General features: G+C 41.4%; 2 protein-coding genes and 1 non-coding gene across 19 annotated transcripts; 1 reads left to right on the top strand and 2 right to left on the bottom strand.

Annotated features, from left to right (window-relative positions):
• Window positions 1-39,380: 39,380 nt before the first annotated feature.
• On the bottom strand, window positions 39,381-39,484 carry LOC142864699 (small nucleolar RNA U13). The gene has a single exon (XR_012915047.1). It is a non-coding gene; the product is annotated as a small nucleolar RNA U13 (small nucleolar RNA).
• Window positions 39,485-249,625: 210,141 nt separating this feature from the next.
• Window positions 249,626-974,524, top strand: CELF2 (CUGBP Elav-like family member 2). Of its 16 annotated transcripts, none has more exons than XM_075997471.1 (15): window positions 249,626-249,718; window positions 416,698-416,736; window positions 602,336-602,371; window positions 816,023-816,219; window positions 864,410-864,492; window positions 894,510-894,558; window positions 903,382-903,516; window positions 911,902-911,981; window positions 916,045-916,203; window positions 919,474-919,537; window positions 931,603-931,737; window positions 954,669-954,788; window positions 961,866-962,063; window positions 966,903-967,046; window positions 970,031-972,640. In XM_075997471.1, the coding sequence occupies exons 4-15, from the start codon at window positions 816,042-816,044 to the stop codon at window positions 970,156-970,158; spliced, it is 1,473 nt and encodes a 490-aa protein (XP_075853586.1). In that variant the 5' UTR covers window positions 249,626-249,718; window positions 416,698-416,736; window positions 602,336-602,371; window positions 816,023-816,041; the 3' UTR covers window positions 970,159-972,640. The 16 variants fall into 16 exon arrangements, with proteins under 16 accessions (XP_075853586.1, XP_075853583.1, XP_012595775.1 ...); XM_075997468.1 differs by lacking the exons at window positions 249,626-249,718; window positions 416,698-416,736 and adding exons at window positions 500,483-501,800; window positions 973,566-974,524 and having other exon boundaries at window positions 970,031-970,202; XM_012740322.3 differs by lacking the exons at window positions 249,626-249,718; window positions 416,698-416,736 and adding an exon at window positions 500,484-501,800 and having other exon boundaries at window positions 970,031-970,202; window positions 971,573-972,640.
• A 67,934-nt stretch (window positions 974,525-1,042,458) lies between these two features.
• USP6NL (USP6 N-terminal like) lies at window positions 1,042,459-1,133,551 on the bottom strand. 2 transcript variants are annotated; one of them, XM_020284057.2, is made up of 14 exons: window positions 1,132,167-1,133,551; window positions 1,101,106-1,101,173; window positions 1,098,639-1,098,721; window positions 1,092,349-1,092,388; window positions 1,084,371-1,084,451; window positions 1,080,181-1,080,288; window positions 1,073,898-1,074,007; window positions 1,071,396-1,071,444; window positions 1,069,592-1,069,712; window positions 1,066,218-1,066,312; window positions 1,065,503-1,065,568; window positions 1,065,305-1,065,404; window positions 1,061,925-1,062,077; window positions 1,042,459-1,049,537 (listed from the first exon to the last, which is right to left on the bottom strand). In XM_020284057.2, exons 1-14 carry the CDS (start codon window positions 1,132,237-1,132,239, stop codon window positions 1,048,186-1,048,188), a joined length of 2,499 nt encoding a protein of 832 aa, XP_020139646.2. In that variant the 5' UTR covers window positions 1,132,240-1,133,551; the 3' UTR covers window positions 1,042,459-1,048,185. The 2 variants fall into 2 exon arrangements, with proteins under 2 accessions (XP_020139646.2, XP_012595798.2); XM_012740344.3 differs by lacking the exon at window positions 1,132,167-1,133,551 and adding an exon at window positions 1,105,181-1,110,721.
• Window positions 1,133,552-1,153,433: the final 19,882 nt, after the last annotated feature.

Here is a 1,153,433-nt window from a genome sequence, read left to right as displayed (position 1 = left end):
TTCAAAGCATCTTAGTCGACAACCACCTCAGAGCAGACAGGACACAATATTTCCAAGCATTTTGACAATCTCATATAATAAATCAATAAAAAATAGATCCATATTAAGCATACGAGCTCTTGTTTGCTCCTGCCCTATCTACTGTTCATTCTTGTCTTTTTGCTATATTTATAAATAATATATATTTGCTACTGATATATGTGTGTATATATATATACATACATGCATAATAATTTATAGTGAATATTTCCAGGAACTAAGTAAAAATATATCACAATAAAAATGTAGACATTTAGAGCCATAGCTCTGACAATTATGATCATCATCTTATTTATTTAAGAATCATTAGGCAGAGTGTGGTGGCTCACGCTTGTAATCCTAGCACTCTGGGAGGCTGAGGCGGGAGGATTGCTCAAGGTCAGGAGTTCAAAACCAGCCTGAGCAAGAGTGAGACCCCGTCTCTACTAAAACTAGAAAGATATTAATTGGCCAACTAAAATATATATATAGAAAAAATTAGGCGGGCATGGTGACGCATGCCTGTAGTCCCAGCTACTCAGGAGGCCAAGGCAGGAGGATCGCTTGAGCCCAGGAGGATCACTTGAGCCCAAGAGTTGGAGGTTGCTGTGAGCTAGGCTGGCGCCACGGCACTCATTCTAGCCTGGGCAACAGAGTGAGACTCTGTCTCACAAAAAAAAAAAAAAAAAAAGAATCATTTACATTCGTTTTGTAAGCTATAAAATAAAACTAATAGTTCCACTCAGAAGTGCCTTTAAGGAGGCTATACTGCTTCTGTAGTCAGTTGCTCGTATGTTGAGCACAACAAACATGCAGAAGTAATAAATAACATTGGAAGCATGAATCTCCAACTCCTGGAGATTGTTCCCCATAATTATAGGATATAGTTCCCCCTTGAATTCTGTGACTTTGCTCTTTTGAGGACAACAGAAAGGTTTACAGCAAATAAAAGTCTGCACTACACAGTGATCAAAAAATACCTATGTAAAAGTCTTTCAATACCAAACTATTTTAAGATTTGGAGGTGTTTACTATGAGTAACAATTACATTAAAGTCCAAAATTAAATGTGCAAAAGGGCATGGTTTATTCTTTCCATATTGAAGAAAACATTTCCTTTGACTATTATGAGAATACTTTCTTATTTTCATTACCCAGAAATAGATTGCATAACAGAGACTCTCTGGAGTTGGCAGCCTAAAGATTGCCTGATGTTGGCTGGTTGTTCAAACAAGTGGATTTAGTATTGATTAGAAAGGGCCTTGCAATGAAAGAATTGTTTCCGATGCTCATGTGTAGTACTTTGGCTTGGATAAGATTCCAGAAAACATAGTCCACAACACTGACAGGGAAGACATAGATATGAGGTATGGAATACTATAGATCCTAGATATCATTTTATTACTACATCTCAGTGTTTTCTAGATTTTAAAATACCTTACTCCGACTGAAATTTTCTATACTAATCTTTCTGATAATTGTATTTTTCCATTTATTGTCATTTTCCCAGATTCTATAATATGACCTTTCCCTAAATACAAATTCTGTGGTTTTTTCCAACTGAGTGACTCTTTACATATACCAGCTCATAGAAGGATAAGAGAAAATGAACATGTGAACTTCTCTCCCAGAATTCAAAGAACATGATTATTCTGGGGGTTGGGGAGGGGGTTCTGGAAAGAGGCAGGCCCTCCAAGTCCAAATTAATTATTTTTCCTTGTTTTCTTCTAAAACTATAATATTAGTAGGAATATGCTTAAGATTCAACTTTTATTTTATTCTCCCCATGCTTAACCATTTTTTATTATTCAAATACCTACTTGGTATTAATATATTGTAAAAAGCAATGCTAATAGGAAGAACAAAGATATTTTTTAGAAACTGTATGTGACCACTAAGTTTTACAAATGTTGTATTTGTTTTGTTTTGTAGGACGTATTTAATGTTAGGTTTAAGCATGACTTTATTCAAAATCTGTAGAGCTGATGAAAGTAAAGACACTAATACTCAACATATAGAAGACTCATTTGCTAATTCAACGATTATTTTCAGAGTACTAGCAAACCACACTAAATATCATCCAATGTAAGATCTACTAGAACCATCTCCTCTAGATTATATCAATTTGTTATATGTACTTAGTGTTTCTAATATAATTCATGCCTTTTATCCATACTGTGAAGTATGAAGTACTTTTCATAAATAAAGCAAGAAAAGTAAGTACAATTTCTAATCTTTAAAAAAAAAAATCTTTCACATTTAGTCTGCTTCCTCTCAAATTTTTATTTCTTTCCATGTTTCCCACCATACCTTTTTAACTTGTTGTGGTTTCTTTCTGAAAGAGAAATCTACCCAGTGCTGAATGATAATCTCCCTGCAGATTTAAGTACCTAGAGAAAAGAAGATGAACCAAAAGTCATGAGTCAAATAATAACAAAAATAACTCTTACCCTTTATAGAAAGCACTAAATCTAAGCAGAGATATTATCATATGAGCAATATGTTATTTCTAGTAAAATCAATCCTGGCACATTAAAGAGTATAGAGTAGTTGGCTTGCCAAGAGTTTCTTTACAGCCAATATTCATGTGACAGGAAGTGAGATTTAAGCCAAGTCTTTTTCTTACCCTGTAATTCCACCATTAGCCCACATGGCCAAAGGCTTAACCTATTTCATATCATTTAAAAAAACATTACTATAATATTATACAGTTTCTAAGCAACATTACTGGCCTGATTGATTTATTGATTGGATTAATTTGATAGTTATAAAAATATTCTCATCATTCAAACATCATAAAATGACATTAAAACTCCAAGACTTTAGAAATTATTGTATAATAATATAATAACCATGCAGGAGGAAATTTCATAATCGAAAATGAAGTCTGTCACTAGGCTGTCCCACTGGAGTAGGCTGATTTTTTTTCTTTAAAAAAAAGGTATTTTACAGCTCCCTGAAGAGCTATGAATCCTGGATCTGCCAAAATAGATTAGGCAGTTGGTTCTCGAGATAAGAGCTCTACAGGGAAAACATTTAGGGTCCAATTAAGTTTGGATGTCGGCAAAACTAAGGGGAAAGAAGGTCCATGATGCCAGCCTACTGGGTAGGATTTAGAGTGACTGAAGATTGCTTGATAAGTACTAAAATTGCAGGTCATCTCTAAGCCTGCTTCATCTCCAAGCTGAGCAGCCATTCAATTGCCCTTTAAGTATCACACAATTATTTCCATGGATTCTTAGAGTCTAACCAGGTCACCTCACTATCTTTCTTACAAATTCTAGAATGCCCTCTAAATATCCCCCACAAAAAATGTCTAACTCGCCTTTGTTTAAACTTTCAGTGACGGAGAGCTCACTACTTCACAAGGCAAATACTATTTTTAATTGTTTTTTTAAGAGTTCTACTACTTTATATTGAACTGGTTCTACATGTGCCTTATACAGAACTGGTTACATCTTAGATGTTAGAGTTCTAATTAAACCCCTTTAAACACAAACTAAGGTAATACAGCCACCACACACGAAGCTTTCAAACTTTTGAAAACATGTGAAGGGTTGCATTTTAGCTTCTCTGCTTACTAGCTATGTGAACTTGGGTAATTTTTGAGATTTCTCCGTCTTCATGTCCTCACCTCTACAATGGGAATATTTTATAGGGCCAGTTGGAGATTTAAATGCCTGACACCATAGTGAGTGTTCAGGTAAGCATGTGCTTAACCTTCCAATAGACTCCTCCTCCTCCTAATATCTGGTGCTGGAGAAACAATGTTGAAAAAGTCCTATTATTTTAGGGAGTTTCCTTCTTAAGGAGAAAGACAAAAAAATGAAATATGCACTATGGAATGGTTTTACAGTGATGTCTAATGCATGAAAACTCCCCATGGGTGGCTCACCTTGGCACCCCAGAAGGGGGCGTTGCAATGCTCTGTGCTAATGTGGTATCTCGGGGTACTTCTCTGCCACCCAGTGGTCCACAGCTGCACCCCCTCTCAGAGGAGGGCTGTACCTGAGCCCTGGAGTAGCAGAACAGGTGAGGGCTTCTTGCAGATTGGTCCCTTCCTGCCTGAGTCCTAGAAATAATGATTGTTTCCTACATCTTCTGTTCCTGTATCCCTAAGATTTTTCTTTATGCCCATGTTACTATTTCTTTATAGTTAATATTTCTTCATATTAAACTTTTCCTGTTTAAAATGAATGGTTTTTCATTAATAAGGATTGAATTCTGCCTGCTAATCCAAAGGCCCAGCTGAAATCTTCCTACTTCCAGTGAGACTATATTCCTATTTCCTCTGTGTGCCTAGGACACTTAGCTAACATCTGTTATGCAACTTTAGAGAAAACTTTTATTTTTATTATTAATATTATTATTCATAATGTCTATCTTGCCCATCACATGATGAACTTTTTAAGAAATAGACTGTTACTATTTGGCTCAGATTTTTTTCCACTGCATTCCAATAGTAGGTACCCAACAGAGCTACATTCATAGTGATATCCTCAATAAATACATGTCAATGCAATAAATAAATGATCCCAAAATGTATATACATCACAATGGTCAAATAGATAGCATCTGTGAGAACAGAACATACCATTTCTAGTATTGGGACATGCCCAATGCTTAACCATTCTGGCTTTACACATCGCATAATATACTGGCTATACACATCCCCCAGACTCATTCCCTTCACTCCTGAATCCCTCCAATGTCTTCCTATAATAATACAGAAATTGAGGGACATTCACACATACAAAATCCATTCCATGCTTGGATTGGGGCCATTAAATGGAATGTTGCCAATTGACCATTGGGAACTGCCTGATGATTGCTCTGCAGAGTCATCTGACACTGACTTCCAAATGCTCAGGAGTAAATTTAATAAAAGCAAAAATTCACCAGTCAAATAAATGTCTCAAGGGACCTGAGAAGGAAGGGCAGCTTTCTGACAAGGTGGAGGATGCCTTTTTTGGCATCTATAATCTGGATTATGGCAGATTTCCAAAGTCAATGATTTTGGCCTTTAGGAAATTTCCAGGCTTATTTGCAGAGGAAGAATGACAATCTTGGAAAATGTCAACATAGATGCTTCCTTTTGTGCCAAGAGGGCCTCTAAACTTCAGATAGAAGGCTCTTACTGTGTACACATGTCTTGTCACCCCACAACTTGTTGAGGAGCAGGTACATAGGATGCTTCCTCTTCATTCACCCTATGTTAAGAAAAGTGAATATAATGATTATTCCCAAGACCCTCTTGAGGATATTTAGAAACTATCTGTAAAACAATCAAAGGTTCTTGGAGTTGGGAATAGAGCATGATTTTTTTTTTTTTTACCCTGACTGATCTTCAGATATTCAACCTAACCCTAACCCATTTTATCGTCAGATGGAACCATACTGTGTGCTTCAAATTTTTACTTTGAATTTCGTTAATTTCATGCTCACGGGTTGCATAAATTCATCTAAAAATTTATAGATCAGGGATCCTTCATATCCATGCACCTATATGGAGGAATCAGCCACTAATTAGCAAAAGAGATATTATAGGCTGACGAATGTCTCTAAGATCTGCCCCAATCCGCCTATCCCCTATTCCCCACCACATATTAGATTGTTAGCTTCTTGAGGTTAGGAACCATCTCATAGTCATCTATTATACTTAGCAGCCAGAATGGAGCATGTCCAACATTCAGTTAATTGAGTATTGGATGGGTTGGGTCATTCTTTAGCTATTTATTGATCTTAACAGCGCAGGGCATCTTTCAGAGAATAGAAAGAGGTGTCAAATCCTAAAACAATCAATTCAATTATTTGTGCACATGATCTTCATTTTTAACATAATAAACTCTCCTCTTAAACCTTTTTCTGGGGAGAGCTATTAACATATTACATTTGAATAGGATGGAAAATACACAAAGTATAGTTTTCCCATTGAGCTACCTACATAGGAGCCATCTTTGAGGACAGACAGAATTTAAAACATTCTTTAGCAGAAATACCCTTTTACATCTTCAACTTGAGCTTCTTCCTGTTGTTCTCTGCTTCAGAATATTTTTCCCCTGATATATCAGCTCATATTTTCCAAATTGGACCTCATTTGTTATGTCCTGCACATTTTTCAATTCCCTCTAGGCCTGAAAAGAATTATTATTTTGCCTTAATCCTGACTGGTGTTTATAACACCCACCCTTACATATCATCTGCAAATGTAATAATATTTGGCTTTTACTCACTCTTGGATCATTTGAGAAGACATTGCATTCAAACAGACCTCACACCAGTCCTTAGAGTCTCTCTGGACTTATCCTCCCTGCTTGAAATGATGTCATATCATTTATCATTTTTCTTTGTCCTGAATGCCTTGCCAATTCTAACTCAAGAAGCAATGTTCATAGCTAAACAAATGTGAACTCTCAATACCTCAATAATTTCTAGACTCAGGTCCTTTTTGTGTTCTAATACTAAAATAATGTCTCTGCAATATCCCTTCCCATATCTCTGCCTTGGCACCATTAAATTCTTATCTATTTATTTGGAAACACAAACTCCCCAAACCCCAGATTGCTGACTATCAGAAATCTTTCTTTCTTTCTTTCCTTCTTTCTTTCCTTCTTTCTTTCTTTCTTTCTTTCTTTCTTTCTTTCTTTCTTTCTTTCTTTCTTTCTTTCTTTCTTTCTTTCTTTCTTTCTTTCTTTCTTTCTTTCTTTCCTTCCTTCCTTCCTTCTTTCCTTCCTTCCTTCCTTCCTTCCTTCCTTCCTTCCTTCCTTCCTTCCTTCCTTCCTTCCTTCCTTCCTTCCTTCCTTCCTTCTTTCTTTCTTTCTATTTCAGAATAAACTAAGTGGTAAAAAGTTTTTCTTTGTTTCTTTTTAATCAAAGATTAAAGTTGAACTAACTAGCCAATGAGCTTATGGATTACTGCTCTTGTACTTTCTGAATACCAGAAATAAAATTGCTTCAATTTTTTTAATAGTCCTTCAACATATCACCTTCCCAGTTCTAGAAGACTTTTCAAAAATAATTGCCAGTGTTCCAGTAAGTTCATTAGCTAATTCCTTAACACCCTCGTGAATATGTCATCCAGAGATGCAGAAATGATACAACTCAGCAATTTGGGAAGAAATTGGGGTCAGATTCTTTGCAGCATTTTCAAATGACTTTATTTTTTTCTTCCTTTGCTATTTTCAACAAGTTCTAGTATTTTTCCACTTTCTTTTCAACTCCACACAGAAGTTTTATACTTTTATTTTTCTCTCAATTTGTTTTCTCACACTTTCAACACTTTTGGACTTAGATCTAACACCCACCCCTTCTCCCACTAATTAAGTAAACAGTTTCACCTTTTCAGCCTCTACCATGTTATCAGTAAGGAAGATATATTGATGTGTCAAGTTATTCTGAAAAACTTCTGACTTTTTGGTCAATAGCATAGCTGAAATTTTCCCTGGATGAGAAGGGAAATGAAATATTTATTTTCACTATTAGACCATGTAAATATAATGTGATTGCTCATGCAGTAACCTTTTAAATATTACTCCCTCAGTGTTATATTTTCCTGCTGGCATGTTTTTCGAAGTTTTATACCTATAACTATGAATTAATTTTTGCAATATTTCAATAATAAAAAAATCAAACAGTTAAAAAGTAGCACAAATCTCTCTTTACTATTTGAACATTTTAAAAATCATACTATTTTAATGTATATCATAAAATTATAATGGATGTACAACTGTAAGCAGGGTCATGTGAATATACATACTTTAAAGAAGTTGTGAATCTACCAGGCACTAGAATATGTTCTTTAATACTAAAACAATGTATCCACAATATCCCTTCCCATATCTCTGCCTTGGCACCATTAATTCTTAAAGTATTTGTTTTAAAATTTTGCTTTGAAGCTCTCTGTTACCCAATCCTATTTAAGCTCTAGGAAAAGAACTATTTGCTCTAGGGAATTATTTGTTGATAATTTTAACTAATTCCTCTCATTCAATGTAAATATAACCCAGATAGAACTGTTGGAACGACTACAACAATAACTAGTGTTTAAAACTCGAAAAATATAAAATGTGGATTCCTAAGACCTTCATTCAATGATTTTTATTTAGCATAACATCAAAACCCTGGCATGTTTCTTAAAGGTGTATAATAAGAATAAAAGCACCTACTCTCTAAGAGAAATATAAATGGAATTCAAACAAGAAAAATTTATGGATTTTCATAAATTTGCCAAGTAACCTTTACAATGCTATGTAACAGCAGTAATGTAGATGTGGATAGTCTTGTGTTGCAATCTCGTAATTGTTATCTGTCCTTTAGGCCAATTGGAGAAATTTGATTCCATTTTGTTGTGGTTTATTATTCCCAGTCCTTCAAATCTGGATAAGTAATACTTAGATCGTATGATATTCATAACAAAATTCAATTTATGGGTTGAAGGCTATTTTTATGATGAGTGGCTTTTTTTTTTTTTTTTAGAAATAACATATGTTTCTTTTAAGAAAAGATTTTGAAGATACAAAGATTTCAACCGAAGGAATTAGTTCCACCACTAATGGCAATAATTTTAGGTGACAGAACAGCTTTAAAAAAAAAACACAAAAAACCCAAACACTATTTATTTAAAGCAGTTTTCAGTTCATAGCAAAATTGAACAGAATAGAGTTCCCGTATACCCCTTGTCTGCACATAGCCACAATCTCCGTCACTATTAATACACCACGTCAGAGGGATACATTTGTTACAATCAATGAAACTACATCAACACAACATTATCACCCAAAGCCCGTAGTTTACATTAGAGTTCACTCTCAGTGTTGTATTTTCTGTGTTTGACAAATGTGTGATGACACATATCTAACATTATAGTATCGTACAGAATAGTTTTATTGCCCTAAAAATCCTCAGTGATCTACCTATACATCTTTCCCACCCCTCAACCCCTGGCAACCACTAATCACTTTTACAGTCTCCATTTTTCCTTTTCCAAAATGTCTTATAACTAAAATTATATAGTATGTGGCCTTTTGGGATTGATTTATTTCACTTAAGTTTTAAAATATATATAGACAGCTAAAGGAGAAAAAAATGACAGAAAAGGAATGGAGACAGCTTAAGGAATTTATGGAAAAACATTAAAAGAGTAAATATTCAAGTTATAAGAGTTCAAGAAAGAGAAAAGAGAGACAAAGGAGAAGAAAGTTTATTTAAAGAAATAAAAGCATAAAACTTCCCAAATCTGGAGAAAAATATAAATATCCAGGTACAGGAAGGTCAAAGGTTTCCAAATACATTCAATACAAACAAGACTACATCAAAATATAGTGTAATCACACTGTCAAAAATTAAAGACAAAGAAAGGATCCTGAAAGCTGCAAAAGAAGAAAATCACATATAAGGGAGTTTCGATAAGGCTGTCAGAAGATTTCTTAGAAGACACCTTACAGGCCAGTAGAAAGCGGGAGATTATTTTCAATGGGCTGAAGGAAAAATTAAAAATGTCAATTAAAACTACTGTACCTAGCAAGTCTGTCCTTCAGAAATGAAAGAAAGGTAAACACTTTCCAAGAGAAATAAAAAGCTAAGAGAATTTATCATCACTAGATCTGTCTTCTAAAGAAATGCTACAAGTTCTTCAAGCAGAAAGAAAAGAACCCTAACTGGTAACTCAAAGGCATATAGAAGTGTAAAACTCATTGGTAAAAGTAACTGCATCCAACAATGGATGAATAAAGAAAAATGTCGTTTTCGTGTGTGTGTGTGTGTGTGTGTATACACAACTGAATACCATTCAACCTTACAAAAAGAAGGAAATCCTGTCATTTGAAACAACTTGGATGAATCTGGAGGACGTTATGTTAAATGAAATAAGCCAGGCACAGAAAGGCAAATACTGCATGATCTCACTCATATGTGGAATGTAAAAATCTTGAACTTACAGAAGCAGAGAGAAGAATGGTGGTTACCAGGGACTAGCTCTGTATGGGAAGGGTTGGGAAGATGTTGGTCAAAGAATGCAAAGTTTCAATTAGACAGGAGAAGTAAGTTCAAGAGGTCTACTGTACAACATGATGACTCTAGTTCACAATGTATTTATATTCTTAAAAATCGCTGAGAGTAGGTTTTAACGGTTCTCACCCCAAAAATGAAAAGTATGTGAGCTCATGTACAAGTTAATTTGCTCAAATTAGCTATTCCACAACGTATACATATTTTAAAACATCATGATGTTCAAGAAAAATATATTATTTTATTAAATAAAATAATTTTATCTATGGTATAGATAAAATAATAAATCAAAAAAAAAAAAAGAAAGTTGAATATGGCGTCCAGTGCAAAAGAAACTTTGATAAGTAGGTCTTTCCTGACGTGCCCATAAGGTGTGCAATGGTGTCTCACAGCACTGGCATTAATTAGGTCTCGGGTCTCTGTGAGCCTGTGCCTCACACTGTCAACCTCAAAAGTGTGTCTCAGGTCCTTCCCCTTTGGTGGCACAGGATGGCTGCAATGGCCTGGAGTTGGGCATTTCCCTCCCCTCAAGGGCAGTTAGACTCTCATAAAACCCCAGCAGGTCAGGCTCCTTAACTAGTTTCTAACTAGTTTCCCCTGAGGGCAGACTTCATTAAGAAGAGGATGCTCAGGTGTGTTTCAAGATGGCGCCTTTCCCCTGCCCCTGAGGGCTGTTTTCTCTGATATTCACGGTGAGAAGCTGGTCTAGGTCCTGGAGGTAAAACTCACAACACTGTGAAAGCCTCCCTGTGTCTGGGTTCCCCTGGAGTGTTTTCCCTTCTGACTTGTCCACCCTGTGTCTCTAGCACTTCCTCAATCACAGTCCTGTTTTCAGCCCTGGCTCTGGTTCCCGTGGAGGTTTCTGCTCCTGGCTTCCTGCTTAGGTAAGTTGTGATTCTCTGCGTCCTCCCATCTGTTTTTTTCAGTTTTGGGGGCATTGCCTGGTGTCCTTACTTCTTTGACAGATCTGAGAAGGGTTGAGAATTTGTCCGTTTGCTTAGCTTTTTCCTTGTTAGGATGAAGTGAACACTTCTAAGCTCCTTACAGGTCAGACTAGAAGCCAGAAGCCAGAACAGGTTTTTAATGCAGCTCTTTAAATACTCTAAAAACCCTAAACCTTCATTCTAGACATCCTTGTCGAGAAGACCCCCGGTAATCGCTTTCTAGAGTATACTTAATGGGAAAAAATTACAGTGGCATTTTAAAAAATGCAATGTCAATATCAAATATTGTTTAATAATCAATTTGAAAACAAAAATAAGGATGATTATAATTAAACCTACCAACATGCATTGAGAACTTTTCCTGTGCCTAGCTCTGGGCTGCATTAATTAAATGATGGTTATTAAGGGTATAAAGTATAAAATGTATATTATCTGATGAGCAAACAGATTTGTTAGCAACCAGAAGACTTACACCCACTCCTGAGATATTCTTCTGAACACTGAGCTAAAAAGCTCCCTAATTACCCATACTTTGTTAGAATTCCAGGGAAGCAGGTGAAGGCAGTATTATATTTTTCCCACTAATAGAGAACATTCACTGTATACATAGCGCTATGCTACACTGCTCTGCGGAATATAAGGAAATATAAGGTACAATATTAACTCAGGGATTTACATTTAAGTAGGGAGACTGGAGATGAACTTAAATATCTGTAACCCAGAATAAAACAAGTGTCAAGGGACATAGAAGAAATGAATAGAAGGCACGATCTCCCTTTTCTGAGGAACTGGAGAGGAAGGCATTCCAGAGACCACTGAGAGGGAGTCAAACTTTGAGAAAGGACAGCTGGTGAATGGGAGCATCCACTCCAGGAGAAGGCAATGGCCGGAGAGCAAAGGCATGAGGACCCACGAGTTCAGCTGCACTTAGCAGCAAGTTACTCTCGTGGATTGCAGTCTTGGTTGTATTGTAGAAAAATGTGGCTCTTAGGGTGAGTCAGTAGACTGGGAGAATATGATGGAGGGTTTTGAATGCCAGGCTGTGGCATTTAGACCTAGCTTATTTTGCACCGCAGGGCCCCTGGAGGTTCAGCCAAAGTTTAGCAAGGTCCAGACATCTTTAATGTTCGCAGAGACTTAACTGATACCTAGTGTACAATATATCACATTTGGAGAATCTGAGAGTGAGAGATTAACTAACATGCCCAAATTGCCCATATTAAGAGCAAGAGGATATTAAATTGTGAGGATGTACAATTCTAAGTTTAAAACTTTCAGGAGTAAGTAATCCCAAAGACTTTAATCACAAGCGGATAGGCTGCAGTAGAGGAGCCGATCTCTCAGCTATTTAATGGTATGTCTAACCAACCCTTTCCAGCACCTTTCTCCCTCCCAACAAAGCTGATGGTCCCATTTAGTTTTCGTAATGATTCTGGAAGATCTGCATTACTGTTTCCACTGAGTAGCTGAGAACAGCATCTTCTGTAGTGACATGTGTGCATTTGGGTATCAAGGAAGATCTTGAGTTAAATCTCCGGTGAATGTCAGGGAAATACTTTTATAAGTTTTCAGGTCTCACTGTTATCTTTCAGGCCTCTTTGGTGAAAATTTCTCCTTCTGTGTGACCCATTGTCCCGTTAATTCCTCAGCAGCATGGGGTGAATCAGGTTGCAGGATGAGAGACAGGAAAACAGGATTTCGATGCAGCGTGTGCTCTGACAAACAGCCACACCTGCACTCATGCTGTTCCCTTCACTTGGAATGCTCTTCCAGCTGAATGTGCCAAACACACTCTTGTTCATTAAATGTGACTTTCTCCGAATCTTTTAGACTTGACTCTCTCCTCTTAAACATTTTTTTTTTTAACTGCGGGATTCCCCCAAGGCAGGCACTGAAATAGAGATTCAAGAAAAGTTACTTTCTATGAAGTATATGAAGGGTGTAAGGAATTCCATTGGGGGAGCGGAGAAGTAAATGAAGAAGAAGGCAGCCAATAAACGATCTATCCTTAAGTTTAAGCAACAGGTGCTGCTGACCCCTCAGAATCATGTTACCTGAGGGGTGTGTGGAGTGGAGTTTTATGCAGCAGTTCCCATGGGTCATTGATTGAGGGCTGCCCCCAGGGTGTTAGCTCCCTGGCACCTCTGGCCGGTGGTGCATGCTGGCAGAATGACTTACAGTGCTGGAAAAATTATCTCAGACACAGAGATGCAGAGATGGCAGCTCCACATGAGCCAGAGTACGCTGCCTTGGTAGGGGCGCCGACAACATCTGCTATTCTGTACAATCAGCTGTGGTTATTAGTAAGCAGCCAGATACCAAAATGCAAGAGACTGTGGAGTTGGGCCACTTGTCCTCTGCCCGAGGACAGGCAATGAGTTCTGTGCCTCTGCTGAGGTGTCAGGCTCCAGCAGAGAGAGCCCCATGCAGAATACTGAAACGAGAAACGCCGACTTTTTTGTACAGAAGAGATTCTTCTGACCTACTTGTCAGCAGGACAAAGGCGTTGGGTTGTTTTTAACAGTGGTGATGGTAGGTTTGTGTCAACCCAGGCAAGCTCTGTGACCTCGCATTGGACAGTTTGATTAATTGTGAACAAATGTTCACAGAGACGTCAAACTGAAACGAAAGGAAAGAGAAAAAGCTAATGAGCCATAAGAGATCCCGAAATAACCTGCAAATGAGTCTGATGCTCCTCTTTTCTTTAAATAATCATCATTTGCAATGATCAGGAATTTCTGCTCATTTGGATTGTTACAATGCAGGGTGGTGCCTTCTTCCTGCTCCTAGAAGCCTCCACCATAGTCACCTGAGTTCAATCTCACAAATATTTTTTTCAGCCACCTGTGATTATTAAACCAAGGAAAGGAAATCTACTTGTCAGTTATAATTCTTAGCTTTGTTAAGCAGTGGTTTAGAATCTTAACTTTGATTTCAAACAGACTTAGGTTTCCATTCCTGATCCACCATTAACTCACTCACTTGCTGTGTAAGGTTGAGTAAATAGCTCATCCTCTCTAAATCACAATTTCCTCATCTGTAAAATGGGCCTGTAGGATGATGCCTAGCCCAGAGGCTCTAGAGGATTAAAAGAAATAATACAGTGGAAAGCTTATTGCCTGAGATATAGTAAAGCTCAATGGAGTCAACTCCAGTGTTTACATTGTTGCTGAAGTTGAAATGGTGATAGTTGCAGTTGTATTAATTGTGGCATTATAGCATGCTGCTCCGTGCAATGGAAAGAATGTGGATTTTGGAGAGAGAGAATTCTGAGTTTCATTCTACCACTGAAAGCAGCTGTGTGCATGTTTGGGTGTTTGTAAAAATTGGGTTTGGAAATGCTTACGAAACATCAAGAAGTATTTGGAACTGAATAAAGCCCAAAAGCTCAATAAATATGAGTTCCCTTTTCCTCATTCCCTCTTCATTCCAGCTTATGTATATCCAAAGGGGGCTTATTCTTAGAGCATATTTATAAAAGCATTTCTAAAATGTATTACAAATTATTCTTTAAAAAACCCCTTGGTGATTCTAGCATGAAAGAAGCATTTAAAACTTTGCATCTATTCTGTAAACCAATGGACCATGCCACTGAGCCAGTCTTTTAAATCCAGTTGCAGTTCACTCACAAAAATAATTTTAGTCTCAGAAATGTGACAGGAGAACAAATGTGTGAGTCTGCAAAGTAGGTCATGACCCAAAGTTTAAAAATTTAATAGATCATCACACATTACTATAGGAAATTAAAAAAGGTAAATACACATAAACTGTTATTACATCTCTGGGTAAGCGCAGAACATTTCAGGTCTGAAACCATTAACACAACATGAAACATGTTTTTTTTAAATTTTTTTCCCCAAATATCAAACTCTTTGGGTAGGGGAGCAGCTTTTGACCCTCTGTTGTCACTTCATGAAACAAACTGTTTAATTGTTTGTGAAGAAAAGCTGGGAGTGGACAATTGTTCTATTCAGAATCCCAGAGGTGGGTAATGCTTTGTCTGTGAAGGAAAAGACTTTAACAACTCATTTGGTGATGGAAACTTCCATTCAGTTGAGTCCAGTACTTTGAGTACTTTGGAATTCTGACGTGTCTTTTATATGCTGTGATAAAAGTTATCCTGATAACGTTTATGGTAGAAGTTGCTACCGGTATACAATTACAACTCCGTGTCTTCTGAGAGATTGTTTATTGTTACACATTTTTGATACATACTGTATTACATAAAAATATTTTATTTTGTAAAAATATATTGTTCATGTTTCCTGATTTTACGATGTGTTTTATAGTAAACATTTAGTTATATGTTATTGACATTGTTTCATATGTTAGGATGAGATCTTGAACTACTTAAAAGCAAAGATAAGCCTCAAAGATGAACAGTCAGGCTGGTATAGCTCTGATCTCTGCCCTGTATCTCTCAAACAGTTTGTAGCCTTTTGTTTCTTTCTTTCTTTTTGGTTGTTTTTTGTTTGTTTTGAGGCAGAACCTTGCTCTGTTGCCTGGGCTAGAGTGTAGTGGCATCATCACAGCTCACTGCAACCTACAACTGTTAGGCTCAAGTGATCCTCCTCCCTCAGCCTCCCAGTAGCTGGGACTAGAGGTGTGTGCCACCACACCCAGCTAATTTTTCTACATTTTGTAAAGACGGGGTCTTGCTCTTGCTCTTGCTCAGGGTGGTCTCAAACTCCTAACCCCAAGCAATCCTCCCATCTTAAAAGTGCTAACATTACAGGCGTGAGCGACCACACCCAACCCTGTAGCCACTTTTTAATGTGCATGTGTCTGCTTTAGTTTTCCCATCAATAAAATGGGAACTTTTTTTTTCAATACATGAAATGTCAATATATGAAAGCTACCTATCACTCTGAAAAACTAGAATTAAAATTGAGGACAGTTTTTCCCTAAAGTCAGTGCTCTTTCACCCATACTAGGCAAATGAAGGGAATAGTCACTTTTTCAAAGAGTTTCAGTGTATGTATTTTTGGGGGGGAAAGCAGTCTAGGTAATATTCACAATTAGGATCATATCTCAGTTACGTATGTTAACATAGAAAAACATATTCACAGAGCCTAAATGCCTCCCCTCTGTGGAAGGCAAACACTGAATTAAGGCAGCTTATTATTATTTTTTTTAATGATGAATACCTCTGGGTTTTGACAAATCACAATTATGTGACATGGCAGATACTACAACCATGTCCTGCTGGTTTACGTCTTCCGGGTATGCTGCATATTTTTACTTACACATACTCTTCTATATCCTGACCTTGGAATTAGGCATAGCCATGGGACTAGTTTTGCCCAAAAAAAAAAAAAGTGAGTGGAAATAATGTGTTTCACTTTGGGGCAGAGCATTTCATTAACCACAACTCTCCCCTTCTCCTCTCCTGCCATGGCTACCGTGAACGTTCATGGTGGTGTGGAAAAGTTACCTTGAACCATCACATGGAAGACAACTGTCTCACTGAGTAGCCTTGGCCCCCAGCAAGCTTGGCATGTACAAGTAATTAACTACCATTGTTTTGAGGTCTGGAGATTTGGGAATTCATTATTAGTATAGGCTAACTCAGCCTGTCCTGACTAATGAATATGGTCATGAGACATGATGCCATTTGTCCCCAAAGTTGCTCTTAGAGTACACAGGTACAGCCTCAGTGTTCAAGCATTGCAATCAAGGAAAAAGGTCAAGTTCCATAATTTTGAGATCACTTACACAATTTTCTTCTTCAGGCAGTACTCTGACCAGTAGAAATATGAAGGAATATAAACTCATGATTAGATTTTCTCCTCTCTAAGTGGAAGGTCAAACCTCATAATCCCATTATCAAAAGAGAAATAAAAATAATGAGTGTCTCGGAGGACTCTAAATAGATGAAAGCCATTTTTCAATTACAAACTTTTTTTTTTTTTTTTACATCATGATAAATAAAAGCTTCTATCATATCCTTGGGATTTTAGAGTGAGTTTCTCCAAACATTCAAAGTCCCATTTCATTTCCAACATACAAATAATGTTTTCATCAGCAAAAAGAAACTTCTGAATATTTGCTTATTACCATATCAGATTGAAATGATAGTTCTTTTTTTTTATCCTCGTGGAAAGTTGTGTTTGGAATATTCTGCCTCAAATTATAGATTATATGATATACTTAAAATTCACATGTAAGGTTCTCCTAGCATCTCAAAGACACAGGCAGTTTCCCCTTGAGCAGATGAAATAGGGTACAATGAGTAGCCCTTCCTGTTGCCAAGACATATTAAAACACCATGGACAGAAAACACAATAGTAATTGCAAATAAATGTTCCATGTCAAAAGTCAGAAGAGCAAATGCACCAACTTACAGGTGTCATAGTATAAGTCTAGCTTTACTATTAAGATATTTTTCACATAGGTCACTGTATGAAGCCTGCTCCAGGGTTTATTACAGCAAAGACTGATTTATATCATTACTAAGCATTCCTATTTGACAATGCTAAATAGGATAGTTAGATCATTATATGAAATAGAAAAATTCTCAGTCCTTGACTCTTTTTTCATCTATGACTAATTTTTTCTTCCATCTAGTATAAATATAGTTCATAACCTTTCATTTCTAGTCATAAGATTGTGAAACCTTAAGAATTCAAAATTACTCTTTTTTTTTTTTTTTACTTCTTAAAGGAGTGAATTTGGAAGAAACACTCCTTTTATATGATTTAATAATTTTACTTATTACAAAAGCAAAGCATACTTAATTTAGAAAATTTGGAAATTTATCAAAGGAAAGTTTAAAATGTTAATAAAAATAATAATAGCCAAGACAAACTGGGAACTTAATCCTAATAAAATCACCTAATTGACATTTCCCTTCAGTTCTATTTTCTATGAGGTTGATCTTAATTTCTATATTGATTTCTACTCTGCAGTCTTTATTCTGAAGACAAATTCATGCATTTATTCTTTGAAATCATAACTTTGAAAGATATGTAATATTCTATCATTTACTTATTCCTGCAATGATTTATGCATTTCTTTTTCTGTTCTTATATAGTCTTATGTTTAAAAATAATTCAATAGTTAATAATCTCATATGTTTTGTCTTTGAAGTAATAAAGAAATCCACTGATAAGATTCTGAAAAGTGTGATCCATGGACTTGAAAACTCTAAGGATCATGAAATAAATTGCCAATTTTGAGGAAAGATTTTAACAACTTACTTACTCACTATTCATTAATTTATCTATTATCCATTGTATCCATAGTGTTGTAAACATTGAGGGTACAATGGAAAATAAGGTGGGAGTAATGATGCAACAAAAGTTGACTTCAGGTGATATTTGCCCAAATGCTGTTATTTGTCTTTGGTTTGTCCTTAGAGTGTTGAATCTGAATGCACTCTGAAGTGTCATTTCTAGCACTCCCAAACTTTAGTGGGGTCAGTGATTATGTCCTGTATAAATAACTACTTATATGTAGTCAGCTTAACATCAGTAAGGTGGGCAAATACATCATTTGTGTTTATAAATATAAATAGACCTCCACAATACAAGTTGGAGTGAAAAATTCTTCTATAATTCATATAATGAATTAGATCAGAAATCAGCAGAATGGTAAACAACAAAAAAAAGGTAAAATAGATAAAACTATTAATAACAGCTGGTTCTTAGAAAAGATAAAATTGCTGAACTTTCAGCCATGCTAAGAATAAAAAAAGAAACAAATTTATAAATCAGAAATGAAAAAGATACATCACTATTGATCCCATGAAAAATAAAAGGACAATAAAGGAATACGATAAACACTCTACAGCTACAAATTTAAAAACTTATATAACATAGACTGATTCCTTCAATGATACAAGCTACCAAAAGCCACACAAAAAGAAGAGATAACCTGAATGCCATAAATCTATTCTAAAAATTGAATGAATAATTGATGATCTTTCAAAAAGACAACACAAGGCCCAGAAAGCTTCACTGGTGAGTTCTATCAAATGTTTAAAGAGGAAACAATTGATTTCAATTCTCTACAATCTCTTTAAGAAAACATAAGAGCAGGGAGCATTTCCTAATTCTCTGTGTGAGGCTAGCATTACCCTAATAATAAAGCCAGACAAAGACATTAAAAGAATGGAAAACTATAGACCAGTATCCCTCATGAACATACATGCAAAAATCCTCAACAAAATATTAGCAAATTAATCAAACATTGGATAAAAATCATTATATTCACTACCTGGTAGAATTTATTTCACATATGGAATGATGGTTCAAAATTCAAAAATCAATTAATGTTATACACCACACAGGAACAGGCTAAAGTAGAAAAATCCTATGAAGATATCAACTCAAATAAAACATTTTAGAAAATCTGGCAACCATTCATTACGATTACTCTCAGCAAAATAGGAATAGAAGTGAACTTCCTCAACTTGATGAAGAACGCCTTTAAAAACCTGCAGGTAGTGTCTTGCTAATGGTAAGAATTTGGATACTCTCTTCCTAAGATTCGGAAAAGGCAAGGATGTTCCCTGTCACCACTCCTATACAACATCATAATGGAAGTCCTAGTTAATGCAATTAAGTTAAGTTAAATGAGTACCCAAGTCACTGTCAGTAACGTCCTGGAACTCCAAACAGCGTGAGTATATTGGTGAGGCCTTATATTTGGCTTTAGAATATGTAGAGACACATGTGACTTTTATTTACATTTGGGATGTCTGTGAGGCAAGAGATTCCCAGAGTTCTTTCCCCAAAGGGGGAGAGTTTTAGACAAGAAATTGTCATGGCTACCACTGGCCAATGAGTATGTAAAAAAGTGCAGATGGGGCAAATTGTTGGCCAGGGCATCGAGTACTGTGTTAATTGCCTGAAGTTAGGAGGGTCGCGCTGACCCTTGGGTTTCATTCTGTATTAGGGACATCTTGGGGGCACAATGTCCTTCCCTCGAGAACTTTATTGAACAGGGGCCAAGGTCTGGTAGGGACACACCACCCGAGATAAGATGCTTTGCCTGAGCCTGGCTGTACATAAGTTGGGTTTCATTCTTGCTACAACCAGGGAGACCATGCAACATGAGACAGCCTGAGGCATTTCAACAGGAAGGTGAGAGATAGGACTTTAACAATTTGGGCTTTGTGTAGGGGATTTTGGTGAAGATTCAAGGAAGCAGGGATTTTCTCTGGATTGGGTGATATCAGAAAGCAGGGGATAATTCTATGAAAGGGCGTGTTGATAAACCTTCTCCAGAAAAAGGACCAGTGAGAGGGAGGTTGAAACCATAACTGAAAAAGAAGCAGCCGTCGTTCATGCAAGTCAGGAAGTGGGGGATGCTGGGTACTTTGTAGGGTGCTGTGACCTTGTTTTTGTCTGTCATTAGACAAAAGTATTAAGTGGACTTTATTTTGCTCCCATTTCATGGCCACACATTGATTGGCATTATCAGATGTTTTGCGGGATCGTTTATGTTCAACAAGAGGCAGCAAGTCCTCGCTATGAGTGAAATGTACAATACGAATGAAATGTATGTTTACATATACACACACATAATGCATGTATCTCACAATAGACAAATCTCATTTTGAAAAGCAAGCAAGTATAATTTATAAGTAAAAAGATACATCGGCAAAAAACCTGGGTGCTGGAAATTCCTTCTCTTTAGTACCCATATGCAAACTCTTTGGCTTACCTTGCCTTCACAGTAAGAGTGAGTTTATAATTTATTGATTTCATTTTTTTCACTGAAAGAGAGAAATAAAAATCATTATAGGGCCATATTGGGAAATTATAAAAGGCCGTGGTAAGAAATTTGCATATCTTTCCAAAAGCAAATAAGGGAAAGTTAAAGGATTTTAATAGGTGGATGAAAGAAAATAAGTTTTAGTTGAGAAATACCGCTGTGTAGGGAGAAGGGTGGGTTGGAATGGAACAAAACCAGAAACAAAGTCATGATAGGAGGCTAGACATAATGCACTGCCCATGCGGACAGAGGTGAGAGCTTTAGTAGGTAGAGATAAAAGGCATGGCAGATGATTAACACTAAGGGGTGAGAAAGAGAAAGGACTTAATGATATTCCCATTGTAACAGGGATCCTCCATTAATATAACTCAATTCAAATAGGTTATCATAATGGCAAAGGTGTAAGAAGGCCAGTGTCAGGTCTTGCTTGAAGACAGTCTTGTCATTACATCTCGTCCTCACTTCCTCTCTGTCATGAGTATTGCTCCCTTCACATTGTGACCAGTAAGTCATTTAAATTCCCCTGTACAGCGCAGAGAGCTGCTACCTATTCATTTCGATTCGTGGATTAGACCGACCATTGTTCTACTTGTGGGCTGAAGGTGTGCAGTGTTCTTCTCATTGAAACTGGTCGTCCTCCAGTGCTGGTATTTCATGTTAAGTAAATAGATTATCATCCAAACCTGAGGACAGCCCTGCCCTAATGTTCATCCCCCAAAGCAAATGCCTTGCCTTTTAGTAGTGTGTTCAATGAGCCTCAATTTGCCTGTTCTTTGTGATTCATGCTGGAGCGAAAGGACATAAGTAAAAGTAAATAAATGTGCTCTTGAATAGCTCCCCTTGAAAATATCCAATCAATTCCTGGAAGTGTTAAACCATCCCTGCCTATGACAATACGATTCTGTGACTTTCTCGAACACCCGAGCACTCCGTTTAGGAGAGTAAGCTTTCAATTGAAGACCTAGGAAATAAGAAAGCAGTTTGAAAATCATATTCCCACCCTCAGAATTGTATTAAATAAACAGCAGAGAAAGTAGCACCACTAAAATAAATTATGGAAAACCCTCCAAAACTGCCTAATAGAGTAATGAAATTGTATGTGTGTCCTGGGACAAAAAAAAAAAAAAATCACCAAAGAAACAAAGTGCTATTTATCATTGTCCCAGACTGATTTAGTACTTTGAAAGTTAGCTTCCTATGAGTGGTCGTTTATTAAGATATTGAATGAAGAGGAAAAGCAGCTTCACAAGTCTAAGAGAGGAAGCCTTATTTGTCATTTGCAAATGTTAGCAATAACAATAAAAATAACAGTAGCATGTACGATGTGTTGGACTCTGTGGAAGGCCTTTCGTAGATGTTATAATTTGCAGGACAATCATGTAGGATTTTATAGGTGATAAAACTGGGAGAGGTTAAGTAAATTGTTCAATGTAAAAGCTACATACCCGGTAAATGATGTTCCTAACTGATATATTTAATTATGGACTTAGTCCTAATTTACACTAGTGTATTGGTATTCAGATAGATTTGGACTAGAATGGTTACTTAATAAATATTTATTAAGCATGAAATGTATGCTTAGCACAAGTCACTAAATGAAAAGTATGGTGAACAAACTAGTTTCAATAAAATTAAGTAATTGGGGTGACTGCAGTCAGGTGAAATGATTTATGAAAAGATACCAAAGATATGTCAAATCTGGACCAGAGTTTAGAAGAGAGGGCTTGGCTAATTTTTTGTCCAAGGTTTATATTCTATTTTCTTTTCATTGTGACTCAGCTGAGAGACAGCAGAATTCATACCTTTGAGAGATTCTCTTTAGAAGATAACGTTGAAGCCTGCAGAGGAAAACCTTTTAATAAGCTAGAGTGGACCCAGGACACAATGTGTTAAAAGTGTTACTTTTTCCCACCCCTAATTTGCTACAAATAACAATGCTCATTTATTGCTTTAATAAAACAAAAATTTGCATGAATAAGCATATTCATGTACTGGAAATATTATTGAGTGGCATTCCTGTGTCAGTTGGGATTAGGTTTCCCGGCTGCTCAATGCACCAATTCATTGTGCAAGTGGCTTAGGCAGGGCTGGGATTCCTGACATCCTTTCTATTAACACTACTGGTGCTGAAAAACAGTTTTGTGAGATTCAAATATCAGTCTTTCCACATCACTGCTTTCCCATTTTTGATCACAGAAACCTCAGAAGGCAGCTCTCCTGATTCTCAGAGAAGAGCTCACCTCTTCTGATCTGGCACTTTAAAGAGAAAGAGATATTCCTTCATTTTTCTAGTTTATTTCAAGATGTAGCATTTATATTCTAATAGTGAAGGGCTACAGAGCTCTGATGCGAATACTCTTCCCTCCTTGGGAAGAGTATTCTTTTTATTGCTGGTCTCCGTCATTCCTTTTCCTTTACTTATATAATAAAAACAAAGCACCACCTGCCCCCACACCCCCACCCCTGCAAAAAAGAATGAGATTTGAATGACTATATGCTCAAAATGTTTCTTTAACACTTATTTCTTTTTCTACTTTAATCAATTTAGAAGCTGCTAAAATTGAAAGCTTTGATTTTTTTTAGAGTGCCATCTTCAAAAGCCAATTTCTGACATTAAATGGAAATCGTATCCAGCATAATGGCTGGCTTAATACAACCTATTATGTTTATAGACATCTCTACTTTTATTTCAGCAGTCTATTCTGTGTGCACGAAATATACACAGCATTTGAAACAATTTTTAAATTCCAAGTTACTAATTCTTAAAGTAAAAATGGTCATTTTACTTTTGCTACTTTGGTCACGCTTTGTTATAAAATTATAACTATGAAAACATACTGACTTGTTAGTATGTTCTTCATACTATGGTTAGATTTCACTGCAAACATCATAAAGGTAATGTTTTAGAATGAACCATAATCATGTTCATAAATGGGCACATTACTCAATTTCTTTAATTTGTTCTTTTGTTTTTGTGGTTTACATTATTGGATTAGCTATATTTTAACCTTGATTTATTTTGAAGGACATTATAATACTTGTTTTCATGGTATCAGAAATTCTAAATTTCTTCTTTTAGTTTGAATGATATTATATTTTATTAATAAGAGTTATTTTCATTTCAGAATCTGAAATAAAATACAAAATTCAATTCAGTTCAACACATGCTTAGTAAAAATACTATTTAAGTTTCATAAATGCCTTGAAGACAAAGAAATAAAAAATATTTTCTGCTTTTATAGCCTTATAATTTTGTGGCAACATATAATATATACATATAAGTGATATATGTGAGTGCATTGGTTAAGTTCCTGGGATGCCAGCAGTAGAAACTCACTCAGGGTAAAATGAGCACATAGGTTACAGTTTGGGAATGATTTTCATTATCAATTAAGGCAATAAACCTCAATCGCAAGACCTTAGAATTCACTGGAATGAGCTGGTTATTTTGAGTAACGTAACTGAGTCATCATTTCAGGCAGCTGATAGGCTCAACCTTTCTTTAAACTTTTTAATATGCTGGTCAAATTTGTGGTGCATCACAGACTTTCCTGAAAGCAGCAGCTTCCTTTTCTTCTCCAGGGCATTAGACTGAGAACTTTTGGCAATTTTTCCTATCTTCTGGCTACATCTTTGTAGATCTTCAATCAGCCAGCTCTTCCCATATTTGCATAAACATTTTTCCCCTTATTAATTCCCTTATCCCCATAATACGTTTTAGTAAATACTCTTGGTGACCCACTGAGATCCCCTTTACTGGGCTAATGCACTCGTCCCCAGCTGCTGTGACTATAGGCTGCTAATAGCACATGGCTCTCTCTTCTCTGAAGAACTGCCAACCTATAGATGTATGCCACCTCACCCAAAAATTCCTCAGGTGGCCTTCTCCCAGTGACTGACTGTGGGGACAAAATCCTGGCTGCCTTGCCTTGCAGTGGGGCAATTGCACGGTGCCATTCATGCTCAAGAACTCACCATGGTCTTAAACTGAGGCTAGACTTCACCTAAAGTAGCACCTTTGCTTGTCCACCTACCCCCAGTCCTGTCTTTCTTCTCTTCCTTCTTAGCAGTTTATTCTGAGTACAGTCTTAATCGCTTGCAAGGGAATCCTTGTTTCAGAGTCTGACTCTATGGAATTCAGTCTAAAACATATGTGTAGTAGTTCTGTTTTTCAGATCAAACCCAGATTGATAAAGGATTTGGTCATGGAAGTGCTCCCAGGATAACATAGTGTTAAGGATGAGAATTTGAGCTGATTCTCCAAACTGTTTCGCCTCCATTTCTAGTGGTAAATGGAACACTGGCAGTGGTGGCATACAGTGTCAAAACACCTGCTCAGGTTGTCACCTGTAAGAGTCAAGTGACCAAAGAAAGCTTTGGATGATCAGGTAGCTACTACAATGAAACATTATGGTGGGGATAAAGATTATAAAGACTGTGGGGTTGCCTCGTTTCTTCGGATGGTACTCAAAAACTTATAGAAAGATGATGACTTCAGGGCTCAAAGCTCCCAACTCAAGGGCTAGGTAAGGAGCCAGAAAGTTTGCATGATTGTTCTGAAAGAAACCCTTATCCCTCTTATCCCTGTAGCTACAGGGATAAGAACTCTGAAAAACAACCCAAAATTTAATCTTGCAAGTGGCTGAATTTCAACACATACTGAATTCACATTTTCACCCTTGTGGGGTCTCTTCAAATATAGTTATAAGCAATCATTGAAAAAATGTGATCCGAACATCTGGAGCAGACTCTGTGCACTACCTCTAATCTACTCACCTCCCACTGGCAGTAAAGACAAACCATTAGCACTTTTTGAGAATGGTCATAGTTTGCATAAAAATACAAATTTTTCTTAAGCTTCCCCTGTATCACCATTTATATCAGTAAATTTGTCTCATCCCAACATTATATTCTATCTGCCTGAGAGTCCATTTCCATGCATATTCTTTAGATTTCTGTGCATATTAGTTGGCAAAAACTTGTGATTATTTTATGTGCCTATAATATGCTTTTAAACACTTGGTATCTGTATCCATACTGTCTGCTGGGATTTCAGGCTAGTTGTAAATCTAGAAGCAATGAGTGGTGATTGGTGGTAGAAACAAATTTTGAATAGATGCTGAAGGCGATGTATCGGGAAGACCTCCAACTACGGGGAAGTTAATTGAGCAAAGGCTTCCACTGCTGTGCTTCGAAGTCCATTCCTGGGTTGGAACCATGGCCTTGCTTCCTGCAGGTGGCCTACAGCCAGTGACAGCAAAGCCTCCAATATGCTAGCCACTTGTTGCCTGTCCTGTCCAATTGGCCTGATTTCAACAATGAAGCGAAAAATATGATGTTCTGCAGGAGTCCATATATCATAGAGCTATATTATGACAGAGGGAAGGAGAGTTAACATAGACCTGAGGCAAAACTATAAATGAATATTACCTATCCCATGTGAATTAAAAATGCGTCTGATCCTTTGTTCTAATTGGAATGGAAAAAATGCATTCATCAAATCCATGGCTGCATGAACATGAGGGCTGAGTGCTTATGAACATGCCCTAGAAATGATATCACATCTGGCGCAGCAGCTGCAACAAGGGCTACTATGTGATCAAGTTTAAAATAGTAAAGAGGTATTGTCCCGGGTCCAGACGGTTTCTGGAGAAGTCAGACAGGTGCATCAAATGGGCACTGTAGGAGTCACCCCACCTGCCTCCTTTGTGTGCTCTGCCCTTACATAAGCTCTGCATTCCAGCATGTCTGCTGCATTAGGATCTTCCAGAGAAACAAAACCAAGAGGACAGGTATACACATAAAGAGATCTAATTGTAAGGAATTTTCTCATGTCATTATGAAGACTGAGAAGTCCAGACCCAGGAGAGCCAATGACACGGTTCCAGTCTGAGTCCAAGTGCCTGAGAAGCAGGAGAGCTGATGGTGTCTCTTCTGGTCCAAGTTCAAAGGCAGGAGAAGACCAACATCCCAGCTCAGAGGCAATCAGTCAGAGAATTCTTTCTTACTCAGCCTTTATTCTACTGAAGCCTTCAACAGATTGGATGAGGCCCACCCATGCTGGTGCGGGGTTGGAAATCTACCAAATCAGATGTTAATCTCATCCAGAAGTACCCTCCTGGACACACCCAGAAATAATGTTTAAGCAAATATCTGGGAATCCTATGACCCAGTTAAATTGACATATAAAATTAACTATCACATCCATATCCTTTAGACCAGCGATCCCTAAGTTTTTTGGCACCAGGGACTGGTTTTATGGTTTTATTCCATGGAGGGATGGGGGGAGGCAGAGTTCAGGCAGTGACATGAGCTATGGGGAGTGGCTGTAAATACAAAGGAAGCTTCCTTTGCTCACCTGCTGTTCATCTCCCGCTGTGCACCTAGTTCCTAAGTTTCATGGAAGACAATTTTTCCAGGGTGGGGATGGGATGGGGCAGAGCTCAGATGGTGATACACAACCCAGTTGCTAACAGGCCACGGACAGGTACAGGGCTGCAGTGGGTGGCTGGGGACCACAGCTTTAGATTCTTCATTCCTCCTCTACTATCTTCTGGGCCAATTCAGGCATTTGCACTTTATTGAAAGTTGACCGTTGTTTCTTCCAGGCTTCTAAGTAAGAGCCACCCCAGCAGCAAATGTGTCCCATCCCCTAGTGTCCTTGCAGGTGTTAAATCCTGCGTCATGAGGAAGGACCCTAAGTCAGTACATTTTTGCTTATCCAGCCTCAAAGTCTAGCCTTTTGTTGAGACGCCCTGAAATCCGACCAGAGCACTCCCCTCACTCCTGCTGGTACGTGCCATCTGATTCTTGCATTTCTTTATTTAAATCATCTCTTTTTAGGCCCAGCATGTGGGGGAGGGCAGCTCATGCTGGGATTTAAACCTCAGTACCAGCCTGGCATCTAAGATAGAAGGGGGGCAGCTCCCAAGAGGGCCACCTGTCACCTGTGGGGGAGAGACTCCTGCAATATGTTGCAGTGCAGTGTGAGTGCTAGCCATTACTAGGGAAGGCTGGGCCCCCTACACATGTCCAGAAATTCCAGGGGGGATGGCAGAGTCAACCCTCTCAGGGATGTTTGTCTGGATGGCCTCATCCAAGTTTTTAGGATTCCAGGTTTCCTCTCCCAGGCCCTTACCTTCCCTTCACCTCACAGATCTGCCTCGGGTAAGAATTCAAGCATCTGTGGAGTTCTGCTCTTGCAATTAAGTCTTCAACCTGCTGTTCATCTGTGTCTGCCCTTCCAGGGAAGGTGATGAGGGCCTCGCCACTGGGGCTCTCTGGCACTCACACTTAGCTTTTGCCATCTGCTTGCTCAGACCCCCAGTCTCTCATTATCCTCCTTCAGGGAGTCAACATGACTTGGCAGGAACCAGCCAACTCTGCTCTATTTGTAGGCTTGGTCACCCCATCTATCTCAAATGAGCCTGCAGCAGCATCCCTGCTCCACTGGGGTCATTTCCCAGGTCACCACTTGTGAAATCATTAATAATCCAGTTGCTACTTGATGCTACCTGTATCCAAGCTCCATCCCTCCATTGAGCCAATACCAAATGCCCATCTCCCTTCCTGTTTTCTCAGGCCACTCTTGGAACCGTTTGTGTTAGTCCAGGTCCTCTAAAAAGCGGATTTCAAGATGGGATTAAAGATGTGCATATTTTCTCAGAGAAAAATGCCTTTGTGAGGGGGGTGTAGGGAAGGAGCCAGAGAAATCTGGAAGAGCTGTCAGGCTACAATGCAATTCTGATGCTGACCTGCAGGGAAGGAGAGAGGTGTGAAAAGTTTGCAGGGAAGCATTCTAGGTGGTTGCAGGCATTCTCGGGAATGGTGGACAAAGAGGAAGGGCAGGAGAGGCTTCAAGCCTAAGTGGGCTGTCAGGAGTCCTGTGTCTACCTTAGTGTTTCTGTGACCCTCAGCCATTGACTAGGAGCAGCCTATGGGAAGTGTGGCCTTGTTGCAAACAATGATGGGGTCTATTAAATATGTAGCAATGCAGGCCAGTAGGGGTAAGGATGGTTTTAGCAATAAATGATGCTGGATAACTGGGGTCTTCATATGGCAAAGGTAATTTTCACCTCCACCTCATTGCACACAAAATATTCAATTCCAGATACATCTGAACGTGAAAGATAAATACTAAAGCACCTAGAGGGAAAACATTAGCCTGAAGGAGAAAATATCACAGAATAAAACCCTGACTATGAAAAACAAAGGTCCTACTTTAAATTTTAAAAAATTCTGTTCATAAAACACCCCCATGAGGAGAGAAAAATGCAAGCTGCATTGTGGGAATAGGTTTTTGTACACATATTTTAAAAGAATTTGTATTCAGAATATGCAAAAAATCTTACAAAATCTGTAAGAAACTGGACAAAATATTTTTTTTAAATGTGCAAAAGACTTAACTAGTTTCTTCACAAAAATAAGGATATCCAAATGAACTATATAGTATAGAAAGGTGTTTACTTCATTAGGCACCATGGAAATAAAAATTAAAATCACAGTGAGGTAACACTTCATACCCACAGAATAGTTGACATTGACCCTGATGGTGACAAAGGTTTGGAACAGCTGGAACTCCCACATGCCTCTGGTGGAAATATAAATTTGCCAGACCAATTTGGGAAACTATTTGGTTTTATCTATTCCCAAAGCACTCCTCTGTTTTGGAATTTTATTTCCTCCTTTAAGAAAAGAAATATATATTTTTAAGCCTATCTTTGTAGGTGACTAGTGAGAATAAAGCCATTAATTTGATTTATAATTAAGAAATACATTTAAATAAGCCTCTGTTTCCTACAAACCCTGAAGTTCAAGGCTAAAGAAATTTTTAACATTAATAGCGCTATTTATGACTGCTAAATATTGGTATTGATAATCATGTTGGAGTAACACATTACCAGCAGCCATGTAGGGGTTTGTAAGCGGTTTTAAGAATCTTGAATTCTTCATTTGTATTTTATTAATCAACAAACCAGCTCATTATTAGGAAAAACAGACTTTATTGACTATTGAGACACACAAGAGGAAATCTCATATTAATCATCTGCAATAAGTAGACATTATTTTCTTATCTAGACTTCCAAATCATTGTGACTGAAGGGCTAATTAAAACATTATTTTAAAATCCACCATTTGAATAAATTTGCCTCTATTTGCCAGTCTCCCATGAAATATGTGTCCTTTGAAATACACCCTCCTTAAATATTTCAAAAAATTTTATGCCAACAGCATGCAGTTTTAATTACAATTTACAGGCTTGCGTTTAAATTGCATTTTAAACTAATTTGGTTTGTTCTTAGAGTTAATTAACTAATTGAGAGAATGTTTCTTGGTGCAATTGAGAGAGCAGATGTGGAGATTTATTGGCATCTCTTGGAAGCATCCCAAACTTAGATATTTTTTCTTTGTCATGCTTAACTAACCTTTAAAACTATGTTCCTTCTCAAAGGGGGGAGATATCATTCATGTACATTTATAGTGGGGACTCAGTAAAAGCCAGGTAAGCTACTGTGAGTTTCTTACCTTCAGACTTTTATGTTTGAGTGGCTGTCTTCCTAAAGTCTATTGTGAGAGGTTAGTATTATTCAAGTAAATGGAGGATGTGGGGGTTATAGTCTTGTTTTAATGACATGAATTATTTATTTCTTTTGTAAATTTACTATTGCATTCAATTGCTTAATCCTGTTTCTATCAAGCAATATGAGTCTATGAAAAACCGGTTCCTGAATAAAAACCATGAGTCCCAATCCGAGGACCATAACAGCCTTGCATTTGACAACTTCCCTACACAGAATTCAAACTTACTCTTTCCTTTTTCATTTATTCCCATGGCATCTCAGTGAGGCACACAGGAGCGACTTTTCTACTATACATGTTCCTCGTTACCAAAAATTTAGTAAGTACCTGTTTACTGTAGGTTGGCTTTGTAGCAGTTATTTCACAAGGTGCTTTATGTGTATAATCGTATTTAACTCTCCTAACAATGCATTGTACTTTCAATGCTAGCTTCTTTTTCACAGTTGAAGAAACTGTTGAAGCCCAGGAAAGATAATTTGTCCAAGAACCTACAGAGAGTAAATGTGCAACCCAGATTCACATCTAAGTAACCCAAATTCAGAGCCTGTATAATGGTTTAAAAAAAAAATTGGGCACGTCACTTAAAATGGAACAAACATTCTTCAAATTTCCATAGTATGTATAAGAATAATATTAATAGATGTGTAAGAGTTTACCTGGTTTACATATCTTAATCGATTAAATAAATTCCCCTATTATTGGATATTAGAGGTGTGTGTGTGTGTGTGTGTGTGTGTATGCCTAGAATAAGAATACATGATGTATGTGTAAATATATGTATACACACATACATATAGTCTTCATTATATATATATAAGTATCTTCATACAAATGAGGTTTTGCTTAGGCCAATCCGTTTTCCAAAAATCCTTAGCAGTGGAATTATGAGCATAAAGGTATGGATATTTTTATGGATCCTGTCATATGTTCTATATTTTTCAACTGAAGAGACAGGCAAAGAGTGATCAAATGGCTCATGTAAGTGGGTGGAAAGCCATCTGCTTAAGAGCAAGGTATTTCCACTCAACTCACTCGTGCAGATGATGTAATTCAGTATTTCAGTAATGATTCTCGGAGAGTTCACCCACCAAGCAGGAACAAATGCAGCTATAACACAGGAGGAATCGCATAAATTTCCCAGACCCTCTGCAGCCTAAGGATTTATCTCAGGCTTTTTTTTTAGGCACTGACAGTATATTCCCGACACTGCCGAGATCATTATTGAACTGTTTGAATATTTGTTGATCCAAAGTCCAGATAAATAAATGCTAATAATATTTTAATGTTGGTAGTTATAAGCACATGTAGAGAATAATTAACCTCTTACAATGCTAATATTAGGCAAAAAGGATAATGTTCATTATCTTGCCGGTTGACTGTGTTACAGCAGATTTTTTATATGGACACTTGTTGTGGTTCAGGGGAAGTAGTTTGAGCTTCAGAAAAAAATAGACACATTTTAATGCTGTAGGATAACTGAATGCTATATTTCACTTGTGTCTTAATGTATGCTATGTTAGTTATTGAATACCTAACAATGATATGAAAATGAAGAGCAATTTCATTCCATACCTATAACATAACTATTTTCCTACCAGCACTACCTGTTATCACATAATACTGTTTTTAGCTACTAATACGAAAGGATTCTTTCCTGTACGTTAATTAAAGGATTCCATAAAGTTAAGTATTCTATGCTTTACTGTAAACTACTGAACATAAAGCATATAAAGCATTTAGCTTATACCTATAAAGATCAACACCATGGGCAGCCTGGCTCTTTGGAGGACTGCATTATAAAGATGACTAACCATTTCACAGAATGCTCCTAAGCTCAGGCCATTTAGGTGCTGAATGGCCATCATAACCAATTCATGAGAGCTGGCAGAGACTAGGTACACAAAAACAAGCCACTTGTGAGATAATTGTGACCATTTAAATGAGTGATACCTTTTTGTCAGATGTAATGCAAGCTCCCTCTCATGTCTCAGCTCAATTATTTCGTTTGCCTTACCCAGTAGGTGTGGGTCAGTACCTTAAAGGTCATTTGTGCTACAGTCCAAGTTTCAAGGAGTAGATCAGAGTTAGCTCGTGGTCCTGTTGTTGCAGCGGAAGCAAGCTTGCCAGTGGTTTGAGAGCATGCTTTGATACCCCTGTACTCTTGTTGCATTGACATACACAAGGCTGACATCCAGAGACACTGTTCTTGGGCATTCATGTGTGTCAGGTTTGGTGCTTTCCCTGTCAGGTTGATAGACCCACTAAATGCCTGTGCATTGATCCAGAAGCAACCATTCTTCATTCTCTGCAATTTGTTGGAGGATTTATGCATGCTATATTGGGTGACAGCTATTTTCTTTTTGGGGGCAATGATGATACTCAAATTTAAATGTCTTTGTACTCTCTTCTCCATCAGCTAACAAATTTTGTTGTTGTTTTTCCCCCTTCTCTCAAAATATTGAATTCTAATCACATACAAAAAGGTTTTCCTTATATATCGTTCTTATAACCATTAGGTGAAATTTACTTGCCTAGAGCGTGGGGGTGTGTGCATGTGTGCACAATCAGTCATATGAAACAAGCAGGTGGAGATAGTGACAAAAACTTAACTCTATCTTATGAACTCTGCATAAAGTCACTGTTTTCATGTCTGTCTGAATGCGTTTTTGTCTTCCGACACTGTCAAGAATATTTTGGCATAATATGTTCACGTTACCCATGGTTAGCATTTTATGATTAATTCTCTTTTTTCTGTCTATCTTCCCCATGCCTGTTTAGTCCATCCTTTGACATCAAATCCCTTTGCAAGCTGCCAGATTAGTTTACACATGTTTGGGGACCGTGTTAGCTCAAAATGAATCATACACTAATCAATTACAAATTGTCCACTAAGGCTCTTTCCCCCACTAAATAATGAATCATTATAATTGTGTAGGTATATGGACCCAGTGTTGTTGTTCTTTTGAGTCTTAACCACTTCGGGACCATGCTCACTGGCCACAAAGCCTTGCCCACAGCTGGCTCTCATAATCCACACGGTAGTCTGTGCTGTGCTTTGACGACAAGTCCGTTTTGCTCTTGTGTGATGAGGAAAGCTTTAAAGCACTGAAAGCTTGTTTTACTTTACAGGCAGCTTTACTTGTAAGGTAAATCAGAATAGGGAACATATACATATATGTTTTCATTACATTATTTTTACAATTTTATGTTGATAAATGAAAAATTAGAAAAGTCATTTCACAGCTGTTGGCTAAAGTCGCTGTGCGCGTTCATCTGTGGCAATTGACTATAGTGGACGCTGGTACCTAAGTGGTTAAAAGAGAAAAGTCTCCCATGATATCACTCTGGAAATTTTCTGAAGCCTTACCCCAGATTTAGAAGACAACATATCTCTCTGAATGAATGGGGCCAGACATTGGTAAAAAAAAAAAAAAAAAAAAAAAAAAAAAAAAAAAAAAAACTATCAAATTATATTCAAGTTTCTTCTTCCTGATTGTATGTCATGTATTATTGTAAAATAGATCTATGGAAGCAGATCTGACCAACGGCAATATAGTATATTACCCTAGGAGCATTGGATTTGAATGTAACAGTCTGGAGAAATCACTTAACCCATAAACAGTTTAATTTGCTTATATATGTACACAGTAATAGTGCCTAGCTCGTGTTCTTTTGAGAATTAAATGAGCTAATACAATACAGTGCATATCACCATACTAGTTACATAGTTATTGCTGGTAAGTGGAAATAATAATAATAAGCAGAGACACAATCATTCTCAGATAGTCCAGAACATTGTGTGGTACTATAAAAACAATTTGCTGAATCTGGTGGCATCCACTCCCTTGAGATTCAATGCATATTTAAATGAATCCAAAACTGGGCCATTATAAAATGGATTGAGTGGCCATCACATAGAAAACATATCTGAACTCTTAAGGGCATATTTAAGTAAAGACAAAACTGGGCGATTGTAAGATGAATTGATTAGCTGATGGGAAAACAGATCCAACTCTGTGGTACCCCCAGTTAGAGTTGCGACCATCATACTCCAGAGATCGTTAGTCGTTAGGAGGGAAAAATAGCCTAGTTTAGAGAAACAGACCAAATAGTTTCATGAGACAAAGATATATAAATAGAAAAGGCATACTTAATAACTTTTTTCCTATGGATTTGAGTCCATGAGTATTTTTATACCAACTAAATACATGAGATAATTATTCAGCAACTTTAGAAATCTGACCTGACAGTTCAGTCTCACATCCCATGAGAGCTGCTTATCAGGCTTTGTTATGGTGTGATTATGATATCATTTAGCCACTAAGTACATATGTGAAGCAAAAAAAACTACATTTTATAGGATCATTATTACAAGCTTGAGGGGGGAAAATGCATAGAGTTATCTTCTGGGAATTCGGAATGTTATTAAAAAACAAACAAACAAACAAATGAGTGAGCAGTGACAGCATGCTCATTTTCAGTAGGAAAAAATATTCTCGAACCTTAGTTTTTGCTCACATGAAAAACCAGTTCATTCCACTGAATCCTTTTGGTCCATCAATCCTAGAGATAATGTAGTAGACATGGGAGTACTTATTGTTTTAAGAGAAGATGGGTTCAATTAGCTCTCATTGTTAATGAGGTCATAAAAGAGAAGAATAAGACAAAACACAGAGGAATGAAATGAGCATTTTTGGGGGGATTAGGAACCTAAAAAGACTATCATTGAGCCCCTCAGGGTAATTTCATTAAAGGTAAACATGAGAAATCATTAAGCCCCTTTCCACAAACCATTGCCAGGCATTCTTATATTCCCTTCCCTAATCCAAAATCCATTCACAAATAAAAGCAAAGACTTAAACTAGTAGTATTCAATGAGTTTTTACTTCCTTACCTTTAGAAATCTGTCATGACAATGGAAGACTTTAAAATAATTCAAGTCTGTTGTACAGAGTTGATCTTATACAAGGACTTAGGTATTGACTTGTAGAAGTTTTTCTGCTCATGGAAATATTCTATGCCAGCTATGCTTTCCTCCTGATAATCCTATTCTTAGGATTATTTTATTGTAGATAGGTTAAATCATTGTGACTCTAGGAGTCACATAAAGGATAAAGGATAGAAAGGATAGAAAAAAAAATACTACACTAACACTGCTCAAAAGAAAGTTGGAGGGACTGTATTAATATTCAGAGAATATAGATTTCAGAGCAAAAAAGAGGAAATGCAAAAGAAAATGAAAATGAAAATGAATTCAGTTCAAATGTATTTTGAACTGAATTATAACAAAGGTAAAACAAAATTTGTGGGATGAAGCTACAGAAATGGTGAGGTGGAAATTTATAACATCAAAGGCCTATAGTAGAAAGAAAAAGGTCCAACTCAATGACCTCACTTTCTAGCTTAGAAAAAAATAAAAAAAACTACAAAAGGATTGCAAGAATGAAAATAATGAAAATTAGAGGATAAATCAATGAAATGGAAAAATAGAAAACTATTGAAAACATAAAACAAAAACCTCGTTCTTTGGACAAGTAAAAATCGATGAACCTCTTGCCAGATGAATCAAGACAATAAAAGAGAAAAAACAAATTATTAATATCAAGAATTAGCTGACATGACAAAATGGTAAGAAATATTATGAATACCTTCATGGCAACACATTCTACAACTTAGATGAAGTGAATAAATTCCTTCAAAGATATGAACTACTCACAGAAGAAAAAATAGCTGATTAGCCTTTCTTCATTAGAGGAAGTTGAACTTGTTTTTAAAACCCTTCCCTTAGCAATAACTCTAGGCTTACAGGATATCATCAATGGTAAGTTCTGGGAAACTTTTAAGGAAGAAATACTAATTTTACACAAAGTCTTTCAGAAAATTGAAGAGGAAGTAGTATTTCCCAACTCATTTTATGATGTCTGTATGGCTATGAACCCAAAATGAGACAAAGACTTTTATAAGAAGAAGCAAACTACAGGCCAATATCCCTCATGAACATAGATAGAAAACTTCTTAACAATTTTAACAAGTAAAGCCCAACAGTATACAAAAAATACATTATTAATAAGTGTAGTTTCTTCTAGAAGTACAAGGTTTAAGGTTTAAAAAAATCAATATAACCATAGTAAGAAATTAAAAAGGAAAAAAAAACATGAGAGTCTCAAAAGGAGTAGTAAAACCATCTGATAAAATCCAACATTAATTCCTAATAAAACCTCTCCATAAACTAGGAATAGAAAGGAACTTAGCCTGATAAAAGACATCCCACAAGAAACCTGCAGCTAAAAAACATACTTTATGTCCAAAGAATGAATGTTTTCCTCCTAGAACAAGGAGATGTCTCTCCTACCACCTCTACTCAACACTTCAGTAAGTTTCTCATATGTACCATAAGGCAAGAAGAAATAAAAGTCATTCAGATTGGAAAGGAACAAGTAAACTTGTCTTTCCCAATAGGCATATGATCATCTCCGTAGGAAATCTTATGTAACCTAGAAAAATAATAGCTGAGCTAGTTAGGGTTTAAAAGGTTACAGGATTCGAGGTCAGTATACAAAAAACAATTGCCTTCTATATACCAGTATGAACAATTGGAAGTTGAATTTAAAAACATTACCACATGTATAAGACTAGATCTCATGTTAAGTGTTCTTACCCCTTGTCTATAGGAAAGAGGGAGAGGAGTGCATCTGCCTGTCTACTTCCTTTCTTCTGTTGGTTTATTTGTCTATGTTTACACCACAAAGGGCTAACTGCCCTGAACATGGGTTTACATCTCCAGCCCCTCATCAATGTCTCAGGAAGCCATATTCCATGCTCCATTGTATAGTATATTATCCCAGTTAAACAAACAAACAAAAAAGACAAACTGGTGAGGGGAGGGTGCCAGTCATCGAATCAAGACAGAAAGAAAGGAAAGGCCATTTTGAGAAGGCAAACAAGTTGATGTCCAATGCACCTATACGCAAAGTCACCTTCTATGTTTGGATCTAATTCTGAGTCCACTATTCTATTCCAATAGTCTGTCTATTCCTGGGGCATTGCCAAATTGTTCTAATTACCATAGATTTGCAGTAAGTCAAATGTCTGGCAAGTCATAATAAGCCTTACTTTTTTTATGGGTCAATCTTTGACATATATTTTTATATCAGTTTTTCAAGTTCCAGAAAAGTAAGACTCTTTAATATTAATTGGTATTGCATCCTATTTCTAAATTTTGAAAGAATCAATATCTTTATGAGATAAAATCTTTATGTCCTTGAACATAATGTTTTGAGTGTTATTTGTAAACATCTAAAATATTTCGGTCAGATTTATGCTTTGTGAGCTTTGTTGCAGTTGGGAAGGAGATTCCTTAAATTCCATTTTTAAATTGCTTGTGCTGATGTTTGGTGCATTACTGATTTGCATAAGCTGATCTTTACCCAGCAAGCTTGAGAAACCCTTATTACGTCTTCTGTATTTTACACATATTCTTTCGAATTTCCTATCTAGACAATCCTCTGTGGATAACAGTTCAGAGTCTTCCTTTTAAATCCTTCAGCCTTTTACACCCTTCACTTTTTTCTTTAATTGTTCTGTCTGAAACCTTCAGTGTGCTGTTGAATAAATGTACTGATAGGAATAATCTTTACCTCATTTCCGTATTCATTTGTTCTGATGACTTCTATTGTTTCACAATGAAGGGTGATTTTGATAGATATATTCTATCAGGGTAAGGCAGTTCCCTTTTATTCTATTGTACTATGAGTCTGATTTGCATGAATTGATTATGAATTTTATCAAACGATCTTTCTGTATCTGTTAACATGATCAGATATTTCCCATTTGACCTGTTAATGTGGTGAATTACATTATATAGTTTTTCTAATATTTGAGTGCTTTTCTGTAAGAAAGTCTACATTTTCATGTTGATTTGAAGAAAATAGTTTTGCTGCATTCATTTGTGGAAAAAAATCTCATCCCTTTGCATGTTAACTATATACTCTTTCTGTTTATCAGAACAAACAGCCTTCTTATTCTATCTTGCCTGCTTCTTAATTTCTTAAGCATGTTTGTATGTTTTCCATTCCTTACTATTTCTATGCTTATTCTCATTGAGTTACTTACTCTGTCACCAAGTTTGCTAATGTTTTCTTCAGCTATATAAATCTGCTTTTCAAGTAATCCATTTATTTTAAAACTTCATTGACTACTTTCCATTTCTTGAAGCCAGTGACTATATCAGAGGGACCGGCGCCTACCCCTTCCTGGCCGCACTGGACTCCTCTCAGGAGCCATCTTTGTTCAAGGGCTCTCACTGGCATGGCTGAAACTTTTTCCAAAGGGCACTGCAGTCTGAGACTTCCCTCTGCCAAAACGCGTATCAGGGCTGCATCATAGTCTGCAGGCCTTCCCCACCCAGTTCCTCTGTCTCTGTCCTTTGTCCTTTACAAATGTCTCCACCAGTCTCTCCCTTCCACTTTCAAATTCCAACTGGCATATGCTTCCCAAGGGATCCCAACTAAGCCCTCACTGCAGCCTCTTTTTCAAATGAGGAAACCGGGGCTCTAAAAGATTAAGAGACATGTCAAATGCCCCGAAACAGTCCAGATTTGAACCCAGTTTTGTGTGACTACAAAGCCTACGTATTTTACCACTCCCTGGAGGAACACAAAAACAATACTTCATGGAAAGTGATGTCTTGCCATCTGTAGATGTTCCAGGATCTCCCCGTGACATGATATTATTCCTGCAGGTCCCCCACTTGTAGTATTTCCTATTCCAAAGGGGCAAATATCCAGGTGTGTATCAGGAGGCAGATATTGAAGCTCTACATTCCCTTACTTGAGAAGAAGCAAAAGGGTAACATTTGCTTCGGGTAGCCACAAGAAACCCATAAGGAACATGAGAATCTTTCAGTTGCAGCATCCATGACTCTGTTGATCAAGTCTGATACCGTGCATCCAAATGAAGACGGGAACACTGAAAGATGGGAAGTGGTTGCGTATGCGCCACAATAGATGGATCTAGAAATGTTTCATTTGGAATATTCTCAGACTGATTCTACTGCATAGGTTTAAGGCCTGGATATCTGATTTTCTTTTCTTTTTTTTTCTTTTTCTTTTTTCCACAACAGGTGGATAATGTGCCCACATCATAACAAGGTTTGAGGGAGGTACACGTCACAAATGCACTTGAAGTCCCAATCATCACACTTGTGAGCCACAAAGGAATCTGGATATCTGATTTTCTATACCACTCTCAGATTCCTCTGTCTTTATGCTTATTATATTGAATTCGAGCTTTTTGTCCATATAGCTGCCTCTACCTCCCCAAACACATTGGCCCAACCTGAACTCCCCCACACAAACCTTGAACTCCATTCACATCCACACATTCTAAAGGCTTTACACACTTGGGCGACAGGGACAAAATTCTTCATTATTGTATGCCTGCTTCCTACTATGGAGCCCTGAAGTAGTGAGCACCCAATAAATACTTGTTAAATGCTTTGAATAAATAGATTTTATAGCTCTTATAAAATATTTAAAAGGCCGTACAGTATAAGGTAATAAGTCTCTTTGTGGCTATTACAAGGTGACTGCAGTATTAGTTGGGGTACCAGCTAAATTGCTGTAACAAAAGCAACATATAAAACACAGTAGAAGGAATAAGATAGAAGTTTATTCTTCTACCACCCCTAAGTAAAGGCTGCTGGACTGAAGGAGCAGCCCTGCCACTTTGAATACATGGCTTCAATCCCAGAGTCAAATGGTTCCTTCAGTTCTAGACAGCTCCAGCCAGCAGTAAGGAAAAATGGTACAGGACACTGTACACTCAATTGTTTTAATGGCAAGACATGGACCTGGTGCACATCACTTATTCTTCCTGCACTCGCCTAGGACATGGTCACGTGGCCAGCCTTGCTGACTGAGGAATGCAGTCTTCAGCTGAACCACCACGTGTCAGTTAAGTCTCTGATCCTGTGAAATTAGAGGAGAGTGGCTATGCAGGCAAACAAGTCTGCTGTAACTATACAATATAACAAAGTATCTACTAACTGGGAGAACTGAATTAGAAACAAACAGGTCAGCCTCAAATTATCAGGCTACCTGTTAATATATTTAAGCAGAAACATAATTACCATTTACAAAGGAAAATTCTAAGATCGATAATTTTTCTCCCGCTGGAAGGTTCAAAGAGATGAGCAGTAAAGCCCCCATGATATGATTTTATGGTTATGTTTTATTTTTTACACATTGTAGGATGTAACTGTATACAAAGGGTGCCGAGGTGGCCTGCTTTTTCCCATGCTGTAAACTCCTTAAGAGTAAGAACAGTGTCTATTTTGAAGTCAGCCAGACTTAGAAAAATACATGGTAGAGAGTAAACAAATAATAGGTAAATATTTAGTTGTTGAATAAATGAATTAATGACTATTATTAGTCTTCCAGTCTAAAAAGACTAGCAAGCTAAAAGACTAGGAAATACATCTCTGTTGCAGTGGAAGTTTGAATTGACATTTAATACTTAAAATGCTCAGTAGCAAAATATTTTACTACATCCACAAAAGATATTGCATAAACATGAAACACACATATATGTTGAGTGTATTTTTTGACATTTCTCAAAAGCTGATAGCAGTTCTTTCTCTTCTGGAATTGTAGAAAGGATGATTTCTTTCTTTTTTTTTTTTAAGATATAAAATGACTGAAAACTCATTGTTTTACATTAGTACACCCCACATGAATTTGAATCTCTGTTTAGCTTATAAATTCAGACAGTTGTTATTTGAATTAAAAGAGGTCCCAAAGTAAATAACTTAAAATGTCAGTGTCTCCGGAGGAGGACATTTTCAGCTTTCTCTGTGCACCTCAGTTTCTGGTAATTAAGATTCTCTAAGACTCACGCTGGGAATTGGGTGGCAGAAGACAAATATTACCAATTGCATATTCCCTCTCTCCCTCCCATTCCCTCCCTCCTGCAACCATGCTCTCTCTTCATCTCCCCCACCCTTCATTCTCTCTACCCCTATCACACCCCTTCCATTCATGTTTCTATGCTCTATCCAAATCTTTCCTGGGACTATCACCCATATTTTTATTTATTCCTCAAGCCTGGACTGTTCAAGTACACTCTATCCCTGAATGCAGCACTAACAGGATAGACAGGCTATAGAAATCATGTGGAGAAGTGAGGAGAAGATGCAATAGAGATAAAGGAAATAATATCAATTCTTTCTATATTTAATAACTGATCCGGTCATCCATAAACTATGTCCTTGGGTAGATTTCTTTTTCTTTTTTATTCTTTTTTTTTTTTCTCACTCATCCTTATTTCTCATTTGCTTGGATCAGGTTTTTAAAGAACAGGTGGTTAAATTTTGATTAAGCATATTATAGTGTACCATACACTCATAAATTAATACATGTGTGGTTATTATATCCGCTATAACTTGTGTGCTCTCTATTATTCCGGGGATGATGAAAACCAACTCCATTCTGTGATATTTTATGAAAAATGCATTCTCTACACAAGTAATAATATCAAAGACTCAGATATATCCCAAAGCAGCAATTCTGGTTTTTACAGCAGAATCTATTTAAGATTTTTAAATGACTTGTCTCTTCCAGAAGAATAGGGTATTTGCTCGTATGTGAGTGATACTGAATAGTTTTCGCAGAGGTCTCTTGTGAAAAGCTAGGGGCTTACTTTGATGTCAGTACCATTTTGAGAAGTAGATGGAATCAGAGAGCAGAACCTATCACTCTGTGATAGATGGGGAGGCTACCCATGGCCTACTGAGTAGATAAATTGGTTATGTCACTTCATGTGCACCACTGATGTCCTAAGTCACTGTTCAGAGAGCCCTATTTTTCACCATGCTAACTTGACTCTTTTGCTTATTTAATATTACCCTATCAAGACCAACACTTTACTTTTGTCAGACGTGACCCATTAATTTGATAATTCCCAGATACATCAATGGCGGAGGCACATACATCACGAGGATTCACTCTCACATATAATCTGCAAGAACAGCTTGCAACATCTTGCTGCCCATCCATGTGTTTTATCTGCCACAGCAGTGAAACATTTCCTAGGGCTACAGCTTGGCCTTACACATCCAGCTGTCAAATAGCTCGTGTGACCTTAGCTATAAATTATTTTCCTGAGATCTTGCCTTCCTCTATGAAAAGAGGGAGTTAAAACAAATGATCTCAAAAGTTTCTTCCAGCTGTTCCTTTCCTGAAAGGAAACCGCCCCCCATACCAAGGACCATGAATCAGGTCACTTGTGACACAGCCTCATTATTGCCGGCAGTCACGTTTGTTTCTGATGAATGGAATAAGAATTAGAAGCATATTCTTCTCTGGTGGACAATTCTCCTGCAGTCTCCAATAATGATTGCCATGCAGCATTGTGTAGAAATGCAACAAAGGCAGCCGTCTCAGACTTAGCCCAGGGTGGAGTGCAGCTCCCTACCCTGGAATTCTCTAAGGCTGTGGGCCAACTCCATCCTGCTCCTCCCTTTTCATTAAGATGTCCCACCTCTCCACTCCCAAGCCACCTGTCCCTTGTTCTTGGCATCCGTCACATTGCAGAGTAATTTCTGTGTGTTTTTCTTCCTTCTGGATCAGACTGTGAACTCATTGCAAACAGGAAACATGTTTTTTGTGGACTTTTCCCCAATGTGAATAAATTCTGCTGCCTATATTCCCACGACCTCTTTAATGACTGACTTTGAGTCACGAGTCATCAACAATGACCTAGTGGGGCCAGACAACGCACAGCTCCTAATCTGTCCTCTCTGAGTTCCCATTTCTGAAGAAGAGAATTCAATTAGCATGATTTAGTTTTTCAAATCAGAGTACCCAAAGCACTGGTATATTTGACGCTTCTGGCCAGCTGTCTGTTATTCCTGGTCCAATTAGCTATGTTGGAGATGGGGATTGCCTTCATTCATTTGAAACAGTATTTTTTGTTTGTTTGCTGTTTTTGTTTTTGTTTTTTTTTTTTGCAGTTATTAATAGAAGGAATAATGAGGTTAAGTCACATGTGACCTACTTTGGGATGGTGGGTCCTTTAAAAACAGGAAATGATAAGTATGGGGATTAAAATGATAAGGAAACTACATACATGGCCTGCCCTCGGGTAGTATATAGTCCAGCTTTACATTTAGTCATTGATTGCCCACTTATTAGTTTTAAGAGAAAGGATTCTTCCAGAGGGTAGAGAAGGGTCAGAGACATGCTGAATTATTTCTAGATCAACAAGAGCTTGGGTTGTTTTGGAGACGTTTTCCCCCCTAAAGACATCTAAAAGTGGGCTAGATTTAAGATTCCCAGCTGGAAAATTACCAACCAGTTTCCAGCATTGTGGCACTTGAAGCAGGCTGAATTACCTGCAAGCCTGGTGTGAAAAGGATTCAGTCTCATGGAATAGCATCAACGAGAGTCTGACACTGAACCACCACTTGTAAAGCACAACTATTTAAGAGAACATTGGAGGTAAGAAACAGCTCTCAACAGGACATGTAACTCAAAATCATAGAAAGTGAGAACCAAAAGAAACTGCTAGTTTATTTAGAAATGCTTCAAAGTTGGAGGGAGGCCAAGAGGTATTGTAGGTAGGTCTTTCATTGGGGCTTTCCTCAGACTTCCTGGGTGTTCATACATATTGGGCACCTATTTTGTTTCATAACAGGTTTGCACTACAAAATTCTTCCTTTTTTAATCACTTGTAAATTAATTCACTTTGTAGTTAAAGAAAAACTAAGGGACACAGAAGTAAAGGAAAATATGAAATATCCAAGTCATTATGCCAACTTGCATTGAGAATGAGATCAAAATTCTGTGTTGTTTCCACTACAGTACTATGTCCTGTTTATTTTCTGATAATCCAAGGTGGGGGGGGGGATCCTTTTTCAAATTATTTGCTTAACAGTTAGACCTATAATCACAGTAGGAGACACAATATTCATAGCATTCCTTGGAGTTAAGAAACCAAGCACTTTTTATTTTATATTTCTGGGCAGGCAGTTCATTTTCATGGGAGAATTCTAAAATCAAATTCCATCTAAAATATTATTGACTTACCAATTGGTTCTGTGAAACATGTTTTTAAGCAGTTTGACTTGAGAGCATGTTCTGTTGGCAGAGTGCTGACCTCCTGACCCAAGGTGGTCCCCTGCTCAAATTCCTGGTGCCCACAAGCTAAGGCACATGCTCTAGTCTGGTTTATTTTGAGCTCATGTTTTTACCATGCCTTGGGTTGCAAAAATTGAGTGTTTTATTCTCAGCAACTTGACCCGTTAAATGAAATTCTGAAAGTCTTTTATTTTTATTTTTCTTACACAAATTCTTCCTTTGCTCTTGTTAGTTTTGTCCATCTCTGACATCATGCTTCCTTGGGCTCTCTTTCTACCATCATAGGAACCAAAGAGAGAGATTCTTGCAAAGCTGAATTCGTGCATACATTGGAATGGTGCACTGGTACAATGGTACGCTGGTGCAATGGTATATTCCCTCTCATACTAACCCCAGATGTGAAGTACACAAGTATTTTTCTTAACATTTGTCAAAAACTAATCCAATGTGGAAATATCAGATAATATGTGTGTGGAGAAAATGATTAAAATTCCAATGATAGCTTAAATAGTATAAATAAATTCAAATTTATGGTCATATTACACTTAGTGAGCTATCTAAATATATACCTGGTTTGAATCTGGAAGGAAGAAAGATTTCAACAATTCTTCCTTTCATGAAAGAAGCCTTCCTGTTGCCTTTTTACACTCCATAATGAAACTCATTAGGCATAGCTTATATCCCAGCGTCTTTTAAAATATGCTGGCAGTCCACACTCTTAAACTATCAACTCCTGTCTCTCTTAAATGGGCTTAAGGTCATGAAGAAGGATCTACAGGAGGTATCAGGTGCCAAAAGTGGTCAGAAAAGTTTTCTGCTTTTAATCTACCTATAAATCATCCTGAACTTCGGATAATAGCAATAAAAGAAATCAGCCTCAATCTTTGGGACAACCTTTTTAATCCCCCACATCTGGTAAGCACCCATTCATTTAAGGAAGAATGATAAAAGGATGTAAACATTTCTCCTCAGCTGTGCCACAGAATGAGTAAAAAGCCAACAGCAAAATAGAACTACCAGAAACCTATGAAAAAAGTGTCCTTGACATAGAAACTGTAACTTTCATGCTATACTCAGGAACAAGAAAAGGATGCCTGTTTTCATCATGATTACTGCATATTTTACTTAAAATTACACAAAATGTTATAAGGCATAAAATGGTATTTTAAATTATAATTTTAGAAATGAAACTGGCATTTCTATGATTGTATACACATAGACAGTTCACTACTGGACAAACCTTTGCAGAGAGATTTCAGTGAGGTGAATAAACACAAGATCAATATAAAATAACTAATAGCTTTCTATATTCCAGTAAATTAATTTAAAATATGATAGTAAAAAATATTCATAACAGTAAAAAACATTATAAAATACATAAGAATAATCACATCCAGAAATGTGCCAGACCTTTATTTACATACCCATATAATACAATCTGAGGATATAAAAGAATACTGAATACATAGAAAAAAAAGAATACTCATAGTTTGAATGATTGTTTAAAAGACGTTAATCTTCTCAAATTTTACTAGAAATGCTATGCAATTCAATTTAAAAGTTTCAAAAATTTTTCGTAAACCCAGTAAGTAAAAAGTGCGTATGGACTAGTAAATGTGACAAATTAGCCAAGAAGAGTTTGAAAAAGTAAAACATGGAGTCAGTGCTTGTTCTACCAGATATGAAAATGCATAATAAAATTATAAGACTAGAACAGTGTAGTATTTGTACAGAAGTAGACAAATACATCACTGGACCAAGACAAATAGTCCATTGGAAGGTACAATATATTTCAGACTTTGGAATATAAAAATGATGGCATTTCAAATTACTAAGGGAGAAAGTGTATTAAGAAAATTGACCATTTGGTATGAGAAAATGGTATAATTTTACATTGTTTTTCCAAAGGTAAAACTAAATTTCAATTAGACATAAATGTAAAATGAAGAGGAAAAATGAAACGACTATGAAATTATTAGAAGAAAATATGGGATATGCACATCATGGAATCCATAAAGAAGGGACTGATGCATTTTTTTTATTTCTTGTCATCCCTAATCAATTTAATACATTTAATGGTATCAAAATATAAACATCTTTGTAACAAAATATGCCATAATTAATATTGAAATATAAGGCATAAAGCTGCAAAAATGGAGAAGTGAAGTTGTGGAAGTTAATCTACATTTTGAAATTCCATGCAGCAGCTTTAAGGAGTGGAGTAACTCTACATACTCAGATGTAAAAAGATTTCAAAGACAAATAATTTAATCCCTAAAAGGTCAGATCCAATATATTCTGGGTGAGATTTTTTTTTTCCTACTACATATTATACTAGCAATACAAACAAAACCACGCTGGAGCTCAAAGGAGGGATTTTACGTTGAGAGGATGGCAGGTGTGGTCATATATAGCAATTCCTAAAATACGGATGAATATTTGACAGACAAAAAAGTAGTGAATAGGTCTTCTAGGAAGAGGCCATAGTCTGATCCAAACTCCTTCTAATCCCTTCCCCAGTCTTTCCTGTTCTCCCCACCAGTTCATCTATGATCAGTCTCCAACCCCCTTTCACTTAGGTAGTGTCTCTAATCCCTTGCTGAGCCTCCTGTCAATCTGTTTCTCTCAACTGTACTCCTCCCAGTCTCCTCCCAATGTCGCCCTTCCTGTTTGCCTGGCTGATTTTTCTTTTAGCCTTAGCTAGGTACACCCCATTCTTCATAAAGCCTTTCCTAATCTTCATCTTACCTCTCCGCACTTTGTTATATCCTCATTTTCCCTCCCCATAGAATCTTTTGTACTGTTCGAGATTCAGAATCCAAATGGATTCAAAAACCTGATTTTTAAAAATAAAGCCAGTAAAATATTGATAATATAAAATTAAACACCGCATGGCACGTGTGTTTCAGTGAACAAATGTGAAAAGTAAAATTCCCAGTGAAAGAACCTGAAAAATTATGTAAGATACATGTTCATCATGCAGATGGATGATGCCATGTCCAAATTGGCATAGGAACCGTACCACCTAACTTGTCTCCTGTAGATGAAGTGACTCCACGCAATGGGACATTGCCTTGTTGTACAGACATCAAAGTATGAAGATTTTTTTTTTCCTTTTTCTGGAAATCCTGGGAGATACCTCTTTCTCTTGTTATATTTACAAATGTCAAAATAAGTTTATATTATAAAACTTAGAGATTTACAATGTCAAGCACAACCATTTGAAACATGCTGCCATTCCCCATTGGACATTTGATGGCAAAATTGATGCTGAACATGTCCCACAAGTTTAAAATAAATGACAGGCAGAATCAGTACATTTTTTCCTTCTGTTATAAAGACTTGAAGAAAAATCTGTTGTTGAATTTAAAAAAAAAATCAATATAACTTTGATCAGCAGCTAAGAAAATGTTAGTCATATTTAATAATATACGTAAGATATCTAGTATAGTTATTACAGCATTATATTACAAATTAGGGATATTTTATCCAAGCAAAGGGATTTCAGAGCCCAAGTGAATAGGTACTATGAGTAGACAAGGCAAACAAGAAAACTATATTACATAAGAGAAAGAAAAAGAAAACATGAATATATTTGAATAGCTTACTTATTCCAGACTTTATCGGTCACTTTCAGTTACCTTATATAATTTAATCGAGGTTGAGATTTATGTTACTGAAACACAAATACAATCTATGTAGAATGGGACCACTGTCATCATTTAAGGCTTTGGGTGGATCTGATACCTAAACTCTGTAAATCCAATAATACCTCCCTATTCTCTCATGACCTTTTTACAAGAAATAGAATAAAACTCATATCCTCAATTGACAAGAAATAGCCACCAGTTGCTGAAGCACAACATTACCTACATTTAGACAATAATTGCTGCAAACAAGTCATATTTCGGGTCTGTGATGTAATATACCTCAAGGCACTTTTGTTTTGTTTGCTCAATGTGTTGAAGGTTTTAGGGTCCCCTTTAGGTACTTCCATTAACATATCACTGGCATAGAAACCTTTCAGTCCAGATGGACAGGAAATAAACTTGCTGTTACATGAACTACATCCATGGTTTAGCAAAACGAAACAAAAAACAATAGCAACAATTCTGAAACAGTGATTTGAGAGAGTTATATATTGATTACTGTTGTTAAATGTGGATTTCAATGTACAAAATACTAACAACAAAAATCAATAACTCCTTTCACTTGACTGTGTGCCTTTAAAACATCATTCAGTTTTTCAAACGTTGGTCATTGAATTCAGAACACGTTCCTCACAGTTGCTGCCTTAGTTAAGAGTACACAGTACAAGTCGGCAGAATAAAGAGGGGATGGTCTAACTAACTGACGTTTGTGCGTTGCGATTTCCACTCGTTAAGCTTCTCCTAACAGTGAAGGAATAAATGAAGATTACTGAAAGCCAACGTTGCCTTCCACTCCCAAGCTCCAAGCCATGTGAAAGCATCAACCCTTAATAAGAAATAAATGACAATTTGAGCTTCATTATTTTTGGGGGGGGACTAAAATGCCCATAAAACAAATGGGTGGGCTTTATTATTTGGCCATTAAGAGACCAGAGAATTCAGTAGCCATGTCTCACTAAGAATGCCACCATGTTATGAAACAGCTTAGCACCCTACCTGGTTCTGTTTTTGTCAGTCAAAGAAAGATACCAATCACCTGTCATGGGATACAATAGAATGAAACAAAGTAATGCTTTTTATAAAGCCATTTTCCCCATAACAAAAGGCATTATGAAAATATGACTTATTAATAAAGTGCTGTAACGTCACTCACAATTATGTTTATACATTATCAGAAATGGTTATTTTACATTTCTGAAATGTTAAGTACTACATAGGAAACATAATTGAGAATGTTTATTTTCAGTATTCAAGAAATAAAACAAATCCCCTTTTTAAAAAAATTGTCCCAAGTTTCACAGATATGAAAATACATAGTTTTGGATTTGAGGGTTTTTTTAATTTATTTTTTGCCAACTCTGGTAGCTTTCCTTAAAGAATTAAAAAGGACAATCTAATCACCCCTAGAGGAACCGTGTTTTATTTTTATCTACTCTACAATTTAAAAATTCTTTCAATTTTTCTCCTGCAAGGAAAGTTTAATGAGGCATATTTGTTTGTTTCCATGGTATTTCAAAGGAGGATTACTAGCTGAAGCCAAGAAGATGTATACAAAAAAAAAAAAAAAAAAAAAAAACAGAATAAATAACCACACTTTCAATAAGAAACTTTGCTTTTCAAATAAATTCCACAGGTTAGTAGTTATTTATAATCTGTAAAGCAATGCCAATCATTTTTCATGTTATTTAAAGAGCAGTTTTCCCTGGCTGGGGGGAGGGAAGAATAGTAACAATAGTTCTATCTTATGAATGTTTGTCACTGCAAGTGCAAAAATACCCCATCATGGTAATGGACCAAAATTCAATTCCCTGTAAGACTACTAAATCCAAGGAGAAAACAAGGATGGAGTCCAGCTTGCCTTGTCTTTGATCTGATTACAGTATGCTGAGTTTTTCTGTGTGTGTGTGTTACAGAGAGAGTCAGTATGTTCTGTTACCTCTGAACTCTGACACTTGCAAATCCAATCACACTTGAGGGGGATTTTCTTAGAGGCAATCAGTCAGCATGTACCCAGGTGTGTCCAGAAGGCATCCAGCCAGGCAATATGAAAAAGGGAGACATTTACTGAAGAAGATACAAGATACAAGAAACATTGTACCTAGGACAATGACACCTCAGTCCCATTCAAAGTAGGCACGTTGGGACCTCCCACAGTTCTCCCAGCATCTTCTGCACTGTTCAAAACACTCTGCAAAATCCTGCATTGGAGTCACCATCAGCTGCCTCATCCTAGTTTCCTGAATCACCTCGTTGTTCACAAATCTCTTCCCTTTCAAAGGTGATTTTAGTTTTGTCAAAAGCCAGAAGTCACAGGATGCCAAATCTGGACTGTAGAGGATGCTGAGTCACCTGGGTGATTTGATGTTTCACCAAAAAACTCTGCAGGAGACATGATGCACGGGTGGGTGCCTTGTCACGATGAAGCTGCCAATCACTCGTTGCCCACAGCTTTGGCCGATTTCATCATATTGCACCTCTCAACCTACAAAGAACATTGAGATAGACCTTCTCATTGTTTGGCCCGGAGGAGCATACCCAGGATAGACAACACCTTCCCAATCAAAAAAAAACACTGTTAATATGGTCTTGATCTTGCTGCAATTTCGTCACACCTTCCTCAGGTGTGAAGAACCAGGTGACTCTCGTTGGGACCACTGGGCCTTCGTTTCCTGATCATAGCCTTCGACCCATGATTAATTTCCGGTTATGATGTTCTTGAGGAAATCTGGTTCGTTGGTAGCGGTTTGAAGCAAGTCTTTAGCAAATGCAGCACGATATTCCCACTTGTCTAGTAGCAGAAGCCACGGGACGCATATTTGCCATGACAAGTTTGTGCCAAGGTCCTGCGTCAAAATCTCAGACACAGTAGTTTGTTTTTTTTTAATCTCCAGATCAGCTTCTAGTTCTCGGGTTGTCGGTCGCTGATCTCTGTTGATTGCAGCCCGCACCTGTTCAACATCCTCAGGTGTTCTGCATGTTGCAGGCCTTCCAGAACGTGGATCACTTTTAACAGATGCCCAACCCACCTTTGAAGCGTTTGTGCCACACTTTCATTTACACTGCACTCATTGCATCATCCAGAAAGCCTTCTGAATCATCCGAATAGTTTCCCCAGAGGATTATTCAAGCTTAATGCAAAATTTGATGCAGACTCATTGCTCTAGTTGCTCAGTTAATTTGAATGCGATGGCCACACAGCACGCATGCTCACTCTAGCACCCCTCTGACTAGTACAGTGAAGGCACCACTCTTCACGCATGCACCTCCCAGTCCATCTCTTTCCCTGCCAACCCGTTCTCCTTATATCAGCAATGGCTGATGCTTTCGGAACAGACCTCGTATCGTGTTGCTCAGAATTTCTTTCATCTCCGAAGTATAAATTGATGATTTTTTAAAAATTTCATTTAATAGATGTCTTGATGAGATCTGAAGTTTAAAAATGCAAAGCAGCTAAATCAAAGATTTCTACAGTGACCCATGCAGGAGCATTGCAACATCACACTTATCACTTGTGATGATAATCATATGCTATTCTGTTCATGCTCCCAATCTGTCTTTTACATATCTAAGACTGAGGTCACATGTAACTGGGAGAGCAAGTCCTGAAGTCCCATGTGTCTGCCATCATAGGTCCTATTCTAGCATCTCTAGAAAAGGAATATCAAGGATGATAAATGTTACCTTGTTAAAGGGAATTCAGTACATTGACAATGCATACAAAATCAACAAAACAAAAAAAGAGTAGAAATCTTTAGAAAATGTAGACTTTATGAGGTGATGTGTTCTAGCAGAAAGAACCCTTGAATTGAAATTTAGAGGAACTGGTTTCTAATCTTAAAATTGCTGTTCAGTAGAAATACAAAGTCCTGAGCCTCGGTTTCCTCTTTTGTCAAATGTTGGTGGGCTAGGTGATATCTTAATTACCTTTAAGTTCAGGTTAACATAAATCATGGGGGACGTGGTTGAGGGAATCTTTCTCTGGTCTTTGAGTAACTTTAACTCAAAGGTCATGAAAGATAAAGAGCCAGGAAAAGAAGGGTTAAACAGAGAGAGTGGGCTATTAAACTTTGACCTTTTCCTTGTGTGTGTGGAAGTGAGGGGGAAATTTCCCCTGAAAGTTCCCTGAAAGATCAATTCCCAATTAAGGCAGGTTAATAAGAGGAAGAGATTTATTTAGCATATGTACTGGGAGAATCACAGGGTGATTACCCAGTATCCCAGTGGGATCCAGATATTTTTATACCCTCCTTTTAGAGGGGAGTGGGAGATGAGGAAATACAGGTAATTCTGTTTAAGGGCAGTAAGTGATTGCTAGGGAGGATGAATGACAGGTTGACTTGTAAGTGATTCTCTTTGCAAATTAACCTTGAGAGACAGGTATCGTATTTTAAATGATTTGGGCCAGGTCTGATTGCATTCTTGGTCTTCTTTTCCTGAAATATATTGAGATAACAGGGAGGGGAAGTGAAGTCAATTTTTTTTTTAAATGGGTCTTGTTTTTATGAAGAAAGGGAGAAAGCTTCTTCCAAGGCCTGTTGATCTTTAGGGCCTTTATTTCAAAATACTCTTTATGCCAAGGAGTTATATTTTGGCCTGAAATTTCCTGAGTTCCTTCAATAGTTATACACAGCAAATGCATAGCTGTACATTTCAGTATTTTTTTTTTTTCTAGCAGAGGTAACACACTGTTTGTGAGCTTTAAAGCTCTGTGGATGATACACATTTAAACAAATACCCTCATCAAAAATTCAGGTTCCAGAAGCTCTCTGCAAAGAAAACCAGGGCCTATTTGAATATTTCATAGATTTTATTTTAAAAATTGGCTAAGATTTCCTTGCCTGGTTGAAGAATGTTCTGAAGAATAAAGAAAGAAAAAATCTTATTCAATGAAAGTGTTAAATGTTCTCCAATATCTAGAGCTAGCAACTTCTCAGCATGGGTTGAGCTGAATTTCAAAGCCATTGTCATTCCTAAGACAACCTGTAGTTTTAAATGACTAGGTTGTCAGCCTTTAAGTTCTCAGCATTTGCCTTTTCTGCTTTAGTGAATAGTAACAATTACATTGCAAACAGCATGTTATTTCCAACTGTTTTTTTGACAGAAATCTTTGTGTTACAAATATTGCAAACTTGAGTTAGTTTGCATGATTCATTTTTTATGTAAATCTTAAGGGTGGAGTTTTTTTTTTTTCCTTAAGACATCAGTAAATTTGGTCTTTAAAATAGTATTGACTTATCTTTCTCACACAGGCACAAAAATACTTGATAAGCAAAATAGGTAAGAAGGGTTTGTATAGATTTGGAAACAATTTTTTACAAGCAGTTGTTAGTTCAGATGGCAAGACTTTTTAATGGTTGGAATTCATCGATTAGGGGAAGTGGTGCATTTTGGAAAAGGGAACCAGGGAATATATATATTCTTTTTTTATTCAAAGAACATGTTGCAACGCCCTCGTTCTAAAAAGGAATAGATTTATTTGTCTTAGATGTAACCAACTACAAATATAATTTTTGGCTTAAGAAAGACAGAATTTTTTGTGTTATACAATGCAATGGGCTTGGCGATAGCACTGGGATGACCTAGACCCTTGAAGACATTTATCTTTCAAGCTAATTTAAACATTTAGCAGCTACTGAGCCTTCAAAGATCTAAGGAAAAAACAGTAGAATCAAAGCCTATGCTCCGATTTTTTAAAAATACCTTTAGATATCTAAAACAGCCTTTTCTTAGCACAAAGGCATTGCTTACAAATTATCATACCTAATTTTTGTAGAATATGTATACTGATTCATCTACAGCAATTTATAATCTATCTGTAGATATGTTTACTGAGCACTAGATATGCAGGAGTCATTGGTCTTTGCAAAGGGAAATAAGTGATGGTGGATCCAAACCTTTCAGCCCTTGATCAAGGGACCTTCCCCTTAGATTGACTAAACTTGAGACAGGTTATATGCCATGACTACAGGTCCCTGATCTCCCTTGTTTGCAGAGCATTTGCTTTAGAAAACTCTAATTGTAATTTCTTTCTCTGCCCCTTTGAAATGCAAATCTTCTGGTGGTCTCTTTCTGTTTTACTACCCAGAAATGTCTTATTTCAGGACCTGGGAGCCATTTCTTTGAAATGTAATTCCTGGAAGAGATAGAGTCCTTGTCTCCCTGTGTTTGTGGGAGGGTAGGAGCCTAACTTTCATAAGTGACCATTAGCAAATAGGTGGCCAAGTCACATTGACCAGCCTCCCTCATCTTCCTCCAGCACTTTTCCACTAATTCATCCTAGTGCTTAAAAAGCCTCCAGCCCTTTGTTTGCTCAGCAGAGTCTAATTCAGTCTCTATCCTTTATTGCAATAGTTTCGAATAAAGTCTTCCTTGCCTGCTTAAATCTATTTAGTCCAGCTTTTCTTTGATATCCTCGAAGAATACAAAATCTAGGGGAGTAGAAGTCATGCTTAATACAAGGCAACTCTTGAATTAGTGTAGGAAAAGTCACCCAGGCATTTGCAAACGAGGGATTTCACTTTGTGATCACAAATACAAACACTTTAAAATGAACATATAACCAATGCAATTAATTTGAATTTTAATGTATCCCAATTCATTTACTTTTATTGCATCATATGTACCTACTTTGTTTCCAACACAATTTGACTTGACTATGATGTATTTGCAATTAGTGAGTATACATAGAATTCTAAAGAGTTAATAATTTTATCTGAACTTAATAACATTTAAATGAACACATTTGTCCTCAATGCTTATTGTGAACTTTTTACCTTCAAATTATGATTCTATTAATACAATTAAATTGAGCTGTTTTCAAATATCAATCTTGAGATCATCCTAACTTGCCCTTTTTATTTTACCTATATATAATTGGTTGCCTAATCTTACTGTTCCTCAGGTAATCTTTCCTTTCCTTAACCATGCTACCACTGACCCAAACCACCTGCAACTATAAAGTTTACTGTCAACATTAACGGGATATATACTTCCAACTGCCTGCATCAATATACCTTTATTATTACTCAGATAGATAAAGTTGCAAATAATTTTGTTTACAGATCTTCCCAAATCCATTTATCCAAGCATTGAATGACTCTAAGAAGCCCTTAGGCGAATAGATCTCTTAACTAAGATTATCAGAAACTTTTCCTGTTCAAGATTGCTTTAAAGCCCCCACCTGAACTCATCCATCAATTCCATACTATGTCATAAACTATATTCAAGCCCTATCAGTCCCCCCATCCAGCCACTTAAAGGCCCACCTTTGCTAGACTCCACCCTCCCCACCCCCCAGGACAATCCATCAATATCCTGCCTTCTCTCCTAACAGAGGAAATAGCCTGGAAAAAAAAATGGCAGAGAGATTTTCTGTCTCCTTAAAATTTCCCCCACTCTTTTTGGGAACTGCATTCTGGCATCCATCCCCGAGGCAGGTTAAGTCTTTTGTTAAAACTCCCAGGTGGCACCAGCCCCCCCCCAGGTCAGTGGCTGATGGAGTTCACAGTCTTTGTCTTTGAAGGAGATGGGATGATTAGAATAGTTAACCACAGTAATTGCCTGAAGCCTCCCTTTAAAAGCTCTGTATTTCTCCCTATATTCAAGAAATTTGGATTTTGAGAGGAGAAGGTTTACCAATTTTCCTCCTTTGTTGGCAAAGTAAACTCTCTTTCCTTCCTCCCCAAACCACTTGTCCTTATTCTTCTGACGTGGCCTCATGGACAAGTGGCCAAGCTTTCGGTAACACTAAGATGCTACTGTTTGCCATGAATATATTTTCTGTGATGAGGTGTGTGTTCAGCTCTTTTGCTCAAATAATTTCCCCTTATCTATGGCTTATCTTCTCATTCTTTTGGTACATTCTCTTTAAAAGAGATTTAATAATCATAAATATAGTCATTTATATTTACCAATGTAATTACCAACACTGGTGCTCTTAATTTCTTTGTATAGACCAATTATTTTCATCTTATATCATTTTCCTTCTACCTTTAACCTCTCATACGTGTACCTTGGCTGGTATTGAATTCTTTGAGCTTTTTTATGTCCAAGTACTTAGTCTGCCTTCATTTCCGAAAGATGTATGTATTAGTTTTAGAAATCTTTTCCAAGCTGACAGGTTTTTTTTGTTTGTTTCAATCCCTTCAGTAAATTGATTTTGTTGCTGTACTTTCTGGCATGCGTCGTTTCTGATGAAAAGTCTTCTGTCATTCTGATTTTTGTTATTTGGATTATAGAGATTTTGAATCTGTGAGGTGATTGTTTTCATTTAATGTGAAAATTTGGGACAATATTTCTTCAAATATTTTCCCTTTGGCTCCATTTCCTTTACAGACTCTAGTTAAGCCGCTTAAAGTTGTCTCACAGATCATAACATTTGTTTTCTTTGTTAGTCTTTTTTTTTCTCTATTTCATTTTGCACAGTTTTTATTGCTATATATACTCAAGTTTCCTAATCTTATCAACTACCATGCATAATATACTCTTCTTCCTACATTTTCTTTTATCTCAGGCATTGTAGGTTTTGTCTGTAGGAGTCAAACTTGGGTCTTCCTTCATCTTTTGTGCCTCCACGTAACTTCCTAAATCATTCACCTAGTTTCTTGGCCATATTAAATAAAGTTATAATAACTATTTTAATGTACTCATCTACTTAATCTATGGTCAGTCTTTTTTTGAGTTCGTTTCAATGGAGTGCTGTTTCTGTTAATTATAAAAATTATGTTTCTGCTTTTTTGCATGTCAAGTAGTTTTTGCTGGGTTTTACTCATTATATGCTGGATATCTTTGTATTATTATAAATGTTTTTAAGCATTTTGAGGGTGATTCAGTTAAGTTACTGGGAAAATGATCCTTCCAGGTCTTGCTTTTTCATGTTTGTTAGGTGCGGGACCAGAGAGCACTGTTTAGTTAAGGTTGATTTTGCCCCACCAGTAAGCTACGGCTCTTCCAAGTACTCTGTGTGTCATTCTGTGAGTCACGAGGTGTCCCACTCTAGATGGGGGGAAAGGAATTATTCTCAGCCACAGTTAAGCCCCTTCTAGTCCTTTTAATGTTATTTTTCTCGGCCTCAGATCATGTTCCCTAACATGTGCACTCATCAGTGCTCAGCTAAAGACTTTGGCGGGGACCATCTGCAGATCTTCAGATGCCACTGTCTCTGTGCAGCACACGTCATTCTGTCTTGCGAATGTTAGATGTTTTTCATAACCAGAATTCCAGACTTATCTCAGAGAACTCTGGAGACGACAGTGGTTTTTCTTCTCATGCCGCAGCCAGAAAACCCTGGCTTGGCAATAACTCAAAGAATCTGAGGACTCTTCCCATTTGTTTCTTGTCTCTTACGAATCGTTGACTTTTGTTGCCTGATGTCCAGTGTCTTTAAAAATAACTTTTATTATATGTTGATTGTGTTGCTTTTTAGTTGTTTCTGTTGTGAAGTCAAATTCCGGCTTGTGACACCATCTGAGTTGAAAGCATAAATGCCTCCCTTTTAGTTTTAAAGCCAATTTATCTTGTATCTCTGACAATCTCTAGTGTTGTCGAAAGTGCGAGGGAGTCTCAGTCCTGGTGAAGTTGCTCATCACACAAAGATCCAATTGTGGAGACAATGAGGGTTGCCAAGGAAGAAAGGAATATTAATGCAAAATGGATTTTGTTAGAAGAACGGCAGAAGCTGCCTCAAATCCATCTCTCAGACTAACAGAGATCCTGGGCTTTTAAAGGGGGCACATGCCTTGGGGCAGGGCTTGGTGTAACTAATAAGGGGCTACTTGAGTTGGGGCAGGTTTGGGGGGATGGCGAATCTTGGCTCAAGAAGTCTTCCCAAAGCCTTCAGAATCTCAGCTCCTTTGTCTTGCAGAATCCACCATTTCTGGGAAACAACTCAAGTCAAGTAGTTAAGAGAGAGGATTATAGAAAAACATGTAGGGATCATTGAAATGTGTACATATAGCCTGATACAATAGTAACCACCTTGTTAAGTATTTTATTGAGTTTAGATATTGATATAAAGAAAAAATATTAAAATTCTAAAAATGGATTAACATCCGAGCATATGTTCAGATTTATAATAGCCACTGTCCAGTCACTTGTTCTTTTTTAAATGAGCCTTTATACGTATATGGAAAAAAGAAAGTAAGTAAAATTCAAGCACTTGTTTTTCTCCTTTTAAATGTAATACTAACAAAAGTAATTTCCCAATAGGGTTGTGTGGCATGCTATGTTTTTCTGAAGGATATGTTAGTTGCCCTTTCTTTGGGTGAGACAGCTTTGATAAAGGCCCCCTCTCAAGGCAAAGTAATAATTTGTGAGGCCCTTCTGGGATTTTTCACAGTCTATAATACTAAAATTCACCTTTCTTGCTGATTTTTATCATGTTACACCACACATAAATTCTCTTTGCTGTAATAATCCTAATACATTTTTAAGTTTTGTCTAGGTGTATATGAAACAATAATTTCAAAATTTTATCCTCATAAATTGTTAAATGTCTCTGCCAATATTTATTTTTGGGACTTACAAATATCATAAAGATAGAAAAGGAGAGTTCGGTAACCAGAAAGTAAATGCCCAGAAATATTTCTCAGTAATTAAAAAGTAAAAAACAACCTCAGACTCTCTTTCCATTTAATGGATACCATATTAATTATGAAATAACAATCAACCCTTAAGAATACTTTGATTGCAAAGCTGCTCCACTTCCAACCAGATCAGCTTCACTGATTCATTATTTTCCCAACCTCTATCCTTCCCTCCGTCCCTTCCTTCCTCCCTTTCTCCCTTCCTCCCTTTCTCCCTTCCTCCCTTTCTCTCTTCCTCCTTTCTTCCTTCCTCCCTTCCTTCCTTCCTTTTTCTCTTTCTTGCTTGATTGCTTACTTGCTTTCATAATATTATTTGGGAAGCACTGAGATGACGCAGTTGAATTATGATGATGTATGATAATGATAAAGTGGTAGCTAGTATCTTTGCATTCTAAGGAAAATATAAGTGGTATAAAACATTCAGAGATTTACTTTGGGTTCTTTGCTCCCTTTTCCCTCAACTGATAGTGTGAGGAATACTTGGATTTCTGCAGGTATAGGTCCCAGAAGCATGTACACGATGAAAACAATCAAAGAAATTATTTAGATACCTGAGATCTTAAAATGCCTTCTTTCGTCTAACATTTTGAGATCACAAAAAAATAGTTTCAAAAACTGTTTTTGCTTCAATAATCTAGATATGGCCTCATCTGCACTTTGCTTTTTTTTGCAGACAAGTATATCTTGATTATGTCTTAGGTCCTTTTTCACCCCAGTCAGGTTAAAGTTATTTAATTGATGTGACTGATAATCTCACATCTATACTCACCTGTTTACATCCAATCCATTTTCAGATGATATAATGAACTTTGACAAATTATAAATAAGAAAACTTTTCTCTCTTGGATAGTGGCTGAGCAGAAACAGACTTGTGGATTTAATCAGCCTTAAAATTAGTATGAGTGTGTGTGCGTGTGTCTGTGTGTGCTGAGATATCTATTTAGAGAGTCTCCAGCCTTAGACTTTTGTCAAGTTTTCATCCACCAAGCAGCTTTATGAAACAGATGCTGTTTATCAGGTCTTTGCCTTCTCCAAGTGGATGTTAATTTTAGAAGTCAATGAGAAGCATTAACTCTAAAAGCTAAAATGCTTTGTCAAATTAAATGTGGCAAAGAAGATATCAGAATATTAAAATGTATGGAAATGTATCTGCTTATCCGATCTTGTATGGTCTTCCTGCTGCAGAGATCTGTATTTATGCATGTTCCTTGTTTGCTTCTTTAGAAATCTATAAATTATATCTATATCTACCAGTCTGACAAATGTATTATCTTATACCAGGAGTCCTCAAACTATGGCCCTCGGGCCGCATGCGGCCCACTGAGGACATTTATCCGGCCTGTTGGGTGTTTTTTGCCACCACTGCCTGTCCTGCTTAGCAGCCGGCTCGTCCTGGCCCACAGTGCGCATGTGTGGAATGTGCACTGCACTCTCCAACGGCCCTCCAACGGTCTGAGGGATGGTGAACTGGCCCATCCCTCAGTTTGAGGACCCCTCCCTTATACACTGATGGAGAATTTTATCAGGAGGATTTTAATAGCCTGTAGCTATTGAACATAGCTGGTAACAAACTATTTCTTCTCTTATTGACCACAGCCTTAAAACAGCTTTCAAAACAGCATTCAAGCAAACCAGAAAATTGGGTACAATGTGCATCTTTCATTCAAATAAGTTACTGTTTATACAACAAAAATGTACATGTTCTCAGCTTTATAATTGAATTCAAACTGCGATTAATTAACAAATGCCATATTTATTCCATCTGACCCTCTGAAGAAATCCTTAAGCATTGAAAAAAGATGTTATAAAATTATACCAGTCAGGGAAATAGAAATTAAAGAACTCTCATTCCTAACCCTTCACATTAAAAAGTACAGCTATAATTTCAAAGTTTTTCAAATTTTTTTCCTTTACTGTGTGTCTAGTACTTTAATATGTAAGTTAATCTTTGCCCAAAAAATTCCGAGGTAGGTAATCTATCACTGTTTTACTGATAAGAAAGCTAAAACTTGGGTAGAATGAATATATTGGCCAAATGTACACAGATGACCTTTGAACTAGTACTTTTCTACTAAAAATGTTGGCTTTTCGTTATATATTGTTTTAATTACAAAATATGCTTTCAGTTAAGTAGTAGAGGGTGATCATATAAATGGGACTATAATTTGGTAAATTGTTCAGGAAGAAACAGGGATTCAGAAATTCCCTGGTATATCTATTCTTTCTCCTTTCACCATTTTTTTGCTCTGTAGTATTTAATAGTGTGTCATTCTAAGAAAATAAAACTAATGTAAAAGTTCATAATAATGTTCTTCAAGCACCCTATGTAGCAAAAGTCATAAACTCAATTTATTTCAGAGCAATTTTCAAACCACTATGTTTGACAAATTGCCATGCATTTTCAAAATGAATAGCTAACAGACTTTGCTTACAGATTTTTTGTTTCTTGTTTTTTATGGGAAGAAATGCCGTTTAATTCCCACCATCAATTGCAACATTGCACTGAGGTTTTAGTAAAATAATTTGCTTTTACTTTCTATTATATTCTTTAGAGTGTCTTAATTGGAATCCCATGATTGCCTTCTCCTTGAATTTTGGTGCAAGCTAGACCATAAAGGCAGGTAACTGCATTAATAAGAAGTACTTTTACTATTTCAAAATTGCAACTCTATTGCAGATGGTTATTTTTGTGTCTTGAATATGAAGATTAGATACTATTCCTTCTAAGAAAAGAAAAAAAAATGCAGTGATTTCTTTTATTCTTTAGAATCTTATGACTCTATGATTCTTTTCTCTCTCTTTTTTTTTATTTCGGCATATTATGGGGGTACAGATTTTAAGGTTTCAATAAATGCCCATTTCCCCCCTCCCCCCACAAGTCTGAGTCTCCATCATGACCATCCCCCGATTCTTTTCTCTTTTAATAAAATAAATATCTCATGAATAATGACTTCTTTTAAATATGAATTAATTATAAAATTTATTTGCTCAGGCCTGTCTTATTCTACCATTTCCAACCTTACAACTAGGTTTTTGTTCATTTACTCATTCATTTATAAAATACTATTGAAAACCTACTGTATGCCACTTCTGGTGCTAGTTTCTAAGAATACAGTAGTGGAACCCAACAGACCCAGTCTTAGTGGTGTGTTGTAGTGTGTTGGCCCAGAAGTTATTAACCAAATAATCATAGAACTGTATGATGATAAATTATGTCAAGTGCTCTGAAAGAAAGGTGCAGGGTCTTCTAGAAACATGGAGCCTCTAGCTGATCTGGAGTGGTGGGGGGAGGAAGTCAGCATGGGAAGTCTTCCCTCAAAATAATGTTAAAGTAGAATATTTTTTTAAAATGATGTTTAAGAATGAATTAAGCAGCAAAGAAGGGAAACAGTAATTCAGATTAAGAAACAGCACAAGCAGAAGCTAAGAATGAGCATTGCCGGTTTAGAGAGGAAGAAAGAGATGAGATGAGGTGAAATGAGCTAGAAGAGGCAGTGGCCAGCTGGATTATGTTAGAGTACCCGGAGTCTGTTCTGTTTTGAAATCTCAAGAATCCCAAGAGCTCTGGGAAACCACTGAAGGATTATATCTAACTGATGTTAAATAAATATTCCGACTTTTTTTTTTTAGTTGTAAAATGAACCTCCTTACAAACTAAAAGAAGGAATGTTCCATTTGGCTGTAAATTTTAAAAGTTGAGCACAGTAGACCATATTTCCCATTTTGGAGTACAGTGCTATCTTTCTATGAGTACATAATGATTTAGTGATTTAGGACCCCGATAAAGAGCCATCACAATATTCACAGTTTGCTAGAATATGGCTTGGTGAATCTTACTGTAGAATGGCTCCATGATGGCTGTTGAATGTACACCTTCTAAATTCTACACATAATTAATTGACTATTCACCATTACTACCTTGAGAAATCTGATGCTCAGAGAAGTTAGGATAGAGAGGCTAATTCAATTCTGAAAGGATGTTGGGAACCTGCCATCTGCAAATACTTAGGCTTGTCTATCCTCTTCCCTGCCAAGTTATCCTCCATTTATCTAGTACATCTTCAAATCATGTTGTCCTAATTCTTTTCCTCTTAAATTATATTTCCTGGGTTTTTTTTAATTTTTTATGATTTTTGACTTCTTATTTCACTAATTTTTCATTTTAAGTTTACTTTTGTCAAAGTATTACATGCAAATGTAATATTAAAGAAATCTTGTCATTTAGCACCAAAATGTTATAGTAGAAAACCAAATTAGACTCTTATTTTCACCTTCTTATCTCATCATACCATTTCCCAAATACAAGAACTTTTAACTCATTAAGTGTTTTCTGGAAAAAAAACAACTGCCAAATTTCTAAGTAATATATATACTGATACGGCAAAATCAATATTTAATAATTACCCATCTACTTTCTGTTATGGAAATATTTTAAGTAGCCTATCCTGTGTTCTTTCTGTATTATGCTACTTATATAATTATCGTTTTTACTGTAATAAATATTAATAATTGCCTCATTTTTGCAATTTGTTAATTTTTATTACTAAACCTTTTCATATATTTGAATGGTTTTGTAAAATACCTTTAAATAACTTTTTCACAATATCAAACATCAATATGAGCTTCGTTTTTTATTTTGTTTTTATTGTTGTTTTTTGCAGATTTCCTGCATAGAGCTATGCAACTTCTTGATTCATTCCAGGTGGCTGCTCTAATGGTTTTATTACAAAGTTTTTTCCCTGAAATTTTTCTTTTCAGTCATATAGAAATTTGTCTCCTCTAAAATCTATATTGGGTTCTTGATTTTTGCAACACATCTTTTTCTTATTTTTATACTATGGTTGCTTTGTGAGAGAGTGCATGTGAGATAAAGCATTTGAGACTTGAAATCAGAAAGTTTCTTTTTTGCTACCATCACAGTTGATTGATAGTTTTGCTAGGTATAGAAGTCTAGGCTTAAAATTATTTCCTTTCACTCAAAAATAAAGCATTATTTGCACCAGGAATTAAAGCATTATGCATGATTTACTGCTTGCCAGTGATATATTTTAAAAGCACAATTCCATTTTTATCACCGATTCTGTTCATAAGGCCTTTTCTCCTTTTCTAAAGGATTTTGGGATTTTCTCTTATTATAGGTTTCTGATATATCAAATGATATGCTCAGAAGTATAACTTTTCAGTTTTTTTTTCCTTAACAAAATATTACAAAGTAATAGTTTCAAGCCAAATTACAATGAAAGATTATAAACTCATCTTTCCCTCTCTCATTCCTCACAGGTGATCATTTACAACATCCCTTGCTTCCTTTGAAAGTACCTTCCTTATTTCTAAATAATGTACATGTGACCATGTCTCTTGATCTGTCATGATTTTCAGTTCTGAATACATTGTTATGTTAATTTTTCATAATTTTCTCCTTTGTTTTCTGTGTACTTTTTAAAAATTTCTATTAAGCCAATGTTAAACCATTTATATCGATTTCTTATTTTTCTATTTTTCTTCTATTGCTTTTTAATTTGTCTTTTTCTTCTATGTTTCAGAAGACAACTTCTTCTACTTTGTCTTATGACCTTGCCTTCAAATGTATTCAGTTGGGCTGGACTTTAGTTATTATTCCTTTTAAGTTCTCTTCTGCTTAGTGGAGTTCTTTTATTCTGGAACTTTTTTCTTCAGGTCTTTGGGGTTTGAAGCATTCCTCTAAGGTTTGATGATCCTTGCATATCCTTTAATATCTAAGACTGAACCACTAAAGGCTTCTATTTCTAGAAGTGATGTTTTGCTTGGGATACAAGTAGAAACTCAGGGAACTTACTGTTACTTATACAGACTTTCATTTTCTTCTTTTTAGCTTCCCAATTCACCTCACTACGTTCAAATTTTTCAATTTTCTGAGTGATAATATCTCATTTTGGTTTTGATTTGCATTTCCCTGATGATGAGTGATGTTGAGTTTTTATATACCTTTTGCCATTTGTATGTCTTCTTTTGAGAAATGTCTATTAAGGCCTTTTGCTCATTTTTTAATCAGGTTGTTTGGGTTTCTTTGTTGGTTGGTTTTTGTGAGTTTCTTTCTTTCTTTCTTTCTTTCTTTCTTTCTTTCTTTCTTTCTTTCTTTCTTTCTTTTTTTGCTATTAAATTCCTTATGTATTCTGACTCTTAACTCCTTGTCAGATGTATATTTGGCAAATATTTTCTCCCATTCTGTAGATTGCCTCTTCACTCTGTTAATTGTTTTCTTCGCTGTGCAAAAGATTTTAGTTAGATGTGATCCCCTTTGTCTATTTTTGCTTTTGTTGCCTGTGCTTTTGAGATTTTATCTAGAAATCCTTGCCAAGTCCAATGTCATGAAGAATTTCCTCAATGTTTTATTCTAGTAATCTTATGGTTTCAGGCCTTTTTTTCTTTCTTCCACAGATTCCTTAATTCTTGGTGATAAAATGTTTCTCAACCTTTACTTCTCATCTAGACCAAATATACATAAATAGAATTATTGGATTATTGAATTCAAATCTAGAAGTATCTGTAACAATTACCCTCAGTTTGGAACTGAAGAGAGTGAATCCAGAAATCCCACAATTTGCCTGAGTTGTGGCCAGAATTCCCAGTAGAAATATTGAATTTTTTAGCTCTCAGATTCATCATATTTTTAGCCACATGCATGGAATATATACAGTTTTATTTATTTCTACAACAATAAAAGAAACAACAAACTTTTAATAATTATAGAACATAAAAACAAAACTTCTGTCACTTGGCTAAAATGTCACTAATTCAGATATTTCAGTCCTAGAATCTTTGCCTAGCTGGCATTTGGTAACCCCGTCCACTTACATGTCTGTGTTTTGTTGTTGTTTTTAATACTTATTCATTACATGTTAGGCCTTGGTTGGTTTTAGTCTCTCTGTTGGTGTTGGTGATTATTTGTAAATTACTTCAAAACAAAATTAAATTTCTTTGCTCTCTGGCAATTTACAGTACTTTACTACTACAAAAACTTCTGTTGATTTAATTCTCTCCTTTCTTTCACATTTTGATTTATTTCCTCCCCTGGACCACAATCCTTGGGAGGAATCATATAAACAGGGTCCCAGAATTAGAAGAAATAAATGGATTTTAGTGTACAGTGGTATCATAGATCAGGAATAGCAGCATGTAGCCTCACCATTCACAATGCATACTTGCCTATATATGTATATGCATGTATGTATACACACCTGTATATACACACATGTGTACATACCTCCTATGTATATATGTGCTTATAGGTTTGTATATGTATATATTCACACATATGCATGTGTATATATGCTAACTCAGTGCTTCTTCAACTGCACAAAGAATTCCAAAGGGCTGTCCGTTTATACCCGCCATATGGTCCAATATGCCCTACGATGGTCTTTCCATTAGAATGAATTTTTATAAAAAATTGATTTAACTAGAAATATTTCTCCCAATATAGTTATAAAGTCAAATATCTAAACCTTATGGACTAAGAGCTCCCCCTCTCACTTTTATATCAGGAAAGAAACTTCTGCACAAACAAAGAAAATCCAGTTCAGAATGCTTGTCTTTACAGAAGAAACGTATTATGTCTGTAATTTATCATGATTTCAGTTGTAAAACAGGTTTGGGTTGTTTTTTTTTCCCCTCTTATTCTTTTCCCACCTTTGCTTAAACTCCCCTTTCTTTGGTTGCTTTTGACATATTTTAACGGATATCTTTCTGGTCATAGGAGACGCTGTGATATTCACATCAGACCCACTATCTGCCATTCTGGAGTGATTCATCAAAGTGTCAAAACAGTGTAGGAAGAAATAAAAACACAGCCTATCACAGCCTATGCAATCTGGTAGCTCAGAACTTCTAATTTCCACCAATCTTCCACCCAGAAAGAACCCCAGAAGGGTTTTGCTTAAGTTTTTTTTTTTTTTTTTTTTTTTTTTTTATTCTGGCAGTGTACCCTTAATGATACTGCATTGATTTTGTAATGTTTAATTTAAAAGGGCGGTCAGGCTAGTACATAATCTTGTGTTGAGTAACAACAGGGTTATTTATATGGCGAAGTACCAGATGAAATGTAAAAGTTCCAATTGACTAACAAGTACATAATTCAAGCCAAATCCCATTAGGGGAGTGTGCATAGACGTCAGCACAAAAGCATCCCTGGGGACGGTGGCTCAGACTCTCTGTGGCAATCAAACCCACACAAATGGTACAGAGTTCTTAGAGTTGGGGTTTTCCTAAGAACCTACCTGCTGTGGGAATTCATGCTTGCCTCTGCCTGGTGCAGAAGCTACTCTGCCATGCTTTCTGACACTCTAACAGTCACTTATTTTAAAATTTTGAAGTGGTATCAATAAAGCCTTTATCATAGGGTAACTGAGTCTTCATGCAATGGTACACAAAGTGCTTAGCATATCACCTGACACATCATGACATTTAATAGACGGTTGTTATTCTTTGTCTTCTCCTTTATTCATTCATTCAGCAGATAATTATTGAGTGTCTACTTACTGCTAGGTGTTGGGTGCCAGGCAAACAACATTGACTACAACCAACAAAGTCCATCCTCCAGGTGGGAAAAGGGCAGGTAGCCCTACACAAAATAAATAAGTAAATACACACACACACACACACACACACACACACACACACATATACACACACATATATATAAAATATGTCAAGTGGTGAAAATATTGTGACAACAGTGACCAAAAAAACCTAAGACGGTTGTAAAGGAAGCAGGATGATGGGTGATGGTAGGAGGGTGCGTTGCTGTTTTTACAGGGTGGTTAGACAAGTCCTCTCCATGACAATGACATGAGAGCAGGAACCAAAAGGACAGGAGGGGGAGGGGGCCCTGCAGATGTCTGGAGAAGGGCTGTTCAGGCAGCCAGGAGAGTAGTTGCAAAGGCCCTGCGGCTGGCCAGTGGTTTCTTGTTTGGCGTTCAAGTCAAAGTCATATATAAGACAAAAGAAAGGAAGAAAGAGGAGGAAAGGGAAATGGAGGATTTTGATTTAATGAACATTGAATTCTAAGTAGCTGTAACATGCTGAGCACTTATTATAGGTACTCACTTGCTTTAGAATAGGTGCTCAATAGACATTTGTTGAATGAATTTATAAACAGCTACAATATGTTGAGTACTTTACTATATGCTAAATACAGTTCTAAACATATTGTATGTAACAGCACATATAATCTCCCCTGCAAACTATAGATGGGTGTGCAACAGTCACATCATCTGTAAAATGTGAAGCTAAATTTTTAAACAGATAGATTGTGAATATTTATGAAATAGCCGATAGTCTAACGATGTGTTTACTTACATGAAATGCAAGCACTTCTTCCTATTTTTGGTAGTCACTAAATAATTAAGTCTTGGCGTTGCAGAAGATACCATGATCTCAGCCGTATATTTGCGAAAGACTCTCATGTCACCCTGCTTTCATCAGTCCAACAAGTCAGGGCATCTTTTCCCCAATGAACAGGTTGAATTAGAGCTATTAAGAAAGAATGGAATTAGATTCCACAAATCTAAAATGAAATCCTCTACTTTCTCTCTAAGCACTCTCCCTGTATAGCTTTTGTGATTTGTATTAATGAAAGAAAGAATAAAAAAGAGGCCTAATTTCTCAGGTGGCCACAATCCTCGCTGTAGTGTTACTTACAATTCTTCCCTCTTTACTCCCAGGTAAATTTCAGCATGCCCAGTGCCTTGGTTCTCACTTTATCTCTTTGAGATGGCTTTTCCTTACCACGTGGAGCTGGCTATATTTTTACTTAGCCATCCAAAACTACTTCTATTTTTACCTTTTAAACCATCACACTTGAGACCTCTAAAAGCAAACACGTTCTAATTCATTAATAATCTTTTCAATAAAACATAACAGCTCCCAGTTTTCTATTGCATTGTATCCGAACTCTGTCCACCCATTACTCAGTCAGCAAGGTGTGCTAATTTTGTATGCGGCATTGTTCCATGTTGAGGAGTAGTTACAAAGATAAAGGTTTTATACAAGGGTATGACGTAAAGAGCTTCGATTCTTAGGTTTATAACTGATAGCAGGATGCACATTAGGTAGGTACAGGGAGAGCTAGAGCAGGAGGAGGAGTTAGGATGCTCTTGGAGAAGTTCTAGAATCAAGTGAGATTTTCCAATTTAATAAACACATGGTTCTTGAGCACCTTTTGCATGGCTCACAGTTTACTTGCTGCAGCTTTGATAGGCTCCAATGGGCAAGTTTGGAGCCCTTGCCTTGAAATTTACATTTTTGTTCCCCTCAATACTGGTCACAATACTATGCTTACTTACCACATGCATTTAGTAAATAGATAGTTTTATCTGTCACTAATTAAGTTTGTAACCTCAAGGAAATATTTTAAGCTATTGTACCCTGGTTGGATTAGATCTTTTCTAAATTCCCATGCAGCTGTAAAAGCCTATGGTCAAACATTAATTGGATAATCTGGAAATTCCCCTGTGCACAAAATATTTTCTCAACAGGATTGTTCAAAAGATCAAACATTAAATGTACAAGAATAGAAGATCAGTTAAATAATTATAGCATATTATTATGATGGAATAAATGTTATTTTTAGTGACTGTTAGTCTGTTAGTATCTATTAACTGCCATTCATTGTTGAATGCACAGTTTACAAATCATATGTAGCATGACCTCATTTATAATATACTGCATATTTGTGGGAGGATATTAACAGAGGAAATTTCAATAATCCCTGGAAGGAATAATTTCAGGCAAATTCTCTTTCTCTCTTGATATTTTCTTCATTGTTTGATTATTTTCACAATGTTCCTGGATCATTTTTTAATTCAGGTAAGAAAGCCGAATAAATATTGAAAAAATAAGATTGACTATAGCAGATTATCAAAATAAACATAAAATATAACCCTCTGGTTATGTAAATGAATCTGCTATCCCTCTAGGTATTGCAGAGCTTCCTCAACTGATCTATAATCAGAACCAAAAACCCCATTTCATTCAAATATTAGAACATTCTAATGGCAAAAGGAAATGCAAATGTTAAAGTCTGCTATGACGATTATAGCCTCCTTGTCTGAATTTTAAAAACAATGCAGTCATTTTCTGAGGCAATGTAGTAAGTCAATGAAGAAAAATCTGATTCTCAATACACTGGCCTCTCACTTCTTTTTATTTATTGGTCATAACAGGCAATTAAGCCATTAAAAAGATTTCCCTTCAGTTACTTGTATGAAAATGTGAACTGCTTTATTTCTTCTTCCTGCCATATGATGTAAAAGCCGCAAAAGAATCATTGCCACCTGAATCCAATTGGCATAGCCGTTTGCAGTCTGCAAGCGGAACGGCTTAGTGGTTCAGTCCCCGTTGCTTGAAATATTCTGCATTCCCAATTTAGAGTGTCAAAAAGCTATGGCTAATTATTCTCATAGCAATGATAATAACACCAATTATGATTCTTTAAAGAAGGAAGAAGAAAGTACAGATAAGCCTCTTAAAGACAAGACAAGTTAGAGAAAAAAAGAGTGATTTCAAACGCTTCAAACCTGAACCTGCATAGTCTTTTCCTTTTGGAAAGAATAACAATTAAAAATGCATGAGAGGATCACGTTATCCCTATGAAATCAATCGGAGGCGGGTGAGCCTGTCACAAATGCACTAGTGCCATCCTGTTATTCCCACACCCAGGGGCCACTGCCAACTTCCTGTTTGCAGCTGTCAAAACCCCATCTTCTGCCCACTCGAAATTTGTCAAAGAAAATGATTAGCGACAACTCTAAGGGAATGAAAGTTATAGAAGGAAATATTTTACTCAATCAAGAAAGTTACTGTTCAGGTGACTTAATGGGAATTAGTAAAAGTTACAGGGAAACCATGAGTTATAGGTAATACCCTTTATCCACACATGTGCACATACATAAATACATTTCTTTTACTTCTAAACACAGGGAAAACTTGTATCATGCTACATTTCTAAGAGTAACACAAGTAAAATCATCTAGACCATACTTTAAATCCATACCTCAAATATTTTTGATAAGTCAGTAAGAGATAGATTTCATTTTAAAAGTTGCACATCATGTTTTGGATCATGTCAATTGCCGTGATCAAAACAGGGTTGGATTTAATTTACAACGTAGCGAGCCTGCAAAAAAGATGCATATGCAATCAGTGTTGTGCTAGAATGTAAATGATAGGTAGGATCACAGGAAATAGGAAGACTCTAAACTTGTTGAAACAGTGGAATATATTATCAGAATAGAAAGTCTTTTTTTTTTCTTGTCCTTTGTTCTTTATTCCTACAGAAAGACAACTTATTTTCTCAGATAGTTTGAGGAAACTGCCGTGCTAGAAATTGTTTGTTAGAGAAGGTGAGTTATGTAAAAAGCAGTCGAAATTCGTATCTCTTTGTCTTACTGCATTCGTGCTGCTATAATAGAGTACCATAGACTCAGTGGCTTTTAAACAACAGAAATTTATTCCTCACAGTTCTGGAGACTGGAAGTGTCAGATTAGGGTGATAGCATGGTCAGGTTCTGATAAGGACCCTATTCCAGGTTGCAGATGGCTGACTGATCCTTGTGTTCTTGCGCTCTCTGCCCTCCTCTTCTTAAGGCACTGAGCCCGTTCATGAGGGCTCCACCTTCATGACCTAATCACCATCCAAGAGCCCCACCTCCTAATAGGATCACATTGGGGGTTAGGTTTCAACACATGAAGTTTGGGGGAGACACAGAATTGCATTCCATAACACCCTTGGAATTAGGTAAGAAATAAATGACTAAATGAATGAGTTAGAACTTGCTGCCTCCAAAAAAGAACTCAGAGTATGGGTTGCAGTGAATGTAGGGTGAAAGGTGCCCAGCACCCTTGGTTAAACATCCCTGTAAGAGAACTACATATGGAGTTGATGTAAGGAGAAATCAAGTGACCTCTCTGCTAGGTGAGCTGCAATGATTTCATCCCATTTTCTACGAATGCTCTAGATGCCTTCTGAAAATAATGCCAGGGGCTGCCATATGCCTGAGACGCAGGCCTTTCTGAAAGTGTCACACAGAGGGGTTCTCTGAGGACTCACAGCCATGTGCAGATCCCTTTTTTCCTCTCTGCCTGCTCCTTCCCTCCCCCGCATGCCCACCCTCCTTCCACTCTTCCCTCAAATGTTCTGTAGCTGTCAGGTTTCTTTTATAGAAATAAGTGAAATTATAATGAGACAAGAGTTAGACGTGCTGGAGATGAAAAGAAAGACTTTAAGGAAATAAAAAAAGGACTTGCCGCACCATTTGAAAGCTTTAAGGAGGAGGAAGGAGGGTAGATGAAGGGTGTTACCCTGCTCAGGAAGCTCTCTGCTTGCACATTTGACTTTCAAAAATGTTTCTGATCGTTTCCCAGGGAGCCGGTGGTGCTGAATTCAGTTGGATCCAAACAAAACTTTCATAGCTGGGGCTGCAAAAAGTTGAGACCTAAGGAGTCTCTCCTTCTGGCCTTGAATGGCCAGAGCCTCTTATCCGGAAATGGCTATGTGTGACCTCTTCACTAAATTTGACATTTTTAAGAGCAGATGCATTCCAACTTCCTGATTTTTATAACATCGCAGTTGTCTGTGGTATTCAGAGAGGACATTCTGTTCAGAATTCATAACTGAGCTTGCTGTTCTTCTTACTCATAGAACCAGAGTGTGAGAGTTTAAGACTTACTCATCACCATAGCAAGCAAACGTTTGTATAGAGCTTTACACTTTGCAAAATGCATCATGGCCTTTATAGCCTTGGTTTTTGGGGTTCCCCTGCCCACCCACCAAAAAAAAAAAAAAACTCTTATAAATATTGTGTCCTCCTTAATACCATTTCACTGATGAAAAAATAATGGTTAAAGTTACATGGTTTTTAAGCGGTTGAGCCACGTCTCAAATACAGGCCTTTTCTCTTAAAATATCTCATTTTATAGGTGATACAATTTGCATCCAAGAATGTTAAGCGACTTGCACAAGATCTCACTCCTAAATTTAGAAGCCAGGCAGGCATCGAAATCCTGGGCTTCCTGATCGAGAACAGGCAGCAAAATGCCTCCCTGTGTTTTGGCTGAAGAAACTGTTGTGGTGAGAATATGCATAGTGTTTGCTGAGATAAGGCAGATTTGGAGTGGAGTGCTTTAATTTGACATGTCACGAGGTCGAGCTGTCTACCGTGGAGCTAAATGGAAATCCTTTAGGTAGATGAACTAGTGCTCATGGGGAGATACCTGGACAGAAGATACACACTTCAAACTCATGAGAGCCAGATAGAAATTTAATCCCGAGGAATGGATACAAATACCCAAGAGGAGGGTATTGAGTTAGGAGAGAAATGGACTTACAATTCCATCCAGGAAAATGGCAGCATTTAAGCCATAGGCAAAAGGTAATATTTAGAGCAAAGATGAAAAGAAATAACCAGATAATTGGGTAAATTGGAAAAGAGTTTTTATCTACAATCATAAAATTGAAATTAAAACTCTGCAAATAAAGTTATAGTAACTCATTTGGCAGCAAAGCCTGAACTGAAGGGACCATGAGGCATGCATACTAAATCCAGGGATTTCCTTGATTTATTGTAATAAAGAGACATATCTGGAAAACACTTGAGATTGGAATCATGATCTCATTGAGTGAATCACAATTCTATTTATCTTCTGCACCAACAAAACTAGGTTGCTACTTGGGCATGGTAAATAATGCTGCAATAAACATGGGTATGTAGATATCTCTTTGACGCACTGGTTTCCTTTCTTTTGGATATATATTCAGAAGTAAGATTGCTGGATTATATGGTAGCTCTGTTTTTTGTCTTTTTTGAAAAACTTTCATACTGTTTTCCAAAATGGTTGTATTAATACTAGTTTATATTCCACCAAGAGTATAACAAGTTTCCCTTTTCCCCACATCCTCACTAACATTTGTTATCTGAAGAGATCGTCCTTTCCCAATTGTGTGTTCTTGGCACCTTTGTCAAAAATCCATTGACTGTAAATGTGTAGGTTTATTTTTGGGCTTTCTTTCCTGTTGCATTGGCCCATGCATCTGTTTTTATGCGAATACCATGCTGTTTTGATTACTGTAGCTTTGTAATGTATGTTGAAATCAGGAAATGTGATGCCTAAAAGCCAATTGCCCTGGCTATCCCAGGTCTTTTGTTATTTCATATGAATTTGAGGATTTATTTTTTCTATTTCTATGAAAATATGGCATTACAATTGTGAAAAGGATTGCATTGAATCTACAGATAGCTTTGGATAGTATGGACATTTTAACAATGTCCATACTATCCAAATATTAGAAGAATACTAATTCTTCTAATATATGATCATGGGGTATCTTTCCATTTGTGTTATATTAAATTTCTTTCACCAAAGTTTTGTAGTTTTCAGAATATAGATCTTTTATTTCATAGGTTAAATTTACTCCTAAGTATTTTATCTTTAATGCTATTTTAAATGAGATTTTTGGATAGTTGATTGTTGGTAAACAGAAATATTACTGACTTTTGTATGTTGATTTTGTATCTTGTGACTTTACTGAATTTATTTAGCAGTTTTAACTGGGTTTGGGTGGAGTCTAAGGTTTTCTATATATAAAATAATATTATCAACAAAGACAATTTCACTTCATCCTTTTCTGTTTGAATGCCTTTTACTTATTTTTCTCGCCTAATTATTCTGGCTAGTACTTCTAGTGCTTTGTTGAACAGCAGTGGTGAGAGTGGGCATCCTTGTCTTGTTTCTGAACTTAGAGGAAGCTTTCAGCTTTTCATCATTGTGTATGATGTCAGCTATGGGCTTGTTGTATATGGACTTTGTTGAGTAGAGTTACTTCCTTCTACACCTGACCTGGTGAGAGTTTTATCATAAAAAGATGTTGAATTTTGTCAGATGACTTCTCTGTATCTGTTGAGATAATGATGCGGTTTTTGTCTTTCATTTTGTTAATATGGTATATCACATTTATTGATTTGCATATGTTGAACCATCTGTGCACTCCAGGGATATGGACTTGCTTTTAAAACATGTGAGGCCGGGCGCGGTGGCTCACGCCTGTAATCCTAGCTCTCTGGGAGGCCGAGGTGGGCGGATTGCTCAAGGTCAGGAGTTCGAAACCAGCCTGAGCAAGAGCGAGACCCCGTCTCTACTATAAATAGAAAGAAATTAATTGGCCAACTAATATATATATATACAAAAAATTAGCCGGGCATGGTGGCGAATGCCTGTAGTCCCAGCTACTTGGGAGGCTGAGGCAGGAGGATTGCTTGAGCCAGGAGTTTGAGGTTGCTGTGAGCTAGACTGACGCCACGGCACTCACTCTAACCTGGGCAATAAAGTGAGACTCTGTCTCAAAAAAAAAAAAAAAAACAAAAACATGTGTATATAGATGAATCTGCATCTATCAGGGAGTGACTATATTCCTGGGGGTGCTCAGAATTAAATTTCTAGGTAAAATACAATGTTTATTAAAGAATATAAGTAAAGTATGCTAATTTAAAGCTTATATATTATTGAAATAAAACAGTAGCAATTGTTTAGAACTTAGACCTGCAAAAGATTTTATTAGATAGGAACATTTTACCACTGACACTGTTTAGAGTAGATGATAAATTATGACAATATAAAAAACCCACCTATTAGTAATTTTATTTTTGTTCATAATTTTCTTAATGCATCTCTTTATTGCTCAAAACTAGTTGGACTATCCCCACCATGCTGCTCCTAATATGTCAGAGGTTAAGCAAGAATTCCATTGCAAGGAAAGCCTGTGTAAACTTTTAAGCATTAGGAATATAACTTATCATTTGCTATTTTTCTTAATTGATATAGCTAGATTGTGAGTACCATGGTGAAAATGAGTAGAATTCTAGTCTTAAATGGTTAATTACTAGCCTAGGTAGGAAGTATGGAGGTCCACCCTGATCCAACACTTGCAAAAATATAAATACATCTCCCAAGTCTGGGGTTCCATATTAGAAAGCCTAATAGAGTTAAAATTGTGTTTTCCTCAGGGTCTCTATCAGTAGGCCACTTACCTGGACAGGTGATATTTTTGTCTCTATCTTTACCCTTTGTTTCCTTTTTATCCTAAACTGGCCAGGGAATCCAGACTTATGGACAGGGGGGCCTTCAGAAACACAACCACTCTTAAGTCCAGATTCCGTTCAACTAACCATGCCAAAACCATGCAAAAAATAGGTAGAATCAGCTGTACCTATTTCACTTAGCGTGCCCAGTCAAGAACCTCTGGTCAGTATACCTGTATTGGTAAATTCAACCTGATCCAACATAATACTTACCCCTTCCTTTGTTTCAGTCTCCTTCCACACATATTCCCCTAGATTTTTGTGGGAATAAAAAAATAAAAGTTTTACAATTTGAGGGCTTTGTCAGCTTTCTGCTCCCCAAGGTGAAGTTTGCAGGGTGGGATCTGGTTCTAATCTTAAGTCTTCAAACAGCGAAGGTTGATGTTAGACCATGAGAAGAAGAATTGGCTTCCCCTCATAGGGACTCCATGGACAAAGTCATTTCTAGGTTTTTGGAAGTTAAGTAAGTTAAGTTAGTCGTTAAGTAAGTAAGTAAGTCGTTCTGGATAAGAGAAGCGAGGCCACTTCATTGGACAAAAAAGATTAATGAGTATTTGGGTGCTGTAAAGGGTAGGGACAAGCATAGTACAGGAAATTCTGAATTATTCCAGTTTAGGATATCTTTCCAGTTTTCAAGGTCATCTACTTTCCTAGTAAAAGTCTTAATTTCTATAGAAGACTTTGTGAGGCTATACATTTAAGTGGGAATATAATCATAGAGCCCATCAGATCAGCCTGTTTAAAGCAGCAAGGAGAAACACATCTCAGCTTCCATGCTGCAAGAAAGGTGAGATTCTTTTAACACAACCATTAAAAAAATGCCTTTAACACAGTCACAGACAACAGTCTATAACTTAATTGGAAATTTTAGAAACTTCGGCTTGGCAGTCCTTTTCCTTTAGCTTCCCGGTGTGGTTGGGAACAGTCTCCCAAATCTATAATCCTTGAATTCAGCCCTCTCTTCACGGCTAAGTCCACATTGCTCTCCAATGCTTTGCTTTCAGTGGGCACTGCCCTTCAGGTGACCACAGGTGATAATTAAATTAGTGTCTTCTCCACTGCTTGCTATAAAGTGCCAGGGTCACATTCCCTAAACCTGGCCCATCTGGATCACCCTTCCCTCTAACTGATTCCAGATTGCTCCATGACGATTTGTTATGTGCATCCACTCCTGGAACCAATTTTCATGTCAATCCCAAAAAAGGGTTTTAGTTGCTGGCAAAGGAACTGACTCTGGATGGTTCAGGCAGCAAGTGAAAGTTTTGAAAGAGCTGTTAGTATGTTCATAAACTTACTGGGAATTCTGAAGAACAGAGATAACTGGTAATTCTGAAGGCAGAGAACTGGACAAAACAGAGCAACTCCTGCTGAAAATAACGTGTGGGCCTTGTAGGAACATATGTGTTGCATCCCTAAGCACAGAAAACCAGCGCGTGCTGTGTAGACACCCCTAGGTTAACCCCTAGTGGCCTCTGCTGGCAGCCAAGCCATGACACAGTCTTGTTGTCTTACATTTGTAGCTCCAAATTCAAGGTATGTCCAATTGGTCTGGCCTAGGACAGGCCCGTGACCTTCTGTGCACCACCCTCTTTGGCATCGACACAGAGAAGCTGCAAAAGCAAGAAGTTTGAGTTATTAGTTTCTATAGCAGGAGGCAAATTCTGCTTCCCACCAGACCATGTAAGGTGAGAAATTCTCTAAACATTAGGAAGAGGGCCACCAAAAACCAGCCGACGGTTGCCACAGCCTTGTGTTCAGCATGTTGGCCACCTTCTTTCCTTCCCTGGGAGATTCCAAGCTCCTTCTCTTTTTAAGACCCTCATTGGGAACTCTCTTCCCCAGATCTTTGTGTATGGCTGGCTTTTCCTCATCATATGGGTCCCACTGGAAATGTCATCTCCTTAACGTGGCCTTCTTCAGCTCCTCTATCTAAAGAAAAGTTGCTGCCTTCTCCCATCTCCAGCAATCACACTTTATCCTGTTACTAAGATTTCTTTCTTTACGTTATTCATCACTCTCTGAAATGGTCCCAGTCAGGTGTTTAAATGCTTATTGCCTGCTCTTCCCACCTAGAATATAAGCATCATGAGGTCAAAGACCTTGTCTACGACCTCTTTGTTTTGCTTGCACCATTGAATCTGCAGCATCAAGAATAGTGACTGGTGCATATCAGAGTTCAATTGGCATTTAAGGAATAAATAAATTAATCAAGGTCCAAGTCTGGGGTGGGCAGAGACCCCGGTACAATTGGACGCCTGGATGGAGCTGGGATGCAGGACCTCCCTGAACTCAAGCGTGTATTACTGTTGGCTTGCATTCCTCCTCAGCATGGGGTGTCAGCTCTGGAGCTCAGCCTGAATCTAAATAATGCATGACTGTGAGAGGCTTTGAAAATATAAAAGACCATATCAATTCTAAGTCTAATTTTCAATGCCCGGGGATTGTTCTGCAGGCACCACTTTCTGGCCAATCAGACCACACATTTTATGTGATATCGAGGTCCTACCGAGTAAATCATCATTGCAGCATATCCTGATTTATGGCAGTTTTTGTTGAAATGATGAACTCTGCGTGCTTCCATAGTATGTGAATTTAATATGCACTGGGCAGTGTTACAAATGGCCCTGTCTGGGGTTTTTATCATTTGCCTTAGGGAAATCTAGGACATTTCCTGATGTTTATTTGAAAGGGTCAAAAAAAACCAAAAAACAAAAAACAAAAAAAAACAAAACAAGAAAACATCCTAAAAGGTGAGCCCTAGGGATTCTAAAACACCAGGCAAAGTTTTCAGGAGAATCTAAAGAGGGTAATTCTTACATCCTGGGTCTAAAATGGCATAAAATGCGGTTTATACACACATCACTAAGTAAATGACAATTTCTGCTTGAAACAATTATATCCTGGCTTTGGATTGTCAATCAGACCAGAAGGTGGAAGTAAACTGTTCAAACACCCAGCGCTGAAATTTTAAAACATAGAGACATCACATTTCTGCCATTACCTAAATGTATGACCTTGGGAAAGTCACTTTATCGTTTTGAACTACAGAATATTGTATAAAATATTAACAATCTCTAAGGTCATTGTACTCATATTCCTGCTATTCAAGCTCCAGGAAGTGCCTGCTATATTGTCTAAGAGGCGAGGTTGAGATGAAGTTTACTGATGATGAACTTCATGTCTAAACCCTGGGGTTTTTTGTGTGTGTTTTTTTAATTCATCCCCTTTCCTGGTAACGTTTTTCTAGAAGGTTTTTCCCCTCTCAGGGAAGTATTGCCTATTCTCTAAAACCAGGTAGGTATGTTAGACTCCCATTCTGGGACTGTCTTTGCCAGTTTGTAGGTAGCCGGCATCAGGAACACAGGCTGTGACTTTGGAAAGTTGCTTTTGATCACTGCCTTATTTAGCTTTGGTATGGGGGAGACTTTCCATCCTCTTTAAAAATCCCTTCTCTTTTTATTTTTTTTTATTTTTTTTTTGAGACAGAGTCTCGCTTTGTTGCCCAAGCTAGAGTGAGTGCCATGGCGTCAGCCTAGCTCACAGTAACCTCAAACTCCTGGGCTCAAGCGATCCTCCTGCCTCAGCCTCCCAAGTAGCTGGGACTACAGGCATGCACCACCATGCCCGGCTAATTTTTTCTATATATATATCAGTTGGCCAATTAATTGCTTTCTAGTTATAGTAGAGACGGGAGTCTCGCTCTTGCTCAGGCTGGTTTCGAACTCCTGACCTTGAGCAATCCGCCCGCCTCGGCCTCCCAGAGAGTTAGGATAACAGGCGTGAGCCACCACGCCCGGCCAGAAATCCCTTCTCTTTTTGTGAGCTCTGCAGAAAGTCATCTGCATTCTCATTGCTGTGCTTTACCCGTGATTGCAACGTAAGGCCCCATGTCACTGGCACAAGCTCCTTATGCGCTGTGTCTGACGGGCTTCCGTGAGAGGGGGGAGGAGGCAACGGCAGCAGCTGAGGTCGTGCTCTAAGGCAGAGGCAGCTGGGACTCAGCTGTCAGGTTGATAAGGAGCAGGGAGAGCAGTGCAGCATCCAAGCAGAAAACTCAAAGTCTCAAAAATCACCAAGGCAGAGAAAGGCGTAAGACACATGCGGCTGGGTTCTCAGCATATGTGCTCAGGCCAGGGGAGAACATTTAAGGGAAAGTACTGCTTTCCTGAGCCAATTAGGCATCCTTATATCATTCATTTGACAGGCAAACCTCTATCACTTGAGATTTCAAAAAGACAACATGTCTCTCACATATGGTGTAGGATATTTCTATCCCCAAACTCACATTATCTCAGAAGGGAAATTATAAAGATAGAACCGTAGCAGCATTTCTGGGGTAAATATCAGTCATTCTGAGACCAAATCTTCCTTCTCTCTCTCCTTACCCCACTCCCCATTCACTCCACTGAGACCAGAGACCGGTATCTGCTCTTGGTATTTAACATTATTTAATTAAAATCATCAAATTCACCGCACATGCATCAAATGTCCATTTTGGCAGGGCGAGAAAGGAAAGCATTGTTGAAGCTAATTTGCATACCGAAAAGTTTTTCAAAATGGTGAAGCCCAGAGATGCTGTAAATTTCTACCACATGCTGTTATTGTAAAAATAAAAATAAAAATTTAAAAAACGTAAATGAACATAAAAAGATACATTGTCCCTCCAGGCATGGACTCTTTATGATGAAGCTGTTCAACTTGAAGCTAAGGTCACTTCCAGCATTAGTAGTCTATGATTATATATCTTTTCCACCAAACAAATGGCAATTTAAAAATCTATTCAACTTGCTGCAGAAACACAAACAAAATTCTGCCTTCTTGGTGTCACCCACACTCTCACGGTAGATTCTTCAAGAAGACGGTGACTTATCTGGGCTAGTTTGCCCCCTGTGACTGACACAGTACTTAGACACAGCCATAGCCACCCTGGAAGCCTCTGAGCATCTTGTTCTATGTATTTTTAAGTCACTGTTTCTCTGATATTTATCTGAATTTTCCCCAGCGGGCTGATAAAAAGCATGCTCCTCTGGGTTGGGGATAGTAGAGTCTCTTCTGCATTTGCTGAGTTTGGGGAGCAGAATGAGATGGTGCCTTGAGGGCAGAGGAGCTAAAGGGCTGGCAGCTTTTGTGGTGTGGTGGCTGGGAGGCAGGGCACCTGTCCTGCGTCCCATTAAGCTAAGGGATAAGTGGCATATAGTGCAGCAGGTGAGCACGTGGTGGTACTACTGGACACCCCGATTGAGTTTAGCTCTGCTCCTCACTAGCTTAGGCAGCTCGCTTGAACTCTTCGTGTTGCAATTTTCTAAAGGGCAAAATGGAGACGACGGTAATAGAACCTGCCTCTAAGTTGTAGTGAGGATTTAGTGGGTCAAAAGATGAAGCTGTTAGAACCATGCCCACCATGTGGTAAGCCCTATGTATGAGTTTGCTATTATTATTATTATTATTACGCGATATAGCCACATGTCACTTGAGTAATTTTTAGGGGTAGAAGTGACTTTTAAATTAATACTTTAAGCAGCGTCTATCATGAATAGGCATTTCGCTCCATTCGTACTGCAACTCTGGAAGGTTAGTAGGAAAGATCATTTTGCCCCATTTTGTCAGTGAAAATCTTGACATTCCTTGCTATGAACTATGAAGTTAGAAAGAAGGGGGAGGATTATACCAATATTCAATAGAATTTAGTGCCTACAATTGATCAGACATAGTTACTAGTCCAACGAACATAGGAGACAGAGCTATTTTCAAGTTTATGCCCTTAAGAATTTTATATTTGAATAAGAACACATATAGTGAGCAGATATTTGATTAAACTCCATGTGATATAATAGCTGTTTATGATAGCTGTGGTGGTAAATAGCATAGAAGGAGAAAAGACTTTTGCTGGCTTCATGGTGAAGGTGATATTTTCTAGATGACCTTTGAAGGAAAGGTCAGATTTCTGTAGGAGAAGGAAGGAACAATGGCATTCCAAAAGGATATGTCTGGTGACGTATAGCTTGATTTCCTCTCCCAGGTAGTCTGTCTTCATCAGCTGATGAACAATGCCTGTCACCTTGCAAAATGTTGAGACCTTGACCCAGCCAAACACACACTCAGGGCTTGTTCTTTTAGTTCTCCAGTTACAATATTTTGAGGGCTCCATGAAAACACTAGGGTTGTGGTTCTCCAAGGCTGGGAGTTCAGACTTTGGGGTCCAATGTACATGACTTTCCATTTCTAATCCAACAATGGTGAGTTATTCAAGGTCCTCCACAATCAGTTCACAACATACCTTTGTGGACTTACCTGTCCCCAGTAATGAATATCCCATTCACTAGATACTTCTCTAAATCTTCCTAAATACATATTCTCCTCCTCCACACCCTCAATTGTACCTTTCCCTCTGTCTGGAATGCTTTGCCTCCTTCATGGAGCTGTTGAAAACCAGCCTCTCTTCCCAAAGCCAGGTGATTTGTTGGACTTTCCTTGTCACATTCTCTGATCCTTCTCCAGCCAAAAGTGAACCTTCCTTCACTGAGCTCTTTTGGTCATGTGCAAGTTTTATTGAGACCCAGGTGTAAGTAGCAAGCATTATGCTAGGTATTAGGAATTGAAAGATGAGTAAGAAGGAGTCTTTCCCATATCGCATATCTTCTTCCAAGATCTGTGGAAGAGACAGAAAAAGACAATGTAAATATAAAATGTCACTTAGCTCAATCTTGAAGGATCAACCTTTGAGAAGGTGATGACTGAAATAAAACAGAGTAACCAGGTGAAGAAGCAGACAAAGTCATTCCAGGAAAAAAAGAGTATGAGCAAAAGCCAAGAAACCAGAAATACTATTCTAGGTTTAATGGACTATAAGCAGTGCACTGTCACTCAAGTTTCCTTTCATTCAATTCCCAAATTTTATAGAGATAAGTGGCAATTCAATGGACTAACATGCTCTCAAATTTGATGGCCAAACTGGTGTCAACACACTTTTATAATAGTACAATCTTCCTATGACTGGCCCATTAGTAATGCTTTGTTTTTTTTTAAAAAGGAAAATAAACACAAAATGACCAGTGCATCTAACTTGAAGAAAATGTCAGTCTCTCTTATTACTTGTACCCTTCCTCTGAATTCCCTATGGAATACAGTCACTGGTTGTTGTTTGTCACAAGATTAATCTCTAGTTACTAAACTGTAAAGTGATATAATATATTTGTATTATAATGAAGAGATCATATGGTTTAATTCTTACACTATCATGTGAACTTGTTTTTGAGAAATCACTATTAATGGATCACTACTAGCTGTAACAGATAAGATCTAAAATCTCAGTTGTTTAGCACAATGAAAATCTGTTTCTAGCTTATTTAACAAGCCAATGAGAGCCTTTTTACTTGAACAATTCTCCCAAGTAAGAGTTTGGAGACCCTTCTCACTCCATATGGTAGTTCAATCTTCTTTAGCATGTGACTTTTAGGTTCACCTTGTCATGACTCTAGCTGGTTGGAAAATACAAAGGGCCTATCAAATCTTGTGTAGGTGGTCACATCTACACACTACATCATTTCTGTTCACGTTGCCTGTTTGAAACTCTCTACTTGCAAGGGAAGTTTGGGAATATAGTTGGTTGTGGGCTCTAGAAAAATAGAAAGTGAGTTTGGTGATCACTAAAACCGCCCAAGCCATATGGGACAATTAACAAGTAAATTAATTTATCTCAGTAGACATGTGATAACTCTAAAATTTAAGTGATTATCATATTGGATTAGAAGAATGAACCTATATGTAATAATTGTATCCCTTTTGTCCATTAAAATATTCGATTTTGTTCATTTATTTGATTTACTCATTAATTTCAGCAAGCAGCCGAGCACTTAACATAAGCTAGATATAATATTTTGAGTGACTAAAAGAGACACATATCAAAGATACTTATAGAGAATAATTTGTCTCCCCATCTGATAGAGTGGTTGTCCCAAAGTAGATGCTCACTAAGCATTTGTTGAATTAATTACTCAATAAATGAGCAATTCAACATTGCAGAATGCTGCAATAACTCTCAGAGAGGTGATAGGACTAACAATATTTTGTATTGGACTATCTGAATTCCAAAAAGCTGCCCTGGGTATATTCTGGCTATTTCTTAGAGAGATAAAAACCTCATGTACTGATTTGTTTCCACTGTTCATTAATTCCTTAGCTAAATACTAAAACACCTAGAACAGTGCCAAATACCAAAGGAACACTCAATTATGTGCTATTTAATGAGGGTTATGACAATAAAAGTTACAAGTCTGGAAAATGAATAGCAATGCTGTGATCCCATTTTAACAAGCTGGATGGGTCTTCAAAATTGCTACATTTGGGAATTTGAGCTTTTTTTTAATCCCTTTATTTTTCTCTCCCTCTTTCTCTTTTTCTCCTTTTTTTTTTAAGAATGTGTCTTAAAAGAAACAGACAGTTGTTGCCATGTAGTATGGCAATTACAATTCTTTTATTTGATAATAGATTTTTTTCTGAAAGATGATACATTTTTTCCGGGTGTTAGTGAGATGACCTTAAAAAGGGAAATCTGTGAATTTGTGCCAAGGGAGTTGAGATTGGTCAATTTATCAGATCACAAAATTTTTAGAGGTAGGTAATACTGTGAAATTAATGAATCAGCAAGAAATATATTTTATAAACATAGCACAATAATCATATGCTTTGGCATAACCTTTCCTATGCTATAAACATAGAACAACAATAGATATAATCTGAATGAGATAGTCAATAGGATATCTGTGGCCTCATAAACAAGATAAACATTCCTCTTTGCATTTGTAAAGAGTAAAGAAAATTGAAATTTACAAGAAAGTCAGGCTGTGGCAGCTATTAATAGGAACTTGGTTCCTGCCAGTGTTTCATATAAAATGGGCTAATAAGAGGGATGTAGGCCTATACGTAAAGCCAGGGGTTAAGCTGGTCTTTAACAGCATACAAAAAATCTGGGATAACTAAAACTGCAAGAGTCCATGACTTCATGGAAAACTCTGGACCTAGGTAAATCAGAAGAAAAAGACAAAGACAAATTCTGATGACAAGAAACTGGGACAAACTAGCATCTACTCATGAATAGATGTATAAATATCCCAGTGTCATTGCAGAGCAGGATTCCAAAACCTATTAATAGTTCTTAACTGTGGCTACAAGCAATCAGGTGGCAGAAATATCAAAATTTTTAGATGAGGAAGGGGATAATGAAACAAACAAAATGGCAAAACATAAATTTCTTATTTCATAAAATAAGTCTTTAAAGCATACTTTCAAATATATGGAAAAAATATACTAAGAACACCAGATAATTGATTACGGGTATTGATTTAATTTCATATGTAGTATTTTATTTATAGAATTTGAAAAAACTTCAACATTTCTATGTTGGAATCCGAAACCCATTGTTATGGTGTTAGGAGATGGGGTCTTTGGGAGGTGATTGGGCCATGAGAATGGAGCCCTCTGGAATTAGTTCCTTATGAAAGGGACACCAGAGATCTCTCTTGTCCTCTTTCCACCACGTGAAGATACTGTGAGAAGTTGGCCCTCTACCACCCTGAAGAGAGCTCTCTCCAGAACCTGACTGTGCTTCGTACCTTGAGCTCAGACTTCCAACCTCCAGAACTGTGAGAAATAAATTTCTGTGGTTCATATGCCACCTACTCTATGTGCATTGTTACAATATCCTGAACTAATAAGGGCATTATGCCACTATAATTTTCTTTTTTTAATTTCAAAATATTGACAGAGCACAAATGTTCTTGTTGCATAGATAGCTTTTATAATGCTTAAGTCAGGGCTATCAGTGTGCCCATCACCTGAACAGTGTTCACTGTATCTGTTAGGTAGGTTTTTACCCTTTTTACTATATATTTTTTCAACATTGATCTACCCTTGCATTTCTCACATGAAGCCCACTTCATTGTGGACTATTTCTCGTTAAAATGTACTGTTGGATTTTACTTGCTAAGATTTTAGTTCATGGTAAATTCCTTAATTCAATAGATATTGATTACATTCTCTCCTTTCACTAGAAGGGCTAAACTTGAGCTTCGGGTATGTAGGAGGGAGAATCAACTAACATTTATGTTAGGATATGAGGCTTAGGAATAAATATCTTCGTGCTCAGTGCCAAAGTGAGGAGAACTTAAACTGGAACCTGTTGCTACATCACCAAGAAATCTGTTTCTCCTGACAATAGTGTTCTCTGGTGAGCAGGTAAGTTCTTCAGATTTTTCCTGGGGCAAACATGCTTGATCTCTTCCTAACCTTCCTCAGGGATGAAGATGGGAGATGGGATAGTAATACTAGCCATTAAGTGATCAAACCTTCAATTACTTATTTGGACTGCTAAATACTGGGGCACATTTGCAGACTCTGTCCTACAAGAACAGGTTTATCCTATCCTCTTGCTGGGCTATGGTCTCTTCTTACATGATCTCTTCCTTAGTGTGGTCCCATTCACTTTAAATTTTCAGAAATTATTAAAATAGTTTACCTGTTAATCTTCCTCCTTCTCATTCTCAGCACTGATGTCAATTTGTTACGTTGTGTATTTCTTGGCTATGATTTTAATGGGATTTTTATGAGGGAGAGTAGAAAATTGTGGGTACCTATTCTGGTGCCTTGGTAGGATGCTTCTCAACCTGTATTTTAAATGACTGTCATTTAAATGTTTTAGATCTTATTTTTCACAAATTTTCTCTATATAAATGGCAGTTTAGAGACTAGACTATAACATGTTGCATAGACATTGTTTCTTATGTTCAGGAGATAAAAACATTTACAGAATTACATTTGACTTCTTTTTAGATACCATCTAAGTAATAAAAGAGTAGGGTGAGATATTTAAAGTGTTGGAAGAAAGAGCAGTCCACAAACCTAAAATTCTGTATCCAGCAAAATTGTCCTTCAAAAGGGAAGGAGTACTAAAGACTTTCTCAGAAAAACAAAAATTTGTATTTTATAAACTGTTAACAATTTATATTACTATAAAATTATATTTGATTTCTAGATTTTTCTATTTTCTTTGACTTTCCCTAATATATACATATATAAGGGGGGAGCAATAGGTTATGTTTTTGTTGTAATCTGATCTCAAAACACGAATTCAGATCTCATTTTAGAAAGCATAGTCCAAAACGCATACACAATAATTTAAAAGAATTCCTCAATTCATTCTTTTTTCTTGAAAGATATTAAAGGATTCCAAGTCATAACCCCTAATAATGTTTCTCTCATCCCTTTTGTCTTACATTCATATCCTGTGGACACTCTGACTCAGCAAATTCTCGAAGCGTTCTTCCCAATCAACTGCATTGCACTGTGTCCTTAGGCACAAAATACTCCACCCACCATGATTTCTGGAGTCCTAACTGTGCTTCATTAGGGAGTATTCTTCTTTCTGTGTCATCTTTTCTCTTTTGAGACTTTCTCCTGGGTGTCTTTGGTTTACCCTACCACTCTTCATCAAGTTCTGTGTCTTCTGAGGAGAAGGGATCTAGGTATGGAAAATGAAGCCATTCCCACGTGGCCCACTTTCAAAATGATGCCCCTGTGAAAGAAACAAATATGACAATCACAAAACAACTTCAAATGAACTTACTGAATTTCACGTCCTTTGAGACATACATCTCCCACGTTTGTACATCTCTTGAAATCGATTAGTAGTATGTCATAGTTCAAAGAGCAGCATTTACTTTTTGTGAGGATCTATAATGTTCTATCTTTTAATCTACGGCCACTTAGATTTGATGAAACTGAGTAAATGCCTTGATCATGTTTTTCAAACACTCAGAAGATATTATGTAACCAGAGCAGTCATCCCAAACTCTCTCTCCTTGTATTTCAGTTGTCTCTTGTAACTCCCTGAAATCCTCCTTCCCCAGGCCCATCCCACAGACCTCAAATGCTTTCCCTCTTCCCTTTTCTGCAGCTCACAAGCCCAGAGAGCATGACTTGTGGGAAAGGAGAAGAAATCAAAACATCTGAGTTCAGTTTGGAAGGGCAGAGGAAAGAGAAAGGCTTTCAAACTTCCTCTCATTCACTTTTACCATATTACATTTACAATAATAGGAATTTATGAAGCAAGACATCTAATATTGCTGTATTTATTTTTGAACTTATACTAACATAATTCACAAAGTTCATTGTAATATCACTGTTTAATTTCTCTGAATTCCTGAAATCAAGAGAATGGATAACTGACTTGTGCTAATACTGAGGGACATGGCATAACTCTGGCTCCCTTGGAGGTTGGGGAGTGGGAAGTTGGGGTGTTTGCTTTTAACTAAAACCTTCCTCAGACACTAGATTCAGTTTTAAGTTTTGCCATGAAAGTTACGAGTGTTCTGAGAAAAATTATGAACTTTTGGTCAGTATCTTTTGGGAAATGCTTACTGAATCCTAAGGAAACAAGTGAAAACAGAAGAACGTATACCAATGTATGTCTCAGTGAACAGCCTCCAAAGGAGAACATATTTACCTCAGATTTACAACAAATAACTTATATCCTTTTTTATTCCATAAGGCTGTGAGGCTTTACCTCTGGGTAATTTGTAATTTATGCTATCGAAGTAAAGAATGATGTTTTCATTTTCATGGGTTTATTTTCTTCCTTTAAAATAAAGAAATTATAGTAGCAATGTGAGATTTGCTATTTCACCATAACTGCCAGTATGATAAATAAGAACGCACATATTTTCTCTGTGTATTGGTATAGAAAATTAAACAGCATTATGCTAACATACACTAATATGGCCATTTGCTAAATTGTATATTCATGAATACATCCTCCAAGATGTTAAGACTGAGAGGCCTTACAAGTTATTTCCTGGGTTGAATAATGACCCCAAGTCCTAAAAAAATTGGTCTTTTCCCTTTTATGTTATTCTCTTTTTCCTCAGCTCTTGTCTCTATCCAGAATCTCAGTTATATATATAATTAAAATTGGAGTGACAATTGATAATTAAGCAGATATCTCCTCAGGTTAAACATACTTCAAGAACTTAACATCACTGTCTGATAGTTTTAGATTTAATATTTTCGGTGTCTTAGCACCGTATGCTGAAAAATTTACTCTAGAGCTGGGGCCATTTGAGGATGTAAATACTTATTATGTTGCCACTAAATGTTCCACGGTTTTGATGAATAGAAGCATTCCTCCTGTTCATTCAGTAAATTCTACATTTTTTCCTCTGTGTTCTGGAACTTGGTTACTATACGTATTCCAGATAATTTCATCTGATGTATTTTTTTACTTCATTAATTTTTTTCAATATTTTAAATCTGTTATATAACTATCCATTGAGGTTTTAATTTACTTGACTAAAATTTTCATTTCTATGTGTCTATTTGTTCTTCTCTGAAATAATTTTGGTCTTTTGATACATGGATTGTTTTTCCTCATATTTTAATACTTTATATTATGCCAGATTAACATTTATTTATAATCTTTATGCAGTGATCACAGTATGTGGGGTTCTTGAGTTATAATCTTGTTATTTCTTACAAGAGATCAATTTTAACTAACTGTGAGGCCTGGATTGAATGTTTTTCCCTCATGAAAAGGTTATTTTGCTTCTACCAATTAATCCAGAGGTGTTGTCAGACTGGTACCACTTTTTAATGTTAATTTCTAGCCCTGGGTTTTCTGTAACTTGCAGGTAGTGTGCATCAGAACACTAAACCTTTTTAATAGCACATCTGAGACCACAGATCTTCAAGACAGACCATATGATTCTACCCAGACAGTAGGCTGGGAGGTAGTGAGCAGGTTTCCTAGTCTACCTGTTCATTGAGCATGTAGCCATCAAAATCCTGACTCTTTGTGGGAAGTCTAGACGTCAACTCTGTACCTTGTCTAGAAACAAGTACCAACCATCTGTTCCCTGTGGCCCTCCCTGTCACCAAGACCTGGAATAGTTCCATTAAAATCTCTCTGTCCACTCATTTTGCTACTCTGCTTTCATTTTTTCATCCCATAATATTTTCCTTAATTTCATAAGAGCATAAATCTGCATCTTAATAAATGTTTTTTTATAATTTATTCAGAATTCTTTGTATTGGCATTTTATAAGATTATCTAGTATATCACATTATCATCAACAAATGTTCTCTATATCATTTTTTATATTTATCTTCTCATAGCCTGATATTGTCATTCATTTTCTCATCTCATACATCTTTCTGGCTCCAAGAACTATGTACACCATTATTCACAATGGTGGATTTTTTTTCTTCTTTTATACCCCCTAGTTAATTTCTGCTCCATTAAAAATGTATTCATGGATACCATAGCTGCATCCATCCATAGATGTACCAAAAGGAGCATGATTGTACTACACACATAATTAAAATTGAACTTACTCGGTAACATACTACATGAGAATGATTGTAAATTTTGCAACTGCCTGGTTTAAAACCTTTTACTTACTTTATGTTTAAAATTTTTAAAGTATACTTATAGAACAGTATGTCTCTTGGCATTTTTTAGAAATGCCACCCAAACTATTAATAATGTTCAGTATATTGTTGCCAAGGGAAAAGTTAATATGGTGACTATTAAGATCCTGATGTTCTAAATAATATGACATAGGCTATTTTTCATAATTGCTGTTGAAACAAAATTGGTCAAATAATTTATTCAGAGACTGTTATTTTTTTTCAGTTTCTGGTCATATTTCATAATCATACCAGCTATTATCACAGCTATTTGATGAGAGTTAGATGTGCCAAATTAATGATTATTTTGATTCAGGTACAAAAAAAAAGCCCACTCAGACTAACAGAGCATGCAATGCTATAAAAATAATATTAGCAGCAAAGAGGAGAACAAAGTATGGTGTGAGAAGAATGTGAGCGAAGAAAACAGGTGGGGGCTCAGTAGGTATATCTGAGCTTAGAGTTTAATAATAATGCCAATAATTAACTGTCCTTATATTGCACAGAGACAGTCAAGAGTTAGCAATATATTGAGATCCAGCTCAGATTTCAGATTTAAAATTTCAAAAAGGTGGCTGGGCGTGGTGGCTCACACCTGTAATCCTAGCACTCTGGGAGGCCAAGGTGGTCGGATTGCTCAAGGTCAGGAGTTTGAAACCAGCCTGAGCAAGAGTGAGTCCCCGTCTCTAGTATAAATAGAAAGAAATTAATTGGCCAACTAATAAATACAGAAAAAATTAGCCGAGCATGGTGGCTCATGCCTATAGTCCCAGCTACTCAGGAGGCTGAGGCAACAGGATTGCTTGAGCCCAGGAGTTTGAGGTTGCTGTGAGCTAGGCTGACACCATGGCACTCACTCTAGCCTGGGCAACAAAGCGAGACTCTGTCTCAAAAAAAAAAAAAAAAAAAATTTCAAAAAGACTACAGAAATAGGCAACAAACAATAATATTACTTCTAGGTCATCATTATCACTTGTAAAGAAATCAGAAAAGTATTCAGTAAAAGTCAGAACATAATGACCCAAGTATTGATGCTTGGAGTAAGTCCAGGCAAAATCCTCATTAAGAATTTTGGTAGACAGTTCCCTACTTTTAAAATCTTTCTGTTCCCTTGATCAAGGGCCATATTGATAACAAAAACTAGGAAAAATCTGCATCATTAGGTGTTTTCCAACAGATATGGAAAGAGAAAGAGACATAAAGCAGAGCTATATAAATACAGATGAATAACTTAGAAGGACTTGAGGAATTTAACCAGACAACCTAATGAGTTAGCAGACTTTGGCAGTATTGTTAGATTTATCCATAATCATAATGAACATTTCCACACATGTGGTTTTAATATTAAATCAGCTCATTCAGTTTTCTTTCACTTAGAAGAGGAAATTTTTAGCCATCCATTTTCATGATAATTGTGAGAAAGCAGCTACTGTAGATGAATTTGTTTATACAGTAAAATATGCTTTTGATAATGGCCCCAGCTAGTTCTAATATGCTGAAGAAAAATACAGTTAGGATATATTAGATAATATAGTCTTATTAAATGGAGTGTATTTTCATTAACATTTCCTCAAGTTTCTTAATTAGTATCCTATTTATGGAGCCTGGTTTTATGTTTCATGCATAAATGTTACATGCAGTTCATTTTTTTTTTACAATATATAGTATAATTTATGCTTTTCAAAATTCTGCCACAGTTATCTTTGCTTCTTATAATCATTTTAAATTATTAGATGAATGTAAAGTTGTATAAGAGAGCTTCAGTTTGAAAAATTGTATCTAGAGTTTTCTAGAAAGTCTTGCATCCTACAGATGGAAGTAAACAATTATGTCTTAGTCCATTTCCTGCTGCTGTAACAGAATACTGCAGACTAGGTAATTTATAAAGAACAGAAGTTTATATGGTTATGGAGGCTGGGAAGTCCAAGAGCATGATGCTGGTATCTGCTTAGCATCTCATAAGGGACTTCCTGCTGCTTCATAACATGGGGGAAATGTTAACCACTAATCATTGCTGCCTCTGTGCCAGAGCATAGAAAGGTGGGGGAAAGATTAAAGAGCCTGCAGGAGGGCAAGAGAGGGAAAAGGGACCAAACTCCTATGATAACTGACTCACTGCAGGGATAAAAGGCATCAGTCTATTCACAAGTGCAGAGCCCTCATGATATAATCACCTCTTAATATCATTACAATGGCACTTAAATTATAACATGAGTTTTGGCAAGGATGTTCAACCCATAGCAAATTAATAATCAAATTCTAAAAGAAATGGAGGTATCAAGTCTACATTAATTTGAATAACAAGTTTTCTGCATTGTATACCCAATGTGTCATTCTCAATGGGAAACAGAAATCTCCTTATCTGCATGAACCATTGTTCTACTTTTTTTTTCCTTTTCCCCAATTAATTGTGAGCTGAAATTAGCATGTGGATTCTATTAATAATAGTCTCAGAGGATATTGTCATTTATATTAATAGTCAAAAGCTCATTTTTTATTTAAAATGTTTCTTGCTGGGAGAGGCAAATCTATGAAAGGCTCAAAACTTGAGAATAAAAATTCCCTGAATTCTTTTTTGACTTGGCCTGCACATTCAGAGTGTCAAACACCATTGTCTGCCAGGCTTTTGGCTACCTTTTGGCTCCTTTTCTGTCTATTCAAAGGTTTTACTGTTCTGTCTTGGTAAATGATTCTGTGGCTCACACTAAGACCATTTATATCTTTAAAAAAATTATTTATGACATTGGACTTTTAGTGTCACAAATCCAGTATCTATATCAAACCTTAATTATTTTTCACATTTAGTAGAGATAGAAGATGTGTATAAAATGCCAAAAAAAAAATAATAATAATTGTGCCCCGCATGGTATTTCTATTTAGTTTTAGAGTCTGTTATTTGTTGGTTTTAACATCAAAAGATAATAATGGATAATTGCATTATTCTTCCTAATTATTTTCTGTGAAGGAAATCTATGACAGTGACCATTGCTGCAGACCTGGCAGTGCCTCTGTGCCACGGCATAGACATCAGGTTGGGCCAGGTGACTTGCTTTGCCCAGTTGAATATGAATGACAGCAATGCAAGTCTTGCCGAAGCACCATATGTGGCAGGGAGGAGACAGGCTAGGCATGGCCACTTACCTTTCTTGCTTTAATATTGACAGTTCTTTCAGCCTGAATTCAAGTATAAAGAAGAATGTGGGACACAATAGAAAAGACTATTCCATCTACCCCAAACATTGGCATTGCAGCATGTTTTCTCAGGTCATCGGGAAGCCACTAAGGCTGAGTAAGGGGAGAATTAAGAAATGTTTCATGAAAATTTTGCAGAAGACTTTAAATAGGGAGATTTCTGCTTTTAACCACTGCCCTCTTTTCCTCATGTTCCTCAACATCAGGGCTAGTAATTTTGCTAAATAGTGCCAACCTAAGAACTTAGTCACAGTTGAAAACAAGGTGTGTTTGTTTTTATAAGATAATTTATTATAATTTGGAGCCTAATGCTCAAAATTAGTTTTAGAATCCAACTTTGTAAGTTGAAAGACTGCCTTTTCCTATTTATATTATTGTCGAAGAATAAGTCCAGCAGAATAAGGATTAAATTGTCTTTGGACTTTGATATAAGCTATTATACTTCAACTGAATTGTTTGAGGCACAGTGAGTTAAGTGTTATAAAAGTTGTCACATCCTCAGTGTACACGTAATGGGTGTGCAAGAACATTATGGTGAAGGGCAAGTTTATATTAGAAACAACAGGCTTTTCTTCCCTCTGCAATTTGAATTACATTTCAATCATTATGGTGAAAATAAAAAATGCCAGAAAGAATTCTTGTGCTTAGCTTGGAAGGTTGGTGTTCTAGAAACCTGGGGACCGATTAGCAGAATCTCTTTCTTCCTCAAGAACGTCACATTCCAATATGTGTTGTCTATAAAATGCATGCATTTCTTCTCCTCTTCAACCTCTCCACCCCCGAGAAGGCAGGGAGGGGTAGGTGAGCAGAGTCAAATGTAATTAGATCTTCCTGGAAAGCTCTCTTTTGGAAGATCTGGTATAATCTTCCTCGGATGAGATTTAATTCTGAGGGTCAAGGCTAACTGCTCTCAGATATTTTAGTAAATTTTCAATATGAACCCAAACAAGTAAAATACCCTACTCACAAAGGAATGATGCTTGAATGTTCTTTAATAAGTACTACTCTTTAAAATTTAAGCCATGAGAGTGAGACTTAGCTGCTCGTAACCTTAGAATGAGGATCCAGACCTTTCAGGAGGATATTTGCAAAGTCCCTATTTGCCATTCCCAGCCTCACTCAGCATAACCTTATTACAACGAGACATTTTAAGAGGAGAAGAAGGGAAGAACTGTTTTCTTTCTGACTTGCAAGATTTTTTGAGCAGAAACTTATTTCTGTTCATCCCTTGGCCCTAAAATATTCATGCAAAATTGCTGTGCTTTATGAAGATTCTACTTCTCTCTATGGATTACTTTCTTTTGTGGGCTTCCAACCATGTATGAGAAGTTTGGAAGGGGTTTCTGCATATAGTTATTGATATAACCACCTATATTAATGAGCATATAAGTAGTGGAGAATTATAAGTGACTTTTAGCCATCAAAATGGCATTGCTAATTAGGGCTAATGAATAACTATAAACACTTGAGTAAAGGCCCCAGCATCACATTTATCTATATTACCCAAACCAAAATTTTTCATCTTTGAGAAGGAAGGTATAGATGGGTCAACATTTTTCCTTTTGCTCTTCCAGACCCTCTAAAATATGGCCTATTTCACTTATTCTTCCTTCCTTTTTCCCTTGCTACCTTGCTTCTTGAATTTAGCAAATATTGTTCAGGTAGCTAATAATATAAAACACCATTGTTGGCATTAAAAGTAATATAAAAAATATAAAAGGTACATGTCCTGTAATAATTTATATTCTTGTGATGAGGAAAAGACATACATATACACACATACATACAACTGAAACACAACATGTATGAGTATCATTAAATGAGATTGAATTAGGTCACCATCCATTGGAGAGCCATTTATGTGAGCTCTTTTCTCTGCATGATGAAAAACAATCTCGGTTACCCAACTTGTTTGGTTATCTCGTATTTGACCTATGACAAATGCCAAAGTCTATCCATGCATTTGTCATTCATGATCCCCAGAAAGGACCTAAACTTGTCCTATTTCTTCAAGTGCCACCTCAAATCTCACCATCTCTGCTGGGCTTTTCTTTTTGAGCTCAATCATAATGATCTCTTCCTCTTTTCAATAAAACTCAATTGTGTTTGGCATTACTCTGTTCTGCATGATTCTGTTTTTTAATGTATGGGCTCTATCTTTACAAATTGATTATTAATTACTTACTAGAGAAAGTCATACCTGTGCTTCTCTGTAACCCCAACTTTTGGCTTGCAAATTTGTAATAGCAGAAGGGAATTTAACAACAGAATGTGAAACCCAAGGATGCAAAAAAGATGTCATGCAAAATCATGCTCCATTTCCCCTCATGTTCCATTGGTAACAGAGACGCCTTATCCAGAGAGTTCAGAGAGTTGTCATATCTGTCTGTGATGCTGCTGTGCAGTTTTATATACAGTTTTGTGACTGAATGCTTAATAAACAAACCCAAAATTTTAGCGATCTGTCACCAGGTGGTGACAAAGTCACAGTGGTACTAAGTCTGAGCAATCCCAAATGGCAAATCATAAATATATACTAATGCACAATAATATTACATTATATGCATAGAATTTCAGATTCCTTTTTAGCTACCTTCTGTTTTAAATTTTGGAAGTATACAAAAGATCTTAAACTCTGGTTTGAAGAGCGACTCTTTTATATTCCTAGAAATCTACTTTTGTTTAAGTTCTCCTTCTGTGGCTCCGGGCCAGTTGCAGGTGCACCATTCATACATATGCTGGGTCTCTCTGACTGCTCAGTTCTCAGAGGGACCTGAATATGTCAAAAAAGTCGGCGTCTATTTTCCCTCCAAGTTAAAAATTACTGACACTCACTTTCTTGGTTTTTGTTAAAACATTCCTTTCTGTCTTCAAATGCCAGATTAAAAAGAAAGATTTAAAGCAAGAGCCTTCATTCACATTTTCAAATTATTTTAAACCCCATAGTTGTTGTATACCAATTAGAAGGAAAAATTTGTTCTCTCATTCAAAGTGCTTTCCACTGTGGTTTTATTGTATCTTTTCAAACTTTCCTCCCACACTGCACTGGATGTGCCAATGAAGTAGGGCTCTAGTCACTCTCCTCTGAACATACTTCATATTTTCAGTCGGTGCCTTTATCATCCCTGTACACTCCATGCTCTTCCTGCCTGTCCTAATTGTACCATCATTTCAGTACAGCCCAGATGTTACCACTACATAAAAATCTTCCCCGATGCTCCCTGCTGTTTGAGATTCTTCCCTCTCCTACATGCTTATATGTATTTGTTTATTTCTTCAGGGCACTTACTACCCAGTATTGTATTTATTTTTATAGTCTTTTATGTGAAATGAAAAGCATCTTATAGCATAAAGTCTAATTATCTATTTGTCCTCTGTTTCTGTAAAACTCCAGTACATCCTGTTTCTTCCTGTTTCTCAAACAAGAACCTGTTGAGCTCATATGAATAGAATGTATTGTATGACTGCAATAAGATTTAGCTATTGAATTGCTTGGGTTACAGCCACGAGATTGCTAAGGAAGCAGAATTAACACTTAGAGAGTAAGGAGAGAAGTCCTTATTAGGCACATGGACACACACAGTGTTAAACTAAATCTGTTCAGATACAAGGAGATACACTTTTGGACAATGATTTTTTACATTTTTTTAAATGCCTGATAGTAAGCATGATAACACAGGGAGGAAAAGGATCTTTTTTTTTTTTTTTTTTCAGATTTTAGGCTAATAAGGGTTTTATTCATTTGGGGGGTATGGAATTTAGAAGATAGTGTTTGCATAAGCAAGGACACACAAAAAGGGACGTAAAGGGACATTTGAGGGGAAAAAGTATGGCTGCACTAAATGCCATAGACTAGAAGGGACGGAAAAACAGCGTATAGAAATCAATATTAATGAGTGAAGTTAACTGCTAAGGGTAGGCTTATGAAGCTGTGTTTAAGTGGAATGATTCAAAGATAAAAATTATAAACTGCTTGGGAGACATCTGTGATTTTACAGTAAAGCATTTTTAAATACAACAGAATGAAAGGAGAAAAAAAATCATATCCAGCTTTAAAAAAATTTCTTTAATAAAAACGTGAATAATCACACATAGAAAATGCCTCATTTCGGAATGAAGGGTGACCCTCACATCTCTGAGAATCAGCTCAGTCTGTTGACCTTTGAAGATTGAAGAACAAATAGGAAATGCCCACAGGGCATCCACAATCAGCACTAAGGGAGGTGAAGATATTGTAAGAGCCACAGATTTCAGCTACTATTGTGCAAAACCCCTTTAAAACGAAAGAACCACAGGGCTAGGAAAACAAGATTCTGGGAACAATTTTTAAAATAGCTAAAGTTACATTCATCTCCATTGTGAAAATGCTTCAAGGCTTCCTGGGACCAAAGAATACGTATGTCAAATATCAGTATTTTAAAAGTTTTTATTTGCTAAAAATTGTATTCAAGAATTTATTTTAGAAATCATGTATTTACGTTTATATATTAGAATCAGACTACTCTTTGTTTCATTCAAAACTTAGTCAATGCCGGTCTTTGTGATTTGGGGCAAATACTTAAACTTACCTACTTTTATGTTATTTGCTGGTAATAATAATAGTGATATCTACTTGGAGGTAGGAGGGACTTGGAGAATCAGTCACGTGGTGAAACAGGGATTATTGAGCACAGAGCCCATCAAAAAATAAGCCTTCAATAAATTCTATTATACATTATAGGGCTTCCTAATTAACATTTAACTCATGCTTTGGAAAGATAGTTTTACTAAATATTTAACAATGTGTTAATTCCCAAATACGTAAAATCAGTTCGATTGACTTTCTCTAGGATTTCTCTAATTCAGCTGAAGTTCAGAGATTAAGCCTCACACAAATGTAAAGCCGGTTTTTTTTTTTAAGCAATCTATTCCATTTCATACAAATATTTTTATTCACACTCCATCACAGCCTCCATCACTACCAGCCCCCTAACATTTCCACTAGTTAGTCAAGAACTCAGAGAGATTTTACTGTTCACAAACAAGGTGGTGCTGATCGCCTAATGAAAAACCCATCCAGGATACAAAGTTAACAAGCCAAAATAAAGCATAAAGAAATCAACAAGGAAAATTTTTGGCTTTCTGAGTCCATATGTAAAATGTTGCACCACAATGAATGACTGCTTCTTGAAAACCTTTGGGGTGTGTATGTGTTTGAACTTCTATAAAAGAAAAAAAAAAATAAAGCCATTACATAAAAGTTAAGTGTGTAAAGCTTTGTCATGCAGCCCCACAAATGTATACAAATGAGACTGATAAAATGCTCTGTGGTTTCTGTAGTTTCTAGTGAGGCCCAATCATTTTAGCCCATTAGAATGACATTTGTTGAAGCAAAATTTATCAGCTGAGATGTCACCTTATATATGCCTCAGTGATTCCATAAACACTATTTACCTCCCTTTAGCTTCATTTATTCAAAATATTCTTTTTTTTCCTATCTGGCATATAGTAGATACTTTACACTGTAGTTATGTAAGATAAAGACTAGGAACCAGCAGAGCTTGAAAAATCATTTTGAAATTTATGTGCTATTTCAGAGATTTGAAATAATTTGAATACAAATGGATTTAATTCATTAAATTCCTTTGATATCCATTATTTGTGAGACATTCTCATAGATATGATGTATGCAGAGATAAGAATGTTGAAGTTGTTACAGCAATGTGCAAAGAATAAAAATGGTATAACTAGATACAGTTCATCAAAGGACTGCAGTAAGGGTTTAATACTAAGAAACTGCAGATGTAAAACTCTAGGATCATTTTGATGCATGCAGATAAAACTTGCCTCTTGTGTTAAAATTTCTTAGTAAATACAAAATGGAAAGGAATTACTTAAATAACTTAAATGACCAATACCCCAAATATAGAACAAGCGTCTTATTTACTAGTGAAATAGTAAAAACATTCTCTTTATGAACTAGAAAAGACAAAGATACCTGCTATTACTACTGTTGAGGAGGCAAAATTAGAAGTTCAGGGAGGCTAAGAAAGAGATTGCAAGGCATATTCGCAAAGAGGAGAGAACTGCAGAAAGAGCTCCAGAGATGTGTGGAAGCCCGGCCTGAGTGTTTAGTAGTGATCAGTGCAAGGAAACTGTCTTAGAATGGGATAAGAACCACCTGAAAGTAGTAGGCATCCACAAAAGAGCTCATACCGGATCACAAGCAAGAGTAAAACGTTGCATCACACACAGGGCATCAGGTAAAGTACTTTAAAGTAGGGACTCAGAAGTGGGACAAAATTAGCCCTAGGCTAAAATCTGCTCTGGTTCACCTGACCAAGCTTAAAAGCAAGCAAACAAAAGGATTGCTATAATTTGGGTATTTGTTCCTCCATCCTCAAGTTGAAATTGGGTCCCCAGTGTTGGACGTGGAGCCTTACGGGAGGTGATTGGGTCATGGGGATGGATCCCTCCTGAATAGATTAATGCCCTCCCTCAGGGGTGAGAGAATCCTCACTCCTCTGGTTCACTGGAGCAATGGTTGTTAGAAAGAGCCTGGCACCTGGCCCATCTGTGGCTGGCTTCCCTTCTCACCATGAGATCTCTGCACACACCAGCTCCCCCTGGCTGCCATGAGTGGAAGAAGCCTGAGGCCCTCACTGGATGCATTTGCTGATGCCAGGCTTCTCGTACAGTCTGTAGAACCATGAGGCAGATAAATCTTTTTTTGTTATAAATTACTCAGACTCAGGTCTTCCTTCATAGCAACACAGAACAGACTAAGGTAAGTTATCATGCTGTTTTCAAGGACTTACCCATGTTACAGGATAAAGTTCAAGAATTTTTTTTTTTTCTGAATATATGATTATATGTTCAAAGGAAAAGAACCAAACCAAGCTCCTTTAGGATTTTCTTAAAATTTAAGCAAATCTAGTCCCCCCACCCCACACACATATGTAAAGGACTTTCTGACTAAGTGGGGTTTGTTCTGAGATTTCATGGTGGCTTAACGTTGAAATTCATAATGTAATTCACCATATCAAAAGTATAATAAAAATATCACTTTAATAGATACAAAAAAATAATTTGAAAAAATTCGTTATTTATTCATGATAGCAATTCTCCGCAAACATAACCCTCTGACCTTGTATCAGATTAAATATCCTGCTCTCTGTTTTCATAGCTTCCTATTACTTTTCCTAACATAAAATTCCTCATACTTTTTTCCTTTTGTTGTTTAATTGCCTTTTTAGTTACTCTAATTCCTAGTAAGATTTCTTATGTATAACTAATTCTCAATTGATAAACTGCTAATGAAGGATTGACATTTGGCTCTTGGTTAACTGGGAGACTTGTTATCATTTTTTAACATAATGGGAATTTAAAACAGCTAGTTGTTCATGGGTATTTTGATGTGCCAGACAGAGTGCTAAGTGACTTCCATATAAAAATGTATTGTTCTACCACTATGACATAAGATAGGCCTTATTATTATAATTCCAGTTTTATAGATGAGGACATAAAGGAACAGAAAAGGTCAGCAATGTACCCAAGGTCACACACGGTAAATAGTAAAGCTGGGCTTGATCCCAAACGATCTGATTCTGGAGTCTGTGCCTTCAACCCCATCCTCACTGCGTCTGGAGCAGAGGAAAGTGCTGACATGGGAAAGGTTACAGAGGAACGAGGATGTGTTTAACCCTGGCCATAAGAAATTTAAACTTCTACATAAGACATTCAACCAGCTGCTAGGTGTACAGAGAACATAACTTTGCCATAGCATTTGCCCTCAATAAGACCAGAGGAAGTATACAAATGCAGTGATTAACAAACATGCATTAACAACTTTTTTTCTGCTTCAACTAGACTAGGTGGCAGTTCCCAAGAGGAATAAAACAAAATCTCTGTTTTTGAAAATCTCACAATCAATACAAAACCTGACAAATTAAAAAGTGTTTTTCTACCCCTCATTCTTCCTGTATTATGACCTTATTTCTGTTTTAAATTTGTAGACATTAAGGTGATAATAAGAAAAAAAAATACTGTTTTAGTTCTAGTTTTTCCCCAGTAAATTAAAAAAAAAAAAAAAAGTTTGTTTTTCTTTTGGAAGTTGTGATAATTGAAATGTTTCAATGTGAGAAGGATTTAGATTGAAATAAATAAAAAGCACTGGCAGTTAGATATAGATCTTGTGACAATCACATCATATCCCTGACCTTTACTGAAAAAAAAAAAATCTGAAAACTATACCTCTGTTTAAAATCCTACACGTCTGCTAAAACTGACATCCTCAGTTCAACCACGTTACTTGGTCAGACCGATAGGATTCCGTTGGCCAGTAATTTCTTATATTAATGATATCCCATGGACTAGTTGAAAATGAGATGGCTTTTTCTAATGCTGCCCTTTCTAAGAGGCTTATGTTTCTGAGACTATATTATAGAGAACAGACCTGAGAAAATGACTTGGGATACCAAGAAACCCAAACACACTGAATTACCTCCCCATTTTGAGGCAATGGGATTATGTAGGTCAATGCCCACACTGGTATGTTACATTTTACTTCTGTCAAATGAGTCAGTTGAGATGATGGTGCTAATTTATTTGATCAGAGGCATACCAGCGTAATCAGGTAAAAAGGTGCCCTCATTGTCACTACATGACACAAAAATATCTGTGTGGATGTTGAATGACGGATGGTGCTGTGAGATATTTTTTAATAGCACAAACAACAGAACAGGCGAAACTGCAGTGTCTATCACAAAGCCTTGAAAAGTTTTCTTATATTTTTGTGTAAACGTTTTACTGTTTTGTTTTTTATCTTTCACACTTAGCTCTGTCTTCCACTTGGAATTGATTATGTGTCTGGTCAGGATGGGGTCAAAATTCATTCTTTTACATATAGATAGATGGTCAATGGCCTCAGTAATAATTATTGCAAAGAATATCCCTCATTGTATTGAAGGGTCACCTGTGTGTAAATCACTTAGCTTTGTATGTATGGATTTCTGTCTAGACTTTTTTTCCCCTCAAGTCTATTTTTTCCAATGTCAAATCTTGGTGTATTTTTAAGTACTTTTAACATGACAATTATACCCATCATAGGTACTTCAAATAATGCTCATATTTCAGTTGAAGTGATGATAGTATGAATGTATTAGTTACACATTGCCACATAACAAATTACCCCTCCTAAGTTAGTGCCTTAAAACAGCACATATCTATTATTTAAAAAAAATTGGGGGAGTACAGTAATTTTTTTTAATTTCAGAATATTATGGGGGTACAAATATTTTCGTTACATAAATTGCTTTTGTATCACTTGAGTCAAAGTTATAAGTGTGTTGTGTTCCATGATTTGTCTATTCTTGCAACGTTATCACAATGGACAATAATAGTACTTTATAGTAGGTTTTTCTGTCTGATTTTATGCATCCTACAATCCTGACAAATTCTTTAAAATTACCTTGCCTGATTGTTGGTCTTTGGCATTTGCATATATATGTTAAAGTCAGTAGGTTAATTTTTATTTAGTCTTTTTGAATCTTTCTTCTGAAAGAGATTGGTATTTAATTTTCCTAGCTTGTAATGCATTTGTCTGATTTTAGTTATCAGTATTTTATGCTGTCTTTGTGAAATGCTTTAAAAATATTCCCTTAAATTCTATTGTCAGCAGCCTTGAAGGAATGCTACTCAAATTTTCCTTTTAGAAACTCTGTCCTGTGGAGCATAGTTGGATGACACCCGCTGAGTACCACACCTTTCTATTCATCCTGCATTTCTGCCAAGGCCACGTTCTGTCTCATCTGCTTCCAGAAAGTGAATGACTGATCACAGGAGGGGCATTATGGCTAAGCCATCCCTGTAGGAGGTGGGACTCCTCTAATTTTGCTCAAAGAAAGCCCATCCACCTGGCCAAGACTTTTTCAGAATTTCTCAGCAATCCTGAAGTTCTTGTTATCTAATATTCCTTCCTGCCTGCCTCCTTTTTCACAGGGATCCATCCCTTTTCCCAGTCTGAAGCCTCTCCCAGCCTATTTCTCTTTTCCCCTGCTCTATCCCTCACCAAGAATTTTCCAAGTACATTTCATACACATCTAATACTATCTTAACATCAGCTTTTTATGGGGTCCAAACTGACACATCTATTCTCCAGAAGAGTTGGGATGAGAATTGGGCTTACCTTTTCTTTAAATACGTGGGAAGAATTGATGGGTGAAGTCAGCTAGGCTTGGAATTCCCATTATGGAAAGATTTTTAGGTAATAGATCCCATTTCTCTAATAGATTTTGTAGTATTCAGAATTTCAGTTTCTTCTTATTTCAGCTATAAGAAGTTGTATTGGTAGAGGAAATTTTTAAATTTTATCTAAAATTTCAAATGAATTGACATCATGTTGTTTATAATTCCATCTGTTTCTTGTCTGATGACATAATGCCCAGGTTCTCATTCTTGTCTTTTTTTTTTTTTTTTTCCTGGGCATCATGAATCTATCTTCTCACCTGCTGCTTATCATTGTTAGAATATTATTGATTTTCTCTTTATATTTTCCAACAACTAACTTTTTGCTTTGTTGGTTTTTGCTATTATACAATTATTTCCTATTTCTTTAATTTCCCCCCATATTTCTTCTACTTTCTTTTGTGCTGATTTACTGAAAATCTAGTGTCTTAAGTAGAAACATAGACCATTCATTTTTCATTGTTTCTAATATACGAATACAAGACTATAGTTTGTCTTATCATTCAGTTCAAAATAGTTCTGAATTTTTCTTGTAATTTTCCCCTTAATCCATGAGTTATTTAGAAGTGCCTTGCATCATTTCCAAGAAATAGGGAGTTGTCTAATATTCACTCATTCTTTCTTTCATTCTTTTGTTAAAAATTTCCAGCTCACTTCCCCTAGAGCCAGACAATGGAATCTGGAATTTTGTGTCTTTTAACATTTGTTGAAGTTTGCTTTATGGCCCAGCATGTCATTCATTTTAATAAATATTTCATAAATGGAATGTTCCATAATGTTGACTAGGTAAATCTTTGAATTATATTTGTTAGGTCTTTTCTGCTCCTTTTGATATTTTCCTCTTTGTTCTCTTCGCCCTCGAAGAAGGTATATTCAAATCTCTGTGGTCTGGAGATTTGTTTGATTATGAGTTTGTCTGTTTCTCCATTTAAAAGCATCAAACGTTTGCTTAATATGTTTTACAGATTATTATTTGTGAATTATGGTTTTCAGTTTTGAAATATTCCTTGTAGGTTGACCTCATTATCATTGTAAAAAGTCCATATTTATATCTATTAATAATATTTTCTTCTTTTATGGCCTGAACATTTATTATATTTTATAGTATTACTATAAATATATATATAGCAGCTTTGTTTGGGTTAGTTTTTATGGCATATCAATTTCTTTTACTTTCAATATTTCTGTGTTTTGTATGTAAGATTGGTTTATTGTTTGCAACATATAATTTGATTTTGATTTTCAATTTAGTTTAAAAATATTGGTCATTTGCTTGAAAAATATTGGTCATTTTGTCCATTTTTAATGCAATTATTGCACAGTTGAGCTTCTATATACCATCCTACTGTTTATTTTGGCCCATTAGCTTTCCATTAATTTTTATCTTTTTTCTTTACTTTTTGGGGGCCAATGAAACATTTAAAATTATTTTGTTTTCCCTCATTACATATTTCTGCATAATTTTTAAAAGAACTATTAGAACTGCTTCTGTCTGTATGTCTATATGTCTACGTGTCTATATATGTCATTAGTATGTGATACTTCACTACCAGAATGTACAAAAGAGCTCTAATTGATTAGCTTTAAAAATAATCACTTAAATATTTTAGCAAAAAGATAGAAATGAGCTCAAATGCTTTTTAGTTTATGTGATTTTAAAACTACAGTAACTGACCTCTGCTCTACTTTCTTTTCTATTCTGTTTACTCTGATTCATGATTTTGCTTTACCTTCACCTGCAGAGGGAGATAGCGAACGTGGACCTGAATACCCCGGAGATAATGTAAATCTCCTCCACTGTTCTCTCACATTCTCTAAGCTGATTTAGACACTATCACCTTTACTCAGAGACCCACTCTCGTTCATGCTTGTTCAGCATGTCGATGATCTTTTCTCTGTAAACAGACTCTTCCCTGTGTTCTCTGACACTCTTTCTCTTAAAGACTCCGGCTGGATGAGGCCATAAAGCCTCTGGGTCTGAACTGTAGTTGGTCTCGACAACTGCTACTTACTTAGGACATGAGATATCTCAGAGCGCTCAAGAGCTCATCCCAAAATGCCTTGAGTCAATGTAGTTATAGCCCTCACTGGAGCTTACACGTGGGCGGAAGGAAAAGCTGCCATGATTTACACGGCTCCGAATATGGCTTCAGCATCGGCCATACAGTTGACACAATTTAAAAATCTCATTTCTTAATTTCTACTGACACTTGTATTGGCCATGGACCTATAACACCAAATACATTGTATAGAAGGTCAGACAGGGTTTCTGTGACCCATTTTAGCTTTTTAACTTACACTTCTCTCCCATCACATGAGACATATGTACAAATGAGGGATAACTTAACATACATACACACACACACACACACAGTTGGTGCAGCCTGGGATGTACTATTATTACTTCCCAGTACACTGTTTATACAGCTCACCAAATCTCTGGAGAAAACTGGTCCCCCAAAGGCCCAGACTATCCTTTTGTGGCACTTCAAATTGTTTTTAAAAATTTACCTCCAGCAGTAGGCTTTTCTCACTGTTTGCCTATTGTTTATATGATTAGCGGATGGACTGAATGCTGCCCAACTGGGTGTGCTCACGCTACAGCAGTGGCAAAGAAATCAGTAACTAAGCTTATTCCTCATTTTGCTGTTCCTTTATGGATTGAGTCAGATCAAGGGACTCCCTTTAAACCACTCACTTACAAGGGCTCTGGGGCGCTCGTTAAAATTTCATACCTCGTATCGTTCCCAATCCTCAGGGCAGGTGGAACATAAAAATCTAGAAATAAAAAAGGACTTTGAGAAAAGTCTGTCAAGACACTGAACTTAAATGGCCAGAAACATTACCTTTGGCCCTTATAAAAATCCGGAATGCTCCAATTAGGAGGCGCGGTTTAACCCCTTACTAACACCTGTAAACCTTCTATTCCTGGATTGACTTTGGAGTTTTAAGTCACACTGTGGCACTTTAAGTGAACCATCGGATACCATGGCCAGCGACATTCAGGTGCCATGCTTGAGCATTACCATCGACAGGTGCAAGGGCCTTGCTGTCCTGTTTGAGCAAGAGATCCTGCGTACGTCAAAGTTTTAGAAGGAGACACGTGCCATCACCTCACTGGGAAGACCCTTGTAAAGTCCTGTTAACTATCTACGCTGCCATACAAATAAAAGAAAAATCCTCCTGGCTTCCCGTGAGCCACACCAAACTACACCGAGACAATTAGAGGATGACTCGTACAGGTGACCTGGAAGTAAACCCTGAAGCAGATGTCTTCATGAAATAGACAGCTTTTTCCCAAGATCGTGGATCAAGAAAACCCATTTTTCATCTATAAATTCCTTATTGGCTTTGAGCCGCCTCTGCGCATGGACCTTTTTAAATACTTCATTTAAAACTCACCCTTCGAGGATTGCACGTTGGAAGCGGAGTGGAAACTGCCTCAACCTATCCCATTCTCCTTTAGTCTTGCACCATGACTCTTCTTTCAAACTACGCCTTGCTCTTTCTAACCTTACTGTTTTTCCAGCAGGTCAGGCACAGACCCAGCTTCCTTTTGCACCAGGCTTTCAAACGCCGGCCACACCGACTGATCAGTCTAATGGCTGGTTATGCCAACGCCTAGAGATCATGCAAAGGAACCTGGACTCATTCTCCTTTCTGCCAATGTGAGTGCCTGGTGGAAGCAGTCCAGAAGATGGAAGCATGACAAGATGTGGCATCCACAATCAGAGAAGAAATGTCTTGCTGCTTCTCCTGTTGGTGAGTCAGCTGGACACAGAAACCCTCTGTGAAAGCTCAAGAATTGTCTCTTGCTCAGGTAAAGTCACTAGAAGGAAATTTTTCCCTCTACACTGAAAATAGGGATGAAACTGCACCTTTTCTGGGTGACAGACCAGGGCAATATTGTGATCGAACCCCATGGTTTGATTCCATAGGTGGCATTCTTACATCCTGAGATGTTACTGGCACTGGCCCTCATCGCGTCAACGCTTGTCAAGCCAACAGATGTGATGGACGGCTCATAAGCCAGGCCTGTGCAACTTGGGGTAGTTCACTTTCTCCCCTTGTTAAGTTGCCAGATGCTAAAAATTACATAGGGACAGACCAAAAGTCTGGACTGACTTGGTTGAGAGATAAAACCAAACCTTGTAATTGCCAGAACCAGACCAAAGGCCTTTAACATCAGATATTTCATAACCTGTTCTGTTCGCATAGACTGGCAGGGACACAGGGACACTGAAAACGTGGAGGTCCCAACAAGAAAGAAGAGGGACAGTAGACTCCAGACTGAGAGGTCACAGGCTCCAACCTGACCCTATGTGTAAATTACACCAGTCTTTTTATCTTGTGTGGTGGTGAAAGGTACAAGTGGTTCCCACTGACATGGTCAGGATGTTGTGGACTTGGCTGTCTGACACCCTCTGTGACCAGATACTCCACTGTAAATGCCAGCCACATTACAAACGAGGCTCTTTAGTTCATAAAGTGGTACCAGGCAAACGGACTAGACAGGATACCACAATACTGAGTTCTTTTTGCTGTGCAGGACTCTTTGCCTGGCATTTGGAACTCAGGAGATTGAAAAGACAGTTTTGAATCTGTCCATGGTAATAGAACTAGAGTTCAGTACCATCATGGAAATATTGGAGCACTTCAATTCAAAGCCAACAGCCCAGCCTCTGTTGCATTTGAAAACAGCTGCATCCTGGATGCCCCGACAGCCCGAGAGGGAGGAGGAGCTCGCATGATTACTGGTGAAAATGCTTTCCACTCAGGGCCAGTAAAGACTGTGATCCATGCTTCTTAAAGGACAAGATAAATATTCTCCGTCAGATTAATGAAGACCCATTTCCAGGAATGGGAGACTGATTAATGAGGTGTGGGGACATGTGCTTAGATCTGTTCTTTTCTACTTACTTATTCTCATTCTAATCTAAGTTTTTGCCTCCCTTTTCAAATCGCTTGTTACTAGACTACTAACCTGACCCCTCTCTGCACAGCTACCGACTCAGCTCTTAATGTGAGTAACTTGTAGGGAAGTTCCAAACGGGGGGAATGAAGGAGCTCTGGAAATTTTACCCCAAAATATGACACCTTGGTATACAGAATATTTTGAATTAAAGGCCATTTGAGATCCAAAATCACTGGAGTGGCCTTTCCCTTCTATCTGCATAAACTGAACTGACCTGATCAAAAGATCAAATAGAGCAGTTGACTTCCCCTCCTCTCCCTGTTATCTCAATATATTACAGCAAAGAAGATCAAGAACGCAATCAGAACTGGCCCAAATGATTGTAATACAATTCCTGTCTCTCAGGTTAACGTAATTTACAAAGAAATCCATTTACAAGTTAATCTTTCTCCCCATCTATTTGTCACCCCTAAACAGAATTGCCTGTACTCCTCATCTCCCCTCCTTCCCTTCCAAAAAAGGCAGGTATAAAAATATCCTGAATTTCACTGAGATATTGGATAATCGCTCTGTGATTCTCCCCATGAGCATGGTATTGATAAATAAACATTTTTTTAATTAATCTGCCTTGTGAGTTGATCTTTTAGTGAACTTTCGGGAAAAGGACCAGTTTCCCCTCACCCCTAGGGCACCTAAAATTAGTAGAAATATGCTACTACAAAGCTCATGTACATCATCATCTCTTCCTTGATTAAAATGAGGTGCTACTTGCTGTGGATAGTGTAAAAACATATGAAATGCCACTTTGGGAACAAAGGCATGCATTCCTGGATAAGCTTCCTGATTTCTAACAGCAGGACTTTTAAGACTGTCTCCTCTTTGCCCAGACAGTTCCCCTCACTGATACTTGAAATTCTTTTGACTACCATAATTTTTATTTCATTTTACTATTTTTGGGAAAACGTACACTTAAAGGAATGCGTCAACTATGTATTTGCAAAGTGCCCCTATGTTATTCATGGGCCATGTTGTAAATACTGATATCAAGTGAGGAGCAGGATTAACTTCCAGGTATTCAGGAACTTACCTGTGCACAGGATGCATTTGTAACTCAGACATTTGTCTGCCCTGTGTTTTTAGGGGTTGGGGGAGGGGAGGAGGATGCAGGGTCCTCAACCCATTGCTTTAGTAATAAACGTCTGAATTACTCATGTTGCAAAACCCAATATATCCAGTATATTGAAGTATATTTTTTTCGAGTTGACAGGTCAATTAGAAAGCAATATCTTCCCTCAGATGAATTTAATCAAGAAATAGGATTGGATTAATCAAGGAAAGAATTATCTAGAAGAAAAATCTAGTGAGATTACCAAGACAAATTACTGAATAATGGATGCTAAACAAGGAAATGTTTATATGGGAATGAGTTGGAAGTGTACATGAGTCTAATGTGAGGGTCTGACAGCCAGAAACCAGGACCTAAGTGGTGGGGAAGGCTCTTGAGGGTAAGAATCTAAGAGCAGCACCAAGGATTTACCTAAAAGAGTTTATGCTATCTAAGTGGACACACAGGTGCTACAGTAATAGGGTATTGGGGAGGTGGGAGGGGGGAGGGGGGCGGGTATATACATACATAATGAGTGAGATGTGCACCATCTGGGGGATGGTCATGATGGAGACTCAGACTTTTGGGGGGAGGGGGGGAAATGGGCATTTATTGAAACCTTAAAATCTGTACCCCCATAATATGCCAAAATAAAAAAAAAAAAAGAGTTTATGCTAAAACCAATGTATACTATTTTTTAAAAATCTAAGAATGGAACATTCTCTCTCTCTCCCCCCTCCCTCCCTTCTTTCTCCCTCCCACTCTCTCCCTCTCTCTCCTTTTCCCTCTCTCTCCTCTCAACAAAGTTATTTAAAAACTTTGTTCTCTCAGTATTGGAGACTACAGCTTTACCCACCAGAGGGGCTAGAGCTTGGATAATGCAATATTCTTGTCATAGTCTGTTAGGCCTATTAAAAAATACCATAGACTTGGGGGGCTTATAAATAACAGAAATGTATCTCTCCCAGTTCTAGAGGCTGGTAGTCTGAGACCAGCATGGTCAGGTTCTAGTGAGGACCCTCTCCCAAGTTGTAAATTGTAACTTTTCGTTGTGTCATCACATGGTGGAAGAGGCTAGGGGTCTCTCTTGGGTTCCCTTTTAAGAGAACACTAATAACAACAGGAAAAATCCACCTTGACTACCTAATCACCTCCCAAAGGCCAAATCCAAATCACCTCCTTAAACCATCATTTTGGGGTCAGAATTTCAACATTTGACTTGGGGGTGGGGGAGACACAAACACTCAGACCATAGCAATTTTCTTGGCATTTTGTGTTCTCTCTGGTTGGTTCCAGATTCCCCAATAAGCTTTACCTTAGTGGTTTTCTCATAATGATATTAGTTTTCATATCCCTCATTTTATCCTCAAGCACCACGTTAGATCCAATCTTAGGTCACTCTTTTTGTCATAGGAAGAAGCTTTAGAAAATATTCTAATCATTTTCATGACCAGAAATCCAATTATACAATAACTTAAATATCTTAAACTTTGCTTAATATGACCAAAACCCTAGAGCTACGGAGTTCATATTTTTAAGTCAAAAATATTGTGCACTCATCCAATAAATCTTTGTATTTTAGAACCTATTATGTAATAATGCAGTAGGGAAATACAGAATGAATAATATTACACTGAATGCTCATCTTACAACAGATTTATAGTCTAGGGGAATATGTATATAAGATGCAAACAAGAGAGTGAATTTTACCGTCAGTGCTAGAAGATTATAAAAGTTTAGTGAAGTGAGAGATTTTATCTGGTTTGAGATGAGGGAGAAAGAATCTATGGGAAGGTAGTATTTGACTTGAGTTTTGAAACATGTGCAAGATCTTGGAAAGTAGACAAGTCGAACATAATCTAAGTAGATAAGTTGGGATGGGACTATAGGATCATGCCATATTAACATAATGGTGTCTAGTCTGTAGATAAAGGATGAAGGAGAGTAAATAACATTAGTTTTTGCAGCAAATTCCAAAACTCTGTGGCTCAACAAATGAAATTTTAGTTTTCATAGTAACTTTAAGAATTATTCTGCAGGGGCTATTACACTTGATACCTGAATTCCTTCATGTGGACATCCTCTTCTAGGGTCTCCTCAAGAGTTCAGCTGGCTTACAGTCGGACAGATTGAGGTAAAAAGGATATCATGCAAAAGGCTTTGGAGGGCAGGCAGGAATGGACTGTGTGTCATTTCTGAGCACATTCTATTGACCAGAACTTGGCACGTGGCACTACCTAGATGCCAGGAGGTACAGAAAATGTAGTCTTCCTGAATGCCCAGGAGTAAAAGCCAATGGTGTGTTGAACACATAAGGACGTCTCCGCCACCGGAAATAACATGTAAGAGTTAGGAAAGGAGGATGTGTTGAAATCATAGAAGACCTTGAATGCCAAGTCTGAGTAGTTTTTGCTAATATTTCTGTGTTTGCCACTTCACATAGATTCTACACATCACGCAACATTGTTCTCTAAAATCAGTATTTAATGATAGCAAGTTTGCTGGAAAAATTTTATATAGCAACCAAGCCTAAGAAAGAACAATATGTGAAGCATATGAATAAGTAAGGCAAATTATCTCTTCTTTGAAGAGAAATCCAAATCCATCAATAAAGGTATTAAAGTCACTGTCACTCAGGAATGATTCTCTTCATGTCACCTTAGCTTATAATGATTTCTCTCTTCCTTCTCCACATCTCAGCAGAAATTTCTAACATTTACATAGTTCTAATGCACAAATGGATTACAATTATGTCTATGCCTTATCATTGCTGTGATATCAAATACTCTCTTAAGATAGAGCCCTTAATAATCATTTTATTCTCTTCCAGATTTAAGCCCAGTGCATTGAAGATAGCAGCCCCACCATAGGTTCTCTTAATGAGTAAACAACTTCATAATAGTTGTCTAACATATCAAACATATCAGAACCTCCTATCTTAGTATTATAATATTTTTTAATACTGCCTTTGTGACAATTATGGAAAGGGCAAAAACAATGCTAAATTTGTTGAAGTAGCAAGCGCTTAATGAGCACTTCATATATGTCAGGTACTATAATGGGACTTAGGAAACTAAAATAGGAGAAAATTAAAATTAAGACAAGGAATGATGACATATATATTTAAAAAATGCCCATGATATTTCAGGCCAAAGTTATAATCCAGGAAGTTCCAAATACTCAATTTCTTTTTCCCAGGATTTCTATAAGTTCTATAGATTCCCCTGTCTGAAATGTATTAACTCATTTTTTTTTTTCAAGACACCATCACTAGAGAAAGAATTGAGTGTGTCTTATTACTTCCAGTTAGGAGGAGTGATCCATGACTAAGAGGTTTTGGCTGTGGCCGTGCTGATAATAACCTATGGATATTGGAACAGGAACAAAAAAATGAAAAAGAAATTGGTTATATAGACTTCAGCTTCCAGAAACCAAGCAAGGTTGCCTTCCCTTACATCTTTCAAAACTTTGATTACAAAACGGCATCTGTGTTTTTTTTGTTTTGTTTTGTTTTCCATTTCATTCTTTGACGTTCATGCCAGCCATTCTTTAATTGGATAAAAGCCATTTTCTTGCAGAGAAATGCTTAGTATAGTAGCTTGAATAACGTTCAAGTTCACGGTTGCTGACTCTGCTGCAATTTAAATAAGTCTTTAGTGGTGTTACTTCCCTTTCTTTGTATGGATATTGTGATCTACTGGCAATTCATATTTCATATAGTACTATAAAGTCAGATAGTCATGTACTTTGTCAAGATTGTTACAATATATGTTTTAATGCTTAGAATGGTACTGAAGAATAAATATGACAAAAGATAAGGTTCCTAGAAATAAAACGAAAGATTTGGCTAGTTTTTAAGCTTATGTCATTTGAGAAGATGGATGTTTGGGGAATATTTACTAATCAGAGAGCTCTTTCATGAGAAATTTAAAAGATAGACTAAAACTTAAGGAGTACGCAGGACAGTATGAGGCTATAAAGGAACTCAGACCTAAAAGAATTAGCATTAGGAAGGCTAGAGACTAGACTATTGAAGCTTTGAGGAGGGGGCAGAGAAAGTATTATTTAGAGGAAGAAGATACCAAAGTAGTTAAATATTGTCTCTGCCAAATCCCAAACTGAAGCTAAAATTCAGTGTCAGCAATAGCTCCCTCGTTTCCCTTACCTGCAGATTACTTAATTAATCATTAGTTTTTTCCAGCCTCAAAAAAAGTGTTTTTCTTCCTCTTTTAAAACCATGCTGTAATAGCCGGGCATGGTGGCTCATGCCTGTAATCCCAGCTACTGGGGAGGCTGAGGCAGAAGTCTCGCTTGAGCCCAGGAGTTTGAGGTTGCTGTGAGCCAGGCTGATGCCACGGCACTCACTCTAGCCTGGGCAACAAAGCGAGACTCTGTCTCAAAAATGAATAAATAAATAAAACCATGCTGTCACTGTCACGTTCTCATACCCATATCAGCATCGTCTGATGCACCATAGTAATGGGAATTTCTCATCGCCCACCCCACTAACCTCATGGCTTCTGAACTGGCCCCCTTCTTGTTTCCAAATGCATTTCTTTAAAACCTAAATCCAGGGTATGCTTTCCTCCACTTAAAATATTGATAGCTTTTCTCCTTATTTTTTATCTTCTCCTTCACCTTCCCATGTGCCTACTCCTCCGTTCTTGGAAACTCACCCCAAAAGCCACTAGGCGGGACCAAGTGAGGTGAAGACACATGGTTGGAGGAGAGCGCTCAGGAGAGGGAACCATGGGGCGTAACGGGGCGTTGAAGGCTGAGCAGGCGAGGACAGTGTTGACCCTGCAGGGCCGCTGGTCACAGGTGTCACAGCCCAAACAGGATGAGGGGGGGCATCTGCCTACCCAAGGGGTGGAGGGATGATGGGGCAGGGTGAGAGGTGGGAGCCCCAGCACAGCAAGGAGGGTGTCTGTGCAGGGCTGGGGTGAGAGGGGCTCCTGTGTACAGTGTTGGGACAAGGCTAGAAAGACCACCCTGCGGAAGGAAGGCTGCCCACCACAGAGGAAGCCCAAGAGGAGTGACAGAGGCCTCCTTCACGAGGGCCCAGCTTGGCCCAGCGTGCTTGAGCACGGCAGGGTGAGAAGGGCCCAACACTCAGAGCAGATGAGGGTGGTCCATGCCGGCTGTGGGAGCCAGAGGAGGGTAGAAGAGGACGTTGGTGGTGGCAGGCTTGATGGTGGCAAAAAAAAAAAAAAAAAAATTGGTATTAACACACATAGGACGATTAATCAAATATGTAAATAAGAATAATGGGATTCATGTGTCTTAATGTCAGACAAAAGAATTACAAATAGAGATGGGGGAAATGAGCCCTTTGGTGCTGAATTGGAATGAGAGATGTTAGTGTGAACTCGGCATATATGGGTAGATACAGGACAGTGGAAATGCACAAGTATGTGTATGCGTGTATGTATATATACACACAGACGTATTCACATACATGTTCCCTAGCTCTGTCCACTGAAAAGGCCTGGGAAAAGAGACACCCCAATGGCAATGAGCAGATCTAGTGCTCAGATTTTGGTTAACAAATAACATTCTCCCATAAGAGGAGCCAGGTTGGGTTGATCCCAGGTATGAGGCAGGGAAATTGTAAGATAACCTCGGAATATCTCATGTCTGTAATAGAGGAGGTGGGTGCTCAAAGAATGGCAGGAAAGAGGGAACATGCATAGGGGCAGCACAGAGATGCTCCCACAGGCCAACTATAGGACAATTTGAGCATCAAAATTAATGACAATAACAAATTATAACTCACTGGATAAAACTGCATAAAATAGGACTCCAGGAATGAGTTTAGTTTTTACAAGGAATGAGAAACATACATGTCTGCAGACACATCTTCCTACCAAATATCTCCTAGTTACATAGACATGAAAGAGTAACGTGACAGTGGAAAAGCCTGAGCTCTCAAGTTTACACGGCGAGCTTGGGGACAAGTCAAAATCATGTGAACCCCTCTATGAGATGGAATGAGAAACACCCACATAATTTCAATGGAATTCTTATCAAAGATGCATCGTCTGACTGTAATCGTGGGAGATGTGAGAATCCCAGTGAGGAGCACTCCACATAGTCTCACTGGCCTGTGCTCTTCAAGAGTGTTAAAGTCAAGGAAAGGAAGAAGAGACTAAGGAACCAGATTGAAAAAGTCTAAGCAGAAGATGCCGCACATGATCCTGGACGTGGTCCGTTTGCTATAAACATCATTGGCAAAAATTGAATGGGGTCGGAGGATTGGATGATAAATAGGTATAAATAGCCATTAATTTCCTGATTTTTCTCGTCCCACTTTCAGGAGAATGTCCTTATTTGTAGAAAATGCAACTGAAGTATTCAGATTTTTTTTTTTAAATGATGGTCTCCATGACTGTAAAGCAGGTGTTAGACACACATACTGGCCCAGTTTACTTTTTTAAACTTACTTTCCTCACACATGGAAATTTTCATTCTGTTGATCTTTTGTCTTCCTTACAGATCTTCGGCACACTTTCATTCCAGCCTGCTGCATTTTCATGTCTTTTACCTGTATAGTTTTAAGCAGAAGAGGACTTTACCATATCAGAGAAAGTAAAAATATAAAGGCAACACTAATATAATAAAGCTAACAAACAGTGTGCAGGTTATTAAGTCCTTAAGAAGCAACAGACACAGTAGTAAATTGCACTGGAGTCTGTTTACCATCACAAAAGGTAGAGAGAGAGCTGGTGTTTAACCAAATGGAAGAAAAGTTCCAATTGACTCCATTCCGCGAAAGCTCCAATTTTTGTTGCCTTGACAATTGGACCTCCTTACCCTCTAAGCAGTGAAATAGCCAAGTGACGATTATGATCAGGCTAATATAGAAGGAAAATGTAAGTAAAGTAGACAGTATCAAGAGACTGAACAACATGTTGTCTAAAGCTCCTTTGTGGCATTTTTTTTTAAATGTGTCAACTTGGCTAAGCTATAATCGCCGGTTACTTAATCACACGCTAATCTAGGTGTTGCTGCAGATATAATTAAAACCCTGAATCAATTGACTTTAAGTAAGTGAGATTGTCCTGGATGTTCTAGGTGGGCCTCCTTCAGTCAGTTAAAACACCTTCAAAGCAAGGCTGAGGCTTCCCTAAGAAGAAAATATTCTACCTGTGGACCGTAGCTTTTACTCACGGCCGTGAGTTCCAGCCTACCAGGACTAACCCTCGTTCCTTCCCCGACGGCCTTTCCCATAGATTTCAGACTCTCAAATTGTTCTGTAAGCAAATTTCTTGTAATAATATCTGTGTGTATGTGTGTGTCTCCCTCATATACACGTGTACGTGTCTATATATGTATTGCACGTTATATATATATATATATATATATTTTATATGGATATATATTTTAAGCATAGAAAACTGGTCAGGGTTCTATATTAGTCAGAACATATATTGCTGAATATGCATACAGGGTTAGGGTTAAGGTCAGCATCAGAATATATACTGACTGCTATTTACACACTAATATATAAGTTATATTAAATATATTAATATAACTATAGTAATATATTAATAGTGATATTAATATATATTGGTGTGTTAGTGTATTTTATATATTAGTGTATGTATCGTATATTCATATATTAGTATACATTATATATTAGTGTGTATACTAATATATATTAGTGTGTATCTATACTAATAGCATATGTGTGTGTGTGTGTGTACACTTCTCTGGTTGGACTCTGACTGATTTACCCATGTAAAGAGATATTGGAAGGAGATATTTTTGGTGTTTGGTTAGGTTTTAGGAGGAAGCAGGGCTGGTTGTCCTGAAGATACTAGTTGGGATTATGAAGGGAAAAGTTAGGATTAATAATGAAAGGATTAAATTATACCTGCGCTCGCAGGAGTTTCTTAGGGACTGCGTTTATTCTTTCTCCTCTGCCTTTGCAATTGCCACATCTACACATCAGCCGGCCTGCGTTACACGAAATCATGCTTTGCAGGGAACAGAGCAATTAACATTATTAATGCAACACACAACTGCTTGTTTTAAATGGTAACACATCATGAAATAACTTTCATTCGGCTATAGGAAAAACTTCTAGTCTTGTTGCTATAAATAATATGGAAAATGACAGTCCCTTGATAGATTTTCCTATGAGCCATCTATGAAACTATTTGACTTGTTGATGATCATGTATTTAGGTTCGTTAACCTAAAATTTCATTCATGACGCATAGTGGAATGAGCTCTAAAATTGTATGTTAGTGAGTTTGTATAACTCATTAGTTTTCAGAAGTTATTTAGAAACCCCCAGAAGGTTCCATGAAGCCCACACTCCAGCCATATTCTGTGAGCAGTGAGTAGAGACCAAGCAGTTCACTTCTATTTATGTAACTTAGAGGTTTGGGGTCAGAGTCGAGTTTGAAGTCCAGCTCTGATGTTTATTGCTAGAGTGGACCAGTTGGAAAAACTCTGTGCCACATTATAGCTATCTGCAAAAATGCATGATACGTTGCTCAAGATTGAAGTGCTGTATAGATTAAACATGAGAATAGAGGCTAGGCTTTAAGATAGGTGAAATCTGTCCCTTGTGTTATTTTATAGGATTTCTATAAGCTTTTCTTTGCTACTGAAAAACCTTTCCTTCTGATTGTAAAGTTACATTCATCAAAATATTTCCCGTGTTTGTCTTTTTCTGATGATCCTCTAGTGGGTACTTGAATCACATGTATACTGCCCCAAAGAGTTACAGTGATGCATCCCAAGACATTTTTTAGGCTTGCCCAAACTCTTGAGAGAAGACTAAAAACAAGAGGGGGCAAGGAATTGCAGGAGGTGGGATGGGGGGCGGGAGAGTGAGAGTAAGAGAGAGAGAGAGAGAATATCATGTTGTGGATTTTGAGAAGTTTTAGGTAAATTAGTGATATAATAATCAATTGTTTTCTGACTCCCAGAAATCAAAGAGAACCCCATTTCTGGGTTATTATCAGGGTCCTGATGAATAATTTTTATCCATATTCCAGAAGATAGAGGTCCCATTCCCTCTTGGAAACTAACTTCATAGGTTGACATCCCACGGCTTTGCTTGATCTACATAATAGAAAACATTATTTCCAAGTCTGTTTTTTTTAAAGCTATTTCTCTAAGGCAAAGGATAGATATCCCTTAAAATAACTACTTATGCTGCCTTAAGACACAGCAACTACAACAGCACAAACTGATTTGCTCTTGCTCTCCCGTGTCATGAATAGATATTTTTTGCCCACTCCCAGGCATTTCTCCATATTAACACATGCACACACAATCTCTGAAGCAAGAAAAGAGAAATATGGAGAATTAGTCACCACTTCCCACATTTCACGGTGAATACAAAAGTCACCTGGCCTCTTAACCTCAAGGGATCACAGAAGGACAATCTTTTGTGCCCACAAAGAAAGACCAGCAAACTTGCTGAATAGCACTAATGACTACCATTGTCATCTAACCCATTTGCGTCTTCAGTGTCAACATAGACTCGTAGAATAGGCTGTGTGCTCTTTAGATAAACCTGTTATTTTTCATAAAGTGCAATACAGCCATGCATCACTTAATGAAGGTGACACGTTCTGAGAAATGCATCATTAGGCAATTTCATCATTGTGTAAACACCATAGAGTGCACTCACACTGACCCAGAGTGTAGAGCCTGCTACACAGCCAGGCTGTGTGGTATTAATATATCCTATTGATCCTGGGCTGCAAACCCATAGAGCGTGTTACCGTACTCAACACTGTAGGCACTTATAACACAATAATAAGTATGTGTGCATCTAAACATAGAAAAGGCACAGTAAGAATATGATATAAAGGATAAACAATGATACACTTGCATGGGGCGCTTGCCATGAATGGAGCTTGCAGGACTGGAAGTAGGTCTGGGGGAGTTAGTGAGTGAGTGGTGACTGAAGGTGAAGGCTCAGGACATTACTGGACACTGCTGAAGACTTTATGAATACCTCATGCTTAGGCTGCCCTAACTTTATAATATTTTCTTCCATAATAAACTTAGTTTACTGTAACTTTTTTACTTTATATGCTTCTTAACTTTTTTTTAACTTTTTGACTCTTTTGTAATAATACAGCTTAAAAGACAGACACATTGTACAGCTGTACAAAAGGACACATAGGTACTACAGTAATAGGGTATTGGGCAGGTGGGAGGGGGGGCGGGTATATACATACATAATGAGTGAGATGTGCACCATCTGGGGGATGGTCATGCTGGAGACTCAGACTTGTGGGGGGAAGGGGGAAAGGGCATTTATTAAAACCTTAAAATCTGTACCCCCATAATATGCTGAAATAAAAAAATAAATAAATAAATAAAAGTCAAAAAAATATTTCCTTCTTTATATCCTTATTCTATAATTCTGTTTATTTTTTTTTCATTTTTAACTTTTTAAACCTTTCTGTTAAAAACTAAGACACAAATGCATACATTAGTCCCACACAGGGTCATCTGTATGACTGCTTTCCATCTACACATCTTGTCCCGGTAAAAGGTCTTCAGGGGCAGTAACAGGCATGGCGCTGTCATCTCCTGTGCTGGCATCTCCAATGCCTTCTTCTGGACACCTCCTGAGGAAGGCGGACACCTTCTGGACATTCCTGAGGCTGTTTTACAGGTAATTTTTTTTTTTTTACAAGTAGAAGGACTATTCCCTAAAATGATACAAAAAATAGTATAGTAAACACATGAGCCAGTAACATAGTCATTTATCATCAACTATGTACCAATGTAATTGTATGTGCCATGTTGTATGTTTGGCAGTGCTATAGGTGTGCTTATGCCAGCGTCACCACAAACACATATGTTACGTGATGCGCCATAATGTTGCAATGGCTAAAATTGTCACCACGCATTAGGAATTTTTCAGTTCCATTATTATCTTTTGAGACCACCCTCATTTATATGGTCCACATATCACTGAATGAAATGATGTTGTGCAGTGTGCGTGACTGTATTTAACACTTTATCTCCATGTGCGGTTTCAATTGAAGTAATACTTACTTTCATCCAACAGTAACCTCTCAGCAAAACTATAATACTATTTACCTTTTTTTTTCCCGGCAGTCTTGTGAACAAAATCTTTAAACTTCATAAAGCCCAATTAAATTATTCTAAATTTAAATCTTACTGTGTTTGTTTCATACTTGAATGTTGTTCAGTTTCAACTCAAAATCGCTGTGTAATGAAACACACAGAAAGCACATTGGACATTTTTTTCCATGATAGAAAAAAAAAAATGCCCTAATCAGTTCAGTCACCACTCTTCGACAGGACAGTTATGAAACATCAAAAATCAACAAAGCATATTCTAATTGTAAGATATTCTTTGGACAATAATAAGAATCACCTTACACTTACAAAAAGAATTACCACAACTTATACGGATCAACTCAATTGACAGAAATATAGTTCAGATAAGTGTTTCTGAAGAGGAGGCTGCATATTTTGTTACTTAAAATATCATCATCATGCAGAGAACAAAAGTAAGTCACACACTTATTTGAATCAATATAAACATTTGAAGCAATAACAAAATTATCTCCTCCTGGCTGTTTAACCATATAGTATATACAACTATAGACTTTAGGAAGAAATATAAAATCTGGTTGATTGATTGAGCTGCACATTTGTTTTTAAGGAGTATAGCATCAAAGCCCGTATGGGCCAAGCATGGTCCTCTTTCTCACAAAATCAAATAAAAACACTTGGTTCTAGCGTCAGTTTTCTTAATCATCAGCAATATGTGTGATGAAGAGAGCCCTGAGAGTAATAAAGATCACATCTGGCCCAGGCGTGGTAGCTCACGCCTGTAATCCTAGCACTCTGGGAGGCCAAGGCAGGCAGATCGCTTAAGGTTGTGAGTTCGAAACCAGCAGGACCAAGAGTGAGACCCCGTCTCTACTAAAAATAGAAATTAATCGGCCAACTAAAAAAATACAGAAAAAATGAGCCGGGCATGGTGGCGCATGCCTGTTGTCTGAGCTACTCGGGAGGCTGAGGCAGGAGGATCGCTTGAGCCCAGGAGTCTGAGGTTGCTGTGTGCTTGGCTGATCCCACTGCACTCTACCCTGAGCAGAAGAGTGAGACTTTGACTTAAAAAATAAAAAAATATCACATCTGCTTCAGGTGAGAGAGTGGAAACTAAGAGACAATGGTCTGACTTACCCAGTGAACTTCTGGGTGTGCAGGGCTAATGGCTGCGTCCTTTTGAAAATTCTGACCCTGGGGATGGAGTGCTAATTGTAAACCTAGGAAAGCCACATGACCGATTGCTAATATTCTTTATTCTTCATTCTGTGAATGAAATCCATATTTCTAGAATGTCAGAGGCAAGAGATGAACACTACCTGAATATTTGCCAAATATACTTTAATATGTTAAAAAAATAATTATATATACCAGTGCTATTGTTTTCATGCTAATCTCTTCTTTTTTCCAATGCATAAGTCACATTCAGTCTCCATTACATAAAAACCTACCGAATCATGGGTGTGTCTATTTGGAGAGGAAACTTGCCCATGCACTCAGGGTAGGTGTGCAAATCAGATCAGAAATCTTACATTTTGTTTTTGAAACCAGCTTTATCTTCATGCTCTGCCAAGGCTAGAAGTGGATCTCGTTGCATAGTCTTTCAAGGATGTGAGAACAGGGTGCGACAGCTTGCGGGAGTGGTGGTAACAAGATTAATTAGGAAGGCACCGTTGCTTCTTTGTCTAGACACAATCTATTTTCCAAAGTCATCCCACGCTGCAAACACATTTCTAAGTCTTTGTCCACTTATTCACAGAGGCACCATGGCTCAGTAGTTTGAAATAACAGGCTTGAAGATCAAGGACTGTGAGTTTCTGATGTTCTATATATATTTTTTTAAAAAGCAATAAGGTTGCTTGAGCTTTTCAGATACCTTTAAAATGCTTCTTTAATATTGAGTTCCATTTATTCTTTCTTTTTTTAAATATCGCTCAGGTAGCATCTATCATATGGGTCATGGATACAAAAGTAAAAGTCAAGGCTGTCCCAGTGACTAAAAGACACCATGGTAACATATAAGGTTGGAATTGGTAGAGGCAGTGGCTTCCTCCTGGTTTGATTAGCACCTGGAAGGTTTTTCATAATAGTTGAAAAGTATGCACTGATTTAATAGAGGCGACTGGATGGGGAAAAAAAAAAAGACTCAGAAATCTATGGTAAAACGTAGTGGGTTTTTACAAAATTAAAACTATGGGGATGTTTATTTAATACTAATTTAAAATGGGGCATGAGGTTATGCCCTAATGGAGATGTACATTTTCTTCTGCATGTCTCTCAAACTGTCAGAATGAGTCATTCAAATATCAAATATGTTTTTCAGATCATATGCAAATTTTAGTGTGTTTTACTGAGTTAACCTGTAATCAAAGCCTAATTTTTTTTTCATTTGTGTTTGATGCGTGCTTTCAACACTCTTAAATTTCGTGAAATATTGTAGAGCAGAACAATGCTTTATAGAAATGGGCTTCAGTGGTTTCTGGTAGATCAGATTTGTGAAACTACCATAATTCATAAGGCAAGGCCAGAGCCCTCTCTCTGGCTGACGATTCCTCCAGATAGCGGGTATCCTACTGATATCCTCCAGATATCCTCCAGATAGTAGGAATTGTTGACAAAACCATGATATATATCTTGTGAGATACCAAGGCAGCGTCCTTCACACCTGGGTTGGGAGCTCAAGGAAGAGAAGAGTTCCAACTGATTATCACATCGAAGTTTTAAAAATGGCTCTCTCTCTCCTCTCCTCTCTCTCCTCCTCTCCTCTCCTCTCCTCTCCCTCTCCCTCTCCCCTCTCCCTCTCCCCTCTCTCTCTCCCCTCTCTCTCTCCCCTCTCTCTCTCTTTCTCTCCTTTTCTGTGCAGTCTTCAGTCATCCAAAATCTAACACCCCTGCTTTGGGGAGAGTGCAGATCCAAAGAGAAGTATGCTCCGTGTTTTATTTTTGTTAGGCCAGGTCTTCAGCTCATTGCATCTGCGTGATTGCCAGAGCCTCCGAGGACGCTAATTTCGCATCCTGTTCTTCACAGTGAAATGTGCTTAAGGAGGAAAACGGCTGCCCAGCCAGGGGGGAAATGTCAGGGAACCAGGGAAGCCACAAGTGTTGACGTTTCTTTAACAAAGTTGCCACTATCTTCTGTGAAGTGTCAACATCTTGGTCTTTTTTTTTTTTTTTACTATTAGTATTCCTGCCCAAATTGTGCACGGATGTGACTCCAGCTTTCTTTACAAGGGGTGTCGTGACCCCCAGGGGGCCTCCATCTGTCTGCCTGGAGCAGGTGGTCTCCTCGGCGGCGCAGTTCACGGTGGTTAGGGCTCGTTAGAAGACGCGCTGACATTGATTAAGGCCTCTACATTCAATTATTTTCTGCAAGCTTGTTTCCCTATTGAGCGGGTCTGGGGTATAATAAAGAAATTTCCTGTGCTTTAAGATGCTCTAATACAAAAACGTAAACCAGGGCGAGTGGCCCAGGGGTATCAGATGGTTTGATTCCTGACGCTACACTCAAATAGGGAACAAGTCTATTTGAAACATTTCTTTAATACAAAAATATTCAGCTGACCTTGAGTTCGACCACTCGCCGTCTCTCCCCCTCCACCCAAATAAATAGATGAGTATTTGGATATTCTTCAAACTATTACAAGTTGAATATTTTTTTTTGTCTGAATCTGAAAGTCCATATTTTTTTTAGTCGCATGTGATTCAAAAAAAAAAAATGACTAGAAATAGCATGAGGACTGACATACTGGGAAATTTGAATTCCTAAAACTTCCAGCTGGAAACTCAGCAAAAACTGTTCTCCTGGCACTTGCCGAGCCTCGGCGCAGGTTTTGAAACAGGAGGCGAGCAGAGATTCCGGGCCCCACCGCCACCAGCAAAGCGACAGTAACAAAAAGCAGCTACTGAGATGTTTTGATACGGAAGGTTCGGCTTTTATTTTTATTTTGTTAAGTTGCAGCAGGGGAACTGTCTCAGCTCCTGAGACTGAAGATGGATAAAAACAGATTTCAGGAAAGGTGGAAAGTTTCTTACTCTCTCTGGTTAGAGGACCAGCACCGGAGGGAGCGTTTCACATGGCCCTAAAGCCTTTAATGCCCTGCCCCTGCCTCTTGGAGTCGGTGGCATCCGGCTCCTCCACACAGTGTCGCCTCCTCCCCGAAACACCCCTCTGGGGAAAGCTCGAGGGATCCGTTCACAGCTCCAACGAGCTCTTATCCCAGCCTCCCTGTCGGCCGGCTCTTCCCCGCGCCCTGACAGCCACAGCAGGGAGCTGGATTTTCTAAGAAGAATCCAGGTTTCTAGGGCTCTGTCCTCATTATTCAAAACCGCCTTTTATACATGGTATAGCACGAGTCCTGGCTTTTCTTTTTTAAAAACAAAGAATTGCAATCATAACCTTCACACCCAGTTCCTTGCCTGCTTCCAATGCTTGAGAAAACTTTTAGGTGTCATTTTGCTCTGTAAGTTCACTTCTGTAGTGTCATCCTGCCTGTGCTATTTTGAATTGGATTTGAGTCTGAGCTGTGTGTGTGTGTGTGTGTGTGAATGAGTGGGTGCTTGTCTGTGTGCGTGTTTGTGTGTCTCTGTGTGAGTGGGCTGTGCATGTGTGTGCATTTGTGTGTGAGTGGGGGTGTGTGCATGTCTGTGTGTGAGCAGGCAAGTGGGTGCATGTGTGTGTGTGTAAGTGGGCGTATGTGAAGTGTGTGCACGCAAGTGGATGGATGTGTGTGTGCATGTGTGTGTGCGTGTGTGTATGCATGTGTGTGCATGTGTGTATGCGTGTGTGCATGTGTGTGCATGTGTGTGCACGTGTGCACATGTGTGCATGCATGTGTGTGCATGTGTGTGCATGTGTGTATGCATGTGTGCATATGTGTATGCATGTGTGTGCATGTGTGTCCATGTGTGTATGCATGTGTATGTGCGTGTGTTATGCATGTGTGTGTGCGCGTGCACGTGCAGCAGGGAATGGGGAGCTTGGACCGAGGGTGAGCACTGGAGACTCACACACACGGAGCTGTCACAGGGGTGTTCGATGTGATTGCCTGGTGAACGGAAATGTCACTAGAGCTCCCAAAAGAGAGATTCTTCTCCAGCCAAACACATAAAGAAATTGCTCAGCAAGGGCCTATTTCCTCAGTGTAGAGAAGGGGTAACGTTTCCCAGTGGGGTAAATCGTCATGGATCCTATGACAGTACAGCACAGAGGCTTTCTTGAGAGGAAATGCTGTGGATTCTGTAAAGCACAGCGCCTTCCATCCTCTGCCCTCGAAGGGCTAGGAACTCTGCGTGTGCACGCGCTGCGGGGAGTCTCCGGTCGCATTTCCCCAATGTGGCAACGCCGCCACTCGCGTGGGCTCCGGGAGCGCAGGGCTAACTGCACGGTGCCGGGCGGTAGGTGTGTGGCTGGAGAGAGTGTGAGAGGCACATCAGGGCCGCCTTCCGCAGCACAGTGGGCGCTGTGCTGGCTGCCGTGGGCTGCTTGCTGCCGGCTCTGGGGCCAGCTCCAGCCGCAGGAACACGCACGAGCGCCTGTGCAGACGGTGGCCAAAGCTCCAGTGTTTTTTTTCCATGGGGAATTTGGTCCTGTGTGTACTGGGGGGAGGCTGGGAATTGCAGAACAACTCCTCGGGCCTCCTTGCCGCACCCAACCCCTGCAGGGGGCGATGCTGCACTTGTGCAGGGTCCTGGGAGTGCAGCGCCTCCTGTTTCCAGGCTGGGCTGCATGTAAACTACCCAAAGCGTCCAACAAACACACGTGCAAAGCAGGGCTGCAGAGCCTGGCTGTGGCTGCTGACGGCGTGTCCTGCCCCCCAGCGTTGTTCATTCCCCCTGCCAGTGTGGACCCAGCGCGGCAGTGGCCCGGGCTGCGGTTCCTCCTCTTGCGTCCCTTACAGGTTGCCCGTGGTGGACGCCAGTGCTCCCTTTGTACACTGTCATGGTTTTGTCTCTTGTGTTTCTGAGTCACACCCTGCTTTCCATGTCCAGGGTTACACCCCGAAACCCATGAGGCCCCCACCCCCTCATGCCGGGATTCCAGGCCACGGAAATCCACTAAACCAGGAGTTACAACTGCCAGGGCCTTAAGCAGCAGGTGTGGGATCTGCCCCGCCTGTTTCAGGCTGTCTGGCAACTTCCCACTCCCGTCCACCTTCCCCAGACAGAGCTGCTAATGCTGAGAGCTGGGCGTTTTTCTCCCTGGGCGCGTGGTTTGCTTGCTTTCCATCTTGTACCTTTGTCCCTTGTTTCTCTGTCCCTTCCCTGAAATGGGAACACACACACACTGCCGGTGGGACTGCAAACTGGTACTACCTCTATGGGAATTAATATGGAGATCCCTCAAAGAACTCAAAGCAGAATGACCATTTGATCCAGCAATCCCACTACTGGGTAAATTTACCCAAGGGGGAAAAAAAGAAAAAAAAAAAAAAACATTCTACACTTAGATGTTCATAGCAGCATGATTCACAATCGCAAAGATGTGGAAACAAGCCAAGTGCCCACCAGTACATGAGTGGATTAATAAAATGTTAAAATGTGGTATGTGCATACCATGGAGTACTACTCAGCCACAAGAAGCAATGGTGAACTAACACATCTTGTATTCTCCTGGATGAAGCTGGAGCCCATTCTACTAAGTGAAGTATCCCACGAATGGAAAAACAAGCACCACAGGTACTCGCCATTAAACTGGTACTCATTGTCAACACTTATGTGCACATAAGTAACATACATAGGGCGTCAGTGAGGTGGGAAAGGGAGGAAGGGATGAGTAAATTCACACCTGATGGGAACGGTGCATGATGTCTGGGGGTTGGACATGCTTTTAGCTCTGACTTGGGCAGTGCAAAGGCAATATATGCAACCAAAACGTTTGTACTCCTGTAATATTCTGAAATTAAGGGGAAAAAAAAGATTTGTCTCACTTAAATTTGTCCCTCCTGCTGGCTGCATCCTTGGAGACTCTCAAGTGGCCCAAGGGCTACGAAGAAAGTCCCTGCCCACAGCTAAGGGCAGGTCAGGATCCTGGGTTTATGTTCCACTCTGTGCCTGAGCCTTCTTGCCCATAATACAGACGAGACTTCACAGCTAGAAGTGAAAGGGTTCAGGGATAACTTAAATACAAAGTCTGGCACTTGGTGGGCAGTCAAGAAATGGGGTACTAAGGACTACTGTTTTTAGTGTTGAACTTTTGTCTACTTATCCAAGTGTTTACAGCATCTCTGTGCATGCTTCTACTTTATTGTTATTCCTTAATGGGTTATTTACCTATGGAGATTTCTTTCAGACCCGGTGGCCAGATCATAAATCCTCATCCTTTCTCTGTTTCCCACACCTGCCTCTCGATCACTTAGCATTCAACTATTCACAGGGTCAACATTCTATATATATTATAACTCTTGCGTGTGTGTGGCTGGCATTAAGAATTCACAAATAGAAAATCATGCTCTATTACTTTGTTTATTCAAGAAGAATTTTTTTTTTTTTTTTGCTCATACTGTTTTCATCTTATCTCCTTTTACCCAGAGCCTATACAAATTATGGGAAAGAGACTATCTGTTTATGTTTTATAAATTCAAATGTTCAATATAAAAATAAGCCAGATTTCTTTCTCTTTTTTTCTTTTACAACCTTTTTTTTTAACACATCTCTAAGATTGGAATAAAGGTAAGTAAACTTCAAAAAAATGTATCTAAACCATAGATTATAAATCAGTCCTTATATGTTGTTTATTGCTTTTTATATCTCACATTAGTTATAAGTGACAATATCATAATATTCACTATGATATCAGGTTTTCTGAAGTTGTACGTGCTTTTCTGAATCTTGAATGTGTGCTCTTGGCTGACCCCAAGGTTGCTGTTTTACCACTATGCTTAGGGTATCTCCTATTTTATAAATAAAAATAATACAAATAATAATAGCCCATATGCAGCAAACACTTCCTCTGTGCTAAATTGTTAAGATGGAATTAGCCACGGAAGAGTTTTATTGAGAAAAACTGAACAGCTGAGAAGGATAAAGGAGAGGAAATGAAAGAAAGCAGGGCGAACTTTCAGACAGCTATACAGGAGGTTGGGTAGGAAGAGGCTCAGGCTGTGGAGTAGTTCTAAGAAAATTCCAGCCAGAATGAGGGTTCAAGTTCAAGTTCAAGCCAAAGTCGTTCATTAAAGATGTTCCTCCTCTTGCAGGAACTGGGCCCACATTAGTGCCTTTGTTGACCATGGGGGTGGATCCAGAGAGTCAGCAGCTGGAGTCATCAGTCAAGTCTGTTCCCTGCAGTGGGAGATTGGGGCTGCCACGTGCAGGCACTCATTTCCTCTCCCAACGTATGAAAACCAGAGCGCTTATGCAACTTGAACCAAGGCATGCCACTAATAAGAGGCACAACTGGATTTTAGCACTGGCACTCTGGTTTCAGAGCCCGTAACAGGTAGATAAGTGGGTGGATAGACAGATACGTGGATAGATAGGGGGAATATGTAAAGATATAACAGATATAGTACATATAATATGCAAATATTGAATCCAAAATTTAATTGATTTTATTCCTTTTTATAAATGTCATAAATCATTTTTAATTCCCCAAATTTGTCATGGAAAGTCATGGTCATTACCTTCTGGGGAATGCCTTGAGCTTTATACCAACTGGTAAGATATTTGGGAAGATAATAAACTTCAATTACTTCTTTTTCTTTACTTTTTAAAATCAGCCACTTGCCTGCATGATAAATGCTAATATTTCATTTTTCAAATCAATGAACAGCATGAGGATCTTCGGAAATGGTGCTATATTTTATCAACTAATTTTCTTCTGAGAAATTTCTCTTTCTATGTCATGGTTGATCCTTCATGAATACTAATAATTCCTGAGTTTGTTGTTGTTGTCATTGTTTTCTGTCTTCATTGCTACTTTATATACTTCATTGGCCACTTTTACTAGTTAGGATAAGCTAGGGTGAAACAACAGATACCCAAACGTGGAAGTAGACAGGTCAACAGAAGGTTCTCTGTGCAATCTTACAGATATCTAAGGTCCTTACAACTTGTGGCTATGGTGACTCCTATGGAAAAAATTCATGATATTCTAACATCAGGAGTTTTAATGGACCAGACCTAGATGTGGCACAGGCCATTTTTGTTTCCATCTCATTTGAACATCCTAATTCTCATATGGCCACACATAACTGCGTGGAAGGCTTAAAGATATAGTCTAGCTTTAGTCCTAAAAAAGGTGTTGATGATTTTTGGCTAGCCAGTTTGTAATTTCTGCCAACTCATATATAATGTTGTTATAATCTCATCAATACTCCAAGTTTTCTAAACTGAGATTCCTTTCCATCTTAAACTTCCCAGTGTTAGACAGATTCCAGATGCCTTTTTGCACATCTGTGACACCTCATTTAAACATCTGGGTTCTGAAGTCAGGACCAACTAAAATCATTGCTTTCATACTTCCCTTGACCAACTGTTAGCTCGGTGTGTTCATGTTACCCCACAAAATCTGGTTTATTCAGACGTAATACCCATTTTTAAATGTTCAAAATAGACCATCGGGGAAAAAGCCTTGTCTCTCCCTTATGATATTTGCCATTTGTATTCTTAAGTGTACTTTAAACATGAAGGTATATTTTTTAAAAAAAATATATGGCACTGGCTCCTTCGAGATGAAGATTCTTTGTCTCCTTAGCATCCCCTTAACTCCTTGAACGTCATAGTTATTATAAGTGATTGGGCAGAATGCATGCTAGATTGGAAGTTAGGGAAGAGTGGAGCACATTTCAGATCTGCTGTTTATTTGTCACGGAAACACACAAAAAAAGTGATTGATCTCTCTTAGTTTCTGTCCCCTTATCTGTAAATGGAAACCTGGCCGCTTCCGTTTCATAAGAGTCATGACCGGGGAAGCATGAACATGCCCCCAAAACCTAGGGTCGGTTGCCGAGATGTGGCCATCCTTGTTACGGTCACCACAGAAGATAACAAGGCAACCTTTGTGGGGCTCCCAATTTGTTCGGGGTCTGCGCCAGGCACCATAGAGCGATAAACATAGTTAGGAGCCATCCGTTAAGTGCCAAAGATAAAAGAAACAGCCGCAAAAATATGATAAAAGATAAAAGATAGAGGCTCAAAGAAAATATGAAAGCAGTTGCAAACTAAAACAGCATGGCAGAGCGGAGAGGGTACTGGGGATAATCTTTTGATCAGCCCGGTGCAGAATGAATCAGGAGACCCTCCCTGATCACTGCGGTATGGGCCATGCCTGAAAGTACCCACGCTGCCAGGGCTGCAGATACCACATCAGATTCTTTGTGCGTGTCCCTTGGGTTTCTCAAGGTCAGCAAGGGTGTGTTTTTGCTTTAAAGAGTCTAGACCCAGGATCCTCAGGGAGTATCATGAAGGCAGGAGGGATGCAAACTTACAATATGAAAACCATAGGTTTGTTGTAACTGAGTTCTTACATGTACAGCAATATATTTTAAGACATCCATTGAGTTGCAGAGGTTATGTGGCATTGTCCTAGGTGGATACAGCCGGCTTTCATATGAGTTAAGAGACAGTTCACATGGTCACTAGAATGTGCAGCCGTGTGGCACGTGAGCAAATAGGGAAACAAGATCAGAGCTGTAGCCAGGACGACACAAATAACTACACAGGGTTCAAGGCTGACCAACAGTGCGATGACGGCATGATTTATAGATGCTGGGACATTGTTAAACTGCAGGAGCAATTGCACTATAATTATTGCTACTTAGTACTTTTTTCAAGTCCTTTCATTTTTTAAGTGTGAAACCAAAGTTTCTACTATTTAAAAGTGTGCTGCCAACACAGATAGAAAGAAAATCACCATAGATATTGGAAGAAAATGATATTGGCTAACATTGAATAATATTTACTAGTATAATATTTACTAGTAATAATATTGACTAGTATCTGTTAAGGGTATGCTAGCTGCAGGACCAGATAAGCTAAAAATGTCAATGAATTAACACAATGGTGGTTTACTTGGTAGCAGGATGGAATAGGGTCTATGTTCCATGCAGTCATTCAGGTACCCAGGGTGTTGAAGGCTCTGCCATGTTTTCATTATACAGTTTCCAAAGTAACATTGGGTACCAACCAGCTAACAGAGAAAGACACTTGTGTGGGATGTTTTTATGAGTTATACCAGGAAGTACTGTCTGGCACTTTCTACCCATTCCATCGGCCATAGCTCAGCCAGATGGCCACACCAAATGGCAAAGGATGCTTTGAAATACAACATATTTGTGCACTTAAAAGGAATATCAGCTGTTTTGAAGGCGAAGGACCTAGAGTTTGTTTGACGCAGGAACTTACATTTGTATAGTTCTTGTACCGTTATAGATCTCTTTCATCTGCTTTGACTCATCCGATGATAAACCACCCTGTGGATCATTCGAGCTGTCATCCTTATTTTCGGAAATAGAAGCAGAGGTTCAGTGGTTGCGTGAGTTGCCCCCAATCGTGTACCTGGTAATTTGGGGATCTAGTGCTCAACTTCAAATCCTGTCGTGTCAAAGCCCATTTTCTTTCTTTATACTGTCCTGTGCAGTCCCTTTGCCACATGCTTTAATGGAAAAGAAAGAAACGCAAGAACTAAAGGATCCCGCCTTAATGTTGCCCACAAGAAAGTGGAGAAACAAAGCTAATGAGGAATAGTTACAGAGCAGTGTACAGGCAAACACAGCCTGATATAGTAAAAGGCCAAAAGCAATAAGATTTGGTGGAATAATCCATCTAAGGCTAACACACATATAGTATTTACTTAGTCTGAAACCTGCCATTTCTATCTGTTTTCAATAAGCTTTCTTGGAATCAGAGGATGTTCTAAACATAGCTCAGGGAACTATTTCTCATCCCGATCCTAAAAATGGGTTCCACCAAAAATTGACTCCGTTCCTGAGATTTCATATATTTTCAAGCAGTGATTCATGGGGCATACTAAAAGAAGAACAGTTTTGGAGGAGAAAAACAGACAAACAAACAAACATATGAACAAGCTAAGAAAAAAAAGTAAGTGTAATAGTTTTAGATTCAGCCAACGTATATGGAGTACCTAATAGAAACTAGATCCTGCAGACGAATTCACACATATTATTTCGTTTGTTCAAATGCAATTACACAGAAGCAAAATTGGATTTGTATTGTCTGGAGATATAAATTATTTATGTTATCCTTGGATCTCTTTAGTATGAATAAGTGATATTTGGCTTTCATATTTTTTTGCAGGTTATTGCAAACTTTCTGAAAATTTGCTTTATTTTTTAATGAAAACATAGATCTTACAGCAGGAGGAGATATCAAAAGCACATCTGGTTTGCCCCACTGCCTTCTGGAAACAGGTGTTGTTTCCCTTCTCACTGGCCACATAACCATGAGCAACTCACTTTTCTAAGACTCAGGGTCCTCATATAGTAATAATAATATGCCTTCCCTGGCCCCGTGCTGATAGCTATAAGCTTCCAATGTTGTGCTTTCTAACCCATAAAGCAGTATGGGCAGTATATATATATCAGATGGTAATTGATCATTATGTAACAGGTGCCATGACTGAAGCTCATAGTGGCAAATGGGACTTCCTAGGTAGGGGCCACAGAGCCAGGTAGGGGGATATGGAAACCTAGATTCACAACTTCCAGGACCACCTTTCTTTTGACCTGTACTTTAATTGCTTTATATTCGAAGGACTTGCACAGAATTTTCAGTCTCATTTGATCTTTCCCAAGATTAAAGTGGGTAAAATATCAGTCTAGAAGCATTTTGTTCAGTGGATAAAAGAGGCGGAACAGCAGCCTCCCCTGATATTACAGTGAGTGGCTCGAGGAACTACTGTTTGTGCATTTAAACCACGAAGATCTCAAGGGGCCCCGAGTACGCTGTTTGGTAAGTGCTTGAACAGGACACGAACACACACTTTAGGAAATTGAAGCCCTTTCGTTTTTTTCCTGGTGATTGGTAGGGTGGCACCAATTTGCATGGGGAGTGCGGTTCTTTGGGCCTCTATGATTTTTGCCCTGTAAGAATAAATATTAACTCTTCCTATTTTCACCACTCTTAGTGTAAGAAATCCATGTCTGAGGGTCAACGTTGGGAGTTTATTTTATGTTCTGGTAGGATCAAGAGCCAGTAACAATTTGGAACACAGAATTTTTGGGTAAATGAATAGAGACTCGAGGCAAGCTTTTTAAATATTTGGGAGGTGGTTGGTACTTGTGTGCCCAGAGTCATTGTGGCATTAGGAGCATTTTGATCCACTAAAATAACAAAGTAATTAGCACCTGCTGTGTGTTACAGCAGGGAATGAGGGAAATTGCCATCCTCTTGGAAGTTTCTGCCTTCCACAAAGTGAAGATCAATGTGCTCGAATGCAGATCTCTTGCCAGAAAGGAGAGGCCCGCAGAACATGTTTACAAATTTAAATAGACTTATCTGTCTATACTCGCACCCTTCCAAGAAGATTCTGGTCTCTACAAGGATGATATTTAAAGGCTAGGCCAAATACTACTTAGCTCTTCCGGACAGCATCTTTTCTCTCCGATGTAGTATTTTTAGCCATTTCAAACAAAAGTTTCTCAAAAACTTGATGTTACTTGCTATGTTGTATCCCCTTAAAATTCTTATGCTGAAGTTCTGAGCCCCAGGATCTTAGAATATGACCATATTTGCAGATCATTTGTGTACACACACACACACACACACACACACACACACACACACACACACATACATTAAGTTAGAATGAGGGTATTAGAGTGGGCCCTGATCCAATAGGACTGGTGTCTTTATAAAGAGAGATTACAACGTAGACACACACAGAGCAGAGACCACGCGAGGACACAGAGAAGGTGGTGGTCTGCAAGCTAAGCAGAGAGACCTCGGAAGAAACTAGTTCTGCTGGCAATTTGATCTCAGGCTTAATTGTGAGAGTCTGTTTCTGCGGTTTAAGCTGCCCAGTCTGTGGTGCTTTGTTATGGCAGTCCTAGCACACTCAGGCATCTGAATTCCCCCAAATAACACCAGCTCTGAAGCTGTGATTTGGCATGGCTGAAATGATTGACATTCTTTGAAAGATTCCTCTGTGTTAGGGATGCAGGTCAGTGCTCTGGTAGACAAGTGGAAAGACATTTTCTTGCTACCAGGAAGTTGGCAGGTAACCAAAGTCTCCCTGCCAAAGAGGGGGAAAAAACAAATAAATATATTTAAGAGCCCATTATTAAAAAAAAATACTAGAATTGTGGGATAAGAAGAGAAATGAAAAAAAAACATAAGAAATTATCAATTTTATTAATAAGCAAGAGACTGGATTTTGCACTATGGTTGAAAAAACAAAATTTTTTGAATCAGAAAAGCCAATTGTTTGCCCAGAGTCCAGTATTATAAAATTTCTATGTCTTAGATAAATTCTATCATCTCTTTAGACTCAAATTTTCTCTCATACCCTTTAAACAATGATTGTCTCCAATGTCTGACTTTACGTTTTTACAAGTGCATATTGTCTTAATGATAAGGGTTGGGTTTGTACACTATTCTACTACTGCTTATGTGCTAGTCGATTGGAAGAGTGTATTTTCCTCCAGCTTATAACAATACATATTCTTTGAAGTAAAGGTGAAATTATTTGAAGGAGAGACACAGAAAAGTTACCAATGCTATCAACTTTCCAGGTAAAAAAGATACAGTATGTTGAGCTGTTTTCTATGTTTAAGTGCAGGTGCACATCTCTTTCTTATTATTGATATCATAATTGTTTTATAACTTGGTTTCCAATGAATATCATATTAACCATATTTTCCATATGGTGACCAATCATTGGTGCTGCTTGCCAAATAGTGCTAGTTCTTCTAAATTCAGGGACATGGTGGGATACCCAGCCCCAGAGGGTTTGGATGGGGCCATGACTGTAGTTTGGCCAGTGACGTGTAAGTGGAACTAACTTGTGTCACTTCCGCGGAAGAGCATTTATTTCTGGTGTTTTCCTTTCTGCCGCGGAACTAGCAAAGATGGGGAGAGTGGCTGTTCCCATTAGCCTGTGTGTTCGTTTCTCAAGGCAACTGTAACAAATCACCACAAACCCGACGGCTTTAAACAAAGCAAATTTGCTGTCCTACAGTTCTGGAGGCAAGAAGTTCCAAATGTTGCTCACTCTGGGGGGTGCAAGGAGGAACGTGTTCCATTTTCCAACATCTGGAGTTGCATTTCTTGCAACCATGTTGACTCATGGTCTCTTCCTCCATCTTCAAAGCCACCAGGAAAAAAATCTTCTGTCTCTCACTCTGCTCCCCTCTGCTGCTGTTTTGTGGCTTCCTTCTCTTCTGCCTGTAGTCAAATATCTCTCTCTACTACCTCCTGTAAAGATACTTTTGATTATAGTTAGGACTCACCTGGATAACCCAAGGATAATCTCCCTGTCTCAAGCTCCTGAACGTCATCACACCTGCAAAAGCCTTCTCCCCATAAGGTACCATTCACAGGTTCCAGGGATTTGGACCTGGGCATTTTTGGGTGTCATTATTGAGCCGCCCACAGCCCACAGTGAGGAGTGGAGAAAAATTCCCCATCAGCCCCCCGTGGACATGTGATGTGAGCAGCGTATAAACCTTTATTTCTATAAGCCGCTGGGATTTGAGAGGTCGTGGTGGTGGTTATCACAGAATGACTTAGAACATACCAATAATGGTATAATTTAATATTTTTTCTGCAATTTTACTTTTAAATGGCTGCATCTTTTTTTTTAAAGCTCTCATATCACTATACTCTATCAAAGTTAATTTGATAAATATCTTATTGGAATTTAAATTATGTGCAATGTTTCAATGAATACCCTAATAGAGAAATCACTGAGCGTATCTCTGCTTGCCCTCTCATAGAAAATTTCTAATGAATTACTGGATCAAAGGGTATATACACTTCTGAGGATGTTTCACCCGTGGTTGAAGGAGTTCCGGAAATGTTATGCCTATTGACACCTCAATGGTAGCATTTGAGCAGAATCATTGATTTTTAACCCTCTCTCAGGGAAGGCTTTGGAGAAAGAAAAGCCAGTAGCCTGTAGAAGTTTTAACTCGTTCAATAAGATAAACTTGGGATGTCGAACTGATCAATCCTGTGCAAAGTTTCCCAGTCATTTCATGGATTCTACTAAATGAGGCAGAGAGGTTCTAGTTCATAGCTCTATTTCTAAAATGACCTAGCCTGATAACATTTCGTGTATATAGATATGCGAAGAGCATTAGGATGTGGGGTAAAGAAAGGGTGAATTGGCCGGGCGCGGTGGCTCATGCCTGTAATCCTAGCACTCTGGGAGGCCGAGGCCGGAGGATTGCTTGAGCTCAGGAGTTCAAGACCAGCCTGAGCAAGAGCAAGACCCTGTCTCTACTATAAATAGAAAGAAGTTAGCCAAACAACTAAAGATAGAAAAAATTAGCCGGGCATGGTGGCGCATGCCTGTAACCCCAGCTACTCGGGAAGCTGAGGCAGGAGGGTCGCTTGAGCCCAGGAGATTGAGGTTGCTGTGAACTAGGCTGAGGCAGGAGGGTCGCTTGAGCCCAGGAGATTGAGGTTGCTGTGAGCTAGGCTGACGGCACGGCACTCTAGCCTGGGCAACAGAGTGAGACTCTGTCTCAAAAAAATAGAAAGGGTGAATGCAGAAAAGAAATTGGTGAATAAATAACCTTGCTTGGGGGGAGAGGGAGCGGTTCAAGGGGAAAGCAGAGAGAATCAGCATCTATTGATCACTTTTTATAGGGGAGGTCCTAACGTTGCAAAGTATTACGTCTGTTTTCAGTAGCTTCTCTTCTTTCCCCAACCCCTTTGTAAACTCTTGAATGCTGTCCACTTTTGTTTAGGAGAACTGGCTCTCTGTTTGGAGGGAGGGGACTCATGGGGGCAGTGAAGTGGTGGCTTTCCCACTACCCGGTGGCTCATCGGGGTGGAGTAGGTGGCAAGGCACAGTGACTCAGCCTCTGCCCGGCAGGAGGTCAGTGTTTCATCTGCCCCAAGCACCTGATCTCCCCTTGCCAGGGCTGAGATAACCCAAGAGCGTGCTAGGAAGACAGATGTCATAGGGACACGCTGCCAGGCAGAGGCGGCAATCATTTCTCTGCAAATTGACTATTGCTGCTCCTGCCCGCCTCCCCCCTCCCTTTCACTTCCCAGTACCATCTCGAACAGGCATCTCAGCCTTCATCTGTCTGCTCGCCTGTCTTCTTTGTCAGACCCGGGGAGCCGTTTGGCTGCGATGGCATGGCCATCTGTGCTGTTAGAAAGAGACTCTTTTCTCATCAACTACCTGTCTCCCTCATTCCAGAGATTCTTGGCTTAGGCGAGTCAGGTGCCTCACTTTTCTGGGCGTGTTGCCACCACCTGGGTAAGTTTCAAATCTTGGGCTGGTCGTTCCAGGTAGGAGACTCCACCGGGGACTGTGTTTTCTTGGCAATTTTTCCCCCCATCCTCAGAGCGCTGAAATTTATGTGCCTGTCCCCAGTGGCTCGCTCTGTGGAACCTTCTACAGGAAGCAACTGACTCTTACCATAATAGCCTGTTTGCCAACGCAAATGAGGCTCAGCATAACCCGAATGGTGGGGAATGATGAATGGGCGGTTCTCCATGTCTTGGGGGAAAAAAAATATAAATCCATGCCGAGGAGTGGAATTCAGATTATTGGACAGGGTTTTCTGGTTTCTAAAATGCCTTTAACAGATACTCAGGCCTGTAGGAATAGCCTCGATTGAGTGGGTGCTGCTCACACTGTTGTAGGCTTTCTTGGGTCATGTATGCTTTCACTTTAAATAAAAAGCAAGCTTGGAAAACCAAAGTCCTTCACTTTTGGACCAACTAGAGTGGGGCAGAGGGGCTGTTTTATAAAAATATACCTCCTGGAAAAAAATGAGCCTCCTAGAACCCAGAAACGACATGAGTTCAGTGGTTTTCTACTATGGTTTAATTTTCTCTTTGAAACTATCGGCAAAGATCAGTACAATTAGTGACTAAATTGGAATATCTTAATGTCTACAGGTTATGTGATGGGAGAACAGCATGAAAACCACCTTTGCAGGGCAAAGCACAGCAACCTGCACTGGAAACAGGGTGCATGACATGTCTGCATCTCACGGCTACTCTTGACAGATTACTCAAACTGCCTCCCTCTTTCATTATTTATACTTGGGGAAAGTACTGGTTCTCTCCTCCCTAGCTTATAGCAATATCATAATCACAAACATAATTAATGGTCATGAAGACCTTGGAAATGTTTGTGGTATCATAAAAATGAAAGGAAAACAGATTATAATAAACCCTCATTCATGGAAGCAGTTTTAATTTAGAATTCCATGCAGTATAGACAGACACACTTCTGAAGTTTACATTCGTGCCATATGGGAAGAAGTAGTTTGCTAAGCAAATTGAAAGGATAAACAGAATTTTTAGATGTGTGTATATCATATACATGTAATTAAAAGCTCTTGAATAATTATTTAAAAATAAGAGATGATAGACCTCTAAATTAACCATCTATTGACACAACCATGTCTTAAAAAGATAACACTTTAAATGAAATCAATTAAATAAGATATCATATTAGTCTCAGGCATTTATTATGGTTTTTTAATCCCTTTTCCTCATCTCTATTTTAGAACTTGGCTATAACATAACCCCCAAATTACATTTTTATTTTTCATTAAAGTATAAAGGAGTCCTGGCTCACATCTTAATGAATTATGGCTACCTGTAAAGATTTCGTGAATGTTGTTGTAAAACAACACGCTATGGTAATATTGGAAAAGGAGCATTTGATTCCCATAAGTGACCTTTGAGTTGGGCTTTACAAACAAATAGAATTTCAGTAGCAGAGATAGAAAAAGAGCAGTCATGGGACATAGAATAAAAAGAAAGTATGCAAGTATATGATGTATTCAAACACTGCCAAATAGTTCACTCTTGTTGGATAATAGTGAACAAAAAAGTAAATAACCAGAGACAACTTCGAAAACAACAAAGCGTGACATGGACCTGCCTTTGGGTACCATGTTACAGAGTTTTAAATTTGTTCCAAAGAAAACAGGAACATCTGGATGTATTTAAGAAGAAGGATGATATAACAAGATACACAATTTTGGAAGAGTTTCAGTATAAGATCTGAGAATGGCCCCAACATGGAGAAAGATTTTGGGTTAAGACTAGGTCAGGGGTGGGAAGTCACACAAATAACTGGCACACACTTAGTTTGATAAGGTTTCCAGGCTGCGTTAAAGGAGAGCTAATATGAAGCCATTCATCAAAACAATAACATACAGCTTTCATGAGTTCTGTATTAAGGCACTGAGAAATCACTGAGAACTTGTCCATGGAGATATAAAGGGGCTAAAAATAGACCTTGTGGTCAATAAACTGAAGACTTTCATGGAGGCCCCAGAAGTGTGTAGAATCAGAAGATGGAAGGGTCGAGAACACACTGGAAAAGCTTACAGGAAATGGGAGGTAAAGGAGAGTCAGCGAAGAAACCCAAGGAGGAAGCTTCAGAGGGAAATTAAAAACACAAGGTGTCAGGAATGCTACTGAAGCCAAGGAAAAAGAGAATTCTGGAGAAAAAAACAACACTTTTGAAACTGCCAGAGGCCACAGAGTCTGAATCAAATGAGGGTTAGGCCATTTACAGTTGATAAATACAAAAGCACTAATGACCTTTGAAAGCACAGTTTTCCAGAGGAAATAATGAGATGACAAAACAGATGACATGCAGCAGAGAAAAACGTTCATATACGTATAAAGAATAAATTTTAAAAAATCAGGTTGCACGCAATGGCTCATGCCTATAATTCCAGCGTTTTAGGAGGCTGAGGTAGGAGGATCACTGGAGACCAGCCTGGGCAACATAGCAAGACCCCGTATCTACAAAAAAAAAATTTAAAAATTAGCCGGTGTTGTGGCCAACACCTGTAGTCCCAGCTGCTTGGGAAGCTGAGTTCAAAGGATGGCTTGAACCTAGGAGTTCGAGGTTACAGTGAGCTATGATCACACCACTGCACTCTAGCCTGAGCAACAGAGCAAGACCCTCACAAATAAATAAATAACAAAAGAGAAGAAGAAAAGATCAGTGGAGAGGGTAGGACTGAGGAATGAACAGATCAAAGAGATGGTGCATAAAGTCAAATCCTACTGTAAGAGCCAATGGTTTTTAGTGCTCAAGGGCAGGTGTAGATCTTGGGGGAAAAATTGCTTTGAATTTCTTGGAGATAGGAAAAAAATATATTGCTGCTGACACTATGAAGTTCTGAAGTAATGGCAAAAGAAGTTAGAGGAATTCATGTCACTAGAATATGCCCTTCTTCATTGAAATCAGAGCTCCATCAGTGGAAAAGGGTAAGAGGAGGGTTGTGTGGGCACACCAGCAGGGTTGGAAGGTGCACAGACAGCGGAATGGGCTAGGGAGTTAACCATGGATGGGTTAAATATTGGCATCTAGGGCAAGGCCGATGCTGAATCACACACTTCATTGTGTTTTATTATCCATATTGATTGTTTTCTTCTTATGAAAGTAAGACAGGTTCAGCATGAAAATGCAGAAAGGATTATAATGCGAAGGAGAAGAGTGTTCAGCTACAATAATACCAACTAAAGATCAAGAAACATAGGGGAAGTATCCCAGGACTAGTCACGGGTTGGGCTGGGAGGCCTGAGAGAGCAGAGGGGAGAGGTTTAGTAAAACTTAGTCAGATGCACAGCTTCAGAGAGAGGGCTACTCAACAGGATCTAAGGCTGCTGGTAGTTGCAACCTTTGCCTCTGCAGGAATGGAGCTGAGGATGTGGGATTCTAGCTGACCTCTCCTCCTGCCCTCCCATCTACTGCTGGTGCCTCATCGTAGTGGCTGAATCCAAGGAGAGGCCCAAGGGCAAGCGAGACAGGTGATGCCATCCCTGGAGGGATGTCCAGCAGGGCAGAGATGGGTAGGGTGGGTCCGGAGGGGCCAGTGGATGGACAAGAAGTGCAGTATGTTTTGCAGAATTCCAATGCAGCATCCCTGAGGCAGAAGCAAAGAAATCGATGGTTGAGTTCACCTAGCATCTTAAATCAGGAAAAAAAACAAAGCAGGATTTTTTTCAGGGAGAGACAAGGAAATTTAAAGTAGCATGAGATCAGCTTTAGTAATGTAGATTATGGCTCCATGTTGCTCCAAAGGCAATTCTGAAAGACCAGCATTTTTTTTTTTCCTTTATCATTGAGTAGGGAGGAGCAATAACCTACTTGGACTTAGAAGCTCTTTTACCGGACTGGAGAATTTTCAGGATTATTTGGAACAAACATTAAAGATAGTACTGGTATGAAGTCATTAAAGTATCCCAGACAGAATGGACATGAGACCCTGGGTATTACTGCAGATGCACTATTTTTTTCATATTTTTACTTTTCTGAATCCAGATGTGTCTTAAAATAAAAATCATGTTTCTTTTTCTGCCATTTCCAAAAAAAAAAAAAGGATTTTATATTTAGATTAACTCTTATAACCAAAGATATTTGAGCATCTAGGAACTATAGTGGTGGAGAAGTTATGAAAAATAAGAACCAGAGAGACTGAGGTTGACATGATAATTACTAAAACAAACTTTCAATCAGAATGCTTCTGAACACTCTCTTGGCAGGTACTTATTGATGCAAATTGAATGGAAGATGAAGTAAGCAGATTGCCATTTAAATCTTAATTAAATTATGACTTAAACATCAGTCCAATCTTTTAGAGTTCTCCATAAACAGGGGACAAAACTAAGCAAGATCAGAAAGAAAAAAAAAATACATTAAGAAGCCGCTCCACTTAATTCTCAGTTTATCACTTACAGCCCAAATGAGGATATGAGGGAAAGCGTATGAAGAAGTGTGCTCTAAAGAGGCCCTGGTGGCCTCTGTGCAGTTGCATCCGTTATGTTTCTGTCACCACCATGCCCTGCTCTGTCATCCACACCAACGTGACCCCACAGTTTACAGGAAACTCCCTGCTACTCTGCCAGGCATCTGTTAGGAATGCAAACCAATCTTTCTAAGAGAACTCAATGCAAACAGACGTTATTGGAATTGATACATACCGTGTTTCCCCGAAAATAAGACAGGGTCTTATATTTATTTTTCCTCAAGAAGACACCCTAAGGCTTATTTTCAGGGGATCTGTTATTTTTTTTTTAAGTATAGTACAACAATCTACATTTATTCAAATAGAGTTAATTCGTTGTTTTCTGGAACATCATCATCACTCTCCAAACCCCGAATTCCATCCTGAATTTCTTGTGGCTCTGTTTCCTTTAGAACCATCGGCCCTAGTCTCTCATGTGGAGCAACAGAGCTCTCACGGGGCAGATGAGAAGGGCTGCTCGTCTTCTTTCCCGCTCCGCGACGACACGCATGGGTTGTGCAGATGCGCTGTGTAGCCACACCCATCACTAGGTCTTATTTTTGGGGTAGGGCTTATATTGTGCAAATGCTTAGAAATCCTGCTAGGACTTATTTTAGGCATAGGTCTTATTTTCGGGGAAACACTGTATGTTGGGGACAGATATGTTGCTTGGAAGTCTGTTAGGAGTGAAGGGCTAGGTGTCATAATTCTAGTCTCTTTACTTAGGTTTCCTCATCCTATTCCAAATACCAGGAAACTAGTGGGTTTTATGGTTGCCTTACTTAAAATTTGCTGTAGTTCATCCAATATGGTGGTTCTGTGATAGACCCTTCATAGCCTTAGATGTTATCTGGGTCGATCTCTAACAGCCAAAGTTTAAATGACTTATGATTAATATAATATATTGTACACACTATAAACACTTGTATGCAAGGGCTCTAGGGTTACAAAGATGAAATACACAGTGTCTCACTGTCACAGAATTTACATTCTGTTATTAGAAGCAGTTATGTAAATAAATAAATGTCACACAGTGTAGCACATGCTACAATTCCCGCAGAGTTCAAAGTACTCCAGGAGGGAAGCAAAGCAGGAAGTGTCTGACTTTATCTAGAATTAATTGTGGAAGCTTCTTAAAGGAGTTGACACAAGTTGAGTCCTTAGGAACTCAAGCAAAGTATGGTTTTTAGTCTCTGTTTATTTCCAAATATGTGTTGGATTTTCTTGTTTGTCATGTGCACTGGTAAAAATTTTTACTCAGAATTTTTTTTTAAATGATGTCAGAAAATTACTCCAAAAGCATTTTGATATATATATATATATATATATATATATATATATATATATTTCATAATATTATTATTTATTTTAAAACCATTTCTAATACAAATAACCTAGGCACAGGTGTACTAAAAACTGAAAATGGAGACATCTTGAGAAAACTTAAAAGTTGATGTTATTAAATTACCTGTAACATATCTGAACTGGAAGTTTATGTGTTAAAATCCTATATTAGGACTCGTGAATGTATATAAAGACCCAAAGACAAAGACCTTGACCCTGGGGTGCTTTACATTTGAGCAAAGGAGACATACACACCTAGGAATAAAGTCTGTATCCAAAACAGTCTGCGGGAACAGTTACATGTAGGTCCAAAAGAGCTCTAATCTGGTGACAGGAAGAGAGAGAATTCTATGATGGAGAACCTCAAAAGTTTCTTGGAAGAAATGAGCGTTTCTGTTGACATACTTTGAATTGTTTTCTCAACCCTAGTGACAAGATAGTCCTGCAGATAAATCGTTCCGATCTGCGTGTGTCCGGGATCGACTGTGAGAGATCACACATCTGTCACTGGGGGGCGGCCGTGGCCATGTGTGTAGCTTATAAGAAATGCAATGGTGGGATGGTCTCATGCCGGGATCAACATGCCCTTGACCTCATTGTCCCATTTCACCATGGTGCAAGCCACACCAGTGAGTCAGAACCATTGGGGAGAGGGGGGAAGGAGAGAGCCACATCTCTGTGAGTTATGCACAATTCGCAAAATATTTTATCTACTAAGAAACTTCTACTAGTCTGTCACCACTGATAGGCATGCCTCTGCCAGGAGATAATGACTTTTTGTATTCCAAGCCAATATCAAGTGAAGAGAAAAGGGTTGAGAATGATGGATACTAATTGGCCAAACTAAAGAAAGTCTGGGGTCCGAGGCTTATATTTTCCACCCAAGCCTATTTACCAACACTGGCAGAAAATGCAGAGGCCTCACATCTCAGACGACTGGATTTACTAGACGAAGTGTTGGGATCCATGTCACGCTATGGACATGTCAAATCTCAACAGCATCTTCAATGTTACCATGGGTCCAGTTGACCTGCCAAAGCTGATGGAGTAGATTTAAAAAATGTCTGAATAGAGTGATTTTTAAAAACAGCAAATGGAAAGTGGCATATAATGCTAAATAATCGTATTAAATTTCAAGAGACTGTGGCAAGAGGCACCGGATAAATGCCGAATAGATTAGGGCCTATTTGATTTGCATTTAACTTCAAGAAAATACCGTTTTTGGAGTAATTTTGTTTTTATACACTATACCTTCTAAAGAGCCATAAATCTTGTTTGTGTCTCTGAGGCTCTGTGAAACTCTTGATTGAAATGAAATTTATCATATCTGGCTTCTGTGTTGATTTTGCATTTGCAAAGAAAGAGAGCGAGTAGATTCTGTAGAATGCAAAGTCATAGGAGATATAGTTGCACTTTTGGGAATGCAAAATTCCATTGCCTATTGCCATACAAATTTAAGTGTCCATTCTTGTAAAAACTGAGGAGGGTTTCTTTCTGATGTCTAGAATGGAAAACACAACTATAACAGGTGTGACCTAAATTCTATTACTGAGTATTGTACACTTGACCTAGTTTACCAGTATAGAGACAGTGAAAATGTGTTCAAATGCAAGACTCTCAAATATATACAATCTCTATTCTAATAATGACTTTATGGATTGCCTTTGTGTACATTTTTTAAGTAGTAAGTGTAGTTGTCAAACAAAGGACACTTGCCCTGGAGTATCACCTGTAACTAGAGCAGTTATAGGTGAGAAAATAGTCTTTTTTATATTAAACCATTGAATTGTAGGAGATGTTTGTTTCTATAGCATAACCCTGCCTATACTGGCTAATATATCACAACTAAACTAATTTTTTCTTCTTGTTAGAAAATAACGAAATGAACAGATATTAATGACCTAAAGAAGGCACGTAATTTTTTTTTCTTGAACATTCCAAGAAGATTTAAACAAGGAAAGAAAAGTTAAACTCTGGAAAGTTTTTTTTCCAATTAATCCTTACTCATTTTTGGAAATTTTTCTTGCTTCTTTATGTTTCTGTAAAGCCCGAGTTTTAAATGGTGGCCCAACCTGGTCAAAACTATAGGGATTGCTGTACGGAATGGGAAATTCTGGCATTTACCTTCCTAAGGACAACTGAGGCATCCCATCTTCAGGCAGAGACAGAAATGACACAGGCAGAGCCAGGTTCATGGGGGTGTTATCTGCACAAACACGCAGGGTCCTGCACTTAGAGGAGTCCCATGAATAATTTAATATTCTGCCTTCGTCATTATGAAATTCTCAGTAATTTGCAAACAAGAAGCCCTGAACTTTCAATTTGCAATAGGATCCAAAAATTACGTGGCTGGTATTTGGGACAGTACGTTGTATTGGTTGGCAGTGCATTTTCTATGGCATATAGGGGCGGGTGGTCCCCAACCTTTTTGGCACAGGGACGGGTTTCATGGAAGACAATTTTTCCACTGACAGGAGGGGGTGGGACGAGGGGAGGCAGAGCTGAGGCGGTGATGCCAGTGATGGGGACCAGCTGTAAATACAGACTAAGTTTCACTCACTCACCCACCGCTCACCTCCTGCTATGTGGCCCAGTTCCCAACAGGCCACGGACTGTTACTGGTCTGTAGCCCAGGGATTGGAGACCACAGGCATGTAGGACATGTTAAAACCTTTGACAGATCTCTGTCTTTTGGTATCCAGAAATGTTGGCTGCATTTTGATACAAGGAAGCAAATTATGATCTGCTTCGAAAAGGGCTGGGACCCTCAGGTTTAATAGGTCCCATATAAGCGGCCTTCATTTTTATTATTTCCAACCTCCAGAGGAAAGGAGGTACTAAAATTTGCCTTGCATTTGGAATTGCCAAGGCCTAGAAATGCAGCTACTAATGGTTTTCAGGGACTCCAAAATTACATGGTTTATTTAAGTCCTACAGTTAGTATGAGTACGGTATCACTCCTCTCTGTGTTCCTCAGCACATCAAGCTACCAACTAACTCAGAAGCCTCACGTTGGGACCCACTAGTAATCAATAGAGCTCATTGTAAAATAACAAGAGTGAATTAAATAATCATCGTAAATAAGAAAATAATGAAAGTTTTACTATACTGAAAGCATTTAAAGTATGAAAGGGCACAGTCAATGGAGTGAAAAAGCAACATACAGAATGGGAGGAAATATTTGCAATCATATATCTAATAAGGGGGGTTAATGTTCAGAATATAAAAAGAATTCCTACAACTAAAAAAAAAAAAAAACAGAAAGAAAAAAACAAAAACAAATCACTCAATCAAAAAAATGGGCAAAGGATTTGAATAGATATTTCCCCAAAGATGATATACAAATGGACACTGAGCAATGAAAAGATGTTCAACATCATTAATCCTTATGAAAATGCACATCAAAACCACAATGAGATGTCACTTTGCACCCATTCAGATGGCTATTACCCAAACAAAACACAGCAGATAATAAGTATTGGCCAGGATGTGGAGAAAAAGGAACGCTCTGCACTGCTGGGGGGAATGTAAAATGGCACAGCTACTATGGAAAACAGCATGGTGATTCCTCAAAAATTAAAAATAGAATCGCCATATCACCATATGATCCAGCAAATTCACTTCTGCATATATACTGAAAAAAAAATTGAAAGCAGGGACTTGTAGAGATATTTGTACCCTCATATTCATAGTAGCATTATTTACAATAGCCAAAAGGTAGAAGTAGCCCAGTATCCATCAATAGGAGAATGGATAAACAAAATGTGCTCTGTGCATACAGTAGAATATTATTCAGTTTTATAAAGGAAGAAAATTCTGACACATGCATGAATGAACCTTTAAGACATTGTAATAAGTGTAATAAGCCAATTACAGAAAGATAAAATACAGTATGAATTATATGAAGTATCTAGAGTGATCAGTCTTATTAACAGTAAGGGACATGCAAAATAAAACCACAATGTAATATTGCTACACACCTACAGGAATGACTAAAATTGAAAAGGCTGATAATGTCAAATGTTAGCAAGGATGAAGAGCAACCGTAACTCTCATATGTTGCTGGTTGAGTGTAAAATGGCATAGCCCTTACGAAAAGCATTGGGAGTTTTCTAGAAAAGTTGAACAGACGCCTATTCTACGACGCAGAAATTCCACTACTAGGCCTGTGTACCCAAGAGAAATGAGTTTATGTGTACAGAAAAGGATTTGTACAAGAAAGGTGTACAGCAGCTTTACATAAAATAAACAAAAACTAGAAGGAAACCAACACCCATCAACAAAAAATGGGAAATGCATTGTGTTATATTCATAAAATGGAATATTATGTAGCATCAAAGGGACAAAATATTGATACATTCAGTGGCATGGGGAGAGCTACAAGACATCATGCTGGTCAAAAGAGTGAGGACTGCATATTTCCGTTTACATGAAATGCAAAGACAGGTAAACCTAGTGTTTGGTGATAGAAATCATAATAGTGGTTGTTGGTGTACAGAACTTGATGAAAAACAACCTGAAAAATCTCCCCCAGGTGATGGAAATGTTGAATCTCTAGATTTGGGATAATGTCACCTGATGTATGCATTTGGCAAAATTCATATAACTGTAACCTTTAGATTTGTGCAATTTACAATATATGAATTATACCTAAATTTTTTAAAAAAAAAACTCCAAGAAACAAAGCATTCCTCATAATGAAAAAAATATAAAAAAAACCCCAGCATACTATCTAAGCAAATATTTCTGAGTGCCAAGCAGTGCCAAAGCTCTGAGGTCACGGGTTGAACGAAAGTGGCAGACCTGCCGTAGGGGGAAGGAAGCACTGCCTGCACCATGACCTGAGGTCTGGAAGGACAATCCGCAGTGCCGTGTTAGGTCAGGGTCCATCTGGTGTGAGATTGTGTCTTACAGAGCCATAAGGGACACTTTCTGGGTTTTGTGTGAGTGTGTGTGTGTGTATTCAGATGTCAGGGACACATGCTTTTGATCTCTGTTTTCGTACAGCATGTGTCTCTCATCTACTAATAAAAATCAACCTTGCCTAGAAGATTTTTGTGGTCTCTGGCATTACATACTCCTGCTTGGGGAATTATACATCACGTACAGTGACTAAAATAATACAATACATTCCATTATGAATGCCCAAAATACTTTGTTCTATCTTCAAGCCATGATCATAAGAGCTCCCATGTACTAAGAAAGTCTGTTAATCTTCGGTTCATGCCCTTTTGACTTAAACTCAGGTTATGTCAGAAAAACTTCAAAGGATATCAGGCCCTGGAACGACTCTGACTAAACATTGTCCTTTGCTTACACTTTGGAAAAGCTGAACAATTTTCTTTTACAAACACAGCTAATGAACATTGTACATTTTAGTCAGTTATATCTGAATTAAAGACTCTGTGGAGGAAGGGTGGATGACACAGCCAACATTCACCCTAATCCATACGCTTAAAATTAAACTACCCTTAAACCTACCACTACCCATAACCCTAACCCCTATTCCTAACCATAACCCTATCCCTAGCCCTAACCCTACTCCTACCCCTAACCCTATCCCTACCACTACCTCTAACCCTACCTCTACCCCTACCCCTGTTCTCCACCTCCCTTTCCCTACTCCCAGCTCTTCCCATGTGCCCCAGACCACCTCATGTATAATCGTGGAGGTGAAAAGGTTTAATTTTTTAAAAAACTTAATATTTTAACTTTCAAAACAAAAAAGGTGTAGCCAAACAATCACCTCCTCTGTCATTGATTACTAATTGTAAAAAAAAAACTGATATCAGCTGAAAAACATAAACCCAGCACTTAGAACAATAAATGTATGCCTCCCCTCCTCCAAAAAAATAATACTTTAACATAGCATTGCTTTTGACATCAGTGCCAGGGATTGGGGAGTGAATTTTCAACTTGTCCAGTCCTGTGTGTGTTTCAACTTGCCATGTAATGATGCTCTATGTGATATAATTGTAAATAGCAAAAGTTCTTCTTGCCCTCTCATTACTGGGATTCTGAACATTTTTGTATGTTCTTGCACATCTTTACATTTTTCAAATATAACATCACACGTTATTTTTTTGTTCAGAGATAGTACGTAAGGATGGATTCATAATTGGAATATTTCATGACAGAATTTGTTAAACTAGGTCTCAACTCTCTATTGTATCATGCAAACCCAACTTGAAAGAAATCACATTTGGTTTTCTTCAATGTGAAGAGAAATTGAAAAAAAAAAAAAAAACCACATTGTTGTTGATGAGAGCATTTTAATTATATTTAGAAAAATCAGTGTCACTCTACTGCTTCACTTGTTCCAAATTCAAAATGTTTAATGTGAGCTCAGCTTCCCTCCTGTTAAAAATTTGTACAAGATGGAGGAAGACAGCAAGACCCAGAGGAGCAGGAAGCTTCCCCCTCCCAATCAACCTTACAATTATAACTTTCTAGGTGCCCTGAAAGTTACGTAACCCAGTTAATCATGCTATAATAAGATTTGGTATGGGTGAAGGGTATGGTTTCCTTTTGAAACGAAGAAGAAAGGTGATTGTGAACACAGTTGAACACAGATTTTGAACATTTTCAGGCAGTTTTAGAAAAGAAGATGTGTCTGGAAATTAATGAGGGCATTATGCCACTTGCCAATTCTGTCTTTTCCAACTGCACATTCAAAAGTGGAAAATGAACTCCAGATAAATTTATGGATCCACTGGGTACACCAGGCAACAGAGTCTGGCCAGAAACCTATTTATCACCCAACCCTCCTATGTCCCCACCTTGATTCATAGACTTTAGGGTGACTTGACTCGCTCAGGATTAATGCCAGCTCAGCACCGGGACCCAGAAATCCCAAATAGCCCTGCTTCCCTTTCTGAAAGGCACAGTTACCCTAGCTAATGGTTCCAAGTCCTTTTGAGGAGGACAAGAGGAGGACTGACTACCCATTCTTGACAGCAAAGCAGGTGTCTCCTCAATAGAACCCTGCATCATCTCATCCTGCAGAGGGTATCTCCAGAGCTCTCCAAAGACAGTGGTGTTCCCCGCCCCCAAGGTCATGCTCCATGCCCCTGTGGAAAGACTGTCCCGTGAGCCCTCCCAGGACACACAATGAGGAGGTGGGTGAGTCAGTCACACATCATAAATCTACTCCAACATTCCTTTCTCCCTAAACCTTTTCATCTGTGCTTCTGCATCATTGCAAGGAAATTTCACATCTCAGCCTCCTTTGATGTAAACGAATGTTGAGTCTGGGTTTTAGTCAATGAGGTGAGCAAATTATGAGAGCTCAAGCGAGCATGTGGAATCCAGAATTTCTTGTAAGTACACCCACATTGATACATTTGCCTATTCCAAAGTTCTTTTCCTTCCACCATGGGCAAATGCACTTATATTCTATTTTTGCTTGTGTATCTTGACTTCTGCTAGCATAAGTTCACCACATTTTGCAGTTCTTTTAGTGTGCAAGGTGACTCTGCTGAGGTTATACTTGGCACTCATTTCCCTTGGTGAGATTGGACCTGACTCTAGTGTGGGTCTGGAGACCATGAGGGAGGGTGGGGGTGGATCTTTTGCAGATAAGCATCTTATACAGTGGAAGGTCATCATAGTATCCTCAACCTGGGAGAAGCTAGCTTCCTCCGAAAGGGGACAGGGAGAAGCATCTGCTAGTGAGAACCGTTTAAAGGAATTTCAAGGAAAGTCAAGATAACTCGGATTCATTTGAATTCACCCCAAATTTCTTCATTCCAATTTTCAAGGAATCGTTCTTTTTCTATCAGTGGTTTAATATTCACATAAGAAATTCGATGCAAATGAGAATCATAACTTGGGTTTAAAGAGATGCTTTTATGATAATCATAGAATTCCCTTTCCCGGTGCTCTTAACTGAACTCGGAGGTGTTTATTTTCATTCTACCACTTCTCCAGTGTGATCGAAGATGGCTAGCACACTTCACAGGACTGATGGTAACATTACCATCACAACAGTCTTTCGAAGCAGCCACTTTGTTCCCCAAACTCTTCTCTTTGGCAGGCACATTATTCCAGGTAACATTTGGGACTTAAGACTTTTTTAAAAAAAACAGTCCCCACTGTGGATACTGTGGTAGGGTTTGGTGGATAATAAAAGTAATTTAAGTAAATGGAAGTGTTCAATCCATCATCTCTACCCAGTATCTCAGTATGTTGGGTTTTGAAGGAAAATGTTTTTGCTTAGACACTCTGCTTCAAATCAGGGTTTTGCCACCAATCAGTAAGCATTCAGCTTCGGAGAGGCTCAATGTCAAGTCTTTGACTAAGTGTGACTATCAGAGAAATCCCAAGTTCCTTATGTGCCGTTAGTAATGCGTTAATTAAAAATACGCTGCCACTTTTAAAGCCAAGTCACAATTACATAGCAGAAAAGGGGAGTTTAAGCCAATACAACTTGTGTCTTTATTATCATCCTCAGGGATCATCCAAGACTTCCTTGCAGTGTTCTCTGAGCTCTGAGCTTTCTGACCTCGTCTGCTTTGATTTACTCCACCAAGTTCTTCTTTCTTTTTCTGGCTGATTTAAAGCTTCAAAAGATTATAAACAGTGCATTTTTACTAGAAAGGAGACATTAATTTGCATCCTTGGATTTCTAATTATCTCCAGAGTCATTCTCCACTCGTATTTGGCAAGGGTTGTAAGAAGGGTTGATTTTCTGCTTCCAGTTGCTTTCTCCTATACTCCATTTCTGTTTTCTTTCTACTCCCCAGTGAGAAAAAAAGTTGCTGTGTTTCTAGTAGGAAAGTAGAGAAATATATAATTGTGTCTGGAGACTTGATTTCCTCGTGGTGATCTACTGCAATCAGTGGACAATTCTCTCGGGAAACATGTTTGCTAAGGAAGCCATTTTGTGTAACTCTAGGCTCTCATCAATACCACTTTTGCATAGACTTCTGAAAAAAAAAAAGTATTCTCTATTATCTCCAAGTAGTTTTATTCTATCAACCAGGTTTCCGGCCAAACGTCAAAGCTAATTGTCTCACTTAAATATTTTTAAAGGAATTAAAAATAAAAGATCTCATAAACAAGGTTATAGAATTGCTTTATTAAAATGGAAAATATACAAAACATTGAGATAGGATTGTACTAAGAAAAATCTAGTGCAGACTTGCTGTCAATAAGCCATTATTACTGTAGTACTATCTTGAATGATAAAGGAACAGTTTTAAGGATCTCATGATCTAGGATATGACGGTTCAATCAAAATTTATATTAACCTAGTCTTAGAGGTAAAATCATAAAACATCCTGGTATATTCATAAACACAGTCTTTAAAATAAGATGTTGCAAAGTAAAGTATCACAAGAATGGAAAAACAAGCACTATATGTACTCACCATCAAATTGGTGCTAATTGATCAACACTTATGTGCACATATGATAATAACATTCATTGGGATTCAGGCAGGTAAGGGGTTGGAGGTATGGGTATATTCACACCTAATGGGTGTGGTGTGCACCTCCCGGGGGATGGACATTCTTATAGCTCTGACTTGGGTGTGGCAAAGACAATATATGTAACCTAAACATTTGTACCCCTACAATTATCTGAAATAAAAAATAGGATGGTGCACATAAGTTAAAAAAATAAAATCCCCACTAGTTAATTTTTTACTGCCATGTACTTGCCAAACCTTCGTTATCTTTGCAAATACCTTGCAAAGTGTGGTTTAAATGAGCCTGGAGTTTTAAATTTTTTCCTACATATTTTCTGTGTTTAATTGGCATTCGGTAAAGTCCTTCACTATTTAAGAGTGGTTTGGTTCTGGGATGTATGTTACCTCCTTCCAAATCCAGGGATATAAAACTGTCTTTAAATATATTTAAATAAAATTTAAATGCTTTAAAAATTGCAGCCCAAAGTGTATGTTTTTAAGAGCTGTGTAAGTAATTTAAGAGGCTTACTGTGGCTTTGTCTTCAACAGATGCTTGAGAACAATCTCAAAGGGAACACATCCACCAGTGAAGCCGTGGCTGATGAAATTATGTATGTATTTATAGTACTTATATTGTTCACTAGCTGTTTCTATAACTACCTTTCACTTTGGGATTTTTTTTACCGTGGTATACGTTGTGATCTTTATCTGTTTGCTTTTCTTTTCTTTGGGTACAATGAGTTATTTAGTATCTTTTTAAAAATCTGTTTAGGGGTGTGCCTTTCAGCAGCCTTTTCTAGTTGCAGTATTTGTTTGATTTCCTCCTTGTAACATCTCTACCTTATAAAGTGAACAAAGAAAACAATTTGGGGTTTAGGTCTAGGAGAGGGAATCTTGTGATATGAATGAGTATGGAATAAACTGGGAGAAGTTTTAAGTGTAGTAGATGGGTTTTACCAGAAATTCTTATTTGGGTTTTTGTTTGTTTATTTGTTTGTTTGTTTATGAGGGGAATGATTTATCATAAGATGAATAATATTAATCATTACTAATAGAAACTATAATTTATTATAAGCTTTTGCTTTGAAAGTAAAGGTACTATTCTCAGGGTTTTACATACATTTACATTCATACTGTTGTATTTAATTCTCATAGATTAAATACTCAGAAAGCAGGGATATTTGTTCCCTTTTTACAGAGGAAGAAACTGAGACACAGAAAGGCTAAAGGTGTTTCCATAATCACCTGGTTAGAGCATGAAAGATCTGAGAAAATGGACTATTTCTTTACAACTGAAAACCCAGAGCAATTAATGACACTCAGAGCAGTGAGCCAGAGATATAAGGATTAGTCTATGTTTTATAAGGGCTGAAAGTGAAAAAGGAAACAATTGTGAAAGTATTAATATTAAGAGAAGTAATAACAATAATAACCACTATGATATTAGCATTTAGGACCATTTATGGGCCAAGAATTAAACTAGGGACTTGACATAAAGTATATTTATCTTCCTAACCACCCTAAGGAGTGGTATTATTATTCCCATTCTAAGACCACAAAATTAAAGTCAGGAAAATTAGATACTTCACTCAAAGTCACACAGCTAGTACATTATAGATACAGGAGTCTAACTGTGTTCTAAAATCTACACTTAATCTTCTACCCCCTCGTAAGCTACACTTCTTCTATGCCTGTGATTTTATCTCAGAAAATCATCCAGGTGGAACATCTTTTTTTTTTTTTTAAATACTAATATAATGTGACATTTATACAGCACAATGATTGGAAGTTTTATATTTACAGACCTATTCATCTCATTCTTTTCAGTTAAAAAAAAAACCTTTCTGAAAATGGTGGAGAAAAGCTGGCCACAGGTATGGAAACCCTCCAGGTAAGCCAAAAATCTCTAAGCAAATGATAATATTCTCATTGGACAAGGACAGGACAGTATAATGTTAGATCATCAAAATTCTGGGACTTCTTATAATACCAAAGAAAATAGGGCAAAAGAAATGTAAGGTTATCATAGGAAAGCAAGATTCAATATGAAGAGTAACATGCAGGCTAAATTATTTGGTGGCAACCTAGAAATATTACCCTTGGAGCTACCAACGGTCAGACTCTGAATCAGGAAGATACAGATCTTTTTTTCTAAAGTTTTCTTAGAGGTCTGAAGGAGTTGTAGTATGAAATGTTTGGATTAAAATTCTTTAGTTGCATTTGTGAACCTTTCATTTTGGGTCAATGAAAAAGAGTATATGTATTTTTGTGTATGCATACTGTATTAATCTACTCAGGCTGCCATGACAAAATATTATAGTCTAGATGGCTTAAGCAACAGAAATGTATTTTTCACAATTCTGGAGGCTGGAAGTCCAAGGCCAGGGTGAGTGTGGTCAGGTTCTCAAGAGGGCTTTTTCCTAGCTTGCAGGCAGCCACCTACTTCCTTTTTGCTCACATGGACAGTGAGACAGGGTAGGCTCTATGATGTCTGTTCTCATAAGGGCACTAATCCCATCAGACCAGGGCCCTGCACTGCTGACCTCATCTAATTCTAATCACCTCTGCAAGGTCCATCTCCAAATACTATCACAGTGTGTGGGGGGGTATGATTTAAATATATGAACTTTGGGTAGACACACACTTCAGTCCATATACATACATACACACACATATACACATGTGTTGATAGATAAATATAGACTGATAGATATTAGAATATAGAATATTATAATTGCATATTTTGTTAGCTATAGATGCAAAAATAGCTTCAGTAGAATAAAGTACAAAAATAGAAGTGATGACATCTCCTTTCACTCTTTACTTATATATAGCACATGAACTGTTTTTGAAACAGCTGGCAGAAGTGTTACTTTTTCTTCTTAGTGTAAAACTTAGCATGGTGAGATCAGTCAGTAATTCCTAATCAGCATTACAGACAGGCTGACAACAGAAACACCCAGAATTCAGTCCCCTGTGTGTCTTTAGAGGAGACAAAGCACCATCCCATAGCATTATCTTAAACTCTGACAGCCACTGGCCACTATAGCAGCAATCCTTCCTAAAATTTATTCATGATGTTTTTTTAAAAAAAAGATATTACATAGTAATTTTGTTTCCGGCAAGAGCCTATGAAAATATTGTGGATTTGTGAAAATATATTAATATTATCTCTACGTATGTCTACTCTATCGTTGTTTACATTAGTAAAACTGTTGTGGTGTCGAAAGGTAGGGAATTTTTAATCCATGGTTCAGCCATATTTTTATAAATGTTATGGAGTCATTAAAGTGATCATTCATTTAAACACAAGAGAGAACAGAAATAGAAAAAAGTCAGAAGATGGGATTGGGAAAAGGTGGTAAAGTGGTCACAAGCAGCTTACCTTACCTTCACACCAAAGACTCTGCTTAATGTCAGATTAATTAAAAAAAAAATAAAGTAATAACTGCACTGGAAAACAAGGACAGCTATCAATGGAGAACAATTTCTAAGGACTTTGTAAGAAGTAGAAATGAAGAGGGATAAGAGTCACAGAGAAGCATAAATGAAGAAAACCAAAACCCAAAACTCTCTCAGGAAGAACTTCACAGCAGTTTCAGGGATGCTCAAAGCTCAGACCTGGAGCAGGGGCAGGAGGGAGCCATCTGGAAATTAAAGAAAAAAATGCAGCTGGACAATAACCCACTGACTCATCCAACCTCAGCCTGTCTATGTTGAGCATGGAGTAATGCCAGCTTGTCTACATGTGGCCAAGCACAAGCTGTGCTCTTGGGTCACTCGGGGCCCCAATAAGGGAGGAGAAGTCACCAAGCCCAAGGCAGGCCTTCCATTCTAACACACAAGCTCTTGTAGTCAGAATCAATCACCGCTCAACCTGGTGAGGCAGATTCTGACAAATAAAAATGACCTGGTAGCCAAGAATCAAAAAAATCAAATACCACTAAAGAGAGGTAACAAATTTGGCACCCAAGGTAATGATGCCTTTATTTCAACATAAGTTGAAATATTTCAACATAAGTTGAGCAAAAATCCTTCTGAGATTTGAATGAAATATGGGAATTTAAACATGTTTTCAAACAAAAAAACTCAGTTGAGTTGAATTGCTGAAAAGGAACATCAATAAAACCAACTAATTAATGAATTAGAATATCAAAAAATATTTTCCCATAGTGTAGCATATTTCCTATAAATTAAATATAAAGTATAAAAGAACTGAGCAGATACATAGAATGCATCCAGAAATTCAAACAACCCTTCAGAAGCAGACTATTTTGAAAATCAACATTTATATAGTTAAAGACATGAGAGGCTTGAAATGTGACACTGGAAAAAATGGAATCTAAAAAAGATTATGAAAATATTTTTTAAAAACTAAATGAAGCATTCAGGAATAAAATGTAAACCCTCAGTGGTTGGACCAAATATCAGATAACTACATATGTCAAAAGAGTTAGTAAACTAAAGGTTATAGCCCAAAAGGAGCATGCCATGAAAAGTCTAGGAAGATAAAGAGATAGAAAAATTAAAAAAAAAAAAAGAGGTTAAAAGACAAGAAAGACAGGGTGCATAAAAGGTTAATGAATATCTAAATCAGGGTTCCAGAAAGAAATTTAAAAGGCAATGGGGACAAAGCAATATTTAAAATATAATAGCTAAGAATTTACTTATAATTGTTGGTATTCACAAATCTTCAAATCCTGGAATCCCAACAAAACCCAAGCATAGTTGAAAGAATAAAAAAGGAAAAGAAAAGAAGACAGTATAAATGTTTATACCTAATTGCATGCCAGTGAAGCTGCAGGACATCAATGCAGAGAAAGTGAAGCAGTCTCACAGATACAGCTAATCCACCTACAAAGGAGCCACGCCCGACTGACAGATGACTACACAACTGCAACAGTGGAAGCTGGAGGACAATTGAATAATATCTTCAATGAGTAAAGAGAAAATGATAGTTAATTTTGATTTCTACATCCATCCAAAATATCTTTCAGTTATGAGAGTGAAAAAAAAATGTATTTCAAACAAAAACTGAGAGATATTTACTACCAACAGGACATTAACTTCACCAAAGAAATTATGAAGGAAATATTTCAGATGCAAAGAAAATCATTTCAGATGGAAAGTCTAAGACAGGGATCCCCAACCTATGGTGAGCTGTATAATTATTTCATTACATATCACAATGCAATAATAATATAAATAAAGTGCACAATAAATGTAATGCACTTGAATCATCCCGAAACCATCCCTCCCTGCTCCCCAGTCAGTGGAAAAATTGTCTTCCATGAAAATGGTCCCTGGTGTCAAAAAGGTTGGAGACCACTGGTCTAAGACACAAAAAAGAATTATGAACAAAGATGTTGGAAAATTTGTAGGGAAATCAAAATGCACCTTGACTGTATCCAACAATAAAAATTTAGAAGTAGTAACCCAGGATAGAACTAAAATACTAGACCACAATATCATATAAATTGGAAAGAGGGTCAGTTGGAGACAAAGCTTTCCAAGGTCTTTCTATACCAGTTGGAAATGAAGAAAAGATACTACTCATCAAATGTCGATTTTGTTAAAAATTGTACAAAATCATAGTCTCTAACTTCCAAATATGTAGAAGAAAGGGAAATGAAACAAGAATATTTTTATAATCAACATGGAAAGAAATAAAGGTGAAACTATTATACAATAGAGTGACTACAGTTAAACTGTAACATATTTTATATTTCAAAATGGCTAGAAGAGGTTTGAAATTGTTCTCACCATAAATAAATGATAAATGTTTTAGGTGATGGATTTGCTAATTTCACTGATATTATTATACAGTGTATACATGCATTGAAACATCATATTTTACACCTTAAGTATGTACATCCATTATGTGTCAGCTAAAAATAAAACTTAAGAAAAACGTGAGAAAAAGGAACAGGAGAAGAAAAATATTCAATCAGAAGAGAATGCAAGAAAGAAAGAGCCAAAAATAACGGGGGAAATCAGGGCAATTAGGAGATATTTAATACAATTGTAGAAATAAATCAGTAGTAAAATAAAATGAAATGAAATAAATGTTCTAGGTAAAAGATTTGCTGATAAAATTTAAAAATAACTAGTGGATATTTCAAAATATACATTGCTGGATTTGACTTGCTAATATTTATTTATATTACAATTTATTTAGGGTTTTTCAAATCTATGTTCATAAGTGATATTACTAGAATGTAATTTTCTTTTTTAATACTCTGGCTACATGATTTTGCCAACAAAATTATATTCGTAAAATGGAATGAGGATATGCTCCTTCCTTTTTTTCTACTCTAGGAAGTTTGTATACTATTAGAATAATATCGTTCTTAAATGTTTGCTAAAAAAATGCCTCAAATGTCCTATGGGCCTGAAATGCTTTTATTTATTTTTTTGTTGGGGGTAGTAATTTTATAAGTATGGATTGAACCACTTTAATCTATTAGGTTCTCTATTTCTTTTTCAGTATGCTTTGGTAAATTACATTTTCTTAGCAATAACTATTTGTGTCTATTTTCAAATTTTTGCCATATGGGTTTTTTTTTAATTTTCTCTTGTAACATTTAAAACTTCTACTCTAGCTATAATTAATCCTCCTTTACATTCTAATATTCTTTATCTGTACTGTCTTTTGATCTTTGATTCGTCACGCCAGAGATTTATCTACTTTATTAGTCTTTGCAAGGATCAGCTTTCTTCTTGTTGATCCTTCTGTTATATCTTTATTTTCAGTGTAATTAATTTTAGCTTGTATCTTTCTAATTCCCTCTCCTCAACTTTTATTGGCTTTACTTTAATCTTTTACTAAGGGGAACAAAAAACTTAGTAAGGATAGGAAAACATAATCTAGTTGAAGCTCTGCCATTCTGCTACTCATGTTATTGCTGGGAAAATTGTGTAATTCTTTAGGACCTTGGTGTTTTTGTTGCATAGAAGAGGTTGCCATCTCATTTTTCTCTGTCATCATATTTAGACGGGACAAAACAAAAATATTATGAACTTTTCTGGAATTAAGAGTTGCCACTTTAAAACACTAAGTTTGGGAAGCCAATTTGAGTGGTATAAATTTTGAAATCACGGCATAAAAAAGCTCACTTACAGAAATGATCAACTTCAAACTAAACTTTAATACTGCTTAAAGCTGAAAAAAACAGTTCTTTTAGTACTAATTTCAAAATTAATTATTTTATGAATTATACATTCAAAGAATTTCTATTAATTCCTTTTTACTAAAATACAGGATTATATTAACTCCGCAAGGGAGTTATATCAAGCTATATAAACATAAAAGGAATAGTCCATTTCCATTCCATAAAAGAAAATTAAATGTCTGGTTGGTAAGCCAAGTTACTGGCATGATGTTTTTGCAAAGATTCCTTGAAAGACATTATAATATTAAAACACCATACAAATTAAATTCTTAAATTAACATTGCTACCCCTTCCTTAAGGGAAGCATATTTAAAATTAAATTTGTGTGTGATTACCTCAAACATAGCCTTATTAACAGCCACCTAGATGTTTGTGGGTTCTCATGCATTAAATTTTTGTTCCAGATTATTCACGGTTTGTTAATTGGTGTGATACTTGATGAATATTGATGGTGCATATTGTGGAAATAATTTTCCATATGAAAGGGGCAATAGTATCTCCTGCCCAGGCAAAACTCTGAAAATAAGAATAAAAGAATTCTGAAAGCCTGAGTTTAGAACATGAGTTGACCCTCATATTTATTTAACAGTTAAAGAGCCTCTATAACCAGCCATCCCAAACGTACATATTCCAGATTATAGCTGAGCACTTTAATGATGTCCAAAACAAATTAGGAATTTAATTTATTCATTAGGGCCCTTCTAAAAGTCTAATGTGGAGCTTAAATGTTTGTTTTATTTAAATGAGATGTTGGGGCTTTAGAAAAAATCTAAGAGATTTAACTTCTACTTCTAAAATGCCATGTTCTCACAATGTTTATTTTTCTCATTTGACAACAGAGACATAGACTCAACTAACACGTCTGTATAGGGAAGACCTTAGTCAACTCGCAGAATCTTCTTTCGCTAGTACATAATTATTACTGATCAAGCTGACGAAACCCACAGATTACTGAATTTGAAATCAGTAGTTTTGTAAATTTAATGAAATTGGAGTCTGTTCAATGTCTCTGTTATAATAGAGCCACACACTGAGGGCTCAATAAATACTTGTTTTGAATTGCTTTCTTCAACATTTTTTAAAAACACTTGGACACTGTAGTAGATGCCATTTAGAAATTATCTTATTTAATCTCCACCAACTTCACCGTAAAAGCATTGTAAACCGAACATTGCATGTGATGAAACTAAGACTTGAAAAATTAAATTGTTCCTTGTTTTAGTTCTAGGATCTTCTTATTTAGATAATCATGACCTTCTTGGCATTATAAGTGGAACATAGGATTTGAGATATTTTATAGGTATTTCAGGTATTTTATCTTTCAGACCTATAAAAACAAGGAAGCAGATTATGGGATAGCACGCAGGCTCAGCAACCTCTTTCTCTAAAGTTGAATTATACTTTCTGAGGTCCTATTCTTATGAATACACTACTTATAATCTCATATTAATTTTATACACCCAATTACTCCATAACACGCATGGAAGAGAGGGTTGCTAGCAAATGGAAAAAGGAATCAGAGAAAAAAAGAATGTGTATTGCAATACTTCCCTAAATCTTGCATGTGTTTTGGCTTCAAGACACCCCCCATTGCAGAGATACGCTTGGTTTATGGTCAATTTGCATTGTTTACCTTTGCTTTTTCTACTATACAGCTTCCCATCAGTTCAGGTGTCTTTTTATTTTTGAGTCATATACCAGTTCCTTGCCATCGAGTGTTCTTATCTGCTTTTTCCTTTAACTGCTAAAAATTAATCAACCCCATGAATTATACCCAACACAGCTACTAAGTAGTTGCTCCGGGACTCAATCTTCAAGTATAATTCTCTTCTCAAAAACAGATATTCTCTTGAGATATTTAGTCCTTTGGAGTCTAACCATATGCATTATTCTTGATGAAAATATCACTTAATTGTGTTGTTTAAAAATAGGCTATTAACACAAGCAAGAGGACTAGTGCATTACTAGCTATCTTGAAACCATTTGAAATACGTTAGTCACTCCATACAATTTTCTGAGCTCCAAATATATACTTCCCTGTCCCCACTGGTTGGCAGCGAAGTCATTTACGTCTTGAAAACCAACCTTTTGCCAGCCTCCTCTGTCCTTGCCCCATGGGCTCATGAACAACGTGGTCATTGTAGTAGGCAAACCCAGCAAAATGGACTTTCATTCATCAAAACCGACCGGGTTAGAACCACTTCTGGGTGTCTGTAACTTGCCAACTGCAGGGACTAAAGCTGAACCTCCAATATGGTACCATTCTCTGAAGTCACCAGGTAGCCACCTAAGCAGGCTGGTTACTTAGGGCTACCTCCATCATGAAAGGGCAAATGCTTTGCTCTCACTAGAATAATCACTTACTCTAGATAGGGATTTGCCTTACCTGCTAGATATATATATATATTTTTTTTTTGCCAAAATCACCATCTGTGGATTTACAGAATGTCTTAATCATTGTCATAGTATTCCTTGCTCCTAACAAGGTACTTCTGTGGCTGCCTAACAAACAACTTAAAAATTTAGTGGCTTAACAAAACAATCATTTTATTATCTTCCATGATTATGTGGTTGACTGTTCGGTTGTGTAATTCTTTTCTGTTCCATGTGATATCAGTTTGTATTTCAGTGCTTGGGCATCTCAACAAGGCTGAAATATCTAAGATATGTGTTGCTTTGGGGGTGGATGTCTTGAAAGCTAAAGTCAGATAGCATGGCTGGGCTTCTGTCTCTCCATGTAGTTTCAGATTCCTGCCTCTTCCTTTAGCCTTTCCATGTGGTCTCTTCTGAAAGGTAGCCAGACTTCTGAGATAACAGATCAACACTCCCAAAGCCACAGAAAGAAAAACTTGCCAGGTTTCCTTAATGTTTAGACCCAGAACTGCCTGAGGATGCTTGAAGTAGTTCCATGATCAGCACGGTTTCAACAAGAGGGAAAATAAATTCTGCCTGTAGAAAAAGGAGTAAAGAGGGGAAAAAATGGTGACATCTTGAATCCACCCCAGTGAGAAAAACATCCAAGGTAGAACCAAGAGCATTTGCCTAAATTCCAAGGAAGAAAGCAACACAGTGTGTTTGAGAGCTGGGGTACAAAGAACAGCATGAGATGAGGCGAGCCCAGAAAAATAAATGGTTGTACAGGCCTAACTGAGGCAGTGGGACCGTATTATAAATGATATGGAAGGAGCCATTCAGTGACTTTTAGATAGGGCAATACAATGAATAGATTTTTTACTTTTTGGCAGGTCATGCTGGCTGGAATAGAAAATGGTTTGGCAGGGAGCAGCAGTGGGGACAGAAAGATGATGGAGCAAACTGCTATAATAACATGGGAAGTAGGCGGTAGTTTCTTAGAATTGGGTGGGAAAGTGGAACCAGAGGAAATCAGGGAGTTTCAAATGATGTTTAAGAGAGAGAATCAACAGAAGGTTAAGCTTGATTAAATGTGGGTATACCCATCTCTGACTTAAATCACTAGGAAGATGATAATGCCGATTACAAAGAGGGGAAACCTGCAGAAGTCGGTTTTGGGGGTGGAGAGTAATCATTAACTCTGTTTTGGATATATTCAGTTTTAGTTCCTGAGAGATTTCCAGCTGAAAATGTTAAGCAGTAAGTGACTTGGCCGTGGCACCCCAAAGAGGGGTCTGGGGGGTACAGAGTTGGTAAAATCGTGAATCACGGTGATCATTATTACACCAAAGGTTGTGGGTGAGGCCACTTTCTATAGGGAGAATGCAGGGTAAAAAGAAAAGAGGGTTTACTACCTATACCCTAAGAACCTAATCCATTTAAAGTTTGGGTGGGGGAGGAATTTGCACAGACACTTGAAGAGTGAAACCCTTGGAAATAAAAGAAATCTCCAAGGGAAGGTGATGCCACAAATACTAAGGAAGATAGTAACTTAAGAATATGAGTCTTAGAAAATCCAAAGAAAGGTTTTGGGGAAAGGACTGGGTCATGAGAGCAAATGTACAGACAATTACTAGCTGATCAGTGGGTCAGTAACTGCTAGTAAGAATGTCAAGAACTTCACAGGGTGTGAGATTTTATCTTCCATGTGCACTAATGAGTTCACCACCTCCAGTGGTTCCATGGATGCAGACAGAAGACAGGAGACTCTTAGGCAAAGATGGCACCATGACCATCACACAGTTACGTCAGTTCCCCAAGCCCAAGCCCCAGTCCTCGCAGGTCAATGAGATGAGGTCCCGGTGACACTCCAGTCCCGGTGATTTTGGTTGTAGGAAAAAAGCCCTGAGTTTGGGTTTGACTACCCCTCTGCCTTCCTCATATTGCCACCAGCGGGAGGAGTCTGAGGCCCATGGGATGGGTAAGAAGACCAGAACCATCTTCTTAAGGAAGATCTGCCCTTCATCTGTCACTGCTTAAGGCCACACAGAGAGAGCACAATGTCATCACATTGATTGTGGGCAAGAGAACATATAGGCAGGGAGGGCCCGTTAGAATTTTGGATCAGCAGTTTAGGTCTCAGATGCCCTTGGAGGAGATTGGCATGGCCAACTCTGGAGGACGCCATGACATGCAGAGCCCAGAGAGGGGAGGAGTGACCACTGTGGGTGCCAGCAGTGGGGGAAAGGACAGCTGAGTGTGGCACACAGTGTAAAGGATGAGTTCTATCACCCTATCACCTTGGAGAGTCTCCCTGAATTAGTGTGTCAACACCTGGTGACCCAATCTCATGGTGCCTGGGCCCATAGGCCCTGGAGAGACACAAAGGCATGAGTACTAGAGCTCCCTAGGGCAACTGGTCAACCTCAACGCAAGGTAGAGGGACAGAAAGCACCCCCAGAAAAAGAAATGAGAAGTGGAATCCATGTAGGTCTCAGGCCTCCAACCTTGATATTACTGCCAACTTGGGGGTCCCAGGCACACCAGGGGACTTGGGACATTGCAAGGAAGGCACTGCACTCCAAAGCACAGCATTGCCTCAAGTCTGGGTCCCTGGACAGAAGCGCCTGTGCCTATGTGCTCCGGCTGCAGCCCAGAATGTCTGGAAATTTAGAATAAGGATATTGTTGCCCTCCAAAGTCCAAACCACCCACCCCCTCTCATTTTATTGATTTCACCTGCTTTATGTATTGCTTGTCTCTGATGTGCTTGCTGGAAACGTTGCTCACCAAGGCTGCGAGGTAGAATGAGAGAAAGAGACTTTCTGTTCTAAAATTAGCCATGCTGTCTTGCTTCTTCATACATAAGCATTCTAAATTTTTACCCAGCCTCTCTGGGTATTTCAAGAGCTACTATAATTATTTTGCCAGCGTTTTTCAAATTTGCATTCGTTCTGTTGTTTGATTTTTTTTTTCTTTATGTGTGAAATGTAACCAGAAAAAAAAAATCAGGAAAATAGGGGGGAAAAAAAAAAGACTAACATGGCCTGTGGTTCCTTATACATGAGTGAGATGTCCACGTTCGGTTTGCTCTTGGGTTCAGTTCCCTTACAGGGAAGGGCATGTCTGGTGGTGGACTCCGCAGAGATTCTGTTTCAGAGAAAATAAAGGAAACTTTTGGTTGAGAAAGATAATAGGACTTCCTGTCCCTACGCATGTCCAGTGAAAGACGACCTACAAAAAATACGTGTAATTTGCAACTTCTGGATTGTCTTCTTGCAACCTATCCTTGCCCCAACAAATGAAAGCCTTCCTGTCACCCAAATGAAGCGGAGGAGGGGCCTTGCTCACAGCCACACGTGTGAACAGCCGGAACAGGCGAGCTGAGAGCCGATCGCTGGAAATCTCGGCGTGACTCTTCCCAAGAAAACGTAGCCCTGGCCGGGGGCTGCTGTTAGGACAAGAACCTTTTCATTCCAATCCCTCATGTCTCCTGTCCCTAAAACTTTTGTCTTATAGCTAAAAATGGATGCATTTAGAAATATTCTTTCAGTCCTTTTAAAATTAGAGTTTCCCTGCTAAAAGGCAGGTGACATAAAATTTCAATAAGCTCCCTAAAAGTATATCAGAATTGCCTCATAACTTGTTTCCCCCGGGGAGCAGCAGGCACTTTGGAGAGACAACTGTGGATGGCAGAAACAACAATCGTTTTGTACAGAAATGTACTGCCATAAATTGCAATGTGGCTGCTTACGAGTTGTATAGATGCATTTTTTAAACCCTATGTGACTCTCCACATCTACAAAAATGCAAGTCGTAATGTCTATGTCCCTCAACACTTAGCACAGTACCGGGCACATGGTAGGGTATTTCGCTGTTGTTTTGCTTTCTTCTTTGCCACTGTTCTTCCTGACTTAGCACCTACTAGTTGAAGCCTTCATTCCTGTTGACACAAAGCTTATCTAAACTACTCATGATTCAGTTCCTTACCTTCTCCTCTCTCCTCATCTTTTTAAATAAACCCCTTATTTGTTACTTTTGGGGATGAGGGCATAGAATAAAGAGAATGAGTATTCAGCATGAATAATTTTTAAGAGAGTCATAGATACTGTCAAAGGGGTACCATAAGAATCATACAAGTTATTTCACAATACACAAGTTGAAATAATACAATATTCCTTTTCTTTTCTTTCTTTTTTTTTTTCTTTCCCTACCAAATTTAATCTACTATGAGCCTCTATCTTTCTGGTTGAGAAAAAGTTCAGCCTCTGTGATTATCAAGCTGCCTTCATTCCTTTCATTGTGCGATACAAGATGCATGGGCTTATGTGGCCAGGGGAGGGCTTGGGTCCTGCCTGTACAACATTATGCATCCTCACCCACTGTCGGGCAGACGTTGGTACTGAGTGAGAATGGCAGAATCTCCCCATCCTGCTCTCAAGGCCTCAGTGATGTGTGCAAAACTGAAGACTTTCCCACCTTCTTGGGCACTCACAGCACCTGCTACAGTAGGTATGAACTGAGCCTCGGCAAGGAGGGATGCTCCCTGTATTCTCTTCCTGGGGTTGGTCTCCCACATGTCTTTTACTGTTTAGACTTTTCTCAGCAACAAAACTCTGGATGGAGGTTGTCTTCTGGGTAACTGCCAATCTGTCTTTGGCCGGCTGGACACAAGTCGATAATAACTATTTGAGGCTAAGATCTCATATCTACAAAAACTAAACACGGCTACCTTTTGGGAGGCAGAAGAGGGAAAAATACTTCCAATTCCTTCTAACCTCTTAAGCAAAGAGACAGTGCATCATCTCCTAATATTTTCTCATAACTGCTTTAGTGTGGTGATCTGCTGGTATACAAGTAGATTTTCATGCATTATCTCTGATAATTTTATCAAACTCCCTTATAGTATCCTCTTTCTAAAAAGTTTCAAGTTGAGAAAATGGAAGTTCTGAGACTTGCAGTGACTGATCCAAGTTCACTAAACTAGTAAATGATGGGGCAAGAATTTAAACTCATGAGTATCTGGTTTTAAAAGCTCTGTTCTTTCAACTACATTGTGGTATATCCCTGTCATAGAACCATGGTGCCCATTGTACTAGTCAGGGTTCTTCAGAGAAATAGAACCAATAAGATACATACACACACACACACACACACACATACACATGCATACACACACTCATATATCACATATATATATATATATATATATGAAGTGATATTTATTACAAAGGATTGGTTTAAATGATTATAGTAGCTAGTAAGTTTCACAATCTGACATCTGCAAGGTGGAGATACCCAGGAAAAGTCACTGGTGTAAATTCTAATCCCAGTTTGAAGGCCTGAGAAATAGGAGTGCTAATAGGTTAGGTCTGAGTCCAAGGGCAGAAGACTGGTATCTCAGCTCAGCAGTCAGGTAGAAAAAAAATTCAGTCTTCCTCTGCTTGTTGGTCTTTGTTCTATTCAGGCCCTCGGTAGGTTGGATGGTGCCCACCCACATTAATTTACTCAATCCAAGAATTCAAATGCTAATATCTTCTGGAAACACACAAGCACACCCAGAAATCACATTTAACCAGATTTCTGGGTACCCTGTGGCCGAGTCAGGTTGACACATAAGATTAACCATCAGACCCAATGGAAGAAAATTCCAGGTTACCTCAAACTTGAGTCTCTCAGATTCCTTTTGACTGAAATTCACAGTCAGAACCTTGAAAATACATCTTCATTAGTTTTTGCAGTTGTCACTTTAAAGCAATCTGAATAATCAATTAGATGGCAGTATAATCAAAAGAAAGAAAAAAATAGTTTCTTTATTCTGAAATAATTTCTCAACATGTTTCAAGGAGTGGCAAAATCATTCCCAAATAGAAGACCTTTGTGTCTACACCCTAAGTGTGTCCCATTGCCATTTGATGGAATGGCCACTTACAATATATTCTTGCAGGACTGCTGCCGCTGTCACTCGTGTCTTGGCGTGGTTTGCCCTGGTGCCATGTTGGTGTGTTGCTATGTTGATCTGGTCCCTGATGAGCATGTGCTCAGTCATCCAGATTTTTGTCCATGCAGAGTTCTGTGAGCACCCTAGTTGGTAGGACTTAAGGATAGTGTAGGATTTACTAGTTACGAGTTCGTGCACTGGGATTTGGTTGCCTGTGTTGTAGTCCTGGTTCAGCTTTCTCTACCTGTGCAACTTGGGTAAATGACTAAGCATTTTTAAGCCTCCACTTCCTAATCTCTAAAGTGATGGTAATAATAGCATCAACTCCGGACGGTTGTGTGAGGGTCAGCTGGGGCCATGAACATAATTTATCCAGGTCACTATGATCATTATGTGTTTGCTATAGGGAAAGAAAAGAACAAAACACATATTATTACTGCTGGTGCATCTGAGCCCCACACTCCTGTAGCAGTTTGCCTGGTCAGGGATTTTCTCTTCTTTAGGCCCATGCCCTTGGTTTAAGATCAGCTTCCTGCAAATAGCAGTAGCTCTCCCTCCGAGCTCTACCTAGAAGTAGCTTGTTGGCTTCTCAAAGATCATGCGTAAGAGGAAAACCTGTTTTCACTACAAAGGTGGCATCTTGTCCCTCCTGGGGTGAGCTCTGTGCAATTCCTAATCTTCGTGTCACTGGCTTGCTCTTTCCTGCCACTTTATATTATCCTCAAGCTCTGATTAGAAGATTATAAAGGGATTTTCCTTACCCCCCACCCACCAAAAAAAGAAAGAACCAATTTTTTTGGCTCTCTTGGAATCATCAGATTTTTCCTTAGTTCTTAGATCACGCCAGGGAGGCATTGGGGCTTATTATGCAAATTAAAATGACTTATGCATAACCCAAATCACCTTAGGTTGTACTAACGAGTTCCAGATAAGAAAGAATGAACACCAAATCGCATCAAGGGTATTTAGGAATAACTGCCCAACTAAAAGAATAATGAGGTAAATTGTAAAGGGAAGCTATGGAGAGATTTTTAAGATAATATTTCACACCTTCAATCGTTTTAAAAAATACCTTCACCTGCTGATGTGCAGTGCACCTGGATTTATGCATGAGCAAGAAACCTTTCTGAATGCTGAGCAATAATGGTGAGCTTGCTAAGGTGGATTCTTGAATAGAAAGGGACATCTGAGCTTCTTCAACACCAGTCTTGAGGGGCAGAGGGCCCCATTCTACCCCCAAACTTGCAACTTGAGTGACAAGAGATGCCAGTGAAGTGATATTTCACTGTAGCTCACAGGCATGAAAACCACTGGAAACATTGACTTTTCCAGCAATGAACAACCCCTCACCAACGCCCCGGGGCCCACCCCAGCCTTATGGGAATTCAACCTACACAAAGCTGCCCAGGACTCGACACAGCAGAAGGTGCATGTGCTGAATCTACAATCAAAGAACATAGAGGAGTATCCGACCCCTGTCCGGTCAGGAATTCTCAGTTTGGGCAGCTGCTGCAATACCCTTCATGGAGCATGCTGGGAAGGGTTCAAATCTATTTTAGATAGTTTAAGCAGAAAGAAATTTATCACTGAATGAAGTTTGAGCAGAAATGGTATTCAACGATTTAAAACTAGTTCGAGGTACAGAGTAAAGAAGAAACAAACTCTAGGCTTGAGTTTCCAGGAATGATTCCCAAAACCACATTGCAGAACTGAGTCACCAAATGGGCTACTCATGCTTGTACCATAGTCAGACAGCTGTGGCATCAGTGAAATGTCACAGAAACTGCTAGCTCTGGGACAACAGTGTCCCTGCCTCAGTCCCCTCTAAATGCATGCCCAAATCCTGCCTCTCCTTTCATTTGGTCCCCTCAAATACATCATTCGAAGGAGCGAATGTGATTGACTAGACCTAATGTACACCTGGAACCCCAGCTGGAAGCGAGTGTCCAAAGTGGAGATTTTAGCTTTTCGGGCTCTGCATGCCAGAGGCCCTCTGAGCGCCTATGGAATGAGCAAGTTCATAGGATTTGCCAAACCGTCATTGCAAGTCCCAGCTGGCCCCGATCTTGGGGAGAAAGGTTCAAAGAAAGGAGTATAAGAAGAAAACGAAACCAACATCTCTTGAGGGAAGTGAATGGTACGGCAGCAGCAAAAGAACCCCATCCACACAGGAAGGGAAGGTGTCTCTCCAGATGCACATGGGTGCAGAGGTACAGGCATCACCCTTTCTGTTTTCCTTGCCTGCTTTTTCTCTGGGCCTGTCCTGCTAGCAATTTCATGGTGGTGTGGGGTGTTCGTCATGGCTGAGAAGAATGAAATTACCTGCCATCCTTCCTAGTAATGGCCTTCTTGGTATGGCAATACAGAGAAAGTGGTCTTTATAAGAAGGTTCTTTTTTCTTTCTTTCTTTCTTTCTTTCTTTCTTTCTTTCTTTCTTTCTTTCTTTCTTTCTTTCTTTCTTTCTTTCTTTCTTTCTTTTTTTTTGAGATATTTGCAGAAAAGTGCATCTGGACACAGGGAGAGGAGGTACTGAGGGGGGTGTTATTAAGAATGAGCATTTTTGGGGGGGAGGGGGGGAAATGGGCATTTATTGAAACCTTAAAATCTGTACCCCCATAATATGCCAAAATAAAAAAAAATTAATTAAAAAAAAAAAAGAATGAGCATTTTAACCACATGACTTTCTCTATCCATTTTAATATTAAATATAAATTAATCAACTTTATAATATAAACCAAGAACTAAAGAGCATCAAATAAGCTTGGTGATTATAATAAGAATAGCTAACATCTGAAACAACAGGAAGGAAACATTTTACGTGGTGGTTTCATTCTCAAGTTAGCTCATAAAGTAAAAATTCTGTGTAGTCAAATTAACCTTGAAAATTTCCAAATCACCCATAAAATTTAGTTTGGCATGTGGTGTATTTGTTTATATGCAAGCCTAGAGTGTAATTCTTATGGATCCTAAGATTAAAATCCACTCAGCTAGAACAAAATAAGAAACAAAAGGAAAGGTTATACTCTGATACCCGGGCATTCAAACTAGTGTCCTTTGGGAAAACTATCACATTCTAAGAAGTGAATGGGAGTTAGATGGAGAACTTAAAAATATTTCCGCTTACATTTTGGTTTTTATTAACATTAATTGCAATATATGTTACTGTTTGCAATTATGAAGACTAACCAATATAACAGAGTTAACTCTTAAAAGGGATGTAGAGTCAGCTCTAACATTATCATGTGATTATGGAAGGACACAACTATATGTAGAATGCAGGATGGAATGTAAAAATTTTGGATATTCTTCCTGATTCTGTCATTAATAAAACACCTTAGAGTAAAACCTTCTGTTTACTTTTCCGTATTGTAGTTTCTCTTCTGAGAAACCAAGATTATAGCCATAGCTTCCATCTCCTAATAGGTTTTTTGGGTGAAGGTTCTAACCCTCTTGCAAGGGTCTTGCAAGACCTTCCTCATCCTTCACCACTTAGCCCAATACCCTCTTGGTCAGTTGACCTCCTGTTTGGACTCATGATATAAGACAGACTGTGATTACCTCTGTTAATGTTTAAACTATTTATCCAAACTGTTCACTTGTTTATCTTCAGTCTAGAAAGTTCCTTGTGAATACTAGCTGTTTTCTCACTTCCTGGTACAATGCTTGTTTTATTGTTAATGTAAGTGTTCAATAAATGTATGCTCAAGGAACAGAAAAGAGAACAGTAGTACCTTAGAAACAGAGGGAGGTAATTTTTAAATTTCAAATCCAATGTTGGAATATTCTCTATTTTTAGTAGCACCAGGATCTCGCTCTTGCTCAGGCTGGTCTCAAACTCCTGTCCTCAAGCGATCCTCCTGCCTCGGCCTCCCAGAGTCACAGTATTTTTTTAAAAAACCCTAACTCCTTATTCCTATATCATGTTCATGTGTAGGTCTATTTTTATAGACTAGTTTTTCTCTTTATATATCTTCATATTAAAAAATATGGACTATATATTGTTGAGACTCTGTATTCTATTATCTTTCTTCAAGAAATGAAAAGTTTTATTCTAGTGAGCAATGAAATTACTACATATCAGCTTGAACTGGTAGATGCTTGGTTTCAAGCTTTGGAAACGTATGTCTATTTTGGTTTTGCCCTTAATTCTAATGTGAATCCCATAGTCTTTGGGCAGAGTACTCCTAATCTTTTGGGGGATTCATTGAAAAGCCCAAAATATCAACCAAGCCCCTCTAACCCAAGGGGACCTGAATTCCTAATTCAGTCTCCAGTGTGGTGGGAAGATGCTGAAATGTCTTTCATCTGTCTCAGCTTTGCACCGCTCTTTTTTCCTGAGTCCCTTGGTGCCTCATCTCACAAATACACCATTCAAGGTTTGAAGTATCTGAAGGGCAATAGTGTCAAAAATATCTACATATATTTCAATGTTGTAATTAAGGACTAAATGAGTTGTCTGATGAGAAAGAATGTTCCACAGTATCATGTAGTAGAACCTCTATAGGCAGCGTACAGATGAATGGATCAGATCAGAGAGCCAGACTCCCAAAGTCACTCTTGCTTAGACATACGTTTCTGCCATGATTTTTTTTCTTTTTCTAGAAAAACAAAACAAACAAACAAAATAAGACTCTAATGTCTGTACTAAAGAATTGCTTTTTGTTCAATATATAATTGTCCTACGAGATACAGAGATGTCACTAAAGTTATTTTAACATGTTATGTTTTTTCCATAAACAAGGTAACATTATTCCATTTCTGAGTTTTAAAGGGAAGGCTGAACACAAACTGCCACAAAAGATATTTTTGGAAGGATGTGTTCGTAGAGCACAAGAGATAGCTAACAGTTATTAGTGTTCAAGTCCTAAACGAAGTCCCAGGTGGTAAAACAATACATGACCTAATTCATCCATCCATCCCTTTGATCAATGCACTGGAAGATTTAGCAGCAATGTTCACTTTAGATGACCTCACAGAGACTGAATCCGCTTGCCTCCTCCCTTCTGTAGCTACAGTTTATTGACCCAAACAAGCTTATCCACATAACCTCACGGAATTCTGTCAGCAGTCCCCTAAGGCTGGTCCTATTGTTTCTTCTCCACAGGGGAGGCAGCTGAGGTTCAGTAAGTTTTCCCCAAGTCGCAGGACTAGCAAGGGGTAAAGCTAGACTCAGAATCAGGTGCTTACCCATCAAAGCTGCACTGTTGGATACACACTCCCCAAGTGGGACCGTCACGAGAATTTCTGTGGTCGGTTTCTCTCTTGCATAGAGAGATCAGAGAAACACATGTTGTTATTTTTCTAACTGTCCCACTCTGGCGCTTTCAAAGTTTTATGAGTTGGAGGTATGTGACGCTGAAGACCCAGGGAGTCTTTGAGTGAGAAAGTCAGCGGCAAGGTGACAGGCTTGGAGGTGTGTGTGTGTGTGTGTGTGTGTGTGTGTGTGCGTGCGCGCGAGCACGTGTGTGCTCATCTGTGGGTCAGGAGGGTTTCCAGCTACTGACTTTGCCCATGCTCATTGCTTGCGAGATAATTATGTGTCTATACCGATCTCAGATACTTCTGTTTCTGTAGCAGCAGTTAGATGGAAACCACATACTCCCTGTTCCCTGACTCCTTTTCCCTCATTTGCTACCTGAACTCATTGACTAAAATCTCTGAGTCTGTGCCCAGCCTAGCGTCACAGTGGCAGCAGCATGGAGGTCCCCAAAGCACAGGTCTGAGAGCATCTCCTGGACACACACTCAACAGGGAAAGGTTTTGTCCATGTCACTAAACAAATGGTTTCATAGAAAGACTATTTTTTCTACAGGCAATTAAATGATCAGGATAGATAAGTTTTTCAGCTGAAAGAGAGATTTCAGTCTGAATGCTGGGAAAATTCTATGTAAATAGGTATAAGGTTGCATGCTCAGAGAACTTTCTAGCAGGTATATTTCCCCATACTTTGCAACCCTCCTATATTGAAATTTTCATGTTGTCTAATGCAATTGTTTTAAAAACCAAAGTAATACTGGACACCCCCATAAAGTTAATTGGCACAAAGTAGATTATCATAAAAGAAGATGGGAAGGATGAAATGAGACATTATCAAAGACCTCTCAGAATAACCGTGAAGGGAATAAGTGAAGGTATTTCTGGTTAATGGTTTATTTGGTGCAGTGATCCAGTTTCATTTTTCTGTGGCTCAATACATATTTTTGGAGAGATAAAATAGTGGATAAAATTATATAGTTTTGCCCTCTTAAAATGAATAGGCAAGTAAATAGGCAATTAAAATGCTGTAGGATGTGAACTTCAGTAATACAAAATACTTGGAGGACTCGCTGTACTTGATTGAGTTTTGTGATAGAATCTAAACATAGAGAGTCGGGTTATGGCAGAAAACGTGGAATATAGAAGCCCACTCATGCGCACAGACAACCTTCCTTCTTTCCTTCCTGTTTTATTAAAGAAATACCCTTTCTCCTCCCTCTAGCCCATAAGAGGGGCTCCTGACTCAAGAAGGACCATGGTGGCTTTCTTGATGGTGTTGGCGATGAAAATGGACCTAAAGGTTGAGCAGGGAATTTGCTGAGAAGGAACCGATGGGAAGAAACACTGTGAGGAGAAGAAAGTGAGCTCAGCTCTGCACATGCTGCCTGGAAGATGTCTCAGATACATGCTAATAATAGCTAACATTTCCACCGAGCACTGCTAATGTGTCAGACGAGTTTTAAATGTTGTCTCTAGTGCTCTCAGCAGCCTGAGGAGGTGGATATTTTTTATCACCCTTTTTACAATGAAGGGGAAATAAATATTTGTGAGTTGTTAGCTTATGGATGGCAATGGAAGCCATTGCAGGAGGTGGGGGAGGTTTGAGGTTGCCCTAGGGAGGTGCAAAGTGGAAGAAGAGAAGGGTTTATGGAAGATGCTGAGAAATAGCACCAAGTAGACAGAGGATGGACTACTGAAAAGATGGAATAAAAGCCGGGATAATGCCATGCAGTGGAAACAAGGAAACAGTTGGCAAAGAGCAAGGAGGTGTAGCCTGCAAAGAGAAGTCGGTGACTCTAAAGAATGGGTGTGGGTGCAGAGAGGGGACCTCTTCCAGGGGCCTGAACTGAGAGCAGGCAGGAAGGAAGGAGAGACAAAGAACAAAATGCATTCAAAGGCCAGTCCAAAAGGAAGGGAGAGAGAGGGCAGAGGACGAAAGCATGGGAGGGAGGGTCTTGGTTGGTTTGGATTTTGAAGGCTGGAAGAGGCCAAAGCATGTTGAAATGCTCATAGCAGTCAGGGAGAGGTTCAAACAGGAAAAGGAGAGAAAGTGATGGTACCCGTAGGAAGTTGTCCGATAGGGCAGGAGGAAGTGGGAACCAAAAGCAGATAGGGCCTTAGCTTGGGCTGGGAGGAGGGGGAAGGAGATTTTTTTTAATAAAGCAGGAAGGAGGGAGAAGAATGAGTTTCCTTCAGCTTCAATTGCTCTCCTCCGAAAGTTTTTATTTAGCTTAATAGAAGAAAGCACAGTTTCTAGACCAAAGAGGAGAAAAATAAGACAAGGCGAGGCGAGTAAGGAAAAGACATTTTAGCTCTGACTTTTATCAAAAAAGAAATATCTGTGTGTGTGTGTGTCTGTCTGTCTGTCTGCCTCTCTCTCTCTGTGTGTGTGTTTGTGTGTGTGTCTCTCTGTGTGTGTGTCTGTCTGTCTCTCTCTCAAGTTTATTTGGATTTTTGCCAACAATCAAATTGCCATATATATCATAAAGCATCAGTATAATAGTAGGTTTCTGCAGTCTACATTTTCTACGTAACCCCTACTCCTCACATAAGTCATATTACAAAATTCAGCCAAGTACAGCACGTCCTTGAATAACAAACATCCTTTCATTCAACATTATTTCATTATAATGTTGATGAGGAAAATAATAGATTCCTGGCTGGGGCCACTGTGTGTGGAGTTTGCACAGTCTCCCCAAGTCTGAGTGGGTTTTTCCTGGTGACTCTGGTTTCCTCACATATTTCAAAGATGTGCACCTTCGGCTGAGGGGTGCGTCTATGTGTTTCCAGTGTGGTTGACCACGGCTGTGTGTAGGACCGTACCCCACAATGGGATGGCATCCTTCCCACGTAGATTCTGAACTGGAATAATTGGACAATAATCATCTTCCTTGTCTTTATTAATCTTTCTTAAATGTATAGCTCACATTTATTTCACTGTTTAGTTTCCATCTTTATTTAAAAGTTTGGTAACATTGTTGTAACCAGAAATATACTGTCTGAATGTAGTTCTTGAGTATTCTCAATTAGCCTATGGAAAAATTTGTTTCATTACGTGTTGTTTCCCTTAAAGTTGCAGTTTCCAAGAACCTACCGATGACATTAAATGAGTCGTCCTGCAATGAATTAGTTGACCATAACTACCCCAATGACATTGAAGTTCACACGTTAAGCTGTGTTCATTTGCTTCTTGTTTAGTCAGTTCCATACCAGCTAGTAGTTGCTAACTAATTGCAAAGAGCATTTTTTTAAAAAAATTAAAAGTGAGCATAAAATTAACATATCCTACCACCTCATTTATTTGTGTTTATGATTCGGTCAGCCCTCTTAAACATCAGAAAATATTGTCAGGATTTCCCACCTGCGTTAATATTTCAAAATCAGGGCGGTTGAAGAAGTTTGGAGGCCAGGCACAGCTTTGAAACAAACACGTCTACACCATCTCGGTTCCTGTGTTGGAATCCTTTTTGTTCTGCGTCGCCGCCAAAGTTATTTTCAGAACATCATATGGATTTTTCATTGAAACATCTGTGTTAACTTTTATTATCCCTGGTCTGCTTTGTAATTTTGGAAACAGATATAAAGAACGAGCGACCGAAAGCACAGTAATATAGTGGGAAGCATCCTTCATAAGTCAATTGAGGAATTTAATAATCTCTTTAGAAATAAGCTCTGCAGCTATGAGAAAAATGTGTGGGTTAAAGGCCTTCCAATTAAGAAAGGTTTCTCTGTGGATTTATAGGCTGGTGGTTCACTCTTCCTGTTCGTGTTTCCATAGCAACTGTCAGGTAGATTTTCTGCTACTTGCTAGGAAGTTGGAAATGTTGAGTCTGGTTGAGCTTTTTCAATTCAGTGGAGCTTAAGTGAAATTCTTTGCAAGGAACTGGCATTTAGCCTGGGTCATTTATTCATATCTAGAAGGGAAAAAAATCAATTATAGTAATCAAATGTGCAAATTTTTTATTGGGATTATTTTTGGTACATATTTTGTGCTGTAATCTATTTTTAATGGCAGGGTACTAAAGGTTTGAAGGGCTGCAGCTGGCCTCCTCGCTATGTGACGGCTTGTGGCTTTAATTACAGCCCAAGACATAGGAAGGCATGCCTTTTTCTGGTCTCCTTTTGCAAGTTATAATCACCCCCGGTGATGTTCTAAAGCAAACTAGGATCCAAGAGACTCATTAGGTTGCGGCACCTCTACCGCAGGAAATACAATGTACACCCTTTTGTTCTTTTCTTTTATTTTATTTTCCTGTCCTGTTGGTTATTGGAATTAAAGCCTGGAGAAATAAATAATGTACGTGCCATTATTTAAACTTCTCAGGAGTGCATTGTCTTCATTTTCCCATTTTCCCTTCAGACGAAGCCCACATGGGCGTCGCTCACTGCGGTTCATTTCAACCCACGTTGACTGATGCCTGACAGCTCCATGTAGGATGGTCTCCTTTCATGCTCCAAAAAAAAAAAATCAAGCATGTAGGTGGCAAAGTGAGCTCCTTACATAACGTACAACACATGCCACAAAAAGGACAGACATCTAAGGGGCATTGCTTACTGCATTCTTTTGTTAGCATCTTTGCTCACTGGCACAGAAACAGAAGCTTCTACAGAAAATGTCACAGCCCTTATTTCCCACGGTGGCGCTATTTTTATCTGCCCCGCTCCCCCGTGGCCATTTCTTATAAGATATATTATTTACAACAATGGCTCCGGATGCATATTTCAGTTCATTTTGTTCCATTCCTCTCTCCTTTTCTCTTGTCATCTATGTGCCACGCCTTTGCCTACTACACTGATGTTTTATAATATGTACAGCAATTGATTGTTAATAAAAATCCAAATAAAACAGAGAGAGAGAGAGATTTCTTTTTTTTTTATAAAAGTCAGAGCTAAAATGTCTTTTCCTTACTCGCCTCGCCTTGTCTTATTTTTTTCCTCTTTGGTCTAGAAACTGTGCTTTCTTCTATTAAGCTAAATAAAAACTTTCGGAAGAGAGCAATTGAAGCTGAAGGAAGCTCCCTCTTCAGTCGCTATACCAGGAAGTGGAAATGAAGTCGCTCGGCTCTGCTCTCAACTTTATTTACTCTAAAAGGTGGGCAATTTTCTCTTAAAAGAAATTGTACTGGGAGCTGCATGGCTCGGTCCGCGCAAGATGTATCTACACCCAGGAGCCCAGAGACAGAGACAAGTGACATTCCCAGTTTGTCGGGATCCAAAGAGCTGGAGGGGGACTGGCCTTGCTTAGCTGCAGAAATGCATTCGAATATGCAGATGCATGGATGGATAAATCCTTTGGCCACTGCAATCACTCTGACTCAGGCTTTGACACTGGTGAACAGACCCAGTGTGGGTACAGTAATGCAGTGCAAACCTCTCGCTTTGGGGAAGCAGAAAGGCTTGGATTTAGGCCACCACTCCTAGGGGGAGAAACACCAGGCCCCCTCTCTGCTGCTGACCTGTATACACCAGGTCGGACCCTCCTCTCCTGCACCTGCTCCTCCATCCAAGCAGGTGCCTGCCCCGCCCCCAGCACACTTAGGTCCTGCATATGGTCAGGCTGGTGCCCCATTGTCTTCAGGACCACCCCGGGGGACGGAGGAGGAAGTGTGGAGAGGCCACTCGCTCTGCCCCATGCTACTCCTTAGCTCAGTGTGGGTTTAATTCAGTAAAGGGTCCGGTGTCCTTGACTTCCAGGCCCTCACAGTCCCCAGTTCCTGATGCTACAGCTCCTGCTGTGTGGACTCCCAGCTTCCAGGCACACCTGAGCTCTCTTTTTCCAGATGTCAGTTCCTGGAAAAATGCGATCTGCCCTGAACGGGCCTCAGATCGAGGGCCTTGGCTTCATAGTGAGAGGACTTCCCCAGGGCCGTGTCCTGTGCCTGCCCAGCTCGCGCCTGGCCTCTGGCTGCCGGCAGGTGTCTTGCTGAGGGCTGCTGAGCTGAGCTGAGCCACAAAGGGGCCGGGGGCAACTCTTCCCTCCTCCTCGCCTCTCCTCTTCCCCACCTTCGCCCTCCTTATCCTGGCCCGCTTGTTCTCTCTGCCTTTATTTAAGGCTGTGTGTGTCCCCAGGGCCTCTGCCCTGGCTAAGCTCATCCTTCATTTCCTCCGTGCCGACATGACAGAGACAGGAGTCCCAACACTGGTCAGCGTCCGTTCCCTGCAGCTCAGATCAGCCCTTCCCCTTGCACCACTCCCTGATACCCACCCACACCAAGGCTTTGCTTAAACACCAACTTTAGACATAAGCGGCTCCCTCCAGCCCTGGCAGCCCTCCCTTGAATGTGTCTCGCATCAGAGCTCCAACAGTTATTAGCAAGTTACTTAACTTCTCTTTGCCTCGGTTTCTGCATCCATCCAGTGGGTACAACTGCGCCTAAATCATACTGCCGTGACGGTGAGATTTGTTGACACGCATAAAAACTGTGCACCGAGAACGTGCCTGATAAATGCTAGCTTTAATTATTGTACTTTGTGGCATTCTTGGTCCCAAAGAGCTCAAGCTTTGAAGTCATATAAATAAGTGTTTAAATCTCTTCTCTGCCATTTACTGTCTGTGTGCCCTGGAGTAAGTTTTAAACATTCACTGCGCTCTTTGTTTTGTAGTAAAATGAGGGACATCACCCCTGCTTCCTAGGGACGATGGGGACATTGAGTGAATGCATTTGTGGCAGACAGCACCACGCACACCCCACAGCAATAACTGTTTCCTATCCTGCCCCCTTAGCAGGTTGTTTTTGTTTTTGTTTTTTTTTTTTAACTTGCATTATTATTTCTATCTTTAACTCCCCATTGTGTGCCTACAACACTTATTCATTATCTTCCTCCATCTTGCTACTTCCTTTCTTAAAAATGATTTGTCTTTGATCCTCAGGGAAAGCTGTTTCTTCCATGCCACAAACCTTAGAATTCCAGAAGGCAAGAGACCACTCTTCAGTGCCTTTCCCCTTGCTAAGCTGGGTGTTTTTTGTTTGTTTGTTTTTGAAACAGAGTCTCACTCTGTCATCCAGGCTAGAGTGCCGTGGCATCAGCCTAGCTCACACCAACCTCCAACTCCTGGGCTCAAGTGATCCTCCTGCCTCAGCCTCCCAAGTAGCTGGGACCACAGATGGGTGCCACCATGCCTGGCTAATTTTTTCTATTTTTTTTTTTTTTTTTTGTAGAGACGGGGTCTCACTCTTGCTCAGGCTGGTCTTGAACTCCTGAGCTCAAGTGATCTTCCCGCCACAGCCTCCCAGAGTGCTAGGATTACATGTGTGAGCCACCATACCTGGCCAACAAAGCTGGGTGAATATTTTTAAGAGGCTGGTTCTAAAAGCAAAGGAGTGTCTCCACTCACCGAGTTGGGATGCCACATTGCGAACAGGGCATGCTTTACCACGGTTCAGGGAGTAGTAATTAAAAGGCATGTCTCCCAAGTATTCCTAACCCCAAGGAGCCCACTTCTGACACCAATATTGATGTCATCCGACTGGTAGAGGTGTGTGAAGCACTGGGGATGTCCTATGTCCAATTTCTCCTATCCTCATCCCAGTTTCTCATTTAGATTTTTTTTTTTTTAGTTTATAAATCCCGGACATGGTCCTCATTCCCTTGTTATGCTTGCAAAGTCTCTGCAAGTGCAAAAATGTGGAATTATTCTTGTCAAATCTGCCCCTTCCAGATTGGCTAACTTGAAGATCAGAGCTTTCTGCAGAAGAAAAGACTTCCTGGCTCAATGTGTCAGCTCCTTTTCATGTAGCTAGATCTTTCAATTTGTAGCATAACCCCTGCAGCACTAGAGAGAAAAGATGATATGTCTGAAACGCTGAACTGCGGTCACCCCTGTCTACCATTATGTTTCCACAGGCATTTCTATAAAAAGCTGCAAAACCAAGGGGTCTGAGATCTGACACCTGAAATGGCTGCAGTCACACAAAGGCACCCCTTTTCCTGTCTCTTGCTGATTGACCTACCCATCCTGCCTTTCAGTACACAGCCCATAAGTCTGTATTTAGGGCGATGGCCAGCTGTATACCGTACACACACTCAAAACACTCCTCTCTCTGCTCTTGGACAGCTTCCCCTGTGAGTTTGGTATTAGAACTCAGGACTGTATTCCTGTCTTTCCTCTGCCATTATCCTATCTGTAGGATATTGTATACTTTCTGGGACCTTTCTGATGTTTCTTGCTCTATAAAATACTCAACAATAATGGCAGCTAATATTGAGTACTTGCTGTCTGCCAGATATTATTCTAAGTGTTCTCTGTGTAGATGCATCAATTCTTTTAAAACCTCACCACAATCTTACAAAGGAGGTATTTTTGCAAGAGAGGAAATGGAAGCAAAATTTCTCCCCGGTGGTAAACGGTTCAATGGACTTGAACTCAGAGCCTACATGCTTAACCATAAACGACTCTGATTTCTCTGAATATGTGGTTTGTAACATATGCCAGTACAATCAATTCTCATTATTTGCAGTAGTCGCGTTCTGTAAAGTCATTGCAAACACTGAAACAGCGAATACGGAACCATTGCTCCCAGGGGAAATAAGGAGTTAGGTTCCTAAGAGCCTCTGGTGACATCTTTTTTTGTCAACCAATCAATACATGACTGGTTTTAACGTGTGTTTCTGTTTAAAGACATCTATGTAATATATATTGTTGATTCATTAATATGGAACTCCTGGCCAACAGCACTGCAACTCGTGCCTGAAGCAAGCTTTCCTAACCTATTTGCTCCATAAGTTTCCTTGCACTTAGGAACACTAGGCAGGGCTTCCACATGCCTCCAGGGGGCCTTTTTAAACAGCAAAATCACTGGCAAAAACCACAAAAACATGAAAAACATGGCACTCAATAGACCATGAAAAAGACACGTGTTTCCAGTATCAGAGCTGAAACAAGGCGACAGAGAACCACCTTGGTCCACCTCACCTGGGAATGCACGTTGGGCAACTCAAATGTTTTGCTGTTCTGTACATCCGCCAATGACTCCAGAAGCAATCATGAGCATTGATTTGGGGGTTACAAGTAAATTTCAGAGGGTAGGAGAATTCACAGATATGGAATCTGTGAATAATGAAGATCTACTGCACACAATAGTTGGAGGAAAATCTCAGGAGATCTTAAAACAAGAGTAGAACTAGAAGTTGGGTTGAGGGGAGCACAGCTCAGGCAGGGACACTCTTAGGGGCAAAAGCACTGAGCTGTCCCACTGTCTTCCTGAATTAAAGAAAGAAAATGAAACATTCCGGTCACTCCACATGGCCAGCGAGGTTCCATATCTCAGAAATACCTGTATATGTTGACCCCTCATCTTGGATTTTAGAAAGATGTTTTCATTCATAAATACATGACTTCTATGTCTACAACTTATATTTCTCGTTCTCTGCAATGGATTAGAATGGCATTTGCGTAGCAGGTATTAAATCATATTTTCTTTAGGGAGAAAGTAAACAATTGGTGGGGAAAAAAACAGTGGAGATTCATCCATTCCTGCACCCACGCTCTAGCTCCTGTGGTTTGTAAGCTGAGGAGTAGAGCTGTCTGAGTGGCCGGTGGGGGCCAATCCGGGTTTCTGGCGAGCTTCTTCATAATCAGGCAACTCAGAGACAGTCTGTGGACCCACAGCATTGGCATTACCTGGGAGTTTGTTACAAAGCCAGACACGGCCCCCGCCCCAAAGCTGCTGAAATTGAATCTGCATGTTAACGAGATCCAAATGTGCTTCCCGTATAAATTAAAGTGAGAGAAGTAGACCTTTGCAAAACCAGGCACCGATCCTAGCATCGCCTCGCAATACCAAGCACCTGTTAATTCTCTTCTGCCCCCTGTAATCATAACTCTCACCACAGCTTTTGCATAATGCGAAGGTCGCTGGAACCCCGCTGCAAAGCTCCAAAAGGCTCTTGCACCTACCAGGTCACCACTGCGCATGCTCACTCAGCAGCTGCTTGTGTTTATTACCCATGACCAATACCTGGGCTGAAATGTTTACCTTTCAATATAGCTCACTCAGCCCTCTTGGTCAACCGTATCGTATTTCCCCTCGTCATAGATGCTAGATGTCAAATTTTTACTTTCTTAGCTAACTGAGTAGAATATATGCATGAGAATTTTTAATAGTTCACACTTTTTTTTTTTTCAGCAAAGCTTTGGCCCCCAATTGTTGCCTAACTCACAGGCCCATGACTCTCAAAACTAGACAATGCAAATTCTCGACATTTTCTGCACAATTTCTCTTTCCTATGGTTTTCCAATCTGTAAGATAATTGGGAGATAACAGGCTGTCTCGCTATTTCACAGAGGCTTTATAAAGATCAAATTAGAAAGTGAGAAAGTGCTTTTTAAAAAGTATTATGCACATGCAAATTATTTTTATTACTGTTATTAATAAGGATAACTCACAGTATTAATGCTCCTTAACAAATCAGCAATTTGTGAATACACAGGAGAATATAAATGTATGTATTCATTTTCAAACACAAATATCTTTCGGTATATTTGGTGCTAGAGTTCAAGAATCGCCAGGAGTTGAAGTCTACAGATTAATTGGATCACATCTTGTAGCCATGTGAATATTGCCTTTGACAGTGACTGCTGGACGAGGGCAGACAGACAGATGGACAGACAGACGGCTTCTTTTTCTGTAGTCTGAGGTTCTTAAAATGCAATGAAAGTATTTGGACCATTTTTAATGGAGATGCCATCCTTGATATTTTAGGAGACCATTGGAGACCAGAAAACTCTCAAAAAAACCCTTTTTTTGTGTCGCCCTTGCAAAGCACGGATGCTTGTCACATTTATACCCCATCGTGGAGTCCTTCCCTGCACACAACATATTTTTCAAGCAAGCATACGGACGGCTTTAATGGATAACCTTAACTCCTCCACAAACTCAGAATCTGGGCGCCCCTCAGCTTTCAAAGGTTAAGTAAGATGCGTGTCATTTGGGAAGCCTTTGTCTGAATAGCTGCTGAACATCTCAAAAGCAGTGCCCATACAAGCCCTTAACTCGTGTGGGTTAATGAAGAGTTGTCCCCAGTGCCTAAGTCCCTTCCTCGTGGCAACCAAGGTGTCTGGTGGGGCGCACTTATTCGTCTGTGCCATTAGAATTCAATTTAGTGCCATTCTGCTTCTAGAGCGTACTATCACCAGCACATCTGGCCAAGTCTGCTCCAACACTCAGTGGGGTGCCCAGTGGATGGGAGGAGTGACAGAAAGCACATCCCAGAGCTGGGAGCAGGCTGGCAGGCCCTGAGTTCATCCCTGGAGTTAACAGAACCTAAAAGGTTTGGGTTTATTTTTCCCTCTTCCCTTAGTTCTCAGGAGTACTGTTTTCCAGTTAATGCCATCCGGTCTAGGGGCTCAGCGTCCCCCCCCCAGCATGTCACTCCTGTGCGAGCCCAGGAACAATATCCTGAAACGGCTCAGCTCTGTTCTGCAAGGAACAGGTGACAGCTGCTTCTGATGGCATTCTTCCTGTCTTTTTAAAACTTGACACCACTTTCATTCCGGCATTCTGTTCGTTTTGCTTTTAAGTTTGGTTCAAAATGAAATGTCTGATGAGAACTTTTGGAAGAAAAAAAAAAAAAATCCCTCATTGAAAAAGAGTCTGCAATTACCCCAGAAGTAATAACATCATATTAATAGATCACCTTAAATTACACTACCTGATCTTTAGGCCTGTTAACAGCTTGGCCTTCTCTCTTTAGAGCAGGCATCCTCGAACTATGGCCCGCGGGTGTTTTTGCCCATTTGTTTTTTTTTTTTTTTACTTCAAAATAAGATATGTGCAGTGTGCATAGGAATTTGTTCATAGCTTTTTTAAAACTATAGTCCGGTAGCCCCCGGTTTAAAAAGTTTGAGGACCCCTGCTTCAGAGAGTGGGGCCTGGCACGGAGGATGCAAAGGTGGGAAAGAGCTGATCCCCACCCCAGGATGGTGACTGTAAAGACAAAAGAGTAGGCAAGGCTGGGTGGCTCATGCCTGTAATCCTAGCACTCTGGGAGGCCGAGGCTGGAGGATTGATCAAGGTCAGGAGTTCGAAACCAGCCTGAGCAAGAGCGAGACCCCGTCTTCTACTATAAATAGAAAGAAATTAATTGGCCAACTAATATATATAGAAAAAAAAATTAGCCAGGCGTGGTGGCGCATGCCTGTAGTCCCAGCTGCTAGGCTGACGCCACGGCACTCACTCTAACCTGGGCAACAAAGTGAGACTCTGTCTCAAAAAAAAAAAAAAAAAACAACACAAAAGAGTAGACTCCATAGTGTGACGTGGATGCCATGGTAACGGTTAGTAACAATGGCCAGGAAACAGAGAAAGGGAACCAGCCCCGGGGCTTCCTGGAGGCCTCTTGGAAGAGGTTTCCCTGTGTGTTAATATCATGAGTGAGAATAACTTAGATGCAGGATGGGGGAAGGAAGTCCCAGGACAGAGTAATTACATGCGCAAATGTACAAAGGTGAGAAAAAAAACCTTCTAGGATGGCCAATGGGGAGCAGCTCGCGATGACCAGAGGACGAGACCTGGAGGAATGTGCGGGTGGAGCGGTGGGCAGATGCCAGGTGCATGACAGGTGAAGGAGTTTTCAGAGAAGATGGAGCAACAGATTCGGGAAATAATTAGGAGGCCGTTTATTGGACGGCTCTAAGGGGGCGCGGAGGGGTCCTGAGGTTTCTGGTTTAAATTCCTGGGCGGGCGGTGCTGCCATTTATGGAAATAGGGAAGCCAGGCGAGAGAACAGGTGGAGACGGTTGTGGGTTACACCTTCAGCTTGGAGCCTACAGAACCCGTAAAACATCCAAATATGGCCTAGCATGCGGATGCAGTAATCCGTCTAAAGCTCAAAGGAAAAGCATAGAATACAAGTTTAGGACTTTTTTTTTTAAAAAAAGGAAAAATATTATCGCTTGGTGACTCTCCTAATTGATTATCTGAATGTTTCAATTCCATATTTTTAAAACCAACTTCTATTCTACATCCTAACCAATGTGATAGTGGTATGGTTTTCATTTCAATAGCAACAATTCTTGTATTTCCTTGAGGGTTTCTTTGTTACTTTCTTCGACGGTTCATATTTTCTACAATGAAGTCCATTATGGTCATTGGTTTCTTATCTATTTAAAAACATAAAATATGCTCATTGGTGATTGAACATCATGCATAAAAAAAAGGAAAGCATTCACCATTTAAAGGGTAATAGTCATATCTCTAAGTTTCAGGTATTGTTGCCTTAAAATAAATCTGGCCCCATTTCATATCCAAATAGCAAAAACAAAATATTATTTGCCCTACACCGGAAGGTTTCATATTATTTGCAAATACATGTCACTTGATGATTTTTTTGTGTGTGAATAGTTCAATGACTTTTTATTAAGAAGGAACCTTCAATTCCCATTTAAACATATTCTTTCAAATATCTTAGATGATCACCAAAATATTCTTCTAGACATCAATGGAAAAGTTTATGATAACATATTTCAGCTTCTGCTTATTTTTCTTATAATAAAAAGAGAATAAGCGAATCTATATCACTTGTTGCTATGGTAACTAACATATTTCTATATTGGGAAAGAACATGAAATTTTTCTAAATGCATTCTCTATCCTTATGATATATGTTTCTGTATCGACAAGACCGTATACCTTGGGTGACTTTAGGTCCAACTATCTTCCCCACATCGAGACAGATGCCATTGGACCTAATTCTTGGTAATCAATTGGTACACATATGCTGTACACATTGTGCAAGAAGGAAATTGATCACTGTTATTTTTTTTAAATTGGAAATTATTTCTGAGTATTTATGCTTTAACTTTTAAAAAGTTCTATAAATATCTCAGTTTTTAAAAGCAATTTTAAATCTGAAATTCACTGGTAAATCATCGATCTGCCTGCGTCCCAGTCTAGGTTGGCTCTGAATAAGCATGTTGCACATACGTTCACTTACGAAGAAATATTTATGACAACTAAATTTAGAATCTGTGCTAGATTTATAATCTAGAAGGAGGTGACAGTCGCAAAACAGATAATTATACAAAATATGGGTAAAGCTACATGCCAGGATGGGAGTAACAACAGTTATCCTAGGAACACAAAAAGGTTATCTAACTTAGCCTGAAGGCATGAAGGAGAATTTGGAGGGGAAAAAGGGAAAAGGGAGAGAAATCAAGAAAGATGATGCCCAAATTAAGTCTTGATGAATGAGGCTTACCTTACAGGACATCTTTGTCTTAAAAAAATAAGAAATAAGAGTAATTACATTTGTAATCAGTGTGAGGAAATAACTATCTCTGTTTTTTCCTTTATCATTCTGTCTTTTGTTGTTATTATTAGAGACTCAACAGAAAACATAGTATCTACAGAGGTAAATAAGTTCTACTGAACTGAAAAACAAATTAAAAGTAAGAACCATTGAACTAGAAGTTAAGAAACTGACCTTGGAACTATTTCTTTCCCTGCTATTTTATTCAGTTGCAATCTGGCCTTGGACAGTTCCCTAACGCCATGCTCTGGACTGAGTTTTTGTGTCCCCCAAAAATTCCTTTGGAAACCTAATTCCTAATGTTGTGCTATTAAGACGTGGGGACTTTAGGAGCTGATTTTGTCATGACAGCTCCACCCTTATGAATGCAATTAGTTGCCTTCTAAAAAGGACTTGAAGGAGACTTCTGCCTCTTCCTCATGAGAAAGCAGCAAGAAGTCACCATCTTTCAAGCAGAGAGTCCTCACTAGCCCTGAATCTGCTAGTGCCTCGATCTTGGACTTTCCAACCTCCAGATCTGTGGGCAATACATTTCTATTGTTTAACTGATTGAGCCCCATAAAATCAGAGGTTCCCACAAGGTACCAGTTCTAAGCCAGGCACATGGGAATCAGGGAGGGGTAAGCCTGGGTACTTGACCTTAAAACACTAACAGTCTAGAGATAATAGGAAGATTAAAAATTGCAATGAGGTTGCTGTGGAACACAGAGAAAGAGAACTTAAACCCAGCCTTTGTGTCTCCATTTCTTGATACCAGATGAGTGATATATGAGCAATACCCCATAGGAGCAATGAGATAATTTGACCTGGAACCCACAGACTCATTTTAGAATTATATCCACAACCAAAAAATTAAAACAAAGTGGATTGGTATAAAAAGTTATGCTTACATATTTACAATATCTAAAAGGGTATAGCAACACAGAAACATCAGTGGAACAAATTGAAAGTATAAAGCATTCCCCAAGTGGTGCTATTATCATAAGTTAAAAGTAGCATTTCAATTCATTAAGGAAATAAAATAATATTTAATAAATATTGCTAATCAACCACACAGCCACTTGGTTCAATTAAACATTTAAACATGAGCACGAAAACAACAAATTCCAGAATGTAAAAATACAATGTGAAAGATGTTCTAAAATGACACCTACACCAGAGAACGGAAGAGAAAAAAAGAAATGGCAAACGGAATACTCGAGTCTGTGAAATTTTTTAAAGCTTCTGCAACATAAGAAGTCATAAAATTTAAAGAGATTTCACAAACTGAGAAAATAATTGGAAAATGTATATTAGGAAAAAATTTAATGCTCTTAATAATTTTTAGTGTATACCATCTTTTACAAATTTGCTTTGCAGTTAAAAAAGTATTTTTCAATTGCTAATATGCAGCATTGGTTTGCCTGTGAAGAAACTGTTTTATACAGTATTCTAAGAGGTAAAAATTCTTCCATAGGGTAATTTTGGAATATCAACAAATAGCCTTTATAACACGCAAAACTTTCCATGCAGCATCCTCAGCATTAAGAATATATTCTAAGTAAATAAATAAGCACATCTGTGTACAAACAATGAGTCATCAGGATTTTCAACCAAGTGCTATTAGTAAAGGTGAATAAACGCCATTACCCAAAATGTCCAAAAATAGATGATCGATTCAATAAATTAGAGCATATGCTGTGCATTTGTTGCTATGGGATAATAATTTTACTTATTACGTAGTTATTAAATAAATATTGATAATATTTCTTTTCATGGAGATGTTTTCGTTAAAAAGTTTTAGTGACCACACCAGTCCACAGAACAATAGTTATGCCTACATTTTTGGATTTCTTAAGTTATCTGCTACTCTGATATAATCACCAATGAGTACCTATATTGTGTTTTTTTATTGCATTTTGTGTCTAAAACTGAAGCGTAATATAAAGGCCAAAGAACACGGACAAAAAGAGAATGGAAAACATTTGAACATGAGACATGCTAGAGAAGAAAGATTTAACAATGAGCCAGTAGTCCTCTGAAAAAGAGTTTTGTTTCCAAGTGATTGTTATGGAGCAAAACAAAGGAAGGTGCGAGTTGGAAATAAATTACAGGTAAAAAAAATAAGAATAAACTTGCACATGGTCTAAGAAAACGCGGCAGGAGTAGGCAAAGGAGAGGAGATGAAGCCCAAGGAGAATAATACATTGATTATTAATCTAATACTCCGGCTTTGGAAGTCAGTCCCAAGACAGAAAAATTAATCAGGAAAAAAAAGATGGCATCTGAGGCAGAACAGGAAAAAGACTTTCTGAGGGAGAAAACATAGAATGTTTCAGGAGCCTTAGTGCAAGGGTTCGCAAACTGTCACCAACCTGTTTTTGTACAAGGTATGAGCTAAAGATTTTTAAATGGTTTAAAAAAAAAAATCAAAAGAATAATGTTTCTTGACATGTGAAAACTGTATGTGATGCAAAAAAATCACAGTGTCTATAAATAAAGTTTTATTGGAACAATACCACATGCTCATTTGCTTTTGTGTTGCCATGGCTGCTTTAGCACCCCAAGGTAGAGTTGAGCACTGCAGTTGCAACAAGTCTCTTAAAGCACTGGGGAAGAAAATAAGATGCCTCCTCCCTGGCCATCGATTGGCTGCGTAGGCAAGCACGCGTGCGCCTCTGAGCCAATCAGTGTGGCCAAGTGGGGAGGGACAAACCCCCTTAGAACTTCCTAGAGCCGGAAGTGGGGGGAAGCCATGTTAACCAAGGAGAAAAGATGGTAAAGTGTATCCGACCCGTGCGTGTGTCGACCTTTCCTTCCAACTTCCGCTCCAGCCACCTCCTCTGAGAAGCCCACAGACTGATTTATGGTGACTTGTGGGCCCTTTCTCTGTAATTCCAGGGCATTTTGGTTGTACCTCCAAAATGGTAAATGCTTTGAGGGTAAAGCTGAGTAAATGCATTGAGGGTAAAGTTTCTTCACCTTTATCGTGTGGGTCTTCCCCACATTTCCAGCACATATTAACGTGTTCAGTAAATATTCGTTGAAACAGTTAATATACAAATGGATAACAAGCCCCTTATGGGATCAAACACAAGCAAGGTTCAAACAACGTGATAAAATACTCAGCATCCCTATCCATCAGGAAATTGCAAACCAAAACCACCATGAGATATCATCATCTCGCCCCAGTTAATAGGGCTGCTAAACAAAAAAATAACACAGTTGGCAAGGATGTGGAGCAAAGGAAACGCATATAACGTGGTAGGTGGGAATGTAATCTAGTCCAGCCACTGTGGAGAAGAGTATGGAGGTTCCTCAAAAAAACTACGAATAGAACTATATACCGTATAACCCAACAATCGCACCACTGGGTATATATCCAAGGGAAATGGTATCAGTATGTCGAAGAGATATCTGCACACCCATGTCTATTGCAGCGCTATTCACAATAGCCAAGATGTGGAATCAACCTAAGTGTCCATCAACAGATGAATGGATAAAGAAAATGTGGTACATATACCCAGTGGAATACTATTCAGCCATAAAAAATGAAACCCTGTCATTCACAAGCAACATGAATGAGCTTGGAGGACTTTGTATGTTAAGTGAAATAAGCTGAGAACAGAAAGATAAATACCACGTGTTCTCACTTATATCTGGAAGCTAAAAATGTTGATCTTGTAGAAGTAAAGAGTAGAGTGGTGGTCTGAGAAAGGTGAGGGGAGCTGAGGATGGAGACAGGTTGGTTAAAGGATACAAAATTACAGCTCAATATGAGGAATAAGTTCCAGTATTCTGTAGCACACTGTAGGATGACTATAGTTCAAAATAATTTATTATATATTTTCATATAACTAGAAGAGAGAATTTTAAATGTTTCTAATACAAAAAAATAAATGTTTGAGGTGATGGATATGCTAATTACCTTGATTTGATAACTATACAGTGTATCAAAACATAACTATGTACCAAACAAATATGTACAATTATGCGTCAATTAAAAAATGAGTTAATATTTTAAAAAACAAAGATAAGGTTGATTGGGTAGATGAAAGGTAGGGCTAGATATTTTTATGAATTTTCAAATTAATTTAATTTAATTGAACTATCATTTATAAATCCAAAATATATGTATGTTTTATATATATGTATCTATAAGTGTACATATGTGTGTGTATAGGTATCCCAATTTTAGGAAAAAAATTAAAGTTACTGATGACATAAACAATTTTCATGAGTTAAAATTGTTCCATTGGGAATACAAGGCTGGTTCAACATTCAAAATTCAATCAATGTAATTTACTGTAATAACATACTTAAGAAGAAAACAAATCATCGCAATAGGTTCTAAAAACATGAATTCATGATAAAAAACAAAAATTCCTAGAAAACTAGGAATACAGTGGTGCTTCTTTTAGCTGATAAAGGGCATCTATTAAAAAAAAAAACTATAGCTAAATATGCTCAATGGGAAAAAACTGCATAATTTCCCTTAAGATCAGGAACAAGGCAAAGTGTCCTCTTAAACCTCTTATTCAATATTATACTGGGAGCCTTAGATAGTATAATAAGCCATATGAAAAACTTCTCAAAGAATCTATAAAAATTCTCTGAGAAATAGTAAGTGATTTGTAGAAAAGTCATAAAAAAACTGGAAATCAGAAAATGTTTTAAGTTACATTTATGATAATACCAAAACACAGCAATACCTAAGTATAAAAATATCTTTAAAAATGTGTAGGATCTGTATGCTAAAACTACAAAATACCAATTAAAGAAATCAAAGAAGATCCAAGTAAATGGAGATATACACTATGTTTAAGGAATAGAAGACTCAATATTGTTCAGATGTCAGTTCTTCTGAAATTGAGCAATAGGTTTAATTCAGTCCCAGACAAAATCCCATCAGGATTTTGTTTTCTTTTGCAAATATCACCAGCAATTCTGAAATCTATATAGAAAGGTAAAGGAATTAGAATAGTGAAAACAATTTCTGACAAATTTCTGACTTGTATCCAGAATACATAAAGAACCCCCAATATTCAACAAGAAAGCATTAAACAGGCAAACAAACTCACCAATTTTGAAAATGGCAAAATATTTGTGCAGATACTTCACCAAAGAAGATATACAGATGGCAAATGAGAACATAAACAGATGCTGAAAATTATTAGGCATTAGGGAATAGCAAATTAAAACCACAATAAGATACCATTATACACGTATTAGAATGACTATTATCAAAAAAAACACTGGCAATACCAAATCCAGACAAAGATTTGGAGCAAGTGAAATTTTCATATACTATTGGTAGGAATACTAAATGGTATAGCAACTGCAGAAAACAGTTCGGCTATTTCTTATAAAACTAAACTTACCCTTACCATAAAACCCAGCTATCCTACTCCACAATATTTACCCTAACACTTACTTTCACATAAACACCCGTGCACAGTTATAACAACTTTATTCATAATTACCAAGAACTGGAAACAATCCAAATGTCCTTCAACCAAAGACAAGATTATGAATAGAATATGAATATTTTACATACATATGATGGAATACTATGAAGCAATAAAAAATGATCTGTTGATTCATGTCACAACATGAATAAATCTTAAATGTATTTTGCTGAGTTAAAGAAACATGACCCAAAAGGCTAACTATTGTATGATTTTTAATGTATAACATTCAGGGAAATGCAAAAATATAGTGGTTGTCAGGATTTCATGGGGACTCTGGGGTGGATGAATGGATTGACCATATAGGGGTAGCACAAAGGGAATTTTAGGGTGATAGATTATTCTGTATTGAACTGTGGCAATGATTACATGACTATATATCTGGAAAAACCCATAGACCTGTACACCACAAAGAATGAATTTCACTGTAGGTAAATAATGCTTTAAATTTTTTTGGATTGGTCAAGATAGGGGAAAAAAAGTAAAAAAAAAATTATATAAATAAATAACTTGTGTTATATAAATATATGATTCAAATGGAATCAGTCTTAGTGTGAGGTCATTATCTCTCAGTGTATCATAATTGATCAGTGTTTAATTTTTTTTTTTTTTTTTTGAGATGGGGCCTCACTCTGTCGCCCAGGCTAGAGTTCAGTGGTATGATCATAGCTCACACCTCACACTCCTGGGTTCAAGCCATCCTTCCAACTCAGCTTTCCAAGTAGCTGGGACTACAGGCATGTGCCACACCACCTGGCTAATTTTTTAATTTTTTTTTTTTTTTTTTTTAGAGACAGGGACTCACTATGTTGCCCAGCCTGGTCTCGAACTCCTGACCTCAATCAGTCCTCTCATCTCAGCCTCCCAAAGTGCTGGGACAGACGTGAACCACCACACCCAGCCCAATATTTAAATTTGATCAGAAAAAGTAAATAAAGCAAATATATACAGAGTTAACTGAAAGGAAAAATATTTGACTACAATCTTCCTTAAAAAATAAACCTGTGTGAATGTATACAATCTAGCAAAAACAAAGTGAATCTGGTTTGGCCCAGTCATTTAGATAAATATCATTAGTAGAATTGAATCTAATTAAATTAAAAATTCCCAGCCTTTCACATCAGATACATCATAAAATAGTGAGAAAAGTCTACCACATATTTCAGGAACATATTGGCAAAGAGTTTGGCCATTGTCATAGCAATATGCACTGATTGAAACATTTTTGGCCCTACCAATAACACAGTGCATCATTCTAAAGGGTTTGTGAATGCTTTGAACTGTACCCAACTGGCTTCTGCAGAACAGAGTATGTTGCACCTGCTAGTAACCTCAGGAGGTTGCTACAGTGGTTTGCTTTATAGATTATCAGTCTGTTGTACTGCCATTAGGGTTGACAAGGCTAATATCCTACCGTGGGTTCTTTCTCTGACCTCCAGAGATTATAAAATGACATTCAGCAGATTTTAGATGTTTAAAACATGCTGGTACTGTTAACACTATTTTTGCTTCCAGTTGCAAAGCTCACTGGGTAAAAATTCCAAAGACCCTGCCCAGGTTCCTATAAAGCAGTAAAATGGGAATTTGCTGCTTTCTTTTTTCCATCTAATGTTCTTCTCCTCTTTAATGGCAAAAAAGGATCCTGCTCACTATTTCTCTATTTATAGCGCAGACAATTCAACTCCAGGCAGGCGGTTCTATTGAAAGATAAACAAACTTGTAAGGGACCCCCACTGGGTTGTAAATGGCCAACTGTGCTGACATGGCTGGGGGCAGGTGACCGAGCCCCATCCTGGGATGTTGGTCATTTGCTACAGAGCCGGAGACCCACAGCGTTTTGGGCTAAGGGACAGCTGGTGCCTTCAGCATTTTTATCTCTTAACAAAAAGTCAGAACCAGTAGCCATACAAACTGGTTAAAGATATCGGTTAGGTTTTCATCTAATAGACCAAACCCCAAAATATCACCTTTACTTCCTTTGACTAAATGGGCTTACTGATCTCTGAGGATCCTTTAGAGGACTGTGTTGAAAATTCTTGTCTTTGAAAAGATGATTTGGGCCAGTTGAAGCAACTTCTGGTCTGTCAGAGCCACGTGACTTCCTCTCCCATGTTCCTTGCGTGTATCTTCTCACCACTGGGGCGGGATTTTGTACTTTCTTATATAAAAGGAGAAGATAGAGAAAGATAAGAATTCCTATCCCCGGAGTGGATTTCTGCATCTCTTTTTCCATTTTTCATTCTAATCCACATTTCCTTGGATACTCATATCACCTAGTTAGTAAACTCATTGGATCTTCTTGTCTCCTAATTAATTAAACCCACTACTGTGCTATGAGGCAGTTCTTTTGCTCACAAATCCATCCCTCACAATTGTATTTTGACCGCCTCCCATCCAAGGCTTCTTCTCTGGTTTCACTACATGTCAAGAATGCCTACTGGCAAACTAACATTTTTCCAAAGTGTGGCCCAATCCAGGGCACAGACAGTTATTGTTCATCCGGGAATGGAGAACTTGCCCCAAGGGAGATGGGGGTATTACAATTAATTGTCATTAATTGTGATTAATTAAATGACAATTAATTAATTACAATGGAGTTAGCATGTCTGGATATGGTACTGAAATACTTTGCGTATTGAGAATATTTTTAGACCAAAAGGGAAGAGTAAAGCATGGCAGAATATGAAGCTGGCAAGGTATGTTAGGGTCAAAACACAGGGGAATTCACAGTATAATGGGAGTCCCTCAAAGTTTATAGCAGAAAGCTAGCATCTTCAGATTTCCATTTGAGTACACTCTGGAAGCACAAAGGCTGGGCATGAGACAGATAAGACTCTGGACCATACAGTTAGCTACAGGGTTGCTGCCATAATTCAGGAGAGAGAACATACCTAGAGCATTGGATGTAGAAAGAAGTACCTGAACGCTTTTAAGAAGTGAGTTTTAAGCCAGGCACGGTGGCTCACGCCTGTAATCCTAGCACGCTGGGAGGCCGAGGCGGGAGCAGATGATCTGGCTGCTCTTCCATCCATCTCACGCCTTGGACCCCCACAGTCTGGTGGCCATCAGCACGGACCTCTGAGAACCGAGACCCCCAGGAGCCATTCTGGCTTTGCTCCACCTGACAGTGATGATGGACACCCAGCCTCTGACGGTTAAACGTTGCCACTTGGCCTTGAATATTCTAGAATCCTCTCATCCCACAGACACTAGGAAGCCCAGTTTCAAAGCAGCCTCTGCCACTATTAAGCCTGACTATGCAGTGCCATCACCACTGGGCTTTCTCCATCAATAAAAGGAGATTGGAGACAAAAGGAAGTATGTCACTGGCCGATTTTTGTTTGACAAAGACAAGATCCAAACACTTGTCTGAGTGTGAAGAAAGCACTTCCTTGTCTATTACAAAACGAGAGTGCTTCTGATCCATACCTGGAAAGGTTCTTAACATACCCCTCCCCGCCGAAACCTTGAAGAAGTTAGTGCCCACTATCTATCTCTCTTCATTTGCTAGCCGAAGGATGGCCTTTTTTCTTTTCCAAGTAGCATCTAACTGGCAGCATACATGGTGATGAAATTGGTTAGGTATGGAGGATGAAGGCAATTTTAATACTGAAATTTCTTGAGTCCAGAACATTTCTTTTTGTACGTGGAAGTGTAACTTAAACAAATCGATTCCGTCTGATTAAACTCACTTTACATGGTCAATGTACCGTACTGTTTCTACCCGGGCGCTTTCCCCCCAAGATCACAGGAAGAGCATTTAGACGTTCGTTTTGCGAGTCACCCTGATGCACAGCAAATCCAGTCGATTCAAAAGGAAACATTGCATTAAATTAATTCAGCTTCAAGTTCAAAGGCTCTTCATGTATGATAAACAACACTGAAGGAAATGATAAGCTACAGTGTCACATTTCATTTAATATCTAAATCCAGTGGCGGCGAGGTTATATTTAACTCACAATAGCCTTGCTATATACGCATACAGCATAGCTCCTTAGAGGAAGGAAAAAAAAAAAAAACTCAAAGAACCTGGAGTTGGCAACTATAATGTGAAGTTATAAATGATTTAGAGCAGTGGTTCTCAACGTTGGCTACACTTTATAATCACCCGGGGAGCTAGTAAAATTCCCAATTCTCTGGCCTCACCTGAGACTAATTAATTCAGAATGGCTGGGGTGAAGACCCAGGCATCAATAGTTTTTAAATCTCCCCAGGTAATTCCGATGTATGAGCAAGGTTGCGATCCTCTGATTTAGAGAGTGGTTCTCAGAGGCTCAAAGCACCTGGAGGGCTTGTAAAAACTCCGATTACTGGATCCCACCCCCAGAATGGCTAAATCAATAGGTCTAGAAATTGCATTTCAGACAAGGTTTCAGGACCACTTCGAGAGTGACTGCTTTAGAAGAACCCAGTAAACCTCAGATAGGATGAAAATCCTATGGGATTATCATTGATAGGGCCAAACAAGGCTAACAAAAGATGCTTCTCAGTAATTTTATGGGAAAAGAAACCAAAGCAAAACATCTACGACATGTCAGTTCTGTAGACGCATAAGCTGGTCTAAATAAACAAATGGCCCAGTTATAGAAACCTGACATCTAAGAGAAGGAAAAATTCAACAAGCCTGAGAATCTAAATATGAGTGTGTGGCTGAAAGAATAGAAGAAGATGTTTGTGATTTGAAGGATTTTGGCCAAGTAAGAAAAGAAGAAAAATCTAAAATGTTCATTAGTTAGGTGATCTCAGGAACAATTTTATAGGTGTCTTTTATTATCAGCATTAAGGGAACAAAACGAACTAGAAAATACATCTCTAATAATGACAGCGATGATGATCAATTTAAATCCATCTTAAAATATATTTCACAAGCTTATATTTGGCTGCTCAAATATTCATGTTCTGCAGACTTGAAATCTTTTGTAAAGTATAACCAAGCCTCTGGCCGGCCACGGTGGCTCACGCCTGTCATCCTAGCACTCTGGGAGGCCGAGGCAGGTGGATTGCTCGAGGTCAGGCGTTCGAAACCAGCCTGAGCAAGAGCGAGACCCTGTCTCTACTATAAATAGAAAGAAATTAATTGGCCAACTAATATATATAGAAATAATTAGCCGGGCATGGTTGTGCATGCCTGTAGTCCCAGCTACTCGGGAGGCTGAGGCAGGAGGATCGCTTGAGCCCAGGGGTTGGAGGTTGCTGTGAGCTAGGCTGACGCCACGGCATTCACTCTAGCCTGGGCAATAAAGAGAGACTCTGTCTCAAAAAAATAAAATAAAAAATAAAAAAGTATAACCAAGCCTCAAACAGAAGATGACCCGTGTTCATTTCTTCCCCTGTCTTATGCTCATACCAAGACTGAATAGCATCATCAGTACGATGCCTACCACAAAGCGAGCCCAGGGAGGGGATTCAGGAAGCAAAGGCTGATGGAGATGAGGTCCTGGGTAGGAACAGCTGTTTTCATCCTGAGATTTTTATCAGTCGGTCGGTTGGTTGGTTAGTTCATCAGTTGGTTTGCTGGCACACATTATGGATGTGACATGCGTTAGTTCAGGGAACTCTAAACTGGTTCTCAAATGAAGGCTCCCCCGACTTCTGGTCTCTGTCTTCTGGTCCCTGATGTCATCGAGGTTAATCGGGAAAGCACAAGAGGACAGAGACGACCTACAGAGAAGCGGCTGAGACCAGACAGGTGGTGAACTCTCTGCAGTGGGGGAAATTCTCCATGCATCTCTGCACTTCCGCACATCTTGTAAACAAGACACACTGACAGATTTCATTCCAGGCTGTCTTTTCTTCCAGACTATCCAGGTGCCGGCATCATGAACACAGACTGTCTCTCCCCAGGACAGAAGGTATGTGTGTTGCTGACCATATAATACGGACAATGCCTCCTCCTGATGCAGAGATTGGGCAGCCTTGTTTGTAGCCGCTTTAAAAGATCAGGATTTCCTAAGCTTGGGGCTCCTGGATTCTGCCGCAAACCCACCTCGTGGGCAGAATCTGCCTGGTCCTACCTCAGTATCACTGTGGGATGTCAGGGGAAAGGGGGAGTGATGTGAACATGAAGCTCTGGCTGCCGTCTGTGTCATGAGTGATAAAATCCTTTGTGTCCGATGTAGGAGTTTGGGGCCCATGAAACTGTGTCAGGCTAACTTGCTGGCTTTCAAGTATGGCAAAATTCCAGACCTTTCACAGTGCTAAAAAATATCAAAGTTGGCCGGGCGAGGTGGCTCACGCCTGTAATCCTAGCACTCTGGGAGGCCGAGGCGGGCGGATTGCTCGAGGTCGGGAGTTCGAAACCAGCCTGAGCAAGAGCGGGACCCCATCTCTACTAAAAATAGAAAGAAATTAATTGACCAACTAAAAGTATATATACAAAAAATTAGTCCGGCATGGTGGCGCATGTCTGTAGTCCCAGCTACTTGGGAGGCCGAGGCAGGAGGATTGCTTGAGCCCAGGAGTTTGAGGTTGCTGTGAGCTAGGCTGACACCACGGCACTCACTCTAGCCAGGACAACAAAAGTGAGACTCTGTCTCAAAAAAAAAAAATATCAAAGTTACAAATGCATCTGTACGTGCATGGTTAACGTGACTCTGTTTTAACAAGAGAAAAGTATAAAGAACCAAACTATTAATGGGGGGGAAGTTGTTAAAGAAATTATGGTACATTCCTGCAATGCACCCTTAAAGGAAGAGTGTTATGGATATCTGTGAACCAACATGGAAAGAAATCAAGATATTTTGTTAGCAAATACATTATATATTATTATATATTATATACCTTATGTATTATATAGATACAAAATTGAAAACCCCAAACTATTGCCAATGCTTCTTTATGGGGAAGAATTTTAGAAAAAAATTTGCCTTCTATTTTTTATATTTTGCAGTTATTCCATTGTTTACTACATAACATTTTAACTTTTACATTGCAAATATAATGAACATAACTTTTAAGAATATGTTTTAAAGTGATACAAAGGATAAGGATAAACTGAAAACACAGTTACCAGAAATAAATACTGTATTTCCCACCATCCCTCCCCCTAGCAAGGAATTATCATGTGATCAAGTTCCTGTCAAAGAAATATAAGCAGATGTATCTTGTGTGCCTTCCACTGAGTATCTTTAAAGAGACAGAGCATTTCTTTCTTTATATCTTCCTTCTCCCAGGAATGCATACTTGATGGCTAGAGCAACAGCAATTAACTGTGACCATGAAGCAAAAGGCACACGTTGAAGATGGTGAACATGTAGAAGATCAAAAGAGCCTGGGCTCCTAAGACCACACGGTACTATGCCAGTCCAGTATTCCTAAAATCCAGACTTCCAGGAGATGAGAGAAAAATGAACTTCAATTGCTTTTAGCTATTGCTATTTTGGATTTTGTGTGGCACTAAGCTGTACCATATCCTAAAATTTACAAAGGCAAGGAATCAGGTCTGTATTTCAAGCCTTGGTTACTAAGAAAATGTTGGCACTATGAACATAAATCCAGCAAGAAAGAATATCATAACTAGCATGTGATTTCAGAAGGAGAAAGTAAATACTGTATGGTAATTTCTGAAGTCCTGGCAGAACTCTGAGTATTCTATTACTGTTTACAGAAAACTAATAACCTGCTGATATCATGACAGGCTACGTTGAAAAGACTCCTTTTGAAGCTGTCTTCCAGAATGTCGGAAGTGAATCACACCTCTCTCTTCAATAAACAAGTTGCATTAACTTCCCAAAAGACCAGAAAATTAACACAGAATGGAGAAACCTACTTCCCAGTGAAAGGACATTTAATTAGTAGAACTATAAAAGTTACTCTCCTAGCTTTAGTTTTCAATTTGGAACTTTTCTGAATAGCTATTACACCATCGTTGACAAGAATGTACAGAAAAATCAATAAGCTGAAAAGTTCAAGGTGGTATAATATGACTAAACTTGGAAATATTGTGCAATATGGTATTATACTGAGCTAATCCTACTAGATTTTTTTCTTGTTGCTACAATCCCTCTTAATGCATTGTAGTCCTCAGGTAATGTGCTTTTGTTTTAAGGCAAAGCCATTTCTGTGCAGCAGGGACTGATCCCTTGGGGAAATTTGATCTCAAGTCTTTTTTTTTTTTTTTTAAAGCAAAGTGAATGTTAAATTATCGAGATAACCCCTGAAAAGTCAGAACTCATTCACAGTGAATTCTTGGTGTGTAAAATCAAGAATTAGTGAATTCATGAAATAATAAATGCAGCAGGGTTCTTTCCAGATCAGTAAATAGAGCATAGGTTAAGCCATGATAGGAGTTGGATCATTCTGGAGCACAACAATATATATGTTTCCTATGTCTTTGAAAAGACAGATCGACTCTTCATTTTTTAGGGGGAGAGGAGGGGGAGTTCTTTGTATTCTTTGAATTTTTCCTTCAAAAAGCTTGATTCTGGCAAAGAGAACCAAAGGAGTCAATGTGCAGAATGCAAAATATGCAGGTATTTTCACATCAGAGTCATTGCTGGGGGTGTCCAGATGTATGGGTCAAGTGCTTGAAGATCAGGGGTAGTTTTCCCAGGACCTGCAAAGTAGACTGAAAAGACTGAAAAGGCAAGACAGCCAAGGGGTAGGAGCCAGAGGGTCTCAGGCAGATTATCAGAGAGAGACTCTGAGATGCTCATTTGAACCCAGGTGATACAAGTCAAAGAATTCTGCTCCAGATACCCCAGCATCAAAATTGAGGCTCCCTTTGGTTAGGAAACAATGAAGGACCCTGGTGGAAAATGAATCCTGAGATTGGGACTAAATATGAAAACTTGATGAATATAATGAGCCCTAAAAAAAAATAAAAGTAAGAAGAAAACCAAGAACAAGAAGAACAAAAAAGTAGAAGAGAGAGAAGGCAAAGAGGAGGAGGTGTAGGAGGAAGGGAGAGGAAGAGAAGGAGAAATATTTAATAATTTTTTTATTATTATATGCAAGAAACTGTTATAGCTAGTTTCTCTATATTTTCTGACGGAGTCCTTCCAACTCCATTGTAGGGGGTTAAATGGCGGTCCCCAAAGAGATACATCATGTCCTAATCCGCAAAACCTCTGGGAAGAAAAGATCTTTGCAGATGTCATTAAATTGAGGATCTTGAGATCATCCTAGGTTACCCAGTGGGCCCTAAATCCAATGACAAGTGTCCTTTTAAGGGACACACAGAGGAGACTGACAGTAGAGGAGGAAGCAAAGCAACCATGGAGGCAGAGATTGGAGAGACGCAGCCACAAGCCAAGGAATGCCAACAACCACTAGAAGCTGGAAGAGGCAAGCAATGGAAAGGAATTTCCCCCTAGAGCCCGTGGAGGGAGGGAGGGTGTTGCTGCTGGCCCCTGGATTTTGGATTTCTGGCCTCCAGAACTGTGAGAGAAGAATATATTTCGTTTGTCTTAAGCCACCAGGTTCATGGTCCTTAGTTACAGCAGCCACAGAAAACTAACACACCTGTGACGTAGATAGCACCATTATCTATGTTTTGCAGCTAAGGAAACAAAACCTCAGAAAGGTTGAAAGAGATGCCCGAGTTTACTTAGCTGTCAGATTGCAGAAGGATTGGGATGAATCCAAGCAATCTGGGTCCGGAGCCCCCAGCCCCATCCCCTGCACTATCTCCTAGATTCGCAAAACTGGGAGTTATTCGGTGTGTCATTCCATTCCATAAAGAGGAAGCTGGAGCTGTTTGCTGGCTTCCATCAAAGGTCAGAAAACACGGCAGGCTGGAACTTGCAAGTTATCAGTGCTTCTTGCTGCAAAAAAAAAACTGGAGAAAGAGATGAAGATACTATGTAGGCGAGCAGACAACTGCTCCAATAATGCAACACCCGTTAGGTGCTCCTTGTTATCCTATTTGGCTAACACAGAGGATTTAAACCAGTAAGCATGATTTTCAGAATGTGTTATGAAGCCAGAAAATGATTTAAAAACATAAATCCAATAGAAATATTTTAATGCAGAAAATAATGTGATTATAGAGATTTATCATCCCCTTTGTCAGAAATACAGATAATCTCAACATTACTGAGTAGACTCAAGGAGGTATAAAAATATCCGTGTGACTTTGGTACCCAAAATAGAAGATGAGAAAGAAGATGTTATACTAGAACCGGAGCAGCCAGGCTTGGATTTGTGGGGCAACAACAGCACCGACATCAAACCTTGAGTTAGGATTCAGGACCCACGGGAGGAAGAGGAGGGTGAGATCCTGACCCCACGTGTCACTAAGCTCTCATCAGAGGATAGCGGGTCCCTCAAGATGTTTTTTCTTCTGATTTCTTCCTCGACGTGCCCTGGGCCACCTAACTTCCCTCCTCAGCACTTGAGATCCACAGGCATAGACAGGGAAGTGGCTGTTGGTTACTGACAAATATTGAAAAATGTGGTTCCCCACAACCAAAAAACGTGATTTATAGTGTTTGCCAATGTCCACAGTGTAAACACGCCCACTGGGGCGACTGTCATGCCATTATTGGATCTGCAGTAGGAAAGAGATGTACGATCGCCCCCATTACATTGTATTTCCACCACACAGATGCTTTCTAGATATATAACCTCAAGAGTGCAGAAAATAAAATAATTAGGAAGTGATGTTTTGAGTATTTATTACATCTGTTTTTTCATATAATTTAATTATGCTTATATAATTTAATTTTTAATGAAAGCTCCGTGTTTAACAACAGACTTACAAAATTCCTGAACGTTTTAATTTTTAACAACAGATTTGCAGAAGTCCTGAAAGTGTAACAATTAAAACTCGTGGGCCAGAATTCGCAAAAGTTAGATATCCGGCCAGCCTGACGGTTGCATTTTCTCTCTGACCACCTGTCTCCACAGAATTCTTCTCTTTCATTCACTAATTGCTTCCCTGGTTTTTCTCCCTATTTATTTATGACACAAGGTATATGTGTCAGCACTTGCTCCAAGTCACCTTCCAAATCAGTCTCCACGAGCCTCAAACTTTCATGTCAAAAAGGAGCTGGTCAAAGTTTTGGTTTTGTCTGTTCGTTTCCACAGAAATTGTGCTCAGCCTAAAAGGAATCCGGGCCGGGTGCGGTGGCTCATGCCTGTAATCCTAGCACTCTGTGAGGCTGAGGCAGGCGGATCCTTTGAGGTCAGGAGTTCGAGACCAGCCTGAGCAAGAGCGAGACCCCCCCCCCCCGTCTCTACTAAAAATAGGAAGAAATTAGCTGGCCAACTAAAAAATATATATAGAAAAATTTAGCCGGGCACGTTGGCACGTGCCTGTAGTCCCAGCTACTCGGGAGGCTGAGGCAGGAGGATCGCTTGAGCCCAGGAGTTGGAGGTTGCTGTGAGTGAGGCTGACGCCACGGCTCTCTAGCCTGGGCAACAGAGTGAGACTCTGTCTCAAAAGAAAAAATAAATAAATAAAAGGAATCCAGAGCTCTTTGGCAAACGCATGTTGGCATGTTGGCAGCACTCACCACGTCAGCAAGCACACTAATGCCATTAGTTGGTTTAGTGTAGGTGCAGCCTCAGCCCCCATTTCCAGGGCTGACGTGGATGTTTGAAGGCCAGCTGTACTCTGTCACCTGGGTGCAGTTAAAGCTCCCCCCCCCACCTGTTCCTCCTCTCACCGACCCCAAGCCCGCACACCCCTCAGCTGCTGACCATGAGAAACCTCAGGGTCAAAACCTGAGTCACATAAATAAGTCGCCCACTTTGCACGTGTTTGCTTTAAAGCAACTAATCCGCAGCCCGTGGGAAAGCCAGGGGATCGCGTCCACACACCTTAATAAAAGCCTAGTCCCACGGTTCCTCCCTGTTCCCGCTGGTCCACTGCCTGAGGTCCCCGCTGCTTCTGGATGTCCCCTGGCCACCCCAGCCGCTCTGGAAACCGTAAGTAATCGATTTTTTTCTGTTTCATGTGTTTTGGTTTCACCATCTTGTTCTGTCTCACCCAAGTGACACACCCAACCCGCCCAGGGTGCCCTCCTACGGAGTGGCTGTCTTGGCTGTGGTCACTCTCAACAGGGAGACCACAAAACTGAATTGCAGAGACACTATACCAGTAAAACTCACAACAGATAAGGAACACATTACTATGCAAAACCAGGACAAAGGAGTCCGTCAGAAACCTTGATGGACACCACAGGAGTTTGATAAACACAACAGACACGTTCCAGGGCGTAACAGAAGGTAGTTGAGTTTATGTCGCATCCAGAAGTCCATAGGGTGACCACGGAACAGAGCCAAGATTCTCACCCAGGAAGGCACTTGTGATACGCTTTCTACTAAGACAGAAACCATCATGAAACAAGGGCATCCCACGCCTACAGTTAAGTCAAAACAAATGACCAAAAGGAGAGAGAAGTGTATAATGTCTGAAAACAGAAACTGATAACCTGTCTCTACCTATTAAGTGATTTTAGGAGCCCAGTGTAGCATTATTTTTTTTTCTTTCCTTGAGACAGAATCTCACTCTGTTGCCCGGGCTAGAGTGCCATGGCATCAGCCTCGCTCACAGCAACCTCAAACTCCTGGGCTCAAGCGATCCTCCTGCCTCAGCCTTCCGAGTAGCTGGGACTACAGGCGTGTGCCACCATCCCTGGCTAATATATATATAATTTTTTTTTACTCAATTAATTTCTTTCTATTTATAGTAGAGATGGGATCTTCCTCTTGCTCAGGCTGGTCTTGAACTCCTGACCTTGAGCAATCCACCTGCCTCAGCCTCCCAGAATGCTAGGATTGCGTGAGCCACTGCTCCCGGATGTGTTGTGTTATCTTTTCATCAACCACACTACTTAGTAGAGATTGTCTAATAACGTCGTACTTTAATTTGTAGGGAGAGTAACTAGAGCTCACGTTCAGAACAGCCGTACACCTGCAGGCGCTTGCACTGCCCAACTTCAGGTGGTGCTGTTTAGAGCCAGCGGGGGTGCTGGCATGCCACCATTCCTTACGTTAAAAAGGTACAAAGCCAAAAATTCACGACACGTGTAACTTCAATTTCCCTTCCCATAACAAGTAACTGTGTGGTATTTCAGATGTGCGAGTATAAGAAACCTAGAATAATCCTATACTGTATTAAAGTAGCCCATTCCTTATGACTTACCCCAAATTCATGTTTTCTGTATTACAATTACAGACGTGCTCATCTTATGCCATTGAGATAGCGCCAATTTTATACCAAAAAAGTATTAGTAGTCCTTAAGACGTGTGCATGTACGTTTGTGTAATTGCAGAATATTACAAAACACATGCGTATTACCTCACTTCTCTGAAAATGGTCTCGTCTTACTGTATTACATCTAAGAAGAAAATGCTACATTGAACATGGCATAATAGTCAAATTAGTTTGAAATCTATTTCAGGTAAAAATCTCGTTTTACTAAGGTTGAGTGGATATCAAAATTGCTACAGTGTAGTCAAGTATCAAAATAAGACTTTATTTCTATAGCATACACGGGACTCTGTTGTTTACTGGGTCTTATTTGTTTATATAAAGTGGATGTTTAGTGCATACTCATCATACAAATAATACCTAACCCACCTTTTGCATTGTTACATCAAGAAGAACATGTTATGTGGACTTTGAAGCTGTTTCTTGGAGTAAAAAATACATTTGCATCTCTATGGGTCTGATTTTTCTCGGTGTGCATTTGAATTTAAGTATGAGAGATTCTTAATGAAATTTAATGTTATCTAAAATGGCTTCTTGGTGATAAATGTGTTCAATATGTGCCCATTATTTGAATGTGTTCTTCTAAAGCATGCTTTTCCAAATTTGGCTCGAGGTTGTGGGCTGCTTGAGGGCAAGAATACGTCTTATTTAATTTTTGTGTCCATGCAGATCTAGACAATTAATAGATGCTCATAAATATTTACTGAATGAACAGGAATTGCAACAGGTCTGCATGTGTGACCAAATGCCAGAGTTATTTAGTAGGAAACTGAAAATCTGATAGGGTTACAAGATCAAAGTCAACAGCTGAATTAAGAATATTGGTAGAAGGAAAAAGACTAAAGGAATTTAGCAGTGGGCTTTTGGATAGAAAATCTCAGAGCAGGAGGACTCCCAAGTGGAGTGATGTTTTGTTTGTTTTTTCTAGCATATTATGGGGGTACAAATGTTTAGGTTGCATATATTGCCTTTGCCCCACCCGAGTCAGAGCTTCAAATGTGTCCATCCCCCAGACAGTGCACACTGCACCAATTAGGTGTGTATATACCCGTCCCCTCCTCCCCCTCCCACCTGCCCAACACCTGATGAATGTTACCACTGTATCACTTAAGTGTTTGTCAATGAAGTCAGTTAATACCAATTTGGTGAGTGCATGTGGTGCTTGTTTTTCCATTCTTGTGATACTTCACTTAGTAGATGGGCTCTAGCTCTACCCAGGACAATACAAGAGGTGCTAGATCACCATTGTTTTTTGTGGCTGAGTAGAACTCCATGGTATACATATACCACATTTTATTAATCCACTCATACATTGATGGGCACTCATATATTGATTCCACATCTTTGCAATTGTGAATTGTGCTGCTATAAACATTTGAGTGCAGGTGTCTTTTTTGTAGAGTGTCTTTTGTTCCTTTGGGTAGATGCCCAGTAGTGGGATTGCTGGATCAAATGGTAGATCTACTTGTAGCTCTTTGAGGTATCTCCATATTGCTTTCCACAGAGGCTGTACTAGTTCGCAGTCCCACCAGCAGTGTAGGAGTGTTCCTATCTCTCTGCATCCACACCATCATTTATTATTTTGGGACTTTTTGATAAAAGCCATTCTCACTGGAGTGATGTTATGAGCTTGCCACTCTCCCTGATAGAAGCAAGTCAAGTAGACCAGGTTGGGGGGGTGGGGGTGTAGAGGGGGTTGTGACTTCTCTCTGGTTTTTAACATTTAATCTGACTCCAGGGCTGGTCTCCATAATCCCATTTCTCCCCAGACCTCCCAGTGATGTTCTTATGTGTCCTAAACATCTTATCTTGAGTCTTCTGATACCCAAGTCCTAACCTCCCTCATTGCTTTCTCACACATATTTTCTGCCCACTATTCCCATAATATCTTGTAACTCTCAAATAATTAAGTGAAAATGCAAATACCAACACAGACACCAACTTGTGAATCAGATTATTTCTATGGGACAAACTCCTTTTCAAAAGGAGAAGGAAGAAGAAATTTTTATTTTATTCCTCCTAAAAGATTAAAGTTTGGAAAACTCAAACTTTTTCTTACATTTTATAGATGAGAACACACATAAAGTATATATGCAAATAATACAGGAAAAGGGAATCTTAAATTTGTTCTCTGCGTAATGACCAGGGGTTTGTGAACACATTTATCAAACAGAATTTTTATTACATCTTATGACATGTCATCACTTTAGAAATTGAATGCTGATAATTGTCTCTCAGGTATGCCCACAGTTGAGGTCACTAAAACGAAATTGAGTGGCAGTTACAGGATCAAGCCTGAGTTATCACATATCCTCTAAAGCATGGGTAATTAAGCACAAGATTTTTAAATTCCTAAACATATCACTCACTTAAATGTAAGCAAATATGTTTTATATCTTTGATTTTTTTTTTTTTTTTGAAAAATTGCAATTTTTATTTATGGGGTAGATTCAGCAATTTCTTTAATTACAAACCTAAAATGTAGATTGTCTTGAGACCTCAATCTTCAATTACATGTCCCATGCATCCATACTATTTAATTCATTCCATATATATTTGTTGAAATACTGTGTTCCAGGCAGTGAGCTCAGCATGGGGCTACACAGATAAAAGATGTGGTTCCTGTCTTGGATGAGTCTATAGTATTGGGGTGGGGGAAGAAGAAAAAGGCAAAAGACAGAAATCAGGGGACATGTCTTGGAAGAGAGGACATTGGGATAACTTGGTGGGGGGCAGGTTAGGGGGAGCATGGGTAAGGCAACAAAGAAAATCCTTATGTTACGTTGTAAGGTTATCATCACTTGACCTATCTTCAAAGGGGAATCACTTCTCCACATTTGTCCTGTAGAGTGGAATGAATTTGAGGCAAGCAAGGGTAGAGTAAAGAGGACCAGTTGGGACAATGTTGCAGTGATCTGAAAACTGTAAGGCTCTGAATTGTATCAGTAGCAGCAGGAATGGAAGGAATTGGCTTCAAGAAAGATCTTGATCAGCTGAGAGCAGTGGGGTTAGCTCATTTCCTCTAGCTGCGGTGTCTTTGGGGGTCTGCTGTTGCGTTTGAATTGAGACCACCCCTCCCAGGCAGCGGCGAGCTAGTGACAGCACCTGGCCACCTCACCAGGCCATTGTTGCCAAACTTGTTCTCTACGTGGCCAGTCTGAGTCCTGAGATTCCAGTTGGGTTGACTTGGACTCTGTAAGGTCTGCCTGGTTGTTGGAAACTCCCTGCCCAATCCTCTTGCTTTCCCTCCTCTGAGATGTCAGATCTGCAACATGATTTGAAGGTTCTCCCTGTCCAGTGCTTTGTTTTTCCCTTTCACAGGTGTTAGCCGTGAATAAACTTGGAGTCATATCCTCCATCTCAACTTCTTGCTGGGAAACACTTAGCACAGGAATGGAGCTCTTCCACTCATTCGTTGTACAAACTCGGGTAACATTTTTTTTAACAATCCAAACTGGGGTAACATTTTTGTGCCGATTTCCTTGGTTTCCTTGATTTTTTGTTGTTGTTGTTGTTTGTTTGTTTTTGTTTTTTTTTTTTACAATGGGATCAAAATAGTACTAACCTCAGGTTTCCTGTAAAGATTAAATGAGAAAATAGATACACCTGTACCACAGTACCTAGAACATAGTTATTGTTATAAAAGCTGTTATATTCCTTTATATTTCATACAGTGCCAGCAGGGTGTTTTGTTTTGTTTTTTAACACTATTCACATGTAACATGGACTTGTCCAGTGAATTAATGGATGCAAGTTAAGTGAAAAGAAAAATCAAAATTTCCTACTTTCATGGCTGTCATACCCTAAAAAACAAGATTGACTTGTAAAGGTCAAAATCTCCCCTGGTTGAACTCCAAGCCGTTCTCTGCCATCCCTGTCCTCGGTTTTCTAGAATTCATAGTGAGGAAGGCGGAAAGGTAGGAAATCCTTCCAGTCTTTGCCTAAAAACGTCAGGATCAATCTGTTCCCTCCTTCCTTTCTGCCTTAGAAGTTTCCAATCACCTACTCCAGCACACTCTGTCTGGAATCTCAGGCTTCCGGGGAAATACAAGGTTGGACTCTGTCCCTTAATAGACTAATAGTGACATTCGTATGGGAACAATGAATGATGCACTATCGGCTCAACAAAACACCATTTAATCTGTTTCTATTTCTGTCACAACTACTTAACTATACCTGAGTATTTTTTTGCAAATCGACTATAAAGCCTTAATCTTCACTCTACATCCCATCATAGGGAACCTAATTCTAATGCCAAGAAGGTTCATGTATTTGCCTCTTTCTCCCTGTCTACACAACATGATGCAGTCACTGATAATGAGATTATACTTTCTAAACCTTCTGTTAGAACATATAACCTGATAACAATATTTTGTTCCATTTAAAAGTGCCTGGAAATGGTATATACACTTTTCTAGGTGAACACGTTGGAGTTTTGTCATATCCCAATCTTTAATGGAATAAGATAGGGTATTTGAATCAAAGCCTATCCCAGAAATTGTAGAGTAGCTGTTTGTCCTAACTATGCGATCTATTCACTAATAACAATGCCACAACACTAAGTCATTTTATGTGAATGAACTTGTAGCCTAAGTAATAACTTAGAGGTAAGAATTCATATAAAAACCCCAGTGACTAATGTATTTAAACACTAGTGGAAAATAAACACTGGAATGTTCATCTTGAATACCCTCTCCAGGTTAGTTCTACATTTATTCATATACTAACCCTATGCTGATTATTTTTTTAGTGTGTATAATATTTGGACTGTAACTTAGCATTAGCAACCCCCATTTTGCTTTATTTCAGACAACAGAAGCATTACAGGTTCAAATGCAAAGTTGCATATTCTAAATGAAATACTATATCGGTTTAGAAACTCAATTTATACAATATTGACGATTGCTATATTCTGTTTTAGATTAGAGTTTGTTTCCTTCCCAAAACCAGAGCTATGAAGTTCATTCTATAAGTAATTTTAGGTCAACACAGGCTGCTTAATTAGCAACTAGTTGAACTAGGAGAATTGCAGAGCAATTTCATTCTGATAGTTTTAACAGTCATAATAGTTCATACAAAGTTGGCTCACAGAAATGATTACTGACAGTATCAGGCTCAACCTTGCACCCAATGCAAAAAGTAAAATTGGCCATTCAGCTTCCACTTCCCTTCAGTGATGGGGACCTTACTACCTGATGAGGTGGTACATTTTATGATTTGACAGCTTCTGATTTTAGACATCCTGTAGCATTTAAACATTCAAAGTTCAGCATATTTCTCGGCAATTTAATACTACAGCAGAAGTAAAATCTCTAAAACTTTATATTCTTTCTACCTACAGAGGTTATTCAAGGGAGAACACAGGTTATATTCATAGAGGTTAACCTCTGTCTTGTTCAGAAGGGCATGGCAGCAATAACTGTGCCCAGAATTGAGACTAACGCACACTGCCCTCACTACCCTTTTCCAAGCATCCATGCTTAAAATCTCAACACTTTCAGCCTCTAATTTCCTGCTTTTGCCCCAACCACCTAAACTGTTTGCCACTATTTTGATAACTGAATTGCCTCGCCCCAAATCGTCACCCTCAGTTTGGTGATATAAACTCATTTTTGAATTGCCTCTATTTCACAATTAAAATTTGCAATTCTTGACACTACAGTGTATCCAGGTTTAGATTGGCCCGACTCCTAGCTCTATACAAGAAGCTCGAGGTCTTTTACTGACTGCTTGTATGGGTAGTCTGTTAATGGCTGCAGAGACAAACAGAATGTGACTTCAGAGAAATACTCAGAAGATCTGGGGGCAACAGGAGAAGGGATGGAAGGGTTAAATCAGCTGCCTGAGCCATGGCCAAAGACGAGTGACAGTGGAGAGCCCAATAGCACTCTTTCCATTTCAACTTTGCCCTTTTCTCCTTAAATGAAGGAACTTCAGGTTAAAATTATGTAAAAGAAAACAGTAGTACATAGGGAAGGTGATTCGTGCCTCTCATGCTAAGTAGACAGCTCTCGATATTTCTTGGCCAGAACTTCAGTTCCAGACATAAAGATCAAGCACACGCCACATCCCAACGTGTCCCACTGAGGAATGTCTGCACCTGGAGCAGGCCGGAGTCTCGGGAGATCATTATCTGGCTGCATGTTCTTTAAGAAGCATGTCTGTGGCAGAGATCTAAGGAGCTCACAAAATTCAAAGCCGGGCGTTTGGATCTCTAGTCGGAAAACGATGACAAATGCCGCAAGGTGCACACGCGGGAATTACAAAGGTCCCGATTCTCAGCTTCACCTGCGCCCTCCCCCCTGCAAAGCACCCACGGGTTTCAAAGACTTTCCAGGCTTGGATCAGCTCTGTGGGGCGTGAAGTGGGGCAAGGAATGGTCCAGACAGGAAAAGAAAAGGGCTGAACAAGGAAAAAGTTCTGGGCGAGAATTTTGATACAAAAGAATGTGCCTTTCTTCTAAGCCACGTGAGTACTGATGCAGCTGATGGGAGCATCCATCACATACAAAACAGAGAAGCTACGGAAGGTACACATGGTCATGTAACACACGAACAAATGCATGTCCTCCTTCAGAAAAAATTAAAACTGAGGGAAACACGAGTAGAAGCAGGATATTAAAAAGGGCCAACATGAATCCATTTTTAAAGTGTTTTGTCTCTTACCAATTTATCACTGATGACTGTTTTTCATTCAAGAGACCATAGTGAGGGAGAGCACATTATCCAAATCTGTTTACAGCCTAAATAATAAGGGCACAGAAAGTGAGATTTTCCGGGGGAAAAATGGATTTGTGAGATGAGTTCAGAGAATAGGAATCTTTCTTAAATATTAATTTTCCTATTGAGGTTTATTTGATCGATGTGGCATTTATTCTTATGTACACTGTGGCATAAGAATCTACTTTAATTTTCATTATATGAATAGTCATTTATCCCATATTTAAGTGGCCTCTCCCTATGACTGCACAATAGCGCTCATTTAAGGTCTTCATATGTGCTTGGGTCCTTTTCTGGCCTATCCACTCGCTACGTGTCATTTGTCTATTTCCCTAGGCCTTTGCTAATACCAAACTATCTTAATTGGTATAGGTATAAGTGTTGATACATGGTAGTAACCCTCACACACCTTTTTTGTTCATCAAAATTGGCTTGCATTGGTTTCCTTAAGCAAATTTGGGATCCGATGGTCAAATTCTACTAAAACACCCATAGGGATTTTTAAATACATTCCAATTATAGAATCACTTGGAGTGAGTTTACATCTTGACAATATTTGTTTTTCCTATCAATTCATGCAGAACCAGGAGCAAATTTCCAAAGACTCCAAGTAGCATATCTACTGAGCTACCAATGTTGGCACCAGTGTACTCCAAATGTTGCTATAATGACTGTGTATGTTCCCTTGTGAAGCCAGGCTTGCATTTTTTGCATTGTTTTCCCATCTTTTGCCTTGTCCAGAACAGCTCTCTAGCAATTTGTCTTCTGTCTGATAAAAATCTGATAGACTTTTCCACCTATCAGATTGTTCCCATCAGCATGCAAACATGCTATTTGTGCCACATTAAAAAATGTGGCACAAATTCCTGACTTATTCCTCCAGCTACCACTCCAGTTCTTTATTTCCCTAGGCCACAAAATTATTCAAAACATTGTTTTTACCCTATTTCCTCTCCTTATAATCTCCACTAAACTCTGCTGAATCAGGATTTCTCACTGTTGCGATAAAATTGCTCTTGTTCATATGACCGAAGACCTTCACATTGGGAAAAACTGAATTGACGTTGTTTCTCTGGGAAAAATATTTGATCTACTAAATTTTCAAGTGCATTGTTGAATAATCATGTATCATATAATCTTATAATCTTTTCAATGTTTCCAACATCTGTAGGGAATGATTATGACTTCTACCTTTTTGGGTTTTTTGGTTTTTTTCCCTCCTCAAACAACCATTTTTCTTTGATCAGCTTCAACTCCATTCTCAGTTTTCATCTGTATCAGATTCTCATCAGTATATAAATACTATGCTATCTCTGCCATTTTTGATGCACTTGATTTTATGAGGCCAGCAAAACCACGGTAGAGGCAGCGGCCTAGTGTCTGCTTGGCTGGTCGGGGATTTCCTCCTCCTTGACTTCATTGCTTGCAGCTAACAGTTCTCAGTTGGGTCCCTCTATGGAAATTTCTAACAGCAAAAAAGACCTACATTCCCCAAGGTCGTACTGCCCCAGAGCAACCTGATCCAGAGATACTCAAGGTATAAAGGCCCAGCCTCTGGTGTTAAGGAAACGCAGTTGAGGGGCTAGCCTGGCTCATGCACATCTTGGGGTTATCTGTGGAATCTGTTGCCACTACAGCAAAGTGTGAAATGTCTCCTCCTCCCCCTACCCCAGGTCCTACTCTTTCTACTCCCTGGAGTTGTTCACCTGCATGCGAATCTGTCTTCTCTTTGGGGAATCAATCGAAAACAGTCTTGATACCAAAGCCTGGAAGTGACATAAGAAGTAACACAAGCCATCTCTCAGGAGCACAGATGCAAACATCCCGAGTAAGATGTTAAGAAATCAATTCCAGCAATATGTAAAGATAACACATCTAGATGAAGTGGGGCTTATTGCAAAAACTAAGTCAGTTGACAGTTGAAAATAAGTGAATGTAATGTTCACCACATTCACAGAAGAAGAAAAAAATTTCAGTAGATGAGAAAAGGTATTGATAAAAGTTAACATTTGGTTAGGGCAAAAGCTCTTAGCCACGAGCAATAGAAGCTGAGGTTGTTAACCCGATGGGAAAAATCTACAAAAGGCCTGTGGCAAACAGAATTAATAGAAGAATGGGGAGGAAGTTTCCTTGTGTTTGGGAAAGAGATAAAGATGGTGTTTTTCCTAGTTTTATTCATCCTTACCCTCTAGACCTATCTTGGCAAGTGCAATAAGGCAGAAATAGAAGGATGAGGAAAGGGGGAATATATTTTATGGATCATAAATTTGTACATGCACAAAACAGATCTATAAGTATTAGAATTAGTAAGTTAAATTGGCAAGATTACTGGGTACAAGGCCAATATATAAGAACTAACTATAGTTTTATGTAACAACAAAACACAAGAGAATTTTAAAAAATATACCATTTATAATAACTTCCAAAAAAATCAGCACAAGACATGCAAGAATTTGCCACTAAAATTGCAAAGCATTACTGAGAAGAAGGATCTACGTAAGCACCCACAGTGCCACGTTTGTAGATTGAAAGACTCTATCTCAACTTCTTCCCAAACTCAATCTGTAGACTCCATGCAATTCCAGTTAGTTCCACAGTATGTTTATTTCATTTTTTTTTTAAACGTGGAAATTTATAAGCTTATTCTAAAACCTATCTAGAAGGGTCCAGGTCCAAGCATAGTTGAGACAATCTTAGAAGAAAGGTAAATGCAAGAGTTTTATTACTAATAGTCGTGTTAACAGTTGACAGCCAATTGACTAAAAAAACTGTCCTAGGGTACCATGTTACTACCTGATAAAAATGTCTAATTCGGAGAAGTCAGTTAATTTTTCGCCAATAAGGGCAACCTCTTTGAGAAACGATTGAACGTTTCAAGCAATATGAGTTAATTTTCTCATGTTTATCTCAATAGACGGATGCGTCCATTTCAGCACATATAAACAAATTACGTTATTGGAAGGTTTAGATTTTGAATGGGATGGCTTTCTGGTTGTCTAGAACAGAGAAAATAAACTGAACAGCTGATCCAGTGCTTGAGGGGAAAACGTGACCTTCAGTTGGTGATAATGTTTAAGGTGATGTTTTTCCCCCCTCGGTGCTGGGAGAATACTGCTGTCCTATGCCCTGGGGGCAGCTGTTTCTTCAAAGCAACAGCTGGAACTGTGGTACCCTGTGGGCAGCATCTGATAGCTTCCTGGACCCTATGGTTTCCCAGGAGAGACTAGTAACCTCCTGCTGCAAACAAAGAACACATCAAAGGAAGTGACAAACAGAGAAAGCGAGTGATTGAGTGAAGCCATCCAAATTATTTTGGGCCAAGGCCTAAGAAGGAGGAAAACAAAAAAACAAAACAAAACAAAACAACAAAAAAAACCACTCAGGCTTACCTAAACAGCGTCAGATGCTGATAAAGTATACATCTGATCAAGGATTCATCATCACGAGCGCCGTAATTACTGCTTTCATCAAAAACCTAGAGAGAACGGCTGCAGAGCCAGGGCCTGGTGACAGGCTGGGGGACGCACAGAGGGTGAGATGCACACCCCACCTTCTTCCTTGTTCCCTTAATGGCTCTTCTTCACTCCCAACGGCCACCACCTTAGTCATTTCTTAGTCATCTTCTAGTGGGTTCTCGACACTTGACCTACTACCGTGTTTCCCCGAAAATAAGACAGGGTCTTTTATTTGTGTTTTTTCCTCAAGAAGACACCCTAGGGCTTATTTTCAGGGGATGTGTTATTTTTCCCCCTCGAAGCCTCAGCTTGCAGCACGCACGGGATGGCCGGGACCTGATTGGGGGAGCTGACCTTGTTGGTGGGGCTGCCCGCACTTTTCTGGTCACCTCTGGGACAGCAGCTGTCACGGTGGGGCAGATGAGAAGGGCTGCTCGTGGCTCTTTACCGCTCCGTGACCACATGCGCAGGATGTGCAGATGCTCTGCGCAGCCACACCCGTCTCTAGGGCTTATTTTGGGGGTAGGGCTTCTATTGCACAAATGCTTAGAAATCCTCCTCGGGTTTATTTCATGGGTAGGTCTTATTTTCGGGGAAACACAGTAATAACAGTAAGTCTGTTGCTAACGGATGCAAACCATTGCATAACTTCCCAATGGCCTTAGGGTAAAACCCAGGCCTTTGAATATAATATACAAAACCCTTTCGATGTCTGCATCCAAGCGTCACCTCCTGCTGCTGCTCTGCTATTTTAACCGTTGTGCTCCATTGGTGCTGAACTACTTTCATTTCCCTAAATGGTCAAATGCCACATGTTCCTGTCCTTTCTTTGCACTCGTTTCCTTTGTGCCTGAAATACAATTCCCCTTCCCCACCCCTGCGTAAAGGACTTGGACTCCCCCCTGAGCCTGGCTCGGGTGTCACCTCTCCAAGGACCATTTCCTGATACCTTGCCCTCAACCCTGTACATTTCCTGCCCTGCTCCCTGTCACTTCAGCCACCTTTCTGTGGTTGCATTTATGCCACTACACTCGGGTCTCGTGCCAGTCTGCTCACCTGTACGTAAAACTGTTTTCTAGAAGCCGGGAGGGATCATGTCTTGTCTTCTGGTTATCGCCAGTACTTGGCACAGTCCCTGACACGTAATAGGTACAGAATAAATATTTTAAACCTAGTGGGGTTGAATGGGGCCGAGTTACAATCCGGCTGCTGAGGGTGTGTGTGCAAATAAAAAGATTCCGGTACCAAGTGCCAAATGAGCACTTAACAGCTGCTCGGAAGAGAGCAGTTACTCTGGGCTGGGGAGAGTTGGATGAGGCGGAACACGGGATAGAATCACTGTCGTGTCTCGTGGGCTTTTGTGTTCATCTCAATCTTCACGGAGACCCAGTAAATGGGGAAGGGGCCGAATCACAGCTACCAGGATGGTGGCAGCAGGCTCCTTTCCCGGTGCCGAATGGCGTTCCTGAAAGCCCTTGGGATGCCCCAAGAATAGAAGTCTCTAGATACATTTCCACGTATGGGGAAACGAGAGTGGTGATCCCATTTCCACAAAGGTAGAAAACTAAAATAGTCTCCTCTCACTGATTTTTATTTATTTTTTAATGCTGTTGTGATAACCACTCCTCAATTCCCACCAGGTACCAGACCTTTACATGGGGAAACAAAGTAATTTCCCAGTCCGGAGCGTTTTCCTTTGGCTCGCTTTGCCGGTAACCATAGTAAGTAGGTGCTCGTCTTGCATCGTTCAGCCATAAGGGTCTACCGAAATAACTGCCCCGAGACCCGAGATCCCCCCTGCAAGGCAGATGGTCTCTTCTGTCCATGGACTGTTACGACACACTCGTCTGCCAGTTTTGGGGAAACCATCAAGTCCTTTCCAGCCTTTGAGCTTTCGGTGATGCCGAGTTCCAACTTCAGAGCATCCTTCTAGAAAGTAACTTTTTTAATTGACAAGGTTGTCTATACTTACGGTATAAAAACTGCTTTAAGACACGCATACAGCATGGCATGACTACGTTGAGCTAGTTAACATGCATTACCTCGCATGCATACTTTTTGTGTTGAACACTCGAAATCTTAGCGATGTTCAAGGATATAGTACATTGTTGTTAACTGCAGTCACTATGTTGTACAGTCTCTTAAAGTTATTCCTCCTAACTGAAACTTTGTATTCTTGGACCAGCGTCTTGCTGTGTCTGTCCCTTCATCCTAGTGTCAGCCCCTGGTGTAACCATCCTCCTACTCTCAGCTTCTGAGTTCAACTTGTTTAGATTCCAGACACTAGTGAGATGATGAGGTATTTGTCTTTCTGTGCCTGGATAATCAATATCCCCTAGATTCATTTATGGTGTCACAAATGACAGGATTTCCTTTCTGAAGGCTGAATAGTGTTTCATTATGTGTCTATGCCGCATTTTCTTGATCCATATTCATCTATCAAGGGACACTTGGGTTGATTCTGCCTTGTGGCTATTGTGAATAGTATTGTGATGACCTGCAAGTACAGACAGATGCTTCCTTGACATATGAATTTCAGTTTCTTTGAATGTGCCCAATAGTAAGATTGCAAGTGATTCTGTTATTAATACTGTGAGAGACCTCCTTACCGTTCGCATGATGGCTGTACTAACATTTATACCAACAGCGCCGTGCAAGGGTTCTCTTTGCGTCTCTGCCAAGACTTGTTATCTTGTCTTTTTGATAATGGCCATTATAACAGGTGTGCAGTGATACCTTATTGTGGTCTTAATTTGTATTTGCCTGGTTAGTGGTGTTGACCATTTTTTCATGTTTGCCATCTTTTAAGAAATGTCTACTTAAGTCCTTCGCATGTTCTTTAATCAGATTATCTTACTACTGTTGAGTCATCTGAGTTCTTCACATATTTCGAATATTTAGCCCCTTACCAAACAGTTTGCAAATATTTTTCTCTCATTTCGTGGGTTGTCTCTTTGTTGATTGTATTCTTCGCTGTACAGAAGTGTTCAGTTTCATGTCATCCCATTTGTATATTTTTGTTTCGTTGTCTGTGCTGTTGGAGTCCTGCTGAAATCCTTGCCCAGACCAATATCATGGAGCTTTTTCCTCTGTTTTCTTCTAGTGGTTACTGGACTGCCTCATGCCAATTTTGATACCTAGAAATCCACAATGATGGTTCATTCGGGGACTGTCTCTCTTTAACCCAGGCAGCCATTCAGCCAAATGAAAGTGTCACAGATGTCAGCCAGACAAAAGAGTCTGTTCCCAGCTGTCCCAGGACACTGCCAGTTCTGAACCTCTTGCACTGGTCCAAAGCTCTTCCCACACCTGATGGCTTCAAAGCTTTATACTTGGCCCAGGAAGCTCACTAGTTCTCACTGGTTCCTGAAGTAGAATGGGGAAAGAGGTCTGTCCTTCTGCATCACAATGACTCAGTAGCTGACTGGGGTCATAATTGGCCGAAACCCCTTTGATCCTCTAGAATACACAAACTTGTGGTTTTCTAAGTAAAGGTCCCCTAGCTGGCTTCTTGTCCCCAGTGCAGGGCTGTGTTCTACCTCAGCAGGGAGAGGAAGTAGGAGAATGTGAACATTAAACAAGGAGAAAGGATGTTGCTTCCGATCATCAGAGAAGATGGTAGAGCATGCCTACTTCTGATTCAGAAAGGTCCAGCCCTCATAAGTTTGGATTAGGGACTCTTACACTTTAGAGGGGGAGAATGAAGGCCAGATCATGCCCCCCCCTTTGTCCCTAGGGACCCCACAAATCCAGAACGGCCAGTAGCAGGCAATGTAGAATACTGTATTTGAATTAGATCTCAAAATGCTAACCTGGAGTATGTTGGAAATCATAAATATGTACAATGGTGTGTTTAAAAAAGAGGCTATCACAGGAAAATTTAGGGTGATTGCCACAGGCCACTGCTGTCCACACATCTTCCCCATGAAATTCTGCATGGTGTTTTCTGTGGGAAGGGTCCCAAACTTTGATCAAAATCTCAAAAGAGGTACAAATCCTAAAAATGTTCAGGAAAAGCCTTCTGGCATAGATCATATTCTGGGAATAATGAGAAATTCAAGATGTTGAGTAGGTGATGAACATTTTACCCTAAGACAGTTAGGGTATAGAGTTATCAAACAGTAAGGCAAAAAGGAAATGGTTTCAACCGCTGCCTTTTTAAAGGGGCTCTGAGAAGCAGAAGGTCTTGATCAAATCACTGAACTCGTTGCTGGATACAGCTAAAGCTAATTTTTAGAAAGTCTTTCTTAAAAATATGTGAGGAGTTGGGTTTTATTTACTAGGCAGTAGGGAGTCATTAAATCCTCTTGTACAAGGAGCACATAGAGGCTGTGTCTGGCAGAACTGCTGGTTGGATTGGAGAAAAACTCTGAGGAAGGCCAGTTGGAATTTATTGTAATGGCTCAAGTCAGAATTAAAGATGGTCTAAATCAGAAATGATGGTAGGAAAAATGAAATGGAAGTATAGATAGAACATCCCTCATCCAAAATACTTGGGACCAGAAATGTTTCAGATTTTGGAATCTTTGCATTATATTCACTGCAACCTGAACCTGGAAGTCTGAAATCCAAGTCCAAAATGTTCCAAGGAGCATTTACTTTTGAGCATCCTGTGACTACTCAAAGTTTCAGATTTTAGAGCATTTTGGAATTTAATTTTTGGATTAGGAATACTCAACCGTTGATGTATTCAAAAAGCTTGATGAAGGCGAAAGCCACAGGATTCAGGATGGAATAGATATGAATGGTAAAGAAAGGCAGCTGTCAAAGATGACTCACAGATTTCAAGTCTTAGAAACCATGAGGTTAGGCTGGGCACAGTGGCTCATGTCTGTAGTCCTAGAACTCTGGGAGGCCGAGGTGGGTGGATCACTCAAGGTCAGGAATTGGAGACCAGCCTGAGCAAGAGCAACACCCCATCTCTACTAAAAATAGAAAGAAATTAATTGGCCAACTAAAAACATAGCCGGGCATGGTGGCACATGCCTGTAGTTCCAACTACTTGGGAGGCTGAGGCAGGAGGATCGTTTGAGCCCAGGAGTTTGAGGTTGCTGTGACCTAGGCTGACACCACGGCACTCTAGCCCAGGCAACAGAGTGAGACTCTGTCTCAAAAAAAGAGAAATCATGAGGTTACTGCTGAAATAGGTAACTCACACGGGAAACCGGTTTCAGGAAGGAAGTGATGTTTGCTTTTGTATATGGATAGTTTGGTTGACAAAATCAATTATGCCAACTTTCTTAGAAATTTTATGGCTTTACAGTTTTCAAGGGAAACTTGGCATCGGTCCAATGACGATTTTATGATCTGAGCCGACATCTATTTATTCTGGTACTGACTCCCACCTGGTACACGCACACTATGTGCAAGCTAGGAAAGTACAGTTGAGGCTCTGATATTTATATAGGATAGTAAATATGGGGAAAAAAAACAAGAATAACTCTTGTCCATAGATTTATGAATATTTATTACTGTAGTACCATCAGTCGATGCTACCGACGCAAATATTGCATTAGCTACTGCAATATATAAGTAACTGTTGCAGGTACTTCCTGGGGGAGGATGCAAAAGGAAAATAAGACATAGTCCTGAATTTATAAGCAACTGGCAATTTAGAGTTGTCAGACATAAATACAACCGCCTCTTTCCCATTGACACTACAGAGTTCAAGCCTAAAATGCTAGAGGCCTTGTAAAATATGCATACCCTCTTTGTGCTTTCCTTAAAAATAGTTTTACTCTGTTAGAATTGCGAGGATGGTACGGATCAGCTGGAATTTGAAGCACAAACCTCTCACCGTAGGATACGAAGAAACACTTGCACACACGTTCCTTCGGCTTCTGCAGTTCTTCTGTGGGAAAGGAGTGGTAGCGTCCGGCTGCCGGAGTGGAAAGTCCGATTTCGGCCTTACTGGGCGCCTGTGCTGAGTGTCAACAATTGTTCGATATGGACTGTTCTAGCATCTGCTTATTCTTAGACCTGTGTCTCTGCAGATACATGAGACCTGCAAAGGTCACCCCTTAAACACTAATTTTTGTCCTGTGTAAGAGGCAAATTTCTTCAATATTCTAGAATTTCTGCTTGACCTTCTATCATTCTTCATTCGTTCAAACTTTTGCCCCTTCTTATCCTGTTGGTTATAAATGTTTTCAGTTAGATTTTTTTTTAACGTCAGAGCGAAACTAAACAATTGAAAATGGAAAGATAAAACCAGGGGGTGGTGTGTCAGTTACTGAGAACTCTCTTCCCACTGTGCCTTTTGTCCCCCTCCAAGCCGCTGGCCCCTCTGAAGAGGTTCCAACCTCTGCTTGAAAGCCCAGGGCTCTGGACCCAGGACTTGGTGTGTGCCGCAATTACTTTAGAGGGGGACTATTCTGAGAGCCTCCAGAGATGATGAGATGCGCCTGAAAAAATTTGTCATCAGCACGTCTCAGAGATTGAGATCAAGGTTTGCCCCTCCTAATTCTAAAGTGTTAAATATGTTCATGGCACGGCCCCAATGAGAATAGAATACTCTTAGCGCAAGTGCGAAGGGGCAGTTGTAGACAGCTGGAAGAACGTTGGAATTGTGAGTATATGTACTGCCATCCTCGGCAGACAGAGATGGTGGGGGGAGGAGCGTGAAGGACCACGCCCTGATGGCAGAAGTGAGAATGGAGTGATATTTTGGGGGGGGGAAGGAATGAGAGCAGCTTCAGATGTGACTCAGACCCGAGACTGTGCCGATCAACCCGTTCATTTCAACACCCATCTTCAGAAAGCGTTTCCGGTAGAGCTGTAAGTGGTTAAGGCTTTGCTCCATGGAAGCAGCTGTCCCCAGTGGGAGGCAGTAGGATGCAATCACTAAGAAAGTCCCCTGGGGTAAGGTGGTTTGACCTTGAATTAAATTTCCCTTGCTGCCACTTACTAGTTGTGTGACCTTATGTATTAATCTGTTTAAGCCAAAACTGGTCCTTATCTGTAAAATAGGGGGTAACGGTCAGCCCGACTTTGAGGTTTTTGTGCCGATTAAATGAGATGCTATGTTTCAATTGCTCAGTAGAACACCTGGCTCTCAGAAAGCACTCAATGTTGTGACTATTATTCAGCCTAAATTTGTCATAGGCTATTCAGCCACCTATTCTTGAAATCTCTCATCTGGCAATTCAGCTAAGTAACCCCACTACACACTGATGAAAATTCCTTGCCCAAGAAGCTGCTTCCGTGTGTCTAGCCCAAGGCACCTCACCCCTGCCTGAATCCTGCTAGAATGACCGTGTGGCATATAATCTATGGCTGACTTGCTCATCTTCCTCCACTTCTGGGAGTTGGAGAATACACAGAAAAGATAGGTGTAACCCTCACCACCTTCCGAATAAGAATCAACGTGAATATATGCTTCACCTGCAATAGGAATTCTATTCTATTCTATGCCACTCTGCTCTATTACGTTGAAATCAGCTAAAGAAATTCAATTAGACTTTAAGAAACATAATTAGCTAAGTCAATGGTCTACGAAGACAATACGTTAGAACATACGTGATTTTTATTTAAGTTAAGGGCGTAATTAGCTATTTTAGACTTACAGTAGGAAAAAAATTCCCATTATAATGATTCCCACTGTTTAAAAAAAAAAAGTATGCACTCAAATCAATGACTATGTTCCCTAAAAGTAGATCATTATCCAGGAAGTTGGATCGTGGAAATAAGTTTGTTAATCCGTTTGCAGATATGGATTTTGCTCTAGGAAGTTTACAGTCCAGTAGGAGAAATCGTGTGTATGTAAGCACTGTAATGTAAAGTAGAAAATTGGTTATAAAAGATGTTCAGATAAAGTGCTATGGGAGCTCTGAGAACAAATTTTCCAATACAGAATTAAGATCAGCTTCTTAGAGGATGAGCTGAGTCTGGAAGGATTTAGATATGCAATTGTAGCTCAACAAGTATTTATTGAATGCATTGCAAAAAGGGTAGTATATACAGTCAGTAGGCTGATTTGTCGTTTGCCGTTAAACTCCCTTTAATCCTGTCATGCAATAGTTACTTTATTTTCATCTTTCTACTCCAAATGTTCCTAAAACAACTCATGATAGCCTAAATTTTTGGTAGCCACCTTTGGTCTAAAACAAATGTCACCAAGCTCTAGGCGCCATGGGATCTCTGTTACAACTACTCACCTCTGCTGTTACAGCGTGACCGTAGCCATAGCCGGCAGGTAAACGGTGAGTGTGGCTCTGTTCACATAAAACTTTGTTTACAAAAAGAGGCAGCAGGCCGGATTGGGCCCTACAGATGGCAGTTCACCAATCTCTGGGCTATATAGCATGGGTTTACTGACATATTGATCCAAAGAAAATACTTCTGCTACCCGATATTCATAGAAACGGTACTATTAACAGATAGTGGATTTAGGATTCCTACCAGGCCAAGCACCCAGCTGTCCAGAACAGTAAAGGATCTGAGATTTTAACCTACTTGAAAGCAAATAAGTTAGCCTGACAGTCTCAAGGCTGTACATGTGTATGTGTTTGTGTATATATAGAAAGGTGTCCCTTGTATTCTTATCAGAGATCACAGGGAAAAGAAAAGGGGAGAAAACTGATACTGAACTAAAAATAGAGATGCCTCCAATCTTAAACTGACCAAATTTTCAGATACCTTTGTGATTATTCACTATTCTAGAATTTTTAGAGTTTCCCAACGCTCAAATGATCTATAACGACCCTTACATGGTAAGAGACGGCCCATGCTGTTCGCAGTATGCAACTCTTGGAAATAGAGGTAGGTGCCCTTAGACTTATTTGATCAAGGTCAGCAGGCAGAGTTGAAACAACAAAGTCCTAATTTTAAATATTTTTCTTCCAAATAAGAGCTCATGTATTTATTAAACCGACCTACTAGCAAAGAAGCCTAAAAACAGGAGTCTTGATTTTTTTGTGTGTGTGTGTTTTGTTTTTTTCCCCCAATAAAACCTGTCCTGCCGTCTAGATAGTGCTGACTCTTTGACCCTGATGTGGTAGGATGCTGGTGACCTTAGTGTTGCATCAGCACATGAGCCACCTCCTGTGCAAGTCCTTGCGGTCCCCGTTGGTTCTTCTCCGATGTCGCCTCTTGGCGCTGCACCTGACCTTCCTACCAGTTTCCATTCAAACCCAGGAGAGAATGGAACAATTACGCTTCTGTTTCCTAGAGCTTTAGCTTTTGCACCTGAGGCCTTAGCTTAAGGACCAAGATATTGAAGTGAAAAATGTATTTCCTTTCCTTGAAGCACGGTTTTTGAACATATACATGGGAGATACATACATTTTCACATGCGTACAATGTGTAATGATGAAGTCGGGGTATTTAGGGTATCTAGCCACCTCGATTAGAGTTAACAACAATATGTTGTGTATTTCAAAAGTGTGTTACTCTGCTCTGGAGTCACTTTTGGGGCTTTCATATGTTGCTATGGCAGTGTGGTAGGGTGTATGGAGAAAACAGGATCACGATCAGTCCTTGCAAAGGAGCTGCACCAACAGCAGGGGCATCCGCTGCACCATACCCTCGTATGAGCAGGATACGTGAACTTGAGAGTAGTCTGGTCCATGGCGTGCAGAACACTAATGGCTAAGAGCTGAAGGTGTCCTGTGCCACCTAGCTCCTTCTAAGAGCACGTTTGCACCTGTTGTAAACACTTACTGCATGCAAACAGAAAGGTGCATGGGTGTGAATGGCCGATGCATGACACAGTGCGTGTTTTCACTTCAAAAGACTTTTTCTTCCATTCTACCACACTAACCCCTTTGGAATCATCTACCTATAACTGTATCACTTGAGTCATTTTTAAACTTAGGACCTTTTGGAACTAAAGACTGCTGATTCATTTGACAGATGACGAACGTGTCCCTGACTGTGTACAGACATTTTCCAAGCATGCCCCTGTTCATACATATGGGCATCAAGATTCCTGGAAAATGCTATGGGTACATTTCTCTCCTGCCTCGTGCAAGTGCTAGAGATGATTTGGCAGTGAGAAAACAAATCTGTGGCAGGCACCAGGTCTTAAGTTTTATTTTCACCACGCCTGTACTTTGTTCCGCTTTTAGCAGCAGCCTGATGTCAGTCACATTTAAATCAGATGAAAACCTGAATTTTTCATATTAATTAAAGTTCAATGGATTTCTTATAAAGAATACATGAAAAGATAAGCCGTGATGGGGGTGAGGGGGAGAAGTCGCGTGGGGTGGATTTTCTGCAGATTAACTGTGGTTGAGTTGAGCTTCCCTCCCGGGTTTTCTGGACAGATTCCAAATTTAGGAAAGAGATTGACAAACAAGGTTACCTTCTCCTGCATGGATGTTTTTTCTCTTAGGCAGAGGAGCACAAATGACAGAGAATAAATGTTTGCAATGAGTGTCATAGACAAGTTCACATGTGTGTACGAATGCACACGTGTGTGTTTACTGTGGTTCTCCCATGCAATAACACAAATTTGTGCAAAAAAAAATGGACTAACCAAGCTGCTCTGTGTACACGTATCTCTGGCGGTGTAGGACAGGAGGCATTAAAGTCTATATGATCAAAGTCTCTATTCCAGCTATAACGGGTATCTGTGATTGGAGGTCTGAAAATGCGATCCAAGCAGTTCTGCTAAGTTACTAGATCATCACCATGTTACTGGTGGGATCCATCTGAGTTCAATTATTTTTAAACTCCTAAGTGGAGATTTTAAGGCAGAGGTCCTCAAACTTTTTAAACGGAGCCAGCTCACTGTCCCTCAGGCTGTTGGAGAGTGTGGTGCACATTCCATACATGCGCACTGTGGGCCCGGGATGAGTAGGCTGCTAAGCAGGACAGGCAGCATGCGGCAAAAACACCCTGTGGGTCGCATGTGGCTTGAGGGCCGTAGTTTGAGGATGCCTGTTTTAAGGTATTGGCAAACAAAGACATAGATGAGGAAAAAAATCAACACCATGGAGCCCACGTACAATCTTACTGAAAAAGTAAATTTGGACTCAAAAGAAATTCGTAGCAACAAATCTCATTGAACCGCCTGTTATGCATTCTGACAGTTTGTAAAATCTACCACCCTGAGTAGGGGAGAGAGACGGTCTTTGTCCTTGATCTGGTCTCCTCCGGTTTTCTTCCCAGAGGGTTTCCCAGAGAGTCACCGACTACAGGACGTACCCAGTGTCCCTGCGGCTTGGGACGCGTCCGTTGACGAGTGCCTAGAGCTTCCTGCTTTGACAAATGCTGCTATCAGTTACTGCTTATTTTATTGGTAGCAATATGCCTGCTTTATCCGTCTCTGTCTCTTTATGCTTGAACTGCTGATGAGGAGACAATTACCTCGAGTTAGAAGAACCTAAATTAATCTTTCACACTGCGCTTTTGGTGCAGTGCTTCCGTCTGCAAAAGACCCATTTCCCCACATGGAGTGTGAGCTTTCATGGTCTCCTTTCCCGAGGTTTTGCTTGCTTATTTGATCACTGGGTCTCACCATTGTGGACTTAAATTGTGGACGTTAAATTCTTAAGACCCAGTGTGGCACTTGACGGCGAGTCTCTAATGCTGGCACCCAAACTGGTGGTAGCACACATAAGGGAAATGTAGGACAGAATGTACATTGCCATTATCGAAGCATTAACAAAAACATAAATAGGATCATGTTAGTGTTTTGTTTTGTTTTTGGTTTTTTTACCACTATCACAGTGGGATTTAAGATTCTTTGATGCAGCGACTGACATAAAACCAGTAAACGTTAAGAATCACAGCTGTGGTCACTGAGCAATGTGGTTTCGCTAGAAGCCACCAGCCTTCCTTGTCACGACCATTCTTACCCTCACATTTCAGTTGTGACTCTACTGTCCTTATACCAGGAGGAATGACTTGCCCTGTCCCTGTGCTTTTGATAAGACTCAGCACGGTCTGAGGACAGCGACTCCGAAGTGCTTCTCTCCTGGAAACCACATACACTCACCGGCGCTGATTTCGGTCACTTTTCAAATGCCCCAAACCTGCATGCATTGGGGCAAAGGGTAAAATGGCCATGTCAATATGCATATGCGAAAAGGGCTCAAAGTAACAAACATTACCTTTTGAAATGTTTTACCTTTTTGATGCTTCCATGTTGAGTTACGATAACACACTGTAGAATTTTTTTTTTTTTTTTTTTTTTTTTTTACACAGTTCAGAAGTATTTATTTAGAACAAGAACCAAAAGACTCCCACCACCCCTCTCCTGGGGGGTGGAGGCTCATCCACTCATTTCCAGGTCAGCCTGGCCCTGAGTAGAGCAAGGCACAGACACCCCTGGCCCCAGAGGACAAGGCGAGGAGCCAGGCGGGGCTCCCCACGCAGCCCTCTGTGCGGATGCTGGCCCTCGGGCCAGGGCCCGGCCACACCCACACGCACGGGAGTGGGTGAGCATTTTCGGTTGTCACAGGGTAAGCCTGAATCGGGATCCAGGGTGGCTGCCAAAGCTACAAGTCCTGAGCAGAGGCAACCCTTAAAGGTGTTTGGGCAGAAGGCACACAGACAAGGCCCCCCCACCCCGCCCTTGTCTTTGAACTCCAGCCCTTGGAGTGTCAGTGGCCTTGAGCCCCCTCCCCCTCAATGGAAGAGCCTGGCCTGCAAGCCACCTAGCCCCCTTCCCAAGCAGGCACAGAGGAAGCGCTGGTCCCTTCCTTCCCCCAGGACTCACCCACACCCTGATGAAACAAGCAAGCCCTTGAGTTCCCTCCACCCTGCCCGGGGTGTGGCTGCAGGACCAGCTGAGCCCTCGGGCCGCTGCCACCACTGCCCTCCTGGGCCTGGGCCCCAACTGGTGTTAAAACCTGTACATACTCCTGTTCACTTGACCAGCAAGAGCCAGGCTGTCTTACGCCCCAAGTCTTGCTCCCCAACGCAGCAGTAAGAAGCTGTCCCACTTAAAAAGGAGGGGTGCCAAGGCCCCCTCACCCCCCTCCGCCAACTTGTTCTTGGCTAGGGAGCTGCTCTTGGTGACAGTGTCTGCGTGGGTCTGGTACCCAGTGATGGTCTTTGCGGAGAGGCCCAAGTGCTCTTTGTATACACGCCTGCTTGGCCAGGCTGACCAGCCAGCGGCCACCCCGCCTATTCCTGCCGTCTTCCCACCTGGGCCCCATGCCATCCTGGAACAGGGCGTAGTCACAGCCGGAAGAGAGCTTGCTGTGGCCAGCTTCATCCACAGCGGATAAAGTAGTCAACTCCTGGTAAGATTTCATGGAGCACGTGTTAATATTCCCACGTTCTCTAAATTGCTGAGAGGGTTTCCTTAAAAACAATAAATGTCCCCCCATAATACGCCGAAATAAAAAATAATAATAAAATAATAATAATTATGTGATTTAACATTGTATAAGTAAAAGACACCAGAAAGAAGGAAGGGAGAGTGTAATGAAGTAGGGAAATAGCTTAGCAGGGTATATAAGGAAAAAAGGAGTGGCATAGGAATTGTATAACCATGCAACTTGGTTGAGGTTATAATTTTAAAAAATCCAATAAATGATTGGATTTAATAAAATGCAATATGTTAAATGGGTAGAAAAATATAAGTTTCATAGTGTTTTATCACCGGTGCATATTACTTGAGAAATGATTTGCAAACCCCTTCGTACTTTCCCCTCTCTCGGTTACATCTAACTTTTGTACACAGCCTTCCTGATTAGAATTGACTAAAACAATCATAACTGAACCAACTGATGAATTCTGTAGAGATGAGACCTGTTCTCAAATACTGAAGGTCAAAATACACATTCCTAATACAAAAATAAATTTAAGTCGAACAATTTTGAGTACTTACTATGTATCTGTCACCGAATCAGCTAGGCTAATGCTCTCTTAGTACGCAAAATAAAGGTTGACTTCCCAAGGAATAGTAAAATTAAAATGTGTAGGATGAATATGAATTTAAGCCTTTAAAAAATCATGGTGGTTGTTTGTACTGATTTATGCTATAATAGCAAGTGTTCGAATGCTCAGTGATAAATTTGAATAAACCCTCCCCTCATGAATCTGCTAAACTTGCTATGAATCACAAGGAACAGGACACCAATGCCTTCCTTGACTTTAATAGTGAAAGACATGACTCAAATGGTTTATTTGATAATAATTGAAAACCTTGGTATTGAGCAAATTTATTTTCTACCATGAGAGATGTTTTATGGAACAAATGCAATACGTTTTCTAATCCATCATTCAAAGGCAATTTTCATTCATCAATTTGGAATGTACTTTTCTTCCTAACATTGCTCTTCTTTTTGTTAGAAAAAGAGTAGAGAAAAATCTTTAAAATTGCATATGTATTTTCCTACTTTCTGATAGACATAAAAATATCATTTTCATTTGGTCATTTTTTTTTTCTTTCGGGAGGGGAAAGCTAACTGCTTCTATATGGTTTCCTTAATATCTGTGTGGTGATGGAAGGTCAGATACATATAATAAATGGGACAGGTCAACTTGGCTGACAAGGAATGTTGTTAAAATGAAACCAGGTATTTGCAGCCAAGAAAACAATGATGGGGAGATTTCTTGTTTAAACTTTATTCAGCATCACAGCTATAAACAGAGTTCCCTCTCTTTGTACCCTCTTCTGGTTGCAGTAGGAACAATGCTCTGAGGAGTGAGGAATGGAACGAGCCACTTCATTCCTGAAAACATCTATAAAAGCCAAACGGGATTCTTACTCTGGTTGAGGATGCTAGTTGGGCGTTGATAGCCACCCTTTATTTTCTGCCTACTGTGTATCCGCCTCATTTTAGTTCTGTAGTCCCCTCTCACTTTTAGTTTTACTGTCCCGTTAGAGATGATCAAAGGAGGATTCAGACAGGTTTAAATGATACACCCCCACGAAAAATGATCAGTAACTTCTGAAGGATTCTAGCAGATGGCTCCATCCCAAAGGATGAAGACAGACCATGTTCTCCTATTGCCGCCTTAGTGGATGGAGTCTTGGGTTAGCCCACCTGGGAAAGGTCGTGTTCCCTAAAATGACTCTATAATTTAGAGCGGGGCCAATTTAATGAAACAAAAACAGGAAGAAAAATGTCACATTATCAGGTTCCCAAAAACTGTGGTCCCCAACCCCTGGATGGCAGACTCGTGCTGGCTGGTGGCCTTGTGGGCTCCGCCTCCTGTCAGGTCAGCGGGGTCATTGGATGCTCCTAGGCGCGGACCCTATTGTGGACTGCACATGCGAGGGATCTAGGTGCTGTGCCACTTAGACTCTGGTGCCTGATGCTCTTGGGTGTAGCCACGATAGTGGCGCCAGGGAGTGCAGGTTGTCACTGGGAGACAGGTTTGACTGCTCATTGAATGTGGTGTGCTACGGTCATCCTTGGACCCCACCCACCCCCCGGTCAGTGGGAAGATTGTCTTCCATGAAGCCGGTGTCTCCTGCCAAAAAGGTTGGGGACCGTTGCTCTAAAACATATATTGGCAGTGTTGGGGGAAAAAAAAAATCACTGTCAAGAGTTAGTAAGAAAACAACGGATGGAGGTGTATTGGCATCTTATTTGAAGCTCGCTTTTTCTAGATACTGATAACAAAGATAATGGTAATATTCTAACTTTTTGAAAAGATATGCTGTATATATGTTTTAAAAAATGCCATCGGTAATATAATGTAAATATTTTGTTTTTGGTGCTAAAACCCAGGTGTGTGTGAGAAAAATCAGAAATGATACCTGCCTCTTTGGCAATCTTCACCATAGTTTGAACAAATTGAATAAAGGCATTAAAAAATCACTAGGCTTCATTTTAAGGATATTTCTCAAGATTGTGTTTGTTCTTCATGCTGTGTTTTGTGGTGAGTTTTTCTGTTACATGAATGAGAACTATGGACTTGTAAAGATTCTTTTAAGGAAGTCTGATACTAAAAAAAAAAATACTCGATCTTTTATTCAATTAAATGTCAAAAGTCTTCTTTAAAGATGTAAATATTTTATAGGATTAACCCTTCAAAATAGGGATCTATAGGAAGCATAGACCCTGTTTCTCTGACGGGGAAACTCGGAAAACTGCCATTAGAATGACTTTTAATTGAGAGCAAACCTACCAAAAGATAAAAATCTCATTTTTTAGTCTGAATTGTTTGCCAACAATTGAGTTAAGCCTCATATCAATTGGGAAGATACTGAATCTTATTTTCTTCCCTGTATGTATCAATTAATAGCTTGCAAGTGGCATAACTTAAGCAAAAAAGCCAGAATTTATTTTTAAAACAGTCTTTCTCTTGGAATTTGAGGGGGAAAAAATAGGACCGACTAGGCTCAAAAAATTGAAGCAGGTTAACAAAAAACAGAATCCTGTCTTCATCTCAACACTCAGCTGCTCTGTTTTTCCTCTTCATACCCTCCCCATGCTCCCTCCCATCCCCCATCTCAGTGAAGTCATGCGACCTTTCTGTGGTCCGTGTGAGAAGACTCGTGACCTGTAACACTCAAGCTATTTCTCTGCTACAGTGACTTGAGAAACACCATGTTGACATTGAGTCCTAAATCCAGCTTCCTTCTAGGATACAAGGGCTGAGCTCGAAGCCAGTGTGAGTCAGAGGCTGCTTCTGAACTGATCAACCTATCAAGAAGTGCGTAAGGTCATGTGTACAAAAAGGATCCCATTCTCCTCCATGTGGCTATCCAGTTTTCCCAGCACTGTTTATTGTATAGGGCTGCTTTTCCCCAGAGTGTATTCTTGTCTGCTTAGTCAAAGATCGGTTGACTGTATGTGGATGGTTCTATACCTGAGTTCTCCATTCTGTTCTACTGGTCTATGTAACCTTTATTTGTGTCTCTGCCATGCTGTTTTGGTTACTGTAGCCTTGTAGCATAGTTTGAAGCCTGGTAATGTGATGCATCCAGATTTGTTCTTTTTGCTTAAGATTGCTTTGACTATTGGGGCTCTTTTCTGGTTCCAAACAGAGTGTAGAATTATTTTTTCTAGATCTTTGAAATATGACATAAGTGGGCAAAAGACATGAACAGAAGCTTTTCAAAATAAGATAGACAAGCGGCCAGTAAACATACGAAAAAATGCTCAATGTCACTATCAGGCAAATGCAAGCTAAAACATGAGATACCGCTTTACCCCAGTTAAAATGGCTTATGTTAAAAATTTCAAAAGCAATACATGCTGGTGTGATGCGCAGAGAGAAAATCCTTTACACACTCTTGGTGGGACTACAGCCGCTATGGAAAAATGTATGGCAATTCCTCAACTAAAAATAGACCTACCATTTGATTTAGCAATTCCACCACTAGGTATTTACCCAAAAGAAAAGTCATTTTATCAAAAAATGGATGCACACCCAAACGTATATTGCAGCACAATTCACAATTACAAAGATGTGGAATCAACCCAAGTGCCCATCAATTCATGAATGGATTAACAAAATGTTAATCTAAATATATATAGCATGGAGTACTACTCAGCCATGAAGAAGGATGAATTAAGGCCTTTTGCAACAATCTAGATGGAACTGGAGACCATTATTCTAAGTGAAGTATCTAAAGAATGGAAAAGCAAACACCATATGTACTCACTGCTAAACCGAACTGAGGAGCACTTGTAAGCACAGAGAGAAGTAAAACTCAGTGGAAATCAAGCTTGGAAGAAGGGGGTGAAAAATCTACCTAATGGGTACAACAACACTATCTGGGTGATAGGTGTACTTACAACCCAGACTGAAGCGTAACAAAATTGATCAATGCAACCAAAAACATTTGTTACCCCTGTAATATTTTGAAATTTAAAAAAAAGGAAAAAATCACACTAGTATGTCTGAATAGAGATCATTATAATTCCCCAAATTGGGGAGTAGACGTCAGGGGGGAAAGTCCCCAGATCGTGACTATTGTGTGAATTTAAATGACTTCCATTGTCAACCATGGATACTTGCCACACTGACATGCCCTCCCTTCCCTCCACACCTTAAGGTGTATAGGCCAGTGCTGTTGACTTGCCACAAATCAACCGATTTAAGATGAACTCTGCTTGGTTCAGTTGTTTTCGGAGTTTGGATCCACAGAGCATTCCAACTGTACTTGGCGGGAGTCACTGAGTACACTTAGGGAAGCTGCCAAAATGTGCAGAGTGTCTTTGGCAGAAGAAAAAAACCAGATGGTCCCATCAAATGGATCGTGTTTCATGGGCACTAAATTAGATGCAGAAGGAAGAGAGCGGTCTCTACCTGGGGGAATATGTTTTAAAAGGTTGGAGAGCTCGGATATCGTAAGCTAGGGCTTGAAGTTTCAAGAAACTGATTAGGAGCTTGAACACACAGGCCACGTGCCAGACGTTGACATAGTGGCACAAAAAGATGCATCCCGAAGACTCCAGAGCGTGATCGGAAACTGCGGAGCTGCTGGGGGTTAGGAAGCGATGACAAGTTGACAGATCACACTGACAAAGAGTATCAGACATGAGCATAGTTGATGTGGGTAAAGATATCAGTGTGTGTGACTGCAAGACTTCCAAGGGCCAAATGCATGCCAGAAACACGGGTTTCCATCCAACTCTTTAGAGATCGGAGCATGAAGACCAATTCCAGAGTGTGCAGTCCAAACTCATTTTGCAGGTGAGGAAGGTAGAGGTCAGAAGAGGTAAGCATCGAGTGTCAGGTCACCTAACACTGAGAAGGGTGCTCTTCTGCTCCTCATTAAACAAAGACTTTGAGTTAATAGTGACTGCCTTCAAATCATCCAGGACTGTTTTTATCTAATAACCACTTTGCTCCTGGCATCCTTTCTATTTTAGTAATGAATGTAATGAGTCTCATTCAGAAGTCATCGATGAAGGAGTGCTGTTGTCAATCCTGGGACAGAACTCGGCCAAAAATTCAATTTATGGCTTAATGAAGTTGGTTAAAAACTCATGCGTGGGTAGTCGCATAATAAAAAACAGCGGCTTTCTGATTAAAGGACAGGTCTAATGCATATCTGCTGACGCTGATATGTACGATGTCGCAGAGACAGCCGTTTGAAATCCATGCTTTCCTTGTGCTTTAGTGTAGAAACACCCTGGAAAGGAACTGCCCAGCCAGGGACTGTTTCCCTACTGCCCTTGCTGTTGTGACAAGAGTGACAATGGTAGACCCACTCTACAAAAAAATACACCTGCACTCAAATGTTTATAGCAGCACAATTCATAATTGCAAAGCTGTGGAAACAACCGACGTGCCCATCGATCCAAGAGTGGATTAATAAAATGTGGTCTATGTATACCATGGAGTTCTATTCAGCTCTAAGAAACAACGGTGATACAGCACCTCTTGTATTATCCTGGATAGAGCTGGAACCCATTCTACTAAGTGAAGTATCCCAAGAATGGAAAAGCAAGCACCACATGTGCTCACCAGCAAACTGGTATTAACTGAGCAGCATCTAAGTGGACACATAGGAACTACAGTAATTGGGTATTGGGCAGGTGGGAGGGGAAGGGAGGTGGGTATATACATACTGAGTGAGATGTGCACTGTCTGGGGGATGATCATGCTGGAAACTCAGACTTGGGGGGGCAGGGGGGAAGGACATTAATTAAAACCTTAAAATTTATACCCCCATAATATGCTGAAATAAAAAAAATAAAAAATTAAAGAATGACAATGAAAGTGTTATGTGTGCTGCCTGCAACCCAGGGTGCTTAAGAAGCATTGTGCTTTCTCCATACTCCTTATCCGCTATCTATTGGCTAGAAGCAAAGAACTCCAAGACCCTGAAAGCATGATGGAGCACAAGTGGGTAGTAGAAGCACAGGTTTTTGTATCATAGCTGGGAAGAAAGTGTTCCCAAGTTCATGAATGTCCACGTTACACATTGTTACTTGAGCAAAAAAAAAAAAAAAGACAAGACGGGCTACTGAAAGTTCAGGGGGTGGTTAAAGAAGTTAAAATTACCCTAGCTAATACAATAAGCTGTTTCCTTGTATTGATGTAGATGCTGTATTGGATATGTCTAAAAATGCATGATACTAATAGTAAGCTACGCTTCTCAACGGATGTATTGGAAAGAAGAAGGCCTATGAGAAATGCAAAGTGCACAGAAATCATGGCCAGGCCTGAGCATCATTGTAGTTCCACCAGCATTGTTTCAGCACTTCACACATGATCCATCTCTTTGTATATCAGAAGACCAAGTTAGATGCTAAAATACTGACCTATAATTGGATACTGTGTCTTGAGTCAAAAAATACTATTGGAGTGAGATTTCCAAAGAACTGCTGGGAATTACATAAGCTGCTATTTTCAGCATACTTCTCCATCATATCCATTAGGACAAATGCAACCTAATTTGTTGGTGTCAACAGGAAAAATCCCAAAGATGAACCAAAACTCTGAAATATCTCAACAGGTAGAAGACAGTCTCAAGGGGTACTATTATACTAAAAGGCCCGCGGGATATCAGATCGGGAGAGAGGGCCATAACAACCGTAACAAGATCTAATCATCTTGCTTGCCTCTATTTTACGTAAGAGAAAACTGGGCTTAATTTTTTTTTATTTCAGTATATCATGGGGGTACAAATGTTAAGGTTACATATATTTTTGATGTCACTCAGCTAACAAATAACTTAAAAATTCCAGAGATGCCTGACTTTTAGTCTACAGTGTCTTTTCCCTAAGAAACACTGTATTCAATTTGAATGCATCACTAATCCATACTTTCTTAGTGATCTGTTTGCGTCTCAAACTGTATCATATACTGACTTAAGTATACGGGACTGTGAGGCACACCCAACGGAGAGAACTTGTCTAAGGCTATGAGATTTGTAAAACAAAGTCCACTACTTAGTCCTGAGAACTATCACAGGGAAGTATAACTGTCCTTGCCACCAAATATGGCTGTGAATAACAAAAACCCATGATGTTACTTGCCATATTTTAATCAAGAAAAAAAACACAAGAATGTTGGAGAAACTTTGGACAGTTCCTTCGGGTACACACGCTGAGAAAAGACACACCTTGGTCAAGAGATTCTCCAGTGGTGGCTTGCTGTAACACCCAGCGTTCTTTAGTTGAGTAGAATTTTGAATTCTGGGACTCCAGGTACCTGTAATCTAACATCACTCAGTAGGTGGTTAAATAAGGTTATGTTGGAGAATCAATATCATCTTTCCCATTGAAGGCTCATAATTGTCTAGAAAAAAAAAAATTCAACAGTCAAAATTTTCAACTTGAAAGATACCAAGTTACTAACACGATCTCGAGAAGAATTATGCCTTCATCCTGATAGCTTTTCCAATCGTTTCTTTAACTATGACCACAGTGCTAATGTGCTAAAATCTAGAGAATTTTTCTTTTTTTAATAAAAATACTTTTTCAAGGAAAAAAATCTGCAGTGAATTGTATACTAGATATTTGGACTGAACAGAGACTGCATGGCACCCCTTAGGGCATGACTACTTACACGGCAGAAATAAATTCCTCCATTAGGATATTGCTGGGAAAAACTTAAAGTTTATAATCTGTTACCAATTACTAAAATAACTGAGTCTTTTTCTGCTAAAGAGAGTAGTTAAAGGGGGAGAGTAGCTGGCAGAAGAGAAAAGAAACCCTCAATAAGGAGAATGACAAAAGATACAATCAAGTTGTCTTTATCTTCCATGCAAATAAAGGAGCAAAGATAATATTTAGGCAGAAGGAATAATTCTCACTACCAACCATGGAATCTGAGTTACCCAAGAGAGAAGGAAAAAAAACCTTTAGACATAGAGTTCAGGGTAGATGAAACCACATTACACCAAAAACTTTTACAGCTGTGTGTATGTGTATGATGTATCATGATTCTTAATGTAAGTTTAAAAATGGTTAGATGACTTGTTACATTATGAAAATCATTTAGGATTGTGCATACAAAATACAATGGAATATTAGCCTCTGAAAGGAGATACTGCCATTTGCAAGAAGGTGGATGAACCCAGAGGACATCTTGCTAAATGAAATAAGCTAGACATAGAAAAATACTATGAGTTCATGTAGAATCTAAAAGCTATTAACAGTTGCTGAATAAATAGAAACAGAAGAATGGTGGTTACCAGGGAAAGAGGGGAAGGAAATCAAATGTGGGTCAAAGCTCAGAAATTTGCAGTTATGAGGAATAAGTCTGTAGATCTAGCATACAACATGAAGAGTATAGTAAACATTGTGTACTGAAAATTGTATACTAAATATTTGCTAAGAGTAGCTCTTCGCAAACTATGCCAAGCAAAAGGTAACTGTAGGAGGTTGGTGGATATGCTGATTTGTTTGTACTAATTTCACAATGAGTATATCACAATCTTATTGTAAACCTTAAATATACACAATAAAAAGTAATGAGAAAATGATGCTCTAAATAGCAAGGTTAGAGACCAAGGAAAAAGTTATAATAACATTATCTAACGATACAAATCAAGACTATTATGCGTCACCTGAAGAACTCTGATTTTATGAATACTGCTTCTAAAACTTGCTAAATACTCAACGTAAGATGTATTCAAAACTCCATTTTTACCAAAAAGTGGAGAAAAATATGCAATAACATGAAAAATGCAGACATCAGTGATTAGTGCCCTGGTAAGGTACATGATATGGCAGAGGGCACACGTGTACCCTATAAGATTTGGGCACCTGGCGCTTTCATGATGTTCGTAAGATTCCATTAATCTGGGACATGCTGTGATATTCCACTAAGGGCAAATGCTACTTACTGAAACACATGCTCTTTACCAGTGAGAGAAATACCACCACAGACTTAGCAGTTTTCTTTGTATTGTGAAGGCAGCATCTACCATATTTGTGCAAAGTGCCCTGATCCATTTACTGAGTGACTCAAAGTCTTAAGTGCCCAGAAGGAGAGAGAACTTGGACTGAGGTGTGCAGATCATGACCTGGCAGATCCACTGGGGCTAGAGGTCTCCGTGGTAGATACAGTACTGTGCGAAGTCTCCAGTGATCTCCACTAAGTGAGTCGTGGCAGAGAACGCTGAGGCTCTGATCAGGGTGCTGTGTAACGTTGGAAAAGTCAATCTCTGGCATGTGACTGGCCCTAGTGGGCAGTGAGTGCCTAACCCTAACCGTGGGATGATACACATAATGAGTTGGGTAGGTGACATTCACCAAAGCACAAAGTTGGACAGGGACAGTCACAATCCATCCTCCAATGGAAATTACACATTCAGAGTTTGTCCCGGGTGGGTCCAGGTGGGCCCCAAAATTGTAAGAACAGGTGCCTCCGATACCCATATTGCCAACACCTGCTACCCCGATGGGTCCCCCTAACGCACAAGTACAGTCTCCTGGGACGTTCTTTAGCCAGCTCACAACCAAAAAGAAAACAATTTAGTTTTATTCCAAAAATAGCGTGTTAGCTCAACATGTTAGTAAAAGCAGAAAGGTCTGATACTGCATGACAGTCCTACTCGGGAAGGACCTGAAAGAACCACGATGAAAAAATCTTGTATTTGTAAAGCTAGGAGCAGTAGACACTCCTGGTCATTCCTTTTGCATGGATGGATGCGTAACCATCTGAGGTGAGATGATACCAGGTAGGAAAGGCTCAGGCACATGAACACAGCATATTCTTAGAAATGGCTGGCAAATTTTGAACTTTGAGTATTCCATATAAATTTGAGAATGAGCTTATAAAATGCCACATAATGTCTTTTTGGAAATTTGATTTCGTGTTTCCTTGTTAATCATTTCTGAGAGAAGAGCCAAAATCTCCAACTGTAACTTTGAATTTATCCTATTTTTTTTTCTTCTTCAGTTCTGCTGGTCTTGCTTTATAGTTTTTAAGGCGGTTATTAGTCACATATATAGGATTAAGTTTTCCTGTTGATTTTATTTTAGCAGAATGAAATGTCCCCTTTTATCTCTGCTAGTATTTCTTACCTTGAAATACACTTAGTTTTATATAAATTCATCCTTTACTTTCACGTGCTTCATGACTGTCATTTGCTTAAGCAGCAGTCCTCAAACTACAGCCCGTGGGACACATGCGACCCGCCTAGGACATTTATCCAGCCCACCGGGTGTTTTTTTTGCCTCCGCTGCCTGTCCTGCTTAGCAGCCAACTTGTCCTGGGCCCACAGTGCGCACTCTCCAAGGGTCTGAGGGACAGTGAACTGGTCCCCTGTTTAAAAAGTTTGAGGACCCCTGGGCCTTAATGTGTACACAGTATACTTTGGTCATCTTTGTCCTTTATACTTAGTTATACTTAGTTAATCTTTATATCTGCTTCTAAAAAATTTTTGTGTATAATAGATGTACATGTATTTTCAGAGTACATGTGATAATTCGATACATTGCTTGTACATGGTGGTTTCTGTATGTTTTACCTAGTTTTACATTTCCAGGTAGGAAGGAAAATCCCATAATGTTTTAATGTGCATGGCTAGAAGTTGAAGCCTCTGCAAAAAAAAGTTCCCTCTTCATGTCTCCTTGTAGAATTCTTTTTATTCCTTTTCTTTGGGATATGCTATGCTTCCTGAAGCTATGGCTTCAAAGTTGCTATGAAATAGCTGGGAAATTTTCATATATTGTCCCACCAAATATTCTATTTTATAGAGCAGGCTTAGTGTACATCCAAGCTATGAATTTTGGATCCAGACTCCATGAGTACCAATGTGTCATACTTTGATTAAAATTACTTTGCATTTATAGGCTAATTTGAAGAAAATTGGCCTCTGTGTAACTCATATATTCATATCCTGTTACATATTTCAATAAGATTTTACAACTTTTTCCAAAAATATTTTAAATCTTTTGTTAAATTTATTTCTCAAGGTTTCATATTTTATTCCCAGAGTCTCTGGTTTTCTACTATATTTTATATTTATTGCTAAGGTACAGGAATATTCTTGACCTATATTTATTCTGTATCAGTAACTTTAATGATCTGCGAATTATAACTGTTTATGTAGAGAGTCTTTTTAATTTTCTATATAAGTGAGCATATTATCTGAACAAGTTGAGTCTTTCTTTTCAAAATATATAGTTGTTTCTAGCTATTGTCTCCAAAAAAAATACTGAATAATGAGGATAATAACAGAAAGCACTGTTTCTGACTCAAATGGAAATGCTTCTGGGTCTCAACATTAAATATGAGGCTTGTTGTAAGTTTTGAGCAGATGATATTGGTTGTATTAAGCAACTGTTACGTTATCGGTATTTACGAAGCAGTATTTATGAATTGGTTTAAAGTGGATATAGATTATTCTATGCACTAGAGATACAACTGTTAATTCATTGGATGAAAATTGCTCACTTCTTCCTTTTGAGTGTTGAATCTTTCATCTATCCTCTGCCCTCTCTTCAAGATGGTACACAGATGTCACTTCTCCTTGGACCTCCATCTCTGGGACCTCAAGTCTCAATTGGGAATGTCCTCTACCTCCACATAACGTGTCATATACTTGTCACTGTTGCAGATGTCGGTTCACCTGTCCCTGTCTCCACTAGTCTGAGAGCAAATACCGAGTCTTGTTTCGAATTGTATCTCGAGTGACAAGGACAGGGCCTGGAACAAATCAGGTGCTGAATATTAATTGATTAGTTAACTGTTGACTGTGCTTTAGTGCTTCTAGGGCTGAGCTGAGGCATTTGATTAACTTTCAATCTAAAATTAGAATCACCTTGAGCTTTGATATAAGAAGTTGGGCCCATTTATGGCCACGATCAATAGAAATTTTATGTTGAGAAAAGTTGTTTAACGTGCCATTCTGGGACCCCTTTGTGAAAATCTCGGAGAGAAATTCCTCTGTAAATTCTCATGCCAAAGAGCTGTACTTCTCCTAAACAGGTGGTTTGTTTTTATCTTACGGACACTATGACACATACAGCTGATGGTATTTTTATTTCACATGGTTTGAGAAGCTTAGAACCAAAGTGCGGCTTTACCGCTACCAAGGGTATGTAATGTTATATAGTATCATTTTGTACATTAATTCCTGGTTTTCTTCATTTCTATCCTTATTGTTTCCCTGTTCCCCAAAAGATATTTCATATTGTCAAATTATATTTCCCTGTAAACTAATGTATACCCCTTTTTTTTATCCAAACAAGGTAAAATATATTCAAGGTAACATGTTATTGAGGTATTTCTCACCATTTCAATCGATTTTATTTACTTTATTAAGAGACAGTCTTGTTTTGTCACCCAGGTTGGAGTGTGTTGGGATAATCGTATTTTGCTGTAACCTCCAACTCCTGGGTTCAAGCAATCTTCCTGCCTCAGCTTCCCAAATAGTTGAGACTATAGACATGCACTGACATGCCTAGCTAGTTTTCTGGGGTTTTTTTTTGTTTGTTTGTTTGTTTTGTTGTTGTTGTTCTTCTTCTTACTTTTTTGAAGAGACAGACTCTTAATTTGCCCAGGCTGGTCTTGAACTCCTGTCCTCAAGCAATCCTCCCAATTCCAGCTTCCCAAAGTGCTGGGATTACAGGCCTGAGCTACCACACCTGGCTCAATCTATTTTGAATGCTAATGGCAGGTTTGTCTTTCAAGAATGCACATGTAATTACATCATGCTCCTGCTTAAAATACTTCAGTGGCTTCCCATTGCTTCTAGGGCAAAACAAAAACTCCTTAGGAAGTTGCACATGGCTCTTTATGGCAATTTTTTTAGCACCTTTTCTGCATATGATACTGACATGTCCATTTAAGCATATCAAGTCTGTAGTTTGACTGATCCATTTAGAAAATAAAAATAAATTCCTATGGCAATATACTGGCTTGCCTTGTCATCAAAATTCTAGAGTGAAACACTTTATTTTCACAATAGTGAGTATGGGAAGGGTTAGTTTTCTTTTGCTTTTTTTCCCCACAGTGATATGTATTGAATTCAATTTGGCAAGATAGAAATGCTAGAAAGTTTATGTCATATTGTAGAAAATGGGGAGAGAGAGAGCAAGAGAGCATAAAGATTTAACTATCAATTGTTCAACTTTTGTCTAAATAAAAAGTTTTTTAACATAGTATGTAACATAAGCCACTAACTAGATGACAAAGTTAACTTGGAGTCCAGAAGAATAGTGCCTGTAATCCCTGTGTTTGAAGTGGCTTTAAATTAAATGAAAGTGGTAATTATTTCAATGAAAAAAAAAAATGAAAGAATATTTTCAGGATTCAAATCTAATCTTACCCCACCTATCAATCTCTTGTTCTCGCTAGACCTAAAAGAGAGAGATTAGGTTAATTACGGTAAGTACACAAAAATCAGGGTTCGAGGGGGAAAAAAACTCTATTTGAAAAAGGACTTTCTCACCAATAGCTAGAAAAAAAAATCCCGAGTTCTAGAATGAAATGCTGTCTTCTTCGGCTAAAGTGCCAAAATAGCAAGTCATTTAATTCTGCCTTACTGACATCAGCAGGCAGAAGCTTTGTCAATGAACATTGTACAGTGCATCTGTTGGGCTAAGGAGGGCTGAGCTTCCTTATAAATGGTAAATATTCTAATTTGAGAAAACTGATAAGCAACAACTAACAGTAAGGTCCTGAAACAGGACAGAATTCTGCCAGTTCACATCACTATTGACAATTACAAAGAGTACCACCACTTGAAGGACATTGGGCATTTACACGTGTCTGTCTTCTGAGAGGTTTAAGGCACATTTAAGTGCACTTTAGAATCACTCACTTAGTTATCCACCAAGCATTTCCTCCACTTACTAGGTTTGCCATAAAAATCTTGCCCTTTGAAATTATATGCACGTGTTGTCCCTGCCAAAGTGCTAAGAGATCGTTATGTGTCACACACAGGTGCATTTGATGTCCTCCCCATCATGCCCCAGTTTTCTCTGCAGAAAGTCTTCTGATATGAAGCTTAAAATCCAATTGTATATATTCCAAATAGATGGTCAACTCCTTGACTAAGAAGCTGAAGCCTGTATTTTATCCCTCATGACTGATAACCTAAATTAAACTAAACCACGTTGCTATATAGGACCACAATAAGATGGTTAATAAGTTCTAGTTAAACGTACTTACCTTGTGATTAACACCATGAAATTCTACCTTTTGCAAAATTCTACCCTTTGCAGTTCACTTTTTCACCAATGCTATCGGGCAACTGAGCCCACTACTACAATAGAGTCTCTTTACTAGTAGCCTTCAATTTGCTAATCCCTATGGATATTTTCTAATCTTTCCTAGTCCAGGTGATAAATATTGAAAAGCTTCGCAGGATTTGATGCTCTGGTCTACTCCAAATCATTTTTTGCTTGAGTTTCTTTCATCCCATCCACCTTCCTTCCTTCCTTCCTCCTGTCACTGCTCAATCACTTGAGCTTCCTTCTGCGGCATTCCAAAAATAATTCTCTTATTTGCTGATACTCTCTTGAAAAGCTCAGCATTGTGTGGTTTACTAATGGTGCTCACCATCCTACTTTTCTATTGATATATTTCCTAAGAGCTGGGCCCAGATACTGCCCATCTCCTCTGCTTTGTCTGGCAGAGTTGGCAAATGCACTTGCTCCAAACTCAGTACTGGTTATCACCCACTACTCCCAAACAGCACCTTCCCTACAGCTCGCACACGACCTGCCTTACCACCGGCTTTGTTCACCCCTACTTTGTAGGGGTGAGGCGTCACCTCTACTTTGGAACACCGAATGTTTTCGATGGATCCTGTTCTCTGTAAGCCCTGTGTCGTTCTCGTCTCACCTCAGTCAGGATAGCAGTTGGTTATTTCCTTGGGCTCTCATCTTTGCTTCAACGTTCTCAAAACTCAATCTCTTACCAACCGATTTGTAAGGGAACTTTGCTTCTTGGCAGTATGTACTGCAAAAAAATACCAACAGCCATTTTTGCCAGGTAGTGGGCATTTCTGTAAAATGCTCTAGTTCTTTGTGTGTTTCTAAGTTGGGGTTCTCGGTCTCTATTTTCCATTTGGCTCGCAGCATCCTCTGCTCACATCTTGCATGTTCGTTGTGCCCTTCAGAGGAACCATGTGTGATTCTGGTCTAGAAATAGAAATTAATAAAATACCATGAAACTTCGTGGGTCACATATACCTGGCACCAAGAGTACAGAGACGTGATGTTTATATATTTGACCCACTCTTTTGTGGGCTAGCTTATAACTGAGAATCGAATTCAATCTAAAAGCATAGTTCATTTGTGGCATGTTTTCTTGTCTGTGTAAGAATATGGCAGCAACGTAGAAATGGCCTACCCAAGACATAAAGCATCCCTCGTGGTCTCTATTCTATCCTAGGCCAAATATCAGTTTGTTTCAATTCCCTTATAATCTAAATGCCCAGAGTGAAATTGTCTACAATTTGATATCCACTTGATCCCAAAGAAATGACTGTGAAAATTTCCCTAAAATCATGAATTGTGTCCCTTTTGTATATGTTTTAAAAAATCAAACTCATCAAAAATTTAATATTGATTGAACGATGGGAGACATGGTTGAAAATAACCAAAAAGTGACAGATCATTTTTGTGGTAACAGCGCTGAAAAAATATTTTCTAGTTAGTGAGGTTGAAAAGGGTTAATTATGATAGCTAAGTGGTGCAATAACAGTGAACAATTTCTCTGAATTCTGTTAAAATAAAAATATGCATTGGCTATTACAGTCAATCAGACATCAGGGTTATAAGACTATTCACTAGGCAGTGTTCCACTGCTCAAAGGAGAAAACAGTAAAATTGCAGTGGAGATAGTTGAGTAAGAATAAGGGTGCCATTTACCTCAAAAAGTAATAACTTTAATATATGCAAGAAGTTTGAAAATGATATGTCGATTATAACTAGGAAGATAAAAAAAAATACTCAATAGATTTTTAAAAATGAATTAGCACTTCCCATCCTGCATTAAGGTACTCTCAGAATGAAAATTTACATACTGTATGACAATACACCTATTCTAAGTTCTTTTAAATGTCTCCAAAGAACTTGTTCAGTATACTTCTTTAAAACACATTTCCATGATTTGAATGTCACCTTAAATGTATATCACAACACAGAATGCCCTAACAGTTCAGTACACATTTATTTTTGAATTGGTTTGTTTGCCAGTAGGGCTATGAGATATGCAATGTAGTACTTGATCTCCCCAACACCAAGTAAAAGCTTCTGACATAAGATTAAATGTTTAGTAGAAGCACATTTGCTAAAATGTAGTTGAACTCATCCCAACAAAAATGTTCCTCCTTTAAAGTTCAATGTCAAAATTATTTTATTAAGACTAATATTCTGCTAATTGAACTCAATAAGCATTGATGACCATAACAATATTCTTCTTCACTGAAAACAGACATTCAGAATATAAACCAGTATGTGCTACCATGTATGTTTGCATATTACCTAACATGTTCTCTGTATGTTAGGTTATTCACAATTATTAAGTAATATTGATATATTAGTCTTAAATATTTGTAATCACAAAGTAAGATACCACTTTCTTTTTAAAAGCCATTATCACTGGTTTTTTTCCAGCTTTACATATATCTTGTTTTTTCTGTAGAGAACTCTTCTAACAAAAGGAAAAGGGTTGAATAAAAGCCACTTTGAAATTACAGAACGCTTCAGGAAAATAAAATCTCTCTTCAATTAAATCTCTTCAAAAAAAAAAATCTATGCATAACATTATCCAAGCCAAGGCATGGGTTGTTTTATTGCATTTTATGCTGTGACAAAGTACTATAATTAGCACATTGGTGTAATTTACCGCTGTTTCATTAAAGCTGATTGACTAACTATTGGGGATTTTAACATGGTTTCTTGAGGACTTGACCTGGTGTACTTTCCTATGCTATAGCAAGAATTGAGCAAGGACGTTCATTGTAAACAGTAATAGAAAAATAATCCTGATAAAGGTCATAATACAAGGAAAATGTGTAGTTTTGCTCTTTGCTTCCTCAGAACGTTCTATTTTTAATTGGTTTGGTTTTATGATACGATCTCAAATAAAAAAAATCTGACATTCAGCTAAATTTTTACCAATTGAAAAACCTAAATCATGTTTGTTTAATTTATATTGTTGTTCATGGTTCTTTTGAAAGTCTGTTTTTTAAAAGCAAAGTGCATTAAAACAGCCCATTCTTGACTTTAAGGGATTCTACATACAAGATGTGCAGAAATGGAAAAATCCATTTAAATGGCTTGAGGTAGGGATAAGGGAAACATGGTTTTGAAAAAAAAAAATACAAAACTGTCACACAAAAGTAGATTAAACACTGTCATATCAAGAATAACTGTATTCTGTGTCTTCAGCCAATGGCAAGGAACCAAGTATAATTATATATTTAGCTCCTTAACAACCCCACCCCCAACCATGTGACATGACATATCAATCATCACTGTACTCCTATGTCAGAATAGCAGGTTGATCAAAGAAAAGTCCATACTTTCATGGGAGGATCAATGCTATATACCATTATAAAAGCAATGCGTCTGATCAAGAGGCCACCTTGTAAATGGTCCCAACTGCGTGCAGGCTTGTTGATAGCTTCAATACCAAAGTAGTCTCCAACGCCCTCATCTGCACAGAACATTTAGAAAGGAACAAGAATGCATGTTGAAAATTCTGCATAAGCAATTTACATTCTGACAGGAGGAGGATGGGTTTTTATTATGTTTCATAATTCCTCTGCCACAGACTAGCAGTATGCTGCACGTTAAGTAACAGGTTGGTGTGGTTGCTAAAATTAAACTGGTTTTCTATAGGAGACACCTTAGCTTAAATTGACGCTGTGCTTCAAGTTTATTCCTGTTTAATCTAGTTACTTGCCTAGGACATAAATATTAAACTTGCTGAATTTGGTTGCATGTTCTTTTTAATATTTCATCCTCCTTAGAAGTTTCTGGTGTTTATGGGAACTTCTTACTATGTCTTCCGTCCTTTGAATTATTCTCAGCATCATATATGCTTCCCCCAGCCCACCCCAAAAAATACAGTCAAAAGAGAAGTGGGAAGCCAAGGGCTCTGCTAATCTTTGTAATACCACCTCTTTTATTTCTAGAAACTTCAGCATTTGTGAGTTAAAGGAAAGGATAGGAGAGAATGTGTTTTGGAGCTGAGGGACAGGTACAGTGAAGAATGCAGACGATGGCACTAAATAATAGTAAAAATGTTATTAGTACTAATAGTTAGTCTTACAGATATTCAGAACAAGAAACGAATGAAAGGAAAAAGAAAACCTGAAACAGTAATGAAACCCCAACATCAAGAACTATGGTGCATCAATTAAAATGGAAGGGAATGGCATGCACATATACCTGCAGTGGAAAATGAAGGAATATCCTTGCACTGAGGAGTTCTAGTTGTCAGGCCAAGTGAGACCCACACAGGAGACAGGATGAGAATGGTCCCACCATGCCTGTTGCCTTTTTTTTTTTGTTTGCACAGTAGCTGTCAGTTCCAGGCTTTTGCAGGTAGTGGAGCCCAGCGGGAAAAAGGGGCGGGACCCAGCGATGCAGCCTGAACTGAGAGCAAATTTAAATTACTGAGCCTTTTTTTTTTTTTTTCCATTTTTATTTTTCTACTCTGCGACAAACTGAAAAGATTCCAGCACGCTAATTTAACCACCCTGCTGCTGCTTCTTTGCCTTTTTTTTTTTCTTTTTCTTTTTTTTTTTTTTGGTCTCCCTGCTTCTAGGATAATTAAAAGAGAAACCTGTAAAGGCAACATTCCTGTGAGCGAGTTGGTGCTGCAACGTGTTGGTAAGAAAAATAATTTATTTTTTTATCTTTTTTTTTTTTTTTTTTTTTGCTTTTCCTTTAAAAAAAAAAAAAAGCTGGAGGCTTTGTCTAATGCAGTCATAAGCGTGGCTTCCCTGCCGTGAGGGGTTAGCGTGTAATGAAAAGGTGTAATTGCCTGATAGATGACCTTCACGTCATACTTATACCGGGTAATGACAGCATTCCTGTCTACCCCGATGAGCCTTCTCTCTGCAGATTGACTGTTTGCCCAGTTGCAACAGGGCTGAGATTGTTGCACTATGACAATGAGTTGTCGATCGTTCGGAGTTTCAGTGTCCTGTCACTGAGAATTCCTTGACTTTCTCCAAGTGACTCCCTTAGCCAGGGGGATTATGAGTTTTAATAGGTACCTTGCAGACCGGGTTTGCTGTTTACTCATCAAACAGGAAGTACAATGATGAAACTTTTTTTTTTTTTTTAAGGAACACGAATTATCATAGACTTCCTTAGTGCAGATATTGAAAGAAACTGAAGTGAGTGCTCCATAGAGTTATTTTAATCCCTTTCATCTGTAACTACTCAGGAGTTCATTAGACAACTGTGAAGAACCTTCATCATTTAAGGACCTTGTACTTGAGATGCCAACTTTATTCTTTAAAAGAACAAATTTTAATTCAACCCAATTAAATTCAACAAGTATTTCTATATATACTCGGTCTGGAACTGCTACCGAGAAATGTCCTTGCTGGGTACTCTGTTGTGCGGAGAAACTGAAACAGGATATTGTAGATACACAGCAAGCAGCTTTTCTTACTACTTTTGGAACTGACCAGATCATTTAAGATATTTCAAAATGCAAGACTGTTGGCTATAGGGTCTCAAGGTTAAACCTCCTATATCAATGTGTTTATATTCCTTCAATGCATGTAAATTTTGCTAATGTCCATTTGCAACTGTGGCCAGTGTTGTTTAGACTGCATTTTAATACTATAAAGAAGAGTGGAAAAAAAAAAAACCCAGAAAGCTTCTCTTTTCTGTATATCAAGTATGTCATCTGAATGTATATCCATGAGACAAACTTAGAGCTTATCCAGATTCTAACCTCAGAAACTGGAAGATGCCTGGGGAGATTTAGGCTTGTCAGTGAGTCTGCTTGGATTTGTGTCAAGAAACTTAGGAATAAGAATTTTCCTTTCTGTTTTCCCTTTAAAAGCACATACAAAAAAGCAAGGAATATACTTTGTGCTTTTCCATTGTTCTTTGTAAACTAGATTAGTTTTTGTTTGGTGCTTTTGTTTGTTGGAAAATCTTTATTTCAATAGATTTAGGGGTACAAGTGGTTTTTGGCTACATGGAGTAACTGTATAGCGATGATGTATAGTGATGTTTTTAGCGTACCCATCATTTGAACAGGGTGCATGGCACATGAAAAGTATTTTGTCTTCCCTTGCCACTCACCCAGCCCTCCTCCTTTCTGAATCTCCAAGGTCCAGTGTACCTCTCTGTATGCTGCTTTTGTTTTTTTTTTTAAAATATATAAGTAGAAATACAACAGGACTGTTGCCAAAAAGAGAATGTAGTTAGCAAATATGATTAAAATTTTTCTAAAGAAAAATTCTATGGATGTCTGAAGGTTGTATGCCATTTGCTTCTTACAGAGAATGTGGCATCCCATACACTGGTTGACATTTGGTCCCTGGTCTCTGTAGCTATTCCATCTAATTGTGTCACTTCTACGTTTAACAGCTCTGAACCACGCCACCCTTGGGTCCTCACCCATGCCCCCAGATCGCTTGAAATGTCTAAAAAGACCCCAGAACGTTAGAAAATGTCAATTATTGGAATAATTTCTGCCTCTTTACAACAAGAGAAAATGCTGTGGATTTAATAGTACATTTTTAAAATCTGTTCTTATCCACCAGTAACTGTCTATTAGCAACATTTCAGTTATAATTGGAATAAATTGTTGCCCAGTAACAAGCACCTAACTGCTTAGCGACTTTCCATAGAATCAGTGACTAGAAATAGCTACAAAGGGCTAAATACAAGTTGAACCACAGCACTTGTATTTCTTAATTTTGGAAAAAAAAAAAAAAAGATTCATTTCTTTCTAATTTTACCTAATTTTACCATGTCATGTACATTCCCCAACGCTCAAATTGAGGTGCCTCTTCTTTGCAAATTTCCAATTGACCAAAAATCTCACAGGTGCAAAATAAAGGCCAGTAGATCTTTAAAAAAAATGTTCTTTCTGGCTCAAAATAAGAATGAGAGGATAGATAAGCACAACCTCTCAGACTATGAGTGTTAACAAGATTCTGGGTTAGCAACACCATTATATGTGAAGAACTGCTATCATCTCTTGCGGAATGTAATGTAAAATTATGGGTTTCATTGTAGGACTCTGTCATTTGAACTACTAATCAGTCCGTAATTCTATAGATTGCTGTAGTTAAAATGATGCTTTCCCCCATTAATAAAATATGGAATAACGCTGCACTTACATTAGTTAGATTTCACCCTATTCATTTTTTCAATAGATAAAGAACCAGTACTAGCCCCAAATCCTGATATCTCTGTGTACGTAATATCAGAATGTCTTGTCTTCTTCCCTTGCTTAAAGTGCTATGACATTAGAATTTCAAGACTAAAATTCTTAAACAAGAGTTCAGCATTTGTCATTAGCTCTTGTGGCATTTGGGAATAGTTTTCGCCTTATAATTGCCCAGGTGTTAAAATAGAAAATATCTTAAAGAAAGTACACGTGGTTATTTTACATGCAGATGTATGAACAAAAACTATGATGCCAGAATGAAAATATGAGGTGACATGAAAGTATAAGTATTGCTTTCTGAACAGATGATACCTGACATTTGTTCTGTTATGAACGCTCGTTGAGTATCAACTATGCAACAGGAAGTATGTCAAAATCTATGGGAAACAGAGAAATGAAAAAGCCACATCTTAGTCATCACAGGAATTATAAGGTAGTAGAGTTTCAATAGGTAGACTAGAAAATATAATTTGATTAATTAGCTTGTGATGAACCTAGCATTATGTTAGGCTGTTGAGATCAAAAAAATTGTAACACTACTTCTGAGTGCCTGGAGTTGGTGTATAGATGATTTCCCTCATTTGCTCTGGTTCTTTCTCTGTAGACATGTATATGTTTTCTATTCCCATTATTTAAAAAAAAAAAATGAGTGTTGACAGTGTTAACATCTGTAATTTTTGTTCTTACTATAAAAGAAAAGCAACACTCAACTGGATATCAGGAAATATCACATCTCATCTCTAATCTCACTCTGATTTTGTCACTTAATCTGTTTAAGCCTTTGTCTCCTCATCTTTACAAAGTGGAAGTCACCCCATCCAGTATAATTTTTTTGATGCCATTTTGGTGGAAGATGGGTAACGTGTAAGAGAAAAGAGTCATGGCGGGCCTTGTGCACCAGTGGTTTAAACAAATTCCAAGAGAATTACCACGCGTGTGCTGAGTCGATAGGTGCCTATGTCTGTCCCTTGATTTCATACCTTCTTTTTCTCTTCACGGACGTGGTAATGCCCACAGGACTATAGAGAAAGATTGAAACAGAACAGGAAGTGTATATAAAGAATGCTGTACTACCATCTGTTGGGATGCTTCTTCCATATGACCCAAGATAACTAAGAGAATGTCTCTGTCCTTAAACCACATCGTATAATCTGACATTTTCTGTGTACTTTTAAAGTAGCAGTTGAGCAATTTGAGTTCTCATTGGTGTATACACCTGTGAGGCCACCCCAGCAACCAAAATGTAGAAAATTTCCATCCTTAAGAAATATTTTTGTGTCCTCGTGCAGTTTGACCCTTTCATCCACACCTAGGCTGCAGGCAGCCCCTTGATTTGCTTTTTGTCACTATAGATTACATTTTGTGAAATGTTACATGGATGGAATCATGCAATATGTACTGTTTTACATCTGGCTTCTTGCACTTAGCGTAGCGCCTTTGAGATTCATACGTATCATTGTATCGGTTTTTATTGCTGAGTGATATTTCATTGTACAGCTAGACAACATTCTGTTCATCTCTTGACCTGTGGGTGAGCATTTGGATAGTTTCCATTTGGGAACTATTACGACCAAAGCTGTGTTAAGCATTCATGTTTAAGTCTTTTTGTGGGCATAGGTGTTGGTCTCGGGTGAATAGCTAGAAGTGACAATGTTGGGTCATATGGTAGATGTATTTTGAGACGGATAAGGAAAAACCAAGCAGTTTTCCAAAGTGTTAGTACAATTTTGTGTTTCCTCCAGCAATATAAGAGTTCTAGTTGCTGGACATGTTTGCTGACAGTTGATACTCCCTATCTTGTTTTTATTTTAGCCATTCTAGTGAGTATGTGGTGGTATCCAACTGTGTTTTTATTCATCATTTGCTGAGAATGAGTGATGATGAGTTTCTGTTGAAACCTTTTGTCCAGTTTTTGTGCTCTGTGTGTCATCTTAATACTGAGTTTGTGAGAGTTGTTTCTTATTCTAGATGGAAGTCTCTTTTTAGATACCTGTGTGGAAAATGTTTTCACCCAGTACATGACTTTTCTTCCCTTTTTTTTTTTTTTTTTTTTCAAATGGTGTCTTTCAAGGGAAACATTTTTTATTTGGATTAATAAATCCAAGTAACCAATATACCATATAACCAATATAAAAATATGTGTTCTTTATTCATATTTTTATATAGACAAAGAAATATTTGTCTGCCTGAAGACAACTCAGATTTTTCTCCTGTTTCTCTATTAGTTTCATAATTTCAGTTTTCACATACAGATCTATGGTACATTTTGGGTTACTATGTTTGGTATAAGATGAAAATTAAGGTTCAGTTTTTTGTCCTGTGGATAGCCAATTGCTCCAGCAACATTACTAAAAAGACTACTCCTTGCACCATTTAATTACCTTAGTCGATTTTTCAAAAATCAGGACAGTATATATGTTGGTGTTTTCTGGAGCTCTCTTCTGTACCATCTATTTATATACTTATTCTTTCACTAATTCTATACCATATTGATTAGCTTTATAGTAAGTCTTGAAACAGGTGGCGTAACTTCACCAACTTTGTTTTTCTTTAAAAAAACTACTTTGGCTATTCTAAGTACTAATTTTTATATAAACGTTAGAATTAGCTTGTAAATTTTCACCCTAATAAAAAATACCTCCTGAAATTCTTTTTAGAATTTCATTGAATATAAAGTTCAATGCGCAGAACTGACATTTAAACTATATTGAGTCTTCAAACCATAGTGCTTTAGTTTTCCAGTTTCTTTGAGCAGCAGATTGTATTTCACAATTTTTGTTAAATTTATCCCATCATGCAAGTATACTTCTATGATGTTTTGGGGTCTTACTTAAGTAGCCCCCAATTTTAAGTATTTTTTATTCCCTTTTCCGAGTGTTTGTGGCTATTATACATAAATTATATTGACTTTTGTAAATTGATCTATTATAAGGCTATCTTGACAAATTTCCTTATTGGTTATAGTAGATATTTTTAAATATATATTAGGATTTCCTAAATATATCATGAACATATTGATCAAAACACCTTACCCTTTCTAATCTGTATGTCTTTTATCCTTAACTGTTTGAAATATCCAGGACTTCCAATGAAATGTTACATAGAAATTATGAAAGTGAATGTCTTTGACATATTCCCAGTCTTCAGGGAAAAACATTTAGTGTCTCGTCATAGAGTATGAGGGTTTTTTATGCATATCCTTTACCACACAAACAAGTCCCTTTCTATTGCTGCTATGCTGAGGTTTGATTTGCTAATATTTCATTAAGGAGTTTTGTGTCTATATTCATAAGGGATACTGGTTGGTGCCTTTTGTTGTCTCAGTGACTTTGGAGTTGAGTAAACTTAGTCTCATAAAATAGGTTGGGAAGTATTCCTTCCTCCTCGATGTTATGAAAGATTTTTGTACAGGAGTCGTAGTTTCTTCCTTCTTTAAATGTTGGATGGAATTTACCAGTAAGGCATCTGGGCCTGGAGGTAATTTTTGTGGAAAGACTTTTAAATACAGATTCAATTTCATTACAGAATATGGGGTTGCTTAAGTTTTCTATTTCCTCTTATGCCAGCTTTGGTTGTTTATGTTCAAAGAATTTGTATATTTCATCTGAGTGATCACAAGTACATGTTGAGTATCTCCCTGATCTGAAAATCCTAGATCTGAAACATTTTGAGCACCAACAATGGCACTCAACGGAAGTGCTCATTGGAGCATTTTGGATTTCAGATTTTCAGACTGGGGAATGGTGAACCACTAAGAAAACATTCCAAAATTAGAGAAAATCCAAATCGCTTCTTGTCCCAAGTATTTATCCAAGGGCTCAAGCAATCCTGCTGCCTCAGCCTCCCAAGTAGCTGGGACTACAGGCATGCACCACCATGCCTGGCTAATTTTTATATATATATTTTAGTCAGCCAATTTCTTTCTATTTACAGTGGAGACGGGGTCTTGCTCTTGCTCGGGCTGGTTTTGAACTCCTGACCTTGAGGAATCCACCCGCCGCCGGGCCTCCCAGAGTTCTAGGATTACAGGCGTGAGCCACCACACCCGGCCCGATACTCAATCTTTATCGCAATAAAATTCTCTTACTCTTTTTTTTCTCTTAAATGTTACAGGATCTGTAGTAGTATCTCCTTTATTAGGATTGGTAGTTCATGTCTTCTTTTTAAATCGGTCTATTAGTCTTATATTTCTGCCATAACAAATGGCCACAAACTTTTTTTTTTTTTTTTTTTTTTTAGAAAGGTAGCAGGCTACATAAGGCCACAAACTTTGTGGTTTAAACAACACAAGTTTATTATAATTCTGTGAATCAGAAGTGTGACACATGTGTCACCAGACTAAAATCAAAGTGTTGGCAGGGCTGCATTCCTTTTGGCAGACCGTAGGGAAGCATCTATTTCTGTGCAGTTGTAGGACTGAGATCTTGTGACCAGCTGAGGACCATGCCCAGCTTCTCGAAATCACTCACATCCTTGACTTGTACTCTGCCTCCCAGTATTTGGTGCCAGCAACGGTGGGTCAGGTGCTTCTCATACTTCCAATTTCCCTTCCTTGTCCTTCTGACTCATACCCTTAATCCAACTTGACAAGGTTCTGCACTTTTAAGAACCTATGTGATTATACTGGACCCACCCAGATAGTGGAGAATAATCTCCCTATCTCAAGGTTGATGCCACTAATCACATCAGCAAAGTTTCTTTTGCCATCTAAGGTTGCATATCTAAAGGACTCAGTGATTAATGCATTGACATCTCTGGGGACCCACCTGTCTGCCTTCTGCAGTAGAAGATTATGTAATTCATTTTAGCCCTTTCTTCTTTGTCTAATATAGGCCTTTAAATATATACATTTTTCCCCAACCCTTACTTCAGTTTTATCTAACAAATTTCAATTTAGTCTACGCAAAATAATTTCTAATTTCTTTTGTGATTGCTTGTTTTTTCTCATTGATTCTTCAGAAGTGTATTATTTAACTTTTAGATAGTTGGGGCTTTTCTAGAGGTTTTGCTATTGCTGATTTTTTAAGTTAATTCCATTGTGTTCAGAAAACATACTCAATAAGGTCTTTTGATTTATGTCCCAACATATGGCTTGGTGACAAAATAATGTGTATTCCAGTTACTCCACTACTGGTGTAGTGTTCTATAATTTCCATTTAGGTTGGTACTGTCCCTATGAATCCTGTTTCCTACTGTTTTTTGTTGTTTGTTTGTTTTTTCCTTTTGTCTCTCTTCTAGAGGTTAATGAGAGTGGTATAAATTCTCCTTTCATGATTATAGATTTCTCCCCCTAAGTCCTCTCAAATTTTGTTCCATGTATTTTTAAGCTATGTTTATGAGGTATATATACATTTATAATTATTACCTATTATTGTCTTATTGACCTTTTTTTCACAATAAAGTTCCTGTTGAGTAGCATCCTATTTTGGTTGTGTTTTTCTTCTTTTGTATTGATCAAATGTTACAAAATTCCATTTTTATTTCTTTTTTTTTTCCTAATTACATCTCCCTACGTTATTTTTTCATGATCGTTGGAAATTACAATATGCATTTTAAACTTATTCCAATCTTTTCAGAGGTAATAGCATAGCATTAACTTTCCAAAAGTGTATTTATATTTACCTTTGGTTTTTGACCTACTGTTGTCTTATGTATTACAGCCACATGTAGCTTGGTTTTACTGTAAACAATCCTTTCTCTGTTAAAGTATTTAAGAGGAAGAAATATGTTTATATAGCCTCAACACCTTTTACATTACATGGAATTCAGTTCTCCTGATAATAAATTTTCTCATGTTCTGTTTATCTGAAAATGATTTAATTTAATCTTTATTTCTATGGTAGCTTCACTAAACAGAATTCATTACTGAGCACTTATTTTGTTTTTCCTCACTTTTATTTTCTCATTCCAATATCATCTGGCCACCATAATTTCTTATGATGTCAGTAGTCAATCATAGCATTCTTCCCCTGTAATGAGCATGTATGTTTTTTCTAAATGAGTTCAAGATTTTGTTTGACACCCTTGGGTTTCAGCAGTTTAACTATAATGTGTTTAGGAATTGTTTTCTTCATTTTAATCCTGCTTGCGGTTCATTAATTTTCCTGAGTCTAAATTTTATGTTTTCCACCAAATTGGGAGGAAATTCTGCCATTACTGATTTTTGTAAAAGTTTTCTATGCTTGTTTCTTTTTCCTTTGTCAACTCGAATTATGTGTTTGATAGCCTGACTGATATTGTCACACAGGCCTCTCAAGCTCTCATTTTTTTAACCTATTTCCTATTAACCAATGAATACAAATTGAGTAATTTGCTATTGCTGATTTTTTAAGTTAATTCCATTGTGTTCAGAAAACATACTCAATAAGGTCTTTTGATTTATGTCCCAACATATGGCTTGCTGACAAAATAATGTGTATTCCAGTTACTGGAATAACTGGAATACAAAATAATGTGTATTCCGGTTACTCCACTACTGGTGTAGTGTTCTATAATTTCCATTTAGGTTGGTACTGTCCCTATGAATCCTGTTTCCTACTGTTTCCTACTCAATTACAAATTGAGTAATTTGTATTCATTGATCTTCAAGTTTAAAGATACTTCAGTCTGCCATCTCCAATCTGTTGTTAAGTCCACCTAGTAAATTTTTTCAAGTTCTCAAATTTTCAATTTTTCTCTGTAGGTTGCTCTTGAGATTTTGTTAACTTTTCACTCGCTACATCATACTTTTTAAAAATTCTTTAAATATATTTATAATTGCAGTTGTCAAGTTTTGTCTGCTAAATCCAACATCTGGGACCATTGGAAGTCAGTTTCTATCTGTCGTTGCTCCTATTTATGGGTTACACTTTCCTACTGTTCTGTATGTCTAGCAATTTTTGGTTGTAAGTTGGACATTTAGGATAATACATGGTCATGACAATGGATTCTGTAATGGTCTAAGAATTGTTGTTCTTTTATTATATTCAATTAACTTAACCTGGATATGACTGCAGTGTTTGTATTCTGTCATGTGCAGCTACTGATATTTCTGCTCTATTCTTATAGCCTATGAATGCTGCTTGCATTAGCCTGGCCTCCTGGGGGTCCTCTTCTATGCCTGTGTGCTTTGGCAACTGGGAATTTGGATAAAGATTTTACTGGTATTAGTTTTCTTCTAAATCTAGATGCTATAGATTTATTCTCAGGATCTCACTGCTGATACTGCAAACACTTCAAGGTTTCAGCTTTTTGCTGCCTGTATTTTGGATGCTATTTTGGGTTGAATTATTCCTCCTTCCCACCAAAAAGAAAACATTGAAGTTCTAATCTATACATATTATCACACAATGTGAACTTATTTGGAAATAGGGTTGTTGCTGACATAATTAAGATGAAATCATACTGGAGTGAGGTGGGCCCCTAATCTGATCTGACTGGTGTTCTAAAGATGATAGCCATGCAAAGACGAACGAACACAGGGAGATGCCTGTGACAGTGAAGGCAGAGGCCATGGTTATGTGCAGCTGCTCGCCAAGGAAGGCCAGAGATCATTGGCAAACCACCAGAGTAGGAAAAGGGAACAAGGGCTTCCTTACAGGTTTCAAAAGGAGCATGCTGTGCCAACACTTTCATTGTGAACTTCTAGCCTCCAGAACTGTGATACAATGAATTTCTGTTGTTTTAAATCACCCAGTTTGTGGTGTCAACAGTCTTGGGAAACTAATACAAGTACTGTTCATATATTTGTGTGTGTGTGTATACACACACTTAGCAAGTTTTTTGTAAAGACAGCCATGACTTAGGAAAGTTTGAGATTTAAGAATGAATAATGAAATTCTGGTGAGGATGATATAAGCTTAATATGTTGTGAGGATGTTGGTTCTTGGTATTTTCATCAATTGATGTGTTTAATGATTATGCCTATGGTTAACAATCATATTTATTCAGATCTAGGAGAATAACCATTAAGTCATTGAAGGGAAAACTGAGGCTGCATTATGCTCAATCGTTTGTTCAGAGTCCCATGCTAAGTTCTTGGAAGAGCTGTGAATACAAGAGAAGCATGTCATTTTCTACTGCTAGTTTGTCCTCTGAATGATATCTGAGCCATTGATATTTGAACTCACGCAAAGCAGGAATTGCATCTTAGAAACAAACTCCTTGTGTGCTATTCTTACTTTGAAAACAGCACTAATTTCTGTAAGGTCAAGGAAGACCTCTCTGAGAAAGGTAATAATTAAATTCTAGAGTAATGTGAGGGAGGATAATCCTGGAATATTCAGGGAAATAGCATCCAAGGGCTAGAGGAAACAGCATATAAAAGAGCACTGGAGGGGAGAGCAAGCTAGACAGAGGAAGTTAGCATGGCTGCAGCAGAGCAGCGATGAGACCAATGGTAGGAAAGATAGTGGCCACACCTTGAGGGCAGATATTATTCTGTAAGACAAACTTACTCTGTAAAGAGCCAGGGAGTGAACATTTTAGGCTTTGCAGACCATAATGCCTATAGGGCCACAACTCAATTCTGTGTTACAGTGTGAATGAATGTAGCTGTACATAATACATAAATGAGTAAATCACGGCTGTGTTGCCATAAAACTTTATTGATGGATGTTGAAATTTGCATTTTAGTTTTCATGTGGCAAATAGTTAAGAATAAAAAAAATTCTTGATTCACAGGCCATACAGAAAATGTCATTGGTTGCCCCCTGCCGAGGGCTTTGTAAAACCTAGTGAGGACTTAGGATATGATTCTTTGCATAAGAGGCAGTCATCAGGAGAGTTTTGAACTGAGGACCCCATGGCTGCTCTCTGGGGAGTGGGCTTACGGAGAAAAACAGGTGGCAATAAGGAGAACATTTAGGTTACTCCTCCTAGTTAAAGGATTGGGATGCCTGGGCTAAGATGTTAGCCTGGGAAAGCAATGCGAAGAGGGCAGCCTTTGAACATACTTCAGAAGTAGATCAGAAAGATTTCACTGGTGGTGGATTAGGAATGATGTTCCCAACACAGAGGCCAAATAGGATCACGTTTTATTTAGGAAAGAGGGTAGACTGAGAATATTTCAAGGTCAGAATGTCCAAAGTATTCCAAGAAGCATTTAAGGAGTTTGCTTATTGGAAAGGATCCCTTTCAAGCCATACTTTGGAGAAGTCCCTAAATTTATATTTCTAGAGCACTTTTTCTGGTGAACATGTGCGATGACTTCCCTGTGCATTTCTCAGTACATTTCTGATTTTGTTAGGGCAGTTACGATATGCCCACTCTGAAAATGAAGCAGATGGGCGCAGAAAGATTACAGAACTTGCTCCTCAGGAGCATGCAATGGATTCTTGATGGTCTGTTCCCACATTCCATGTTGTCTGACACTTTGAGCCAGTCATTCCACCACACTGGTCTGCTTCTGCGTCACTCACATGGAGGTGCATGTGTACAACTGGTGATGGTATTGAACTATCAACATCGCAAATCGATTAGCAGCAACATAGTTGGAGCTCTTGTGCTTGGCCACTCAAAGAAGAAAACAATAGAAAAGCAGTTTCCTCTTTCTGCTTCCAGATCAACTTCTCAGGGTAGCATTATTTAGGAAGAAAGGGAATTCAGTTACATAATTTTGAGGGCCTCTTTCTGGCTAACAAATATAATCAATCCATTGGTAGGAGGAGAACAAAGAACACATTGTGCTGTAATGAAAACATATTTCCCCCTAACTTACACTCGGTATAGGTAGTCCTCATAGGTATTGTAATTGGAGGCTAACAAGAAGTACTCCTGGTTACTTGTTAACACTTTGTTCAGACTCCTTGTATTTTTTTTTTATGCATAAAAGGTTTGACTTTTAAATAATAAACCCTTAAGCTCCCAACTGTGAGCAATTAAGATCATGGGAGTGCATTTTTCTGTGAGTGGGCAGACATTTTCTTCCTTTTATTCTTTTGTATATTCTACTTTTAAGCTGTTCTGGCTCTTTCTTTTGTAATGGTTGTTGACAATTCCTTTTTATTTTGTATACCATCCCTTCTGTGAGTCACTTTGGCACCTGGCTCTGCTAAAGTTAACCATAGATCGCTGCTTTCCTCCAACTGCCACGGCTGGGTTTTTGTTCTCTTGAAAACCCATTCCAGAGAGTTGGTGAGTACCGATTAGCAAGGAGAAATTGACAAACAAGCTTGGGAAATTGCCTCCAACTGAAGAATACGGTGCGCAAAAATCACATGGTTTCAACTTGTTTCAATACCATGCCGTTTATGTTCCCACGGAAGATTATTTATCTTCCTGGAACTCTGCTTTCTGATTTAACGTTGATGGTACAGTCTTCCCTCTGCTTCACCCCAAGAAGGTCTAGTCACATAGTATGAATGATTTCACTGTACATTTATTGTGAAGATGTTTCAGAAGTAAGTTTTGATGCAAAGGCAAAGAGCTCACTGAATGTAAGGGCTGCCTTTTATTACCAAGCTGAGAATGTTAACATTGTTCTCATGTCTACTAACATCTGCTGGGGAAAAGGGGATTAGCTCCAAAAACCAGAAAGGGTGGTGTTAGAGTAATCCCATCTGGCTACGACTCCAGCATCCATATTTGAATGGGTATCCTATTCTCAAGTATCTGTAACCCAAAGAATTTTATGGTGAGTAAAAATCTGCACTAAATATACTTGCTTGGCATGCAAGTTTAAAAAAAAAGTATCAAATATTCCAGAAGACATACAACTTCCTGGTGGGGAATATAAAAAAATGTATTCCTCATCTGGCATTAACAAATTAAAAAATACTTACTAAAATAAGAATCATTGCATTTTCTTCAATCACACTATTTTGATTTTTCTTTTGTCTTTTTCAGAGCTATTGATTTTTATGTTTCCCATGTTCATTCTTAGAGGGTTAGTAAACCGTCATTGCTCTCCCCATTTTGGCCTTAAATGGGTCAGGTTCAAGGATCTTACGTGTTAGTTCTTTTGGATGCCTCATTTGATAACCATTACTTTTTGTTGGTGGTGGTTTTTTAAAGCATTCCTTTAGTAAATCTGATATTGTGAGGACAAAGTAATATGATTGAAATTATTCTCGCCTAAAAAAAACAAAAGTTCCAGATTTCTTGGTTACTTAAATACATTATTTTTTATTTTCATAACAGCCAACTTTAAATATCTGTTTAAATGCAGGAGGAGGGAGACAGATCATTTAAAATAGTCGACATATAGACATCATTTCGGTTGTACTTTCAAATGAAGAACTACACCATGAGTCAAACCATGGGGCTAAAATCAACAACCACTCCACATTGCTAGGTTGGCCCCTAACTGGAAAGTTAAGCTGCATATCCTCAGCACAACCCATAAGATGAAGGGGGGGAAAAAAAGCATAAATTTACCGTGTGTTAAAATAAGGTGGTTGGAAATAATGGAGAACTGAAAATGCAACCCCACTAATGGCACTGCCTGTGAATCCAGTGTTTTGCGTGACAGCTGGAATACAATGGGCAGACCCAGAAATGTTTCATTGCTCTGCTTTGCCCAAGTCATAGTCACAGCTAAGCAGGCAGAGAAAATAGAAACACCTGGTGGGCATTCAGACATCCAAAATTTTGAAGCTAATCCTCTCTTAATTATAAACCTCATCAATCACATTTGCATTCTCACCATGTCTAATCTTTTTGACTCAGCAGTTTTCTGGGCTGAGCCCTGTTATTACAGAATTCCCCAGAAAGGTGAATTAGGATTAATAGGCCCGCACTTTTAAGAGGGAAAGGTGGGGAGGAAAAGAGAGAGTAAATATGACATAGAAACTGTGTGAGGCCTGCAACACCCAAAATAGTTACTATCTGGCCCTTTATAGAAAGAGTTTGCTAACCCCTGAGATAGAATTCATGGTATTTTTAAGCTCTGTAGCATAGCAACCTTTACATTCCTGATATTATTTTACTAAGAATAACTGTTTCCAGAGGAAAATAGATCCTCGCATAATGTGACAATTTATTATTTTTGTGCTCAGAGTGTCTGTAATACAATTTAATGCTGTAGACATAAGATTCATTCTGAGATTGTTTTGATTTTCCCTTCTCACTGTTGAATCATTGTCGAACATCAATTAAAAATGTTACCCGATACCAGACTCTATATAAGCAGGTCTTTTTTTTTTTTTACATGCCCTTTAAGGAAAAAGATGGTCATCAACTTTCCTCTTCTGTCCGATAGAAGATTATTTTGTGTAGCACATAAATTGATTTTTGTCAACAGGTAAAGCCAGGACTTGGACAGGAAAAACCATAGACCCCAATGTTGTTTAGTTCTGAAATACATTTTTAGTTTCTACCCATCAAAAGTTGGAATCGGGCCAATGATAAGCTGTTTTTATTTATCGAAGTTTACAACCCCAGGTGTACATTTTAATCATGAAATATATTTTACATTCTGTATTTTTGATTTGTGCCTACTGAGAGTCAAACATTTACCAGAAAATTCCTATTTCAGAAGTAAGGACCTCATGTGCACAATTCTCTTTGTAGCATCTAATACAAGTGAGGCGTTGTCACTATATCTAATTTTAGATTGGATAAAGAATCAGTTACAGAAGATAAAGCCCTCTCTAAATATGCCCAAATCTAAAAATACATTTACATACTCATTAGAAGAAAATCATACTTCAGTTTTATTTGGGTTCACCATGAATATACAGCACACAAGAGAAATCCAAATTACGTCAGAATGACCAGTATAGATGCCCATTCAGGGATGGTACCTGTAAGAAATCTATAACTACTGGACACACTGGAACAGGCTTTCCTTTTCTTTGGCCCCTGATGTTTCTGGAAACAGACCTGCCTCATTTCTGGCTGGGACGATTTCAGCTTTAAAAGCATTCACATCAAAGTGTAAATCAGTGGTAACAACTGAGTATCTCACCTGGTTTGGGAGCAACAATCCACAAAAAACAGGTAGCAGCATTTGGTTTGTTATGGCTTGGTGACATTGGAAGGGTTTCTTAGTCTTTCATTCATTGGTGCTCCCTGCACACCCCTCCCTCGTGACTTCATTGACAAGTCACGTGTCTGCCTGGAGTGTTCCATTGCTTCCTGTCCACTCAAGGCAGGACTGCTCTTAAAATCTAAGAGATGGCAAATAAAGAGGGACCTTCTTAATCCATTTCCTCAGCTGTTGTTAGAGATGCTTCATCTAGAGTCACTTGCAAACTACACAAAAGTTACAATGGGAATGAGGTAGATACCGCTACTCTTTCAGCAACTTTTCTGTTTCCCACCACTGGAAACAGGCCGAGAGCCCTGCTTGTTCCAACGTATGGTTTGGTTGGCAGCAGCGCTTAAGGCTAGGCGCTGTGCAAATCACACAGACCTCGGTTTAGGTTTTAGATCTACCAGGTGGTAACCTTGAGCAAGTTAATATTTCCAAATTCAAATTTATTCACTTAGCAAATGGGAATATTAACATCTTCGTGATTCATTATGCGGAATAAATTCTATAAAGGTGCAGATCTGAAAGTGAATGGTTCCTTAATAAATTATGGAAATTATTGTTACCGATAGTCACAATTTTACCCTGTGCAATTTTTTTTTTGTATGCAAAGAAAACATAACCTCATTAAATGTCTTAACCGAGCATGAGCAGCAAGCTTGACTGATAGTTGGACTCCCAGGACTTTATGATCTGTGGTGCTTGCAATCTCATATATTAATCTGGGCCTCGCCCAGTCTATGGAAATACAGTTCCTAGTTCCTTCTCCACCACATAGCTCAGTTGTGTTATTTAAAAGCAGAATCTTTTCACTACCAAATTAATCAATGTAATCTTACATAAAACAGTCAAAGAAGAGTCACTCTATGAAGATGTGGGAGCCCAAAGCCTCACCCAATGACAGGCCTCTGAGTAATATTGAGGGACCCAAGACCTCCCTTTAATCTCTTTGCAAAACCTCTGGCATAGTGAGTCCCCCTTAGCTTAGCTCAAGTGTCCAAGTTTATTAGAGAACCTGCTCCTCCCTGTCTAATGGATCTCCTTTCCCTGAATGCAGCCGGCCTAACAGGTTGCTCTTTCAAGTTGAGGATAAATCAGAGCAATACACGAGATAATCTTTCAGTAGAAGCTCAGGATTCCTGAGCACTGAGATGCAGTCCCTGTTAGAGTCACCGTTGGTATGGATGAGGTATTTGTATCTTCGCTAGTTTCCCCAACTGGGCAAGAGGCAACCTAATTTGAGAATCACTGCTATAAACAACAAGATGGTCCCAAATTAGGGAAACAGACTCACTCTGTACAGACCTTAAGCATTTGAAGATGAGAATAACTGCTTTGTAAAAGGAGAATTAGATTTCCTGATTAGTTTCATAATATCCTGAAACTTATATTGTAAAGAGAACTCGAGTGGGAATCCCAACAAGTCATTCTTGGGAGAACTGATCTCTAAACATCCATCAGCTTATTTTCCCCAGTCTCCAAACAGTTGATTTTTTTTTTTTCTAAAATCATTGTTTATGCCTCAGTATCATTCAAACAATAAAGAGTCTTTCCCAGTGTTTATATTTGAGAAAGATTCAAGCAGGATGTTCTTCTCTAGCCCTTTCTTACTATTCAGTCTCAACAATTGCCTCCTTAGCAGCCATTAAATCTAGAGTAGCTCCCAAGTCATTTGCTATCATGTCAAAGCATTTGCTGTAGATCATTTATTTCTATATATTTTCGTGTTTATTTGCATGTTGTCTCTGCTTCAGAATTTGTTCCATTGCAAAGAGACTTTCTCTGTCTTCCATCACATACCTTGTGCCTTTTGACCTGTAATATCTATTGAATAGATGACCTAATGCAGTGAGCCCTCACTTTCATCCACCATAAAAAGACTTCTTTAGGGTAAGAAAGGCATGACAAAGGAAAAATTCTCTCAATTATAATTGAACACCAAAGTCATGAACTTGCCCATTCTCCATTTCCCCCATTTATAAGCTGCATCATTTTAGACTTGAAGATAGCATCCCGGTCACACATAGTCTACAAGGACTAAAAGTTTTGCCAGTACCCTGCCCATTTGGGTGACTTTATGACCCTATTGGGAAACTTATAATTGGGTTGGAAAGATTTGGGAAAGAGAAGAGACAGACAAATAATATCTTTTTCTTTGTTTTTAGATCTCAAGATTTTGTGATATTTTTCCCCTCTTAATTGTAAATTGTCGACTCAATTCTGTAGTGTGAAGTAAATCATGCAAATGTTATGCTTCATTTTCCTCCTAATAACTCAAAATAATTATTCACTGGCAGAAACACAGACTTAGCAGTACATGAAATGATACAGAATGAGGTCTCATTGCATATGTAGAAGGTCCAATTTAGGCAAAAGTTACATCTTAGCAATGCCTGATTCTGAATCCTCAATGGCTACGTTTTGGATGTTCTTAACCTTATTAAGAATCATTGTCCTAACTTTTTAAGCAGATATGAGTTGGCACGATAGGAATTGCTATAAGTAGGTGAACAATACTGATTTGCACATAAGCTTGGTATCTTTGAGAAAGAATGGCTTGCATAGTAAATGCCTTTGAAAAGATTCCATTTTGGAAGTTGTTCACTATATATTCATGATTTTCATTGCATGGGGAAAGATTGTTAGGAGAAGACTGGTTCCAAAATATCCTAATGCATGTGTTATCTTTTTTGGAACATGAGAAATTACTCTCAATGCATAAAGTATATGGAATATATTGTGCTTAATGTTCAACAGTAGATCTATAAAACTCACCCAATTTAAAATATGAGAAAAGTTGGCTAAGGAAAGCATTTAACAAATGGTGGTTTCATGACATTAATGTTCTACTGAATGTTAATAGGTGTTGGTTGCAAATGGTCAAATCAACACAAACTCTGGGTTAAACAGTGTTAAAAAGGTTCCTTTACTGTAGGGCTTCTATGAGACCTTCAATATGCTAATAGACATTGTGAATATTTAGGCCAAGCATAAAGTTGGCAGCATTTACCAAACTTATACCAAAGATAATTTTGTTTTTCAAACAGTGTATTCATCATGCTTATTTTCTGTATGTTTATGATACTTGGACATTTTGGAGCATCTTGCTAATCCTGAAAAGGTGGCCCCTTTCGAAATTGATTTTGAAAGATTGTAAACAACTTGCCCATGAACAGAACTTTCATGCACAAACCAACCAATCCAAAGCCCATGAACCCAACCTTTATCTAACTCACCCAGCAAGGGAATATTTCCCTGCCCTAAATAGCCCTAGTGCCAGGTACTGGATACCTAGGTAGGGACACCTCTCCCTGACCCCTGGCCTCTTCCTATCCAAGAAAAACACAAGAAAAGCTCAGGGCCCTGTTCTTCCCTCCCTCCCTCACTCTGCCTCCTCTGTAGACCTGGTGCTGCCCTGTGGTGGTGTCCCTGTGAGGAATAAAAACTCTTCCTGGCTTTGGCCTCTACATAGCTCTCAGCCACTTTAATTTTATAAGTTAAAATCCCACTGGTAGAATCTAGACAAATAGTTTGGTAAATAGTTCGGTTACTAATAGTAGAATTAAAAAAAAAAAAACTTGGGAGGCAAACTTGGGTTCAAATCTGACTGTTACTACCTAAACTGTCTTAGGATCACCTCTCCCAATGTCTGTGTTTTCATTGATCCAATGGGGAGAATAGTAATTTCTCAGGCAGCACTTTGAAGATTTAATAAGTTAGGATAAGGCCAACACGGTTTCTGGTAACACGTGGGAGTTAAGTGCATATGTAACATATATCTTCCATATATAAAGAGGAATGTACATGCCTGGAGTGAGTGAAGTTTTATATTAGCCATCTATGATCCTCAAGATCTGAAAAAGTTGCCTTTCTTTCCCCATAAATGAAATCAACCAGTTGAAGACAATTTTAAGATTATTATCTGTGTCTCGAGTTTTGCTTAACTTTAGTTTGGCAGTAAAATACAGAAATAAAGTGAGGTCTCCCTACAATTGATGTCATTTTTGTAAACTTCTCATTCATTAGGCGATTGCCCAGACTTGGGTTTATCCAATGAAAAGGAAGACTCTGAAAAACTGCAGCAAATGAAGCAATTCAAAGCATTCTATAAAGAAAACAAATTTCCTTAACAAGTCACAATATTTTATTCCTCTTAGAGATAGCCTTTTAACTAATGGACTTGTGATCTTCTGCTAGGTTAGGAATACAAACTTCTCCTGGGTCTATCTGCAGCTGGCCATGTTTGCAGATTTTAATAACCAAAATTGCTAACTCAACTTCTAACAGGTGATGAACCTAAAAATTAAATATACCAAATATAATGCTGTCATAAACCATAAAATGCCATGCTTAATTAGTACAACTAACAATTAGGCACTATCTGCTTTCTTGGATATGGGCTTTGTTTTTTAAAATTCTGCATTCCAAATCTTCCCTGAGAAGGAAGGTATTTCCCAATGAAAATATCACTTTTGCTGAATTTCTCTGCACATAGCTTCTCGATAATGCTTTAAGAGCAGCCTGTACCCTCTCTCTCTCTCTCTTTATGTACTCTTCTGATGCTACCAAGAATTGCCCTCTAGGGATGCTCTGACATTTCACTGGGGCATTCCAAGTAATATTTTTTTACATGGTCTGCCAAGGGGATTGGCCTTACATAAGAGTCAACTCTTTATTCAGTCATTGATAATACATTTAATTACATTGCCTGCCATTTCTGAGCCTTATTGCTAAAATGATAAAATTCATGTTGTTGCAATATAATCTTGACTTAAAATGTTTCAAGCGATGGTGAGTAATGCCAAGGACCTGCATTTATAAGATGTGAATGTGCAGAGGTAACACGTGTTCATTTCGTTCAACAGATGCTGTTCTCCAATAAACAAGTCTATGCGTGTTCATTTCAGTAGACCATATTAAGCTTTTCCAGTTGTGTTTCCAGTGCCAGGCACCCGTACACGTGTGAACTTGGGAGCTCAGGTTATCATTTTTCTTCCAAATGAGTCTTTAGGTCACCTGTGTGAGTGATAAGACACATGCATACAGGCTGGCATTCGCAAAGCAATCGGAGGGATAATTCCTCCTAAGAAATGGGGGGGGGGGAAATGTAGTCATTCCTCAAGCAGAGAGAAGAAATCATCTCTGTTCCACTCGTAGCACTAGCAGCTTTATGTTAACAATGTTCACAGCGCACCCACCTCGCGCGATGTTACAAAGATGAATACGACCAGTTTTGCAGGATGCTTTGTGTTAATGTAGCACCTCTTCCCAGAATACTCCCAGGAGTGTGGGAGTGATTGTCACTGGCGTTCACGGTCTCTGTCGTAACTGTTTCTAAAATAGGCACGAAAGTGCAAAGCAGAGCCCCAGAACCGCATCACAATCGGGATACATAGGAAGCTTGCTTGTGTAGAAAATAGGAAGTCTGACGATTCCGATGAGGAGGTGAAAACAGGGGAGCAAGTGAAATTACCCCTGTAATCATCAGCGTTTATGATCAGAAACAAGGATTAGAATCTCTACCTGGCAGTCAGGTCAAGACAGACACCATTTTAAAATGAGTTAATTGCATTCATTAGAGCATGGAGTAGAATCGGAATCACAGAAATGTAGAATAACAGCATCTTGAGATGGAAGAAACTTTATAGCTTCTTTGGAATTGCCCTTTTCATTACAGGCGTGAGCCACCACACCTGGACAGGTCCTAAGGCTCTTGCTAGTAAATTTGGACTAGACAAAGCACTGAGGAAAACAATGAACAGATAACATTAGCACAGAAGTAGAGAACTCCAACCATTTTTTTCTCATTGATCAATTAAACATATGTGGACACAAAAGAACATGTGCAGATGCACATAGAAAAGCTTACTGCCCTTATTCTTAGTGTCATGATTTTGTGATCTATAGACAGCCACTGTTAAACACCAGAGCTCAGATGAATCTTCCATAATAACTTCTATTTTTTGTCTTCTGTACAAGAGTAATTGACACCATTGCATACTATTTACTTTGCATTATTTTGTATTACAGGGTAAATATCCATCATCCAAAATGCTTGGGACCAAAAGGGTTTTGGACTTTGGATTTTTTTTTTTCAAACTTTGGAATGTGTTTGCATTATATTTACCTGGTTCAACATCCCAAATCTGAAACACAAAATACAAAATGCTCCAATGAGTATTTCCTTTGAGTGTCATGTTGGTGGTACTCAAAAAATGTCAAACTGTGAAGCATTTTGGATTTATGTATTAAAAAAAAATAATCTAGGTGTAAACATCCTTAGGTTTCTTGTCTTAGGGGTTTGTATCTTAATTTAGGAAGCTGTTGACAGGAGGTCGAAAGCAGAAAGATCCAACAATGATGGGAAACAATCTGTCAGCTAAAGGTCAGTAGATGGAAAAAGGGAACAGAAGAATTACTAGTATTATAAAAAGCTCAAAGCAACAAGTTGATATTTGGGTTGACAATATTTTTCCTGCCCATCTTCTCATTCTCCTAAAAAAAAAAAAAAAAAAAAAATCTAAATTTCCATTTCCATAGAGAATGTGTCTGGGAAAGTGTTTCATTTGACCAGAGACTATAAAAGCATTTCCCAGGGAAAGCCATCAGGGCAAATAGACAAGTTTCAGAAATTGAGATTGTCTTGCTGGGTTCCTGTGATTTCTGGAATGGCTCTCAGAGCAATGTGGGATGCTGCAGTGTTGTCTTTTGTCCTTTCAAGAGAGCTCTTCTTGGTTCATATATTTGACTTTATCAGACATGATTTGGCAATGTTTTACATACTGCACCAACGTAAAATTTAAATTGTAGAATGGCCAAGTGACCATGTGAGAAGTCAGAGCAACATGAAGGACTCCGTGGTTATTTAAAGTCAAAAGTTTCCCTCTCTTTAAGTTATGTCTCAGCTATTTAAAAAGTCCAAATGACAGCCGGGTTGGTTTGGTCTTACATGGAGTAGGCTAGTTCTGAAGCTTTCTAGAAATTTCAAATCAAAATACACTAATCGTACCTCTTGTGTTATTAACTGTGGGTAGTTTGACTGGATTTTTCATGACTTCTTTGGTGTCCCATCTTTCCACTGAGTATTATGATTTCCCCTCTGATAAAAATGAAAATGCTTTCATTCCTTTCCTAACTTTGGATGTTTCATAAACAAAACATACTTTGTGTGTTTGAAAAGATACTGAAAAATAATAGATGATTCAACTGACAAATTATAATGAAATAATTAACACACCACACTACATCCATATTTATACCTAATACATCATGATTAAAGGTTTTATAATGAATACCAAATAAATTAGTAATGATGGTCTTTATGCATGACCCTTTAAATTACACAAAGGTATCTTTGCATCAAATAGCTCACCATAAGAATGAGAAAATAAAGTTAGTATTTGTGACATAAAGATTGTAAACTTCATAATAATTTTAGGAGGGTCTACATTTGATACTTTTTCAATGCGTGACTTCTATGTAACAATGAAAGCCAATGTACTAATTGAATGAGTAATTCCAATAAATAGTTGGCAGAAAAACAAATACCACACAGTAGAAATAAAACCTCTTATGTTCTACCACTATGAAATGTTAATTTTGATAAATGAAATTTTATCAACTTGATTTATTTCTGAAAAGTATTTGCTAAAAGTATATCCTTATTGTATTGCCTGTCAATGCAATTTATTCTGAAAGAATCATCAAAAAATCAAAACCAACGAAAACAATTAACTTACACTACTGAAATAGTTGAACATGTGAGCTGTAGTTTATTTTACTTCCCTTTATGTCCGTTTCCTCATCTGCAAGAAAGTAGCTTAGTTGCCCTATAGACTTGTGTTCAGGAACAGATGAGATGATCTGTGGAGAATGTTTAGCATGGTACCTCACTGCATCGAATTTTTATTGACTATCTAGCCATATGTTATGGGCTACATGCATCACATGTATTTTCTCATTTAATCATGTAGTTACTAACATCTTTCCCATTTTAGACAAGAAACTGAAGCACAAAAAGATGACTTAATAAATGGCAGGTATTATTGTATTTCTACATTTTTATTATCTTCTCCACTGTTTCTCAACCTAGAGATTTATCTCTATGAGAACATACTCTAAAGCAGGGGTCCTCAAACAGGGGGCCAGTTCACTGTCCCTCAGGCCGTTGGAGGGCCGGACTATAGTTTTAAAAAAAACTATGAACAAATTCCTATGCACACTGCACATATCTTATTTTGCAGTAAAAAAACAAACGAGCAAAAACACCCGCATGTGGCCCGCGGGCCAAAGTTTGAGGATGCCTGTTATAAAGAAACACAATAGCTAATATTCATAGGAATAGGTCATATTGAAATAGTAAATTCATGTAGATGTTAAACTACAGATTATGTTCAATGCCAAATCTTTCCAAGATGCAGAAAGTTGACCCAAATTGCCCTGGGGGATGAATAAAGAAAACCTACTTGAGATAGAAGACACACTTTGATCCAAATGGAACAGTTTTATAACCAAAGAGATTTCACCTCTAAGAGGTGACCTCCCAAACTGACAATGAGAAGGTCACATAAAATTGTTTGCTCCCTGGTGACTATTGTAAGAAAACTAGTACTATTTAAGTGTCTGTGGGGAACAGGCTGAGGGAAATGAAATCTTATCATAGCTAGAAAACAGATCTCCCCCCACCCCCCGTGTGAGGCAGCTTAGTTTTCTCAAGGTCAAGGTTAGATGAAGTTGCTTGGCAAGGAACCTTCCCCAGCCCAGCAAACAAATGAGAGGGGTGCTCCAATCCAGCCCCTTTCACTGACATTAAAATCTATTCAATATATTTTATTCAGTGTTTTTCAAAAACTTCATACACAGTCAATAGATGCAGAATTGTCTTGCACAGAAATTATGCTTGTTAGCATAGCATATCCATTCTAAAATATGACTAAATGAGGTTTCCTGCAGTGTCTGCACTAGAAATAGTTTTGAATTCATCTGGTGCTCCTTTGCTCTTGCTCTTCATTATGCTCAGGAAGATAATCTTCATTCTAACCACTCTTAAAAACATAAGCGTGACGGCCCTATGTTGCCCTAAATATGGGCAGTCATAGGACTGTATATCTAATCCTGGGATCTTCTCAGCTAGACTGCAAGAAGCCTATGGTCCCAAACTGTTCGTGTTGATTTTCTTACTTTGATGATGGAGTATTGATGAATCCTTTTGGAAGGTGAATTCATACCTCTAATCTGTGAAACAAAAATTTGTATTACCTTCACGCACACAACCAGTGAGGTCTTTTGGCTCAGTTAAACAGGCAATTCAGTGAAGCCCCAATGATAAAAGTGGTTGAACTAGCTGTGCCTCTGCTAGCAACTGCCTCAGTCTCATTGGGGAAACATTTGCATTTCTTTAGACTCAAGAACGTCTTAATAATTTTCTTAAAAAAAAATGTTCGCCTGTTGCATGTAAGCCTTGTGTGATTTTTTTTTTTTTTAATAAACATAGACTGAGGATAATTTTCATCTTTTTTTTCCCTTTCTTCCTTGGATTCCTCATCCTTCTCGTCCTCCTCTCTATCCCCCTCTCCTTTCCTCTCACTTGTGCTATTCTTCACTCCTTCCCTAGTAACTGACTTACCATTGAGTTTATTCCTCCCTTAATCTCCTCCCTTGGCAGAAACTGGTTGATCAGTGATTCTCTTGCCTCTAAGTTCGTGAAGCTCTTCGCTGTACTGCTCTTCAAAATGTCTGCAGTGTGCCCCTGTTCTCATCCACAAGGGGGACAGCCTCGGCTCACATCATCTTCATCTGTAATCTGGTTATATAACAGCCCAACTCCAACCTGGTCTCCTCTCATCCATTCTCCACAGAGCAGGCGGTGAGCTCTCTAAATCAAACTGGTCAGTCTTTCACCACTTAAAACCCTTTAAACATCAAACCTTGCCTGGAATGTGAAAATCAGCGTGGCGGCTCCTTAAAAACATAAACTGGAGGACTCCCATATGATCCAGCAAACATACTTCTGGGTGTATATCCAAGAGAATTGAAAGCAGGGACTTGAAAAGATTTTTTTTTTACACCTGTGTTCATAGTAGAATTATGCACAATAGCAAAAAAGCAGAAGCAACCCAAGTATCCGCCATAAACAAAATACACCCAGTGGAATATTAGTCACCCTTAAAAAGGAAGGAAATTCTTACAGTACAACAGGGGTGGGGAACCTTTTATGCTGGAAGGGTAATTTAGCTGTAATCCAGTAAGGCTACATTCAAGAAACCTCAACTGGATATATTTTTAAATGTTCATTATTTTGTAAAAATCTAAGTACTATGTATTCAATTTCAAAAGTGAAAATTATTTGTTAACTTTAAAGGAAACTAACCTTGTAAAGATTTTGTTGTATCTGCTTTTTGTTGCAAAGTGTTTGAAGATTGGTTGCAGCATGGAGATCCACAGTTTCTGTTGATCCTGTAGATGGGTGTTACTTCATTTGTAACCTGAAATGCCTCTTGCTTTGGGTTAAGTAGGAGAATGTAGATGCACAGCAATGAGTGCCTGAAAAGCAAGAAAGCATTTTGGAGGCATGTTGCCAAAGGCATGGGTTTTCTACTGCATTTTTCCTTATTTGAATTGGATCTTCCTTAGCATCAGTGGCTTTAAAATGTCATCTACTGAGAGCTCAATCAATTCCATCCATAGTTCTTTAGGTGCCTTGGTGATATCAACTAGGTTGTTAATTTGAGTGTGATGTTTTGATTGTAAAAGTCAGTGAACCTTTCTCCAGTTAATAGGTCCATGGCAGCTGTGTATTCTTCAAATGATTTGCATATATTGTCCTACTCATGAGTGGCCTTTGCTAACTGGGGAAAACATTCATCCAAAATTTCATCTTGAAGATGTGGTTTGAAAAAAAGACAGCTTTCTTCAAAATGGTTGGATTTTTTTGCCACCTACCATATATAGACTTAGTTTTACCTTGCAAAGAAACATTCCAGTCATTTTGATTTGACATGGCATCACACAGAAATGCTGCATACCTATAGGAATGTTCTTTAATTCACATTGATGATTGTGTTTCCTGTAAAATTGAAATATCTGTTCTTGCAGAGATAAAATTTTGGCTAACACCTGTACCTGCAACAGCCAACACACTTAAAATGATACAGCCAATCCACACTGAATAACTCATCATTCAACTTTGGCCTGTTACAAAACTGACGGTGCCATGTTGCGTTTACGTGGATATAGAAAACAACACTTATAACTTGTTGCAAAGCCTCATTTGCAATAGTAGCTTCAGCAGACATTTTGCTGAGGCAAGATACAATGAAAAGAGAACATTTGGATCTGTAAATACATTTTTTTAAATCTGTACAATAAACCCTTGATGTTTTCCTGTCATGGAAGGTGCACCGAGTGCCCAAAGTGAGTAACTCTTTGTACCAAAAAAATCTGTTATGACCCGAATGAAGTATAAAACCTGAGTCGAGTCAGTAGTATCAATTGATTCATCCAAAGTGATTAAATAATGTATATTTTCCTTTTAAAGTATTTCATGTCGTTCTGTTAAGTTGAAGGCTAATTCATACTGCTGAACAATTAAGGTTCTCCTGGAAAGAGGCAGTCGTTTGCACTTTGAAATGTTAGTGGGGCCTAAGCATCCTATAAACTTGAGAATGCATTCTTTGACAATTTTTACATCACTGAATGGCTTTTCTTTTTCCCCCCAAGTTTATAAGCTACTTTATAAGTTGTTTCAGTGGCATTATTTCCAGTTCTTACTGCTTGAAAGAATTGTTTGCTTTTCATCTTTGAATTTCTGCAATACAACTTTTCCTGCCTTTCCCTCTAACTTAAAATATTTGTGGTCCTTATGAGTGTCATAATGCTGATGAGCATTGAATTTCTTTAATGTTGATATGGAAGGTACCGCAAAGCAAGCAAATCACCTTATCTTTAGCAGAAATAAGATAATACTGTAGTTCCCGATCCTCATTAAAAAATGTTTTCTTTCTTCGGCATTCTCTTGGTCTTTTGACATGATGGATCCTTAGGCAGACAGGATTGAAAATATCGTTGAGCTGTGCAACTATTCGCAAATTCCACTTCAAACAGAGACAGTGCACCAGTGTCAGAAGCTGATAACAGGCTTGCGTACTCTACCCCCATAAACTCTCGCCAACCAGCCTCCTACGGCAGGGGTGCCAGTCGGGGGAAGTTAGAACTAAATCATGAGTATACCAGCTATTAATTTAACCCTATGGCTTACTAATGTTCTAATTATGCCAGTAAATCTGGGAGGATTATTTCATTGGAACTTGTTTTATTCTTTGGTATTTTAAATACGTTCATTGTTAAGGTAAAATAAAACTACAAAAGACAAAAATGTATTAATAAAAATAAAAGGATTTGTTCTCTAACATTTTGGATTCAGTCAAAAGGCCACACTTAAGGACCTAGAGAAGCCACATGTAGCCTTACGGCCACAGGTTCCCCTCCCTGTGTTACTACATGAATGAAACTTGAGGACATTACTGTAAGTGAAATAAGTCAATTACAAAAACAAAACAAAACAAAACAAACAAACACTGTCTGATTGCACTTACATGAGGTACTAGAGTATAGAATAGTTCAACTCATAGGGATAGAAAGTAGAATGCTGGTTGCCAGGGGCTGGGGAAGGGGGGAATGGAGAGCTATTGTTTAGCTGAGTACAAGGTTTTAGTTTTGCAAGGTAGAAAAAATTCTGGAGGTAGATGATGGTAACGGTTCTACAACAGTGTGAATGTTCTTAATGCCACTAAACTGCACATTTAAAAATGGTTAAAATGGTAAATTTTGTGTTACGTTTATCAAATAAAATCAAGCCTGACTGCCTTGAGCAGTAGAACTCAAATCCTCTAACAAGCTGTAGGCTGTTCTGTGCCCCCCCCTTCCCCCAAGTCCTGATCATAATAATCTTCTCTGCCTAGAAGGTGCCATTCTGCTACCCTACCTGTAACGTTTCCCTAACTGTCCAAAGCAGAAGATACGCTGTCTCCTTTGGGGGGGACGTGATGGCTCTGTGTTCTCAGGGGTGTTACAGCATTTCCATGGTGAAATCTCTGAGAAGTTTACACTAATCTCTCTCCCTAGAGAGGGTGAATGCCTCAGAGTAGAGCAGTCTTTGCCTGGCACGGAAATGATGCTTCATAAACACTGAATTAATGAATAAATTTCAGCCTGTACCATGTAGACCATGCTGCGGGAATCACTGTATTTCCAATTGACTATTAATATTTCCCCTTTCAAAGGAAGGAGTTAAAAGGTAGCTGCCTCGAGATAAATGAAGCAGGGTTTTGAAATACGGGAGTTCAGAATGTTTTCCTGTAAAGTTGAATTTCTGGCACGTGGACGTTTTCTTTCAGTAAATTTTGTTACTGAATGGTAGAGGAACTGAACAGGTTAGTAATCCAACATCTTTGACCATTCTGAGAAACTGGAGTACAGTCTAAGTGCTTTTGATATTGGAGCCATTTTTGATAACTTTCATCTTACAATACATATAAATTTTGATGGATTCATCCTTAACATAAAAGGAAAGTAATAGGTATACAGTTGGGAGGTGTAACATTTTCTTCTTCAGCCCATTAGTGTACACACATGTCAAACATCCTAAACATGATTGTCTGTAGTGAAGTTCTTCAACACTAGACTAATTAAGGAGGGATTGTTGAGCACCCATTATGTGTTCAATGTATTTGATCTCAAAGTGTTTATCATCTAAATGTCAGTCACTTTCAAAGGCATTTACAAAATATGATTAAAGTATGGGGGGCTTTTGATACCTCAGATGAACATTAACATGAATCTAGGCACGCAACATTAACATGAATCTAAAGACACAAATTTAGCAGAGCAACAGAGAAAATCGAGCTAGGTTGCATTAGGATACCACCTGCTTAGATTACTTCAAGTTAACATTATCCTATAAAGCCTTTTATATCCACACCCACTTCCCTCCTCCTCCCCTTGCCCTCCTTAAGCCATGGCAATCAGCAATCTGTTCTCCACTTCTGTAATTCTGTCATTTTTAAGAATCTTACATAAATGAAATCACATGGTGTGTAAGCTTTTAGGATACATAACTCTCTGCCTAATTTTCCGGAGAGTCTTTGAACTTGTTGCATGTATCAATAGTTCATCACTTTTTATTGCTGGGATAGCATCCCATGGTACAGATATATCCCCATTTGTTTAACCATTTAAACCATTTACCCTCTGAGGAATACCCAAGCTATTTCTAGTTTGGGGAGCTATCATGAATAAAGCTGCCCTCAACATTCCTGTACAAGTTTTTATGTGAGTATAGTCTTCATTTATCTGGAATAATGCCCAGGAGTGCAACTGCTGAGTCCTATGGTATTTGCATGTTTAGTTTTTTTCAAGAAATAGTTTAGTTTTCCAGACTAGCTATATCATTTTATATTATTATGGTAATGTATGAGTGATCTAGTTTCTTTGCATCATTGCCAGCATTGGAATTTGTCACTATTTTTTATCTTAATCATTCTGATAGGTGTGTAGTGATAGCTCCTTGCAGTTTTAATTTGCATTTTCCTGCTGACAAATGATGATGAACATTTTTTCATGTACTTATTTGGTATCTTTGGATCCTTTTCCATGAAATGTCTCATGCTTTTGCTCATTTTATAATTATATATTGTTTTGAGGTTTTGCTTTTTTTTTTTTTTTTTTTTTTTTGGTTTTGGGGTTTTTTTACTGTTGCATTTTGAGAGTTCTTTCTACATTCTGAATACTAGTTCTTTGGATATGTGGTTTGTGAAGATTTTCTACCAATTTGTAACTCGTGTCTTTTCATCCTCTTGACAGTGTCTTTTACGAAACAAAAGTTTTCAATTCCAGTGAAGTCCAATTTATCAATTTTCCCTTTCCCAAATTCTGCTTTCGGTGTCAAATCTAGGAATTCTTTTTCTAGCTCTAGATCCTTATTCTTCAGCATTGTGTATTTTTCAGTATGTAAATCCTGTACATGTTTTGTTAGATCTATACCTGAGTATCCAAAGAGGTTTTTTTTTTAGCAATTAAAAATGGCATTGTATCTTCCATTTTGGTTTCCATACATTTCATTGTTAATGTACATCGATGCAAACACAGTTGATTTTTTTCCTATGTGTATCTTACATCCTGCAACTTTGCTGAACTCACTAGTTTTCGGAGTTTCTTGACAGATTCCTTAGGGTTTTGTACGTAGGCAACAGTGTCATTGGCAAATAGTACACTTCGATTTCTTCTCTTCTGATCTGTGTGACTTTATTTCCTTTACTTGACCTAATAAACTGCCTAGAACACCTACCATTATATTAAGGATGGTGAGAGCAGACACTTTTGCCTCATCTCTGGTCTTAAGGCAAAGAGCATTCAGTATTTCATGACTACGTATAATGTTGCTGTAAGGTTTTTTGTAATGCTCTTCAGCAAAGAAGTTACCCTCCATTGCTGTTTTATCAAGAGTGTTTATCACAAATGATTGGCAAATGCTTTTTCTGCATAAATGGTATTATCAATCAGTTTTTCTTCTTTACCCTGCTAAGATGGTGAGTGATATTAATTGATTTTGAAATATTGAATCAAGTTGATATCCTTGTAATCAATGCTACTTGGCCTTGGTTTATAATTCTTTGTACATACTGAATTCTATCTGGTAATGTTTTATTAAGGACTTTTGTGTCTACGTTCTTGAAGGATATTGGTTTGCAGTTTTCCTTTCTGTCAATGTGTTGGTTTGGTATTAGTATCTTGGTAATACTAGCTTCATAAAAGGAATTGGAAAGTGTTTCCTTGTGTTCTGTTTTGAAAGAGATTGTGTAGAATGGATTTTAACTCCTTTTTATTTATTTAGAGACTTGGTGTTGGTACCAGGGTCCCCAATTCTCCAAAGAAAGCATCTGGGCCTGGATATTTCTCTTTTGAGAGTTTTTAAATTATGAGTTCATTTCCCTAATAGTTACAGGGCTATTCAAACTTTATTTATTGATTGAATTGTGATAGTTTGAGTTTTGTGAGAAAGTGGGTCCATTTGATCAAAGATGTCAAATACCGCAGTACAGTGTTTCCTTATTGTATTTTAGATGTCTGCAGAGTCTGTAGTAACGTACTCTGTTTTATTCCTGATATTGGCAATTCGTATACTCTTGTTTTGCTGGATGCTTGTCATCTTTACAATTTTTAAGACAGCTCCATTATTGCTTTATTTCCAATTTTAATCCTTTCTACTCCTTATTTTTTTCCTGTTGTGGGTTTATTTTGCTCTGCTATTTGTAGGTTCTTGAGATGAGAAATTAGATGATTGATTTGAGACTTTTCTCCCTTTCCAATGCATTTAGTGCTATAAATTTCCCTCTCAAAACAGCTTTAGCTGTGTCCCACAAAATTTTAATATATTGTATATTCATTATTCAGTTTAATATTTTGTATTTCTCTTGAAACTTCCTTTTGAACCCATGGATTATGTAGAAGTGGGGTTTTAATAAGTTGGAGTATTTTCCTATCATTCTGAAATTAGTTTTATTTTGATTATTATACATTTTAGTTGGAGAACACACTATGATTTCAATTCTCTTAAGTTTATTGAGTTTTTAAATCCATGAGGGGTGAACCATTTTGGTGTATGTTCCATCTGCACCTGAAAATAATTTGTATTCTGTTTGGTGAAATGTTATTTAAATATCTGTTACATCCTGTTGGTTGTTAGTGTTGAGTTCTTCTATTAAGATATCTTTGCTAATTTTCTGCCTAGTTCTATCAATTGTTGAAAGAGGCATGTTAAATAAGCTGGGGAAAAGCCAATAAACTCTGGCACAGGCTTCCTGGGTGCCTTCTTGGGAGAGATTGCTCTCAGAGTACCAATAGGTAAGATGCAGATGCAAAACACATAGTCCAGAGGACATAGTATGGCTTAGCATACTATGTAGTAACTATGTAACTACATCCCATGTAGCTAACTAGCAAGTAGGGAGGAAGTGGAGGTACAAATACTGCCAAATATAAGTGCATCCCCAAATCTGCATTGGAAATTTATGGCCAACAGAGAGAGACCAGGCTAGGAAAGAGGAGAATTAGTGGGAGAAAGAGGGTGTGAAAATACATGTGAAATTTTTCTGAATGTCTTTGAATTCAATTTTCTTCCATCCAAATGAAGGCTGACATTATAAAATAGCACTTTGAGGAGAAGGGACGAAGGGGAGGAGAAGCACGCTAAAAAGTAGCACATTCTAAGAGATCGGATGTGATCTTTAAAATTTTGAGCCCTCAAATTTAGTAGAAGTTGGAAGGAGTCAAGCTCTATTTTTCCAGAGCTAGCATATAATTTATTCTACATCTTTACAGTAGATAAACTAGTTTCCTGTAGCGTTTACCTTTGGTTTCTGTGTGTCACATAAGGCAGCAGAGGAAAGAGCATTAGCAAAAAGTAAAAATGAGAATGAATAAGCACAGAGCAATTTGGGAAGACTATGTAAGTCTTGAACTGGTCTGAACTGGAAACCCCTAGGAGGTCTATGCTGTCTCAAAAAAGAAAAATCATAAATTCATGCACTTTGCAAATAAGCAGCCAAATTGTGCATCCTGCCTCCAGCAGATAAGCCTTCACAGCCGTACAGGGCTGTCTAGCAGGTAAAAGGAAAACCACTGACCCCACTGAGCAACTCGCCATACTACTCAAACATGAAAATACCAGATGGATCGAAAGTGACAGACCTAATAAGCAACTTCCAGAATCTGCATGAATCTAATTGCAGAAAATCCTTGGTGCAGCTGCTTCTATTTGCTTCCTCAAATCCTCAAGCCAAACAACCTAGATCAGAGAGTTTCGGCTCCTGAAATGCCCGAGCCATCTGAAACATACTGTCGGGTTTAGCAGAACCATGGCTCCAACTGGGAATCACTCAGGGAAGTTCCCCAATACCCCACAGGGAGGAACGTCAGGTAGGGATAGTGGTTGTGCTTGTGACTTCCTGCTTCTGTTTTCAATACTTCCCTTGCACGGTTGCCTTAAAAGAAATAGATACTTATTTGCAAGGAATGAAGTAATAATGATAAAATGTCTTGAATCCTAAGGTGGTGATATGGGTTGGGTAAAGCTAAAACATACTTGCACTGAAAAACGTGTAGTTGCTCTGAATTAAATGCAACCTGGGATTGGAGGCTCTGTTGAACTTCCTTTCCCACCCTGTTGCCTGCATGTTTAATTCTCTTGCAGGTACTGAATCAGTAGGTGGTGGTTGTAAGATGGAAAGGACTGGATATCCCTCTGTCGTGTTTGAGTAAACTGCCCTGGTTCCATGGCGCTTGCTGTGACATTTGCTATAGACTGAATGTTTACATTCCCCACAAAATCATATGTTGAATTCCTAACCACCCAAAATTATGGTATTGGGAAATTCGGCCTTTGGGTAGTGATTAGGTCATGATTGTGGGGCCTTTATAAATGAGATTAGCATCTTTATAAAAGAAACCCCTTGAGAGCTCAATTTGCCCCTCTACTAAGTGAGATTGTAGTGAGAAGAGAGCTTTGTATGAACCAGAAATGTGACCCTCACCAGACACCAAGTCTACCAGCATCTTAATCTTGGATTTCCCAGCCTCCAGAACTGCAGGGTACAAATTTCTGTTGCTTGTAAGCCACCTGGTCTGTGGTATTTTTGTTACAGCAGCCCAAGTGTGGACCAAGACAACATTAAAATACAGAATAACTCCCAGCCTGCCCCAGGAAGAAAACCTTCTCTGTAGAACAGGCATCCTCAAACTACAGCCCGCAGGCCACATGTGGCCCGCCGAGGACATTTACCTGCCCGGCCCAGTGTTTTTGCCCCTGCTGCCTGTCCGTCCTGCTTAGCAGCCGACTTGTCCTGGGCCCACAGTGCGCATGTGTGGAATGTGCACCGCGCTCTCCAACGGCCCTCGAATAGTCTGAGGGACAGTGAACTGGCTCCCTGTTTAAGAAGTTTGAGGACCCCTGCTCTAGAAAATAATCTGAGACTCCTCTTCTGTTCTGTGTCAGAGGCACTTTGAGATTAGCCACACGCCCTGCAAGGCCACAACTGCAGCGTTGGTGCCGTCTCGGAAAACTGGAAAAGTGACCGCTGTAGTCCCATTGCAGAAAACTCTGTGACACCTTGAGAATAAATTTGTAGAGCGTTTAAAGAATTGGGTGGTGTTTCCAGTTTCCCCATCATCAGGCACAACTGTGAGTTAGGGGTGGGGGGACACCTGTGACCCTACGTTGATCTTGCCGGTGACCTTGGTTGGTGCTCTTCCTACCAGCAAGGCCTGGCATCTGCGCAGGCATTTCTGCACTTGCAAGAGGAATCCCGGCTTCTCTGTTCTTGACTGTGCATTGCATTGCTCCTCTTTCCCAGGAAAGGAGATTACACTTTACCCAAACCATAATTGGCTTTAATATCGAGTTGTTAGATCTTTCTTGGTGGAGGCTTCGTGTTAGTGACAATCACTTTGGATGGGCATTTTACCTTGATACTCACTGCCTATTCAGAAACCTCTAAGTGCTGTTATCCTGAATGAAAATTCGACATTTTCACTAATGAAAAGTCATCCTTTAATACTTGATTCAGAATGCCAGTGGCTTCTAGCCTCTTGCACAACCAGCTGCCTGGTTAAAAGAAGCTTCGGGCGAGACTTTCTATAGGCTGTGCTGTTTTATACGGTCATGGTTAGTAATCCAAAGCCCAGAAGGCATGGGGATGAGAGGACAGATGGCATAACATAGCCATAACGGTTTGCATTTATTTTCTCATTGCTTCGTCTATGTAATGTTTCATCAACGTATTCATTCATTCATCAAATACTTGCATGGATCACGTGCCAGACCATGTGCTTGTCACTGGGGTTACGGCAGTGAACAGAAAGGGTAAAGCCTCTGCTCTCCTGGAGTTTCTATTCTAATGGCAGGAACGACAACAGACACCTTAGTCATGAGTTGTCAGGGAGTGACAAGTGTCTTAGAGAAAATACCGCAGACAGGGTGTGGGAGTGCTGGGCAGTGGAACGACCACTGAAGGTGATGTCCACAGAGGTGGTGTCTGAGCAGAGGTCTGAATTGGGAAGGGAGGGAGCCCTGCAAACATTTGGGGTGACAGCCTTCTAGACAAGAACAGCACATGCAAAAGGTTTGATGGGAGAATGAGCGATGGGTGTTCCCAGAATACAAAGGCCAAACGGCACTAAAGGGAGATGGATAAGAGAAAGAAGAGCTCAGAGGGGCAGGACATGGGGGACCTAGAGGCCTGCCAGGGAGTCCGCTTAGGTTCTGTTTTGCAAGAGGTGGAAACAATGCCAGGGTTTTGAGCCAGAGAGTAATATGATCTGTTATACCGGGGGGTGGGGGAGAGAGAATATATGTGTGTGTGTGTCTGTACATGTGACTCTGACTGCTGTTTGGAAAATAAACTCTAAAGGACAAAGAGTGGAAACAAGAGCAAAGACTGTGATGATTAGGTAAATAAACTCAGTACTTGAAAAGCTTGGAGCTGTTGTCCGGGAGGCAGTGTGTGTGGTTTGTACCAGCGAAGATTCCACCGCTGACCTCCAAGCTTGCATGCTGCCTCCACTGTGAGATCCTAGAGAGGTTATTTCAGCCCATCCGTGCCTCAGTTTCCTCAGCTGTAAAAGGCAGATGATAATATCAGCTAGTTCAAGAGTAGTTGTAAGAATCGGATAAGTAAACATACAGCAGCCACTTGTGACAGGTGACAGCCCAGTGAGAATGGGTACAAAGGCTCGTTGTTACTGTTTTCTTTACTGAGGCTCATGATTTGTACTCACAGTTCCCCTTTTCAAACAGGTTAAAAGATTTCAAAATGCAAGAACCATATCATCTTCTTCCTACTAGTTAAAGAGCCAGTGTAAGATTGCAAATGTCAGACCTTCCATAGATATCTGTTGAGTGATTGTAAAGCCACAACACGGGAATATCAAAATCGGTATATTCCAGAAAGACCATGGCAATCTGGCAAGGTACTCTTACTTTTCTTGTTACTGTATTTTCATCAACCAACCAGCTCCCTGCTCCAGGGTATAAATGAAACCAGCAATTGAAGAATTTCTTGTGATCAAACAGCATGCTGCCTCCTTACTCTCTATCCTATGGTAGGAACTCAGTAGATACTTGTGCTGCTCTTGACAACATCCGCAGTGCCAGGATTTGGAATGCGTTTGCCACGTGTCAGTAGAACCATATCATGGCAATAGAGAAGAATGGGTTCTCTTCTGTCTGTGCACATTTAACATAAGATCTTGGTCCTTCTGAAAAGCCCAGTCTGGACACTTCTGCTATTTCGGTGGTTCCTCCCCTCCTGCTGCAGTGCAGTCATCCCTTTAGTTGCTCGTTTGACTTTCCTTCAGCACCAGAAGATTGAAAGATTAGCAATTAGTCTTGGTTGGATGGTCGAATCAGCACTCTGGCCTTCATCCCAGGCTTAAAAGAAATACTCTTGTGATGGTTTTAGCTTTTGCAAGAAGCTACCTGTTGCCTCAAGTCCAGAGTCCTGCAGTTCGATGATTTCTCTAACACCAGAAGAAAGGTGTGAAAGGTTTGCTGAAGATGCAGAAAGCCATTCGGGCCACCCTGTTTCCTTTACTGTTCTGAGTTACATGCAGTGAAAACAATCAGTGTCATTAAAGGATTCCAGTTAAGCATTAATAATGGGCCAAATTCTGTGTACGTTAGTTCATCAGACACTGGGAATATTTGTCCCTGTTGTATCTTTTTTCGTTGTTATGTTTCATTTTTTTCATTGCTATGAATGTGCTGTGACACACTTAGGAAATCATATCACTGTATCAAACCTAGTAGTCAAAGGGCGACAGATGTCACAACCAGATGATCATCACGTCCTGTCCTGTTGGACCTGACTTGTTGAAAGAGAAGCACTTCCTTTATCCTGATGAGATCAGCACACGAGGACCAGAAGATTTTCTTCTTTTACTTTCTATTTCAAAGCTCTTTTAAAAGGAAAATGAAGCCTGTCAATCTATAGGAGCCACTACTTCTGTCCAATTAAATGAAATCCTCCTCCTCAGGTATAAATACAAGGGAAAAAAAAACATAAACACCAAAAATAAGTGACCGGGACATCTCATTTTATCACAGGACTACAAGAGTTTTTTTCTTTAGCAGAGCTGCCCACATGTAGTAAAAAGTTGAAATTACAGTAAAATAGCCAAGATGATAGTATCACTTAATCCAAAAGCTGTCTCCTAAAACATTGACTTTCTTTAAAGCCTTTTAATTTTAAAAATACATACTCTCAGATTTCACTTGGCTACTAGAGCCTACCCCATTCAGCGTTGGATCCAAAGAAGGGACAGAAGTAATGCAGGTAAACAAAGCCTAGATCCTGTCCCAACCGAGGCCATCCCTTCTCTTGCCCACCGTTCTCCCACCTGCCGTCACTCAAACACCCAGGGCCATCCACTCGTGATGGGTGGCTGGCAGGTTTATTCACATTCTTTGCCAAGGCACAGGGAACTCCTGAGGGCTTTCTAAGATGTGACGCCTGGATCCTTGGGGAATGTATGCAAATATGAATTCTTGACTTCTCATATTCCAGAACGAGCAGTGGTATGACTCAGTTGATAATAATGTAAATGCGGTAGTTGGCAGAGAGAATTGGCCCTAGACTGTAGCTATTGGTCCTAACCGATCCATGCATAGAAGTTGTTTTCAGTGGGCTTTGCAAGTACATAACTGACCTACTGATGGACCCACAGGATCATATATATATATATATATATATATATATATATATATATACTCTTTGGGATATGAGTTAGTAGTTGCTGAGAAGCATCTGTGGGCTCTGCATAATTGAGGTGAGGTAGAAAAAAAATAAAAAATAGAAGACACTGTCCCAGCTCACTGGGAACTTACTGAAAGAACCTTAGCACATGATGCCACAAGTACAAGGCAGAATGTGATGAAGTGTGGAAACTTCCTGGCCAGGAAAGCTTCCACAGGGAGTGCTATGAGCCCTGGGCAGGAGAAAGGTGGTGAATTCAGCCCATGGTCATGAGAATGATTTTGTTAGAGCAGCTAGTGTACTTGGGGATGGTCAGGGGTTGCGGGCACATTGACAACAGAGATGCTTTCTGGAGGCTTCCTTTGAGGAAGAAAAAACATCTAGAGATAGTTGAACCCACAAGTTTAAATAGAGGATGAATGGATCCAAGATCATGAGTGCTAATTCTTGAAACTGCTGTTGTATCACCATGTGGCATGATTTCAAATGGTTGCTCCCAAACCAATCTTAACCTTCATTTCCTCGTCAGCAAATCCGGGGTAACCTCTGGATGCCTTGCAGAGCACAGCTAATTAACTTCTACGACAAGCAAGGCGTTACATAACAGGTTATGCGTAACAGCAAGGACTCAAATGCCTTCCCTGTGGCACTTGGACTTGGAAGGAGATCTGACAATAGAAAAAATGAAAAATATAACAATCCGCCAAGTATGGTAAGAGCTACTAAAGACAGGATACTGAGCAGGTGCTACACCCTCGGAAATATCTGTAGGAACACAGAACTCTCTACAGTGGCATCTGATCACATTTTATAAACATGGTGCCACGTTCTCACAATGGATCCTAGGTTTGTAATGAAGCTGGCGTACACTAGCCGTGTCAGCTCATGAAATCACACAATTCTGATTGGAACTAAGACGAGTCACATTCATACAATGACATCTTCCTGCATTCTCCATTGGCCGCCTGCCGTCACCTGTCATTTTGATTGCTCGACTAACGGCCATACATCTGAGCCGAAATCTCTTCCACTCTACAGTTTTCAAACACTGATACCTAGTAGGTTGAACATTTATATTTAACAATTGGGCAAAAAGGAGCTAGATTCCTTCTGGTGGAAGAGAAATCAAGTGACCTTGAGGGAGCAGAAAGGATCATTTGAATTCAGAGACTCCCTTTTTATTAATAGCTCAGGCGTCCCACTGTGTCTCGCTAATACTCTGTCATTATCACCCGTTAACTTCACTGGAAACAAAGGAGAAAAATACAGCACCGACAGGATTGTGACTCCACAAGGTCACCAGGCTAGAAAAACTAAGTTGGAAAGATCTAAAGTCAGAAATAAGAGACTTGTGTATCCTGTTTTTGGCCACTTAGCAGCCGTGTGAGCTTTATCTGTCACTAAACCAGTTGCTTCTGAAAAATGGAGGTATTAATATTTCATGGATGCTAAGATGGACTTTTTTTTTTCTCATTGAGCATCTCTAAAATGGGGAAAACATACTAACACTGGATGGTGTAGTTTAATTGACCATATGTTTTTTGTTTTTTGTTTTTTTTTTTTCTGGCTTAGGCATAAGTGAAATAACGGTGTGTTTAAAATCCACCGATCTTGGTTGCGATAGGAGATGTCGTAATAACCAGGTCTGATGAGAATGTCAGTGTGCTATGAACTTGGAAAAGACATGCATGTGGATTATTAGACTGGCAAAGTCACTTCAACCTAGGAAACTGATTCTATGACTTGAATTTGTTAGACAAAAAGTTACCTTTAAAAAAAAAAAAAAACTTACGATTTGGTCTTGTCCTGACTTTTGGAATGCATGACTATTAAATCTGACAATCTTAAACTACCCAGCCAGGAGTAGGGAAGAGGCATGGCTTGGTCAGTGCAAACAAAACAACCAGAAGTTTCATGGAATGTACCTGAGAAGTCTATTATTTAAATCTGAATGCCACATTAGCTTGTCAACTTGATATTTTTGACAAGTGCATGCAAGGATTTTTGACACTGAGGAAGTTTCCAATATACTTTTACTCTATAAAAAAAATGTAAAATACATAACTGTGTGGCTAAATTGCTACTGTTTATTTTAAGAAATAAAACATTCATCATCTGAAAATCCTGCACTTCTGTACACTGATTGCTGTGTGGTAAGGGTTGAGGGTAGCAGGAAATTATAGTCAATTCGGCAGCACAGATAAACTGCAGCTGCTTTTAGTTCTGTTTCTTGCAACATCCATGGTGGAATTCGGAATGCACTGAGAGCTGGCTTTGCTCATTTTACTGGCAAAGGAATCGCTGGCTTAATTACCCTCGGGGGTCCTGTGTAAATTATGTCCATAGATCTGGAGAGAGAAGATGTCAGAAAATAATCAGCATCGTTAAAAAAAAAAATGCAAAAATCACCTTAACAGAGTTTGTGTTCTCTGTCCCCACCCCTTTGTCCTGGGAAGTTTGGAAAGGAGGCAAGTCCCCTCCAACTGGCATCTTCATCCCCCCTCTATCCCCCTACTGTGGCATTTTGAGAGAACCCCGGGATCTCACACGTCACCCCCACTCATTACTGAACGTGGAAGCTACTGGCAGAGAGGCCTGGAAACAGCCATAGGTGAATTCATTAATTATTTTTCCCACGAAACAAGGGCCAGTAACATAATGATATCTAACATTTACGGAGACTTTACACCATGCCATTTATCTCCTTGAGGCCCCTCACAGGTGCTGTAATCGTAGCTTTATTTAGGAGCATTCTGAGTTCAGCAACTATGGCTTGCAAAGGGTTGGGCTTCAATAAAGAGGTTTCCCAGGCTGGGTGAGGACTGGCCCAGGTGCCATCTAGACCCGCCAGGCTCTCTGACCCTGGAGCACACACTTGTAACCCGTTCCCTGGTGTTTGCCTTGCTGGTATGAGAGTTCTGGGCGTACAAGCCAGGAAGGGAAAACATAGTAAGAAAAACTGGAAGGTTGTCAACCCTTCACCACCCTGACCTTGGTCAGCCCAGCTAGTATAATAAGAAATAGGATGTTTCTACCTGTCTCTCTCTCTCTCCTGGACTGTAGGATGATGCTCAGAGCCCGTATTGTACATTCGCAGCCTGGATCCTTTAGTCAAGTACATTGAAGACATGGGCCCTGGCTAGTGGCCGTTTTTTAGGAAGCAATTTCCATTGGCAGCGTGCAAAAGGTGGGTGAAGACAGGAGCGATCGGGGTGTGGTCTCACTAGGTGCGGAAATGCCTGCCACCCTCTCTAAAAGAACATGGAAGCTTTTCCAAAAGAGATCCCACTCTTGCAATGACATGGGGGGTGGAGGGGGGCAGGGAGGTTTGCTCTTTGCAAGGAGCTGGCAATCCTGCTGGGGAATTGTGTGGTTAATGTGCTAGAAAAATCTTTTATAAAATGGAACTTCCTTTTCCGGCTTTGCAGCCTCCCACGCCCGGGGGTTTGCCAGTTTCTTGTTCGAGTGCAGTGGCCTCCCTGCCACTGCTGGGTTTCGTTCCCATTGAAAAGGTGACAAACCGTGTCATTACCGCCCACCATCTCCTGAAAGCTCAGCGAGCAGCCAGGACGCCTCCGTCAGGTTTAACATGTCCCTCGTGTCACCGAGAGACCGGGCAGCTTCTACAGTCTGCTGTCAAGTGATGCTTCCTCTTGGTACAGCTTTCTAATCTTTCTAACCTAATTGCAACTGTTGTGAGCAGTTGTGAGAGTGATTCTTTTCCTTGGCCCAGCGCTATTCCTAAACAATGGCCCTATGAGACATGCTAGGCTTCATCCAATCCCAGCTCCATGGAGTTGTATGTTGGCATGCTGTGTGTGTGAGAAACTGAAACAGATAAAAAAAAAATCTACAGTTGATGGCAGGAGATTGTATTTAGTCTTTCTGGTCTGCTGCTGTGTGACATTGAACAAGTTACTTAACCTGTCTGGGCTCCAGGGACCTGTCCTCAGGGACAGTGGGATGATGGGTTCCTTCGGTATCATGATTCTGTAATTTCAAACTCTACAGGGGTAGGAATTCGCCCTTGCCATCTTGACCTGTAAAGTATGAGCTCTGACACATAGCAAAATTCTTAACGTAATGCGAAGTGCTCACGCACAGAATATGAAAGACGCTGATGATCTCGGCTAGTGTCAGCACCTGTTTTTTTTATGGTAGATATCAGAGTAGGTACGGCACGCCACAAAACAGTAAGAAACAAATGGCTTCCGTGTTGCAAAGAGAAGGGGCCTCTTGTAAGGACCGTCCTATTGGTGAACCGGCCGCCTCCTGAGACAAAGTCTCCACGTGGTTGGGGTAGGGCGTTGTGGGGAGCTCAGGTGGGCCCAGGAGAGCTTTCCATGTGGGTGAAAATTAGTCAGGAGTCAAGTCCAAAAAGAGTCAGGAAGGGAATGAGTAAGAGTCAGGTTTGTTTTCTTTTTTGTTTTTTTTTTTTTTGTTTTTTTTTTTTGAGACAGAGTCTCGTTTTGTTGCCCGGGCTAGAGTGAGTGCCCTGGCATCAGCCTAGCTCACAGCAACCTCAGACTCCTGGGCTCAAGCGATCCTCCTGCCTCAGCCTCCCGAGTAGCTGGGACTACAGGCATGCGCCACCATGCCCGGCTCATTTTTTCTATATATATTAGTTGGCCAATTAATTTCTTTCTATTTATAGTAGAGATGGGGTCTCGCTCTTGCTCAGGCTGGTTTCGAACTCCTGAGCTCAAACAATTGCCCGCCTCGGCCTCTCAGAGTGCTAGGATTACAGGCGTGAGCCACTGTACCCAGCCAAGAGTCAGGTTTTAGGAGAAATAAACATATTACTGAATCAATCAAAAAAAAAAAATGTAGCGTGATAGGAGACTCAATATGAACACCAATCACCGAGCAGCCTGGCATGGATGTGGGGAAAAGTGGGCCAATCAGCAAGCCAAGAAAAGAATTTAGGAAAATGGGATTTGCTCAAGTGTCAGAGTAAGAGTTGGGCAAGATATGTGGGGGCAAGTTCTGCACATTCTTGGAGCAAAGCCTAAGCTGCTCTCTGAAAACAAATGTTTTTCAAAGGGTCAGGCTCATGGAGTCCTTTATAATAGGGTCATATAAGTACTTTGAATAAATCTTTCATGAAAATGAATGTAGCTTAATATTAAGCTAAATCAAAAAGTGAATTCAGAGAGTCATCAAGTCAGAATTATTTAAAAAATGAAGTGACCCACGACATTACTTTGGATAGTTTCCGTTGTGGTACGCAGACGCGTCTGTATAACTAACATTTAGGGTAACATCACAGGAGCTTCGGAACTTTCCAAGTCAACAGCTCCCTTGACTTCGTAGTGGTAGAGAAAGAAAAGAAAAATAGTCCTGACAGATGTATCCCATGAAAGCCAAGTGCTGAAAATTAAACAATGCCTGCAATGTTCCTGTCAGGTTGCATTCTCCTCAAGAAAGCCTTCTTAAGAGATGAACAATTTCAAGTGGTTGCGTTTATATTAAAAAAAAAAAAAAAAAAAAAAAAAAAAAGGAAGAAAAAAAACACCTCCCAGATGCTGAGCTGGGCTGGACCAACAAGGCTGGTCACAGGTTCAAAGACTAATGAGAATGGTGAGTTGGACCCGGTGAAAGTTGTTTTTCACTTGTGTTTACTATGAAACCAGCCGACACTGAGTCCAAGAGGCACACATGGGACATGGGTGAGTGAGTGAAGCTCTCTGTCTCCTACTTACCCAAAGACAGCCAGAGGTAGTCTCATAGTCCATGGGCAGTAGGGTGTCCTTTTGTGCAGGTGAGCCCAGAACTTCTGGCAGGTGACTGCATGTAACAGAGTTTAGCAGGGGAGGCTCTTACTATCAGCCTAAGAAACCTGCCCCATGTTACTGACTTCAGTGTTCCATTTTGTTCTTCATACCTGGGTCTACCTTTTTTTTTTTTTTTTTTTTTTTTTTGAGACAGAGTCTTGCTTTGTTGCCCAGGCTAGAGTGAGTGCTGTCGTATCAGCCTAGCTCACAGCAACCTCAAACTCCTGGGCTCAACCAATCCTCCTGCCTCAGCCTCCCAAGTAGCTGGGACTACAGGCATGCGCCACCATGCCCAGCTAATTTTTTCTATATATATTAGTTGGCCAATTAATTTCTTTCTATTTATAGTAGAGACGGGGTCTCGCTCTTGCTCAGGCTGGTTTTGAACTCCTGACCTCGAGTGATCCGCCCGCCTTGGCCTCCCAGAGTGCTAGGATTACAGGTGTGACCCATCACGCCCAGCCTACCTGGGTCTACTTAAATCAGTGTGCCAGGCTAGCAGTGGACTACCACGGAAGAATGAAACCTGCTTCCCATTTTTAAAATGACTGTGACATTAGACTGTCCCCGGGAAACTTCATGAGCATTTATTTGAGGACTGATGGAGAACCCTGAAATTTTGATAATTTCTTAAGAGAGCAAAAAAAGGACAAGAAGAGCTGGTAGGGAAGACCCTTTCATACCTGACCCTTGTCCAATGTTCACGGATGTCAACTAGGGGATACCACTGCATACCTGAGAATATCTAGACCGTGACCCACCACCATGGCAAGCTTTCCAGCCCGCAGAGTGGTGGGAATTAGAACTTTCCAGAAAATACTGGGATGTTTTAAATTTTTGTGCTAAGCACCAGATACCAGAAGAGCCGAATGTTCCTATTGTCCCAGTGCTTAAGAGCATGTCCCCGAGCTCTCACCCAGCCAGTGATGCTATGGAGAGCAAAACCCACGCTGAGCTTGGAGCTGCCAGAATGCAATGACATGAGAATGGAAATGAGGACATGCCCCTGAGGGCAAGAAGACTAGAACAGGGCACATATAATATGGGAACAGCAGCCAGAAAGCCAGAGCACGATCTGAGACGCAACTAGCTGGAGAAACAAAGGGCAGCTGGACGATATTTCACCAATACATTAGGAACAAGACAAAGGAGAATGTAGACCCGCCAATTAGTAGGGACGGAAAACAAACAGCAGATGCATCAGAAGGCTTGAGCTTTTAATACCTATTATGCTCCAGGCTTTGCAAAAATGGTGAGCTATCATCAGAAGCTGAATATAAACTGAAGTAATGAGCACGTGGAAGGGGGGAAAAAAGGGAAGTTTAAATGGAAACCAAACAGATTAGTAACTACTTAGTCAAGCTGGATGACTTTGAATCAGGAGCTGACAAGAGTCCCAGTGCTATGGTAACGAAACTAGCTTATGCGATTCGAGTCCCTGTTAAAATTTCTGTTACATTAAAAGAGCCGGAGGATTTCAGGTGGCTGAGTTTGAGGCAACTGCAGGGTCAGCATTGAGAAGGGGGGAAAAGGAGGTGGCTGGAAACAAGAGTGTTGACCACCAGAGCAGGAGCACAGGTGAGCCCTGCTAAGTGACAGCCAAGGCGAGTTGAGAATCTAAGACAGTCATCCACTGCAGACCAAAAGCAGAGGTACAGAAGACTCAACGAGCGAGGGCCCCACAGGTGGGCAAGAGCTTGTGATGAGGTTCTGGAAGTGCGACGTTCCAAACAAGAGGCACTGTGTCTTGATAAAAATCTCAGACACTTGACCAAAGAAGGAAAAATCGGGAGTCTAGGATGGCCTGGGAAACTGAGGCACAGTGCTGGGAAGCTGGGTCACGGTTCTCTGCCTTTAGTTTTCAGATTGATGATACGGTGATACTATTGCAGGTTAATAATAACCTGAAACAGTTTTCATCCCGACCCTGTGACATGTCCTATGCTAGGTACTTTATATGCATTCTTCGTTTTAATTTTTTCAGTAAGATAGGTATTATTATTATTATCTACGTTCTATAAGCTGTGTACCCATAGACTGAACTTCTTAGCTTTCTGATAACTTCTTGGGTTCTTCTGGTCACCTTTAATTGTTGCTGTTTAATAAACTTCCTTCTGTCATCGTTTGCCTGGGTGACCTCATATACAGCAGATACTGAGAACTTCTGAACCAGCCTTTAGGTCCAAATGTGTGTCCCCACTGCCTGCAGGCCATTCCCACGTGGATGACCAAGAGGCACCCCAAACGCTGCATGTCTGCTCTGAGCTCATCACCTGCCAACCCCACCCTCTGCCACTGCCAGCTCTTCTTCATCTGACACATGTCAAATAAACAAATGAATAAATGATCCTCAGTAAGTTCTACAGAAGGAATGTCATGCAGAAGGTAAGTCTCATCATACAGAAAGAAATGCTTAAGATGGGTGCATCCTTTCTAAGTAGAGTTGGTCCTTCTGCTCTTCCAGAAGTCAAAGACGAGACAGGTGCTCCAGAGCTGGACTTCGGGGCATCTGAGCAGAGAAGCAAGTCCTAGCCTTGGACCCAAGAAGGCTGCATGAAATTGACCACAGTTGTTTATAAGTCATCTGTAGAACTTTATTAACCATCCAAGCAAAATGTTATGGTTTCATTACAAGCGAAAAAGACATCCAGATGTGTCTCTCTGCATACACATGTGCATAAAAGGAAAACAAGTGGGTTTATGTTCGCTGAACATCTTCCGCCCCTGCGGTACTCAAAAGACGTGCCCTGTTTGAAGCCGTGAATCTGACCTGCTCTTAATTAACCAGGCTACGTGTCAACGCATGATGTTGCTTTTAAAAAATAATACGCATCATGGAATGTGTTCCGCCGTTCCGAATGACTGCAGTGCTTGAGTTCTTCCGAATGATGCTTGTGTGTCTGTTAGAGGTCCTTAACTTCTCATATGGCCAGAACCCCAGAGAATATTCTGGCTAACATCCAAGGAGTCTCTAATAGTGATTGAGGGAACCATTCATTGCTTCTAATGAGTGGCAAGAGTTCTTTGCAGGGAGAGAAGGACCATTGCTGACATAGGTGTTCTCCTCTGGGACTTTGCACAGGGCCAAGCTTATCGGAGGGGGTCCCTAGAGAGTGCTAAGAGGTGGACACTCCTCTCCCTTGTCCCTGTCACCCTCACTCAAGAGAAGCTTTCTTTCCGGAGAAGGTAGCAGATTGACTCACATTTACACAGGGCTTTTTCCTTCGGTTTTAAAAGGGCTTTTCCGTACATCATCTCACTCAGTTCTCTGGGAAGTGAAACAACTTACACGAGAGCACACAGTAACTGAACGCTCTCCCACTTGAGCCCAGGCCTTCGGGGGTCTAGCTTGTTCCTGCAACACGCCGAACCAAACCAGCTCACAGAATTCGATTGCAATTCACAGATGCCTGAATATCCACAGTGTGGGCTGTGTTATCCCTGTTTTGTTTAATCCTAACAAAGCAAATGCAGCAGGATGGAATAAGTAAATTCTCCCAGCTTTCTGGGAGTGGAAAATGATGAGCCGGAAGACACGAAGAACAAAAGGCACGGATTGCCTGGAGGGCAGGAAGAAGGTGAAGGTGCTCAAGGCTTAGAAAGGTGATTCTGGGGCAGCAGACACTTGGCCTTCCTCAGTACCACTCTGGCAGCTCGTTGACAGTGACATTTAATTTTTATTGTGGAAGTCTTCCCGCAAATCAAACAGTATCTGCATAACAAAAGGGAAGTCAAAGCTTAGAGCTGTGACTGTTGGACCTAAGATACTATTAATATGCTAATCTACTCCCCATAAATGAGCTGGCAACTTTGGGGGTGAAGAGTCCCACCGCATGTCCCCACCCCGTTCAGGAGTCTGTCTGCAACGCTGACCTCAGTTACGGCTATGTTGAAGCCCATCCCAACCTTGTGACAACCCCTCCCCTTGTGTTTGTTGAAGGGTGACAGTTACTTCTGCGCTCACACCCCTGGAAAGAGTTGTGTTCATGTGCGCAGCAATATTTGTCTAAGATCCTTTCTCAACCAATCTTTCACCGTGACTCATTGCCACAAAAGGGACTTAAAGAAAAAAGTCTATTTTGATCTTAAAAGGAGCATTATTTTGCCCTCAAAAAAACCTTTATCATTACTATGATTAGTTTCATTTTGACACCAGCACAGCCGAGAATGGTAATTGAATGAAGGGTTGATTTGTATTTTAGCTAATAAAAAGCATATTTTATTATTTTTTTTCCCCAAATGACCCCGAATTGCATTTTTGTGGAGAATGTCCTATCAGCCTGAACGGGACAGAAGTAAGGTAGACGGACAGTAGCACTTCCTTGTTTATGACTTACATTTGTATGCTCATTAATGGCGACGTGAGTTAAGGTTATAGCAACTGTGGTCCGTACCACTGTCCTAGGCAGAGTCTAGCACTGCGGAGGTGTGTGTTTCTGCTCTGTAACATTCAGAGGTGCCTAAACAGAGGGCGTGCTCTTTCTGGCGGGTGGAGATTTATTCTTTTCACACCACAGCTTGGCTCATAAAGTACTAAGCAGCCATCATGCTTTGTGTCATACAGCAGCAGCTCTTAAAGATTGGGAGACTATCTGCTAGCCACATTCTGGGGACCGCTTATTTTTAGGAACACGTCTTCCAGCCACCTTCACATCTGCTCCTCGGTGGATGGCTACGGAAAACAAGATCCACCCCTGCCACAGTGAGAACACTAAAGGATTCCCATGGAAGGACGACAGAGATGCGCTATCTCAGGACACAGATCGCTGGCTCTGAACAGAGGCCAAGGCGGTGCCAGTATCCCCAAGCCGTGGTTTAGCTAGCGTGTGATGCCCATGTCTTGTAGGAGCCAAATGCTTTCTAGAGTTGCTCGGATGCTTAGATGGGAGATGAGAGGGATGTTTAGGGCCTTTCTGGACTTGCCACCTTCCTGCCCACCCCCTCCCCCCCCATACACATATAAATTCCAGGAGGTCTCTTTCTTTGGGTGTCTGGGAACCCCCATAGCTCTCCAGATTGAGATACAGGGAGGGCAAGGGCAGAGGGGGAGGGAATCGTTCTCAGTTGCTACACAACTGTCACTTGCTGATACCTGGTTACCTACAAAGTTGTTTGGAAACACTGAGTGCTGAGATGGGTCTATTGAAAGAGGAAAGGTTTCTGAAGCGGCCAATGCAAGCATGCTATTCACTAATGCTTACTAAAAACTATTTTTAGTGTGGAATTGGTACTGTTCTTTTATTTCAGATGCAGAATGGAATGATCTTTTTAATGTTGTGTCTTCAAATTACATAGGAGTAAACCAGAGGGTGGACCTACACCTGCAGCTGGTGCCTGTTCCCAGTATTTATAATGCAAAATAGCTAATTAAGAGGATGGCCAAGTGGTGGTTTTCTGCTGATATTAGCACGGAAAATCATGGGTATGTCCCAGTGTGCTTTTGTCGTGTTACAGTATCAGCAAGCTGAAAACCAGGGCTTCAACACCAGATCTTTCAAAAATTAGCCACATCTTCTAAAGCGATACGTTTGAATTGGCTTTCACTTACGGTCATGCATCATGTCACTTGGTCAAGCGGGCCCCAGTGACCACGTACATCAGAATCAACTTCACACATTTCTTGAGATACTGATAGCTTGGATCTCACTCTGGACCTACTGTTCAGACCTAGGTTCCAGGAATCTGCATTTTAACAGTGTTTCCCTTTTTCCCCAGCTCATTTTATCCAAAATTTAAGAATCATTCTCTAAAACAGAATACAGTAACTTGACCCAAGGTATAATAGTATCTTTAGGATGATCAAATAAGCAATTATTAAATCATTCATAGGACAAACATTAAATCATTCATAGGACAAACAGTTCTAGCAAAGTGAAGTAATACTTACCAGACTTGGATATCTCTGCCACATGCTCCAGACCCTGACCTCACGTCCCATCTCAAATCATTCTTTCTGGACTCCAGCATCCTGAGTCACTCCTGCATCTGTACCCCCTGAGCTAGCTCTGCCCGGACCACAGAGTATTAGGCAAGATAGGCGCTTCACTTAGTGTTGAGATGTCCTTACCTGTGAATTCTGCAGGACTAGGAGGCTGGTGATGAAGCCCCCAAGTTTAAGTTCTTTCCTCACCTCTGTTTATAAATTTTGAGTAAAAATCAATCATCTATACTTGAGTTTCCTTTTAGACATGGTTTCACTGGAAATTCATCGCTTCTAGAAAGAAAATGAGGTATGAACCCTGTTGATCATTAACACTCTTTGGTCCCATGGCCAGTCGGGGGCAAATGGTGTTCCCAAGAGACCCCAGCATGTTGTGGCACTCCAGCCCCTCCCACCGTGACTGCAGGTGCATTAATGGCACGTCTACTCTAACTCAGGAGGAAGCCAGGTAAACAGAGAGTTGACTGGGTGTTCAGAGAGCCTTGAATAAAAAGATGGCCGAGAGTGAAGAAATGACACATTTTAAGCCCTTAAGTATTGCGAATTTGCTTAATGCCAATGCAGTGAGTGGTACTTGAGTTCTTGTAAAAACAGGCCACATCTTTGCAACCTTTACTGTCACCACTGTGTTTTGACAAGTGGTCCAGTGGACGAAGCCTTCTCAGCAAAATCCAGTTGACGCTCCTGTCAAACTCCTTAGCCACAAATTTTCAAAATTTGTTCCAATGATTTAATTAAAATTTAAGCCACACATCTGTTTGAAAACATATCAGCGGAGATGGAGACGCTTGTTCCTGGGATGATGATTGACAGGGAGGAACAGATTGACTTGGCATATATGTAGAACTCATTAATCTCCTTCAAGTACGTTCTGGGGAAACATGGAGTTCTCTCAACAAGCTGTTACCAAAACAGCACTTCCATTTGCACAGTTGGAATTCTAACAGTTGAAGAGGAAGTCACAAGTTAGGGGAAAGGAGGTATACTTTATTGCAGGCATCCTCTAACTATGGCCCGCGGGCCACATGTGGCCTGCTGAGGACATTTATCCGGCCTGCCGGGTGTTTTTGCTGCCACTACCTGTCCTGCTTAGCAACCAAGTTGTCCTAGGCCCACAGTGCACATGCGTGGAATGTGCGCCACACTCTCCAACGGCCCTCCAACGATCTGAGGGACAGTGAACTGGCCCCCTGTTTAAAAAGTTTGAGGATCCCTGCTATATTGTGATAAATTATTCTGTGATGATACAATTTAATACTGAGAGCAGCAAAACATTAGTTAAAAAATAACAGGCTTGCTCCAGTTCCTACAGTCTTAATATCTAAATAGGATATAGTCAACTCTAAGGTCAGTCTTAAATAGCATTTGGTAAATGTTGAGCTTTATCTGTTTGTGAATTTTACATCCCCTTTATGCATTATGTCTTCGTATTTCACAAGGAAAGCTAATTTACTCACTAGAGATCTGGAAACCTTCTGAGCTATCTTGGTATATCATTGGAAGATTAGATACTGCAATAATACAAGAGAAAAAGAAAGAAAGATGGAGCTATTTTCTTGAAGAAAGATGAGTCAAAATAAGACATGCATTTAGAGCAGCCACCTTCAAGAAGATACTCTTCAAATATTGGCGGGAGATCTGGGCTGCGGGGAATTTTCATGAACTTAGCATTTCTGGCTCCGTTCTTTCTCTGAACGCTGTCTCTGCACATTTAAATCCATCTTGTTTCAGAATGCTGGGTTTGTAATGGAGAAGAAATAGTGCAGATGGCTAAATTATCCTCACTTGTTCGAAACCATGACAATTTACCATAATATGACTTTAAACACCTGAAATTAATTAGAGAAGAGTGCATTTAAATTCAGAGAGTATGATTTACAGTATGGGCTTAAATACCAGAGATGTGTTTTGATTTCAGGTTGTCACTTATTATTTTACCTATACATGTTGATCAAACAGATTTTGTGCTTTAATGAAGAGTATTTTTTAGGGACAGTGGTAGGAGGAACATAGTGCCCAATATGCAGAGCATACCCATTTTGGAAGAACCAGAATAAAATTTTCTTACGATACAAATATTTAGTGATCATGATGGGGGGGTAGGAAGATGCACTAACAGTTTTTAAGCATCTGCTATGGGCCATTAATTTTTTTTACAATACCTGCTGGACTTTATCACAAGTCCTTTAAGAGCTGAAACTAGGTCTTTATTTATTTATTTATTTTTTTACTTCGGTGTAACTTACAAAGGAAAAAGGTAAGTGTAGTGAAATCAGACAAACCATGGCTTAAATCTTGACCCCACCACTCACGAGCTATAGGACTCAAATGTGGTCAAATGGCTTAACCACTCTGACATGGAGTGGTCACAAATGAGGGAGAAATGACATCAGAGCTAAAGAACAAAGACTGTGCCCAGACAGGGAGACCTCTTTGGGAGAACAAATAAGTTTAGGATCAAGGTATGTTAAATCTGAGATGCCAGTGGGCCATCTGGGAAAAGATACGTGGGCAGATAGTAGAGAATTGGGATCCAGGAGAAAGCCGGATATAGACTTGGAAGTCACTGGCAGATGACGTATCAATCTGTGAAAGTAAATGAGATACCAAAGAAAAAAGAGTATAAAGACAACAAAATAGGCCGGGCGCAGTGGCTCAAGCCTGTAATCCTAGCACTCTGGGAGGCCGAGGCGGGCGGATTGCTCGAGGTCAGGAGTTCGAAACCAGCAAGAGCAAGACCCCGTCTCTACTATAAATAGAAAGAAATTAATTGGCCAACTAATATATATATGTAAAATTAGCCGGGCATGGTGGCGCATGCCTGTAGTCCCAGCTACTCGGGAGGCTGAGGCAGAAGGATTGCTTGAGCCCAGGAGTTTGAGGTTGCTGTGGGCTAGGCTGACGCCACGGCACTCACTCTAGCCTGGGCAACAAGCGAGACTCTGTCTCAAAAAAAAAAAAAAAAAAAAACAAAATAACTCTCTAAGTATATCCTTGGAAAACTTAAAGATCAATCGGCAATGGAAGAAACCAAGAAAGGACCTGTTTCCAAAAATACAGTAGGAAGAAAATCAAGGTACGACCACATCATAGAGTATTTTGAATAGAAGAATGTAGATGGCAAGATCAAAAGCTTTGGAGTGATCCAAAAGAAAATAAGGACTGGAAAAATAAAAGGCAAATTGTATTTGACTCTTTGGGGGCACAATGAGTGAAATGGTAGAGACAGAAGCCAGGTTCGAAGAGGTTCAGTCTAAGTATAGTGAAGAAAAGCAGGCACTAAATATAGAAACACCACAATGAAGTTTAGGCTAAGGGAGAGGTAAAAAATAGCACAGTGATTTGAGAACCTCTTTGAAAGGTGGGAGATGAGAGTGTGTGTGTTGATGAGGACAGAGAGGGAGAGAGAGAAATTGAGTGAATTCTCGTTGAACCTAGGAGGAGATAAGATGAGGCTTACCAGAGTCAGGCTAACCTTGGAAAAAAAGAGAACCTTCTTCTGAGCCAGACAGAAAAGGATAAAAGGAAATACAGATAAATTTTATGATGGTTTACTAAATTGAAAATATGGACCTCATGCTCCAGCTCAATTTCTCTTCCCTTACTTATCTATAGTTCTGGGCCTGTCTCCTCTTGCTTACCAGATCAAGTAAAATCTTATCTTGGAGAAGAAAAGAAGGTGTTCGTTTTTGAGAAATAGTTAACTTCAGGCCACTGAGATGTTTCTTACAAAGAATCAAGAGGTCATCTTGATATATCTATCATTAGGGTCTGAAAGAATTTGAAAAAGAAGGCAGCTTGATTCTTCCCCCAGCAGGATTAGGCATAATGTAAAATACTTGAAGAGGGATCTTCTTTATAAACAGGATAATGTTAAGAATAAATCTGTGCCTATGTATGCAAATATAATGAATTAGATTCACACCACAGAACTCCTTAATAAGAACAGTTTTCAAGAGAAGAAAAATATCTGTATATATTATCAAATATATTATTAAATTTCTGTATATATTATCAAAATATATACTTTCCGTATATATATCCCATTATATCAGTATGTTTGGAGAGGCCCTATCTTACCTACTGTCTTAATCACCTCTGTTTGCACCATTGGGAAGAGTCCCCAACCCTGTTTATGATAATGTTGGAACACACGACACCCACTGCCAGACACCAGCAGAAGTCAACAGCAGTTTATTAGCCACATGGACTCAGCGTGGGAGAAGAAAGCACTACAAATCTACAGGGCCACCTAGCGCAGTTGTACTTGGGAATAAGAGTGAGCAGCTATAGCTGTGGAAGTCAGACCTTATAGCATCAAAAGGGCAGGATCCCCCCCCTACTTCCCACAGGAAGATGTGATTGGCTTGTCTGAATAACTCTGCTTGTCAGGAAACTGAAACTGTACCTGTTGCCTTTGACGAGGAGGTAGCTTGACTAGGGGGACTTCATCCACAGGAGCAGAATGAGGAGAGGAGCCTGTGGCCAGGCCATTAGAGACCCTCCCGGTTTTACCAAATGCCAAGGCAGTGCATAGTAGTAAGCCTTCATTTCATTTCATTTATTTATTTATTTTAATTTATTTTTTTGAGACAGTCTCACTTTGTTGTCCAGGCCTAGAGTGAGTGCCATGGCATCAGCCTAGCTCACAGCAACCTCAGTCTCCTGGGCTTAAGCGATCCTCCTGCCTCAGCCTCCCGAGTAGCTAAGACTACAGGCATGCACCACCATGCCCGGCTAATTTTTTCTATATATATTAGTTGGCCAATTAATTTCTTTCTATTTATAGTAGAGACGGGGTCTCGCTCTTGCTCAGGCTGGTTTCGAACTCCTGACCTGGAGCAATCCTCCCGCCATGGCCTCCCAGAGTGCTAGGATTACAGGCGTGAGCCACCGTGCCCGGCCCTTCATTTCAGACTTTACATCAAATGCAAACCATGAGCAAACCTGCATGATAAGTGATGATGGGATTGTGTTGTCATTTGTGGTCGCATAAGCACATTGCTCAGCCTCTGGTCTCAGCAGGATGGAGCAGGGTGGAGAGCAAACAGCGCACTGGTGTGGTGGCGTCTGTCTCTTCTCTGCCCCTTCCTTCTCCTGCCTGATCTCCAAGTGTCTGTGGTTAAATGTCCCGCAACTCTCTTTCCACCTACCTGCTGGTTTTGCTTGCATCCATCCTTTGTCACCTGAGCCTTCTAGTGACACCTTCACGTGCCCTCCCACCACCCAAAAAAGCAGCCTGTTCTTCCTATAGCAAGGTACCAAACTGCCAGCCCAGAACAGACGACAGAGTAGAAGAGAAATGAATATCGGTTTGGTATTGAGACTGGATAATCTCGAGTCAGCAGTGTGTGCTCAGCATGGGGGTTACTGAAGAAGAGTGTCCAGGGAAGGAGGTTGTCATGCCAACCACGTACCACTGCCCTTTGTGACCCTCCCACCCCCACCTGGGTCGTAGGAGCCTTGGTCTCTCGGCCTTCCTACTAGTTCTCATTCTCATGAGTGTTTTCTTTTTATTTTTCCTGTCTGAATGACATCATTTGTGGAATCTTGCCCAAATTCTCTTAAGAAAGAAGGCAGGACATAAATATAATAAATATATATATATAACAAATAGCAGGAAGGTGAAAGTGATACAGCACAAAGCTTCTCCAGTGGTCCGATGACCACTCGCAGAAGAAATGTCTAGATGCTTCTTTTATAAAATGCTGGTTTCTCGGTTCAGTCCTAACGTACTTCTAGAGCAGGGATCCTCAAACTTTTTAAACAGGGGGCCAATTCACTGTCCCTCAGACCGTTGGAGGGCCAGACTAGAGTTTAAAAAAAAAAAAAAAAAACTATGAACAAATTCCTATGCACACTGCCCATATCTTATTTTGAAGTAAAAAAAAAACTAACGGGCAAAAACACCCGCATGTGGCCTGCGGGCCGTAGTTTGAGGACGCCTGTTAGAATCGCTGGGGAACTGGTTATAGAGTATGGATCCTAGAGCTGTAGAGATTTAAAGGATTCTTAACCTCTCTGAGATGTATTTTCTCATCTACACAAAGAAAAATAACAGCACCTATTCTACAAGCTTTCGGGATGTACCAGAAGACTTAATATAGGTCAGAGGACTCATGATAATCCTTATCTATCGCCATTTGGAACAAGCGTTTGGTTTTTGCGCTGGGTCTTTATGGAGTTGGCCTTTTGCTTAACTGACCTTAGAATCTCAATGGCTTCTAAAGACACCCCCCCCAACCCCCGTGCTACTTTGGGAACTTACTCACCCATGAGGGTTTCACCCGTCACAATTGCAGCTCACCCCAGTCTACGGATGGCAAGAGCAAGGCAGAGGGGGACACACTCCCCGAACCAGGTTCCTGGGATCCTTGGTTGCTAAAATGAAGCAGGAAATGCTGGAACTGCCGCTCCTGGGAGGTCATTCGTGAGCGGTATTGCTGCTGCCTTTGCTCAGCTTGCACTGAGAACGCCTCCAGGTTAGCAATGATCTCACCAGGCACTAAAACCATGAGCAAAGTCTCATGGTTGAAAAAGGCTGAGGCATAATAGAACCCATTTGAAGCAATGTAGCAAATTCCTGTGTTCAGTTGCAGAGGCTGTCAGGGTAAATGGCTCGGCTGCTTGAAACAGAAAGTAAGGAAATAAGCAGGGCTAAGTAAGGGGATCTTTTCTAGATGTGTGTATCTTCCCCCCTGGGTGCTCAGGGAAGAGTGCCAGATGTCGTTCTAGTAAACTTGGGTGAACAGATTATTTCGATAGAGGTAAGGGGGGAGAGTTGCACTTTTCCAATTTGCTTATTTAAAAAAAAAAGGGGGGAGGGAGGCGTGTAGATTCCAGCTCCTTGCAAAGAAAAACCACTGGAGGTAGCTAATGATGTCTCCGACTCCAATGACTGGATTCGGGGTTGGCATTAAGAAAACTTTGCAATTTCTGTTGCTGGAGGCAACCTTTTTCAGTGGAGTGAAAAGAGACTTCAAGGTGAAGCTTGAACTCCTTGTCACAGAGGAGCAGGTTTTCTCATGGCAAAGTCTAGAAGGATGCAAGTCACCCATGCGGCATCACACATTACCCCCAGACCAAACCCGAAACCTGAGAAATAATAGGTTCACCCTCATGTGAGATGGAGGACCTTACTCCTGGTGTCTTGCACCCCCATTGTCCTTATCTGCTGCACACAGTCCTGGGCTCAAAGCTCCAAAATGCAGATCCCATCAAGAACTTTTTGCTTTGGGGGCTGTCCACAGTCGTGGAGAGAAATCTCATGGCTAGCCAATTTTCCGGCAAAATATCTCAGCCAGGTTTGCCTGTTGACAGAGCAAAGGGGCATTTTTAATTCCTAAATTCCGGAAGCCCTACCTACCCACGCAGTGGTTCGTGACTAAGCAGGAGGCTGCGGAACAGCAGGGAGGGAAAGGTTGATCCTTTCAGTCCAAACTGGCAAATGTTGCAAGTGATGAACTCATCAGCTAACTTCCTCATGTGCAGAAATAGAAAAATCTGCGCAGGGAGCCCTGGATTCTTGCAGGGAAAGGGGACCTGTCTACTTCCACCAATAATTAAGACATAAAAGACTGAGAGGACTGTATCCACCATGGCAATTTTGGGCTCTTGTAAGAGCATGCCTTTGTGGAAGTTGTGTTCTCCATGCTCATGCACCCTTCTCCATAACTGCACACGAGCTCAGTTTCCTGGAATGTTCTAGCGCCTTCAGCGTATATCCTATGCCTGGCCTTTTCCCTGTTGCCCATCGAAGTTCCAGCCACGTCACCACCCAGGAAGACCCACAGGTATAAAGCCTTTGTCAAAGCCTGCTAAAGTCAGATTTTGATCTGCTTGCTCCGGGAGACTGGGGTCCTTGTCAGAGCCTGGTGACCTGCGCAGAGTCTTACAAACTTTTATTAAACTTAGAGAAGTTTCTGTTCTTAAGAGGACCCAGGGACATCACAGAGAAACTCGCATATACACAGCCCAGCTAACCGATCAGTGTTTGCCGAGTCCCAGTTCTGCGCTCCTTATGATGAAAGCATTAGACTATAACGCCCCCTGCCTTCAAAGGGTCGGACGCTTTTTGTGTGAGATGCTGGTTTTCATTGACTTGGAATGATAAACAAATTCCGCACTAAGCATTCAGTGAATTTTGCCCTGAGAAATGCACGAGCCCCTAATAAGATCTGGCTCCCGCTGTGATTTCATTGCCTCTTTTTAACGTGCAGTTAATACGAAAGTGCTTGCTTTTGAGGGACCCGAATCAATTGCATACATGCAATTTTAGGTGCATGTTCTAAAGATGTTAAAAGAGTAGAATGCTGGATTAAAGGGACGCCAGCATTGTATCTGCGAGAACCTGCTGATATAACAAAAGGTGGTGGCCAGTATTGAAATTGGAATCTAATACAAAATGAAACAATGTCTCCTTCCCTGACTTCTGTGTTGGTGCAAACCCAGAAGCAGATTCTCCTCCAGCGGTGCAGGTGAGCGCTGATGAAGGCATGGAGTGTTTTGACCAAAGAGGACATCTCGGTCACCCCAGCAGGGAGCAATAGGGGGGACCAGAGAAAGAGTCACAGGACAGCAGACAGATAGGGGGATGTCTCATTACCACACAGCAAGGATTGTGTGCAGTTGGATGAACCTGGGTTCTAACTGGCTCCGTTACTGCCATGTTTCCCCCAAAATAAGACAGGTCTTATATTTATCTTTCCTCAAGAAGACACCCTTAGGCTTATTTTCAGGGGATGTGTTATTTTTTTTTTTTTATGTACAGTACAACAATCTACATTTATTCAAATAGAGTTAAGTCATCTTCTTCTGGAACATCATCATCACTCTCCAAACCCCAAATTCCATCCTGAATGTCTTGCAACTCTGTTTCCTTTAGAACCATTGGCCCCAATCTCTCATGTCAAGCAATAGAGCTTTCATGGGGCAGATGAGAAGGGCTGCTCGTCTTCTTTCCCGCTCCGCGATGACATGCATGGGTTGTGCAGACGCGCTGCGCAGCCACGCCCGTCACTAGGGCTTATTTTCAGGGTAGGGCTTCTATTGAGCACATGCTTAGAAATCCTGCTAGGGCTTATCTTATGAGGAGGTCTTATTTTCAAGGAAACATGGTACTTAGAGGAATGACTTTGAGCAAATGGCTCCTTTCTCTGTGTTTCCCTGGAAATAGTACCAGACAGATCCACCTAGGTAATAAATGTGTGATATTTTTGTACAGATGTGTATAGACATACACAACTGTTTTAAAGTAAAACATATTCCAAGTATAAAGCTACTGGTGTAATACTACTAGTGTTACATACTCAAATGATGGCTGAATATAAGAAAAATAAGGGGAAAACTAAGAAAAGAATCAGCATAACATTTGGTGAGTTAACTTCTCAGCACAAACTATGGAGGAAGAGATCATAGGAAGTCAAAAATGTAACAGAAAAGGGAGTGTAAGAGATTTCTCACCAACAAGAATTGAAGGTCCCATCTGAACATCACTCCCAATAGCCTTTGTAAAATCATATCCTAATTTGATATTCTAATTGGTGAAAAGCGGCAAAATGAACTTGGTCTTTCTGGGACCCTTGAATGAATGTCTAGGTTTCTACGCCTAAAAGAAAAAATTTTGTCTAAAGTCATCTTTAAGATTCTTAAGCCTGAATTCCTAATCACAGTAATGCCCACATCTCAATGGATTTTCTGTTTCTCTTTGATACACACACGGAATGAAGCAATCAGCCCATGCAACTCCTAGGCTCTTCTCGAACGCATGGTAAGAGACCACAATAAAACCTGCAAGACGATGCTTTCTATTTTTAACCTAAGGATGCTCATTTCTATGTTTTAAGCATCCTATTGTGATGTATTTTGAAAGCAAGATAGGATCTATGGAGGTGCATGTAGGCAGTTGTGCTTTATGTGTGCAAAGAAATGCCATTGCACACCCCCACTCAGGTTAGAGCGGTTATTCTTAGCTCCAAACATTCCATTTAACTTAGTATGGCTAGTAATCCCATTACTGGATTAACTGGATTTCTGCCTATAATCAAAAGAAACCCAAATAAGCCCCGCTCCAAAAGAGGTGGCACCAAATACATTCCCCTAAGCAAGGAAGAGGATGTTTTAATTAATGAAAAAGAATACCGCTGCATCTTAACAATCAGTTGATCACTCACTGCATTGTGTAAAACAGTCAAACACACACACAGAGCCACAAATAAATGATGCTATGTGCTATGATTACATTTCTTGACTTTTAATATTTTATCATAATATTTTATTGGGTTGCTATCCTCAGAATGTTTATATATATGTATGTGTATATATATATGTATGTGTGTGTATATATATATATGTCATCTGTTAAGAAAGTTAACTTTCAAATAGGTGATTTTTTTAAAAAGGAACAAAGAAGTTTAACACTTTCAGGACATGGCAGGTAGCAGAGCCACTAGAAAGACATTTTGCAGTGCACTGAGAAATAATAGTTGCAATGCATGAGTTCTGGCAGAAATGGCCTTTAAATGAAGAGCATCTCAAAATAAGGCCACATCTATGCTTAAAAGCCCCAAGGTGAGTGGGGCTACCTCCTCCTCAGCGTGGTTAATTTTGGCTGCATTCCTGGAGAAAAGGGAGCCATCAGGGAGAGGTTCAGAGAACAACCTTGTGCTGAAACCCCTCGGGATATAGGACAACACTGATAACAACCAGGGAGAAGGGATTTGACAAGAGCTTTTAAAAAATTATTCCTGTCTAAGACATCTGGCACCGAGAATCCATTCAAAATAGCTTTAGAAGCACTAAGGCTATATATCCTCAGTTATCTGCCATAAATGCTAGAATAATTCCTACCGATGGCCATGAAGTGGGTGTTATGCTAATTCAAAGTGCAGGATAATGTGACAGTCATTATTAGATAATCTCTATATTGCTAATTAAACCCACCAAGTTCTGATAACATACCTTTAAATAGCTTAAAAAATGTGGTTTTTTTTGTTCAGAGTTCAAGTTCATCTTTTCAGAAGCTCATTCTAGTTTTGGTTAATTTGGACTGGCCAGTGCAGATTTCAGGGGGAGATTTTCATAGTCATTGGTGGTTTTAAGTCTGGGAGAGTGAGGTAGACAAACTCCATATCTTTAATGGTAAACTGAACACATGCTAAGTAAAGTGGTTATAACTGCTTTAGTGAGTCAAAGTACAGACGACCCCTACTTTGCCTGGGTTTGTATAGAGTGGTAGTGAGCCAGCTCATTTAGACAATTGCAGGTCATAATTACTCTCTAGTCAAGAACAGGATACTTCAGAATGGATTTATATGTTGTAGGTGAATTATTTTCCTGACTTTGCTCGTAAAACAATACTCACCACAATTCTTGCAAAAAAAAAAAGGTGAGGGGGAGAGAGAAACCAAGGAGCAAATCGACATGGTTTTTTTCTTAATTGTTCCTTGAACTTGACATCGAAGGCAGCACCTATGAATAAAAATTGCGTAGGTCGGTGGGGATCTTAGGGAGAAAACTGTTGTGAATTCTGGCCCTACCCAAATACTTGTGTGTCAGGAAATACCATGACAAGTTCCTCACTGTCTCCCCAAACTGTAGCCTCACGTGGGGGTTACCTGGCCAGCCGAGCTGTGTGCAGGGTCACCACACCATGGTCATTCCTAAATAATCTCTATATTGCTAATGATACCCACCACATTTTGATAAAGGATCTATAAATAGCTTAACAAATACTTTTTTGTTCAGAGGTCGGGTTGATCTTTTCAGAAGAAGCTCATTCTAATGTTCTACAACTGTCAGAAATATGGCTTGGACAGAAGGGTTTTATTCCCACTGGCTTTTCCAATGAAAGAGTGAATAAGAGGTTAATATTGGAAATGGGTATCACAGGACCTGCAAAAACAGAACACAAAAGTTAGAATTCCTAAGCCAGTGTTGTCTTTGAATGCACTTGATCACGCTCGTACAAAGCAGTTGCCTCTTTTGGAACCAGAGGTCACTTAGTTAGGTGTGACCCATTTGGTCTCTGTGGAAATAGCACCCATGCCTGTTCCCTTTTCCTCGAAATATCGCTGCCTTTGTTCTTAGGACACCAAAGAGTGCATGTAGCTTCATAGAGCGGTGATGTTTTTATCAACCGCCTCAGCACTAAGTTTCTCTAATGGCCATTTTTCTGAAGACTTGACTCATCAAATAGGTAAAGTTATTGGGCTTGTTACTCTCTAACTTTTGTTGTTGAGCACATTTTTCTCTGCTCTCCAGAAAACATTTCCAATCCCACCTCCTAAGAGCTACCGTTTTATGGGGGCGTGGAATACAAGCTTAGTGCAACCAGTAACCCCATTGATATCATGCAGAGATGAGCACTATTCAAAAAAAAAAAGGAATGATTCTTTTTGAAAATTATGTTCAGATTTCATTTGATTTGGTTGCCTTTTTTAAGTTCAGCTTCTATAGAAGAATATGCAGCAAGTCATAGAGCTGGGAGAACCCTGAATGAGCAGCATGGGGGGGGGGCATTTGTCCCAGTCCTAGCTGCAGCACTAAGGACCACATGACTTGGGGACACATTCTTTAATCTTCCCGGGCCCTGGTTCCCTAATCTGCTAATGAGAGGGGGTTCAGCAGGGAATCTATTTGGTCCCTCCCAGTTCTAATAGATATCCCTAAATCGTTCGTTGTCCACCTCCCTACTTAAAATTACTATAGCAAGTGTGCATTTTGTTGTGTTGTTCCCTCCTAGAGAATGTATCATCATCGTGGCTTTAGATATAAAACCTTATGCTCTGTAAACGTAAGGATATCCATTCAGAATACAGAGTGATGAATGTTACAGAGGTAGGCCTTTAAGCCATTCTAATAAGAGGTTTTTTTTTGTTCTAATTACGAATACATTCTAATATCACAGGAGTAGAAATTATTCAATATGTTTGACGTTTTTTGAATTTTGAAGACTCACACTGAAGTGATTATTTTGTGATTATGGGAATCTCAGTATTTTGCAAAGTTAAACACAATAGTTTTATCTTCCAGGGTGGATCAATAATTTTTGCCTTGGCTAAGATTAGATCATGAGTTCATATTTCTTAGAGAATACATCAAGGGTTTACTTAATCTTTCAAGTTTGGTTTTAAGTTGTTATAGTTTTCATAAGTAAATAGGTATTTTCCATCTCATAATTAGTTTTTATATGTATTAATATATTGCCTTGAGTTTTAAAAGTGTGTTTGAGATGGGAAGAATATATGCTATTTGTAATGATGAGCAGAGCAAATAAATAGTTTGTGGCCAATTAGGAGGAGCCTTTTTTTCTAAACAGGTTCAATGATATTCAGTGTTAATTCCATTCTGTAGTGAGGGTTCATGGTGGCTGCAAAGGGCTGAACAAGCAGCAATATCAAGTTCAGATTTCATTTTCTGTAACAAAAAGACATGAGCTTGGGATCATATTTTTTTTTTCCTTGCTAGCTCTGTGACCTTAGGCAAATTACTCAACCTCTCTGACCCTCAGGCGCTCATTTGTAAAATGAATAGAGATGGGCGGCTGGAGAAGGTGTCTTAAGTGGTATATTTTCTTATAGTTCTGGAGGCTAGAGGTCTGAGATCAAGATGTTTGCTGGGTTGGCTTCTTCTGAGGCCTCTCTCCTTGGCCTGCAGGTGGTCTCCTCTCTGTGCACGTGTCTGTCCTTATCCCCTTCTCTTAAGGGAACACAAGTCATGTTGCATTAGGGCCCGCCCTAAAGACCTCATTTTAGTCATCGCCTCTCTGAAGACCTTATCTCCAAATGCAGTCACAGTACTCGGAGGTCCTGAGGGTTAAGACTTCTACATGTGAATTTTGAAGGGACCTACTCCAGCCCATAACAGGTAGGTTCCCCAGGAAACGGATTCTGGGCTGGGTATCTGCATGCAGGAGATTGAGTGTAGGGTGGAAGGAGAGGTCTCAAAAACAAAACCAGTGTAAAGGAGTGAGGGAAACAGGACTGAGCATGAGAGAAGTTGAACCATAATACATAGTTGGAACTTGAACAATGTGGGATTTGGGGCACTGGCCACCCCCCCAACCCCATGTACTGAAATAGCCATATATAACATTTGACTCCCCCAAAACTTAACTACTAATAGCCTACTATTGAGCCAGAATCGTTACTGATAACATAAACAGTCAATGAACACACACGTTATATGTATTATATGCTGTATTCTTAAAATAACATAAGCTAGGAAAAAAAAACTAAAATCATATGGAAGAGAAAACATAACTACTATTCATTAAGTGGGAGTGGGACATCATGAAGGTCTTCATCCTTGTCTTTGCATTGCGTAGACAGAGGAGGAGGAAGAGGAGGCAGAGAAGGGTTGGTCTTGCTGTCTCTGGGGTGGCAGAGGCGTTAAAAAATCCATGTGTAAAAATGGACCTGTGCAGTTCAAATCCGTGTTGTGTTCGAGGATCAACTGTAGGCTTGAAAGAGGCCTCCTGTGGTGGCATAGCAAGCTCTGGGGCTAGGCTGACCCCTTCGAGTTGCCCCACATTGAGACACGGGGCTGCGTTGTTGCACCCCAGTGCCGATCACACGCCCCCCAGGCACGCTTTGGAGCCAAGGGACTTCCCACAGCTGAAGGGGGACCCCCAACCTGCTTGTCCTGAAGGGGGGAGAACAGGGTAGCACCCCTCACCCCAGAATCCACTGGAGAAGTCCATGCCGGTGTCGCCGTTTTATAGGGTTAAAATTGATAAAGACTGGAACAATCCAACGTGCTATATCACTTAGAGCGTGCAGTGCAGTCGGAGCTCTGTTGACTTCCGTTCCCTCCTGTAGCTCCAGTCTGCACATGTCCACAAGAGCCTTTGTTATGGCAGCATCCTTAGGCCTTGGGCCATCCTGGCTTCCGCCACCACTTCACTGGATGTATTTCTTCTGAACAAGCTTGAGGGGGGACCAGGAGAGCTGATGTTTCAGGTGCTTTCCACGTTGATACGTAACTTCCCTCCCCTCCCATCCCTTCCCTTCCCCTCTCATTCAGATCGCTCTAACCCCCAACACACAAACCATCTGAACTCTTGATAAGCAAGAGTTCTTTAGGGAGCTCCATGCTGCTTAACGACAAAGCTCTGTAATTTTCAGGGTGTTTTTTTTTTTTTTCTTCTTCTTCTTTTTTTTTTTCATTATTATTATTCCTTATTATTTTTAAACACCCTGCATTTAGAGTTTCACATCTGCAGAGCGGCAGAGAAGAAGAGCACACGGAACATGACGCACAGCGAGCCGTGGGTGGAAAGAAAAGAGGAGTGGGTGGTTTCAGACAAAAGCGGTTGCCTTGTATCCCTGACACGAGGCTTTTGCTGCTGCTGTGGATCAGTGTGAATGCAAGTCCATTGGGGAGGGCCAGGTGCCTCTCCAACCTATTAAAAAAAAAAAAAAAAGAAAAGAAAATACTTCATAGTGGTGAGTCCTTGGGTTGAGGAACAGCTAGGCTTAGAGGAGAGAAATTAAATAGCAGCCCATTGTTACAGAGGAAAATAAATGGAACATAGCAATGAATGGATGGGGAGAAAGAATTTTAAATAAAGGAAGGCAGTGTGTGCGAGGGAAAGAAGTACACAGTATCCCCCTTGTCTGCGGCTTTTCCTCATGGAGGCGAGCAGAAAATAAACAGGGGTTTGCCTGATGCATTGTTTGCCCAAGGACAAAACCTCAGGTGGCTTGTCCTTGACTACCTCCTGTGGGTGGATCCTTCTTCCAGGTATAAACTCACACCACCGTGCTAAGAAAGGATAAAGAGGCAAATTGCTTCTGGGCCATGACATGAAACAGTTTATTCTGACCTCAAATGAGCCTTGGAGAGGTGTTTTATGGGTGGCATGAAACAGATTCACACCCTGCCTGATGGGTGGAGAGGAGGAAAGGTGTTCCGTGGTAAGTGGGTCAGGGATCAGAGACACCCCAAGAGGGGCTTTGGACGCGTGGGGCTGCCATTTCCCTTCTGACGTCATTCATTCCTAAATTCTTTCTTTGCCGAGCAACTTGTGTCTTCGCTTGGGAAGCCATAACAAAAGGCCACGGACTGGGTGGTACAAGCAGCAGACATTTGTTTGTCACAGTCCTAGAGGTGGGAATGCTAGCCAAGATCCCGGGTGCCGCCCATCCGGTTCCCAGTGAGGGCTCTCTTCTTGGCTTACAAATGGCCGCCTTCTTGCTGCGTCCTCATGTGGGGGTTGGGGATGGGGGAGAGGCAGGAGGGCTCTCTGGTGTCTCTTCTTATGGGGGCACTTACCCCGTCATGCGGACTTGTCCTTCAGAACCTCATGTAAACCCAATCACCTCCCAGAGGCCCCATCTCCAAATGCCATCACACGAGGGGTTAGGGTTTGAGCATGTGAATTTGGGGGGAGGCAGATCAGTCCATAGCGCCTTCTGTATCAGAGACAAACACAGACAAGATCTGGTATCTGCCTCCCAGAATATCAGGGCGACCTAGCCAAGGAAGTCCTTCCTGCACAAGTAATGGCTGAACCGGGATCTGAGTTACGAGCTGAACTCAGCTAAAAAACAACATGCAAGGTGGGGGGTGGGGCGTGGGGCAATGTGAGCAGAGGCCTGAGAGCAGGCAGCAGACAGGACAAATTGGAAGCCTTGACACCGTTCCTGTGCTGGAACGGAACAAGCTCAGGGAGGCATGGCGGTCCCCACTGGTGGAGAGGGGGTGGCGGGGGCCCAGGCCGGGGAAGGGCCTCGCCAGTGTCATGAGAAGCTGTCCTTACACGCAGCACAACGTGAAGCTCTGCGGGATTTCTACCAGCTGGCAGCTTGATGATCTTGACAATTTGAGAAGAGCGTCCTGGCCCTGGGTTGAAGAGCAGGCTAGAACGTGGGGCGAACAGCTGCAGGTAGACAGCTGGGGGTCGTCGTCCGGTAATCCAAGCAGGAGGTGGCCGCGGGTTGGATTAAGAGCTGAGGGCGGGAATGGTGCCTGAGCTGACCCTTGAGTTAGGAGGAGGAGGAGAGTCAGCAGGAGTTGGCAGCAGGTTAGATACTGGGGGAGAACAGAGAAGAAATGAGCGAGTCCTGTCATCCTCAGCAATGAGAGCAGCATCCGCCCAGATGTGCGCACGGCACGTTTCAGGTCTGGCACCCCTCGCTCTTCACGCGGGCCACCCAGGGTGCACCTCCCTGTCGGCACCTGTTGCTCATGGCCTTGGTGGGTCCTTGGCCTGTTTGTTCTCAGATGTAGTCCTGTCCTGATGTAATGACAGGGGTTGACCCCTGCCGGCTCCCAGCTGTATTTGGCCATAGGGAGTCACTGGTAAGAAAGTAAAAGACAGGAGAAAGGGAAAACAAGGCCTTTCTCTGTCCCGGGCAGAATCCAGCAGTGGCTCTGTCCTCTGGGGTGACAGTTGGCCTTTGCTTCCAGCTTCCTTCCAGTGACCCCAGCTAATGCTTCCGGGTGCACCTCTTCTCCCTGTTATCTGTCAACCCCTGGCTTATCTCACTACACCCTATTTGGCTTCCCAGCTTTTGCATCATGTATGTAAATATTTCCCTGTATTAAGTTCCCTGTGTTTGCCTGGCTTGACCTTGTCTCCTACAGTTCTCAAAGTCACCAAGTCCAGAAATAACATCCCTACCAACCGCTTAGCAATGTCTGAAATCTGCTTGTTTCCCTCCACGATGAAAGATGAGGTTTCAGATGCAGATGATCCTAGGAGAATTCACAGATTAAATCGTATAATGTGTATGATATGTTTCCCCCCATAGAGTAGAATATTATGTATTTGGTATGAGAAAAGAATAGGGTGCTGTGGGGTGTGGGGGTCCAGGAGCCCTAAAGAGAGTTGGAAAGATAAAGTCAAGTCCTGCAGGGGTTACCAAAAGAAAGGGAAACACATTGAAGATGGACTTGCTATGGAAATTGGCCAAGGGCAAGCCACTGGGTGACACCACTGTTCTCACAGATACCTGAAAGAATGCTGCCCAGAAGTTAGGTAAGTCACACCAAAGGGCTATTAACAAGTTAGACAACTAAAAGTAGAATCTCAGGAGGAAAAATTGTGAAGGTGCATTAGCAGAGAGAAACCTGGGAGGCCAGAAAGTCTGTTCTCTAATTTTTACTGTATCCATGCTAAAGTTAAAATAATTCCTTCCTGAAGTCTATGCCAAGCTATGAGAGCTATTTAGGCTCCATTCTATATTGAATGCCATCTACAAATAGAGTCTGTGTAATCTGCATATTATTGGTAAAAAACACTCCTAACATACTGGAACAGGAAGGCAAAGGAGTTGGCAAGGCCAAGTTAGGTTTGTTCAGAGCTGGGACCCTTTTTATTACATACTCCTGGGGATACGTTTCATATAAAACAAAATCGAATTTGCTCTGTTGTGAATATAACCTATACAATTTGTGCTGTGAATGACCCAGATTGTGACTTTTATAAGCATCCTACTTTTTTTTTTTTTTTTTTTTTTGCTATATAGCATACCCTGTACCATTTAGTACATTGAATAGGTTGAAGTCTGCAGCCCTTCCAATTCCTCGTATGCTGTGTGACAAACACACACATGTGCACCCACAAACTCCTACCTCTGTCTTGCAAACACTCTTAATTCAAGATTTTACAAGCGAAGCTCAGAAAACTGCAACAAATACGTTGCACACCAGAGCGAGAACCCCGACCTGGCTCTTCACAGCTGCCTGAGCCCTGGTGGTTCCATTTTCCAGACTTTCCACAATTCTCCTCTCTTGAAAGAGATATATAGGAACTATGTGCATGTTGCTATTTGTATATGTAGTTGACTGGATTTCAGTAAGGATAGTGCTTAAATGAGCCAGATAAAAGGCCTTGATCTTTAGAAGTTTCCCTCCACCCTTGGATCACATCATTAATCATGTAAGTTTCCATATCTTGTTTATTGGTTTGCACTTTCATTCATTCGTACGGAAACTAGGCATACGCCAGACATGGACCAGGAACCCAACATGTTGTGCTAGTGCAAGTCCTCACGCTACGACATTTAGGGTCTATTCCATGCTGCCCAAGACAGTTGTCACTGGGCACACGTGGTGATCGAGCATGTTAAATGTGGCAAGTCTGAATTGAGATGCTCTGTGAGTCTGAAATGCCCACTGAATTTCCAAGACTGAGTACAAAATCAATAGGAAAGATGTCATTAATAATTTTGGTATTGATTATACAGAAGTGGTAATATTTTAGAGATATTAAACAGCCAGAATTCTAAAAATTAATTTTAACTGTTTCTTTTTAACGTGGCTATGGGAAAATTTAAAAATACATATGTTGCTGGCATTTGTGGTTTTCGTGGATGGCACAGGGTGGGAAGGTTTAATCACCTGTCTCACAACAAACGATGGTAAGTGGAATGAAATTCACATCTCCTTCTACCACCAATACTAAGCATGTCTCACCCCTGTCACTGGTGACTTTGGGAATTCAGTGATTGCTCCAGAGTCATGAAGTGTAGCAAAACAAAATGAAATTGGTAACCAGAGAAGACTGGTTTTGAATCTAGTGTTTGCTAGCCATGTGGCTGTGGGCAAGTTATTAAACTATGAGTCTTAATTTCCTCATCACTACTGATACTTCATTCTATACTGATACCATTTACAAGGAACAAAAAAACACCTCAATAAGGATTGAGGATAATGACCATAAAGTACCTATGACAGTGTTTGACATATACTAGTTCAAAAATAATGGCTATTCGTTCAGGCCAGGCGCGGTGGCTCACACCTGTAATCCTAGCACTCTGGGAGACCGAGGCAGGAGGATCACTCAGGAGTTCAGGAGGTTTAGAAGTTCGAATCCAGCCTGAGCAAGAGTGAGACCCTGTCTCTACTAAAAATAGAAATTAATTAGCCAACTAAAAATATATAGAAAAAATTAGCTGGGTATGGTGGCACATGCCTGTAGTCCCAGCTACTTGGGAGGCTGAGGCAGGAGGATCGCTTGAGCCCAGGAGTTGGAGGTTGCTGTGAGCTAGGCTGACACCACGGGACTCTAGCCTGGGCAGCACAGTGAGACTCTGACTAAAAAAAAAAAAAAAAAAAAAAAAATGGCTATTTTGTTTTATTGTCATCCTGTATGCAGGAGGAGGGCAGATAGGGAAAACAAGACTGATTTTGCTGTGATTTTGACTCATGCATCATCAGTGATCATAGTACACAGTAGACATTAATATACCAATGCCAAAGGAAGGAAGGGTTTTATTATTTGGTGAAGGCTCTTAACCCTTGCTTAATTATAGGTGGTAAACATCTGCAACCCATTGAAATGGCTTGAGAATTCCAAGGTAGCATTTACACCAGGAACAAAGTCAGTAAGGCCTCTCCCATGTGGACTGCCCCCTACTGCCCACTGCTTTCTGCTCATGTGACTGTGGCCTCTACAGCCTTAGCCGTCATCTTTGGTAAGCAGCTCTAGGCGTATAAAGATTTGCACTGAAATAGTTACGGAATGCCAATTCATTGTTTGATGAAGCATTAAAAGTCTCAGACCCCCCTCTCCCCTTCTGTAACAGTCCACCGCAAAGCCGGGCATGTGGGGCTCTAGGCTGTCTTCCCAACCAATTAGACCAAGTACAATAGGAAACCTTGAATGCAAGTTCAGTGTCATGAAATCTTCAATCGGCTTTGTATCTGTTACGACGCTACACAGGCTGCCCAAGACTCTGTTCAGCTTCCCAAGAATAGCTGGTCACTTAATAGTAAGTAGCCTAAAGCCAACTCCAAAGAGAATTTTATTCTGAATTCATCCCCTCTCAAGTGTGTTGGCCCCCTCTTCCTTTTTCTTTCCCAAAGGGAAAGACAGGTAAGCACAAGTCGAATGTAGGCGTACTAAAACACGTAGGCTTATTGTTGTTTGAAACGTAGAATTCACATTTCCATGTTGCCACCGTATTGTGTATGGCCCTTGAAACGCAATGAACTATTACAGATCGCCTAATCCTCTCATGTTTCCATGGGAAAAGGAATCTAAAATCTGACTTTTTTCCAGCTCTTTGCCAAGGTTGGCTTGGGATTGAGGGGCTCTAACCCACTGTAACTCCTCATTAAGTCTCTGACTTATTCCCCACTTGTAAAGGATTTTTCAGGGTCTGCTCCTTCTGCCAGACCCATGAAGACCACCTCTCTCCCCACCCAGCCACACTCTGACCCTACCCCAGTGGAAGACTAGCTCAGGTGACTGGAGGGCCTTCTGGGACACTTACTGGCCTGGGCTTGCTGGTTGCATGCACACAGGCATGCCCCACGTCCTTCCTTCATTCAACAAAGACAGGCTGAGCACCTTCTCTGTTCCAGGCACTCTTTGAGTCACTGAGTCAGAGCAGTGAACAAAACAGATTAAAATCTTCGTCCATGGAATTGACAGTCTAATCCTGAGCGATCAGTAAGCAAGATAATTAAAACATGGAGTATCTCAGAAGATAAGTAGCTAAGGAAAGAACCAAAGCAGAGAAACTGGATAGGTAGGATCTGTGGATGTTCTACTTGACAGCAGGACAGATGGGTTTGGACGTCACTGGGGAGGTGGCATTGTGGCTTAGGGTCTGGCTACAGGGGCGGTCACCTTGCTCTCCCTCTCCTCTCTCTTGAGGCCGGCTGGAGTGTAGTGTGAACTCAAGATTAAGTTCTGCAGGAGAAAACCTAAGCAGTGTGCTCCAACTGCACCATTGACCAGAAGGCTCCAGACCTACCAACACGACCAGTCAACCCTGTTCATCGCCTAGAATCCCCTTGGGAACGTCCCCAGATGGAGAGGTTCTTAGCAGTGCAGGATTTTAGAACTGCCAGACCTCCAGCTGTAATAGTTGTCGAATAGAAACAACACCCCCCCCCACACACACACACCCCACATCACTTTTCTCTCCTCCTCCCCTAATCCCCTTGTGGGGAGGGGAGGGTTGGGCACCTTCCTGGTGTAAGACTGGGAACAATGACGTCTGCAGGCAGGTCTGGGTTTCCGGCTCAGTGAAGAACCGATAGGGATAGTTCTGCACAATTAGAGATGAATAATCCTAATCACTTACTTCTATTGATCGTTTGCTGTGTCTTTCGGCTTCGCTAAGAAATTTGCACGTCTTATTAATCTTCACAATAATTCCACTGCATATGTGCGTAATTATCTGCTTTTGACATACGAGCAAGCTGGAGCATGGAGAGCCTAGGTCACTCCCCGTGAGTGACAGCAGAGTCCACACAGGGCAGTCTGGCTCCAAGTGCCTCCATTCCAGTGACCCCGTGGTGTCTCTACTCCAGAACGCTGGGATATGGGGCCTGGGAAGAAAGGTTCTCATCCCTTAAGCTGCCCCCACACAAGCTGTGATTCCTCAGGGCTCCCATTGCGTCATTCTCTTCCCTTCCCTTCCCTCCCTCCCTTTTATTTCCTTCCTTTCCCAGGTGAGAGATGGAGCTCACATCTCTGTCCTCTGTGGCCATCATGTCCCTTCAGCTACTTCCCAAGACAGCACAGAACCTTTGGGAAGTCTAAGGCTTTACGTAGAAGGTAGGAACAAAGATAATAGGATGGACTTCCTTGGGACATTCCTCCTGCCACCTTCTCTTTCCTCTGTTTAAATCAGTAGAGGAAGTATAAGGTTGCCACGGATGTTCGAGAAGCCGCTTCCATCCCAAAGCCCAGGTGTGTCTCTGGAGGACAGGGAAGAGCCAGTCTCTTGGTCCCTGGGGGAGAGAAAGGCTCCCTTTTTCCAACTCCTGGTACTGCCCAAGCAGGTTCATTGCCCGCTGCCCAGGAGGAAGCCAATACACGCAGCAGGTGCTACAGCAGAGAAAAGGTTTAATTCCACGTAGTGCTAAGCAGGGAGATGGGAGGAATTTCTCAAATCTGCCTCTCCTAAAATGTGGGAGAAAGGGTTGTTAAAGACAGTTTGGCAGGCAAAAGAATAGGCAATTGGGTCTGCTAATTGGCTGGGTTTGGGGCTGAACCGTAGGGATGTAGACATTGTCGTCTTTGCTGATCAGGTTCTTGGGGGGAGGTCACAGGACCCAGCTGACTCAGTTCCTCTGGTCCGGGTGGGTCAGCCGTTCCACCAGAATGCAGGACCTGGAAGATACCTGAGAAACGACCCCCAGGTTTGAAAAAGGTGATGTTGTCTATGCAGAAAGCTAAGAATCTTCATGACCACTAGCTGTGTGGCTCCAGCGTGGCAATTAGAGAGAGGCAAACAGGGGGACAGTGACTAATTATGAAGCAAACGAGAGGGCAGTGGATTATTAATATTGTTAGCTAGGCTTGTGCCTTCAGAGTTTTGGGTCCCTTGCCCCAGTTCTCACCTGGCACCCCTTTATTGGTTTGTAAAGGGTGGTTTCACTTGGGCTTCTCTGTCTTTTATCTCTTTGAATGCCATTGTCACCCCCACCACCCTGCCTGGAAGGCACCCAGCCAGGAGTGGTCTTGGGTGAGGTGTAGGGGGTGGGGGGTCACAGGTGCATGAGAAAGACATGAAGAGGAGGCCTAAGCATTGCTGATGGCAGGGTGCGATTCCTGCAGTCCCTAGCCCTTCCCACATCACCCTTCAAAAGGGAGAGTGGGTTCTACGAACCTGGAGTCACGCAAAGGCAACAAAAGTCAGCCCCTACCGTGAGGGATCTCACAGTCTAGACGAGCCTCAGAACAAATGGCCTTAAAAATACTTAACCTTCACGCTTGTTGAGGGTTGTAAGGATGGAGGTGTCGGTTTAGGTGGAAATGTCTCCAAGTTCCGCTGGCAAGAACGTTGCTCAAAGCTTGGGGGCTCAGTGCTTATCCATCTTTGGTGTTTTCTGTTTGTTTCCATTACAAAGTGCAAGTAGAAGTGTAACATAACCGGCAGGTTATCTTACTTGCATTAAAAATTAAAAAACAAAACCCAAAAAACCAATGTCCTCTCTCCAGTCCTGTGCCCTTACTTTTAGTCTCCAATGCCTCTGTGTGAAAGTATGAGCCACTTCCAAGCAAGTTACACTTGAAGACCTACTTGGTTTCTCAGGCTCATTACCAAGGATTTAAAACCTCTCTATTCATTCGACAACAATGGTTTCCATGGCAATTACTGCGACACATGACATCCCCTGCAGCTCAGCTTTAAAATGTACCAGCAGAAATGGCGACACATCCACACATTCGCCAGGAAAAAGCCAGGCGGGTCTCCCTCACAGGGCCTCGGCCTGAGGAATTTAACAAAAAAAAAAAAAAAAAAAAGTCGATCGTTTTGATTTTTGTGCAATATTGATTTTTCTCCTCTTTGTATTTCAACCCATCATACCTAGGAAGATGTAATTCTTTGTAGCAAATTGCTGGAATTTCATTTATGCAAAAGTGGCCAGGGAGAAACAAAAAGTGTTGTTGATCATCATTTGCCTCACCTCTCTACCCCTTTCATCTCTTTCTGACTCTTCATTACGCTCTGCCCTTTCCCCTCCTAAGACCAATATATTTTTTTTTGTTAATAGAATACATACACACTCATTTTCCCCATGAAGAGAGATAGAAAGTGCCAAAGTACAAACCCAGGCCAGACTCCATGTGGCTCTATACAATCTCTCTGTCCCTCCTACCTTCCACCAAGAAAAGCAAAAGGAAGGTACACTTAACCTATTCCCACAAAAAGCCATCAGTCAAATAAACACACAAAGGAGGGAGGGTCCCTTTTGTACAGCAGACTGCGGTGTGCCGGGCAGCCCGGTGGGAGCTCAGCATTCATCATTTCATCTGGATCCCTGGAGACCAGGATTGTCACCCTTGTACAAATTAAGAAATCCATTCTCAGAAAAAGAAATCTGCCCAGGATCATACGGCCCAAACGTGTCAGAATCGGGATTTTTTTTAACCTAAATGGGCCTGACCCGGAGAGCCCATGTTCTTTAATTAATAATTGATGTTCATAAAGGGGCTAATTTTCTCACTCAGCTTTGAGAGAAGGTAGGGTGGGGAGAGGGGTTTAGTCAAGTGGCCCCAGCTATTATCTGAGCACCTGAAGTCCCTGGGACAATCCTCAACAAGTGCCCCACAGGCTTTTGTTCCTTTCCCCCGGGAAATGTTAAGAGCGATAGTGACCCGCTTCCCGTGTCATGTGACAGGAGACTGAGGATAAACGGGTGAGAGTTCTGAGCCACCTGCCGGGGTTGAAGGTGATCCTAGACCAGGAGTCCTCAGACTTTTTAAACAGGGGGCCAGCTCACTGTCCCTCAGACCGTTGGAGAGCGCGCACCGTGGGCCCGGGACGAGTCGGCTGTTAAGCAGGACAAGCAGCGATGGCAGCAAAAACACCCGGAGGGCCGGATAAATGTGCTGGGCGGCCCATATGTGGCCCGAGGGCCATTGTTTGAGGACACCTGTCCTAGGCCCACAGTGCTAGACACATGCAGAGGGAGGACAGACGGAAACATGCACAATGACAGTGGTTTAAAACGAATAGGGAGAGGGGCGTGCCTAACAAAGAATGAACGGAATAATCCAATTAGCCTCATTCTGTCCAGCTCTAAGCAAATGCGTTTGATGAGAAACATAGCTTCTGATTCTAACTTCTGTAAGGTCTCACTCTAGAAGCGCAAAAGGCCCCCTGAAAGGACTATCTGGGTCATTCCTGGATGTTTCTGATATATGGATATATAAGACCTGGAAGACTTTATATGCACGTGTGTTAATTCCTCTGCAAGGAAGAATTTTGGGCTTCCAGGTTTCCTTTTAATAAGCATGGTCCTAATGCAAATATCAGTTAGCTTCATCCTGGGAGCCTATTTGTGTAATCATTAAATAAGGAGCTACATTAGCTTCATATTAAGGTAATAGCTATGCTTATCTAATTTTGCATTCACTTTACTTAGGCCCCGTCCTTAATGATGTATGATACCTTTAATTAAGGGTCGGCAATTAATGAGGCAGTCGAGGTTACCGTGCTTGACTTCATGGTTTAGTTAGCAGAAATTAAACACGGTTGTAACTTTGCACCATTTTCTGCTTTTCCTGCAGTTGAGCAGCTAAGTAAAAGAGAACTTTGGAAATAGCACAGAACTTTGTTTCAGCCCATTCCCGTCCGTAGTATATTTATTTATATGACAAGCGTTATTTAGCACCTGAGGATACAAACAGAATCATGGATGGTTTCTTCAAATAAATCGGAACGTAGGGATAACTACACTAGGTTTTAATAGATATCATTTAAAAAGAAGGCCCCAGGGAAAATGCGAGCAAATAATCTGTGTAGACGTGCTCAAACCGAGGCCCAAGGATCCGAGCATTCTGCAGAGCTTGTCATTCACTTACACAGCAAACATGCAGGAAAACTGTGTCCCAGCCACCAATGACTGTGCTGTTCTAGGTCCTCATAAGGACCTACCTTGATGGTACAACAGAAAGGCACTTAGAGATTTTAACTGTCAGAGAAAGATCAAGCAACTGCATTTTGCAAACCTTCAGGTCGCCATCTTGTGTTCATGCTGTGTATAAATGGATTAGAACTGAATTCTGTCTCGAGTCCAGAGGACTTCAGATTTTCCAAGGCTATTTTTTTGCAAGGTTATAAAAATGCTCCTGGAACTTGTTTTAGCTTCTTGGAAGGTAGTAACTCTCCTAGAAGAATGGGCCTTTTACACCTGTCTCTACTTAAATTTTCAGATTTTCTCTGATTATACAAGCTATAACTAAAGAAAATAAGTGGCATTTTGGCTTTCAGGTGTGTGTATATTTAGCTATACCTATGCATAAATACATAGATACATATGGGTCACATCTGCTACTAAGATAAAAGTGAAGTGAATCATTATACAAAAAAAATTCCCATGTTCATTAAGAAAAGATAGTCTGAATGAAGTATGAAAGAGTAAAATTTCTAGATCGATTTGGTTTAAGTAACAGATACAAGGAGATTCGGTGAGTAAACTAAATATTCACTCTTTCCTTGTCAGCTTTAGTGGTAGAGAGAACTGAAGAAGGAAAAGAGAAGGGACTTGATTTAAAACTAGGGAGTCGTGTGATACTTCCAACAAACAGACCAGGGAAAGTGCGTTGATGGGAAAATTCAGTAGAAATGGCTTGAATCCTAAGCTGCCATTTATAGATCAATTAAACTTCAGCAAGCGTCACAGGTTGGGCTCAGTTTTCTAGTATTTTCTAGTATTCAGTTTTCTAGTACCTTGTTGGGGATTTTTGCATCAATGTTCATAAGAGCGACTGGTCTGTACTTTTCTTTGTTGTATCCTTTCTTCGCTTTTGTATCAGGGTGATACTGGCTTCATAAAATGAGTTAGGGAGGATTCCTTCCTTCTCTAAATTATGAAATAATTTCTGTAGGCTAGGTGCCAGTTCTTTGTAGGTCTGGTGGAATTTGGCTGTTAATCAGTCTGCTCCAAGGCTATTTTTTATTGGGAGACTTTATATAACCGCCTCAGTCTTAACTGTTCACTACTGGTCTGTTCAGGATTTCTATTTCTTCCTGATTGAGTCTTGGGAGGTGGTTTGTTTCCAGATATGTATCCATTTCCTCTAGGTTTTCTAGTTGGCTTGTGTAGACATTTTTTGCAGTATTCAAGGATGATATTTTGTATTCCTATGGTATCACTTGTAATGTCTCCTTTTTCACTTCTGATTGAGGTTAGTTGAGTCTTTCTCTTCTATTTGTGGTTAATTGGGCTAGCAGTCTATCAATTTTCTTTAACTTTTCAAAGAACCATTTTTGTTTCATTGATCCTTTGTATTGTTTTATCGGTTTCCATTTCTTTTAGTTCTGCTCTGAGCTATGGTAGTTCTTTTCTTCTGCTGGCTTTGGGTTTGGTTTGTTCTTCTTCTGTGACATTACGTGTTAATTTGTGATCTTTCTGTCTTTTTGATGTAAGCATATGAGGCTATGAACTTTCCACTTAACACTGCTTTTTCTGTATCCCATAGATTTTGAAAGCTTATGTCCCCTTTGTTGTTCAGTTCAAAGAATCTTTTGATTTCCATCTTAATTTCAACATTGACCCAAGGATCATTCAGCAGCAGGTTGTTTAATTTCCATGACTTTGTGGGGATTTGAGAGTTTCTGTTGAATTTGATTTCTAGTTTTATTCCACTGTGATCTGAGAAGATATGCTATGATTTCAATTTTTCTGAATTTGGTGAGACTTGTTTTGCAGCCTGAAATATGATCAATCTTGGAAAATGTCCCATGTGCTGATAAAATGAATGTATATTCTATAGTTTTTTGGTAGAGTGTTCTATAGATGTCTGTTAGGTTCATTTGTTCTAGCGTCTTGTTGAAGTCCAGTGTTTCTTTGTTGATTTTTCTGTCTTGATAATCTATTCAGTTTTGTCAGTGGGCTGTGGAATTTCTCACGATTATGATGCTACTGCTTATCTCTTTGCTTAGATCTAGTAGAATTTGTTTTATGAATCTGGGAGCTCCTGTATTATATGCGTATATATTTAGGATTGTTATATCTTCTTGCTTAATTGCTCCCATTATCATTATATAATGACCAACTTTGCCCTTTTTACCATTTTTTTTGTGTGTGTTATGTCAATTTTATCTTAAGATGGCTATGTCAGCTTGCTTTTGGTTTCCATGTCCATGAAATATATATATTTTTTTTATCTCTTACCTTGAATCTGTTCAATTCCTTGTGAGTTAAATAGGTTTCTTGGAGAAAGCACATAATTGGATTGTGATTTTTCATCCATTCAGACTGTTTTAAGTGGAGCATCAAGATCATTCACATTCAATGTTAGTATTGGTATGTGGGATTTTGTTCTGTTCATCATACTGCATGATACCTTGTTTTGTTTTCTCTCTTAAATTACTGTTTTATAAGAGCTGTGAGTTTTAACTTCCTGGTGATTTATACTGGTGGGTATTGGTTGCTCTGTTCCACGTATAGTACGTTTTTGAGCATTTACTGTAGGGTAAGTCTACAAATTCTCTAAGTGTTTGTCTGGAAAAAATATTTATGTCTTCATCAGTTATGAAACTTGGTGTTATAGTATGCAAAAGTTTTGGCTGGAGGTTGTTATTTTTAAGACTAAAAACAGAACCCCAGTCTCTTCTAGCTTGTAATGTCTTTCTTGGCCGAGAAGTCTGCTGTTAGCCTGATAGGTTTTCCTTTGTAGGTTAGTTATTGCTTTCATCTTAAAGCTTGCACAATTTTCTCCTTAATTTTGACTTTGGCCTGGCTGATGACTGTGTGTCCTGGGAATGTCCTCTTTGCTATGATTCTTCCCACTGCTTGATGACCATCTTATATATCTGGATATCTGAATCTCTGATGATACCATGGAAGTTTTTTTCAATAATTCTCTCAAATAGGTTTTCCATGCTTTTTACTTTTTCTTCTCCCTTGGGGACACCTATAATTCATATACAGGCTCATTTTACATAGTCCCATATTTCTTTGGGTGATTGTTCATCTTTATTCTTCTGCATCTTGATGAGCTGGGTTAGTTTGAAACTTTTGTTTTTAAACTCTGAGATTCTTTCTTTGGCTTGATCTAGGCTGTTGAAGCTTTCTGCTATATTTTGAAATTTGCTAAATGACTCTTTCATTTAAGTTCTGTTGTGTCTTTTCTTAGATTGTCTGTCTCTTTAGCAACTTTTGTATTTATTTTTATTCATGTCCTGAAATATTTTTTTTGGCTTCATTGGATTGGTTTTCAGCTTTCTCTTTAATCCCATTTATCTTACTTGCCATCCATATTCTGAATTCCCTTTCTGACATTTCAGTGGTTTCCTTTTGGTTGGGGTCCATTTCTGTACATCTGTTGTGATCCTTTCAGAGTGTTGAACTAGTTTTTTTTTTTTTCCATGTTGCCAGTGCTCTTGTGCTTATTTCTTCTCATCTGAAACCTGTTCTCTCAGCTCAGAGAAGATAGGTTTGCAGTGCACCTGTTCTCCTTTGCAGAGAACCCTCCTACTTAGAAGAAGTAGTCCCTAGGTAGCACGTTTGTATCCTATTCCAGAAGATTGATCCAGCAGCAAAGGGGCAGATGCACTAAGAGCCTGTAATGCAGCTGTTGTGCATTGTCCCATTCCCTGTGGTTGTCAAAATTCAAGCCAGTAGTGGGGGCTATTTGTAGTGGTGGGTTGGTCCACAGGTCACTATTGGAAGCTCAGGCAGGGGACTGGGTGAATCCTTCTCCATGGAGGGGGTGTTGCTCTACCTAGGTTTCCCTGTGGTGGTCACAGTTGCTACCAGATGAGGCTATCTAGGCAGCGGCCATGACTGTCATGGCTGTGGGCGTTCATCCAGGTCAAGGTATAATGGCGGCACATAGCAAGGGGCAGCTTGTGGCTAGCAGGCATGTGGCAGAGCACTTAGACCACAGGTGTGGCACCACATGGGTCTGTGAGGATGTGGTCCACCAGCAGCATATGAGGCTGCAGCAGTGTGGTCTGCTGGGCAGCTGGATCCATCTCCCCATGCAAGTCTCCCTAAGGCTGTTCCCATGGGACTTCTTAAGTGGCATCAGCACCTGCTCTGCTTGAATTCTCTGGTGGTGTGGGGGGGGGGAAGTTCTCAACTCCCAGGTGTAAGATACTGGGTTATAAGGACAATGGACACCTTCCAGCTTCTGTTTACTGCTTGTTTGCTAACCACTAGGCATTATGAGTACATTATGGGATACAGAGGAAAAAGACAAAGAACACGGAAACCGGAGTCTCTCAGCTAGGACCCAGAACAGGTTAGAGCCTACCAGGGGCAGGATGAAGTAAGAATCACTGTGTAGGGGCGGATGCATGACCAGTGTGTAAACAACTGAGTTATAAAAAGGGAACTAACACACAAAGGAGAGTCCCTGCCCAGAGAAGAGGCCACTGCCCTGGCACTCTGGTGACTTGGACCCTAGCTCGAGCTAGACGATAAAATGCCTTTTGATAATTACAGCCTCGGTGACTCTGTCTCTCTGTCCTGCGGGCCTTGTGAATCTCGAATATAACATAGGCATGGGGTAAACAAGAGCATCTGTTCTCCTTCCTCCCTCCATGGCCCAGAAGGGGCTATGCAGAGACAGTTGCAGCAAAGCCAATGCCTGTGTAGACCTGGCACTCCGGACTTGAGAGCTCAGAGTGGAGTCAGTTGTAGCAACCCAGGAACCAGAAGCCACTGGATCCATGCTGAGCCCACTGAACAGTCAGTCTCCAAACGGGTCACTGATCAGTACGGAGTCTGGAAATAGGGGTGGGGCCCCCTCACAGCTGGAGTCACGGTGTCTGCAGGGGGAGGGGAGCATGGAATCCCAGGTTTCTCTCTTCTGAGCTTTCTTCACATGTAGGGGCCTCCCCCAGGTACCTTCTGATGTTGATGAGTGGATCCTCCCCATCTCCCTCTCCTACACTCTTACGGTCTCCCATTGCTTCCCCGATGGTTTACAATGCCCTCTGCAAGAAGGTCCATCTATAGCTGGGCATCTACCTGCACCTTTCAGTTCTCTCCTTAAGAGCGGCACGTGTGGGTTGTTTCTAGTCCATCAGCTCACCTCCTACCCTCAGAAATCCTACTCGAAGTAGAGCTCTTCTAAATAGAAAGGATTGAAGAATGAGTAAAGAAGTAGAGAGAGAACAAAAGCAAATAATTCATCTGAAAACATTTATTACAAGGTGAAGGAGAGACAGAAATGGGATGGTAGCTGCAGGAGGACATGGTTCAAAAAAAGATCCTTGATAATGAAGATAGTTTTTGCAAAGCAGATGAGTCAGGAGAAAAAGTACAACTGAAAAAGTGTTTCAAATCCTGGATCGGCAATCCAGTGCATCTGTTTTGTAAATGGAGTTTTACTGGAACGCAGGCACAGCTACTTGGTTACTTCTTGTCTGTTCCTGCTGTCATGCTACAACTGCTGCAGACTTGAGTAGTTGTAACAAAGAGCCTAAAATAGCCACTGTCTAGACCTTTAAAAAACAAAGAGTTTGTTGGCCCACAGTTCAGAGGAGGCGGCAAGATGGAGTGAATCGGGTGCAGATCTGAAGGGGTCGTCTTTGAATAGAGCAAGTACCCGTAATGCCCTTCTCGGATATAACAGGAGGAAAATCTGGAAAAGATCTGTACAGAGGCAGGCAGGTTTGTAGATTTGGTAAAAGGAAAGAAAGAAGTTCTATTGTGATGGCTTTTACTTTCTTAGTGACAAACGAGAGTGTGAGGAAAAGGGTTGGGAGGATTTGAAAAGAAAACAGGTTTCAGAAGTCTTGATTTAGAGAATTAAAAAAAAGCTAATTTACTAGGGAAGTGTGGTAGAATTCAAACAGGTGGCCTTGAGTAGCTATTGGAGCCTGTGCCCATAAATGTAAGTAAACTTAAAAGAAGAGACGACTAGTTACGATATTGTAATAAATTTATACATGGGCACCGTTCTTTCTCCTCCAACCTGTAGCAGTGAGAAATAAAATATAAAAGAAAAAAAAAAGTGAGTTGAACTCAGAATAATCATCTCCTTGTACTCAAAACTGCAGAAAACGAGGACACTTGAAGCTAGGGGGTGCCTCTGATAACTGGTCGAGAATCAGACATTGATTGATGTCTGGGGATTTTGATTCCTCAGGGTAAGGGATAAAAAATATATTTCATTCCCAAGCTCACTTTTGAAGCTGGGTTAGCATGTGTGTATCAGCCAGTTTCAGCAGAAGAAACAAAAAGCACTCTAGAAACTTGAAACAGAGAGGAATTGAATGCGAAGAATTGCACTCTTACAAAGTCATTGGAAGGGGTGAATAAGCAGGTTCTAGGCTGGACTCTTTGGAATGACTCCTGTAAGTACCGTGAATCAGACATTAGGGAGCTACAGTGCCAGTGGCCTCAGGAGCTATGCTATGTCTTAGACTGACAGCTGCTGCCACAGCTACAGCATTCTGGACAGCAGAAGAATGTTGACCCAGAAGCTGCTTCAGGAAAACTGTGATCTACTGTCCAGCAGAGACAAACCAAAGCTTCAGGAAGATGGCTGCTAGGCTGATATGTCACTTACTTCTAAATCTAGCACGAACGTACTTCCTTGGAAGTATCTGAATCAAGTCTGAAAAAGAGTTTATGGCTTCCCAACCCTTCTAGATAAAGGGAAGAAGAACTGGTGGGTGAGAAACCAATCTAGTGCCTACCACAATATGAAATGGTTGCTCACCTGAAACTTGGGTCTTGCATTCTAGAAAGCTGTGCGTCTGTTGGGGGTAGTGATGGGGTTGGGAGGAAGAGCAGCAAAGCCTTGGGGCTAGAAACTGAGTCAAATTCCCTCCTGGATCAGTGAATGGCCTGGTGGATACTGTTACAAGATTTGGTTCTAAATTGTCCATCCAAGACAGCAGGGTAGAATCAAGTACTGGATTGGAACTAGTGAAAAGAAAACGAAAGAGAAAATGGAAAACCTCAACTCACTCACCATGAACCTAGCACCCTAAGTTTATTCTGAGAATGTTAGCAACTAAATCAGTAAGCAGAACACATATTCACTCCAGGTGAAATAAAGTTTACATAAGTGCATAAATAAATATATATACATAAAAGTGTATAGTATGTTCAAAGAGATAAAAGAATAACATCAATTTTTCGAAAGATTAACAAAATGTGAAGAAAAACTGGCTGAAATAGGTGAATATAAAGAGATCCACTTCATAACTGTATGAATTAAAATATAGTTACTAAAATTTAAAAATACATCAATAGATACCATGATACAAGTTAGCGTAGTTAAGAGAATTAGTAAATTGGAAGATAATACTGAGATTTCACCTGGAACACTTGTCTGTGTTGCCTTACAATTCCACTGAGGTTTCATGGGACTGTATATTATTCTTTGAGGTGATAATCTATACCAAAGAGATACAGAATTCTCTTAAGAACTCTCCAGTCTGATGCAATAAGAGCAGGAAAATAGATCCTTTTGTGAGTACAGGCACGTGCATGTTTTGTTGCTTGTATTGTCTACATATTGGTTATAAATGTGCAAACATCCTGTAGCAGAAAGATAAGATCTATTTATATAAATTTAAATCTGAAAGGCTCAGATTAAAGAAACAGTAGTTTGGTTGATCAAGTATTTTAGGTTTCACATGATCACTAATAGTCAAGCAAAGATATTCATTGAGACCCTGGTACAGTTAGGGTGAAGTTTCCAGTGTCATGGATCAGATAAAGAAGTATAAGACAAAGCCCTTCCTTTCCAGACCTTTAGTTTATATATTGTTATTTATATAATATACATACTGTAAGAACCAATAGATATTAAATGCAAAAAAAGAAGTATTACTCAGATTTCTAGAAATTCCTCTGTGTGTTCAGAGTAGAAAACAATCAGACCTGATCTGGCCAAAGAGGACCTCAGAGAGTTTCCGTATTTTAAAGAAAAGTTGAAAAGTTAAAAATGGCTTGAATATGAGTTTGAAATGCAGAAGACAATTTTCATAGAATGAACTCTCTTAAATAAAGGGGGTTTATATAGGAGTAATGGGAAAATAAAGATGAGATGAAGAATTTTGAATGCCAAGGTCATTATCCCATAGGCATGGTGGGCCAATGGCCAATGGAAGGCTTTTGAGCAGTTCAGTGAGATAATGAAGGCATCTCTGTAGGATGAACTGATGACAAGGTAGAAAAAGGATTATATGAGAGAGGCACTGCAGATGTGAAACTGTGAGTGATGGTGTGCAGTGCTGGACACCCAGAGATAAAGGTCTTCTTCAAAGGTTAAGGAGTAAAGGATTAAAGGATGAATAAGAAAGCTATCATGATCTTTGTTACTAATCACTAGACATGAGCTCCCAACAAGAGAGAAATCAGGAACTCAAAAGGATCTAACGAGATTTCCATTTAATGAAGAATATTATGGAATTTCTCATGGAAATCATGGACCACAGGAAAGCAAGCTGTGTTAGCTCATACTAAGTGTTCTTGTATTTTTGTGAAGAATAAAATGTACAAACAACCCCCAAATTAGTAGCTGGCAGGAAGTATGTTAATGTTTTATCTCAAGCAAATGACTTTTTATTTAGTTGGCCTTATCGAAAATGTTAAGTACACCTAATAACTTAAAGGGGGAAAAAAACAGCTTTCACAATGGAAGAATAAATATATGCACAATTGATCACCATCCCAGGCACATGGTGTGTTTCATGGAGCCAGTTGCTCCCAATAATAGCAACCAAAACATGAATAAACAAACTCAAAAGTACATGTTACTCATTAACCCATCCTTGATGGGCGTTAGATACTGAGTAAATGAGAATTTATTTAAAAATTTTAAAACCCCAGTATAGAATACAGTCCAAATCATGAAAGGAACCTTAGCTAACCCATGCTTTGTGTTTAACTCATACTTTTTTTTTTTTTTTTTGCTTTATTAACAAAAGTTGGCCTTGGTTAATTGGTGGTTCATGTAAAGTACTGATAAAACTTGCTCCATGTTGGAGATTGATTCTAAGGAACATATAGAGAAAATTTCATTTGTAAAATATACCTGATTGAGACAGGTTTTTTCGTTGTTGTTAAGTGTGTTTTATGCAACATGTCAGAATTTCTTTTTCTAATGCAGAATCCATTCCACCATCACGAAAAAGGAATACTCTGACCCCATGTGGTTTATCTGTCAGACCTAACATCAAATAGGTGCTGTCTGTTACAAGAAAGAATTGAAAGCCTAGCTTTCCTCTGGCTACTAAGGTCGTGTGTTTAAATTTGTAGGTCAATACATCCAATTAAAACCAGTTCAGTACAGAATAGACAATAAAATGTGGCAGCCTTATAAAGGATGAGATATTCACTTAAGTTACTTATAATGAGGGGGAAAAAATGAACATTGACCATTGTTTTGTAAGGAGAGTGTTAGGAGCTCTAGGTAAAATTCAACCACTCAAAAAAAAAAAAAAAAAAAAAAAACATTTTTCAAGATCACATCAGAGGAATCCTTGACCCCTGGCAAGGTCCTGAATCATGAACAGGTATTATCTTTGGATTTGGAGGAGTAAATCATATCAAAGTAGATTTTAAATCAAATCAAAGTAGACATTGTATCAGTTTCATGGACTAACATAAAAGGTTTTGCGATTTGGAATCCTTTGCAAAAACTGTAAAGGACAACGTTTCAGGCATGTGGCTGCTTCTCTGTCTGGCTGGGCCTTTAGCCCCAGCATTTTTCTGCGTCTCACGTGGCTAAAACTCCAAGGGCCCCGCCTCAGAGGGAGTTAGAGACCAAACATGGGGGATTCAGGTGGATGAAAAATTGGAGGATTTGGAGGGGTCATAGGACTGGGTAGAGCCAACTGCAAGTCTCCTGCCCATTGCCCCTTGTCTAAAGTGGTAATTACTATGGAATAAGAGACAGTGTGAATTCGTTTTGGGTTGGTTGTTTAGCAAGATGCAGCATGATGAGCGTATGCAGTAGGTTTCTCAGGCACATATTTTGACATTTGATGCACTGGTGAAAGAAGTAGACTCCAGAAATGGCTTCCGATTTTCCTAATTTGCTAGTGAGTGTGTGAAGTTCACTTCCCGGTGGCTGGGTAGGGAAGCTAGTATGTCTTCAAAGAAAGCACATGGTCTCTCTTGGAGTCAGACTACCTGGGTTTGCTGCTTATGAGTGTATGTACTTGAACAAATTGTTTAAACTCCCTAAGTCTTAGTTCCTCATCTGTACAATATAACTGTAAGAACAGCGCCCACTCTGACGAGTTGTGAAAATGCAATGAGCTAATACACATCATGTGTTTATCCCACTGGTTCTCTCCTCCATAAACGTCAGCTGCAATTATGTGGTTACTCTGTGAGCCTACAGTTCCTTCCAATGAAAGCTTGATAGTGTCACAATAATGTTCTACGTCCCTACAATTGCCTCGAGTTTTCTGGGCTGTACCTTCTCACCATTGTACCTTTACCCATGCTCTTTCCCTTATTTCCAATATCCATTAACCATCTCTCCACCAAACCATAAAATTCATTTCATTAGCACAAAATGCATCTGCTTCGAGGTGCTCTCCCTGCTTCACCCAATTCTATCTGCTCTGAGCTTTGTCTTGTTCTTCACCCACTTACTGTTTACTCGTACAGTGTGTGGTACATTATCCTGAATAACCTACATAAAGTCAATAAGCCAACCCTGGAGTTACTCTTGCAGGTGGGGTGTTTGTGTCATACTGATGCATATGTGAGACAGAGATCCATTTGCATTTTGGAAACCAAGCAGGAAGAAGCTATTCCATCCCCAAAGGGGTTTACAACCCCCCCCCCCAATCACCATGGCAAGAAGGAAAACACTAATCACACCAGGAGAAGGTACCCATCAAAGCAGAGGTCTCTGCTGTGGCCAAGAAACTCAGAGGCAGAATACTTTATTTAGAGCAAGTACATAAGCAAAGGCTAACATAGGAGCCCTGAAGCAAGAAGCAAACTTTTTGCCTATGGCCAAAAGTAAGTGATGAGAATATTGCAGGACAAACAGAAGTATGTCCAGACTGAGCCTTCACGGCTGTGGGTTATTTGTTCCTTGGTAGAGAGGAAGTGGAGGTTGAGAAATTGCTTTATCCTCCTCCTCAGTGGCTTCTGGTAAGGGTGAAAATCTGTGTGTTGATACTGTGGAATTGGGTTCAGTTCTCATCAAATCTTTTTATCAACTTTAATGAGGTCCTCAGTTATCGCACATCAAAGAAATAATCTAATGTAAAAGCCAAATATTCGGAATTTGTTCCACAAGACTATTTGCATTGGAATATTGATCTCCAAAGTGGGAAAAGGTCCGTGCAGGCACAGTCCAACCCCAAAATGTAGTTATCCTAACTGAAGATGCTTTTGTCTAGGCATTCTGCTTTTATTCCATTTGTACTGTTCAATGGGATGACTTAGTTGCTGTATTTCTTGTGTATATTTCTCGCATGAGTCCGAACACTCTTTAGAAAATCAAATCTTGATATTTTTCCTAAAAAAGCCAAAACCAATCTCATTGATAGATACTGATCATTCCAAGAGGAATGAAATGTTTTTTAGGTTGTTAATGCTGATATTAACTGGTGTCTCTGTTATCTTCTGCATGCTGTGCCTCTTCAACTACAATCTCCAGGTCTAAGACATGGAAACTATATTTCCCACTTTTGAAAACTCCCAAAGCCTGATAGTTCTCTACACATAGTAGAGCATACATTTTTGTTAAATAAATGAAAGGAAAAAAAAGTATGAAATAACAAATGCTGTAAAAGATTAACAAGGTTTTTCCAAGTTCTGATTTCTTAAAATCTCCAAATGGAAACTCAGGAAAATTCAAACCCCAACGAAATGCTTTAGGGGAGTGTTAATGGATTTTGGCCTCAGGGTTTAAGAAGGCTAAAAATGTGTGATTGACACTCAGAGGGAAACATGTGTGTGAATTGCATTACTGTCTTTCCGTGCTCTTCCCAGCACTCATTGCCTTTCTCCATGGGATGGATGTTCTGTGCTAAATAGGAACTGGATGCCTTATTTTGGCCTGGTCTGGGTAGATCCTCAAGAATTAGTTTAGGTTGATAGGTCATTATTTAAGATAAATTTTTCAAGGAGTTGCATTCATTATTGGCCTTAGAATCTCTGGCTATTGGATAGCTTTGGAGTTAGGAGATACATATATTTTATTCTAGGCTATGGGTGTGTGTGTGGGGGGGGGCTAGAATAAACTGTTCCCTCCACCTTGAAGAGGGGGCATCTTTAAGAGTGAGTAAACATGGTCTCTTCACAGAGGCAATGACGCCCCAGAATAGTAAGAATATTCATCTTTGGTGCCATTTTGTTCCCATCAGGATACACTGAAGAAATTTTTAATCTCCTCTGGGAAACATTAACTATATGATATGACAGAATACTTGAAAGTTCCAAATATCTGGAAAAGAAATAAAATTGTTTTTGAGCGAGAGCTTCAAAGTAAAAAAACATATACACACACACAGACACACATACACATACACTAACACCACCCCAAAACGCAATGAGCTGTTGATGGAATAGCTTATAAATAGAATGCCAATGAGGGGAAAAGAGATTTGAGTTACAGGAACAGAAAGAGCATAAGATCTGGACTGACACATGAGAGAAGTCAAGAACACATCAAAAAAAGATTACCGTAAGTGATGCCCTCCTTCTGCACAGCAATACTCGTTGCCACACAAGGAAAATGTATTGCAATAAAGTTTCTTCCCTTAAAGCATCACAAAACATGTTTTGATGCAAACTTTAAAATGAATGAGCGGGCAAGGTCCAACCATTTGGGAAGCTGATGGTCTCTCTTAGGGCAACATGAAGGAGGAGAAGGGAGGGAGTGAGGGAGGAGGGTCTGTCCTTTTCCCAGACTCACTGGCACACTTTGCAAAGCTTAGTTTATTTAATTTCGCTATTAATCTCTTAACCATACTGGAATCTAGACGTGTTTATTGACAAGAAAACTCCAGGTCCTATTTCTTCCTTGGATTCATTCAGAAATGACCACAGGGAATTCTTCTTTTAATCCGCAAAGCTCATAACTTGTTCCCATGTAAAAATTATTTGCTTTTCGTGCCCTTAACTGGAAGTGCGGTTTACCAAGAAGCCCACGGGCTAGACATTCTCACCCTGTCACTAGCCAACTGTGTGAGCTTGAACAAGCTCCTTAACTTTTCTAGGCCTCAGTTTCTTCATATTGAAGACACAGTGATTGAAACTGACAACTTTTAAATTTCCTGGCAATTCTTTAATTATGATTTTAATATGTTAATACTTGGCACAGATTATAAACCATTCGAGAAAATAGAATCTAGATCATCGTATTTCTGTTTGAAGCTTTCTCCTCTTGGCAGAAGATGGCTTAACAAACTGTATTACATCGGATCAATAAATATTTACTGTATGATTGAGTCAACGGGAGAATTGATCTCATAGTGACTGTACCAATCCTAAAGAAGCCAAGAGAATTGCCTGAAAATATAGTGTGAGTGGCAGGGAATGAGTTCCATTTACAAATTTTGTTGTCTTGTTGGTGAAAAGTTTACAATTTTAGAGAAGTGGATTTATTCAGATTATAATTACATTTCCATAGGTATAACTCTCTTGGTCCTCTAAGCCTTAGTGCAGTCAGTATTTGCCTGTATGTGAGGGATAATGTGTTTTTATGTTTTAAGTGTTGGTGAATTCGACATATTTTGAATCTCCTGGCAAAGATAAACTGTCAGTATTTGCACATGATAATTGTTGTGAAAGATACGTGTTGTGTACAAGCTAACAAATGGGTGACAGTCACAACTCGAACAAAAGATGTGGCCCTGTTCATTCAACTTGCTAGTAGTTGCTCCCCAGGCATTAGTTTAATTTTAATCTGTAGATACAATTGGCATATTTTTAATAGTTTTAGAAGTAGCCAGTTATTTGAGTCAAGAAGCAACGTGTGAAAAGTTAAGTTGACAACAGTGCCATTTTCAATCCATTCTACTTTCAAGTGGGTATCTTCATGGGGAAGTCCAGAGTGCTGGAACTTGGATTAACCATTGCAAATTGGAGGTGACAGTCAAGATGAGAGATGAGTAGGAGACGTCGGCAGGGGTGGAAATTGTGTCAATAGGACTCAGAAAAGCTGACACCCTGACGTGAGTAACAGAAAAAGATCACTCTGCCTCCCTCCCACTTCCAGGAAAACAGGGACAGTCCCATGAGACTTCACGAAGGATTGAGCTAGAAACAGAGACTGATTCTACAAAGCCATCTCCAAATCCTTTTGAAAATCAAGAAAATAACTTACCTGGTGACATGTTAATGACTAAGATATGCATATATACTCACATTAAGGATGAAGGTCTCTCATGTAGTCTAACCAGTAGGAGCAAGATCTTGTCAAGCCCATGAACAGGGCTCAATTCTCTACAGATCGTATTGCATTTCCGCTTGACCCAATTTCCTTGTGTACTGCTCTGCACCTGCTAATCCTATCTTGGGTACTAAAGATACTTACCTAGTTGATGTAACCATTTCCGCAGCGAGTCCCTTAAAAGATTTTAAAGATTGTATCAGCATCTAAATACATTGATGAAACCCGTTGTTAGATGTCTTTGGCCGTGGGTCTTCCCCAAGGCTCTCAAGCTTTCCTAGGTAACCAGGGTATCAGAATAGCTGGTGACTTTTTGGTTAATGCCTGAGATAGTTTTTTGAGATTATATTTTTTTCATAGAAACATACACATTGAGAATAGGCAGGAAATCTAGCAATTACAGAGTTTATAAAGCCACACACTTTATAAATGAACAAACTAAAACTCCTCATTACCTAGAATTTTCTTTTTAACCAACCAACTTTCCTAATCCTTTCCAATTCCAGTTAACAACTGTGTTATTGCATTTATTTTATAATTTCCTCCATTGTGCATATTCTCTTATACTTTCACATCAATCAATAAGCGTTGTTGTTGAGTACTCTTCATACTCTCCAAGCTGTGCCAGCTGATAAGGAACTACTTGTCTCATGGCATTCTCCCTAAAAGCATGAAAATCTGGTAACAATAAGGTAAAATACAGGAAAGAATGGGAGCTACTGGGTCACAAGCATCTTCCTGTATTTTTCAGTCTCCGCTTTCAATGAAAAGTGGTGAAATTGCAGATTGGTGGTAATAGAAGTGCTGTATAGGAATTTGGAAAGAAGTGATGGTTTTGTTCTATTTAGGGGTGATCAAACCACAGCTGGAATAAAACATTCAGTCCTGGGCTCCCCAATTTAAGAGGAGTTAGATAAGCTGGAATGTGTGTTTGGAGGATAATGAACAATTCCAAGGCCGTCTGGCATAAAGACTGAAGAATAGCATAGATTTTAAGCTAAAAAAGAAAAGATATAAAGGGGATAATGGAAGCTGTCTTCAAATATTTTCAGTGCAATTGTGGGAAATAGGATTATGATAGACGTGTAACTAGGTATCTCTAAAATCACCAAACTGAGGGTACAAATGAAGTCCCATTGATATCTAGAATTTACTTATCTGCCCCTCCCCGATTTTATATCTGTAGGATTTGGCCCCTACCTTCCAGATTCATCGCTGTGTATCTTTGGGCTATTTTCTAGCTGCTTCGATTTATCCCTGGTGTTTTTTCCTGCTCTCACCCCATTCCCCATGAGCTGGATGAGGAAGGTGTTTCAGGCTTACCCACGCTGCTGTTGGAAACGCTATTTTACTACGCACGAAGTATTGTCTCAGTGCTCCTAAGCTTCAAAACCATTTCCGTGGAAGAATCTCTGGGTCCTCTAGGCTTAGCAGAGGTTCCTGCCTGTGTTTTGCTCTAACTGGGGAAACAACCCTCCCTCCCAGTCAAGCCTGAGAGCAATTTCCCTCCCATCACACACAAGGCAACTCACTAAAAGTTGTTCTCCTCCCAACACCCTTTCCTTCTGGAAAATACATTCATAGAACATGGCACCTGGGATGGAGGGTGGCGTGGGACTGGGGCTTTTACAAGGTCAGTGTGCAACCTCCAGAGTTCTTCCCCATTGCTGTTGCTGTTCAAGTATATACTCCACGATCAGTTGGTTGGAAAGTGGTTGACAGAACAGCAAATGAGTGTTTGGACTAGATAACTTCAAAGAATCCTTCCAACCCAAGACTGTAGGAGTCTAATGATAATTGTTGTGAAAGATATGTGCTGTGTACAAGCTAACAAATAAGTGACAGTCATAACTTGAACAAAAGATGTGGCCCTATTCATTCAACTTGCTAGTAGTTGCTCCCCAGGCATTAGTTTAATTTTAATCTGTAGATACAATTGGCATATTTTTAATAGTTTTAGAAGTAGCCAGTTATTTGAGTCAAGAAGCAATGTATGAAAAGTTAAGTTGACAACAATGCCATTTTCAATCCATTCTACTTTCAAGTGGGTATCTTCATGGGGAAGTCCAGAGTGCTGGAACTTGGATTAACCATTGCAAATTGGAGGTGACAGTCAAGATGAGAGATGAGTAGGAGACGTTGGCAGGGGTGGAAATTGTGTCAATAGGACACGATTGTGTCTACTCACCCAGGACAGTGAGGCAGGACGTCAGTAATGGAGAGTGGTCAACACGGTGGTAATAACACAACACGGTCATCGCCACACGCCTGGAAATAACAGGTCAGGGTGTCTGTAGCTCTTCTTCTACGTGTAGGCCTTAGCCCTGTTTCTCTAAGTGTGCTGTGTAGACGCTCTGCATCAGAATCGCTTGGGGAGCTTATTAAAGATTGACATTTTTGGGAACGAGAGCTTTGGAACCACTGCCTTTAAAGCCACACTATCTAATAGAACTTCCTGGGGTGATGGGGATATTTCCTCTCTGTGAACTTTGGAGTTCAGTTGATTTTAATTCATTCAGATTTAAATAGCCCCACGTGGCTGGCTGGGGGCTGCTCCATGGAGCCATCTCAGGTCTAAAGTCTGAGAAGGAAGAGGCTTCGAGAAAAGGAAGTTTGAGATGCTTAGGAGGGAAGGGTGGACCCACTGAAGCAAAAGCATGAGATGGGAGCAAGGAACACAGCAAGAATTAAAGAGAATTATAACAGGAAGGGACCTGTGGGGTCATCTAGTGCAATGGCTCATGGCCTCTCTGAGGTTTGGACACCCTTTGAGAATTGTCGAGAGCAATGGAAATTCCCAGTAATATTCTCCTATTGATTCACAGGATAAATTTATACATGTTTTGGGGCAGGATGGTTAGAAAATCCCTAAAACTCCTCTGCTGTCCCCTCTCCAAGCTGCAAATGGGAATTTTCCCGATAGAAGGAAACACCCTGTGGTCTATAGACAAGAAAACTAAAACAGAAGAGTTTCGGGATTGGCCCGAAGCCATGCATTTATCACTAAACCTGGCTTCTGCTCCCTCCTGCTCCTGTCCTCTGTAGATCTTTTTTTATGTTGGGTCATATACACCCCGTGATGTACACACATAGTAGAACGAGCTGAGATTTATATGCAAAAGTTGGGGATTTCAGCTGAGTGTGTTCCAATGAACATTCTTGGATTTGTAAGTGTGGTGTTTTTGCAACACGTAACGTTGCTCTGGTTTTTTTTTTTTTTTTTTCCTCAAAATGAAGGTGGTGGGAGCTCCATATTTCAAGTGCAAGAAGAATAACAAAGTGTTTTTTGACCATCCTTCTTTTGTCTTCGTAAGAATCAAAATGTGGCTTAAACAAGTCAATAATGAGAAGTCCCTGTCTTTGGCGTTTGATTAGGGCAGGGGTCCTCAAACATTTTAAACAGGGGGCCAGTTCACTGTCCCTCGGACCGTGGGAGGGCCAGACTATAGTTAAAAAAAAAAAAAAAAACTATGAACAAATTCCTATGCACACTGCACATATCTTATTTTGAAGTAAAAAAACAAACCGGCAAAAACACCCACATGTGGCCCTCACCCAGTTTGAGGCCGCCTGGATTAGGGGATTCTTGATGTAGTTGATTCTTCCAAGCTCTTAGTCCCATTACAGAAAGGTCCCAATACGTTTCAGGAGTGTTAACTGTTAAAATATGGTTTTCAGTTGCTGGGTAAATACCAATTTGCAGCAACTGGGAAAAAAATGTAGCATGACTGTTTACATACATTGTAGAGAGAATATTAACATCACCTTGAGATAACTGTTGTTTGCTTGTATGTGTGAAGAGAGAAAAGCCCAGGCTTAATATCCAACACTCTCGGAACTCACATTTACTATTGTATATTCATAAATATTAATCTGGGCAGATAATTAGCTCTATAAATTTTAAAATTAGCCTTTCAGAAGAGAAGTGCATGCTAACAAAAATAAGGCACGCCTTTAAGCTTCTCTACTGTGAATGTTTTCACTCTCCAACATCTCTGAGGCAGGGCCTGTCTTTAATATTTTCCTGAAATAGGCATGCTCAGCGCTTATTCCATTTCCCCCTTGCGACTATAACCTTGCAACAGGGAAAATACGTTTCCTATTTTTAAAATCTGGTTACCATCTATTTTTAACATTGTTTTTTTCTTTTCTTTTTTTTTTTTTTTTTTTATCTTTTTCTCTCTGGAATACCCTGGGATAACAGAAAGGCCAAAGTTGACCTAGGAGATGGCTCCAATTTAGGCCAAGTGAAATGTATGTATTTCAGGTGTTGCCCCAGTGAAATCAAGATGTTTTTTATGTGCTCTTCTGCATGTATTGATGTTAAGCAACACCCCGGTCCTTAAATCTGAAGGTTAAATCCTACAATTTGATGTCATTCGAAAATCGGGGAGATGTTGACCTCACAGAGTCAGTACCCCCTTTTAGGCTTCTCGCTCTGGAAAGTTCGAGAGATCCTATGCAGTACAGTGGGACAGCTATTGGTAGTCAGCTGTGCCGAGTTCTAGTCTAATGGACACTAACTAGCTGTGTGGACTTGGGTGCATCCTATACTTTCTTTTCCTTGAAATTGGAGGGTTTCATTTGATCAGTGGATTCCTAATCTGACCGTGCGTTGGAATCTGTGTTTTTAACAAGTTCCCCTAGCTATCTTTATAGTCAAGAGGAACCAAGTGGATTGGGTGTGACACCTAGTGAAGTTAGTGGCCTTGACTGTTCCTTCCTGTTCTAAATGTCTCCAGCAACAAAAGGGATCAAGAAAAAAATTGGTTATTTGAAATCCACAGATAATCTCCAACACTCCATTTTAGCCATCCTTTTTTTTTTTTTCTTTACCATTTCACAGACTTGCTTATGAGCAACCAACCGTCTAAAACTCACCCTGGAGCAAGAAAAACCAGGAACCAGAGCAGTTCACAAACCAAAATTATCAGTCCCCCACTGGGGGAGTAAGTCGTATAATAAAAAGCAGAATTTTCAGCCCCAAAATGAGAGTAAGTGGTATAATCAAAGGTGGACTCGTGCTACCATGTTTTTCATTTCTGATTCCGTTTTGGTGACTTTCTTGCCCTGTGACTACCACAACCCTGAAGAAGCCCAACACCTTCATGTTCCACCTTCAACCCCTCTTTATACCCCACCTGGGCAGCCCGACAGACCTGCCTTCCTGGCAACACTCTGTCTTAGATGTTGCTAGCCCAGTCTCGGGTTAGATCTACCTGCAGAGTTTTTGGGAAACGCCAAGGTCTGGCCCTTCCGACACCAGTGAAGTCAGAATATTTATAAATTCCTCAGCTGATTCTTGGATTAAAATCTGGGGTGTGGGCATTTCTTTCTTTCCTGCCTTTTTCCAACAAAACTTACTTGTCTATGTCTGATTCTTTCAAAGCCTATTCCGTTCTAGGGCAAAATGAGCACATTCAATTGCTGTAGTAGACAAATAAAATTGCTTATCCCTACTAAGCGCAAGAGAAATGAAGATAAGTACGCAGACCTTTTCACTTATCACATTGACAATATTTAAAAATATTTAACTCCTAGCAGCCACCAGAATATGGTAAAACATACCGTTTTATATACCATTGAGTGGGAATAAACTGATACATAATTTCTAAAAAAAAAAAAAAACAGAAATTTCATCATCTATGTTAAGATGTAAAAGAGCTCAAACCCCTTGGCCCAGACATTTCATTTATTTGAGTTTATTCAAAGGAAATGGTAAAAGATTTGCAGAAAAATTAATTATAGGAACATTCAGTATTGCATTATTTATAATGCCAAAAGTGAGTTTTTAAAATGAAACATTTAATAATAATAGGACTGTTAAAGCTATAACAGTCTACCCACACTAGGGAATAATATTTGATGATTAAATGTTACCTTTGCAAAGATAAGATGTGGATATGCTTCAGTTTATTAACATTAGTAAAAAAGCAAAATACAAAGTTGTGCATATAATGAAGATATGCATGTGTGTATATATATATATATATAAATTTAAAGAAAATATGTGAAATTTTGAGAGATTATCTCTGGGTGGTGGGATTATAGGTACTTTTAGTATTAGTGTTTTTTACCCTTGGATTTACCATTAGAAACGGTAATGGTTCTGACCCAAACCAAAAATATTACTTTTTATAATCAGAAGAAACAAAAAATGCATATTTTTATGGAAAATTGCTACAGAAATGGTGGTTTGGTCTGTTTTTCTTGCCAGATAACATAGTTACACTTTTTTTTTTTTTCTTTTTTTGGAACCTGGCTTTCATTGGGACAAAGATTTGCCATGAGAAGAAATCTGTGGGAATTCAGATAAAGAAAATGACTCTGCCGACAGGGCAGTTCCCAGCCACTCAACCCCCACTGCTAGGAGCCACTTTGCAACTCTGCTGTTCTGCTTTTCTGTTGTGCTTAAATTCCACGTGCATTTAGAGCACCGGGTCTCCCCTGCACTCACCGTGAGGCACGTCATCCTGGCTCGGTGTATGTTTGCTACCTGTGTGCCCGTGTGTGTTCTCACACACCCCTGGTCTTGTAATTGGATATGTATTTGTTTCATTAAATCCACTCAGTCAGCAGTTTCTGCACTAAACAGTCCCTGAGGCCAAAAGGAAAAAAAAAAAACACACACACACACACACACACAGAGTAATCAACATACTACTTTCAAGTACAGAGTACCGACCTATTTATAAAAGGAAATTAAGTAAAACCGGTAATTATAACTAGCGTACAACCTTTCAACATAGTCAATGAGAAATTCAATTTGCTTAAAATAATGAGATACTCTGGCAGGAACAATCTGTTCATATGCTGTTCCCAAGGGCCTCGGGATGGAAACGAAGCCCTGCCTGGCATTTGATGCTATCTGTCAGTTTATCAACTCTGTCTCAGGGTGATTTTTACAACGGGCTCTAGGAGGTTTGGGATGGAAAAAGGAAAGAGAAAAATCTCTTCTTCTTTTTCCTACCCAGTTATAGGAAACCTATTAGAAAAGGGCAGAATAAAATAGATTTCTGTGCTGCAAACCCAAGCAAGTAAAATCCTATTTTCTATGGGTTTCATTTAGAATCTTCCATTCCTCTGCACTGTTGGCCAAACCAAATGGTGGAAGGAAGTCTCTGAGACACCTGCTTTGGTGGCTGATCACAACTTCCTTTGTCTAAAGCTCATCTGCCTTTTTCTTGCAGAGTTCAGATGTTGTATATGACAAACATATATGGAAGTTGAATTAAAAAGCATCATAACAAACCAATATCTATTGATTTCAGTGGGGGGGAGGTCTTTCCCTAGCTAGTTACAGATAACCTCTTCCTGGTTTCATTCATTCATTTATATATTCATTTGCTCAAATTTTATTGGATACCACTGAGCACAATTCCCTGTGCTAGAGGTTGGAGTGGGGAAGAGAACAAAGTATAGGGATATTAGGGTATCTTCAAAACCCCCCGATTCTACCAGGCAAGTAGATCCATGGACAGACTGTTAAAACCATTTGGGAGCATGGTGACTGGGATTTTTGAGAATATTTAGAAGGGCTACCTACCTAATCCAGCCTGGAGCATTCATAAGAAAGGGTTAGAAGAGAAACATCAAAGAAATAATCAAAAGATAAAACCTAAACTAAGTAGCAAAGGGATGGGTCAGAGTTAACCGGGCTGAGGGGAAGGGCATTTCCAGCATACGGCTCAGCATAAGCAAAGGCAAAGAGGCTGGAATCAGAGCCAGGTGGGATGCCGTCGTCAGGAAGTGAGGTGGTAAGAGATGGAAGTGGAAGGGCAGAAGGTGTGTTAGTTGCCTTTTGCTGTGTAACCTCGCCAAGACTCGGTGGCCTAAAATAACAACCATTTCATTTATTCATGATTCTGTTGGGTGGTCTGGACAGCTCTTTCAGTCTGTGCTCGTTTGGCTAGAGACAGATGGTCCAGGATGGGCTTTCTCACACATCTGAGGCTCTACTGGGGTGACTGGAGTGACTTCATGTGGTCCTCTCGTCCTGGAGAAAGTTAGCCTTGTATTCTTCATATGGAGGCCAGAGATGTCCAGAGAGCAGAAAAGAGTGCAAACCCCAGTGCCCAAGCATCTTTCGAGCCTTGACTTGTGTTGCACTTTCTAATGTCCCTGTTGGCCAAAGCCATCAGGTGGCCAAGCCCACCAGGTGGGAGAAGACCTCATGGATACTGGGAGATGTGATACACAACAGGCAGGCCTTTAGCAATCGTCCATAAAAGGGGGGAGGAGATGGTAGAGATGATGTAGGACTTTTATACAGAGGAAATTTGTATTTTAAATGGGCCATCCAGGCAACTATGATTTCAGAGAAATCATGGGCTCTAGGATAAAAACTCATTCTCTGAAAACAGAACTGGATTTGAGTCTTGGTTCCACCACATTCTAAATATGACCCTTTGAACAAGTCTATGGACTTCCATAAGCCTCAGTTTTCCAATCTGTCAAGTGGAGACAATAGCACCAAATGCACACCCCACAGAGGTGTATAGAGTGTGATAAGGCACGTAAAACACAGTAGCCTAGTCCAAAGCTTGTGATCAGCACGCGAAGAGCATTATGACTTTATTGTTGTTGCTTTGGATTTGCAGGTGATAGGCTGGGAGCAGTGAGGACCCAGGTACAGAAGTCCAAGTGAGAGATCATAGAGACCCGAAATGGGCAACAGTAGTTGAGGCAGGGAAGAGAGGACGGGTTTGAGAAATATTTAGGGATTTACTTCGGCAGGACAATGATATTGGTTGCATGTGGAACTCTAAGAACAAGGAAGACTCAACAGAAATCTCTGGATTTTCTAGCTTAGGTGATGGGGTGGACTGTTTCCTTCTAAGTGATAGTTAATATGGGAGAACAAAATGCTTATTTAGAAGGGAAATGATGATTTCTATGTGTAGGAAGATTGAAATATCTGTACGAGTGTAGGGTTATGGGCATCCATCGCATGGACACTTTGAGTTAGTTCAAGCCAACCATGCCCCAAGACATGAGATGGTACAATGTGAAAAGAAACTCTGGTCATCCCATAAGAGGCCTTCTTCAAAAGGGTCTAAGCTCAGAGAAATGCCTGGAAGCAGAGGGAGAGAAGAAACCAAGGGAGGCAGAAACCTGAAGACAGAGGGAGAGGAATTTGTTTCTTCTAGGAACAAGCACCCACTCCAGACTGATCCACACAAGGGTACCTCAGATTCCCAGTCAGATGGTAAGAGCGAAGGGTCAGCAGGCAGGAGGAAGAGAGACACGAGAATTTTGCTCGAGAACTACAGAACCATGACCAGGGGAGCGTGTGGTACCAAGTCAGTTCTTCTAGGAATTGTTCCAACTCTTAATTCTCAGGAATCTGGGGGAACTGGAAGAATCCACATCTCCCTCCAGAAGAGTCCAGAAAGTCTTCCAGGCAAAGGAGATCTCAGAGGGTGGGCTGGTTGCTCAAGCTAGGACATTTGAGGGACCAATTCTAGAAGCATCATCATGGCTAAAACCTCTGGCCTTGAGTGTAGCACAGACAGAACAGCTTCCAGCCAAACTAGTGCACAGGGCAAAGAATACTGAAATATTGACCCACTAGGTCATTAATTCTTAAACTGATGCAACCCATGGACCATCTTGCCATGCAAATACTTGGTACGTGAAATTACCCCTACAATTTAAGGATGTGCACAAGACTTGCAAAGGCTTTCCATGGGAAATATAAAGGTCTGAGGACCCAAAGCTAAGAACCTAATATAGAAAAGGGGTGGCAGGAAGCACAATGGTCATGGGCCATTGAATCGTCACTCTGGAGAATTGTGCTGGGACCAGGTTAGGGCCACGGTATACAGCATGGCTTAACCATGAGGTCAGCCAAAATGACTCCGAGATGGGTTAAGAACGCGTTGAAAGTAGTTGAGAAAAAACCACCATTCCTGTTCCATTTTGGTGTGGTACTGTGGTTCCATTTGGTGGGTACTGAGGCAGAGAGGACTGAGCCTGGCAAAAATGTGGGGGCTTCGGGAATTTGAGAGAATGAAGGATTCTCATTTCTACCTGTTTACAGAAAAAAAAGGCAATACTAAATTCAAGTGTTCCTTATAAGATTCACTTTGAAAGAGGGACTTAAGAAATTTAATTTTCACTTTGCTGGGTTTAGAGTCTAGTGGCAGGGGCAGTCCACCCACGCTCTGCTTTGTCTCGAAATGGCACGTGGGGCTTGGTGTCCTTACAGAGGTCGCTGTGTGTGAGGCTTGGGTCTGTTTTGCAGCGATGGGCAGGCAGCCATCTGTGCAGGGGACCCAGTTGCTACTGCGGAAAGCATAGGTTTCCCAGGAGTAGTAGACGGTTCTGTGGTGCAATGCATACAGGCACGTAGAGGATGGAGTTTGGGGTCCTCTCGAGCCACTGAACTACTTCCTGTTCTAAGATGCAGGAGGTCCTCAGGTGTGCGTCCCCACCGAGCACCTGGGGTCTGTGCATCCGTCATCTTATTCTTCACCCAGTTCTCCAGGGTGGGAGGAAAGCCATAGCCTCGGCTGTCCTCCTACCGTACCTCCTCTTGAGCATGTCCCACCTTTTCCTCTCTTTGGGATCCATATGCATGTAGTTAGGAAGCCGTGCCTATCTGTGCAAATTATTGTGAACACGTGTGTATTCAGAGCATGCTATTTAGATCTGACAACTGAAACGCAGCATGGACAGATGTGGGGAGACGGGACGTTTGGGGGTGCTGGTTTTCAGCCTCATGGGGACTAGCTGTTCCCGCGGTAACCCCCTAACTTCTCCTTGGAGTCCTCCCCCTGGTATTTCTTCCTCCTCAGCCCCCTGAGTCCCAGCGGTTCCTCAGTGTTCATTCAAGAGACCAACGTTTCTCATCAACCAACCACTAGCAAAGCACCAACACTATGCATGAGCCTTCTAAGCTACAATCACTAGTTTGGTTGACAGAGTACATCCTCTGTTCGGATGAGGGATGTGACAAACCAAACTCAGCCTCACGCCAGATCAGAGTTGTTTGCATATGTCAATGAGGGAGGGAAAGAGACACATCCCTGGTGACTTAAGGAGACAGATGATTTGACCCAAGAGACTAAGAAGCCAAATAAGTGGGAGAACTTGCTTGTGCAAATTCAGCAATGTTGTGTCACCAAGCCGCCTTGAACTCTGAATGCTAGCACATTGGAAATACCATTCTGGAAAATCAGAATGCTTGCAAAATAAGCCTAGAGAATATAGTTTGTTTTTTGTGAAATACACCAAAAGTTTGCAGAGAGTACGAACAGCACACTGGTGCGCGGATGTGGGCAGAGTACTCAGTGCTCTGTGTTGATTGAATAATAATGACGGACCAGCCTTCCAAATCTTTCCCAGGCAGGCACAAATGTGGCACAGAACAAAAACAACTCTAATGACCAAAAAGAACATTTTGTTATAATAACCTTTTGATATTACACAGTAATTATAATTAACTTTAAAGGACCGGCGTGTGATGCATTGTCCTCTAAAAAAAAAAAAAAAAAATCCTCATGGATTCCAAGTTAACGCTAAGATTGGACAAGTGAATGCAACGGAGCAGAGCAACAGTGACAAAATCACGTTTCAACTGCCCTGATCCCTGGGTCTCTCCTGCCACATGCTCGAGGCTTTACAATCTTTCTCTAGTGCTTGTTGTAATGACCCTGATACTTGACTAGTGACAAAGCAACACATTTGCCCAATTAAATGTTTTCTCTTAAATATTCAGTGCATCCCAAAAGACAATGGTGTCTAGGATTAGCACATATTATTCCTCCACAAAATCCACTCATGAGCCATTTGTTTTCATGAATCCGCTCTAAGGAGACCACCTTTTTGTGCAAAGGGGGACATCTATCAATACGGTGTTTTCTAGTTGAAAAGGAACCTTTTGGTACCTGTATGAAAAAGCATTTCAAATATTATGTGAATGGTTGGAAACCTGTGTCCAGAGAGTTGGGATCTAAAAGAAAGCCCCCATCTATAGCATTTAATTTCAAATCTTATATTCCACCCAAATACTGAGGCTGATATGGCCAAAATCGTGTTCTGGAACCTCGGGCAAGAATGAAATATGAACACGTTTATTACATGTGGTATCAGTGCCTCCTCAGGAAAAGCCATTTATAGATTTATGTCACTCATCATTCTTGCAAAAGAGGCTTTTTTCAACTTTTACTGCAGTTCTTCAGGGACTTGGCAATGGGTTATGTACAAGGGCCGTGATTCATGGTGAGTGGTTATAAAAAATCAACATCGAAACACAAAACCCCAACAAACCTCACCTCGTGCCATGGGGTGTGGTGGAGTGGCCAGGATTTCTGCCTTCATAGCACCTTGGTTACGGGCCACCTGGCCCCAGGTACAGAGATGCGATACATGTGCCTGTAGTTAAGAAGCTACCCATATCACTAAGCTGTGCCTATCTGTGCAAATTATTGTGAACACATGTGCATTCAGAGTGTGCTTATAAAACTAAACAACTGAAACTAAAGACCTCAGTCACATTGGACAATCTGTGGGATTTTGTCAGCTTTTGAGAAATCAAGGGTTGGTGTTCTAATTTGTGAATAATTCAGCATTCTGCTTCTTTCTTTCCTTATGCCTATTTTTGGCCCTGATTGTTAACTGTGAGGATGAGAATTCTTAACCGTGAATAGTATACATGGGAAGAACACTAGAGGAAGGTCATTAAGAGCAATGGCTTCTGAAGAAACTCACGTTGAAGTTTTTAGCTCCTCCTCTTACAAACTGTGACCAGAGCTTGTCACTTCACTTGTCTGAGAGTCAAGTTCCCTCCCCTGTAAAATGGTGATAAAAGGAGGCATATTCCTCTAGGTGTACAGAGGAGATTAAATGACATGATGAGCCCAAAGCAATTATTAGCACAGTGCTTGGCTCAGAATATGCATTTAAAAATATTAATCTTTATGTTTACTCGCAATAGACAAAGTCATATTGTAAAGAATAGATACTCTTCCTGAAATCCAGTTGATAGCATTAAGGTACCCATCAGGACTGTAAAAATATGGGGAGTTAATAGAGAAAGCTTGGAAACTGATGGGTATCCAAAGGAGAAAATGGAAGAGACGCCTTAAAAGGGTGAAAAGATTTCACCCTTTGCTCTTTGCTGCCAAACCACCTGTGACAGGTTGTTTTGTATTTCTGTTGTCGTTGTTCGTATTGTTTAGTCTCTGCCCAGTTTCTTTGAATGCCTTAACGCTGACCACCTGTGGAAATGCCCCTCCTCCATTTTTACCAATTGCTACCAACCATGGTGGCAGGAGCTAAGGAAATACCCACGACTCTGTCACCAGGAAGATGCAGAGTAATTGATCCCAGGAGGGGATGCTTAGAAAGAGGAAGCTGCTTTATCGCTGGAGTGAATTGGATTTTGCAAACTTGCATTTAAAAGTTATTTTCTCATTTGGCGTTGGTAAGTGGGAAGTCAATTACCAACATCTATTTTTAAAATTTCTTCATAGGGGCCTGGTCTGGCTCTGAAGTTGTTTCCAAGATCACAGGACTGTTTGTACCACGTGCAGTTGCTGTTCTGCTGTTTGTTCTTTTAATTGGGAGGATTAAAATGATTTTAGTTTATAAATACTTTTAAGAGGTATGATTTGGATAAAAACGGAGACATGGAAGTTCTCTGCACGGTGGTGGTATTTGTAGCCACGGAAGTAAACAAAATGCCAAAGCGAGAGAGGAAGCATGAAATTTGGGTGCAGAATTTGGGGGAAAAGTTTTTGTTCAGATGAATGGATACAAAGACAGGAGACTAAATAGTCTGAGATGTGGAGAAACCACTACATTCATTTGACACATAAAACCAGGCTGACAGTGGGGGGGCGAGGAGTTGAGCAAAGATTTTCAAACTTACTTTAGACACAGATTCTTCTCCTCCAAGGATTTTATGTCAAGTTCAATACATAAACTAACAAGTGCAAACCGGTGGAACATGCGATGCGGGCACCACTTTAAGCATTCCACATACAGTTGTGCATTTCAATCTCATGCAACCTTGTGCATCAGGTACCGTTTATTACTCCCATTTTACAGGTGGGTAAACTGAAGCACAGAGAGGTGTGGAGTAACCTGCCCAAGGTGTAGAGCGAACGTTAGGATTCAGAAAGTCTGACCCCAGGGATAGGAAGCTCCAGGAGGACTTCCTGGAGGAGGAGGAATGGGCATCTGGTCTTCCCCAGCCCACAGCAGCAGCCAGACCAGGAGAAAAGGAGGAGAACCATAGTTATCCCACAGTTAGAGTGATCTCTTTGCTCCAAGACATTCAGCCAACATCTAGCTTTTTAGAACTCCCTCTCTCCTTCTTTCGCTGCAACCAAATGGCATTTTAATTTCCCTCTAAAATTTCACGAAAGATAATTTCAGCCTCTCCATAGTACTTCAACCCAAATCTCAAAAAAAAAAAAAGTTCAAAGGAAGAATGAAGGAATAGAAAGAAGTCACTTAAAGTTATTGCTGCATTGGCAGAGAGAGCAGGAATGGGCAACAGCAGAAAGAGCTTAGGGGAAGATTTTCATGGAGCTATAAAAATTGTGGTACGTCTCCAGTGGGGGTTATAGAATCTAATCGGGAGTCATAAAGAACTTTTGATAACCCAAGCTCTGCACAGACCAAAGATACATACATACATGGTTAAGTGTATATGTAACACCACTCCTATAACTTCAGGCTGGGAAAGCTTGTACCAAAAAGAGGCACATTGAAACCGCAGTTGTTTTTTTTCTTCAAAACATTCTGTCTCTAACTTTTTAAAGGTCTGATTTATTGCATTATAAATTTAAGGAATGGCCCATCTGTGTCCTGTTCTGTCTTACAAACAAAAAACAAACTTAGCTCCTAGATTTGCATTCGCTCAGTAGCAGTTGAAAGCATTTGGTGTCTGTCTTCCTAGGAGTGAGTGGCAGCTGCACCCACGGAGACAGGTGTGCCTGGAACTTGCATGACTGTCTCAAGCCCTTGCTGAACTTGTACGGTTTTATAAAGTCACCAAACCCTGGCTTGGAGTCCTAAAACACCAAGGCTCACTCTTATTTGCGTCTATTCACAATAAACAATAACACTTCCTGTACGCTGTAGGAACTCGGTCACTTTTTTTTTTTTTTTTTTTACTTTTGCTTTTTTGAATTTCAGAATATTTGGGGTACAAATGTTTTGGTTACATAAATTGCTTTTGTACTGTTCGAGTCAAAGTTGTAAGTGTGCCCTGTCACCCAGATGGTGTGCATTGTACCCATTAGGTGTGAATTTACCCATCCCCGCCTCCCCCTCCCACCTGCTTGATTTCCAATGAGTGTTATTTCCATATGTGCACGTGAGTGTTGGTGGATTAGTTCCAATTTAATGGTGAATACATGTAGTGTTTGTTTTTCCATTCTTGTGATATTTCAGTTACGTGAATAGTCTCCACTTCCAACCAGGTTAACACAAGAGATATTCTTTATTTTTTTTCCCATGGCTGAGCAATCATTTAACTGAATTGCTTGAAATAGTATTATGGTCTGGACAAGCCAAAAGCAGCAGATACTGTGGCTTGACAATTCTTTATATTTAGGTAAATCCATTTCCATTTCACAAGTATTTAGACTTGGTGGTGAAATTTCAAAAACTGGTAACTATATTATAATTCTGGCAATTTTGGCTTCTCCCTCTAATACTAGAGGGAGATATTTGCATTTTGTTTCCTAACAAAATCTGTAGCTATTTTTTAATCAACAGACACTTGGTGAGCATGCATACGTTTCTAAAAAGTAGGTAGGTGCCTCAGAACTACACCTGAGAAGCAATAGGAGCGGGCCTTTTGTTTTCAACAACTTGTCACAAGTGAACCACAAAACGGATAAAGCATGAGTGGATAATTCACAGGTGCCTTTTTCTGTCTTTTCCTAACTCGTACTCTTTGGGGGATTTGGAGTGGTCTCCCAAACATGGTCCTGTGCCTATCAGGAGTCCTCAAACTTTTTAAACAGGGGGCCAGTTCACTGTCCCTCAGACCGCTGGAGAGTGCGCACTGTGAGCCCAGGCTGCTAAGCAGGACAGGCAGCGGTGGCAAAAACACCCAGCGGGCTGGATAAATGTCCTAGGCGGGCGGCATGTGGCCCGCAGGCTGTAGTTTGAGGACGCCTGGCGTATATCAAGGACCTAGGAAGGCACAAAGACAGAATATACGTTTATGTTTAGCAACATTTTTGATTTCATTCGCATCTTTGCCAAGTAGCCCTAAAGCTGTCCTTATTACCGGTGTTTTCATCAAATCACACTGTCACCGTAAATCTCCAATTTCATTTTCTGCTGTTTCTGACCAAAAGAAGAGTCAGATAAATGTGTGCATATTGAAACACCTGGTAGAGTTTTCACAGCGCACTGCTCTGTTGGATGGGGAATTAGAAATCCAGTGTGGTAGGAGGACTGAAATCTGTGCTATGGCAATGTTAAGTATACTGAGAAAAGCCCAAAATAGCTCCATGCAGTTTCAAAATGAGGAAAATAGCCGAGAGGACAATGAACTGGAGGTAGAATTATTTTCCATATATTTTTGCAAATCTAGGCAATGCATTCTCCATTCAAGCCACAAAACGAGTGAACAGCGGGCAAAGAGGCTCAAGATGAAAACTCACGTGCCTTTTACCTTAGGGCCTCTGACTTCTGCCTCTTGGGCTGCATTTCAATCTAAACTCTCTTATTTCGGGAGAGTAGGAAGGAAAGGGCCTAATTATCACAAAAGTAGAATTCATCACTAATCTCATTACCAGAACTAACATACGTGAAAACTTCACATATTTTACTTTTTTGAAAAAAATCCATTCTGTCTCTGAATGACATAAGGGTAAATGCTTTTTCTCTAATAGTCTGCCAGTGAGCTCTGGTCTTTAGTGTTACTACATAAAGTGCTTATATTTCTCAATGCCTAAACACAGACATCATTAGGAAGAGATTTCTGGAATATTTTACACACACACATTGTCCTTAAATAAACTTTAACTTACAAGGTTAATATTCATGATGTAATGATACAAAGGTTGGAATGCTTCAGAGAAAAAGAATATTAAAACATTGTTTTTAGAAGACTTACAAATAACTAACTCCCATAAGGTGAAACAAATTAGCATAAGGTAGTATATATGTAGTATGTGAATTAATGAATCAAATGTTCTGGTCAAAAAGAGGTCTGATGGCTACAAAGCCTTGACCAAAAGGATAAAACATGTTGAAATTACCAGATTCAGTGGGTTTACCTACTGGATACAGTAAAATGCCCTCTAAGTTTTCTCATTGTGTAGTAGTAGTAGTAGTAATAATAATTCTCAGAATCATTACGTAATTTATGTTGAGTAAGCCAAGAAACAAACACGAGTACTTAGGAAACGAACACGTGTTGCATTTACTTAGCTGCTTTTTCTACAAAGAGCTACTTCTATAGATTTTGCTAGAAATACCTACCAGTTCTAGCCAGAATCCAATCGGTTAGCAAAATAGACGTCCTGATTAGATACTGGGGGAAAAAGAAGTCATATGAGCATGTCTGACTTCCCTGTTAATGCAAACATTTTGTTCAAATTAATAATTATTAATGTGGATAACTTTACCCTGCTATTAAAAAATCGAAATATTCTTGATGTCCATTCTTCGAATATGTGTGTTTTATGTTGCTATTCTATTCCTGTCCTCCTAAAAATAACGTTACAAATAAAAATATGTAACTTCCACTGTAGAAGGAAGCTATAGATTTTCCATATGGTGAGGAAAACCTCTGTTTTCACAGCTGAATCACCACTAATACGATTATTCTTTTGGCTGACGTATTGGTCAAATCGGAGTCTGTGGTTGATTCTGTGGTTTACCACGTAGTCAAACATGAGCTTGTGACATTGAATGGGCCGTGCCCTGCCCAATTTGGTCCCACTGTTCGTGCACGCTGAGACAGAGCAGCGTCCAGGAAATGAAGATCATGTGTGTTTGCACAAATAGTCTGTAAAACCGTGCTAGAACACAGGGTCACGTGACTTACGTGAGAAACAGCAAAGTCATATCCTGAGTGGAAGCCATGCTTCTGGAATCCTTCTTTTAATCAATCCAAGGACCTTGCTTCAGAAAGCAAATACAACAAATTGTTTGGCACCGCAGGGCAGCCTAGGAAATTACTAGCCTGTAATCGTGAGCCAAAAACCATTTGCATCATGTGCCTAAAATGCGTGGTCTAGGCTGAAAATTCTGCCAACGTTTTCAGGGCTATAAGTCATTTTACAACCCCAAATGTTGGAGAGTGCTGGTGTTTTGTTCTTTGTTGCTTCACATTCCTTTCTGTCCCAACCCTTCTGTCTCTTTTAAACCAAGGAAATATGGCCTTGGTTTTCAGAGGTAAACAAAGAGGCTGCCAGGTGTCGGTGGCTGTGTTGAGTACTGCACTTGAGGACACATTTATTTAATGGAATATCCACAGCGCTAAGATATCTGTGTTCTACTCAGAAAAATATGACCGAGGAGGAGGCTTGACCAATTTCACTCCGCCAGGAGTCCTTAGAAGAATTGAGGCTATCATGGAAAATTCACTGGACAAAGGAACAAAAGAGACCAGTCCTGAAACTAAAGACCCTTGCGTAAACTCTTTGAGGATGAACGTCTTTGTAAATTACCATGGTACGACTGACCCATGGTTAGTTGAAGATGGGCTTTGAGTAGGCTGTGGTTTTTCTAGTGATCAATGAAGAGGCAGGTACCACTGCTGCTTGTTGGAGCCTTTAGCACATATTTTCACAAGTTGTGGGTGGCTGTTACGGTCACGGAACAGGAAATTAACAAGCATTGTGTGTGGTGCAAATTGGCAAACTTGGTTCCTTGTAACATGTTCTAACCGCCTGAGGACTTTCGTGAAATATATTGGTCACTTTTTGGAGGGGTGTCTTAAAGCTCCCTGGAGTTCCTAGAGTCAAATTAGAATATTGAAATAATAACTTACTGGATAAAACTGGGATGGGCCAACCAGGATAAAGCAATTTCTTTAAGGGACTGAGCCTATTCATTTATCTAGAAAAGATAGATGGTTTTCTGGGATGATGTCATGACTGGAAGGGAGAAGATGATGGTTTAAATCTAGGCCAGTTAAGAACAAACTATATAACCTGGGATAAGGTTACCCTCACCTTTTTCTGAGGTTATTTCTAGTCCTAGAAGTCCATGACTATTTTAATTCAAGGGGAAACCGAGGAAAACTATCACTGAGATCGTCTTTAAACACCCCTGTGGTATTACAAGCTCTCCATAAATATTCAAAAGCTGTTTAATGCAGGAAGTTGATCCCTGACCAAGAGCAATTTTATTCCCTCACTCTGTTTATATATAACCTTAGTAATATTCCTGACGCTGAAATATTGAACGAAGATTCCACGTCAGCCAACCACTTGAAATGAATAATGGAACTGCTCTTTGGGGCACCTCATCATGTGTTTTTGTTTAGGTATGTCATTTTTCAGTGTTACATTTTATTTATGTAAAGAGGAAGTTAAAAAAAAAAAAAGGAAATGTTAGCAAAATGAGCTCCCTGACAGCCTAACAAAATGCCTGCCATAGGGACTGTAAGTCCCATTTGTAACTCGTAGGTTCGAATCATAAGTAGTGAAATTACAGGTTTATTCTTTGATAGATCTCAAAGCCACGTGTGTGTAGAAGCCCATTCTGAAACTCAGCAGGTGTTTTTCATTCATCCCAATTTCCCCCAAAACACAGGGGTATCAAAAGAAAAACATTGTAAGGAAGGGGGCGAGGGGGAACATTTTCTCTTGTTTTTAGAACAAGGCCATTAGGTAAATTTTCTTCCTCAGATGCAAGACTTCAGGAGAGAGGTATAGAAGGAGGTGGAATCTTTCGAAACTAGCAAGTAAATCACTTTCAATGAGGTTCAGCTACTTGCCCAAGAAAAAATGGGAGGAAAAGGCATTTAAAAGAAAACAAGATTCTGGTTTTGTGGGTCCCAGCAATGGAAATTTCTAAATATCAGTTGAGTCAAGCCAAGCATTTGTTACAACCGTGGTTACCTTCTCGAAAGGCATGGAATCACACGGGAGATACTTGCTTTGGGGATTTCCAGCTTCAAGTAGCTGCTTGATTTAGATGAAAGCATTTGTGAGCACCAGATGTGTTTGCCTCAAGACAACCAGATTAATACTGGTCCAGGGACCCAGAATCATTCATCCTTCGTGACTGCTCATTCCTTCAGGCAAAATAACATCCTGGACTTAGCCCATCCCACAGGATACTTAATTAACTCCAAAGACAAAATTGGACTCTGCGGATGCCTCTGTTGTTTCATCTTAGGGTTGGTGGGGTTGGATGGCTCTAGGAGCTGGACCATTTTATCATCTTTAAAGGGTGTGTTTTAAGGAGAGATTTCAAACTCTTTCCAGGTTCAGTTAGAGGCAAGGGGGGAAGATCTGGATGAAATAAAAGCAAATGAGGGCTGACTTCAGACACAGCACTGCACTTGTGTCCTAGTATCAATACTTTTCCAGCTCCCCCATTCTACGTCAAGCCCAACCACTTGCCGCATGGCAAGGTCTAGCCTCACGCTGAGACCAAATAGATGGGGTGATTTAAGGAGTCTCTGGAAAGTTCCTAGTCTGCCAGATACCTTCCCCTGTTGTCCAGAATTCCTCAGTAAATAGCAAGGGTTCTTCTCTAGAACCAGATGTCTTGACTAGAACTACCTAGAACTGGAAGAACCTGTCAAAATAAAGCATGATGAGGACCCCCTGAATCAGCAAGGCTTAGTATTTGAAACTATAGATACTCCGGAGGTGGGGGTGGCTGGGATTTATGCCCAGGGTTGGGAACATCAGCCTCCTCACAAATGTCATCATCCTGGAGAGAACCATTTGCTCCTTCCTGCCTTAATTGTAACTTCAGTCACATTCTCCTGTCGTTTCAGCATCAGTACAGTCGTGATGTGGGTTCATCCAGTCTACTGTGCCCTGCCTATATTCTAGGTGAGAGGACTAAGTCCAGAGAGAGATTGTAGGTATTCCCCAAGGTCACAAAGGTTTGCTGGTAATAGCTAAAGCCCAAATCCCATTGTTTCTGATCCAGTAAACATTCTGTGACACTTTGCCGCCACCGGTACCACCAGCATTTGTTGGCTGCTTTAGCGTCTGATTGCACAGATAATCTGAAATAGCTTCCCAGCCTACTTAAGTTGTAGGGAGGCTGAAATGAGAAAACGGTGCAAAGTATCCAAAGCTCTGTTTCCGTATAGAAAATGGTTCACAAACATTCAAAGCACATGCCCTTCTTTAACCCCGCCCCTGTGGAGTCTCCCAGCAGAAGTCTTTGAACAACCATGAGAATGTCGTGGTTGGAAGCAAAGAGGAGGAACAAGAGGCTGGGGGCGGGGGGGGGGGCGGGTAAGAGTCAGAAGTACAGGGGTGCAGCAGTCAAGGCAAACTTTGCAGGGACCAGCTCTGTCCCTGCTAATAGAGTGAATAGATTCTTCTAACAAAGGAACAGATAATTGGCTCCCAAAATCTCCTTAAGGAACAGATGGGATGTAGGAGTTGAGAACTCTATTCAGGGAGTGCAGTAATCACATTAGATGCTACGGTTTTAGCCAACTCACCCAACTGGCTTGTGACTCAGTTCTCTCCATCTGCTAATGTGCTAAAATAATGGGCTGCACCGATCCTTCTGCACCGACTTGCCTTGCAGACAGGCTTTGAGGGGCGGTATACAAAGCCCCTAAGATTTTCAGCATCGATTCAAAACTACTCGAGGTACAAGGAACTCACTAATCACTATGGTTAAGGAGAGATTAATTTTAACCGTTGGACTCCATGCATTTCCGAGGCCCTTTCTAAACGTAAACATTATTTTTCAAAGGAACAATTGATCTGGAACCTATTTATGTGGATCAATATATTTTGCTGTGCATCGTATCAATTACGATAACTAGTGGAGGCCGAAACACCCTCTGATATTTTGACCAAAACCAAAAGGTAGCGACACAGTGAACCTCGCTTCCCTGCCGTCAGTTAAATAAGATCTTTCAAAATGAATTCGCTACCAGCTTGATGGAATGGGCCACAACCCCCAGCATTACTAATGAGAACTGTATCTTTAAGGTATCCATCATTTAAAGAACTAAAATATTCTTCCTCCACAAGCAAAAATACAGTCTTCACTTTCTCTCTCCCTCAAGGCTTCCTTAAAATGATGCCAACTCTGAACAACACAATTTTTCATTCTAAATTTTAGAACATGTGTGAAAATTATCTTATTCTGTGAGTGGCTTTGGAAAGTTTATGTAAGTTACAATTTGAGGGTGGTATTTTTTTTTAGCAATGACATTTTTGATGGTTGGTTTAAAATGATTGTTGCTTCAAGATGCTTTCGCTAATGTGAGAGAACTTAAAAATCTTAAATTTAGCTTTCGAGAGACTTCCATGTTCTTTGAGTTTAAAAGTTGGGAGTTTGGAGAAAGTAGTTTTTCCTTGAGTCAACTGCACTTACAGGAAACCATTCTTTCATGCTAATAAATATTTTTGTCTGTATAATGCCCCAAAAGTTAACAGATTCAGCAAGATCAATAAAAATAGCACAACTTCTTTGGTAGATAGATAGGAAGCAACCAAGTTACTTGGCTCTGTTTCTCACTTTTATACCAGTTCTGGTGTTTGGGGTGAGAGGGGATGGAGGAATTCAGAGTTGAGAAAAGAGACAAAGCTGGTTAACAGAGTCAAAATACACATTTTTGCAAATCCCTGTTGTATAAATAAAGGAGCTAGAAGCAACATGATCACACACACACAGGTCCTTAGGACGGCATTACTTATTGTCTTTTAGAAATGGAAGAGCGTTGGTAGGTGATGAGTTTGGAGGAGGTAGTTCAGATGTTCTACTGTGATCTGACTGTGATGTGAGCTGCAGAAGAGACATGAGAGGAATATCCTGTAGTGGGCCAATGCAGGTCTGTTACTATGTATCCCCTGAGTTGCTACATGGGTGAAAAGGGACTGTTGCTGACCTCGTGTAGACGTGGCTAGAGTCAAGAAGGCAACCAGAATCAACTGCGTCCACCACCCTGACTCTCTGGGGTGACTTGGAGAATATTTCTGTAGCAGGTGAGCCTTTCTAGGGGTCTAATCCCATCGTGGGACAAAAAGACCCAATCGAGAGACAGCACAACAGGTGGCTTTCCTCACCCTAACTTCCATCACTATGCCGTGCCCACCTCTCTCTCTCATCTCATTTGACTTCTTCTTTTGTGAGCTGCAAAGATGCCACCTCCAATAAATCCACCTCTGCAAGGCACTTGAAAGAGTGGTACCGTCGTCGCCTTGGTAATGCCTTTTAGAACCCATAAGTCAAAAACACTTGAAATGATGACACAGTTGTAATAAGCCATATTTGTAGCAAAACATAACTGAGATCACTTCAAATTACTGCCAACAACCCCTAAAAATCCAATGTGATTGAAAAGCTCCTTCCCTGAAAAGTCAATGTTATCTCTGTCCTTGTCTAACTTGATTTGCTGGGTTAGCGAGAGATCGATGACAGTGAGTCTAGAGACACAGGAAGCCTGGTAATTATGTACAAACACTCGAGTACACACACACGCCCCTCTCTAGATACATAGACAGACAGACAGATAGATACAGATGTATAAAATCTTTTTGCCTTTTCATGTCATAACAAGCTAAGACAAGCTATTTGTCAAAAGGCAGACTAGGCTGCAGGGATTTTGCATGGCCCACCATAGCTGGGGAGAGGGAGGAGGCGGAGATTCTCCACTCATCCATAGCATTATCTAAACATTTAATAAGACTCCAAGGAGATCTATGATTTCAGCCTCATAGGTAGTTAATCTTAGGAGAAAAGGAATCACCCGATCTACTTGTCATGGCATGACGTAGCAGAAACGAACGGGTTGGCAGAATGAAAATTTCCCTTCAAGTCAACTTGTTGCAGTATTAGGTAGACCCACCCAGAGAAGTGTGACAGTGGCTTTTATCCAAACTATGGTCAGTGGTGTTTTCATTTAAAAAAAAAAAAAAAAAAAAAAAAAAAAGCTAATTTGCTTTATGGGTAAATCAAATCCAATCATATATTCCATCATTAATTTTTGGACATTTTCCCCAGGACATGGTGAAATTATAAGCTTTTCTGTAGAGTATATGATGAGGAAGAGGCATGACATAAGGGTGAACCACACACATAAATGTGAGTTCTAATCTCAGATCTGTCACTAATTAGCTGGGACATTAAGCGCCCTTTCACCAAATAATAAGAATTCTATGTGCTGAGAACTCTGCTAGATGCAAGCACACATAGACCAGAGAGAGAACATAATTATGCTGATTAACAGAGACAAATGTCTGGAGGAACAGGTGGTGGCGTACTCTTTCTGGACGGAGGGGGCAGAGGTAGAGAAATTCTGCAGCAGGAGATATTAACACGAAGATAGAAGGAGATTGAGTCACAGCCGGAGGTAGCCTCTTAATGCCTCCAGCCATCCCATCTTTGAAGTTAATGGGCTTGTTGCATCAGATGCCTTCTTTCTGCTAATACCGTGATGCTATGTTATTTTCCTTTGGGGAGACACATGCTCCCATTTGGGGGCCACCACATCTGACCAATTTGCAGGTACCTCCAAAGCCAGATTCTTGTATCAGATCTTCCTGACTTAGCTAAAGTGACCGGTCCCTTCGTCCCTATGAAAAGCCCAGTTTTCTGCAAATAAAAGGGAGGATGATATATAGTAAGAGAGGTTTTGTTGCTGTCTGAATTTGTAGCTGGACATTCTAATCCATGGGAAGTTGAGTGCAAATTGTTTTAATCATCCAGTTAGCATAAAGTGACAGATTGCAAAATGAGAGAATAAAGCTAATCCCAGAAGAAGTAAAGCAGTGTAAGGAAACCGAGAGCAGATACCTATGCAAGGTATGAGCAATGGAAATCTAAACCTTCAGAGCATATAAACTCTTAGCTCAGTCACTTTTAAAAAGGAGATTTTTTTTCAATATTTTCTTCTCCACAAATCATGAAATAAATGTCAAGTGGAATTACGAAGGGGGTGCTCTTTCTTGATACTGAAATTTGAGGGTGGGCTTTGTGGGGGAAATGGGATATTACTGTTGCTTGACAACATTATGCTCAGAAAATATCAAAAAGCAGAGTTTAAAATGGGTATTTACATATAATATCCATGCATATTTACATTTAATATCATATTGGATTTAATTTTATTACTTTCCGGAAGGCAATTGGGAGAAAAATAAACACAGTGGAATGTTACCTCATTGGCATGCAGAATCAATATGATAATCACATGGCTGATATAAACTCATAAGAAAATGCTTCTGACATTTCATCAGAGCTTCTTAATTTAGTATTTACAATGTCTGTGTGAAATGATATAGTAGTCTTATTCTTTAATTATGGAGATGGCAAAATGTAACAGATCCCTGACTTTTTTCCTTAATTACTATTAGCTTGGCTCTCAAACTGTTGAATGCAGGTATGTTAATATATAAAGTTGGTCCCCTGTTAGACTTGCCATTGCTTGTATTTAAAATAACTTCTAATCCTTCCTGAAAAATGCTTCAAAAGAAAAAGCTTTTCCTCTCCAATATGTGGACTTTTATTATGAGCTGTAATGTAACACAGGGGTATGATTATGGTGAGATAATCATGGTGCAAAATAGAAATGATGCTTTGGAGTCCTATAACCTCCCCCAAATTATTATTCATCCCGCCGATGTCCCTTAGATATATTGCTCCTTCCTGTAAGGTGATAAGCACTTCTGGAAACAAGGGCTGAATTTTTTTTTTTTTATCATTGCACTCAATGCCTGCAATTTTAAAATGGCATTATTTGGACTAGCAAGTGTATAATAGACAGTAAGTCAGAATGGGGGTAAACAGATGCTTTGGCCATCTCCCCAGCCAGTGGAGAATTCATGTGAGTGGGCTATCGCCCAGAGTCACGATGGTGGAAAGAAAACTGGGCTTGGGTTTCTAGCGCAATTTGGATTTGAGGATCTGGGTTAAGCAATCGCCAGCGTTGATTAGGTTGACCAGATGTCTCCTTCCTCCTCCATTTTTCCTTTTGGTGATGTTAATGATTTTTACTATGCTCTTGGATGCAACACCAATTAGATGTCTGTTAGCATCACGACTCTACCAGACTGGTAGACAAATGTGCCCCCTCTCCCCCACTCCCATTTCCCCCCAAGTAAGTGAGTCCCCCAATCCCTGGGACCCAGGCCCCTGCTTGGAAGAGAGCTGGTGTGAAACGTAAGGCCAGCAACATCCATAAAGCAGTTCTCTGCAGACGTTGTTTTTCCCACTTTAAAGGCAGATTTATCTTACGGCAAATGGTTCCGTTTAAACAAAACAAAGACAAAAGTTATAAAATCCCACTGTCTCCAGACCCGATCGTGAGTGATTAACATTCCCCACAACTTCCCAGAGGCCGCCACGAGGAACTCAGCAAGGGAGAATTGATTGAGTCACTTATTCACGAGTAAAAATGAACAGGGTGCCAGGCCTGTTGACAGGGAGAGAGATGAGTCCAGCCTTATCTTCATGTTACTGGCCTTGCCAGCTGCTATCATGCTATTAAGATAAGGCAGGTTACCCAGGTTTATAAAGCCACCGATCGGAAGCTGGATAGGGAATTCAGAATTTTCTCTCTGCAAGTATTGGTGAGAGCCCAGACAGAGGTAAGTTGGTAAATAAAATTTAAAAATCCACTCTTTAGGAAACAGACATACATAAGGAGCAGACCAAAGCACTTATGTAGCAAGACAGAGCTTTTCTACACATGATGCTTTTCCCATAAGATGATGGGCAGTGATAAAGGGCTAGGAACCGATGCAGAGGCAAGCTCCGAATAACTTGATGGTATTGATAAGTTCAGATCAATAAAGACAGCATGGCTCCTGGCCCCCCACCCTGGGAGCCAATTTCCTATCAATTAATGGGTCTACTGAGCTCTCGTTCCTGGTATATGACTATGTGACCTATTCATTCTTCGCTGCTTTAATTTATAGAGACCCAAAACACTTCATCCAGTTTTGGGGAAGATAAGATGTATAAAAGGACAGTCCGTTTTCACTGTTCATGGATTCCCTAATTATCAATTCACCTGCTCATTAAAATGTGTGTGTAACCCCCAAATCAAGACTTGCGGCCCTTGAGCAAGTCATTCCTGAACCAGGCACAAAGGAGTGGGAAACCTGAGTCACCTGATGGTCCAACGAGACCACACTGTGCCTTCTTGCTCCAGCCCCGGCAAACAAGTGTCCTGTCCATGGACTGTTTCGTGCCACGTTTTCCACTTGTTTGTGCTTTTTGTTAATGATTCTGCTGTATAAAATGGCTCCCAAGAGTGGTGTTGAAGGAAGCCTAATTGGCATAAGAGCAAGAAACCTGTGATACACCTTACCGAGAAAACCTGTGTGTCAGATAAGCTTTCTTTAAGCATGTGTCAATTGTGCTGTTGGCCGTAAGTTCAATGTTAATGAACCAGCCATACATATTAAATGAGGTGTATTTGAACAGAAACACAATACGATTAGGTATTGAACGATTGATGGAAAATGCTGTGATCAGAAGCTCACTGGCATCTAACCCTGTTTTTCCCCTGGGAGCAATGATTCAGTGTCCCTTAGTTGAGTGTCTGCGGTCACTTTTATAGAACACGGCTGCCACCAATAACAATCGTAGACACTATTCTAGAAAGTGATAAGCCCCGCCATAGATGCGAAGGTTTTATTTTGGTTTGGCTCGTTTTGTTCTGCTTTTTCATTATATAAAAGTTTCCCGAAGCAAATTCAGAACCTATTGCTTGGAGGAAGTGGAAAGATGCCATGGAAATAATTCTCAATCTGTCTAGGCACTGCTTGGTGTAGAGAATAAAGGGGTTCTATAAAGGTTGCTTCCAGGTGTCAGGTTCTGTAGAAAATGCTTAATATTTGTCGGATGAATTAATGAGATCCTGTCAAAACTGTAACGGGAGAAATCCTGCTAGGATGGTGGTTTCATTATGCAGCCAACCCACTTGAGGCAGAAAGGGGCTGTTTATGGACCCAGTGCCCCCCTCCCCCCAAAAATGAGAGCAATTACCGCTTCCTCCTCTCTCTACTTCTCTTTTTGAACTGGAACGATTCCTAGCTGGGCCAATTTCAATTCACATACATCGAGTAGCTTCTCAGATCCCTGGCGGATACATCTGAAAGAATGAGAGTTTTGGTGGTGACTCAGGGAATGTGGGTTTGCAAAATGGTGCTCAGGGAAAGTTCGGTTTCTATGGAATGCCAGAGTAACAGCTCGTGTTTATGGAGTCACCCTGGGCTAGGCACTGTCCTAAATGGTAAGTCATTTACTACAACTCCACCATGACTGTAAACCCCATTTTAAAGTAAAGCAAGACAGGGGCAAAGAGGTTGAGTCACTTGCCAAAGACCACACGGCTGATAAGTGCTAACCTGGGCTTGGACAGAGCCTGTCTGACTGCAGATTGCTGGCTTTGACCACGAGATGCAGCTGCCCAACCAAGTTTCCTCTAAGGGACATGAATAAACCAAAGAATCCACAGTGCGTTGGGCTTTGGAAAGGAGTAGTGGGAGAGGGAACAAAGTATAGGAGAGGGAGGCCAGAGAGAACTAAAGCACAGAGGTTTGCTGGGACTCAGTAACCATGAAACCAGAGTTCAGGAGCATTGCCAGAAAGGGGGTGCATCTAATGTACATGAATATTCCAATCCCATGACACCCCATTTCTTTCCTGATTGGTACTGGATTTCCGTGCTGAAAGCAGAAAGCACAAGGCTCAGACAGAACCCTGCATATAACTCTTGACTCCTTCCCTTCTCTCACTCCTTCCCTAAATCAAAGCAATCTTGCAGCTGCCTTAATACTTCTTGAGTGTGAACAGCGCGCTCAACCCTCAGGGCTGTGACCTTCATTTAGCCCACAGTCATCCCATGCCTGGATTGCTGCCACATAGTACTTTTTGGTTTCTCAGCCTGCCTCTTTGCAATCCATTATCTATAATCCAGCTTGAAGGATCTTTTCAAAGTATAAAATTTAATACTGTCACTCCCCTGCTTAAAACCAGCTGACAGCTCCAGAATGCCTCAGGAGTGAACCCATTTCCAGGCGCATGACGATCTGGCTCCTTCCTCCTACCCAGCCCCTCCCCTTGCTTGCTACTCTCTCACTTCATCTCAACACTCGGCACCTTTCCTTGAAAGAGGCTGCCTCCTCTCCACCCCAGGGCCTTTGCACTTGCTAGACCCTCAGTGTGAAATTTTTCTGATGACAACTTGCTTGTTTTTAGAGAATCAGCATCATCGTGTCATGCAAGAGGCCAATCCCCACTCATAGGATTGCATTCAATGATCCCACCAACGCACCTGCCAATCACCCCATCCAGTCCCCATGGTGGCACCTGTCAGCAGTCTGTGGAGATGGTTTCTCCTGTGTCTCTTTCCCCCATGGGACTGTGAGGTCCCTGAGGATAGGAACAGTGCCTTGTCTCTCGGGGATCCCCAAAACCTAGAGTGGGCGTGCAGTAAACAGTATTTCGATAAGCATTTGTGAAAGGGCTCTGCCATTTGCAAGCTGTGGGGAAACCACTCAGACCTTGGGTGTCAACTTCAAATGTGTAGAAACAGGACCTATGAATGAGTGGTTGCAGAACAGCTTGCACCCTGGGACTCACGGGGCTGATTTTGGTCCATAGGGTTGTTTTGTTTCTGACGGTTGACCCGAAGGTCTTCAGGTATACCCTGCCTCTTCAGCCTGTTTCGGGTGTCCCATGCCCTCTGGTGTCACCCACCTGGCCACCTGCCCGGCCTGGAAGGCATCAGAGTTTGTGACCACTGATTTACAGGGTTGTTGCGTGGTGGTAGGAATTTAATGAGGCAGAGAATGATGCTGTTACATAAGCAGTTAGTGCCAGAATCCTCACAACAGAAGAACTTTGTTTGTAAAAACATTTTCACATGGAGTTTGGGATAGAAGTGGGGACCCCAGGGGCTCAGCACTCATCTGGTGTCAGGTTTGGGGAAAAAGGACAGTGTGGGCTTGTGTATGGAAAGAGAGGGTTTGGGGTTTGTTGGAGATGACAGGGATACAGACAGGGTTGAAGAAGAGACACACAGAGGAAGGGGGAGAGAAGCCACAAGGTATCAGAGCGACTACCCGAGGGCAAGGTTGCCAGTCTTGGACCCACAGGCCAAACACGACCGCCACCTGTTTTGGTAAATACAATGTTATGGGACTACGGCCACACTCATTTGTTTATGTGTCCTATACAGCTGCTTTCACAGTATAAGAGTGGAGTTTGGTAGGGTTACCAGAAACCACGTGGTCCATGAAGTCTGAAATCCTTCCTATCTGGCTCCTCTGTGCAGAGGGATTTTGCTGAGCCCTGATGGAGGGGAAGGGCCAGTAGGCGACACGCCTCCCTTGTTGGACTGACTCAGCAGAGCTGTTCGGATCAAAAAAGCCCAGAGTGCAGTTTAACGTGCTGTGAAATTGTCACCTCCTCCTTCAGTCTTGGGGAGCAGCTCGTTGGCTCATGAAGCTTTTTTTTTTTTTTTTCTTTTGCGTTTATTTGTTTGGAGCGAGCACTCTCTGTGACCCGTGCAAAGGACCACGAGTTTCACATCCAGGACAAAGCAGCGGCCCAGGGCCACGGAAGTGGGACTTCGCCAGGCCCCGAGAGCCTGGGAACGCCCAGAAATCCTCGAGAGGAACCCGTCAAGCTCTAGATTCGAGTTGAGAAGTGCTGAGCCCTAACACAACCCCTTTCTGAGGCTACAAACATAACCCACCTAGCGCAAGGGGCCCGGCAGATGGTGGCCGTTCACGACACGGGAATGACTGCCATTACCCGTTTCCATTTTCCACTTGGGGTAGTTGAGAAAACGGAGGCACAGAGACAGAAAGCAACTCCGCCAAGAATCTGAGGATGCCCCCAAGGGGATCTGTGACGCATACATTAATTCAGAGATGCCACAGTCAAATCAAAAAAGAGGATGGAAGATACTTGCCATGAGAGTTAAAGTGGCTTGTGTGGTGGAACCTTATACCCGGCGTAAGGACGCTTAAGGAAAAGTAGGGTGCATTTGCCTCAGTCTGCCTAGCGGGGACAAGAAAGCAAAGGGAATCATCAGAAAGGAACGTTCCCCCACCCTGGATTCAGAAAGGAGTTTCCCAATATTATAGGGTCTTGAGAATATTTGCAGTGGAGAAATAAACAGGAGTGGCTCGCTGCCTGCATGCATTGGACAGGCTGTGGGGTTTGCTATGAGCTCAGTCCTAGGCCCTGCGCCCCCCTCTGCCAGGCACCCCCTAAAAACACCACAGCAGGCCGGGCGTGGCGGCTCATGCCTGTAATCCTAGCACTCTGTGAGGCCGAGGTGGGCGAGATCGCTCAAGGTCAGGAGTTCGAGACCAGCCTGAGCAAGAGGAAGACCCCGTCTCTACTAAAAAATAGAAAGAAATTAAGTGGCTAACTAAAAATATACAGAAACAATTAGCCGGGCATGGTGGCGCATGCCTGTAGTCCCAGCTACTAGAGAGGCTGAGACAAGAGGATCGCTTGAGCCCAGGAGTCTGAGGTTGCTGTGAGCTAGGCTGACGCCACGGCACTCACTCTAGCCTGGGCAACAGAGTGAGACTCTGCCTCAAAAAAAAAAAAAAACACCACAGGTGATTCTGTGGCATGGCGGGGGGCTGAGAACCACCAGGGCAGTTGCATTCGTTATTGTGAGTCATTTTAGAAGCAGATCACAAATGGATATTTAATAAAATACTCATTTGCAGCAGATTACCCGAGTGTGGCCCCTCAAGCGAATCCAAACTTTATTAAAAGGATTTGTTCTGTAAAATTTGGATTCCGTCACAAGGCCACACTCAAGGATCCAGGAGGCCACGTGTGGCCCCGAGGCTGCAGGCTGTTCCCCACCCCCTGCAAGATTTCCAACAGACAATTCAGTGAAGGGTTTGTCACCTGCAAGGGTGGAGTGGCTCTTTAGAAATGCCAAGGTTATTGTCATAGATCCGGGGAAGGAACTGAACATTTCGATGTCGGGACGAAGATCGGAGATGTGGTTTGGGCAGCAAGTGTGTTTGCACACCTGCCTTCGGGAGCAGGTGCGGGGGGACCTTGCTGTGAACACCGCGAGTGCGTGCAAAGCTCTCTCTGCTCGGGAGACGCCGCCTATGGAATTCGCTCCTGTGAGTGACTGTCCTGCTGTCTCTGTTTGCCACGACAGGGACCTGTCTGCAGAGAGCACCCGGAGGAGGCTCTGCTTCCTATCCAGAGGGCAGTAATTGTGGGTAATCTGCGTAATGAGCGCGCATCAGAAAAGAGCTCCATATTTTCCTAAAAGTAAAAGGGCAGTTTGCAAGTGGATTGCAGAGTAATCATTTAATTTGCTCTGAGTTATCTCCACTAATACTAATATTCTGACTCTGCAGAGATGCTAATCTCAGCAGTGGGAATTGTGTCATGCTGGCGGTGTTTTGTTTTGTCTTTTTTATTCCAGCATATTATGGGGGTACAGATTTTAAGGTTTCAATAAATTCCCTTTCCCCCTCTCCCCCCACAAATCTGAGTCTCCAGCATGACCATCCCCCAGACGGTGCACATCTCACTCAATATGCATATACCCGCCCCCCCTGTCCCCTCCTCCCACCTGCCCAATACCCTATTACTGTAGTTCCTATGTGTCCACTTAGGTGCTGCTCAGTTAACACCAGTTTGCTGGTGAGTATATGTGGTGCTTGTTTCTCCATTCTTGGGATACTTCACTTAGTAGTATGGGTTCCAGCACTAACCAGGAAAATATAAGATGTGCTATGTCACTGTTGTTTCTTAGAGCTGAATAGTACTCCATGGTATATACAGACCACATTTTATTAATCCATTCTTGGATGGATGGGCACTTGGGCTGTTTCCACAGCCTTGCAATTATGAATTGTGCTGCTATAAACATTCGAGTGCAGGTGTCTTTTTTGTAGAGTGTCATTGGATCTTTTGGGTAGATGCCCAGCAATGGGATTGCTGGATCAAATGGTAGATCCACTTGTATCGCTTTAAGGTATCTCCATATTGCTTTCCACAGAGGTTGAACTAGTTTGCAGTCCCACCAGCAGTGTAGAAGGGTTCCTCTCTCTCCACAAAAATGGCTGGCAGTGTTTTAATGGCACGACGCCTCTTCCCCTGAGCCAGAGGGGACTGTCACTCCATTTTCCCTGGCCACAGCAGTCACCCAAAGCCACCACCACAAGAGCTACACTTGGGAACAGCATGTCAGCACCAGAAGCTTCCGGGACATAGGGAGGAGCCCGGAAGCACAGCTGACCTTAGAGGTTAAGAAGCAGGAGGACCCTACACGGTCCGGAGACAGTGACAGGAAAGACGTTCTGAAATAACGACAGTGACAAGGGTGGAAAAAGAGCTCACATGTGCTGAGCATTTGCAGTGTTCCATTCACTGCACTAAGAGCCTTACGTCATTTTTTTCTCATTGAATTCTCACCACACATCCATGAGGTGGGGTCTATTATACTCAATTTACTGATCAGTAAGACGAGAGGCAGAGGTTAAGTGAACTGCCCGGCGTCAGCCAATAAGCTAAATTGGAAAGCCTGGCCCAGGACCGAGCGGACCTAACTGTGGAGCTGGGGTGCTTAACCCGGTACTGTAGCAGGTGGAGAGCCCAGCTGATGGAACTCTCATGAAACCAGGCTCGGCAAGTCTTTCTGGATTGACTCTGATACTCTTGTCCCTTCATTCCCGTTGATTATTTATACTATTACTTGGGTTTTGTTTGCTTTTTGGCTTGGAATGAGAAAAAACAAGATATACTGAATAAATAGGCAACAGTCACTAGGATGAATATTTCCAAGAGTGACAAACGGACCCTTGTTCTGTGGCCTTGGCTTCATTTTCATCATCTACTCTGCTTTAGGGACAGCTCACCTGGATCAGAGCTGAGCTTACCTACAAATTTCTACAATTCGCACCGGAAGTCTGCTCTGGATCAATTTTTATGTTTCTCAACCAGAAATACCTTTCCACGTCTTTAGCCTTTCACCTTGGTTCCAGAACACCTGAGCCATAGTCAGAAATCACCGTCATGTTCCTCGTGCATTTTCCTGGTCACTTAAAAAATTCAGTGTGCACATTCACCATCCAAATGGTTTGGGTTTTCAGTACAATCGGTCAATCTGTGACTACCTTAATCAGCTCAGGTAACATTTGGCTACTTTGGTCAGTCGATACATAATGAGTTGTAACAATGACCCAAAAGAACGTTGCACCATGTTTTCAGGATAGAAATCTAGTCCTGGTGCTATTATGTATGTTGATTGCAGAAAGCCCCAGAGGATACCATCTCAAATCCCAGTAGAACTAGAAATCTCTACATAGCATAGTATATTCAGTTGCTTTCCTGTAATTGGACAAATTAAGACAGTCATCCTGGGCTCCAGAATGTTTGAGAGAAATTGTGCGCTGCTGAAATAACTCATGGATAATCACCTCCCTCCAGAGAATGAGGGGACAAAAGGCAGATGGCAGGAGGAAAAGTCCTGGCTCTGCCACTTTAGTTAATAATAAAATAAGATGTCACATGTATTTAGCCTGCTCATTTGCCAACAGCATCCTTGTGAAGTCTAGGTGGGAATATTTCTTCAAGTTTACCAAAAAAATAAAGTAAGAGTAATATAAAACAAACTAAAAAATTCAGTCTTCGCACTGTCCTTTTATGACTTCTTTTTCTCGTAAAGTTTCCCCTGACTCGTTCTCAGTTTAATTAGATGGCAAGTAAACAAAAACGTAGGGAAGGCGAGAGATTTTTTCCTGACCTTGTAGCTGTAGTATTGATAGATAAATGAAAGATTTCCCCACTCGGCCTTTGATCCACTTACTGTATTATCCAAGGGCAATTCTAACTATGGAAATGTGGCCATAATCACCGCAGAAACGGTAGCAATGACATTCACTGACCTTGTGCTCTGGGCAGCTGCCATTACGTATTAATGCACTTGATGCTCGTGGCAACCTTTTATAAGACGCTTTAGTGGGTACTGATATTAATCCCATTTCACACAGGAGGCAACGTTGCGAATCTCAGAAGCGCAGTAATAATGCCATATATTTTTGTAGAACAAAAGCATCCTGCTTTGCTGGATCAGCTGGGGATGTAGGGAAGTTTCAAAACTTCGAATCTCGAAGCCTTGAACAGCAAGGTTTTCCCCGTAATGAAATAGCCTCGGGGCGGAAGTGAAAACTCCTTACTTGATCATTGGTAGCTCAGGCTGGGTTTAGAAAGCATCCTTGTAGGGCCAGCCTCCTAGAGCTTGCCTTTCTTCTCTGTATCCTCCTCCTTCAATCCTGAGCCCCGGCCTCTCCATTCCGGTTGCTTCTCCGTCCCTCGTTGGAGACGTGCAAAAGGTGCAAGGCACACACGGTGTCATCCTGAGCCCCAGAGGGACAGGGTGGAGCTGAGTGTTTGGGATCTTGCAGAGGCAGCACGAGTTTTTCGTTCTGTCCAGTTCATGTCTTTGAAATCTCTGGTCATTGCAGCTATTTCAGGAGATGATCTTTTTTTTTCCTCCTAAAAGTACCAAGTTGGCTGCTAACAAGAGTCAGACCTAGCGCGGTGCAGTGGGGTGTAACAAACAACACGACAGCCAGTTCCACCTGCCCCTGCAGACTTACAAGGTGAAAGATTCTGCTTTTTGCCCAGAAAGAGAAAGACACTTTGGATTTTGCTCCCAACTTGATCCAAAACAAAAGCTAGTGTAGACTTTTTTTTTTTTTTTTTTTTTTTTTTTGCCCCACCTTGAATTGACTCTCACTATTAAGCTCGTGCTCTGGTGTGCCTACACCCAACCGGGAAGCGTCTTAGTTGCTCTATTGATTTATAAGACATTGCAGATTGGGAGCTTCAGGATTACAGATTCTCCAAATAACTGGGAGCTACACCAGGGTCCTCATTCGACAGGAAAGGGTTATTTTCAAGTCAAGACCTCTTCATGTATTCCTTGTTAGAAGGACCTGGTATTAGTGATCGGTATATCTTAAATGAGATAAGACTGATTGAGAGTCGTAAATCTGCCCGACCGAAATGAGTTTCATATGCAGTTAACAGCGTGCAAATTTCCTAAACGTGATTAACAGCTTCATGCATGTGAGACTCATATCAGCTGCTGACAAAGCCGCCATAAGGGAAAGAAAAAAACATGACTACAAATAAACAGATTTTCTTGAATTCTCCCCCTAGGGTTTAGTCTTTTTGCTATAGATTTTGATTCTTTTTTTTTTTTCTCATTTTAGAACTTGATATTTAATGCTTTTAAGGGTCCCTATATTATTGAGTTGAAACGGAATAATTCTTCGGCCGCTTGCTCTGATCACAGGCAGGCAATATGTTTTCTATTTGGTGTACTTCATTGACAGCTTATTAAAATGAGCTTTCTTTCTGTATATTAATTTTGGAGGCCTCAAATCCTGAAAATCAATCCTTACTCACGTGTTTACAATAGAATTTTAAGATGCTGAGTGTTTTCCTATTAGCACACCCAACAGTATGTGAAATGTCACAGGGCCCAAAGGACTTTTTTATATTTTCCCGTCATTTCTTAAACTCTAGCACCAGGTAGGCTGTGGGGCTTTTTTTTTTTATTTCAGTATATTATGGGGGTACAAATGTTAAGGTTACGTATATTGCCCTTGCCCCCTCTCCCCCCTCGAGTCGGAGCTTCAAGCATGTCCATCCCCCAGTTGGTGCACATCGCATTTGATATATATATATATATATATACACCTATCCCCCCCCACCTGCCCGACATCCGATAAATGTTAATCCTATATGTCCAGTTAAGTGTTGATCAGTTAATACCAATTTGCTGGTGAGTACATGTGGTGCTGGTTTTTCCATTCTTGAGATACTTCACTTAGTAGAATGGGTTCCAGCTCTGTTCAGGAAAATACAAGAGATGCTAGATCACCATTGCTTCTTACAGCTGAATAGAACTCCGTGGTACACATATACCACATTTTATTAATCCACTCATGAATTGATGGGCACTTGGGTTGTTTCCACAACTTTGCAATGTGTGAATTGTGCTGCTATAAATATTCGAGTGCAGGTGCCTTTTTTATAGAGTGTCTTTTGTTCTTTTGGGTAGATGCCTAGTGATGGGATTGCTGGATCAAATGGTAGATCTACTTGTATCGCTTTAAGGCATCTCCATGTTGCTTTCCAGAGAGGTTGCACTAGTTTGTAGTCCCACCAGCAGCGTAGGGGTGTTCCTATCTCTCCGCATCCACGCCAACATTTATTGTTTGGGGACTTTTTGATAAAGGTGATTCTCACTGGAGATAAGTGATATCTCATTGCAGTTTTTATTTGCATTTCCCTGATGATTAGATATGTTTAGCATTTTTTCATATGTTCGTTGGCCATTCTTCTGTCTTCTTTTGAAAAGTTTCTGTTCATGTCCTTTGCCCGGTTGTGGGGCTTTTTTGAAACACGAACACATTGTTGGAGAGTTCCTGTAATTCCAAACACTAGGTCTCTGGCACTTACGAAACAATAGCCTGAGTGGCTATCATACCTGAATAAGGAATTTGTAAAAGGAGCCAAAGTTCTCAGACCACCCAATAAAAAATGTGTAGAGAGGCCCCTTGTACTGTGAAACCCTCTGAAATACCTTCATTTTATTCCTAAAAGGTGGTGAGCAAACTTCAGGCAGATTCATGGGACTTCATGTCTCAGGGCTTGATACTTTCCACTGAAACCTCTGAATAAATGCATCAAGCCTCAGAAGGAAAGGGGTAAACTGCGGAGTTTTTGGCTCTCTATGAGACTTAAGGTGGTTACGTTCCAGTGTTAATGACATTTTTAGCTGCTTCTCAGCTCATATGCAATGAGCAAGTTGTCTCCAGTCTGCTTCCCGGTGTCCTCATTGTACCTGCTAAGATGACATCTGAGAGCTGGGCGGGGAGAGGGACCCCTGGAGGTCAGCTCCCCAGGGTGCAGAGAGGTTAAGGCAAAACCCTGAGAACTAGAAGCCAATACAACTGTCACTATAGATGCCAAAGCTCTTTTATAGGTGTGTTTTCATTGGTGTTGAAGCAGCTGACACGAGGCAACTGATGATCTCATTGGAGCATCACTCATGGGATAGAACAGGCATCCTCATATTACAGCCTGCAAGTCACGTGCGGGTGTTTTTGCCTGTTTGTTTTTTCACTTCAAAATAAGATATGTGCAGTGTGCATAGGATTTGTTCATAGATTTTTTTTTAAACTATAATCTGGCCCTCCCATGGTCTGGGGACAGTGAACTGGCCCCCTGTTTAAAAAGTTTGAGGACCCCTGGCGTAGAATATCAAAGTGCACCCCACACAGGAGGAGAGGGACTTTTGTGGTCTGAGATGCCACCCTGAACCCAACAGGACCCGCTTGGGTCTTTTGAGCTCTCAGAACCCTTCAGCTTCTGTGATTTTAATTAAACTGTCTACATAGCCTCTTACAAATGAAATTCTTTTTCACTTTCTAGCAGAATACAAGCTCCGTGAGAATAGAGCCATGCTGTCTTCCTAGTATTTAACGTATTCTCTGGGATCTTGCAGATGACTCACTCTCATCTGACCTTCTTCAAAACAGCAAACTCTGCACAGCACTGTCAAAAACAAAAAAAAAAAAGTTATCAGGATCCTTGTGTCTACAGAACCAAATGTTTGATTATCAGATGGACTAAGCCGCTCCCATTGCAAAACAGGAGACAGAAGGAAGGGTGGGAGAGAAACTCATTTATGGAGACCTAGCATATGACAGCCACTCCACCAGATCTGGGCTGTGTGTGTCACCGGTCCACCCCCAGGATTTACAAAGTAGGAGCCTGCTCTGCATTTTGGAGATGCATAAATCCAACCTCAAGATGTTGAGTTGCTTATCTCCAGTCACTGGGCTAAAAGTGGCTGCACGTGTACTCACATATCTGACTGTGAAACTTTCTTCTTTATCAGGCGGCCTTCCCATGCAAGTGTGGCTAGAGAGAAGAGGATTTGTAGCACGGGATTATGACTATAAATAAGAGACACCTTCTCGTTTTAAGAGCCCAAAGCTTCTGAAGAGCAGAGGGGTCCCATGTTGTTAATCGAATTGCATTGGTAGGCTGTGATTCGAAGGCAAGGTTTTCCATTCTCCCCAGAGAGTTAGTATGTGCGGACTCCTGGGCATTAGTGGGTAATTGCCCCCAACTTCTCCCACACCCTAACTTTGGGCCTCTGGTCTGAACATTCTTTGGCTCTCGCCTTCTCTGTCCTTTCACCCAGGTTCGTTTTCCTATCCCCTGAAAATAGATTGAAGTCAAGAATTTCCCCCTGTGGGTTTACAAGAGAGTTGTGCTCACAAAAAGCACTCCTGTTCTTGAAACCTGGCTTACAAATTATCAGATGAATGGATGCATTTGCTTTTTCATGCTAGGGCCCTTCTATTCTGTAGAAAATCTGTGACCTGTTTTTAACCTCCTTTTAAAAAATTTTACCTCCTTAAATTAAGTCTCCCTTTATGTCCTATCAGCTAAATGTCTCAACTGTCATGCTTTCTGCCACATAAGCTGTAAAATCATTGTTACTTGAGCTACATTCTTTTTAGATTACATAAACTAAGTTACTTTGGGAATAACAGTCTCTCTGACAAAAGATGCAGTGTGTTTAAAGATAGCAGAACTCTTCCAAAGAACTGTTGCCCAGCGAGAATGTTGGCGGGCCCTAGTGTACTCCACTTTGAAATACTAATTGGAGGCGTTTGTTTTAGGAATCTGGACACATTGCACACGATATCATGTTATGCAGTAGTTCTTTGCATAAACGAACCATTGCAAAGCATGAGTGAGACAAAAAAAAAAAAAATATCAAGCTTTTGCAAAGCTATTAAACAATAGCCTACTAGTTGTCTTTTCCCTGAAGGAGTTTTACCTGATGTTTTATTACTGACAAACCTGTACCTACTATTATTCCAACGTGTTCCCATTTCAGAAGTTAGATAATAACAGAATAATAGAATAATGCCTTGCCAAGCAAAGACACTCCATCTGCTTTTGTTTGTTGTTTATTTTTTTTTCCCCAACCCATCGCCCACTTTCCCCAAATGCTGCCTCTAGTGCAATAATTTTCTTTTAACACAGACCTGTGATTTTAATCAGCCCATCTGTGTGGCTCCATATGGGGGAAGGGATTGAGGAATCAATGTTTGTTCAGTTGGCATTTTCAATGGAAGGGCATTCGCAAGCGGAGTCACTTTCTGAAACTTGGAGGGTAGCAATGGTGAAGGACCCCACCCAGCAATATGCAATCTTCAGTGACTTTTTTTTTTTTTTTCCAGCTGGGGCTGTGCTAAATCTTAGGCAATGACGTGTGAGCTGTCTGGAGGGAGAGGTAATCTTTACCCCCACTGTCGAGTGGCGGCCACTCGGATCTGTGTTCAGTAGTGACTGGCCCCCTCGCTGTAGAAAGACAGAAGCCAACGTCACAATGCACCTTTCCTCACTAAAGTAACAGGACGCTAGTGACTGTAGTCAAAACCAGATCCACTAGGTATTGAGATTGTCACTCGATGCTGTAAAGCATTTTGTAGCCACCAAACCAACAGCCCATAAAATGAATGAGATTTGGACAAGCATAAACATAGAACCTGTTGTTAGCTCCAGAAATTCTTAGGGATTGGACGAGAAATTAATGGGAGTGGGGCAGATGCCATAAGGGAAAGAACTGACTTGTATCTTTGTAGCGCTTGCAGCATAAGCAATGCCTTAGAATTACTGAATTATGAGAGCTACAGAAAATACAGCTGCAGATAAAAAAAAAAAGTTTCACTGCAGAAGTGAAACATTACAGCTAAGGTTTCAAAGAGATGGCTCCCAATCTCCCCTTAACTCTCATTCACCTAACACGTGAAGGAGCCCTGCAGTGCACAATGCACGTTTTTATGCCTCGTTAGATAAAACGTGATGTCACAGAGTGACAGTTGCCAAGGGAGCTCTCATTTGGAATAGCCGGTGTTACGCACCTCAAGATTCTCAACTATGGTGCAGCGTTAAAACTCTTCTCCCCGAATTTTTAATAATAATAAAAAAAAATGCAGCTGTGAAATTCATGCTGATCTTGCTTTATTCCCATGAGCAATCACTTCCAGACTCAGCCTGACATTTAGAACTCTGTTTTCAAATGGAAGACTTTAGAATTAACAAAGGCACCTCTCCTCATTAGAAACAAAGCCAAGCTCATGGCGAGTTGAACAAACTAAACTAGGGCTACAGGAAACTCTGGTTCAAAAGCACACACACGTATTTGGAAATTGCAATTGGGACCTGATTACTCTTCTGTGTGTGCACAATGGTGACCTGAAGGGCTTGGGACTCGCCTGCCATCTCCAACCCAGAAACCATACTTCAGTTGTCTCTGGAGGTCATGACTGTCCAATGAATGTCCGCTTGAGAAAACTCCAGAAGCTCTCAAAAAGCAAAAATAAAGAACATGTCATCCCGGTGCCAGCCATTGTATTGAGAAATGACATAAAAACTTGAGAATAACATTACTTAAGGTGCTTTTAAAAAATAGGAAACATAAAATGTTATTTTCTTCGAGGAAGATGGAGAAGCTGCAGTTCTCTGAATGTGAACCCGAGTGTGGATTTTAGTGAATCACCCACTACACTTTCTCTTGTTTGGAAGAGCATCTGCATTTGACTTTTAGTGCCTCTTTTGAGTTCGTGGCATGAAAATTTTCCCTAGCACGAGTGAACTACTACTCAGGAAAAATGATGTTCTACAAAATGGGAAATGAAGAAAGTGGGGAGGAATTGAGCAAAGATGTCAAATAATGGCCTAACCTCTGGTGCCACGCAAATGACGAGAAGTAGGTGGGCAACTTGGTTCACCTCTTACCAGCTACAAGGCTGCACTTGCTCTGAGTCTTGGCTTCTTAAAGCATAAAATGGAATTAATAATACATACTTCTTAGCGTTGTCACGAAGAATAAATGAAAACACTCTGAAATGCTTAGCACGGCGCCCAGCACCCAGCAGGTGTTTCTGTTTGTTCTTTCTGCTCCCACAAACCAATCCATCTTCATCCTAGCTCTCTCCTTCCACTTTATTTCCAAATGCCAACATGCTTTAGGCTATATTCTCATCACTGAAAACAAACTGGGGAAGCTATTATTTCTGAATTCCTTTCAGAAATAAATCCAATCCGAAACTTCCACCCACTGGAGCGAGGGAGGTGGCGCATTCTTCCTTCTTAGAGATACCCATAAGAAGGGTGGGGGCGCCGGTCAGGAGGGGCAGAATGGGGGTTACATCCATCTCCTTGTCTTGTAAGTGATCAGCCAACTCCACCAGCGAAGCCCCCCATGGTAGCAGGCATAACTCCATTGCCAACTTCTCTTGTGCACACATGCACAAAAAGTACAAGTTTCTATATGGAAGAGTAGATAATCCAGACCAACTGGGTAAAAGGGAAAGCAGAACAGAAGTGCTCTATTGTCTGACAATTAAATCTTTGTGAATAGTCAACCCTCAAGGGCCATTTTTCTGTTAGAATTCTATTAGAATTGCTAGCACCCCGAGTGAAGCAGGACTCTACATGAAAGTGCTAAAGTGCCTTTTGTCTGTGTGTTTGCTAGTCTTTCTTTTGGAAAATTTGTAGATTATTTTAGTAGATGGTAAAAACACATAGTATGAAATTCATAGGGTAGAAAGATGTAAGTCCTCTTCCTACCTATGAACTTAGTACTCCATTTTCTATCCCTAGAGGCAACCATTATTGCCAAGGCTCTAGGGTCCTCCTCCCAAATAATAACTATGCACACACAAAGGTATAAACACATACACCAATATTAGCATAAGATACACACTGTTCTGCACCTGAACTTTGTGTTTCACACTTAACAATATACCTCGTGGTTCATTCCACATTAGTGCATATAGAGATACCTTATTTCTTATGAAGGATGCGTAGTATTCCATTGTGTGGATGTGTACCATACTTTTCTTGAATATAGCACTTTCCTTCTGGGCATCAAAGCTATTTTTCACAACCATAATTATTATTTTTTATCATGGAAACTGATTTTTAGACTATACGTAGACCTAACTCATTTCACGGTTGTGTGAGTATATCTGTAAGACAAATTTACGGAAGTTAAACTAATAGTTTGAAGAATATGGGCATTTAAAAACTTACTACACAAGCATTGCCAAATTGTTCCTATGCAGGTTTTATGTGTTATACTAGCAGAAATGCAAGCAAGTTCCAATTCCTGTACATCCTCATCAGCATTGTTTCTGAGCTACGGCTTTGATCTTTGCTAGTCTATGGAAATATTTCAGTATATTGTTTTCTTGAATTTCTCTTGCTTGGTATCTTTGTGTTTTTATTGACTTACCTATGAACTGTTCATATCCATTGCTCATGTTTCTATTGGATTGTTGGTATTTATATTGATTTATAGATCTTTTTATATTAAGGATAGCTTAGTCATATGAGTTGCAAATATCTTTATAGTTTGTTATTTACCTTTTGATTTTGTGTGTTTTTTGTCACCTAGAAAATGTCTATTTTTATGTGACTAAAATTTTTCATCTTTTACATTTTCCGAGCTTAATGTCACACTAGAAAGACCTTTTCTACTCTGAGACTATTGGTTTTTCTAGTATTTTAATGACTTTTTTTTAACTTTCAGAAATTTGACCCATTTACCGTTTATATTAGTGTAAGGAGGGAGAGAGAGATGTGATATTTTTCATGATGATTATCCATTTGTTAGTTAATGAATGTTACATCTTTTCTCACTGGCTTAAAATACCATTTTTATTATATATTAACTCCTCGCATATATTTGGGTTTATTGCTAAATTTCTGTTCTGCGTATCACCAGTGTTTAATTGTCATAGCTTTATAATATATTTTAGTAAGTATTAGGGCTAACCTATTTCCCAATACTGTTTCCTAGAATTTTCCTGGAATTCTTGATTTTTATTTTACCATACCTTCTCTAGACTGAGCTTGTCTTCATATTTTGAGTTAAACGAAATTTATAAATTCACATAAAATTCTTAAATCTTTATGATGCTCTGTCTTCCTAACCAGGAACATAATAGGTTTTTAATTTTGTTCCAGTTTTCTTTTGAGTTCTTTATTGCCTTAGAATTTTCTTCATATATATTATGTACATGTCTCATTAATTTTACTACTAGGTATATTCTCAATTTGAGAGTGTGAGCATAAAATAGGCTTTTTTCTTCTATCATATCTTTATGCTTATTGTTTTTTGTATATATGAAGGCTATTTATTTTGTATATTTATTTTGCACCAGGCAAGCTATTGAATTATACCATTTTTAGTAGTTTTTCAGCTGATCCTCCTGTGCTTTGAAAGTAAATAACACACCAATTGCAAATATTGCTTGTTTTTTAATTAATTTTTAATTGACAAATAGTGTGTATACTTATGGTGTACGACATAAATATTTCTTTGTGATTTGGTTATTAGTTTGTGTTAATCAGGGTAAGCTAGGTTACATGGCAGTACTAAACATCCCCAAATTCTTAGAGATTTAACACAACTAAAGTTCATTTCTTACAGAAGTCTCAGCCCTCCAGGTTGCATGACCAATATAGCAACCTCAGGTTTACTCGGTTTCTCCAAAGGCCAAGCAGCAGAAGAGGTGGACAAGGGTGGCCACGCAGCAGCCACATCCCACACGTAGCATGCATCACTTCTGCTTAAGTATCATTGATCAGAGCAAGTGACAGAGGTACCAGCAAGTTCAAGGAGCAGGGACAGGGAACTCTACCGCAGCTCTGGAAGTAGTAGTGATTCAGATGCCATGCAAGTGCCTTTTCCCTGAATTCCTTTGACCAAGTCAGCGAATCATTTGACCAGTTGCCCCCTCAAAGAATTAGCTCTTTATTATCCTGCAACTTTAAAAATCTTACATGGAAATGATCGGAAAAGTCATCTCAAATCTTGCAAAAAAAAAAAAAAAGAAATCCTTAACTAAAGTCCGGTTCTCAAATATGTTCAAGGTATAGGTCCAAGCCTGCTTTCCTTTCTCTGTGGAAAGTTCTATGACCCAGTTTATCAATGGTTTTTTTCCAGGAGGCCATTCCACATTCTAATGATATCCCCATTGTATGGGTAGCCCCTTGAATTTGTCTTTCTTGTTTTATTCCTTTAAATCTTTGTGATTAAAAGATATGTGTAGAAGGGGAATGAATGGTTACAAATGTGTCTTTACTTTCTCTGTCAGCTCTCCTCAAAAACCCCATCAAAAATAGGCATATTCAAGCTGTCTCTAAATAATTATAAAAATTGAAAATGTTGCCATATGAGAGGAGTGATACTGCATGCTTATGAAAAGATATTTAGGCATAATTTCAAATTCTACCCCAAAACAAGGTAATCCATTGTTAAAAAGATACTGATCATGTGAGATCTTCCAATGCCTCCTCCTTAGTGCTTGGCATGGTAACTGTGACAATATGATTTCTGACGACTCATATTTTCTTAACAGTGCCTATTATATGTTTAGAAAAATCCTTCTTCCCTTGAACCTGTTTGAGTCTATCTAAACATAAACATATGTGATGTATATCATGAAGGAAAGATTACTGGGTAGAAATGTTTTCCACATCAGAAATATATCAAAGAACCGAAATGAATGAATTTTTAACACTTCTTCAAAATACCATTTTTAATGACCAATTAGTCAAACTTTTTATTTGAATTATTCCCTGCTGATCAATAACATATACAAAAGAAAATACCTGTTTTAAAGAATTCTCCACACGATCAAAACAATATACAATTGCTACTTCACTTGACTGACTTTGTAACAGAGCTAATACTTAGTTTTTCAACCTGCAATAAATACCTTCCTCTGTATTCTCTTCTGATTGTGCTGTCTTTAACACCAGGGAAGCACAGGTTTAACTGTATATGACAGATATTTATTTAAAATACCTTCTGCTGCATATATTAACATTTTTCTTTCTGCTTGTTAAAGTAGCCTTGAGTTCAGCAATAGAATCAGATTCACATTGCTGTTATGTTAATAGCCCCATGCTAGAGCAGAATATATCATTTCAGAGGAAGTCAGTGAGCTACATCACGATAATTGTGTGTTTACTGCATTGGGCTGTTGAAATGGAGAAAATACTATGGAAATACATGACAGCTTCAGTCTCCCCAACCATCCTCAGGTACAAACATAGTAAGTCACATCCAAGTCAACTATCAATAATCCATCCCATGGGGTGGGTGCCCAATCGTTCCTCTCTAATTTCTGAGAAAATGGAAATTCTCATTGCTTCAGAATCTTTACCTGACATCACAGGATCAATAACACAAACATTTCTACTGTCAGTAAGGTCTTCCACGTGAAGATAATCTGTAAAAGACGTTATGAAGGGGAGGGTTTCACCAAATTGTGGAAACCAAGAATTATGAGATATTTGCAAGTGAGACAATGAAATTAAGACACACACGAAAACAAATGTTATTTTCATATTAGGATATAAGTTTTAAATGGATCTCTTCCTGGGGATTCTATAGATAGAACACATAAATAAAATCAGTAAACCACAAGAGTTTCAAGGTGGAAAGTGCTTTAGATATTACGAAAATTATATAAATGAGGGAACCTGGGTTTGGTGAGTTCCCACGGTCACACAGCTCTTGGGTAGTTGTGCTTTGATTAGAACACAGTGTTCTGGCCCACTGAGACTTTTTTCCATTCTACCATATGAGTAATGAACTCTGGTACATTATTAAGGGAAAGCTAGAAATGTTGGAATAAAATCCTTAAGTGTTTTGCAGTCTGCATCCTACGTATGCAAATAATAATGGAATATAGGGGTTTACTGTAGCCTCACAAAATGCACATTAGTGTCCAGGACTCTTAGGCATGGAGACATTCAGCTGAAGGTAACATATTTGTCTGATAGTAGGTTTGAGACCAGAACTCCACTCTTCCTAGATGTCAAGCCATTGCAATTTCCCCATGCACTCTACTGTCGTCCTTAGCACTATAGAAAGAATCCATCCTACAGCCAGCATTTTTGAGCTTGTGTTCTGCTCAGAGACAGGGAAAACATTTCTCATTAAGCCCTGGCTCTGATAACAGGTGGTCAGGGAAGAGCCTTGTAGCCATCGCTCAAAAATGAGATACATCATTGCGTCAATACTTTTCCAAGTGGGACATGTCCAGCCAATATGACTGTGACAAACCCATACTCATCCTCAGTGGGCACGGGATCCCAACAGTCATCCAAATAATTCCAAACTCACCTTTTTATGTAGCACTGAGTCTCCAATGACTTGAACTTGTAGCGTCTCTGCTCTGCTCAAATTAACATGAGCAGAACACGCCTGGCCCCTTTTTGGTCCTTCCCAACAATAGCTCCCTTGTTGCAGCTGCACTAAATTCCACATCTGAATAGGGGTTAAGTAGAATGTCTGAGGTTCTTCCAAATAAGCATCATATTTACAGGATTCAATAATAGTTTAAAATTGTACTTCTGTAACAGGAGAGAAAAGAAAAATCATAAGGTTATTATGCATGGTTTTCCCTTCTGTTCAGTGGATGAATAGTTCATCAAAAAGGAATCCTGTGAAATACTCAGTTTAATTAGGGGCACTGACATGGACAGAGTGGAGTGTCATTAAGTATTATAAGCAACGTAGCCAGTGTCTTTTGGATACAAAAATTGAACAGCACCGACCATGCTTGCTTTTTTCCATATAAGCCAATGTGCCTAGACGAATATCATTGATACTCTTAATTATTGTAGGGCCCAGGCTTATATAAATTCATGAATCCTTTTGGTTTCTGCATCCAAAATTCTACTGAAGTATCCTCTGCTCCAAGCCCGTAGTTAACCTTACCATGAAATATTTCAGTCATTGATGAATTCCTATGAACCCATTCATTCACTCATCCAACCATCCATTCATTCATTTCTGAATGGTGGGAAAATGATCATATTGTGGAATCAACAGAGCTTAGAATTCTGAACTATTCTGTACAGTATCTGCTGGAGGATCATGACCATCATGAATCAATGAGTTTCAGAATCTTTGTCTGAAACATTGGTGGAAAGGAAACAGACATCTATGTGGAGATGAGTCATCACGTTACATAACTCATTTTGGAGAGCATCTGTTGTTAGCATGAAACAGAATGTTCCAGAAGTGGGTGCTCACTAAAGGAGCTGCTCTTACAAGTGTATGAGGAGCACAGATAATTAACCACAGGTGCCTAAATTTTGTTATCTGACTCAGGGCAAGTCAAGAGCTATTGGCCAAGGACCAAAGTCTCCCTTGTTTCAGGACCAAATATTTCTTTCAAATGCAGGACTCTCTTCAAGACCATGAAGAGTCGGTTCCTATGTGGATTCAAGTGAAATGTCACCTTCTTGTCAACTTTTCAACCCCACCCTGACTATCAAAGTAGAAATCCCATTATAAAATTCAACAAAAACAGAGTTTTAGTAGATCCACAATCAGAGAAGCTCCCCAATGTCCAGATTTCCTGTTTAATTACCACAAGAGTTTGGACTGTCACTTGTATTTAATTAACACTACCTCTTCTGTGACTCAATTTTGTTGGTTTTGCTCTTTGTTTAAAAAAAGAAGCCTTTAATATAATTTTAATATAAGACTCTAGCTACCAATATATGATCATAATGGAATATGTCATAGCAAAATGTGCAACTGTTCTGATTGTGTGATTGGCATTGGCATGGTGAGATTCTTTCTAAGCAATTAAATACCCGAAGTGTCCTGAGTATTTTTAATAGCTGATATTACTGTAAGCTTAAGGCTTACAGTTCTATTAATTATGACAAAAGAAATTATTTTTCAATCTGGATTATACTGCAAACTGCAGTGTAGCTCTTGAGATTTCCCTCTTTGAATACTGAAATAGTGATTGCAACTTAACAGGACTTGTGCCTCTTTGAAAATATTTCTACCTTTTAAAATATTAACTATAAAAATAAAGAAAGTGAGAAATAGTATAAATGTTGGAGGAGATATCTATTCTCATAAATCTGATGCAAATATTAAATTCACTTTTTTTTTAGCCATCTCAACTTGGACTTTGTTCAAACTATATTTTATAAAAGGCTTTGGAATAAATGAATTTTAATTGCCCTGATATATATCTTTAAAATCCTTCAAAAAACATTATTGAAATGATGAAAGAGCACTGGGAATCCCCAATCAACATCTGATAATGTTTTTATGTTTAGTGTAGTTTCTTGTTGGAGCAGATAATTACCCAATTTCAAAATAAATGTGTCTTATTTTGGCAATTAATTTTCCAGGGATGTGAGGCCCTTCCTGCCATCTCTGCCAAGCAAACAAGATTTGCTAAGGGCAGGCGATGAAAATGGGAGTTCTAGGGAGATGGAATCCACATGCCAGGCTCAATTCTCTCACTTTCCCTAGAGCCTATGTTCCAGCCCCCAGGAATGGCCTCTATTCCTGGACGAGGTCACCTCTCCCTGTCATTGTCATCTTCTCACTACTTGTTACACCTTCCTCCAATACTGTCTGTTGACACAATCTGGCTCACGGTTCAAGCCCCATGTAAAATGTTGTCATCTACAAAAAGCATTCCCCAATCCCTGTATCTGTCACCTTTTCTTCTGCACTCTGAGTGTGCTACTTCCACTCCTACTTGACACTATTTTCTTTATGGCTTTAATGATTTCTGTACCTGTCTCACCAATGAGATACTAAACATGCCAAGGATGAAAACCTGATGCTATCTGTGCATCTTTGTGCCCCTTAGGATGTTTTGACAATGTTAGATGTTAAGCAAAGACTTGTTGTGAATCGGTCTTGCAGTTCTGTGAAAATATCATTCTCTTTTTCATCTGTTGAACTTTGTCCACACTGCCGTCCCCTGTGCCCAGGCTACCTTCTCCCAAGGATTTCTTCCTTGTCCACCTACATCCCTCGCTCATGCCTCAAGACATTCCTGGTTGGGTGCCCCTACAGTGACCCTTCTCCAATCATCCCTTTCCACCCACCACCAGGTGAGATCTGGGTTTCTCCTCTGTACTTCCTTTGAAATCCCCACCTTCAGTCATGGCCTGACTTCATAATGACCTCCTTACACAGTGGTCCTGCTCTGTAGTTTTGTGAGTTCCTCAAGGACAGGAATCATTTCCTGTGTCTCTGAATTGCTAAGAGCAGCATAGTAGGCATTCAGTAAATACTTGCTAGATGAATAGATGGATAGATGGTAAAATGAAATTTGGTGAATAAATCAGTGCATGTTGCTATCTTTCTTGGACTGGAAAGTAAAGGGAAGGAAGGAGAAAGGGGAAAAAAAATACATGACTTAACATATTACAAAACCCTTGGCCTCATCTTCCTTCTACCTCTGCTATCCCTCAGGTAGGTAGGTTTATGGCCCAGTTAGGGCCATGGGTAGACCTTCCATCAGCCGTCTTTGTTTTCCTCCAGACTGCCTGTCACTTGCCTCTCAATCTCATCTGCTTGGCTTTCAGAAGCAAACAGATTCTGACTGTAAGTCAATTAATTACATGAGAATGCTATATCATCTTTTAAAGAAGAAGAAAAGTTTACAAAACTCTGAACAGAATAAAAACTATGCTGTTGAGAACCTGTACTATGTCAATCCTAGTCCTGTCTGTCTGGCCACTCTGGATAAATATAAAATTTCACCAACTTCCCATGGTCTGAGCTCATCAGCAACAATAATGATATTTTTAATTGACAGGCAACATAGAATAATGGAAATAATTATAGACTTCAGAAACAGGCAGACTGCATTTTAAATTCTATAACTCTACTTCGTCATGTGACTTTAGGCAGGTTACTTGTGACTTTAGTCATGTGACTTTAGTCTAAGTTTCTTTACTTGTAAGGTGGAAATAATGTCCTTTGTCACATTGTCCTCTGAAAGGAAACTCCTTAATACATGGCCATACTTGGCACTCTGTCTAGAACGTACTGAGCATTCTTTTTTTCTGCTCCTTTTAGTACTAAAAAGGTTGCAAAACATTTCCATGGATAAACTCAGCTTGCTCTCTCACCTTTCTCACCTTAACCCCCAGCATTATTTTTAGTTAAAAGCGGGTTAAAATAAAACTCACCATGTAAGCAGGTATCCTTTAGGTTGTGTGAGGTCCCCCTCCTTTTTCTCCCAACATACCCTGTATATCTTGCTATAATATCAGTTTTCATGCTGTTTGTTTTAATAAGCTTCCGAACTGGATCGTGAACCCCATGAGAGGAAGGGTACTGCTTTTATTTCTGATGCTGGGTGCCTAGTAAAGACCTGATGGTAGATAGTCAGTGAATCAATCCTTCCTCCCTCCCTCCCTCCCTCCCTCCCTCCCTCCCTCCCTTCCTTCCTTCCTTCCCTCCCTCCCTCCCTCCCTCCCTCCCTCCCTCATTTAATCAAGACTATCCTGGAAGAAGAGAAAGGAAAACGGGAAGCCTGCTAGATAAAGACTGAAAAGCAGAGAGGGGCCATTCCCTTTACCATGGTGAGGGTGTTTATAAAATCCCCAAGATTATTTGTTCTTCTATTTTTTTATAGAAGTTCTTCTCCCCTTCATATGATCATTGCTCCATAGCTTGTCACTGTAGCAGTGGAGCAAAAGGGATTCCGATGGGTCACACCAGCCATCCTACTCTCTGAGTCATTTCTCCAGCAAAGTCCCAAAACCAGGCTGGTTAGCTTAAAACTCCCCTAACCCAACAGACATAGAGCGTTTTGCATGGTCTTTTGCATGGTCGCAGGCTTTAAATAGTGATGTCACAGCCTGACAGAGGAGCAAGGAGCAAGAGGAAAAATGAAGCAACCAGAGAGAGGAAATGTTTATTGAAATGCAAATGAATCTTTTATGCCTGTGCTTTAGCTCTTTTGAAATAGAAAATCTGTAAGAAGATACCAGCCTTCGCCTTGCCCCCTCCTCTCCTTGCTTATCTCTGCAATGTCATGGGGCACTCATGATATGAAAATATGTAAGAATTCTGGAGAGGAAATACTTATTTTTAAAATGCGTACGTCCCCTAAAAAAAACAAAATAGCAAAAAGGAATAGTAAAAATTTCCAGAAGAATCAGTTAAATGTTGGCTCAAAATGATCGTTTTTCCCAATGGGTCTGCGGCCAGCAGGGTCCCAGGAAGCCCTCCCTGCTCCGTGGCTCACACTGGAAGCCAGTGGTGGAGGATGCTGGTGAGATCTGCAGGCCTGTCCTGGCATCTGTCCCTGTGCTGTCACCCCACACATGTTGCCGCTCAGCCAGAGAACAAGGACATTTCCTCATCTGCATCTTCGGTAAACAGCAGTTGGCAGAATTGGAACCGGCTCAGCCCTTTGAGTTCTGCAGATAAGAAGTTTCTCTTGAAATGTAAAATATTTCTAAATGTTTTAACCATCACACAGCTTTTACGCTACCTGCCATGCTGAACGGGCCTAGGAAAGGACATATATGCATTTAAACATCTTGTTGCAGGGTGAGATGACTGCGTGATGTCGTTCTTATCAAGGTACATTCTTGAAGAGCTGGGCCACACAGTTTTAAATATTCTCCTGGTTTAGATCAGGTGTTTTTGTTTAATGCTCCTTTATTCATATGGATCTTATGGAACAACATGTAAATATTGACACCCCCCCCAAAAAAAAGTCCCTTCTTCTAGGGAGGAAAATTATAGAGTTTCCTATAAACCTACCCAACCTCCTCCTAGACCTGAACGTGAACATCACTGTTTTACTTTGTGTCTTAACGTCAGCTCTGAAAATTCTAAATTGCATCAGTCTTAAGTGGCAATTTCTTAACCTGCATTTGCATTTTGAACCTTTGACCACAGGTACAATTTAATGGGTTACGAATGGTAACCCCATTGAATTAGTCAATCAGAAATAATCTCTTTCTCCCCTGTCTGGCAAAAGGTGTATTTCCTGGATACTGTCTTAGCCCTAAGGTAAAAATGTGACATGATGGACATCCTCCCCTCCCGCCCACCAAATCCAAGCCTCTGTTTTCTAACAGGTGACCAAAGAGGTTTACATGTGGCTGAAAACAGGCTGCGATCGAGGCTCTCTTTGCAGAATCTCGTCTCCTCTCCACTCCTCTGTGATAAATAGAATCTGCACCGCCTGACACTGGGGAACAATGGGCGAAATGGATATTAGAAAAATCTCATTTATTTTCAGCTTTATTTCTTGATAGGGGTCCTTGTCACTAAGACTATTGTGTGACCGGCTCTGCAAAGGGCATCTCATTAGTTTTTCTTATCAAGATAGCAAGGTCCTTCTAAACAGCAAAGCACTTACATTTTAGATTCAATTAGGAAACTGCAAGGCGCGTGTCTGTGTGTGTGTGTGTGTGTGTGTGTGTGTGTGTGCGCTTCTGAGCTTCTGTTGGCGACAGAACCTTGTCAGCTTGGCCCATACAGGTTGGGCTTTTAACACACCTGGACCCAGTGCGCACATGGCGACCCAGCCTGGGGTCCAGTGTGCTTCCTCATGCCGGCAGCTGGCATACTCATCCTCACTTGGGCCCATGACTTTGTCTGAGGTAGGATCAGTCTAGGCAAGGGACAGGAAGCAGGCAGCCACCTGTGTCGTGAGGGATGTTCATGGATCATCTCTTTTTGCAGGTGGTTTGTTTCAAAAACCGAACAGAGACCATTTTTTTTTTTTTGAGACAGAGTCTCACTCTGTTGCCCAGGCTAGAGTGCCGTGGCATCATCCTCGCTCACAGCAACCTCAGACTCCTGGGCTCAAGCAATCCTCCTGCGTCAGCCTCCCCAGTAGCTGGGACTACAGGCATGCACCACCACGCCCGGCTAATTTTTTCTATACATTTTTAATTGTCCAATTAATTTCTTTCTATTTTTAGTAGAGATGGAGTCTTGCTCTTGCTCAGGCTGGTTTCGAACTCCTGACCTCGAGCCATCCTCCCTCCTCAGCCTCCCAGAGTGCTAAGATTACAGCCATGAGCCACCACGCCCGGCCAAAGACCATTTTTTAAGCCACACGAAGTTTCCAAAGGGCTCCCTGCCCTCGGTTTCCTGGGCTCCCGTGCACGCCGCGGGCTCTTGTGACAAGTGCGCTTTGGGGTGACTCATGGTTGCCACCCAGACAACCGGGAGAATGTCAACAAATCGGCAGTGATTTAGGACACGTCAGATGGAATTCAACTTTTTCACGTCATCTCAAAAGATCCCAGTGACAAGGCGGGTGAAGTGCGACCATTCAGCGTCAGGCCACCGATAAGGAAAAGGAGCTGATGCAGTAAGAGGAAGCTCCGCTCTCCCAGCAGCTGTGAAAACAAACCCAAAATGGAAATACCCTGCAAGGGTTGGGAATGATCTCCCAGGGAAACTGGCTGCTTTTGAAAGCACAAGGATGGTTTCGGGACAGTAGGGCGCGGGCAGCTGGCTGGTTCTGGGGACAGGAGATGCTGTTGTCTGGCAGGAGCGCACCCCCCTTTTTGCGTGCCTTGGAACCCCCCTGTGGAATGAGTGTTTCAGAGGGAGGAGCCATTACCTTTCAGATTTTCGTTGCATTCTTGGCACTTTTGCACTTCACCCTGTTTACGTAGGCCAGCTTGGGGGGAGAGAGCCACAAATTACCTTCAAACACTTGTCGCGATTGTGATTAAGAAAAGTATTCGCTTGATAGCAGACGATCACCTTGCAGAGCGCAGGAACAGCGCCCTGTCCACTGTGTATCTCCTGTATCCAGCAGATGTCTCGTGAAAAACAGGCATCAGTAATTTTTTTTCTTGAATGACAAATGATTGAGTGCAAAGAAGACATCCGTGTCTAAAATCCTCTTCCCTGTATAGAAGCAACTGCAGTTTGAGATTCCGTGACAGCATGGCTTAGGGTAACTGGGTCCCGGCTCTCGTTTTGCACCTTGCTGGCCAGAACTGACATCAGGACACTAACCTCTTGGGTCCTAAATTTACTCTCAAGCAATGGAGGGGTGTGAAGTACAATCTTTCCGGATACACTAATCTTCATCTCCTGGGTTAGGATTCTAGAGAACTCTCATTCCTCTTTGAATATGCGAATTCTCAGATAAGGGCTAACGCAGGTGGTGGCTAACAAGTGAGTATTGGGCATTTGTTAGTCTTTTTTTTCCCTATGACACAGGGCATCTGAGGCCACCTAAATGTTCTGAGCGCCTGCAGATAAAGGGCTGCAAAGAGTCGGGGTCTGGAATGAAGGCAGAAAGGAAAGTTAGGAAACCATCAAAACCCGAATTCACCCGTTTCACAATTTCACCAAGTGCCAATCAGTATCTGTCCATCAACAAAGGTAGAGCATGTTCCTAAGACACGTGCAAATCAACAAACTCATGCCAGCAAAAGCCACATCTAACTGCTACTCATCCACGATTCTCCCACGAAACAGTGGTCTGCCGTGCGTCACGCCCACAAAGCATTGCTTAGTTTCTTGCAAATCCTCTCCAGGGTCCCTGCCTTGCTCCCTCACTTTTTAACCAAGTTTCGTTCCGTGGCTACACCCCTCGATAGCGTTAAATGTGACCTCCGTTGCATCCGCCTTCACGCATAATTAGCAAATGATTCGATGTTTTGAAAATGAAAATCGCTGCTGCCACTTCCGAGGCTAGAAAAATTATCCAAATCCAGTATTACTTCCTGAGTTTTGTTTCATGGAATATTTATGACAAGCTGTGATAAAAGATTGATCCGGGACGTTCTGCCTAAGAAACAGGCGTCATGGAGGTGCCACGTCGTCAGGTGGAAATTGCATGGCGCTTTGTTTGCCAAGGGCCTCGCGCTAATACTTCAGCTCTGCTCTGCATTAACTCTGTCAGCTTTGCGATTTTGCCCTAAGAGCAAAGAAACAAAATGCAGGAGGGGAAGTGGTTCCCCACCCTGCAGTGACAGTCACACCTTAGCCAGCCCCGCAATCCCACTCCCCTGCAAGCCTTCCCATTGGTGTGAAGGATGCTGAAGAATGCATTGCATTCCTGCCATCTGTGCCTTTATAAATAGGGTCACCAGGACACGTTTGACTACCTCCTCCTCCTTGGATTTAATCCTCATGCACCACCTCACAGCAATGGAAAGAAATGACACACTGCCCAGGCATAGTACCGACACCCTGTGTGTCCACGTCTAGCATCTGATCTAGAAGCCTGGGACCCTCATCAGCGTCCCTGGATAGTCACGTATAGTAGCTTCCTGAAGCACTTTGTTTCCATTGTCATTATCACATGTCTGTCTCTACTAGGCTATAAAGCCCGTGAGCATAGAGACTCCCTTTTGTATATCTTAGTGTATATACTGGACTCAGTTCAGCGTCTAGCCTATCAGAAATGCTCTTCCATGCATATTGATCATATGAATGAACAAATGAAGTAGCTCATTAGTTTCTTGCAGGTGGGCAGGGAGGGTTGGAGCGAATTTTTTAAAAAGCACCATTTCCCTATCAGCCAAAGCCGAAGAGTAACTGTAAGAACCGCCACGTGAGATCGTGTTGAACCATGCGAGTCTGTAGCCTTTCTTCTCTGCTGTGTGTAATGACAGATGGCGTTCTGGAAGTAACGGTCTCTAGCTTAAAGGGGTCAGGTGTGTGTGCATTTTGATTTCCTCTTACTGCTTGTTGAAAAATATTTTACGGCTTTGCAATTTTGTTTCTTAAGATCCGAGATGATTGAGTGTGGTACCCAGCAGCCTGAAGGAAGACATCCTTAAATGTCATGATTATCTCAAAATATTAAAACAATCTTACTCGAAATTTGATCTGCTCCAAAGTATGACTGTAGCCACGTTCCGTTTGGTTCAGTGACTGAAACACAGACAGGGACGTGCTGTTTATAGACCACGCTCCTACCTATTCCCGCATCCCTCTCCTCCTGAGAGCCACTGAATTGAAATGTAGCACGCTCCTCACTTTCCTTATGATATATTGTAACTTCTCAAGGCTAAAGATTTCAATCCCAGCTTTTTCAGCTGCTGGGCTCAAACTGATTTTCTCGTCTGTTCCTCTTTGAAAGAGGGTACTGTGTCTAAAGAAGCCATTATCCGCTGATACTTTCATGCTGGTGAAAAGCATGGGTTCTCGTAGATAACACAACACACGGTTACGTACTCCTCATAGCCAGAAATGGACAGGCTTCTGTCTTCTAAACGACTTAATAAATAAAAGACAACCACGTTTTCTGAATATCCTCATCTTGACTATCTTATAGTGAAAAAAGTTACTCTATTGGGGAAGTTGGAAGCTGTTGTAAAGATAATATATGGTAGGAGGATGTATTTTCTCCTTATATACACTCAGATCAATATTACCAACTATTTTCCCTAAAACTAAAAGGTGAGTTTGGGTCATGCCCCAAAATTGTTTTCATGTGTTTCACATACAGATACATGCTATGAGAGGCATATGGCACCAGAAACCACACAGCTTATCTTAGACAACAATTTAAATTTGCAAACATGACCTCTCTGTAATAACAGATTTTGCACTGCAGATTTTATTTTGAATCTGGAAGTGTGATGATTTTCTCATGTCTCTAGAAGAGACTAGCAAATTTGCATAAGCCCAGGTATCTGCGGAGTTTCCCAAAACACTGGATCCTGGTTATAACCTTCTCGGTACTGTAAAAGGACCCAGCACGTGGTGTGGGTAAACTGAAAATCCCGTATTGTGCCTCTTGCTTTGGAGGATATTGCCATGCCTGATGGCCTGTATTCAGATCTCTCCAGATCATGACTGTCCTTCTGCTTGCCTTTGACACCTCCACGTCAGTCCCTGCAGGGGGATGACTTAAGTGGCCATTTAGATCGATACCTGAGACAGCCCAACAAAGAGATCTACTCCACCATAATCTGCTCATTCTGTAGGGAGAGACACAAGCTTAGCTCCAAGAATGCCAGTCACGTTGTAATCGGCTGCAAACTTTCAGACTACTTAGTGCCCTATAATAAATGCTCTTCCCACATCCATGGAGAAATAAAGAACAATCCAAAGTACACCTTTGTTCTTCAGTAGTAGCTTATTAAAGCCCGAAGTTGAGAAAACCGAAGGAAATTGAAAACAAAAATAAAACAGACAAAGCAAAACAAAGAGGCCGCTGTCTTGAGCCTCCAGTCAAAGCATTGACGTGGGTAGAAATGGTACGAAAAGCCTAACTATCTCAGTGAGAGAATCATTTTGTTTTCATTGAGCACATTTAAACTTTTGCCCTCCATCTTTCTTCCAAAGCATTAAGTCTGCTTATTTTACTCAAAGTCATAGTTAAAAAATAAGTACCATATTTTTTGTAAAATTGAAGAAATACATATTCTATAAACCTGAAATTGCAATCCTAAATATATATCCTAAAGAGAGCTATGTACAAAATGTACATACAGAATTATTTATAAAAGCAAAAAAAAAAATTGAAACTACCTAAGTATTCATGAACAGGAGAATTATTTTCCCCAAATGAAATACTATCTAGCATTAAAAAGTAAAATAGTGCTACAATGGGCTACCACTTCATACTTGCTAGGATGGCTATCATGACAAAGACAGAAAATAATACATATTGGCAAGGATTTGGAGAAATTAGAACCCTCATACATTGCTTATAGAAGTATAAAATGGTGCAGCCGCTTTGGAAAACAGTGTGGGCATCCTTCTAAATGTTTAACACGGAGTTACCATCTGACCCAGCAATTATTCTACTCATAAGCATACACCCAGGAGAAATGGAAATATATATCCACACACACAAAAAAAATTCATACATGAATGGTCACAGCAGCATTAGTCATAATAGCCAAAAAGTGGAAACCACCCAAATTGTCCATCACCTGATGAATGGATAAGTAAAATGTCGTATATCCATAAAATGGAATATTATTTAGCAGTGAAAAGGAACGAAGTCCTAATACAGGCTGAACCTTGACAACATTAGGTTAAGTGAAAGGAGCCAGACACAAAAGGCTAAATAATATATGTCTGTTTATTGGAAATGTCCAGAATATACAAGTGTATACAGACAAAAAAAAGTCGAAGAGTGGTTGCCCGTGGCTTGGTAGGGAGGAGAGGCCATGAAGAGTGATTGCTGATGAGTCCAGGGTTTCTTTTAGGGAGGAATGAAAGTGTTCTAGATTGTGGTGATGATTGCACAACCCTACGAGTATACTAAAAAAATTGCACAATTTAAATGGGTGAATTGTATGGTATATGAATTATATCTCAGTACAGCTGTCTTTAAAAAATTACAAAGGGGCCGGGCGTGGTGGCTCACGCCTGTAATCCTAGCACTTTGGGAGGCCGAGGCGGGCGGATTGCTCAAGGTCAGGTGTTTGAAACCAGCCTGAGCGAGACCCCGTCTCTACCAAAAAACAGAAAGAAATTAATTGACCAACTAAAAATATATATACAAAAAATTAGCCGGGCATGGTGGCGCATGCCTGTAGTCCCAGCTACTCTGGAGACTGAGGCAGGAGGATTGCTTGAGCCCAGGAGTTGGAGGTTGCTGTGAGCTAGGCTGACACCATGGCACTCCCTCTAGCCTGGGCGACAAAGGGAGACTCTGTCTCAAAAAAAAAAAAAAAAAAAATTACAAAGGAAAAAATGAAATAGAGGCAAAGTTATCAACATGATTAATTCCTACAACAGAAAGTTGAATAAGAGAAAAAAAAGGATGCCTGTTATATGAATCTAATTATATAAAATTTAAGAATATACCGAGGAATACTACACAGGATTAAGGGTCTATATGCATATACAATAAAGCACAGGCAAGTGGAGGGAAGGGGCCGTATGCTCCAGGGGAGCCCTGCAAGATTTTCCGTCGTATTTGTAATACTTAATTTCTAAAGTTCAGTTGGGGATATAAGATACTCATTATAATACTGTTTTGTGTCTTTATAATTCATTGAGCTATTTTGTAATAAAAAATAATAACAATTTCCAAAAAGTATATTCATCCAGAAGGGTCAGCTGAATTTTATTAGGGCATTTTTTAATCTCCCAGCCTAAAACACAGAGCAAATTAGCATATACATTCCTGCACTTGCCGCATAAAATGTCAAAGCTTTAAGTTAGTGCACTATTGTCCTGTTAAGAGGGGTTAGGGTTAGAAATTTCTGATGTCTTTTCTAATATCCCAATATTGGGTCTTTTAAAAAACTAATACATGGTTAGCTTGTGGACCACTAGGATCATTGTAGCCTCTTCCTGCTAATTTACTTATCCCGGTCTTCTAATATTTGGGGCTTTAGGAGTATTGAAATATTTATTCTTAAATCATCACAGAATCACTTAATCATTTCTCTTTTGACTATATCTCCACTTACTGAGACTATCTTAGCCCTTTGCACTCACTTGCTTTTTTCTTGATTCCTTTATTCTACTCAGGATTTAATTTTTTAAATACCCCAGATATTACAAAGCACGGCAGTAGAATAAAAAACTGGAGTTTCTTTTCATACAAACTTATTTATTTGGATTTTTTTATATTTCAAATTATTGATACATTCAAAGAGTAATTTTAATCTCTATAACTTTTGCTAACCGTGTCGAGTCACACTCGACATCCGAGTGCGAAGGGTTAAACTTCAAATCTAGACTCATTAAAATTGACATTTTTATAAGTACTATCATTCAGTAAGCAATGTAATGAGTATGCTTTGTTTTAAAGATAAATCAATATGAATCTATCCATGTTGGACCTAGGACCAGATAGATCTTCAGACTTGCTAGACAAAACTTTTTGCATCCATCTAAGGAGAAACCAAAATCTATGCTTGTTGGCCAATTTTTATACATTTTTATCATCAAAGTGCTTGAGAACTGTTTTTCTCCTTATTTTTTTCAAATTTTCTGGAGAAGAAAAAGTCATATTCATAGTTTAGCCTTATAAAATGCATCCTATATTGTTAAAGATTCTGAACATATATTTTACATGAATTCTTTCTGCTGCTTTTCCAAGTCAAGTATTTAACATCTTAACTGGTCTGATAGAATTTACTCTTCACGCAGTCTTGATGGTTAGTATCCAGAACGTACGTTCTAGGAATTTGTCATCTGGCCTGGATAATACAAAGAAAATGCCAAGGTCTTTTTGAGAATCATAGAATCATATGAGAGATGAAGGACATTTCTCTCTGTTTGTACAAGAGCATCTTAGCCACTCATAAACCAATCTGCATAACTGTTTGGGGTGCTTAAAGTAGTTAATGTTCCCCAGAAAAATGCTTAACAATTATGTTTGACTTCTGATTATGAGAAAGCTCAAACAGAAGTGACCTAGACCCTTGTCCTAAAAATGCTGTTCCAAGTTTGTTGTTGAGTATCGAGCCACCTCAAGTCCATGATGATAAAGGGTTTTGTTTCTTTCATTTTTCTTAACCCAACTAATCCCTCAATTCATAAAGAAACAGGAACATAGTAAAGAAACTGTGCCCTGTGTACAGATAACTTGTCACTGCTTTTTCATAATGAGGAGAATCTTCGTCCGATGAGGTTAGTGAGTGAATTGTTTGCTCTTTAATAAAATATTTATGTTTCCAAGTCTAAAATGCCCTCCATGTTGCAATATTTAAGAGCATTTCAAAGTGAGTGATTACAAGTGAGTCTCATGTAAGTTATTTCCCTTTAGCATTTGTCTACTTTGTCAGAACTCTCTGAAAACGAGAAATCCTTGTTCTTCCTCCCCTCCTTCCTTCCTTTCTTCCTCTTCTTCCTTCAGATAGATCCCCTCTCTCCTTGCAGTGGTTGAGGATAGAACCCAGCTCGGGCAGGTTGCTGAACTTCCCAGTTCCCATCTTAGCCGGCCCACTGCAGTGGCTTGCAGGGTTCTGGCCTCGCTCCAATCCCAGACCCTTCCCACCACCCTCACCCCTAACCAGAACTGGCTCTCGGAGGCCCAGATCTCAGCCTGCCGGTGTGAGAGCTCTGCAGCCTTCCCTTCCAGCTCCCTCAGTGACAGGCAAGACTTTTCCCTGGCCTCTTTTGAGACTCATCTCTATGGTTGTGTGTATGAGTAGTTCATTTTCCTTATGGCTGAGTTGGATTCCGTTTTAGGAACCCACCAGAGTTTTTATTTCCATGCTCCTACTTGAGAGACTCATCTGGGTGGCTTCCAGGTTTTGGCTTTTATGAGTAAGTGTGCTGTGAGTATTTTTGTCCAAGGCTTTCTGGGGACATGCATGTTCTTTTATCTTGGGTAAGTATCTAGGAGCGGAATTGCTGATTCACATCATAAACACATATCTGCACTTTTTTTTTTTTTTTTTGAGACAGAGTCTCGCTTTGTTGTCCAAGCTAGAGTGAGTGCTGTGGCCTCAGCCTAGCTCACAGCCACCTCAATCTCCTGGGCTCAAGCAATCCTGCTGTCTCAGCCTCCCAAGTAGCTGGAACTATAGGCACGCGCCACCATGCCCGGTTAATTTTTTTCTATATATATTAGTTGGCAAATTAATTTCTTTCTGTTTATAGTCGAGATGGGGTCTCACTCTTGCCCAGGCTGGTTTCGAACTCCTGACCTCGAGCAATCCGCCCACCTCGGCCTCCCAGAGTGCTAGGATTACAGGAGTGAGCCACCGCGCCCGGCCTTTATCTGCACTTTTAACAGATGAATTATGAACATCTCTGTTTCTGAATGTTAAGCAAATACAGCGATGTCATAATTGTCCTGCGAGAGAGACAGAATAGCAGTTGATTCAGTGAGCGTGTGTCCAGAGTCATGTTCGCTTGAAGCAGAAGCTGAGACGGACACTTATAGACTGAATTTGAGGGAGAGAGGGAAGCAGGGGCAGGCAGGGAAGAAGTAAGCAGAGGTGTGGTTTTAGGGGAAGCTCAGCCCTATCCTTATCTCACAGAAAGTTCTAGAGCACCTCATCTTCAGGTACAAAAACTGGACCTTGGTATCTAAACATTGGGCAGTCATTAGCTGAGGACAGCCCTACTTCGGGGCCATGGAGTTTGCATATAGGAAGTAACCTTGCAGGCATCTCTGGGGTAATGTGGCTCCTTTGGGGACCAGGTGAAGGGACATTCACTGGGGAGGAGAACAGCCAGAATGCAGCACTGGCATGGTGCACCCACTGGTGACAGAGACCTGAGATGACCTCCAACAGCTTTGTCTGCTGTACTCAGCCCTGTTGCCAGGAGACACAAATTGTCCACATGCCACAATTCACCTGCACGTGTTCAGGGTAGAACAATCCATGTAAAGAAACTGCACTTAGACATGTTCACCCTTCATAGCCCAGATCTGAAGACTCCAGTTGATACAATACATGCCGTGGCTTAGGGTCAGCCTACAACGTGCATGACGTCTCAGGGCATAAAGAGCCAGCAGTGGCTGCTGCCCTTGAACTTCTGCTTTGTGACCTTGCACTGCGGGGACAGCATGGCTGTTAGCTGAGACCTTTCAGCGCTGACCTCGTTCCCAGTGGTGGCCGCCCACACTGTGTCCTGATGGGTCAGTCACGACTTGTCACAGAGATTTTGCACGCGTGGCAGACAGATGAGGACCCACGTGACTCAGGACCTGAGTAGAATGCAAGTGCCTAAGACGACTCACTTCCCCACAGAACCTGGCCTTTGGAGCAAGTGATGTCTTACTTTGAGGGACATTTTAATCCTCAATGGACAAAAATCTGTGGCCAAACCAGCAATGGTGGGGAGAGTGATAAGATTCTTGGGAAGCTACCGGATGATCTTTTGACACGGTAGCTTTGCTTTCTGATGTGCTAATTGGAGTGCACAGTAACCACTTGCTGAAAAAATAAGGAAGTGTCTCTACAGCATCAAATGCGTCCATGGCAACTTAATGTCAAGATGTCTTTCCATGACCTTTGCGGCCCTTTGCGGGCACAAAGCCCCATTCCAGCGTCTTGGTCTGAACTCTGCAGTGCTGGAGGGTCTCATTCAAGGCAAGATAAGGAGCTGTTGTTCCACTTCTAAGAAATAAGACGGTGGTGGAAATCAGAGCTGTTATTGCAGACTCATGATACTTTATTATTTCCATCAGAGAAAGAGACGAAGTCCTCAGGCTGGCTTAGCTGAAATATTACAAGGGCTAAGAGGTGAACTTGGAAAAACCCTTCATTTTAAGCGTGCAGTCGCTGCTGTGTACACTCAAAATACTGTAAGGGAGAACTGGTCCAAGAACAACCACCGTGAAATTGAGCAACGTTTATTAATCTCTGGTTATTTCTCGGTGGTTGTTCCAAAGCAAGAGGCCACAAGTTAATATTTAGGAGCGTTCAAGGGGAGTTGTCTCAGAAATTGCAATTCCTCCTCAGTTTCCCCAAAAGAATAAAAACACAAGAAAAAAAAAATCCAGGGTACTCGTATGCTGCTAAAAAGAGAGTGAGCTTCAGGAATTCTTAACTCTTAACATGTCGGTTGTTCTCAAACAATTATGACATTGATTTTTGGCTGCAAAAACTATTTAACCCACTTGCTAAAGAAGCCCAAGGAATGTCAATTTCAGTAGCTGAACGAGGCCCAAAACAGACAGGAAGAAATGCCAAACATTCATTATTCCTCACGTAATATCCAGTGATCACAAAAAAAAAAAAAGAATAAGACTGTGGATATTGGAAATGACATGGTAAGATGACAGGAAAAGCCTCAGTTAGCCACTAGCCCGTTGGAAAATATGCTAAGGCTGACTTTTGGTTTGTAGTTACTTTTTACTGACAGCTTCTCACGTCCTTGGCCCTGAATTACCTACCCTTTCTCTTGAAGATCAATCACAGCATGTAACAGACATATTACTATATTTCTAAGTCAACAGTAGCCACATGTGATACAATTAGAGCATAAATAGATTCTTCAGCATGTCATCTTCAGTTTACTACCAGTAGTTAGCCTATTGGAGCAGAAGAAATCCATTTTGTTGGAAGTGACATGCTGAAAGAGAAGTTGACTTTGAAAACATATTTATTTAGCCTTCTAGAACTTATCTCCAAGAACTTTGAACTCCTGAAACAAATTAGTTTTAAGAATATGAACCACTGAAAATAGATGTGTATTAACATGCTTAAAGTCAAAACATTAGAAGCCTCTTGAAAATCTGGGTAAAAGATAGGTAAGCAAAAGTGGTAGTCCTAGCAGATCGCAAGCTAAAGATAGGTTTTTAGCAACTAAAAATAATGGGCATGGTGATAGAATGATGGCAACAACATTTATCTCTTTAGAGTAATGTGAGATGAGGGAAGAAGTGAAACCACTACTCATTTCAGATATTCGTTGTTAGCATTCTTTGGGGCTCAGGTTTTAAAAAATGAATATAGAAATATAAACACAAAGTGATGCAAAACAGGCTGTGGGCTAAAAAATGAATGATAATACAGGTGTTTTAACCTGGAAAAATGAAGCTAAAAAAATACCTTCATAGCCACGCTTGGGTATTTGAAGCAATATGACAAAGGTGATACCAAGTGTGTTTTCTCTACATTTGCAAAGAAACAAGCAAAAGAGAAAATGTCAAAGCAGAGTTTGGCTAGAAATTACGTATGTACTTTTTTATTTTAACAATGGAGTGGGCTATCAAGGAAGAATGTAGAATCCCAGAGATCTTTAAAAATAGCTAGATAGAAAACAAACCAGGCTAGAAAACCATTTGTACCATCTGCCTTCCATTGTGCTAAACATACAATAAACTGAAGGGAATATTTTGTGTTTGCCTTCACATGGGGGCTCCAGGTGTGTGGTTTAGATGAACCTGTCTTCATAGGCAGATCTTGCATTCTTTGTCTCACAAAGGCGGAAATGAATAGTTTAAAAATTATTGAACCAGGGAAGACATTTTTGCAGTTGCAGAGAGAGATGCCCATTAACTGCATGAACTCAAATCATCACCATTCCAACGCTTCGAATACAACCAAGGAAAATAACAATACCAACAAATGAAGCCAGTGTGACGCCACTCAGCACTGTGGTACTGGATTAATCCTGTTGCTCTTGGAGAATTTAAAGCTTTTAATCATGTAGTGCTGCCTTCTTTGGTTAAAATTTGTGAGCACTTTACAGGTTTATTTTGGCCCCTGGGACCCCTTTATTGTTCACTAAGTATAATGAAAACCTGTTCAGAATAAAGAATAAAAGTTAATGTCAAACTGAATAAAGGAGTTGGAAAGGTGAAAATTTGCTCCCAGGATCAGAGAATGTGCCCACACAAGGAAAAGCCAATGGAAATCAAAATTAAGTGTAGAGCTTATACCCATGAATTTGTAGAAGTAGCAAAATTGTCTGCAAATTGAGTTTCCAAGGGTTCTGCATCACGAATACATAATATGCAAAAAAATATATAATGGATATATGTAAATGTATGTATAAGCAAGAAACATCTTTTTCTTGTAATCTAAACATTTTATATTATATATTGAATTATTTATCATCAAAATGATGGGGAATAGCTCTCTCAGAAGGTTCATTGTCTAACCCACACATATCATAGAAATTTATCAGCAAGTATTAAAATCTTACTATCTAATGAGCCACCCATTTTGCAGATGAAAATAAACTTAATACACTACTAATATAATAAAATATAATTCATTTATTTAGTCCCAATTTCAGTGCATCATAAGTTCATGTTAAAAGAAGGGTGATGCTGTGATTTTGCAAGTCGGTTATTAATAAACCCTAGGATTTAGGATCTTTTAGGGAGGCAGTGGTGAATACATCAAAATCCTGCAAACTATTCTTAATGTTAAGGTCCACAAAGAACTCACTTGGTAGAGCACATAGAATCTTCAGGAAAAAGACGAAGAAGTTCTGCAAAAACGACTATGCGAGTATATCCTATACAGTCACCTGCAAGGTCCGGGAAGGAAGCTAAGGTCCATGAAACCTGTAACAGGGTTCCACCCACCCTGCCAGGGATGGGTGATACTGACCATCAGGGCCTTTCTGAGCAGGCTTCTCCCTTCTCTCTGCTTGCAAAGCAAGGAAAACCTTCAGCTGGCTCTGTTGCAGCCCTGGATAGGTTTCTAGGTGTCTTAATTAGCCTTTCTTTCATACTCATTGACTTGGTTTCCAAATCTACTCAACTTGAGAATGCAAATGTCATTCTTTCTATTCAATGCCCCCTACAACTTTGACCTTTCCCTAGAGGTCGAAGAGCCTGTGTTGGCTCCCTGTCTCTTGAGAGAAGGTAAGTCAGGGGAGGTGGGTCGCAAGTGAGTGCCTGGCACGGCACCAGGCAGCCAACGCTGGGAGCAGCTCCGCCTGCAACCAATAAACGATCTCATGTGATTCACACCATTTCTGCCCCTTGAGCCTAGTTGAAACAAAGATGAGAGTCAACTTGGTGATGGGAATAGAAAATAAGAAGGGTAGGAAGGAAGGCTCTGAACTAAGCAATCTCAGAGAAACAGCCAAGAAATTGGCAAGTAACTTGCAAGAAAGAGGCTGGTTTAACATTTAGCCTATTTTGGGGGTTGGGTTAGGTTGGGTTGGGTTTGGTTTTGCACATACCTGAGCACACATACACCAAGGCATACATGGACAAGCCAAAGGCCTTCTAAAATAAGTCAGATTGAGAGCGTGATGAAGGGGGGTGAATAATAGAAGATAAAATGAATATATATAATAGCCAATCAAAAAGGTCCCTGTTTATTTGGAAATATTTCAAGATGTTCACATGACACCACGCTCTTTGAATAAACGAGTTGATCTATTGGCATTATAGCTATGGCAGCTCTAGTTATTATGACTCAAACAGCTGCCTTTTCCGCTTTAATTGTGCAAGAGAATCGGGGAATAATATTTGATAATTCAACTTCCTCTTTCACTGACTGTATCAGTCCATGTTGGGAAAATGGACCAAGCATTTGTTTTGGAAAAAATAATAATCCATTCCAAATGCATTCCTGCATTTAGCTCCTTCCAAACAAGTGAAAGCACGTGTGTTAGTGACTGTGCAAGAGTGCTCTCGGGTGTCAGCACATAGAAATGGAGATGTTTTTAAGCACAAAAGGCCACAGGGATGGTTGCCAGGCTGGTCACAATTGTAAATCAGTGTTGAAATTTTTCCTGGAACTTAAAGAGCGTATGAGCTGGAGTGATTGCACAGGTTCCCCAGATTTCAAAGAGCCTCTTTTTATTTTTATCTGCAGAAGCAATATTGTGCCTATTGATGGATCTTTGAACTCTCCAATGTGTGGGCTTATGCAAATTAGATTTTTCAAAGGTGCCTCTGTGCACTCACGTGCGTCAGCCCCCGATCCTCTGCAACGTGGGAATGAAAACCCAACGTAGAATCAGAAGCAGATCAGATTGAAATAAAACAGAGCCTTTCTGCTCATTAGGGACCCAGCCCACCCCATTTCCAGCCGGGAGTATCCTCAGCATCTTAGGATGACAACGCGCTGTAGCTCTTTACCCTCCAAATGAACCCCATGATTCTTTGCCATCCTCACCCCTAGCACAATCCTGTTCAGGAAATTGACTGTTCAAATTATAAACCCCAAAAGAGGCACAGATTCAAACAAGGAGCCGTGCCAGCCCCGTTGTCTTCTGTACGGCTGCAGAGGATAAAATGGGAAATTCAGGCAAAACACCCGCCTGGAGCGACAGGCTGAGATATCTAGAAATTGACAATGAGCATCCCTGTAGTTCTACGAATTGCTTTCGCCATTGACATGTTTAACAGTTTTATGGCAATATAATTGGCAGTCAATAAACTGTGCATATTTAAAATGTACAATTCAGTAAGTTTTAGCATGTGTAATCATCCATGAATTCATCACCACAATCAAGATATCACCCCCAATCCTCCTTAAGTCCCTTTGATATCCTCCTTTCCCACCACCCTCTACATTCCTACGATTTATCAAACTGATCTGGCAACCAGACCCAGCATGTCACCCTGCCAGAATGTCCGAACTTCTAGATTTTACTAGATGTTTCTTTCTGGTACCATTTAGCCTATTCTTCTCTCTCTCTCGTGTGTCCTGTAAAATGGAAGATATATTTTCATGACTTGAATTCCTCATGCACTTAACGTTAAATGCTTTTGGCTAAGTACAGCATATGGGTTTCATGTTGCATCCGATCAAAGACACCTAATATCTGGTGGACTCAACTGTTCCTATTTTAGCACCTCTGATACTGGGATTTGTTGTTTTGTTCTTTGCTTTTGATTTATATTTTTCTTAAAAGTTACACGTGAAAACATCGAGCTACTTGCACAGGAATATTGGTTCCGTTGTAGTTAAGGGAGTTTTAACTTTGCCTCTATTATCAAGTGTTTTTATAGCCACTCCTATTTACTCCTCACTGTGGAGCTAGACAGCTTAATAGTGGCTGGGTGGCGGTGGAAGTGGATTTGAATTGTGACTCTCAAATCCAGCTGTGTGACCTTGAATAATTTACTTTTCTTCTCTGAGCTTCAGTTTCCTTACCTACAAAATTAGAATTAAAATGTCAGCCCAAAATACCTGAAAGGTTGGTTGTATCAATCAAAGAGATAATATATGGGTTGATGTTTTAGAGAGAGAGGGTGACTTCACAAAACTGGGAAATAGGCTTGGCCTCCCACCACACTGCAGTGTAAAAGCTAAATGGCATTATTTTATCTCCAAATTAATTATGACATATTCTTCCTAGACAGGATGTGTAAATTCTGATCCTAATTTGTGATTAGCCGTGCCTCCCTGGGAGCCAGGACCCAAATACATAAGAGGATAAAAGTCTACAGATCTGTCGTCCGCTGTCCCTCACTAAATACTATCTACAGTCTATCCCAGCTGGATCACTTACCTTCACAACACATCCTATGATTTACTGCCATTGCTAACGCTGCCTCTTTCGTGACATCTTCATCTATATTCACATGATATTATTTCCTTCCCCTCTGAATCCTGGAGAATTTAACCTGAACTCCTCTTAGAGATCTTACACATTTCTCCCAATGTTGTTGCTACTTGTGTCAGATTGCCTGCCTCTTCCCAGCAAGTACTACTGAGTCTTACATATACTTTAAACACACTGTATGTTCAACATACACTTGTTGCATTAAATTAAACTGATTTTCAAGCCCAGTCTGAGTTTCCAAGGAGAGGTGTTAGCACCTTTATCGATTGTTCAGAGCAGCAGTGACCATCAGACAAAATATACCAGTTACCAGTCAATAAAATTCTGTTTAAAAGTTGATTAAAAAAAAATAAAATATGTAGTTTATAGTTTAACAATCAGAGGTTTTTTTTTTTTTAAGACTTCATTTTTTTTAAGAGAAGTTGTAGGGTCACAGCAAAATTGAAAGAAATGTACAAAGGATTCCCATAAACCCCTGTCCCCAGGCATCCAAAGCTTCCCTGTTACCAACATCTCCAACAGGGTCGACTGTTGGTCTTGTACATTCTATGAGTTTGGGAGCTTGTATAGTGTGACATGTATCTACCATCATAGTAGCACATGGAGTTGTTTCAGTGACCAAAAAATCCCCTGGGCTGTGTCAGTCCATCCCTCCTTCCCCACTAACCTCTGGCAGCCGCTGCCTTCTATAGTGTTGCCTTTTTCATGATGTCCTATAGTTGGGATCCTGCATACGTAGCTCTTCAGATTGGCTTCTTTCACTTAGTCAATGGACTTAAGTTTTCTCCAGGTCTTCTTATGGCTTGATAGAGCTCATTTCTTTTTAGTACTAAAGAATAATCCATTATCTGGATGTCTCACAGGTTATTTATCCATTCACCTACTAAAGGGCATCTTCATTGCTCCCAATTTCTGGCAAATATGAATAAAGATGTTATAAACGTCCGTGGCAGGTTTCTGTGTGGACATACGTTTTCAACGCGTTGAAATACCAAGGCGTAAATAGCAAAAAGGATGATAGCTAGATCATGCGGTCAGAGTATGTTTAGTTTTATAGGAAACCACCAACAAATGTCTTCCAGAAAGGCTGAACCAATTTGCGTACCCCTCACCAGCAATGAATGAGCATTCCCATCACTCTATGTCTTCTTCACCAGCACTCGATATTGTCAGCGTTCTAGATTTGGGACATTTTAATAGGTATGTCGTGGCATCTAGTTTTTGTTTTAATTTACATTTCCCTGACAACATATGATGCGGTGCATCTTTTCAAATGCTTATTTGACTTATCATAATCTAGGAATGCCAAGTTTAAATTTCGAGAATTATATCGAACCTTTCTCTATAATCAGTGATTATTTGAAGGGATGGATGAGCTAAATACTTAAACTTTAATTGCCTCCATTTATTAATAATATAAAGTCTTTTAATATAGTTCCCAAAAAGGCAGACCAGTTCAGCCTGGCGGCTCGTGGTTTTATTTGACAACTGTTAGGTACCGATGGCTCTAGCAGCATACGGTCTGGGGAGAGAACTCTACCGAGATTATTCTCTGGGGACCTGAGAGTATACAGTTATAGGACAATAAAATGCTTTGGAGGGTCACATCATTTATGTCCTCAAAATTACATAGAAACCAAGTGAGGACCATTTCTACACCGGCCAAATGAGTCCTGTGGCTTGTGGATAGAGCCATTGGCTGCAATTTTTTCTACTGGGCCATTGAATATGTAGCCACTAAAAGGTCCTGGCATAAACACATGAATTACAGGGTGAGAGTAGAAACCACCTGCTCCTTTTGGAAGCCAAAAGCAGTTCTGAATGCTGAGGTTTGGGCTACAAGGCAAAAAGAAAGCTGTGTACTTTTCTAAGTGTCTCTGAGACCATCAATACAAGAATCACTTAGGTACTTAATGAAAATACTCATCCCTGGGACCCCAATGCAGAATATTGAATCAGTATCTCTGGAGTAGAAGGCAAGAATCAGAGTTTCTGCAAGTTGCACTGAAGGATTAATACACAACAAGGTTTGAGAACCTCCCTTGGTGTGTCCAAGCTCTCTTTGAAACCACATGCGGTAGGGCTGGCCTGTAGTCTGCTCTCCACAGTCATGTTCTTTGCTTGTTCATTGATTTAAATGGCTCAGATATGGCTGAGTCAGGCTTTGGGGGATTCCTAACTGCTACCTGCTAAGCAATGAAACAAGTTGCCACAGGGTCAATTCAATTGAGTTGTTCAGTTGGCCAGAACAAGCCACTAATCAATGAGACTGGCCTGATTATTTAGGGCCATATGAACAATGAAATCAGATGAAGCCAGGTAATGCAATTGCCAGGAATTGACTTGTGACAGTCGATCTGGGTGACTTTTAAAAGACAGTCACTTTATAAAATGACCTAGTAAGTTACTGTCTTGAGTCTATACATACCGCTCTGAGCAGACCACTGCTACAGGCCTATAAGAAAACGCTGCTATTTTTGGTATACTTTGTTCTACTCAGGAGTTATCAGACACCTTTATAATCTTTTTATTGCCTGTAATATTATTTTATAAGAGATATATATGAGCCCAACATCTCGCAAAAATATTGTTTCCAAACTGTGTAGATTTTTAGGTTTTTTCTTAAGTCAACAAATTATATCTGATATTTTAAGAAGTTAAAATAAATATTTAAAATTGCTTAGCCTTACTATGACCATATTATAGCATCTTTATTTCGGTATACTCATATTTGTATACCAGATGCTAAGCACTAGCAGCTGCTAAAGAAGTTTGATGATCTGGCTGTAAAGAAGCATGTGCTATTTTGGAGCTATTCTTTCCTACATGGAAGATGATGATGATGATGATGATGATGGTCTATGTGACAATATACTATGTGCTATGTAGACATACAGCGACTGCATAAAGCCCAGAAACTGGGCCTGAATGCATTTCTGTGACTGCAGGAGACTGTTGATAGGTTTGCATTTTCCTTGTGATCAATCAGTTAAAAACTATTTACCTAGACACACAGTATTCCCAGAACTGGGGCAAGTGTTCCAATGGGGAGAGAAATCCCAGTTCCTGTTCATGGAGACCCTCTTAGCATCACATATGGGTCTCCTGGTGAGCTGAGATTTTAAAGTGATTTAAGCTGATCTATACAGATGGGGTCCACACTGCTACAGTTAAGTCAAAACAAAACAAATACTCCATTCCAAGATATGCCTGTTAAGTAGAGGAACAGAATTTTTAAGGTTCCTGCGAACAGCAAATAAAAATCAACATCAGTATTTCCTCACATGACCATGAGAATTTTGATTATGATCCTTTAACAATTAAGCTAAAGTAAAGAGATACCAGGAGACGTTTTGTTTATTCCCCCTCCCTCCTTAAGCATATTGTTGTAAACAGCTAAAATCATACTTGTTTGTTCGTAAAATAGTAGCTATATTTATTAAGAGAATGGTGGGAAGTAGGGGCAAGAGGGCACGTCTACAATTCGAATGGCTCTTAGTGAGTGTTTTCTTCATGAAAAACAGGTAATAGCCCTAAAGACATAAGAATGGGGGATGATAATCTTTTCTGTAACTGAATGCTTTAGTCGCTGCACTGATGTGTGTGTGCTCATAACCTGCTCAGAGGAGAGTTTTTTTTTCCCTTGATGTTGAGCTATTCCACATACAGAAGTGTATATAAAATGTACAGGTACAGTTCTAAGAATATGTTCAGCCCACCGACAGATCAAGAAATACATTTTTAGCATCCTAGAATCCACATGTCATTCTGCCTACACACACACACACACACACACACACACGCACACACACACACACACAGAGAGAACCCTGGCAATGACTAGTATGATCTTTGTCAGATGTGTGTACGTATACATGCAAATAAAAATAAACACACACACACGCATATATACACATATATACATACACACACACACACACTTCAGAGTTTGGGGGTCCCCAAGACCATGCTCACTTCTGGCACCAGTTGCAAGTTCAGAGGTCCCCAAAACCATCTTCAGATTTGATAATTTTCTAGAAGGATCACGGAACTCACGAAAGTGCTTATCCTCCACGCTCACTGTAGTGAAAGGATACAGATTAAAGTCAGCCAAGGGAAGAGGCCCATAGGGCCGGATCCAGGACAGTTCCAAGTGCAGGGCTTTCTGTGATCGTCTCTCCCGGTGGAGTTTTGCAGACCATGCTTGCTTCTCTTAGAAATGATGTGTGACAATACATACGCAGTACTGCCAACCGTGGAAGCCCACCAAACTTCCCGCCCAGAGTTTTTTGTTAGGGCTCGTAAACATGGCTGGTGGTGTGCAAGGCTGACCTTTGCCCTCAGTCCCGCCAAAGGTCAGTTGCATAGTGCGTGGCCCAACCCCCATGCCCAACCGTGAATCACAGTGTTAGCACAGACTATTGGATGCAGTCCAAGGGCCTCTAGTAAACAATGACACTCATATGAAACAGGATATTCTAAGGACTTAGAGATTATTTTCCAGGGGCCAAGCACAAAGGCCAGAACCTTCTTTGGGCAAAATTAATCCTTTACTGCACATATATTATGATGTTTCTGTGAATATCTTTTCATTAAAAATGTACTTCGGTTGCATCTATTTTTGAATCTCATAAATGCTTAAGTATTATGTATACATCATAGGAATATGTAAAGTTTTTGACCTTCATATAAATTCTTCATGCAAATAATTTTATATATATACTTAAATGTTTTGCTGCTTTCAAGGATTATTTTTATTCCATATGGAGTTAATGTTCTAGATATTCTTATCAAATATTAAGGATAGTCTTAAAGTCTTATTATCAGGTGAAAAGTAGTTGTATAAATATCCATAGTACAGCAATGAATCCAGTCTAGAACTTCTAGCACAGACAGCTAAGGACTCCGTTTTTTCACATGTATACCTCACATTACTTGCTGAGAGTGACCTAGAGCACCCCAGATAGAAAAAAAATATATCATTTTTATTTTAATTGATCTGAAACACTAGCACTCACCTATGTTACTGATCCAGTTGCATTTATTAAGATCTCCCCCATATCCCAAAGATGAAATCAATTGCAACTTTTCTTTATTAAACTTCTTAAAGAACCAGATAGTAAATCTTTCTTTTATTTATTTTTTTTTTTTGAGCCAGGATCTCACTCTATTACCCAGGCCAGAGTACACTGGCATCATCATAGCTCACTGCAGCCTTGAATTCCTGGCCTCAAGTGATCCTCCCGCTTTAGCCTCCCAAAGTGCTGGGATTACGGGCACAAGCCACTGTGTCAGGCCCAGATACTAAATATTTTAAGATGTACAGCCTGTACCCTCTCTGGTCCAACTGTAGCAGGAAAGCAGCTACAGACAATATGTAATCAAATGTGTTCCTGTGCTCCAATAACACTTTATTGTACGCACTGAAATGTGAATTTCACATAATTTTCGCATGCCATAAAATTTCTTCAAACCGTTTAAACAGGTAAGAAGCATTCTTAGCTTACAAGTCGGATGAAAACAGGTAGCAGTCTGGGCTGGGCCCTTGGGCTACAGTTTGCCAACCCCTGGACTATGCCATTAAGTTCAGGGGTTCCAGAATTAACTTCAGATTTTTCATTTATAATAGAATATTTATTTGCCACTGTTCCTAATTCATTAATCTTATACTATTGACGGTCACGGAAATGAATTGTGTGTAACTGATCTAAAGCACTTTAGAACTCAGTTTGTATTGCTTGGCTAAAAAATGTTACATGCAGTAAATGGATTTCAGTAAACATTCGTCCAGAACAACTGGCTAATGTTCAAGATTTTACCACTTAAATAAAGCAGACTGAGAGATTCCCATAATAATCCTCTGACGTTAGATAAAATTTCCATGACAGAAGGGCATTAATTTTCTTCCTTCCCCCCCAATTCAATGCGTATGAGTCAAATAAAAGGTAGCCCTCGGGTATCAAAATCCCCACGGTACTATAGACAGATCATAGTAAAATCTTACTTGCATGGATATAGTAGAAATAGAAATCAATTAATGCAGTAATGCCATTTTATTCTGATAAGGACGAGCATGTCCCCCGTGACAAAACTTCACTTCTGCATTCACTCAATGTCAGAAAGCACAAGGAACGATCTGCAAGAACAAATAACTCAAAATTAATCTTACTTGCTTAATTGTTGTACATTGCTTTACTCCAATTTTTTTCTTTAAAATACTTTTTTAAAAAAATTACATGTTAGCATAAAATACCTTTCTTAAACTGAAGGGCTGTACTTCATTATTTTTATTTTTATTTTTTCATATTTAGGTCTGCAGAGCTACAGAAGGGAGTGATCCACTCAATCGGGTAAGAGCCTGTTTCTTGTGCAGACTGCAGATGGCCCTACTTCAAGAGTTACCTGCTTGGAGAGGTGGCGAATGGGGGTTTATTCACGTGGTTTAGCTTTTTTTGCTTTTTACGCTTCCTGGGATATAAACATTTCTGTTGCTTCTCTTTGGATTTTTCTCTTCTGGATTCTGTTTACTGTCGAGTCTGATCCGTGGTCTCTTTGAATGACACTTCCACCCGGGCCTATCTGTTGTTGGATATTGGGGTTCGTGTATGACTATTCGATTTCACGTTCCTGTATTACGATTGCTTTTGGTTTATTGCTAGGTGTTTTATTGTGTTTGCCCAAAATGTCAGCTGCTTTTTAAGTAGTATTTTGAGTAGGGATATTAGAAGAATATTCAGAAAATGAGTTCCATGGGTCTGTTTTACAAACAGAAGCCATCAGCGATATGAATTGACGATGACACTGTAGATCCACGGTGACATACACATGCCACCTGTTCACACCACTTGGCAAGACTCTGTGAAGAGCAATCAAAGTTGCTTTCTCTTTTCTGTGATTTCAAGTATCAAAATAGTATCCCATTTAAAAGAATAATTAGTTCTCGCTCTTAAATAATTCAACACAGGGAGTTTTCCCTACTGTTGTATTTCACTATCTAGACATAGGGGAGATTTACGCACTGCCCAGATTTCAAGGCAGCCCAGAAGATACCCAGAAACGAATCATCCATTTGCAAGCCATCCTCAGAGAAAGACTGTTCAGAAATCCTTTTTGTCCTCCTTAAACATCATTGCAATTGAATATCGAGGACCACAAACTCTGGGGCATTGTTACTGATAAATGATTCTTATTAGTAGCAATTCCATTCATTAGAGCTTTGTAGTTCGTTTTGGTTTTGTTGATTGTCATGCTTGTGTTTTCCATTTTTTTCCCCAATGCGTCCCATTTTTCTGTTTCTTTGAGATGTTTTAATCCAATTACCGGCGCCGTAAACAAGCGTTTGCCACATCTACAGTGGGTGCATTGAGCTGTGAGTGGAAGTGATTTTTGATTACAGACAGGCTAATTTTCAAGGGACCTGGAGGATCGACATGCAGTGAACTGAATAAAAGAATCATGGAAGATACCTTGTTAGGTGACATATGGTGCAGATTTAGAGCACAGATGGGAAATAAAAAAAGTTACTTAATCCTAAAATACATATACATCTCATGGAGAGCGAGTTGTGATGTGGGTCATGTATGATAGGCTTGGTTGTGGGAGGGGAAAAAAATGTCTCGCACGTTTCATTGCGCAGGAGTGTTCATTAATAACGGGATTAGCCTCTCTAGTTGAGAGAGTGACAAAAAGCAATTTAGACTCTGTTAAAGGCCCTAGAGTTTTTGTCAACAGGGACAAAGGCAAAAGTCATTAGGCAAGAGTATCTGCACAATTCCTGGATTTTCGGTTTCTTGTTCATTTCCGTATTTATTGGTTCCTTTTCAGTCTACCCCATTTCAGAACTACCATCATGGCCCCTGACTCCCAAAACAAAGCAAAAAAAAAAAAAAAAAGAAAAAAAAAAACAACTCACGTACTTTTTGCACTCTGAGGTCTGATTAATCCCCTTGGGGAATTACCTGTGTCTTCAGCCTTTGCAGGTTGCCTGGGATTCGAACCTTGGGATGAAGGGGAGAGGCTCATGGTTGTTTGAATAGGAGCCAGTGGGTAGGCAAACATTCTCGGGGGCAGTGAGACCTTCACAGATGGCCTGAAGCCAAGGGATGGCACCACAGATGGGGTCAACTGGAGGCTCCCTACAAGTGTCTCTGTGGGTGGAGTCCAAACCAAGTGAGGCTGGAAACCAGACGCTGCTGGTTTAAGTTCCCCTTTCTTGCCTGCTACTGTGAGCAATGGCTGTCAGGGGCAGCACATGGAAAGCCACTCCCATTGGCAGAAGGTTTGGGTAAGACAAAGTTTAAAACCTCAAAAAATAACAAAGACAGCTCTGTCAAATTAGGACAACTCCCATCAGGAGAATAGAACGTCCTGTTTCAAATCCCCTACATCTGACACACAAAGTGCACAGGCTCTAGAATCTTTGGGAAACCCATGGGACACATACCGTGTTTCCCCGAAAATAAGACAGGGTCTTATATTTATTTTTCCTCAAGAAGACACCCTAGGGCTTATTTTCAGGGGATGTGCTATTTTTTTTAAGTACGGTACAGCAATCTGCATTTATTCAAATAGAGTGAAGTCGTCTTGTTCTGGAACATCATCATCACTCTCCAAACCCTGAATTCCAACCTGAGTTTCTTGCGACTCTATTTCCTTTAGAACCATTGGCCCCGATCCTTCATGTCGAGCACCAGAGCTCTCATGGGGCAGATGAGAAGGGCTGCTCGTCTTTTTTCCCGCTCCGAGACGACATGCATGGGTTGTGCAGATGCGCTGCATAGCCATACCCATCACTAGGTCTTATTTTCGGGGTAGGGCTTCTATTGCACAAATGCTTAGAAATCCTGCTAGGGCTTATTTTATGGGCAGGTCTTATTTTCAGGGAAACACGGCAGTATTCACAGCGCTGGAAGCTCTTGCATTGAGCCTTTAACCGCAGAGCGTGAGGACTTCCCACATCATGGTGCAGTTCTCTTTGGTCACAGCAAAGCCAACAAAGACAGGGAGCTAAGCACAAACGACCCGAGAGACCAAAATATCAATTTCTTAGGAGTAATGAAGAGCTTTACAGGGTTTTAAGGGCAAGCTAAATGCAGCGATGAGAAAGTGGGTAAATTCTTCATTCGCTCTGCGCACAGCGTGCTTTTGATGAGCCTCTGGGAGCGAGGAATCCAGAAGTGTGTATAGATCAGCTCAGATCCGGGCCCTTCTCCAAGGCCAGAGAAAACTGAACTAATATTTGCTGCCTCGTGGTTTTATGCAGCGCAGTTCGGCTGCACTTACTAACGGAGCTTTCCCCATTTCTTTCGGCTCTTTAGGCAAACATTAAATCATAAAACCTTCCACAGTATTTAAGAGACATTTAGCTGCCAAATGATGAATAAAAATGTGTGATTTAAACACTGAAATTCAAGGTTTAATGTCACTTTTATCATTTCATTTCATTATATATTATAAAATAGAGAGCTGTAACTTACAATGACAGTGACAATCGCGTACGATAGAGTCTGTAGATTCACATGTATTTTAGACGAACTCTAAAGTTCATATACAGCTAACACAGAGGGATTTTTGACTTTGGTTTTGAAGCTTTTGTAGGGTGTCTCAGGGGACAAGCCCTAAAATAATAGAAGACGTTCATGTGAATCGGTCTTTAATATGAAGCTGACTGCATAGCCCAGGACAACTCTTAAGAAAGAGGGAGGTTACTTCTCTGTTGTGGGTTGAGACTGGTACAAAAGAGTCTGCTTCCTAAGTTAGACCAACAGTGCTTTCGTGAGCTAGGGAAGTAGAATAAACACAAATAAGGCTGTTTGTAAATGCAAACTGACATTGAGAAGGTGGATAATCTAGTTTGGTTTTCTGCATTGATGAAATTCACTGAATAATTGCTTCCTAGTCCTCTTCCTTTGCGGAAAGAGCCAGAGGAAAAAGGCCTGCACAGAATCCTCACAGTGGGCCCGGGAGTGGATCTGCCCTCTTTGGTCTTTTTCTTTCTCGCCCACAGCTATCACAGCAGTCTATGCAAACAAACCACAGCTAATTTTTCAGGCTCCTGCTGCATAATGTGATGGGGGAATTTTATTTACATTCCAACAGTGTCAATGTGGTGGCAGTATTGTGAGAAGGTGATTTCATTGTTGGTTCTTTCCATTTGTCAATAAGATTGGGAGAGTGTTGCATTTTACGGGGCCCTAAAAAAAAGTTTGACGTTATCACCCTAGAAGTCTAAATCAGATAGCTCTATCAGGAAACTTAACTGTTGAAAAACTTTAATTTTCTGTGGTTTGGTTTTTGATTTGGGTTTTATTTTCCCCCCACCGCCTCCAGTCAAGCAGGGCAAATTCCCCATCTCATAGGCAGGATGGGGTCCACCATGACCCTGAGATCTTTTCCTTCCTGGAGCAGGAAGTCAATTTTGTGCCAGAACAGACTCATGCTGCCATACTGGGATGACCGTCCCGTTCCCAGTCTTAATGTCCTGTATTGGGGTCTCTGAGCCTGCCCTGATTTCACATTCTTAACTGAATCTTACATGGTGGTTTTCTTACCTAAACTCCCAACCTTTGGCTCCTTAACCATTGTTTCAGGAACCTCTAGCACTTGCCTCTCATCTATTTGGTTCCTCTGTCCATACACCTAGATTCTGAGGTCCCTTTTCCCTTTCAGTACTGCACAGAAGAGTCTCTTATGTTATAGAATTGCTGCACAGGTAGGCACAGGCAACACACTGATACTGTGGTCTAAGTTGTTTTTAAGAGTTGCCCATACCCTGTCCCTAAATGGACTTCCCAAGAAATGCTAAAGGTTAACTTTCTCCACTTCAGATTTGCTGCTGAAATTAACTGAGCTCATTTGAGAGATGAATTTGCTCTTTAAAAATTTATTTCCTCTGCATTTTCTTTTCCTATAAATGGGAACCTGGGATCTCATAAAACTGAATTAAAATTATCAAATACTATTGAACCAACCTAATGAAAATTTTAACCAAAAGTCATTGCAAATTAGGCATGTGCTATACTGAGAACACAAGCCTTTGTAAAGCAGATATTGTTCCTATGTAAACTCATGAATGGAGACGTTCTTGAATAAATTACTTCTTAATAACATCAGAGAGTCATTGGCTGGGTAAATATCTCCCTAGGGCACTCGCTGAGATTCCTGAATTTAAATGTTCAATAGAACTTCACATTTGTCACCTTTACTAACGAGTTTTTCTTTATAAAATCATTATTAGCAAGAAAAAGTTAAATTTTGTATCTAATTTCTAGAATTAATGCTGTTTAAAAGACCTCAAGGGGTTGAAAGTTTTCTTGCTAGAATGCAACATTTACATAATTTCTATTGCCCCAACATTTTTACTTCCCAACCTACTGCCAGTTTGCTACCTGAGGCAGGAGAAAGAAAAATGATCAGAACAGCAAGAATGACTGGGAATTTCTGCAAAGAAGAACAATGGGCCTTCTCAGAGGACCAGATAGCAAAATCATTTCTGCTCTTCTGACTTGTGATTCCAGCATATAAACCAGACATCCTCAAACTATAGCCTGAGGGCCACATGCAGCCCGCCCAGGACATTTATCTGGCCTGCTGGGTGTTTTTTGCCACCGCTGCCTGTCCTGCTTAGCAGCAGGCTCATCCGGGGCTCACAGTGCGCATGTGTGGAATGTGTGCCACACTCTCCAACGGCCCTCCAACGGTCTGAGGGACGGTGAACTGGCCCCCTGTTTACAAAGTTTGAGGACCCCTGGTACAAAGCCTTTACTATTCTTTCTGAAGCTCATATATCGGCAAGGGCTACTGCTGCTGCTCCATGTATAATATTCGTTTGAGTTTATCACAGTGGTTAAATGATTCCCTGAGTGGGAGTCTGGTTTGTTATAGTCATTCTGGAGGTTTTATTTTTGGATTTAGGATTTTACCTTCATTCCTTTTATTTCAATGTGGCAGTGGATGGACTGAGTTCTCTCTTACCAAGCCAAGAATGGCAGGGCTGTAAGTTCACCTTGGAACTAGCAATGGCACCCCATGCTGCAGAACCTGTTAAAGTAGACAACAGTGCTTGTTTATAAGGAGGTCTGGATGGCATTTCCACATATGGAACGGTGAAGCAATGCCCTAGCACTTCAAAGATGACAGACCCATGAACACATTCAGAAAGAGGCAAATAGATTACAATCTGTGTTGCCCCGTGTTGCCCAGACCCTATGCTGGTTCTTCCTGGTGGTGGTTAATTAGACTCTCAAGTTGACAGGTAGCTTTATAGCATGATAGGGTAACCCAGTGGACATGTCCGGTACTGAGAACGTCCCAGGTGGCACACAGGGACCTGAGTGCACTGCTGCTTGAGTACTAAGTGTTCACGGCACCTTTACAAGATTCATAGCATTTAGCATCCCTAAAAATTGAATCAGTGCTTTAAGATCAATCCACGATGATATAATTGGTTGTATGAAAATGAATCGTACCATTTTTGAGCCATACAGTTTTTTATTACCTTTGCGTTATGTCAGGTCAAAACAGTGTGGAGAACAAAACCATAACATGAAAAATTAAAACCAGTATTTGAAGACGTTTTGTAATACATGGCAAAGAGTTATTCAATGATGGTTTATGGCAGTGAATTTACTCCTAAGCAAACATGAGAGAAGGAATTCAAATAGCCACGGAACAAAACAGATTTGCCAAAGAACGTGGATTAGCAAATATCTGAGAGTACATAACAACCTCCTCGAAGAAAGCCCTGTATTCAGCCAAAGATTTTAAACAGAAGTGAGTCTGTTTCACATTATGCTCTAAATTCATTGACAAACATATATGCTAACAAGATTCTTTATCCATATATAACATTTTCCTACTGAATTTCATCAGGAAATCAAATATGAAATCCCATGGAAAATATCTCCCAGGCCAGTTCATTCAACAAGGATAGCTTGAGAACATTCCAAGCACTAGATCTATGAGCGCTGGCTCTATTGGCAGGGATCAGTGTGGACCAGACTGAGAATGAGATTTAAATACTGACCGTCTCTGCAGAATATGAGCCATAATATGCACACACAGGCATTGGGAGGTACTGTCTCCAATACCGTGGTTTCTCTTTGTATCACTTTTCCAAATTCTGAACTCTCTCTTCTTCACTGCATTCCAAGACTATAAGCCTTGCATCCCTGGCAGAAGGTTCTTTAACCTCACATTGAAAATTCCCAGAACTTTGTATCTTTTCCTTTTTTGATCGGTTCATTACAATACCTGAGTTGCAGGTGTCACTCTCCAGAGTTTGATGTGCTCCAGACTGACAGTCCCTTGTGTTTGACGCTTGAGTTATGCAAAACAAAACATGTTTCCTAATCTCAGTAAGAGTTAACTGTGTGTGTATATAAACGATACATTATATATGATATGCTGAGTGCCAAAATAAAAATAGAAAACAAAGGCAAAAATGCCCACCTGCTGCCACCTAACATCACACCAGTACACACCGATGGCAACAGTGCAGGCCCAGAAGACAGATCACACCAGAGGCAGAAATCTCAGCTCAACCTCCATCAAGCTGTGTGTTCTTGGGGAACTTAATTTCCTTTTGCTGTCTCAGTTTGCTTTTCAGAAAAATGAAAAATCGCAATATTCTTATCTCATAGTGTGGTTCTATGGATTAGCTAATAAGATGTATTTAACGTCCTGCTTCAGAATGGGGGGGAGGGGGAGTAGTTGTCCACCTGCAGCAAGCATCTAACCTGAGCTGAGTCTGGGATACACTGAGCATGAAGCCTGAGTGTAGAGGACCATAAATGACCAGATGGGGACCTCAACAAGGTGTGGGAATCACCAGCATGGTGGTGGTTTTTTTGCAGGACATTTGCAACTGGGACTGGGAAGTAGGGAATTGGTCATGCATTAGAAGAGCAGCTCTTGAATGGCAAGTTGTCTATCGTAAATAGGAAGATCACAGAAAACCTATTTCACTGCAGTGCTTGCTGCAGGAGTAAGCTATGTAGAGACCAGATCCATGGGCATCAGTGAGGGTTGATGTCTTAGTCTATTCAGGCTGCTATAACAAAATATACTGGGCTGGGTGGCTTATAGACAACAGGCATTGATTTCTCACAGTTCTAGAAGCTGCATAGTTCAAGATCAAGGTGACAGTAGATGCAGTGTCTGGTGAGGAACCCATTTCAGGTTGCGGACTACTGTTTCTAGCTGTGTCCTCAGACTGCAAAAGGGGACTAGCTAGCTCCCTGGGGTCCCTTCTATAAGGACATTAATCCTATTCAGGAAGGTTCCACTGTTATAACTTAATTGCCTCCCAAAGTCTCTACCCCCTTATACTATCACCTTGGTGATTAGGTTTTAACATATGACTTGGGGGCTGGGGGACATTCAGACCCTAGCAGTGGGTGTGGCAACATCAAGTCCTGGCAGGATAGTAGTCATTTCATTTCATAGATCCTACAAACTATGTAGGATAGTAGGACAGTAAAATCTATGGTAGAATATTCAATTTCATGATAAAATGGCTCCAGGGGAAGACCTTGAGCCAGTGGAATTGATTGAGCTCGGATTGGTAGAACCGTTCCACACATCGGGCTACTCCTGTGACATTACGCGACCTCACTGACTTTGATTTGTGCTTCGATTCTCCATCCAGAACATGGAAAATCATAAAACCTACATCTCTCAGGATGCGAGCAGGATCAAATAAGAACAACGAAGCCTGTGAAAGTGCTCAGCAAAATACTCAGTGCAAAATGAATGACACACGTGTATATCTTTCTCTTCTCTGTTCTTCCTGATTTCGTCTACTTTAAAAAGCAGAAACTCTTATGCTCTCTCAAAACTACATATCCGTTTTCAGACTAACCCATGCTAACCTTGGAACAGCCGCCTTCTCAGCAAACTTTGGGATCTGGGTAGGGCTCGTGGCTAACAGCACGTTCGTGCAGCGCACACGTGTTGGACTCAGCTCCTTCCCGGCTGACTGCTGTTCTCTCTCACTTCACAGAAAAATCAGCAACGAAAGACGTGTCACAGCAGACATCAATTCGTTATCCTAAGCAAACAGCAGAAGACAGTGCAAAAATTATAAGAGCCATTTTTACACGCCAACACAAAAGGAAGGCTGTCTGGAGGCAGTCCTTTCAACAACACCCACGTAGAGCCATCAGCATCTTAATCATCACTCTTGATTATAAAACTCCATAATGAATTCCGTCTTTGCAACTAGCCTGCAGTGTGGCTTTCAGTAAATACATGCTAGTAAATGTGTCTATATCATTATAATTTATAATATGCTATTATAGTAAATTAGTGAATATAAAAATACTGGTGTATAGATATTCTATAGATGCATAGGTATATAATTATGTAATATAGTATGCAGCATATATGTACATTATATCTTAATTTCTTCACGATAAAATGTTTTACTTTTCTCACACAGATTTTTTTCTGACCAACAAATACAGTAGATGCAAAAGATGCTTTGAAAAATTAAATATTCCAATTATGCTGCACATTGGTATACACATATATATGTACATATACATATCCAACTTAACAAAGGAAATCATACATGTTTTTGAGGACAGCTCTGTTTAAGTCTCTTTCCGATTGGTAAAGTAACTATCATGATGATAATTGTTCGATCAGGATTTTAATATAATTTCAGTCCCAAAGATAAACTGATTGCCACTATAAGAACTTCTCTTTGCACCTCCTGTGACACTCACTGCAGAAGAGATGGGGACATCACTGGTGTGATGCATCCTCCTCGTAGAGCCGGATACTTACACGGTTAGCAAATAATGGCTCAAATAGATGTATAATTGCAAATTGTCTCAGTGCTATCATGAATAAGGACAGAGCAAATACTGAGGAGAAGGGACCCAATTATCAAGGCATTCCAGGAGGAAGTGACATTTGATCTCCTGCCTGCTGGGTGATTTGCAGTTATGCAAAGAAGCACCTTCCAGGGACCACCTCGCTAGGCTTCCTGGTTTGGAGGGAGGGGTCACCTAACCTAGCACATGCAGATTTCACAGCCTTTTGCCTCCACTTTGGGCTGCCTCTATAGAGGCAGCAGAGACTAAAGACTTTAATGCCAACGTTTTAATAATGCCAGAGAATTCCAGCCTGGCCTCCACCTTAAGCTGAGGGTCTCACCTGCACTAGATACCTGCAGTTCCTAGAGAAAAGGTGCATTCCTTTGGCTTTGGGTCTTGTCCCTGTTAAAATGCTAAACACGCTCCAAGAAGTAGCACGGAAAGTCTATCCTTCCATTAAACCTCAGATTGGGTAAATCACTGAATCATTGCACAGGAAGAGGCAGGAGAAGAGACCCAATACAAGAAGGCTGACGGGTGACTTCCCAGCACCAGGGAGGAGGATGGGAGGAGGGGAGGCCAGGAGCAAGTGCACCGAGTCCACACTTACTCTAATCTAAGATCGTTTGCATGAAGCCCCTGAAGGAGTGAAGGTCCTGCCATCCCAAAGTAGGTGGGATTGGTATACTGATTGAGTTAAAAACACTGGAGAAATTGTAGTTTTAAAAAATGGCTAGCTGACGTGTCCTGTTTTGCATGCGGCTAAGCCATGAAGATTTCTCCGGGCAGGGTGCCCTCCTGGTAGGTGCTAAGGTGAGAAAACAGCCTATATCACAAGAGACTGGGACTTGAGTGCTGCCAGGGACCTGAAGTAAACATACTCACCAAGTCACCCTTGTCTGACGCTAGTTTCACACCCTCGTGTATCTGCTAGTAAATCCCCTAGAAAATGTATTGCCCTCATCAGATTTTCTTTTTCCTGTCGTTCCTTCTCAGATTTATTTCTTGGTCTAAAAAGTCTAAAAGCATCTTGCTTTGGCCATAGCTTTGTACCTCACTGTCTTGTGAAGATCTCCATGCACATGTAGAATAAGATTTGCGTGCTCTCCTCTTGCTAGTCTCCTTGGTGTCAGTTTGTTTCTAGATCCAGCCAAAGCACCCACCTAAGAACTTAAGGTGGGTTCGAATGGATCTCTGACTTCCTTGCACCCCAAATTACCAAGTTCTGGCTTCGTCACTCCTTCTGCTGTACCCTAACTCAAGAACCCAATCTTGACATCTCTGTTTCCCGCTATAATAAATTCTAACAGTAAAACCTAAACCTTAGATTCATCAGTGGCCCCAGGTATAGCAACTCACAAAAGCTATACAAACACGAGGCTCCAGGCTCAAAGGCCAAGCCAGGGACAGTGCAAGATGCAGGAAGCCGGGAGGGAAGAGGCTCGTGGGCTTCTCAGCCCCCTCAGAAGGATGAGACAGAAAACCCCAAACACAGAAAGAGATGCAAATATCCCCAGGAACTGGGACAAGGATGAGCCTTGGCTCCAAATGTCAATTACTGGAAGTCTCCAGAGCCTGGTTAAAAATAGGTATGCAGGTTTCTTTGTTCACTTGTCAGAAAGGGTCATCCCATCACATCAGATTGCCATCACTCTTTTATCACCCAATAGCTGAGTTGTCAACCATTTGCAACTGGAAAGTCTTGGTTGCAACTGCTGTCACAGGGTCCACATTAGCATGTGTCCTTTCAATTTCTTCCAAATACCAGAGGCTCCAGGATTTTGCAGGATAATGCATGATATGGTATGCACATAAACATAATATTTGTATGCATCGCTATAATTAGGCTTTTCCCTGCTCTTCGTGTGTTTGTGCAAAGAGAAAGAGAGGGAGGCGGACAGAGCAGTCACAAGTGGCCTGCAGGCAAGTTCAGCCAACGTAGAATCAGTGCAGGGTGGGGCAGAGGAAAGCTACCTCCCATTTTCCATTTATGCTGTCACTCATTTGCAGACCTTTAGAAAGTCCCTCATGTGGCGGTTTTCCTCTTCCTTGTTCTTAGGCGAATGCTTAGCTACCCACCTTTGCCCAAGAAATACTGTACAAATGAATTAGATTTAGTCTGACTATCTCATGAACTTCGCCTGCTAAAAGTGCTTAAATTTGCAGTCAACTCCTCCAAATTAGACTTGGTAATTGAAGGAGCGGCAGTACAGATACTCCCAAATAACAGACAATCTAAAAGTCATTTTGACTTCATTCTGGTATGCAGTGTTTGATTTTTGAGGGGAGCCGCGGATTTGCTTCCCTAATTAGCTTTGGCTTAAGCCGGTATTAAACTTGTATTCTATTCTCTGAGCCCTGCCTGGCTTGAAACAAAAACAGGTGGAACAGAGCAGAGATGCCCACTGTGTAAATGTTGCCACTAAAAAAACGGGGTGAAGGGGAAATTGCCACAAAATGAACAATTTGCAAATTTTTAGTAAATCTGGATTTAACTTTAGAGGAAAGAATGGTGGAAGTTTTTTTTTTTTTAATATTTTACTTCTCGCCAGAAATTTCCTTTTCACATGACTGACCCCGTTTATATCTCACACACCTATGAGCTTTGACATTTAACCTTGCTAGAGAGTCCCCTCCTTGTCTCTAGTCCAAAGGAATCACTATAGTTGTATCAATCTTTGGAACATCTTAACCAAGCTTACTGCATCGCTGCATAGTCCCTTCCAGGCCGGGCGTGGTTGCTCACATCTGTAATCCTAGCACTCTGGGAGGCTGAAGCAGGAGGATCGGTTAAGCTCGGGAGTTCGAGGCCAGCCTGAGCAAAAGAGAGACCCCCATCTCTACTAAAAATGGAAAGAAATTAATTGGTCGACTAAAAATGTATAGAAAAAATGAACTGGGCATGATGGTGCATCCCTGTAGTCCCAGCTACTCGGGAGGCTGAGGCAGGAGGATCACTTGAGCCCAGGAGTTTGAGGTTGCTGTGAGCTGGGCTGATGCCCCGGCACTCTAGCCCGGGCAACAGAGTGAGACTCTGTCCTCTGTCTCAAAAAGAAAAAAAAAAGTCCGTTCCACAAATAAGCAAGTGTTTTAAGAGTTACTCCTCTCTCTAAAAACTATTCCAGGTCCACTTTTGGCGACAAACAGAATTGTATGAGAGCCTAGGTATACCTGTCTTTAAATAAAAGCAGCTTTGTTTCTCAGGCCCTTTCTGAATCTAAGTTTTCTTCCCCAAAATAGGTACAAAAATCAAAGATCTCATAAAAATGACTCAGTTTAAAACAATTAGTAGGGGTTGCCCCAAAGGGCCATCCTGTTCTTCCTCCCAGCGCTCAGTAGTTCTCCTGCCTCCTGCAGAGCCCAGCCTGATCTTCTCAGAACCTACAGGCATTGTAAAGCAGCACCCTCTGTCTCCTGCCCTTAACCTGCAGACTCTGCAAGATGACAACTGACAATGTTGCGTTTCTTACCATGTGCCAAGACTGGTTCTCAACATTTCATGTATATTAACTCATATAATGAATTCTGGCTCTATAGATAGGTACTGTTAGTGACTGTTAACTGCTTTTTACAGATGAGGAGACCTGAGTGGGGAGCAATTAAGTACATTTCAGAATAAGAGAATGTCTGGAGATGCAGGATGATGTGTTTAAATAGCTCCCTGGGTGGTTCTAATGTACAGCCAGGCTTGAGAACCATTCATCAACATGAATAGGAGGGAGAGGAGGAGATAATATAAAATGATGGGTCATAAAAAAAATTGAGGTATGTTGGGTTCTGCCTCCCAACATTACCCCTGAGGCTGAGTCCCATTCTGCACGTAAAATTGTGTAGCCTTTCCTCTGACAAGGGACCATTGCATGTAATTAAGTTAGGCTTCTTTTGTTCCTGGAAGGGAGCATTGCATTATAAAAACCTAATCAATGCCCAAGTGCCACAGACTAGAAGACTGGGTAAGAGAACGTACAGGAGATCTCTTCTGCCTCGAATGATCTGTGATTGCAAAGACAAAATATAATAATGCTAAATGGCAACCATAAAATGGATTAAAATGTGCTCTGTTTTTCACCTTGCATTGACAGTAGAACTTATGTAGTTCTCACTTGGGTACTCTGTGAGCCAGATAATTATTTGAAACCCCCGCAGTCCCAATGCCATCTCTGAGCAAAGATTCAATATCTGAGTCCTAGAGTGAGATTTCTGATTACCCAGGACTTCATTATCTTTACGAAACAAGAGACAATGCATTTTCTGATGTACAGGCAAGTTTTCTCATCAACTGTTAAGTCTGAGCCACCATTGTCAAAACAAATGGAGGAAACATATTGTGTGTTTTAACTTCCTTGATTTCTTCCCTGTCTGTTTGCGTGCCCACTCATCTGCAAAATCTGGTAATTCACAATGGGGCTCTCTATCATTAGTCTAAATTAGGAAGTTTCTACTGTATTTTAGAAATCAAATTGAAGTCCTCAGGAGGTTGAAAGGCTTGAAATTATCTAAATGATTTTCATTATGGTAGCTCAGATTTTTTATTAAACATGTTATTACTTTTCAGAAATAATGAACAATAATATAATAATTAATAATCAAACATACATCAAGGGGTACTTCATTTCAAACGACAAAATTAAAAGGCTGATAATCAGCATCCCTGGGAGTGGAATAGAGTCTTTGGTTGCTCTAAGGGACTCTTTAGCCGGACAGTTCGGGCTCAGTCAACTCACAGACAGGCACAGTGCTTTGTCTTCTATCTCATTATCTTGTGCATCATGTCTATTGGTTTATGTGCATGTTTTTAAACAGGAGGTAGAAGTTTTAAATACGTTCATAATATTTAATGGCAAGAGAATGCCAGCCTCCAATCCCAAGGAAATTGTCCACCCACTCTGATCAGATCTCTCGTGCTAGACTCGTAGCATGTGGAGGGGGTGCTAGATACTGACCATCGGCAACCTCATGGTCTCTATAGATAGGATGTCTGAGGTTACCATCATATAAGGCTTTTGTTTAAGAATTAATTTGCATCCCTAAGGCTCTTATAGATAGAATCTCTGATGTTAGAATCATTAGGTTTTTGTTTCCAACCCTTTTAAAGACCCTGCCCCCAAACCCCCCTCACCCCCAGAGGAACTGAGTCAGCTCAAGTATGTAGTCTCTTCATGTCCTGCTCCCATGACTTCACCCCGCTCCAAACCCCTTAAAAGCCCTAGTCCCAGACTCCACAGAGAGACAGATTTGAGGTTTTCTCCCATCTCCTTGTTTGCTGGCCTTATGATTAAATCTCTTTCTCTGATACAAGCCGGCGTCTGGGAGTATTGACTTGCTGTCTTAGCAGGCAAATGAGCCTATTAAGGTTATGTCACCATTGAGCACGAATGGGTCTTAGTGATGCTCAACTAGATCCCTTCAGATTTGGTATGAGGACACTGAGCTCCAAAGAACTCAAGGGAATTGTCAAAAGTCGCAGTGGAGTCAGGAATAGTACTCAGCTTTCCCGACACTCAGTCCAGGGACCTTTCTTTACCTGAATTTTACAACATTAAACACTATTGTTTAAACTTTAGGCAGATAGATTTAACAAAGCTCAGAGAGCCTTTAATTTTACAAGTACGAAAGAGACTGGCCTACTACTCAGGTTTTATCTTCTAGAAATCATCCCAATCCTGGGAGTTTTGCAATCGTGGGAGTCAGTGGTAGACCCCTGAGCTCTGGTCTTGGGGAGTTAACCAGTTTTTCTCCAAGTGATCAATCTGGGTTCAGTATTCAAATTCATTTGACATGCTGGCTCTGTGAGTGCCAGTACTGTAGTAAAAATGTAAATAATGATTTTAGGGTGCTGTTTACGGACTTCAGATTTTGTAATCAGTATGCAGTTCGATTTAGAAATTCCCCAGTGGGCTGTATACCCTCCATCTCCAGACAGTTTCTTAAAAGTCAGCAAAAAGCCGAGGTACCTGATATTACCAGAAAGTAGATTTCTTTCCCTATTTGGGGGTAAGAAAAATTGTTCAACCAGATGAAGTCAGTGCCAGATAGGGGTGAAATGGTAATAGTTGTCATTAAATATGAGAACACTGATGATGTTAGATATATTCCTTAATAATCTAGATGGCAAAATTAGAACAATTGGGTGAAGTACAGGGAAACAAGATAGGTTTTTGGTTCGTGTGAAGGAAACAGTCCCTCACCATCAGAGCTGGACAACAATAAGATGTCCTGGCACAAGAATCTGGGAGCAACCTGTCACTGCTGAAGCAGCAGCAGAGCAGATGACCATCTGCCAAGGATGGTGACATGGGGTACCCCTGCATGGGGGAGTAAGGTTGAACAAAACGATCTGCTTTTCAATAATCTCCTTCTTACAGTAAATGTTGTACTACTCAGATTCTGTACATTGATTTTAATAAGGTTTGGATTATTAGTTTAAATAAACTTATACTAAACCTTTAAAGTCACATGTTGCTAGGCCCTGTACAGAGAGAACTTCAAGGACATGGACCTAATCCTTACAAACCTAAATACATACAGACAAAAAAGGGAACAGGTAGGACTTGACATTTTAGGCATTAGAGACACTCTTTAATGTATATTATGAATGCAAGTTTAAATGGAACTAATTCAGAGAGGAGTAATATTTCAACAATTATGAGCACATTGGTATCTTCAAATAAATGAAGGCCTTAGAGCTGATTTGGGGGAGGAAAGTCATAAAAAACCCCGAGTATTTGAGGCAAGGAGCAAAATCAAAGGGCATAAAAGAGGGAACATCCATGCGTTGTTAAATAAATTTTTCCTGCTGTACGGTATTTCATAGCACAAGCCGAGAAACACAGGATCATGTTGAGATACTGTCAGGGATGTATGTCTTAAGTAAATGTGTAAAATCTCAGAACCAGAAGACATTCTCAAATCCTACCATGTTGTTTTACAGATGAGGAATTGGAGACCCAACAAGATCAGTGGCTTCTCTGTAGCTCATGAGGTTATCATGGTGCTAAAGGACATTGATACTGTTTCTAGGGACACTAATTAATTTATGTAAGGGTTGGTACCTTGGGACACAGGACAGTGACACTAAATGGCCCTGATGAAATCAATGCAAATAAATTACTTGGCATATATAAAATACCTCCAAGTTAAAACATGACAAAAATAATGTCAGTGTGCAAAATTAACGGAAAGGAAGATAATATAGTGTTAGAATGCTTCGTGATAAGAAAAGCCATTGACTCAAGAAAGAAGAAGAAATCACGGGAAAAGGATTATAGATTATTCTATTTTAGAGCTATTTCTCTTCTTTTCCTTGACTCTATCTCATCATGAGATCTCTTCTTAGGGTCTGGAGTAAATGGTAGGTAGTATTGAGGAAAGGACGAGGTCTATGTATGTTATTGAAATAATATAGTAAGAATGGTTGAAAATTATATTTAAGAAATAATAATCCTGTTAGCGTGTTGTCACTCACCTCGATGCTTCCAAACACGCACACAAATAGGCTCAAATTTTATCTAAAAACCCTGACCCTTCCAAACACATGCAAATAGGCTAAACTTTTATATAAAATACAAAGGCATCATTACACACTCTGCATATAGGCAAAGGCTATTTCTGGCCTGTGGTCTTTAAGCTGCCTGCCCTTGCAAGGTGTTATGTATGCAATATGCGCTTAATAAATACTCCTATATGGAAAGGATGATGATGATAACAACCTTTGCCAAATGCCAATTACAGGACATCCAGTCAAGGCTTCATGGGTCAATACATCAGCAGAAAGGAAGCAGCAAATGGAATTAAAATAATGTATCTGTTTGTTCATTGTTAATGGCTGCTATGAATTTGAATTAGGTCAGTAATTGCTTCCCTGATATGAGAGCAAAATGCCAAGGTAAAGACTGTAATTAACATTCAGAGGGGGAACGTAGGCCCAGAGTACGGGGACTTCTTTCAAAAGAATTCTCCAGTTTTCTTGTTCCTCTTCCAAATCTCTTTGGAACTTCATAGCATGCTTTTATTTCAAAATTCTGGGGATTTTTTTTTTTTAATCTCCCTCCTTCCTTTCACAGCCCCCAAGGCTGCCGCCACTTTGCTTTCGACTCTTATTCCCAGTTTTGAATCTAACAAAATTCCTGTATTCTAAGAATGATGCTGCTTTTCCATAAAAAGTCGGAGACTAGGAAGTAACTGCCCAACCAGCCATAATGGAATTCTTGATAAGGAAAATGTGTAAAGGCCTATGAGATACAAAATTTTTCAAATAAGATTTATTTTCCAGGCGACTCAGTGTCCAAGGGGAAGTGAAAAGTTTCCTTTTGTTAATTTCTGATCATTGTTTAACAGGAAAAGGAAAAGATGATGGTCTAACGTGTCCAGAGGAAACCAACTGACTCAGTTTTACCCATTAAGAAATGAAAAATAGTAATTATGATAAATTTTAAAAATCAAACACTCAGAGTTTTTTTTGATTCTCATCAGTTGGTATTTCAATTAGTGATCTCTTCTTTTTCTGGCTTGGTATGTGTTTGCTTGGTGTGCATTAGACAGTCCTAAATTTCTCCACCATGTAACACTATTGTAGAGGGAAGATCCGTCTCCCCCAGGGGAGTGGATGGCTTGTTGTGTTGGTGAATAACACAGCTAAGAATATATATGTTTTGTCCAGTCCTTCCTTGGTAACTGCAAACTCTGTGCTGGATTCCACAATACCAGAAACCTGTTTTAACTGAGGATTCCACAGTTCAACAGTCACAAAAACTTACCTGACAGCCACTTTGCAAGAACTCGAAGTCACCCTAAGTTACATGTTGCCCTGAACACATGACACTAAAAGAATGTTTTAAATAGCAATCGAAAAACAGCTTTCTTAGCTGGGGTATGGGGCACATTAACAGTGTACTTTGAAACATAATAGAGGGAGGAAAAATGCATTTCTCAAATTAAAATGTCCCAGCAGGTTGTTGCTATCATCATAAAGTGGGAGTGAAGAAATGGATTTAAAATCAGAGACCCCATTGTCTGGGGATGGTCAGTGTCCAGGCAAAAATTTCCTACCCAGGATTTCATATCTCTAAGTAGGAATAATTAATTACAGGGACACAGGAAACAGCTTAATCAGTGGGTGTCACTTATTGAAAAAGCATGTATTAATAATAAGCATATGCTCCACCTACAGCACCATTTTATAAGCATAACAGAATGTAGCAGAACTGTGTTTTTGATCTGGTAATATGATTAAGGAACGAAAAAGTTTGGTTGAAAATCAATTGTACTGGCTGCCTACTACCTGGTGAGCTTAAAATCTGATTTTTTTTTTTTTTTCATTTTTGTTTCTCTCTTAGAATGACCTTAAAATGTCACATTTTGTCTCAGGAGCAGTAGGGGTTCCATCTGCAGTGCCACGCAGAAACTTCACAAGAAATGCTAAAATACATTAATGGAAGCAGTAGAAAGCTATGGGTATTTTTGTGTACGTCTAATGCAAAACCTTTCTCATTTTCTTTTTCAAAAGTGAAGCAGCACATGGCATAAATCCGAGACATCGATACTTGGTTCTGTAATGGCGTAGCGGTCAGAAAAATGAACTAACCAGATGGTACTCTCAACCCATTCTGAAACTACGAAAAATGCTAAGAATTAACTAAAATTTGTTTGTAGGGTTTTCTTTATGTCAGAGTGTCTTAACCTGGACATTGTTGACATTTTGGGCCAGAGAATTCTGTTTGGGGGAGGGGGGAGTTTGCTGTCCTGGATGTTATGGAATGAATGAATATCAGGGTCCTTGGTCTCTACCTACTAAAGGTGTTAAAAGCAAAGATCTTTCTGTCTCAAGACATTGTCAAATGTCTCCTGGGAGACAAAGTCATTGAAAACCATGGCTTTATATTGACGCTTAAGAGACAGCAAATGATGTGGGTTGTTGTTGCTCGTAAGTGCAAATCTGGAATTTGGTACATTGCAGTCACTGTAAGTTAAGCCAAGGAATCTCATAGGCCAGGCGCTATGACATTATGGAATTCACATTTTTTTTTTTTTTTTTTTTTGAGACAGAGTCTCGCTTTGTTGTCCAGGCTAGAGTAAGTGCCGTGGCGTCAGCCTAGCTCACAGCAACCTCAAACTCCTGGGCTCGAGTGATCCTTCTGCCTCAGCCTCCCGAGTAGCTGGGACTACAGGCATGCGCCACCATGCCCGGCTAATTTTTTTTTTATATATATATCAGTTGGCCAATTAATTTCTTTCTATTTATAGTAGAGACGGGGTCTCGCTCTTGCTCAGGCTGGTTTTGAACTCCTGACCTTGAGCAATCCGCCCGCCTCGGCCTCCCAAGAGCTAGGATTACAGGCGTGAGCCACAGCGCCCAGCCTGGAATTCACATTTTTATTGTATGTCTCATGGGTTTCTTCTCTTAAGGAAAAGATAAAAGGCCTCAAAGGGGCTTTGCTGATCATGATCGTGATCATATGTTTGCTGCCTGATATTCGTGGTCCATTCTTCACCATCACAGAGCGACGGTAACCCCAATTTGCACATCTGGGGGTTAATTATAACGATTAACCACGTGCACCATGAAAATACAATGGGGAGAAAGTGAATGTGTTTACCATGAAAATAGAGTGGGGAGAAAGTGAATGTGTTTATTTTCCTACCAGATCATTTCAGGGGAGGATAGCAAACTGTTTACCTCTGGACTTGGAAGGCTAAGGGTAGGTAGGTGCTCTATGTTCAGGCAATTCTCACCTTCTCGAGGCCATCCTTTTCCCATGGATGAGACAGTTTGGAGGCAGTTTTTTTCTCTGACTTTCCTTGTCCCAAGACAAGAGACGTTAGCCTGTCTGTGCAAGTTAATTGCATGAAGTTCCTTAGAGATTGGTAGAATATAAACACATAAAAACTGGGCTGTATCAGGTCAGGGGCGAGTTCAGTGTCTTTGAAAGGCAGGTGGGCTGCAGCTCACCTGATAGATAGATCACACTCAAGTCCAGACGCTAGAGAAGCTTTCCACGCCCACGGAGTACGCGGCTTTTCAGTGTGTGTGGTTCTTCAACTCAACACTTCATAGCACCTGTCATGATGGACTACACACTTCTTCTCTATTCACTGTATTCTCTTGACTTCCACAATCCACATTTGCCTGGTTTTCCTACTACATGAGGGGTCCAGGGGCCACTTATTTTTTCCTAAGCCCCTTTCCTGGATCCTTTCTCTACAAAAGCTGTAAATATCACAGGGTTTCCAGGGCCCTGTCCTCAGCCCTCCCCTCCTACCCTCTCCTGCTACATGATATCATCCTTCCCATCATTTCAAACAGAACCCAAATGTCAGTGATATATTTGCACAGCCTGGACCACGTGCCACCAAGTCCTGGAATCAGAGATATCCTACTCCAACTTGGCATCTGCATCTGGAAAACTCAATGGGCATCTCAGACTTGAACAGCTTTCGATTCTCCATGTTCACATCTGTCCACTCGCACCCAAGTCCTCTCCCAAATCTACAAGGGATATGTTCTTTGCTCTGCATTCATATCCAGCTCTGCAAAATATATTCCGAATCCAGCCAACATTCACCTTCTCCACTCTTACGCCTCAGTGTGTGTCTCTCTCCCGGTATCTCTCACGGGTATCTCTCTCCTGGATGAATGTAGTAGTCGGCTAACTGTTGCTCTGTTGACAAATCTTTCTAAAGTTTTAATTCCTCTGCTCCCATTATACTTGGGCTGGATTCCAGCCCGTGCAAAAATCTACAAGGCTTCCAAAACCTGGTGCTCACCCCCTACCTTCCCTTTCCTTGCTCACGACACATCAAGTTTGTTCCCACCGGAAGGCCTTTCTACAATTGGAAACTCCTTTTGTTTGTGACACTCTTTCCCCAAATCCCTGCCCCAACCCCACCAGTCTTTACTCAGAAGGCCTTCGTATCTTGCTAGAGCAGCCCCATTTTCTGTCATTCTGGTAGAACATTAACCTCTTTTCTCTTATTCTCATGTTCCCGAAAGTATTTATTTCAGATCTCTGTCTGTTCTCATGACTAGAGGTGTGACCTTACACGCAGTGACTGTCTTGCGTTCTTGTGTTCCTTGCTGTGGGCCTAGAGCCTGGGACAGTGCCTGACACATAGAACAGCTCAGTGACCACTTGGGGCTGACTGTCCAGATGCCATTGGAACAAATGGAGAAAGCCCATCCTAAGTCACATGCTGCCTAGGGAGCCACCTGCTGGGCTCTGTCACGCACCTGTCCACCACTAGAGTGCGTATGTCCACCTTGAGAATGGCAGGTAATCACCTACTGCCCTTCAGTGATGTCAATACATGAACTGATCGGGTGAATGCCTGTCTTCACATAGCTTCACATTCTGGTGTGTCATGCATTTTTGCTTTCACATTTTTGGTTGCCTCTAAGATCCAGCGATGCCAGCATTCATATGCAATTGAACAAAGGGCAGGATAAGTTACAATGAATGAATTGAATTAGCACCAAAAGAAAATATGGGTATAGATGCTTTGAGAGCAATGAAATCAATACTAACACTCTACTTCCACAAAATGTTTAGATGGTGATTAAGAATGTAGTCTGCCAAAAATGTCAAATAATCTTTCGGACTCTAGAAAATATGAAATTTCCTTCAGCAAAAGCCTTTCCATGGGGGCAACTTCCTGGAGCTCATTTTTTTTTTTTTTTTTTGCATTTATACCACCCTTATTTTGTCTATAATTGCTTTGTTGTTGCCAACATCATCAGCGTTATCCTTGGTAAAAGACATTTTCGTCGGGAAAAGTAAAGAAAGAATGCAGCACAATTACTAATATTGACCTGGAATAGAAAACGGGAGGGTAGCTGAATTATAACTAATTAGAGACTCGCCATCAGAATTAAGGAGCTCTGCCGACTAGACATGTTCAGCTTCAAGAGGAAAAGAAAGTGTGAACTAGGAAAAAAAAAAATCACAGACTCTACTCTTCATCTTTCCACGGTTAGGCAATTAAATGAGATTCACACCAATTGAGATCAAGGGTGCTTGTAGGCTGCCACGATAAAAGGAGGTTATATGTGCCCCTACGACATGTTGACAGAATCACAATCATCTCAGTGCCAGGAGGACAGGAGAAATTTTTGATGAATTCTTTACAAGGGATATCTTTTAATCATAGAGAAAATAACTTCTTCCAAATACAAAAAGTGGGCGTGTTTAAATGCTTCTTTTAGAATCTACCTGCTTGAATTTTAATCGACAAATAATTAGACTGGCTGAGATCTACTCATGCACCCTCTGTCTTCTCATCCCCACCCCAAACAAATGCACGCAGTTAAGAAACCCTATGTTCAAAAAATAAAATCTAATTTATTGGAAATAGTTCCTGTGACAAAGGGTTTAATTTCAGCCACACAGAAGATTCATCACAGAATGACTTTGTAAAGAGCTCTCCTGTGTTTTTAAGAGTTTCCTTAGAGATTATTATTGGACCAGGTGACAGAAAGGAGGAGATTGAATGTTCAGATTCTAGAAGCCATAACCGATTGAAGAGCTCCCAGAAGTAAAAATAAAGCATCACTGAAATCATTGAGTGAGTCCATAGGAAAGTTAAGTTAATGTTTTAAGAACATCATGGATTATTTTAAAGAATAAAACTGTGATATAAAACAGGACATTGGTAGCTAATACAGTTCATCAAAAGCCATCAAGGGGAGAAAATGAACCCTTTGTTTCGTCAGTAACTGGAAAAGAAAAATTCCTTGTTGCATACTATCTTCATAGAATTTTCAACAGTCTAGTCTCCAACTCCTAAGCTAGGCAATTAAGATGCTTACCCAAAATAAGTTTAAATCCTAGCCCCTTTGCTCAATATTTAGTGTGTTTACTTTGAAGTTGCTGAATCTTTGGTCAAAGATTATTTTCCATTCTTTGAGGATAGCATCTTTTTCACTATTGACTGTTTACTACCTTTATAATCTAAAGAAAAGGCTTAAATCGCAATTCCTTTTACTAATCTATGTTGCATAAATGTTGTAGATTCAGATTATGAGTATAAATCACTGTAGTATTGTTCTGTGAAACCAAACATACCTGAATCATTACCCCAAACCTCTTTTTTGTTATTTTAATTCATCTGCGTCCTCTCCCCATCTTGGTTCCAAAATCTCTTTGGTAGAATGTTCCTCCTTTACCTGCTTGCCTTATAGGGTTGCTATAAGGATGACATAAGTTATGTACAAACTCTCTGCGAAGCATAAATAGCTATGCACAAAGCTGCTAGACATGCTGATATTTAATGCTGGTGTATCCTTTGCATTTATAAAAGCAACACATGATCAGGAAGTTATTCCATGGTGCCCATGAACTATTGAAACTTTTGGCATGTCCCCATTTTGGGGGACCTGTTACTTTGACATCAGCCAGAGTTGATGTAGTCCTGAGAGTGTTCTCTTGGTATTTTAAAAAGAAACTTCATTCCTCATTAGTTAGAAAATTCTTATTTGATCAGCAACAGAAACGATGATGATGGAAAGAAAAGAAGGATGTATACGGCTCATTTTCCTAGGTGACCATGCGTGTGATTGTGCATGGAAATTCTAACACCATCAGCACCCAAGAGCAATTTTGATCAATGATGCTCTTCTACTACTAATATTCAAAAGGTACACTTCAAATAGTTGATAAAAGTTCAAAAATATAATGTAGCATTATTCTAACACAATACAGATTTATTATTTGTAAAACTCATTGAGACTGATCATTTAAAAACAATTTTTTTTTTCTGGAAGTATAAACATAAAATCGAGTCACTTAATGCTCATTTCAGTTCATGATCATGCTCTTTTCCTTGTTTTCATTCTAACTCCATGTGCACACCATGTCTGAGTACGAGAAGCCAAAGTGGTCAGTTTCAGCCGAAGCACAGGCAGAGGTCACCCGCTGTCATTGGAACATTTCTACTCACTGCAACGTGTTTTGCTATTTTTGCTTTTATTACTGTGCCCAAAGTTAGCGCCTAAATTTCCTGACCCAGGTGCTTTAATTATGCCACATAGAACTAATCAATACCAGTGAAATCCTCCCATAATTTAATAGAGCAGACAAAGCCAAGATACCTAACAGTTAAGCATAAATCATGCGGGCACGTGAATCCCAGTTTTTATCAGGGACTCAGTGGGATCGTAATGTATTCTTTCAATCTGTACCAAAGGTAGTAGCAGGAAGCTATTTTATAGATTTCTTGGTAATCTGAGCTGATGTTATACCTGTTACAGGACTTTTCCAATAAAATAGAAACACAGCAGGATAAAAAAAAGATACAAATGGTGATTTTATAACAGTCAATAAAAGCATGACTCTATAGTAATGGAAAATTTGTTCATGAATTGTGGAGAATCACTGGCTCAGTTGGTGTGGTAATAAAATAATTTGTGTCCTGCCATTGGAACTTGTTTTTTAACGTGCTAGCACGTACCTTTAATTCACTAGTTTTCTTCTTTCCTTTGAGGAGAAGAGTCACCAAAGGCAATGAAACTTATTAAGAAAATAATGTATCTTAGTCAAAGACAGACACCTAATCAAAACAGCCTCTCGAATGGCTTTTTAAACTACTTTATAGGCCATTACTTTTATTCGTGAAGGAAAATTTCAGCCCATTATGTGAAAAATAAATTTATATTTAGTTGTCTCCTTTCGTGTAAATGGAAATGAAACATTTTATGTATAAAATAGTTAACCTTGTGCCTCCTGAATGAAGAGATACAGCTTCTTACTACTTTTCGAGTCACATGGTGACCTATAGGAAATATTAATAAAATGCAGAAAGAATGTATCACTATTTTATATGATAATTTAAAGGAATAAAAAAAAAGCAGAGAAAAGGGTAGTTTGGAAGAAGAGAGCAGGAATAATAATAGGATATTCCAGCAAAATTTGTCTTGTCCAGAAAATTTCTCCACACTTCTTCAAAAGTTTCTGTTAGCATCTTTGCAGATACTAATTTTCTAGGAAAACTTTCTTCACTCCCACCTTACCCCTGAGTTCCTAAATTACTACAAATAATTAAAGTACTGGCAGAATCCTGTTTGCTAGTGAGGTTATACTATCCAATTCATGAACTGTAATTTTTTTTTTTCACTCCAATGACAATGCATTCACTTAAATTATGTGACTTCATGTTTGGTGTTAAAAACAAAGAGAAAATAGTTATATCTGGAACATGGAAAGTCAAATCTTGAAAGAAGATGCTATCTACAAATGCTTTCTTGCCCAACAAACCAATCCAATTTTCTTTAAATGTCTAAGATTTTAAATAAGCAGATCTGAGAGATCTGTTTGAAAGCGGGTGCTATCTTGTTCTTAACAGGAAGCCCAAAGCACTTCTAAATATGAAAGATGTATCTATTCCTTTGCCTTGTGGGTGACTTCTGTACATTCCCTACATACCAGTCTAGGACTTCTTCCCGTTTTTATATTATGGGAAAACTTGCAACACAGATCATGAAGATACCATGTTTCCCCAAAAATAAGACCTACCCATAAGATAAGCCCTAGCAGGATTTCTAAGCATTTGTGCAATAGAAGCCCTGCCCTGAAAATAAGGACTAGTGATGGGTGTGACTATGCAGCACATCTGCACAACCCATGCATTTCGTCCAGGAGCGGTAAAGATGAGAAGCAGCCCTTCTCATCTGCCCCATCGTCACAGCTGCCATCCCAGAGGTGACCGGAATGTGCAGGCAGCCCCACCAACAAGGTCGGCTCCCCCTGTCAGGTCCTGGCCATCCTGTGCGTGCTGCAAGCTGAGGCTTTGAGGGGAAAATAACACATCCCCTGAAAATAAGCCCTAGGGTGTCTTCTTGAGGAAAAATAAATATAAAGACCCTGTCTTATTTTCGGGGAAACACGGTACTCTCCAAAAAGGAGCATTATGTTGTACGGTGCTAATCAATATCACATTCCTGTTCAATTGTTCTGCTTATCTCAGTTGTGATTGGCATGTCTTCCTCTTTGGCAGGGCTGGTTTGCAGAGTGGGGTTCACCCCTGAGAACCAGCCCTGCCAAGTGGACAGGAAACAACATCAGAATCCCTGTCCTCCAGCTGGTAGTGTTTGCGCCCCTCCCCACCCCCATCCCCCCCACCCACCCCCCACCGCCGCAGTAGAGCAGGAGCCTCTCTGCTTTTCCTGCGTTTGCGCACTTAACACAGCGTGAAATGTACAAGCAGAGCTGCAGTGTGAACGGCACATGGGCACAACTGTTGTCACACAAGAACTCAGTGGTTCCTTGCTCAAGGGGACAGTTGGGTTTGTTTTTTTTTCCTCCCTCAATTTATAAGAAAAAAAAAAAAAAAACAGCTCACCAAGCTCCTACTGAAAAGTTTGGCTGAAACCTAAGGTGTCACTAGGAGGTTTCCTCTGCAAAGTAGAGCAAAGTCAGGCCACCGAGCGCCACGCCCTGCCCGGCTACTGCTGCTGCGTCCTCTGTACACCTAGGGGAAGAGTGAGACCAGCAGGGCTCCCATAAATGAGGAGTGAATGTGTCACCCTGTGATAATGAACCGGATTATCCCGCACACCAATTCTCTGAGCTTCCTAAGCCCAAACATTCTAAGTAGCAAAGATAAATAATTAAGTAATCCTGTTGGTCCTAAGGAAGCCGGAGGAACTTTTTCCCCCCAAATAATTAATTACTGGAAGCTTTATGTTGCTTTTATATGCTGTACGACAGCGTAGCCAAGCACTCTGCTCAGTTCTCTGAACTACGTCATAGCATTAGAGCCAGACGATCTGGTCCCCGTCCCCAACCCCACCACTTACGACCTAGCGGTGTGACATTAGCTCACGTGATCTGCAAAGTAGGAACAGGAGTCGTGTATATCTCATGGGGGTCATTATCATTTAAGGCTCAATAGAGGCGAGCCATTAGAATAGCCTCTGGCACCTGGTGAGCACTCGATTAATGTTAGCTACTGATTTTGATTTGGGTGCTGGGGAAGAGAGCAATTCATAAACCCATGTGGAAGAAACAGAAGCAGTTGTTTTCGGGGCAAGGACAGCCATCCGTTTAGTCGCAGGTTACAGGCTTGTGATTAACCACTTCATCCTACTGAATTGCATCATTGCTTGCTCTCTCCGAGGTCCTAAGTGAGTATAACTTCGCCCAGTCCAGTAGATCTAGGGAGGCTCCTTCCCATAGGAGAGGCAGGATGGTGAGCTGAGTCACCCTCAGACGCTCTGGGGCTCTAGCCTGGCCTTTGCCACTGATGACGAGTACGAATAACTCATTTAGAACAAGAGATAATAATTCTACTTACTTCATAGGTTTGTTGCAGTAGACAAGTTTTTAAGACACGATTATACGAACTATGGAGTGCCAGGCAAGTGGAAGGGCTGTTGTCATCTTCAAAGCATGCTCCCTGTCCACCATCATAAGCTGCAGACATAAAAGTAGCAGCGCGATAAGACCCTGGAGTCTTCTCCACTTGCAGAGAGATAGACCCATTTCCCCCCAGGAAATGTACTTTCACTTTCTCTTGTTCTGCTGGAAAGCCCTCAGTTAAAAGCTGCTTGTGAGGAAGTGCTAAGCATCTGTCATTGCTCTGTGACACCAGCCCTGCTTGTGATTTCTCCAAGCAAGGAGCCAAAGAGCCGGGACAACGCCCTCCAGAAATCAACCCTGACCCCATCAACTTGTGTCCTTCCCTCTTGCTTCCGAAGCTGCCTGGAGACAGCTGTCATTGCTAGCACCTCCTTTTGGAAACCCCACTAAATGACAGTGTCAGTGGTGACATGAGATCACTTATGCAAAGCAGATAAGAAACAACAGGACAGCTTCTCTCCATATCAGGCCCCTTCCCTAATTCATTTCTCTGCCTACACCTGTTCCCCTGTGTCAGGAGGCCCAACGATACAGTATGTGGGAAGCAAGGATTTTGATAAGAAAGGGGCGCAGTGCCAAGGATTCGATCCTTGTAGCATGTGGCAAATGTTCACTGGATGTGTTCTGTTTTTAAAAAAAGAAACAGAGAAATTTGGAGATAATATGAGAGTCTAAAGAGTCCCATTGAGGTCTGCCCATCTAAACCTCTTTATCCAAAGTTACCCTTGTTAATCGTGAGCCCAGCTATTTGATTTGGATTCAAGTAATCTTTTTTTTTTCTTTTTTTTTTTTTTTGATAAATAACAAAAATGTATTTCTTACACTTCTGGAGGCTGGGAAGTCCAAGATCAAGGCACCCGAAGATTTGGGGTTTGGTGAGGGCCTGTTTTCTTGGTTTGCACACAGCTGTCTTTTCACTGTAGCCTCACCTGGTAGGACAGACAATCGCCCTTCTTCTATAAGGGCACTAATTCTATTCATGGGGGTTGCGCCCTCATGACCTAATCACTCCCAAAGGCCCCGCCTCCTAATACCATCACCTTGGCGTGAGGGTGAGATTTCAACACAGAAATTTGGGGCCGGGGGACCCAAACATTCGGACCATAGCACCTGACAACAGAGTAGGATGGAGTGGGGCAGCGGAGAGAATAGGATCAGGGAAAATGATCAGAAAATGATTTAAGCAATTAAATGAGAGAATAAAGTCTCACATGAGATGAGGGTCAAGAAAGAAGAGGTGGTGCATGGAAACATTCTGGAGGAATTGCAAAGGCCTGGGAGCCAAAAGAGACAATGATGACAACCTCAAGTCTTTGAGACTACATCAGGAGGCCACTGGAGGAGAGGGAACTGTCTGATTTGGTTTCACTTCCACGCATGATGACTTTGAAGTGCTGGTGAACCATGTAGGCAGAAGTATCCAGCCACCAGTTGGAAAATGCAACTGGGTCTCAAGAAAGAGTTTTCATCACACAGAGTATTAAAAAGATGAGTTCTTTTAAAAAAGGTCATGATTTAATAACATTTTTAGTGCTTCATCAAGGACATTCTTCAGTGAATTATCTTTGACACAAGCACATGGCAAGTGAAGAAGACTACAGCAACTAGTGTACCCAGGGCCCTTGCCTTGATGTGCATTAACTTAAGGTGCCAGAAGTTTCACTAACTGCTTTTGTACCATCAGTGCTAATGTCTGCAACCATGGCAATGGAAGTACCTTCTTAATATTATTATAAATACAATTAATTAACATTATTATATTTCTATTATATTTATAATATTACAAATATAATATAATATTATAAATATATTATTATAATATAGAGTTTGACCTCACAAACCCTTGAGAGGATCTTAGGCAACCTAGAAGTCCACAGCCCCTGCTTTGAGTACCTCTGCATTAAGCCTGTAATTGTATTAAATTTCCCCTTTGCTTACAAATAGGTTAAAATCCTGGCCACACCCCCCCTCACCCTCATAACTGATCTCTCATCTTCCCTTATCTGCTCTGTTGCCACAAGCATACAGCTAGTGTTACAGCTCTTGACCTGGAAAGAATTCACGTGAAGAGTTGGAGGACAGTCTTTATTCTTCCAGCAGGCTCAACCCAGCAAGCGTTACAGCTTTCTTCTCATCTTCTGACCCCATCCCCTTCCTTGTTCTCCTCCTGCTTTTATACCCGTGGTAGGACTCAAAAAGCATCCAATCAGCTACAAGCTTTAACATCCAATCAGCAACAAGCTTTAACATCCAATCAGCAACAAGCTCTAACATCCAATCAACAACAAGCTTTAACATCCAAATGGTAACAGTGGGATCCAAAAGTACCCAATCAGGATTGCGCAGCCAGCTCAGACAGAGCGACAGTTTTCCATATCAGCTCAGCTTCTTGGGGTTAAAGAAAGTGTCCTCACTAATTTCTTTTCTGGGTCACACCTGTAACTCCAACTCATACACCTTCATAGCTCTCCTACAACAGCCTTGTTACGCACACTGATTTTTTTTTCCTTTTCTTTCTTTACAGCACACCTCTACTTTTGACCTTCCTGTAGATTAATGACCTTGCAAACACTCTGTCCTGTAAGGAGAATGTGGCAACTGTCTGAGAGACATTCCCAGGGAACAGCCATGCTTAACCAGTGTGCTGTGGTCTTGTGTCTTCTCCTGCCCTCTTGCTAATGCTGTTTGCACCTTAGTCACAGTTCATAAGTGAAAAAGTAAAGCTTCTCGGTGACCTTTACTCTTATCTAACTCCTCTTGTCTGATTCAAGTAATCTTGATGAGCAACTGTTGCATGCAACCTCGCAGGGCTTGTGCGTGAGGTCAGGTTGCAAACCTGTTTTTCCCTCCCCTTCCACAATTCAGTTCAGCATATAGTGCACCATAAAGTAAGCAGAAATAAAATCTCAGCAAAGCCAGTTGGGAAGAAAAAAAAAACCGAATGCAAATCCTAGAACTATCATTTAAAACCCCACTGGATGTAAAACACAATGTTCTGCCTGTTAACACAGATTAATAAAATAATTAAGAAGTGTTAGACAGGTAATGTTTTAGTCGATTTAGTGTGGGTAAAGTTTCCTCGCACAGATTGCGGCTTCTGCTCAGAGACTATAAACATTTGCATTTTATGAGTTTTTAAAAGCATATCTTATTTTAAATGCACAACCTTAATGTCACGTACAGCTACATTTGATGAAAAGTTATTCCTGCACCATTTGGGGGAGAGGAGCCGAGTACTGGGTTTGGACAGAGGTTTAGAAGTAGGCTGAGGTCAGTCTTTAAAAGTAGCTGAGTAGATCTAGCTTGAAATATTAATCATTTGTTTACCCAAACTTAATGCATTTTATCCATGTTAATCCACATTGAAATATCACTTGGAATTTAACAGCCATCTATACCCAACCATCAAATATTTAGTGTCTGTTTAGGAAAAGTAATTGGTAAAACTCAAAGCTACTATTTGTTCTCTCTGATTAATGTTTACCAAGTGGAAGTTTTGGAACAAAATAATACTCCGGTGTTCAGCAAGAACCAGGGCTTCCTCTCCTCATCCATACCTTAGTTCTTTTTTTTAATCTTCCTTGATACCATCTTTTGCAGGTGGAGAGCAATGAATATTTTCTTGAATTAACTTTTAATTTTTATAAAGAATTTGCATTTCACCTAAACCACAGATGTATCACCTTTTTAAAATTCCTTCTAGGTAGGCGAATGGTATATCCACTTCCCACTGTGGAGCTATCTTCTCTTCAGAATCAATAACCACAGTGAGTCATAGCAAACTAGGGGGCCAATGAGCCACATTGCTCCCCACTTCAGTTCCTGCTGATCACAGGACTTAAGGGGAAAGCTTTAGTCTCTGGGTAGAGCCCAGTCCCTAGCGGTGTGGGGCAGGTCCAAGGTTTCAGGAATGAATGAATGAACGAACATCTTCATCAGTAATCTGAGGGTCATGACACCTGTCTTGCCAACTTACCTGGCTGTTTCAGTGGTTCCACAAGGCGCAGTTCATGAAAGCATTTTAAAAATAGTAGAATGGTGGCTAAACATACCATCTTATTAAAATCGCAGGCTTCTGAATAGTGCACGTTAAAAAATATTTGAAAGAATTGTGAGAGGGTGGCCCAGAAGAATTTGCATAGCTTAAATCACCTTGTTCCCTAAAAGAAATGAAATCAGCTCAGTTTCCTTAAAGGCTGACTCGGAAAATTGAAAACCCAGCCATGTCCCGTTCTCCTTTCAACTCGTTGACTCAGAGCCAAGCCCTTCTAACAAAATTATTTTTATAATTAGAAATTTCTGCTTTTTTTTTTTTTTTTCAAGAATAGAACTTTCACAGCTTAATGCTTTGAGAAGGCAGCAACACACAGATTTCGACAGGGAAAGACACTGCTGTGTATGAGCCAGCAGTGACATCCGATCTACTCTGACCGGCCATCCATGGTGACAGGAAAAATTAAGAATAACTTGTATGAGTGAATTGAAGGTTCTCACTGTATTTCCAGAAGGAGGCTTTAGCATTTCCTTTTAGAATGACCGTCTTGATTATCTTGGCTTGGGCAAAGTGACAGCACGACTGAGGTTTGGGGACTGATGGGGCAGACCAAGAGATGCTAAAGCAAGGCCCCCTCCCCATGGTGACAGGGAAATGGGGCCTCGCTTCCTTCATCTTGGATGCTGATATTAATCTTATTTTGATTAAAAGGAAATGCTAAAGTCTTAACTGCAAAATTAATTCCTTCTTCATAAATCTTGTACTATAATATTCACATGTTTTGTCTTTTCTCTGAGTTTTAATTCAGTGGTATCTATGAAGATGTGAGGATTTTTGACCCACTTGTAGTCAATTGGAAATAGGAAACATCACCTAAATTCATCTTTATTATTATTATTATTATGTGCCTATGGTCGTGCTTTCTTCAGGGAGGTTGTTCTCAGTGTTTTAATGGGAAACATTGTACTATGGGTGTATAAAGATGAGTATAGCTCTCTCAAATAAAGGTCAAATATTTCTTGACTTTTGGTAAGCTGCGATGGAACTTCTTTTAGTCTGAATGGTTTTCTAAGCAACATTTCCAGCATCCTGGAAAGGAAATTCTCTGTGGCTGCTAAAACAGATCCTTTAAAAGAGAGATGCTCTGTCAGCATCTCTCTTTGGTAAAGACTGGTAAAGATGTCTCATCAATTTACAAATATGTTTTCAGCTCTTCATTAATTTGAGGAGTTTGAGTTGCTAAAAGGTCTTCCAGAAATCCCAACCAGTGGACCAACTAGCATTCACCTTAAAAAGTGATTCAGCTTCTTGAAACTTAACCAAAACTTCTAAGGTGCCTGCATATATGGCCCTTCATTTTTTTAAAGCTCAAAACCACACTGTGTATATGAAAAAGAGAGCTGGTAATGTTCTAGGAGAAAGAAATAAAGAATAGAGAATTTCTGGAAGCACCTTAGTGCCACCCTGGTAGGAAAAGGAAGGGAATTTTGGAGGAAGTGAGAATTCAAAGCAGCAATATATGTTCCAGGAATAGCCAATGCATTTTGAAAATGATTCATGAGGTTTATTTTAAATCACATCTCACTGACAACATTTTGCACCTCTTGGGCGGTTAGATGCTCTAAATATCACTGTAAGGGTAGCAAGAAGACTAAGGTCTTTTAAAAATACAACATGATTATTTGATCTTCAGAGAACCAGGAACATCACATATCAACCTGTTAAATCAAAGCAATCTAGAATCAATATACTGACATTCAATACATGAAAATTCGAGTTCTTCACACTTGTGTCCCAAACCAGGTTGACTTCAAGATGCAGAGAAATTAAGGCCCCACCCTTCAAATTTGCAACCACTGTAAATCCCTTCACCCATGTGCATTTTCCATAAAAATTCTATTCCTTTTATTGCGAAAAATGAAAAATGAAAAAAATGAAAACTTAGGAATAACAACCATGATATGTTTTTGTCCCAGGGCCTTCTCTTCGAGCATGTATGAAATTGGGAGATTCATTTCTCCTCCCTGGGCCTCAGTTTCCTCAGTGATAAAGTGAAGGCCTCGTGGATTGTTTGAATCCTTTGTTTTCAAAGTTCAAGGTCATATACAAATTCATTATGTGGGTTTGGTTGGTTACACTCTTCACCTTGGCGTTTGTACCCAGAAGGCACTAACTATTCATATCTTTCTCTCAAATCCTTGCCTCCTTCCTATACATGCTTCTAGCCCTGAATTTCATTATAAATGGCTTGAAAATGGTTTTATGGACTCAATTTAATGATTCTGTCCGTTGGGATATCTCTAAGTGATGATTTTGACACAAATTTAGAAGGCTCTGAAAAGGGTATGATTTTTAGTTTAGTCCTAAAACCTAGAAGTTGGCAGCTCTCCTTAAAACATTTCATCCTGATTAATACATCCCACTTTCAACCCCCGTTTTATGCTGTTTTGGAAATGCGTTCCATGTCAGCATTAACTTCCGTCAATTATTTTTGGGTTTACGTTTGCTTTTGCCAGAATTCCAATCTTCAGCTCCGTTATCGACTAGCATTTCCCTAAGGGTGGCTTTCTTTCTGTATTACTGACAAATCAATTTTTTGTTTCTGGATATGAATTGAAAAGTGACTCTAATTAGCTGAAACTAACAGGAATAATAATAGTAACTACACCGGCAAGTGCTTACGTTTATATCGGATATTCTTTGTATCAAAGGAAGATGGAATACTTCTCCAGTGTGACAGGGTGATAAACAAACTGAATCCAAGTGATCGATTCAGTCACCTGGTGTGAAATGTAGTAGCTATTAAATAGTCCACAGCGGTACAGGATTTGTGAAGGGTGAAGAACAAAAACAATTTCTTTATTGCCTTATGTAATGTACACTCACCGCCGGTGGTCCTCCCTAGACTGCAGGAGCAAATCCCACCTTGCTTGTCTCACCTCCAGTGACTTGTGTTTCCATCGTGGATGCGACATTAAAGCTAGGTGTTGAAATGGAACAGGTGTGCGCTTAGAACCCAAGGGACCCGTTTCCTAACCCCCTTTCTTCCACACATGAGCTTATCAACTCAGCCCAATGGTATAATCTCTGTGAGCAGCATTTTTTCCACGTGGTAAACACAGGGCGTGATGAGGACACTCTTGGCAAGATGTCATGATCATTGAGTGAAGTACAAGATTCAGGTTACCCGGCGTGTGCTTTAGTACTTTGCTCCAATACTCTACACATGACAGTTTCCCAGGAAGTAGAGTACAGGGTTGGCATCAAGGCTTTGAGGGTGGCATGGTGTCTTCCCATTGCATTTGGCTGGTGTAGGGTGGTTATTGTCCCCAAGTTTTCTGTCTGGCTAGTTGGCCTCTTTCCTGTCTCTTTAGCTACAGAGAGCGGGTTTCTCTTCTGACATATTTGGTCTGCTCTCATTGAAGTTTCTAGGTTATCAGCTCCTAGAATTCCCAATCAGGGATGTTTAAACCAAAAAGAAATCCCAGGGGCCTTACCGCTGTCATTCATCAAGTCCCAAGGCATCTAGCCAATCTGTCTCTGTTCTCCACCTTTTAGGGTCTTCCTATGTTTGTTCCATGCATAAAAAACATCCAGAGTGTTGAGCTGTACTGACTAAGCAGGAAAAATAGGGAGAAATATGTCTACCCCATCTTGGTTACAAACCGGGACTTAGATTTTCTGTATTAACGTTTATTTTGGAAGGAAAAATTTAAGTATTTTTCTTGCTTTCTACCTTTAGAAGCACCTACATAAAATAATTCAATCTTTCAGGATTAAGAATAATGCTATGTTTATTATCATAGCCGTGTAGGAGAGTAAACGTATACACTGTAAGGGTACTAGCCTCCGTTATCAGTCAAATTCTAGAAATTTCTTTTGGGGGGGGATAAGATCCCTATAATAGTTTAATGTATTTGCCTTCATTTTCCTACACTAGTTTTCTTTTCTTGCTCAGCCACCTGTCCTAACTTTATTAGAGACTTCTGTAAGTCCTTCCTGATATTTTCCACGTCGTTTCTAAACCAATCCAGTATTGGTATCGAACTAAACTCCTCGCTGGCTTTATAAATCATCATCTGCAACCCCAGAGAGCTCCTGGCCTTGATGGCTTGATAAAGAAAAACAGGGTGCCGTCTTAAAGATTCCTTCACGGCATACAGTAACTTTGCCACGTAGAAAATATTTTACGTTTAATCCAATTCATTTTTATTGAGCACCGCAATAAACCAGGCATGGGGCTGCAAGGGACACAAAGATGAATACGATTCTCCCCCGAGATGCTCATGGGAGAGTGAAGAGGAGGTCACGTTCACTAACTAGGGTGGCGATGTCATGACTCATGGGGACTCAGGCTGGGAGAAGGGAGTCGGGGCCACCTGTCAGTAGACGTGACCTTTGGGCTGCACCTTGAAAACTGAGGACTTTTTTTTTTCCAGGTAAGTATGGGGTATAGTGGAAAATTCAAAAGCAAGAACACAGGGACATGGAAGCACCCAGAAAAGCCTTGTGTTTGGCACAGTGCCTGCTGTCCTGGAGGTTCTCGGAAAATGCGTTTGCAGAGCTGTTGGTTAAAGTTGCAGGGTGAACAGGCGAGAGTTGGAGAAAGCTGTAATGCACTTCTCCTTTGTCATTTGCTATTTTACTAAACGCCTTTACTGTTACATTTCTTTTCACCTGTCTCTGGCATATAGCGATAATGTATGCACATCGTAAACCCCACACAGTGAGAATTTATTCTCTTAAAAGAAAGCACACCCAAAGTTAGGTGTCTTTCTCTTTTTTTATTTTTTGAACCACAAGAACGTGAACTGGTTAAATGATTCTCCCTGCCTCTCAATGTGGAATATCGCCGAGTTCTGGAAGGGAAAAGAATTGATTGCCATAACAAGGTCTACTGCTAAACGGAACATATGTTGCTCATAATGTCACTTTCTAAATCAATGAAATTATCATTATAGAACATGTCGACAAATTAGACATGTAAAGTGCTGGCTGTATGTGGGAGAGATGTAATTTGGCTCCATAAAAAGAAAATTAAACAATAAAATATCAATGACAGATGTAGTTAGCTAAAGGTTTTGAGGTTTAAATACCAATTTGTGGGGAGAAAAATTATGCAGACGAACAGAGGGGACCGGATAAAAATACCAGTCTTCGCGGGAGAGGAAGATTCAGTCTTTTTGACCAGATGTTCTAAGACCTTAACTGTGAGCCCTTTATTTAACAGAGAAATATAGTGACAAGTTCTTAACTTTCTCAGATTCAAACAAAGTAGGTTAGTGATAGTGAAAATAATACAGTCAAGTCCAATATTCATTTCTCTGATTGAAAGAGTATAGTAGATCAGGCTAGAATTGATAAAGCCATGTTCACCCCTCACTAGGTCAGCTTCAAGTAGAATTTGTCTTGTGTTTCTCTCCTCAGAAAGTAACATGTCAAAAAGCCACAAATTCCAAGATATTCCCAGTTGTGGTTAATTATTCCTAATAATAATAACCTCATGGAATTAAATGAGACTTAGAGATGAGTGTGAAAAATAACACAATTATTAACAAGTGTATTATTCTTACAATGAAATTTGAATATGACTACTTAGATATAAATACATGAAAGTTAATCTTCTTTTATACCCTCACTATACCAGTTATTCCTACTAGATGTCAAGGAATAACTGGTGAAGAAGAAAACAAGTGCTGATGTCCTTTATAAACCTTTAGTATCACCTACTGATTATGATTGAGAAAATGACACAATACCAAGATTACAGGAATACTGTAACATCTCAACATCAGGAAGATTTACTGAGGACTCTTCCAATCTCTCGTAAATCTGCTTTTTTTCCTCCACTATAGCCATTGATCTTGGGAACAAAAAGTGGATCTTTTCATCATTCTGTCTCCTATCACTTAGCCTAGTAGCTTGCACATGCTAGTAACTCAATAAATGCATGTTGATAGAGTCCACAGATGGAAAGATGCAGACATGACAGAAGAAAAGTTCCAATTTTGCCTTGTAGAAACCATTCATCTTGTTCTACGTTTACAGCTTCTAGGGACATGGGAGGGTTGTCCTTTTAGGCTCCGTGTAGCTACCTGGTGCCACATGAGCAGCACTTCTACCAATGAGCTGGAAGGGGAAGTACCCAGGTCACCTCTAGGCTGGCCCGTCTCACTGCGGGTGGGACACCCAGCAGAGCATTGGTCCCCACTCTCGGTGTTCATGCCAGCTGCTCTGTCAGCCTGAGTCCCAAGTTGATCCTAAGGAGAGAGTCTACTGCCAACCTATGACAGAATGCATGCATGAGAAACAACCTGCTGTTGTTCTAAGTCCCCAGTGCTATCCTGAGGGGTACAGGAGGCAAAAATAGAGCAGCTACTAATATTCCCCGGGAAACGTTGCTTTGCCTATTAGAATGCTACATGGTAAACATCGTCACGATTATATTAACCTCTCTCACAATCTCCATCCCTTTCCCAAAGTGGCAACTTTGAACATTACATATTACAGTAGTACAGATTTTCCTCCAGTGGAAAACCTCTTTCCAAAAGGGACTTAACTTGCTAAGGAGACAAAGATAACTCAGCAGAAAATTAGACACACACACACACACACACACACACACACACACACACACCCCTCTAAGTAATTTTATCCATTGCCCACTTAGCCAATATAGAAAAACATGATTTGGTATGAGTGGTTGGATTGCCATGGTCACCCAGGTAAGGTATTATTTTCTTGAGTTTCCATGTCTAATGTTATTGAATCGATGGTTCCATTATACTGCACACAACACAATTAACAGAAAGAAATGACACAGTTATATAAAATGGGAAGAAACAAGAGTCTAAATTAAATGACATTCCCTTCTGAAAGTTGCGGATAGCAAACTTCTTCAGCATCTGCTGTGGAAATATGGAAAGTGGTATTTTTAAATGCAGTGTGAAATGTAAAATAAGAGATGAAATGTGGTTAGTCCATATTTGAGGATCCTCGCTTGTCAAAATGACATTTGCAGAAAGAAAATCATTTAGAGAGGGCACCACTCCAAATACTGCTGCTTTCAAGAAATGGAATATTTAGGATATCTGTGCAGTGTTCAACACTACAAACCTGCACCCCTGAGATCACCCAATAGGAATGTGCGGCTTCCAGGATGGGAAGTCCCATAACACACAGGTAACCTCCGGTCTGTGGGCAAGGACCAAATGTCAGCAGGAAGGCTGGCATTTGGGATGCTTACCCCCAAACTCCTCTTAAAGAGAAATAAGTTACGGTGGGCGTTGCTACTAACAGCTGCTCATGTGAGCTTAGATGGAAGTGAAGAACATAGCATAGGTTGGAAAAGTTACCTCCTGGAGGTGACTGTGAGACCATTTTCTTTGCTTAAAAAAGCATAGAACACCATCTATTCACAACCAATCAGCAATGGAGACGTGCCCCTGGAGGAGGAGGAGGAGGAGAGCGCTTCCTAACGCTCGTTTTAGGGCCACATTCTACCCGTGGAGACAAGTAGGGAATGCGCCTGCGCCACCAAAGATGGCTACCCTGCTGTCAGTTTCTTAAGAGATTTGCCATTCTTGTTTGGATCTGTGTGCAGCAGATCCATAATCAATGCATGATTTCAATTTTTTTTCTTCAAACTTTCCATTCTTCCAGCCACCAACAGAGATAAGTGTTCAGTTGTCAAAGAGACAAACTTTAAGCACACAGGGAGTGGCAAGTGTGCTTAAGAGAACACAGCCTGAGGTATCAGCCTCACCTGAGACCTTACAGCCATCTAGTGACAGTCCCAGGTTTTCTGAGGCCTCAAACTTAACTTTTTAGCAGACAGATCCTCTTTAAGAATAATACACAGTTACAAACTCAAAATTGGGTTAAAAGTGAATGCTTATTTAAAATGAGAAATTACAGGAAATTATACATTTTATAAAACTTCTAAAATGCCAAAAACTAGCATACATGTATTTATTAATAATCGTTTGACATACATCCATAATACTCTTTCTCCTATGTGGTGTTTGTCTGCATAGTCTCTGGTCACCTTTTGATAAGACAACAATCTTATGTTCTTTTTATGTAAAAAATGGAAAAGTAATTCAATCTTCCAGAATGATTGACCAGAAATGGATGGTGGTTATTATTACAAACTGGTCATAACAATAATAGTAATAATAACATGGTTATTATTGCTGTGAGCTCTTCCAACTTCACACCTTCCTACTGGTACTAGCATATACCTAGTTAGGACTGCTGTTAAATTTTGTAAAACCTTTTCCTGTTTCTCTCATTGATGGGCTGTGAGATTTATAAGAACTTTCTACAGCAGAACTTCTTAATCCATATGTTTCATGTCCTGTTATCTCTCCACTATCCACACACTTCCGGTGCAGGCTTCTACTAGGACTTTTATTTAACCTCATGTCACAGTGCTAGATGGGTTTGCCATATGGGCAAAGGAGCCATCCTTGAATTCCTTCCTAACCTAGCACGGCTGGCACACATTCAACCGTGGACACATAACTGCGAACCACATAAACATATCCAGCTAATCAGAGCTCAGCCTCCCCTAAGCTAGAAGCCAAAAACCTGCGGGGCTGTTCCAGTAACCCAAAAGGAGATAAGACAAAGGGGAAGGAGACATGAACTGAAAGAAAGCAGCTGTCTTAGTCTCTTGTGGTCATATTATAACATCTCACTTTTTAAATTTTTGGCGAGCATGTGCTTCTTTGTAATCGGCTGGCTAGTTAACCCAGTTTGTCCAGGGCAGTCCCAGCTTTCTCTCTTTCTCTCTCTTTATCGCATTCCGGTAAATCGCTAAGTGCCAGGCCACATGGGACAGTTGGTCATGCAACCCTGTAAATACACCTTCTAGGGCACCTGCCAGGGCCTGAAGCTCACACTTCACCAGCCTCACGGTAAAGCTAACTCTGATTCCACATTGTCCTGCCGGTAATTATGGTGGCATTTTGGGCAATTTCCTTTATCTTCTGAGCTTCCTTTTTCTTTTAACAGGTATAAAATAGGGTCACTTGAGAGGATTATGTAAATTTCTAAGTGCAAAATATTTTACACAAAGTGGGAATTCAACCCTTGGAGATTAGTATTACAGACTATTATTAACATAAGGACTCCAACGATTTTCTTGGGTACGTGGCTTCAGTATTTGAACGTGAAGTCAGTGATAAAAATTCCAAACAGCTAAATGCTGAATTTAACTTTACAGTCAGCTTGTAAGAATCCCATCCCTGCCATATTTCACAGGCTATTTCTAGCAGGCGGTATGTTGTGAAAATAATCTCAGCATAAACTCAGAAGCACAACAGCTAAAGTAAGTTTTTATTAAGTTCAGCATCTAGGAGAAGTCAAAAATGATATGCTTTGTACCCAAATCAACATTGGATTTTAAACTTTTGGGATCAGTCGTTTAAAACAGAACCTCATGAAAAGCAAAAGGAATGGCTTGGGAGAAGCTAAAGTTGAAGACTGATGAGTATCTATTTCATTTTATATTATCACCACATTCCTTCAATAATTTCAATGTTTCATTGCCATGACATCAAAGAAGTTGTTTGTTATTTTTAACTGAATGATGAATGTAATACGGGACTATTTTTTTCTTGTTTACAACCCTATGGTAATAATAAGTAAATGGCATCTTCATAGAATATTCCATATACTTGTGAATAATTATTCTTCCTTAGCCCTTCCCAGTGTCAGTTAATAATATCCTGTCTGTTTGGTATTACTAGAGAAGCAGTGTGATATTCTGAATGTGAGCTTCCCAACAGCTTACTTGCCACTGTATCTTCTGTACCTGAACAGCTGCTAAATGAATAAACCTGCCACTAACGTGAGGTGTGAATTTGGCTAAGTCACCAAACCTCAATGGTCTTAATTCTTCCCATCTTTAAATTAAGGAAATCAGATTTTATTGAGTGCCTAGTTCTGTACTGAAAATTCTGCCATCTTAGAATCTATTTTTAAATTCATTGTCCTTGATTCTTTCTGGACAGCCAAAACAAGATGCAAAACCCTAAAAAAGACCTGGTCCAATATACTAGCAAGTCTTTATTCTTGCCTCTTTTGTTATTTTTTTTTTTAATAATCCAATAAAGCCATCTTGCTTTTAAAATGTGCTGAGAATATGATTGACTGTCAGCTCAGGGTTTTGTTTTTCTTTTCTTTTTCTCCTATTTTGTTTTGCATACCTGATTACACAGAGTATCAAACATGTCAAATTGTTAAAATATTGACTATCCATGGAGCAACATCTCTTAAAATACCTATATGTAGTGAGGAATGAATGATACAACTTCAGTAAAACATATTTGAGTCTTTGTTTGCTTGCTTGCTTGTTTGGTTGTTTTGGTTCACAAAACAGTGCCTGTATGGCAAGATGATTGAGTTAGAAAGAAAAACAAATTAAAAAGAAAAACTCCAGTACCAGGGTTTTCAGCCTTCATAGTGGCTGAAACGTGTTGACCATCAATTTTGCAGGATTCAGACACTAAAATGTTCTAATCATAAAAAAAAAAAAAAAAGTGAGAACATCAAGACCAATCTGTGTAAGATGTTGCCTATGACTATTGACTAATTAGTTGGGATCACAATGATGTGGTACCTCACATGCAAGTTTCTAATACTCCTGGGATTGGTCAAGAATCAATATGCCTTGCAAATGGCACAACTTAATCTCACGGAGAAAATTACTCAACTGGGATGAGCTGGCCCTATCTGTGTAATTATAAATTATAAATAAGTAGTTAAAGATTAATTCAGAATCTCAGTAGGCTCTATGATAGATGGGCCATCTACTTGTTCCTGAGATGTTTAAAGAACTTTGGTACTTACATATCCCAATCAATGGCCTTTCAGAGAGAAAGCATGGAAAGCTTTAGCATTTTCCACTTTAGCATTTCTATTGGCTCCATCTAACTATTCCCTAGACACTTAAAAACGTTATCTGATGGGTCTGTTGAATGGCTCACATCCTGTTCCTATAATTCTCTTTCATCCTCATATTTGAAAAGCTATGAAGATTTAGGAGATTCTGGTATTTGATATCCGCCTTTTGTCATCCCACCTGTGATAAACATCTTTGCATGAAGAATTGCTAAGTCACACCAAAAGATAGATCTAGTATCTCTCAGAGAATTATCTCCGAACAGCTCTTTCCTGGGCCACTTTATGTTCTCTTCATCCTGAGCAATATTTTTTTTTTCCAGGATTCAAAACTAGCAGAAAACTGTCAAGGAGTCGTGAGTTTTATCTCTGTTTTGCTCCTCAAGTCAGTTCCTCACACTAGATACAGCAGACAAGGTGGAATTGGTTGGCAGAGTCCTTTGGCATTTTTGAAGAGTATTCATGGGTTGTTTTCTAGTATGTTCCTCATTTGGAGTTCGTTTAATATTCTTCCCAAATGAGTCAGGACTATGCATTTTGGCAAGAATACCACAGAAATGATGTTGCCCATCTTTGTGCCTTACATCAGAGGGTCCATGAGGCTAGTTTGCCTTATTACCTGCGAAGGTAACTTTGGTCTCTTCATTAAGGTGTTGTCCACACAGTATTTCTGCTTGTAAAAGTTACTTTTCTTCTCTTGATGTTACTTAGCTTAGGGAAGATACTTTGAGACTAGGCACATACCCTCATTCCTCCTCACACGTTTCCCTCCAATTTTAGCATCCATTTTCTTGCTCTTGTCTGAGACAATTATTACTGTGTTGTCCAATGTTCATTCTTTCTGTATTTATTAATTGGAATTCTTAAGGAGGAGATGTTCCTTCTCCCATATTTATGTGTTTATTTCATTATGAACTGAATATTTCATTATTCTTTGGGTTATTATCTAATGCTATTATTTATTTTATTGCTCACATTGTTCCAGTCTTTACCATCAGGAACTCACCACCTTGAGGTTGACTTCTTTATTTCTTTATCATGCCCATTATTTATAGGGTTTTTGGGGGGTTTTTTGTAGAATTTTTTTTTGCCATAGTTATAGCATTTAACTGTATTAAATGCATTTTTTTTTGCTATAGTTATAGCATTTAACTATATTGAATGCTATACAGTAAGACCTCAGTTAAGGCCATTAAAAACTGTGACGTTAAGTGAAACCACAGCAAGTTAGAATAACATCATTTTGTTCAATGTCATTTCACTATAATGTGGGTGAGGGGGCAAAATGGTTTCTTCATACTTAATTTCACTAGAAGTCACAGTTCCCGAGAATCTGTGGAGGACCTTAAGGTGTGGACTCACTGCGTCGTCAAATTCATCCAACTTTTATTATCTTGGAATTTCAAGACATAACTAGAAAGCTTTTCCCTACCCCAGGGTTAAAGAGCTATTCTCCTATGTTTTCTTTAAATGCTTGTGTGGTTTCATTTCTCACATTTAGACGCTTAATTAAGTTGGATTTTATCCCTGTGTATGGCCACACATATATCCCTCTCTTTGTAAGGATATTTTCACTGTAGTGAAATCAACTCAGGATAAATCAGGTTAGAGGGAAGGCACAGTATTGGGTTAGCCATGGAGACAGATAAGAGTTTTTGTCTTGAAATTGTCAGAGACAACGCCAGTGCTCACTGTGGCTTACAGCACAGCTGGGTCTCTGCCTGACTTGCTAACCTCATCTTTCGACAATCAGGGCAATTTTCTCTACCCTGGCCAGGACCTTGTGCATCAGCGTGCATTGAGAGAGCATTTATGATCTCTGTTAGCAAAAGAGGAGGGTGGCAGCTTCATGCCAAGAAGGGATTCAAGTTACATTCTGTGACCTAAGCTTGGAATCTCAACTTTACGGAGAAACATTCTGGAAGTTACATCACAGGGACTTCTGTCTCTGCTCTCCTGGTATTTTGTCACTACGTTCATGCATTCGTAGACTTATAACAACAAAGACTTCATAAGCACCTGCTGTGTGCCCAAGATTGTTTCCATTTCTGGGAAAATGGTGAAGAAAATGGTCTTGGGGCCCATAGAGTTTACCTCCTTGTACAGAAGTTATTTCCCTAGTTCAGATAGTCCTCTGATCCCACAGTAGGGTTAGTCTTTACCCAAAAAAGTCCCTCTGATCTTGGAAAGCATCCAGGGACCCCCACTGACACTGAGTGCATGAATGCAGCTGGTGGTTTCCACTGGAGTGAGAGGCGGTCTTTAGAGGCAAAGCAAGTTTCTTTGGACTGGAATAGATTGGAACATTTTTGACCAAAAAAAAATGACAAGTTATAGGTGCCCACAATAATATAGTTTTTCTGGAAAGTGTTTCATGCTATGCAGCTAGATCGAGACAAAAGGCTGCCCTTTGAGAGACTTAGAATGGCTCTAATCTATAAATGGCTGCATGTGGTTGGGCCATTATCACCCCCGATGAGAAGATGCCATCTGCCCAAACTCACACTGGAGGATTCCCTCACTGCCAGGCAACTTCTCAGTACAACAAATTTTTAATAGGAAAACACTGATGTTCTGTTTTGTCGATTTCCCACTCATTTGTTCAATGCACAAGCAGCATCTTCGTCTTGCTGGTATTTCATTTTTGTTGCTTATTCCACATGTGAAATCATAATCCTCTTGGTGGTATCTTCACCCCAAAGTGGTTGCTATGGAAATGATTAGGATCTCCCACACAAAGGATGATTACCTTTACTTGGGCACCATCCAGACTGTTTGAACTCTTAAAAACACAACTTTAGGCAAATGTTCCAAGGAGAAATTGGGCAGAAAATAGACTCCTGGAAGCACATATTGGTGTCAGTAAAATGATTCAACTTAACCATTCTGGTCCAATATCCGTGTTCATCTCTGATCACCCCAGGATGTAAAATACAAGGTAAAATTTTCTTAGTAATATTTTTTCCTTCTTCACATTAATTGTGCCCTACTCAGATTTATTTTTTTACTATCAAATTGTTTATAAGTGGATTATTTTTCTCCCCACAAAACCCCAGATAATATGTTTTATAAAGATCTGAGACAGTGCAAATGATCCAAAGCTACTCACAAAAACCCTAAAATCTCAAGCCCATATCTGTAAGTACAAATGTTACCAGCTCACTCTACCACACATATACTGGGAATAGCATTAGAAGTCACAGTTTCTTCTAAACACATATTTTTTCTTCTGTGAATTTAAAAAACTATCTGTGTTGTTTAGCATCCTAAATCATTTTAATGCATGTAATTTCAGTGCCTGGAGATATTAGGTGTAATTATTCACATTTGCAAGAAGCAAGAAGAAATCTTTTGGTCATAAATTAGCAGTAATGGTACGTGTAATTTAGTGCTTATTTCTAGCGCGTTTCCGAAGTGTTTAAAGAGTACCTTTATAAGCAATTTTCTAACATCTAATTGTTCCCAAGTAAGGATAAGTTGGCACAAGTAATTCTTCCTATGCCACACTGGCCACTGCTGGCCACTCTAGGTACTACACATGCCTAAGCCCATCCATCCCTGCATGCCTTGCCCCTGTCAATTGCCAAAGGCCTATGAAATGTGAATGCATTGTGTTTTTTTTTTATTGATCTGAAACATGCATTTATATCTGTGCCTATTCTAGCAAAAAATAATTCTGCTCTTTTTTTTTCAGCATGCATTCATTGAGTATGTGCTATGTTGAATTGGTCAATAGTTGTCATTAGTTTTGTTTTTCCTTCAGACTCTGACTACAGGATCAAAGTTTCCAAGTTAGAGACAAGCTCTTTGTAAGGAAGAGGCATTGTTTCCTACTTAATGTGTTTCCCCCCAAAAAAGACCCACCCATAAAATAAGCCCTAGCAGGATTTCTAAGCATTTGCACAGTAGAAGCCCTACCCGGAAAACAAGACCTAGTGACGGGCGTGGCTACACAGCGCATCTGCACAACCCGTGCACGTCGTCGTGGAGTGGCAAAGAACACAAGCAGCCCTTCTCATCTGCCCCATGAGAGCTCTATGGCTCAACATGAGAGATTGGGGCCAATGGTTCTAAAGGAAATAGAGTCACAAGACATTCAGGATGGAATTCGGGATTTGGAGAGTTAGGATGATGTTCCAGAAGAAAATGACTTAACTCTATTTGAATAAATGTAGATTGTTGTACCGTACTTAAAAAAAGTAACACATTCCCTGAAAATAAGCCCTAAGGTGTCTTCTTGAGGAAAAATAAATATAAGACCCTGTCTTATTTTGGGGGAAACACGGTAACTTCCCTCTCCGCCGAAATTAGAAGCCAATTACCAACTTCCCTGTTTCCATTTACCAACCTTTCCTGTCATGTGGGGTTTTGATGTGGAATTCTCGAAACAGCACACGAATAGCCAGACGCACAGAACACAACCCAGGACATCAAGGCTCAGAAAAGCTGTGTGAGAGGCATGAATATTGGTTTATTCCTATGAGAAAAGCTTCTTCCATGAAAGCTATGCAGACTGGAGCTGCTGTCAAATCCATCAAAATCAGACCATGTAAAGCTATAGGGGGGATGGAAAAAGCAACTATGATACAAAACGAAGAGACATTTGCAAAGAGGCCCGTTTTACAGGCATGGCCTGCTTGTGATTTGCTTTTTTTTTTTTTTGCATCATCACTCAGCAAGCTAGCAGAAAAGTTGCAGAGCTGGGTTTCAACCTCGTGCGAAATCACACTTACTTATTGGCCACAGCTGCCGCTTCCTCACCTTGATTTCTTACTAAATTATTTTCCTTTCGTTACTCATCTCTCTTTTTATAGTCTTCAAGGCAATTTTCTAGTCCATGTGAATTTGTTCAATCTCTCCTGCTCGGTGCACGTAAACATGTTCGCATATTCATCCAAATTCTTGCTCTTCTTCCGCACCCCTACTGAGCTCTCTTTGAAGTAGAGAACTTGGCTGATCCTTCCCCACAAAGCAGCATCCCTCCTCCTGGGGCTCCGGTTATGTGTTGTGTTTAACCTCCTCCCAACTGGCCTGCTTGCCAAGAGATAGTATAATTTTAAACCAGTTCCATTCCCCCTCCCAGTGGGTCTGTCTTTCCCCACAAAGACCACCTACCTTGGTTCTGCCTCACTCTTTATGGATTTTTTCCCTGCTGGTCTCTGCCTGATGCAGAGTGACCCCTCTGAAAAGCTCATGGAACTGGCCGATCATCGACGCTCACTCCACCTCTAATCTTGCCACGGGTATCTTTGGGTAAGTCGCGTCACCCCCGGTAATGCCTCGGTACTTCTGTACTTGAGCAAGGACGATAATTCGGACTTCCCATCATCCGTTTGGTACTATGGGAGACCAACAGTGTTTCCTGCATCATGTTGATATTTTTTTCCTGCCTGTCATTTGGTTCAGATGGCGTGGGGCTAGCAATGAACGTTCTCAAATACAGCGTCCTTATTTTGCATTTTTTGTCTGATTATTAATATCCCGAACTGCTTAGCTTCTGCTGCCTGTGGCATTTCTCATTTTAATTAGATGGTTAGTCCAGGACATGAATCCTCGTGTCACTGAGATCTTAACCATCCATCTAACGCAAATCAGCCACCTGGCCTCCTCGCTCCTCACTGCTTCCGTTGACTGTCTTTTGCTTTTAAATCTTGCAGCAGGATCCATTATGATGAGAAGGGAATATAGTCTGTATTCTTCAAGAGCAACAAGTAAAGTCTTGCAGAAAACTAGAATAACAGACAACGTGGATGGTATGGACACAGACTTTGAAAAGCAGACGTTTAGTATGCACTGATGCATTTATTGGCCAAAAATGCATTTTATGATCATTCCGTTTCCTTACAGAGAGTGTAAGGACTTCACTAGCGCTCACGGTCTCTTGGAAAGATTCTGTGTCAGACGAGCTTTTCCAAAAAAGGAAGAGATCCAGATATTGGACTGATTACCCATCTTACATAGAGTAAGATTCAGAAACTTTAGAAGTTAAAGCAAATTATTTTTACTTTAACTTCTGAACGAGGCCAAACCTGAAAATTAAGTTTCAGCGCAGGTTGCAAAAGAATTCTCATTATCCTTTTGACCTCTCTCTGCTTAACACTGAGCAGAAACCAATAATCATCATGAAGCAGTTTCTTGATTTTTTTTTCTGAAAAAAAAAAAAACAAACCTGTTACTAGTCTCTTAGACCTAAAATTGGAGATTTTGATGGTATTGGTTTCAGAGTTGCTGTTCTTAATAAGAATTAATAAAATAAATCATGATATTTTTAAATTATCAAACTAGTAATTTAAAAATCTCAAATACACCAAAAATAGGTGACCGCCACATCACCACTGAATCATATTTCTTAACACCCTTTGCTCTGTGATGTCAATCACCATGTGTCAGACAAGCACGAGAGATACAAATGGTCACATTAATGCCACTCAGCTCTCGCTTGGAAATTAGAGTGTTGCACCGCTATAGGTTCTGGAAGTGCTTAAAAAATATTTGTTGAATTTAATAAACAAACATCTAGAGTTTCTCAAGTATAGGATGCTCTCGGGGAACTTTGAAAAAAATATCAAAATTGAGCCCACTGTTGCCCAGATACGAGAAGATTCATCCTTTCAAAGTCAGGTAGCTGGCGGATGTGGAGATACGGAGGCCATTCTGAATTGTCCCTATGTACTTTGGGGTGACGGAATCTAAGGTCTCTTTTAGTAAATGTTTCTCAAGGGTCTCCTATGTGCCAAGCATTTTGTGAGACACTGCGTACAACGCGATAAATCAAAAAGAGAACATGGCCCTTGCTCCCTTGGAGTTTTCATCCTAAAGATGGAAACAGATAATGAGCCAATAAATAAATGTGTTTGCAAATTGTAGTGAGAGCAGGGAAGGAAAAAGGGGAAAGGCATGTGGACAGTAGTGTCTGGAGGCTGAGCAGAAGGTACCCAGACCTGGGGTGTATGAAGGACTTAGTTTTATGAAGAGCAACTGAAGGAAGGGGGTGTGTCCAGGACTCAGAGCTCAAAAGGACATGGCTGGATGCTCGCAGAATGAAACACCCTGGTGTCGTCACAGGGCTTACAAAAGGGTTGGTCGCAAGGGACGGTCACAGAGCCCCTGGTAAGCCGTGCCAAGGAGTCTGGGTTTGTATCTTATTAAAAGTGCTAAGAGGACAGCAAGACAAATGTCGCAGGTTCTCACTCAGAGCTGGCAGCCAACACAGCTCATCTCATGGAGGTGTAGAGAGTAGAATAAGAGTCACCAGAGACCGGGAAGGGTGTGAGGGTGACGGGGTGGGTGGCAAAGAGAGGCTGGTTAATGGTACAAACATACAGATAAAAGGGATTAGTTCTAATGTTCCATAGCAGAGTGGGGTGACTGTAGTAAGCAACAATGTATTGTGTATTTCAAAATAGCTTGAAGAGGACTTGGAAATGTTCCCGACACATAGAAATGACAAAACTCAAGGTTGTAGACACTGCAGGTACCCTGACTTGATCATTACATAGCCTGTGCATGGAAGAAAATGTCATATGCACCGCATTAATATGTGCAAATGTCACGTATCCATGAAAATATAAAATTAAGAAAGGCTAAGTGCAAAAGCAGTGTTGTATTGTTTTCAAGAGAGGAGGGGCATGATGCTGCGTGCGTGTTAAAGAAGTCTCTGGATGAGGTGGGTTGTGGGAACAGGGAGGCCAGAAAGAAGGACTCGTGGTGAGCTGATGGTGGCTTGGGCCAGGTGGTGGCTGCAGCAATGAAAAGAAGGGGATGGACTGGAAGCAGAGCCTAGAAAGGAAACCTCAGGGCCTGCTGTGTTAGGTGAGGGAGATAAGAGTCTCAAATATGATTCCTAGCTTTTAGATTTGCCAAATGAGTGTGAATTTTGATACAGTTACTGAGATGTGAGAAGAAGGGAAAGAGCCAGTGAGGTTTTCATTTGTTTTATGGGAAATCATAGCAGGAATTAGGAGTTCAATGTATGAATGTGTTAAGTCTGAAATGCCTATAAAACAACAAAGACAAATGTCAAATAGACACTGGGATATTTAATATGTACTATGTGTCACATACTGTTTTATAGAAAACTTGTGATTCTGGATCCAAGGGAAGTTTGGGCTGGGTATAAAATGAACTTACAGCTGCTCTGGGCACTGGCTTCACTACAGAAGGTGTGTCACTGTCTACTGCCACTGTGATGGGCCGTGTCATGAGGATGGTGTCTTTTGCCTTTTTCTTCTACAGTTCCTCTAAATAAAACTTCGTGCTGAGGAGGCAATTTATTGCACTCAGTCTCAATATTGATCCATCAAGTCACTTTGTTTTTACGGCTGTGAATTTCATGACTAAGCTTTGTTAATTGCTATCCCCTGGTTGCAAAAGAGTAAGGTGAAGATATAGATGGGTTGGCACAGATCTTGTGTTGCTTTTGAAAGAATAAGCTTAATATTATGATTTAATGAGTTTGAATGTGTTTGTAAAATGCATCATCTCTCCAATTAGTGAATGGAAAATATTTTTAACTGAGAGATTAGACGATCAAATGTGGCTTCTAGTACTAACAGAGTCTTTTGTTGCATAGCTCTCCAGACCTTGTCTTCTCTGATTAAAGTTTAAAACACACCCACAAATCTAATAGACTGATGAAATCAAATCTTTGTGCTGAGAAAAGATGGGTTAGTGATAACAAACGATGACTTACTTAGGTCAATTAATTGACAAAGGGAAAGTTTTGCCTAATCCACTGGTGCGCTGTGAAAATATTCAAGAGGATGCAGACAGGTGTTGTTTCTCAGCATTCCCAACAACAGGGCATGTGCCACATCTAAATCCTGGTTCCATTTGACTTGCACTTCTCCTGGGAGAGAGTCTGGCCTCAGATCCAGCAGGTGGACACTCCCTGGAGGTGTTCTGTCACTGTGTCACTGTTAACCATTGCTAGTCTGTCCATCATGTGTGGAATGTCTAAGATGCTACTCGGAGCATGTGGAGACCTCTAGCTTTTAAATAAAGTTGGCTCTAGAAATACGATAGAGCACTGTGGCATGGCAGGGTGTGGTGTTTCTTTATATTTCAAGATATTCCTGGAGATCTAAAAGAATTCATGATGAATAATTTACTGATACTATCCATGGGGGGGGGGGCAGGGAAGTGCTCGTAGTATTAATTTAAAAAATTCCACCATGATCGACACTGAAAGTAGAATATCTGAGTCTCTCAATTATTCCATTGCTAATCCTTGGTTTAGAAGAATCCTAATCCAAATATTCACAAACCAGTATTATCCATGTTTAGGCCCATGACAGTAGTTTACAAACATTACGTGATGTACCTAAAGATAGTGTTTTTCACCCCTTAGTGAGTTCTGAAATCAGTGTTGTGGGTTGTAATGTCGCTTTTTTGTTTTTAAATGAAAGACGTTCTAGCATAAACAAGTTTCTGCATGCATCTCATGTTAAAAAGGTAATTATTGCTGAGTGAAATATTTATTTTAGTCTATATTTGGTGGGTTTGTATCTTAGGTCATAATATGAAATAAAAAGTAAGGCTGATATCATAGGAAGTTTATATCTCTTTCATGGTAAAGGGTCCCACTTTTTAAAATTCCGCTCTAAGAATCAACTCTGATTTCCAAAGCTGTGTGTGTGTGTGTGTGTGTGTGTGTGTGTGTGTGTGTGTGTTCATGTGTGATTCTGCAACAGAAAGAGTGATTCACAAATAGTAGATATTTTAGCTCAGAGTTGCAGTAACCTCCACCGACACTTCCAATCCTGTCCACTCAGAGGGAGTAGAACATGTCCTGCTCTTGCCCACTGGTGTCATTACGGAAGTGAAAGGTGTCTTATGAAAAGTGAGCCCACTCCCAGAAAAGAAATGTTGTCAAGGATTGGGAAACACACTACCCTGCTAATCAATTGCTTATGGAATTTTATTCTTGGGCAACTAAACTAGAGTAGCATTTCTTTTTCGTTTGGTAGATTTTCATTTCAATAGATTTAGGGGGCACAATTGTTTTTTGTTACATGGCTGACTTGTATAATGGTGAAGTGAAGGCTTTTAGTATACCTGTCACCAGAATAATGTAGGTTGTACCTATGCAATTTTGGATCCTTCACCCCTCCTCCAAACCCCCCCTTTTGTTAGTTTCTAATGTCCATTATACTACTTTATGACTATATGTACACATTGCTTAGCTCCCACTTGTAAGTGAGAACATGGGGTATTTGTTTTTCCATTCCTGAGATACTTCACTTAGGATAGTGGGCTCCAGTTCATCCAAGTTGCTACAAAAGACATTATTTCATTATTTTTTATGGCTGAGTAGTATTCCATGGTATATATACCACATTTTTTCTTGATCCACCCATCTGTTGATGGGCACTTACGTCAATTCCATATCTTTACAATTGTGAATTGTGCTGTGATAAACATCCGGGTGCAGGTGTCTTTTTGATATAATGATTTATTTTGCTTTGGGTAGATACCCAGTAGTGGGATTGCTGGATAGAATGGTAGAGCTACTTTTTGTTCTTTGAGGAATTTCCATACTGTTTTCCATGAGGTTATACTAATTTACATTCCCCCCAACAGTGTATAAGTGTTCCCTTTTCACTACATACATGCCAATATCTTTTTTCCCCCCCACTTTTTAAATAATGGCCATTCTGACAGGGGTGAGGTAGTATCTTATTGTGGTTTTAATTTGCATTATCCTGGTTATTAGTGACATTGAGCATTTTTCGTATGATTGTTGGCCTCTCTTTTTTATATATAGAAAATCACTAGTCTTTTGAGAGAATTCATAGGATGAGCAGTAGGCTTTTGAAACTCTTAAATTCTTTGAAATTTCCCCACCTTGGAGATACAGTCACATTTCCCCTGTCCTCTCAAACTAAAATTAAAGTTTAACTTCAGTTAAACACACTTAACTATGCAAAAGTCATAACTCCTTCCTGAGGTTATAAAAACAATTCCAGAGCAAAATTCCTGACATCCAGAAAGTAGGCCACGTTGCTTAACATGGATGGTTCATTTGTATTTTCATTGTGTATTCAGAGGTGAGGGTTTATTATGAACAGGATGTTCAACAGATCAAATGCATTGATGTAATTAAATTCCTGCTTGTTGAGACATGTTTTATAGCTCTTATTAGGAGTAAATATAAACAAAGATTATTTGGAGATACATGCATTCTGAGTTGTTTCTAGTGAGACAACTAGAAATGCTTTAACCCTTTGCACTTGGATGTCGAGTGTGGATAACGTCGGGTGGATAATGAGAAAAAAAGCAAGCGAGTGCAAAGGGTTAACATTTCACTAGAAAAGCAATTGAAATTAACCGTTTAAAAATAATGAAGCAGAAGCACTCATATTCATGTTCTTTAAGATACTAGAAGAGACTTGACACACTAGACCAGCTTAAGTGATGAGTATAAAGAAGGATGATCATAAAGAAATGCCTTCTGTCTTAATATTTGATGACTTAAGGATGTTTAGTCCCAGGTCTACTTTTGTTGTTCATCGTTTAAGTCCATATTTATTTCATCTCTTTTCTTAGGCTTCAGCTATTTTTGCCAAGCTTATATACCAGTAATATTGTAACTTAAATGCCATTAGTGTCCTGCTAAGTTTCCAGCCTCACTCCACTTTTACAGATGTGAGTTCTGCTTATTCTCCAAAGCCCAAAACAAGTCTCTCTGATGCTCCAAAGCCTGTCCTGGTTACCAAAGCCTTATGTGATAACACTTTTTTTATGATAACACCTTCATCAATTTCTCAGCCACGAATTATCTGCATCGATCAACTGACAATAAGAATGAGCTTTGTGAATTAGGTTAGTTATTATTGCTTTTTAAAACTTAGATGCTTTGTTTCCTCAACCAATAGATTTTTTGCTTCCTGTGGGTAGAGACCATCTCCACTGGCTTCCAAGATGACACTAGTCAGTAACTTTAAATTTACTCCAAGGTCATGGTTACCAAAGACAAATACCAAGGATGCAAATTTTAAAAGAGAAAGGAAGAAAAAATAAGTGGTAAACTATGGGCTTCTAATCTCGAAATTTCACAGAAGTCTTTATATTAGGAGATATGAAGAATTAATAGGTGATTAACAGATCACTGATACAACCTTGTATTATTTTATACCAGATATTTGGAGTTACAGAGTGAGAACATGAGATTTTCCTTTCTCATACTTATATTGCTGCTTCTTCACATTGCACTAAAATTGGTATTGTTCAGGATGCTTTGGTTGCAAGGAACAGAAAACCGAGCTCAAATTGACTTCGACGATAAGGGCGTTCAGTGGCCTAAAACACAGGAAATCCAGGGACGGGACAGGCTTCAGGTTGGTCTTAATCCAATGGTGACAATCCGTTTTCCCACCATTCGACTCTGCCTTCCTGTGTTCCCAGCTTCCTCCTCCAGCTGGTCTTGAAAACACAGCAATAGCTCCACGCACAACATGTGCACGGGACAAATGTTCCAAAGGGAAAAGAGAGAGGGACGCTTTGGTAACCTTTCCCAGATCAGCGGGGAAAACGTTTCCTGAAATGACAGTGCACGTGATGTTCGTGTCCCAGCCCGTCAAGTTATATCACGTGACCCTTCTTAGGAACTTGACCAGACCAGTTGTGTCCACCCTGGAACAGCGGGTGGGACCAGCTTCCCATGGGAGCCCGAGCTGAGTGGCAAACCAGTAGGCACTTTAACAAAATTTGGGTTTCCTTGGGGAAAAAAGAAATAAGACAATAAATGCTACCTAGGTAACCAACAGCAGCCCCTACTCCAACTTGCCAAAAAAATCCTTTCTTCCTGAGTAGAACCAAAATACACCGTCCTAGTGACCATCTCTCTGTTGTTCAGTGTTAATGTACATTGGCTTGGTTAACTATAAAATGCTCCCTGGGAAGAGTCTATGTTTTTCACTGTAATTTCATAGGTACATGATTAGGGGAAAACTCATAAATATTTAGTTATCTTGAAAGAATCCATTTCATACAAGATCAAGAATAATTTTCTTCTGTATTTTCTGTATACTTGAAAATAGTACAAGGGACACAGGGACTTACCAGAAATACTGATGCTATTTCTTTCGATTTCTGTGTATTTTCTTTTGGGAAATGGCTGTACTTTTCAGGTCATTTAATATTGGCGTATGGCAGAGCTTTCAAAAGTTCTGTCTGTATTTAAAAGTATTAAAGAAAATGTATCTCACTGATTACTAGTAATGATAGCTCCCACTCTTGCCATGATAAGGTTCGGAAGTAAGGAAATTTCATTTTTATCATTTTATTCCTGAGTAAATGATAAATACGAAGATATCTCTCCTTATAAGCATTAGCCCATAGTATCTAATAGTCCCACTACTAAATATCTGGAGTCTCAGTATTAAATATTTGGAGTAGGGTCCTTAAGTTTAAGACAGGGTTGGGATTATTTTTTTCCTGAAAATATAAGCATTCTCATAGTTTTCAACTAAAGAATTTATTTTCACTTCTCCCTAAGTAAAATTGTATTAAATCTTGATTTATAAAATCTGTGCAACATCACATAAGTTTATTTTATATTTGTTGAGTAAATTTTCACTGAACATTGTGGACCCCTTAGGCAGAGAAAGCAGATTCCTATTGAAAAAGTCTCTGATGTGTTGACTTAAAATGACTCAGTTTTATTGATTTAATTAAATTTAACTCTTGATCATAACGGCATTTTTATCGATTCCTTCATTTTTATTTTCTTGGACTTGCACTTTATCATACTCATTTGTGATTAGTAATTTCCTAGGAACTATAATCCTAGAACGATGTGAATATCAAGACTCTAAACATCAGCTTGACTTCCAGAATCGATCATTTTTGTTATTCTGTGGACAAAAGGTCAACATCCCTAATAAAAAAATTTCTATTAATTCGTTGACTTCAACAACAGCCACAAATACACACACACACACACACGTGAAGGCTGTCCAGAAATTATCCAGCCATTGTTAATACAACAAAAATGTTTACCTGGCTAGATACTTTCCGGACTGCCCTCGTCTGTAGATATGTATGCATATGAAATGACATACAATCTCATAAGCCAGTGACTGAAAAGGAAAAAATATTCAGAAACACATGAAAAGATATTCAACAGCCTAGATATAAAAAGAAATATAAATGATAGTCCACTGCAAACTATTTCCTAAAAATATAAGATTGAGCTGTTTGTCTTTAGATGCATAGTTTGAGCAGGTTAAATACACACCTGTGATTTAAAACAATAGTACATTATAGCAAACACTCCCCCTTTCTGTCGCATGAAATAAAAGCAATGTAGAGGCAAAAATAAGGTGCTGTTCTTGCCCCTGTTATTCCTGCCACCGAATTTGTTATAGTATGGTTACATTTCATTGCAGTTTAAAACTCGGAAAGAATTCCAATAAGGAAAAGGCAGAGTTTGTAAACAAGGCCCCTTGTTAGGACCGAATTATTCGAGCCTAAGGACTTTGCTCTCCATTTAGGGATGGGTTCGGAGGCCTGCCCTCTCTCCACGGGTACCCCAGATAAAGTAGTGTTGGCAGGGGGACGACATCGACAGAGCTATCAGCCATCTGCAGCTTTTCATTTCAAACCATGGCATTGTGAGATAAGTTGAAGCAGAAATAATACCTCCGTGTTGAAAGATTTCAAATTCTTTCTATCAATAGGTGAAATGCAAGGCTTAGATGTAAGTGGAGGATGCTTTGAGGGGCAGAAATAGCAACTGCACTGTCGGCTGCAGTCATGGAAGGGCACGCCGAGAGGTGGGAAAAGAACCCAGTGGTTCTCCGCCCTGTTGGGTATATATTAAGCTTCCATTTAACCTGGGCTCTTTATCTGTTTGTCATTGGTTTGACATTGGTTTGACTCTATGGTTTGTCATTGGTTTGACTCCTATGCTTTATTTCCTTTAGAATTCTGTAAGAAATCACCAGCACCACCACTCTTTGGCAATACTTGGTGGGTCAGTGCAATGATATCTTCGCACCCGGTACAATGATGGCATTCGTCATCATTTAAGTAGACACGTGACACTGCATGACAAAACCTCAGCCGTGAATCACGCCACGATTACAGAGCCACTGCTGTCCCGGTGGCTCTCAAGGCTGGGTACTGAGAGCCCTACTAGAACTTGAAGGAAAATGAATGCACTAAATCAGTTGGTTAATTATCTGTATCATTGACCTTGGTGCCTTAATGGGAAAATACAGTTCAGACACCGTGTGGCTGTAAACAGAGAATTATCGTTGGCACCCATTGCATAATTGACAGATCTGAGTGCGTTGAGGAGGTGTGGAGTGAAATAAGTCACCCCGTCCTTTTTCTTTATTACGTACATTTCTCGTTTCCCTGACATGCGCCTCGCTCAGTTTCCCGGAGATCAATACGCCGTGTCTTCTAACTTCATTTGTCTTCTGATTAAAGCTGCCTTGTTGAGCAAAGCCACTTGGGGAGCTTTGCCTAGCACCTAATTGTCACGCCTCTCCATTTTTTTTTTTTTTAACCTTGCAAAAAGCTGAAGTTCAGCTTAGATGGCACAGAGCCCTGCTTCCTAGCAAATAGGAGAGATCTAATTGTTGATTGCTTGACAACACGGTTTTGCTGTCCGTTCTGGGGGCCTGAGCGTGACATGCAAATTCATCATCAAGGCCACATCCCAAAGACGACATACTATATTGCAACGAAGGCAAAATAGAAACACATAGGTGGAGATGCCAAGTCTAACTCACCCGCCCTGCTTAAAGTGGGCATCGCGAGTACTGGCCCAATCCACAGGGTGTCAGTGACAGCCAACGATGGCTCGCCCGAGACCCCAACCTCACAGCCCTAACAACACCTAAGAGAACAACCATGGACATAGAAGTTTCTTCCAGTAATTTTATGAGTCCAAATGCTATCTTCCCCTTCCTACCCAAAACTAAAGGAGCCAGACTCCAAGTTTTTCCTGGATGTGTATAGTATGCCCGTTTGCAAAATCATGCAGAGAAGACAAATTGCATTCTTGAAAATGAGAGTATTATTCCTAATAGAAATAGTGCTGACATAGCCAGGTATTTTTATCATTGTTACCACTGTTGTCCTGACTCTTACTTTCCTGACCTGATACATCTAGACCTCCTCTTTGTTCTACCCCGGGTGACCCTTTTTATGCCTGTGTGTGTGTGTGTGTGTGTGTGTGTGTGTGTGTGTGTGTGTGTGTGTGTGTGTGAGAGAGAGAGAGAGAGAGAGAGAGAGAGAGAGAGAGACTCTAGGGGACTTCTGCTGCTGTTCTGTGGTTCACCACATGACCTAGACTGGCATTTGGAGGGGGAAAGGATTCTGCTGCCATTACGTGGTTTTGGAATCTGATTGATGCACCCAAGTCAGAGGGATAAAATTTACAGTCTAATATGGGAGACGGGCATGAAATATAATTGCAAAAGCAGGGAGTGAGTGCTATCTCTGATTAGAGCTGCCATGGAGAAGATGAGCATGCAATGAGAGCACATACGCTTCGTGGGGACCTCAAGGAGATTTCGAGATTTCCCAGAAGAAATGACATTGTGCACTGAGTCCTGGAGGCTGTACAGAATGCAGCCAGGTAAAGGAGGAAAAAGGCCAAGAGTGTTGCTAGCAGAAAGAACAGGATTTGTAAAAGTGTTGAGGAAGGAAAGAGCTCTGTGTGGAAGGAATTGAGCAAAAACCCCTGGGGGAGGGGGGAGTGGCTCAGGGAATGAGAAAGATCTAGAAGATAAAGCTAATGATATGTCAGCAAAGGTCACACCATGCAAGGCTTTGTTGGGCTTGCTAGGGAGTTTTAGCCTTTGTCTTGAGAGCAATGGGAGGTCATACAAAAATTGTAAGCTGGATGGTATAAAAACATGATATAATGGGTGTTTTAAAAGATCACTCCACGCTTTAGAGAGCATGGATTTGAGTGGTGGGAATCAGAAGCCTACGGTTTGGTCAACAGCGCTGACTGTTGATTGATGACCTGAATTATGTAACAATAAAAACAGAAGGAAGTTGACAACTTCAACCAACACCTGAGGACGGGAGTTAGCTGGAGTTGCTGATGTAGGGGAAAGTGAGAGAGAGGAGTGTGGACCATGTCTTCCAGGTTGTCACACAAGCAGTGGGGTGGGTTGTGATGTCATTTTACAGTTTTCAGAAATACTTGAGGGAGGAATAAATTTGAAGAAAATGATTATATGATACATTTTTGACAGGTTAAATTTGAAGGTCCTTTGAGAAATCAAAGTAGACGTGATGTATAGGTAAGTTAGAGGTATAAGTCTCCGAAAAGGTAATACAGTTAATGTGTTATGTGTCAACTTGACTTGGCCCCAAGGTACCCAGATGTCAGGTCAGACATGATTCTGGGTGGTTTTCCATGGGAGTGTTTTTGGATGCATTAATGTGTGAATCAAGAGACTGAAGAAAGCAGATTTCGCTCCTGAAAGTGGGTGGGCCTTGTTCGGTCAGTTGAAGGCTAAAATAGAACAAAATGGCTGACCATCTCATAGGAAGAGGAGACTCCTCCTGCCTGGCTGATTGACTGGTGACATTGTTTTTTTGTTTTTTGTTTTTTTTTTTCCTACCTTCAAACTTGAACAGAAACATCATTAGCTCTTCCTGGGTCTTGCACCTGTCAGCTTGCAGACTAGAGTTTGCACCCTCAGCTCTCTGGTTCTCAGGCCTTTGGACTTGGACTTGGGCTGGGACACACCATGAGTTTGCTCATTTAAAAATGTCTATGCGATGACACTCACCTAGTAGAACACAGAGCATAGGCATGGAAATCAAATGAGATGATGCATGTGACAAGATGTCGCCAAGTGCAAAATGCTGGCAAAATTTGCATTTACAGAGCAGCTGCTCTTCTCTCATGAAAATGAAGTCATTTGAGAGGTCCCAACATTAGGCAAAAGCTTTTTAACTGCGTATTAACAGCACACAAGAGCAACCCACCCCCCCTTGTAGTGTGAGCCCTGTGAAGTTGCTTGCGAGATAAATTTGATCAATGGACTTGGAAATCGAGATCTCTAAGGGTCTGTGGTCTGTAATTACGAGAGGCAGGCCCTCCGGCTCACACTACCTGGGCACACTGCCCAGGTCAGGAAAACCTACCCTGGACTGGCATAGACTAAAAAGCCCTTTGGAATTAAAACAAAATCCATCCTCTCTAGAACTGCCCTGAGTATGGGAGCAGGGAGGGGAAAGAAAGATACATACTGGCAGGCGAAACTGAAACATACAAACCATTTCTCTTTCCTGCTTTGTTTTCACAATTGTGTGGGTTATTCCAACCTCAGAGCTGATTTCAACAGAAAGAGGCATGAGCGTGGGAACAGAGGTCCAATATATTTCCACTAGACAAAAATATTCAATATCAAATCCAGCTGGAAAGAAAATGCTGGAACATGGAAAAAAGGAAGGAGATGATGAAAACTGCAAAACCAGGAAAAAATAAAAAGCCTTCTATGATATTTGTTTGTGACAGGTAAAGCAGTTCATCAGATCACCTGAACCATGGAGAATTGTGCTATTGTATTAATTACTCTCTTTAGTGACTCTCTGAGCTCTGGACTATTTAAATTCCAGGATGAGAAAGTGCTAATGGATATGGTATTGTCGATGGAGTGAATTAGTATTTCACGCTGTGCTGCTGTCTGAAAGAGTTTTTAATGGTAACCCACAGACTAGCGGCGCTCCATGCTTTTAGTGTGCATCCAGCCATTTGTTCCTATTAGTAACAGAGCAACTCTGGGGTCATGCAAAAATTCAAACAGGAAGAAAAAGGAAAGTAGGTGTCGGTGGGACACTTTGGGAAGATTCACGTGTTTTGCTGTGAGGCTGTTTATGACACGCTTTATTGTCTGCACTGACAATAAAACCCCACTAGCTCACATTCGAAAGGAAAATCGTGAGTCCTTTCAAAAAATTCCAAATCAAAGCCACTTTGAATGGAGTTGTTTTTTTTTTTTTTCCTCCCCCCAAAAAAGAATACTTTTCACAAAAATTCCATTTGGCAACCTGGCCCCAATCCCACGCTGTGCATTCACCCCTAGCTATTTTTTACCTGCCTAATATCTACAAGAAGTATAAGCACATCTGCTTACGACAGAACACTCCAGAGTTCTAGGACTTAATCACACGAGAGCAGGGGCACTGCACACTGCACCAGGTGTCTTCTGGGAAGTGACAGGGCCATGTTCCCCAAGAGGGATGAGGCTGGAGGATCAGTGTGTCTGGACAAGAAAGCACCAGGCCAGGTGCTAATGTCACATACAAAGCACACACACAAAAGGATCACCTTCTGACCCTGTCGTATCTCATCATCTTACTTTCCTATTCGTCCTCTTGTCTTTTTAATAATCTTATCAATCATCATGCCAATACTTGACTTTGACAACTGGGGGTAGTAACACAGTCAAGATGAAAAACATTCTTCCCTGCACTTTGCAGGCGCTGGCACCTGACATCCACTGCCTCCTAAGCACCTGCTTCTAAGTCTTCCATAGCAGCCGAATCGCCCTACTTCAGATCTCTGCTTTCTTCCCTGAATTCTGCCTTGGCTGCGCTCCCCAGGAAGCCAAGCCTGGAGCAAAAGCTGTGTGCAGTATTTTATTAGGGGAAGTGACAGCTGGCACAAGGGCAGGCTACTCGTGCCAAGGCGGCCACCTTTGGGGATTAAGAGTCACCAATTGCTGGATCTTGCAGGACGGACATCCAAGGAGCCGTGCGAACAACGGTGACTTCAGACAGTGTGTCCGACAGAGGAGGAACTTCTCTGCCAGCTCCCGCTGGTCAAAGTTCACTCTGTAGCATAACTGCCCCACACTTCTGACTTGCGCAAGTGTGGCCGGTCCCAAGGCGTCTCGTGCTTCGGATCTTACAAAAATAGAAGGCCCAGGGCACGAGGTGAGAGGTGCTCGGTGAGGCGAGAGAGGTGCACAGCACAGTGACATGAGGCACTGTCAAGTTGTGCCTGCGTGACGTTGGCTGGGACCGGAGCAGAGCCCGTTGTCACACAGCGGGGACTAGGCAGGGGCAAGCGGCCCTGGGGCCGGAGATAGGCCAGGCTTAGGGGACTTGGAGATCCATCTGCCAAACCCATCTGTACCCTTGCGTTGCACCGCCTCCCCCACTGCAACCTGGGCTTCGCGGCTGCGAGAACATGACGCCCTAAGAGAGGATGCAAAGCCAGTCAGCCACAGAGTACCCTTCAAATGGAGGAGAAATGTAAAAGGTGGGTGCGGCAACCTTCTGCATTGGATCTTGAGGTCATGAGTGATATGCATCCTCCTCTACCCATTCTAGATTTCCCTCCCGCTCAGCCAGCGCTGTGGCTTGTCCGTGCTGGTCCCTGCAGAGCCAACCTAGACCTTCACTCCTGAGCCACTGGTTGTCTCTCCTCTGTTGGGCTGCGGTTGGCGCAGTGGCCCACTTGTCATCGTCATCACTCAACAGAGAAGCACCAAGAGACACCATGGTGAACCCCGGGACCCCAGACACGTTTTCCCTGCCCCGCTATAGAGCCTGTACGAGAGTCAGGATGGAGCTACCCATTTACAATAACCACCGTATCAACCTGGGATTGAGAATACAAGAAGAGGTATATATGTAGGCTTGGGGAAAACGATGATATAATCAGCTCTGGGTATCTCAACATGGACATGCTCATGGAACATTCCAGTGGATGTCTAGAAGGAATCCAGGGCTGGAAATATTGGGGAATGAAGAACATAGATTTGGTGGTTAAAAACCTAAGAATACGTGAGGTCACCCAAAGTAATCATCTAAGGAGAGGAGACGAGTGGGCAGTGAATATATTCTTAACTAGATCCACGTGTAAGGAGCAGGCAGACAAAGGGTACCCCACGAACCCCAAGAAAGAGAAGGAATAAGGAAAGAGAAAAAACAGGAACTGAACTAAGGAACTGTTCTAGAGGTTAGGAGAGAACAGAGATGCTGCCATGAACAAGAACACTTCATTCTCCTGGAGTGAAGATAAAGAGAAACATAAGACTCAAAGTCTAGATGTAGATGAATTTGACATCAGAGTTGACCGGCTTGATGGCCCCAGTTTTATCAGTGAGAGGTACATGAGGGACCCGAGGACTGAGTGGGCAGCTTGGGCAGGGCAGGGCAGGGCAGACACAGCCCGATCTCTGATGATCGGAGAGTGAGGAGGTAGCGAGATAAAGAAGCCTAGGGACATCAAGCTGATGTTGGGCACCTTGATGTTGGAGTGTCGCATACAACTTCAACGACAGTGAACCGTGGCTGACCAGCAGGAGGGAAGAGGTCTGGAGGGGTTGGGGAACAGGATACTGGGGTTACGGGGTAGTTGAAGCAGCTGTGTGCTCCAGGCTGGGAATGTAGGACAAACCAGGGAATCATGAACTATTAGAAGTATGAGTCTAAAGAGAAATTACAGTGGGAAAGAGGAAGCCAGAGGGCTGGAATCGTGGCTTGTGGCCAGAAGATGGAATCTGGGGTTCAGATCCTTCTAAACTGCACAGAGCCTCCCTGCAATGCTGTCCCACCCCAGGCCCCATTAGTGCCAGTCCTAATTGCTCTTTTCTTCTCCATCAAATCGTATTCGTCCTAGATCTCATGATTCTGAAATCCAGCTAATTTGGCTAATCAGTTGAACTAATTCATGATAAGATATTGATGGCTGATGGATGCCTGACGCGTGTTATCCATCCCAGAAAATAGGCTCCTGGTGATAATGACTTCAAACAGAACTTATCTAGGGATGTATCGGAGTCACCTGCGGTGCTGTTGAGATACTAAGCCACCCCTGGGCTCCACCCTGAGAAATCCTGATTTGGTGGCTTTGGGATGAACTTGGGGCATCTGAAATTTTATAAATTCCCACCATGAAAGAGGCAGGTCAACAGGAGAGAGATGGGGGCGGGGGGGAGTAGATGAACCCTCCTCCAGCTCCTCAAATCAACAAATTCCATACGTAATTGACTTTGGCAGTTGCTGCTTCCGTCTGACCATGAATGAAGCTTTTCTGTCTCCCATTGTCTTGTTTTATATCCAAGCTGTATCCCAGCTTGCAGTAACCCTAGACAACCTCAGTGCCCTTTTTCTCTGGACATGTGACCTAAGCAGGGTCAATGGGAGACTTTCTCTGAGATTCAGAAATAGATTTGGAAACCACAGTGTACAGTGTTACCGCGAATGGGGTAAAAATCTCAGGCCACTGGTGCCATCTCCCCAGGTGTTGGCAGAAGTCTGTCTGCAGAACAAAGCCAAGCAGAGGTGAGCAAAAAAATGGCATGAGTCCCTCTTTCACTCCCTGTTCCTGATTCTGCTTCCTGAAGGTCGTCCTTCCATCCTGCACACTGCCCCAGTATCCCTCCCAGCTGTGGGAGGCAACAACATCAATTTCAGTCGCTTGCAACTGAAAAAGTCTTAATTAATCCTTACATGGAAGGCAAAGCCTTTCTGAGTACATCAACCATCATTCATTTCCCTCGGTTCATTACTCGGCATGGGTAGGAGAGCCACTTACAATTGCATCTTATACTGTAGCGGAGTAAAGTTAGAACTTCGTTACTGTGCCTATTCAACAGGAAGACCAGTTTGAATTAGGGGAAAAGGTCTAGATTGTAGAACGTATCTTACCAGAAGTAGTAGTATACTCAAGAACAAAAGCAACTGAAACTAGTATAAGAGCGTTCCAAGCACCAGGTTTTAACAGAAGGGTTCAGAAGGTAGTTTCACATGGCAAGGAAACTTTTTATTTTTTTTTGAGATAGGGTCTCACTCTGTTGCCCAGGCTAGAGTGCAGTGGCATCATAATAGCCTACTGCAACCTCAAATTCGTAGGCTCAGTCCTCCTGCCTCAGCCTCCCGAGTGGCTAGGATCACAAGTGCAAGCCATCAAACCTGGCTAATTTTTCTTTTTCATAGAGATGGGGGTCTCGCTCTTGCTCAGGGTGGTCTAGAACTCCTGACCTCCAGTGATCCTCTTGCCTCGGCCTCCCAGACTGCTAAGATTACAGGCGTGAGCTGCAGCACCCAGCAGGCTTGCCTTCTGATCTCGGTTTTACCAGTATCCACCTGATGATCTTCAGGTGAATCTTTTGAGCTCTCTAAATTTAGTTTCAACTGTAAAATGCAAATTGCATGATCCTAGACTTTTAAAACCCAGCTTTAAATGATTAAATATATATGGATACTTTTTTTAAACGTTTCAAGTTACATAAAGTTGGTGCGTCTCAATTTAAATACTCTTTTATCTTTTTATAATTTTTAATTTGCTAAGCAAACCTTGGTGATGAGCACACCATATACTGCAGCCTCTTTCCAATCTGTATGTTCGCATATCAGGATCTGAATCAATGAACTTGGGATATGCCCAAGTGAACAGGTGGGCTTAGTATTATCACAGAGGGAACTGGGAGAAATCTCTATCAACAGCCAAAATCTGTAAACTCACCATGGCTGCTTAGACCTCCTTAAGGCACAGCTATAGAGGAGAAGCTTTGAATTTCCCTTTAAATTGTCCCCATGAGATAATTAAATACAGATCCTTTCTTTCCTAGGAAGGCTCCCATATGGGTAAAAGATGTGAAAGATCAAGGCAACATATGTGAAAATGTGTCAAGTAAAAAGAAAACTCACTTATTTGAACATCTTTAAAAAAAAAATCAAGATAAAAAAGACCGTACCATGGGAGTCATAAAAGTTAGCTCTAGGCCAGAGAAATGTTGCTTTTAATTTCTATACAGTAGAGGAAAATTCAGTGCTTGGATAACGTTTCATTATAATGTATACCTTTAAAGATTTATATTATCAAGTTTGAATGAGGGAGACGGCAGAAGGTAGTTTATACTGACAAGCTGATTTTGCATTTATTCAGTAAACAGGATCTGCCACTTGGTGTAAAAATACATAGGACATCTCTTTAAACACAATTATGGTGTCAACTTCCAAGGAATATAAAACAAGAGAGGGAAAAATAATCCCCTATCCTTTATATTTGCCCACTTATTTTTTAAGATTTTCAGGGAGCTCGTGGTCTATGTGCCTGAGCGAAGCTAAGATCTCATCACTATGCCTCAGTATATATAAAAAGGCATAAAAACTGAAAGTGAGACATTCTCCTTTAAAGTAAAAGGCAACTGAAAGCCTTTTACTTTATTTTGTGGTTCCGGCTCCAACATTACTTGTGGTGGTTTGATTTAATTATGGCATTCAAAATTCCTATAGGCATTTATACATATAGAGGCATATTCCTTTGATTTAAAGCTTAGCATGTTGCAGCAATAAAAATAAGCCACCGGAAAAAAACATACGGCTCACTATTTGACAAGCATGCTGAGCTTCCACTGGGTTCCTCTGACTACATTTATTCTTTGACTTGAGTGGTTTTTTTCAACCCTGGCTGTATATTAGAATTACCAGGGGGATGAAAAACAGTATGAAGATTTCTCAAAAAAAAAAAAAAAAACAAACTAAAAATAGAGCTGCCATGCAATCCAGAAATCCCACTGCAAGGTATTTATCCAAAGGAAAAGAAATCAGTACATCAAATGAATACCTGCACTTGGACAGTCATCATGGAGTTACTCACAACAGCAAAGATATGGAATCAACTTACGCGTTCATCAGTGGATGAATAGATAAAGAAAACATTTCATGCATAATGGAATACTACTTGGCCATAAAAAAGAATCAAATCATGCCATTTGCAGCAACACTGATAGAACTGGAGGTCATTATGGTAGGTAAAGTAAGCCAGACACAGAAAGACAAATGTCACATGCTCTCACTCACGGATGGGAGCTAAGAAAGTTGATCTCATGGACACAGAGAAGAGAATGCTAAAAACCAGAGACTGGGAAGTGTGAGAGAGGGATGGAGAGAGTTGGTTAATGCAGTGGTCCCCAACTTTATTGGCACCAGCAACTAGTCACATGGATGACAATTTTTCCACAGACCAATCAGGGCAGGGGGATGGTTTTGGGGATGATTCAAGTGCATTACATTTATTATGCACTTTATTTTCTATTATGATCACGTTGTAATATATAATGGAATAATCACACAACTCACCATAATGTAGCCTCTAATGCCGCTGCTGATCTGACAGGAGGCGGAGCTCAGACGGTGATGCGGGTGGTGGGGAGTGGCTGTAAATACAGATGAAGCTTCTCTCACTGACCTGCTGCTGACGTTATGCCGTGGGGCCCAGTTCCTAACAGTCCATGGACCGGTGCTGACCCACAGCTCAGGGGTTGGGGACCGCAGTATTAATGGGTACAATCATACAGTTAGATAGAACATCTAACATTCTAACGTTTGAGCAGACTAAGGTGACTCCACTTAGCAACAATTAATTCGTATATTTCAAAGTAACTAAAAGAGCACTTGTAATGACATCAACACATGGATATGAAAAATACTTAATGTAAAGTATACCCCAAGTTACCCTAACTTGATCATTACACAGTCTATGCATGTAATCAACACATGTATCCCACGAATATGTAAAAGATTATGTATCAATAAAATTGAATGAAATAAAAAACAACTTAAAAAGAGTTGCCTGGGGACTGGGCAGGGTGGCTCATGCCTGTAATCCCAGCACTCTGGGAGGCCTAGGTGGGCGGATCCTTTGAGCTCAGGAGTCCCAGACCAGCCTGAGCAAGAGCGAGACCCCGCCTCTACTAAAAATGGAAAGAAATTAATTGTCCAACTAAAAACATATAGAAAAAATTAGCCGGGCATGGTGGCACGTGCCTGTAGTCCCAGCTACTCGGGAGGCTGAGGCAGGAGGATCGCTTCAACCCAGGAGTTGGAGGTTGCCGTGAGCTAGGCTGACGCTACGGGGCACGCTAGCCCAGGCAACAGAGTGAGACTGTCTCAAAAAAAAAAAAAAAAAAAGAGTTGCCTGGGAAACTTTTCTGTAAATGCAAATACTCTATTTTTTAATTTAGGGGATACAAGTACAGTTTTGTGACATGGCTATAGAGCATAACAGTGAAGTCTGGGCTTTTAGTGTAGCCATCACCTGAATGATGTAAATTTTACCTATTAAGCAATTTTGCATCCCTTACTCCCCTCCCATCCTTCCCACTCTAATGATGACTATTCTACTCTCTCTGTCTGGATGTATGCATTATTCAGCTTCCACATATAAGTGTGAACATGTGGTATTTGACTTCATGTTTCTGAGTAATTTCACTTAAGATAATGGTCTCCAGTTCCATTCATATTGCTGCAAAAGACAAAACTTCATGCTTTGGTATAGCTGAGTAGTATTTTGTGGTATAGGTATACCAGATTTTCATTATCCAACCATCCAACCTCAGTGATGGACACTAAGGTTGATTCCATATATTTGTTATTTTGAGTAGTGCTGTAATGACCTATGAGTGCAACTGTTTTTTTGATACAATGATTTCTTCTGGGTCAACACCCACCAGTGGGATTGCTGGATCTAATGGTAGCTGTATTTCTTTGGGAACTCCCCATACTAATCTCCATAGAGGCTGCACTAAATTATATTCCCACCAACAGTATATAAAAGTTCCCTTTTCTCCATGTCCTCACCAACATCTGCTCTGTTTTGACTTTTGAACAATAGCCATTCTGACTAGTGTACGATGGTGTCTCATTGTAGTTCTAATTTGTAAAAAATGCAAATACTTTAGACCAACTAAATTGGAAATTCTGGGGGTATTGTTCAAAGCCCAAACCCCAATCTTCTGCAGTTCTGGGACTCCGCAGTCTCTTGACTTTGACCTTCTCTGTGAATGTTGTCTCTTTCCTTCCTTCCTGGCATGACCCAGACCCCAATGCCCACCTTTTCTGTCATCATCATCCCCATATTCACAACAAAATGGAAACCAGTCCAGTTCCGCACTCCACAGTCTCTGTGCTCATGGAGAGAATTGGCCAAAGCTATTACTACTAGAAACCCATAGTCCCAAATCTGAACACAGCGCTTCATACTGCCTGATAACATTTTTAAAGGATTTTCTGTGTGTGCCACTTCTGCTTTTCAGTCGGCCAAGAAATATTTATTGAACACCTTAGGTACTGGAAATACAATTTCAAGCATGGTAGATGGGGCCCCTGACTTCAAGGAGCCTATATCAATGGAAGGAAACACACAGCAGCTATAGACAAATTAATGAACACACGTGTAGAGAAGACATTGGAGCTCAGATGTGAAGATAGACAATAGATCTTCATAGCCAGTTGGATCCCACATCAAGTCTAGCTAACAGATTTGTCTACACACTGTCTCCATGAGGGGTCACTACCAAAAAAGAACAAAGATCAGCAAGGGCACTGCATGGGGACCCTAGTATGAGGCATTTACAAGAAACCTAACAGGTCACGAGCATTTCACCAGGTGCCTTTTTGCACCTCCCTACACTGCATCCTTTCTCCATGACTGAACATCTGTAGGATGGATTACAGTTGGCAAACTCAGTTGGACCCAGGTACTAAGGTTTTGCAGGCAGGAGAAGAACCTGGTGCTTGAGCTGTCCTTCCCTGAATGCATTTGCTTATTCAGTTGACCCTCATGTGTCGTAGAGTATTTCTAAGCTTAAAGGAATTGATTTAAAACTCAGGTGCCTGGGCATTTATTGAAACCTTAAAATCTGTACCCCCATAATATGCCGAAATAAAAAAAAAATAAATAAAAAAAATAAAAAATAAATAAATAAAACTCAGGTGCCAGAAATTTCCAGTTAGTTTTGCCTTTTCTCTGCCATAGCCTTTTTCTACACAGTCAAAGGTGGTTAGCATGGAGTAAGGACTAAAAATGACAGCCCCTCACTTTGCAAACGTAATATCCTTTCTCTGGCATTTGCAAGGGTTTACATTTGACACCCTTTTCTAGAATCCTACACATCAACACAACTTTAATTAGTTTAACATGCCAATGTGCCAATGTGTATTGAGTTGGGGTGATCACAGACTCTGAGTAACTACTTCACTTGGGGCTCAGTAGGCTTCAAAAAGCAACATGCCTTGTTGCTAAAACATTTTCTTCTTCTTGAATCATCACAAAACACTAACAAGGCAAATAATTGCACAAAGAAAGCATTTCGTGAAAATGAATCCACTTACCAAAAAAAAAGAGGTGGTCTTCCATGTTTGTATCAGTCATCGTTCTCCAGAGAAACAGAACCAAAAGTATACATAAGTATACATCAGACAGCATTTCCGTCAATGATGGACTATGTATACATATGACAGTGGTCCCATAAAATTATAATGCCATATTTTGACTGTATCTTTTCTCTGTTTAAATGTGTTTAGATACACAAAAACTTAATCACTGTTACAATTGTCTACAATATTTGGTACAGTCACATGCTATACAGGTACGTAGGATATACCATGTAGCTTGCATGTGTAGTAGGCTCTGCCTTCTAGGTTTGTGTGAATGGATTCTATGATGTTAGCACAGTGATGAAGTCACCTGACAACACAGATCTCATAATGTATTCCCATCATTAATCAATGCCTGTCTGTATAGTTGGTCTTTTATGTCCATGGGTTCTACAACTGCAGGTTCAACCAACCATGGATGGAAGAAATTTGAAAAAATTAAAAATAAGTAACAATACAAGAATAAAAAATACATACTTTAAAAATCAATATAACAATTGTTTGCATCGTATTTACATTGTATTTGATATTCTAAGGACTCCAGAGACGATTTAAAGTACATGGGAGGATGTGTGTAGGTTATATGCAAATACTGTGCCATTTTATGTAAAGGACTTGAGCATCCTTGGGTTTTGGTATCTGTGGGTGTCCTGGAGCCAATTCCTCATGGATACTGAGAGACAACTATATAGAGGAAAGAGATTTATTATGACAAATTGGTTCACACAGTTACAGAGGCTGAGAAGTCCCCAAACCTGCCATCTGCTAGCTGGCAGCCCAGGAACACCAGTTTGAATCCGAAGGTGGGAGAATCAGAGAGAGCTGGTGGTATAAATCCCAGTCTGAGGACAGGAGGAGATGAGATGGCCCAGTGCAATCAGTGAGGCAGACAGATTCCTTCGTCCTCCGTTCTATTCAGGCCTTCAACAGATTGGATGACACCCGCCCACACTGGGGAGGGCAATCTGCTTTACTGACTGAACCCACCGATTCAAATGCTCATCTCATCCAGAAACACCCTCACAGATGCATCCCAAAGCAGTGTTTAATCTGGGCACCCTGTAGCCCAATCAGCTGACACAAAATTAACCATCACTGTGTCCTCTTTTGCCTGGCCCATGAACAGTGTTTATGGGAAGCCCATAAAGTGGTAGTATTGTGGTTTCTTTTTTTCCTCAGTGTGTCTTTCCAAATGCTCCACTCTCCCAAATGCTCCAAGATGACCATCTACATGCCAAGGAACACCTGAGGCTACCAGGTGCTAAAAGAGAGGCATGGAACAGGGTCTCCCTTGCAGGTTGAGAAGGAACCAACCCTGCTGACACCCAATCTCAGACTTCCAGCCCCCAGAACTAGGAGACAATAAATGTCTGTTTTTAAGCCACTCAGTTTGTGGTACTTTGTTATGGCAGCCCTAGGAAATTAATATAGTATTATTTCAAAAGGCCAGAATGCTCTGTGGTTCTAAGTTGAAGCAACAGTATTTTCAGTCTCCAACTAGGGCTGTTCTCAAGAACTGGAGGTCCCTAGCACTCTGGGAGGCCAAGGCAGGCGGACTGCTCGAGGTCAGGAGCTCGAAACCAGCCTGAGCAAGAGCGAGACCCCATCTCTACTATAAATAGAAAGAAATTAATTGGCCAGCTAATATATATAGAAAAAACTAGCCAGGCATGGTGGCTCATGCCTGTAGTCCCAGCTACGAGGGAGGCTGAGGCAGCAGGATTGCTTGAGCCCAGGAATTTGAGGCTGCTGTGAGCTAGGCTGATGCCATGGCACTCACTCTAGCCTGGGCAATAAAGCAAGACTCTGTCTCAAAAAAAAAAAAAAAAAAAAAAAAAGAACTGGAGGTCACTATCTCAAACTTGCTACCTTTGGGTCAATGTCTTTGGGCTGAGATGGCTTGAGATATTTCGCTAACCACACTGCAACGCATCTCACCTGTACGGAGGCTGATCATGTGTTAGGTACATGCCCTCCACATTCCCTCACCTCTCCTGCCAATTTCGTACAGGCAGGCTTGGATCTGTGAATACCTCCACCCAGAAGTACTTCATTACAATTGAAAGCACTACAATGGAAAGTGCTTAATTATATAGTTTTAAGTGTTCTAAGTCAAATTCCCCTGCATTTGCATGATAAAACCACGATGGATGACTATCAGATACAAAGCAGAAAATTCATAAAACTGCCATATGCACTTGACTCCAGCTTGAGTTCTAGCCAGTCCTCATCTTGACCTTTCATGGTGACAAGTAGAGAAGTCTGTGTAGTGCCGTGGTGCCCGGCACTCCCTGTGTGTTACCGTCACCTGGAAGTTTTAAAGAACACTCATGTCTGGGTGCCACCCTCAGAGATTCTATTTCAGCTCCACTTAGAAGGTGTCTTGGACATTGGGATTTTTAAAAGCTCCCAGCCAGAACAGAACTACGATATGATCCAGCAATGCTCCTACTGGTTCTGTATCCAAAGGGAAGGGAATGGGTATGTTGAGAAGATAGGGACAGCCCCATGCTCGTTACAGCGCTGTTCACAATAGCCAAGATACAGAATCACTGTGAGTGTTCATCAGCAGGTGGATGGATAAAGAAAATGTGTGTGTATGTGTACAGGAATATTAATTCGGCCTTAAAAAAACAAATTCATCTGTGACAATGTGGATGAACTTAGAGGACGTTGTGTTAAGTCAAATGAGCTAGGGACAGGAAGACAAACACCACATGTCTGTCCTTAAATGTAGGCTCTAAAAAAGAAGATGTCACAGATGCAGAGAGTAGAATGGTATTTACCAGAGCACGAGGGGTGGCGGAGGGAATTGGAGAGATGTTGGTCAAAAGACGCAAAACTTGAGTTAGCCAGGAGAAACAAGTTCAAACGATCCATGGTGACCATAGTTCATTACAATGTATTGGATACTTGAAAATTTCTAAGACAGTAGATTTTGTGTTCTTGCCGCAAAAAGAAAAAAAAAAAGAAAAAGAAAATGATAAATATGTGAAGTAATAGATTCATGAATTGGCTTGAGTTAGCCCTTTCACAAGGCATGCGTATATCAAAACGCCAGGGTGTACACCCTAAATATACACAATTACTGTTTGTCAATTAGAAAAAATTAAAAAAAAATTTTTCTCCAAGCAAAGCCTCCAAAATTGGGGGGGGAAATGAATTAAATTTAAGCTTCTAGCCAAGGTTAAAAACCTCCAGGCTCTGCAGTCAGTTGAACGTGAGCTGGAACCGCCATTGCACGTCCCATGGCAGACCTACTGTGACTGTGACTCTATTTCCTCATTGGTGACAAGAGGACAATAATAATACGCACAGCGTAGTGTTTATTGTGAGCATTACACGAGATACTGCCCATATGGTTATCATGAATAAAACTTTCCTTTGGACTGTCTACCTACAGATTTTTGGTCTTGGATGTTTCCAGGAGACAATGAAAAGGACCCTAAGCTACCACATCAAGAAGGCACACATTGGCCAATCATAACATAGATCTGGGTGATGAGCGAAGTCTTCACACCTTGCCATCCATCTGGAAAAAAAAAAAATCCCTATAAAGGGTTCATTCTTTAAAAAAAAAAAAAAAAAAGGTAGCATAGGGCAGAAACCCTTGAAATATTTCTATATTTTTCAATCTGCTCTTACAAGTCTTCTACACTTGGTCATTCAACTCAAAGAAAGGAAATCAAATTAATAGGGGGAACAAATGGCTTCGCCTTATTTGCAGGAGATCACCGGGAAGGGAGGAGAGGGACGGGGGAATAAAAAGTAAATTGTCACCCTGATCAGGGGGTCCTCCTGTCCTTGCTCTTGGGAGGTGTTGGAGGGATAAGACGTGTTGTATAATTAAAGTGAAAATCGTACACATAGTAAATGCAATCACTATCTATGTATACAGAAAATATTTACTATCTGCTCATTTCGATCTTTATTTGCCTATAAAGTTTGTTATTAAAACAAACACACACACACAGACACCCAGTAAAGGAAAAGCTATAGAGTAGTTGGCCAGACCCCTTTTTTCCACAGTGAACTCGTCATCTCAGAAAACTATTTTCCGTTTTCAAGGGAATGATTTGAGATGCCTCCTTTGAAGAGAGAAGACCTACGCAGACTCAGACAAGCATTCTGTGGTTCCAGTTAGAACTTTAATATGTGTTAAATATTCAGTTATAAAAAGTTCCCCCCTTATATTTGTAATTACAAACTGACATATTCATTTAAACATTGTCAACTAGAAATCAGAATTCTCACTTTGTAATGCTTCAGTGAGAAGAAAGGTTTGATATCACACACTTTTTTTTTAAAAGAAAAAAAAAAAGCATTTCTCATTTTAAAGGTTATATCAAGCAGTTATTTGAAAATGAATTTGAATGTCTTCTGGTCCGGTAATGCTAGCCTAATGGCTGGGATGCAGTTGTTTTTAATGCTATCATCCTTTGAACAACTTTCATTTTCTCTTCTCATTTAATACTTTTGATATACAACCAAGCGAGTAAGATGTGCAACGTTTGGGGGATGGACACGCTTGAAGCTCTTACTCGAGGGGGAAGGGGGTGCATGGGCAATATATATAACCTTAACACTTTTGTACCCCCATAATACGCTAAAATAAAAGAAATAAAAATAAAAAAAAATAAAGTATACCATAACTTAAAAAAAAAACACAAAAAACAGAACATACTTGGAGTAAAATAGAGAAATTAGGAAAAACAATGGCTGGTTAAAAATGAAGTCCAGATTTTTCCCATCTGTTTTTCCAGTTTTTTGTAAAATACGAGCTTTATAAACAGGGGAGAGAAATGGTCATACAGGCTGGTTTCCCATGAAGCCTTACCCTTTAAACAGAATACACCCAAGGGAGAGGTGTGTAAAGATTATTGTATGTGTACAGCAGCAATTCTGTAATTAATTTATTTTGAGCTTTGTGAAAAGCATTCTTTGTCCCTACATAAAGAGATGGCTTCGTAGTTTTCCCCAGTTATTTTATCATTACCCTCAATCAGCTGAACCTGTTACATTCTTTTATTCCTAGATCGAGCACTGTGCTAGCTGGCTACATTCCTTTTTCTTTCTTTTTTTTTTTTTAATCCCCTTTTGTAAGGTGACGATCCAGAGAAGCGTGTGTCCGAGAGATGGCATTGCAGTGCTAGCTTAAACCTTAAAGCTTTCTTTTCTGTTTCCAAAGCCATGCTTGTCCAAACAATGATGGGATGTCCTAATATTTTATAGAATAAAAGACACTTTGGCCAGTGAACTGCCAAAATTGTAAGCACCAGTGGAATCTACCAGCAGATTACAAAATGACTTAACATCCCCTAGCTGTAATTGAGCAGGGTAGATATGACTTAAAAAAGAAGAGAAAAAAAATGCAACAGAATTTAGGCCAAAAATGATTAGGGTAAACCATAAGGGAGGAAACATCAGACGCAGTTTTGAAGCCCTGCTTTTCAAAGAAGCTTCTGACGGCTTACAAAATAGTGATTCCACAAATAATGACATGATCTCTAAGAATGTAGCTGGGTGGATACATTTAAAAATAGAAGGTCAGAGACAAATTTCAAAATAGGAAGTTTTTTTTAAAAAACTTCTTTGTATCTCCTTAAAGGACTGCTAAATAAATATGATAAGAGGAGGTCCGAGTTTTCTGATAATAAAAAGAAATACATGGAGAGAACTTAGAAAAAGTGTTAAGAAAGTACAATTAAGTGGTTGAAAGGATGTCAATAATTGTATCATTTTTGCGTATTTCTTTCCAGTCTTTTTTCCATTTACACATCTAAGTGTGAATGTTGGAAACCATACACTTGAAGCCCCTCCATGAGTTTTATTTGGATATATATATATTATATATTAATTAAGTCAATAATTAAAAATCAAAATTTGCATAAAAATAGGATTTTTGTCATCCCTGAATAAAGCGCAAGAACTAGCAACCTTTGGGCTCCAGTTAGTCGTGTTAAGAGCAGGTGAGAACTGGGCAGGCCTGCTGTCTTCAGATAGCTCCTCTCCCTAGCTCGCCACACCCCTACTCTGCTCGCCACACCCCAACTCTGCTCGGGGTTCCTTGATCCTGATGAGGTTCCTTGTCAGTTACACCTTCCTGCACTACAGATCTATATATCTATGTGTCTGGTCTTCCATAAGAGTGGGGAAAAAAGAAATATCTATAGTTTGGGGAGGACAGATAATTGTAAAAGAGCAAGCTAAACCAAGAAGGCTAATGTTTGCAGAAACACAAGAGAAAGAGAGATTGTTCTTCCTTTAATAGGCAATTTCCCTGTCACCATCACCAGTTAGGGTACCCCTGTGTGTATGGTGGGCACTTGAGCTTGCAACCATTGGTAGCAATATGAAACACCGATAAATCACTCAATGTAACATGTTATATACTGTGTTGATCAGTTATTATATTTTGAAAGTCTTTCAAAGTTATTCCACCAAAGCATGTTTTAATGGTTTCACAATATCCCATTTTATAGATATAACATTGTATGCGTATATTTAATGCATCTTAGATTATTAGGCATTTATGTTGCCTCTAATACCTCATTAATAAAATTAGCAACGCTATGACTATCCCGTTACACATATCTTTAAAAATAAAACTTAGCAATACAATTTCTGGATCAAATAATAAGAACACTAACAAAAATTGCTGCCTATTACCAAATTGCTTTCTGAACAGTTTAAACACTCACCAGCCATATACGAATGGGACCATTTCGTTATACCTCATTCTGCCATTATATATAACCACTCAAAGGTGTTTACCAATTTGATGGGTAAAATGCTGTATCTCATTTTTTAACTTACAATTTTTTGATTCCTAGTTTTTATATGCATGCTTCCATTTGAACTGCTTCTCCTGTACATCTTTTGGTTTTGGCAATTACATACATTTTTACTATTGTATCGAGAGAATTTTGTTCTTTTATAGATGTACATACGCTTAATTTGTCTTTCATATTTTAATGTTACATATGATTTGATAAATGGATTTTTATGAACTCAAACTTGTAAAACTTTATATTTTTAATAATTTTTATTTAAAATTTGTCTTTATAATTTTTTTCTTAAAAGCGAAAGAAATTATCAAGACAGAGACTTGCCTTCCCTATATTTTTCTCTAATTTTCTGTAGTTTCACTTTTTACATCCATCTCTTCTATCTGCTATTTATTTTGGTTTCTAATATGAATTGAGAGTCTAATATTTTTACCTCTACTGAGTTCTCACAATTTTTTATTTGACATTACTTGAATGTTTATTCTAGTTCCTGGTTTTTCTTTAATCGTCTATTATTCTATTTAAGGAATAGTATAGATACTCATATTCTGTTTGAGTGATCTATTTGTTAAATTTTGTGCCAGTAGAACCCTACTATGAATTATTTCTGTCCAGATATGTCTTTTTTGTTCCCTTGAAAATGTCTTCTTCATAATAGTGCGTACACGCATGTAGGTTTGTATTTATATAATAATATAAATACAAATAATAATTTTCTTCTGGATGCTGAAAGTGCTTGCATGGTTGCTGTTGTGTACACTCAGAACACCTTTGATCCTTCTGTAAATCCTGGTAGAGTATACAACGAGGTCTGTCCAGAAAGTGTCCAGCCACGTACTACGAAACATAGAGACATCGATTGAACAAGATACAAGAAACATTGTACGTAGGACAATGACGACTCAGTCCCCTTCAAAGTAGACACCCTGGGACCTCACACAGCTCTCCCGGCATCTCTCGGTCTGCACACGTTGTTCAGCATTCTCAGGTGTTCTGCCAGCCGCAGGCCTTCCAGAACGAGGGTCCACACTTCAACACTTTGAAGTGTTTGTGCCACACTTGAATTCGCACTGAACTCATGGCATCCTCGCCGAAAGCCTTCTGAATCATCCGAATAGTTTCCATGGAAGAATGTTCAAGCTTAACACAAAATTGGATGCACAGTCCTTGCTGTGCTGGCTCAGTCATTTTGAACGTGATGGCCACACGGTGCACGTGCTCACTCACTGGCATCTCGCACCCCACTGCACTAGTACAGTGGCATCGTCATAGTTCACGCATGCGCATACCCGCCCGCTCTCCTTGGCTACCGGCCCACGCTGATGTCGTGCAAACCATTCCAGTCATGTTAACAATGGCTGGATACTTTCCAGACGGACCTCGTCTCTGTACATGATACTTCCATAAGGCTTGAAGTTATTTTCTCCCATAAAGGACTAATGAGGGATGGATGTTTTTACAAAGGAAAGTCTGAAAGCAAGCAGGTGGCATTATATTACTATAGTCACCTTGCTCTGAATGGACACAGTGTTGGGTAAGGCATAACATCCAAATCAGCCCCCAACGAAGATTAAAACAGAGTTTAGCTCATTGGTTGTTATGAGAGTTTAGCGAGTTAATTTTTGCAAAGCCTTTAGAACAGGGCCTGATACATAGTAAACGCTATGTGTTTGTTCAAGCAATACAATTCTCCTGTATTTTCATTTTTAGATCCTTCTACTTCCAATGGTGTCTCAATTGGTCAGTGATCTAAAACATGTTTTTTTAAGTACACTAGCAGAAATTAAATATGTCAGGAACCCTCCAAAATATTTTATAATCTACATGACCTGTTGGGAGCCGGACATTCAGATTTTCATACAGTGCGAGGTTCCTTAAATTACTGATAGCTGAGTTTTGTTTTCCTCTCTTTCTAATGGAGAATAAAATAGGAATTAGAGAAACCCATTGAAGTTGGGGCACAGGGACCTTTCTCCAGCTTTGCCAGTCAACAAAGACATGTTCTCAATGAAGTCACGCCCCAACATTTAAGCCATTCCTCGAATTAGAAATGTTTGAAAAAACTTCTCATTAAATTATGACTGTGGAAATGTTTGGCATCAGGTGGCTATAGAGATCATTAATTTAAACTTTTCAATTTTTACTCGAATAGTTGAGTATATTTTTCTCTTTTCATTAGCAAAATAAATGGATATAGTTTCTATTCCTCTGAGAATCTATATGAACTAGGCTCTGTAATCTAAAACTCTGTAATCTAAACTCTGTAATCTAAAACTATTCTTTAAAAGTCCCTATAAATTGCTTTCTTGTCATTGGTGAATACTTTTTATCAGGGCTCCCAGAGTGTGGAAGCCAAACCAATGCTGGTCTGTGGATAGTTAGTTTACAGTAATCAGGAGTAAGAGTTTGCAAATACATAGCAATTTGACAGAGAAATTTTATAGCTATTATTCCAATAGTTTTTTTTTTAAAGAAATAGGGTTTATATTTTGCATAAAATTATTTTTCCAATAATTCTGTTTTACTGTATTTTACAAGAGTATTGGTCTGCAATGAGTTGGACATTTTCAAATGAAAGGAAGGAGGGAGGGAGGGATAAAAGATAGTCCTTCACCACAGTGGGAAGTACTGCTAGACAAATAGGAAAATGTTTTGGCATGCTAAATGGGTCGTTTGATTGCTAAATAAACCCTTCATACAATCAGTCAATCACCAATCAATATTTTTGTTTGTTGTGGTTACCACCTTGAATTTTAATTTGTTGCACACTTTAATTCCACTTAAGTCTGCTGGGTTTTTTTCTTGGGGGTTAATAAGGGAAGGCTTACCTTTTTCCTGTAGCCATTCAAGAGCAGTGTTGAAGTCCTTCTACAGAAGCAGATACATAATAACATTGTTTCACTGACTGGCAACTTGGCAATTGTGTTTGGCTTTCCTCTGAAACTTACATTTCTCTCTTAAAAACAGGTGAGAAGTTTTGTTTGTAAGCACACAACATTCGGAATAATCTACAGCTGCCATGTAAAGAAAACACAAAGATTGTAAGATCAGTGTTTCAGATTTTATTCGCTGGCCTATGATACAGAGACTATCGGTGCAATACATTTTTCCTTTGGGCATTTTTTGTGAGCCATAAATGCTAAAGGCAAACAGGAAATGCAAGAGTTAAAATTTTTGCTTCCCCCCCCCCCTACTGTATGTACCAAATTTGGCCTGCCATTCCTTTGAATGGCATGTAAAGCAGCCCCCGGCTGGGTGTAAATCTCCTTCCTCTCTCTTCCTTTCTGACTTTAAAATATGCCTGGCAAGGGTCCAACATTCCCCTTCTCCTGGCTTTAATCCATTTTACCCTCCTGTTCAGCTGACCAAAATTCAGAATGAAAAAAGCAGCCGTTCCCTATATATAACCACTCAGAAGGCCCTTAGCACGGTTGGAAAATACATGCTACATATATTGACCCTCATTAGCACACTGGATCTTTTGCTTACACGTTGCAGGTTTTGAAACTGTCTCTTTAGAGACCCTTTAGAATTTATTTATTTATTTATTTTTTTGAGTTTATGAAGTATCCCACAATAGCAATTCTCAAGTCATTGATGAAGGACCAAAACACATAGCTTTGTTCATGGGCTTTGCATTGTATCAGGTGTTGAGAGCCGAACCTGAAAAGGCACTTGAAATTCCATTAAAGTTGCATTCATTTATCTAAAAAAGCAAAAGCAAAAGAAGCCATCTTCTTTGGAAGTTTGTCTCCATAGGCATCATTAAAGGGAGGATGTGTTCGATGCCTGTTTTATGTCACTAAAGATGAATGGTTAACTATTCAGGTGCAGATTTCTTACAGGGGGAGCTGATGCTTGGTAGGGGGAAGGAAAAAAAAAAAAAAAACAAGAAAACACAGCAGCTACATTAACTGCCCAGTCACTTGGAGTAAAATAAATATAGAGATGCCCCCATATGTTACAAAACATCAGCTTTGGTGCTTCTCAATATATCAGCATTGCAAACACTTAAAAATCAGTTCCGCTATCCCATCTTAGGACAAGACTATGTGGAAGTCTCTAAATTCCAATATTTAATGATAATGCATATTTTAATCCTGACACTGCTTTGTTCAAAAAGCAACCTCGGAATGGGCCTTTTTATGTTTAACTTCTAACAACCAATACAATAAAAGCTTTAAGAACAAATATATTTTGATGCCTAGCTAGTAGCATCACGGGTACTGTTATCACTGTCCACGAATAAAAAAGAAATCATCCCAGGATATTGGGATTTTTATTTAAAACTCTAGCTCAGGGTTGCCAGACTGAGCAAATAAAAAGACAGAAGATACACAGTCGAAGTTGAATTTCAGATAAAAAGCAAATATTTTTTTTTTAGTATAAGTATAACCCATGCAATATGTAGGGACATACTTATACTAAAAAAAATTATTTGCTTTTTATCTGAAGTCCAGCTTTAACTGAGTGTGCTGTACATCATCCGGCGATGCTTGTCTGTCTTTGTTGCCATGCTAGGATTTGCTATGGAAAGCACAGAAAGCTAGGTCCCATTTCCAGGGTCAAAAACAAGTGCCGGAGTTTCTTGTCTCACTCCATCTGCCAGCTTTAAAATGTTGGTGCATCAACAAGACCAGCAAACTTCCTCTGCCGCAGTAGAATGCATTTCCAATTAGTCATTTCACTTTCTCAAATGCAGACAGAGACCCTACCCACTTAAGGAGAAGATAAGAACTGATAAATCAAAAGGGGGAAAACAAAAAGTTGGCACAACCAGAAAGGGAAAGAATCTTTATCAAGAAGTAACAGAATTAGGAGTAAGTTTGAAGCAAGCCTTTTCTAAAACGACAACAAAAATGTTTAGAATAGTGAGATGCCTCGGAAGAAACTGCACTTCATCCGAAATAGAGGCACGCACCATAGAAGGATAGAGTGAGGGGGAAAAAGACAAAACTTTGTATTTATTCGCTAGCAAAGCGATTTTTGGATAAAAATTCCTATAAGAAAGTTACATGTTTTGTGGAAGATGGATTTACCAAGACATCACACCTGTCTTTCAGGAGCCTCACTAAATCGTTCTTGTAACTTACAGCAGGTGGTGAATGTTTTTTTTTCTTATTTTGGCTAAGTCAAGCTTCCAGGTGCTTTCTATGATATTCCTCCACTAAAATATGAAGGGCTTCCAGAGATTTCCACTTTGGCTTCAGTGATCTCATCCACAAGCACTCGAAAGCCCACCTGGGCTGCTGTGTAACCAGGCAAACGTTCTGCCAGGTGGCTCTGCCCTCCCATATCAGCAGTCCCCAGGGTGCCCTCTGCCCATCTACCCCCAGGGGGTCCGTGCAGAATCCTGGGCCACTACAGCCTGGCACTGTGCATTTCCACGTGCTTCCCTGGTGACTCTAATCCCAGTGCACGTGGAAACCCCAGCACACGGGGGGTTCTGTTTGTTTGATGGAGAAGCTACATGCAGTGGGCTTCCTTTGTGTTTGGAACTGGGTTGTGATTTTGGCTTGTCTAGGAAAGAAACCAAGGAGAGAGATCACAGAAATGCTATTTGTATAAAAAGGAGCATGACAGCTAGGCATGGTGGTTCTCACCTCTAATCCTAGCACTCTGGGGAGCTGAGACAGGAGGATCACTTGAGGCTGGGAGTTCAAGACCAGCCTGAGCAAGACTCCATCTCTACAAAAAATAGAAAAATTAGGCAGGTGGGGTGGCACATGCCTGTAGTCCCAGCTACTTGGGAGACTGAGGCAGGTGGATCGCTTGAGCTCAGGAGTTTGAGGGTACAGTGAGCTGTGAGGATGCCACTGCTAGCCTGGGAGACAGAGTGAGACTCTGTCTCAAAAAAATAAATAAATAAAAATTTCAAAAGGAGCATGATGAGTCTTGTTGCTGGTAAGAGGACAATCATGAATGTTGCTAGCTTCTTTTTTAAGAGATAGGGAACTCTAAGGAGAGCAGCCTATTTAAGAATCATTATAAACAACAAAATAATTTTATGTTAAGGGGTGAATTTATCAAAATTGTGGAAGAATAGGTAAAGTAAACAAAATCTTGTAAGTACATAGTGACAAGGAGGAAAATTATATTTTTGACCCAGGTTTCTCAATGCCAAACCTAACTTTTTATTTTTATAAATAGGAAGTTCATCGTTGCCCTTTCTGTGTTAAAGAGTCGGCCCATTTTTTGAACAAGGCAAAATTTTTGTTTATTTTTAGTAAGCAACCTCATAATTGAAGATGAATTAATAATTTCGATGGCCTATTAGTAGGAAATGGATCCATTCGGTGTGCGAACCACTGGAATTAGCAGTGAAATACTTAAAGGGGAAAAGGATTTGTAGAATGTAAAAGCATGGAATTCCTCTTCAGTGTATGTAAAAAGAAACACTTGGACCTCAGAATTAAGGAAGAGCGGAGCAAAATATTCACCACTTGTTGGACTGAGTCCATCCTTTAAAAGATAATTCCTCTCTCTTATCACCAAATACTTTCAGGAAGTGGATTTTGAATGATGTCCTAAACTCTAGGGTTTTCCTCCGGTGCCTTAGGAGTGGAAGGTATGACTCATGCAACCCCCCTCACGCACCCCTAATCCGATGCCAACCCCTCATCACTCTCTGCTACAGGCAGGGAGGGTCGTGCAGTGGTTGCCATGGAAACCTACCAAGTTCAATGTCCTGAGAGCTCAGGCCAGTTGTTTAATTACTCCATGCCTAAATATCCTCATTTACATGAACAACATGCGAGTGCTTCTGATAACCTCGTAAACAAGTTAGTTTGGACGAGTGGATGAGTTGACATACCTAAAGAAATTAGAACACTTCCTAGTACCTGGTAATGAACTTTAGCTATTACTTTATCTGTTTCTGTACTGGGGCTTGGTGCAAGAGGTTTTATTTGGAGGAAAAGTTCTACTTGACTGCCTTTTTAAAAGTTTTTGAAAAGACTACAGCTTTAAGACATTATTTCATCGTTGAAGAGCATGGGTTTGTCCTTTGGCCAACAGCCAAGTCCCTTCCCCCTTTCACCCATTAACCCTGAACTCTAAGTGTTAAGCACTCGGTTCCCTCCCTTCCTCGGACCTAACTGAGGATGATGTCATTGGAGTTGCAGAAACTATTTCATGATCATCTTTTGTTTTTCTCTCTCCCTCACTTTCTAAAGGAGAAAAAGATTTTATTAATTATCTAAGCCCTCGGAGGCCCTTTGGAGGTGCTTTCTCTATACAGAGCTATTATCATCACCCACATTTAGTGAGGTACTTGGGGATTAAAAGTGTTGTGTAAATGTTTACACATGATTACGCGGTGGCCCAAGATTCACAGTGGGACAACACAGACAGCCCAGGAAGAAGCATGAAGTCCCAGAGAGGCAATGATTTTTGCACGAGGTATGAAATTCTCTTTTAATTTTAGCATAAAGATAGCTGCACTTCTGAAGGGAGTCATTCACAGCCATTAAGGCAGCGACATGTGACTGCTAAAGAGAAAATGAATCTAAACAGAGGGTGTGCTGCATATTTTAAGACCCATGGAGTCCGTGGAGAAAACGGGGTGGGCGGGAAAGGATCTAAAATGCTGGGAGAGGCGTTTGGACTGACTGGATCTTCCTGACGACAAAGGCAGCTTGCTTCCGAAAGCTGTCGCCATATCTACCCACCCCACCCCACACCCCGCCCCCCATCTCTGGAAAGAACAGAGATTCTCTTTCTTGGTAGGTTCTGCCTAAAGGCATGAAATTGGGACCTTCCCTCCTGGGTGATGATTTTAAGCAGTTGGGACATGACAAAACATTGAATCACACCCCTGTCCTCTTTAAATCTTCTTTCTTCATTCAGAGGGAAGTCTCCTCTTGGGCTGCTGTAGGTAGGTGTGTCCTTAAAACCCCTAATACTCCCTAAAATATCTTTACAACAAAGAGGAAAAAAAAGACCTAAATCAGAGCCTTCAGCTGGTCCGTGTTTCTAGCTATAATACTTGTTTCATTTTAGTTGTTCCCTGATGTTGCCTTCTACCAAAGACCCAGGGAAGCTCATTTTCCTTTTATGGTAATGATCTCAAAATTTTCCTTTAGAAATAAGTGCAAGAAAACGGGGGATTTGATATAGAGAAAAAATATCTAAGAAAGTTCCCGTGGCATGCAGCTATCACCAAAATCTTGAATGCCTGGGCAACCACGGTCTGGAAGCCACTGGACCAAATGACTTCAAGGTCTTGGCTAACGTGCAGGACTTTGTTAGGACAGGAGGAAGAGCTTCACTTGTAAAGGTTTTAGCCGGAAGCAGCAACCTCCTGGGAAAACAGAAACCCATGCTTAAGAGGCAGTGCTTAGGAAAATCAGAAATCTGTACATTCACAGAGAACCCATGAGGGTGGAGAGGGACAGAGAGAGGGACTGTGGCCAGCAGGACCACCACACTGCCCTGGAGATTTTTAAGCATGTGTTATGCACAATTTCAGACACTCCTTGAGCGAATATTTGGTTTTAAATAAAGAACAAAAGAGACACAAGTTGAGGAGGGGGGAGAAAGCCCACGCCCTTTTCTCTAATATTTTGAGAGATTCTGCATTTCCCTCTGCATGTTTATTTAGAAACACAAGAGAGAAAGAAAAGAGGGTGGGAGACGCCGTGTAGCAAAAATCTCTGCCAGAAAACATACAGTAAATTCTTGCTTGTTAGCAGCCCGGTTCCAAATGATTTTTTTTTTTTAAAAAAAGAAACAAATCCTAACAGTAATGTAGTTGCAGCCTCTGAGGGAAGCTCTAAGCCCAATGTCAGTATCCCAGAAAGCAAGCCACAAAAAAAAAAAAAAAAAAAAAAAAAAACAACCAAGGAAGAAAGAAACCCACCCAGCCTTCTGACGGGAATATGAAAGTGGGATCTCCGAGGCAGGAGAATATACCCCAGAGGAGGAGAAGACTGCAGCTTGCAGTAATCTGTAAATGATTGCTCGTAAAGTCGGGAGGCTTCAGGCTTGATCTGTGTTTGTTCCAAAAGAAAGCCGAGGAGGACGGTGTTAATAAAGAGAGATTTAACTGAGAGCTGTGCTTGGAATAAAGCGGGCTACAAAAAGGTCAAATGTGATCAGTTGGAGCAGATTACCGGGGCTTTCAAAGGTGGTGGGAAAGCAGGGAGTGCCAGGTCGCTGCAGGAGTGGGGAGAAGTCAGGACGAGTGTGCCTGTCAGCCCTGGAAGGAGGGGGGCCTGCGCTGGGCGCCTGTTTGCACCCCTGCACCCCTCCCCTCCCTTCCTCCTCTCCGGATGCACCCTGGGCAGCTCTCAGACCATGGTCTCCTTAATCTCTGACTCGGAGCCCCTGAAAGACTGGAAAGTTCTAAGGTAGGCCTGCTTTGCTTTCTCTTGCAACCCTGTTCCAGTTCAAGGCCAAGTTGCTGCCCCCCCCCCCCGCCCCCCAGTGAGAAAGAGTGCCAGGCTCTTTGCAACGCCTGTCCTGGGCTTCAGTGACAGGAAGATCTGGCTGCGGGGAATCTTGCAGTTTGGTACAGAAACAGCTTCGAGCAGATGTAGCAGGACAGGCATGCAAACCAACGGGAGGGAAATAAGGGGTGCTTTTCTAATGAGAGCGCACGGGCTTATTTAAATCGTTCCTGACACCAGCTGACTGTGCTTGTATTTAATTACTGGTTTCACTGGTTGCACTGAAGAGATGAGACAGAAGGTGGCAAAACTTTTGGGGACTTAGGGTTTTTCCGGAGGAGTTGGCTTTTGTATTCTATTACAGGGCCTCCTCGGAGAGAATCAGGTGAAACTTGTTCTTTGCCCCGTGACCTGTCCCCACCCCCAGGTCTAATTTGGCCAAGTGAGTCACCTAAAGACCTCAGCTGACGTTGATACAATGAGTAGAATTTATGAAATGAAGTCTTCCTCTGAATGCTCCGGAAAAAAGGTGAACTCTGACCACTTCATCTCTCTGAGGTCCAGAAAATTTAGAAACAGGGGAGCGAAAAGTGACAGAGTAGATGTGTCATCTCTAGTTGCGTCTAAGCTGATGCTTTTGGTAGAGTTCACGATGAATTAGTAGGTTTAACTTAACTCTAAATGGTATTTCCTAGAGAAAGCGTTTTTGGCAATTTTTTAAAATATAAAAATGTTGAATGGAGGGATTTTTATTAAAAGTGGTTCTCTGCGATGTCATGGTTTCCTAATATTTAACCCAAAACATGGTTTCATAGGAGCTAGTCCAGAACTCAGATAAGGAATGCAGATGAGTAGAAGCATGTGTGCTCCTGGTACTTCTTTTTCCTGACATTTATATTAATTAGCTAATTTCTCACTTCCCATTCTTGAGTTCTGCCTTAGTGTTCGTCTAATTTTATTATTTTTAAAAGCAACATTGTAGAAAAGAGTAAATAAAAAAATTGCTAGTATCCATCTTTATTTTCTTTTTAAAAGTTATGGCATCTTTCTAGAACCTTCCATGTATGCATTTTGTACACCATGTAATACATATTAGTTTATAATCTTTTTCCAGTTAATGTGTCAAATGTTTTTCCATGTTTCTGCTTACATTTCATAACCATAATTTTAATGACTAAATAAAACACTAGAATGTTGATGTACATTGCTAAATTATCTGTGTTGAAAATTTAGATTTCTTCTAGTTCTTGATTTATATTAGCAACACAGTGAACATCATTGTCTATATAACTTTTTACATTCATTAAACAGTTCCCATAATTTCTAAATGAAAAACTACAAACATTTTCATGGGTCCTTTGGTAATATTTTTTTTCTGTTTGCATGTTTAAACTTTACCTTTAATTGAGAAATGGTAAAGTACTTTGGTAATGTGGTTATGATACAACTATTAGAATATATTTCCTTCTCCTTTTCTTTAACTGGATTACTGACCTATCTCTTAAACTGAAATAATTCTTGAGTGCTTTCAAAAATTTTTTTCCAGGTAATTAACTTAATATTATTGCACAAGTGGATAGGGTAGGCTGTAGCACTAAGAATGTGACTACAATTGCAAATTTTGGAAATGTAGTCTTCCAAAGGCGTGTTTAAATAATGATCCAAGTCTTAACCCATTTAAAAAATTTAAAAATCAGTGAGAATGTTGTCATTCCCCTAGGTACGTTCCTAATTTAATTTTAGTTTATGGCTAGAGCAAGTAAAGCTTCACAAACTTGAACTCGGGAAACCTGAGAAAGATAAACATTTTTACAATGACTACTTTGGCTACACCAAGTTCATTCTGTCCACACCTCTTCTTGGCAAGCATTATTCCATCAGCTTTTTAACTGTGTGTGATCCTTTCCTGAGGTTAGGAATTACAAAGGGGTAGAGTTTATGAATTGCATCTTAAACTCCTTAATTGTTTTAAATGAGGCATGCTTGTGGCTAATTCTGATTCATTGAACTGTTGACGCACCAATAAGTCTCTGCCTATAACATGTGGGAGACGCAAAGAAATACCACCACCTTTTAAGTGGATGATCTAGCAGGAGAATGAGGAGTGTATGTTAATGCCATACACAGTTGTCTGTGCTGTGAGTTATGTCAATGAAACCCTTTAGAAATCTAGAGAAATGGGGTGAGAGGCCCCATTCAAGTCAAGAAAAAGAGTAGATAATATCCTTGTGTGAGTAACAAATGGGTAGAATGTTTGGTATATAAAGCATACTAAAAGACAAGCTTTAAAACCCATGTAATGTAGACTGGGTTCAGGTGTTTGGTCCAGGAATTCTGCCTGCAGTTCTTCCACACCTGTTGCTCCTTAGAAGTGATCACAAAGCACAACTGTGAAATCTGCACATGCCACAATTTATTGTCTTAGGATATGTATGCTTGGAGGATACAACTGCAGGATAAATCCTTCTCAAGAACTGTATATTTGAAATCACTCCACCCTGGTTCCCTTCGTCACATGAAAAATCAAGGGAGAGAATAGCTCTATGGGCTGTGTTTTAAGTCCTGTCTACCTCAAGGGACATGACAGAAACCTAAGCTCCAGCAAAAGACAAGCCAACCACGGTCAATGTTGAAGTCTCCCCTTTTGACCGTTGGCAGAGTACAAACACTACAGCTTCATTCAAAGAAAAAAATTCAAAATAAGCTGTATCCATGCAAAGTATTCTTAGTACACAGAAGAAAGGAAAGTAGACACTGTGGTAGACCTATGATGGAAAGAACAAAACACTTGGTAGTATGATTAGTGCAAGATTTGATGTTCATAGATACCACGTGAGTGAAGAAAGATTGATAGAATTAAGCAGGGGCAAGGCCTGCATTCCTGGCCTCTGTGCTCAAGTCCCTACATCCCCTCTGTGGGAGGATCCAGAAACCCCAGTCTCGTTTAACTCCCCCACTTAGAGTTGAGGGAGTTGAGCCAAGAGATGTAGCGATGAGATGAAGTCACAGAACTCATGAAAGGTATAAGCAATTCGTCACCGATTCCCCAGTTCTTCTAGCTCTATTCTGTCTCCTGAGAGATTGTTTTCACCACCTTTCACTTCTATTCCCATCTCTCCTCCCAGGCTTTAAGACTGCTCCACCCAGAGCTCTCCCCAGCAGAGCCTGTTGTATGTCCCAGAGATGTCTCAAGCCCAGCAGGCTGCAAACCATATCCATAATGTGGGCCAAGACCCCTTTGGTTTCTAGCTCTAGTGGGCTCAGGAAGCACACAGCTAAACAGCCAGGTCCCCGGATTGGAAAGCGAGGCAGCCTCCTTAAGGCCTCATTTTCCCTCTGAATTTACATCCCAACTACCGCCAGCTCCTGATGATTTCAACTCCCAAACACTCGTGGACTCTACATTCCTCCCCCTTCCGTTGCTGACATCTCGGTTTGCTCAGAACCCCACCCTGCCTCCTAACTGGCCTCCTGGCTTCAGCTCTTGCACTCTGTCTTCTTTTTTGTGTACAAGAATGAAAACATTTCGAAAGCTCTAAATTAGATCCTGTGACGTTCCTACTTAAGACCTTCCCCTTTCCTCTTGGAATGAAAGCCGGTATCCTCCTCCCAACCTCCAAAGCCCCGTTGGACGCAGCCCATTGCTGCCTCTCCAGTTGCATCTTCCTGTCTTTGTTCAGAGCTCACCTTGCCTTTCTTCTCCTCCAATAAGCAGCCAAGCCATGTTGGCTTTATTTGCATTGGCTATGCCCTGCTGTCTCCCTGCTTGGAGACCTTTTGTCGCTATTGGCCGTGCAGGATGCTGCTTGTCATTCAAGTCTTACCTCCTGTGTCCTCTTCTTCCGGGGGAGGCCTTCCCACACCTCCCATCTCAAGGTCATCCAAAAGTCACTCTCTAGAACATCTCCCTCATTGGCTGAACCCTAGGAAGTTGCCAGTATTCAGCTATTTGGTAACGTAGAAAAACATTCATTTGATATGTTTCAACTATTATTCTCATAGCATTGCCGGTGCCTGCCATTTTCATACATATCTGTGAACGGCTGTCTCCCTCCCCCATGAGAACGTATGGTTTATGTGTTTGGCTGGTGCAGACCCAGTATCTAAAATACCTTCTGTCATGTGACAGATGAATAAATGAATGAAGAATGAATGAATGCTTGACCTGGTTGCTGTTTGTCTCTCACATCCTACTTTACACTCCACGGGGCCAGAGGAGTGTAATTTTATGCACGCCCCGACTCTAGTATTTACCACCATGTTATTGCGCAGTGTTGTGTGGGATGATTTTGTAACGTGGAAAATTAGAAAATCCTCTCTGAGAAGCTGATGCATAGCTATTACCCAAGTGGAATTCATTCTTTCTAGATAAGAGACTGAGCTAGAGCAGATGTTGACAGGTTTAAGGGTAAATACTTCAGGATCTGCCAGCCATACGATCTCTGTCGCAACTACACAACACGGTAGGACAAGAGCAGCTACGCAGTGTGTAAACAACTTGGCTTGGCCGGGACCCAATAGAACTTTCTTTACAAAAACAGGCGGTAGACAACCAGATACAGACACCCATGGACCTTCATCTGCCTCTTGTCTATTATCTAGATTAATGATTTGACCAACAAGAGACTAGAATTTGCTTTGACAGATAGTTGGAGAGCTGTTTTCAAATCTCACATGACAAAGCAAATATCATAAACTCGCCTCGTTATTGGGAACAAAATTAGGAGGAGCCTTGGTGATATTTCAAAGCTCAGGGATGTTTTCTAGGCCAGGAGCCCTCGATCTCATAAAGATGATTACAGTCTGGAGGAAATTTACGGTTGACCACATCGCTTGAATGTCTGGATGAGCCTGAAAGCTGTAATCAGAATATGGTTTTGCCCGTTCCCTTTCGGAGTATATGAGAAATTCCCATTAATGAGAGGAGCACATGTTGATGGAGAAAAAAAAAAAATAGACCAGACTCTGGCATGTTTTAAGTCCCTGCTTGGCCTCAGTCCTGTCTTTTTCATTGCTTTCCCTAGTTCCTTTAGTATATATTTCCCTTTCACATGCCTGATAAATGTCCTACAATGAATTCCAAGTTCATGGAGGAAAGCATGCCGTGTGACTTTGAAGGAATGCCATGTGCAGATACTCTTCGGTTCTTGTTACATGACATCTCTAAGGTACACAGAGCGGGGAGAGGTTGCCTGGAAGCACTGTAGGTATTCGTGGAGGGTGGGCTGGGCTGGCCATTTGAAGATGTGGAATTCATCTTCTTAGAGGATAATATGTAAGAATTATTAATGCTTTCTCCATGCCAGGCGTCATGCTAAGTGCTTCACATATAACATCTCATTTTATCTTTGCAATAACACTGTGAAGTAGGTGGCGGTACTTTTGCTCCCATTTTGAGAAAAAGCAAGACTTGGAAAGGTTTCATAACTTACCCAAACACACACACACACACACACACACACACAGAATGGCTGTGGAGCCCCAGTGGAGACTTCGATCCTGTTAGCTTTGAGCCGGAACACTTAAAAAATGATGCCACATACTGTCCTGACCTAGGTAATATCTTCTCTTGATAAACTGATAAATAGGACACAATGTGTTGTCTTAACGACACCTCAGATGGGGAAAATTGCACAGCGTGATTCTTGCTTTTCCCTTAGGAATGTTTGGAGAATCGTGACTCAGTTTTCAAAAACCTTTGCAGAGCAGTGGGAAGAGGGCTATAAAAATAAAGAGAACATCTAGTAAAAATTCTCTAGATATGCCAAATGATCCATTTGGGAAAGTGAATACAAGACCTGGGCTTTTTAAATAATTTATTATATTGCAAAATAATATATTTTTTACAAAGCATGACTAATGTAGCACAATGGCATAACTAATAATGACAAAGGTGGCTATAAGATCACATAAAAATGTACAGTAGAAAAATTCACTTACCTATAGGCTGAGCTGCTACTGTCATTTCATTTTCATCACATTTTAGCATTAAAAAAACAATTCATCAGTTTCTTTCACTCCACAGACACTAATAATCAGTAGAAAAATATTCACTGTGACATTATTTTTTTTTCATTCCCAAAGGGGTCTGTTTTCCTTATGGGTGGAATCAGCAATATATGAAGGATGAAACAAAAAAAGTTTACCCTTTCAATAGGAAAGGAGGCCCAGCATGAAGCGAACTCACTTTGGACTTGTACACAGGTCACTGGGCATTTTAAAGGGAGAATGGGGAGGGGTAGGGGGCAGGAAGCCAGAGCTCAGTAGAATCAGGAAGTGGAAAATTAAAAAGGGCAGGTGAGTGTACCTATAGGCTGGGCCAATATGGCTGCTGGCAGGCCACCGTGTTCCCAAGAAGATGCCGTGTTCCCAAGAAGACTGGGACACTGGGGTCTTGTGCTTCCTGAGGACTGCATTTTAAAGGAATGGCTTTCAGGTCCTGGGAAAGGACAGTCCTGGCTTGTAGGAAACACATACACATCCCAAAGGGACAGGGAAGGAGTCACAGTTGTAGGCTCTTCTTAGTCAGGTCTCTAAGAAAGACAGGCAGGGGCTGGGGCAGGTGTTGGCTGGCTCAAACAGCAGGTTCCTGTGGCAGCTGTCATGAGCTTCCTCAGGCAGGCCCTGCAGGACGGCTGGGGTCATCCCAGGGGTGTGGGCTTGAGCTTTTAGAAACTATGATAATGGTCATTCAGATCTTTTAATGTGTTGGGAAGACAGGCAATGAAATTATTCACGTTGAATCTATAGATTCTGTAGGCTGAACTTGGGGCCTAGTTGAGAGGAGGGCTCTGAGGGGGCCTGGCTAGAGTTTGGTCAAAGAGAGTCTGGTCAGGAAGCAGAAGGCAGCATGTGTCACTGTTCCCCCCAAACATGTGCAGGCTACAAGTCCCAGAATCCTAGCATCCTGTGCTGCAGAGCATATCATTATCTCCATAGCATTGGCATTGTATTGGGTATTGTAAGTAAGCTAGTGGTGATTTAAAGCGGTGGTCCCCAACCTTTTTGACACCAGGGACTGGTTTCCTGGAAGACGACTTTTCCCTGGATGGGGGGGTGGAGTGGGGGACGGTTTTGCGGTGATTCGCATGCATTGCATTTCTTGTGCAGTCAGACCTCTGTGCTGATGGTAATCTGTATTTGCAGCCGCTCCCCAGCCCTGGCATCACCACCTCCACCCCACTTCAGATCATCAGGCATCAGATTCCCACAAGAAGTGCCCAACTCGGATCCCTCGAGTGCTCAGTTTTTGGTGGGGTTCGAGCTCCTGTGAGGATCTATTGCCGCTAATGATCTGACCGGCGGGGGAGCTCGAGCGGTGATACTAGCCATGGGGAGCGTCTGTAAATACAGACGAAGCTTTGCTCGCCTGCCCACCGCTCACCTCCTTCCGTGAGTGGCCTGGTTCCTCGAACAGGCCACAGACCAGACCGGTGCCCACCGCAGCCTGGGGTTCGGGGCCAGCAGCTGTAGGGTACACTGTGCAGGCATTCAGCAAGGCACACGTTCCTCTGTGTTCCCGTGCACTGTGTTTTTTTTTCCCCTCCGCTATTAGTCACTCTCCTTTCTTCAAGTCTCTGTTAAAAGGGAAAAAAAAAAAAATTCTCCACTCCTGAAACACCGTGCTATTTATTTACGAGGACGGGAACTTTGTGTGTGCTCAGCAATGCATGCATCCTCAGCGGCACCTGCTCCCACGTTCAGGACTCAAGTCTCATGCTCATTTCACCCGAGAACTTCTGCTAAAACTTCCTTCCCACCCGCCTGCCCCAGCCAGAAGAAAGTAGGACTTTCTTCTTTTGATTGCTCACAGCACCGAGTCTAAACCTCAGAACCGCAAATGCACATTTTCTGCCTTGTAGTGCTCGGGTAGATCTTAATTCCACGAAGGGGGCATAAACTCCTAGAAGATGGATGGGGTCAAGGTCTGATTCATCTTCGTGCCTATTTGCATGTCTCATGTCACAAGACACCAAGCATTTTGCTGAGCCGGTGTTTGGCTGGAAGACCACATATTTCTCACTTCTGTGATGAGATGCTGAGCTACCTTATGATGAAGGATCCCCCCGTCTATAAAATCACACGATGGATGTCATCGAGAATCGCCTTCCCAAGGGATCCTGAGTCCCACCTCTGAGGGACACGATGCATCCGTTTCCAGAGCTGCCAAGTTCCTCTCGTGGCAGAGCAATTCTCTTTCTATCGATCCTTATTTTCTTTCAAGTCTCTTTTATTCCCAGTCCGTCTGCGCAGTGATAGACAGCACTACAAATCTGTTTTCGGATGCTCTGTCTCTGAGCGAGAGGCATGATGTAAATCAGCTGTTCTGGGGATGAGCTGGGTGACCCGTCCTGACATTTAGCGATCAGATGACCAGTCCTGCAGGGCTGGATTTTGCAATCAATCCGGCTGCAGGTGTTTCGCTTAACCCGGCCAGAAAACTGCATTTTTTTTTTTTTGTCACGCTAGTTTTTCATTCTTACAGAGACACAAATGTCTAAACCAGAAAGCATTGTTAGGGGCCGGTGGAAACAGCAGTGTTATTATCTATTTTGTCATGTTTCCTGGTGGGCAAAGGGAAAGATTTTTGCAAACAGGAAAAATGTCGCCCTTGCTTAAGTTTGTTGTTTACAAATGGTACCTAATGTTTCTGCTGAGCCTTTGTGTGTCTTTCCTTTCCTGCCGCTGTTATTACCACCCTCATTTGACACGTTGAGTTCCCAAAAACTGGAATTCTCTTCCCCTTCTTCTACTTTAAAGCACATGTATTTATTTTAAAAGGTTTATTCCACCCAAAGGTCCGAAATGTAACTTTTCCTGAACCTTATCCAGGCAGTCCACTCCCCTCATCAGAACTTCCAACACTTAGTGATCACCTCTACAAAAAGATACGGTTTAAATAATCATGTGAAATGTAATTTTTTGTTTACTTAGTTATTCCTTTGCATTGCGTAATGGATTAATCCCCATGAGAGCAGAAACCACGTTCCCACTAGTAGAGGCCCACTATGATGGGTGTTTTTGAAACGTGCACATGTGAAGAACGTGACACAGGCAGTTCTTTTGCGCCCAGATAAGGAATGAGATTGGGTGCTATTGAATGGCATTGTGCTTAAAAAAAACCCAGGAATATTTGGGTCACCCCTCACTCACACGTTTCCGGAAAAACCAAGGAGTCTCTCAGTTTCTCAACGGAAGATTCTAAAAATCATTTGTTTGGGACTCTGTCTGGCAGCTGGAACATTCTATGCTATTTGGCCAACCTACATATTGCCATTTCTGCCAAATGTGGGACCCTCGTGGCCTGACAGAAACAGTGACAAATTGAAGCAGTGTCATAATTTATAATTACATGTAGCTTTGGCTCAAAAACCCCAATATACATAAATCTAATGAGTTGTGCTGGGCTATGTGAAATGTCAGTTTCTCTAATCTAAATAGTCCAGAATAACCCCAGACCATGCAGCTGACTCTGTCTCTCGCTGAAACCTCGGTCCCCATCAGTCAGGAATGTTTTAGCTGCAGGTAACCAAATGCTGTTTTTCAGCTGCATTCTACAGTGGTCTACACCAGAAAAGGGTCAGCAGCCTTTTTCCGGGAAAAGGCCGAGAAGTAGATATTTTCAGTATTGCTGCCCAGCCATACTGCCTGTCGCAGCCACTGGACCTCGCCATTGTTTTACAAAAACAACCAGAGACAGTGTGTCGTGCATGAGTGTGGCCGAACTCCGATGAAACTCTGTTCATAGAAACAGCGAGGGGGCTGCATCGGCCCACGGGCCATAGTGATGCGTAAAATGTCAGGCGCCGGGACGCGGCCACTTGCCACCTCCCCATCGCTCCACGTCTCTGTGGGCCAGCGCTGCGTGTGGCCGGTGGGAGGGCATGCTGCTGGGGCCAGGCCCCGCATGCTGGAATGCCACCCGGCCGCGTGCTTTGGCCCGTTTTTGGCCACGCTGCTTGCGTGATCCTGATTGGGTAATTTTTGAATCCCACTGTTGCTGATTGGATGTTAAAGCTTGATGCTGATTGGATGTTAAAGCTTGATGCTGATTGGATGTTAAAGCTTGTAGTTGATTGGACACTTTTTGAGCCCTACCGAGGGTATAAAAGCAGGAGGAGAACAAGGAAGTGGGGTTCAGAAGATCGGAAGACGGGAAGAGAGCTGTATAACACTAGCTGTGCTGAGCCTGCTGTGGAGGAATAAAGGCTGTTCTCCAACTCTTCGTGTGCCACTGGGTTCTTTCTTCCGGTCAAGAGCTGTAACACTAGCTGTACACTTGCCATAACAATAGTTTGCCGATTCCAGGGTTAACCAATGGGCCCTACGTGCTCCCCTGAGTTTTAGACCTTTCAGGTCTACTGCAGCCTGGACAGCAGCAGAGACTTTGAACCAGAGAAAGCGCGTGCTATGTGTTTAGCCAGCCTACGCTGTCCTGGCCCTTTGCTCCTGGGAAAAAGACAGAGTGTGCAAGGGAGGCCTAGCTGGACTTTCTCACACCCGGAATCACCTTTCCTTTGGCTATATTGAGGCAAAACAAAAAAAAACAAAAAACAAAAAAACCCCCACAAAGCACACATTACCTTTTAAGGAAGTCCCAGCACTTCTGCTCTTTAGCACATGTTCTTTTCAAGGACCCAGAATCTTATCAATCCCTCTAAGAACTCAGCCCTTTGTGCAAGAGGGACAGATTGTGAAACGAGGCCAAGAGGGGGAAGACAAGAAAAGATTCTCGAAAAACCTGCCCTAAAAGGATTTCAGGACTCTGGGAAGAAAAGCAACCCTAGGATCCTTTATTGTCCCCAAGGAGCCAGAAAATGACATCGGGGGAAGTGTAACTTGACTTTTGGTGCCTGAGGTCTGTATCCAAAATTGCTGTCTTTGTCACTACCAAATCCACTCCTCCTTTTGGATGGGACCACACATTTTATTCTTAAAAATAAGGTTCATCCGTGAATGTAATCCCAGATCGAAGGCATGCATGATCGTGCCACGTGGGGGGATTTAGCATCTCTGAACCCACATTTCCTGCTTCGAAAGGGGCTTCTTTGGCCCCTCCACGTTGGGTCACTAGTCACAATCAGTAAAGAACAAAAACAGTGTTTTTGAAGAGATTTAAGATTCAGAGCCAGCTGCATGCCAAGTGAGGTACCGGGGCCCTCCCAGTGCCCTCCTGGGGGGTTGAGGCTCTCCAGAGGGATGGGTGGGTCACAGCTTACCCTGGATTTAAATCCAGGCACTGTGATGTCAGGGAATTTACACTCTGCAACTCGTTTTCAATTATGCGACATGGGGTGGGAATGGGGACAGAGAGCAGGAGCTAGAGGTTCAGGGAGGCTTTCTGCATCCCTAAAAGCAAACCTGGTGGGCTCCGTCTTCTAGAATACCCGAGGGCGGGCTGAGTCCCTTCCTGGTTATGACAGCTCTCTCCACTCTTGAATCTTCCTTAATAAATCACCACTTCACCAGAAATTGCCCCTAAATGACTAGATTGAAAGTGTCCACCTGCCTTGTAGAAGAACTAGAAATTACACTAAATGGGGCTTCGAGGAGATCGCTGGGGAAGGGACGTGGTTTGAGGCAGAGTTTCTGTTAAAGACGTTAATTTCATTTTTGACTTCTTCCCAGTGGGGTGAGAAACCCTCAGGAACTCCTGCCCTGGCCCAGATTCTAATCAGGTTTCCTCCGGGCTTGTCGCCTGTGTGTTCCGTTTTCTCCTCTCTCCCCTTGCGGAGCAGGTGGCAGATTTTACCTTTGGGCCGCTGGCCTTGTGGCTGAGGGTGGCCGGACAGAACAGCGCCGCGCAAGGCTTAATTTGCTCAATTAACATTTCTGGAGGAAAGGAGGGAAAGTGTCGTCATTTTCATCTTTGAAAGAGGGGACAGTGTGTTTGAGAAAAACAGCTCCTGAGAACTCAGGTTTGGTTTCTTTAAAAACGAGTGACCAAGATAGAGAATAAAACCCGCTTGCTTGACTGGTTTGGGGACCAGAGTTTGCTCTTCTGTCCTCGCTCCTTACAGAAGACAGGCGGCAAATGTGGTTTTCCACATATGGAACGTGTCTTGGGCAAAGCCCTTCTAAGGGAACTAGTTGGTTGTGCTTTTGAATCCCAGTTTTAAGCTCTGTCTGCAGTCAAGCAGAACTCTCCAGAGCATAAAGCTATACTAAGCTTTAATTCCCTAGTTAATTTTTTTTTTGTAGCCATAAAATTAGCTTCCTTGTCTTTTGCTCGCTCTCTGTGGATTGCCACTAATAAATCAGCAGACCCAGGGCACTCTGAACCAGCCAGTTGGTTAGTTAGATGGGGAACAGACCTAAACATTTTGCATATAAACTTTAAACACCACAAAGTAGAGAAAGCGTAAGAGGATTTGGAGTCCTTGATTCTGTGTTTCATAGGTGGAGGTTTTTGCTCTGTAAATTGGTCCAGATCCCTCTTGATCATCATTTCTTATTTTTTGGCCGTGTTTTCTTCCTTCTAAAAATAATGAATGTTTTCTAACGCGTGGAAACGCCGTTCTCCCACATAGATTTTTTTTTACTTTCACTGACCCCTACCATCGTATTTGCTCTCGACTTTAATCTCCAAACCATAAAATGAAAGTTTAAATCACATCTTGAGGCTCTAAGTTTCTGTGTTTGTTATTACACAGGAGATTTTGTTAATGAGAGTTCAGACAAGAAACAAACCCATTCTGGAAAGTGACTGAAGGTGCCCTAATATCTCATAAATCCATTGGTTTATATTTTGATTTGTCTTTATGTCTGTTTTGTTTTTTTAAAAAAAGAAATAGAGGTAAATTCAGTTAATTGTGTGTTATAAGGTGATCCTAAGAGCTGCCTCTTTGCTTCTGACTTTAGATAAACCTCTATTTAAAAAAGAATTTGCTGGAAACCTAATCTACCTGATTATAGCAATCAAGATGTTTCGGGTATATTGAGTGTATTTTGCTAATGCATGGTTTAATTATGACATTCTCTGTGTCCCTTTTCCTATAATTATTTTTCTCTGCATTATGCACAGACTGAATAGCCAAACAGCTGTCTGTAAGAGGAAAGATGAATAAGTAGAAAATTAAATGTCCAGTTAACTAGAGACATGCTTCTGTGCAGATATGGAAAACAAGTCATATCTTAAAAATACAGTCCATTCTTCTGAGAGGCCTAGGATAAACAAACTTAGTATTACTCCAGCTAATCATAGGGTACTAATTTGCTGCCTTGCTTTTCCATTAAACTCTCCGTAGGTGACTCCATATAACAATTGAGTTTAGTATATTCCAGATCCAGGTAATGGATAAAAGTTAAGCAGATATTCTTTTTTTGAAAAAAAAAAAAAAAAACCAGCATGTAACCATAGGCTGTCCTGGAGTTTTCAATATGAAAACCTGTAGTATATGAAAGATAAGATATGCTAATCAGCCCGGACTCTGACCCTTCCTTAAGGAAGGAAATTGGGAGTTGGAAAAGGAAATTGGGAACCCAAAGGCCAGAGTTACAGGGTGTCAGCAATTCAGGCAGGTGACTTAGAAGCTGGAGCCAGAAGTTTCCGGATAGTATACAACACACAGCAAGGGTGGGAGGATGTGAGAAGGGAATTGAGGCTTCATCTGGAAACAGAGGGAGAAGAGAAGGAATGGACACATCTGTCTGCATTGGGCTTTCGCTGTCCTGAATTTGGGCATTGCCACTATTATGCAGTAAGATCACAAGGCTAGTGACCTTGCTCCCTTGTTCAGTGTTGCTTGTTCTAATTAGTTTCTGGTGCCTAACATGTGGTAGGACAATGGGCTTCTGGATAACACAGACCTGAATTCAAATCTATCTGCTGGTTCCTTGCTGTAGGACCTTAGAGAGAAGTATTGAATCCAGCAGACAGCCTGCCTGGCAGGGGTGCTGCTAACCTTAACAGGCCATCTTCATACACCCCTGGCACGTGGACTCACCACCTCACTAAACAAGCTGGTGTCGCCGTGACTATCACTTGTCCATAAGACCAAAGCTTTCTGATCATACAGGGTGTTTCACTGGGGTAAATAAAATTATTTAGGCACTGTCTCTTCAGAAACTATATTTTGAGGCTGTAATTTTGAAGCGGTAATGATACGCCCATTAGCTTGGTGTTAATAAGCATTCAGGAGACCTAAAGGAGCACCTTTAGTGGTCCTCACATCTGTTCTGCCAGAAGGAGACAGCTCTGCGGCTGGCATGGGCATAGCAATTATACGTACCAGATGCCAGTAGCAGAGGACTCGAGCAGACCCAGCTACCCAAGCCACTGAAGTGGTAAACCCAGAAGAGATGTTTTCTCATTAGAGATGAAGCTCATCTTCCATTAGAGACGTGATCGTAGTTACAGATGCTAGTAACGTGGCCTCACTTAAAGAAGCTGGTAAGGAAAACGCAGACAGCCTCATTCCTGGAGACCGAAGAAGGCCCCAGCCTGAGATGTCTCCAACAAGCATCAGGGCTTCTTCCACATGGCAATTGGAGCTTCTGACACCTTTGCTTGCTGTGTGTGTGTATTTCCTGCAGTAGAGGTGTGCTCAGCTGATATTGCAAACAGCACGTCATCAGGAAATAAACTAACCAGCAAACTCCCAGCACGGCAGCATGGGAGGACCCCAGATTCAGGCTGATTGGGATTGGGGCATTTGCCTGGTGGTTAATCTTGGCTAAATCCTTGGACCTCCCTGAGTTACTGTGTTCTCATCTATGAAATGGGCATAATGGCGTTCAAGGTGTTTATGCATTTGAACAATGATAATATGAAGCATGTAAAAATTACGCTTGCTTTGATTTAGTTTTAGGGATGTTTTAAACTTTAGTTCAATTTAAAAAAATAACACTAAAGGAGAATGTGAGATATGGTATCTGTGGGTGTCAAAAGGGAACCTGAGTTAACTAAGGTCAGGCAACACCGCTCTGGGGTAACCCTATTTGAAGAGCAAGTGTCGAAATCGACCTGGCTCAAGAGCTGGAAACCATGAGTTTTAACATGAGTTGAGCTTCAAACTGTTTTTGCTAAGGTTGCTGATGCCAAATCTTAATAGCCAAATCTAATGGCCTAATTTTAATCCTCATTGCACTTGAACTCTCTGAAGCATTAACGTTGTTGTTGACTCATCCCTCTCTCTTCGAGAAGCTTCCTCTGTTGCCTTCCAGGAGGCTGTACTCCACTGCTTCTCCCCTACTTCTGGGCTTATTATTTCTTCATCTCCTTTGCTGGCTCCTCCTCTGCATATGTGGAGATTTGTCTTTGACCTTCTCTTCCCTCGCTCTCCAAGATGTCAAACAGCCCTCCAAGAGCACCCAGTGGAACTCACCGAGAAGAAGCATTTTGCTGATAGGATGTTTTGTTTCTGTCTGATGATTTTCCATGCCTTGGAGCACTGTGTGCACACTTGGTGGACTCCCATACACAACCACCGTGTCTCGTATTAATACTTCACCATTTCACAGCCTGCCTTACTGTGCCTTATCTGGGTGGTCCCTATAGCATTTGAGCTTGCAACCCTTCCCTGCACCCTTCTCTATGGATATCCTACAGAAATCATTTAAAAAAAAAAAATCTGTAACTTGTCCTGCACTGAATCACCTCTCTACATTGCCCAACTCTATTCTCAACTTTGGTCAGTGACTTTTTCCATCTCCCTTTTCCTCCTACATTAGAAACCAGGGATTTGTTCTTGTATTCATTTAGTCTGTTTTATTGAAATACTTGTTGAGTATCTAATAGGCGCCAGGCTTTGTGTTAGAGGAGGGGAATTCAGTGGTGAGTGCAGACATCGACTCTGCCTCGTGGAGTTTACTGTCTAGTCAAAGAGAAAAATGTTAATGCAATGGCGCAAAAATAAACCCAACACCATGCCTGTGCTGAGGGGCAGATAGAGAGGTACGTCACGCTATGAGAGTTACAGGTGGGTCTCTGACCTATACCAGTTAGGGAAGTGGGGAAAGGGGCTCACGAGGACCACGTAGGAAACTGCACACAGAGCAGGAGAAAGAGTATTCAGACATAGGCCACAAGGCCACGTTGCCAGGAGGTCAGCTCGGGTCCCTCCCCACATGTGTTTCATTGTCATTAAATTCTTTCCTTCCATCCTTGGAAGCACCTCCCGAGCTGAGGTCCTTCTTGTGCTCTTGCTCCTGCCTGGCTTGTGGCCTCAAACCTCCCATGGAAATGCTGTGACACCTTCTAACAGGGTCCCCGACACTCCCTGCCCAGCTCCAGGGCTTCCTGCAGTTGGGGTCGGGGGAACCTTCTTGCAAGACAAGCATGATCTTGTTTCCTTGCTCCTGGAAAGCTGCTGGTGCTTCTGGTTGCCTGCCGGAGAAAGTGGAACCCTGCAGATGACACAGGGGAACCACTCTTTCCTTGTCCCCTCTCTCGTGACAAACCGTTTATGTGGCCACCTGGCAGGTGTCACATCGAGCTGTGGCTGCTTATTCCATACTCTGCATATCTGTCCCAGCTGAACCAAAGGAGGCTGGACTTCTCCACCTCTGAGCCTCCACAGCCTGGAAGGGCAGGGGGCACGCAGGGTCTGTTCCATCCTGTGAACTCTTTGGTTGTTTGGCCTTGACCGATTCCTGGTTCTTTCTTCTGGCTCCCTTTCCTTCTCTGCACAGCAGATATGCAAAGTCAGCGCCTCTTACTAGACTAAGTCGGGTGTGTTTTGCCAAGAGGGAAGGGATTTCCCTGCCCCAAGCAGAGGAGTTCTTGTAAACAATGCTTAGAAATAATAGTAACATGCATGGGTTGTTAAGTCAATAGTCAAAGCTGCTTCACTAGTTGAGGCATGATAGTATTTTTACCCAAAATAAAGGGCCCTCAGAACCCATTGGATTACATTCCACAGATTATGTGTTCAGTCAGAAAAAGTTCAAACTTCGATTTGAAGAACCTCAGGGGAAAAGATGTCTTTTTAAGCAATTAACTATCTGTACTTTTTATAATTTACTATTTTGTTCCAGTTTAAGTTCTTTGAGTACTCTCTTTCCATATCTTGGGGTGCGGGGAAGAGAGGGACAGAGAGAACATGATTTTGAATAAGTTTTGAAACCTAGTCATTTGGAGTCAAGAAAATGAGATTATTTACTTAAAGATTTTTATCTTTCATCTTGATTGGAAAACAGCTGGCTCTAGCCGCTTGCCCAGGACTGATGCATTCCAAAGAATCTACTTATAAAGAAAATTTCCATACGGTTCTAGAATTTTCAGTTGTGAGGCAATGCTATAAGCTGATAAGTTCAAAAATGGAATTTTTAGAAATTATTTACTTATTTTATTGAGTGACTAGATCTTTGGGGCCTTTGGAGAAGAGACTATTTTCTTGAGATAAAGCAAAAAGGTGCTTAAAAATGGCATATGTGGTTTTATTCTTCTGCAGTTTCCTTGAAACACACACACACACACATACATAATCAGAAAGCACTTTTTTAAAGTGTTCTTTTTGGGAGGGGCATAGAAAGAAAATAGGAAAAAATATAGGTATGGCCTGGACCCTCTAGCACTCTGGTTAAATATAAATGTATAGTGAGTCTGTAGTTCAGTATTACATATTATTAAGCAAAAATTCACTGTCTCAAAGCATTTTAATTGAACTTGCTCTGCATTTGCAGACCTTCCCAGCACAGGGTATGAGCAGGAAAAAGAAAAGATTTTAGCACTTGCAGGAATGGAAATTGGGATCTGGTTGTAGCAATGGTGATTCATCAGCTGCCATGACCTTACAAGTTTAAGGGTCCCCTCTTATCTGCACATAATGCTTTTTAAACGATAGGCCAGAGAAATAAAAGTACCAGATTTTGTTATCTGAGCTGTGTGTGTGTGTGTGTTTTCCTACAGACAAGAAAATGGAATTATGTTAAATACATGTAAAAATCATCAAAACAATTTTATTCATTTACAAATACTAAACTCAGTGTGGCACAGAAAATAGCATTAGTAATAAATCTTTTATAAGTATGATCTTCCTTTGCCATTTAAATGATCATCACAAGCCGAGCCCTGTTCTGAACATTTGACATCTCTGATCTCATTTAATTCTTGCAATAGCATTGTAAAGTAGATACTCTTACTGTCCTCCTACAATAGATGAGAAAAGCAAAACACAGAACTTGCTGAAACACACTATTAGTGTGTATGATTATTTGAGATCCTTTGACAAATGAACAGCAACTACACTAAGCAAAAAAAATATAGAGAGAAATATAAAATATGGGTGTGTATGTAGATAAATAGATAATTTTATGGCCAATGGAATGGAAGGTTACCACAACCTAGAGATAAAAGTTCATTTTCCCTTATAACGGTACCATTTGGAATTTGTTCCTATTATATGAATAATTTTAGTTATTAAAGTTTAAAAGTGGAAAAGTCTGGTATATTAAAATCTAGGCAAGAACTTTCCGAAAACCCTTAGTTTTCGGATCTGAATGATGAGCTCTGTTACTGGAGCCGAACACAAGAAAGAATGCTATTAATAGCATGTGACTATATGTATTTATTTACCAGCAAAGACAGAGTTTCTTAGAACTTTCCACGCATCTCATCTCCTAGTATTTCTCACCTCTCCCTTTTATCCACAAACCCTCCCACCCCCAAACCGAAATGCATATTTGGAACCTGACATCTTCAACCACAGCTCTGCAGGGAAAAGGATAAACAAAACTCGGAGAAATTTAAAATCCTCGGCACACATCTCAGGCATTCTCTTTTTATTGGGGTCCACATGGCTCTCGGATAATAATTATCATGCACAGTCTCCAACGGGAGCGTTAGCGCTATCAATGTTGAGCTGTGCTTTTTAGTAAGAATGCAAAGTATAAACCTACTTCCAGCGACTACTTTCTTAAGCAGTGTCAGAAATACTTAGTGTCTGTTGCGGAGCAGACTGTGGGCAACTGCAGCCAAGGGAGGTCAGCTCAGATATGCGCTTGCACGTTCGAGCTGCCAAAAACCATAAGAACATGTTTAGAACAATGACTTGTAAAGTTGAAGTTTCTAACTTGCATGGAAAGTTAGCTCTCCCGAACTCACTCACTCGCACCTCTTTTAGCTTTGATTAAGAAAAGAAAAAAAAAAAAAAAAAAAACAAAAAACAAGGGAGGAACATGAAACTGGGCTACCCTCATGGAAATATTTCATCAGGCAGTGACCTTTGTGTTTGTCACTGTTTGTCCTTCCTACTTTGCGGGGCATGCTGTTTTAATAAGCATTTGTAGTTTTAATCTGCACAAGCATCTTAATAGTTTCCAAAGATACTTGGATGCTGGTCTGAGCCGTTTCACAATCGGAAATTGGCTTTTATTTGGAGACGACTCTAGGAGGATCGTTAGCCCCAACCTTCCTGGTGTTCCCCTGTGTGATCTGAGTAGGGTTTTGGAGGGGAAAGTGCCAGCGTTTTAAGTGCCCGGTGATGACAGTAAGATTTCCTTGTTCCCATAAACTTTCATAATGGTAAAGTTAATATTTGCATTGTGGTTAACTATGCGTGGCATTTTTGCTTTGCAGGGGTAAATCTCTCATGGGTTATGTTATCTATGTAGGTATCTAGAGTGTTGGTGTACTTCTCTGCAAAATATTACCCTGATAGCACAACGGCAGGGAGTACTAAGCATTCCGGGACTTGGAGTAAAACTACTTAATCTCTCTGGTCCTCAGTTTCCTTATCTGTAAAATCAGAGAATCAGGCCAGGTCATATGTCTAATCTGAAGCTCTGATTAGGTGATACTTAGAAAGCCATCTCCAAATAATATCTTCAAGAATAAGTTATCCGTACATAGATCTTTTAAGAATAATGACAAACATTATCGATAGCCAATGAGTATGTACCTTGCGCCAGCAGCTGTACTGAGAATTTGAAGTACATATAATACAATCTCTAATGTTAATCCTTACAGCAGTACTATGAGCAGTCAGATTAAGGGGCTGTGTAGCCAAACAAGTGCCAGGATAATCAAACCATAAGAGGTTTGATTTCTGATGCATGAAAATCTCTCATTTGGTCATTAATTGTGCATTAAAACAGCTTATTCCTACTTTAAATGAATTTCATGCACATATTTAGCTACCAATGATTAGAGATGGGGAAAAAATTCCTTAGCCTTTCCAGGATGCCCATGTATCTTAATCTTGCCCTCCTTCAAGGAAGATGATGATTATTCACGTTCAAACTCGAGGAACACAGAGGTTGTGTAATTTGGCTGGTGGTTATACATCCACCTGTGGCCAAGATGGGCTTCAAACCCACATTTCCCAGTTTCCAGGACTCGTGCTCTGAGATATTGTGGTCTGTGGTCTTCCTAGTTTAAGGATCCCCTCTTACCTGAATATAATGCTTTTTAAACCGTAGGCAAGGGAAATGGAGTGAGGGGATTTTGTTAACTGAGCCACACATGTATGTGCGTGCATGTTTACAAATAACACACAAAATTTATCAAATAAAAATACAAGACATCCCATTAAATTTGAATTTCAGATAAGCAATAAATAATTCTTCAGGGTAAGTATGTCTCGGGCTCTATACTTACACTAAAAAATTATTTGTCATTTATTTGCAACTCACATGAAACCAGGCATCCTGTAATTGTGTCTGGCAGTCCTCCCAAAGACAGAAGACGGTGGTGGAATCTGATCTCAGTGCTTTGGTAGATACCATGGAGTGAGCAGGAGGTGCTATCTCTGAGAAGTTTGAAATTCAGATAATGAAATTGAAACAATTAGATAGAAGGAGCATCTGAGTTTCTTTAGAACATAAATAATGCTTTGCTCTTCTAGGGGCCCTGTTTTGGATTTTTACCTCTAGGGTCCAGAATTTGCAGTGTTATTTGTATAAGGTCATCAAGCAAAGCAGAATCATAGACTTTCCATGTTGGGCAGTGGGTAGACTTTAGAATCCACAGGCTCAAATCCTTTATTTTACAGATAAGGACACGAAATATACACAGAGAGATAACTGGTTAGACGACAGTGTAGTGACTCACTTCCTTCTAAGGGATATTTCAGGGAAGGAAGAGTGAAGGGATGGTCCAGGGAGGGTAGGACTAACAGGGAGGACTAAATGTTTTTGTGTCTTCCCGGAAATATAATTGAGATCAAACTGTTCTTGTAGGTAGTTAAGTAGGGGATTCTACGATTTTGACCCACATCCCTGGGGGACATGTTCTTGTGCATTTTATAAATATTTTGCTATTCCCATGATACTGTCTGCCTCAGACTATACAGGAGCTAAACATCTGAAAGATGGGTTACTCGGGAATTTTTGCCTCTTCCCTCATATTACAATGTTAACTCTGTAAGAATTATTTTATTACTAACACTCTAACTTCTCAGTCATGTCTGCTTCTGAGGATAGGTAGGGGAAAAAGAAAAAAACATAAAACGTAAATCATTTATCTTTGTAACCTGAGAACAAACCACTTTGGAAAGCATCAGGGAAGAAGAAAATGTTTAAAGAAATAGCTAAACAGGGTATACCCATAGATTTTAGTGATTTACCATATTCTTGACCCTAGCTACCAAGAAAGATCTAGCTACCAACCATGTATACAGTAGACTGTATACATTAGTCCCTCTTCTAGATGTGGAAAGTATTTGTGTTCCCTAGGGTGTCACAGAGGAGCCAGGCTATGCGTGTGATTCATAGTTTAAAACACTTCTAAGAAGTACTCATGTGTCATGCCTGGCATTGACTTCATTTTTGTGTATGCAGAAAATATTGTTAGACAAAATGTGTGTGTGAATGCATGTGTATGTTTCATTACAAAGATAAAATAATAACAGCAAAGGATATAAATCATGAGTGGAGAAGTGTAAGCTATAAATTCCATTTTTCACTTGTGTAAATATCTCCCCAGAGTAGCATAAAATACCTTCTTTAAAAATAAAACTAACCGGGATTAGGGAAATGCATATCAAAACCACAAGATTCCACCTCACACCTGTTAGGATTGGCTAGTATTTAAAAAACAACAATAAAAAAAAAGAGAAAAAAACATAAGTATTGGTGAGGATGTGCAGAAATCGGAACCTTTGTGCATTGTTGGTGAGATTATAAAACAGTGCAGTCACTATATAAAACAGTATTATGGCTTCTCAAGAAATCAAAAATAGAATCACCATGTGATCCAGCCATTCCACATCTGGGTATATACTTAAAAGAATTGAAAGCAGGCTCTCAAAAAGATATTTGCACACTTGTGTTCGTAGCAGCATTATTCACAATAGCCAAAAGTCAGAAGCAACCCAAGTGCCCATCAGCAGTGAATGGCTAAAGAAAACGTGGTCCGTTATAAAGCAGAATATCGTTCAGCCTTAGAAAGAAAGGAGGTTCTGACACATGTTACGATGTGGATGACCTTGTGGACTTTTTATGCTAGGTGAAACAAGCCAGTCACATGTGATTCTGCTAGCAGGGGATATCTAGGATGGTCAGATTCACAGAGACAGAAAGTTAGGAGGGTGGTGACCAGAGGCTGGTGGGAGGAGAGAAGGGGGAATTCCTCAGTAGGGGTGCACAGGTTCAGCTTTGCAGGGCAAAAAGGGTTCTGGAGGTGGATGGTGGTGGTGATTGCATAGCAGTGCAAATGCACTTAGTGCTACTGAACTGTATGCTTACAGTGGTCAAGATGGTCAGTTTTATGTTGTGTTTATTTTAACCATAATCAAAAATAAATGAGCAGGTAAAAACTAATCTGCTCATTTTACTCATTTATTAAACCAATATTTGTGTTCCAAACAGTATGTCCAGGGCTAGCACTGACATATTCCAAGGTACTTTGGTAGGCATTCAAAACATATTTGTGGAAGGAAATGAATGAATTAAATAAGGAAGGAAGAAAGGTACGATCTCACTGAAAGTGGCTCTGAGCCTGCTCAGTAATGTTTGTCACGGGCATGAGGAAGAGTAGCAGCACTATCTACGTATTTGTTTTCCATCGTTATCCACTGAGACACAGAATGAAAAGTAGCACGTGCCTCCAAGAAACCCAGAGTTTACAAGAGGGGATAAAAATGGAAAGAAGAAAGTTGTAATGTAGATGTTTAAGTTATAATGCCCAGAATAAACCCATATAGATGACCCCTTGTGAGTTGAGAGATGGTTAATTGTCACATCTCATCTTCTCCCCATTGTTACGTATGCAGCACGGACTGATATTATCTCGGGTATTGACTCACAAGCCTGCCCTATTCTCCACTTTTGGTCCATTTTTGATAAAGACTGAAACAAGCAGACAAAGAGTCATAGGATGGCATAAAGCCAGTCATAATTATTCACTTATAAAGAACAGAATAGTTTAAAAAGTGTTTTTAATTAGAAATCAATTTCTAATCCAGGTAACAGGAGACCTGCATCTTTATCCCAAGCTGATCATTAACAAGCTGTAGACCTTATTTGGATATATCGCCTCCTCCCTGGGACTCCTTTAAAGATCTATTATGTGTCTAGACTTCTGGAAGATTCTTTCCAGAGATGACTTACTACAAATGTATAAGTAAGACATTTTGATCGATTCTACTCAATTTGCATAGGATGTATATATATATGTTTCACATATATATGTATATGTGTGTGTATATATATGTAACATATATACATATTTAAATCCTTAGTCATTTTATGGAATTCAGACTTGAAATAACTTAAGGCAAGGAATAAATACATTTAAGAGAATTGCTCTATCAGATGTATAGGCACAGCAGGCTTTGGGGTGTAAGGTGCAAGGATTTCTCCTGGGTGCTTTTAAAATGTACCCGTGCCCCTAGGCTCCAAGACAGCCACCATCCCCAGAGATAAGAAGCAAAAAGAGAGGCCAGGGTGACTGGGACACAGTGGCTTTGGCAGAGCTTAGGTGGTGGCTGTCAGTCCTTGCAGAGGCCGATCTCTGTGTTATGCAATGCCCTAAGTTCTAACGGAGTTCCTCAGCATTGCAAGCAGTTCGCCCACCTTTGGAACTGATGGCATTTTTAACGTACACCTGCATTTTCTAAAGTCCAAACAGGAGCAACCTGTAACCCAGTAGCCAAGATCTCTCTGTTTCCCCACCACCATTTCTTAGGTCCTCTGCTGTGTTTCTCTCTTTGCCAACCTGGCCCCAGTGTATCAGTGTAAAAAGGTCATTGGACTATGGCCCCCTGAGCATTAAGATACTGCAATGTCTGTTGAGAACTTTTGTAAGACTCTTGTCTTTAAAATGCCTGGGTGGTATGCAGTTATGGAAGTCTCCCCACTTGGATATATTAAAAGTAATTGTTCAGCCTAGGCTGTGAAAAGATTTCCAAAGGGCAATATAAATTGTGGGCTATTAAATGCCATGGATTAAAAAAAAAAAAAAAAAAAAGACCAACAGGAAGACATTGTGGAATTACAGTAATAATACAAACAGTATTTATGGCAGATTATTGGAATCTGAGTTACAGTGTAATCATAGCTATTTTGTAGCAATAGTCTTTACCTTAATGCCAGTTTTTTTCCTGAAAGCTTTAAAAAAAAAAAAAAAGTAACATAGTTCATATAATATGTCACCCCATAATGAAGCCAAGATTGATTCTTCATTTTATGTTATTCTTCCTTAGGTCCTTGAAGGATGTGTTTTTGAAAGAAAAAAAAAAATTTAATAGCTTCCAATTCACTCCCTTCTTTTCTTTTTAAAGAACTTCCCACTCCTTGCACCCTGTGGAAAAGACAAAGGAAAGAAAATAAAACAACTGTGGGAGAGAAGTCTCTCAACAACAAGCCCTCTAAACTCAAGGGGCTTTATTTCTTTTAATTTTTTTTTTCTTTTACACAGAGAGCATTCACATGAAGAAAATAAGAGATTTGTAATTCCCATAATTTGGCTGGAAGAAGCGTACAACTACATAACTTCCTGTGCGTTAGTCATTTTTGGTTGCTTAGCTGCAAAACACAAATATATTGCAAAACTGGGTTTTTATCACAGTTGTACACATCTGTCAATGAATCAACTCCTCTCACTTTTTATTTAACGAGTTAAAAACGGCAGACGTCACCATATCACATTCCAAATTTCTGATTCCTCCGGCTTTGCTCAAGTCTACAGTGGATCTTCAAACGAGCTCTTCCGTGTTGAGCTTGTCTCCCAGGCTGGTGGAGAGAGAATTGCCTTAAAATAAACCAGAAAGTGCTTGGAGAAATGGGTAGCAGTGGGTATCCCAGAAGAACTTTTCTTTTTCTTTTCCTGAAGCCTGTAGCATAAAGAAAGGAATGTTCTCGTATTCTGAAATGAATTAAATCGACGATTGCAGATTTCAAGTATGTGAGCATTGTTCTACAACAAATCGTCCCAGTGTTGACTTCGGATGGTGTCATCAGTCTTCCGAGACACTTGAACGTGATCCCTGAGTTTCTGCTGTTAACCCCCACGGGGTCAGCCGAGGGTCACGGCTGACATAAGGGACAGCTAAGGGGCTGCTGGAACAGTATTCCCGGGGCCACATCCATCTACCCTACGCCACACTGTTGGCACGGATTGATACACGTCAGCTTCCTAGGAAAGAACGCAGCCTGAAGAGGTCATTCCATAGATTCCAAAGGAAAGTGTTGAAAAGCAGGGAGAGAGAGTGTGATCACAAGCTCAGCGTCCCCGGACTTGCCCAGTCCACAGGGCGGGAATACGAGGTGACTCTTTAGGCCACCTTGCACAAGGGAAGCCCTGACATTGCACTCGAAGCCTGACTTCTACCTGGGCGACTGTCCCGTGCCAAGATTCCCCTAAGGGAAACTAGGGCAGTGCCTGCCTCCTCGTAGGCATTTAATAAATACTTGCTGAGGGAAGAACAATTTTTGAAAACTTTGCAGACATAGGCTTGGGCTCAGGTGTTCTAGAACTAGCCACAGTTAGGTCTGAATATCCAAGGGGCCTCTCCTGAGATCCCAGACACACAATCGAGTAGGATCATCCCATGGCACAAGAATCATTTGCAAAAGCCAGAAAATGCATTTGACACTCGACCAGAACTTCCAGACAAATGCCTTTCTTACAGGAGAGGATTATCCTTTCTAGCAGTGATTACAGCTCTGTGAAGGGGTTGCACAGGTAAATTAGTTCAATAAAACAGTGGTGATCAGTCGGTTGACTAAATAGTTCAGAGAGGAGGACCCGTTCTGCATCCATTTCCGGACTTTCTCCCTGGGGTTCTGAATAAGCATCTCAAAGTTGCCTCTCCCCTTTCCAAGTGTCTTGTTTTTAAAGTGGAAATACTTGAATCATCAACCCCTGAGAACGTGAATTCATTGAGCTGGACTCGAAGGGGAGAGAAGATAAAATGCAAAATCGGCCTGTTGATACAGTCAAAAATCAAATGCCTTCATTATGAACACTGGCGTTCTCAAATACTTGGGAATCCCCCAGATCATTTTGGAGTTACCCATGCCAGGAGTATTCACTGGCAACTTTTGGAGTTTTTAAGCCTCATGAAGACACAGAAAGGTGTGTGTGTGTGTGTGTGTGTGTGTGTGTGTGTGTACTTATTGTGAGTTCTGTGAAGAAAAACATTGTAGTACAGAGAAAAAATGAAGCCTTTTCTCGCCCTTCCTACTTTAGAGTATCCCTTCTGATGCATAAAACTTTGTGTCAATTCCTTATGTTTGTGGTTTATCTCCTCTCTGAAGAGCTTGAATGCTTTCAGAATGATGGCCTGTAGCCCATTCTAATCAACCTGGCTAATGTAAATGAAGCTATCGCAGGCACAGTTCAAAACCACAAATAATTTTCAAAGACATTTATACTTGATTTTCGAATGTGCGTCATATTTTTCTTTACCAAGTGTGTCCATCAGACCAACATTTCCTGCGAGCTCCTTTTTCGTAGCACGTACCAACTGTCAGTGCAGGGAAGCTGCCCTGATGTCTCCTGGGGTCTCTGCAAGGCCAGACCAAGAGTAAGAACTTGCTGCAAATAAGCTATGACATGGATAATCGGTATTATCTCCTGTGTTTCCACATTGTCCCTTGGAAGTAGGTAGGATTATAATCAAGGGTTTGGAGTCGCGAAGATGAAGGAAGGTGTGGCCCTATTTTAGATGGAACGAGCAATGAGTTGGGCTGTGCAACACCATGTGGCAGATGCCACGCCCAGACCAGGTCATGGGTCTTCTCTAATTTTAGTTCTCACAACCGCGTGAAGCGGTGATCCCGTTTTCCAGAAGATTCCAAGGGTCAGAGAGACGAATTAACATGCCAAGGGCACACACCTTAGGGAGGGGCCACGCTGGAAGTCAGACCCAATTTTATACCTGACCCCAAAGCCTTTTCTTTTCCCCATAACAACTACAAAGCTCACCAGGAACCTTAAATATCCTATGGCAGACAAGACTTAGGTTTGATTTGACATGTAATAAAATCACAGACTTAATGAACAGGGCGAAAGTATTCCATTATCGGGGTGTACTGCAATTTATCCATTCACCTATTGAAGGACATCTGGTTACTTTCAGTTTTGAGCAATCTTGAGCAATTTCCCATAAACATTCATGCAGAGTTTTTGTGTGGGCATAAGTTGCCAGATTAGTGTGGTATACACCTAAGAGCCTGATTGCTAAGGGATCGTAAGTGAAGACTGTGTTTAGTTTTGTAAGAAAATGGAAAACTGTCTCCCAAAGTGGCTGCACCATTTTGCATTCCCTCCAACAGTGAATGAGAGTTTCTGTAGTTCCATTTGACATTGTTGGGTTTGGGGAGTTTAGTCATTCTGATAGGGATTTAGTGGTATCTCATTGTTTTAATTGGCATTTCCTACATGACAAATGATATTGGGCATCTTTTCTTATAGTTACTTGTCATGTATACCTCTTTTGATGAGGTATCCAAGTATTTTAAAAATTGGATCGATTTACTGATACATTTTAATAATTTTTGGTATGTTTTGGATATGAGTCCTTAATCAGATATGAGCTTTGCAAATTTTTTCCTAGCCAATGGCTTCTCTTTTCATTCTCTTAACAGTGACTTTCTCAAAGTAGAAGATTTTAATTATAACAAAGCTCAAATGATTGATGTCTTTCGTAGATTGTGGTTTTGATTTTGTATATCAAAAAAATTCTTTATCACCAAATCCAAAGTCACAGAGATTTTCTTCTATATTTGTTCCTAGAAGTTTCATAGCTTTATATTTCAGCTAATTTTTATGGAAGATACAGGTCTGTGTCTAGGTTCATTTTTGTGTGCCTGGATACCCAGTTGTTACATTTGTTGAAAAGACTGTTCTTTCTCCATTGAGTTGCCTCTGCATCTTTTTAAAAATCTATTGACTATATTTGTGTTGGTCTTCGGGATTTCTGTTCTGGTCCTTTGATCTATGTGCATATGTGTATTTTCTTTACCAATACCACACTGTCTTAATTAATTAGCATGAGTATAGCTTAATGGTAAGTCTTAAAATTGGGTAGTATAAATCTTCCAACTTTGTTTTTCTTCTTTAGTATTGTTTGGACTATTCTAGGTCTTTTGTCTTCACATCTAAACTTCAGAACCACTTTGCTGATATTCATAAAATAACTTGCTGGGATTCTAATCGAGGTTGTGTTTAATCTACAAATCATTTTTCATTTCAAATTCCAATTATTCATTGCTGTATATGGGGGAAAACTAACTTTTGTATGTTGACTTTGTATCCTGCAATCTTGCTATACTTACTGATCAGTTCCAGGAGATTTTTGTAGATTTTTGTGATTTTCTGCATAAACAATCTTGTCATCTGAGAATAAAGACAGTTTTGTTTCTTTCTTCCGATCTATATAGCCTTTTATTTCTTTTTCTTGTCTTTTTCTATGAACCAGGATGTCCAGCCTGGTGCTTTTTGGGAGAGTGGGAGATAAATTATTAAGTTTCTTTAATAGATACAGAGTTATTCAGGTTCTCTGCTTCTTTTGTGAGTTTTGTTGCTTTATATCTTTCAAAGAGCCAGTCCATTTCATCTCTGTAATCTAATTTGTAGTCAGAGTTGTTCATAATATTCCCATTATCCTTTTTAATGTCACAGGATCAGTACTGATGCTCCATGTTTCATTTTTGATATTGGCAATTTGTGTCTCCTCTTATTCTTATTCTTACCTGCCTAGAGGTTTATCAACTTTATTGCTCTTTTTAAAGAATGAGCTTTTGTTTTCATTGATTTTCCTTATTGTTTTCCTCTTTTCAATCATTGGCTTCTCTTCTAATTTTTTTATCTCTTTCCTTCTGCTTGCTTTAGACTTAAATGACTCTTGAATTTCATGAGGTGGAAACAGGTTATTGCTTTCTTCTTTTCTAACATATGCATTTCATGCTATATGTTTCCCTCAAAGCACTGCTTTTGCTGCATATCACAAACTTTTCCAGCTGTCTTTCTGTTACTGATTCATAATTTAATTTTGTGTGGTCTGAGAACATACTTTGTATGACTTATATTTGTCTAAATTTTTAAAGGTGTGTTTTATGGTCTGTCTTGATGAATGCTCCATATGAGCTTGAGAAGAATATATATATTCTGCTCTTGATGGATGGAGTGTTCTGTGAATGTCAGTTAGGTAAGGTTGATTGGTAATGCTATTCATATCATCTGTATCCTTGATGATTTTCTGCCTATGTGATCTATCAACTACTGACAGAGGGGCATTGAAGCAGTGACCATGTTTTGATCTTTGAAACAAAATCACCCCCAGCACTGTAGATCCGAGTTTCCTCTGCATCTGTCTCAGCTGTCTGGTTGTGAATTATGAAAATGGGGTAGCCTTAAGAAATGATGGTAGTAGTTACTAAGAAACTATTTTCATCAGAGGTATGAAAAAAATGGTCTGAACTACCAATTGTGTAAGATATTGTGGAAGGGAACCATAAACCAGGCAATAATGAATTAATTAGGTGATTTCCAAGATCCTTTCCACTCTGGGACCCGGTCATACCTTGGGTGCCTCTGGATTCTCCTGAAGATAATTTTTACTTGACTTTTCTACATCCGCACTTTTCTCCCAGAAAAAGGAAGAATCTGGGGAAAGTGACAAATGGTTCTTTTGTGACATCTGTAAATCAGTCATGTAAATTAGTATTGGCCTCATACTAAAGATATTTCCTAAGCTTTTCCTCTCGAGTTGGTCTTTGTTGAGTTTTCTTGGGATTCTCTGACTTTATGAAATTTTAATTTGTTTTAGGACCATAGGGAAGGGCATTTTGATTGGGATTAGCAGAAATATCTGGCACTAAGATTGATATATGCCCTGACCAAGGGACAGAAAATTTGGAATCAGAGTTATCATGGAAAATCAGAAAAGTGTAGCTGCTATATCTATTTGTTTGTTTGTTTGTTTATTTGTTTGTTTGTTTTTGCTCACCTCTTTCACAAGGACTTCCTTTTAAGAAAGAATTTTGTGACCGTTCATTAGCTCTCGAAGCTTCATGTTAGATGGATGAATGGCCAGAATTTTCATTTCATTTTTGTAGACAAGTGTGAGAAACAGCAAGGTTTTAATTATTTGCTCAAGGACAAGACTTGTCTTCTAATTCCAGTTCCTATTCACTGCCTAAGCGGTTTCATAGCCTGTAATATTTAAATTACTGCTTAAATGTTTTATTTAATGATGAATGGCTTTTGCCATCAGAGATGGGAAATAGCTTTGGCCATTTGCTTGCTTGAGTTCAAAACCGGTATCTCTGAGACATCGTTTATTCTTCAAGGGCCTTGAATGAGAGGTCTGTTTTAAACATGTTTCCAAATGCAAATTAGCCTTCTTTTAAGGCAAGCAAGAAAGAAAACACAATCTCACTTTCCTGTTCATTAGCCGTCAGCTCATTGCTCCAAAGAAATTGGGAGCTGTTTTTGCAAATAACCCTGTGTTATTGTGATGATATCTGTAGGGTTTCCCGGAAATTTTAAAACAAAACATAATAAAACAATAAAACAGAACACATACATATACCCCGCAAGGAGTCCTAGCTAGAAGCCTGCCAGGCATTTCTGAGCTAACTCTTCCAAGAGAAAGACAGCACTTTGGGGAAAATGGGGCCAAGAGAGATTCTAACAGCAGAAGAAAAAGCTCAGTATTATCCTGGTATATTTAATTAGCTCGATTTAATCATTCCACTATATATGTATCAAAACATCACATTGTGTATCCTACGTGTATATGTAGTTTTTATCTGGCAATTATAGCTTATTAAAGCTGAAAAACAAAAACAACTGAGTATTATCTAACCATTTGGTTCCACGATGAGCAAAGTATTAATCTGACACGGTCAGTCAAGATGTGAGTGCAACTTGGTGCCTCAGTTTTCCCATCTGTGAAATGACTCATCGACCCATGAGCCCCCTTTTATTGTGGGCTATTGTGACTTGAACACATCTTCTGTCCTCAAGTTCAAGCAGGAGCATTTCCCTTGACAATGTTGGGGAGCCTCGCTATTCACAGTCGGGAAAATCTGTTCCTTCCCCCTCTTCTGCTGAGACTTGGCATCTTCATGATTAATTATATGTAGTACGGCTTCCCTCTATGCAAGATTTTCAGCGCCGTTTCCTGGCTTCGTTACGCTTCCCAGGACCTGGTTGTTCCTAAAGCTTTTTTTTTTTTTTTTTTTTTTTTTTTTTTGCTGACAATGAGATCTTTCCACTCACTGCCCAGAATCTTCCACAGATGTTCCCTGTATCAACAGAGCCGCAGCTGCTGCCCGGTCAGTGAGAGCTGGAGGAATCTGCTGGTGTCTTTTCTTCTTGGCAAATATCATTCAGATAAGCAAATAGCTTTCCAAAAATCCCAGAAGAATCTATGCATGGGATCTTTTCCCTGTCACTTTCTTTTCAGGAACGTGTCTGCATTTGGATGCTTTTTTTTTTTTTTTTTATCACCAGGGATAAAGATTTAGAAGAGCTCCGTAAATTGCAATAGGATGCAGTGATTGCCTTCCGAGTTGAGCGCCACATGCAAAGCCAGTGTGAGACAGAACGGGCCAGCTCTGTAAGGGACACTTTCTACCTCGAGTTCACATTTAACACCGAGCAGAAAGACCCCCTCGTAGGCAAACCTGCAAGCAGAGTGCAGTCTATGTGAACCTTGAGCTCAAGCTCTATTTTGCTGAAATGAGGTTAGAAAACAATCTAAGGGAAAGTTATGTTTTCCTAAAAGCAAAATTGAGTTTTGGCACCAAACTATCGTCCATGCTGTTTAAATAAGATTTCTGCACTTTCCTCTGATTGCAGGTTTTGGTTTTCTGTTTGTAATTCCCTCTTGCAATTTCCCCGAACCAGCTGGCCTAAGGTTAAGAAAGATAGATATATATGATGTGATTTCTTTTATTACCTACATACTTGATATACAATTTTGATGGCTGAGTCGATTGTTAACCTTGAAGAGGGCACTCTAAAAAAAAAAAAAAAGTTAAACAGTAGCTTAATATTTTTATTTGCAGGAGATATATATACACACACAAAGTGGAGGATATAATAATATATATTTATATTATACATGAATATGTAGTATATATGTAGGTTACACACATATGTATAAACAGAAGTAGAGGATGAAATTCCCTGGATTAGGTGCAAAGAAAACCTGTATTGTAGTCCTGCCACAAAGATGATTTTAAAATGTCAGTTCGTTTCTCTCCGTTTCCTCATCAATCTGTAAAATAGTGATGATATCATCTGACCTACTTACCTTTATAGACTGCAATGAGAAAATGTTCTAGGAAGAAAAATTTACACGTGTGATCCGGAAGGCCTTCCTGCATTACACGTGTGTGCAGAAACACACATTCATGCTGCCGTGGACGCCTCTCTCTGTCAACATTCCCATGAAGCAAATACAGTATCTGAAAACTCAGATCCACATTTCTAAAAGGGAGGATGGCTTTTTTGCTTAAAAAGCATCATTAGGGAGTGACTTGCAGTAACGAGTTCTAGAGGATTTTAAAAGGTTTCCATTTTTCAGTGCATGTTTATTGCACAAAGCAGGGCGTGTATTTTGCAGCCTTGGTACTCGGCACTGACTGCTCAGCAGAATCACCTGGCCCCTGCCCTGGAGCATTCGATTCATTTGGTCTGAGACGAAGCTTAGCCCGTGGCTTAGTTTGGGGCTCCCTGGGGATTTTAGGGTGCAGCCAGATTTTATAGCATCATCTATGATATAATAATTTAACACATGCACAGCAAGGTGACTATATTAAAATGACTACATCCAAGTATATACTGTAAGCATTTAAGTTTAACCATACAGGAAATTATCAAAGCACATATACAAGATGGTCTCTCTCTCTCTCTTTTTCTTTTTCCTTTTTTCCTCCATCCCTCTCTTCTTTCTCTTCCCCTCAAGGTATACAAGCCCATCAGATGACTGGAGATGACAATTTCCTGATATAGTGTGTATATCGGTTCAGATTAAATCCTCTGGAGGAAATTTCATTTCCTTTTCCTATATGAAATTGCCCTTTTAAACAAGTACATTTTAGGTAAAAGCTTTTCTATTTGATGTATTCAGTACCTCTTTATTGCAATAAAAAAAAAAATCGCATGGTCCTGAGTAAGTGTGAATGCTCTTGACTTAGGGAATAAAACTGTTTAGTGCATCTAACGTTCATGCTGCCTCTTCTGCCAGGTCTGTACTTCAGCCTTTAAAGTTAGCAACATTTTCTTGAGTATGGAGGTGGAATCGTTTCACGTGTTGCATTCTCTAAAAGCATGGCACGTGGAACTTAAAAACTGCTGAAGATTAGGAATGATGTTGCCTTTGACCAGAAGATGCTTCAAGGGAAATTAAAGTTGGGCTCAAGTTTATGAATGGGATTTAAGACAGAAGCCTTGTAATTAAAGTAGTTCTGAGCTACCCATAACAGAAGACTAGTGGTGCCAAGAGTTCTGTTTTCTCCCCCTGGAAGGCTCTCATGGGTTTGTGGGGTTTTGCTGCTCTCTTCCCTTTTGGGGTCAGAGGGGAAGTGTTTGTTTTGGTCTTAGTGTGGGCCTGGTTCACGCTTTCAGGCCAGTGGAGGAGAAGGAAAAGGGAAATCAACAGAGAAGTTTCCTAGTCTTGCCTCTGTCCATCAAATAAGGTGAGGAAGGCATTTCGCTGATCTCTACTGAGAATGAAGATAGATCAACCATCTAGCAAGTGGAGATCACAGCACAGGGTTGGGGGGGGGGTCTGCTAGGGGATGCCTCCCTCCTCCCTTCCACCCTGTCCCCTCCCCTCCATTTCCCCTTCCCCCTCCCCCTCTCCCCCCCCACCTCTCTCTGCCCTCCGTCCCCCTCCCTGGACTCCCAGACTCTTCTTCTGAATCAACAGCCTTCTTAATTGCAAGTCAACACATCTACTTTAGCTGATCTATTTTTAATCTTTTATTTTTTGTAATAATTTCAAACTTGCAGAAAAATTTCAAGAACAGTACAGAGGATACCATATACTCTTTCCCCAGATTTCCCATTTCTCAACATTTTTGCCACGTTTGCTTGATCATTCTTTCCATACATATTTGTGATTTGTTTGAGAATAAGTTACAAACCAGATGCCCCTTTATGCCTTAGTTCTTCAGTGTATATTTCCTAAAGTCAAGGATGTTCTCTTACAGAGCCACAGTACAATTATCAAAATCAGGAAATTAACACGGTACAACATTATGACACAATATGGCTCTTTTCAGATTTCTCTAATTGTCCCAATAATGTCATATATACATATATGGCTAAAAGTATATTCTGTATGTGTGCATGTGTATACATAGGTAGATTAAAAAAAATTACCTATTTAAGACATACACAATTTCTTTACAAATTGGCTAATTTAAGTGGCAAGGGAAATTATTAAATAATCTCCAGAAAGGCCAGGTAGCAACACTCTGACGCTACACGACTAGGAAAAGAAGCCGAGACATGTGGCAAGATTGTCTCCAGTAAGAAGACAATTTCTATCACTGCTCAGTACCTGTGTCACTTGGGAATGAATCCTAAAACTGTGCTATTGCTGAGTTTAGAAGAGCTCTTTAGAAGAATGAGTTGCTGGTACATGATCATCTCCTACCGTTGATCATTTCTGAATCCAGGGCTTTTGGAGCTATGCTGATTGCTAGGATTCTAGGTCACATGCCTCCACTCTAGCTGCAAGGGAATCCAGGAATGCGAGTTTTCCAGCTTCCTCCTTGGATTTATAATGTTGGAAATTGTCAAAATGCAGGGAAGGGTGTTTGAAGATGTCACAGAACTACAAAACATACTACCTGCAACACCAGTTGCAAAGAATAACAGCTTACATTTATTAATGGTGCCTTACACGTCAGGCATTATTTTCAATACTTTGCTTTTATTAATGCATTTAATCCTCACAGCAACCCAATAAGGTGGGCAATATTATTGTCCCTAATTTCTAAGTAAGGAAACTGAGGCATAGTTATTTAGTAAGTTGCTCAAGATTACTAACAGGGAAGAAGCAGAGGTAGAATTCATACAAGTTCTTAACTTTCATAACTTTCTTATTCAAAACACATACTAGAAAATAGTTCGGCCACTTCTTATAAAGTTAAGCAATTGAATTCTTGGGAATTTATCCCAGAAGAATGAAAACTTAAGTTCTCACAACAAATGTTCATAGCAGCTTTTTGGTACCAGACTTGCTCTCCCACCATAAACAACAAATGATGATGGAACAATTAGACACCCATGTGCAAAAATATTAAGTTTGATTCTCACGCCGTGTTTTAAAAATTAACATGATCACAGATCTAAATATAAAACTTTTAAAACTGTATAAATTCTAAAAGAGAAGCATCAGAGAAAACCTCTGTGACCTTGGGTAGGCAAAGATTCCTTATAAATGCAGTACTGTGATCCAAAAGTTGGTATATTGGACCTCCTTAAAACAAAATATAACAAAAGAAAATGAAAAAATGTGTTTTCTCTTTGGAAGACATCAATAAGAGAATGAAAAGACAAGCCACAGACTGGTAGAAAAATGCTTATGAATAATATCTCTGATGAATGAATTATATCCAGAATATATAAAGAACTCTCAAAACTCAACAATAAGAAAGCATACGACCCAGTTTTTTAAAAAAAAATGGGCAAAAGATTTGAACAGGCACATCACTGAAGAAGATATGTAGATAACCAGTAAACACATAAAAAGATTGCCAGTAGCGTAAGTCATTAGAGAAATGCAATTTGAAACTGCAGTGAGCTATTCTTGCACGCCTATTAGAATGGCTACAATTAAAAGACTGACTGTATCAAGTGTTGGCAAGGATGTGGAGGAACTGGAATGCTTCATACATTGCTGGTGTGAATGTAAAATGGTACAGTCGCATTAGAAAACAGTTTAGTAGTCTACCACATGATATAACCATTTTACTCTTTGGTGCTTACTCGAGACAGAGGAATTTTTATTTCCAACAAAGATGTGTATATGACTGTCCACATAGTTTTATCTGTAGCAGCCAAAAGTGGAAGAAACTCAGATGTCCTTCGACAGGTGAATGGTAAAACCAACTCAACTGTGGTACAAGTGTACAATGGACTACTATTAATACTACTTGCAACAAAAATAAACTGTTGATTTATGCAGCAACTTAGATGGAGCTCAGATGAATTATATTGCGTGCAGAAAGCTGATTCTTAAAGGTTGTATGCCATGTGATTGCATTTGTATGAGATTATTGGAATGACAAAATTACTTGAACAAGTGGAGAATAGATTAGTGGTTGCTGGACTTAGGGGAGGGAAGGGGCACGAGAGAGAGGCATGTGGCTGTAAAGGGACATCATGAGGAATCCATGTGCTGATAGAATTGTTGTGTATCTTGACTGGGCGGTGGACACAACCCTACACACGTGATAAAATTGCATAGAACTCAACACACACATACACACCACTGAGTGCATTACAATACTGGGTAGATCTGCATAAGATCTATAGATTGAATCAACGTCAATACCATGGTTGTGATATTGCACTGAAAGAAACATCTCTCCAAGATGTTACCATTCAGGAAAACGGCCAAAGGGTATGCAGGATATCTCTATTTCTTACAAGTGGATGTGAAGCTATAATTTTCACAAAAGAAAAGGTTAATTTAAACACACACACAAACACACAAACCAAGACAACAGCATGAAAGGAGAGGAGATGCATTTATCCAGAGTTTTGGTTTTCAGAAACTGACTTCTGAGGCAGAAGAGGAGAATCATAGTTTACTTTTATGTATCCTTCTTAGAACACAGGCTTAACATTTCGATTTTCCTTGAGCACAGAGGATTTGTGTATATCTTATACAGCTACATTAATCATTATTTTAACTTTATCTCGTCCAAGTTTATCTGTCCAGGGTTCTTGGTTGCTATCATAACTGGCTTAATTATCAGGCAACTGTAAGCAAAAAAAAAAAAAAGTATTTAGTGAAAAGATCTGGGGAGTTCAGAGAATCCACTGGAAGGTTGCAGAGCCAGTTTTAGAAGTGAGCAGGAACACGAGCAGCAGTTCTGGAGGTCTAGGAGGCGAAACACGTGAGCAGAATGGTCTGGTAGGACCAGGTGGCTGGGAATGATGGGCTCTGACCATTTTTCGGCTATAACGTGACTTGCTCATGGGTTGAAATCCAGCAGAAAAAGGCCTCTCGTGGGAAGACGTGTAGGTCACATGACTTCCCCTTGGCCACGTGGAGAGGAGGAGAACAAGGATAAGGCCATTTTGGTAATCTCAGGGGAAAGGCAGACGCCAGATCGTAACGTTGCACGAAATCACCCACAGCGTGGGAGGCATGGCTCCCACACCGAGCAACCAACTCTACAGATGGCTCCTTCTGGATGGCTCTTTACTCTAAAAACAGGTTTATAGGCATCATTCAGCTAAAAGACCACAGGACAAAGACATTGTTTCTATTCAAACACAACCCTCAGAGCACAGTCCAGGATCCAAACTTAATTACTGGTAAAAAGGATTCCAGCTTTATTGGCATTTCCTAAAAAACAGATTAAATGACCTGTGTTCTATTCATAACCCCCAATGTGCCCCCAAATCCCTCTTTCCCTCTTCCTGTACCCTCTGCCTCTCCACTACACAGCAAACCTGCCCCTCCCTCTCCCTTCCTCCAACTTCGGCTCTCAATCCAAGACCCATTCTCTCTCCTTTCTGCCAACTGATTGTTTTTTTTTTTTCACTTTCACGTGTAAATATTAAAATATCTGAATGCAGGTCTCCCTCTCTAAGTCACCACTGCTTTCTCAGCCCTTCTCCTCCTCCCCTGGCTGGGTTAACGGTGGCAGGACTGAATCCTGCCTGAGCAGGTAGAAAGTGGGTTCCAGGTGGGGACAATGAGAGACAGGGTCCTGCCATCAAGCCGGAATGAGCAAGTTCACGTTCCCAACGCAGGGAGGGTATAGCTCTGCCCAAAGACAAATGTCGGGCAGAGTCAGCCTTCACCTGCTGGGGGACTTCATCTGTGGGTCACCACCAAGCCTAGGTCCACCTGCCACTCCGGTTCCTGCATCGTTACCGCTTTGTGCCGCTGGGTTCCAGTCACAGTGGGTGTCCACGCAGGATGCACGAGCTCTGTCAAGTTCACGGGCGCTCACGTCGAGGGCTCCTCAGGCCCGCTCTGCACGCCAAGATGTCCATCTGGCACCTGTCCCCCCCAGTCGCTCCCTCCAGCCTTGTGCCTCCGAGCTGCTCTTGGCATTCCCATCCGCAAGTGTGATCAGGTGTAAAAGAAGATGTGCCACCAAAGTGACACTGCTGTCACCTAGGATGGGCTTCCTGCGGCCGACACGTGTACTGACAACGGCTCAGCCCAGCCTGCTCGGCTGAATCCGTTGGCGCTGGCGTCAAAGCCACGGACTCTGGGGGCTCCAGTAACAGGAAACACAGTGTCCTGTCACTGAAGGCCGGCGGAGCGGGGGGACATTTAATCCTTTTACTGTCGCTGGCACATAAAGCCTGCACAGATTGTGACTTCAAAAGGCTTAGCCACCAGCCTTAAGATACAGCCTCATTTCTGACATACAAAGAAAGGGGTTCCCATTCATTTTGTGCTACTGAAGTTCTCAACAGCGAGGAAAAGATCGGGGTGGTTAACTTATTTTCCTCGACAGTGGTTCCCAAAATTCGTTCCATGGACTTCTAGGATCTCTGGATCCTATTTACAGGCACTAACATTCACTTACTGGATATTTACTATGTGCAAGGCACGAATCTAGGCCCCCAGGAGATCCAGCCGTGAAGGAAAGAGATGAACAGCAGGACAGGTGGTAAAGAGATCTCAATTTGGGAGAACTGGTTCTAAGAGTAATTCTAGGGAAAGTATTTTGGGAGAAAAAGAACTCGATTCACCATACTGCTTTTGTGGATGATACCTCATATTGTCTGCCTAGTTAATCTTTTTAGAGAACTTAAAATTTTTAAATGCAGGACAGAACTGCATGAGCCAGGGCTTCTGAGACTTGGGAAGGAGGAGATAAGGAACTTGGTATTTCAGTGACAGCTGTGGTTGGCATATTAACTATATTTAATTTTAATGCTAATACTAACCCTGCTGTGTAGTATTTTATTACAAGTGTATTCTTTCCCTAAGTACAAAACAATAGAATGCAAATGAGTTTTTTTTTTTGTCTTTTTTTTTAATAGAGACAGGGTCTCCCTCTGTCGCCCAGGTTGGAGTGTGATGGTACAGTCATAATTCACGGCAGCCTCGAATTCCTGGGCTCAAGCGATCCTCCTGCCTTAGCCTCCCAGGTAGCTAGTACTACAGCCCCACACCGCCATTCCTAGCTAATATTTTTTTTTTTTTTTTTTTTTAGAGATAGGGTCTTGCCATGTTTCCCAAGCTGGTCTCAAACTCCTGGCCTCAAACAATCCTCCCCACTCAGCCTCCCAAAGCCCTGGAATTATAAGTATAAACCACCATGTCTGGCCCAAATGCTTAATTTTTAAAAATAAAACCTTGACCAGCGCCAAAACTCAGAATTTGTCGACAAGTCACTCACATGTAGCATTTTTTAAAAAACCTTTTATTTGATCTCTCTGGGTATAGAGATCCTCAAAATAATGTATCTTCAACGTGAAACAAAGAGATTAAATACTTAAAGGCTTATAATTTTGGAGGAAAAAAAATTACTCCATTTTGACCAATGATAAGGAACAAATGCTTTATTATATTTGCTCTTCTGCTGAAATCATTTGATCAGATAATAAATAATAGAAACAATCTTCCCATTACATAATAATTTTTACCTTATTATTCTGACTTTATTAGCATCTTTCTTAAATGCTGAGTCAATAGACACAATGCCCATTCTCCTTATTAAGGCCAGCTCTTCTACTCGTGTGCTGACTTACACCATTCTCATCTTCTCAAAGGATTTCCTTCTGAAATATCATTTCTGCCATCTTCACATAAAGAAATAACAGTCCTCTGAACTTTCTCTTCCATACCTGATGGAGTACTTAGTACTAGACTTTGATACCCACCATAAACAACTGGAATATCAGACACAATATATAAAAACAAGTTTGGACATTTGGCAACAAGCAGCATAGGATCCTAATCCCTTAGAGAAGGGAAAAAAAAATAAAGGAAGCCCCACAATCACCCTGGCTCTCTGCCTGGTGGCACTTTCTGGACTCTATAGCACAGGAAAGAGGAACCCAAGCAGAGAATGGCAGTCTCAGTCAGCTGAGTAGACCAGTATTTCAGTTTGGAGAAGTTGTAACAGCTTTGCAGAGAAAGAGCTCCAGAAATTCATGAAATTGCCATGGGCATGGGGTGAACTTTAAGCTTCTAATGCATTGGGTGGATCTCCCAAAGTGCTATACAATCAAAGGTCCTATAAGCTAAAAAGCTTTTAGAGCTCTCAGACACACATTTGCAATCCAACCAGCTGGAGTGGAGGGACCTTGTTGAATAGCCAGCCCAGTCAGTAGAGACTCCAAAAGGGTTACTACTTAGTAGCAGGACTAAACGAGCCCTAGAGTAAAGACTACTGTGGAATCACCCTAACAAAACTGAAAAACAAATCTCAGAAGGATCAAGCTCCCCCTCCAAAGCACTCTATATAGGAATATAACAGTGAAATATTTAAAATGTCAAACATTCAGTCAAAAATTACTAGATGTACAAAGAAGCAGGAAAATGTAATTCATGCCAAAATAAAAACCAGTCAATAAAAAAAGACCCAAAAATGACAAGGATGATGAAATTAGTAGAAAAGGACTTTAAAACAGCTGTTATCAATATGCTCAAGCATAAAGGAAAACAAGAACACAATAAAGGAAGTAATAGAATATATAAAACACAAAACCAAAGGAAATTTATAAAATGGAAAAAAAACACACATTTTTTTTAGTCACTCACTGGGGTTAATAGTAGGTTAGAAACTACAGAAAAAAGATCAAGTGATAGAAATTATCCAAAGTCAGAAAGAAACTCAGAGATGATCAAGGCTGAAAAAGAAATAAGCAGAGCCCCACTGGGATGTGGACTAATTTTAAGTGGCTTTGGATGTCATCTGGAGTCCCAGAAGGATATAAGGGCGGAATAAATAGTTGGTAGAGTTGGCAGAATAATGACTAAATTTTCTCAGAATACGATGAAAACTACAAACCCACAGATCCAAGAATTTCACAAATCCCAAGCGTGGATGGAAATGGATGCCTGCGGCCTCTCTCCATCCAACCTCTCATCTTCCAGATGGCTAGACCCAGCTTATGTACATGGTGGAAGGAGTAGCAAGAGTGAGAGAGAGAATACCCCAGTGTCCAAGTACTTTTAATGACTCTGCTTACATCCCATTTTCTAATGTCCTTTGGGCATGGCAAGTCACATGACCTGGGTCAGATTCAAAGGATAGATAGATGAACTCTACTTTTTGATAGGAGAAACAGCAAAGTCACATTTCCAAGATACAGACACAATGACATAGAAAGAATGTGTGCCCATTGGCAGTCTACCCAATCACTCCATCAGAGAAGCCTTCTTGATCATCCTATCTAAATATCCCTTTCCAGATCTCACCACACTCTGCATTCTTGTTCTGTTTTTCTGCCTTCCATCTATGCATCCTTGAATTATATTAAGTATGAATTGTATCTCCTCCATTAGATTATAAACTCTATGAAATTATCTATTTCCCAGTTCATTATCCAGTGCAGGCACATAGTACTTGGTCAATAAATAGTTGTCGAATGAATGAAAATATGCAGGAATAGATATATTTTCTAAAAAGTACATCGGGTATGTAGTCTATACTTTTCAGTAGGATGTTTAAATAACATTATCCCTTTAATTTACTTAGAATATCCAGACTGCCAGAAGAGTTTATAAAGGGAAGAGGAATGTAATTTTGTCTTGCAATTCTTGATAAAGCACTATGTACACAGGTATAATTTAATATTAGGACAATGTAGTCTCTTAATCTTTTGTACAATTTTTATGAACTCAAAAGTGGCTCAGTAACTCTAGCTGGTGATGACAAGTAAATATTTATTTTTCCTTAAAGGACGGACTTTCAGAGAACAAAATTATAAGTAGATACTGTAAGAACTGAACTTTTTTTCAGGAAGTCTATTAAAGTTTTTTCATGTGTTTTTTTCCCTTTTTCTGGCCATACTTTCTTATTTTTGGCTAAAAATGTGATTGTAAGGACCTGAAAGCAAGTCATTTAACAACAAACACAAATTGCACATTCACTTAAGACATAATAATGAGACCAGGGCTTAGTTGAAGGCTCAGGTTGGTCAGGATAGTTAATTTTTATTATCCTAATTAGAATCTCATTTCAGGACTTGTTAATCAAAAGTGATTCATTATTCCCCATTTTGTTGGTTAAGAAGCAAGAGGCTAAATGAAGTGAGTCTTAATCCTTGGGAACAGAAGGGTCTGACCATTTCTCATATTACTCACTTTCCTAAGCAAACTAGGAAACTGTGAATAGCTACCACGGTGTGACTCTGTTGTCTGGTCTGAAAGAGAAGAGTAGAGAGATTTAAGTAGGAATGACCTAACTTTTCAATGAATAGTATTTTATATACAACATTTTCCCTATTAGTCTGCCATTTTATTAAATAATCATACACACAAAGCATTTTACGGTAGCCAGAGTCTTAGACTATATTTTCTGTTTTCTGACTCTCACTAGAATTTTTGAGATTTGGAGGAAAATAGATGTATTAGAAGCTTAAGTTTTCAATTTACCTAACAGCACTAGCTTAGGTCAGTATAAATGATAAAGTTATCATTGGTAAAATAATTTTCATTTCCTCAGATAAATTCCTAACCCAGCAGTTCCTAAACATTTTGGTCTCAGTCTTTCTTTACATTTTTTTTAAAAATTTGAAAATCTCAAAAAGTGGTTTGTTCATATGCATTCTATCTATCCATTTTACCTTAGAAATTAAAACTGATAAAAATTTTAAATATGTATTCACTAGATATAATAAATCCACTACATTAACATTTTTATAAAAATGTATCTATTGTTAATAGTTACGTAAAATAGCTATATTTTATAAAAATAGAAAATAGCATTATTTTACATTTTTGTAAACTATTTTAATATCTTATATAATAAGACAACTGAGTTGTCATGTGTATACTTCTGTATTTGTTCTGTTGCGATATCACATACCATCCACCCTCTAGAAAACCTCTAGAAAGTACACTTGTAAGATAATGAGATGAAAAATGGCAAATATATATCAACATTATTGTGAAAATTGTTTTGAGGTCATAGACCCCCTTAAAAATGTCTCTGGGACCCACAGGTGTTCCCAGGCCACATCTTGAGAATGCCTGTCCTAACTAGTTTGAAGAATTCTCTCTAACTGGAATCTCCTGATGGAAATTCTATAACTCATTTCAAAAAGGAATGACCAGTTACCAAAAGTATAAGAGAAAAAAGTAAATTTTGTTGCTTTGTTTTCTGTGGCAAAACTTGCTTTTGATTCAGTTGATAAATTTTATATGATAAGATCTGGTACCATTAAAAGAAAAACATTAGACAAATTAAACATAGGGAAGTTTATCTGATCAAAGAATGAATCATGGATTGGGCAGCACTCAGAACCAGGAGAGGTTTAGAGAGCTCCAACCAGCAATGTGGGCAGGCAGGTAAGTATTTAGACAGAAAAAGGAAGGAACATGCACAAGCAATTTGATTACAGCTCAGTCTTTGCCTTGTTTGGGTAGATGTGGTGAGACACTTGCCTTATATGGACATGGTCTTGTCAGTTGGTAGACTGTGATTGGCTAGAGAATGGCTGCTATGATTGGCTGAGGCTCAGCTACTTGATACAAAAATACAAGGGCTGTCTGGAAATGTATCCGGCCACATTTTATACATTTTTCATATTACATGGCTGGATACTTTCCGGATAGCCCTCAAATACTTCTTTTTAGAGATGGGAGTCTCGCTATGGTTCTGAGGCTGGAGGGAAGCGATTCTTCACAGGCATGATCATTGCACAGTGCAGCCTCGAAACCCTGAGCTCAAGCAATTCTCCTACCTCAGCCTCCTGAGTAGCCCGGTCTATAGGTGTGTGCCATGATACCTTGGTTAAGAATATACTCTTAGATTGCAGTTGGTTTATATACCAAGTTAGGTTTCATTTTGCTACATAGGAATCAAAATATGAAGGCAGCCTCAAGCCAAATTAGTTTAATAGTACAGTTTTATTAAAAAAAAATATATATATATATATATTTGAATGGTCTTATAGAAGTTAATGATCTCTAGAACACCTCTCAGCTATGAAAAAGGTGTTTTAGGTAAGTCCACCAGAAGAGTTAGCTTCTGACTACTTTAACCAGCACTCAACAACTCTATGCCTTCTCAACCCCCCTCCTAACCTGTGAATTTCTGATATCTTGCAAGAATTGGATCTTCCTATTGTAGAAATCATCTAAAAATGTTTTCTTCCTAAGTGAAATTGTTCAAGGTTTCTGTTTAAAATTCTGATTCTCCTAGAAGACACGAGACATAATCAAGGCAGATAAAAATTATTCACATCCTTGTGTTTGTGAAACTAAGATGAAAGATAATTAATATGCTCAAAGTTAGACAAAGGCCCTTGACTTTCTAACCATTATATAATTAGAAGTAATCTTTTAAAAACAATAAGCCTAATGAAAGAAATTAGCAGAGTCAACCTATCTTCTTTTGTATGCCTATTGTGTCCAGCTCTCCAAAGTGCTTACAGACAAGATTCTTGGGGCATTTAAACGGAAATGAAGCTAGCTCTTCATATTAACATAGGACTGTTATCTGCGGAAGTAGACTTCTTTGGAAATATTAATACGTCATTTGCGAGTCTGTAAATTATATCAAATGCAATGAATAGAGGACATTAAAGTATGGTAAAGGCTCTAATGTCCATGTCTTCTGGTTACTAGCTATGTGACAACTTGCCACCAAGACTGTTGGCTTAAAACACCCCTTTTACTTTGCTCACAGTTTTGTAGATCAGGCATTCAAGACAGACTTGGCTAAGCAGTAGTCACTTGGGATGGCTCATGCAGCTACAGGCAGATGCTGGCCAGGCCACAATGATCCGAAGGCTCTACTAGGGTGTGTATCCAATTTGGCGCCCTTACCTATGTGGGTGGCAGGTGATGCTAGTTGTCAGCTGGGCTGTCAATCAAAATTCCTATATGTAGTCTTTCCAATGTGACCGTTCCAAGCTGCTTAGGTGGTGCCTGGTTGCTTTACCCCAGAATAAGCATTATAACAGAATTTGGCAGAAGCTTCTTGACCATTTCCGAGCCAGCCTCAGACGACATTCAACATCACTTCTATTGTACTCATTCTATTGGCTCCAAGTGTGTCACATGGCCAGCCCAGATTCAAGACAAGAGCGCACGGACCCTGCCTTCCAATGGAAGGCATGTTTGATAATTTGTAGACATGCTTTAAAATCAACATATCTTGTAAGGTTGAGAGTCTCTGCTTTAATATTTTCAAATTAAGAAAAATATTTCCCATCAAGAGTACATAATGTCAGTAAAATTCATTATATATCTTTGTTCAAGTTAAAAATATGTATGATCCTATGAAAACAGTTTAAATTTGGAATCACTGTTTTACTTCTGTTGGAAGTGTTCTAGTCTGGGTGGGGTGGGGGTGCAAGCAGCGTATTGACTGAGGAGAGATCTGCAGAGCCAGGGGTTAGATGTCTCGTCTATGCAGACAGTACAGTTGCTCAAAACAACGGCAGTTGGGTACCAAGGAATGATGGTGCCAGGGGTGGTGGTGGGCTGGTGTAGCTAGACGCTGTGAGCCTCAGACGAGCAGAGGTTTTGCAGGGGTCTGGAGAAAGCATGGGGGTGAGCAAGGAGGACCCCACCCCTCCTCCCAGCTAGGCTGCCCCAGGTAAGAGAGATACGCATCCTTATTAGAGTCCCTGGGAGCTTTTCTTCCATTATCACATTCACCCTCACATCATTCCTATCGGGAAGATATTATTAAAATTGTACAACTTGTGTATTTTCATATGTACATAGCGTGTGATAAAGTACTTTGGAAGCTACTGATCAGCACCTGTTTACAATTTAACCTCTTCCAAGTGCTTTTATATTTCTTACTTTCCAAAAACATTGGCATTTCACGTATCTGGCTTTGAAACCCAGCTCTGACCTTTGTTGGTTATGTGACCTTGGGCAATTTAGCAAATCTCACAAAAACCACAGTTTTCTCATCTACTGAATAGGGCTACAGTGTTGTGAGGTTAAAATAATTCCTGGAAGTGCTTTTAAAGTAAATTAAAAAAGAGCCCAGGCCTAAAGAATCCCTGAGCAGGCAAAGCCAGTGAGGCCTCATAAGTGACCTAAACCTTGCTTGATTTGCAAACAGAGGTAAAACTTAAATTGAGCTATTTCTTACAAATGCCTGTATTAAAGAAAAACAGAACTGAAGCTCATGCAATCGGGCACAGCCAACTAACTTATGTAACTAGGGACATTCCAGCAAAATGGGCCAAATAAGGCAACTTTGTAACTGTAAGCAGTCAAATATTTTCTTTCTATTACTTCCGAGTTTGCTCTACAAAAGCTGTCCCTTAATGCTAGTTTAACAGCCTAGACCATTTCTAGTTTGCAGCTGCCCGGTTCATGAATTGCTGGTTGTTCAAATAAACTCTTTGAAATTTATCATGCCTCAGTTTATGCTTATGGCGGAAGTTAGCATATAGTAAGATCTCAGTGACAATCCCTAGTGAATGGGGGAAAAACGTATTAAACACACACAGACAAAAAAAATCTCAGTTAATATTCTGCCTTGGCCACCAACCAATTTTTGACCCTGGTTAAATCACCTTAATACCTAGGCACAGTTTCTTCATGTCTTCGCCTGTTAACTCTCAGAGAAAAACTAGATCTTTTCTCCAGTGCATTGCATTAGCAACCCATGCATATCTCAGTGGTAATACTTACTGAGGTCACTTGTCAATTTCTTTGTCCCTCTAGACTGAGTTCTTTGAGAGCAGGGACTACATATTAGGTTGGGCTGCCATAACAAAACATCATAGGCTGAATGGCTTAAGCAGCAGACATTTATTTCTCACAGTTCTGGAGGATGGAAGTCCAGGAACAACATGTCAGCCAACTCAGTTCCTGGTGAGGGCTCTCTTCCTGTCTTGCAGACGGCCACCCTCTGGCTGCGTCCTCACATCGGTTGGGTAGGGTGCTTGGCTTAGGACTCTCTTCTTATAAGGGCACTAATCTCATCATAAGAACCTAGAGTTCATGACCTCATCCAAGCCTAATTAGCTCCCAAAGACCCCACCTCTAGATACTATTGTGTTAGCGATCAGATCATTAACACATGAATTTTGAGGAGACTGCAAACATTCAGTTGATAATAGACCAGCTTTAATCTCCACGTTCACAGTACTTCCATGTGTCATGTTTCCCTCAGGGAAAACTTGTTGAAATTTTAAAGCCCCTTCTTGTCTCCCCACATTCTATCACCCAGAAGTAATGAAAAAAATATATATATCCACAATATCGTAGTTTCCCCTCACATAAAATAAAATAATCTTGGGTGTTTCCAAAATCTTAGAGTGTGTGGCTGTTTGGGTATAGCTAGCTTAATTTACTGTATCATTGCATATTCATTTGAAAAATCCATTTTAATTAGTGCCCTTGGAAGGAAAAATGAGGAAAGTTATTTTTTCCTGTTAGATAATTTTCATTCACTAAACAGAATCACCATTAAACAGAATTCGCTATGTGCCTCACTTTTCATCTGTTCTCAGTAGGAGATAGGGTCTGATTCTTACTGTATTCAAGGGAAAATATGGAAAGAAACCATCTAGTGACTAACATGAACACCTGCAAATGTCTAATGGGATTATCACGAAAGCTATCAATAAAGCTACCTGAATAAAGAATGTCACAGAACAGAATTCAAGTGGTGTGGAGGTTTTGTTAGTGCGTTTTTCTTCTCTCTAAAAATTATCTCCCTGCATTTCAATGCTAGTTAATACATATTCTAATTCTCCACAAAATAAAATATATTAATGTGTTCCTGTTTAATAGAAATAGAACAAGCTAATATGCCTCTAATTTTAATGAAACCTTTCAAGTCTATAGTGCAATTCTGAGAGTGACTCACAAAGAGCTTTATTGCCCTTATAGTCCCATCCAAGTCGTTCTCAATCAGTTTTTATTGCATGAATGGGAAAAATATTAATACAGTTTAGTATACTAAGTAACAGCTCAAAATTCTCAGGTTTGCCCTACCTAGCAGATAACATTTTTTGTGCCTTATTTCAAACCCATGAGGTTGAAATCCTCTAAGGATTATGTTTTATGTTGTCATTCATATTCCCAATAACCTTTTCATTCTGTGAGGCTAATTCATTCATTTTTGTTACTATCCTAAGGCAAAATGAGAGAGAGAAAAAGAGAGAGAGAGAGAGAGAAGAGAAGAATGCAGACACTATTTGAAAAATAAACTGCAAACAAAAAAAAATTTTTTTTTAACCTGGAGGATAAGCCTGTTTTGACACTAGATTTTATTGTACCAGCTACACCACTGGGCAAATTGGGTAGGTTAAATAATGGTTTTTTTAAGTGGTCAATTTTTTTACCATTCTTGTCAGTGCCAATGTTATAGTGTTTGGAAACCAAAGGCAGAAGGGAGGTGAATGTTAGGAATGTTAGGAAAACCCTGTGCCTGGCTTCAGTTGCTTTTTGTAGCACAAGCTCAGTGAGGAGCCAGGTCAAAGTGCACCCGTTTTTCCCTCTTAAAATAATCATTTCAGAGCTAATCCTTTCTTAGGTTCCATACGTGCGGTTGGGGCCCACATTGTCATGTGACTAAGCTTTGCTCACTTCCTCTTATTTAGTTGTCTGTTTCCTTCAGTCTCAGAATGTTCTGGCGTAAGGAAGGGGAGGGAGCTGTGAGTCTGTACAAGTAAATAAATCACTGTGAATCCAACCACTGGGCTTCATGGGGCTAGTAAAAGTATGGTGGAATAGTCTTCCACTCATGTATTTGGGGTACAGTTATGCAGAGTAAAGCATAAATTAATAGATCTACGTTGATAAGACATGGACAACATTAAATTCTCTTTCTTGTGCCAACTAGAGTATGAGGAGGAAGGTATCGGTACTGGTGTGCTGGCAAAGTTTTAACAACCTACTCTCTGGGAAACAAAAACCCTGATTTGCAGTATCTGCAAATTTCTGTGGTGTCAGTATTTCCACCATGGCTAATGTCAAGCTACCCACATGACGTCCCTGAATGCAGACGTGGAAAGAGGTGGAAAGAGGTGCACACAGCTGGCGCTCACAAATAGATGTGAACCAGCTCCAGCACGCCTCTGGGTGTGGGCAGGGAAATCCTCAGTCTGACCCTCCCTTGCTAACCATCTTCCAAATCAGTGGCCTTACCAATTATAATAGTAACTGAAATATTAACTGGTATTGTAAATTAGTCTTTACATATTTATAAGTAGAACTCTTAATGACCAGTGATCTTATAAAAAAAAAAAAAAAGAATACAGACGCATCAAAGGATTCAATAATATTCTACTTTTAGGTCATAACCTCTCTATCCAGCTGTCTCATTCTCTTTCCTCATATAGATAATCTTACTGACCTCAAATTTCTGCAACTTCCTTTCTTTCGTTGCTATTATAAAGGCTCTCCCAGCTTCATTTTCTTTTCCTGCACAGGCTAGAATCTACGGACCTTTGCTTCAAGTCCTACCTACTGAAACCCAGCTGCCTCGCTCTCTCTTCCTTCCTTTCCTGCTCTCTTTAAACCTGTTAATGCAATCCGAGATCAATGCAGTCATCCGCCTTCTCTTCTCCTGACCTGAATAGCTGAGCACAGATGGAGAAAATCCCCACCCCAGGCAGATGGTATTCTTCAAATTTATAGCCTACAACATGAGCCTGGCCTTCAAGTATGTCAGTGACCCTGTTGCTGGCTTCTGTCTACAGTTCTGCATATCTGATACTCCAAATATTTATCCCTTTCTTAAACCCACTATCCCATTTTTTTTTTCCTTTCTTACCCAATGATACTGCTTCCAAATTCTCACCTCTACTTTCCCACCCATTCAGTCTGAAAACATATGTAGACTCTCATTTATGCTTGTATCTTTTCTGCCTTCCTCCTGTCAAAGCTAAGTTTCTATGTCTGTGTGTGTTCTGGTACCTGTCCCAGTTGTCTGTTCCTGGTTAACATATCACTCCCAAAATTAGTGGCTTTAGAACAATTTATTATTGTCACTTATGGTTAGCTGGGTATTTCTCACTAGGATCTCTCAAGCAGTTGAAGGGAGATGTTGGCTGGAGCTTCAGTCTTTTGAGGTCTTGATCTGGCTGGATATCCAAGATGGCGCACTTGCATGGTGGGCAGTTGATACTGGCTGGTAGCTCAGCTGGGGTGTGACCAGAAAACCTACACGTGGCCCATCTGTGTGTCTTGGGCTTCTTGAAGTCTGGCACGTGGCTTCTCAGAAAGCGTACCAACAGCAAATGTTCTAAAAGGCAGGAAGGAACTACCAAGGCAATCAAAGTTTTGTGCCCCAAAGTGGCAAAGTCTGCTATAGTCTAATGATCAAAGCAGTCACAGAGTACACCCAGATGCCAGTGGGTAAAGAAATAAGGTCTAGCTTTTGATGGGCGAGTAGAAAGGTCACAGTGCAAAAGAGCAGATGGATTGGAAGACACTGCAGCCGTCTTGGGGACCTGTGATCAGCCACAGTGCTAACACTCGCCTGGTTTTCATCTACTTCCTTCCTACTGACTCCTCTCCTGCCTTAACCTATGGACAAGTTCGTGTCCCCACGTTGTGAAAAGAAAAGGCTACAGAGATCAATGCATTTATCACTTATATATACTTTTTTCTATGTATACTGTACTTCAATAAAAAAAAATGTAAACATGGTAGAAAAAGAGGAGATTTTGTGGCTCAGTGCTGACAAATGTGTAGGTCTCCATAGAACATATTGTTGATACTAACTTAAATGGTAGGTATCACCCCAAACCTGGCACTTCCCTTTCTAGATGAGAGAAGTACTTAACCCATACCACACATATAATAAAAAATTTTATAGTAATGCATGCTAATATTAGGACAAACAGAACTACTGCCTATATCTATAATCTGCCTATTTAGAAATCACAAGCTTTCAACATTTTTGTGCCTTAATTTTAATAGTAAAATGATGTAAGGAACTGGCTTGTTCCTTTGGATATTGGAAGGATTACATAAGATCTACAAAAGGTTTTGTGGTCTGGAAGAGAGAAAGTTCATGGAAGTATAACGCATTTGATTTCTGTTATTGTTGCAATGAAGTTAGGTTAAATAATATCCCTTAGAAATTGAAACAGAGATGATCTTGTATGTGCATTTTAGATCGGAATTCCTGCTCTGTTCAGGCGACTATGACAGACCATTTTCTAAGCCCTGGTTTTAGGAAAAATCACAAAATAATCTTTTGTAACCTCCATCTTTCGTTCCCTGTAGTGTTCATGTTCTCATTGTGCCTCTGCCATATTGTATTATTTTACCGAAGCCTTACTGACATGATAGATCTTTTAGAAAACTGGCTATGAGTCATTGAGATAATTTTACCCTGACATGTACATGTGGTGCCTTTTTCATAGCAAATGTGTTTAAATCTCTACAATTATACAGTACTTTTATATTTTCTACGTTATAGCAACTGGGTGTCAGAAACCAATGGGTCGGTCTTCATGAGAAAGACTCGCCCTAATAGAAACACCGCTGAGGCTCTCTAGGTGACTTTGTGCTTTGGTGACTTCCAAAGTACCAATAAATAACTGAGAAACTTTAAGGAACTCATCCCTGACCAGCCCTATGAAAACCAAAGTCACGTCTTCTGATTCTCAACACCAAAGCTGCCATGACATTGAGTCTGGAAACTAAAACCAAAAGCGGGAAACATGTGTTCCCAATCCATAAAATCCCTACTTGACAAATTCTTGAGTTTCTTCTTCCTTCCACTTTCAAAACTTCAGCTTTAAATCCACGTGGTCCATTCCGAACCACCTGCCCCGCCATTCCCAGCCAGGCGTCAGCGTACATTATTCACATCCCGGGCAGCGCCAGAGCACGATAGCAGTCGTGCTGGTCTAAGTGCAATCTCCAAACGGTGGAAAGTGATTTACTGGCGCTTTTTTGTTAATATATCTTGGTTGCCTCCAGCCTTGTTATTTTCTCTAGACATTACAGGACTCACTAACACAGTAGCCTGGAGTTGACAAGAGGCAGAATCCACTCCCACCCTCACCCCCGGCTTGCAGAGAAGAGCAACTTCCCCGCTATTGCACCATAAATAATTGAACAATCTCTTCCAGGCAACTCAGTCAAGATGCAGATTTAATTTCTTCCCTGGGAGGACTGAAGGTGGCTGTGCAGACCCAGTTCACAGTCAAGCTGGGCTGGGGACACCAGGACTTTCAGAAATGTGTCAAACTTACAGAGCGTGTGTGCCCTTGGGTCTAGTGTCAACCGCCGTTGCAAAGAAAAGTTGTTTTCTTTTTCACTTTGTGTTGTTTTCCTGAGTGCTCATTATTAGGAAAAAAGAAACTTTATTCCACAACAGAAAAGGAAATGATTCTGATGTAACTAGCTGGCCTTCTGCCTGTCTCTAAATTTATAGAAAAATGTGTGCACCAATTCTGATGTCATGGCTTGGTGATGGCTTTCCCTTGCATACCTTCTTTGGATTTCTTTCTTCAAACCCACCTGTGACTTGATGTCTGGAGCTGTTTTACATGACACAGCCTGAAAGTGACACCACACCAAGGAGAAACTTCTTTGCGTATTTTAGACTCTTAGCAGGAAAAAGAAAGGACTAAGGGGAGGAAGGATGTGGGAAGGAAGGAAGGAAGTAAAAGAAGTCCCAACTTAAGTGCTTCTAGAAACTTCTAATGAAGGACTCTTGGGTTGGGAACTAGGGGATATAAAGGAACCCCAGACCAGCAGCAGGAGGCCCCCAGAAAAAGGAGAAGATAGTGTTTCCAGAGGCCAGCGTTAGGTGAAGCTGCAGAAGAGAGAAAGTAATAGAAAGAGGAGAAGTTTGCCAAAAACTTGATAATTCAGCCCAAACCAATACATGCTGAAACCCAGATATATGCCCAGGTCCCTAAGTGTGCTATTACAGTAGCTGCAATATTGTGTAAGTTGATATTCACATATTACCTTTCATGGCCTCTTGTTTAAAAACTGCTATTTTGCATTTCAAAGAAGCCTATGTTTTAAAGAAGTTCTAGTCCGCCTTTTAATTGCTCCATTCTAGAAAATGCTTAATGGAAGTCTTTCATTTGGAAAGTGTCCCTCCTCCCCTCCTCTCTCTCCCTCACTTCTCACTTTACGTGGGCATTGGCAAACTGTGTCAAGTATGGCTGGAATCTTTTTTGACATGTGTTTAGCAAGACTCGAGCTTTGTTTTCAAGTCTGCAGTTGCTATGATCCTATCCCTAAGGAAGTGTGTTAAGTTTGGGGAAGACTGTGTATCTCAGAGGCCCCAGCCTCTGACCGGGAGGTGCTTTAGGAAATGACTTAAAACAGATTAACTTCTCGATTGTTCCTAAATGACTTTGAGATACAGAGGGAGAGAAAAACAAAAAGTCGCTGTAGTAGTTCAAACTCATGATTCCTGCTGAGTGCTTCACAGATTTTTAAGTGGAGGTTTCCAAATGACAGAAGAACATTCCAGACAATGGTGTTGTGTGATTCCCTGCACACGGCTGTCAGCTGAATCCAAACATTTATGCCTCCTACTAAGAGCGTGGAGAAACCAGATGAGGGTCACGTCTGGTCCATCTAGACTGATAACAGTCCAATGCTGTGCAGACTCTAATGTAAACATGTAGGATTAAACCAAAGAAAAAAGCAAAACAATGACAGGCAAAACCTACCAAAATGTTAAAGTCTCCCCGGTTGGCTGGTGGTCTTTATTGGTTTTCTGGAGTGCATGGGACAAGGAAAGAGGAGAATTTTGTCCTTCTGGTGAAACCTTTTGCCACAGAGGACTTGTAATATGTAAAATGACATTATTTTTGGAGCAATGCTTTGCTCTTTGCTTTCCACATACAGACTTTGGGGATTGGGCATAGTTTGAAGTCCCCTCTCACATCACTCAGCGTACTTGTTCCAAGAGTTTTGGGGTGACACTTCTTGGTGGTTAAAATAAAGCACAAACTTACACCAATTCACATTTCTCCCCTTCTCCCTTTGTGACAGTTCTCCTAACCCAGGACACATTTGGGTAAATGTACACACATCTACTCATTGGCTTATGTACACACATATATTGTACCAAGCTGGCCAATGCAATATTTATGTTTGTACTTTGGGCTGCCTAAGATTTTGTCATAAAATCCAAGGCTGCTGTAGGGAAGAGAGTGCATAAAACTTTCATGACTGGTATAAAAAATACAAAATGTTATCATTAATATTTAATAAAATTTGCAGCAGTCAATGAGCAAAATCAATGTTTTTTAATTAAGTTATTCATTTGTAATACGAGCTGTACCTTGTGCATTAGGATGGAATTTAGTATGTTGGACTTAAAATAAATAAACCTAATTTTAGCCCTCAGGGTGATGGTATTAGTAATAAAACTATTAATTGGTTGCCTTTTCTTGGATAAGCAAACAGGGTTTCTTCGGTGACAACATCTCTTATCCCAAGGTCTTTTATGATTTTGAAGCTGGCTCCTGTCCGAGGTGTTTAGCAAGATGAATTGCAGTTCATACTGTTTGTAACAGGTACATCAGTGCTTCTAGAATATTGTCTGTTTTTACAGGTCACTTATATCAGGCATGGAGGCCATTAGGGGGTGGACGTTTATACAACTCCAGTGAGTTTTTGAGCAAGACTTTAGAGTCATCCTACATTAAAGAAATTAGCAGTAAACCAAAGGCTTGTTCCTCTGTGTACCTCCTCTCTGCTCTGAAATTCATTTTTCTAACTTGTGTTCCCCATCCAGTTTCCCCTTTCATTTCCTCGAGTCCACCTTGTTGGTTTTCGGGCCCTTGCTCCCTGCCCAGCTTGCTTTGTGAGGGCCTGGAGAAGATAGTTTCCCATAAGCAGAGCTGACCTGTGAAGGTGGCACAGTGTCTTTCATTGTGACATTTACAAATACAAGTTTCATTGGTATGACGCCCGCCTGGTCCCTGTACTTTCTGTAAATCTAGTTGATCTAAATAATACGGTGAAACTCTGTATTAAAATCTATTCCACAGTGGATGCTTCATTTAGATTGCAGGGAAAAGAAAAAAGCCTCAGCTACACTATACAACGGTGTGTCCCGTACTATTAATAGTTGGTAACCATGCGTTATAAAACATAAGAAGAACCCTAAGGACCTCTGACACAAAATTTTTAAAGTTTCCAAGAGAACAAAACAAAGGACACATTTCCCAATGACTATAATTATAAAAGAAACACAAGTTACTGGTGTGATTTCTAATTACAAAAAATGTAAGCACATTTTATTGCCTATATTGCTGTTGGTTAAATTTACCTAATGGGGGGGAGTCATGAAATCCCTGAACACTCAACTCAAACAAAGTGACTTAAAATGAATAAAAAATAATAGATGTTGGTAAGATGTGGTATGTAGAATCCAGGATTAACCTGGTAACTTCTAAGGAATAAGCAAAATGAGACAAGCATCTCAATTAATGTTCTATATTCATTAATAACATGAAGGTGTGAGAGATACAGTAGATTTAGCAGGGTGTCCACATAAAAGGGATTTAATTTTTATCTGTTTTAATAATCTCTAAAAATAATATCAAATGTAAACTGGGTTTAATTAAAATAGATCAAAGATCATTTCCTTATTAGGATTATTATCAAGAATAATTAGTGTAGACCCGTTGGGGGTTTAGGAGAGTGTACAAAGAAATTGTGCTAGCTCATATTATGCTCAGATTTTTAGTTGTTTATTGAAATGTGTCAACTTTATTGCTAATATTTCACTGATGGTTTGTGCTTCATTTCTTCGATATAGAATTCAATTTAAAGTCAAATCTGATATTCTGTCTGAAAATTTCAATTCCCACCAGAAGTATAATTCAATTAAGTTCCAAATATTTCTCTTAAAAATATAAAATAAAATCATTCTCTCTACATATGCTATTTTCTGCTCAGTTCCAAAAGGATGAAAAACTGCATTTGTTTAGTTTTGGTTCATCTATCACTTTGTACATTTTTATGGATTTTTATGTGTAATCACATTTTCAGAGGGGATTGTTATATAGTCTGCTCCATTTCTGCGGAGTTATTATCTTTCAGCCTTAAAATTATAAAAATTGATACACAATCTCTGCTTTCTCTCTCCCTGGGAAAGTGATAGGTGACCATTCATCATTCACTGTGACAAGCTAAACTCGCTTTGTGTTCTGTAGTGAAAGATGACTGTGATTCTTGTATCTTTTCTGTTCCTTTCCTTACTAACAATGGGGTGGTGATCATAGTTGGCTTTCAAGCGTGTGTTGGGGTGGGAGGTTGGGGGACAGGCACCCTATTTCTAAGCCTGGGAAAGAATATGCATTTTTCTTGTAAAAGCTTGATAAAGCACGAGATGTTATTTAAAAGGAAGTTATAAAAGAATTGAGACTTCCATCTGCCTTTCTTATTGAGGTCTCTCTCCATACGTCACTTCCCCCTGTCTCTTTGCACCAATTTGTTGTTTGTGAGATGACTGCTCTGTCAGACATAAAATGCTGCCTTTTCACTTAACTATGCAACAGCCACTCTGCGTACTTCTAGGGCAGCCTTAATGGTGCATTTATATTCCATTCAAACTTGGAGCACAGCAAGAGCAGACCTACCTACGGGGATGCTAAGTACTGATGGCATTTGCAGGGATCTGAAAGCCTTGCAGATGGCATTCTATTTACCTGAGCCCTTCCAAAGTGTTAGCATTAAAACACAGTCATGCTTTACAGGTGTCAGCTGGGCAAAGGTGAAGTTTAGAATCATTTTTATGCTCCTTCCCTGTCGTTTATGTTGAGGCTCATTTTAATCTCTGGATTTGCACAAAGGACCCTATAAAAAAGCTACACGCACGTCAGTCTCTTCGAAGCAAACCCAATGTCAGCTTCTGTTTGAGTACCAACTGGAGAAGCATCTTCTCCTAGAAACGTGGTAGGAGGCACGGGAGGTGGGAGGGATCAGCTTATGCTGTCTTTGGACAAGGGTCCTTCCTCCTCATGTGCCAGGCTCTTGGCCCTCCCAGCTAATTGCTCAGAGACAAAGAGTACCCAGATTGCACAAAAATGCCACTGATCCAAATGCACGATCCTCTTTCTTCCCACACAGCAGAGACTCATGCACACTTGGACTGCACGAGGCTGATCAGTCCTAATGCAGTGTGGGGGCTCAAACTTTTTGATGGTCACAATACAAATTTGTGAAATGTGGAAATGGCTTTTCACAGATCCCCGCCCGACCTGGATAGCTGTGTGTTCCTACTCTCTGGAATGCTCCTGCATTTATAGGATTTCTTCTCTTACATTCTCCTCCTCTTTTTTCCTGCTTTAAAACCTGTAGCCTGGAAAAAAAAAATCATCATGCACTCCTTCATATAAGAGGAACATTTCAGATATAAATGAAGACAGGCTTTTTAAAACATGGTAATTAATGTCAGTCGGGGTGTGTGTTTGTTTGTGTGTGTTTGTGTTTATATGTGCACGTGTGGTTTTTATGCAGGACAGGAATTGAGGTCCGTATTTGAAACTCCCAAACTCAAATTTCCTTAGCTGAATAGCATCTGGAAGGCTTCCTTACACTACTCTTGTCTATTAGCAGTGTTAAATTCCTTTTAAAAGAATCCTAACCTAGCGTACATTTAATAATATAGCTCCATAAAGGTGAGTGACTAATGTAGGCTCTGAATAGGCAAAGTAGAGGCCACTTTGGTGATCTGAACAAGCAGTAATCCAACTGTCTTTCACCTTAAACTTCAAGGCAGGATGACTAAAAACATTTTGCATGGATAGAAGATTCTCTTAGCTACCTGACATTTGCAGAAGAGTTGTTAAGCTGGGAGACAATGAGTATGAGATGGAAGGGGTTGCGTGAGAGGGAATCATTTTATTGCTATCCTTAGCGGAGGTTGAATAGGTTATTGCTGTCATTCCCTCGTTCCCTTCATTCATTCATTCATTCATTCATTCTACTTCATGCCTATTATATTCAATGGTCTTGGCACAGCCTCTGGTCTCTGGTAGTTGACAGCATGCCTCTCTTTTATCCATTCAACGAGAAAGTATCTAATTTTCTAGCAGCCTAAACCAGGTCAAGTCAAAGAAGATGGGCTCTTTCCAAGATGGAAAACTCGCAGACCAGGGGAGATGGCTGACACAGGGAAGACCAACCAGGAGGACGAACTGGGCCTCCCTGCCTACACAGGAAGCTTATGCAACCAGGAAGCTTGAGACTGCTGGCATTCCAAGAGGAACTTGCCAGCTAGACATGAGGAATGACTGTCACCCCCTTCACCTTCCAATGCGAGGAGCCGCCAGGTCCCCAGTGTGACCACAGTGGAACCTTTCACCCTGAACTGGAAGGAAGGCTACGACGCCAAGAGCAACCCGCCTGGGTCCAGGGGCTGCTCTTCCCTTGGTCACATTGAGTGGTCATCCTCCTGGGCTCACCTGGTGACCAACACGGATGAGGTACAAGCCACACACCTTTCTGTGCGTGTGTGAGCGTATTATGGGTTACCTTCCTGGAAGCAAGAGGGAGAAGGAAACGCCGGGCAAACAATTGCTTTGTGTGTGAACAAGTCCCTTTAACGGAACTTTGAATGTCACCTGCACTGCTTTGCCGTCCCACCTTTGCTCACCTGAAGCCTGAGATTTGGGGCTTCTGTCCCCTCTTCAAATATGATGGTACAAAAAGATCTCCACACACACACACACGTCCAAGTGGGCAGGTCTAGACAAGCATCGTACAAATTCCCTTGACTTCTGCCCCAGTTCTCTCGAGATGGTGATTTGGGCTGAGGGGACACCCCTCGGCTTGGGTGAGGGACAGCACACCTGTACTCGTGGAGGAGATGGGGTTGGTTCCACGTCAAATCGAGATCACATCGTTGTTATGGCAGACAGCACGGTTTTCTTTTCCACGAACACACAGAGGAAAGCAGCTGTACATATGACACCATCCTCTTGCCGCGCCACACTCCGGGGGGACAGGAGGGTCCGGGAAGCACATGGCAGTGACAGCTTTGCGGTGGGCTCCCTGCCACCTCCTGCAAGCGCATGGTCTGCAAAAACAAACCACGCTTTTCTCCTTTACGTCTCACACTCCTGACTCCCAGGGCCCTTCCAGTTCCTTTTTTGTTTTTGCCACGACCGCACCAGGGGACCATTAATTACTTGTCTCTGAGTGTCTGGGAGGACGGCTGGGATGATGGTGCTCACGGCCCAGGGAGGAATCTTTTAGGTAACCAAACGAAGGCAGTTCATTCCGAGCCTGCACGGTGAGCCACTGCCTCATAATAGAAAGTAAACACCACGTCACCTTCATGGTGCATTTAAAGAGGCCTGGTGCGTACAACTGCGCCCATCTGACAGGGACAGAAAACGATGCCGGCTGCTCCTCTTTCTCCCCAAGCATCCGCCACCGCTGGACTCCTCTCCCATGTCTACAAGAAGCAGTGCCACACACTGGCTCATGTTTTTATTTTTTTTTTATTTTTTAATTTTTTTTTGAGACAGAGTCTCACTGTGTTGCCCAGGCTAGAGTGCCGTGGCGTCAGCCTAGCTCACAGCAACCTCCAACTCCTGGGCTCAAGCGATCCTCCTGCCTTAACCCCCCCGAGTAGCTGGGACTACAGGCATGCGCCACCATGCCTGGCTAATTTTATATATATATATATATATATATTTTTTTTTTTTTTTAGTTGGCCAGTTAATTTTTTTCTATTTATAGTAGAGATGGGGTCTTGCTCTTGCTCAGGCTGGTTTCGAACTCCTGACCTCGAGCAATCCTCCTGCCTCAGCCTCCCAGAGTGCTAGGATTACAGGCGTGAGCCACCATGCCCGGCCAGTGGCTCCTGTTTTTAAATGCAACCCGTGAAACCCAGGCTAGAAACCTGACTTGGAACTTGACCTTGGCCTGTGGATTTAAAAAGAAAATTAATTTGTTTAGATGCAAAATCAAGTTGTTGCAAAGCTCCTTCTTGATGTCGTTCGTACCACAGAGTCTCAGAATTACATGTGAAATATGGCGTTGAGTTTGCGAACACCCTCCCAGGAAGCCCTGTGTTTTGAACCATTCAGGATGGATAGATGGCAGTTCTATCTTCCAAGCTCTCCAGGAAAAGAGTCTATATAGGGCAACTGTCTAAATAATTTAGCACTTCCTTCAGCCCAATCTGAATTCTTCCCCATCAAATACAATCCCATGATCTCGTGTCTGTCACACCTTCTACGTGGAAATAAATGCTACATCTCTCCAACTCACTTTTATAACCCGCAATCCTGTTCTTAAGCCTTCTCTTCACCAGGTTGAATTAATTCCAGTGTTTCCAGATAGTTTTGCCATCCCCACCCCCACCCTGTCCCCACCAGTCCCCACACACACTTTCCGGACCCTGTCATCTTGGTCTGACAGTAATGGCACCACAGAGGTGACCGTCTTCCTAATTATAAAACCCGACATCTAACCCATTGAGTAATCTGACACAGGGTGAGCTCAAGCAGTTCAATTTTCATCTTTAAATCCATTTAGCAAATATTTATTCAGCCTGCTAAGTAGGAAAAAAAAAAAAACTGTGCTCTATCTAATGGGAGTCAGGAGGGGTAAGATAAGGTTCCTATCTTCAAGGACCATAAATCTTAAGTCTGTGAATAGCTAAATAAAAGAAGATGATAATGATTCCAGGGATAGCGCAAGGGCAGACTGTTCCTTATTCTTCGACAAAGGATTGGTTCCTGCAAGTTCGACAGAGACGGTGAGGGGATGTGAACACCAGGGAACATAAACATGGGATTTGGGCTCAGGAAAAGTTAGATTTCCATCCTCACCTACTGTTCGTGGGACACACGTTATAGTTTCTGCTTTCTTTGAACTTCCGAGTGGCTGAGAAGATAAGTGTACAAGCATTTTAGCCCTGAATTCTGAGCAGAGAGATCACAGGGGTAATAAATGAAATCTTGAAATTCTCTGGCCTCATTTCTTAGGGTGAAAAAATAAACAAGGATGCTACACAGTGTAACTCTTTAACCGAATCCTTTTAGGACTGTGACTCTAACCTGAGGGTCCTTCCAGTGGGACTTGGGGTTAAAAAGATACTACTGGCTGCAGCCTCTGCAACTAAACTAGGCGGGGCTTGGGGATTTTACAGGAGAGCATAATTTCAGAAGCTTAAGATGCAGACTGGGGGCCAGGGGCAGTGGCTCATGCCTGTAATCCTAGCACTCTGGGAGGCTGAGGCGGGAGGATCGCTCAAGGTCAGGAGTTCGAAACCAGCCTGAGCAAGAGCGAGACCCTGTGTCTACTGAAAATAGAAAGAAATTAATTGGACAACTAATATATATAGAAAAAATTAGCCGGGCATGGTGGCGCATGCCTGTAGTCCCAGGTATTTGGAAAGCTGAGGCAGGAGGATCGCTTGAGCCCAGGAGTTTGAGGTCGCTGTGAGTTAGGCTGATGCCACGGCACTGTGTAGACATGGGGGTGTGGCAGCAACTGCAGAGGAAGAGGAGGAAAATGGCATTTGCTCCCAACCCCTGAATGCAAGTCTGAATGATCCTCCTGGCCAGACAGTAACTGCTAGGCAAGAAATGTGGACACAGAGGCCTGCCCTCCGGGCCTGAAAGGGTGAATGATTTTAGATGAAGGACGAACTTTCGACACCATACTCATTTTAACTGCAGTGCTTCTGAGACCTTTGCCTGCAATGGCTAACAATCATTGATTTATATATAATAAGATACATAGATGTTTTTCATCATATTAAGAAAGATTACTTTGGATCCCATTTTATCCACTGCTTTTTTTAATACTGTTTATGTAACCTGTAGATTGCCTAATGCAGGGGTCCTCAAACTTTTTAAACAGGGGGCCAGCTCACTGTCCCTCAGACCGTTGGAGAGTGCGCACTGTGGGCCCGGGACGAGTCGGCTGCTAAGCAGGACAGGCAGCGGTGGCAAAAACACCCAGAGGGCCGGATGAATGTTCTAGGCAGCCTGCATGTGGGCCTCGGGCCCTAGTTTGAGGATGCCTGGCCTAATGTGTAGACATTGTACCTCTTGGTGGCAAAAACCTATGAATTCTTAACTTGTGATTCTTTTAATATATATTAAATGGGGTTTGTGAAGATTATGCTTAGAACACTTTCACATCTATATTCATACGGAGATTTTTGTTACTTTAATATTTTCCTTCTTTTTTAGGTTTTGATGGATGGTAGAGTTTCTATCAAACTGCTGTTACCAAACAGCTTAGCGTTTGGTATTTTCCTGGGATCTGGAACAAATCATATAGCAGAGACTGATCAGTTTCTAAAAGTTTGTTGTTTTTAAAGGGTGTGGGGTTTGAGGAAAAATAATCCTCACCAGTAAAACAGATACAGGAGCCTTTAGGAAGGCCATCTTTCCCTACTTCATTTTGGTTTTTGTTTTCTTCATTTAATTTACTTTGTTCTCCTGAAATAATCAGTTCATGGATTTATTTCTGAATTAATTTTTGTTTCTCTTTTTATAATTTCCCCTATCATCTTTTATATCCTTTTGTTATTTTCTCATCTTTTTCTTACTGTCATGAACATGATGCTTAATTTCTTTTCATTGATTATTTAATAAATCCACACCATCTGTAAATTTTGATATGCTATATATTAATACTTCTATTCTGTAATAGTTTATGAAATTTTTAAATTTTTCTCTTTAAGAGTTATTTCACAGAGGTTTAGTTCCTGTGGGTTTTTTTTTTTTTTTAAGATTTCTAATAATTGGGTATGTTTGCTTAAATTTTCATTATTATGCTCTGGTTTTATTCCATCATAGTCAGAACCTATGGCCTTTGCAGTTCCTTTTTAAGGAATTTGTTAAATTTTAATAGCCTATTATTGAATCAAGGTTTTTGTGACCATTCCATGATAGCTGCTTTGTACAATAGAAAGTTGGATCTGTGTATATTTTTTTCAATTCTATCCCTGTTATGATATTCTTACCTTTTATTCTCTTATTTTTTAAATCTGTCAAAGACTGAAAGCAATGTAATTCTCACATTTTTTTTTTGTCCATTTCTCTTGTAAGTTTTTTTTTTTTTTTCTTTTGAAACAGAGTTTCATTCTGTTGCCCAGGCTAGAGTGCCGTGGCGTCAGCCTAGCTCATAACAACCTCAAACTCCTGGGCTCAAGCGATCCTCCTCCCTCAGCCTCCCAAGTAGCTGGGACTACAGGCATGCGCCACCATGCCCGGCTAATTTTTTCTATATATTTTTAGTTGGTCAATTAATTTCTGTCTATTTTTAGTAGAGACGAGGTCTCGCTCTTGCTCAGGCTTGTCTCGAACTACTGACCTACTGACCTTGAGCAATCCTCCTGCCTCGGCCTCCCAGAGTGCTAGGATTACAGGCGGGAGCCACCACGCCAGGCCTCTTATAAGTTTTTGACTTATCTATTGAATTGCTCCCTGATTTGTCACCTAAATGTTTGATAATTTCTTTATCGAGGATTTTAACTTTTAATAATGAAAAGAATATTCCTTTTCATTCAACATTTTTTGTCCTGAGTTCAAATTTACCCTAAATTATTTTTGTCATCTCTGTTTTCTTTTTATCTGTGGGTGCCTGGTAAATACAGTTCATCCTTCTTTTTATCTTTTTTTTTTTTTTAAGTTTTGGACATTGATGTCCTTTTGTTTCTCTTAAAAACAGCTTATAGCTGGATTGTGTTTTTAACGAATTCTTAGAGTCTTCGTGAACATTGTATTAAAACAGTTAATATTCAAATGTTAATTTTCTATCTTAACCCAAATGGTTAGACTAACTTCGTCCTATTTTATACTTTCCATATTTATGTGCTTTCCTGTTTCCATAAGTCTCTGTCTTTTCTGCTTTTATTTTTTCCGGTGCTGAGGAAGGTACATTTTTGGAAGGTAGAAAAGCTATTATCTACTCTAATGACGTAATTCAAGAATCATTATTTTTTATTCTGTCTTATGTATTATGAAAAATTTAGTGCGTTTTACTTCTCCTTGCCCACGGTGTGGCTAATCTTTTGTGTAATGTAGAATTCCAGACCCTGATTATTGCTACTTTGTGATTTTATTACTAAATTTTCAATTGTTACAGTAAATAGATCACCTTTCAAAAATTACCCTGACTTTTGTGCTTCAGTTCTTGCCTTTGATTTATCTCACTTATCCCTGGAATAAATTAACATGAATTTTCCAAACTGGTATATGGATGATGTATTTCCAGAGACCTTGCATGTCCAAACAAGACTAACTGTTGCCTTAAAATCAGAAAGCCATCTGGCTGCCTACAGAATTCATGAGTAACCACCTATTTTCTTCAGGAAAAAAAAAATGTAAGACTTTATTTTTTTCTGGAGTTTACAGTTGAGAAAGAGAAGTCTGGCAGGAAAGGCCAGCTCTTACTAAAATACGAGATATTTCAAACTTATGCCACTGTTCAAAGATCAGTAAAATTAGGCAATGGTAAACCCACCATCCAGATTTAACATAATAAAACATTTTTTTCATAAATACCTCAAATCTCTTTTCTTTTTTTAAGGAAATGCTAAGAATTAGCTAAGTTCCAAATCTGATTTTCAATGAGAATATTTTACCTTAGGCTTGACATTTTAAAAGTCTCAATATGTATGTAAGTATGCATCTTGTTCCTTCTGGAACATAGATGAAACTTTTTCTATTGATTCATTTTTCTTAGATCAGGAATGTACTGAATTTTTTTTTCTATTTTAACGTCATTAATTGTAATATACACCATTGATTTAATCGCATGTGCATTATGTATATATGTATATACACATGTATACATGTATACATGTGTATATACAAATACATGTTCTGTATATATCATACCTAGGTATAGATACTATATATTTTTTATGCATACAAAATCTGTCCAGAAATTATCCAGCCATGTAATATGTTCTCATTATATTAACAGTGGCTGGATACTTTCTTTACAGCCTCATATATGTATTATATATACAAATGTATACAAATAAAACATATAAATATTTTATGTATATATGTGTATATACATACATATATATAGTGCACACACATATATAAAATAAAAATCAATGAGAAGATAACCTCCTGTTCTAGTAACTATTAAATCTTCAAGCAAGAGGAGAGACACTCCTAGCACCATGAAGATTGGTATTATGTAACTATTTTGGTTTTTCCTTCCTTTCTGGTTTCTTTCTAGGGAACATGAGTTTGCTTGCAAACATGAGTTTGCAAACTTATGGGAACATGAGTTTGCTATAGATGAGATTACCAGGTTTTTTTCTTTGATCATTTTCACTTAATTGTTGTTTTCTTCTGTTTTTCTGTAAATGAGCTGTACTTTTTTTCCACATCAGCATGCTTTCCTATGTATTGTCGAGTCTGGGTTTTTATTGCCTTGAATACACGTTTTCATTCACTCTGGTGTTTGTGTTTGTTTTCTCATATGAGTTTCTTCTCTGACCACTCCCTTCTCACACCTTGGTCACACCCTTCCCTATCTCAGTTTTTTGTCTCCTATTTCATGAAATCCATGCTTCTTTGACGTTTAAAAGAGCACAGAGTTTCATAGTCTGTGGTTTCACAGTGCAGTTCACAGTGGGGTTCTTGCTCCTATGAGAGTCTAATGCTGCTGCTGATCTGACAGGAGGGGGAGTTAGGTGCCATGAGGTGAGTGACAGGGAGCAGCTGTCAGTACACATGAAGCTTGGCTCACCCACCACTCACCTCCTGCTGTGCAGCCCATTTCCTAACAGGCCACGGACCAGTACCAGTCCACAGCCCAGGACTGTTGGGGACCTCAGATTTAAAGTATACAGAGGATGGGCATAGATCATATGCAAATACGACACCATTTTATATAAGGGACGAGTGTTCATGGATTTGGGTTTCCGCAGGGGAACCGGAACCTATCCCACCCAGAACCAAGAAACCACTGAACTTGTTTTCTCATCTGTGGGACAATAGATCCTTTCTTGCTTGCTAGTTTTATTAAATTTTGTTGTGGTAACAATTTATGTGAGATCTACCCTCTTAATGGATTTTTAAGTGTACAATGCAGTATTTGCCTATAGTTATGGTGCTGCAGAGCAGATCTCTAGAGCTTGCTCGTCTTGCATAACTCAAATTGCATACCCACTAATTTAGGAGGAAATCCTGCAACATGCAATGACAGGGCCAAACCTGGAGGACTTTATGCTAAATGAAATAAATCAGTCACAGAAGGACAAATGCTGTGTGATTCCACATATATGAGGTGCTAATGTTTTTGTTCACAGACCCCACAGTAGATTAGTTTTTATTTATTTATTTATTTTTTTTTATCGCATTCTGGAACAAAGACTTTTCTATACCCAGTGTTTGTCTATTGACAGACTCATCTCCTCTCAGAGACTACCTGGTACTGGTGGAATCCCTTTCTCACATCCATATCTTGAGAGGCTTATTGAGATTCCAAAATCTGGGAATGATTAGGTATTAGTTCATCTTCAATAGGATCCACCTGTTTTTGCAGTTAGGGGTAATTTCTCATGAAAATTTATAATGTTTTCAAGTGATAGCTTTCTTATTACACTTTTGCATCTGTTGGTGTGTTTTCTAAGGACATTGCAGGAGAAATAGGCAGGGAGCAGATCTGGTATAGCCAGCAGATCACCATCCTAATTCCAAAGAGTGCAACTGTTAACCGTACCAGTTGATGTGCCTCGTTTTCCCATTCACCCCAGAAAGGTCATCAGTGTTGTTTAGATTGCCACTGGCTTGCATCTCATTACTCACAGTTTTAGCCTTGTCTTAGAAAATGAACCAATTAGCAAGAAAAGTGAAGTTGAAAAACCTCAATGAGGAAGGGAGGTGAATAAAGAGGAAGAAGTCAGTGCAAAATCCAGGGAGTGACCTCTGGTCTGGCTTAAATTGCCATCGAATAGCAGAACTGAAATGTGGGTTCCCCCATAGTTTGTTTTCTTAAATTCATCTCCACTCTGTCATTACTTGACCACAAAGGGAAAGTGTTCTGTTGTCAGTAAATAACTTGCCTGAACAGGGAAGGAAGTTTATATTGGTTTAATCCTCATTCATAGCTATGAAAATGCACCCTCTCTTTCTCCTGAAACTCAATTCATTATTGGAAAATCCCACTGCTAACAGGAACAAATTGAATTAGTCCATTGGGTTTTATTGCTCTAAAAAGCAATTTCTTCATTGTTGAGAGAAACTATAATCTATTAAGAGAGGAAAAATAAGATAACATAATTACAAGGATACCCCATGTAAATTTTCTCCCTGAAGATTGTCTTGTAATTTGATTCTTTGATAAATAAAGTGCATTTTATTATTCTGTTATACCAAATTTTAAAATTTTGAAGGAAAACCACGTTCTGGATAGAACACTAAGATTTGGACCCTATGCTTGCCGCTGAGGCTAAATATCTTCTGTTACATGTTCTTGTCATGACTAAGTAGTAAAGTTCATTTTTTCTTCTAGTTTATAAGCTCTGGGCATTAGAGGATGGCAAAAGTGCTTACTGTCATTCTTCTTGTCTCTTGACATGGTAGTTCCATACTTTTTTAATTAAGATAAGATAGCACTGGGAGTAAAAATAAGAGTTTACTTAATTTTTTATTATATTTTAACAGGTCAGCAATACTTTGCCATTTTGCTGACCTAGTAACAGGCTCACTCCCTCTTTCACATGTAGCATGAGTATCTATCTTACTTTTCAAGAAAAATATCTTCATAAAGCTCGGCAAATTAAAATGCAGAGTAGAGGAGCAAATATATGCATATTTAAAAACCTGCAGAGCAATAACGAGACAAAGTGTGAACTGGGCTTCCTCGTATTTATCTCTAGCTTGAAAATTCCTCACCGAAAGTGAGCATTTAGGAAATAAGATTTGAGAAGCGCAGCATTTTTTGTGTTCCAAAATTCCATATCATGCATTATAAGGGAAAAAAAATGTTTTATTCAAGCTGTCATGTTGCGATTCCATAACCTCTCCAACAGATTCCTCATTTACATGTATGTTCCCTACATACATGTGCCCTCTTTGTTCTTTCTCTGTGTGTTCCCAGCCGCCATCTTAGGTGCTGCCACCAGGTGTAGCGTTGTTTAGGCTCTACGGAGAGTAGCTGTGTGGTCCTCGTGTTGTGTCATGCAGAGTCCCTCATAGGCCACCGTGACACTGTGAGAGGCAAAGGTTAATGTTGTCATTGGACACATCTGCTATGCTGAGATGATGCACAGGCCTGAGGTGTTGAGGACTAACTCGTTTCAAGGGTGGGAAGTGTGGAGGAGAAGGATGGGCTCAGCCCTATCTGCTAATGTTTGAACATTTATTACCCGTAAGTGTGGCTGTTTCATAGGGTTTAGCCTAATACATTCCTCTTCTGCTGCTAATATTGAAGAGATGCTTCAGGGTAGGGACTCTCATTAGGGTTTTTCTTCTCTTCCTACCTTCTTCCTCCTCCCTCCCTCCCTCCCTCCTTCCTTCCTTCCTTCCTTCCTTCCTTCCTTCCTTCCTTCCTTCCTTCCTCCTTTCCTTCCTCCTCCTTTCCTTCCTCTTCCTTCCCTTCCTCTTCCTTCCCTTCCTCCTCCCTCCCTTCCTCCTCCTTCCCTTCCTCCTCCTTCCCTTCTTCTTCCTTTCTTTCCTCTTCCTTCCCTTCCTCCCCATTCCCTTCCTCCTCCTTCCCTTCCTCTTCTTTCCCTTCTTCCTACTCCTCCTTGTCAGGAGCTGTTTGGGAATATGATTTAGAAATCTGCAAGGAACCTCACAATCAACTTTCTCACTCTTACTTTTTCCATTATAACTTAAAAAAAAAAAAAGAACAGCAACACTGACAAAACAGGAAAGGATGAGTCACCAGTCATCTCAAAGGTCCTATTCCAGTTTCAGAGCTCTGTAACAAGGACTCCACGAAGAATCATTCCAACTGAATCAGATATTACTGAGTGCTGGAGCTGTGAATTTCCCAGTGGCTGGCTTTGGGAAAGTGGAACTGTGTGTGCCAGCCACTAGCAGAAGTGGTTTGGGCTGGTCGATCTGGAAGGTGAGGTGTGATGTTTCTCACCCCACTCACCCCAATTCTGAACTTACCCATTGCCCACTGCTAACACTGCAGTGCTTTTAAAAGTCGAAGGTCAAGATCTCAGTTCACACAAACCTAAATGACATTGTGCTCTCAGACTTCCCTAATTTTTTATCTCATTATGTACAAAATAAATTCCACATTCTTTAGTATGGCATTTAAGGCTATGAACAGAGCTGATTCTACCCTTTCTGTCTTTTGTATGTTATTACTATTCTGCCTGCCTGTACTTTGAAGACACATGCACATTCACACAGTGTGCTTGAACCATCCTTGACTTCTTGCCATTTCTAGAACATGTCTTGTCCTTTTATATAACCACAACCCCTTACTCATATTGTTTTCTTGAACTTGAGAAAACCTATACAAACTAGGGCCCGGATGAAGTTCTGTCTTCTTTGTGAAATCTTTCCCAATAAAAATCAGCTCTCTAAGCCTTTGTACTTTTATACAGTACCACTGTGTCTGACTTTGGGCCCCTTGTCCTTTTTGTGCCAAGTGGCTATCTGTGTTATATGCAGGTATCTTTAGCTCATACATTGTTGCATTCTTTGCCCATGGAACATACCTAGTACGTGGTAAGTGTAAGTAAATGATTTTTAACATTGAATGATAGGCCTTTGCAGACGATATGTATCTGCTTCATGCTAAATAATATGCTGAAGGAAAAATGCTTTCTAGAGGTGCTAAAACATAAAGCAAAATCCAAAGTCAGCAATGGTAGATGGTTGTTCTTAAAAATTATATGAGGGATATCATAAGTGCCATTCTAGTGTGAATCTAGAATCTAGCCTTTGGATTGGCAGGAAACAAGCAGAAAGCAAGAATTTTGTTACAGTGAACTATATAATGAATCCCATCTGACTTCTTGAAATTTATAAATATAATTTACATAAAAGAAGCAAATCAAAAGAACTTTTTTCGTAAAAAAAAATCACAGAAGTGTTTCCATAAGCTTTTGGTAAGAAAAATGTAAATCTTGTGTATTACTTCCCTATTACTGCTGTAACAAACTGCCACAAACTTAGGAGCTTGAAAAAAACATAAATGTATTATCTTACAGTTCTGGAGATCAGAATTCCTTTGTAGAGTTTCTAAAGGAGGACCCACTGCCTTGCCTCTTCCAACTTCAAGAGAACCTGCATTCATTTGCTCTGGCCCTTCTTTCTTCAAAGCCAGCAGTGTAGCATCTTCAGATCTCTGTTTCCCTCCCTCCCTCTCTCCCTCTCTCCCCTTCCTATATCACATCTCCTGCTCTGACTTGCCTTCCTCTTTCTCTTGTAAAGTCCCTGTGCTGACATTGGGCTCCCCTGGCTAATCCAGGCTACTATCCCCACCCCAGAGTCCTTCATCACATCTGCAAAGTCTCTTTTGCCATGTAAAGTGACATCTTCACCAGTTCTGGGGATTAGGATGTGGATATTTTGGGAGGACCGTTATTCTGCCTGGCACGGCTCATGAGACCAGAAAGAACTCAGCCTTCCCCAGGTATTCTAATGATCTGGACAGGTAGTCTTTTATATTTTAAAATTAATGATGTATTCAGGGTCATCTTCCTTCCCCTATTTTTGGGGGGTAATTATCAAGTCTCTGCAGAGTTTGGGGCACTGTCTTTAGCCTAAGTTAGTTGTACCAACAGAAGTCACTTGGCCCAACCATCACCTTTTTAACTATAGCTTCAAAGCTATCGGGATAAGACTGTCACCCAAAATCCTTTCATAATATATATAATAGCCTTTCATAACCAAGTTTGAGCATCATTTCAGAACACTTGAACATCCAGAACATAGGCAAAGTGCCAACAGTGAGTCTGCCTTCTGGATACTTACACTTTTTGACAGGTAGGACTGCTGCAAAGAGATGCACAGAGAAGAATCTAACAGCTAAACAAGTACTGAACAGGGATGTGCATTAAAAAAGCAAATGTAATGGCCGACATTATTTATAAGCTATTTGTGGTGTACCCAGCAAGGGACTGTCACAGGAATTGCATTTCGAGACAGGGTGGGATTTGGGGAGTGGGGGTGGGAGGGGAAGGAGACAGATTTTTGTCTGGGTGTCACAGCTTCCTGAATTTGCAGTTTCGAATGGATGCCTTGGCAGCCTCTCTGACGCATTCTAGTCTCCGTCGCCAGGTCCAAAATAACCGGGGACTGGCAGAAGCCTAGAGCTATTCCCTTCCAGATTCGTGGCATTGTTATTATTTTTTTTTTTTCTTAAACTCCACTTGTGGAATGTTGCATGCCATTCCAACTCGCAGAGCCATCTGATACGCGCACATCATCCCGTAAGCATTTGTGACAGCCGGTGTCACTATGCATCTTTTTTATCACCCTCCTTTTTACAAGGTATCACAGATAGCGCACGGAGTTCAACTGTGATTAATAGGACTCTCTCACCATTGACTTCGCTCGGCCCCAGCCTAGTGAGAAAAATGTGGCGGCTGATAAATCTCTTGCGATAAGAGCTGTTATGCAAGCAGCTTGGGCAGGCGTTCCGGCGCATATTATTATGACAGGGTGGCGGTTTGCAAAGTTCAATCGCATCGACTGGGCCTTTTGTCCCATTGATTTTGCTTCCGTAGAGCGAGGAAAACAAATACCGAGAGTACAGAAACCCGTGTTCGCATGGTAGAGATTATCTGGCTGCTGAGATATTTTTTTGTAACCACTTTCCAAATGTTCCACATCCTTTGCAAAGATTTTTCTAGTTGTCCTTGTGTTTTGTTTTTTCCTTTAGAAATGAACACATCAAAGCTGCTGGTGGACCATGACAACAAAAATTAAAAATGGGGTCTAGGCAAGTCCTTGGAGGAAAGGTGGAAGTACAGTTGTCGTGTGTCAAATTTCAGTGCTCCAGTTGCATGTTAGGGTATGGGTTAGCCTGTCACGTTGTGTACGTGCATGAGATTTATGGAGAAAATGGGAAATGATTTACGTTACTAAATTTCTAAACGACAGGAGATGTCATTGGTGAAAAATGACCTTGGTTTAGTTGGGAACACAAAGAACATAGGTGCTTACTGGAAACATTCCAAAGGACATTTAATTGTGCTCGCAGGGTATTAAGGGGCATTGAGCAGGCTTCCCTGCGAATTGAATCCTCTTAGGGGAAGAGTTGGGGGAGCAGTTTCATCTCACACTGTTTAACTTTCAGCACAGCTAAAAACTGCCATGTGCTTATAGGGCGGCATGCGACTGTAAGGACCAGCGAGATGGATGGATTCCCATCTTTGCGCACGTAACAGTGAGGCAGCAGAGACTTGTACTACGTTTTACGTGAAAGGTTATTTTATGGATGAAGAAAAAAGCAAAGCCCACCTTGTGCAACCTCCTTTCGTAGCGCTTTTGTGTGTTCCCTGAACTTAGAGCTGACGCCTCGCTGGAAATTCTGTACCCCCCCAAACGTAGAGAATGTTTCCACGACTTCATACGTTTGCCTGAGCTGTTTCCTCTGCCTGAAACACTCTATTTTCTGGTGACCTTCTGCTTATCCTGCAAGACCCAGAACAAATAGTCAGTACCATGTCTCACCGAAATCGGTGAGTAACTCTTTTCTGAAGCACCATTGCATTTTGTATTATTTCTTTCATCGCCAATTCATTATTTAGCTACAACATGCTCTATCTCCCCCAGTAGATGGTGGGTGTCTTGGGGCAAGCCCCATGTCCCTTTGATCTCTGTATTCCTGTCCTGCCCACGCAAATCTGAGACCCTCAGTAAGCGCTTGTTAAATAATAGGATGAATTTGTGCCTGTAGATGGAACACCAGCCAAAGGAACAGCCCATCACCCTCTTTCTGTATTCCTTATCTAGTCAAAAAATGTAAAACTCTTAATACAAAGCCTTCTCTGATGAAGAAAGCAGAAAAAGGTTGTGAAACTTAAAATCCTCTAATATAAAATGTTCATGTGGGTAGATCCAACAGAGAAGAAACTAAGCCTGGGGGATTTTCACTCTGAAATCCGTGGATTTGCTTTCTTGTTGTTCTCACCTCTTCCCCGTAATGCCGTGTGATGGAGGCATTTCGCGAGGGTTAATCTACACGTAATGAGGTTTCAAAGAAATCATATACTGTACTCTACTTAGGGGGCTCTGGGGTTTTTCTTTTCTAGGCAGCATGATACAAAGCAGTGATAAATAAGCCGATCTTTATCATGGCAGATAATACTTTTTTTTTGCCATCCCTAAGCAAGTATGTATTGTCACGAGTGGTTTCTTCATTAAAATCAGAGCTTTCGCACATGCTCTGGGAATGTCTGCTAATCAGAAACATGCAAGATTCAGGTGATGTTTGAGTTTTGAAAGAACTGCAGTGATCTCTCTGGCTGACGTCAGTCTGATCATTACTTTCTAATCAAAGTCATGGGCGAAGGTAGCCTGGGCTCAGGCACTGATCTTAGGAACTCACTTCGGCCACCTCCAGCCACGCACCTGCAGGCCAAGAAAACATAAAGCATCTCCCTTCCTCCCAGGGGGTGGCCACGGAAGAGTGTCACTCACATTAGGAGAGTCTTGCAAAGTAACACAGCTTAAACTCTGGTTCTGATTCTAAGAAAAGTAAATAGCTCATCTGAAATCTTCAAAAACCACTTCTCTTCCTAGAATAGTATAGTCTTTTCCTGTACGTGATAAACATGGGAGAGTTACGCTAGGAAAGTCCTAGAAAAATGTGGATCGACTTTAAACTTAATCTTGTAGCCTAAAATCAAAGGTGTACAGATTCCTGAGATGTAAACAATGGGGTCAAAGTCATGATGATGAGGGATTTTTGCCCCACCCCAAACCCAAACTTGATAAATTTTAACGACATATGGATGTGGTTAGTTCTCACATTTTCTTTTTTTACTTTCAAGTTCAAAATGAGAGTAAAAGGCATGGCCAAAGAGAATGAGAATAGTGACATACCATGTTTGAAGATCAACATGACAATTGTCCAGATTTCTGGAGATCAGTGGTATTTCCACACAGCATCAGATCTAGGCCTGGATTGCTCAGGGGCGAATTGTCCACACCATGGACAGCGGGGTATGGAGGAAACACCACGGAGTCAGAGTTCATGGACATAGGGGTGCCTGTTCCCCCTGCCCCCACCAGCTATGTTATCTTAGCCAACACACAAGACTGGCTGAGTTTCGCAGAATGTCATGGAAAAAATGCTTTGTCAACTAAAAAGCTTAATATAAAATTCAGTTGTTCATTACAACAATTATCCTTGACCTAGCACTCTGGGAGGCCTAGGCGGGCGCATTGCTCAAGGTCAGGAGTTCAAAACCAGCCTGAGAAAGAGTGAGACCCTGTCTCTACTAAAAATAGAAAGAAATTAATTGACTAAAAAAAAAATACATAGAAAAAATTAGCAGGGCATGGTGGTGCATGCCTGCAGTCCCAGCTACTTGGGAGGCTGAGGCAGAAAGATAGCTTGAGCCCAGGAGTTTGAGGTTGCTGTGAGCTAGGCTGACGCCACGGCACTCTAGCCAGGGCTACAGAGTGAGACTCTGTCTCAAAAAAAAAAAAAAAAAAAAAATTATCCTTGAAACTGTTGCTTTATAACTTTACTGATTTTCCACCCAGTCCAATTAACGTGGATGACAGTTTAGTGTGTGTGTGTGTGTTCATGATACATCCATTTGTAGAGAGAAAACTCTTCTTGAAGCACTAAGCACTCCTCCAGCTTGGAAGGTGGCCTGTTTGCTGAGAGAGGTGAACTCTGGTTTGGGTCACTGTCCACATCAGTGTGGAAGCTTCTGTCTTCCCTTTTCCACAGCAGAGAAGAGAAAGGAAAGTGATTAAAACAGAGGAATGTAGTGGGGAAGTTTAACATTCATTGTGGGTTGTTTTTTTTTTTTCTCATGTGTTTAAAGTTATTTCTAGAAGATTAGAGATACATACTTTAAGTAAGAACAAATGTAAGTAATTTTTGGACTATCTGTTTAGGATTATTCACACTGCTTTTCTCATACGTTAGCGTGAGCAACTGGGAGTAGACTGTGCTGTTAACCCTCTCTGAAATGAGTCCTTAGCCAAAGAAGGTCACCTAAGGGCCACGGAGTATTTAACCAATCCTGATAGTCAAACTCCATGGAAGAATTGCTGTTCCAGGTCTGAAAGAATAGCTGTTAGTGCTGGACATGACGGAATCCTAAAGATGTCTCTTTCATCATCAATAATGGTGAAACTAATAATAACAGGCACATTTAACTAAATGTATTTTGTGTGCCAGGTGCAGTACTAGCTGCTTACATATATTAGCTCATGTAATGGCATCCTTATGACAACCTGAAAGGCATTTGTCCTAGTTCCTAGTTTTCAAATGAACAAACAGCAGCTCAGATAGTTGGCATATGTTGGACAGCACTTAGAAGGCAGAGCTGGGCTTCAACCCAGATCTGACTCCAGGCCTCAGTTCACTCCACTCCTCAGCTGCTGCTTCCATGTTTATTAGCTGCACAAGCAGCAGACTGGATGGGTTTACAGAACACCAGGCCTGCGGGTCACGTCACCTCTGGCTTCAAATCTCAATTCTGTCACTTATTACCTCTGTGATCTTAGAAGAGTCTGTTCATCACTCCAAGCCTGTTGTTTCGTCTGTAAAGTGTTGTTAATATCGGGCCATCAATCCTCACGGATTGTTGGGGACGCCAAACGATACCATGTATACTGAGTACTGGAACACAGAACGCCTTTAATGACCATCGAGTGGCATTGTTCGCAAAACTTATTCTTTAAATCATGCTTGTCTTAAAGTTTTGTATTATTTTAAGACTAGGGGCATTGATCAAGTAGCACAAGCACTGATACCTAGTGAAACCTTTATTTAATTAGTGCCCAAATAAATAGGAACTCTTAATTATCTGCACTTTTTTTTTTTTTATTTATTGCTTTCTTGAACTCTGCTTTCAAGAGCAAGACACAATTAGTATGAAAAGAAGAAAATAGCATGTGTGAGTTTGCTCAAAATCCAAACAGCTTCTAGAATATTTTTAGGGTCACAATAAGAGACTGTTTGAGCAGGAAGCTTCCCTGGGGACCACAGATGGCCAGTCACTTGTTCAAGGTCACTTACACAGCTAGAAGCCGGGCCCCAGCCCTGTGGTCTTTCTACCTCACCCCTGTTCCTCTGTGTACAATCCTTACCTCCTGGGCTCACTGCTGAGCACACACTTATGCTCAGAGTGACAGTTCCTCATGTCCCCTCCATCCTGTTTGGTTCCTGTAGACAGTGACCACTCAGAGTGAATTGCTTCACTTTTAAGAGCATTTCAAACCATAAAGAAATAGAAGTTTCAATTTATTTCAGTTTATTTCAGATGTTCCATTCCCCCAAACAGTCTCATTAATGGTTTTGTTTTTCGTTTTTTGGTGTTTTTTTTTTTTTTTTATCATTGTCATTTGCCTTATATAGCAATGGCAAAATAAGTTGCCATTGTGACTTGAACTATCTGGGACACACAGTGAACTTGGACAACGGGTCACTCCCCTGATCTGTCATCAGGTTCTACACATTGCTTCATTTCACTAGAAAATTGCCAGTCTCCTACGTTTCGTGGATCCATGCTGGAGGAAGGCGTTGGGTATCAATTTAGAAGATAAAAATCATGCAAAGATGACTTTTTTTGTTACAGTGGAAGGCTAATGCAAGACAACGTTGTGTTTGTCAAGGAGGGTTAAGTCTGGCTTATTTATTCCTTACTTTTGCATGGAGGTAACAGGACTTGAAAGTAGAGCAAAGAAAGTGCCAAAGAGGATAAGGTTCCCCTGTTTTTTTGTGACTGTTTCCTCTTCACCGTGTCCTTTCTAACGCTGGCTCCTTTAGTTCACCCTGGCTAGCGTTGTATTCCAACACTCTTAACATTTTGCTTTGAAGCGAGATTTAGAATTAACTGCCCTTTAAATACAGCAGCAAATGAAGCCAGCCCAAATCCCAACGAGGGAGGTCAGTAAAATTCTTATTTCGCAGATGCAGGGCGTTTCACGCAGAGACGCGAGAGAGGGTAAATTACCCCCTCAGGGCCACACAGCAAGTTACTGAGCGGCGTGGAAGCAATTACACATATAGAAGGATCTTAATTACTCGAGCCCCAAGATGACAGGAGTGTCATGATACGGGAGGCCTCCTACCGTCACTTTGCGGTCCATGCTGGTTTCTTTATCAGCTGTCACGAGGTTGGGAACAAAAGCTTAAACCCAGGAGTCAGGCGGGAATAGAATGCAGGATTAATAGGGGACAGACAGAGCTGCCACCGTGTTCTTGTACAGGGATGAAGGACCTGAAGGCGTGGCCTTGGTCTGCGACACAGGTGTCCCAGGGCAAGCCCAGTCTAGGAAGGTGAGCCCAGGGCTCTTTCACAGTTTCTGGACGAGAATGACTGTGTTAGCCATCACAGGAGTGAGTGCGAGTTAGAACCTTAAAGATAGTTTTAGCAAAAAAAGTGTTTTTAACCTGATTCTTACAGGGCCAAGAAAGTCCAAGAGATAGATTTTTCATTTTGGGCAAAAAAGAATTGGAAGTAATCTCAGAAGTTTACCACTTCGGGCCAGAGGCCAACACTTGAAGCACAGGGAAGAAAAAAGAATGTGAGCTTTAAAATGGATTAGGAAGAGCCAAATAGAATAAAATCGGGGTCTGAGTATAAGAGTTGGTAACGTGCTACTGGATTTCCTGTGATGAATCATCTAACCAGTTCAAGAGCACCAACATGATGGTTTTAATGTAATGTCTAAAATTGCCAGGCTTTGATATTGTAAGTAGCCTGACCACATAGTGAGATTCTGAGTAACTCGATTTTTCTGCTATTGTTCTGAAGTGGGTCTCTTTTATCAAAGCCACAAATACATGGGGCAGTTTAAGAGATAATGTGACAATTCCTTTAGCATAGAGACTTCACAGGTACTGGTTTTTGTCACTTTCAGTCAGACCAACAGGTCTGAATTTTAGGCAGTTGATAATGAAGGTATCTCTGAACTTAGGAAGTATACAGTTAATTAAAAAGAGTAAGTTACTGTGATCAGCTATAAAATGTACTGTCTGAAAAAAAAGAATTTGTATTGAACACAGGTAGCTTGTTGGGCATAGTGTAAATGGCCCTAAGCCAGTTCACAAACTTACTCTGCACAGCAGTAAGTTCCTACTTTATGTTGAATTCACTCTGATGATGGATCCCCTAGAAATCTAATATTATTTCATACTCTGTTTGTAAGTTGGAAAATGTCCATTTAGAAACCCAGAGCTGTATTTTTAAGGAATTTCTTCCACTTTGCTCCACCTGTAATCTCTAGGCAGCATTGCAAAGTAGAAGTCATACCAAGTGTCAATATCGATTGAGAATTGAATGTGCAAGTTGCTACCTGCCTGGCACTATGCTGTGATAGCACGTTAAATCCTCGCAAGAGTCCATATTTAACTACATTTTACAGATGAGACACTGTACAGGTATAAAGGTGGTGCAACATGCCTGAAGTCACACAGCTGATAGGTTGTAGAATAAGGACTTGAACCTTGAACTTGAACCTCCTTGAACTTAAAGGAGGTCAGATTCCCGAGCCCACAGTTCTCTGCTGTCTCCTTGTGGTCTCCATGGACTTATCCTCTAAGAAGACTTTCCCAAGAAAGAAATATTAGCCTTCTGCTTGTGAATTTGACAGTGTTATGCACTCTACACATTTTTAGCCTTACCTTGAATTGTAATTGAAATTGAAAACATATTTTCCAGTTCAAGAAAATTTAGCTGGGGGATTTCTACTTGTGACCAAAAGGAAGAGACAGGGACTTAACTGTTACATTACAAAATATATTCAAAATATATATGTGTGTGTGTATATATATATATATTTTTTTAATAAGCTTTTAAAATATATATACATATATTAAAGTATACATTTAATATACTTTTTGAAATACATAAAATAAATTATATTTTCAGAAAAAATAGTTAGCAAGGCACTAGACACAAGACAGTGAAGGACAGTGATCCTTCAGAACCCAATGAGGTAAGCTCTACGTTGTCCCCGGTGACTGCCTTGAGAGAGTTTCCAGGTCATGGCTCCAGGCATGGAGGTAGGAAGGAGGAGCCTGGGGAATTCCCTGAGTTGAGGAAAGTTGAGAGTCTAAGAAGACCAAGATGGCTGGAACTCATAAGACAGTGCTGCAGAGCTGAGGGCTGTATAGAGTAGACATGCCTGGGATCCGCAGAAAGTCCCTCTTGAGTACTCAGCTTAGTACAGGTCAGTGTATGCATATAAAGAAACTACTGGAGAACCCTCTTAAAGGATTAAAGGACACAGTGACTGCCACTCACACAGGGCTTAAAATAGCACCCATTCCCACTAGCCAAACAGGAACACCTCCAGATTTACAGAACAAATGGGTACAGTACATAAAGGCTCTTGCCTCAACAGTGGGGAATAATAAGCTATAAATTAAGCAGACCCAACTATATGCAGCTTTCAAGAAATGTATTGCTAATATAAAAATATAATAAATAGCTTAAAAGTGAAATGATGAAAAAGGATAGAACATGTGTGTTGGATTGAATAGCATCTACCCAAAATGTATGGCTACTTACAATCTCAAAATACAACCTTATTTGGAAATGGATCCCTGAAGATGTAATTAGTTAAGATGAGGGCATAGTGGATTAGGGTGGGCCTCAAATCTAGTATGACTGGTGTTCTTAAAAGAAGAGGAGACACGGACACATATAGAGAAGGACATGTGACAACAGAGGCAGAAAGTAGAGTGATGCACCTGCAAGCCAAGGCATGCCAAAGCTTGTTAGCAAACACCAGAAGTTAGGAAGAGGTGAGAGGTTCTTCCCTAGAGTTTTCAGACAGAGCATGGCCCTGCCAACACCTTGATCTCAGACTTCCATCTTCCACAACTGTGAGAGAATAAATCTTTATTGTTTTAAGCCATTTAGTTTCTGGTACAGATGTTCCTCAACTTACAGTAGGGTCACATCCTGATAAACACATTGTAAAGTTAAACAATCGTAAGTCAGACAGTTATGGGAGCACTAAGAAATTAATATAGATTCTGGTACTGGGAAATGGCATACTGTTGTCAAAATACCTAATAATGTGGAAGTGGTTGTGGAATTGGGGAGTGGATAGAAGCTGAGAGAATTTTCAGGCACTTGATAGAAAAAGACTAGATTGCCTTTGAAGAGATTATTGGTAGAAATATGGGCATTAAAGATGCTTCTGGTGGGGGTTCAGAAGGAAGTGAGCATCATGGTAGAGAATGCTTCTTTCATCGTAGAGAATGCATATGTCGTCATGAACAAAATGTTGGCAGATATATGAACAGTGCTGGTGTTTCTGACCAGGTCTCAGAAGAAACGTGTGGAGGAAAGGCCCTCCTTTTTAGAAAGTGGCAGAAAACCTGGCTGAACTGCGTGCTAATGTTTGGCGGAGAGTAGAACTTGTAAGCAATGAACTTGGATATTAGCTGAAGAGATTTCCAAACAGAATATGGAAAGTGTGGCGTGGTTTCTCCTTGTTGCTTATAGTAAAATGAGTAAGACAAGAGATGAATTGAGGAAGGAACTATTGAGCAAAAAAGAATCTGCACTTGATGATTTGGAAAATCCTCAGTCTATCCAAATAGTATGCTCTGGAGACAGGGCCAAGGGTGTGGCTGGACAGACATTGGGGGATAAATCAGGCATGTGGCTGGTGGATCCAAGCAGCCATCTCTGAGGAAGCTGGGAATAGAGGTGAGTCATCGAGGAAGGATCCATGGAGAATCCTCTTGTGTCATGGCATGGGTCCCAAGGCATACATGGATCAACAAGGTTTCTGAAAACATTTTATCAGCAGAGACAGTGACAGCTTGTACCAGAAGGAACAGAGACAGGATGAAATGAAAGAAGGCTGTTGGGCTTCTAGGGTCCCACAGGGAGGAAACAGGCTGATGGAACTACTCAACGACAAACATGATGTACTTTCAAGAAAAAGAAAGAATGGCTTCTAAAGGCAGAGCAGCAGAGGCAGAAACCAGAGGGGCAGACTCAGGGGAGGGTTAATGTGGGCTCCACAGGCCCAGAGGCAGGAGCTAGCTCAGTCTCTGTGGGCTCAGAGGGTAGAATGATCCACAAAGAATTATTCTGAGGCCCTGAAAACTAATGGAACTTTCCCCGCTGGGTTGCAAACTTACTTTAGACCAGTAAGCCCTCTATTTCCTAAATGTTCTTCTTCTTGGAACGGGAATACATATCCTATCCTTGACCCACCATTGTACTTTGGAAGCAGGATGACTTGTTTTCTAGTATCACAGGTCCAACAGATGGACAGAAATTGTCCCAGATTGGCTCCTACCCAGAATCTCACCCATACCTAATGTAGATGATTTATAGAATACTTGGAACTTTCTGAATTAATGCTCTTCAGAGACCATGACCATGGTGACACCTTGATTTTGGACTTCCAGCCTCCATAACTGTGAAGAATAAATTTCCATTATTTTAAGCTACTTATTTCCTGTCACGGTTTTCTATTTTCTTACAGCAGCACTAAGAAACTAATACATTCATCAAAAGAAAGTTGGAGTGGCTCTATTTAGAGTAGATAAAGAAAATTTCAGGGCAAAGACTACTACCGGGAATAACTAGAGTCATTTCATAATGATAAGGTGGTCAGTTCATAAGTTTATCAAGAGGATATAGCAATCCTAAACTTTCATGCATCTAATAACAGATTCAAAATACATAAAGCAAAAACGAATAGAAGAAATAGACAAACCCACAAGAGTCAGAGATTTCAACGTTCTTTCCTCAATAACTGATGGGACAAGTAGACAGGAAATCAGTAAGAATATAAAAGAATTGAACAACACTTAAAACAATTTGATCTACTTGACATTTGTAGAACATTGCACCTAATAACAGAATGCACATTCTTTTCAAGTGCATGTAGACCAATTAATACAGGAGACCACAGTCTGGGCCATGAAACAAGTCTCAGTGACTTTTAAAGTATACAAGTGATACAAAGTAGGTAAATGACAAAAATTAATTAATTAGAAATCGCCAGGTATTTGAAACTTAGATAATATATTTCTAAATAATCAATGGGCCAAATAAATGGGAATTAGAAAATATTGTGATCTGAATAAAAATCAGAAACACAATACATGAAAACTTGTAGGATAGCACTAAAGCAATATTATGCAGGACCTTTTAGCACTAAACCCCTCTGTTAGAAACAGGAAAGTTCCAAATCAGTGACTTCAGCTTCCACACTAAGAAACTACAAAAAGAAGAGCTGATTAAACACAAAATAAGTTGAAGAAAGGAAGTAATAAAGGTCACAGAGGAATAGAAAACAGAAAACTGCCCAAAAAAATGGATGAAATTAAATGCTGGTTCTTTGAGAAGATCAAAAAAATTGCTAAATCTCTAGCTACACTAATGGACAGGAAAGAGACAGCACAATTTATAAATACCAAAAATGAAAGATGTGACATGAAAATTAGAGATTCTACAGATATTTAAAGGATGATCTCAGATATTATGAACAACTTTATGCCAATGAATTTGACAACTTAGATCAAGATCAGCAAACTTTTTCTGTAGAGAGCCAGATTGTAAATATTTAGACTGTAATGGCCATGCATGGTCTATGCCACATTTCTTTTTCAGCCTTTAAAAATTTAAAAACATCCTTAGCTTGCAGGCTATGGGTCTACCCCTGACTTAAATGAAATGGATAAATTTCTTGCAAGGCAGAAATTTTCAAAGCTCACTCAACAGGAAATAGATAACCTCTGAAGAGCCCCATATCTAATAAGAAATTGAATTTTAAATTTTCTCACAAAGTAAACTCCAGACGAGAGCACTCCACTGGTAAATTCTACCAAATATTTAAGGAAGAAATAATAGCAATTCTATGCAAACTCTTCCAGAAAATTGAATGAGAGGGATACTTCTCGACTCATTGTATAATATGAGACCAGTATCACTCCATTAGCACAAGCAAAGATGCAAGAAGAATAAAAAAGGTACAGGTCAGTATCCCTTGTGAACATAGATGTAAAAATTCCAAATAATATTTTAACAAATTGAATCTAACAATTAATAAAAGGAACATTCATCATGACCATACTGGATTAATACCAGGAAGGCAAACTTTTTGAAACATTCAAAAGTCAATTTATATAATTCATCATACAAATAAAAGAGAAAAACTATATAATCTCTCAGAGAGAGAAAAGGATTTGACAAAATTCCACATCTATTCCTAATAAAAAAATTCTCAGCAAACTAGGAATAGAAGGGAATTTCCTCAGTCTGAAACTTCCTCACTTAACAGTAGAAAAATATACTGTTGATACCACATTTAATGGTGAAAGACTGAATGTTTTTTCCCTAAGATCAAGAACAAGACATTGATGTCTGCCCCTTCCTTATTCAACATTGTACTGGAGGTTTTAGGCAGTACAAGCAGGAAGAACGCATTATAAAATTGCGACATAAAAGGCACTTATATTGAAAAGACAGAAATCAAACTTTTTGCAGACAACATGATTGTGTAGAAAATTGGATGGAATCTTAATTAAAAAAGCTATTAGAACTAATAAGTTTCACTGGTTGGCAAGATACAAAATGTATACATGAAAATAAACTGTATTTCTATTAATGTATACTACACCAGTTTTGATTCCATCAAAAAGTATGAAGTACTTGGGAATAAATCTGGTAAAAAGAGGTGAAAATCTGTACCCTGTAAACGTAAAACATGGTGGAGAAAATTAAAGACCTAAATAAATGGCCACACTGGATTTATGGGTCAGAAGGCTCAATGTTGTTAACATATCAGTTCTCTCCAAAGGGATCTATAGATTTAATGCAATACCCAACAAAATCCCAGCAGCTTTTTGGGTAGAAATCAACTAAAATTCATACGGAAATGCAAAGGACCTAAAAGAACCAAATAACTTTGACAAAGAAGAATGCAGTTGGAAAGCTAACACTGTGATTGCAAAATATTATTAAGCTGTGGTAATCAAAACAGTGTGGTCTTGACACAAAGATGGATTGATCAAGGCCACAGAATAGGGAACGTGCATATGAAGGAAAAAGACCTATACATACATGAACAAATGATTTCCAACAAATATGCAAAGGCAATTCAGTGAAAAAATAGCAATTTCAATATATGGTACTAGACCAGTTCGACGTCTATACACAAATAAAGAGACAGACTTTGATCCTTGTACCATATTGAGACTAACTCAGACCTAAGTATAAAAGTTCAAACTATAAAACTTCTAGAAGAAAACATTAGAGAAAATTTTTGTGATTTTGGGTAGACAGTGACTTCTTAGATCCCATTCTAAAAGCATGATCCCAAAGCTGGTAAATTGTACTTTATCAAAAGAAGAAGAAGAAAAAAAACTGTTAGTCATCAATAAGAGAGTGAAATGACAAGTCACAGATGAGCATGCAACTAGTAAAATTATATACCTGATGAAGAAATTATATCCAAAATATATTAAAAAAAACTGAAAATTCAACAATAAATAAACAAGCAACCAAAGAACATATGAATTAAGCACAGTAAAAGATGCCCAATATCATCAGTTATTAGGGAACACAAATTAAATGTACAGTGAGCTACCACTACTCACCTATTAGAATGGCTAAATTAAAAGACTGACCTTACCAAATCATGGTGAAAGGGAGAGTCCTGGAGCTCTCATGCACTCTCAGACACTGCTAGTTAGGAAAATAAAATGGTACAATCGCTTTAGAAAACAGTTTGGCAGTTTCTTAAAAAGTTAAATGTACATCGACCATTTGCTGCAGTTATTCCATTCCTAGATATTTACCCAGGAGCAAGGAAATTGTACAATGTTGATACAAAGATGTGTACATGAATGTTCATGGCGCTGTGTTTGTAATACTGAAAAATGGAAACAAGCCACGTGCCCATCAAGAAGAGAATGGATAAACAAACCATCTTGTCTTCATACAATGATGTGCTACTCAGCCATAAAAGGGAATGAACTATTGATACGGGCTGCAACACGTATGAATCTCAAAATAATTATGCTGAGTAAAAGAAGCTAGACCAAACAAAGTACATACTGTATGATTCTATTTATAAAAAATTCTGGGAGTGGCAGGAAGCAGATCAGTGGCTACTTGGGGACAGGAGAGAGATAGGAAGGATTACAAAGGGGCAGGAAGAAACTTTGATGGTTGATGGTACCTTCATTATTTGTATTGTGGCAATAGTTTCACAGGGGTAAATTTACCAAATCCTACACTTTAAGTGTAATCTGTTTTTTTATGTCAGTTATTTCTTTAGCCAAGAGAGAGACCGAGACCGAGATACAGAAAGAAAGGAGGGAAGGGAGGGGTGGGTAGTTGGAGAGGAAAGGAGGGAGAGAGGAAGAAGGGAGGAGGGAGGAAAAGAGAGCAGGGAGGGAAGGAGGGTAGGAAGCTATCAGGGAAGTGGTCTGGGATGTTAAATTAGTGAAAGTGAGAATTTCTTCAAAGCTCCTCAAAATCATTTCCTAATCCCAATGAGACTGGCCCTGACCAGGCATACAAGCTAAGTGGCAGATTCCACAGGAATGTTTGCTCAGATTGTTCCATTTGCACTTATTTTTTACAACTTCTCTGTGATATCTGTGGGACATGAAGTGTCTGCCAGTCCACCATCTCAGAGAAAGCCAACCTTTCTACTCCCAGGATGTCAGATGAAGCAGTGAACAGCCACAAACACAACCCAGGTGGCATTTGTCATCTAGGACTTAGTTTTAATCTGTAGAAGCACCTCCTTCCTTCCTACTCACCTCTTACTGTGGAGAATCCCCTTGACGATGAAACATTCCAGTAACCCAATTTATGAAAATACAAATTGATAAAGCAAATAAAGAAGAGATTGATCACATTCCTTAACAGACAGAGTCCCTGAAGGGCTACTATATAAAGGAAAGCTTCTTGAGGGAGTCTCAATATGAGTCAGCATGTCAAACTTGGTGGTGAGCACATTTCAGGGATCCAGCTACATGCTAGTCAGCCCACATGAGCAAGAGCAATGAGTTTTGTATAAACTGCCCTTGTGTTTGGAAGGGCCTCCAAGGTGTTGGGTGTCTGCTCTACACCCTAGCCCCCCAGCCTCCTCCAGGTGGCCTTTGTGAAGGGCATCTGGGGCAGTGGAGTGGAGCTGTGTCATGGGGGGATAGAGAGCCACCTGCACAGGGGCTCTTCTGTAGCTCCCCTAGAGGACAGGAGGCCCAAGTGCAGCTGTTGGAGAGGCCACCCGGCTCATGCCCACTTGGCCATCATGAGTGACCCGGTGGTGCTGTGGCTGGACCTGGTCCAGGTAGGGGTGTGGTAATTCAGGAGCGGCCATGGTGCCGGGTGCCTCGGGTGGGAGGCAGGAAGCAGAGTGCCAGGCACTCTGTCCCTAGCTGTCCCCCTCTCTGCAGAGCCCACCACTGATCAGGCAGTTAGGCTTCCTCTGGGGACTAGTGCTGTCCACGTGCAGACTCCAGGGTCCCCAGGGAATATCTCGTTCCTCTGTGGGTTCTTTTAGTTTTAAACAGAAATATCCTTAGACTGAACTGTATCATTCTGCAACGTATTCTTTTTATCACTCAACATGCCTTGTAATTCTATCCATTTCAGAACATTGACACCTACCTGATGCTTTCTAACCACAGATTGTCTGCAAGATCCACAGCACGGTTGATTTCACCGTCACCTTGTCTGTGGGCAGTGAGGTGGTTTCTCTTGCAGACTGTGCTGTGACGAGGGTCTGTGTCTCTTACACTCCTGATAAATAACCATGTCACCTCCACAGCTGCACTCAAAACTTCTGACACATACTGAGCTTCCTCCTAGAGAGTGTCTATGTCTGAGAACCCGAGAGGTAAATGCTTAAAGATCTATAAGTAACGGTGAGGAGGGAAACTTTTTCTTCAATTCCTGTTTCTCTCATTTCTGCTTTTAGGTGGCTATAGATGGAAGTCCACCTGTCATCCTGGTGTCTTTTGACTATAATTAGCTACGTTTTGTTCCATTTTCTTTTTGTAATCATGATCTTAAACTTGGACGGGCCTGGATTCCAACTTCTGTGAGCCTCAGTTTGCTTGTCTGAAAAACAGACGCAATGATTAATAACCATCTAACAGTGTCGCAGAAAGTAAAAGGGATCATGTATGTAAAATGCTAACCAAAGTGATTAAGACATAGTAAACATGGTAATTAGTGGCCATTGTGGAATAAATGATAAACTTTACAATGTAAATTGCATCCAAGAGTTTGTCAGTGTATTGAATATTGAGGGTATTTTTAGTAATACCAATTTTTCAATGTATTAGTATCTTTGTCACTCACGGTCTGTCTTGGGAATGGGACCACTATTTATCCACCCACACACAACTGCACGTGCCCTTTTTAACCTCATGCTAATTGCCATTCAGGTTTGGGCTAAGTTCGATAAGCTATTGATAATCTCAAAGTTGCAACGGATCTGAGAAGATTATCTCTTCCAACTTCCTCCTTCCCCAGGTACATAGCCTTTGTCTGACAATTCATTTCCCACGACTGCTAATTTAGCTGGGTAAGTGGTGAAAATATCCTTAATTTCCAGAGTTGTGTTACCTAATTGTCTTCTATCTTCAAAGTCATTCAGGTGATTAATTTCCAATTATTCCCTACATAAATGAGAAAGACCTAAAAAAAAAAAAAAAAAAAAAAAAGACCTCTTCATTGATGCAACACATTCAAAGTATCGGGCACTTTGGGCCAGCCACTCTTGTGTTCTGAACGTTGGTGACAGAGATGTTACAAAAGCAATCAAGTCCCTCCTGGAATGTACAGACTAGCCTGAGGACCAAGAAGATGAAGCCAGCTGAGCTGGAGTCTGGGTTTATGAGAAGGTAGCATGTCACTGGTCCTGATTAAGCTGATGCTGACCAGGTTACTAAACTGAGAGACAGACTTGTCACAATCAGAGAATTCTTAATTTTGGCACTGCATGAATTCACAGTAAGTAAAGAGGACTGTGTTCTATAATATACAAAGTAGAGAACATAGCTTTCTAACATAAGCAGTTTTTTTCCAAAAATTTTGATCACAAAAACATACTCTACAAATATACCATTTCTTTTTTTGCTCAAAGACACACACACACATAACTAAAAGGGAAAATATTCTTATAGCTTTCAGCAGCCCCTAGAGAATTAAATACCGAAAACTTTCATTTGTACCCATAATTCATATACAGCTATATGGGGTGAAAAAGGTTAATGATGGAATTTTTTTTAAGCATGTTCCATGGACTATAAATGGCAGATCTGACAGTTAAAATGAAAATTGTTCCAGAAGAAACTTTAGTCAAACTAATTATTCGAGACGTTATAAGGATGTATAATTATATTCTTCACCTTTAAAAAAAAAAGTTTTATTACAAATGTGCTTTTAAAGAACAAGTAGAGAAATAAAAGCTGTAATTGTTCTTAATTATAGCTAACTGTAATTGCACTCAATTGCAATATGCTGAATATCACCAGTGGCTAAAGAAATCCTGGCATACAGACAGCACACCCACATTCATGAGATGAGGTATAGTTTTATGAATATTCTGTTATCTATAATTTAGCTCTTTCACTGTCGATTCTGTTTCTGTTGGTTTTATTTATTTATTTATTTTTCGTGATTGTAGCGACATAATTGTCATCTGTAAATGTGTTGAAGGTTGTAGATTTCGTCTGGGGTTGGTTCAAAATTCCCATTGCCACAAAAAAAAAAAAAAAGACGTGTTGGAGATTGTTAAATGAAGAGATTTGGACGTGACCCATCGTGGTTGAATACATTGAATAAGCAGATCTGAATTTTCAGAGGTAATGATGAATACCACGTTTAATTTACCCAGCAGGGGCCAAGAAGCAACCTGGAAAATGTGAAGGCTGTAAAATAGCATTACCTACCCCCTCTGCAGATAGCTCTCAGAGCAGTGTGATTTCAAATGGGTGAAAATGCCCCACGAATGGGAAAGTTTTCATCTCTCTCTCGCCTTAACCCTTTGCACTCAGATGTGGAGTGTGGATAATGTCGAGTGGATAACGAGAAAAAAGCAAGCGAGTGCAAAGGGTTAATTCTCAGGACTCAAGGCAAGTTCTGTTTCTGTACATCCTGCTGAGGCCAGGCCTGCCTGTGTGGTATGATGGGCTGAATCTGAGCCCTCCAAGCTGATTGCTGACACTCGTGTAGCCTCATTCTACTGTTCTATGAAATGGGAGCTCATAGTGCCAAGCCTGTTCCTCCTTGAAGACTGTATGTGGGTAGATTTTAAAAAATAAAGGATGGGCATAGTGACTCATACCTGCCATCTCAGCACTCTGGGAGACCAAGGTGGGAGGATTTCTTGGCCTGGGCAGCATAGTGAGACCCCATTTCTTAAAAAAAAAAAAAAAAAGTTTGTTTTTAAATTAGCCAGGTGTGGTGGTGCATAGACCTGAAGCCTCAGGTACTTGGGAGGCTGAGGTGCGAGGATCCCTTGAGCCCAGGAGTTCGAGGCTGCAGTGCGCTATGATCTCGCCACTGCACTCCAGCATGGATGACAGATCGAGACAACTTTAGTTGATATATACATACATACACACGCTATTGGATAAAAGTGGGTTCTTTAGCTTCGGGAGAAAAGAGCATTTTATTATGTGTTAATTAAAAAATAAAACAATAACAGCCCAAAAAAATAAAAATAAAAAACCAAGATTCCCCCAAATCATATCAGAATCACCTTTTGTTTCTTTTCTGTCTCCCTGGATAGCTGCTAAAAGCTTTCAACCACCTCGCCAGAGACAGCTTCGGCATAACCTGTGTTGTATTTCTTGATGACAAAAAAAATCTCTTCCACTGAGCCCGAGTCCCTGAATGCAGGTTGGAGCTGGCCCAGGTAGAGAAAAGTCCCCTGAGGGGCGTCCTTTTGACAGAGGTCCCCACGGCTACACTAGTCTCCAAACATGAGCGTCTCTGCCCCTTAATGCAGGGTAGGGGCAAGCGAGGCCAAGCATCTTCACTTCTGGTTTGTGTTCCTCAAAGCCCTACACGGTCCACAGCAGGAGGAAGTAGTATGAGTCAGGTAATCACGAATATACCAGAAGCTCAGGAGCTGGTGTGGCCCATCTCTTCATTAGTGTCATTAAATCACTTCCTCCGGCCGGGCGCGGTGGCTCACGCCTGTAATCCGAGCACTTTGGGAGGCCGAGGCGGGCGGATTGCTCAAGGTCAGGAGTTCGAAACCAGCCTGAGCGAGACCCCGTCTCTACTAAAAATAGAAAGAAATTAATTGACCAACTAAATATATATACAAAAAAAAAATTAGCCGGGCATGGTGGCGCATGCCTGTAGTCCCAGCTACTCGGGAGGCTGAGGCAGTAGGATCGCTGAGCCCCGGAGATGGAGGTTGCTGTGAGCCAGGCTGACGCCATGGCACTCACTCTAGCCTGGACAACAAAGTGAGACTCTGTCTCAAAAAAAAAAAAAAATCACTTCCTCTGAGATGGAGTCTGACTATGGCTGTCTGAAGCCTCCTCTTCCTCCTCCTCCTCCCCCTTCCTCTCTCCTCCCCTCCCCCCAACCCCCCATTTCAGGTGTCTCCCTACCTCACAACCCCCCAAGTGTCTTCTGCCCTCTGCATTCTTCCCCGTGCCAGACCCCAGCCCAGAACTGCAGGTGCTCGAGGTCCTGACCGTTCTCATATGTCACCCAGAGTCTTCTCCTAAGACAGTGGCACTTGCATTTTCGATCCTTGGCAAAGGGAGCGTCTCTAAAACATGTCCTTTCTCTTGCTAATATATCTGCTTTATCGGTCACAAATACTGGCATTGATTGTTCTGCTAATGACGTCTGTTGGTATTTGTTTCAGCAAAAACTCCCTTCCTTCCCTCCCAAGAAGGGGACCGACCCATGAGATGGGGCGGACAAAATCTCACCCTGTCACTTGTCACTGTGCATTCATTGGTGCAAGAATCTGTGACCACATCTTCCCCACTAGGTAGTCGAGTGCATGCAGGAGGAAAGAAGTCTATGTTTGTTTAGTTGCCTGCTCCATCTTGAGCACAAAGAGACCGACACATAGTAGGAGCTGTGGAAATACGTGTTGAACGAATGCATAAATGTTAACGAATGCAGCACCGATACTTGTTGGTTGATGGATTAGGCCATTAGTCAAACATTACAATGCAGGCTGGTATTTGCAAGTTTCTCTTTGATCCAGAAATGATCAGGAGTAGGGATGATTTTCTCTAATTAAGAGGGCTTATGGGTGGTAGTAGGTCCCTGGGAACTAATAGAGAAAAATTAGGCCTTATTGCAAAATGGGCATCCTTTTAAACTGATTTATCAAATAAAAATTTTATTTTTGATTACAAAGTATGTGGATACATTTTCTCTTAAGAAGCCCACGTCTGACTTGTAGGACAGCTTAGAGCACAGTAATTCAGCAATATTCACTGCAGAGTTCTTTTAATAAACAGGTCCTCTCCCCACTGCAGAAGCATAGCATTTGGAGAAAATATACCTGTTTGTTTGTTCGGAAGAGATGTCAATTTGTTTAAAAAAAAAAAAAAAGCCTTAAAGAAACACACGTACATACAGCCGTACCTGTGTTTTGTCTGTTTTGTGTGTGCGTGTGTGTTTGTTTTCACTTTTGCTTTTCATTTTTGCAAGGAGAAGTTGGTAATTGAAACTTCCTATGCCATTTCTAGGTTCTGTGACTGTCTTCCAGGGCTGGTTATATTTGCCACTGCTGAGGTCTAAACAAGTGAGTTTTAATGAGCAGGAATTGTTACTAATGGCCGATTCAGGTACTTAGTGGCTACTAATTGTGGTCAAATCACAAAGCATAGAGTGTGTGATGATTCATACACAAACCCAAGTGTGCACAGAGACTCACTTCTCATAATGCATGCCTTCTCTTTGGTGGATTTCTGAGCTGAGTGTCAAGATGACATCTTCGAAAGAAAAGAAACCAAAAGCCCTCTGCGCTATCTCGAAATGATGGAAGGGACACCAGTGTCAATTGAACAGTGGCCTGCGTTACAGAAGACAGCCAGGGCCAGATGGGCTCCTTTGTAGAGTTTATTAAGAGAAACCTTCGGCAATTTGATGTTCAAGGCACTTCTGCCCAAGGACACACATGAAGGCACATGCTCCTTGCTGTTTTATATGAAGAATACTAAAATAATATGAATAAATCTTGAGCCAAATAAAATCTTAGCAAGGACGCGGAACAGGACTTCCCAGAGGAAAATGAAAGACTGTCAGAAAGAGGCCGGATGGGTCAGTGATTAGATTCAATTAATGTCTACTCTCAGATGTGAGTCGCTAGTTCCAAACACCTCCCAGTACGTTCCTGAGTGTCAAGGAAGGGGTGTGTGGACGGAAGGCCAGACTTCCCTGGTGTCACCTCCCAGCAGGCTGGGACCTGGGGCCGGTCTGGACCTTCATCAGACAGTTAAATACCAAAAGCGTATTGAGCGATATAGAGAGAAACTCCATGTCTGTAGACTTTGCAGTTCAACCTAAGAGGTGCTGGCTGGCCGAATGACCTAGAATGGTCTCTCCTGTGCAGGTATCGGAAGGCAGGACCACATCCGTGAGCGTGGCTGGCTAATACCGCCTTCGCTGCCGCCCACGAGTGGCTTTGAGAGACTGGCCTCTGTAGCGATGTCAAGTGTCTCTTGGGGAAACCTACAGTTTTGCAAGTGACTTGTTGAGTTTACATAAGGGTCTTGTGTGAGTTTGAAGGTCCAGAGGCAGACCGCCTGTCTTTTGTCTTAAACCACAGCAACACCTGGGCACCTGGTATCTTCTGCTGCATGCAGTAGGTGCTCAATGTATCATCCCTGCAAAAAGAGGAGGGGAATACAGTGGTGCCAAGGAAAGAGACAGGCACAAGGGGGTGGCAGTGGCTGCCTTCAATGCAAGTCATATAATCACATGGTTCCCTTACTGGAAGCTTCCAGGACCCCCCTGCATGAAATCAGATTCCCTCTTGGCCTCTACTTTTACATCCCACACGCCTCCTTGCTCCACCCTTCTTCATGACATAGGCTAGGTAAGGTAGTAGCAAATACTCATTGGCTTGTTTGGTTTTGTTGTCTGTCTCTTCCTTCTAGAATGTAAAGTTCCTGATAGCGGGGCCAGTGCTCTGGTTGCTCACTGCTAATACACAGGACGCTGAACAAATGAAGGAACATATAATAGAGATGACAAACCTGCATGCTTGTGCACGCTAACTGCAGCCTAACATCCATGACACCACAATGAACAGCGTGGGCTGCAAATCCTGCCTCTCCCTATCCCAAGTGTGTCCTTGGGAAGTGACTTAACATTTTTCTGTCTCGTTTTCCATGTCGCTGTCATGGTTCAATAACAACAACCACATTATGAGGCTTTTATAGGGCTTGAGTGAGGGAATACCTGTAAATGGCCTAGAATAGAGGTTGGCGTTAAATAAGACCCCCATCAACGTGAGCAGATTGCATGCCCGTGCGTGTGTATGATCGTGGATTGCCCCACGTGAGAATAATTGCTTTGTATTTGTATTAACACACAGACACACACCCATTTTGATGTTTTAATCATGTGAGTGAAAATTGAGGAAGGATAAAAGTAGGGGAGAAGAAATAAGGAACAAAATAAAGAAAATATGGAGATAAATGGCCAGAGGGAGATTTGGAGCAAAATAAAAGAACAGTGTCTTTAGGCTTCCTATGACAGAAAGGGAACTTTAATCTCTAAGGTGTTTGGGGCCGGGCGAGGTGGCTCACGCCTGTAATCCTAGCCCTCCGGGAGGCCGAGATGGGAGGATCGCTTGAGCTCAGGAGTTCGAGATCAGCCTGAGCCAAGAGCAAGACTCCATCTTTACAAAAACTAGAAAAATTAGCTGGGGGGGCGGGGGGGGGATTCCTAAAGTCCTAGCTACTAGAGAGGCAGAGGTAGTAGGATCATTTGAGCCTAGGAGGTTGCAGTGAGCTACGATGACACCACTGCACTTGAGACGGGGCAACACAGCAAGACTCCATCCAATGAATGCATGCAGGTGGAAGGTAGAAGGAAGGGGTGGGTGAAATAACACCTAACAGGTACAGTGTACATTATCTGGGTGATAGGTACACTTATAACTTTGTCTCAAACAGTACAAAAGCAATACATGGTACCAAAACGTGTATACCCCTATAAATATTTTGAAATGAAAAAGAAAAGAAACAAAAAATAATAAGGTGTTTGGGATTTTCCAGAGTTGAGGTTCACCACACAAGAAAAAAAGTTAACTATTCCGAATTAATATATGGATTTGAAATGACGCCTTTAAGCTAATTTCTTTTGTGCATATTATTTGGAAATGGATCCAGTTTTAAAGGCCCACAGTTTCCCTCAAGCTGGGTGACCAAAAATCAAACAAAGAGAAAGAAAAAGGAGGAGGAAAAAAATTTGCTTGATGGTAATACTTTCACCCTTAATTAAAATAAAGAAACATCACTCTTTCTTTAACCAGAACATTCAATCATTTGCAGTACAGGCAACAAAAATAAAGTGTATTTTACCATTTTTAAAAAAGTCTCTGTACTTGTAGAAAAACCAAACCAAAGTTACCATTGGAGAGAAATATTCCAGGTCTTAAAAATATTTATCGTGCTGACACTCGTCCTCTGTTTTAGAGTTGTCGGCTAATTTTGGAAACTGGCAAACTGCACAGAAATAGATGGTGTACTCTTGCTTCAACACTTCCTAAAAAAAGAACTGTTTGCATAGTTCAGGAATGGGGAAGGACAGGAGATGACTGGGAAAGCGTTATTTCAGACAGCTGATAAAAGCTGGCCTTGGTCTGTACCCTGAAGAATGTTTTACACATTTAAAATTAAAGGGTTTGTTTTTGTTTTTTAAAGGAATGACAGATAATCCGCTGAAACTGTGTGATATGCAAGGGACACTTGAATGCTATCTCTTCTGGAGTTTTTCCTTTGACACAGTTGAATTTATAGCACAAGTTCAAATGAGTAGAGAGCTTTCCTGGTTGTACATGTTTGATGATCACATCAGCAACCTTAGATTACAGGGCAGCATTATTATTCTTATAATCTGGGGCATAGAGATTCTCAGGAGGTCAAAGGAATCACCCATCAGACACAAATACCTTCCATCATCTCAGTCTACTCCTTAGTCCCTGAGACAGTTCTTTTACTCGAATCACATCACTTCATTTTGTCATTTTTTTGTGATTGTTTTCATTCGTTTTTTGTTGTTGTTGTTGTTAGCGTGTTCTGCTCTCTTCTTGCAATCACATTATCTTGGTTATGATAATCTTGGGAATCAGTGCAGTTAAACTCAGAATAGTGCTATAGCTACATCAGGCACTTTTAAAAATCAATTCAAGAGAGTGGAATTACCTGCAAGTAGAAAACGTTTCATGGTCCTATGGCACTCGTATTTATTGAGTGTCTGCTGTATGCCAGCCACCAAGTATTCAAAATTTTGAATAAGATGTCATCTTTGGGGTAGAGGAGCTTTCAAGAGTGGAAACATAAGAAGTATCCATCACTTTGTACCTTCTATAATATCCTTTACTGGAGTGTAAACACTTGGCAAGGAAGATCAAGATCTAAATTCACGTTGGTGCCTCTCAGAGTACCCAGCGTGGCCTGTGCGTTGAGCATTAAGTGCTCAGTGGCTGTGTTGGATGAATAAATATTAGTGGATGAAGATGACTTAAGCACAGGAAGCAATGCTAATCATGGACATTGCGAGCTATAAAAATTCAATGAAAAATGCATGGTCTCTATGCCACCTGCTTGAAGTCCCTACAGTTGTGTTAGGGAGGGATGATATCTAAAAAAACCATAGCACATTCTGCCAACTTTATTTTCCTCAAGGGTTTCTTTATAAATGGTATAAATTTGTGAGAATTTGAATAATTCAGATAATTTTTTTCTAGCCATAGAAAATAGGTAAAAAAAAAAATGAACAAATCATGCTTTTGAAAGCTCTAGTGTTTGCTGATTTGCAGATCTCAAAACTGGCAATGGTTGGTGAGTCCTAGCTACCAAGCAATACTTGCTGCTGTCAAATACAGTGGTTCTTTCTTTGTTTTTGTTTTGGCTTTTTAAATCTTGGAGCTACATGCTCCAACACCGTCTTCAGGTTTTTAGTAATTATTGACATCAAGTAATATCTGTAATTCTAACATAAACTTCTGAGTTTATAGCCATCTAATGCATAATGATAATAAAATAAACATATAAAGGTACTTCTGTTAGGATAAACACTACAAAGGAAGACTAAAAAGAGGGGTGCTAGCCCGGGCAACAGAGTGAAACTCTGTCTCAGAATAAATAAATAAATAAAAATAAAAAGAGGGGTGCTTCTGAGCTGGGGTACCCACCATTCCCAATTCTGTTGGGAAAGAGAAACTTCTTAGGCAGCCACTCGGTTCTTCAAAAAAGATGAATGTGTGTGATGCATTCAGCCGTGTAGCGGAAAGTGCCTTCAACTGTGGTTTTGCACGAAGGATGGAAACTTTCTCCCTAAAGCCATTACTATGGTAATAAAATCTGAAGGTTTAATATCATATAATTACTTAGGAAAGAGCATTTCTATGGGTGCTAAACTTATAATCATTATTTTTTTTTAAGGAAGTATAGCTCTGTGGGAAGTACCACTTCCCCAAGGTACCCAGGCATGATCACAGACAGTAACTAGGAGGAGAAAGTTCTAGAAGCTGGGGAAGGTCAGGGAACGTTCAAAGAGGAGGTCGTCCTTTATATGAATTGACAAAATGGGGACAGAAAATGTTAAAGCTGAGACTCCTAACCAGGATTGACACATTAGCTTTAGGAAGTCCCTGAACCATCTACGTTTGTCTACCATGTTGTGTGTGCACGTGCATATTGTTATTTTTTCTGCATGAGGTGTTTATGTCTTTCATGAGATTCTTAACAGGGTTATTTGACCCTAAGAAGATTATGTACTGCTCCTAAGAATTATACCTTTAATCCCTCAGTCTAAAGTTGAACCCTTCTCTGCTTTTAAAATACCTTTGTATAAATCTCCTCCTCATACTCAATTGCTCCCCTTTCTTTCCAAGAATAAATCTCTCATAGACAAAATATGGCAGTGCAGAAAAAGTTAGTTTTGAAATTTGTCTCTGGTCAATTGCCATTAATATGCTATAGAGTCATTCATTAATGGTTTTTCATTAGTAACGTTTGAATTATCATAGCATCTGCCTGACACAGTCCCAAATGGTGGGACATTGTAAGAAAAAAATGAAAAACAGCAACTTACCAGTGAAAGAATTACATTTTGTGCTGTTTATGGGTCCTTTGTAAACCTCAGGTTACAACGAGTAACATGAGGAAACATCCCCAAAGGAATTTGTTCCTAAATGATTCTTGGAAAGAGATCGTAGGTATTTTGTTTAACTGGAAAAATGTATAAACGGTGGTTTGGGAATTTTTTTCTTCTGTTTCTCTGTATCTTGTATATTTTTAAATTTTAATGTTTTGAACTCAGTTACGTTCGTTCTACCACTAGAAAGCAAAGCCAGATATTTTGCATGTGTGTAAAATTTCCTTTGAAAGTAACCATTGAAAGGTTTAATGGGAATTAATCAGAAATGTGATTAGTCAATTTTAAATTTCTAAACACCTGCATATACAGTGTCTTCTTCACACATGATACTGTAATACCTATTATGCAATTAAACAAATTTTTATAATTTACCTAAATAAGCTTAATCATACTTATCTTCTTTTTCTCCTACAGAGAGACTGCTACCGAGTTAGCTGGAAGTCTACCAAGGTGAGCAAGCCGGCTTTGCTTACTCTGTAATGGTTTCTGAAACGTTCAGAAAGTATAGCACTGTGTTCTCTATAACAAGTCTTCTCTTCCTCATGTCAGATTTTAAGACCTCGCGTATATCATTATGCAAATGACAAAAACGATGCACGAGTTACATATATGTGATGTCCCCAAGAAGTAATGAGGCTCATGTTCATACGTGACTCAGAGAAATAATTCTCATTCCTTTGGAGTTATACACTATATTTGGAGATGTATATATGAGCAATATTTGCCACAGAAATCAACGATGTTGTTTCCTTTATTATATTCATGGGAATTGGCAATCGAAAAACATAATGAATTGGGTTATTTCTTTTTTTTTTTTTTTTTTTTTTGAGACAGAGTCTCCCTTTGTTGCCCAGGCTAGAGTGAGCGCCGTGGCGTCAGCCTGGCTCACAGCAACCTCAAACTCCTGGGCTCAAGCGATCCTCCTGCCTCAGCCTCCCAAGTAGCTGGGACTACAGGCATGCGCCACCATGCCCGGCTAATTTTTTGTATATATATTTTTAATTGGTCAATTAATTTATTTCTATTTTTGGTAGAGACGGGGTCTCGCTCAGGCTGGTTTCGAACTCCTGACCTTGAGCAATCCACCCGCCTCGGCCTCCCAAAGTGCTAGGATTACAGGCGTGAGCCACCACGCCCGGCTGGGTTATTTCTTTAAGGTATTCATTATTATTGTTATTTTCAGGAATTTTTAGATTTATAAAAGAATCCTGAGCTTCCCCTAAAGAACTTACATCTTAGTTTTGATGATATAAATGCATCTTAATTCTTATTGTCATTTAAATAAATATGTGGTAATATTATACCAGGAAAAGAAATCGATATGTAATTGATCGATGTATTTTATATGTTTTTGATATTTTATGTCTATGCATATAAAGTAAGGTATGATTAACAGAATGTAAGATCTAGATAACTAGCCATTAAGAAACGGCCGGGCACGGTGGTTCACACCTGTAATCTTAGCACTCTAGGAGGCCAGGGTGGGGGGGTAGATTGAGGTCAGGAGTTCGAGACCAGCCTGTGCGAGAGCAGGACCCCGTCTCTACTAAAAATAGAAAAAATTAGCCAGGCGTGGTGGTGCACACCTGTAGTCCCAGCTACTGGGGAGGCTGAGTCAGGAGGATCGTTTGAGCCCAAGAGTTTGAGGTTGCTGTGAGCTAGGCTGATGCCACGGCACTCTAGCCCAGGCAACAGAGTGAGACTCTGTCTCAAAAAAAAAAAAAAAGAGAGAGAGAGAGAATGATTATCACTATTTAATGGAAGGAAAGGAGGGAGGGAGGAAGGAGTGACATTTTAAGAGGTACCAAACTGGGCATTGTGTATCTAGAATGTACCCTTAAGATACCTATGAGCATGCCTTAGTCTCTGAGGGTGCTCAGTAACCATTTGTGAATCAATCAGGAGGTCACAGGGTGTTGCCTGGAAACTGTTGGAAATCAAGAGAATAGGAAGGACAGGAAAGAGAAGAGTGAGGGAATGTGATCTCCATGACTGGCACCAGAGAATAGGGGCGAGTGCAAATCATGGCCATCTGTTCTAGACGATAAGCAATTCGGTTGCTTTTTTTGTATGTAAAGAAAATCTTTGCTTATAGGATCATGATTCATTTCGCCAAAAAAACTGTTTACTGTGATCCAAATATTTAAATTACTGTAAGTTCTCACTTTTTGGCCAACGTCCTAAAGAAACATTTCAGCCGTGCGCCCGTTTACGGAGTTAAACCCACACGTGTGTGTTCTGGTGTCCCTGTATCCCCTGGCTGAGTTTCTTTGTCCTTGTCCTTCCACTCGAGAATAAGTCCCCTCGGTGAAGACCTGAGGATGCCGTCATTTGCAGGGGAGAAGTGAGGGTTGTGTGTCTGCCCGTGTTTGTGGTGAAGAAGTTAGTCCTAAAATTATGGAATGAGAAATGACTTTAAAACTTTTATACAACAGCTAAGGGGCAGAGCACCTCTGTTTGGTGGGAAGAGACTCACACCATGCTGTGATCATGCAGATGAAAATGACTTAGATGTCTGGGAAAATCAGAAGCAGCACCCTGAATTCTATTAAGTGCTGCTGTATTGCAAATACTAAGCAGCAACTCACAAGTTCCCCAGGAGAAGGATCCGCTGTGGCTGGTTTAGCACCTGAGGGAAACCCTGCTCCCTTCTTGAGTTTGGTGGGTGGTATTTTGGTAATGAGCCTCCTTATTTTTTTCCCCCATGAATTTTAGTTACTCTAATGTTGAATCATGTTGCAAACAAACAACGCACCGACAGTCCCGTTCTAACTGCAATTGGATGTCGTTGTAATGTATAACAAAAAGGACGTGAGTTATTTCTCAATTACGCTTCCAATGTAGTAGCCTCAGGTGTTCGTTGGACTTTCTTGGGGACCATTTGGGATGTTTCTGCTGACAAGTATTTCCCTTCCTCACATTAACATAAAATAATGCGATTATCCAATGATGACTTCTTCCCTGGGTGTCTGGAATATTCCTTCTGCGAGTGTGTGCGTGTGTTTGCACAACCTTGTAGAATTCCATTGCTTGTTTACGTTTTCAGCCTTTTTTTTATTATTATTATTTTTTCTTCAGCCTGTCATCAGGAAAAAGTGCAAATGAGCCCTGAAATACCTCGGTGCTATTGAGAACAAGGCACCTGTGGTTATTTTGTTTGTTTGTCGGCTAATGATTAGTGGAACATGACACTTTGAGTTCTTTATCCTTTTAGTCATAAAAGCATGCTCACGCTGTGACATCTCGGAAAAAAAAAATGGAAAATGGCAATGCAGGCAACTGCTAACTGGTGGTATGTGGCTGAGAAGGAAGACGGTGGCATTTTTAGAAAAGTTGTATGGTGTGGTTTTCATTGGCTTTCACTGTCTGGAAATTTTCCCAAAGGCCATTTACGACAGTTGGGTGAGGGTAGAGTATTTCCACTTTCATTGCCTTACGTGGCATTTCTTTAAAGTAGCTGGCCACTGGTTGGTAGTATTCTGTGAAAATGTGCCAATCACATAGCAGCAGATTGGGTGTGGGTAGTTAAAACTGTTCTCAAAGTTGAAACGAGATATGCACACAAGGTATGTGAACAGGCGCCAGGTTTGTTTTTCATTACTAATGATAACCTAAATGTGTGTTTGAATTCTTGCCATGGCTGAAAATAAAGCTTGGTAATAATATGTCACCAGAAAAAAAAAAAATTGGAGTATATGAGCAACATGCACTAAGCATTATAATTATATTATGAATATTAAAGCCAATGATCTTGTCGGGATTAAAACAAATATTTAAACTGGCTACATGGACCACTCCTGCTGATCTCTTTATCTTGATATGTCTTGGAGAAGGGTGTGTACGGTTCCATGTCTTGAACTATGAAAAATGATCATTTTCGATCTTACGTAGGACTTCTTGCTTTTATTTTTGCTGGCAGCCCAGGACAATTTAGCAATCTGAACTTTTTTTCCCCCCCCATTACAGTAATGTTTTTCAATATCTGATTTTTATAGGGAAGGGTGTTGTGTTTAGGTAAGACGTGTTTTAATTAAGTCATGATGAAACCCCAATTATTCAGATGGAACGGAGGCACGAAATGAATTGTAATAAGCTGGAGTATTAATATAAATGGTGCCTACAAAGAGATAAAATTTTATTTTGGGTAGCAGAGCAAAGATATAAACAAGGTTTATATGAACAGAGGTTTTATTGTAATCATGCACTATTAGCTGCTGTTTTTGAAAAAGAGAGCACATTTTAATTCCTTGTTAACATAGTCCTCTGTTACTCAACATAAATTAAACAGTTTGGAAAATACAGAGATATAATAGGACTTAGTAGAAATATCTTAAGTATTATTGCAGAGATGCACATGCTGGTTCTTATATACAACATCCAGAAGTTGGTACCCTTCTTGAGAACCATGAAATATGGGTAAATGAAGCTTAAAGTAATTAAACATATAAATCAGATGTCATCTTCTACTAGATCTTTAGCATAAACCACTGGAAGCAGGGGCCAAAGGTTAAAGTTATGAAAGAAAAACTGAGACTTCTCTCTTGCATTTTAATCCAGTAAGTTGATCTTTTTTTTCAAGTAAGTAATAGAACTCCCAAATCCTAGACCTGCATTGTATATACCATAGGATTATTGAGAGCATCTACCAAGAACACACAACTGCTTGGTTTGTGTGACTATCAAAAATAAGTCACTCGATTGCAGTTTTACATATGGAATTTTGGTATTAAATTGGGGTCTGTCCTTTCTGAAATTGGAACTGAACAAGTTTCATTTAGTGGAAGGGTGTAGTTGTCTGTATTTCTGAGTCGTGAATGTGACCAGTCAGGCAGCAACAGATGGAAAAGGTGAGACAGAGAATAAAGTTGAGCTCTGGCAGCTCAACTTCCTACCTGTGGCTCTAGAAGGGTTTAGAGTTAGACCTTCCGGTCCCTGCGGAGGGCTTTGGTAGATTACAGTTCCTCCTATTTCTCCTTGTCCTCAGTGTAAAATGCCATCTTCAGAAAGGCTTTTAGAAATTGGAAGATAGGCCAGTCGGGGTGACTTACGCCTGTAATCCTAGCACTCTGGGAGGCTGAGGTGGGAGGATCGCTTGAGCTCAGGAGTTCGAGACCAACCTGAGCAAGAGTGAGACCCTGTCTTTACTAAAACCAGAAAAAGTAGCCGGGCATGGTGGCACATGCCTGTAGTCCCAGCTACTTGGTAAACTGAGGCAGGAAGATTGCGTGAGCTCAGGAATTTGAGGTTGCAATGAGTTATGATGATGCCATGGCACTCTAGCCTGGGTGACAGAGCGAGAGTCTGTCTCAAAAAAAAGAAAAAGGAAATTAGAAGATAAACATGTTGGTACTTCCAGTCCAACCTCTTACTAAGTGACCTAGAGCCTAAGGCCTTATTCTGTCTTCTTTGTAATCCCTAAGAAACAGCTACTCCCCTAGGCCTCCTGGGACCCACGTCTGGTGCTGTTCAGTATTGACAGAATTCACCCTCTGTTCACTCATTCAGCAAAGGTACATCGAGCGCTAGACATATGCCAGGTGCAGTTGCAGGCTCCATAGGAACAGAGTACCGTCTCTTCCCTGCAGTAGTTTAGTGGAGAAAGTCTGGATAATCCCAGTGCTAGAGCGAAGTGTTTAATGCCATAGAAGCAGCAGAAAAACATCTCAGCTAATGAAAGGTGCTGCAGGATTTCAGCCCCAAGATGAGCTACTTGTGGTTGGAGGCAGCCAGGGACAGCATGCTGAGCTTGACCCTCTGAGCGGGACTGGAGTGGGTGGGTCAGGTGTGAGCACGTGGCAGTGGGTAAACCCATGGCATCCAGAGGCCTTGCAATTCCTGGAAACTTCCTCTTTCAGATTCACTGTAAAAAGCTCACTGGCCTGAGTGCCTGGTTTGCACACCTTACACAGCCCAGTTTTCTACTTCCTGCACTCAACCATCCTACTGCCCCCTGACCGTGACGTCTCAGCTGCGCTTCTGTCCCAGAACCATGTCCCCCTTGCCTGTCTGATTTATTCCTCCATGTATAAGACCAAGAACAGGTCTGACAGTCAGTGAATGAATGTTGAATAACTGTTGAATGAGCCCCCATTTTAGAGATGAGCAAACTGATACCTTGCCTCCCAGTCATTGCACTCGTTCCTGCTTTGACTTGGAAGCCCCCCTTGTTGTGTCCCTTCTCTTCTCTGCCCTCCCAAACTCTCTCTCTCTCTCTCACTTGTTCTTCTAGACCAGGGTTGGCAAACTATAGCCCACAGACCAAATCCAGCCCACAGCCTATGCTTATAAATAATTTTGGGGGGAAGCACAGCCACACATATCCATTTTCCTATTGTCTGTGCCTGTTCTTGTGCTACAGCGTCAGACTTGAGTAGTTGTGGCAGAGATGATATGGCCTGGCAACCTGGAGATATTTACTAGACTTTAATCCAAAGGTTCTCTGTCCTCTGTCCTAGACACATCTTAGGTGTCATTGCCTGAATGCCCTCTCTTCCCTGAAGGGTTTTCCCCTCCTCCTGCGAGTTCCCAAAGCCCTCAGTGCGAACTCCTACCCTGGCATCGGTGTCACTTGATAGTGACGTTTCTTGGAGGGCTTTGTACCTTCTCCGCTAAGTAGGAAACATTCGGAAACCCCCATTGTCATTCAGTGCTTGTCTTCATCGCCTAGTGGTGCCTGGAACATAGTAGGCAATGAATAAATATTTGCATAAGTGTCGTGGGAGTTTGACCGTCTGAATAGATGTTCAGATGAATTAATACATGTTTGAATGAATGAATGAAGGTTTGAGTTGGGAAGGGAGGGAGGAAGGATTGAGGAAGCCTTTTCCCAAAGAACCAGTGGTAGACCCCATCTATGATTCCTTCCTTCTGTCACCCTTCCCACTCTGCTCACTGCCTTGTGGTCTTTGGCACCTAGAAAAATTCGTCCAACTGGCTGGAACGTCATTGACCTAAATGTGACAGTCACCGAGCTGTGCAGAGCTTTTGCTGTTGAGGGTGTGGCATCGTTTGAGCTCAGACATTCTTGACACCTGTGTCTGCTATTGCCTAACCATGTGACCTTGAGCAAGTTAGTTAATATCTCTGCCTCCGTTTTGCATTTATAGATGTGGAATAATTATAACACGCATCTCCTAGTGTGGCCATGAGGAGGTAATCCACACAAGGAGTGTTTAGCCCAGTGCCTGAACACAGCAGGCAGGCATTCAATACACAGTAGCGGTGAGTGTGGGTCATTCAAAGACAGTTTCATGCTAATCACTTTTACCAAGATGCAGGGGTCATATTCTTGTCACAGAGAAGACACCATATTGCATCATAAACTTGCATCTAGAACAAAACTCCAGCCTGTGTTCAAATCCCAATTTGGTCACTTACCTGGTTCTGTGACCTTGTGTCAGTTCTGTCACCTCTCAGTGCCTCATTTTCTTCATCTGTAAAAGAAGGTGAGGATAGGATTGATCATTCTGAGAATCAAGTGAAGTGATCTGTGTAAAGTACTTAAAAGAGCACTTACTCTGTTATTATAAGAAAATTCAAGTTGCACGTTCGTTGAAATCTGAAGTAGAGCATTCAGAAATACCAAGCCATCGGCCACATGAACCTCTAATTTAGATTTTAATTATTCACTGCTATAGTGCTGCCTTGCTGGGAATGATGATTGATGATTAAAACAAAATAACCAAAGCATTAAATGTGAAATTCCCTTGACCTTGCTATGACACGTGTAAACGAGGCTGACCCAAAGAAAGTCTATATGCAGACACCACCCATGGGGACTGTGGTTTTCATTTATTCTCCAAATCACCTAAATCAAAACAATTTCATTCTTTATATATGTGTGTAAGAGTCTGTAGTGACTGAATTAAATTACACTTGTTTTATAATATAGTGCTCTGATGTGTAACAGACTATCAAAGGAATGATCTTTACAAGGAAAACTTTAGAATATTAAGTTACTCGCTGCATGACCTATTTAGACGGCTCAGATTCTTCTAGTTGTAGACCGCATAATTAAATTTTAAATGGAACATGATAAAGAAATTATACTGGTGATCTCCAGAGATTTCGATACCCTATTTGGCTCTTTATAAGAGTATAGCAAAGACATACTTTAAAATTTAATAAAGGCCTGCCCTAATTTTTTTTTTCCCTTTTAGATTTTCCTTATCTGCTCCACAATTCAGAGCTATGTGATAGGAGCCACAAATGCTACCTGCAATAAATGGTCAAAATAAAAATTCTTAGAAGCACAATTTATTCTAATTTGAGAATTCTATTACTTGTGTGTGAGGGCCTTTGTGTAGCAGTGGAACGCCTTTAAGATTAAAAACCTGCCATTTCCTGAATTTGTCACCGTAGAGAATTAGAGCTTTATTCATTCTGTTTGTGGAAGCATTCATAGCTTCAGAGTTTACAGAGCAAAGGGGCAGAAAATGATTTCCATGTAGGGTATCGTTTTGCAATTAGAATTCCTTATTTGCTGTGTAAAAGTTGCACTTCTATAGAGGATTAAGGGGAAAATACACACACGTACACAACACACACACACAACCAGAGCCAATGAGAAACAAAGGAGAATGCCTAGCTTGAGCATCCTAAGAGCCATTGCAGCCCCTTGGGTTAATAATTTGGTTTCATAACCTTTTGTCATTGATTTTCTTTTGTATTTAAAGGGATACTGCCAAGATAAAATTATATGTCGAATGCAGCTTTCTCATATTTATGTAATAGCCTTTTGTAATGTGAAAAAGCACACCCATGTTAGGTGAAAAGCCTTCTTGTACCCTGGAGGGATTCAGATTTTGCTATCTGCGTAGCTTTGACAAAAAAAAAAAAAAAAAAAATCAGGTGGTAGAGTTTCTCTGCCCGCCCAAGGTTGGTTTGTATTTTATACCCTCTTAAACATTGAGCTCTATTGATGTTTGGAATTGTCAAGCTACCAAGAGCACATAAATTAATAAAGAATGTATTCTCGTGTAGACATGGGTAGTCTTAAACCTTGTAAACCCTTCTTTTCAGATTAGGTTTTGTAAATGTTTCTATTACGTATTTTCCTTTCCCTTCTTTCTGGCAAATATACAGTTTTCCTTTTGGGCCCAAACCACTCAAGCAGCCTGTGTTGTTTTCATTTTTCAAATAAGCAACATTAAACTCACAAAACGCCACATAAAAACCGAGCAGAGGCAGCGACACAAGCCAACAGAGAAAATAAATGCGCTGTTCAGCCTGACTATTCATCCTTAAACCTCTGCTCGTCATGCTTTGAGGGGGTGTGACTTTAAGGAGTAGCGCTGAGCTACATAAAGGATTCCAAAGAGAAACTCGGGGTTGGGAACATAATTACCCGGTGAATAAGTGGAAATTCCACTTTCCCAGCACAATACAGCATTTGCGACCCTCCCTCACTCAGAGCCAGAGGGCTATGGCTAGCATCTACAATGGTGACACCTGGTGGCTCCTAATGCCCAGGAGGGAAGGCCCCAAGACCCCTTCCAAAGTAAAGGAAAGTCATTTCCGAATTAGGCTTACGATGAAGTCTTAAGATGAAACCCTTACATCTACAGGTTTCTGTAGATGGTTTACAATTTTTTTAAGTATTTGATTAATAATGAAGATGCAGCCCGGCGTGGTGGCTCACGCCTGTAATCCCAGCACTCTGGGAGGCCGAGGCAGGCAGATCAAGGTCAGGAGTTTGAAACCAGCCTGAGCTAGAGTGAGATCCCCGTCTCTACTAAAAATAGAAAGAAGTAAATTGGACAACTAAAAACATATAGAACAAGTTAGCCGGGCGTGGTTGTGCATGCCTGTAGTCCCAGCTACTCGGGAGGCTGAGGCAGGAGGATCACCTGAGCCCAGGAGTTCGAGGTTGCTGTGAGCTAGGCTGACACCACGGCACTCTATCCAGGGCTACAGAGTGAGACCCTGTCTCAAAACAAAAAAAAAAAAAAGATGTTTATGAACACAGTAACGAAACATAAAAATGCATCTACTGACATTAGCAATATTAATACTAGTGACAGCATGGTGCACCTAAATGAGGAAGGGAATATATGAGGTCCCACAGTGGGGTACAAGGTACAATGACCCCTGCCTTTGAGAACCAAAGGATTCTACTTAAAAAAAGTAGTACTCATAGAGACAGAGGATAGCATGGTAGTTACCAGGGGCTGGAGGTGGTAGTATGATAGGAAATGGGCTGATGTTAGTCAAAGGGTATGGAATTTCAGTTTGATACGAGCAATAACTTGGAGAGATCTATAATATACCATAGGGACTAGCATTAGCATGCATGTATTGTATACTGGAAAATTGCTAAGAGGGTAGATTTTGAATGTTCTCATCCCCAAAAAAGCTCAGGATGTGAGGTGATGGAGATGTTAATTAACTTGATTTCATCATTCCAAGGTCAAAACATAGATCAAAACATCACATTGATCACATTATACCCCATAGGTACCATGTTTTACTCTGTCAAATAAACATGAACTAAAGAACTAAAAGATCCTAAAAGTAGAAATCCGAATTATAGTAGGAGAAAGTATGTTCTTTCTTACCACAAATTCTGTCACGTGATATGTTGAGTACCATATAAATGTACCCCACAGTTCAGTGCGGAGAAGAGAGAGAACATGATTTGTGTGGCAATTAGAAAAACATCACTCTGGAGGGCATTTGTCTTCTGGGAACAGAATGGGCAGTAACAAAGAGCAAGGGATGCAGAGTTTCCCAAGATGGAGATTTCAGCCAGCTGGTTTCACTCTGATGGTTGGTTGAGAGAATAATGAAATATGGAATTAGAAAAGTAGGTAGAGGCCATATTGTAAAGCTTTAGAATGTTAGAGGCATTTGACTTTTTTTAATAGACACGTAATATTCATACATATGTTTAGGGTACACTGTGATGTCTGGATACACATATGCATTGTGTAAAAATCAAATGAGGGTATATATCAATAGCATGTCCATCACTTCATCCATTCATCATTTCTTTATGGGGAGAACATTTAAAATCCCCTCTTCTAGCTATTTTGAAATGTACAATACCGTATTGTGACCATAGTCACCCTACTGTGCCATTGGACATCAGAGTTTATTCCTCATAACCAACCTGTAACTTTGTACCCATTGACCAATCTGTCCCTCTGTCTCCCTCTCCCCTTTTTCTTCCCAGTCCCTGGAAACCACCATTCTACTCCCTACTTCTATCAAATCAATTTCTTTAGATGCCACGTATGAGTGAGATCGTGCAGTATTTGTCTTTCTCTGCCTGGTTTATTTCACTTAAAATGATGTCCTCCAGGTTCACCCATGTTGTCACAAATGGCAGGACTTCATTCTTTATTATTGCTGAATAGTACTCCATTGCATGTATATGCCACATTTTCTTTATCCATTCATCTGTTGACAGACACTTAGATTGATTTCAAATCTTGGCTGTTGTGAATAGTGTAGCAATAATCACAGGATGCAGGTATCTCTTTGACCTACTAATTTCACTTCCTTTTGTATATATACCCAGTAGTTGAATTGCTGCATCAAATGATAATTCTATTTTTAATTTTTTTGAGTAGCCTCCACAGTTTGCCATCCCGGCTGTACTAATTTACATTCCCACCAACAGTGTGTAAGAATTCCCTTTCTCCACATCAGCACCAGCATTGGTTATTTTTTTTTTTCTGTCTTCTTTGTCAACAGCCAGTTTAATTGGGGTGAACTGTCTCACTGTAGTTTTGATTTGCGTTTCTTTGATGATTAGCATTTTGCTTTTGATTTTCTTTGTACTCAGGAAGCCAGCCATTCAGGGCATTTGAGCAAGGTAAAAATGTGATTCAAAGAGCACGTTGGCAAGATTAATCTCATGGTGTCCTGCAAAATCTGTCATGGCGGGGAGAGCCACGAGCCTGTAAATTCCTCGAGGACTGGACCCAAATCTACTCTGCTTGCCTTTCTGTGCTCAGCACCTAGCCCAGGGCCTTTAGCACACAGTAGGTGCTCAAATACACATCACATGAACTAATGAGTAAATGGGAGATCGGGATTTTTTTGTGCATGGTTCCAGTGAGGATGATCAGTGCTGGAACTAGACTGCTCATTGCAGAAATAAAAAAGAAACAGTTGATGACAGAAAACATTGGGAAAAAATGAATCACTATTACTTACAGAAACCCGAGCAATGAAGGAGAGAGCCGTTGGGAAGTGTCGCAGCATCTAACAAAAACCACGCAAGTCTGGGGGAAGAGCCTCTAGAAACTCGCAGGGCTGGAAGGAGGGTTGTTTTGTGCTGAATTTGAGACAAAGGCTAGAGGGTGGGAGCGGAGGAGCTGTTCTCAGCGTGGGACTGGAAGCCTGGACTTTCAGTGATTAAGCGTCTTGGGCACTGTTTGCCCAGAGATTTAGTTGAGACCGTTTTGTACACACACGTGGGTTTTGCAGTTGTCTCTTCCTGGTGACGTTCCTTGCCAAGTTAGCCAAGATGCAAATCTGATAGAGATTCTTCAGGGACACATAATGTTCCTGCAGAGATAAATGCAATGCTCAGAAGGATTCTAATTCATTCTGGCAATTTCTGAGCAGGGAAAAAAAAAAAAAAGACTTCTCTAGGGTGACATCCTCATAGACTGTGCTTGTCCTTTGACTGCCCACCTCAGCTGCCATCTCCTTCCTGACATCCACCATGGAAATGTGGCACATGACACTGTTAGGGGACATCTGTTGGCAACAGAAGTGTGTACTCTGCTTGTTCTCATTTGGCCTTTCTCATCTTGGCTGGGTGTTTCTTAGCTTATTTCATCACCTCTGAGGTTTCATCTTTTCTGCCTTCTTGCCTGGAGCCCTGGCAGTTGACAACACTGAGTTGAGAAAGTCCTGTCCAAGTTCAACTTCCATGATGCAAGAGTGTCTTTAACCGGGGTGACTTGAAACCCAAGGTTAGTGTGACATTTTAGCTATTCATTGTGTCACCTTGCTCCTGTATTGCCTAAATATTATAAATTAAGATTTCCTATAAAAGAGCAGAGGTTATTTTGGGGGTGCTTTGGGACAACCATAGGTATACTAGGTAAGGGGAAATAGATCACAAAGTGGCTGCCTGGTAGCTGACTTGGCATGTCATCCCAGGGGCTGCTGAGCCATGGGGATTTGAGATACAGGGACGCTTGTGGCCACTCAGACATCATGCAGAGATGCTGGGAAGGTTGCAAAAGACATGCTCCTCTTCCTAGCAGTAGCAAAGGATGACTGTACTTTATAAATGAGACACAAAGTCCTGCAAAAGGAACAAACCCTTGGAAAGCAAAGTAGAGTCATGGTGGTTGTCAGGAATTCTCCTAACCCAGGGGTTCTGCAAAGTTTTCTTATACTCTTCACTCTTTTCCTCTTCCTCTCTCTCGTTACACCTTCTGCCTTCTCTGATACACATGTGCCTTGTAGTTGGCTTTTGTAAAGTAGAAAAAAGCAATGAGACCATCAGAGGGGAAAAAAAAAAGGTAAAGAAATGCTTATTGTCAGTGGAGCACTAATCACATTTTAACTAAAAGATTGTCCCTGAGAAGATCACAAAGTAGTATGTGTGAAATTTGTGCAAATAGTCTCATGTTACATGACTGTTCTCCCTGCAGTATACACTCAGCCTGTTATTTTTTGCGTCTAGAAGTATAGAGTCTTAGAGCTACTTGGAACTTGTTTTGTGTTGTTTCCTTGTGCTACAGATGAGTAGACTGAAAATCAGGGAGTCTGAAGCAGGACATTGTATTGATGACCACACTACTTGGGCTCACTTGACAAGGCAGTATGTTCTTGGTGTGGAGGGAACCCTACTTATTTCAGTGCCTGTTCTCAGAGTGATAGAGCCAGGAGCCTTTTTAACTGTTTTCTGTTTGTACCTTTCTTCCCCTCATTCTTTGATAACTCATTTCTCCCACCCCTGGGGATAAAAACCTCGTTTCTGCTATTTTCCACCATAGCCTTGCTGTATCGGAATAAAAGCAAAGTGTTGAAACAAGCGTGGATGGTAGTTACCAATATGTGGTATAGAACAGCGGTTCTCAAATTTTGATATCCATGAAAGTCACCTGAGGACTTTGCTTAAATGCATATTCTGATTGAGTTGTTCTGGAGTGAAATCTGAAATTCTGCGTTTCTAACAAGCTCTCATGGGGTTCCAATAATTCTAGCCCTTAAACCATCCTATGAGTAGCCAAGAAATGCAGAAACACCAGTTACATCTTGTTTGAAAGAAGTAGCAGTCTCTTTCCAAGGCCCACATCCAGACCTTTAAGAATACGATGCTTTTATTTATGATTCTACCTTCTATCTGATTGACTTGTTTTTATTTACTTTTCGAGGAGACGCTACAAAGCATTTTGGAACCTGCCACTGCGGGAGTAATTTCTTTTTCAAACTCTGAGTTACTATTAATATAAAACCACGGTAGAATCCTGTAGATTGGAAAGAGCTGTATAAAGGCAATATCATGTTATTGAGCCCATATGAGTTCAGAATACAATATCAATCAAGATTTGACTTTCAATTCTGAGTTTATGATGAGGAGCTAGAATTAAGGGACCGACCAGAAGTTTTTATATTAGAAAGTTTTTAGGTCACAAATGTGAAGTATTATTTGTGTCAAGTAATTGAGTTCCCAGATAGTCTCATTCTGTAGCGGTAACTGTGGGTAGTACGAGTGTATAAGTGGTATGACAAGTATGAATATATATATATATATATATATACATATATATATTTATTTATGAGAGAGTGAAGGTCTATGAATTAACTATAGTTTTGAGGCTGATTTCTGGAAACTGACATTTATTGACTGCACAGATGTTAAAATTGTCTTTGCTTTATTTATTCCATATGGAACTGAAAAGTATTATAGAAGCAATATTATTTGTCTCCTTTTACGTGCATTCCCATTCATTCTATCATCTCTACTAATGTAAACTTGGATATAGCAATCTAATTTGGAATGACTCAAGAGAGATAGGGAGAGATAGGTAGTGCTGAATATTCAGGATTCAATAATAAAAAATAATCACTTTAGTGAAAAGCCAGCTGTTCTTTGTTTTCTAATAGGCATGTGATGTTGATGAAAACTAGCATTCCAGCAAAGTTTACCAAGTAGAATTGGTTTGATTCAAGGAATTATACTATTTTGCAGAATAGGAAATGTTATTTACGTTGAACAGAAAGCCGAACAGAATGCCCCGGTCCAAAGACCCAAATACCAAAGGATTATCTTCAAATTTAGAGAATGAAAAATGCTAGTGCATTATATTTAAGGCACCACATGATAATTCTTTCAGAGAATATGCCTGTGTTTTCTGTGTCCTTCAAATTTCATTTGAACGAACGCTTTATGGATTTTTGTGATGCTTTAGGGATATGTTAAAATACCATTGCAAACAGACCAGGCAACTTAGCTTTGGATGATCCTTGACTCAAATTATTTGAGCATCCTGCTATTTGAGTTACTTGGGGGAAAAAATAGGAGTTTCTTGATAATTCAGAGATCCTTTTGTGGTGTCTGTCCAGTGAGTTTGTAGGGTGAGCGAATTTCCCCCAAAGAAGACCCTATGATGAGGATTTGAGTCTAAGTACATGAAGGGAGGGAGACATGAGACAAAAAGGCAGCCAGCCAGCATGTGTGTTGCCCACGTTACTGCCTGGGCCACTGGGACTAACCCGCTGGGGACTGTGAAGCAATGACCCACCAAGGGGCCAGGAAGCTGCCGTATTTGTCCATCTGCCCTGGCTAGTTGAAGTCACTCCAAGGTTATCTGCTCTTGGTTACATGTGTCCTTCCCTGTGCCTTAGACCAAGCAGTCTCAGGGCACAAGGAGGCAGGAATCCATGGGCCTGTCAGGGAAGGATCTGCAGGTGACCCTGTACTGGCTACAGTTGTCTTCTCAGCCCCTGTTATAGTGCCTGGCACCTAGCAGATGCTTCATAAGTACTTATCCAACCAAGAAAGGGGGTGGAAAGAATGACTCAAAGAGAACTGGAAAAGCCAGAATTGGCAACATGTCGGGCAGCAACGTAGATAGATCAACGATTAAAGATAGTTTTTGAAAATAGCATTCTACTTCTGATTTAGGTCCCCAAGCTAATATCTAAATTTTACACTTGCCATATTTAGTATGTGCGAGATGATGGGAAAAGAAAAGGAAGTGTAGGAGAGAGAGAGAGAGAGAGATTGCTCATAGCTCTGTGTGCCGACAGCCTTAACTCTAAAGGATGGTACTTATGGGACTGAGACTTTTAACTTCAGTAGTTATAGTACACCCACTTAAGTATTTTTACAAGATTAATAGTATGTTTGTTTATGGTTTTTCAGGATATGTGAGTTCCCAGTATTGCAGGCAGTTCACGGTTCTCAGTGAATCATTGAAGGGCTGTGTGGATTATCCGTGCTGAGTCCCAGACCAGCTAACAGGAAAACTAACTTGCTCCTTGGTCACGGGGTAGTTAAGGAGTGGGGTAGACTAGGGGAAATGCAGGTTTGAAGTAAAGGCGGACAATGCCCAGCATCCAGACAAAAATGAAAACATTGCTTTCGTCACTTGCACGTTTGCAGATACTAAGACATTCAGTAAAACAAAAAATGGCTTTGTTTACATTCTCCTAACATATTTGAAAGAAGAGTACAAAATTCAGTAGCTCATACAGACATTTTTAAGTACATGCCACTAAGCATAGAAACATCTAGAAATAGCACATGATCGCTTGCATTTATTCCTCTGATAGTTCTTATTGTATAGATAGCTAGTTATAACCTGAGAGTGTGTCCCTTTGGCCAGGCGTGGATCTGAGTGAGTTCATAGGTATAGTATATGTGTGTGGTGGAGGTGAGGCACAGGGAAGGATTATGGAGAGGGAAGGGATTCCTTCCAAAAATATGTATTTTTTTGGCATATTTGCTGGTTTCAATCATCTGTAACTTTTGTAGCAGTCACGATTGCTGCATGACTCCATGAATTTCCATGCATTGCTAATGGAAAACCTCAAAAGGCTCCTTCTCTATTGAACATCCCTCTTTAATTATGGCCAACTGTGTCAGCCTTATAATGCACAGCCAGGGTGCTCTTTTGTCCTCTTTGCTGGGTCCCGAGTTGTTCTAGAGAAATGACATCATGGCCAAAGGGGCACACGGAAAAGCAACATTGAGCATGCAGAATTTGAAAGTACTGTTAAAGGGTTAATGAGTTAGAAATACTTACTCCTTGCCAGATACAAGAGCAGAAGGAGCTTGGCAACGATTCTTTTTTTTTTTTTCGTGGAGGAGTGGAGAAATGTGTTACGGAGACACCAGGGCCAACTTGGACCCAGAGTGCCCGAAGAAGTGTTTTCCCGCCCCCAGGGCCTGATGCCGGCTCTCTAGCTGGGCCTCCCATGACCCTGGGACTGGATGGCAGGCCAGCCACAGAGGGGTGTTGGGAATTCAATCCATATACACTTGCTCTCTTCTAGCAGGGACCCCTAGCTGCTCTTGACAATTCCCTCATACTGATTTATTGATTTAATTTTTGGTTGGCAATGGTGGTAGTTATAAAACAAATTTACCCCAGGAAAACAGGATATCTGGGGAATTCATTAATGCTAACACTGCACTTGGATCCTAGACCCACTTTCCATCTGCCCAAATCAGCCACAGAAAACAACAACCGTGTGACACAGAGCGAGGAACAACGACTTGTCTCTTCCATTTCCTCCCTGTCGGGAAGGAATAGAAGGACGTGAGTGGTACTGTCCTCTTAATCGTTAACCTTAGAAATCAAAAGTCGGTAACTTTCACTAACACTGTGTTTCTCATCATGCTTGAGTTTTGGCAGTGTTGTTTTCTTTCTTCAATTTACGCCTGGAGGTGGGGGATATTATCTTGAATGTTTCTCTTCTATTCTTGAATGAAGCAAAAGTGTTGGCTTAGATGCCGTAATGGTTGTCTGTTTCTCTACAAAAAAAATTATTCCAAAATGTAGCTGCTTAAAGCAATGCACATGTGTTATCTCAGTTCCCCTGGGTCAGGAAACTGAGCCTGGCTAACCTGGGGACTTGTGCTTCAAGGTCTCTCACAAGACGGCAGTCACAGTTTGGGGTGGGGCTGCAGTCTCACATGAAAACCTGACTGTGGAAAGGTCTGCTTTCGGGCTCACATGCACGGTTGTTGGAAGGATTCAGTTGCATGTGGGTTGTTGAACTCAGTGCCTTAGCTCGTCCTAGGTTTCTGTTGTCTGGGGTCTCCCTCCTGTTCTTATAACCTAACCTCCTGACATCTCCTCACTGTTACTGCGTCCTCTTCATTATAAATGAGCCACAAAGTCCAGCCCAGGCTCAGAGGAGCGATGAATACCAAGGACATGAATACCAGGAGGTGTAGAGATCACTGAGGATCCCTTGAGATGCTCCTTACACAGATGTGGTTTCAGATTGCGATACGATGCAGAGCTGGGTTCCCTGCAGCAACTGCTGTACTGCAGGACACAGTCTCAACTATGTGTGGTGATGTGGATTAGGACCTTGAGAGTCACAGGGCCAAGAACGCATGATGATTAGATTAACTCTGTCTTTGCTAATTGGAAAGTTGTCCCATTATGGCCAAGAAGGAACCAGAGTTCGAGCCAAGGGGAGGCCCAGGGAGGAACCCCAAGCATCACTAACGCATGACTTCCTGTGGGGGCCAGAAATCCCACGTGGGCTGAAGGAAGAGTCAGTTGAGCTCTGAAAGGAGAAGGGCCTGTGGACCTGAAACCTAGAAAAAAGAAGGGAAAGGCAGAAACTCAAGTGTACAGTTCTTACGAGAATGAGCAGATCATGACAGGGAACAAGAGTCCTGTGATCTAGGACTAGATTCGGAAAGATTGGGATGCTCTAGACGAAGTCTAGAGCCCTGGGAAAAACACTGTTCTTAACAATCCAGTTATATGGCTCACCCAAGATCGCTCCTTTATGGGTTGACTCAAAGAGTAGCTGTCTGCCTTCACAAGAGCAGGCAAGCGTGGGCCACACTCACTATAAACAGCATACTCAGTGTGTCTTGGCACCTGTTGAACTGGAAGTCAAGAGTCCCTGTTCTAGTACTGGATCTGTCTAGGCATGTGACTTTGAGCCTCATAAGTCACTTGACTCATTGGGTTTAGGTAACTGATCTGCAAAATGAGAGATTCTGTCCCTGCCCCACCACAAAAACCTGACAACAAAAAATTGTCAGTGACCTGTGTACAGGTGAGTCCAGTAGACACGGCAGTGCATGTAGTACCCAGTCTCTTGGCAGTGTTTGGCTTAACCAGTTCTTTAACCAGTTCTTCCTCCTTGAAACACTTCTTCCCTTGGCTGTGGATATAATTTGGGGAGTTACCGGCAAATAAATTTGACTTGGAAAAAGAAAGGCATTTTGCACGAGAGGAACACAGGACCCGGACTAGCTCCCGTGGTAGTCACGTGCCCTGAGGATTGGGGAACAGGTGTACCTAGAAGAAGAGTTGGCCTGAGAGATAAGAAGGAAGCCAGACAGGAGCAGATTGAGAAGTGAGTTGGAAGTGATCAGTGTAGGGAATTCACTGAAGAAGCTCAGCTTGGGGGAGGGGACGAGAGAGGTGGCAGTAAACGAGGGGGAATGAGGGGCTTGCAGGTAGGGTGTATCTCAAAGAGAAGATGACTTACTGGTGTTTAAATGCAGAGAAGGAGTGGGCAGGGGTGGAGGGGGATGTCTCTGGAAAGGCAGGAGGGCCCTGGCTCAAGAGTACAGGGGGATTAGTCCGAGAGGAGCCCCAGGGCTTCTGTTTAAGCAAGGGTGGAAGTGAGGAAAGGTATGTGCAGGTTCAGAACAGCATGTGGGACTGGGGGCGTCCATGAATCAATCTCCTAGACATTCAACCCAAGGCAAAGGGGAGCAGCAGGAGCCTGGGGCTGGAGAGCCACCAAGGAGCCAGCATGAAGGAGGCAAGAAGAACAAGGGTGGGGGTGGCTACCAGCATTTCCCTCCCTGGATTCATGGAGAAGTCTTGGGCCTTGGGGGGACGCACAGGCCTCAGGTGTTCAGCGGAGGGAGGGAAACAGGTAACACAATTGAGGACCTGCTCTCAACCAGACACTGGCACGTGTCACCTGTCGGCATTAAAGCCTTTTGCTGGCAAAGTGACGAGCCTTGCCTGCAGTCTTTGGGCTGGCCAGGGGAAGAGCCAGGCCCTGCATCTGCAGGACCCCGGGTGGGCCCTGGGGGCTCCCTGGGCCTGACTAGGGTGGTCTTGCCAGCATGGCTTTGACACCGGCGAAATCCACACTTACCTGTCTAGACAGCATCTGGGAGCCTGGGGGTGTCTCTGGGGCTAATTGGAAGTGGCCAGAGCCCTGGGAGCCCCCTCTATGCATATGCAAGTGGCGCGCGGTGTTGGTGGCTATCCCTGGCATTAGACAGACCCACAGCACTGTCGATCCGCACACCTAACGTTCTGGCGGAGTTGACAGCAAGGATCTGTCGGCAGCTGCTCCAGGACAGAAGCCCAGGGATGGTGGCAGTTAACGCTGCTGCCCAGATTTCCCACCGGGCTGTTCCAGTACGTTCGTGTGCATTCTCGGACAGTGTGTTTCCGTCTTCCCCTCTCTCCCCCTGCTGACGCGGATCTTGCAGCGGGAGGGGGTTGGGGTAGACGCAAGGGGAGCCCCCTTGGGGAGGAGTTCACCTTTTCACACTGGAGGGGAACAGGTGCTCTGGAACTGGCGTGGGACCGCGGGAGGGTGGGGACGGCGTTCCTGAAGGGAAAGGTTACTCAGATTAACAGCACTCTGCTGAGCATGATGGCATCCCGGCTCTGTCATTAAAACAGGTGGCTGTCATTATGGCTGCGTGCTCATAATGGGAAGATGATACAGGCGGAGAGAGATTTATGCTGAAGATGGAATTGCATATAAAGGGGGAAAGGAGGCATTAAGAGGGCCGGTGTGGGGAATCGGCTCCCCACAAGGAGTGCACGTGATACTCGTTAATGGTGTAGGATTCTGTCACTGTATCCAAAGGGTTAAATCGCCTACAGAACTTTCATTTATTCAGGTTTATTCAAGTGTCCTTTGGGAAGGATTCTTTTTTCCTCCTCTTTGGATGCGTGCCTTCTGTTTAAAGGAGTAGTGAGTACAAAAATTTACCATATGCAGCAAAACTTACCCCCTTTTCTTCCCCACTAATGGTGTTTGCTGCCCAGGAGCAGATTGTTGGAAATCAAATAATCACGAGGTCGTGGGTTCCCGGGCCCTGCGAGGTTGCTGACGGGTCTGTGTGCCCAATGCTTCTTTTCCTAAACAGGTGAAGTTTTAAATGTTTGTTTTTTTTTTTAATTTAATAAACACTTATATGGCTGGGCGCGGTGGCTCACGCCTATAATCGTAGCACTCTGGGAGGCCGAGGTGGGTGGATTGCTCGAGGTCAGGAGTTCGAAACCAGCCTGAGCAAGAGTGAGACCCCATCTATACTATAAATAGAAAGAAATCAATTGGCCAACTAAAAAAATATATAGAAAAAATCAGCCGGGCATGGTGGCGCATGCCTATAGTCCCAGCTACTCGGGAGGCTGAGGCAGGAGGATCACTTGAGCCCAGGAGTTTGAGGTTGCTGTGAGGTAGGCTGATGCCAAGGCACTCACCCTAGCCTGGGCAACAAAGCGAGACTGTCTCAAAAAAAATAAAAAAATAAAAAAATTAACACTTATATGGTGCCAATCATTGCCAGACAGTATTCTATGTATAATATCTTGCAAATATTAATTTATTTAATACAATAATACTTCTAAGGTAAGTACTTTTGCTGTCTGCATTTGGAGGTGTGAGGTGTAGGGGGGATTAGTAAACCTCTTCGCTTGTCCAAGTTTATCCAGCTAGTACCTGGTGCAGTCTTGAGGCTCCAACCCAAGCAGTCTCGCCGCAGAGACTGCTCTTAACTGTTCAGCACTCCAACTACACTGTGCACATTTTGTCCATTCTCACTTCTGGGGAGCATTTAAATTACTTTTCGTTCCATCTTTGAGCTTCTCTTCTGGGGAGAACACGTTTTAAAGTCTCAGCCTGTTCGAAGCTGTTGCATTAAGGGTCGGTAAGCTAGAAGGACGGCTCTCACGCCGGAGCAGACAGTGATGGTTTCCGTCGCACGGGGCATCTTTAGAGAGAGGAAGAGGCGTCCTGTCATCTCCAGGACACCAGATGCTTCGTGTGCTCACAGATGCCGCCTCCGTCTGATGCAAGCTCTGGGGTTGGCCGGCAGGCTTCGGGCACCTTGGGCTCCACTATGTGGTCCGAGAGAGGCAGGGGGTGCAGAGCAAAGGGGGTGCAGAGCAAAGGGGGTGCAGATGGCAGCCAGGGTGAGCACAGCATTCAGTGCCCCGCAGGGCCTGCCCCGGGTCACGGGAATGCCAGGCTTCAGAGCTGTTCTGCAGTCATCCCAGGAGCGTCTCTTTGGACAGTTTCAAACGTGAGACAATAGCAACAAGGAATTACCATGCCAGAATCACTGTCTGGGTTGTACGTTCCGAGTAAAGGGCCATGTCATAACAAACTCTTAATCCTTCCCCGAAGGATTGAAGTTCTGCACCTGTTATGCACTTTGCTCATCACTGCTGTGAGATCCAGACCAATTGGAAGAGCCAAACATTCATCCCTTCAAAAAATGGGGCGCTGGACCAAACTCCAAAAACAGGAGCCGCAGTTGCACGTGGCTTCAGTGTTGGAGGAAGACAGGGATGAAGGCTTCCAGCCACTGGACTGAGGGGAGAAAGTTCACAGGGAATAAACACCTGGGGTCTGGCTTTTCCCAGACTGTCCTAGAGTTTCCGCATAGCATTTCCATCTCTCTATAAATCACATCTGTCTATATCAATGTCTCTGTCTGTCTACATCTATTTATTTATAAAGAACCAATGAGTATGAAATGGTGCAGAAAAAAAAAAAGAGGCAGTGGATTATAGTTACTTAAATGGCTACTTTAAAGTTATTTTTAATCAGGCATTTGTATAAGGTAATTATGGCCTCCAGCTTTATGGGAGAAAAACACAGTTGAAGAAAAAATTAAGCCAAGATAGAGTCGATAAATGATGCCCTGATTGTGGTTCGCCATTTGGTCCATATGTAATTAATTTTCTTCATTCCTCCCGTCTCATCAGGCTTCCAGAATTATCTCCCCATTTTTAAAGGGCTCAGGTTTGGTAGTAGCAAAAGACGATGCCAGAGGACAACAGATTGGGGAGTTGGTTCAGATGTCTACATAATAGGAACACAGTCGTAAAAACGCCATCACCTTCTCATTGTAAGAAGATAAAATGCGACGCTCATCACGCATGAATGGTTCGTCTCGTTGTATCCTCGAGCCACAATCAATTGTACATCATTAACGAGACACAAAATCTTTACTAATTAGCTTTTATGATTATATTGTTATTGCATTGAGGCTTTTAAAGTCTTGGAAGCCAAGGAGACAGGACGCTCATGGAAGAGAATCATGTGGAAAGCATGGAACGTAAAACCCATCACTCACGTCATCTTCAGAAATTCTCACCCGGTGTCACCATCTATAATTTTTAATTCAATTCACTGTGAAGATTAATATTTTTAGGAAATGAGTGACAACTGTTAAAAAGAGGGAAAAAAGAATGTTGAGTGTGCTTTCAAACTAGGAAAACTGTAAGAAATTCAGCTGTTAGAGTGATCTAACAAGAATAATTGTTCAGTTTCTCTTTGCTTGAAATCTTCAAGGCTGGTAGTGGTTTTTCAGTTTTTGTTTTTGTTTTTTTACCCTACACGTACTTTTTAATATATTGTTCTTCTCTAAATGTAACATGTAGAATTCATTCAGTTAAAAAGAATTGAAATCCATACATTACACCAGGATACATTTCAAATGGATCAGAGGTTTAAATGCAAAATAGAAAATAATAAACTTATAAGAAGACACCAAGGGAGAATTCTTTTACAATAGCAAAGTGGGGAAGCATTTTTGAAATCATTATATAAAACCCAAAAGCCTTAACCCTTTGCACTCAGATGTCAAGTGTGACTTGACATGGTTAGCAAAAATTATAGAGATTAAAATTACTCTTTGAATGTATCAATAATTTGAAATATAAAAAAATCCAAATAAATAAGTTTGTATGAAAAGAAACTCCAGTTTTTTATTCTACTGCTGCGCTTTGTAAAATCTGGGGTATTTAAAAAATTAAATCCCAAGTAGAATAAAGGAATCAAGAAAAAAAGCAAGCAAGTGCAAAGGGTTAAAAGAAAAATTCAATAAATTCAACTACGTTAAAAAAATCTGCATGGCAAACTAATAGACAGAACAAAAGTGCCATAAGAAAAGTAAAAAAAAAAAGTTACAAACTAGAAAAAAAATTTGCAATTTATATCACAGGCCAAGCCCTGCTACTGAAAATACGTTAAGAGTTTCTATAAATCAAAATGACAAAGTCCAGCAAACCAATAGAGAAACAGGCAAAGGATGGGAATAATCGTTTTCTGGAAAAGGGTGTTCACATTTTTCTAAAACATGAAAAGGTGCCCAACACACTCATAAAAAGGGAAATGCGAATTAAACTACATTGAGATACCACTTTTTTGATTATCATATTGGCAAAAGTCAGAAAATTTGACGACAGATTTCATTAATGACGGAGTGAGAAGCAGGCTGCCCTCTCCCATTGCTGATGGAAGTATAAATTGCTACAAAATCTACGGAGGAAAATTCAGCAATTTGTAACAAAATGACAAATATACAACCCCTCTGATCCAGCAATTACACTTGTAGGAATTTATCCTCCAGATTTGTTTGGAAAGACTTATGTAAAAGTCATCCAATGGCCTGGTGTGGTGGCTCACGCCTGTCATCCTAGCACTCCGGGAAGCTGAGAGGTGGTAGGATCGCTTAAGGTCAGGAGTTCGAGACCAGCCAGAACAAGAGCAAGACCCCATCTCTACTGAAAATAGAAATAATGAGCCAGGTGTGTTGATGGTACCTGTCATCCCAGCTACTTGGGAGGATGAGGCAGGAGGATCACTTGAGCCCAGGAGTTTGAGGTTGCAGTGAGCTATGATGATGCCCAACTGTATTCTACCTGGGGTGACTGAGCAAGAGTGTGTCTCAAAAAATAATAATAATAATACTTTGCCCATACCATACAGTTAGGAAGTGGCTGAGATTTAAGGGAGTTTAAGTTAGGGAGGAGCTGAGATTTAAGACCAGATTTATTCTGGCTGCAGAGCATGCTATATTCTTAGCCACACCCTCTGCTCATACTCAGTAATTTCCAGAATAAGAAACAGGCACTGGGTTATTGTGGTAGGGACTTCTGTGTTCATGCAGGCTGAAGTCAGAAGGATTGCAGGGTCCCTTCCTAGGACTCATGAGGAAACCAGAGCTCAGAGAGGCAAGGCTACTTGCTGTTGCCCCGTGAGCGACCACGACAGTTTAAACACTCCACCTATACTACCATATGCCATTGGTAAAAAAAAAAAAAAAAAAAAAAAAAAAAAAAAAAAAATAAACACTCCACCGAGCTCCCCTGCTTCCCGCCAGGTCCATTGCTGCAAATCAAGCTATCATTTGGAATGGCCCAGACCTGAGTTAGGAAAGATTACACTTGTTAGAAAGAAATGGGGAAGAAAGGGCAACTGAGAACCCATTTGTTCCGGCTTTTAAAGTTGTCTTCTGTGGATGGATCCGTTTACAGATATTTTTATAGCGACATCCTTCTTCCTTTTTCCCCTCCCTGTTTGACGGGGAGCTTACCGAACATCGATACCGAGTTATTTTCCTTTATTGCTACCGCAAAACTGCCCTTAATAAGAAGTGAAAGGAGGAAGAATGGAAGTTGATGGTGTCTCCACTCTATTTCTTCAAGAGAACCCCATCGCCAAAGTCTCGGGGCTTTAAAATTCTTCTTAGAGAAATGCTTTCCTGTCTCGGGTGGCAGACGCACCTGTCCGCAGGTGCTGTACTGGCTTGCGGATTTCTCTCCCTTTTGAGCAGTTACTTTGCCCTTCGTGGCGGCCAGCAAGTGGGCACCAACTTGGGAGCAGCTCAGATTTGGATCTAATCCTATTTCTGCTGCTTCTAGCTAAGCAGTGTTGCGAGAAGCACTAACTTTCTTAACTTCTCTGATCATCATAGTTGAGGTCCCTGCCATGGTGTTCAATGGTATCTAGTCGACAGGCCTTGGAGGCGATGCAGTGAACGGCCATGTGTGAAGGTACCCACAGAAGTGGTTTGTGCACAGACCCTCACATCTTCTTCTAATGAGCTCTGCCTCCCGTGACTTCAGTGTGCCCTAGGTTTGTCCTCTGGGCACTTCACGATCACCTGTGGAATCTTCCACCTTAAGAGTGGTTAAAAGCTGCCACTTTCTCCCCCACGCCCCATCCTCTTTTTGCTACAGCACTCTGGCGTTCTCGACTCTTCCACATGTGAGAGTCCATAGTCTCTCTACCATTTAACCAGTTTTCCATGCATTTATTCAAACTGATGTATGTATCTAGATAGAACCTAAGGTGCTGGTAAATGTATTGAAAGAAGTGTATTACAGATAATGCTACATTAGTGCTGCGATGGAATTAACATTCTTTTTGTGTGTATGTATCCTCTGGTATTCATTGGCTCTCTCTGAAGGATGATCCCGGATGCCTTTTGTTTGAATGTGAGAGAATGAATGGATTTACCTGTGAGGCAGTGTGAGTTAGAGCTGTAAGAAAGCAGACTGAGTTAACCAGGGTGGTCTTTAAATAACCAGACATTAGCTTAGTGGAATGTCCTATAGAGTTTCTCTCTTTCTCTCTCCCTCTCCCCCCACCCCCCGATGCCCCTCTCTCTTTCTCAGAGAGGTCAAAGTCCCTGGGCAACCTCCTACCTAGAGAACCCTTCTCTTCCCCTCATCTCATTGTAAAATGTCTCATACCTGGCCAAGTTTCCAGCTTCTCGTGTTTCATAAGATTTGAAAAGAGTTGGCAGCTGGCGGACAGAAACGATCTGGAGGTCAGGACAAACACAAGCCTTGTAACTCACATACTACATTTCCCCTACCTTCCTGCTTGGGACCATACCCTCTGCCATGCCTCCTTGCCATGCCACAGTGAGATGACACAAGACTAAACATTTGGATCCCTGCAAATTGTGCAGGAGAAACTCATCTTGCGTTGCTATTCTCATTGTCTGTTTCAGGGGAGTGTTAGGGCTTAAGGAATATTTACAGAGTGTGAAGAAGGCTGGGGCGAGGTGGACAGATTAAATGTGGATGGTGCTTTAGGAGCAAGTCATTAAGCCTGGCTGAAAGCTGCACTTCATCAAGAAATGTTCAGGCCAAAATAAGCAAACGTCTGTCTCTTTGTGTCTCCATCCATACATCTGTCTATAGAGGAGGATGGATGGGGGGGAATTTGATAAGTTTCAACAAGACAGAAAAATTTGTTCGAGCATGAGCTAGATGTTTTGCTGAAATCTGTGCCTGGTTTCTTCCCGGAGATACCACTTCTCCTGGGCTGTGCAGCTGATTTCTCAGGGCTCTATCTTCAGAAGTTCTACGTGGACCGATTCTTCTGCTTTTAGAATGAACCACATTTTAAAAGGGGAAAATAGAACACACTGCAGAGTTAGGGAGATGGAAATGAGAAATACAGCCATTTGCCCGAGATACTTTGCACCCCAGCCTGGGGTTCTCCAGAGCAGGCCACGTGGAATGTGGCCCATCCTGGGTCTCAGATTTGGAAAAGCCACTGCCCTGCCCCCATTTTGAGGCATCACCTCATGATCTGCCTCTCAAATATGTTAGAAAACGAAGAATAGGGCCAAAACACTACTACAATGTATTTGTTTACAGTGCCTCGGTTGGAGTGTTACAAGACTAGGCTAACACATTTTTTTCCAGTCCCAAGAAGTCTCAGATCCATTTTAACACCTTGGGTGGCACTTCGCATTAGGCATCTCTGCAAAGCAGGTACAATTTTATCACGGCCCACGGTTTCTATATGGCATTTTACCTCTGATGGGAAACTGTCATTATCTTTCATAAGTATTTACTCAGCATTTAAAATACTTGGAGTTCAGCTCAGAAGAAAACAAAAATATATATTTTTTTAAATTGTGACATGCATTTTACAAAAGAGAATGATGAGATTCCAACTGGGTGACCCATCCAACGTAGAGAACCAAGCTGGGATTGCAGGAATGTTCCTCAGTCCCTAGCCTGTTACTCAATGCAGCTCTACCTGCTTCCTAAGATGGGATATTCCATTTTTTTTCTCTGTGGATCTTCCTGGTCCATCAGCAGAAGGTGCTGTCATAGCATAAGTATTGCCTGGCCTCTTCAGAGACACAGAATGACCCCTCCTTACCCCAGGGGAAGTTACCTTAGATGATTTCCCTTTGTGAAAAAAAAAATATTTTTCAATCTTCTGGATGAAAAAGCACGAGATAGGAGCAAACTGTTACAATATCGAATTATCGTTTTTCTTTTCAATTAGCACCTGTCGCTGTCACCTTGTGTGACCGAAACTGAAAGAGGATTAGCATCAACATGTTTTTATTCCATTAGGGTGGTTATCGCCATAAGTGTGAATTGTCAGGATGCCTAAACTCTGCAGCCACTTGGAGTGTTGCTGTACTGCAGTGGGGATGTTAGAGCCAAGTAGTTGACTTCTTAGCCGGCCATGTAGCCGTGGCAGACTCCTCCCTGGGGGCACCCGGAGCTCTGCAGCCATGAGCTGGTGACACTGGGAAGCTTTGTGTTGGATGTGCTGCAAGAACAATGGTGGAGTCACTGACGTGACTTGGGCTTCTCTCTCCATTCCCAGCCATCCTAATGGCCTGTCTTCTTTATTATTCAAACCACTTAAAGACAGCACCCTTCGTAAGGCACTACACTAAAACTACTGCTACCCAATGCAAAAAAAAAAAAAAAAAATCTACCTGATTGGTATTCATGTTTTCTGTCCAGTACCCATCCAATGGAAATATTATACTGTTAAAGCTAGTTGTTAAAACATTCCATCAAATGGAAACCTCTATTAATTGATATAACCATGCTTCACTGGGCAGAGTGAAAATTGAGGTTCATGAGGGTGACCTGGAGTCAATGAAAAATTCCGAAATGCCTTGAATCGCCGGAGAAAGATTAAAATATGTTCAGTGTTGTTTTAGTGTTAAGTATATTTTATTGTATTCCATATCTTGCAAATGGGTCATGCCTACCTGGTATTTTTTTTTTTTATATAATACTCTATTAAACACAGTGTTTGATTTGCCGAGACATCCCATTTCCTAGCGGAGCAGGATGTTATAGCTGGCTGGTTGTTCTGCTCAAGGCAGAGTTTAGGTCATTCTTATTTTTTATAGCAAACCTAATGGGTATGAGTTAGGATCTGCCTCCTTTTTCTTTTTAATTGGGCATTAGCTTTATAGATTTAAATACGCCAGGCGCATTTTAGAGGGAGGTACTGTCTTGCTCCTAGCCAGAGGGACTCTCTGCTCCTAAATTTCTCAAAGTGCAGCATTCTCTTTGGCTAATGGGATTAAAGAGGACATACCGGATGGGGGTGGCTGTCTCTGCTCGAATATCTCTACCTGTTTCTTCAGCACAGCCCCCAGCTATTCAATATACTTTGAATTCTGATATGATCTTACAAGCACATTTTTTTTTTTTAGGCCCAAAGAAGGCCAGAGAGTTAATTTGGAATCGAAGGGCTTTTGTATTTCTTTTCCCTAAAAAAGGGGAAGAGGTAAATTCTTTAAGTAGGTGAGGGGATTTGGAAAAGGAAGATACAGTAATGATTTCAAGTTTTAAAGGAGACCCAAAGGAAAGCTGACCTCATTTCATTGGCAGAAGATTACACTGTGTATTTATAGTTTGTGATACTGGCTTCCTAAAGAGAAAAACTAAAAATACATTGTGAAATGTTACCATCTTAAAGGAGGAGGAGGGAATGGCATTCCTGTCCGGGTGAATTTCTTGGTTTGACTTAATTAAACAGCCGTGCCAGTGACACTGAAGATTTTGTTTAAAAAAAAAAAAAAGATGTTTGAAATCTTTTCCACGTTATTTAATTTTGTCTTCTGACGTTAATCTTTCATTGCCTTCCTGGGTATACTTTTTCTCTTTTCCTTCCCTTGGATCTTTTGTTCCCAATCTAAGTACAGATGAAAAAACAAAAGGCTAAAATTAAAATTAGAAAAGGGTCCCCTCTCCTCTTTCTAACCCACAAGCATCCTGGTACCATATGGTAGAGCTTCCCACGGTCATTCGTAAAAGCCTCAAAGATCTCTTGGAACCACCATTTGCTGTAGGATAAGATCATAATTCTGCCATCAGAGGTTTCTGTGCTTGAAGTAACAGAGAAAGTTACGAACCAAGAAATCTCTTTTTCAACAACTGAAGTGAGGAAATGAAAGGAGATGGGGAGATTGATAGGTAAAATTAGGAGAAGAAAAAAATTAATATTTCTCCCAAGTCCCCCAAAAGTCACCCAAACCCCTTGGCTAATGCTGAAGTAGCTTTCATTTTGGCATATGGTCATCTGATGCCTGTGTTCCAAGTGTCATGTTTTGATCAAATGTGGAATGGCACATTGGTAAATCAAATGAGTTATGGCGTCAGCCTAGCTCACAGCAACCTCATACTCCTGGGCTCGAGCGATCCTCCTGCCTCAGCCTCCCGAGTAGCTGGGACTACAGGCATGCGCCACCATGCCCGGCTAATTTTGTTTTTATATATATATCAGTTGGCCAATTAATTTCTTTCTATTTATAGTAGAGACGGGGTCTCGCTCTTGCTCAGGCTGGTTTTGAACTCCTGACCTTGAGCAATCCGCCCGCCTCGGCCTCCCAGAGAGCTAGGATTACAGGCATGAGCCACTGCGCCCGGCATGGCTGTCATTTTTAACCTCATCTGCTGAGTTGGGGTCTTTAGCATCTCTCACCATCGAAGGTTAGAGTTTTTCCTTGAAATTTGTCACACATGCTCATCCAAGCAAACCAGGAAGCTAAAACCTGGAGAAATGTGTGTGAAGAATTGGAGAGTGCACACTGGCTAGCTTTTGCCTGACAGTGTGAAATCTCTATGTAGTTTCTCTAAGTGTGGACCTCTGTTTATAAGTCCATCATACCCTGTATATTTTTTTTAACCATGAATTATTGCTCTTTGGAAAGCTTTTAGTCATTGGTTTATTGGAAAACGATAAAGTAGCTCGTTAACTGGGTTTGATTTATGGCTTTTGAGTAAGAGTACCAAATTGAAGCTAAAGCCATCATGAATAGGTAGAGGTGCCCATCTAAGGTGAAGAAGGGGGGTTTTCCTCCTGAAATTGTTACTATGGCCACGTCGATCCAAGTCTAAACGCAGCAATGAATTCTCAGCCTTTCTCGTCCTAGTACATACATCTGTCCACTTTCTGGAAATACCTATAAACGTATTTACTGAGTTCCCTCCATATGCAATGCTGTCTGAAAAGATTCAGAAAGATTTTTTCCTAGACCGAAATCTAAATTCTAACACCATGTGCTCCCACTCAGCCTGAAAGCATAAATCAGAATCAGAGATATTAAAGTAGACATCTTTATTAGCATTATAAAGCATGACCAATAAAAAAAGGAAAAGCAGCATTCAGATAGTATTCTTTTGCAATTACTGGACAAATTTGTAATTAAAATCTTCTTTGGTAACCCAGGGTATTCCTATATCTTACAAGGGAGGTTCCAAAATCTTTTTCTCAGACTCCCCTCCCCCACCCCCAACTGTGATGTTAAGAGTGAATTTGACAATGTCTATAAAAGTGTTTTATGTTTATCAGAATCTAGCACTAGAGAAATTGAAGCTATTTGGACTGATGTTATCAGTGGTTAAGGAGTAAACTGACCACTTTGTAGAGGTCATTTAACACTTTTCAGACCTTTAAGATGTCATTCAATGCCTTCGAAAAGGTAATTTACCAAATGATACTTTTGTAACTTAGAATTAATGACTCCCAAACGTGAGCGAATTATTCCCTTTTTAGTTTCAGGGTCGGGCCTATAGAATTACAAGTGAGGCCGTCCACCTTTCAAAGGGATTTGGTTTTCTGTCATTTCAGCAACTTAAAAAGTATCATCTTGAGAGCAAAAGAAACTCGCCTGGGGCTTTTGATTTGTCTGTTGTACGTTTTCACACACATCCACAGAAGGAATAAGAAAACAGATCTTCTGAAAGTTCTGAACTGAACGTGCAACTTTGCACATTGCCATTTTGGAATCAACAAAATCATTAAACCTCTCGTGCGGAAGCAATGCCACTCCCTTTAAATCAAACAATAATAATAATTATTATAGCAAATATCTAACTTTTATATGACATTTTAAACTTTGCAAGATGCTTTTACATCCCACTGTCTCTCGGTGCCAGTTATGAATTAGCTATGAGGTGCTTTTTTTTCCTGGCCAATGAGCAGAGTTTTCAGCCGGGCATGAAAAAACTCTTAGGCCTCACAGTGATGGTACTGGCAGGGTTTAATGAGAAAAACCATGAAGTCATTGTCTCTGATGATTAAAATAGCATATTTAGCAATACGATTCTGTTTACCCCAACCCAATTCTTAGAGTCTAGGGGGTAAAAAAAAAAAAAAAAAGACTTTACCCTCTTCTCTCTCATTTACTAGAAGAACATCTTGCCTTTCCACCCATATTAATTACATATTTGTAAGGCAAATGTTTAATCGTATCCAAATTGACGGAATATAGTCTTCTGTCTCCAGTATCCTGTGGTGCAGTTTGATTTGCACACGTTTATTCATGTATTGTCCTATCAGTTGTCTGTTAATTCCATGTGTGTGAGTTTTCCCAACTTGATTGAAAACTCTTAAAGACGGAATTCATTCTTGCAGCTGTTTTTGTATTCTCTACAGGGGTGATCACATATCGGACACTTAAAATAGTTTTAATTCATCCGTGATTGGTAATAATTCTTGGTCTAAAGATAGTAGATACCTTAGATCCCACACTTAAGCATGGACTAGAATCACTTGGAGGGCTCGTTATACTAAAATGCTGTTCTGGGCCCCATCCCCAGAGTTTCTGATGTCCTAGTTATGGGGTTTGGCTGATAATCTGCTTTTCTCATGAGTTCCCAGGAGATGCTGACCCCCTGCTCCTAAGACCATGCTTTGAGAATCATTGCATTGAAGCAATGTTTCAAGTCTCCTCCAAATTTTTTTTGATGATATTGAAGATTTATGCCCATTTTAAATTAGGACTTAAAGGCACAAAATGATACTTATTCATAGAAACAAATATAATCAAGGAGCTTCATGCTAAACCCACAAAGTTAAAAGACCTGAAAGAAATCAAGCTGAGCTCCAAATATATCAGACTGCAAATGAATAACTCTAACTGATTAATGATGATACTAATAATTTTCTAAATGAGGCTGGTTCCCACATCATTAGCACAATTATTACCCAACTCACGGATGGATCATATTCCACAGTTTATTTGGAATCTGTTGGTTGGACCTCAAAATGTGTTTTTCCATACAAGAATTGTGATAAGTAATGATAACAAAGGTCTTACTAACACCAGATGGTTCTAGTAGGGCCATGGGTCCTAATACTGAGTTTCTAAAGGGCAAAAACTTTAGGATTTACAGCTGTCTATCACCCCCAACTCGAATAGGGTACCTGGATAGAAGAGCAGGGAGGCAGTAGGTGGTAAGTTCTGCTTTGGACATCTTATGTTTGAGTTTTCTTTGGCCCCTCCAGCCAACGTCAGTTGTGCAGAATTACGGGGTTACAGGGATACCCCACCCATACCCCATCTCCACCAGAGCTGACTCACAGGTTCCCTGTGCCCTCTCCTTTGTTAGCCAGTTGTCAGGAAGACTCTGATGGGTCAGTGAGTGTATTATGTAGTACTGGGAGGGCCAAAGAGTTCAGAGAGAGCTGCACATCTTGTGCTGTAAATTACTGAAGATATTTTTTTAATTAAATAGAAAAATCCAGAAATAAAGGTGAGGATATTTTTTATTTCCTTTTTTACAACCCCTTTCACTGCCCTGAATGCTCAGCCATGGACTGCTTGGATACCTTAGCCCTCAACACCTACAGTTTCGCTTCCTCTCCCACCTTCTCCTCTGGGCTTCCTGCATACCCAGACCCTTCTGTGTCCCTTCTCTTAGTTCAGATTTGCACAGGACTTAAAGCTGATAAAGATGGTGTTTGGGATACCCAGTCGCCTATGTTTCAAGGGAAAACCCAAATGCTTGGAGCTGAGCAGGTGCACCATGCTGAGAAAGAGAAGGATGTCCAGGGATAGAGAATCAGGGAAATGGGCAGAGGTCAGGACCAGGAAACCAGAGGTTGGGCCAGAGAAGCTGTGATGGCTCAGTGAGCAACCAGCAGTCTTGCAGCCCTGTGACTGCAGGAACCACCCCCGGGCCAGCACTGGAGCCCAGGTGACAGGTGGTGTCTCTGTCATTCTGGGGTAAGGGAAAGGAGTGGAAGAAAGCAATCATTACTGGCAAATCAGAAAGAAAAATTAATTCCTGTAGCTACCTAGCTGGTACTGTTTAGGGTGAACCAGAATAGCTATTCCAAGTTGGCCATTTGCAAAGTGGGGAATTCCTAAGTAAACATACACACACGTGTGCACATACACACTGTGAAGTGCATGAACGGCTTCCTTCAATTACCAATCCATACCTTCCTACGCCTTATGTTCAGATAGAATGATAGACCGTGTTAGTGCCGGTACCTCTAGCAACAGGGGCAAAAGCATGGAGAGGTTTTATTAGGGCAAAGGCCTGTAAAAGGAAATGGGGCAGGAGCCAGAAGAAGTGAGCAGAGAGATCAGGCCATGATACACATCTGACCCCAAGTGAAAGAAGGCCAGGTGGAAGCCTCCCAGTCCCCAGTGTAGTCAGAGAAAGATCGAGCAAGGCTGCTGGAGTGGCCTTGGGCTAAACAGACCTCCAGATTCCTCCTGTGTCTCCCAGGAACAGGTCTGCCTCAGTATTCCTGCTGGGCTCAATCCGTGGTTGGAACCAGCCAGTGGGAAGCACAGCCTTGGGGCAGTTTCAGAGGCCAGCAGCTGGGGCCTGGGGTCAGTCCTGCCTCCTGCAGCTGGAATTCTGCACAGAGACCACTAGCCAAAGGGTCCTGGGTTACATGTAATCCTGATAGTTGTGCTTTGCAGTGGGGATGCTGGAATGTGGGTTGTTAAACACACACACGAACCCCATTGTATTACCTTTAGTACTTAGAAAGTTGAGAGTGTAGGTCATTAAAAACTACCATGGTCTGAAATTTTTACTTTAGGCCTACAGTGTCACTATATGCCCCCCTCGGAAGAGGGACTCGATGAACAGCCTAGGCCTCACCTTTTGGAAGGGGCGACAACACAGCATAGGGTTGGCAGCCTGAGGGCTGGGGAACACTGGCACGGAGCCCCAATTTAATAACTGCTGCTAGATAATCAAGAATTGACAGCACATCTTTTTTTTTTTTATGATTGCCAACATTTTCATTCTTTTGACCCCCCCCAAAAAAAATTCTTGGCTTTACAATTTGGAGCACCTAGTTTTTCATTTTATATAAACAATCTGTGCTCCGTTCCGCTGGGTAGAATGCATGATGGTGTTTAGAATACCAGCTGCCACCTAGCGATGTTCCCAAAGGTAAATATGCATACATCACGCTGTATTTTAAATTACGTAAATAATTCGCTTTCTGTTTCTTCTCATGTCAAAATGGAGAAGTGAGGAGTTATTTCCAAGAACCCAATGGGTATTGTGTTTTTTATTGCTGTGTGTGAGAGGTGGGAGTATACAGGGAACAGGATTTCTTTTAGATGACTTTTTTTTTTCCAGCATATTATGGGGGGTACAAATGTTAAGGTTATGCATATTTCCCTTGCCCCTCTCCCCCCTCGAATCAGAGCTTCAAGAGTGTCCATCCCCCAGTTGGTGCACATCATGCTCATTATGTATGCACCCATTCTTAGATGGACTTTTGAAAAGCATAACTAATGCAAAGGTACCACTTACGATGATGACACTATCTTCCAATTGTAGCACACTTCACTCTGTTCTTCTAGCTCGAAATAATGTACAACAAGGACAACAACAGATTAATGTAATTTTATTTAAAAAGTGATTTTAAAAATTCAGTTTTGAGGAGTGGGACCGTTGCTTAATATTCAATATGATAACATTTTTCTTGGTACAGAATACATAGACTAAAGGTCAAACCATTATGGTTAACTGAGAAAAGTTGTGATTCATGATGCTTAAGGAGGTAAACTTCTAAGAGTTGGAGTTAAAATTAATAATAAGATATAATGACTCTGAGAATATAAAAGGCCTTTTTGTCTTGTTCAAGATGAAAATGCATTAACTAGTTCTAATAACATGCAAATGAGATTTGCAAAGACCTTGGTTTTTTTTCTGATAAGGGAGAACAGCTAACATCATGATCGTGGTGATGATTATGACAAGCATAGCCAAGGACAGCTTCAAAGTATAGGACTTGGGCAAACCCCAAAAGGGATGGAGTGAGCTCAGTGAATTGCAGGCCAGGGGTGAAGGAAAACGTCAGGGGTGAGGGGTCTCTAAGAACTGAGACCAAAAGGGGTACCCAGTATTTGGAGAAGGCAGATTTTCTCATATGAAATGGAGATTTCGCCCTTAAACAGAACAATGAATTGTCTGTAGATTAGTCAATAGCTTTAGTTTACATGCTAATAATGAACCAAGTACAAACTATTTTGCTATATACACAAAGATACATACAATATGGCTCTCTCTCTGTCTCTCTTTGTACCAAATACAGATACATTCCCTAAAATAATCAACCCAAGTGGTGTTACTTGATATCTATTTCCATATAAGCCTTTCTCAGATAAATGAAGATACTTACCCCTTGTGTCTGTGGCAATTAAAGATATGTATATTTAATGGTCCTGCTCTATCAGTAAGTTGTTGGCTGACGCTGGTGTCATAGGTTACCAATTTACTACCTAATAATTGTTGCTTAAATCCTTGCTTGGGATGGGAAGCAACTTTCTCTGGGCTAACAATGATGCTTTATCAAGTCATTGAGTGGGGCAGGCTTCTAATTAAAACAACTACAATAGCATCTTTAGAACTGGGTAATTTCCACTTCCATTATTATTTTTTAATATGACTGACTAAAGAATTAAAATGCAACGTTACAGAGGAAAACAGCTGAAAAGCTTGAGTTTATGCGGTCTGCTTAGAACAAGACGTGTTGTAGAATGTCTCCCAAAGGCATCCAAACCTCAGTATTTACACCGCCTCCAAAAACAAGAGATAGCTAATCAGTTCTTGCTCTGAATTTTACAGGCATGCAAAAACTTGTAAAATAATTCTTTTAAAAATATTACCACCAAAAATACTGATAATTTTGTATCTGTATGTGGTAAACAGTAATCATCAATAACAAAGCCCATTTTCTTGTCTAGGAAAGGGTGTCATTCCAACAATGTAGAAAATATAATCTTGTTCAGATCTACTACACACTTTTTTTTTTTTCCAGATTCTGGTCTTTCATAGATCCTTGATTCATCTCTTCATCCCATACTAGCAAAATGAGCAATGTGTCATTTTTCACTCATGAGATCTGGGTTTATTCCGACTTGTCTAATTACATTCTTCAATTCGCCAAAAGTAAACTGTGTGTTTTCTTGCTCTTCTTTTTCATAGAAAATTTTGTCTGTGAAACTTCAGATGCCAGAATTCAAATAATTAAAAAATTATTTTTAAATTACCAAAAAAAAAAAAAAAGAAATGAAGGATCTCATAGTCAATTAGACATTCTATCCCATGGATCCAATGATGTTCCATGAGAAGTGTTGGAATTCTAATCCCAAATGTCCTTCCTTGGGTACGCTCTGTTCTGTAGCATCTCAACACCTTTTCTCCTGACTCCTGTCCCTTTGGAGTGCCTTCCGTGTCCTGTATACCTCTCTTCTCTGCCTCTCTGCCTGCTCACTCCCGGTCCAGGTCAGAGGATGCCTCTTGGAAGGAGCCTGCCTTACTCCTCCCAACTAGTGTCAAGCTCTTGCCCCTCTGTATCCTCCAAGATGGCGACTTTGTTTGTATGTGAGTACTTACCATGTTCCATCTTACGGCTGGTTCTTCTCCATGTCTTCAGTACTTCAGTCCAGCACCTACCCTTCCGCCCCCCCTCACCTGACATATTTTTAGCATCTCTCTCTCTCTCTCTCTCTCTCTCTTGCTTTTTCGATCCAGCCTATGAATTTGCACAGAGTTCTACTATCCTGAAATGTCCACTTAGTGCCACATCTTCCCTTATGTGTCTGTCTGTCCTTCTTCTCAAACCCAAGTTTCTTAAAAGAGCAAACCACATGCACTGGTTTTACGTCCTCATTTCTTTCTTCTTTATTGAGGTGTAAGTGACAAATAAAAATTGCATTTATGTAAAGTGTCCAACTTGACATCGTGATACATGGATACCATCCTCACTTCGTAGGGAATCCTTTACTGCCTTTTTTCTGCTCTTACTACTCCACTAAAACTGCTTTGATACAGGTAATCAGTGACTTGGCAATTGTCAAAATGTAGCTTTTATGGGGTCTTCATCACACTGGACTTCTCGGTGGCACTGATATCACAGACACTTTGTTGTTCAGGGAATTGGGGATGTGTTATTTTTTTTAAGTACGGTACAACAATCTACCTTTATTCAAATATAGTTAAGTCGTTGTCTTCTGGAACATCATCATCACTCTCCAAACCCCAGATTCCATCCTGAGTTTCTTGTGACTCTATTTCCTTTAGAACCATTGGCCCCAGTCTCTCCTGTTGAACACTAGAGCTCTCATAGAGCAGATGAGAAGGGCTGCTCGTCATCTTTCCCGCTCCGCGACGAAGTGCATGGGTTGTGTGGATGCCCTGCGTAGCCACGCCCGTCACTACTAGGCCTTATTTTCAGGGTAGGACTTCTATTGCTCAAATGCTTAGACATCCTGCTAGGGCTTATTTTATGGGTAGGTCTTATTTTCGGGGAAACACGGCATTCCCAAGTGGGGATGTGACTCCCGGGTCCCTAGCTCCCCGTGCATGACATGCCACTTCAGCAGAGTGAAGATTGCACTAAAGGGAAGAACTTTGCCTGTGACATTTGCAAAGAGTATCATACCCTCACACCCACCCCCGCCAGGCTCTTCTGGAGACTGTGCCCAAGAGCCTACTCAGCATGGAGATGCGACATGGCGTGCGTGGGAAGGCCACCCCCCAGCTGCTCAGAGACAGCCTTGGTACAACGTTGTGACAGTGTGACCCGGCTTCTCTCCTTGTGCCCCACGGTCCTGCTGCCTTCCCGATTTGGGCTTTCACGTTACAGCTCCGTTTGGGGAACCTTTCCCACACTTCATTTTTATTTTTCTAATTAATCATACAATAATGTTAAGGAAGCATAGAGAATTGGAATGTCGTGGGCTTTGGGGGCAGACACACCTGTGTTTAAATCCCAGCTTTCCCGCTTTGCCTGGTGTGACTTTGGGCAGGGCATTTAGAATTCTCTGTGAACTGGATATAGAAAGATTTACTCGCTACCCTACAAGTGAGCTAGGAGGATTGAATGAGCTAATTCACCCTGAGTGCTGAGCACACGGTGGTCATTCCATTAAAAAAAAAATGGTGGTTAATGTCATTTGTTACGTTGCATTTGTCTTTGTGGCCTGGGCCCATTCTTTCACCAGTGCGGGCAGATCACATATGAAAACGATGCAGTGCATGATTCCACCAAAATAGACTCATCTTAATTAAAAGTTTTCGCACAATTTCCTCTCTGACTATGGCGAAGGTGTTAGAGACAGTAAGCCTGAAATTCAATACTTAGATAAATAAAAAGTACAAGGTATTTAGAGTCTCTGTAAGATAGACTGGATTTGGGTTATAAAGCCTTATTTGAGACTCTTACATAATAAAAAAAAATCTATGAAATGTAATTGATCAAACTCAAGGAGATGAAGAGTCATACACAGGCTCTGCTGGGATTAGAACTTGAGGTTTTAAACAGCCTAGGCTAGCAAACCTGGAGCTTACTGCACTAAGCTATCCCCTCTGGCTATGTGATTATGTACAGCAATTTACTATCAGTGAAAGGAGAAGAAAAGCTCGCTAGCTATATTGCTATTTTCCCCAGCCCCACCTCTCAAGTGTAGTAACTAAATTGCATATAGCATCGTAAAGACACATGGAGCCCTGCCTGGTCAAATTCTCATGAACCAAGACTAAAATTACTTTTCAGTTCATGATGGAGAGGTGAGCTTCTGTTGTTACTATCAAGGCAAAGCATATAGTGATTTTACAGTGCTGTGACTCAAAAATTTATCTTCTCCTGTTGACAGAACACCATTTTGATATTTATCTGCAAATGAGTGATAGTCACTTGCGTTCAGCAGTAGGAAGAGGGTGAAGAAGAATGCTAGCAATTTTTAGTTTTCGCAGGTGTGGCATAAAGAACACATTTTTTAGAATTGGATAGTCCCGGTGTCAAATGCTGTCTCTCATCCTCTTTTTAACTGTGTAGCTTGGGGCATGTTATTTAAATGATTTATTTTCCCCAATGAAGGATTCAGGGATCAGAAGTTCAAAGACCTCATTTCTAATGTCAGGTCCACAGACTAACCATTCAGTTTCAATTTTCCTTATGTATAGAGTGAGAACAACATCTGGTTCATAGAGATCTTAGGACTGGAATTTGTAATATTCACAGATATTTGTAGGTGATCGATTAAGAAGAATCAATCATTTTAAGCTGACGTTTTTGCCTGGCTCCTGAGTGCCAAGCGATACCATAAATGCATTCACATATATCAAAGAAGGCAGAGCCTAGTAGTCTTATTTTGCAGATAAGGAAACTTGGGCTGGGGTACCTTAAATGACATTGCTGGAGTCACACAGTTGGTAACTCATTGAGCCAAATCTGGAACGTGGATCTTCTGGCTGCAATCAAACGCTTCCTCCCAGAACCACAGGGCTCTGCTGTAGACAGAGCTAGGGCCTGAATATATCTTCATGAAATTAACAGCTTTCATCTCAGGTCCGGCTTTACCTTAAGCTGTTTGATCCTACTACTTTTCCATATTTTCAGTTTCAGGGAGGAGACTTTAAGATCACCTTTCATTGTGCTCCTTTCTTCTTCTCTTCCCTTTCCTGGGTTTCAAGGCCTGGGTCCACTTCCGATTCTCAGGTTCCTGATCAGTTAAACGATACAGTGCGCCCAAACAGGCCCTGCAAATTGCAAAATGCTTGCAGATAGAAGGTATTGATCACCATCATCATAGTTATGCCTAAGCTTGCAATTCAAACCGCACTTCCGTGTTCATTCATAATTAATGTCATTTCCCTCACCTCTTAGGATCTTCCTTCTTGAATACAGAAGTAATTCAAAATGCCACTCATTTGCAACACTGGGTCTTTCTGTTGGTCCCTGCCACGTGTCAGTTCTCATCAATCATGGTGCATTTTCCAGATAATCATTCTGCTGCCTGATTGGCCCGGCCACAGACTTTTCTGCTGCTCCCAACATTGATTTGTTTTTGAGTGCAGATTCATCTATATGCCTCTGTGTCCCAGAAAGAAATCCTGACACCTAAGACAGTTCCTGCCAGTTCGTATCCTTCTGTCAAGAGCTGTGCCCTGATTTAGACCAGTCCCTGACAGCTTCCCACCAGCAAACACCTGCAGAAACCTGCCGGTAGCCACGGATGGATTCCAGGACCCAAAGTTGATCTGAGCATGAGAACTCATGGATTCTTCCTGAAATTGTTGTGTAAAGGTAAAGGGTAAACATCAGCTCCCCACAAGCCATTTTGTTACTCAAGGAGAACAACAAGAACCCAGAACATCTGCTGTTTGAGAGGTGTTTACCTAGACACTGAGCCATGCGGCAGGTCCAATGGTGTTTGTGGGTTATTTCCAAATACTGTATCGGCAAGAAGTATTTTTAGTCTTTGGAGGATATTGTACATGGCAGACACATTGTTGACATCTGGCAGGTTCATATGCAACCACTGAGATCTTTCAAAACAAAACTGTTGCAAAGGATATTTAAACCCAGAATGTCAGTTGGGAATAAAATGTTCCCTTCTTCTTGACTGTCTTTCCTGGTGTGAAATGTACAAATTGTAAAGATGAGGAATGAGTCAACTTCGATATTCTGAAACATGGAAATGGAACGAAAGCCTTGTTGTGAATGTCATCCCCTCCTAAAATTATGGGGGAAAAGCTTTGCAATTTTTTAAGGAAAATGGGAGAATTGTTGCACATTTTACTTACTGGCCTCGTTTGGGCACATAATGGCCTGCCTAGCATTTCACTGTTATGTGCCCTGGAATTGGATTAGGCTCAAATTCTGATTCCAGGGTGTCATAGCTATGTGGCCTCAAGCCCTGTATTTAATAATTCAGGGCTCAGGGGCTTCTTCTGTAAAATGAGGATATTAACAGTCCCATGTCCTAAGAATTTTGTGAGGAATATATATCATTACCTACAAAGGGTTAAAACCAGTGCCTGGTGCAGTGAATGCTTGCTAAGGGTTAGCTGCTATTTTGCTAATACATGGAAGTTAACATACTAAGGAAGGTATAAGGATTTGTGGCTCGGTTTGTTTTGTTTTTTACAGAGAAAGGCGGTTACCATGAGATTCTTTTGAGAAGTTACTAATAGATGTACAAAAATGTGCCTATGATTTTACTGTGCTTGACTCACGTTGAAATTATGTGATTCAAAAATCAAAGCAGAGCCCAACTGCTCTTGAAACATTTCGAGACTTCCCAAGACACAGGTTTTATACATTGTTCAGTTATTCAGAAAATGAACATCCAATTTTAGCCTAGTGCTTTGTGTTATAAAATCCATCTCTGTAGCTTAACCATTTCACTGCCTTTTTGCAATACTAATAATGTCAGTCTTGGTAGGGGAGAGAAAATGATTCAAATGGGAATCAAACATAATTTTCTTCTTTGTAAAAAACTGTGTTAAAAACTAACAAGATTTTTTGTTTATACATACGTTTTTATTGATGACTTTGGTAGCAAGTGAAGATGGCAAGAACCAAAGCATTCCTCATCACACTTAGGTCTTTGAGGTGGTTTGTGTATTTTAACGACATAAAGGTGATAGGAAATTGACAATTACATGTTAATTAGTGTCCAGAACAATTGGCTGAATTAGAACTCAAAAGTTGTACCGTGCATGCCAAAGAATGCAGTGAAAACAATTGAAAATATTATAGTAGCTTGTGAATGAAATACAAGAGCCTTATCTAGCAATTACTAAAGAAGAGGATTGGGGGGAAGAGGAAGAAACTGGCAAGACTGAGAAGCTACTGATTAAGTTGTAGGCAAGTACCCTAAGTATGGAAACTGAATATGGAAAGAGAAGAACAGAAGTTACAAAAACAGAAGAGGGGGAGTTTTTAAAGCCCAATATACAAACAATATCAGCACTACTGATGAACATTGGGAAAATTAACAAAACTATTCATAAGAATAGGGAGAGTTTTATGGAAGCATATTTCATGCCTTTTTTTGAAGTCAATAGCCGGACAGTTTGGGCTCCTTGGCAAGACTCAGTTCTGTGTCTACGTTGTAGCCCATTTTCCGGATTCCAGGTTTCTTATTTCCAAAACTGAGAAAAGCACTCTCCAACCTTTTGGTTCCAGAGCCAGTTCTCTGCCTTTGAAGTCTCTCCCCTCACTCTCGGGCCCCAGGTTTGGCCACTATTGTCCGGGCGAGAAAGAGAGAGAAACTTTCTGCAGCCTGAGACCAGAGAAAGAGGGAGAGGAGTGTACCTGGGGTCCACCTGCCCATGTGCATTTTATATCATGAGTGGTGTCATTTCTGTTCTCTCAGGGACAGGCACGTGACTTCCAACCATGCAGCTAGACAGAGGCCAAGAGAGCCACTCGTCGTCTAGCTTCAGGTTATAAATCGAAGAAGGAATGAGAAGGGAGAGTGGTGGAAATGTTTTTAAATGATCATCACTGATAACAATTCTACTAAAAATCACATTGGATTAAACCTTTATGATTTACAAACCTTTATGATTTACTCCAGCTAAAGAGCAGATCAAAGTGTGGGCAGTGTGTACAATAATAGCAGGACTAAATCAGAACGTATTTGGTAAATAGCATCTGAAATTTCGGGGTCATGAAATATTGGTAACGATGAAGTGAAAGATAAAAATCCGTCATTGCAAAGGTTATAATTACTATTTTTCCTGTCTCTTTGTGATAAAAAGAGATCCTTTTTTTTTTTATACTTTTTTCTTGGTTGGCATGTTTGTTTTAAGAAAGTCAAAGGCATTGTTGTTAGGGAAAACGTTGACAATGTGTGTAACGTAGGCAGTGGGAGGTCAGTACCTATCATTCAACTAAAAGACGTCTGACTTTTTTCAGCCCCTTAAAAAGTTGCCAAAGACAGAAGAAAGAGAGAAGAATTCAAGGAGCAAGAAAGAGAAATTGCAATGACTTAATGACTTTTAAACGTCGAAGAACAATAAAGACGTAAGAGCAGTCCCACGTGGGCAGCCAGCCTGGGCTCAGTTTTATTTTCTCATTTCTCTAGCATTTCCACTGGCACGCTGTCTTATCATGGTCAGTTTCTCTTCCCAAGTCATAGAATTATATCTTTACAGATGTGCCTGTTTATTTAGAAGAAGTTAGGTCTTTTCTCTTTTTCCTCCCAAGGTGGTACCATTGTACGTTAGAAGGACTGTTACCTCCAAGGTCTTCTTGGTTCTCGAGCTCTGCTATGTCTCTATTAATGTCTTGACCATGTCCTGCGGAAGTCCACGTTCTCTGTGGCCTCCTTCTCTCCCTCCTTCCGAGTCTGCTTAGTTCTCTCTGCTTCAGCGGGGCTGGCCTTCTTGGTCAGAAACCTCCGACTTGATCCTGCCTTTCATCAATCTTTACACTTGCTCTTGCAAGTGTTTTTCTGATGGTGCGCACGCCCTCCTCACTCTCCCCTGCCCCTCGCTCTGTCTGACACACAGGTGCATGCAGGTGGGCAGAGGTTGTGTCCAAGTGTCTGCTCTGACACCCCCTCCTCAGAAAGGCCTTCTGTTACCGGCATATATGAGATATCTGCCAGGCGCCGTGGCTCACACCTGTAATCCCAGCACTTTGGGAAGCTGAGCTGGGAGGATCGCTTTGGGGCCAGGAGTTCAAGACCAGCCTGGGCAACATAAGGAGACCATGTCTCTACCCCCCCAAAAAAATTGTTTTTTAAATTATCCAGGCATAGTGGCACATGCCTGTCGTCCCAGCCACTTGGGAGGCTGAGCCAGGAGGATCTCTGGAGCCCAGGAGATAGCAATCAACATTCTCTGGTATCTGGAGTCATGTAGAAATTGAAAGGTAGAGGTGAAGGAGGTCTCAGAATGACCTAAAACCCCCCAAATGCATGCCCCTAATGGTATGTCGCTAAACGGACAAAAAGCAAACCAGCATTCAGAGTAACATGAGAAATGAATTCTTAGCTGCTACAGTAACTTAGGAATCTGGCAACCCCAGGGGCACCAGTGAGCCCTGGCTGCAGGATCCAGAGGAAGGAGGAGAGCCCAAATCAAGTAAGAACCAGGTCTAGGACAGCGCCCCCCTCCCCAAATCCCAGGATGCTCACGAAAGTATATCTAACGTTTTCTTATTACTCTGGACTTTCAGCTGTGATCTAAAGAGAGGAAGTTGGTTCCCTTCTAGATTGGATAGATTTGTTTTAGGACCTAAGGCATATTTATTCAGGCAACTTGAGTACTCCATTTTTCCCATGGCTACTTTGAAGCTAATGAGTAAGCACTTGCCAGTTTTCCCGTTCTTGTCCAGAACTACCTCCAAACCTTCAATTTCTAAAGTGATTTTGGTTTTGAAGTTACTTTGATTTCATATAGTTGACTGGAGCATTCCTGGTTTTTTTCACATTTGAAATTTTGTGGGAATGTTGGGCTTCTAGAGTCATTCATTTTTTTTTTTTTATTTATTTTTATTTTTTAACAAATACATAAACCGTTGTAATACACAATTACATGTGTCTGTCTTTTTTTTTTTTTTAAGATAGAGTCTCACTTTGTTGCCTAGGCTAGAGTGTCGTGGTGTCAACCTAGCTCACAGCAATCCCAAACTCCTAGGCTCAAGCAATCCTATTGCCTCAGCCTGTCAAGCAGCTGGAACCATAGGCATGTACCACCATGCCCAGCCAACTTTTTTCATATATATTAGTTGGCCAATTAATTTCTTTCCATTTATAGTAGAGATGGGTCTCACTCTTGCTCAGGCTGGTTTTGAACTCCTGACCTCGAGCATTCTGCCTGCCTCTGCCTCCCAGAGTGCTAGGATTACAGGCGTGAACCACCACCTGGCCTAGAGTCATTCATTTTAATTGTCCAAAAGTGAGTAGTCAAAATTCTGTGGTAAGGAAGCCTGTCATCCTAGCAGTTTTGCTGACTTGAAGGCTGCATCTTCTCAACCCAGTAGGTTAGCTGAGATTACAGTAGGTAATCTTTAAAAAATAATTTGAGCTCTTTTTTCATTATATATATATATATTTTTTTTCAATTTTTCAGAAGGTATATTCAGACACATGGGTTTGTATAAGATGAAAATATTAAATAAAATTAGTGATACATCTGAATTATGTATTTTAATAAACATTTTTACTTAAATGCCACATATTTCCACATAGCAATATTGATGCACATTATAGTAAAAGAAACTCAGGGTATTTGGAGGAAAGTATTCAGGGAGTAACCTGTACCTAAGTTGACACATCTTCCTTAACCTGTTTACTTGGTTGACTTGATTAAGAACTGTTAAAAAAAAAGAAATTAGCCTTGAGAAGCAAACAGCAACACATACGTAGCAGGGTTTTTTTACTGGACTCAATTCAATCTAGAATTTTTATTGATTGCTACGAAGGCCCTATGCTGTGCTAGGTGCTACTGAAGATGTATCTGTTTTTAATGTAGGTTTCGATTCTTGCCCTCAAGGATTTCAAAGCCGGCATTTCAATTTGCATGTAACCTCTTGAGTTCAGTTACTGAACTATTAAGTTGAGAATGGAAGACTCATATGTGAATTTGCTGACTTTTTTTTAAGACCTCTGGGTTGAAAAGATCATAAAGAATAGTAGCTAGCACTTATTAAGTATCTATTACGTGTCAGGTTCTTGACATCTGTTCATTTATTTTATTTTTGCAACGTTCCTTCGTGTAAGGATTGCATTATCCCCACTTCACAGATGAGGAAATAGCTTCCCATAAGAAACTTACTGAAGGACAGAGAAGGTCATCGTGCCAGCGTTGGGCTCTGAGCCATATCTTACTCTAAAATCCATCTTCTTCCCTCTTGACATCCTGTCGTAACATATGATATTAAATGAAGTTTTGACGGTTGTTTGATGGGATCGATGCAGGTGGCCAAGTAGAATAATTAAGAATCTAAAGTAGCTGTTTGACTTGGACTATTTGGCTTATTTAACTGTCTACAGTTACCAGCTAGATGAATAATTGTAAAGGCTCTCAATTACTGTAGGTTATGTGGACAAAAGCCTGATGCTGTTTGATTCTGACTCTAATGATTTCTCATTCACAGTCCTAATAGCTCCTTGGCTAGTGGGCATCCTACAGGACAGGGAAAGGTACACTGTGAGGATGACTTCGGTTGTGTACATTGCAGTAGTTTTCAGTAGAACGCACGTGCCCCACTTAAAGAAACTCAATGCACAAAAGTCAGGCTAACAGATACACTGGGAAACAATGGTTTGATTACAGAACCACTCTTCTCTTTTAAAGGGATTTGCAACAAATTTTGTTTCATTAGTAAGAACCACTGCTAGTATATTTCAAATGTTGTTTTAATATATAAATGTGAATTACACCTCTTTTTAGAGAAGCACATTAGTACCTTGATACTTTGATTAAATGCTTGTTTGTATAGAGAACACAAAATACTCCCATTCATTCCTTTAACAATTTTAAGCAAACAGAGAACAGGGCCAAAATGAGAGAAATGGGGGTGTGCTTGTGGCCACCCGAGTCTGGTCTACTGCCTAGTGTGTCAAATCTTCCAGGACTTTTTGAGGAAATGTCATGATACATTGCCCTCACTTGCTTTCCAACTTCTGAAGGAGAATTTTGCCTGGGAATTGGGAAGAATTTATTCTGTATATAATATATAAGAGGTTGTTTAAACTGTAATTGCATGTAATTTGAAGGAAATGTTCTTTCAGTGGAATGGAGAATTGACCTACTCAGGAATATCACAATGTAGAGGGGTTCACATTTTTGTGATGATATTTTATCATTTTGAAAACTTGTTCTTAATAGACCCCCACATTACATTTCAGTAAAGTGGTTTCATTTTCTTTAACAACCATTAATAGCTATTAGACGTAAAAAAAAAAAAAATAAGGCTTTATATAGATCATTAAAGTACACTTAAGTAATGTGTAATTGACAATTAAATCAGCTTCGCAATGCATTATCATAAGTTTGATAGATCTGCCTTTCTTAAAGTATTGAGAAGAAAGGACCCTTTTGTAAGGCACCCCTCTGCAGACTTTCCTTGCATTTTAAATTGATCACAAAGCGTGCATTGTCTCGATGTAAGTGCTTGGTAATCATCTTCTACAAGTTTCCTTTTGTGAGGATTTGGATGCTGCGGGGGAGTGTGGTGCATGCTAGAAACAGTGTCTTCAGTGAGATGTGGAATGAGCCAGTTAAACCTTTGCCCTTGCCCTCCTCTATGAAATGGAGTTAAAGCTTTGCACTTTGAGGGCCCACATTCCTTGTTCTTTCTTTCCCTCTCCTCTTGCTTCTCTCTGAAGGTCCATGGACATGTGCTCACAGAGCTGGGTCTAAATGTTGCATGATGACAGCCACGTTGAGGATGGTCCCCCATTCTGGCCTTACCCTGTCCAACCACATAAGAGGCATGTGGGCTATGTTTATTTGTAAAATGTGGACTTTCTTTTTTTCCCCCTAGGAAATCTGTGGACCTACCCTATAGAAATTCTGTTTAAAATGGTTATATGTTGAGATCAAAATACAGAAACATTACTGAAATTGAGAGGGAATTCTAATCATTCGTGTGTGTGTGTATATATATATATATTTGTCTCATAAGGAACTTCTAAAAATTCATTGGTAATTAATTTCCACTTTTATTCACTTCCTTACACCACACAGGAACAATGGAACTTACCCATGCAGTGTAAACCTTAAAAAAGAGTATGTTCTCTATATGTCAAACTATTAAGAAAGCAAAAAAATTCAAAAGATTAATTTTCATATAATTTTCTAGAATCTGAGGTGGGTCAAAGTCCCAATAGAGTTTTTCCCCTCTGCTCTTATCTAATAAGATATTTTATAACATGGATATCATTAAATTTTCTGTGAATATGATTCATCTCATAAAGATTTATCTGCTTTGCTAAGTTTTCCTACTATTATTTAATATAGATTTTATGGAGTTTTAAAAAATTTTTTTTTGAGACAGAGTCTCATTCTGTTGGCCGGGCTAGCCTAGCTCACAGCAACCTCAAACTCCTGGGCTCAAGCGATCCTTTTGCCTCAGCCTCCCGAGTAGCTGGGACTACAGGCATGTGCCACCATGCCTGGCTAATTTTTTCTATAAATTTTTAGTTGTCCAGATAATTTCTTTCTGTTTTTAGTTAGAAACGGGGTCTCGCTCTTGCTCGGGCTGGTTTCGAACTTCTGAGCTCAAACGATTCACCCGCCTTGGCCTCCCAGAGTGCTAGGATTATAGGCATGAGTCACTGCGCCCGGCCAGATCTTATGGGTTTTTATGTGACATTAAATGTGTTACATTAAAGGTGAAAAACTATGGTAATTTTTAAGAAGTTTTAAAATATTGGAAGTTGTTTAGGTATTGATCCCCAATTAGTAGATATTAAATTTTTAGTCCATCTAGGAAGGAGAATCGTTATAATCTATGTTTACACTGTAGTGTAGTTCCATTCACATGACAGTTAGCTAGTGACTTTTTTAAATTAAATTGAATTAATTCAAGGGGTTCAAACCACACTTAGAGTGACGATGGTACAACTGTAGTAGTTCAGTGATCTCTCCACGTCTAACTCATTGCAGGGTGGCCAGACCCAGTGGGCGGGGGGTGTGGAATTCAACCTCAACAATCTGATCACAAGTCAGATCATCTGTCGCCGTACCTAATGGGTTTATGTGAGTGTAGAAAAGGAAAAGAGAGGGTCCCCAGCCCTGAGGACCCTCAGTGGTGGCAGGAGGGCACAACCCAAGGAGTAACTGATAAAAATGTTAAGAGAATATGCTGTAGAAGTGTGTATAAATGTTTTATTTTATGGGATGAAACTAAAAGTCACCGAGAGATTTTTCTAAAGGTCAGCCGTGGACAGAGGACTTGGCAGCGGTGATCTTTTAATTTTAGTCTCGCCCTCTCAGTTTGATTCTGTCGCTTGAAACACGTCTCAAGGTATTAATGAAAGAAATTAAGATTGGCGAGGCAGCGGGCACCCTTGCTTTGAAAACTCAAGCAGCAAAATGATTGATAATTTTAAAGTATCTACCGTGTTTCCTCGAAAATAAGACCTCCCCCTAAAATAAGCCCTAGCAGGATGTCTAAGCATTTGCACAATAGAAGCCCCACCCCGAAAATAAGACCTAGGGATGGATGTGGCCACGCATCGCATCTGCACAACCCATGCATTTCGTGGAAGGAAGACGAGCAGCCCTTCTCATCTGCCCCACGAGAGCTCTGGTGCTCCACCTGAGAGATTGGGGCCAATGGTTCTAAAGGAAATAGAGTCGCAAGACATTCAGGATGGAATTCGGGGTTTGGAGAGTTATGATGATGATCCACAAGAAGATGACTTAACTCTATTTGAATAAATGTGGATTGTCATACCATACTTAAAAAAAATAACACACACCCCCGAAAATAAGCCCTGGGTTGTCTTCTTGAGGAAAAATAAATACAAGACCCTGTCTTATTTTGGGGGAAACACGGTAGTGAGTCAGTAGTGAAAACATTACAGCAGCTCTGCAGAGATATTTCTTTTTCCATTTCTGGAAGTGCACTGAAACCTCGCTGCTTTGGAACAGTCTTTTCTAAAATTGGAGAATTTCCCAAATGTAAACATTTTTTGTAAATATTATAATAAACTGAGGTGTACATATACTACTTAGTTGAATGGAGTATGTTACATGAAAACAAGTATGTCACAACAGGGCTGTATTAAATGTGTTTACTAAACTTTCAAGTATCTAGTTACATCATTTACTTTAACATTTTTTACTCCGAAAAAAGGTTACATAGTCTTTGGGATTTCTAGTTAAAATCATATTTTGATGTAGGGTCCTTGATATAATGCAAAGATAGAGTACATTAAAAGAATCACACTCTAGAACCAATTATGGTTTGTTTAAGAATAAAAAGGTGTTGTATAGTATACAATATATCATCTTAGTAGGGCAATAATAAAAAAAATAATCACAATAAGTACTCAATAAAATTAAGTCTTTATTCCTAAGGGGTTAAAAAAAAGTCTTAGAAAACCAGGAAGATAAAGGATCTTTAAAATTTTTTTAAAGATGGGTATCTTAAATCAATCATCAAGTAACAGATGAGCAACTGTGGATATTATCATCATTCATTAAATAATGTTCTAGAAGGTTCAGTCGTAGCTATAAGACAAAATAACAGACATGCTAATTAGAAGCACACACATAAAAATTTTATTCCACACATGGTGGCTCACACCTGTGGTCCCAGCTATTCAGGAGACTGAGGCAGAAGAATCGCTTGAGCCCTGGAGTTCCAAACCAGCCTGGACAACATAGCAAGATCCTACCTTTAAAAAAAATTGTCATTTGCCAAAAAAAATGAATATAAACATAAAAAGTTAAAAAAAAATTAAAAATCTGTAAGAAGTTAAGGAGAATGTAATGGAAAAAAATATTTTTAAATCAACAATACGACCTTCAATTGGTAGTAACAGATGTAGAAGCTATTTGAAGATTAAGTCCTCCCTGAGAGAGAAAACATTAAGATTTTAGTAAATTTACAGTTAATCCATGCTTCTATATGGAAAAAGTAAGTATTATAAAGATGTTAAATTTTCCCAAATAAATCCAAGGGTTCAAAACAAATACCAGTTAAATACCAGTCCCTGTAGAATTTTTTTTTTAATGGACAAGATTATCCTAAACCTTAACTTGAAGTTGTCTTTGAAAGAAAAGAGTCATGATTAAGATAACTTGCCATACCACATGTTATAAAACATAGTTACCAATTTTTCATAATTAAACCAATGTGGTACCAACATGCAAGGAATCTGATACACAAATACATATATATCTCACCCCCAAAACCCATGGGTATCATCCATGGTTTGGGGAAAGGCTCATGTGATAAATGGTGCTGGTAAAATTTCCTATGTGGGAAAGATGAAAAATTCAGGTTGGACCCTTACCTTACACCATGCACTAAAATAAATTCTAGACGAATCAAATGGGAAAACAAAAAACCAACAAAACACAAATCTACTTTCAGGATGAGCAAGATTTTTATGTAGAAAATAAAATAATGAGGGAAATTAGCAAAATGTTTGGCTATATAAGAATTTTAAAATTCAGCACCAAAAGCATTTTTTTAGTCACCAAAAGTAAATGGCTGAGCATAGTGGCTCATGCCTTAATCTTAGCACTTTGGGAGGCCGAGGTGGGAGGATTGCTCGAGGCCAGGAGTTCAAGACCAGCTGGGGCAACATAGTAGGACCCTGTCTCTACAAAAAATTACAAAAATTAGCCAGGCATGATGGCATGTGCCTGTAGTCTAGTTGGGAGGCTGAGGCAGGAGGATCTCTTGAGCTCAGGAGTTTGAGGTTGCTGTGAGCTATGATTACACTACTGCACTCTAGCCTGGGTGACAGACTGAGGCGCTGTCTCAAAAAGAAAAAGAAAAAAAAAAAAGAGTAATTGATGAATTAGAAAAAAATTTTAATCCTTTTTTTAAGACTTAAAATACAGAAATAAATATAAAACTGCTTCAACTCAATTTAAAAAAAAACCCAGTTTATGACTAATGCACATAAATTGACCATAAAAGTAGATGAATGACAATAAACACTGGGGGAAATATTTATCTTCATTAGTACTTGAAGACAAATAAAACAGTGAAGTAACATGTTATTACCCATCACATTTACAAATTTAAAATTAAATAATAGTACATGTGAGACTGACAAGTCCTGTGCTCTTCTCATAAGTAGAAGAATGTCAACAATTGCAAATATTCTGAAAAGCAATTTTGTTTAATATATGTTAAGACATCAAATAATTCTCTTCTCTCAGAAGATAATCAGAAATGCCCACAAAAATTCATCTTTAAGAATTTGTATCTCAATGCTATATATATAAAAGTTAAAATTTATAAGCACCTTTAATATCTAACCTTAGGGAAATGGTTAAATAAATTATGAAACATCAGTAAAATGAAACAATATGCAATCCTGGGAATATAAATTCAAAAATCATTACTTATGTGAGAAGAATGCCTGGTGTTTGCATAAAAAAGGATTAAACACTGATCAATACGACAGCAATTTTATATAAAAAGATAAAGTATTTGCACTGAAAATGACTAAAAGGAAATATACTAAAAGTTAATCAATTATTTTTTTCTAGTCAGATTTAGGTGATGATAATTTTCCTTTTTTTTCTGTATTTCTGAGCATGAGTTGCTTTTATAATCATTAAAAATGTTATATTTAAGAGAGTCACATTCTACATCCAAATTATCTGTAAATCTGAGTTAATGGCATCTAAATTAAGAACATTTTAATGGTAAAGTTTTAGTAGAGTTACATGCTCAGTGGGAATTCAGTATATTATACTGATAAGTTTCCTTTGTACCAAGATGCTAAATATAGGCTACAAAAGGAAACGATCTTCCAGAGATTTCTGAATAAATAATTGTTATAAAGCAAGTTTTGTTTGAGCCTGAGGATAGCCTTAGAAGTAAGATTCCGTGAGTTGCCGAGAAATGCACCAGCTGACATTTTTCTGCTTATGTCAACATAGTTTGGGCATTATTTGGAGCAGTTTGTGTTCTCACTGGCTTTGCACAACCCTAATAATGATTTTGCAGGTGTTCTGGCATCGGGCCTTCATGTATAAAAATGAGAATGAAATGCATTCCGGTGCTTTCAGCATTTTTTTTCAGGTGTGTGTGTGTGTGTGTGTGTGTGTGTGTGTGTGCATAGTCGAGTGCGTATGTTGTTTTGTGTGCAGTTTTTTTCCCCCCTCTCAAGTATTCCTTTTGAAGTTCAGAGCTTAGGCAGAGAAAGGCTGAGTTTGGCGGGTGTAACTTTTGAATGCATAAAACGGCAGCTTTAATCTCAGGTTATGATTGACACCAAACAAAATGCAGGCTCTCTTCTGTTCCACAAAACATAGTGGAATGCATGTGAGTATCTGCGGTGCTGGGTGTGCATGTGTGCACACACGCGTGTGTGCGTGTGTGTGTGTGTGTGCTGTTTGTCTCACGAAAGGAAAAGGTTTGCAGCGTCAACAGCAGATGGCTAATGAATTTGGCATCTCTCAAGCCGTCTCCGAAAGAGCAATTCTGATGACAGGCCCACGGCACCCATGCTAAGGGGATGTGACAAGAGTCTCAGCTGGCACGGCCGCCGCTAAGAAGACTGAGGAGGATGGGCAGCAGAGACCTCTGGTGACCGGGCTAAGAGCCCAGAGAGTTTCAGGCGTGGTGTCACACCTGCCTGTCGCAAACAAAAACCGTCAGTGGGTCCAGGGAGTGACAAGCTGCCTGTGTCATGGTAGATGATTACACTGAGACAGGGTTACCTGAGGAGGACAGGAAAATTGCACTTCTCAGAAATTTTGTTTTATTAAGTATTTTGGAGAAGGTTTGAGGCTTTTCATCTGTTGTCAGTTTCCCTAATATTACACATGGCTAATGACAGGCACTGTAGCTGCCCCCAAAGATGGCAGAGAGTGGAAGAAATGCTCTCCAAAGATTACTAGAGTCACACCGAGCCCCTGTGGCCTCCTGAACCTTTGACCATCTGAAAACAAAAGGCAGATAACTTTTTATCCCACAATTGTGCGTGGATTCCATTACGCTTCCTACTTCGTTCCAGACTCCTTCCTCTTTTTCCATCCTGTACTCCTCTGTCAGTTTCTCCCTCCTAAAACATTCCTTTGCTGTGCCTTTCTTCACTGTGGTTCTTTGATCATTTGTTCTATTATGCAACAAACATTTATGGAGCACCTACTGTGTACCAGGCACTTTATGAGGCATTGGGGATATGGAAATTCTCACCGTGGTCCATGATCCATGAGCCCAAGGAGCCAGCACTCTAATGGGGGCACAGAGAAGAAAATGAATTTATGAGTCAGTTGCTACAATAAGGCCACATACAAATTAACCCACCATGCAATGGCTTGTGACAATAGACATGTATTCTTACGCTTGGGAGTCTATAGATCAACAGTGGTTTAGCACATCCAGGCTGGGTGGCTCTTTCTCAGGCTGTGAGTCACCTGGGCTTGACTCTAGCCTGTGAGTTGGACTCCGATCATTTCCACGTTTGTTCATTCTGGGCCCCAGGTGGAAAGTGCAGCAGATTCCCCGGGGCATACTTTTCTCATGACAGGTCACCATGCAGAAGAACCTAAACCAAACTGCGCAAGCACATTTCACAGGATGCCTGCTAACATTTTAATTGCTAAAGCAAGCCTCATTATCAAGCCCATCGTCAATGGAGCAGGGATGTCTATTCCTTTCATTCTAGTGTATTATAAGGTCACATGATGGAGGAAGGGCATGAAGAATTGGAAAAATAATTCAATCTACCATACCAATGATGATAGTAAAGTATGAGAAATGATACAAGAGAAGTATATTCAAGGTTTAGAGTAAGTGCAGAGAAATATTTCAGAGGGGGATTATATCAGGGTTCAACCAGAGAAATAGAACTAATAGAATTAATGGATAGATGATAGTTAGCTAGAGTACAGATAATATTAATAGATACATTAGGTAGGTGGTAGATACTTGTTACAGAGTTGATTTGACTTTACACAATTGTGGCAGTAGGTTAGACAGCCTCTATAAGGTTTTTTTCTCTGCATCTGATGCTTGACCTTGAAGTCCATCGGCCAAATGGTCAAGAAGGGAAGATGCTAAAGTGGGGGAGATAAAGGGTGGTTGGAACCCACAAACACAAGCTAGAACTCCTTGCAGATGGACTGAAACTCTTGTAAGTTCTTACTGCCTCTGTCTCGGTCAGGTTCCGTGATCCTGGTGATAGAGCTAAACACACACGTGGCCCAGAAATCAGAGAAGCTCAGGGAGGATCCCAGGGAGGGCAGAGCAGTTGCAAAACCAGCCACTGTGGCCAGGCGCGGTGGCTCACGCATGTAATCTTAGCACTCTAGGAGGCCGAGGCGGGAGGATCACTCAAGGTCAGGAGTTCGAAAACAGCCTGAGCAAGAGCGAGATCCCGTCTCTACTAAAAATAGGAAGAAATTAATTGGCCAACTAAACACACACACACACACACACACACACACACACATATATATATATATATATATATATATATATATAAAACGGTTCCTTCCCTTTCTGTCCTTCTCATCTCCTAAGAGTCTTCCTTATGGCTCCCCCCACTTAGAAATATTTTTTAAATTGAATTTTGGGAAATGTAGTTCAACCTAGGCAAGTTAACACATTACAGAGGCATCAAAAGAGGCATCTAATGCAAGAGTAAATTAGGAAATGCTTTCAGGGCAGGTGATAGTTGAACTGAACCTTTAAAGATGAGCAGGAGTTAACCAGGAAGGGGAAATGCCAATTGAGGCAGACACACAGCGTGAGAAGCTGAGCCCCAGGAATATAGGAGATCCTGGTATAGAAGCCCAACAGTCAAAGCCACTAGGACCACACCGGTAGCCAGAGTGAGGTTTATTTAACTTGCTGCAGCAATTGAGGTCATGATGGGGCATCTTAGGAACAGGGAGTTGGCAGGGGCTACTTGTAGAAGCAGGGTTAGGGCTCATGCTGCATGATTCTAAGGAGGTTTTAAGGAAGTGGAGAGCAGCCCTGGATTGGGTGTTTTCAGGAAGTGTTGGGTATTGTTATAGATTGAATTATGTCCTCCCTGAAATTTATAGGTGGATGTTCTAAACCCCAATACCTGAGAATGCAACTATATTTGGAGATAGGGCCTTTAAGGAGGTAATTAAGGTTAATGAGGTCATAAGCATGGGACTCCAGTCCAACAGGACTGGTGTCCCTAAAATAAGAGGAAAAGACACTAGGGATGTGCAGGCCTAGAGAAAAGGCCACCAGTGGGCCAAGGAGAGAGGCCTCACGAGAAACCATCCCTGCTGGCACCTCAATCTTGACTTCCAGCCTCCAGAACCATGAGAAATGCATTTCCATTGTGTAAGCCCCATAGTCTGTGGCATATTTGTGTGGCAGCCCCAGCTGACTCACACACCTGTCTTGCTGGTTATTTTCTAGATGGCAGAAAGATCAAAGATGAGCTAGAGTTGTCACTAGTAAAGAAGCAGTCGGGAGAAGGGGATATTTCATTATTTTTGTAGTTGCACAGTGTCCTTTTCTTTCTCTCATTCCTGCAGGATCTCACATTCTAATGATTTTTTTTATTCTGTGAGGGTTGTTCATGTTTAGTCAGGAGCACTGTGGTCTACCTGTCAGCTGCCAGCTGTTAAAACTGTGTGTCCCTTTGTCATTGGCATATTCAGAGAGGATTCTCATTTGCTGATCTAGAAATGACATGGAATTTTCTGGATTTACTATGTTGAATGCAGATTTTTTTTTTTGTCAGGTTTGCAGGATCCTCAGTCCGGCTTCCTTTTTCCTTTTGTATTTCCTTTTGTATTTCTACACCTTTGTCAATCGTTGCTCTTTTGTTCACGCTTTCACCATCTTCCGCGTAAACTTAGCCTCACTCTGGTCTCCTCGGCATGGGACAGCCCACACTTTCCCTCCATGTGCTATGCACATGAAGGCACGCCCTTCAAGGTTCTCCCAAGTCCCATCTCTCCATGAAAGTCTCTCTGGTTACCCAGCCAACTCCTCCCGGCTCTTCCTTGGAGCTCTTATGGCTCCTAGTGTCCCACAGCAGTAGACATTATATATTTCTTTCTTTCACAGATGTAAGTTGTATCTTTTCTAACTTGAGTATAACTTCCTTGAGGGCAAACACCATGTCTGGTGCCTCTTTGGAATCCGCCATAGTGGAATTCAGTTTCAGAGAACTAACACTTCTGTGTCTCAAAAAAAAAGTAAATAAACTTGCAGCTTATTTGGTTCTTACTTAGTGCATCACAATTTTTTTTCCAACCGGGAGCGCATTATGACATCTTTGTATTATTATTATTATTTTTTTTTTTTTTTGCTACTGAGATGATGTCCTTGACTTATTCATATATTCAGCCAGCCAGTATTTCTGAGCACCTATTTTTGTGCTCAGCGCTTTGATATTTCAGCTGAGCCCTGAAGGATACACAGAAATAAACCGAGTGAGCAGGTGGAGACAGTTAGAGAGTTGTACATGGGTAGGAAACAGCATGAACAAAAGCACAGAGGGAAGAGAACCGTGTAGTTGAAGAATTGGAAGCAGTTCAGGGTGCAAAGTGCATAGGGCACCAGGTGAGAAAACCTAAGAAGTGAGCTAGGCATGAAGGTGGCACTCGGGAGGCATACTGTGTCACTTTGACTTCATGTTAAGGGCAGGCAGAAACCTTCATTGCGTTCTAAGCAGGAGACAGCTGTGACCATATTTTAATATTAAATAACACTGGCTGAAATGTGTCACGTGGATCAGAGTCACAGAGTCTAGAGACAGGGAAATTCTTAATAAGGAGGTCTGGTGGCCTGAACTAGGATAGTAGAGGAAGTAAGTAAGTTCTAGAGAAATATTGGCCTACAGCCTCTCATTGTCTCTCTGGCAATTTTTACACACGGCCTTCTAGTTCCTATATACGTGTTCATTAAATTACGCTTTGCTTATGGAATTAAAAAGGGACATAAGGTTGTATCGGTCTGGGTGCTGATTTCATGGGAATGTTCAGTCTGTGAATATTCCGTGAGCTAAACACTTATGTGTACTTTTCTGTAAGTACATAATACTTAGAAAGCTCGAAATAATTGATCCAGGAGTTGTACCCAAGTCCAGAACGTATGACTTCGTGTAACTTTTGCAATCCTTATCTGGCACAAATTCACAGCCACCTTCAAAAATCTACTCTTTCCATTGCTTTTTTTTTGAAATATCAGATCCAGCCAGCAGATTGGAAGCATGTGAGTTTGTTCCACGCTGTTGCTTTCCCATCCTGAAAGCTAGATGCAGTCCCCCAGCTCCGGTAATTTTTTTTTTAGTTATACATTAGAGGAGATGGTGATAGGAGGAGATGGAAATCACAGAAGTCAGAATGAGCAGCTGCGTGTTTGGCTACAGCCAGTGTGAGCGAGGATTTGATATGACCTCCAGGATCTACCTCTGCCCCTTGCCCCCACCTTCTTTCTGAGCGAGAGTGCAGGGGCGGAAGTGGCCTGCTTGCTTTTAAAACTAGGCTGCCTTCTAGGGTTACTGCCCCACTTCCCCAACTGGTTTCTGAAACTTTCTGAATGTTCTCGCATCTTATTTGGACTGCCCTGCTTTTCCGTTTAGCATCCAGATAAATAATTCATGATGTCACATATGGCAAGGTAACTCACCACTTTGTATGTCTAGATTCTCTCACTCCCGCTGGGGTTAAAAACCCTTTTTGTAACGTGTTCGGCCCCTCTCTTTGGTTGGAGCATCTTCCTTTGCCTGGGCCTCAATTTTTGATTTGCTGTGGGGTTCTGGTCTTGGCCCAATTCTAGTGTTTTTGTCCTCAACCACCTGCTCCGCTGCAAGATTTCTCACTGCCTCGTCTCCTCTGAGGATCTGCCTGTGGGTGTTTCCAGCCCTGCTTGCTCGAAGCAGAATAAGTTCTCTTTCCCAACTATCCTGTTTTACTGTTTCGGTCACCTTCTCAGTTAACGGTATCATTCGCCAAATTGTCTGTGTGGGAAACATCAGAATTACCTTCAACTCCTCAGTTTTCTTCATTCTACCCATTCAGTTGTCTGCATGACGATTCTCCCACTAAAATGTCTTCTCACCCCTCTGCTCTGTGTCTCCAGCTGCTGCCCAGGCAACGTGGAACAGGGAGAGGAGCTAGACCTGCTGCCCGTGTCTGCCATTGACCTTGAACTTGGCCTTTCTGAATCTCCCAGTTCCTCAGTTTTCTCGAGTGTGTAATGTCAGGGGTTAACGTGGGTGTACTGGACGGCTCTGATGATCAAGTGATTCAATCTTAGGCGGAGCGTCTCCCACAAGCCCAACTGGTAGGCAGTGGTCAGTGGGTAAAAGAAGAAGCCACCGCACCTTTTACCTGTGTGGTGGCTTCACCACGGCTCACCTTCCCTGCCTGCAGACTCTTTTCCCCTTCTCAGTCCATGTGCCATTACCAAACCCAGAGTTGTTAGTATCTTTCTAGAGCCCCAGACCTTTCGTGCCTTCCTGCTGCCAAAGTCTCTAGTGTGCAATACAGTGTCCTTCCTCATGTGGCCCCACGTGACTCTCTGTCTTGTCTCTGTTATCCCCTTTAGCCTTTAGACACCTGCCAGGAACTGTCTTTTGAAGATCATGACTTAGTGCTTTGAGCATCTGGCATATATATACACAATATGACAACGTATGACAACACTAACAGATGTAATAAGAATAAGGAAGTCAAAGTAAGGCTGCCTGCCTATCACCATCGTGTAAAACAAAATCAAATTTAATGCACTTTAAAAAGTGAGGGGCCAGGCACGGTGGCTCACGCCTGTCATCCTAGCACTCTGGGAGGCCGAGGCGAGCGGATTGCTCAAGGTCAGGAGTTCGAAACCAGCCTGAGCAAGAGCGAGACCCTGTCTCTACTACAAATAGAAAGAAATTAATTGGCCAATTAATATATAGAGAAAAAATTAGCCAGGCGTGGTGGCACATGCCTGTAGTCCCAGCTACTTGAGAGGCTGAGGCAGAAGGATTGCTTGAGTCCAGGAGTTTGAGGTTGCCGTGAGCTACGCTGACGCCACGGCACTCACTCTAGCCAGGGCAACAAAGTGAGACACTGCCTCAAAAAAAAAACAAAACTGATGCCAGGACTCATTAGGAACCGATTCAAGGAAATGCGTGTGGCGTTTGACAGCTTTTACACTGCTTTGTTTTTTAATAGCAGACAGAGGACGGCACTAGTGAGAGTGTACCTCGCTGGGGGTGTCACTGAGGTGGGAGGGAAGTGGGGTGCAGGCTGACTTGGGTGGAAATGAGGTGACACCAGCTCTTGGTGCTGTGACTCAGTCAACTAAAGCGTTAAGTACATTAGGTAGGACCTAGTCCTGAAAGTGAATGAAGTGAAAATTAGACCGACCTCTGACCTTGTTAGACCTTGTTAGACCTCTGACCTTAGACCTTGTTCCTTGCCCACCAGGACACTTGCTTTTTCTAAGACACCTTCTTGCTACCATTGCCCCTAATTCTGAAAGTCCTGTCTACCCATCTCATCTTTCAACGCCCAGTCCTACCTGCCTGCAATGTTATCAACTTCCAGACCTCAGCATGTGTGGAAAATAAGGAAGGAAATACATAGTTTTCTCATTTTATTTTCTATGCACCCATAGAAATGGTGCTTTAAAATTCAAAAGACATTATGAAAACGACAAGTTTATCGTTCTATCTCAAGGAATGTAGAAAGTCCTTGAAGTTAAGAATAGAACCTTCTTGATCTTTCTGTCCCTCCGAGTTCTAGCCTAATGACTTAATGACTGGTCCTTGTTCAGCTTGGTATTTTACAAATTGTGTGATTCAGCTGTAAGCCACTGGGACCAGCTGACTTAACAAGAAGAATGCTTCACAAAGAAATCCCTCTGTTGAACAAATGTTTAATAAGATTCTGTCATAAACCATACATTGTTCTAAAGTGGGGATAAAATGTAGACAGTCCATGTTTTCATCCAACTTAGGTTCTAATGGCAGAAACAGATAGCAAGCAAGTAAATAACTTGATTTCAGATAGTGATATATAAGGAAATGAAAGGACCTGAAAGGGCCTCAGTATTCTATAAGAGAGATGGTTGTGTTACCGTAGTTTCAAAATCGTCTTTCCTAGACCATCTGGGTTTCTCTCTCCTTTGGATGTCACCTTCCAGAAAGGACTCCTGATCTCTTCCACCATGGTCTTTGTTAAGGTGGTGCTGTTGACTTCATAGGATTCCCCGAGATCAAAACCACTAGGAAATAGAGAGCCCCGAGTGCACCAAGCCCCACGCTGGCATTGCAGGTGCATGGACGGTGGTCAAGGTCCATACGTAGCTGCTCTGACATGGCACTCTGAGCAGGCAGAAAAGAGGGTGCTTATGCATATGACTCCTTTAAAAATAGCAAGAATAAACTTAGTGCATTTTCCATGCAAGTGTTAATGCCTGACTTATGCACGTTCACCTGTGGTCTTCTCAACTTTCCCATCTGCCTGAAAGGTAGTTAGCGTTTGGCAGGACATTAGCCCAAAAGGCAAAAAACGACCACACCAGTCAGTTTTGAACGTGGTGTTTGCTAAGTCGTAAAGAGTTTACAAACTAAAGCTACTTTATCCAGCAGGTTATTTGTGGTAGTCTATTTTAATGGGAAATCCTTTCATTTCTTCTTTTTTGTCTTCCGGGGACCTTTCTCTGCCTACACAGACATGGTTCTCTAAAGCCAGTTCTTGGTGTCTGCTTTCAGTGACAGCAAGCAGTCATCATTACTTGTTAGAATAATACCTCTTAAATTTATCTAGTACCTATTTTCAAGTGGCTTCTTGGAGTTCTAAGTACTTTATGGTTTATTATTTACACCTACTTATTGATAAATATGACACTTTATCATTTTAAGGGGCTTTGCAGTTATTCTTGCTAATTAGTCGTCTCTGTGCCCTACTCATCCTAGTAAACATCTCCACTTTGAACACGAGCAAGTAGTCCCACAGCTTGTGGAAGGAATGTCCGTTTGGAATTTCGGGCCCTTGGCTTTGTCACTGGGATGGCTGCCTCCTGCTTCGAAAGTGTGGCTTGCAGGTAATCTTCGGGTGCTCCCGGGAAAGGAGCGCATCTTACAGAGTTCCTCACGTTACTGTCCCACCTCTTCTTTACCACTGCTCCTGGGGTTTTGCTTAAACCCACTGTCAGTTTTATGTTTCAAGTAGTGATTTGTGATACCTGTGTTCTTTTGGCTTTGGGGGTTTTCACCCCAAGTCAGGAGGGGGACGCAGGGGGCTGGAAGAACAGGATGATACCGTCTTCCGATAGTTCTCGTCTCCTGTCCTCAGTGCAGACTTCACTGCTTTGCCTCCATTGCATCCATGGAGACCCTGCCTCTGAGGTTGACAAATCTAGGTCACAAGAACTCTGTGTCTTACGCGCCATATCAGCGGAATGGAAGAAAATCGATTCATTCACACATGCAGTGATCAACTTCAGTGAGCACCTACTATGTGTCCATTCACACATGCAGTGATCCATTCACATATGCAGTGTTCAACTTCAGTGAGCACCTACTATGTGTCCATTCACACATGCAGTGATCAACTTCAGTGAGCACCTACTATGTGTCCATTCACACATGCAGTGACCCATTCACACATGCAGTGATCAACTTCAGTGAGCACCTACTATGTGTCCATTCACACATGCAGTGACTCATTCACACATGCAGTGATCAACTTCAGTGAGCACCTACTGTATGTCCATTCACACATGCAGTGATCAACTTCAGTGAGCACCTACTATGTGCCCCACACTTAGGATGCTGAAAATCCATTTCCTTTAAACCTTGGTCATTGCTTCCTACTTTTCATAAATTGTCCATGCATTCTTTCCATCTTCCATAGCAATATGGTATGTTTCTTAATTAAACTTGGCATCTGAAACTACCAGCTAAATATATTTAATGTCCTTGGTGCCTCTACCTTCCAGGATTGTTCTTTCAGAAGCAGGCTAGATTGTTGTAGCACCCCATCCTCATCAAAGAATCTGTTCTGCCTGGCCCTTAGCACATTTCTATTATACACTTCCACTGAAAGGGTACTTTCTATTATTTTCATAATATAAATGACAAAATGCAAAGACAAAGCACAGAAGGCAGAAAAATCTTGGCGTCGTTACTGTTGCATTTGGAAATTTAGCTCTTTATTCTAGAGATTACCTATAACGGAAATAAACACACATATAATTTACCTTTTTAAAGATTTTTAGGATGTGCAAATCTAGAAAAGTCAAAAAGCTGGCTGATTCTTAGCTCACTATCAGGATTCTCGCATGACAGCACTTTTTCATGTTTTCCCTCACTAAGTTTGCATTATTAGTTAAAAATTTAATTTCTATAGTTAAAAAAATATTTTTTTGGATATAGAGGGCATCGAAACAAATGCTGTTGTTGTTCTTTGTTAATTACTGCTATTGATGCTTTGGAAAAAATTTCCCCCTACAACCCAAATTTAGTAATAATCAAGATTGTTTAAAAAAATTAACTCCGATTGCAGATGACCTCAAAAATAATAATAATAATAATAATTTGTCTCCAAAAGTTGTTAGTCTGACTAGTCTGAAATCCATCTTTAATTGGGATAAAGTTTGAAAGGAATTCATATGATACTGGTATCCAAGACATAACCTTTGAAGCAATTTTTCATTAACTTTCTATCTCCTAAGGTTATTGCTGTCACATCAGGTAGGAAGGTGTAAGATGCATTGTACCAAACACCATGCCTTGCCCCAGGGTGTGTCTGGGAACCTCTGCACACGGTAGGGGATTTGGGTTGGATGCAGTGCAGTGGGAAAAGGGCAGTTCCCAAGCTCGGTCATCATTGCATCTTCCGCGGGAAAGCACTTGAACTTCTGCAGCTGAGCATGTAAAGGAACCTGCTCTGCCTGCCCCACTGTGTTGTTTTAGGGACTAAATGAATTGCTACATGTGATAAGGTCTTGAAATTTAAAACACAGTAGCATGAAAGGAATTTCTCAGCGTTGTCATCTGTGCCAGCCAATGCCTGAATTAGAATAAACAGCATTTGGGTTGCTTTCATTTTTTTTTCACATACATGTTAAGGAAATGACATTAAAATTCTTTTGAAAGTAAAATGGTTCTCTCTTCAGCGTTCCAGTGGTTAAAAATAAATTCATTCCTGTATTTAACAAATAGTTATTAATTACCAGCTAAGTGAAAGATATTCTATTGGGTGCATTAATAACTGCAAAGATTAATTCACCATGGATTTGGGGGGGAGGCAGAGACTTACTATGCAATATGTAAATGTTATAAACAACATGCCTTCTTCCTACTTATGTTTATAACCCCAAGTTCGGCTCATGCAACTGGTGTATGTGAAGCCCTCAATATGTCATCTTACTGGAGTTTGGACAAGCACTAAACTCTTACCTCAATACCTTTCTCATTATTTAGGTCCCTAGACTAAAAAGGAAGTGGAGAGAATATAAAATATTTAATGTTTGGTTCAGTTCCAGTCATTACTACTATAGATCCATAATTTATTTCAATGTAGGAATAGCCCCGTATACAGCAGCATAAGCTTACAATGCTAAGAATCTATTTATGGATAAGCAAATGCCTTATTGTTATATCTTAGTACCTGTCTCATGGTTTAGTTCCCATTAGAAATTATTAACATATGGAAGTATGCAGAAATGGGCTTTATGTCTAAGCAGCATATTTTTTGCCTTTCTTTAATAGATAAAACCCATGGCAGTGGTTAGTCTAGTCATTCTACTTTTTTTTTTTTTAATATTTCCATTGACAGAACACACCCAATTTGAGTATAATCTCTTCACGTGCTTTAAAACAAATCAGCATTCGTTGCCCCCAAAGAGAGACACAGAGAGGTTAAGCGACTTCAGCCCCAGCGCTCAGCGCAAGTCACAGGGGAATAGGCTCAGACTCTCTCTCCCTAAAATCTTTCTGGTTCTAAGCTCATTTGCATGTTGCTTTTCTTACTTCAAAAGAACATCTTAGATTTTCAGATGATATCATTCCTTGGCAAGGTTATTCATTTTTATATATTCACCCTGTCACTTTCAAATGTTATAATGAAGCAAGGATATGTAAAAATGGGGTTGTTTTAGGGACAAGGCTCTCGTTTCATGATTTTTATCTTTGTCAAGTGATTCATCAACCTTCTCATTGCCATCTAGAAACATGCATGGTGACTGCTCTCCTTTGCTTATTTGCCTTAATCCAATTGATACACCATGCAAAATTGCTGCACAGATGAGACTTAAAAAAAACCTTCATCTCCACCGCCCCCAAAAACATCTCCGTTTCCCTAGATGTGGACTAAGACCAAGTTCAGAGGTTAGAGGTCTTAGCAAGAAATTGGAGTGTGTTCCAGATCTTCAATAGGTGGGAAAAAACAGAGTCCACCATTATGTTCCGTATTCTGTTATTCCCACTAATGCTTTGAGTCCAGGTAGTTACAAAGGTGTGCATGGTTGTGCTGAGAGAGAATGGAAGTGAGACCAATATTCCGTGACCCAGGTCTGTTTGGGGCTGTTCTGTGTCGTTCCATCCCAGCCGAGAGCATTCTTGGCTTCAGGTCGGCACACACCTCTTGGAATGATACCTGAGCTTGCACTTTTGACAACCGTTCTGTCTCTAGCAAGCATCTCGTCTTTTCTGTCTGTGTGTGTTTCACTTGCTATTTTACTTGGCTTCTCTGCATGTGAATTCTTCTAATTCCAATAAAAAGAAGTACAATGCACATTTCCCCGGTAACTGCAGATGCAAAGCCCAGTGAGGATAATAAAGTCAGATTTTTCTTATTTTGGAAAAGAGAAACTCATTGGTCTTTGGGTGATGATGCTCCTTTGTCGGTGAGGGCTTCAGTGTGACCAAATGATCGGCATCACCCACCTCCTTTACTTCCCCTGCTTCAGGTGAATTATGCTCTGATTTATAAGAACTCTGGTGCTCACGGAGTTAAAATAGTTCCAAGTCCCCCCCCCCACCCCCTGGTCTCTGTCCTCTGTGTCTATAACCCAGGGTGGGGCTGAGGGTCTTGACCTTGTCACTCTTCCGGAGGACAAGAGGAGAGGAACAGATGACTCCAACTGTGCATGCAGTGTCCCAGAAAAGAGAGGCAAAAAAAAATCCTTTTTAGCCCACACTGACCTATCCAGATCTTTCGTTCCTCCTCTACGTTGCCTGCTGGTAGTTGGCGGCCAAAGGAAACCGTGAAATTGGTTTTTGCTATTAAATGTATAAGAAAAAGGTAAATGAGTTGCTTATGTTTCTTTCCCTTTTTTTTTTTTTTTTTTTTTTTTTTTGGTAAAGATGGTAATTAGGAGAACTCACACCAGCCAGGCTTGAGAGAATGCAAACAAGACCCCTATAGGCAGCACAGTGTATTAGTGTAAAAATATGCATAGACAACATAACTTGTCAGAGAGGATTATTTCTACTTAGTGAATCTGCAGGAGTCCCTTTGCTCTGCTATTCACCATTTGAGTAGAGAAGAGAGGGGGGAGAGAGAGAGAGAGAGGGAGAGAGAGAGAGATAGAAATAGGAGGAGAGAGGGCGCATTAGTGAACAGCGACTGTGGCATTGATGTTTGAGCGTACTTCTGAACTGGCTTTTGTTGAGACTATCAGTGTAGAAAGCATGCGCTGTCCCAAATCCGCTGTTACTATGAGAAATGAGGAGCTGCTTTTAAGGTATGTTGTGGGGTCTCCTTTGTTTTGAATGTATGCTTTCCTGGTCTCTAGAGCTGGCGGAGGCAACAATCATGCTCCCAATCAAGTAGCTCGCTTAGCTTAGAAGAGAAAAGGAAGAAAAGGCAGCTAAAGAGAGAGAGAGAGAGGGAGATGAAACCGAGACCAAGAGATTGGGAGAAAGAGAGCGAGGAGGCAGCGAGAGAAGGCTGTGAGGACTGCTGTGAGTTCTGTGTGTTCCCAGTTGCCTTTTGAAAGCCTAGCATGTATTTGCTCGCTGCTATTTGTGAGTGGCCAGTGGATAATTTTAAGGGCTCCGAATCTGGCTCTTGGTTCGTCTTTCCCTTTGCAATGTCTAAGCCTCTTTCATTATTATGCACCCTGCATGGAATATTCACCGAAAAAGGAGCTGAGGAGACTCCATATTAGACTTGCGTTCCAAATACCGCTCTAATCTGGACTTAGCCTACCTAAATAGTCCTCCCGTGTTGCCAGGTTTGGATCACTTTATCCTGTTTGCCAAAATGTGTACCTGTTTGGGGACCTCCGTTCATGCATGGCGTCCTGGGGCCCCATGGATTGGAAGCAAATATTTGTTTCTTGCAATCTGCGTTGGGGTTCCATCACATACCAAGAAGGAGGCACCACTGACTGACCTTTCGGGAAGCAGAGGGAGAATTATGATAGAATTGGCATCCTGCTTTGAAAAATGTAGTCTTTTGTTTATTTGCTAGCGGACCGTTGTAGCACTGAATGCATCTTTGGATCTGACAATGGGACCGGTTGAACAATGGAGCTGTCAAACTAGCTTAATGCATGTTTTGGGGCTTTATTTATTTATTTATTTTTCTTTCTCAACACCCTTTTTATCTTCTATAATCTTGTTTGTTAGAGGCTATACAGAATGAAGAGCTTTTGGAACTGCTTGTTTGTGGTTTTGTGCTTTTAGAAAATTTAGTATCTACCGTTCATAGAGCTTTTTTGCATTTTGCCGCTGCGTTTGGTTGGATTAAGTTAGAGATTTATTGCTTTACCTCTCCGTTAACTACTGAAAGAAAACTTATTGATTGAGAATGCTTGTAATGCCATTATCATTCTGGCAAATGCCTTGTGATCAGACCTGTCTCTACGGTGTTTAATACTTGGGGATTTTAAAATTGCAGATTTGGTGGACTTATGGAACATGGCATGCAAGAGAAGTTAAGAGGAATATTTTTAATGTTTACGTAAATTATAATTTCTAGTGTCTACTTCCACTTTTGGCATCCATGTAGATAAACACTTTTAGAAATTCAAGGACAAGTGAGAACTTTTACCCTCACAATTTTGGTCACAAACTATTATTATACAGCCTATTAAGTTGTTAAGTTCAAGGTCTCTATGGAATATATTGATGTTTGATTTATGCTTATGTCCTCATAAAAATGAATTTCTGTGCAGGGCTAACATTTCTCACATTTTTAAATATCTTTCAGTTTATAAGACAAGCATTGGCTTCTAGGGTGAGAATAGTGAGAGACTTTAGAAATAGAAAATGGGAAAATCTGTTTCAAACTTCTCAAATATCAAAACCATTTTTATTCCCACATGAGATACAAAGGAACTGGTCCCAGAATAGTAAATGACAATTGATTTACGTGAAAATCATTTTACTAAGGCTGATTTCCATGAAAAACATATCTTATCTAACATTCTAGTGTTTTGCTTAATTAGCTGTTTGTGCCGGAGCAATATCTCAAAATGTATTTAGTGGATTTATAGACAAAGATCAAGAACCTAATTTTTAAAGATAGAAGAGAAATTGTTTTAAAGGGTAAATTTTTTTTAAAGAATTATGAATATTTTCTCTTGGATTATATTTTGGTTCAAATTAGTGATGTTCTTGGTAAATAAGGAACAAAATGTAATACTTATGAAAACATAGTTTTGAAACATCAGCTGTTTTTTAGAGTTTGGACATGAATTTCAATTTTTTAACTTAAGTGGAAATGTTATGGACTATTTAATGCAGAATTATTAAAATAAATATTACCAGCTAAGTAGAATGCCTTCTCCAGCAGAGATTTTTCTCTCAACTACGTTTTCAGAGCCTAGGTGTACCCAATGCATATATACGCAGTATAATAATATTTTTAAAGTTATCTGTTGTAAATAGAGTGGATTTTAAAGGCACACTTATTATGTTCTCTTACTTCCAATGGGATCTGAACTGCTCATTCCGTCGGGTATACCAATAATTGCTTTTAGGATGAGCTCATAAAATGTAATTGGTGAAGCTTTATCTCTGAGGCTGGCAGGCTGTTACCAGCACACCCAGATTCTGCTTTCATGGGAAATTTTTTTTTTTCTTTCCAAACAAAGGTTGCAAGTCAATTTTTTGTGGTTTGGGAGGAAAATCGTCTCCTCTGCTCCCCAGCTGCTTGTCAGCAGCTCACTTACGTAAAGAAACCACTTGGAAACCTCCATGTTGAATTTCTGACCTAAATTACCCATTCTTTAACTGTGGTCTATTCACTTTCATTCCTGGGTGGTCACAGTTAGGTCCAGAAACAAGGGAAATCCCTGCTCAACTTGTTTGCTTTTCCAGTGGTTTGGATCCATTACCAGTTTCCAGAATTTGGAGACTGCCCCATTCCAGCATCCGACACACGGATGTCTTTTCCTTTAACCCGATAGGGGTGGTGTGAGCGTGGCCCGAAGCTGCAAACTTCTCTGCATGTATTTCCGAAGCAGTAACAGGATACATCATCTGTATCCTTCCATGAGCTTCTGTGTGTCATGAATCCTCGGGGATAGTGACCTAAACAAATGTTGATATCAAATTTAACTCGAAGCCCAGACCTGCAGAAAAGGAATAGGAAAAGATTCAAACTGGGGAAATGGTTTCTTGCAATAGAGAGTAATGATTGCACCCTAAGCCCCTTCCCCGGGAGCCCTGGGAATGTTCCCATAGACGTGTTCAGCAGACCACAGACGGAGATCTGTAACCCCGGTGTACTAATATTCCTCTGTTTGTTACAACGAAACCTGACAGTTTTTTTTTTTTTCTTTTTGAAAACATGAGTGTATACAATTGCACCATACGCTTTGGGAGCCGAAAAACAAAAGACAGCATTCGATTAATATTCATATTTAGAACTTTATAGCAAGTGCAGACTGTGTTCGGATACCTAGGAAGTCATTCAAAGAGTGAATCAATACTAATTATTGTAATCAGGGGGGTTAATTAGGTGAAAATGTGGCTGATGGAAAGTTCATTGCTCACAGCCCTGGAAAACACTCGGGTTGATGAAAAGAAAGTAAAATGCAAAAAGGAAGAGCGTTATGTAGGAACGATCTCTCTGTATTTAAGGTGTCAGAATTTGTAGGGGAAAAACATAAGGTTGCTTTTGTATAATTGAGGTGGTGAGGAAATTAGAAATACCCAGCTTAGTTTCTTGTATAGAGATTTCTGTAAAAGTCACGAACAGAAGGCAGTTTGTTTAGCGGCATCTTCCTCGCCAGAGCATTTAGCTAGCTGCACTTCTCCGAACAGTAACGAGTACAAGTCCATTCAGTGGCAGCAAAGCCTCTTTAGGTCACCTTTATTAGCCTGCACTGAACTGCTGTCTGCATTTTGGTAATTCCTGGGAAATTTGTGTGTGTTGGAAGGGAAGGGTGTTCTCATTTCATAAAACTATTGATTGCTTCTCTAATGGTTACTGGATCTGGGAGTTTTTCTGAACTAATAGTTGACTTTTACTCTGTAGGGAAGAGGAGGCAGTGGTTTGGGGAAGATTGCAATTCGTGGCATTTGACTCAGCTGATGTTAGAAAGAGGGCGTCAGAGGAGGGTAGGCACATGGGAGGTTGGAATGTTCTAGCCCATTCAGTATCCCAGAGATGAAGCACCTTTTGGATTAATGTGGCATCAATTTATAGAGATTGGACTAAGATGGAAGCAACATGTGAGTGTGTGTGTGTGTGTGTGTGTGTGTGTGTGTGTGTGTGTGAGAGTTGTGTGTGCACACGTGTGTTTGAACCTCCACTCAACTCACAGATGCTGCTGGCTAACCCTAATTTGCAATCAGGTACCCTTTGTTGCCAAACACACCTTTCTGCTTCATGGAATGTCATCAGCAATTAGCACGTACGAGTGTGTTTACCTTTGCCGCAGCTTTCTCCTGACTGTGTGACCCATCCCAGCACATTTTCTTATGTGTCAAGACCGTCAGAGTTAACAGGGAATGGCATCTGTGGAGAGAGGGTGACACCAGCCCAGAGTGACATGTATTACCAGGGCAGATTGAGCTCTGGCCACCTCCATCCATTCCAGGTTGACCCGCCCATGATTGGCTGCTGACGATGGTGATGAATCACTCGAATTTATGAAGCACGCTTGTCAGCATGCCCTCAGAGAGAAATCAAAACCCGAATTCCCCTGTAAGATTATTCAGTGCAACAAACTTTGTTGTCATGGGAAGGGAGAGCTTGAGGTTCAACGTTACCCTGCTGGCTCTCCTCCAGCATCTGTGGGTTTTTCATCCCCTGCTTGAGAAAGCTTGCAGCTGCAATCAGCAAAAACTCCGTGGAAATTTATGGGCAGCGTGGCTGGCTTCTAGCAGGTGCGCGAACTGGTCCAGCTTGGGTACAGTTGTGGCTTTATGCAAAAAATCGATAGGATGCTTTTCACCTTCCTGTAAGGCTTTTGGACTCTGTCCTACAAGGGTGACAGGCCCCTGCCATGCTGATCATGCCTGGGTTTTTTAATATCTTGGTCTGGGACTTTGGCCCTCTCTGAGAGCGAGCTCACCTGGTCATTCAGACCTGCTTTAGGAGTCATGTCTGTAAATGAAACTCAGAGTTGGTGTTGGGCAGCGTGACCTCCTGGTGACGGTGGTGGCAGTGAAGATTCATTTTGACCTTCTCTTTGAAAATTGACTTGATAAAAAACACTGGATACCTCATTCCAAGTTTCAGAATGCTCAGTGCCTCTTTTCCATCAACCATAGCCTTCCTCTTCCCTCTCAGTTTGGCTTCAGGCCTGAGAAGTAAGAGTGAAAACCTTAATGCTAAGAGAACAGCAGCATTAAGACTGGCTTTCTCTCTTCCTGGCCAACTAGCTGCCAGTTCTAGGTTTCAGCAAAGGCTTGGGGATGTGGGGATATTATTATAGAAGTAAGGAATAAAACTAAAATTTATTAACGGTCTGTTCTGTGCCTGGCACTGCACTCAGCAGTTACTTTCACCTTGTACAATTTAATCCTCACAGATATCCCAGAGTTATTGTTCCCATTTTAAAGATGGAAAAAACTGAGCCCAAGAAAAATAAAGTAATAGGCCCATGGACACAGAGTTTATGGGGGGAAGGGATTGTAACTCAGGACTCAGCCAAACTCCTTCCCTAGGCAACTTGAAAGTGTAAGTATGTGATGTTTTGACATTTTAAAGACATTTCTGCCTCTGGTGCTGCATTTCCACGGTAGACTGTGATGTGTGCACGCCTCCTTGTCTTAGCAGTGAGGAAGCTGTCCAATCCAGCAAGGAGCCATCACGTAGGATCCAAGGTGAAAACACTGGTCACTGTTTATGGTTTCAGCTTCTCAGCCCTCCCTAAACTGCAGTTATTTTAAACTTGGCTCGTCTTCCAGTGCCAATTTCGGGAAGAGTGTAGGACTTACGAAATGGAGCATGGTGAATAAAGGAGAAAGCATCACAGGAATGAGAAAGGAAACTTCTTCTTTTTCGGAAGCTGCAGTTTTTGCTTCTGAGTGGCGACAACTCCCATCTCTGTCTTCGCTTGCTCACCTTATAGTTCAGGAGGTCTCTGAATGAAAGCATCCTAAGGCCTCAGTTTCTTTGGGCTTTAATCTGTAGAATGGGAACAGATGTTGGAAGGAAGAATAGAGAAATGGGAAAGCATTATGAAATTAAAATGTGAATTTGTATGTGTCTAAGGTGCCAAAATAGGTCACACTGCGATCAGAGCCAGTCAAGTGACAAATACATGTCTATATATGGTGCTCAATAAAAGACATCGTCTGGGCCTTCAAGCAGCTCACAGCATTCATGGAACAAAGAGAAAACAGTGGATGAGGAGGGGTGAGGTAGTGCCATGCAGAGAAAGGGGAGGTGAGCTGGGTTTTAAAAGATGAGCAGGTGGAGGTGAGAAGGATGGGAAGTGTCATTAGGACGCCCTGCCTTTATCTCTGTGATTAAAACAAAGCAAAACACGGTCCTTAGCTTAATCACCTTCTTCAGACTCCCAAAGTCATCTACATCTGTCTTTCTAACCTTGTCATATTCCTATGAAATAAGGCGATGTGTAGCTAGTAATATTAAGAGAAAAACCAAGAGATGAAGTGATGAGGTCACACAAAGCTTTGGCAATAGGACAAGACAGAATACATTCCACTCAGCTTGGGTAGATAGATAGGCCACTTTTCCACAAAGAGTTTGGGTAGATTTTTTTTAAGACAAAGGAAAAGCCTCCTCCCCTCTCCCCCCAATGGACTTCATGGGAATTAGCATCAAAAGCAAATTTAAATAAAAAGTCACTGGGGATTTTGAAAAACCTCCATCCTCGGCTAAAAATGGCTAGAGATGTGAACCATATTATAGGGAAAAAATAAATTTCCTGTGCTCAAAACCTTAATGTATTTTCAACCTACATGTCACTTTAATAGCTTGGTTATATAATCGCGGTGGTAATAATTAGGTTGAGACATTGTTCTTCTTATCTGAGGATCATGGTAGGTTTGGATTTTTTTCAGCCATTCATCCCTTCTTGGAAGTAAGGAATGGCCAAGGGTAAGACAAAAGTGACAAATCCGAAAATTAAATGATTTGTCCCCAGTGTCAGTCAACTCTTTGACACAATGAAATGTTGAATCCAACAGGTTTGGGGTTGTAAGTGTCATAATTCTTTCACTTGGTTTGAAAGTAGCATTTGCCCTAAGGAGTGTAATCTGCATGTGCTGGATCAGATATCGTCTGATCCCAGTGACCAAAAGCTCTTGGGTGGGATCAGTTATCACAGGGAGTAAAGAGTCATGTGCTTTGTGTTACAGAAACCCAGGCTTCTGGTCTCTTAATCCTTACCCTGCTTGAAGATGTATTTGTTCAGAAAAAGGAGAGACGTTCAGGCAAATGGGGGGTGTCATGCCCCCAGAGAGTCCCTCTTTAAGTTGAGATTTTGATTCCTGCCAAGATCCGTCCCAGACGACCCTAAAGCTCACAATGTCCGTGTGTCTTTTTCTTTCTTCCCCACCTGTTGCTGCTTTCTCCGGGACCCCAAGGTCACGCCCTGCAACTGTGTCCTCCCAGCTGTTGCAGCTCAGCTGTTGTATTTTGTCAAGCAGTCGTTTCTCCTTTTTTTTAAATTTAACAACACGTGACAGTAAGATAAGAACTTCTGGGCCGACTGTGTCGGGCCGGGGGTATGGAAGGGTGGATTGTGGAGGAATTAAAAACCTCATTCTGATAAGTGTAAATTCTGTTCCTGCCGCCAGGCTGGCACCAGATAAGGGCACCTGGTATAGTCTGACAAATCTCGGCATCTTCAAGAGGGCACTGGAACATTCCTGCAAAGGATTTCTTTTCTGAGTGCCTGCCACGTGCAAATCACGGTGCTAGACAGGGAAGCCTTTTTCTTCTCCCCTCCCTTCGCCCCAGACTTCTCCGTCCCAAGTTTCACATCTTATTTACTCACTTCGTGGTGCGCTCACAGTTTTGCATCCTCTCCCCTCCTCTCCCTGGTAATGTCTGTAAAGGAATCCCAGCGTGCAGGGCAGAGACAGCTGTTCCTAGTTGAGAAGTCAGCCCTGGTCAAGGCAAGTCAAACTCGATTTCTCTCGCAGATAAGCAACCCACCACTGCTGTCTTCACTCCGGTAGTCAGTCACCTCCTCAGACAGGCAGCTGAAGAGGAAAGCTTCTGCCATTATCTGTCTCCCATTTGAGAAAAAGACAGAGTGGGGAAGAGAAAGAGAAAGCTGAGAAAGGGGAGGGTGGGGTGGAAAACCAGGCTGCAGCCTTGGTACAATGGAGAGAGGGGAAAGAGGGAAGGGGAATTTAGAGAGAGAAGTAATGAGATGGTTGGGTTCGGGGTCTGAGAGATCCCCAGTAGTAACATTTCATCCCCTTGGAATGGAAGCTTCTGGAAACTTCAGAGGGGCGTCTCACTTGGGAGTGCTCAGGTATGTATCCCAAGAACCATCGTTGGTGGGAGGGCCTCTTAAATTCACCACGGTGTATTTGGGCTCTGTTAAAAACAGATGCAGAAAAACACAAGATTGCAAAAAGCCAGTTGAAGCTATTCTCAAGGGAGAGTGACTACTTAATATGCTTTTTTTTTCCAAAAAAAAGTAAAATTTATTGACATTTAATTGTTCTTAATTTGTTTTGGGACTATGACAATGTTGCTGTTCCAGAAGCTTTCAAAATAGGAAAAAAAAAAGTGATCATTTTAAGCTTAGGATTGTGATGGAAATATTTATTTTTAAAGCTATACCTTTATGGAACCTAGAAAAGATATATTTACAATGTATCACTTAAGGATTTGTTTGGGTGTTTTTTTTTTAAGCACATTGAAAAAATTGTTTGTTTTTGCAAGTTGCTAATGAAACTGGAGTAAGCCAAGAACAAACACATGGTCACAAAGTCAGATACTCTCTCAGGTAGTTAAAATTCATGTGGATTTCAAATTTATTGCCTGGAAATGATGGGGAGTCCCCTTCTACAGCCTGTATGTCTTGCTCCAAATGGCTCTGAGCACACTGGGCTTGTTTTTTGTTTCTTTGTTGGTGTTTGTGTGTGTGTGTGTGTGTTTTTAAAACTGAAACAGCTATGCTAATAAAATTTGAATTTGCAAATGTGATAGGGGAAAGATGTTTTGGATTCTGGTTTGTAATGCCTAGCCAAAAGCCAGGGGGAAAGAAATCTTTCAGTAAAGACGGCTATATTTGAGTCAGCTGAACAGTGCTGGTCCATCTTTGTTCTCTTGCAGTGCTGAGAGCTTCTTTCTGCTTCTACAGAGATTGCTATGTGGGCAGTTATGTAGAGGAATAATAAAAAATGGAAATTTGTCATAAAAGATACAGGGTTGTCTATAGGCGAAGAAAATTAACTCTTTGGTTATACACATTAATCTCCATATATGAGGCACTAGTTTCAAAATTATAGTATGAACTTTGTGCAAAAATGTTGAAAGATCTATGGTCCATGGGCTGTGTTCTGGTTCATTGATTGAGTGGGCTGGCAGGAAAAGGATTCTTCCAATTTAAGCAGTGTGTGCTATGTACAAATGCATTTTGTTAGCACTGTTTCTATTGAGAGTTTTTTTTTTTTTTTTTTTTTTTTTAATGCTAGTGATAATTCAGTGCTCAAACAATGGCCATTGGACGAAACTCAGAATGAGATGAGGGGACGAAGAGGGAAGTGGGAACTGAAACTGCAAATGCGCTCCCTTGCCTTGGAAGGCCTCATATGAAATGAGGTCATTCAGAAACTTTCCCTTGAAGTGCTTCCAATTCTTGAATTGCCTTTTGTTTGGGAAATGAATAGCAAGTTGATTAAAAAAAGGAGACAATTAGGGAAGGTAGGGGGATGGGGCTAGAGACGAGCTTATGGTTTTTCTACAATGGAGCTAAAACTACCAGGAAACTTCATTGTTCCAGACAGTCTGGTCCCCAGTGATGTCAGCACGGGGTGGTGTCACCAACCAGTTCATGTCCACGAGGGGGGGGCACCAATGGCCTCATCCCCGTCACTGCTGTCGAGAAGATCTTTGGCTATAAAATAGTTTCATTGAACCCCGAGCATTCAACAGCGGCCCAGTGGAGCTGTCTGCCAAATAACTCCAACTGCCAAAACATGATACCTGATGGCTCATTACTGCATGAAAATTTTAAAAAGGGGCCCCATTGAGTTGTTTTTAGATTGTTTCTTCTCTCTACCAAAGCAGTAAAATGAGAAATGTAAAGCTTTTCATCAGGTGGTATTTGGTTGGGTGTTTCTGTTTTGTTTTCTCAAGAGCTTTGGAATTTCGTATTTTTTTTTTTTTTAAAAAAACAATGGCTCTTGTGTGTGTGCTGTGATCATGGAAACAGCAGATATTAGAAGTGAAAGCTACAATTGGAAGACTGTTGTGAATAACCTTATAGGGGTGTGTGCGTGTATGTGAGTATTTTGTTTCCCTCTGGCACCTCTATCAAGTGCCTATGCAATCACATTATTTATGTTATTTGGCAGCCAAAGTATTTAAATTCAGCTACGCTCCATAAGCTTTTCTTGGTTCACATCACTGTATCCCATGTAGAGTGAGTTTTCTTTTATATTTGACCCTGGTTTTGCTTCTAAGTTGAAATGGCAAAAGCAAATGTGCTTTGAAAACTATGTTACACAGTAGTTGTTAAATAAGGCAATAACCTATGCACTTGTAATTCTCTCTCCATGACCTACTTACATACTACTTCACCCTCCTTATAGTATGATTAAAAGCTGCTTTGAATCCACTATTGCCTCAAGGGATTTGAGGCTAGAATTTAACAAACTGCTGAGAAGGCTTAAGTCCTTAAGAGGGCTTCCCTATAGCTTCTTCTAATTCACATGCAATTAAGGAGAAAATAAATATTTCAGCAGTATACGTGTTAATGAAGCATTTTCTACCTTATAGAATGTAGATATATATGGAGCTTTAGTGCATAGCTTATTTGAAAATATTTTTCTTTTTGATTAATGCAGTTGTGTTTTGCTTCTGCTTTGGAGACCGGTTCTGTGTGTTCTTTCTTAAATTTGTTACATAGTCAGCTGACTGTAGACATTAGGGATTTATGTAAATAATATAGGGAAAACCAGGAACTATCAGGCTTGTCTTCATTTATCCAGCTAATTACTTTATTAAGATAATTGAAAGACCAACTAAGATCTTCTAATTTGAAAGGCAGCCAGCAGTAGCTGGGGTTGGGAAGAAATGTAGCTGAGTAGTATTGGGACAAGGTTGGGCTTTTGGGGGCATAAGAATTCATTTTATTGCAGCTCTTTCTCAATTCCTTATGAGCCTAAACCTAGCTTCTCAAGAAAGGCAATATTTTTAAAATGAAGGTTAGTTTAGCCCTACATCTAACTATCTTGGAATTAGAAGGTCAAAAGCCAGATATATTGTTCAGCTGAAAAAGGAAACCAAGTCAATTAAGTATGTGTGGGCTTAATTGAATATTCCAGGCCTGTTGTTCCATACTGCTCAATCTAGCAAGCCTGGATTTAAAATTGATATGTGAATTTAGAGTTAATATGTAAAGATCTGTTTCCCTTCATAACCTCTAAAGATAGTCAGCTCTCATTATCACACAAGAAATTGGTGAGAAAAATATGAAAACAATCTTTTCTCCATATTGTGTCTGATACATTTAACTACTGGTGACTTGGTGGTTTAACCTTCTGGCTAGTGTTGGCTGTATCCTCAGCCAGGCCTTAATTTGTGAGAAGTAAGACTAGCTTCCCAACACAATGACCTGATTTTTTTTTTTTTTAACAATCTAGAGTGGAAATCAGATTTTTCAGACAAAATCATAGTAAGTGTGTGTGTATATATAGGCATATATATGCGTATACATACACACTTAAATTTATACATACATTACCTTCAAGTTTAAGATATGCTATTACAAAATACAATAAAGTGTTGATTACCATAAGAGGGAATGCACTTCTGGTATGTAATTTGCGATGATGTTGATTTAGAGCGTAAAATATGCCATGAAGTCCTACACACTTGTGACTACATTGTGAAAAGGTCACTTTAACCCAAATGACCAAACAGCCAAACGACAAAGAGAAAAATAAATCAGAATATCACCTTACACACTACTTATTTTCCAGGAATGTACACAAATCACCTGGAGAAATTAAACTCACCTGTTTTTCTGTTCAGGTGTAATAAGCATTCTGCCTTTTTTTTTCTCAATTCCTATTAGTGAATCAGTCACAAGTCTTAAATGGGTATTTAAGCTTCGTGGCCTAATACTCATGAAGTCACTCTGTTGGTTTTTTTGATCGTTGTGTTAAATACTAGGAAATGGCAGGTTCGTGATTTATCAGTTTAAAAGACAACATGATGTATGACTGTTTCTTATTTTCAGTCTCTTACACTTGTTAGTGTTTTCAAGATGACACCAAAGGGAAGTACAGTTGGGCAGGCACGGATTCCTCGTCTTAGTGCGTAAGGTGACATTCTGATTTATTGTTCTCCTTGTCGTTTGGCTGTTTGGTTATCTGGGTTAAAGTGAACTTTTCACAGCGTAGCCACAGGCGTGCAGGACTTCATGGCATATTTTACGTTGTAAATCGACATCATCCCGAATTACATACCAGTAACTGGGATAAGTCCCTCAATGCCATTTGGGCCATACAGCCCGGCATTTACTTTGCCTGAACCACGGATTACCATTTCTGTGATCGTTAGTCCTGGCTGGCGTATCACGCCCAGGAACGTTGAGACAAAACCTCGTGGAGACTCGGTCTCCTGCGGCTCGGGTCTGGGAGCGAGGATCCGGCGTGGAAGCGGATCCGGCTCCGGCACGACAGTGGGTGGCACTAACCCCACGACAAGTGGCCGCCGCGGCCTCGCGCCAGGTGCTGTGGGCACGGGGGGCCGAGAGGAGCGGGGCAGAGCCGGCGTGCGCGGCGGGAGGCTCGCGGGGGCCCGGGAAGTCTGGCAGCGTTGGGGCACGCCGCGCTCCGCCTGCCCGGGTCCCTCCGCGCGCCGCGGGCCGGGCCGGGGCGGGGACCGGGGCGGGCCCGCAGGGGTTAAGCGGCGGCGGCGGCGGGCGCCCGGGGAGCTCCGCCCCGCCCGCCCGCCGCACCTGGCGCTGGGCAGCCGGCCGCCTCGGCGCTGGATTTCGGAGGGGATTGGCGGAGAGCGCGAGGGGGAGAATGTGACAAGTGCCGGCTCGGCGGCCGCCGGGGGAGGCCGCGCGCACCTGTCCCTGCCCGTCTCGCGCCGCCCGCGGCCGCTCGGACGCGCGCAGAGCCGCCCCCCGCCCGAGCGCCGCCGCCGCCGCCGCGTGCGCCCGAGAACATGACTTCTGCCTTCAAGCTGGATTTCCTCCCGGACATGATGGTCGAGGGCCGCCTGCTCGTTCCTGACAGAATGTGAGTGGAGCCGGCGGCCCGCCGCGCCGCGCCGCGCCCGAGGGCCGCGCGGCCGAGCTCCCCTCAGAGCCGGCAGGCGCCGCGCTGCGCCCGGGCGCGACTTGGCCGCTCCGGAGCCCGCCGCCTCCCGGGGCTTGCGGAGGGCGGCGCGGGACGCGGGGACGAGGGAGAGTGTCGGGAGGCGCAGCGCGGAGCAGTGCGGGGACCCGCGAGCGGGGTCCGAGGTCAGGGTGAGGACCGGCGAGCGGGGCGCGGCGTCCCCGGGTCCCGGTGTGGCGAGCGGGGCGCGGCGTCCCGGGCACCGGGCGGGGTCTCCGAGGGTCAGGGTGAGAGGACCGGCGAGCGGCGTCCCGGGCACCGGGCGGGGTCTCCGAGGGTCAGGGTGAGAGGACCGGCGAGCGGCGTCCCGGGCACCGGGTAGGGTCTCCCAGGGTCAGGGTGAGGACCGGCGAGCGGGGCGCGGCGTCCCGGGCACCGGGCGGGGACCGGCGAGCGGGGCGCGGGGTCCGGGGCGGGGTGCGCGCGTGCGAGTGTGCACGCTCGTGGCATTTGCAGTGCCGAGCTGATGGAGCCCTCCGTGGCCCGTTTGCAGATCTGTTCTTACCGAATTTCCCCGCTCGTCTGACTTTCCATTTGCAAAGATTCCTTTCTCAAAGTGGGAGAAGGGAAGGAGAGAAGAAGAGGTGCGAGGGTGGGGGGGGTGTGTGGTAAAAAGCAAAGGAATAATTAGAAAGCGTTAAACTAGCCAGGTGTACTCTGTTGCAGAAATTAGAGGTAATTTTTACGTAATCACGATGGTTTGTCTGATGTGCAGCCTGTAATTTAATAATTAATGCGGTTCTGCTTGTTTCACATGTCGTCAAACTAGGGTAGAGCGTTTATTGGAAGAAGTAGAGAGCTGGGATTCCTGAGGAAAGGAAAGCATGTCTAATTTTTATCTGGCTGGTTAGTCTTGATAGGAAAGTTTCTCTTAACTAGCTCAGGGGCTGTCGATTCAAGGATCTGCTTGGATTTCAGGCATGTTATGAAAAGGAAACCTAGAGAGAGAAAAAGGATTGTGAGAGTGGGACCGAAAGGTCTGTGTCCTTTTTTAGACAGGGCGTATGTAAGATTCTCTCTGATCAGGCGAGAAATTTCACAGTGCATCTAGGCTGCAGTTAATCCAGTGGAAAAAAAAAAAAGAACACATAGCATAAGAGTACATATAGGATGTTTCCTGTTCTATCCGAGGTACGACTTCACATCCATTCTCTTGCACCGTAGGGTATATCCTGCAATGTTCAGGCCATTGCAAGCTTTATGATCCATTTCCATAGCACCTAAGTTCCCCCCTACCATGCTTGATTCTTTTTCTACTATGTTAAAGTGTTAAGAGTTGAGAGATTTTTGAGAAACTCCGCAGTGGCCAATTATTTGAGTTGCTAAGGACCAAAAAAAAAAAAAGTGGGGGAGGGGAATGATAGAATCTGTTACATGTGAGTTGTCTTTTCAGTCGATATGCAGAATGTTAACTTGCTAATATGCATTGAGGTTCCATTGTCTCAACTGAGATAATCAGATAACATAAATTAATATTGAATTCCTTTTGGTAGTTTTGTCGGAGGAATTAATCTTGATTAGTAACATTTCCATATTTGTTTTAGGAGATCTCTGTCCTGGCCCCCCTTAAAATAGATCTCTATATAGAAACGTAATGTTTGTGTATGAGCTGGTTTGGAAGTTTTGTGTGTTTTCTCCTCTATAGGCTCGAGTGTCTGGGCTGAAGCAAAGAATTAGCTTGATCATGATTTTGAATTTATGGTCACCTGCTACTTAAGTGACCATAATATATCTAGCTAATGAATGCTCTATGAATTTAAAGTGGTAATGGCCTCTGAAAGATGCAGTCTCTTGTCAATTAAATTATGAATTATGAAAATTTAATTTGTCCATTTCATTTGGTGAATGAATGTGGCTTATTCAGACTATTGGCTCTGAACAGAACCTTGGTATCTTACCCAGGGAGTCTCCTGTACAAATCCTTCTGTGACTTCTACCTCATTTCTCTTGCAAATGTTAGTTATTTCCCTTAGGAATCAAACCCAAATTGTTTTCAGCATTTGTCAACTATTGCTTAATTGAACTAAAGGAAAAAAGGGGATTTGTAGATGATAATTTTATTTGTTTCTAAGATAACTGTTGTGTGTCCCCACAGCCCCGAAAACACTAGCATGTTTTCTAAAATAGGTTGTAATTAACTCCTCTTAGAGACTGTATTCGAGTGATAGAGGTGTGTGGGAGGGAATATACCAAGTTGAAAATGTCTGAAGCCCACCTGGGCAGCATCTTTTATTGCCATATTCATAGACTTGAGAAGATAGCTGTGCAGATTTATTGTTTCCGGGACTGATTGTCATGTGTGGTATATTGCCATTTGGACTAAATTGCGGACTGCTAGATATTGGCAAATTCCTGAAAGGAACTTAAATAAAGCATGGGGGCTTTTCTGGTGTTGATTTTTCTAAAGCAGCAGAACATTTTCTATGGCGTTTTCCCACAAGAATATATTAGATAAGTTTGCAAGATGTAATATGTTTGAGTCCTCAAGGCAGATGAACAAATAGCTTTTGAGATGAATTATTACGCTCGATGGCCCCACAAGCCATCCAGGGTTTAAAGAGCCCAGCTCATTTAAGGCTCTGTAGTGGTATAGAATTGCTCCAACATACGCTTCAAGGTTTTGGGGTTTTAAACATTCAGTATCAGAATGTAATGGAAATGGACATTTTAAATAATGTTGACTATTAAAGTTTCGTTGCCTTTGTGCTGTTATAGAATACCATTTGCAACAAAGCATAATGAAAATAGGAACTGATTTTTTAATTCTATTAAACTGGGGCAGCTGGTTTTCCATGGGGTGGGGATGAGTGTTTCTTTGTTTCACCTTTTAATGATGTACATAAATGGGTTTCTAAATGTTTTTGTATTTTTAAACAAAACCGAGAAATAATGTCTTTGAAGTAAAAGGTTATGAGTAGAAAAATTTATAAATGCAGCTTTAAAAGTATTGGTTCAGGTTTTTGATATTAAAATAAGATATTGAGAGGAGGCTACCAGTAAATTAAAATGAAATCTTAGTATTTTTTTCACCTTTGGTTGTTAACCTTACTGAAAAGGAGGAAAGCTATCCAGACTGTAAATTCGTCAGCTTGATGAGTTAGACTTTTTGTTGAGAGTAAGTCCTCCCAAGTTAAAATAACTGGCAAAATACCGGTGTGTCATTAAACTCAAAGGAGATCCTAAGGCCATCACTGTGAAAGTTGAAAGGGGCTTTGAAGACCATATCATCAGGCCTCATTTTATAGATTAAGAAACAATTATAGGGGCAGTGTTTTAGGGAGGTACAGTAAGTACTGCTTCCCCCAAATGACAAAATAAGAGTCTTTAGTTGAATACCTACTATGTGCTAGAATATTTTATTGATATCATCTCTGATCCTGATGGTATTGTCCCTATTTTATGGATGATGATTAAAGAGGTTACCTGCTTGCCCACACCCATAGGCAGCAAATGGTAAAGCTGTGGTTTTCAAGTGTGTGCACATGTGCAGTGGTACATGTTGAGGGAGAGAGAAGAGAGAACTGTGAATTAAAGTATATGACATAGATTTTCATCAGAAAACCAAAATTGTGTCACATGGGAATGATCGAGCATTGTAAGAAATAAATAACATATCAGCTATTTAGGATTAATGTATGTGAAGCATCATTTTATACTCAGATTTGATTCAAATTCAGTTATTCCATATATTCATTAACTTAATATATTTTAATTAAAATGTTTTGGTTTATGAGGTAGCAGCAAGATGAGAATCAAAAGCAGTCGACCCCTTTTCTCCCCCTCATAGGCATTTAAAGTATATTTGGAAAATGCAGTTATTAATATAAATAATTAAATACTGAGATAACTGACATTTATTACCTGGTTCCATGATGGTTATGAAAGGAAATTAAAGAGAAAACTCTAAAGGATGGGCTTTGCATATGGTTCTTTAAGGAAAAATTTAAAAATACATTTTCAGGTGGTATTTCTCAGTTAATAGTATGTATTTTAGTATCAGCTACTTTCTGAAGCCAAGAATTCATCCCACAGTAGCTTTTTAGAGCACTAATGTTATCTTTGATCTGGGCAGAGGCAGTATTTTAATTGTTAAATCTTGCTATTTAATTGTAATTTACTGGATTGAGATTATTGGTGATGAGATGTAGTAAACTGGGGAAACAAGACCCTTGAAAGACAAGATAAAAAGTAGATAGGATTTTCAGACACGAACCTAGTAATTAAGATTTCATGGGATCATTTAGGATGTTTTCCACCTCACAGTGTTGTTTTTTTCCCTCCCCCTAACAGCTATAATAACACTGTATTTGGCCTGTGATAAAAGACTGCAATCTCCTTCCTTTTTTATTTTTTTTTTAACATAAATCCCAAACTTTTCATTTCTCTTTACCCCTTGTTTTTGTTTCTTACAAATGAAACACTCACTCAGTTCTCATAAAAAGACAGGTAACGTTTTGGCATGCAAAATGATCTGGTACACTTGAGTCGAATACAACCAGCACATGATTATATGATACAGCTATTGTGCAGAAATTCAGGATAGTGTTCACTGTGGAGACTTTATGTGTAGACTCAGGAGACACAATATAATGGAAATCTGATGTCATTGTGGAATTTATTTTTAAAAACAACAAAACTGAAACAGACTTTCACAAATGTTAACCAATACTGTAAGCACCCTTTATCTTATTTGCATCTGGATGGAAAATGTTATATTTTCAAAGTTTCAAGGAGCAAAATTGACAAGTCATGGATGTTGTTTATGTTCAGTACTGAATCTCTACTTCATAGTACTACTGTTGGATGGTTTTGTTTTTCCAGGGGAGGGTCACATTGTTGCTTTTTGGTTTTGGATTAGGAAATGCCTAACCTACAAAGAGTTGGGTATTTCTCAGTGTAATATTTGTTTTTACAAAACTGCAGAAGGGAGGGTTTGGAAACCGCTAATGATTTCCAGTTCATTGGCACCTACAGGTTCTCATGCCGTCCTGTTTGTTTCCTCTATCAAGGAGGAGGGTACCGAGGAATATAATGAACCCAGCATCAGTGGCGTGCTACTTGTGTAGCCGTGCAGAAAATGTATTTTTATTTTTCCTTAAGAAAAAGCTCTGGGTAAACGTAAGAGAAATGGAGCTGCACGTTCCTGGGAAAACCCTATGTGGGAAACAAAAACTAATTAGAGCAGTAAATGTGATGCTCTCAGGTAATTGTAAAATAATTATTCCTCTTCAGCACCATCACTGTTTAATTGCACCATCCAGTATCCTCATGCACTCACTCTAGATGGGAAGAGATGGAAACTTCCTTCTCCTCCTGGGAGTGTCTTTTTCATTTAGTGTGAGCTTTATGCTCTTCCTAAAGGGCTTTTCAAAGAAAGGGGGGAAAACACTTAGGGAGATTTCGAACAGCTTCGCTTTCCTCATTTGTTCTAACTCCATGACAGAAAGTGATTACTGGAACTATTTTTATAGAAATACAATTCCAGTTATGTGGTTGAAATGCCTGGTGAGCATGTTTGAGATTTACTCTTTCGAAGTGCCAACACGGAGTTTTATGAACGGTCTCTTTTATGAACTGCAGATTGTATATTATGTTCAGATACTGAGAGGGATGTTTTAAAAATCTGTTGATAATTTAAAATGTAATGCTAATAAATATGTAATCATACGGCTTTCAAAATGACATATGAGTGCAAATTCAGGTTTTGGTTAAATTTTAATTACTCCATTTGAATGAATGCCTCAGAGCCAACTTACCAGCAAATTATTAGACCTATTTTTTTTTTCACCTAAAGATTTATGTAAATAAATCTTAGGCTATATTTAGACTAAAATATTTCAGTTTCTTATTTTATAGTTTCCTACCAGGCTTATGTGGCCTTTCACTTGAGGTCATATTTTAAATAAATCTATTCTGAACAGGTCTAGGTTTAAATAATCTATGCTTCATTTAGGTCAGCAGCAGGGAAGAGTCACCCAGATGGATGACCAATTGACCAGGCTTCCTTTCACAGTAATAGTGCTTTAAAAGTGGTATGCATTTAGTGTTTCGATTTTAAGTCTTGATCATTGAAGAAGTCCAAGAGGTTTGTCTGCTCAGTGAGACTGGGTATGGCTGGCTGTCATAACCGTGGAAATCAAGCTCCCCCGGCCCAACAGCTGCTTTGTCTGACATTTACAAGCTCAAATAAGACTGAATATTTCCTACTTTCACAGATGAAGGTGGTGACTCACTACCCAGAGAGAATGCAATTAACTTTAGCTGATTTATTTGACATTTTGACATCACTTTTGGACAGCTTAAAATTTTTAGTGCCATGGCAGTATACTTCTGAGTACTTCACCTGACATAGTAAGTCTCAAATTCTATGATTGTTTTTGCTAAGAGGCTTGATTTCCATGCTTTTTCTAATGAAAGTTCATAGGTTAGATTAAACTCACTACATTTTCAGGTGGTATTCTATATCCTTTTCTGTGAGTTATGTCTTCATTTCTCATAGTCTTCCTCTGTAGCAGGAAAGTTGAACCTCATTTATTTGCCACAAAGAAAATCAGTTGGTCTTTCAGGCTAAAAGAGCAAAATATTTTTTAGTTTACCTGGCTGTGGTCAGTAGGCATAAGATATGTGTGTGTATGTATGTATGTATATGTGTGAATATAAATATGTATTTATTGAAACTTACATTGAGCGTAATTCTTCACTTTCTCCAAATATCTGCTGTTAAATGGCGTATGGTTTTAGAAGTTATGAAATTGTTGCACAACGTAACACGTCTCTACATATTACTACCATCATAACTAAAAAATTTGAGGTTCAGGAAGGTTTCACGTTTGACCGAAGTTGTACTGCGAAGTAGGGATACTGCTAGAGAAAGGTCTCAGGACTGTGTTTTGAGTCTTTGGCTGAAAGCCTCATGTTCACTTCTGTTAAAGGCGAAAAATAATCCACTCTGGTCATCTTGCCATGTCTTGCTGGGTTGAAAGCTGAGACCCTTCCCAGTTTAGTGGTCTCATCTCTCCCTGCAGCAGAATCCTTGGATTTGGGGACCTCTCTGTTTCTCAGTTGCAGTTGAGATGTTGCTACTCTGAAGGTCTTTTAGAGTAAGAGTAGGGAAATAAAGAAAGATTCTTCACAGAAAAATCAGGGTCCTAAAATGGATGTTTCCTTGTTGTGTGGATGCGTCTGGTGCCAGCCAGACCGAATTCCTTACCTCGTGCTGCTTTGCTGCCACCGTTGTATGTGATTGGTGTCCTTGTCCCATGGCCCCCTGTTGCTGTTGAAAGGAGTCCTTGAAATTTTGATTGTCTAATGGGAGTCCAGCCCAAGTAAACTGACAATCTTAAAAAGGTGAGTTGTTCAGAGGATATTTATAAGGCTAAATGGGGTAAATTGGTATAAACCAACTTACACACACACACACACACACACACTCTCTCTCCCTCTCTCTCTCTCTCTCTCTCTCTCTCTCTCTCTCTCGTTTTCTCTTTGGAACTAAGAGGAAGGCATTGAGTGCCCAGAAAGTGAAACATGTACAAGTTGAAATCTGACGCTTCATTTTGTCCTTGAAAAAATCTTTGGGGAATAATAGAAGGGAAAGATGGTATGAAAAAGCAGAAAGGGAAAGCATTTGGTAGAGGGCTAGTGTGGATGTAGTTAGTTGTACTTACTTGTTTTACTCTTCACTCCTGGTTCTTTCTGTGTATCCCTGTCTAGATTCAACAAGGTCACCGACAGTACAGCTTTTTCTGAAGTTTTCTTTTACTTTTATGTTTTCCTGATTTATAGCTTTTTAAAACATCTCCTCTAAAGCCCATTTTATTATCCTTTTCCCTGAGCGGTTTCCTAAGTTTCAAGAGAAGGGGCCGTCTCTGTCCATGGCGTGGCTCTCAGCATTGGAGCCTTGAGAGAGAACAGCATTATCAAAGCACCTAGATCATCACTTACTGCACATTCCAGCAGAGCAGCTGCACGTTTCTGTGCATAAAACTGTATTTTGACTTCCTGCATTACAGAAGGGGTGTTGAGTTTTTGGGTTGAGCATAAGGGGAGCATATTTCAGAATGATTAACTTTATGGATGTCATTGTCTTGGCCAGCTATATTTGGCTGTGCTGCAGCTGTGTTTGCTTTCTCAAAATTGTCACCAGGAGGCCTCCAACTGCAGTGATTCACTTCAGTCCATGCTGGTAACATCTTTCCTCATGACTCTCATTGTCCACTCAGCCATCTTGTCTTGTGTTAGGATTTAGAGAGAACATGCACGAGTCCTTTGAGAAGTCCGAGTGTTGTCTGATGCTGCTGGCAGCTCCATCTCAAAGCAGTTCCTAAATATTCAATCTGTCCTAATGTTGCATCATAAGGCTTCCTGTCACGATTCTTCTTTCTTTTCCATAACAAACCCATATTTTCCTGACTCCTTGTTTATCCTTTTTGTTCATTTTTACACTTAGGTGTCTAAAAGTTGCTACCAACATCTGATGGGTGGTGGTCTTCCTCTTCTGTATTCCTAGGGCCCTTTGGGAGGGGATTTTACTTGTAGTATCTTAGAGGCCCTTTACACAAACAGCTGTGTTGGAGGAGAAACTAAGAGGCAAGTTGTTTCTTTGCCCTGACTCAGCACTGGCCACAGAATTTACCTTTTAGGAAGAGTTTAGGGAACCATTTTTCTTAATACAGAGACCATTTTAATTCCATTGGCTATGCATGTGTCTTAATTTTTAATAGATAGAACTTACTCTTGGATTGTTCTTGATTGTCAGGGATCCTTGCTCTATGTGTCATGGAATGGAAATCACTGGGGACGTTGCTTTAGGATCTCTCCAAGTGACAGGGTGGAAGGGTCTTCTGCAAGGCCAGGCGTCCTTTACTAAGCAGGCTTCTCATGAGAATTCCTGGCTTGTCTTCTGGTCTGTTCCATGCCTACTTGAGGTCTCAGTTGACTTGTCAAGATTCCTCATCTAGAAAATCAGGATAATAAAATATGCTTCTTACCTGTCCCACAGTCTATTATTGTCAGACTAATGTTGGGAAAGAAATGACAACCTAAATATTTTATAGCTTCCTGGTACTTAAAACTGACCACAAATTCACCTATGTGTCCTGGGAGAATTGAATAGAGTGGAACTTGTTACAACTGAACAGTTAATGTTTTCTTCCTCAGAACATTCGTGCCTTCTACCCAGGCAAAGACCCATAAAGCAGTGTTGCTCCCATGTGAACTTTCAGAAAATACTCAGTCCCCAGAACACTTTCATAAAGGCTAGTTTTTTTTTTCTCTCCTTCGTGCATGATTGAGAAATAAAATATGGTTCATGTTCCAACTGTGAACTTGTGGTCAGACCTTCCATCCTGGGATGAATTGAAGCAAAGGCAGTATCTCCATCTAGTATCTCCACCTATGCATTCTGAAAAGCTCATCTGTGTGCCCCATGAAGTAGATCCTGATTTTCTTATGGGAAGAGGACCAGCTGCACAATATGAAGGCTAGTTCTGACATAATGGGAGTCCTAACCCTAGAGGAAACTGGCCATTAAGGAAGCACTTTTGATGGCAGGAGTATTGGGAGGGTGGTGCATTGTAGACCTTATAGCCTGACTAATGGCCTCTCAGGTGCTCAGGACACCCGTAGAGCATAGGTGCATCTCCATAGGTAGAAACTTCCTGGACAAGGAATCAGATTTTTGTCTTACAAGGTGCATAGGGTTAAGACAAGGGGTATAGTGTGTGTGGTGTGCCCAGCTGCAGGGTGCATCCTAGTTATTCTGTTTTTGTGGTTAATAAACAAGCACTTCTTTCTCCTCACATAGCTTATGGCATCCTTGGAGTCCTAAGAGGTCAGAGCTGCCCTATAGTTTGAGAATTTGCTCCTAATGTTGTAAGTCACTTGATTGTCTTAGATCAGACACGACCAGATGCAGTGTGGATCCATTGGTTGAGGAGTATCCTCCGTGGCTGGCCAGGGGAATACAGGGCATCTGCTGTGGCTGAGAGTGTGATACTGACTGTGCAGGCATTCTCCAGGCTGTGAACGTGACCTCCAGGATGCAGAATGTCTTGCCTCACATAACAGGGCACTTGGCATTGGGGTGAACCAGGGGTCATTGGTGGGGAGTGGGGCGGTGACTTTGGCAATATCAGAGATTACTGCTGTTTCCAAGAGAGTTGTGAAAGGAAAACTAGGTCTGTGTCCGAAAGCTGGCAAAATCTTCGGAGGATGGGGCCAGACATACTACAAATGTTTATATACAAACTAATTGGTACTTTGTAATCAGCACATTTTATTGTATTGGTGTCAAATTAACTTTATAGGCCGACTTTGGTTGGGCCAACAGTTTATGGCCAGGTATTGTAAAAAGTGACCCAAATTGGACTTTTGTTAGCCAAAGAAGCCATGTGATGGCCGTGCCTTTATCTTGCTTCTGTCTTGTTTTAAAGGTCTCCTAAGGATATGCAACTTTTGATCTAAATTTATTTCTAGTTCTCTGTTCAATATAATAATAGTGCAGATTCAGAAGCCAAGAAATATTTTCTAGTGTAAACCAAACTAATTCCTTGACAACCATATGCTGCTTTTTGGTGGTGTGTTTCTTTTAATTCTGATTATTTTAAGGGACGCTGCCTTCCTGTGGTTACATTTTCTGCCATATTGTACGATATTAGTTCTTGATTTAGGATATACCAGGAGCTGGCCATCAGGCTAAGGACTTTATATGTTATCAGTAATCTTTAGAAAAATTTTGCAGGGTAGTTTGTGTCATTGCCATTTTACAAGTGAAGATGCTGGGGTGTTCTGTAAAGTGGTGGTGCCGAAAACCCGAGCATATGTTGGCCTGTGTCATTTCCAAAGCTTGAGGTCTTTCTGTTGCTTTGCCTAGAAGTTTGGCCCTGGTGGTTGCTTGTAAGTCTTTTGAGGGATTCTTAGATATAAACAGGTTGAAAAGTTAGATAGGTTGGCAGCTTGGCAGCTGAGTATGTAGGCTTTGAGTGTGAAATGGAGGTTTTGAGCTGTGACCCAACAATCTTCTGCTTTTTATGTGCTCTTTCGTGTCAGTTGCTCTTTGTTGGTGTTATTTCACAGCCAGACCAATATCTGAGTCTAGAAGGCAAGAGTGTTGTAAGAGATGACTCAGTGGAAAGGGGCCCCAAGATCTCTAAATGCCTGAGGCGGAGTCTTACTTGCTACTGAGATGAGGAAGCCATTAACATTGAATGTCGAGGTGGATACTTATTCTTCATTGATGATAATGGTATATTTTATGAAGATGTTTCTTTTGAGGATTTCATTAGATACCTGGCATTTTCTCCCATTTACTTCCAATTTTTAAATTTTTGTCTCTGATTTAGATGAACACTTGGCCTTTCTCATGGTCTTTTGCAGCCCTTACTATGCCTTCTTATGAATTAGAAAAATGGCTCTCAGGTGGTGTTTGGTCCCCTTGTCCCTCTGGTTTGGTGACTTTATGCTGTATCCTTTCTACACTTATATCCATTTTTACCCCCTTCTTCGTAAGGGGCCACGTAAGTAGGTGATAGAATAAGTGAGTCTCCAAGCAAGATGTTGATGGATTTTAGATACTTCACAGTTGTGACCAACTCCCATGTAGTACCAGGTCCCTTTCAAGTGCCCTACACTTTCAGCCTCTCCACAGCTTTGTGTTCAAGTGCGTAAACATTGGATAGGATTCTGAGCTTTGAGCAAGTCGTAAATTTCTGTCTCGTGTGCAGAATACCCAGCGTGAAGGAAGGGATAATGGTAAAGTTAGAGTAGAATTCGTGCCTGGGTTGGTCTAACCCACAAGCCATTCCATACCGAATATTAGCTTGTCGAAATGCCTTTACTCTTGGCAGGCATAACCTAAGAGGATGTGATTTGAGTGGAGTTTTCATGCCCTGTGTGCTTATTGTATTCTTGCTACTGATGCAAACATTATCTATAATTACATTTTCAAGTGACTGAAAATTGCAGGCTTTGTTGAACAAAAATACAGCCAAAGAATGGAATGTATATCCACTCCACCCTCATTATAAGGCTTTCAGAAGTCAGACTATAAGGCCCAATACCATGGCTCTCAACTGCATGATACCAACTCCATTCGCCCGATGTTTGAACATTTTGTCAAAACGCTGGGTTCCCAGCGATCACGTAACGGGAGGGAAATGCTATTACTGTTAGCGCTTTGTTGACTCCATTGTCGACTGGATCACATTGGCGCCTCCTCCCACCAGTCCTCCATTTCCAGGATGTAAGGCAAGAAACCACAGTTTGGTTTAGAGCCAAGTGCGATGGGCAAGGTCGAGAGAGTTGGTTGAGGGACACATGCTGCTGCTTCCTGGGGCAGGTTGCGACTGCATCCCTGTGACGTGATGTCATCTTCACATCCCCCAACCCCTACCTTGTGCTCAGTAAAAAACATGTGCTTCTCCGGTGGAGGTGGGGACTGCTTCGTTGCCCTTAGAACCCGGCATGGTACCAGAAAACCACCCTGGCCAGTTTCACTCTTCTAGACACGTGATTAAGACTCCATCTGTAATTTTGGAACCATTTGGCATTTTTAAAAAGAAGTAGCATGTGGATAGCTTAGTGTTTTGCTCATTGTTGAGTAACATTGTAAAATCCAGGGGGAGCTATTTAATGTCATAGATGTTCCTTGGTTTTGGATGGAAAACTGAGAGGAGGAAGAAGTGATGATAACATCATTGGGGTTTTTTTTTGTTTCTTTAACATACCAGATTTGTAATCTGTGTGGTGTTACATAATGTTGGAAGTCACCTTCCAGGCCATAGCAGAGTCCAAGCTCTTTGAAAACCTAGAGAAAAATTTCTCTGATTCTTTTATCCAAAATAGAAGCAGAACAAATAGTTGACTAAGTTTGCTCAGGAAACCCGTAGACTGTTCCTGATTCTCTTGTGTCTGACAGGTAGGACAAACATGTTATCAAAGAAATGTTTATTAGGTCATAACTGTGAACAGTTAACGTCTACCTAGTGAGTTGGATGTTCCCTAATGTGTGTTGTCACCTTTTCTAAAATAAATAATAAATTCAGATGTATGTTGGGTTCGGACAGATCATTTAACACTGTAATATGTGAAGGTTGCCAATTCATTATTTTTAGCATTCGTGGGGCAGAAATAAGATAACTTTGGGATTTTAGTAAAGAACCTTCCAATGTAGTACAAGACACCAAGAAGACTTTTTTTTTTTTTTTCATTTTTCTAGTTAAATGAATTGTTGCAGCTTTTGAGGCAATGCCCTTATAGTGAAAATTCTGAGACATAGACAGTCTCCGTCCTATAAAATAATTGCCCGATTGTAAGGTACAAATGAGGGCAATTCGATTTGTGTATTTCACGAGTTGTTTCTGTGAATTACAAATATTCTCTCATGTTCAGGCACTTATTTTTTGACAGGTTATGTGTTTATGCCTCTAAGTGCCTGGGCTTTTGATAGCTTGGATTCTTAGCCAATCAGCAAAACTAACTTTAAGAAATGTAATTAGCCTAGAACCAAAGTAAATTAGCTTTTAAAGTTATCTAATTCTCAGGGTTTCTTGTGGGCCTCTGCAGCAGCAAATCGATCCCTCTGAGGTAGTGTAAATACAGTGTAAGTCAGAGAATGTCACAGCTGTACAGTTTGTACTGCAGTCAAACAAGTTAAAATTAAGTTGGACAATTGAGGAATTTAGGATTTGAGTCACCACTACCCTATTATTTGGCCGAACTGATCAGTTGTGGTGTCGTCATGCGGAAACAACCTAAGCATTTTCTGTACTAAAGTCTGTTCTTATGTTTTTTTTCCCCGTTCATCTAAAATGTCTGCCAGTGAATAAGAGTCAGAGTTTATCTTCAGCATCATTCTTAACACAAATATTCAGTCTCAGAGTCCCATATAATGTGCTGGATGGTTGCTGGCTGTTCTAGGTATTACAAAATTTTATAAAGTGCAATGACAAGGGTTACATATTTGGTTACTTCTGAGTTTTTGTCTGTCCTGTTGACTTTATTTGTTCTTCAGGGAAATAGTCACTAGTTTAAAATAAAGGATCTTTACTTTTGTGTTGTTTGAAGGTATGTTGGATTTAAAAAGGACCTTCTTGTTGGGTCACAAGAATTTCACTGTTCCAACTTTCTGAAGACCTTCATTCTTCACCCTGTAGATCAGATTAAGTAAATAGTATAACACTGCCTCATCTTTTCCTCTTACTTTCTTTCTGTCTTTCTATTTTTTTGCTACATTTATCTCTCTCCTAGATTCCTTAAAAATGTTTCATGAGTTCTTTATTACTAAGCACACAGGAAGAAACAGTCTTTTGGTGGAAACGTGCATATACATTAGTACTTTGGTGATCTTGGCCTTTTGCATTGAATGCAATTAGCTTGCGATGGGGGGAAAATCTAACATTTATCCAGACTGGTAATGTTACAGTTCCTTCCCCATCTGAAAAAGCTATAGTGGTGGTAGGTAGTAGCCCTACTCCATTAGGTCAGATTGGGTCTGGTACGATCTACAGAATGATTTGTGCAAGCAGTGGAAATCTGTATTTTTATCTAGTCCATCCTGAACTTCCTGTTAGAAGAGCGCTTTAATTTGCACTAGTTGGAGAATCTTGAGAACAAGTGGACACAGATCAGTTTGAAAACAAAGAGGATGGGGCTAGCAACCACGTCATTGGCATTCCAGATAAGACGTCAAGCTCTTCATGCTCTTGCTACTCAAGATACAGTGAGTATGTGACCTGGTTTTGCTGAGATAGCCCCAGCTTATGCCTGTCGCTCTAGCGTCATCATTAATAGTGTCCCCCTTTACTCTGAAAAGTGTCCCAGTTTGGATAAATTATGCAATCCCTTTCTCATGTCTGATCCTCTACCACTAGCTTTCTTAAATACAAATATGTGTGCCAGTTTTTAAAAGTCTATGTGGGATGAACCCAAACACTTTCCGCAAAAATGATTATTAATACTTTTAAACCTCCCAGCAAAGAAATTTCTAGCTGCTCTTTCTCCAACCCATTTTCTTAACCTAAACCCTTATAAGAAGAAAAGCTATTTGAAATGTAACAAAAGTTTATTCGGTGTCTGTAATGTATTAGCACCTTGCTGGGCACTTAGGAATGTGCTGTCTCATTAACTTACGTGTTTTTGTTTTTTTTTCTAACTCACATTGCTTGTGCTAGAAATTGCTCGCTGCAGTGCTCTGTGAACATACCTAGGTTCAGTGTTGGTGGCTCCTGAGATGAGACTATCAGGGAAACCTTTCTGTTCAATTCAGTTAAATTAATAACTTTTCCCCAGTCTGGAAAGCTCAAATAGGAAGCTCAGATATTTCTGATGACTTTCAACCAAAGCGTGACCAGAGCCAGAAAATGATTCCAGGATACCACCTTTGTTTGTTTTCACGCTGCCTTTTGTGAAACACAGGAGAGTTCAGCCAAGGTACAGTGATCCCAGGGTGCCCAGGTATATTTTTGAATTGTCGTCACTGAGATACTTTTTTGCTCTATGATGCTAATTGCTCTTTTTCATACAGTGCTAGAATTTCAGGAGATTTATGAAATACGTGTGTTTAAAATTGATCTCCTGATTTTTACATTTATACCCAGCTGTTTGTTATTCAGTTCAGCCATCAGCATTGGGTCTCAATGGACCATGTAATGTGCAGCTGTAGCCAGATGTAACGCTTTCTCTCCCTAAATGTTTCCGTTAGAAGCTTAGAGAGGCAGGCTAAAGACTGCTGATAACCGTGTTGCCTGCATTAATTTACCCTGTGGAGCTACACAAATTCTGCTTGGCAATTTTATTTCATGACCAACAAGCAGAGCAGTGTTTGTGATCTCCATTCCTGGTAGTAATGTTGACACTGTGTATATCGAGTATATCTGCATTGATATGAAAGGTACTTGTACAGCTAATTCAAACCGCAGGAAGCTGTCTGATCTGCATGCATAAATACTCTGGAAGCCAGGTTGTGCTTAAGAAACAGCAGCCAGGATTCAGATCAAACCTTTGCCTGGGAGAAAATAGGTCCATAAACTAGTCCCTTGAACAGAGAATTTCTTAGGAAAAATAAACTTAGGATCGTTTCTCTTCAGCCTATAGACAAGCCTTGTTTCTAATTTGCATTTATTATTCAAATCTGTGTTTCCTTTTGTATTTGTATGATGTATCTTTGTTTAGAGGCTACAGCTTCTACTAAATTTAATTACTTCCCTTGGAGGCTTTAAATTGAGGGCAGCTTCTATTAATTGTTAATTACTTTCCTCTGCCATTTACACAGTAAAGGTACAGTTACTAATTGAAGGTGTGTTCTGCACAATGACAAGCTTCTTCAGTCTGTGTTTACCTTTCTTTGGGGACTGAATTTTATTTCTCTTATCTTTTACTAAACATAAAAGTAGACATTTCGCTGATACATGGGCCATTTCTGTGATCCAGTGTCGTAGATTCCTAGATAAATAAATGGAATCATCTCTGGCTCTGTGTTGCCATCTGGTGGTTTCTTGATCTCTTTAGCCTCCTTAGACCAATCTCTGATGGGAAGATGATACCCCTGGGTCTGTTCCCATTTTGAGTTTTAGCCCCAGATCCCTCTGGGGATTTATGGATAGCCTTGTTCCTCCTGGTGGATGAGAGAGGAAGCATCACTATGGCCTGGGTGGTTTTTTTTATTATGTCATTAAAATGTTTATTGCATGTCTTCTATATATTGGGCGATTTTGACTGTCTCCTTAAAATTCCTCTGTTGGCCTCTATGGCATGTGATTGTTTTTCCTTTTCTGCTTATCTTTCGTTACTCCTCCCCACCTCATGATGGTGGGGCTCTTGCCTTCCTCTTTGGCTCTCAGCTTGTCTTTCTCATCCTTGCCTTTGTAGAGCGCTTATATCCTCAACTACCATATCTAAGCTGATAGGGGACAAAGCTGTTTCTCAACATTTAATCTTTTATTTTTATCTGGATGCTCTTGTAGTCTGTGGTCATCAAATTTTAAATTTAATTGAAAATTATAAAGGTAGAGAGCAAAAAAGAATTGCGATAAAGGTTGAATTACTGAGCAGGAGCAAAGTGAAAAGCTTGAAATTTTCTTGTTACTGGGGAGCTTAGGTTTGTGGCAAAAACAAAGTGATTTTAGTTTGTAGTTTTTATTACATTTTGTGTTAAAAAAAAAAAAAAAGGGTTCTCCAGTCCCTAGAAGTCCAGGTAGGTAGCCATGTTAAAACTATAAGTCTACTATCTCTGCTAGTAATAGTAGGCAGAGGGCCAGAGCTTGCATGGGAAGTGCTGTGAGCACAGGTCAGGGTTCAGAGGTGGACCTTTCAGCCTCATGTGAGAAATGACTTCCCTTTTTCCCATCTGTAGCTTGGCTTCTCTTTGTGGAGTCTTCTTGGATAGCCTCTGGCCTATATTCTTAAGAGGAAAATGCTTCTATTCTTAGAATGTGTCTGAGGTGGTTTGCTCTGTATTGCATCGCCAAGTTGTGCTGGTAGAGGTATGTGGTGTGTGAAATTGAATGGTATTTCAAACGGCAGTGCTTATTAAGTTATTGATACAGGATGGCTGTCGACTTAGGCAAGGTGTGAAGTTAATCCTATTAGAAAGTGATTACTCGTCTACCCAAATACATCAAAAGAGTTGTAGTTACGGCACTGGGACAGTAGGAATTTTGACAGGATTTTTATTATCAATCAAATATTATGCAGTACACAGCCATAAAAATGATTCTGGAGTGAAACTTAGAATATGCATTTTGGCACTGTTTTTATACATGTTATACATGGAAATTTGTAAATCATATATAAACTACAAAAGGTGGGATAGGAACACTCTTAAGGATTATTATTTTAAAATGTGCTAAAACCTTAGTATGAATATTGCATGTAAAACCATTTTACTATTTGGAACTCCCATATATAGTCTTGAAATCATAATTATTTTAAAGTATACTGGTTGGGTTCATTTTTATTAAAACATTTCTGGCAGCAATGAAACTCACTTATTAAACGTGCTTTGGGAATTAAAAATGATATGAACATTGAGATAGAGGAGGGATAGGGCCTTCTCTAGGAAGCCAGCTGTCTTGTTTTTTCATTCCAGCCCCCAGCCATCACCCTAAGCTGAGTGCCCCTATGCGTTTACAGCATCCTACATGTATGCACACACACGTGACCACACGGTGCTCCCATGGTGTTGACCATGGAATGGCAACATCATCTGAGTCCTGTGCAGTCTCTCCCAATTATCAGCCCGGAGAACACAGAGTAGAAACCACGGCAAAGTGAGCCTTAGAACACAGCCCCTGATACTCTACGTGGTACATAGTAGGTGTCTTCTAATCTACCTCTTCAGCTAATTGTGTGAATTCAGACTATGAGGACAAGAAGCTCTGTAGTCACCGTGTGGACTAAAAAAGTGCCATAGAGTTCAGCACTTACACTGTGGACTGACTGACTTCAAAAGACACAACTTGTTCCTTATTTGCCCACATGCATGTTTTATTCCTTCTGAAATTTTATAAGCTTTTAATACCTTTCTGTTGAAGAAAATTTTTGAGTTGCGGTTTATTTTTAAAGTTACGATATAAACCACTCAATGGAAGATAGATTGTGTACTTCATAACTTTGGTCATTGAAGTGGGAATTTACATATCAGTTTTTAAGGCTAATTGCATTTAAAAATAAGGGATAATTATATATCTGTTACATTTTTGTTGGAGAAAACCATGGGCCTGAGCAATCTAGAGGTGCAGGTAGTTGTATTAACAACTCCAGGCGACTTTGGAATGTGGTATACGTCGACAGTGGAGTGGGTGGAGAGGCATGGGGTGTTCCAAGTTTCCTTTCATCAAGCTAATTATCTACAAAAAACATCCAAGGGACTGAGAAGAACAAAATGTGTTGATAATCTTTATGTGGGCTATGACAGATTGATTTTTAATCAAAGACTTCCTATTTTTCGGGAGTTCAGGGTGCCTTGGGAATATGGCAAATTTTGAGAAATTTTTAAGTTTTCATGTCATTGATGATGGGACCACATGATTCCAAGGGAAGGTAGAAAGAGGAAGTTAAAGAACTTTCACGGCAGCAGAAGGGAAGAGTGGCATTTATGTATCTGTGTTCTCTATGAGAATTGCCTCCAACAATATGGAGATAATTAAAAATGAGCATTAAACAAGATGTAGACAGTGTTTTAGAGAAGAAACAAAATAGGTTCTCTGTTATGTAAACAGACCGTCTTATGTTTAGTGCTTGATAAGATCTTAATCTGCTATAACAACACTTTCTACATCTGATAAATTGCATCATGTAATAAAAGTAACAGTAGTTTATAGTAACTTTAAAGGTATAATTGGTATGGAATTTTAATTATGGAGCAATAGAACTCTGAACCTCCAGGATAAACCTACTCTATGCTGTATTTTCTGTGTGGCAACTTATTTTGTTGCAGTTATTTGTTCTGGTCTGGTTGCTTGCTTGGTTTTCCCCATATAACGATTTTAGTGGTTATTACGTGGTTCAGCAAATACTTTTAAATGCCTGCCTGTGTGCGAGTTCCCATTCTAGGTTCTGGGGAAACCCTGCATCCTCAAAGTTACATCGCCATTCATGATGAACATTTTCAATTTTCCTTTCATTTTGTGAGGTCTCCTCTTCCAACCATTTCAGCCTTTTGCTTTTTAGGATTTTCCATCATTCAGGGCTGCATGAAGCCAGATGGAGCTCTGTTTAGCTCCATCTCTGTCATCGGCTGTTAACGCTGCTCTTCTGTGGCCTCCTGCCACTAATAATATATTTCTCACAGTTCTGGAGAGTGGGAAGTCCAAGGTCAAGCTACTGGCAGCCCTTCCTTTTCTTAATAGGGCACTAATCCCATCCTGAGGGCTCCACCCTTCTGACGTCAGCTAACCCTAATCACCTTCCAAAGGCCCCATTTCCCCACACCATCATGTTGGGGGTTAGTGCTTCAACATATTCCTGTTAGGGGGACACAAACATGCAGTCCATAACAAGCGTTGGTGCTATCAGGACACAGAAAGGGGTCCCGAGAGAGATGGAGGAACTACAGTCTGTACCCCTCGGGGATAGAGTTAGGAAAGCGGTAGCCCAGTATCAAGACCCAGGACCCGTTAGTTTTGAGTAACAGTGTCTAAAAGTGCACACGCCTTGGGGTTTCTCTTTTAAACTCTAAGCAGGAACACTCGGAAAGTCAGACCAGAGAAATGTAATGACGCTGAAAAAAGGACATTAAAGTGCAGATAAAGATGTATCAAACTTCTTTTATTTTTATATATATATACATATATATAAACAATTTGACTTGTATTTTCTCTCAACACATTTTTAGTTTCTGATCAAATCACATGAACTTTACTCATCTGGGTTTTCAGACCATTTTCCTGTGGAAAACTATCTTATATGAAGATATGTGTGTATCTCTCTATATATATATCTCTTTGTATAAGATATGGGCTCTTTTCCACACTGTGACCCAGTGGAATCTCTGTCACCCTTCTATCAGGACGTAACATCAATCCCGTTGGAATTGAGTGTATCCTAGAGAGTTTACAGTATGTAAGCTGTTACATGTGGGGTCCACAGTACTGTTACTATATATAAAAAAGTTGTCATAATCACTTGGATGTTTATATATTTGGCATATACATACGTTTAGATTACTGTGATTAGTTCCATTGTCATGTATCAGGGTTTTACTAAAATGATACAATCTGCTCACTGGGGGCACAATTATGGGTAGGTAGTAGACTCAGGATAGACTAGAACATTTGTGTTGAACTATTTTTGCATAATCAGAATTTCAGTAATAACATGAAAAGGGAAAGCTCAGGGTTTAGCACTGTGTTGGTATATATCAGATTCGTTTTCTGTTATAAAAGGACATTTATATTTATCTCCCTTCCTTTCAGATTTCTGTTGTTATTCCATGCTGGACACTGTGTTTAATCCAGAGCTTTTTAAAGCCTGGCAGTATTGCTTTATGTTGAATAACTTTAAACTGGGTAGCCAGGGGTTAGAATTGTTTGGAAGCAGAAGTCAGAGTGGAGGTGGAAATGAGATGACCATTGGTGGCCATCTCGGCTGTCCCTGTATACAAGTGATTTGCCAGGCTCCCTTGACTTCAGAGAGTCACACTGCTGTGTCTTCTGGCAACGTAAGATTTCAACTTGATGCACCTTTTCATCTGAGAAGCTGTGTCTGACAGTGGCTGTCTCTCACATACCATAATAGTCACCCTTCTAAATGTGCAGTTCAGTGGTTTTTAGCATATCACAAAGTTGTGCGAGCATCATCACTATTTTCCAGAACATTCTGCACCACCCTAGAAAGAAACCTCATACCTCTTAGTTGTCACTTTCCAGCACCCCCCCCACACCCCAAAGTCCCCCAGCTCCAGGCAACTACGAGTATACTTCCCGTTTCTGTGGATTTGCCTGTTCTGTACATTTCTCATAAATGTAATCATACAATATGTGGCCTTTTGTGTCTGGCCTTTTTCACTTAGCATAATGTTTTCAAAGCTTTATCTGAATTATAGATGTATTAGTACTTCTTTTGTATGGCTGAATGTTATTCCACTGTGTGTATATACCATGACGTGTTTATTTGTGTTTTGATGGACATTGAGGGTGTTTTGGGTGATATGAATAATGCTACTATGAACATTCACGTACAGGTTTTTGTGTAGACAGTTAATTCTCTTGGCTATATGCTATGGAATTGCTGGGTCACGTGGTCATTTTTGAGGACCTTTCCAACCCTTCTTTAAAGTGACTGTGCCCTTTTGTCTTCCCACCAGCAGCATATGAGGGTCTGGTTTCTCCCCATCCTTGCCAACACTTGTCATTGTCTGTCCCGGTGGCATTGTTAGTCAAACCTGTTGTGTAGATGAGATGGGCAGAACACAGAAGGTAAGAACCAAACCTGAGGATCTTAGGCAGGGCCCGGGATAGAATAATCCATGTCTTCTGGCTCACGTTCACCATTCTTTCTGCCACGCTTCATTTCAGCAAAGCTGGGTGAGGAAAACCAAGAGGAAACAATTGTTCTGGAATTACCTATTCTTATTTTCTTATAAGGATACAGCGTTTGATTTTTCATGATCTGTGATGATACCCAATTTTATGTCTCTAACTTCAGCCTTCTCCCTGAATGCCGGCCTTGGCTATCTGATGACTTGACTATCTCTAGCCTCTTAGGCATCTCGAACTTTGTGTCCCAAACCAAGCGCTGATCCCCATTCCCTGTGTCACTAAAAGGAGGCCATCTGTTCAAGGCAGACACCTCAGAGCCTTAACTTCCCTTTCTCCCATTCTCTGTGTCCAGTCTGTCAATAGCTTTGTGGGCTCTGTGTCCAACAGGCAGTCACTCCTACGCCAACCACTTCCTTATCACTGTCTTGACCAAGCCACACACATCTCACCTGGACTTCAGACGGTGCTCAGATGCCCCCAGTGGCTTCCTTTCAAGCCTGGAAAGCAATCCAGCATCCTTAAAATATCCTGAAGCCCCCAGCTGCCCTCTGCTCTCGGCTCCTGCTGTTTCCCGCTTGCTTTGCGGTAGCCACGTGGACGACTTCGCTGTTCTGTGGCGAGGCCAGCATGTCGTCTTGTCAGGTTCTCTGCGCTTGCTCTACCCTGAACCCTCTTCCACCACCTTGTATCCTCGCTGCTTTTTAAGATGCCACTTACATGCCACCTCATCAGAAGGTTGTCCCTGACCACTGTATCAAAAATAGGGGTCCCCTCACTCTCTATCCTCTTGCCTTCATGACATCTTTTTACTGTTTAACAAAGTATTAAATATTTATTTGCTCATGTGTTTATTTTCTGTCTTGTGTACTGGGATGTAAGCTCCAAGGCAGCAGGGCTTGGTCTCTTTGGTTTACCACCGCATCTGCATAGCCTGCAATGGTACTTAGCACATAATGGGTAGTCAGTAAATTGTTATTAAAGGAACAGTTTATTTCATTCTTCTTCCTGGCATACACAGAATCTTTTTGCTGTCAGCCTGTTTTGGGCAAACTTTTAATTTTTTGTACGTTTTGCAAAAGACTTCCATCTATTTCGTATTCAAGTCTTTCTGCAGTACGTTTTCTTCATATATAAATCTGCAATAATGCTAGGGAGGTGCTTTGAGACCTCATTTGAAAAATGTTACCCCCACCACCACCCAAGTGCCAGGGATTATGCTGGTAATATTGCCATTTTTATGACTCAATCTGGTTTTAATACATTATAATAGTGTGGACCCTATTAGCCAAGTACATGATAATAGCCTTTTACTATAATACCCTAGGATATAATATTGTAATGTAATAATATCTTGTTATTGTGGTTCTAATAAGGATCTCACTTATATACACATAGAGCTCTTGTAGTTTTGTAATAAATGATCCAAGGGTAAGAGTCTGCTGTTGAGAATCTTATCTAAAACATAAGACCCCATAGTACCAAAAGGGATTTAGACTAAGTATGTCCATGTCCTTAAACTGTACATTCGTAGTGTAATTCATTCTTAATGTGTTGCACATTGTTACCTAAAATTCCAGATTGTTCAAGTGCCTTCCGGCCCTTTTCTGGCTTGTTTATTCCATTTTATGCAGTAGCCAAAACATAAGTAAGGCTTATATTAACTTTGGTGAAGATAATGTTCCAGTGCCTTCCAGTACACTAAATAATTCAAGAGGATATGATGTAGAGAACTTGGGCTCTGCAGCAGGGTTTACCTAAGGCTGAGTCTTAACTTCATACTCGAACACAACGCGTAACTATGAATCTTGAGCTTTCTAATCTAAAATATCCTTCCTTGTAAAATGGGATGAATGACTGTAGCTACTTTGTAAGGCTGTGTTGAGAATTGAGATGATTTATATAAAATACCTGGCACATAATAAAATGCTCAATAAATGTTAACCACAGTCATTACTATTATCTTAAAATGTTTGAGCACCACATGCGAAGAAATATTCTTTGACAAAGTGAGGGTAGAATATGACGGTCAGGTAGAGAGTAGTAAAAGGCTTTTTCAGTAGGGCAATAAAATGCAAATGTGTTACCTCTGGTTTTTGCCCCAGAACTGTATATATCATTCAGTTTGGTGACAAAGAGAACTGGGCCTGCTGCTAATCACAGTATAAGAAATATAGCACAGATAGAGACCCCCTTAAGGTGCCATATGTGTTTATAGCCTATTCAGAGAACAAAAATGGATCTTTCTGTAGCACTTAATCTGGCTGGGACGCTCAGAATACCTGTTAGGTCTCATGCTCATTTAGTTGTTACAATGGGAGTACGTGTTCTTTCCTCTTTTTATCGAAGCCTGTGGCTGTTAGGGGTAAGAGAAGGAAAACAGATTTTAAAATGCTCTGTTTGTTCAAGGCAGCGACTTGATCGTAAAGAGTTGGAACATTCAGCGAGACGAACTGACTTTGAGCTCTCAGAACTTTTCAGCCTCCGTTTTATTTGCTGCTGTTCAGTGTTTTCATGCCTCCCCGACCAGGCTGTGTGCCAGTGGTTCTCAGAATCACTGCAGGGCTTGTTTAAAAACACCAAATGCTGGGCCCATCCTGAGACTTTCTGATTCAGTGGGTCCAAGGTAGGGCTGGGAATTTGCATTTCTAACAAGTTCCCAGGTGGTGCCGATGGATGCGTTGGTCCAGAAAGCACACGTTGCCAGCCACGGTGGCAGCTGAATGCAAGTCGGGGTCTCCCCAGAGCTCTTGGCCCCGAGCTGGGCACAGAGTATGCACTCAATAAATACTTGTTGGTTCACTGCTTCTGATGACACCGAAATGAAATATAAAGGGAAGATAAAGTATATTAAGGTTCTCATTAGGCGCACTGCCTGATTCTCATTAAGACTGTCCTGATTTCTTTTATGTCCTGGGCATGCAGGCTCAGTGCTAATTTTCATGGCTTCTGTGGTCCCTGAAGTACTCTCTTTTTCATCTACTCCAAGGTTCTCCTCATTTACCCTTTCTTTCTTGACTTATTTCAGACAGACACTAATAATAGCCTTACAGAACCCTCAGGACTAATACGCGAATGAGAATTCTTATACCTTCCGAAGAGTTTTTTTTTTTTTTAATAAATCCCTTATCTTTAATCTCATTTCACTCTCTTTCTCCTCCCAGTTAACATAAAGCTAAAGCTCTTGGCTTGTTGCTTCATTTTCTAAAATTTTAAATTTGATTGAAACTGCCTCCACTAAGCTAACATTTGATTGAGTCACTGGGGAGAAAAAGATTTAGAGAGAAGTGATAGAAAACAAATTGGACTTGTAGAGGAAGCATTGTTTGGAATTATTGTATTGCCAAATGCATTGTTTATTTCCCTCACATTTTTCTGAGCGTGAGCGCTTGGGTATTTCTTCATTAGAAAAGAATTTTGAGGGGTTGTTTTGCTCATCCTTTAAACTTTCCCTGTTTAGGCATTTCAGAGGGAAGTGATGTTTTCCTTCATTAAAACAGATGAAAGCAAACTGTGTATGTTTCCATTTCCACTGACCCGTTACTACTTACAAGTGAGTAAAATTCATAGAGATAGTGAAGACCTGTAAATATCTTTTTCACTGCATTTCTGAGTATAATTTTCACTCTTCACAGTCAACACGAGTTCAGTTTTTAGATTAGTGTTTTCCAGAGTAGGTTCCCTGGAACACTTAGGAGGATGTTATGTGGATTGAAAGGACTCTGGCAAAAACAGAGCTTAATAAACATGGTGTTAAACAAAGTTAAACAGATGTCTTTAATGCTTTAATTCAGGACTGGCAGAATCTTTAATATGGCTATTGTGTGTCATGGGTATGGAAGAGAGAGATTTCCAGAGTCTCTGTGACCATGGAATCTTCTGGTGTGTGTTCTGCAGAGTAGCTTTGAGAAGAACTGCATGAAAATCGTTATGTTGTACCATCCTCTTTGATTGCTAAAGAAGCCTCAGAGGTTGAAAGCTCCTTCTGTGCAGGTGGAATAGATAAAATTTTGGTTTCTTTTTCAAGCAAAAAAAAAAAAATTGGTTTTAGAAGATGTAAAGTAGTGGAGAGATCCTGTTTGTTGATTAATTGTGTCACCACTTAAGACTTCAGCGCCTTTCCTGAATGTGGATTGCAGACTAAATTTTTCTGTGACACAGATATTTTCATTCTGTGTTGTCTGTGTTTAGAAGAATTCCACCGTCTAGTTCACCCAGCGTGTGTTATTCTTGCCACTTCAAGGGTGAAGTGTACTGTGGGGTGCTCAGAGGTTTTCTCCTCCTCCCAGATGTCAGCTTTGAAATTATGGAAAGTTCCAGTAAACAGCAACATGAGGCTCAGTCATTCATAATTTAAACAAGTCCATGAAGCCATGTATCCAAATGTTAAGAATTGTTCCTTGCCAGTTTGTTCTCTTTTTCAGGTTCGTTGTTCTTCTCACACCCCCTCCCCTCGACACTCCCCAAGGCTGTATTCCAGTTAGCAGTACTGTGCCTGTAATGTCACCTTTCCCAGTCACTAGAAAATGTCAAGGAAGTATAGTGTGAACTGTGGAGGCTATTAATCTCGGCGACACTGCCAAAGGAAAGAGTTGGAGGTTTATAGCTGCGGGTTGTTAACACTACTGACAATAGAAAAGTTGACCTTTTTTTCTCTTTGCATTTAGGCTCTTGCCTTTTCTTTTTTAAAGTTGGCAATGTACAGAATATGCATTTTTTTTAGCTGTTTCAATAGTGCATACCATATATAAAAGTGGTGAAAGTTGAAACCACAGATACAGTTTATAATCCGACTGTTGGATTCTTGAACATAAGGTTTCCTCACTTCTTTTGTGCAGTTTAACTTTTAATTCCAGGGTGGTTATTTGTGAGAGTAAATGTTTCAGTGCCACCTGTCCCTGTTTTCTATTTTATCGCACCTCCTCCCCAACCCCCCTCCCCCAGGAATGGTGACATTTGCAAAGGGTTAGATAGATCTCCCTCATTTGAGAGCCTTATTACGCTTGTTAAGATCCACTGAGTTGTGAAAATACATCCATAAAACACCTAAGGTAGAATTTAATAATACAGTCTCCCTCTTCTCTCTTCTTGAGGGGCAATCCAAACTTTTTAACTTGATATATTGCAGAACACTGTCATTTTTCTGTTTCAGCCAATCACGTTCTTATTCACCTACTGTAATTATGAGTGTAGATGTATGAATTAGTTGGTTAAAAACTCCAAAGTGTGCGCGCACATAAATGTGTTGCATGTAAATGTTCTGAGTGCAGATACCTAATTTAAATGAATGACAGGGAGCACAACATCTTTGAAATTGTCAGGAAAAACAGATATTAGGTATTTTACAGCCCTGTTTTTGTCTCTGTGAACTGCCTTTGTGTATCAGAAGCCAAAGGAGCTACAAAATATGTACAGAATTGAGTGGGATCTTGGGTGTAACCTATTACCATGAAAAATTGGCAAGAAGGAAATCACTTGTTTTCCGTGTGTTCTTATGTAACCTTGTACAAACTGTTCTGTAAAAAAAAAAAAAAAACTCTTTGCTTTTCCCGTGCTTAAAAAAATCAAACTTGAGCTTTCCAAATGTTTTTGATAGCTACACTTGTTTGTATGCCTTTTTATATTTTGAAACTGCATGCTTTCCCCCTCCCCCCACAACTTCCCAAGTGTTGTGTTGCAGATGAAAGCCTTAACTGAGAGTCTCAGTAACCTGACTTTTAGCAGTGTTTTAATTATTGGGAAGATGATGGTGTATTCAAGTGTGCTGGATTCTGTCATCGCTTCACTGCTGCGTTCTAATGTCAGCAGGTTTATGTTAGACCGCGTGCCCCATTTGTGTCTAACCATTTCACGGTGAAAATAGATGGGGGAGAGGGTAAGGACCCAGTCTGTGTCCAGTCAGGATCTCTGACTTTCTCTTGTTGGAATCTGTCAATAAATTGCCTTTATTTGGTGCTTTTCATTCCCTTTCCCTCTTTCTTCCTACTTATTTGTTCCATTCCCTCCTGTCTTTTGCTTTTCTGATCTCCTAATTACTTTCCTCAAAACTTACTTTATCATTTTGTTTCTGCATGTCTTCTTTGCTGCATGACCCTGGGCTTCCAGTGCACACTTAGACTCAAGGGATTTGGAAATAGAAAGGTCCGTAGAGATACTGTGACTTTGTAATGTCTTGCCTGCCTCCTTAGCATGGTTATTTTATTTTTTCCTTTGAATGGATTGTGTATGCAGTCGGAATATGTAGGGAGGGAAATGCTAAATGTGTCAGAGCTTACGAAATAGATCTTCACAGTTGGGAGGAGGAGGAGGATAGACTGTCCTCCACGCATCCTCAGGAGAACATTACCACTGTGGAGGACTGGTAATGTCCTCGTGGATCTCCATTGCCTGTGTGATTTCTCTGGGTTGTAATAAGCATTTGCTGGTCACTCATGCCACCTGTGGCCCGTCAGGTGCTCAGGGGCCTGCCGAGGCAGGCGGTGCTCGGAGAGCTTCATCAGGATGCTGGGGCTCAGCTGGGCTGCTGCAGCTCTCTCGCTCCCTCCGGGTTTCTTGACAAACTGGCCTCCTGCTAAGGGCAGGGAACCGAATGGCAATGGGAGGAGTTAATGAGCCACAGAAAATGTGGCTGTCTAAGAACAGAATGTTTGTGTCCCAAACTGGTTGTCCCTGAAGTTTTCAGAGAGAGAAATCCAGTGTAACGGGCTCAAAAACATCCTGCCTGTGTTGATCTCTTTTAAATGGTAAAAGAAAATGCAACATTTAAAAATCATTAAAGCGCGTTGTCGGGGCATTATGTTGCGCTCGGGTTTCAGATACTTCTGGGATGTGCATGAGATGCTTGATACTACTAAGAGGCAGCAGTTGTGGCGAGTGGAAGACATTTGTGGCGTTATAACCTGGCCTTTCTTGAGCCTGGCTTGTTGATTCTAATTTGGGTCTGCTGGTCTGTGTCAGCTGCTACTGCTTGTGGAGGAACCAGATCTCCTGGAGTCTCAGCTACGTGCAAGCACTTTATGTACATCCTTATTCTGCCAGTTTTTTCTTGCAATATTGGGTTGAGCACTGTGTTCTGTAGAGCCTGTCTCCACCATCTCTCATCAGTCCTCACCTGTCCTTTCCACCACTCTGTCCTCTGGGTCATTGGGCTGACCTTCTGTCTTGTGTCCCCTGCCAGTCCCTTCCAGCAAGTAAGGCCTGATCAAGCTTTGGAAGGCCCTGTGTGATGGAGTCATTCTGCTTCTCACGGTACCCTGTGGTTGCCTTTACCTGCCTGGCATTCGGAGCTCTGCACACTACTGTCCCTCTCACACATCAGCCCTCTGCCCCTGTACCTGTCACTCACCTAGCCCATGAGCCTGTGTCTGGCTTGCCTGCCTTACTGCCTTTGTCCTCACTCCTCCTCCATAAAGTTTCCATTTTTGAAGGAAGGAGAAATGAATGAAACCCCAAACCCTGAGAGGACCTTGCCTGTTGTCCAAGACTAGTTCTGTTTTTAGCAGCCAGATGAGATACCTGAAAACTGAATGAGTGTATCTTATGATCCGGTGATGCCTTCTTTAAAGCCTGGGGATGGTTCTTCAGTGGGGGTAGGGCGGGGGGTCTAGGAGCGGGAAGGAATCTGAGCTATCATCTTTGGTTCTTAGGTTTTCTTAAAAAGATAACCTTCCTTGAAAAGGTGAGTCTTTTAGATCCTTCTTAAATCAAAATTCACATTGAAGTCCTGGAATGATACAGATGCTGTCTTGAAAACATCTTTTCTATTGCTTTGCACATGAAATGCTTTCTTCCATGCTGGATATTGAAAACAGCTAAAACATATGACTCTCTGGCAATTGTCCACTTACATGTTATTTATAGAAAATATTTGAATCTAGCAGAACCCTGAGCACTGCCATCTTCTGGGTTTGCCTCTCTCGCTCAGCTGGATTACACAAAACACCATAACCTAACCAAACTGCATGTTTATGAAACTCAGCCTGATCCTTCCCCAATCAGATACTGCATTTGATGTGTCTATTTAGTGTATGTGGAACACCTAAGTGACAGATGCCACACCGTGTGCTAGGGTTTCGTAACAGATACTGTGACGGCTTCTGTGGAACTCACGGTTGAGAAGGAGACAGGTGCTAATCAGATAATCACATAGATACATAATCACAAGCTAGTTTAAGTTGTATAAACAAGGGATTTGGTATAATTGGTGATGGAGCTGGTCAAGGAAGGCTTCAGTGAGGATGAAAGGTTGGCGCTTCATATAAAAGATCTTCTTGTCGTCCCCTATATGGGATTAAACAATACGATGAAATGATCTTAACTGTGTCCTAGACTTCTATGAGTTTTGTTGTCATGCCTGTATTTGTTGTCGTTAATACTTTCTTTTGCTAAATTGCATCTGTAAACTGTTTAGGGGAAGCCTGAGAAGACTTAACCAGTAGAGATCATTACCTTATTTCGAAGACAATGCAAAGTTTAGTTCAGATAATCTATTTTTTAGTTGCTATGATCCAACCTTGCTTGATCCAGACACCTAAGATGGAAGCTGCTTTATCCTGTTACCAAAGCCTGGGTTGTTTGGTCTCGGATTCCGATGCATGTTTCCTTAGATGATCATTGTTGCACAGGCCTTGGGTCCTGTCCTGTGGGTAATCAGATGGAGTTTCATTGTGTTCAGAACCCAGCAGTGCCATATTTAAAAATGAAAAGCTAACTACAGATACATAAAATATAATTCCCTTTACATCCTTTAATGGTTTTGTGTGTAGTTGGCACTTCTCTGGATCCTTGCAAATTTCTCTGACAGTCACCATATATAATGTTACCCTTTACAACGAAAGCTCTTTCTCAACCAGAATTTTGTTTGATCTATGCAGCAACTCTGAAGTAGATGGCCTTGTTATTGCAGTGGAATTTACAGGAGGAAACTGTAGCCTGGGAAGAGGACATAAGTGGATTCAGGTGCTAGGGCTAGTAAATCATGTAGTAAGGGACTTCTAATTTCAAAATCTGTTGTTCCCTGCGGTATCACACACCTGTTCTGTACTAACTTTTCCAGGCTTATTGTCCTTAGAATGAAATTCATGTTGTTCTCTTCAACTTGCCTCTTAATTAGAGTCTGAGTTTTTTTTTTTTTTAATATTGTCATCTTTAATATAATCTGGTAGTATTGGGTTCTTTAAAGATATTTTATAGAAAACGAAGGTCATAGCAAAGTAAAGCATATTCTCACAGGGTAAAGGAGACCTTCAAAAGAATGCAATTCATCTGTGCCTTTAAATTATCAACCATAAACACTGTAATTATGGAATGGGTTCCCTGGACATTTTCTTTATTTATTGAATAGTTTTTTTTATTTTTTTTTACTTATTTATTTTTTCCAGCATATTATGGAGGTACAAATGTTAAGGTTATGTATATTGCCCTTGCCCCCTCTACCCCCTTAAGTCAGAGCTTCAAGCATGCCCATCCCCCAGTTGGTGCGCATAGCACTCATTATAGACATTTGTTTTATTCTTGCAGTCACTGTCCCAACAAAATGTCGCAGAACAGTATTCTTTTGTTCCTTGGATCAACTGTTAATTAGTTTTCTCTCAGTAGACCATGTCTTCAGCTAAGTGGATGGAATACTGTGATTTCTTTGGTATCTTCTAGTGCATGAATCCTCTCCTTACTATTAACTGATGGTCCTTTCACCTGAGAGAATAAATGAGTAAATAAAATGTACTCAAACACATCCATGGTCAGTTTTGACTATGTGTTGTGGACAGATTAAGAGGAAATACCTTTTTCTTTTTACTCACCCGTTTTTAGGCTAAAGGAATTCTTTTCAACGAATTTCTGCCATTTTTCTTCCAAGAAACATACTACTTTAAAAGACTGCATCAATTTATTTAAACATTCATAGGCATCCTGTTTGATTCCTCTATTAGCTCATCTTGAATAGACTTTTGGCAGTTCTGTTTGTAGTCTTTATTAATGATGTTATTACAAACAATGAAACATTTGGTTAGTTTAGAAAATAAATACAAGTAAATATCCCATTTTGATCAGAGTCACAATTAATTTTGATGTGTAATTGCCGGTATCTTTAGGAAGCAACGAATTCTTCCACTTACCTCTTCAAGTTGTGAGGAGTGAGATGATACACTCAAAAAAATTAGTACAAAGCCTGGCGTGTAGGATGTGCGCAGCAAGTGCTGTCTGTTATTACAAAGCTGGTGCGTATTTGTATAGTCATAGGATATGCAGCCATACTTTTATTCCATTGTGTCTTTCTTTCACCCACGCTTTGATCTTTCTTTTTTCCCTTTCTTCATCATCCCACAGTTACTATGATATCATTAGGGAAAAACAGTTGATACTTCAGGGCAGTGCTTCCTAGACTTGGAGGGACATGTATAAGACATTAAGATTTTATTTTGGCAAGTATATGAAAATTTATCATGGGCTTTCATAATTTTTAAAAGAAGCAGAGGTCAAACTCAGTGTGTTTTAATAGAACTGTCCTTTAAATTATTTCCGTTTATGAAAGATGTACATTATCCTTATTGATCTCATTTCACAGTGGACTGAAGAAAACTTTATTGTGGACCTATAGTCCTTGGAATGGCATCGACTGATGTGGGACACGAACTTGAGGGCGGGAGAGTTAAGACTGTTAATGGAAGACAAAAACTCTTTTCTATATGTTCTATGAGATACAACATTATGAGCCATTATGGATTCTGAAAATTGATGGAACTGTAGGCATTACCATAATGATCATAACCTATAGCCCATGTATGTATATATCACGTATTCAAATTTCTACTTGCCCACAATAACTGGGGGAAAAAAGTTTATGGGAAAGGTGTTAACTCATATTCCATCTGTATTTTCTCCCTGTGTAGTTTGCTAGTCAGTGAATGTAGGTGAAAGACAAATATGCACGTGTTTACACAAAACAAATGTTTATACACAAACAAAAATGATACATTTGTAGAATGCCTTTAAAAGTCCCAGTTGATATCCATCGTTATTCTATATCCAGTACCACAGTTTTATCATAGAACACTTGATGAACAGGATCAAATTCCTGTTTGTCCCAAGTTTCTGAATCAGAACGACTAAGAGAAAGCATAAGAAAGGGAATTATCGTGTGACAGAATATAATCACCTTAAAGAGAATATTTTTAATTTGAGATACAGATCTCTCAGGCTCACATAAGTGCATTTTCTCATTCCAGAATTTTCTTTCTCATCCACGTGCTCTCGTATGTCATGCATGCGTGAGTGGGTGCCTGGGATAGATGTGCTTGGCTTAGGCTGTTTTTAAGATTCCTTCTAAACCTAATATTTTCTGGATGGGTTCAAAAGAGGAGAAACAAAATTTTTTGCTAAACATGACCTAAATTTGATGATCTCAGTTGATCACCCGAACTCTTGATAGCATCTAGGAAGGGCGGCAGATTCTGTAGACCACGAGCAGATGCTGTAACCAAAGTCTTGAAAGCTCTTTCAAGTGAATTTTTGCTGCTTTCCCCTCTCCCCATCCGGAATGTCCCCTATCTAACCATTGCTAACGGTTATTTTTCAGTCCCAACTGCTGTATTATTTAAATCCCATCTACAGCACTCACTACAAGCAATGCTTAAATCTGCTTTTGTATTTGAAAACAAAGCTTTAAAAGCAGCTAGGGGAGCCACACAGAAGAATAGTGATTTTGTGACAATGGCCTAAATCCAAGAAACGCATTTAGAAAGAGTTGTTTTTTTGTTTTTTTGTTTTTTTAGCAGAATTGGTTTCAGCATGTTTGTCCATTGAAAATGGAGAATACTGAACCCATGTGTACATAAACGCTCTGACAGAAACAACTGGAGATTTTTGTTACAGGAAGGAAGTATATGTGCACCAAGTTACCTTGTATTTTCCACAGTCCTATAAAACTCTTTAAAATGCATTTCATAATCATACAAATCGTTCTGCATTTGGAGTATGCCCTTTTGGCACTGTATTTGTAGGGTGATTCTGTAAATAGGGATTCGTTGCTCTTTTAGGAAATGAATGGTTAGATGTTTTTGTAAGTAACTTATGTCTTTTCTAAAATGCATAGCTGGGACTAGGTGGCTAATAACGTGCTCTGTAGTTTGTAATCAATCAGGTAATGATTTATTACAGTTGTATGAGCTCAATACTGTGACAGTCTCTGTATGAGATAAAGAGATATGTAAATTGCAATTATAAGCATAAATTCCATAAAATGCACTGATGCAGAGAAAGAGATGGATGAATACATATAGTTGGACCTTTAAAGAGCCCTCGTGCAAGAAGGGAAGGTATTTGAATTCTTTAGGAAGAGAGGCAAGGATTTATAAATTTTAAAAATAAGAATGAAATGTTTGCAAAGAGTGCTGATTTATTTCTCGATAGAAGCATAATGAAACACATAAGGGGAAGCAGGACTGGAGGATACATTTTCATTAAAATAGCAGATCACTAATGTTAGAAAAGGTGAAGAGGAGGAGACACTAAGAGCCAGTGTTGGAAGCAGATTTGATGGATCTGGGCATTCTAATCAAAGTCTCAAAGGGCACAGGCGTTAGAAATAACTGTGTAAACTGACACCGAAAAAAGGAGTCATAGCACTAGGGGAATTTTATGCAGTGAAAGATGAGGGCCCAGAGGGGGGAAACCAGCGGCCAAGCCCAGGCACTCAAGGACAGGCTTCTGGAGGAGGAGAGGGGTAACAGGCGGTGGAGGGAGGTGTCCAGTCACCAGCTCTCAAATGGTGTCTGCATCCGAGGGCTGGGGCGGGGCCCTCTCTGGGACAATTAGCGGGCACCTGTGCCTGGAGGCTCTGGTGCCATCTGTGTAACAGGGAAGCAGTCTGCCCTGATGAAAAATCAATCTCCAGCAGCAGCAGCAGCAGCAGCCCCTTGAAAGAACAAGAGGTCCCGGACCTGACTTTGGTGAGATGCCAGGGAGCTGATGAGCCAGTGTGGGTCCAAAGAAGATGCACCCAGAGGGATGCAGGGGTCCTGTTGAGGGGGGGGACAGCTCCTCCCCACCGATGTCCTGTTGCTCTGTGAGCCTAACCCTGGCCAGAGGAAAACAGTGATGTTTTGAATGCTGCGAAATATATCACCCAGAGGAAATCTTCATTTTGCTTAATGTTAATCTATAGAGAGAACTGGAGAAAAAAGGAAAACAAGTAAATGGCAGGATAAACAATTTCTCACCACGGATCTCACACAGAGAAGCCCCAGACATGGCCTTGTGGGGGAGGATGCCATTTGAATAAGTGTTAATCCAAGGAGACTGCTTGGCTTTTCTGCATACAAACACTGATGATATGCTTAGAGCCTCTCAGCATAGACTCAGTCTGTCTTTCTTCTTTTTTCCCCTGATGAAGTGCTTGAAGCTGGCTTTTTAAGTGGGAGGGCATAATGCAGGCATGGTGATCGTCACAGTAGGACTTTGGGAATACAGGAACCCCAAAACATTTTCATTTAACAGCCTGATGCCCCAAACCCCAGCATCATACCTTTAACCCACATTATCAGAAAGGTGCATTTTAAGATACTGCATCCAACAGGGTTCTGATGTTGGCTAGCAGTCCACCACAAAAGAACCATTACATTTAGTAAGAGAAATTCTACTTTTTACTGTTAGCAACACATGCTATAAATTCAATGGAATTTTTCTTTTCTTCCTCATTTTTATTTTTTCGGACTAGATTTTAGATTGCCTGGAAAGACATAGGCAGCTAAGCAAAATGAAAATACTTTATTCCCAACCCAATGGAAATACATTATCTAAAGAGAAAATTAATGTTAAAATTCCATCTTCTGGAGCCAGTAGAGAATTTGGCATGTTCCAGTTGAGTTTTAGCATTTAAGTGTAATGCAAAAGAATATAAATAAAATACTAAGCCAGTTTAGCTCGAGCTTCAGCCAGGTAATAATATTTTAGGTACTGTCTGCAAATTGTCTTCCTATAGGTTGACTTTATGCAGCTGTAACTGCTCTTGTGCGTGTTTCTTTGATGAAAAAGACTCATCTGAAGGAGTTATGCTGTATTTACTTCCTGTGTCCCTTCTACTGGCTTTAAGAGCTGTGTTTTAATGTGTTGTATTGAAGTATAAAGCATTATTTTTCAACAACCCATGCGAGCGAATTGGGTGAGGTATTGTTTGCTGTCTTTATATGTGAGACAGCCAAGCTACAGACAAGATTAAAAGATTACTTCAGTGCCCTACACTGGTTAACAGAACCACCAATGGAATATAGGGATTCTGATTCTCCTTTCACCGTGTCTTCCATTGTATCAATATAACATGGCTTCACCGAGTGATGCTGCTATTCCAATGAGTCAGCTAAAATATCTCTTCCATTCCTTAATCCCTGACTTTTTGACTTGGAATCGAATGTCTATTTTAAGGCGGAGACCCTATGCTGGAGTTTCTTTCTAGTGTGTCTAATGGTTTGGGGAGGTTTGAGCTGTTTTACTACTTTTGAGCCATTTTAAAGGTGGAAAGCAAATTAAAAGCACTTATTAAACAGGCGCCCAGGGAAAAATGGGCCCTTTTCTCACAATGAGGGTAAGTGTTTTGTTTACATAGCGAGGTCCTTCTTAAGGCTAAGCCTGTTTAAAGAAGTCCAGTGACATAGTGAAAACATGTCCCATGGGACTGCTCTTGTTTCTCTGCATCAAGGATTTTAAACCTTGAAGAGAAGGCTCAGGGTCCAAAGAAAAGGGTCTTGCAACTGCAATAAGCCTGTAGCCCAGTACTTGAATACTCAGAGATAACACCTGTCAGGGCAGAGTAAGGGAAATGCAGTGAATTATATCAGCCAGGGGGAAGCTTGGCCTCAGGCACTGTAGGAGTGTAAGAGTTAGTGCTTTCACTTAAGGAAACTTAACTCTTGAAGGACTCCCCCACTCAGTCCGTGGGATATATGAAATCCCTGAAATGTGCACATTTCTATCTTCTGACAAAGTGTCTGAATGAGGGCATGGAGCCTTTGCATTTAAATTATTGGCGTTTATCTGATTTAGTGTGTCAACCTCCTAGAAGCTGAAGCTTGGCACAGAGTAGATACTTGAAAGCAGTTGAGTTGGCCGTGGTTCTTTTTCTTGGATTCTTTTCATTTACACATGTATTTGAAACACTAATCTTTGAAATTAGAGGCTCAAGCTCAAAGTAGAAGAGGACGAAAAGAAAGATCGAGTGAAGTTCTTGAGTTGATGCTGTCAGTGCTTTGTGAATGGAGGTGACAGCATTTGAATGGTCAAAGTCTAGTTTATCTCAAGTCACTGAACAGCCCTGCGATCTCAGAGGTACTTTGGTGATTTTATTTTATTCTGACACCTGAGATAACATGAATACACTTTGCAGTTTAATTCAGCCCATAAGCTGAGTGATGCTTACTCAAAACTCTTCCTAGATAGGACATCTCTGGGTGCCAGGACAGTCTGTGGTGGCTTCATGATCAAAAGGCATTTTGTATTGCCTGAGGAGTAAGGTACCTATATCAATACAATAGTTAATTACAGGAAAAGTATAATTTTGGTGTAGGAAGTGTTTTATATGGTGGGGTCTCTTAATGTTCTAGATGTTCTTGCATTTCACAGCATCAACACTGCTGCCCTGAACTCTTACTGGCCACACTTACAAGTACGGTGTTGTCATCCTTTGATGTATGTTGAGGTAGAATACAGGCGTACCTGGTTTTATCGCCCTTAGTTTTTTTGTGCTTCACAAATACTACATTTTTTCACCAGTTGGAGATGTGGGGCAACTCTGCATCTAACAAGTCTGTGAGCACCATTTCCCAGCAGCATGTGCTCACTTTGTGTTGCTGTGTTACGTTTTGGTAACTTTCATAGCATTTCAGACTCTTTCATTATTGTATCTGTTAAAGAACCCTGTGATCAGTGATCTTTGATGTTACTGTGATTGTTTTGAGGCTTCCCAAATTGTACCCATATGAGACAGTGGACTTGATTCATAAATGTTGTGTATGTTCTGACTGCTACACCTACTGGCCCCAACCTTTCTCTTTCTCCCTCTCCTCCGGCCTCCCTATTCCTTGAGACACAACAACAGCATTGAAATTAGGCCATCTCTAGGTGTTCAAGTGAAAGGAAGAGTCTTAGGTCTCTCACTGTAAATCAAAAAGTTGAAACATTATGCTTAGCGAGAAAGGCATGTCCAAGATAGGCCTCTTGCTCCAGGTAGCCAAGTTGTAAATGCAAAGGAAAAAGAATTCTTTAAGGAAATTGAAAGTGCTACTCCAGTGAACAGGTGAATGATAAGAAAGTGGGCCAGCCTTTTTGCTGATGGGAGAAAGTTTGAGTGGTCTGGATAGACGAAATGAGCCACAACATTCCCTTAAGCCAAAGCTTCATTGGTAGCAAGGCCCTCGCTCTTTTCAGTTGTGTGAAGGCTGAGAGGTGTGGGAGCTGCAGAAGAGAAGTGTGAAGTCAGGAGAGGTTGGTTCATGGGGTTGAAAGAAAGAAGCCACCACTACAACATAAAAAAGTGCAAGGTCCTGCACATCAGCAAGGGCTGATGTGGAAGTTGCAGCAGGTTATCCAGCAGATCTAGCTAAGATCATTGATGAAGATGGCTACACTAACCGATAGATTTTCAATATAGGATGACAGTCTTCTATTGGAAGATGTTATCCGGGAGTTTCATAGATAGCAGTCAGTCCCTGGCTTCAAAGCGCAGGCTGACTGTCTTGTTAGGAGCTAATGCTGCCGGTGACTTTAAGCTGAAGCTAAGGCTCATTTACCATTCTAAAAATCTTAGGGCCCTTAGGAATTATGCTAAATCTTTTCTGCCAGTGTTCTGTAAATGGAACGACAAAGCGTGAATGACAGCACATCTGTTTTACGGCATGGATACTGAATATTTGAACCCCACTATTGAGACCTGCTCAGAAAAACAGATTCCTTTTAGAATGTTGCTGCTCATTGACAATGTACCTGGTCACCCAAATACTCTGATGGAGATGTGCAAGGTGGTTAATGTTTTCACGCCTCCTAACTCAACATGCATTCTGCAGCCCGTGGCTTAAGGAGTAATTTCAGCGTTTAAGTCTCATTTAAGAAATACATTTCATAAGGGCTGTAGCTGCCGCAGAGCATGTTTCCTCTGATGGATCTGGGCAAAGTCAACTGAAAACCTTCTGGAAAGGATTCACCATTCTCGATGCCATTAAAAACATTGATGATTCATAGGAGGAGGTCAGAGTGTATCAGTATGATCAGGAGTTTGAAAGAAGTGGATTCCGACCCTCAGGGATGACTTAGAGAGAGAGGGGTTCAGACTTCAGCAGAGAAAGGAACTGCTGGGGTGGTGGAAATAGCAAGAGATCTAGAATTAGAAGTGGAGCCTGAAGATGACTGAATCACTCTACAGTGTACAGTGACTGAATCACTGTAGTCTCATGATAAAACTTGAACACATAAGGAGTTGCTTTCTTCTGGATGAGCAAAGAAAGCGGTTTTTTGAGGTGGAATGTACTCCTGGTGAAGATACTATGAACACTGTTGAAATGACCACAAAGGATTTGGAATATTCCGTAAACTTAGTTGATAAAACAGCGGCAGGGTTTGAGAGCATTGACTCCAGTTTCCAAAAAACTTTTACTGTGGGTAAAATGCTATCAAACAATGTCTTACACTGCAGAGAAACCTTTCACGAAAGGAAAAGTCAATTGATACGGCAGACTTCATCGTTCCCTTATTTTAAGAAATTGCCGTAGCCACCCCAACCTTTGGCAACCACCACCCTGATCAGTCAGCAGCCACCAACATCGAGGCAAGACCCTCTGCCAGCAGAAAGATTGCAACTCCCTGAAGTCTCAGATGATGGTTAGCATATTTTAGCAATAAAATATTTTTAAAGTAAGATTATACACATTTTTTAAAGTACAATGCTATGGTACACTTAATTGACTATAGTATAGTGTGACCATAACTTTTATATGCATTGGGGAACCAAAAAAAAATTCATGTGCTTTAGTTTAATATTTGCTTTTTATTGTGGTGGTCTGGAACCTAAGGGACACTTTTGCTGAGGTATGCCTGTATTTAGGGGCACACCCTATATAAACGGGAAGGCTGCCTGTTAAGTGTTTACTCCCCATTTGATATCTCAAGTGATTTGAGATGATTAATTGAGAGAGGGTGCTGATTTCAGATGTCAAAAAACTCCCACAACACTTAGGGTTTATCTATAAAATCTCAGCGCAGAAATACACAAACATCAATATTGAAGTGATAGAATTTTATTTGAAAACACCACTGTGTGCTAGGCACTGTGCATAACCTCTTTTATTTCAGAGTAATTGGGATCGTATTTTAAATTAAAGCATCATAAACAAAAAATTCATTTCTTCACTCAGTAGTATTCTTAGAATATACTTACAGATTTTAAATTTGAATACCGGATTCTTTTGAAGTGTTATGCAAGTATGACAGGTGACTTTTAAAAGGATTTACTTTTTTTTTGCTTGTCAGTATAGATAAGAAACGATATAAAGTTGTTTAGATTTAAGAACTCTGTGTTGCTGATTAAACAGAGGTTGTCATTTTTGTCCACATATTAGAATCGCCTGAGTAATTTTTTAAAAACAGTGATACCTAGGTCCCTCTCTGATCAGTTAAGTTAGACTCTCTGAAGGTGGAGACTAAACATCTTTGGTTTTTTTCTTGCACGGCGGAGGGTGAGGATTTGGGCCTTTTATATCATACATTTTGTGTGGCTCCTGAAGAACAGTGTTCATCCATTGTAGTTACATTCACTCACTTGAACTACAGAAACTACAATCATGAGTTTGTTCAACACATATTTTAAGGTCTGCTGTGTATCAGGCATGATTGCCCAATACCTGCTCGGAGAGACTTGATCCTTCCTCCTGAAGTTTATATTTTTTGTTTTTTTTGCAAAAGATTGAGTCTTTTCAGCATCTGAATGCACCACTAACAGGGTCATCTCATTTTATCAACAAATTTAACCTAAGTTTTGGATCTGGCCTAGGTTTTCCAAATATATTCATAGAGCTTGACACTTTCTCTTACTTTCAGATTTTGTTAAAAACAAAAAAAAATTTTTTTTTGTTTCTCCTCAACATTCTGTATTTGGATTAATTCACTGTTTCCAGCAGCCCAGTCCCACTGGTGCTCCTCTTATAGTGCTCTTTTGCCATTTCTCCAAGGAATTATTTTTGTATACCTGTTATATAAAAGAAACAAATAGTTCATAGCTTTTCGATTTCTAGAACCCTGAGCTTCAAAGTTAAAACCAAACAGCATTTCTTGTTTGGAAAAATGTGTTTAACACTATGGAAGAAGTGGTAGCTGAGCAGGTAATATCGGTTAAGCCATGGTGATACTGTTTAAAAGTAAACCTGTCATTCAAGAATGAAAGATGTGAAATTATTCAGGTTTTTTTTACCTGTTGTGCTTCGAACAGAGTATAAATGTGACAATCTCTTTCGCATCTTCATACCAGTCTCTTCCCTGCCCACCAATAATTATCTAAAATCTTGATATATAGAGCGTGAACACCAGGGATAGAATGCACATTCAATTAGGCAGGAGGCTCTTTGCTGACCTAAATAACAGTTCATTCATGAGATAATGTGGCCCGCAGTCAGATAAAAATCTGTGGCTTGAGTTGGGATAAACCTGGCATAGTATAGACTCTGCAGTGAACAGAGAATCGTCTAAAATTAGTGCAGGCAGAAAAATCCTGCAGAAACTTTGCAGGCCTGGTCTTGATTTCAGGAGTATTTCTTTCTCAAGATATGTGTGTACTTTGTCACCTAAACTCTTCCTGGTAATCCTTTAATGCTCATTTTTTTTTTTTTACTAGTGCAGGGTGCCTTGCTATCAAAGGAATTGAGCAGTTAAACAATTTATGTATTTTAAGGCTGATGTTCCATGCATAACTTAGAGAGCTCACCTTCTGTCTCATCTTTGGAGGGGGTGGTCAGTGTATCTTGGGAATTTGGGGTAGCCACAGATTTGGTGACCATGGTCATCACCAAAACATCAGTACCTGTCTGACAAGTTAATACTGTTAATACTGTTTTACATAAGCAAGTGTTTGCGTTGTTCGTGATACTTCACTTTTCGGAAGTGTGAGATTATCATCTTGTTCCCTTAGGTTTCTTCCAGTAGATCTGAGGGTAAAATCCTATACTGCTGAAGGGAAATTCTAGACCACTGAAATGACTTCACATGCTTTTTGGAAAGATATGGGTAGAAATAAATTCAATGTACAAGCTAGTGTATTCACAGGGCATAATCTCATGTGATGGTTAGAGGCTTCCTGGATCATTTGAGTCATAAAGGGCTTCATTCATTGTTTTTTGATTTATCTGTGTCAAAATGGGCAAGGGTGTTGTTTTCCTCTTCTAACCAGTAAGAAAAAACTTAAAGGAAATTTAAAATATTAAGTTCAAGCCTGAGCAGAGTATGATGGCACACCTATAGTCCAAGCTCCTTGGGAGGCTGAGGAGAGAGGATGGCTTGAGCCCAGGAGTTTGAGGCTGCAGTGGACTGTGTTCTGGCCACCACACTCCAGCCTGGGTGACAGAGAGAGACACTATCTTTAAAAATTCAGTCTTTATTTATTGAAGATATGTTTATGGGGCATCAGTAAAATATGACAAACCCCCCTGTCCTTGTAGAGTGAACAGTGCCGTGGGGGAAATAGAAAATAGATGCTAAATATAACAAATATAAATATAACCTTTGTAAGAAGATGCCATGGGTGGGGGATGGTTAGCAGGGTAAGGGGAATTGGGACCACCAAATTTGGGGTGGGGTGGGGAGAATCACATTTTAAATAGGATATCAGGGTGGGCTTTATCCAGGAGGAGTAATTGGAAGAAAACCAGGAAGCAGATAAAGAATTGAGCCGTGTGGTTTAATTGTGTGGGGATAGAGCAGTCCAGACAGAAGGAGATCCAGTGGAAATGCCGTGTAAAGCAGAGGTGCACCTTTCGTGTTGGAGGAGGAGCCGAAAGCCAGCATGGCAGGTGCAGGGGGAGTTGGGGAGGAGTAGCAAGAGATAAGGCCGTGGACCGTGGAGGTGAAGGGGGTCCAAACCATGCCGGGCCTTGGAGAGATTTAGCTTTGCTCTCAGTGGCGTGGAATGCACTTGGAAGTATGATATTTGAGCAGAGGAAGGACTGATCTGGCTTCACTATGCACTTTGCCATTCATCAGATGTTTGATAATTACTCTGTCCCGCCCCTAAACTGCATACCTCTGTTGGAACCACATACTCATTCCTTCATGTTTTTCTCTCTCAAAATTATAGCGGTAGCTAACACTTGCTGTGTTGGGTATTCTGCCGGTTCCTGTACATTGATTAACCCCCTGACCCTTACAACAGCTTTGAATAGTAGATGATGTTATCTCCATTTTTATAGGTGTGGAGACTGAGAGATCATAAATGACGTAGGCAAGGACCTTGGGCCACACAAGTGGCAGTCCATGCAGGCCCAGGCAGCGGTCTCCTAATTGTTGAGGAAGGCAGGCGCGACTCGGGCTTGAGTGGTACGTTGAACAAACAGCCGCAGCTGATGCTGGATGTCCTCCCTCACCACTGCGACCAGTGGTGGAAGACGTTGCTGGGTTGTAAACACAACACCCAGAGTGATGGTTTTCTTCGGTGCGTAGTAACCATCCTGTGGCGTGATGGATATTCTTGCCTACAGGTAGCAATTATGACGAGGGAGTTGAATTTGCAACTTCTGCTTCACTCTCACTTCCCTCCAACATCCAGTTATTAGTTGTTTAATGTCACTCTAACCTTTTTATGGCTATCAATGAAGTCGTCTCATGAATTTGCTGTTGCATTTCGAAAGGCGGAACCTGGGCCTCTAATACAAATGTATGAGATGAAATAAGTGCTAAGTAGGAAGCCATTACAGCCTCTTATGAGAGTGCGTAAATGTGTACATGTGTGACAGATTTAAAAACACTGGGCTTATTTTAAGTCATTATGTTTTATGGAAACAAGCATTCTGATAGCCAGTGAAAATATATTTTTGGAGTGCTGGTAAAAGGCAAATCCCCTGTTGGGGAACTTTCTTTCTGAATTTGCTGAGTACAACTTGCTTGCCACATGTGTAACATCTATAATACGTCGCTCTTATTAATATATTGGGGCTGACTTTCTGTGTTCTGGGGAAAATGAAAATGCATCTCAGTGCCCGTGTGGCATATATTCTACTTTTAAATAAGATTCTACATGCAAGGCAGGGAGAGTGCGAGCTATTCGAGAAAAACAAAGACAAAACAAAACAAAAAAAAAACCCCTGCAGACAAACCAAATCTAAATATTGATTTAATTGAATGATAGCTCTTTAGACAATATTACTTAATACCCGCTGTTTCGCAAGCAAGAATCTCCATGTTCTGGATAGTTGTAAAAAGACTAGAACATGCTTCCCTTGTGTGTTTCAGTAGACAGAATAGAAGGTTAGAGTCAGATAAGGCATGAATTTAAATCTCTCTCTCCCTATTTATTGGTTCCGTGACCTTTGGCAAGTTATTTAACCTTCTAAATCCCAGTCTCCCATCTGTAAAGTGAAAATAGTAATACTCCGTTTGCAAGATTTTGAGAATTAAAAAAGAACAATAAATGACCCCTTCAGGTACTTTGGAAATACTTATTTCACTGTTGTCAAGGATCACACAGTAAGGGGATGGATGAAAATATGTGATGATCCCATAGGAAAAAAATTATGAAGCAATAATGGACAGTCTCTGCCCATTACTACAGTCATTTCACATAATGTGGCGATAAAAACAGAACTGAATTGGTGTCTGTTTCCCTAAGGTTTCACACTGAGAACCTACTGTGTGCCATGCTTGATTCCACATAGTGAGTACACTGGAGACCGAAATCATAGTCCTTGTCCTCTTAATCCTTTTGGTTTTGTGACAGAGCAGACATTGATTAAATACTCACACTGATCAGACTAATAAATGTCAAATCAGAATTGTGCTTAGTGTTAGGAAAGAGAAGAAAATGTTATGAAACTCTGTAATAGGCAAGTTTGACCTAATTAGGGAGAGCCAGAAAACCTTCCCAGGAATTTCTTATTTGAGACATCTTAACTGCTCTTAAGGGTTACTAGTTCATAAATTTTATCTTTCCTAGAGGTCTTCCAAGGAACAAAGAGAAAATTTACTAATTTCTTTTATGGCACAAAACAACTCATTCTGTCTTACCATTGCCATATGGTTCCGTTGGACCCTTTTATACTTATGAAATACATTGTGTATAAAGATACAGATCTTTTCTGTATCTTAAAATGTTTTCCTGTTTCATCATCTGAGGACTTAGTTCATCCTTGCTCATCAATACTCCCAGCCATGCTAAAGAAAAAAAAAAAAGTAAAAAAGCAAAGAATGTTGGAATCATCTGTAAGGATGATGTAATAGTGAAATAAATGCTCATTATTATGTAATCCTTAAGTTTTCTTATTGTATTACCCACAGTTTTGTATCATCTTTCAAGAAGGTATAAAAGATATCTGGAGATACCATCTTTTATCTAAATTTTAAACAATCTTTAATCCAACACAGTTGAGAATTCAGAGTTTTATGTTTTTTCCCATGGTCGCAAAGAGAAGAAAACTGATAGAGGACAAAATCTCACAATTACTGCGTGATTCAGAACATAAATGTGAAAAGACAGAAGCACTCTAGACTCCCATGATAATGGTGAAGTTGGTCGTATAAGTGAAATCTCAAAGTGATTCTTCAGATGAAGACATCCTGGATGAGTGCTCCTCAACTCAGGAATCAATTCGTCAATAACACACTTCGAAAGACAAAAAGGAAATACAGTATTTTTATCCAGTTAGTCATTCAGTAGGAAGTACTTCATTGTGCAACATTTTGCAGTGAAAAACGTGGATCATCCTGTTTGTGCTGAAAGGATAAGTGACAGTATTCTTTCATCTTTTAAGATGGTTGATGCCAGACATGTACTTCATGTGGTTCATAAATGGAAAATGCCAAGTGTGTATACGAAGGTGGTTGGAAGGAATATATGACGTACGAATGAAATAATCATTGGATTGTCATTCTCATTGATTTTGCTAAATCCAAGTGAAATTGTTCTTTGATTATTAAGCTAGGAGGAAGATGGCTATCCTCTTGTAAGCAAAGTTATGAGCCATCAAAATTTTCAAAGACACTTCATTTTTATATTAGAAGTGCAAGCAGAACCAGCATTAATTAGAATCTGTTAGAGATGAAACCTGGAATTGACATGTGCAGAGTGGGTATGTTCCAGCTCATTAAAGACACTTGATGAGCAGTTAGTAGCCCATGTTGGGTATCTGTAGCTTGAAAGCCAGGAAAATAGGGAATAAGAATCGGTTTGCTATTTAAGTTATTGTTAACATTTCTAATAATGTTTTCACTCTCCTTTACTCTTTATAAATTATTCATTAAATTCACTCAGAAGTAAAGAAAAAAATTGCCATTGGAGGTAACTCTTTTTTTCTTGGTATACAGGTGTTCAGCAGGCAGAATGGGAGGGAAGAGAATATCAGGTAGAGGGAACAAGACATGCAAAGACCCTGAGGTAGGAGAGAGAATGCTTCACTGGAGGGACTAAGGGAAGGCTCACGTGGCTGGAATGCAGGGAGAGCGGACTGCAGGATGAGTCTGTACAAGGAAGCAGGCACATGTGACCAAGCACTTTGTATGCACGTTGAGAATTTACGCCCAGATCCTAAGAGCAAGAGAAGCCATCAGAGGATTTTAAGCAGAGGGGCAGGCTTGGATTTCAAAAAAAGATGACTGCATTTGGTGTGAGTTTGAAGTATCTGAGATGAGATAGAAGGTAGGCACTTTGTATATGGGACTGGCCCTACGAGAGATTTCTAGACTGGAAATGTAAAGTTGGGATTCATCTGCATTTAGTTCAGTTGAAAATCTTGAGTTAGGAAAATGTTGAATAAGGATGACCATCATCAGCTAGAGGAGAGTATAAAGTGAGAGAAGATCCAGCACCCAGTCTCTGGAACCACCGATTATTTGGGGCACTGAAGAGGAAAAATGCACTTGTAGAGGAGATAAAGAAGGACCAATGGCATAGAAGAAAACTTAGGGCATGCTGTGTGGAGGAAGACAGAGGTGAAAATTATGGGAAGGGTTTTTAGCGTTGATTGTTGCTAATGAATCAGATAAGAGGAAACTTAAAAAAATATTCAGGTAACCTTAGTGAGAAGATACTTCAGTAAAGTAATGAGGTTGCAGGCTAGGTTGGAGCTAGCTAGCAATGAAATGGGAGATGAGGAATTAATAAGAGACAAGTAGCATCGATAATAATTTTGGGAGATTTGGCTCTTTAAAGGGGGTAGAGAGAAAAGGCACAATAACATCAAATGGCCAGATAAATACAGCATTCATTTTAACCTTGTTTACATTTTTATTTATCAGGCTAATTCAGCTTTAATTTAAACCAGTATTCTACCTGTGCTAAAGACAGGAGTGCTGGTGATGTTTTTGAATTGTCAGGAGTTTCCTTGAATTCCATATGGCTTATATTTTGTAGCAGGCCTCCAGCTGGGACGTGCACTGATTTTTGTAATCAAGCCAGAGGGCATGAAGTTTTTTGGGCTGGGCGTCTAATGTGTGTTATCTCAATTGATTCTTCCCAACAGCCCAACGTGGCTGGTTCGTTACAGAACTCAGGGTGCATGTTTCCTGGTTCTTCTTCTACACCAGGATGGGTAGAAGGCTAGCTCACAGTTAAAATAGCAAAACCCAGATTCTTCGATTATTTTTATTGTCGTTCTTACATTTTTATTCTTACAACCCATCAGTCCAGAACCATTCAAGATCTAGTTCCCTACTTCCCCGCTGTTGGCTCATATAACCTTTCTCTTGACTGCCTTGGTGCTGGAATAGGTCCTTCTGAAAGGTGAAAATAATGAAATGAGTTTATCTCCTGGAGGCTTTGAAACGTGTGAAGGTATAAGATTTTGTTTTCTTTCCCTCACCATGCTGGTTACTATGATCTCAGTTTTTTATCCAAGACCCTGTGCAGGAAGAAAACAGATCTGAAATCCTTTCATATCTCACTCCTGTTAAGCCCTGAGTAAATGGGGTCATGTTGGTAAGATGTTTTGACATATACAGAAGGAAAACCACGAATGGGCAGGAGTCACAACCAGCATTGTTACAATGATAAGTTTATCCCTCCTTGAAATAGAAATAGTGAGTTTGTGATGGCGACGTGGGCTTAGAGGTTGCCTTGCGTGTTACGTTGTTAGGATTTTGCAAGTGGGTCAAGCTGACCAAGAGTGTGTAGAGCTGAGTTACACGTTTCCAAGTAAAACAGAAGAAAGATGTGGCAGAGGTGGGGCAAACAACATTCTTTTCTTGGGTTTTTCTTTAGGATAGCAGTCCCTGTTGAGTGTATGTTTTCAGGCTGTGGAAGGCAGTAATTCAAAAGAATTGTTCATTTCTTTCTCCTAGGGGTTTGTTCTTTCTCTGCATCTCTCTAATGGTAACTTACAGAACCTCTTTTAAGTGCATGTGACAAGTTGTTTCTTTGCCTGGAGGGGAAGATTTTTGATGTCACTATCAGACTGGAGTCTTTGATGTTTAATTTTATTTTAACCAGATGACAGCGGTTTGAAGGATTTAGGCATTTATTTCCTGCGTGTGTTGCTCAGACCATGACCACAGTGTAGACGCTAACGTCTGTGCTCGCGTTGAGAGGCCGGAGTGTGACTGTTGGCCTCTGCGGGGCCGTGGCAGCCACACCCTGTTATTTGACAGCTTCTCCTCTGAGCATAAGCAACCCTGAGTGACATTTCATACTCTGGGCTCTGTGGCAAACTGACATTACTGCCTGAGCTGACCTTCACCCCTCTGAATTTTAGAACAAAGGTGTTTGCAGATGGTGACTGTTAAGTTTGCAAACACATTGGATTACCAGGTATCACTCTAATTTTGGAGTATCCATTTGGGTGATATTTTTTTAGGAGAATCCTGTTTTCCCGTTTTTTCCCCCACATTATAAATCAGAGGTACATTGAGGGTGGGAAGCTTATGTCCCTGAAACATAATAAAATTCATTTTAAAACATAGGAAAAAAAATAAAGTATTTTAAGTAACTATGAAAATATTAACACTATACTAATCATTATTTGTGTAATAATTTATATGCTATACTAATCATATAATTTAGTAATTTATAGAATATTTAATACAATTGAATTACATTATATACTATATAAATTACACACATTGTAATACCTTATATGTATTATACAACATATACTACTTACATAAATTATAAGTTGTATGTTATACAAATTATATAAATATAATGGCATCCTATGATAAACATAGTTAACATTAATATAATCATACCAAAATGTTAAAATGCCAGATCTTAGCAATAATATGTTAATTATAAAACATTCACAGATTTGGCCAGGACAGAGCGCAGTGCTGACCAGCAGTGTGACTCAGTTTGCCTCACACGCTTCTCTGTAGAAGGAACTGTCCCTTAAGCTCCGGCAATTCCAGCTTCATACCCCTCCCATGATTATGTCTTTTCGGTGTGCATTTTCTAGGAGTACTGATGTATTTATTTAAAGTGGAGGCGTGGCAGTAGCAGCGAAGGAGGGAGATACCCCAAGGATCTTTAGGAATAGCCACGTTAACCTACAGCAGTACACGTGGCTTCCAGCATTTCATATATATCTGGGTTTAATGAGTTGTTGGCTTGTGACAGTTATAAAAATAGCCAAATTTGCTGACACCTACTATCTCTCAGGCCCTATACCTGAACGCTTTATGTGTGGGCAATTTGGTTTCAAGTGGAATGGTTTTTATATTTGACTCACTTGTGATTCATGGGTTAGGGATTATCATCACAGCAGAAAGGCCCTGAGCCTCCCAGACTACTGACCTTAACCCCGACCCTGGAGAAGAGGCTGGGGCTTCGCTGGGGGGCGGGAAGGTAAGGTGACAGGGTTCAGGTGTGGCCTGGGAACTCACACGGTGTACTTTGTGTTTTGCCTGTGCTGTGAAGCAAGGTTTTAAATCAGATTTTTTTTTTCACATTTATTATTTTTGTGGTTAATTGAAAGATTTGTTTTTTACATACTGTGCTGAAATGTACAATATGTGAGAATAGTTTTGTCATGTCCATAGAACGTGGAAGATGGGATTTGAAAAACTGTTTCAGGGACATGATTTCTAGCCTGGGTGCTGTAGGCCCCTGAGGGTCTGTAGTTGTCAGAAGTTCTAAATCTTTGGACGTGTCAAGTTCTGTCTATACGTGACATATATATGCGTATATGTGTGTTATAACATCTGTTCAATCTATTTGATCAGTAAAATATCAGTTTCAGAACGTATTACTGAATTCAAAGTAGCTTTGTATTTATATTGTTTTGTATTTTTCTAAGTCATCTGATACCAAAAGCTCAACTATTATGAAGGGGCTAAAATTGTTTTTAAAAATATATTTGAAAAAGGTGGGAATTACTGTTCAAGGGAGTTTTTCAAAACAGCCAAAGCCTGGAAATTACCTAGTGAATTTGGCTTGTAGCCTAGTTCTCCATTCTTGGAAAGTGTGTCAGCTTATTCCAAAGTAAAACCTCATCATTGAAATGAATACCTCCCTTCTCCAAATACCTAGGTACTGCTTTAGAAGCAACATGGAATTAAAGGGCAGAATTTTTAACCCAGGCCTGCTGCTTGTTCTTTGATTTCCCTAATTAATATTCAGTATGAAATAAATTACCTGCTATTCTTTGAAACTTTCTGAAAGATGCCCTTTAGTCCCGGTACCCACGGTAGACTGGTGCTATTGGCAACACTGGTGTGAGCACAACCAAAGGGCTTGGTGCAAAAATATATCCCGTGCAGTTGAGAGGCTAAATGCCACAAAAGGTATATAAATTGTGTATTGCAACCTTGAATGATCAAATGCATGCAGTTCTCTTTGAATCTCTGTGTGGGAAAATACCCATTTCTTTAGTAAAGACTCAGTAGTCTTGCCCAGCCGTCGGATCTACGGTTTATTCTTATGTTGAAGTATCTAAAGCAAATGAATTTAGTCTCTAAATGACAAATCAATCAAAAGTTGATTTTAGGCCGGGCGCTGTGGCTCACGCCTGTAATCCTAGCTCTTGGGAGGCCGAGGCGGGCGGATTGCTCAAGGTCAGGAGTTCAAAACCAGCCTGAGCAAGAGCGAGACCCCGTCTCTACTATAAATAGAAAGAAATTAATTGGCCAACTGATATATATATAAAAAATTAGCCGGGCATGGTGGCGCATGCCTGTAGTCCCAGCTACCCGGGAGGCTGAGGCAGAAGGATCACTCGAGCCCAGGAGTTTGAGGTTGCTGTGAGCTAGGCTGACGCCACGGCACTCACTCTAGCCTGGGCAACAAAGTGAGACTCTGTCTCAAAAAAAAAAAAAAAAAAAAAAAGTTGATTTTAAGTCAACATATTTGAGTTTGGGGATATATTTTCTTAGAGAACTGGTTTGCATGTAGGTTCCCAGTTAAGCTACAAAAACAAAACAAAACAAAACAAACAAACAAAAAAACCCCTCTTTATTTGACTCAGCATGGAACCAAAAGATGTTTTTGATAATCTTATTTGCTCTTGTCACTATGGGAAACTGTTACTTTGTCCTAGTCCCTTTGGCTCAAAAAGTGAGTGATCTTGTCCCTTGTCAAATGTAACTTGGTTGTCCTCTTCTTTTGCCATCTCTGAGTGGTAAAGACATGGAGCCTCTCTCATTGCTTGGATCTTGCTTTTGTAAGGAGTGTTGAAGTCGTTGGAAGGCATGTTTATGTTTCTTTTATTAAAATTGCGAAAAAAGGCTTAATGCCCACTCCATGTGGCTCTCTCTGCGTTTTCCCTGGCTCACCTTTTCCTCTCTCTTTCTCTCATTTTTTAAACAGAAAGAAGAAAATGAACGTTAGTGTCAGAATTGCCCAATAAAAAGTACATTCTATTGTATAACACCTATTTTTTAAGGATTACAGATTCAGTAAGAGTACAGAGAGTAGTCCCAGGGTACAGATACTAGGAGGATATGATAAAATTTGTGAGAGATAGTAATTTGATCCCCACAACCAGCATATTGGAGGTGTTTTCTTCTTTCTATAAAGACCTGTAAGAAACTCAAAAGAAGGCTGTAAGTAAAGTGGATGAATGTTGTGAACATAAGTATCAAATGTCCAGGGTCTAAAAAGCGAATGTTGGTTTAGCATTCACTTAGAGACTTGTCTGTGGGGGTTAATGTGTTTGCAGCAAAGCAGCTGACATCAAGGAGGACGAGATGGGGGCAAGCAGCTATGAGGATTCCAGCAATGAAGAATGACATTCACAATGGACCCAGGCAGGCAGATACTATGAATTTTGATGGCTGGAAACTTGTAGGCAAGATAAAATTATTAGCATTGGTGCAAAATCTCAAACGACCCAGAATCTTAAATTTACTGCTAGCACTAATCTCTCACAATGAGCAAAATAAATGAAAAAACTTTCCTTTTTCGTCCTGTTTTTGTTAAAAAGTTTTCAAAATACGATGGAATTTTTTAGTGTTAGGAAAACTGATTGTTTGAAAACATTTGTTTTTAATAATCTTTTTTGAGTTATTAAGTAGGAAAAGTCAAGATTCCTTGTTTTAAAAAAAAAGTTCAGGCAGAGTGCCTATTAGATGTGAAAAGGCAGATAGAAATTAAAAAGTAGGTGGAAAAATATAAAATAAAACGCAGGTGGGATATTTATCATAGATGAAGGCTTTAACATTTGTACCCCCATAAAATGCTGAAATTAAAAAAAAAAACACATGCAAATTAGCTATCACCAATCTTACTCCCACCATGAGATTTTTAATAGTCTAATAAAAGTTAAAAATTCATTTTTGGGAAAAAAAAAAAAAAAACAACAACACTGGCCTGGTGGACAGATGTCAAGCTTTAACTAAAGCAACCTTTACTCCTGATTGAAGGAAGAATATTGGAGGAGGAGGAGAATGCTATATGGGGCCTTTATCTTAGACTCCTCAATGGCAGTCAAAAAGCCCAAATTTAGCAACAAGCAAAAGGGGGCCGAGTTTTTCATTTGAATAGCAAAAAGGCTGATGCTATGGGGCACATTAGCATTGCGAGGCTGTAGGCTTGATGCATTATACAGCAAGAGCTGGATAAATGTGGCCTGAGGGCTTTAGATGTGCAGTGCTTGCTTTAATATCTGCGGACAGATCCAGATCCCAGGGCTACTTGTCAATGCGTGGATGTTTTTCAGGTGCAAGCTCATAAGAATGCGTTACAACCCAGAATTAAGTTAAGTACCGATTGCTAACTCAAACTTCCCTTGTTATCAGTGTAACACAGAGCACCTAGCATCCCTTTTAAGGTAAAGCTGGCTCCAGTTGAAGTTGTGTTAGGTTAGCCTCTCTTTTGTTGCATACTCAAATGCTGTAGATTCAGTATGTAAAAGTTTACAGTAAAAAAAAAAAAGCATTGCTTGGATCCATGGATTTGGATCTGATTTGAGCCTCCTAGGCCCAAGGAAAATTTAAATAACTAGAGTTTGCTCTACAAATCAAGGCATTGGTAGTCAATAGTAGAATTTCAGGCTTACAGGGGATTGACTGTAGGGGAACTTGCCTTGCAAATCTAAGTTGGTTATTGATAGCATGTAGCTTTACAGAAAAACGGGTTATAGTGAGGTACAGAGGCTGTGGAAGAAGTATTGGACTTGTAGATCAGATCTGGCTTTGAATTCTTGTTCTGTCATTTACTGCTTAGTAACCTTAGGCAAGTTATTTTATGTTTCTAGGCCTCAATTTCCTCACCTATAAAATGGTGATTTCCCAAGTCTTTTCTAGTTTTAAAAGCCATTAACTCCGAGAGAAGTTAATGTCTCCTTGGTGATTGTAGTTCATCCAACGCCTAGGGTTAGTGTTGGAAATATCCGATTTTCAACGTACAGAGTGATTGTAAGGAGCAAGGTGTGTAAGTTGTGAGGAGTGGTGCCAACACCAGAGAACACACCCAGCAAAAGGCTCCTCATTTGAGTGCTTTGTTTTGATTAATTTTTAAATAATAACTACTGTTGCTCAGTCTTTTTTTTTTCTTATAGCCAAGTTCAGGTGAAGTAAGGAAATACTACACTGGAAAACTGAAATAACCCCAAGGGGGTTTGGTTCTGATTAGTCCTTTTATGACTACAGATTTGACAACATTAATGTGAGCAAAATACCAGAAGTAATTAGGTCAATTTGTTGGCATTAGAAACTTCTGTCTTCCAAATACGCAATCCTGAACGTGTATTCTTCTGTCTTCTAGAAAATGATGCAAGTCCCCTGAGCCGTATAAAAATACCTATTATTAGTTTTATCAGTAAAATTTAAAGTTCAAATAGGAAGGTAATTAGGTTTACACTTAGCTTTTTATCGTTGAGTGTGTTAAACTAGTTCCAATGCCCTGTAAGTACAATATGTGAAAGTACAGAGGTGAGCCTCTTGGCAGGTGAATTATGAACAATTCGCCCATAATCACAACCATACAGTGCACATAAATGTAAAATTAATTTCACTTTTATGGACTCTAATCCCACAGCTCTACAAATTGTTATGCGAGTAGAAGAAAAATATGTAGGGCGAAGACAGTAGTCTGATTTTCAAACTGCTACATCAGGATTTAGACATACAGTAATACCTATAAAAGCGTATTAGGAGTTTTGCAACTAAAGCCCAAAGTAATCCTTGAGAAAAGCATACCAAAGGGAATGCAATATAGAAATGAGAGTTGGGAAGTGACCTGCTTAGATAGACTGGAGCACACTGTTTCCTGGTAGTTCGAGATAATTCCCTCTTACTGTACTTCGTGTTTCATCTATTTAAGTTTTGAATGCTTTCCCCTTGGAGGACAATTCCGTAGTCTATTAGATACAGGTATTTGAGAGCTTCTTTAAGACATTCAGCATAAAGTTTCTTTTTTTAATTTCCTCTTCCAGTTTCTGTGTAATTGCTCTTTGTTGTATCATTCTGAAGGAAGTTTGTGGGGGAATGTATACAGTGGGAAATAGAATTCAACAACATTTCTCTCTTGGGTGCTACAAATTTCACCTTTCATAAACTTATGCTTTGCTCAGAGAAAATGATTACAAAGGGAATGAATTCACGGCTTTTCCAGAACTGAATGAGTTCTACCCATAGTAAAAGTGCCCGTAGAGAATAGCACAGTCCCAAGTCATGGAGAGACAGTCCATAAATGTATTTTTCCCTGGCCTCATTTTACTGCTGTAGAATTGCCAGTTTCATTTATCCAGAACATCTTTCATCTCCACCCATCTTCCAAAATCTACAACACTGCCGTGTTATATGTACCCATTAAAAGTTTGTTGGATGAATGAATAATTATATCACAAAAGTGTGGATGGTTCTTTCTCTTCACGTGTGGCTTACAGAAAATATAAAGATTGTCCAAAGTTGCCATTCTTTATTCTTTTACCTGTTATGTGTTCTTACCTGCGCCAGGAAAGACCCTAAACCTTTGGATGCCAGATAGCTACTATCTGGGACTGATGATACTCTTGGGCACGTCTCTTTCTTTCATTTGGAGAATCATGCTGCTCCCATCTTTAGTATAAAAGTAATATGATTAAAGAAGCAAGTAAGCAAACAGAGAAATTTGTTTTACAGTTGATTAAATCACTCGAGCAGCTGGAATTCTTCTTTCAACTATTATCTGGACTCCATTTGTATAGCTGAGGTGTGATAGCAGTCTATTTCCTTCATGGACTGAATGTAGAAATGTACTCTTCTATTTTGCCTCTTTGTTGTCTCTGGAGTTTGAAGGTATTCTTTACATTTATTGACCTAGAAGTGAAAACAAAACGTTTCTTAAACTTGTTCAGAGTGACTGGAGAGGGACATCTTGAAACCCATGTAGATTTCATAAGCTTTTAGGACCTATGTGAAAATACCTAAATGATCTCTTATTCCAGAATTGCTTTATATTCCATCTGTAGACCTTGGTTTCAGTGTAATACTTAGCTTTTTGGTTGAAATAGGCTGTTATCTCAACAAAAATATGGGGAAAATGCAGATAGCTCATTTTTAGATCAGTGAAATTTAACAGTTCAAGATATTATAGAAAGAGAAGTTGTCACTCAGCTTTCCCTCTTGGGTCAACTTCTGCTGTCACCTGGCAGTGTCATCGGTATATGATGAGAATCACCACAGTATAGTGCAGACAGCAACAGCACGTTGAGTATTAAAAACCAGATTACTTTGGGATCTGTTAGCTGCTAACCATTTCATACTACTCATAGTGCTGAGAAAAAAATTGAAACTGACGGAACCATCAAGATTATAAACTACCTTGAATTGCTCTCCGGTTTGTCAGTATGTTAGCCATATTTATGAAAGCCAATGAGGTAGAGTGGAAAGACCCTAGACAGACACCAGTTCAAATGCTGATTTTGCTACTAAGGGTCACGTTGAGCAAATCATTTAACTTTTTACAGCCTCAATTTGTTTATCTAAAAATTAGAAATAATCTAGTGTCGTTGTGATCATTAAGTAGGGTCATATGTGAAAGGTGCATGTGGTGACTCCATGAATGTTAGTTCCCTTTGCTTTTCTGTCTTTGTTTAAATAAATCTGTGTGTTTACGAGTCTTTTACTGTCATTAATGGATAATTTCTTATAGACTTGGTTAATGTCAGGCAACACCAGTATTAGACATGAAAGTTTCTGTCTGTATTAACCACTACCTTCATCTCTGTCAAATACTCATCCTGTGAAAATATATTACTGTTTGGTGCATGGTACTGACTCAGATATTGAAGGGCCTTTTCATTTTGTGTTGTAGAGAGAACCTCACCCGGGTGCTTAATTTAAAACGTATGTGATGAGCTATTCCAGAGGTGCAGGAGGATGGTGGAAAGCCTTTGCTGGGACAGTCTTTAATTTCAATCAAAATCCAAATATTCACTTAATGAGAAGAAAATTGTATGAACCGCAAGTTGATCCATGTCTGTTGTCATTAGAATTAAGTTTAGCCAGATTCCAGTTTGCAGGGGCAGGCTAGAGCTGTCTGTTTCAGCATGCTTTGATTTTCAGTTTCTGAGATGAATTAGTCCGGTATTTGTTTGAGAAAAATAAATGTTTGTTGAATTTGTCAATTGTTGCTTTGGTGTGCGTTTGTTAGAAATCAAACTTTAAAGAATAAAGTTATTCTTTAAAAGGTGCTTATTTTGGGAGGGGGGGGCAACTCCAATCTTGTAATAAATTCTTCAGTAAAGTGAAGAATGAAAGTAAGATGCTTTGAAGCTTTTACAAAGTTATTTGTCATTTACTAGGTTGGCAAAAAGAGCAGTGCAGGGAAGGGAAGAAGAACTCTTGAGGGGGAGTTGTCTAAACCTGAATATCGTACTTAGAAGAGCACCACTTGAAAGTTCAAGTTTAACTAGCATCCAAGTTCACTATCTGGGTTTTCATCCATCTCAGTTGTACCTGGGACAACTCAAGTTGGAAGACCCATCTAAAGAATGTTAGGGAAAGAGCATGTACGTTCCTGATGGAATTTATTCCCAGGAAAGATGGAAATTCTCCTTCAGGAGGCTGCTTTATTATCTTGGCACTGTGGGTTCAAATACCAGTCAGAACCTGAAGAGTTGAGATTGGGAAAAAATAGAATTTGTTCAACTGACATGTTGAAACCTCCAGGAAAGTTCTCACTGGTGAGGTTGGAGGGCTTCATGTAGAAATAGATGAAAATTTGGACAAGGAGATTTTGATTGATGTGTTTTTCTCTGATGTGCTTGACACATTCTCTTGCCCACTCTGGGAAATAAGTATTGCTAAAGGGTTTCTCATGTGTATCAAGGTGGCTTCCTTGATATTCTTTTTTTCTTTTTTTTTTTATTTTGGCATATTATGGGGGTACAGATTTTAAGGTTTCAATAAATGCCCATTTCCCCCCCTCCCCCTAAAAGTCTGAGTCTCCATCATGACCATCCCCTAGATGGTGCACATCTCACTCATTATGTATGTATATACCCGCCCCCCTCCCACCTGCCCAATACCCTGTTACTGTAGTACCTATGTGTCCACTTAGGTGCTGCTCAGTATTCTTTTACTTAAGAAAGAAAGGCTTTCAGGACACATTAGTCATTTACTGATGCATTTTCCCTGGTCTCTGATTTCCCCTCACTATATTGGTGCTTTCTTCCATACATCATTAACACAGAGAGAATAAAACAAAACAGGCTTTATTCTAGGGCTCATATCACATCACCCTGGCCTAGTTTTCTTTCTCTAGAGAGACTTTGCAATTTGCCCGTCATTTTACCTGGTTTATGACAGAATGGCCAGTATTCTGGTGGGCCGGGGCTCTGGACTCCATGATCTGCTTGGACCCACAGTTCTGTCGAGAGGAGGAGGAGGGAGGAAGGTAACATACCCTGTGCACCCCTCACACACCCTCATCTGTGCTCTACCTCCAAGTGCTCCCTCAGAGTTCAGAACCGTTAGGACCCCAAGAGAACATAGTGGGAAATGACATCTTGCCTCTGGCTCCTTCCAACAGAGGACCCTAAAGAAAACTGGCCCAGGTGCAGCCAGAGGGTGAACTCCTTTGTTTTGCTACAATGGTACAATGCAGGGGTTAGGGGTAGGGGTGAGCTGAGCTTCTTAACCTGGCCCAGGTGGTGACATCTCTTTCCAAACTCTGTTCCCTCCAGTTTTTCTGTATTTCTAGATTACTTAGCTGGCTATTCAACAAAAAAGTATTGATGGCTGGCATAAGCGGGGCAGTATGCTTGCTAAGTGTACCTGCAGAGTGGAAACGGGATACCTTAGGTGACATAAAACTTGGGCTCCAGACTTTATTTTGCTGTGAGTAGCCCAGTAACTACGCAGATCCACCCCTCTTCTGCGGCTGTTGATCCTCTCATCTGCAAAAGGATTTCTTAGATGGGCTCTGAGATCCCTTCTGGGTTATAAAAAATGTTGTGATTTTTGGATTATAAATCTCTAGAGCCAGTATTTCACATTTCCGAAGTTAAGGTGAAAACCAAATTCTTTCAATTCTTCATTTTTCAATGAAGCGTGTGCTGTCTGTGAGTGACCATGGTTTGCAACTCGGCTGCCTCATCCACAGTAGAATAAATTCACTGACTTTAAAATACTTACTGTAGATGGAGGATGAAGTCAAACCTCTGAGCAAGAGAGGTCAGAGCAGTGTTGTCCTTCATGCAGCACGTGTTGAGCAGCCACTTTGCAGTTAATAACTAGCTGTTGGGAAATCACTAGTGTTTTAATATTATTTATAATGGGATGTGAAGTTTCTTTTTACTAATACCTTTAAGTTGAATAAATGCCAGATAAAAAATTCCATTCATGCAAGAGTAATGTTTCTGCTCTCCATGGGTAGAAGAGTCAGCCCGTGAGGGTGGATCTTAGCCCCAGGTGCCATCCCAGTATTCGGCCGTTGCCTTTGGCTGTGGTTTTTATTCTGTCCTGACTGGCAGTGAGGTCAGGGGTGTCACGATGACCCTTCTGTTCAGACCATGGAATCTGCTGACAGCTGACGCCTCTGTTGGGAAAATAAAAACAGAACTGGTGAGAGGACCATTATCGTTTTGACAGATGCCCATTATCGGGGGCTGTGTCAGCTGCTAATAGGAAAGAAATGTGTATTTCACCTTCTAGACTGTGTGCTCTGTGAACGGTGTATAGGAAGGAAACCTTAAATGTAAATGTAGTTGAGTTTAAATGACAGAGAGGTGGAGAAGCCAGTGCAGACTGGCTGAGGGTAGTTGGGTGACCGTGGTATGTGTCTGTTTCTGTCATGGAGGTGAGTGACAAGGCCCCAAATAACCAGCCTGTAAATGATGGAAAATAACTCGGGTCTCACGCAAAAGATTTTAGTAGGATAGTGCCATACTCCCTCTCTCTCTGAGACCTTGGTTTAACCCTTTGCTTTTACCTGTTTTCTCCTTTCCATGTTCCAGATTCCCTTTTCCTGCAGTGGGTGAGAAATGTCATGATCCGCTGACCCATCCAGCAGGGTTTAGTGGTTAAGAGCAAGGACTTGGGATTCCAGTCTTGGTTCCATAACCTCTTTGGACAATCCTGTTAACCTCTTTGTGCCTCAGTTTCTTCATCTTTAGAAGGGCGATGATAATACCTTTCTCACTTAGTGATAAGGGAGGGCCAAACCAGAGAATGCCTGGAGAGAGCTTTAAAAAACAGCTCCATGCTTCCTGTTGCCAGTCTCAGCCACCAAAACATGGCCTGTTGTAGACATTATCTTCCATGCCCTCAGTTTGGGGGGGCTGGACCCCGTGATTGGGGGTTCAGAGCAGTTACCCCGCCACTGCGAAGACCCGGTCCATGCTGGTTGTCAGTGGTCTGAGCAAATGCCTTTTTGTCAAAGAAAAGGAACTGCCACTTAGGTAATTCATTTTTCCCGGAAGAGGAAAGAATCCAGAAGAATTTACTTTCTTGTTCTATAGTGGGATATAACTCCAAAAAAGTAAAATTATTTGATTTCACAACTTATATTGAGCAACAACTCTGTTTACGCCAGATATGGTGGTGGAAAGAAATAAGAGTTAAGATACAGTACTTGTATTTAGGATCCCGTTGGGTGGCCAGAAGAATGCATGGACACATAGTGGTGGCTATAGTTTTGAGTGTATGTGGATTAGAGATCAACCCTATGTTTAAGTCCTGATTGGGTTGAAGGAGGGAATGTACTAGCGCACGATTAAGTGTCATGTGTAAAGTGCTGCATCGGACACATTAAAGGCTTTGGGACACTGAGAAGGGAGCAGTGAATGTCATTTGGAAAGGTTGAACATGGTATGTTAGAATTTGACTTGAGCCTAAAAAAGATAGATTGCATTAAATATGTTAACAAGCGGAGTCAAGGGTGGAGTTGAGTGAGGGAAACAATATCATACACTTGAATTCACTAATGGTATAATTCACATGCAGTCATTTCTACTTTGAAATTGCAAATGAAGATGTTGCTTTAGAAACTAGCCCATTTTCTATTGGCGTTGAAATTTAAGACTCTACCTGGTAGTTGGTAACAAGTCCCTGGGAAAGGGAATAAAGGGAAAACACCCACAATACTATTTTCTGAGTTCTGGCAAGAAGAGAAAGTGAGAATTACAGTCTAGAGAATATAAACCCCTTCGACAAAGAGGTCATTATCGCCTAACTGCTCAGGTCATCAGTATATATGCTTTTAAATAAACCCAATGATCCTCTTAATATCATTGTGGAAATGCAGGCTCTAGCACATGGAAAGTTTCCTATTGGGATGTTTTCCTCTTACTGTATTTTGCAAAGGCTTTGGTTTCTGAAAATTTTTACGAATAAATGCCCTGTGGCCTTATTAGTTGATAACACAATATTCCAAATATTCAAATTTTACGTTTGTTAGGTTTTTCTTCCATTCATATAAAATTTCCAGGATATGACAGTGATTTTACATTTACTCCTTGTGCTGTTCCTCCCCCTAAGTTAACAGGAAGAAAAATAATAACCTAAAGGCTTATGCTGTACATCACTAAAGACATTATAAATCATTTTCTTATTCTTTATAGGCAGAAAAACTAGACCCAAAGAAATAAAGTGGCTTGACCAACAGCATACTATTGCTTAGTGACTGACCTGGGTCTGGAAGCCAGACCTTTTCATTCCTAATTTGATGTTCACCCATTCCAGAGGGCCCCAACCGTTTTGGCACCAGGGACTGTTTTCATGGAAGATAATTTTTCTACAGACTGTGGGGGAGTTGGGGAGGAAGGTTTCAGGATGTTTCAAGTGCTTTACATTTATTGTGCACTTAATTCTATTACTATTATGTTGTAATATATAAGTGAAATAATCACACAACTTAGCATGGGTTGGGGACCCCTGCTTTATACCAAAATCCTGTTCATTGAAAAACACTGGGAACTGAGAGATTTGAACCAGTGTGTTAGAACCCCATGAATTAAGAGTCCAAGAGATTGTCAAGTACGGCTTGATTGACAGACTTACTTAAAAATGATAATAGCTAACATTTATGAAGTTCTTCTGTGCACTTTTACCTGCATTAATTTATTTAATCCATCACAACAAGCTTGCCTTGCTGGTACCATTGTTTTTCCAGGTTTGCAGATGGGCCATCCAGGCACACACAGTTCACATAAATTGTCTAAAGTTACCTACTGGGCACGCTGCAGAACTTGGACCCAGAAGCAGGTTTTTGGTTCAGAGTCTTTGCATCTGTGTCCCCCAAAATGGGATCTGGTCGCTGGGAGTTTTTTTGTCCTCACCTCCTCATCTTCTTTGTGTCAAAAGCAGTTTTTTTGTAATTTCATATTCACTCTACAGTTGATAAAATAAAAAGACCATACTACTCAAGTTTGATTTAAATCCTGGATCACTGTTCCATTTCCAGAAATGCATGGGGCGTAGAACTGTCTTGAATTAATTCAGACATTCAGGACAAAGGTATATTTGCACTCCATCTGTGACAGCCCTGTAGCTATACGGCAGTTCCACCGAGGAGACAGCAGTAACTCCCTGGTTGAGCAGGTGATTTAAACTCCCCTGGCATTTGTAGTAATAACGACCATATTTTTCCCTCGATCTAGATGATATCTTTACTCTGGGACAGGGTTCTTGTGGGAGCAGCAGCGTTTGTATCTACTCCTTGCGTCATGGAGAGTGTGAGCTGAACACTCCCTACCCGGGTCTATAAAAGCGGTTGGGAATTAAACTCCAGCATCATTGTATAAAATAAAATAGTATCATTGCAAGAGGTGGCACTGAGCAGTCCAAAATATGCGATAACACTGAAAGAGCTTTTTTCCCCTCTTCCACAATTAATCCATGTCTCCATTTGCATTTGTTAAAAACTCCTGACAGCGCCAACAACACAACAAGAAAGATGCACGGCCCGAGCAATAAATCTCCCGAGGCATTCAGCAAGTGCCACAGGGCTCATTAATCTTGATTATTCCCCGTAATAGATAACTTCACAAATCAGCTATTATTCCTAATCACGCACATAAAGATAATGGACGGGTAATAGCTTCCTGCATGGTTAGACCAAAATAAAATTTCATGTAAAAATATATTTCTGCAAATTCCAGAGACAGGTGTTTTCTGTTTTCCTTAAAGGGGCAGGAAGAGTTTGGGGGGGCCACCACTGAAGGGAGAAGTTGATCCTCCAGGGTTGGGTTTTTAGGAAAGGATTAGGGATGTTTGATTTTCTTGGAGACACTCACTGGTTTGTGCGTCACCCAGTCGTTGTGAGGTGGATGGGAGGAGACTTTGGGCCTCAGGAAACCGCAGAATTATGCAGTCGCGGTCTCTAGATGGTGTTTGAGCAGGATACCCAGGAAGAAACGGAAAGCCCTGAGATGTCAGGGCTGCTCATGTCTGTAAAGATGGCATTTGGTATTTGAAATTTTTGCTGAGTTTGAATTCAGTTATCTTCCCACGGTGTATGGATTACCCCAGGAATGTTCTGCGGGTACCGACTACCAAACATAAGGGACAATGAAAAGATTTATAGGTGATGATGGATGTGTTTCCTACATATTTGGGGTTGTATATGGATGATAAAGCTTGGGTTTTTTGTGAACAGTTGACACTAGACTACAGTAAACCTAAAACCCCCCAGGTCTTCAAGAGTTTTGCCAAGGGGCAAAAAGATGTGTGTATTGAGTGCTTGAAAGAGTGCTAACTGAAGTCGTCCAGGTGAAGGAAATTAGCACCTGGCTGCCTTTTCTAAGTTACGCCTTTCTGAAAGCATCTCAGTTGATGTGAGAAACGGCTTTGTTATCATACAGCAGCAAGCTGCACCTGTCTATCATTTCATTCTCAAAATGCCACTGCATTAAAGCAGGGCCTGGAATGAGATGCAACACATTTATGATGGGATTTGACTCCATATTGTTCAGTGAGTGGGAATAATTGGCCTATCACAACAGCGCATACCCACAGACATGTGGTCTCATAACTCATGCTTTTTACGTCCGCATTGTGGCTGGGTAGTACCAGCAAGAGTCTGTTTCTCTGCAGACTTCTTCTGCAGGCACCTGAAGTTAAAATTTCACTCTGCACTTCTCCTTTTACCTAAAGTGAGCTGGCTCTGCTTTTTTTCAGAACTTCCAAAGGAGGAAGTGGAGGTGGTCCACATCCCGTGGGCTTGCACGTAATTCCTAGTTATTAACCGTTAAAGTAGAAGAACGTCCATACCGGATGACTAAATTTTTCTCTGCCAAAGAAGTCTGTCCTTTTGATATATTCTCTACCAGTTAAGGGCAGACAGATTAACCAAATGTCCTTTAAGTGCAAGGCAACGTGTTAGGCATTGGGGATAAAGGGATGTGGAGATGTGATTTGAGCCCTGAATGAAAGTCCAGTCGAGGCAAGATGCAAAAGCCAATATCCATGCAAGAGAGAAGACAGTAACTAAGTGCTGAGGACCTTCAGGTGAGGCAGGGCTGTGCATTAAAGGAGGCATAAGTTTATACTCTTGGCTATGAGAGGAAAACATTTGAGGTGGAGAGAACAGCATGGGTGTGGCATAAGCACACAAATGTTTTGGAAGTTGCTAGAGAATAGTGACTTAATCCAGTGGAGTTGGAGCATTGTCAGTGTAAGATGAGAGAGAAAGCAGAGAAGTAAAGGCAGACCAGATTTTAGAGAACTTTGCGTGCTGGGCAAAGGGTTCAGACTTTGCTCCTTTGACGTTGGAATTCTGTTAAAGGGCTTGTAGCAGAAGGATGACATGGTTAGACCTCTGGTTTAAAAAGATGGATTCAACAATATACAGAATGGACTCAAGGTGGAAGAGCTTAGAAGTATGGCCAGTGTGCATAATCCTGCTCACCTTGACTTTCAAAACGATGATCTTTCTCAGTTATCTAAATGGATACAAGAAGGCCCCTGACTTGGGCAAGGGGAGCCCGGAGGAATTGGTGGTTTTGCTGGGTGTAGTGGTCATCTCTTGCTGCATAACGTCCCGCCAAACTGAGAGGCATAAAGCAACACTTTGTTATGGACTCTGTGGGTCAGGAGTTTGGACAGGGCACTGAAGCAATGGCCTGTCTCTGCCCCACAAGCCTCAGCTGGAAAGATTTTGGTCAAATGACAGTTGAGTCAGCCACTTGAAGGCTGGATCATCTGGAGGCTTCTTCACATGTCTGCCACACAGGGCGGGGACCCTGGAGAGCTGGGCTCTGCTGGAGCTGGCAACGGCAGCATGCATGTTGAGGCGCTGCTGCTGGGTTTTGAGAGAGCTTGGGCTTCTGCAGAGCGATTGTTCAAGTAGAACCAGTTGAAAACTTTGTGATCTTTTCTAACTCAGCCTGGAAAGTCAAACGGTGCCACTTCCCCCACATCCTGTTGGTTCAAAGAAGGCCAGCCCAGAGTCAAGGGGAGAGAACTGGACTCCCACTCTTCAGTGGGCAAGTGGCAAGGTCCCATTGCAGAAGAGCATTCGGGCTGGAAGTAATTATTGAGGCCGTCTTTGGAAAACAGAGTCTGCCATGGTGCAGGTTGGCAGCTGGGGGCAACAAAACTGAAAAAACGAATTCGGCTTTGCACTTGCCGAGTTGGAGGTGCCTATAGAACTTGAGAGGTGAAAAGGGGATGGTAATCGAAGACATAGGAGTTATACTCCAGTCTAGAGAGAGTGATAATTTTTAAGGAAAAGGGTGTATGCAGAGAAGGCAGCTGGGGTAGCGCAGCTCCTTCCAACAGCTCTGCATTTAGAAGAGCAGGGTGAGGAGCGCAGGAAGGAGTGTGACAGACGTGAGAGAATATTATCCTTGGACATTGAAGAGTTGGAAGACAGGAGGCGGAGGGTGCAAGCTTTTGAAAGAGGTGTCAGTGGCAGGTGGAGGCAGGAGCCATGTGACAAAGGTGGAAGCAGCACGTGGACAAGGAGGAGGGTGGTAGAAGCCATCAGAAGCGGGCCAAGGGAGCACGTAATGGACTTTCTTGATGAAGAAGACAGAAAAGGGGCAAAGGAAGTGATTTGCAGACTGAGCAAGCTTAAAGAGAAGGCTTTTCTATATGTTTATGGGTAAAAGAATATACAGCATGGGTTCTGTCTTTTTCTCCTGAGTCTGGGAGACTTCCTATTTTTGACCTTGGGAGAGAATACAGAGTAAATCCTGTTTCATTCTGGATATGCGTCTCTTTATGTATTTCTCCTCTTCTTCCCAGTTAAAAAAGTCAAATGGATTTCCCCTTTTCTTCAAATACTTAATAGTTTGAAGCGTTTTTTATAGGATAGAACACTCAGGCACTTTTAACAGACTCACCTGAGAGAGAATGCTGAAAAACTGATTTGTCATTTTGAAATGTACTATTGAAATTACAGCATTATATTAATATATGATAGTGAAAAATGAGAAGCAACCTAAATATCCTACAATAAGGGAATAGCTAAAGAAATCATGGACTATATACTTAATGGATGTTCTGGTCATTTAAACTTAGTAAGTAGGAAAAAGGGCTAATATCTATTGCCTGTCTTCTGTTTGCCAGCGCTAGGCTGGGATGTAAGTGATCTGATGGAATTTCACAACAGTTCTGTGAGTGTTTTACCAATTTGTAGATGAGAAATTTAAATAATCTAAGTCAAAAATCATGTGTATGTAAAAAAGCGTTTAAAAATACAGGCTGGAAATACATCAGAAACACTAATGGTGATTATGTTAGATTCAGAATGAAGCTGTATGTTTTCTTCTATTTCCTAAATTTTCTGTGAGTCATATTTTTTTAAAAAGATGTAATTGTTACATCCAGTATCATTTTTGTAACCCTTAGTTAATAAAGTCATGTGTAGGCTTTTAAATGTCAATTATCTGAGTTACCTTCTGAAATTTTAATTCCTTTTGAATAGGACAATTTACAGGAAAAAAGATACAAAGCAGAAAGCTTACAGTATGGATGTTTGATTCTGCTTTTTTTGTCTAACTAGCTTCCTAAAATAACATTATTCTAGAGCACAACTGCTACCCCCCCCCCGCAGTCCCCCGATAAACACCAAATTCAGATTTCATTATTTTAACAAGACATTAACTGAAGTCGCTGGTCTCTTAGGACCCAAGAGGTATGGCCATTCTCCCTGGGGGACCGTTCTGCAAAGGACTGAAGACTTTTGTGGAAAACATGGCCTCTTTTTTAGAAGTTAACCAGCCTCTTTTGGGCTTGAGAAAATACTGACCCACATGCCCAGGTTCTAAGAGAAATGAAGCCATGGGCACATGCCACAGCCCCTCTGAGAAAATTAATGTGCTCTGCCTTTTCTTTCAGTGCCTTTTCTGTTTTGTTTTTTTTTAAACCGGGTAAACTGTACTTAGTAAATATTAAAATGTAGTCTTCTGCCATCAGATGAGCATGTTCTCTGCTGATTTTGAACAGTACGAAGAAAGGATAAATCCAAGATAGAGGAAAATCCAGATTTCTCCCCACCCCCAGCCTAGTAGTTTCTGAATTCATTTTGTAAAGTGTAATTTGTAGAAAAATTTAACCCATAGAAAAATGGAGAAAGACAAGCAAAAAAATTGTACAGAATGACTTAAAAATGAGCTTACCACTGTGAAAAAATGTTCTCAAAGTCAAAAATGTTGCTCTTAATCAAATATAGAATGAACAATTGTCAGAGATTTCTTAACTCATTAAAGAGGAAACTAGTAATGTAGGCTTAAAGAGCATCTGAGGAACTGGGTATTTATAGGCATTTAGAAAAGAATAGTAGAATAAAATGTCTCGATTATGTATAATGCTGATTAATGTCCTAGAGAGTAATAAAACCATAACCTTTGGGGCAATCATTTCAGCTAGACATAAATCTAAATGATAACTTGCAACTTCGAATCAAAACCCAAATAGCAAAATCAGACATGGGTACTTCCTCCTAGAGAATTTGATAATCCTTGGACAGGCTACTTAAACACGCCCCAGCGTGACAATGGAAGGACAATGGGGTATTACAGCCACCTTTCCTTATTTGTGGTGTTCTTAATACCACACAGTGTTGAAGGGTTTTTATTTTCCTTTGACTTCTGTTTTAAGAAATTTAATAGAAGCTTTCAGCTCCCTTCATTAGAATAGCAATGGTAATCAAAACATAGGGTATTGCAAGAGATTGATTATGGATACCACCTGATCCATTATTTCAGGTGTTCACACCCCTATTTCTGGCCCTTGTAGGGGAGAAAAGATTTCTCACCCTCCGCAAGATTGTGACTGAGAGCCCTGTAACAAAAGGCATATTAACAAAAGGAATGCATGCACATTTAATTTGCTACATTACACAGAAGCCTTCATTAAGGAAATAAAGACCCCAAAGAAACTGGGAAAATGATTTTTTATTGATGGTTGTGTAGCAGTGATTGGAGGACAGAAGGGTGTGATCTACGGGTAATAAACCTGGAGGAACTTAGCCAGACCTGTTTCCATTCTTCTCTGTGTCCCTGTGTCTTCCGAGTTGAGGATGTTCCTTTCATCTGAGTATAGAGAAGGCCAGAAAATTAATTTTTTCTGGGTTTTATGCCCTTCTTCATGGTAGAAGGGCAAAAGGAAATGAGAGTGGCCTTCCTGCTTGTGCTGTTCTCTCAAATGCCAAGGTGCCATGGTTTGGGGTAGCATGTCCTGAATCCCATCAGCACCTTGGACTGATAAATGAATACTTAACCTCACAGCCAAACGACCGTCCACCCACTTACAGGACCCAGATGGCTTATTTTGTAGCCATCTCTGAATCTGCAGCTTGTCTTTCCTTTGCCCTTCTCTAACAGGAGATGCTTTTCCTCGGCGTTCTGGGTGCTGTCCGGTGTGACTCTGTCTGTCCCTTCCAGTGTGTGTAACAGGAGGCTGTGCTTCGTGATTGGCATCAGTCTTAATTTCTTATTCTGTCCTGGAATTAGCATGCCAATAGATGCAGAGTGATGCGGCCACTCAGTAATTGTCTCCCAGCTTTTTTGCATCCATTGGTGTGTTGATTTTCTCGACAGAAGAAGGAGTTAATGCTGCTGTCAATCATTCTGTGGGACATTTGGCCCCTTCCCTCTTCTGAGGGTGCTTATCATATGGCAACAGTTTGGTTTTGGGGAATTAATGTGCAGATTCCAACGGACTGTTCCCAGGGTTGGAGCATGGCCTTGAAAGGCCTGACCTTTGCTCTGACATTGTTTTAGCTACACTTCAAAGTACTTCCGTCCTCACAAAGGGTATTGTGAAATTCAGACTCATATCAATTTTAATTTATTTCAGTATTTAAAGCAAGTATTTGCCATATACTCTAAGGACGTGGAGGAGGAGGGGGAAAAAGGGAGGAGGAAGAGTAAGAAAGATGTTACCAAATCAAACCAGTAGCCACATGCATATCCTAGCTCTGTAATTTTAGCAAACCATTTCCTCAAAGTCATTACATTGGGCATCCCAGTGAAACTGTTCCTATATGCCAAGCAAACTTTTAAACAAACTTGATACTGCTAATAATCCACATATATAAAACAATTCAGTAAGCACCTTTTTTACTTGCATTGTCTTAGGTTCTTTTCTCAACTGAATCAGCCAGTCCATTCAGTTAACTTGGCTCAAACTGGCGGTGTGACCTCACCTTACTGCTTAGTTCTTGATCCGTTTCGAAGTGAGAACCCCAGAATGGCTCGTGAATAAGGTCAACCTGTGATACAATTATGACAGCTTCAGACTGTATCTCTACCACTCCAGCTAAATTAACTCTTCTAAGGTTGAGTCAGTATTTTTCATCATTGTCATGGGCAATTAGTAGCCACTTACAATTGGTTACAGCTCATTTCTGCCAGTGGTATTACAGATGAGATCAAATCTACCACATGACAGTCCACATGAGTTCTCAGAGATGGGATGTCCAAATGGCATTGGAAGCCATTCCATTTTTCAGGCCAGTTTAAAAAACCGCTCCTCGTGGATTGCAGTGCTTTATTTGCACTGGTGTTTATGAAACGTGTCTTTATGGCAAATTAACTTGCCAGAGACCTAGCTGCCTGCCTGATTTGAATTGCAGAGCATTAACTTTACACTAAGTACACAACAATGACAAGAGCCGTGTGTTATTTAGGAAAAAATAGGAGATTCTGTGTTATTTTTCTAGGATGCCGTCTTTTGTGAGAGGAGCTTTGGAAGGAAAGTTGGTCGGAGGTAGCTTTGGTTGTACAGATTCTGGTTCCTAAGACGTGCAGTCCATTTTATGGGCAAAGAGCTGCTTTGTTTTTTGACATTACCTTGTCTGTCTCTTCTTCCTCTTTCTTATTATAATGAACCTGGGAGTGCTTAGTAAAATCAGGTGACATGAAATGGTTGAATGTTTTCCAGCCTTCTCTTACTGAAGTGGTCCACAATAAAGCTTCCATAGCAACCAGATTTATCCTGAAAACATTTTCTTTGGAGGGGAAAGGATGCAAAAGGAAAGCATGAGCTGTGTGTCTATGTGTTAAATACATCTGCTGATTCATTTTTGAAGGTAAAAAGAGCATTTCAAGCACTGTTGGAAAAGGCTGTTTAGAATGTGTCCATGTCAGAGTGTCTGTCATTTGGTTTCTGAATCTTCACAAGGAAGGATATGTCCCTGGCAGATGAACTTAACCATCAGATGAGTGTTTCAGACTTCTTGTTGTAAACTTGAGAAGGGGATGACGCTGGCAAGAATTCTAGCGCAAAATTCCTTGAAGGATACACTGCACTCGTCTTAATTGAATACCACTTTGTACATTAATTAATGTGTCCATTCTAATTTCCCCAAATGGCAAATAATGATGTGTGAAAACAGTATAATTACGTTTTGATATTTTGGGTAGAGTAATAACTGGATTCGATTTGCTTTTGATCTTGAAAGTTATTTATTATTCCTATCAATCATTCATCCTTTTTAGTTATATTTATGTCCATTTTCTGTTTTTATTTGTAATTAGGGCACCAAGATCAAAATTGGCCCTGATACATGGCCCAATGATACTTTATGCAGGAGATTTATTAATACAGAACGAAATTTCTTCCTCTGCTTTTTAAGGAAACACTGAGATTTCTCGTTTGTAAGAGAAAAGTGTGCAGATGCATGCGCACATATGCAGACTTACAAAGCAGAGTTTGGGACTTCCTTAAAGTGAGCATCCTTGCTTTGTGTGGAAGTAGCACGTTGTCTGGTTGTGTGCTGCCCAGTTCCAGAATATGTTACTTGGATTGAAATCACCGAGCACCATGACCCAGTCCCTGTCTGTGACCGTGTGTCGTGGCGTTTCCGCTCCCTAGCGCTGGGCTTGTTTTCTCCAGGAGCCTCTGATGGTTTTACCTGTAGCCAAGATGCAGCCGAGGGACGTTTTAATCCATGACCTGCCTAGGGTAGGGGCAGCTGAGGTCTAACAGTGGCATGTAAGCTTCCATGTCTTTTGCTCACATTTTAACGCTGACAAGTTGTTGTCACTCGGAAACAGCCTCTCAGCTTGGGAAAAGGCCTTGTTGCCTTTTGACTTGAAAGAGGTTGTGGTAGAATTTCTGTTTGGAGATGGGAAAAAGGGAGTGACAGAGGCAGGCACACGACGGACGCTCCCCAGTTGGAGAAGCGGGGCGTTAGCATTCATCAGAATGACAGGAGACACTTGGAAATGAAATTCTTACAAAATATGAGACCAGCACTGAGCCTCAGGAAGAAAGTGATGAAACCACTTGTGAAACTCCCTTGTGAAAAGAGATGCACTTCTTTTAGCTGATTTTTAGAGTAAAACTAATTTTTTTAAAAAAAAATTTCCTTGGAATCTACACTTTGTTTTAACATTTTGCCGTATTGTACGTTATCGTTAAAGTTTATTTGGGCATCTACCTCTCATCCTTAGGTATTAATAGCTCCTTTTACATCCTCCTGCCTTTGTTACTATATCAGACAGACCTGATTTTGCAAAGACAAAGAAGTAGCCTCACATTGACCTGTATTTATTTGAAACGCGTTATGCACTAAATGTAGAGGAGATGCATTTACTTCTGGCTCTAAACAACTAAAGCTTAAATAATGCATTTCAGCGAGGTAATCTATTAGAACAGCTCTCTTGAGAAGCCTTGTGTTATGAATGGATTCTGCATTTAAAATATCCATTTTGTTGCCTCCCTCCTACTAATTACTTCTTTCTTTGTCTTACCTCTAATTTGCATTACTGAAGCAGGAGGGAGGGAATCCAGTGGGTGGTTTTCCCCTCCACACATCCTTATACTTAGTGGCAACTGTAATGTTGACTTAAGTTCATTTCTCTTGAAGGAAAACTGCCTTGCCAAGGAAAAGACACTAGATAATCACTGTATCTAATTACAAAGAAGAGTAAATCACTAAAAACAAATTAAGTATCTTAAATAAAATGGAAAATAAAAAGCAGTTAACAATCAAAGAAGGAAAATGCTGTCATCTCTCAAGTCTCTTTCAGTGAGCTAATTGAAAGCAGCCTGTTTTTGGATGTCTGGCCAACCTGGGGTTTGGCAAAACTTTTTTCAGTGGAAGCCCCTCTTTGAAGAGTTTGACAAAACCAAACCAAACCAAACTTTAGATCCTGAGCAGTCGCTAAGGATCTTTTGGCTGGAAGTTAGGAAGCAGCAGGTAACTCTCAGCATGGTTCTTCAGACCTTCTCACTCATTCTTTTCCTCCCTTGCCCCTGCCGATGAAGGTCACTGTCAAATCACTGTAGCCCTAATTTAAATAAGCAGGAAACTAATGAGATTTTTATACTTGACTTTCATCTGAAAGGGTCTGAAATAAGCTTATTACTAACTAAACTCTTCCTCTTTCTCTTCCATTTCTGTAGTTCTAGTTCCTTATGTCTTCAAATGCATGTCAGTCTAATAGATGTTCAAAGCAACTTAGGAAATGAATAGCTCTTATCCCTGGTTAAACAAATGCAGTCTGAGAACTGCTACTGTTCCTCATAAAACTCTCCTGATCACGTTTTCATTTGGCAATTTCCAAAATTCTTTTTAATCTCTAGTGCAATTTAGTAATTTATAATATTTCCTGCAAGTATCCCAACAAAAGTGGAAGTGCCGTTTCCGTTAATTTTCATGGTATGTTTGTAATAAAAATTAAGAGCACCAGGATAGGAGAGGTATTTCATTGGACTGTTGATATTAAGAAACTTGCCCTTAAAAATATTTATATATCTTCCCTTTGACTAGGTATCCATAAAGGAGTCCCGTTAGCTTTTTAAGTACTTTGTCCAATCTTGATTTATATGAAGAAAGATCCCAAGGTGTAAAATTAAATTTCTGAGATGGGAGGATTTAGGAGAAGAGATAGGGGTAGAAGATGGAAATATGGTCTAGGAAAATGAAATACCCAATAAAGTGACCTCCTGGTTCTATTCTTTTACCTAGAGCCACTTTACTCCCTCTATGATAATGTTCTACTCTACCCTGAACTTTGGGACCAGGGAATTGGTAGGAGTCCAGTGTTACCTTTCAGTAGTAGGTATTGAGGCACTTTTATTTTCCTACTATCTTGGATATTATACTTCATTTCTGAAAACTAAGTTTTTGTCTCTTTTTTTTTGTGACCAACTGCCCACATATGACATATCTTGTCCTTCTCTTCCTGGTTTTGGGATCCTGCTGGGTACCTGAGTTTCTATGGGGTCTCCTAATATTATGCTCAGCCTGTAGGGACACCCCCAAATGGTAGATATCTCTGGTCAACTAAGAGACTTGCCACTATCATCACCTCTAATTAGAGACTTCCCAGATTGGCTGTTGGTGGGTCTCCAGGCTCTGGCCTTTTAGGGCCACCCATCCTGCCACCAACCACATGAAATGCTAACACATTAAGTCACGTAACACTGGCTGTTGCACTTCAGTGATTGTGTTTCAGTCATTGAAGTCTGACAAACGGTGAACATGTCCCAGAGACCATCAGGCCTCATCACTGAACCATAGGTGTCCCATAGGTGTACCATAGGTACAAAGCAGAAAAGCAGATTCAGGATGGTTATTGAAAGAAAAGGCAGTTAGTGAAAATTCACAGTTTTCTCTCTTTGAAGGATGAAGTCTGTTTTACATGCCAGCATTGTGAATTAATGGACCAAGTGAAGGACAGTCTCAGGACTGGGATAAAGAAGTGGAAGGGGGTTCTTTGTAGTGCACAGTGGCTGGCCCTCGGCAGCCATCGGCTTGTCTTGCTTTGCAGGCTCTTCTCTGTGGTTCAGCCCGGAGCAGTCAGCTTGGTCTCCATGGGTCTGATCTTCCTCTCGCTCTGCCCGTTTGCCCTTAGATCAGCATGAACATGGCACCAGCTCAGACCTCAGGATGCTGGAGAGGAATAAAGATTCTTTAGCCTTGAGAAAAGGGTGCTTAATAAAGAAGAGAAGAGAAAATGGATGTAGAAAGGGACCACAAACTGAAATCACATATCCTGCTAGGAAGGAGATCAACACAGTAGGATTTCTCTAATTTTTTTTTCCGTTTAAGACAATAAATCCACGATAGGTACAAATACATATAACAAGCATACTGTTTTCTCTGTAAAAAATAAGGCCCTATGTAAAGTAGTATGTCTGATCTTTTCTGTGCACTGGTGCCACCTTGTCCTTTATCAGTGTGGTTAATTTCTGTGAACTGCTGGACAGCTGACTTGACGCGGCTTGGCTCTGCACAGGGCGTAACTACTTACCAGGGTGGGTGGTGGGCCACAGAGCGAAAGCACACCTCTTTCACCCCCTGAGTTTGGGTACAGTCCAGCAAGAGAATATTTAAAACTGTCTTTAGTTCAAAATGCAGATAACAGACAGAAATGCAAATAAGGCTGTACTGTAAGAGACATATGGATGACTTCAGATGGAAGTTTGGCCAGAGAATTAATTAGGCTTGTCCTTCTGGGGGTGATGAGATATGAGCCTTTTACCCCACAAGCATTCCAGTCTTTCAATATGAGTCTGTTGGAAGGAACTATTTGAAAAACCAAGGGATACATGAAATGTGACTTTATGAGAAAATGAATGTACTCTTAGAATACCTTCACCTTTTTTTAATACCAGTATGTTGCATGGGCTGTTCAGCTCTTCAGTAAAAATGATTAATAGCCCCCATCCATCATATCGTACAGTATGGTACATCTGAGTAGCAGAGAGCTTATAAAATATACTTGGCAATAAGTCACAAAAACATTCGTATTTTTTAATAACATTTTTGAAGGAGAAAAATCTGTTTTTCAATAAATTCTGGCATGGGCTTCCCTCTAGATTTTATTTCTCATTTAAAATTACCTTGGGGTTGATTTTTTTCTTCTTCTTCTGTTCATTGGCTCTTTACTAGGTTTCTGCCTAAGACAAATACGTTTTAGAGACGAATTAAAAAGAAGACTAGGACATGGGCATAGAACTACAGATTTCCTTCTCTTTCCACTGTTGGTTAGTTGTGAGAGCATTAACACCAATGAAATTTATTCAGTTTTACTAAAACTTTGTAGTCACTGTTACTCATCAGGTAAAATTATTTCCCAAGTCAACACATTTCTTTGTTACTACACTTATGTATTTGACTTTTCTTTATGGAATATCTTATCTCTGCTCACTACTGTGTAAATTGTAGAATCTTTCTTGTAAAGTGACAGATTGCTGCAATTTTCAGTGGTAGAACTCTGAACTTACATATTATGTCATTATTCCAATTGGGAACTCCTTGTTCCTACTATTTTTTAAAACATAATTTATATTTATAATGCATAGTCACCTGGGGTTAACAAGTTGATGCTATGGAATGTCAGCTAAGGGTGATATTAATTATAGAAAATCCTTTCTGCCCCGCTTTATTCCTGAGAAGTCAACACATGTTATGCATAAGGGACATGGGGCCTTCATGCAGGGCCAGATATGAGTTCCTAATAAATGTAAGTGGATTATACTCTCTAGGAAATGAAAAAGGAACTTTCAGAGGACTGTGAAATTCATTTTTACACTTCAAAGAAAAGATGATATTCAACCCATCTGATTTTCTTCACCCCCCCCCACAGTTAAACATTAAGTCTATGAATATAATAGTATGCAGGATTTTTCCTGTCTAGAAAGAGTTCCCATACCATAGTATTATGTGAGACATTTTTAAAACACATAAAAATGTTTAGCATTCAAACCCAATGAACAGGTACTTTGGGGAAGGTAGGAAAAGCAAACTAACTCTCCTTCTGTGTTCGTTGCCATGGGAAGTCTTGTATACCAGCTGTCTGGTTTACTTCTCTTCTGCAACGTAGAAGGTTTCATTCACTGAAACAAAATCCACATTAGGATGCAGATGGCAAAATGTTGAAACACCAGGCAAAGAGGCACTTACTCTGCTAAATACCTTTGGGGCTATCTAGTTAGATTTTGAGAGTTGATTGTTCGTAAAATATTTTGTTTCTATATCCTCTGCTTGTTTTAATTGGGCATTTGAGAGAGATTGAGTAGGGGAAATAAATAGGACATTGTGATGGATCATATGTGGAGGGTGAGAGATGAAGGTATAAATGATGGCTCTAGGGTTTCTTTCTTGTGAACTTGAATGAATGGTGGTACTAGTCAGTTAGCTAGTCACCAGGAGGAACCCAGGTTTGGAGGGAATGATTAGCAATATTAGGTTTCAGATATGTGGAGTGAGTTGTTGTACTTTTGAGACATGCAAGTGGAAATGTCAAGTAGCAAATAGGATATCGAGATCTAAAGACCATAGGAAAGGTCTGAGTTGAAGACCCAAATTGTGCTAGTGTGTTTACAGGAATAATTTCAATCATGGGTATGAATGAGAGTATATAACAATTTGAGAACTGGGAAGAGGAGGATGAGCCTGTACCTGTAGCAGAGGTGGAGAGGACTAGCTCAAGACATGGAGAAAGTGCCAGTGCCAGGATAGTGTTAGGGTCAAAGAACCCAAGATGAGAAAGCATGTCATGATCAGAGAAATTGATAACCTGGATAACATGTAACTTTCTCCACCAGTACAGGCATAATTAGATGTTGGCAACATTGTCGTCTAAAATGTTTTTGTAGAAAATTAGCTACGCTTTCTACACAGCAAAGATTCACCTTTATTAACTGGCTGATGGGTGTATTTTTACCACTATGACACATCAGAAAAACTTCTAACCTCTGTGTACCACATCATTTCTCCCTGGCCTGGAATAATTTTGCTTTAATATCATCCTGTGGGAAATGTATCTAGTTTACTGCTCCATTCTTTCTATCTTATATGGAATTATAATGATCTTCACTTTTGTTGACAATTTGGATAATGACCAGAAATTATCATTATTGCTGAGGCATCCCAGTTTAAAGCAATTTCCTGGGGGAAAGCATCAAACTCCCAGAATAAAGTTATAGTCCAGATTTTTAAAAATGTAACTTGGAAAGTGTTTTTTTCTTTCACATAGAAGCATTAGTTCACTCTTTATTGAACTAATTATAGTGGTAGAGTTCTTGATAGAGCCACTGTGGTTGACTAGTATAATAATATAATAGAAAGTCTCCTCTCAATTTTACTTACCACATCGAAGTTTCAGAGTTTACCACTCGCTATTAGATCACACTGTAATTCAGTGAACCCATTACATGAACAGAAATAAATTCATAAAGGTACCAACAGCTATTTATTTACTCATATTTTCCAGTCTGACAGAAATAGGACTTCAGTGGATTTCAAAATACTTTCCCCAGTATGCCAGTGTTAAAGTAATGCATTAAAAGAAAAAGGCATTTCTGATTCTTTTTTTGGTCTAAGGTAAGAAACAAATTTAAACATCTAAGCAGTTCTCAATTTCTGCTATAGCTGAAGATAGAACAAATGCATATGCTGTTGATTCTTTTAGTAAGTGAAACCGTCTTACTCCGAGTCTTGCTTTGTTCTAATGCGTCTTCAGATATTATATGGCTCTAAAAATGGACTTCTGGCATTGGAAGCAGGCCATTGTCTGTAATGTTTGTGGGGATGTGTGGTGTTTGTCCCTGGCACGCTTGGCCCTGTTCTCTTCCTACTCTCAAATAGCCACACTTGTGACTTTAGACATCAGCCACACAGCACTGACTTTCAAGTCTTTGTCTCAGGCCCCACTTTTTTGTTGAATTCTGTCTTAGTCCATTTGTGTTGCTATAAAGGAATACCTGAGTCTGCATGACGTATGAAGAAAAGAAGCTTACTTGGCTCATGGTTCTGCAGGCTGGTAACAGAAGCATGGTGCCAGCATTTGCATTTGGTGAGGGCCTCAGGCTGCTTCCACTCGGGGCAGAAGGGGAAGGGGAGCCTGCCTGTGTGGAAATCACATGGCAAGAGAGGAAGCAAGACAGAGCATGCCAGGCTGTTTTTCATAACCAGCCCTCCTGAGAACTAAGACAGTGAGAACTCACTTACTAGGACAGCATTAACCTATTCCTGAGGGATCTACCCACATGACCCAAACATTGTCCTTAAGCTCCACCTCCAGTGAGATTTGAGATAAGTCAAACAAACCTAATGGTAGCAAATTCTAATAATTTTTGATTGGGAGTCTCTATGTAGGCAACCAAGTTCAATGTAAAATGGAACTCATAACTCCCCCCTCTAAATTTTATTTCTCTGTAGAAGTCTTATACCTTTGAACTAAAAGGTATCTACAAGTGTCTACTAAATGCACTAGGAAGAAAATTATTAAAACAATATACAGTTCATTTTTTAATAATACTCTTTGGGGTTGATAAGTATAGGAATAATCTGGGGAAGCAATGGAATGTTCAGAGCCTTAGCATCATTGTGTGTAGTTTGTACGTGGTTTGTCTCCTTATACCATGTGGCAGACACAGGTGTGTTGAAGAGGAATGTGGCAGATGAGATACTGGTGCAGCTGCCCATTACAGTTGTGTAAACACCTGCTCTGAAGATCCACAATCAAAAGAATGAAAACCCTGGTTCAACCATGATGTAGTTGGTCCAGGCATTTTTTTTTCCAACCCTAAGATTTCGTGATTAGCAAAGTTAAAACAGTGATCCACATTTGGATCCAGGGGGGTTATCTGAGGACAAATAAAACGTTTTAAGTCCAGATTAATCAAAACATCCCCTCATTTTCACTGGATGAGAAATAAAGGCAGTCATCATTTTTATCACCTACAGTGATTATGAGGAAAGATTCTGGAGCCAGCCCATCTGGGTTTGCCAGTTCTCACTCATGGGGCCTTGAATTCATTAGCTTGCATCTTGGGGCTCAGTTTCCTCGTCAGTAGAATGGAATAATTAAGTTACCTATCACAAAGTGGTGTTGTGGAGATTGAAATTATGTGTTTATAAATCTATGGAACACTTCTTGGAGAAGAATTAGAAACGTTTGCTGATGTATCTTTCTGGATGGGTCAGCCATGACTTCATTTACCTCCAAAGTTACAGTGGCTCTCAAATGTGTCTTCAGCCTCTACCTTTTATGATGTCCAGTTACATTTTTCAACTACTAAGGATTGACACTTGGTTTTCTTTTTGGATCCAGCACACATGTATGTGTCTATAACCTAATTCCTTCTCTTGTTCTCCCGGCCAACTCTAAATGTTTGCCCCCTTCCCATGCTCTTAGGTCACTTTCCAGCTCTTTTTCCTCTAGCACACTGGCCTTCTTGCTGGTCTTCAGACATATAGAGCACATCTCCACCCTGGGTGTCTTGCACCACTTCTTCCCCTGCATATCTGTATAGCTGGGAGGCTCCTCCCTTGATAGAGATTTCTGTTCCCATGTTATCTCTGGAGATCAGGGCTTCACCTGGCAAAGAAATGATAAAGGTCCCTTATCATTCCCAGATGCGTACCTTATCAGATGATGCCCTGATCATTTTGAGAAGGTACCTACCCACTTTCCAGACAGGCTTCAACCAGGAAGAACATTTGAACCCAGAACTTGGTCATCGTTGGTACTTTTAATATGAGTCTTAAAACATGAGTAATATGTTCATTTCTGTAGCACTGTGGTGTGAGGACAAGGATTAAGCACCTTCTAGGGTAGACTCCTCAGAGCATTTGAAGTAGGTGTTTTAATCCTGGGTGAAAAAATTAATGTAACGAACAGCAAATACTCTATGGAGCAAACAGTCATTGCTTGTACTTTTGTTCTCTTTTGAGAAGGAGAAAGCACCTGAGAGGGGAGCATTTGCAGTTATATTTACACACACAGCAGGACATTTTGGGGGTACTGGTCCTCAGGGATAGTGACTGTCGAGTGTGCAGCCTTCTTCTCAGTCCAGGCTTACTCTCTAAATCTCTTTCTTGTGCTTAAATATCTTCCTAGCTCAGGAGCTTCAGTCCTTTGCATTTCCTGCTTCATCATGCCCTGCTCCTGCTGGTGGATTCCAGAGGGAGTAAAGCTCTTCCAGATATCCCGCTTGAATCGGACTTAGGCCTGGTTTAAGCTGAGACTTAACCTCTTTTTGTTTGGGGATATCTGTTGATACAACTACCGGTTTGCTCTGCGGCTCAGGAGGCTGCATTGCAAACTGTCCCTGCCTAGCAATGAGTTACTGGCAGCAAGAGTGACCTTGCCATCTCAGGTGTCTACCAGGGCCTGGCAGGCAGCACAGGTGAGGGGGAGGGCCGGGTGGGAGCTGTGGTAAACCCAAAGGTGCACGCCTCCCATGGGAGGGCAGCTCCAGGCATAACTGGCTGGGGGGGCTCAGATTTTGCTGGTTTTCCAAGAGAACCAGAAATCCAGATTTACTGTGAAACCTAAATATTGCCAGGTAATTCAGTTTTTATAAATGGTGCATGAGCATGGGACCTTTGTTCTTCGAAACAGACTTCTTTTTACTTTATCCCTGTTTCACTCAAAACAGGAAGTGTTCCGGGTCATCATGCTACTCACAGGATAAGGGAAGTTGATGGGGGCTGAGCAAATACATACATATGCACCTGTGTGTGTATGTGTGGCATATGTGTACACGTACCCACTTCTGAGGTTCTCAGAACCTTCTCCCACCTGCCAGTAGCTACCTGCATGTTTTGGAGCATAGTCCTCTGAATTGGGCAGCTTAGGAACTAACCCGTCAGAAGACACTGGGAATCATGATGATATCCATATTAGGATTGGTTTTGGTTTGGATTCGCACTTGCTACAGTGCCAAGTATTTGGTAAATGCTTATGGATTGAATGCCGTGTTTTATTTTAAACACACATATTTCTAGAAGGTATCTCATGTTCCTTTTTAAAAGTCTTTTAACCCTGTATTCCAGCTTCTTAACCCTTGATCAGGTCTATGAGTCAGTTTTCAAAAAAAAGCAATCAAGCCAGTGGTAACTCTCTCCTCCCCCTTCCACCCCCACCCCCCCCCAGGTGCACCGTGGTAGTTGATGGGATTCCACTGTTCAGTGCGTGGAGCCTGTGAGGCCATACAAGGATGCTCTCCATTTGTTTTCCTATCAGCCCGACCCCCATTCCCTTCACAGGTGGCCCCTGCAGTGCATCTGCCCTTTCTTTAGATGTGTAGGCATCCTTGAAAATCACGTTTGCTGAATGAATTTTATAACCTACGTAAGTGGGACTATAGCTTCTGGTTCTGTGTTTTGTTTTTATTCAGTCATTGCTGATTTTAGAGCTGTGTACATTGCTGGGTGTGCAACTTACGTCTTGATTCTGACTGATCCATGGTATCCCATCACGCAAATCCTCCACGTTTTATTTATTCCTTCCCCTGGCAAGTCAGTCTAAGTTGCCTGCCGGTCCCAGATATCTCAAATAGCCGGTGCGGAACATGCATATCCTCTTGTGGCTTTGAAGGGAGAGTTTGATTATATTCTCAGGGCCTTGGGGTATGAGAACACTTGGTTTCACCAGTCCTGTGAGATAGGTCTCCAGAATGACTGGTCCTATTCATACTCCCCAGAGCTGTGAATGAAGTTTCCTATTTCCCCACTTCTCCACTGGGCATTATTTGACTTTCTAGTTTTAATCTGATAGCTCTGTCATTGTCATTTTAATTTACATTTCTCTGATCACTGGCGAGATTTGAGCTTTTCTTTATAAACTTCTTAGGCATTTGGATTTTTTTTCCTTCTCTCAATTACCTGTTCCTATCTTATGCACATTTTTCTTTTGGATTTCTTGCCTTTTTCTTGTTGATCTTTTGTATAGTCTGGTTATTAATCCTTTGTTCCTTTTTAGATGTGGTAAACGTCTCCTGTTGCTTTTGTCTACCGTGTCCTTTGTTGTAGGCAGATCTGTCAGTGTATTCCTTTATGACTTAAAAAAAAAAAAAAAAGTTTAAGAATCCTCATCCCAAGCTGTCAAGAATATTTTCCAACACATACTAATGTTAGCTTTGTAGTTATACTTCATATCTAGACATTCACAGCTTCTGGAAGGGAATTTTTTTTGTGATTTTCTTGTTGTGTGTGGCTGTGAGGTATGGATCCAAGGATGGCTCACTTTTACAGTACCATCTGTTAAATAATCCGTCTATCTTCCACTAATGTGTGTCGCTACCTCTATCCTGTAACAAGTTGCCACATACACATGACTTTGTCTTAGTACCTGATTTTATTTCTAGAATAGCAGGCAGACGTGGACATCCTAGGTAAATACCTCCAAGAAAGCAATGATATCAGGAATCTATAGAATCTCGTGTACCTGATGAATAGACTTGAAGAGTTTCAGTCTAGCAATTTAAGGCTGAAAGAGCCTTTAATCACTTCGGTATGGCGCTCACCGGCCTTGAAACCTTGCCCACAGCCGGCGCTCACAGTCCGCATGATAGTTTGTGCTGTGCATTGAAGACGAGTCCGTTTTGCTCTTGTGTGATGAGGAAAGCTTGAAAGTACTGAAAGCTTGTTTTACTTTACAGGCAGCTTTACTTGTTATGTAAATCAGAATAGGTAACACATACATGTGTGTTTTCATTACGTCATTTTTAAATGTTCACAGTTTTATTTTGATACATGAAAAAATTAGAAAAGTCATATCATGGCTGTCAGCTAAAGTCGACGCTTGGTTCATCTGTGGCTATCTACTATAGTCGACTCTGGTCCCATAGTGGTTAATTATAATCTGTTTCGTGTTCTCATTTTCACATGAAGAATCAGAAATTCAGAGAGAGACCAAAGCATGTACAGTCACATGGTGGTGGCACGTCTAGGGCTGGGTCCCAGGTTTCCTCCTAGGCAGCTAAGTCACCTCTGAATTCGATACCCTCGGCTGCCTGTTGCCTTTCCAGAGTGTGGACAGGTGGTGGTTCAGCCTCACATTCTATTCCTGCCTGTCACAGTTCTGTGGGTTTCTAGTTACTTCTTTATAACCTTGTTTAGTGAGCAACTCTTCAGCTCTTCAGACTGGTTATTTTCCTTAACTACTGGGTGCAGATGTGTTATATTTTTCTCCCCTCCCTTCCTCTCCTCCTTTGTAGCAAAAGAGAACTTACTGGTACCAGCCAAGGAAGCAGGTGGGAATCACAGCAGGGGAGGGAAAAAAAAACAGTGACAAGAATGGCCTCTTGACACTTGTTTTTTTAATGCATGTCTCAAAAAGTTAATCTGGCTTTTATGCCTTCCTAGATGCATTATGTTTTTAGTTACCTTACTAGGATATGTTTTGCTTTGTGAGAATCAATGCCCTGCCCCCAGTCGGGTGGAACGGAAAAAAATTAAGTGAAACAGAATTATTAGCACTACTTTTTTCATCTGCTGCCTAACTCTGCACCAAATCCTGGTTAGGATTCTACATACTATTTTGCTTGGCCCTAAACACTGGTAGGTTTATAAATGTATGAATGCATGGAATAGAAACAGAAGAACTTTAATGGAGGGTAACATACCCAGGCAGGGCGTGAGGGATCAGAGGGAAGGAGGAGGTCTTGGTGATGTTTAGTTTGCCGTTGGTGCTCCAGGAGGAGGCAGTGAGGCAGTCAGTGTGATCTCGATGGTGTTCTCCGAGGTCATTGGCATTCTCAGCAGCGCACCAACAAAGGCCCCTTTCTTCCAGAATACCAGAGTACAGTGTGCCAATGGGAGGCCGCCTCCAGGGGCAGTTTCTGCTTGTCAGGGAATCGCTAGCCTGACCTTAACCACCGCCTCATTTCATGCCTGAGAGCTTGGAAGCCGAGACCGCCACTGACAAGGGGGAGGCCCTTGGAAATGCAACACAGCAATGCACGTTTTATTGAATCCTTACTTTGAAAACTGCGTAACTACGGGCGTGGACAGCAAGGCGGATTTGGGAGAGTGGCTGTAAGACTGGAAGGTAATCAGCTCAGCCTCTACCCGCCCTGCCTGCTCTGAGTGACATTTGGTTGGGACATGCTCTTTAGTCTCTTCTGCTACCTGCTTCTGAAATGGGAGCTGTCATTTGGAAGCGATTTTGAAATCCTTTGATGAAATAATAATATGTAGCATTTATTAATAGAATGTTTTTTGTTTTTAGGAGCTCAGACTTTCTGGGCCTTTTAATGGATTGATCTTCATCTTCTCACTGGGTGTTTTACTTATTTTTTAAATTTCCATGTTTAAAATGGGCAAATGGACCAAATGAAACTCTTGAATAACCTGCGTACCTGTTCAACTAAGTAGGTCATCTAGTGATATCTACAAGTAAAATAGCTTCATGGAGTAGACACAGTATTTTGATGCTTTTGTTACTGGTGAACGTTTGTCAGATGCAGGTAAAAATGATTCATCTAAATAAGCTTAGTTTTTCTTTGATCCTCATTGAATAAAATCTGTCTCAAAAACTAAGAAATATTTTCTTCCCAGCAAAGCCTTAACAGAGTTCTAGAGAGAGGAAAGCTATTTTCGATTAGAAAGATTTCTTTTTCTTTTTTTAAGTGGGAAACTGTTCTTGGTTATGGATTGAAGAGGATTCTAACTGCCTGTCTGTCTGATGTGGAGGCATTCTCTCTTTCACTAAGCAGTGTGCCCTGATGTCGTAGAGGTTATGGATGGAAATGATTGAAATCCTATGAATGAATCTCCCTGTGCTATATCTGTAGTACAGGCAAAATGCCTCGAGTTTATGTTGGATACACTGAAACGCAGTGTGTTTCCACAGGCAGTTGGAGACCAAATCAATGCTTCAGACAGCACTGCATTTTAGGAAGAGATTTCGCATATAAAGGAGTGGAAGTTACATCTTTTGAATTTGGTTGGCTATCATAAGTGTTAGGAGGAAAAGAGATCTATTGTCTGACAAAAGTCACTGCAACTTGTGTGTTCAGCCCGGTTTTTATAAGGAAAACAGGGTATTTGAGAGGTACCCAGAGTAGCTTTTAAAATCTACTTAACTATTTCTCGTTTCCATTTTCGGCTGTTAAGGGGACCTCTTTGATATTTGTACCTTTAAATACACGTGGAATACTAAGGCAGAATTTTACAAATGTCCTGTGTCGGTGCTGACTTAGAGCTGACACTCTTCTCTGTACCACATTTTTATTGGATGCAAATGTCTTTTCTAGAAAATCTTGCTCACTAGGCTTTTCCATATTCTTTATTCCAGCTGTGGGAATAGTGGGCTTTTTCGTTTCTTTAAGATGCATCTCAGGATGTAGAAAGCATCATCAAGAGATCATTAACTGGGTACACATAAGGAATTTGAGATTATGGGTTACTTGATAGGAGAAAGAGAATCAGGCACTACAGGAGTTGGAAAAAGACAAGGCCAAATTGATCTTCCTAGTAAAGTATGTGTACACGATGCGCGTATGTGTGTGTGTATCCTTAACTTTAATTACACACATGTTCAAGTGAGAAGATCTAGAAGTGTTCGTTGAGCTCGTATTGGTGCATCAGTTTTCCAACTGGTAATGGAAGAGGAGGATTGAAAATGGGCTGTATTGATTTACACATTTTTTAATAGCAAAGGAAGAAGTAGATGTGGCAGCCAGCCAGAGAGATGTCTTTATGTTTATTTAGGAGGAGAAATCTGAGTGGCAATAAAGTATGGACAACAGTATTTGTGGGAAAAGCAATAGTAATAATTTTAATACAAGCATCCATGAGACAAGAGAAGTTCGAACAACAGAAATCGTTTATAGACAAAGGTATGACAAGTGCAAACTGCTTTATGATGGAAGATATTTTTGAAACTAAGTCATAATGAGTAAACTCCTTGCATTTCCACACATATAGCCCATGTGTGAAGCTTGTATCCCTACTTCAAAAGCGCTTTGTCATACTACCAGTATTTGGAAAGCCAATGAACAGGGAAATGCAATTTTCAATTCCCCAGTAAATCAATACCTTCTTATTTTAAAATACAGATGGCTTTGGCACTCGCATCCTAATCTAGAGGCCACAGTGATCCTAGCCAAGGCACTTTTTATGTTTCTTGGGAAATGTTTCCAAAAGGAAAATTCAAGATTCCGTTTTATTGACTGTTAGAATGGTGTTTTGAGGTATTTTAAATTCATCAAGGATGCCATCATCAGCATCATTACTATTAATGTAATTATCATCACCACTAGATGGTGCATGGGGAATTGGGGGCACTGCGTGGTACAGGATTCGTTCTCCTGTATGCTGTCACTAATTGGCTGTTAAGGGAATATAGGAATGCATCAGAGGGTGGAGGAAAGAGGACGATAAAATGTGATGGACTCTGCTCACTAATTAAAAGAATGCTGGAGAGAGGGTGGTGGAGATAGGCCTGGCAGGAGAAGTCTTCTATATTTGTACCTTTGCATACACACGGAAGAGTGCAGTAGCACTTTACACCTGTGTCCTGTATCAGAAGCAAATATTCCTTAAATTGGAGTCACAAAAGGCCTCCAGTGCTCTGATGGGTCTGGATTCTCGGCAATCCCTTATTAAACACAATTGTCTTGACCCGGGTCCCCAGCAGGTCTGCATGCCTGCGGTTGCCCGAGCTCGCATCCTGGCTTGTCTCCTCTGTGTTAGCCAGTCCAGGGACCTAGGAAACGAAATCAAGGTTCTTGGTTTGACAGGTGTCATTTTCCAGGACCAGCACTTCTTGATTTTTTCTTTCTTCTGTTGACTTTGATAGACTATAGGGAGTCTCTCCTGTCAGAAAATGTGCTGGCTTCTGGCTTTCTATATGATGTTTTGTGTCTGGCTTCCTCTACACTAAAAATACCAGTGGAAGGAGTTATAGATGGTTCAATTAAAGTAGTAATTGGGCAAAAACAGCTCATAACAAACCCAGTTCTGGGAAATGCTTCTGTGCTTTGATTATTATGTTCCTCCCTGTTTCTCCTTCTGCTTAATTTTTAAAAATATGGTACGATAGCTCATTTAAGGATTTCTTAGTTCTCAAATTGTCTTTCTAATCCTAGTGCCTAGCCAGGGGCCTGGTGCTGAGAACATAGTGAGAATAAAAATAATCAATGCAATGAGAAGGAATAATGATCCAAAAGACCTTTGAAATATTTTCAACACTGAAATAATAATTTCTTAATATTCACAGGCATAATAGGCCAACAGTATTTGTATAAAATGCCAGTAATAAACAGATGTGAAGGAGTGTTCATGAGTAAAACTGATAGTATCAGTAAATATATAGCATGTTGAAGAAAGTTTGACATTTTTGGATGCCGTATCATGTCTTTTGATGACACCAAATTTGTATTTGTCACAAGTGACTGGGTAGCTATTTAAAACCTGCTAACACTCTTACTCAGCTGTATTCACATTGAGTCATAAATCTAAACAGGACTTGAAGTTAAGACCCATGGTTGGAATTTTTCAACACAGTTGAACACCTGTTCTTTGTGTGAGGTCGAATGAGTGGATGTTGGTGGCTTCTAGAAAGAAAAAGTTCTTATTAGGTGATTGTCTAGCAGTGTGTTGTCCTCGACTCTTTAATTATTTTTACTTGAGAAATTTAAATGTATCCTAAGGTCTTAAACCTCACAAAGATGTTTACACTCTGGAAAGATTGGTGCTTTTTCCTCAATTCTCACTACAGAAAATGCAAGAATCTTATTAGCGTATGATTTTGAGCTCTGATCAGCAAAAATATATAACCAAAACATCAAAATTGTGTTTTCTTTTTAAAGGTTATAAACTTAGTAGGTAACTGTCTTTCTGTGTATTCTTTTGCCCACTTTGTCACTACTGGGTTGATTCCCAACATGTAGAATATAGCTTTTGGCCCATAGTAGGGGCTTAATACACATTTTTTGCATGAATGAATCCGAATTACACAAAGGGAGAATAAAATTTCTGGTGCATAAATGTGTGGAGATCTACTTGTTGCAAATTGTCCAGTATGCAGATTGACCACCTAAATGTCTGGAGGTCAGTGTGGCAGAGCAGTGAGATGTACACACACACAAAAATTCTTGTTTCTCAGCATCAGTCTGATTTGGTGACGTTAATTCAAACATAGCTGTAAGCCTCATGCTAATGGCTTTTTAATGCTTAAAAGGATGTGTGTCTTATTCAGCATTTTATATCCAGCCCAGCAACTGCATGTAACCTGATACTGCATAGGCATTTAACAAACTTTGATTGGATTGTTGAAAAGGGGAAAGGAAGAACGCAGGTCATTAAGAATTCCTGCCCTTTCTCATGCTGGAAAGAAAGGGCTTGCTTGTAGTAGGACAGAGTTGCATTTGTGAGTCATAGGGATCCATTATCCCTATCTCCTGAAGGGCTGTCAGATAGGAAGTAAATTTAGAGACCTACTTGGCCCTTTAGCTATTCATCCTGTTGATTGGCTCCGGTGGCAGGCAGCAGTATTTTTAGAGAAGGGAATGATATGGAATTTCTTCATGTACAGAACATTAGCTGATACCATTACTCACAAGCTGCTCAAAAAGTCACAGCTGACACTTGACAGAGCTGCAGAGGAAAAACAATAGACCTAAGCAACAAAACACTGTAACGTGTGATGAAAATATATGTAGATTCAAGTTACTCATCACCACTATTAATCCAGTTTGGTATTGCTAAGTTGTCAGTGGTATTAAAAATATAATTTTCATAGGAATCGATTTTATGTGTCTCTTTGCCCTCTCCTAGAGTGAAAAATAGTCTGAGTTTTCACATCTTGTGCCACCTTCCTGTGAAATGTATCTGACATTTATGCTTTGACAATTGGCATGGGAAGACGAAACACGAAGCACCTTTTTTCTCTGTAGCAGCCAGCATGGTGCTGTATCTTGGTTTCCAAGTAATAAATACAGGGAAATGGCAAACAGTTTTTTAAAAATGGCCTTAATCCTGTGGGGGATGGTGTTAGTAATTTCTAAGATAAAATCCTTCTAATTTAATACTTATAAATTAATGCATTTGAATTACTTCTCTGCAAGAACTCCAGACTCTGTAGAAACGTGCAGACCCTCCTTCAGAAGAGCAAAAGACAGAGCCATCTGCAATTTAACTGTCAGTAAATGGCTAAACTGTCAGTAAATGGCACTTACCAAGAGTAGAGCCTTTTCAGCACTCTGTTCTTTGACTTGGTTTTTGAAACCTAATGACCTTTCGGATCCACAGATTCCTCTGAGTCTGTTGGGCTTATAGGAGGAGAAGTCTGTGCATGTTCAGGAACTTCCATGTGAGGCTCAGAGCTTTGGAGGCTTGACCACACACTGCAGGTCTCACATCAAAAGCCCTAGTGCCACAGCTGGGTGTGGTCACCAGTTTGGTCAAGTGGGCTTTCTGTCTTTGCTCCACCTATGTAATCATTTGGCAAAATCAGTTGGTGGTTTTCCAAGCAGTGGAGGGAAGGGTGCCTGGGGACTCGGGGGGAGGGGGGGAGTAGATCGGATGTCCAGTAGTGGTCCCTTTACTTTTTGAAGTCAATGAGGAAGGAGAGCCTGTGCTCCTGTTGGTCATGTTGCAAAGAAAAGTATCAGGATTAGTCCAAAGAAAGTTGTAACAAGCTATCAGTGGGGTGACATCTGTCCTATTAAAAATCCATCAGTGTGTTCGTTAGTTGTAATACTTTCAACAACATAGCAGAATACTCCATTCACTTAACCAACACTTACACAGCACTTACAATACAGCAGGTATCAGTCTGAAGGCTTTATAGATGTTAACTTATTAACCCACGTGACAGTCACGTGATTTCAGTTCTCTTATCACCCTCATTTTAAAGATGGGGAAACAGTTACCATGCCCAAGATCCCAGAGCTGGTAATGTCAGAACTTGGGTTTGAAGCTGAGTGGTCTCTCGCTTCAGAATCCACGCTCAGACCCCTCTGCCGTGCTGTTTCTGAGTAATGCAAGGCAGTGGTTTGTAAATCACCGTGACAACCTGTGATAAAATGTCCCTCTAGCATAAACTATTTCATTCCTTTATATCCCATCTCTCTCTTCGCATCTTTTATTAAGACCATTAAGAGATTTTGTTGAATGCCAAGTGTGTTGACTTAGAAGAACTGCCTTTGAATGGTGGCATTTACTGGCTCTGTGGCTTTGGAGGAGTCACCCTTCTGAGTTGCTTTCTTCATTTAATGGGTGTCTCACATAAATCCTGTTGATATCACACAAGTCAAAATGTTCTGTAAAATGTAAAGCCCGGGAGAAATAGGTTAGGCGTCATTCCGAAAGACCAGTGGTTCTCCAATGGTGAGAATGCCCAGGAGGGCTTAGCTGTTGTCCTCTGGTTCCAGCTCTCCTGCCACTCTCTTGAGCAGGTCCGGAGCCACTCCTGTAGACCGTGGTGTAACTTGGGGTGCAGTTACACAACCTCTTGGGGGGGGGGTTCTTTCTAAGTACTTAATATTCATGATAGAAACAAAAACCACATGTGTGGTGGCATCATGACATGAGCATGATCCTTGTTCACGTTAAAATGGAGCAAGAGCCGGGCGTGGTGGCTCACGCCTGTAATCCTAGCACTTTGGGAGGCCGAGGCGGGTGGATTGCTCGAGGTCAGGAGTTCGAAACCAGCCTGAGCAAGAGCGAGACCCCGTCTCTACTATAAATAGAAAGAAAATTAATTGGCCAACTAATACATACAGAAAAAAATTAGCCGGGCATGGTGGCACATGCCTGTAGTCCCAGCTCCTCGGGAGGCTGAGGCAGTAGGATCGCTGAGCCCCGGAGATTGAGGTTGCTGTGAGCCAGGCCGACGCCATGGCACTCACTCTAGCCTGGGCAACAAAGTGAGACTCTGTCTCAAAAAAAAAAAAAAAAAAAAAAAAAATGGAGCAAGAGAGTTTCCATTCTAGGTGATAAATAACGTGATCACCCAAGTGTTTTTAGAATGTATGACTCTCCAGAGAAGGGTGCCTTTGGGTGGCTCTGCCGCTGACCCCGAGCAATGTGATACTGAACTTGCAGAGAGCATCAGGCTTAGGTTGAAGAGTATTCGTCTTAGCTTCTGGTTCTGATCTTGTAACAGCTAACTCATGCATGCACAACATGATAGGCCATGTCACGCCTCACAGCCTTTTTCTGTGCTGTCCTTTTATACATTTTTTATAAGGCAGAATGTATTCAAAGCATTCTGCCTCAAAAGGCATTCTGCTCTAATGGCTGTGTAGAAATGTTTATTCTCTGCTCCTATGTTTTTAAAAAACAAAAGGGTAATCAGAAGCATTTAATTGTCTTAGATGCTCTACAAATAGTAATTAAAAGCTCCTTTTTTTTTTCAGTTTTGCAGAAGTATAAGCATGTCTGTGAATTAAATAAGGACCTGTGTCAAGCCTGATTTGCACAGTGAAGGTGATATACTTCAGTAGTGCCAAACTGAGGGCTCATTGCCCAATTGCATGCTAAGTGAACCCATCTAAATATGTTTATTTTTTGTCCTTACTCCCTGTGGTCCTAATCCAAGGCTCAGCGTACTGTTTTCAGCATGCCACTTCCACTTGATTGTTGTTTTCATCTGAAGTGGCATGCTCAAAAACTACATTCATATCATCCATTCCCAAATCTTCGAGTAACAATATTCAAAGATATGTCACTTCTATTAAAAGAGTAATATATTCGGTGAGTAGTTCCTAATGCCCCCATTTCATAGAGAGGAAAACTGAGGCCCAGTGGCCTCAAATGCTAGTCAGTAGAAAAGCTGAAGCTACTAACTTTTGGATTCTTGCCTTGCCGGCTTTCCCCCACCAATTCAGGAGCCTCTCATTTGTCTGTCTGAGAGAAATGTTAGACCAGATAAATGTCTCAGCTCAATCCCGTACAAAGGACGAGAAAAATCAAAAGCCCGCAGTGTTATTTTACAGCTCAGGAGTCACTTCTCTTGTCCTTGAATCATTTGAGCAGGAGACAAGGAGGTCAGCACACCCCAGTTCTATTTTGGTCCTGACCCGTGACTGGTTGTGTGACCTTTCACAAGTCACTTAACTCCTCTGTCACTCTCTGTGAAATGAGGATGGAGGAGCCCTGCTCCCTTGCCTGTCTCACATGGCGGCTTCATCAGGAAAGGCGAATGGAGATGCCCAGGCAGGGTGGCCTGCTCAACGCACTTTCCCCAGCCGCCATCCTGGTGACCAGGGACGTGAACGAGGCGGAGACTAGATGGGGACTGATGAGTTTTCAACACAAGAAGATGCACTGGAAGAGCAGTGTAGCCACGTCACCTTCTGTCTGCTGTATTAATAGAGGTGTGATGGCCCAGAGGTAGGGTATCCCCCCCCACACACACACACACTTTAGATTTCTTGAGTGAGCTTAAACAGGCAGATTTCAGAGGTGGATAAAATAGAGCCACAAACTTGAGTTGGTGAAATCCAGTAGATGTGCTTCCTAACACTCAGGGCTGACTTGATTGCAGTCCTCTGTCTTGAGTAACAGTGGATGCCAACCAGCTACCTCCGAAGCAGCCAGGGGGTTTCCTGTGATTCAGGGTGGCAGACCTGATTGCTTGTGAAAAGCACGTGATTAGCACGCTCTCTCCATAGACCCTTTCCTAGCATTTTAAACAAAAGCGTAATCAGAAAAGATGGTTACAGCACCGGTTGTATCGCCAGTTGAATCACATTCATGATTCCCTCTAGCATGGTCTAACCATTAATAACTCCATCTATTGGAGAATTAATGTCTTGCTCAGAAATGTCATGTTTATACTATAAATCTTCAATTTCTTCTTACTGACAGTCACTACTTTTTTATATTTAGAAAACTTTTATAAATTATGTTTTGATAGCCAAAACCCCAGTAAAATATAAAATGGGTAGGGGATACAAACAGGCTTTCACAGAAGGGAGATAAATTGCCAATGTACCCGTGAAAACAACTTGATCCTCCCTCTGTAATGGTCAAAGGGACTAGAATACTACAGTGGTCAAGAGTATGGGTGCATCTTGGTTCACTTCTTAGCTGCACTACTTCACTGCTTGTTTGGCTGTTTGATTTTTTTCCCCTTCATCTTTGTTTATTATGGTAATATTTGCATACAATAGAATTCACCATTCATTTTATATGTACAGTTTGATGAAAACTGTGTAACGTATGCCACAGTTCATTTAATTCCTTCTTCATGCATCCATTTCCCAGCAGTTAATTTTCTTGACATGCACAGAGTTTGATTGGCAGCAGGGACAGTGCTAATTGTATAGGTAAAAGGAGAGGTTTGAGTTGTTAGCAAGCATTTTTTGAGCATGTTTTGTGAGTCGAGCGCCTTTGCCAGGTGCAGGGGATACTGCCTTCAAGGAGCTATGTGCCAGGATAAGTATAGGCAGTTGCAGACAGAAGAATGTGTAATTTAGCTCTTAGTTTACACATTGGTGCAGAATAGGATACCTCCTTAATATGTGCCCAGGAGCAAATAGTCCCCGTGTAGTTGATTTATCAGATAGCAAGGCAGTCCCCATTTTTTGTGCTCCTTCTCTCAAGAAGCAAAAAGAAAAACTTGGCTGGGGTTTGCTCCTACGTTCTTAATGTTCTCACAGGGTCTCATTTCAAGCTCTGTCCGTCATTGTTGAATAACAGAAAATTAACCAAGAGAGCATCAGACTTCACGCTTAATTACTTCATGTTATTTGGAGACATGTGAACAACCCATACCACCTTTGAAACTGAAATTTCTGTAAATATCAAGCCATCTCCAAAGACACCCCTGTCACCCCCAGAAGTACCAGCTTCCCCTCCAGGAAAAATCTAAGGGAGGCTAGGGGAGCTCCGTTCGGCTGTGCAACCCTGGCAGAGCCTTTGCTGTCACCTTCCCTGCATCTGGGGAGCTCCTGATTTCTCCTTCAGCTTCCTCACCCCTCTCCAACCCTTGCAGCACCTCTCCCCCCACGCTGTGACTGGTTTGGGCCCTTGATTTCCTAGATTACTACCTGAAAACAGAAAAGGGCCGTAGTGAGACTCACAGCGGCACTAGAGATGGCACCAGGGCTCTTAGAAATACTTCGCGGGTGCTCCTGCCTGAAGCCGCGAGTCCTTGACGTGCAGAATGACTGCAGGTGCGGCCCAGGCAGGCACGGATCGGCGCCCAATGCCTCTCAAATCAACAGCTCTGAAGCGCGTCCATCTGCAGCCGCGCCGAGGCTCGCGGGTAGGTGTGCAGCCTGTAAATGAGCTCAGTGTCTGCCGTTTCCAGTATTTAGACCCGAAGGCGTGCTCTGCCGGGGACAGAAATCACCACCTTAGACCCATATCTCACCCAAGAAGTTTATAAGTCCACACAATTGGACTTTTCAACTACATGCTATGTTGCAAATTCAGAAATAATAAAATTCCCACCAATTTCCAGGCATAGAAAACCAATTTCTCCCTTGATGGGTCCAATTACATGGTTGATATAAAATTTTAAGACCTATCTTAGTGTTTTCTGAGGCCAGCCAGTCTCTGTGGGCTTGTGAATAAATAGCACATATAAGCTGGTGGAATATTTGTAGGTCTGGACTATTTGCATTGCATGAAAGAAATTAGGCAAATTTTTCTAATGCCAAACCATTAAGCAGCATTTTCTATTTTGCAGTGCCCTTTCTTCCTTCCTTTATTCTTCTCCCTCTCCCTCTCAGCTGTTCCTCCCTTCCTCCACTTTTTCCCCCCATCCTCCCTTAACAAATACTTGAGGCCCTACTATGTGCCTGGCCCCAGGTTGCTGGGGATGCAGTCATGAACAGAGACAGATGGTTCATGCTCTCCCGGAGCTCACAGTCAAATAGGGATGCAGACATTAGTTAAATAATCAGAAAAACATAAATTACAAATTCTGATTAGTATATTGAAGAAGACTTGCCCAGTGGTGTGAGGCCAGTGTCTTTTCTTGTTGTCTTTGACTTTTCATTTGTGGAAAAATAAGGCTTTGCTGTGTGTGTGTTTCTTAATGAAGGGTGCCCCCCCTTCCCCACCCCCACAGCCCTTCTTGCAGAAGCTGTCTTCAGGGACGTATTTTTCTGAATGCACAGAGCCCAGCATGCTAAAAGAAATGCTCTGATGACAGAGGAGAGTGGAGATGATTATGCCTTTAACTGAGGAAATTGACTCCTCCGAGGAAGGGTGCAGATTGAGGAGGGGGCTTAATTTTGCCCGTATTTGCCAGAGAACCATATAGCCTAGAATTAAGGCAGAGTGTGAGTCCATCTTACAGACTCTGAAACCCTACAGATCCAGGTCAGGGACTCCAGATAATGAAGTCATGTCTAGCAAATGCCTCGGTTTCTGTCCTCCCTTCCATTTTATTTTCAAGAAGCCGTTGAATGTAACTTTTTTTTTCTTTAATACATAGCAGTATTCAACATTTGGAGCAGTTTTTTTTGAAAATAGATCTCTGCAGCAAGGCCTTGGCTATATCCCTGGATCCTTTCTTTATATGACAGCCTGTCATTCCGAAAACTGTACAGAACAGCCTTGCTTTGCAGCCTCGCTCACTTTTTTTTAAAATTTGCAATAACGATGGCAACCATTAGAATGATATAAACCACTTACTAATCAGTTTAGTAACCAAGGACATCTGCTTTACATAATACGAAGCCAAATTAAGGAGGCTTTTATGATGTTCACAAATTGTCAGACAAAGTCAAAAAACCTAATGGTAAAATCAATTGACTCTTTGTGCTGGTTTCCAACAGCTGTACCCTTCAATCACTGACTGCAGAAAGCTACCTATTTGTGTTAATTCAGAACATCGTCAGAAAGTAGGCCCTTCCTACTAGACAGTATGCCAAAAACCTTCCTAACTTGATAAATTGTAGTTAGGATTTGAGCCTCGATCCCCCTTCCCCTCTTAGATTTGCTCCTTTAAAACTTAAGAGAAACGGGCCTTTGAAAAAGCCAGCAGTTGTGAAAAAAATTTTCATGCATATAGCATATTTATTTTGGCTGAGCTCAACGTCGAACAAAATAGTTTTTGTTCTCAGGAAACTTAAAATCTTAGAAACGTAGGAGAAATCTACATTTCTAAGAATCTAAAATCTTAGAATCTAAGATTTTAGATTCTAAGATTTAGATTCTAAGATCTTAGATTCTTTAGATTCTTAGATTCTAAGATCTAAGATTCTAAAATCTAAGATTCTAAAATCTTAGAACCGTAGGAGATCATTTTGGAGTTGGAAATTGCTGTCATGGAGGTCACGAGCTGATCTCTGGGAATGTGTGTCGGGGCACCTGGTCCAGTGTACAGTGGGGACAGGGATGGAGGGACACATAGAGGGAGAGCATCTACCCAAAGATCTAATAATGTAGTTGCAATATCGGGGACCAGAGTTTACAGTATTGCTTTATCCATCCCCCTAAAGCGGCAGAAAAAAAAAGAAAAATAAGAGCTGATGAATTGGACGTCCGCAGTTGTCCAATTCTTCCTGGTCCTTCAGTCTCCCATCTTTCCTAGATGTGTAGGGAGGAGGCATTTGCCACAGTTGTAAAGATTCATGGTCACCAACATCCATGTTTACAATGACATTGTTTGGAGACCCCATTTCTCAGGTAGTGTTTTGATAGGTGATACGAAGGGTGAGAGTTTGGTGATGACAGTAAGATGTGAGGAAGGTCTCTGGGGCTGGACACCACCTTGGGGCTGTTCCCGAGTAGTATGAGATACTCAATCTTCACAGAAAAGACCCGCTGCTCCTGTCCCTCTGCATGGTGGCCAGCCTTCTCCAGTGACAAGTGCATCGATAGAGCACAGTCCACTGAAGTATTTCTGACTGAGCTTAAAAGACAAGGAAGAAATTACACAGCTAATATGTACAGAAACGTGTAGACCTGTGTCTTTCTCTCTGTTCCTCTCTACTGTGTCTGTCTCTCATGATATTGAAAGATCAGATTTGCACGTGTACGTAAACACACACACTTAATGTAGCCAAGCTTGTGATTCTTGATGATCGTCCTGTGAGACGAGATTGGTTCCAACTGTTTTCTGTGCCTTTCTGAGAAAAGGACAACATCCCTTAGCTTCTTTATTCCTAATAAAGACGGAAACGGGGTGGGAGGAGGGTTGCACAGTTGAAAATAAATTGCTATACAAATATGCACATAATTCACTTCATGTTTTGCATGTCTGTAACAGAAAGTGATTAAGCATTTTAAAATGTAGCGTAAAATGGCGATGTTTAAAGGTTTCCAAAACTTGGTGATCATTTGTGTGAAGCGAATAGGAAGTTCAGAAAAGCATAACCATTCATCTCCTCTTTCATGTGTCCCGTACAAATCTGTTGAGCACCTGCTGTGTGGTACTCAGCGGAGTATACCAGTGTGGGGCAGTGTGGTAAGTTCTGGATAGTCAGTGGTACGTGCAACATTCATGGTCCCGATCTTAGGGAGCTTACGGTTTATTTATCTTCCTATGTGAAATTTCAGAAGACTCTCAAAAGATTGAAAATCCCTTTGATACGTGTTCATAAATTCTTCTAATAATTATTTTCCATAGCTTATGGACAACATAATATTTCACTCTAATTCACATATATGCTTACACATAAAAAAACAAGGTATGTGAGGTAGTTTCCTATAGACCAGGGTGAAGAGGAAAATGCTGCCTGAAATTCTCTCTGCTGGAATAAGCAGGTAGATCACGAATTGGTGTAAGGCAGAATTTACCCCCTTAGCGTGTGACATTGTTTTACTAGTTACTTCAGTAATCCACATGGCTTCCTTTCTAATGGGGACCACTTAGCTGGGCGATTAAGTACGATGGTTTCAGGTTCAACAGGTGCTCTTTTGAAATGGACCTGATCCGTGGCGGAAATGGCCAAGAGCTTACACCAATGTGGTGTTGTGGGACCCCGGGCCCCAGTGCAGATCATTAACCAGCAACTGCCGTACCTGCCAAACTCCTGAGCGGTCGTCCATCCGGGACCCACGGAGGAAAAAAAAAATAGTCATTTCTCTTGTTGGCTGTAAAATGGATTTGCTTGGACGTAAATCTAAACTTTTATGAGCCAGGAATCGGAATTATTCATTGACCTTTGTTATTTGTGATGGGCCTTATAGGGTGAGAGCCCCTGAGTATGATACATTGAAGAAAAGAGGCAGGTTTAGGATGGGTAATTTGGTAAAAAAAAATGAGAGTTTCACACAAGCAACCGAATGGCTCAGAGAGGATAACTCAACCTTCACAACTAAATTTTGAAAATCATCCTCTTCCCTTGAGAGATTAAGTCCCTCTGTTCACTCTCTTTTTTAATAAACCGATGATCTATTATCTAATAATGTGCTTTCTTCATTTTAAGTTACTGCAAAACAGCACAGCGGTCCGGAGTAGATGCTATTAAAGCAGTGATGGTAACATTTTGTCACACGGCTGTCACCTCTCGGTCGTGCTACCCCACCCGCTTACTTTGTCACTGCAGCCTTAAATCCCTGCTGCCCCCATTAAAGTGTCTACTTGTCTCCCAAAACTCATTTACACTGTTTGTTTTTGATGTCTTCCTTGGCAACTTAATTTATATGTCTGCTGTTTCTCAAACAGAGTCATACTGTGCACTTCCTTTAAATTTTTCTGTTTTTAAAGTCACAGCCTTTGGGTTTGCGTGGCTTCTCCCAGTGTAAACCGTGTAGCTCGTTCCTCTGTCAACACTCGCTTATAACGTTCAGTGTATTTCCTCAGATTTTCTTTCCAACACTGAGAGTAAGATCTTTCCTTCCAGTTCAGATAAAATATTACAACTCTGGTGGCATTAGCTTACCTTACATCTCTTTTGAGTAACCAGAATGTCCTGTCTGGAAAACAGTAACCACCAAGTAAGGGCAGTTCATTCATGATGTCTTAGAAGGGAGCAATATATGCACGTCTCCTGAGTTTTCACTTCTGGTTTTTTGCTTTTAATTTCTATCTTCTGTAGCATTTTTTATCATAACCAAGGAATCCTTGTAGAACCGTGTTTCACCTCTGCACCTGCTAAGTATTTCTTTCTCACACATGTCTACTCTCATGTTTCAAGATGTCAAAAGAGGGCCAGTATACCTATAAAAATAGAAACACAACCCTTGCAAAATGGATTATAATATTAAGCAAACTTGGGAGTTAAGAGAGGAGTTTGACAGATCTCCAGAAATTTTCAAGGTAGCATGATACATACAAGTATGCTTACATACATGTGTATTTACAGGGATTATCTCTTCAAAGGTTTTCTAAAAAGGCAAACCTTCTTGATGTGTATTAAAAGATTGCCCTTCCCTTGGTTAAATCTGGTTGCAGCTAATTAATACTATTCACAGAGCCGTGTCCAAATCAATGCTTGTTGATACACAAGATATACCATATTGGAGAATAGAATAAAACAGTCATATCTGTGGATGCAGAGTGAGTCTTTGTGGTTTGGTAAATTTCATAATACACACATTAGCAGTAATTACAATTTTTTATCTCCTACTGCTTTTTAATAATCAGAATGTTTGCCTTCAACAGTTTGTTACGTTGTACCCAGGGGAAGTGCTTGCTCTCCAATCATGCCTGGTCATTCATACTTTCAACTGTTTTTTTTTTTTTTTTCAATAGTCACTTACTTTGTTGCCAGCATGGTTGCAGCTCAACATTTTCCTAATGCTAAATCCTTAGGGGTGCACAGTTGTCTTGTGAGATCACAGGAGGTAGGGGCTAACATCCACTGCACCTTTGTACACATTTCCCCTCCTTATGCCCCCAGGTGAAAGTTGTATTTTCTTACTGTGATGCCCCATAGCACTTTATTCTTCTTCTAAGGCATTTATCACGCTCTGCTTTGTATGAAAAGTGCTGTCTTGAGATATGAAGAATGTGTGTGTACATGATATCTATTTGTATTACTGACTCTGAGTTCTGAAGTGTAAACGTTTTTCCGTATTTCTAACCAGATTACATATTTTGGAGAGCACAGTCTATCTGATTTATTGTTTCATTCCCCGCAACACCACTAGCATAATCTCTTACAAGATAGTACGTGCTAAACCAGTAGTTGTTGGAGGGATGGGTGTTACTAGGTAGGCTGTTATTAGTCCAGGAAATGTCAGAGTTGCTTTCTTTCCCTGTCCCACCTTTTCACCACCAGTTTACACATAACAGATGCTGGAGCTTTCTGCTGCTAGTTTATGTGCAACTAGAGGCAGTCCATCCAGCATTAGAGATTGAGAACCTGGAAGCAAGTTTCTGTGTATTTGCTTATTAACAAAGTCGTACTCATTGAAAAATCCAAGATGAACTCAGCTGTTGTTACTTATAAGTAGTGGTTTTTAACCACAAAATAATGTGAAATAAAATGCCTTAAATTGAAGCCCCATTCAGAACACTTTGTAATAATATACTTTGGAAGTTTAAATATATTGGACTTCTTCAAAACACTTGGCAGGACAGTAACTGAGTTGGGGGTGGCGTTAATGGGATGCCTTAGAAGCCTAAGAACAAGACAGTTTCTGAAATCACAGTGTCCTTAAGTATGTCGTAAAAGGAAGCAGCTGCCATATGCTTAGTTTCCCGGGGAATATGGCCCAAGAAGCACGAGGACTCCTGGGACTCATTATGGACATTGTGTACTCAGTCACCCCAGAAAAGGTGCCATGACCTTTTTGTGAGACTTCTGCCCAATTGTGAGCTCCGGGATTTAGCATCTTAGTTGAGAAAAGGTTCAAGCTAGCTGCTGGTGTGTAATGTTGGCCTTAATAAACCTGTTGTGAAAGCTGACTTTGACCCCAGTCTTTATAACCAATTGGTAAGGTCCAAAGATATTAAATAACCAGCACATATTTTGTGAACTAAGAATCTTTCAAAACATTTCTCAATCACAGGACTCCTCCCTAGCATAGTTTAGGTAGTACGTTAGTTTGGGTTCAGTGAAGCAGAATGAGATATTCTTAGTTTCCTCATGGTGACAACCATTGGCTGCTGCTGTTACCACTGAGAAGAAGAAACTGTTAGACATAGAATATACTTCGCAGCTAGTTGCAGCTCAGGAATGAGCTTGGTGATTGGCCTTGGTGATTTTTTTTTTCAGGCATAGTGAGGGGTTTTTGGTGAAAGGTCCTTAAACGTTTGGCTCAGAGATCTAGTTTTGCAGCTGGTTAGGCATTCAAGCCAGAAGTCCTGAATTATAGGTCTTAATGGAAGAATTCGGTTTCTACTAATTCATACAGAAAACTCGCAGCAGATTTTGAGTAATATTTTGAGTGGATATTAAGTTTTAAGTCTTGCATTTGTGGGTAAAACTCTAATTTTATAAAAAGTAGAAGATGTGATTATTGAAACATTTTTTAACAGAAAGTACAGTTTGTATCTGTGCGTATATATGTGTCCGATTTAGCCAGGTATATCATCCAGCTCCCTGGTTTCACTCCCTCCTGCTTTGTTTTTAAGAATCTAACAGCCAATTAAACACGTCCACCAGTGTGTTGTCAAGGAAGAGAAAACAAAGATGATCAGTGTTACTTCTGGCAAAAGATTTACGTTTTAAGGATCTAATATTTAAAATGAGTTTCTAGGTTGGTTTTAGTTACTGTTTTATTTCTCTGTTTGTATCAGATTTTACAAGTAGGTTATCTTTTTAGGAATACAAAAGTCTAGCATATAAAACAGTGAACATCAAGGGAAGGAAATACAGACATCATTTTACCACACCAAAGGCTACATCAGCTCAGGAGTGGAACCAAGGAATGAAAATAAAGCACCTTCATAATTCAGCAAATGTGGGCAATAAAGGTAGAATCTTAGAAATCAGCATAGTCCTGAATACTTAAGGGATTGTGTATTAAACAATGACAGGGCCCAATGAAATTGTCTTTGTGTTATAAATTCTCAATTGCAGAAAGTTACAGCTCATTCAAGACCTAATATCCATAATGCAGTCTGACAGCAGCAAAATCACTCCACCGGTAAAAGACTTAAATGAAAAGCAATGCTAAATGCCTGTGTAGGAGCGAAAGTGACACAGTGTTACGTAATCTCATGTCCAGAGATGTCACGGAAAAACAGAAGGACAGGGCCACCAGATGGACCCTTAGGCTTTTTGTTAAGGCACTGGTAGAGTTTCTTGGCCTCAAAAAAGGATAAATAAGCATTCAGAATAATTTAAAAGATGATCATAGTTATCTGTATCAGAAGCTACAGTAACATGAAAGAGGATGGCAGACATGTAGGGTAAAATGTGTGTTATGAAAATGCCATTAATTAAATAGTACCGTTATGTTTGAAAAGATAAAACTGTAAAGAGCTTAAAGGAGACAGCTGGGCTACATGTGTATTCTACTCTAGAATTTCAGTGGTCTTTCCACCATAATGTGGGAAGCAGGAAATGTCAAACTTCAGGAAAGAAGACAAATACATCTAATTTCTTCTGAAGAGATCCTTGAGTCCATAAGGAACTGTTAAAGAAGAGGAGAGCCAGGGAAAACAGCATTTTTAGAGTCCGAATGGACCAATGTCAAGAAATTAGATTTCTTACTAGAAACTAGATTTCTTACCTTAGATTAAGCTCTTACTTTAGAATTCTTTAAACAATTAGTCTCAAAAGCTAGAGCTATTAAGTGCCCCCATTCAAATATTGATCTGTGTCCCATCGAAATACTGATTGTTTTGATCCAACAGCTTATGCTTTGGGACTGAGAAGAATAATAAAAATACCAGTTTCTTTCCACTTCTCAGTTTGGAGGCCTGTGCAGTACTACTTCCACTAATGGTGACAATGACAGTAATAAGCATTGGGAAAGGAAGGTGTTGTACACATACATACAAGATACTGCGCATGTGATTAATGTCTGAGCAAAAATGCACACATTAATACTTTAAGAACAGAAGGGAAACAATGTAAAGCCTAATCTGACATGTTTATTTCATCTGACTTAATCCTCATTGCAATCCAGTATCATTTATCCTGTTCTGTAGGGGAAATCTGGATATTATTTCCCAGGGCCCAGTGACTTCCTGCTAGAGACTGCTCCTTACCCTGCTCACCTGTAGCCTTTGCCTGACTCTATGGTCTTTGCTCACCCAGTCTCTCTTCCCTGGAGGTCCAGCCATGAGTACAGCTTTCTTATAGAAGAAGAGGGTAACTCCTTAGGACTGTGAACCTGCAAAGGACTTTGACGTCCTTAAAGGATGTCCCCTCCCCAACTTGGCAGGTATTAAGCAGGGGCTGAAACACTCAATACTTGTGCAACAGATTTGGTTTTCTTTTCACAGTTGCCTTTCTTCTGTCATAAACAGGTTCTGTATTTTTGGCTAGAATTTGTATTATTACATCTTTTCCATAGACTGTAGATGGCAAATATATAGACACTGTGAATGTTTCACTAAGGATATTATTATACTCTTTTAAGGAGTGAGGAGTACGACTGTCGCCCCCTTTCCTGGGCCCAGGTTAATCACACGCCACAGGTGTGCTGCAGCAGAGCTGAGGGGTGGGAGGGGGGAATACTAGCGCAGGAGCAGGGTTCCAGCTCATGCTGAAAGGGGCTTTGCTGGAAGGAGAGTGCTGGCCTCTCCCACTTCCCTGTAAGTCTAAAGTTACTTCCTGGAGAGCCGTGTTGGGACCCCGTAGTTACCCGTTTTCTTAGTAAAAAGGGGCGGTAGATTTGCTGCTGGGTGCTCCAAAGGCACAAGTAAGGAAAGAGCAGATCTTCTAGTGTGGCCTTGGAAGATGCATCCCCTTGGGAATTTTAGGCATCCACGAGGAAGGCTTTAAATAGAACTAGATCTTGCCTGCAAAGCCCTGGAGCTGGTGGTTGACTAGATGTCGCCTTTCTGTCCTCCTGAAGCATCCTGTGCTTCTCCTTGCAGCGCTCAGCCTTCTCTTAGGTCTTCCTGGGTGAATCTGTCTTCCAGGCTAGGACTGTTCTGTGAAGCCAGGGCCTTGGGCCTCTTGGTCACCACCGTCTCCAGCACCTTGCAGGGTGTACCTGCCGCCTTGCAAGCCTTCCACAAGTGCCTGCCGAGTAACTGGATGAACACACACTTGTTTGTAAAGATCAGTGCTTTTGTTGGCAGGGCACGAGAAGAGAATCAGGAACATAGGTGACGTCTGCCCTTGCTCAGCGTCCACTCTTGCAGGCTCCCTCCTAGTTGGGAGAGGCTGGAGTCCTGGTCAACCTAAGAGGGGCATGTGTCTGCAATTTGAGCTGAAACACTTTCTTTTAAATAATTGAAAGAGCTGTGGCCTTAAGAGCTGACTTAGGGAATATCACCCCAATCACAGTGTCTAGCATCAGTGCTGCCTAGCATCTGAGGTCCTCACGTGGTCCTCAAATGCTGGTGTCTGCAGCTTTATAGAATCGTTAAGTGTTAGTCTTATAGATAGGTGTTTATATTAATATTGACTGATGCTTTGAGGAGCTCAGTGACACCATGAGGGTGAAGAATCTTGGCCTCACGCTCCCCACACTTTTCCTCCTGAGAAGTCTCCGGCACTGACCAGTTCTGGCATAATGTGCTGACACTATTTTATGTCCTCGTCTAACTTAAGATACTGCCTTCGGTTTTTCCAACAGTGCCATTCCTGTCTCAGTGCTTGTTTTAAAATAATTTATATGCAGCCTCTCTATTAACCTGCACACCTCTTTTTAGCAATTTTTCCCTTCCCTGACATGTCTTTTTTCATGGATGACATGAAATAGTGAAGGTCAGAGGCCCAGACCAAGTGCATGGCTCATGCATTATGTTTCTTTCGGTTTGTTAAAAAAAAAAAAAAAATTGAGCATCTGTGAAATGTGCATTTCTTCTGACTCAACTCCACTGTCGTTCAAGACTTAGCCCCAACAGATTTTCCAAAAATAATTTTATCAATGTCCATGAAATACGCTATAAGAAAGGCCTTTCTGAGAAAGACTGTCTTCTAAAAAGCCACATTCATTTATGCCTCTTACTGAAGAGAGAGATATCAATTTTAAGTCCTAGAATAAGAGGTTGTCTCAGCTGCTGTGCACTTATTACTTTTCTCATTCATCTTCCCTTTATAAAAATCATCATTGCTCTTCCCTTGCCTTTTGGTCATGGCTGCCCTGGCCAAAGAACTTTTCCAGAAATCCTCACGGCAGATGGCTGTGGTTAACACTTGTCAAAATGTGGTCTGAGGTCTCCAAGCATCAGCATCACTTGTGGCAATGGATACGGATTCCAGGATCTCTCCAGACCCACTGGATCAGACTTTCTTGGTGGTGGAGCCTGGGATTTGTGCTCCCCCTGAGATCCTGAGGGCCCCTTGAGAACAGTTACGTCCATTGAGCAACTACCTACTGAGGGTCTGTACCGGACGCTTTGCTAGATGTTGTGAGTAGGGAGAGATGCACAAAAGCCTATGTGGAATCTGAGTGTGCTACTTTACATTTGTTTAGAAATGTAACTCAGCCTTCAGTCGTAAGGTTTAGAAAGGTGACTGAAAACCTGGAGCCATCATTTTCAATTAATTAGCCAATTAACAAGTATTTATTCAGTTCCTAGGAGAAAGGCACTGTGCTAATAAGCACTTGAGATGATAGAGACTGTAACAGGGTTCCTCGGCTCTGAGGATCTTGTATTCTGTTTGAGAATATAGTAGGGGAGTCTCATAACTCAGTACAGTCACAGAAGAAACCACAGCCTAATGCATGATTAATTGCTAAATGAGTGAGACTAACAACAACCATCGCTATGTTGGGTGATGGTCTTCTATTTCCTGTACATATCTCCTTCCATCTGGATTCTTCCCCATCCTGATTTCATCCTACTTCTAGCATTTTGTTATTTTTAAAATTTGTAATATCACTCTAAAAATGTTCCAGTTTCCTTCTATAAATTAATTGGAATTTTTTAAACAGAGGCTATCTCTGCTTCAGATAGCATATTATTCTGCTGACTTAATGTTATCTAACCATAAAGCAAAGGTTAATTACCTAATTATGTAGAGATATATTTAGATAACATAATTTTTTTTAATAAAAAATGCTACCTGATTTGAATACATACGTGTATGTGTATATATGGCATATACATGTGAGTATGGATGTGTATTCCTGTGTACGTATACATGTGTACACATTAAAAATGTAGGGAGAAAAGCATGTTTGGAAAATATGTGACTTTGGAATAGAGTAATTCAATTAAAATTTATCATATGAGAGCTTTTCTGACCATTTGAAATATTAGAGATTTCTATAGGTTGGCTTTCCAAAGGAGACTGGACTCTTGGGAATTTAAAGAGTCAGTAGATTAGATTGGGTTAGAAACGTTCTATTTAATACTCTTCAATAGCTCTTCTGGGATTGCCTCTCTGTGATTTAAGTACTCTGAATTTAAGGCACATTCTTTGGGAATTGGATGCTTTAAATCCCTGAGAGTGGAGGCTGTATGAATATAATGTGGTGAGTAAGAGCTTTGGTTTTAGGGTCATGGGGTTTTGTGTTCATGTTTGGGCTCTCATCCCATTGTGTGGGGCCAGGACCTGTATTTCTTAGACTCAGTTTTCTCCTCTATTAAATGGCCTGAATAATAGGACTTATCTGATATGGACATAGAAAATATTAAATAAGTTAATAGATGTGAACCACTTACCCAAAGGCCAGGCATACAGTAAGCACTCAAATATTGGCTTGCACTCCATCATCATTATTTACTTAGTTACAAGAACCCACTGTATGTGTATTTGCCTTTCCCTAAAAAGTAACATAAATTAGGTTCTACAGTATAACTTATTGGCCTTTTTCAATAACCATTTCTATGTGTGTCAGCAAGTGTGTAAACTTTTTAAAACAGAATTATCTGTATGCTTTCAACCATACAGAAATTTAGAATTTGGAGCCAAGCTTCAAATGTGTTTCCTTATAATATATGAAGGAGGGTATGAATTTATAAGTGCATTGTTTAGTAATTCACAGTTTGGAAGTACTTTAGACCTAATAAGTTATATTTCTTAGATGCAAGTGAAAAATAGTACATTAAAGTAATTTAAACAGAATTAGCACAATGTGAAACTACATAGAAACAGAATATAGCAGTTTCCATGAAAGATGTCTTAAAATATTGACATTAATGATTATGGAATTTTCATTTCCCTGCAGCTGCTGTTTCTTGGAGATGTTTACATATTAAATATTAGGCCTTTTCTAAAAAATAAACAAATGGAATTGCTTTTGTCCTGAAGCTAAGACTAATTTCCCAGAGGTGACTGACTGTGTGGGGTGACATTTCTTGGGCATTTCACCTGTGGCTCCCAACTGTTCAGGCCCAACCTTCAGCTGAGCCACTGGAAACTTCTGTGCAAGACAGCACAGCTCTTCCTTGCTTGTCCTGGGTCTCTTCCTTTAGAGACTTACTTTGCTCATTTGTTTGCATACTGAGAGCATATACCATGTAGGATACTACAGTGCTTGTTGGAGTTCTAGTGGTTAGCACAGTGAACCTAACTCTGAAAAGAATTTACTGTTGAACAGAAAACATCAGCCTGAAGATAATGTTGCCAGAATTTTATTTTAAAAAGATCTGGGCAGGTGTCGTGAACTGACTTTGTTTTAATGTATTTCAACCCTTGTTTTCTTTGAGGAAGCCAAGATAATCAAATGAATGGCATGTGTTCAGTAGGAAATCATCTCTGGAGCATGTTAAAAACAGTGGTGTTCTCTCTCCTAAACAGTTCATCATGATTCAAGATGTAACTTTGGGTGCTGTGATTGAAAAAAGGCCATAAATTATCAAGTCTGAGAGAGAAAGTTGGTACTTAGCATTTAACATATTGAAGGCATTAAGTGCAGTGGTATGTGACTGAACTGATGGGAGTTAATATGTAATTACTGTTTTTTACAGTGTGCTTGTAATGATTATATTCTATTTATTCTGTTTTCCTTTGGAAAGTACAGTATAATGTAATTATAATTAATAACTGCAAGGATAGGCTCAATTACTTAAGTCATGAAAATGAATTACCATCATATTGAGAATTTTTCAACCATCGTGTATAGAGAATATCTATAGAAACAGTAATGATTCTGTGAGAATATTACTTATAAAGAAACTGAAATGTGGAGTTTATGCTGAAATGAGTAGTTTTAAGCAATGAGAAAATACTACCAGAATTGTATAGGCTGCTGCTGTCTTTAAATCCTTCTATATTTTATGAATCATCATACTTCAGTTGTAAGTCTAAATTTCTAAATTAAAAAATTACAGTGCAGGAAAGTTTATTTTGGCAAAAATATGGTTTTAAATAGTTTGTAAAGAGTGACAAAGGAAATCCTGTTAAAATTCAGGATTATTTGTGATCCCTCAATCTACTTTTTGAGGAATATTTTTAAAGACTAAGAAACCTTGCATAAGTATTGATGGTAATATATGCTAAAAGAGGCCATATTAATGTTTTCTTATAAACATTTCCGTTGCTTTTGGGGATGAAACTTTCATGTAGATTGTGGGGTTTTTTAATGTAAAAATGAAACAAGGAAGAAGTTATCATCATCCATGCTTGTGAGTTACTTCAGTGCATTCAACATACATTAACATGTCTTGACACCATTAGTCTAGTAGCTCCTTTAGGTAAAATCTATAAGATCTCTAACTCTTCTCCCTCCCTTCCCCTAATCTGATTACTAGCCTTATTTGTGTTCCAAATTCTAGTTCTGCAAATACCTTTCTTTATCCCACTTTCCATTCCCAGCACCCTAAAGCAGGCCTCATCATTCAGTTTTGTTCAACAAACACCCCCAAGTCATACCAGCAGACCCCCCCAAATCTGCCTCTCTACTTGGTACCCTTCTCGTCTCCACGGTGAACAGTGTAGACTAAGCCATCTTCAATGTCTCATCTCCATTATTTTCTAGGAGCTTAAAGTCAGAACCAATTTCTTGGGATTTCAGTTAAACTAAAATAGACATATCTACTACCAAACTTGCCTTCAAGGAGATCTAGTTGGTATCTTTTTACTCTTCCCTTGTTATAGGTAGCCAAAGGGACAGGAATTCTATTAGACTTCATCTTTCGATGTTGAATTGGCCCGTCTCAGCTATCCAGTATGCTTCTTTATGAAACACTATGGGTGTGGAATAGTCCCCCACTTGTGTAGTTTTTTCCTGTCTCGGTGGTTGTATTTGCTTTGACAAGACTCATCGCACGTTATGGCCACATAAATTTTTCATCATAAACAGAAATTTGGTATGTTGAAAAAAAATGTACAAAATACTGAATTCTATTTGTCTTGGCCCTTATAAATTCAGCTGTTTGAGATTTAATGCCCTCACATTTGCTAAATGATAATAACTTTCTCAAATAATGCTTGTCACTTACTTGTATTACAAATAGAGTTGCTGACTCTTTTCCATTTATTCATAGACTCATTCAGTTCGCATTTTTGAACACTCCTCATGTCCCAAGCGCTGTGCTAAGCTCGGGGAAGGAAAATCTGAATGCTTGTCCCCTTTGTCTAAGTCATACGTGTGGAGCTGTGGTCTTAGCATGGTGCTTCCTAACCTATGCTAGAGTTATGGGATGGAGGAGAAGAGTTCCCAGAGAAGTGTGTTTTGAAGTCAAATAGGATTGGGCTAAATGGGTGGAGGTGAGGGGCAGTCCCCCACTGGAGGTCAGTGGAGGGATGAGTTAGGGTCATTCAGAGGCCAGTGGGTGGACAGGTGTGCAGCAGAGACTTTGAGTGGGGGATGGCGTGGTGAGGCCAAGACTACAGAATTAGCCACAGGCTGGCTCCTAGAAAGCCTTGATCATTCTGAAGAGTTTGAAGACTATCTAAAGGAGCTTTAAAAGAGTTAGTTGAAGGAACTGGAGCAATAGAAGCATATTTACATTCTGAGACAATACCTCTGGGAGCCAAGTGGAAAATGCATTAATGTGGTCTAGACTACACCACGCTGGGGTGGGGAGAAATACACAAACAACAGCCTTGGCTTCTGGAGCCCTTTGCCATTGACTTCGAAGTACAGAATAATCAGTCGTTGCATATTTATTCCACGTGATGTGCCTTGAGAATTGAAATTACTGTTAGACCTGGTTCCTGCCCTCGAGACATGTAGAGTCTAGTTAGGAAGAAGGATAAAAACATAATGAAGAGTATATAGTGTTTTAATAGCATGCAGAGTACTTTCACATGCAGTATGTCTTTTAATCCTTAAACCAGCTGTGATCTGTCACATTATTACAGCTGACATTTTGTTAATGAATAAATTATAGCCCAGATGAACCCATGTTCTGTAGCCTTCTTTTATAAGTAGTGGAGATACAACTCCAAGGCCTTTGGACGCCTGGGCATGAGATCTTGCCACTGCACCATACTGCCCCACCTGTTACACCACAATACCATAATTAGGTAACTGTATAAAATGAAAATATGTGAGATTGTATGAAATGTGATTACTCATCAGATGGCTTATATAGACCACAACTATGTGGTGAGTTTGGAAAAGAATTGATCACTGTCTATATCTTGAACGATACTTTGTTTCTTGATGGCAGCCTGTTCTAATTAGGAAGCTAAATTCAAGAGTGCAGAAGTGAAATGTTCAGAGGCAGACAACAGCCAATAAGAGTTTGCGCCTGGGGGTTTTTGTAGGGGATGTAGGGGAAAAAACTGGAATTAGCAGTTGGAGTCAATGGTGAAGAACAACTTTAGAGTGAAGATTAAAATTAGATGGGCTATCCTAAAGAGAGTAGTGACCACAGGAGCTGCGAAATGGTCTTCCCTGTATTTAGAAAAAGGAACTCAGCAATGGTGTGTGGAATGAATGAGCAGGTGAGCTGTAAGGTCAGGTAGTTAGGAAGAGATCCTGGTAGAGCCAGGGTGTGCCCAACCCTCCCCTGGGAGAACTCACTTCCCTTGGGCTTCTTCCTTTCTTGCTGTTTTGTCCTTTGTGCCCTCTAACTGGTACTCTTCCATCCCACATCCCTCCCGTATTTGAGATGGTAAAGATGTTTCCCCTTAGCCCATCAGTTCTCACCCATCTTCTTTGTGTCACCTCATAATCCTGACATCTGGTTCCATGGAATATTTTGTTCGTCAGTCATGATTCAGATGTGTTGAAAATCTGCAAACTCTTGAAATGCACTAGAGACTTGTAGGAGAACCCACTCACTTGGTTTCCGGTCCCAGGGATTCTACCATTGCGGCTTTAGGTTTTCGTACTTGCGCTTCTTTGCACTTCACGCTACGTTTTGGTCTGGTGTTTACCTACCCCACAGGCCTTTATCAGCGTTAGAGTATCTGCATTTTGAATGATTTTCACCCCAGAAGAATTAGGTGGATGTTTTCTTGTGTGCATGCCATTTTTTTCTCCTCTTCCTCTATTTGTAATCTCTTGCATACCTCACCTTGATAACTTCATGCTCCCACATGGTTTACCGTGGCCTGCAATATTTTATGTTGTTTATTCCCTCATTTCAAAATCCCTACCAAAGGCACCAGTCTTGGTGTAGACCTTGCATTAACCTTTTATGTGCTTGGCCAAACATTTACAGTAGGAAACCTGTAGACATATTTTTGCATTTATTGTCATCTTTTATTAAAATGCATTTCTCTTCAACGGCTACACCTGACTTTCTGAAAAAATATTTCAGAGTGGTAAAATGTCTTTCCCTTATTCCTCAAAAAAGAAGAACTATGAAATAACATGCATAGACTTCAGGAGATAGCTCTTTAAATAATAAAATACATTCCCAGCACGGCCATATATCAGTGGTGTCATTCCACAGGCCAAGATAGCGACATGTGGCATTTCTGCAGTTCGTACCTTGCCTCATGTTAGATTTTCTTTTCATTTTCAGGTTCGCTCCCTATTGCTCTGGTTGGTGTGCTTAATACGGACATTATCTAGTGAAAATGCCACATTTCATAATGTTGGAACAAAGTTTCACAGTAATTGCCTGTGAAAGACATTTGCAGCCCTACATTTACTGCTCAGTATCTCGCTAATTTATGGCAGGGTCAGAAAAGCAGTAGGCTTGTAAGTGAGGAGGAAAAAAAAAAAAAGAAAACCTGTCCCTCGTGCTCATAATGATCTGCGTAGTTGGACAATTAGGCAAAATACACAAATAGTAGTTTGATGTTGTATTAATAGATTTAGTCACAGGATATGAAGTCGTAAGGAATGTCATCTGCTCAGGACAAAACACAGTGCTATAGGCAAAATGTTTACTGTGTGGTTCTGTAAAATGGGCTGTATGTAGTTTCCAGTAGAATTATAGTGGTTATGTTAACTTCGCTCTCCTAGTCTCCTGTGTTAACTTGAGGTTGAGAAAGCAGATTTATAACATGTTCAATGAAGGAAGGAAACTTCAGGAACAAACTTATAGAATAAGACTGTATTTTTTTTTTTAAAGTACCCCCAGTAAAGCCCTGGTTGGGCAGGTGGGGAGTTGAAAATACACCCAAGCACTAGGACTCGCTTGTTTATTTGTACGTTGAAGGCAAGGCAGCTTAATAGAATTTGAATACGACTAAATCCAGCCACTTATCGTGACTGTCTGCGTCCCTATAATGCAGCAGCCCAAGGTAATCTGCTTGTTATGCACTTTCCTTTATGATCCCAGCAAGTCCCACATTCTGGAAGCAAATGTTGTATTTACCATAATCCATGAAAGGAAAAAGCCCGGGCTAAAAATACAAAACAGAACAAATGTAAAACACTGCTGCTGCTCAAGTTTTGTAATTGCTCTGTAAATGAGTCTCAGGCATCTGTGTGGCAGAGATACTTTTATGTGTGGTTGAAAGAGCCGGCTGAGCTTCCGATGGGTCTGCGGAGCGTCAGGATGCATGAGCGTGGTTGTGCTGACCAAGCAAATACTAGCAGGTTGCACGTAGGACTCCCACGTTTGAAACCGTGATTGCCTGGTGAGTGATTACATTTAATATGAGAATCAGGTAAAACTGTGTGCACAGAAGCCAGTCGGTGGGGTGGAGATATTAAAGCATAGAATTGCTCTGGGAAATCTGTGTTCTCAAGTCGGCTACTGCTAGCAGGTGGGGGTGCTGAAAGCAAGAAGCGGGGAGGGGAGGGGAGCTGCAGGGGACTGCAGAGAGAGCAGAAATGGGGAACTCCCTTCTACCCAAATGTGGAACAGCCACAGATAAACCAAATGGGGTGGAGAAAAGATTCAGCCAGGCCCCTGTAGTAAACAAGAAGTGGCTTATTTTTCTTCCTTTAGCATCGTTATCAGTATTAAGCTTTTTTTCCCCCCTTAGTATCCTGGGTGCTTGGGATCATGTTAGGCTATGTCATTTCTGTTTAAAATGTGGATTTTATATACTGCCATTTACTTTGTATGAGAAACAATTATTCTTTATGTGTACTTTTTTTTTTCCATTTTTCTAGATAGTACTTTTCATAAAATTGGATGAGAATACCTGTCCTCTTTCCATGGGCTATTAGGTGCAATGTCTTATTAAATCCTCAAAGCAGCACAGAGAGATAGGGCTCATTGCGCTCATTCTGTATCTAAAGGGTATGGGACTCTGTGAACCTCACCCAGGATTGCATAGCAAGAAAGCTGCAGAGCTAGGAATTGGGAACTTGGATCTGTCTAGCATCAAAACCCTCTCTGTCTTCCATTTATTACACTTCCTAGGAATATTTTGTAGTATTTTATGAATGAATGAATGATTTAAATAATGGTACCTTATTAGCAATACTTCACACATTCATAAGAGGTTTTTCCAAAAGGTCCCAAAGTGTAATTAAGCCTTTGACCCAGGGTATCTTTTTAAAAACACATGGAATGTAGTATCCGTATCTCTCTATACATAGTCTACAAGATGAAATGAAAATAGCAGTGAATACACATAGGTTTCATAATAAAACCAAACTTTCGTAGTAAAAGAGGGAGGGGATATTTTTGTTACAATCCAGACAAACTTTGTTTTTTCGTGTGGACTGTGTTATTTACTGATTCATCCTTAGCTGGTTAGAGGAAATTACACATGAAGTGAATTGGAGAAGAATACAGTTGGATCACTAGACCACATTCCATCATTCCCCGATGGCCACATGCTCACATGCCTTATTTGTGAATTGTTACTACCCACATTCTTCAATAATGGTATCTTTCTTACAATTTAAGAGGTCTTCTCAGGATTCTTCCCGTCTGGGGCCAGAGGCAGCTTGATTCCCCATGTCTCTTGATAACTCATCTTTCATGTGCAGCCCTCAGCCACACCCCTAGGTGTGTTTATCCACAGAGTGTTACCTTTTTTTGAGCTCTGATATAAAAAAATAAGGCAGTTTGGCAGCCAGCCCAAGGCCATGGCACATGATGACAGAATGAGATCAGAGTGGATGTGTTTATTTGAAAGAAGAGGATGGAGCTGATTTGGTAGATGTAGTTATCCAAATTGATATTCAGATTGCATGATACCCTAATAAAAATTACTAGAAGTCATTAGAATTAGATTGGTGCCTGAACTGAGAGATAGGTTACCATATCCTGTGTCTTTATCTGTTCAATCGCTCCATCCACCTACCCACCCACCCCTTATATGTACCGGGCTGTCTGCTTAGACACAAAAATACACAGGGGGGTAACCATGGGAATGAAAAGGAGGTGAGTGGATTCCAGAGAAACTCCTACTTGGGATTTTCAGGTTTTAGTTTTTGTGAAGGATGTTACTTTCAGGAGAGGAATCACAACTTGTCATTTGCTCTGGCCTTGCGTGATTTCTCAGTTACAAGTCAGGATGCTAGCAGTGGTGGTGTACAGCCAGAAAACTAAGGGCTGGACAAGTCAAATAGGTTGCATTTTCATTTGTTTCTAAATATTTCAAGAGCTCTTGTTTTAAGATGGTTAGATCCAGAGGTAGAAGTAATTAAAAACCAGTGCTACTTCTCTGCTTTTTTGTTTCTTTTCATATGATGAGCCCCAAGAGCTTCTGTAGTCATTAAAGAATAAGATGGCTGTGCAGAGCTTGTCCCCATAAGCTCTTCGAGCGTGGCTTCCCTGCATATGAACCAGGATGCTTTTGTGAAGTAGGGTAAGCCTATTAAAATGACTGCGTTCAGTGTTTCATAATCACATGGCAGTCTTTGCAAGGCACGTGAATTTCTCCTGTGTTGAATGTAGAACGTGAGTTATAGAAACATACATAATCATGGTTTGCTGATTTTGTTAGGAGGAAATTGTTCTCAGTATAGTTATCTCCATGACATAGAGTAGAGATTTCATATTACGGTGTCACTTGGAAATCTGTTTCTGTGAACACCTGACCACAGGTCTGTACAACTGCCAAACAGAGCCCTGCCTGGGCTCACACACAAGGCACGACTTCCTTCCTCCCAGCAGGAGGGGTGGCACAGTGGCAGAGAGAGGCTCCTCTGTCCCCTAGAGAGTCACACGTCGGAATGAGGATTGGCTTGAAGGCATAAGGGAAATAGTATACGTAAGCTGAAACAGATTTTATGTGAAAAGAGTACTAGAGCTTAGCACCAGCTAAGACCTGCCCTCCCTGAAAAAAAAGTGTGCTTGTTTATTTGTGCAAGTTGAACAGCAGTGCAGGTGGCACTTATAAAGTGAGGACTTGGTTTAATAAAGGACAGGGCTCCTTATTTTTCCTAACTGTGCACATTAAGGTTCCTTGTATGAAAATTGGTAGAGTAAAAGGTGCTCCCACCCATACTAAAATCAGTATTTTTAGCAACAGTGGTGGGAGCTCTCAGCTGTCCTGTGTTGCTCATTTTGCAGATTTTGCCGAAGGTAGTCCGTGCCTCCATGTACCCGGTGCAGAGTGGAAGGCGTTGCTTTTGCTGAGTGGTCCGGAAGAGGCCAAGTGTAAATACTGGAAATGAATTTTGTCCAATATGCTGCTTTCTCCTATCTTTAACCTACAGAAATGCAGGACTGTGAATAATTGAAGCTGAGACGCATCCAGTGTTAGAGACATACATGAGTTTTTAATACAAGTCAAGGGCAGTTGGATCCTCCCGGGCGGGCTGCCGGCAAAGTAATCCACCTTTCATATCTCGGGTCAGAATAACACTGTGTCCTTTCTCGTTCGTGAGATGCTTGGCTCCTTAAAATGACCGTCTTTATTTAGATGAAGGACCCATTTAGAGTAGTTTTAATAATGTATGGTTTCATACATAAGTGGCTCTATAATTTATTTCACCATTTTTCTTCTCTGTCAGGGTTTTGGATGTTTTTGTTAATTAAGGGAGGAAAAAAAAAAAAGAGCAATGTCTCACTCCAGCCAGCCAGGCTAGTTGCCCTTGTTTTTGATTGTGGTCTTAAAAACTAACAACAACCAAAAAAAAAAAAAAAAGGAAAAGGAAAAGAAACAACCCCAAAACAAGTGTAGTAACTTGTCAATAAGGGCTGGTTAGTGAATTAAAATTGCCCAGTAAATCTCATCACTCTGGGTTCACAGGGGAACTGCTTCCTGGCTAGAACCTATTTATCATGAGTTTTAACCCATTTAGGAGAGTAACCTCCTACTGACTGAAGCCCAGGCCCTGCCACCCACGCCTAAATTATTGATTATGTATGTTGCAGAGATCTCCTCCCTTTGTCCGCTGATACAGTGTTATTTCCTCCACACAGCTGAATGCACAGATCTTTATATTTTATGTCATCAAGGTAAAATTCCCGAAGACCGAGTCCTTAGTGTCACTACGCTGCAGGTGAATATGAACCCCATGGCCAGAGGAGGTGGGATTTCCAGAAGCAATGTCCGAAATAAACCTGAGGCTTTGCACTTTCTGAGTGTGGCTTCAAAACACTTCTGGTGTTTGTAATATTTCTACACCTTCCCGCACTCTGTTCTCACCTGCTTTCTTCGGCCCACGTGTGCTCTGCATGCTAAGGTGGAAGGTTGCTAAGCTGTCGACGATCGTGTGGGTTTTAGTGGAAGCTCTGGATGGAGGCCTCAAAAGCAAGCTGATTTCAAAGGGTGTGTATAGTCACAGGTACATAATTAGGAAGTCATCCTGCTTTCTCCCTTAATGCATATATACTCTGTCTGCAGGTATCCGTTCATTCAGGTATAGTCTCTTGTCAGCTGATCTCCGAAAATCCCAGTGCTTTTCTGCTGTTAAATACATTCCCAATACTGTGGACACAGAAAAAGCTCACACAGTGAAATTTCCCAGAGGACAAGCCGGTTCCAAAATTGATACAGTCTGACCCTGTGAGGGGAATTAAAATCGTTTTTGTTGCAATCGGAGTTGTTTTTAATATTTTTGTATTATCCTGTGCTTGATGAGTGTTCGGGTTTTCAGCATCAGTAATGTTTCTGTTTCATTGTTTTTAGTAACAGAAGACATAAATCTTTCCGAGTAGTTTTGTTTTCCCTCGGACAGTCCTATGGGGGTGGGGGTGGGGGAACATTGTGATTTTTCAAAGAAAACATGCAGCTGAAGGGGGGGAGAGCACGCGTTATACTTTTTGTGATTTATAATCTTTATTGGTTCGGCATAGTTATTAATGCTTTGTGACACCCATTCCAGCGTAAACACGAATCCTGCATCCCAAATCCCAAAGGAACTTAGTATCTGTTCCACATTGTTTTGGAAACACTTCTTTCCTATAATAGTAGTATTTTAATAACTTTGTTGATGTGGGAATTCCACTTCAATTTATTCCGTTTGATCGTTCACAATAAAACTGTGCAAACAGTCGTACCGACCTAAAACCTACAAGGTGGTTATGATGCCTTTCCAAGTGGAGGTGATTACTGGGCCAGTAGTAGTGGTCTACACTTCCTTCTGCGTTCAGGTGGGCAGTGTGAGCTGTCTCTATGCAGTCCCATCAGACCTCCGCACGTTTAGCAACCAGAAGAAAACGAAAAACCTGGGTGGCCATTCACTGTCAGCTTTTACTCTAGAACTCACTTTTCAAGCTGTGCCATACTTCAGTGATGATCTATTTATTTCCCACTAATAGAGCTCCCTTCTCTTCAAGGAGTCTATTTAGCAAATACTGTCCATTCAGGAAAATTATGCTTGTAATTTTGGTTTCCTTAGTTTAGAGCTGTCATTTTAACATTGAAGGACTATAGTAATAGGCTTTGTGCTACTATTAAAAATAACCACAATTATTGCAATAGTTTAAAAATGCTGACGATAGTAATTTGCAGGTGACTTTTCAGTTTCAGGATTCGACTCCCCAACAGCTTTCAAGAATGTTGTGAGATGGTGAAAAGTTTTACAGGAACAAAAGTAAATAAAGAGTATTAGGAAAAAAAAAAAGTTCCTAATTGATTAGAGTTGTTTTTGAAAAAGCCAAGCCCTGTATAGCCTTTGTGTTTCCATGACCACAGCTGTTTCCTCACCCAGCTTTTAGTAACATAGTATACTAGGCCTTAATTTACAACGGAAAGTTCTCCACTTCAAGTCCCATAGTTCAAATTGGGTTATTAAATTTAAACCTCATCACTCTTCCCTAGATTGAGATTACATTGGGTCTAATAAAGAATCTGATAGGCGGCATTCTGGGTTTTGTGTGTGCTTGCATAGTTTTTTCTTCTCTACCTTTTCCATGGATGAAATAACAGGAAAAGAGACCAGAGATTGTGAGAGTAAATGCTAGTATGACAGACTTGTTGTTGTTGATAGTTTGGGGTTTGTTTTGTGTTATATTTTGCCCAATGGCAAGGCTGTGTTAATTCCTGTAGTTGAGTGCGGTGAATAGGATTGTGAGCTCTCGAGACCTCTCTGAGCTTACCACTCCTGCAGATGTAGCGGGAATTTTACACAGGGAGCCCTACACGTGGCCAGAGCCACAGTGTACAACCTGTGGCTCTGGAGAAGCCAGCTTGGCCTTGAGAGATCCCAAAAATCATTTCAGCCTGAAACTAAAGGGAGAACCCAGGCTGTGTCTTTTGGACCAAACCCTAACTAGATTCCCTGGGTCTTTACAACTCAGGGTGAATTGAGTCAGAAAAGAATGTAAGTAAGGGCCCTTAGGAAAAAGTAGCACATCTTTTCTTCTAAAAATGGAAGCATCTTATTTAAGCCATCCATTCTTCTCCCGCTTGCCCCTGATTCTCACTCTGTTCATGCCAAATCTTGTTAGCATGGGGGAAGTACTTACTCCTCTAAGTAGGGGGCAGCCCCGGGACAATCTGCACAAGGTATGTGGAATTATAAGAGAGCATCCTAAAGAGAAAACAAAAATGCTTTATGGGGAACAAGAACTTGTACTTTCTTTAGAAGCTCCACTGAAATTTCTCCCCCTAGCACTGTGGCCCAGTTACATCTTCGACCTTGGGTTTGCCTCCCATTAATTTTCCTCTTGAAGATTGGAGTTGGGAGAAAGGAGTCAAGAGTAGTCACGAGAGCTGGGCTTGGTGTGTACCTGTAATCCTGATTGAGGTAGGAGGATTGCTTGAGCCCAGGAGTTTGAAGCCAGCCTGGGAAACATAGTGAGACCCTGTCTTAAAAAAAAAAAAAAAAAAAAAAAGGTAGTAATGAATGAGTAGGAGAGGATTTGAGCTGTTTACAATATGGAAGTGTAGCCAAAAGACATTTTTGCCCCAAAAAGACATACTTGTGTAAGTCACTTCACAGTGAACCAAACTTTAGAGAGAAAGAAAAGAACACCGTGACACCTTGTTTAAGACCTTGAATGTTAGGTTGTGCAAACTACTAAACGATAAGAAAGTTAAGGACAATGACAATGCCGTGTTCTCATCATTGTGTTCTGAGCACAGTGCCTGGTACAGAGTAGATTCTCTGTAAAAGTTCTTAAGTGTAAGGAAAAAAATAGGGACAAATGAATTAAATAATGAGACGATGGTGAGGTCAAGTAGCATTAATGTGCAAAAGCATTTAATATGTACAGGTCTGTCTTTTGTCATTTTGGAGAGAATTTGACTTGCAGAATCATCACCCTTTTAATTTATTTTTAACTTAGCATGCTTTAACCTTTTAACTAAGGATCCTAAAGGATGTTCTTGAACAAAACATCAAATTCTGTTCCATTCCTTAGTCATCTTTCCTCCCAAAAAAGGAAATTCATGTTTTCCTTCAGTTTCTTTTTGTAGACTCTTCCCTTGAGCTGTGCTGTAGTTCACAATCCCATAGTCTCAACCCGTGTCTTCCAAATGCATCAGACTTACATAACTGTCACAGTTGTCAGTTTCTCTGTCCTGCTAAATTTTCAATGGCACGTGTTTGGCCATACAATAGTCAAGGGTGGTTCTCGTTTCTGGCAATGCAATTGGAGTTATCCAGCAACCTAGAGCAGAGGGGAGAGGCTGTGGGTACGTCAGTCCAGGTACCATAAGGTTGGTTGTGGCATTACTATCTCTGAAGCTCATAATTTGCCCTGGTCAGACTTAGTCAGTTGAGCTCTTAGCTTCCAGGAACCAAAACAGATTACCTGGACCACAGTATAAGAAAAAATTCTATGACTGGATGAAGGAAGGCATTTCTGAATTTCAGCTAAAGCATCTTTTAGAGCCATGACTGGTGCCTAATTTTCCCAAGAAACTAACAGTTTGTTTTTTTTTCTTGTTCAGGTTGACCTCCCAAACTTAGGCCATTCTAGAAGGGTCTTTCCCCTCTATCTCTCAAATGTAGATAGATACTTAATTTTTAATATTCTCTTCCAGGTTTTTTTTGACAGGTTATACATATGCTAATGGAAAATAGGCTTATTATTTGAAGCACAGAGCTGCTTGTCACCGAAGCTTCATTAACACCGTTATCACCGCCTGACATTTATCTTATAATTTTCTAGAGCTGACTGTTGTGTCTCCATGGAAACCCAAATTGCAATTGAAACAAGTACGATAATAAAGGCATCCACCAAGATTGACAGCATGCAAAGCCTGGCTCCATTTGTTTATACTTACTTAAGTAGCTACAGCTAGCGACAGAGAATATACACTTTGTGCGCTTAGAATTAACTCTCTTGTGTCACAGGTCAAAGCTGACGCTGCTTATGTGGCAGATTTACCCTCACATCCTTGGTTCTGGTGTTACTAATGAGGACACTAATTCTTACTGGAATCATCTCATCTCAAGGCATTGTCAATATTGCATGTTAAAATTAACCATGATCTTACTTGGATCCAAAAGGAAATTCTTCCTGGATGATTTTGACACTGTGAAATGTTGATCCGTCCTTGAACTGGCAGCTTGTGATACCTGAATGGATTTCTTTTTGGGCAGGGGGAGTTGCCACAGAGCTGTACTATTTTTTTCTTCCCCTTGATATCGAGGAACCTGTGCTCTTTCAAGTTGATGACTTCACATCAATTTGGTTGGTGCCTCAAAGCAAAGAGTCATGAAACTGGAGTGGGTCCAGAGTGAATTAATCTGAAATTAATTTGATTCTGAAAGACTCCATCTGGCTGTGTTTGGGAAAGGCAGTTAGACAGATATATAAACACATGATCATCTGTATTCATTGTGCCAGATGTAGTGTCAAAAAAATGAAGAAATGGCTTTAAAAAAATCAGCTATGGGGAATTTTGATATAATGATATTCAGCTTCTTAGAATAACAGCCATTATAATTTAGCACGTAATCCTATTTTTATTCTTATTTGTTTAGGGGGTTATATGTGATGCTGTGTGTTTTAAAAAATAAGCAAATTAAATGTCAAAGCCTATTGTAATTGGTGATTTAAGATGCTAAATGGAATTTATGACGTGTCGAGAGAGAGAGAGGACCTAGAGATTTCCAAATCAAAATGCGGTATTTGGTATTGATTTCATCTTAAGTGTGATTTAGGGATTTGAAAACTAGCAAAGCAGAATGCCATTTAGACCTTCCCTTTTGGTATGTGGTTTTGTTGCATGACAAACTAGCATATTTGTATCATAGGGAAACACGCACAATAGGCTGACATGCAGAGGGCTCTGGAAGGTCGTCTCCAGTAACTGTACAAACTTGGCAATGTTTCTTTCTGTTACTTTTGCAGATTTCTTTCAGCAGACTATCAGGCACATGTTTTGGACTGCTGTCTAGGAACTTAGTGCAGTCCCTATAGAGCATCTGATGGCCTTTTCTTATGCCTGGACAGAACGGTTTTAGAAAATTCATGCGTTAGTCCCTTTAGCAGTGTCGTGGTCATCTATGTGGGGGCCTGCTGTTTCCGCTTTTTAAACCTCAGCGATCATCTTTTTGTGATGTCGTGGAGAGAAAGAATTTAAGGTTTACTTCTGGATCACTGATAGGTTATTGACTTTGGGAAAACAAACTCTCAAAAGAGAAGAGCTCATCCCTGCGATGCTCTCCACCCATCGCCCTCGTGTCTTTCTGCCAGAACAACAAAAAGAGTTTCACAGGTAGGGAGAAATAGAGCAAAATATTTAGAAAAACTTAACCCAAACAAAGCTGAAGAGTTCAGGCAGAATCACTTGCTGCATTTGTATGGCAACAAATGAGATGGTACACAGATCCTGACACTTCATACGCTGTTGTGTTAAAATGAGAAAATAACGTCTCCGCTCATCCCTGAGGAATGAGTCGCTCTGATTAACTAAGTTTGCAGTAGAGTCGAAAGCTTTTCCTTTGAGATATCCATATTCTTTACTGTCTCGTTTTTGAGGAGTTCTCCTTACAATAAGCTGTATATTTCCCAGCCTTCTTAAGCAGAATTTATTGCTCATAATGGGACCTTAATTACTCTGCCGTGCCGCTGTCTTGGGGGACTAGATGCCATACGTAAGCCCCTGCTACGAGTGTGCTTCCCTCTGCTGGGCTCTTTCAGACCCTCATATCTGTCCCTGTCACTCCATGGGCCCACCTACTGCCAGTCCTCCCTCTTGCTTGTACCTTCTCATCTCTTTTGGGTTTGAAATACAGACGAGCAAGGCTGTGAAGAACCAACATAAAATAAATCTTTGAGGAATGGATGGAAGAGCTCTCAAAGGGGTTCGAAGGGCATAAACATCAGGGCAGAACTTCGTGACATATGTTTTTGGCTGCTGTGAGATCGTTTTTTTTCCCCTTAACTCTATTTTTGGCCTTTCGTGAGCAGAGGAGATGGAACGTATTATCAGGAAAAAAAAATAAAAATAAAAATAAGCTTGAACCTCATAAACTGTTAGTCTGCAGAAATAATGTATCCTTCTTCATAAGTGGATTTTTGTTTTCCGGGCTAAACGACTGTCATTACTATGATGTAATTAGTTCCCATTTACTGTCAACTTTTGATTTTCCAGATCAGTGGAAGGGAGCAGGGGCGTGAGTAATCTCCAGGGCATTGACAGCAAACCTCACGCTGCTGGCTGCATTCCGTAGGCTGGCATTTCATCGCACTCGCATTCCTTGATTACACATCGGTCGTGACCAGGAAGGGAGGCCACAAGCAGGTTGAGAAGAGACCAGCCTGAGATTAAATTTTGCCATTGATAGATGATAAAATGAATAATGAATGGACAGATAATCCATATTTAACAGAAAGGCAGATAGAGTTCTGAAGGCCAGGCGAGCGCAAAGGTCAGCCAAGTCTTTGTCTTTTAGTCCAAAGGAGGAAAGCCCACTGGGCAGTTTTGCAGTAATGTAGGCACAACAAGGTGATAGCCAGAATTAGCGCAATGGCTATACAGGGACAAGCGGACCCAGCGGGCATCTAGAGAAAAACTCAGGCATGACTCGGTAACGTACTAGTAATAGGGGTATTGACTCTCAGATTTAATAGAGCCGTAATAGATTTTTTTTTTTTTGGAAAAAATGGTTCTTTTATAATAGTGTTGGCAGGTCACATGACGTGATTTAATCTTTACAACTTTGGAGACTTCTTGCTCTGTTAAATCTCTCCATTCGGAAGGTATGTCTTGGGGATGTACTGAAACTCAGTTGAAGTTTCAGTACATCTTCAACTTCCAAATGAGGCCTCGTTTGGAAGGGTTAGGGTTAGGGTTAGGGTTCCAAATGAGGTCTCTCCCTGAGCACCTTATTTAAAATCACAACCCTGCACCCAACACTCTGCATTTCTCCTGTCTTCATTTTTCTCCATTGAAATTTCTTTCTTTCTAGTCTGTTACAAGATTTACTTACTTTTGCTTATTTTATGCCCCCCTCTAGAATATAAGCTCCATAAAGGCTATTTTATCCCCATGTTACTAATTGCTGTAGCTGTAGCTCCTTGAACAATACCGGGATCATCAGGGCAACCTCATAACTATTTATGGAATTCGTGGTTGAATAAGACACCCCTGTTGTCAAGAATTTCACAGTTTCACCGTGCACCTGATGTGGGGGTTTGGTTAATTACTGTTTCTGTAGCTTCAGGGGTCAGGGAAGGGAGGCGGTCAAGGTAAGCAGTCGATCTGCCTTGTGTTTGTGCTCTGTGTACGACCGCTGTTCCTTTTTTTCAGATTGTTGGGTGCGGAGAGAGTTTGAGCCAGTATGAAAAACGGGGAAATTGAGCACGAAACCGAACTGGAAGAAAAGAAAACAGGAAACGATTATTTTTAGGTGTGCTGACTTTGAGACGGTGTTGGAGTGTTCTGTCGAATCAGGGTTGCGAATAGTCAAGAACGGGGAAGTTGTTTTTGTAGGAGTTGTATTTGTAGTGAACGGCAGGAATCTCAGAGAGTGGGTAATACCCCTCCACGGGAGTTAGCACGGCGTGCAAAAGTGGAAAGTGGAGATGGTAGAGAGTTTGCGCGACAGGCTCCCGGGGTGTGGGGTTTTGAGCATAGGTAGAAGGACTAGGTTGTGACCCCTTAGTGCAAGGCTGGGAGCACGTGTGACCACCACCACCACCACCGTCCCTGCCGGGGTTCTGCGCCATCACTTCCAGGCTCACGTGCACCTTTTTCTCCATTGTTTTGTTTGTTGCAGTCACATTGCCCACTAAGTGAAATGGTACAGCTTATCACCCTTTGGCTTTTATTTTTTTTTTTTCCAAATTCCATGTAAACACTGACCACAAGGATGCAGTGTGCTTTGGAATGCTGAACGCCCTACCCCCTTTGAGTTCGTTGCGTCTAGGCTCTGATGACCCTTCTGTATTGCTCTGTGATAAGCACATCATCACATTAGATTGTGGTTTTATACTATGTATGTGTCTATCTCTTCTAATTGGCTATGAAGGCATAATTTTTTAGTTCTGTCTCCTTTAAACCTGGCACTGTGCCTGACATAAATCAAGTCTTCAGTAGCTATGTAAGAATGAGAAGGGAAGGAAAAGGACTTTGTGTGAGTATAAACCTCAGTTGCATTTGAAATTCTGCAAAGGGGGGTCATCTTCCACCACCCAAGTGTCGCAGTGAATGGAGAGGGTCGTCCCTCCACCCTGACCGCTTTCTCGGGCATGAATAAGTCCAGGCAAAGCATTTTCCCCGGTGGGGAACGCAGGAGCTATTCACGCTGAGAACCACAGCCGCTAAAACCTGGTCTGCAGGGACAGAAGTGGTGTGTCCCTGTCGCTTGCCCATCCGATGTGTGTCCCTTGCTGCCAGACTATGAATAGGGGGACATTTCTGTTCAGTTCGGGAAGTGCAGACCCCTGTGGGGGTTCACCCCACATCTGTGTTTATTTTATAACGGTTTGTTTTTTCAGTTAATGGGTGGCCAAACCAATCTCCTCTCAGTCATCCGAAAAGCCATTTCTAATTACCTGCCCGCAGCAAACAGGCAGATACAGCAGCATCGATGCTCTGGTAGGCAAAGCAGACTGGGGGATACCCTAGATGTGCTGCTGAACTTGGGGGGGTGCCCCCAGGAGTTTCCTGTCTGCCAAGAGGGGGGCAGTAATGCCAACCTCAGCCACAGAGGAGAGGATTCATGAGTGCGTCCCCCTAAAGCACTTTGGAAATGGGAAGCCCTCAATAAATCTTCTTTGTGATGGTTATTTCCCTGTTGCCATCTCTAAAAAGTTCATCTCAAACACCTACCTCTGCCTGTGCGCATGCCTCCTGCTCAGCCCTGAAGTCCACTGCACTATTTCTGATAAATCACGGGAGGAAATGTGTTCGCCAGGCGCAGGCTGTGCATGGCAACGCCTCGCTGCCTTCCCAGCGAGAGCGATTGTGTGTTCAGCCACCAGGTACCCCCTAGATGTCTCCAAATTTACTTCTTTGTGGGGGTTTTCCAGCTCTCTGCTTTTTACTAGCAGTCAAATTGAGATAAGGTAATAAGGTTTCCCTTTTACTTGGTGAGTCCAAATGCCTGTGTTCTGCGGCCTTCTCCGCAGGATCATTTCCCTACAAGTCACGGTTGCATTTTACCCAGGCAAACAAACATGTAGCTCTTAGACCTCCAACTAAACACAGTGCAGCCCTCACTGCAGTCGTCCGGCAAAATCCTATCTCAAATGTGTTCTTTCCTGGTGGGCTGTGAATGAAAATGATGTCGTATACATTTTTAAGAAATTATTTTTTTAGATTTTGTCAAAGCTCGAGGATGAGCATGTTAACATGCATGTGTACACGTGGGTAGCTTGAACCTTTTCTTTTGCAGAGCTCCAACTAATTGATTTACAATTTGACCATTTGGAGAAAGGCTTTGCTCTTTCAGATACTTACGGTATTATTGGCTGCAGTTACTCCTCCTGGAGGATTCACTAGCTGATCTACGTCGGTCTGACCTCAGATTTGGGGCCTCGTTCCATAATTGTTGTGGCTGTGACTCAGAGGGTTTCGATCCGTGTGATAAATGGTAACAGTACCTTCCTTGTGAATACGGAAGCCTCTGTATATTCACATCTGATTGGTGGTGTAACTGATCCCCTGAGAGTTGTGTTAAATTTACCAAAAGTGTTCAGCAACCCAGGATGCCAGCACGGTTAGGACTTAGCTGTGCCAGACCAGTGGCCAACTGCCCCCTGTCGACAGGCAGTCACGGAACATGAGGGACTCACTCACGATGCCTGTGAAGCGTGCGTTTTAGAAGAGAGTCGCAACTCCCAGAGCGCGAGGTTGGGTGGCAACAGATTCGTCTTCCTAAATCGAGAGGCTGGGGGAAGTTGAGTGTGGACAGCAAGCCTCCCGAGGGTGGGAGTGGGTCTCAGCCTCTGATGTGTCCCCGCAGAGCGCGGTGTGGGACTGAGATGCTGCTCGGACCGCAGGTGTCACGTGGCCAGTCTGTTGAGAATCCTCATCTTAACTAATAGGCAATGCCGAAGCGGACAACGCAGAAGACTGTTGATATTAATGAACTGCATGTTCGTCCTGTCGCCATGCCAGGGTGACAGTCCAGGCCTGTTGCCACGTTCTTTCTGCTTCTGCCGTACTCGGCCTGGTCTTGGATAGTCTCCTGTGATAACCGAACAAAGACTGTTTCTTCCTGTGCTATTAAGTACGAGTGATATGAAAAAAAATGATTCGCGAGCCCTTTGAAACAGTGGCTTCTTAGCCAGGGTTGGGATATTGGGGAGAAGTTGGCAGAGATGGAGAGGGAGGGAGCCCTGGCCATACCCTGAGTGCTGGGCCCCTCACTGGCAGTGTGAGCCTCCAGGCTGCTCTCCAGGGTGTCAGTGACACCTTGTCAGCTCTCCATCTGCAACATGAGTCACCTGTGAGCCTCGAGGACTAAATGGGCCACCAAAGAGGAATCCCACCAAGGTTTCAGGCAGCTGGCTGTATTATCAAAATTATCTTTTCCGTAAATCAGTGTCTGGGTTCAAACCATAGCCAAAGAGTTACAGAAATTAAGAGCCAGATGGGAGCTCTTCTTTCTTTGTTTTACAAGTGAGGAAACTGAGGCACAGTAGTCGCATGATGCACAGTTAAATTGATGCTGAGCTGGGACAGGAGCCCGGGCCTGCTGTTGGGTGCCTCAAGCCCTGATGCTGTTTTCCTTGGCCCCCATCTTCCTACTTTTCCAAAACAAACTTCCCATGAAATAATACATTTAATTAAATCTCACCTCTAATCAGAAAGAAAGAAAAAAAAAAACAGAAAAAGGACAAGTATATTTGCATATATAGCTATTTAAATAAAGTTAAATAAAATTAAAAACTCAGTTCCTCTGTTCCATTAGCTACATTCCAGGTAGTCACTCAGTAGCTCCATGTGGCTAGTGGCTACCATATTGGATTGAGAAAATGCAGAACATTTTTATCATGGCACAGAGTTGGATAGCACTGATGTAGGTTATTCCAGGGAACAGAAGTAAGAGCACTAATATGTGTCAGAGTAATAAGATTTTTAATAACTTCCGGAGAGATTAGCTATCTTTAGACAAGGTTTGTCCCAGACAAGGCATCTTTCTGTGTAGTTCTGGTTTACTTATGTATTCTGAAGGTGGCATTTTATGCCTTTCTTTCAGAATTAATAGTTTATAGCCACTTGGCCTTTCTCATAGCCATTTTGTCAGTTTGTTGTTCTTCCTTTTATATAGACAAAGGAAGTATAACACAGAAAGTTATCCAGGGAACAAGGTGAAAGAGTCGAAATCTCCATTCTTTTGTTTCCATTCTCCAAATGGAAACCTGCAAATCACTGGGCCTTGTAAAGCTGGTTGTCCTAGAATTAATAACAGTAGTGACAATCATAATTGTTGAGTCAATTATTATTCTACATAATTTTTTTGGCAATGATTTACTGCTTAGAGGAACCTCAGAAGATTTTACATAGACTCTGTTGATCTAGTTCTTTTTACTCTAAAATAAAGTAGGGAAGTAGGTCAGTGCCTGGGCTAAAAGCAAAAAGTAAGCAGTCTCATTGTTTTTCCTAACGTCATTACATATTCTTCTTGGCTCTGAGACCAACACCCCCAGAGCCTGCTGGCGTGGTGCTCTCTGACTTGTGGACTTACTCCGTGTGGCATCTGTCCTAGAGGAGCCTTCTAGGTGGCCCCTTGCCAAGGGGACAGGCAGAATTGGCACTCAGGATCTTGTTGCAGTTTGTAGGCAAGCCGCCAGCAGAGATGTATATGCCTGTGTCCAGGGCCTGGAAGTGGTCGCTGTGCCCACGAGAGATACCTAGAAGATGCCAGCTCATGAAATATGAAGCAGTGACAGTGGGTCTTTAAGTCTCACCATATCCACGTTCTGTAGGCACCTTTCCTTAGGGGTGAGACATTGGAAAAGTCACTTTACACTGCTGTAACTCTTCATTGTTTCATCCCCAAAACAGAGATGATGATTCCAACCGGACCTGTTGTCGTGCTATATCAAGTTGTTGTGCTATGTCAAATCCTTGGCAGAGGTTTCTGGCAAAGAGTTGGCCCTCAATAAATATCACGTGAATTGAATCTAAGTTCCAGCACTGTGCTGGGTGCTGACGGTGGCTAGGGAGTGAAGAGAAGCAAGCTAGTCTAATTTTTGAAGCCCAGGATCAGATGTTCACAAATGGGAGGTCTTCCTGAGGGCTTTGCTGAGACCTGGGGTATCTCTTCCCAGGATTACTTCTCCAGAAAGAGCACGTTGGCTCTCTGTGGCCCCCAAAGGTTTACGTGACGAACACATGATTTCTGGCTGGCTTAGATGTGTCAGCGCCTACAGCCCCACGAGGACAGAAGACGACAGCGAGTCTCCACTAGAAATGAGCATCAGCCAGGAAGAAAGTTAGGAGTCCAAAGGAGGAGGAGCTGGGGTGGATTAGGGTAGAGTCAACCAAGATGTCGCAATACCAGCAGGGTTCAGTGGTCTTTGGCAACACTGGGGTGGTTGGTGGGCGAGGACCACCTATTTTGCATAGAAGCTTTTGATTAGGAGGGTGTGGTGGTGGTGCTGTTTTTAATTTATTTGACAACTGGATGTCCCTGGATTTAATTAAGGAGGAGATCGTTCCACCTTTCGCACTGGAAGCAAATCGTTGGAACATTTATTTCCAAAATGGCAGGTAGGCAGCGAGGATGTAGGTGTGGATGAGAGGCACTCATTGTTGGCTGTGGGAGTAGAGAAGAAGGAAGTCTGTGGAGGTGCAGATGCTCTTGTGTGATTATTGAGTAACCGTGGATTTTAAAGTAGCCTAAATGAGGTTTGAATTCTAGCACTACAATTTACAAGCTGGTAGTCTCAGGAAAGGAACTTATTTCTTAGAAGTTGGCATCTTAAAAATACTACTTTTCCATAAGATTGTTATAAGGAATAAAAATGTAAAGCACCGAGCACAGTCTCTGGTATGTAAGTGTTCACTAAAAGATATGGATTTATTATTTAGCCTGTGAATTGTGTTTCAGTCTGTACTATCAAAACTTTGAATTGAAAAAAGCACCTGAAATGAGTGACCATCACAAATCTGCGTCACAAATGCAAAGAAGGAATTAGCATCAGAAATATCTGACACAGAGCATTAACTCTGTGCTGTGGGCTGCACTAAGCCCATGACTCTGTGGAGTCTGTTATTCCCATTTTGCAGATGGTCCGACGCCCAGAGCAACACGGTTAGGAAGTGGGGGTGCCAGGACTCAGAGCCTGCTGTACCACGCTGCCTCAGGAAGGCGAAAGGTCCCCAGACATCTCTAAGGATGGCTAGTGGCAAAGGGTTTTTAAGTGTGTTCCCACTGTCATGAAGACCGAAGGTATAATGGCATAAACCCTCTTCTCAGCTTCCCTTCCTTTATGCATCTTGGTGAGTTTATATTTTTTGAGAAAGTGTAAGTGGCTTCTCGTCTGCAGAAACATTGAAGAATGCTTGCTCCAGAATTCTAAGTGAAAGCATCAGGACAAGTATTCTGCAACCCAGCTCCTCCATCTTGTATTAAATGGCGCTCTGTAAAGACAAGAGGCAACAGCCCCTGTTTTTGAACTTCCGTTTTTTGTTAGCTGAGACCTGCGGCAGTACCTTCCTCTTTTCGTTCTAGCTGATTGTCAGCAGCGGCAACCACAGTGCCTTCCTGTCCCAGAAATAAGTCTTGCCACACTCTCAGCTCTTGACTTGCTGTGAGTGCTACCTTCCAAAGTACCACAGGGGGCTCTGCCACCTCCACCCTGCCACGGTCACGGCTTCTCGGAGTTAAAGTGTTTATTGAATTCTCCAGAAGTGATTTAAAAATGAGGATAGGTGCAGAAGAACAAGATAAACGATCTAGCTCCAATGTAAACAAGCGTTACATTACACCTAAATTGTTGAAAGAAGATTTTGTACTCAATATTTTATTCAGCAGAACATTTTTTATAACAATAAGGTTGATTAGTGCAAGCTCCGAAAGTGCTTCAACTTAGACAGTCTGATTGTTTATCTCAAGGGTGAAAAAACAAAGTGGTTAAAAGAAGGGGGATGAAGCCAGGACCTAGTGTGGGGAGGATTGACATCGTTTTTCTTTCTCGATGAATTCTACTTCAGGATTCCATAGCTCCTTTCCATAGGTCTTTCCAGCATCATCTTTTTGTATTTTTAAGGGCTCAAGGCTAGCCTAGACACACAGCAGATTTAAAGTGCTCCGATATTTTTTTGATTATTTGTTTTAACCAAATAAGGAACTCTGCTTAAGATCTCTTGATTGTCTCTTACTCTTCTGCTGCTAAGGCAGAAGGGGAAGTCACACCTGCCCTTTGCACTTTACTTCAGTCAAAGCCTTTGTGACTTTTCTGCTTCGTTGGGTGGGGGCTGCTCATGGACAGGGCTCTGCACTAGTTTAGGTGCCTTCTGTTTACGCAGGCTGAGCAGCTCGGTGCTGCAAGTGAGTGCTGCTCAGAGGCATTCAGCCTTCTCACTTGGCAGAGTAGGTGGGTGTAGGGTGCATTTGGGGGGGGGGGCAGGCAAAGAGGGTATGTGGTTTTGCTTTTTACTATTCTAGCTCAAGTGTTGGGGGGGGATGACCCAAGTGAAAAAGAAATGTCTTCATCATCATATTGCATGACAGTGACTAGGATTGAAGGCTCTAAAAATCTGCTCTTCCATTTCTTCCAAATGGAGGTTTTGGAAACAGTGTTAAGGAAGGCTGATATGCAAAAGCTTATGGATGTACTGTTTGTATCAGCCCCAAATATTTACTGAAGCTAAGAGAAGAAAAGGCAGACTTTTCTTTTTTTCTCTCCCAAACGTGTGATTGTTTAGAACTCAAGTGCAACATCTGGAAGTCAGATACACAGAGAGCAATTTATGGAGTGTGAAAGATTTGAAATATTCAGTGTCCTTTAGTGGGAACTCAACTTTCTGGGGCTGCATTTCCCTCCCCACCCATCTCCCGGCACAAAGCAGGCAATTCTGAGATCTCCTCTGCTTCTCTGAATCCAGCCCTTTGTGCCTGGGTCCCCTAAACAATGTGCTTTTTAAAGGGGAGCCCCCTCTCTGCCCTGGCCCTTTTCTCCAGCGTGGGCAGCCAATCAGCGGCGCAGAGCTGCAGAGCTGGACCGCTTTCCATTGCGAGCGAGCAACAACGTACTAATTTGATGCACACATGGATGCCTCGCGCACTCCTGCAAATTCATCACCAGCATCTTGCATTAGTCATCTGACGGACTGCCAAGTGTTTCATTTTCTTTCCATGTGACTTTATTATTACCACCTCTCTCTCCTCTCTTTCCAAAAAAAAACCTCCCAGAAAGGGCGGGGTGGGGGGACCGGGGGAGAGGGGGAGAGAGAGAGGAATCCGGCAGGAACCCAGCTCTGCCTCTCTCCCCCAGCCAGCGCGAGCCAGCGCAGGGCTGATAAGCGGGCGGCGGCGATGGCAGCCTGGCGGAGCTACGCCCGCACTTAAGTTGCAGCCGCGGGGAGATGTGCACGCCCCGGGTGACAGCAGCCGGCGGGGCGCTGGCCCGGGCTCGGGCGGCGACGCTGGACGGCAGCGCGCACTGAGACCTCGCCCTCGCCGCCGCCGCCGCCTCGGGGAGCAGCCTGATGGTGCCTCCGCTTTGTTTTAGTTCATCACATTTCCACGTCTCATTAGGCACTTTCCCCGTGCTCCTCTTCCTCCTGCTTCCGCCTGCCCACCCGCCCCCGCCCCCACTATTTTTTTTCTTCCTGTCCCTCGCCCGTGCAGCCCTAACTCTGGCTCCCGGTTCCGTTTTTTGACAGTAACGGCACAGCCAACAAGATGAACGGGGCTTTGGATCACTCAGACCAACCAGACCCAGATGCCATTAAGATGTTCGTCGGACAGATACCCCGCTCGTGGTCGGAAAAGGAGCTGAAAGAACTTTTTGAGCCTTACGGAGCCGTCTACCAGATCAACGTCCTCCGGGACCGGAGTCAGAACCCTCCCCAGAGCAAAGGTACGGGGGCGCGTGCCTGTGCGCGCGCGCGTGCGCTCGGGGGTCGCCCAGGTGGCCGGGGGTGGCGGGGACTGTCGGAGCCTGCGGGAGGGCAGCGCGGGGCCGGGTGGTGCTAGGGGCTCCTCCCGGCTCCTCCCGCGCCCCCGCCCGCCCGCTGGGACAGGTTGGACCCGGGAGGGAGGAGGGACGAGCGCGGGCGCGGCCGAGCCTCTCTGTCCAGGCGCGTGATCGCTCCCGCCGGGAGGTCACTTTCTAGGCAGCGCGGGCCCGCCTTGGGCGGGTGGGTGCTTCGAGGAAGCGTGTTTCTCAGCCTTGCATCTTGGACTCTGACTCTTCCTTATACCTCTGCCTGCCCAGGATCGCCCATGTCATGACAGTCGCATGTCACTTTTCTGTAGCCTGCGGGGATCTTGCAATGCAGGATAAACGGCGAATGCAGTGCCGCTGGTGCAAGCAAGGAAGGGCTTGCCTTGGAGGACGGACACCCGTTCGTTCTTGGGGGCTAGGCGTGGGGACCATTAAGTGAAGTGTGCTTTTCAGAGCCAGGAGTGGCGCCCTAGTGGCCTGAGACAGTTAGCACACCTTCAGAAATGCTCCAGGTTTACGCCCTTACCAGGGGTGAGACCAGAGTGCACGATCCGGTGGAGGTTATTGCCTCCATTTTAGGACGACAGTGATGGGTGATGGGGGAGGTGGGTGCAAGGTATTAAGAGAGAGGCCAGAGACCTTTGTACCGGTGGCGCTTCTGTCTGTGAGCTCTACTTTGTAAGCTCTGTGCAGACCGAATTTAAAATATCCCCTCTGCTGCTACCACCTGGTCTCTGTCACTGTTTTAACCTTCTCGCTTTAGTGATTGTGCTCCTTCTCTGTTCTTGATCTCTCAGTCTCTCTGCTCAGGGCTCTTTCTGTGAGTCTCACGGTTTCTTTTTCTCTGTGCCTTGGTATTTCCGTCTGGCATGTTATTTCATTTCTATGTCGCTTTTCGTAAGAGCTCCTGAAAGCATTGTTTGCCTTGTTTATACGCTTTGGTTGGGCACATGAACACCAACACTCTTCTCTGAGCTTTTTTTTTTTTTCTGACTGGCAAGGTGAAATTATAGGACTAAGACGTCTTTTAAGACTCTGATGTTCTGTGACTCCAGGAAATGTTGGACCATCTCTAGTTCCTTATGGTTGCTGAGGGCTGATACTTCTTTTGGGAGCCTCGTAGGGAATTTGAAAGCCCCTGGACAATACTTGATTTATAAAGGTTGAGCAGGTTTAGCTTCAGCTTGTGTTCATCAGACTCTGGTTTCCAAACATACCCTAGAATACCAAGGGGTTGTTAAAAAAAAAAAAAGCATAGAATTCTGTCACCACAGACTTGATTGTCCCATAATTTGAGACATTAATAGAAAATTTGGTATTAATAGAAAATTTGGTATCTGAAAATTAGTAGAATTGAAAACTTCACAAAGGAGAGCAGTATTGAGAACCTTCATTGAACATGTTCTGGAACTGTTTACATGTTTCCCAAATGGAGAAGACTAGAGTTGGTTTTGGTAATTAATTTTCTCAGTATCCTATTGAGGAAAAGGGGGTATAATGTCCAGAACTAGGTAGCTGAGGAATCACCACATAAGGCCTCTCCCACCATCCGGAGTGGCACCTGCAGAAAACTAGGCCACAGGCAGTAAACTCCACTTTAGAGCAATAGCCACAATTTGTCCTTGAGTAGCAAAATAGTGACTCCAAATTTTGGTGTACGTCAGCAATTTTCAAAATGATCTCTGACAAAATGATCAGTGCTCATCTACTGTTATGACGCCCGGTTACTTGCACTTTAGCTTAGGATACGTGTCTTACCTTGGCCAGAAAGACCTTTTTCCTAGTCAAGAAAGTACTTGCGCATGGCCTACTTATTCTGCCATTTTCTCTCTTTTGCCCAGATACTCCTCTGAGCAGCATCTTGACCAGACTACATTTCAGACTGTTCATTTTAACTTCCATCCACCAGGTCTTAAAATGAATTTGTTGGAAATAGTTTGCAGAAGCCCAGGGTCTTAAAGGAGAACGGAAGTCCGAGGAGGAAACTGACTTTTTTTTTTGAGCACATGCTATGCACCAGTCCACGTTAAGAGCTTTACGTGTGTTCTCATTTCCTTCTTATCAAAATCTAGGAGGAAGGTGGTATAGGTCACATTGTGCAGATGAGGAAACTGAGGCTCAGAGAAAGTTACAAAGTGTTGCCCAGTGTATGCAGCTAGTAAGTGACGGAGTGGAGATTTGCACATGATCCATCTATTTTCATGGGCGGGACCATTTTGCCTCTCCGTGAGATGAGAGCGCAGACCTGCCTTGGTCTGCTGTATTTCAGGGCTTGGGACAGAGGCCATCTCCTTGACCTGAGCATTCCCCAAGTGAAAGGAAGGAATTTCGCCCTTTGAGAGTGGATTGATTTCATGTCTTTGTGTTTCGTTTTTATACGTATGGGTTTAGATTGTACATCACTCCAACTCATGGTGTCATGGGATAGGAGTTACAGATGAAATCATTCAAATCTTACCTTTGGAAATATAGGTCAATTCCCATTACTGTGAACTCCAAGTCTCACATCAAATATTGCTTGAAGTACATGGGCTGTCAGCCAAAGCTTGAAAGGGTTTTTGTTATACAGACATCTCTGTTGTAAAGGTATTTGTTGTGATGGGATTTGAGCTGTATAATGACATTCCTCTCGGAGGATTACAGCCCTTAGCCGCTTACCTAGAGAGACAACAGCCCCCACTTTCTTGACATTGATATCTGTATGCACCATATATTATACGCCTGTTTGTATATAAAATAGGAACCCAAATTTACATTGATTCAGACTATGTCGGCAGTGTACAATTACCATGTTTTCGCAGGGCTGATGTCAGAGCCTCAGAAACTAGAATTATTGGAGGTTCTGTCTAAATGTGGTTTAAATTATCTAAATAGGGCTTTTGGAGTGGCCCTGATGCAGAGCCTTCTCAACATGGATGGTTCCAAGGAAAGAGACAAAGTCGGGCTATTATCTAATCCAGGTGAATTAGATTTTTCTCTCATTTTGCAGTTTTTGTTCTGCTTAGTCTTGAGGCACATAAACTTTGTTCTATTTTTGAAATCCTCTCTTAAGAGAGCGTAAGCTAATCTGTTTCTTCTCCCTGTAGGTATATGTAGCGACCAGGCAGGCTCCTCACCTCAGGGGAATCAGGCTGAGTAAACTGTTGGGCCTGCTAGGACTTAGGGAGGAGCATGTTTTATTCAGTGGTCATCTGTTGAGTCTATGGACAGTGAGAAATACCCCATGGTAGTTACCAGCCTGGCCTTCAAAGTCAGACAAGCCTAAATTCGGTTTTTGGCTCTACCACTTCCTACACATTGGTCTTGGCACATTACTTAATCACATCTGAAAGTGGAGACGGTTCTTCATACTGTTGCTAAGATAATGAGGTTTTGTGCTTTCCACAGAGCTGGAATATGGTAGGAGCTAATTGTGGTGGCGATGATTATTAAGTACAGTTATCATCATCATCATCACTGTCTCCAGGAATTTAAAATCTAATAGGAACAATAAAGCAAGCTCACAGGTAACTATAATGTAAAAGAACATTTGATAAGAGTAAAAAAGAAAAGATGTGGAAGTTCAGAAAAGGAACAAATAACTTGCAGCTTACAGGAGATAGGAAAAGATAGCATCTTTATCATTTTTGAAAACAATAGGATTTCAGTAAGGGAAGATCATATTGAACATTACAACCGGACGGAACAGCTCAGTGATGTAGGCATTTGGGCAAGAAAATGCAGGATGTGTTCTGGAAACTGTGCCTTTTCCCAGAGTTCAGAGGAAACGTGGAATACGTGAAAAAAAAAAATGGAAGAAGGGTTGATCGTGAAGCCTAGAGCCAGTTCTGAGAGGGCCTTCATTCTCAGGCTAAAGTATTTAAAATTCCTTTGTTAGGCAGGCCAGGCTGTAGGAAGGGCGTTAGCAGAAAGGGGCCTCGAGGCTGGTGCAGTGTGCTGTTTTGGGTTGAGATGAGGACATTGTCATAGCAGTGGCAAGGGAGGAACTGAGTGACACAGATGTGACCATGGTGGAAGGAAGGGGACTTGACAACTAAACCAGGGCAGTGCTGACCAGGAGGTCTTGGCTTAACTGGGGGAAATGGGAGAGCAGTTGGCGATGGTGGGAACGGAAGGAGAGGAGTACGAAGTTCGGTTTTGATGGAGTTGAGTCTGAGGTGCCACAACAGAGAGAAGAAGAAAAGCCATTGGTTTGGTGGTTGGGAGGACTTGAGCATTTCGGAAGAAGGGAAGGAGGGTGGAGGGCAGGGTGGGGAGAGGAACTTGCATAGGTGTTGGTGCGGGGACGACAGAGTTTGTTTATTGCTGTTTTTACAAATGTGTACAAATGACAAGTTGCATAGCAAAGGGAAGTAGTGATCATGTAAGATAAACACTGAGTCGCAGGCCTTGCAGAGACAGGGAAAGCTGCAGAGCTCATGCAGGAGGTGGAAGGAGACTTCATTTGAGACAGCAGGGCAGTTCAGAGGAAGTCACAACACAGAAAATTTCAGGATGGCGAAGGGAAGTGGGGGAGACGCTCAGGACAGATGCCCTTGGTCTCCTCCGTAAATGGTCAGTTTCCGAGAAGCCAGGTGGAATTGAAGACTTAAGAAGAATGGAGGAGGTTTGAAATGACTGTTTTGGAAAATTGGATAGGATGAAGAATAGAAGAATTGTGGCAGAGCAGGGAGAGGCCGGTGACACTCGGATCGTGTTGACTATTCTGTGGGCTCTGACGGGTGTGGCTCTGGGCTGTCTGTCCATGAGTGAGCAGAGGGGGCCCAGAGCTGGAGGTGGCCAAGGCGTGTGTGGCAGAAGGTTGGGAAGGGTGGCAAATGTGACCGTGTGGGTGACCGTGTTCTCCCTGAGGTCTTAAAGTAGGGGAGTTGGCAGAGCTGAAGCAGGCGGCTCCCGGTGTGGGGAGGAGGAGGAGTTAAGGTTTTGGAGATTGAGGTATCATGACCAAGTGGCAGCTGTGGATATAGTGTTCGTGTGACACCAAACTTGGACCCTAGTAACAGTCGATATATGCCTTGGATCATCACTCTCTTAATATTTTAGTAAAACAAAAGTAAAATCCAAGATCATAGCACCCTGACAAAGCATATTCTGCAATCAGTGCTGTTTATATGTTTCTAAACTTAAATGGTTAGGTATTGTTGTTCTGGTTTGACAGGATTGAAAACCAAGTGACTAGATGAAATTGGAAGATGGGAACAGATCCCCAGTCCTAAGCTACTGCCTTGTTGATCGCTTTTCACTGTCTGTCTTCTGGCAACTTCTCAGTCAAGAGAGAAATAGAAATGGGAAGTAGCTGATGTTGACTGTCACTGCGGACTGAAGGACGCCACTTCCTCTTCTCTAGAAATGTGCTGGGAGGTCACAGCGCAACTGCCATGCGGCTGCGGCCCCGCAGTGCCTCGAGCCCAGAGCTTTCTGGGAGGAGCAAAAAATGGCATCCAGGGCTCCTTTGGTTTCCTTTAAGTTTCGAAAGAGCAGCTTTGGTGGCGGTGGCGATGGTCTTGCTGATTCGTCCTGTTGGTCAGGCTGCAGTCAATGACAGTGGTGCCTGGCCCCGCTGATCTTACCATAAGACAGGGAGTCATTTCTTGCCATTTTCAAGAAATCATTAATGCAATCTATCTTTGTCCTAATCTCTCTCCACTTCAGTGCAAATGGAGAAGTTTCTTGAGAATGAGACGAGGTGGCCAGGGCAGTGTGCAGGGAGTGGGGAAAAGGGGAAAGGGGAGGGTAGAGAGACCCCAAAGCCTCACTTTCCTTATTTGAGGATTGGGCGGAGGGACACCCTGCATCCAGAAGATTCTCCCACAAGGTGGTAGATTGAGGGTAGGCCCTGGGGTCAGGGACTTGGCGCCAGCACTGTGACAAGCTCGTGTAGAGAATGAGTCTCGGTTTCTTTATCCATGCAGTGGAAATAATACCTACGTCAAGGAGTTGTCATACTCGCTCAGTTAACAAATGCGAGTGCTGCAAGTACAGTCTAAAGAGAGGTGATGATCGTATCGACGTTACTGTTTTCCTCTTTCAAGTCTTAAGAGTTTGTAGGGAGTGGAGGAGGTTCATTGGAAGATTTCCTGCCTTTCCTTGCTTCCTAAAAACCTGTCAGAAGCTTTGGTTAAGTAGTACAAGTGGACGTGGAGCCCGTTTGTTTAAGCAATGTCATCTTGCAATTGATAATTGGGAAGGAATTCAAAACGCAGGAAGATGATGAACCCATGTTACATTTTAATGCACACAACTGGGAGGTAGGATTTTTGTCCTACATTTTTTGAAGCCCAGGGTTGCTGGCCTAGATTTTCTGGGGCAGCCCCAGTTTGGGTAGCACCGCCTCAGCAGCCCACAGGAAGGATGTCTCATCCTGAATTAATGTTATGTTAACAGAAATCTCTGCTCCTTTTTGTGACATTCTTCCATTGTCGCCTGGCTGAGGACCTGCAGGCCAGACAGAAAATGCAGTCTGAATTTTCGTAGTCAACGCGGGCGGGGATCCTTACCACACCCTTGTGAAAATGGATTTGCTAAACAGTTCTATGAAAAGATTTAACAGTTCATTTTTTTAAAAAAAATTGTTTTTAAATATTTTAACTTACATAGACTCCACCCATTGAGTGGATTGAGATAAAGGAAGGAGAAATGTTAAATATGCCTCCTTTGAGTTGCAGGAAAAAGGAATCCGTTTAAATACCCCATGCTCTGGTGATAAGTGACCAGACTAGACTGTCCCTGTCCAGCACAGCACTGGATTTCTGTTACTTATATCAAAGGACAGCGTCTACCCTGGAAGATAATACCCATCATGGGTACATTTTGATCCTCACATCTCTGGAGGGAAGAGGAGGAGGAAAGGGAAGGAAGGAGACACAGAAGACAGGGCGAGCCCATATCAAAGAAGAGAAGAAATTACTCAAGGCTGCTTTGAACCATTTTGTTTTCTTCTCCTCTGTCTGAGACATTAAAACTTCAGCCAGTCCCCAGCCATCTTATCCCCAGTAGCTTTACATTTCTGGAATTAAAGTAGCAAAAGAATAAAGAAAACAGGCTCCGGACGAAAGGAGAACAGACTTCTTTGTTAGAAATTTGACATGAAAAGAAAACCCAGGGCTTCACGGCTCTGTCTGTTTGAATCGCTCCAACACATACAGCAGGTTGATTGAAAGAGTCAAGTCTAGGTGATCTCGCAATCGGCGTTTGCCACTGAGAGCGTTTATAGTTTGCCTGCCTGGAGGCCTCATTTGCCTTTTTATTCGCATCCAAGGAGAATGAAGTTTCTCCACGTTAGAGGAGCCTTACCATCGGTTACACAGTTGTGCCACTCTGGCTTGTATACCTCGGGGCGTTGTGAAACCAGCCCTTTGGAAATGAGAAGTCCAGTTCCCTAGCAGAAAGAGAGAGCCGCTCCCCGTGGGGTAATGCTCTTAGTTATTCTGAAACATGTATGCATTGCCCAAGAGCTGCTGCCTCCCTCACTCTCTCTCCAAAGACCCCCAGATCAGCGGGCATTCAGGTGGAAAGGTTTACTTTCTTCCCTCTCCAGTCTTTGCTTCTAATGAAAGTACAGAATTAACCATAGTTATGTTTTAAAAGTGTTTGGAATGTTAGCATTAAAGAAATAAATAATATCAGACACCTTTTATTATCTTTACCTATTACCTTTAATAATTTCAGCCATGGTACAATATAAAATACTGTTAGAACAATTAGTACTGCTTTACATACCTGATGTTAGTAGATTCTTAAAAGATTGAACTTTTTCATCCTTGGACATAAGAACCTGGATGCTAAATTCATTATGATTTCGCTGACCCTGAAACCATTCGTTTGCATCCTTTATGTTCTCATGTTAGCTGGGCCAGAGCTTTCTCAGGAGCAGCTTTCCCTCCAGTTAGATGTAGGCCTGCTAGGAGGCACCACTGTGCATAAATACAGAGCAGTCATCATGATATTCAAAACTATTGGAACCTAAGAAGGGCTGAAAAGATAATTGGCCAAATGGGGAAAAGTGGAAACTAAGCTAAAATAATATGATGTAGCAAGAGATGGATACAGGTTTTTATGTTCTGGTAAGAGAAATGATAATGATTGTATATTGGTTTTGAAGACGATTGGTCAAGAGAATTGAAAATGTTCTGACCCACACTGTGAAATTCAGTGGGAAGCCAGTTAGTCATCAGGTTATCTCGGTGATACATGTTAGGTTTCAACACTGGAGAGACTTGCAGTGAACTTGACCAATTAGACAGATTATTAAAGAATCAGGGTCTTCCGTTGCGTGAAGATGTTTTCACATTTGCCTTGGTGAGTCTGCATTATGGAGAAAGCAACACAGAAAAAAAGGTACGTGTGAGTTGATGGATTATGATGTATGTGGACTTCTCAAGGCCTGAGGCATGTAGACACACACAGGTGGCAAGCAAAGAAGCAAGTTTTGCAGTAAATGGAAATCAGAGCAAGTTAGCTAGACGGGGGGAATGTCGTAGTGTGAAACTATCAGGTCAGAGCCCGGGGATGGCAGTTGAAACGCTGCAGGAATTGGTATTTGGGATCAATATTTTTTCACTCTCTATGTAAATGACAGAGGTGTCCCTAATCCAGTATCCACATTCTGGTGTTAATTCAAATTGGAGAAACCCATATAATACACTTCAGATTAATGATTGGTTTGAAGAATAAAGGAATATGATTTCTCCATTTTTGTTAAAACATCATACATTGGAATTAGAGAAAAGAATTAAAGGATTAAAAGAGAATATTCCCTCACACATTCTTTAACTGACCCAGAATCTGATCTTTATAAAATTATTTTAGGATATGTTAGGCCTTAAGTTTATGGAGGGCAAATTCTGCAGCCTAAGCTGCATGTGAGTCAAGACCTATTTCTTTCTTTCTTTTTTCTTTTTAGCATATTATGGGGGTACAAGTGTTAAGGTTACTTGTATTGCCCATGCCCCCCTTCCCCCCTCGAGTCAGAGCCTCAAGCGTGACTGTCCCCCAAACGTTGCACATCTCACTCAAGACCTACTTCTTCATCGTAGTCTTCAGGGTCTTCTGTACCAGCTAAGCCCGTGAGCTGCTGCTGTTTTGTTGCCTTCTCTTTAGTTTTAGGTGAAAAAATAAAATGCATCTCAGACTACTACAGTTTAACGGAAACCACATCCTAGACACGTAAAGAGATAGGAAAATATCAGGGAGGGTGAAGAAGCACAGGAAACAAGGCTTTTGACAGGGGAATGGTCAAAACTGCCTCCCAGATGCTAAATACCCCAAATGATGATACCAGACACGAAGTGTTAAGGCACAGGTAATTCACCACTTTTCACAAAGAGCTTTTCAGCTCCTATCTAGGCCACTGTGCTCGATATTAGGAACCGTTATTGAACTATATCAAGGAGATGGAGGAGTTCCAAAGGAGCACAGCATGAATTACAAAGGTCTAGGAAGGTGAACCCGTATGGAAAGGTCTAGGAGGTTAACTTAAAAGGCCTGAGAGCATTGAGTCACGAGAATGAAAAGGGAGAAAGGCTGTAGCAAGACTTTAAAAGGAGGAATTGTGTTCTCAAAAAAAAAAAAAAATGATTGAAGTTTTGAAGATGCTAAAGTGCAGAGTGGAGCTATATATAGATAAGCTCTTTCAATTAATGCTAAACCCTGGGATTCGGCTGCTTATATTTAAAATGTTGGAACAGCAGGCAAAGCGTGGAGTTTGAGCCAAACTTTTGCACAGAAGAGGTGGTGAACTTAGAGCACATGATGAAAGTTAAGGAGGTGGTGGAGGCAGCTCACCTAGCAGTCCCCAAAAGTGGGCCTCTCTGGCCAGCGCTGGCACAAGGCTCTTTTGTAGGAGTGACCGGGAGCTTGGGGGGTAGCCTTGGAAACGCTGGGTCCACTTAAAGTTAAATGTAATATGAATAGAAATAGATGAAAGATGTGGCCCAGAGAGCTAAGAGAGTGTTTGCCAAAGTGCCAGTCACGTGGCAGTGGGCATCTATCAGTGCCTACTGTATGCCAGGCATCGTACTTAGTGCTAAGAATATAAAGACGGACAGGCCATGTTCCTTGCCCCAAAAGGAGAGAGAGACTCGTAGGTATTAAAGACAAGACTGCCATGGTTCTTTTGAAATACAGAGACAGCTTTGGGTCAGCACTGTCCGTTTTGTGTGTGTTGACGTGTACGTGTGTGTGTTCCCTTTTGGAGATCGTACTCCAGAGCATGAGAATCCAGGGCTGTTCGTGTAATGAAGACGAAATTAGGGGCACCAAAGTCACGTGACAGTAGGAGCCTGATGTTTTGACTTTCAGCAGTGTGCCCGTATCTCCTCTTTCTCTTTCATTTTTAGTTTTCTTCCTTCCTTCCCTTCTCTGGAGGAAGTTTAGCATGAGAAGAGGCTAAAGTTTCACTAATAAATCCAAGGATAGGAGTTTGCAGCCCTCCTGTTGGCAGAACTCAGGCATCCCTGATGCATCAGGCTAGTTCTTGATACGCTTTCAGTGTAAAGCTATTTGGTGTCAGGTCCTGAGGGGGACGTAGAATGATCTGTGTCTTCCTGACACCAGAGAGTAACTAACAGCCTTAACCTTCGTAGGGGGCGTGCATATGTGTGTGTGTATGTATGTAGAACTTACATGTGTGTTTTAAACTCCCTGATAATCTGAAGTTAGTTTACTTCTTTGAGTACTGTTTTTTTTTTTTCAAATGGGTGTGATATGGTTCACATGGCAGACTGCTGAGGAATAAGTTATTTTATAAAATGTTGAATGTGAATTGCCTTGTGCCGTGCCTGGCATATGGTGGGAATGGAATAAAGGATAGCGAGCAGTACGTAGTAGATGTAGTAGAAGAAAACACAGGTGCAGAAGTTTTCGGGTTTTGGTTTGTCTCTGGCACCCAGACCTTTCTTTGTGTGTTGTTCACAGTTGATGGCGCGACTGAGCTACCATCACCATGGTGGTACTTTGAGTTATTTTTCGACGTTCGTCCCAGTTCCTTCATTCCCTTTGGACACAGCCTCTTTCATAGCCGGCTACACTGTTTTAAAGATGGCAAGTTGGCATTAGAGCAGCATTCCGTGACCACCAGTGAAGGAAGCTTCCTGATTTTCGTGGCAGGATGTCTAAGTGCCCTGAGCCAACCATCCTCTTGGAGGTCACTGAACCAAGTGGCCAGTTCTTTCCCACCTCTGGGCCCTACCCCAAAATCACCACTGGTTTCCAAAGCCTATTTAGGGTAACTCGTTTTAGACAAAGTATTGTTAAGATCATTATTAGAAGAATAACAACTTTGAAAAGGGAATGCACATGTTAACATTAGTTTTCACACACACTCCTCTCCATAAAACATCCCTCTCTAAAAATTTATATTACTAAGGTATCCCTTATGTGAGAACTTATGTTCTGTTTAGTAGAGAAGTATTATAATAATTGATACCAATTTTGAATAGGTTTCTTGCCATACTACGTAATAATACTGCAAAATGGAATCAGGAAAAGTCCTTATTTTTTTACTTTCTCTGTTGCTTCTTAAATATTCTCCTTCAAGTCAGGTTAGCTTAGGTGGGGGTGTTTGTTTTCTTGTTGATCTGTGTTTGTGTGACTTTTTAAAAAGGAATATTAGGTTATTAAAAGGAGGATGTGAACCAAAGTGTTTGCATGAATTAAGAAAAATCAATGAAAAGACACTGCTTAATTTGTGCATTCCCCTGCTGGGCTAGAAACCTACTTTCCTTTGCAGTTCCATTAGGCAGGGAGAAAACAGACCAGCTTGAAAATCTGTGCTAGATGGAATCAAGCCGCCTCAATGGTAAAATAGGAAATGGGGCCTACGTTTTTGAACCTTCTGTGAGATAGTCAGTTACATTTTGTAATAAAGGACCATTGTGCCCTTTGTCTTTAGGATTCAACAATAACTCGTTCATTTGGGCTGAGGGTGCCACTTACCCAGGCAGGGCTGACGAGGGCCTTGTCTCTGCCTGCAGTCCTCTCCCCAGTACTGTGATAGACGCCGCGGAGGGTGTCGCGGGCAGTTGCGGTCTCTGTCGCGCCCTGAGCGAAGCCAGTGTGTCCTGGTGGTGGTCTTGGAAGACCCCCACTGTGTGGCTCAGTAAGGCACGTCCTAGACATATGCAAAACCTGGCTGCTTAGTAGGATACATGAGACAGCATCTGAAAAGCACTTTGAGGTGTTTAAGGTCCACACGCCTAAAATACCGCTCTCGGGGCTGCTGCCAAGCTGCCCACCACAGCGCCCCGACTTGCCTGGGAGCAGTCGAGGAAGCACCCTGGTTGGGCAAAGAGTGGAAATACACTTCCCATGCCTGGTCCGCACCCTGCTTTGCCAGCCGGGCTGCTGCGTGTGATGCTCTTTGTGGAGTGGACATCTGTCTAATGGGAACTGGACTGTGACCACCAGTTCGTTTCACACAGGCCACCATACAGCTGCCAGATGGTGCCCGGTCTCAGCTCTTTCTCGCTGGTCTAGCGTGGGTTGCGTTTCACTCTAGAGGTGGGACACATGGGGTCCTTCCACCAGGCCCACGTCCCCGCAGAGGAAATGCTTTCCAAGAGCCACCGCTCTGCTGTAATCTCTGTGAAGAAAGACAAAGTCTTAAGGAAAGGTAATGAATAAATTAAAGGCACACTTTTTTAATCATATCTTTTAGGCTTTTCCTCTCTCCTTAATTGCACTCTAATCTGCACTTAGGAGTACGGTTTATTAAGTGGGACATGTCAGGCTTTCATGCCACAGATTAAACTCCAAGGCAAATAAATTTGTGACAGCTTAAGAGGCTGAAAGAAGAGTCTTCGTCAAATGGCAGTGTGTTTGATCGTTTAACCCAGACTCATTGGTCGTTAGAGGGCCTGCCACGCGTCTTCGAGGAGACTAGAATGCTCAGGAGATAAGGGTGGGCCCGCGGCTGTGTGGCTTTCTGTGCCCCTGCCTGAGCCGAAGAGCTGCGTGAGTCTACACGACACCATTGGTCGGGCTGCCCTAGCAACACAGAGTGCTGCGTTGACACATACTCTGTCACATGCTTGCAATGAAAATGCGGTATTTTTAGAACACTTCAAAGTCAGGAAACCGTTAAACCCTATCGCATCCTCCCTTGCCCCTCCGGCCACTTCCTCCACACCCCCAGGAAAATATTGCCCCCGTTTTATAGAGAAAGGAACCTGAGACCAAGATTAAATGACACTTTGAGCAAAGCTGATAATCCCAGGGAAAATTGCTGATCGAGTCCAAAAATCTAACACATCCTTCGGGGTGATTTTTAATGCTCCCACCACTTCTACCTAAGCCATGTGTGTTCCATATGACCTTGCATCTAAGCCGTAATATTGTACATGGAGTTCAAAAGACAACTTAGTCTCCCATTTTCTTTCCTGGCATTCACTCAAATAAAAATAGGCACATAATACTGTTAAAAAAAAAAATTCAAAGCTTCAGGAACACTTTGAAAATCTTTTAGAATTTATGACACTTATTAAGTATCTTGCATGCAGCTAGCTTATATTGCTTGTTAGAACACTGTCTTTTCTGTCTCTGAAATTTCTGTGCCTAGCTTTTAGTGCCTAGCATGGAAGAGCCATTCAAAATTAGCTGGAGATTGAATGAATGGAGTAAATCCTTCCTCTCTCTGATCCAGTATCATTTTAGCCATTTTTACAGAGTTACTACTTTATGGAGCAGAGAGATGCTTTTACTCATTTTTAGAACATGTTTTGAGAGCCTTACCTGCTAGGCAGTGTGCACTGCCCTGGGTATAGAAAGACAAAAGGTGTGAGGCTAGAGTTGGTGGCTCATACCTGTAATCCCAGCACTTTGGGAAGCCAAGGTGTGTGATCACTTGAGGCTAGGAGTTTGGGACCACACCGGGCAACATAGCAAAACCTTGTCTCTACCAGAAAAAATTAGCTGGGTATGATGGTGCACAGGTATAGGCCTAGCTACTTGGGAGGCTGAGGCAGGATGATTTGTTTGAGGTGATGGTGAGCTATGATCATGCCCACTGCACTCCAGCGTGGGTGACAGAGCGAGACCCTGTCTCTTAAAAAAACTAAAATAAAAAGGTGTGGCCCAGGTTCACAGGGACCTGGAGTATATTGGGGGTAAAGTGGGGTTGAGCACATGTAGGCGTGTGTATGTGTGTCTATGTTGGGGGTGGGGGGGAAGAGGAAGAGAGTCTGTAACATCTTTTTATATATTTTTTTTTCCTGAAAGCTCTCTGACCCAATAAAGGTTAAGAACAACTGCAAAGTACAAACAGAAGGAAGGAACATCAGAGTTGTCCAACTTGTGTAGGGTCTTGACAGGTGCATATTACGATTCAGATCTTCCAGTAGTAAAGCTCAGTAGGTGTTGGGTAAAGGTTGTACCCACCCTTAGCTCTCAGAATAGCGCCAAAACAAAAAGCATTCTCTCTTCCCTCTCGCTCCAAGTCGCCTCTGTTAGCACCCCCAAAATATACAGGGCTGGGATGTTTGTTACATGACGCTCTATTTTTCAGCTTGTTTATAGTCCTCGGTCACTTGTGGCCAAAAGGGAAAATACAGATCAAGGAAGTGAAAGAGTTTTATAAATTGTAAAACTGCGTACAGAGGTGAGGCATGATGTTTGATTGTTTGATTTTCCTAGTTTTGGTTAATCTCCATGCCATGGTTACCTTTTGTTTACCTTTTAGCTGCCAAATCAAACACCAGCGTCCCAGAAAGCGGTGGTGGTAGAACTGAAAGGCGGCGCGTGGTGGTGTGGTTGAGAACAGGGCCTAGAGGTAAAGTGCCTCTTCTCGTCCCTCCCCTAGACCACCTCCTCTTTGTGACCTAAAGCCAGCTACTTGACTTCTCCAAGCCTCAGTTTTCCCATCTGCAGAATGAACAGGGTTGTTATGCAGATTAAGAGAGGTCGTACAGGTAGGGCGCTGAGAACAGTGCCCCGCACCGGGTAAGCTGCTGTTGCTACCCATCTGCTCCTGATGAGGAAACTAGTGTGTGTAGAAGTTAAGTGAGCCATAACCACCTGACATCATCTCCCATGACATCTCTGGGTATAGTCGGCATTCAAAAATATAATATTTTATAAAATTTTATAATATTATAATTTATAATGTTGTCCTCCTAGTAAAAGCAATCAACTGTTGGAGAAATCAGTTCTCGATAGTATTAACAATAATAATAACAACAGCTGATAGCTAGATGGAGTACTTGCTGTGTGCCAGGTCCTATACTAAGGGTTTGATATACCTTGTCTTGTTATGGTGAATATCCTCACAGCAATCCTGTGAAATAAATACTATTCATTGTGGCCATTTTACAAAGGAGATAGATGAAATGTACAAAACTAACACGTCTAAGCAAGTGGAAGACATAGAATTGAGACCTAAGTTGTTTGTATAGAGTCCCTGCTCCTAAGTCTTACATTGTCCTGGTTCCGGAGTTCCTATAGCAAGGACCCAAGGCTTGTCTCTATGCCTGACGTCCGTGATTGTCACACCAAAGTCACCCATTTCATGTCAGAATGCATACTCCTCTTGAGTGTGAGTCGTCTTTTTTTTTTTTTTTTTTTTTTTTGGCATATTATGGGGGTACAGATTTTAAGGTTTCAATAAATGCCCATTTCCCCCCCTCCGAGTGTGAGTCGTCTTTGATCCCTCTATTTCTACCACTCAGCACCGTGTGTGGAAACCAGTAGGTGCCTAATGTTTGTTGAACTGTGTTGAATTGTTCCATGAACACTCCTTGCATTTCTTGCTCACACTTCTGAGTCCTGCCATTTCTGCCACCTGGAGGTCTTGCTGCTGCTTCCGGGTTCTGACTGTTCCTGTCCTGGCCTTTCAAGGTCTAGTGCAGATGCCAATTCATCCACAACGGCTCTTCCTCCTGGCCACCCCAGCAGACAGTAACGTCCTACCGCACTGAAGTCCCCGTGACATTTTGTACCCCTTTCACTGTGCACAGTGCTTTCTATGTCGTGCTGCAGCTGTATATGCGCTTATCTTACTGAACTTCAACCTGCTTATAATCGGGGGCCTGTTTTAGTCCATGGGTATACATTATAGAACTTCAGAGACTGTAACACAGCGCCTTTAAACAGTCCTAATAAACATATGCTGGTGGAGAAGACTGCAAGGCATTCAAGGGAAAGGGATAATTTTTTCCCACCAACCTGTGTTCCACCTTCGTTTCCTCCTCTTTCTGTTCGTGGCACGTTGACATAGAGCGCCCCATGGCACCCCCGGTTTTGAATCAGCTGGTGGGCACTCCATGGAGCATGAAAAAAAATATTGTTTCGGCTGAAGCCACGGAAGTAAGAGAATCGTTTTAGGGTGTCACCGTAGTGTGTGAAAAGCTTTGACATTTAAGATAAAACAAGGAAGGAGAAAAACAGTCGACTCTGTAGCCGGCATCTCTCGCCAAGCGGAGGCTCTGAGCCCTCTCAGCAGTGCGCTCACCTGAAACCCCGCCAGACTTCCAGATGTTTCCTTGGGCTCTGGCGTGCAGAGCCAAGCCACACTGCGCTCTCGGGAACAGTTCTGTTCTGGCAGGGACCGATGTGACACGGGGGGTGGGGGCAGCTCCCAGAGAGATGACTTCAGAGGTCTTATCCCTGTCTAGTTGCTTAGACCCTGCGATTCACGTTGCCTTTTTCTTCTGAGTTTTCATACATCACTTTATGCCCTTTGCTCCAACACATGCAACCTTTTTATGAGGCTGGGAAAACTCCGCTTAGCTGAGCACAGATTTGGAACTCGCTAAGACAGTGATACATGCTTGGCCTCTGCTTGCCGTCCTAGAGGTTTTGAACCTGAAGATCACGCGTGGGTGAATGGAGCTCCTCCGGGCTTGGGTCTTCCTTTGAGGACTCAGATTATAACATGAAAAAACAAAACTTACTTTTAGGGACCAGGGAGGAGATAGATTCAAGGAGATGATGAGGTGGAAATCAGTGTTGGCGATTCCAGGGCTGGTGCCTTGTGCCTCTCACTTCTCTCCCCAGGTTCTAAGCTGCCCACTGGAAGTAGCTGTTCTGCCAGCGTGCAGCGTGTCTGCAGCTGAACTCACTACCAGTTCTTCTTTTGGTTGTCCCTGTTGGTGTTAATGGCGCCACCTTCCTTCCTGTCACCCAGTCTCACGGTCTTGGCACTGTTCCTGCCTCCTGCCTTTTCTTGCCTTCACATCCAAATCTTGGGAATTTAAGTCTTTTCTATTCTTACAGCTCATCTCTCCATTCCTGTTAGCACTAATATTTGTACTCACAATCTTAGAATATTGCAGTAGCCTTTCATATGGTCTTTTTAATAGTTTTATTGAGGCATAATTGATATGCAGTAAACCTCACATGCTTAAAGTGTGAAATTCGATACATTTTAACACACACACACACACACCCTATGGAACCATTTCCATTTCTGCAATCAAAATAACAAACTTATCACCCCTGAAAACTTCCTCAGGCACCTTTGAAACCCTTTCCTCCCCTGCTCACCAATGACTGATCTGCTTTCTGTTCCCTGTGTGTTAGTTTCCATTTCCTAGAATTTTATATAACTACAGTCAGGCAGCATGTAGTTTTCATAGTCTGCCTTCTTTCACAACTCAGTATCAGGAGTTCACTTGTGTCAGTAGTTCATTCCGATCTGTTGCTGAGTAGCATTCTATAGCACAGGCATACCACGGTTTATCAGTTCTTCTCTTGATGAATATTTGGGTTGTTGCGAGTTTGTGACTTTATTCAAAAAGTGCTGCTGTGGACATCTATGTACAAGTATGTGTGTAGAGATGTGTGTTTTGTTTTTTGTAGCTTAATATCTAGGAGCGGAATAGCTGCATCAAATAGTAGGTTTGTATTTAACTTTTTAAGAAACTGCCAAACTGTTTTCTTAAAGTGATTGTGCCATTTAACATTCCTTACCAGCAGTGTCTTAGTGTTTCACTTCCTCCACATCCTTGCCAACACTTGGTGTGATCAGTATTTCTAATTTTAACCATTCTAATATGTGAATAGTGGTGTGTGTCATTGTGGTTTTAATTTTCATTTGCCTAGTGATGCTCAGCATCTTTTCACGTATTTATTTGATACCCGTGTATCTTCCTGAGGGGAACATCAATTGAGATCTTTTGCTCCTTTTTAATTGGGTTGTTGCCTTACTGTCGAGTTTGGAGAATTCTAGATATACTCTGTATTCAGGTGCTTTATCAGGTACGTGTTTTGCATATATTTGCTGCCAGTCTGTGTGTTGTCTTTTTATTCTGTTCATGTCTTTTAAGAAGCAGTTTTTAATTTTGCTGAAGCCTCATTTATTAATTTATTCTTTCACTGCTTTTGATTTGGGTTTTATATCAAAGAAAACCTAACTGAAGGTGACACAGTTTTTCTCCTAAATTTTTTCTAGAATTTTTGTAGTTTTAGGCTTTACAGTTCGGTCTGTGATGTATTTTGAGTTAATTTTTGTATTCGGCATGAGTCCTTTATTGAAATTCACTTTTGTTTTTTGCATGTGCATATCAAGTTGTTCCAGCACCATTTGTCCTCTCCCCATTGAATCCGTTCTCCAGTGATTGCCTTTGTACCTTTGTTAAAAATCAGTTGTCCATCTGTGTCAGTTTATTTCTAGACTGTGTGATCTGTTCCATTGATCTTACTTGTCTATCTTTGAATCAATACCACAAGTACTACATCGCATTGGTCACTGCAGCTTTATAACCAATCTAGAAGTCAGATACTATCAGTCCTCTTTTTGCTAAGTTGTTTTGGCTATTCTAGGTCCTTTGAGTTTTTCTGTATGAATTTTAGAATCATTTGGACAGATTTTACAATGAAGACTTAACTGTGATTTTTGATTGGGAATGTGTCAAGTCTGTCTGGCAATTTGTAGTGAATTGACATGTTAGCAGTGTTGAGTCTTCCTACCCATGAAGTGGTGTCTTTCTCTATTTACTTAGTCTTCTTTTTTTTTTTTTTTTTTTTTTTTACTTAGTCTTCTTTAGTTTCTCTCACAAGTGTTTTGTGGTTTTCAACATACAGGTCTTCGTATATCCCTTGTCACATTCATCCCTCAGTGTTTTATATTTCCAATGTTCTTAATAATCTCTTATTTGCTATTTCCAGTTTGTTACTACCACATAGTAGAAATACAGTTGATTTTTATATATTAATTATGTATCCTGCAACTTTGCTAAACTCATTAGTTCTAGTAGCTTTTTGTAGGATTATATTACATTTTCTACATGGATGGTTATATCATTTGCAAATAAAGACAGTTTTACTTCCCTTCCACTTAGGTGTTTTTTTTTTCTTCGTGTTTGCACTGGCTAAAACTTCCAGTGTGTAGTTGAGTAGAGACGAAGTGAGAGAAGACGACATTGTCATGTTCTTGATCCTAGGGAAAAATCGTTCTTTCACTGTAAAGTATGATGTAAGCCGTGAGTTTTTCATAGATACCCTCTATGAAGGACATTCCCTTCTATTCCTGTTTTGCTAAGAATTATTATTAGGAATGGATGTTCAATTTTTTTTTTTCAAATGCTTTTTCAGCATCTATTCAGATGATGATATGGTTTTCTTTTTTAGTTTGTAAATAGGGTATATCGCATTTATTTTTTTTTTTTTTTCTAATTTTAAGCCAGCCTTGTGTTGCTGGGATAACCCCACTTGGTCATGACAGTTTTATTGGTTTCTATTTGCTCAAATTCTGTTTAGAATTTTTGCATCTGTGTTCAGGAAGAATATTGTTCTGTAGTTGGCTTATAATTTCTTCAGCTGCTTTTGGTATAAAGTAATCGTGGCATCATAGAGTAGGTTGTGAATTGTTCTCTCCTCTTCAATTTCCTGGAAAAGTGTGTATAAAGTTGCATTATCACTTCTTTCGTTGTTTGGTAGAATTCATCACATAAGTCATTTGGGCCTCAAGTTTTCTCTGTGAGAAGGTTTTTAACTAAAAATTCCGTTTCTCTCTTTCAAAGTATATGTCCACTTAAATTTATTCGCATAACACTATATATAATCTCTTATCCTTTTAATATCTGTAGAATCTGTAGTGATGTCATCTCTCTTATTCCTGATATTGATAATTTGCGCTTTCTGTTTCTTTCCTTTGTCTGAATTGAAGTTCTCAAATTTGTCTCTACTCAACTAGCCTTTGGTTTTCGCTTTAATTTTTATGCCATTCTTTTGCTTACTTTGAGTTAATTTCCTCTAGTTTTTTAAGGTGAAAGCTGAGGTTATTGATTTGAAATCTTCTTTTCTAATGAAAGTATTTAATGGTATATACTTCCTCCTAAGTACTGCTTTCCCTACATTCCACAAATTCTGATATGTTGTGGTTTCATTTTCATTTGGTTCAAAATACTTTCTAATTTCTTTTTTGATTTCTTCTTTGACCTGTGGATTACTCAAAGTATGTCCTTTAGTTTCCAAATACAGGTTAAGCATCCCTAATCTGAAAATCCGAAATTTGAAATACTCCAAAATCTAAAACTTTCGGAGTATCAACATGATTTTCAGAGGAAATGCTCCTTAGAGCATTTCAGATTTTAGATTTTCAGGTTAGGGATGGTCATCTGGTCAGTATAATGCAAATATTCCAAAATGCAAAAATATTCCAAAACCCTTACGGTACCAAGCATTTTGGTTAAAGAATACTCAACTTGTATTTGAGGATTTTTCTATTTTTCAATTATTCTATTATTGATTTGTAATTTCATTGTTGTCAGGGCACATCCCTTGTTTGAGAACTCTTAAATTTCTTGTGAATTACTTGATGCCTTGTAACATAACCTATCTTGGTAAATGGTCTGTATATATATGAAAAAAAATATGTATACTGCTGTCCTTAGACTGAGTGTTGTACAGAAGTCAATTTAGTTGATACTGTTGTACAAATCTTCTATATCTGTACTGATTTTCTATATACTTGTTCTATCAGTTATTAAGAAAAGCTGTTGAAATCTCCAGTTATCATTGTGCATTTGTCTGTTTCTCCTTGCAGTTCTATCAGCCTTTGCTGTATGTATTTTGAAGTTCTGATATTGCGTTTATTGTAGGTTGCGCATAGTTGGGTCTGTTTAAAATCTCCTCTGACAAGCTCTACCTTTTAATTAGAGTGTTTAGATTTAAGGTAATTGTTGATAAAGCTGGGCTAAGGTTTATCATCTCACTGTGTTTTATTTCTCCCATCTATTCGTCCTGTTTTCCTCTTTTTCTGACTCCTTTTGGATTAGTTTTCCATTTTTTTTTCTCCTTTGTTGGCTTATTAGTTACAACTGTTGTTGTTGTAGGGGCTGCTTTAGGGTATGTATTACATATCTTTACTGCAGTCTCCTTTGAAGCTATAGGATACCACTTCACAGAAAGCACGAGAAGCTTACAGCAGTCTGCTTTCATTTCTCCCTCCCAGCCTTTGTCATTGTCATCATACATTTCACTTTTTCCATGTTATAAAGCCTATAGTAAGTGTTATAATTCTAATTGATCAAATTTCTTTTGAATCATAAGAAAAATATCTTATGCATTTACCCCCGTAGTTGCCGTTTTTGGTGCTGTCTCTGCCTTTGTGTACACCCGTGTTTCCTTCCGGTATCATCTTCCTTCTGCCTGAAGGACTTCCTTTAACATGTCTTGTACAGTTGGTCATCTGGCAGCCAATTGTTTTACCTTTTGTGTATCCAAAACCATTTGTTTTGCCTTTGGTTTTGAAATGTTATTTTTACTGCTGTAGAATCCTAGGTTTGATGGGTTTGTTTTGTTTTTTCCTGCCAGTGTTTTGAAGATGTTCCTGCATTGTCTTCTCACTTGGCTTTCTGATGTCTTCTTTATCTTAGATGCTATGTATATGAGTCTTTTCTTCCTCAGTCTGCTTTTGAGATTTTCTCTTTATGCCTGGGGTTGAGCAGTTTGATGATAATGTGTCTTAGTTTGGTTTTCCTCATATTTCTTATACTTGGGGTTCATTGAGGTCTTGGAATCTGTGAGTTTACAGTTTTCATCAAATTTGGAAAATTTGGAGCCATTTCTTTGGTCAGATATCTTTCCTGTCTCCTTTTTCTCTCTCTCCTCCCCTTGGAGACTCCTGTTACTCATATATTTGGCCACTTGAAGTTGTCCTACAGCTCACTAATGTGCTTTTCTTCTTCTTTTTTAAGTTTCTGTTTCTCTGTGCTCCATTTTGAAACCCAGTTCACTAATCTTTTCTTAAGCTGTGTTTAATATGCCATCAGTTCCATCCAGTTTCTTCTCCATCTCAGACAATTTTTAATCTCTGGAATCCATTTTGGATCTTTTTTTTATGTCTTCCAAGTCTCTACTTATCTTTTGAAATACACCAAATACAATGTTAATGACTGCCTTAGAGTTTTAGCATCTGTGTTACTTTTTTACTTATAAAGTAAGGCCTTCGTGAGTCCTCTAACCCACTGTGCCATGAGTTGTGAGTTTTGCTAGTGTGGCTGGCAGGGACAGGCAGTATTTTGAGCCTTTAGGCCTTTTGGAGGGTCCTTTTCCTGGGCGTTTAGTAGTTTCTTCACACATGTGCATTGATCAGTGCTCTGTTGAATACCCGAGTGAGACACCTACACATCTCTGGGGTTCTCTCTGGGTAGCTTCCTTCTTTACGGTACTTTTTCCTGCGAATTCTGGCTGTTTCCAGACTGTCAACTTGGGGAGTGTACTGGGTTCCACCTGGCCTCCATCCTGTGCTGTGGCCTGGTAACTCTCCCAGGGCAGTGAGCTATTTTCAGGCCGGGTAGGTCTCCATCTAGGACAGAAGCCAACGCCTGCTCTTCTTACTGTCTTTCTTATCCCTGGTTCTGTTCTCACGATGCCTCCATATTTGTCCAGAGGAATTACAACACTGGTTATGCCACATAAACCTTTAGTGGCGTCGCATTGCCTAGGAAATACAGCTCACATTCCTTGGCCATGTTTTCCAGATCTTCCATAAGTCATTCTGCATTTCTAATTCCCTTCATGACCTTCTTCCATCCCTAAAGATCAGTTAGCAGGAATTCCTATGCTCCCTCTCTTTTCTTGTCAACAGCTTGCCTTTCTTCAGCTTCACCATTTCCTGCAAAGTTTTATCTCATTAACAAGTTGAAAATTATCTCCTTCTTTCTCCAAACTCTTGTGAACATTTACTTGCATCTTTTATTCAGCCTGTCACTTTCAACCATGTGTTAACTTACTTATGCACAGTCTTTATCTCTTCCAACTATCTACAGATCCCTTGAGGACAGGATTCATGTCTCATTTACATGCTTTTAGAAATGTACAATATATACATAGCAAGCAATTCATACATGTCCATTCAACACACATTTATTGGCAATAATCTTGGGAATGAATGCTGAATTAGGTATTGATGAAATTTTGACCCAATGATAAAGAATATCCTACCAAAAAGTACTGTTGTCTACAGGGTATTTCATTCCTACTCCCTTCTAAACTGAATGTATCTCCTTTTTCTTCTCTGTGTCTCAGTTTGCAAACAAGAATTGCTCTTTTACCTTTTGTAAGAATGAACTCTAAAGGCAGAGATTTTCATTTTGTTATCTCCGCATTCCCACAACCCAGCTCCGTACCTGGTTCAAGAAATGGCTGTTTAATCACAGCAGTTAGTCTCCATGGGAAGTATTCTCAAAAGAATCATTCTTTAAAAAGAAAAAAAAATCCACAAAGTAGGCTACTGCATGGAAGTGCTAAGGACCACTTTTGTCTTTTAAAATCTTTCTGAAAGAGTGAAACCAGAGGAGGAGAAAGCACAAAACTAAATTCTAACTCCCAATGTCTGGGTTTTCTTTCTCTTTTTAAAAAATATTCTGTTGAAATGATTCCACTTATATGAGATACCTAGAGCAGTCACATTCAGAAAGACAGAAAATACTGATAGAATTGTGGTTGCCCAGGGCTGGGAGGAGGAGGGAATGGGGAGTTACGGTTTAATGGGTGTGGAGGTTCAGTTTGGGAAAATGTTTGGAGAAGGATGGTGGTGACAGTCACACCACAGTGTCAGTGTTCTTAGTGCTGCTGGACTTCACTGAGGTCCTGGCCATGTTTATGGAAACCTTATAGGTAAATCTGGGTTTAAATTCTAGTTCCCTGAGGTTGGGCAAGCTGCTTTTCCTCTCTTGACTCTGTTTTCTCGTCTGTAAATGGGGCCTAATGTGTTGAAAAGTGCCTGATCCAGGGCCTGTAACATAGTGGACACTCATATATTTCTTCCCTTACAACTTTATGTAGAAAGTCGTCTTCCTCTGACAGTTCTGTCTGGGTACAGGGGCAGGGTGGTGGTATAGGGGCGGGGCGGTGTACAGTTGATCTCGGCCAGTGGAAGCTGGTGCCACCGTCCTCCTGTTTACAGGGGCTCCGTCACACAAGAACCCATAGTCTGCAGGCTCAGGAGGTGCCCTGGGCAGGGAGGCTCCAGGTACAGCTGTGGGGAAGGAGACCTTGGGACCAGGATGTACCCTGGCACATTGGCTTCCAGCCTAGAGGTCTCAGGAAAGTGACCCATCAGAGGGGACTTAACCGGGACACGCCCTTGAAGTCTGATGACACTGAGCCACTGGGGAAGTTGGAGCCTGGGGTGACCTCTGCCTGCCCTCACGTGTTTTTGAGCGTGGGCTCACCAGGGTACAATTCTCCCTTGCTTCCTTATTACTGAAGGTTACATTTGCTCCTAATTCTAAGACTTCTTTTGTCAGTCAAAAATAGTTTCTTCATAGTCGTTTCATTGGTGTTGGGATGTCGGAACAGAGTATGAGCATCCAGAGTCCGAATGCAGAGCAACCAGCTTCCAGCAGAGAGGGGGGAGGGGGCATGTACACACCACCATGCTGTTCCCTGGCTCCTGTTCTTCTCCCTTCCCACCCACACATGCGCCCACCCCTGTGTTAATGTGACTTCTTAGGAACTTGGCAACCCAGGGAATTTTCTTGACAACTCAGTGTCGTTTTAGGAGTTATTGCTGTTTGCCCAGAGAAGCCAATTAGCAGTGAGGGATTGTCACCTGTTCATCTCTGGCCTTCCCGAGAGAGCGTGCCCATCAATTTCGAAGAGCCAGCCGTCCCACCTGTATGGCCGAGGGTCCTCTTATGCTGGCCTCTTGTGAAACCCACACCCACTGAGTGAGGCACTCTCCTTTAGTTGTTGCTGAGAAGGGGCTCTTCCAGCATGGTCCCAAGATAGCCCAGTAGGAGGCCCTGAGAAAACGCCACCTCCTGAATTAGCATCCCTTTTGTCCCAGCAGGGCTGGAGGCCCCAGCCACACTGCTCTCTCTAGCAGGGTAGCATTATAGGGCACCAGCTGTTTGTGAGTCCCAGGAAGCCATTTCTTCCATGCGTAGCCTTGTGGCACTACATGGCACAGCTGGAGTCCTGCCTGGCCCTGCCACCTGAGACTGACCACTGCAGGAGAGACATGGATGCAGGGGCTGGACTGTGGGGGAGCTGGGTTTCCCTAGGGGTCCCCTGTTCTGCTCCCTCCCCCATAACAACCATACCCCCATCACAGCCCGTCCTAGTGATAACGAGTGAGCCTTGTCATTTCGGAAAGGAGGCAGGGACTTCGAGATGCGCTCCAGATGGGGTACGTCTCCCATGTGACCGGAGATGACCTGCCCACCCTCTCGGAGCCCTTTCCACAGGGTCAATAGGAGACTGAAATGAGACGCAGTGGTTTCAACCCTGTCTGGACACTAAAACCCCCTAGAGAAACTGAATAACAGACATACCAGTGCCCCGACTCCGCCGTCAGGAATGTGGATTTCACTCCTCTGCAGATGTCCGGGAGGCAGCTGAAGATTTTCAGGTGATTCTCCTGGGAGAATCTTTCCTTTGGAGAACGTGGTTTTCTCCTGGACTGTGATAATCCAGGCTTAGCCCCTTCAGAGCCTGTAATCGCTTCCTGGTTGGTTGCAAGCGGCTGAGGGGCTGTTTGGGTGAGAGGTTAGGTGCCACCTAGGAGTTGGCAGGGGATGGTTTGGATGGTTACGGTGGTTAATTTCAGTGTCAAAATCCCAGGTTCGTGTGAATAACTCAAAAGTTTCACAGTGACAAGATAAGTGCAGTAATTATACTTAAATGCATACAGAAGACAATTGCACCACAAACTAGGTTAACTGAAGAAGGTCCTCTAGGATGGGATGTAATTGAATTAAGCGTAAGATCAGTGTCCTGCTCATGCCCTACCAGCGCTGCCTGGGGCAGGTGCCTGGGGCAGGTGCGGTCTTCAGCTAAGCCTCCCTCCCAGGTTGGGCAGGGAGGGAATCAGACCTCCCTAAAGATAGGTTTTTTTTTAGCAGAAGGGTAACACCTTTTGAGGGTCCAATACAGTTTTTTCAGTGAGAATGAGATAATGCAGCTTTAACCAGAAGAATGTGGTCTTTTAAGTCATTGTGTTTTGCATGGTTGTGGCATTTGGTTAATGGAATAGCTTTTCTAAGAAATTCTGAAATGTGTTACATGGTGCTTCTTAGCTACAGGTTTACAAAGTATTCATTCTCAGCGTCAGCCCTGGGAAAGAGGTTGAGGAGGTCCAGTCTTCCTCATTTTGTGATGAAGACAGTTGAGATTTCCAGTTTGAATAGTGGTCACGTGGCTAAGAACTTGGCAGCGAAGGGACTAGACTTGTGAGCTTAAAACTTTCATTTTGGTGCTTTTCCCATCTTATAATTTTTTTATAGTTGTTTTTACTTCAAGCTTTGTAAAAACAAAAGATTTTAAAATTGTCTTCATTTGGAAATGAAAACTTTGGCCTTTGCCTAGTAACTGAAATATGTCTACACCTTTGCATTCATCTAACCTCTTAGAATCAGCAAGTCCTTTCTCTGTTGAGGGTGTCCTGGCACATTCAGGGTCCAAATAGTGATTGATCACTGAAGGGTGGGGGTTGTGGGGGAAAGTCATGCAAACCGCATAAAGAGCAAACCGCCTGTATCCTTTACATAAACTCTTCCTGACTATCTCCCCTCTTTTGTTGTTGTTAGTGAAGATCAGTGACAGGTTAACATCTTACACTGTTTTCCTATGAATACAGTGGTAAATGTTAACAGAAATTCACTGCGTTGAGATAGCAGTTTCTGATTCTGGAAGAGAAAGTGACATTGGTTGTGGATACCCATTCTTTACCCTGGAGAAGTTTAACTCGATTTTTATTTGCTGTCTGTTGCACAGAAAACGGCAATCCCTCGTATTCTGTAGTGCTGTCTGGGTTACAAAAATACCGATGGCCCTTTGTTGGACAAATCATAATCTCAGGAACGAATGGAGGTGAGCTTCGATCTCAGTGGTTTCTGCTCTGAATTAAAATTTTCAACAGGCCACTTTTAAGCATCCTGTGGCACTAGTCCCATCTCAGGATACCGGGGACAATCATGCCTTTTCCCTGAGTAGTTCAGAAGAAGCTTTTGAAGTGCCCTTTTGGAAGCTGTAGAAATCCATGATATTTATTGCCAGCGTTCAACTATGAACTCAAACTCACCTCCTGTCACACCTCTAGGTGCGATGATAATTCTCATTCTGTTACAACAGAGTAATGTCACACTTGGCACTTTTACTGGCCTCTTCCAAGAATATCCCCAAAGTGCTTTCTGAGAGTGTTAACTGCTATTTGGCTCATTTTTCCGTGCCAGAGAGAATAGAAAACACAGCAGGCAACAAAAGAGGAGGTTTAGTGAGTGCACTAGGTCTTCCGAAAGGCAGCCAGTAAAATTCGGTATTCCCCGATGCCTGCTTTTGCTACATGAGGTCACGAGGTCCTGGTAGTCATGCTTTAGGTTCCATTGCTTTTTATTCCCTAATGAGCGGACATGACCCTGCCACGCCCATCCGGGCCAGTGGCAATGCTTGTAGAAAGTGGCGCCACTAAAGAAAACGGGACAGGATATAAGTTTTGTTTATTTACGGTTTTGACTGGCATCTGATTGGAATCAGGACACAAATTAATTTACCGTGACCTAGGTGCTATAGAGCATGCTCTACTGGCAGACCTTGATGCCACCACCGTTAGCCTGGCAGAGAAGGGGGACGAAGGAGTGGCAGTCACTGAGACAGTAGAGCAGCCGTCTCCCACCTGGTGATGTTTTGTAGGCACTGACACTGGGTTGCTGTGTGTCATTTATCTTCTGCGTCCTCGTTCCACATTGCCTCCCACTTGAGGCCAAGCGCCTTACAGCTGTGCCAGGGAGTGGGTGGGAAAATAGCCTTATTATTAACCTAAGTCGAAAACATAATGACTCTGTGAATGTCTTCATTCACAGATGCAGTCACACAAAATATTAATACTCTTTCTGGAACACGGCAAAACAGAGTCTTCATCTAAACCCCCTTTGTCCGCGTCCCTGGTTTTTAAAGAGCACCTCATGGGAAAAAAAAAAAAAATGAGCCCCTTGAGAATGACTTTATCCTTTTACATTTGCATATAGTTTGAATTCATAATTGGGCTATTTTTATTGGATAGCAGCTGTATTATCATATAAATGCATGAATATGTAATTTAGAGTCATTTAGACCAATCATCCCATAGTAACCCTGGGAGGCACGTGAGCAGCGTCAGCTTCTTTTTAGGGGAAGAAAATGAAGGCGTGGGGACTAACTCGCTGAAAACCGCTCAGCCTCTGCTACGGCGGCTCGGGTTTTGAAGCCAGAGAGTGTGGATAACCCTGTTTGACAATTCGTGTAGAATTCCTCGATGGATAGGGCGTTTTCACATCTTTTCCCGCATTCTTCTCCCCACGTGGGCCCAGTGAGTGGGCAGGATGGGATGGCATCTTCATTTTATGCAGAGAAGCAACGTGTGTGCAGAAAAGGAGGCCACTGGCTTGCTTCGGGCAGGAGGAGTTGGGCCTGAAGCCACCCCTCTGGCTGTGCGTTCTCTGTTACACCAGGGCACCGTGGGACCCAGGCCCCCTCCCCTGTGCCGCTCACCTCCTCCTCTCCCACCCACTGACATATGGGTAAAGAAGGTTTTGTGTGAAACAGCTTAAGTGGCATTCACTCCCATCTCAAGTTTCAGTTCCCATAAAATACACAGATCCCAGGGAAGCAAATGGCCCCTTATTAAATGTCACAGGGGAAAAGGAAAACAAAAATCATTTTCTGTACTCTGCAGAATACAGTTTAGTGTCCAGGTTGCCCGATACCGCCAGTGAAAGCAGCAGCGTTTATTACGGGCCATCTCACTGAGCCACTCTCCCGCTAGACAATGCACAGTGGCGGTGACACAGACTGTCCTTTGGGCCACTTTGCTGCTGCAGTGAATAGACTGTCACTGCTGTTTGACTTGGACAGTCAGTGGCCGGGACAGGAGAGGAACAACTCGTAGATCTTTGTTTCCAGACAGGATCTGATATATAGGTGCATGTAGACAAAATCTGTTGCATTTCCTCATGCTTCGTGCATTGGTTTACTGCTGATTTTAATTCATTTCTTTATGAGGAGACTATCTTTTCAATGCTGACAATTTTATTAAAGATATTTCTTTATTTTTTATTACTCTTAACTGCATCTTTGTGACAGCTTCAAGGCAGTTGCACAATACTGTATTTTTCCATACAGAAGTTGGATTAAAACTTACAGTAACTGTCACCTGGTACCCAGGCCCCATATAACTATGCCAACATTCACCGGTGATTTATTGCTTTAAATTGGAATCAGCTGATATGTGGTTCCACTGTTGTTTTTTTTGTTGTTGTGTTTTTTTTTTTAACTCTGTGGGGTTAATCTGGAACCTGCTGGTACGCACGAAATAGTTGTTTTATCTGCTGTTCTAAGACTGATGAAATGTTTAAAAGATGGCTATGTAATCAGTCCATTATCTCCTGGTGTTCCAGCTTATTCGGTTCCGGGTGGCAGTGTACAATCCCCAAAATAATTACTCTGCTGGAGTTAACATGGGAGCCGAACACAGCAACTGATAAAAACTGCGTTCAGCAGACCCTTTCTCGAATTGGATAGTTCTGTTGTGTTATCTTCCTTGGGGGAAAGCCTGGGTCGTGATGGGCAGACCTCCCAGTAGCCTGGAGACTTAGGATAAGGACGCTATATTGCCAGGGTCTTTTTCTACCTTGGATCTTTGTTTTTAGGTAAACTTGATTAGACTAGATTTCATGCAGTCATCTAAACAGCAGGCCCCCTGGAAATACGGATGCTGATGCTTAGAGTTTTCTTTTGTTCTGAATGCAATCAGAAGATAGACCAGTTGCAGAATGTGGATTTTTAAAAAAATGTAGGCTGGGCACGATGGCTCATGCCTGTAATCTCAGCACTTCAGGAGGCTGAGGCGGGAGGATCACTTGATCCCAAGAGTTCAAGACCAGTCTGGACAACTTAGCGAGACCCTGTCCCTACAGGAAAAAAAAGCCAGGCCTGGTGGCATGTGCCTGTAGTCCCAGCTACTCAGGGGCATGAGGCAGAAGGATCACTTGAGCCCAGGAGTTTGAGGTTAAAGTGAGCTTGGTGAGACCATTACACTCCAGCCTGGGTGACAAAGCAAGACCCAGTGTCTTAAAAAAAATCCTAAACCAGTATCCATATTTTTAACATTGTACTTTTCACAGCTAGCTGTTATAGGAGAGTAGAAGGGGAGTGTTCACATGGTCTCCTTCAGACCTGTGTTCTTCACAAAGCTCAGCCAAAGGAAAGTATCATAGGTTCTTTTTCATAAATTATGTAGTCTCTAGGGATGATGATTCCTGTTTACGAAGAGTTAGACTGCTACTGATGTTTTGAGGAAGACCCAAGACTCAAAATAAAATCTTTTATGTAAGGGTCTGCCCATTAGGTTACACAGCCTGTCTTTGAACCGAAAGTAGAATGTGATTTTTTCAGTTAACAGAGACAAAAATAAAATCCATTGTATCAGTGGGCAGGTCTCACCTTGTAGACCAAAAGTAGTTTACCTCCCAGGTAACAGGATACGTTGAGAGCAGGGGTTCGTAGAAGCTATGAGCAGGATGACGTGCAGTTACAGGACTATTTTTTACAAGCGAGAGGTTATCAAGGAAGAAATAGCTTTATTAGAACTTAAGAATATGACCTCTGGCCCCATCATCTTCAGTGGGAGGCTCATTAGAAGCCATTTGGTTAAGAAGACAGTACGAGATGTTTACATTTGCCTCTGTGATGTTTTCTTCCTCGCTCTGATCTAGTTGCTAGTCATCTAGTGCCTGCCTTCTTTCTTCCTCCTCGAACATACGGCTGATAACTTCCTAACACAGTCTTAGCCTGGCCGGAAGCCGGAAGCAGGTGTCTGGCCTGCGAGGGGAGGAGCCCCACGTCTCCTGCAGCGTCTTTCCGGGGCTTGGTTGGGAAGGGTCTGGGCTAGAAAGGGAGATGGGTAGATGCTGCCCTCCACCACCCCCCTTGTAGGAATGTGCCATCTCTTAAAAAATACGGCTAATTGCATGGAGTTTATTTCTGGTCACAGTTGAGAGCAGGCCCTCCAGACTCCACTCGGCTTATCTCTTAGGAAGAAAAAGCCATCAATATTTTAAAAGCTGCTGACAGGCAAGAAGTTAGCCTCGATGGCTGGAAATTTAGAATTTTTTTTTTTTTTACCCTCTGCAAAATCTGTCCCTTGCTTCTCCAAAGCAGCAGTGCTGAGGGAAGGAAGGCTTAGCGTAGAGCAAGGGGTGAGGTGGAGACTACTGAGATAAAACCAATCAGAGTCTTTAAGCTTCAGATAACCTTTTAGAAGTGTCCTAATTGGATGGCCTGGATTTCTCACCTGGGAGTTTTCCAGAGCAGCCAGCACCCAGATAGGCCCCAGCATGGACGTCGCAAAACTGGGTCGTGGCAGCATGCTCTCCGGAGAATGTATTTTAGGACAGATCTTTCAGGGACAGACTTGGACAGGCCGCCTGGGCTTCGAGTTGTGGTTGAGAACGAATTGACGTTAAAATTCACCCAAACTTAGCAGAGATCACCTTAGTGGTGAGAGATTTGAGGAAGTGTATTAAATAACTCTTGGGGGCCACTAGAGAAGTTTTGCAGATAGTTTTCAAGAACCAGTTGGCCAGTATGATTTTCTTTCTGCCTACACACTTTTCAGGGGTGGCATTCACATTTATATGTAGTGGCGTCTCTTATCTTCAGCCTCACCTTTGCGTCCATTCCAAATATTCATTTTTCCTGGTTCCTGTATCAAAATGCCAAGAGACTGAGGGCATCTTCTTAGAGCAAAGATACTCTGTGTCCTTTGCGCTGTTAAGGTTTGCGTGGAATCTCAACCAAGGGGGGATAAAGAAAATAAGTGATTTTATTAAATTTATTTAGTACCAGTTCTCTTGATTTTCGTAACATATCCTTTGATATTTCTTATTCTCTGTTGTGTGTGGGCGTGTACCTATTTTCATGAATACTTTGGAGGGATTTAAAACAAATTCAGCGTTATTTAGGTACAAGGAGGATTTGAAAACGCTGCTTGCTCACTCATGTAGCGTACCTAAGGAAAATGGTACAGGGTCTGCTGCCTCTTTGGACCAAGTGGGTCCAGATGCCCTGAAGCATCTGTAGGTCAGACTTCTGTACCCCTCTGGGCAGGCCTGCCTGCTGTACCTCCAAATACAGAGATTGCTTAGCAGGTTGGAGAAACAGCCGAGGAAAAAGGTGGCAATAAGCCTGAAACTACTGGGTCAACGAACACTTTGAAACATGCTAACAAAAGCAAGGGAGAAAGGTTGAAAAAAAAAAATCGGACAGATTAACTTTCATGTTCTTGTATGAGCTAACTATCACCATACAAGTTCTTTTCCCTGTCGAAGCAAATGGAATTTAAGAATTGTTTATCGAAGAAAATGAGCTCTTAGATATTCCTATCAGGAAGTCTAGTCTCCTCTCAATCTGGTCAATTTTACCAAGCGGTTTGTTCAAGAAGAAGGGTGATCTCTTCAAGAAACTGTATAAATACAGGTTCAACTCCATCACTCACTTTATCTGCGTGACTTTCTCTGCGGCCATTCACCGACGTCTAATTTTCTGGAAGCCAATTCTAGAGCGTACTCGCCTTGATCCTTCTGTCATGTTTGCAGTGTGGTCCTTTTGGGAAGTCCCCTGGAAACATGGTGAGCGTGTGTGTGGGCAGAGACGTCACCGACACGCTCAGAGTTGTCATTGTCTCAGATACGCTGTCGTCGTGTTTGTTTCTTAACCACTGGGTATTGACCAGGATAGGCTAGATTGTACAGACAGACTAAAAAGTGCATTAGGACTTTTTAGAACAAAAGTTTCTTGCTCCTGTTGGGAATCCTTGATGGGTGCTCTTAGCTAGTTCGCGGCTAGCTTTCCCCCATGGGATTATACTGGCCTCCAGCATGCTGCTGCTTATCGCTCTGATGCCTCCTGGGGCTTTTCAAATTTTTCTCTTATTTATTTCCCCTCCTGTCTGCATCTATTCAGAAGAAAAAGAAAGTATGGAGGACTCATGTCTGCTCTTTTAAAAGCCCTGGCCCCAGGCCGGGCGCAGTGTCTCAGGCCTGTAATCTCCTAGCACTCTGGGAGGCCAAGGCAGGAGGATTGCTTGAGCTCAGGAATTCCAGACCAGCCTGAGCAAGAGTGAGACCCCCTCTCTACTATAATTAGGTGGAGGCCATGGCAGGCGATTGTAGTCCCAGCTACTCGGGAGGCTGAGGCAGGAGGATCACTTGAGCCCGGGAGTTTGAGGCTGCAGTGAACTATGATGATGACATTGCCACTCTACCCTGAGTGACAGAGCAAGACTCTGTCTCAAAAAAGTAAATAAATTCCTAGCCCTGAAGCAGCAAACGTCACTTCCACTTGCATTTCCTTAGCATGGACATAGTCACATGGCACAGGGTCAGCAGATGTGGTTTCACTACGTGCGCTGCTGCAGACTTGGCACTGTGGAATGAGAAGATAAGTTTTGGTGGACAGCTGGTAGTCCCTGCCACTGGTGTCCTTTGTTACATTGTTTCCTGGACTTCCTAGAGACTAAGAATCCTGGGGACACTGTCATGCAGATTCCTAGATCTTTGCCCTGACAATCCTGAGCCCACAGGTCTGGCTTGGTCCCAAGAATCTATGAGTTTACAAACACCCCAGGTGATTATTATCTTCAGGAACATTTGGGAAACACTGTTGTAAGAGGTAGAGTGTATGACGGTATGTGGTTCATTTGTTGGTGTCTTCTGCTAAGAGTCCTCTGTTGTAAGGAATGGCGGCAGACTCAGTGGGTGAAACTGAACTCCTGGCACCCGTTCATAGCTACCCAGTCTTAGAATCTGGCCTTGTCGTATGGAAAAGAGTGTGACTCTACCCTGTATAACACTAGTGCATCTCTTCCAACCTGAGTTTTTTTCTTGGATTATGTGGTTGTTTCGTTCAGCTGACCAACTTTACCAGTCATTTTGACATACTATGATTTTATGGTTTATATCAATACTTGGAATATATCTTCTTAGGACAGCTCTTCAACACCTGGGTCAGTGTACAAGATTGACTAGTAATGAAATCTTAGGGTTTTTGTTCCCCCTCCTGTCATAATGTTGAATCCTTTGGAAATCTATCCTCACGGAAATGTAAAGCATAAATATATCGGACGAACAGTGGTTAAATTATTAGTGACCAAAAATTATTCATCATATCAAAATGGAAGGATGGAAAGCTAGGAGAATGACTATGTGTGGGGTATCTATTTGGTGAGTTTTTCGGAGCAAACGTGGATCCTAGACTGCCCCTTCCGAGCTACATGACAATCACATAGGCCAAGTCCGTTTTGACAAACTGAAATGTTCTCAGGGAGTTCAAACCAACTTTAATATTAGCCTAAGACAGTAATATTCAGGAAGCTAAGTCTTCCTCTCACTGACATCTAAGCATCCCAGGACCTGCTTGAAAAGGGTATTTAGGATGTCCACTGTGTTAAATGGCCTGAGCTATTGATCTTCTTGTTACTGCATATCATTTAGAACTAATGGTGAGAACCTTAGTGGTAGGAGAGTATAATTATCATTCGTTATCCGCACAATTAGAAGGAGGAGAGTACAGCAAAGGCTTTACTGTAAATGATCTCTGTTGCCTGGAGCATCTTGGCTCCTCGCAGAGTGTTTTACAACATGCCTTTCTTCCCACCCCATCTTCATAATTGTGTTTGAAAACAAACAAGCAGTGGCCCTGAAGTCCAAAGGGCTAAAAGACTCAGAAATCCATCTTTCTCCGGTCATCTAAGGAAGATACAGGAGCCCGCAAGATGTTTCTTTTTTTTCTCCTAAAGGGTTGATGGAAGAGTAAGTGTCATTGGCAATGAGTTAGAAAGACAAGAGTTCTTTTTTAGATTGGGTACCACTCCAGTGCACATGTGGCGTGGGGCAGGTTGAGAGAAGACACGCTCCTCCCAGGACAGAGCCCAGTGGCTGCTGCTCAGTGTGTGGCATGGAGCTTTCTGGAATCCTGGAATCAAGGAACTATTTCACTCTTCCCTGTGAGATTTTCTAGGGAGAGATTTCTATGGCAAAGAAGATGTATCTTTTTTTCTGCCAGGTAACAAACGAGCACTGAACTCTGCAGCTTAGTTTCAAGCACACCAAGTGCATGAACCATGTGTTGTGTTTCTCTTGTATCCATGGTCAGTTATACTTACTGAATTTCCTGGAAAATGGAAATGCGTGCTCAGATATCTGCCTGGTTAGAGATTGCAAACAATGAAGAGGTGGGCCGTCTCTGGCAATGGTCAGCTGTCAACCTGGATCCAGGCCCGGGCTCTGTCAAGATAACACCTCTCTGTGCCTCCCTTTCTTTAACTGGAAATAACTTCGACTAGACGGTTGCTACAGTCCCTTTTCTTTCCTCAATCCAGCATTTAAAATCGATCACAGTCAAACCCGGACCAGCCCTTGTCAAAATTACAATGTGACTGAGATTTGTCACTTTACCCCAGCCAGTTCATTTTTGGGGTCATTTTTCGCCTTTCAGGACACTCCGTCACGCCCCGATACCCACGTTCTCACTAATATAAAGCCTTGTCCACGCCAGTGTTCACAGATTCATTTTAGATCGTTGGGATGTAGGTTATAGTGTTGTTTCTTTTGAGGAACTTTTATTTGAATATGAATTTGGGCTTCAGACTAAAAAGAATGAAGCTCAGAAGAGGAAACACGAGGGCAGGAGAGGGGAGACTAGTGCAGGGTTTGCCTGCTGCAGCCTACTTTCCATCTGTTGGCCCACAGTCATTGTTCACATGGCTCTCTCCACTTTGGAAGGTGTCCTCACTTGGGTGAGGAATCATTTGATCACCCTAGAAATGGAGAAAGCCTTCATGGTACCCCTAAAATTATATAGTAGAAGGAAAGAAAAATAACCCTTAATTTGGGGTTTTCTGTGTGCCAGATTCCGGGCTCAGCACTGTGTAGACATTATCTTACTACATGGATTGACCAAAATCTGTTTTAAGCACCCATTAAACCACACCTATCTGGGGTTGGAAATTGGTGAACGATACTAGAGTCGTTCCTCGGGAGGTGGACTAGAGAGAGCTCCCTGGACTGTCGAAGGTGTGGGAGACTGCATCAGAAAGGCTCCTGGAACGAGAAGTCTAGAAGGAAACCACGCTGCTGTAGGGTAAGCAGATGGGAAAATGCCCTGCGGAGAGTTGGCCCCTCAGTATTCAGTGGGAGCCTCCGTGCCTGGCACCTCACCGTATGCTCTGGGGGGACCCGACAGCTCCTCCTCTCCCTACCCCTTCATCCCATGGATGTAGGATAGCACATCTGCACACGAAGCCCAGGGTCACTGCTTTTTCTCCTCCCTCTCTTGCTGCTGAAATAAAGGGAAATGACAGATCTGTGGTTAAACTACTTTTGTCATCATGCAAGCTGGGTGTGCTCGTTAGGCAGCATGTGAGTTTTATTTCAGATGACAAACTGTTTTAGGGAATTTTTGCCCCATGGGGGTGAACCATAAAGAGTGCACAATTAGGGAAAAATTTGCCATATCCTGAGTAGGAAAGTCATCAGAACGATTCCATTAAAATGGATTGACCATTTAGGGCCGTGTAAATGGATGTTCTGAGTATTCAAAGGCCATGCAAATGGGTGAACTTGGCTAGTTCCAAGTAATTACTTCGGCAAGCAAGACAACAAAATCAATTCTCAACCCTATTAAAGGGCTGGTGGTCGTCACTTAGAAAAGAGGCCTCGTCGCCCTGCCTTGCCACCCGGAGACCCCCGGGAGCGGCTCGGCATGGGGCCAGTGTGTCACCACCGCCTGTCTGTATCCGTTTCAGTTGTTACAAAGGCGGGGTCACGTTGCCTGTTCCTCACCTGCCTCAGAGGATCCTGCATAGGATCTGTTTGAGCTCAGGGCTTTATGAAGAAACGTGATAAATTTAAGGCAGACAGTAAGCTCTAGCATTTATTAAGTGCTTTTATTTATATGCCAGGAACTGTGTTATACATTTTCATAGGTTGCCTTGTTTGATAAGTTAAACCAATGATACAGCTGCTGGGACCAACCCCATGTCACAAGTAAGAACCAGAGGCTTAGGGGGAAGTTAAGTCACCAGCCTGAGATGCTAATCGGGGTGACTGTATTGGCCTCCCTGCAAAGATGGTGAAATGAAGCAGGAGAGAAATATCCAGTATCTCTTGGGAAACTGTCAGGGTCTATGCCGTGAGAATTTGGGGACTAACTTACGCTTGGCTGCAAAGGTGGATTTCTTACATGATTTCCGCTGTTCCTGGCATGACATCCCCATGGGTATGAAATATGGTTTAGTTATTGTTGGAGTTGGGTGGAGGCAGTTGTGTACCACAAAAAAAAAAAAAAAAGAAGTCTAATATAAGTACAAATCTTTACTGTAGCCTAAGGTTTGGTTTATGCAAAGGGTTTGCCCTTCCCGTTGCGCTATGACTGTGAAGACCAGCATGAGGGGGTAGATAAGGACACCCTCATTCCAATTTGAGGAAAAACACCTCTATTCTTCTCTGGGTTACAAATGCCCCTGTTGAGAATTCTGAGAGGCACCTAGAACAGCTCAATACAAAGTTATCACACCGGGGATGGGCGCCGGGGTGCAGAGCTGAGCTGGATTTTACTCAGGCCAACAATAAGAGGCCTGTAGTCTTGGTCCCGCAAATACAAACTGACACACCATCGAAGAAGCAGGACAGAGAAGTTGAGACTTCAGAGATTGGCCTGGCCTGGAAGCACCTAAGAGCCCAGAGCGCTGAATTGAGAATCATAGGGAAACGGATAGGATTTTAACCTGCTCTCATTGCTGCTAGACTCCTAATTATAATGCCATCCTATCCTCCAGAGAGTCTGTGCTATGAAATAACCTTATATTAGAAACTTCCTTTTAATGAGGTCCCTCAGTACGTTGGAAACTAAATCCTTTTTAATTGGATTCAAGACAGAACTACCTTATAGCAGCCACCATTAACCCTGTGATGCCCTCCTTGACATAGGAGAAGTGATGTTGGTCCCCGCTGGGCAGCCTGGTCGCTGCCTCTTGGGGAGGACTCTGGGGAGGACCCAGGGGAGGACTCTTGGGAGGCCAGCTGCCCAGTGGGCCTTCTGTGGTGTGTTATGTTCAACCTAAAGTTACTATGTTTTTTCTTACCTTTAAGCAAAGGTAAGAAAAAACATAGCCCTCCTTACTACTGTACAATGAGTATTTGAAAAATGTACAATGTAATGTTACCTTTGATCCCAAGGCTCCAGTGACCTTTCCTGTCGTTGAGGGGACCCTCCTTCACACCATTTCCAGGGGCCTTGACCAATGTGTGCGTCACCCACAAACTTACCGTCCCGATGCTTAGAGCAGAGGGGAGAGTTCCGGAAACAGCTGAACACACTGATTGTCCCATCAGGGGGAAAAGGAATGGCACTGAAATTCTTCAGATACTTTCCTAGCTCCTAGACAATCAAAATGGTTTAATGTAAGTGGCTTATTTCATCGAACCAAGGAAGAGGGGGAAAAGCAGATACTGGCAATTTTGCCCTCAATGTCTTTTCTGTGTCCTTCTTTAGTTGGAATTTACATAATAACGGGCGGGGCAGTGTCACGGTGCACACATAGCTGTGCACGTTATTCTTCTGTTGCTTTCCCAAAAGGCTTGAAAATGCAGTAGACTTAATCTAGGTTAAAAAAAAAAAGCTCCATTTTCCTAGCAGGAAATTTCTAGAGCTTCCCTGTCTTCCCAGGGCATGGAAATAACAGAAGATTCCTTCAGGGGAAGTCCCCGGGGCAGCAGGAGGCTGGCAGGAGGCTGAATCTTGTGGCCGGGTGTAATAGAAATATGGTCACGGCGGGTCAGGTGGAGAAGTCGGAAGAAAGGTGTGGGGCTGCCACTGAGTGGGGTGAGATCATCGTTCCTTCCCTGGCTGAAACGTTGGCTCAGATCTGCTGTCTGCGGGCGATCCTGCTGGGGGGGTGGGGGGGGTGAGTCAGGGTGTTTGGAGAAGCATCGGGTGACTGCCCCAGGCAGCCAGAGAAAGAAGCGCAGATCCTGCTCGGCTGGGGAAAGTTTCCCAGGGGAATTCCTTGGGTTGGCATCCGGTGATCCAATCAGCAGTGTCCACATAATTCAAGAACCGAAAGCAGAATGGCAGCATCATTTCTCCGCTTCCTAGGTAGTGGCCAGATGGTAATACTTTCTACAACAGGGTGCCAATTATATCAAACTCCATAAAACTCAGCTAATTGGGTACGGTTTCATTAAAAGTTGATTTCTACAAGATGATGAGGCGTTTGGATTGGGTGGCCGTGACTCTGAGCTACGGAAGGGCCCACTTGTTGGATAGGGAAAAGAGAAGATTCATCTTAGGTGACTTCTGGGGAGACATTTCAAGCAAGAGAGGTTTAGGTTATCAGAAGACATTTTAGGTGGCAGGAAAGGAGTCTGAAGCAGTGCTGAGGATCTTTCAGAGAAAGGTGGAACGAATTGGAGGTGGTTAAGGCAGGAGACCCTGGAGATCGGCATTGATTTTGAAGGTTACTCGTGAGCCAGTCATTATTGGGATGTTTTTGCCTTTGCTACTTGTGTGATTGGGGGACAGTCTGCTAGCCTCCTGGGGACAGCTATTTTCTCATCTGTGAAATGGGAGGAAGTAGAGGGTTAGGCTCATAGAGTGAGTTAAATTATAACATTCTGCGATTCTACAGAAAGAGCACGGAAGCCACCAGAAAGCAATGCCACCTTAACGTCCTGTAATTTTCTTTCTCTTAGTTTTGAGTTTAAAGCAATAAAAGGTTTGAGGGGGCGGTGGGAGGGCATCAAACAAAAACCCTCTCATCTCCCTGCAGGTTCTTCCTTTAGATGACTGACTTTTGCTTTGGTTGCCACTTTGCTCGTGCCTCTCACTGCGGTCTCTCGGCGTATGTCATTGCAGCCATCACGGTCAGGCGTCCAGGAGCAGAACAGCTACAATAGAGAGATCATAAGTGGAATGCATGGAAGGGTTCAGTGGCAGGGGACGGAGCTTTAGATGCAGCTTGTGGCATCAGTAGCATCATTTGTTCACTCGTATCTTGCACCTCTCGAAGGCAAGCAGTGCGTTGATGACGAAGCAGGAGCAAACACTGAGGCCACAGCACCGTGGAAGCCACGGGACAGTGAGGTGATAGTGCCTTGCTGCCGTCTTCCCCTGGCGGCACCGTGTCTTCTCAGTGGGTGGAATTTGGGCTAAGGAGAGGGATACACCTGTGACCCCCCAGGCTACCAGATCTCATCGTAAAGCCTCTTTGTACTTTCTAAGAACGGCACTTTATCGTTGTCTTTTGCCTCAAGACAGTGAAGTTATAGTTACCTCCTACACCACTGAAAAACGACTCTGTTTGTCTAAGGTCAGTGCTAAGTTTTCAGTAAAAATATAATCCAGGGGATTTTTGATGGGGGTTTTTGAGCCTTTCACTGCTTTGTAGAAACTGGAAGTAGGGAGGTCTCGGCAGCCAGTGATTGATAGTTTTGAAACCGTAGTGTGTGGGAGACGCACTTGAGCACAAAACGTACCACTTAGATCAACAACCTTTGGATTTTGGGAAAAAAGCATTAAATTCTCTACGTAGTGGCTAAGATTGAGGGAGAAAATAGATGACAAGGGGAATCAAGTATAAGGAGTATGTCCTCTTTTGACTTCGGCTGGCTTGCATGCTCCTGACTTGACAAGAAGCCAAGATCCCGATTGCAATTCCACTTGTGTAAAGCAGGCACCTGCTTTGCTTGCAAATGTGCACACAAAAGAGAGCTTCATTCACAGAAAGGAAAAAACCATGGCGGGTTCACTAATTTAGCCTTCCAGGGCTTTAGTCCCTTGATCTACCAGCCCCTTAGAATTCAAAGGCAGCCTGTAAAGGAATTTTCGATTCACAATGTGATGACTTTGTTGATGTCTTGGATTCGAATATATATTGAATTGAATTTGTCTACCAGGACTATTACTTTGTGAAAACAAAAAGAAAGACAAAAAAGAAAGTACAGGGTTCAATCATCAGATGATCAGTCTGTGGCTGTTTTCAAGTGTTGATTTGCTTAGATTTAGAAAAACAAAGTAGGTTTCATATGTTTAAGATGTTGCCTGGCCTTGAAAACATGGACAAGCCTCTGTCTTTACCCTGGGACAGAGTTCAAGAAGGATAGACAGGTGTTTCTGTGCACAGCATTGCAAGCTCCAAAACTAAAACACTTTTTTATTTTACCGCCATAAGCTCCAAAACTGAAATACTGTTTATTTTACCAGCTTAGCCACAGAATTGTAGGAAATCATTTTTTCACTGTGTCTCAGTCCTCGAGTTTTACAGTATTGCATTTCAGAAAGTGCTCCACGTTTTTCCATAATAAAATATTACTGAAGAGCAGCATCAGAAAAAGAGTTAGAACTAGAACATTCCAGAAAGGCCCTTTCTGACGCATACAAGAGCACATATCTCAGGAGGTTCTCTCCTCAGTCCAGGCTGGTGGTGACGGGGCAGTCATGAGGAACGGGTCGCCCAGTAACACCAGCCACAGTGGGGTTGGCTTCTGCCATTGACTGTGTAAACTGTTGGCATGTGATCTGGAATTCCCACCCTGCAGCTGACGTGTGACCGTTTCAATAATTGGAAACCATTCAAGTCACCGACCTTTCCTCTCTTGGGTTTGGTTATTACATATTGTATGCGTGTATTAAAATATCACATGTACCCCTTAAATATGTACAAAAATATCACATGCGCCCCTTAAATATGTGCAGATATTATGTATCAATCACAAAATGCCAGCAAATTTTTTAAAAGGTACACAAATATTAAAGAAAAAAAGAAAAACCTGGCCCGTCCCTGTTTTAGAACCAAAGTCTTTAAAGAAAACGAAACTGCGTTTTTAAAATGGTATCTCCAGAGCGTCAAACCCTTAGTTCCTTTCCTACCCAGTTTGATAAGGTTTAGAGACCTTGGAGGAAGTGTCTTTAATGAGGATGATGTCAGTTTCCTGGAGGGCAGAATTAATTTTAAAACCTGATCTTATATCATTCTCTAGGGCTGTGTCTATAGTACCCTCCACACTGAAGAATGTAAATAAATAGCCGTTGGACTTAAGGCGAGCCATGATACAAACTGGTTATCTTTACATAAGCAGTACATTTTTTTTTTCTTGTGAGTATTATTACCAAGAGTTTCCAAGTAAAGATTTTCAAGAGAAACAGCTGTGGTTTGAAAAGATTTGTGATAATCCAGATGGTTTCTTTGAGGATAAATCTACTTGATCATTTAAAATTAAAGTCTTTCAGTGAAGTTGAGTGTTTTCTTTATGATTTTAAATACACTACTGTGTGTGTGTGTGTGTGTGTGTGTGTGTGTGTGTGTGTGTGTAGCTACCATTGGCCTGTCTTATTGGGAGCTTTGTCTTTGAAAACAGCAAAAACATCATAACAGTGTCTCAGATGATCTAGCAGTTACGCTGGCAAAATACCTGCAGGATCTCTCTCAGGACAGCAGAAAGAATTGGTGAAAAGACACAGTCAGACAACCAGCTACCCTGTTTGGAGTGTGCAGTGCTCAGCCTCTCTGGGAGCTGCCACTCCCAACTTCTGATGCGTGATGTTGCAATCATAGCGCACAATTACGCCCCTGATTACAGATTGCTTTACAAGCTGAACACATGCAACTCTATTGCTAAACTTAACCAATTCTTGGAAATGTGGGCGTCAGAAGTCTCCAGGTCCTTTAAGACGGGTCTCTGAGGAGGTCGACAGAAGGGGTGACAGATGGGAAATTGGGACTAGGTAAGCTTTTCTGTGCCTCTCTCCTTCCCTTGGTGCACGACATGGTCTTGCTGCTTTCTCACCACCCAGAACTGCTCAGCGGGAGGCCTCTGCAGAGGCCCTCAGTAGCCCAGGGCCGGTCTCCTACACTTTGTCTGGCTTATACGTTCCCTTCCCAGGGGCTCTGCTGCATGTTCAAAGTTTAAACAGAAGAATTAATTCACAGTGAGATAGATGTTCATGGCCAGCTAGATTGAATGTATTTCCCCTCTAAGGTCTGTATAGAACCGTCATGATCTTTGGTGATCAACCAAAGGTGTCATCATCAGTAGTAGAAATCTCAGGTCCCGTGTGGCCTCAGGCTGTGATATTTGGTTCTGAAATCACATCTCAAGTTTTACCACTGTACCTATCTCACCTGTGAATTTAAAATGTCCTAGAGAGGAGTAATGGGAGGGGCTTGATAAACTAACACATGCAGGATTTTTTTTTTTTTTTTACTCCAAGGTCTAAAGCTTTGATTATTATAATGAATTGTTGAAACAAAAGATACCATAAAGTGACCTGGGTGTGGAGCCTCATGTTTACCTTTTCTGAGTTGGCTGCTGCCACTGGCAGAAACCCCTCAGTGTGCGGATAGACTGCGGCACGACTCCTAAAGTGCATGTGCTTAGTAGACAGCGTCAAGTAGGAAAACGTGAAGCAGCAGAGATCACCAGCATTGAGCAGAAATAGGAGGGTTGAGACTTGCTGAAGCACCTGACTCATCAGACTGCACCCACCGCTGTGGATCCCAGAGTCCCTTGACCGGTCACTTCTCCTCTTTGACACAGGCAGGGCCTTTCTCTCCGCTCCACGCACAGCCTGCAAAACGGGGTTCCGGGAATGCACACCGGAGCCTGCGGGGCTGCCCGCTTGGATGCGTGCTGCGGCCGCTGGCCATGGAAGCGCACCTCTGGGTGTTGTAGACGTTTAGCCACCCACCTTACTCTGATGTTGCCAACAGAGGCTGCGGGAGGGAGTGGAGGCCTGTCCCTGAGTCAGGTTGCCGCGCCATCTGGTGTTGCAGCTGACCTGGAAACGAATCCCGTGCCTCTCAGACCTGAGTCGCAGCTGGCATGGGGAAATCTAAGAGACAGGTGGTTCCCTTAACAGCTGCACAGTCAGGTAGGGCTGGCGAGAGAGAGAATTCCATTCTTGTTGAGCCTGCGTGGGTTTTCTGGGATCTATAGCAGCTCCCTGACCTTTTTTGCCATAAAAATTACCATTGCAGGGCAAATAACGATATTTGTTTTCTCTTCCTTTGTTGAAATATTCTCTGCAGGTCAGAGAATATAAGACTTTAAGTGAACATATTTAGTGATAGATGCATTTAAAAAAAAAGGAAAAAAAAACATGGCTCTTAGCTGGGAGAGGACTTCACAGCAAGAGCAATCTTTCAGACACATTCCAATTTCTGAAAATGTACAAACTCAAGTCCCATTAGGGCTTTACACTAATTACTATATCTAAAGTGACTGTTTAAATTTGGAGGTCTGTATTTACCCTGCACATTTGAAGATAACTTAACCAGACGCTGTATTTGTTAAGCAAAGCATTGTGCATGCTGAATGAAGCAGAAGACTTTTTCAGCCCAATAAAAGTAAAGAATAATTTTGGCTCTTTTTAATTTGTTCTGAATGGAACACTTGGACTATATACATCCATGTGGTTTTGGGGAGGATTTTAGACATACTTGGTTTTTAGTAAGCGAAGGTACAGGAAAAGTAAGGTGTTTTCCCCATAAGTCATTCAACAACTGAAAGTATGAAACCAAAAGAAGAATCTTAGGATAATATTCCCAGTTGTCTTGTCTGTCCCAGGCCCCTCACACTCAAGTGAGTTGGTCACATCATGGGAGTGCCCAGCCGAGGCCTGAGTAGGGGCGGAAATCCAGCCTGGGCTCTGCTCACCAAGCCATGGGCTGTGGCAAGGAGCTATGCCCACCCAAAGATGGGGCGCTGATTTTGAATTGCACAAAGGCTCCAAGCTCCCCTGCCAAGCGCAGCGGCCACGGAGCTGAGCTGTGTCGGGTCGGGCATACGAGCAGTCAGTGAGGGGCGTATCACCAGTGTCACCTACAAGGTCCTCCTAACCTGTCACTCTGAAGCTAGAGCTGCTGTTGCCATGATCTTAAAGAACCTTTGTTTAAATGGGTGCAATGGAATGGTGAAGAGCAATGCAGAGCTTGCAGAGGATCTGTAGTGATAAATCCCTCATGTCACCATACTGGCTGCACGGGCAGCGTGGACCCTGGCTGGAATGAGTTTGAGATTTAGGGTATCTCCTTTTCTGGAAAACAAAAGACGAAACAAAAACCACCCACCTTCTCTTCACTAAGAACTTTTGCTCAAGAGGAAAACACTGTAAGCAGCCAGATTCACACTAAGTTGTAATGACTAGGAACAATTATATGTCTACTCCTTCAAGGGTAGCGGTTTAATATTTAAATAGCAAATGGTGGACTCTCAGGCAGTGGGAAGTGGCAGGGATTTGACTCAGGCATCTGAGGCAGGGGAGTGTCGTTTATTCCTGAGACCACTGTGTGTGGGTCAAAGCTCTTAAAGTTGGCCCAGCACACAGGGACACACGATTCTCTCAGTTTACATCCTCTTTGTTCTTGGTGGCTTTTATCTTGTTGTGTTTAGTTCTCCTTTTTCAATTTCCCTGTCATTCCACTGTTCTTTCAGGCCAACCTTTGCTTCTCATTCTTCACTCTGGCCTGGCCAACCTGGGCTTTGTTTTTCATCTCCCAGCTTACTCTTATTAATTCCTTCCTTTCAGTCAAGCAAACTGTTCCATCGCTACATCTTTTTTTATGGGTCTCACCCCCAAAAGTCTCCAGCTCCAAGGTGTCAGATTCTGCCTCTTTTTTAAAACTTTGATTATTAGATGAGGTTGAAGTTCAGAACCTCCCCGTTGTTCCTTATCCAGAAGCTAACCCCATGAGCCCGGGAGAGGAGAGTGTATTGAGAATCTGTCTGTTAGAAACGGTCAGAAGGCTTGTCTTGTTTTTATATCTATACCAAGCCTAGCGAAGCATGGTTGGTATTTTTCTTCTTCTAAAAATGATTACTGGAAGCTGGGACTTGACTTTAAATTTAAAATTATTCCTTGATACAAAGCAATTCCTATAGCCTTCAGGGGGCCTACCTTAGGCCAGTGGAGCTGAAATCACTAGTTAAGTTGATCTCTTCAGTAGCTTGGCCAAATGGACTCTAGTCATGGAAGCCAAGACAGTTGACATGAAAAGCGCACGTAAAAATGGCCAGTCTCTCCAGCTATGATTGTTCAAGAAAATTCGTAATTTTCAATTCCCTTCATCATTCAGGTGATACATTTGAAGGATTTCTGATGCTTAAATGCATGGAGTTCCTTAAATGCCAGGAAGCTGTGGTCAATACTCCGTCCAAAAAGTGAAGATTTCTATACGTATTTAATGTCATTAGACCCCCAAATAATCAAGTGGAAGGGGACAAGGTTCCAGATTTCTTTTCCATGCGGTCGGGAAGCATCTTAGATGTCTTTGGGAATGCTGTACGCATGGGATTGTACTTTATTCCCGCCCCCCCCCCTTGCTCCTTTGAATGCATTTTTATTTGGAGAAATCCGAAAGCTGATGTGTGACTGTAAACCTTTCAAGGTGTGCGGTGCCAGCTCCCTGCTCTGCGGACGTGTCATTTTGTTGTGCTCTTTGTCTCACTTGCATCATTCCCCTAAATAGAAGCGACGTGAGTGCCTAAGTGCTGGGCATTTTTCTCACGCTGCTTGACGTGCTTGTTGTATGAGCATCTCCCTGAGCTCTTGCAGCCCTGTCTGGCTGTGTTTGGGGACAGCTCAGGGGCAGTATATACAGTCCTGCTGAGGGCATCGCTCTGTGTCTTCCTCAGCCCGGCTTCCCAAAGGCTGCCCAGATCCAAAATAGTTATCTTCCTTGTTTTAATTTCTAAAGCGTCAGTCTACGCCCTTTTCCCAAGCCTAGTTGTGCTGAGAAACTATTATAGGTCTATGCCAATTAACAAATTGTTAACCAGTATTTTCGTCACCAAGTTGAAGTAGGTGTGAGCCATTGTTCAGGATGCATGCAGAAGGAATGGTCTAGGGTTTCAACACCCATTTCTTGGGAGGTGGAGGTTGGTTGGGAAAGGGGGGTGTATGCTGTCCTGCCCTGGAGGGGCCCGGATGCCCTCTGCTCTCAGAAATGCGAAATGACGTGGTTGCCAGTTTGTGCGCCACGGCCATATTGAATGCGTGGGCAGAGTCTCTTTGGGTATGTGCCAGACCTGTATTGTAACTTATTTTCTAAACTGGTAAAAAATATATATATATATATATATATATAGTCTCTCATTCTGGCAAACAAGTATTGAGTGTCATGTGCACAAAACTTTGCATTATGTACTATGGTGGAGATAAAAAATAACACACTGTCCCAGGAAGTTTATAATCCTGCGGTCTAACCTTTGAGTTTGGAAAGCATTTCAAAAATCTGATGTTCTAGAGAAGCTACCCTTTAAGAAGATCATAATTGCTGGAAGCTCACGCTGTTGTTACTGTGATTAAATACGTTATGTAGTTGCTACCCACAAATCCCATTAACATCTCGCCTACCCCACCGCCACCTCCCACCCTCCTTCCTGAATAGCTGTATTCCGCAGAGCTGATGCACGGAGGTGCGCATTGCCTCCAACGTGGGTAAAGCTAATAAGTATGATTTAGGGTGAAAAGGCACTGGGTAAATGCTTGAGATGTTATTGCTGTTCTCATTCGCTTTATTATTTTTAAATTGTGCATCCTTTTAAGTAGATTGTTTGTTCGCCGCAGTCTCCATTATATCTAAGCAAAGCATTCACAGAAATTTCTAAAACCTTTTCATTTCTCTCTGTAGGTTGTTGTTTCGTAACATTTTATACAAGAAAAGCTGCACTTGAGGCCCAGAATGCACTGCACAATATTAAAACTTTACCTGGGGTGAGTCGGTTTACTTTTGTACCAGAATCACTTTATTGCTTGAAAATGGTCCTTTTAACTGAAGGTTCTAGTTATGGGCTCTTAGTGCCAAAAATGACTTTGGTCTTTTGAGGAGTGTGTGTTTGACCCTCTGTTCCCTGCAGCAGCCAAGCCAGCTGGCCGGCCCCTAGAGGAGCTCTGGCTTTCACGCTGACGGGAAGAGCTCTCAAATAGCATGTCCCCTGGTTAGAAAATCAGAGTGACCCCACTGGGCAGCAGCGGCTGCCAAAGAGTATTGGGTGGGCTAAGATTTTTAAAAGGGGGAAGAAATAAAAACCCAACACACAAGAGAAGCAAATGGAAAAGGAAAAGCTTTTTACTCCCCGGGAGCCCCTTTTCAAATTTCTTCTTTAGATTTTCTTTTGAAAAGACAAAATGTACCCTGTATAGCCATAATATTAAGCCTCCAAATGGTTTCTAAACAGTCAGTGGTGGTTAACAAAGTCAATGTTTTAATGCCCAATTTGTGGCTTCATGTTGATACAGAACAGAAAAATATAATGCTTACCGTTTTTTGGGTTTTTTTTCCATTTCCTTCCTGGTAATGTTTGATGGTTAGGACAATTTGCTAGAAATGAACTGACGTTGCATGTAACAGCTTCATCAGAATACATTATGTCTAAAGGATTTTGTGACACTTTTATATATTGCATGCTAGCATCCATTTCCCTATGTTGTTTGAGTATTTTCCCTACTGACCCAAATATCCACGATGAGTTCATTCAGTATCGTAATGACTCACATCAGTTATAATGAAGAACCTGTGATAACCACTGTAGTGATAATGATTTTATTGAAACCTGGTTTGATAAGAATAAAAGAAAGATAATGTAATGTCCCTAATGTTTTCAGAGTAATTCTAACATGGTGTCATTTATCCATCTCTGAACACGTACACAGATACCTGTGCGTGTGTGTACACGCTAACATATGCACATGGAAGAGATGGCTTTATGTGATTCACTTTAGATCCACTGAAGAAAATTTTGTAAATTTGTAGTGGCCAGATGTTCAACAAAAGGTTTTCAAAATGTTAGCTTCTTAATCACCCAAAAGCAATGGGTTATGAACCTTGATCTTACATCATACCACTTTGGTTTTCCCCTTTTCATGTGAGGAAATCAAAAAATAGAAGGTTCAAAAAAGCAAGTGTGTGGTATCGGAGTGCTCCTTCTCAATTTAACTACTTGTCTCTGAAACCACTAAGGTGCTTCTTAATAAGCCTGCTTTTATTAAGGCTCAGTGACTTTAAAAGAAAAAAGAAAGTAGTGTTATTTCAGCTTCATTCTCCATGAAAATGGAATTTTTCCAATGTAAATTCTAGGAGATCGCAGTGTTAGGTCCCTTTATGGAATGAAAGAACCAAGGCAAATACTTACTGGTGCAGCCAACAATAGAAGAAAATACTTATTTCCCAGCCTCCTAAACACACTCAAAGACCACATTGTATTCCCTCCCTTAAAAAGAAACACTTTACTGTAATTTGCACACAAAATCCTTTTGAGGTATGTTTTAAAAAATGACTTGAGAAGATGAATTGTTGTTTAGCATTTAAGGTATAGTAGAGTTTGATGGCAGTGACATCATATTTTAAGTGCATGCAAAACCTGGTTGGTTTGGATTTATCCCCTCTGCTAGCAGTTCAGCTCTAGTGTGATCTTGCCACGTGAAGGTGCTTTTAAGAAACCCAGAGTTAATACAATGAAAGGGGCACGTTGAGATGCATAGAACTGACTCATGAGTATGCTTGGGTTTGGGATATCTGCCTCTGACTATTTTCTTACCTAACAAATTGCATGTTTTGTAGTTTTTTTTTCTTTAAAAAAGTTGCATGTTTTCTTTCTCGTCTTCCAAAAAATTCCGCATGTGGAATCCAGGGGTGGTGATTTTAGAGACCCGTTGTTAGAGACAGTCATGTGGAAGTTGGAAAAGATGTTTGGTGGATTATTTTTGGTTTTCTTTGTATCTGGTTCACATTCGTATGCCCAGTTACTTTGAGGCAAGTTAAAGGAAACGCTGAAAAATGAGATCTTATCTGTAAGGCTAATAGCCTTTACGCTGTGCACACTTGCCACCTTGGCCATTTCAAATGTGGTAAATGAGGACAGAGTTCCATGTCTTGCATCTGTGTATGGCTTTATCTGATAAGTATCACCCTTAACAGCTACAGGAAAAATATGAAAGTGGTTGCCTTGCAGCTGTATGCCTTTTGTGGACAGGAAGAAATGGGACCCGACATAAAAAGATTAATGCATAGTCTTAGAAAAAAAATATTACAGGGTACCTTGCTGTTTGATTACAAGCCTTGGAATTAGTCAACATTTCCATAATTCTAAACCAATATACACCTGTTTTCCCACTGTGATGTGAAGGCACAACTTAATTTAACAGAAACCCCGCTGTGCTAAATCTCTCATTAAATACCAAGCGAGTTCAGTAATTTAAAGTTGTACACTACCATTTTAACTGGTTGCCTTCATATTATGAAATTAATAAGAAATTAATGATGCACTTTGCCATATGCCTTCAATTTCTTTATGAATAAAAATAAAAGGGATAAAGAAAAATGCATCACCAGCTGACACTTTAAAGCTTTTCTGCTTGTAATCATTTTCCTGTGGATAAAATCCATTAAAAAGTCACTTGCTGCCTTTTTTTTCTAAAGTGTCCAAAACTTTCCATTTAAAGCAAGATCAAATAATGCTGGTTTTTTTTTTTTTTTCTGTGCGGGTTTTCTTCTGCAGTTGATATTTTGTTTCATAAGGAACTTCTATCCTGCAGCCCAGCTCGAGCAGAGTTATAGGGGTTTGCTTTTGCCTTTCTGCACTGGCTTCCTCTCTTGAGGGAAACAAAGAACTTGGTTTGTTGAGAGGCAGAAACAAGCTGATAGGACTTGACTATTCAGTCGCTGTGCCTTCTCTTAGATTTTGATTGAGGGCACCCTCCTTTTCGTGTCCCGTGTGGAGTCTGGAGACCCTTTACGTGGTGGGTAGGGCCCTGGGATGGAGGTGAAGGATCAGGGCCTTCCTGAGCCCTGATCATATATGTCCTCAGAGTAAGTGAGGCCACATTTCTCAAGCCTGCGTCTTCCTGTGTGACCAATAAACACACCGTGTCTTAAATCCGCAGAGCCGCTCAACATCAGCCCTAGAAATAAAGTAGTGGAAATAAAGGGAGTGGATTCAAGATCTCAACACCCAGAGCAAGCAAGGAAGGGAGGGGCTGGGCGTCCTTCCCTTGCTTGGATGACGCTTTGCTGCTCCAAAAGTGACTGCTTAACGCTTAAGCAACAGACCAAATCTTAGGGATAGCCCCTTACGATTTACTGACATTTCATGAGATCTGTGAATCCCAAGTGATAATTTATTGAGTGCCTACTGTGTGCCCGGCACTAAGCTTAGGTATTGGCAGGAAATAGCAGAGGTCAAGCCCGATGGGCCTCTAGCTGATACTAGTGGGCTGGATGGACAGCAGACAGGTAATTAATATTTATGTGGTTTATGCTTTAGTGCTTTTCTGCTTCTGACAGGATACCAGTTACACACACACCCTGAGACCCCTAATTAGTAGTGTCTTCATAGCCTGAAGATTATACCATGGCTGTGTCTACACAGCCTGGGCTACTCGATGAGCCACTGGGTTTGGTGCAGCATGATTAGACCAGCTCTTCCGCTGCTGGGCCACTTGTGTTTTTGGACAAATTTTGGTTGCCTCCACTTTGTGATGACGTATGAGCTTGGGCTTGGAGATGGCCCCCTTACTTTAGGGTTTCTGGAAGGCACAACCCAACTGGTAGTATGATTCAGTAGAAATGTCCTTGTCTGCCATTGTACCTTCCCAGAGAGAGATCTTTGCAAAGGCAACTTGCAAGATTCGTTTTGTTTTCTTTTGACCTAATTTAGCTCAATTAAAAAATAAAAACCTTTATGGAGGCACAGAAAAACTACCGAGATCTTTTCAGTAATCAAATGTCAGGGCCAAATATCCTTGTGCTGGTGTCAGCACAGTGCCATATGTCATTCTTTTTTTCAAGGTCTTCACACATATTGTCTCTGGCAATGAGGCTTTTTGATTGAAAATCTGCAGCGGTCTCATTAGAGCGTTCACTGTATAAATTAATTTAATTAAGGATGTAATAACAGAGAGGAATACAGTTTTGAAAAAGCTCTTAAGTTTTAGCAGCGAGGAGGAGGAATCTATGGAATCTCAATGTCTTGTAAAATATTAATTGCAAATTTCTTCCAGACATTCTCCCTGAATATGCCTCTACCCTTTTCTTTTTAGAATCACTACCGGTTTTATTAAATGCAGTTTATATTAAGGAGTTACCGCCCTCAGAGAACATTTGTTTAGAGCACTCATTTTAGCAGTGGCATACTGAAAGGTGTTTTATAAGCACGCACGCAATGTGAGCAAGGCCTACACGTAGTGTTGAGATATAAAAACAAATGAGCCTGATCCGGTAGGAAGAGGCTGTAAGTAAATGGCCTCGTGGGACAAGCGTGTTCGCCCACACGGAGTGAGTGGCCCCTTCCCGGCTTGCCCTGGCAGAAGCAATTTACCTGTGTGCGTAGGCACTTTCCTCCCAGGCAACTTTAGCTCAGCTCTCCACAGAAGTGTTCTTGAACAGCGGAATTGCTGGGGGCTGTCATTCTTTTCCGCAGAGCCACTTGACTCTCGCCGGGGCCAAATTCAGTTTGCCTATTTTAATGTATTTTCAGGTACTCATTTTCTTTGAGCTCCCTGTCCTAGTTATTCTGTACTTAAGGCCTTTGTTCTCAGGGCCATCATTATTATTATTTTAATCATCATCATCATCATTATTTCTTTGTCATAAAATCTCTCAGACCCCCATCTGCTCGTATCACGGGAACATCTCCCCCAAACCATCCCACTAGAATGGAAGCCGAACTGGGCCAAGTTCAGTGAACTTTTTTTCGTAGATGCCTTTTATTTAAAATTGTTATGGAGAAACAGCCAGAACATCCATATGAACAGGTTTGAGTGCTCACAGTCTTATATCAGGTGGAACAAACAGAGCATTCATATATTCGTTCAACAAATACTGAGTTTCTGTTGTTTGCCGGGCACGGTTCTAGATACTAGGGAATACAGTAGCAACAGCCACGCCCTGTATAAGTGAATCCCCAACAAACAGAGCCTCCCACCAGGCTCATACACAGAAAATGTTGAATAAATAGCTATCAGATATTTAATGGCCACACAGGTTAGTTTATGACATATTTCCAAGGGAGTCAAGTTGTTGTTTCTTTAAAGATAATTCTGCCCACAAATACTACCAATGTTCCAGAATATAGGGTGAATGTATATTTGTTACATGTATGTATGTTAAGTGATATAATTTGTTTCACAGAGATCTGTTCACATATATGTGTACATACACTATCTTACATGCACATATGGGTATCAGTCCAAATAAATGCATGAATATATAACAAAGTCCCACTTTCCTGTTTGGCCTGAAAACATACCCTTAATTACTTTGTAGTCCACTTTCTTATTTTAGGCTTCATCAACTGTCTCAGTTCCTGAGTATAATTAGAATCCTTTGTTTGTGCTCTGAATCCGGCTCGTGGCTGATTCATGGTGCGTGAGAGGGTGCTTGAGAACTGCGGTTCATGGCGATCCCTGCCCTCGCTTGCCTACCGCAGGCTGAGTGGGAGACTGCCCGGGAAGCTGCTTCAGCCCTGACCACATCTGCCTGACAAGTCCTTGTTCCTGCCAGATCTGTCCCGTACGGGTGAACTGCTCTTGGGTAGCCACCCAACGTGCAAAATAAATTTGCTGTGGAATGTATCACTCGGGACGTGCATTTCGTGTGCATTCTTCAGATGTCTACATTTGCAGAATCTGGCCTGGGCAGAGATATTTGGCCTCTTGGGACTGTCTAAGAGCAACCCCTTCCCCGGCGGTCTGTGCTGTGTTCGTATAATGCTTAAATCCCATAGAAGTGAAAGCTAAACCCAAAGTAAGGATTTTGTCTGTCTTCAAGATGTCTTTTTTAAGCAGTGTGATAAAGTGCCAAGGAGTGTGGTTCCAGAGGAGTCCCCTGGGGGCAGGGGTGGGTGTAGAGGCCCCTTCCCACCGGGAGCCAGGCCAGTGTGAAGGGGCAAGGTTGAGGTGCAGACCCTGCCTGCAGGGGCTCAGCCAGGTTGCTCCCAGCTCGTATCTTTAACCCAAGCGAAAGTTGGAGGATAAAAGGAACTTGTTGGCACAGTGGGCCCCAGTCCACAGGCCCAGGAAACTGGGAAAGTATATTTTACTGCTTCATTAAAAAGTCACTGGAAGGCCGGGCATGGTGGCTCACGCCTGTAATCCTAGCACTCTGGGAGGCCAAGGCGAGTGGATCCCTCGAGGTCAGGAGTTCGAGACCAGCCTGAGCAAGAGCGAGACCCCGTCTCTACTAAAAATAGAAAGAAATTAGCCAAACAACAACAACAACAACAAAAAAAAATGGAAAAAATTAGCTGGGCATGGTGGCGCATGCCTGTAGTCCCAGCTACTCGGGAGGCTGAGGCAGGAGGATCGCTTGAGCCCAGGAGTTTGAGGTTGCTGTGAGCTAGGCTGATGCCACGGCACTCTAGCCCAGGCAAGAGAGTGAGACTTTGTCTCAAAAAAAAAAAAAAAGCCACTGGAAATCGACTATTTCACCCACCATGAAATTGTACGTGCCACCTGAAGAGCAGGCAGTTTTGTGTACGGCTGGCAATCCATCAGTTCGATAACTTTGATCGGCGGTTATTGATGTATGGCTTTGAATAACTAAAAGGAAAACCCAGTTACTTTTAAAACGTGGCCCACTCTGTACAAGGAAATCTGGGAGAAAATTAATCAGGACTCTTTGGTGGGGAAAAGTTGGAAATGCTAGCACAGGGTGCAACAGGGAGCAGCTGCACCGCTTCTTGGCCGTAGAACTAAGCGGAAGGCACTACTGCTTTGTTTTGCAAACAGCATAGTCCCAGCTACACACCTAGTAAATAGGACTTTTGGGAGCACTAATGAGGGAATGTGTGTAAAAGCCCCAGCACTGGGGTTGCCCGGTCAGATCTGCAAAAGTGCTGCATGTCGTTGTTTGAGGGCTGTTGGTGTCATTGTTACCACGTGAGGGTGTGGTAGGATGGTACATGGCAAAGGGAAGTAGTAGAGTCCAGAGAAAATCGTTTCTCTGCGATAGTACAAGAGTAAACTGGGAATATTAAGTTCACTTATATGAACGTCGGTTCCCAAAAGGTTGGTAAGATTTCGAAAGATGATTTGGGGGGAGAACCCATGAATTTGATTAAAAGGTCCAGATGGAATTGCATAGCAAGGGGTATGGTAGTTGAAAGGGGGAAAGGTTTGAAAAAAAAAAAAGGCTAGATAATTGTCCAGATTCTGTTAGAGTATGGCGTTTCTGTGCAGATTCTTCACCTGGACATGCTATGACCTTGACTCTTTCCCGTGTGAGGTGGGCACGGCTCAGGTGAACAGGCAGGCCAGTCCGTAGCCTGAAGCTTTAGGCCATGAATGAAGCATATGACTCGGGTACATGTGAAGAGGATTCTCCTGGGAGCCCCAAGGTTCTTCCCCACCAAGAAATACAGAATGGCTGAACACGGGGGAGCCAAGGCCAATATCAAAGGGAGACCTGGGACTGCTCAGCTCAGCCAGGTCTGGTCTGATTAGTGCAGGGGAGGGAGGGGCGGGGCAAGAAGCCTCCCTGCTCCTGCTGCTTGTTTGAGCCCTAGACTGTCGTAGGACACAGGTGCTCGGGAAGTCTCATTAGTATTATGGCACAGGCTATTACAGTTGTTTTGATAGAGCAGTATTTCAGGACTGTATCATCAACAGCTCTCACTGCCCACAAGCCACCGAGATGAAAGGATAAACAGTAAACAGTACGTGTGGGAGATTGCAGAAAGGGACACTGTGACAAATGTTCTCTTTTATGCTCCTTATTGTTCCTGACTGTCACTGTGTCCCATCAGCACTCAAAACACACATTTGTGATGCCATCCCCTCCTTCAGCGCTTAGAAACCCTTGGAATTCCTTCCTTCCTTTATCTGCAAAACGAAGGGCTTGGACTAAATGATTCTTTCCGATCTTGCAGGACTGTTCTTCACTGTCCATGTATTGTCTGTAGTCTTATCCTAGTTAATGAAAAAAAATCTATGTGTGACCCACTTGCTTCAGTTACTGGTTAGTAATTTTAGAGCACTTTGTGTAGACAATGTGGATCATTTGAGTTTGACTGTCCACTCTGAGGTTCTCTGGGGGTCTGCTTTGCTCTCCCCTCTGGTCGAGCACCAAAGGGAGCTCAGCCCCAATAATGTTTCCAGCAGGGAACGGAGAAAGGGAAGGGAAGGGAATGGACTCTAAAAAGTCAGTTTCATTCCTCATTTGCAGCCTGGGTTTGACAAGAAAGGGTGTTGAGCCTGATGAGGGTTCAGGATTATTGGTGGATTTCTTTTATCTGTTTAATTCCTGTCCCCAGGTAACATGGATAAGTGAGTTGTCTTTGTTTGTAAATGGCTTTACAGGGTTGTTTGTTTGTTATCCCTTCTAAAAATATTTCAGGTGATGTATTGGTAGCGTTCACCTTGTTATACCGAGGACAGGGAGGTTTGAGAGATTAAATTAACTTCTCTGACCTCCCTGAGCAAAGCGGTGACAGAACTAGAAGTTACTAAGACTCCCTGGGAGGGTGGCCTGGTCAGGCGGGTGTAGGCATAGCGTTGCCCCGTTTCAGGGAGTAAGGAGCATGACTCGGGAGGCCAGCGCAGCTCAACTGTAAAAACTGTCATTGCACAGGTACAGGCTGTCCCTTTATTGACTGCCCATGTGGAGCTCTGTAACTGTATCTTGATTTTCACGGCTCCACAAGGCACATGTTGGATAGCACCATTTTACTGGCAAGGGAGCTGAAACTCAAAGAAAATGAGTAACTTGTCCGGCGTTACACAGCTGGTAGCTGTGAGTTTACAGGCAGTTGGGTTCAAACCAGTGTGTCTGGACTCATAGTCGAGGGGCTGTTGTCCCGTCTGCCTTGCCCTGGGCACAGGCTTGCCAGGCCCGGTACAGGGTCTCAGAGGACTCTGTTTGCTCCCTTTGGAGCTGTCACGAAATAAATCTGAGACCCCAGCCCCTCCTGAAGCTCGCCAGTGGGTGCAGAACGGCAGGGTCGTGCCAGTTCCTGCTGCATGGGATGGCGCCCAGGGGCAGCTCTGTAGACCTGGAAGTCAGCTAGGCAGATGGCAACACACGCAAGCGAGCACATGCACACATGCGAACACATGCACACACACGAGCACGTGCACGCACATGAGCCCATGCACACACAAGCATGTGCGCACACAAGTGCACACACGCACACACATGGGCACATGCATGCATGCACATGCATGTACACATGAGCATGTGCGCACACGAGCACATGCACTCACACGAGCACCTGTGCACACGAGTACATGTACACACGTGAGCGCATACACACATGCACACACGAGCAAATGAACACATGCACACGCACATGAGTCAGTGCTGCCACAACAGGAGCACTGGGGACACGTGGCTGCAGCTCTGCCCGAGATGTGGATTGTGCTCCATTGTGCTCCATCGTGCAGGCACAAGTCATAAAGAGCATTCAGTGAGGGAGACAAGGTGTTGGCTGAAACTTGGGTGTGAGGTTACTCACACAGCTCTCTGAGAGGAAGCTGGAGATCAAAGACAGTCACTGCTGTAAGAGGCACTACTTTGCGCAAATGATTATAAATGCAACATCCCTCTTTGGAGGAGTGCAGCTTCACCAACAGCATCTCATTGACATTCATGTTATTGGGGTGCTTTTCTTTATCGGCATCCACAGGCTGCGGTCCCAGTCCCCCATCCGCATTCTAATGCCCTGTCTCCATCCTGCTGCCCCCGTCTCTCTGCTTCCCTGCTCCGGGGAGGAAGGGCAGGGTGGGGGCACGGAGCTCCCCCCAGGAGGGAAAGCAGAAGTGCTGTCACCTACAACGGAGCACAGAGCTGAAGTTGGGAAACAACCAGAAATCTTGAGGCACCTGCTGGCACACATCCTGCTACCCTGAAAAACACCTGGAGGCCTTTAGAAAGCAACTGGTTCTGCCTGTTGTTTTACTGATGAGGAAGCCAAAGTCTGAGCAGGAGCCAGGCTCTACTGCAGAGGAGCGTGCTGAGGAAGAGATCCAGGCAGCAGACACCGCAGCCAGTGTGGCCGGGTGAACAGGGTCCCCTCGCTAGCCGCGTGATACAGCAGCTGCCACTCTCTTGGTCACAGGGTGAGCAGGGTGCTATGCCGCTATGCCCTAAGTGCTGTCCCACCTCCTGCCGTCCTCTGTCCAACCAGCCCATCAAGAGGCCAGTTAGGAGTGAAGGCCAGAGCACTGGCCAGGATGATAGGGTGGGTTTTGTGGCCACTTCTCTCTGCCCATTGTTGTGTGCTTTCTGCTCTTGTGTGAATTCAAATGACAGGTGTATTTCGGAAGCTCAAGTTGTCTCTGCCTCTTTGTTGGGAGAGTCGCAGCTGGTGCTGCTGCTGGTGGCTACGGGCCTCAGTTGGACCAGGACGTTCTCAGTGACTGACACTTTCTACAACACTGTCACACATCAGGAACAGGAACAACCATGTGAGAACAGAGGACAGGTTCCCCGGAAACTCGGCTCCACTCTTGGAAACTTCACTGAGTGACTATGGGTCACAGGGTATATTTTAATCTGTGGCATTCAGCACTTGATAAACATACCAGCAGGTGTACAGTATCTTGGTTTCCTTGGAAGAGCATATCTTTAAATATATGCCGGGAAACTGTTAGATAGTTTGAGCCAGTGTACAGTAAGTTTTATCCCCAAGTCAGAGGAATTAGGAAATAGAACATTAATTGCTGTCATCGCATATAGTATGCTAGGTATAACGTCAGCACAGCAGTTGCAGAATTTGAGAATAGGTACATCGAGCACATGTTCTGTAAACATTTGGTCTGCATGATTGCTGTATTTCAGTGGCTTTCAGAATTTAAATAATTTTAAACAAATAATTGTTCAAGTAATAAAGTAATAGTAATAGTTAACATTTATTGTTTACTAGGTGCAGGTAACTGTGCCATGAGCTTTATATATACTTGAACTCATGCAAATAATAAAATAGTCATTTGTTTTCGTATTCTGGTCGCCTTTTCAACTGGAAATCTGTTGTTGTAAGTTCAAGAGACTTAAAGAGGCTACATCTATTAGAGAAAATTTCTCTAATGATAAATCGATAAATATCTTTTATTGCTAGTAATTTACCTACTCCAGCTAGATACGAGTATGAGGTAAAAGACCACTGTCAGTTAATTCAGGCGCACCTCGTCCTGTCTTCCTAATTCATTGCTGATATCTGATGAATGATTTACTGCTGTTTGTAAGCTGTCGTTTAAAGAAGTGCAGGAGTTTTAGCCTCAGGTGTAATCAGTTCTATCTTAGATTCCTTCTGAAGCACATAGTGGCACTAACTATAATCACAACTAAAAAAAAAAAAAAACTCACAAAATACCATTTTATCATTTACTAGAGAATATCAGTCACTGAGTTACCTAAATTGCTCCTCAAAGTTGCCAGGTATAAAACCCCTATATAGGTCATTAACAGAAACAAAATGTTACCAGTAAGGAAAATAAAAAGAGTCAAAAGCCCAGGAAATCCTGTAGCTGATTTCAGTAGGCTTTATGTTTAAATGTTACATGGATCCACAGAGGAGGAAAGGATGCATGGGGAGGACGTAGGCCGGACCAAATCATAGGTCAGGCTGTAGGGAGCTGTGGTGTCCAAGCTCCTGACTTGATAGATGAAGAAACTAAAGCCCAGTAAGGCCAGGTGACAGGTGATGTGCCAAATCACGTGCCATTGAGTGGTGGAGGGGGGACAACAGATCGTTCCTCCTAACCCTGAGCCAGTTGCTCTTCTAGGAAACCAGGCCTTGCGATTTCTCTGCAAGAGGATGCCAAACACATCATTTTAAAGAATCTGACATTCACAGCCCGGGTCACCTGTCCATATCATTACACCCTGTGGCGTGAGGCTGTTGAACTTGGTGTTTCCTTTTCTCATTTTTGTTCTCTGAGAAAGACCCAAAGAGGTGACAGTAATCTTCCTGGAGACTCACCTAAAATGACACGTGAGGGAGATGAAATTTATCAGGAATTGATGAAGCTGTCGTGAACGCTTAAGGCCATTTGTGTCTAAAACGAGGGCAGGGATTTGCAACTTTGGCTGCGCAACACAGTCAGTTGGGGAGCTTCCAGAACTACGTGTGCCCGGCCACTGCACAGGCAAAGAGGAATCTCTTGGGAGGAGAGCCCAGCATCGGCATTTTCAAAGCTCCCCAAATGGTTCAGGCAAGTTTGAGAACCACTTGTTAAGAGGATTAGTCATGTGAATGTCTAGGGACACGCTCCTGCCTGCTGCATCTCTTCCCGCAAGCACAGCGTGGTCTTGCTGCGCCAGCCGTGGTCAGCGGACCACCAGCCGTGATGTCATGGGAAAAGGTGTCAGAAATGTAGACCCCACACCCGTTCTCACTCACACTCTCAGAAATAGCCGTGCGAGGTGGCGGGGACGTTAATGAGCTTGATGGCGGTAATCGTTCTACAGTGTGTCTGTATCAAAGCATCGCATTGTATGCTGTGAAAAGGAAAATTTAAAAATTTTTAAACATTGAGAAAAGCTGCATCCTAAGAGTGCATAGTCGAGTTAGAGCAGCGCTGTGCTGAGCCAGGCCCCGCCGATGCCACTCGCTGTGGGGCAGCTGAGTGTGGGTGCAGGCACCACGTGGGTGTGCCCTGCCCCTCACCCGAGAGCCAGAGAGACCCTCTGTGGGTAAGAGGCCACTGCCTTCCCTGAGGCCTTTGAGACGTTCTGACCGTGCAGGATTGGGAGGTCAAGAAGTAAATGCAGACAGGAGAATGTCCTTTGTTTTCCAGCATCCTTGAATGGGCAGCTGGACTTTCGGCTACCAACCATACTCAGAAACCTGCTGGGAAATCTCTGAATGGGCCTTGCGTAGAATTCATATGTCTCCGACTATAAGGGGGTGAATGGAACTGATGCTGCTAGAAGCACAGTTTCACTGGCCAGGAGAAGCTCATTCTAAAGCACAAGGAGCAGTCTCCTGCCGTAAAGAGTTAGTTAACCTGTGAAACTGGGCAGCTCCTTTCCACCTTGCAGAAAGCATAAGAGTGTGGTGGCCCTGCTATTTCATCCTTCAGGGACTTGGAATTCCCTCCCAGGAAAGCAAAGCATTGATTAACCTGTTTCTGTTGATACCCACAGCTAGAGAGACTTTGTTGGCAAAGAGAATTGAACTACCTACATGAATGCCAGGGTAGACTATAGTACCGCATAAGATGGGACGCTGTGTATTATACATACGTTTTTTGCAATAGGCGAGGCTTAAAAAGAATGTCATCTGCCCCGAGCAGTGTGAGATTTCCCCTTGAGTGAGTTCTTGTTTTCCGTTCTTACTTCTTGTGGGTCTGGAGAAGTTTTTCACGTTCAGGGTCATTCCTAAGCACTTAAAGTACAGCAGACATCCTAGGTAGCAGTCTGGAAGCACAAAATCCTCTTTTGTCACATAAAACTGAGACTCACTGGCCAGTGTTTGCCTAAATCAACAGCTGTTGCCCATCAGTCCCGCACCTGAGAGTGAGCTGTGGTTAGTTGACCAAATAAGAAACTGAAATTGAAAAGCAAATATGAGTGGAAAAGAAAGCAAAGTAACACAGGACAGGTGAAGAGCCCCTGCCTAGAGAAGAAAGCAAACGTGGCATCTGACACCTGTCCGAGGTGGGTCAGACCTGAACAGAAAAGCGCATCCGGAAGGGGTGCATAGAGTGGAAGATGACAATGACCAGGGTTCCTGTGGCTCTTGCAGAAATAGGCATGCTCTGTGTGTTGTTTGCTCATCGCAACCCGGGACTGACTCTAGAGGAAAGTTTGTATACGGCTGATAATCTTTCATTCCCACATTCCTCTCCCCATTTCCATATTTCAGTATCTGATTAGAGCTGTATCAACAGATTGGGGGCCACAATATAGCTTCTGCTTCTTCGTGATACATTTGTAGAGATTACTAAGCCTCGTTGTTTTCTCATCAGCAGCAACTGTGCCTCTAAGTCTCCCTCGCCCTTGGTCTTGGGGACAAACAGATCAGAAGCGAGTAACTCACACAGCCACAGGGTCAAGTGGCCACAGTCAGTACATCAGCTTATTAGTGAGCATGAGGTCTGGACTCTCTCGTGCCCTCCTCCGGGGGCTCCTCCTGAGATTGCCCAATGAGGTTGGCTAGGTTAGACGTGTGCTGTGCTGATTTTAAGGGCATACCCATGTTTTATGTAGTTTGCTTCGTAGGAGACAGCTGCTCACATCCGCAGATGGGAAAAGGAAGATGGCAGAACACATTGCACACCTGTCAGGGTGCTCATGTAAGGCAGATCTGTCGGTCACCTGTGCCAAGGCATAGTTCCCAAATAGTACCAGAGTCTCTCATGGCAGTATTTGGTTGGATAGATACTATAGGATTCTTTGGATGTGTTCATAGGCATTTTTTTTGAGACCAAGACTCGCTCTATTGCCCGGGCTAGAGTGCCGTGGCGTCAGCCTAGCTCACAGCAACCTCCAACTCCTGGGCTCAAGTGATCCTCCTGCCTCAGCCTCCCGAGTAGCTGGGACTACAGGCACTCGCCACCACGCCTGGCTAATTTTTTGTTTCTATTTTTAGTTGGCCAGCTACTTTTTTCTGTTTTTAGTAGAGACGGGGTCTCATTCTTGCTCAGGCTGGTCTCAAAGTCCTGACCTCAAGTGATCCTCCTGCCTTGGCCTCCCGGAGTGCTACAATTAACAGGCATGAGCCACCGCACCCGGCCAGGCATTTTATCTTGACCCTCTTTTCTAAGCATGACATATTCTTCAAATTTTATTATGATATGGATGTTAAATATTTCCAGTGGTAACTTTAAAAAGCTTTACTGGGAAAGAAAATTAACTTAGTAAAACTCTACATAATGAAAGGATAAATACACCAGCTGGCCGGGCTCAGTGCTGGTTTTTGAAAGGGAAGGTCGGACCTGGCCTGCTGCTCAGAACGTCGAGGAGGCTGGGCTGGAGCAGAGCTGAGAGGAAAAAAACAGAGAAGGACGCCTTAGGCCATGTGCCTTCTCGGTGCCTTCCTCACACGAGGGAAATCAGGAACACGTTCTCCCAGTATAAAGGAATTGGGGTATTTTTATAGGGATTGCAAGCAGAGAGTGTGAGCACATACTGCCCCTTAAAAATCGATGTGCCCCGGGTTCTGTTCTCACCCTTTCTTCCCTCACCGTGTGGTTTGCTCAGGCCCCTGTCATTTGTTCTCATGGCTTCCACTACCTCCATCGGCTTCTGACTGCCAAATACTTACCTCGAAATCAGACCTGTCTGCTAAGCCCCAAACCCAGATACCCAGTACCTGTTACTGAGCAGATCCGTTCAAATGGTCCGTGGGGAATTGCAGTGCTAAAGTCATCGCTTTCCCACCACGAACCCGTCCTGTCCCTCTGTCACCTGTCCACGGGAACAGGTCTGCCCACCTCGGCAGAATGCCGCCCGACCTCACCTTCCAGTCGGTGAGGACATCCGGTATCCCATCCGAGCAGCGGCTCCAGAATCCCTCCCGCTCTGTCACTCGGGGCTTATCAGTTGTCATCGCGGCTAATAAAAGCACAGAAGGGATTAGGGGATTTTCGAGGTCATCCCTGTAGTAACTGGTGCTTATTAGTCTTGCAAATGCTTTCTCCACGGGGAGAGGACGGTGTGTAGCGGAGCTGTACGTTACCCTCCGGGGCGGGGACGTTGTGTCGTGTGGCAGAGAAAACACACGTGACTGCTGAGTGTCGAGGGTGAGACCCAAGCTCCAACCGTGCCCCTTCCTTTTTCCTTCAGCCTCTAGAACATTCTCGCTCACGCTGCACCCAGCCCTGAGACAAAGGCACGTTGTCTCATGGTCCTGGGAGGGCAGGAGTGAGCAGCCCCTTCGCTGTGACCCGCTGTGCCACGTGCTTGACCTTGTCCTGCCACGTGCCGTGCTTGTTCCCCTGCGTTGCTGGCATCTCCGTCTCTCCCGTTCTGTTCCTTGAGAAGGGACGTTCTCGGAGCCCAGCTGAGCACCTCGTGCCAGAGGTGGCACTTAGTAAATGTCCGTTGAATAAACGAACTCTTGAGGAGGATAGCTTTTACTCAGAGACACTGTCGCAACATGAAAACCCAAGACCTCTTTACAAACCGACGGGGCAGGGTGAGGGGCAGGAAGGGGCCTCGGTCCTTCCCAGGAGCAGCCCTGTCGGTCAGGCAGACAAACCCCGGCAAGATGCAGGCTGGAAGCGCAGGGTGTGACCTCAACACGTGCAGAGCCACAAAGCGTTTTTTACTCCAGTTGAAACCCTTAAGTGAATGAAGAGAGTTTATAACCATGCAGTACTTTACAGTTTGCTGTGTACTTCCCTGTGTGTGATCTGATCCAGTCCTCATGCTCACACAGTGAGTTTTCCAGTATGATCCTTGCTGCAAACAAGAGTTTGAATGGCTTACGTATGGGTCAAGTGATGTGACTCTTCAGTACTCATGATTGGCAAAGCAAAAGATTCAAACTCAGACCAGACCATAGGATTCTAACTGTGGTCTCCTTTGTACCACAAAGCAAACGCAAAGAGCCCAAGCATCTCCAATCCTGATTGAGTGCTGTACATCCAGCGCTGTAAGAAAGCATGGGAGTGGACTGGCTTTTGCAGATCAAGCACTGTCGATAAGGGATTCTTGCTTTATTCCTTAATATAAAATCTCTCCCGGATGATTGTCTCAGACAGTGTTTGTCTACATTTACCTTTGCCATTTACATTTTGGTTACATGCCAAATATTTGAAAGCCCAAGCCTTGAATTCGATCTTTAGAAGACTGAGCTTCAGCATAAGGATATTTGTAGAACAACTGAACTGTCGTCATAATTTCTCTAAGCTCTACCAACAAGTAATTTCCAAATTTGGTAAACGGTCTCACATGTTAGGGTAGAAGGTAGAAATTAAAGTGAGATGGTGAAATTAAACTCAGACTCATAAAGAATTAGCACTAGGGGAGAGATCTTCATTTGGTGAAATATCAACCAAAGCTACAACCACTGTAGAAGATGAAATGAATAAATATAGCTGCTAAAAACAATATCTGATGTCTTACTCAGCTGTTTAATGGATTTGCATTTTAAACATGAGTAATATGAAATAGCCCTTAAGGCATTTTTCAAAACTTGCCATTTATTTCTAGTAGGGAATTTTTTTTTTTTTTGGGCCAGACTCATTTGTTTAAAAAAAAGAAATAGAGATGTAATCATTTTTGCTTAAGCATGATTAAGAAAGGAAAATTACCCCAGTTATCTACATTCATTCACTTATTTAATACAAATCCCAAAGGCCATGGAGGTAGTTAAATAAATGAATGTAAAAAGAACGCTGAGTAAGGTGTGGTGTTTGTCTGCTGTAAATGAAGTTGTCATTCCTAAACCAATCAAATCATGCATTTTTTATGAGAGGTTGCAACTTGCAGAGAGATGGAAATGTTAGACACTAATTAATAAACGTGGCTGGCAAAGCAGCTCGACCAACTCAGGACTCACAGTCTAAGCTGTGGAAGGATCGTATTTGAATACAGAATTCATTGGCGCTTTTTCGTTGAGTTGATGAAACACCTGTACCCGGTCAAAAGGTTCAAGATAAAATACAATTGACTTGTGTTCCAACTTAGTTTAGAACTAGAGGTTTCAAAGATTTGCTTGTTTAGAGGGGTGTTTTTTTGTTGTGGCTTTAGATTGCCTTGAAGGTGTAACTAGAGATCGCAGGAGAAAGCATGAGCAATATTAACAGAGCATCACAGCCGTGTGGAGTGGACGAAGGCTGCCTGGGGTTGTCCAGGAAACGCTCATCAATCCCATAGTTGGTTCAGAGTGTAGTATTGTTTTAAGTCATCAAGTCAGCGTTTAATGTAACTTGAATTAAAACCAGTAAATGTTGCAGATGGATTACTGGAAAGCTCTCCAAACCTTAGAAATCAAAGAGCCTTGCAGAAATTGGACTTTTTGCACTTTTAATGAGCCACCTGAAGAGAAGATCATAGCAAGTTCCATTGCTATGCAGTATTAGGTCCAACCATATGAAATTGTCACTGTTAAACCATTTCTTGGATCTGCAAAAATGGCAATTTCACTTGATTCAACCTAGCTCGAAGTATAGATGTTTCTGTATAACAAACACGACAGTTGTGCTGGCAAAGGAGATACCATGTATACATGAAGAGGCCGTTTTTGCCTTTTTGTGGATGAGCATGTGGCAGAAGTTCCGGGAACAGGGAGTTGTCCGATTTGCTGAGATTAGAAGAGAAAGTGGCTCAATGATTACACTTTCGCCTGCAATCTCTGCTGGCAAGGAGAGGAGTTCCCTGTAATACAGGCCGAGGAGCCGGGATTTAATTTGGCAAATAGTTGAACGTTTTTGAGCAGAGAAGCTTCTAGACCTGAGTTTTAGACAGATTGGAGAGGCGGCGGTGTACACGATGATTGGGAAGGCAGTGACGGAACTGGTGAGAGGCCACTCAGGAATCCGAGTGAGCAGGAGAGCAGACCTAGCCACGGAGGTGGAATTAGACAGGAGTATGAGAAGGAAAAGAAACTAGCAGAGATCTAAACTGCGAATTCCAAAGGGAAGAAAATTAAGTACGTTTGGGGGCCAAGCCAGAGCTTTGCATGAGAGGTCTGGGGAACAAAGGGAGGTGCGCTCGTCCCGGAGAACAGTGCTCCTCCCCTGTAGCCACAGTCTCCGTCCAGCATCATAGGTTTGCAGCGGGTGGCCCAAATTCAAGTCCAGTCAGGGCAGGTTTCCTTGTCCAAAGGTATTTCCTGTGGAGGGGGAGGCGCAGGGGTGAGGCCGAAAGAGCCTAAGCAAAGATGATCCGGGAAGTAGTGTAAGATCGCCGTGCACAGCTTTGAGCCCTGGAAGGAAGGAAGCTGGGAAAAGCCAGGTGAGGAGGCAGTTTGCAGTTTGGGGCAGGCACATCCGGGGGTTCTCTGCACTGGGACCCCGTTAGACAAAGCAGCCATTGCCACCCAGAGTGAAGGGTAGCGAAGGGGGCTGCACGGCCGCCCTCTCCCGGCAGGCGGGGCTTTTGTTCATCCCAGCATGCGGGATGCTGAGAAATGAGTAACCATGAACTGCCTGAAGACAGACAGCCGGCATCGGGGAGGGAGCCAGAGGCCGTGTGAGAACCGAGGCCAGAGGTGTCGTGGGCAGAGACTAATGTCAAAAGGGTAATTTGCTTTCAAACCAGACTCATTTCTCTTAAAATACGAGATGGTGCTAAGTTTGTTGGCATGTGGAATCTAGGATTGGAAATGTAAACGAACTACCAGGTCATTAAACCGCTCCTTTAATGGCCAGGTCAGGCTAATTACCATTTCAGTGTGTATTTTGCATGGCCAAATTAGGCAGCCTGTCTAATTTAGCATCTGGATAACATCTGGAAGAATTAGTATTGGAGCATCCATCGTTGACTTTGGAAGACAATTCCACAAATCAAAAAGAAATCATGGTTAGAAAGGATTCAGTATATTTCCCACTCGGTGGTGAGGGCAGATTATTATGTTTCTCTTAATTTTAGCCCATTAATCGGTATGATTGTGGTCTTCCAACTATCACACAAAATCCTCGTGGCCTTTTGCTGTGGCGTGGCTGTCCTAGCATGGCACCACAACCTCACGAAGTTTTTCTGAACGTTGAATCTTCCCATTTACCTCCATTTTCAAAATTGTTTCATACCCTCAACTTTTGTTGTTGTTAAAGCATATAGATCTAAACAGAAGGTTCTAGACAGACGTAGGAACAGTCTCTTAATTAACTAGTTTCGCTTTGCTTTTATTAGGGAGCACAATTGACTGGTTCCAGTTGTTTGATACATCACCAAGTTACAGTAACACAGAGGAAGAACTGAAATATTACCAAAGAAATGATTTTCTGCTCACAGTAATATTGCCAAACACAATAATACCTTCTACTGAAATAATAGCTAATTAGGCACACTGCATCTGACAAGAGGGTTTAAAAGTGGCATAGATTTACTTACCTTTGTAACTAATACAATATTTGTAGGGAAATTGAACTAGGAAAAGATTGCTGTTATTTTTGAATAGCAGTGCTTCCAAAAGCATTATACTCACAAGTTGATCAGAACAGTTAATTTTTTATTTGTGGTCTGTGCCTCCTATTTGAAGCCTATTCATTTTTCTTCCAATTTTAAGATTAAATAAGGCAAAATGGAAGCGTGTGTTATTTAGTATGAAAACACAGAACCTAATCATAGCTAATGAGTATAATAAATGCCGGGCTGTACCTCGTCTTGTTTGGTGTGTGTTTTATACACAGAAGGTAGCATGGGCTGAGTAACTGGGATGCCAAGTTACAGATGGGGTTGTGGAATGCTATTTGACAGCCGATTAGAGTAATCTGTCAGAAATGATGACTTAATCACCATAACAGACGCCAAATTCCCTCATAGAATTCCACCCAGAGCAATCTAGTTTTCCTACGATATTTTATTTTATTTTTTGCCAGGACTAAATGGTTACGTTGCCTGTTTTTCCCCCTCTCGTATACCACGTGCCTTTAACAGAAATGTAAATAGGTGGTGGCATCATAGCTATAATAAAAAGGATGACTTGGAGCCCAGTAAGCCAAAAGCAGATTTATAATTTCAGATCCTATAGGTTTTTCTCCATCACTGGGTTATTAGTATGTATGAAAAAAGGCTGGGAGCTGAGCTGTAATAGCTGCCTGTACCTGTCCCAGGTAACCAAGGAAGGCTGCTCTTTTCTGTATGTTCTCTTTTGAACGGGACCCTTCTCTCTCCCTCAGAGAAACTCCTGTACTATGTACAATAACGATGATGACAGTTTTATTGAGCACTTACTATGCAGTCATTGTTTTAGGCGCTTCACGCACGTCGGTGGCTATTAGGAAGAAATCCTAACTTACAGTCCACTGTGGCTTTTGTCCCTGGCTGCAAGGATACAACACAAGGGTAACTTAATGTTTCTTGTTATCATACTCAGGTCCCTTTTTTTTTTTTCCCTTGGCTTAGATCACTTTTATAAAAAATATGTCAGCAAATATCAATTGAAAGTTTTCTGTGCACCTACCTTGTTAACTTCACTTACTGGTGCTGCATAAAAAAGCAATTTGGAATGGCATCGTGACTCCAGGTATAGATGAATCCCTACCTAGGCTCTGCTTCCATCGTGGAGTTCGCGTCTTCAGAAGGTAACAGTTTCCCCCAGAATGTCCAAAGCAGCGTCCCCGTAAACAGACCTTGTGTGACGCAGGCAGTTCACGCAGAGCCAGGCACCAGGGTCTTCTGGTGTGACCTGTGACTCACCTAACAATAAGTTGTCCACACTTTGATTCGATTTGTAAATCCCAGTGCACATTTTTGCCCTATTCGTTTGTGAACTAACCCCAAAATGTAGGCTCCGTTAACGTGGATGCATGGGAACCATTGTTTTCCTCTCACAGAATAACCAGTAGCTGATCTTGCTTGCCCTCCGTTTGCTTCTCGTCGACGTAGGTGTGGAACAGCCCGGGTAGTCGCCCCATGAAGGAACACGAATATAGTTCCTTTAGAGCCGGGTGGCACATGGGTTGGGGCTGAGATTCCCTGGCATAACGGTAAAGCCATGACTATTTTTTTCTTTCATTCATTATAGGCTTTGAAACTTACCTGCTTTTTTTCATGAAGAAAACCCAAACGGTAATTTTGTTCTTAGATTACATTTAAAAATAAATTGTACGCGTGTATGAAATACATGAGGGCTGTCCAGCAAGTGTCCAGCCATGTAACCTTTCTCATTATGTTGTTAACAGTGGCTGCATACTTTCCAGACAGCCCTCATGTATTGCATGCACATATGTGCACATACATGTGCATAGCACACACATTGATACATGAGTGCCTGATTGGGAGGAAACCAGTGGATTGATGCAGTCTTTAGGTATAGTGTAGAAGAGGAAAATTATGGTAAAAACTTTACAAGTTTTTAGAAACCCTAAACTCGCAGCACTAGAGGCGGGAAGGAGCCCAGGCCTTAGGCTCTGGGCTGTGCCCCAGCCCAGGAATAGACTTGCCTTTGAACCCTGGCTTCACCACGTTTGCTGTACTATGTGGGTACGTTACTTAACCTCTCTCCCTTGCTTCCTCTTAAGTACCACTCTCATAGGGCTGTTGTTGGAATTCAATTAGTTAACGTGGCACAAAGTGCCTAAAACACCACCTAGAAAATTAAAAGTGAAGGGAAGATTTCCTCAGTTTGCATAGAAATTGCCTGAACTCTCCATTTCACTTGCCAGGTATAGGCATGACCACGAAATGGGGCTTTGTCTCAGTGATAAAAGGCTGGTTTGACCGATCTGACAAATTATTTTTGTCATCTATATTCCTGCAGAGGTATCATTCTATTAAAGCTATCTTAACAAGTTTACCATGCTCTTCACCATAAAGAAAATAAAGAAAATTTAAAGGTTCTTGTTCAGTACTGATTGACATTCCTAGAAGCTACCTTTTTTTTCCCCAGTACACAGAGCATCATATAGCAGGGACTGAAATGACAGAATCACTCAGCTGGAGAGCTGGGCAGATCTCCCTGGCTCTGGACGACCCCTTGACAATACACACAGTGCTGCATCTTGGGGGGCGACATGCCTCCAGTTGGTGGCAACTCTTTTGGGACATTGTTACCATTAACAAAATTTTTTTGAGAAAAATTAAAAAAAAAATGTAGGTGCTTTTGGTATGTCATAGTTGCCATATAGGCAAGATGTGAAATATTCTCCATGAACCATTTTTGCATTGTCATAGAAAGAAAGAAAAAAATACCCGTCGGTCTTTACTGGCTGGAATCCTTTAATTTTCTCCTTTGGCACATGGCTCTTTTGTGAATTCACTTCTTTCCCTCCCCTCTTTCTCTGCGTTTAAATATTTAATGGACAGTGAGCTTATAATATGTGTTAGCACGGCCGCGCTCTCGAGGGGTCAGGGTAGGTTTAATAATGAGATGCGTGAGAGTGACTCTGTAAGAACCCGTTCCAGGTTAAAAATGGCATGTTTTATTGAATCTCATGTTAAAGGTGGTTAACTCATCAATTGGTGATGGTTGGGGTTAAGCCAGTTTCAACGTGAGCTCTCCCGCGTGGGGGGAACCAGCCGTGCCTCCTGCCCCCGGCCGTCCCCGTCCCCCGGGGCTCCGTCTTGCAGACGAGGCCCGTGTTCCGCAGCGGAGGACGAAGGCAGTGAGCTCTGGGGAAGCCACACTAGACGCCACCTGCCGCGGGGAGGCCAGAGAGTGCCGGTACTGCGTGCTGGTGCTCTGGGACCAGCCTGACCCCTGTCCCTGCGGCTTAAGGCAGTGACAGCCGTGCGCAGCGCTCTCTGCCTGCAGTTGTCCCCGGACTTGGGGTGATGGCTTTGCTCTGGAGGTGTCCCCTCGTTTTCATTTGAATGAGTCACAGCTGGGCTCATCTTTGAGGTCAAAGAGTCAGGAGTGAGGGTCTTGGGCCCAAGCAGAGGTCAGCCACTCTGAAGTCCAGGGTAGACGACTCGGTCCCGGGGCCGTGCATGTGTAGGGGAGGAGGAGGAGAGGGAGGACCACGTGCTGCTCACTCACCAGGGGTGGGATGAAGGGGGCTTGTGCTCCAGCGACAGGCGGACAGCTTCGTACCTGGGCAGCAAGGATGGAGGCCTGACGGTATCAGGGCCATGCCTTGGCCTGCTTGGGTGCTCGAGCTTAGCCTTGGGGTGGGAAGGACAGCAAGGCAGGGGTATGTCCTCACCAAGCGACAACTTGCCGAAAGCCCGAGCAGACCCTGAAGGGACCATACCTTGGTGTGCCGCAATGCTCTTCTGTGCGTGGTCCGCCTCGACTGAGCGCCTGATGCCAGTGGCTGACACACGGTTGCAACGGAGACCAAACAAGCCTTCTAAGGAACATGCTTAGCACATGCCTTCTAAGGAACATGCTTATTAGCACATGCTTTCTAAGGCACATGCTTAGCACATGCTTTCTAAGGCGCATGCTTAGCACGTGCCTTCTAGGGTGCATGCTTAGCACATGCCTTCTGAAGAACATGCTTATTAGCACATGGCTCCTAAGGAGTATGCTTAGCACATGCCTTCTAATGAACATGCTTAGCACATACCTTCTAGAGCATGCTTACCACGTGCCTTCTAAGAAACATGCTTATTAGCGTATGCCTTCTAAAGAACATGCTTATTAGCACATGCCTTCTAAGGAACATGCTTAGCTCCGATCCCCTCCCCACCAGGGAGGGAGGAGGGGGGAGAGAGCTTAAAATTTTCCCTTTTGTTATATTTCATCTGTTTTTAAACAGATTGGGCTAGAGACCAAGAAGTTAACTAGTATCTCAGTGTGTTAACATTAGGCAAAATGTTCTGCAATAAAATTTTAAAAATTCATATGCAGTCAAAAGAAATCTTCAAAGAAATGGATTAAGAAGCCTTTCTTCATAGAAGTGTAAACTTGAAGAATTACGTTAAGTCGTATTTATTCCCATCATGCAACAGGATTTATTTCCAAAACTATGGCCCCTGTCATTTCCCTGGTGCAAGCGCGCTGCAGCCGGAGCCTGGTAGGAGAGAACGTGTAGTCTTTTCAGTTTTATGCGCGTACAGCTGGATTGAACGCCAGCAATAGGCCCATTGCTGTGTTTCATCAGGAAATGGTGTAGATATCAGGGGCTGGTGTTTATTAGCTGCTTAGACTCATCAAACAATATAGACACATCATGACAGTACAGACTACCGAGTATATTTTTTAATTGTGTAAATTTATGGAGTACAGGTATAGTTTTGTTCCACGGCTATATTGCATAGTGGTGAAGCCAGGGCTTTTAGTGTGTGAATGTTTTTTTCAGACATAGCCAGTTCTGTATGGTTATGGAGCTGCGACTCAGTTTAATTAGCACATGTCTCTCTTAGGGGACTCGTTGGGAAGATTCTTGAAGCTCGTGTGCTCACTCGCCACAGGCAGGAGGAGGAAGTAGCCCCTGGGAAGTGGCCTCAACCTTGACCCTGAGATTTCCTTGCAAGTGGCGAGACGTCACGCACATTGGAATAGTTCTCTGGGCCTTGCCCTGGTCATCTGCTGTCACCTAGGCCCTCCAGATGTGCACAGCGCACAGTATGGAGGTGCAGCCCCAGCCACGCCCGACTCTGGCAGAGATAGGCCAGCTTCCCTGGTCATGGTGGCAGCAGTGGGGAGAAGCAGCTGACCTGTTGATTTTGTCTTTAGTTCTTGGGAAAGGTGCTCAGCGTGTGGCCTCTGGCAACCAATCCTGGTGACCAGGGCAGCTTTAATTCAGGGTTGAGCAGACCGGCATTGTTTCCTTCTTACTTGAAATTCTCCCATCTCTGAATATATCCATCCCTCCCTGTTAGTCTCGTTGTGCTTTTTAGGTGTTTTGTTTTTGGCAAGTGATCTTCGACAACTTCTGTCACTTTCTCCATTGGTTAGAATGTCACGTCGTCATTCTTCAACACCGTGGCCTGTTTTCTCTCACCGTGTGCCTTCAAATACTCGGTTCCCTTCCCTGAATGTCCTTCACGCGTCTTGGAGTCAACGTTAGGATTCCGTCAAGAATGAACTCGAAACACTGTGTCATCTGAGACGCCGTGTCTGGTGCGACCTTCCTCAGTCTGTGTAGGGTGTTCCTCCTCTGCGTCCCCCACACTGCGGGTCCCAGCACGTGTTCTGTGACACCGTGGGACATGGCTACTGTATCTGCCCCTACTCTGCCGCCCTACAAGCGTGGGGGCAACTCCTCCTCATCGTGCCATTCCCAGCTTCAGACGTAGCAGCATCTGGTTAAAAGCAGAAACAAGTGACGGAATGAGTAATCCTGAAGTCATCCTAGATCAAACCTTTGAAACCATTTCTGTTGCAGGAAAAAAAACTCCCCCTTTTATAACTTGAAACTTTGGGCTTCTGGAAAGCCCACCCTTTTCGTAAGATCTTCCCTGCTCCACTCAAGAAATCTCCCAGAGTTCTCAGAACCATGAGATTTTTTTTTTTTTTTTTGAGGAAGTGAAACAACATTGCGAGAACTCCTCCAACCCCGTTTTTTGTCTTCCTTGACATTTACATCTTGTATGTGATCGGAAATTTGTAACCCAGATGAACTGTTCATGATAATGAAGCCGTTCTTAATACAGTACTGATTGAACACCTTTGTCTGAGAAGGTCACGGTGCTCTGCACGCATTATCGCAGCTGTCTTCAGGACGTACCTGGGGTAGGTGACCACCCATTCAGAAGTGACCATGGTCTGACAATTCAGGTCTCTGCAGAGGTGATTTTTTCCCCCTCATTGGGCCTGGGAAAGACCAAGTCCAAGTATACAGTGGCCTCAGCTGCATTCTGACTGCCGCTAGTACTTTCCTGAACCTTCCGCATAGTCCCAGGGCAGAAACTGAGCTCATCCCCTTGGCAGCTGCAAGAAAAACCAAGAGTCAAGTCTTAGTGTGACACTAGCCATAAATAAGGCCATGGAGATAAAGCGGTGGAGAGTTTGGAGGGAGGGAAGAGTCCTTTCGCCTGGGGGGTGTCCCAGGCGTCTTCAGTGAGTGCAGCCTGCAGTTCTCAACCGAAGGCTCGGATGTCCAGGGCCCGCGGCGGACGTTTTGGGGCGAAGCAGTGTGGTCTGGAGGAGTCATCGCTGGGATAGAGGTGGGGGGTTAGATTTCTGATCCCGACTCCGTCATTAGCCAGCTGTGTCCTTTGCCACGCCACTTGTTCCCTTCAGACCTGGAGACTGAGAACGCGGCGCTCTGTGGCTGCCAGGGCCCTTGAGAGCCAAGAGTGATTCTGTCCCTGCGGCTCCCACCTCTCCCGCCATGGTCCCACCGGGACCCCGCAGGTGCATCTGAAGGCACTCTCTGCGCTTCTCTTTGTGCCTCGTTTTCCAGTGTCCCTTTCCATGTTTACGTCTGTGTGTGTGGCCACCCTGGTGGGCTGCAAGCTCCCTGAGGGCAGGAGCCACGTTCATTCATCTCCGCGTCCCCTGCATAACTCGGGTGCACCTGCCCCTCTCCTCTGCAGCCTGTGACTCTCGCGCCCCTGCCGCCAGCAGATTCACGTGTCTGAGTCTCTCCTGTCCTGAACGTTGCTGCCTCCGTCCTCCCATCGCCCCTGTTGGCGGTCAGTAGGCGTCTCCACTCAGCACGTCCTCCCCGTTTCTCCTCCACCCTGCAGTGGGGTGTCCTTGCCACGCCACTCCGCAGACACTGCCTTCCATACGTTCCCCATAGGGTTTCCTACTGGCAAAGCCACACGGGTGCCCGGGCTCATCGTCGTGGCCTCTGGTGGCGCCTGCTTGGGGACTCTCCCCTCGTAGCTCCCCCGACCCTGCTGTGCTCGGTCCTCCTTGGACTCCTCTGTCCCGATGTTCCCTCGGTTCCGTGCCTGGCCCTTCCCACACTGCCTCCCCTCCCTGTGACAGCTGCACCTTCCTGCCACCCTGCCCCCTCCGGAGCCCGAGCCCCACATTTCCTGCTTCTCCATGCACCCCACAGTCCCTTTGTCTCTCCCCTCGGGGCAGGGGCCCCATCACGGCCCGCCACGCTGTCCAGGGCTGCAGTTCTCCTCCCTCAGCCCCACGACCAGCCAGTCGCTGCTGAGCTTTGACCTTCATCTGTGTCAGGGGGACCATTTGCGGTAGCCCCTCAACTATCCCTCCTCCTGTGTCTGCTCTGTAAGCCACCCTCCACGCTATAGCCAAAGATGACCTCTCTAGAATACAGATGTCCATCTTGCTGCCTTTGCTACTTAAATCTTCCATACCCGACCATGGACTTGAGACAGATCCTCATTTCATCAGCTCGCAAGGCCCTCTGTGCCCGGGAGGCCGCCCCCCTCTGAGCTCCGCCTTCCCCGCTCACATCTGGGGCTCCCTGCACAGAGGAACCAAGCCCTTTCCCCTCACCTCGGCCTTGCGTGGGAAGTCCTGTGGGTTTCACGGGCCAGTCCCCCTTCCTGCGTTGGCAGGTCTGGGGACTCGAACCAGAGGTCGCCGGTGCTGGGAGCCTCAGCTTTCCTCGCCAGGCAGAGTTCGGGGCCCCTGGGCTCCTGCACGCCTCGTCCTACCTCTTGCCTTGCCTTGTCCGAGCACTTCCTGGGGGCTCGGCTGGCTCTTGGCAGCAGCGTGTCTCCTGCCACGCGGTGAGACCCGAAGGGACGGAACTTCTTCAGTGGGCCTTTGTCGCTGTCGTTGGCCCAGAGCCTGACGCGCCGTGGTCGTGTCTTGCGCAGGTGATGAGCAGGGAGAGGCGTCCCTCCGTCCATCTTCCCGAAACAGGATTTGTCATCCTCCTCTCCTTACTGTAGGCGGGAGGTCACATTCCCCATCCAAATCGGGTTTCTGCAGTTGCGTCTATCTACTTGTTAAGGTATATATTCCACTCTTTCCTGAACAAACAGTCCACTCACCCCTAAGCACCCTCCCACCCCACACACGGAGCGCGTTCGTGAATGACGAGGGAGGCCGAGACCCCGTCTCCAGGCCTGTGCTCTGGGCATAAGGCACCTTGCCTTTTGGGACAAACGCAGCAGCTCAGTTACTCAGCCTCCTGTCCCTCGGTGGTCCTCCCTCTCGTCTCTTTCTCTTCTGCCTCCAAGACGCCGACAGGCGTTGGGTGCACGTGGTCCCGCCTGCCTGGTGCTCATTTCTCATCACACCCGTGCCGGAGCCAGTACCAGTCCCCTTTCGTCTAAATTAGACGAAGCCCAGCGCTGGGGCTCGCGAGCGCTGCAAAGTCCACTGGGGAAATTAAAGGTTTCAGAGAGGACGGGACCCGTTATAATAAAAGCATTTGCACAGCCAGCGGTTCCGTCCGCCCCGTGGCTTCCGTGCTCCTTGGGGTATGATGAAATAGGAAGCAAGAGGACCTTTGAAAGTAGCTTGAGGGATTTATTTTAATTGGAAATGGTGGCGTTTTGCGCTTGGGGCCAGCGAGTTGGATCGTGCCAGTGGAGTGGGGGCGCCGCGTGAGAGCGTCCGGGTCGGGCTCGGCTCGGGACCTCGGCCCCGCCGTTCAAGGTTCTTTCTACTCCCGTGTATGCACGAGCCACGATCTCGAGGTCTGCGTCTTGCTCCCTCTTTCCTGCCCGGTCTATGCGTGTCCCTTGGTGCCTCAGTGGCTCTGCACTTGCAGAATGAAAACCGTATACCCGCACGTGAGTCAGTCACCTGCTAGGCCTTCCAAATACTCGTGAGACCTGAAAAACCCACGTGAACAAACGTAGAGTAGCCAGAAGAGGAACAAAGACCGTCTGCATTTAGATTTGTAATGATACAGTAACCACACCTGAATTTTTTTTCCCCAGCACATTTTAGGCTCTGCTTGTGAAGTGCATGCGTTTTCTCATTTAAAGCTCACAACCCTACCATGCAGGTGTTATCCCTGTCTCACAGACGAGGAGGCTGGAGCTCAGAGAAGTTAAGACACTTGCCCAGGATCACACAGCTGTCACGAATGGCAGGACCAGAATTACCTAGAAGATAGAGGCAGAGTCTATATTTTGAGTGGCAGAACCAGATTTCAAACTCGTCTAAACTCCAAAGCCCAAGCTTCTAAATACATACTGGGTTCCAGGGCCCCGTGGCTTAAAAGGGTTAGATTCCTGAATACAAAAAAACACAGGCTTGCTTTTTGATGTAGTAGATGTTACCCGGGAGAAGCTTTATGATTACTTATGTGCCCCTGAAACAGTGTTGGGACACGCGTTGCTTCAGATTTCTGAGACTGTGTTTCCAGTTGTTCAATCTGCCTTGACCGTCTCACTTTTGTGTTTCTAGATGCATCATCCCATTCAGATGAAACCTGCAGACAGTGAAAAGTCAAACGGTAGGTGGTAACCCACTGTCTCCTTTAATAATGTTTGCTGCTTTAAATGGAAGAGTATGGGGGGGAGGGGGTGGGAAGAGCCAGCCCAGCTGCTTTTGCTCTTGGGGGCGGGGGGGCAGAGAGCACTGCTCGGGGAGCCTTCCGCCGAGCCCGCAGGTCTGGAGAAGGGCCCACTCCCCTCTCCTGCGTCGCTGATCTCTGGTGTACAGATCTGTGAGACCTCGACGAGCAGTGTGTCCCATGTCCCTCTGTTGATGGTTTTCCCTGTGTCGTGGCCCTGTGGCTCTTGTCTCCTCCAGCAGAGCAACATGGGGACACCTGGTGTGGGGCGGGGGGGGGGGGGGGGGAGACACAAGCAGGAAAGGAATTGCCTGTGAAGGATTCGGCTCCCACCTTCTCCTTTCCCTTTTTGTTTATTTATTTATTTTTTGTCTTTCCATTTGTTCCTCTTTGACTTGGAGACTGTCTCGTTGCACTCTTCCCTAAATTGTGCCGATGCATTTGCATCAGAATTCATTCAGAGCTCAGTCTGCTGATTAAATGAACGTTCGCTGGGTACAAAAATACGCCTTTGATGAGGTCCGTGCAGTAATTGGGATTTGCCTCTTCCAGACACCAGAGAGTTGATAGCCACGTCTGTCTCTCTCTCTCAAGTTTTTGCTTCCATCTCTACAAGCCTTCTGTCCCTGTTTTGTTCTTTTCATTTCCTGAAATGTATGTTAAAAGGATCGTCTGCCTCCCTAGACCGGAGAGCTCCTCCGTCCGTCCCACAAGACTGACATAATCAGCACCGTTTCCTTCCAACAGGCAGTTTTGCACCTCATTAATTAGTAATCAGGGCAGAAGCCATGCACTTAGAGATCTGCATATCTGCAAATGTAAATTATGATTGGGCTCTGAATCTCTCCGCAAGGTATTTTTTGCTAATTGTAGCGCATTCCATTTTCTGGCTTCTCCACAGACTACAAAGTTTTGAAGAAAATTCCAAGTCCTAGCGCGGTGCTGCCGGCACTTGGTTTGCCAGAGCCTTCCCCTCTCAGCGGGGCACGGTAGCCTGCCCCTGTAGTCCCGGCCGCTCAGAGGCTGAGGGGGGAGGATTGCTCGAGCCCGGGCTCTCAAGGCCAGCCTGGGCAACATAGTGAGACCCCAGCCCTGTATAAATAAGTAAAGTTAAAAAAAAAACAAAAAACTTTACTGTATCTAGGAGTAGACTTTGGTACTTTTACCCCCGTCTTCTTCTCAGCCTTATACTTTTTTCTTGGCGTTAATTCCCTTTTTTCTATATTGCTTGATCACAAACATGGCATTTAGTGTCACAAGTTCTAAAACGTGCTGCTCCTTTGTTGCGGGACTGTGGCCAAGTCACTTCACACCTGTATTCGGTGATTTGTGGACACCTTGCTGTGTGCCAGGAACATTGCTAGGTGCTGGGGCTGCAGCAATGAGTAAGGGAAGGAAGAAGAAGAAAAGGTTACAAGAGACCGTGTCTCTGGCCTCATGGAACTTACATTCAGTCTCCTGACTTAAGTATCTAGAAGTCACTTCCACACTGGACTTCAGTCTCCTTTTTCTGAAAATGGGATTAATGGTAACGGCCTCTCATAGGTTGACCTTTCCCCCCCAAGACTCAAATGAGGTGTCTGTTAACAGTGTGTGTAACCATAGAAACGTTGATTCCTGTCCTCACCCGGAAGTGGTGCCCTGGCTCTTCGGGGTCCTTTGTTGAGCATGCCTACCTGTGTAAGGCGGCCGTTCTACCTGTGTGACTTCTTCAGGCCTTTTGCTCTGAAAGGTGCCTGCTTGTAGTCTGTTCAGGTCCTCACCCGGAGAGAGGAGAGATGATTTTGTATTTGTGGGATGCATCCCGTCAGGACAGGTCATCTCGGAGCTCCCGGCCACCAAGAGATGCTCCCTGTCCTTTGGCCCCATAATTCTCCAAACCGTGTCAGGACAAGGACCATGGAATGCAAGTCTCTGGTGGAAATGGCTCTGTCTGGTTTCTGAACCTGAGGTTGTGGCTGTAGAAACATGACAAGTTAGAGAACTGAGTTGCAAACACGTGACCCGAGATGCCCCACTTTGCTTCCTGTCACGTGTTCTGTGGTGCAGTCGTGTACTCCCCACGGGCAGGCTGCTGGGCGTGCTCAGAGCGCTGTGCTGTTCTTTCCGTCCAGCGTCTGCTCTGGGCACTGAGCATAATGTTGGCTTTGGGTCCGGAACCACAGCAACAGAATAAAATTCTGTGGGTGCACCCAGTTTTGCATGATCTCAGAAGCCAAGCAGGACTGGGCATCATCATTACTAGGAGGAGAGAGTATCTAAAAATACCAGTTTTGGGGAAGCAACCTAGGGTGGTCGTTAAGAACCGGGTTGAGAAGCCTGGACGTGACTCCTGACTCCTGTGTCCTTGGGCAACTCACTGACCCTCACTCAGCCTCAGTGTCACCAGCCGTAAAGAGGGGCTCCCGTGGGGTAGCCTGAACTCTTACTGTAACGCCTGCCTTACAAGGTGGTTAGAGGATTACGTAAGTTCACATCTGTGAAGAGCTTAGCGTGATACCTGGCGCAGAGTAAATACGCACAGTGCTGAATTATGCCAAGTCAGCAGCGTCATTCCACCCGCTGAGGCAGCCGTTCCAGAGTGTTCTGAGCAGCAGAGGCTGGCGTGGCCAGGCTCGGGCTGTTCATACCAAAGCACAGGTCTGTACAAACAAATGAAAACCCCCGAACCTTCTAGTTGGGCCAGTTCTCCCCTTCGCTTTGTAGATTGACCTTCATTTTCTAAATTGCCAGTAAGAAAAGTCGAAAACTTCAAATGGGGCGGAAAGCTGCTTTTTAATGGGGCTCTTCTTTCTGGAGGCTCCAGTGGAACCTCCGCTGGCACAGACACGAACAGGTTTCAAGGTTCTCTTTGGACCTGATTGTGAGGAATCAGGAGAAATGTATAATTTCCCAAAGCAAGTGATGAAAGCCGCGAGCCTTTTCTGGTTTCACGTGGCATTTTTGACAGGTAAGCATAGTTCCAGAGGCTCGGAGAGCACAAAGATTTCTGTGACTCTGGTGCTCTAAATAGCTCCCGTGGTTGTGAAAGAAGTATAACGAGCTCTAATTGCACTCTTATTGAGTTTGCTGACATTTATGGATAGCACAAAGGCCGCGTCACAGTTAGACAGTCACTGTCTTCGTTATCGGCGTGTTCAGATTTCTGAAACTTTGTATTTGCCGAGCAAGAAAGGGCTGCTAATCACAGATTAATTAGTGATGGACAAATGAATTCCAGAAAAGCTATCACCCTTGGACGTCTCTGCCCTTGTAGAGATTCTGACAAATCGAGCCTCTGCGCTGAACCCGGAAATGCTAGGATGCTCTGACATCAGCCCTGCACTGTGGGATTTTCCCCAACAGACTTCCCAGACCTCCAGGGTCGGTCGGCTCTGATTAAGCTGCAGCCTCTAGCACATCCCAGCAACGTGCCATGCACCGTTATTTCCTGTCCGTGTGCTCCTGCTGTGCCAGGTGTCCAAAAGAAGAAAAAAAATACCCCACTCTGGATAAGCAATGAAACGCTGAGACTCTGTTAAGAAGAACATGTAGAATATATATGTCCAGCTTTCAGCAGAATCCAGCGTTTTTGTTATTTCTCCACTGCAGAAAGTTGAATGGTGGTATATGAGAGGGGCATTTGAAGAAGTGTGGATTTGGGCACCAGTGTAAACCAGCCCGAACACAGTTTTCCTCTTTCATTCCATATATGCCGTTCGGCTTTTGCTTCTCTATTGCTATGCAGAAAAAGGTACCAGCTGAGCAAGACTGAAAATTCATTTTTTTTTTTTTTTTTTGAGACAGAGTCTCGCTTTGTTGCCCAGGCTAGAGTGAGTGCCGTGGCGTCAGCCTAGCTCACAGCAACCTCAGACTCCTGGGCTCAAGCGATCCTCCTGCCTCAGCCTCCCGAGTAGCTGGGACTACAGGCATGCACCACCATGCCCAGCTAATTTTTTCTCTATATATTAGTTGGCCAATCAATTTCTTTCTATTTATAGTAGAGATGGGGTCTCACTCTTGCTCAGGCTGGTTTCGAACTCCTGAAGGACTGAAAATTAAAAGCAGTTGCTTGAAGCTAGCCTGGCAGTGAGCGATCGGGACAGCACGGAGGTCTCGGTGGCTCTGCCTTGGGGTCCCAGTGGTGGAGCCAGCATTGCCCCCCCCCTTCTTGTTGCGAGGAGGATTGTTTTTACTCTGCAGACAGCATTAATCCATCCTGCCTTAACCCTCCAACCTCGCAGTTCGCTGGGAATCCTTAAAGCCTAGAATCCGGAAATGCCGCTTCAGCCACCGGCTCTCTTTCTCGAGGTCTCCAAAGCCTCTCGTGTGCGCTTGTCAAGTTCAGAGGCAGCAGGAGTCAGGATCACCAAGTACCGCCAGGGGAGGGCGAAGGCCTGCAGAGCTGCCATTGAAAGGGGAATCGCAGGGTGTTCCCAGCCAGTCACTTTCTGATTTACTGGAAGATGAAGAAATAATTTTGAAATTCAAAGTGGAGAGACTCACAGATTTGGAGGCAGTAATTAAATGCCATATGTTAGCACTAACACATTGAAAAGTTGTTAATTAATTCAGGCAGCCCTGAATCCAGGTGTGACTTTGACAGATTGTATACCCGGGTGTTAGCACAGACTCACAATTAGGGATTTTTTTTTAAAATGAAGTTTCCATTCCCCTAACTTAAAAGAGTCACCCCTTGTACTTAAAGGATTAACCGTTTTCTCATTATTCCGTGGAAGGGAGAACTTTAAATGGCCGCTGGCATGGAACCCCTTTCAGTTCTGTTGCTGTCATTGTGGACAGAGGGGACCCTGTCTATGCAGTGCTTGGTACATGAAAGGATTTCCCCACATTTGTTCACAGGCTCTGCTAGAGGAAAATGACTTTTCCCCTAGGGGGAGGGACCTTACCTTTTAATTATTTTCTTAAAATTCCCCTAAAGCACCGATAGAATACAATAAACATAGATTCATTTACGTAATTGACATTCTTGTAGATTAAAAAAATGGGTGAGGGCGAGGTGTGGTGACTCATGCCCATAATACCAGCACTTTGGGAGGCTGAGGTGAGAGGATCGCTTGAGACCCGCCTGGGCAATATAGCAAGATCCCATCTCTACAAAAAAAATGTTTTAAATTAGTGGGTTCTGTGGTGGCACCTCTAGTCCTAGCTACTTGGGAGTCTGAGGCAGGAGGATGATTTGAGCCAGGAGTTCAAGGCTGTAGTGAGCTGTGTTTGCACCACTGCACTTCAGCCCGGATGACAGAGCAAGACCCTGTTTATATTTTTAAAAAAGGAAAGAAAGAAAAGAGAGAAAGTAAAAGTAAGATACTGAGTGCCTCTAAAATACTTAGGAAAAACTCACCAAAAAAAGTCATCAAAAATTGACGAAAAAGTTAAGTGAATTCAAGATAACTATATTTTTCTAGAATGTTTACAAAGCTGTTAGGGATCCTTAGAACAGGGATCCCGGGAATAAATTTTATGAATAAATTTCCACTGGAAAATCAAGAAAACTCGAGAGGAAAGCGGGATATGTTTAATCATCTGCATTTGCCACTAAAGCAAACAGAGCGCCACTGTGGGAAGCTCCCAGCAGCTCGGCCGGTGAGGCGCGGTGTCCGGCTGGCGAGCGCCATCAGCCTGCACGCGGGCACGCAGACACGGAAGTGGCGTTCCGAACAGGAGACGATGCGGGTTGCCATTTTTTTTATTATTTTTTGATTATTATTTTAAAAAGAGTGATGGGTGCCTGTCTAAGTTTACCTTAGCGATGGCTAAGAAGTCAGGATTTCTTAATGAGTGGTTTCCAATTTCTTAATATTCATCTTAGGGGAAAAAAAAAAACCCTTTTTAAGCTTACTCAGGAGCTGCGTGTTTAACTTCACTATGGCATCTCCCTGAAGCCCCAACCCTGCAAACCGCTTTAGCTAAACACCGTAATGACAGGTTTACCAGGGGAACCAAGGACCAAGTGGGAATTTTTCACGTACTTTTTGTTTTAACAGCACTAAAATCAGATCTCCAGGGTAAGAAGAAATACAACAGGGTTTTTACTCTTCATAGAGATGCCAGCCGGAGTTTGCTGGGGGTAGGAGTTGCAGAGAGAGGGAATGAGGAATCTAGAAAGTTTTTCCTCCTTACTTTGCCCCATCTCAGTTCCATGCCTTTCTCTTCTGGGGAGTAATGCCACATCTTCCAGAACCTTCCTGTGCTGAGGAGCTTGGGCACCTTGGAGAGCCTGCGGGCGTCCTGGTGTTGGAGCCGTAGAGGTTCTGTCCTGCAGAGAGCTGGCACCCAGGGGACCCGTGTTTCTGCAGCTTAGTTGCTGTGCCAGCGCTGTCCGTGACTTCCTAGGCTTTGCCACAGGTCACTTGACATTCTCTGAATGGAGGAAGAAGAGCTTCAGTTGGAAATTCTCCATCACATACAGGAGCTCAGGTCCTGAGCACCCTCCCTCCCTGGACTCAGAGCCCACGATGCCTGTGGCCACCTCTGCTTTGCGTCTCAGCACAAGTCCTGTCCCCTCCTGTCCCTACGTGTGAGCCCCTTCCATGCAGAGGCAGCAGAAAACGGGGTGTGGTGCCCTGAGGTCAGGCTGTTCTCCCAGCCCCCAAACACCGTCCCCACATGCCCCTGACTCCGTACCCGCCCGCAGAGGTCCCCTCCCCGCCCGGTCCGTCCACACCCCGCCTGTGTGGCTTAGTCTGGCTTGGATTCCCCAGCTTCCATCGAGCCTCTCTCAGCAAGCGCTTGGGTGCACGATCCGTAGTTGATGAGTATCGTCGCATTGGGTTCTCCGGCCTGTGTTCCTGAGGGCCCTCAAGTCTCTCCGCCTTGTCTTCCAAGCGTGGAGAGAGGCCGGGTCCAGGGGACTCCGCACCCCTCTCCCGCACCCCTGCCCCAGGTGAGCCAGGCTGCCTTTCCATTGCCGGGAAGAAGAGTAGTGTTCCACCCCTCACTCCACAGAAGACAGAACCGAGGTCCTCAGAGGTCAGCTAGCTGGCCAGTTCTGCCAGGTCGCACGTCAGATGAATGGCAGCTCCTGAAGGCCACCGCTCTCCCCGCGAGCCTCATCTCCTCCTCTGGACTTGGAGAAGCGCATGGGCAGGTGCAGGCAGAAGGCACCCAGGCAGGTCCCTGTTCTAGAGACAGAACATCCCTCGTGTCTCTCCCAGTCCGAGATTCCAGGAGAAGGAGCTTTCAGGGGTTGCCTTCAGGCCCCTCAGAGCTGCATGTCCCATGTAGCAGTCACGTATGGCTTTTTAAAATTACGTTTAAAAATCACTTCCTCGATGACACCAGCCCCTTCGAAGTGCTCAGTAGCCACACGTGGCTTTGTCTTGCGTGCGCAACTGCGCAGGCGTGGGTGGCGCTGCTGCAGAGGCTGCCACCGCGTGACATCGCGACTCCCCGGGCACACCTGCCCGGCTCCCGGAGGGCACAGGCCACGCGTTGTAACTTCGCTTCCAGAAGCACCTGGCCCTAGTAAGTCCAGAGTGAGGAAGGGCTTGCCGGCTAAATGACAGTGAGACTCTTACTGTCCAGGGAAAGGGGTATAAAGGAAACCGAAATAAAAGCCAATGAAATAGCAATGACAAGATTATAATACAGATGTAAAACAAAGGTTTTATACACAAGCGACTTAAGGCAGAGAGCCCTTCCCCTGAGATGCAGCGGGCTTTTTTTTTTTTTTTTTTTTTAATTTTCAGAACTGGGTTGAAATGAAATGATGGAAAATAAGCAGGACTTATCCCCATGGGCGTCTGTGATGTCCTGACAAAAGGCATCTCTCATTAAAAAAAAAAAAAAGGCATTAAACATTGCCCTGAAGTCAGTTTTCACCTCGCCTTTCGGGCCAAATGTAGGTCGTGTATCTCGAGCAGAAGTGTGCAGATTTCGAGGACAATCTCCCAGGTCACCTGAGGACCTGCCTTGTCTTTCCCAGCTGTCGGGGTCCACGGTGTGAATTTGCATGTTGTTGTCGCGATGCCCCCAATGCGTGAGTGTCCAGCAAGGTCTCTCCCAGTTCTTCTATGAGGGGGGGCGAGCGTGGGGTGGCCGGAGGTGCTTCTCGAGTGGCAGGGGCCGGCTCTGCTCTCTGGGACTGGCTGCTCCTCCCCCCCCGTGACGGACCTGGCTGGTCACAACCAGGCACAGGGACAGGTCAGCGCTGCAGAGCCCGGGCCGTGGGAAGGAAGTGCTTTCCTTGCAGAGAAAATGAGCTCTCCCCACCCTCTCGTTCTTGTCTGGATCGATGGAGATACGGCTACTTGGATTGGGGGAGCGGAGTGTCTTCTTTCCTGGAAAGTCTGATGAAGTTTATTCCTGTTGCACGCCCTCCACTCTTGTTGTGCCTCCTCCCCTGGCCTTTCTCTTTGCCTGTCGCTTGAGTTAAAAGAACACCTACAAGACACCAAAATTAAAATGTGTATCCAAAAATAGTGCTCTGCAGCAGGAGTGGGTTAGCTATTTTTTGCACAAGTGCTTCAAAGTGGTAGTAAACACATCGCTGTTAGTTTCTGAATGGGAAACTGCTGCTAGTCCCTGTGCCCTACTAAGTTGTTTTATTAGTAATAACAAGCGCGCCCAGAGAGGCGAAACATTCGGGGAGGGCCAGGCGGGAGAGCGGGGCGAGGCCGGGCGTGCGGCAGGAGCGGGTGAGGGCTGGGAGTCGGCCTGGGTCTCCCACGGCCGGGACCTGTTTTGATCGGGGTCGGGAAGCATCGATTACAAGGAAAAAGATAAAACGGCCTCTGCTCATTCGTTATTTTTATCTCCTAGCCGTGGAAGACAGAAAATTGTTCATAGGAATGGTTTCGAAGAAGTGTAATGAGAATGATATCAGGGTGATGTTCTCTCCGTTCGGCCAGATAGAGGAATGCCGGATCCTCCGGGGGCCCGACGGGCTGAGTCGAGGTGAGTGTGCCTTCTAGAAAGCCTCTCTCCTTACGTGCCAGTCGGAACTCTGTGTGGTAGTCCAGGTAGACGTAGGCACTGTGTCCAGCGAGAGGCCACCCTGTGACACGTCCCCTGTGATAAACTTGAACGTTTCCCTGTAGCCGCAGCGATCACCTTTTATTTCTCAAGTGGAGCAGGTCTTCGTGCCAGCATATTAGCTCAGGTTGTCACTGTCACATGGAAAGCAGACAGGCTGCCTTACCGGACACATCCCTTTCCATCTCAGAGGGAAGCTGATTTTGGGGGGGGCACGAGGCGGAGATGTGGAGGAAGAGAAAGGATATTTGTTGTTTCCTTCTTACCCTTCTGGCTTTCTGCCCACGCCTGAAGGAAGCACTGAGAGTGTGTCCCCTTCTCAGTGACAGGGACGGAGAAGAGAGTGTCCATGTTCACATGCAGCACAGAGCACACACGGACTCACAGCAACTGGGCCTGCCTTGGGGCGTTCGAGTTTTATTGCAAAGAGCGAAACTCCTGGCGTCCCGAGCCCAGGGAGTTCTTTAAGTGACAGAAAGTGACTTCATCCTGAAGAAGATTGTAGGTTCTTCTTTGCCACCATGATAGATGCAAAAGGTGCAGCTCAGAGCCCTGATGCAAACCGGTATTTTTGCAAGCAGCGACACAAAAGAGTTTGGAAATAACTGTCCTCTTTCCACGATTGCCTCCCCCTTTGACAATGCCACACGCCCCTTTCCTTAATCCACTCGTAAGGTTGTTGCTCAGTGTTGCCAGCGTCTGACTGCACTTCCCCGAATCGATCCAAGGTGCAAGTGTACACGTAAAACAGATTTTTCAGTTCTTATAAGAAATACATATTTTTTGCTCAGTTCTTATAAGAAATACATATTTTTGCAACGTGAAGAGGTCTTCATGCTGTTGTTACTGCAGTTAGCAGTGCAGTATATATGGGGCTAATTAGAAACTTAGTTTCATTCTCCATCTCTGGTTCTGGGCAAACACTGACACCCTAAACCACATGTTGCCCGATGGGGTCCCAAGTATCAAAGCGCCAGTTCTCACCCATAGCACTAGCTGTTACCTCATTGCAGCACCATATGAGGAAGAACATTTGTTTTTTTTTTTTTTTTTTTTTTTTGATTTTTAGACACAGAGCTTCATAATGTCAGCTGTTAGAATTGAAGGCCCAGAGAACAAAAGTTCCACCTACAGCCACCCCCAGCACCCCACAGAGGAGGTAGTCTAGGAAAACCAGAAGGCGGTGGAACAATGCCAAGCTTTGATTCCTCCATTTTCTTCTGAAGGTGGTTAAAAAAAAAAATAAAAAGGAGGGCGGTATGGAAATCACACTTTATGCATTTTCTAACAATTCCAGAATTCTTGTTATATAACACTCACTTAAAAGACTTGATGCTCTAGCGCTGAAGGAGATGGGAGATTGAGTGTGATCCCTGAATATAGCAGATGCGGGGGCTGAGGGCGTCTGCAGCATTTCCCCTGGGCCACCGTCAGGGCGAGCCTGACAGCCCAGTGTCAGACTGCACAGCCTCTGGCTCCCGGGGACAGCCTCCCTAGCAGGCGGGTCCTAGGAGTGCCGCCCCAGCAGTTCAAGCCAGGTGAGGGTCTGGTCACTCCTGGTCATCTGGTCGTCCTGCAGCCGGGACGCACGGATGCCCACACAGGCAGACAAACTGGGAGAGAGGAGAGCGTGGGAACAGGCAGTGTGGCTATAGGAAGAGTTACAGCATGTCCAAAGACATGATAATGTGTCTCTAATCCCTTTTCTGCTGCCAGTTGAGTAATTAGAACCCCTATTATCTCCTGTTGCTATTCTCAGGCACACCGCAGTGTTGTCATTACATTTTTTTCATTCCCCAAGGTATAGCACGGAAAATAGACTAAAGGAAAGCCCTTAAATTAATCACAGTGAAATTTGCAGTGGCTCAGAGGTCAGTGAACCCAGAACTCCCGCTGAAATGAAACGTAACCTTAGGAACCTTCACCATTTCATTTTTCCTACCTCTATCCCTCAGTTTCCCTGTTTGTAAATGGCAGCAGGAAAGATACCTGCTTGTCGTGTAGGGAGTCACTAGTTAGCGATGGGGAACCGTTTTGTCTGAGCGTTCCGTCTGCACGGGCCAGAGACCTGGAGAGCGAGCTGTGAATGCTGGCTTGGTCTCTAGGTGGCCTGGCCGGCTCGTGAAGTGGCTGTCCACCTCCCTTTGTCCACCTGTCCGGTGGGGACAGGAATGGACAGCAGTGCAGCCTACAGTGCCCAAGGCTCCTTGAGCACACGCTAGTTATGTCTGCAGATCAGATCGTACATCCAGCTAGAACCTCCATGGGAAAGAGCAGGACACACAGTACTCAACACGAGAACTTGGCTCATTTGATCTACCATTTGGTTGATTAACCACACTCAACACCACACGCAGCCTGTCCCTGAAACACGTTATGGGAGCCCCCTCCTCAGTATTTCATGCAAATGCTGGCTCTGTGTGAAAAGAAGAATACTTCTCCGTCTTCTGGTGAACTAATGAGAATTCCCTATTGCAAAAAAAGAAGATACTCATTTATAACCATTTGTTCTGAAATATAGACAGTGGCACGTTTTTGAATTAGCAGGACCCAGGGACTGCTGGCTGCAGGGACCTCTGCCTGAATCCATGCATTTGTTAAAAGAACAATTCTTTCATGCTACTATTTTGCTTTTATTAAAGAACTACAGTTTTCAATCAAATCTTAATAAACGTCTCCCATTAGTGACACTTAGGATAAAGCGTTTCTGTTCTCAGTGGCTATTGCTGGCTCAGCTATTTGAAAAATAAATAAAAATTGAGGGAAACGAAGGCTCGGCTGCTGTGCAAAAGTGCCTTCTAATACAAAAATCAGGGTAGAAACTGTTCAGTGAGAAAGTTTTTAAGTCAAACTGTTAGATGATGAGGGAGAGGTGCAGTTGCATTAGTGGTTCACTTTTTTCTCTTCCTGCCTTTGCCCAGTTCACCTACAAGAATGAAGACAGAGGAGGCAGTTAGTGGAGCTGGCTCCCCTACAGGTTCCTAGTGTTACTTCCTCTCTGCCACGGTCAGTAGTTTTAGTTCCTCCCTGGAAGGCTACTTGGCCCAGTCCCCCAGTTGCGTTAGAGGTGCACCGGCCGGGCTGGCGGGACCCACGGCCGTGCTGGTCAGAGCTCGCTCCACTTTCAGTTAGAATCATGGTCTTTCTTTCAAAAGCCAAGACCTACCTCTTGGCAAGAAAAAAATATGTTTAAAGTCCCATCATTACTCACAACACCAGCCCGTGATCCAGGACAGACACCCTCGGGAAGTTGTCATGACTCGGTGCATGGAAAGCACCTAGCACCTGCCAAGCACCTGAAGCCACTCAACACACACTAGTGTTTTCCCTCACTTGAGGCAGCGCGCTCACCTCTGAGTATGCATTTCCATCTCTTTGGGGCCAGTAGCTCTTTCTGCCGTCTAATTCGGAAGGTGTGGTCTGAGATGCTTTCAAGCAACTTGATGATACTCTTTGGAGTGTCGTGCAGCAGTGGCTCAGCCCCTGGTGCCTGCTGGGTTCAGGGCACCTCAAGCCCACACATGGCCATTCAAATGAGACGTTTGCTCTCAAAAGCAGAACTGGCGGCTTCTAAGCCAAATGCACTTATTTGACTATGTCACCTTAGCATGTCGATTTCCTAAAACACATACTTGCCCGTAATCCCACAGTCAGAATGGGCTGTTTAGGTGCAGCTGACGGGGTTTTCTGCACCGGGGCAGTCGAGTATCTGTGACCTGGAGACAATGAAGGAGTTTATTTCATTTTTCTTTCCCCACAAACTGGAGTCAGATCCTCACTGCCATTTAAGGTAACTTTCTGCTTGTTTAAGAATATTCCAGCTGTGTTTACGGTGTTCCAACATTCCCCTGCCAAAACCTTTGACAAATGAATTGGCAATATTTTCAGGGATTTGGGAGAGCACAGACTGGATTTAGCCATTAAATCCTCATTTGTTTTTGTCATATCTGATCAGGAGATGGGGATAAGGCTTTTGACTATTAAAACATGTACACAGGGAAGACTCAGTTTTGACCACATTTTAGCTCTGCCTACACAGCGCTTAAACATGCAGATATGTGGAAACCTTTATCACATACTCCCTGGATGACTGACTGTATTTTGCCCTCTTGTTCTCAGTACAGTCTTCCAGTCTAATAGCAGCGACGAGATTTTGCCGCCTATTAAGTAGATCATCATCTGTAACCAGCCTCAGATGCCATACGTGAATGATGTTTTCCTGCCAGTTTTAAATACATTGGCCCACCATCAGGATGGTGCATCAGAGTATTATAATAATTTTTATACCCCAGTAGGAGACTGGTAGCATATGTTTAATAAATCAAATCCACTGCCACTGCTAAAAAGATACAGCAAAAAAAAATTGGCTGCATTAAGATCTTTCTTTGGCTAACTAGGAATTTCTAAACAAGTTTTCCATAGGATGAGCTCTCCCTCATGCTGCACAAGTTATTTTAAGTTATGCTGTTTTCAGTTGAAACATAGCAGGCTTCTGCACCTCTTTAAAAAAAAAAAAAAAAAAAAGTAACAGAAAAGCAAAAGGCCCTGGCATTGTTCGTGCTTTTAAAAGCGCCTGCACTTTTTCTTTGGGGAGCAGGGAGGAAGGGGGTGTGCAGAGCAAGGATTCATTTAGTTCTCTCAAAATTTTCTTGCTGCTGAGAAAAAAGGTATAACAACTGAGTTAAGATATCCTTTAAGTTGAAATGACAAGCATAATAGATGTGTTCCAAAAATCTTCTCTGTGGCAGGGCTACGTGCTTTCCTTAGATCTTGTCTGTAGGAGGAAATTACTTTGAGAAACCTCTCCCCAGTCAATCATTTATCTGTTTTAGCAGCGAGAAGGGCAACCTCACTGAAATAAGAGGAATCCAACTCTTTTCATTTCTATTAGCAATCTGACATCCTGAACGTGGAGATAATAAATAATTGCAAAGGTAAATTACAGGCTGGCCACATTTACAGATAGATTTTTTTCCCTCCTATTTTATATATTTGGAGGTTTTAAGATAGTAATATACATGCTATCGCACCTAAAACCCCCTCCCCAGCAAAAGAGAAATACGGAGCTTTATTTTTTGGACACCTGTATCCTTTTTTCTCCCAGCCTGGTTTCTCCAGGTTTTTGGTCAGTAGCCAGAAAACTGATGGTTCATTCAGTCTAGAATAGCTAAGTCCTGACCCTACAAGATCAGAGCCATTGTCTTTTGCAGACCCAATGAACTCTACCGCACCCAGAGGCTCATTTTTAGTAGAAGAGCGGGACAGCTACCACCTAAATTATTCTTGTCCAACGGGGACAGCCTTCTAGCTGGCTTGAGAGAAAAAGCCAGTAGCCAGTCTTAGGCTAGGGCATATGTGATCCTGTGTTAGTAAAAAGCCACAGATTCGGAGGCCTAATCCTAACGCCACCAGTATGTTTTCTGTAGTGATAAAAAGAAAATTAAAATCTCTCCGTAGGACTTACCGTGACCTCCTGTTTTAGAGAAATCACAAAGGTTAACAAGCTACCATTCCAAGAAACATGTGGTTCTGAAGTTGCTTAACTTCATCCAGAGTGGCACAGCAAGTGACATTTTTCAACATGCACTCCCCCACTTGATGAATGACACAGTAACTTTTTTTTCTCTCTTAAGTAACTGAACACAGTACACAGTACAGAACTTGACAGAATCCCCTAAGGAGACAGCTTCCCTCTTACTGCTCCACTGCCAATAGAATTAAAAGGTTAAAGAAGTCATCAGATTTGTCAGATCAGTTTTTTTGGATGGGGTTAGAATCATATAATTAGAAGCATCAGTCGAGTTTTTAATTGCAGCTTTCATAGAGGAAAGGGCAATGGTTCGAGTTTATAGATATGTAATTTTATTGTTCTGTTGCTAATACTTCTGAGACCTATTAATTGCTGCATCTTTCTCACTAAGTTACTGACGAAAGTTCTGCTTGTATGAAATTGTGGCGAATGCATAAACTGTGCCTTACTGATTCGTGGTGACATTTTACATGTTTTTCATGCATTCTTAACCTCCATTTGGAAACTGTCAATTTGGCACATGTTCCTGAATTAGTAAGAGCAAATGGAACGAATGCAACAAAATCTTCTCGACTATTTGCAAGCAGAAATTAGTCCAGGCTTCGCACGGTTTCAAATATATCTCCAGATTTGCTCCTCTTCTCCATTGGAGTTTCGAGAAGTAGGAAAAATTAAAACCTCATAGCATTATTTCCTCTGTTAATAATGTCGGTGATGATCACGATGCTTCTGAAGAGATGTTACTTTGAAGCAGATGGTAAATTTGGACTCTTATCATCTTAGAGCTCAGCATCAATATGGAAGCCAGTAGAGGCACTGTCATCTGTCTCACACTCTGCTGCACACATCGTCTGGATGCCTTAGAGAAGGCCGCAGAACTGCTTTTATTGATGATAGAAGCTGAAGTCAGTCTAGGGACAGGTAGCGTGTTTAAACAGCAAGCTCCTTCGGCCGCCATGCTGCCGGAGAACCACACGAACGAAACAGCTCTGCATTCCTAGCGAGCTGGACTTTGTTCAGGCTTCTTAAGGCCAGCTTAACCAAGAGGTCAATATGAGATGAATTTCCCATGTACTGAGAGTTTCTGTGTATTAAAAACTACAGCATGATGCAAAAAAAAAAATGCATTGACTTATTCTCATGACTGGATGTCGTCGTGCTTTGGGGGTGACGGGCAGGCCTTGCCTTCTCTTACTGCTGTTTGATTAAAAGGTGCCACTACAGGATTGACTTGATAATCTCACCAGGTGCACACGTAGAAGAAAATATATTTCATGGTTCACAAATCGATTCACATAAACCAAACAATCTGCTGGTTGTTTGAATGTAGAATGTTCTGTTTTGCTTATTGGCCACAGGGGCAACAATCTTACCTTGTTGATGCCAGGATCCTGCTTTCCTGCATTCACTCTGAAATGACAATAGGCTGCAGCCTCTCAGTGTTTAGATCTGCTTCGTTTGGAAATCTTTTAAGTAGTAATAATAATAATGTTTTGAGGAAATTGAGTGGAACACTAAATTATGCTCTGATACCTAAGTTCACACTGTGCAAGGCTAAAGAAGCCGAAAAAAATCAATGCACTTTTAAAGTCATTAGAGATCATAAGTGAAATGACTCTGTGTTGCTTATCTAAGCTTTTAGTGTGCTGTGGTATTATTATAAAATCAGCCTGAATCTGCATTAATTTCACAGTCTTTTTCTCTAAGAAGCCCAGGGGTGCATGATGAATAAAATGTAAATCTGAGAAGGCAGTGTTTTTTATTAGTGAGAAGCTCAATGAGCCATGTAGTTGTAGCGATGACCTGCATGGTGGCCAACGCTGGTACGAGGACCAGGAACAGGCAGTGCAGAGTCTAGTCAGTTTGCAGCACAAGGAAAAATAGGCATGGAAAGTTCTTTAGGTCTCACAATGTACATTCAGAGAAATGTACATTGTCTTGTGTATGTTAGCCTTCGGGTCAAATCTCTGATACATTTCAGAAATCCACAGCTTTCGAAAGTCATGAAGGTTTTTATGCAAATAAAAATTCCAATGGAGAATTTTAAAGTTTGCTGTTTATGCACTTTTGAATATTCTCAGAGTCATAGAGCATTTGTTTTGTTAATAATTAATAATTACTAAACAGCTTGTAACAGATTTGGTATATTTGTTTGTATTTGAATAGCATCAGTTTGTATTTCTACATACATATATACATATACACACACATACATATATGTATATTTTAACTACCCAGCAGGGAGGAGATATATTTATTTGCTAACATTTTGAGCTCTTGAAATTTCTTTGCTAATTTGCCCTTGGTGTGGGAATGTTCTTATTTGCTGCTTAAAAAAAAAAAATAATCAGAGATAAAATTTGAAGTACAAAGCCCTGATGTGTGGATGCCCTCAGTAAAGATCAGCAGCCAAGGAGAAAATGGAAAAATAGCAACTTTTTATTTTAGGAAATGCAAACTAGATCTTGCTAACTTCAAACCCTGTGGCTAAAAACAGTACCCAACTTCCCCCCCTAGTTTCCATTAAAAAAAAAATAAAAAATAAAACTAATCAATAAATAAATCTTTCTGCTTTGGTCAGATTAGCAAGTCAGCACTGTGAATAAAAAGCAAAATAAGATAAAACCAAAAGAGAGAAGTTGTTTATTTTTATGTACTACTGAGAACAGTGTCGTCTTGTGGCAGTTCTCGTAGATTGTGTTGGTTTAACAAGCGTCCAACCCTTTTGTCTTGTTGTTTTTTGTCTTTCCTGCTCCCTGTCCCCTTGTTTCCCACAGGCTGTGCGTTTGTCACATTTTCTACAAGGGCAATGGCACAGAATGCAATCAAAGCCATGCATCAGTCTCAGACCATGGAGGTACTGTATCATCTGCCCTTTCTTTGTTTTCTTTGTGCAAATGATGGGGAATGGTAAAGCAATTCTCTCCTGTGTGGATTGTTCACATGACAATCACAGATTTAAACTTTCACCATCTCGATTTTCATTCATTCATATTCATTCTCATTCTCTCTCTCTCTCTCTCCCTCTCTCTCTCTCTTTCTGCATTTTTCCCCTAATGAATTGAAATGCATTTAGTAAAACCTTCCACTTGCTCTACAGTTATTTTTGGAGCCTTTTATTGCAGCAGCGCAGGTCCTGCGATGTTAAAGTCATGATGCACTTTAAGCAAAGTGTCATTCTGGACCTAAAGGATCGAGTACGTTCCCCAGCCCAGCGTTGGTATGGACGAAACAGTAACAGCCCCCGCCCCAAGTTGCAGCTTGCCCTGCACTAAGTCACAAGGTTCTTCTTGTTACTTGGGGCCAAGTTATTTATAGTCAAACAGAATTGTGTTTCTGCATCAAGAATGCTGGAGAAAGTTAATACTTCTCCCACTTCATTTTACAGTGAAAATGCTGATTTCTGAGAGTCCTCTGAAAAATGAGATTTGTCTCCTTGCTTAAAAAAAAAAAAAAAAAAAAAGAGCAATGACAAAGAAACATAAAGGCTCAAATTCGGTCTCCTAATGAGAGATAGCAGCTTTAGGGGAAGATAAACACACTGGCGTGGGCATCCACCCACAGACGTAGATAGATGGCTCTCTACTTTTAGTCTGTGATTTGGGTCATGGCCTTTCAGAATTTTGCACAAAAGCTTTCCGAGAGTGATATGCCGTTACTTCTTCTGTATTGTCCGATAGAATCATTTGGGAGTGCATGTTCTGCTGTATCGTGTACACTGTATCTTTGTGTGTGGGTGAACTTTTCCGGAGGTGGCCTTGTGGTGTTACTGAAGCTGTGTTTTCCTATTTAAAAAAAAAAAAAAAAGATTTTCAATTTTATTTAATGTGCAAAAAAACTTTTTATGGATTGAGCTTCTCTTTTGGCCCCATTTTGCTGGGGTTTTATTTTATTTTATTTTTTGTTCGTTTGTTTTTGTTTGTTTTTTGCAATGCTGCCTCTCCCAAAGCATGCTGGGAGCTAAGTGATCCTTCTGCGTCATGTTTTGTGGGCAACTTTTTTTATAGTGAATCAAAAAAGGTGGGTGCCAAGGGGGGAAGGAGTGTGCATGGCATTGTCATTAAGTGTTTACTGTACTTTTCTGAGTTGTGATATCAGCATTGCAAAGCCTATTGTCTTTTTTAAACATTCATTTTGACTTTGATATTCCTAACATATCTTATATAATCAATGTGTTTTCCTTTCAGTGCAATGCATTTTTAAGACCACCCACACCCCCCCTCCCTGAAGGCAAGCTCAGGTGAAAGTCCGCCATGATTAGGAAATAATTAGCAGGATTTGCAATACCTAGGAAATCTGGTCTTGTAAAACACACAGTTATTTATGTGATAGTGTTTTGGGTCCCCCTTTCTCTTCACTAAGGCTGCCCCATTATTGTGGATTTCCAGCCACATCTCAGCTTGTAGATAAAAATGGAAGTGCTGTTAGGGAAAACAAAAAAGTCTTTACCTGTATTTATCCTCCATTTACGTGTTTCATTCTTAATTATTCTTATTTCCGTAATTTAGTGATTTGTCCCCATAGTGGTCTCCCGTTAGATAATTTTTTAACCTAAATTGTTTCAACTCTGTCAGAAACATTGCCACCCCCATTGGAGCCCCCCTGAGTAACTCTCAGAGCCACAGAGAAAGCTGACGGGGCCCCCTGCTTTCCTTTGTCACTGTAGAAGTGGCATTCAAGACCCTAAAGCAGAACTGGGCATGACCCAAAGCCAGGGAAAAACTAGGCTCTCAAAACGGGAAGAATTTGTTAGAGCGATGAGGCGTATTTAAGACACCCGTGACCCTTTATTCACATCTCTATTGTGAGAAAATCAAATTTGGTGTGCTTGTTTTTAAAATCTGACATCCATGCTTAAACAGGGGCCCTCAGAAGAAGAAATTTCTTCAAGAAAATTGACATTTTAAATAGGTTATATATTATGCAGTTACATAGTTGTACAACTGAAGTTGTCTGGGTTTTTTCAACTAATTACGTTATTTTCAGGACTCTGGCCTACATCTTTAACCAAGATGTATTATCTGATTCAAAAGGATGTAAATATCAAATGAAGAAGGTCTTGAAAACAGTTTTATATTGTGCTTTTCTATTTCTTCAGTCCCCTTCACACTCTCCCCAGCCTGTTTCCTCTTTCATGGTTTACATGAGCCTTTTTAAAGCCATCATCATTGGCCTCATTTTCTGCTTTTATATCATTTTTTAGTGTTTAAGGAAGAAAAAAAAACAATAAATGTACTATGAGGAGGAGATGCTATAATTTGTTATGGAATAAATTTGAGGCAACAATAATGCTTTTCCACGCAGAACCCCTTCTTCTCTAAATAATTTTCATCTTCAGAGTGTTTTTGCTCTCTTTAAAAGTGCTGAAGTGCCGAAACGTGGAGCAGATAAAGAAAAATGAATTATAGATTTTTTTTAATGACGGAAATATTACTTTTATGCAATTGACTGACATGTAACACCCCACGACTCTGCCTGCCATGGCTGAAGCCCCGTAGGCTGGAGGTTGAGCCCTGAAACAGTCTTCTCATTTTTCTTTTCTTTTTTTTTAATTAACAGACTTGATAACCTCATGCATTCATAGCTACATCCCCAATAACTACCCACAGTGATAAGGGAAAAAGAAAACGCAAGTTTGTTTTTTAGAAGAAAGAAAAATGACCCAAAGGCAGTGGAAGGGAAAAGCTCATTTAAATAGGAATATAACATCTCTGAGAGGGGAGAGAGAGGTCTGTTACCATGCTGAGTGCTAGTCAAAGTTTTTATTTAATCACTTGGGTAGAATTACTTCTTTTTTTTTTTACCTCAGCAAAACGTAGCAGCCTTAATTGTGATACAGTGTCTAAGGGAGCCACCCTGAGGAGAAAGAGGGGACAGAGGGGCTCAGTCTGCTGAGTACCGGCCAAGTGGCACCTGCGTGGAAGGTTCTTTGGAAGGAGGTCTTCATGCTTGAGGAGTAGGCCGTTACTCTCCCTGATGATTTTATCTTCCACAGAAGTGAAGTCACCCTGTTACGTGGCCTTTGGCCATTTCCTCCTCCCCACCCCTATTCCTTGCCTTCTAAAGGAAATTAAAACTGAAAGAAGCTTCTGGAATGGGTGAGGTTCATTAGGGGAAGAAGCCAAGTAGATCCTCCTCCTGCCCATTTAAGATCTCTCTCCTGTAACTAGAACGTGCTTCTGGCTTTCTGGGGTTTGCAGTAGCTCCAGGAATCGCAGGTAGAGTAGACATGAGGTTGGAAGGAAAGAAGAGAGACCTTTCTGAAAACATGTGAACGGTGACTTCGGTCGATGCCTGTGTTCTCTGACGGTCTCCTTCCTTCCTCCAAGTTACTAGAACGAAGCCAACTTGTTCTCCCTTTTGTTGCTGGATCGAGATGATTCCCACAGTCCCACAGCCCAAAAATACACAACTGAAAATTGGAAAGAGTAAAAAAAATACGTGAATGAACGGGAGACACCTGCATTCCCATTACAATTTTTCCCCCTTTGTCCAACTCTGCTCACTTGTGCAAATAGGCAGCTACGCAGAGACGAGTCTGTCTTTAAGACGAGCAAACCACGCAGCTTAATTAAAGAACGTGGGTGTGGTCCGTTGTCACTGAGGCCGTCCTGGGAGGTCGCAGCAAGAGAACATGAAGAGAGGGAGGACAGGCAGTTTAATAATCAGAGCAAGAACGCAAATGGCCTCACCGACCACCCCGATTACCCCCAAAGAAACCAGTGGCAGTCTCTGGAAGTTTCTGGTCGAGGGCACTATTCAGAGGAGGAGGAGGAGGAATATCAAACCGCTTGGAAGCCATCCCAGCCCATCCCGTGTGTGCGAGGTAGCTGAGGGAGGCAGCCCCGAGCAGACTGAGCGCCCCAGGGCATCCAAGCAGGCTGTAACCCCTCTCCGCTTTCCGATGTGTCTGACCACAGGGCTGCTCTTCACCTATCGTGGTGAAGTTTGCGGACACTCAGAAGGACAAAGAGCAAAGGCGCCTCCAGCAGCAGCTGGCGCAGCAGATGCAGCAGCTCAACACTGCCACCTGGGGGAACCTGACGGGGCTGGGCGGACTGACCCCGCAGTACCTGGCGGTAAGTGGCCGGGAGAGGCAGCGGGGCTGGGCCCGCGCTGGCTGCAATCCTCACTGAGCATTTATGGGGGATCCTTTTCCACCTTGAACTGATGAGCATAAGAATGGGGTTCTTTTAATTCTTGCCTGATGGAGGCAGGGCGGAGTCCCGCAGGCTAGACTGCCGCCCGGTGTCACAGTCAGGTGCCTAGCGTGCTCGCTGGCTGCCTGGCCGGCTCGTGCCCGGCCCACCAGGACCGCAGCCAGAATCCCCTGGAACTTTCATTCCCTGATCTTGGGTCTTCCCAGTGGAGCTGTGTCGGTAACATCAAGTGGTCCTTACTTCATCCGTTTGAAACCAACAAAACTAGATCCCATCTCAGGCCAGACGGACCCGGTTCTTTCCCCCATCCTTCATGTTTCATGGTTTGTGAACTTTCACTGTCTTGTTCCTTTGTGCTACATGCCTCCCTTTGCCGGTGTCGTTACTAAGGCACAGGGTCCAGCATGTAAGACGAGCCCCCCAGTGAGGTCTAAACAGGACAGAGCAGTGAGCCCCAGCGTGGCCGTCACAACATCCGGTGGTGGCCGCAGGGCCGCATTGCAGTCACCCCTGCGAGATGGGGCTGGAAGGCAGAGAATACCCCTGAGTTGTTGTTTGTACTTAAGCTACTGCAGACCCTGCTCCTCCTCCTCGCTGGTCTGCTTCGGAGCGTGCATGCTGGCCTTCACATTTCTGATTCCATATTGTGAGTTCGGGCCTCTATTCCAGCCTCTGAGACGGAGCGTGCGTGTACGTGTGGTGTCCTGATTCTGTCACGTTACGTTTTCACTGTCCCTCTCAGAACCGTGTTCTCCGTCAGCTTTGCCTTGTAGCAGGGGCCGTAGTGTTCTGTGAAACGTCCTCCCTGGTACTTTGAAAGGTACGATTCTCCTGCTCGCGGTCCAGATGAGGAAAGGGAGGCCCAGAAAGAGGTTGAGCGCCTTTCCCCAGGGCACTCAGCTGCTGCTGGGGCACGGAGTTCAGCTCTGCGCGTGCCAGCCAGCCGCCTGCCGCCTCTCGGGACTGGGTGCAGGCGGGGATGAAGGGATCAGCTCCGTCCCTCCCCCACCCTTGCCCCACAGTGGCCGCTGGGGTCCGGACCGACGGGGTGCTCGGTGCAGGTTTGGTGATGAGTGACAGGCTGGCTTCCCCCGTCTTCCTCGGAGTCGCTCATGAAAGCATTGACTCCACTTCCTGTTATGTTACTTTCTGGCCGTTTCTCCACCTTATGCACAAACATGCCATGAGAGATTCGGTCGGGTGTGTATGCTGTGCTGTCTTTTTCTGTCAATCTGAAAATTGTATTTAAAAAGCGATTCTAGCTTAACAATAATTTGTTTTCACAAACTTGTGCTGTTGGAATGCTCACACAGCATTGATCGAGTTGGGCTTCCCAGAACGATGTCCACCCTCAGTCTTCGGGGACGTCTCCTGCGCCCCACGGCTCATGGGAATCTCTGGCACGTGTTTCTGTGACCACAGTAGGGGATTCGTCTCAGCCTCACGTATAGAAACATGCTATTATAAGCTCTTGCTATGCTTTCTCCTGTCGTGGCTTCGAGTCTTTGTTAGTCACTGTGTTCTGTACGTTTCACTTGAAAATCCTTTACTCGGGAAGAGCCCTCGGTTGTGCTGAGCTACCGATCCTGACCCCGGCTTACCAGAGATCGGTTATCCATGGGGTGATCCTTAGTGGCGCTTTAATGCCATCCGGTTACCTCCGTTTACCTCAGTAGGTGGTAATCATTCCTCAGACTGTCTCCAAAGCTAATTTAATGTCACCTTAGTTTTTTAAAACTCATGTGAGGAAGGGCTTTGGGGCTTGTAAACACCAGAGACTGGAAAGCCCAACACATCAAACCTAACTGCAGTATTTCGATCCCAGAGGGTCACCCCCAGCTTCCCCCACGGCCTCCTCCCGCCTCCCTTGCTCTGTGTGAGTGTGACAGTGTGTGCGGCACACGCCTGTGCACACGGGATACCCAGCCGACACACTCCGAGGAGCCAAGCGTGAGTGGACGCTGCAGGCTGTGTCTCAGCACTAGTGCTTGTTCGTGCCGGGACCCACGACATTTCGCCCGTGGGTCTCGGGCATGATCAGCCCTGGATACTCCACACTGCTGGGCACTCTCGCTTCAGTTGACAGGTGCCGTGTTTTTGAGTCCCATCCAGTTGTAGAGTTTTCCATATTACACTGAAGAGGCCTGTCCTTTGCCAGAGGATCCGTGTTCTGCATTGTGTTCTGCAGAGCTCCAAATATGTTCTAAAAGCTACTTTTAAGGAGTGAATTCATCTTGTTCTTTCTAAGCCCATAGTGTTGTAGCCGTGTTTCAGTAATACCTTTAGTAATTCTGCGCCCTCTGGTATCCATGCACGTTTGAACACAGGAGGTAACTATAGGCTCGCCCCCGCCACGAACTCTGTCTGCCTCATTAAAGCGAATATCCGTACATCCAGCCCAACAGTCCGCAGAGCACTAAGCAAACCTCCAGTGCAGCCGAACGGGACCAGTCTAGGAGCTCTTGGGGACAGGAGCCACGTGCCTTTATCTTGCGGCACCCACTGACTCTGCCTGGCAGCAGAGACGTGGTTTTGCATGCTCTAGGGAAAAATGCAGACTTTTTCACAGGTATATGAATATCTTTTTTAAAAGACTGATGTATTTATAACGAACAGCTCCAAAGCACATTGCACCAGTTAATTCCAAGTTTTGACTGGCAGTGTTTCTCTCTGCCAGGGAAGATCATCTTAGAAATGGCTGGCCATGCGCTTGGTCATACAGTTATGTGTGGCCGTGAATAGATGCACGTGTGTCTGTGGCTGTCATGGTGATCTTCACGTTGGTCCCAGAGTCAGTCAATTCATGTGCTTCTCATGAAGGATAAAGGAAACCAAACCATGCAGGAGAGTAGAGGAGATGGGGGTGTGGACCTTGATTGACAGGGATGAGTTTTGGTAACTGGGAGACTACCAAGAGAGACCATTAGTCACGCTGTGTTGGTTTCAATAGATTTAACACCTGGTTGTTAAAAGCAGTAAATTGATTAATTGTTTTAAGGCAGCAGTGTGAGTGTGTGTTTCCCAGTGTCTGTGTTTTTTAATGGAGATCACACATTCATATGCATTTACAGCCCCAGGCCACCTCTGTAAATGTCCGGTAAACTGAACTTGCACCCCTGTTCAAACAGGAAGTCACTTTGTCCTCACCTGCACCTCGTTCTGACCTTGCACTTGTGCTTTCGTTGGCAGCTCCTGCAGCAGGCCACCTCCTCCAGCAACCTGGGCGCGTTCAGTGGCATTCAGCAAATGGCTGGTAAGTCACGAAGCCGCTTTCCTTTCCACTGAGCCATTGTGTGAGTTTGGGGTCAGTTGGGAGGGTAAGGAAGAGGAGGAGGAAGAGTAACTGACCAGACCTGTTAGCTTTCCCGTGCCAATTTCCGATAAAATTGGCATCAGCTGCCCTGAAGGGGCGCTCCTGCCTCTTGCATTTCCTACCCTCTTTTGACTATGCCTAACAGCTCTCAAATGAAAACTGAGAATTCCTGCATAGTGTGTGTGTGTGTGTGTGTGTATGTATATATTCTCCAGCCATTTATTGTTTTTTTTTTAAACCGGATTGATTACTGGGGGATTTCCAGCAAGATTCCTATATCCAGGGCAGCCGCGATGATTGACATCCCTCTAAAATTTTAATAATAGGCAGTCAATAAAAATGTTCTGACCTCCATAATGAAAGCCGGGATTGCAGGCCTATCTTTGATGCAGTTTGCAGCCCTTGATAACGGCAGACAATTAACAGGGTGCCTTTTTTACTCTAGTGCCCCAGTTGGCAGAATTGCGTATCAGAAGCCTTTCTGTGAAAGTCTAATCTTTGTTCTTGAGGAAATCAAAGGGTGACTGTATTTGAAAGCCGGCTGGTGGAAGGATTCCTTTTCATAATGAGCTGTGCCAGTAGTCACGGAGGTGCAGTGATTAAGCGAAAGGTCACTCCTACTGTGCCCCCTCCATGCTGGTTGCCTTACCGAACACGGGGCCAGGCAAGGCGGCGCCTGCGATAAATCAGAACACAGGTGCCCATTAACCTGCCAGGAGCGACAGTCGGAAAGCTTTTTCCTTGTTTGGTTCCAAAAAAGTGGGGGAGGGGGGGGCAAGGAGAAGAACAGATTTTTGGCATATTGGAATCAAGCACAGTTTGTTTTTAACCAAGGACACCCTGAATCAATGAAATGAAACCTGAATGTATAGAATAAAAACCGGATCTCTTTATCTGTCACTATGAAAACTCCATTTTTCCTCTTTTCTTTCTTTTTTTCTTTTTCTTTTTTTTTTTTTTTCTTTTCAAATATGTAACCTTGGTTTTTTCCTTATTTCACTGTGAATGAATCTGGAAGGATTTTTCCATGATATTTCTGCCCATGTGTGCCATGTGACAGCCAGCCCACGCCTCCGCTGTGGCCTAAGGCTAATGGCAGCTCATTGTGTGAAGGTACACACCACCAGCAATAAAAACACCGCTGGATTTGTCGTTGGGCTTGAAATCTGTTGCGCTGACAGCTTACTCTGTTGTAACACAGCTTTTTGGATTATCAAAGAAAATATCGTGAAATGACAAATAGTTAACTCATTCAGCGGTATCTTTACGAATACAGTTTGGGGAGCCGGCCTTGGAGCTAGAAATCACATGGAATGTTTATTTTTAATTCTATGATGAGAACTGGAGAGGCATAAGTAAAATATCCAGGGGGTTTTCTGTTTTAAAAGAAAAAAGCTCCCGATTGCAAGCGTTAGAATAAATGCTAAGATTGGTCACACCCTCAGCCCCGGCTGGTTTTCTTCTAATAGTGTGGACCTGCCCTGATCCGAAATTAGGGGCTTTCCTTGGAAGAAGTCTCAGGCTCTCCCACTGGCACAGCTGAGTGATGCAGAGAAGGTCACCGGGTCTGCAGGCTACTGGCGAGCGTGTCACCCCAGGCGGGCAGAGCGCCCTGTCGGCTTTCATTAGGAAGCCCCTGCCTCTGCCACGCCAGCCGTGGGTCGGGGCGTGAGCATTCACGTGCCCTGCGCCTCATCTGAACACTGAGGGTGTCTGGGAGTCCCTTTATGAGGAGCTGTGGCGCACTTGGCTAATTTATAGGCGTTCTGTAAATGCTCTGTGCTTCCCAGAATACCCATTTCTTGAGCCTTCACCATATTTCAGTTCAGCACCTTAAGTCTGCACGGGCTGCGGAATCAGATGCTGACCATTCCATTATCTGTCGTCATCTCGACTATCTTAGAGTGTCCGAGGGGCAGTTGTCCAGGTTGTGCACGCTTGGCGATTTCAGCAACATTCCTATGGTCTCACCTTCCTGAGTATTCGAAGCATTATAGTTTGGCGTATCTTTCCCCCAGGCCTCTTCTGTTCTTTCGTCCCAATAGTAGGGCTCAGCTTTTGTCCTTGTGGTTCATCTGCACCAGTAGTATGAAGTGATCCTGGTGGGTTGGTGGCAGAGATGACCTCTGGAAGCAGCTGTCCCAGCTCCTGCAGGTGTGAGAGGACCCTCTCTTCTGTGTACCCTCAAAGCTCCATACTTTCTCCCACCCTCGCTTCTCTGGTACCCCAACTTTGTGGTCCTCCAGGAGGGCGCAGCCTGGTGGCCCGTGGCCTCAGACCTCACTCTAAGAGCCACTCGCGACTGCTCTTGAGTGGATGAGTGAGCAGGGTCACTCATGCATTGACATGCATGAATTTATGTTTTGGATACATTCCCAATGGGCCTTAGGTTAAGTGCCTGGTTTTTGAATTAAGAAATTTGGTTTTAGCCTTTATGTATAAACCAGAAGAATAGTACATAAACTAATGACAGAATCTTTGCAGATGAGTTGCTGGGATTTGGAGATAGTTTGTGTGATACAAAACGTAACAAATGCAGTAGGAGCCATGCAGTGGTGGCACAGTGGGGGAGGGACCCGGAGAGGTCATTCATCCCTGCTCATGCTTGCTGAGTGAGTGATGTCATGGCGTAGGAGTAGGCTCATAAACAGTTCGGTTATAATTTTTATGCATTACAGTGACATATATTACAGCCTTCACGTCCAAAATTCAAGTAGTCCAGCCTGCGACACTGTCACCCGAGAGAGTGAAGTATCTTTTCATAAGCCAATAATATTTTGCCGCAAACAACTCTCAAAACATGATGGTCTATCCTTCAGGAGTCTGAAGTTTATAGCTAGAGTCTAAAATGCCACATTTATATGAGTGAAACATTTTCTGTTTGAGGAGAATATAAAATAAAACCAAGAAAAGAAATACAAAAAGAAATTTTAGATGACAACTTCCTAAGTAGTTGCATCAATAAGATGAGACATAGCTGTATGTTTTTTCCCAAAAAAATCATACCATTTTCCCTTCAAACCAAAAATAACTTCAAATGTGTTTTACGATTTTTATAGAGGAGAATCTTGACTAAATGTGGAATTTGAAAACAGAAAATGGATTAGGATCGCATCTTTATAAGTAGAATGCTTTTATGTATACTTTTGGTGCCTCCTAGAAGTTGACTGATTTTATTTTCCCTCATAAAACTTCTAATAAAAACTCGTCCTTTTCTCACTCAACTGGTGGTATTCAGTGAATCTCTAAAAATCTCAGAATCTTGTTGAGTTTGGGCTAAAAGTCTGGATTTTTCTTAAAGGAGAAAGGAAGAAAGTTGTTTCTTTAAAACAACTCTCTCAAAAGAACACGATGATAGGAAAACAACGGAAGTGTGTCACAATTTTGTTTGTCACCGAGCTCCTCGTGGTAATCACGTAGCTGGTCCTCACAGTGTGCCAAGATAGGACCAGCATTCTCCTAGTACGGTACAGGTAGAAACATGCAAGTATAAAAAGGTAAAATAACTGATAGGGGACCCACCGCCAGCAAGTGGCATAGTGTGGATCACGGTACGGAATTCCCAAATGTCACGACGACTTTACAAATAGGAACTGTCACTGCCCCAGTTGGCAGTTGGGCAGCGAAGGTGTGGAGAGGTTTCATGCTCGTCCAGACCCACTGAGCTAGTGAGTGGCAGATGTAAATTTCAAGTCCAGCTCGGCCTGACCCCAGACCTGAGTGTGTGTCCCTCCAAGCTTGCCCCGAGATGTATGTTTGCATAAATGCAATCCCAAGTGACCAGCCTGCGCCAACAGTGTGACAGGCCCCAACCTGTTAAAAAGGAAGCAGTTCAGAGATGGTAACGGGAAAACTGCCTCCCTTCACTCTGGAAAACGTTTCAAATTTATTACAAGGGGGTTCTGTGTCGGGGGAATTTTTTTCTAGGGTAAGGAATTGTTACTGAACAAATTATAGATTATGATGCTATGGTGGAACAGAAGTATCTGTTGACTATGAACAGGAGGAAACTGCTTCATTTTAGTTCTGATTTTCAGCAAAGCTGGTAGTAATTCCCTTCCAGAATATCTGCTCATCTTTGAAAGTCATAATAAAATTGTAGCGTGCATATATTTGCTTAAAACAGCTAAACAGTTCTCCTTTTATCAATCTGAGACCTGTTCTCTGAGAAGACTGTCGTAGAGTGTCTGTCACAAGTGGAGAAGTGGGAAGACATTTGCAAAAACGCTGTGTCGGAGATCCGAGCACTGGAATTGGAGCCGCTCCCAGAGTTGTGGAGTGTTCATCTTAGATCCACAAAGACCCCGCGTTCTTCCCCAAGCTGAGTCTCCAGCAGTCCGTGCTGCAGACAAGGCTTCCTGCGAATGTGCTAATAGGCCTTAGGAGAATGTTCTATAACCACCCATCTGTCACTTTTTAACAGACCTGATTGGCAAGCACTTGTAACAACTGACATCTGTTCTTGCTTATTGATATGTAGATTTATGGTAATTGCTATGAACAATAAGACACAAAATTACCTAAGGTGAACATTAAATTAAATTTTCATGCCCTTCTCCTTATAAATAATTTTTTTAAAATCTTAAATTTCAAGTAGGCATATTGCACATCTGTTTTGTACATAATTTCTTCGTTTTGAGAAGAATTCCGCCCCCCCAAGTAATGAATGAAAAGGTAGGGATCCCTGAATTCCTTTTTTTTTTTTTTTTTTTGCCATCTTGATAGGGGCACACGGTTGGGTTTCCTAAAACTTACTCAGATGTTTCGCTTGTGTAGTCACCGGATCATTGCCCCTGGTTTGAGGGGTGCCCATGTGAGCAGAGTGCTTCGTGGAGTTACATGATGTCGATTTTTCTTGGCAAAGAACTGTGCGCCAAGCCAGAACCAGCTTCCCGGGGGTGGCTTTACGGCTGGCGAGATGAGAGTGTGGGAGACGGTGCGACCTGGGAGAGGGGCCGAGGCAGGGAGGACGGGGCCTCTGCCCCCCGTGCAGCAGCAGGCATGGGTCGGGGTGACAGGTGTGCCTGAGGGTCCTGTGCCCTCGAGGAGGGAGAGGAGGAAGCTCTGGGCGTCTGGCTGTCCTGGCATGGCCGCCCTGGCTGGGTTCCCGCAGATGGCCACTGCCTTCCCCCGAGGCAGCTCTGCCCCCAGGTAGGAGAGGATGGCAAGTGCGAGTGAGACATCCAGGTGAAGGCTCCGTGGCAGGAAGAGCCACGAAGGAAGCCAGGAAGGGCATGTTTGTGGCAGGAAGAGCCAACACGTAAGTCACTAGGGACATTTGCCATTGCCAATGAAAAGTCCAGTGACGTTTTGCCCCATAAAAATTTCCCAAGCGCTTTTCCCACACCCAGGGATCGTGACTGTGGTATGACAGGGGCTCTAGACGTCAGTGGCGTCTCCAAGACCGGGTGGGTGCAAGGCGTCCCTGGGGAGGGAAGGACAGAGAAGAGGCATCAGGCCTCCGCAGGGCTGGCTGGGAGGACCCTGGGCAGGAGGAGAAGGCGCCTTCACTGTGACCCTCCGGTCCTCACCCAGTGTCACTTGGGCCGGGAGTGTAGCCAGGACAGGAGGGGCTTGGCCCGTGGGGCCACCTCTGGCTCTTGTTGGTGTGTTCGTGCGTCTGCGCTGAACAAGAGCAGTTTCCTCGCGTCCCATTCGCTGCCCCGCCCGGGCCTCTCGTCCACTAGGTTTTCCACTAGGGCTTGGGTCTCTTTCAGATTATCTGGACAGCTCGGAGACTCTTCAGCTTTTTAGGATCTATTACCAGAAAAGTTCTGCACACAAATCACACGCACTTTTTCATAAAGTTTCAGGCAGTTCCGAGACACCCTGGGCCGCCAGCTCAGCAGCCCGGAGTTCAGGTGGCTGATGGAGGGGACGCAGCCTGTGCCACACTCAGCACTCAGGGGGAGGCTGGGCTGCAGGTTCCTTTGTTCACAGAAGCAACTGGAACCAGCGGTCTGTGATATCTGGGACTTTGGTGGTGATGCAAAAGGAATCGCATTAAGAAATTCAGAGTTGCTGGGGCGATTTGGAGAGCAAAATGTGATGCGCAGCTGTGACGGTCACTGGGTAACCTGGGTCTAGCTACCCACGGAGACAGGATCACAAGTTCCGCCCCCGCCCTCCGGGGTTGGAGCACAGAGCAGTGTCATAAAGCAGTATGTGTGTTGATCAGGGCTTACGCTTGGTCCCATGGACTGAAGTGCCCCTGCCAGTGGCTTTCCCCTGCTCGCATGGTGGTGACAGTGGCCGGGGCTGCTCCAGGCGGACGTGGGAAGGAGAACACGTATGTTCCTGGTGCCCCGGCCAGGTTGCCTTTGGAAGCCCTATGCTCGGCCACCCCTCTCCTCCTCTCCCTGCCTCCCTGTCCCTCCTGAACTTAGTCCCTGCGGCACAAAGTTTAATGAAGTGAATGGACACCAAGACTTGGGGAGGAGGAGGAGGGCAGAAGAACTCCAGATGGGGACGAGAGGACAGGAGGCGTGATCGTTTGCTGGCCAGGCTGGCAGGAAAGGACAGGCCCACAGGGGGGAGAGAAGAGCTGTCCTCCAATTTCCCTGGGACTGTTCCTTCAGGGAGTGGCCCTTGGAGAATAGATCGTGTTATTTTGACCCCTGTCTGTGCCATGTACACGTACATTCTTGCACCATTCGTGCCACCGTCGGAGGCAGCACTGTCGCAGTTACCAGTCTTGCTGATGACGCCGTGAGCTGTTCCGGGAGCTTCAGGAGTACTGACGCATTTAGTCTCCTAACCCTGGAGAGCTGGGTCCCGCTTGGACCCCACCCTACCGGTGGGAGCCCCGAGGTGCAGGCGAGTGAGCAGTGTGCCAGAGGTGACGCGGGTTGGCATGAGTGTGGCAGAGCCAGCTTTAAGCCCAGATGGTGTGAGCGCAGGGCCAGCCCCGGCTGCCTCCAGGAGGTGTTGCTGCTCTCGTCACTGTTGTCACGTCACCAGCAGAGGACGCCGTGTCTTCCAGGCCCCAGGAGCACAGGAGAGAGGAGACGCTGCTGTCGACCCCGCACCGAGGAGCAGGGTGTGGGGGTCCGGGCTGGGGACGGGGACGGCGGCCCTGCCCCACCTCTGGCTTGTGAGCACTTAGTTCTTTTTTATTTTTTTTTTTTGTTTTGTTTTGTTTTAGAGATGGGGTCTCGCTCTGTCTCCCAGGTTGGAGTGCATTGACTTTTCACAGGGACAGTCATAGCTCACTGCAGCCTTCAGTGCCTAGGCTCAAGCCACCCTCCTGAGTAGCTGGGACTAAAGGCGCTGCCACCATGCCAGCTCGTCAGCACTGATTTCTGAGGATGGGAGTAGGGGGACCACGTAAGCCTCATGGGTCAGCACTCAAGACCACGAAAGGGACAGGACAGAAGGGGCAGGTGGTGATCCTCTGCTATGACACCTCTTCAGGTCCTCGGCTGGCCACTACTCCCCTGTGCTTTCATCTCCATCAAATCAAAGACTTGAGTGAGAATTGGGTTCAGAGTCTGGGCCTGTTGCCAGACACTGATGAACTGGCAGGAGTTCTCCTCGGTCACTGGCTGTTTCCTGCTCCAGGGTCCAGCAGCCTTCCTGGACACAGGGCCTGTCTTTCTACTTAATCCTCAGTGTCTTGGACAGTGTCTGGCTCATCATGGCCACTCAGTAACTGCTGGATGGATGGATGGATGGATGGATGGATGGATGGACGGACGGACAGACGGACGGACGGATGATGGGCGGATGGATGGATGGATGATGGGTGGATGGATGGATAGGTAGATGATGGATACATTGATGGATGGGTAGATGATGGATGGATGGATGATGATTGGGTGGATGGATGGATAGGCGATGGATGGATGGATACGTAGATGATGGATGGATTGATGGATAGGTAGATGATGGATAGATAGATGGATAGGTAGATGATGGATTGATGGATGGGTACATGATGAATGGATTGATGGATGGGTAGATGATGGATGAATGGATTGATGGATGGGTATATGATGGCTGGATTGATGGATGGGTATATGATGGCTGGATTGATGGATGGGTAGATGATGGCTGGATTGATGGATGGGTAGATGATGGATGGATTGATGGATAGGTAGATGATGGATGGATTGATAGGTAAATGATGGATTGGTAGATGATGGATGGATAGATGGATGGATGGAAGAGCAAATACAGATCCTCCTGCCTGACTGGTTCTAACTCTTCCCCTTTTCCTTTGTCCCCAAATCCCTTAGATGCCAGGGAGCACAGTGGCTTCTCTTTTCTTCTCTCCATCTCTGTCTCCTTGGCCCACATCTTCTCCTTTCCTTGCAGTGTGGTTGTTGAACAATGTTGGCCATGCCCCAGCGTGGTGCCCAGAAACTCGCTCAGGCCGTCTGGCCTTTGCAGGTGGCAGCAGGGAAGGGCTGGACAGGATGTCAGAAGCCCTGATGGGTGGTGAGGTGTGGGTAGGGGGAGTGGGAAGGAGAGGACCTGAGTGCTGTCGCCTGGCTCCAGGGCCTTCAGAGTGTGTCGGCGGGTATGGTAAGGAGCAGACCTGCTTCCAAGAGGTATTTGTATTGTAGATGAGTTAATGATTGAGGAAAAATGGTCAATATTTGATGCTGTTGGAAATACCACAGAACTAAGAAAGGGCGGGGAAAACTCAGACCTTGGCTGGCTGTGTAGACGACACTGTTTATGCAGTTGATGCAAAGGTCATGCTGTTGGTTAACCTACTCACTCACCGTATGTAGGTTTATTCATCACCTATACATTGAGCAGTGTGTGTGCATGCACGCATTTACTTGAAAATGAATAAGACAAAAATCTTTGTCCACAAGGAGCTTAGTGTCTAGCTGCAAAGGCAAGAAATATATGCAAAGGAGGATACGCTGAGAGCCACAGAAGAGTTATAGATAAACAGATGAGGGAGTTTGCAGATAACACACGGTGAGTGTGTGTGCGCGTACAAGGGAGGGAGGCGTGCAGTGTCGCGGAAAGCTCTGGCCCTGGATGAGGGGGTTCCGTTGCCAGTGCCTGCGAGGCCTTGGCCAGGCACCTTGACGTCCCTGACCCAAGCGAGCAGGCCAAGCCGGCCATCAACGCGGCCTCCTTCCTGCGGCTCCCACCCAGACGGGGGAGACGTCCTGGAGGAGCGCTCTCGGCCTGAGCGGAGAGTAACAGCTCTGCCTGTCCTTAATCGGTGCCAGACGAACGGCGACCATTTCACGTCGGTGCTCAATCCTCTTGCACGCTCAGGCGTATGTCACCCGGGTGCTCTGGTCGTCTGGTTTACGTCATTAAGCGTCAGAGGCAGCGTTAGTCTCAAGAGGGCGCAGATGGGTCAGCACAAATGAGCCTCGCTCCTTGTGTGGTCCCTCGCAGCCGGTGTGCTCGCCACGCTCAGGTGCGAAGTGCGTGGAGTCCCTTGCCGGGTCCACGCGGGTCTGCGCTAAGCCAGGCAGCACCCGTGTCTCCTCTGTTCCCATTTTCCTAAAGGAAAACTGAAAAGTAAGACCAGTGCTTCTCAACACCCACATTCTCATAGATATGACCCTGCCCGACCCTTTATCAGGGAGAACGGGAGAGAGCTCTGTTCCCAGTTGTGTTTACTTGATTAAGCAGGGTTGTAGGACGTCTGCCCTTTTCTCGCACAAATCACAGGATTCCACAAATACCTGTGTCCTACTTCTAAGCACCCCACAAAATAAGTGGGTTTTGAAGAACGGGTGTTTGGCTTTCACCCTAAGCCGACAGGTCTGGGTATCTCCTGGGAGAAGAGTATCATTCTGGACAAAATGGAAACCCATTTTGCAGCTAAGACATGAGAAGCTTTTATCTGAGCAGAGACGTGCCCTGCAGAGCTCAGCGGCCAGGCTGTGAGCTGCACTCACGCAGGGGGCTCCACGCCGATGGCCAGGGGCTTGTGCCAGGTATGTTTCTAGAACATTCTCTTATCCCTCCATCCATTACCTCCGACACATAGGAAAGCAGTTGTCAGGCCAACTCTCCTTAAAGCAGATTAAATTTGCTCAATAGATATTTATTAAGGATCTTGATTTGAGGCATGGGGAGATAGAATTAAGCTGATTATTTAACTGCAGTAGTTTTCTACATTAAATTCCTCTCTATAGGGAGAGAACCATCATTTCCTGCTTCTTGGGTGTGCATTCTCTCACTATGAAGTGAATCATGGCGAAGTACTGTCAATGGAAAAGAAACCCAACTCTGTAAGATAATTTAAGGAGGTTCATTCTGAGCCATATTTGAGGACTGTGGCCCAAAGCTATACCCAAGAAGCCTTGAGCAAGTGGTGTCACTGTGGTTGGGTTACAGTTTGGTGTTATACATTTCAGGGAGAGAGGAATTAGGCATAAATCAGTACATGGAAGGTTTACAAGCGTTGGTTTGGCCCAAAAAGGCGCAAAACATCTCAAAGTGGGGGCTTACAGGTTATAGGTGGGTTTAAAGAATCTTTGATTTGTAAATGGTTTAAAAAATGAAGCTTTGTCTAAAGGCCTGGAATGTTGTAAATTAAGGAAGTCTATTGATCAGAGATAAGCCACTGGACAGATACCCAGACTCAACTGATCTGTTAAGTAAACTGATGACCTGCAGGTGTGATTTGTGCTTTGTCTTGCACAAACTTAGCCCAATTGATGAGTTACAAATGATATCTCCACCATGGGGGAGGGGCATTATGAGGCATGTCTGACGTCCCTTCTCTGGGCCAGCAACTCAGCTTTAAGGGCATTTCTGGGGTCCCCTTGGCCAAGAGGGGGTCCATTCAGTCAGCTGGGGGTTGGCCTTAAGATTTTATTGTAGTTCATAATACTATGACTATTCATAGAACCTTTGGATGGAGAAATAGAAGCTGGAGGAGAAAAGATTCTCCTCCAGAATAAAGCATAAAGCAGAGACTCCAGCCCCAAGCTCAACCCCTCAGATCACCCCAGATTTTTCAGCTGGTCCCACCCTCGTGTTCTTGAAATTTTTGTTTCTCCCTGCTCTTTTTCATAATTTTCACTAGTCAGAAATCCATTCTAGTTTAAAGTAATCCCCCATGAAAATAGAAGTATCTTTAAAAGGCAAATGAAAATAATTTACAAATAAAACTATTATGGCACTACCCTTTTTATTCATTCATTCTTTTATTAATTGAATATTATTTGAGTACTTACCATATGCACATTTTAGAGAGTTCACATTTAAAATGAATCCAGAGAGAGAAGTTCAATGGCAGTAACTGTAACAATAATAGCTAACATTTACTGGGTACTTACGTTGTGCCAGAGGAGTTGGCTTTTGTCACCTTATTTAATCTTTATGACAGCCTGATGACATGAGACACAGTTGATACTGCCCCTCACTAGTCAGGAAATAGACTAAGTAATTTGCCCAGAGTCAGCTGGAAAAGTGGCAGAGCCAGGACTGGAACCCATCAGTTCAACTTGGGAGCAAGAGATTGAAACCAGTAAACCAAACTTTCCTCTGTAATACTTCAAGTTGAGGATTGGCAGTTGACCCTGAAGCTTTTCCTCCAGCTGCCCAAGCCCAGGTCGCACCACTTCTTGCCAGCTGTGTCACGGCAGTGGCCGGTCTGTGAGGCTCTGTGTAGCCGGTCGGCACAGAGATCTCGTCTTCGCGGATTATCTCTGCGGCATGGAGGGGAGCCGGGTGGGAGAGGGTCCTGATGGCACAGGCAGCCCACAATGAGAGGACTCTGCTGGGAGACGTATGAGACAGGGTTCCAGTGCCCCCCTTAGTCTCTGGGAACAGAAGATCGTATCACGGGAACTGAAGGAGGCGTCTTCACTGAGGGGGGTTGGAGGGCCCCGCCCCGACCCAGACGGGGCGACTGCACAAGTCACCAGGGCAGCGCCTGTGTGTGCAGCGTCACAGACGTGCGTGTGGGGGTCTTCTGCTCTTGTCCTCTGCCCTGGGGACGTCATGGGCCTTCTCTCGTTGGGAACCGGAACGTGGGGCCTGCCGCTAACGGTGCGTTTCTCTTCCCTCCGCAGGCATGAACGCTTTGCAGCTGCAGAACCTGGCGACGCTCGCTGCCGCTGCGGCCGCGGCCCAGACCTCAGCCACCAGCACCAATGCAAACCCTCTCTCCACCACGAGCAGCGCCCTGGGGGCCCTCACGAGTCCCGGTGAGTGGGGGTGCTCTTCCCCGGCAGGGGCTGCGGCGGAGCCGTGCGCGGAGGGCAAGGCTGTGTGCGTCCAGAATGGAGCCAGGGAAGGCCACTGGCCTGTTTTCCTTATTTTATTGGGTCATTTTATTTACTTTTTTTTAAAGGATCAAAGTTTATGTGTTTTGCTTTCCACGGATAAAATGAAAAAAAGTTTGCATGAGAAAATCCATCGTGCCAGCACTTCTCACACGCATTGATTTTGTCTTAAGAAAGGTCTACATTGTCCATTCCACCCTGGTTAAACCTCCACTACTGTGAAGGGCCTTGGTGTCTTAGTTCAGCTCTTTTGTCCTGTCCTTTCCTTTTTTAAACAATTTACAAATTCTCTGTTAAATCCCAAAATTCCTAAAAATTCCAATGTTAGTATTTCATACCAGTTCCGTCTTTCACATTTGACTTTAAAATCCGCGATCTAGCAAGGGACATCTTTTCTTTCCGGTCAGATTACAGGCTATTTAAAGTCTTTTTTCATTACAAAATTTTGTTGCCTTATTCAAAAGCAGATGCCATTTTTTTTTTCCATATAAGCTGGACATGATGTGGTTGCTTAGATACCATGATTTGTTGCTATATATATATATATATTTTTTTTTTTTTTAATTTAAAATTTAGGCAGGATATTTCCAGGCTTGCCTCCTTCTCTGAATTTTCTGGGCCTCGATCGGTGATCTCATTTCCTCCGTCATTACATGAAGGAGTCGGCCTGGACCCGTCTCCAAGCTTCCTTCTAACTTTGAAAATCCCGTGACCCTGTCTCAGCTGTGCCCAGAAGATTAGCTAAGTGTTGAAAAAGCTTTAATGAAAATACTGCTTGTGTTTTCTTTCAGGAAAACACACAGTGAGAGCTAGAGCACGATCCTGCAGAACAGCCCTCTCTCGAGGCTGCGGGCTCCAGGCAGCAACAAGACATTTGCCACCTCGAGCCAGTGGCACGAAAGAGCAGTGGCCCTCGCAGGCGCGGCCTTGGGGCCACGTATGGCCTTCTGGGCCCTTAAGTGCAGCCTTTTCACCGAATCCATATTTTACAGAGCAAACCCTTTTATTAAGGAGGGGTGCGGCCGAGAGAGATGAAGCTTTCCTTGCCTCCTTTGGTGCATCAAAAAGAACAATCTTGAAATCAGAAGGGCCACAGGTTCCCCAACCCTGGCGGACATTTCCCACTCGGGATAGTTTGGAGGGACAGACCTGAGAGAGGTTTAGAGGCAGCTGGTGGATTGATCCCGAACGTGTTGAAATCTCACGGCGGCAGCACGTTTGGTATATTGACTTCGTTATGTTGAACGTCTTCAGAAACATACCATACGTTGGCTATATGTGGGCTTCATTTTATGCAATACGTACTCCTGAAAAATCAACTTTAAGTCAGTTTTCTCAAGAAATTGAGTTACAGCTTTAATGTAATACAAAAGCTTGTTATTTAAATAAATCCTATAATGACCCCTTTGAGAAATAAACATTTTGACATAGTTCTCCCCCTTATAAAAAAAATAATAGTAATTTTTCTTAAAGAAAAATTCCATCTATTTAATAAGTCATATTGAAAAGTATTAAGAAGTCTTCCTCTCCTGTGAGGACTGATTACATTAAAATAGCAGAGCGTGTTGTGTGCACCTCGGACTGTGTTTTAGGCTAGAAGGAGGCGTGTCGGCATAGTAAGTCCGTACGCTGATCAGTGTGGGTACTAGAGGTCAGTGAAGGCCACACGTGCTACCTGCTCCCTGGGTCACTCAGCCCGTGGGGGACTCAGACACTAAGCACACAGGTGCTCAGCACGTCTGTGGAGAACAGAGTAAGGTGGAGAGAGTGAAGGGGATGGAAGGGGGCGACCCCCTCTTTCAAATGGTGACATTTGAGCAGAAGCTGGGAAGGCACGCGGGGCGATCCGGCAGAGGATGGAGGAGTGTGTGAGGTCTGAGAGGCAGGAGAGAGCCGGGCGTGCTGGGAGAGCCACAAGTGCTGAGCAGGGAAGCGGGGACAGGTCCCTGTCGTTCCATCCTGTGTGGTGACGAGCAGTCATTTGTTGTAAAGGACCTTCTCACGCAGCCTAGGAAGGTGGCCCTGGTGTTTGCCAGGAGTTTTCAACGGATGTGGCCATTTTCAGCCCCCCCCCAAACCGTGATGAGAGATGGGTCCTCCTTGCCTGCTCCAGTCGCAGCCACTGCCAGCGAAGTGTCCCCTTCACTGCTCTCCACCCTTCGCTGGATGCCGCTAGCTCAGGTGGCACTGCCAGGGATTTCCCTCTCGTCTGTTGAGGAATGCTTTGCATAATGGCCAGAAGTATTTCATTAGAATCCTGAAGTGTGGTGGCAGAAACGATTGTGAAATCTCCATTTCAAATATTTTTCTTAAGTGTACCTAAAAAGAAAACCCGGTGTTTAAGTGAAAGTAAATGATTTGTCTAATTTCCGTCGGGGACTTTTTCAAAGTCACAGAAAATGTGGTTAGTACAATTCATGACTCTCCACTTCATCAGTGCAATTTCCTGTGAAATAAAAAGGTGGGAAGTGATTCTCAAAGTGAGCACCATTATTTACTTTTTAAATAATGATAAACGGGGCTCACTGTCCGTGCCATGAGCCAGCCCAGGCCCCACTCCCTCACAGGCCTTCAGGTCTGCCCTGTTTTTTAAATACATCTCTTAAGCTTCAGACAAATTCATCTAGAAAGGAAAGGGACAATTCAATCCCCATAACTATTAATTTTTTTAATAATTGTAAATTTATTATTTCAATTTTGCATACCCAGGAAAAGTTTCCCTACAGCATTATTATAAATGATTTTAAACAGTCTTGGCTTTAAAACATGAAAGATTAAGCTTTAATTTTTGTTAAAAAAAATCCCCTTAGGCAATAAATAGGTTCCTTTGTCTCTTGGCCTTGATATAAAAATTAAAATAGTTTAAATTGCCCATGGTTGGAATAAGTGTTTCATGCAATTATCAGATGGTAGTGAATAGAATTAGAAATTAAATCATGAAAGAATAAAAAGAAGGTAAGTGCATATTATGCCTTTTATGAGTTTCTCATGGGTCTTTTGAAGCCTAATTTAATCATGTTTCTTGTCTTTTATTTTGATATCATTTTTCGTTTGTTTACCGCAAACTCCTATTTAGTTAATTAATCTTGGGTCATTTCTTCCTACCCAGTTTTGAGCCTGTATCTGAGGACTGTGTCTCTGTGTTTATATAAAGAGGCAAATTGTCTATAAGGGGTGTGGCTAGGTACTAAAGATGATAACATTTGTCTTCCACCCAGCTTACAGATTTGGTTTTTTCTGGCAATTCTGAGAACTTGGGAGAGAGCATTACTGTGACCACATGTGAACATGTCTTTGGCATTTTCTGTCTGGAACATAATATTGCATTCATGTGCCACGGTATTCAGCTGACCTTCTTCTGTTTTCTTTTTTTTTAAAGACAAGGCTGTTTTAAAATTCTCCAAATGCTTCTCGAAGTATAGACTCAGTCAAGTGCACACTTCATGATAATAGATAATTTCTTTCCATAGTATAAGGCATTTTAAAATGCGGGGAGGCATTTTTCCACTCCCACCATTGGCTTTACAAAGCATTTCCACTTTAAATTCCAGGCAGTGTTTCTGCCCATCTTCAAGGTGTCCCCTGCCTCCTTGAAGGCTGTGATGGACAGGGTCCCAAGGAAGTGGTGACGCTTCCCTCTGGACAACCGGAGGTGACTAACCCGAGGCTGAAGGTGGTTTACCATGATCCAGACCCTTCTTCTGTCCTCACGTAGTAAGGCCCGATGAGTGGCAGCTGTTGGTGGTGTACACGGGGCTCTTCAGAGCTGCTGGATGAGCCCTGGGAAGCCAGAGTTTCCCCGTAGCCTTGCAGTTGGCAGGAGGCTTTGTCACCGCCGGACACGTGCCTGCATTTACAGCAGGTGAGAACTCGTGTGCAGAGACGTGTGCCACGGGCTGACTCGGCGCACAGCTCAGTGCCTTCTCTCTCGTGCAGGGCAGGCGCATAGTGTCCGTCACAGTGACCTGAACAGGGTCTGTGCACCCACCTACGAGGAATCCAGACATAGCCACACTTGAATGTTCAGGTCCAGCAGGTTCCTGAAGAGTGAATCAGCGCTAACTTACATTAGAACAAAGTCATCCAAAGCAGCTTTTTAATTACAAGTATCCTACAAAGAGTGGCTTACAGAACATTCTGATGTCATGACATAGAATAAGTAAGAGGCTCGTATCAAATAAAGGCATTTTTCTTTAGGAAGAACCGCCTACTCTGTGGGCATTTGAAAGATGACACAGCAATGGATCATCCTCAGAAAGTAGCCCTTCATTACGTGTGCCTGCACCAGTGACACGGCAAGATCCCATTCAGCTGTTCGGAGTATTTCACTTGCACTGTGCTTACAGTGGACATCGCACTCATTCGGGGACCTCCCTCGAAGGTTCTCCTACCCTCCTGTTTCTCTTGCCCATTTTCTGTACTTGCACATTAGCAGGGAACAGACGTTTGCCTCAGAGCCTCCCACTCTTCCCTTCATTAGCTTGTAACTCTTGCAAGTCCTTTAGCCAGGCTGGGTGGAGCCAGTTGGTAAAACGAGCTATTTATTTGTGGGGTTGAATCAGCCAAACATCTTTACACCCTTATTGCTACAAAAAGATAATTGGCATCCCGTTCTTTGCTCATTTCCTGCAAGTTCGGCATTCTGTGCCCCTTACCCCAAAATTTCCACTCGGTCTCTTTCTCTTGATATTATGGGAATCACTCTATTTTCATTAGTGTTAATGGAGTCAAACAGGACATAGAATGTCCCATAAGTAAAACAAATCTATAGTGACTGTAATGTCCTGATAGGTTGTTTCATTCACTCAGCAGTTACTCATCGGGCACCTGTGTACCTGGGACTGTTGTTGGCCCTTGAGGTGCATCAGTGGGTGAAGCCAAAAAGATTCCTGCCCTCGTGTACTTTGTCCTTAGCAGTAGCTTTTCAAAAAGCATTATCTTACTAAATTCCCACCACGTAAAATAATTTAAATAGCCTTTAAGTATAAGCTGTAACTGCTATGCCCTTTAAAAAAACTTTTCATAACCAATATTTTTATGTACCTTAAATTTTGTGAATTAGACCAAGGTGGGGAGGAGAGGAATTTCCTCTTTTCTTTACTGTCTTCCTTGAATACATTCAGTGCAGCAGAGAGCTCGGGGAGCATCTCCCCTCAGGGTAGATTTGGCAAGTGGCAAAACCAGGAAAAGAGAAGGTTTAGTCACAGAGAAAAGTGCACTCAGCACTCCAGCTCTGTGGCTTCTCAACAGAGTCAGCACATGAAAACCAAGTTGTTGAAAGGGCTTAGGTATTTAAAAACTCACGTTTTGGGGGGAACAGTGGTTAGGAGTGGTGCATCTTTCTGCTAACTGTTCCTTATTGGCATCGCTCGTCCGGCCTCGAGGGGTGGAAGAGCACGCGGACCCCTCCCAGCCGGAGGGACTCGAGGCCCCTCGTGCGCTGGCGGTCGCCGCAGAGTCACTCCGTGCGCAGCGGCCGGGTGGTCCGTGTGGTTATGAGATGCCCTGACCAGGAGCCGGCTGCAGTCTCTTAATAGTCCCGAGCCAATTTAAAGTTTAATAAAGCTGCATAGCCGAGGGGACAGAGATATTTATGGTTCACCGCAGAGCCTGCACTGGGAGTTGTGCACGTAGATTCCACCTGTGTCCTGGGCTCTGCTCGTGGGATCCCGTCGTTGTCCCTGGGTGGACACACCCTGTCCTGGGGCTGCCGCAAACCTAGCACCTCGTTCCTTGCCTTGGGTGGGCTTTTTAATACGTACACGGACTCTGGTTCTTCGTGTGTTTTCTCATTGCTTTTAGTGGTGCCGGAGTCTGTGCTGTGCTGAGTGTTGGTGATTCGTTTTTAGATGCTGCTTTGCAGAGTCGCCTCGGCGTGTGGTGGGCCCACGCCAGATCCCCTTGCTGGCACAGGTGAAAACCGCGCATTCGTTCTTGTGTGTCACATTAGGTGGGAGAATCAACACAACTTTATTTGAGTCACAACTTCCCAGAGTGTATATAATCTAAGGTCCATTTTTTTAACACTTGAAAGTAATAAAACAAATTTTTAGTTAATACACAGTTAAATCCCATGATGCCCTAAAAACTAGACGTGGTGGCCACACACAAACACAAGCCAAATGCACCAACCCGACAGTCTAGCCAGAGAGCAGGAGGCAGGCGAGGACCCCGGTGTCAGTGGTGGGACAGACGCTGTCGTGAGGAGGTGGGGATGGCTTTAATGGAAGAGTTGAGGCGTGAGCCGGAACGTGAGACTAGCGTTGCAGATGTGGGAGCGGGACGGAGGGGGCGTCAGACGTGGCAGGCGTGAGAAGACGCAGGAGGAGGGTGTGACCGGCCATGGAAAGCCGACTCCCTTCTCAGAGCGGGACTCGTGTGGGGAGTGGGCCCGTGAGGCCACTGGGAGCCGTGGCTCAGGAGCTGGGCTTTCCTGTAGGCCGTGCAGAGCCACTCAAGGACTCTCAGCCCATGAATGTCAGCAATTGGACTTGGGTACCCATGTGACATGAGGGAGGACGAAAGGGAAGGAGGGAACGGTGACCTCGGTGTGTGCAGAAATGGGATTACCGTGTTTCCCTGAAAATAAGACAGAGCCTTATATTTATTTCCTCAAGAGGACACCCTCTGGCTTATTTTCAGGGGATGTGTTATTGTTTTTTTAAGTATGGTACAACAATCTACATTGATTCAAATAGAGTGAAGTCGTCTTCTGGAACATGATCATAACTCTCCAAACCCCGAATTCCATCCTGAATGTCTTGCGACTCTATTTCCTTTAGAACCATCAGCCCCAATCTCTCATGTGGAGCACTAGAGCTCTCACGGGGCAGATGAGAAGGGCTGCTCGTCTCCTTTCCCGCTCCGCGACGACATGCATGGGTTGTGCAGGTGCGCTGCACAGCCACGCCCGTCACTAGGGCTCATTTCCAGGGCGGGGCTTCTGTTGTGCAAATGCTTAGGAATGCTGCTAGGGCTTATTGTATGGGTAGGTCTTATCTTCAGGGAAACACGGTAGGAGAAGGAACGTGTGATCTCCGGTGATCCAGTGCGTGGTGAGCTGAAGGCCCAGTGCGTGGGCCATGCCCTGACATCAGCCCTGCAGCAGCTGGACTTCTGAGCCCCGAGTCACCAGAGCGAGGTGCTGGGAGAGCCCCAGGGCTGAGCTGCAGAGTTGAGGCCACTGTGCTGGGGTCACCAACAAAGCAGAAGAGGGGACTGGTGTGGAGAGCCCTGAAGGGTATCTGTGGGGGGGGCAGACGGGGGACCAGGAGGTGGGAAGCAAGCTCTGCCAGGTGCACAGCGCCAGGCAGGACAGGCAGAGGCTGGGAAGAGCTCTCTGGCATCAGCCCCCCGGGGAGTCAGTTCCCCCAGAGTGGCCGCCTCATTGCTGGGGTGGACAGTTCTTGCCTCACCGTCACCACCTGGCACCGGCACAGGGACCGGCGGGCACGAGCCCAGAGCAGCGCTGAGTCCATGTGAGGGGCCGTGAGAAGGGGACTACCCAGTCTCCCCGGGACACAGGGAGAGAGGTCAAGACTGGGGAGATGTCAGGGATTTAGGACAGGAAGATATTTATGTCACATACAGGTGGAGAGCTTAGGTATCTAGAGCTGGAAACAGAAGAGTTCACATGCAGGACAGAGGTTTAAGAAAAAGTCACTCTACAGAATGCAGTAGAGGAATTCAAATTCTGTCTTTCTAGAGTATGTGGACATCTTAACCGCCGGTCATCGGAGTGAGTCATTCATCCTTCTTTGATTTTTTTCAGTTGTAAAATGAAATTGTTCACTTTCAGTTATCTTACTGAAATAAGATAAAACTGAGGCTTTTATATGTACATTATATATATTTATATCAATTTACATTTTATATTGATGAATGTATACTGTTGCTTTTTTAAAAAAACAACATAAGTATCTATAAGAAAGATTATTTCCTTATTTTGGAGCGATACTAAATAATTGCTCCTCTGGAGAATAGGAAACTAGGTTAACTTGGGATAAAAGACAGTGATATTTGTCTATGAATTTCTTGCCTTTGGAAAGCAAATACCTCTCCTCTTCCTAAAGTCGTCGGGATGTCGCTGCAGGGGGAGGCACGTTCCTCCTTTCTGCCTTTGTGCCTCACCGCACGCGGCGGCAGTGAACCCCCCCCAGCTCAGATGGGACTTGAGGTTAGAGAACCCACATCTCCTCCTTCCCAAAGACAAAGTGGTGCCGCTGGAATGAGCAGAGCAAGACAGCCGTGTCCAGGCAGGATTCCAGCACTGGAGCCGGGCTGAACCCCGTGGGGAACCGCTTTCATTTTAGGGACGTATCGGTGCGTGCTCTGTACCGGCCACTTGCAGGGACAGCGCCCAGCCGAGTGCCCACGGAGGCGGGCCGTGCCCGTGGCCTCGTGCCCTTTGCCAGCCTTGGGGTCACACTGTCCAGAGGAAAGTGTGCCTCGCAGGAAAGACGTTCTCTCCATCTGGGCCAACTGCCCCTCTCCAGGACACCGCGAGGAAGGCCAGACTTCTGCGAGGGTGCCAGTGGCGCTGGTGACGGGCCTGCTCTCCCCAGAACTTCCTTCCCTCGCCCCGTCTCCCCAGAGCCAGAGCAGAGTCGCGTCGCCCCGTTGTACAGCCGCAGGGACCCTCACCATTGATCCGTCCAGGTGCCTCATGGGAGATCCGGATGAGGAAACTGAGGCTGCGAGGGCACATGGTTTGCCGAGGGAGCACAGGCTGTCACCAGCAGGTGAAGTGACAGCTCCGCCACACGTGAGGTCTACGGCAGGACCTCCTGGGAAACCAGAATTCTATTTCTGGGTTTTTCACTTCCTTGTTCCCATCCGTGTGAGGAGATCAATATTTTTTCCAACCTATGTCTCTGACCCACCCGCCAAACATCAGGGGCAAGCTGAGGGGGAGGTATGGAGTTCTGTTTTAGTAAATCATGAGCAAAACATCAGTGGCAAAGAGATTGAGTTGACGTGAACTGGCTCTTCCACACTAGTGGCCGTCACTCCTCGGTGTCTGACTCCTCGGAGTGGGGAAGACAGAAAAATAAGGCCAGGTAGGGAGTTACCCTGGGTTACTGACAGCTAATGAACTCGATTTCCTTCTTAGAAATATCAACTAGTGAGAGTGCCAACAAGCATTTGGAAATGAAAAATTCAAGTGAAACAGTACGGCCACTTTAGACGTGAAGAGTATGATCCTGTCCATGTCAATTTCTCTCCTCCCAGCATGTTTGCTGTCGAGGAATAAAGCCTCCAAAGAAATTCTAAGTCCAAATCTAGCCCTCTGGACTCTGGGTTTTCCTCTGATCCATCTTCCAGAGACCCGTAAGGACCCGTCTGCCCGGCGGGGCAGAGACGGGGGCACCTTCCAGGTGGGGGTGGTGACTGTGCTGCCTCGGAGCCCTTGTGCCACCTTGTAACACCAGTTCTTCCTATCCTGTCACCCACCACTCCCTTCCCTCGCCACCTCCTTCCCCCAAAAAATCTTTTAGAGACTAAATTAAAGTGAGAGGTGTGGTCACTGTGGAATAATTAGGCCCCGTGGGAGAAGAGGCACGTGCATTGTGCTAATGCCCTGGGGTTGTGATTAGCTCATAATGACCGTGCCTGTGTCGCTGCTTAATTATTCTGCCTCCTCACGCTGCCTTCCTGTGCGGCTGGAATTCGCATCCACGCTCACTGGAGGCAAAATGGGGACCGCAGGCTCCAGCGTCCCAAGTACGTTTGGTCGATGCAGGCGGTTCTCTCTGTGTTTACAATTATTTTATTTCCTAACCACAAAGCCACTGTGTTTCCACTACCTCATTGTTCTAGGGAAAGTGTTCAGTGAATGCACTGAAGGGAAGCTCTTGCTGTCTTCTCTTAATGTTATTTTGTTGTAGCTTAAAAAAAACAAAAAAGCCTCTTGCTGTCCAGGAACAGCGGGGAGGACGTTGCCGTGTTTGTTCCCTGGAAAGCGAGCTGGTCTCTGGGACTGGCAACGCTAGACGCGACCTGCAGACACGCTGAGGGAAGACGGGGGGAAGGGGCAGCTTCCACATAGGAAGAATTATTTAAAGAAATGGCAAATGTGAGAGGTCCACAGGCCCCTGATCACCATTCTTCTCCCTTTCTTGGGGGATCTGGAATCTTTAGAAGGACGGGGGCGGCCAGGTGCCTTAGCACGCAGCGGTCGGCCTCACCCCAGCGGGAGAATGTCACTCATCATCCCACCGTGTGTGAAGAATAAGAAAGAAACCGACCAGGCCACCCTGCGTGTCCCCGCATCGGGTTCAGGAAGAGGCAGGCGGGCTGGTCGAGGACAGGCACAGGTGTGGTGTGGGGGGAACTGAGCGGCCATCGGTCACTCCCGCTCAAGCGTTATGTCAGAGGAGTGAAGGATGTCTCTGGCCCTGTCCTGGTGACACCGAGCCAGCAACTGGCTCCATCCATTCTCTTTCTTAAAATACCCACTTTTTCTCTGGCATGTGAGCGGAAAGGGAAGGTTTGGTGGTGGAGGGGGTTGCTTACCACAGGCTTGGCCATGTCACTAGGAGTCCCCTGGTGAGGCCGTGGCACAAGGCGGGCTGGGACGCCCTGGTCTGGCTCCATAAGGGCCATGCGCCGGCCTGGCCTTCTACAAACCGTAGGTGAGGTCCAGCACGCCCACAGCAGCCTTCAGGAGAATCGGCAGCTACTCACTCCCTCAGCACATACTTAAGTGTCGTGTGTCACGCTTGTGGGCTCTAGGAAGTACAACAGGCCACATTCCAGCTCTTTGATGAGCTTATCTCCTGGTGGGATGTTTTTCCCCAGGAGAACGGAACCATGACGTAGCACCCTTACGCTGATTTTACTCCGAGTTCCTTGCCTCCCAGCAACTGTCCCCATTCCTGTCACAAAGCAAACTTCCCCTCTCTGTAACCTTTCACCTTCCCGTGCCTCAGACGCAATTTCACACCCAGCCCTGATGGAACTTGCTGGCGCCGCACGGGGCATTTCTGAGACCAGCGAGTCACAAGCGTCCGGGGACAAAGGCAGCACCAGGAAGGCTTGTTAATACTATCCGAGCCCTGAGCCCCACAGCCGGAGATGCCGGCTCAGGTCCGAGGTCATCCCCGGTGACTCTGATGCAGGAGGTCCCAGACCTAACATTTAAAAAAAACAACCTTTGTCGAATATGGTCGCAGCACCCCAAAAGCGCAGGGTGGTGCCTGCGTCCAGCAGAGTGACTCTGACCGTGCAACCCTGGGCCTGGGCAGAGGCAGTTGACACGCCGAGGTCTGGCCTTTTTCTCGGGGATCATCTTCCCAGCGATCCAGCCGGTCAGGGCTTGTGTCGGGGGTGCTCAGTAGCGTAGCGGCTGCTCTGTGGGTTTTCCTGGGACAGGACACGGTAAAAGCTATTTGTGTCATAAGCTCGATGGGGCTTGTATTTATGTAGCTCCTTTGTTCTTTGGCCTCAAAACTGACCTGAGGTTGTCACATTCTTCCGTTACGCTGCAGGCAGTGAAAATTGGCACCTTCACCAAAGTTCTGCCTTGAACCATTAGAGTTCTGCCTCCTTGGCGTCCTCTTTTTCCCTGCCAGGAGACGTGGCCAACATGTGTTTGGCACTAGCAGAAATAAGAGCTTTTAGGAAGTTGGCTTAGTGGCCCTGCCTAGCCTCAGGGTCTGCAGAACTCCCAGGACGGGTGGCCAGCCGGCAGCCGCTGCTCGCACGCGTCCGAGGACAGCAGCAGCGACACGCCTTGAGGCTGCTCCGCTGGCTTTAGAGCAGCGGTCCCCGGCCTTCTTGGCACCGGGGACTGTTCGAGAAGCACAGATGGGGGTGGGGGGACAGAGTGAGTGATGGGGAACGGCTGGAAATACAGATGAAGCTTTGTCTGCTCGCCACTACTCCCCTCCTGCTGTATGACCTGGTTCCTAACAGGCCATGGACTGGTCCTGGGCCGTGGCCCCCCAGGGGTTGGGGACCGCAGCTTTGGAAGACTTCTGATCCTTAGACGGTTCTCCTTTATGTGGAACTGAAACCTGCCTCTTTGTGATTTTTCTCCCACTGATCCTAAGTTTGGTCTCTTGAGCTACAAAGACTCTCTTTCTGATGTCAAGACCTAAGAAAGACCTTTCTTCCCTTAGTCTTCTCTCTAGGCTCAGTTTTGCCTTTCATCAGCTCTTTCTCTGTCAACTTGACTTTCATATCCGGTCACCCCTCTCTGGGCGCTCTCAAAACCGTGTACACGGGTGACCAGGCTGACGGCAGAGCTGCAGAGTGCACGGTGGGGGGACGGCGGTGTTGAATCTTTGTTTCAAATGTTGAAGTATTGGCAAAAAAAGTAGCAAAACTAGAATTCCTCCTTTTGAGGACAGAGTAGCCAGCTTCTCCTTTGGATGCAGATCCAGCAAATGTTCATCGATCACCTACTGTGTGTCAGATGTCGGTGTCACTCCATTTGCTTGTCGTGTCCTTTGCAGAGACGGGGCACGTTGCCCCCATTTTGTGGACAGAACCTGAGCAGGCTGCCCGAAGGGAAGGGACAGAGCCCAAGATGAAAGGCAGATCTGAGTGGCTGCAAGTGCCTTCCTTCCATAACAGCCACGAGGCAGACACAAGAGGCAGAATAGGATTTTCAGTCCCGTGTCGGCAGAATGCCAGCTCCCGGGGCCAGGCAGCTGGGTTTCCATCCCGGCTCTGCCACCTAGAGAGCTGTGTGACCTTCCACAGGTTACTTACCTCCCAGGATAACTGCAAGTGACTCAGTGAGCTCGTGCATGTGGAATGCTTAGAGCAGTGACCAGCAGGTGGTGAGCACTCACAAAATATTAGCTGTCATCTTGATTAGCTTTTTTCCTGGTAAAACTGAACCGGAGAATAGATTGGTTTCCTGCTGCTGCTGCGACAAAGTACCACAACCCTAGTGACTTACAGTAACACACCCTTATTATCTCGTAGTTCCATACGTCAGAAACCTGGCATAGTCACCGGGCTGCGGTCAGCTGTCAGCAGGCTGTGCTCCTCCTGGGGCTCCCGGGGAACCCATGTCCCTGCCTTTTCCTGCTTCTGGAGGCCACTGGTGTGACATGGCCCATGGCCCTTCCTCTGCCTTCAGAACTAGCAAGCCTTCCTCACGTTGCCATCTCTCTGGTGTTTTCTCTTTTGGTTCCTCCTTCCGCTTACGAGAACCTGCCCAGGTAATCCAGGACAATCTCCCATCTCTCAGGGTCAGCTGATGAGCAACTTCAACTCTTAGTCCGTTTCCTCTTGCTTATGACACTGGGTCATTTGTAAAGAGAAGGAATCTGTTTCTTACAGGTGTGGTGTGGAGGCTGAAAAGTCCGAGGGCAAGGGGGAGCGTCTGGTGAGGGCCTTCTGGCTGGTCCTGGGGAGGTGGCGCAGGGCGTCACATGGCAGGGGCAGCTCAGGTCTGTCATCGTCTTACAAAGCCACCACTTCCACTCCCACAATAAGCCCCTTAGCCTATTAATCCATGAATGGATTCATCTCTTCACGGGGGCAGAGCCCTCCTGATCCAGTCACCTCTCAAAGGCCCCACCTCTCAGTATTGCCGCACTGGAGATTAGGTTTCCAACACACGAGATGTGGGGACACCTTCAAACCATCACAAATTCCATGTGCAATTTTAATTTCCCCTTGCCATGTCACCGAACAAGTTCAAGGGTTCCAGGAATTAGAGCTTGGACACCATGAGGGGATGAGGGATTATCGTGTCTGCAGTAGGGAACACAGTAGCGGTTCGTACCACGCTCTCCAGACGCCCCTTGGGACCCAGGTCCGCTTGCTTCACCTTCCCAGGAATGGAAATGTCTGGAACAGAACAGGAAGGCCTTTATCAGGCACCTGCTGGCATCTTGGGTTTCAGCTCAGTGCCCCTCCCCGAGCCCGGGGACGTGGGGCCTCCCCAGTTCCAGCAATCAGATCAGTCAGCTCCTCCCCTGAGGGAGAGGGTGGCTGGGGAGGTTGTCCAGATTATCCACACGGCAATGAGGGGGGATTCCTTTCTGGCAAGTCGAGCCAAGGTCCCTGACTTTCCAGAAAGCTAAGAAAGTGGGCAAAAGCGTTCCTCTGGGGCACAAATAACCTTAACAAGGCAACCAATGAGATATTTTTTAAAAGATGAGGTTAGTCTTATTTGTTGTTGAGATTGGGTTAAGAAAGTTTTCTAAATGGCCCTTCCCACACAGCTGTGACATCCCTAAATGGCAGAGGCTGCGGCTGGCCACCTGTGGAAGCCTCACGCACACAGCTGGGTGCTGGCACCTGTCCTGCGCCCCTCGCCCATGTGCGCTGGGGCCAGCCCCTGCAGGGCCCTGGCCTCTGCCATCTCATCTGGCTTGGGGGCCAGCTCTCAGCTCCGTCAGAGGCTGGACGGCAGTCACTCCAGGGGGTCTTCTAGCACGGATTGCCTGCTTGCTTTTAGGCCCTTGCATATCAAGGGTTCTATAATGACCTAGGCACTCAGGCCGTGACCTACAGATCTGACCTGAGCCAAGAAACTCTTCCAGATGTACTGTTCATCCAGCACGTACCACAGCTCTGAGGACAAGGAACCCCTTCTGTCCCCTGTGTTGGGTTGCCATTTGGGATTACTCAGCTGGGACTCTTCCCAGCAATGAGCTAACCTGGTCAGATGAGCAGAGACCGTCTGTGTCCAGTTGGGGGCGGGCGTGTCCTCGCCACCCATCTCCGCGACCAGCTCACCTCCGTCTCCGACACACACGTCCCAGTTTTCACAAAAGGGCACGGGCTTTGCCTGCTGCGTGAGCCAGTGACAATATGGCTTTTGTTAACTGGGTGACCATTTTCCTTCCTGGTTAGCCAGCTGGTCAGAACAGCTTTGGGCTGGTTAGTAGGTTTTAACCAGTGTCCAAACAGGCGTAAAATGTGACACAGGCCAAGTTGTTGCTGCCACTATGTGAGCAAGGTGTGGCAGGCCCCGCTAGCATTCCTCTTCCAACGTTCTTATCCCAGCCTTCTCCTGAAATGTCCCTCTGGCATTTGGTAAACAGTTCAAGTGAGAGAGCGAAGGAGACCATGCTCGGTGGAGATGAGGGAGTTTTGGGTGGGCAGAACACAATTGCCCCAGGCGGCGTCTTGCCAGTCTGCCAACACAGAAATAGGAATATATGTGTGTTGGTGGCATTTAATTTGTCTCTGTCTATTGTGTCTAGGGTCTCTTTCTCTATTGTGTATCTGTTGAACATTTAGTTTTTAAGTACTTGATTGAGGTTGGCTGTGTGACAAATTTGAGCTTTTCTTTTACTTTAAATAGATTATTTGTTAAAATTCAAAAGGTTCTTAAAGGCAGCTCGATGAGCAATAGAGAGAGCTTTCTCCGGCTGAGACTCGAGTCGGGTCGAACTGTCCCAGCACTGCCGCTGAGGTGGAGCTCGTGGAGCGTCTTCACTTGGGGACGGGCCACTGAGTTCCCAGGTGTGGCATGTGTCTGGCCATGACAAGTTCTCTCCGGCCCGCCGTTTGCCATCACACTGTGCTGTACCCCGAGAGCAGGGTGACGCCTCTGCTCACCCCCTCCCCAGACCTGCCTCTCAGACTCGCAGGGTTTGGGAGACCGCCCAAGAGGCGTGACATCAGCCCGTCCCGGCGTCGCCTGGCTCGGACTGTCCTGGATGAGCGCGGGCGGCTCAGACAGGGTTCACAGCTGGCCCAGGGCATCCCGGCTCTGTCGTGCTGTGCGGAGGAGGAGGGTTATCCCGCAGAGGCAAGACGGGGGACTGTGCGGCCATCAGTAGTTGAAGGCGTTGAGACTGAGAGTGGACAAGAGCGCATCTCCCGCGCCGTTTTATGAAACATCCTGCACAGTCTCGTCTTCTCACGTCAGCCTCCACTGGTAATCGGTGGTCATCCACAGCTCTGCAGTGGCCCCAGGCACTGCTGCGCCTGTCACATAGGTCACCGTGCTTCATCCTGTGTCCTTCATCGGCCATTAAAAAACAGTAAAGCACAAGCTCGGGAAGAGGAGGCAGCGGTTTGAGTCTGAGGCACTCGGTCTTAACTGCGACCCCGTTTTGCCTCCAGTTTTCTGTTTCTGAGATTCCCCTACAGTCAGCTAAGGAAACTGTAGTGCTGTGTCGCTTATTTAGAGCGACAGCCTCATTCTTCAGTAGCCGTGGGGCCGGGCGAGGCCCTTCCCCCTGTCCCTCCGTGCTGCCCATGCCAGCCAGCCCCACCCCCTCCGCTCACCACGGGTTGGAAATGGGCGACCTTCCCAAGGCAGAGTGCGAACAGTCGCGACCAGAGAGGTCTGTGCTGTGAGATGAGGTTCTGCACCAGCGTCAGCCGCACAGACTGAGAGGAGAGGGCCTGTCGTGTTTTCCGTGTGCAACGATTGACAGTGACTACGGCAGGTAGTCGGCACAGTGGCGGGTCTGTGGCTTTGCCAGGAGGGAGGTGGTGTCGCGTGTTGGTGACAGACCTTTCTCAGGGTTGCTGACCCAGTGCCTGGGCGCCCTGCTGCTCCCTGGTGGCCCGAATGGCAGCCGCGCCTGGGGCCTCTCCCGCCCTGACAGGCGCCTGTCCTGCTTCTCAGATGAGCACTGGAGTGTCCTGTCGCCTCACTCGGTTGACCTCCCCTCCCTGCCTCCTCCCAGCCCGCGTCCTGCTCGGTTCCTATGCTGTGTGAGGAGAATCCCACCTCCTCAGCCTGTCCCTTTCTGTCACCTTCCATTCAGTCTGAAGGCGGCAGGGTCTGAGGGAGGAAAAGAATTGAGCCCTGAATAAGATGAGGGTTTTCTGCCAGTCACCACACACAGGCCCTGGAGTTGTTTTATTAGCTACGTTTCCTCAGGACAGACACAGACTTTTCATGACAGTAGATCACTCAGGTGACCCAAGTTTCTTTCCCTCTAAAATTGTTGTTAAAGTCTGTCTTAGTCTCATCTTAGTATAGTCAGTTCAGCACCTGATGGTTGCTGTGTGCATGGTATACATTTTTTCCATCTTTTTATTTCCAATCTCTTTATATCTTTGTATCTAAAGTGTATCCTGCAGTCAACATATAGTTAGATCTCACTTTTGGTTCTTTTCTGTTTTAAATCCAATCTGACAATCCCTCCCTTTTGGTTTGATTGTTTAATTCATTCACATTTAATGGTCTTGTGAATATGGCCAAATTTACATCTGCCCTTTTCCTTTTGGTTTTGTCTTATGTCTTCTTGTTCCTCTAGTCTTCCTTAACTACCTTATTTTGCATTAAGTGAACATTTTTTAGTATAACATTTTAATGTCTTTAATGATTGCCTTCACTGTTTTTAAAATTTATTGTTTTAAATAAAGTGATAGTTTTGGCCTTATAAATCACTTCTTACCAGAATCCACTTCAGATTTATACTCTTAATTACAGTAATATGTAATGTTCTTCCTGTATAATTCTTTCTCCTGTCCTCTTTTGTGCTATACTTTATAAACATGTCTATATATGTTTAAAAAACAACAATATATTCACATTAATATTCATATTAATGCAATCTTCATCTTTTTAGAGAAACCGAAAGAAAAAAGGAGAGCAGGAATGTATTTATGGAGTTCATTCGTGACCTTCTTGTTCACAATTTCTGGTTCTGTTCATTTCTTCCTGCAGATGGTAGTTCCCGTCTGATAGAATATGCTTGCTCAAATACAACTCCACCCCCACCCACATCCTTTGTGCTGTTATTGTCAAATGTATTACATGTCTGTGTGGCAGACCTAACCGTACAATTATATGCACATTGTTGTAGTCAGTTGATTTTTAATCACTTAAGAAAGAAGAGGGGAAATGCCATTATACTGTCTTTTATAATTACCTGCATAATTACTTGTAGCAGTGTTCTGTGTTTTTTGTGTGTGGATTCAAATTACTGTCTGGGGTCATTTGCTTTCAGCCTGAAGAACTTCAGTATTTCTTGCAAGTCAGATGTACCAGTAATGAATTTTGTCCTTTTTTTTTTTTTTTTTTTTTTTTATCATCTCAGAATGTCTTTATTTCTTTATTTTTTGAAGTGAGTTTTGCTGGAAGTCAGATTCTTATTGATAGGTTTTTTTCTTTCCAGCACTTTGAATATGCCATCCTACTGCCTACTGGCCCATTGTTTCTGCTCAGATCAGTGGTTAATCTTGTCGGGATCCCCTTATACATGATGAGCTGTTTTTCTCTGCTGCTTTCAAAATTTTCTCTTTTTCTTTGACTTTCAGCATTTTTTCTATCATATGTCTGGGTATAGATAGATCTCTTTGTGGTTCTCTTACTTGGAATCTGATTTTCTGCAATGTGTAGATTAATGTTTTTCATCAAATTTGGAAATTTAGCCATTATCTCTTCAAATATGTTTTTTTGGTCTTTTCTTTTCTCTTTTTGTACATGCATTACATGTACATTAGCGTGCTTAATGATGTGCCACGGTTCCCTGAGGCTCTGTTCATTTTTCTTCATTCTTTTTTCCCCTATTCTTCAGACCGTGTAATCTCTATTGGTAGATCTTCAAGTTCACTCATTCTTCTGCCAGTTTAAATCTCCTGTTGAGTCCCATGGTGAATTTTCCATTTCAGTTCTTTACTTTTCAACTCCAGAATGCCCATTTTGTTCATTTTTATAATTTCTGTCTTTCTGTTGATGTTTTTTATTTGATAAAGCATTGTAATTAGGTTCTTAATTACTTATGTATGATTTTTTTTTCAGTTCTTGGAGCATTTGTAGTAGCTGCTTTGATGTCTTTGTCTCCTATGCCTAACACCTGGGCCCTCTCATACAGCTCTGTTGTCTGCTTTTTCCTGTGTGTGGATTACATGTTCTTGTTTCTTTGTATCATAATCTTTTGTTAACAACTGGACATTTTAGATAACATACCCTAGCAGTTCTGGGTACTGATCCTCTGCGTCCATTCCACTGTCCCCTCCGCCACTGGCTGCTTGTTTGCTAATTCGCTTAGTGATTTAGCAAGACTAAGTCAATGAAGTCTGTTCCCCTGCAGTGTGCCTCTCATGTCACTCAGGGCCACAGCCTTGGGCTATGAGTGAGTGACATCCTTGTTTTCCCTTTGTTAAATTACATAATTCTTCTAGATGTCATGCTTGGACTGCATCTTTGCCTCATCTCTGTTAACTTTCTGGCACATGTGTCTATTATCACACCCAGCTGTTGCCCTAATTTCCAGCCGTCTACTCTGTTTTTGGCCCTGGAAAATAAATTACCCCCAAAGTCAGACCCCTTTGTAGGGGCAGTCTTTCAGCCAGTCCTTGAAGCTTGCTCTGGCTCCAGGAGAACTCTCCTTGGCTGTCTCTTTCCCTGGTTCCCTCTGTTAAACTGTTGGCTGGTCTGCCGTGCTATAGTGGAATTACTAGCCACCTCTTAATTACTCACCACCACAATTTCTGTTGCTTTTGAGAATGTCTTAGGCCTGAGCTTTCCCACACTCTGTTCCAAATAATTCATTACCCTTAGGGAAAGTTATGGAGCTCTGTGTTTTTGTGGTCTTTCTCTATAGACAGAACCGCTGTGTCACTGCTCCAGAGCTAGTACAGGGACGGTAGCCTGCTTTTCTTTGACATCTCTGGTCTGTAAGAAGGCTGTGGTGTGAGAATGGTAGCAACTGGTCTTTTCTGCCTTCCTCTCCCAGCATAGAACCTCTACCCTATAAGATAGATGGAGTGAGGATGAGTGGGGCCCCATACTCTTGGGTGCTGTGCCTGGGGTCAAGCGTCCACTCTGTGAGCAGAGGCTGGGTTGAGGAAAGGACTTGTGTGGTGCTTGGCCTAAAATAGAGCTGCTGCAGCAGAGCTGGTAGGGACAGGGATTGGAAATGCTGTGGGAAGAGGGAGTCCATGTATCCCATGTTCATGGCCATACCCACCCAGAGTTCCATTATGCTGAGCTTCAGGGAGTGGAAGGGCTTGGTCCCAGAGAAGGAAGCAGTTGTGGACTGTGGCTCAGATGCCACAAATTCTTTTTTTTTTTTTTTTTTTTTTTTTCTTTTTTTTTTTTTTGAGACAGAGTCTCACTTGTTGCCCAGGCTAGAGTGAGTGCCGTGGCGTCAGCCTAACTCACAGCAACCTCAAACTCCTGGGCTCAAGCGATCCTCCTGCCTCAGCCTCCCGAGTAGCTGGGACTACAGGCATGTGCCACCATGCCCGGCTAATTTTTTTTTCTATATATATTAGTTGGCCAGTTAATTTCCTTCTATTTATAGTAGAGACGAGGTCTCACTCTTGCTCAGGCTGGTTTCGAACTCCTGACCTTGAGCAATCCGCCCGTCTCGGCCTCCCAGAGAGCTAGGATTACAGGCGTGAGCCACCACGCCCGGCCAGATGCCACAAATTCTTGCTGTTCTTGCTGAGATTTGGTAAATTTTCTTAAGAAAAAATGTTTCTTTGTGTATATGCTTAGGATAATTTCTAGAGACTTTAAGTGGTTGATTTTTATAGTTTTCACCAGTTATAGTTATTTCACTGGGGAGAGGATACACAGATATCTTTATACGGCCATTTGAGAATTGCTTCCCTGTTGTCACCTAAAATTATGTAAAAATTTTTAAGGCCTTCATTGCTGGTTTAGAATCTGAGCATGCCCTAGGGATAGTTTTTATCCCTTACTTGCTGGTACTTGCTGGTACAATGATGTGGTAAAGGACTATTACATGGAGAATGATATCAGATACAGTCCATGGGAAACATCCCACATGGGAAGGAATTCTGTTTCTGGCAGTTAGGTTACTAGAAAGACTATTAAAAACTGAAGGGTATAATAAGATATTTTTTATAAATATTTGTAATCACATCAATAACTAGAAAATTGGTAAGGAATGCTCAGAAATTAATGATTAAGTGAAAGGGGAACCCAAAGAAGTAAGTAGCACATTGAAAGTGGCTTTCACCTTAAGGACGCTTGATGAACCAGGCAAACTTGAGAATCAGTTCTCAAAGGTTTCCAGAGCATAAGGAGTACAAGGAAGTCCAGGGCCCACCTGATGTAATTTAATAGGAGACCCTCCCCATATGAATCTGAAACCATAAAAGGCTAACCTTTCAGTGTAAAGATGAACAAGAAATATTCCCCTTTAAAAAACTGTAAGGAAAACTAGCTTTCTCAAAACTTAGTGCTGAGTAGGGTTAAGGGGAGTGTCTCTCTGAGAATTTACAACAATAAATCAACCCTCACATGAGTTTATAGCCCAATTTTATTTTATCTGAGTGGATAAAAATCCTTAAGCCAGGAACTTAAGGTGGTACCTAGCTTGTACTTCCCTCTGGCACCTTAAAGAATCAAATGTAAGTCATCTTTGAAAGGGCCCATATTCAACCCAGGCCTCAAAGAATTCCCAGAAATAAATTTCTAAGATAGTTAAGCTCACAATCAATAAATCAGAAAATATACAAGGAAACCAAACATCAAGAGTAAAAAGCAGCAGAGATGGAATTAGACACCATATTTAGATCCACCAGGACCTCAGATGTTGGAATTACTAGCATACAGCAAAAAGGAAATACAATTATTATGATTACAGAAACTTAAAAGGATTTGAAAAATGGAAAAAGCAAGCGATTATTAAAAATGACCAAGCATGTTGACAAAGTAAACTTCTAGAAGTGAAAAATATAATAAAATGTAAGATTCAATGGATATGTAAGTTTAACAGCATATTAGATACAGTTGAAGAGAGAATGTGGTGAGCTGGAAAGACAGATTTGTGAAGATAATACGTAACTGAGAAAACAATTTAAAAAAATGAGAGGTTAAGTGACGTGGAATAGATCTAACTTGCATCTAATTGAAGTTCCTGAGGGAAAAAAGAGAATGGGGGAAAGGCAATATAAGAACAGTTAATGACCAAAAACTTTGTAGAACTGATAAAAGACAAAAACCAAAATCCACATATTCAGGGATCCAAATGAATTCCTAAGAGGAACAAGAAAAATAAGTCCATAATTGGAAGCATTATAGTGAAAAATGCAGAACACCAAAGACAAAGAGAAGATCTTTAAGACAGAGAAAAAACCTCAAAGGAACACATTTAAACCTCTCAATACCTGATATCTTGATAAAAATAATAGAAGTCAGAAGGCAGTAAGACATGCTGAGATAAATAAGCTGTCAACCTAGAATAGTAGAAACATGTTTCATGAACTAGTACAAAATAAATATGTAATTTTCACCCAAACAAAAGCTAAGGGAGAATTAAAATGTTCCAAAATTAGATAGTGGTGATGGTTGTACAATTCTGTGAATATATTAAAATCCCTGGAATTGTATATCTAAATGGGTAAATTTTGTGGAATATGAATTATATCTCAATAAAACTATTATGTTTTATAAAAAAAAAATAGGGGAGAGTTATACCAAAATGGATTTATCTCATAACACTTTGCCCCCTCTGTGGGTGCTGAAGTTTTCTGGCACACTCGGGAAGATGCATGATGCTTTTTAAAAACAATTGATAAAATACCAAGTCTGAAGCAGAAATAATACAGAAGCTAAGAGTTGCCCTTTGACCCCCCAACTGCTACCCGTCTTTGTTCGGGTGGCTTTTGGCCTGGATGAGAAGGAGCCTTAGCAGACAGAGGCTCTCCTCACGTGCACAAGGAAGGGGTAGACCTCCTATTCGCAGATGTCCCTGCTGACCAGCAGTGAGCGTATTTGCTGCACTGGCAAAATAGCCTGTGATGATTTCCTTAACCACCAAATCTAGTTGTCAAAATCGCCACGAGGGCAGTCTCGTGTGTCTTTCCCACCAGAAACACAAGCGAGCCTCCTCGGCTCCGGGTGCTAGGATGACGACAGAGCACCTCCCTGTCCAACTGTTGGCTTCCCCTCGTCGCCTGCTTTCTCACCCTTTCCCTGTCTTCCTTTTGTTTTTCAGTGGCTGCTTCCACCCCTAACTCCACTGCTGGTGCAGCCATGAACTCCTTGACCTCTCTTGGGACTCTGCAAGGACTGGCTGGAGCCACCGTCGGACTGAATAATATTAATGCACTAGCAGGTACCATAAACAGTGAGTATTTGCTGCTCTGGTGGACAGCCTTCCCCCAAATTCTCCACAGAAAGTGGCCAGCCAGAAATGACCTAAAAGGATACGTGACGGGGAGAACTAAAACTTGGGATGGAGGAGCGCATGCTTTGCCAGGCAAAAGCCACCTATGTTCATTTTGTCTCAAAAAATACCCAACCCCTCGCCACCCCCAGATCCCTTTCAGTGTGTAGTGTGTGTGCCCGTCCGCAGGTGGCTGTGGCCGGCAGGTAGTTCCAGGTTTCCAGGGGCTGGCTTTGGTTTCGTTCTGTCCTCCTGCGAGGCGGTGTGCCGTGCCGGAAAAGTTAGTGGACTGGAAGTCAGGAAGCGAGTTCAGCTCTGCCGCCACTCGGCTGTAGGAGCTCAGGCAGATCACTGCTCCCTCTCTGGGCTTCGCAGTCTCCATTGAAAATGGAAAGTTCTAGATCACATGATCTTAAAGGTACCCTCCAGCTCTAAAATCCAAAAGATGCATGATGATTATATAGGGGACAGAATGACGCCCTGGAGAGGAGGAGGTGACACTAAGTGGAGAGGAGCCACTGTGGGAAGTGACTTGTCTGGAATCTTCACGAGGCATCCGTAGGCACAGGTCGCTCTGCAGCAGCGACTGTCCGAAGGGGCACGGATTTACCACGGCAGGTTCAAATGGGCTTTGAGGCGAATAGATTACAGAATTATACTTGGTTCTGAAATATAGGGGTTCACCAAAGAACTCTAGGTTCTACTCTACGAAGCCAAGCCTGTTCCTGTCGTTTTAGCTCTCTGTGGAGAAGAGCAGCCCGGCCAGAGGATAAGTCGTATCTCAGGCTCCTGCGCTAGGGAAACGGACCCTCACCCCAGAAAGGGGACACGGCATTTGCCCGTCTCTCCATCTGGTACCCCCTGCTTGCCTGAGAGTGGCCAAGCCCTGTGGGTCTGTGGCAGCCAACAGAGCTACTGATTTGGGGGCCCAGTTACTACCAGGCACCCCAACACCTGCCCATTTTAGTTTTTAACAAAGGGATCCTTGACAAGTGTCCTATTTTAAACCATGATTCAGTAAGTGGAATGCTTCCAAAGGGTGATCAGACAGTTGTGTGTTTAAGAAGCAAACAATCCAAATAATTTTATACTTCAAAAGATCGAAAAGGACAATCTATATCAGTAAAAAAAAAAATGAACCTAAAACTCGTCCAAATAAAGATTAACTTATAATCCTGATTAGAAAATAAATTGTATGTTTAGAAGTGGGGACTTTTCAGGTTCTATTAAATCCTTTTAGTCTGATGCTCTGGGAAGAACAAAAACTTGGACTGAGTTTTATGTGACCACAGGGAAAAGAAAAGCATTTTCCTTCCCAGTGTGACGGCTCTTGATGAGCACAGAGAACGTGCAGTGGTGACCTTGTGACAGCCAGAATGTCTGGTTCCAGTCAAAACTGCCTCCCGCTTTGCCCTGTTGCAGCGGCCAGTAGGAGCCTCACCTCCCGCCTCGGGCTCGGCTCCTCCTCCTGACCTTGCCCTTCACCTAGGTTGAGGACGCGCGTGTTCGCACACCTCCCCTCATGCTGCTTCTCTTGCCCCAGGACCTAGTTCCCCTAAAACAAGGACTTTGATTTGATCGCCTGCCTGTCCTTGGTCTGCAGAGTAACAGGCCAGTGGGAATGGTTGTCCTCCTCAGCACGTGCTCATGACTGCTGTGTGTGTGTCCTCTTGTCCGTGTCCTGCGCTGTCCACCCCGCCCTGCTGTACGTCGCTGGGATCTGCCCGCCGCTAGCGTGCGGGGCTGGCGCGGGCTTTGTGGAATGGCGGAGCAACCATGAGTCGTTCTTGTGCGGGGCTCGCGTTACACAGATGCTGCTGCTGGCAAGGACAACAGGTGTCAACTGTTTCGCTTTTCCAAATTCTTTGCCCTTGAGTTAATATAAATACATACAGTTAGAGGGAAAGTAAGAAAGAATGTTTCTGGTTTCAGATAACCCCTACGAGGTGGTAGGAACCAAGAAAATGTTTAATCAAACCAAAAATGACACGCAAATGAAAATACAGTCCTTCTGACTTGACCGGTGTTACCGTAGTGTAGAGCTATCCGATGCTCGCAAAGTTGACTTGGAGCTAATATTTGCTCCTTATCTCAAGTTAAATATCAAGAGAAAACCTTTTAAGATAGAGCACCCTCCTTCTTCAGACCATTCTTCCTGATGATGCCACCTGTTCTACCGGACAGTTCTCAAGAAGGTCATCAAGAAATGGTCACCTAGACAGAACTAGCTTCCAAAAAAAGTGGCCACAGATTCCATCTCATTGCCGATTCCTACCCTGCTCTGTCCCAGGGGCCATTATTTGCTACCGTAAGGAGGGTATTCTGGTTTTCTGAGTAGAACCAGCTCTTTCCCTTGGATATTGCAGCAGCCAGAAAGTTGGCAGATGACTCATTGGAAGAGCCTAGACTGTACCCTCTTCCCTGCCAGAGGGTCTGATCCTGCCCGCCCTCCTGGAATGAAGGTTTTGGTTAGTAGACAAGTAACTAAGTGAAACTGAGTTTGATAGCCTTTTTTTCCCCTCATACATAAATGAATGGAGGACTAAAACACAGTGCAGCACCCTGAAGATAAAATCGGCACGGTGAGGAGCACGGGTCAGTCCCCCACCCTGGGCTCTCGCCTCTGGACTGTTGGAAGGTTCCCTGGCCACGTTTTGTATATTAACGCCTAAGAGCACACTCTGCAGATATGTCCATCCACAGAGTCTGTATCTGATTTTGTCTTTAAATGTATGTCAAGTGGCATCCTTATTTTCCCTTGTTTAAACTGCATAATTCTTCCAACGGGCTTACCCTATAGCAGGCGTCCTTAAACTATGGCCCGAGGGCCACATGCAGCCTGCTCAGGACATTTATCCGGACCTCCGGGTGTTTTTGCCACCACTGCCTGTCCTGCTTAGCAGCCGACTTGTCGCGGGCCCACAGTGCGCATGTGTGGAATGTGCGCCGCACTCTCCAACAGCCCTCCAACGGTCTGAGGGACAGTGAGCTGGCCCCCTGTTTAAAAAGCTTGAGGACCGCTGCCCTATAGTGTTTAAAATTATGATTGTTTGAATAGAACCAGCCACGGATGCTTGGTGAAAAGTGTTTATGGAAATATTTTATGTAAAGTAGAGAAAAGAGAAGATGATTTGGGCATATTATTGTGGCTTATCACTATTTACATTGTGAAATTACTGTTTTAACCATATTCTGGGAATTTATAAAGATGTACGCAATGAGATACATACATGAGGACACAACACTCCACACATACTTGTGACCTTATTAACACAAGCATACATGTAAGTGTGACGAATTGCACAAACTCAAATGCATCTACCCTAGTTGTAGACACTTAATTCCTAGGTTCTCATTTATAAGCTTGCAGCTTAGAAAGATAATCATCTGTGCAAAGCAAAACTTAGTAGGGTAGAAATCTATGAGAACCTATTAATAGGCTCTTCACTTTTTCCTTTTTCATTTGTTATAAAACCTAGCAGCGTGGTCTGCACATAAATGATTTCTGCTTATGGTACTTGCCTCTACTACTTCTGAGTACCATCTCCGTAGTTGCCACAAAACATGTTCATTTTATGTTTGTGACTTAGTCCTCTGTCATTTTAATGATTTTTACTTGGTAATGTCAAAGCTCCTGTCTGTGACAGAAGCTCTGTCGTTGAGGACCTTCGGAGAGTAAGGACATGTAGAGCACTTAGTAGTCATGCTCTGCACGCCCTCTTGGCAGACCAGAGCTTTGCCACGCCCGCCTCCTCATCCAAACAGCACACATGGGAATCGAGATTGAATGGGAGGAAATGGTCCGTCCATTTGGCCATTTCAAAGAAAAGTCCTATTAAGTGGAATCATTTTATTTGACTTGACTTTCTTCAAAACCTCTGTCCAAACCTTTTAGAGGTAATCAGGTGCCAGCAGCTGAGTTGACAAGTGTTAATCACTGATATTATGATTATTTAATACAGAATAACATCAGGCAATTCATAGGAGTTATACTCAAAAGTTAAAGTCATCTTTGATCTTAAAATTCTACCATATAACCAATTTCCTGTTCTACCATGGGTTGGGCAAACACACTCCCCAGATTGTAAAAGACAGTTTTGGTTTTAAATATTGTCAATGCACTTGTACTTGTTAGAACTTTCAGCCTTAAATTTTGTTCAAATGAATGGTCATACCACGGAGACAGCCAGCCTGTGGCTGGAGGGGCCAAACCCACCCTCGCTCACCTGTGCAGATCCTGCCTCGTGCCCCTCAGCAGCTCCGCCTCTCCAAGAGCTGCTTCCCCTGCCACGTCCTCCCGGTCCCCTGTCAGGCAGGGCCACTCGTGACTGTCTCTTGCACACGTGGCACCAGCAGAAGCACACAGAACCCTTCCAGAAAGCATGTCAGTCTTGAGGCGCAGTCCACACGCACAGCCGACCGCCGTGGAGGGCAGCCAGGAAGCGTGGAGGGCGTGGCTGGAATGCCACCTGCTTGAGCTGCGAGCTTCGCAAGGGCTCTTTAGTCCCGAAACATCCGTCCGGTATTCCAGGAGCGTGAAGTTCATTCTGCTTCTGTGTTTTAAGAGAAAAAAAATTGGGGGGCAAAAGGAGGACAAAAGTTCAACGTAGAAAGATAATCATCGCGGCCTAGACGATAAAAGGTAGTCCTGGAGATGAAGGCAGTCACGGGCACCAGTGAGCATGGCGGCGAAAACCTGCGCCCCTCGCCCTCCGCAGACGCCGTGTGAGTCACAGAGGCTACAAATCACGGGAAGGCACTCATGTGGCCTTACGTAGCAGGGCCTGAAACCTGCAAGACCCTTAGCTGGCAAGGTGTCCTAGCGATGCAGCATCTCGGCCGTGAGTGGCAGGGGGACTTGGAGATGGCCATCAGAATGGCGCTTCCATCTTCGAGCCGTGCGTGTTGGGCAGCCGGGGGCTGTGTAGCTCTGCAGGCTGCGGTGCCCACCTCGAACCACTCGCCTTCGGACAGCAGGGACGTGGCAGGCCGCCACTCCCTCTCCTGCTAGAAAGCCTGACACGCGGAAACCTGCGTGTCCAGAGGGTTGAGCCCTGACCTGAAGTCTAATTCCTGGCACATGGTAGCAGCCTGACAGCAGTGACACCAGTGGAATTCACGAGTGGTGCCTCGCTTCTCCCACGTGACTCCTCTCACCTCTCAGAGAAGAAACGCCGATGCTGCTTTGCGGGACACAAGCACTGGCAGGTGGGGACGAAATGAGAGGCCTGGGGAAAGTAAGAGTACCCCACCCTTACGGCAGCTGTGACAACTACAGGGATGGAGGGAAGGAAGAGAAGGCCAGGAGGCAAACGTGATGAGTTGGCGTCTGAGGGGTCATTTGGAGTTATTAATGAGGACACACTCTTTCTAAGCTCTTTAACAGCACTTACTTGCATGACTGGGGAAAAAAACAGAACAGACTCCTCAATAATGAGAAACGTAAAGCAGATCCAGCAGGACCTCTGCTGGCCAGCACCGCTCAGCCCGCCCTGTACTTGCTGGGTGTGCTGGAAGTCACTTCCTCTGCCAGCAGCTGGCATGCCCTCCGCACTCCCTCGCCACCACCCCCACCGCCCTGTGTGTCCTCTGCCCCACCCCGGGAACACAGGCCTGAGGCACAACAGGAGGCCTGTGCTATCGAGCCGTGGTCTAATGCGCATCTCACATGTCCTTTCAATCAAAGAGATGAAGTTGGCAAAGTAACAGAAGTCCCAGTGGAGTCAATAGAACATTCCTTCCCCACCTCCCGTTTCCTGTGGGTGAAGCAGCAACACTGGAGGTCTGATTTCCCTGGGGAATGTCGCACGACCTTGTGTTAGCTGTCCTCTATTCTCTGGAGACTCCTTACCCATTTTTGTCATTTAGACATCCCTGCCATTTTTGCATCTCTAAGCAGTAGCCCTGATCCCATCAAGAGGGTCGTTAATGTTTCTAGAAACATTGTTTGAAATTGTAATCATAAAGGGAAGCTGAGGTGATCATGATGTCACCTCTTCTATTCCCTGGGTTGATTTAGAAGTTAATGCTTTAATATAAAGTATTGCTCATTTTGACTCAATATTCAGGGAAAGTGTGACGCACTCAGCAACCATAATAGAATAGAGCAAAGAGCAGCCAGGATACAAAGAAAAAACCAAAAAAGTCCACTGGCCGACATGCAGTTCACATCAGTTTATAGCCAGGATCCAGCCTGCAGACAGGTGTCACTTAAGGTGACTGCAAAACATGACATGGAGCTTTTTCAGTTACTGGGCAGTGATTAATACCCTGGGTGTGCACACTTGCAGGAGCTATTTGCTGCTGAAAACTGCGGCATTCGGTTTCTAGCCTTTGATACAGAATAAAGTAGCTTTAGTTCTCAGCATTTATGGGCCGGGCCCACATTTCCTCCTGTACCTCAATTCTTCATCAGCTAGGCTGTTCATTCCTAAGATCCTAGTCCCTGACGACATCTGTAAACTGTAGGAAAGCCAGCTAATGGAACTGCTGACTCACTGGTTTATAGGGTACAGAGCTTGTCTTTGCTGCCATGTCCTCATCATAAAAAGGAAAAAGTTTTATCCTTTTATTCCCCAAACCCTTGAGGCATCCCCTGGCTCCTCGGAGAGCCCAGTGAATGGATTTGAGCGTACACGTGTTGCAGGCCTGTGCCACTAGGTTTATTTTCCACGTGCTTCTAAACGCTAAGAAGCAGAAGGCTTTTATTTCCAAAAGATAACGACGGTACTTGCCAGTAGCACATCGCATGGGACTAAGACGTGTTGTCTCACTGTAGTGCCTCAGTGCATCGTGGTCACAGGCCTAGGGAGGGAGGGCTGTCATTGCTTAGGTCTTTTTTTTTTTTTTTTGCATTATTATGGTTGATTTCTTCATGGTTTGTTTTTAATTTCCTGTTGGTGTAATTGATGTGCTAGCTGCATGTACTTGCTGTTGTACTTGTGTCAAATGATTCTCGAACTTCCTTTGGAAAGCACTAATGAATAAGTGCTATTTCTCTTCTCTATTGTTGGGTTTTTTGTAAAGTTGCTCAAATGCTCTCAGGTATGGCGGCTCTGAATGGAGGACTTGGCGCCACAGGCTTGACGAATGGTACGGCTGGCACCATGGACGCCCTCACCCAGGCCTACTCAGGAATCCAGCAGTACGCGGCTGCCGCGCTGCCCACGCTGTACAGCCAGAGCCTGCTGCAGCAGCAGAGCGCCGCGGGCAGCCAGAAGGAAGGTAGGTGCCACCCCCGGCCTGGGCAGGGCCTGTGGTGGCCAGCCCAACACGCAGCAGTGGCCTTTAAAGCACAGTTACACGGTACCAGATTGAACCTGTCATAAGAGAAATCAAATGGTTTATTTCTGTTATATATATATATATATTTAAAGATGTATAAGCCAGTGTGGCGGTACACCTCTGTGGTCCCAGCTACTTGGGAGACTGAGGCAGGACCACCTGTGGCCTTGGGGCCACATCTAGCCTCGCCCTCCAGATCCCCAAGTGCAGACCCTCAACCGAATGCAAACTTCACAAAACAAATCCCTTTATGAAAAGGATTTGTTCTGTAAAATTGGGATTCGGTTAAAAAGCCGCACTCCAGAATCCACAAGGCCACATGTGGCCCTAAGGCCACAGGTTCTCTACCCCTAATCTGTTGTGTGCGTACACACAATTACTGAGCAGTTGCTACCATCACCGTGTGACCGGGACCTCCCTCTCCCCAATCAGCCCGGGCCATCAGTTCCTCTCCTTACACTCCTCGGTGGGAGGGGATGAGTCGATGCAGGCTTCGGTGGGTGACGCCCGCTCTCCCTCCGGTACTTGCCAGGTTTGTCAAAGTCCACATGCCCTGTGATTGTGTGGCTGCCTCTCAGTAGACAGTGGTTTTCAGGTTAATGATAAGATCCACGGTTAGGATTGACTTGGTCTTTGTGTAATTGGGGGTCTTGTGGGAAAGCAAGGAAGTGATTGATCGCCTTGCTTCTCTGCCAGTGAAGCAAAATAAACTTCAGGAAGTTAATGCTAAGAATAAATTAAAGCTCCCTATAAAATGGTTAATGATCTAGTCCAAATAAGAATAGTTTGTCATGCTTCCTTTTGATTTCTTCTCCCTTAATTGAAGTTGCTTTAAAGCAAAATCTGTAACATGCTAGTTATTTTTTTCCTGACTTGTTTGGAATATGGGAAAAGCAGCTAGAATAGGGAAGTACTAAAGTTTAAATTTTCTTTCCTTTTCCTTTACCTTCCTCCCCGCCATAGTTCCAAACTGCTTTTGTCTGAATACTTTGACAGTAGACATGGTGTTGTGTAAGAAATAGAACAGTCTTACTTGTAAAGTGAGTTTTAAGGAACCATAGCTTAAAAGATACTCATATGTTTTTTGAAAAGGAAAAGTTTTTTTCTTTTTATAAATAACAGAGTATTAAAAAAATGAAAGATATATGAAAGTCTAAGTTTTCATGATTTAAACTTTCTCTGTACTCATAGCGGTGATTCTCGTAGGTTTTGTAACTGTGCGCCACTGTTCACAGACTATTGTGGTTCAGCAGGTGTGAGAGAGCCCCGCCCCATAATAACCCCCACATCTGCCCGAAGAAAAGCCTGTGTGTGCCCCGAGTGCCATGGTGACAAATAAGGGCAGTAGCTGGGGTCCCGTAAAAGATACAGGAGGTAAAGCCTCCTCTCCCCCACAGCTTTAGGGACTGTTGGTCACTTCATTGTGTAGCAAGGCCTGCAGAACCTGTGGCAGTGACAGGCAGCAGCCACCAGATGACTCAAAATTCAATGGTTCAGGGATCAAGTCTGGGCATGATATAGTATTTTGTGAGTTGCTTCACCCCAGCCCACTGCCCTAAATGTCCTTGCCTTGAGTTTTAGCAGTTGATTAGTGCAGTAACTACCCTTCTGGGATTAATAAAAAACAGGTCGAAACGACGATTGCAACACCTGATTTAGATATGTGGGCTACCAGTAGCACAGTTTAGGGCAAGTGTCCTCAAACTACAGCCCACGGGCCACATGTGGGTGTTTTCGCCCATTTGTTTTTTTTACTTCAAAATAAGATATGTGCAGTGTGCATAGGAATTTGTTCACAATTTTTTTTTTTAAACTGTAGTCCAGCCCTCCAATGGTATGAGGGACAGTGAACTGGCCCCTATTTAAAAAGTTTGAGGACCCCTGGTTTTGGGTTTTTGTTTTTTTGGTGGTAGTGGTGACAGGTTTTGGGTTTTTAATTCCTCTCCCACCTTCTCCTCTCTCTCTTCGGATCATCTTCTCTTCACCCAGTTCATATGTACTCAAGAAATTTAAACCATCTTAACAGTAGTTTATGTAAAATGTAATTTAAAAAGCAAATTATACGGGGGTGGGGGGGGAATGTAATGAATTCCAATACTAAGTAGATTTTTAAATTTTCTGCTCCACAGTTCTGTCCATTAGCCAAGAGAGCTGAAAGTAGCCTTGATGTATGTAGTCATGTGCCCTGGTGTATTTTCTCCCTACAGGAAAGGAAGCCAGTCTGGCTTTGTAAAAAAAATAAATAGTTTTAATTTTTTCTCAGGTAAATTTTCTGAAGGGTCATGGCATCTCTGTGCAGGAAGGTTGATCACCTTTCTTGCCCTCCCATCTGCCTTTATCTGCATCCACACCAGTGGGTGCTGGCGTCTGATATACCCTCATGCCCACAAACGCCCCCAGTGCTTTGTGCTGGAGCAAATGCCCTGTGAGACATGCGAGATACAAACACCCCAACCAGCCAGGCGCAACAGCACGACACAGACAGCTCTCACGAGTGGGAACAGCACACACTGGGAGATCTGACCAACCAAGGGTGATTTGTGAATGAGGTGATTCTACTTATGGAGGTAGAGGAAGAGCTGAAGACACAGGCGGAATCCACAAAAAAAGGTTATTTTTAACCCCGGTATCAGCCACCTTAGTTGCATACAAGGGAAGTTTTCTATATGAAGTTACTTTTCCTCATAATGTTAAAAACATGGGGGGCTTACAGAATCAAACTGTTTCTTGGTGATGAAAAATCAGGGGGGTCTATACCAAATGCTGGTAGCATTTTTTCTTGGGAAAATAAGCAAAAGGGCAAAGCCTAGTTTTGTTTGTTTACCTATCTCTGTATTTTCCTGGTGTCTCTATCTGGCATAGATGTATTCAGAAGGTGCAGCATTCTAGAATGCCAGGATTATACAGGCATACCCAGTCATCTGTCATGTGCAGTGAAATTGCAGTTTCTCCCCAGGCTTCAGGAGGTGAGGTGTACTTAACAATCAGATTGGGTCCCCTTAATCCTCATTTGTGCATCTGAATCTTGTATTTCACAGGAATGTGAAATCTGGTGGTACCAGGTTTGAGCAGCACACACGTTGCACAGGGTGTGCCTGGCACAGTAGCACTCGGAACATCCGTTTCCAGTGTTCTGGGTTTTGCATCTATTTGTATTAAAGTTTTTGTAAGCCAGAAAATTTTGGGGACCTGAGTCCCAGTGCTGTCCCTTTATAATATAGACTGCTGGGTGGCACAGTGGTCCCCACCTATACTTCCAACCCTTTGGGAGGCCAAGGCGAGAGAATTGCTTGAGGACAAGAGTTCAGGACTAGCCTGGACAACATACTGAGACGCCAGGTCTACAAAAAGAAAACGGAAAAATTAGCCAGCTGTGGTGGCATGTGCCTGTAGTCCCAGTTAGGAGGCAGGAGGATGGCTAGAACCCAGGAGTTCATGGTTGCAGTGAGCTATGATTGTATCACTGTACTCCAGCCCAAGTGACGTAGCAAGAACCTGCCTCACACAAGAAGAGAGGTGCAGACTACCTCCCATGGAATGTGGAGATGTCCGTGGAAATTGTGAACAACACAAAGTTAAGGTAGTCACGCAGCTGCATTTTTAAATAAATACTTCGTCTATTTCACTAGAATACTTTATGATTTATTGGGGGGCAGGGGAAGAAACTTGGTTTGATATTTCTTTGCAAAGATATTTATTTTTACAAAGTTCTTCTTAACCCCATTTAACTTTTCTTCAACCCACGCACACCCTTCCCCCACTGTCTAGGAGACCCATCACTGCTGTCCCCTGGCTCCTCTCCTGTGAGTGCCAGCTCAGGATCCATGAGCCTGCTGGCCGCGGAAGCTACCCCAGTAGTTCTGTGAGCTCCCCTTCCTCCCAGGCACTGCGCCCGGAACACCTCCATCCAGCTCACTCAGGTTTCCTTCCTCATCCTTTTCCGCTGCTTCCTACTTGCCGTTAGCTGTAGTGGAGGTGGGTAGAGAGTCAGCAGAGTGAAATGGAGAGGAACGTGAGGGAGAGCTTACCTGCCCTCCTGGTACAGCTAAGACGACCGTCCCGGTCCCGCCCTGTCTGTGCTGGGAAAGAACAGGTAGCCACGCAGGGTGGCTTCGCTGCGTCTCTGACTGGCTTCTCCACGCACTGCATTCACTTCCAGGCCTAGGGGGATGATGCCTGTCAACGCTGAGACTCAAGCTACTTCCTCCCTGCCTTGACTCACTGCCAGTCGTTTCTTCTAATGATGATTATTAGACTGTGTGTTAAGAGATTTGGCAGATCAAAACTGGCTGGATAACGAGGTAAATGATTGAGAAATCTGAGCAGCCTACTGCTGCATCCATTATTCCAAATGGCCACAATTGGTGAGAACGCACAGAATCCCCTCTTCTCCAAGAGCCAGCCTGTACATGAGAAAGTGGCCACTGAGGAAGACCCCATGCTTGGGTTCTCTGCCCTCATCCTGCCTACGCCTGCCACCTTTACCCCCAGGAAGAGGTGACTCAAATGTGTGCTAACACATAGTTGTACGCATGACCCACAGAAGACTGTCAGTGAGAAGGAAGCCATTGGCAGCCGGTATGTTTTTAGAAATCAAGAGAATCTGAAGGCTGAGTACTTCCTGAAAGGCATTCCAGCACCTGACATTCACCGTCCGTTCACTGTGTTTCTGTAAGAGGAAGCTGAATGTGCAGCCTACCTGTGACAGTACTCCTAGGCAGCAGCTTCGGGAACTTACACTCAAAGGATGTCTTACTCTGTTTTTTTTTCCCTCCTTAGGTCCAGAGGGGGCAAACCTCTTTATTTACCACCTTCCACAGGAGTTTGGAGACCAGGACATTCTGCAGATGTTCATGCCTTTTGGAAATGTTATCTCTGCTAAAGTCTTCATCGACAAACAGACCAATCTGAGCAAGTGCTTTGGTATGCAAAAGAAACCGTGCTGAGCTGAAGTACTGCCGTAGGTTCCCAAGTGAAGAGTCATGGAAGGGAAAATGGGAATGACAGATATTTTCAGGGTCAGGATAGGGCCTTCCCTGTCTGGGGGTGGTTTCTGCTTTTCTGGATGGACAGAAGCAGATTTGGGTAAAATAGCATAATCAAAAAAAGGGGAAGAGGCTCTATAAAAACAATCTGGGGCTCTATAAAAACAAACTAAATGTCCATGTATTAGCGAATGTTCTATGTTAAAGTGTCTCACAGCTAATAACCTGTCACTGCAGAGCAACAGCTCTTCCTCGGGCCCCATAGATGGAACCGGGAACTTTTCTCAGAGATACAGGCAGCAGCCTGGTTTAGGCTCTTCTGCTATAGAATGGCATTGCAGCCCCTTTGCCACTGAGCCGAGTTCCTCCCCTCCAGGTGTTACCTGCCTCCCACACTAGGGCTGTGGGTCACACACTGGATCAGAGGATTATTCAGCATCTTGACATAAACACATGCAGGCTGTTGCCAAATCGCAGCTCCACATACCTAGGGTGAGCAGTTGGTGTAGCTCACGGTCACATGGGACGCTGCATTCTCGTGGCATCTGAAGGCCAGAATTTGGGAGTGGGAGTTTGGCAGGGGCTGTGTGAATGGACAGAACACCAGGAAGCCCAGCTTTGCAGTGCACCAAGGGGCCGCGCCATCCTCCTTCCAGAAGTCCAGGCTCTCCCTCCTGTGGTGCTTTTTGCTCCCTGAGAGAGTAAGGAAAACTGGCTGCTGCCTTACACCAGGATAGCAGTCATTACATCTATTCCTCCTTTTATTTTTCAAATGCTTTTGGGCTCCCAAAGTAGTTGAGAGGCCAGGATGCTCAGTGCATACATAACTCGCTTGGCAAGCTCTGGGCCCAGTCTGAGTTAGAACATTGGCTGTAATCACTCTTGCAATTTGACAATTCAGGTTGGTAGTAGGTACTAACAGTAGCATAAAACAAAGCAGAATAGATGTGGGCTAGCAGAGACAGAATTATATGTTATAAAGAAAAATATCGAAGGTAGGTGGGTCTCAAAGTTACTATTTGGCTGACTGGTAACGGGTGTCAGTCCAAAGAGAATGTCTTGGCTTCTAAAACTCCATTATCATAGCGTCTTTGTAAATTCTGTGCTATCACCCACGAAGGTCTGAAGCCTCTGTTGTTAGGGGAATTAGCATGTCAACCATCTAAAGTCCCTGTTTTTCCCCTAGCGGAAAGGCTGTCAGCCTGAACCCATTACACGATTGCTGCTGCAGCGGTGACTCTACAAACCCCTTTGTGATGGTTCATGAGAGAGTGAAATGGAAATTAAATTGTTATATGTGACGTGGCCTGGGGGGGAGCATGAGCTTACCTTTGGGAGGCTTCCCTGCACCAGGTTTTAAGGCAGAGTTCCATATTTTTCACAGCTAAACAATGTTCTAGGCTTATTCTGAGATTGGAAAGGGATTGTGCTTCACGATTTGATGTGAGAAACCATTTGCTGCCTTGAAAAGAGATTAGCTCACAATAATGCACGCTATTAGTATCAGCAGACAATTATTTAGCATTAAGGACTGTTTTCAGTCTGTATTGAGAGCCGTAGCACCCCAGCTTTCTCGGTGAGCACGCCTAGGTTCTTGGGCCCGCGGTTTGCTGGCCAGGTTCGTTCTTTCTCACATCCTGGCCAGGTTTTGTTATCATCTCACCACTTCTGGAAAAAGACCCAGAAGAGAAGGAGAAAGTAAAGTCATAGCAAAAAATCTTGGATTCAACATCACATTTATTAGGAATTAGACTTGATAAAAATGTAAGCCACCATTTTGCAATGCAGCCTGCCCACTAAAAGCCCTGCCTCATGTCTGTTTTTATCAGGTGAGATGAGAACTCTGCTGAAAGTATATTTATGTCCTTTTCCTTGTCCTCTAGTTTGTAAAGGAATTTTCTCTTTACCTTTAAACTGTAACAGTAGATGGATGGAGATGCCTAGTATAGAACCTTCTGAACAGCTGCTGTTCAGAACTGGAAATTAACCGTGTGCGGTAGCTTCTCCCTGCAAGCGCACTGCTCCCCAGTGTTCATTACAGCTTTGTTTATACTCTGCTGCTGCCGCCTCAGCCCCACTGACAGAACCAATCGTATGATCTGGGTCTTTGCAGAGCATCATTAGTTCTTTTTCAAAAGCACATGCCCTCCCTACTATTTTGGCTGGTGGTGGTTGCTACTGAGAAAGAGACTGGGAATTCTCAGTTAAGCTCTGAGCTGTTTAGACTGTTTATTTCCCAAGGCTTTGGGAGATACAAGGTAGGAATTTCTTTTGTGTTACATTTACTGAAGCTTTGAAAGTGGACACTGAGAGAAAAAGAAAGGCCCAGCGTTTCCCTGGGCTCCCATCAGGAATAACTCCAAAGTGTTGAAAATCAGTATAGCTTATTTTAGAGTGAATCCAGTAGCTGACCCATCCTCTGGGCAAACAGGTGCGGGCACCACAGTGAGAGGGTCTTTGGCAGTGTCCACTGTCTTCCAGCCCCTCCCTGAAGGATCCTGCCCTAGAAGCCTCACCTGGCTGGGACACGGGAGCCTCCAGAGACCCTCGACCCACAAGTATTTATACCAGTTCTTGTATGAGTACCATTTACTTCTGTACCTGGGGTTTGTTCAGAAAGATGCTGAAGGACTTTAAACACAATTTGAATTTAGTCTGTCTACCGGTTTCAGACAAACACCCCAAGTTTGGGATGTCAGTGTTCTGGGTGGGTTTGCTCTGCCTGGCAGCAGATGACCTGGCCACCAGCTAACGCACTGCTGCTCCGTGGGCGTTTCCACCTGGTCTCCGGGACATGCCCCACCCACACCCAGTAGCACACGGAGGGTTGGCACTAGCTCCTGCAGTTCCCTTGAGCCCGGCCCCCTCTTCTGCTTCCTCTCCTGCCTGACTCCCTGCCCCCTTTCCCTTGGTGTCTTCCAGGTTTTGTTAGCTACGACAATCCAGTCTCTGCACAGGCTGCTATCCAGGCTATGAATGGCTTTCAGATCGGCATGAAACGCTTGAAGGTGCAGCTGAAGCGCTCCAAAAACGACAGCAAACCTTACTGATCCTAACCCTAGAGGCTCCCTGCTCTCATTTTAGCTTTCTTAGGGTAAGTCCCAAGAGCCAGCCTGTTCTCAGCAGGGGAGGCAGAGGAGGACCACATTGCCAACTTTTACCAAGAGAGACGGTTATTTTTACAATAAGGCCTCCATTTCCCCACCCATGCCCCCACCCAGTTTGCCATAATTACAACTTGGGCTACCTTGTTTCTATTGAGTAAATTCCTCCTCCAGTTGTGCCACTGTATTCTCCTTTGTTTTGCAATTTGAATCTCCTTTGACCTTTTTTTTTTTTAATTTTTTTTTTGTTTTCATTCTTGCTTTTTTAAAGAAAAATATACACACAAGTAAATGACATCTTGAGAATTTAAAAGGCAAACGAATGCTAATGTGCAATTCTAACTCTGAAACCACTGGTGCCCCGAGAGCACTGCCTGGAGAATTCGCCCCTCCTTGTCTGGCGCCCACCCCTCCGGAGGGCCCTGGCGCTTAGAGGTTACCGTGGGGCCTAGCACGAGGGAGAAGCCAGGAGAAGCACTTACTCAAAACAACACAAAACGTCTTTCCACTACATTGGTTTGTTTTAATGAGTAGGATTTGATTTTAGGGTTCAAAGAAACATGACATTTACTGGTCAGATTATTACACTGGTTGTCTATTTTGTTATTGTTTTATTTTAGTTTTTAGAAAGGATTAATGTAAAAAAAAGATTTAGAGATCTGTTTCTTAAAGCTACAGGGTTTAAAAATAAAATAAAAATGAGTGAAAATACTTGATGTTTCTTGAAAGATAAATTTAATAATAATAAATACATAAATAATACATAAATAAAAAAGAAAGCCACAGGCCTGTAAATTTTATTTGTAAAAAAAGCATTTCTATTTTTATACAAAATTTTTACTGCCTCAGAAATAATGGAAGTTATTTATTGCCTATTGTTAACTTATTGGGTACCTAAAGAGCAGTTCTCTGTCTAGCTAGAACCTTCTGAAGTAGTCTCTAGAGGAATTGTTCTAGGAATGGGCTTTTTTTCACCGTTGAACCCTAGACCTACAGTTCATGCTTATCCTCTTGTGTTTGTATCTGTCTAATTATTTTGTTTGTAACTTCCATTATCTAGTTTACAATTCAGCCGTCTGACTTTCCCCATATGTCACATTTGTTGAAACTGGACCCTCTCCCCTGTCCCTCACCCCAAAACACCCAGAATCCATCCCTTCTCTGTCTCTCCAGATGGATTCTCTTGGGGTTTCATTGTGCTGTGGATTAAGAGTGTAAGAAATGCAAATTATGTGAATGGCTCGTAGACTCCCCGATGACCTAAGATTTGCATTAGTTTTCTCCTGCACCCTTAAAAGTGATTTTGTTGCTGCTGCATAGATTCTGTGTAACTTTTTACTCTTCCTTGTTTTTTCCCTAGACATCTTCATGCCCGTTAGTTCATCGTTTGCCTAGCATGTCCCTGTGGCGTCTCAAAAAAAAGTTTCATCGTCCCGTCATTGTTTCTGATGTCTTTCTGACCTCACATCATATTTGGTTCTCCTACTGACTTTTGATCTAGTTTGACCTTTGAAATTTGCATGTGACCTCATCTAGCTATGAATTCTGGGAAGTCAATGTGAAAAACATTGCTGCATTCATGCAAGACTGAAATTTATTATTAGACAAATTAATTATAGAAAAAACAACCTGTGGCAAAAATGTTTCTTTCTTATTTTTTTTTCTTTTCATAAAACAGACTTGAAAGTATTATACAGGGATTGGCATTCTTCCCGGTCACTGGTAACAATAGCAATATGTGTCCAGGGACACAGAATGTTGGTTTCTAACAGACTACTTCCAAAAACAGTTTGAGAAAAAAACTGTCTGATTTTAAGTCTCTAGAGGTCTGTAATAGTTTTTACATTTTTCAGGCAGTGTAAAGTTTTTTGATAAGGCCATTTTAGGTGGCTCACTTTCTCATTAAGATATATATATAGAACCACTTTTTGTAGATTAGTATAAGAAAAATATTTACCCTGTTTTGGGGCAAATGCTACCTATTTGTGTCACCTTTTGCTGAACTGACTCACAGTTAGACAATCCATGGTTTAATGCACATGAAATTACCTATATTTTATACTGTTTCAATGTACAGGAGAAAGGTTACTGTAAACTGTGTTATGTTGGTGCTTCTGTGAATTAAGTTGTGGTTTCATCATGAGTCTTATGGTCTTAATGTTCTTTGTTGATAAGACAAGTTTAGAATTGGTTTACTTAAAACAAAAAAGAATTTCAAAAAAAAGTTGTTTGCTTAAAAAAAATTTCATGTGAGGGGGAAAAAAAAACCTATTCCAGAATAAGTTTTGTGTTGGCTTGTGAAGCATTGATGTCATTTTTTTTTTTATTGTGGACTATTTAGATGTGTTTGTGTTCAGCAAAATGTGATCTGTTTTTTTTTCTTTTAAAGAAAAAAAGTGAAAATATATAGTGCCAAATTCCAAAGGTACTTCCTTCCTAGAGCTTCAGTGTGTTTCTTGTGAGAAGTAATTTGATAACATGGGTATTTTATTATGTGTTTTGTATAAAGCCCTAATATTTAAAAAAAACAAAAACAAAAAAAGGTTACAAAGTTTGTTAACTTGCTATCCTGTGGTCTTGTTGCCTGGAATTGTTATTGTTTGTTACTTCTCTATGATGTTTTTTGTAAGACATTGTATAAGTGCCCACGTCTCACTTTTCTAACCACTGCACACCCATGCTGTGAAGGCAGCCTCACCATGTACTCTCTTCATAATCTATGGAAACCTCTAAGGTGAGAAAGTTTTGAACTTTTAACCCTTTCTACCCAGAGCTATCTGGAATGTTAACTTTTTATACTGTCATAATTTGAGTTTGCTTTAGGGTCTTCCTAATTTGGATTTCTCCCCACCCCAATATCGTCTCAGTTTTGTTTCTACTGCTACGAAAAAACTGCACAAGGCACAAAGATAAATACTTTTCTCCTATACCTTTGATTATTTCTGATCTTTTTTTTTAAAGAATTCCTAATGTGCTACTGGCATTTCTTTATAGTGTTAACAAACAACTGTTTAAGAGGAAAAAGGAGGTAGGTTCAGCACCTCAGTAATCCTTAAAAATTCTGTATGCTTTTGAGATCAGGTTCAGTGGTATGTTCTTTTTCATACACCTTGCAGTGAAATGACTGTGCTGGGATAGTCTTGTGAGGGGTTTTGCTTTTGTTTCTCGCAGATACCTCTGAGTGAGCGAGGTATCTGGAGTTAGAAGCCCGCAGTCCTTATTTTTCTAAGTAAAGGGGACTGATCATGGAGTCAAGCTCAGTTCTTTATCCCCGTTATTGACCAAATACCTAGCACCAGTTCCTGCTGCCACTTTTTAAAGTGCCATATAACTCTTTTGCTTTCTGTGAATAGGTACCTTGCTGTCTTGACAAATCCTAATGTCATGCCTACAGCCTTCCCGAAAGCATGCCCTGGAAGCTTCTTGGTTTCACCTCCCCTTCCCCACTCACCACCTGGTTTTTGATCTCCTGCGGATGTGATAGCCCTGGGATGGAAAGGACTAGCCTCTACTGATGCAAAAAACAAAAAAACAAGTTTCCTTCTTATAGCACATGCACTTAAAATGACCTGATTTGTATTATCCTCACACGTGTTTACTACTGCTGGGGCCTTCCTTCATCCTTTGAGGGCTATTTTGTACTTCCTGCAGCAATCCACTTAACAGAAGTTATAACACACAAGTTAACTCTCAATATAGTACACGGTGGTGTGTGGCTACAGACATCGAAACACAAGTGAACACCATCTGAGGTTCTTAGTTTCATTCAGAATCTATTTATCAATTACCTAAATCACAAACACACTTCTGATTTCTTCACTGATGCACACTGCCCTTCTCCTGCCTCTCCCCCAAGGAGAAAACAGTGCAGCTGGCAGGAGCTCAGGACCGGCACTTGTTAAGGGACTCTTATTTGCAAGCAGCCAAGACGGTACATTTGGGGGAAGTCATTTTTGGGGGGTTTTTTTTGCATTTTTCATTGCTAAAAAGATAACCCTTCTCAGAGACAAACTGTCCTTTTATCCACTTTAAGATCAAAAGGAAAAAGCTGCAAGGATGCAAAGGGCCTGTGCCAGGAGGGAAAACACACAGGGAAACTGCTTTTTAAAAAATCAAGTGTAGAGAATAGTCATTTTTAAACTAAATCAGAGAATTGTGATAAAATGGCAGTCCTCAAAGGCGTAACAAGTTCATCTTTCTTTCACCATAGGGGTTACAGTTCTTTGGCTTGTGCTACTCTGGAATCATTTTACTGTTTGTTTTTATTATTATCTTAAGTGCTAATTAAAAAGAAATAAAATTTTAAAAAAACCTGTAGTTTCATTACCTTTTTGAATAATGTCATACAAAAAATGTATTTGTGTTTCTTTGTGCTGTGAGAATTGTTGTTTGTAGATTAATAATATCATTTTGTTTAGAATTGCAAAATAGTTTTTAAATACTGTCTGAGAAAAGCCAAAGTTAATGCAACCTAGTGGAAACTGTAAGACCATTTGAGTATTGTTTGTTTTATTGATAACATTTGGATTTTGTTGTCTGATGGAATTTGAGCCAAAAACAAAAAAAATACGCAGGCTTTCCTATTTCTACAACTGATTGTACTTATGCATTTTGTACCAGTGAAACTTTTTATACTGGAGATTAAAAAATGGAAATTTTTGTGGCTTACTCTAGTGGGCCCCCTGACTGATTTCAAGTTTGCTTTCTGGTTGGTAGAAAGAAAGTTGCTTTTCTTTTGAGAATTAAAAACTTTGGCTTGATTTCTTTTTTCCCTTTGCTTATATCTAGCATTAGAATTTTGTCTTAAAATACAGCGGTAAGTTTCACTTTTTATTCTGTATTGTGCAGTTACACAATAAGGTAATTAGATTTAGAAGTACTCAGTCACTTTAAGTGGATAAATGTATTAGTTAAAACTTTAGGGGTTTGCTTTTTTGCTGTTTAGATCAAAAAGTTTTTTCTGATTCTTCTGTCCTCATTGTGAACATAACCGTGTAGTTGAAACAGTCAAACTTATTTTTGTAATGTATGTTACTGTGTGATGCGGTTTTTTGCTTCTGTCTCCAATATTAAACCATTTTCCTAATACTTGTTTCTCTCTCTGCGTGTTGTATTGTTGGTAGTCATTATATGTTGGTGACACATCTACACACCTCACTGTTTCACGTATCTGTTTTTTTCTATATGTTGTGTACAAAGATACAGTCGATTCCACTTAAGTGAATATCTGATTTGGGAAAGGGGAAATTGCACACCAGCCACCTTTGATTTACGTACAACAGCCCACTTTAGCCGCTGCTTCCACGATTACGGTTCACCAAAATAACTGCCTACCGAGCTGGATTTGCCAAGACATTTATGGTCTTCTGACCGCACAGGTTACTTTCACCTTCTCTTCTGACCTCTCTCCCGCTCCTGTGTGTGTGTGTATATATATGCACACACACAGTGCTTAACAGTCATTAAAAACTGCTGCTGGGGTTTCTTCTATCTCCCCACAAGTCCAGAGGCCTATCATTACAGTCAGACTCTTCCTAGAAACTAGCCACCTTTTTAAAAGAGGTGAGTTCTCAAGGGAAGAATACACCTAAGTCTATGTATTGCCATCCATCAAAAGACGTACAGAAAAGCCATTTAAATTATTTCTACGCATTCATTGAATCCCGGAGCAGCTTTAATTATTACCACTAACAGCAGAGGAAAAAGAAATTTCCAAGTGCTCAAATGGAAGCTGAACCCAGCCCGGGGTGGGGGAGGCACAGTTCACAGTATAGTGTGCATGGCCACACACTCCCTCCTGGAAGAACACGCAGTTAAGAATAAGCCTTGTCCACACTATGGCCCCAAGCCCAGTTATTGCAAAGATAAACACCCTTTTCCACCCATCTCCTATGCTCAGGAATCTGATTGCTCTTAAAGTGCTCTTAAAAGATTCCATTGATGTCTGCTCCCCACGTCTTATCTCTCCTTCCAATTTTTCAGACACGCGAGCTGTCTGACTCAGGCTATCCAGCACCAGGCAGCCTTCCTCTGGGTGCCAGTGAGACTCCTCCTGTAGGTGCTCAGGCTCTTCGCCCTCCCGTTCAGCAGCCCCTCTGGCCCGAGATTGTATTTCTAGCCGGCTCAACAATAGAGGGGCCTGGTGAGGGGAGGAAAGGAGGCTCTCCCCTAGGCTGGACACCTCAGTGATAGTGACTCCACCAGCTCCAACCTGCCCGGATGGGAGCTGACTTCCTGCCGATACTTCTGCTTTCAACCTCCTCATAGCCTTCACCAGTGAGCCTCTGAAACCCCACTGCTTAACATGAGTGGGGAAAGACGGCTAAGGGTGTGATTTCTTTTATTCTTTTCTTTTTTTTGGGGGGGGGGGTTGGGATGTATGAGGGAGGGGAGGGGGGGAAAGGGTGATTAAATTATTTCCGAGGTGCAAGTGTTTACTTTTTAAATATATAAGTACATATAGCCACCGTCTGGCACAAGGCAAAATACTCATGCTAAGGAAGGGAAAGACAAAGCCAGTTTTTGTTGCTTTGGAAAAGCAACAAGAATAATAATTCTCCAAAGAAGGGGACGACAATGCTAGTTCCTTTAAGCACTTACGACTGTAAAGTTAGTCCATGCTTAAATTCATACTTATGATTTTCATTTTGTACACCACCATTGCAGTGTGAGCAAGGTGTACGTGTTTGCCATGCATGGACCACCTTGAGAAATTAAAGAATCGTCAACACTCCTTGCTGATGGAAGCCACAGGTCTGCCCAGCCCACAGCAGCTGCGTGCAGTCTATGGGCTGGGACTCTTAGCTGGCAGGCTAGGAAACACAGTGAACGTCAGTGTACTGTGAATCGTTCCTGATAAGTGAATAAAACATTGTGACCAAACAATCAGCTTATTCACTTATCAGGAATCGACTGTTCTGCTAATTCGCTGTTTTTGTTTTTCATCTCTGTTGTAGTTCACTATTTTTGCTGTGTTCTGTTTTCTCCTCTCATGCTTGGGCAAAATCACTGGAAATATTATCTTCATGTGACCATGAAACGTTTATATTGAGTGAAAATGATATCTTAACAAAATCTATGCACTTGCTATCAGGAACACAATACTGGATGTGTCTTATATATTGAATTCTATATAGTACTCGATTTCTTAAATAAAGCTTAAGAAAGGACTGTTGTGTGTAAAGTTAATGTGATTATTTTTCAAAGCAGTGTTTCTAAGTCTTGAGTGATACAGGATGTTTTTCATTACAATTATATCACTGGCTTTATGACTTAATATTCAATAAACTAACTTTGGAAACAAAATGGAGTGGGGGGCAGTTCTTCAGAGTATATCTCAGCAAGAGCTATCTGGACACCCATCTCCTTCCTGGTGACAGTGGCAAGTCTCTACCCAGGCACTGTGGGTGGCAGAACAGCAATCCCTTTGTGGCCAAAATCCCACTAGGAAGCACCCTGCCCACCCTAACCTAGAAAACCCACTGGCCTTTCTGAATATCACGTGATCTCTTTAGGTTCAGAAGAAAGGGGACGAAAGAGAAAGGCAGATCCAAGATGGTTTGTGTCAATACTCTGCCAGAATAATGTGACACTAAAACTATACCCTGCTGGAGAACAATAGCCCTTCTGTTCAGGACCGCAAAATGCGAGTCAGCCAGAGAAGGTATTTGATCACTCAGGATGAGAAGGGTAACATTTCAAAGCGATGTGTGAGAGACATCCTATAACAGTCGCAAAGCTTAAATGGGAGGCCTGCTGCTTGGCCCTTTGAAGGAATATTTTTGAAATTTTTCCTACAGGCCATAAGTTTGAAGAGAATAGCATTTTCTGTTGGATTTCTTTGCTTTGGGGCTTTATGTCGGATTTGTTTTTCTTAATGTTTGATTCTAAGAAAAACTCCTAAACTTGTGCAATGGCACAGCCATCTTATTAACCCTTTATAAAGCAAATCTCGCTCATCCCCGGTAATGAGACAGAAAGAACATAGTTAATGGAAGTCTACAGATTATCCAAAATTATTCCATTCTCTGCCTCCTCCTATCCCAAAGCTCCTACTCATAACTTTGTCACAAAAAAGAAACTAAAGTTTCCAGTGAAAGTAAGGGAACAGAGAAATAACCAACGGACAGGAAAAAAGTAGCCAAATCAGAGGGCGTGGCTAGAGTGCACCCCCACGCAGCCCAGCTGGGGAGAGGGGAGTGGTTCACACCAGGTAGGACCCGGGTCTGCATGACCTGGGCATTGAAGAGCTGGCTGCAGGTGGCAGCGCCCAGGGAACCCTCACTGCACAGTCTTCCTTACCAATTAGACGACACACAGCTAAAAGCAGCCCCTTTTGTAAAGAGCGCAGGGCCAAAGCCATAATGGGGAGGCGGCTCTGAGCCTCCGTCGAGAAAGGAAGAATAAAAAACAACATATTCCCCTCCCAGTCTGCAGCCCTGATTCCACAGTCCCCCAGCCTCCCAAGCCAGGGAGCTGCCTGCTGGGACAGCAGCTCAGAGAGACGGAGAGAGTTGGTCTGGAGCAGAAGCCTGGCCGGGAAGCTGCTTTGTGGAGAATGCTCCATGTCTTTGACCCTCCCTCTCTCTACTGGGTAGCAAAGCAGCCTGGCACCTTCTACCTGCCTGCTGCACTAGGATGTTTTCAGAAAGAAAAAATACGTACACAATATATAAACACACGTATATACCGTGTTCTGCCACTCGAGCTGCCCATAAGAATCCCCAGTTTTGAGTCACTGGATGGGGAGAAGCTGGTGTGAAAGGTAGAGAGGCGAGTGCTGGGGAACATGCCCCGCAGAGCCGGACCGCCTCGGTCTGAGTGCTAGCGCCACCACTCACAACTCGTGTCGCGTCCCCGCCTTAATTTCCTCATTAGCAAAATGAGAGTAAATATAATATCTAGTGTGTGCGGTTGATATGAGGATTAACTAAGGCACTACATTAAAAAAATGATTCCATCAGAGTCTATCACGTTGTAGCCACTCCACAGGGCAGCAGCAGTCGGGAGACCTGCTGACATGGTCAGCTAGACCTTCCTCTGCTGGCCTGGCCAGGTGCCCTCCCGCCCCTCAGGGAGCCCCACAGCTCTCCTGGGGGTCCCTGGAGAACTGCAGATAAAGCCCGACCAGAAAGCACAGCTCTTGCAGCAGACAGCTCTGCACTAGCAAGTCCCAGAACAGGCTTCCCCCTCGGGAGACACTGTCCCCGGGAGGTACCTCCACCTTACAGATTAGCACATCAGGCAGTGCCACCCCAAACCAGGATGAAAACCCATTCCATTCTCAGAGAAGGAAACTACTTCCTCACTCTAATCCACCCCCTCCTACCTGTAAGTATTATATTTAGGGATCTCTTCCCCCAACCTAGCTGTCCAGTTTGGGCCCGAGGCAGGAATGACAATACCGCCCATAGATTTGACCATTAACAAGCCTACAGGTTCCATGACCTTCAGCTACGTCCTATGCAGCAATCCAAATGGGCACATCTTTGACCACCTTGAGAAGGAGAGACGCCAGGGCTCAGAAGTGCACATACAGCCAGGCAGAGCTCTCTAGACCCCCAGCCCCAGTATGATCAAAAGCACTCTGCTTTTGCTGGTTTTCTTTATTGATGACCCATGCAGAATTTAATTTAGAAAAACTATTTTGCCAATAAAAGCACAAAGATGACAAGCCAGTGCTTTAGCAGAGGGTAACTGAGAGCAGCTCCCATTACCTAAGCCTCGTGGCAAACATTTGGGGTCTCTGGAGTCACTCCCCTTCCCTTTTCTTCCCTGTCTCCCTACCTTCTATCTTCCCATAGTTCTTGTCAGTGATGCAACGTGGCACTCGCTATTTACTGTGTTCTCTCTCCATGTCGTGTGTCTGTCTCCCCAGCTAGACTGTGCGCTTGCTGAGGGCAGTGACTGTCTCATTCGTCACTGGATCCCCAGGGCCCGGCACAGCCAGGGGCTGCGCAGACTGCTGCACGTGGCAGGCGATCTCTCTGGGGCTGGAGAAAGTGGCCCTTATTCAGTGGACACTAACTCAGGAAATACAGTGGGGAGAGGTCTGGCTGTGGATGGGCTCAGAATGGTGGAAACCAGAGGCCTCCTGGCAAAGGTCAGCAGCCCCGCAGGGACGCCTGCTGTGCGCTCCCTGCGCAGCGGGTGCCGGCTGCCGCAGAGCGCCTCAGCAGCTGGGTCCTGAATGGAGGACATGCCTGCAATGAGGTCGAGCCACCTAGGGAGTACTGTCATCTCTTTTAAGCTATATTTTGCACCCTCTCAAGAATATTTTATATCTAGGGACTGCCCTTTGACAGAATTTAAACATCTAAGAGAACAGAAGAGCCACAGCACTGAATACAGATGAACAGAAACTATGAACACAGGAGCCTGATTCTAAGGCATTCCTGAGAAGCAGGTCAACTCCTCTCCCCCGTTTCCAGCTGCAGCCACTGCTGGGCCGGGCCAGTTAGTCCTGGAGCAGAATGGGGCCCAGGCCAGCCCAGAGCACGCAGCGTGACTGAGCCGCTGGAACGGCCTCGGAAATGCACGAGGCCCATTATGCCAGGATGCCACTGAGCTCCAGGCATCCAGGACTTGGGCTTGAATCCTAGTCAAGTGTCCCAATTTGGCAATAGCTACCACAGGGCTGGCGCATCATCCACCATCCATTCGCTCTAAAGACGTGCATTACACAGCTACACCCTAACGGGCGCTCTGGTAAGGCTGGGGTCCTCCCTGCCTTTTGTTTTGCCACCGGCGGCCTCTCCGCCAAGTGCACGGAAAGCCGTCAGACAGGCAACAGTGTGGACGGTGCAGGCAAAACTCTCCCCCCACGACAGACACTGCATGGCACCCTGGCGCCACATGAGATCATGTGAAGAGCCACAAAGAGAGGGCAGCTTTCAGACTTCCTAGCCCTTGACTGGGCTCCTGCTGCACATGCGGTGTCTCCTCACTAGAGCTTAAGGGTCTATTCTGGGGAGGATAAAATGCAAGTGGGGATGGGAGCACAGGAGCTGTCCCTAAAGTCTCCTATATACCAATGTCCCTACTAAAAGGGCAGAGCTGACCAAAGTGGCCTCATGTGCTCAAGAGCCATGTCTCCCAGCTGCCCAACTATGGCACACTCTTACCAGCCCACAAAATGTGATCCACCCAGTAACTGCAGCCAGGTGCAGTGACTCACGCCTATAATCTTAGTACTCTGGGAGGCCAAGGCAGGAGGCTAGCTTGAGGTCACAAGTTCAAGACCCCATCTCTACTAAAAGTAGAAAAAATTAGCTAGGCACGGTGGCACATGCCTTTTAGTTCTAGCTACTGGGAGGCTGAGGCAGGAGGATCACTTGATCCCAGGAGTTTGAGGTCACAGTGAGCTATGATGATGCCACTGCACTGTAGCCGGGGATAACAGAGCAAGACTGTCTCAAAAAAAAAAAAAAGAAAGAAAGAAAGAAAACCACAACTATGAACTGCAACAAATGCCTGCAGGGAGTCTTCTCTTCAAGGAGTGCAGTGAGGTTTGGGGAGGAGGGGCCTCTGCAGGAATGAGGGACCAGGGGCTCTGGCATGAGAAGAATGCCCTGCTGAGTGACTGCAGTCACCACCACCCTGTAGCCCCAGTGTCCCAAGCCCACATGCCTACATCCTATCCAGTTCCCAACTTCCCACCTTCCCAGCCCACCGGGACCGTGTCAGCCCTGACCTGGCGCCATTCAGCATTCTACAATGCAAGACACGCCCCCAGTCCTCATATCGACTTCTGTTCAGTAACAACAAAACACTGGGGATCACTCCTGCTTGCTCTGGTGTTTGACCCTCTGCAGAGCAGGCGTCAGAGAAGGGGAGAGTCTCAGCTCAACGCCCTGCCCCTGGGATGAGGTGGTGAGACAGGCAGCCCCCTCGGGTTGGCCAGAGCAAACCAAAAAGGAAATATTGGTAACTCTGGCATTAAAGAATGTAAGAAATATAAATGTGTGTCATACACCTCTATGATCACAATTATCTACTTTAAAATTTGGATAATTTATTAACTTACAGTGTGGTATAAATTTGGAAACACTGATCCAAAGTAATGTTTTCCAAATTATATCCCACAGATATTACCCTGCAGGATAAGCTATGAGAAAAATAGGTTTTAGTGGCTAAGAAGGCATGTGAAATGCTATTAACTGTATCCTCCTCTTGGAAACTCCCGATGTGCAGTAACATATGAAAAGCTCTGAGAGTCTCTGAGCCCTGCAGCCAAGACCTACCTACTTAACTGTGTTTAACTCAGTGTTAAATTGGGCACTCCTTCTTGAAACGTTTTATCACATGATATCTATTAACTTGATGGGTGATACAGTGTGGCAGTTAAGAGCACGGAATCTGGAACAATACTGCCTGGGATAGAATCCCGGCTCTGTCGCTTAGCTAAATGACCTTGAGCAAATTACTCAGTTTCTTCATCTGTAAAATGGATAGGATAATAACAATACCTACCCATGCAAAATATTCATTACAGTATTTATAACACAAGAAGCACTAAAGAAGTGCTTATGAACATCTAGCAGAACCAGTTGTCTAGTCCACACTTTTGGAACCACTAGTAGAGAATTAGAATCCCTGTAGCATTCTGGGGTCCTGCCTCTCCAAAAGATCACACAGGGGTATATGCAGGTGGAGCGCGGGGTATATAATTAGGGCACAACATGTTAAGTCATGAACAAGGAGTGAGGACTTTGGAGCCCAGACAAGGGAGGGAACAATATTTCTAATGATGAGGGAGGTTTCAGGAAAGAATCCACAGCCAAACTGATAGACCAGAAATGCCAGTAGGATTTCACCAAGCAGAAAAGTGGAGAATGACAGCAGCAAAGACAGAGTTGGTGCGCAGCCTGGCTGGGGAACAGGAGCGGCCTGAGGCATGGAGCCCAGCAGCAAGGGTAGGTGGAGCAGTTAAATTTCCCCTCCCTTACATCTCGGACTGCTGGTGGGCTCCTGAGCTGCTGGAGAGACCTGCTAACACCAGCCCAGAGATGGCTGCTGCCAGCGAGTGGTAAGCCTCTTTCAGACAGAGCACTCTTGCTCTCAGCTCCCTTAGGACACTTCCCGCCCCGCAGACCCGAGCCTATGGGCAGGTACCATATTGTTTCATTCTCCCTTTCCCCTTCCCTACCCTTAGCTGCCTTAGAGAGACATTTTAGCCACCATCCAGAGGCATCCTCAGGGAATGGGACCTTTCCTCTTGGGGCCCTATGGTGGACTGAGGGGTACTCGGACTGTGAGCTCCCCACCCACCGGCCCTCCCAGGGGAGCCTTCCTCTCTCTACTTAACAGAAGCCTGGGATTTCTACCCAATGTGATAGTTTTAGTCCCTTCTTCCTCTTCCACGCTGGCTAGGGAATTACCAAGTTCCATGTGCACCCATGAAACTGTGATATGATGTGACTGCCTGACAGTAATATACCAACATAGCTAAATTTATAAACAAGTATGTTTTCAACATTCATTTTATTACCAGCAATGATGCTCACATACCCTCACCCTATACCCCTGACGCTCTTCATACCCTTATCCCACCCTTGACCTAACTGCATCCAGGAATAAGGAGAAAGTTCAGAGATAGGTTAAGGGTCAGAAACGTCTGTTGTGCACATTACTTGATTTAAAAAACAAACAAACAAACTTTTTTTCTTTTGCCTATTTCAAAATGGCTCTATCTAAACCACCAAAACAAAATTTATCCTACCTAGAGCTATGATTCTATCTACCCCCACCACCTGGATCAGCTGAATCTCCAGGTAGTATTAGCTCATCTAATTAGCCGCCGTCCCTCTCTTGCAGCTGAAAACCATCCCAAATGCACATGAGTCATGTCCATCCCTGCCTGAAGGCCCTGTTCTTTTCCTGCTGACATTCCACTTTGAAGCTAATTGTCCCAGCCAAGAATAGACATCTGCTGGCTGCAGTGTGACCCTGAAACACACTGTGGGCTGATGCTCTGACCACCAGCTCCCAGCACCCGGGCATCTGCTCGCCAACTGGTAGAGATACTAGCAGGGGTCCTCAAACTTCTTAAACAGGGGGCCAGTTCACTGTCCCTCAGACCGTTCGAGAGCCGGACTATAGTTTTAAAAAAACTTAGGAACAAATTCCTATGCACACTGCACATATCTTATTTTGAAATAAAAAAACAAACAGGCTAAACACCCACATGTGGCCCGAGGGCCATAGTTTGAGGATGCCTGCACTAGGACATCAGCCTGTGCCAGGAGCAGGGCCCAGACCAGTGCCCAGTGTTGTGCCACCTTGCTCCTCCCAGGCTGCACCTGCCACCTGCCATGATTCTCACAACCGGGATGGGCTCTTTGCTCCAAAAGATTCCTAATGAACGCCACTTATAAACTGAAGCCTTTCATTCCACAATAAGATAAAAGGCTAAAAATGCAACGATCCCAGTAAAAGTTGAAACCATCAAGGTTCCACCTGGAAACTTGAAGGGGCCTTGTGTGTCAAGTGATTTTAATAGAACAGATTGGATGGTACCAAGAGCCCGAATGAAAGAGGCGGGAAGATGTAGTCGGGGTGCTACGTGAAGACGAATTGCTTCTACCCAGTGGCGCCTTTGCCACGTGCCAGACGCTGAGCTACACAGACTCGCTATATTAACACATTGTCACATTTAGTCCTCACAGTGACCCCATGAAGCGGGCACTGTTTCCATTTTGTAGGTGAGAAAAATCGGTTCGGGACGTGAAGTGTCTGCCTGAGGCCAGACGGTAAATGACTCAAGCCTTCCACTCCGCGGTTGGTGCTAAGCAAGCCGAGATCAGGAGGGCAGGCGCGGTTTGGTGGCCGATCAGGACACAGCTCACTGTCAGGTCCACGGGAAAGCCCGCTCGATGCCTGGAGACTCCCGCACGGACGCAGGGGAAGGCGGAGTACCCGCCGCGGCCATGTGCTGACCCCGGCCTCGAACGCCGGCCGCAACACCTCCGAGCCGGGGAAACCCTCATGGGGCACGGGCACACGTTCTGGCCTCCCTCCGCCAGCACAGCGAACGCGACTGTCGCAGGAGGGAGGTTCCCACGTCCCGCACCACAGAACGCCAGTGTGCGAGGGCAGAAACGACTTCGCCTCTCGCCACCTCCCCTCTGAGCTCTCGTGCTCTCCTCGCCTCCATCCTGTCTCAGGTGTTCGTTGTGGCTTCGGCCTACAACACCCATCCTGCTTTTCGCAGGCCTGGCCCTACGCGAGCCGCCGGCTTACCTGCAATCAGGCCGGAAGTGGGGTACTGCACGACAGGTGTCCTAGTGCTGCTTGGCAGTGAGTGGACCCTTAACCTCAGTTGAGGCGGGGTTGGCCCCACCGCACCTGCAACGCCGCTCGAGGACGCCACAGGCGTGCTTCCGGTCCCGCACAGCCGTGCTTCCGGTCTGGCACAACCGCCATGCCGCGAGGAACCCTGGGACATCCGGTTGCTCACGCACAGCATTCTGGGACGGAGTGGAGCCCCTGCAGGCCAGGCCTGCGTCCCGCCCTCCACGTGCTGCGCAGAAAGGGGCACGGAGCGGCCGCCTTTACCTGTGTGGCTTTAGTCCCTGGCTCCACCCCTCTTCTCTTGCCCCACTTCAGAGTTTTTCCCAGCCTCGGGCAGAAAAAATAAAACCAATGCAACAAGTACTCTGTTTAGTATTTCTATTTTACACAGGACCACGGTCCTTAAAACTCAGGAGCCAAACATTTGGATCTTTGGTTCCACTCTCCTTCGGGGCAGAAGCATCAGAGAAAATACAGGATGCCCAGTCACAGGAAAACAGCAAATCTTATTTTTATGTTTAGTATAAGTATATCCTAAGTATTGCAAGGGATATACTTAAACTCATTTGATGTTTATCTGTTATTTTCAGATTGGACTGGGCATCTTGTGTTTTTATTTGCTAATCTGGCAGCTCTACTTTGGGGAAAAAGGGGTCCCTTGGGAGGTGCCCGATGACATTAATATTTCACATATCATTTTACATCCATTTTGTCACGCAAATAAAAATGCACAGCTTTCGTGAACTTTTGTAAAGGAAGCAGCATTTTATCCACCAAATGCATAGAGTTGGATACTTTCCAGTATTTTTTTGGAACAAGTAAAGCTGTCACTTATTGCACAAGGTAGAATGCACATGTTTCTGTGAGCAAGTGCTACAACCTGCTCTCTTGTGACCGTGTTTCAATTGTGGACATTCAGACCACGTGGACACCAGGGAATTCAACTAAACAAAATTCAGCAGTGCCCCCAATGTTCCCTCATCACGTACATATGGGTGCTTGTTTAAGCAAGCAGAATTGCAAAGTGCTCTGCAGTCAGGCACTTATTCTTGGGGTGAACCTGGACAAGTTACATCTCTACACCTCAGTATAGGACCTGGCACAAAAATAAACATGCTATAATAAGCCTTTTAGTCAGAATGGGCGACTGGACTGAAGTAGTGCATGTGGCCGCTTTATAAGCAATTTAGGTCCCTTGAGAAAAGGGAATTGACTGTGGTTACTAACCCTTCTCAGAAATGTCTGCAAGTGAGAGGGAAAGTGACTAAAATGGAACATTTGATTGAGTTATTCATGAAAGCAAAAAGTCGATGTTTGGGGAAGATGCAGCTTGCCTTGTGTTTTTGTTTTGCTCCTACACGCTTGGAGCCCAGCGCCAATCTTACCCAACTGTTGACATGCTCCTGCCATTCCCTTTCTTCCCCCAGTATCTTGCCTCCACCATCTTGGTTAATATCCCTTCCATTTCACACTTCTCCCTTGGGACTGAAGTTGCCATAGTCACAAGCAGCTGCCTTCTTTGATAACAGTGTGACCACTCATGTGCTAACCTGGACCTCCAAACCCATTTTAGTAATCTCTATCTTTTCTTTTAATAGATGTGTGTGTATGTGTGTCCATGTGCAAGAATTTGAGAAAGAAAATAACTTTGGCCTTGAAAGACAGGCTGATTTTTTTTTCTTAGTCCCCATGGGCACTTTTTACCTGGGATCACCCCAGGTTTGAGGCTCTCATGCTCAAGAGAAGACTCGCACAAAAAGGGCTTTCATCTCTCCCTGCACTTTAGACCTGACTCGAGGTCCCCTGGGCAGGAAAGGACAACAGTAAGACGCTGTTGAACCTGTCCTCACCTTAGGCCTCAGTGGCACTGATCATTTTGCATACAGGGTCACCAATGTGGAAGGTCCCATACCTCCCCCTCTGCCTGTGTTCTTCCCTGATGAAAAAGAAGAAAGTAGACACACACACCACCTAAAGACTCTTCTAAGGAGGATCTATAATGTCCCCTTTCATTCTGTTTTCTCTGGAGCCACAGACTCTTAAAAATTGGCATAACACATGCAGAGTTGTACAGTTTTAAGCCTATCTTCCCTCACAACAAGGATATTCTTTAGATATGCTACCACAACGGCCAGGACCACCAGTGAATTGAAGTTCTCATGTGTTAACAAATGGAGCAGGAAAAACACCTGCTTTCAAAGACCTTACAGCCCCAGAAGGTCCTAAGTGGACATCCACGTGAGTAAGTTTATCTACTTTCTCTCCACCCCCCATTACAGCCACCTTGTGTCTCAGCCTGGAACAGTTGGGGCAGCAAAGGCGTCAGTCACTGGCGACTCTGAGCAGTTCAGTGGTTGACATTGGGAATAGAGCCAGAGGAGGGAGGTATTAGGGGCCCAGCACCCTGTTTCTCTTTTGGCCACATTGATTTCCACTGCACCACTTCTGAGGCTCAAATTTCTCTCACTCTCCCGTCTTTCTCTTACCCCTCAACTCCTCTATCTCTCTCCCAAAGGATGTTAGGCCACCTAGTCAGGTTTCAAGGTCAAGAATGGTGGAAGAAAGAAAGGAGGAAAACTTACGCCAGCTCCTGTTTTGTTTCTCACCAAGGCTCTTGACTTTAAAGAGCTCCAAGGCTTTGGTGAAAAGGAGAGAGACGAGTATAAAGAGCCATGAAGTCAAAAAGCATTTTACCAAACCTCCTCCTTCCTTCCTGTTCAGAACAATGAAAAAAGTCAAGGTCAAAAGCAAAGCCACCTTAGGTGGATGAGCAGAAAAACCCCAAGCAGGAGCAAAAAGCAGGAGCAGTTAACTCTCCTTAAGCAAATGTTAAATACACTTATTAATAGCAGTAAATAACAATGCAGGATGGAGTGTACACGGTGTAAACACCTTTAATACAATTCTCATTTTCTCTTTGCTTCAAGAGCCACAGATTGTTATGGCAACAAAACAGGAAAACAGATCACAGTATTAATTTGATATCTTGGCTTCATTTGTTCCACATATGCAGTACAACACTCGCATAATAAACAACCCGGGCTGAGCCAACGCAGAGAAAACACTAACATCGCAGAAGAGCACAATGGAGCACCCTCTCAGCCTTGAGTTTTGTTAAATAAAAAATAAATAATAATTTTCTACAAAGAATAGCAGTTCAGTTTCCCACACAATTTGCTATTTGATTGATAACACTTGAGAAGCAGATAATTCTATTCTTGTTAGCCCAACGCCGATACAAAGGAAAACACAAAAAAGCAGCATTTTATGTTGTGGGGAATGTTATCTACTCCAAGATTTGACTTGAGCAAACTTGCCTGGCCCAGTTCTTAACTCTCCCTCTGCCTGATGCCTTCTTGTACCCCGTTTCCCCCACTGCTCTCTGCAACTCACTTTTTACTTTGCAGACAGAGTAATCTTTTCAAAACCAAAATCTGATCATTTAATGTGGAGAGAAAAGAACTCTCATAAACTTCTGGTGGAAGAACAAACTGGTAAAAATCTTCCTGGGATAGAAATGTGGCAATATTTAGTAAAGTTGAATACTCTCTTACCTTTGTAATCCAGAAATCCCTTTCTTGGGTATATAATTTATTTTTTATTTTATTTTATTTATTTTGACACAGAGTCTCACTCTGTTGCCCAGGGCTAGAGTGCTGTGGCATCAGCCCAGCTCACAGCAACCTCAAACTCCTGGGCTCAAGCGATCCTCCTGCCTCAGCTTCCCAAGTAGCTGGGACTACAGGCATGCACCACCATGCCAGGCTAATTTTTCTATGTATTTTTAGTTGTCCAGCTAATTTCTTTCTATTTTTAGTAGAGATAGGGTCTCACTCTTGCTCAGTCTGGTCTTGAACTCCTGACGTTGAGCTATCCTCCCGCCCCAGCCTCCCAGAGTGCTAGGATTACAGGTGTGAGCCACCACGCCCAGCCATTGGGTATATAATTTAAAGATGCTTTTATCCATGTCTCCAAAGAAACAGGTCTAAGGCTGTTCATCGCAGTGTTGTTTATGACAGAAAAAAACTGGAAACAATATGTCCGTCGACAAGACAATAGATGCCTTATGGATAGTCATAAAATGGAATACTCTGCAGAGGTTAAAATAAACAAATTGGAGCCTCTTCTTCAACATACACTAATTTCAAGAACAATGTTGAGCCCAAAACCGAGTGGTACAATGATGCATATATTAATAGCATGATGCCCTTTACATAAAATTTAAAAACCTGTTTTTTATAAAAACTCACATAATATGTAATATATGGATCTACAAATGCATAGTAAGTGTATGCACACACAAGGCAAGAAAAGGACGTGTGGCAGCATGAGCGATTGTGCTTCTTTAGGGCAGAGGCGGCTAAACCTAGAAATAGAATCCCCGCACCCGGATCTGATAAACAATCGGGCCGTTCAAAGGGCTGGATTTTTTAGGACACCCCAGATCCAGTGGAAACAGTCTCACCTGCTCCTGATGGGGGAGTCTACACAGCCCTAGCAAACCCGGCCCCCATAGCCTGCCACCAGCGGGGTTGGAGGGGACCCCCCTGGGCCCCCAGCTCTGCCTTGCTCTTCCTGGACCTGCGATGAGAATCGAGAGGATTTGGGACGCTGCTCGGAGGGGTGACTGCTCTGTGATCCAAACCACGGTGGGTAGGACGGGGAGAGCTCTCCAGCGTGGCTGCAACAGATGAACGTCTCAGGACGTTCATAGGACACAGGTCCCTGAGTGCAGAGTGCTGGCTGGCACGGCCGGTGCCACTCTGGGGTCCCCCTGTGGGGACACTCGTGGCTGAGGCTGGCACAAGCCCTTCAGAAGCATTGTGTCACATACGTGCAAATTCATAACGGAGCCACCAAGCCGAGGTGGAGAGGGGCGTGGGCAGACAATGTCATTCCAGAGCTGGCAGGAGGACCCTCGAGAAGACGGGACTGACACGAGCTGGAAATCGCAGAGGCACAGGGACGGCCTCTGAGCAACCACTCTCCCGGTACTCCCCGGGGATAGAGGGTGACGCCGCAGTCCCCGAGCACTGGGCTTCCTGCCTCCTGCGGCCAAGTCCCGCTTCAGGCCAGTCCCCCATCTGATCAGCCTTCATTGGCCGCTGACCATGTGCATGACCTCGAGCTGGGTACACGCAGAGGGCAGCGTGGAGCCTGTGCTCACTGTGCCCAGCAGGGACCCGGCGGGGCTGTCGCTGGCAGAGCAGCTGCAGGGACCCAGGAGCCGTGAGGATAAGAGGAACGATGAGGCCACAGAGGATTAAGCGCCACGGATGGGGGAGCATGCGGAAGCTGGGGCAGGAAGGCCGCACGCCTGGCCACCTTCACGTCCACGGGGCTGCAGACACACCCGGGGGGCGGTGGTCACAGCAGGGCCCCCACCTCCTCCCATTCTGTTCCTGAGGCCGGGTGGCAGGCCCCAGGCCCCCTGGCGATGTCAGCTTTTGGGGGGGCCAGGCCTAAGGGTCTGGGGCAAGGTTGTGAGCCGGAGGGGCGGAGGGCTGGATCGTGGGTTGAGCAGAGCGTGGGACCCGAGTCCCAGCCGTGGCACGGTGTCACGTGTGGCCTGGGCCTTGTGTCACGGCGCCATGTCGTGTACAGTGTGGAAGCCGAGTTGTGGCGCAGTGTTGAGCGCGGTGTGGGGTGTCCCCGCATCACACAGTGCCGTGGCAACTCCCAGAGCCACCCTGGACTGCCACCCACCCGGCCCCTTCTCCTCCCCCGCCCTGGGGGGCTGCAGGGACACTCTTTGCCCAGCAGGGTTGGAGGGACATCAGGACGTTGGACTGACACACAGATTTCCCCACCCCCCCATCAGCCCAGGTACACACCCCTGACCCGGACCCCTGGGATGAAAATTCACCCGTCAGGCCTCCTGTCCTCCGGCCACCTGCTCTTCTGCCCTCCCCACCAGACGGGTGCTTTTAATGGAATCAGCTTGGAAAAAAAAAAAAAAGCCCTCCAAGTAACAAAGAATCGTATAATTACTTTGCAGCTCCTTGTCCTTGGTAATTTTATGCTTGTGTTGCTATAATTACACATTACGTGGAGTTAGGGAGTCACAGCTCTTGCGTGGCAGATCAGTGACATCTGCAGGGTTTTCAAATGCAAAAAAAAAAAAAAAGGATCGGGTGTGAGCCTGGCTGCCAGGGTCCCTGTTACCACGGGCGGCTTCTCCAGGCCCGGGGCTGAGTGTGCGTCTGTGACACTTGTTTATCCCAGATATGCCCCAGCTGGGCGGAAGCGAAGCTGCCCACACCGCCTCCCCCTTCTAATGAGGCTCATCGAGACGCACACGTTTTATCGAGTCCTATCGCTGTTTTCTTGCAAAGCTCTTGCGAGTCAAATGGCTCCGTGCCCGTTTTATAGAGAGAGACTTCACAAGTTGAAACACCGTCCCCAGCATGGCGTGGCTCGTGCGGGGCAGCTGTGCCGTTTCTGCCAACTCTGTGCGATATTTGACGCCCCTAGGGTGCGTGTGTCCACACCTCTCCTGGCTGGGCATAGAGGGACAGAACATTCCAGGGGGACCGATCTCTTCGTGGAGTGTCATGAATTACTCTCCAAAAGAAAAAATAAATAAACAAACAAACTCAGGCCGATTTTCAGTTCATTTCAGCTGCAGTAATGGTCCCGTGAGGTGCCAAAGAGCCGTGGGCAGGGATCCCGGACGGGGCGACGTCTCCGAGCCGGCTGGCTCGAGAAATCAGGGAAATCACATCCGCCCGGGGCTTCACGGCTGCTGTATGGGACAGATGAGGAAATGGAGCGAGAAAGGGAAATCGGCGTCTCCGTTTTCCCACAGGGAGCCAGCTGGCGTGTGGCCAAGATTAAAACAAAAAAGAAAAGACCCAGACCCCAAGCCCCGGCCTTGGTGATTCCACTCTCGATGTGAGTTTCAATTCGGTGTAGGGTTAGATCCCACGTCGTCGAGTTCATCGAGGCTGGAATGGCCGGGGTCACAGCTGGGGGGTGCACGGCACACCCCTCACCCCGCCAGGCGCCCCTCGGGCGGAGTGGATGATCTGGCGTGGGCCTGGGCATTGATATCTTCTAAAAGTTGCCCCAGATGTTTACCCAGTGCAGCCAGACTCGAGATCCCCTGATCTGATCCAACCTCCCGAGTTTACGGATGAGGACGCCCACTTGGAGCTTTTGAACAATTTTCCTCCATTCACCTAGAGCCATGCAGGGACCAACTCAGAGACCACGGTGGGTCTCCCAGGCCACTGTCCTCTGCTCTGTGCCGCGTCCTCTCCCTGCCAGGCAACCCGGTGGTGGAGGAATAATCCTCAAGTCTGGTGAGACTGGGGCTAGTTGGAATTTTCCTCCAAAGACTCCTGGAGTCCCCTGAGGGCTCAGAGCACCCGTGGGAGGGAGGGTAGGAACCAGAATCCTTGCCCCATTTGGAAAATGAGAGAGCTGCAAGTTTCAGTTCCAGGAGGCAGCGGTAGCCCAACTCTAAGAAAACTTCCTGCGGAATCAGATGGACCCGGGTTTTAGTCCCAGCTCTGCACACACTGGCTGTGTGTTCTTGGGCAGATTACTTAACCTCTCTGAGCTTCAGAGTCCTTGTTTATTAAGTGGGGAAAATACAGGTGCAGACACTTAGCAGTTTTGTGAGTATCAAAGGGCTTGGCCTGCTCTGAGCATTTAGTCAGTAGAATCCATTAATATGAGGAACAAAGTACGGCCGAATCACTCTGGCTGTTCCACTATAGCCAGGGCTGGAGTCACAGACTATTTACAAACAAGTGAGCAGAGACTCAGAGACGTCAGACCACTCACGCAAGATCACACAGCAAGTCGGGGATGGGTCTGAGACTAGAACACAGACCTGGGGACCCACGGTTGGACCTGTGGGTCTCCCACATGTGCTCGGTTTCCCCCAGGAAGCCGGATCGACAGATGCCCTCCCTCCACCCCGGGCCTTTTTGGCTCTGATGTGGTGCTTCTAATGAGACTGGAAAATCAGCTCCTCGTTAGAGCTCCTCTGGGGGGAGCACATGAAAGGGAAGAAGGAACCCGCCGTCCCTGCCACCTCCACAATCGACTGGGGCCCTGGGAGGGGAGTAATGAAAGCCATGAATCCTGGGCCGCTCCACACATTAGCGGCGCCACCGTCAGCTTGGCCTGGCACGACCCTCTCCACGGGGCCACGGGACAGAGAACAGCTGATCTGCAAACTGCTCAGCTTGCGATTTGCTGCCTGATGAGGGACCGTCCGTCACTCGGATGGGGACATGACCCCCTGTGGTCACCGGGGCCGGAGCCAGCACGAGAAGGGCCCCCCGGCCAGCAGGGCCTTTGCACAGGCCACGCTGGCACATCCTCTGCCACCAGCCAGAAGCCACGCAAAGGCCACTCAGGAAGATGGGAAGAGGCTCTCTCCCTGTTCCCTAAGGACCTTTCTTTCCAACAAGACTTGCTCCTGCTGGAGCCCTCTCTCCTCACGAGAGGGACGCTGGGACCCGGCGGTGCTCACGACAGCAGCCACTCTGTGCCCAGCACGGCGAGAGGCTTTCAGAGGCGGCCAAGGGGCGGCGTGGCCCTGCTCTCCCAGGGAAGGAAAGTCCACGCTCCCCAGCAACGGGGTGTCCTGGACCACGCCAGGCCCAGCTACCTCCTTTATAAAGTGACCGGGTCACACCACGCTCTGCCCTTCCATGACTCTGAGGCCCACAGAGCAAGGGCCAAGCCGGGCAGGGAAGCCGGGCAGGGGTTGGGGGGGGGCGACCCTGGAGATGTTCCCATGGCCTCCGCCCGGCGCCCAAGGGTTCGAGGATGAGCAAACCATATCCCTCTGGGAAAGGTCCCTTTGGAAACCGGGATCATGTTGACCCGGAAGAGTGGGAAACCAGAGAGGACTGTGGGTGCCACGTGGGCGCTTGGGATTCCTCTCCACTGGGATCCGGGGACTCTTAGGGACCTTTCGGAGCAGGGAGGTGGCCCGTCCCATGTTGAAGAATGACTGCAGGCAGGAAATCCAGGGAGGGAGTCTGGACTCCGTTCTTCCCAAAGGCAAGGACCAAGGCTGTGGGCCTCTTGGGCCAGTGCATTCCCGCTAAATCAGAAAATCAGAGCTTATCTAAAAGCTTCCCCCCCCCCTAATATTTTCTGAAAGACTTAAAGGCGGCAAGAGAACACGGGAATGTGCATCTGGCCAGAGGGAGCTCTACGTGCCAGCCTGAAATCGCTGCTTCTCGTTAATTAGAGGAGCCGGGAAATCGCCCTTCCCAAATGATCTTTTCAGCCAGAAATGCCAACCACTCAAGCTTTCGTAAGAACCGCGCCGCCGGCCACCCCCGGCGCCCAAGCCCCGGTGGCAGCCCGCCACGGCCACACGGCTGAGAGCCACCGGTGCTGTCTGCACCCTCAATTGCGTGTGGAGAGGGATCCGCTCACAGACTCTTGATCTGTCCCCCTCGAGCCCTGTCCCCTGCCCAGCGCTTCTCCTGGGAGCACGGCTGGCTGAGCCACTGTCCCCACGCCAAGCGCCAGCCGCAGCCCCTCCTCCTGCCTCCAGCGGTGGCACCTGGATCTTCCGTTTGGCTCCAGCCTGGCTCCTTAAGCTGGCTGCGCCCCTGCCTCAGATGCGGCTGGAGGCTGCGGAGGCAGATGGTGACAGCTCCCCTTGCTGGGCTCAGCCACTCTCAGGTGGTCTGAAAACAGAGGGCAGTGCACGGTGCCCAGCAAAGGGATGCACGTGAGCAAAGGGACCTGACCACGCCTGGGTCCCGGCCCCACCAAAGGACAGGGAAGACGCATGTTTGCACTCTGCCCCCGGTGCTTGGCACAGGCTCCTAGAGCCCCTACAATTCCCTGAGCGGTAAGAATGCTAGGTGCAAAACAGACAAACAACAGGAGGACAAATTTCGTTTCCATAAAGGAAAGCCACGTTCAGCAAAGGTGCGTGGGCTGCCTCTAGAGAGAGCATATTCTCCAAGGAAGGTCTCGGAGAGGAGCCAGGGACCAGCGGCCAGGGGTGTCGGGCACCTCCATGCTGTCTCAGCCCACGAAGCGAGTGTCAGTCTGTGGCGTCAGATGAGACCAGCTCCGCTCCCAATTCTCCCGCTAATTCGTCAACAGCGGGATTTGGCGAGTCTTCGAATCTCTCTGAGCCTCAGGCTTCCCATCCGTAAAATGACAGGTCTCAGAAAGGACCACCTCTCAGCCTCCAATCTCAAGGCATCACGACCTGGGCACCTAGCACGTGGCCAGAGAGGGGCTGGCATGGGGACCCTCAGAGCCAACTCAGTGAGGACGTCTCCGCAAGGCGGCCCAAAGCCAGGAGGGTGTGCAGGGGGTGGGGGTTATAAAGGACTTTTTATAGCATGATAAGGTCAATGTCACTCTAGCAGGGAGGCTCCGAATCTCAAATGTAAAACTAATGAGGATTCACATCTGTGACAGGAAGCCTGTCGCAGGGGTTACATAAGAAAAGTAGGAGCAGCTGCCATCTTGGATCTCCAAGCTTGGATGTGAAGTCCGGCTGCCCCTGAATCACATCTAGGGTCCCCCCGAGTCAGAGGTGAGGTCTGCCACGCTGCAGATCTGTTACGACATCCAGGGTCCTGGTTAGAGAGACTGGAGTCACCTCTCAGAGCCAGAGGGACTTGTGGGGTTGGCAGCTGGAATCTTGGTTCTGGAATCTTCTTGGGAGGTAGGTGTGAGCACTCCTCCTCTGGCACAAACTTCAAGCAAAGATGATGTCTTAGTCAGTTTGGGCTGCTATAACAGAATATCACAATAACCAGGTAGCTTAAGTAACATTTCCAGCTCGCCGTTCTGGGGACTGGGAAGTCCAAGATCAAGCTACCAGCTGACTCAGTTCCCTGCAAGCACCCTCTTTCTGGTTTGCAGATGCCACCTTCTTGCTGTGTCCTCACATGGCGGAGAATGAGATCATCTCTCTTGTGTCTCTTCTCACAAGGGCACGACCCCCATTCACGAGGGCTATGGGTCACCGTCATGACCCAATGACCTCCCAAAGGCCCCACCTCCTAACACCATCTCCTCGGGGCTTGGGGCTTCAACATATGCATTTTGAGGAGAGGAGACACAAACATTCAGTCTCCACCAGACGATGTCCAGATCTGCTAAAAGGGTTCTGGGAAAATCCAAGTAAAATTTCTTACTGCCTGGTGGGCAGAGGGTGAGAGAACATTGTGAGTGGGAAGTCATCAGGGGCAAGGGGCATACAGGAAACCAAGACAACAAAAACCCAGAGGAAGTTTGTCATGGAAAAAAATAAATACTAATAGGCTTTTACACCAAGCCCTGCTCTGGCAATCTAACTGCTCCCGCTGTATTCCAAGTGGAGGCTCAAAAAGCAAAAAAGGAAAAAAATATATATATAAAAGCGATTGAAATCCTCCCAGAAAAGCTTCCCGCCTGCCATCAGCCCCTCGCCCTGTGACTCTCCCGAGCCTGGTACGGCCAGCAACGGAGATGGGAGGCTGAAATTACAGGGAGACCAGCTGAAGCTGCTGTTCAAATTAAACTCCTTTAAAAAAAATTTTTTTTTTGCAATAAAGAGAGGCTAAACTCAGCATGCTGTAGTCATTACTGTAGCACTTTTCTTCCAGGAGGATTAACAAATATGAAGTGTAGGACCTAGAAATTTTGATCAAGCCAAGTATTGTAAAGGGTTTTATTCCCTCCCTCTTTCATTAAAATTGCACCGCTGTGATTCAATTCCGAGTATAATACAGACATACCCACGCACGCCAGTCACTTGCACCCGACGAGCACAATAGGACCCTCTGTAGGAATGAATGTGTGTTAGGATCTGTTGGGGAAAAGCCATATGTATAAAGATATCTATGAAAATGGCCTCACATATAAACATATAAGAACAAGCGCTTCATTTCATTGCAGGGGTTACATAAGAAAAGTGGGAGCAGCTGCCATCTTGATCTCCAAGCTTGGGTGCAAAGTCCAGCTGTGCCTGAATCACACCTGGGTCCCCCAGAGTCAGAGGTGAGGTCTGCCACGCCGCAGAGCTGTTACGACATCCAGGGTCCTGGTTACAGAGACTGGAGTCGCCTCTCAGAGCCAGAGGGACTTGGGGTGGGCAGCAGGAATCTTGGTTCTGGAATCTTCTTGGAAGGTGGGTGTGAGCACATTCCAAGTGGGTGGGTGGTTTTGAACTTGGGAAATAAGATGAAAATATATTTATTCACTCCAAAGAAATGGATTGAGGTTTGGGAATGTGATTTACGAGAAGCTACAGAAAGAACCCGGCAGGCCGGGCTAAGCCCATGGGACCTGCCGGTCTCCAAACGGCAGCAATCCAAGCATAGTGCCTGGGAGGACAGCTGGTTTGTAACCTGGGCCTTTCTGTTCCTGACCCTTTTAGGCTCATAAGAGAAACCAACTCAAGCCCTCTTAGGAACAAAGACGCTTGGACTATAAAGACAGAGGGGCTGATTCAGGAGATCCAGGCAGGTGGGCCTCAAGAACATTCTAGAACAAGGAACTAGGAAATATTCCGAAACCCAGGCCTTTCTCCAGAGTCTTCCCTGCCCCTCCACTCTGTCTCTGCTTCCTTCCTTCTCTCACATCTCAGCCCCGTGGCTGCACAAGGAGACCCCACGTGCTCAAGACCGTTTGCAAACCTCCCCCCACCCCCACCAGTCTGCCACCTGCAGGGCCAGCCGGCCATTTCTTTATTTTTTTTAAAATAGGTTTATTTTTAAACAATATAAGTGGTTTTTGGTTACATGAACGAATGGTTTAGTGGCAATATCTGGGTTTTTAGTGCACCTGTCACCAAACAGGGTATGCCACACCCAATAGGTAGTTTCTCTGCTCTCAGCCCCACCTGCCCTCCCCGGTTTTGAGTGTCTGACGTCTGTCGTTCCACTCTGTGCCCCCCAGTGTGCCCGCAGCTTAGCCCCAACTTGTCAGTGAGAACGCGCGGGGTTTGGTTTTCCACATCATTCGTTGCAGTGGCTGAGCAGTCCCCCGTGGTGTCTATACGCCACATCCCCTCTGTCCACTCCCTGGCGGGTGGTCACCCAGGTGGATTCCGGATCTGTGAGATTGTGAGTTGCCAGCTGGTCGTTTCTGAATCCCAAGTGCGACCTCCCAAGGGTAAGTGTGGTGGCCCCACACACCCGCCTCGGCCCAACGCTGGCAGGCAGGGGTCCCCTTGGGCCAGCCTGGGCCAGGGTCCATCCCTGGAGGGGACCAGGAACCTCAAACCTCTTCCTCTTCCCATCCTGAGGGGGCTTGGCCTCTCTCTCATCTGCAGCTTGATACACAAAACATCCCAGCGAGAAGTCTGGTCTAGACAAACAGACAGACACTGCGGCGTGAGTCGTGGAAGCCTCTGGAATCCACTCCCCCATGTCTTCACCTCACTCTGCAGCTACCCGACAGCAGCAGCCTCTGTTGGAACCTCATTATTCCAGGGAGACCCCGCGGGTAAATGAGCCACAACAGTGCCCCGTCCATCCACACCCTTCCTCCCTGGTGGCCTCCCCAAAATCCACCTGCCCATTAACACCTTCTTCTGACCTGTTCTTGCCCAGGTGGGCGCCTCACTAAGGAGACCAAATAGGGTCTGATCGCCGAGTCCACACCGCCAGTCCCTCCGATCCTATTTATAAATTTTGCTTTCATTTCAGCACACTCCTAAACAGCAAGTCGTGGGCAGGACACAAGACACGATCAAGAAACATCCAGGTTCCCACCGCCTTCCGAGCACCTAACGGTCCGTTGTGCTCCAATTCTGTGGTCTACGCGGCTCTCGTGCTGGGGGCGGCCTCCTAGCTGTGGGTCCTTTCAGCTGCGTTCACGTCTGTCCTCGGTCACTCATGCACGTGCCTTCCAGACAGCAGGTGACACGCTAAGCGTTGAGATAGAGCCATCGGCAGGACAAGTTTCCACTTTCATACGACCTCAAAGACCCGCAAGCAACACAACTGCTGGCAAAATACTTCCGCCCTTCAGAAGTGTCACAGAAGGGAAGTCAAGAGTACGGGACGGATTTATGAGGGCGGGTCACAGAAGGCCTCCTCGACCAGGGGAACCATAGCCAGACTTGAAAGCCCACGGAGCCGTCTGCTCGGGCTGCGGGAACCAAATACTGCAGACGGAACATCAGAATCTATTTTCTCACAATTCTCGAGGCTAGAAGTTCAGGGTCAAGGTGTCACCAGGGTTGGCAGCTTCTGAGGGCTCTCTCCTTGGCTTACAGATGGGCCATCTTCTCTCTGTGTCCTCACAGGGTCTTCCCTCTGGGTGTGTCTGTGTCCTATTCTCCTCTTCTTATAAGGACACCAGTCAATGTGGGATTAGGACCACCCTAATGACCTCGTTTTAACTTCACCGCCTCTTTAAAGACCCTGTCTCCAAACACGGTCCCATCCTGAGAAGTGGGGTTAGAACCGCAGTGTGTATTCTGGAAGGGACGCAGTTCAGCCCATGACAGCCCGTTAGGCTATTGGCTGCTAGCCACGTAACCAATCCTAAAAAGAGTGTTCTAGAAAGAAAAAATAGCTGGAGAAGAGCAGGGCATGATCGTAAAGGATCTCATAAGTTAGGTTAAATATTTTAGACTTCATCTGCAAGGTAAAGTCTAAAGGCCTTCGAAGGGGATGGAGCAGAAGAGTGATGCGACCAACCTGCCGTTGTAGAAAGATCGTTGTGCGTGCATCGTGGGAAATTGATTGGCGGGGACACGGCAGGGGCAGGGAGACCAGGTGCTGCTGGCAGTGCAGGTGGCAGGTGACAGTGGCGCAGACTAACGAGAACAGGGGTGGAAGCCAAGTTTGCACAGGGAGAGGAGGGGAGGGGACGGCTGGGAATGGGAGGAGGAGGGGCCGTCACTGGAGAGGTCAGGCATGCCGAAGGAACTTTCTTCAAGGGGAAAAGATCGGAGCCCGCTTGAATGACGTTGGGAAAGAGCCAGTAGACAAGGAGCAATGGAACCCGAGGAGGCAGGAAGGACGGCGGCTTCAGGAAAGAGAATGGGTGACACTTGCATTGAACAAGAGCAACAAGACCCTGCAAGCGAAGCAATGGAACCCCAGCTAGGGGTGCGTGGAGGGGAAGTATTTACATAGAGGGATATTTATGTTGATCATGAGCACAGGTTGAGTGAGTGAATTAGTAAAGGAATGAACAAATGAATGAATGCCCAGTAGGTCTGGCCATAGATAGACCAAGCGGGCTTGTTATGTTTTATAAGCTGTGCGCTAAGCTATTTGGTATCAGCTATTTGGTATCCAAAGCAGCAGACAGGAAGCATCTACTGCCGCTGGAAGTGGGCCATTGTGCTACCCACGGGCAAGCCACGTTTTTGCTCCAGAACGTTTTGAATTAACTGGAAGCGCTGGAGGAGTGCGATTAAAGGCTCTAAAGCTGCAAAGCGCAGAGCGCACAAGAACTGTCATCTGGGCCCCGGTAATCTGCAGGCGTGTGGTTAGCAGCAGAAACAATAGGAAGAGCTGCCTGGGAGTGGAGCTCCTCACCCTCCCCGTCTCTCCCTCCCCCCTGCCCCCCTCTGCCTCCAGCCCTCCCTGACTGCTGCAAGACACCCCCTCTGTGGGCTCCGGGGTCCAGATTACAGCCCACTAGGATAACTGGGCCATTGAATCCCAAATTAAATCACCCCCACAGGTCCTTCTCTCTCCGGTCCCTGGGCCCATTAGGGCCCAGATAATGGAACATCTCCTCCTGCTAACGGCCCGTGAGCAAGAGGAGGAGGGAAACTGGCCTCTCTACCCCTTCACTGAAGAGAAATGGGGAGGAGAAGGTCACTGCCTGAAGCCCCAAAGTTTTGAGTGTTTTGGAAGAACTTTCTCCTGCCCATGGAGGATTTGGAGCGTGAAGACAGGATTCACCAAGATGTGCTTACAAGCAGAATAGACATTCATTCGTGCATCTCAGCGGCCCAAGTCCAGAGCTCTTGAAAGTGTCATTCCGAGGGGCCCCGTTGCTCACCCCATGCAGAGGCAGGGGGCGTGTGAGCTCTCTGGAGCCAGAAGAGGCTTGTCCAAGCTGGGGGTTGCTTGCCCATGAAAAGTAAGGTCTTCTAGGAACAGGCTGGCTGGGGTTGACTCACATGCTTGAACCACAGGTTCTAGAAAAGCATCCCCACACCACGTCACCCACCCGCCTGACTCCGATCTTGAGCCCGAGCCACCCTCCCATCACACGTACTTGCATAGAAATTAGGTCACCTGGAGAAAGTGCTATCTAACAAAGGAAAGGAATTCGATCTGGGGGCTCCAGGCACAAACAGAAAGGTGACAGCAGCCCCCTAACTGGACACAGCCCGGCAGGTCTTTTCTCGAAGGCCAACAGCAGAACGGTCATTCCCACAAAGGAGAAGCGGGGTCTGGAGCCCCACATACACAAGGTGAAGTGTTTGTAACCGCTCCCGCTAAAATCGATCGCAGGAACGCAAATGGAAGCACAGAGGGATCTGGAGTTACCTCAGATCATTTCCTGCAGACCAGAGACATCAGAGAATGGGAATCGGTGCCACTCTGCACAGATTACTGTATTGCACACTCAGGAAAGCCTAGTGATGTAGGCGCTGCTATTATTCCCACTTTACAGATGAGCAAACTGCGGTTCAGAGACGTTCGGAGGCTTGGCCAAGGTCACAGGGCAGCACGGGATCCAAGCCCAGCCTCGGAGCTTCCATCCTACTCTCTCCCTTTATTACAACAAGAGCGTTCCACCCACACACGGAGGCGGCGGGCAGGGCTCAGGCCCAGGCCGAGATTGCTAAGGATGAGTTTGCAGGAGGCGCCTGCACGCAGGCAGGTCTGGGCAGAGAGCCCCTCTGGGCCCGTCCAGATCACTCCCCGGCTCGTCACCCCCACGCCCTGTGCCCCTTTGGGCGAGTAGCTCCCCAGTCTTTCTTGGTGCATAGGGACACGTTTACGGTGACATTCAGGACGACGGTTACCACCCTCTAGGAGGACGACACGCTCACCTCCCCAACCAGGCCAGCAGGTGCCAGCTGTCCTCACTGCCAGACGCCGCCCCAGCCGCCCTCAGGGACTCGGGGACACTCAGGAGAACTTCCGGGCTGAGCGGTTCCTCGGTTTATGCGGTTTATTCACCGGAGTGCCTGGATTCGGACCCCGCCTTTCTCTTGGTGGCCACAGCGCACTTCCCCGAGGTTAGACGAGGGGATACGAGCTCCTGGGCTAGGACGTTGGGCAGTCCTCTCCCCTGTGTGCCCACGATCCAGAGCCACATGGTCCACTCCATGTCACTGAGCAAATCTGCACGGCCCGGAGACAGCAGGCACCGAGGGAGGTGGTGGGACGTGCCCAGCCCCCCTCCCCAGCAGAGTTCAGAGTTGCTGGCCGTGCCTCGGGCAGAGCTTGGGACGGCTGGTTAGGAGCAGAGCTCTGGTCCCCGTCTGCCCTCTGACAAGCTGTGTGGCCTCCAGCCTCAGTTTCCCGCTTGCAGAACAAGGGGGACCAGGCTGAGCCTGTGGATTTAAGCTGCATTCTGAGGACCCCTGGGGTTCCAAGACCGGCCTACGAGTGAGGGGTGCAGAGCTGGCCTGGCTTCACCAATGCCGGCGCCCGTGTGAACTGCCCCTGCTGGTGACACCCAAGGCCTGCGATTCAGTGACCATGAGGGATGGGGAAGGGCCACCTCCCTCCCGCCAAGCAGCTCTACGTGTCTGTGTGTTACGGACACAGTTTCAAGAAGGGTCTGCAGCTCTGGGAGGTTCAAAGAATATTGGGCCAGGTGCTCCCCGGTCCCTCTGGCCAGGGGACGCTCTGCTGGCAGGAGGGCCCTGTCTGCACATGGCACCCCGACTTGGCTGCCATGGGGCCGGGGAGCCCCCGTGGGCACTTCCCAACAGTTGGCCTAGGGGAGCTGCCTGCAGGTTGGCCAGCGGGTCCTGGTCCCCAGCAGTGGGGACGTGGCCAGGAGCTCCTGGAAGCCACGTCAGCAAGACCTGGGACTCTGCTCCAAGTCCCCACCCCGTGAGACGGCTCCAAGCAGCGTGCTGTCTGCAGATGCCCCTCGAGAGCCCCTTGGAACAAGCGAACGCAACGACTACAGTATCCACTGGAGCCCGCAGAGGGATTTAAGCGGCGGGATGCAATTACGCAGCCTGGAACGGGGCCAAGACTCCGGTGTTCCCAGGAAGTCCACTTGGGCTCAGTGGCAGTGGCACAAAATGGCACCAGAGATGATCTGGCTTCCCAAAATCTGAGCAGAGAGGCAATTTAGAAAGTGACGGTGTCTGGGCCGCCCCAGGCCTCCTCGCCCCCCTGCTTCTCCCCAGGTGCGCTGGGTTTGCCCGAGCTCTCGCCACCGGCTGCACCTTCTCCGCGGTTCCCAGGACAAGGTGGTCTCGACCAGCACCCTCCGCGGCCTGAGCCAGGAGCCCGGCCCAGAGGTGTCCCACCTTCACTTCCCAAAGCCCCAGAGCAGGGTGTGAAGGACCCAGAAAGACGCCCTCTGAGAAGGGGCCTTGGGACCACTTTGGTCTTAGGTGACTTTGAGAAAGGGGTTCAGAAGCCCGTAGAGCTCGGGGGGCCACAGAAACAGCCGAGGGTCTGGGTTCTGGCTGCGCCTCCCAGGCCGACCCCAGGCCGGGCTTTCCACTCGTGTCCCTCCCTGGCTGTCCCCACCTGCCAGGGGGACGACTTGTGTCATCCACGGGCCTCCTGCGTGGAGGGCTCTGGGCGCTTGCACAGCCCCCCGTGCCAGGCACACACAGGCAGTGGGGACAAAGGACTGAACACGAGCGACTGAGACGCAAGTCGGACGGCAGGTGGGGCCGGAGGTCTGAGCGCGGGGCCCAGGGGAGGAATCACTGCCCCTGCCCAGAACGGGGGACACCCGGGAGGAGTCACAGAGCAGGTGACATTGGAGCTGGGAGTATTGAACAGATCGTTAAGATTTGGCAGACGATGTTCCCAGCTGGGCTGAGGACATTTCTCAGCACCCCTAGGGCAGACAAGCTTGTCTGCAGCCAGGGCCTGGCTCCACAGGACCCTGGGTCGTGTCGGGTCACATTCTCGGCAGTGCACGGATGGGGGGGTTGTCAAGGGCTCAGACCACACGTGCCCCCCCTGCACTTCACACCCAGCCCCACTGCACTTTGTTAATCTCTCCCTGCAAAAAATGCCTCCTTACGCACCCTTTCCCACCCTCCCCACAGCCAGCAAAATATATACAAAAGCAGAGGAAATAATTTATCATTGAAATTCAACAATTTTTCAGCTCATGCCCATCCTTGTTTCATTTCCCCGACCTCTACCCAGACCATTCCGTCCATAAATATTCCCAAACGCACCCTGAAAAGATCAGAGTTTTCTTAATACAAATCGGCAAGACCGTTAATCATTCCTTTAAAAACTGATGCCAATTTCTGAATATCATCAAATACCCAGCTAGGGACCCTGCAGGCTGGATTTGGCTGACGGCATCCGAGAGATGTCATTTAATGTGTTCCTCTGTCCCTTGAAGTTCTTGTAAATAAATGGATATGTAGATCTAGAGACTTAATCTGATTCTGGTGAGATTATTTGGGGCGAGAAACTCCAAAGATGGTGACGTTCCTGTCACGGGGAGGGTCATAGTATCTGGCTTCTTTTGTGATGTTAGTAGCTATCAACGGTCACTGCTCAGAGCCATTCATCCATTCGAGGTTGCCAAATGGTGCTCTTCCCTCATTGATTAGCTAGAATGCTCCTACAAAAGAGAAACCTCATCATAGGAAAAGCAGACTGAATTCTCCATTCTCTCTCTTCTTATACCAGTTCCCCAAAGAACGGTCTCCCGACATCCTCCAAAAGTGGCCAGAGTGGGGATTACTTTTAGCATCATATGGACTTATCACCATACGGATTGGATTTGGACATACCTGGCACATTTAATCCATTGCAGTCAATCTCCTGCAGTTATAGTCCTGACCGATGCTTAAAGTGCCTTGTCGTTGGCCACTAGGAACTACTTTGGCTCCTGTGTCCACTTTGATGGTCCCCTGGCTTTCCCGTGTGACAAGATGTTCCAGGCTCCTCCTGTACATGCATCTCACTCTCCCTTATTTCCATAGCAAGTCCCTGGACCCCAGCCTCCAGTCTGTCTGCGTCCTCACTGCAGCTAGATTAATCCTTCTTTAAACTAACTTGAGCTCTGTGTCTTTTCCTGGGAGGCGGCGTGACACAGGGAACACACATGAGCTTTGGAGCTGGGACAGCCGAGTTTGAAAACCGGCTCCATCGATGACAAGTTATGTAACCTGGGCCGGTCGCAACACCTCTGTGAGCCCCAGTTACCTCATTTGTAAAAACAGGAATAATAATAATATCTCCCTTCACAGGATGGTGGCAAAGAGGGAACGAGCGTAGGCCCCTGGCTCAGAAACTGGCTGGTGGCGAGAGCACGACAGCACGCATTCCTCCCGCCTCTCTCTCCAAGAGACGTCAGTGGCTCCTTATGGAAGCAACGACACTTGAGTTTCCCCCTGAGGATCAGGGGGGGCTGGAATGAAGGAGAGGAGTTGGGGGCAGCTCCCCAAGACGACGGCCAGTGAGGAAGTCACCAGAAGGGCTGGGCAGGGGCGCCCCCAGACAAGGACGGCCGCATTCTAAGTTGTCGCACATGCATATTGCAGTGGCCCCACCTCCTCTGCCCAAGCCAGCAGGAAGAGGCCGGAGTGACAGGTTCGGGGGATGGAGGACGTGGGCTAAGTCCCAGGGCCCCAGGGGAAGAGCCTGGAGAAGCAGGCTGCAGCGTGAATGGCAGCAGCAGCTACACAACCCCCAGATCCTCTAAGGTAACGTGGCCGAGGCCACGCAGGGAGGGGTGTGTGCTCGCTCTACCAAGTGTACGTGGGGTCTCAGGTTGCTTTATGGAATTGTTAAAGGAGTGGCGTCACCCTCCCTCCAAAACTGGTAGAGCTCTTCTTGGGGACACCCCGGTGACAAAGATGCTTTGCTTGGCTAAAGTTTACTCCAGCTCTGAAATCTTCTTCCCAGGCCCCTCTGGACACTGCTTATAAAACCCAGCTTCAGCAAGAACCCTGCTAAGTTGGTTCAGCAAGATCCCCCCCACCCCCTGACCCTGGATATCAGGTCACTGGGATATCTGATCAGATTGCCATCCCCTGCCGTGCCCAGGGGACATCTGACCACCCAGGCCTGCCTCGGCAAGGATCCTGTTAGAATCCTCCTTCCCCAGATGTCCCCAGACATTTAGAATCTTCCTTCCACCACCCCCAGCCTGTTCCTTTTGCTGTAAATTCCTACTTTTGCCCTCACTGGGCTTGCTCGGGGAGGGGGGGGCGGAGGGGGGCCGATCTCTCCCCCACTGCAAGATCCCATTGCAGGGGTCCCCCCACCTACCACCATGGTCCTGGATGAAGGACCCTCCTTGCCACATTTTAACAAGTGTCACTAGATCCTTTTTTCCTTTAACTTAGAGGGCAGGCCCTTGGTGGCAGTGTTTACTGATCGAAGAGGCAGAGGCTCTTTGGGACCTGCAGACGTGTGGCCCCGCACCGATCCCGTGTATGGGGTCAGCCACTCCCAGGGCTCTGGGGCCAGAGAGCAGGAAGAGGTTCCCAGCAACGGCGCTCCACGCATCACCACATGACAACAGTTAATAAGAGCTCACAAAGCCCCAGGTTGCATTTTAGCAGTAGCTTAAAAATGCCAGCCCCCGCCTCCTCCACCAGCTTGTCACAGGAACAAAGCCTCGGGGGCGTGAAAGAGCTCTCAGAGACCCTGCACCCGGTCCCTCGAGGCCGGGAGGCTTGGTCTCTCCACCCTCCCGGGATCAGGCCTGGCTGTGACAGGCGCTAGTGCACATGCCTTGGAAAAACACGGGGGCGCTGGGCTCTCAAGCGGGGGCACCCGAGCCACTGGGAAGGGGCAGATGCCGCCCCGGGGCCAGGCCTCCAGGGAGGCTGTGACAGCTCCGCTCCCCGCCAAAGCTCCGCAAATCCAAGCTTGGTGTGGCCGACTGAGGTCACTCCCTCTGGGCTGCCAGAAACCTCTTTATAGCCAGAGCTTGCTGTCTCTCTCTGCAATTGCTGTTAAAGGAGGCAAAGGCCAGGACCCTCTCCTGCGTGCTCAGGAAGGCTGCCCTCGTCCCCGGGGAGGGGATCTCACGACGTTATCGCGTCCGGTCCCTGCGCCCACAAAAGGCACGCACGGAGGACCCCGTAAACTATCACGGGACCGGGCAGGCCACCCGACCTGTGCAAACAGGGACCGTTTACTTCACTCACAGGTGAATCAGCCCTTCCCAGAAGACCACGTGCTGCTGCATAAACCACATCCAAGGGTGCATCGATGGCACTAGACCCCCCCACATGCCTGCAGAAAGCTCGGGCTTTTACGTAGCTCATTTTTCACGACAGGGAGCAAGAAGCCACGTCCAATCCCTCTTTGGACGAACGCCAGAGAACGCAGATGCTCTGTCCTGAGGACGGCCAGAGGTAGCCGGTCTTGTCACGTCTTCATTGCGCAGAGCCGGGCCCCTAGATACCCTGTTTCCCTGAGAATAAGACAGGGTCTCATATTTATGTCCCCTCAATAAGACACCTGAGGGCTTATTTTCAGACGATGTGTTATTTTCCCCTCAAAGCCTCAGCTCGCAGCACACACAGGATGGCCGGGACCTGACAGGGGAGCCGACCTTGTTGGTGGGGCTGCCCGCACCTTTCCGGTCACCTCTGGGACAGCAGCTGTCACGACGGGGCAGATGGGAAGGGCTGCTCCTCTTCTTTCCCGCTCTGCGACGACATGCATGGGTTGTCAGATGCTCTGCGCAGCCACGCCCGTCACCAGGGCTTATTTTCGGGGTAGGGCTTCTATTGCGCACATGCTTAGAAATCCTGCTAGGGCTTATTGTATGGGTAGGTCTTAATTTTCAGGGAAATGCCGTAGTGCCCCCATCTGGAGCCCGCTGGGACACTGCAGGCTGGTGAGGTCCCACTTAGGAGGCCAGCGGCCAGCAGGCACAGGAAGAGGGTGCCACGTCTTCCCGAGAACACTCGAGAACCTTTAACCCTCCTCTGGAGCCTCGTCGTGGCCGGGAGTTTGATGGGGGCCGCGCTGTCTCCTGCTGTCAGCTTCGGACAGCTCAGCGTGGCAGCCTTTTGACACCAAGTAATAATTGTCAGAAGAGGGTCAGGGCTGCGCCGGCTGGGAAAACACGGGAGTGCCCCTCAAGAGGAAAGGAAGCCCTGCCCGTTAGCAGGTCAGGGAACCTTCCCCGGCTGACATTTGCGTCGTGGCTGCCTCATCAAGATATCTGACGCCGGTGACATCCCCGGTGCAGTCACCTTGGCAGCGTGGAGAAGGTGACTTGCCAGCCCTCCTGCAGAGTGGCGCTTGGTGGATGGTTTTAAATGCCACCATCATCATAATAATAGAAATAATAATAATAAAGGCACTTCGCGGTTATTTTTATCTTGCTACCAAAGAAGCAAATAATCGTAGAAATTTTAGAGATGAATGCAAAGCCCACAGATGGACTAAATCACCTGTGATTTCAGAGTGCTGCCAGCACAGTGGTATAGACGCCTCCAATCTTTGTCAACGCACGCACATGCGTGTCTGAGTATATATATTCATGTATGTGAACACGTGGGCGCTGATGTTTTTTAGCAGAAAACCCTTTGTTTATAACAGAAGTCAATCAGCAGTATGAGATGTTACAAGATCACAGGCATTTTTTAACATTTAAAATATTTTAAATGCTTACAAACATCTCTCATACCTTTCTTCTAGCATTTTCTAAACTGTGTTCCAGAAAACATACAAACTAACCAATGAAAATAAAAGCTGCAGTGCCTGACGTATGATAGGCACAGAATTGCAATTGACAGAGGCAGAAAATTCCAGAAGAACCAGTGCTGGGTGGGAACCTGGACTGACAAATTGCTGGATGCACAGTGTGGACCACTCTGAGATAAAAAAAAAACTCCAGGAACCCAGCCACAGGGAGCTCCAGACTTTTGGAGGTTTTATGAGGTTCACACAATATACCAGAGAAAAATTCCTTCCTGCTTCTGGCATACATGAGGGGGAGAGGAACCATTTTAAACAAAACACCAGAGCATCCTGTTCCTCTTAACAAGGTCTGCCCTCAGGAGAAACTACAGATGGCCTCTGACTTAACCATAGCTCAACTTTAGGACGGTGCATTTAGTAAAAACTCTACTTCAAGTGCCCGTACACAACTGTTCTGCTTTTCACTTGCAGTACAGTAGTCAATAAATGATGCTTTGTCATAAAATAGGCTTTGAGTTGATCATTTTGCCCAGGTGTAAGCAAATGTAAGTGTTCTGAGCACGTTTAAGGTATCATGTTGGGTAAGTTAGGTGGATTAAATGCATTTTTTACTTAACAATATTTTCAACTTCTGATGGGTTTATCAGGATATAAGCCCACTGTAAGCCAAGGAGCGTCTGTAGCTAAGCAGAGCCTCACCTGCTGGGGTTTATCAGAGCCCAACTGTTCTGGGGGAAGGGGAACAACCAGTTCCCACACACTTGAGCCATCCTGCCCCACCTAAGCAGGGTGGGGGGCTTAGGCGCACTGGCGAAGCTCACAGCCCAGGGACATAAGCTCACTAAGAGATGGAGATCTAATCATGGGACTGCAGACCACTCCCCCTCCCTCCACACCCTGCCACCCCCCGCATTGCTAAAGGCCTGTTTACTTACATTCGGTACATCATGTCTGGCCATCAAGAAAAAAATTACAAGACATATAAAACGGCAACAAACTCAGTCTGAAGAGACCGAGAAAGCAACAGAGCCAGACTTAGATATGGCAAGAATGCTGGAATTATCAGACCAGGAATTTAAAATAATTTTGATAAAGATGCAAAGGGCTCTCTAATGGATAAGGCAGAAAGCATGCAGGGGCAGACGGGCAGGGTTAAGAAGAGAGAGACGGAAAACCTCAGAAAAGGACGAAAAGAAATGCTGTACTCAGGCAAACAAAAATTTAAGGGATTTGTTGCCAGTAGACCTGTCTTACGAGAAATGTTAAAAAGAAGCTCTTTGGAAAGAAGGAAAACAATACAGGTCAGAAAACAGACGCTATATAAAGAAAGAATGAACATTGGAAAAGAATGAGTTAAAGTAAAAATTTTTATTTTCATTATTTTGACTGACCTAATAGTTTGTTCAAAATAATAATGGCAACAATGTATTCAATTATGTATGCTTATGTAGGTTTATACATAAGCAAAATGAATGACAGCAATGATACAAGGGCCAGAATGGAAGAATTAGGATTATTTTATTAGAAAGTACTCACACTATACCTGTTAAAAAGTGTTATTTGAAAGGTGGATTTGGATTAGTTGTAAATGTATATTGCAAATTCTAGGGCAACCACCAAGAAAAGTAGGAAAAAAAAAGTATACCTAATATGCTAAGAAAAGAGAAAAATGGAATTTATAAAATGCTCAATTAAAACCACAAAAGGCAGAGAAAGTGGAAGACAAAAATGTAACAAAAGAAATACAAAACAAATTTTGTTGATAGGAATCCAGTTGTATATGCAGTCACTTTGAACATCAATGGTCTAAATGCACCAATTAAAAGACAAAGATTGTCAGTGTAGATTAAAAAAAACCTAAACTATACATTGTCTACATGAAATCCACTTTAAATATAAAAATATAAATGATTAAAAGTAAATGGAGAGATATATACTAATCAAAAGGAAGAAGGAGTACCTATATTGGTTTCAATAGAGTGAACTTCAGAGCCAGAAAAATTAACAAGGACAAGAAAAGGGCATTACGTAATAACAGAGGATCAATTCTCCAAGAAGATATAATAATCCTTAACACATATACACCTAACAAAGCAGTGTCAAAATATGTGAGCCAAAAACTGACAGAACTGCAAGGAAAAATAGAGGAATCCACTGTCATCGCTAGAGACTTCAACACCCTTTTTTTCAGAAATGGACAGATCCAGAAGGCAGAAAATCAATAAGAACATAGTTGAACTCAACAACACCATTAATCAACTGGATATAATAGACATCTATGGACTACTGCACCCAGCAAGAGCACATTATATGTTCTCTCAAGCTTACTTGGAATACTCTCCAAGACAGACCATGTTCTGGGCCATAAAACACACTTTAACATACTTAAAAGAACAGAAATCATACAATGTCTGTTCTTGGGCCACCATGGAATTAAACTAGAAATCAATAATAGAAATATGTCTGGAAAATCCCAAAATACTTGGAGATTAAACACCACACTTCCAAATAACACATGGGTCAAAGAAGAAATCTCAAGAGAAACTGAAAAATATTTTTGAATCAAATGAAAATGAAGATATAACTTATGAAAATTTGTGGGATGCAGGGAAAGCAGCACTAAGAGGGAAATTTATAGCATTGAATACACACACACATACATACATATATAACAAAAGAAAGATCTAAAATCAATCACCTAAGCTTCCACCTTAGAAAAAGAGCAAATTAAATCCAAAGTAGGCAGAGAAAAATAAAAATTAGAACAGTAATCAGTGAAATCAGAAAATCAACAGAGAAAAGTCAACAAAACCAAAATCTAGTTCTTTAAAAAGATAAATAAGATTAATAGCCTCTAACCAGCTTAGCTAAGAGAAAGGACACAAATTTCTAATTTTAGAAATTAAAGAGGTGTCATCACTATAGATCCTATGGACATTAAAAGAAGAATCAAAAAATGCTATGAACAACTCTATGCCCACAAGTTTGATAACCTAGATGAAATGGATACATTCTTTGAAAGATACAATTTGCCAAAACTCAAACAGGAAGAAACAGATAATCTGAATAGGCTCATATCTATTAAAGAAATTCAATCAATAATTAACCAAAATAAAAAGCACAGGTCCAGATAGGCTCATTAGTGAATTCCACTAAACATTTAAGGAAGAAATTACATAAATTCTTTACAATCTCATTCAGGATATAGAAACAGAGGTAATACTTCCTATCTCAGTCTATGAGGCCAGTGTTGCCCTAATAAAAAAAAGAAACAAAAAACAAAAACAAAAACAACAAAGACATTACAAGAAAAGGAAACTACAGACCAGTATCCTTCTTGAACACAGATGCAAAAATTCTCAAGAAAATATTAGCAAACTAAATTCAATAATGTATTGAAAGAATTATACACAACCAAATGATAAAAATTCTCAGTGAACTAGAAATAGAGAATTGCCTCAACTTGTTAAAGAATATCTACACAAAATCTACAGCTAATATCACACTAACATCACACTTAATGGTTAGAAACTTGAAGCTTTCCCACTAAGATTAGAAACAAGGCAAGGGTGTCACTTTTTTTTTTGGTGGTGTCACTTCTGATCACTCATTTCAACACTGTACTGAAAATTCTAGCTAATGCAATAAGACAAGAAAGGGAAATAAAAGGTGTACAGATTGAAAAAGAAGAAATAAAATTATCTTTTTTTTGCAGATGATATGATTATGTATAAATCTTAAAGAATAGACAAAAAACTTCTGGAACTAATAAGAGATTATAGCAAAGTTGCATAATACAAGATTAATATACAAAAGTCAACTGCTTTCCTATAAGCCATCAATGAACAAGCGGAATTTGAAATTAAAAACACAATGTCATTTACATTAGCACTCCCCAAAATGAAATATTTAATACTTAGATTTACATCTAACAAAATATGTGTAAGATCTATATGGGGAAAACTACAAAACTCTGATGAAAGAAATCAAAGAAGAACTAAATGAACAAACGGCTATTCCATGTCCATGGATAGAAAGACTCAATATCTGTCAAGATGCCAGTTCTCCCCAACTTGGTCTATAGATTCAATGCAATCTCAATCAAAATCCCAACAAGTTATTTTGTGGGTATCAACAAACTGACTCTAAAGTTTATATGGAGAGGCAAAAGAACCAGAATAGCCAATACAATACTGAAGCAGAAAAACAAAGTTGGAGGACTAACGCTACCAGACTTTCAGACCTACTATAAAGCTACGGTAATCAAGACAGAGTAGTATTGCAAAAATAACAGGTAGATAGATCAAGGGAACAGAATAGAGACCCCAGAAATAGACCCACAGAAATACAGTCAACTGATCTTTGACAAAGGCGCAAAGGCAATGCAGTGGAGAAAAGAGTCTTTTCAATAAATGGTGCTGGAATAAGTGGACATCCACATGCAAAAATGAATAAATAAATTTAGGGATAGACCTTACACCCATTACAAAAATTAACTCAAAATGGATCACAGACGTAAATGTAAAACACAAAACTATAAAACTCCTAAAAGATAACATAGGAAAAAATCTACATGACCTTGGATTTCCCAAGGACTTTTTAAACACAATCCTAAAGGCTCAATTCATGAAAGAAAGAGTGAAGAGAGTGGATTTCATTAAAATTAAAGATTTCGTTTCTGCAAAGGACACTGTCAAGAGAATAAAAAGACAAGCCATGGACTGCGAGAAAATATTTGCAAAAGACACATCTGATAAAGGATTCTTATCCAAAATATGCAAAGAATTCCCAAAACTCAACAAGAAGAAAACAACCTGACTAAAAAATAGGCCAAAGACTGCAACAGACACACCTCACCAAAGAAGATATATAAAAATGGCAAATAAGCATCTGAAAAGATACTCCACATAAGAGTAAGCACATGAAAAGATGGTATGTTAATGAGCTTGATTGTGGTAATCAAGTCACATTGTATACACATACCAATACATCACATCGTACATCTTAAATACATACAATTTTTGTCAATTATACCTTAATAAAGCCGAAAAAAAAATAAATATTCACTAAATAAATAAATAATGCTACTACTTTGTGGTGGGGGGGTAGAGAAAAAGAACAAAAGATGTTTCATATCCTATGTCATCAGGGAAACACAAAACAACGAGATACCACCACGCACCTTTTACAATGACTAAAATCCAGAGCTCTGACAACACCAAATGCTGGCAGGGAGGTGGAGCAACAGGAACTCTCATTCCCTGCAAAATGTTGCAGCCACTTTGGAAGACTTCGGTGGTTTCTTACAAAACTATACATGCTCTTACCCTGTGATCCAGCAATAGCGTCACTTGGTATTGACCCAAAGGACTTGGAAACTTATGTCTACACAAAAACCTAAACACAGATGTTCACAGCAGCTTTATTCATGATTGCCAAAACTTAGAAGCACCCAATGTGTCCTTCCGTAGGTGAAGGGACAAATAAACTATGAGACATCAAGACAAGGGGATAGTATTCAGTGCTAAAAAGAAATGAGCTATGAAGTCTATGAAAAGAGGGTTAAAATAATAAAGAGAATAAGGAGATATTTCTCAAACTTTTTATTATGCAAGATTTAAAACACATTCAAGGTATAATGATCATCTGTGTACCCAGCTTCAATAATTATCAACTCACGGCCAATCTTATTCTATCTATGCAATCTCTCCTGACCCACAATGATTTTGGTGCAAATCTCATTTCATCCATAAATGTTTCAATATGTATCTCTAAAAGATAGGCTCTTCTTTCAAAACTTATAATACTATTATCATACCTTAAAAATTAATTCCTTAGTATCATAAACTTTCTAGTCAGTAATCAAACTTTCTCACTTGTCCTATTCGTCTGTTTGAATCAGGATCCAAATGAGGTTCACTCACGACAATTGTTTGATCATGTCTTATGGCTTTTAATCTATAGATTCTCTCTCCCCACACCCCTTTCTTTCTCTTTGGGATTTACTTGTTTAAGAAACCAGGTTGCTTTTCCTACAAAGTATCCCATGGGTGGATTTTGTGGGTTGCCTCTTCAAAGTGTCAGCTGGCAGGCTAGTTCTTCCTGTATTTCCTATACATTGATGGCTAGACCTAGAGGCTCCATCAGATTCAGATTTATGGATTTCTGGAAAGAATACTTCATTGGTGACGCTGTGTGCGTCCCATCACAAGGCACACGTTTTCTGCCTTTATTTCTGTGATGTTACCTACTCCTGATAATCGTTGCCTAGATATATCCAATGGGGTTGCAAAATGGTGATTTCTAATTGTACCACTGATTCCTCGTATGTTAACTGGACTACTTCTAAAAAGGCAAAGATTCTCCATCAACGATTCGGCTGCCCCGAGATAAAGTTCATGTAGGAAAGGTAGGAAGACTATTTTATTCTTTCCTTTTATTCACCAGCTCTCAACATAAGAAATATAAATGATGATTTGTGCACGTGTGTCATTGTCACTCTTGTTGATTCTCCAAATGATCTCATCTTCCAATTGGGAACCTCTTCGGTTTGGGTCCTGAGTCCTTTTGACATGGGGTCAACCTCTTTGATAACATCCTCACTGGCTGGTATGGCAAGGAATATTAAATATACAGTCTTAAACATGTTCCACTCCGAACTTGGAGTCAGCGTTGGTTCCTTTGGTTGGGAGATGGTTTTAGATATTTAGACACACTGATTAGAAATCTAGGGGAGAACCTGGCTCCCTGTGGATATTACGATGTATGGCATGGCCACTGGGTGGCCTTTGGTGTCTGAGGGACACCCCCTGCCCAGTTTGAAAAGCTGAGAGAATTGGAAAACTTAAGAGCCAGTCAACAGTCCCTTTTTAAAAAAACAAACAAACATATATTATTTTACACTTTCCAAAGCTTTTCTTTATAAGAACAATGTGATGCTACCCCACCCAAAACTCCACCTCTTACAAACTGCTGCCTAACTTTATCTTAAGTTAAAGAATCTTTCTGTATTTTTTTTTTTTAGTGTTAGAAATCTCAGGAGCAATGGCCAGTCTGTATTAGGTCTCCTTTGCACCAGGCTGTGTGAAAAAGAAAAGAAAAGAAAAACAAAACCCCTCTGCAATGGGCTATTATCCGCCACTCTCTGTTTGTATAATTAAAGAAAAAAAAATCTACCTAGACACACGCCCCTGCCCTCTGTAGGAATCTGTCCAATCAGGAAGAAAGTTCACTTTGGTTGCCACGGGCAACCACCACTTGTCCCTGCTCTCTCCCAGGCCTCCTTACAAACACACACTTCACCGGCATCCTCGGCATCCAGAGGGTTCTCTTTGTGGAGGAGGGCTCCCCGCCTCCTACCTGCAGCTCCATCGAGAAACCTCAGCCCCACCTGCTTGCTTCCCGTGCCAAATGCTCCAACGTGGTGAACACAACAGCTGGGAAACACACGGTGTTCAGCAGTTTCCTCCAAACTGGCGTGCCAAGGTCAAACCGCAGGGTTGCTCAGCCCGGATGTTAATAATGTCACTTGTACGAGTAATTTTGTTTACATAAGACAGCCGGTGAAGAGACCCTATTTGCTCTCCAGATGATATCTTTAATCTCTGTCTCAAATGCAGGCGGATCCTGGAGAGAGCATGGGTGTGGTTCCAGACCGTTGCAATAAGGCATTTGTTGCAGTAAAGGGAGGCACACAAATTTCTCGGTTTCCCAGTGCATATAAAAGTTGTGTTTATACTATAGTCTACTAAGTGTACAATAGCATTATGTATTAAAACGTACATAGCTTCATTAAAAAATACTTTCTTGCTAAAAAGAATGCTGACACCAACACAAAGTGAGCACATGCGCAGCACGAGGTGGCCGCAGACCTTTGATTTGTAAAAAAATGCAATCTCTGCAAAGTGCTATAATGTGAGGCGCAGTAAGTAAGATGAGGCATGCCTGCATTCTACGTGAAGGTGTGATTCTCGGAAATAAGTCCAGTAAAGCCACTTGTTCAATTGCCTACACATCCATTCTCGCAGCACCAGATAACGAATCGTGACAATTCCCTTCCTCGTTTTCCCAAATTCTCTTGCAACTAGGGGTGGTTGTATGACCTACTTTCTGGCCAATGCTACCTAAATGGAAGTTGGTTGAGAACACTTCTGGGAGAACTTGCTTTCCTTGTTAAAGGGATAGACGTAACTGGTTGTACTGCCCACCTCTCTTCTTTCTGTCCTCAACCTAGATGTGATGTCTGGGGCTGTGGCATCTATTTTGTGACCACGAAGCAAAGAAAGAGCTTGCATTAAGTGTCTTAGTCTGTTCGGGCTGCTAAATAAAATACCATAAACTGGGTGGCTTATAAACAACAGAAATTTCTCATAGTTCTAGAGGCCAGGAAATCCAAGATCAAGGCATCAGCAGATTTGGTATCTGGTGAGAACCCTGTTCCTGGTTCCTAGACACTCACTTCTGTGTCTACGTCTGTGGTCTTTCCTATAAGGGCACTAATCCCATTCATGAGGGTTCTGCCTTCATGACCTAATCACCTCCCAAAGACCCCACCTCCTATTCCCATCACATGAGAGATTAGGTTTCAACACATGAGTATGGGGGGCACAGACATTCAGGCTATAGCAGTAAGCGCCAGCGCTAGGGAGCAAACATCTTCCATGAACACCTGGTTATGTGAGAAAAATAAACCTGCAAGGCCAATGAGGAAGGTGAGGAAACTAGCTGGAGGGCACAGCCAGACTAGACTCTTATCCTGAAAAAGAGAGAACAGAGCACCAGCCCCCAGAAGGGACGTGTGTCCTGCAGCTGTCACCTGGTAGGGTCCCCTCGTTGCCCCCTACAGACGGGACCCAACACCCCTGCAGCCGGCAAAGCAGAAACGTGCACAGGGCCCAGCTCCCATCTCACGGGCTGATCGATAAAGGACGCACATGGAGCTGAGAGATGAGATCGACAGAAGTTTTCATTTTGGGGGTCTTTAATTTCTCTGGTGAAACAAAAATGGGAGGGGCTCGTGATGGTTCTGGTGTCATGTTTGGACTGTACTGTCGCGTGGCCCCGGCGTCACTCTCTCTGTTGAGCCAGGCAGGCAATGGAGCCAGGCACATGGACTTTCACCTAATGCAAAGTGGGTTGTTGGCTTTAATCAATGTCCCATTACGATCTAGCACAAGAGCTGAACTTGCATGTCCATGATCTTGCAAGGGTATGAGGCAGGCGTCCTCATACTACGGCCCACCTGGCACACTTATCCGGCCCTCCGGGTGTTTTTGCCGCTGCTGCCTGTCCTGCTTAGCAGCCGACTCATCCAGGGCCCACAGTGCGCACTCTGCAATGGTCTGAGGGACAGTGAACTGGCCCCCTGTTTAAAAGGGTTGAGGACCCCTGGTCTAAGGGATTGACAGAGGAATACACAGGGATAGAGCTGTCACTCTCTGCCTCCCTCTCCCAGGGAGAATGAGGAATTCTCGCCATGCCTCCCGCAACACCCAACTGGGCTGCATCTGCAGGTGGGTTTAAGTCCCTGCTCATTTGAAGGACATCCAGGTGCAATTCTTTTCCGTCTCTTGTGGGACAGGATTGGTAGCTGAGCCAAGTCGCCGTGCTATTTCCTCCTTCCTGCCAAGGTGCCCAAGCGTGGTTGGCTTTGGCCTCCCGCCCTGGGCAGCAGGTCGCAGGGTGGTGAGAGCCTACGTTTCGGGGTTGTGGCTGCCGGGGGACAGGCTGCTATAGGAGCCACCGGCTTCACAAGCTACACCTGCGCAGTGGTGTCATGCACTGGCCCAACCGATGCTGAGGCGGTCCCCGGCCACTCCTGCCCGCCACGCCTATGGGTCCTTTGAAACACAACAGGCAGGACTGGGCCAGGGCAGGGCTGCACGTTCCTGAGCGATTTTTACCTAACAACATTGACAACAAGGCCGGGCGAGGTGGCTCACGCCTGTAATCCTAGCTCTCTGGGAGGCCGAGGTGGGCGGATTGTTTGAGCTCAGGAGTTCGAAACCAGCCTGAGCAAGAGAGAGACCTCATCTCTACTATAAATAGAAATAAATTAATTGGCCAACTAATATATATAGAAAAAAAATTAGCCGGGCATGGTGGCACATGCCTGTAGTCCCAGCTACTTGGGAGGCTGAGGCAGGAGGATCGCTTGAGCCCAGGAGATTGAGGTTGCTGTGAGCTAGGCTAATGCCACGGCACTCACTCTAGCCTGGGCAACAAAGTGAGACTCTGTCTCAAAAAAAAAACATTGACAACAGTCACCTATGCTGGGGACTGAATGTTTGTGCCCCTCCCCACCCCCCGTCCCAAATTTATCAGTTGAAATCTAACCCTCAAGATGATGGTGTTAGGAGGTGGGGACCTTAGGATGGGATTTGGTTTTGCAGGTGGAGCTCTCACGAGTGGTCTCGGTGCCTAATGAGGGGCTGAAGAAAGAGAGAGGAGTTCTCCCCTCCTGCCACGTGAGATCAGAGGAAGGAGGTGGCCGCTTATGAGCAAGTGGCCCTCGCTAGAACTCAGCCACACTGGCACCCAGATCTCGGGCCTTCCGCCTCCAGAACCATGAGAAAGAAAGAAAGCCGGGCGCGGCGGCTCACGCCTGTAATCCTAGCACTCTGGGAGGCCGAGGTGGGCAGATCGCTCAAAGTCAGAAGTTCGAGACCAGCCTGAGCAAGAGCGAGACCCCGTCTCTACCGAAAATAAAAAGAAATTAACTGGCCAACTAAAAATACATAGAAGAAAATCAGCTGGGCATGGTGGCGCATGCCTGTAGTCCCAGCTACTTGGGAGGCTGATGCAGGAGGATCGCTTGAGCCCAGGAGTTGGAGGTCGCTGTGAGCCAGGCTGACGCCACGGCACGCTAGCCCAGGCAACAAAGTGAGACAAGGAAGGGAGGGAGAGAGGGAATAAATGTCTATTATTCATAAGCCACCCACTCTATGGTGCTTTGTTATAGCAGCCCAAACAGACTAAGCCACTCTGATTCCTAACCACCACGGACATTCGGCAGGGCTGTGTCAATGTCCCCAACCTGGAGTCTGACGCTCTAACAAAGCCAGGTCAGAGAGGACTTGCGCTGGGACCTGCAGGACCCACGTGTCTGCATCTGGTAGTTCTCAGAGGGACTCCTGAGCCACCGGATTCAGCATGACAAGACGCACGGACGCAGCACAAGCCCAGCGCCGAGGACAGCGCAGAGCGGACCCCACGGAGAGCATGCACGAGCGCACCGAGTCAGGAACGTCGGGGAGAACCGGTGGCACCAGAAGGCGCACGCCCGGGTCACGCCAGGGCCCTGCACAAAGGAGGGAAGTCCCACTCTCATCCATCATCCCGGCAGAAGGCGAGCCGACCGTGTCCCCAAACGGCACTTCTGTTCGACAAGCAGAGATTCTGAAAGCCTCTGGCGACAACGCACGGCTCCGAGCACACACACACACGGACACACAAACGACAAAAGCTACTGCTGAGATGTCGCTGCATCCGGAGGGACACGGAGCAGCACAGACCCCCGTGGGGCCTGGTGGCCAGTCCCACGAGCCCAAGGGCGGCTGCCCGCCCGCCAGGCACCCCACTTCCAGAAGCCCCAGGTAGCTGAGTGGGGGAGGACACGCAGCCACACAAAACCGGTGCCACCTCTCTGCAACCCAAACAGCATCCTCGCTGAAGGCCGCGCAGGCCTGCGACACCCCCCTGAGCAGGGAGGGGACGGCCACCGCGCATGGGGAGGCGGACACACCAGGCTCACATTCAACCACAGAACAAAGCGCTTCGGGGCCAAGAGCACCGCTCGGGCCGGGATCTGCATTCAGCCTTTCCCCTGGGACAGTCTGGCCTTGAGAGCGGTTCCTCTATTGAGAGCTGGGACAAAGACCCCACAGTCCCCGCAGCCTGCCCGGCCCAGAGGCTTTGTCCTCCGTTTCAAAACCTTCTTTTCCCTGCAGACCCGGTAACGGGCGCTGCAAAGCATCGCAACAAGGCCCCGGACGCAGGACAGAATTAATCGGGCTCAGTCCTCCTGCTGGGCCCGACAGGACACTCGAAAGACACACTGTCCCCCCCCCCCAAGCCGCTTTCCCGGGGCCCCGTGTCGAGGCTGTGAGCTCAGGGACGCTTCAGGGACAATTTGCAATAGAATTCGAGTTCAGTTTGTATTAGGGGGGTCGGGGGGATTGCTTTTTTTTTTTTTCTTTTCCCTCATCTGCTTTTCATTTGCAAGAACGCCTTTCCGATCAAGTGCCCAAACCCACGTGGCCACAGCGGGGCTGGAGAAAACGGGGACACGTTGAAGGAGGCTGGCACTGTGGAAGGTGCTAGAAGGAGGCAGAGCTTGGAGAATGGGGGTTTCTGCTTCCAGTTCAGCGGCAGCTGGGTGGGGAAGGGATGTTGTAAAGATTAAGGCAGGGGTGAAGCGAACCTATCAGGGAGTCATTCCAGGTTTCCTGAGGACTTACTATGTCCGGGGGCACCAGACCCTGAGCCGCCAGTAGCTTCCATCCTGAGACGAAGTTTAAGAGCCATGATCTCTGTGTAAGAGGAGAAGGCTAAAGTATAAAGTAAGCTAACCTGATAAGCTAATCACACCCCCTCCCCTCCACAGAGGGACAGAAGAACTAAAAAGAAGAGGGCTGGGGGGAGAGGAGTTTGCAGGGGTTTCCTGAGAAGGGGCCTCATCTCGTTGTGGTGTGGAACTTTCCAGATAGATCTGAGGGTGTTAAAGGCTGCTGTGGGCCGGGCGCCGTGGCTCATGCCTCTAATCCTAGCACTCTGGGAGGCTGAGGCGGGAGGATCGCTCTCAAGGTCAGGAGTTCGAAACCAGCCTGAGCAAGAGCAAGACCCCGTCTCTACCATAAATAGAAAGAAATTAATTGGCCAACTTATATATATATAGAAAAAAAAATTAGCCGGGCATGGTGGCGCGTGCCTGTAGTCCCAGCTACTCGGGAGGCTGAGGCAGGAGGATTGCTTGAGCCCAGGAGATTGAGGTTGCTGTGAGCGAGGCTGACGCCACGGCACTCACTCTAGCCCGGGCAACAAAGTGAGACTCTGTCTCAAAAAAAAACAAAAAAACAAAAAAACAAAAAAAAAATGCTGCTGTGCCCACTTCCTGCACGACCCTGGGAGACACGGAGCTGCAGGGGTCAGGGGGCTCCCACGAGGTCTGTGGCGCTCCCGGGGTCCCTGTCCCCACGCAGGCCCCACCTGTGACGAGGAGGGCGGTGTGACCGACAAGACACTGCAGAAACCGCAGGGTGGCTTCCGAGACTGGGCCAGAAAAGACGCCGTGGGGTCGGCCCTTGTCCTCTCCTGGAACTGGAACACTTGCTCTGGGGACGCCGCCTGCCACGTTGTGGGGACACCCAAGGTGAGGCCCACAGGTGAGGAATGGAGGCGCCTCCCAACAGTACCCACGTGCCCCCCAGCACTGGTGCAAGCCGGTTTAGGGACAGGCCCCCCAGCCCAGAGGCTCGCAAAGAGACCCCGAGCCAGAACCACCCGGCTAAGCAGCTCCAGGCTCCGAGCCCAACCGTACAAGGTAACAAATGTTCATTGTTGCTTAAAGCAGCTGAGATTCGGCGTCATTTGTTGGGGTCATTTGGTTAGGGTGCTTCCATAATGAAAGTCCAAAAACATGACCACGGCTTTGGAACCCGGGGGATAGAAGAAGCTGGAAGGGCTTTTGGGAAACGTGTGAGTGCAAACTTGAAGACCCTTGAAAAACTGTTTGTAGAAGCATGGTTGTCTTTGAGGAGGACTCAGAGAAGTCCCTTAAAAATTTTTAAAAAAGGAAAAAGTGTATTGGGAATAGTTATGTGGGAGTGGCAGGAAGTTTCCCAACACTGTTGCCTGAGGTGACATGGAAACAGAAATGGTACCTGTGTCCTGGTGGTCCAGCTCAGGAGCTGTCCAGGTTGAGTGCTGAAGGTGCCGTCTCATTTCTTCTCACTCTTCTAGCAAAACGTGCAACGAGAGAGAAAGAGAAGCTAAAGGAAGAACTGTTAAAGCCGGAAGTTCCCGGTTTTGACAATGTTCACTCTGCCAGATGGCAAATGGTGCCGGAACTAAGAAAAGGCTCCCGGGCAAAAAGCAAGGGCAGGGCGCTGTCAGGAAGATCTGGTGTAAAGAGGAGTTCAAGAGGGTGACCATGTGTTTGTCTTCTTGGGCTGCTGTAAGGAATACGGAAGCCCGGGTGGCCTGAACAGCAGACACTCATTCGCTCACAGTTCTGGAGGCCGGAAGTCCAAGATCAAGACTCCATCAGGGCTGGTTTCCATAGAAGCATCTCTCCTGACTTGTAGACAGACGGCAGCCTTCTCACTGCGTCCTCAGTCTCTTCTCTGTGCACACGGGGAAAGATCGAGATCCCCGGTGTCTCTTACTCTTCTTATCAGGGCGCTAATCCTGTTGGATTAGGGCCCCACTATTATGACCTCATTTAACCTTTAAAGCCCTGTCTCCAAATATAGTCACAGTGGGTTGAGGGCTTCAACATATGGATTTTGGAGGAGACACAATTCAGTTCTCAACAGACTGTAAAACCCTTTCTTCCAATCTCAGAAACATCCAAGAGAGGGCCTCAGAGAACCGCTCAAACAATAGGGCTTCTAAGAAGGATAATGCCCCTCAGCCTTTTCAGCAGACAACACAGGTGGAAAAGGGCTTATATGAAAGATATTTGTAAGCGATATTTTATTATTAGAGAGAATCCCAGTAACATTAACAGGACACCCACAAAGTTGTTAAGAGAATTGTATTGGAGCAAACACTGCCAGCTTAGATTGAACAGCACAGGAACAGCACAAATGGAAAAGATACCTTTGGATCCCGAAACTTCTACGGTCAGGAAGAAGGCTGAGAAAACTACCCAAACACAGGAGAAAGGAGGAAGACCCAGATGGTGGAGCCAGCAGCTCAGAAAGTGAAGCCAAGAGACATGGGAAAGTATTCCCAGGAGCCGGGGTCTATTTGTACCTTTCTGGATTTCAGAACTGCTGTGGACCAGTGATGTCCGTGTATCTTCAATTCCTAACCGTTTTGAATGGGAAGGGCTACAGCCAGTATCCTGCTCTTGGCCTACCACTGTATGTCGTTGGGGGAGGGGGGCAGATAACCTGTCTTTCTAGTTCACAAATTTCAGCTAAAAAAAGACTGGACTTGGGGATTCGTACTCCAGGAACCACAGCTAAGGAGCCTCATAAATATATGGATGTGGTTTGGATGAGATTCTGGACTTCAAACTGATAAGCTATCAGCTGAGATCTGGGGGAGACTTGGGAGGGGCTGAGCACATTTTGGGAGTGGGCAGGGTGTGATACCCGGGGGACAGAGGCAGGGTTCTGGAAGCCACCAACCCCACATGCAAATACCCTCACCCCTGCGTAGTCCCTTCCCACGCTGAACACCCCTGACCTGTGACATCAATAGCACACTGCAGAACTGAAGGACGTGACTTCTAGGGCTAGGTCTCCAAAGACATGACTTCCCTCTACCCGCTCTTGGATCCCTCTGGGAGAAGACAGCTTTCCCGGTATAAGCACACTCTGCCAGGTGCACGGAGAGATCTGCGTGGCAAGGAATCGAGGCCTCCTGCCAGCAGCAGGCCCTGACTTGCAGGCCACGTATTCGAGACAGCTGGGGAGTGGGGCAGATCCTCCAAGCCTGCTTCAAGCGCTGCAGCCCTGGCTGGCATTTCGATTGCAACATCACGAGAGAGCCCAAGCGAAACCACTCTACCAAAATACAGTCATGGGCCGCATATCAACGTTCTGGTCAATGACAGAACACATATGCGATGGCAATTCCGTAAGGTCGGAATATTGTAGGGTTACTGTGCCTTTTCTATGTTGAGGTACAAAAACACGTAACATGGTGTTACAATTGCCTAAGGCATTCAGTACAGAGACATGCTGTGCAGGTTTGTAGCCTAGGAGCAACAGGCTGTACCACATAGCCGGGGTGCGTAGTAGGTTCTCTACCATCTGGGTGGGTATAAGTGCACTCTACGAAGTTCATACAATGATGAAATTGCCCAGTGATGCACTTCTCAGGACATATGCCCATCGTGAAGTGACACATGCCTGCACTCTTGAATTCCTCGTGCACAGAAAGGGTGTATTGCTTCAAGCCACTATATTGGGGTAATCTGTTACCCAGCAACGGATAACTACTACAGCATTGAAACGAGCACTGTCAAATATTTTATCCAATCCATTAATTACGGTGGAAACAGTAAGACGCTTCCAAGAGCATTTGAGGAACTTGATTATTTTTAGGCAATTTAATAAAGGGCTATTTAGAATCTGAGTGTTAGGTTAATACCAAATAATACAAAACTGGCCAAAATGCCACAGAGTAATAAACTACAACCGTTGGGGTTATCTTTTCTACCGGACAGAAATTATTTTCATCTCTCTCAGTCAAGAATCTAGAGTTTACATAAAACTTCTGGGACCTTGAAGTGACAGAAAGCAGGGAGTGGGGTGACGCCTGGTTGTGGGGGGCTGTCCTGTGCACTGTCCCACATCCTCTGGGGTGCTCAGCTGCACCCCTGGTTTCTACCCCGTGGTTGTCAGTAGCTCCCCAAGCCCCAACTGTGACAATCAAAAAATGTCCCCTGACCTTGCAAATGGTCCCCAGGGGGCCCAGGTCTGCAAACCGCTGCCTCAGATAATGCAGTAATCCTTGGGGAAAACCTACTTGACGACACCCACGTTGACACCAAAGTGACATGCCGTGGAAGGAGTGAAGGACGTGCCATCCCCACATGTGCCGGGTTGGTATGTTGACTATTTGGGTTGCAAACACTGGAGAAGTTGTAGTTTCACAAAGGGCGAGATGACAGGTCTTTTCGTGCGTGCAGCAAAGTGACAAAGATCCCTCCGAGCAAGTGACAGCCCCTATCATTGGGGACTGGGACCTGGGTGCCCCAACACACCCAGATGAACACGCTTAACAAGCGACCCCTTATCTCCCGCTCGCTTTACACCCCTAAATGTCTCCTAGCGACTCCCCTGGAAACTTACTGCCCCAGGCAGATTTTCTTCGTCCTGTTGTCCCTTTTCAAGTTGACCATTTTTTGCTTTAGCGAAGGATGAAAGCATCTTGCTTGGGCCACTTCTTCGGACTTGGGTCTCTTGTGAGGATCCCACGGCCGTGTAATATGAACGCGACGTGTCTGCTTGCTCTCGTCTGCCTGCCTGGCGTCCAGGTGGCTTCTAGACCCTGACGAGGAGGCCACCTGAGCGCTAAGGGGGACGGAGGACGCAGTCCCCTTCACCTCCGGCTCAAGGGCGACAGAAGAGAGGGAAAACAGGGAGGGGGCCCCGAGATGGGGCCAAACAGCCACCGAGGGTCAACAGCGTGTCACCACGCCAGGACTTTCCCAAAGTCGCTGCGGCAGGACGCCAGCCATGAGCTCGTGGGAGGCTGGGGCGGGCAGAGAGGTGAGCAGAGAAACAGACACCTGGGAGAACCCCAGGCCCCAAGCTCTTTGCTTTCGGTTGATTCTGTTCCCTTTTAAGTCATTTGAAACCTACAAGCAGTATTTATCTAGCAAAAAGAAGAAATCTGGATTCGCCTCTGGGGCAGATCGATTCTTTGTTTCGGGAAGAACGCTGGAACCAGCCTGTGACTATTAAACAGAGAGCAAATAGTCAGCGTCCTTCTGGAAACTTCCGGCCTGCATGCAGGTGCTTTAGGCTGCAAATCTGCGCATTCTGAGCAGAGCAAATGGCAGGCTCAGATCTGGTTTTGGGAAAAAAAAAAATTAATCAGCAGGCAAAGGGCTAGGAAGGTTTCTTTTCTTGGAGGCTCCGTCGGTTCCGGGGCGCGGTGTGTGCTCCTGTGAGCGGGCGTCTGCGGGGGGCCAGGGCCGGGCGGAGAATTCCCTGTGTCGTCCTCACCCCCAAAAGGCCCAGAGCAGGGGACCCGGTGGCCTTGCCTTGTCTCAGTGCTCGGGAAGGCCGTCTCCCCGAGCTTGCTGTTGCCCACGCCGAAGGCCCAGTGAGCGCCAATGTTGGACGGTTATGTTTTCAGGGACCCATCCTGGCAGGAACTAGAAGGCAAATGAGTCCCCACCCTGAGGCTAAGGGTGGGCCCCCCTCTAATGCAGCGGGATTTCTGTTGTCGGTCACCCTGGGAACAGCCTGGCCTTGAGAGGGAAAGGGGGGGTAACGGAGGGGTCACACTGGGCCCCATGGCAGCTGGGGTGGACCCGAGTCAGGGACAACTCAACATCCTCCCAGGGGAGAAGGTGGCCCCTCTTTCCCATGAGGGCCACCTAGAGGCCAGGTGGCAGTCCCTCAAGGACAGACCCACCTGGAGGCTCTAATGGTCGCTGCATCCCATAGACCCACAAGTCACCTGCCCTGCGCCTCCTCCTTCCCTACCCCTGGCCCCGCAGAACAGTCTGGCTCCAGGACAGTCAGGACGGGGGAATTCCAGGGAAACCCGTCCAGTCTCTGAAATGCAGAGCCAGGTGCCAAAGCCAGCATGTCGCCAGGGCAGCCACCTGCGGGGATGGCTGTGCAGGGCCCAGCTGCTCAACAGCGTGCCCGGGACGCCAACGTCCGAACCCAGACCCCGAGAGTTCGAGGGAGGCCAGAGACCCTGGGCGGGGAGGGGACCTGGGAAGAACCAGTCACAAGATTAACAAGCAGATGGGACTCGAGGGAGGACAAAGTATGGCTCGATTGACAGTCACAGACAGGTGAGGCCTGGATAGGCAGTCTATGGAAGAATGACACAGATGGCAGATGGATGGATAGGGACAGAGGTACAGGCTGGATGGATGGAGAGAGACAGACAGAGAGACAGAGACAGGCATAGGGTGAGTGCACAGGTGGGCGGGTATGCAGCAAATTGTGGAGGAAACATTTTTATTGCCTTCCTAAAATGTGCACAAGGCACAAAGGAAGGACAAAAAGCAGAAATGCATGAGAACCAGGAGAGACAAATTACCCGCCCTGGCACTTCACACCCCAAGAGGAGGAGGTTTAGAAGCAAAGTTCAACGGCCCCAGCCTCCCTCTTGCCTAGCTACCCGTGATGGGCACGTTTCAAGCAACTTCACCCAACGCCAACTGGGAGATCAAAACTTGACACAAAATAGAACTCTAAGAACCAGAGGGCTTGTGTGCCTGTCCCCTGCCGTGACACATGGGACGTGAGAAAGGCCCACATGGTGCCAACCGCCATATGCCACGTGCATTTCCTTCTATACATAAAGCCTACTGTCACCCAGAAACAAGGAAAAATCACTTGTTATTATCCTGGACTGAAAAATAGCAAGTTCAGGAAGTTTCTCTGCCCCCCCCCCCCCCCCCCGCCTTGCCCAATAGTAACTCCAAAGAGGAGATGCAAGCACTTGGTGCCAGATCAGAACACGCTTCAGCGGCAGGAGGAGGTGGGCGAGAAGGATCTACCTTTGAAGAACGCCAATTAGAGTAATTGCCATTGTTACAGAAATTACTGTTTTTGAAAGACCGAAGTCCCCTATTGGAGAACACTTCAGAGAGGAGGAGGAAAACCCAGCCACGTGACCAGCTCGATCAAAGAGAACAAAAGCCACGCGTTGCCGAACGATCAGCTTAAACCCTCCCCGCCTCTCTGCTTCTGTGGGCAGCCGCCACCCAGGAAGGCCTGTCACACTTCCTGACATTTTCATGGAGCTGTCAGCCAGAGACCTGGGGCGGGAGGGGACCCACACGACACGTGAGCAGGGCTGCACGCGGTGCCAGGTGACAGCCATCACCTGCCCTCCTCTGAGCCTCTCTGCCGATGCAGAGAGTATGGCTCTCTTCATAGGTCACGGCACCTCTCCTGGTGCCGTGACCTTTGTCTGCTGTGGGTCAGGGAGCAGGTGGTCCCCACAGGACGACAGAATGACAGGTGGACGAAGGAGCCACCCCAGCGGGGGCCGGATGCCGCAGAAATGGGGAGTTTGGGGGAAACTTCGTGCTCTGGGCCTGATGCTTGAAAGATCTGATCCGGCGTTGTGTGTGTGTGTGTGGGGGGATTTTCTCAAATTATGTCCTAATAAACCCAGTGTAAGTCAGACATAGCGTCAAGTTGAAAATGCATTTAATACACCCAACCTACAGGACATCGCAGTTTAGCCCAGCCCGTCTTAAATGCACTCCGAACACTTATGTCAGTCCACACTTGGACAAAATCACCTAACACGGAGCCTATTTTATAATAAAGTGTTGAATATCTCATGTAATTTGTTGGATACCATACTGACAATAACAAACAGAATGGTCGCATGGGGATTCTATGTGCAGTTTCTACTGGAAGCGGATGGCTTTCTGTGAGGCTGGGAAGTAGATATTTGGTCTTCCCACTTCCTAACATACCACCGCCTAAAATCCTTGGAATCTCCAAAGTGATGCTTTTTGCATGCTATAGAGCTGATTGGTGGCTGGCAGCCTCTTAGGCAGCTCCAGGACCCAGCTGGTCACCTGGAAGTCCAGGCAGGGTGAGAGGTTTGGGACTTACAGCCTCACCCCAGCCTCCAGGGAGGGGAGGAGGCTGAAGGTCAAGTTGATGGCCAATGGCCTAATCAATCACGCCTATGCAATGAAGCCTCCATAACACCCAAGAGGACGGGTTTGCAGAGCTTGGGGACAGCTGCACACTTTGGGGAGGTTCCTGGAGGGCAGCACCCCCGAGGAGGCAGGGTGGGGGTGCGGCATGGAAGCTCCACGCCCCTTCCTGCATGCCTTTTGTGATACCCGTTATAACAAACTAGTAAAAACACAAGCATTTTCCTGAGCTCGGTGAGCAGCTCCAGCAAATTGATCAAACCCAAAGCGGGGGTCATGGGAACCCCGATATACAGGCAATTGCTCAGAAGCACAGGTAAACCAGCCTGGGATTGTGATGACATCAGCAGTGGGGGTGGGGACAGCCGAGCAACCGAACCCTCCACCTGTGGGCTGAGTGCCTCAGAGTGCCTGGACCGCGTCAGAACTGAATCGGGCTGGAACCGAACCCCAGCCTGTGTCTGCTCGGAACTGACAGCTTGTCGGTGGGCAGAGACCCACACACTTGGCCGCAGAAAGCTTCTGTGTTGATTGTGGTTTGAGAGCAAAGAAAAACAGTTTGGCTTTCTTATCAACTCACTTTTGCACCATCATAAAGTCAAAACAAAACAAAACAAAAAATCGAAAGACAGGGACCGTCTATGTTTTCAGTGTGCTGTGGATAGATTCTTTTTTCCTTGGTAAAGTAGCCTAAAAGTTAACTCTCAGGAAAATGAGGCTAATAAAATAAATGCAAGCCCCACTCACTTATGGTTAGGTTCAAGCGACATAAAAGTTACTCTGCAAATGCTGTAAGCGTTTCTAGAAGCTTAACTCTCAGTTCCTGTACTTACTCCTTTGCAGACCAGAAAGCAGCAGTCTCCCCACAGGCCGTGCTTTGAGTGGCTCTCGATGCACGTCCCAAAGTTGTCACTGTGACACTCTTCACCCAAGGGGGTCTCAGGAAAATACGTCCCACGGTCAAATAAGGTATGAAAAATGCTACCTATCCTTTCCGGCATGCACCGTGCCTGGTGGCATAGTGAAGGCTCTGAGAAGTCCTGTTTAAGAATTAAAAAAACAACAAAAATCTGCTTACCTTAGCTCCGTCCCCAAATTTATTTATCTGTCCCTTTTTCTTTCCCCTTTTATTTATTTATTTTTACATAACACCTGCAACATTGGCCAAACTACACATACATACACACACACACACACACACACACTCCAGGTTGCAGGCTAAGAAACGCTTGCCTGGCATCGTGGGACTCCTCCCAGCCTGGCAGGAGGTCAGGAGCCCACAAGGCCCAGGTCAGCCTCTCGGTGGTGACAGACCACACCCGGCAGCACCGGGACTTGCCTGCAGTGGAACTCAGGCCTCTCCTTCATTGCTCAGCTGCAGGAAGAAAACTCCAGCTGTCGGTGCTGCTACAAATTGGCAATGGCCCGGCAAGCCGGGCCACGGTGGCCGTCAGCACAGTCGGTGCACAGAACAAACTCAATCAAGTGTAAAGGAGACCACGAGCTGTATCGAGGAGCTCCGGGGCAACAGCAATAGCAACCCTATTTCTCCTTCTCTGCACTCACACCAGGCCCCAGAACGGGTGTTCCTAATTAGTTGGCATCAGGCAAACATCCCACGGTGCAATGTCCCCCCAGGAGGTTCCAAATGCTGCCTTGAAGCATATTTGAACTCACCAGGCCCCCCAGCCCCCTCTAACACCGATCTCCGCACTCTGAGACTGGTGGAGCCCCGGGTCTGCCATACCACCCTCTTGCCAGGACTTTTGTGTTTTCTGCTGTTGCATTCCAAGCCAAAGTCAAGGCCATTTTCTTACCTACTGCTCAATCTCCTTATGGTGTCCTGCCTTCCTAACACAGACTTCGTTTCCCCGTGGGATCGCTACTGTACGGTCCAATCTGATAGATGCCATCCCGAGTCACAGAGAAGATGGAGGTTTCCCTGGTGACCAGACAGACATCGTGTTCGGTCTCAGAAAAATGTAGCTGCCGTCTGCACGCCGGCCCTCCCTCTGCACAGCCAACACGAGCGGCGGCCTGCGCGGGCATCGAGACACTTTCCACTGACACGGGGCGTAATTAGGAGGTCCCCAGACTGTGTCACAGGTGTCTGCAGGGTATAAAACACGCCAGCAAATTCTCTGATGTGGCCGAGCCTGAGTCCCCTGGCCTTAGCCGAGTGTCTGCCGTGGGCACCTGCCTCTAACGAGCAGACTGCAGCCAGAGAGATGCCGCTCCCGTCCCCAAACTAGGTGAGAAAGGCAGAGGCGGCTTCCTCCCGGTTGTCTCTCTCTCTGGGGACACACGGCTTAAAACCCTGAGCCACCAAGCAAGCAGTGTCACTGACCTGAAGACGCCATCTGGAAAGACCACAGCGGCAGATCACCCGCGGAGGAACGCCAGAGGATGGGACACCCCAGCGTCCCCGCCCTGCCCCCGGCCCAGGTGCCAGACATGAGCCAAGAAGGACTTGCGAGAGATGATGACCACGATGGTTGTCTGAAGCCACTAAGTTTGGGGGTGATTCGGTCACTCCACACTAGGTAACTAGCATACTTCTTAATCCGGTGAGACTGGAACTCTTTTTCTCAGCACACACCACGGCCCCTTTAAGACTCTCCCAGCCAGCAAAGTGCCCGTGGGAAGGGACAAAGCGCACCTGGTCTCCCAGGCGAGCCCTTCACTGACGCACACCTGGCTTCATGCTGCTCACCTGTGGGTTGCTGGCTCCTGCCTTTCCGTTTTAGAAGCTTCTGTTTAGGGCGCCCTGTAAGTGAGTTGGTGGCTGAACTTGGACACTTCCATTGTCCTGGTGTACCAAGTCCCGCTCTCTCCTCTGCTGCACACCTGGCAGGCGGCTGTGCCCCATCCCGGCACCCCGAAACCTTCTTCTTTGGCTTCCCCGGTCACGGTGTGGACACCTGTTCCACGTGCTCACTAACGCACCCACGTGCTCACCAGGCAGGTGTGGGGCTCCAGGATTAGAACAAAGCTGCTAATCTCGCACTGTTCTTTGGGAGGAAGCAGAAAACGCTCATCTTCATTGACAGTGAGTTAATGAAGGAGGCACATTGTTGCATAGTTACAACAGAAAAAAAAAATTTTTTTTTGAGGCAAGAATCTCACTCTGTTACCCAAGCTAGAATGCCGTGGCATCAGCCTAGCTCACAGCAACCTCCAACTCCTGGGCTCAGGCTATCCTCCTGCCTCAGCCTCCCGAGTAGCTGGGACTACAGGCATGCACCACCATGCCCAGTTAATTTTTTCCATTTACATTTTGAGTTGGCCAATTAATTTCTATTTTTTTTTAGTAGAGACGGGGTCTTGCTCTTACTCAGGCTGGTCTCGAACTCCTGACCTTGAGCGATCCACCCACCTTCAGCCTCCCAGAGTGCTAGGATTATAGGCGTGAGCCACCACGGCCGGCCACAACAGAAAAATTAAATGGGCAAAATCTATTTTTTTTTGTTTCATGGGGTCTGGTGAGGCTGTGAACGGGCATGACGACCAGTTTTCTCATCTCTGCAAACTAAGTCCTGAGCCCCCAACTGATGAAACGGATCCTCTTTTGGCCACGGGGGCCCCAGGAAAATCTTTAAAAACTGAGCCCCTGGCCGTGATGGGACTGAAAGACAGACGTGCCTCATTATACTTCCTCCCTCTTAGGGTTTAGACACACTGACCACATTAATGCTAAGAAAGAGACCATAAGACTCACAGAAACAGACTCACGGTGGCTATAAGACACCAAATTATACACAGGCCCACGACCCTGCCAGGCAAGTCGTAAGTCACGCACCCCTACACGGAAATAATAAACGATGCTTTAACTGCCCTGGGGTTTTTCTGTTTCTCCAGCAGCTGAACAAGCACTGGCCCCGAGATAAGCGATATTAAAACAATTTGCAGCTTCACTGCAGACACTGACCCTCCACCTCCCTGTTCCACCGGCCAGAACGACAGCTCTGGTAGGACGCGCTCCTAGAAGAAGACCACTGACCGTGGACGGGTCTGGCCAGTTCACAGAGACTGTGCACCCGAGCTCCTCTGCGTCCAGACAAGACCTCTCGACTACAGAGCCTAATCGTGATTCCTTTAAGTGTTAGGTCTCCACCCCAAGGCGAACATGCGTCCTGTGTTACCTGTGGGCTCAATACGCCTATGGCAGGACCACCTTCATGAATATTCATAGCTCTTCCCGCCACCTGTTGAATATGTATGCACAACCAGCCTCCTTAGCATAAATCCCTGTCCCAACCCCTCCTCCTCCCAAGTGTCTGTCTCTGGTCTTTGGCCGGAGGCTGCGCTTCCCAGCCGGTCCAAGTGGCCACCCTGCGGGCTGCAGCCTTTAGAAGAAACAAAGCTCTCCTCTCCAAATGTATAAACTGTGGGATTTTTAACTTAACATCTCTAACATTGAGAAGATCACAGTGCTGTTGTGTGGATTAAACGGGACAATAGGTGCTTCGCGAAGCGCCTGGCATACAGGAAGAGCCTAATAAATGCAGGCTGTTCTAACCCTCATTACGCATCATCTGCAGACTGATGCGTCCCACCTCCCTGGCCCATCGATGGCAGTCTCCTTCCAGTCATTTAGCCCAGCAAGCCCCCAAACGCTCTTCTCTCCCACGCCACATCCACCCCCAGGCAAAGCTGTTGGTTCTGTCTCCAAAATGTCCTTGGTGCAGTCACTGCCCCTCACTGCCCTCACCTGCGGGGGTCACCGCGCACCCCTGGGCAGCCGCATTAGCACGGAGGGCACATGGGTGACTTGCTCACGGTCCTCAGTGACTCCCACGTTTCTCAGGTTAAAGCCAAGTCCTTCCAGAGCCCCCTCGCCCCAGCGATCTGCCCCCACCTCGGCTCTCTGCCCTCGTCTCTTTCCTATTTCCCGCCCTCGCTCCCCTCAGCCGCCTCCTGGGCGCGCCAGGCCCCGCCAGCCCCGGGAAAGGCGCACTTGCTGTTTCCTGCCTGGGAGCGTCTCCTGGTGAGACCTGTGAGAGGCACCCAGGAGAGGGGTGGTCGCTTTCCCTCGCTGCTGCATTCCCAGTGGCGACAATCGGCGCCCGACACAAAGCAAGTGCTCAAAACGTTTGTGGAAGGAAGGAAGGAAGAGAGAAGGGAACCTGGCCAATACTCTGCCCCAAATAACTTGGAAAAAGTCCAGGCTGCTTGTGCAGGGACCCTGCTTGGTTTCTAAATTAAATGGAGACACCTTCGGTGCCTTCTCAGCTGGAGAAGGAAGAATGGTGATTCCTTGGGTCCCCTTCCTGAGCAGGTGTGCAGCGGAGTCACCATGTGTACAAGGCTGGCGCGCTTCCCCTGACCTTAAGCGTCACCCTCGATGACAAATGAGGCAAAGACATTGGCCAGGGTGAGCGAGACTGGAGGTCAAGTCTCTCTGGAATGCCAGTTCTCTGGGAGGCTCCTCAGCACGGCCAGTGGCAGGACTCCTCCTTGGCTGAGCACCACCTGTCCCTCCCAGTGGGCTGAACGTGGGGGACACAGGGCTCCTGAACGTCCCCGCGGATCGGGTTGGAAGTGCGTGATGCTGCAGGTCCCAGGGTAAGGTTTTATAGTCCAGACTCTGCCATCAACCAGAGCCACACACCCTGCGACCCGAAGGGGGCCACTCTACAGCTGGGGGACCAGCTAGGACCCGTGGAACGGGCTACTTGTCACCAGGAAGGTGACGTCAGGGGCACGTCAGCAGGCTGCCTGGTGTGGTTAAAGTAAGAGCCCAAAGCAACAGAGGCCTTTGGTGGTGACATCACACTTCAGGCACAACAGCTCTTCCCTTCCTGCTTTTCCTGTTTTCACCCACGTAGTCACTCCACACACGCTCCTGAAGTCCCACGGAGGCTGCAAAGATGAATTTGCCACGGGGCTTGCCCTAGGGAGCCTCCTTCCCTCCCTGCGCAGTTGACTCCATGTTTCGGTCTCTCTGGGCTCTGCACCTGCCTTGGGGGAAGCTCAGGGCCCTGAGGGCGGGAAAGGTGGCCAGCTCCTGCCAGGGCCAGCACAGATGCTCCCCTTGGGGAAATCAGAGCCCTCGAAAGAAAGGCCAGTTGACATCTGCAGGCTGACCCGAACGCTCTGTGACCCCACAGGCACGACAAGGAGTTGGGTCACCTGTGTCCACGTGGCCGCTACAAAATCCCCAGTTGAAGGCAGCGGGGGACACGCACGGGGAAGCCGAGAGTCAGGACCGGCCCGAGCTCTGGGTTCCGCAGGGACGGGCCTGTCGAGCTGGCGCTTCCACGTGGCACGAGGCCCAGGCATAGCAGGTGGCACAGACACGGCCGTAATTGACAGCTTAATTACGGAATTAGGTAGGTTATAACTTCCAACCTATAGCGTCGTTACCCTGAATTTCATTAGCTCCCTTTCCCGGGGAACAACACCTCCAGTGGTAAACGCGGAGTGGGTGTCACCTGCCCGAGAACCGTTGCCAACGTAGCCTGGCCTGTCTGCAGGCGACATGGGGAGCGAAACGATGTGCACGTCAACAGGCACCTCCTCCACCTGCTCCAGGAAACCCCCAAAGGCAGCCACGCACCCTCGTCCCTCAAGAGCTTGCTAAATTGCCTTTTGCACGTGCAAGCGGCAGCTCCAACAGCCAGAACGGCGCCTTCAAAGGCTCCGAGACTGTGATGTGAAGGAAGTCTACAGAGACGAGGGGGACAAACAGCCCCCTCCGTGAGCTCTGCAGACGGAACTACTGCGTACACTGCACCTGGAGCCCTCGGCCAGGGTTGCTAGCGGTGGGAACTTCTTCCTGACTGCTCTTCTGGGAAGCCTGGCCTCGAGCCTGTCACTCACGATGTGGTCCCTAAATTAGCAATGCCCCCTGCACCCGGGAGCTTACAAGAAACACAGAGTCTCCCAGCCAGTCGCAGACCTGCAAGATCAGAATGTGCACTTGAGCAAGAGTCCCAGGGGCACTGCGATAAAGGTTTAGAATCAGTGACCTGGGTGACCGGTAAGTAGGCAAACTTCCAGTTAAAACGAACCCTTTCCTGAAAAAGCCTGCATAACTAGAAACTGCAAGAGAAGAGTCTTATGAAAAAAAATTTACCCCGCAGCATAGAGATTAAGTGAGATTTGACGCCCTTACTTAAATACAAATATGGGGCTGGGGTTTGCAAAAGAAGGGATACAAGGTGGTGAGATTCTCAGATGTGGGGGGAGCACGTGGCTTTAGAGAACGAGACAGGAAGGGAGTGGGGGACACTCACAGCAAACTTCGCCCTGTCATTTTGCCAGCAGGCCAGCAGGTGGTGCACTTCACACGCACCTGGGAGGTCCTGTTCCCGTGTTGGGCAGGCACTGTGGGGTGCAACGGTGACAGAGCTGTTTGGAAATACACCCAGGGAAACCAGCCGAGCTCTCTGCTGGTCCCTTACTTCTCTGCACACAAACATCCAGCTTCCCCAACACACACCCACCGCCTTGGAGTCATTTCCAAGCAGGCCCTGGGCCCCCAGGCAGCAGACACAGAAAACCCTGCTGCCGAGGAGGGTCCCCAAACATGTCACAGACAGCCGGAGAGCCAGTCTGAGACAGTGGTCGGGGGTGGCCAGGGAGCCACCAAAGGTCTGTAAGCAGGAAAATGACATCATCCAAATCCAGCTTTAAGGGTGAGACCAGACAGACAGGCTTCCACGAGGGTTTTGTTTTGGTTTTCAACTAGGAATGTAGTGAACAAGACTTAACTTGATTCTGAGGGCCACTTACTAGTGCAGAGTAAATGGCCGATGACATTGTGCTGGATGGACGCCTGTGAATGACTTGGGGACATCGTTGTATGTACCAATCTACATAGTAATGTAGCTAAGTCCTTAGTTTTTTTGTTTTTGTTTTTTTGAGACAAAGTCTCACTCTGTTGCCCAGACTAGAGTGAGTACAGTGGCGTCAGCCTAGCTCACAGCAACCTCAATCTCCTGGGCTCAATCAATCCTCCTGCCTCAGCCTCCCACGTAGCTGGGACTACAGGCATGCGCCACCATGCCCGGCTAATTTTTTCTATTTATATTTTTAGTTGGCCAATTAATTTTTCTATTTTTAGTAGAGACGGGGTCTCGCTCTTGCTCAGGCTGGTTTCGAACTCCTGATCTTGAGCGATCCGCCTGCCTCGCCCTCCCCAGAGTGCTAGGATTACAGGCGTGAGCCACCGCACCCGGCTGAGACCTAAGTTGTATTGAGCTGTTTGTTGTCACCCACTTTAACTGGGCCAAAATATCAATTCTTGGACATTCATGACTGGTGTGCTGGTGGGCTGGTTTTAAATTAACTGGCCTTCTCCCCGCTCCCGCTGCGGGCTGTCCCCCTGCGGGCAGGGTGCACGCAGTGTCCACTCCCCTCCTTTTCACTCGCGCCTTCCATCTGCCCTGGAAGGGGCAGGAGTGGCAAGGTGAGCTCCAGTCCTATTGCTCGAGAGACCGCAGACACGACGCCTGGTGATTCTGGAGTCCTGTCCTTCACCTGAGACACGCCAGTCACAAGCCGGGAGTTTTGGGGACCCTAGTTTTCTACCACCGAGAGGACAGAAACAGGGCTCCTGGCACTGGGTGTGGCCGAAATGTCCCAAGGGGCCCACAGACAGCACAGCCCGTCAGCTCTGCCACCCTGTGGTGGGACACTGGTTCGCTTAGGTGGGTTCTCTGTCCTCAGGTGACATCCTCAGGTGACGCTGCCAGCTGCCTGGATTCTGGGCGCTTCCTGCCAGCACACTTCATCATAAGAGAACTTCTGGGTTTCTTTGCACTGGTTGTAATTTCTCATCTCAGTTTCAATTAAGCTCTCGCTTCCTAAACTTCTCTCAGATTCAACGCGTGGACTACGGTGAATTTTTAAAAATTACATTGCACAGTTCTCCTTTCAGGACTCTGATTACACTCACACGCTCCATCTGGCGTTACAAAAGCTGTTTCAAGCCTGGACTCCTTCTCTGAGGTTATTTCCAAAAACCTATTCATAAATCCAGAGTTACGGTATGTTTATTAGTTTCCAGGACTTCCAACAGTATATCGATTCTGAGCAGAAGCTTAGCATCTGGTTTGGCTAAAGAATTTAATTTTCTATGAGCCACGTAATCTCATCACATCATCTGGTATCGAAACAAACACCACCATTTGGGGCACTCCAAGGCTGGGGTGCAGACGGGGGCTGATTGAGTTTTTCCCAGGTTGCAATGAAGGCGGAAAAATCAATACAGAGGATTTTTTAAAAGGCTAAATATGTGCAATATAAAGAATTGTTTTTGAGTTTATGTTCTTCTTTCTTCTGTTTTGTGCACATTGTTAATTTTTTTCAATAAACATATTTGACAAAATAAAAATGGACAACTCTGTTCCAACACCCAAATCCTTGGAGAACATCTGACTAATCCATGAAAGCCAAAAGAATAGGCTGTCCTGGACTAACAAGAGATGGAGGGATCTTAAAAGGATCGGACGAGCTGGCTTTGAAGCCTCTGCCACCTCCTTTCTAGGATCTGTACTCACCTTCCCGTCGCTTCTGACCAGGGCTGGCCAGGGAGGGAAGACGCCTTCCCAGACATGCTTTTAGAAAGAAACCTGTATGCCCAACCTGGATTTATTCAGCAGGAAGAGGATGGGAGGCATCTGAGCTGAGACATCTTCTGTATCACGAGGTCTTTGTATCTCGGAGGCGTCTTGCCCTAAGGAATTATTTTTATGCATTGAGCTTCTGCTCACTGGGCGTCACCTTGACCTTCAGCCTCAGCTCGAGAGCAGCAAAGCGCCCTTCACGCCTGGCCACACCGGCCCCGCCAGCCCCGGACTCCTGGGTTCTGGCCACCTGCTGGCTTCCAGGGCTGCCCCCCAGCAACCTCTTTGGTTTTCTTTGCACCACCCCCCCCAAACTGAAAGAACAGTCACAGGAAGGACCAAGACCCCTGAGAGGGGCAGCGGCAGCTCAGAGCCCTCACCAAGGAGCAGCCTTTGCTGAATTCTACCCACAGCGATGGCGGTGCCTGTTCACAGTTACGGCCTGAACCCCGTGGGGAGCAAACGTTCTGCCTCACTCCATCTCTGTCCCCACTACCTGGGACAGGCCCTCCTGCCCCCGTGTCAGGGGCCTCACTTCTGTGTGGCTGCTTCTCACAGTCCAGCTGCCTGATGCCATGTTCTAAAATCGTCTTCTCTGTCTGTCCTAGAAGGCCTCAGTCCTCCTGCAAACAGAACTCGTGACCCTCCTGACAGCCCCCGAGAGCCCCCCCCAACCCTGACCTTTGACACCATGAGCCTCAAGGCCCATCTGAGGCAAAGCCATAGCTGGGAAGCCGCTAAGGACTGCATGGATCCTGTTTGGTAGCTTTTTCCACTTAGAGATAAATGAGACAGATCTTTCCATGGTAGTACATATAAAGCTACCTACATATTTTTAAAGGGCGAACAGTTTCCTCCTAAATGGGTACGCCACATTGAACTCCTCCTCTACTGATGGAAAGTCAGGATATTTCCAATTTTTCTCTATTACAAAGAATGGCGCAACACCCTTTTACATGTATCTTTTTTCACTTGTATTTCATAGAAGTAGTATTGCTAGACCAAAGAATACAACGCATAACTTCTGATACTGTGCGAGTGGTATGTTTCTGGAATGCAATCTTCCTCTCCCTGGCAAGGCATGAACAGTATTCTTTTTGCCAACTGTCTTTGCCAATCATTGTTTCTATTTCAATTCCTCTAATTGACGGGGATGCAGAACTTGTTTAATAACTTTGCACTTCTTAATCTGTATTATTTTCTTTTACTGTTCTTGGTCCATATTTCATTTGGGAGCGCTTTACAAGTTTAAAGGGAAGAAAAAGCTCCTTAAATATGCATGACATTCGCGCTTTCCCTACACAGACATTTATATTCATAATTCAACCTTTCTTGAGCACCTGTCCGGCAGGTATACCTGTATCACACGTACATTATCCCAGTGAGTCTCGGAACCAGTGTGCAGGGAAGCCCTTCCCTTCCCTCCTTTATTCACGAGACTGAGATGCAGCAAAGTTAGCAGAAAATCTGAGACCTGTCTCCTAGTTTGTTTTCAAGCCTGTGTTCTTTCCATGACACCACTCACAACCTCTAAGTCGAAATCCCTTAATATGACTAAGGTGGTTTCCTGACAGTAGAAGAACACACGGGCGCTAGAAGCATTAAGATACACATGTGGAGAGTGGCGTCTCCTTTCTTCCTCTCTGGGTCAAAACACTTTGCCTGTTCACACAGGCAGGTTGTTCACGGGTTCTCATCAAGGGCCTAAAGCCCCAGGCTCCAGTTTCTTGCAGTATATTCCTATACACTTGTGTCACATGGAACGATTTAGGTTCTAAGTATTATTCAATCGCAAAATGTGGGGCTGTATCAGTATTTAACTTGCAAAACAAAACCCAACCTGCTTCCTGAGCCCCACCCCGCCAGAGTCCGGTTTCACCTGTCGGGGTGGGCCTGGACATGTGTTCCTGCAAGGTCCCACAGACTCTTGTGCAGCCATCGTTGCAGCTGTCTTCGATCACCTCTGCTAACCCTTCCGACTCTCACGCCAACATTTTACAGCTGAGGAAAGGGAGGCCCAGAGAGGGATGTGACTTGCCTGAGGTCACACAGTAAATGAGCGGCAAACTCAAGACCACAGTGCAGATCTGATGGCCTTTGGTCCGCTGGACCAAACTGACAGATGTGCAGGGACATCGCTGCGGTTGTTTCTCAAAGGCAGCTCTGCTAAATGGCAGCATCCAGGGGTGCAGACGTGACTGATAACTAAAACCGTCTTTATGTCTGCAACTTTACCTGGCGGCGCCACAGCTGCGACTCTGCTCCCAGGCTGTGCTGGGGGAGCTGCCCCTCCCCCGCCTGCCAGCAGCTCGCCTCTGCCCACCACCCCGGCTACCTCCCCCACACGTTCGAGTCAAGCCACAGTAACCACTTCATATTGGTAAGTTAGCAATTCTTCCTGAATTGATCCATAGATTCAAAACAATCCCATATTAAGCCAGTCTGTTGCATAAAAAGAAAGAAAAAAAAAAAAAAAAAACAATCCCAATCAAAATCCTAGCAGGCTCGTTTGCAGAAACTGACAGGCAGATCTTAAAATTTATACAGCAATGCAAAGGACCCAGAAGAGCCAAAAGAATTTGAAAAAGGTGAAGTTGGAGAAGGCATACCTTCGTGTTTCAAACTTAAACTCTTACGTATATGTTGATTTTTGACAGAGGTACAGCGTGGGAAAGCATAACATGGCGTTGACATTTTGTATATCCATAGGAATTTAGATCCTTACCTCACACCATATATGAAAATTCAAAATGGCTCAAAGACCCATTTTTAAGAGCTAAAACTATACAACTTCCAGGATATAACACAGGAGAAAATCTTTGTAACCCTGAGTTAGCAGAGATACAGTACTAAAAGTACAATCCAAACAAGAAAAACGAATAAATTGGACTTCATTAAAATTAAATACAAGTCTAAAACAAAAGACACCATTAAGAAATTGAAAACACAAGTCAGAAAATACTTGCAAAAGTATTTTGGGAGAAAATACTTGCAAATCCGGTCTTACAAATGACTTATATCCAGAATATATTAAGAACTCTTACTATTCAATAATAGAAAACAATGCAATTAAAAAGTGAGCAAAAAATTTAAATAGACATTTTACTAAAGAAGATACACAGATGGCCCACAAGCACATGAAAAGATACTCAACATCATTAGCTGTCAGAAATATGTAGATCAAAGCCACAAGGAGATACAACTTTACACTCACGAGGATGGCTATCATGACAAAAAGACAGCTAATCACAAGTGTTGGTGAGGATGTGGATATTGCTAGTGGCAATGTAAAATGATACAGCTTGTTTCAAAAACAGTCTGGCAGTTTCTTACAAAGTTAAACGTATGTCCATAAAAAGACTTGAACACAAATGGTCACAGCAGCATGTGAAAACAATCTGCATGTCTATAAACTGGTAAATAAACAAACGAATTGTGACAGAGCTATACAGAATACTATTCAGCAATGAAAAGGAAAATAACCACCAAAAAGTTAGCTACAACACTACGAACCTCAAAAAATATCGCTAAGTGAGAGCAGCCAGGTGCCAAAGACCACATTGTCTGATTCCTTTTACGTGAAATGTTCAGAAATATCAAACCTGGAGGGCAAGAAGTGGATCAGTGGCTGCCTGAGGCTTGAGTGGGGCTGGGTATGAGGCTTAATTGCAAATGGGAATGAGAAATCTTTTTGAGTTGATAGAATGTTCTAAATTGGTTGTGACAGTTGCACAAATCTTTAACTTTACTAAAAATCATCTAAGTATGAACTCCAAATGCATACATCTTCTGTAGGTAAATTATACCTCCTCCCAACTGTTCAGGGGAGAGTAGGAAGCGCAGGCTCTGGATTCGGTTCTTGGATTCAAGTCCTGGCTGTGCTGACCAGCTGTGTTGCTCAGGCCAAGTTAAACTTTGGGCTTTAGTTTTCTCATCTGTAAACTGGGAGTTAGAGGAGAACATAGGTCGCAGAGTCAATGTGAGAATGAAACGAGTTAATACACGTGAAATGCCTAGCACACCTAGCACAGTGCCAGCACGTATCTAGTACGTGGGTGTTAGCTACTTTTCTCATTAGGATTATTAGGGTCCCATTCATCCAATTAATTCTTGCCAATTTCACTTAGTAAGTCATTCTCCGATTCATCACCTTTTCTTTTTAGCTTCTTCCCTGGCCTTAAGCTCGGCACCACCTTTTAGATAAAACACTTGCCACAGTCTCCTGCCTCCCTAACTTCCTCCAGGGTTGTCCCCTCACATCCAGCCTCCATAGCACCGAGGGCCACACGGGAAATGCGAACACGTATAACCGGCAAACCTGTCTGCAGGGTCAAGTTCAATTACACACAGTGCCCTCCTAGATGGGGTCCCTATGGAACCTCCCACCCCTCTCCACCCCTACTCTACACTCACATCAAAGCAGCACATGTCCTCCTGCACTCCCTGCAGCCACTCCTGCTTCTGTCCCCTCTGCAGAAGTGGCCCTCTCTCCCCTGCCTTCATCTACCTACCACGAGTCCTTTCTGGCGCAAATGAGGCCACGCCCCCATGCGGCTTTCCCAGCATCTTGAGCTGGGCTCACTGCTGGCCTTTGTGTATTACAGATGTAGCCCTATCATGTGCCCGACAACAGCAGCCTGTGCGTAGCTCCACACTGAATGCAGACGCACAGACTGCAAAAGACGTTCCTTTCCTGAAGCGTGAACCTAGCACGTGCTCCTGCCTAGGACACTGTAGATGCTCGATAAAATGCTGTCAGATGAAGGACCAGGCCACTCAGGATTTTCTCAGCCCTTCATCTACTGAAAATGCTCTTAGGCTTCCAAACAACCGGGCCCTTTGAAGCATGTCACTTAAGGAAATGAGCGGCAGAGGCTGTCTAAGATGACGGAAATCCTACTGAGGTGCTCTCTATTCTGAAGGACCACTGTGAGCAGCACATGAGAGAAAGTGTCGGGGTCATGGCACCTCCTACGTGGGGCCACTTCTGTCCATGGCTGTCAGCAGTGCATCAAAACTTAGAGAGATGGCTGGTAAAGTTAATGTCCCCAACAGAAATTTCCCATGGCTGGTAAAGTTAATTTCCCCAGTAGAAATTTTCCTGACTTACCTGACATCAGAGTTGCTAAACTCTAAAACTCTTGATCTGTTACGAATTTTTGAGATATCTCATAGTAGGAATATAAAGACAATCAACTTTAGGAGGATTTTTTTTTAAAAAGAGCTTAATGACTGAACTTTAAATTATGGGGGAGGGGGGGAGGAATACAATTATCTGATGCCTGGGTTCCACCCCGGATATTCTCAGTTAATGGCCTGGTGTGGGAGCCACGCAGAAAAAATTTTTTAAAAGTTCAACAGATAATTCTAAAGAATTCTAAAGAATACCAGATAATTCTAAATATCCCAGCAAGGGCTGAGATCCATTTTTATTAAATCTTAAATTAGTTCCTTTATTTACCAGTTTTCTCATCTATAAAATGGCGGTGGTTATACTTGGATTTATGGATAACTTGAGCATCCTTCTGAAAGTAAAATTCATAAATGTTAATCAGATTCCTTTCTCCTTTTCTCAATACCTTGGATCATCTTAAAAATAAAATCTGGCTCATTAAATCCACCAGGTCAATGAGCATTAATGTCCATATAAGATATAAACATTTAAAATCCATTGAAGAATAGTTTAAAAGGCCAAAAAACCAAAAACAAATCCCCAAACCATAATCTTAATAACCAACAATTAAGTGTATATTAAAATCAAGGTGTGATTCCAAAAGAGAATTGAGCATAATCTTAAATCCAGAAGATAAAGCTGTATGTCCTTAGAATAAAATCCCAATTTGTAGACACGGCATGTTTTTCTCTAATCATGAAAGGGAAAAGAGAAGGGATATCAAGAAAGTACTGACCAGGTACTGGCTTGTGCCTGCATTACAATGGACCCGAAGGAGACATGTGAAGTGACTAGAACAATGAAAGTCTCTTTTAAAGTACACTGAACATGACAAAATTTAGTATTAGAATCTTCTTAAAATGGAAAAACTTAAAACAATCGCACTCTGTAAATATCTCAGTTTTCTTCTCCAGAAACATCCCATCGACTGAATTTCTTTTCATTCTTTCAAGAAACATTTTATCATTGATACTTTGATATCTGAATTAATATATATCTCCCAGCTTTAAAAAGCTTCTCGTTTTTTTAAAAAATCCTATTAAAAAAACATGAACACCTGAAAGAGTCAAAGTTTTAAAACTCTTTAAAACCCTGGGTCTACTTTAGCTTCTCAAAATAAATATTAAAAAATAAAACACAGACCAAAGTCCTTATTGTGTTACACAAGAACGCTATGAAGAAAAGACTTAATTTTGGCATAATACTTAAAACCATGCACATACAGTTACAGAGTAAAATCAGTCTCCACACCAAGAAGATCCTTACCAAATAGGTTTCTCATAAATATATTTTGATCCACTTTACCAGTGTTATTGTATCTGTTATCATTATTTCATTATCTTTTATTAAAAAATAAATTTGAAGAGTAAAATTGTATGGTGGCAAAATAATTTTGAATTAAATTTCCCTACTTAAAAAACTAACATAGAGAGCTACATTTTATAATGGGGAAGACTATAATTAATACCTTATTGCTATTAACAATGTCATTATTAAATAAAACAAAGGGAAGGGTGATGTCGTTCTAAATACAATCTTACTGGAAATTAATAAAGCACATAACGTAGAACTGTGATATATATAAAGAGAACACTAGGCAACACATACTCAATTAGCAGAGGATTAGCCTTAGATGCATCAGCGACGCACCATTTTTGCCATATGAAAAAATGCACATAAAAGACACAAAACAAGATATACTTATTACTTTCAGCATGTTAAAAATCACATCAAAAAAAGTATACAGATAAAAAATGTCATAGATGACATAAGAAAATAGTGCTTGTGTGTATGTGTGTATATATATATATATATATGTTGCATATATATATAAAAATCTACAGTATTTACCACGTTGATATATATATTTTGGAGCAGCTCAGACACTGCTATCATAAACTAAATTGTACAGCTTGGTTTATTGTAAGTCACAGAATCATGGTTCAAAAATTAGAATTAATATCCTCAGCTACATTTTTATATACATTTATTTCTCAGGTTCCACATGATTTAAATCAAGAGCCTGGTTATTTTACCAGGGTTTTGTTTGAGCTTCAGTGTAGTGTTCAGCTTAATACACTGCGTTTGTTTTGCCATTTAATAACATCATTACCAAGTTGATTAAAATTACATTAGACTCATTATATACATAAAAAATATTGTCACATTCACTAGCTAAACAAATGTTACTTTCATTTTAACAGACAAACTTTTGTACCTTGAAAGCTTAAAGCTCCAACTTGCAACAGGAAGAACCATCAGTATAGGTTTTCTACTCTCTAGTATTCAAATGGAAGCAAACTAATGTTGAAAACAAGCTCCCCAATTAAATATGAAGTCAGACTTTCTTTGTCAGTGTTTTGGTGATTGTAGTGTAATAGGGTATTTTAAAAGACATTACTAATTTTTTTTTACCATGAACCTGAATTTTTTTCAATGAAAAAGAAAAAAAAAGATTTTCAAAAGCATGAAAGCAACACTATATTTTTTTAAAAGATCAAAATCCTACACTCCTATTAACAATTAGGATCATTTTTTATAATTTTTACATGGCTATAATTTAATGGCCCGATTAAGAACAGTATAAAACCCATTGACTACATTCTCTAAAGAAATAATGCCAGGATCATGTAAACGACCACCCTGGGGCAGAACTGAGAAGTAACCATGTTGTCAATCCTGCTTCCAAATGAATTTCAAAGGCATTTGTGCTGCGTCCTGGGCCAGCGATGCTGCAGTATGTTGCAGCTTTTCCCGCGGCACCCACTGGAGAGCTGCTCCCGGGGTCGCCTGGGCATCTGGCGGGGACAGCCTGCTCGGAGCTTTGCAGGAGTCGGACCAGAGCAAAGGGCACGAGAGCGCTAAGACTGGCCTGGTAAACAGGTGTGAGGAGCCCTACACCTCTGGCCATAACCTTATTTAACTGCCTCGATTTTTAAGCACCATTGAGTGGTTAGCCTTTCTCTCCAATATATTTAATTTCCAGATTCAAAGAAAATGATAGCAACTGAAGGAGAATGATGAGCATTCTGTGAGATATTGAATTAATATAATCGGGGAAACTCTTTAGTCAGGTTAAAATATGAGAGGAAAAAAACTGGACTAAAAGACATTAAGGAAAAGAAGAATAACATGTTATTCCACGGGTCTAGATTAAAAGTAGTTTTTTAAAAACACTTCTTTAGTTCTGTGTTCAAATGTGTATGCATCGATGCCTATGACAGCTATTAAAAGACATACACACTACACGTAGCCTTAAAAATACCTAATCTATAGTTTTTCAGTACTTTGTAACATTAGTCTAAATAGAACGGGCCAATAGAGTAAAAATGTTCAGTTTTTGGAGAAAGATATAAATGAAACTGAGTAATAAATTACCACTGTGCGTGCATCCCTAACTGCTATTGCTGTTTCCAGGTTAAATTCTTTTTAACAGGGTCAGTGATGATGTAATTTAAATGCTCATCTTAAGCAGCATCTACATGAGGATGAAGACATTTCCATATATTCTTATCACTAACAGACACCAGGGTTGTGCAAGTTGCTCACAATAGTATAAAATACTGCTTTGGCAATCACAAACATAGCAATGTGGGTTTCCTGTGGTTTCTACTCTCGGCGCCGGCGAGCACAGATCAATTGTCACAGCAGCACTGACTCCTGAATGGAAAGCCCGTCCCGGTTCCTGTAGTGGTAGGCTGGGGGCGAGGGCCCTGAATACTGATAGGCAGGAGGACTGGCGTCCTCCAGCGCGCGCGAAGGTCTGTACCGCACGGGGCTGTCCACCGAGACGGCAGGCAGGCCGTGGTCCTGGAAGGGGGCGTGCGGAAAGGCCGCGTATTTCGCCACGTTGCCACGGCCGGCGTCCCGAGCCCACGACTGCCCGTGCACCTCGGGCCTGTAGGTGTAAGTCACTTCTGACCACTTTCGGTTATCTGGCAAGTAATCCACCGGAGGAAGGATGAACTGCGTGTGCTTTGGTGACCCCGAGTTGCCCGGGTGCCCGGCGGCGGCACCGTCCACGGGAAGCACTTCTATCCGGCTGGGCGGCAGCACGATCGGGGCGGGGCGGCCGGGCGCTCTGTCCGGAGAGAGGTCTATGGAAAGGGTAGAGCCGTAAGGTCTCCCGGAAGGATGACCTGGGGCCCCGGGGCTGAAGTGGGGGGACCCAAAGCTGTTGGCAGCGGGGAGGTATTTGGGGGCGTTGCCGTGGGCGGGCGGGTGCGCGTAGCCTGGGGGCTGCGCCCTAAAGGGGAACCTGCTGGGAGCCTTGGCTGGGCTGGCGCTGGGGTCCGCGAGCCTCCGCGGGCTGCTGGCGGGGGCGACGGTCCTCGGGCTGTGCGAGCGAGCCCTCTCCAGGGCCTCTTCCACGGCAGCCGCGCCTTCGCCCTCCTCGCCGGGCACGCTGTCGCCCGGCACGTTGTCGTACTGCGACGCGGTGGAGCCGCGCTTGCCGTCCTCCACCTCCAGGGCCCTGGGCCGCGCGAGCGACACCCGGGCGTCGCCAGGGCTCGCGGGGACTGTGAGCGTGGGCTGTCCCGCTCTGCTCTTACCTTCGGCGAGTCTGGCAGTTCTCTCCAAAGCTGAGCCATCCGACGGTTTGTTCCACCTGGGCACGAATTCCTTCCTGACGTTGGAAGTGGCGTTGCTGTTTTGGTTGGCAGTGGCGTGATTATACTGCCTGGAACTGTCGTGTGGACCTGACGGGGGTTTTCTTTGAAAATCCGCCTCTTCCTTAAGCTTCTTGCCGTCCTCCTCCAGTGATTTCCGTCTTGGCTGCCTGGCGCGCTCCGGGGTGGCCGTCCTCCCCTGGTGGCGCGGGGAGTGCTCCTGTTTCCTGGGCTGCGACAACACCACGCTCTCCCTCCTGCTGCCCAAGTGCGGGCTCGGCCTGCCCACGCTTCTTTGGCCATTGCTCAGGTGACTGACGCCACCACACTGGAATTCAGGCGGAAGCTGCCCCAAAGGTTTCTTTGGATATTCATCCTCTTTACCTGAAGAGAAAATAAATTCATAAGTAAAATGAATACATGAGGAAACAGTATCCAGTGTAAGAGAGATATTTTTAATAACTGCATCCTTTTAGTATATGTGCAGACATTCATTCATACACACACTTTTACACCACAGAAAATTTTGGCGGCAGCCTGCAGAGGCCACCAACTTTTTAGTTCGCATGAAATATATATATATTTTTCTAGACAGAGTCTCGTTCTGTTGCCTGGGCTAGAGTCTATGGCGTCAGCCTGGCTCACAGCAACCTCAGACTCCTGGGCTCAAGTGATCCTCCTGCCTCAGCCTCCCAAGTAGCTGAGACTACAGGCATGCACCACCATGCCCGGCTAATTTTTTCTATATATTTTTAGTTGTCCAATTAATTTCTTTCTATTTTTAGTAGAGAGGGGGTCTCACTCTTGCTGGTTTCGAACTCCTGACCTTGAGTGATCCACCCGCCTTGGCCTTCCAGAGAGCTAGGATTACAGGAGTGAGCCACAGTGTGCCTGGCCTCACATGAAATAATTTTAAATGTTTTTAAAATTCTCCAGAGCAGTATTTTTAAAAAAACCCAAAAAAACCCAAAATCAGAGATTTCTAACGGAATTGCTGTTGCGCCTCACATGCTCCCTCGGCACGTCAGTCCACCTGCGGGAGCTGCACGTGCTTCGGCCCCGGCTGCAGACGATTGGGCTGTCTCTGCAGTATTTCAATCTGTGCCAACCACAATTCATGAAAATTCAAATCACTGGAAATTAGGTGTTTCAAATGGTAGCTACCCTTAGGTCTACATCCCAAATCTCAAAATTGGTTGGTTTCACTAAAAACAAGTTTCATGGACTGCCTTTTTCTGTTAGCAGAAAGTCACATATTTCATTACTTATGATCATTATGGTGCTTTCATGGTCCTTGCACATTTTCAATGTCAACAATGTAAAGAGACCAGCTACTACAGTCATTAAAATATATCTTATATAACCACATCAAAAAGACAACTGAGCAAAGCAAACATGAAAGGCAAAGAGTAGCAATACTTTGCAGATTCTTGTGTATAGTTTTCTATGTCCTGTGGTCACCAACTTAATGCTGGGAATGGTCAGTTTGGGGTTGGCTTCCATAGACCCTCGGCTATAGCTACTTTCTGATGATGGTGTAGTGAAATGGTGCCCTTTCTAAACGTGGTGACCCAACATTTGGGCGCCGTTCCAGGCTCAAACTAATTGAGTAAGATGGATGATGACTTCCCTTATCCTCAACGCCACCGTGGACAATGTGTTAGCTGTCTGGCAGTCACAAAGTACTGCCAGACTTTTTCATGGGCAGTGACTGCCAAACGTTAAGCTGTATGTCTACCTCTAAGGCATAGTGGAAAGAGCATGGTCACAGAAACACACACAGTTTGAATCCGGCTCTGCCACTACTAAGCTGTGTGAACTTGGGCAAGTCCTGTAACCTGAGTCTCAGATTTCCCATCTATAAATGAACACGGCAATATCTGTTTTGTAGATTTGCTGTGAGGATGAGAGTTAACATATGAAAAAAAATCTAGCATATTTCCTGGCATATAGCAGATACTTAGCAATTGGTAGTTATTATTACTACTGCTCTATACTATATACAGTCATTACCTAACAATAGGAACATGTTCTAAGAAATGAGTCACGAAGTGATTTTGTTGCGTCAACATCACAGAGTGCACTTACGCAAACCTAGATGGCCCAGCCTGCTATGCACCTAGGACATACGGCGTGCCTTCAAACCTTTGTTTGGTGTCTCAAAGATGACTGACACTCATGGTAATCTCATCTACAAGTTCACCTGGTCCAGTGGGATGTTCCGGGACACACTTACTATGTCTGGTCTCTTAAGTCACATCTTGGTCACATTTGGCTTCAAGTTCCTCTTATCAATATGTATTCAAACTTTCCCATTCGAAACACCTATTTTTTTACTGAAAACGTGGAAGCAAAACGTTTGGAATAGTGCCTCCATCCCTTGGTCAGGACGAGTGGTCCTGTCCTGCCCTGTCTCTTCTCCATCAGATACACGAGGCACTGGGCTGCTTCAGTTACGCCGTCAGGGTGAGGAAGAGAGGCCAAGGATGGCAACAGGAAGATTTAATAAAGGACCAACGCCATGGGAAAAGATTAAAAAAACACATTAGAGGTAGGTGGAAGGAAGAAGGTGGGGAAGAAAGAGGACGAAGAGAAAGCGGAACATCTCTGGGGAAAACACTGCCATGGCACAGACTAGCTCTATGCTGTAACAGCCACCGAGGTTCATTCTGAAATCCCTAAATACATAAAAGGCACATATCAGCAAAGATTTAACTGGACACATAGTAAAATGTGGTATTATGGATATAAGGCATATATTTCTTAGCATTTAAAAATTAAAGAATTTAATAATTGAGACGTAACAGAGACTAAGATGGTAATTTCAGGCACAAAACAAAATGCAAGGGTATGTGTAATGCACACTTAGAAGTTATAACTCTTCAAGAAAAGTATTTACCTTATACTTAATGCTACTTTATGTTCCAGTAAACGGAAATTTCTCTAAGGAAGAGTGCTTACTATTCTGTGCAACTACTCATAATGTTATAATTAAAAGAAAAGTTTAACATGTTCCATTTATTGAATGGGCAAGAGGCTAAAATGCAAACTGGGAAAAGAATCTGAGAGTGTTCAAAATGTCTAAAAAGTAGCATCTTAAAGTTCCTCCATGATAGTCCACAATACATTCCCCTTTCCCCCAATTAGACCATAACCTAATTACTTCTTTTGTATTCCTTCCCATCATACCTAAAATAGGAATAGACTTACAAGGAAGTTGTTGACAAAATGTCCACTCATTCATACACAATTCATACAAATTAGAGTAATGATATAATGTCCAAATAAACAGGTCAAAAACATAATGGATATAAATATTCATGATCCACATAGCTAAGAAACTAGATGTAATAGGGTTTGGGGGGGAACACACTATAGACAAAATGACATTGTACCTAATTAATTCCTAAATGACAACTCTTTAGGAACTACTGTATAAGAGGAATGTGGTTAAGTACCTCAAATGCACAAAGACATCTAGAGGATAGGGCCTCTTTGCCCTGACAAAGATTTTCATAAAAATGGAAGGCGGCAGTAGACAAGGATGTAAGAAAGAGCCTCTGGGGGAGGGCATTTATTGAAACCTTAAAATCTGTTCCCCCATAATATGCCGAAATTAAAAAAAAAAAAAAAAAAAGGGCACAAAATTAAAAAAAAAAAAAAAAAAAAAAAAAGGTCAGGTCCCAGACCCTGTATACTTTCTAATATATGTAGGGTATATGCTACCATGGTTGCAACACAATGCCAACAGAAAAAAGCAACTGTCACTTGTCAGTGTTTGACTTATTCTTGTCCTAGGTCAGCCTTAGGTAGGGGACAGAGTTCAGAACAATTCCTCTGGGGTTTTCAGGAAAACAGTGGGCTGAGTGGGCACATTTTCCTGGTAAAAAAACTGAGAAGTGGAGGAGGAGGTACCAAAAGCCATCAGTCTGACACCTCACACTTTGAGATTCCTACAGATGGGAAAGGGGCTGTCTGTGGGTGAGGCTGCCTTGGAGATGAGCTGCCTACTGGTGGGCTTTCACCTGCATTTAACTTCTCTAGCAGAGGTAAATGTGCACAGATAGATGAATCTTTCAAGCCTTCTACTTTAAAGATATTTGGGTTTTTGCACCTATTTTTAAAATATCAATTAATGACAACTAATAATTTACAAAGACCCTGTTCTATCCTATCTGAGAAGTTAGGGAAATGTCAAGTGATTTATGGACCCACTCACTCAATGGAAAAATGCTAGAAACACTTCTTTTTTGGCTATTTCATGTCCCTTGGGATACTGGGTATCTTCCCAAGGCATATCTTTGCTTTTGAGGAAACAGAAATAGATGAGTAATCAACTGGAATTTAAAATAAAATGTAAATCTTTCAATGCTTAAGAAGAAATGTTTTGAAGAGAGAGTTCTTTGTCTGGGGAGAGTATTCATTCACTATGTAACTTTAAAATTTCAATTTTATCATCATAATTAAAAATCAGTTCATATGATTAGATCAATAATTAAAATAAGATGTATTTCCCTATAAATTTCATTAATATGTAGATTATTGATTATTAAACACCTTTATATTCTTTAATCATTGGCCAAACACTACTACTTTTATTGAAAACTCTCTGGACTAAGGTCCTAACATACTTTATCTGAATTAAACTCCTAGACTTGTGAGGTAGAATCTAAGGGCTAATGTTTGTGAAGTGCTTAAAACAATGCCTGGCTTATTGTAACTGCCTACTAAAAGTTAAAAAAAAAAAAAGAAAGAAAGAAAGAGCCTCTGAAAATATGGGTGCTTAAAGAAACCAATTCCTCCCAATTTAAGGACAGTAAGGACAGTAAAGCTAGGCTAGAAGGCCCTACGCAGTGGGATAAGGGTATCACACAAACCAAGGCCAGACTGCAGTGTCAGGGTTTGCTTAATTTCAAATAGTGTCAGTTCACTCCTACTTTCTACAGTGATCTGTGGCCTGGGAGTACACCACATGCTAACACGTGCAGTTAACACGTGACTTGTGAGAACACCATCAACATCTATCTTCCCTAATATTTGTTGACCAGTAACACTGTTAGATTGTGCCATATACAAGTCACTGCCTCTCATCACCAACCTAACACCTCTGAATAGTGTAAAATTCTCAGAAATTCCCAACGATCAATGCACATGCATTGCTGACATTTCAGAGCTGGTCCTGGGGGCCCTTGGGGCAACACTGTGGAGGAGGAAGGTGAAAGGGTGGAAAGAAAGGAAGAGTAAGGGAGAGGAGACAGGTGAGGAGAGAAGGCAGTGGGGAGAGGACAGGAGGAGGTCAGGGTAGGCACACACTGTAGAGGACCAGAGGAGAAACTAGAAGAGCAGAGGCAGGCAGGACAGAGAGAGCAGGAGAGGGAGGAGGCCACAGGGACCCCCTGAGCAGCAGCCCCTGTTCTCTGGGACTCTCCTGTCTGAGCAGGGACATGCTCGTGTTTCACAAGTGGACAGGACAGAGGCTCAACTCCCACAGCAGTGCCAGGACCCAGGGACTCTGTGCCTGGCAATCTGACTGCTGTCATTCTGACAATAAGAGGAAGAATCTACTTGACTTCATTATACAGGTGATTCCTTTTTGAAGATTCAATTATTCAACTTTCACTTAACTGAAGAGACACTGTGTAGACCATACAAGAAGGCCAAATGCTCCGCTCCTACCAGAAATATTTTCACCTGCTCCTAAATATTCTCTACTTTTTTTCCACAAAAGTAGATCCAAACAAAGCATTCAACATTTTGGTACAATCTCTTTTTAGAGGTAGCTCGACATACTTGAACTACCACACAGACACACACACACAAATACTGCTATACTTGATCTCTGTTTGGTTTAAATATCTCCTTTCACCCCCAAGCAACTCACTGTAACTAAAAGATTCGAGCAAACTGATGTCAAAAGAGACACCTATATACAGGCAAAATTAATATTTATCATACACGCTTTCATTCTGGGCTGCTTTTCAATAGACATAATACTTTCGCTCCTACCATAGCTTCATGCCGAAAATTCTGTGTCCCCTTCTTCCCCCTGAAAACACGGGAGTGGACACAAAGACTTACAGCCCTACTTCTACAACTGCTCTCAGATGTGACGGGGCCTGTCTTTGTGAAAACAGCACATGATGATATTTTTCACCACTGTTCGGTCAGATGGGTGGTCCTTTTATGGCAGTGCTAACACAATTAGAATAATGTGCGCCCAAAAAAGAAATATAACTTGATATGTTTTAGAATGAAGGTGAAAATGTTCATTAGTTTTTTCTTAAGTAACATTTTTTTCTTAAAAGAAAAAAAAAGGCTAACAAAGAATACTCTAGTGGTCCCTAGAGGGCAGTGAGAGCATCCCCTCCTACGCCTTCAGCTTGTCCATGGGTCCAGAGAATCATGCTCAAGTCTCTGTCGCCACCTGGTGGAAGCAATGCTTACCTAGAAGATGTGCTGATAAGTGGCCTCAGAGCTTCAACTGCTTTCTGCACCCAAGAGACGTGTAATTACAGCAAAATGCTCTAAGTGCTCTCTCTGTGAGCAGCATTCTACTTTTAAGTTTCAATAACAGAATATATGTACTCTGACTGCTCTAAGAGTTTCCAGTAAGAAATGGTAGGGGGATGCTGTCACAAAAATTATTCTGTTATTCTGGGGAAGCGTTATCCCCCTTCGGATCAAATTTTAAGTCCAACTTAGTTTTAAAATATTCTCACAAAATTACTGATTGTAAATACGACTCTATCTCTGTTTAATGTAACATGAGCCTGAAGAATATACAATTCAAATACATTATATCCTTCCATAAGGTGATTAAAAGAAATACAGTTTGCTTTCTAAATTATATAATAGCTATCATAATAAAAGAATGTTCAAGAAACTTATTGTAGTTAGCCTCACAGGCTTGACTTTTTTCAGCAGATTAAATATGAAAGGTAGGGAAACAGAAGGGAGACAATATTTAAACACATCTCTCACTATAAACCTATTTAATGCTATGCAAATTCAATAGATCTTTGTGAAATAATGTCAATTTTTAAAACCTGCACTTCGTATTTCCTAGCATTTCAGTTCACACACACACATGAAAACTGGTGTGTGTAACATGAGTTGATATCACATAAACAAATGAAAGTGAAAACCCACTCAAACCCTCAGACAGACACTAACCTACAATAAAATTGTGTATGTGTGTGTGAGAGAGAGAATGTTCAATCAGGATACAGAATGGTTGTCATCGCCTCCCCCCCAAAAAAATGCCCTGTGCTAACCTTTTGTACACAGGTTTTTATTATCTTAAAAATACATTAGAACTTATTTCATAAAAAATACTGACTGCATGTCTACTATATGCCAGGCACTATATCAGGTACTAGTCAGGCAGAGTCAGGCACTATATCCAGCAGAGACATGGCCACTGTCACAGGAACTTTCTCTGTTTAGTGGCAACAGACAGGCTGATACGCATGTTCAGGCACTGGAAGTGTGAGGACGGGCCGGTTCAGACGTGAAATACAGGTTGTCAAATCCTACAGGTCTGGGGAGGCTGGGAACTAACTGGCCAAGAAGACTTCAGGAAGGTGGTGATGCTTAAGCCAAGTCCTGAAAACTAATAATAGGTAAGGACACAGGTATCTGGGAACTTTTAGGGGCATTCTTAGAGGAGAAGCATACTCAAAGGCACATTAATGTGAAAGCGACCTGGGAGTAGCAGCAGCCATGTGGTACAATGCACAGCTGTGGCTTTGCAATCGGGCCTGGGGTCAACTGGGAGGCCTGTCATTTACCAGCTGTCTGACCTTGGGCACGTACTGAGCCTTGAAGTTCAAGTTTTCTCATCTATACGCTACTAATAATGATACTGATGACAGAATAACCATAAAAACTATTCAAAATTAAAATAAATGCCATTTAAAAAATAAATGCCATTTAATGTATGAATTATGGCCCTACCAAATAAGAAACGAATGGGAAGAACAGAGAATTCCATCAGGCTCAAAGATCTCTAAAAGTAAAAGGGAAAGAGAAAGACCAAAGAAATGCAAAATCCAACCCTCCCGGCTGGGAAGACGCAGACTTCCTTGCAGAGGAGGAAGAATTAGGTAGTGCAAGACCAGAATCTAAGGGTTCCCGTAACGGCACCCGCCTAGACGCGACAGAAGGCAGCGCAGCCTGACCGCTGGGGACACGGAGGAGACGCGGCTGCTCTCCCAGCTCATATTTCAACTGACTGAGACGATGCCCCCCAAATTTACCTGAAAAAATACCTTTTTATTCCTGAAAGTCTACAACTAAGACTAGAGTTTTATTCCTCAAAGTCTAAACATTTAAGAGACTCAAACACATGATTAATTCTGTATTTTTTTGCATTATAGTATCTGTGTTTAGTATCATAATACATGTATTACATATTTATATTTCAGAGAAGGTGGTCGACTTGGCCTTTTCATACCAACTTAAAATATATAAATGAGCCATTGATTTTAACTTTAGATTTTAAACTTACAAATAGTATTGAAACATTTAAGAGACTTAAGGTTCTGTATATTCGTAAGTTTGAATTAGTCAGATTTATTTTAGAACTAGGGAGTTTTTTTATGGAAAAACTGATATGTTTAAAGGCAATTAGATATATTAAATTCATAAATGCAATTAAAAATGTTTGTAGGAGTTTGTTTGTAAATGGAATCAAACAATAACTAAAGTTCCCTTAGAAGACAATGTTAAAATTTGCTAGATTTAAAAATATTATGCTTTTGTAAACTGAATTAAAGGTAAAGAGGAACTCGGTTTCTTAATTTGTAACTTTAGTAAATAGAACATTAACTTTAAAAACCTAAGTAATCCTGTGCATAGAAAATTGTCCTTGAGTTATTGATTTAAAAATACATGCGTCAACAAAGACCTATTTCAAAAGGCTGTTGGAAAATAGTGAATTAATATGTGTGTGCAAAGTATTTAGCAAAAATCGATCACATAAGACTCAAAGTATGCTGCTATTATTGCTACTATGTTACCCAAAAGTGGTTGGGGAGGTAGGATGGATGAAGTATGAAAACAAATAGACCAGAAGAGAATGTTGTATGCCCAGCTAAGGAGTTTGGATCTTCTCCTGTAAGCACTGAAGTGCCCTGAAGGGTCTGGACAAGATTAAACTGGCTCTGTCAATTATTCTAAGAAAAATCTCCTTTCCATTCTTCTGCATAGACCGTAAGCTATAAATCTGGCCAAACTGGCAGTCACATGGATCAACATGGGCTTTCTAACCAGAATGACCTCTGCTAATTGACAACAGCTCTGCCGAATGGCCTCATTTGAGTAGAGGACAGCAGAGGGGGAAAAGAGTAAAGAGAAAAAAATTAAACATTATATTCTGCCTTTTCAGTAGGAACTACATTTTAAGGTAAACCAAAGAGCCTCTGATGATGAGGGAGGAAAGAGCTCTTTGTTACAGAAGAAAATCTGCCCCTAAATGTAAAAGTTGAAGATATGCTTGTATATCTAAAAATTTCAGAAACCCTAAGAGAACGGATGAAATATATTGGCTATGAAAATGATATTAAAAAGATACCATAAGTTTTCCTAACCCATTTGAAAACAATGGAAGAAAAGAATCTTACAATAGCAATAAAAAAGATAAAATTACCCCCCACTGAGGGACCTCCAGCTTTCGCTCTGCCTGTGTCTTTCTCTGTGGAGCCCCCACCTGGCCACCTCCATGCAAGTGTGGCCGTGAACTTCGCGTGCACCAGGGCTGTGGTGAGACGGCCAGTCTGCAGTGCACCTGGGGCTGTCTAAGGTTCTGTGCGGTACATGGGTGGAGTGGGATGCAGAGGTAAGAAACGTACAATAGTCTACGAAGAAAACAAACTCTCCCGAGGGACATTATACTTAAATAAAAAGTAAAATCTTTTACTTAGAAAAACTCAATTTTTAAGGTATCCACTTTCTCTCAAAAATCTTTAAATTCAGTGCAACCCCAATCCCAGTAAAATACTACATTTTACTAATTACTGCTAAAATACTAGCGGACACTTTTTTGCAACTTGACAAAATAACACAATGTAACAAAGGGATTTTTGCCCTAATAGCTATTAATACTGTGGCAAATGGAATGGTAATAGAGGAATATTTGCCCTAATAGATAACAAAAACTATGTGTAACTGGAAAAGTAGAGATGTGTGGAACCGAATGCAGTGCCAAAATACAATGTAACAAATGCCGTTCATCCACATGGCTAGCTGTTTGGAAAATAAGCAAAGCTCAGTTCTTATCCCACAACAAAAAATAATCTAGATGAACTAAAGATTTAATCATACTCAATTATACCTCAATAAAGCTGTTAAAAAAGATTTAAACACAAAAAATAAAAATACTACAAGAGAAATATGGGTAATTAAAAAAAAAACCTTCATCCAGCATGTGGAAAATTCTTGACATAAGACATAAAAGCAAGAAACCATAGAGAAAACTGTATGGAAAGTGTCTTATAACACATAATAGACTGGCCAATCCCTTAACCTGCCAAGAACTCACATGAATAGACCAAAAGAAAAATGGGCAGCAGATGAACAGGCAAGTTCCCAGGAAAAGAAATTTAAATGCCTAATGAATATATAAGAGAGATACTCAACTTTAAAGAAATACAAATCAAAACAACAATGGAATACTCTATCCAATAAGCAAGAAACTTAACAGCACCATAATCTTCTGTGGGTCTAGGAAAGCAGGCCCCGTCGCAGTTCCTGGTGGGAGTGCGAACTGACGCAGTATGTAATGAGTAAAAAAGAATGAACATGTTCATGGATGCCTTTAAGAGGACAGATGTGACATTAAGATTTCTTGGTACAATGTTCGTTCAATTATTTGAATGTTCCATATATAGTTCACAATAATTCAAAGAGGACAGTAATGGGCAGGCCAAGAGGCAGAAAGTCCCAAAAGTAAATGCTGCAGGAGAAGAAGAACTACAGATGAAGGGCATCACTGTGCTAGAAAATGCAGAGCCGCCTTACAGTCCACCCTAACTGCCGGTACGATCGGCGCAAAATTAGCCAATGTCTCTGGTATTATTTATTCCTCTTCCCTTCCTCTCCTGCCCCATTCCACATCTATCATTTCCTAGTAAAAAGATCTTACAAACTACTACTACTAAGTTTCCTCATCTGTAAAATATGGACAAGCACTTTTTTTTTATTTTTATGGTTTAAATGAGAGAGCACCTGTAGCACACAGCATACAGTAAGCATTCACTAAATATTCACTGCTAATTAGATGCTAAATCACCATTATCCCAATCCATTACACAGGTTTTGGATTTTAATCTCATGCTTAAATAGTCCTCCAATATATATTTTTTTTCTATATGACTCTTTTACTAAAACTTGTCTCAAATTCTTTTTAAAAGGAGGCATGATATTTGAAAATAAATGTCAAAGTAGCAAGAGTATAATAATTGCTGTTCCAAATGCATTTTCTGATACAGGAAAAAATTAGCAGAAAATGGACATTATTATACGGAACGAGACAGGGTTGACCTCACTTAGCAAAGGCGGTGTTTCAGCAAGGCTTCTGCCCACACTTAATTATTGCTATGGTTTTGCTTTCTAGGATCCTGATCACCCAAACAAACCTCCCAGAAGTACTGATTAGACCCCTCTCAAATCAATAAATAAAAGCAGAGCAAGTTTTTCGGTAAAAAACAAAAAAACTTGGTTTTTACCAAAGTGAAAATCAACGTATTTTCCGTGAAGGTACTTCTGCTCATCCTTCTGTACAGACACAGCCAAGATGACCCATTGATTGGGAAATGCCAAATCCTCCTCTGCCCGAAGGCACGAATAACTGACTTTCTCTAGCTTCCATCCCTCACCCATGATCTTCCACTTCCTCACCTCTTACCACACCCACCCACTGCAATAAAGGTAAGAAAGGAAAAAGGCAGAAATAACTTTCTCAGGGCATCATACATTGTCAAGGACTATCTGATCAAAACTCCTCAGAGTGATTCCCACTGTGATCTTTCTGCAATTTCTTGCTCTTCTCTCTCATCCTCTACTCCCCTTCCCCTGACCGTCTCCCACTTATCCTGTGTCTAGAACTGTTACTGCCCATTCACACACCACCAGTGATCACTTGTATAAATTCTGTCTCTCCTGTGTGCACCAGTAGAGCTAGAAACACATCTTTCTCTTCAGTTTTTCAATCTTCAGCAGAGCATCTATAGACAACCTAATAGGATGGGCTGAAAAATGTTCTGTAATAAGTGAATAAAATATATTATCTACACTGCAACACACTGCAAAGAGTTAGTAGTCAGAAAAACTGGACTCCAGTCTCAGTAATACTATTTGGTGGTTCTCTAGCTTCATATTTAAGCATTTAAGTGTCAGTTTCCTCATCTATAAAATAGGGCTTTTACATGCTTTCCTAGTATATATGGTTTCACAAAATGAGATGATGAAAGCAAAAAGTACTTGTTATTATGCTTGTTTAAAGCACCATGGTTACTTCTGTCAACCAAATTTATAAATTCACTGAGGAATAGGACAGTTATTCTATCAGAAGAGGCAGATTTGATTACTATGTTTACTTGCCTTGCCTTAAAATAAGAAAAAGAGCCATAAGCAGCTGGTAGGACGTTGTTTTTCCATGAAGTCACCACAAGTGTCATGCTTATGCTTTGAAAAGGAAATGACCCATGTTAACTGCGCCATGTCTCCAATCTTAATTTCTATGTAGATATAAAGTGGGTCGGTATTTCTTACCAGGTTCTGGAAGGTCTAATTTCGCCCGCTTTAGTTCTGCCATAGAAATCTGAAGTTGTTCTATTACAAAGTCATCTTCGAAGAAAAAATTCTTTGCCAGGGTTTCCTGAAGAAATTCTACAAGTTCTTCCATAGACAATTTCATTAGATGTTCTAAGAACAAATGAGAGAAATATAAAAGCTGAGTCAACAGCTACTTTAGGTTGAAAAGAAAATATATTCTATTCAGGTATAGTATTTTTTATAAAAGAGTATATACAGTATACAACTTACATATGGCATTTTGAATATCATTATAACTCACTAAGACAAAAATATTCTCTGATGTTAAAGTGATCACAGAGAAAGCAGGTAATCTTGGGGGGGGGGGAATGGAGAGGAGACTATTGCCAAATACCTTCTCACTGGTTTAAGAGTAACCATACCTAAGCGCTGATGTTAATGAGACCAAGAACTTCCTAGACAACATACAGAGATCACCCAGGAGGACAGGAGGCCTTTCTGTTCTATTTGTACAGAGCAAAAGAGGCAAATCCACTTTTAAGTCTATATTTATTACTGTTTCAGAATTTACAAAAAATCTGGACCATTAATTTTGTGAGTTTTATTTCTAGTTATAAAATTCATTTTATTGAAAGATCTTTTCAAACTAACTACGGACACAAAGAAGAAAGTGAAATTCTGCTAAGATCCCACTATGCAATACCCTACAAGTAGATGTATTTATATGTGTTAAAGTGTATCAATTTACAAAACTAAATTATACTTTTCAAGTTATTCACCTTCTTGCTTTATTCCCCATTCAATAATGTATCATCTCTCACTTCAACAAATATGATTTTACATCCTGATTAATAAGCTATGAGTGCATTGTACGTATATTATAATTCACTTAAACAGTCTTCTAATAATAGACATTTAGACTGTTTCTGATTTTTTATTATTTAAAACCACTGTGTGATAAGCCTCCAATAACAATGTCTCTAAGTATTTTTAAGGCAAAAATGAAAAAAGAAAAAGAAAAAAAACCTCTATAAGTATCAGCTAACTATTTGTGTTAAGATGCCCCAAAACAGTTTTTGTTTTGTTTTTTAATTGGCTAATGACAAACGGTACATATTTATGGTATATAATGATGTTTTGATATACATATACATTGTGGAATGGTTAAATCATGCTGATATATCATCACCTCTGATATATCATCACCGCTATGCTGAAAGTTTACAAAGAATAAAGAAACATTTTACTTGTCAAAAATAATCAAGGGTCATATAAGTAAAACAATTTAAGAGGAAGAAGGGAACTACAAAGAAATGTCGCAATATTCCCCTTCTCACTGTTTAGGGAACATTAAACTAATATCTCTTAATAAAAATTTCTAGGCCGGGCTCAGTGGCTCACGCCTGTAATTCTGCACTCTGGGAGGCCAAAGGCAGGCAGATCGCTCAAGGTCAAGAGTTTGAAACCAGCCTGAGCAAGAGCAAGATCCCGTCTCTACTAAAAATAGAAAGAAATTAATTGGCCAATTCAAAATATAGAGAAAAAATTAGCTGGCATGGTGGCGCATGACTGTAGTCCCAGCTACTTGGGAGGCTGAGGCAGGAGGATCGCTTGAGCCCAGGAGTTGGAGGTTGCTGTAAGCTAGGCTGATGCCACAGCACTCTAGCCCAGGCAACACAGTGAGACTCTGACTCAAAAAAAAAAAGGAAAAAGAAAAAACATTTTTTTTAAAATTATACTTTTGTTCTATAATTTGATCCATTCATAATCCAGAAAGACAGAAAAGAAGTAAAGACGACAAGGAGCTGGAGGAGGAGGAGAAGAAGAAAGAAACTTCACATGATCATATGACAGAGCCCTGAGTCTTGGAAAACTCTGATTTGCTGTTAACTGTATTGTTTCGGTGCTTTCGTCTGTGTGTTGAGGAAACAAGGAGTGAGTGTGGGGAAATGAACCACAACACTTCTGAATCCTTCTGTTGAAAAAAGTAAAACAATACAAAGGTGCTTTTAAAGGGTGTTCTCATTCCTGTCTAAAGTATAGTTAATCTGACACTCCTGAAGTTCATGCTTTTCAAGTAAGCAACCAAACAATCTTCTATGGAAGTACCTAATGGGTACTTAGAACAATGCCAAGCACAGCAGAGAGAAGAACTACAAACATGACCCCCCGCACTCAATTAGCTTGTAATTTAGTTGGGAAGCTGAACAGATCATTCAAGTATAATGTTAAGAGGGTAGAGTGTACAACGAAAGTGAAAACGTGGTAAAACCTAGATGAGAAGTATGTACTAGATGAAGTTTTAAAGCTTTCAATGATTTTCTTTGCATAGCTATGAGAGAAGTCGCATAATTTTTAAGGTTGAATTGAGGCTTTAAAGAAGAATAAGACTTATTTATTGATATTAAAGTAAGGCATAATGTGTCAAATTTACAGAGTCCTTGAAATACTGCAACTGAAAAGTCTTCAGTTTTTTGTTTTTTAAGAAAAAAACCTGCTGCATTTATGCACCCGAAAGACACTGTGCTTGCCCCAGAGGCCACTATGCCATCAAGCAGACAGACAGATCTGTAAGTTCCCACCTACAGCTTGGGGGAGCTGGGTGCTTTTTTCCCTGGATGAAGGAAACAGTACTAGCAAATATCCTCATTGGCCCTTTTAACTAAGGGGCCAGGCTTCTTTGGTCTTTTCCTATTACAAACTTGAGATTCAGAATGATGAAAGAAGGAGTCCAGTGTAAACATATACTTAATAAGAATTATTATTAGTGTGGCCAGGTACGGTAGCTCACACCTGTAATCCCAGCATTTTGGGAGGCTGAGGTGGTAGGATCATTTGAGCCAGGAGTTTAAGACCATCCTGGGCAACATAGTGAGACCCCATTTCTACAAAAAATAAAAAAATTAGCCAGGCATGGTGGCACATGCCTGTAGTCATAGCTACTTGGGAAGCTGAGGCAGGAGGGTCACTTGAGTCCAGGAGTTCAAGGTTACAGAGAGTGGTGATCACACCACTGCACACCAGCCAGGGTGACAGAGGGAGACCCTGTCTCTAATAAATAAATAAATGTTTTTAAGAAGAATATTATTATTCATCTTAAATCAATAAATTTCATACTACTGCTTAAGTGTGAAAATGCAACTGATATAAAGAGGAAAGAATCACAGACCTTTGCAATGTAGTAAAGCTTCTAGTCATGAGAAAAAAAAACAATGACAGTAAATTACCAATTAAAGATAATTTCTCCACTGATTTTCAAGAATTTTTTTAAACCACTATTAAAAGACAATGAATTTTAAGTACAGTGGGGAATGAGAAATCAGAGTTAAAATAAGTGTTGATTTTTATGAAATCTTTATAGTTAAGCATTTTCTTACTTTTGTGTAATTTTAAGATTGTGTAAGACATAGCAGTAAGAACTCGTTCTCCTTCAAAGATGTAGATATCCCATATTCTGAGGTTTAGTGTAAAGGGAGTCTATAATTAAAAGCAAAACAAAACAGAAATAAGGTTAACAGTTTCCCCTCACCATACAGTTATCATTTTATGATTGAGTTTTGTAAATAAATACTTACACGATCAAGGAAACACTGAAAAAACCATTTCATTGTGTAAAAACTTGTGTAGATTTCTTGAGAATCCTAAAAAAACAAAGATCTCATAATTTCTGGATTACAGCAAACAAAATATGACAATATAATACTAAAAGTTAGGAAGGCTGTTGGAGGTAAATGTCAAAGCTAAACATAAAACCATCTTGTTACAAATATTTCTCATGCTTTTTGTTTTTCTATTCTTAACTTTTCTCCTAAAATTTTACTTTTCAGAATCATTCCAAGAATAAATTCCTCTTATGATAGGATTATAATATATTTAGATTAGATTCTCTATATTTTATAGTGAGCTATTTTTGTTTTACTAAACTGTGTTTTATAGTAAAGCATACAGTTCACTAGCAACAAGTTTGTATGACCCTTTAGTACTTTTTGTGCAATAAAAAAACCCTTTAAAATAACTGAGAAATTACATATCTTTAAACACTGTATTGTCTGTATCTATCAGCTTCAAAGAAGAAGTTAGTTTGTGTCTATGAATTACGACCGTGATAGTTCATCAATATTAAATTTTACAAATGGAATGTTTTTCGAACAATTGGAAATGATAATTGCACAATAAATGAAATGGATGACACTAGAAATTAATAAGGTAATTGAGACCAAAGACTGAATTTAACTATTCTAGCTTTTATCTTGGGGTAGGTGGGTGTAAGTCAGTGTCACATCTACCTACCAAGTGTTGCTTAAGCTTGGACAGAAATTTATTCAGTATTTTTTCATGATGTTCTTGAAACCTCAAGAGTTTAGGAAAACCTTGGACAAAAAAGCCTAGAATACAAACATAAAAACAATACTTCATAAACAATACCAACAATCCCTCCCCAATTTAAAATGTACGTATTTCTTTCATTTGTAACTTTCAAAAATAAAAAGACACATCCAGTAGTTACCAAAATATTTTTCCTCTCTACCAAGGAAATACTTGTACATAAGCTTTGGATAATGAAATTTTAGCCTAATATTTGTTTGCTAAGATCTCCTATAGCCCTGTAAATATTAAAAATGGGAGGAATATTTCTGAATTAAAAGGGAAACCAATGATGCTAAAAAAAAAAAAACAAAACAAAACAGGAAACTAAACCCATTTATCAAGATTATTTGTTCTTTTAAGATACTGGGCCCATATCTTAAATGACTAAAATTTTGTATAGGTTATTCTAACCTTGACTACTTATCATTTTGTTTTACTGTTAATACAATACATAACAAACATTTTAGTACTTTTTTGGGTTTACTCTAACAATTTCATTCCTGTTTCAAACATTTTTATCGCTTTTTAATCCTTTCTACAAAGCTACACATTTAACATCTGCTAAAACATACAAGCACTAGATGATCAATGTTATATTAAAAACTGTATTTTATCCCAAGTGATTACACACTAGAATTTATAAGATATCTAGGAGGTAACTAATAGCAAATGGTATATTAGTGCTAATTTTGTGTCTATAACTCATTGAACTTTACATCTATTTTTTTTCACAAGTTTTCTTTCCGATATTTTATACAATTTATTAAGAAGGACAGACAGTGAATGGACTTGACAATTTCTCCACATTAGTATTTCCAAAACTGAGTTCTATGCAGCTTTGAAAGATGTTAATACATGTTCTGTGTTTTTAAAAAAGAATCCAGAGGAAATGTTGGATGTTACATATACCCTGCTTGGATATTCATAAAGCATATTAGTTTATTAATGTTCCTATAAGTTGTCTTTTAGACTTAATGAAACTTATTTTTCTTTGTTTAACTCAGTCTCCCAGACTTATTTGACCTTGGAGTCCATTATTCCCCCCCACAAAACATCTGCTTCCAAAAAACAAAACTATGTTCCACCACGGACGGGAGGCACACACTATTGGGAAACAATGCTCTACAATCTATTGAGCAGAACTATTTCTTAACTAGTTCTCAATTTTCTCAGGTGTGTGTAAAAATTTCCAGAAATAGAGATTCTATTCCTACCTTAGTAATATTTTCCAGTGAAATAGTTTCATAAAAAATCTATCTCTCTCTATCAGTGCCACTTTCATGGTCAATTTAATAGGAATGGAAGTTGGAAAAATTTCAAGAGAAGTCTGATTTGGAAAAAGTCAATACAGTTCAGTAATAACTAGCTAAAGGATGCTAAGAATCCTAACATTTTTTCACTTGTCAGTGATGTTCCAGACTTCATATTTTAAATCCCATCTTTTTCAGCCCTAGCTTTGTTTTCATACATTTATAAGAGATAACACTTTCATATTGGAATGGCAAAGAACTAATATAATGTTATAAAATTTCATAGGCAGATGTAGAAACAAATATCTCTAAGCACAAACTTATCCATAATAATGACCTAAATTGCACAGTAAGTGTAAATGTTAGGATAGCAGCATTAACATTGTTTTATAGATTAGACTGGTGACAATGATTGCTGAAGATAAGCTACCAAGTAGATTCAAAAGAAATGACTGTTTTCTAAAATTGGGCAGTCTTCCACATAATTACAGACCACTTAACTTGTAATACTCTATTGTACTTCAAGATTGATCAGCAACACCATCCAATGGGAAAGCAAAATAAAGACTGATGAGGAAGAGTTGTTTTTCTTCAAGATGCCTTTTTAAATGATACTGACTATTGGATGGCCACTCAATATAATAATATGTCTTACATTCAGAATCTATTTACAGGACTTAGAGTGCCCAGAAACAGTTACGATGCAGATAATATTTGTTAAAATAATTGGCAAGGAACACTAAAGGAGAAAAACAAATGGAAACAACACACACCCCTCCCAAAACAAGTACTATCCCACAAAAATCACATGGTAAGAGTGTGAGATTTAATAAACAATGGACTATAGAAGGTCATAATTTTGAGAATATCAAAATGGCACTTTAAATATGTGGCATGTTCTCTACCACATAAAGCTTAAATATCCACAAACTGAATTTAGATAATCCATTCTCAGAGTAACTAGTGTTAAAATTGTTTTGAATTTGATATTACCACATGGATGACACTGGAAAATAATTTTGCATTATATCAACAAATGCTACTTTTATTTCCAAGGACAAATGGCAATCCAAACTCTGTGAAATAAAGTTTATTGCTTAGCTTGGCAAATATAAGGAAAAGGCTATTAAAAACAATGTGCTAAATCGAAAACCAAAAAATTATTCAAGTTTTGCAATATTAAATAATCGAGTGCCCCAACCGTGTTATCGGTCTTTTATTTAAAATGGAACCGATTTTATGGCTGAAGGAACTATTATAAAAACTCCACTTGAAATATAAAACTACTTAATTATTACTGACCTTTCCTTTAAACACCCAAGTGTCATTTCTCAAAATTTGTTTTTTCTTTTTTTTTAAGAGATGGGGTCTTGCTGTGTCACCCAGGCTGGAGTGCAGTTATAATATCATAGCTTTCTGCAACCTGGAACTCCCACTTCAGCTTCCTGAGTAGCTGGGACTACATGTGTGCACCACCATACCCAGCTAATTTTTAAATTTTTTTGTAGGGTCAGGGTTTCACTGTTGTCCAACCCAGCCTCAAGTGATCCTCCTGCCTTGGCTTCCCAAAGTGCTGGGATTACAGGTATGAGCTACCACGCCCAACTTCAATTATTATTTTTTGACAAGGAGTCACAATCTCCAGTCAATGGTAAATAACATTTCACTGAAATGATAATTACATGACTTTCTGAAAGTTTTGATTAAAAAGCATATTTTATTGCTCCCAATAATATACCTTTTCCTAAATTCCTCCAAACCTAAATTAGTTTCTTTTGACTGAGGTTGAGTAAAGAAAGAATTTTAAAATGCCAACAATATACTATGGGGTAAAGACAAAGGAAAATAAATGTGAACAGAAAAGTTTAGAAAAGTTCAATAAAGAAAAATGAAAGAAGAAATTAGTAATAAATACTAGTTCACAGAACAAGTCCTAAGACATTAAATTTGCTGTACTTAATTCTACCAAGCATCTTTGATTTTGTTTTAATCCACCTTTTTTCTCTCTCTCGTTTATGTTTATGATAATATACAGGGTTTTCTTACCATGCATGGCATGTTTGGGACCTGAGAAGAGTTTGACTAGGGCCCAGAAGGCATCTTCCTCGTTCATATACATGAGGAGCAAGGCTGTGATCTGGCTCATGCCCTGACAATACCCGACTTCCTGCAGAGCAAAGGAGAACACAGATGCTGGAGAGTTTAAAATCAAATTACATGTATACACACAAAGACAAAGCTGATCTACAAAATATCAGAAAATTCCTAGACACATTATCTAATAGGTGATTCTAGAGATAAACATTATAATCTTTACAGTATTATGTTGCACATTATAAAAGAAGAAAATTATGCTCAACAATAAATGTACAGGTGTAGAGGAAGTCTAAATACCTACATATTTTTCTTAATGTCCTATGTTCAATACTATTTTGCTTTGTTTAAAGAGTGCTAATATTTATTTCATTTTATGTATGATTCTCAGCTCACTATTTCTCTTCTCTGCTCAGATTCTATCAAATTTTGTCTGCCTGCAATTCTCAGTTTGCTATCTTGTCTCCCCTAGATTTCTGAACCTGTATGTAGACATGTTTTGGTATGTCCACCCACAGAAACACCCACTCTCCCCATAGTCCCTGCTTATGATGTGACCTTAGGGATTCATGTGTGTGTCACAGGAACCACAGCTGATGGAGCAGAAGAGGACACTGGAGCCCAGGGGAACGGGTAATCGGTTACTGACTGATCAGACAATACTCTCTTTAGGAAGTTTGAGCAAAGCCAGAGACTGCAATCAGATGGGTATATGCCCTTGAACAGACTGGTCGTGCTGAATTTGTGGGCACAATTCCAGCCAAAGAATAACCAGCAAGTAGACAAAGGAAGCAGTCTGCAGAGAGAAGCAGTGGACTAAACAGTTCAAAGAGAGAACAGGAGACACCAAGTGGCCCCAGAGTGGAGCAACAGAAGGTGCAGCTGTCCTCCCCTGAACACTCCCCACTTCCCAGCTCCAATCCCCACGAGCCCAACTAGGGCTTCATTTCTAGAAGTCCCTTTAATGACCTCCTTTCTAACTTTCCTGAGTTTGAGTGAATTTCTGTTCTTACAACTTAAAGGTTTTAATTACAATAGAAATTATGCATCCCAAGGTTCAAAGGTTGTCCTCCCTGGGACCTAGTCACCAAGTACTTGTGTAACACCCATATTAGGTCCAACACTAATTCATATTTCCCCGAATTATCATCTCCGCCAAGAATGGTAAATGCCATAAGAACATCATGTCTATCAATAAAGAGTTTAGTTTTAGCCTCTCCTGGGGATGGCTGTAAGTACCTAGGTTATCCTGTTTTGGACCTCATCTCATGCATACGAGGTGAGACTGAAAGGTAACCTCCTGGGAGCAATGAAGAGTTATAAAATGTCAAGCAAAAATTAATCTAGCTACCAACTTCCTGCCCTTCTACCCTGCCCATTCCCAGTCTTATTTGCTTAAAAATAAGAAGAAAACAATCAACACCACAAAGCATAACAAAACAAAACAGTGAGAAAGAGAGAGAGACAGACAGACAAGACACATTCACTGGCAAACTGTGCTTATATCTAGGCTTTTCCACTCTCAAATCAGCTCTGCCTGAGAACCAAGGGCTGCTACTGGGTGTCAGCTTGAAAAGACCCACACAGCTAAAGGAGAATGTGGAGACTATCTAGTTGGGAGGTGAAGAAGTTGCCTTCTTCAGGACCTTGAAGGACCTGCCTTCTTCACAGGACCTTGTTAGGTACAGGGTGCCCAAAGCACCTCCCATCCCTCTGAATACACCTCAAAGAAGTGGGTAGGCATGCTCCAACTTACCGTGTTATAAATAGAATATGCAGCAAGAACATGGAATAAGGATTGCTGCCTAGAGAGAAAAATTTACATTAAACACAATTTAGTTATTTCACATATTTTTAAAATGACAAACTTAAAAAAAAAACAAAAAAACCACAGTCTGACTAAAAACAAATAGATAAGCCAGATAAAACTACCACTGCAATAAAGAAATTATCCCAAGCTTAAGCTACAACAATACTCTAAATCAGGCATCCTCAAACTATGGCCCACGGGCCACATGCAGGTGTTTTTGCCGGTTTGTTTTTTTACTTCAAAATAAGATATGTGCAGTGTGCACAGGAATTTGTTCATAGTTTTTTTTTTTTAACTATAGTCTGGCCCTCCAATGATCTGAGGGACACTGAACTGGCCTCCCGTTTAAAAAGTTTGAGGACCCCTGCTCTAAATGGTCTAAATTTAAAACTAGATAACATTCATTCTGATAGAATTTATATCAAAACACACAAAGGACTTCAAAATTTCTTAAATTTCTTGCTCTCTTTCATTGAAGTACCTCACTTTGAAGCAGCTGGCTTGACAGAATGGTGGGATGGCCTTTGGGAGACTCAGTCCCAGTACCAGCCAGGTACTATTCCTCACAGGGCTGGAGCAATGTCCTCAGGAAGCTGATATGCTCCAAATCAGGCTCCAATATAAGGTGCTGTTTTTCCCATTGCAGGGACTCATGGACCCAACATTCAAGGGGTGGAAACAGGAGTGACTCCACTCACTGATATCCTAATGGGATAGCAATAATCCCCAGCAAAATTTCTGCTTCCCATCTCTGCTGGTCTAGAGATCATAGTTCCAAAAGGACGACCACCTCCACCCAGAGACATAACAATGATTCCACTGAACTGGAAGCTGAAACTGCCATCCAACCACTTTGGGCTCCTTATGCCTATGAATCAACAGGCAAAGCAGCAGGTGACTGTGCCTGCCAAGGTGACTGATCCTGATTACTAAGAGGAGATGGGTTACTACTATACAGTGGAACATGGAGGAGTATGTCTAGAACACAGCAGAGCACTTGGGAGATCTCATATTACTACTACCAAGCCCTGTGATTAAAGTCACTGGAAAACTACAATAACTAATTCAGGCAGGACTGCTAATGGTCCAAATTTTTTAGGAATGATGATTTGGGTCATCCCACCAGATGAAAGAACCACAACCAACTTGGGCACTTGCTGAGGGCAAAGGGAACATGGAATGGGCAGTGGAAGAAGGTAGTTACAACAAACACCAGGTATGACATACAACCAGTCACAGAAATGATCACTGTAATTGTTACAAGTATTTTCTTCCCTTACTTTGGTAAGAATATGCTTTATATATATTGACAAATTTTTTTCTTCCTTCTTTTTTCCCTTTACTTCTAACATAAGATATATTAATGGTTAACTTTATATCACCGTATTTAAGTTATAGGATATCAAAGCAGAAGAGTGAATGTTACCCAAGGACTTGGCATCCTCTTGTGGGGAAAGGATTAGCACATTCTTAGTTGTAAGCAGAAGAGCTGTACCATGTTAGGCAGCGGTATGACCTTGTTACTGTCTTGTGTGGAAATTGAGATGTGTGTCAGGATGACAAAGGCAGACTGTGAGGGGTGGCTCTGTGTGTCAACTTGGCTAAACAATAATCCCCAGTGATCCAAAACACTGATCTAGTTCTTGCTCTGAAGGCATTTTGTAGATGTGATTAAAATCCATAATTTGTTGACTTTTAAGTACGGGAGATTATCTGAGATTGTCGGGGTGGGCCTCATTCAATCAGTTAAAAGGCTGTGGATGCAGATCTGAGGCTTCCCTGAAGAGGAAGTTCTGCCTGAGGACAGCAGCCCATCCTTCCCAACGGCTGCCTGGACATTCTGGACTCGCCTAGTCAGGCCCCACAACTGGACAAGTCACTATCTTGAGATAAATCTCTTATTATGGATCTCCTACTGGTTTTTGTTTCTCCGGTTAGACCCTGACTGATACAGAAATCAGCAAAACTGTTTCTTTTATTCATAAGCTGTCACAGCAATGATAAGGCAACGTGTAGTACTAATGCCCTGTTATACTCAGTTCATTAATTCCTCATTTCCTTTCATTTATTTTCCTTTTTGTTTCATTTATGCATGGGGTCAAGGTTATAGAGATATATTTATTTACCGATGATACAAATCATCTCTCATATCTTTTCTAAGACTTTTAATAAAAGTATCTGCTATATTTCTAAGCATTCCCAAATCATAAAATGATTCTTTATCAATTTTATAGCATCTACTAGGTTAAAAAATGTAAGTTAAATTAAATCCTAAGTTTCATACAACACAGACTCAAATGATCTGCAAAAGCTTAAACCTTTAAGGCCTAAATCAAAATTATAGTCTATAGAACACACTCTAAACATTCACATTTTAAGTTAATAAAGACTTTGATAAGGACTATTTATAAGTGCTATTTATATTTCATAATATTAAGCTTTACTTACTTAACACCATATCGGTCTCTAAACATGATATGGTCCCTAAATGTGCGGTTGACATCAAGGTCTATTTGTCTGATATCAGGTGAACAACCCCGTGCTCTGTGTTTTAATTTCTGAAGAGGAAAAAGAGGGAAGAAAACACATATTTATGGAAAGCAGTTGTTGAAAAGGCTATGACAAATAGTAAAATAATTCTCATTAAAAACTTTATCTTGGATTAGAAAAATCATTCCCATGGTTCAAAAATCAAAACAACATAAAAAGGCACACAATGGAACCCCTCCCCCATTTCTGCTACTCCCATCCTCTCCCTCCTGTCCTCTCCCTCCCCTCCCATCCTGCCAATCAGAGTTTAACTTAGGAGAGAGAAATTTTCAGAGTTTGCATTACTAAGACTGTATGAAAGCTCTTCATGGCTGAGCACCGCAGGCTACTATGGTTTCCTTTTTCTTTCCAGAATGATATTTTTGTTTTCCTTGGAACTAATCATTGCCTTGTTTCTTGATTTGCTTCATTTTCTACATACTTTTATCTAAGTCAATCCCAAAGTCACTATGAGTTGTCTGAATCTCCTCTGACGATGTTCCAATACAGGCCAGGCGCGGTGGCTCACGCCTGTAATCCTAGCACTCTGGGAGGCCGAGGCGGGCGGATTGCTCAAGGTCAGGAGTTCGAAACCAACCTGAGCAAGAGCGAGACCCCGTCTCTACTATAAATAGAAACATATTAATTGGACAACTAATATATATAGAAAAAATTAGCCGGGCATGGTGGCGCATGCCTGTAGTCCCAGCTATTCGGGAGGCTGAGGCAGGAGGATTGATTGAGCCCAGGAGTTAGTTTGAGGTTGCTGTGAGCTAGGCTGACGCCATGGCACTCGCTCTAGCCTGGGCAACAAAGCAAGACTCTGTCTCAAAAAAAAAAAAAAAAAAAAAAAAAAGAACAGGTATTCCACCAGCTCCAGCTCCTCGGAGCCTCTCTCCCAGGACCTGTCTGGGCCACCTGGCCTCCCAGCCTGTTGCACGGTGGGGTCCCAGGACTTCCCTTCACCATCTGCCAGGACTTTCCTTTGCTTTTTTTCTCACTTTGGGTCCCCTGTTTCCTGGGTCTCACATCTCCTTCCCTCTTAGCTTATTCCCTTGCTCTGGAAGAACACACTCTCGGGTAGCTCCTGTGAAAGGGTATACGGAAGATAAAGTTTTTGAAACTTCGAATGTCTGATCATCCTACCCCCTTATTTAATTGGCTGTTCCAGAATTCTAAGTTGGAAAATATTTTTGCTCAAAAAGCACTGCTTCATTGTCTTCTGGCTTCCAGTGCTGCCATTCCAATTTCTGTTCCTTTGTATGCAACCTGTTTTTTCTCTCTAGAAGCTTGTAGGAGTTTCTTCTCCATGTTTAGAAACTTCATACTTTTGTATTTGGTTTAGATCTATTTTTATCCACAGAGCTGGGCACTTGATAGATACTTTCATTCTTAAAAACTCATACATCTCTCAGCTCTGAGAAACGTTCTTCAATAATTCCTTTGTCAATTTCCTCGTCCTCCCTTCCCCACGTTCCTGTGTTCTCTTTCTGAAACTCTTTAATTATTATAGCATGAGATCTCCTAGGCTGTCATCTAGTTTTCTTGTATTTCTCTATTGTTTTCCATCTCTTTGCGTTTATAATTTATTTTCTCGGAAATTTCCTCAATTGTTTTTCTCAATTAAGTTTTTCATTTCTATTTTTTACATTAAGCCATTTGTTGTTCTCAAATAATCCTTTTTATAGCATCCTATACTTGTTTTATGGATACAATATCTATTTTTATTTCTCTGAAGATATTAACAATAGTTTTGAAAGTTTTCCTCTTGCTCTATAGTCTGTTTCTTACAAATTTGCTTTCTTCCATCGGCTTTCATTTGTCTTTCCTGTTAGTCTCTTTCTTCAAATGAATAGCACACTTTGGTTTCTGCTTTTGTTTAAATGTAGGACATTAAAAAGCTGTGTGCCCAGCTGGGCATCACAACTGTGGTCTTGACTGTGGAAGGATCTGGTGGGACAGTGGCACTGGGGTCCCCTGAAGTCTCGGTCTCTGGGTTTATTTTCTTAAGCTGATCACATTCCCTAGAGAAGGCTCTTCTGTGCTCCTGTGAGGAAGACAAGCACCTGGCTGCCAATGATCCAGGAGCTGAGTTGAGGAAAAAGGCTAGACTGTCCAAAATTTGGGATATTCAGTTCCTCTGCTTTCATGACAGCTGCCCACGCTTAGCAACATCTGTGTTTTTCCCCAGCCCGCAGGCTCTGTTCCCTCCTCTCCAAATAACAAACATCCAGTCCTAGGCCAGCACTGGGAGGGGTCTTAGGGGCTCTAACTGCTTCTGAAAGAGACTTTCAGCCACTTCTGTTTTTATCTGCACCTCCCCTTCCAGAGGTACCTGCAGTTGGCAATTACCAAGCCTTCTGGTGATTTGGAGATATGAATCTGGTTGCTTGTCCAATTTCCCACTGCCAGCCTAGGATTTAGCTTTCTCACGTTTGCTAAGTTTACTAAATGTTTGTCTATATTCTGGTTTCCAAAAATTGGCAGCTGTTATCTCTTCTCCCATTTTCTCATTTCTGTGGGTTTGCCTTTTTAAAAACTCTGTTTTCAGGGGCATTTCAATTTTAGTGGCATTTCAGGGGAAAGGAAGCTAAATGGGTATGCTTAATCTCCTATGTTTAGCCAGATGGGAGATTAAAGTTTATATGAATTTCTACTTAACCATGTTTTAGTATATAAATAAGAATCTATATACATATGTTATATTGACCCATTTACCATGTGTTGGTAATACAGACTTCTGCTTAAATCAATTCTAATAAATATATATAAAAACATAACTGTTCCTGATTTCAGCTAAAAGAAGGCTACCTGGGCAAATTTGGAATACGTATGTGTATGTTAAGTGTTTTGTGAGTATGTGTATTTTCATGTTTTGAGGTGGGAGCTCAGAGAAGGGCAGCTTCTGTAGCTTTTTAAAACATGAAAAGTAACCACAGTTTGTTTCAGAGTTCTGAAGACAGAGGCAGTTATTTACAGTATTGTATCAGAATCATATGAACACTAAAATATCATTGTATGTTATTTCTGACAAAAGTTGGTTCAGAAGACATTTTAAAAATTTAGCTTTAAAAATAAAAATTTATACATATTTCTTTTCTTAATATCTTCTTTTAAAAAAGGTAACAAGCGAGTAAAGAGGTTTAAGCTATTGTGCTACAGGCTTTCTGGTAAAAGATGAGATGTCAAAACACAGGAAGAAAATGTTTGACAAGACACCATAAAAAAAATGCCTTAAAATAAAATTTAATTGGAAGGGAGAAAAAGACCCAAACATATCTATAACATCAGTTTCTCTAGATGACAAGAAAATCCATCATAAAAAAAGGCCTCGTGACAGAAGCAAAGCCCAGTTAAGTAGGTAAAAAAAATAAAAGGTCAGAAATATCATTTATGTCCTAAAATATTTACAAGCTAATGCACAGAATATAGGAAATCAAACACATTTCTTACCCTGAATGAAAGAAAGTAAATAGCTTCTACAGTTATCTCTTGAGACTGGATAGGTTGAGATCCATGAGTGTTGCAATAATATATGAATGAACATTTTATTTAAAAGAAATGGTATCTAATGAACCCACAGGCCTGAGGGCAGAAGTACAAGGGAAAGGATTTAGGTAGAAAACTGGCATTATCACTGCGGGTCTGGCCAAGTGTTCAGCCAAGCAAGTGTTTTGTTTTCCCATTTTTGAGGTATTTATCACATATTAAATCTTTCTAAGCAATATGTCTCCCTCAACATAGAAGAAAAGATCCTTGAGATTGCACCTACTCATCTTCGTATGCTCTTCAGCACCTCACATAGAGCTTTATTCCAAGACAGGTCACTGAGTGCTTGTGACGTGCCAGGCTCCAAATGACTTCACCTGAGAAAAATCCTAGTTGATTAAGAGAAGTCAGTTTTATTCCTACTGAAGTCCCAGTTCAGGGAGGATGTGTGGAGAGTAATGTATACACTTTGGTAGAGAGCAAGAAAGGATGGTGGGGAAAGGAAGACCTGGTTAAATAATGATATTGAGGAAAACTCAAATAACAAAAAAATGTTTATTATAGGGTGGAGAATTTTAAGCTTAAAGGAATTGGATGGCCGGGCGCGGTGGCTCATGCCTGTAATCCTAGCACTCTGGGAGGCTGAGACGGGCGGATTGCTCAAGATCAGGAGTTCGAAACCTGAGCAAGAGCGAGACCCCCGTCTCTACTATAAATAGAAAGAAATTAATTGGCCAACTAATGTATCTAGAAAAAATCAGCCGGGCATGGTGGCACATGCCTGTAGTCCCAGCTACTCGGGAGGCTGAGGCAGCAGGATTGCTTGAGCCCAGGAGTTTGAGGTTACTGTGAGCTAGGCTGATGCCACGGCACTCACTCTAGCCTGGGCAACAAAGTGAGACTCTGTCTCACAAAAAAAAAAAAAAAAAAAAAAAGGAATTGGATGGATGGCAAGTCATTTTCTTTGTTGTGGTTGCTACCAGTTTTTACTAAATGGTGCTCTTATATTAACTAATCATTGGATAATTTTATTCTACATAGAAAAAAATCTAAATATAACTGAAAACTGTAGTTCTACCATTAATAGGTATGCTGTGTCGAATAGTGTCTCCCCAAAATTCATGTCCAGCAGGAACAGGTGAATGTGACCTTATTTGGAAATAGGGTCTCTGCAGATGCAAGTTAAAGTGAGGTCACCTTGGATGAGAGTGGGCCCTAAATCCAATGACTGGTGTTCTTATCTGGAAAGACAGGGATACATAGGATGAAGGCCACGTGACGAAGGAGGTGGGATGGAGCGATGCAGCTGCAAGCCCAGGAACACTAAGGACTGCTGGAAACCCCCAGAAGCTCGGAAGAGGCAAGGATGGTGCCATCCTCAGAGCCTTGGGAGAGAGTATGGCCCTGCCGACACTTTAATTTCATGCTTCTCTCATCCAGAACTGTGAGATAGTAATACATAGTTTTACCAGTTTGTGGTACTTGGTTATAGCAGCCCTAGGAAAGGAATAGAGTATGTAAATAAAGTATTTTTACTTTCATTAATTTTCTACTTTCATTAATTAAATATCTACCGAGCACGTACGATACGCTAGGCACACTATACCAGGTGCTAGGTATATTTTGTATGTTCTCTCAGGCATCATTTTGAACATTGGCTCTAAAACTATGATCATAAATGCAAAGATCTAATCAACAGTTAAAATAATTTGACACACTCAAATCCTGAGGTATAAACCCATAGATTGTATAAAGTCCAAACAGCTAAATTTAAAAATCTTTTATTCATACCAATTAGTAACTCTTTAACCAGTATGTATTAACTTTCATCTTGATGAAATTTTACATGAAAAGATATATATGTGTGTGTGTTTATGTGTGCTTCTATGTATGTGTATTTGTGTGTGTAATCAAAAGAACACCAAATGCTTTTACAAGTGGCTTTGGGTTTAAGCTTTAAATAACTTTTTCCCATTTCTTTGATTTTAATGTATTCTATTTATACACATTTTCTAAGAATCATATTTTAAAATCTATAGGTCTAAGATTCTTAAATGTAAAATTCTTACTCGCTTCAAAGGTTAATATAAAATTTAGGCTTAGAAAGTGTATAGCTGAGATGACAAGGAGGTACATTTACTGCATTGCCTAATTTGGAAAATATTACTTATCATTCACCCAAAAGTTTAACTTTTAATTAAAAAATAATAAAACCTAGAGATATCCTAATAACTTTGGGGGCAAATTCTTTTTTCACTCTAGAAGAAAAGAATCACATATGGGCAGGTGTTGTATAAACTGAATTCTGCTATTTTCCCATAAAGTATCAAAGTGACACCACAAATCTTTTTTGATACTCCATTGCAAACAAGCACCTACAATCAGGTGCCAGTCAATTTTCCCTATGAATATGTCTCAACATTAATTGATCATTTTAAGTACTTTAATTGATCATTTAAGTATTTGAAAAGCACTTGATACCTACTGATTGATTGATTGATTGATTGATACAATGACATTTTGACTGAAGTATGTTTGAAATTTAAGTAGATTGCAATCTACAAAACAAGTAATAGGCCTCCAAAATCCAATGTAAGGTAATTTTAATATAATTTTAAGTGATGATATGAATATCTTGCATATACCTTCAAAGCTAAAAGAAATGTATTTTACCTTTTAATTCCAAAATAACAGGTTAGCTTTAGCTACTCACACTATAAAGGTCTCTTGTTTCTTCTTTCATTTTAGGGATCTCAAGAAGGAGTGCCCAGACTTCACCTCTGAGCTGGAGTGGGATTCCTTTGTAAATTCTTCTATGAAACTTATTAAAAGAAAAAGAAACTGAAGGTTACAAACTGACAAAAGCTTAGTCTAGACCCTTCAACTGATCTCATTCATACTTGTTATTCTTATATTTTCAAAGTATCCATGACACTTTTCAACAGGCACATTGAGATCCTGCCATCTCTATTTTTCGGATCATAAGGGGAGACACAGAAGGACAGAATAAACAAGAAATCGTTCAGAATGCTCAGGGTGTTAGAATGTTCATGCCATTACACAAGTGACCCTTAAGTGGTACAAGTACCACCTTTAAGATTCTTTTATAAAAAAATAAAAAAAAGATTCTTTTATAAATTTATTTGTGGGATTTGATAAATATTTTTCTTTAAAAAGGTTACCTAAAAATCCACCTTTTTCCCCCCAGTATCTTTGCTCAATTGCCAATAAAATCAAGTAGTCTATTTCAGTCCTACAGATACATTTAATCATCTATTAACTAACAAAAATTTCCATGAAATGACTAATGTTCTCAGCACTTTATTCTACTTTTAGTGACCTCAAAACAGTGACAAGTGTGTCAACCCACGTTATCACAGCTGCCCCCAAGTAAACTCTTCAGCCCAGCAAGTCTGGTTCGGTTTGCGAGCCTTCCCAAACTGCAAGCGTGCAGCAGGAAACAAAACTCCCTCTCTGAGCTGCGTCTGCCCTTCACTGTCTCTCCATTTGCCTTCAACATCCCTGCTCCACTGGCTCCTTTGTCTCTGCCTTCAAATAGCACCAAGTCTCCCAAATCTGCCTCTAAAAAAGTTTTAAACCATCCACAACGCACCATATTGCCTTTCATAACTACATTCTATTTCCTTGATAAACACCAAAAGGCAAAGCCAGCATGAAAGATGATATAATTAAAAGGGCTCTAGAGTCCGGCCATAGAATTTCTTACTTGCTGCTAACAAGCTATGTGTCCTTGAGAACTTGATTTCTAAATGATATGCCAGTCCGTAAAATAAAATGTTGGCTAATATGGCCTCAAAGGTCCAGTCAGTTATTTGACAAAAAAAAAAAAAAAATGTGTATCTGTAGCAGGTACTTTGCTGTACCATAGCTTAGACACAATTACATCATTATGTAGTTAAATCATTACACCCTCACTTAACAAAGAACTTCATTTAGTAGACTGTGTCTTGAAAATACAAGGGCATAGGGAGGCAGCCACTGCATGGGTAACATAAACAACATTATTGGAAACGTTTTTTATTAAAGCTTGAGTTCTAGAAAATCCAAATATTCTCTACCAGAGATATACTTTTATTTCACAATATTTTTAGAATTTCTCTGTGTTACTACTAAATCAAGTAAGGAATTTATGGAGAGAAAACAGACTTCCCCTTGGAAGAGAAGAAAAATCCATGCTAGTTTTTTTACTTCAATGCAATTTAAAACTAGGTATGAAAAGTAGTAATTCTTTTAGACGGCTCATTCTGTTTCACACCAAATTGGACCATATATATCATCAAATGATTCAAGCATTAGAGTTATGGGAGAGTGCTTCAAAATTATACTTCAAAGAAATAGTACTGTTAAAATCTCTCTTAATGGGAACTGCATTAACCAGAGTTGCTGTCAGAGTAATAGCCTGGTAGAATTGCTCATTTTTACAGAGGCTTACCCACTTTAATAGATATATGTATACTACAGAAGAACATAAAGCCATATAATTCTACAAATATTTTACTAGAGTGAATGTGAGATTAAAATGTAGGAACAATGCATTGAAATTTATCCTGTAATTACCACTTGAGCAATCTTTCCACAAAGACATAAGGTAAAAGTAGTTGCCAACTTTAGGCCAATCTGAGAGACAGCATAATATTAAACAAGAGCATAGATGTCATAACTAACATTCTACTTTGAACTGACTCCTCTTAAAAACATCTTGAGTTCTAAATCTAATGATAAAACAGACAGTTAATAAAATCAACAACCCAAAATGAATTCATACAGGATGAAAATAAAATAATAAGAGTCTGACTAAGGATACTTAGTAGGCTCAAAAAAAAAAAAAAATGACATTAGCTCTATAAGATACCCATGACAAAAAGATTTCCATGGTTAGATAAATTTCACATAATTTAAGGTCTCTCTTAACTCACACCACATGTTATAATATTTAAGCCTGAAGAGTCCTATGGTAAAGAAACATTGTTTAACTTTGTTTAGCTCTGATTTTCCCAACTTTTTTCTACCAAGAGCCCTTTTCTCATCTAATAATAAGCAACATGTACTGAATGCGTACCAAGTATCAGGCGCTATTGTATGCTTTACACGAATTAAGTTATTGAATCCTCACAATGACTATCATGGAATAGGTACTGTTATTATCCCCAATTTACAGATGAACAAACCATGGCAGAAAAAGGTTAACTACCGTTCCCAAGATCACATAGCTAGTAAGTGGCAGAGCTGGGGCTTGACTGAACCCAGATAGTCTAGCTCCAGAACCTGCCTCTCAACCATTAGGCAATACTGCTTCTATGTATATTAGAACTCAAGGAGCTGATGCTCCCAGGAATTCTTCTTGGCAAATGCTGACACACAATAATTTGTATCTACAGAAAAAGTGGAAAAAAGGACCACATAAGAAAAAAAAAGTATGAGGAAATAGACAAAAATCCTAACAGTTAACTCAGTTGTGTTTTGCTGATTGGACAATGGAAGATTTCTTTTTTTTTCCTTTAAAATTTTTTTGTTGCTCAACCTTCCTTCAAGAAATTAACAGTGGTAGTTAACATTTGTTGAATGCTTACTATATGCAAGGGACAACGCTAAGTGCTTTACATGCATTAAATCATGAAATCTTCATCCTTTTGAAATGGGCACTATTACCTCCATTTTACAGATGACGAAACTGAGGCTTAGATGTCAGCGGTTTTAAAAGCATGGCAAAACTATTTTCATAATAAGACTAAATGTCTTCCTTTTTACTGTGTTGTCTTGCGCTGATCAAAAAGTGATGGTGGTAAATCTACTGGCTAGTGGCACAAACCCAGGCAGCAGTAATGCCGTGCTAGGCATCACCAATTCTTCCTTCAACATTTAAAAAGAAAGTCAGTTTCACTTACGAGTGTCCTCGATGAAGTAATAAAAAGTGTTAATTTTATTCAATCTCAAACTTTGAGTACATTATTAATAAACTGAGTGACAAAATGGGAAGTACATATACAGCACTTTTGCTACTTACTGAAGTATAATTGTTGTCTCAAGAAAAAGCGCTTATGATAAAATTGTTTGAATCACAATCTTTTTCATGGAACACCACTATTACTTGAAAGAAAAGCAGACTAACCAACCAATAGCAGCTGCTCAGACTTGGGGTGTTTGGCAGACATTATCTCAGAAATAAGTGAAGTGAGTCTGTCACTGGGAGGAGAATAACTGGCACAGTATTTGTTGTCACAACATTTGACCTTTCAAGTAAAAATCAGAAGTTTGGAAAACTTCCACCACCAAGAAGTTAATACCTTCCCACTATTTAAAGACCTTTCTGATGAGAATGGTGGTAATATTAATGTTTTAGTGTATTTTTCTTTAAAACTCACCACAAACTCAATGCAAGACAAAAAGATTTAAGGGGAAGTTTCTAGAAGCTTCTGGAAAAGGAGACTGAACCTGCTTCAGGGAAGGCTTTCGGAGGCCAGCCCTGTTTCTCTGACCAATGTGACCTGTGCCTGGAACTGCTCCAGTTGCTGCAGTGATTTTTGACCCCAAAGGGAAGCCAAGCTCAAGATAAAGCTGACGCTGCAGAAGGCAGAGAAGAGATGGAAAATCTAAGTTACAGGCAACCTAAGTAAGCAGCTGAGCTCAATCACTGCTAAAAACCATCCTACCTCTGGATCATCCAATAAAGCCCCTTCACTGTTGAAACCAATGTGAACTGGGTGTCACGTTACTTACAACATAAGGACTCCCAGTTTGAAGCATATTGCTAAATTAAATCAAACTACATTTTCAAAAACAAACATGACTACAACACTCTTATAATTAAAGAAGGACTTCTACTGGGGAAATCCACATTAAATTTATACAGTTTCATATGGAAATAACATTATTTTAAATTACCTTTTCGGTGTTCTTGTATTTTTCCCATCCTTTTAACATTTTCAGCCATTTGGTAGTTCTTTCAATTTCCAGGTACTTTTGCTAAAATAAAATTGAAATTCACCATTACTATTTGTTCAAGGGTTCTTTCCTTACAAATTACCAAAAAAATAAATAAATAAATAAAAATAAATTGCTGCTAAAAAGAACTACTTAAAAAAGTTATGTTTTGTTAGATGGCAAATATAATAACTTTTTAAAAGTTGGGTAAGATTAGAGTGGTATCAACAGTATTCGATAGCTAAAATTTAGATTAATAGGAAATGCTCCATTGAGGTAAAAAGATAAAGGGATTATTTAAATTTTCTAACATTTTAAAACTAACCACTGAAGATCTTGTGTATTCTACAAATTAAAAGAAAAAATTTTAAATATCTTTTACAAAGCAACAAAAATACAACTTCAAAATTCAATTCTCTTCTTTTATATTTTACTGAATTCTAGCAGATTAATGTTTTTAGTGACAGAGTTAGTTTTTTTAAAGTGGGTATCTATTTATGGAGAGACTAATATATAATTAGCACTGTGCTAGAGGACAATTATACAAAAATAACAAGTAACCGTTGCTGCCGTAAGGAAAGTTGACTGGTGCTGACGGCAAGTGATGTGGACACACAGCACCATGGCAGGTGCTGGCGCAGAGACAGGACAGTGACAGCAAGGTCACAAGCAGAGGGGCAGTCACACCCACCTTGGTGTGTCAGAGAAGATGAGCCCAAAATGAAGAACTGAGAGATTTTTAGGGTTTTTATCAAGCGTCTCTGACACACACGGGGCCGACGGCCATCGCCACAGCTCACACGAAGAAGCATGGGGAGGCTGCCCGGGCAGCAGGGGCCCCTGAGTCTCACTAAATTGAGATCTGGGGCAAAGCCAGAGAATGGGGAAGGTGAGACAGAAACACTTGCTCCTTATGTCTTTGGTTTCTAAGAGGAGGGATTTTTCCCCCTAAGTACTCAGGCCTGCGAGCGTAGTAAGTATATGAATAAAAAGCGATGGAAACAGAAAACTACGCAGGAAAGGCAATAGTTCTGAGGATACGTTCTACGCCCAAGGATGTATGCTCACTGCAACCCCATGAGGTAGGTATGATCACCCCCGTTTTAAAATAAGGAAACAGAGCACAAAGGGATGGAGGGATTCATCCCAATTCACCAAAGTGCAGAAGAGGGGTCAGAGCCAGCAGCTTGGCTCCAGGATCTGCACTCTAAGCTACCACATCTTCTGCCTCTTGCTTCCACCCTGACCTCTGCCCTTGTCCAGGCAATCACAACTCATGGGGGAAACAGCAGCTCCTCACTGACTGTCTTCAATCCAGCCTCAAACGGGCAGGCGTTATGTTAGCAGATGGAGTATAAGCTTACCACCAATATTTTTAGATCTAAAAGCAGCATAAAATCCCAAAGAAAATCCTGAATTTAGGAAGAGTCTCACCAATGAGAATATTTTTATAGAATTTTATTTTTAGGCATATTCTTAAAACTTTTTAATTACTTCTTGACTCTTTTTAAAAATTTTGATGAGTTTTTCATAATAAAAGATGATCACCCATGAACAAAAGATACTCTGTTATAATTCCCATTTTTCAAAAGGCTAAGCATATTCTTCATTATATTATTAGTGATAAAATGTTGCAGATGGTTCCAGAAATATGTTTAATTTTAAAACTCAGTGGGGTACTGAAATCTAATTAATGTTTCTGCTAAATGTGACTTTAGAGAAGGCCAAGCTGTGAAAAATTAAGATTGATCTAAACTGCCATTTGGTATTTTTTCTTCTGCACTTGTTCCCTTGACTTCTTCAAAGCATAATTCCTTTTTCCACCAACAGCAAAAACACCAAATAATTCAAGCCAACCCAAGAGTATAATAACATACACTTTGCCAGGAACAACCCTGCTGAGATCTAGCAGGTCTCTTGCTATTTTTCATTTTTATGACTATGAATTATCAACGAATCACTTTAGGAAATAGTCATCCATTTTATTAAAGACACACTTCTGTATTCTAATTTAATGCTTATCATATATATACATTATTTTAAATGCTATACATTCTCACACTGCAAAGATAAAACACATACAAAATTTTAAGAATCATTAAGTTTAAGTATGCTTTCCTTTACCCTACAGAAAAAAAAAAAAAAGGACATACCTTAGGAAAAGCTCCCAAGGCTATAGGATTTTAAAATTATATATCAGTAGCTCAATCAAGTTTAAAAGTTAACTCTATGATAAGAAGTTCAACTATAACAGACTTGATATACATGAAAACATCTTTCTCCCTCACTCAAGAATCTATAATTCACGGATAAAATATATTTTCTCACCAAACATGCTGAAGCTAACAATTCTAACAACTATTCTGAAGAAGCAACTAAAAACATACTCATATGCAACAAATGTGAACTTAAGTGCCCTAGAAAAATAGGCTAAGGAATACCATCTTACCATAGACTCAACACCACCAAGACAAAACTAGAATATAACAGCATATTAGAATCCCCACATAAAAGTTCAATAGATACTTTTTTTTTTTTTTTTTTTTGAGACAGAATCTCGCTCTGTCACCCTGGGTAGAGTGCAGTAACATCAGCCTAGCTCACAGCAACCTCAAAGTCCTGGGCTCAAGCGATCCTCCCGCCTCAGCCTTCTGAGTAGCTGGGATTACAGGCATGCATCACCATACCTGCCTAATTTTTTCTCTTTTTAGTAGAGACAGAGTCTTGCTCTTATGTAAGCTGGTCTCAAACTCCTGCCTTCAAGCAATCCTCTTGCCTTGGCCTCCCAGAGTGCTAGGATTACAGGCGTGAGCCATCGTGCCCAGCCTCAATATACACTTTCAATTCAACATATCCAAAACTATTTTCCCAAACACACTGCTCTTACCTTTCCTATTCCCTGATATGAATTGAAAGCATTGCTACCCACTAAGTCCTCCTCTTCTCTCATGTCCCACCTACACACACACACACACACACACACACACACACACACACACACACACACATATCTTGATGACAAGAAGTATTCTGTGCTGTGCTGAGTGTGAGGGTAGGAAAAACAGTTTGGTTTTTCCCATCTCTTACAGTTTGCCTTTCATGTCGTACAATTAGGACGTGTGAATGAGGATGAAGCTGACGGGCTTCACGCATGCCTACACCTCACCAGCAGAGGTCAGAAGAGGAAAAGAAGTACAAAAAAGAACATGGCAGTTTTTACAGAACACTATGACATTGGAAAGTCATGTATCTTGAGTTTGATTTCTAACATAAAATTAAGACATAGTTTTAAAAGATATAAATAGGCTCCAATATTCTGTACACCATGCAAAATACTGCACTGCATGAATGGATAGCTGAATCCATGAAAATTCATAGTTTCACATATTCTTTCCTCTTTATTAAAAACATCAATAAGCTCAAAGAAACAATATAATCCATTATTAATATTGTTCTCTACAGAGTAAAGATTACAAGTGTGTTTGTTTATTTGTTTAAGTGCCTGTTTAGCGGAAACCAGAGCGCTCCGTAAACACCCACACTAATCCTCTGATGAGGGACTGCACGCCACCATCCCTATGTAGACTGAGAACGCCCCATGTGAAATCAGACAGTGGCAAAGCTGGAGCTAACGCCGTGATGGCGTGACTACGCATCAGTGCACAAGTCTTCCCAGTGGCACTGAGTAAGTGCTTCAAGTGTATGTTCTGTCGAGACTGAAGACCAGCAAGGCTATCCCTTTCACTGATTTCATTCAATTGAAGAACATACATAAAATTTTATATTAGATTCCTAGAAAGGGTAGAGTTGGCCACTAGGACAATGCAGTCACCACAGAATACATGACATTAACTCAAACCGCAATATCTGGGGGGATGATATCCTGATAAACTGAACAGCTTCTAGCCTTACACTGCTTTGAATATCTTAAAGAAACCAAAACTGTAAAAGGCAGGTCAGGTAATATGAGTGCAGTTTAAGTAGGAAAGGCCTCTGGAACCTCAGTCAGCAGCCTCAGAACCCTGCCTTCTGCCTCAGTAAAAGACTGACAAGTGAATAGAAAATTATGTCTTATTTTAAAATAAATTATAAAGGTAGGCATAGATCACTTTTTAGTGATCTTCCATTATATTAAACTCTTTAGAGTAAATAACCAATTAATTATGAGCTTAGCTACATTGAATAAGAGGTCTTTTTTATACAGGCAAGTCTCTCAAAACAAAACAAGTGACATTCCTCAAGCATGCATCCTCTTAGGATGGCTTATATTTCTCCTTTTCTTCACTGTCACACTGCTTGAATCATCTAAATGGATCAGGAAATTACAAAAGGGGGGAGGGGGAGATTAGAGAGAGAAGTCAATATTGGGTGGACAGATTTTTATTTTGTCAAATGTGGCTTTTATTTAAAAATACCTCCTAACTCGTCTCTCCCTAATTTCTCAAATAAAGGACATTGTCATACTTCAAAGGTCAGTCTCTGACAGTCGTTAGTGTTATAAAGGAGTCATTACATTCATGCGGTTGTTCATTCAGCCCACACTTATTGAGCATATACTGTATGCTAAGTACTGTTCTAAGTTCTAGGAATACAGCAATGAACAAAGCAGATTTTTTAAAAAACCCTCATGTAGATTAAACCCTAGTGGGAGAAACAGACAAAATTAAGAAATAATCAAAATCCATAACATGAAATAAAGTGCTAAAGAGAAAAATAAAGAAGGGAGGGCGATAATTAGCACTGGAGGGAGAGGCAGTTCCAATTTCGGATGTGATGGCTGGGACAGCCTTATTCTGAAGGTGACATTTGAGGAAATACCCCAAGAAAATGAGGGACTGAGCCTTGTAGCTACTGGGGGTATGCCAGGAGAGGAAGCAGCGGGGGGCCAGTCCTGAAAGAGGAATGTGGCCTGAAAGAACAAGGCTGCATGTCCAGGAGACACCAAGGAGCCTGCAGTGAGCAGAAGGTGGGAGGAGGAGAGATCAGAGCTATGAGAACCCAGATCGCACGATGCTGTGACAGGGGACCCTTAGTACGTTCAGATCAGAGAGGGATACAATCTTACTTATGTTAACAGGCGCACGTGGGCTGTTTGGTGACCAGAGACTGTGTGGAGGGGGCGGTGGCAGAAGCAGGAGGACAGGAAGCTCCATAGGGGGACCGTGGTGGGCCAGGAGGCAGAAGTGGACACGGGAGTTGTCCTCCAACTCTGAATATGTCTTGAAGGATTTGCTGACTGACGAGACATGGAGTATGAAGTTGGAAAGCCAAAGACAGCTCGTAAGATTTTAGTGTGGGCAACTACAAGAGTGGAGTTCCCATTTACTAGACGGGGAGTTTGTTAATACATTTGAAGAGAATGATGAAAACTCCAGCTTGGACATTCATTTATTAGAAACCTAAGTATACATACAAGTCAAACATCCAAGTCTAGACAGTGAAGTGTTCACACAAGGGCATACAAGTCCAAGGTTCAGGGAGCCAAGTCTCCAACAGCGTTGTATTTAAAGCCAAAAGATCCATCACCAAGGAAGAAAGTACAGACAGGAAAGGCCTGGGCTATGAGAAGGAACACGCAGAAGAAACTGAGAAAGAGCAGCCAGTGGAAAGGAGAACAGGAGGAGAGGATGGGGTTCCGAAGACCAAGCACGGAGAATGTGTTAAGAAAGAGACAGGATGCCAGTGAGGTCTTTGCTTCAAAAAAAAAAAAAAGAAAGAGACAGGAATGTCAGACACTTCTGGTAGGTGAAGAAGAAGACTGAGCACTGACTACTTGATGGAATCCTGTAGCATAATTACAGACCCTAATAATGGGAATGGGGTGGGGAGTTGAAAATCAGATAGGAAGGAATAAAAGAAAGAAGAGTGGGAGAGAAACAGGAAAAAAAAAAGTAGAGATACCTTCTTCAAGGAGGTTTGCTATAAGGGAAACAAAACCAGGGCAGTAGCTAAAGAGAAAATGGGGCTAATAAAAGATTTTTTATGGGAGTAATAATAATAGAGCATACTCTTATGGGAACAATCAAGTAGAAAGAGGAAGAATTCAGCAGAGAGAGGGAAGATCAGCTAGTCATGTCCCTGAATAAGCAACGTATGTACTCACAGTAATCAGCACAGACAGGCACAGAAGGGGGCGGGGGGAGCTAGTGGACGTGCTCTTCCAATTGCTTCGATTTTCTTATAAGAAATAAGAAGCAAGAACATGGAAGAAAGGATAGGGAGAAAGGACAGAGAAGGAGGTGCTGGAAGTTTGAAGTGGGAGAGCATGTCAACAGTGGGACTCCCAGGCAGCATTAATGGCCCAGCTGAGGTTTGTAATGATGAATTTCAAGTAAAACCGGTCAGCACGGGTGTGTGTCTTTTCCAGGTGCACTTAGCCGTGCAGGTGCAGGCACTGGAGAGGCAGGAAGAAGGCTCTGACGGGTTGCAGTTTAGCTTAAAAGCGGCAAGAAAGGCAAGAAATTAAAGGTACGTGCGAGTCATTACAACGGCCTGCAACAAACTTTGAGCTAGGAGAGAAGAGGGGAATGGAGACATGAGTGTACTCCAGGGGTATCAGTGAGCAAGAGGCAAGAGTGGGGCCCAAGGATTAGTGAAGTCAGGAAACTGGACAAGCAAGGTGACTGTCAAAAGGCAGGACAAATCCTTATGCTCCCACTCAAAGGAGACGGATGCAAAGTTCAACAAACGTGGAATTTACAAATTGCTCACCAGTATTCGACATTTCCTTCTCATTCATTCCTTGGCTACACAGCACCTGCCCTCCCCTAACCAGCACTGCCATTTCATTTCACTAATACTACACCCCCAAAGCCACCAATAATCTCCCACCTTCCTCTAGTCACTGGACAATGAACTTGTCAAAAGCAGAAACTATGTCTTATTTAATCCCATTATTCTATAAGTACTTAGTCCAATACTTGTTACATAGTTGCTACTCAATAATGTAGTTATTAAAAGAAAGAAATTCATTTGTCAAGATATCTAGGTTATGATGTTGAGAGAATACCTGGCTGTCACAAGAGAATTCAACTGCAGGAAGTACCTACAGGGGGATCTCTCTATATATAAAATGCCAATTTTGTCTATATTTAAGGATTTGCTACTGTTTTGATTTTCAGAAAATTTTGATCTTAGAAAGATTTTCTAAAATATTTTTCAAATTCCAATTTCCACTTCACCTTCATTATCTAAAACTCAGCCCTCTCCCCATCACACATGAAGAATCCCAATCGACAGCCCTACTTTCATACCACAATTCATTTTTTGGTACAGAAAAAGTGGGAAGGAGGGAGATTCTGAACAAGCTTAAAACATTCAATCACTACTTCCTATGACACTGAAGTGTGGAACCAGCTCCTTGCTAAGTATAATGAGGAAAGGTTAAAAAAATGTTCACAGGTTTACTATGTAACACTTCCATAAGTCCTTAAAATGCTAACATACTTATTTGACTACAGAAAATGTTTTTATTGTTGTTTGTGGGAAATTTATTAAAATCTCATGTTCCAAAGAGTTACTGGTCTAGAATGGTATTTTATTAGCCAGAGAGTGCATGATGATCACTTGTGAAGCTTTTTAAAAATTACCTGTCCACACCCCTGCCCCAAAGAGGCTGATTCCACAGACAGAAGAGTGCTCTCAAAAGACTCTATACTCCGAAGCACAGCTAGACTGGGAACTCACAGTCTTGAATGAAGTCTTCTGGTAACTACTAGCTTTCCTGACTTTCAAGTATATATCAGAATCTCATAAAATCTCCTAAAATTATTTCACCATTAGTTTAATTACTTTCTTAGAGTGATAAAATTAGGGTTAAATTCTAACAATGACTGCATCATTTCAATATGGCACTCAAAAATCACAAAAGCAGTCAATTTTAGTCCTCTAATAAAAGCAACTGACCAGTAACTATAAATAAGTCAAGAGCTGGACTTACCCGTTCCATAGCTGCATTATGATATGGGAGCTCCTCCTCACTGCAGAGGAAAAATAATATATGTGAAATAGTGATATTATAGCAAACTCTTAAAAAATTATATACCTATGGGTACATATGATGTTTAATATTTATTTGTCATCACAAGAGTTACATACCCTTCCATTCCATTGAATTCTACATAAAACAGCTCTTCTGTAGCCACAGCGCCCCCTATCTTCAAAACTCCAGATCTATACTGTCCAATACAGTAGCCACTAGCCACAAGTAGCTCTTTAATTTTAAATGTAAATTAAAATTAAAGTTAACATTGTGTTACTCAGTCTCACTAGCCATAGTTCACGTGAATGAAAGCCATGTAGCTAAAGGCTGCTGTACTGGACAGGGAAGAAACAGAACACTTCCCTCACTGCATAAAGTACCACTGCACAGCACTGCTCTAGACCAGGAATCTACAAACTTTTGTTGTCAAGGTAAATATATAAACAGTAAATATTTGAGGTTTTATGGACCATGCAGTCTTTTTTTTTTTTTGAGACAGAGTCTCACTCTGTTGCCTGGGCTAGAGTGCCATGGTGTCAGTCTAGCCCACAGCAACCTCAAACTTTTGGGCTCAAGCAATCCTCCTGCCTCAGCCTCCCGAGTAGCTGGGACAACAGGCATGTGCCACCATGCCTGGCTAATTTTTTGTATGTATTTTTAGTTGTCCAATTAATTTCTTTCTATTTTTAGTAGAGACAGGGTCTCGCTCTTGCTCAGGCTGGTTTCGAACTCCTGACCTTGAGTGATCTGCCTGCCTCGGTCTCCCAGAGTGCTAGGATCACAGGCATGAGCCACCTCCCCCAGCCAACCATGTAGTCTCTTTCACAACTATTCAACTGAACTTGTAGTGTAAAAGCAACCACAGATAATACGTAAATCAAGTGTGGCTTTGTTCCCACAGTTTTACAAAAACAGGTGCTGAGCTAGAGCCATAGTTCACCAACCTTTACTTCAGACCACCACCTCTACTCTCAGCTCAAATTATAGCCTATGATAAATGATTGTTTAAAAGTTTAGCATAAGGAAAAAAAACTGCCTCCAACAGATTTGTGAATTAGAAAGAAAACTTCCACTTTTATTCTGCACAATAAAGAATGCTTCATTGTCAAAACTTTGAGATGATTTTTTAAAATATACACTAAAAGATCAAATTCATTTCTCTGATATAGTACATTTGTGATATCATCTCTAATATAAAATATTCTGAGATTCTTGTATTAACTGTCAGTTATATAAAAACAACATGCTATCCATAAACAAAGTTGTGTGCTTTGAATAGCTTTCTCAATAGTATTGATGTTTTGGCAACAATATGTACTTATCCTTGCCTTAAGCTTCTCTTGAGACCAAATAGTACCCCACCCCACTTTTATGAGCATGATAGATTAATATTGAAGAGTTCAATACTTTCAAAGGCATTCTTTTGCTACTCTGAAAAGTTATTAGGTGAACCACTAACCCACAGCAACGGAACTGACAGAAAAGTATAACAGCCAAAAGAGATCTATCTTAGGGAGACAGTGCAAATCCCTGATTTCCCAGATAATAAAACTATAATAACACTTTCACTTAGTCACTCAGCTCTTCAGCACTATCTAATCCAGTAGGTTCAACATCAGATCATGCAGGAGTATATGAATAAAGGGGATGGAGGATGAGAAACCAATTCTCAAGAAGAAAAGAAAGTTTTAAGGATTAAAAACAAAAACTCTTCAGACCTCACACATGGATGATAGAGCAGGAATGTGGTCCAGTTTTCCTACACAGATTTTCTTGCATTATTCCTTCATACCTAAAAGCTTTCATAGAGAATCTGCTGTGTGCACACACCAATCTCCACAGAACGTTTCCTCCTCAAGTCCCTGTGTGGCATATGCAAATTTTCACAGTCTTCCAAGGAGAAGCTGCTGCTGCCTGATCAAGAGCTCGGTGTAGTGTCCAGAACACACACACCGGCACGCTGACGGAGCTCAGCAGGTGCTGCTGACGGACTGTATGAACGGGAGGAGGAAGACACGCCTGCGTTCAGGGATGCATCTTTACCTGCCACCTAAACATCCTTCAAGTAGAAGAGAGGAGGGCACGAGCTGGGTGAGTGCAGAGTGTTCCCTCAGGCCAGCAAACCGTGGCCCAGGAGCCAAATCTAACCCACTGATTGTTTTTGTAAATAAAGTTCAAATGGAACATGGCCACATTCATCCATTTATGTACTGTCTATGGTTGTTCTCATGTTACAATGGTACCGTTGAGTAACTGTGACAAAGGCCATATGGCTCACAAAGCCAAAAATACTTAATATCCGGCTCTTTACAGGAAGTGTTTGCCAACCCCTGCTTTAGAGAACATGTTAAGGGCACCTAAAGGCTGCTTTAAGAGAACTCCAAGCTAACAGCAAAGACCTGTATCTCAGAAACGCAGTAAGTGAAAACAGCAACGTAGTCATCTGGATATAGTTTTTCATCTACTATTAAACTTTGAAACAGCTCAGGTAGAGTATTTCTGTTAACTTTGAGATAAACTCTCATTTCAAAACTTAAAACTTAGCTTGTTAAAATCAGTTAGCTGAATATTTGACTAAATTTTACTTCTGTTTTTGAAGTAATTTTATCTAAGTTCAGATTTACTCTAGTCAAAATTTATAGGATTGGTAGAAAGAGTTCTCAAGCCCTTGTAATCAAAACAGATATTCTGAAAGAACAAACACACCTTTATTCTGGCTTACATATATAATCATTTCATATAGTCAAGGTAAACTACAGTTAGTCTGCTAAATTTTACCAATATACACATTTTGATTAACAGTTGAAAATCTGGGGCTTAGTATTAATTTTATCTTCTCTATTTTTGGTACAATTTCCTTCTCATTCTTCTATTAATAACTTGTGGCCTAAAAGCATTATCTGTCATTATCCAAATACCAAGCATTCTCTGTTGAACAGACTAGCAGTTAGCATTTTTGTTTAAACTGTTTAAAGTTCAAATGTTTAAAGTTCTCCAACTTTTTCCTTAAACCAGCTCTATTTCTCCCCTCTCCAGCTGCGGCTCTAGCACAAGCACACAGACTGGGGCGACACCCCAATGCTGGGTACTAGCATCAAGCCAGGCTGGTTTGGCAATGGCTTTAATGGTCATTGTGAAATCTGTTATAAAACCAAGTTAGTCCTATACTATATTTTTTAATTACTGTCACTCCTTCACATATCATAATAGGTAATTTAAGTTTCTAAAACTATAATTAGATATGAAATCAGGCAACAAAGGATACAAAGTTATTTTTTGCCACTTTATTATATTGACACTGACACCTAAACTCCAATTTCATTGCAGAACCAATCAAAAATTACAAAGAACTAAGACAGTAAAAGAAATGCTCCTTTGATCAAAGTATGACAGGGAGTAATATCTAAATGCCTACACCAAGTGACTTTATTCAACAGTGCAAAAAACTCCAGTCTGCAGTGACAAGCAATAAAAGCCACTAGCAACAATATTTGGAGAAATGTTTTTACTTAAATTAGGCATTGTAACAGAAATCACTGATTTTGGTGAAATTTAATAGAGCCTAACATTACCCTAATATCCATCCCTATGCTTCATTGTTTTAATTTGTGCTGCCTACTTTAGGACCATGTTATGGAGTAAATAATAAATAACTTCAGTGTGACAGCACGAGAACTGGCACCAATCCGCTTCATTTTCAAAGAAGTGGTAAGATTAGCTATCTTAGTGCACATCTCAATAGCAGTGATCCTTCCAAACAGCATCCTTCTCTTTAGGCACTCTTTTGCCCCCTTTAACATTCTTCGTAGGCATTTCACAGCACTTATTCTGTGTTGTGCTTACCAAAACACAAGAAAGCATAACAGGTTAGTATACTGTAGCCATTCAATACATAGGCTCTGGCAGGGCACGATGGCTCATGCCTGTAATCCTAGCACTCTGGGAGGCCAAGGCAGGCAGATCGCTCAAGGTCAGGAGTTTGAAATCAGCCTGAGCAAGAGCGAGACCCCATCTCTACTAAAAACAGAAAGAAATTAATTCGCCAACTAAACATATATAGAAAAAATTAGCCAGGCATGGTGGCGCATGCCTGTAGTCCCAGCTACTCGGGAGGCTGAGGCAGGAGGAATGCTTGAGCCCAGGAGTTTGAGGTTGCTGTGAGCCAGGCTGACGCCGCAGCATTCTAGCCTGGGCAACAAAGTGAGACTGTGCCCCCCCCCCCAAAAAAAACCACACAGGCTCTGCAGTGAGACTGCCAAGGTCCGCGCCCTAGAGCTGGCACTCACTGTCAGCATAACACAGGTAAGTTACTTGACCTCTTTGTGCTTCAGTTTCACCATCTAAAAGGAGGAAGAGAGAAAGTACCTAACCCAAAGAGCCTTCGAGGGGAATAATCAAGTTATTCCATGTAAAAAGTTTAGAACAGCCTGGCACACAGTAAATGCACAATAAATGTCAGCTAATATTATTAAGATAGGTTACTGACAGACTTTTTCTCCCACTAGAGCCAAATGGACCTTAGCATAGAGAGTAAAAAACAAACACAAAAGAACTGTCTGCAATTTTTAGATTGCCAAATACAGGCTAGGCTCTTAGGCCAGAACCTATAAGGCCCAGCTCATCGGCTCATGTTGTTTCAAGCAACAAGAAAAGAAAATTTAGGTAATTAAGAGACTCTTATAGAAAGCACAAGTTTTTCATATGTATTTTATACTGTATTGAGCCATTTTATAATTTAAAAAAAAACATTATTACAGTAGTTCATTCCCATCAGAAATACTTAGGTCAAAATCAGCTGAACTGCATCCTATCTTCTGAGTCAAAATCTAGGAAAGGAGCCAGAAATCTAGTTTTTTTTTTTAATTTCCCAGCCGATTCTAACATGCAGGCAAGTTTGGGACCCACTGATGTTAAGCCTTTATACTCAAATTGTCCTTGAAAAATTCCTTCACATATCTCATATCTGCACACCAACCCACACAAATATGCAATCGCTTCCTGTCACCAAGTTTGATTTAAAAAAAAAAGTGGAGGTGAGGGGTTTAATTTAAGAACAGTATTTTCATCATAGTTAAATACTGATGTTAGTATACTGAAGTTGTAAGTCTTCTGATTATAACTACTAAGAATGCTTCAGATATGCTAATGGAATTAGATATTATAACACCTTATATTTGTCCAAAACTTTATAAAGTATTCTTACATTTTATTTCTTTAAAGCCTCAAATACACTTAAGGTATGTAAAGAAGTTATTGATTCCTGTTTTAAAGATGAAGCATGAAATGGTTAACTGACCAGAGACCAGCAAAGCCACAAGAGCACTCATTCTCTAACTCCTACAACTGTTTGTCTGGATACTTGTTTTACTCTCAGAAAGACACAATAAACAAAATAAATTCTAAATGCAGGAAAAAAAGAAAAAAACACAGAAGAAAATAAGATCTGAGTACTGTAAATTACTGCTATGAGCTATACAAGAAATGTTTTTCCTTCAAAATTTAATCATATATTATGAAATAAAAATTCCTGGCATTTTTTCCTATTTGTAATAAATGAAACTAGAAAAGAGCACATTTGAATGAAAAGTTCATTAATCCCTAAACTACACAGAACCAAAGTATAGATATGAATAAGAGTCTCCAGCCTGTGGGAATCTGATCAAACAATGCCAGAACCAGAATAGACATATTCACATCATTTGCAGGATGTTTTTAAGAGTCAAAATCACTTTAACTGCTTTGTTTTATAATGGTGTAGACCTCTCTTAACTCTTTTATACAGACTCAGGATAAATGGAATTAATTTTGAGAAGCATTATCATGAACACAGTTATGGCTATAAGGAGGATCAATGGCATTTCTTCTCAATGCTCATTTTTAGGCTGTATAACACTAAAGTTCTAGTTGCTAATTATTTTTAAAATGCATTAATGTAAAATAAAATGTTTTATATATTTTTAAAAAATACAAATTATCCGTTTGCATTTAATTCTGCTAAATTATTAATACAACTCATTTACTGCATTTAATGTTCTTACTAAAATACAAATAATATTAAAAATTTGTATTCTTAACTATACTTAAATTTTAATCATAGCGGTTAAAAATGCCAGGAAATTATTGCCAAAAAGCATATTGTAGGACTACTTCTGGAACCTTATGCACAGCAATTCTATTAAAAATAAATAAAACCAATACCACTGAAACATTATAATTTAAAAAGTTAGCTTTCAGTCTATGGGACTTACTGTAAAAAGCCAAATCTATCCGTGACTTTGTAAACAAGGTAATCAGCATCTTCCCAGGGTTCAATCTCTGCACCTTCTCGTCCCTAAAATAAGGGACGAAAAGGCATGTTATTGAGAGTTTATAAAGCTGAATAATTTTTTGCCATTAAAAAAAACAATAAATAAGAACTTTTAAAAACTATAATGTTAACAATAAGAGCTAGAAATGAGGCATTATTTAACATTTTTTTCCCTTTAAACCCAACTATTTTTGGCAATACAGTCACCATTTCCCAGCTATGAGTGATAGGAGACACGATGTGTCAGCAATAGCCGACAGACACAGAGCTAAACCTTGATCACACCAGGGTTCCCGAGGGGAGCTGACGAGGAAGGAAGAGCATGGAGGATGGGAAAACCACTCAAGGAGGAACTGCCACACTTCAAAGTTTTAGACCACAACAGACGAGGTGGGTCACACCTATGATCCTAGCACTCTGGGAGGCTGAGGAGGGAAATTGCTTGAGCCCAGGAGTAATCAGCCTGAGCCAGAGTAAGACCCCGTCTCTACCAAAAATAGAAAAATTAGTTGGGCATGATGGCACACACCTGCAGTCCCAGCTACTCGGGAGGCTGAGGCAGGAGGATCACTTGAGCCCAGGAGTTTGTGGCTGCAGTGAGCTATGAAGACATCACTGCACTCTACCCAGGACAACAGAGTAAGACTCTGTCTCAAAAAAAAAAGTTTTAGGTCAAAACATGTCTTAGAAAAAATACTTCTTGCCTTTTCATACAAACTTCTCAAAAGAGCAGAATACTCACTTTCTCTACTTCTTTACTTCACAGTTAAATCAGCCTTGAAACTACTCTTGCCGAGGTCAAAAATGACCTTTCAGTTTTGTCAGCCCCAGCAGATGCTCTGCAGTCCTTAGCTGGCAGATCTTGGAGGTGCACTCATCAGTGGCATTCACTACCTCCTCCCCAACTTTCAGAAGGTTGTCCTCTCTTAGGGTCTCCTTGTACCCCCTCCAACTGTCTGTGTGATGCTTTCTCATGGGCAACTCTTCACTGCTTCGCTGTTCCTCTCACTCCAGGCTGTTAACTAACACTGATTGAAGTAGAAACCCCAAATGTAACTGTCTACACCAAGCCCTCAAATTTTAGACTCAAACACCCAGCTGTCTTGTGGACATCTCCATCTGAGTATATTTTACAATTGTCTACTCATGTTTTCTCCTCTGAGTAGACTGGGAGCACCAAGTGGACGAAGACTGCTGCCACTCATGTCTGTACCACGAATCCCCAAGTGCTAGCACGATGGCTAGCCCACGTTCACGGGGAAAAATGCACGCAAGCACGGATGAATGATAGTGCTATTGGTTTTAAACTAGTTAAGCAGTTAAATAAGTTAACTATGTTCTTCCTGGAATATGGTAAAATCTAACGACAATAATGGGAAACTGTCTGATGTTCTAAACAACCAACATAAAACGAATTCTGGGAATGGAACTGTTCGGTTGAACAGTACACCCCATGGAGGCAAAGCACAGCCCAGATGGCTTTCTATAATTTCATGCTTCTGTTATCCTCACAAATAATAAAAAATAACAGATATATAATTACACACAAGTGACACAAATATAAAACACAACATTTATAAATCACTGCTAGGACTCATTGTAGACGTCAGGAGGTTAAGGCAACAAATAAGAACACAAAGAAAAAAAAACTACATGGTTTTCTAGGACATCACAAAACCGATTCCACATTAACATAAGGATAAAATGCTAATGGAAATTACATATAAATGCATAAATCCAAAATCTAAGAAACAATGCAAATTTATAATAGCACATATAAAATATGAATGCCATGGGTATTTAATTCTGTATACTCACTTATTCAAGTATTTATTGAGTACCTAGTATGAGACAGGAACTGTTCTAGGTATTCAGGATATAAAAATATACCAAACAAAAGAAATTCTTATCTGGAATATAGAGTTTACATTCTGGGAGAGAGAGCAGACAGCAAACAAAATAAGCAAAATATATAGTATGTTGATGTAATATGGGTTATAGTGAAAAATAAAGGGGTTACAGAGTGCCAGGGGTAAATGGGGTAGTGTTAAACAGAGAGGTGGGAGGTCAGAGAAGATCTCACTAAGATGGGTAAGGATCTGAAAGAGGTGAGACAATGAGGCAGGAGGTGTCCAGGATACAAGTATTCTAGGCAGAAGAAACAGCCTGCCTCAACAGCCCTGAGGCAGGAGCAAGTCTTGTGTGTCAGAGAAACAGCAAGAGACTAGAGTGGCTGGAGAGAAGAGGGAGGGAGAATTTGGAGATGAAGTCAGAGAAAAAAGATGACTTCTATGTTCCCATGAAGTAAACAAAGTGCTTCTGTAATTTAAGCTCTCCAAAAAGCAAATCCATTTCTATTTATATGGTTTTTCTAATAAAACTTTCAAAGAGTAAATATGGATACTTACTCTGTCATATTTAGCAACTATTTCAGCTCGCTCCTGAGCTAGTTTCAGTGCTACATCCTGTTCTGAATCTGTGGAGAGAACAAATTTAGAAGTGTTATTCAAAGAAGCATATAAAGTTAATAATTATAAAACTAAGACAAATAAAACAAAAAAACCAATACTGCTTAAAATGACAAATCAAATCAAATAAATGTAAAAGAATGAGTTATATATCTGTAACTACACCTTTGGAATGGCAACATATATGGTATTCAAAAGAAAGCACATTTATTAACAGCCATTTACTTGGGGACACGATAAATCTTATGTCTCAAGAATCAATTTTGGATCTAAAATTTCATAGAAATGGGTACTGAAGAAACTAAAACTCAAAGTTCTAACTTTGCAGATGAAACCCCCTTAAATGTGAGAGAGGAACATTCAAAAGGGCTTTTAAAAACTAAAGGAATTTGGATCTCTACAAAATAAACTAGCCCAAGGTATATTTCAGGAGTTAAAAAAAATTACCTTACATGATGAAAATAATCATGTCTTCATTTAGCCTTTCAGGTCCCTTTATCAACAGCCTCAACTACTATAATAATCTCCTAACTGTTCTCTATGGCTCCAGTTTTATGACCGCACATGTGTGCAGGCAACACAAAGGGACACATGCATACACACACATCCTTCTTCCTTATCAGCACTAGGTGTCTTACAAAAACACAAACCTAACAACAATAGTACAGATCAGAACATGAAATAGTGTGAATATGATTACAGATCCCAAGTACTGTAAAAAAAAAAAAAAATCAATGACAGACTGTATGAAAGGCATCTCTGATCAAGAAGAAAAAGATGGCATTTCAATGGAAAATTAAACAAAGGTTACAAGCAAGAAATTCACAAGAGTGACAATAGCAGCAACAACTCTACTGCATTCTTACTAAGTGCCCTGCAGAAAGTGAGGTACTGCCAGGCAGCAGGTTCTGGGCTAAGCACTTTACTCTGGCTCCCCGCACTGAATTCTCACAACACCCTAGAGTAACGTATCACCATAAATCGTACATATTGATGTAGGCTTATAAGAATGAGGTCAGAGATCTTAAACAACTTGTCCAAGGTCACAAAGCTAGCAAATAGCAAAATCAGGATTCAAATCCAAATAGCTTTGACCCTATAGCCCACAGTTTTAACCACTACTTTATAAAAATGATTAGTAAAGACATGAAAAAGGACTTCTGGTTAAAGAAGGCAGATGGAACATACTTTTACATTCATTTCTCTTAGAACCCCACTAAAATGACAATGCAGAGATTCTTGAAATCCTGTCCCTCAAAGGCCCAGCAAATGGTGATTCCTAAGAGGAGGTAAGGGTGAGTTAAAAACAAGGGAGTTGATTAAAGGGGTGAAACCCCTGGAAAGTGAAGGGATGTGCACATGTGTGTGGCACGGGTGGGTTCAGAGTGGAAAACCAAACCTTCATTCTCCAAAGCAGGAAACCAATGGAAACACCTAGAACAGAAGAAGCAGGAAGTGGTAACAGAGGCGTGTTACCTGGTGCTGTGCAGGTAAACAGAAAAAGGATCAGCCAGGGGAGTGGAGTGTGGTTACTTCCATGGAGTAGGCAGGGAGCAGGGAGGAATATGGGAGTCTGCTACTTTCAAAACAAGTCTTACAGATTGCTGAATCTTTAAGCCAAATATGGCTCTGATAAAAATAAAATCTAAATTTGAAAAACCAAGACACAGAAAAAAAAAAAATCAACCTCATTAGTAACTAAAGAAATATGAATTTTAAAATATCACTTTGCACCTATCTTAGACTAACCAAAAATGTAACTGACGTTGCTCAATGTTGATAACAATGTGGGGAAATCTGCAGTTCCTTACAGTGAAGATAAACATATAAATGTATAAAATCTTTCTGGGAAGTAATTTGATAATGTGTCAAAAATCTTAAAAATGAGCACATCTTTTTCCCAACAATTCTACCCCTAAGAATTTATTCCAATGAGAAAATCAAACAAGCACAAGGTTGTTTATAATAGTAAAAACAGAAAATTGGAATCTGTACATTTTTAAAAGTTTATTTGGGAAAAAAATATTTATGTCACCACTTTTTTCAGTTAAACTGCAAAATGTCAATATGCTTTCCTTTGGGGGAAGTGTGAATAAATAAGTAAATAGAATGATTCAATAAAATAAAAGTACAGATTAGTTGTGTAGACTTTCACAATCAATTAATGCAAACACAGGTCTGAGCTAATCAACTCAACTACACACATCTTCATCACCCTATGTTAGACTCAGGAGGCTTTGTCAATTCCTTTTCCCTCTTCTGTTGCCCAGTTTTAAAACATTACACTCACACTTCAACCAAAAGGCAAGGAAAGCAAATTGATAGAAATTAAATTCAAACGAGGGAACTTGACTACTTATTAAACTCTATTTCTATTATCAGAGCTGCTATGCATGAATTTCTTTGGTGATCAGTCCAAATTCAACAGATGAATGCTTTCTTGCAATGTATTTTACACCAGTCCTTTATTCCTGCTGCCAGTCCTAGGAGTCTCAACTATATCTCCAAAATAACCATGAAAAGTGTAAAAGTGTAAGATAAGAACTGGGCATGGTATGGAGTTGGGAAGGAAAGATGCAAAGTATCCCAAGAAAACTTCATTATGGCAAAGTATAAGATATAAAGCATTACACAGATCATGTTTGCCACCCAGCGCGTGTCTGGGACAAAGATGATGATGTACTTTAACATGATTAGGACAGTTGACTCTAAATCAAATAAATGAGTTCTAAATCTCTAAATTCCCTTAGAAAGTTCTCATTCTTATGTTTCCCCATGGGCAGGGAATTTTATAATACTAATAAATGTATTCTAAAAAGAGTAGATTTAAAGTCAAACTAATTTCATAAAATATAGCCAAATTTACTTCTTTGAAGAGACTAAATGGAAGTGCCAATTTTCCCAATACTGAGTTTAGAGACTTTATTTAATAATCTGTACTGTGAGGCAATCATCTATAGAGTAAAAAGTCCTATCCTCTTGCAGGATTCACTAAGTTAAATTATGTTTCACACTATCTGATCTGTGGTTGAGTAGTTTACTAAGAATTAGAATACTTCCTTTGGTTTCATTCTGATTGCTTATTTAGAAATTCCATTGAAAGAACAAGGAGTTTGTCCCAAAACCACAAACAATGTCAACAGCTGTATGTATCTTCGTACAAGTGTGAACAAAGTTTCAGGCACCTATTAAACAATAACTGCGGTATTAGTTGGTACTTATACCACATCATCACCAAATAAAAATTTAATCAGGGCATTATTCCAACAATTCACACTGCATCTTCATGCTCTCCTTGCATGATAAATCCATAATTAGTAAAAGTTTATTTGGAAAAATTGGTTTGAAATGCAACCCCACTTGTTGCCAAATATCATGGTAATTAAAAAGTCAACATTATTGTTAAAATAAACGTAGCCAAAGAAAAAGTTCCTAACATTAAAAATAAAACCATGTATTAGAAATATGTGGATCAACACTTTAAATATCAGCCCTCTTATTTTACCAGAATATTTTTAATTACATTATTCAAACCAAATTAAATCTAATTACTTTTATTAATTTTACATCTAATATAACAAAGTTTCAAAGTATAAGGCATATTTTAGGCAGTACGGATCAGAAGATGTTTGGATACTCAAGCACATAGGAAATACTCAAGTATACAAGAAAAATATCTCTGGGCATAAATTTACAGAAGAAAATGGCAACTATAGTATTTTAAAAGTATTTAAAAAATTGACAACTATATGATTTAAATCCATTTAAATCTAAATTCCCAAGAACTTTCAGAATCAAGTATCCCCCTAAATTACATTTAAAGGCAGCATTGTTTTTAATATCTTAGAGTCATTAAATGAGCCACAAATGATAATGAAAAATTCATATATCAAGTTACTAAAGTAACTTAATCAAATTCAATAAGACAAATTAACAGCTGATCATTTTTCCTAGTGCACACTTTGACTTTTGAGTGTTAAAAACATCAACAGTATCAATTTTAAAAGTACCTTACCCTTTGTTAGATAATCAGTCTGACCTTGGAAATTAACTAAAGCTTCAGTCCTCATAGAGTAACTTATCTATTCCAAGATTTCATTATTATTTTATAGTTCTCGAACACACCAAGAGCATTAGATGGTACCTCACACATTCTGCAACTAACTAAAACAAAGAAAGGAGAAAGCAGGTCTACTTTAAACTATTTGTGAAACAAGCATAAGAAAGAAAAAGTTTCAGATGCATTCTGTCCTTTTCTAAGGGGAAGAAAAAAGATCTTGCTGTGATCACATGGATATTCGAACAAAGATGATTTTTGTTGAGGGTGAAAACATGTCTTTCAGGCTAGATCCCAACCATGAACCATACCAGCCTACACCCAGCATTCCATCAAATAACAAACAGGGGCTTTAAACAAGCAGCTTCATAACATGCCTTAATCTTGTGCTTCAAAATTAGCCACTTTCTTAGCACTTTTAACAAAACTTATCATGGAACAACAAAGAAAAAATTTATTTAAAACATTAAACTAAAGCTAAGTAGGAATGCTATTCTCATACACATTTTATATCTTAATGTAATTTTTCATGATAATTTTTAACATGAAACCTGCAGCCCCTGTTTCAGACAGTAAGCAAATACATACTAAAGCAGTAGTTTTGGACATTTTTAACACACTACACACATACAAGTGAAACGAATGTTTCATGAGGCACTATATGTTGTAAGCACTGTAAGATGGCACTGTGAAATTTTCCATTCTGTTTTATTTATTCCTTTCTTCTTCCTTTCATTGTTTCCCTTTTTCTTTTAAATGGGTAGGAACGTACAATTTGGAAACCACTTTGCAAAAGTAACAGCCTTGTCAGAGGCATGCCTGTGAACATTAATTACACTTAGCTGGACACCAATGAATTAAGTTTATGCTCAGCTAAACCCAGTTGTAACATTCAACTAAAGCAAAAGATCTCAGACATTCAGAGAGTGGGAAAAATTTAGATATTACAAGGTGTGGTAAGCTAAAGATGCCCACAACCCTTCCCCCAAAGATGCCCACATCCCAATCCGTGGAACCTGTAAATGTCACCTCACATGGCAAGAGGGATTTGCAGCTGTAATTCAGTGAAGGATCTTGAAATCGGGAGATTATCCTGGATCATGCAGGTGGCCCAATGTAATCACAGGAATCCTTACACAGGAGGTGAGAAGATCAAAGGAGGAAGCAGGAGGTGTGGCAGACACAAGAGGCTGGAGTGACTCAAGGACTGGTCGGCAGCTTGAGGAAAGCAGACAGCCACCAGAAGCAAGAAAAGGCGAAGAACCTTTTTCACAACTATAAAGTATCCTGAAGTATTAACATAATTTATTCAACCAGTCCTCTTAGGAATTTGAACTAGGAGTTAACGATAAAATATAAATTTTATCATTTATATTTGTGGCTAGGAGTTAAAGATAAAATATAAATTGTTATATATATATAAAATATTTAAAGCATGAGCTAAAGAGCTTTACAGATAATGATGACCAAAGGCAAGTTGAAAAATGAGGAAACAGAAACCACCAGTAAGCAGAGAAAAAGTAGCTGGTGCAAAGAAAACAGTACCTGAGCTGCAGAGCAAGGCAGAGTCACCACTAGAGAGGCCGTGTAGCCCAAGAGAGACAGAACAGCCCATCCCTGAAGCAGCTCCATGCTTCAGTCCATGATGGCTTTCATTTCCAGTTCAATGGATTCATGTAGCAAATGCTCTTTTTTCTTAAAGTAGTCTGAATAAGTTATTTATGTCTTACCTTGAGTTACTAAATTACACCTCATCTTTCAAGCAAAGTCAATGGTGCCTCTCAATCATGGCTTTGGTTATCTGTGATCACTTTCCTACGTACCATGGACTAAGATGTGTCAAGAATAAAGATTGCTTTAAACGTTAAGATATTAATAAACACCACTATTCTGTCATGGTGTAGATTCAAGGTTGGAAGGAATGCTCAGAGGAATAAACGTAGTGAGAAGATCAACATCAAAGCTTAAACTAAAAACAAACAAGGTAAAAGAAGGTGCACCAGCAATAAGAGAACCTGAAATACCAATTGTTTTGAGTGGTCATTCTGGGCAAGATGAAATGAAATATGGACACCTAAAGGCTACAATATACTTGATACCTAAAACAGCTTATTCTGACATAGCTTCCCAGGATATGCTAAGCCAACTTACCAGCCAAGAGTCCTGTGAGAAGAACTGGTCCAGGATTTCCTCCTGTCCCTTTATCCCTGTCCCCACCCTCTACTGGGAGATCATCTATAATCCTGAGAAAACAAAAACAACTCAGAGCAGTCTGGGGGCAACTGTTTAAAGGCATTTTGCTCCTGACTAGCAGCCTTACCCATTGACCACAAGTTCCTGAAATTTGTGATAAAAAGAATAATGAGAATAGCCAATCAGTAGCTTATTATTTTAATGTAAATTTTAGATAATAATTAGGAACCAACTCTTCTTTTTTCTTAAAAACTCACTTGTAACTGCTGCTAATTGGAGTGTATATTCAGGGCAACTTGAGTCTATCCTCCCATTTGGCCACCCTCAAGCTTTGGGCTTGAATAAACTCTCCACTTCACATTTTCTGAATCTCATTGTTTAAGGTTGACAATCCAACCCTATGTTCGCTCCTCTGCACTATAGCCCAGTCCCTCATAGAGCTCTCATAACTATGCTGATTCCACATTGGACAAGTGTCTTTTCAAAAATTGCACAACCTCAAACCCGATTTATCTTGTTCCTCCTTCCCCCACTAGCTTAATAATCTTGGAAAAATCATTTGGCTCCCTTCCCTCTTTCTTATGTTCACTTGGGAACAACAACAAAAGATCCTGATCATAGCTGCAATTATAAAAATAGTATAAATAATTACAATAGCAAATGAAAGCAACATACATATATGAAAGAACCAGTGCCATAAACCCAAAAGTCCTTGGGAATGCCTAGATTTCTTCTTCAAGAGACACACAAGTTTCTGTCTACATCTTCACATTCCTCTAGTTTAATATGCATTGTTGTCTAATACAACAGAAGTGTCTAAAAGAAATAAACCTAAATGTTCCTCAATTTTTAACTTTTAATTATGGGCACAAATGATTTATACCTTTGTATTCAAAATATCTCTTATGCCACTAACAGCATTAGTATCATTATTTCCACTATATCATGCTTTAAATTAATAGTTTTTAAATTTTTCATTAGATTTGCAGAATATATTTCTTCAAACTCTTCTATAGAAGCCCAGCAGCCAAGCAAGTAGGGTGAGTGGGCTGGGAAGGATACACCAAAGTCCTGTTATTCTCCAAATGAAAAGATCAATAGTGTACAATTGTTAGGTTGTTTATAAGCACATTTTTTTAAAATTATACTTTACAGACTCCTTTTTTTTTTTTTTGAGACAGTCTTGGTCTGTCACCCAGGGATCGTAGTGCCATGGCGTCAGCCTAGCTCACAGCAACCTCAAATTCCTGGGCACAAGCAATCCTCCCATCTCAGCCTCCTGAGTGTCTGGGACTATGTGCAACCATAACCGGCTAGTTTTTTCTATTTTCAGTAGAGACGGAGTCTTGCTCTTGCTCAGGCTGGTCTCAAACTCCTGACCTCAAGTGATTCTCCCACCTAGGCCTCCCAGAGTGCTAGGATTACAGGCATGAGCCACTGTGCCCAGCCTGTGGGCACATATTTTTAGGTCATTAGGAACAGGATGTATCACCAATATGTTAAACATAGAGCATCACCCTCAGTAGATATCTAACATTTCTATAACTAATATTTAAATTATAGTTTTAAAAACAAGTCCTCGGTGGGCTTCTATTACTTGCTTCCTAATTTCTAGAAAGAGGAGAAACAAAATAATTTATAAAGTCCTAGAAACAACTGCTGACAAGAATTCATTATAATAGAGAAGACAATTTTTTCTCAAATGGAATAAAAAATTGCAGACTGCTTGTATATGTTCATCCTTACCACTGTCCATTACCATAAAGGTAGAACTCTCCACTGCTTCTTTTGATCTACTGTATTTCCACATTTAGTACCTATAATATTTTATTGAATATATTTATTTACATGTCTCTTCTATTAAACTATAACCTCCATGAACAAAAGACAGTCTCTCATCCATCATGGTACTTCTAGTATGTATCACACTGCTTAGCACATGGTAGGTGCTCACTAAATATTTCTCAAAATGGATTTAAAAATTACTCAAAATTAATCACTAAAGTGAATTATTCAACCAAGACTTAGTATATCAATTTATGTTTAAAATGAGACTTATAACCTATTTTCCAGACATACCTTCACTGTAAAAAGTACACTCTTACTAAAGATTCTTAGCTTTCTCTTATATATTTGTTCAATTTTTATTCTATTTCAAAGTGCAATTTAAAATTTTATTAAGACTCTAAAATTCAGACATGAAAAGTCACAATCTATTTCCTTAACTTAGCACTTCCAATTATTTACAAGTCCTTCATATGCATTTTACATGATGTAGGGGGCGCTCAGTGAAGATGAAGGACATCAGAGACTTGTGTGATGTGTTTGTGTTCCAACCTTCTCTTCTGCTTTATCTGGCTCCCAAGCTGCCCACAGAGCCTCACAGTTTCACTTCCTTCACTGAATGGTTCTGTTCACACCACTGTGTGTGCTCCCATCATGCTTCAAGTCCATGTGGAGGAAGTTCAGCTAGGGCAACACTTGACAACTCTCCACTCTCCCCTCGCTCCTCTCCAAGAGGCAAGAAAGACTTCTGGGGTCAACAAATCTTAGAAGAAGCAAGGCAGCTCCTGTTTTCTCTTTCAACTCCCTGCCCCTGGGTGCAGGTTCTCTCTGATCTGCTCTCCCAGCAGGAAGGTGCCTGCCCTTAGGGGAGGCCTGGGGTTGTCTGGCTGTGTGAGTCACCCAGTGGGTAGGTCTAAGTAAGTCAAGCAAACTAAAGTTGCCTTTCGCTTCAAATCTAATGCCATGTCCTCCAACAGCCACCAGAGGAGACAATTTGATCTCCATCTGTCAGTCTCCTGTCCCTTACGTCTTAAGTAAAAGAAGCAGTATCATAACTGACTTCCTGGAACCCCCCCAAATCAGACAAGTAACTCCCACATTTATGTGTAAAATGATTCACAGAGGAAAAGGATATAAAGTGATGTAACAATATTTAAATACCATTACTACTGGAGAGAAACATAATTACTAGCTGTTGAATATGAATGTAATTCCCACATTTGGGGGCAGGGTTGAATGACAAAATTGCCAACAACAGATACTTACAACCAAGACAAACATATGAGTCATTTTACTCAAGTAAAACTCGCCTACAGTTGCTGACAAATTCAAGATTATACTTCAGCTGCTTTTCCAGCAAGCAGTATGATTGTTTCAACAGATGACACAAGACTGGTTTGCAACAACTCCTTGATTGTGGATATTTTATAAACTGTTTATTGAGAGTTTACTATTAATATGTGCCAGACACTGCACTGGGCATCTAACACACATAATCTCACTTAATCTCCACAACAACCTATGCTAGTTTTGTGACTATCCCCAATTTACATATGGGGAGACTCAGGTATGGAGCCGTTAAGTAACCAAAGTCACATGGGAAGTGGCACAGCATGACTTAAAGCCAGGCTGTTCAATTTCAGAGCCATGTTTCTAACTACCAAGCTCTTTTGCTAAAGTATAAGCAGATGATCTTATTACATTTCTGCTCAGCTCTAGTAGTCCTTACATTTCTTTTCTTAGAAATATATCTATGTGATTCCTATGAATTCTTAACAATTGTATTTTCTGGATTACAGTAGCCTTCTAATCTCATCACATGAAACTGTCAATTATTTGTGCAAAATGGAGATGAACCAACCATGTTTTAAAGAATCTAAGAACGATTTATATGAAATACTTTTTGTGATCATAAGCAACTGTACCTCCCACATTGCATTTTAAGATGTGTGTTTTAGGAAAATAACAAGAAATGATCAAGAAACATGGAAAACGTTGCCACAATAATCATCAAATGGATCCTGAAGTTGACTTTATTAAAAGACTATACTTTTAGTTAATACTAAAAACTGCCTTCATGATTAATTTCCATGATTATGGAAAGGGTTCTAATGAATCTATTTTATTTACTTAACTTCCCCAACTTTTTCCCTAGCTCATTCAGAATTGTAAGCATGTACATTTATATTCATTATAATAAAAGTTAGTGTTGAATCTGGCCCAATGGGTATTAACAAAAAGTGTTCCAATTACAGCAAATTCTTATAGACCAGATGTAAGAAGAAAATTCATAGACTGCTCACCCTGACAGTAAATAACTAATTCCACAGTGGTAGCTGTCAATCCAATGGTAAATTTTCTACTCTTTAAATCAAAAATAATACAAAAAAAAAAAAAAAAAAGGCCGGGCGCAGTGGCTCACGCCTGTAATCCTAGCTCTCTGGGAGGCTGAGGCGGGTGGATTGCTCAAGGTCAGGAGTTCGAAACCAGCCTGAGCAAGAGCGAGACCCCGTCTCTACTATTAATAGAAAGAAATTAATTGGCCAACTAATATATACAAAAAATTAGCCGGGCATGGTGGCAAATGCCTGTAGTCCCAGCTACTTGGGAGGCTGAGGCAGGAGGATTGCTTGAGCCAGGAGTTTGAGGTTGCTGTGAGCTAGGCTGACGCCACGGCACTCATTCTAGCCTGGGCAACAAAGCGAGACTCTGTCTCAAAAAAAAACAAAACAAAAACTGTGCCAATAATGACACTCAAAAACAAGAACTAATTAAATACTGCCTAGAACAACTGAGAAGCATATAAGAAGAACTGAATTATCCTGCTATGTAAGTATTATTTGGTCTCTGAATGGCCCTTGGGTTCACATTAAACCACAGGACCATCAAAAGCCAGCAATTTGATAACACTGAATAGGATATAATAAATAAAAATGCTCATATCATACTGAAACTGTCACGCAATCTTTTTTTTAAAGTGTCCCAAGCCGCAAGCATAGTACCACATAATTCACATAGCATACAGCTGCTTTCTACGTACCTCCCCTAACAAATCCTAAGAAACATTATATATAAGTATCTCCTATGTATATGGTTTATTATGATATGTATTCTTTGCACTCTGTTACTATTATTGTGCTAATGATGTTCTATTAGGGTGACCTGTACAATACGTAAGATTCATTTTACACAACAAACATCAAAAGTGCCATACATATAGGGTAGTCACTCCCCAGGAGATCAGCTGAATTAAGCAGCAACTATGAGCCTGGCTCATAAGTAACAGCTAGCATTTATTCTGCTTTATGTATTTGATCACATTTAATATCCCCACATCAAAACTATGAGGTAGATGTCATTATTATTCATTAAACACACAAGAAAACCATTAGGTTAATTATCCTGCAAAGATCACAAAGTTTCTAAGTTAGAGATGTGGCTTTTGGACCAAGGCAAGCAGGCTCCATAGTGCTCTTAATCATTCCACTCCATCTTTGAATAAACAAAATGGCAAGCAAATGAACAAAGATTTGTCAAGAGAATCTGTCAATGGGGGCCGTCAAAGTAGCATTAAATAAGGGCAAGAGGCAAAGAAATGCCCTCAAGTCAATAGGCAGCCAAAGAGGTGTTTCGAAATAGAAAAGAGGCGAGAAAAGCTGTAGAGAAAATGAAGACTACCCAGGAAGAACAGCTGCTTAGTAATAGCTCACATTTGTTGAGCAGTTATTCTCCATCAGGTACTATGCTAGGTACATACATTATCTTGTTTAATACTCAAACAGCCCTATTATAATCTATATTTTATAGAAATTCTCAATTATTCATGCATCTTACAGATGAGAAAAATGAAACTTTGAGGGAAAGCAACCTGCCCAAGGTTACATTAATGTCCTAGGCTCAACTCAAACATGCATCTGAAAGCTCCAAAGTCTATGCTCTTGTCCACTGAGCTACAAAACTAAGCCCACTAAGCCTAACAAGAGATAGAGGGGGAAAAGGAAAGCAGGAGAATTAGAATGTATCCGTGTATCTCCAAATTAATAAATTATAAGCTACCAAGAAACCATTTCATGCACAGTAACCAGGAAGTGAGTTAGCTGATTTCTGTGTACTCAAACCAATACGTTCTGGTTGTATTTCTGCAAGTGAACATCCTACTCCAATAAAAAGAAAAATCTTCATAGATTTTAGGAAGAAAATAGTGACTTCTCAAAATTACTTATTCCTCTACACTTTCAAATATTCAAGTTTCCAAGAGTTTACTGATACTATAAAGCTGCCATAGTTTTAAGGACATAAAATGCATTTTGGTAGTATCTGATTATTATAAACAAGTAAGCTAGTTTTTCCAAATGATAAATTGGGGCAGCTCAATATTGTTCTCATATACTACTAGATATAATTAAAATTCTCCTGTAAACTTCTATTTTTCATATGACACTGATCTTGCCAACCATAGTTTGGCCAACAGTCCTTGTTAAGGACATAACTGCCAAGGTTGGAGAGGGATTAATATATACAAAATACTTCAATAAACTTGCTGACAAACAGATTACATTACTTTCGCTGTGAATGGTAATTACTTTAATTGGCCATTTTTAATATAGCCTATCTCATAGGTATCCAATAAAACCAGCAATGCTTGACAATTTCCCACACTTCCTATGTGCCAGGCTCCTTTCATGTACTGAGAAACAGATTATCAAGACAAGATACCTGCCCTCAAGAGGCTTATAGCCTTGCAAATGAATTAAAAAATCCTTACCACAAGAGATTTTTTCACCTATCATACCAGCAGTGAGAGAAAGGCAAAAAAACCCAATCCTTCTTAAAGCACATCCCACAATCTACAGAGGACAAGTATGTTACTGCACAATGCACACAGTTTCTAACATGAATACAAACTACAGAGCAGTTAATGGCTTAATTAAGCCAAGTTAATGGCTTAATCACCAAGAGGTGATTATCTAAAGTTAGGACAGAATTTGAGCAAGATCATTCTTTGTTTATTTTAATATTATAAAAGCCAATTTGGATTTTTCTTACAGGACTTGTCTTCAGTTTGGCTTATGTTCCTCTAAAAACCTAAGCACATCTAGAAATCAGAAGCTCAAACTGCTTGGCCAGTATAATAGAATGCCAACAGAAACTAAAGTTAATTACCTACTTCCTTTTAAATGCTACTAAGTACCATAAATCTTTTGGAAAATGTGGTTATCTTTATTTATAATATGCGTTAGAAAGGGCTTTCCTACTGAATTATGTCTGGAACATGCATATATCTGTAAACACATGCAAACTATTGTAGTTTTCCCAAAATGTACAGTCAACAGTTCCACACTCTGACTGATTAATTTAACAAATTAATACTGTTTCGTGAAATTAGTCCATACACCAATAATTTTACTCCATTTCTGATTTTGTTTTTGTCTAATTCAACATAATTCCTACTAATCTCTCTACCACTTATTGACATAAGCTTGGGGAGGTCACAACCTGCACAAGCTTCAGTCCCCTCACCTATAAAAGAAAAAGAGTGATGATAACAAAAGCATTGGCTCACATTTACTAAATGGCCACTGTGTGTCAGGTACTGTTTAAAGCATATTATAATGTTCTACGTGTATTGTCTCAAGCGTGTTATCATATGTAAACTCAAACAACCCAGACAACACTATTATTGTCAACAAATGACAGATGAGGAAAGGGAGGCACTCTGAAGTTTCCAAATGTCTCGCAGCAGGTGGCAGAGCAAGATGGGAACAGTCAGAATCCAGAGCCCATACATGAAATCATTAAGCTACAGCTGCCTAATATTTATAAAGTATTTCCTGCCCAACTCATAAAATTCTTGTGAAGATCAGATTTAATCAGGCTCATTAAAAGCATTTTAAAACTTTTTAAGTGCTATCTAAACATAAGGTATGTATTATTAGTAAAGTCTTAAGGACATGATTAATAAAATTGACTGTGGAGTTACCTAAGAAAGCAAAAGTTAAATTTTTTTTTAAATATTAAAAGAACTGGAAGGAATCTTAAAGCTCAACCTCTCACAAATGATTAAGTCCCCTCTTTAACATCTCTTAATAAGTAGTCACTCAATTTCTTTGTAAGGCTTCCAGAGATGAAAATCTCACAAGCTCACAGGTCAGCCCATTCCATCTCAAAATGTTCTAATTATTATCAGAAATGTCTTTCTTTTAGTGCTAAACAAAATTAGGCTTTTACCCACGAAAGGCTGATAGATACAAATCTTTGTCATATTCACACTGTCCAATACACGACATTTATGAAAGTCGTCTTTTAAATTTGACTCCCAAAATTCAACATGATACCCCAGAAAAAGTCTAATCTACAAACAAACATTCATTTTTTTTCTGGTTGGCAAGTCAATTTACTGGCCTCATATTAGCATATACTTAATTAAAATCTCTCAGTCCTTTCTTAGAAGCTTTCTCAGTGTAGAACTTGACATTTTATTGTTTTTAATTAAATCATTTTTCATTTTGGTCCAAGATTCTAGCCTGTAAAGGTCTTCGTAAATCTTAATTACATAACCTTACTTTAGCTAGCTCTATCAATTTTGTGCCTTTCCCCTTCACTTCATAAATCCAATAATTTTAACTGAATTTTCATCCTAGCCACGGAAAAACTGCTGAGTAAGCTAAAATCCTGGGACACACTGGCTAAGATCTTAATTCTGACTAACATCATCAAATTAATTTAAATATTGCCTATTAATCCGTTATAAAATTTTACACGAACTACCTCTCAACCATTATTTCTTCCTCTAACCTATGGTAGGATCATAGAAGCTATAATATCAAATACCTTTCTAACACCCAAATAAAACCTATCTCCAACATCTCCTTAAGGTTGCCTGTTCAGTGATAACAAAAAAAGAAAGTTATATTAGTTTGTTCTTGTTATATCCAGAAAAGCCCCTGAAGGTTATTTCCTTTTAAACCAATTCATAAATCATTATTTAAAAAAACCAAGCCAGAGTTCTGATTAGAATTAGCATGAAGTCCAAATTCAGTTTCTAATTACCAGAATCCACCCACACTCTTGTTTTGAGTCTAGTCTTCTGGTATCTTTTCCATGTTCTACTACCCTTAAAAGACTGTTAAAATTACTCCCAAATAGAGAGTCTAAGGCTACAGCTCATCTAATCCTAAAGACCTAAACTTAAAGGGTTTTATTATCTACTAACCGATCTTGGGCTTCAATGCCTTTCCTTTCTGTCCATTTTCTTTCTCAGTTTAAAGATAACTCTGCTTTAAAAATAACAGCAACAACAAAAACCAATGGAAGCATGAGTCCGGGACGTATATGCCTTCTTTGCCATGTATGTTTACATTATATGATCTATTCTGAACAGCAGGCCTCTCTGGTCATCACTGATCTTCAGGATCCAAAATATGCTTCTGGAAGTGCTTTATCAGATTCCACACTATTCACAGATGTCAATCCATTTGTCGAATATTCCTGACAATGTTTTTTAAGTATCTACTACTCTTTTTCATTCCTTATTGGTTACAAGCCTTATCTTCCACCTTTCACTCAAACTCTTTTTAAACATGAACTCAAAGAGCACCCAACCAGCTACTTTACTATATGTATATTCCTTTATCTTTTCTTTCTCATTAGAACAGTCACTGTAGATTTTTCTTCTATTGATCCAGTTTTCCTTTCAGTCTTTGAATGTAATCAAGCCTGCATTTACTCTAATGTATTTCTAATTCAACTTCCTAAAGATAATCATATATCGCCAACTGGGTACAGAACCTTCTTCCTTTACTAGTACAAATTCTAAGTTACCATCATTTCTACCTTACCAATGAGTATTGCCTTATTAGTTGGAATTAGCCTTAAGAAGCAGAGCTCCCTTCATCGTTCCTACAACCTTCTACAACCAATAAAATAAACAATATTTATTCCTAAAATATATGGTACTCACCAGTGAGATTTTAAAAATGCATTGATTTATATTTGATTAAGCTCTGTTGTCAGGCTTAAATTCATACTGAAAAAGATGGTTATAAATGATAGCAAGATCTCATAAGCCCAAAGGTGTCAAAGCAATTCAATGAGGAAAAAATAGTCTTTATGACAAATGGTACTGAAGTAAATAGACATCTATACAGGGATAAAAATAAACCTTGGCCTTTACCTCATATGGTATACAAAAATCAACTTCAAGTAAATCATAGCCATATATGTAAGAGCAAAAACTACTGAACTTCAAGAAGAAAACAAGGAAAAAATCTTTATGATACTAGGTTAGGCACAGATTTCTTTACAATAAGTACAAACTAGAAAAGTTGATGAAAACAAAGCTCATCAAAATTGAAAATTCTTGCTCTTCAAGAGATATAGTTAAGAAAATGAAGGACAAGGCACAGACTGGGAGAAAATATCTATAAAGCATATGTCTGACAGAGGATTATATTCAGAATACATAAAGAATTTTTACAACCCAATAAGAAGACAACTCATTTTTTTAAAATGGGCAAAAAATTTGAAAAGACACTTTATAAAAGAAGATAAATGAATGGCCAAAAATATATATAAAGTATATAAAAAGATGCCCAATATCACCAGTCATAAGAGAAATGTACCTTAAAATCACACTGAGATACCACTACTGAGATACCACTAAGGACAAAGTTAAAAATACTGACAATACCAAGTTTTGACAAGGATGTGGACCATCTAGAACTCTCATACATTGCCAATGAGAATATAAAATGGTACAACCACATTAGAAAAGAGAGGATGTATCTGATAAAATTAAGTAGAAACTTCATCATATTAACTAGCAGTCTCACTCCTAGGTACTTAACCAAAAGTAACAAAAACATTTATTTATTAAGATGTTTATGTGAATGTTCATATATTCCCAAACCAAAAACAATCCAAATGTCCATCAACTGGTGACTAGATAAGCAAACTGTGGTTAATCTATACTTTGGAATACCACTCAAAAAGAAAAAAAACTGCTGATAATATGCAACAACACAAGTAAAAGAAGCCAAACACAAAAGATCTCATACTGTATGACTTCCTTTACATGAAATTCTAGAAAACATATATATTTGTTTACTTATTTTTAGTCTTCTCCACTGGACCTACCAATCAGTCCCTGTCATTTTATTTACCACTGTAACTAGTACTTAGGACAGTGCCTGACACCTAACTGGTACCCAATAAACTTACTGAATGACTGAATGAACAAGAATTGTCTAACTTAATCCTAATCACAACCCTAGTGACATATGTACCTTCGTAGAGATGAGAACACTGAGACTTAGAAAGGCTAACGTTGGCCCAAGATTACACAGCTATTAAGTGGTGATGCCATGAATCAAACTCAGGCCCCTCTTACTCCAAGTCCTATTCACTTAACTAGGTGTTAATGGCTATATATAGTGTAGCAAAACTCACTGAGTTTCTACAATGGGTTAAGTTTACTCACCCAGGATCTTAGGTTAGTGGTCAGTTCCTATCAAATTCTCAGAACTATTGAAATTATTTCCCTGGAATTTTGTTGGATCAAATAAATTCTTTGAAATAATTGGGCCAGCTCAATTGTTTTGTTAAGCAGAGATAGTTACTAGGCCCACTGGTATTTCCTGAAATAGGCTTTAATTGGTTACTACTAAATTTATGGTACATTCCTGTATAACAGATGCGTATTTCCATTAAAGTAAATAATAAAGTATTTATAGATTCATCCTATTAACAAGAAAGTCTGTTGTCTGACTACTCTTACACATTACTAACTCTCACTATGTTATACTTCCTGCCAAGACTAAACAACAAAGTGCGAGCCATCCTTAGCAAAAGCTCTGAATGTGCCTAGAGGCGTGGCACATACACACCAATTAAGAAAAAACAAAGGTTATATTCAGCAATGTAAGACTTACTACAATAATTCTATTCATTGGGGAAGAAATAAAAACCAGAAAAAGAAAACCAGAATGAAAGAGCTTTTGAATGACAGTGAACTGAAGCTAGTGAGTCAGGATGGTGAGTCATCCTTAAGTGCATGCCTCAAAAATGTGAACAGATACTACCATAAATCCTAGGATGTTAATCATAATCCTTTTCAAAATAAGGAAATGCTGCTGCTTTATGCTGAATTCCTGTTTTCAATGTTGTCACAGTTTTGCCACATGCATAACAACTGTTAAGTGGTTTTAAGATTAGTCCCTGAAATACTCTCTATAGATATGGACAGACGTAGCTATGAACTATCTAAGAGTATAACAAACTGCAATCACAGGTTTGGTAAAGTTCTGTGTATCCTTTAGGGGAGGAATAAGATCAAGAAAACCCTTTTAAATTGATATAATACAATTCACATTATGCAGAAAAATTCACACACACCAATAGGAAACATGCCAATTAAACATATTCATAACTCTAAGTAATGAAACATTTATTTCCTTGCAAGGAACCCCCTTCTAATTTGCCTATTTCTACCAATAGCATCACAATTCCAGGCCTTAAATTCAAAAGCTTAGCATCATTTTTGACATTGTATTTTTTCCTTCATCCTTCTCCATGTAATTTCTCACCAATTTCTTAATATCCCTTTCAGTCATCCTTCCTTTTTTCATTTGCCCCAATGCCACATTAATCCACAACCACATTTTGGCCACTGAATTGTTGAATACAAAAAAAAGTCATTTCAAGACAGTGTATACAAATTCCCAAATGTGGTCCATTGGGATTATTTGGTAGATATATCCTGAGTAACTTGCCAATAATAACAACTAGCAACAAACACTTAAATTCAAGTTTTCTCTATAATAATATTCCTATCACTAACTTGAACTTCCATGTTTCCTTATGTGGGAATTAGAGGGATGGCATTTGGGAAAGTATATTATAAGCCACTCATGAGACTATGTATTCTGGTGAATATTACCTGCTATGCATGTCACAACTAAATAAAAGGCTGAAAACCAATGACTCTAAATATATATGCTTGCACCCATTCACTGAACCCTCATTCTATTAATAAATAGATTTGCCTCAGTATAACACAAAACTTAAAATAACAAGGCTTAAACAAGACAAGCTGTCAATGTCTTTCCTGATGTCTAAGAAATCTAAATACAATTCATCCAGGTCTGACACAGGGACTCAAGTCAATGGCAATTGAGGTTCCTTCAATCTCTCTTCTCCCCTGTCCTCTTTAAGGCTTCTATCCTTAAAGCCACTCCATGATCCAAAGATGGTTACTGGCTCTCCAGCCATCACATTTGTTATTACAGACAGTATGAATGAATAAAGGGAGACGGGTGGCAACAGAAGGGAGTGCTCAAGGGGAAAAAAAGAGTAACAATGCTGCCCCAAATAAAAACTACTAAGAAGCCAAAAATTCAAAAGAGTTTTCACAGTTTCACATGGCTGGGAGACAAAAACTGGAGCTCTGGGCACAGAACGTGAGCCAGGGCATGAGGGGCCAAGATGATCTCACAGAGAAAGAAAGAAAGAGAAGACAGCCCAAAACTTGAACCCCTTAACTCCTCGATTCATTTGCCCATTCATAAGCAGCAGAGACCGTGAGAAGCCAGGCAGAAAGTAGCAAAAAGAAGATAAAAAGCGAATCAGAGCTTTTGGCAGTCTCACAGGCCTGAGAAGATAAAAATTGGAGTTCAGGATCCACCACAGGGGCAGGAACCTAGTAAGTACCCTAAACTTCCAGCTGAGGCCCCTAAATAAGTATACCCTAGGATTAATGGAGATCTAGAAATAAATGATACCTTATAAATACTAAAATTCAGACAAAGCAACAACTCAAACACGATTGGACTAAATTGTTCTGTCTCTTCTCTAATTGCCCACAAGGAGCTAAAAGCTTATCCAAAACCTCTACAAATCTTTCATATGTATTATCATCTGCCATTCAATCAAAAATTACCAGATATATGAAGAAATAGCACTAAGAAAAAAAGAAAACAGAGACCAACCCACAAGGTAAGACAGAATTTTTTTTTTAAGAATCATATGAAAACCCAATTGCTGAAATTAAACACTCAGCAGAGAGGCTTAACAGCAGATTAGACACTGTTGAAGAGAGAACTAATAATCTAGAAGACAGATCAGTAGAAAATAGACCGAAACAAAGAGAGAAAAAGGATGGAAAGTACATGAAAGAGTATAGGAGACAAATGAGACACAAGAAAATGGTCTTATGCACATAGAATTGGAGTTCCAGAAAGAGAGGATAGAGAGAACAGTGTAGAAACGGTTTTTGAAGAGCTAATCGGCAAGAATGGTATCTCACAGGTTCAAAAGGCACAACAAACCCCAAGCAAGATAAATACTAAGAAAAACATACCCGGACAAGTAAAACTTTCAAAAATTAAGGACAAAGAAGAAATCTGAAAAAGTAGCCAGAAAAAAAGACAATTTTCAAATGAGCAGCAGTACAACAAATGGCAAATTTCTAAGCAGAAACTATGTCAATCACAAGACAATGAAATTATACTCTTAAAATGCTGAAAGAAAATAACCAGCAATTTAGGATTTCAAGAAATTTTGAAAGCACCCTTCAAAACTGAATGTAAAAACAAAGACATTTCCAGACAAGCAACTGAGACATTCAACGGTCGGCATGCGTACACTATGAGCAGAAAACTATGAGCCCTGATGTATGAACAGACATAAAGGAAGAGAGGAAGGGAAAAGGTAAATATATAGATACTATTAATAAATACATGAGGTTTAAAATATATGTAGAATTAAAACATAAAGCAACAATAACCCTAAAGGCAGACAGGGCATAAATGGAATTAACCACCTCAAGGTCCTTAGATTTTTCTGGGAAATGGGTATCAGTACTAATTTATTATATATTCTCATAAATCAAGGATGAACAATATAATCTAAGGTAACACTGAAGAATAACAAAAGAATTTACAACTAACAAACTAACAGGTGTGAGAATAGATAATAAAAACTATTTGAATAATCTAAAAGATAAGAAAACACAGAAGAATTTAAGACAGGTAGAAAGATAGAAACAGAAAGTCAGATTTAGACCCAAACATAACAGTATATGGCCGGGCGCTGTGGCTCACGCCTGTAATCCTAGCTCTTGGGAGGCCGAGGCGGGCAGATTGCTCAAGGTCAGGAGTTCAAAACCAGCCTGAGCAAGAGTGAGACCCCGTCTCTACTATAAATAGAAAGAAATTAATTGGCCAACTGATATATATATAAAAAATTAGCCGGGCATGGTGGCACATGCCTGTAGTCCCAGCTACTCGGGAGGCTGAGGCAGGAGGATCGCTTGAGCCCAGGAGTTTGAGGTTGCTGTGAGCTAGGCTGACGCCACGGCACTCACTCTAGCCTGGACAACAAAGCGAAACTCTGTCTCAAAAAAAAAAAAAAAAAAAAAAAACATAACAGTATCATATGTAAACAGACTAAACACACCAATTAACAAAGGTAATCAGATTAAATGTAAAAATACAGATACACTATTTAGAAGAGATATCTTAAATATAAGTACACACAAAGCTCCAAAGCAAAAGAATAGGAAAAACATCCTATGCAAACAAGCACCTAAAGAAAGCTGATATCACTGTATTCATATCAAAGTAGACTTAGGTAAGAATCCTTATTAGAGATAAAAAGGAGGCTGGGTGCAGTGGCTCACACCTGTAATCCTAACAGTCTGGGAAGGCGAGGCAGGTGGATCATTTGAGCTCAGGAGTTCGAGACCAGCCTGAGCAAGAACAAGATGCCACCTCTACTAAAAATAAAAGGAAATTAGCCAGACAACTAAAAATATATAGAAAAAATTAGCCGGACATGGTGGTGCATGCCTGTAGTCCCAGCTACTCAGGAGGCTAAGGCAGGAGGATTGCCTGAGCCCAGGAGTTTGAGGTTACTGTGAGCTAGGCTGACGCCACAGCACTCCAGCCTGGGCAACAGAGTGAAACTCTGTCTAAAAAAAAAAAAAAAAAAAAAAAAAAAGAAAGAAAAGAAAAGAAAAGAAAAGAAAAGAAAAGAAAAGAAAAGAAAAGAAAAGAAAAGAAAAGAAAAGAAAAGAAAAGAAAAGAAAAGAAAAGAAAAGAAAAGAAAAGAAAAGAAAAGAAAAGAAAGATTTCATTGCAACAAAACAATTAATCCATGAGGAAAACATAAGTATGAACCTAGTAACACATTTCAAAATGTATAGGCCAAAAAATGGCAAAATTAAAAGGAAAGATAGACAAATTCACACCATAGTGGGAGATTGTAAAGAGAGGTCAGAGAGAATCTTAGACCTCTAACAACAAACTAATCATATCTAACACTTTCGAGTCTATCAATCTGGCTCTCATTTTCAAGTGTATCAGCCAAATGAGGAACTGGATTTTTTTTTTTTTTTGAGGCAGAGTCCCATTCTATTGCCCAGACTAGAATGCAGTGGTGTCATCATAACTCACTGCAACCTCAAACTCCTGGCTCAAGCAATCCTCCTGCCTCAGCCTCCCAAGTAGCTGGGACTACAGGAATGCACCACCAAACCCTGCTAATTTTTCTATTTTTCATAGATGCAGGGTATCACTATGTTGCTCAGGTTAGTCTCAAACTCCTGGCCTCAAATGATCCTCCTACCTCAGCCTCCCAAAGTGCTAGGATTACAGATGTGAGCCACTGCACCCATCCAGGACCTGAATTTTTTATATTCCTTGCATGCACAGAAAAAAATCCACTAACTACTTCCCTTTGGGTCACAGAACTAGAGGATTTTAGAAGAGTTCTAGAAAAACTACATATCCTCAAAAGAACTTTTAACAGGTTACTAAACGCTAAAGCATACTTCAAAGTCAGCAAGTATGATACCCAATATTTAACAACTATTAAAATTTGTTTCTATTTTAGTACCTTTTTATGATACAACCACAATGTCTATAGATGGATAGTAAAGTCCACAAACTTCTCTAAATATATTATACTTACCACAGAAATTTTCAAAGTGCAGCATATCTATTTATGTTTCTGATAACTGCAGTGATAAAACTAGCATGTGTTCAGGTAATAGTCATTAAAAGCTCTCCATGACTGAGTGGCATAATGACCTTTATTAATCATTGCATCTGGTGTCTGCCAAATGGGAGAGAAACAATACTAGCAGACTATTTTTAAAGGGTAACAGGTTACCTGAATGAAGACACTTTAGCACATTTAAATTACATTCAAACTATGTCAAGATAGTAGTACAAACATTTAATTCCAAGTAACATTCTAAATAACTCACTGCAAACCTAAGTGTTCTCTAGAGAATGTTCAAAACGTCCACTGGGCAGTCTGTTTCAGTAATAAAATAATATAAAGCAAGAATTGAATCTTCTCAGTAATTAGGAAACTGATTAAATTGATCAATTATCTATTAGTCATACATGCATTCCTCACTTTGATGATAAGCTATAGAGAAACAAATACCAGGCAAGCTCTGAGCCACTGCATTCTTCAGAATTAACTTTGCTCCAAAATGATGAATGAGTTGCAGTCCTTGCCCTCAAGAAGCTCACAGCTTAATAAAGGATACAACTCTTTGAAAAATAACCATAAGTACATACGCTGTAAGGTAATAAGTAGAGATATATTCAAAAAGCTACTCTAAATCATTCCCCAGTGGGACTTAGTACCACTGCTTTGCCAGTTCCTAGCTATCCCCTATGCCATCTCTACCACACCTGAGAAAGCAACATAAGACACTGAATCAGTGTCTCAGATGATGCCTGAGTGTCTTCAATCACAACGTAAAACCATATATAAATTTGATTTGTATTGTTGATTTTACAACATCTACTTTTTTCTTCATCACATAATACAAGGTAACTTGCACAACATATATCTGTGACAATACATGCAATCTAAAATGCAGCTACCAATATAATTAATTATGCATTTGCCACTCATATTGTTATATAGTAAGCTATTTGTAGTAACGAATGGGGATTCTGTATGATCGTACTACACCATAGGTATGCGTCATTCTACAGAAGTTAAATTAAGTTTTAACTTTTTAGTTTTTTTCTCATATGGAGGTAATAACCTGTTCAAAGTGAAAAATAAACTAAATCATACCTAGATGTCATTAATACAGAAACATAAAAACTGAGTTTTGTTTATTACATTAGGTGGTATTTGTTTCTCTTTGACACTGGCGATTTTTCCTGTGTTACATTCACATGATACACCTCTGAGTATAATCAGAAGTAGACAGAAAGAAGTAACACACAGCACACCACAGAACAGGGAGGTAACTTAAAGAAGCAAGACACCAAAATAAAATCAGCATCCTTTAAGAATATGTCATCCAGAAAACAACTGCAATAGTGATTTGCATGTCACTACATTACAGGACAGCGACCCAGAGTGATCAGAACCACTACCCGGCCCCCTCACCACTGAGACAATCCGGACAGAAGTGGAGAGGCTTGTGTGAAGGAGCGCACTGCTGATACTGACATCACAGATGGCAGAAAGGGTGTTGGATTCCCTTTACTTCAGAGATTACTTGAACAAATGTGGCTTTGATATTAATAGAAACACTGACTGCATTTCAAAATTGAAGATTCTTTTATTCAACAAGCATATGCTGAGCATTTACTATATGCACAGATAAAGCTTCACATTCTGGGAGAACTTATACACCATTTGAAGAGATGACACCACCACCATTAAATATTTTCAACAACAAAGGCAGTGATTAACTGAAAAATGAAACAAGGGCCAGAACTGGATGGCAGTGACAAATGAGTTGGGCAGGGCAGGCTGGAGCTCTCAAAATGCCTGACAAAGGAGACTCCGCTTTACCCTGAAAGCAGTGAGCACCATAATAAATTTTTAAGCTACAGTGTGTGACAGAAACATTATTCTAAATTGCGATAAAATATAAAAATGAAAAATGCATTCAAGCAGGTTGGCATATACAAATATTTTTTCAAAAGGGCAATAAAAGATATAGAAAGGACAAAAAGATAATCAGTACACATTAATAAATTATAAAGCATAATAAATCTGAACACTATGCACATTTGTTTAGCAAATACCGCATATTTACTCTGTGCCAGGTGCTGTTCTAAGCACTTTACAAATGTTGACTTATTTAATCCACATTAACAACCTTATGAGAACTTTTGTCTGGGGTGATTAATCCAATTTTATATGTGAGGAAACTGAGGCACAGAGAAATCAAATAGCTTGCTCAAGGTCACATGACTAGTTAGTACTGGATTCAAGATCTGAGCTTAGGCAGTCTTGCTATACAATCTACCTAACACTGTCCAATAAAACTTTCTGCAATATGGCTACTGAACCCTTAATATGCAGCTAAATGACTAAGGAACTGAATTTTTATTTTACTTAATTTTAATTATTTAAGTTTAAATACACATATGTGGCTAGTGGCTCCCAGGTTAGGGAGCTCAGACCATGCTCTTAATGACTACACAGTACAGCCTTACTCAGAACCTCAACGACAACAAGCAAGAGAGGAACGATGGACATGTAGTCTGCTGCAGTCAATTCTATTTTTAAAATGGCTTTTGTCGCCATAGTTAATAAGCTAAATAAAATGAGCTCATTTTTCTTTAAAATAACATTTTAAGTGGGTTACGAATTATAATCTATATTAAATATATCTCCCTGAAACAAATTCTTGATAAAACTTTTATCAACTCTGCCCACAACACCCACACAATTTTGACTTCAAATATTATATACCTAAATTTAAAGAATAAATGTACTGCTTAGTTTTCCAAGCACAAAAGAACTGACACTGTTATAAAGATTAATGAGCATCACTATAATGAATCAGACCATTGTCCACAGAGCCCTGTATTCTGTCCCAGACATAAACACATACAAACAAGTTATTAGCCATCTAGGGTATCAGGAGTACAATATCAACAGCTATGACAACAACAACAATAAAAGTAACAAACAGCAGCTTACATTTAGTCCCCACAATGTGGCTGGCATTGTGTAAATCCTGTATAGGCATATCTCACACAACCCTTACAATACCCTTAGAAGTGCATACTGCTCTTATCCCTACTTTTCAGATAAAGAATCTAATACACAGGGAAGTTCTATAACTTACTAAAGCTAATAAATGAGCAAATCCAGGACTGAGACCTCAGTCTGTCCGAATTGAGTTCATGCTCTTAAAAAAATAAATATGGCTTCAAGAAATGAAGTAGAATATGAATGTCAGCGCTCTATGAGATCTTAGAGAGAGAACATCTAATTACATATTAATAATAGATGGAAAACACCGCGACACAGAGACATTCACTGACTTGTCTAAAGTCACAGGTCTTCTGACTCCCAAATTAATATCCCTTCCACCACATTGTAACAGCTATATCTGTGTTTCATACTACTTCTAATTAAGACTGCCCAATCCCAGCACAAAACAAAGTACTTTGTAAAAGTATTTACATTGTATACTAAAAGACTTTATGTGTAAATCACACACTTTTGTTTCTAGTCTTATTCTTTACCACATTGGATACCATACTAGTGAGGACTGCTTTGATTGCAAATAATAAATCAAAAAGTCTAGAGGTAAATCAGCGTTGGTACAAATATTCATTAGTGTCATTGGTGTCACAAAAGACTAGACTTCTATATTTCTCCTTCACTCTGTTGCTTTTGTCCTCATGGTCACTTTATGGCTGTTACAACTCCAGGAATTGCACTCACATTCCAGGTAGAAAGGAGGATGTAACAAAAAAGCAAAGGTGACAACTGTCTCAGAAAGCAAAATTTTCCCAGCAATCCTCAGCAGGATTTTGCTTACATCTCAGGAAATGGAGTTGATTTGTTGGTTTGTTTTTTAACTAAACATAATATTATTCCAAACAAAAACAAAGTTCTGTTAAAGACTTAAGGGAGAATAAATATCAGGTGGAAAATGAACAAATGTTTGCCATGAGCAGTCATTTCTCAAATTCTCATTAAATAATTTTTATTGTGAAATCTTCTTTTTTGATCAAGAGCATGAAATTCTTTGTAAATCATAAACCCACAACTAAATAAAGTATAGTAGATGCTCTGACTTCAGTTTCGCAAGCTTAAATAGTCAACATACATAGCAAAATACAGGTACATTTTAAATATAAGCTGAAAACCGTTATCTATCTGACCATTACAAAATATGTCAATGGGTCTGTTTACATATTCCTCTGTCCATTGTTTAAGTTATTAGTTATAATATTTCACTTGTCTAAGATCACTTTATGATAACCCTATCTAAAACAGAGCTAAAAAACAGAACAGAAATAAAAATCTTCAATAAGTCAAATCAATAAGTGCATTACAATTAATATTTACTGGTCAATTTAAGAAGTATAATCATCATGTATAGAATTTTAAAAGTATAGTAATAGAAACAAAAGCAAAATACTAAGAGAATACAAAGAAAGCAGTGATTAAATCCAGACAAAGAAAGGTGAGGGGACAGAAAGTCAGGGAATATGCTTTCTGGCAGGGGTGGCATTTAAGCCTGGAAGGCTGTTCTGATAAGGAAGGGAATTGTTCGGGAGGGGGGAGGACTTGCCATCCAGATGGAGCAGCATGTTTGGGAAGCAGCAAGTACTCTGATGGAGCTGGCACAGGGGATATGTGCAGAGATCTAGTGATACAGCCAGAAATACTGTAGAGGACAAGCCCAGATTCTGGATTTCACAGCAAATTGTTTCGGGAAAAGATACTGCAGGAAGCAACTGAAGGACTGAGCACAGGGTTAAATGGTTAAATGACCAGACTTCTTCTCACCTCCTCCTCCCCCCACCTGAGCTCCCTTCCCTCAACTTTACCACTGCCCTCCAACCTTTGCCTACTTTCTTGCCATACTCAACAACTCATGGTTTTCTAACACATTTTGCCCTCTCTTCCCTCCATCACTCTTTCCTTTGCTTGGGATGCTCACACACTCTCTTCTTCCCCAAGCTGGCTAGCCTTTATGCCGCCTTTGAGACTTAGCTCAACTGAGAATGTCTGTCACTTCACCAAAGAATGTAATCCCTTCACTCCCCTTAAGTAGTTCACCCCACACCTCTTTCACCCCCCACCCCCACAACACCTTGTTACAACACCTACCAAACTACTATTACTGACTTTTGTCTCCGACCACTGCATCTGAGTTCCTTGAGGATGTCTCTAAACTCCTGCATCTAAGATACAGTAAGTACTCTAAGTTTATTACATAAAATGAGAAGGCTGTTGCAATAATTGGGAGGAAAGGTACTAAGGAATAAAAGTGGGAATGAGAAGACCAAGATAGATACCAAAGCTGGTATGCTTTACCCAACAGGAGAGACCTTCAGGGCCTCACTCAGAATCTATTCTCATTTTAGGAATAATTTTAATAAATTTTATCATAAGGTTTTCTAACCTATCAAAAATATAAAATGGAGAACCTGAATCATTAAGAAAAAATGTAATCATATTTAGCATACTTCTGTTTAACAAGACAGAGAAACATGAACCATTTTCAAAAGATTTTCATCCAAATAAACATGAGGCTTTTAAAGAAGAAAAACAGGCTACTCAGTAACACACAGCTCCAGGTGATTACATTTATGCCTTCCATACATCTGAAGAGATTGTGGGGTTTGACTTTTCAGTCTGCTCTATGCTAAGCACCTCACCAATTAGTGAGCTCAGCCCTGGAGATGCAGGCTAAGGAGGACATTTGAGGTGAGTACAGTGGCTCACACCTGTAATCCTAGCACTCTGGGAGGCCAAGGCGGGAGGATCCCTTGAGATCAGGAGTTTGAGACCAGCCTCAGCAACACTGAGACGCTGTGTCTACTAAAAATAGAAAAAATTAGTCGAGTGTGGTGGCGCACGCCTGTAGTCCCAGCCCCTTAGGAGGCTGACGCAGGAGGATCATTTGAGCCGAGGAGTTGGAGGTTGCTGTGAGCTAGGATGATGCCACAGCACTCTAGCCTGGTCAACAGAGTAAGACTTTGTCTTAAAAAAAAAAAAAAAATCTATATATTTTAAAGAATTAACTTTAAAAAAAAACCTCTATTCTTATGCACCAGTGTTTTACATTTGTCTATAGGACTGCTTTTCTCAAGGAGTTTGTCAATCAATATAAAAAAACTGGTAAAATATAACAATAGCTGCAAAAGGATAAAATTAATAGTAAATATGTTCACTAAATGATTAGGAACACTATTAGAAGAGGTTTGAAACAGAAGCTTCTAAGAAAAAAAAAATCTATGTAGAAGCTTCCTCTGATTTTAACAGAAAATTCTGTCTGAAAAATAAGAAAAAGTCTGAGGACACAAAACATTCTACTACTTTAAGATATAGAATTTTCAGTAGTATTTTTTCTATATTCATATGGTGTTTCCTGTCACATATTCTCGAGATATGTGCATTTTGACAAGCAAAAAAAATATTATTATTCTTTTTCCTGGGTACATTCCAAGTAGCTATGACTGTGACGGAAAACATAAAAACTAGAAGAAACATTCCAATAAAAAATTCTGTCTGTAAAGGTCAAACTGTATGAATCTGACATTTTCAAACAGATTGAAATTAACTAATTTATATTCTCCTGAACTAGTAAAAGCAATGGCTTTTTAAAAATGCCTAATTGTTAGAATCCTGCTATTCAGAGATCAGAATGAAGCCTTCTATTTCAGAAGAAAGGGAAAGAGAAAGAAATAGAAAACAGGACGTAAATAGTTGTAGTAAAGTATTCTAAATGATAGTGTCACATTTTCAAAGGTAAATGACAATAGTTTCTCTGTTTTTTGAAGTGCATTTCTGTTTACTCATTTAAATATCATGTTCTTCAATAAAATGAATAGAGTAGACATGAAGATCTCTAAGATTTCTTTCAGCTTTAATATGCTATATAGGGTTAACTATTCTGTATGTCACAATACTACTTTGCACTATTACCCTAAAACATTTTACATAGGACTTATGGAATCTCATAGCTTTATTTTAAAACATAGATCATATCACATTAAAGAAAAAATCTAAAATAATCTATATTTTATATCATCTAAGGTATACTTACACTGTTCAAATCACATAAAGACAGAATGCTGCAATACATCTTACATATGAAAAAGCTGATACATAAATTTATCAACTGACTGATGTTAAGCTATAGATTAATTTTCTGAAATTGTCCATGTAATCAACTTAGTTGATGGCCTGTATTTTTAAAATTCAATTCTTAAATAATTTTAGAGATTTACTACTTCAAACGTTTAAAAAGTAAAATATACAAGTATCTCTGCAAAGATGTATCTATATTAATTCAAGATCTGTAAGTCAGACATGCAATTAAAAATTTTTTGAAAATGTACTTTAGCATATCCCAAACAGACACATGCTGTAAATACAGGACTACTTTTTATTATAAACAGCACTGATTAAACATAATCATAAACAGAATTAATTATCCCTAAAAAGGCAACAAAATCTAATATTCATTGGCAAAATTCATATTTAGAGCTATTATTTTATCAGTTATTCATACAAATAACAACCACCTAGTTCTTATGCCCTAGCACACAGGCAGAATTCTAGCTTGTTCCCTTCTGATTTCGGCCATGAATATTTATATTTTAAAATTAACAGAAACGAGGACTATAGAAATTATTCTTCTACCTCCAAAATATATAATGCATGAGGATCTTTACAATGTGAAAGATACTGTTGCAGTAGCAATGTCATAACCTCCCCTTACTCTCTGTACCTTTAAATAAAATAATGTGCTTCTAATTTTTGGTTGAAAAACAGTAATAATGAGGCATGTTAACCTGATCCTTTTCAGATTCCGTAATACATCAGAAAAGCAAAAGCATACATGAAAACTCAAAACTCCTTTTTATAGCTGTTCTTTAGGTCGATACTTATCAGAATCTGGGTGCCTTCAAAGTGTTCTGATTGTTCATTCTGCTAATGATCCTACCTTCCTTCACTGTGGCTGTTTTTTGCCTTGATGGTGTCACCAGCTCCTTTACAATCTGCAAGACTTGAATCATTGCTAGTTAACAAGCCAAAGACTCCAGCTGCTTCCTCCAGAAATCCAACAGGTTTCATCACCAAGAGCTCATTTCTGCTTTCAGGAAGCTCAAGCACGAACACAGCTCAACTTCAGAGAAATGAATGCCTTGCCTAGCTATCCATGTAGGCTCTGAAGCAGTTAATAAGAAACAACGAAAGGATAGGCTGTATCTTCTTGAAATGATGGATTCAAAATGATTTCAGCACATGTGAAAACCCTATTCTCAAAGTCTAAAATGTATTACTTTGCAAAGCGTTGACTAGTTATAAACAAAACAAAACAAAATGTAGGTAATCTTCTGTAAATCACTAAGCAAAGTGAAAACATTTTCTCACAAAAGCCATATGACAGAAAAAATAAAGTGCTATGCTATAAATTCTCTATAGTACATCACAGATGCTATGTGCAAGTTTTTAAGTAGTCAACCAAAATACACTGCACTGTTGAAAGCCTTAATACTTTTTTCCAATTTCTCAAAAACCTTATATCTGAAACAGAAAAAATGTGGATAAAAATAAAAATCTATCTTGCTAACTCCAAGCTCCCAGATTTGCATGAAAAATATGCCTCAAAAACATCTTATAAATTCCTTGTCCTCCTCCTCACACACACACCTCTGACTTCCCAGTACATGAATAGAAGTCTAAGTTCCCATGCACACTAGAAATTCCCAAAGAAGTTTGTAAACTCACTGGTCTCAATGCCTAGAGGCAGGGACTAGAAGAATTTCTAAACAAGTATATTCGTTGCTTCTACCATATGATTTTTAACAGCCAAGTTGCAACAAATGCTGAATTAATATTTAATACCTTTGTTATGTGTTCTATCTATCATATAGCATCCCTTCTCAAAGTAAACCTATGGAGTTAACTAAAAGAGAAAAATGACATTCGGGTTAATATAGTTAAATGTTATGTTTAATAAAATGATTCTCCACCAGCAATTTGTTCCCCTTAATGTACTGCCAATTTTTCTCTCCCATTTTTCTTTCCTTTCCATGAATTCTTTTGGTATTTTTAGTCTATCACAAAATCATGGATCCCAGAGCAAACCAAAGGTACTCCCTTTGTCTCCAGACCGTTAAAAGCTTATTTGTTATTTTCCCATTCTTTGGCAGAACAGTTAACTGAGGTACACATGAATCAGCCAAGGTTACAAGTAAACATAGGCTCTAAAACTCAGTCTTCTGCTTTCTCTCTACCAAGCATCCTTTGTAAAAATGTATAGTTTTAAAATTCAGGGTGAAGTTTTCAGTCCCTCAGTGAAGAGGTGCTACCACATATGTGTGTGTGTGTGTGTGTGTATATATATATGTGTGTGTGTATATATATATATACACATATATATATATATCACCCATAATGTATTCTCCATATGGGCGTTAAGAGATCAGTGCTACAAGCTCATAATAATTAGAAAATACTTGCAAATGGCAGAGAAAACAGGACAACTATCCTAACTACCTATTATCTTTAAAGAACATGTTTGCACTTGTAAATTAAATCAAAGTAAGAGTTCAGGTGGGTCAAAGACCAAGTTTTGAACCTCAACCCAAAACTGTGATCTTGAATAAATCCCTTTGAAGACTGGCACAGACAAATAAACAATTAAATCAAACTCTTCAACTTAAGTTTCCCAATTCTTTCTATCCCATGCCCCATTTTCTAGGGCAATTCAGAACATGTAACAGGTGTTAAGTATCTACTGTCTTTTTTTCCAGTTGTTTCCAGCTCCTGAGAAATTCCCTCCTCTCTTCTGGAAAAGACTGTTGAAAGGCACTGTTTTTGAAAGGTAACTTTCTGTTAGCTTTGCTCTCTGCCAGTATTTCCCTTTTTCCATGAAAGGAAGAGGATATACAGGACATCAATCAACTTTCAATCAACTCTTCCTCCACATCTGGCCAGTGAAGAGAGGAGTATCCAAATTCATGTCTCCATAAATCTCAATTATCATCATCCCCTATCTCACTGGTGTTAATACTGGTTTTGAAAATGAAAACCACAAAGCAATCAATTTGAACATACTGGTTCACTACTATCAATCCTTATCTTCTGCTAAGTAATCAATAGCTTTTTCTTGTTTCTCTCCTCATTTTTAAATCATATATTGCATCAGTAAAACTATGTGACTGCATACTCTGATATATATAACTATGTACTCTTAAAAATGTCAAGATCATGAAAGACAAACTGAGTAATTGTTACAGATTAAAGGAAACGAGGGTCAAGATAACTAAATGCAACACATAATCCCAGATTTGACAGTGGACCAGAAAGGGGTGGGGGAAACATGACATTTTGAGACAGTTGGTGAAATCTAAATACAATCTATAGATTATCAATGTTGATTTCCTGACTATGACCACTGCACTAAAGTTATATAACAGACCATCTTGGATTTCAGGATATATACCCTGAAGTATTTAGGAGTAAATACTTCAATTCACTCTCTAATAGTTCAGAAAAAACAGTAATATTAACATAGGATGAGAAAGCAAATGTGGTAAAATATTAACATTGGGAAATCTGGGTAAAAGAGCATATGAGAATTGTCTATGCTATTCTTGCAACATCTTCCTAAGTGTAAAATTATTTTAAATTAAAAATTTAAATCCTGACTCTCTCCCCACATATATGTTTGTTTATAAGAATATATAGTATTAATATTTATGTATAAGTCATACGAAATGGTAATTTTAAAGGACCAGATAAATAATGTGGGAGGAATTGCATCTGTATATTGGAATATAATTACATTTGTAACACACATTAATTATATTTATCATATTTATATATATATTTATATATATATGACTTATGTGTGTTTCTATTAGCTATGTGTGTATATATGGATACAAACACATGCATACATACATACGCATTCCCATATTTGTTTCTTGCACTACCTAGCATTCTGAACACTCCTGGTGTTAAAATTTTGGAGGTACACATACCTCAGAGGTTACCCTGGCATGAACAGTCTTAAAACAATAATTACCAGATCCTTAATTTACCTATGTACTTACCCCTAAATTGATCTGCTTGAGAAGATACCTGCAGCAGGGGTCCACCATTACCATCTGCCTTTTGCAATGTCCTTTCTCCCATTTTATAAGAAAAAAGCCAACCTTCACCCATCTTATTAAAGTGCAGGGCTCCAAAGTGTAAAAACAGGGGAAGGGGAAGACAAAGATAATTCAACAATTCCTTTAATGAAGGCATACATAACATCAGCCATTCCACTCATTAAGAGATGAGTTTCTAATATTAATTTATAGCTAATAATTATTAATCAAAATTTATCATATGTGTGTTGATCTGATCAACCACATTAGGAAAAATTGTGAGGAAAGTAGAAACGTTATATAAGTTTAGAGAAAAGGAAAGTATGTAAAATCTCTGGCTGCTAGGTAATAGCTTGTTCATTACTTAAATGGATGGCAGTGGGTATCAAAACATTGTGGTATTTAAACTCCATTGGATACACCTATGAGAGGAATGTAACAATCTGTGTCTATGTAATATTTTCCCCTATTAGTACAAAGAATTGTACTAAGTACAATTTGTACTGGTACAAAGAATTGGTTTAATCATAATCTTTAGCTCATGGACACATTTATATTAATATAACTGGTCCATGTTGTATCATGACCCAGTTGTATTGGTTTACTCCAATGTACTGATTCACTTAATTATTTATCTTTAATAACTTAATAAATACCAAAAAGCAACCACCCAAAACAAAAGCCAGGACCTTCACGCTAATCAGCATCTAACCTATGGTGCCCCCAACCACCAACTCTTCCCCCTGCTTCTCCCCACCCTAAGGACCCATCATCCTAAACCTAGTATTTATAATTCCCATGAGTTCCTTCATATCTAGTATGTACACACTCGCACATTCTTAAAATGCTTTGTACTGTTGCTGTGTCTGTTTTTAACTTTATTAATAGGGTCATTATTAATTAAAGACCCTATTTATTAACAGATTTATTAATATCATCTTTTATTAATCTTTTGGGAATTACTTTTTCTTAATATATTTTGCTAAGATGCATCCATATTGTTTCATATTGCTGTAGTTCATTCGTTTTGACTGCTATATTTCATTGCGTGACTAAATCACATTCATTATTTACTCTCTTGTTGGTGGACATTTGGGTTATTTCCAGTTTTTTGTTCCTGTGAACAAAATGCTGCTATGAACATTCTTATTTATGGCTCTTATATATTTACACACACAGAAGAGTGTCTCTCTTTGGTATACATCAAGGATCAGAATTTCTGGGTCATAGTTGTGAGTGCTCAACTTGAGAGAATAATACCATCGTAACTCCAAAATAGTTGCACCAATTCACACAGCAACACGTAAGAGATCTCATTGATCCATCTTCTCTCCAACACTTAGGATTAGGTCAGATTTTTTTTTTTTTCGGCATATTATGGGGGTACAGATTTTAAGGTTTCAATAAATGCCCATTTTCCCCCCTCTCCCCACAAGTCTGAGTCTCCAGCATGACCATCCCCCAGATGGTACACATCTCACTCATTATATATGTATATACTCGCCCCCCTCCCCTCTGCCCAATACCCTATTACTGCAGTACCTATGTGACCACTTAGGTGCTGTTCAGTTAATACCAATTTGCTGGTGAGTATATGTGGTGCTTGTTTTTCCATTCTTGGGAAACTTCACTTAATAGTATGGGTTCCAGCTCTAACCAGGAAAATATAAGGTGTGCTATATCACCATTGTTTCTTAGAGCGGAATAGTACTCCATGGTATACAAATACCACATTTTATTAATCCATTCTTGGATTGATGGGCACTTGGGCTGTTTCCACAGCCTTGCAATTATGAATTGTGCTGCTATAAACATTCGAGTGCAGGTGTCTTTTTTGTAGAGTGTCTTTGGATCTTTTGGGTAGATGCCCAGCAATGGGATTGCTGGATCAAATGGTAGATTCACTTGTATCCCTTTAAGGTATCTCCATATTGCTTTCCACAGAGGTTGAACTAATTTGCAGTCCCACCAGCAGTGTAGGAGTATAGCATTTTTTTATTTCCATCTTGATTTCTTAATTTATGAAGTAATCATTTAGTAGGAGGTTGTTTAATTTCCACGTTTTTGTGTAGAAATGTGAGTTTCTGTTAGGGTTGATTTCTACTTTTATTCCACTGTGATCTCAGAAGGTACATGGTATGATTTCTATTTTTTTAAATTTCTTGAGATTTACTTTGTGTGCTAGGATATGGTCAATCTTAGAGAATGTTCCGTGAGCTGATGAGAAGAACATATATTCAGTGGATTTTGGGTAGAATGTCCTGTAGATGTCAGTCAGACCCAGTTGTTCCAAGGTTTTGTTTAAGTCTATTATTTCTTTATTAATTTTCTGTTTGGAGGATCTATCTTATGCCGTCAGTGGGGTGTTGAAATCTCCGGTGATTATGGAGTTGCTATTAATCCATTTGCTTAGATCCAGTAAGGTTTGCTTTATGAAACTGGATGCACCTAAGTTGGGTGCATATATATTTAAAATTGTTATCTCTTCTTGTTGAAGTGTGCCCTTCACCATTATATAATGACCCTCTTTGTTTCTCACTACTTTTGTTGGTTTAAAAACTAAATCGTCTGAAATTAGAACTGCCACGCCAACCTTCTTTTGGCTTCCACTTACCTGGAATACTGATCTTTACCCTTTTACTTTTAGTCTGTATGCATCCTTGCAGGTTAGATGTGTTTCCTGAAGACAGCATAGACTTGGCCTGTATTTTCTTATCCATTCAGCTAGCCTATGTCTCTTGAGTGGAGAGTTTAAGCCATTCACATTTATTGAGAGAACTGATAGGTAAGGTAGATTACTGTTCATCCTGTTGGGTTGGATGTTGTTGCTTTGATTTCTCTCTTGAGCCATTGTATTATCTGGCCTTTAATCTTTGGGTTTTGGTTGTTTTTACATTAGTGAGTTTTTATTATGGTGTTCCGTGCGTAACACTGTTTTGAGTACTTCTTGTAGGGCTGGTCTTGTCTTGGTGAATTCTCTGAGACTTTGCTTGTCTGAGAATGTCTTTATTTCTCCTTCATATATGAAGCTTAGTTTTGCAGGGAATAAGATTCTAGGGTGGGCATTGTTTTGTTTCAGAAGATTGAGAATGGGGCGGTGTTTCTCGTCCGCCATCTTGATCCTCCTCTAGGTCAGACTTTTTAATTTTTGCCAATCAAAGGGACATAAAATGTCCCCATATGATAGTCTTGGTTTGCATATCCTTGATCATCAATGATGATCAACATTTCTTCATACACGTATTGGTCCTATGTTTTCTGTTCTTTGAAATGTCTGTTCATGACTCTTGATCATTTCCTATTGGGTTTTGTGTGCTCTTCTTAACTGATTTGTAGGAGGTTTTTTTTTCCTAATATACTCTTAATCCTTTGTCAGCTGTATACTTTTGCAAATATCTTCTCCTAATTTATAAATTATCTTTTCAACTTCTTAAATGTGTCTTTTGATGAACAAAAGGTCTTAGTTTTAATATGATTAAGTTTATCAGTATTTTATTTTATAGTCAATGCTTTTTGTGTATGGTTTAAGAAAACTGTGCCTGCGCCTAGATCTAAAAAGATGGTCACCTTCATTTTCTAAGCGTTTTAAAGTTTTGTTTGATGTTTAAGTCCTTAACCCATCTGGAGTTGATTCTTTTTAATATAGTATGAAGTAGAAATCCAATTTCACCTCTTTGTATAGGGATAAACATTTATTCAAGCTTTACTACTGTCCCATTGCTCAGTGATCCCTCCTCTGTGATACACAAATTCCATACACAGGTTGGGTCTTCTTCTGACTTCAATATAATATCCCATTAGATAATTTGTCTATCCCCCACGCCATGGTCTGAATGTCTGAGGTCCACCAAAATTCGTATGTTGAAACCTTACCCCCGAGTTGATGGGTTTATGAGGTGGGCATTTGTAAGGTGAGTAGGTCATGAGGGCAGAGCTCTCATGCATGAAATTAGTGCCCTTACAAAAGAGACCCGAGAACTGCCCTACCTTCCCACTATGTGAGGAGACAGCCAGAAGATGCCGTCTATAAACTAGGAAGTAGGCCTCAACAGACCCAGAATCTGCCAGTGCCTTGATTTTGGAATTCCCAGTCTCCAAAACTATAAGAAATAAAGCTCTGTTGTTTATAAACTATCCAGTTTGTGGTATTTTGTTACAGCAGTGTAAACATACTAAGACAAATATTACATTCCGTTGGTCAATTTGACTATAACTTCGTAAGTCCTAATAGCTGATAGAGAAAATCCTCCCTCACTGATATTGGTCAGAAGTACGTAGCTGTTTTTGGCCCTTCACATTTCCATCCCTTCCACATAAAACTTAGAACTATCTAATAAGTTCCACGGTAAGCCTTAACCTTATCAGGTTAGGGAATTCCCTTCTATTCCTGATTTAGAAGAGTGATATTAGAGTTTTGCTTGCAAATGTCAATACACCAAAATACTGTCCTTCGTAAACTACAGACTTTAAACTTAAAATGAAAAAATTTACACTGCAACCTAAAAACATGAGGCATCAGTTTAATTCATTTTACTAAATTATTTGTTGAGTACATACAGTGATGTGCTAGATCTGGTTTGTACCAGCTTACTGGTAGCTTGAAATTGGGAAATTGGCCATGGTGGGTATTTTTAATACCATAGAAATTAGCAAATACTACAATCAGGGATTTCCCCCTCCCACATACCCCCAAGAGCTGGTTATTAAACATTTACCAGCACAACACTGGGTGTAGGGGGAAAAGAGCTTTAAGTGCATGTGAGTAATGTTTACTGTATTCACCCAACAAGCATTCACTGAGTACTTACTATGTGCTAGGCAGCACTGAGAATTACAAACTCAAGGTGCTCACAACCAAGAAGAATGGGCTAGGTGGCACAACAGTGCTAAATCCAATTTTGAGCTGGCAGGGAACGTTTCAGTAGAGAATCAGGGAAATTACAGGCGAAAGTAACATAAGGGTACCATATGGAAAAATCTTTCAAACCACAAGTTGATAATCACTCCCATGTCTAAAAACTTAATGGCTTTCCATTTGCACACAGATAAGTCCAAACTCCTTAACACAGAATTTGGCCTCATTTATAATTTAGTCCCAATCTATCACTGTGGACACATTTCCTGAAGTTCCTTGCCAGTACTGCTTCAGTTACATGCAGTGGGCATATCATAATTTCCTCCATTCCCTGAATATATCATTTCCTTTGCACATACCATGCCCTCTGCCCACAGGAACCTCCTCATTTTCTCTGCTCAGATTGTCAAGATCTAGTTTTTGTCAACTCCTTAAAGAAGTCGTCCTGATTTTCTCAGGGCATTCATTAGCTGTTCCCTCTCTCCTCATACCTACCACACCCTGTTTACACCTGAGTCTATCACAGCACTATCCCAGTGAATTCTAACTATGTGCAGGCGACTTTTCATGCACTAGGATCTGGAGTCAATAAACGTTTTCCAAAAAGCTAGATACTAAATGTTTTCTGCTTTGTGGGCCATATGGTCTCTGTTGTAGCTACTCAACTCTGCTGTTGTATCAGCCATAGATCATACACATACAAATGTGTGTCCAAACATAGCCCACTGGCTGTAGTCTGCAGACCACTACATAGACTAGTATGAGGGAGGCTTGCCCCTCAGGGACATGTGGCAATGTCTGGAGACATTTTTATTGTCACAACTGAAGTGGGGGTACTACTGGCATCTAGAGCTGCAGTCCATGGCCTGTTAGAAACACAGGGCCACACATCACCCCCTGAGCTCTGCCTCCTGCCCCCTCTTACCCCCACCCACCACCTGCCTTCGCCCCCTCCGTCTATGGAAAAATTGTCTTCCACGAAACCGGTCCCTTGTGCCAAAAAGGTTGGGAACTGCTGATCTAGAGGGCAGAGACCAAGGAGGCTACTAAACATCCTACAATTCACAGGACAGCCCACCACAACAAAGAATTATCCAGCCCAAAAGGTCAATAATGCTGAGTCGAGAAACCTTGCCCTAGACCATGCCCCTCATGGACAATGACCTTGTCCCGAGTGACATCTGAAGCTTACCTTTTATAGCTTTTGGTTCATTGGTTGTTATTTAATAAATATTTGAGTATATCAATAGTTAAATAATAGAATTTTTTTAAATGTTCTTCATTAGATAAACAAATCAAAATCTCCATTTTGGCAGAAGGAATCAAAAGACTTAACTTTTTTTTTTTTTTTTTTTTAGACTTAACTTTTTTTTTTTTTTTTTTTTTGAGACAGAGTCTCGCTTTGTTGCCCAGGCTAGAGTGAGTGGCATGGCGTCAGCCTAGCTCACAGCAACCTCAAACTCCTGGGCTCAAGAGATCCTCCTGCCTCAGCCTCCCGAGTAGCTGGGACTACAGGCATGCGCCATCATGCCCAGCTAATTTTATATATATATATTAGTTGGCCAATTAATTTATTTCTATTTATAGTAGAGATGGGGTCTCACTCTTGCTCAGGCTGGTTTTGAACTACTGACTTCGAGCAATCCGCCCGCCTCAGCCTTCCAGAGTGCTAGGATTACAGGCGTGAGCCACCGCGCCCAGCCAAGACTTAACCTTTTGCATACTGTTTGACCAGTAATATCTTAACAGTAACTATTTATCAAAATATATATATACATTTGTGCATACATATTTAGTTACAAGGATGTTTGCAATATATACTGTTTACAACAATGAAAAATAGGAAATATTAATAATCTAAATGTTCAACAAGAGCTTAGCTAGTAAAGTTCCAGTGAATGCATATAATGGAATACTAGATGCTATTAACAAAACTATACTCTAGTCCTCAATCTTCAGTGCATAGGGAAATTACTTGAGGTATTTAAAAATGTACTGATGTGCCTGGGCCCACCCACGGGGTGTCTGATTTCACTGTCCCAGGGTGCAACCTAGGCATCACAAGTGTGATGATTCCTAACATCTAGCTGAGGTTAAGAACCACTATTCTAGAAGAATGACAAAGGAAAAGCTAACTACATATGGATAAACATGAAAGGTACAAAATATTATGATTCCACTATCGCCATAGAGATGGATGAATGGATAGACTGGAGTGGGGGGAGGTGCACAAAGGAAAATATCAAAATCTTACCAATAATTTTTCCTCTAAATGGTGGTATTATATATGAATTTTTACTGTCTTTTCTTTTTGGTATATATTCTACAGTGAACATAATTTACTATGTTAGTATTTTTTAATAGGAAATGACCTTTTGGTTTAAAAAAGAATCCCTATCACCTCACTAAAGATATATAGATGGCAAGTAAGATTATGAAAAGATGCTCCACATCATACGTCATCAAGGAAATGCAAGTTAAGACAATGGGATACTACTACACAGCTATGAGAATGGCTAAAATCCAAAACCCTGACAATACCAAATGCTGGTGAGGAAGTGGACCAACAGAAACTGTCATTCACTGCAGGTGGGAATGCAAAATGGTGCAGCCACTCTGGAATACAGTTTGGCAGTTTCTTACAAAACTAAACATGTTCTTACCATATGATCCAGCAATCACACTCCTTGTTATTTACTCAAAGGAACTGAAAACTTATGTGCACACACAAACCTGCACACTATACTATAAATGTTAGTTTCCAGCAGCTTTATTGATAACTGCCAAAACTTGGAGGCAACCAAGATGTCACTCAATGTCATCCATCCACCTACTAGTGAATGGATAAATAAACCGTGGTACATCTATACAGTGGAATACTGTTCAGCAATCAATTGAAATGAGCTATCAAGCCATGAAAAGACATGGAAGAACCTTAATGCATATTGCTAAGTAAAAGAAGTCAATCTGAAAAGGCTACATACTGTATGATTCCAACTATATGACATTCTGGAAAAGTCCAAACTATGGAGACAGTGAAACAATCAGTGGTTGCCAGTGCTTTGGGAAGAGGGAAGAAGGGATGAATTGTGAATCACACGAGATTTTTTTAGGGCAGTGAAACTATTCTGTATGATACGGTAATGGTGGATGTCATTATATATTTGTCAAAACCCATAGAACTGTACAACATAAAGAGTGAACCCTAATGTAAACTGTGCACTTTAGTTAACAATAATGCAACAGTATTGGCTCATCAATTACAGCAAATGTACCACACTAATGCAAGATATTCGTATTAGAAGAAACTGGTTTGGGGCTGGGATGTAAGGGGGTACAAGGAAACTGTACTTTCTGCTCAATTTTTCCATAAACCTAACCTATGTTCTAAAACAAAGAAATTTTTAAAAATCTGTATCATACTCTTCAGACTTTATCTGAAATAATACAAAGACAAATCCAAAAAGTTCTGCATTTAACTGGAGAAGGAGCTCTTAAAACAAAAATATTCATTACCTATACATGTTAGGGATCCAATGTGGCTTGGTGGACAAGAAATGTTACAGTCATCCTTGCAATGGGCTGCCTACAAACAGCTGTGAGCTAGTTCTTTTTTTCAACAGAAAAATTCTTACCTCAATCTTGTTTCCAGCATTTGTATGTGTTATACACGGCCACCCCCAAACCACTACCTTTTGGCTAACACCAAAAACTGCTGACTTACTTTCCTCCCCACCTAGCATTCCAGAGCAGGACACGAGGGAGAGTGTGTGCGAGAGAACAAGAATGAGACAACAACAAGGAGAGACAAACACAAGTGCCAGAAATAGAATCACTATCTACTCTACACCCATTTGGACATTCCAACTTATTCCATCTACCTTTTCCAAAAGAAAATACAAGGCAAAAATCAACTTCTCTCAGATGAAAAGGGATCAATAGCAAATCACGTAAAGGAAAATAGCTAGGCAGAGGAAAGAAGTATTTTCCCAACTCTCCTCATCTCACTCAGAGACAGGAAGAACACAACTGAATTTGATCTCATTTGTACTCTTTCTCTCATCTACTTAATAAACCACGAACAAGTTCACTGGAGCATCTTGTTTGACCCTAAGTTTAAAAAGGATCACAGTATAATTCTAAAGCAAAATTATACTACTATTCATAGCAAATAATGTCATAAGTAATTCAAACTAACACCCTAGAATGTTAAGAACTTATAAACTAATTTAATAGGTCTCTATTTTCTTCTTTCTGTCAATACACATCTTTAATAATTTTTCTTATTACAAAAATAATGCACGTTCACCGTAGAAATATAAGAATCTAAAAGTAACCTAAAATAAAATTGTCTCCGGGCCCCCCATACAGAGATAGGCACTATTAATAATCCTTTAAACTTATCCACGTATTTTTTTGTTATCGATTATACAAAAATGAGGTGATCCTATGCATATTCTTTTGGAACTAATGTATTTTTATACTTTCAAATATTTCATCAACATCTTTTCTATGCAATAAAGACAGACAAGGATATCTGCACTGTATTCTATGTTTACACATTCTTTTGATCATGTGACTAACAACCCAGCATCTTTTCATTCTTGGCAATGATTCAGATTTTTTTTTTTTTTTTTTAACCACTTTACAGAAAACTCTTTTGGCTTTCCTGGAAATACAATTTAGAATTAAACTTCTGTCATTCTTTTCAGAACATGTAGATAAATGAGATGGGGGAAAAAAAGTGAGAGGCCATACTTCTTGTGACAAAAATAATCTGTAAATATTCAAGATGTCCACTAGTCTGCAAATAGAAAAAGACTATAGGATATTAAATTAGAAACACATTTCTAACTGGCCCCTCCCTTGGGGTTAATAAATCAGTTAACAGACTTCATATCTTTGTCATTTTACTTAAATTTTAAAAGTGGTATATAATCACTTTGTTATAGAATTCTGAAAATCAATCTCTATAAATTGAATACAAAATATAGCATATGTTGATTATAACACATTAACTGCCATGAGAGTTGTAATTAACTCACTCTAGTTTTGACCCCAGAGCCATGTAAAACATATATAAAATCTTACTTGTTCATGTTCTTATTGTTACAATTAAAACTGACAATTCTAAAAACATGGATTAAATGAATAGAAGTCAACAAATTTCATTTTTCTATTTATGTTTACCTTTAAATTACATTCAAAGTTATTATTCAATTTTTGTAATAAAACACTTTGGCCCCAAGGAAAAGTTTCTGATTTTTTTAATGTGGCAGTCAATGTGATCAAAAATAAAAATTTGTTGATTTTTTTTCTCTACATCTTTTTCTATATATAAAATCAACAGTATTTTCTGTTCAGGTGTTTTTACAGCCCATCGTAATAATTCATACTGGTTATTTAAAAATTAACAGGCCAGGCCGGGCGCTGTGGCTCACGCCTGTAATCCTAGCTCTTGGGAGGCCGAGGTGGGCGGATTGCTCAAGGTCAGGAGTTCGAAACCAGCCTGAGCAAGAGCGAGACCCCGTCTCTACTATAAATAGAAAGAAATTAATTGGCCAACTGATATATATATAAAAAAATTAGCCGGGCATGGTGGCGCATGCCTGTAGTCCCAGCTACCCGGGAGGCTGAGGCAGAAGGATCACTTGAGCCCAGGAGTTTGAGGTTGCTGTGAGCTAGGCTGACGCCACGGCACTCACTCTAGCCTGGGCAACAAAGCGAGACTCTGTCTCAAAAAAAAAAAAAAAAAAAAAAAAAAAAAAATTAACAGGCCAGGCGTGGTGGCTCACACTTGTAATTCCACCACTTTGGGAGGCTGAAGTGGGAGGATCACTTGAGGCCAAGAGTTCAGGACTAAACTGAGCAACATGGCAAGATCCTATCTATACAAAAAACACAGAAAAATTAGCCAGCTGTTGTGGCGCACACCTATAGTCCCAGCTACTTGGGAGGCTGAGGCAGGAGGATCTCTTGAGTCCAGGAGTTGAGGCTGCAGAGAGCTATGATGATACTACTGCACTCCAGCCTGGGCAACAAACCAAAACCCTGCCTCGAAAAAATAATTAAATAAAATAAAAATTAACAGTCAAAACCTAATCAACTATCTTCATAGATTATTTTTCATGGAAAAGAAGTAAAACAAAACAAAAAAGATACTAAGGTAAAATATCCTGAAATTGTCAGAGACGGAAAGAGCCACAGGACATGTTTGTGGAAGCCAACACTATCCTTCTGTCACATACTCTCAAAGCATATTAGATGAGAGTAACTGTTTATGAACAAAAGTTAGCAATTCTTTGAAAACCAGTCTTTAAAAATATTTTATCAGGCCGGGCGCGGGGGCTCATGCCTGTAATCCTAGCACTCTGGGAGGCCGAGGTGGGAGGATCACTGTAGTTCAGGAGTTCGAAACCAACCTGAGCAAGAGCGAGACCCCCATCTCTACTATAAATAGAAAGAAATTAATTGGCCACAGAAAAAATTAGCCAGGCATGGTGGCGCATGCCTGTAGTCCCAGCTACTCGGGAGGCTGATGCAGTAGGATTGCTTGAGCCCAGGAGTCTGAGGTTGCTGTGAGCTAGGCTGACGCCATGGCACTCTAGCCCGGGCAACAGAGTGAAACTCAGTTAAAAAAAAAATAAAAAAATAAAAATATTTTATGAAAGTACAATTCATTTTGCTTATATAAAGCAGGCAAGAAACTTCTCATCAATTCTGTAGCTTAGTAGACACTGTCATAAACATGCACAAGCCGGGCGCAGTGGCTCCCAAATAGCTGGGAATACAGGCACACGCCACCATGCATGGCTAATTTTTCTCTATTTTTAGTTGTTTAGCTAATTTCTTTCTATTTATAGTAGAGACAGGGTCTCGCTCTTACTCAGGCTGGTCTCGAACTCCTAGCACTCTGGGAGTGATCCTAGCACTCTGGGAGGCCGAGGAGGGTGGATTGCTCAAGGTCAGGAGTTCGAAACCAGCCTGAGAAAGAGCAAGACCCCATCACTACTATAAACAGAAAGAAATTAATTGGCCAATTAAATATATATATATATATATATATATATATATATAAAAATACATATTAGCCGGGCATGGTGGTGCATGCCTGTAGTCTCAGCTACTTGGGAGGCTGAGGCAGGAGGATAGCTTGAGCCCAGGAGTTTGAGGTTGGTGTGAGCTAAGCTGACACCACGGCACTCTAGCCTGGGCAACAAAAGTGAGACTCTGTCTCAAAATAAGTAAAATAAAATAAAATAAAATAAAATAAAATAAAATAAAATAAAATAAAATAAACATGCACAAAGTAAGTTTCACAAACACGGGAAATAAAAACATATTATCCCAATTTACTTTCACAACATTGAGAAATTCTGAATGTACTGACTATATATCATAAGTGTATTTTAAAGGCAATAAAATCCTGTTCATTTACACAAGATTTCTTATGTACCTAGTATGTAAGAGGTACCATGCCAATTGCTGTGTTACAGAGGTAACCAACCTCCTTCCATTCTACCAGGAGAAACTGGCATTAAACACATAATTATAAAATTAATTACTGAATTACAAATGAGATGACTTGTAAGTACAGGATGACAGGAGAATTGTGCTCTTAAAGTAGAAAAACTGTATGAATTAAAGTCTGTACACAGTATACTATAACTGAACAAATTCTAATTTCCAAATTATTACATTTTGAATTTTTAAACGAAGCCTCCTTTTGTGTAATACTGACCTCTCTTTTGACTTTCCAAAGCCACATGCAAATGAACACACGATATAGAAGGAAATAGACCTTCCAGTCACAATAAGAAAATTTAAATATGACTTCATTTTCAAAATCCAGAACTCAAAAAAACAGGACATTCAGGCAATCTGGACCTACTCTAGATTCCAACAATCAAATAATATTGGTTTTTTAAAATTCATTACCATAAAAAAATACTAAAAAGCATTTAGGTCTATGTTTATAGCCTTGGAATAATCATAATTCATATATCATAATTCAATATAAATTCATAATTCAGATTCATAATTCATAAATCATAATTCAATATAACATCACATTTAAGATCAGCTGTTCATATGTGCACATACATACAAAACATGTAAATATGAAGACCAAAGTATTTCCATAGAATTCACAAAATTGTTTACATAATATATATAAACACAGAAGTCCTTCTAACATTTAAGGAGATCTCTGCACAGCTTCCCTCATATGAAATCTGTAATCACCATAGCATACTAATCATTACAGGGAAGGAAGACCACCAACAGTGTCCTCAACCTGTACATTAGGCAAAAGTCACCTTTGGTATTTATTATTCTCTACTCTTCCTCCCTTTCCAAAACCTTTTCCTACCTCTGCCCTTTCTTTCTTACCTCTCCTCTGACCATCAAAAAAATGGTCCATGTCACAAAAGAAATACATAAATTTCAATAAATGTTTAAAAGCTACATTGCTTCATAATAAATTTTTGAGGTACAAAAGCAGCATCCAAGGTTAAAACCTGCGAGTTTTCAATAATCATTTTGGAAGACTATTTTAGAAGGATATGATGCAAGAGAAAAATGTAAACAGTTGAGTACATGAAAAAAAAACTATTTTGTCTAACAAATATATACCACCTCACTAGAATGGCTACTACCAAAACAAAAAACAGAAAATAATAAGTGTTGGGGAGAAAATGGAACCCTTGCGCAATGTTAAACTGGTGCAGCCACTGTGGAAAAATGCATGGCATTTCCTCACAAAACTAAAAATAGAATTACCATATGATCCATCAATTCCACTTCTGGGTATAGACCCGAAAGTCTGAAAGCAGGATTCCAAAGACATATTTGTACAACCATGTTCATAGCAGCATATTTCACAACAGCCAAAAGACGGAAGCAACTCAAGTGTCCATCAACAGATGAGTGGATAAACAAACGGTAGTCTATATATGCAAGGGAATATTAGTCAGCTTTAAAAAGAAAGGAGATTCTGGCACATGCTATTAGTACAACATGGATGGACCTTGAGGGCATCATGCAAGTTAAAGAAGCCAGTTACAAAAAGACAAATATCCTATGATTCCACTGATGTGAGGTACCTAAACAGCCAAAGGCTGGGAGACGAAGAAATGGAGTTAGTGTTTGATGAATACAGAGTCTCCCATATTGCATGATGAAGAGAGATGAGGAGATTGGAGATTGGCCACACAACAATGTGAACATACTTTACTGACCTATACACTTAAAAATGGTCAAGATGATAAATGGTATGCTATGAGTATTTTATCACAATTTTTTTTTTGAGAGAGTCTTCCTCTGTTGCCCTGGATAGAGTGCAGTGGCATCTTCACAGCTCACTGAAGCTCTAACTCCTGGGCCCAAGCAATCCTCCTGCCTCAGCCTCCTGAGTAGCTGGGACTACAAGCACAAGCCACAATGCCTGTATTTTTCTATTTTTAGTAGAGAGAGAGGGTCTCACTCCTGCGCTCAGGCTGGTTTTGAACTCCTGAGCTCAAGCAATCCTCCCACCTCAGCCTTCCAGAGTGCTAGGATTACAGGCGCAAGCCACCAAGCCCTGCCTTTATCACAATTTTTTTAGAAGTTATGCTGTCTAAAAACCAAATGCGAATGAAAGTAACTTTATGTCATTTTGAGCCTACTAAGTTAGTCACAGTAAAACTGATATCCTTGTATATAATTACCAGATTTGTTGTAAACAGGTGCAATCTTTTTCAGAAAGGCAGAAGACATAGGCAAAAAAACTTCAATACTACAAATCTAACCTAAGGAATTATCTGGTTTAATGAAAAAAGTGTAAATTCAGTGATATTCATTCTGTAAGCATTTTTAAAAAACTGAACATCTTAAATGGCAAAAAATAGGGAAATTATGATGCATCATTACTTACAAAGAATATAACTATGAATTCTAATTATGAAAACAATTACAGAAATATACTGTTTTGAACACATTTCAATATTAGAAATCCAAACATTAAATTGCATATATACTACAAATGTGAGTATACAAAATTATATACTATCTGAATGCTAGAATATCATATACAAAAAAGCAAATGATTTCTTTAACATACTGGGGATACCAGTGATTTTTCCCCCTATTTTCAAAATGCATTTATTTTAATGTTGTGGTTATACTTTAAAAAACAACAGCAAAAAGGAGTGGGGAAGATGAAAACAGATTAGTTTAAAAGAAATTAAATAAAAATATAAAATGGAGGCAGGAATGGAGTGCTTATCTAAACTAAACTTACAAACCTAATCTCCTCCAACCCACTTGCTTCTACCAATACTGAACTTTCCCTAATTTCTTAACCTTAATCTTAGTCTCTCAATGCCAGGTCTTCAGAAACATGGTTCTCTCTGTTTAGAACACTCTCCCTCTTCTTCTTCTTCACTTCAGGACTCAGCTGGAATAAGATTTCCTCAAGGTGGTCTTCCAACCTTCCTAAGGATAGGGGTTCCCTTGCTCCTGTAGACTCCCTGAATGTCTTTTTATATTAATAATAAATACTGTGCTACTTGTTTACTATCTCTCTTCCCTACTAGTTCTATCCTATACAAGGCCAAAACCCATGTCTGTCTTGTTCTTGGATGTAACCCCAAAGACCAACACAGTAACAATACACATGTAAGGGCTTATGAAGAACCTGTTTATGTGAAAATTACAACATAATTATTATTCAAAATTATAATTCTCTCCCTTGAAGTTTATTATAAAATCAAAGATTAAAACACTACAACTCTTAAAATAGTATATAAAATTAATTTACAGTATTATGTCTCAAAGTTGTCTAACTTTGAATTTCCTATCTTTTGCAATATTCCAAGTTAATTTTCTAGCTTTCACCATACCTTGCTATTATTAAATTTTCAACAGTCATAACTATAGATGGTAAGTATCCTGACATTTCATATTAAAATCTAATATGCCCCATAAATCTCTAAAACCTAATGAGAATCAGTCTTCATATGTTCATTTGTTCTATTTTTGGCTAAAGAAAATTTATCAGGACAAAGACAAAGAGGCACCAGGTTAAGAGAATGGCTAATCTTTAGTGAAGCAATTTCAATTTATATATGAATAGATGTAGCTGTTTTATTGCTGTTTTATTGCTATAAAACAATTAAAGATACTGCTATACCTTAGACCTTCACGGTATTTGTACAGTAGCATCTTGAGATTTTGTTGACAGAATTCAAAATAAGAATTCTGCTAAAAGGAATCTCTTTGATAAAAGCCAAATGTTGTCTCTTTTCAAGGTCAAGTCACATTCTAAAACATATTTCACTGTTATTTTTTCTCAAGCCTTTGTCATAAAAGTAAAACAGAAACTAGTAAAGCAGAACAATACATACTATACTTATGCAAGAGATTTGAATTCTATTTCAATTAAAAAAGAAATGGGAAGTGTTTCTATTAAAGAGCTAAATAAGCAGGAAATCTACAGATAATCAAGAAGTCTTCCTTTCTCTTCCAGGCAAGCTCCCAGACAGAATGCCCCCAAACCAGTCACACCTGTTAGGTCAGAGCCCATTAGAGGAACCCTCAGACAACCCACATCTGCGGGACAGTCTATAAAAGAACTGGTTTGTGGTCTCCAACAACACTGATACCATGAAAGACAAAGAAAATATGGGGAACTATTTCAGATTCAAGGAGACTAAAGAGACTTCACTAAATGCAATGTATGAATAACACTCAGCTGGATCCGACACTGAAGGAACAAAATGCTTTAAAGGACATCGCAGGGGGAACTGTCAACACTGAAATAAGGATCATATATTAGATAAGCCTAATTTATCTATGTGATCATTTTACTGTGGTTACACAAGAAAATGGCCTTGTTTCTCAGAACTACACACTTGAAATACAAATGAGTAAAGGAACATGATCTAGGCAACCTACTCTCCAATGGTTCAAAAATAAATGATACATACTTTTTTAAAAATACATTTTCAGAAATAAAATTTAAAAATAAAAAAGTGATCCTACTAAAAATAAGTTGAACTGGTTGGCAAAGAGGTATTAACAAATGTCAAAATTTCACCTGTTGAGAAGAGACATACTAATGAAACAAAAAAAATTGAAGAAGGAAATCTTTGTGGATCTAGATATTACTTGCCATCAGAATGCAGCTCAGGCCTGGCGCTGAGGGTCACGCCTGTAATCCTAGCACTCTGGGAGGCCAAGGCAAGGAGGATTGCTTGAACCTCAGGAGTTCGAGACCAGCCTGAGTAAGAGTGAGACCCTGTCTCTACTATAAATAGAAAGAAATTAGCCAAACAACTAAAAACAGAAAAAAATTAGCCAGGCACGGTGGGGCGTGCCTATAGTCCCAGCTATTTGGGAGGCTGAGGCATGAGGATCACTTGAGCCCAGGAGTCTGAGGCTGCTGTGAGCTAGGCTGATGCCACAAAAAAAAAAAAAAAAAAAAAAAAAACCAAAGTCAGTTTGGGCGCCCAGAAAGCAGGGATGTTCTGTGCAAAAGTTTCCCTTATATATAGGTACATTATATATACCTACAAGTACCCCATACAGGTACAAAGTTCCTCTAAAGGTCTAAGACTGATTTTTAAAAATCACAATGGCTCTATTAACTAACTCCATGTGTGGCAACCTGGGTAAGACGATGTACATGCTCCATGGCAATGGAAAAGCACCTTTCTCTATCGAAAGGAGAGACACTGATAGCAATAAAGAAGATTTCCCCTTAGAAGTAAGGAAATTCTCTTTCATATAGCTTCTAAGTTACTTCTACCACCAGAAACATTCTTTATAATAAGGAAAGCCAATTAAATACATCGTAGTGGTGATATTATAGTGGTCTTAACACTTAGCATGGAAACTTACGTTAAAGCAACAAATTCAAGCAGGTTTGAAAATTAAATTCAAATTCTGTTGTACCATAATTGCCACAAGTAAACAAATTCACAATGCTTTTCTAAACCTAGTTCTTCCTTTCCTAATGCAGAACACCCCACAAGTCACCTACATTTACATATCACAGAAAGACAATAACATAAAATTATTACCTAAGGAAAATATATAAGATCAACTATTGTAATTTATATAAAAACCTAATACATGTGTATATGTTTGCTTTCACAAATCTCTTTCAAGTTATAATCAAGCAAACATTCTCCTTTACCTTGCATCTATCAGAACATAACGAGGTTAACTAGTGAAGAGATTAAACATAGTGCATTATTACTGTACTGTGTCA

The sequence above is a fragment of the Microcebus murinus genome, chromosome 25, assembly GCF_040939455.1.
Source record: "Microcebus murinus isolate Inina chromosome 25, M.murinus_Inina_mat1.0, whole genome shotgun sequence".
Lineage (NCBI taxonomy): Eukaryota > Metazoa > Chordata > Mammalia > Primates > Cheirogaleidae > Microcebus > Microcebus murinus.
Note: the sequence above shows the minus strand (reverse complement) of the source record. Positions and strands in the feature narration are given on the sequence as shown.

What these genes read in the sequence shown, in the direction of transcription:
- CELF2 (XM_075997468.1), top strand. Translation starts at nt 501,697, where the DNA reads ATGTTTACACATGATTACGCGGTGGCCCAAGATTCACAGTGGGACAAC. An exon ending in TGGCATTCAGCAAATGGCTG is followed by an intron (nt 919,538 to 931,602) that starts GTAAGTCACGAA and finishes TTCCCTCCGCAG; the next exon opens with GCATGAACGCTTTGCAGCTG. An exon ending in CGCGGGCAGCCAGAAGGAAG is followed by an intron (nt 962,064 to 966,902) that starts GTAGGTGCCACC and finishes TTCCCTCCTTAG; the next exon opens with GTCCAGAGGGGGCAAACCTC.
- USP6NL (XM_020284057.2), bottom strand. Translation starts at nt 1,132,239, where the DNA reads ATGATTCAAGTCTTGCAGATTGTAAAGGAGCTGGTGACACCATCAAGG. An exon ending in TTCAGTGTTTCCTTGATCGT is followed by an intron (nt 1,065,405 to 1,065,502) that starts GTAAGTATTTAT and finishes TTTTAATTATAG; the next exon opens with ACTCCCTTTACACTAAACCT. An exon ending in AATCTTAAAATTACACAAAA is followed by an intron (nt 1,062,078 to 1,065,304) that starts GTAAGAAAATGC and finishes ATTTGTTCTTAG; the next exon opens with AACATCTAATGAAATTGTCT.